Here is a 1153433-nt window from a genome sequence, read left to right as displayed (position 1 = left end):
CGCTTATCTTGAGATTGAATTCCTGGAACTTAACCTTCCATTCATTGAGTCTCGACTGTACTTCCTCCTCTCAGTTTTTCCCCGGATCATAACATCATCAGCGAAGGCCATTGCATTTAGTTCATCAGAGGTTTTCTTGATGTTCTTCATTATGTCATCCATGATGGTGATAGTAATGGGGATAGTGCACTGCCTTGCTGGACTCCACTTTCGGTCTTGAACCAGGATGAATGTCCGTCACCCAGTCGCACACAGCTGGTACAGTTCTCGTACAGCATCTGAACTTTCCTCACCACTCCCTCTGGCACATTCCTTTTTCTCAGGCATTCCCATATCTTCTCTCTTGCAATGCTGTCATATGCCTTCTCAATGTCAAGGAAAACCATAAACAGATCTTTGCCTTTTTCCCAATACTTTTCCATTAACATACGGACACTGAAGATTAGGTCTGTTGGGGACCTGTTAGACCTGAATCCATACTATTCCTCTTCAAACTGTGACTCTAAGATGACTCACAATCTGCTTTCTATGATTTTCTCAAGAATCTTAAGCCCATGAGAAAGGAGTGTTATTCCCTGGTAGTTGGAGCATTTTTGTGATTTCCTTTCTTAAACAGGGGGATAATGACACCCTTGCTCCAATCAGTAGGTATCTTGCCATCTTTCCAAATTGCATTGAGCACTCTGTGTAGCCACTGTAAACCCTGGACTCCTGTTTTGCTTTAATCATGTCCATGCTGACTTCATCGATTCCTGGGGATTTCCCTTGCGGCATCTTCTTAAGGGCTGCTTCTGTTTCCACCCATGTAATGGGAGGTTCCCCTGTGCAGGTTTCAACAGCTGGTTCTTTTGTTCTCTGATCTGCTTCTATCCTGTTCAGTAGGCAATCAAAATGATTCCTCAGAACCTCTCTGATGTACTCTTCTTTCCTGGTCAGGTTTCCATTAGGATCCTCAAATGCTTTGATGGTTTCAACTGAATTCCTTTTGTTTTTGATCACTCTGAACAATAGTTTCATATTGCCCCTGCTGTCTTCCTTCAGTTTTTGAGTAAATTTCTCCCAGCATTTTATCTTCTCCTCTTCTACTACTCTTTTAACTCTCAATTTCTTGTCCTGGTAAACTTGCTCGAGGTCTTGTCTCTTACCAATTCTGGCTTGGATTCCTCTCTATCTCATTCTTTTTGTGCTATGTTCCTTTCCTTTATTGAGGATCTTACTCTTTCTTTCCACCAGGGTGTCTCTTTTTCCCTTACTCTTGGACTTGTCCTCCAGCAAACCTCTATTGCTTCTCTTATCAAGGTGTGTTTTTTTTTTTTGTTTTTTTTTTTTGCTAGTTGTTTTACGTCGCACCGACACAGATAGGTCTTACGGCGACGATGGGACAGGAAATGGCTAGGAGTGGGAAGGAAGCGGCCGTGGCCTTAATTAAGGTACAGCCTGGTGTGAAAATGGGAAACCACGGAAAACCATTTTCAGGGCTGCCGACAGTGGGGTTCGAACCTACTATCTCCTGAATACTGGATACTGATGGAAATGGAAATTCTAAGTTCCCATGGAGGGAACTAGATATTTTTCCACCAATAGAGCATATCAAAATCAGATCAAAAATTAGATGTATGGCTTTTCAGGCGTTTGCTCTATTAACCAGCATTTTGTCTTTCTTTTGATCTGATTCTGATATGCTCTATTGGTGGAAAAATATCTAATTCCCTCCATGGGAACTTAGAATTTCCATTTGGAATTGCTAGGCAGGCATTAATTCCATTGTGGAGTCTTATCTCCCGTATGCAGTTATCAGAGTGTGCCTCATAAAAGGCTTCTGATAAGTTCAACTGCATACACCCCAGCATCAGTGGGTAGGGTCTGACACATCCCACTCTGAAGAGTCTAGTGTCAGACCTAAGACGAAATGCTGGTTAATAGAGCAAACGCCTGAAAAGCCATACATCTAATTTTTTGATCTGATACTGGATACTGGCCGCACTTAAGCGACTGCAGCTATCGAGCTCGGTCAAGGTGTTTTTAAATCTTGTCCACTCTACCTCACCACTCTCCACTTCTTCTGTAGGCAGTTGTCCTCTTATACGATCCTGATAGTCAGTGCTTTTTCCAATCTGTTGTAGTTCCCACACCTTAATCTTAGGTAATTTCCTGGTTGTTATCTTTGGTACAATAATGTCTTTCAAATCTGCTACTAATAACTGGTGGTCACTATTGAGGTTCTCACTTGGAATCACCTTGACATCAGTCACAAGTCTACTTCTTTCTTTATCTGTAATGACATAGTCAATGACCGTCTTGCTCTTTCCATCCCAGCTGTAACAGGTAAATTTATGACTGACTCTTTTGTTGAACGAACTGTTTTTACTCCCAAACAGTTTCTTATGCAGAAGTCTAGGAGATGTTCCCCTTCTGAATTCCTTCTCCCATAGCCATATGATCACATCACCTTCTCATAGCCATTCCTGTCTGCCCAAACTGTGCGTTGAGGTCCCCGATGATGATTGCCCTCTCTTCACTGCTGGTCTCTTCTAAGTCTTCGAGAAACTTGTTCTTTTCATCTTGACCGCAACCTGTCTATGGGGCATACACTTGCACCAGTGTCAGCTTCTCTTTCCCAAGGTGAACTGTAGCCTTTATAATCCTCTCATTGATGTACTATATCTCTGTAATACCATCTAACTCTTTAGACAATATTAATCCTAGTCCATTTATCTCTCTGTTGTTACCATTCCAGTAGAGGGTATAGTTTTTCCTCAACTCTTTCTTCCCTTTATATTTCCATTTAATTTCACTCAGTCCTAAAATTGATATTTTCCTTCTCTCCATGATGCTCACTAACTCTTCACATTTCCCAGTCAAACTCAGTACACTGACTGTTCCTATTCGAGTGTGTTGTCTTCTCTGGGGTTGTTGCACAATCGCAAGGCTTTGCCTATCATCAGGCTGTAAGCCATTATACCTGGTGTGAATCTGCGAGTGCTGTTGTCTACTCCGAGTTCTTTGTTTGCATCCGAGGTTCGTATAAGTGTTGAAAGTGATTGCAGTCACTCTCCAACTGACTTGCTAGACCTAACGTTAGAGAAGATTTTCTGTCAGAGTTATCTCCCTTAGCCCTTAGCAGTCCCCTGTCACATCTGCAAGGCAGCAGCTTCCAGTTGAATTTATGTGTCATTTCCTACACAATGGCTTCAACAAGCCCCCTAAGGGTGAACTCCTCTGCCCACAGCCATTGGTTCTCCCTTAGTTTGTCAGGTATGGCAACAGCCGCCCAACCCTCGACCAGACAGTCGCAGGTAGTACCGTCCACTGTCGCATACGGTAGTAGGATGTATCTGACCTGATGCCTCTGCTTTGTCCAGCACAAATCTCACATGGAGCAACCGGGATTTGAACCACGGAACCAGCGGTGAGAGACTGGCGTGCTGCCATCTGAACTACAGAGGCTTGGCCACTGACCAATATCTTTGACGAAAAGCGTTCTCCAATTGTGTCTTTACAAACGTGCGGAAGTTCTCAGTGATTTGGTTGCATGGTGCCAATGACAGACGTCCCTTTGGTTAGCAGGGAGTCTGCAAGCTGTTGTGACACCAAGAAAAAAAAGAAAAAAAGGAACTTATCAGGTATATTTGCCATGCATTAGACGAACTTACAATGTGCTTTACATGGTACGAGTTGTTCATCAATTGTGATGTACAGTATTCACCAGCTGTAAAGCACAGCTGAGAGTTCTGAACAAAAGGAGACCATAGCTCAGAAGCTAAGGCAAATTTGTCATTGATAAGCTTAACTGAACACGTGACATGGTTTCAGCAAATACTGGAGGTCTTCATTCCTTTGACCACATGTCATTCACATGTAATGAAGAACATTGCATGGCTCTCCTAATGTACTGTACACTAAAGCAATAAAAGCTTCAATTCTACCAAAGGAACGTCCCACAAATCTGACTCTAATTGTCTTTGAGCTTCTTCAATAGTGCACTTCTGAATATGCTTCAGCATGATTTCTGCCACAATGAAGCCTCATTCCCTCCAATACGTCTCCTTGCATATGGAGGAGGTCCTCCCTTGACCTCCATGATGTTTTGTACACTGAATCTACCTCTAACAGTACTTCCTTGAGTTAGTATTTTCCACTCAGGACCATTACAAGCCCAAATATTGGCTGGTGTGGGGGCGTTACACTAATTACTAGTTGCCGGGCATGAACTGATGCCAAAAATATCGGTTCATTCCTCTAAAGTGCGAAGATTGGCTGGTATCCAGGCATTACGCTGATTATCGGTTGCCGGGCATGAACTGATGCCAAAAATATCGGTTCGTTCCTCTAAAGTGCAAAGATTGGCTGCTATCCAGGCATTACGCTGATTATCGGTTCCCGGGCATGAACTGGTAGCATCAGAATCCATTCCTTCTTCTGAAGAGCTGCTGATGTGTTTCCAATGGGAACCACGAATTCTGGATCACTGAAACCTCCACCATCACTGGAATTCTCACAGAGTTCCTCAAGAAATGCAAGGCATTCCTCAGTTAGCTCTTTTTAATTCGGGAAAAATAAAATTTTTATTCCAATTTCAATAAACCCTGATACACAAGGTATAATATTAATTTACTTTCCTAAAAATCCATTTTCAAAATTTTTCAATTTTCTCTCACAATACTACTTTACTATAAATAAATAAATAAATTGTTTGTGCCTAGACATTCCAAGAAATTCTTATACAACCCACTGCAGTTCCACACCATTTGCTGAAACGCGTTACAATAGATATTTGAATTTGAAACATGCAACACAGCACGCACGAGGGGGGAAAAAAAAAATGGAGAAAATCAATAATAAATTTCAATAATGTCCTTCCTGATGTCTACACCATGTGGAGCAATGTATTCACTACTGTGTGTTGTTGTTGTTGTTGTCCATACCAACCAGGTTTGCCTTTCCTCTCTGTGGAGCTATCACATACGTAACTGGTGTGTGTGAGGACTTCTCTTTGGACGTAGGGGAGGTGTCACTCAGAAGGCCTAGGATTATATATCAGCTGATTAAATGATATTCTGATGATAAAGGATTGGAAACAGTCTCATAAATGATACTGTTATTAAGAATTTGAAGTTGGATGCTATTCTTAGCTTTAATGGCTGGCTCTGAAGATGACCTGCAACAAACATTTCAGAAGACATTTCCAAGATGTATTAGGGAACAGAGTCTTGTTTCATCTTGTTTCTGGCTGTCCAGATCACTGATCCAGTGTGTTGACTGTAGTGTGAATGGAAATAATTAAGATGTACACCAACACCCAGCCTTCAAGCCATGGGAATTAACTATATGCAGCTAAAATCCCTAACCCAGCCAAGAATTGATCCCGAGATCCTCTGAACCTAAGGTCTGGACAATAGTCGTTCAGCCAAAGAGCTAAACGATCAAAGTCATATTTTGTTAATATAATGCCAAAATAGCCCTTGACCTTCAGCTACCCAGGATATGAAGAAGAGGAAAGCTTAAGAACAGCTGGGCCCAACAAATGAGGTGACAATGACAACAACAACAAACAACATAACTGCTTCACTGATGTTGAAACACAAACAGCTGCCAAACAGAGAGTGCAACTGTGTTCTGCTAACCCTGGAGGAAGTGCATCAGGACCTCCACAACCAGGACATCATCAATAAAGAAATGTCAACGACAAAGTTATGAAGAGGAAGAAGAATAAAAAGAAGATGGAAACTATGGCAAAAAACAAAAGAACTATGACACAAGTAAGAAATTTCAATAATATTCTACATGTACCTTATTCAAAATCTCTCCACATAGGATTGGCATCAGGAAGGGTTCCCGGTCGTAAAACGGGGCCAACTTGACAACACGTACTGACCCCACTAAATAAGGAAAAAGGCCAGCAAGAAGATGATGTAACTAATTTAGTGATTATTTAAGAATTTTATTATCTCTGAATCATTGTATTAATTCATTTTCTAATATAGTGGCCAGTTGATTAAAGCTAAGGTAATTTGATTTGCTTTACAAGTAACCAAGTTGCTAATTATTTACAAGAACAATCTTGAAATGTTAATGCCTGCGGAAAAAAAAACAAAAAATCTATGAACGAAGAAGAATCTTATCTGAGTATGTTCCCGCTGTGTCCATTCCAATTCACAATAAAATTCATTATTTCTTCACCTTTAAATACTAATATGACCTCAGCTACTGTGTTTTAGACATATTTGACACCGTTCAGGCTGGCTCCTTATCAGTTTCAACGTTCTCTTTTACTCAAGTAAACTGCATACAATCCAAATCTTTGTTAGGTGATCTTTTATACTCCAAATAGGGTATTGAAAGGACTTTTTTTTTCCATCCTTTACAAATTGGACTACCTTTGCCGGGCTTGAACCTGCAATCTTGAGACCCAGTGGCCGACTCTCTACCACCTATTCACAGAGGAAGCTAGTGTCTGATAATTTCTTTCTTAAAGGACAGTCAGGCTAATTTTCTGCAAAGAGGCACAGCATGGAGATAAAAGTGGATATAAAGGGTGACTCAAAATTATTTTTACAAACTTTGGGGATGGGTTCCATACATCAAAACAAGAAAAAAAACGTTCATATAAACATATGTCCCAGAATCCTTTGTTTCCAATTTATTAAAGTTCAAAATGTTATTACCAGTAATGAAAAAACATTTTAAAGTGACACATTAATCTGTTTTTGACATTGACATTATCAGCCTGTTAGGAAGAGTTTAACACACAAAATCATATAAAATGCTTGAAATGTCCTCCCCTTGTGTCTAGACACGCATGCACTCTTCGAATCATGACTGTCGCACCCTTTCAAATACTCCCTGGTAGTGCTGGATGGTTTTGTAACCTTCCATCACAAGTCGAAGAAGAGTTTCTTCATCCAGATTGTCTGGTGTACAAACCAATTGTTTAAGGTGCCCCCAGAGATAAAAATCCAAAGGATTCAGGTTGGGGGAACATGCAGTTCATGGAACTGGTCCTCCTCTATCTATCCATCTGTCATGCTAGATACCAGCCAGTGCATCTTGAACAGTGACACTAAAATGTGCTGCAGCCCCATCAAGGATAAACCACATGTTTCTTCTTATTTGTAAGGGCACATCTCCTAGCAAGTCTGGGAGAGTGTTCTGAATAAAGTCCCAGTAGACAGCACCTGTAAGGCATGTTGGGAGAACATATGGACCTACCAGACAGTCACCTATAATTCTAGCCCACACATTAATCCTAAACTGATACTGATGTCTAGCCTGAACTGTAGCACCAGGATTAAGAACTGCCCATGTGTGTTGGCTGTGGAAGTTTGTTATTCCATATCTTCCAAATGTTGCCTCATCTGTAAACAAAACTGAAGAGACAAACAATGGATTGGCAGTTTGTGCAAGAAACCATCGGCAAAAGTTCTCCCGTTGTGGGTGATCAGCGGGTGAAAGGACCTGCACATATTGAAAATGATATGGGTACAGGAGCTGCTCATGCAGTATCCTCCATGCTGTACTTCGAGATGTACCACATGCCATGTCTACTTGCCTTGTGCTAATACCTGGATCTTCTTCGACAGACTGGAGAATGTGTTCTTCCCGGTCAGGCATACGAGCAACTCTTGGTCTTCCTCGATCAACTGTCTATGGTGCTACGGATCCTGTCTCAGCAACACGGCGATAAACACCAGCAAAGGTTGGATGACTCAGCTGTCTTTGGTCTGGAAACAACCTGTGATACAGCCATGTAGCCTCGCGTCCATAACCATTCGTACATAAAAATCATGTCTGCCTGCTCACGAAACGAATACCCTGCCATGGTTGAAAGATACATGTTCACTGTAGTACACAATTGAAATGTTAAAGACAAACTAATAGGTACACTTTCAGTAACTCACTACATGTACACAAATGATAAATTAAAAAAAGTAAACAAGTCTCCATCGCAACACATCGCCATCTACGTAGGATACAATGAGTCAAGCCTTGAATGAATGGGTGCATAGATAAATGCAATTGTTTGTTTGACCTGGAAAGTTGTTGAACACAACATAAATTTTCGTTAATAAATTAATAATGCAAAAACGAGGGATTTGGAGAGATATGTTCATATGAACTTTTTTCTTGTTTTGGTGTAAGAAACCCATCCCCAAAGTTTGTAAACATATTTTAGAATCACCCTGTATACCTGTGCTACAACAACCCATTAGGGTCTTGGTTTGCCACAACAACTGCTGCTGAACCAGATGGCCTGAAGATACCGAAGTGCCATGAAGTGGATATACACCAGTCAGAAACCAAATTTCAGTCAAACTGCAATGCTCTTGATTTCACATATTTCAAATGTAGTCTGAAGTGCAAAAGAGACCCTCATTTCCTTATATACCTTCAACAAGCAACTTACCTGCCACAAGATGCAGATGGCTACTGTCATTGAGAACATGTCATATGTGACCAGCGAGTCAGCAAGCCTGGAGCTCATGGTCTCAAGACTAGAAGTGTATAGCGTCATAATCTCATCAGGATCAGTAGCTAAATGAGATGTCAACCACTTTTTATGCAACCTTACAGCTTCCTCAAATTCCAATAAACCACCTGTGAAACACACAAATCCTGTCACCTTTCATCTTAGATTAATGCATTACTCATAATCATGAATATGGCTAATTTTAATGTATTATATCTTAAACATATAGGGCCGATTGCAGAAATGGTGTTTATCTTGATTGATAAATATCATTTTGTTCCGTATTGATAGTCACCAAATGTCATAAAAGAAAGAAAAGTTCCACCTGATCAATACTTATTTATTATAACACGTATAATAGGACCCGTTTCGACCTCTTACAAAGTCATCTTCAGCTGTATTAGAATCTTATATTATTGCATCTTTGTATTATGCCTTAAATAGTAAGGCCTTAAATAGTAAGGCATAATATAAAGATGCAATAATATAAGATTCTAAAACAGCTGAAGATGACTTTGTAAGAGGTCGAAACCGGTCCTATTATACGTGTTATAATAAATACCGTAAGTATTGATCAGGTGGAACTTTTCTTTCTTTTATGAGAAATGGTGTTTAAACGATGTCTACGGTTAAACAATGCCTAAGTATGGCTGCCACATTGCAGAGACGTTATTTATCATTTGGACACTGTCTAACACCAATATTCAACCGGTCATGTTTAAACACTTGACCTTTCATGCCGTGCATTAACATCTATTTGCGTCATTTACCCCTACTGCCTCATCCTTCTGCCCTGCCTTAAATACCCCTCTTCCCCCTCTCCCTCATTCCTCCCTTTTTACCCTTACTCCGCCTGTGTCCCTCTCTGCTTCCGCACACAACTCAAAGTTCAGTTCCTCTCTGCACGTCAAGCTCCCCAATACTCTGAGCAAGGCGTGTCTCACATTATTTGTTTCTCTATTTTGTTCCCTTGCCTTTAACACATTGGAGACGCCGCTTGTAGAAAGTACGGGCGCGCTATTTCATTGCTGCTGATGGAGCTCAGAGAATCTAGGGCAAGTTTTCACTGTAGCTAAAAAAATAGCTGCCGTTTCAGTGAGCTGCAACTTCACTAGGATACTGTTGAAAGCTTCCATAAGCATAAAATGTACTAGTTATGAGCATAAGTTGGGAGCTCTTCTTTCAAGGTATTGATAACACAGCCAGTTCTTACATAACCTGGGGTTGTGTCATCATTGACTCTCAGCTGGAAATGAGCGGGAAAGTACATACAGTACATGCGGACAGGAAAAGTGTGTGTTCGAGAGGCAGGCTTGTTTGTGTAATTCTTGTGAATATTTAACATGTCTCATTCAAGTGTACGAAATTTCGACAATGAATCCATAATGGATGTTCTTATGGAAGACACGAGTTCTGAAAATGAGGATGAGGATAACAATTACATAATAAGTAAACATGATGATTCTGGTGCTTCAGGCAAGAAAATGTATATAATGAGCAAATTTCACATTGGTATGAAGTGTAACGTAGTTTTATACCACTTTCTGAAGTGGGTTCTGTAATACTGTTTTATACCGCTTCCTAAAAATGTGGGTGTTTCCCGTGTACAGATGACAACCTCAGCAACTCAACGCAACCCCATAGTCAAACAACAAACAGTGGGAAAGCAAATTCCTGGTTGTAAACAAGGATACTGGTGCCAATTGACCAATTAGGTTAGAATCAATATTAGTGTGTTTCGGTAGGTGTGTCCACAATACTAGACAGATTTTGAAATATTAACCGAATGGCATCCATCTCTGCGTCAGATTTTTTTCATTTGTAGAAACTATTTTCATAACTTTTTATTTAAAAATTGCTTTTTTTTTTTTTTTTTTTTTTTGCTAGGGGCTTTACGTCGCACCGACACAGATAGGTCTTATGGCGACGATGGGATAGGAAAGGCCTAGGAGTTGGAAGGAAGCGGCCGTGGCCTTAATTAAGGTACAGCCCCAGCATTTGCCTGGTATGAAAATGGGAAACCACGGAAAACCATCTTCAGGGCTGCCGATAGTGGGATTCGAACCTACTATCTCCCAGATGCAAGCTCACAGCCGCGCGCCTCTACGCGCACGGCCAACTCGCCCGGTTAAAAATTGCTGCACTATTATGATAATTAAAGCTTATTTTTGTGTAGAAGAAAATCTGATCTTTCTAAATATTCCAAAACTTGTTATAATCATTGCTTACCCTAGCATTGAAAAAATTTCAAACCCCTTTAAAAATCCTGTGATTTCTGGAGGGTAGTTACATTCAAATAGGCTGTCTCCAATGTGTTAAACATCTTTCTTAGACCTAGTTATCACAGGCTTTGTTTACTTTCATTAGGTTACTCCGGCTCCGCATCGAACTGAGAAACTTGGTCTAGAACATAAAGGACCTCAACAAGTATATCTTGCCACCTCACGAAGTACCTGAACGTAGATTTTAAAGCCGTTGTTGAATGTCAACTGTATTCAAACTGCACTTCATATCACATTAGTGATTAATTTTTATTCTTGTCACAACAAGACAAATAAGCACCCACTATTTTTAAGATTTTTAACATGCCACCTTAATACTTTTTGTTTTCTTTTTGCCAGGGGCTTTGCGTTGCACCAACTCAGATAGATCTTATGGCGACGATGGGATAGGAAAGGCCTGGAGTTGGTAGGAAGCAGCCATGCTTTGTCAAGACTTAGCATCAATATGTGTGTTCCTCCACACATCAAGATTAAAAAGATTTACAATGTCTTAGTCAAATGTGCTATGTTATGGTCAAAAAGTTTTAACTTTAATGTGGACTCTTATCATGGACAAACCCATTTTTAAGCAAAATGCCTATTTTTCTTGTTATGTGTGTATATATTGACTTGTGATTCTTATGTCTTGCACTTTTTGATCGATCGATCTGTTGATGATGACACAGGCATGGTGTCGAAACCAGTACCACATATAAACAAGTTGTGATGTAATTTGCTCAACAAAGCATTGTTGTATTGAAAAGGTGAAACCTAAAATATACCTCATTTTAGTGAGGAGCAAGTCAGATGGCTACATGGAGTTCAGTGCAGTGTGTGAGCTGAGTTTTGGACTGAACTGTGCTGTGATGATACTGTGCTGTAAGAGGCCTTGCTCGAGTGCAGGAATTCGACACGCCTGAGGGCTGTGTAGCCGGCCGAGTTAGTGAGTGTAAACTGAGCGAAGTGAAAACTTAAAATTACTGTACTTGTAAATAACTGTACATAACAGTCATATGGGGATAATCTGACCCATTTCTTCATAAAAATTATGAAACCTTGTCAGAAATACAGAAGTACTAAGAAAGTGTAAAGATATAATGTATAAAATATATTATGCACCAATATTGATTTATGTGGCTGAGACCTGGACAATGACTTTTTTTACAAGCTGTTTTACGTCGCACTGACACAGGCGGATCTTATGGCAATGATGGGATAGGAAAGGGCTAGGAGTGAGAAGGAAGCAGCTAGGGCTTGAGGTACAGCCCCAGCATTTGCATGGTATGAAAATGGGGAAACCACAGAAAACAATATGAAGATAAAGTTGGAATTCAAGAGGACAAATTGGGGCAAATATTTGTTTATAGGAAGGGGAGTTACAGATTAGAATAACTTACCAAGGGAGATGTTCAATAAATTTCCAATTTCTTTGCAATCATTTAAGAAAAGGCTAGGAAAACAACAGATAGGGAATCTGCCACCTGGGTGACTGCCCTAAATGCAGATCAGTAGTGATTGATTGATATTTAGGATTTTGTTGCCATTGATGCTTTCAGGGCCCTTACTTATAGACATGATACTGTATGGCTTTTGGGCTTATGCTGTGTCAAGAAAATAAGGTGAAAGAAGCCTTTCTCATGGACAGTCGAGATTTCTTCTGTTGACGCAAAGCTCAGTTCTCTGCAAAACGTAAAGAATTTCACCTTATTTTCTTGACACGGCATAAGCCCAAAAGCCATACAGTATCACATCTTTAGGATTGCCGACAGTGGGGTTTGAACCCACTATCTCCTGGGTGCAAGCTCACAGCTGAGTGAACCTAACCATATGGACAATTCGCCGGGTGGACAATGACAAGTGGAGAGGAGAGTAGAATTCAAGCCATTGAAATGAAATACCTCAGAAGTATGACAGGAAAGACAAACACAGATGTTTGAAAGTAAATTTTTAACTGTTCAGTTCTTCAGTTCTGAAAAAGAAACAAAAATAAAATTAAATCTCTTTTTTTCAGGCAGTTTATACAACTTATTCAAAAAAATTAGTTTTGGTAGACTGAAGATCCTAATGGTTATAAATTAACTGAGTCAAAGCTGAAAAGAGATGGCTTTAGGTATCACAAAACAAAACAAAACAAAACAAAACAAAAAGAAAGGAAATCAGAATAGAAAACCTAAATGACCTAAATGAGAGAATTGATAGGAATAAAGAGATTGAGGAGAAAAGAATACCAAAACAGATGATGGAGAAGCCTAGATACAACAATATGTAGAGAAAGCCAGTGTGTCTGACTAGGGTGAAGTAATTTATGGGGCTTTACTTTCACAAAATTTTGGAGTTCTTTCAGTTCACCTGTACGTTTAGAACTACAATTAAAGTAGCTGTACACATCCCTTGCAAGATCTTCTATGACCCTTGGTAATTATAGGCATGTATATGACACATAATCATTCCACAAAAAGTTGCATCTTTTTCCCATTCTGCATTATACTATACTTTACTTTTTTCTTTACTGATTTTGACACAGATGCCAAATTGGAACTTGAACTAGAATCCACATTTCTAAAAAAGCTTGCCAGCTAACTATTAGGAAATGTGACAGAGATTAACACCCAGCTGGAACTGGTCTGATGGAAATCCCTTTTGTGACCTATGGCTAAGATGTTTTCTGACAAGACTTCATTAGTGATGAGGAAGCACATATCATTTTAGCTCATATGCAGATAATTTTGTCTGGTGAACAACAAATATTTACCAGAGATCTTTTACATGCTGGCATTGTAAAGCATGGACTGTAGAAAGGTTTTTTTCCCACCCTTCAGAAATATGACTACCTTTGAAAGGTTTGAACCTACAATCTTGGTATCTGGAAGCTGACTACCACTGATCCATAGAGAGAACTATATCAGCTCTTTCAATTAAATGCATGGAGGGATATTGCTACTGAATTGCCAGAAGAGTAAACATGTATTTCTGATTCACAGAGAAAAATTTCAAATTTGCTTGGCACTCACCATGTAAATACTCAAAAAGATTTTTAAAAAGAACATGTCCCTGTAGTGTGAATTTCATTTATAAATGTAGAGCCAGTGGCTTATATAAAAATTTAAACTTGCTTGTTTCCTTTTCTCGTGCCCATTGACTTTAAAGTCATTGTTAATTTTCTGTGAAAGGTTTGCATCACTATTTACAATAAGATTAGATATCCTTGAACCTAAGGTACAGACGTGCACATTAATGGTGTCCCGACATAAACAATCAACACTGCCCCACTCCAGTACTGAAAAGAAGGGGAGAGAGTGAACGGGTAGTGTTGAAGGCCAATCCAGTACAAAACATGGGGGAAGGGAGTGAAGGGGTAGTGCCGAAGGCACAATGACTCACCTTCTCGCTTAACGCATTGCTGCATGGACTGCATGCAGACAGCCCGCTACAAGACTTCGTTGTGATCGAAATGGGCACAGTGGCGGATGTATTGAAGTACAGCATTAGGTTACCTACTCATCTGGCCCCGCGGTGTACGGGGCAACGCGTCCGGCCGCCCCAGGTTCGATTCCCGGCCGGGTCAGGGGGTTTTAATTGTAAATGATTATATCCCTGGCCTGGGGACTGTGTATTTGTGTCGTCCTCAACGTTTCTCACATTCAACACTCAACACTTCCGCAATTCCAATTACATGCAGGTTCATATATTGTGCAAGTAGGGGCAAAAGAACTCTATAGGTCGACACTCTGAACAAATAGCAATTTAACCTTTAAAAAAAATTAAAAAGTAACCTACTCTGATAATTACAGTATTAAGAGGTAGAGGAGGTTTTCAACCAGAAAGTATTTTATACTAGTTAGGAATATTTTGTAGCTGCGTGTCCGACTCGTTGGCTGAACGGTCAGCATACTGGCCTTCGGTTCAGAGGGTCCTGGGTTCGATTCCCGGCCGGGTCGGGGATTTTAACCTTAATTGGTTAATTCCTACGACACGGGGGCTGGGTGTATGTGTTGTCTTCATCATCATTTCATCCTCATCACAATGCACAGGTCGCCTACGGGCGTCAAATAGAAAGACCTGCACCTGGCGAGCCGAACCCGTCCTGGGATATCCCGGCACTAAAAGCCATACGACATTTCATTCTTTTGTAGCTGCGTTATATTGGGTCTACCAATCCTTCTTCACCTCGTTCTTGCCATATTTCTATCCATCTCCAAACTGTCTTAAGATTGCATGGTATTGCTTGTGCTATTGCTTGGGGGACCATGTGAGCCTCCCACATGCCAATAATACGTCCTCGATTCACCTGTGATAGGATAGGAGCCATCTTATTACAATGTTACAGTATAACGCCGGAATACACACACTGTGTATTCAGCACTACCTGTTCACTCCCTTCCCGTCCTTTACAGTACTGGAGTGGCCTTCAACACCATCCCTTTACTCTCTCCCCTCCTTTTCAGTACTGGAGTGGGGCAGTGTTGACTGTTTATGTCGGGACACCATTAATATGCGTGCGTGTACACATAAATATTTCTCAATAACTTAAGTTTGGTATCAAACATACTAACCTTGTGAAGCTGTTACTACGTTACTTTCATACTGGCGTGCCACCTGCTTCGTGTTATAATATAGAGCATATAATTTCTGTTCCTCAGAGAGGTGACTCAGAAGACCCAGGATTAGCTTACCAAGATTACTTCGAGGTATTGGTAAACCCAGAAGAACTGATAAGGTTGGCACTAGGTCTATCTGAGCCACAACTGCATCAGTCCTGTAGACATTAGAGGACAAATATAGAACTACAGTATCATAATGAGGAAATACAATAATTCAGCTTTAAAAATTAACAATAGTGAAAATATCACCCATAGAAAGAATATAAATCCATATGACTTAATAGGTGAAAATACTACATAAATTCTCATCTATGTTGAAAACATTTGAGCTGAATATCAATATAAAATCAATGATAAAATGCATGCTGAAAAAAGTCCTCCAGCTACCTGCCGACACACCTGACGGTATGATATACACACACTGGAAGTTCAAAGGTCTAGGACTTTTTTATCACAGTGGGAAGCTGTCCTGCAACAGATTAGCACCTTTCTTATCCTACAAATAAATAGAAACCCTTACATTTTGAGAAGTAGCCATCTCCTGCACATTTCACCTTGTGTGAGCTTATTAAATTCCAAGAATGGTCTTTTGGATTCCAAGAAAATAAGACAATTACTGAGAGATCAGGATCAGGAATTCCAAAAATGGTGTCAGCTTCCTCAAAAGGAAAAAGGTGTATACAAAGAAAACCATTCAGCAAACAGCTGGATAACACACCATGATGGCCTACCTTACAGTGACTGGCGTGATACTCTAAAGATGACTGCTAACGTCGCAGCTGCTCGAGCCGTGCCAGGCAAGTCCCAGGACAATAACCGTTGTCGGCACTGCCACAAAGAGATAGAAATCCTTCCTCATGTGTTGGAATACTGTCCCTATGGCGAAACCCGGCAACTTGCTAGTCACCATGTAATATGAAGCTCTGTCGCTCAGTCATTGCAAGACGCTGGAAATGGATATATTATTGATCCTTTGGTTCAGTTTGAATCGCTTGCCAACCAGCCCAGTGAACTACACAAGGAAAAGAAAAGGATTTACGAACCAACTATCCCCTTCTACCAACATGAATACGGACTAACATCGAGGTTACAGGCCTCATGATTGGTGCTAGAGGAGAAGTTCCTCAGTTCTTTGAAGAATTCTGCTCAAAATTCAAACTACCAGAATTGTCGATGAAAAATGTGGTCCTCAAAGCCTTGAAAGGTTCATTATCCATACAGAGAAATCTTTTGTATTGTCATAAATGTATTTAGTATACTTTGTCTTCATGTGCAACCTCCTTATGGAGGAAGTGTTTATTCTCTGAATAAATAAGTAAATAAATATAAAACTAAAATTATTACTGTTAGCAGATCAAAACAAACAAGAACACCCAACATCAAAATTGTAATACACAAAGCACCAAGTTGACAAATTTTTGAATTTTGTTAACTAGGTTACAGATGAACTGCAATAGCAAAATGAGCTTTCACAGAAAGAAGAACTTTATTTGTAAACAACTCCCTCAGTGTGGACAGAAAGCAGTTTCTAAAGACATTTATTTGCAATATATTGCTATACGGTTGTGAAACTATACTTGCTTCAGCTTATCTCAGTAATTTCTGGGGTCGCTGGAGTCATCCAGGCTCAGATTTTGGTTTTGGCTGGGGGGTTTAAGGCCGGATGCCCTTCCTGATGCCACATGATTTTTAATCTCAACCCAGAAACAACCGGTATTCAAACCTTAGTCTTCTGGCTCTTGACAGAATAAAACATAATAATTTAGAGGCACTGGAAATCAGCTTACAAAAACTAGTCTGACATTAAAAAACAATGAAGTAAAGGAACAAAGAAATCTCATACCAAATATCCAGAGGAGGAAAACAAAACAAAACTTTTTGGCCACAAGTTCAGACACAACGGCTTTATAAAAACATGTTGGAATGAAATGTTCCCAGTATGGAAGGAAAAGGGAGACCACGCAAAAAGATGATCAAAAATGTCCTGGAGTTTATCAGATATCAGAATTACCAAGAAATGAAGAGGATGGCAGGAAATAAATGGTTGCCACACGCAGAGAAGACAAGGAGAAAATGCTGCTTCCTATTCCAGTGCTGACCTGTTGTGGTTATCCTATGACGTGTTCTTAATCATTTTTCTATCTTTCTTTATTATAATTTGATTTATCAGTTGTTTGTTTCTTTCCATTATCCTTATAGTTGTTTGAAAATCTTCCTGCAGCATACTAGATGTTCAGAGAGAGAGAGAGAGAGAGAGAGAGAGAGAGAGAGAGAGAGAGGGGCAATTTCTCAGTGTTATCTTTCCTCTCATACAGATTAAAATTTAAATTACTCTATGATGGGATACTGACTGTTAGCACTGCTCTTCTCATTTACACAAGTTACATGTTCCATAGTTTTCCATCATATTACGAACTTAGCTATTGGCTTCCCAGCCAGAAGACTAAGGTTTGAGTCCCGGTTTCTGGGTTGAGATTAAAAATCATGTGGCATCAGGAAGGGCATCCAGCCTTAAACCCCCAGCCAAAACCAAAATATGAGCCTGGGTGACTCCAGCGACCCCAGAAATTACTGAGATAAGCTGAAGCAAGTATAGTAACCAAGCTCATGTGCTGATGAATCTCATACAAGTTAATAACAAAAATAAAACATTGTAGACATGATATGGGCTTTTGGGCTTATACCATGTCAAGAAAACAAGGTGAAACTCTCTACGTTTTGCAGAGAACTTTGCTCCGCATCTTCAGAAGAAAATCTCAGCGATTCCCGAGGAAGTCTTCTACAATAATGAGGGTTTGAATGAGCCGCCTGATGATGAACGAACGTACCACTACAGCTCCAACGGTAAAACAATCTTAAATTCTTTCCCATCAACATCATTCTGTTCATACTTGTTTCAGCTGAGCTGAGTTCTAGAAGATTCCGCAAGTGCTGGTATTTTAGTGTTTCACCTGGTCTTCTGTGAGGTGCACTCTTCAAACTGGAGGAAAGCTGAGAGCTTGCACAGAATATGTGAATGTGATGAGTGTTTTTTCACATCTTTACTTGTCTTGCATTGAATTTCATGCTTGCTTCAATTTTATTCATGTCTTACCTTAACTTTGATTTTGACTGATGATGGTCTCTGGTAAGACCGAAACTAGTTTCAACAAATATATGTAACTTTTTTAAGATTACAACAAACAGTATTGAATAGGTGGAAACCTTTAGCTTTTGTTTTACACTCTACAAGTATGGGCCTTGCAAGCATAAATGTTAACAAAAATAAAACACTGTGTTAAGTTATATGAGTGTTCAGGAATAGTATTACAACTGTCTCAAGTTCTACTGATGACCTCCCAACGTGATTGCAGCAAGCGAATTGAAATGTAAGAAACTTGAAACCAGTTGACTGCAGAAAGAAATCATGGTCAAATGACTAAGAAAGCAGAAATAGTATGTGTAGCAACAAAGATTCTGTCAGTCTGCCACAAAAATATTAAGGTATGGTGTTTACAAAGTGAAGCACAATTTAAAACTGTAGTGATAACATGCAAAACAACGAAGTTTAACCATGTACAGTAGTGGGTTAATTTCTGATTTTGTAACTTGGCTAGTCATTTACAATTTAGGAATTTGAATAAACAGAAGGCAGAGAAGTCACTGAATTATTGTCTGAACTGGAAATCTTTAATAAACACAATTTTCATTCAAAGAGAGCTAGTTATTGCATGTTCAATGTTAGTAGCGGGATTGATATCAATACAGTATCAGCTATGGCTGATAAAACTGCAGACTTTTCACCTTCAGGCTCAGGTATTTGTGCACAAAGTGTACAACCACCTGTATCTAGGAAAATGGATCATTTATCAGGATCCAGTGCAGACTGCCTTTCTCGAATAGAAACTCAGACTGTAGAATTGACAACAGCAATTAATGAAATTAAGTCAATATCTCAATCTTCTTCTTGTTCATCACGGAGCAGGTCAGTCACACTAGGAACTAACATCGTGCTGGTACACCTCAATATATTCATCTCAGCACATCTCTTTCATGGTGCCATTTTAAATAGCATCATAGGACAAAGAAAAGTGCAAGTCAGTGCTCCTACTGACCACCAAAACCTCAAAATCCTGATGATTCTTTAAACTAAATCATCCCATGCTCTTGGCAGCAACTGCTGGAGGCTCTATTTCATGCTGCCTGTCTTTCTATGACAAACCAAGTACGGTAGTTTCGTTGGTGGATGGAATTAGAATGTTGGCCGGCAGAGTAAGAGAGGTGGAGATATACAAGTTCTAATCACTAGATTGCGTACCAAATGCCTGGGTTCAATTCCAAACCCCTCCATAGTGTTCACATGGAGTGAGGGCATATGATGCTGTTGATGGTGATTCGTCCATTAGATGGAGACGTTAAGCCTTGAGCACTCCACTTGGTGTTATCCATCAGGAGCAGGCTATGTGCTGACACTAGGTTTCACCCTCTCACTACATCATCATCATTATCATCATCATCACCACCACAAACCCATGCATGCAGGTCGCCCATTGGTGTCAAGGAAAAAGGGCTGTACCTGGCCTCCCAAGAGACCATCCAATAATAATAATAATAATAATAATAATAATAATAATAATAATAATAATAATAATAATAATAATAATAATAATAATAATCATCATCATCATCATCATCATCATCAGTTTGCCCTTCCAGCGAGCTGGGTAGGGTGTTTGAAAATGAGCATCTTCCAAAGTTGCCTATTCAAAAAGATTTTGTTGTCCATGACAGATTCCCAATTCCATCCTCTTCTCTCCACGTCTTCTGCCAGTTAGTCCACCCATCTTCTTCTTGGTCTTAGAGCTGGTTTTCTACCTGTTATTCTGTGCTATTCATTCATTTAATATGCCCAAACCAGTTAAGTCTAGATCACCTAAGTCTTTCCTCCATCGATTCATTTAGACCTAGGTTAGATCGGATCTCATCATTTTTCACATGATCAAGTCATGTCTTTTGGAGGGCAGTTCAAAGAAATTTTGTTTCACAGGCTTGAATCCTACTTCAATCCTTTGATGTTTGTGTGCATGTTTCCATAGAATATGTAAGGGTAGGAATGAAATATGACTTGTACAGGATCATTTTTGTTCTCTGTGGTTTTTTTTTTTTTTTTGCTATTGGCTCTACGTCGCACTTACACAGATATGTCTTATGGCGACGATGGGACAGGAAAGGACTAGGAGTGGGAAGGAAGTGGCCGTGGCCTTAATTAAGGTACAGCCCCATTATTTGCCTGGTGTGAAAATGGGAAACCACGGAAAACCATCTTCAGGCTGCCGACAGTGGGATTCGAACCTACTATCTCCTGAATCATTTGTGTGTTCTTTGTGGGACCTTCTCATCCCATAGTAGGTGTTTAACGATACTGTAAAAGTTAGAGCCTTTGGTTACTCTGTTTGTTATTTCTATATCATCTCTATTATTACTAGCCATTATGCTTCCTAAATATCTGAATTGGTGTACTACTTCAACTTGGCGATCCTGTAATTTTATGTTGCATTCTGTATTATGTCTGCTGATTATCAATGCTACTGTTTTTGATGGGCTCAATTTCATTCCATAATCATCAAACTTCTTACACCATGCATTCAGATTATTTTGCACTCCCTCCTCTTTTCATCCCATATTGCCACATCATCTGCAAACACCAGAGCCTTGAGATCTTTATTACCATTTCCTTTTAATTCCTTTAAAATGGTATCCATAACTGCTATGAATAGAAGAGGTGATAAGGCACTTCTCTGTGGTACTCCTTTGGTTGTATTGAACCATTCAGAGTGATCATCTCCAATACTGACACTGCTTTTGCAATTAGTATACAGCGTTTGGATCTTCCTGATAAGGTACTCTGGTACACCAAGTTTTCTAAGACTTTTCCACATAGTTGATCTAGGAACATTATCATATGCCTTTTCAAGGTCCAAAAACACAATAATTAGGTCTTTTCCTCTTTCCCAGTGTTTCTCTGCCAACATCCTCAAAGCAAATATCAGATCTGTTGTGCTTCTTCCAGCCCTAAAGCCATGTTGTTCCTCTTCTAAGATAGTCTCTAGTATATACTCTGGCTTCAATGATCTTCTCCATCATTTTAAGGCCATGCGATAGGAGTGTAATGCCTCTCCTTCTACTCTCTTTCTTAAAGATAGGAACTATTGTCCCTTTTGTCCAATCTTCAGGTATTTCGTTATCCTTCCATACTGTTCTGAGAACTCTATACAGCCAATATATTCCCGGTTGGCCAGCAGCTTTAATCATGTCAGCTATAACTTCATCAGCTCCTGATGACTTACCACTTCTCATCTTATGGAGAGCTGCTCTACTTATGTCCATGTAATTGGGATATCTTCCTCTATTGTTTTCTGTCCTACATCCTCAACAGAGATTTCCTTAGGGCCATTTAGGAGCTTGTCAAAATACAAAATCATACAATATCAATCAAAATCATTACTAATTATCAATTTTTTAAATTAATTAATTAATTAATTTATTTATTTATTTATTTATTTATTTATTTATTTATTTATTTATTTATTTATTTATTTATTTATTTATTTAAATTTTTGGCCTTCATTGGACCACTTTAAACAATTGTATAAAAAGGGTTTTTCAGTTTTCTGTCAGACTAGTGCACCCGTCCCATTATTATTGTTTTCATTATTATTATTATTATTATTATTATTATTATTATTATTATTATTATTATTATTATTATTATTATTATTATTGGTTGCATGATGGAAAGATGAGTGAATATCTGTGTGTGCTTCTAATGATGTATTCATAAGTAATTAATGATATGCGTAACTAGAAGTTGAGCTAGAATATTCTTCTAGTACCCGTAGTATTGATTTACAGATTTATCAAACAATTTTGTCGACTTGTAGACAAATTAATTGTAGGTAAGTGTTTGATCAATCAGGATTATAGGTTATAAGTTGCTTTCGAGGAACATACGACATCGAAGACAGGATCCTTCGCCGTCGCGGCTCAGTCACGGCCAGTTAGATTTCTTTCTTGCAAGATGACGGAAGCAGAAGTTCAGGGAGATCCGGTAGAGTTCTCTCTCTCTCATGTCAAAATAGCAGTGCAAACGTAGTTGAATGCGCCAACTTTGGAACACAGGATACAACACAAGTACCTAATGGGAGGAGGAGTGATGAAATGATAATGGACGAACAACGTAAGGAGAAAGAACATCTTGAGATCGCTAGGGCATTGGTGAAAAGCATTCTGGCTATTACACTGAAGAATCTTAAGATGGAAATTCAGAATGGCTTACGAAAATTGGAGAAAGCTCTCGAGGCTGGAGCAGCATGCAGGATATCCTGGAAGAGAGCTAGGGAAAATCTAAAACAGGAACAAACAACCGCAGATATGAATGAATTGCCTGTGACACCATTAGTAACAAATGGGGAGGAGAAAGATAAGGAGAAAGCGGTAAAGGTTCACTAAAAGAAAAACAAGAACAGGGAAATGAAAGAGGATAAATAGATGGGATGGATTCTGGCAGAATGGAGGTCATTGATAGTGGGGAAAAAAAAGAAAGATAAATGGACCCATTTAAAACCAAGGGATCGTTCAGATGCTGTTCTTATCAAACCAACAGAAGGCGAGACCTTTGCAGATGTTTTGAAGGGTATTCAGAGTAAAATAAAACCGGAAGACAGTGGTGTGAGCATTCGATCTAATCTTAAAACTCAGACCTGGGCTATTCTTCTCGAGTTTAATAAAGCCACACAAAACGAGAACAAGGACAATTTTAATAAATATTTGGAAGGTGTCCTTGGAATGTATGGTGATATGAAGACTTTGACTCAACGCACTACCTTGGAAATTTGGGACATGGACAGTAATACCACTGCTTTAGATAGAGGAAGCTGTATGGCAGGTTCTTCAGAATTTTGAAGGAGAACTGAAAGTCTCAATTAATAATCTGATCAGCAGAGGGCAAAAACTTGCTATTGTTGAGATACAAGATAAGGAGGCTCAGACACTTTTGGAAATTGTTAAAATTAAAATAGGATGGTTGGATTGTAGAATTTGAAAAAAGGACTATGGTACCTCACTGCTTTCATGTCTTTCATATGGGCATCATGCACGAAACTGCAAAGGTGGTGATAGAAGCAAACTTTGTTTTAATTGCCGAGAAGCCGGACATAGGGCGGTAGGTTGCAAAGCAAATTCAAGATGCATAAATTGCACAGACATGAATGTTGACGAAGCTAATCAAAGTCATGCTATTGGCTCAAGAAGCCTGCACAGCGTTTCGTGAAGCTCTCAAAAAGGCTAAACTAATAGTAAATGATGCAGGTTATTCAGGCAAATATGCACAGGAGTAGAATTGCCAATGATCTTTAGACGCAGATGAACTTTGAAATAGGAGTAGACATATTTCTTTTTAGTGTACATTATCAAGACAGGGACCACCCAGGATGGTTCGTGGTTAATTTTGGGCCAGCTGCAATTTGGATACCAGATTTTGGTAAATGCCCAGTATCAGACCAAGGATGCGGAGATGGTTTGGTTTGGGCCACACTGGTAGATATACTTTCGTGAACTGTTATTATACTCCAAATGAGATAATATTTGATTTTCAGGCTAAGCTGGATGGCCTAGAGCAGGGATGGCGAACCTTTTCCAACTAGTGTGCCACTTTAAGTCTGGGTTATTACACTGACTGACAGAGCAAATGCAACACCAAGAAGGAGTGGTCAGAACTTTATGCCAATTGCAGGGTAGACTGACGTCACTGAGGTATGCTCATGATGTGAAATGCGCTGCTGAGCTGCGCACGTAGCGAACGATAATTGGGACACGGCGTTGGCGAATGGCCCACTTTGTACCGTGATTTCTCAGCCGACAGTCATTGTAGAACGTGTTGTCGTGTGCCACAGGACACGTGTATAGCTAAGAATGCCAGGCCGCCGTCAACGGAGGCATTTCCAGCAGACAGACGACTTTACGAGGGGTATGGTGATCGGGCTGAGAAGGGCAGGTTGGTCGCTTCGTCAAATCGCAGCCGATACCCATAGGGATGTGTCCACGGTGCAGCGCCTGTGGCGAAGATGGTTGGCGCAGGGACATGTGGCACGTGCGAGGGGTCCAGGCGCAGCCCGAGTGACGTCAGCACGCGAGGATCGGCGCATCCGCCGCCAAGCGGTGGCAGCCCCGCACGCCACGTCAACCGCCGTTCTTCAGCATGTGCAAGACACCCTGGCTGTTCCAATATCGACCAGAACAATTTCCCGTCCCGTCGATTGGTTGAAGGAGGCCTGCACTCCCGGCGTCCGCTCAGAAGACTACCATTGACTCCACAGCATAGACGTGCACGCCTGGCATGGTGCCGGGCTAGAGCGACTTGGATGAGGGAATGGCGGAACGTCGTGTTCTCCGATGAGTCACGCTTCTGTTCTGTCAGTGATAGTCACCGCAGATGAGTGTGGTGTCGGCGTGGAGAAAGGTCAAATCCGGCAGTAACTGTGGAGCGCCCTACCGCTAGACAACGCGGCATCATGGTTTGGGGCGCTATTGCGTATGATTCCACGTCACCTCTAGTGCGTATTCAAGGCACGTTAAATGCCCACCGCTACATGCAGCATGTGCTGCGGCCGGTGGCACTCCCGTACCTTCAGGGGCTGCCCAATGCTCTTTTTCAGCAGGATAATGCCCGCCCACACACTGCTCGCATCTCCCAACAGGCTCTACGAGGTGTACAGATGCTTCCGTGGCCAGCGTACTCTCCGGATCTCTCACCAATCGAACACGTGTGGGATCTCATTGGACGCCGTTTGCAAACTCTGCCCCAGCCTCGTACGGACGACCAACTGTGGCAAATGGTTGACAGAGAATGGAGAACCATCCCTCAGGACACCATCCGCACTCTTATTGACTCTGTACCTCGACGTGTTTCTGCGTGCATCGCCGCTCGCGGTGGTCCTACATCCTACTGAGTCGATGCCGTGCGCATTGTGTAACCTGCATATCGGTTTGAAATAAACATCAATTATTCGTCCGTGCCGTCTCTGTTTTTTCCCCAACTTTCATCCCTTTCGAACCACTCCTTCTTGGTGTTGCATTTGCTCTGTCAGTGAGTGTATTCTCAACTGTCTACTGTGCCACTTGTTATTTTCTTTGGAATGGCTACATCCTCCCCCCCCCCCAGAATTCTGTCCCTAATTCCATATTATGTTTCATAATACGTTCTTACATATATATCTTGTAAAATAATACATTTGATTGCATGTTCTATGGTCGTATTTTGCCAATACCGCAAAAATACATTTTAAATATGTAAGTTTTAAGAATACCTAATATTATTTGTAAAAATGATATATAATAAGCGACCATTGTAACACACTTCGTCATTAAGTATTATCAGACATAGAAATCAAAAATACTAATATTGCCAAGGGACATTAAGTGAAATACCATTCTCAACTTTAGTGTGAAACTTGTTGCTGAATCTTAGTATCCATGTCGTTTATGTTAGGTTCACAACTTGTCTTCAATAACCCACAACAAGCACTTAGGTCTGAACCAAGACAGTTTCTAACTGTGGACTTCACAATGTTCATTGTAGGAAATAGCTGCTCGCAGGCGTACGATGACCAAAACAAAGTAAGTAGCATCGTAGTACGTTTCTTCATGGCCGAAAACATTTGTGGAAGGCTGTTCCACGGAAAATATGAAGTTCTCTGGCTTTTTGACAGAGTATTCAGCATCAACAGCTCATTCGATTTTCACGAATGTACGAATTTGTTCACCCATACTCTGCTTTCTTGAAATTCAGTCAACTCCATTTGTAAGCTGTCAATTTTTAACCACTCAAAACCACCTTAATATCATTCATTTGTCCAATATGAGGTATTGAAATAAAGTGAGATATTTTCACCACTGGTATACAATACATCTGTAATTGATAGAAGATTCCTACAGGCTGTTGATCCAGAACTGCTTCCATCGAGATGCATTCCGCAGTTAGGATGGAAGAAATTGCAAAGGACCAACCAAATGATGAAGAACTTCACAATCATCTACAATCCTCTTCACTTGAACTGTGCCCAATCACATTACTGAATGGTAAGGAATGCATGTCGGATGTATCGCAAGGATACAATTGACCATACATACCCCAACAACATACGCAAATGATTTTCGACTCAATCCACAACTTGTCCCACCCTGACAACACTTGTTGCTTCAATTAGTCAAGAAAGACACCAAAAATTGTGCAACAGCATTTATCAAATCAATCAATACTGATCTGCATTTAGGGCAGTTGCCCAGATGGCAGATTTGCTATCTGTTGTTTTCCTAGCCTTTTCTTAAATGATTTCAAAGAAATTGGAAATTTATTGAAACATCTCCCTTGGTAAAATGAAATGGCATATGGCTTTTAGTGCCGGGAGTGTCCGAGGACATGTTCGACTTGACAGGTAGCAGGTCTTTTGATTTGACACCCGTAGGTGACCTGCGCATCGTGATGAGGATGAAATGATGATGAAGACGACACATGCGCCCAGTCCCCGTGCCAGCGAAATTAACCAATGATGGATAAAATTCCCGACCCTGCCAGAAATTGAACCCAGGACCCCTGTGACCAAAGGCCAGCACCCTAACCATTTAGCCATGGAGCCAGACATCTCCCTTGGTAAGTTATTCCAGTCCCTAACTCCCATTTCTATAAACGAATATTTGCCCCAATTTGTCCTCTTGAATTCCAACCTTATCTTCATATTGTGATCTTTCCTACTTTTAAAGACACCACTCAAACTTATTCGTCTCCTAATGTCATTCCATGCCATCTCTCTCATCTCTCCACTGACAGCTCGGAAATTACACTTAGTCGAGCAGCTCGTCTTCTTCTCCCAAGTCTTCCCAGCCCAAACTTTGGAACATTTTTGTAACACTACCTACTCTTTTGTCGGAAATCACCCAGAACAAATCAAGCTTCTTTTCTCTGGATTTTTACAGTTCTTGAATCATGTAATCCTGGTGAGGGTCCCATACACTGGAACCATACTCTAGTTGGGGTCTTACCAGAGACTTCCCATGCCATAGAACTAAAGTTTGGAGACACATTAGCAATACAGTAGGACATCTATATATATAAAATAAAAGTTTTGTCTGTACATTGCTCAGAATTTGAAAATAATGGTATTTCTGTATCGATCATGTCCACAGTAACAAGGAAATCCATATTTTACTTTTCCGTAATTTCTGTCTGTCTGTCTGTCTGTCTGTCTGTCTGTCTGTCTGTCTGTCTGTCTGTCTGTCTGTCTGTCTGTCTGTCTGTCTGTCTGTCTGTCTGTCTGTCTGTCTGTCTGTCTGTCTGTCTGTCTGTCTGTCTGTATGTATGTATGTACACGTATCACGAGAAAACTACTGAAGAGAATTTAATGAAAATTGGAATGTAAAGTCGGGGGGATGAACCACTACAATCTAGGCTATAAGTCATTTTATTCACGCTGAGTGAAATGGTAGTTTAGGCGAAGGTCTAAAAATGTAATTCTCAAATATTTATATTAGTGGTCCTATCGATAAATACTACATAACTTAAGTTATATAGAATTAAATTTCTGATCATTTATGTCTTATACAATTTACTGTACCGGCTATGATAGCACAGATATTCATGAATTTGTATTTTTGTTGCTGAGTCCATATCAATGCCAAGCCATGTGAAAATGGGTTAACAGAATTTAATGAAAATCGGTATATATAGTCAGGGAATAAGAAAATACAGTCTGAGCTATAAACAATTTTATTCACTTTGGATGAAACTGTAGTTTAGGGGAAGGTGCCTAAAATTTAATTATTAAACACCTAGGTTAGTGGTCCTATCGAAAAGTACTACATAGCAAAAGTTATAGAGAATACAGTTCCGACCATTTATGTTTTATTCAGTTTTACCGTACTGACTATGATAAGAGTGGTATTTCAGAGTGTGAAGAAAACTAAATGTGAAGGCCTACAATATCGAAAGCGCATAACATTGATCAACAACAACATTACATTGACCATGTTTGTTGTGATGTCCTTTGTCTCTTATGCTGCCAGCCAACTCCGATAAATGGCATTACTGCTGCGGACCGAGTATAACAGCCTAACTGAATATTGGCAGGAAATAAATGGGGAGCTAGAAAACTTTCTCCTTTAGCATGCTATTCCTCTGGTTCATACATTTTCTGATACTGCTGGTATGTAACACACTGGTTAATCATAGTATTCCAGCTATTCGATCCCTACTCTGATGCGCTGTTTTGAATGAGCAGTGTGCACAAGTAAGGCAGAAGCTCTAGTAGTAGTAGTAGTAGTAGTAGTAGTAGTAGTAGTAGTAGTAGTAGTAGTAGTAGTAGTAGTAGTAGTAGTAGTAGTAGTAGTAGTAGTAGTAGTAGTAGTAGTAGTAGTAGTAGTAGTAGTAGTAGTAGTAGTAGTAGTAGTAGTAGTAGTAGTAGTAGTAGTAGTAGTAGTAGTAGTAGTAGTAGTAGTAGTAGTAGTAGTAGTAGTAGTAGTAGTAGTAGTAGTAGTAGTAGTAGTAGTAGTAGTAGTAGTAGTAGTAGTAGTAGTAGTAGTAGTAGTAGTAGTAGTAGTAGTAGTAGTAGTAGTAGTAGTAGTAGTAGTAGTAGTAGTAGTAGTAGTAGTAGTAGTAGTAGTAGTAGTAGTAGTAGTAGTAGTAGTAGTAGTAGTAGTAGTAGTAGTAGTAGTAGTAGTAGTAGTAGTAGTAGTAGTAGTAGTAGTAGTAGTAGTAGTAGTAGTAGTAGTAGTATGACCTGGTCTTAGAATTACAATGCAGACCTATTCCAAATTATAGCACGACAATTCACTAAATAACTTAAAATTCAACTCTGAAAAGAGCCTTTTCTTAAGAAAAGCTTATTCCTCTTCACTTTTATTAAATTCTATATTCATTTTATTCCAAATTAGCAGTGAAGAAGGGGTTTCTCCTCTGGCTTGAAGGGAAAATTTGCCTGCAAGTCGGATAGATTTTTTCACTGCCAGTGTAGATTGATGGTTATGAATTTCATGTTTTTGGTCCGTATTGAACTGAGAATAATATATAAGTAATAATAATAATAATAATTATAAACAATTTAAAAAACAGCCACTTAAGCAAACTAGAGATACAAGACTTTATCACAATATTAAAACTTATCATCGACAATAACTTCTTCACTTTTGACAATGTCATATATCAACAAAATGGTTTGGCAATGGGGTCACCGGCCTCAGGCATCTTAGCAGAAATATACCTGGACTTCCTCGAATACACCAAAATTGACAACGAATTCGAAAACATTCTCTTTTGGGCCAGATATGTCGACGATGTCTTTGTAATCATGAATGAGAAATCAATTAACGCACCCACCACCCTCTTAAGTCTCAACAATATTGATCCTCATATCAAATTCACACTAGAATCCGAATCAAATCAAAAAATCAACTTTCTAGATTTAACCATCACTAGAAACTCAGATTCTTTCAGTTATAAAATTTTCAGAAAACCCACTCAAACAGCCTCCACCATTCGCCAAGATTCAGTGCACCCCCAGTCCCACAAACGAGCCACATACAACAGCCTAGTTCACCGAGCCTTCAGCATACCTATGTCCAATAAAGATCTAAAAAACGAACTCAACACAATCCGCGGAATCGCAAAATTCAACGGCTTCAGCAATCATTTTATAGAAAGGATAATCAATAAACACAAACATCGCCCAAAAACTACCCTCAAAAAAGAAATAACCAAACCTCTAACATTTTCCACCTTCACGTTCAACAATGATATCTACAAGTTAACCAACATCTTTAAGAAACAAGGCGTTAAAATAGCCTTCAAAACCAACAATAAGAACATGAATGTTTTATACAATACTTCACACATCAACAAGACCAGCAGTTTTTTAAAATCAGGAGTTTATAGGATCAAATGTACCACCTGTAAAAAAACCTACATCGGGCAAACCGGGAGAAACTTCATTATCAGATACCACGAGCACACTAACACAATAAAATACAACAAGTTTTCAGCCATCGGCCAACACATGCAAGATTATAATCATAATTTCACCAATATTGAACAAGACATGGACATCCTCGTATTAGCAAACAAGGGCCCTTTACTGAACATAATGGAAAATTACTACATACACCTAGACCAATACTTTAATGCCAGTCACAATCTCAATGAAATCTCAGAGAAACCCAACATACTCTTCGATCTATTTATCACTTTCCTCAGAAACAATAATGCAGCCAACCTAAACTCAATCCTAAATTTAATCAAAGGTACTTTTCCAAGACATTTACACTTTCTCCCGCACCCTTCAGCCCCACCTTAAGCCCTCTTCCTAAGCCATATTTCATTTCAATACAAGAACTTACTGATTTCCATGATTATAATTTTTACAACACCCCATTTATACTTTATTCTTTGTTAAAAACCTCTTAGTATGTATATTCCTTGTATTATTAACTATTATCATAACATCTCATTTCACTTGTTATTCTTTAAAATAATATTGTCTTAGGATTTCGCCACAAATGATCTTTGCTCCAATACGGCTGATGATGACCCCTAGATGGGTCGAAACTAGTACCGTATAATTTTGTAATTTTGTGAATATATTGTATTGAAAAGGTGGAAACATTTACGTTATTATTATTATTACTTATATATTACTGCCAGTGTAGTGAAATGACATTTTCCGACTCATCGGGTACTCCTAGGAAACATATTAATAAAAGAGCACATCTTTTGCCCTGGGACTCTCCACTATTACAACCCCTCCTCCCGCCGAATAAAGACGAAGAGTGTTCACGGATCACGGTTGTCTGCGGCTTGGTCATTCCAGCTCTGGAACTTTGACTGTTATATCGGCAGCGTAGTACTGTTTGTTAAAAGTGAGAAAATGTGTGGTTTTTCATTTGATCGAGTATTTCATAAGAAAGCACTGTTGTTAATCGCACCATTCCTACTGGCGTTATTGTAATGACCTATGTTCATTTAAGTTGGGAAAACCACTAACACAGTCTTTCTGATGATTTAAAAAGGCAGGTGGAGAACGAGTGTCTGCTATTATAATGAAAACTCCTGAACCTGATTGTGACTGATGGTAGGCAAGCGGGCCAACCATTACAATGAAAATTACCTAACCCAGTCTTCATATGAGAAAATACGTTTGGTGGCTTGCTCATCGCGTTTCTAGGGTAACGTTAAGAGCTGCGCAATTTAATAGAATCTTGCTCACAACATGTACACTATCTAACCTAGAATTTTGTATACATTGTAGAATTCTGTAGCGAAGCACGGGTACATCAGCTAGTTATCTATAAATAACCTCTACATTCAGTTATATCAATCGCGAAGTGGTTGGGCCTTTTTCAACATCACATGGTTATTCCTATCTTCTAACAATCATCAATCGTTCCTTACAGTGTTGTCAAGTGGAATGTCAAAATAGACCGGTGTTTAATCCCTGTTACCAATTTGTGACAGTACATATGTTCTTGATGCAAATTTATTACTAGCGATGCAATTTCACCACACTTTCTTTAAAATCACCTAGAAGCTGTTGAGTGATGCTGGTTCTTTTCTGGAAGCCTAATCCATTGTGATTAAGAAATCTTGAATCCACAATTTACGAAAGAAAAACTGGGGTGCACACATTATTTGAAATCAGGTTGTATCGCTTCACCTTAAACAATATTATGTTTGCAATGGATCCCGCTACTGTATACTACAATATAGCATTGTCCAGCCTCGGTGTGTGTGGCATCAGTAGCACATTACAACATTACAAATGGAGTGTGAACCACATGTTAAGTATTGCTTCAAGTTCTTGTAATCATTCGTCCACAAAAGCTTAGAACATTGCAAACCAAACAGCAGCAGAAAGTATAACATCATAGAAAGTTATATTCTTGACTGGCAAAGAAACAAAATGCAACTTTGAGGAACAAATATTAATTGCCAGGCATTATGTGGACAAAATGTTGTGTGATTATGTAGATAAGAGAATATGGATATGCAGTTACAAGTGAAATGTGCCAAATGAAAGGTTTAGCTATAGCCAAGGTACTAAGCATCACGGGGTTCAAAGCTAGCCTGGGGCCGTACCACTATCTGATAATACAGCAGAAACAGTCTCATCAGCAATCTTATGTGCATGGATATCCCATTTTGGGGTACCTCATATTATCACAACAGATCATGGATGACAGTTCAAAAGTAAACTTATCAAGTGTCTTAAGTCAGCATTAGGCATCTATCACATTAAGATCACAGCATACCACACTGCTGCTAATCGGAAATAGAACATTTACTCTATACTAATCCCGAGCTACATTTTTGTATGCCACCCTGGTTAATACTATACTGTGTAATAAATAATTAAGCATTGGACTAACGATGGGTAAACAACTGTTTTAACCTACAATATTCAAGACTATGAAAGATCTTTGTTGGGGTAATCACATAAATGGGATTGTAAATAAGGGGTACAGATTATGAGGGTATTTATGGGTTGTAGTAAGGATGTAAAGGAGAGGGCATATAAGTCTCTGGTAAGAGACTAGAGTATGGTTCGAGTGTATGGGACCCTCACCAGGATTACTTCTATGTAGTATCAAACAGGTGGAAGTTTACTTTAACTGATTTAATATAAATAAGATTTGATACAGGAAATGAAGCTGATTTCTTGCAATAAGTGGTATGTTTCCAGCTGACAGTGGAGAGAAGGCATGGAATTACATATGTAGATGAATAAGTGTGAGTGGTGTTTTTAAAAGTAGGAAAGATCACAATATGAAGATAAAGTTGGAATTCAAGAGAACAAGTTGGGGCAAATATTTGTTTATAGGTAGGAGAATTAGGGATTGGAATAATTTACCAAGGGAGATGTTCAATAAATTTCCAAATTCTTTGCAATTATTTAAGAAAAGGCTAGGAAAACAAAAAGGGAATCTGCCACCTGGGTGACTGCCCTAAATGCAGATCAATGTTGACTGACTGACTGACTGACTGACTGACTGACTGACTGACTGACTGACTGACTGACTGACTGACTGACTGACTGACTGACTGACTGACTGACTGACTGACTGACTGACTGACTGACTGACTGACTGACTGACTGACTGACTGACTGACTGACTGACTGACTGACTGACTGACTGACTGACTGACTGACTGACTGACTGACTGACTGACTGACTGACTGACTGACTGACTGACTGACTGACTGACTGACTGACTGACTGACTGACTGACTGACTGACTGACTGACTGACTGACTGACTGACTGACTGACTGACTGACTGACTGACTGACTGACTGACTGACTGACTGACTGACTGACTGACTGACTGACTGACTGACTGACTGACTGACTGACTGACTGACTGACTGACTGACTGACTGACTGACTGACTGACTGACTGACTGACTGACTGACTGACTGACTGACTGACTGACTGACTGACTGACTGACTGACTGACTGACTGACTGACTGACTGACTGACTGACTGACTGACTGACTGACTGACTGACTGACTGACTGACTGACTGACTGACTGACTGACTGACTGACTGACTGACTGACTGACTGACTGACTGACTGACTGACTGACTGACTGACTGACTGACTGACTGACTGACTGACTGACTGACTGACTGACTGACTGACTGACTGACTGACTGACTGACTGACTGACTGACTGACTGACTGACTGACTGACTGACTGACTGACTGACTGACTGACTGACTGACTGACTGACTGACTGACTGACTGACTGACTGACTGACTGACTGACTGACTGACTGACTGACTGACTGACTGACTGACTGACTGACTGACTGACTGACTGACTGACTGACTGACTGACTGACTGACTGACTGACTGACTGACTGACTGACTGACTGACTGACTGACTGACTGACTGACTGACTGACTGACTGACTGACTGACTGATTGATTGATTGATTGATTGATTGACTATGGACAGGAATGTGGAAAATCTGATGTTTGCAGGGGGAGCTTATTCAGCACTGGGTACCTGCCCGTGATCAGATGTATTCATTGCCCATTAGACTTAATTGATACCACATGGCTGTTTTATAGCAAATACATGGACTCTCTCATATTGTAACATTTACATGACATTTATGTTGGAACTAAGAAAGACAGCATGGTAACACAGTTTCCCATATATTTAGCATACAACATGATCTGTTTGCAAGTAAGTCTGGGCACAATGCAACCATGGTTTAGATAGAACAGAATCTTAATGACAGTCATTGTTTCCTTACCTTAACCCTGGACAGCTATGGCCAGTCACAACAAAAGGAACAAGGATCTCAGCTAAAGAAGCTCCGCCGTGACCTCCTGAGTCTTTCATACCATGATCACCACATATTACTATGGCTGGTGGGGCTGAATAATTACTCTGCAAAACAAAAAGAACACGTATTCTTACTGAAACAGATAATGAAAATCACGAAAATAGAACCAGTTCTTTGGTGGTTAGGCCGTGTGCATTGGCAGAATTTTGCCCAGGCGTGCCATTTGGGCTCATCAGTTAGATTGGCAGTAATAGAGTACAGTTACAGAGTTAAGAACAAGTTTCCATTTATATAGCTAGTGAAGGGATTCAATTACAATTAGAACAAGAAAAGAATTAGAATAATCACTCGAGAATTCAAGCCACATTCCTGGATAAACAGAACCCTCAAGGTGACGATGTTGTGGATATGGAGAATGTTTTAGAGACATGGAGATTGTACTGTTAGGATCTCTACAGTGAACAATGCAATGTATAAAACCAAATGAAGATAGAAAAAACCGTCAGATCTTGAACCTGGCGTCCTCCAAGACAAAGTAGAAATGGCTTTGAAAATGCTGAGAACTGGATAAGCGTGTGGGTCTGATGGAATAAGTGCAGAGGTGTTGAAAGGTACAGGTGATGTTGGAATTGAAAAGCTGCTGAAAATCTGCCAAGCAATGGGTACAATCCACCTTCATCCCAATCGGTAGGATAGGATCAAGGAAAAAATATGAAAATGATTGCTTAATTGCTTTGATTTCACATGCCAGTAAAGTAGAAATGGCTTCGAAAATGTTGAGAACTGGATAAGCATGTGGGCCTGATGGAATAAGTGCAGAGGTGTTGAAAGTACAGGTGATGTTGGAATTGAAAAGCTGCTGAAAATCTCATGTAAGAATTCTTAGAGTATAAAATTCCCGAAGTCCAGACAGCATTCATAAAAAGAAAAGCCACGGAGGAACAGACCTTAAGTCTAAAACAGATCATGAAAAGGTTACGGAAATCAATGTTCCAGTTTATTTATCATATGGCTTTTAGAGCCGGGAGTGTCCGAGGACATGTTCGGCTCACCTAGCCCAGCTCTTTCTATTTGATGTCCATACGACCTGCGTGTCTGGATGTGGGATGATGAGAATGAGGTAGGGAGAGGGTGAAACCTGGTGTCAGCTCGTAGCCTACTCCTGTCGAGAAACTGTATACCACCACTTCCCCTACCAGCGAACATTCTGATAGTGAAATTGTTTTTGACCACAAACCAGCTAACCATGGTGTCAGACCATATAGACTTCAATGCCATAACAACTATGGCCACCAGGTGGGATATCTGTGCATTACTGACTACCAAAAGACCAATTTTGGATGACATGGGTTTGCCACTCCATCTGATTGAGTTCCTTAAGTCTCTCCATACGGAAAATTCAGTCACTGTGAAGATTCAAAACAAACAGTTTGAATAGTTTCAAGTGAAGGCTGGAGTCCAACAAAAAGATATCTTATCACCACTACTTTTCAATCTCTATGGTGAATATGCGATGAAAACTACACTAGATGACTGGGACAAAGGATGTTCCATTGGAGGATTCACGATCAACAACCTGAGGTTTATTGAAGACACCACCTTGATAGCATCATATGAAGAGGAGTTGACAGCACTGATCAAGAGTGTGGAGGAAACAAGCATGGAAATTTGATTATGTCTAAATCGACAGAAAACCAACCTCAGATAAAACTTAGTCTGTTGTAGTCTCCCACAGCAGATCATACGCCTATTTTCGACAAATAATGTGCTGAAATGGAAGTACATGAACAAGTTACTGTATGGAATCAGGAGATAAGGGAATATGGAATGAAAATGAGTGTGGAGAAGACTAAGACAGTAATGATGACAAGAGGTAGCCGGCCCCGTGGTGTAGGGGTAGCGTGCCTGCCTCTTACCTGGAGGCCCCGGGTTCAATTCCTGGCCAGGTCAGGGATTTTTACCTGGACCTGAGGGCTGGTTCGAGGTCCACTCAGCCTACGTAATTAGAATTGAGGAGCTATCTGATGGTGAGATAGCGGGCCCGGGCTAGAAAGCCAAGAATAACAGCCGAGAGGACATGACACCTTGTAATCTGCAGGCCTTCGGGCTAAGCAGCGGTCGCTTGGCAGGCCAAGGCCCTTCGAGGGCTGTAGTGCCATGGGGTTTGGTTTGGTTTGATGACGAGAGGTAATAGAGAAGGAAGAGGGAATATTGAAGATATAGATAAACTGCAAGTATCGCTAAACACACTATGTGAATGGGCAGAGAGAAACGACATCCAGATAAACGAAGAGAAGATGGAATTGGTAGTATTTAGGAAAGGAGGAAGACTCACTGAAGCAGAGAACATCAAATGCAATGGCAAACTACTCAAGAGGGCTAACAATTTTAAATATCTAGGTATCACAATTCAAACAACGGGAAAGAGTTTCAGTTTACATATAAGATCTAGAGCAGTGGCGGCCACTAGAGCTATGAATGAAATCAGGAACATCACACAACTATCGATCAGCACAGCTATGGACTTGTTTAGGTTAAAGATACTACCTGTTCTGACGTATGGCCTAGAATTAGTGGCAGAATACCTCACGTACAAACAGCTGGAAGAATTGGAGCGAGTAAAGGCTAGATACCTGAAGAGAATTTTAGGAGTCCCGCAGAATGCAAGATCGAGGCTAGTGTATGAGCTTACCAGGGAGACCTTCTTAATAGAGGATCTGAGATGCAAGCTCATACTTCAAGCTAGTACCAGCTTCAAACAGCTTATACAAGATCTGCATGAGAAGAAAAACAACATACCAGAGGACTTCTATGCAACATCTGCTATGCAAGACAGGACCTGGATGGAAGCTAATCATGATATGCGACACGTGACGACGAGATTGGCGATCCATGGTTTCCACCACAAGGTGTGCTGCAACAAATTATTTCACGAACCAAATGACGAATGTGTGTGTGAGTTGTGCTTGGAATACTGTGATAGATACCATATTGTAAAATGCAGGAATAGAAAGAAATCCATCGTAGCTTATAGCAAAGAAAAGTAATGTGTATGTAATGTAATGGTATTCTGCACGGCATGTGCGCATTTTTCAATAATAAAATAATACTGAAGTAAATGGAAGACTATTACAAGTTGTGTAAAGCTTCAAATATTTGGAGAGTATACTTGGAGAAGATGGGAAAATAAATTAAGAAATTGGAAAGAGAATACAACAAGCCAACGGGTTTTAGCAATGTATGAGAGGTATCATGTGGAACTGGGACGTCCCAGAGAAATGCAAGAAAATTCTGTTCTCTATGTATTACACATCAATTTTGATATATGCAGCAGGCGCATGGACAACAACAAAATATGAAGAAAGCATAATCCAAGCAGCCAAAATGAAATGCCTTAGAGGAATAAATAGGAAGACGTGAAGGGATAAAATCAGAAACATAGTCATCAGAAAGAGAATTGGATTCCCTAAACTGCAAGACAAGATAGAGTCCAGTAAGCTAAAATGGTATGGACATATGATGAGAATGGAAGAGGATAGCATTTCAAAGTGAATATTTACAGAGAAAATACTAGGAGGAAGACAACAGGGAAGGCCCAGAAAGAGGTGGATGAATATGGTGAAGGAGAGTATAGAGAAAAGAGGAGTAAAAGTAGAAGAAATATTGGAAGAAGGAAGGGAGGGAGTGGTGAGGAGATAGAAAACTGTGGAGGTCCTTGATTCACACCTGACCCAGAAGACTGGAAACAGGAAACAAAGAAGAAGCAGAAGAAGAATGCGCTGAGAAAGTAGCCTTCAAAAGTTTACTGTTGATGGCAAAGTCCAAGCAACCAGACCACGAGGATGAGTACTAATACGACGGTTTGACATGGTGAATGGTCTATTACAGAGTTCTCTCCAAGTAACCACAGAGGAGGCTTTGGATACAGATGAATGGCAGAGTATGGTTCATCAGCTAGCTGTGATGGTCATAAGTTAACATAAGAAATTTCATTTTTTGTCCATTTTGTACTGAGATTACAATGATTAAACTTTTTAGGGTCCACCTATTCAATACAATAATAATGTTATCTAGATGTAATCACAACATTCTAAATTTATTCATTTCTAGTTTCGATGCATTTTTGAATCATCCTCAACTGTATAAAGAACTTGGAAAACAGGCAATTATATAAATCTCATGATAAATATTAACCTATTTACACAAGTTAAAAACCCTATGACTTGCAAGTCAAATATACTGTATATTGAGTAACAATTCTCAAGATGATTCATGTCCTTGTGAAAATACAGTACCGGTACTGAGTTCAAATTATTTGGTTTGCAATCTACAATAATAAAATGGCTCGTATTTCAAAACATTTTGTATATTAATTCAATCGTAGTCCTTAAACTGTGTTTCTCACGTGGAGCCTTCTTAAAATAAACATGAATAAAAACAGCTGAATAAGATTTAAGCTTGACGATATTCTTCTATGTCTAAAGGACTTTGAGGTGGAAACATATAAAAAGATTCTTAAGATGTAAACAGGAACTGCATTTCCCAGTTCAAATGTGGAACCTGTGAATAATAAAAAACGCTAATAATAATTCTAAGCAGAAAGTTATAAGGCCCTACTCAATAATATAAGTGTTTATAAGACTCACCCCAAATGGCCGTAGACTAATGTAGTGCAAAGGAAGTACAATGAGCAATGAACAGCTTGAGCCAAGTAAGCATACCTGGACGGGACAAAGGAGGGGCAATAGGGTAAGCAGAAGAAGGACATGTGGAGGGGATCTGGGGGGGTTTGGCCGACAAAACGAATATTGAGAAAACTTGTTAACTTTTGGTCTCTCGGATATATCGTTTAGATTAAGATTTGAATTGAAATACTGGTCTAAGTGGATATAACAGAATTCAGTAGCATCCAATAACGTGTTTTTAATTTATTTTTTTTTTTGCAAGCTGCTTTACGTCGCACCGACACAGATAGGTCTTATGGCGACAATGGGACAGGAAGATGCTAGGAGTGGGAAGGAATTCAGGGCTGCCGACAGTGGGGTTTGAACCGACTATCTCCTGAATACTGGACACTGGCCACACTTAAGTGACTGCAGCTATCGAGCTCGGGTCGTGCTTTTACTTAAAGTCTCTAGTATCTGAATGTCTTGCTCTATACTTGTGAAATTGTGTTTTAGTTCATGAACATGTTGTCCTACCGCGGAGAATCCTCACGGCATTAACATGTTCAGCATATCTTGTCTTGAAGTTGCACCCTGTTTGTACGAGATAGGCGCAGCCACAGTCGTTACACTGAAACCTATATACTCCTGACTTGAGATAAGGATTGGATTTATTTACAGAGGCTGAATTATGTAACACAACAGTACTCCTATTATCAGTACGAAAGGATACCGTAACTTTATTCTTATTAAAAATATTAGTGACCATATAAATATTATTATTAAATGTGAAAGTTGAGTAAGAATTATGACTAGGTTTGTTTTTACATAGCGTAGTTTGCAGACGATGTATAATCTTATTAATTATACGTTTGATGAAAGCTCTTTCATAGCTGTTAGCATAAGATATAGAGCGTATGGTGCTCATTTCCTTGTTCAAATCAGCTTTTGACATTGGGATCCTAAAGGCTCGATCTACTAGCGTTAGGCATAGAGTTGTTACTTGTAATCTACTAGCGTTACCCGCTCATCCAGCACTACAAATGTATCATCTATGTACCTAGACCAATAATGTATATTATTGAAATTGTTTCCATTATCTATTACAGTTTCCTCTAAAAAATCCAAGTAAATTTCAGCTAGTATCCCCGAGGCCGGGGAGCCCATTGCTAACCCCTCTTGCTTACAAATTACTTTGTCGAAGACGAAGTAATTATTATCAATTAGCAACTTCAATATGTCCATAAAATCTTGTATTTCCAATCTGCATATGTGATTGTGAGTCTTGAAATTTTTATTGATGACCGGTAGTAGCTTACTAGTTTTTATGCTTGGAAACATATTAGCAATGTCAAATGAATGTATTGTATGATGTGGCTGTAATTTAAAGCCGCTCAATTTATTAACCAATTCTACGGTAGTGATACAAAGCTAGAACAGGTCGATAATTTCAAGTATTTAGGTTGTGTGTTTTCCCAGGATGGTAATATAGTAAGTGAGATTGAATCAAGGTGTAGCAAAGCTAATGCAGTGAGCTCGCAGTTGCGATCAGCAGTATTCTGTAAGAAGGAAGTCAGCTCCCAGACGAAACTATCTTTACATCGGTCTGTTTTCAGACCAACTTTGCTTTATGGGAGCGAAAGCTGGGTGGACTCAGGATATCTTATTCATAAGTTAGAAGTAACAGACATAAAAGTAGCAAGAATGATTGCTGGTACAAACAGGTGGGAACAATGGCAGGAGGGAACTCGGAATGAGGAGATAAAGGCTAATTTAGGAATGAACTCGATGGATGAAGCTGTACGCATAAACCGGCTTCGGTGGTGGGGTCATGTGAGGCGAATGGAGGAGGATAAGTTACCCAGGAGAATAATGGACTGTGTTATGGAGGGTAAGAGAAGTAGAGGGAGACCAAGACGACGATGGTTAGACTCTGTTTCTAACGATTTAAAGATAAGAGGTATAGAACTAAATGAGGCCACAACACTAGTTGCAAATCGAGGATTGTGGCGACGTTTAGTAAATTCTCAGAGGCTTGCAGACTGAACGCTGAAAGGCATAACAGTCTATAATGATAATGTATGTATGTATGTCTACGGTATTCCTGATTGACTTGTTAGCTGTGAATTTGTAATGTTGTCTAAAGAATTTCTAAATAAACTGTGCCATTTTATAGAGGACTGGGTCTGTAATGTATTATGGGTCGTTAACTGACTGATATCTCAGCCAAGAGAAAAAACATATAAGCAAACAGTGATTCAAACATTTTATCAATTTAATACACATGCCATTTCCTCTGTTATGATTTTCTCCTATTCTCCAACCCTCTACTTCTACATCAAACTGGCTTTTTATGTATAATTTGATCTAGTGATAAAATACAACAGTCACTCAGTGTTGATGAAACTTCCCAAAAACAGCCATTCAACATAAACATACTTTCTTACAGTTATAGACTTTTATTTTCGTATTTAACTTTTTACAACGTGTTTTACAGCATGTTGCACCGACACAGATAGGTCTTATGGTGACAATGGGATAAGAAAGGCCTAGGAGTGGGAAGGAAGTGAGCATGGCCTTATTTAAGGCATCAACTCAGCATTTGCCTGGTGTGAAAACGGGAAGCCATGGAAAATCTTCTTCAGGGCTGCTGACAGTGTAGTCTGAATTCACTATCTCCTGAATGCAAACTGAAAACTACGTGACCCAAACCGTGCAGCCACTCGCTTGGTGTATATAACTTAAAGAGGCCCACCTTGTGGCCACGATTGTTAAAGCACTCAAGTCTAAATGGTCTGACACCGTTGTTAGCCAGTTCGAGTCCTGTTGGTCAAAAAAATTTTCACCATCAGAATGTTGGCCGGCAAGGTAGGGGAGGTGGTGGTATACAATTTATAATCACTAGGTTGCGTACGAAAAGCCTGAATTAAGTTCAAAACTTCTCCACAGTGCCCATATAGAGTGAGGTTATATGCCACTGTTGGTGGTGATTTGTCCATCGGATGGAGAAATTGAGCCCTAAGCAGACCCCTTAGTGTTCTTCAACAAGAGTAGGCTATGTGCCGGCACTGGGTTTCACCCTCTTCATTCCTACTATCATATATCACGTCATTCATTTAATCTCATTAACTCCTCTGATGAGGTTGACGTCAGGAAGGGCATCCATTCATAAAAACCCACTATGACAAATTCACCCCACCTTGTCCGACACTGTAGAGAAGCGGGACAAGGGTTGCCTGCCCCCAACCAAATGGTCTTGTCACTATCCGGACCTAACCTATCTGGACCATATGTCAACCCAGCCAGACCAATGGTCTTGTCCAGTTCACTATTTTGAAGCTGTAAACTATTTTTTCATCATTGTTCATGCTATTCAGTAGCTTTGTATAATGTGATGTTGGCAAGCTCATCTGAGCCGCCATATTGGATTTGTAACCTATACTTCACATAAGTTTTACCCTCTAATGTTAACCACTGATATGATGTTAACACTATAAAGGCAGCAGGGGTTGAAATAGCCTTTAACACATTTTGTTTCCTTGTAGGCACTGATATTATTCATACTCCTTGACTTTGTTCACTTTCCTCCATAATAGCTTCATACTAATTTTTCATTTCTTTCCTCAATTTTAAAATACAATTATATCTGGATTTTAAGTGTATTCTGGACTTTATTATTAGATAACTCGTTATCAATACAATGTACAGAGTAATAATAAATACTTGGAAGTTAGTTGCAACCGATAATACGTACAAAGTCTCACTCTAATAATGCTTGGTGAGCTGTTTGTTGATTGTAGTGTGAGTGTGAGAGCAGTTTTGATTGAGATTTTTTTGTGCCAATACAAGCAAAAGAAATTATATACTATGAAGTAAAGAACAGATCTTAGCTGAGCGACAAAGCATGCTGCATGGGTCAGATGGTTGATGCGCTGGCCTTCTGACCCCAACTTGGCAGGTTCAAACCTGGCTCAACCCGGTGGTATTTGAAGGTGTTCAAATATGTCAGCCTCATGTCAGTAGATTTACTGGCATGTAAAAGAACTCCCATGGGACTAAATTCTGGCACCTTGGTGTCTCCAAAAACCATAAAAGTAGTTAGTGGGACTTAAAGCCAATAACATTATTATTATTTTTTATTATTGTTATTATTATTATTATTATTATTATTATTATTATTATTATTATTATTATTATTATTATTATTATTATTATTATTATTATTATTACAAAACATCTCCTTAGATGATTCAGGCAGCAGACAAAGTGATCATTCACTCAGCGGGAATCATTCCGACACAGAATGATCGTTATCTCCAGACGAGGATGAAACACAACAGAGTGAAGATGAAGTTCCATCAGAAGATGAAACCAGTTCATGGATACTTTAAGTAACTGTGAACAGCTTATCAATCAGTTTAGGTTTGTAAATTATTTGGTTTGTCTGTGTACGTATGAATACGGTATATTATAATGATAAGGAAGAAATAGGCCTACAAGAAAAACCCACAGAAAGTTGAAGCCTTCTGGGAACTCTTAGAAGAAACCACTAGCAAGATTCCAAAACATCACGTGAACATTTTAGTAAGTGATTTTAATGCACAGATTGGCAGAGAGAGGAAACATACATGGATTGTAGGCCATCACTCGGCACATCGAAGGACAAATAAGAATGGAGAATGACTTTTGTAAAACTTCCATTTTGTAACTCAAGTCTATGAATTTTGTGAGACCTCCACACAAACAGAAAACTTGGAAATCTTCGAACCCATTATTAGGGGAATTCAAGATTGATCACATTATAGTCTCCAGAAAAAATCTGTGCGAGATCCAAAATGTCAGAGTACGGAAGGGAGTTGTATCATCCATCAGAAATCAAAGTGAGATTCCAACGATTCAGACCTAAACACAATAGTTCTCAAAGAGTTGACCCAGAATGCCTTAAACAGAACATCAGCACCTTCTCACAAGACATACGAGAGCAGGATCCCAAGGGCTGATCAGACCTATGTAAAACACTTCAAACATCAGCCCTGAAGTCAGGACAGCCTCTGAGGAAACGAAAACATGGAACACGACCTGTGATAAAGCCTTTAATGATCGGATGAAAGCGTGGAATCAGCAGAATGGACATTAAACAATTGAAAAAAGGTGCAGAAAATGACCTCAAAAATAATCCACTGGGAGAAACGAGTGTATGACAAAAACAGACTCACAGAAATTGAGCAAGAATTCCTCAAAAACAACACTAGGAATTTTTACACGACCTTCCGTGAGAATTTATTCAGTTATCAACCACCATCTTTATTGAGCAGATGGAACGTTAGAAATGAATACGAAAAAGATCTGCACAATTCTAGCTGACTACTTCCGAAACCGCCTCAACTGTGATCCTCCAAAAGAACGACTGAACTTCGAAAGACCATGCCGAACCCTGATTCACAACCCTCAACAATACAGGAACATCCGATCACTTAAAAATAATAAAGTCCCTGGAGAGGATGGCATCACTGCAGAGATGTGGAAGCTAGAAGATGACCTCGCAAGCAGAATTCATGCAATCTTAATAGAAATCTGGGAAACTGAAATGATCCCACAGGACTGGAAGTGGGCATTAATACACCCATTGTACAAAAATGGCAACAAGACGGATCCAAACAACTACAGAGGCGTATCCCTACTATTGATCACATAAAATTCCTTCTAAAGCTCATTTAAACCATTTAGAGAAACAGACAGATCACCTGACTGGCGAGTACAAAGCGGGTTTCAGGAAAGGTTGATCATGTGCTGAATGAATATGGAATTTGAAGACAATATTAAGGATCCATCGAGCTACCAGCATGATCATCACTTTTGTGGATGTTAAGAAAGCATAAGATTCTGCGGACAGACAGACCATTTTTGATACTCTAGAAGAACTCAGAGTGGGCAGGAAGACCAGAGAACTAATCCAGCAACCTCTCACGAATACGACTTCTAGAGTGAAATTCCTTGGGGAAATTTCTGAGCCTTTTGAAATATGTACGGACGTTCATCAAGGTGACAGCATCTCCTCTATTCTGTTTAACTTGGTTCTAGACAAAGTTATTAGAGAATGGGAAAGGGACATCAAAGGTGTACTTGGGAAGTAAAGTCACGGTGAAATGTTTTAGCCTTTGCTGATGACCTAGCAATCATTAACTAAGACCAGAGATGAAATCAGATATGCTGTATAGAGATTACACAATACAGCATCAAGGGCATGCCTCCAGATATCATAGAAAAAAAAAGTTTCATGGAAAATCTACATCAACATAGCAAAAAAAACTCCACTAGATACGGAAAACGGCACAATTTCACAAGTGTCCTCCTTCAAATACCTTGGAGAAATCATACTACCATCGGGACTAGACAGTAGGACCAACATAGAAAGAGCCACTAAACTCCATAACAAGTACAGACTAATGTAGAATTACTACAACAAGAGAATCATATTGCATAATGCAAAATTATGACATTAGAAGACAGTTGTTTTGCCAGAAGCTTTATACACCTCAGAAACCATATCCCTTGGAGATCACACTAAAATTATAGAAATTGAAAAGTAAGAAAGGAAAATTATCCAGAAAATTTATGGTTCCATGAGAGAAAATGGAATGTGGATTAAGTGAACAGTGGACCTCTACTCATTAACTGACAGGTTCACTGATGCCGTACGCAAGAAGATGCCTGAAATTCTATGGCCATATCTATAGAATGGACAGTGACAGACTCACCAAAAGATTATTTAAGGTTATCAACTCAAAGAAGGTCAAAATAAACTGGCTAGAAGAAACTAAGGCCGGCCTCCAAGAAATAAATAACATGGACAACATCATAGAAGATCATAGAGCTTTTAGCACAATAGTAGCAAAGCAAAAATTCGTGGAGAAATCTAAAAAGAAAACTGGTAGGAAGTGGTCCACTGATCGCAAGATGCAACACCGTGCATTCATGAAGAGATTTTGGGAGGATAAGAAGGCGAAAACCATCAGGCCTTATTACAAACTATCCACTTCATTGCCGTATCGAAAATGTAATCTAATCAATATATGAAAAATGTTTCCACCTAATCGATTGATTGGGCCAAAGAACAAGTTCAAACACTCTCTTTGAATGGGTATAACAACGAAAGAAGAAGATGTGGAGGAAATAATAATTTGCTTTTAGTACAATGAGGAAAAAACATTATTTATTACATGTATTATAGATTGAAACTCTGTGATATACATACTGTGATATTCAAGATTAAACATTAAGAATCCTTTACTGACTTGATACTACGCATATCTTGAATTAAAGAAACTTTTCTACATTTCTATATCAGCAAATGAGGTAATGATATCCTCAAAAGATATCTTCCTTAAAATATCACTTTCTAAATTAATTTATTTTCAACATTTTGGTTTGCAATCTTGTTTGACCAAGCAGCCAACCTCAATTTGTATTTTTGATACTTGTTAATGAAAGTCATGTTTATATGATATATACTAACTACACTCACCGGCATACAAACAAACAAACAAACAAACAAACAAACAAACAAACAAACATATAAGTAAATGTAAATTAATTAAATAAATAAATAAATAAATAAATAAATAAATAAATAAATAAATAAATAAATAAATAAATAAATAAATAAATAAATAAATAAACAAACCAAACAAACAAACAAACCAACAAACATACAAACAAATAAACAAACAAACAAATTACAACAATATGGCAATGTATAATAAATTAATTAGCCCATTTGAGAAGTTTTGGCGCAATAATTGATAAAGATTGTTGATCGGACAATCACAACAGTCAGGGGAACAATTCCTAGCATGTCTCCCAAGCATATCGCAGATATGCTCTATCGAGTTTAGGTTGGAACTACAAGCAGGACACACCATGCACTCAATTCTGACTTCACCCAGGTACTTATGTACACAAACGGCAACGTGTGGGCGAGCATTGTCATGCATCACGATAAAATTCTCGCCAATGACAGGTGCAAAAGGTACCACATGATCCACTAAAATCTCCTCAATGTATCGGTGGGCTGTCAGACTTCCATTCTTGACAAACACAAGCTCTATGAACGCATCAGTGGTAATCCCAGCCCAGACCATTACAGAGTTTTGATTGACCGGAGTCCTTGCAGAGAAAGTCAATACCTTTCCCCCGACCTTCTCCATACTCTCTCCCTTCCATCCGGTGTCCTCAGACAGAATCTGGATTCATCTGTGACCAGCACTGAGCTCAACTGCTTCACAGTCCAGTTTCGATGGGCGTTGGCGAATTGCATCTGAGAGGTGCGGTGCTCACGTGTAAGCAGAGGTCCTGTGTCAGGCCTCTTGGACTTTAAATCCACTTTACACAACCTCGTTCTTACTGTCCTTTGGCCAATGTTCGTGCCCCGTACTTGCTGCAAACTATTTCTGGCCTCCACAACTGTTGTGTGTCGATTACAAAGAACTTACATTATGAGAAAGCGATCATCGCACTCAGTAGGGCTTCTCCTATGACCAGAACCAGGCCTCCTGGTGTAGATGTAGTCCACTCTGTACCTTTTAACAGCTCTGTACACGTTAGAACTAGATGTGCTCATAAGGTCTGCTACATAGCATATACTGCACCCATCCTCCACTAACGCTACGGCCATTGCTGAGTTTTCAGGTGAAAGAGCCATTATGACCTGACTTAGAAGCGAGACTAACTTTTGTAGACAAGCCGTCATGTCCACAAAAATAAAACAGCATGAGAATTAACAGCAATAAACCTCAAGACAGCTGTATGTGGTTATTCTTGTCAAAAGGTGGAAAACGGCAGTATTAATGTTGTGATTGCCACGATCAGTAATGTTTATCAAGTATTGCGCTGAAACTTCTCAAATGGGCTAATTAACTTAGATACATTGCCATATTGTTGAAATGTCATAACATATAATTTATACAAGGTTTCAAATGGACTAACATTAAATTTTATCTAAAATACATAGTGTCTCGCATTTTTTCTTTTTTGCCATCAAGTGTATTTTCTTTTTGATAATTGTGAAGTGACGTGATGAAATTTACTTACCATATATATTTCAGATGAACATAAACACTCAGTCACCAACACAGCTGGATAAATGAGGCCTGGCTAAATATTCTGGTCCAGCCAGGAATCAAACCTGGCTCCCTGAACGGAAAGCCTTTATGCTGACAATTCTTAAAATGTAGAATTCTATTATATGTACCAACTAAAGATTGATTTTGTGTATTCAAGATTATAATATTGTTAACTATGAACAAATGTATTTTTTATTATTTCTTTTTTCTTAATGGTGCAGGCCCTACGCTGCAGCCTAAACAGCCTACCTCAAATTCCAGCACTGCTAGTAAGTAAATTGATATACTGGTAAAAGACCTCTCTTTTTAGAAAAAAATTCACTGCCAGTTAATAAATATTTTGAGTAATCAAGACATATAACCTAGAACTTCTCAATATATTAATTTAATGGCAAGGTTACTTGTACATCCAATTACAAAATAATGTATGGTAATCTGCATAAGATACAAGTTCCATTTCCAATATTGAGAATTAAAGGTCCTTTTACTATGCATTGTGTGTTTTTCCTCGTGCTTCAAGGCAAAGAAATCTGGTATGCAAAATATAATGTAATATCAATATAGTTGGTCCATTTTTCTGAAGATATGTGTTTAATACTTCACAACAATTTTAAAGGTTGTGAATGTTTTTTTCAAGGGACAAAACAATGTGATCATCACTGCCTAGCACTCAGTTTATTAACCCAGCAACGCCATGCAGTATCGTATAGTACCAGTAGGCCTTACTTCAGATTTTCTCATACCGATCATTACATACATACATACATATCCCACATCGTTCCATCTTAAGCGATGGGTCAGCAAACGAGGCTTCTCCACCAGTTGCGGTCCCGATCATTACTCGCGACATAAATCTGGCAACTCCACTTAACATTGTCAAAGTGACACACCCTACAATGCCTGAAATCAACAGAGGATTTTATTTGAGTGTTTGTTTGTGGTTACAACTGCTTGGAATTTGAGATCGTGCCAAGAGGAATAAAAGTGAGTCCCCATCTAAGGTAAGTTGCTTTATTTTGCTTATAAATTTTGACAATAAAATTTTGTATTGCGTGGTTTATTATCTTGAAATATCAGTCCATGACTTGGTCAGCATTTCCGTGTTTGCTGTTATGGCACAAATTATTCCATTGGTACAGTACAGTACCGCATGGCGCTTACCGTACCTTTCTGTTCCTTTTCTCCTCCTTGCTTCTATGGGTAATTCTAAAGAAACAATTCATTCTGTAGTTTCAAATGATGATTTATATGTGTCATTCTACCAGAAAGATGATAGAATTCTGTCAGATTTCTACCAACAAGTAAAAACACTTTTATGGGATGCCATGATTCCAAAACCGGCCAAACTGGCGATGTTTAACAGCTATTTCATGCCAGTACTGACCTATGGTATTGAAACGCGCACCCTCACAAAAAGAGATTCATCTAGACTGCAAGCATCAGAAATGAAATTTCTTAGAGCCACCATCCAGAAGACCAAGATGGACAATTTAAGAAATGAAGAGGTGAGGAAAGAAGCCAGAATAAAGACATCCCTATTAGACCGAATCAGCACATCCAGACTACAGTGGTACGGGCGTGTGATGAGGGTTGAGCTTACAAGAACAGCAGGAATAAATTTGGAAAGACAGGTGGAGGGAAAAAGACCTGCAGGAAGACCTAAAACCTGATGGATGGACATGATCAAGATTGATCTAGTTACCAGAGGATGGACAGTGGATGATATTCTCCATAACAAGTTGTATATGGACAGGAAGAAGTGGAAGAGGCTCATTAAGAGTACCCGGGAAACTGGAACTGTACGATGAATATGATGATGATGATGATGTGTCATTCAATTGTATAATTGTATATTTTATGCCCAAAAAAATCCACTTAATAACACTTGTGGAGAGCACGCTGTATCAAGTCTACTGATGCGTGAAATTCATTTGAGTGGCTTGGGGTTTGTGGAGGTTCTACATGTTACTGAAGAAGAGGATACTGATGCTGAAGCTATATACATTGAACCACTGGAATATAATGTATTATCCCATGAAGATCCAGCTAAGGAAGATGAAGGGGGGCTCGCAGATAACCTTACGGGAGGTGAACTCTGAGCACCATCTGAATTAGTGCTGAAGCAGCAAATTCCACACAGGAGTAGAGAATCCATGTCCAATAATAAACAATGGTGTGTGGCCTCCAGAGAGGCCTGGTGCAAGTCTTCTGATTTGATGTCCATAGGCGACCTGCCAGGGGAAATAACCAATTATGGTTAAAATTTCCGACCCTGCCGGGAATTGAACCCGGGACCCCTGTGACCAAAGGCCAGCACGCTAACCAATTAGCCATGGAGTTGGACATGTCTTATAATAATTCATGGCCCACGAAAAGAGTGAAAACATCACCTCATCCACCTGCTATCTGGATAGCGTATGACAACAGTCCACTTCTCTAGTGCGAAATTTTCCACTTTTAGAAATATGATGCAGACCGAAATATTTAATTTGATTTGTATTTTTGTATTTTGACAATTAAATTGTGAATTTCTTGTGTTCTGAAGCCAGCAAGTATACACTTTTTTTAAATGAAGAAGATCCTAAAGTAACCCCGAAGGAATGAAAATATTTGTCGCCATTTTACTTCTAAGTGGCTATGTGCAAATGCCACCATCAGAATTAGGAAGGTGCAAAATATTTATTTATATTTATTATTTGGGTGGTATTTTGAAGAGAAATAAATACAGTTGTTCACACTTCTTTTCTTTTTTGAGTATCTGACACTTTGATATTAAATTACCTACATCATTATATCGGTGCAACAAAACAATGCAGGCACTGTACAGCCGCTGGATGCAAATCTCGTGGCCGCACGAAATGCATCAAGGTTAATGTCGGCGCCTGTGTAAACTACTACTTTTTGCCACTCCAAACTAGTAAAAATTGGAAAGAGGCGACTAAACAACTGAAGTATATAGAAGTATTATTCCTATTTCCTAAAGATATGTCACAACTAAACAACTGAAGTATATAGTAGTATTATTCCTATTTCCTAAAGAGATGTCACGTCTGTGCTAATGATATTTTGTAATTCCGAAAGGGATGTCACAAATGAACCTATAAATACTGTTTGTTCTTTTGTTTATTAATAAGTAATTATTAAGTAATATTCTGTAACAATATTAAGCATTAAATTTCATGGTATTCTAACGAGGTAACAATTTTGATGTTTCATCCAAAAGGTATGGCAAGCACCATGTGGTACCGTACAGTACCAGGCCCTCATTTAGAAACCAGCCTTCCAATTTTTGGAAAAATGGCATTTAAATCTTCTCTAATATGTGAACCTCTGGCGTTCCTGGGTTAAGTATCTGAATTAATAAAAACATGTTTGTTGGATAACGCTTATTACTCATATAATGGATTTTTCTTCTGCTAAATAAGAATGTATACTCTGCCTGCATTTTCTAGAATGGATTAGGTATGTTTAACTAACTTTAAGAATGTAACACCGGCTATACAATAAAATATCTCCTTTAGCAGTATCAGAGTCGTCAATATCTATAGTCCATCAAATGAGCTCAAACAGCACATTCCGAGTGAAACGCACGCGCACACGTGTGCGGTCTAACAACCCACAAGCTGGTTCTATTGCGATGATTATTTTTACATATTTTGTACATGGCAGTGACACTAAAAATGATTTATCCACAAGGTATTAATGTCCACAGCAGAGAGATTAATGATGAGAAAACTTGAACACCATAAAAGTTTCATCCAAACTATAACCATGTTAAAACTGGTTTATGTCCTAATGCTCAAAGGCACTAGTTAGCTTACAGGGAACTCTTCAATTATAGCTATTAACTATCAATGTCCAGAAGAAAATATACTAGAATTCAATATTTAATGAGAAAAGATTAACAAAAACGTATACAAGTTCATTTACTACCGTGCACAATATTCTTATACTTCTACCAAAGAACAAATTGGACATTGTGTTATACTGTTAACACTTTTGTTTAGTATCATCAATTATAACTGCACTTCCAAATATTAGACTACAACATAGCCACAAACCATTATTTCTAAATGATGCTATAAATGATATTTGAACTTACATTCATAAGTTCTTGATGGAGCCATTTAATAACTGAATCCATTTCCTGTAACTTAGGTTGTATATGTGAACCCTTTGGGCCTTCAATGTGACCAATGTGGTCCAAACCAAGGTAGTGAAGGATCATTATGTGCCAGTCAGAGGACATTAACTCCTTAGATAAGTGGCGTGTCACATTATTGTCAACCTGAAACAGATCAAAAGCAATTTTTCACCATTACTGCCATTAAGAAAGCCGGATGAGATTCTGGACACTAACCCCATATGGAGGGTTGTAATCACTATTGCATGTTTCTATGGTGGTTGGTAATGTGATGTGTTGTGTGAATATAAAGAGGAGAGTGTTGGGACACACACAAACACCCAGTCCCCAAGCCAGAAGAATTAATCAGACACGATTAAAATGTCCAACCAATCCAGCAATCGAACCCGCGACCCTCTGAACCAAGGCTTCGACAATGACCATTCAGCCAAAAGGAGTCAGACTCAATTAAGTGATATTCCACCTAATCAATATCAATGAAGAAGTACGTAGATGATAAATTCAATAAAAATGCATAAATTTACCATCCAGCCTACCAATTTACATAACATTTTATAAAATGAACTGCACCGACATTATCACAGTAAAAAGTGGCAGCATTTAGCCAGGTATCTCATCTGGTTAGAACAGGCTGTGGTGGTAAAGCTAAATCTGGAAGGCTAACTCTGTATGCAGTAACACAATCAGGTGCTTTCAAGAATATCTGTACTATGAAAGGATCATGTCAGTATAAGATTTAATTAATGCTATCAGAAGTCATTAAAGCCTTATATTTTATATGTTTATTTGCTTTTTTAATTTTCTCAGAGAAAGATGTGGAAGAGAGGCTGCAGAGGTGAAGTCAGGATTTTGAGAGATATGGATTAAACATCAACAAGGCTAAAACGGTGGTGTTGAAGGTACGGAAGGGTAACAATCAGCCAGAAATCATGCTAAATGGCACTAAGCCAGACAGTGTCACAGAATTTAAATACTTGAGTAGTATAATGTCCAAGGATAACTTAACTAGATATGAAGTAAACACTCGAATCAGCAAAGCAATACATTTTTACCTCCAAGTGAGACAGCTACTATGGGATAAACAAGTACCACTCAAAACCAAGATGACACCGTATAAATCATACTACACCTCTATCCTCACATACAGCCTGAAAACTGCTGCATTAACAAGAAAGGACAACTCAAAACTCCAAGCAGCAGAAATGAAGTTCCTATGCACAATGATCCAGAAGACCAGGAGGGATAAAATCAGGAATGAAAAAGTCAGAGAAGACGTAGGACTAGAACACTCCTTATGGTACTCCAGAAGATCCAAAAGGCAAGACTGAAGTGGTTTGGTCATTTGAAAAGAATGAGTGCCAATAGGTCTGCAAGAAATGAGTATGAAAGAGAAATAAGGGGAAAGAGACCAGCAGGCAGACCTAGAGCAAAATGGACAGACTTAGTGAAGAAGGATGTAGAGGAGAGCGGATTGTGAACGAAGAATGGTTCATGGACCGAACAAAATGAAAGGGGATCATACACCACACCTGCGAAACTGGAGTTGGGAAACGATGATGATGATGATTTGCTTTTTCAATTATAACTGCATTTCCAAATATTAGACTACAACATAGCCACAAGCTATTATTTCTAAACCAGTATTCACACTGTCATAGTTTAGACCACAGTCACCCAAACTCTGGTTCGCCTAAACTGAAGCTACTGTATTTTCCTATCATGCATTCTCGAGTTCAGCTTCTAGTGGTTATAATAAATGGTTTCAGCAAGACATGAAAACTAGTAAGACTATACATACATCACTTCCCCAAAATGAATGATCAGATAGTACTTCAGGAATAACAGGCAGTTTTTGGACATCTTTATGGCAGAAGATAGCAAAAACAGGCAGCTCATTGTTGCAAGTCCACTTCAGTCAGCAGTAACAAAGTGCAGTTAAGTCACTTCAGTTTTAAGTTAAATTGTTTAAAAGGCACATTTTCTTACACTTGGTGCCCTTATGTGATAGACCACTACATCAAGCCTGGGTTGCGACCTCAATATTAATAAGTTTCATCTTCCAATAAGTAATATGTGTCGCAGCGCATAACCAAGATATCAGATCAAAAATTAGATGTATGGCTTTTCAGGTGTTTGCTCTATTAACCAGCATTTCGTCTTAGGTCTGACACTAGACTCTTCAGAGTGGGATGTGTCAGACCCTACCCACTGATGCTGGGCTGTATGCAGGTGAAAAACATCTAACTCCCTCCATGGGAACTTAGAATTTCCATAACCAAGATATGTAATGTGCAATATTTGCACACATGCATGTTATTTAACTCTTGCATCAATACTTCTGCTGGCCTTCCCTCTACACGATTATCCATTGGAGAGAAAACATTGATGTGTGGTTACAATGCAAGGTAAAATTCACCTCTTCCTTTCTGAATGAGGTTTTCATCATGCCTCCATTCAGACGCAGGCCGTGTTCCATGGATGGAAACTAGATTTGCGACGTCAACGCTCTTTTATTCTTATGTGTTGATCATTCTTCTTTACCTTTTCTTTTTTTTAAATATGAACTGTGAGTATTCAAGGGACATATTCCACTAAAGTCTTGTTGTGGCTTCACTTTTTTCTTGAACCATGAAAATTAAGTGCATTTTGTATTAGTGGTCTTCATGTTTAATTTTGTAATCATAAATTCATTCACGAAAGTTAACCTTAATGTTCTAACTTTTTAAGGATGCTTTGAATGCTATTTGAACACCTGAAAATTAATTTAGTAAAATTCCTTATCTATATTAACTTAAATAATCATTAAAATGTTGTTCATTGTGTTTTAAAATAACAGTCTTCTGATATTTTAAATAAGGAAAGGGTATTCTTACTGTTATCTGATACAGCACCATACATGGTGAAGACTGGGAAAACAATATTTTACACTAACGTTATACACATCATCATCTTCATTTCCCGTTTCCAGCTTCCCAGGTCAGGTTGTGAATCAAGGACCTCCATCGCTGCCCGTCTCTCCACCTCTCTTCTCCTTTTTTTTAAGTACATCGTCTGGTTTTCCTCCCCTCTTATCTATGCACTCCCACACTGAGTCTGTCCATCTCTTTCAGGGTCTTCCTCATGGTCTCTTTCCTGTTAACTTCTCTGAAAAACTTTCTTCGCCACTCTCTCTCCTCCCATTCTCATTATATGCCCATAACACTTTAGCTTTGTTGTTTCTATTCTGTCTCGAAGTTTCAAGATTCCTGTCCTTTTCCTTATCTCTTCATTACTAATTATATCCTTTCTGGTCTTGCCGTTGATACCTCTTAGGAATTTCATCTCCGCTGCCTGTATTCTACTCTCCTCACGTTTTGTTGTAGTCCATGATCCAGCTGCATAAGTTATACACATTGTGTTTAGTCCATGCACTGCACCATGTAATGGAAACAATACGTCCGTCTAAAGCAGGACCCCCTTGAATATCCTAAGACATTCTCAACTTTTACAAGTCATTGACAGAAGAAAAATATGCAGCATTGATGAAACAAGCCTGATGTTTGATCTCTATGTTTTTATCAATATATTGAACCATTCTGTTCATGGTCAGAATGTGCTGATTCAATGATAATTATGATGAGTATGTGAGACCACAAAGAAAGGACACTGGGTGGCATTGTATTGTGCAACATTATCTAACATTGCGCGCTTTCCAGAAGAACTTGGCGTCAGAAGCGAGCTGAAGTTCCCCAAGATGCTTATTGAAATTTATTATCCCAAGCGAACCTCTTGAAGATAGCGTGGGACGCGAGCAACTCAGTGGAAAGCCGCAGGGGATTTTATATTGGAGGGAAATGAATTTATTAAATATCTCCAACCACAAGAAGAATATAAAGCAGTGAATATCAAAATTGCATTTGGCATATTTTTCTGAAAATTTTGATATGCTACATGACACTATTTGTAAGCACAATTAGGAATGTATAATTACGCGGCATACCGTGGGAGAATGATTTTCGTGGGCACGCTCACAAGGGCCCACCTATGTCAAGCTCCATAGCGTGGGTGCGCAATCGCTAATATATACGACCGCCGAGAGTGCGAGAGTCATTTTACTGTGTGTATCGCTGTCAACTAGGTGTATGTCACGCAGCGGCTCAGCGAGGGGAAGACTACCTTTGTCCACAAGCAGCGCATTCAGAGTCCACCTTGTACTTGGGACTTGTAAGTAATAAACATTTGTAATATAGATAAGAACTTTATACAGCAAAGAGTGGCCTAATTTTCTGTGAAAATATTTCTCTGATAGTAAACTCCGTCGTAAAGTCGCATAGCAAAATCTGATGCTAATATTGTCTGAACTTATATTATATGCTAGCGTAGGCTCAGAAGATGCTTGTCGATTCAATCCAGTCAGTATAAATAGCGGTTTTAAGTAAAGTAAATTCTTACCGAGAATGGTGTGATTGTATTAGAAAGACAATGCTAAGACGAGTCCTGACATTACGAGATTAAAAGAAAGGCTAGTGGAGAGAGCTAGGCCTCGAAGTGGGAACATGTTGTAATATGGCTTTCCTTTCAGTTTACCTTACGTCACGTGTCAACTGGACGCTGCTCATCTATTACGTTGAGGCAGTAATTTGGAGCGGCGCTGCCAGACATCCTTCACGGCATCGAGGTGCGAACGTGGACCATCAGCGTCATCCGGTCAGCATGACGACCACATCAAGGAGGCGGCAATCAAGTCATCTGAACGAGTTGCAGCTGAACGTCACAGCGGACCAGGATGTCACCAATCATCAAACTACAATTGCTGTCACCTGTCCACAACGTCAACATGATGGCTTAAGTTAACCACGTCCATAGGGGAACTGTTCAGTATGATATCACACGACACAGGTCAGAACTTTCTATTTTTTAGCATGCAACAACTCGCAGGATGATAGGTCCGTCATAGATAAATTTGGCCTTCTGCCAATATGTAAAGATTAGGTGTCTGAGGGCACAAGTGTAAACAGAGCTTATGCCCAGGACTCAAGCTTAGAAGGTTAGTTAATGCTTGCATGTTGTTGTTCTCTTTTATTTTTTTGTTAGTGTCATAATTGTGTGGATCCAGTGTTTTAATATCGGGAAGTTAAGGTCACGTACTTTCATTTATCTGAGACTTGAGCGGTCTCATTTGAATATTGCCAGGGCAGATTATTTAGGTATTAGCTTAATGCATGAGCATGGTAGAATGTAAGGTTAGTTGGTGAGAAGAAGAATGGCATAAGATCTTCTATACTTCTTTAATGCATTCGGACTAGCATATTAAGGGGAACAGGTCATGTCTTGTGAAGCCCAGAATAACTGAGGAATATGTCCATAATGCCCTAGTCTAGACATAAGGCCCATGAGTAGCATGATGAATAAGGATTACGTGGTAATTTGAAAATGTGAGTGCCAGTCAGAGCACTAGGCTGTATTTACGTGAGGGTGTTAGTAAAAGTACCAGGGTGAAGTAATGAATGGGCCAATTGTATTTGAGTCTTAACTGGACTAGAACAGTGAATTTGAAATCTAAGGAATGTGTTGGCATGTAATAGTTATTATATAATAAAAGGGCAAAAATGGAAGAGTAGAGTAATGGTCTGAACGAGGGGAGTGTTGACCCTTGGTTCTGTGTACTAGTTGTCAACCGAGTGAAAGATTTATGGGACAGAGACATGGCTCCTCCTCTCATACAAAAGCCGAGGGTGTTGAAGACTAAATGTAGGTCATTCTGACGTCAGTACACGAAAGTCTGCTCTTGGGGGCAGAACACGGTTTTTGTCAAGGGAGAACGAAGAGCAGTGACCTTTTTATTTGTTTAAATACTGCTGTCTGCAGGATAAAATCTCCTACATGATTAGGTGTGTGTCATTTAGATGTGTGCGTAACCATTCATATATATCTGCACAGTGTAATTATGTGTTCTCATCAGATGTGAAGTCAGATCATTGTTGGATATGAGAGTAGTCTCGTGTTCGATTCCCTGACGCTTTTGGGTTTATTGCATGTGTAGTTTAGAGCTTATATTATGGCGAGTACTGTGGCATAGATTCACGTTAGGAGTACGTTATGTTCCATGTAAATATGATTTGGCCATTATCAGGCTTGTGATTCAATTTATTTTCTTTTGACGGAGCCATTGTGCTGGCTGTTGCAGTGTCAGGTGTTTCCACGAGGTGAGAAATCTCCTCCACAGGGACGTTAACCCCAGGCGTGGTGCCTCTTCACTTCAAGAACGCATTTGATTTTTTTTTACGACAATTATGTCCATTGTGTAATTATTATAGAGGATTTGGTTTATAACAAAGTAATATTATTGTAATAAATTGTTTGTGATAATGAATTTGCAGCTCAGTGATAGTTATTTCAGCTAGAGTTAGTTCACACCTTGCACATTTTTTTTACTCCTCTTCATTCATATTTTATTTGTCACGTTGACCCTTATGGTACCCAGTATCCCCTGATACTGCTGTTGCGGCCAGAGCTGATGAAGAGGACAGTCATGCAAGGTAAGCTATGTGCCATAGTGATTCACCTGGCGGTGCGTGTATTGTTCACTATAATGTACTTGGTCAGATCTCAGCAATGGCTTGACAATGATGAAGGCATTATAGGACACAATATACCCTACCACTCATTAATTTGTAGCTTTTTTTTCTTCTTTCAGTTTTGATGTATATACAACCCCCCCCCAGGTACTTTTTGTTTTCTGTACACCCCCCTCCCCACTTTTGATTCCCAACTGTTGCTACTGTGCATGAGAATAAAACATCTAAACATACACAGAAAAGGTATAGTCATTTGCAATTGATAAGTCATGAAATGAATGTTCAAGAAATGTAACCAGCTTATATAAAAACATGGATTTGCATGGAAATATTGGCTTTAATTATTACAAATATGCTCAAATAGTACGAACCTCATAAAAATCAGAAACAAAGAATGATGTAGTTCCTTCTTTTCTGATGAAGCTGTTTGGGAAAAGTTTCAGCCATGTATCATCTCCATAAAATACAACATTTAAGCCATGGCTTTCAGCTTGAAGAATTATATTATCTTCTAATATCCGAGAACTGCCAAAGTTCAGGGCAACATCAATAAAATTGGGGACAGTGCCAGTTGTTAGAGCCTAGAACAAAAAACACAGGTTAAAATGTACATTAAGGTATAACAATAGAGGTACGATCGATTTGTTAATACTTTGGAAAATAACTTCATCGTAGTTTTGATGATACATGAACATACTGATGGTCAAATGAAGGTCGATCAAATATAAACAGAATTTTTCTTCCTGAACATCAACAGTTGGTAGGACTGGCCCCACGCTTCTGCTATGCTTAGGTGGGACCGTTACGAATAGGGAGAGCATGCTGTTAGATATTTCTCGTTGTTTCACCAGTAACGCTCACGATGTCGGAGCAACAGGTACACCCTTCCACTATGCAATGCATAATTATAAAATTTTGTGCTCGTGAAGGAGATACAGGTGTGGAAATTTGCCAGAGACTGCACAGTGCAGTGATCAAACATTGTCAAGGATGCGTGTGTTCGCCTGGCATAAAAAGTTCAAGGAAGGACGAGAACTTGTGGAAAATCAGCAACACGATCACTGTCCTCGGACCAGCATTACAGACGAAAACATTTGTGCGGTTAAAGACATTACTGACGAAGATCGACGGGCATGAGCGATGCACAATCAATGCTGCTTACTACTGCAAGCTGTTGAACAAGGCGAGAGTTGCGTATCGCCGTAAAAGACAAGACCAACCGATTCGACAAGTCATCCTCCTCCATGACAATGCACGGCCCCATACTGCAGCTCTAACTGTCTCCAAGCTACAGGAAATTCACTGGACCACACTTGATCATCCTCCTTACAGTCCGGACTTATCGCCCTGCGATTTCCATTTGTTCGGACCGCTTAAAGAAGCTCTAGGAGGGCAACGATTAGAAGATGACGAGAGTGTGGAAGACTTTATGTGCAACTGGCTGGTGATACGAGCCTGTTCTTTTTATGACGAGGGTATCAAAAAGATGCCCACATGCTGGGACAAATGCATTTCCAAAGCAGAAAACTATGTGGAAAAATAAATTGTAATTGCCTGGTGTTTTTCAATAAATGAATTTAAATTTAAAAAATCCTCTTTATATTTGATTCCCCCTCGTATCTCAAAAACAGAACTGAATATTCTTTCGTAACACTTTAAGAATGCAAGATTTAGGACTTGAAAAGAGAGTCAAGGGAGGAAAAGGGAAATTAAGTGTCATAGAAGTAAAGGGATTTTTGAAAAGAGGTATGTGAAGACAGTAGTCTATGATGACGAGGAGATTTCCGTTATCCTATTATGTGCTCCTTTTTAATAAACCTTGACTTTTTCCTTTTCACTGATCTGTTGGGATTCTTTTCTCCTTCCGTGTACATTTTTTTTTTTTTTTTTTTTTTTTTTTGCTAGTGGTTAAACATTGTGCTAACTGTAATAGGCTTTCAGCAATGATGGGATAGGAAAGAGCTAGGACTGAGAAGCAAGCAGCCATGACCTTAATTAAGGTACAGCTCCAGCATTTGCCTGGCATGATGATGATGATGCTTGTTGTTTAAAGGGGCCTAACATCTAGGTCATCGGTCACTAATAGTACAAAATGTAATGACAATTAAAAAGTTCAAAATCATCCACTGATCAAAATAAAAAATGCAATGAAGAATGAATGGATGTATATGAATTTAAAACAATCAGTGGATCCGACCTAAAAACTATCATAAACAATAGTATTACTTATCAAGGGACTGTTTATAAATCACTATCCTGAATCGAGGATGCTTGTTCTCTAAAGGGGTCCAAAATCTAGGTCAACGGCCCCTCATAATGGTACTTATCGCTAGTAAAGTAGAACAATGGTATCTGTCATGTTGCGGTACTAATCAAAAGTAGTGTAAACTCAAGGTGTTCTACACATTATGGTACTACTCACAAGTATTGTACGTTGCACAGGAAATGCAGTCTGTTTCTCACATAATGGCGCCACTCACAGGCAACACAAACCCATGGTGTTCTTCACCTAGGTGTACTAATCATGGGCGCCGGTATTTCTGTTTTGTTCCTCATATAGTGGGCACTAATCACAGGCAACGCAAACCCACAGTGTCGCTCATATAGTGGTACTATAGGTCTTTTCTGCTCTGATGGCGAGCGGCCTACGTGCTCTCAGGGGAAGCGGGGAGTATAGGGCTGACCAATCCAGCACGACGCGAGAGGCCATTAAGGGAAAGAGACAAAGGCCACTACTACAACGTTGCCAGGAGTGCCCGCGCGCGCGTTAAAGTTGTGTTGAAATCCACATAAGTATGAACTATAGAGCTTTGTATGTTATAGTTCGAGTATGGCCCGTGGATGAGTTTTATTTTTATTATATCTTTGATGTAGTATGATAAGAGTTAATTAATAATGCATCATGCATTGACATTAGACCGAAAAAACAATTCGTCCAAAAGTACAGAGTTACACAACACATTTTCATATTTTCTTACTTCACCTTACCTTATTCCAGCAGAAGTATCCGTGTTACGGCACTCCGACACTCGTCATCGTCACCAGAGCTGTCAACGGAAATATCCTCGTCACTCGACTCCTCACTGTGGCCGTTGTCTCGCAAATTTAGGATGATATCATCCATGACTGTGTCCATAACCATCTCTCTTTTTTAATCGTCCTCTTGAAATTTTTCAGCATTTGACACAAGCCTTCCACTCCTGTTCGGTTACTTTATCCAGCTCCTCTTCCATTAAAGAATGGTCGTCAGCTATTTTGAATGTTTTGTTCCTTTTCCCTACAGCAATTTTAATGTTTCCCCAAACATTTTGTGTTAACAGTGATGGGGTGGCAAGCAAACAACCGTATGACCCCTTCTGTCAGCAAGTGTATCAATTTCATACATTTTTGCATTTGGCTTGACTAGTTTCACAGGAGACAACAGTTTGACTCTGGTGTGATTCCTGACATGAGAAATATTCCTAGCAGACAACCACGATATAATATCAGCTTTTCGTGTGTTCTTTGTCGGGATTCGTTCTAGCTGTACCGAATGGTAGCTGGCATTGTCCATTACAACCACTATGTCAAGAGCGTCTAAAAACTTCAAAAACCACTCTTTAAAAACCATACCGTTCATATCAGTGTGGTAGTCATCACTAGGCGATTTCATCTTTGGCCTGAAAACAAATTTACATTCCTGTAGAAAATCAGTGTGACTGGAACCTACGTGACAAACAATAATTCATCCACCTTTCTCCATTTTTAAACCTCCTGTACCACCTTTATCTTGCCAGATTTTCATTGGAGCGTAATTCTGATGAATGTAAGTCTCATCTAAATAAAATATATAGGACGAAGGGTCCTTATTCCTCAGAAAATGCATTTTCTCCAAAACGTTAAGGGTACTCTGCTGTTACTATATCGGCTCAATCTATTAAAAATCTTCTCCCGCTGTTGCTTTTTTAAAAACTTGAGCCCCATAGACTTTAGTATCCTCCACAATGAGGTAACTACCCATTTACATTTTATATCTCTTTCTAAATCTCCAAGTAACTTGTTCAGTGTCGGGTATTCACCCTTTACGTAATAACTGAGGAGAGTTCTTCTTATCACATATTTATGGAATCCATTGATTGCCTTCATTATACAATTCCTTTTGATTCGTTTGCGCGGTGATTGAAATGAGATGGAACCAGATGAGTGGGCACTGTCTTTACCTTCCTTTACTATATGCTGAACAGTTCGCGTACTAACATGACAAGCTTTCGACACTCTCCGCTCCACTTTATACACACTCACTAAAGGGCCATTATTTTCTGCTTCCTTTTGAAAATATTCATGAACATTGCTGATCATTTTTTTACCCTGGCTCCTTACCTCCTTCTTCTTTGCCATTGTAAGATACATAGTGCAGTTATTACATACAACAACAACAACAACAACAACAACAACAACAACATAGAGCAACACAAATAGGCTAGAAACAATAGAATAGAAACAAACTAACGTCATATCACATGCCACAAACACGCTAATCGAAGAATGCAGCAAAGGACGCGGCAAGAATTACTCATAAAACAAGAATAATCCTAAAATATTCTCGTCAAACAAGCTCTATGTAATACCCACTCGCACACTGTAAGACTACTCGGCAACACAGCAGTTCGTAGAGTGAAGTGAGCGCGGCAAACTCCCCGGGCGACTGAGGAGTTCTCAGCGCCACCGCTAGGCGATCTTTTGTCTGATTGGGCAGTGACATACTGCCTGCTCCCCACTCCCCCCGACAGCATGTAGGCTGCCCACCATCAGAGCAGAAAAGACCTATGATCACAGGTAATGCCCAGACCCGTGGTATTTCTCACAATGGTACTAATCACGGGTACTGGAAACCCACAGTGAACCACTCTCTGCTGCTACTAATCACAAACCAACTGTGTACCTAACATAGTGGTACTACTCGCAAGTAAAGACAACCCACGGTGTTCCCCGCATGATCTTCCGTCTTCAGTCTCAACTTCTCCATTTTCTCCTCCAGGGACCTCCTCATATCCTTAATTTCCATCGACTGCTCCTTCATTAGCTCCTTTACTTGGGCTATTGGACACGCCTCCTTCACAATCTCTTTAATAGCCTTGACTTCCATCAAACCAATGTTTCCTCGTGGACCGACGCCTGGGTTCAGTTCCACGCCCCCAATAATTAGTAAAATTGCCACCACCACTGCTACCGTTGCCACAACCATCTTCTTTTCCAGGAATCCTTTGCTTTTCGTTCTTCCTATCATTTTCATACTCCTGCATCTCTGCCAACCTCCAATAACTGCTCAATATTGCGCCAAGGAGATACCCATCTCTCTCACTAACTGCTCTGCACGTCCACCTCCCTTCGTTGCTTGAGCTCGACTGTGGTTTATCTTATTATGTATTCTTTTCTGCCGGGCTGAGTGGCTCAGACAGTTGAGGCGCTGGCCTTCTGACTCCAACTCGGCAGGTTCGATCCCGGCTCAGTCCGGTCGTATTTGAAGGTGCTCAAATATGTCAGCCTCGTGTTGGTAGATTTACTGTCACATATAAGAACTTCTGCAGGACAAAATTCCGGCACCTCGGCTTCTTCGAAAACCATAAAAATAGTTAGTGGGATGTAAAGCAAATAACATTAATATTTTTTTTTTATTATTCCTTTTCATATTCCTATCTTCCTACCATATACTATATATGTCTAGATTTGAATGAGGTTAGTTAAGAGCAAGGGGCGGATTTCTATGACCTAAAAATGTATGAAATATGTTTGCATTTATGACCTAAAAATATAAAAATATGACCTATAAAATTTAAATTACATCTTAACGAATAGCATATACATTTTTTTTTTTTTTTTTTTGCTATTGGCTTTACATTGCACCAACACAGATAGGTCTCATGGCGACAATGGGATAGGAAAGGGCTAGGATTTGGAAGGAAGCGGCCGTGGCCTTAATTAGGGTACAGCCCTGGATGCAAGCTCACAGCTGCGCGCACCTAACCGCATGGCCAACTCGCCCGGTAGCATATACATTACATAAAGAAACACTTTTATTGCAATTGCTACAAGCTGCAATTAATGTAGAGTTAAAATAGTTTGAATTCTTCAAAATCTTTAACCAAAAAAGAACTATAATTGCTGAATAATTCATGAACTCATTAAGGTTACTCATAGCCAAGGACGGACTCTGTGGAGGACTTAAACACTACAGTTACTTTCACTGTTTAATATTCAACCAATTTTTCATTATACACAAAATATGTGTTATGAAGCTTTCTAGTCTCCATTATCAGGACTGTTGCAATTTATGACCACGTGCATCTTAAGACTGTTGAATGAGAATCCTCTCCTGTTGTCTCTGAGCAAGAAAAACTTCTTGTGACATCACTTGATGTAATGGGAGCATACTTGCATAGAGTTAAATCACTTGAAGAAAATTCCCAGAAATGTGCAGATGAAGGGTTTCTACAAAGAATGCCACTTAATCCATGCAGGTATAAAAGTCTGCTATTCTTTTCCAACATGTTTTCTAATTTTTATACATGCCCTGGATGCTACTGAACTTTTGCCTGCTCACGCAATTACAAAATAATATCACTCCATCCGTACCAAATATGTTTTTACTGAACCTGCGAACAAAACTCTGCAACTTCTCACTAACTGAGACTTTCATTTTAGGGCATATTAAAAGCAACTGAATGACTGAAGCTCCCTCAATAACCAAGGTCATTCAGTGTGATGAAGGAGGAACAGGGAAGGGCGAATGAGAGAGAGATATAAACAATGTCACATAACTTGCAGAACTGCCCCTGCTTCGGTGCAAACAATAGCCCGGTTTCCAGGAATTGACCCAACCAGCAAACAATAACCCTTATCAGCTAGAAACATGCCATACACTACATTTCAAGAGTTCTTCAGTAGAAGTATTTTCCAGTCTATCCTGAAAAATAATTTCTAGAGCTTACTCTGATGTTTATAAAATGAAATTCAAATGAAAATGACCAAAAATATGTCGTTATGAGATTTTGTTCAAAATATGCCACAAAACTTTAAAAGATGCTATATGCTACCATTCATAATTACTATTGTGTCATCTACGTATCTTGCCCAGAAAAGGATGTTGTCAAAGTTATTATTATTATCAATTGTGGTATGTTCCAAAAAATCCATGTAAATCTCAGCCAAGATACCCAAGGCCAGCAATCCCATAGCCAAACCTTGTTGTTGATAAATGATGTAATCAAAAGTGAAATAATTGTTGTTTTTAACTAATTTGAGGATAGACATGAAATCCTGTATTTCTAATACACTTAGACTGTTGTATTTACTTAAATTGTTTTGAATGATGGGGTAAACTTTGGAAATTTGTACACTAGGATACATGTTTACAAAGTCAAATGAAAAGAATGATTGGATTGAATATTAAACATTTTTAATTTATCGACCAATTCTTTAGTGTTTTAATGGATTTTTTAGACAAGAATTGGTAGTTTCTTCTTAAAAACCTTTGAATGAATTGTAATGCTTTATATAATGGGTTTGGTCTATAGTTAATGTACGGGCAAATGGGAACGCTGGCCTTGTGTATCTTGGGGAGGGCTTTGGTGATGGGTGGACCTGGATTCATACTAATTAATTCAGTTTTTCTTGATCTGTCAATAAGTATGAAGTTTTCTTAAGGGTCTGCTGAAGTTGACGTTGGATTCTCGGGGTAGGATCCTTCTTTACTGTAGAAAATGAGCTATCTGTGAAAATTTTATCTGTTTTGTTTATATATTCATTTTTATCCATTATAGTGGTAGTGTTACCCTTACCTGTTTTCATAATGATAAGATTATTATCATTAATCTTCTTTTTGAGAGCATGTATTTGTTTCTGTACAAGAATCCAATCCTTGTAGCTATTGCTGTTCTGAGCAGTAAGGGGTGAATTAGGGGAGTTAATATTGTTTCTTTGGGTTAAGAATATTGTTCAATTTTCTTTTTACTTCAATTCTTACTTGATCCTGCTTTTCTACTGGCAATTTGCTAATGGCTAATTTGGGTTCTACTGTCATAGTAATGGCTATATTGAGTGTTAAAGTTAGGCCAATTGTGTTTAGGACCCCTGGCTAAAATGGAACTTTCATCACCATTCAATGATACCTTGGACAAATTTATGACCAGAGGGTGAAATTGGTTGGGCATGTTAGTGATTTTGCTGGGGGTTTTTAACATAGCTGTTGTTGACTTTGGAGTTCATTAACATGTGCAACTTCTTCTCTAGGGTTTGTTGTTTCTTAGATAATACAATAAATAATCTACTGTCAACTTGAGTTTGAAATATATTCCAGTGAGCATACGAAAGTAAACTTGTAGTTTCGAGGTGAGTCGCATATAATCTATGGTATAAAAAGGATTTTTTTCTTGTATAAACATCTAATCTCCTCTTTTAGCCAAATCTTATTTGTTCTAATTTGGATCTTTGTAATTTGAAAAGAAGAACAATGTCTTTTAAAATTGCCCTTAAGAAAATAGCCAAATTGAGCAAAGACATCGAATTTCTCAAACAGTGTATTGCTCACAATTTAACACCTTCCTTTCTAGCTGATGTACCCGTGCTTCGCTACAGAATTCTACATTGTATATAGAATTCTATGTTAGGTAGTGTGCACGTTGTGAGTAAGATTGTATTACATTGCATACATTGCATGGTTCATGTTTGTGGGTTACTGTAGTCACGTCCTAATTCATGAACCATGGGCAACGGCTGAGTGGCCTAATAAGTGGTCCTGAGATTCGGGATACCAGTTGCTATGGAATGGGAGTGGGCATCGAGGACATATTCTGAGTCATTGCCCTCCTTGTGCTCAGGCGACTAGGACTATACAATTCACCGGTGGTCCATAACCCGTTAGGAGAGATCCTCACTTGGACTACGTGCAAGTAGGGTAGCATCCTGCTTCATGAATTTACCGAGCTCAGACATTTTAAGCAAGCCTCGGACCTATGGGAGTAATGGAGTTCTACTCCCATTTGACAGGCGAGGGACTCCTCGGAAACAACTTGGCGAATGAAATGGAATTCGATGGGGAACTATCAATATTAATGGGGCTTATGGAAAAAAAGAAAGTAGAACTGGCTGAGTCAGCAAAGAGGATGCATCTGGATGTGCTAGGAGTAAGTGATATTTGGGTAAGGGGAGATAATGAGGAAGAGATAGGATATTATAAAGTGTACTTGACGAGTGTTAGAAAGGGAAGGGCAGAGTCTGGGGTAGGGCTCTTTATCAGGAATACCATTGCACACAACATAGTTTCTGTTAGGCACAAAAATGAGTGAATGATGTGGGTAGATTTGTCAGTTGGAGGAATTAGGACAAGAATTGTGTCCGTGTATTCACCATGTGAGAGTGCAGATGAGGATGAAGTTGACAAGTTTTATTAAGCATTGAGTGACATCGTGGTCAGGGTCAACAGCAAGGATAGAATAGTGCTAATGGGCGATTTCAATGCGAGAGTTGGGAATAGAACTGAAGGATACGAAAGGGTGATTGGTAAACGTGGGGAAGATATGGAAGCTAATGGGAATGGGAAGCGTTTGCTGGACTTCTGTGCTAGTATGGGTTTAGCTGTTACGAATACATTCTTCAAGCATAAGGCTATTCACCGCTACACATGGGAGGCTAGGGGTACCAGATCCATAATAGACTATTTCTTAACCGACTTCGAATTCAGGAAATCCGTTAGGAATGTACAAGTTTTTCGCAGATTTTTCGATGATACAGAAAACTATCTGATCTATAGTGAACTAAGTATCTCTAGGCCTAGGGTAGAGAAAGTGAAATCTGTCTACAAACGAATAAGGGTAGAAAATCTCCAGAACGAGGAAATTAGACAGAAGTACATGGATATGATAGGTGAGAAATTTCGAACAGTGGACACTAAGCAGGTTCAGGATATAGAAAGTGAATGGGTGGCATACAGGGATGCTGTAGTAGAAACAGCAAGGGAATGCCTCGGAACAACTGTGTGTAAAGATGGGAAAAGGTGAACATCTTGGTGGAATGATGAAGCCTGTAAACGTAAAAAGAAGGCTTATCAGAAATGGCTCGAAACAAGGGCTGAGGCAGACAGGGATTTGTACATAGATGAAAGAAACAGAGCGAAACAAATAGTTGTTGAATCCAAAAAGAAGTCATGGGAAGATTTTGGTAATAACCTGGAAAGGCTAGGTCAAGCAGCAGGGAAACCTTTCTGGACAGTAATAAAGAATCTTAGGAAGGGAGGGAAAAAGGAAATGAACATTGTTTTGAGTCATTCAGGTGAACTCATAATAGATCCCAGGGAATCACTGGAGAGGTGAAGGGAATATTTTGAACATCTTCTCAATGTAAAAGGAAATCATCCTGGTGGTGTTGCAAACAGCCAAGCTCATGGGGAGGAAGAAAATTATGTTGGTGAAATTATGCTTGAGGAAGTGGAAAGGATGGTAAATAAACTCCATTGTCATAAGGCAGCAGGAATAGATGAAATTAGACCTGAAATGGTGAAGTATAGTGGGAAGGCAGGGATGAAATGGCTTCATAGAGTAGTAAAATTAGCGTGGAGTGTTGGTACGGTACCTTCAGATTGGACAAAAGCAGTAATTGCACCTATCTATAAGCAAGGGAACAGGAAGGATTGCAACAACTATTGAGGTATCTCATTGATTAGTATACCAGGCAAAGTATTCACTGGTATCTTGGAAGGGAGGGTGCGATCAGTTGTTGAGAGGAAGTTGGATGAAAACCAGTGTGGTTTCAGACCACAGAGAGGCTGTCAGGATCAGATTTTCAGTATGCGCCAGGTAATTGAAAAATGCTACGAGAGGAACAGACAGTTGTGTTTATGTTTCGTAGATCTAGAGAAAGCATATGACAGGGTACCGAGGGAAAAGATGTTCACTATACTGGGGGACTATGGAATTAAAGGTAGATTATTAAAATCAATCAAAACATTTATGTTGACAATTGGGCTTCAGTGACAATTGATGGTAGAATGAGTTCTTGGTTAAGGGTACTTACAGGGGTTAGACAAGACTGTAATCTTTCACCTTTTGCTGTTCGTGGTTTACATGGATCATCTGCTGAAAGGTATAAAATAGCAGGGAGGGATTCAGTTAGGTGGAAATGTAATAAGCAGTTTGGCCTATGCTGACGACTTGGTGTTAATGGCAGACTGTGCCGAAAGCCTACAGTCTAATATCTTGGAACTTGAAAATAGGTGCAATGAGTATGGTATGAAAATTAGCCTCTCGAAGACTAAATTGATGTCAGTAGGTAAGAAATTCAACAGAATTGAATGTCAGATTGGTGATACAAAGCTAGAACAGGTCGATAATTTCAAGTATTTAGGTTGTGTGTTCTCCCAGGATGGTAATATGTTAAGTGAGATTGAATCAAGGTGTAGTAAAGCTAATGCAGTGAGCTCGCAGTTGCGATCAGCAGTATTCTGTAAGAAGGAAGTCAGCTCCCTGACGAAACTATCTTTACATCGGTCTGTTTTCAGACCAACTTTGCTTTACGGGAGTGATAGCTGGGTGGACTCAGGATATCTTATAAGTTAGAAGTAACAGACATGAAAGTAGCAAGAATGATTGTTGGTACAAACAGGTGGGAACAATGGCAGGAGGGTACTCGGAATGAGGAGATAAAGGCTAATTTAGGAATGTACGCATAAACCGGCTTCGGTGGTGGGGTCATGTGAGGCGAATGGAGGAGGATAGGTTACCTAGGAGAATAATGGATTCTGCTATGGAGGGTAAGAGAAGTAGAGGGAGACCGAGACGACGATGGTTAGACTCGGTTTCTAACGATTTAAAGATAAGAGGTGTAGAACTAAATGAGGCCACAACACTAGTTACAAATCGAGGACTGTGGCAACGTTTAGTAAATTCTCAGAGGCTTGCAGACTGAACGCTGAAAGGTGTAACAGTCTATAATGATAATGTATTGTACCAGGAAAATTTTGTGGGTAAAAGGCATGAGTAGGACCTCAGGGAGTGGAACTTGGTTTTGGAGCCGATACAGAGTAGGATAGACTCGCAGAGCGAATAATAGATGGTTAAAAAATTGTTTTGAACAATTTATTAATTCTTCACCCTGCAATATGATTATTGGACTCAAATCTGGCATTGAAATTAAAAGTTTGAACGTAATCTTTCTGAATTCTGTTCATGAAAATTAAATAATTATCACTGATTCCAAAGTCTTTCATATGTGAGAATATGAGGTATTGAATTTCCACCTAAAGTCTTTCTAAACATAAGCACACACTTGTAATTGCAAATTGATATGAGAAATTAAATTTCTGTTAAAAGTTTTCAGTTTTGTAAACCTTGATATATAGCACACTTGAAAAGCCTAAAGTCTTTCTATGAGATTTGAAAATGAAATTTGAAATTAAATTAATCACTTCTGAGGAACTATGAGAACTCTGAAATATTTGTTCACACGCGGCACTGAAGTTTCCACTGTTCAAAATTAATGAGAAAATTTTAGTCAGTTTGTTACTACTCACTTAATGAAAGAAATGTTGCTACAAATGTTGAAAGATGGACATCTGGAATGTTCCGTGTAGAATCAGGATCGGCGATGTTCACTTAACACACCATGTTGACGTTCCCGATGAGGTGATGATGGCTGGAACTGGATCATGTAGAATTGCAGCTTGTTAAGGTGATTTTTCGCACACGAAAAATTCACTTAGTGCGAGTAGTTATCACTGACACTGTCATTTACTGTTGAACACAATTTATGGCGTAATTGAACTTCAAGACGTTAAATGAAGAATCACAGTCCTCCCTGTATGAAATACTATTTAAAGTCGTTACTGAAACGTCCATAATTACACAGTTCGCACTTGAAACGGCAAATCATAGTCTATAATCACAGTCTTTGAACACAGTCATTAAGTCACTAAGGATTATTTTCTGATTATCTTGTTATTATAACGTCATATTACCTCAGAAAAAGTTCTTAGTATTCACCCAGATTACTACTGTAAGTCGTATACTAATATGGCATGAATAAAGAAATACAGTTCAATACTCGAAAAGAAACGAGTTCTGGTGATTCTACACATTAGTTTCTGTAGAAGTTCAATATCATATGAAGTAACCTAAGTCTACACGTTAGGTATATATTCTGTGAACATTAAATATTTGGTATTTGCACTTCAATAAGTTCACTCGTATTATATTCTCAAATGTCTTTAGAATTAGACTGTAGTCGCGACGCGACGTACGAAATACAGTGCGACGTCTTTTATAATTCTGTCGGCGATATAACTTCGTGTTCCGGAAATGCGACGGCAAGTACTTTCACCGTGACTGCGCGAACATACTGTACGCGGGTCGGTCTCTCCTCTGTCTCACTCACACACATCTGAATACTCGTCCTTGTACTGCGCTGCTCTGCCTGTTAGCCTTGACATATATATGCTGGCGCTGGGAGGGGTGTTTCTCTTGGTCATGTGACCGTGAGTGCGTAACCTTCTTAAACTTTAAACTATTATAACTCAACAACTATGGGATGGATTAATTCGAAATTCACAGGGATTAACTTTTATGACGTCCGCTACAATTCAGCGTTTGTCCCGTTGAAATTGGTTAAGGTGTTGAAAAGCTTGCGAAAAGAAAATTCTTTTTGAGAAATATCTCTAGGGGAGGTGAGCTTCGAACGACAGGTGACGTCACTTGACTCCGCCTAGTGCACTCGTGGAGTCTGGCACATACTGGAACATTCTTTACTTAGATGTTCGTATGTCGGTCGGATCTTTTATGCTGGAATAACGTTTCTTTCGATTGATATGGTCCAGGACCTAGGCTTTCCTGGTACAGTATGTATGTATGTATGTATGTATGTATGTATGTATGTATGTATGTACTAGCTGCGGACTTTTTAGTGATAGATTTACACCCTAGTGCTGAAGTGGTCGACTTCGGTTATCTTCGAGATTCGTATTGGCAACCTTTGAAACACAAACTAAGAATCGCTTATCATCACTGTGCGACATCTGGCGTACACTTTAAGTACTCGTACTGTTGTTGTTTACACAGCAAAGCCAAACTATAGAATTCGTGCTAGGAACACGTTTCGCAACGGGAAATGTTATATAGTATTATATATTGTGTGTGTGACACAGCTGTTTGCTTAAAATAAAGGTTTATAAAATTCATATCGATCGATCATATTATCGATTCAATTCAGATTTCATTTCCATTCAGTTGGCAGTATTAACGGAACTCTTCTTACTTCTCCAACGAGTACAAGAATCTATCACTAAAAAGTGCGCATACTATATGTATGTATGTATGTATGTATGCATACCCTTAATGTTACCCCAGAAACGCGACCACCATACGTCTATTTTCGTGTGAAGACTGGGTTAGGGAATTTTCATTGTAAAGGTAGGCCTTCTTGCCTACCATCAGTCACAATCAAGTTGGAGAATCGTCATTATAATGGTAAACTCTCACTCTGCACCTATATTTTGACATCCACAAAAATACTGTCTTAGTGTCTTTCCCAATTAAAATCAACACAGGTCAGTACAATGAGATCAGTAGAAATGTTGCGATTAAAAGCAATGATATCATATGAAATACTTGATGAAATGAAATAACCACACATTTTCTCACTCTTACGAACAGTACTATGCTGCCAATCTAACAGTCCAAGGTTCCAGAGCTAGAATGACCAAGCCGTAGACAGCCGTTAAGTGTACACACTGCTCATTCCAATCAGCGCTTCAGAGTAGAGATCAAATAGCTGGTATGCTATGACGGATCAGTGTGTATCAGCAGTATTGGAAAATGTATGAACCAGAGGAATGGCATGCTAAATAATAAATTTATCTACCTGCCCAGATATTTCCCGCCAATATTCAGGCGGGCTGTTATACTCATTATGCAGCATTAATCCCATGTATCGCGATTGACCTGTCTAAAGCATTTGATATTGTGGATCATGGGAGACTACTGGCAAAAATGAATGCAATTGGACTAGACAAAAGAGTGACTGAATGGGTTGCTATATTTCTAGAAAATAGATCTCAGAGAATTAGAGTAGGTGAAGCTTTATCTGACCCTGTAATAATTAAGAGGGGAATTCCTCAAGGCAGTATTATCGGACCTTTATGTTTTCTTATATATATAAATGATATGTGTAAAGGAGTGGAATCGGAGGTAAGGCTTTTTGAAGATGATGTTATTCTCTATAGAGTGATAAATAAGTTACAAGATTGTGAGCAACTGCAACGTGACCTCGAAAATGTTGTGAGATGGACAGCATGCTATGGTATGTTGATAAACGGGGTTAAAAGTCAGGTTGTGAGTTTCACAAATAGGAAAAGTCCTCTCAGTTTTAATTACTACGTTGATGGGGTGAAAGTTCCTTTTGGGGATCACTGTAAGTATCTAGGTGTTAATATAAGGAAAGATCTTCATTGGGGTAATCACATAAATGGGATTGTAAATAAAGGGTATAGATCTCTGTGCATAGTTATGAGGGTGTTTAGGGGTTGTAGTAAGGATGTAAAGGAGAGGGCATATAAGTCTCTGGTAAGACCCCAACTAGAGTATGGTTCCAGTGTATGGGACCCTCACCAGGATTACCTGATTCAAGAACTGGAAAAAATCCAAAGAAAAGCAGCTCGATTTGTTCTGGGTGATTTCCGACAAAAGAGTAGCGTTACAAAAATGTTGCAATGTTTGGGTTGGGAAGAATTGAGAGAAAGAAGAAGAGCTGCTCGACTCAGTGGTATGTTAGGCATAGATATCAAGGATAATTTAATAAAAAACCACCTATTCAATACTTTCCATTATAAAAATGTCGTTGACCTTGTTTTGAACTCTAATCAAACTTTGGTTAGATAAGTTTTTTCGCTGTGTAGGTTTCAAAAATTTTGGGATCAATTTTAGTTCTAGACACTGTTTTAGAAAGGCTATGTCTTTAGTTAGTTTACAAATCTTGACCTTAAGGTTGAAGTACCTATTTAAACGGTATTTTGCCTGGTTGGCTACCAAATTACAAGTAACAACTCTCATTATTGTTCCGTATTCAATGGAAAGTATTGAATAGGTGGTTTTTTATTAAATTATCCTTGATATCTATGCCTAACGTCATCTTCAATACGGAACAATAATGAGAGTTGTTACTTGTAATCAGTGGTATGTTCCGAGCTGTCAGCGGAGAGATGGCGTGGAATGACATTAGTAGACGAATAAGTTTGAATGGCGTTTATAAAAGTAGGAAAGATCACAATATGAAGATAAAGTTGGAATTCAAGAGGACAAACTGGGGCAAATATTCATTTATAGGAAGGGGAGTTAGGGACTGGAATAACTTACCAAGGGAGATGTTCAATAAATTTCCAATTTCTTTGAAATCATTTAGGAAAAGGCTAGGAAAGCAACAGATAGGGAATCTGCCACCTGGGCAACTGCCCTAAATGCAGATCAGTATTGATTGTATTGTATATTACTGTATCAGAGATGAGTGGCAGCAGAAGAAGCAAATAACATCACAACAACAATGGTCAATGTAATGTTATTGTTGATTAATTATATGAGCTTTCGATATTGTAAGCCTTACATGTAGTTTTCTTCCGACACTGAAATATCACTAAGAAACAATGTTAGGTTTTGGTCCACCCAATCAACACACATCACTTTACAAGTGAAAAACTATTTAATTAAAAAGCATATTAAATATTAGGGACATGTTTCGTCTCTATTTGAGACTTCATCAGCCATAAATTCACGTGGTAGATTACAGAACTCATTGTTCAGAAACTGCAACAAATGAAAGAACCCAATGCCTTTTTAAAGGATTATTTGAGAAACGCAAAAGATATATAAATATATATACATTATTTGCAAAAATGACCTCACTTCTTGCAAAAACTTTTGTTGTCTTCAATGTTAAAATTGAAATATAACTTGAAATGTGACATGCTTGCCATAACGTCTCATATGGAATATAATGTCCAGTGTTGCTGTCTCTACTTAAAACGGAAGTTCCTTTATGAACTGTTGAGAAAACACTGCTGCGTAACGAATATGGTGGTCATGCAGCACTGATCTTTGCCGTACGACAGGCGATCTCATAAGGCTTCAGATTTCTTCTAGCAAAATAGCTCAATTTGAAAGTATTCCTTACAAGTTAAAGTTTTTAAATGTTCTGATGTGGATTTGTACCAGTCCTATTTCCAAGGTCAGAATTTCAAACTCTCCAGTCAACACACTAAAATTACCAGATTCCAACAAATGCTTGCAACATTTTCAAGTAAGGTCATTCATATTTAACACACTAAAATTACCAGATTCCAACAAATGCTTGCAACATTTTCAAGTAAGGTCATTCATATTTAACATTGCAGAAAGATTGTTTGCAAGAAGTGTTAAACTACCTCATTAAATATGTGTATATTTGTTCTCCAGTGTTTTCTCAACAGTTCATAAAGGAACTTCCGTTTTAAATACGGACAGCAACAATGGACATGGTGTTCCGTACGAAACGTCATGGCAGGTATGTCACATTTCAAGTTATATTTCAATTTTAACATTGAAGACAACAAAAGTTTTTGCAAGAAGTGGGGTCATTTTGTGCAAATAATGTATATAGATTTATATATCTTTTGTGTTTCTCAAATAATCCTAAAAAGGCATTGGGTTCTTCCATTTGTTTCAATTTCTGAACAATGAGTTTTGTAATCTACCACGCAAATTCATGGCTGATGAAATCTCAAATAGAGTCGAAACATGTCCCTGATATTTAATATGTTTTATAATTAAACAGTTTTTCACTTGTAAAGTGATGTGTATTGATTGGGTGGACCAAAACCTAACATTGTTTCTTAGTTTTAACTGTATCAATACGGATCTATATGATGAAGTTCGTAAATTGTACTACTGAAATATCACTCTTATCATAGTCAGTACAGTTAAACTGAATAAAACATAAATGAATGGAAATTGTACTCTCTATAACTTTTGCTATGTAGTCTTTTTTATAAGACCAATAACATGGGTATCTCAAAATTAAATTTTAGGCACCTTCCCCTAGACTACCATTTAGTTTGGGGTGAATAAACTTATTTATAGCCTAGACTGTAGTTTCTTATTCCCCACCTATACAAACCGATTTTAGGCACCTTCCCCTAGACTACCATTTAGTTTGGGGTGAATAAACTTATTTATAGCCTAGACTGTAGTTTCTTATTCCCCACCTATACAAACCGATTTTCATTACATTCTGTTTACCCAGTTACTTGTGGCTCGGCATTGATGTGGACTTTGCATAAGACTATTTTCATGTTTTTTACCCATTGTGAACTTAATACTAATTGTAACAATTCTTGTTTTATTTTCCATCTAATTCAATACATAAACATGTTTGTCTCTAGAAGGACATTTTATTACAACACAGCAATAACAGGGACATGTTTCACTTGTTATATCAAGCATCTTCAGCCTCATTTGAACAAATAGGAATACTTTCAAATTGAGCTATTCTGGTAGAAGAAATCTGAAGCCTTATGAGATCACCTGTCGTATGGCAAAGATCAATCAATCAATCAATCAATCAATCAATCAATCAATCAATCAATCAATACTGATCTGCATTTAGGGCAGTCGCCCAGGTGGCAGATTCCCTATCTGTTGTTTTCCTAGCCTTTTCCTAAATGATTTCAAAGAAATTGGAAATTTATTGAACGTCTCCCTTGGTAAGTTATTCCAATCCCTAACTCCCCTTCCTATAAATGACAGTAGAAGTCCGCTATAGCGAGTACGGCATATAACGAGAACTCCGTTATAGCGACGACCTTTTCTGTCCCTTCGAAATTCCTATATTAAACTGTGTATCGTCCTTCGGTTACAGCGAGAAACCTGTCAGTGACACATCCGTTATTACGAGCGATAAAGCGCGCGCGATTTTTCCGTTACCGATATTTATGCATCCCAGCGATGATATTGCATGCGATCGATTACCTTCGGCATCGTTTCCTCAGTATGTGCACTAGCGATTTCTCTCGTCGACATTCGAAGGCGATGTCGGAGTCCATTAGTAATACCCATCGACAGGTGTTCCGTAAAGAAAATTCGAAATGAAAGAAAACATATTTTCGTAATAAATGCGTAAATAACGTGTCCGATAACGGTTGTTAACTCGTTAAAAATTAGGGCTGACTAAACGACCGCTTACTTTTGAGGCCAAATACCGCAATTAAGTAAGAATGGGATACACCTCGAGATATGGCAGAGTGCTTAATTGATTTCAGAGGTTAGTTTATATTTTGTCGCGTCTGGTTAAATTACGGAAAGGCTATTATGAAAATGTATAGCGAGAAATTTATCATTTCTCTACTGGCGCTTGAAGTGTGTTTTCATCATACATATAGTACGGTTAAGTTAGGATACGTGACGCTGTTTGAATAAGAAAACAAACGTTTGCAACAAAATGCGATCAATAATCTTCGGTACGGTATAGTTTTCTCACTTTGTGCATTTGCGAGCTCTCTCATTGACATTCAAAGGCGATGTTGGAGTTGATTAATAATACCCATAGACTGTTGTTCTCTAAAGAAAATTCGAAATGAAAGAGGATAACACGTTTTCGTAATAAATGCATAAATAGCGTGACCGATAGCAGCTGTTAACTCGTTAAAAGTAAAGACTGAAGTAGACGATATCTTAATTTTAATGCTATTGCGGAAATTAAGTAAGAATGTGATACACCTCAAGATATGGCAGAGTACATCACTGATTTCAGAGGATATTTCATATCTCTCGCGTCTAACAGTAAGTTAATGGATACCACTGACAACTACCGCGGTACCGGTATCCATGATGCTTCTTTTCACACGCGCACATAACTCGTTGACAATAAACGACCGCCTCTTTACTATACATCGCTAGCCGCGACAACCGGTTGTACAGTGCCCGAGTGTTTGTCAAATCTGCAGAATGGCATCAAAACATGCGACCCTTCGAATTCTTAGAAAAGTCATGGCTACTCAGTGGCAGAGTTATAACGTGTCTATTGTACTCGACGCATAGTAAAATTAATGTTTATAGACAGCAGGAATATTTTCGTGATGGATAGTCGTATTGTAAAGATACGTGAAAAAGGTATTGCCGGCAAATTTTCAATGGGTTCTAGTCGATATTATGATGCCAATTTTAAGTTAATGATTATTAAACACTCGGAAATGTAGAATAATTGTGCAGCCGCAAGAAAATACGGCATAGGCCTAACGTGTACTGTACAAAAAATGCATTCAGTGGTCCGCAGCAAGGACGCTTTAAAGAAGTCGAAGATGAAATTGTGAGCCACTGAATTTGGCCGAACCCGGCAAGCGAGAAAAACGCAAGGGCGAAATGGCCATACCGTGGCGATATAAACTCGTTCGTTGACTTTCAACGTCCGCGATTACGCCTATATATCGCGCTAGCCGCTGAATTTGGCCGAACCCGGCAAGCGAGACGTGCGTGTAGCGGTAGCCGGTTATATCTGACGCTGCATAAAAATAACAGTTTTATAGACAGCAAGAATAATTTCCTGATGGATCATTGTATTGTAGAGACGCATGGAATAGGTATTGCCGGAACATTTTCAGCGGGTTCTCTTCGGTATTATGACGCCAATGTTAAGTTAATGGTCCTTAAACCCGCGCAAAAGGAAGAATAATTGTGCACCCGCAAAAAAAAAAAAAAAAAAGATACGGCGTGACGACAGTCAATGCTCGGCGTCTAAAAATGCGTAGGCCTACTGTACAACAAGGCATTCATATGATTTTACAAAGTTCTTTTTGAGCCTGATTTAAATTTCTTGAAGGAAAAAGTGGGGTTCATCTTGGATTCGGAGAAATACGGTACTATATTTTTTTTCAAAATGAAATTAAACATACTTTCACGAAGTATCGGATTACGAAAAATAACAAAACAGTAAGCCGTAGTGTAGATATCATCTGCCGAAATGCAAGTTTTGAACAAACTGATTGCCGTTTCATACAGATTTTAATGTACATGGGGGCGGGGGGTTTCGACTTTAATACAAAAAACCGGATATAACGACAATCCGTTATAGCGAGTAAATTTTACGCTATTGTGAATTCTCGCTATAACGGACTTCTAGTGTATTTGCCCCAGTTTGTCCTCTTGAATTCCAACTTCATCTTCATATTGTGATCTTTCCTACTTTTATAAACGCCACTCAAACTTATTCGTCTACCATAATTTCGTGTGGCTATTTCTAGCCGAGTGCAACCCTTGTAAGGCAGACCCTCCGATGAGGGTGGGCGGCATCTGCCGTGTGTAGGTAACTGCGTGTTATTGTGGTGGAGGATAGTGTTATGTGTGGTGTATGAGTTGCAGGAATGTTGGGGACAGCACAAACACCCAGCCCCCAGGCCATTGGAATTAACCAATGAAGGTTAAAATCCCCGACCCGGCCGGGAATCGAACCCGGGACCCTCTGAACCGAAGGCCAGTACGCTGACCGTTCAGCCAACGAGTCGGACATTCGTCTACTAATGTCATTCCACGCCATCTCTCCGCTGACAGCTTGGAACATCCCACTTACAAGTGACTATTCTCATTTTGGTTCCGTATTGAAGTTGACGTATGTCTCAAATATTGTAATAATATTTGAGACATACATCCCACTTAGTCGAGCAGCTCTTCTTCTTTCTCTCAATTCTTCCCAACACAAACTTTGCAACATTTTTGTAACGCTACTCTTTTGTTGGAAATCACCCAGAACAAATCGAGCTGCTTTTCTTTGGATTTTCTCCAGTTCTTGAATCAGGTAATCCTGGTGAGGGTCCCATACACTGGAACCATACTCTAGTTGGGGTCTTACCACAGACTTATATGCCCTCTCCTTTACATCCTTACTACAACCCCTAAACACCCTCATAACCATGCACAGAGATCTGTACCCTTTATTTACAATCATATTTATGTGATTACACCAATGAAGATCTTTCCTTATATTAACACCTAGATACTTCAAATGATCCCCAAAAGGAACTTTCACCCCATCAATGCAGTAATTAAAACTGAGAGGACTTTTCCTATTTGTGAAACTCACAACCTGACTTTTAACCCCGTTTATCAACATACCATAGCCTGCTGTCCATCTCACAACATTTTCGAGGTCACGTTGCAGTTGTTCACAATGTTGTAACTTATTTATCACTCTATAGAGATTAACACCATCCGTGAAAAGCCTTACCTCCGATTCCACTCCTTTAGTCATATCATTTATATATATAAGAAAATATATAGGTCCGATAATACTGCCTTGAGGAATTCCCCTCTTAATTATTACAGGGTCAGATAAAGCTTCACCTACTCTAATTCTCTGAGATCTATTTTCTAGAAATATAGCAACCCATTCAGTCACTCTTTTGTCTAGTCCAATTGCACTCATTTTTGCCAGTAGTCTCCCATGATCCACAATATCAAATGCTTTAGACAGGTCAATCGCGATACAGTCCATTTGACCTCCAGAATCCAAGATATCTGCTATATCTTGCTGGAATCCTACAAGTTGAGCTTCAGTGGAATAACCTTTCTTAAAACCGAACTGCCCTATATCGAACTAGTTATTAATTTCACAAACATGTCTAATATAATCAGAAAGAATGCCTTCCGAAAGCTTACATACAATGCATGTCAAACTTACTGGCCTGTAATTTTCAGCTTTATGTCTATCACCCTTTCCTTTATACACAGGGGCTACTATAGCAACTCTCCATTCATCTGGTATAGCTCCCCCGACCAAACAATAATCAAATAAGTACCTCAGATATGGTACTATATCCCAACCCATTGTCTTTAGTATATCCCCAGAAATCTGATCAATTCCAGCCGCTTTTCTAGTTTTCAACTTTTGAATCTTATTGTAAATGTCATTGTTATCATATGTAAATTTTAATACTTCATTGGCCTTAGTCTCCTCCTCTATCTTGAAATTTTTCTTGTAACCAACAATCTTTACATACTGCTGACTGACTTCTGTCTTTTGAAGATCCTCACATACACACTCTCCTTGTTCATTAATTATTCCTAGAATGTCCTTCTTGGAACCTGTTTCTGCCTTAAAATACCTATACATACCCTTCCATTTTTCACTAAAATTTGTATGACTGCCAATTATGCTTGCCATCATGTTATCCTTAGCTGCCTTCTTTGCTAGATTCAATTTTCTAGTAAGTTCCTTCAATTTCTCCTTACTTCCACAGCCATTTCTAACTCTATTTCTTTCCAGTCTGCACCTCCTTCTTAGTCTCTTTATTTCTCTATTATAATAAGGTGGGTCTTTACCATTCCTTACCTCCCTTAAAGGTACACACCTGTTTTTGCATTCCTCAACAATTTCTTTAAACCCATCCCAGAGTCTGTTTGCATTTTCATTTACCGTTTTCCACCGATCATAGTTACTTTTTAGAACCTGCCTCATGCCTGCTTTATCAGCCATATGGTACTGTCTAACAGTCCTACATTTAAGACCTTCCTTTCTATCACATTTATTTTTAAATCCCACAAAAACAGCTCCATGATCACTAATACCATCTATTACTTCAGTTTCCCTATAGAGCTCATCTGGTTTTATCAGCACCACATCCAGGATATTTTTCCCTCTGGTTGGTTCCATCACTTTCTGAATCAGCTGTCCTTCCCATATTAACTTATTTGCCATTTGTTGGTCATGCTTCCTGTCGTTCGCATTTCCTTCCCAATTGACATCTGGCAAATTCAGATCTCCCGCTACAATCACATTTCTTTCCATGTCGTTTCCCACATAGCCGACTATCCTATCAAATAATTCCGAATCTGCGTCAGTGTTACCCTTTCCCGGTCTGTACACTCCAAATATATCAAGTTGCCTATTATCTTTAGAAATGAGCCTTACACCTAGAATTTCATGTGTCTCATCTTTAACTTTTTCTTAGCTTACAAATTCTTCTTTCACCAGAATGAATACTCCCCCTCCCACCATTCCTATCCTATCTCTACGATACACACTCCAGTGCGGCGAGAAAATTTCTGCATCCATTATATCATTTCTCAGCCATGATTCAACTCCTATTACAATATCTGGTAAATATATATCTATTAAATTACTTAATTCTATTCCTTTCTTTACAATACTTCTACAGTTCAACACTAACAATTTTATGTCATCCCTACTTGATTTCCAGTTCCCTGTTCCTTTATCACCGCTCCCTAGGCCACCCTGTTTCCCTGAATGTACCTCCCTATTACCCTTCCAAACAAATTTCCTAACTTATACATACCACTGCGGTTTAAGTGAAGGCCATCTTAGCGCAGATCCCTATCTCCTACCCACCCATTAGGATCTAGCAATTTCACTCCCAGTTTCCCACATACCCACTCCATAGTCTCATTTAAATCCCCAATCACCTTCCAGTCAGTATCCCTCCTACACAGTATTCCACTAATAACAATCTCTGCGTTCTTAAACTTCACCCGTGATGCATTTACCAGATCCCACACGTCTCCAACTATGTTGGTACTTATATCAGCTTGCCTTACGTTGTTGGTACCAACGTGAAACACTACCACCTTCTCCTTCCCCTCCTCTCTCTCTTCTACTTTCCTCAACATCTGCCTCAACCTAATTCCTGGATAACATTCTACCCTGGTTCCCTTTCCTCCACACACTTTCCCCACGTGTCTAACGATGGAATCCCCCATGACCAGAGCCTCAACCCTACCCACCTCATTTGATCCCCTCCCCTCCTGGTCAGCCCTATCTTCCCTGATAGCTGCAGAAGCTACTTCCTCCTCCCTTTTCTCCTTCCCATGACCCTGTTCCACCTGTCTTTTCCTATCCTCTACTCTACATTTCCTTTTCCTACACTTTCCCTTCCTCCTACTTCCACACATCTCAGCAACAGTTCCCTGTCCCTCATCTTCCCTCTGTTGTTCTACCTGGAGTGACTTGTACCGATTTCGCACAGACACCTGTCCTGAATTCTGATCCTGTATAAAGCCCTTAGCCTGCAATCTCCTTCCCCTTAGAACATTAGACCACCTGTCTTCTACAACTCCCCCTCCCTCTTGTATACCTACTATAACCTGTACATTGTTTGAGGGAGTCCTATCTTCCTTCCTGTCTTCTGTGAGAATCCTAATTATCTCCCTCAAACTCTCCAACTCCTCCCTCATACCCCTCAATGCCTCGCCACACCCACAGTTCGTACACTCGCGCTCCTTAGCCATTCTTACGGGAAAATAAATGAAAATAAAAACTTATTTGCAAAAAATAAAAGAATGGAGGGATATATTGTCTGGGATAGTACTCAAAGATCACACAACAATACGGTAATTAATATACGACTACACTACAATACTACTTAGTCATACTCTATTTTTTTAATCCTACAACCCCTAACAGGATAAAAACTGCTGTTAATTACTGAATATCGAAAGTAATACACAAGAACTACACAATTCCAAACTGCAATTAAGCCTATCCTAATTACAACAAAAGAATTTTTGTAAGAGTTTCTGCGGATACCTCTAGTACACCAATACTACACAAATATTTTACAATAATAAAATAAGCACACTAAATTCTAAATTACTCGTATACTACTGTACAGTACACTACAGTAATTTGTTGCATGACCACCATATTTGTTCAAATGAAGCTGAAGACGCTCGATAAAGCAAGTGAAACATGTCCCTGTTAGTGTTGTATTGTAATAAAATGCCCTTCTTGAGATAATAAACATTTTTATGTATTGAATTAGGTGGAAAATAAAACAAGAATTGTAACAATTGATGTGGACTTTGCAACAAAAATATAAATTCATGAATATCTCTGTTATCATAGCCGGTACGGTAAAAATTTATAAGACACAAATGATAGGAAATTTAATTCTATGTAACTTTAGTTGTGTAGTATTTATCGATATTACCAATAATAATGTAAATATTTGAGAATTACATTTTAGGCCTTCCCCTGAACTACCATTTTACTCAGCGTGAATATAAAATTGTTTATAGCCTAGACTGTAGTGGATCATTCCCTGACTTTACTTACCGATTTTCATTAAATTCTCTTCAGCCATTTTCTGATGATGCATGTACATACATACATACAGACATGACGGAAAATTAAAAAGTGCATTTCCTTGTTACTGTGGACACGTGCGACACAAAAATACCATTCTTTTCAAATGCTGAGTAATGTACAGACAAAACTCTCATTTCATATATATATAGATTTTAACCCAAATTATAATCTTAATGACATTTCTGAAAAGCCAAATATCCTGTTTGACCTTCTAATTCCTATTTTAAAAAATGTTAAACCAAAAAGTGATAATTCAATTTTTCATTCTATTCATAGCACCTCCTGTCAGCAGCCACCTGTTTTCCCACATCCTTCGGCCCCGCCTTAAAACCCCTTCCCTTTCCCCGTCCCCTCTTTTCCTCACTCCTTGCCCCACCCCTTTCATGTTCCCTTTGAATCTCATGATCCAATCTCAACTCCTCCCCATCAGTGAGGCACACATTAGGCCACGCACCACATGCCGTTAATACAAGGTGAGTCTCATATCACTTATGCCATTTGATTAGCACTCTCTCTCCTTTAGTTCTTTAATTTGACTATCATTTATTTAGGTCAACTTCATGAACACTGCATTGAATTGCGAATTTCTACCAACTGCATTCTATGAACTGCCAGCCATTAACTATATCTTCGTGTGCCATTTTTGACAATCTCTATCAAGAATATTTTAACACAAGGAACACCAACATTTTAACGTGATGCAACGCATCCAAGGACTTTAGAGTCTTATTTTAATTTCACATTTGACGTGTTGTGCACATAGTTCATTCTTTTATTACCTTTTAATGTAATTTGTGTTTGTGTATTTGTTTTAGTCATTTGATGTATTTGTACAGTTTTATATTATGGCTGATGATGGTCAGTCAAGGCCGAAACTAGTTACAACCAGGATTAAAATGTAATGTAAACATTGCATGGCATAGTATTGAAAAGGTGGACCATATAAACATACGTTTAGTTATTACTGTGTAACAACCAGTTAGGCATCAAACCATACTGAGAATAGGTAACAAGAAGACAAACTGGATGCTGTATCTCAGAAATGACAGTTCTCCTGAAATTATTAAGTATCAATATTTCAAGAGTGTACTGAGAACGGTGCAACGAGCAGCAAACAAAGTAAAGTCAGGTCAATCACATTAGTGAAAAAAAAAAGTTTCTTTACTGACAGGGATAGAAGGGTTCATAATAAGTTGAATATGAAAACTTGTTTACATTGCTTTGGAACGTCTCAGTCCCACAGAATACCCCTTACACTGTGGTAAAAGCTGTTCACTTGTTGTAGTTTTACTTTTTTAACTATTTTCTTGGCTATCTTTCCATCTTCTATGATCACGCTTCTCAAGAACTTGAAATTTTTGACCACTTCCAGAAATTGTTCATTCAGTTTTTTTTCCCCTTCCTTTCCTTTGTCATCACTATTGTTTTACTCTTCTCTGTGCTTACTTTCATCCCACATTTTTCTATCTCTTGGTTCTATTCGATGCTCCATTTGATGCTCACGCCATTTCACCGTATCATCTGCAAACAAGGTTGTTTTTTGGCCAATCTCTGCTTAATGGTCTTATGAATTTCATCCATGACTATAATGTAATAATGTATAGTATTGTTGACAAAACTTTTAAAATAGTTTCTTAATTGATTTAGACAACTCAATACATGATCAAATCAATTGTGTATTAAGGTTAAGTACAGTGCTTTTTTTTCTAAATAATTTTTTAAGGGGTAGGCCTACTCTCAGTGGTACTAGACAAAACATCATGATCTTACCTTCTTCGGCAATTATGCACAGTCCAGTTGTCTCTTTTTGGGCTGACATGTTTATGGAAAAATTGATTACGCTATTTTATTTGTGGTCAACATGTCAAAATGGTAACTGCACTCGGTATTTCTAATTATTTTAGTAAATGCCGAGTTGCCAACCAAGAGGAACTAATTTGATAGGTCGATTTAAATCGAAGATTACTCTAAATCATTCCAGTTGTGAACAGCCTTCTGGTGCAAGCTGATCAATGAACTTTCAAGTTGGAAGTTATATTTGCCAGACTAGATAGAAATTTACCAATACAGGGAAGGTCAACTACTATGATAGTGGAGGATTGCAGACTGCTGGTGTGCACACTATAGCTGGTCTCTCTCAACTGTCAAAACAGAATACACCTTCGATAACAATATTCAATCCTGAATCGGACAAAACATTTCCTTTTACTCAATTTAACAATATGATGAAGTACTTGCATTCCAAAATTTTTTGAACATGGTAAAATATTCAATTTGCATCAACACTACTCTTTGTACCGCACACAGACTTACTGAAAGAATAACTGTACATTTAGATCTGTTTATCAGTGTGAAGAGCTGTTTTTACTAATGACCATGAGAAAATCATGTTAAAGATGCGGGTCGTTGGATAAAAACTTGAAATCAGTGCTGAGGCACTGAATACAGAGAACGTGGTTCTAAATTTTGAAAGACTCGTTCAGAACAAAAGAAAGTGATCTTCACCACAAAGAAAAACTATAAATATTGCATTGTATTTTACACACTACAGAGTATGTAAAGCCTCTGCACTATAATGATAATGGCATATGACCCCCGGAGAGGCCTAGTGCAGGTCTTTTGAATGGATGGATGCCTACCACAATGGTCTCACTGGTGGAGTGATTCTAAACAAAATTAATTTCTTTGCTTTGAATATGAACTGTCCTGCCTTATTTTGTTCAACTGTATGAGTAAAAAACCCATCATGTATGAATACAAAATATCGTTATGAGCCCCTTATATCTAAAATCCATCATTGCCTGACCCACTTCCTATGCTGGCATCAAAGGTGTGGGTTGGTGTTGTGTGTGAGGAAACAGAGCACAATGGTGAAAGCAGCTGATGATGTCTGGTTTATACTCTGAATGACTGTACGGTGAGTGAAGAAGTCTCTTACCTTTATTCTTGGCATGGTGACAGTAGGAGGATTGGCTCTGGCAGTTAGGAGGCATGCCTTACCCATCTCTATCAGAGACGCTGTGTATGGCATGCTGTCGATCCTTCCAGCATCAGCAACAAAGTCATGGCGAAGAGCATCAATGACAATGATGATAAGTCTACTTACAGTTGGCTCATATAAATGGCTCACATTCAACCTGGAAAGTTACTTAACATCAGCAAAGCTTTATGATGTAAAAGTGGTGATTAAGAGAAAATTCTTTAGGCAATGACAAAAATGTTGTAAGAGGTGACTACAGGCTATTAAATACTTCCAAAAGAATTAGTAAAATATAGAAGGCAGGGGAGAAGACGTTAGTAATGGAATGAAAGGTTAGAAGGAGAGGCCAGGATGAAGTCTTGCCTGCCTATCCTTACCTTACTTTGTGAAAGAACTGGTACGGTATGCAATCTCCGAGTTCTATGGAAGGCAGAGCAAGTATACTATTAGCAATTTTAATTATGATACACTCATTATGGGATTAGGCATCCTATTATTCCTATTATTACTGTATTGCTTGCACATCCTTCTATGGTTGTTCAGATAGAAAAGCCAGGCCGAGTAGCTCAAGTGGTAGAGCACTGGCCTTCTGAGCTCAATCTCGGATCAGTCCAGTGGTATGTGAGGTGTTTAAACATGTCAGCCTTGTATCGGTAGATTTACCAGCATGTAAAATGACTCCTGTGGGACAAAATTAATTATTTATTCATTTAAACCCCTTCAACTTCTGAAATGCTTGGTTGTTTCAAGTCAAATAGTAGGTTTCTTTCATAACTTTTACTTTCTTTTTACTGACTTTGAAACACACTCACATTTACTCTCGCAGTCTGACTCTAGGAAGGGTAGAGAATGATCCTGTTCCAAGAAAAATTATCTCCCTGGGCGGGAATAGAATTCGAGACCTTTAGGTTCAGAAGCACCATGCTGACCACTAGACCACAAAGGCTGTATATTAATTTTAAATTTTCATTTTAATATTTAGCCTGATTTTTTAAACTGCAGCCATAAACAGATGCCTTTCTGCAGAAGAGGGGAAATAAGTGATCAAGGGCCGGCTTGGCAACAAAAAGCTACTAGAAGCCTAGGCACATGCTGTTAACAGCTTACAAGGGTGTTAGAAGATGGAAGCAAGTGTACCACTAGAATTCCAAGGCTACCGGCCGGGGATGGAATAATCATGATGATAATATCCAAATGTTCTTTGCATTAAACAATATGTCACAAATCATGAAAGGTATGCAATTTTCTGTATTATTTTCAAATAAATATTTTGGCTTTATGCTAATTTAGAATTTTTATTCTACATATATCAGTCTTCAGTCTAGTAACTATTACCATTCAGAAAGAAATCTCTAAACAAAGAAACAATAATTTACCATATAAGTTTCATAATGTACTGTATTTTAAATGCCTATCATCATACTGTGCCAGCGACAAGAATATTTAACAGAATACGATTACCTCAGATTCCTAATTGATGTTGGAAGATCATCTTTTGTTGCTGCAGAGACATCATGTTTTTTCATAGGAAAGAAGCTACAAAGAAACAAGAGTACCGAAAGTACTCCAATGACAGTGCAGTATAGGGCCCTGCATTGTGGAGATCTTATCAGCATATACATAGAAGATGTCTGGAAAGTAAATTGTATAACATTAGCACTGAAATGGATAAATAACATACAAAATAAAGGAATTTAATAAATTCCAGCTATAAGGTTGTTAATATATAGAGCCATTAGCCTTAATTATGTTTGAACTCTAAACTTCTAAAAGAACATTTCTAGAAAGAAAGTCAACTGCAATGGTCAAGATAAAAATCAGTGATGGCAGGATACAGAAGTGAAATGATTAAGAAATATCCATTCTTGGAAGAAAGTAAATTGAAAAACGAACTTCAAATTGCTATGCAAGGCCCGAATTGAGGAAAGTTTCTGGTGCAATATCTTTCTTAATGCTCATTACAGATGATGAATAGTGTGATACCTTTAAACAGACAGTCAAACTTCTAAGTTGTTGATAACCATAGCAATGTCAACATCGGAAGCAGAGAGGTGTTTCTCCATGGAAAGAATTAAAACTTCCCTTAAAAATACTATGAGAGAAGAAAGACTGATGCTGTTTGGTATTAAAAATACCATGTTTAGTTGTATAGTATGCCCTGTCAATAAACTATATAAACTACTTAGTCAATACGGACCCCTCAGACACCAAAATTGGTCAAATTCATAGGTGTAGGTATATTACCTTGTAAAAGAGCCTATGTTAATGATATAGGCAACTTTAACAATAAGTTAATTGACGTGTTAACTTGAAATGCAGTAGGCCTATGTTCATTTTCAAGTTAACCAGGTGAGTTGGCCGTGCGGTTAGGAGCGCGCAGCTGTGAGCTTGCATCCGGGAGATAGTGGGTTCGAACCCCATTGTTGGCTGCCCTGAAGATGGTTTTCCGTGGTTTCCCACTGTACCTTAATTAAGGCCACGGCCACTTACTTCCCATTCCTAGGCCTTTCCTATCCCATCGTCGCCATAAGACCTATCTGTACCGGGCGAGTTGGCCGTGCGCGAAGAGGCGCGCGGCTGTGAGCTTGCATCCGGGAGATAGTAGGTTCGAATCCCACTATCGGCAGCCCTGAAGATGGTTTTCCGTGGTTTTTCATTTTCACACCAGGCAAATGCTGGGGCTGTACCTTAATTAAGGCCACGGCCGCTTCCTTCCAACTCCTAGACCTTTCCTATCCCATCGTCGCCATAAGGCCTATCTGTGTCGGTGCGACGTAAAGCCCCTAGCAAAAAAAAAAAAAAAAAAAAAAAGACCTATCTGTGTCGGTGCGACGTACAGCAAATAGAAAAAAAAAATTAGTTAAGACCTGTGCATGTGTACATCATATGAACAAGATAATTGGTTAATTTAGTAGCCTACAGTAAACACCAGGTACAATAGTGCAAACTTATTTTGTATTTTCTCAACTTGGGAAATGACTGGAACGTGAAGGAGTGTCACTTAACTGAGAGATGTGCAGTGTGTGGAAAGTCAATCGCTAAGAACCATTTTTATTATTATTACCGGTATTAACTTATTACTATTGCTGTTGTCACCAACAGCCAAACTGTCACCGGCTGCCACTGCAAATGATTTAGTTAATGCAAATAGGCTGCTACGGTGTATAGGTAGCACCTTGAGGTCTTTAGAAATGAGACACAGGATGCAAAATATAAGCTTAATACACTTATAAAAACAGAAATTTTGCTGTAGCTTTATTTATGCATTTTTGACATTTAATGTAGCCTATTTTGTAATTACTGAATACAAGTCCTTATTTTTTTTACCTTCAATCAATCTATCAATCTATATATATAAAATAAGAGTTTTGTCTGTACATTGCTCAGAATTTGAAAATAATGGTATTTCTGTATCGGTCATGTCCATAGTAACAAGAAAATGCATTTTTTACTTTTCCGTAATTTCTATCTGTCTGTATGTATGTACACGCATCACGAGAAAACGGTTGAAGAGAATTTAATGAAAATCGGTATGTGAAGTCGGGGGATGAGCCTCTACAATCTAGGCTATAAATCATTTTGCTCACCCTGAGTGAAATGGTAGTTTAGAGGAAGGCCTAAAATTGAATTCTCAACTATTTATGTTATTAGTGGTCTAATGAAAATTGGTATGTGAAGTCGGGAGATAAGCCTTTACAATCTAGGCTATAAATCATTTTACTCACGCTGAGTGAAATGGTAGTTTAGGGGAAGGCCTAAAATTGAATTCTCAACTATTTATGTTATTAGTGGTCGTATTTTAAAGAAAATGGGTATGAAAAGTTGGGGAATAAGTTGATACAATCTAGGCTATCAATAATTGTATTCACTCTGAGAAAAATTGTAGTTTAGGGGAAGGCCTAAAATTTAATTCTCAAATATTTTTGTTATTAGTAGTCCTATCTTGATGAAAATCGGTATGCAAAGTCAGGAAATAAGTCGCTATAGTCTAGGCTGTAAATTATTTTATTCACGCTGAGTGAAATGGTAGTTTAGGGGAAAGCCTAAAATGTAATTCTCAAATATTTCTTATTAGAGGTGTAATCGATGAATGCTACATAACTAAGGTTATAAAGTATTAAATTTCCTATTATTCATGTCTTATACGAGTACATTGTTACCGTACTAGCTATGATCACAAAGGTATTCATGAATTTGGATTTTTGTTACTAAGTCCATATCAGCGCCGAGTAACGAGAAAATGGGTAAACAGTATTTAATGAAAATCGGTATGTAAAGTCGGAGAATAAGAAACAGTTTATGGTATAAAATATTTTACAAATCACAGAGTCAAAAGAAAACTAAATGTGAAGGCCTACACATAGAAAGCTCATAACATTGATCAACAATAACATTACATTGACCATTGTTTGTCGTGATGTGCTTTGTGTCTTCTGTCGCCCCTCATCTCTGGTAGATAGGATTACTGCTGCGTACAGAGTATTTTTTATTTGATTTACGTTGCACCGACATAGATAGGTTTTATGGCGACGATGGGATAGGAAAGGGCTAGGACTGCCTTAGGCCTTAATTAAGGTACAGGCCCAGCATTTGCCTGGTGTGAAATTGGGAAACCACGGAATACCATCTTCAGCGCTGCCGACAATGGGGTTCGAATCCACTATCTCTCGGATACAAGTTCACAGCTGCGCACCGATAACCCCACGGTCAACTCGCCCAGTCGTACAGAGTGTAACAGCCTGTCTGAATATTGATGGGAAGTAGCCGGGGAGTTAGATAACTTTCTTCTTTAGCATGCCATTCCCCTGGTTTATAAATTTTCTGATACTACTGGTACGTAACACACTGGATCATTATAGCATTCGGGTTATTCAATCCCTACTCTGAGGCACTGATTGGAATGAAAAGTGTGCATATTTAGCGGAATAATGGCAGATGAGTGTTCATGGCAATCTGCGGCCTGGTCATCCCAGCTCTGGAACTTTGGACTATTAGATTGGCACCGCAATCTAACCGCAGCACTGTTCGTTAAAAGTGATAAAACGTGCGGCTTTCCATTTGATCGAGTATTTTAAATGATAGCATTGCTTTTAATTGCTACATTCATACTTATGTTTTTGTAATGACCTATGTTGATTTCAGGTTAGGACAACCACAAAGTCAGTCTTTCTGAGAATCCCGTAGCGAAGCACGGGTACATCAGCTAGTCAATCAATAAATACTGATCTGCATTTAGGGCAGTCGCCCAGGTGGCAAATTCCCTATCTGTTGTTTTCCTAGCCTTTTCCTAAATGACTTCAGATAAATTGGAAATTTACTGAACATCTCCCTTGGTAAGTTATTCCAATCCCTAAACCTTATTATGAATGAATATTTGCCCCAGTTTGTCCTCTTGAATTCCAACTTTATCTTCATATTGTGATCTTTCCTACTTTTATAAACGCCACTCAAAGTTATTCGTCTACTAATGTCATTCCACACCATCTCTCTCTTTTAACATAAATAGTATAAACCTTATCTTGTAAATAAGGCAGTAAAGTTTCCCTATTCAGATAGTTGATATTACACATTTTCTTTGATTGATATGAAGAGCAACTGTCAGCCTGTCAGCATTGTCTGGTACGGTATTACCAGTAGGCTAACTTCCACAGTAGAGAAGCATAATTAAAACAATATATATATCATGAGCGTGCGTGTTTGTTGTGAATGATTTTAATACGTTCCATGTGCTCTAAAAATAGTACATCATTATATAATAAAAAAAATAATCTAAGACAACGACATTCTACACAAATTAACTCTGATTTACTTCGCTGAAACTAACATTTGCACCGATAAAACGTGTTGCAGAGACTTTATACATCCTTGAAAATACACTTGTATCCCCTTTGTGCACTGATGAACAGTAACAACACATAGGTACTAGTGTACAATGATTATGCCACCCAAATTCTAAACATTCCTACTCTCTTATCAGGAAAGTCTTCTTCCTGAGTAACTACTGCGTTTGTAGAATTAAAGTACGATAAAAATAGTGATAAGTTTTCTTCCTTTCGTAAAATTCCGATAAATCATACAGATGTGCGTGATTTTTAGGCTAAAAAACACTGAGAGGAACACTAAAAGTTAGGTTAGATCTTCACCACCACAGAAACGTCCCCTCAAGAAATTAGTATTTTCAATGGAAAAAGAGTTATGTTACCTACTTAATAAACGCTCTAGATATTTATCTCGACCTCACTGACATAATATATAAATTGAAGTTTACTATTTAGGCTGTCGTAATTTGACGCTCTTGCACCGCCTTTTGTTAAGAAAATCTGTACATGTCTCCAACATTGCTACGTAAACGTCAAGATAGTGCTTTTCGGCAAACCGTTGCATTTTGAGATCCCGGTACTTGAAATATCAATTTATTTATAAACATTTATTTGGAAATTTAACTACTTCCCAGACAGTCTACATTGCAACAAATTACAGGTTTTGAGACCAAGTCTCAAGATTTAAAAGTAAAACATGTTGAAGTTTCAACAAGTCCCCCGCTCCTCCTCCTTTTTCTGCTAGTGGCTTTACGTCGCACAGATACAGATGGGTCTTACGACGACGATGGGATAGGAGAGGCCTAGGAGTTGGAAAGAAGCGGCCGTGGCCTTAATTAAGGTACAGTCCCAGCATTCGCCTGGTGTGAAAATGGGGAAACTACGGAAAACCATCTTCAGGGCTGCCGGCAGTGGGATTCGAACCCACTATCTCCCGGATGCAAGCTCACAGTCGCGCGCCCCTAACCGCACGCGCAACTCGCCCCGTTAAGTTCCATCTTAAAACTGCATTATGCGCAAGTATGGTACCTATTGAAACGTTATTAGGGATAATACAAATTCGAAGTCCCCGAGTCATGGAATTAACCATTTAAGGTTAAAATCTCCGGTCTGGCCGAGTATCGAACCGTCACCCTCTGAACTGTCCCCAACATCCCTGCAACTCACCCACCAGGGCACCACACACCATTCTCCAATACAATACGTCGGAGGATCTGCCTTACAAGGGCTGCACCAAGCTATCAAGCTATCTTTCTTTGGCCTTTCGGCTGCAATACATTCTTACAGGGAGTGATACTCCCTGCATTCTTATTATTGTAATAGCCACACGAAATAATTTTTATCATGATCAAAAAGGTTGTGGTCATGATATTACGAAGGGAGTGTTTCATCAGCTGTTAACAGATTGGATACATTTCAGCAAAGACTGTTGGCATTACTGATCTTCTTATTCCCACAGTGATTGCTTGCTTTGCGTCATTTGGTGTTCGATTTGTTTGGCTATAATAAGAGTGCTCTTAAGACAGAAGCCTATTTAAGATCGTAGACGAGTTTTAAATATGTGAGTTTATTATAAAATGCATAAACAATGACGTATTTATATTTTAAAATAACTCTGAGAAATATGGAGTGGAAATAGAAGTGTTGAGTAGCTTATGTCTTGCCATAGCAAGGGGGACTGAAACGTTGTAGACTGACAATATTTTCTACCTTTCGACGAATATTTTATCTCAATTGGAAGTAAATGTTCGCCGAACACTTCTTTATACATATCACTGTGCCATATGTTGTTACAGTTGCATACCAAGATATGTAGTGATGAATACCGTTGTTTTTCCTCCGTATGGGCACGACTGGAGTTTCTTTTTTTAAATTCTAGATAATTTGGAAGATGAATACCGTTGTTTTTCCTCCGTATGGGCACGACTGGAGTTTCTTTTTTTAAATTCTAGATAATTTGGAAAACCACCAGGGGTGTGTGTTCTGACAGTGATGATGGACGGAAACTTGTTTCGGTTACCCACCCAGTGGTTGAGTCCTGAACTAGGACAGCTCAGTCGTTTTAACGTTTGAAGTTGTCGTTTAAAAAAAAATAATAATAATTTAAAAAAATCCGTTCTCCTCCAGGAATAATGATGGCCTTTATTACATTTACCAAAGGTCTACACTATAATATTGCAGGGAAAAAAAAGTAATTTTCTGCTTTGTGGAACAAAAGATCATGAAATGGAAAAAATTACAATATTTTCATGTATAGTACTCTAACAAATAGGCCTATATACGACAGGTAAAATTGTCCACAACTTTGCCCGTCATTTTCGTACGCTGTGCACAAGTGCCCAATCAAATCACTTAGCAGAGAAAAAGAATTACTTTCAAGAACCAAAAATTGGTGAATTCACCAAACTTCTAGCTCTTGCGTTAGTAATCATGTGGGGTACGTTAACAACCCAGACGTCCGCCTCTAGCGTAGCGGTTAGTGCTAGTAGTAAGCACAAGCTCTGCCGGCCTGGGTTAGATTCCTGGTACTGCCAGAAATTTGAAATTGGCAGGAGGTCTGTCATGAGGTTAAAGTGATATGTAACTCGCATCCATTAGTGATGTGACTGAAAAGTGCTGCACCATCATGTGACAAGGACACAAATTTACTTTAACACCCCAGGATTAAGAAAGCTCTTTGTTAGCAGCAGTAATGTATCTATAAAAATAAAGTTACACATGCTGTTAGATCTTCTCTCTGAAAGGTACCTACTGAAGGTAACAGGTTACAGCAACACTAACAACAGGTGAAAAAGTGCACGTGGGTTGTTAACGAACACCACATGCAACTTCTTGTGGGTTAAATAAAACCTTACTGGTCTCTACTAAAACTTCCTTTCACAAACTCCATCACTATTAGCAAATACTTTTGCACGCAGAGAAGAAACTACTTATTTAGTTTTGTATAGCCTGCGAGAACTTGGAAGTGAGGAGGGCTATTGAATATTCTTCTGTCACATTATTATATTCTGTATGACACTGAATGGTGGTGTCACTGATATGTAGACTAGATTTTCACTTTATCAGATTTTTTTCTTGAGTTCAACCAGTAAGTCATTAAGTCTTAAAATATATTTTCTTACATCTTCATGAAATCTAGAATACTGGCTTAACTGTTTGTTTTTGTGCCAAATCCCAATAGCTTCTGTGATCCCAGAAATAATTAGTTTAACCTGAAGAAAGCTTCATGTTCATCGAAAATCATCAAATTAAGAGGATGAACTGAAAGTTGCTGTTTCACAGGCCATTGGGAATTTCTGCCCTCTGAACTCTTTATACATAAGGTACATGGTCACTGCCAACTTATACATAATTTCCAGTCTTAGGGTGCCTATCTCCTGCTGTGGAAACAAATCTTAACATAATTGGACAGTAATTACAAGTGCTGGTATCCCTTACGACCGCCAGCGATTTAGGGGACACTCGATTGAGTGGTATTTGTACATGTTTAGTGATATCGATACAGAACCAAAATGAAATTTTTAATATGTAATAAGTGGTATGTTTCGAGCTGGCAGTGGAGAGATGGCTTGGAATGACATTAGTTGATGAATAAGTTTGAGTGGTGTTTTTAAAAGTAGGAAAGATCACGTTATAATTTTACCTTCCGCAGCCCAGCACTTGCTACATTCAGCTGCGCGCTGTACGACTGTCGTTTGTTTGCACTCTCGGGTAGAATGTTGTCGAGAGGCGATCAGGGCTGCCAACCTCTATACTTAGGAGCTAATGTTTCTTTCTTTCTTTCTTCCTTTCTTATAAGGAAGGCAGGTAGGCCTATTTGTTAGAGGACCATACATGAAAATATTGTCATTTTTTTTCCATTTCATAATCTTTTGTTCCACAAAGCAGAAAATTACTTTTTTTTTTTTTGCAATATTATAGTGTAGACCTTTGGTAAATGTAATAAAAGGCCATTACGGGGGGTGAGGAGTAAGGAGGGAGCTCTCCCGGTTCTGGTAATACTGCCAACTGAATGGAAATGAAATCTGAATTGAATCGATAGTATGATCGATCCATATGAATTTTCTAAACCTTTATTTTGTTAAGACAACAACTGTGTCACACAAACACATTGTATAACATTTCTCTATGCGAATCTTGTTCCTAGCATGAATTCCTAGTTTGGCTTTGCTGTGTAAACAACCACAGTATTAGTACGTAAAGTGTACGCCAGATGTCTCATGGCAATGCATAAGCGATTCATAGTTTGTGTTTTACAGGTTGCCAATACGAATCTCGAAGATAACCAAAGTCTCTCGATTCAGCACTAGGGAGCCCAGGTATCACCAAAAGTTGCGCGAGTAATACTGATCTCCTAAATCTTCCTCTTTTCAGTTAGCTTCACATTGCACTAATCAGTGGGTCTAGAAACTGATCATTCAAGGTAACTTATGCAGTTAACACTTTTGACTCCAGAAAATAAAATATTTGCAGCAAGCATTTGTCTTCTTCTGATTCTAACTCTTTTAAAACATGCATACAAAGTGGTTTATATGAATTGGGTGTATCTGACACTGATTTTTAAGAAGCCAGTACTTGTCTTCCATATTCCTGTAAGAGAATACTTTACCTTTTACCCAACACAAAACAAATGAAGGGGCATTGTGTGATTTACCTGTTGCCTACGCTATAATACAAGGCCTTGAAATGCACTCATGGAAACGGGTAGCATCCTAGTTCACCATTCAGCCGCTAGGATCGCGTTCTTGCCCCGTTGTATTCGCATGGCCGTATAAGCCAATAAGTAAATTATATCCTAAATAAAAAGAGCTGAATGTTTTTGCAAGTATTGAGAGTACTTTATTTATAGAGCGGTGCTGCATTGGCTTGGATATGTCATTGAAGTTTCAAAACTTTCCTTTTGAGGGGCTACTTATCAAGTTTAAAAACTTTCTCTCTTCTACTTGAGTGGCTTGAAGCAATGTTGTCTAATAGAGGTCACAGAAATTTTCATTCTAGAAAAACAGCTGGTTTGTCGTGTTTACACTTTCTACACTTAATTTTACCGTTGAAAACGTCTTTCGAAAAAAACCATACACTTTTTAGTAACTCTCTTCAGGGCAAGTACTGTGTAGCGGAGGTGACAATTTCCGTCGTTCACTGCAGAAGTGCCACAGACGATGATTTTCAGTATCTGATGGCTCCTCGATCTTGAAAACGAATAAGACCCAATAATGGACTTAGAATAGCTGGAGAAGAGATATGTTCTAAACAGCCTTTACAGTCTGTTTGTTCTTTTGCCACACGAACCATAATGTCATTGTATTCCGCTTGGCGTCTTAGGTACCTGAAGAAGAGCTCGATGTCATCGCTTGTTAGGTTCCTCGTCAATGTGTAATGCAAATGTATACTTATGAGCTATATCAAATTTGTTACTTTTATTGACCTGTCTCAGTCTCATCCTTGGCTTTGACAATATGAAAGTGACTGAGGTATGAGTGATGCTAGTAATACCATTGCTTATGCAGCCAGTCCCTGTTATGAATGGTGTGAAGATATCACTCATAGGGTCGGTTGGTGCCTGCATTTCAGTGGGCTTGGCAGACTGATATGTAATAGCAGCGGGTGGCTCGGTGAGGAAAGCAATGAGAAACGACCTCACTCCTTGTTTCGCTAGTACGCCTCTTCAGTGACGCCTAGGCTATTTATGATAGCTGTTGGCGGAGCTGCAGAGGATCAAACCATCCTTCAGGCTGAATAACCAAGGTATTTTACGCAGGCCACAGTGGATGCATTTGAATTTTTTTAATATAATGACAAACCAAAAACCAAACCCCATGGTACTACAGTTCTTGAAGGGCCTTGGCCTACCAAGCGACCGCTGCTCAGCCCGAAGGCCTGCAGATTACGAGGTGTCGCGTGGTCAACACGACAAATCCTCTCTGCCGTTATTCTGGGCTTTCTAGACGGGGGCCGCCATCTCACCGTCAGATAGCTCCTCAATTCATATCACGTAGGATGAGTGGACCTTGAACCAGCCCTCAGGTCCAAGTAAAAATCCCTGACCTGGGTAGGAATCGAACCCGGGTCCTCCGGGTGAGAGGCAGGCACGCTACCCCTACACCACGGGGCCGGCTCCGTAATATATGACAGGAAATCATTAATTAACCAACTGAGGCGTTCATCTTCAGTACTAAAAGATGCTCGTTTGTTCTCATTCCTGGAATATGTCCCATGTGAGGTGTTGCAGACATCATGCGCATCGAACAATTTCATAAAATGCTTCATAAAACAAATGATTTATTTTAAACTGAATTTAATGCTCTGGGGACAAACCACCTTCATACTTTTCAAACCAGAAATTGTTCCGGGGGGAAATACAATACGGTATTTTTAGCTCTTGCTACATTCATTTTCTCCAAATTTGTTGGGCAAATTATTTTTCTGGTTGGTTTTCTAATTTAAAATTTCTGAGTTTGAAGAGGCCTCTCAAATGATTGCCGGTCACGGTAGCAATGTTTACAAAGAAGTCCAGTGACAAATATTGGGATCGCCCGATTCTTATGACGTAACTCGGATCAAAACTTAGGAACCTAATTTCATCAGGTGGAAGTCGTATCTCATGCGTAATACTTCCTCTGTATAATGTTTCGAACATTGAACATTCACTGGAAACTTGTGAAACGAAATTCCACTACCTTTAATTTCTCATGAATAAACCATGACTGGAACTGCGAATGCTTAACATCAGACGAATGCATAATACATTCACAACCAACTATGTTAATAAACATGTTTAAAGGCGCGAACCTGGTAGACAGGGGGCAAGAAAGCGACCCTAGCGGCCCGGCACTGAACTTCAGTGTGACCACTTCGATAGCGTTTTACTGGCTCTATTTCCAGGCCTTGTATTATAACGTAGGCAACGGATTTACCCCATGAATATTTTACCTAAAGTTCAGTACTCATTTAGGACCAATTAGCTGCTGAGTTTAGGAAGTGGCAGCATCTTAAGGAGTTTGGTCCATTTCCTATTTGTTCAGTGACTTAATATATTGGGGAATTTCTTCATTTTGAGTTTCTCTAGCTTATGTCTCATGGTCTTATGATGCTTGAAAGTCTTGAGATTAATAATCTTCAAAGGCACCTTCTTCTGCACACTTTATCCCTTTCCCACATTGTGCATTAAAGATAAAATGCATGCAAAAAAGAGAACACTTTATCTTTATGCATTAATATACCACCTTCACACTTATTTGATTTATTTATAGGAGCAATTCCATCAGGTGACCTGCACATGAGCATTTAAAATGCATGCAATCTCACTGTAAAATATGCCAAACTCTAGGTAAATGTAGTTTAATGTTTACAAGTGGGATTAACAACAATCAGATTTCAATATTTTTCAACAACATTTTCATCCATGTCACTGGCTGCTGGTTTCCTATTGTAAATAGATGTGTACTTTGGAAGCTATTAATTTAATTTTCATTTTGTGGACTAGAAAAAATAATGTATTTTAATTGTTGAATACGTATTTTCAATTGTGCCTTTAAAAAAATAATCATCATACGGTCACAGCTATCATGTGCAGGCATAACAGTGTGACTATTTAGATTGATTGCACATCATTGTTGATGTTCTGTTTTACATTACAAAATGACAGAGTAAACGATATCTCTGTTGGACAATTATGATTGAATTTTTAAATTAAATTTGATGGGTAAACATCAGATTTTTCACCACAGATCTTTTTACATGCCAACATCGTACGACGTAGTGTTAAAAGGTTTTCTTCAGCCCTTCAAAAATCTATCTCTGCTGGGTTTGAATCCATGATCTGGCATTCAGTAACCGACACTCTACCAATGACCCAAAGAGACAACAGAACTTCAAAACAAGACACTGCATGAAAAGTAATTCCATTACCGAAAGATGTATAGCAGACATTGTAGATTCACGGGGGCGAATGATTTGTATTGCTATTGATCTGTTCAAGGCTTTTGATAGAATAGATCATGGGAGTCTGCTCGCAAAAATGATGGCTATTGGACTGAATGAAAGAGTGGGTGGCTACATTTCTAAAAAATAGAACTCTGGCAAGGGATTGAAAATAGAATTAGAGTAGGTGAAGCATTATCTGACCATGTAACAATTAATAGGGCAGTACTATTGCACCTTTATGTTTCCTTATATATATAAATGATTGCTACTTGCTTTTACGTCGCACCGGCACAGACAGGTCTTATGGCGACGATGGGACGGGGAAGGGCTAGGAGTGGGAAGGAAGCGGCCGTGGCCTTAATTAAGGTACAGCCCCAGCATTTGCCTGGTGTGAAAATGGGAAACCACGGAAAACCATCTTCAGGGCTGCCGACAGTGGGGTTTGAACCTACTATCTCCCGAATACTGGATACTGGCCGCACTTAAGCGACTGCAGCTATCGAGCTCGGTATATATAATATGATATATAAATGATATGAGTAAAGAACACAGATAAGGCTTTTTGCAGGTGTTACTGTATAGAGTAGTAAATAGATTACAGGATTGTGAGCAACTGCAAGAAGACCTCAACATTGTTGTGAGGTGGACAGCAGACAATGGTATAATGATAAACTGGATAAAAAGTCAGGTTGTAAGTTTCACCAAGAGGAAAATGCTCTCGATTTTAACTCCAGTGCTGATGGGGTGAATATACTTCATGGGAATCACTTTAAGTACAATCAAACTTCGATATCTCGAAGTACTTGTGGAGGCTGAAAACATTGAGTTATTGAATATTCGACGTATAGAATAACGTGCATACAACTTTGACTCCATCAATATAATTATATGTTCTCTATATTTAAAAGCTGGTGTTTTAAAACCAGCTTTATTTATGTCTTTATTGGGAACATTTTCAATCTGGATACTTGCAAATTGTTATTGAATAAAAGTCTGTAATTTTCCTTTGCCATTTTCTTTGTAACACCGTAGGTACTCTACAAATTTCTCTATCATATTGACCGTGCCAAACACATCCTCGCCAACTAATTATTGTCCTCGAATAAAGGTGCAAAATTTGGCCAGGGGTTGACCAACCCGGCTGTCCAGGAACTCCCAACTTACACACCACCCCCTCCTGTCAACAGCTTGCTGAGTCTTGTGAAGTAACTTAAAGTAGGATTTTAAACTGCTATGGTACGTGGCTACTCAGGGTTGCAATGTGTAGTACCATTCAGATGCTGTAGCATCCAAAGACTTTAATATTACTTGTAGCATCTGGCCAGTCAAACAGTACACTGTCTGAACTTAGAGTTTGCTTATATTCATATAAGGAGACTACTTAAGTTCAGGTTCCTTCTAGAGAAACAAGTTTATCGTGGGAATTGATGGTGAAGTATAAGAGCAGAAGGTACTTCAGTTATGAACAGCAGAGCAGAGGTGACCTCTGCTTCTGACTTAATTACTGTGGCAGTCTCAGTAGGAGAACATCAGAACTGTCTATTGTCTAAATTATGATGTGGAAAATAATATAGCTCTTCTAAATTAATAATAGTAAGATATCCGAGGAATGCCTAAAATTTATCAGGTTCACAAATACTCTTAATGAACATGAAGGGGTGCTGGATTTTGCAGCAGTGATATTACACAAAATTCTTATAAAGGCTTGTACTTAGGTATTTTCTTTTTTTTTTTTTTCTTTTTTTTTTTTTCAACCTTTAAATCCCTTTTAATGTGTTTTGAGAAATAATAAAAAGCAAAATTTACTCAAGATATGAAAAATATACTAAAATGTGATATAAATGCAAAGTCATGATTCTTCAAATAAAGCTTTTTAAAAAAACCTAAAACATAACCTTTTTTATGTAGACCTTGTCCATGACTGTGAATTAATTCTCTATTAATAATTAACGTTATTTATGTTTCTTCTTCTGGAAACTTAAACTGAGACCAATGTGCCAAGATCCTCTGGAAGCACAGTATAGAAACCATGTTTGGCATCATCAAAAAAAATATCTGTACTAATCAGCCACACAAATCACCAATAGCTGAGCACGCCCAAACGTCTCGTCATGATGTTGTAGTCTAAGATGTTCATGCTGTTGCACAAAGGAAACACTACAGCTCTAGGATCGTACAAAAAGCAGTGGAAATACATGAGAATCCAAATAATTTCAACAAGGACACTAGTATCAAGGAAGCAAAATATGATTGCCAGCCGTTAAAGATTTACATATCTAGTTCTCTTCCTTATTCCTCAATCCTCATTTTTTTCACTCCACAAATTAATTTGGTCTTGTATTTGTTCCTTACTGTCTCCATCAGTACATCATAAGCAAACAGCCATGCTCTCTTTTTTTTTTTTTTTTTTTCGTAATCTTTGTTTTTAATTTGTGTATTTTGTCCATGATACTTATAAACAAACGGGCTGGCAGGACTGCCTTGTCTCAATCCTGTTTTCACTTTGAAATCATACACTATTTCTAGAATACTGTTCATAGGTTTTATCATTTTAATTATTTCACTAGATACTCTCTTCTGTCTGAGTGCCCACCATACCTTTTCCTTTTGGACGGTGCCGTAAACTTTTGCTATATCGATAAATGTCAAAATCAAATCTTTCCATACTACCAGCTTTTCTCTGTTAACTGTCACATTGCAAAAATGCAGTCAGTTGTCGATCTGGCACTCTGAATATCATATTGCTCCTCTTCCAGCTGTGCCTTCACCTTTGATCTCATTCTTCTTTACTATAGTTTTTCAAAGATTTTTACCATCTGAGGTATTAAGATGACTACTCTGTAATTCCCTGAATTCTTTGTTTCCTTTCTTAAATATTGGGACAATGGTCCCTCTGTCCCATTCTGCTGGCATCCTCTTTTGTCTCCAGACACTGGACTGAGTGACTCAGATGGTTGAGGCGCTGGCCTTCTGACCCCAACATGGCAGGTTCGATCCTGACTCAGTCTGGTGGTATTTGAAGGTGCTCAAATACGTCAGCCTCGTGTTGGTAGATTTACTGGCATGTAAAAGAAATCCTGCGGGACTAAATTTCAGCACCTCGGCGTCTCCAGAAACCGTAAAAGAGTAGTTATTGGGACTTAAAGCCAATAACATTATTATTATTATTATTATTATTATTATTATTATTATTATTATTATTATTATTATTATTATTGTTGTTGTTGTTGTTGTTGTTACAGGGTTCCTGTGGGTTGCAGAGGTGTAAGAAGATGCTGGGTTGAATGGGTGGACAGAGAAAAGATGAGAGCATAATTTAAAGCTCTAAAATTTGAAATTTTATTTCTTTCCTTTCTCTTGTTTTCTTCGACTTTAAACTTTGATAAACAAGAACCATTTAGGAGCTTGTTGGCTCAAATAACAGGAATGATCAAAATTCAGGTATACAATAATTTGCAGAATGAGCTTGTAGCTCCAAAGTTACACTATTCCAAAGAGCACCTTTGCTCCACTCAATTTAGACTAGGAGACTGCGCTCCAAAAATCTAGCCTCTCCAAGGCACAATTTTCTTATCCAGACACAAGATAAACCTAGAAAACAGAGTTCACTGTCTTTTCTGCTCGACAGTCTGATCCACAATAGACTATGAGTAAGTAGAAATTAAACAGAGGCAATAAGTGCCCATTCTAAATGGCCATAGTGGTCAAAAAGAAAAGGTTTAAGAAATTGGCCATAAACAAAATGCTAGTAGGCAAAACACTTGCACTCCTTTGGAAACACACTTTAAAATACTTAAAACCCTATATGGGCTCATGGCCCGAAGTTCCAAAAGTAGAGATCAAATTTAAAGTTTTACAAAATCATTGTCACCCCAATACCAAGTTGAATGGGAATTAAGAGGGTGAACACTCTTTATTCCGTAAGTTACATCTTACCCAACAGGGATTTGAATAAAGGCCTTAGCCTTACTTGGAAATTTGTATTTGAAAGGTGATATTCAACTTTAGAAATTTACATTAAACCTTCCTCTCAATTCAATTATCTAGAGCTACCACATATTTTAAAAGATGTCTGCCATTACTCTTAGCTGGTGGGCCTTCCGACGGCAGGCAAGACGTTCCCCTGCCTCCACTACATATGCTCTCTAGACTGGAGTGATGAAGAAGACAACATGGCCCATTAGGTCCCAGCTTTTATAGCAGAGGGGAAAGTTCCAGAATTCTCTAGGCCGATGGCCTGTACACACCCTCAATTTTGATTGGCTAACCGAATAAATGTCAACATTTCTGATTGGCTAATAATTTCATGAAGACGGAGGCTATGTAGTGCTGACAACTTCAGCACATAAAGAAACAATTTTACCATCACTTCAGGTTATCAAACATCGAAATTGAACATTCCTTGGAAAATTAATTGTCCATCCTCCCACCAGAGGGGGCACATAAGTCGACAGTAGAGACATCTGAAGATTGAAGTTCAAAACTTCTTCCAATACACAGTTCAGGGTTTACATCACAGATGGCCGTCTAAAAGGTACTCGGTTCAAATGTACAGAGAAGGTGTACCTCCAGTACAATTATTATTATTATTATTATTATTATTATTATTATTATTATTATTATTATTATTATTATTCATAATCATCTCCAGGCCCAGGCTGCTTTCAGCATTCTACTTAACCAATACAGTCCCATCTGTCCAGCTGCTCTTCTTTTCTATACTCATTTCATCTTACCCTTATGCTTATCCTAACTTCATTTTCTTTATTCCGTCTTCTACAGCAGACATTGAGATCTCCTCTTCACTTGACATAGATGTGTTGTTTTCTCTGTGTTCAATTTTCTGTGTACTCCAATGTACATTCATTAGATCTTTGAAGTAATCTTTCAGTCTTTAAACTTTAACTGTTAAGTGCGGCCAGTATCCAGTATTCGGGAGATAGTAGGTTCGAACCCCACTGTCGGCAGCCCTGAAAATGGTTTTCCGTGGTTTCCCATTTTCACACCAGGCAAATGCTGGGGCTGTACCTTAATTAAGGCCACGGCCGCTTCCTTCCCACTCCTAGCCCTTACCCGTCCCATCGTCGCCATAAGACCTATCTGTGTCGGTGCGACGTAAAGCAACTAGCAAAAAAAAAAAAAAAAAAAAAACAAAAAAAAAAACTTTAACTGTCTCTGTCATTCATTCGCTATTCTCATACTTGTTGATAGTGCGTTTCTCGTAACAGATCTCTTCTATTTCACAATATCTAGTGTCTTCATGGCGTCCGGGAGTAGTCGTGTGTCGGTATCGCTCCCTGTCTTTTGTCTATTAGTATTGTTCAGATGTAGTATCACGGCCGTTCGAGTTTGCCTCCGGGATGAGAATGTGCTAGACTTCGACGTGAAATATGAAAACCATTGGGAAAACGCTTTTGTGAATGGTTCGGAGCTTCGTATTTCAGCCCACGTGCTGGCTTTAAATGGAACCATGTATTTGGTGACGTCACAACCAGGCGAGAAAACAGACGAACTCTAGCCCAAAGACATCTGGTTCAGCGATTTGTGTGCTTCTATTGGCTTTGTCCGGCGACATACATCTGAACCCAGGACCCCAGCATGACAGCGGTATGAATTTCTTCTACCAAAATGTAGGGAGCCTGTGTAATTCTTTGACGGACTTTAACCTCGCTTTCAGTGACGCCAGCAAAGATTGTATTTGTATAGTTGAAAGCTGATTAAATGATTCTGTTTGTGATAATGAACTGTTGTCTACTGATTACTGTGTGTTTCGTCAAGACAGAAATCAGGTCCATAGTAGCAAAGTTAAAGGGGGAGGGATTATGGTTGCTGTGAAATCTGCTCTAAGGCCAGTTTCCTGGCCAGAGCTGGCGGGAGACTGCGAGTGTCTTGTGGTCAAGGCCACCCCAACATCAGGGAGGTCTGTGTTTATAGTGTGCTGCTACCTGCCACCAGACGAAGTGACTGCTAGGATGAGTAATCTTCGAGCAACACTGGCCAACGTCACAGCTGTTTTAAACCCGCAGGACATCCTTGTAGTTTGCGGAGACTTTAACATCAGGCATTTGGCTTGGAATCCTGGTCCTGTTATAAAACAAAAATGTGCGGATGTCTTCTTGAAATCGTCAGTGAATTCGGACTAAAGCAAATGTGTCACTTCCCAAAAAGACACGAGAACTTCCTGGACCTTGTTCTAATATCGGATCAATACTATGGATACTTGGACTGCTTTGAGACGGAAAAGGTAATTACTTCTGACCATCGAGCTGTAGAATTCACTCTATCCTTACCGCGAGTTATGCGCCCCGTACCGCAGAGGAAGTTAATGTTCGCATGGACTAAGGCCGATTTTCCTCAAATGAGAGATCTCCTTTCGTTGTGTCCCTGGAATTTAATCGAGGACTCCCCTTCCGTTGACCCTTTTCTACGACTTCCTTCGCGCTGTAATAAAAGACACTGTGCCGTCCCGGATAGTTAGCACGCGGAAGTACCCATGCTGGTACGACTCTGAGGTAATAGATAAATTAAAAGAAAAGGAGAGGGCAAGAAGGAAGTTTAAAAAAACGGGCCATAATAATGATTATGTGCAATTTTCGACCATACGCAGTGAATTTAAACGTCTTCAGCTCAAAAAATACAGAAACTATATAACTTCGATGGAATCAAAATTAGCTGCCAACCCGAAGTGTTTCTGGAATTTTGTAAACAACAAACGGAGGTCATCTCACCTGCCACCTACTATGCTTGAGGATGGGGAAGAATTACAGGACAAGAGGAGCATCTTGGACAGTTTTGCAGATACCTTTGAAAAGTATCACTCACCTGCCGCACAGAGTAATCTATCCACTTCGTCCGTGTGTGATATAGGCCTAACTTCAATAGTGACCTCTCCAGCCGAGGTATCTTCAGTTCTTGCTTTGGATATCTCCAAATCATGTGGTCCAGATGTTGTACCCGCAGTAGTATTGAAAGAATGTGCATCTGAGCTAGGTAGGCCACTTAGCATCATAATAAATATGTCATTCTCGTCAGGGTATTTTCCGTGTGAGTGGAAGAAAGGTTACATCATACCAGTGTTCAAGAAAGGAGACAAAATGGTGTTTAATAACTATAGGCCTGTTGTGTTATTGTCCCTAATTTCAAAGGTGGCAGAGAAGGTCGTGTATAAGAGATTGTACAGTTCAGTTTCACAGTATACAGTTGAACCTGCTTTATACGTAACTCTGTTCTATGTAATTCGTATTTGTATGTAATTTCCTTTAGGTCCCGGAAAAATATAATATAAAAGCGTGTTAATTGAACCTTATTTATACGTAATTCGCTGTTATACGTATTAAGTGTCAGTGAAATATAACTGTTTTTTGCGTAATTGTAATGAGAATGTACTTCTTAAAAAGAAACTACTGTACTTACGAAGTTTCCTCTTTGCCGGCATAGGTAGAAGTAGAGTGATCAGGTTTCGGTGCTGAAACAGAACACAAAGAGTTTTGCCGAGTGACATTGTTGACCCTTACTAATTGGCGGCTTAACAAAGGCGAGTCCCATTCGCTCCCCCACTACCTTCGTCGTTTTTGACACGCCGCCAAGGATTGAGATACATGATTAGCAAAGTGGGCGGTTTTGGTGCGGAAACAACATAAAATACAGTAAATTTGTTTGAATATGAGAATTTCTTTCGTGGGAACAACAGCAGATTTCAAAGTATCATCGCCATAAGACCTATCATTGTCGCTGCGACGTAAAGCAACTTGCCAAAAAAAAATAATTTCAAAGTGCATTATAGAAAAATGCTGGTTCAACATTTAATAACACTGAGTGATGCAGGAAACGAACCTCTCTCCATTAATTTGCTACAAGTCATGGATTTTATTTCGGCTGCCTGGAAGCAGATCTCATCCTACACAACCAGCAAATGTTTCTGCAAACCGGGTGTCTTACCAGACGAGGCTGCCTCTAATGATGATTATGGGGACGAAGTTTTGTCTAACAATGAGCTAACGCTACCGGAGGGTATATAATTCGATACTTTTTTGCTTTTCGATAATAATCTGGCTGTATGTGGAGAACTAACCGGATGAAGAGATTATTGCTGATCTATGCCAACAACGCGGCGCTTGAATCTTGACTCCTAAACTGAGTGAAGTGTTAAGTGCAATCGAAGTGTGTAGGCGTTACATCAGTGCGAAGAGTTGTAGTGAAAATGCTTTGAATTCATTACTTTGCTAAAGGAGATTTATACTCTTAATGCAAGAAAAGTGAAACAAGTCAAACTATCTGATTTCTTTAAGGCTGGACCAAGTTCAAAATAATATTTTCTGTCTTAATGTATTTATTATTTGCAAGGATTTACACATGTAGGTCTATTCCATTGGTTTTTCAGTAAATATGTGATGTGTTTTGTAAGTCTGATTTCTGAGTAATTCTGAGTTAAAAGTAGTTTCTTCTCTTCCCCTTGATATACGTATAAGTCAGGTTCAACTGTATTAATATAGCGCAGCACGGTTTTGTACAGAAATGCTCTACTGTGTCCAATGTGGCGGTGTATATCAATTTCATTTCTGAATCTCTTGATAGGAGGCAACAGGTAGATGTTTATACGGACTTCTCCAAAGCCTTTGATTCAGTTCAACATGATGCTCTACTCACCAAATTGTCAGCATATGGGATAGGAGGAAGTGCTTTGGAGTGGATTAGAAGCTATCTCACTAATAGAGTTTGCGTAGTAAAAGCTGATGGTATTATGTCAAAGCCGTACCACCCTACTTCAGGTGTCCCCCAAGGCTCTTTACTGGGCCCTCTTTTCTTTGTCATATTCATAAATGATGTAACATCAGTTATACTACACAGTAATTGCCTTCTCTATGCTGACAATCTAAAGATCTTTAAGGTGATCAATAGTGAGTTGGACTGTAAGTTGTTACAGTCTGACTTTAACCTACTAAGTAACTGGTGTAAAAAGTGGCTGCTTGGTTTGAATCCTTCAAAATGCAATGCAATTATATTTTCACGCAAGTTGGAACCAGTAAATTACCCTTACCATTTATGCAATTTCCAAATAGCTCGTGTGAATGAAATAAATGATCTTGGTGTGACACCCTCAAACTGCTGCGGTCTTTCCTTCGAGAAACATTTAGACAAGATTTCTAGGAAAGGGTTTAAATTACTTGGCTTTCTGAAAAGAAATTGTGCCGAATTTGTTTCTCCTAGAACTCTAATAACTTTGTTTTGCACTCTAATCAGGCCATCGTTAGAATACTCTTGCGAGGTGTGGCTGCCTTCTCAGCAGTATTTAATACAAAACTTGGAAAGAGTCCAAATAAGGTTCATGAAATGGATCAGCTACAAGGGTTTGGGTATTTTTCTCTTTTCGTCTGATTACGAGTCTTTTTGTGAGACTATGAGCATGAGGACATTGCACTCACGCCGCAGATGTGTCCATGCCCTCTTTCTTTATAAGTGTCTGACGAACAGAGTGGATTGCTCAACATTACTGGAGCTGATTCCATTACATTACTAGGCAAAGGTATGTTTTTCATCTGCCTAAAGTGAGAACTGTGGCTCGGGCTAACTCATGGCTGGTGAGGGCACTAACATCACTGAATGAGGTGGGTGAATCAGTGGACCTTTTTCACTCACCTACATCTAAAATCAGACATGCCCTAATGACCTCATGAATGTAAGGCCCTATATGTAAGATATGTAAATATGTAAATGTTACTAGATGTAGTTTAACAATGTCAATTAAGGAGATTGAGTTTTATTTATTTATTTATTTATTTATTTATTTATTTATTTATTTATTTATTTATTTATTTATTTATTTATTTATTTATTTAAGGTTTTGTAAATATGCATATAAAAATGGTCTCTGGATTTAGTTTGAATTTGGTTATTGTTTTAGGAAATTAGTGTTATTTACTTAAGGTGTATTTGTTGTGTATTATGTTTTATTGAATCATCTTTAATTGGGAAAATAACCTGTTGATGATAAATAAATCTATTCTATTCTATTCATGCAACCAAATCTTCCTCTAATTCTTGTGTAAAGTTATCCCAGCTCTTTTTTTTTTTTCTTAAACCAAGTCTTAGCACTTATTTTTATCTTCCTTATACTCCTAGATTCACAGTTTCTTAAATATCTGATGGTTGATTAAAAATCAGAATCATCCTGTGCTATTGGGTGCAAGAATAATTATTAAAACACTGTGTCAATTGAGCATTAAATATGAAAAATACACCTGTACTTGTAATTCTCTTATTGTGGAATTGTCCAGAAATGGTTCATTGTGTGGGTTACTGTTGTCGTGTCCTAATAGGTGAAACGTAATCTATTAAGTGGTCCTAAGAGTTGGAATCCTCCTGCTCCAATTTTGTATTTTCTTCTTCTTTTCCACGAACCTACTACGCTGGCGTAGCAAGGGGAGAGGTAATACTCCCACATGGCATGTCACAGGTGGCAGATAGGGGGGGTCCTAACCGGCTTGCCGGCGGACTTGAGGGAAATAAAATACCTCTCGCGGACCAAACACTACCCCCTGTGGGTGGGGGACGCACATGTAGAATACACCCGCGGTATCCCCTTCCTGTCATTAAGAGGCGACTAAAAGGGGGCCAAGGGGCTCTCAACTTGGGAGTGTGGATTGGTGACCGCGGGGCCTTTAGCTGAGTCTTGGCATTGCTTCCACTTATTTGTGCCAGGCTCTTCACTTTCGTCTATCCTGTCCGACCTCCCTTGGTCTCAACCCTTGTTCTTTTCCGACCCCGACGGTATTAGAGCATTTGAGGCCTAGGGCGTCTTTCATTTTCATGCTCTCCGTGGCCCTTGCCTTTCTTCGTCCGTTACTTCATTTTTCGAAGTGACAGATCCATTCTTTTCCTTCTTTTTTCTCTCTCTCTACCCCATGTGGGTGGGTGATGCAGACGAAAAATACACCCACGGTATCCCCTCCCTGTCATGGGAGGCGACTAAAAGGGGCGACCAAGGGATGATTGTGTTAGAACCATGAAACTACTTTTGATTAGTACCATCACGCGGGGAACACCATGGGTCGCCTTTACTTGCGAGTAGTACCACTATATTAGGTACACAATAGGTTGTGATTAGTAGCAACGGAAGGTGAGTCTGTATGGGTTTTCCAGCACCCGTGATTAGGGCATGCAGGTATAGAAGAAAATGAAAAGGCAGATAAACTGACCAGGAAAGGGGCGGAAACATATTTTGTAGGCCCAGAACCTGTATGTGGGATTTCCTATGGACAAGCCCGACACTACATAGGAAAATGGGTACAAAAGAATCAAATGGAGAACTGGAAAAATACTCCAGGATGCAGGCTTGCAAAGGAACTGATAAAAGGACCAAACAAGAAGCATTCTAAAGAACTGTTGGAACTCAGCAGAGAAAATATAAGATGGGTAGTAGGACTGTTGATAGGACACTGCCATCTGAAAAAACACCTACATAGAATTGGAGTAATAAGAGACAATATATGTAGGAAATGCAGTGAAGCAGAGGAATCAGCTGAACACATACTTTTCGAATGTGAGGCGCTGGGTAGAATCAGACTCTCCACTCTAGGACTACCAGGTGAAGAGAGAGAAAAAATCCAATAACAACAACCTGCAGCCTTGTGAAGGTGGGAATGAAGGAAAAACATGGTAGCAAAAGATCTTAGAGGTCAACGCTAATTAGGAACTAATAATTAGAGGCCTCATGAAGAAGAGAAGAATCATTGTAGCAATAGTTAAGATCTCTAGACTTTGTTAAGAACTGAGTGAATTGGCCACATGGTTCAGGTTGGATAGTTGTGAGCTTGCATTCAGGGTTTGAATCCCACTGTCAGCAGCCCTGAAGGTTGCTTTCCTAGGTTTTGCATTTTCACACCAGGCAAGTACTCGGGCTGTACCTTAACGCTATGGTCACTACCTTCCTAATCCTTGCATCGTCGAATGCCTTCAGTGTGTTAGTGCATTGTTAAACCATTAACAACAAAAAAGAAAATGCTTTGCTAAGTTTTTACACATACACCCATTACCAGAAGAGTTTCCTTTTATATCAAGCATATTGTTGAAGCATTCCTTCCATCTACCGTATGTGATCATATTTCACCATATAACATTCTCTTTACTATCATAGATACATATTCCTCTGTTTATAGACCACCCATTTCATCACAGCCTTAAAAGCTCTGACACTGAATATGTGGTTACTGGCTTATTAATAACATATTGGTGAGTGTCTTTATTTCAATTTCCAGCCATGACGACAACTCACATGGAAGGGGCTTGGCGAGAAGCAACAGCTAGTTTTTCTAAAGATGTTGCCAATAAATGGTGGTCAAATCTCGTGGAGAAGTATACTGATCGAGGAGGAGGCAATCGTAATCTTCAAGATGTGGAAAGCAAATTTCGTCACTTTGAAACTGTAAAGGAAGTCTTAAAGAATCCTAACGCTGTAGCTTTAGCTCTCTTCTTTCATCAGTAAGTATAGATGTCTGCACTTTGGCTAATCCATCCCTCATATCCCCTTCCACTTACTAAAGCCCCAATTCCTTGTAGTCACTTTCTCTATTCTATCTAACCCTTGCTTTTCAAATCATCCAAGGTTTGTTAAATTAATTAATTAATTAATTTGTTAGTTAGTCACAAACAAAATACGATACACTGTGAAAGAATACAAATACAAAAATCGAATGGGGCTGCGCCGGTTTCTAGCTGCAAGTTTGGCGTAAAATACGTATCACATGATAGGTGTTGTTGAAATGAAGTACGTACTAAGTATGGATTTGAAATTTTAATGTTTCCAAATCATTTTACACCTCTGGAGCAGGAGATATGCTTGGCTGGAGCTCCAGCTGCAGCTTGACACTCAGCAATGGTGATTTTGGTCTGTTTAGAATTCTGACAAGTCACTCTATTCTCTCAAATGTGTTTTTGATGATTTTGAAGCCAGTTAATGTCCATATGTCCTCTCAGTTATTCTCTTTTCCTTTTCGTATATGCTTAGAATTCACTGAGATGAGTCAAATGACACCTCATAGGACGTGCTACCACTTTAGATATATTAATCCTTACTCTTTAGAATGAGATATTAAACACCGTCATCACTTGTATTGTTTAAGAATTTTTAAACTTTCGTGTTTTTGTAATGCTTACCGGCCCAAGTACTGTTCTGAAATAGACATATTCTACATCAAAATGATGTGATATCAGGATTAAACTTTTGTGGACCAAAAGCTGGCCACTTGAAGTGCGTTAGTTATTGGCTTGAGCAGGTCTTCTGCCATGCAGCTGGCTGGGCATGTAGTATGTGTGGTCTGCTCTTCTCTTCTCCACCTTCACACAGAGTGGAATGCACACTGAATCCCCACTTACCCATCTGTAATGTGGTTTATAGAGAGCTGTTCATCTGGCATCAGTCCAGAGTGCAGTGATGGTGCCTGGAAGGCCTGCAGTGCAGGTGGGCTCAGTATTGAAGGGGTCCGCAGACTTACCCTGGAAAAATGAAAATATATACTGTGAAACCTCTCTATAACGGACACCTTCGCGACCAAAAAATTGTTGATATAGATGTTGATTCCCATAAAGAACTTAAAATATTTGTCCTGAATGAGTAAATTTGTAATACCAATATAATGGTCTGTAGTGGAAAGGATAGTAAATAAACTCCATTGTCATAAGGCAGCAGGAATAGATGAAATTAGACCTGAAATGGTGAAGTGTAGTGGGAAGGCAGGGATGAAATGGCTTCATAGAGTAGTAAAATTAGCGTGGAGTGTTGGTAAGGTTCAGATTGGACAAAAGCAGTAATTGCACCTATCTATAAACAAGGGAACAGGAAGGATTGCAACAACTATCAAGGTATCTCATTGATTAGTATACCAGGCAAAGGGAGGGTGCGATCAGTCGTTGAGAGGAAGTTGGATGAATACCAGTGTGGTTTCAGACGACAGAGAGGCTGTCAGGATTTTCAGTGTGCGCCATGTAATTGAAAAATGCTACGAGAGGAATAGGCAGTTGTGTTTGTTTCGTAGATCTAGAGAAAGCATATGACAGGGTACCGAGGGAAAATATGTTCGCCATACTGGGGGACTATGGAATTAAAGGTAGATTATTAAAATCAATCAAAGGCATTTATGTTAACAATTGGGCTTCGGTGAGAATTGATGGTAGAATGAGTTCTTGGTTCAGGGTACTAACAGGAGTTAGACAAGGCTGTAATCTTTCACCTTTGCTGTTCGTAGTTTACATGGATCATCTGCTGAAAGGTATAAAATGGCAGGGAGGGATTCAGTTAGGTGGAAATGTAGTAAGCAGTTTGGCCTATGCTGACGACTTGGTCTTAATGGCAGACTGTGCCGAAAGCCTACAGTCTAATATCTTGGAACTTGAAAATAGGTGCAATGAGTATGGTATGAAAATTAGCCTCTCGAAGACTAAATTGATGTCAGTAGGTAAGAAATTCAACAGAATTGAATGTCAGATTGGTGATACAAAGCTAGAACAGGTCGATAATTTCAAGTATTTAGGTTGTGTGTTCTCCCAGGATGGTAATATAGTAAGTGAGGTTGAATCAAGGTGTAGTAAAGCTAATGCAGTAAGCTCGCAGTTGCGATCAGCAGTATTCTGTAAGAAGGAAGTCAGCTCCCAGACGAAACTATCTTTACATCGGTCTGTTTTCAGACCAAATTTGCTTTACGGGAGCGAAAGCTGGGTGGACTCAGGATATCTTATTCATAAGTTAGAAGTAACAGACATGAAAGTAGCAAGAATGATTGCTGGTACAAACAGGTGGGAACAATGGCAGGAGGGTACTCGGAATGAGGAGATAAAGGCTAATTTAGGAATGAACTCAATGGATGAAGCTGTACGCATAAACCGGCTTCGGTGGTGGGGTCATGTGAGGCGAATGGAGGAGGATAGGTTACCTAGGAGAATAATGGATTCTGTTATGGAGGATAAGAGAAGTAGAGGGAGACCAAGACGACGATGGTTAGACTCGGTTTCTAACGATTTAAAGATAAGAGGTATAGAACTAAATGAGGCCACAACACTAGTTGCAAATCGAGGATTGTGGCGACGTTTAGTAAATTCTCAGAGGCTTGCAGACTGAACGCTGAAAGGCATAACAGTCTATAATGATTATGTATGTATAATGATCCGTTATTGGACATTATACATTTTCCAGCTAACTCATTCTTGGTTGCCTACGTTTCGCCCTCGTGTGCTAAGTTTGGCTCATCAGTTGGGACTTAGCACACCTCCCAAAGACGCAAGGCTAGTGCATACCGTGGAGGCCACTGCATAGGCTACCTGATGAGACATAGCTCTCATAGTGCATTGGCACTGCTTTTTCATTTAGGTTATGTGTTATTACTTCTCCAAGATATTTAAACTGAGTTACTATTTTGATTTTTATACCATTTATGGTGACTTCTTTTAGCTGTGTTGGTTTTTGGGGCATTACTTCTGTTTTTTCAAATGCTATTTTGTGGCCAATTTTATTTGCAATGTTTTGAAGTTCTGATATCTGGGTTTTTGCTTCTTTTATGTCCACTGCTAGTAATGCTAAATTGTCAGCAAAACCCAGGCAATTTGTTGTGATTTTTTGGCCAATCTTTATTTTGGGGGGACATTTCCTAAACCATTCCCTCATTACCATTTCTCCATTTCTAGAGCACAGTTAAATAATAGTGGTGAGAGCCCATCTCCCTGCCGTAGTCCAGTTTTAATTTGAAATGTTTCACCCCTAAACTTCACTCTTGATTTGGTGGTTGGTGAGAGTCAATTTTATCATGTTTATTAATTTGGGGTGTAGTCCAAGGTGTCTTAAAATTGTATACAGAAATTCTCTATGGATGCAATCATAAGCTTTCTTGAAATCTACAAATGTTATCACCATATCTCTGTTTCTTCTCCTGTTATAGTCCATTATCAACTTAAGACTCATGATCTGATCAGGACAGCTCCTCGTGGGTCTGAAACCTCCTTGATATTCTCCTAGTTCTTTCTCAAGTTGTAAACTTACCCTATTAAAGATGATTATTGAAAATATTTTGTATGTTATGTCTAGGAGCGAGATTCCCCTGTAGTTATTAGGGTCGGTTTTGTCTCCTTTTTTGTGCAGTGGATGTATGAGGGCTGTTACCAGTGTTCTGGTAGTTCTTCTTTAATCCAGATAGAGACAAGTTGTTGATGGAGGGCAACTTTTGCTGATGTTCCTGCATATTTCCAGATTTCCGCAAAGTCTGATCTTCTCTTGGCGCTTTGTAGTTTTTTCAGAGCTTGGTAGACTTCCTTTATTGTGGGGGGGATTGATGTTCTCTGGTGATGTTTTTATCGGGGTGTTGGTGTCCAAATGAAGGAGTTCTGTAGGTTCCTCACAATTTAAAAGCTTGTTGAAATGTATAGCCAGAATTTCTGCATTGTCTTTATGGTTATGGGCCAGCTTACCATCTTCATCCTTCATCAGTAGGGTCAGGGGTTCATATTTTTGGAGCTGCTTTCTGAAGGTTTTGTAGTAGTCCCTTGATTGAGTTTTATTGAATTGTTCTTCAATTAACTGCAGGGTGTCCTTATGATGTTGTCTTTTTATTCTTCTTAAGACTTGGGTAGTTTCTTTTCTATGTTTTACTAGCTTTTGATAGGATATTTCTGTTTTTTGGAACTGATGTAATAGCCATGCCTGATGTCTTTTCTCCACTGTTTCATCACATTCACTGTTCCACCATTGGTGTTTTTTACGTGGTTTATTGGAGCTAGGTCTTCTGCGATTTGTTTAAGGTTGTGTACTAAGTCTTCAAGTTTATCTGTGATTTTTATTTTTCAGTTACTTTCTGGTAATTTTTGTTGTTGATTAGCTGGGTAGGATCTATTTTTCTTTTAGTTTTAAGGGCTCGCTTTTGTTGTCTCCTCTGGGGAGTGAGTTTAATTTTAATTTTAACTATGTAGAGATCTGAACCTGTGTCTATTCCTCAGAGGACTTTGACGTTATAGATCTCTTTGTGGTGGTATTTGTCCATGTAGACGTGATCCAGTTGCCATTCTCCTTTAGTGTAGTCAGGGTGTTTCCATGTTTTGAGTTTTTGAGGTTTCCTCTTAAAACATGTAGATTTTGAGATTAAATTATGGTTTCTACACAGGTCAGCTAGTCTCTCTCCATTTTTATTTGTTTTCTTGTGTGCTGGCCATTTTCCGATGATGTCACGGTATTTTCTTTCTCTGCCTAGTTGAGCGTTGAAGTTGCGTATTAATAATTTTATATGGTGTTTGGGAATGTTATCTATGGTCTGGTCCAATAGGTCCCAAAATTCTCCTGTTTCCTCCTGGTCTTTTGAGGAGTTGTTTTTATCATTAGTGGGAGCATGGGCATTTATTATAGTATAGATTTTATTAGATGCCTTTAAGGTGAGCGTTGAGAGTTGTGGAGACTGTGATCTGAATTCTTGAACCGATTTTATTATTTTAAGGCTGACCAAAAATCCTGTTCCAAATTGTGGGACATTCTTCATCACTCTCTTCCCAGGTATACCTTTATAAAGTCTGTACTCTTGAGATTCCAAGGCATCCTGGTCAGTGTTCCTAATTTCCTGTAATTCCATGATAAGAATTTTGTGTTGGTCCATTATGTCGGTGATCACTTTTAGTTTACCGGTTTGCATGAGTGAGTTTATGTTGTGTGTAGAGAAGTATGTTATCTGCTTTGGTTTGATTCTTGATTTTGTCTCGTTCGTGTATGTGGTACTGGGGTATTTCCATGTCTCCGACTTTTCGATATCTTTCAGGTGGCAGCCCACCCTATCCGAATGCTGCCTTCTCTGAACTCTTGGTTCAGCCGGTGGAGTATTCCTTAAAAGACCTTCCATGGTTGACTGTCAAGGTGTCACCTGTGTGGGACTAGGTCCCAAATTACAACTCTGGATGTGATCCAGTGAGGTGAAAATGAGGCCGCTCCTCTGGAGTACAGACACCTTGTGCAGCTGCCCCTAACCTGGAGTACAGATGTCTTGTGCAGCTGCCCCTAACCTGAAGAACAGACGCTGCATAATGGATTCCAGTGGCATTTTCTCCACTGTGGGGACCATCACCCCACCCAAAGGGGCTCATTCGCCCGAAGCCGTTGGCCCCCTTAGGGAGTCAGGTTATTTCCCGCCACCCAACACTCGGCGTTGGCAGTTTTACAGCTGGGTGCCAGACCAGCATACCCTCCTCCTTTCTCATTCCGGACTTGGGACCGGACAATGGCGGAGTTGGTTGTTCCTATATATATGTGGTGTTTGAGTCTTCAGTCCATAGACTGGTTTGATGCAGCCATCCATGCCACCCTATCCCGTGCTAAACTTTTCATTTCTACGTAACTATTGCATCCTACATCTGCTCTAATCTGCTTGTCATATTCATACCTTGGTCTACCCCTACCGTTCTTACCACCTACACTTCCTTCAAAAACCAACTGAACAAGTCCTGGGTGTCTTAAGATGTGTCCTATCATTCTATCTCTTCTTCTCGTGAAATTTAGCCAAATTGATCTCCTCTCACCAATTCGATTCAGTATCTCTTCATTCGTGATTCGATCTATCCATCTCACCTTCAGCATTCTTCTGTAACACCACATTTCAAAAGCTTCTATTCTCTTTCTTTCTGAGCTAGTTATCGTCCATGTTTCACTTCCATACAATGCCACGCTCCACACAAAAGTCTTCAAAAACATCTTTCTAATTCCGATATCAATGTTTGAAGTGAGTAAATTTCTTTTCTTAAGAAAGCTCTTCCTTGCTTGTGCTAGTCTGCATTTTATGTCCTCCTTACTTCTGCCATTGTTAGTTATTTTACTACCCAAGTAACAATATTCATCTACTTCCTTTAAGACTTCGTTTCCTAATCTAATATTTCCTACATCACCTGCCTTCGTTCGACTGCACTCCATTACTTTTGTTTTGGACTTATTTATTTTCATCTTGTACTCCTTATCCAAGACTTCATCCATACCATTCAGCAACTTCTTGAGATCTTCTGCAGTCTCAGATAAAATAATAATATCATCGGCAAATCTCAAGGTTTTGATTTCCTCTCCTTGGACTGTGATTCCCTTTCCGAATTTCTCTTTGATTTCCTTTACTGCCTGTTCTATGTAAACATTGAAAAGGAGAGGGGACAAACTGCAGCCTTGCCTCACTCCTTTCTGGATTGCTGCTTCTTTTTCAAAGCCCCCGATTCTTATCACTGCAGACTGATTTTTATACAGATTGTAGATAATTCTTCGTTCTCGGTATCTGATCCCTATATATATATTTTATTTTATTTTTTTTTGCTAGTTGCTTTACGTCGCACCGACACAGATAGGTCTTATGGCGACCATTCCTATATATGAGATGCATATTAATCTATTACATATCCTTTATTACCATAATTATAATTTAAAACCTTGTAAGTGAAATGTTTATTACTTTGTAACTCTTTTAACCAATGTGAAAATTTGTATATTTTTCAAGCACCTTTTTTTTCTTTGCAGTTATGAATATGATCTCAAAGATGGAGATTTTAATGCAAAAAATATGGAGCACTTCAAAACATTTGCAAATGAAGCAGGTATTCAAACTGTAAGTTGAAGTATTATAAATATAATTCTTGATTCTTTTATTTGAAATTGCACGGAATTAATGCACTAATATTTTGTTAGGAATCAGAACTCTATACGCAAGTGCTGGACTTGATGGAAGCTGCCTCAACACACAGTACAGATGAGCACAAGATGACTGGAGCGTATGGAAGTGAAGATCATCATTATTTTCTTGATATTGATATTATTGAGCTTGGCTCATCTCCAGAAGATTATGAGCGATTTGCTGCTAAAATTCGACAGGAGTATGACTTCATGACTGAGGACATGTACAGAACTTTCAGACGTAAGGTAGGTCTGATATGGGGCGAGAGGGGGTACTTCCTCCATATGTAACCAAAAATCCTATTATTGTGCATTCTTGGCAATATCTTTTCTCACCAGACCAAGTTTGTGTAGAAGGCTGCAGATTTTAGTGTTGCATTTCAAGTACAGGAACTTTCATAAACAGGACCTTGATGCTGTAAATTACCTAATATACCACATTTATTTGTGTAGTCTATGCATCCAAATTTTTGTCTTAAAATTTTTTTTTTTGGGAATCCTTTCATTTTCAACAAAAATTGTTTTACCAGGCGAGTTGGCCGTGCAGTTAGGGGCACGCATCTGTGAGTTTGCATCCGGGAGATAGTGGGTTCGAACCCCTCTGTCGGCAGCCCTGAAGATGGTTTTCCGTGGTTTCCCATTTTCACATCAGGAAAATGTATTTATTTTGTATGGCGTATCCCACTCTTTGCCCTTTCCTATCCCATCATCGACATAAGACCTATCTGTGTCGGTACGTAATAAAGCAACTAGCAAAGAAAAAAAAAAAAGAGTAATTGTCTTGGTAATGCGATTAACTGCAGCCATATTGGTCGCCATTTATAATTCAATAGTTACTACACTTGCCCCACAGTTGAGCATTGCTTTATGGATTCTACCTGAAAAAAATAAAATAATTTTGAATTCTTGATATAAAAGATAAAAATATAAAATTATAAAAATGTGCATAAATGCGCACCAGAGTTCACCGGAAGCCCGGGTTAGATTCCCGGCTCTGCCACGAAATTTGAAAAGTGGTACAAGGACGGGAATGAGGTCCACTCAGCCTCAGAAGGTCACCTGATAGGAGTTCAATTCCCACCTTGGCCATTCTCAAAGTGGGTTTCTGTGGTTTCCCGTCTTCTTCTCCAAACAAATACCGGGATGGTACCTAACTTACGCTACGGCTGTTTCCTTCCTTCTTGTTTGCTTATCCTTCCCAATCTTCCAACTCCCACAAGATCTCTGTTCACTATAGCTGGTGAGGCCACCTGGGTAAGGCACTGGTCCTCCTCCCCAGTTGTATCCCCCAACCAAATGTCTCACGCTCTAGAACACTGCCCTTGAGTTGGTAGAGGTGGGATCCTTCGCTGAATCTAGGGAAAAGCCAACCCTGGGGGCTAAACGGATTAATGAATTAATTAAACAAATAATAGAGCACGATAAATTTCCCTGTCTGAGGGTGTGTAAATACCATAATACTGTGGTTTGGTACATCTGCTTTGGGCCTTAACTAATCCCTGAAAATGACGGAGTGTAGGAACTGCACCTAAGTTAACTAGGTACCCAAAACTTCTTCTCCACACTGGCGAACTAGCTAGCTGTATTCTTTAGCAATCTATGTTTAACGTGCTTCTTTATCATAAACATAAACTGAACCCTATTCGTCATCTTTTTCCTCTTCCTCTTCCATTATGGCCTTTGTAGGACTAAAGATAGCTTTGTCATGGTTTGAGTTTCCTTCTCCTCCCAAAACCACTTAATCCTCTCTCTCCTTCTCTCCCGTTCTTCATCTGAGATTTTCAGTATCCTCTTCTCTAGTCACCCCATATTGGTGCTTCTCTATCCTGTTCCTGTAACCTATCTCTGTCATTGAGCTCTGGCATATTGGTTGGTGTATATTTATTTCTCCATTTCTCTGTCCCTTCCATCTCCTGTGGGTGGGGGTGGTAGAATAACACCCAGGATATCCCCTGCCTATCGTCAGAGTTGAATAAAAGGGGCCCCAAAGGCTCTTAATTCGGGAGCGTGGGTTGGCGACCAGTGTGCATTTTGCTGAGTCCTGACGTTGCTTCCACTTACTTTTGCCAGGCTCCTCACTTTCATCTATTCTATCCAGCCTCCCTTGGTCAACTCTTGTTCTTTTCTAACCCCAATGGTATGAGAGCATTTGAAGCCTTGGGAGGATTTCATTTTCATGCCCTTTATGACCCTTGTCTTTCTTTGGCTGATGCCTTCATTTTTTGAAGCATCGGACCCCATCCATTTTTTCCCTCTGATTAGTGTAAATAGAGGATGGAGTGCCTAGTTGTACTTCCACTTAAAACAATAACCACCACCACCATTTGTCCCTTCTACCTTGGTCCCCATTTCAGTCCAGTCCTATCGGAGTTTGGCAACCCACTTGGTTCCCATCTTTCTTCTCATCCTGCATGTTGTCTCCCATACTCTTCTGGTCATTCTCTTCATGCCCAGCAAATCTCACTCTTTTGAGTCTTATTTCTTCTGAGAATGTCATCTTGTTTTTGGTACAGTTCATCCCTTAATGTCTATTCCTATCTTTCACCTCCTCTTTTTGGTCCCAGTATCTTCCTCAGGATTTTTTTTTTCTTTTCTTCTTCCTCCACTTGCTCTGCCCCACGCCTTCCTAGTGTCATCGTCTTGGCCGCATACAGAACCACATTCCTCACTGTCGCCTTGTGCTGCCTGATCTTTGTGTCCGTTGATGCATTTCTTTTATTGTACACTTCTCTGGTTGCAAGGTAGGTCGCCCTTACCCCCCCCCCCCCCTCTTTTATCCCCTCACTACTCCTGTTCCTTCCTGTTAAACGTTCTCCAAGATACTTTTGTTTCTACCTTTTTTCATGGTGCCATCTGGTGTTTTCCAATCCTCACTGGTGTTCAGAGTGTTTGTCTTATCATAGGCATCTGTAGTTCTACCCTTTTGGCTATCTTGCTCGTTGTCGAGTTGTTTCTTTACATCTTCTTCCATCTCGCTTACTATGGCTATGTAATCCGCAAAGGCTAGGCAGTCCACTTGTGCCCTGTTATCATGTCTCCCAGGTGTGTCTTTGATATCCCCATTTTGTCGTTCGTTGTTCTCCATTGTCTGATAACTTTGTCCATTGCCGAGTTGAATGACATAGGTGACAGTTTGTTTCCCTGTTTGACCCTGGTCTTGATCTAAAACACTTTTCACCCTCGTGTTTGTGTCTGTTAGTATCTCATTTATCAGTTTTTATGTGGTACAATCTAGTCCTCTATTTTTCAGAATCCTCCCCAGCATCTGTCAGTCTATGGTGTCATAAGCCTTCTTGAAGTTTACTAAGGTTGCTACCATCTTCTTGTTCTTCAAGGCCCAGTGTTCTGTCACTTATAGCCTTCTGGCTATCTTGCGCTCATTGTCAAGTTGTTTCTTTGCATCACCCCCTGTGGGTGGCGGACGCAGACGAAGAATACACCCATGGTATCCCCCACCTGACGTAAGAGGCGACTAAAAGGGGTGATCAAGGGATGATTGTATTAGAACCATGAAACTACTTGTGATTAGTACCACCACGCGGGGAACACTATGGATCGCTTTTACTTGCGTGTAGTACTGTACCACTATGTTAGGTACCAAATAGGTTTGTGATTAGTAGCACGCAGGAGCACCGTGCAGTCAGCCCCCCACTTAGAGTGCACTGTCGGCTTTTACTACAGTACCTGTGATTAGTACCATTATATGAGCGACACAATGGTTCTGGCTTGCCTATGATTAGTACCCACTATATGAGGAAGACGACAGGATAGTACGAGTCCCTGTGGTTAGTACACTTATGTACTGAACACCATAGGTTTGCATTGCCTGTAAATGGCACTGCAATGTGTGAAACACCCTAGATATGTATTACTGAGTGAATTTCATTACCTGTGAGTTGTACCAAAATGTGTGGAATACCACGAGTCTACGCAGCTTTTTATTAGTACCGCACCATGAACAATACCGTGGTTCTACCTTCCTAGCGATAAGTACCATTATGCGGGGCTGATGATTTTGATTTTGGACCCCTTTAGACTGCAAGCATCATCGATTCAGTATTGTGCCTTTGAAGCATTCCCTTGGTCAGTAATACTATTGTTTTAAGTCAGTTTCTGTGAATGTGAGGCACTGTGGGTCGGATCCACTGATTGTTTTAAATTCATATCCATAATATAAAACAAACTAGGATGTTTTCCCTAATATTAACACAAGAAATATTACCTGAAAGAAAGTGCATGGGAAAAATAATTTACTGTTAAGCTACCATTTGAAGTTATAATTTCGAACAACAGCGAATATAGACCTCTTACTCTGAAGAAGCTGACAAACTAGCGAATCAAGGCTCAAAAGGTTCTTTCACAGGAGCAGAGCCCTTCCTGGGAGTGTCACTCCGAAGCGTGAGACTGGTAATATCCCAGTGGACAAACCAGTCTCACTTAGATATTTGGAAGAGGTTAACTATAGCAAGGCAGGCACGTGAACTTATCAAAGGACCTAGCCAAAGTTATAAAAAGGTCCTAATGAATTTGAATAGGACCAGAATGAGAATGGTAGTTGGAGTGTTAACAGGCCACAATACCTTACAGACACACCTACACATCATGAAAATCACCCAGGATCCGGTGTGTAGAAGATGCGGTAAGGAGGAGGAGACCTCCGCGCATGTGTTATGTCAGTGCAAGGTTCTTGCAAGCACTAGACATCGATACCTTGGCTCACATTTTGTGAGCCTGGAAGACATCAGGAATGCCAATATCCGGACACTGGTATCCTTTATAGGAGCACAAGGGCTGGACTAGGCAAACCCGTTTAAAGGGCACAAAGGGTCTTTATAGACCTACGTGTGAAGCTCTGCGAAGACAGGGCTCACCTATTTCTTATCTATCTATCTATCTATCTAGACCTCTTACTCTATTTGTGTAGCTTTACACTAGTTGCACCATTGATACACAGTTTTGTTGTCACAGTACAATGCCTTAATAAAATTTCATTGATTTGAACACTTGTCGAAAATACACTGTTCACTTTTCCCAAATACATGCTATAATTATGAGTTTTATCTATACCTTGAAACCAGGTCATACGAATACTAAATGTTATCAATTGTTAACAACTAGTGTACAATAGTACCACAGCTGGGTAGTTAGAACAGACTGTAGTGCCAACAATTATGATGTGAACAGTCTCATCTGATACAGCAGTTGAGGCTTTCACGACTGGCGTTACAAATCACGTCTGTATTTTCCGAGCTTATGGGTTGTGGTCCAGTAGTATATTAATTACCTTATTGTCGTGTGATCTTTGATTACTATCCCAGACAATATTTATTTCCATTCTTTTTTTTTTTTTTTTTTTTGCACAAAACATGTTATTTTATTTTTCCTTTTTTTTTTCATTTTTTCCGTAAAGAATAGCTAAGGAGTGCAAGTGTAGGAACTGTGGGTGTGGCGAGGCATTGAGGGATATGAGGGAGGAGTTGGAGAGTTTGAGGGAGATGATTAGGATTCTCACAGAAGACAGAAAGGAAGGAAGGTAGGCTTCCCTCAAACAATGTACAGGTTACAGCGGGTGTAAAAGAGGGATGGGAAGGAATGGGGGGAATTGTAGAAGACAGGTGGTCTAATGTTCTAAGGGGAAGGAGATTGCAGGATAAGGGCTCTATTCAGGATCAAAATTCACGACAGGTGTCCGTGAGAAATCTGTATGAGCCACTTTAGGTAGAGCAACAGAGGGAAGATGAGGAACAGGGAACTGTTGCTGAGATGTTTGGAAGTAGGAGGAAGGGAAAAGGTAGGAAAGGGAAATGTAGAGTAGAGGTTAGGAAAAGACAGGTGGAACAGGGTCATGGGAGGGAGAAAATGGAGGAGGAAGTAGCTTCTGCAGCTATCAGGAAAGCTAAGGATGACCAGGAGAGGACGGGATCAAATGAGGCGGGTAGGGTTGAGGCTCTGGTCATGGGGGACTCCATCGTTAGGCATGTGGGGAAAGTGTGTGGAGGAAGGGGAACCAGGTTAGTGTGTTATCCAGGAAATAGGCTGAGGCAGATGTTGAGAAAAGTAGAAGAGAAGGAGGAGGGGAAGAAGGTTATAGTGTTTCATGTTGGTACCAACAACGTAAGGCAAGTTGGTATAAGTACCAACATAGTTGGAGATGTGTGGGATCTGGTAAATGCAGCATGGATAAAGTTTAAGGAAGCAGAGATTATTGTCAGTGGAGTACTGCATAGGAGGGATACTGACTGGAGGGTGATTGGGGATTTAAATGAGACTATGAAGTGGGTATGTGGAAAACTGGGAGTGAAATTTCTAGATCCTGATGGGTGTGTAGGAGATAGGGATGGCCTTCACTTAATCCGCAGTGGTATGTATAAGTTAGGAAATTTGTTTGAAAGGCAATAGGGAGGTACATTCAGGGAAACAGGGTTGTCTAGGGAGCGGTGATAAGGGTACAGAGAACTGGAAGTCAAGTAGGGATGACATAAAAATGTTAGTGTTGAACTGTAGAAGTATTGTAAAGAAAGGAATAGAATTAAGTAATTTAATATATACCAGATATTGTAATAGGAGTTGAATCATGGCTGAGAAATTATATAATGGATGCAGAAATTTTCTCAAGGCACTGGAGTGTGTATCATGGAGATAGGATAGGACTGATGGGAGGGGGAGTTTTCATTCTGGTGAAAGAAGAATTTGTAAGCTATGAAAATTCTAGGTATAAGGCTCATTTCTAAAGATAATAGGCAACTTGATGTCTTTAGAGTGTACAGACCGGGAAAGGGTAGCGCTGATATGGATTCAGAATTATTTGATAAGATAATCAGCTATGTGGGAAACGATAAGGAAAGGAATGTGATTGTAGCGGGAGATCTGAAATTACCAATGTCAAGTGGGAAAGAAATGCGAACGACAGGAAGCATGACCAACAAATGGCAAATAATCTAATATGGAAGGGACAGCTGATTCAGAAAGTGACAGAACCAACTAGAGCGAAAAATATCCTGGACGTGGTGCTGATAAAACCAGATGAGCTCTATAGAGAAACCGAAGTAATAGATGGTATTAGTGACCAAGAAGCTGTGTTTTTGTAGTTAAAAAATAAATGTGATAGAAAGGAAGGTTTTAAAAGTAGGATTATTAGGCAGTACCATATGGCTGATAAAGCAGGCATGAGGCTGTTTTTAAATAGTAAATATGATCGGTGGAAAACATTAAATAAAAATGTAAACAGACTCTGGTATGGGTTTAAAGCAATTGTTGAGGAATGTGAAAACAGGTTTGTACCTTTAAAGGTGGTAAGGAATGGTAAAGACCCACCTTATTATAATAAAGAAATAAAGAGACTAAGAAGGAGGTGCAGATTGGAAAGAAATAGTTAGAAACGGCTGTGGAAGTAAGGAGAAATTGAAGGAACTTGCTAGGAAATTGAATCTAGCAAAGAAGGCAGCTAAGGATAACATGATGGCAAGCATAATTGGCAGTCATACAAACTTTACCAAAAAATGGAAGGCAGAAACAAGTTCCAAGAAAGGCATTCCAGGAATCATTAATGAACGAGGGGAGTGTATATCTGAGGATCTTCAAAAGGCAGAAGTATTCAGTCAGCGGTATGTAAAGATTGTTGGTTGCAAGAATAATGTTCAGTTAGAGAAGGTGATTAATGCTGAAGAAGTATTAAAATTTACATACGATAACAATGATATTTACAATAAGATACAAAAGTTGAAAACTAGAAAAGCAGTTGGATTTGATAGATTTCTGGGGATATACTAAGGACAATGGGTTGGGATATAGTACCATATTTGAAGTACTTATTTGATTATTGTTTGGTTGAAGGAGCTGTACCAAATGAAGGGAGAATTGCTATAGTAGGAAAGGGTGATAAAGCTGAAAATTATAGGCCAGTAAGTTTGACATGCGTTGCATGTAAGCTTTGGGAAGGCATTCTTTCATATTATATTAAACATGTTTGCAAAATCAATAACTGGTTCGATAGAAAGCAGTTTGGTTTTAGGAAAGGTTATTCCAATGAAGCTCAACTTGTAGGATTTCAGCAAGATATAGCAGGTATCTTGGATTCAGCAGGTCAAATGGACTGTATCGCGATTGACCTGTCTAAAGCATTTGATATGTGCCTTTGCTGGTGGAACCTAATGTTTACAGTGCGCTATGTCTTCTGGTATAGGCTAGAGCAATTTTGTTACTTTCACTAATCTGTCTCTGTCTTATACTTGGCTTTGACAATATGAAAGTGACTGAGGTATGAGCGATGCTAGTAATGCCATTCCTTATGCAGCCAGTCCCTGTTATGAATGGTGGCAAACTATTGCTCATAGGGTCGGTTGGTGCATGCATTTCAGTGGGCTTGGCAGACTGATATGTAATAGCAACTTCTGGCTCAGTAAGGAAAGCAACATACGTACAGAATGGATCATGGGAGAATACTAGCAAACATGCGTGCAATAGGACTAGACAAAAGAGTGACTGAATGGGTGGCTATATTTCTAGAAAATAGATCTCAGAGAATTAGAGTAGGTGAAACTTTATCTGACCCTGTAATAATTAAGAGGGGAATTCCTCAAGGCAGTATTATTGGACGTTTGTTTCCTTATATATATATATATAAATGATATGAGTAAAGAAGTGGAATCACAGGTAAGGATTTTTGCGGATGATGTTATTCTGTATAGAGTAATAAATAAGTTACAAGATTGTGAGCAACTGCAAAATGACCTTGATAATGTTGTGAGATGGATAGTAGGCAATGGTATGATGATAAATGGGGTTAAAAGTCAGGTTGTGAGTTTCACAAATAGGTAAAGTCCTCTCAGTTTTAATTACTGCGTTGATGGGGTGAAAGTTCCTTTTGGGGATCATTGTAAGTATCCGGGTGTTAATATAAGTAAAGATTTTCATTGGGGTAATCACATAAATGGGATTGTAAATAAAGGATACAGATCTCTGCATATTGTTATGAGAGTGTTTAGGGGTTGTAGTAAGGATGTAAAGGAGAGGGCATGTAAGGCTTTGGTAAGACCCCAACTAGAGTGTTTCCAGTGTTTCAGGATTACTTGATTCAAGAACTGGAAAAAATCCAAAGAAAAGCAGCTCGATTTGTTCTGGGTGATTTCCAACAAAAGAGTAGCGTTACGAAAAGTTTGCAAAGTTTGGGCTTGGAAAAACTGGGAGGAAGATGACGAGCTGCTCGACTAAGTGGTATGTTAAAAAAAAATAAAGGTGTTCATTAATCCACCTATTCAATACTTTATTTCCACTTAACCCTCTTGGAGCCAAGAGCCGATCTAGTCGGCCGCTCCCCATCAGCTGCAAGAGGCCAGAGCTCTGCCTCCACTCTACTACTGTAAAGTGCCAGGCCGTTTTTGGTAGAAATACGTGTATTTTAAAATTCGCATATATCTACTGGTGTATAGCAAATACCGGCATGAAATTTTCTACATATCGACTACGTAGAATAAGAAACTGGATTGGAGTGATATAAAGAGTCAAAGACGTTTTATTTTTGATTTATAGTTGTCGATAACATTCATGTTTAGGAAGAGAAAAATATTTTCGCACTTTCTCTCTCAATATCTACTTTGAAAAAATAATTTACGATACAAAAGAATATACGTAATTATTTATAATGTATTTCTAAATACAATTCTATAGAATAACTAATTTGAACGAGAAAAATAAAAACATAAAAAATAAAAATTCAAACATATGTCACTAGTAAAAACAAGACAATTTTACTCGCCGATAAAATTCGTGTGTATGTATCGATGTTTGGCAAATACTGACAACAAATTTTCTACGTGCGGGCAACACAGTGTTAAAATAATTCTGAATTATTAAATAAGTAAAAGAATATTAGTTGATATTATAGTTTTTTTTTTTTTTCGAAAAAATTGTTTCTCGTTTTCGGTTGTATATATTCGAAAAATAATTTTACAATACAACAGAATTTACGAAATTAAGAAATGTATGGCACTAAAGCCGTGATTTGCTTTGACCTACTAAACGACCGCTGCTCATTTCGGTACCTGCAGTTTACGAGGTGAATCATGGTCAGTGAGATGGATCATCTCAGTAATTATTCCTGGTTTTCCAGGCTGGATCGCCCTCTCACCCTCAGGTATCTCCTCAGTTGCAATCACTTGGGGTCACTTAGATTGAGTGAACCTCGAACCAACCCTCAGGACCAGGCGAAAATTCTTGACCTGAGCGGGAATCGAACCCATGACCTCCGGGTGAGAGGCAAACGCGCTACACTTGGCCTGCGGGGACCGGCATTTAGGTAATGATAGAGGACTATATGTGACTATAAGGTTTAGCAGAGAGTAAGTGAAAAGTAAATTGAAGTATGATACGGGCGGAGAATCAGACGGTAGGGTATGTTTAGGTCCTAGAACTTCCTTGAAGGAGACAGGAGGTTGAGGAATGTTGTCGGGTTCATTGGGACAAATTTCCACAAAATGTTCTCCAGAGACATCATCATCATATTCATTATCACTAGTTTCATCTACCACCATATTCAGACTAGCTTTAGTGCTGTTATACACAATTAAATGTCTCTTCTTTAGCTGCGGTGATTCCGGGGACGTGTCCGGTATAATTTCGTCGCTACATTCTGAACTAAATTCTCTATCGCTATCTGATAAATCATCCGCGTTAACTTTGCACTGTTCCAAATACTGCAATAATTTGTCATCGCACATGAACAACAAGCCATTTTCCTGTCACAAATCCACTCACTGCAAGGAGCAATCTCTTATTGACCGGTTAGCGGTATTTGTAAACACAGGAAACGACTTTTGTGAAAGGTATAACTCCCTCTTAGAACTGCCAAAGCAAGGCCAGGCACACAATAACGTGTAGCCCCTTTACTACAGGTTGTAACAAAAGCATGCACATCACTATAGGTTGCCTCAAAATTATGTATATCACGGAATTTTAAGCCGGCCGATGTAATCGGCTCTGGCAACTTCCAACTGGATTGTTAAAGGCTGACCAGATCAGCTCTGGCAATTTAAAGGGTGGGTGCTCGCACTACCGCCTGGCACCAAGAGAGTTAAAGTGGTTACATAAACACAATAACACTTATATGGAACATATTTTGCCCTTAATTCAGGGCATCTTCAGCCTAAATAATCTTCAAAGGTACATCATATATTGCAAAAAGAAGCTAAAAGATTAGCTAGTTACTAAAATTTGGTACATATAATGTGAATCTTGATAAATTAATAAAAACATGTCAATGAACACATTAAAACTATCTTGTCGGAGATTAAAACTTCCTCCCTTAAAAATACGTAGTTCTATTTAAAATGGTTCAAATAAAAAAGTTTGTGGATTCACCAATAATTGGTGACAAGTTTGAGTGGCGTTTTTAAAAGTAGGAAAGATCACAATATGAAGGTAAAGTTGGAATTCAAGAGGACAAATTGGGGCAAATATTCATTTATAGGCAGGGGAGTTAGGGATTGGAATAACTTACCAAGGGAGATGTTCAATAAATTTCCAATGTCTTTGCAATCATTTAAGAAAAACAACAGTATGGAATCTGCCACCTGGGCGACTGCGCTAAATGCAGATCAGTATTGATTGATTGATTGATTGGAGTATGTGATTGTACCGACGTTTCGCCGAAGGCTGCGTTCGGCATTATCAAGCGTAAAATGTATATAAGAAAATATTTATTATTTTACCACCTATTCAATACAATACAGGATGTTAACATGTGAGTTAAAACATTGTTGAAATATAATGATATAATCATTATATTGATCCTGTTTCTCACCACTTCATGAACCACCGCACCATGGTATTTTCGGTGGCCAACCTTTAAAAGACATATCTCATGGAAAAATATTCATTGTTATCCTGTGTGTCACATTTTCACTGTAACACAGTTTTTCTGTTGCGATGCAAGCCCTCAGCTGGCTGGCAGTGAGTGGAAAGTTTCTCTTTTTATCACTCTGGTAAACTCCTATACTTTGCAAGGAGATCCGCAGCCCCTGGCGATGATTCTGGACCTCCTACAGTCCGTGAATTCCCCAATGTGTAAGATTTGTCTCGCCCTGTATATTTGCTGTATATTGTGGCATTACTAGGCTAACATCATAGACTAGTACTAGTTCATAAACATGTTAAATGTTGTCCACATTTAGTCTATTTTACATATGTTCATGAGTAGGATTCTTTTTCTTGTTTTTCAGATGGATGTTATGAAAATGCCTTTTTATTGTTCATGAAGTGAGGTATTTACTAGTGTTTTAGTTGTGCAGTATTAAGGAAAATATTGATCTCTAAATGCTAATAAGATTTTTTCTTTACGATCAGGTTTTGCAGAGCTTTTCTCTAATACCAAACATATTTGCTACCAAAGAATTTCGTGATAAATTTGAAAGCCAAGCCAGAGCCAACATGAAGAAAGAAGTTGAGGATATGCAGGCATCTGAATCGACTTAAAGTATGTTGTGCGAATTTGAAGAAAGTATGAGTAATTCAGAAATTATATTTTTGTGAAGATATTATACTACTGGATAGTATGAAAGAATTGAAGAACCATCAGTATGATTATGATCAACTTTATATGCATGTATTTTGTGTGTTACTTAAGACAATGATAAGGGGTGCCTTCTTGCCATTCCCAGACTAGTCTTCTGCATGCAAGTTAGCCATTTACATTCCCAATGTTAGATTAAATGTGAAATTCTTGCACATGGTGCAAGCTTACAATGTGATATATAGAATTGTAACTCATTGCCTTTGCAATAGCATACATTACAGAGTATGTCTCTATAATGTATCATAGTTTTCTTAAACAAAGCCGATAGACTCACATTGAAGTCCTCAATGGTATTTGTCATTTACTGTATTAGGGTTGATTTCTTGACTCTATTTTTGAACAAATAGACATTTTCATGACATTCAAACTACAGCTTCATCATATTCAGGGTTATTCAGCTAAGAAGTTCACCTTAAATAACTCAAACCATTAAAGATATTGACATTCTCTTTTCACTTGCAATAATAGTACTAAAGGGCTCATAATCGAATTTGCAGTACTATTTCAAGGTGTCATTGTCTACCGAGGTAATGGTTCTAACTTTGTCTTTTTAAATGGAACTGCACTGTTTTTGTACACCTAGCCTTAAACATAGAGATTTCACAAATTCAGGGCTGTAATTATTTTGAAAATTGGACAAGTATTTCTCTGGAAAATTGAATGTATTCAAATGTGTTTCTTATGCCAGCCGTCAGCCGCTCTGTTTGATTAAATCACAAACCAGGCGACCAAAAGACATGGTACACATGAAGCATGAGCTGTTGACATAAAAGATTTCCTTCACCTTCTTTTGACTGGTAGGTATTTCCTCTTCTTTGCCTATAAATACACTATGGTTATTTGTACGATTTAAGACCTCCCATATTATTGTAGGCAACAGGTAAAGGAAAAAACAAATGTAGTGGCTTTTAATACACAACACTATTCTCCAGACATGGTATTATACCACACAGGACTGATCACTATGCTGTACAAATCACATAGATGTTAACTTACATTCGGGAGATAGTGGGTTTGAATCCCATCATCGGCAGGCATGAAGATGGTTTTCCCGTGGGTTCCCATTTTCACACAAAGTAAATGGTTAGGGCTGTACCTTAATTAAGGCCACACTCGCTTCTTTCCTATCCCATTATTGCTGAAAACCTACCACAGTACAATGCTAAAACACTAATAAAACAAACAAATCCACATAGGGTTGACGCCAGGAAGTGTCTCCGGATGTAAAACTGGGCCAAATCTACATTTGTGACGCAAATCGCACCTGCATCCCCCCCATCAGTGTGTGGGAAATGAGGCAGAGAAAGAAGAAGAAATAATACGTGAATAAACAAACAGAAACGACCTAGTACAGAGATAGTAGTTAACATTACACTGAATGTTAGAAAATAATGGTGGTGATAGTTGTGGTGGTGAAAGTGATTATTGCTTTAGAGCAAGTACAAGTAGGGAGAAAGACTAATCAGAAAGGATTTGCTGTTTCGAAAAACAAACAAAAGAAAGAGAACAGCCATGAATGGCATGAAAATGAAAGACTCCATAGCCATTCCAAACGTAATACAATCACGGTCGGAAAATAACAAGAGTTGACCAAGGGAAATTTCATAGAAAACCTGTTACATACCAGTTTTCCCTTAATCTTTTACATATGACAATGCGGAAGATGTTAAATCATGCAGTTTGTCATAGTGTATTATTTATGGACGTAGTAATGCACATGCCTAGCTGTCATAAGAAGGTGAAATAACTGTGTACGTCGACAGGGCTTGTATACCATATTTACTCGCGTATTAGACCCCTTTTTCTTACACTTTTACAGCCAAAGAAAGTGGAGGGGGGGGGGGTCCAATATGCGATAACCTCTAATTTTATGCAGTGAACACATGGCTTCTAGGCTATAAGGAGCTATAAATTATAGATGCAAACATTCTATACTATTCTTTAACAAATTTATGAATGTATTTGAATTGTACTGGCTATTTTTATTGGGAGGCAGTATTTCTAAATGTAAAAAGACAATAAATAGTGAACACAACTTTTAGGCCTAATATAAAGTAAATATGTTCAGTTTTAGTTACTTATATCACATCATTTGTTTCATCTCATTAATTCCTCTGATTAGGTTGACGTCAGGAAGGGCATACGATTGTAAAAACTCGTTACGAAAATTTGTCTCGCTTCATACTAGAGAGAAAAGGGATAAGGGTATCATATTGTCATATTATGCAATATTGATGGAAAATAACTTAATGGCCAGTCATTTGTCTCTGTCAGTTGAGCAGTAGGCCTACCACACAGTAAAACTGAGTAAATCTAATCACTGCTTTCATTGTGTCGCCAACTTCCCTGCTACCGGTATGTCGTCATTCCAAATGACTTCATCTTCACTGCCATCTCATCAGTCATGCATAGAGAGCATTCAAGGTCCCATCTTTTTGAAACTTTTAAAATTAGTTTCGTTTCTGACTATAGAGTACAAACAGTGAGGATTTTTTCCCAAATGGTTTCTGGGGAGTTTGTGTATGTGTAGCAGAAGCCACTCCTTCCGAATAAAGACGTGCTGCAGAAAGCGTGCCAAACCACCAACTGATAACTAGTGTATGTTACCAGTTGTACTTCCGAATGTAATACATAGTGACTGGAAGCGTTCTTTACATAACTGCGGCTATTAAAAGCCAAACCCTTATTTTTAAGTATATTTCATGCTTGTTCTCCACATTTATCACATCAGGATTTACCTAAACAGCTGTAAATGAGATAAGAGAGATCACATTGTTTAGGTTAGGTATGCTATCAAGTGCCTGCATAGTGCCAGAAGTTCCACGACGGGAGGATTAAAAAGAAATAACAGGAAAGTTTACTGCATTTATGGATATCTATAGGTGTGATGGTAATGCGTTTTATTGTGTTTCCAAAAATCATTCAGTGGGGACGTAAAATTATTTATTATTATTATTATTATTATTATTATTATTATTATTATTTGTGAGGTATGTTGGTGAGTAAAACAGTAGTTATGATTGGATTGTTTTTATTATGTTTTAAACCTATTTCTATAAAAAAACTATATTGGCCCGAGTTATGAGATATTAAACAATCACTTTGTTAATGATCTTGCCTGCTATGTTAATAGCAACAACTGTGAATATTTCTTAACTGAAGTAAACTCATTTCTTCATTCCGAGGTGGTGCAGCTCTTTTTAGACAGGCCCCCAGTGGAAGGGAGTTGCATGTACCATTTTTACTGCATATCAATCCAAGACCAACTACAATAGGTTGTAGTTGGTCTCGATCAATCTTCCTGCCATTCGTAAATCTCTGGCAATACGGTACTGGAAATCAAACTCAGGCTCCCAAGAATGACAGCTAATTGTGCTAACCATTATGCTGGCGGACATTCTTAACACATTGCTGTCCGGCCCATCTGACGTGTAACTGGCCCCTGTGGCCGGAAGGTTTTGGCAGAGACATGGAGTTGTTGCAGGGTATCATTCAAATTATTGTGATTCCTAAACCTGGAATGAGAATGCACTGAAACTGATCATATATTTCCACTAACCTTTTTAATAGTTCTTCAAGGTGTGGTACCTCTCGAAACACACTCCTCTGTGTAGTGGCACCTCACAGAACTTGCAGATGAATCGTGTTTCGCTCCTCAGTTTCTTTGCAGCACAAACTCTGCAGGGTCCCTGAGGAATTTTCTTCACACCTGTCCTCACAATTTTGTCTATGATATGTTTCTTCATATCTCCTGAAAGTCTGCCTGGGGGGTCTCGCCTAGGTGCTCTTTTAGATGGAGGTCCAGTTGGTCGTTCCTGAATGTCAGTGTCAGTTTGTGGGGTAGCACTGTCACTCAACCATTCCTTAGCAACAGCATGCAGGTAAACCTTGTATGGCATTTTTAGCTGTGGATTTACCTCTCTAAACACTCTAAATGAATTAAATATAGCACAGTTTAGAAGGTACATGACGGATCTCTTTGTCCACTTTACTGTCTTCCGAAGCATTGGACAGTAAGAGAGGTACTGATCTGCACGATCTACTCCCTTCATGAACTGATTATAATCAACAACAGATTCCAGCTTCTCAATTGGTTTACCTGATCTGTCATCTTTACCCGTCTGCACTATAGCTGATGAATGTATTATTGATATCATTCGCACATCTCGCTTGTCCTTCCATACCTGAACAAGTACATCCTGCTTTCTCTGAAATTTCGTCTCTCCCTTTTTCAGTTTCACAGATTTTAGACATTGAGGAAGGCCTCTATTCAATCTAATTGTCCCACACACTCTAGTACCATGCTTTAGGAGCACCTCAGCAATATGGACACTATTGTAATAATTGTCCATACACACATGATGCCACAAATTGAGACTAGTTCCCATCACAGACAATATAGTGTCCTCCAATTTTTTCCCTTGCCCGGAATATATTTCCATGTTGCAGATATACCCACTGACTGATTCACACAACATTCGGACAAGAAGGCCATATCGTCCCCACTCTGGCAAACTAGCGAAACTGACAAACTAAAGAATCTGTAGTTCTGAAGTTCTGGTCTAGATTTTGTTATTTATATATTGTCTACCCTCTGACAAAGTCTCATATCTGCAGCTCATTCTGCATGCCTAACACACAAAACCAATAATTAAATATAAAAATTGATTTGACATGAGTAATCACAACTTCTTTCAGCTGTCCTAACCTTTTGACAATTTGCAGATTCATTATTTTGCCAGAGCAGGGACGATATTTTACCAGTTTCGCTGGATTATATGTTCGAAAGGAAAGTCGCCCCCTCCAAGGAATCATACCTTCATCAAGTGACAACTGCTGTTTAGGTTTATAAACTGTCTGAAATTTCTGTAGTAAATAATTTAGAACATACTCGATTTTGTATATTCTACTGGAATTTTCTGGTTGCTCTTCATTATTACTAAAATGCCATGCTTGCCATATTTGTCTAAATCTATTCCTACTCATCGTCTTAGAAAATATTGGTGTCTCAGTCAGGGGATCTGTGGTCCAATAATCATTGATTCAATCTTTACGTACTTGTCCCATTAAAAGTAACAGTCCCAAGAACTTTTTGAGTTCATTCACGGTTATATTTGTCCACTTTAAAGTTTTTGGTGAGATTTTATATTTCAGTTCATTCTGGTAATGATATCTGTTTGATTCCTCTACCATATACTCCAACAGATCATCACCAATGAACAACTTCACGACACAACTTACATTTTCAGGTTCGCTCGGCAAAATTTTAACACCAGGCATCCCCGAGAAAGGCTCTAAAACCGGTACAATATCTTGATCAGACCACTCACTGCCAGAAATAGGGAGATACTATCAACAATACTTACATTATCTTCGCTATCTGAAGCAACAGGTTGTTGTTCTGACTGCTCACATGGTGCAATAAACGTGTCATTCACAGCATCACTTCCACATAAATGCACGACACTAGCACTAGAATTATCACTAGACAATTCATCTTCACTCTCCTCACAATCACTGGGAACATCTGACAAATTATCAGCGTATAATTCACATATAATATCACCAGGAGTCAACCCACTGTTTACCGGCGCTGCCATTTTTGTTTACTAGCATTGATGGATACACGGCAGATATTCGAAGGCGAAAACAAATGCCACTGAAGCTCTAAAACGGGGAAAACCAGTACTAAAAGAAGCGTAGATTTTCTACCGTTTAGGTACATCAACGATAATCTGCAAGCAGTTCCCCAATAACCGTTAGATGGCATCAGAAGACAGTGCTGCACCAACACGTATTCATACGTGAGCGGCTGCAGAGCACCGCGCTCGGAAACACGTATCGGTACGTGAGCGGACAGCATTGTGTTAACTATAAATAATAGACACATATACATGAATGATGCGTGCTTGCAATGCGCGGGTCGGACACGAAACTATTCACCTATTTGTGCGACGCCATTAGAGTTGCAGTAGGCTTACACTACAGAAGCGGACATTTCTTAAATACGACTGCGTGACTTTGACGAGCGTTTTCATCGCGTGGATCGTACGGACAAAACTATTCGCAAATTTGTGCGATGTCATCAGAGCTGCAGTAAAGCTTGTAACTGCTTTGAAGCGGAATCGTTGTTCTTCTCTGACAAATTATGTTGGGGGTCTTGTATGTGAGATTTTTTTTCTTTCCAGTTTCTTCGTCTCGAAAAGCCAGAGGGTGTCTAATACACGAGTAAATACGGTATGTGTGTTTCAATCAAACAGGACAGTCTACAGCTGACAAATAAAAGTCGTTTGAATGCATTCCATTTTCTGCAGAAGTACTTGTCTGATTTTCAAAATAATTACAGCATTGAATTTGAGATGTCCGTAAATTTAAGACTGGGTGTAGGAAATAGTGTAGTTTCATTTGATAAAGCAATGTTGGTACCGTTATCTCAGCACATATTGATACCCTAGAAAAAGTTTCTATAGTTTTAGCATCAACTTAATCTTATGAAATTTAGTTAACTTATGAATAGGAGTCATTTACAGTGTGTGTGTGTGTGTGTATATATATATATATATATATATATATAGAGAGAGAGAGAGAGAGGGGGGGGGGGGGGGGGGGAACAAGAAACAGAACATATACAGTAGAACCTCAATGCATCGTTCCCAAAACTGCTGTTTTCCCATATTCATCGTTCAATTTTTTCGGTCCCAAAAGTGTTCCATATAAACCAATATTATTCCTCAAACTATCGTTTTACCACGCCGATCAGCAAAAAAATTGTCCTCAGGCACAGTTTTCCCGCATTTGTAAAAAAAAAAAAAAAATCGCAAAGGATGTTTTTGAATTTAAAGTGACAGTTCAGTACTCTTCATAAGTTATGAATTTCATTATGGTCTGTATTTTTGACAATTGATCACTATCAGCTTGTATAGTGTCCTATATAACTGGGACTAGTTTCGACCCCATATATTTATTCGGTCATCTTCAGCCACGATCCAATTGGAAGACATATACTCACATATAACCAATAATAAAGTAAACAGTCTAGTATGTCACAATTTACAATCCAAATTTAAAACATCAATGAAGTCCAAACAACACATCCAAACTTGGAACCAAATGATACAACAAAACTGCTGTGGTTGGTGCCGAACTATGCCGTTGCTCCTACAGTAATCAAACGTTCCTGAGTTGGTCTGGGAGTTGGCATTCCCCATCTGTATTGACGAGCCACTTGATTTATAAATTATGTTTGTTCAATAGTAATATGGGTAATGATTTGTATGTAGCTTGAAGAGGAACATTTATAACTTGAATAGGTATTCCTTTTCATCAGATGTAGTGATCTATTGTTTAATTTGGTTTGAAGTGAATGTCTGAAAAGAAAATATTTGAAGTAAATTATTGATAGAGCTCAGTACTCTAGCATAGAATAACGCCAACCAGTAATGCAAGAATGGGTGAGCAATTTAGAGTTGCTAGCCTTGAGCAAGGATCTTGTAGACTGGAGTGCAGTGTGCAAGTTATTCATGTGCAACCACACTGTCTAATCACGACTACGAGCTCCTGGCACCAATGCTTCTCCTTGATCTGCTAACCAGCCCTAGAAATATTCTTACTTACTTAGAAGAATTAAAATGGAGGCACTGTATAATTCAGATTTGGCACAATTTTCTGTATTGCTATTGGTCGGCTACGGCTGCCACCTTTGTTAAAAATAAGAAAGTCTTGCAGTTTCAAATCGTCATGGCATGCACCGGATACTTCTTAATTAGTCACAGGGTAATTAATAATGTCGTACCTAGTGGAATGTGTGGGATGCTAGATGCCTGTTGATCGCTTTGTTGGCCCCTGCCCAATTGTCACAAGCTGGACGTAACCAATCCAGACCAATGATCTTTTCACTAGCCTGATCTTGTAATGCGTTTGTAAGTTGCCAGCCTCATATAGCCTGCTTTGACATCATCCGAGACGCGCCGCGTTGAAGTTCTAATCTCTGCGACATCCGAGCCGCGCCGTGTTGGATCTCTAACCTATTGTCCGCAAAGAGTCTACGGAATCTTTACATCAGAATGCATGTTATTGCCGTAATATCCACGTACAGCATTAATTTGCAATAAGAGATGTAAAGAAAAGTGAAAGGAAATGGCGTAAAAGACACGCTTTTTATTTTCATCGTATTATCATGGTTGCAATATTTTGATGCTGGTATGTATAATATTAGCATGTCTAGCTCCATGGCTAATTGGCTAGCATGTTGACCTATGGTCCCAATAGGGTCAGGGATTTTAACCTTCCTTTGTTAATTCTGACAGTACGGGGGCTGGGTGTGTGTGTGCCATCTTCAGCATTGGAGTTCTTCATAGGTAAGGCTGCATTTTCCTATACGCGCAGGTTGCCTATCCGGCGGCACCTCGAAAGACCTACACCAGGCCTCTCTGGAGGCCACACACCATTATTATTATTATTATTATTATTATTATTATTATTATTATTATTATTATTATTATTATTATTATTAGATATACATAAGGAAGAAATGTTCAAATACAGTACCCATAATTGTATTATTTTGCTTTCCCGTATTTTTTATGTTACCCGCATTTATAGTTTCCCGTATCCATCAGCATTTCCCCCCTCCCCCTTGAAAAACGATACATTAAGGTTTTACTGTAATAGGATGAACACAATTGTAGGTCATTGTGGGAAGAGTTTTGAACCAAGTCATATAGATTTGAAACTTGTTTGTTCCTTTCCAGTTCTTGTGAATAGGAGTATAATTCTAGTAGAGCAAATGTATTGTTTAAGATGATGTGTAATCAAATGAAATCTCTGGTAGCGAATTGATGAGATTGGAGAGGAATGTTATGATATGTCATTTGTAAGATAGGAAACTTAAAAGGGTATTGAAAAGGTGGACCCTGTTAAGTTTCCTATCTTACGTTCTCAGTTCAATATGGACAAAAAATGAAATTCTTAGATTTAAATATGTCATTTGTAGTTAATCCTCCTCAGTGTTCTATCTTCCTCACAAATTACTTTCGTGCCAAGACCTACAATAAAAGTGAGATCTCCTTTTGTCATCTTGTTCAAAATTGTTGCAATATACGAAGGTCATCCGGAAAGTTGTACCCGTTTGGGCAATAAAACAGGGAGCAAATATTAACAAATATACACATTTTTATTGGAAAGAGCATACTTTACACTACTTCTCCGCATAATCTCCAAGCAAATTTAGGCATTTGTCATTTGTCATAACGTGCGACGAGTTTTTGTATTCCAGCATCATAGTCCTCCGCTGCCAGCGTATTGAGGTACGTAGTCACGGCTCGTTTAAGCTCTTCATCGCTTTCTGCCAGAAAGTCTTTAAGCTTCGTAAAGAGATGAAAATCCGAAGGGGCCAAGTCCAGGCTATAAGGGGGATGGTCGAAGGTTTCCCACTTGAATTGCTGCAAAAGTTGTGTTATCGCAGCTGCATGTCATGAAGGAGAATGACGCCTGTAGACAATAGACCTCGCCGTCGATTTTGTATTGCCCGCCGTAATTTCTTTAATATTTCACAATACGCATTAGCATTAATTGTGTTTCCACAGGTCATAAAATCAATGAGCAGTACACCTCGGCGATCCCAGGAACCCACCTTGCACAGATTTTTGAATAATGCAGATGGTCTTTGACAATTTCATGAACAATTGTTTGAAACACATTAGGAAAATGTTACAGAGTTCATCAATTGTGACGCACCGATCGTTCCTCACGCATTCATCTACTGCGCTCAGCAGTTGGTGTGTAATGACAGGTGGTCTCCCTGAACGCTCCTCGTCGTGTGTATTCCCCCTCCCCAGGTTGAAGTTGCGACACCAGCGCCGAACAGACGACTCGTCCATCACATTGTCTCCATACACCTCCGTTAATTGGTGATGAATATCACAAGGTCGAACGTTTTGTGCATTAAGAAATTTAATCACGGCCCTCACTTCACAACTGGCGGGGTTCTCAATTTGTTTAAACATTTTAAACGATCACAGACACAACACAGGCAATGCTAGCGTCACGCAACCTCGCACAGAGCAGGCAGACAGGGCATTGACGCGGTCTGACCTTGCCCAGCGGCTAGCCGAGTCGTCAGCGCTTAATGCGGCGCTGACGGGTACTACTTTCCGGATGGCCCTCGTATTTCTGTAAGGATTTTACTCCCCTTCCTACATTGCGACCTGTTTGGTGCAAAGTATTGCTGTCAGGTGAGTCTACGCAGTGTGTTCACAGAGGTTGAATGATTTAGAAACTACTGGCTTTGTTATGCTGGTTATTATATGTAAATGCTTGTATTGATATATGTTTAAATGATGTGAATTTTACCATTCCTTCTTTCTAGTCAATTCTGTTCTTGCTCAAGATGAATGTTGCTTCAATTATGTCAATGTTTGTTGTTTGCTCATTTAAATGTTTGTTAATTGTCTCTTGAAAAGTTTCAGGAATTTATTTGATGTGTTTCTGTGTATGCTCATGAATTATACAAGGGCTGTTTCTTTATTAGTTGCAACACTGCTGTGTGTAGACTGGAAAATGGAACAAATGTTTCTTGCTTATACTTGCATTATGGTGGTTCCCAACATACTTCACAGTCCATTGACTTATCCATCCAATGCTCCGCACATGCACTGTCTTGTCTATGCAGATCGGTTGTATAGTTAGTATCCAAGATGTTCTTGAAACAAGAACAGCACAGCTGGATTGAACTTTAATGTGCTCGCAGCCATACAGCACCACAGTGTCACTAAGGCATGTGGAGATTCAGTATTTCCTTACAGAACCAGGACAGATTGAGTCAAAGTCTTCAGCGATGGGCAACATTATCTGGTCAACATGTCTCGGCCGGATCGCTCTGGTGTTATAATTCAGAAGGTATAACTTTGGGTACCTCCTGCCACTACACTGGTTTGACCGCAAGGCACAGCCCTGAGGCCACTAATCACAACTGCAGATCTTGCACACTGTCAACACGTTTTGACTTTCTTACCTCACTCTGTTTTGTTCTGTGTGTTGAAGTGCAACTAAAAGTGGAATTTTACGGACTTAAGATTGCATAAAATCGAGTGTGTAGAGTTGTGAGCAACCTACTTAAAGTGTTTGACAAGGAGTTTCTTGCTGTATTGATTATTTTTTGTTTAGTAAACATTACAGTTTTTGTTAAAGTAGGTCGGGGGGAAACCCTATATTCCGATCCAAGGAAGGTTTACAGTTATTTCAAGAAAGAATCTAATGCTGTGAGAAATAATAAAATTGAATGTGAGAGTCATGTGATGACTAGAACATATGAGGCTACCGGTCTTCTGAAGCAAAGTGTTTTGAATCTTCTGAAGAAGAAGAAGACGTTAGAAGAAGACGTTATCAGATGAGTGTGGTTAATCAATTAAAATAGTGAGTAAAAAAAGAAAGAAACCTGTTGTGAAAACATGTTGGTAGTTTTGATGGAATTGGTTTGAAGGACAATTCTGGAAATGTAAAAAAGAAAGGCTGACTATATATGAAGTATGAAACCAAAACCAAACCCCACAGCACTTAACGCCCTTGAAAGGGCTTTGGCCTGCTCAGCAACTGCTGCTCAACCCGAAGGTCTGCAGATTACGAGGGTCCGTGTGGTCATCACAACGCATCCTCTCGGCCATTATTCTAAGCTTTCGAGACCGGGACCGCCATCTCACCGTCAAATAGCTCCTCAATTCTAATCACCTAGGCTGAGTGGACCTTGAACCAGTCCTCAGGTCGAGAGAAAAAAACCCTGACCTGGCCGGGAATCGAGCCCGGGGTCTCCGGGCGAGAGGCAGGCACGCTACCCCTTCACCACGGGACCGGCATGAAGTATGAAAAAATGTACTGTATATACAATAAGGTGAAACCCATAATAAATTTCCTGGGATCTCTTGTTTACTGTTAGGTTGGTTGTAAAAGATATTGGTTTTCAGTACTCTTAAGAATGAGGGAAAAAGGAAATATTTAATTTTTCCAGATGAGACGTAGGTTAATGCTCACTATGCAAAGAAAAATATGTCGTTGGAGACTGAAGGATCAACACCCCCAGATAAAATTCCTTTAGGAAAAGGACAGCAAATTGTTGTGCAAGTGAAGAGCGAGGAAGTGTTCATGCCGCATGCTCTTCATACATTCTCTTCCAAATCCTCGAAAGATTATTATGAAGAGATAGATTCAGATAGGTTTGGACTGGGGTATCAAGAACAGTTCTTACCGAATATTCCTGAAAACTGTTATTATCATCGATAATCATCCATACTGAACTGAAAAAACTCGGACATCTAATTTTAAAGATTGCGAGATGCAAGCAGTGTTGCCAATAATGCAATAAGATTACCCACTAAACGGCTGCTTGAAAACTACCAGAAATCCCCTCTTCCACTCCTTAAGCTTAGTTGAGTTACAAAAATACTATATCGTCATGAAAATAAGTATATCCTTGTAGTTAAAAGTATTCCAAATACTATATATTTCACATTGAACTTATCTAATAGTCCAGGATCATTGATGTCTTTTTCTAACTCTTCGATAGAAGGCACAGAGGAAGAAGCAGTAGTAGAAACAGATGCAGTATCTGGTATGCTTTCACAGTCTCTACTTGTTGTAATTACGTCAGCCTCGTGTGGGGCGATTTACCGGCACGTAAAATAACTTCTGCAGGTCTAAATTCAGACACCTCAGCATCTCCAAAAACCATAAAAGTTCATGATTAAAAAAGCCTAAACACGTAAGAGCTTGAATGTTTTAACGTTTGCAGTTGATGAAATTAAATTATGGTTTCCTTGTAAGGACCTTATTTTTTGATATAGGGCAAAGGCAGGCATTTATACAAGTGGAGGCGCATGCTTGCGCTAGTGCACCGTCACTGCATTGTCCTACATAGGCTTGCAGTGGTGTCTCAACGGCGTACTAGGATCAGCGTCTTGGAAAGATGCAGCATTCCAGCTGATGAGCCCACTGCTGCACTGGGGCGAAACTCTGGTAATTTCACAATTGAAAAAGCCTAAAGACTTAGGAGTATGAATGTTTTTACAATAAAAGTAGTTAGTGGGACGTAATAAACAATAACACTATTATTAACTTGTTGTGTTACTTTGTTTGGTAGCTCATATAGTAGCACTATGTTTCTTCTCAGTCCTGCTTGAATCAAAGGCAAATTTATCATTTTGTGTCTCATTCTACTTTTACGTATAATTTATTCTTATTAAAAAATTTCCACCTATTCAATACATTCTTCTTGCAGTACATATATTTACATTACATTAAGGCGCTTAGAACCAGTTTCGACCCTACTCAGGGTCATCATCAGCCATAATCAAATAAATACACCTTTTAGTCGAAATATTGTAAAACGATGCATATTCTATTAATGAACAACATAAAATTACTGATATGAATTGTATGAACAATTATAATATGTGCCGTGATGAGTAGTTAAATTGGACCAAGAGCTATGGTTCTGGGTATGTTACAGACGTTAAAATGTTATGTAGCAATAAATGTACATATTAGGATAAAAATACCTAAAGTAATTACAACAAATTATGCTAAAATGTCGAAGTACAGGTAGTATACAAGTGGTTCTCTCTGTACGTATTACAATCTATGTTGTGGCTCAGTTCTAGACTGCTTCAACTAGTGGACATGTGTCATTAAGTAAAATTTAACTCTTAGTACAGAAAGTACAGATATGCCTTCCGTCAGAGTCCTAATAATGTTGATATGGCTTGCAAGGATTAAGTAATGCAATTGTGCGGACTAATATGAAAATGTCAATTGAATATCTTCTAAGATTGTAAATACACACTGCGCATGGTGGTTTTTAATAGAATAAGTATTGTTTTAGGATATTTCCACTAAAATGTGTGTTTATTTGATTATGGCTGATGATGACCCCGAGTAGTCAATGAATCTACAACACTCTAAAGCGGATTTGACTCTTGAAGTAGTGACACTTTCCAACGAATGAAGAAATAAAGACGCACTGTAATTTTTTTTTTTTGCTTCCTTTTTTAAGGGAATCTGCTACATTTCAGCTCTGCCTACAGTTCAGGTCTTTCTGGGGTTGCCTTTTGATGGCATCACAACTGTCCAAATCAAGAACATTTAGAGGTGCCCTAGAGGGGTTCTTTAACACATTGAGGTCTTGCTCACTTTTTTTTTTAAGTTCAACATATAAACTTAACTAATAAAATATGGCTGATATTGAGTTTATTTGGTTTTTAGGCTGTTCAGATTTGTTTGTACAAAAGATAAATCTACGTAATAATTAGTACATAAATATTATGTGTGATCTGTTAGGTCTGTTCAGTTAATATAACTGTTGTTCAGTTTGATTGCACGTGGCCACCATTACATGCACACTGCTGTCGAGTCAACGAAGCTCTGATTCATTTAGAAAGAAAGAATATGATGTGTAGAGCTGTAATTTGCTGTCATCTGTATTCTTTTTATTTGAGAATGATCTGAACCAAATCTTAAACTGCAGTGCCACTCAAGGAACAAAGTACGTTAGTTTTGTGACCTGAGAAGTAACGCTGTGCAGGCTTCATTCTCCGCAATAAATAACATCACCTGGACAGCATATGGTCATTGACCTCACATGCTTTTTCTCCTTTTACTATGGTCGCTCATTTATATCTCTTACATTTGACCAATTCGGCTACATAGCACGCTGATAGTTTAAACCTTATCACGGGAAGTGCACAAAGTTACACCTTCTGAACTATAATGACAAGGATGTGCAGCTTGTTGGCGGGTTGCTGGGAATGGATACAACCCAGACGGTTCAGAGTTAACCTGAGATTCCAAAGATAAAAGAACTGTTTCATAGCATCCGCTTCCAAACTGTTCCCAAAGTTCTGCAGGCAGTAGGCTGCTCCATTCACACCATCCAGAGAACAGGCGCTGCTACTACGAAGGTAAGGTCCATTTGTCAAAGAAACAAAAGTAATAATTACACTAGAGGACCTGTGCTGCTCCGCAGCATTCGTCGTAAATAGGTTGATATAACATTGCTCCATGCGTGGCCAGGTACTTTACTGAACATTTATTTTACGATTATGTGTTAAGTGATTTTTGTAGATTTCTTTATTATAACGTTGACCTTTACAAACTTTATTCTTACAATTTAGATACAGTAGGTCTTATGGTGACGATGGGATAGGAAAGGGCTAGGAGTGGGAAGGAAGCGACTGTGGCCTTAATTAAGGTACAGCCCCAGCACTTGCCTGGTGTGAAAATACGAAACTTCCGAAAACCGCCTTCAGAACTGCCGACAGTGACGTTCGAATCCATCTGCCGAATGCAAGCTGACAGCTATGCGACCCAAACCGCTTAGCCACTTGCTCAATTTTTACGAACTACTTTGTAGTCTTAGAGTTATTGTTGTGCGTTTATTTTAAAGTTTAGATTATTTCAGTTTGCGCAGAACTTTGTCCTTGTGGCAGCCCATATTATCCGGGAAGTAATCGATCCTTTCAAATAATGAAAGTGATAACTGTGTGTATGTACACTCAGTGCTATACATATGATGTACATGATTCCATCTGTCATTGGGACTGTCACAAATTAGCCTAGATAACCTCAAAACTGCGAATTCAGTACTGATCTTGGTCAGATGGGAAATTTTATTTTTCTCCCCTTTTCACACCATGCTGATGGTGACTGAACGTAGACTTAAATGTCATCCTGAGTGTCACTATTCATCTCAGCAGCCCAGAAACCTACGGATTCAATACTAATATGCCGTTTTCAATTATTTTTACATGTCACTCCCTCCCCACTCCACATCTAATGATGCTAGGGGTGTCCTTTTTAAAAAAAAATGCTATTTGTTCGGGGCTTCAACCTAGAAAGATCTTTTTCCCCTACTTGCACCATATGTTAGGAACCTGTGTGTATTTGTAAATTGCGGAAGTGTAAAGTGTTTAATATGAGGAAAGGAACGTTAAGGATGACACAAACACGCAGTCCCCAGCCCAGGGATATTAATCATTTACAATTAAAAACCCCTGACCCAGCCGGGAATCGAACCTAGGGCTGCCGGGTGACAGGCGAACGCGTTGCTCCCTGCACCACGGGACCGGACTCCCATGGTATTTCTCCCCAGATAGTATTAAGTCAATGTGTACCAAGTTTGGTTCAAATTGCAGCTTTGCCTATAGTCGCCATCATTTCTAATAGTTTAGCTTCGCCGATATCTTCACGTAAAGTTATTACTCCTTTACTGTGTGCAACCTGCTAGGTGTCCGGTTCCATGGCTAAATGGTTAGCATGCTGGCTTTTGGTCACAGGGGCCCTGGGTTCGATTCCCGGCAGGGTTGGTAATTTTAACCCTCATTGGTTAATTTAATTTCGCTGGCACGGGGGCTGGGTGTATGCATTGTCTTCATCATCATTTCATCCTCATCATGACGCGCAGGTCGCCTACAGCTCGGACACTCCTGGCACTAAAAGCCATACACCATTTCATTTTACCTGCTAGGTACAGAATGTATTGCGGACCAAGGTAAGCCTTCGCCTGCTATTTTTGGAGTGATCATTTAATGTCTTGATTTTAGGATTACTCAAAGTTTACAGAACTTAGAGACTTATCAGTGTCCAGTGCTTCATTGGCAGATAATTTTGGAGAGAATAAAACAAAAATGAAGTAAATCAGTCCAATAGAACAGACGGACTGGACAAATCTGTTTTTAGTAACTTCCTTTAATATATAGATTCTTCTTCTTCTTCCTCTTCACAGTACCATATCAGGTCCCCGTGACATTGGGGATCACTGTGGTGAATGCAGTACGATCTCTTGCTAGATGGAAAAGTCTTTCAACACTGCGAATTCCAGCCCATTCTTTGATGTTTCCAAGCCCTGATGTTCGCCTCATCCCGACATCCCTTTGACCCTGTATTTTGCCTTGTACAATCCGCTGTAAGATGAGATAACGGTCATTTCTAAGGATGTGGCCAAGGTAAGAGATCTTCCAGTGTTTTAATGTTTGAATGAGTTCCCGACTTGCTCTTGCCCTTCTGAGTACTTCTTGGTTCGTTAGTCGTGCAACCCACGAACTCCTGAGCATCCTACGGTGGATCCACATTTCAAAGGCTTCCAAAACCTTTTTATTATGTCCTCTTTACACATTAAGCTATTTTTTTACATAATTACCATGTTTATACATTTATCATAGCATTCCACCTATTTTTGCATCCCCTCATCGTAGCACTCTGCTGCCTATGACTGTAGCCCATCTTCAGCTGCTGTTTTCACTTCTTCGTCGGTGTCATACAGCTGACGCGTGAGGAACTGCTTCAGATAACGGAACAGATGATAATTGCTCGGCGCAAGGTCCAAGCTGTACACTGGGTGGTCCATTTGTTCCTATCCAAAAGATCAGATTGTCTTGAGTTTGAGCAGCAGAATAAGGCCATGCATTGTCATGCAGCAGCAAAACTCTAAATGACAATAGGCCACGTCACTTATTCTGTACAGCACGCCAAAGCTGTTTCAAGGTTGTGCAGAACACAGCTCAGTTTATAGTTGTCCCTCGTGACATGAAGTCGACTAACAGGACACCATGTGTGTCCCAAAACATAGTGGCCATAATCTTGTGTGTTGACATTGTCTTTTTGGCTTTCACTTTGACTGGAAATAACGTGTATCGCCATTCCATTGTTTAATGCTTCGATTCGGGAGTCAAATGCGAAACCCATGTTTTGTCCCTTGTGTAAATGAGGTCCAAACTTTGATCTTCTTCCTTACTACATCAGGACTAAAAGGTCAAAGCACAAGCCAACTGGTTTTACGTTCCTCAGTATGCAGTCTGGGAACCCATCGCACGCAAAGTTTTCTGAACTGCAAGGTGTCAAACGATTTTGCATAGCACTGATTTTGAAACTTGTGGAAATTGCAGTGACAAAGTGGAAATCCTGAAATGCCTGTCTTTGTGGACTTTTGCACCTGCTGCGCGCACCGAAACATCTGAGATTACAGAAGGCCGGCCCAATCGCAATTCATCATTGAAATTCTCCCACCCGTATTTGAACAATCTTACGTATTTATGTACCTTGAGGTCACTCATTGCATTTGGGCCATACACCTCACATATCTGGCGATAAATGTCCGCAGCTGACACGTTCTTTGCTGTAAAAAAAATTGAATCATAGACCTTATTTCATACTCAGATGGACACTTGGTTATCTGAAACATTTCAACTGCCCACACTGAACCATACGCAATGATGTTACGATTGCAACTGGTGTTGACTCATGCCCAAAGCATGCCGGAAGACAGCGCATGTGCGCATTTCGACAGGCGCACCAACTTTACAAAACTACAGCCAATCGTACCTTAGTTAAAAATAACCCCCGAGCTTCAACTTCACTGGCATTGGGTTTTACACAATGCGGGGGGATTACAATGAGGGACTGTGAAGTAGTTCTTTTGTATCGGTTGTAATTAACAGTTGTCACTAATGAAGAAACAGCCTATGTAAGCGATTACCTGTAATTCCCTTGAGAATTGGAGCAAATCTTAAGAACTTTGTATTAGTTTTCCTCCGCAGTTTGTAAATGTGCCAAGTGAACTATGTTGATATAATAGGGTTTTGTATATTCAGAATGTAATTTGTGCTCTACTGTGTCAATTTATATTACTAGGCTTGTAATTCAAGGTGATACCTGTTTTCATTTAAATTGTTCCTCATTCTGAGCCTGCTAAGTCTTGTCTTTGAACTTCATCATTTATAACAGACATGAAAGCTTAGTGGGTTAGTCATTTGCTCCTCACTTTGGCAGCTGCAAACTGAATCCCGGTTAATGCCTGTGGGAAATTTCAAAAGAAAATTCATATCCCTGTTGTTCGAATTCCACATGACTATGATCACGATAGCAACAGCCACATGAAACTACAAATTTACTGTGCTTCACCCTTCAGGTCTTCTAAGTTCAAATGCTGGGATAGTAACCTGTTTAAAATCCTATGATGCATGTTACTACAAAATAATCCAGGTTACCTACCAGTTTGTGTCCACAATTACACCAGCTAATCGGCCACTAGTTGGAATCGGTAAGAGTTACAATTGTGGTATGACAAGTTCTAGTCATCCCTCATGGATTTGGGAGATGAGTCTGAATTCCTCTGACGGTTGAGAAGATGATGGAAGTGATCCATTGTCCATGGGTCTTTCTTCCCTCTGAATTATAGTTACGCTCATCACTGTACCACAGGCTACTATCCCCCATAAAATGGTCTGTTTAGGATCATACTATGACTTTGAATTGCAAAAGGGAGTATTCAGATAGACCATCCTTGTGTGGAGTTAGAACACCTGTTCAAAGAGTGAGGAATTTGAACTTGAGTCCTAATATTTGTTACATTTGCAACTCTTTTGCATGATGGTCTCAAATTTTGCTACAATTGTTGCATCTGTATCAGGAGAGAAAGCTACTAACAGCTAACTGTATCTCTCCAGAATTATGCAAAAGAACTTAACTTTCCTTTTCTTCATTGATATGCATTTAGCGTCTTATAGCTGCATCGAAGGTTTGGATTTACATCCATTTCTAGTTAAAATCACTTGATTTCATGTGAAGTAATATATCGGTAATTTGTTATACAGGTAACTTCCTGAAAACATGTCCCGTAGCGGAAGTGTATTGTCGACCATAAAAAAAAAAGATGCCTTTTCTCCAAGATTCATCCATTTGTTCCATAGCTGCTGCAGTATTGTTACATCAAAATAACTTAGATACTAAAAAAATTGACCATCCTCTGTAAAATAGAATTTGGTTCTTCTGAATAGGTCAGGTGGTAGAATGTTGGTTTCCTGAGCCCAAGTTGGTGGGTTTGTTCCCCTCTCAGCCCAGTGATGTTTGAAGATACTCGAATACACCAGTCTGGTATTGGTAGATTTACCAACATATAAAAGAACAAGAAAGTTCTGGACATGCCAAGCCAGACTTCTACCTTATAGGGAAGATCCCGAGACCATGTCTCCCTTATTTTGGTCATGTTCTGCAATCAGACACTCAAAAAAAGGCAGTGATAGTTGAGATAATCAGTGGACAAGATGATCAGGCCGTCAGAGGTTACGTTGATTGGACACAGGCACTATCCTAAACATTGAACAGCTGAAGGAGGCAGTTTGGCCCATGGAATCACTGAAGGTTGATCATATCATTATTAGGGCTCGGATTTCTATGACGTCATATGTTTATGCTGGTCTTTCACACATTTCTAGCTTTTGTGAACATGATGACATGGGTTTTATTGGTCACATAAATGCATATTTTACTACATTTTATCATTGTCCCATTTGACCCAAAAGAATGCTATAAAAGCATATTTTGGGTCAGATTATAATAGTGCATAGTGATTTGTTTGCATTTGGTTATTTTGGATTTTTCCTCCATATAATATTTTGTGGTTAAGCCCGTCTGGTGGCCATGATCATTACGGCATTCGTGTCTAAATGGTCCGACACCATGGTTAGACGGGTTGAGTCCCATTGGTAAAAAAAAATTCCCCATCAGAACGTTGGCTGGCAGGGTAGGAGAGGTGGTGGTATACAATTTCTAATCACTAGATTGCGTGCCAAAAGTCTGGATTAAAATCCAAACCTCTCCACAGTGCTCGTATGGAGTGAGGGTATATGATGATGTTGATGGTGATTTGTCCATTGAATTGAGACGTTAAGCCTTGACCAGACCCCTTGGTGCTATTCGACAGGAGTAGGCTATGTGCCAGTACTGGATTTCACCCTCTCCCTTCCTCCTATCATATATCACGTCATTCATTTCATCTCATAACTCCTCTGATGAGGTTGACATCAGGAAGGGCATCCGATCATAAAAACCCGCCACTACAGATTTTTCTCGCCTCACACCCGACCCCGTAGAGATACGGGACAAGGGTTGGACAAACAAACTAAACAAACATTAATATTTTGTAGTTAAATGAAATTTGAAAGTAAGCTATAAGTGAGCTATAAGTTGTCAAAGTAGAAAGGTATGTGGCCAGTTTGCTGCTGGTCTTCTAAGCAATTTGGACAGTATTTAATTTGTTTTGCTTTTGGCTCCGTGACTTAATGGTCGCCATACTGGCCTTTGGTTTAGAGAGCTCTGGGTTTGAATCTCTTCATTACCTACAACATACTACATTACCAACCACCACAGAAACAAGCAATAGCGAATACATCCATCCACATCAAGTGTTGGCCCCAATAAATTGGAATAAAGGTGAGGAAGAACATGATATTTAATTTCATTTTTTTTTCCCCCGTCCTTTTTCCAAGTTTTCATGTCATATTTTGGTATATTTAGGGCATGAGTTCATGCTTATTTCCAGTCATAAAAATCTGAGACCTGTTCATCATCATCATCCGTTTTCTGTTCTGAGTATACATGTACCATTACTATATTTTTGCATTCAGTTCTAGTGTGTTTTCTTGTCAGTTTCATTGTACAAAACTTTACTAGTCGTCTGTAAATTAAATATATATTTCTGTTATCTGTACTTGCAGTATAATGATATCTTAAATTGGTAAAATATTTGTAATACCTTAGAATTTTAATTATAGCAAATATGTTATTATGGAAGATATAAGTAGACTACACATTTGCTACTAAGCTACTAGATACTGTTCCACGTTGTAGCAGATATGTGAAAAGGATGTATGTATTGTCGACATGAAATCTATTGACATAAACAATAGACATATTACAAGTTATACATCTCATCGTTGGGTCCGTATTATTTTGAAAAATGAACAATAGAATCGGCAACTTGTTAGATTATCACATGATTTACGTACCAAGACTTTGTGGCATAAATTCTAGATGGTTCACAATGATGTATAGATTATGGACATCTCATTCACATGGTTTATAGAATAGCAATAGTTATTCCATACCCAGGAAATAAATTTACTAGAGCTTGGCTCTAAAATTTGAGCACAAGCACAGTGGTAACCAATGTTTGCTTGTCTGCTGGTCATGCCCAAATTATACTACTGTCAGTTTTCTTGAGATCTTGTAAAAATTGTGTTCCATTATTTTCTTTGCGCTTCTATTTTTGTTAAAAGTATTGTGTAAAGTTCTCTCAGTTTCCTTGTTAGCGATCAGCAACTCAAACATTAAACAGTACCACCCGCCAACAATAACCAGATTTACGACTGTCTGGAGTCGCCTATGCTCTTGACCAATAGCATGTTTGTTTTTCAGCGAGACTCCACAGGGAGTCCGGCGTGTACTTCAAAATCTTGTCAGTCGTTTACGAGGAAGTTGAACTATACCATATGCATAAAATGAAAGGGCTATATCAGTTCAGTAAATTTAGCAGGATATGCCTAATTTCTTTGAGCTAATATCTTGGTTAATCCTGCTCCGCAGTCTAGGGGTAACAAGTGTGTCTTTTACTGTGTGGCCCTAGGTTTGATTCCTGACCAGATCAGGGATTTTTATATGGACCTAAGGGCTGGTTCAAGGTCCACTGAGCCTACACGAGAACAATTGAGGTGCTATGTGACAGAGAGATAGAAGCCCGGGTCTAGGAGGGCAAGAATAACGGCTGAGAGGACTCTTGCATTAACCATACATTACCTTGTATTCTGCAGGTCTTCAGGATGAACAGCGGTCACTTGGCAGGCCAAGGCCCATCCAGGCTTCCCCCCCCATATACCCAAGGATGAAATTATAATGGAAAAGTATTTTTTGTCATTTTAATTGTTCAAAGCTGTAATAAACTATAGAAGGAATTGTTTAAAATTTTGTTTTAAATTTGGCTTGTTTCATGGGGCAAATACTATGTTCCCAATAGATGAATATTCTTTTAAGTCAGAATCCCTATCCTAACCCTTATTGATTTCTCTTCATGCTCTGCAAACAGCTAGCAGATTAGTATCTTAATACCTGGTGGTGGACTTCACAGGAACCACTATATTACAATGAATTGGTGAGCTCTAAACTTTAATCGTCACATGAGTAACACACTATATAAATGAAAGAGAATAAGCAAATCACATTGCATACCAGTACTGGATCCAACAGAAATCACTCCTTTTTAAAATGGGACATCTTGATTGCGAGTTAAGCTAATGAGAGACATAATGAAAAGAATTAAACTGTTGATGGTCTTATGAAAAGGCAGAGTGCCACAAGCTAACCCTGAAATAGCTATACAACATTCCTGTAACTTTACTGAAAAGTGCCTCTCATATTTTAAGACTCTCACAAACAAACTATACTGAATTCTATCGCACAGTCTTGATCACAAGAGGTAGCTATATCTCGCAGCTCTGTGGGTACAGGCCAGAGATATGTATGCAGTTTATAAGTACCTTATAGAATTAATAAACTGCTCGCAGGCCCCCATGCATTTATTGTTGTTGCTTCCACTTTTGAAATTTTTCATGACTGTCCAACATGACAATAATTCATTGAATAGTTTCATATGATGGCTTCTGTAAGAAAAGTAGTTTTTGTGTAATTCATGGAGATTGCTAAATGTCTGTCCAAAACTTGTCCATGGACTGTTGTCGTCAATTCAGATTAAGGGGCGTTAGATAAACTTACGGGAGAAGAATTCCATCTCCAAAGAATAGAAGTTTTAGGCATCTATATCTATATATATTAATGTATTATGACAAAGGCTATTGCACTTATTGTTTGATGCCAAATAAATGATTCAGTGATTCACTGGATTAAGTTCTGTAACACTCCATCTATACAAGAAAATGTGTGTTGATCTAAACTGTGAATAATCTAGGAGTAAAATTATTGTCCCAGTAATCGAAAAATACTGCTGGAGTCTGAGAATGAACTATAGAATCTCATTATTTATTTATTTATTTTTTTCTTTGCGCTTAGGCCATCTGTGGACCATGGTGCTTGTGTTCTAGCTGTGTTTTTGTCTTCGTCTGCCCCTTTTAGCATACTGGATTGTGTTCTTAGTGGCCTCTTGAGCCTTCCTGTTGGCCCAGTATTCCTTCATTTTCTCGCTGAATTCTTTCCTGCGCTCCTCTGACCAATTCCCGGCTCCTTTGTGGCTAGCTGATGTAAGGGATGTTAGGAAAGGTTTAGTTTTGACCATTAAACGGTATGCATTTCTGTCAGTAATGGCGGCTTGATTAATATTAAGCTCTGCAAGATCTTTGTCCACTTGTTTGGTCCAGGGGAATCCAGTAGCTTTGCCTTTGTTTATTTATTTATTTTGGAGAAATATAAGCGAGCAGTTTTAAATAAACTACAATAATTGCTTGTATGGCAATTTATAAGTCTGATTAGAGGCTCTTTTTATTGAAATACAGTACCAGTATGTATTCATGAAAACTGAAGCATTACGTGTTATTGGTCATTGTCTCATAAAACTGCTATAAATAAGAAAAAAAATCTTGGGCATGTTAGGGGAACTGTATTAAGATTTGTTAAAAGATAATAAAGCTGTTGTTAATACAGAGTTTGAGTTTAGTTTTGTGTTGTGTTTGACCATTTTGATTTGAATTATACAAAAGTCCCTCCAAATCTTAAATCTTGGATAGGATCTGGAATTGAATCCAGATGTCCAACAGGATACAGCTGGTATACTGTGGAAGCAGACATTTGATACTTAACATTACTCGCAGAAAATCTGAACCTACTGGAAACTGATACGTTAAAAGCCATCTCAAGAGGAATGGTTTTAGTATTATAAAATTTGTACTTCACTGTAGGCGAATTACCAAACATTATGGAAAGAAAGTTTAAGTGACAGTTCTCCTTACCAGAGTTCTTCTAACTTGATTCTTCCTCATTACTGAGGTGTTGTGATCCCATGACTTCATTGTCACTTTTTATCTATGGTTCTTCATTTGAGCCAATCTTCTACTCGTCTGAATGAGATTAAAAGATGTTTTCCAGTGAAGTGTTTAGTTTGGTCCAACCAACTCTCGGTACTCTACTACTGGACTGCTGTCTATTAACTAGAGGTCTGCATTATCTCTGATTTTTACCGGCGAGTGTCGCTCGCCTCTCTGGCTCTTGGGAGTACGTATGCGTTCGAGCGTCCTGTGCAGCTGGTTGCGGCCTACCAATCGCCAGCGACTGGCCGAGTGCGCCAAACGCTCGGCCGGCCTCCAGTAACCGGCGAACGCAGTGCCAGCCAGCCAGTGAGCTGCGCTACGCTGGACTCCTCGAGATCATAGGCCACTACTTTACATTAACCCTCACCTATTTCTTTTACAAATTTCTTTCGTTTTTTACTGTCAGTTCTATAACCTAAATATTACAATTGTGTATGTTACATTTGAAGTGTGTTAATGTTGCAGACTATTGGGTTTCGTCTTTGAGGTGATCATGTATTCTAGTAATTGTAACGTTGTGAACTGTAATGTCTTCATATAGTATTTTGTTCCGTTCCCTAGAAAAAACAGTGACACAGTAATAGTGGGCTATGTGTAGCCTATCTCCAGACTCGGCCACATATACATTGTACTAATATCGAATGCAGGGCCAAGAAGGAATGCAGGATTGTTTTTAAACGTAATATTCACCAATTTTCTTTTTACAAGCGTTAATTTATAAACAAATAAAGTTACATGTGAATAATAACTATACAATTAGTTTTTCGTCACTGGTGCTCCCTGATGCACAGGAGTCATTTGTGTTCCTGGAGCTACTACTAAAGCTGGCGGTTTGTACTTCTTCCTGTGAAGTAAATGAAAGTGGAATCATACATTTATAGTGTTTGATGAATGTTTCCTTTCTTATGATTACGTGGTATATTCGGAATAGTTATAAAATTATGATGGATCAATAAGAGGTCATCCACCTTGTCTGATTCCAAGCACGATCTTTTGCTAGACAACAGGTGACCGGCCTGGCTAAAATTTCTCTCACTGGCAGCACTAGTGGCAGGAATGCAGAGAACTTTTCTGGCTGTTACCGACAGTCTTGGAAATAACTCCGCCGTGTTTTTCACCACTACAAAATTTGTCCTTCGGCACAGGTACAGCCGGATTTGGAGAGTGAAAGGTACCTGTCGAATTCATTAATAGTAATTGTATGTCCATCTTCGTCGTCCTCATCCGAACTCCAGTCCACCTTGGACTTTTTCATGGGAAGAACTTGCTCACTGTTCGCTTGAATTCATTGAATCATGTGTATAAGGAATGTGCCGATATTTTTATTGACAAGTATGCTAATGTGATGTACAATGCTTTTAAATGAGAAAAAAAGACAAATCTAGGCATGAAAGTCCAGGCAGGTATGCTAAAGCTAAAAAGTAATGCAGAAATGAAAGATGAAGCTCTTACACATTAGGCCATTTCACATCTTGATTATATGTATAATTTCAGTCTTTAAGTAATAACCTGTTAAATAATTTTTCATTCATTTATCCAGAATTGCTTTAGCAACTTTGAAGCTAATATCGTAGTTACACTTTCTTTCTAGACGTACCGTAAATTTATTTATCCATTTCCGTATATGCATTTCCATTGATATTTGAATTTAGCGGTAATTTCCTGGTCACGCCACTCGGAGTGCCACTTGCGAATTGTCTCCCATTTTAACAAGGCTAAATCCAGAAGTGTCGCGTATTGTCTCTACTGAATTTGCTGTAATCTCCTTCCTGCACCAGCTATTAGTGGCGAGTGATGTGTTATTTCCTCATTCTCTTTTATTCTTAATAATGTATTCTCTTCTTAGTGTTGGAAGTTGTTAGTAAGTGTAGTTTTTTTGAATCTGTTTCCAATCCCAATTCATTAGCTCTTCTGAGTATGGTATTTCATTTTACGAGGGCTGTTTACCGAGGTAGATTGCATCAGCTGTTCTCGCGGCAGTAGGGCGCTGGCAACAGAGGTAAGGCGATGCTCGTTTGTTTTGCGAAACGTCACGTTATAAGTAAAGCCGTGCGGAGTAGAAGAGATGAAATTTTCCTACACGGAATGACCATGTCTTGAAAGCGAATACCGGTATACAGAAAATCCTGTCACTCAGGATGATCAAGCCGATTGTGAAAAAGTATACAAATATACGTATGCATCGTGTTGGCAGGCCATAAATGCATGAACTCAACGTTAGAAGTAGTTTAACGAAGACAATTTTGTTTTGTTAGGTACCAATAGGCCCATACTCTGTTACTGTTATTACAATTAAAAGGTAGTGTTGATTTCTCAACATATTTCTTATAGTACTGATTATATTGACAGGTGTAATGGAATTAGTTGCTCTTGATCATGAATATTCAATTTTTAGACATTAACTTGATGGATTAAATTACATATCTTTCTTTTCGTTCCTTGTATGCCATTTTTTGCTATTTTCTTTACGTCACACTGACGCAGATAGGTCTTATGGCGACAATGGGATAAGAAAGGCCTAGGAATGGGAAGGAAGTGGCCGTGGCCTTAATTAAGGTACAGCCCCAGCATTGTAATGCCATTGATGTGCTTGATAGCCTAAATTTGTACATAGTACTACCTATATTTTCCCTCTTTATTATTATATTATATTATATTTGCCTTTATTTGTAGTGGCGAAGTTAGGACTCATGGTCCTCTCTTACACTTAACCACACTTCATTAACAATGTACATCTGAGAGCAATATTCATAATCTTATTTTAAAACTACCATTACAAACTAGAAACAAACTATGAAGCAAAATAACATAAACTCAATAAATATTCTTAGTCATGTCTTAAAACTATCGTTACAAATTAAAAGTTGAATGACACAAAATACCCTAAGCACAGTAAACGTACATTCATACACACATTCATTCTACCAGATTCATTCAGCCTGGTGGCACACATTGAGGAGATGCTCACGGCAAGACAACTTGAAGGAATTTAAGGAATTTATGGCTCTAATGTTTTGGGGGAGAGAATTCCATATTCTAGCTCCATTTGCAACAAAGGAACGGCTAAATGCTGCTGACCTGCTGAGAGGGATAGCAAGTGTACTGCCGGAGCGTGTGTTATGCTGGTGGAAAGAGGATAGGAAATTGAGTTGTGAAGATAAGTAGTATGGGATATTCTCTTTTAATACTCGAAAGATTAATACTGCCACGTGGAGGTTTCTATATTGTTCAAATTTTAGAAGGGAAAGTTGTCGATAATAAGGGGTAACATGAACATCATAGCGTAAGGAAAAGATAAATCTAATACATGAGTTCATAGCACGTTGTAATCGGTTTAGTTGTTCTCTCGTGGCATCAATTAGTACTACGTCACAGTAGGAAAATATAGGGAGGATAAGAGTATTTATGAGGCTAATTATCATGTTTAGTGGCAGCATATTTTGATGATATTTTAGTGGGTGAAGGGACGCGTACACTTTTCTACAGATATTTGTAATGTGCTCTCCCCAGTTAAGATTCTCGTTTATAATTACACCAAGATTTCTTACCGAGTTTTCGTACGGTATAATTTTACCAGATAAAGTTAGTGGAGGAATGTTTTTGTTTTTTGCCGCACTGATTTGTTTCGTCTGCCCAACAATAATAGCCTTAGATTTTGAAGGATTAATTAAAATACAGTTTTCATGAGCGTATGCACAGATATTATTTAAGTCATTCATATAACCTATTGCTTGATTGATGTCTGAAAGTTTGGAATGATAATAGATCTGTAGATCGTCAGCATACAAGTGGTATTTACAGTGTCTTAGCCGTGTCGATATATCGTTACTATAGATAACAAAGAGAAGTGGTCCAAGTACAGAGCCTTGTGGTACTCCTGAATATTTCATTACCCATTCGGATGACCTATTCTGAAGAATTACGCGTTGTTTTCGTTCCGTAAGATATGAGAGAAAGAATTCTAGAGCTGTCCGTCCAAGGTGAAGTGATTTCAATGTAGCAATCAGTACGTCTATATTTACTGTGTCAAAAGCGCTGCTAAAATCAAGAAGTGTAAGTAACGTCACCTGCCTTTCGTCCATAGCACGTCTCATGTTGTCTGTAACTTTCAGCAGGGCAGTGGCCGTACTGTGTCCCTTTTTTAAATCCGATTGTAAAGGGTCAAGTAATTTGTATTTATTTAAATAGTCGGTTAATTGCACGTGTACTATGCGTTCAAGAGGCTTGGAGAGAGATGAAAGTTTGCAAACAGGTCGATAATCTGTTATAAGTACAGGTGATGAAGTTTTGGGAACAGGATTTATAATGGCATTTTTCCACATTTTTGGAAAGAGGCCACTTGTGAGGCACGTATTGTATATATGAGTAATGGCGGGAAGAATAATGTCAATGATGTGTTGTATTATGAGTATGGGTATTTCATCAGGTCCTACAGCAGATGATGTGATTGATAATACCTCGCGTTTCACGTCAATCTCTGTGACTTCGTGAAATTCAAAGAATGGCCTATTTGGTGGTGGTTGGTCCAGAAGTGATTTTATAGTCTGTGATATTGTGTGTATTTCCGTTTTAATTTTTATTTCAGAAAAATGAGCATTCAATCTCTCCAGAAAGATGTCTGGATTACATGGCTGGGGCAAAGCTTTCCCAATTCCAATGGAACGAAGTTGTTTCCAAGTGTTTGACACATTTAAATTTCCAGCCAGGTGATAGTAAAAAGAAAATTTCTTATTTCGAATTATTACTTAAATTCTATTCCGAAGTGTCCGATACTGTTCAAGCGCACTGGAAGAGTGTGTGCGGCTGTAGAGCCGGTGTAACGCGTCACGGTGAGACATCATTTGTTTAATGTCATCGGTCAGCCATGGAGAAGGAGGTCGGGAGACTTTGGCCGTACGCTTAGGTGCATGTTTATCAAGGAGACCAAGTATAAGTGAGCTTAAAGTTTCAACTTTCTTATCGATACCGTTTATATTATTTACGTCATCCCAAGGACTATTCAAGGCGTCAACTCTCAGATGATCTAAGTTAATATGTTTAATGTCCCTGAATGTGATGTATCTAGACTTATACTTCGGTACTTTGAGCGAGTAAGACAAGTATATTAAGTCATGTGTCGATATGCCAGGGGTAGGAATTTGTCCATGTGACACTATTTTCTGTGGGTTGTTAGTGACCATTAAGTCAATTAGTGTATGTCGGTTTTAGTGGAAGTATTGTCATGTCACACGTCTGGAAAATACTTGAGAGTTTCTTTGTATCTCCAGCCTGTTCCAGTAAATTAGTATTGAAGTCTCCAAATATTAAAATATGTTCATAAGCAGGTGATAGTCTCTGCAGGATGTCTTCAAAGTCTGAGAGGTGACCTAGCCGTGGTGGCCGATAAACAACTCCTATTAGGGCTTTAACTGTTGTCACAGTGATCTCGGCAAAAATGAACTCAGGTCTCGGGTCGGCACAGTGGGCAGATGTACATACGATTTTACATTTAATATCATCTCTACAGTACAAGGCTACTCCTCCACCTCTTTTATCTATTCGGTCATGCCTGTAAATATTATATCCCGTTATGTGTACCATACTACTAGGGCTAGTTGCGCGTAACCAGCTCTCACTGATACAAGCTACGTGTACATTACTGTTTTCAAGGAGAGCTTTTAGCTCGACATGGTGAGCAGGTAGGGATTGAGAATTTAAATGAATGCAGTTCAATGAACGTGCGTTGGCCTGAAATACCTTCACTAATGAGCTCTGGGAACGGGGTGTCTCCGTTCTCGGATAGGAGAGGTTAGGGGTAGGGGGATAGTCAGGTCCACAGCTGGCAGTGGTTATAACAGTACTCATCACACAAAGCAGAATATCAATAAGAATACATGCTTCTTACCTCCGTATTTCCTCTGATATCGCGCCGGCTTTTCATGCACTCAATCACATTCACACTCAATAATAAAACACTATAATACAAACTTATGTGTGTTTATAGTAGAACAGCTATTGAATATATTTTCTACAGATACGGTCTGTTACTTTCTCTTTATACAATATGTGTAGAATTTCCAAAATACCTTGCCAGATATTATTAATTTATAGACTAAATGTGTAATACCAAGTGAATATCTGAGTCCTCTATTTTTATAAATATCATAATTCCTTTAAATTTCATATAGGACTATATATAAGCACAATAACTTATTGTAAATCATTTTTCAGTTCTCTTCAATAATATAATTTATCGCTCTCTTTTCCAGGCACGTTTCTACCCGTAGGTCACACGGTCGCATGGCGTACCCTCCATGAAGTATTTGAAAGAACGTGTATTTATGACATGATCTTTCTTTAAAAATCGTCCATGGCTAAATATTTAGCGTGCTGGTCTTTAGTCACAGGGTCCCGGGTTCGATTCCCGGCAGAGTCGGGAAGTTTGAACTTAATTGGTTAATTTCGCTGGCACGGGGCTGGGTGTTATGTGTAGTCTTCATCATCATTTCATCCTCATCACGACGCGCAGGCCGCCTACAGGTGTTAAATAAAAAGACCTGCATCTGGCGAGCCGAACTTGTCCTTGGACACTCCCGGCACTACAATCTATACATGTCATTTCTTTAAAAATCCCCTCTCTACCTTTTATATATTATGCTCCTTTCTCATATGTTGGAAGAAACTTGGAGACGTAGCTATGATCACATTGTAGTTGCGAACATCATCTCTCATTCGCCAGCACCCAACAGTCAATAACAGCTGCAAGACGAGGAACGGGCGTCAGGGTGAAATCCACTAAGGCTGGAAATATAGTGGAGCATGGAGCAAAGCAGCAAGCAGTGCAACCAGCAAAACATTTTATTAACAAACGCGCCGATGAAAAATGCTGGTGTTCATAGTGGAGCGGAGAGCAAAGCGGTGAATAGTGCGCGCCAAAATCTTTGCAGTCAGGTAGCGAATGATGAATGAATTTTTACTTGAAAATACTGCATTAACAATCTGGTATTTGTTGCAAAACACAGATACAACAAAGACTACTTAGGAAGTGGACAAACTTCAATCACTAACTTCTCTATGTATATCTGTCAGTGACGAAATAGCCTGGTGAACATGGGCGTATTATGCAAGGCATTCAATTCATGTGTAATGATAGCGCAAAGAACTGTTTGAAGTACAATTTTAGGTTGTTTGAAGTCGGGTATTATTATTTTTATCTCTCAGAAGTTCGAAAGTCCCGCGCACAAACACTAGATTTTTGCTCGACTATGTGTGGCGCTGGTGTATTCTCGCCATATAATCCACTGTATAAAGAAAGAGAGAGCAAATGCAGGAGTTAAGAATGTAACGCCTTCAATCTGATAATTGTATTCGATAGCAGACATACTTCTGAAAGCATCTGCCAACTGTTAGCAACTTGGAGAAAGTCAGAATGCTCAACGTAACATCGAGCAGGAACCACGGACTACCCCTGGTGAGAACCTAACGTGACGAAACTGACCAATGCTATTAGGTTGATTTACCTCCAATGCTTGAGTAGTGGCTGACTAGTGTGTTCATCCATTGTGTTTCGTTTCTGTACTATTCATCGTGTTCGATGTTTTGTGCATACGTGGTCTTAAGGATGGATGATTCTTAAAGCGGATATAATTGCCAATCTGCCCGAAAAGCAATTTACAACCAATCTGACAATAAAATTCAAGTAGTAAGTAGGTAAATCCGTGTTCTCATCCCGAGATATTGCAGCTCTTTTCAGGCACACCCCCAGTGGGGTGGAGTTGCATGAACTGATTCAACCACATACCAGCCCTCCTGCCAAATTTAAATTTCTGGCACTATCGGGAATCAAACCCCGGCAACCAAGGACGGCAGCTAATAGTGCTAACCGTTAACAAAGGCGGACATTCACGTGATTAAAAAGTGGAAAATTTAAAAGCAGGAACCAAGAATTCTGTCCCCACGTTAAATCCAGAAATTTAGAGTAAATCTAGTTGCTTTGCGACTCTCAGTCACTAAACAAATAATTATTCTGTTGGCCTTGCTTATTGTTTGTTAGTGATAATTCTCCTTGGAACAGCAAGAAATGTGGATATGCAGATCTAAACAATGTGCGCACTGTTACTGCGAGGCACGAGAAATCAGATTCTCATGTCATCGCATGGATATCCTTAGATACCTTTGGTAAAATTAGTAAAGATTTACAGTTGGATAAGTAGCAACAGGAAAATGTTCTAAGGCACAATGTACTGTTAAGAAAAACCGGGGAATTCTGAAGTGGCTGACTGCAGTGACATTTTCTTGGAATGCAAGAGTTACCATTCCGTACGCACAATGAGGCTAGAAAGTCCAATAATAGAGGAAATTATATTGAATGAATTAAATAGTTAGCTGAGTTTGATGAAAAGTTAGACAGTCACTTCACAACAGCTAGTGTATTTACAGCACTTTCTCCAACCATACACAACGATTTAATTCTAAGTATCTATACCAAAATGACCGTCAAAATGAAGATCCTTGTTGGGGAAGCTAAATTCGTCGAAATTATGATCGATGAGACTTCCGATGTTTCGAACTTTTCGACAGTATTCTATTGCCCTCAGATACGTTCATAATGGTTATGTTGTTGGAAACTTTGTTGGTTTTTATGATATGAGTTCTGATAGGACAGCAAATGCATTGGTAACACTTGCGATTATCCGGATCAATTTGACTGACACGAAAAAGTAGTTGCGCAAACGTTCAGTTCAGCGTCGGTGCTTGCAGGTCAGCTCAATGGTGTGCAAGCTTAATTATAAGTAGTAGTTCCTGAGGCTGCATTCGTCCACTGCTACACGCACAAGCTTAATTTAGTCCTCTCTTAAGCCCTGTCATGCACGAAAGAATGTTTCGTAGTATATTCTTCGCAACAATGAGTGGCTCTGCGGCATTTTTTAGCAGTTCTTCTAAGAGAACTAACGTGTTGGACAGTGTCCTCAAGAAAAGGTTTCCTAAGCTAGCCCCAGCAAGGCGAAACTACTCTAGCCGTTTATTTCAGACCGTTGCAGAATATTGTGTTCCTCTCCAAGAGCTTTACGAAAGTATTTTGGAGAAACCTGGGAACTGGGATAACATCAGTAGCGGTGCTAAGAAGCTCGCGACCCAACCCCCCACCAAAAATAATTTAAAATGGACCCCTTGTTTACTGGTAAGGAAAATTACAAGTTTATTTCGTAGTACATGGTTGTATATTATTACAATGAACAACAACAACAACGCAACGACGATGGTCAAAATAATAAATTTGTATGAAGCTTTTAAAGGCAGCGATTCTCTTATTCGTAGTTTTTGTTTTAGCTCATATTTTGTTAAAACATCAGAAATAAAACGTCGATGCCTCTCGTAAGTGCATCGTTTCTTGTTCCAATTCTTCCCTGGTAATGAAAATCAGAAAGGCATTTGCAGGACAGCCAACGTGTGATTTGAACCCGCTGTCTCCCGAGTGCATTGATAGTCCAAGACAGCACACGAATGCTCTGACATAAGTGGGTTGAAGCTGATAATGTTCTTTTTTTACCTCTTAGTCCGGTTTCGGACATGAACTCGGGAGCTGAGTGCAGAGATGTGATTCACATAGTAGGCAACACGTTTTAGGTCAGCATGCCTTTCCTTAGAGAGCAGTGGTGAACTGGGTGAAACTAGCTACTAGTGGAGTGTTGGGCAGATGAAACTGGAAAATATGCGTCGCCTACGCTTTAAAATAAGTTGATGTAGCACTGGAGCTTTTAGGCTTATTGTGTCATTATATGTATGCACTAGTGTGTGTACCTGTAACATTGTTATGTACACAGATGATGAGGGATTAAGTATGACAGATAGCTTACTAACATCCATTCCTCGGGCAAGAAGAATAGGCCATTCGCGGCTATGATCTTTCGGAAATCGAATTCAAGACCAGTGTTCTGGTCACTCGACTAGAAAGCCTCCGCTTTCACCAGAAAAAACTGCTTATGAACCGACGAGGAATCGAAACCGGGGTTGAGCCGTAAAACGACAGTGACTAACCACTTCACTAACGTATTCTACTCGGAAGAAACACAGAACAATCTAGAACCAAATTTCAGATGAAAAGCGAAAGTGGAAAGATATTTTTGTCTGCATAAGTGATATAAGTCGAACATTAGCTGTCTGTTCTTTAACGCTCCATGGGCATAAGGAGGATATTCATACCATAGGACCAGAAAGCGGAAGAAACGGCCATGGGACCCTCACAAGAAATGCCCCCCGCCCCTCGGGGTGTAAAAGCGGCCATACACTAGCGGGATTTCCTCAAGTTTCGGCCCGAACAGTCCAATATGTGAGGAATTCCTTAACGTGTGTGGTGGCGTCCTTGAGGCCGTGCTGGGCGCGACAGATCCAAAAACCCCGAACAAAATTCAATTCTTTCCGCCTTGAGGCCAAGCAGGCCGAATTTCTCCAGTCTCTTGCTGTGTTGACAGCGGTCGGCCTTGAGGATTTGTGAAGTGAAGTGATTGTCGGGAGTGTCCTATTTCGTCATGTCTCGAGAACTTTTAACAGAATATAATATAAATATACCAGAATCAACCTTTCTTGTGGCAAGTGAGTTCAAAAAATTACCATGATGGAAATTATTTGCAACACCACTTAAACAACCAACCACCACCAGTCAACTTGGAGTTGAACCTTGAGAAAATCCCCAAGGCCTTTTCCTTCAGGTTTTCTTTGAGAATACCCTCTCCGTGTGTGGGCGACGGTTCGGTTGAGGAAATCCCGGAGGCTTTTTCCTTGAGGATTTCCTGTACGTGTATGGCTAGCTTAAGGGGTTCGTATCCCCGCCATTAGATATCATTGCAATCAGTGAGGCAAGTGGGTTCCTGGCGAAGTTAACGGATTTTCATTTCAATTGTCTTCTGAATATTTGAATGAAATTTTCATTACCGGTAACATGTTACATACCCATAGCATCTTTCAATCTAGGAATCCATACATTGCATTTTGCACCAGAGAAGTGAATTCTTTAGTAACTAAAGTATAAATAATACGAAACAGTGGATCTGCTAACGTCTGGGACAGAAAAGAAGAGAAATTCGGTCCACCGAGGAAAGAAGAAAGGAAGAAACTTAATGTTCTGTTAAAGATGAGTATAGGAGAGTTTACCTGAAAATACACGATATTATCCTTGCACAGTTAAAATATCGCTTTTGTTCATTACGGGATTTTCCCTTCATTGAAAATGCTTGATTGTAAGAAATTTGCACTTTTTTTCTGGCGATGTTCCTAAAGAGCTATTCAGTAATTGATTGAAGTCTATGGAAAGTATTTTGATATAGTGCGACTTAAATCCGAACTGAGGGCAATGCTCACTTCTGGACACTCCAGAGCTAAGACTATGGTTCAATTCCAGAATTTCCTATTGACCAGTGTAAAAGGGGAAACGATATTTAATCCTCAACATACTAACTAACATTATAGAGGAGGCTGGCTACCTACCACCTGCAGAGCCTTCATATTGTAGTGGATAGGGCTGGTTTGAAGATCAACATAAGGAAGACTGAATTCATGACCAATATCAAGGGAGCCCCTTCCACAATACCACTAGAAGGCACCAACCATCAGAAAGGTGCAGGTGGTCAAGTTCCTAGGAGTGTGGATCTCTGCAAAGCAGAGTGAAAACCTAGCGATAGACACTACGTGCACCAAGTTTGAGATGGCCTACCACTCCTCCAGAAGCATCTACGCATCAAAGTACCTCTCTATGAACCTCAAACACAGGCACTATAATGCTGTAGTAAAACCGTCTGTTCTCTACGCCTCTGAGTGTCTCGTGATGACCAGGAAAGGACCTCTCAGGAAACTAGAGCTCAAAGAAAGGAAGATCCTGAGGAGAATACTGGGACCCGTAAGAGAAAAGGGAGGCACCTACAGAATTCGGCTCAACGATGAGCTATACACTCATCAGAAATCCATCGTTACTTGTATAAGACAAAGGAGCCTGGTCTTCTATGGGCACCTAGCCCGCATGAACCCCTGAGGTCTTAACAACAGTATCACTGTAGCAGGTAGAGTGAAGGCATCCAGGAACAAGGGGATTTCTTCAGTCTATTCGAATATGGAACAACTGGAGATTCCGCATGAATCCATAAATGATCACCCACAGTTTTGGCAAGACATCCGGCGGGGAATTTTCCACATCACTTACGAGTAGGAAGAACACAGGTACCAGCAGACTTATATGGACAGAGATAACAAAGCTGGTTCAGAGCCGGAAAATGAAGGAATACTGGAAGAGGAGAAAACAGAAGGCCCAAGTGATGAGAAGATACGAACTCCGTGGTCCTCAGTAGGCCCAAACGAAATTGGAATTTGCTCAATACATTGTGCTACTGCACGGTTACTATTTGCATGCTTCCGTAGGGAATTCAGGATATGCCATTGCTGTCCCAGCAATTCTCAGAATACACTGAAGGGAATACTTATATGCTTTCACAGTCTTGGCCTGTTTTAGTCCAAGTCACAGTATGAAATGATGAAATACATTCATGTTTCCTCCTTCATGTATGTGACAGTGACAAAGCAATTGGGTGAGAAAGATTATCCACGAAGTCTGTATATGTCTCCACACACGGTGCATCTCGACACCTAACGATTAACGAAAAAAAGCAAACATAGTCTAAGTATATTTTAAAAGTTATTCTAATATTATGAAGTCTTTACTGCAGTTATGTCCACGCCCATAGTGTAACGGTTAGAACTATTAGATTCCATCGTCGGGGGCCGCAGTTCGTTTTCCGAAAAGTAATAAATTCCGGATTGGCAAGAGGGCTGATATGTGTCCATACAGCTCACCACCATTGATGGTGTGCCTGAAAAGAGCCGCACCACCTCGGGATGAAGACATGGATTTTCTTAACTACTGTAATAACACCGTTAGATTACTTCTCTATATTATTTAACAATTTTAGTTTCATCGTTATTTAGAAATACACAATAAAATATATTTGAGTATATAAGCGCAGTTTAAAATTGCTCATCCTGCACTGCAAGTTGGCCTAAGAGATTTCATTGCTCATCGTTAAAAGATTATTGATACATACATACATACATACATACATACATACATACATACATACATACATATATACATACATACATGATCATTATAGACCGTTATGCCTTTCAGTCTTCAGTCTGCAAGCCTCTGCGAATTCACTAAACGTCGCCACAACCCTATATTTGCAAGTAGATCTGTGGCCTCATTTAGTTATATACCTCTTATCTATAAATCGTTAGAAACTGAGAAAAACCATCGTCGCCTTGATCTCCCTCTACTTCTCTTACCCTACATAACATAGTCCATTATTCTCCTAGGTAATCTATCCTCCTCCTTCGCCTCACATGATCCCACCACCGAAGATGGTTTAGGCGAACAGATTCATCCATTGAGTTCATTCTTAACTTAGGCCTTATCTCCTCATTCCGAGTACCCTCCTGCCATTGTTTCCACCTGGTTGTACAGCAATCATTCTCGCAACTTTCATGTCTGTATTTCTAACTTATGAATAAGATATCCTGAGCCCACCCATCTTTCGCTTCCTTAAATCAAAGTTGGTATGAAAACAGACCGATGTAAATATAGTTTCGTCTGGGATCTGACTTCGTTCTGATAGACTACTACTACTACTACTACTACTACTACTACTACAGGAAATAATGGACATGTTGGAGGAGCAGAGAATGGAGATAGGGAATATGAAGAAATGGCTACAAACGAATACGGATAAATCGAACAGGAGAGTGGGCAATAATGAGAAGAAAATAGAGTTATTAAGAGGAAAAGTGAAACATTTGGAAGAGGAGGTGATGATGATGAAGAGAGAAGCGGAGGGGTACAGGCAGGAGAGAATGAAGAAAGCCATATTTATATATGGTGTGGAGGAAGGTGAGAGGAAAGGCAAGATTGACCTGATATCCAAGGTGGTAGAGGTCATACGGGATAGGATGAAGATAAACTTCAGTGAAGTGGACATAGACGATGTGGAGAGAGTGGGGAAAAACTAAAGGATGGAAGCCAATTAGGGTAAAATTTTTCTCAGCCCTAATGGCAGAAATTGTGATAAGAAATAGTAATAATTTACAGAGCCAGAAAGTAGGGGTGAAAAGAGACATGGTGAAGGAAGGAAATGAAAATATGAATATCTTGAATAGGCACCTTGTGGAGAGCGAGAAATCAGAGGCTAATGGCCCGAATAAGAGGTCAGACGTCGATGGTGACATACGGACGATGGGTTAGGGAGCACTCAGTGGCGAAGCTGAAGGAGATGGACGAATGCGTTAGTTCCGAAGGAGGAGAGATGACAAGGCAAGATGGAAGGAAGAAAGAAGTAACACAGAGGAGTTGAGACGAGGAAGGAGAGGAGATCAACTCAGGTGAGAACGGACAGTGCAGTGGGGATACAGAAGATAAGAATAGTCAGAGTGTAGTGGTTTAGTGAGCAAGAAAGGACATGAGAAGAGTGATCGACAGTAAGGTAAAGCAGTTATGAGCAAAGGAAGAAGTAGGAGTTTAAAAGACCTCTGTGGTGAAGTATGTAAAGGGATGGAGGATACGGAGGGCATGGAACGGAATAGGTTGGTAAAAAGGAGGAATAGAGACAAGGGATGAGGGGGCGATAACTACAAGGAGTAAAATTAGAAGATGAAACTTAGAAGGGAGGGAGGGAAAGTAATTAAAGCCTTTAAATCCGTTAACTATATTGGAAAATAGGATGTGTGAATATTGAGGGACTAATGAACAAATTAGGAATTAAGAAAGTTCGGGAAGTAATAGAAAGTTTCGATGTGGCAATCTTGGAGACCTGGCAAGAAATAGGGAGGGAGATCTCATGGAAGGGGTTTGTGATTAAATATAAATGAAGACTGGACATCAATAATTGGCTAAGTCCCAAAAAGTTGATTTTGAGTTATTTACTTTTTTGTTTTTGTCAAAAATCTTTTGATAAAATACCTTAACAATATTTTTATTTATTACCTAGGGTAAGATTCATATTCCTATTGCATTCTTTTCTTAATTTCCTTTTCTCATATAAATGAAAAATATTTTATTCAGCCAAATGTAGAATGTGTTATGTGCCACATCTTTATCAGTAAAAACGAGGTAGGTGCCAATGAAAAATCTCAAGCTTTTTTAATTTTAACTGTTTATTTCAGTAGTTCTACAATAATAAAACGTGTCCTAGTAACCTGTCATGCATTTAATTACAGTTTACCTTCTTTTTTTTTACTTTACTTCTTGTTAGAAAGTCCTAGTATAGTTTTTCTAAGAATACAATAAAATTTTAATTGATTAATTCTCGAAGAATGCTCGATTCTCTTCCTTCAAATATGGCAGCATCTGTTGCAGATCTCTCTTCTTCTCAGCTGACAAGCTGTTTTGACACGGTTGTGATGGTACAACTATGTTTTTGATTGTATTAGTGGTAACCCATTTCTTGAGAACCTTGCAAGTTCACCATGCTTCAAATACATTAAACATTTATTTATTTATTTATTTATTTATTTATTTATTTATTTATTTATTTATTTATTTATTTATTTATTTATTTATTTATTTATTTATTTATTTATTTATTTATTTATTTATGTCTTTCTGTACATGGCGGGGCTCAGGCTATGAAGCCTGCTATTATGCCAAACCATATAATTGTACACCTGTGTAAACAGAACATTATAACTACTTAAAATTAAAAATAAGTTTAATATAATTTAAAATTAACGTGAAATGTTATTTAATAATTTGTTTTTCACATTTTAAAATGAATTTATAGTATTTACTATTATTAAAACTATACTTCGAAAATTGTCAATGTCACTAATCGTACATTTACATTTTATTCATTTGACTTAATCTAACATTTGAGGGTACTTCTTGGAGTAAATTATTCTGATTGTAGATAAAAATTCCAACACATTCTTTTGAATACCTTTAGGTTGCTTATGTCTCTAATTTCAGTCGGGAGGGAATTCCAGGAACGTATGGTCCCTGGTACAAATGAGTTGTTATACATCCTACTGTGGTGAATGGGGATGGACAACAGGGATCGTATTGATGACCTTGCGGGTGTTCTGCCTGAGGGAGAGAGGTAGCTAAAATCTATTCTCAGGTAGTCTGGTTTACCTGTTCGTAGTATTTTGTGCAGAAGGGAAACAGCATGGTGCTTGCGTCTATCGCATAATCTTAACCAGGACAGCTGATGGAGGAATGGGCTGATGTGGGAATGGAGCGGAACATTTGGAATGAATCGAATGCAGGCATTATGCGCCCGTTGAAGTCTGGAACCAAGTGAATAACTTATGTTATTATAGACTATGTCACCATAATCAAATATTGGTAGAATTAATCCTTGAACGAGCAGTTCCTGGTTTTGACAGGAAGAAAGTCCCTCAGTTTGTGCAGTGAGTGTAATGAGCCGAATACACGTTGACAAATTTTTGTTACGTGCTCTGACCAACTTAAATACTTATCAAAAATTATTCCAAGGTTCTTAACGGAGTCTTTTAGTGTTATAGGTGTTTCATTGATCTTGATAACCGGTATATTGATACTTTCTAACTTGGCATGCGCTTTTCTAGATCATATTATGATGGCTTGAGATTGTAATGGGTTTACCTTCAGGCAGTGGCTACTAGTCCATTCGTTAATGTTAAGTAGGTCTTCGTTTAATTTCATGGTTGCTTCTTGTATGTCATTCGGCTTGGTATGAATATACAATTGGATATCGTCAGCATATAAGTGATATTTACAGTTCGTCAGTTGTTCTGATAGGTCATTCATGTATAGGGAGAACAGAAGCGGCGATAACACCCCACCCTGTGCTACCCCCATCTCAGTATTTAGCCATCTAGACATATTGTCTCCCACTGACACACATTGTTTACGTCCGCTGAGATAGGAATGTACCCAGCATAATACATTATTAGAAAATTTCATCGTTTCTAATTTGGCTAGTAAAATGTCTTTGTCTACGCAGTCAAATGCTTTTGTAAGGTCGAGATGAATTAGAATTGTCATTTGTCCGTTATCCATTGCTAGCTGAATGTCGTTAGTTACTTTTACCAATGCTGTGTTGGTACTGTAATTCGATCTGAACCCTGATTGATATCTGTCGAGTAAGTTATGATGTAAGAGATAGTCTGTCATTTGTTTGTGTACTAGTTTTTCCAGTACTTTTCCTAGTACAGGGAGGATACTAACAGGCCGGTAATCGTCAAAGGTTATAGGGGTACTATTTTTCGGCAAGGGTCTGATGATGGCATTTTTCCATTACTCAGGAAAGATTCCCGTCATCACAGAGGTGTTAATAATGTGCGTTATTGTAGGAAGAATGATGTCTAGAATTTTTCTTAAAAGGGACAGGTTTATTCCGTCGTGTCCGGTAGACCCTGATTTTATGTCATTGGGGGCGCTCTTTACATCACCTGGAGTCACATGCGAGAAGTAGAATGTTTCTCCACCATGCTTTCTCTTTGAAGATATTTTGTCAATAGTGGCTCTCTTAGTATTTCCGTTCGTCTGGACGTTTCTTGAGCTAAAATAACTATTCAGATCGTCCAATGGTACATTACAGTTACTATCCTTTGTCTTTGTTTTATTTAGACCCATATCGCGGAGAGTTTTCCATACAGCTGCAGAGTTATGTGTATTTAAAACTTCGTACGAGTAGCGTATTTTAGCGTTTCTTATCATCTGCGTTGTTTTATTTCGGAGTCTTTTATATTTCTCGAATTTGTCCTGTGTTGGATATTTCACATAGTAGCTATAGGCTACGTCTCTGTCTTTCATTTGATCACGAATTTCTTGATTGAGCCAAGGGTTAGAGGGTCGCTTTACTCGAGCAGTACGTAATGGGGCATGTCTGTCGTATAAAGTTAAGAGAAGTTCGTTAAAATGAGATACTTCAAATCAAATCAAAATCAAATCAAAATCTCTTTATTTGCAAATGAGGTGTCTACCTCGGTGGCAAATAGTACACTAAAATACATTATTGTCAAGCACTAAATATTAAATTAACAAGAGAAGAAAATTTTTCCTATAATACAATATTATACAATTTACGCTAACAATGTTTTCTATTAAACACACAGCTCATCCTTAATAAATTTATATTGTTTACAAAATTCTAATTATAATATCTCCTGTACTACTTACAAATATAGTCAACTGATATACAGTATGTGGAATTGCTTCAAATGATACCATAAAACTGGTATAACATTAATATTTACATTGCATTTATTTATTTACTATTTTTTTTACCCGTTCTGGATCCTAAGTAGCATAACGACCTGCTGCGTCTTAACCAGAGCCCCTTTTGCCACCACTTTTCAGAGTTCCTGAAGGGCCTTCACAGCTACCGTAGCGGTCCCAGGGCCCTCGAAGTCCCCACTGTACTTCACCCCTACAGGCAGTTCCCTACTTTGGCTGTCCAAACTCCTTAGACCAGGGGATGGAATTAATTTATTCACACACATTTTTTTATTTACAATAACCTGCACCGGTCGAATGCATTCTAACACTTCATTTATTTTCTCTGTTGCTGTTTATTCTCTTCTTGAATATCTGTACAGATTTTGGAAAAGGATCAAACACTTTGTCGTCAATGTCCTTTATGTAATGAACTGTGTGCCTGGTGTGCTCAGAGCGTCCTCAATGAGGGCTTCTTCGTTCAAATTTTTGAAATCTCTGTATGTGATTTTCTTAGGCTTGTATTTTGGACACTTCAAAGAGTATGCAGCGTAAATCATATCATGGCGGGAAAGGCCTGGCACAGGCACCTGTCCATGTGACAATATACGGTCTTTATTGTTTACAACGATTAGGTCAAGGAGTGTGTGCGATGTTGCAACATGGTGTGTGGGTTGTAAGGGCAGAATTGTCATATTAATGGATTCAGACATGCATGTTAGTCGCCTAGTTTCAGTAGTTGCATTTGTCAGGTCACTGTTAAAATCTCCCATTAAAACCATGTGTTCATACCTGGATATTAAATCCTGTAGGGCTTCCTCTAGATCCGTTGTGTTTCCGGTCTTCGGTGGGCGATACACTACACCGAGTAAACACTTCATATCACGAATTTCAATTTCCACGAACAAGAACTCCGGTCTGTGAGAGTATTCGCTTGGCGATTTGAATATTACCTTGAATTTCAAATCGTCACGTATGAACATTCCGACTCCGCCTCCAGGCTTTCCTTCTCTATCGTTCCTAATTAAAGTGTATCCACTCATTTTAACCAGTGCTGAAGGGATAGACTGACGCAGTCATGATTCTGAAATCATTATAGCATGCAGATTACTTACTTACTTACTTACTTACTCCTTGACGCTACGGTCCTTGCAGAACCTTGGTCTCCGCAACAATCTTCTTCCAAAGCTTTCTGTCGATTGCCTTGGTCCTCCATCTCCGGACTCCCATGGTACGTAGATCAGCCTCCACCTCTTACATTCCAAGTCGCTAATACCAATCCATAACCATTTCCTCGCCTAGGTCGTTTGTCAATTTTATCCGTCCGGTTTGTTCTTACTCTTTGCGGCTTCTCAACAGTTTATTTTTTAATGGGATAGAGTTGTCAACCCTATGCCCAACCCCCAACCTGGAGGACCAGGGTATCCCTTTTAGTCTGGATCATCACCTTCGACCTGTCCGGCAAGGGAGGCCCTACCAGTAGCTAAGCTACCACCGGCATAGCTCTCAGGATCTTTTGACCACACAAGCCCCACCACCACGACAAGGTAAAGATACAATCGATGGGGTATATCATGCAGATTACAGGTTGAAAATATTTCGGAGAATTCTGAGAAATGTGGGACAATGCTCTGTGCATTGATATGTGCTATTTGTAGGGAAGTAGGATAGGGCGCAAGAATGTCTTTGAGACGGTTAGCGGTATTCTTCGAGGGGGCTGGCACGACGGGGTAATGACCTGCCTGGGTCAGTGGTGAAAGGAGGCTGAAATTAGAGACATTTGTTTCCTGGTTGCTAAATGCTGCCAACTTGAAAGTTAAATTATGACAACTGATAGTAAGAAGTACCTACTACAACTATAAGATTAGCACCTAAATCAACACTACAACTATGTGCAAAATTAACTTAAGTGTACTAAAACAACTATGACGGTCCTTATATTGCAGAGAGTCTGCTCATGGCTAGTGAATACTGTTCAAATCTGAACGATTAGTAATGGCTATTTTTTGGTTCCCATGTTTTACATATATGATCCCAACTCTAGACCATACGTTTTGGACGGTAAATTTTGCGTCCTGAAGAAGCCGAAGTCTTGCTGGGGTTAGGTCCTCGCGGATGGTTTTATTCGAGCCCTTAAGTTTCTTTTTGTTCGTGAACATAGCGTTTCTCTTATGGTATGATGCAAACTTGACAATTATAGGTCGCGGACGCCCGTTCTGGATTTTCCCAACCCTGTGAGACCTATCAATGTCATCCACGGAAAGACTGACCCCGATTTCCTTCTCAATGTCTAGAACTAAGTTGTCAGTGTTCTCGTCCGCAGTTTCCGGCATAACGAACACACGTAGGCACTGCCTTCTTTGATATTGTTCCAAACAGTCAGTTTTATCCTGCAGTTCAGTTTTTAGATCACTGATTATTTTGTCCCGCTCCTCCAGAGCCCTCCTAAGTTCTTGAATTACACTCGTATTAAAATTGATAGTCTCTTTTAATTGATCAACAACTGACTTTGTTACCTGGTCCTGGATAAGGTTGGCAAGCGTGCCATGTGTCTCCTTGCTGCTCAGCGCTTCTTGTACGGCCTGCTTAACTATGGCTTCCATTGGCACTTGCTTCACCTTGCGTGGCATTATTAATTTATTGAATTTTTGCCTTACGCTTTCACCAATCACTTCACTAACACTCACACGGAACTACTGCACTGGTAGAGATAGTGAAATAAACTCTGAGCTGCCACACTACGAAAATTCACCTGCTAAATTCACGTTCGCCACGAGCCTTGAATTCTGCGTCTATGCACTGTCCGGCATTTTGTTGTTTTCGTCTTGACAACTCCGGGTGCGGCTTTTTGGAATCTAAACCAACTGCATTTGGAAATATTTAGTTTTGTCGTATTGATGTATGAATAAGCTGCCTTTTTGAAATCAAAGAAGTCATCAGGTTGAAGCATGGTAATTGATTAATTGTTTTGTAAAAATTCCATAAAATACGGTACCGGTATTTAAATATATTTTCTTAGTTAACATTACAGGCTTGGACATAATTACAGTATTATTATTTTTAAAGAACAATTACAATGACGTAATACCATTAAATATTAGAAGTAAATATTTTGTGCATACCTCTTTCGTTAGGTTCACTTTTTCCTTCCACCAATATATTTTTACTGTTCACACGAGGTTTCCCTTCACTTCTACGGAGTATTCTTTCATTCCTAATTGATTCTCCATTTTTCGTTTTTTGCTCGTGTCACTGTTTAATTCCATCGTTCATAAAATGTACTATCACAAATTAAAACTCTCTACAAACTGAAGGCACAGTCACAAGAAGATTTACTTAAATGAATTAGCTTAAAATTCACTGCATTGTTGTTATGTCGCTCAGAATCAACAGTAAATCTCGGTGACACATAGCCCGTTATAGCTTCACCAGCGGCCCGGCACATACCTCGCACGCCATTTCTTGGGCCTTGTATGCACTACAATCATGATCATAGCAGTTAGCCCACTTTATAGGTTGACAAAGGCACAGAGCTCGCTTTTTCGGGTCTAAATATTTTTTTATTGTTTTGGCAATTAACTCGTTACTGATGTCCAATCTTCAAATATAGAAGAAAGGAGAGGACTAAGAGACGCGCACCAGGAGGGATGATAGTATTAATTAGGAAAGAAATCAGTGAACTGGTGGAGGATATAGAGACAGTTATGAAAGGAACGATATGGCTGAGATTGAATATGGGAGGGGTAGAGAGAAGGGAGAAAATAAATATAGCGTTCGTATATTGCCATCCTAGTAGTTCACCATATGCAAATAAGTATCTTTTTGAAGATTTACTGGTGGATATTAGTATGATAAGAGAGAAGTTTGCAGGAGAAGAGGATATGTTGTTATTCGGAGACTGGAACGCTAGAATAGGGGAACAGAGCCCAGTATATAGTAGAGAGGATGGAAGGTGTATGTTGAAAAGTAGAAGTAGTGAGGATAAAATTATTAAGAGCTATGGGGTGAAACTCCTAAAGATGTGCGCTGCGGGAGATTTGTATATTCTGAATGGATGGATGGAGGGTGACTGTACGGGAAAATTGACCTATGTTACCGAGAAGGGAGGTTGTGTCAAAGATATGGTTTTAAGCTCGGAAGGAGTGTTGGAGGATATTGTAAGGATGGAAGTAGGCGACTGGATTGAAACACACCCTTTCCCAGTGTGTGTTATGTTGAAAAGGGGGGAGGAGACGCATATAAGGAGGGAAGTCGAGATGAAGGATAAATTAGGGAGTGGATATAACAAGTACAAATGGTCAGAGAAAGTGGGACGGGATTGGGATAGGGTAGTAAGAGAGGAATTACAATTTCTGAAATATGGTTGGGAAGGTGCGTTAGAGGAGACTAATATGGATAAAGCTTGAATTGCTTCTACATACAATAAAGATGATAGCACAGAAGGTAAAATGTAGAAGGAAGAAAAAGAAAGAGGGTGAAGAATGGTTTAATAGAGAGTGTGAAGGAATGCGTAGGTGGGTGCTGGGTGCGTTACAAGAGTATATAAAGAAAGGTGGGAGTGCAGAAAGAGATGTTTTCTGTAAGTTGAGGAAGGAGTATAAAAAGAAAATTTGTGAGGTAAAAAAGGCGTGGTTAGAGGAACAAACTGAAGCCATAAATAAAGAATGTAAGACTAACAGCATTGAAAAAGTTTGGGAAAGGATTAACAGAATAATAAAGGTGGAAGGAGTATAGAGGTAAAGAGCATTGAAGATGTACAGTGGGTGAGCTACTTTTGTGAATTACTCGGGGGTAAGGAGGAAGTATGCTGGAGGAAGACGGGGGATGAAATAATTTGGAGAAATAAAAGAGTGGCAAATTACGATCTGGACAAGGAAATTACGAGGGAGGAAACCTTAAGAGCGATGAATAGAATCAGGGCCAGGTCGGCAGGGGGTTGTAATGGAATCAATAATAAGTTTTGGAAAGAAATTAGCAAAAATGAGACAATGATAGAGGGCATAGTGAAACTATTTAATAAGATCTTTGATCAGGGGAAGTGCCCGAAGGAATGGGAAACAGGAATTGTATCTCCAATATATAAGGGGAAGGGTAGGCAAAGAAAACAGTCTGAATAATTATGGAGGAATATCTCTGTTAGATTCCTTCAGTAAAATTTACACAGGGGTGTTGGCGAACAGGTTGAGTGAATGGGCGGAAAAGAATGAGTAATGTCTGATTTCCAAGGAGGATTTAGAAGAAAGAAGAGAACAATGGATAATATAATGATAATGATGACAGTTCTGGAAAAGTATAGGAGCCTGTCAAGAAGGAAGGTGTATGTGGCGGCAATCGATTTTGAAAAGACGTTTGATAAGGTGGATAGGGAAGCTCTATTAGAGAAACTGGGAAGGTTGGGGGTTTAGGGAAAGATGATGAGGGCAGTAGAGGGGATTTATAGGGTAGTCAGGTCCTGTGTAAAATTGGGAGATGATAAGTTGTGCAGACCATTAGAGTCCAAGGTGGGTTAAAAGCAGGGGTGCAAATTATCGCCAATTTTGTTTATTTTATTTATTAACGATATTTTGGAGGAGCATGGGGCAAGCAATTGGGCAGTGCCGGTAATTAATGGAGTGGAGGTCCCAGGATTGATTTTTCCTGATGATGTGATTTTGATGACTCTAACCCAAGAGGGATGTAGAAGGCTTTAAATGCAGTGTCGGATTTTGTGAAGAAATGGGCCTTGAAAATTAATGGGAATAAATCTAAAATGCTAATAGGCCAGGCACACAAAGGAAGAAGGGATGACGGAAAATGGGTTGTGCAGGGAGAAGAGTTGTAACTGGTAAGCATGTTAGAATAGCTAGGAGTCGTTATTAATAGTAAAGGCACCTGGAATGATCATATTAGGAGGGCGAGGAACAGAGGGAGGGGCCGCCCTAGCCTCAGTCAAAAACTTGCTAGCAAAATATCCGGGTATCAGTCATAAAACCCTGAGGTTAGTTCTAAGATCTGTGATTTTCGGGAGGGTATTGTATGGCACGGAAATTTGGGGGTTGGATGACAAAAGAGTTGAGTTAAGACGAATTATTACCAATTTCGGTAAGATGGTGCTGGGGCTCCCGATGTGCACAGCCAGTGAAGGGGTGGAATTAATGCGTGGGGAGGATTTGGAATCTGAGAGTGTGAAAAGAATAGTTAGATATTGGATGAATTTGAAAAGACAGGAAGGAGGGAGGATATTACAGGCCGCGTACGAACAACAACAACGGAAGAGTATGTATAAGGGATGTTGGCTAGATAAAATTAAGGGATACTTGGAGATGATAGGCCTGGGGTACATCTGGGAAGAGGTGTGGACAAAGACAGAAGCTAGAGGGATGAAGGTACTGGTAAGGGGGATTAGAGATCTGGGTAGGCAGAAATTATTGGCCGAAAGTGGATTAAGAAGTTCCCTTAGTGTTTTTAATAAAGTTGAGGAAGTAACGGGGATAAATATTAGATACGTTGATTGGTTAAGAAGGAGAGAGTTGGTATGGTGGTTGTTGGGATACATCAAAATACGGGGTAGCTAAAAGGCAGAGATAAGGCATTATGTATACTATTAGGTAAGTGTGAAGAAACAAATAAGATTAGAAATAGTTTACTAAGTGCCAAACATCGGAAAATGTTTGGTAAAGGGGATGAGCAGGGTATTATAAGGTGGATGATTAAGGAATGAGAAAACGGAGGAGAACTGAACAGGTATTTATGTGCGGTGAAAAATTCCTGTGTGAAAAAATGAAAGAGGAAGGGGCATAGGACGATATGTCAGGATGTAAGGGAGAAGTGGTTAAGAGTAGGAGGATATTCATTCGTTGGAATTTGTTGGAAAATTTAGAAGCTAGTGAAGTGTGGGTGACGTGGATATAGTGAAGTAGTTTGAATTCGAGCCTGGAGGCTAAGTAAGACCAAGTGATAACAAAGGTTCTTGAGATGGCGAGGTAGTGAATGAGTAAGTGTTTTGGTATCTTGGAATGTAGATGCCTTACCAATTGCGATATTGAGGATTGTACGCAATTGTTGTCATTTGGTTAACTTGAATCCAGAGGAATTGGGTCATGGAACAAGGAACGCGGAGTAAGCAGTAGTGATTACAAGGGCGTGAGCCGAAACTGTTGTTAAATACAGTCAGCGGTTCTTGCAGGATAATCTTTTGTGAAGGTCATGTAGAGTGTACAGTCATGTGGGGAATGCAAGGTCAGGGTAGGGCCAGATTAGTTGTTTTGGAGTAGATTTTTGTTTTATTATTATTATTATTATTATTATTATTATTATTATTATTATTATTATTATTATTATTATTATTATTATTATTATTATTATTATTATTATTATTATTATTATTATTATTGGTACTTGGTTGTATATATTAGGGCATGAGCTTTTCTCTCACTATTCACGCATGGTAGGAGCTGGTAAAGAATAATGGACAAGGGAGAGCAGGACATAACCGAAAGGAGACGGAGTGGGACGGGCCCACTCCAAATAAGTAAAGGAAGAGAGAAATGTGAGAGGCGAGATATGAGAGGAGAAGAGTTTCTCGTGGCAGGGCGCAATGGATTGGTGATAGAAACGCATTGTCATCTGGTAGGATTGTTGGTGTCTTCCTTAGGGCCCCACAGATAGGGCCGGTCGTGTCATCAGCGGGAGGGCTGCCTTCTTCGCACCAGGGGTGTTTACCGGACAGTAGTAGTAGTCACAAATATGATTTCTTCTTCATTTTGTTATCCTTTATTGTTCATTTTATTTTGTGTCTTAATATTAAGTGGAGACGATGGGTGTGGCATGGGGGACTGAGGATGGCTGCCGTGGTGATTCTACCTTGAGAGTGTCACGTTTCCGGAGTATCCAGTGTACCCCATGGCATGCCCAGGGAATCCGGCATTTCTTTTCTTTTTGATGTGAGCTGTCCATGTGAACATGTATCGGGGCAAATTCGCCTGTTGCGTTCAATAAATATCTATCTATCTGCCTAACTGGCATCAATTTAGTCTTTGAAAGGCTAATTTTCATACCATACTCATTGCACATATTTACAGGTTCCAAGATATTAGACTGGGGGCTGACTGGCCGAGGCGGTAAAGGCTTGCTCGGTTCGCCCGGAAGGTCGTGGGTTCGAATCCCCGTCAGGAAGTCGTAAAATTTAAGAAATGAGATTTCAACTTCCCGAGGTGTATACTGCACTGAGGTTCATTCAGCTTACACAAAAAATGAGTACCAAGTTAATTCCTGGGGGCAAAGGCGGCCGGGCGTAGAGCTAACCAATCTACCCCATCAAGTGCCGAGGTTACGGATAGTGGAAGCCTTTTCCTTCCAACCCTCCAAGGGTGTGCGGAGATGACTTTGCTTTGACTTTGCTTTTAAGATATTAGACTGCAGGCTCTCAGTACAATCTGCCATTAAGACCAAGTAGTCAGCATAGGCCAGAATGCTGACTACATTACCACCTAACTGAATCCTTCCCTGCCACTTTATACCGTTCAGCAGATGATCGATGTACACTGCGAACAACAAAGGTGAAATATTACAGCCTTGTCCAAATTCTGTAAGTATCCTGGGGTGCTATTCCGTACATGCCAACCGACATTGTTCGATATCGGTTACTCGACCTTCCGACTATGTTCGGCGAGCGCTATTCTGTACTATTTCTTTACCGATAATAGTAGGTGAAAGCTGTTGTTTGGACCGAATATCTTCGATTGGTGACCGTCGGCTTGTTGACCCATCGTTTGTGTGTTAACGACGGCTGTGTATACTATACATAATTACGCCTAAAGTCACATCACACAAAGTCGTCGTGCTCTGCATTTCAACAATATCTTGTAAAAGATGCATTGGAAGAATGTGATCACTGTATTTTATTATTTTACACATAATGAATTTTAAACAAATGACCTTACTATGTGGTTTGTCTTGTCATTCAATTTGCCGTATTAAAGTTTGTGAGTGGTAGATGAACGAAATTATTGTTTACAAAGATATTTCTTCGTTTAATAACGAGTTGTGTTTTATGCCAAGATTAAGGATTGTGTAGTGGTATTTTACATTTTGTAGTTGGGTTAAACGAATTAGGTTAGGTAATTGTACGAACGTTAGAACTTGTAGGTTAGGAAATTATACTTTGGGTTAGAACTTGTAAATGTAGGTATATTCTGAGGTTAAGTTAATTACTGAGGGCCTTGTAAATAAATATTGTCCTCTAACTCAAGCATATGGCCAATGCTTACCTTGCTTTGGATCTCATGCATCTCGAGCATCGAGTACAAAGACTTCAACGGCAGGTAGAAAGAAGAGAGTGGCGAAATAGCCGTGACGCATTTTCATTACACGACGATGAATTCATTGATCTTTTTAGATTAAGTCCAGATGCTGCCAGAGATCTTGTAGATTCACTTACATTATCTCTGGAACGCCAACGACCACATGGGCTGTCTGCTGAAACCCAGGTGGGTCTACTATATATTTTCCTGTCTTCTTATTTATTTAATTTTTTGTTACCTCTATGAATGAATGAAAATAATTTTCTTTAGCTTACTAGTACTGCCCTTTCATTCAGTCTTTTGGAGCTCAGTGATGAATGATTGATTATCTTTATAGGTCCTTACTGCCTTGAGGTTTTATGCCACAGGCTCATATCAGGGTGCTGTTGGTGAAGAATGGGAGCTTGGAGTTAGTCAGCCATCAGTGAGCCGATGTGTCCGTGCTGTTACAAGAAGCATAAATGAATTGCTTCTGAGACAATGGGTAGGGTATATTTTCCAATGACTGCAGAAGAACGCTATTCTGCGGTTCAGAAGTTCCGAGATGCTCGGCAGCCCTTTCCAGGCACTCTTGATGCTATAGACTGCACATATTTGAAAATCATAGCACCTAAAGAGCATGAGGAAGCTTATGTAAATCATTGGGGTGACCATACACTGAATGTGCAAGCCGTAAGTACGATTGTAATTCCATTTCATACTATTATCATTATCAATCTGTTATTCATGTATAGTAGGTAATGTAATTGTTGGTTTGCTTCTAGATATGTGATCCAGATTTGAAAATTTTGAATATTAATGCCAGATATCCTGGGGCTCGGCATGATGCTTACGTTTGGTCTAATTCGGCTGCAAGAAGAGCGATGGAAAGGAACTTCACCTATGGTGAACGCAACACGTGGCTTATAGGTAACTGTGCACTTCTGTGTTCAATAGGTACAGGAGAGCTTAAAGGACAACATGTAATGCAAATGATAATGTATGAGGCTGATAATCTTTCCATTTTGACTCTTACAAATCACAAGTAATAAAATGCATTATTATATTGCAGGTGATGATGGTTATGACCTGGAGCCATGTCTTGTGACCCCTTTAAAAAATGAAATACGTGGAACACCACGATTCCAGTACAACGAAGAATTGTGTGCTGCAAGACCTGTTGTTGAACAGCTCTTTGGGGTATTGAAGGGAGAGTTCCGGTGCCTTTCTCAGCAACGACAGCTAATGTATGACCCTGTCATGTCTGGGATGATAGCTAATGCCTGTGCTGTACTCCATAACATGAGAATTGCTCATCGTTTGGACAATGCTGAAATTGATGCTGTGGAAGAACAGGGTCGTATTCATAGAGTAAACGAAGAGCCTCTGCTTGGTGAAGAAGAAAACAACGCAAATCAAAGGCGTGCTGTAGCTCAGAGGATCCAGCAAAGCCTTATTACTAGACACTATGGAAGACATTAAGTAAAGTACACAATTGCTTGCCTAACTATCACTGAGAAGTTAAACTGTATTTTATTGTTGTTTTTAGTGTATTGAGACATCATCAGTAGCCCATATTTTTTGTAAGTTTGTACCCATGTTCATGTGTTTTTGTGTAACTGGGGCTAGGATTGGGAAGAGGCCAGAAGTAGTATGACAGATACCACCCTGGCATACTCTTGTAGTTGAGAGGTATAAATTATTGCAAGTTGTGATGAAATGAATGAAGTATTTTAAATCTATCTTTCTCATAATCGTGACTTTTCATTTCAAAAATTCCATTTGCATTGGCCGCAAGTCAAACTGCGGCTGCTACTTTGGAATGAAACGAATGACTTTGCCACTCAGCTGTCATATCTGACACATTTTAGTTTCTGAAGTACTACTATATGTAAAGAGCCCTGCTGATTATGTAATATTTAATTGCTATGTATCCTTGAAATGATGTATGTAAATGATAAAATGACGAGGCAAATTATGCTGTTGACAAACGGCATGTAGGCCTGTGTTTTATCGTTCTGTCCATTTCCTAGTCCTAGTTGAACGAGTTGGGTTTGATCACAAGCTTTCTTCAGTGAAGTAAAATTTTACTTCAGTTGTCTTTTCATGCCCTGAATGCTTGACACAATAGCCTGCCGGTATTGGCTTTCAGAAATCAAAGTAATGACCTAGCCCATACTTTCTTCTTAGATTCATGTTATGTGTTTCATATCCTGATAAACAAAAGGAGCGATATTCAAATGGTGGAAGAATGTGTAAGAGAGAGCTGTATATTATCATTTTGGCAGATGTTGCTAATCCCAAATCTTAGATTTTATATACTTTGGTTTTAATTTTCCGACAATGTTTGTGACAACAATCTGTACTTTGTAACTAGGCAAAAATCACTATTAACAAGTTCTGCCCTAGTAATAAATTCAATTTATGGCACATGAATGAATTTCTTTACCAAAATAGTTTTATATGCCAAATTAAATACCCTATCAAGTGTATAGCAGTGTCTCAAATCAGTCATTTTTGGTGTTGTAGACTTCACCCAGAATGATGATAATTTTGAATTAGCATTGTCCTGTCATCGAAGCCTTAATCAATGCAAAGTGAACAATTTATAACAATCTATAATTCCTGCTCATACAACTAGTCATGAAAATTACAATTTGTTGTAATGATGATATAAATATAGACATTTCTGTTTTAAAAGAATGTTGGAATATCAGTGACAATGTAATTGACCAATATTCCAATAGTGTACAGTAGTAACTGCTATTTAATTTGTTTGTGAAATGCTTTTCTTATTGAAATGTATTTGATCGAGACATCTTTTTGTAATGATTAACATTTTATCTATTAAATAGGAAACAGGTATCTGTAGGAATAAAGTAGACTGTGAACAAAAATATAAACAGTATCTGAGATGTTGTAAAGTGTAGAGTGTTTTCTGAAGATGTCAACTGTGTTCATTATACAATGTTGGCTCATAAGTCATGACAACTATTTTTTTTCTGCATTAATGCAGGATCTTCCACACAAATGGAATGTGTGATTAATGCCGAGTATGCAATGTTGAGAAGATCCAGGCATTTGTTCCTAATGGCACGACTTAACCATCTCTGAAGGAGGGTTCAGTAGTACGTTGCTGTCACCGATGTGGCAGGTAGAACAAAGTGACACACAATCACGCTTCTGACATTGTGAGCCACAATTAACCACCTGTTTCACAGGGGAAAGATTTTGCCAGAACATCTGTTTTCGTGGTGATCCTACATGTCGCCATTCTGCAGACTGGCATTTAATCTCAGATGCATCCACGATCACCATTCCCTCCAACATTTGTTCACCTTCCTGCTGGTATCTTACCAAGTGTTCACAGTATATGGCATACCATGTTCACTTTTGCATGTCGGTGAGTGCACGTGGCACCCACTGTGTTGCAGTTTTATGTTGATGAATATCTCCCATTAAATTCTTATAGATGGTTCATCTTTCATTGCCTGGTTTGGCTTGTAATTGAAGTAGTATCCATTTTCTTTCCACATCCATGCACTGGGTAATTACTGCATGTAACACATCAATCCAGACACTAACAGGTCTTCTGGACAATTGTACGTTGCTACTTGTTTCATGTCCATGATGAAATGTCGCTGCCCATCTTGCAATGGTTTGTTATGGAAGGGCAAAATTCCCCACAGCTTACACAAGCGCTCTTGCATTCTTTGGCATTGTGGCCCTGATGAATGGCTAGCTTGGTGGTTGAACATTGTTCTTGCCTCGTTACATCCATTCTGCACAGAGCCTGACTCTATTGTAGCCCTATCACCCTGTGCGTGGTAATGTCCAATGCACTGCAACCTCGTGCTTTGTCCACGTACAGGGTCTCTCATATAAATTCACGGCGTTTGTACTCTGCGCCACGGCAGCTGCAGTATGGGAGGAACGTGCATAGTCCTTGACCTAGCAAGCAGCCTGCACGTGTTCGACCTGTCAAGCATAAGTTGCCAGTCTGAATCTCGGCTGTTAACACGGTGAGGCAGTTATCATTGCAACACCGCATTTTCGTATGTAAAAGTTCCGGTTTCATCTTAATGGTCGTGTGAACAGTCATAACTCTCTTGCTATTGGTGTGCAGAAAATCCTAATGGTGTTTATGAAGTCCCTTATTGTGATAGGAAGATTGGTGTTTGGTGTGCTGTTAGTGCAAGATGAATAATTTACCTTAGGTTTTTTTTGAGACAATGGTAAATGCAGAGAGGTACCAAGATGACTTTTAGAAGCCATTCTTCAATCACTTAATGAAAGAAGAAAATTTGCTTGGGTAGTTTACACAAGATTCAGCCCCTGCTCATACAATCTTGGAAGTGTTTGCAGACATAGAGATCAGTGCTGGTCTATTTCCTCCTCGTTCTCCAGATCTGTGCGTGACGTTTATTTGTGGGGTAAACTGAAAGAAAAAGTGTATTTAACAAATCCACATACATTGGAGGAAATGAAATCACAAACATTACAGTGCCAGAACTCACTTGTGTAAGGCAGAATGTGGTTATCAGATACAGTGGCTGTATAACCCAGGAAGGACAACACTTCCAGCATCTTTTGTAAGGTAAGATTTCGTATAAGATTGTATACACACTTAAAGCAAGGCGGCCACGCGTGACACAAGTTCAGCTGAAGCAGCTGCTGTAGCGCAGAACACGACCATCATGTGTTTGGTCTGAATTTATATGAGAGACCCAGTCTAGCTCGAGCGGTCGAGGAGAGAGGTTGCGTAGTGAAGTGCGTGCTGTAAACATGGTCGGCATTGAACAGTACCGGGCCGCTATTGGGAAATGGCAGGCAAGGCAGAAGAAGGAGACCAGGAGTGGATTGGTGATAAGTACGGGCGGATTGAAAATGAGTGAAGCGGTGCTGGTGGTGACAGTGATAGCAGTGCTACTGGTTATTGGGGGGGTGGAAGTAAACCCAGGCCCAAATACCAGTGGAAAATATAGTACGGAGGATTTGGCCGCACTCAGGGTGGTTGTAAGTGAAGTTATGCAGGAAAAGTGTCAATGGGATAAGGTGCAGGAAATAAAGGACATGATGGAGGAGCAGAGAAAGGAGATAGGGAACATGAAGAAATGGCTTGAAACGAAGACAGAGGAATCGAGCAGGAGAGTGGTCAGTAACGAGAAAGAAATCGAGTTATTGAGAGGGGAATTGAAACATCTGAAAGAGGAGGTGATGAAGATGAAGAAAGAAGCGGAGGGGTACAGGCAGGAGGAATTGAAAAAAGCCATATTTATATATGGAGTTGAGGAAGGGGCGAGAGAGAGCAAGATTGAGCTGATATACAGGGTGTTAGGTGTATACGTGCAGATATTAAGCTAGTCGGCTAAGAAAAATACATCTTATAATATATGCTATGTACTTTTTACCTTGTCCTATTAGTTTGCCCATAACTGAGCCAAAAATTTCAGGACCTAATGTGTTTTGAACGGCCGTAGCAGGATACGCCGGTGATGTCATTCTGTCCACGCGTAGCGGAAGTACAGTAGCCGAGTATAGGGCTTGTTGAACCTGTTTCTTATCGCAGGCCAACACATGTTGTTGTGCACTTCCCCTAAAGGCTTGGCAAGTAGAAGAGGATGACTCACGTGCCAGGTCACTTGCTGTACTCGAAAACCGGTGTAGGGTACTCTGTGTGAAAAGTACACAGAATCCTTACAGTGACGTCGAAGATCCGTACAAGCACATACGTGCGAATCAAGTGTTGTGTATTTGTGCGCGATTTTTAAGACGTCAATGGCATTACTCAGTGATCCAAGCTGACAAAATGAAAGGAAATGGTTAATAAGTAAATGAAATATGGGCGCAACATTTCTGTGCTGTTATTGCGACAGTCTACGATGAATTTCTGACAATAGACAATGCGGGTTGTCTATGCTTATTCATTAACTTTTTAGGTCATTGAAAGGACGGTGGACACTGAAAGAAAAGGCTATAAGTATTCAGTGAAATTGTTATTAATGAGACAAATTTCAAAAACCGTAGTTGCATCCATCGTGAACACTGCTCGAAGGAAAAAGACCTACTGTGGAATTGCCGCCGGGCATTTCTAATAGAAGGCTTATTCTTCTTTTTCCTAATCTGTTTACCCTCCAGGGTTGGTTTTTCATGGGACTCAGCAAGGGATCCCACCTCTACCGCCTCAAGGGTAGTGTCCTGGAGCGTGAGACATTGGATCGGGGATACAACTGGGGAGAATGACCAGTACCTCACCCAGGCTGCCTCACCTGCTATGCTGAACAGGGGCCTTGCGGGGGTATGGGAAGATTGGAAAGGATAGACAAGGAAGAGGGAAGGAAGCGGCCGTGGCCTTAAGTTAGGTACCATCCCGGCATTTGCCTGGAGAAGGGGGAACTACGGGAAACAACTTTCAGGATGGCTGAGGTGGGAATCGGACCACCTCTACTCATTTGACTTCCCGGGGCTAAGTGGACCCCGTTCCAGCCCTCGTACCACTTTTCAAATTTCTTGTCAGAGCTGGAAATCGAACCCGAGCTTCGGGGGTGGCAGCTAATCACACTAACCACTGCACCACAGAGGCGGACGGAAGGCTTATTACTGAACAGTAAGTACCGATAGGTAAAATGATGACTGTAATGGACCCGTTTAATTAGAACTTCCGTAAAAATAATATTACTACTACTACTACTACTACTACTACTACTAATAATAATAATAATAATAATAATAATAATAATAATAATAATAATAATATCTTTACGTTCCACTAACTAATTTTCACGGTTTTCGGAGACGCTGAAATGCCAGAATTTTTTTATCGCAGTATTTTTTAATGCAAATAAATCTACAGACACGAGACTGACGTATTTGAGCACCTTCAAATACCACCGGACTGAGCCAAGACCAAGCCTCCCAAGTTGGGTTCAGAAGGCCAGCACATTACGCAGTGCTGCACCAATCATCTTGCCGGGCTGAGTGGCTCAGACGGTTGAGGCACTGGCCTTCTGAGTCCAGTCTTGACAAGGTGCTCAAATATGTCAGCCTTGTGTCAGTAGATTTACTGGTACGTGAAGAACTCCTATGGTACTAAATTCCTGCAAATCCGCGTCTCCGAAAACCGTGAAAAGTAGTTAGTGGGACGTAAAGCCAATGACATTATTATCATCATCTTACCTGCACAGTTCATAGGGGTATCTTACCTGGAGTTCCTCATAGGTACGTTATTAGAGCTTTCAGAGGACGCTCCGTTTCGACTACGCCGAAACATGTGGTTTTTACACGATGGTCCACCACCTGATATAAGCCGCTTACTGCGTGATCATTTGGATCAGTCCTTTGGTCCATGGCGAATAGGACGACATGGACCCATCAAATGGCCCGCCAGATCTCCAATGGATATTACGGAAGACTGGATTCGGAGAAGTGATTTTCTTTTGTTAGTTGCTTTACGTCGCACCAACACAGAGAGGTCTTATGGCGACAATCGGACAAGAAAGGCCTATGAATGGTAAGAAAGTGGTCGTGGCCTTAATGAAGGTTCAACCCCCGCAATGCCTGGTGTGAACTTGGGAAACCACGGAAAACCATCTTCAAGGCTGCCGACATTGGGGTTCGAAGCCCCAATCTCCCAGATGCGAGCTCACAGCTGTGCGCTCCTAACAGCATGGCCAACTCGCCGGGTACGGAGAAGTGAAGCCTGCAGAGTAGTCCAGGGAGATCACTTGAACAATTCCTACGTGTTTCACATTGGTATGTCAGATGTTACGCCATTTCTGCAGCGTATTGAGTTGGGAGTTCAGTTCTCAATCGATGTAGTATTTTGAGTCTCGATAGTTCGATATTCTCATAAATCCGAGCAGAAAAATTGAAGTACCGGTAACAAAAATTATAAATCTAGAGTTTCAGTTCGCGATTGCCTTGTACGTGGCGCAAGCTGAACACAACACACGGAAGACGTGCTTGTTAAAACGCTAGATATTGACCTTGAACACAGCCTGGCAGTTCTTCATTCTACACTGTACTGGTTTGGGTACATTGCGTGTGTGTGTCTGTTGATGTGCATGTTTGATGTTTATACACAAAACCTGTTTGTCACACTTTGTCCTCTAGTGCTAACCACAATACGAAGATACACCTGACTCATCGCAAAGAGACCTGGTTCTGGTCTTACGCATACTATCCTGTAGTAAACTACTGCGAGCGATGTAGGCACGGGTGAAGTACATTTCATCTTGTTTCCTCACACACCACGCATATTTTACTATTTTCTTCCCTGCTTTTCAGCTCCTAACGACCTGATAATAATAATACCGGCAATGTTATTTGCTTTACGTCCCACTAACTACTCTTACTGTTTCTGGAGGCGCTGAGGTGCTGTAATTTAGTCTCGCAGGAGTTCTTTTTACGCGCCAGTAAATCTACCGACACGAGGCTGACTTATTTGAGCATCTTCGAATACCATCGGACTGAGCCAAGATCGAGCCTGCCAAGTTGGGGTCAGAAGGCCAGCGCCTCAACCGTCTGAGCCACTCTGCCCGGCAGCAAAAAATATTATTATTATTATTATTATTATTATTATTACCGGGCGAGTTGGCCGTGCGGTTAGAGACGCATGGCTGAGAGCTTGCATCCCGGAGATAATGGGTTCGAATCCCACTGTCGGCAGCCCAGAAGATGGTTTTCCGTGGTTTTTCATGTTCACACCAGGCAAATGTTAGGGCTGTACCTTAATTAAGGCCACGGCCGCCTCCTTCCAACTCCTAGGCCTTTGCTATCCCATCGTCCTATAAGACCTATCTGTGTCGGTGCGTCGCACCGACACAGATAGGTTTTATGGCGACAGATATAACTAAGGACTAGGATCGGGAAGGAAGCAACCGTGGTCTTAATTAAGGTACAGCCCTAGCATTTGCCTGGTGTGAACATGAAAAACCACGGAAAATCATCTTTAAAGCTGCCGACAGAGGGATTCGAAGCCAGTACATCCCGAATATTGGATACTGTTCGAACTTTAGCGACTGCTACTATCAAGCTCGGTGATGATTTAAGAGTGGATTTCTGCCGCTGGTTAATTGATCAAGCACTCAATCCAGAATTTCTGTCAAGTGTATTAGTGACACATGAGGCAATTTTTATAGAAGGAGTGTTTAATATTTAGTATACCAAGGCAACCTCTAGCACCGGCTCTCAATTAATATCTGGTCGGATGCAGTGGGAAGTCTGTCTCTTTGACCAATCGTCTTTTTATTAGCGTTATTTTGCTTTACGTCCCACATACTATTTATACCGTTTTCTGAGACGCTGAGGTGACGAAATTTCATATCGCAGGAGTTCATTTACGTGCCAGTAGTTCTACGACACGAGACTGACGTATGTGTGCCCCATCAAATATCATCAGACTGAGCCAAGATTGAACCTGCCAAGTTGGAGGTCGGAAGATAAGGACCTCAACGGTCTCAGACACTCAGACCGGTACCAATCACCTTACTTGCATAAATTTGATCGGTGTAGCTTTCCTTATGGTGACGATGGGACGGGAAAGGGCTAGTATCGGAAAGGAAGCGATCGTGGCATTCATGACGTTACAGCCCCAGCATTTGCCTGGTGTGAACATGGAAAACCACGGTAAACCACCTTTAGGGCTGCCGACAGACGGGTTGGAACCCACTATATCCCACTCATGAGCTGTGGAATATCCCCATTCAATAGGACAAGGCAGTTTCAGCACCGGTTCTAATTAATATCAGGATGGGTGTAGTTGGAGGTCGGTTACATCTTTTTATTAATGTTATCTTGCTCCTGTACAGTAGATACAGTACGTTACTGGAGCTTTCAGAGGACGTGTCGCTTCGACTACGCCGAACCACGTGGATTTTACACGATGGTGCAAACATTTCCTCAACGGTAGACAGGACGCTGTGGAACTATCAATTGGCCAGCCCTTATTCCAGTGGATTGTTATGCCTGGGGGGACATGAGAAACAAAGTATACCGAACTGAGGTAACCACTTCGGATGACCTCCGTGAACGTATGTTTAAGCACCAGAGGATATTCTGAACCACAGTGGTGTCTTGGCTCGAATGACAAGTTGCTTTACGTCACACCGACACAGATAGGTATTATAGCGATGACGGGGCAGGTAAGGGTTAGGAGTGGGAAGGAAGCAACCATGGCCTTAATTAAGGTACAGCCCCAGCATTTGCCTCGTGTGAAAATGGGAAACCACGGAAAACCATCTTCAGGGCTACCGACAGTGGGGTACGAACCCACTATCTCCCGAATACTGGATACTGGTAGCACTTAAGCCACTGCAGCTATCGAGCTCGGTGTACCAGTAAATATACCGACACGAGGCTGGCGTATTTGAGCACCTTCAAATACCACTGCACGGGGCCAGGTTCGAACATGCGAAGCTGGAGTCAAAAGGCTGGCACCTCAACCGTTTTAGCCACTCAACCAGGCAGGAAGCACGAAATATAGGTACGTTTAATTTACTTAGTTGTATAATATGTCCATTTTTCGTTTGAAACAAAACGTTCGATGTGCTTCGAGAATTCAATTCTGATTCTACTCATATGGATATCCTATGCCATGCATTTGTTCGTTGGCGCAAGGAACTGTCTTCCTTCTTCTACCTTTACGCAATGCACAACGGGGATCGTACCGCATTTCACGTCCCGGCGTGCGTATCCCAACCAATAATTATATCACACGCTCGTACAGGTCGCGCACCGACACAGGTTTTCAGGTCATTTCCATACTCACTAGACCACAGGGCTGACGACCACAGATATCCCTATCCCCTAAAGGACGTAACAGCAAATGAACCAGTATTAACGCTGAGAATTCAATACATCTCCAGGGTCCGAAACCGATAACTAGTGTTGTCTGAAACCCCTAAGACGGAAACTAAATACAACATCAAACCAGTCTGGCGATAATGTAACGTAACATGTTGTAGACTGGTAGCCTTCAGCTGTTACCGTAGGTCAGTTGCTCGTAAACATAAAACCAGTTTGGCAAGTATATTACGTAACATCTCGAGGCATTGAATAGGGAGCGCTCAGCTGTCACAGTAGTCCACTTGCTCTTAAACATAAACAGAACAGAAACCAGTTTGGCAGGGATGGCGCGTGACTTGCCTGTTATCAAAGGAAACCTATTCATTCACAAGAACAAGGCATACTATCTATTCTAAAAACATCGTACCCCTTTGCTCTCGAAAATAACTTCCGAGGATTACTAAAAGTTTGATATATAGTGGTTCGTCACATCGTTCTCTATTGCTACAATAAATATCTGCACGTATACACCTAACACCCTGTATAAGGTGGTGGAAGTTATACGTGATGCAATGAAGATAAACTTTAGTGAGATAGACATAGATGATGTAGAGAGAGTTGGTAAAATCAAAGGTCGGAGGCCAATTAGGGTTAAATTGTTCTCAACCTTAATGGCAGAAACTGTGTTAGGTAACAGCAAGAATTTACAAGGGCTGAAAATAGGGGTGAAAGGAGACATGGGAAGAGAAGGAAGTGAAAATATGAAGATCTTGAATAGGCACCTATGGAGAGCGAGGAACCAGGGGCTAAAGGCCCGAATAAGAGGTCTGAGGTTGGAGGTGACAAACGGGCGATGGGTTAGAGTACATTCAGTGACGAAGCTAAAGGAAATGGACGAAAACGAGAGGGTTGAGGGTGGTGAGAGGACAAGGCAAGATGGGAAGAAGAAAGAAGAAAAGAAGAGGAGGAGGGACGTGGCAGGAGAGCAGAGCATCTCGGAAGAGAATGGGCAGTGCAGCCGGGAGACAGAAGATCAAGATAGTGAAGTGGACGGTGAGAGTGAGCAGCAAGAAACTGGGAGAGTAGAGTGTAGAGGTGCAGTGAGCAAGAAAGGACAAAGGAAGGTGGATTCAGAAGTCCAAAATAGTGAGGGGGTGAGTGGGGGTGAGCAGCAAGAAGGGGTGAGAACAGGGTGCAGTGGTGTAGTGAACAAGAAAGGCCAAGAGGAGACAGATCGACAAGAAGGTAAAAAAATTATGAGTAAAGTCAGAAGTAAGAGCTTAAAAGACATATGGGGAAAAGTACGTAAAGGGATGGAGGATACAGAGGAAGAGAGGTCGATAAATACTAGAAGTAAGAATAGAGGGGGAGACCTAGAAGGGAGGGAGGGAAAGTTATAACTATATTGGAAAATAGGATGTGTGAATATTGAGGGACTAAGGAACAAATTAGGAAACAAGAAAGTTCGGGAAGTAATTGAAAGTTTTGATGTTGTGGCACTCTTGGAGACGTGGTTGGAAACAGGGAGGAAGATTTCATGGAAGGGGTTTGAGATAAAATATAAATATAGAAGAAAAGAGAGGAATAAGGGACGAGCACCAGGAGGGATGATAGTTCTAATTAGGGAAGAAATTAGTGAAAGAGTAGAGGATATAGAGACCGATATGATGGAGACCATATGGCTGAGATTGAATTTGGGAGGGAGTGAGGGAAGGAGGAAGAAAATAAATCTAGCTTTTGTTTACTGCCACCCTAGTAATTCAGCATATGCAAATAAATATTTTTTTGAAGAGTTATTGGTGGATATTGGTAGGATAAGGGGAATGTATCCAGGTGAGGAGGATATGTTGTTATTTGGGGATTGGAACGCGAGAATAGGAGAACAGAGCCCAGTTTATAGTAGGGAGGATGGAATGTGTTTGTTGGAAAGTAGAAGGAGTGAGGACAAAATTACAAATAGTTATGGAGAGAAGCTCCTAGAGATGTGTGCTGTGGGAAATTTGTATATTCTGAATGGGGTGGATAGAGGGTGACAGGACGGGGAAATTGACATATGTTACGGAGAAGGGGGTAGTGTGATAGATATGGTTTTAAGTTCGGAAGGGATGATTGAGGAAGTTGTAAGTATGGAAATAGGAGATTGGATTGAATCACACCATTTCCCGGTGAGGGTTATGCTGAAAAGGGAGGAAGAGAAGTGTACAATGAAGGAAGATGAGACAAAGGATAAACGAGGGAGTGGTTATAATAAGTATAAATGGACAGAGAAGGTGGGCCGGGATTGGAATAGGGTAGTAAAGGAGGAGCTACATCTTCTGAAATATGGATGGGAAGGGGCGTTAGAAGAGAATAATACTGATAAAGCCTTGGAATTGTTGCTACAGCCAATAAAGATGATAGCGCAGAAGGTGAAAGCTAGAAAAGGAAATAACAAAGAGGGAGAAGAATGGTTTAATAGGGAGTGTGAAGGATTGCGGAGGAAGGTGATGGACGCGTTAGGAGAATATAGAAGGAAAGGTGGGAGCCAAGAAAGGGAGTTTTTCTGTAGATTGAGGAAGGAGTATAAAAAGAAAATCTCTGAGACAAAAAAGACGTGGTTAGAGGAACAAATGGAAGCCATAAATAATGACTGCAAGACAAACAATTTTGAGAGAGTTTGGGATAAGATTAATAGAATTATTAAGAGTGGAAGGAATATAGAGAGAACGAGTATTGAGGAAGTGCAATGGGTCAGGCACTTTGATGAATTACTAGGAAAAAAGGGGGGTGATAGATGGAGAGGTTCGGGAGAAGAAGTAATTTGGAGGAATAGGGGAGTGGCAATTTATGACCTGGATAAAGAAATCACAAGAGAGGAAATCCGGAGAGTGATAAGCAGAGCCAGAGCGAAGTCGGCCGGGGGGTGTAATGGTATAAATAACAAGTTTTGGAAGGAAATTAGTAAAAATGAGATAATGATAGAGGGCATGGTTAAACTATTCAATAGGATATTTGAGGGAGGAAATTACCCTAAGGAATGGGAAACAGGAATTATATGCCCTATATACAAGGGGAAGGGTAGTAGGAACAATGTGAACAGTTATAGAGGTATATCTCTGTTGGATTCTTTGAGTAAAATATATACTGGGGTGCTAGCGAACAGAATAAGCGGGTGGGCGGAAGAAAATGAAATTTTGATAGATTACCAAGGGGGATTTAGGAAAAAGAAAAGAACAGTGGATAATATAATGATAGTAAAGACTATTTTAGAAAAGTATAAGAATATGGCTAGAAGTATGGTTTATGTAGCAGCAATAGATTTTGAGAAAGCTTTTGACAAGGTGAATAGAGAGGCCCTACTAGAGAAATTAGGTAGGTTAGGGATTTCGGAGAAGATGTTGAGGGCAGTGGAAGGAATATATAGGGACGTCAGGTTTTGTGTAAAATTGGGAGAAGGGAGAATGAGTGGACCATTAGAGTCCAAGGTGGGTTTAAAACAAGGATGCAAGTTATCGCCAATACTGTTTATTTTATTTATCAACGATATTTTAGAGGGGTTTGGGGCAGAAAATTGGGCTGTACCAGTAATTAATGGTTTGGAAGTACCAGGACTGATATTTGCGGATGATGTGTTATTGATGACGCTAACTTCAGGGGCGATGAATAGGGCCTTAGAGTCAGTGATGCTATTTGCGGGGAAATGGGGATTGAAAATTAATGGAAATAAGTCTAAAATATTGGTAGTACAGGTGGACAAAAGAAGAAAGATAGAAGGAAATTGGGTAATTCAGGGAGAAAGATTGGAACAGGTAAGGAAGTTGGAATATCTAGGAGTTATTTTTAATGATAAAGGAACTTGGAGTGACCAGATCAAAAGAGTGAAATATAGAGGATTGGCAGCCTTAGCCTCAGTCAGAAATTTGCTACTCAAGTACCCGGGGATCAGTTATAAAACACTGAGACTCGTGTTCAGGTCGGTAATCGTTGGGAGGGTATTATACGGAGCAGAAGTTTGGGGGCTGGATGAGAAAAGAGAGGAACTAAGAAGGATTGTTAGTAGTTTTGCTAAGTTAGTGATGGGCTTACCGAGGTGTACAGCAAATGTAGGGGCGGAATTAATGTGTGGGGAGGATTTGGAATCAGAGGGTGTGAAAAGAATAGTTAGATACTGGATGAATTTAAAAAGACAGGAAGGTGGGAGAGTATTACAGGCAGCATATGTACAGCAATTTAAGAGCATGTATAAGGGTGGATGGTTAGAAAAAATAAAGGGATATTTGGAGAGGAAAGGATTAGGTCACCTGTGGGGGGAGGTTTGGTCAAAGACAGAAGTGAGCGGGATGAATATACTGGAAAGGAGAATTAGAGATATCCATAGGCAGAAATTATTGGGGGAAAGCAGACTAAGAAATTCGCTGACTGTTTTGACGAAAATAGAGGATATAGCAGGGTTGAATATTAGATACGTCGATAGGTCAAAACGATATGGGATGATGTGGTGGCTTTTAGGTTTGCCAAGGAATACAGGCTGGTTACAGGGGAGGGATAAGACAAGGTGTGTACTTTGTGGAGATGTGAATGATGAGTTTCACTTGCTAAGAGACTGTGAGGTAACGAGGGGGTTAAGACATGGATTATTGAGTGCCGAGCATCGGGAAATATTGGGGAGAGGGGATGAGAACGCAATACTGAGATGGATTATTAAACAATGGGAAAAAGGGGGTGAATTGAACAGGTATTTTTGTGCGACAAAAAAGGCCTGCGAGAGTAAAATGAAGGAGAGTGAGTTAGAGGGTGGGCAGGGGAATAGGGGGGTGGAATAGTTATCTGTATAAGGGAAGGGGATAGTATGTTAAAATTCTAATGGATTAGAGAATATAGGGACTGAGTACTTAGTTAGGTGGAGTTGGGTAAGAGGACAGGATTGCATGGTCTGTTTGTTTTAAAGTTAGCTGGAATGCAAGTGCTGAAATGCTGAGTGTTGTTGTTTGATTATTGATCAAGTGTAGGTCAGTAACAAGAATGTGACGCAAGTACAGAGCAAATAAGGACACTGGATGAACACTGAGTGAGTGAACTGCTTCAGCAAATGACTGCTAATTATTCTTATTATTATTATCCTTATTATTATTATTATTATTATTATTATTATTATTATTATTATTATTATTATCCATTTTATTATTATTATTATTTATTATTCATTTTATCGTTATTATTATTATTATTATTATTATTATTATTATTATTATCCATTTTATTATTATTATTATTTATTATTCATTTTATCGTTATTATTATTATTATTATTATTATTATTATTATTATTATTATTATTATTATTATTATTATTATTATTATTATTGCATGTGAACATGTATAGGGGCGAAGTCGCCTGTTATGTTCAATAAATGTATGTATGTATATATATGAGAGACCCTGTGTTGTGAGTGTCTTACTTTCCCAGACATGATCTTTGCATGGTAGCCCTGTGGAAATGTTAGGAAACACAGTTGCCATGTTTTATGACCCAACCCTCATATTACATGGTTTTCAAATTAAATAAAAAATACTATAACACAAATGATAATAAGGTATTTTATTTTCACTTACTTCCTTGGCATTATCCCTCTCTTGACAACTATACTATAACCTAATATATTTTCAATGAACGTGTTGTAATCTCATTTTCCAAGAATTACTGATAGGCTTATGGCATTGAAGTTTAAGATGGAGTCTTGGACATCTTGCTCCCATTTTTCTGTAATTTCCATATTGTGTGGTAATATTGCAAGCCTAGTGTATCTTTAGTACAGAACTTGCGTTCTCTATGTATTAATGAAGTAATCGGCTTCAAATTATTTTTCAAATAGTAAAAACCACAGTTTAAAAAATTAAATTACTTGGGAAATATATCCTACTTCTTATATGGTAACTGCAAAACTCCAAACATTTTAGACTAGTTTGACGTTTCCTCAGTAGCGACATAAGGGGGCCAAACTGATATTGAGATATTTAAGTAATAACGAACAAGGCTGTGCATAATCTAGAAGATATATCTTTGGTAAGTTCATGAATGATGCACCTCTGACAGCTTCTAGCTAAAGATTGGGTCAAAAGATTAAACTAAGAGATGGGATTGTCCTATTCAACAGATATGGGGATGGGTTTGATTAAATCAAAGCTGGAAGGATGAGTCATCTACGAAAACATAAGATATATGTATATTTTTTATAATTTGATTTACGTCGCACTGACACAGATAGGTCTTGCGTCAACAGTGGGATAGGAAAGCGCCTAGGAGTGGGAAGGAAATGGCCGTGGCCTTAATTAAGGTGCAGCACCAGCATTTGCCTGGCGTGAAAATGGGAAACCACGGAAAACCATCCTCAAGGCTGCCGACAGTGGGATTCGAACCCACTATCTCCCGCATGCAAGCTCACAGTTGCACGGCCAACTCGCCCGGTACATTGGATCGTGCAAAGAAAGAATTGGTACCGAGCGCGTAGCTGCACAATTTGGGCCACATAGCTGTCAGCTTGCATTTCGGAGATAGTGAGTTTAAACCCTGTTGTTGACAGCCTTGAAGATTGTTTTCCGTGGTTTCCCATTTTCACAACAGGCAAATGCTGGGACTTAAGGCCATGGTTGCTTCGTTCCCACTCCTATCCCATCGTTGCCATAAGATGTGTGTGTGCGTGCGTGACGTAAAGCAAATTGTAATTTTAAAAACAAATCTTTGGTGCTCCCTCAACATAATTTGGGCTAGACATGGCTGCTGCAACTACTTCCAGCACAAGATCAGCTCAGCAGTGTGAGATTGGTGTAGAGAAGCAGAGTACCGGACATCTCGTTCAGTGCTGTCATCGGTGTTCTTACTTTGGAAGCCCTAACAACCTGTTCAATCTCACTTCTGATGCTATCAGATGTTGACCTAGTGCAGTTTTGTATTTTTATCCATTCTTTGTGATTACCATACAATCAAATAAAGCATAATTCAATAAACGAATCTTCATAACTTTTACTCAGTTTCTTACACAGTAGGGTATTCACGAAAGGACACAGGCTAGGTTAGGATAAATACACAGGATGAAACTGTCCTTGGAACTACTTTCAGTAGAGATATTGCAAAGGGATAGGTAATTACTCACTACCTTCAGTTTATATGTTTCTTCTGCAATTAGGGTTAGAGATAAACTATAATAAACTTCTTTTGTCCAACTATAATAAGGTATATAATATACAATTTTATAATAATGCCTTTTGTTGTCCCACCAACTACTTTCGAGGCTTTCGGAGTTGCTGGAATTTTGTCCGATAGATATTCTTTTATGTTCCAATACGTAACAATGTGACACTGGCATATTCAAAAACCTTCAAATACCACTGGACTGATTCAGTATCAATCCTGCCAACTTGAGTTCAAAAGGCCAGTGCTCTACCACCTGACCTACTCAGACATATGTAAATCATTTTAAAAAAATTAATAGATACCTATCACCACATTTTTACATGCTTCGTCATTTGGTAACCTCTGATGACAAGAAGTTTTGCATGCTTTTACCAACTCAGTACTCAAAGGCACAAGAGTCTGAAATGCTACGCTTTTTACATTGCATCGACACAGATGGCAATGATGGTGGGATAGGACAGGTTTAGGTCTGGGAAGGAAGCAACCGTGGCCTTAATTAAGATACAGCTACGGCTGCCTTGTGTGGATTATGAGAGAACAATCTTTAGGGTTGCTGATAGTAGGTTTTGAACTTGTTATCTCCCGAATGCAAGTTCAGAGAGTGTCTGAAATTAAGCAGTGCGAAAACTTAGGTAGTCTGACAGACATACCACATATCGCAATCCTTAGAAAGTTCTGATTAGAGACTACTGAATGAGGGTACAAAAATAATGGAGAAAGAGTAATAATCACTTTAGTCAAGATATTTATTAATTTTTTCAATTACAGCCAGGAATCGCTCCTTAACTATAGACTGATTTTCAATCACTCCAATAAGCCTCTCTGTTGTTTCGTTTTGCAGACGTCCATTTTCAGCCTGCTGTAGCGCAGCCTTGGCCATAAGCATTGATGCCTCAGCCTGCTGCTTCACCAATCATCTGCATAGAAAGAGAACAGTGTAAGATTAATATTTTAATGTTAAAAATCTTTCTCGCTACTAGTTTTATGTCGCACAGACTCGGTCAATCAATACTGATCTACATTTAGGGCAGTCGCCCAGGTGGCAGATTCCCTATCTGTTGTTTTCCTAGCCTTTTCTTAAATGATTGTACAGAAATTGGAAATTTATTGAACATTCCCCTTGGTAAGTTATTCCAGTCTCTATCTCCCCTTCCTATAAATGAATATTTGCCCCGTTTTGTCCTCTTGAAATCCAACTTAATCTTCATATTGTGATCTTTCCTACTTTTAAAGACGCCACTCAAACTTATTCGTCTACTAAGGTAATTCTACGCCATATCTCCGCTGACAACTCGGAACATACTACTTACATGTAACTAATCCCATGATTAGACTCGTACTGAATTTGCTATAATATGCTTACAATACTGTGATTTTTTATTCCACCTTTTCAATACAATTGGTGGAATTAAAAAATCACAATATTGTAAGCATAACATACCACTTAGTCGATCAGCTCATCTTCCTTCTGCCAGTTCTTCCCAGCCCAAACTTTGCAACATTTTTGTAACGCTACTCTTTTGTCGGAAATCACCCAGAACAAATCGAGCTGCATTTCTTTGGATTTTTTCCAGTTCTTGAATCAAGTAATCCTGGCGAGGGTCCCATACACTGGAACAATACTCTAATTGGGGTCTAACCAGAGACTTATATGCCCTCTCCTTTACATCCTTACTATCCTTACTACAACCCCTAAACACACTCTTACCATGTGCAGAGGTCTCTACCCTATCCCATTGTTACCATAAGACCTGCCTGTGTCAGTATAAAGAGAAACAAATAACAAAAAATACCCACATACCATTGCTTACTTGTCAGTAAACTTAAAAGATGAAATATATTAAGCATTTGCCAAGGAAATCCAATTTGTGAAGAAAAGGATGAAGTGTGTCATACAATTCATGCATACTGCAGGTTTGTGGACAGCTGGAGTAATAGGCATTGGTCACAATATTTAAATAGGAGAAATCTGCTGTAGACATTAATGGTTATTTATAAATTCAACTTGTTTTGCAGATATAGCCAGTTATTTCCTTTTGAAGGGTAGCCTATATTAGACTTTTTTATAGCCAATCGCATCAGATGTGCAGACAATAAGTATTTCAGTATGTATGCTTTGCAGGTATATTTGTAACCAAAGCAAATAAAAAAAAAAACATTACTTGAATTCTTTATTCAAACTTCTCTTTATAAAAAATTTATATTTATAATGAACTGTCGTGCTATCCTTGTGTTCACTTGCCAAGAGTGAATGGCATATGTAATAGAGCACGAGCCAACTCTATCATATTACATCATTAATATGTACGTAGCATAAGCAATTACTTGAAATCAAAGTGTAAACGAGCAGCAAATTTGGTAAGGACATAGTGAAAGCATATTTTCCCCCTCTTACTGATGGTCATTTTAGATGGACCACAACCCAACATGTCACCGATTCCCAAACAGGAAAGTTCTCTTTATTTTGGCACTCTTGTAAATATAACTTAAAGGCTTTTCCAGGCTGTTGAACACCTACAACACTATAACATACCTGAAAAAAACACCCAATGGTTTTACATGTATATTAGGTGTTGTAATTTGTGTATAACAAAGTGAAAACTTTTAAGTTACATTAACTGAGTCATGGTTTCATTCTTTAAAAAACTCTTGTAAATGGAACTTATCATCTGAGTTCTATTACTGTCTTCCTGTAAGACTGTAAATTTCTCACGTGCCTCCAACAATTGAACTCCAATTCTCCCCCTACTAGGAGTCTTGCATTTCTTTACAGCTGAAACATAAGACTAATTAAATCCAAGTAAACAAAAGTTAATGTTTCTAACAACTATTCTGAACAGAAGCAACCGATGACTGTGTTTGTAGGCCTACCTGTGTAATAACTTGTGCAATCGCTATCACCTCCGAAAGTGTAAAAGCAGACAGAAGTCACTGACTGAATATAGCAGAGTGAATTTTCAATAAAACTTCTTTGTCATTTGAGTGCTCATTATTATCAAACTAAAGCATACTGGTACTTACAATATTGCCGTGACCCTGAGCTTTGAGTAGGAGTTCGTGGTGAAGGTATTTCTAAACATACCCTTTCTTCAATTGAATTTTCCAATTCAGGAGGCACCTCTAACTTCTTTTCATGATTACCTATAAATAAATCACTTATTATTATTATTGCAAGTTTCAAATAATGCCCAGAATAAGAACAATATTGCAGTTTGTGAAATACTTGCCAATCTCAGTATCTACTACTTCCAGTGATAGCACTGTAGGAGTCATCACATCTTTCAAGATATGTGTTTGAGGAAGAGCCTGTAGGACTGACACATCCCCTGCCTCGAGTTGAATCTGTAGGCTCTGAAATACAATCTATATTTTAAATCTTTTAAGAAGACTATACAAAAATGGTTATTACATCTACTGTAAATAGTTACGGTATCTTTTCTTCTGGCAAGCTATCAGGGCATGCAGATCCCTCTACATACACAAAGCCAATCACTTCCAACACCCTTAGCTCAATAGCTGTAAGAGGTGTTGCAGTGATGGGCTGATTTCCTGTTGCATTTCTCTGGCGCCTGATATTGGCTGCTTTCTTAGAAGCAGAGAACTTAAGATCCCTCCAAACCTGTACATGAAAACAGTATTAGATAATGATTACACACAAATATACTAATATTACTTATAAATATAATTCAACGTACAACTTGCCACTGTTTACTGTCCTTGACAGTTCCTCTGGAAACACTGTTCAGTATGTCCGTTAAAGCCTTCCACCTTTCACTTAGGCCTCGTTTCCCATCTTTCCCTAGAAATTTTCCATGAGCGAAAAGATTGTGGTTCTCCATGTAAGTCACCAGTTCATCTATCTGGCTTTCCGTAGCTCTTCCAGCTCTTGGAGTTTTAAAGCTGAAAGTAATATCCTACATTGTTTATTCATCATAGTTTATACTGCAATATTTATTAATATCTCATTCTTGTCAACAAAGAGATATTGTAGAGAAATTCTACACTTCTTTCCAGTAAGCATACCATTGTGGCCTGAAAATTACACATATTTTCATTATACTGTTGACTGTCATGACTACGCGTTTAATTTGCAAACCTCTATGAATTAACTAAGCACCTCCATACTTGTTAGTTTGCAACAAATACAGTAGAGACAATACACGACACTGAGCGAGATATCGAGGGACAGCTATTGGAGCACACTCTAGCGGATAGACCTGAACGGTACTGATTCTGTCATAAGAGCACGTGTATTTTTGTGTGAAGTTTTTGGTGTTATTTATGCGTTTTCAGTGAATTGACATAATTAAATAGTAGCGTGTGCCATTCCTTGATATCTCCTGTCAACATGAGGGGAAAGGTATGTGCTGTGTTTGGCTGCAGTAATTACGAAGTAGAGAAAAATGCGCGCTCGTTCTTCAGGTTCCCTCGTGACAAGAACATGTAAGTAATATTGTGTTTGCATATATATTCTTCCAGTGACAGAGATTTTTATAGTACTTCATAATCTTCTGACCTGCTCGACCCATGTTTTAACGGGCTTAAAATATAATACGCATATTTTATTGTATAGTGCAGCAGTTAACCTTCAATACCGATGTGTTGTTGTAGGCGTGATCTGTGGGTTGTGAAATGTCACAGAAGCGATTTGGATAAAGTGTACAAGAAAGAAGGGACGTTACGCTTGTATAAGAATTATAAGATCTGTTCAGATCATTTCCAGGCCAGCGACTTTAAAAATCCTCGACTGTACAGCCAAGGGTATGTAACATTTTTACTCTAATTGTACGTAAATATTCCTCAAAGCATCACTATCGACAATATTTTCAAACTTTTCTTTCTTTTATCCCTCTTCTCAGATTAAAGCCGGGATTTTATAGATTTTCTTTCTGTTAGTAGGCTTCATGTTAGGAGGAAAATTGTCCAGCTATTAAATGTTAATTCATTGCATCATATGTGTAAGGAATGTGCCGATATTTTTATTGACAAATGTCTTAATATGATGATACATTGTTTTTAAATGAGGAAAAAAGACAAATCCAACCGTAAGATTTCAGGCAGGTATGCTAAAGCTAAAAAAGTAATGCATAAATGAAAGATCAAGCCATTTCACAGCAGTCCATTTCACACCTTGTTTATATGTCTAATTTCAGTCTTTGAATAATAACCTTTTAAATAATTCTTCATTCATTTACCCAGAGTTGCTTTAGCAATTTCGAAGTTAATATCTCAAAGCACTTTCTTTCTAGACGTAATTTATTTATCCACTTCCGTATATACATTTCCATTGATATTTGAATTTAGCGCGGTTTGTTCAGGTCAAGTCACTAGGAGCGCCACCGTCGAATTGTCTCCCATTTTAGCAAGGCGAAATCCGTAAGTGTCGTGTATTGTCTCTACTGTATTTGTTTGCAACTAGCTCTGTAGCGTCGTTTCGTTCCTATAAAAAACTGAACCTAACCATCATCGCTTCAGTCTCCCTCTACTCTTAAACAACCGAGTCTATTATTTTTCTAGGCGAGCTATCCTTGTTCGTTTACCTGAAGAATAAAATAATTACATGATCTCAGAAGGAGCATAAATATATTACTGGTACTAGAAATTTTAATAAATTTAACAGCAATAAAAGACAAATCTACATCAAAACGGACTTTCAAAATCCTTTCTTATCAGCTATAGATGCCGGTACCCAAAACCTATTACAATTACAATTTATAATATCTACATACCGGTACTGTTACCATCCCACAGTGGAGTAAGAAATAGTGTATTGGTATATTCACATAAAAATGAATGGAAGAATATTTAAGGTACCACTCACAAATAACACTAATTCATTCGCCAGGATGTAGTAGTTATATAGAAAGGAAATGAAACTGGTAGGGTTGCATGGAGGGCAGCATCGAACCAGTCTATGGACTTATGACACAACAATAAATCCGGTACCGTTCGAGAGCATCGTACATGCATTAATTTAATACATGATTTTGAGTGCTTAACCTTATTCGTCTGTATAAACTAAGAGCGACGTTTTGTTGTGTGATAGTAAAGATAGCATTATTCACGGCTGTGTGTTTGAGCGACTGTTTCATTTGAATGTGCATATCGGTTTCGCTGTTTTAAACCAAACGGATATTCTTCTATTCTGCCTCATATAACACAAATAAATACTAAAATAAAGCACTAGAATACCACATCCAAAACTACAATTAAAACAAAGGATATTGTACGCCACGTGGCCCTATAGGCCTAAAATGGGAATTCGATACTCTTGTTAATCCTAACATTCTAGTAATTCCTATAATATTATGCTGTTCATAAAACTGTATTAACACTTACCTCGAATAGTTTCTTGAAGACGTATCCATTTCAATAGCAAAAACCTTTAAAGAACAATGTATAAGCCTACGGCTCTAGACGTTCAAGTGGGCGCTGAATGGGTTTTGAGCAAAGAGGTTTTGAAGACCACCGCGCTTAATGCGTTTCATTAACAGCTCTACTCACTCTTCTGTAAGAGATTATCACTTCTTATTGGTCAAAAATTCTAGCCTTCGACCGGGGTGTTCCAAAGAAACTATTTTTACCGACCGAGTTGAGTGACGTCACACAGCTCTCGCTTGCACCGATTCGACAGAGTACAGAATAGCTTGGCGTCAGAACTATCGGCCCTGCAACCTATAATACTCGGTGACTTGCCGATCCGAACGTCGTCGGTTGGCATGTACGGAATAGCACCCCTGAACTACGAACAGATTCTACCGTCAATTCTCACTGCAGCCCAATTGTCAACACGAATGCCTACGATTGATTTTAATAATCTACCCTTAATTCCATAGTCCCCCAGTATGGCAAACATATTTTCCAGTGGCGTATACTGAGGGCTACCAAGGCCATCAGTGCAGACCAAACCTCAATTCAGAGTGATGGAAGTCTAAAGCACATTATAATCCGACATACTGCTCCATTCACAAAACTTGAAATCAGTGAGAAAGAAACGTCGCACGTATTTCTGAGAGCAAGAAATTAGAGACTGATATTGCAGCCCAGACACTCGCCCATCTCCCCTCGAGTCGAAACACGCGACTTGCTGCTGTATATAGGATAGGAGCGGAGACCGGGGGATAGGTGTGCTAGGCTTCGGTCCGTCAGATCGCCAGTGCTAACTATCAACCATGCCTTACTCATCGTATATACTTCCTCACCTCATACTTCTGACTTAATTATATAGATAACAGAGTGCTGGTATTTCACTCCCATTTACTCCTACATCCTTGTAGGAAGACACTGAAGGGCTGCTGTTACTGGAGCAATATCGTTTTCTTTTTATTTGTAGATCTGCTAAAATGAAATGCTGTCTTCCAGGTTTAGTGTTCTCTTTTGTTGGTTGGAATCGAACCCGTGATCATGGGCCGATCACCACCACTGATCTCCCAAGGAAGCTAATTAACCAGTGAAGGATGGGTACGACTGCTGTAAAATTCAACATTTTAATAATAATAATAATAATAATAATAATAATAATAATAATAATAATAATAATAATAATAATAATAATGACATGACATCTGCATAGGGTTGTTGGTGACCTAATGAGGATGAAATGATTGACGAAGACGTCATAAAAACTCAGTCCCCAAGTCAGAGGAATTAACAGTATGAAGGGGTTCATTCTGAAAACAGAACCGCTGCATCGGACTAAAGGCAAGCATTCTGTCCATTAAGCAGCAAGGCGGACTTTCATTTGCTAAGCCTTAAGCTACTATCTCCACTGATCGGGGGTTGAGCATTGGCAGTAGTAGAGGCCAGGGCAGTAGCTTGTGAAGCAGTCTTGACAGCACAGCAGGCTTCTCCGTTGGCTATTGGCTGCAGCTCAAAACGCCGAAGGCTTGAAATTCACTAAACGAACCATCGAAAAGTAATAACCTAAGTCTAGTGGTAGCCCACGTCTTGATCCCCGCATACGCCACTGATCTCTTCCCTCAGTACCCCATCATATGCATTCTTTTACCATTTTGTACCTAACAAGTATAACAACCTGCTTCGTCTTAACTAGAGCTCTTTTTGCCACCGCTTTTCAAAAGTCCTGAAGGGCCTTCACAGATACCGCAGCGATCCCAGGGCTCTTCAAGTCCCCACTGTACTTCACCCCTCCGGGCAGCTCCCTTCTTTGGCTGTCCATTTTCAATATACCAGGGAAAGGAAATTTATTTATTCACAGTTCACAAAAGTGCTTTCTTTACAATAACCTGCACAGGTCGAATGCCATATAACATTTATTTTCTTTGTTGTTATTTATACTTTTCTTGAATATCTGTACAGATTTTGGAAAAGGGTCAAACACTCCCCCTGGCAAACTGTTCTCCTCCTTCACGCCCTTCCCATTGAATGAAAATTTACTCCAATCGCTTCTGCCAAAATTCCTTCTTATTTTGTACTTGTGGTCAGCCATGCCGGTGTAATTATTTTCCAACTGAAGCCTCTCACGTATTTCCCCTCATGCTTCCTCTCCTGTATAGGCTCTATATAATCCTATAAGTCTAGTTTTCTCCCTCATGTTAGTAAAAGTTTCCCGCCCAAGTTTCTCTAACATTTCTGATACACTCTTTTTCCTGAAATCCTCTGTTACAAATCTTGCTGCTTCCCTCTGCACGCCATCTATTTCTTTTCTCATGTATTCCTGGAGAAGATCCCAAACACTATTTGCATATTCAAATAATGGACGGACCACACTAAAGTAACTTTTCTCTTTTACATCTTTGTTGCATACTTAAGTATCCTCATTAAGACATGTAACGATCTGTATGCTTTCCCAACAATGTCATCAACATGACCCTTCCAGTGCAAATTATTTTCAAATCTCACACCTAAGTACTTGCCATCTCTTGGGACAATTTCCTCATCCCAGATTTAGATTGGGGCTTTTGAAATTAGTGACTGTATACCGAAAACGAATACCATAATGTCATTAGCTTTACGTCCCAGTAACTACTTACACGGTTTTTGGAGACGCCATGTGCCGGAATTTAATCCAGCAGGTGTTTTGTTACTTGCCAGTAAATCTGTCGACATGAGGCTGACGTATTTGAGCACCTTCAAATACCGCCGGACTGCCAGAATCGAACTTGCCAAGTTAGGATCAGAAGGCCAGCGCCTCAATTGTCTAAGCCACTCAGCCCGGCAGACTTAAAACAGACTTGATCACGAATATCATACAAATTGAATTTATTGGCATTGTCATTCGCTGAGAAATATGCCTTTATGTAGGCTAATCTGTGTTCGACTTTTTGTTCATTATAATCCTCAGCTGAGTTCTTTCGAAACTTTACGACTTTACAGAATAACGATACGCTTCAGAAATTATAATACTGTGGCTGTTACCTGGATATAATTCTCAGTTGTGGTGGAACAGTGTTCCACAAAGCTTAGGCTGTTGGCTATTGCCTCGGCAGAACATTCATTGCAATGGAACAGTGTTCCACAGACGTTGGGCTGTTATCTCGATAGAACATTCATTGCGATGGAACAGTGTTCCACAGAGCTCTGACAGTTACCTCGACAGAACTCTCGTTCCGATGAAACAATGTTAAAAGTCAGGTTGTGAGTTTCACAAATAGGAAATGTCCTCTCAGTTTTAATTACTGCGTTGATACGGTGGAAGTTCCTTTTGGTGATCATTGTAAGTACTTTGGTGTTAATATAAGGAAAGGTCTTCATTGGTGTAATCACATAAATATGATTGTAAATAAAGGGAACAGATAACTGCACATGGTTATGAGGGTATTTATGGGTTGTAGTAAGGATGTAAAGCAGAGGGCATATAAGTCTCTGGTAAGACCCCAACTAGAGTATGATTCCAGCGTATGGGTCCCTCACCTGGATTACTTGGTTCGAGAACTGGAAAAAGCCCAGTGTAAATCAGATCGATTTGTTCTGGATGATTTCCGACAAAAGAGTAGCGTTAAATAAAATGTTGCAAAGTTTGGCTGGGAAGACTTGGGGGAGAAAGGAGACGACGCTGCTCGACTAAGTGGTATGTTCTGAGCTGTCAGTGGAGAGATGGCGCGGGATGACATTAGTAGACGAGTAAGTTTGAGCGGTGTTTTTAAAAGTAATAATAACATTATTTGCTTTACGTTCCACTAACTACTTTTACGGTTTTCAAGGATGCCGAGGTACCAGAATTTAGTCCCACCGGAGTTCCTTTACGTGCCAATAAATCTGCCGACACGAGGCTCTCGTACTTGAGCACCTTCAAATACCACTGGACTGAGGTGGTGGTGGGTGGTGGTGGTGATTATTGTTTTAAGAGGACGTACAACTGGGCAACCATCCTCTATATAACACTAATCAGAGAGAAATAATGTAAGGGGTCCGACACTTCGAAACATGAAGGTATCGGCCAAAGAAAGACAAGGGCCACGAAGGGCGTGAAAATGAAAGACTCCCTAGCCCTCGCAAACCTAATAGCGTGGGAGTCGGAAAAGAACAAGAGTTGACCAAGGGAGGTCGGATAGAATAGATGAAAGTGAGGAGCCTGGTACAAGTAAGTGGAAGCAATGCCAGGACTCAGCTGGGGGCCCCGTGTTCGCCAACCCACACTGCAAAGTTCAGAGCCCCTGAGGCCCCTTTCAGTCGCCTCTTACGACTGACAGGGGATACCGTGGGTGTTATTCTACCGCCCACACCCACAGAGGGACCACCGGACTGAGCGAGGATCGAACTTGCCAAGTTGGGGTCAGAAGGCCAGCGCCTCAACCGTCTGAGCCACTCAGCCCGGCGTATATCTTTAAAAGTAGGAAAGATCACAACATGAAGATGAAGTTGGAATTCAAGAGGATAAATTGGGCAAATATACATTTATAGGAATGGGAGGTAGGGTTTGGAATAATTTCCCAAGTGATATGTTCAATAAAATTCGAATTTCTTTGCAATCATTTAAGAAAAGGCTAGGAAAACAACAGATAGGGTATCTTCCACCTAGGCGACTGCCCTAAATGCAGATCAGTAGTGATTGTTTGATTGAAATCCGGTGATCTGGTGGGCTAAGAAATAGGGCCTCCTCGTCCTATCCATTTCCCTGGCAATTCCTGTTTCAGATGATACCGAACGAGCGAACTCGAATGTGTTCGAGCTCCGCCCTGTTGCAACCACATCCTCAAACGATCGTGCAAGGGCACATCTTTGATCAGCTGACGGAGTTCCTGACGCAGAAAGTGCAGGTAGCGTGGGCCCATCCAAGGCCCTCAAAGGAAGATCCAAACAGGCGATCCCCTATGAATCCACACCAAACATTTACTCCCATCGTACTTGATGGGCCGCCTGCCGCCTATGAGAATGTAAGAAAATATATTTTAAGATTTAATAGCTTACGGTTTGAACTCAAGAAAAAATCCATTAAAGTGAAAATCTACTCTACATTTCAGTGATACCACCATTCAGTGTCATACAGAATATGATAATGTGCCAGAAGAATATTCGATAGCCCTCATCACTTCCAAGTTCTCGCAGGCTATTCAAACCTAAATACGTAATTTCGCGTGCAAAAGTGTTTGCTGTTTTGATACTGATGGCGTTTTGTGAAAGGAAGTTGTAAGCAGATACCAGTAAGGTTTCATTTAACCCACGAGAAGTAGCACGTGGTGTTCGTTAACACCGTACGTACACTTTTTCACTTGTTATTATTGCCGTAACCTGTTACCTTCAGTAAGTTCCTTTCAGAGAGAAGATTTAACAGCATGTGTAACTGTACTTCTATATATCCATTATTGCAACTAACAAAGACCTTTTTTAATGCCGGGTGTGTTAAAGTAAATTTATGCCCTTGCCATAAGATGGTGCAGCTCTTTTCAGTCACATACCTAATGGATGCGAGTTACATATCACTTTAACCTCATGGCAGACCTCCTGCCAATTTTAAATTTCTAGCAGTACAAGGAACGGTACCCAGGCCGGCGGAGCCAGGACTTACTACACAGCGCTACCCCACATGATTACTAATGCAAGTGCTAGAACTTCGGTGAATTCACCACTTTTTGGTTCTTCAGAGTATATGTTTTTTCCTCTGCTAAGTGATTTGGTTGGGCACTTGTGCACAGCATACGCCAATGGCGGGCAACGTTGCAGACAATTTTATCTGTCATTTGTATTTGTTAGAGTACCATACGTGAAAATATTGTCTTTTTTCCATGTCATTGATCTTTTGTTCCACGATGCAGAAACTTACTCTTTTTGTAATATTATAATGGAGACCTTTGGTAAATGTAATAAAAGGCCATCATTATTCCTGAAGGAGAACTAAATTTAAAAAATAACTTGCGCGACTACAAACGTTAAAAATTAGGCGTGATTTCTCGACGGTTATGCTGTCCTAGTTCAGGACTCAACCACTGTGGAATCGAAACAATTTACCGACCATCATCACTATCAGAACACATCCCCCTGGTTGTTTTCCAAATTATCTAGAATTTTAAAAAATCCAGTCGTGTCTATACGGAGGAAAACATCAGTATTCTAAATCACTACATATCTTTGTATGCAACTGTAACAACGTATGGCACAGTGATATGTATAAAGGGATGTTTGGCCAACATTTACTTCGAACTGAGATAAAATATTCGTCGAAAGGTGGAAAGTATTGTCAACCTACAACGTTTCGGTGCCCCTTGTTACGGCAAGATATAAGCTACTCAATACTTCTATTTCCACTCCGTATTTCTCTGGGTTATTTTAAAATAAAAATACGTCATTGTGTATGCATTATAAAATAAACTCACATATTTAAATCTGGTCCACGATCTTAAATAGGCTTCTGTCTTTAGAGCACTCTTACTCTAACCAAACAAATCGAACACCTTAATCTTCTACTTACTCTTCTTCTTCTTCTTCTTCTTCTTAGGAATTTCTTGAGCGCTGCTGAATAGCCATTACCCAGTCACCACTTTTGTTATCGCTTATCTTCAAGAGAACAGACTTTGAGTTTCCCTCTCGATAATTTGATTTGTTTAACAATTTTAGGAACACCAGAGTTGCTTGATGAGTATTTTACGACGTCTTAGTGTACAGTTATGTAGAGGAGGATGCGAGCTGATTGAGCGCATAATACTCACTAGTCAAATGAATTTAGAGATTAATATTACAGTTATCCAAGAATTCTTGAATACCAAGAACAATTGAAGGTGTAGTGTGTTGAACGAGATTAGCTACCGTACTGTTGTTGGCACTTGGAATTTTTTCGATTGTAGATTGTGATTGCGATTGTAGGACTTTGCTACATGATTTCAAGGCGCCATGTTTTGCGAACGAATGATATAGCATTTCGCTCATTGAACATTAGTACCGTACAGTACGCCTGCAGGTGCACAGCATCCCTATAACCATGCTCACGTTAGTTGGGCTGCAGCAAAAGATATGGGAAGAGGCTGCTTAATCACACTGTATATGATGAGAACAAAGTGGGTGCACAGCCTTACTTAACACCGGTATTGATAGGAAATGGTTCTCCGACAGTGTTGGTACCGATGACAGCTACCGTCATATCGGTGTAGGACAGTTTCAAGATGGAAATATATTTTTGTGGAAAACTATACAATCCTAAAATCTTCCACAAACATAAGGCCTGAATCCATACTGGCTCCCTTGTAGTGTTTCCTCCACTAAGGATAGTACACGATTTGCCAAAATTCTAGCAATAAGCTTTCCCAAGGAAGACAGTAATGATACTACGAATACTTATTACATTCCGTTCGATCACCTTTCTTAAATATTGGCGCTATAAGGGTGTCTATGAAATCGGGAGGTACCTTTTCAGTGTTTCAAATTTTAACAATCAGTTCATGTATGTGTCTTGTGAGTTCCTCACTACCTTCTATGAGAGCTTCCGCAGGTATACCATCAAGGCCGGTAACCTTGTGTCGCCTTGCTTGATTAACAGAACGCTTAACTTCATCCAGTGTTGGTAGGGACCCAAGTTCTTCTTTGATGGGTGCTTGTTTTATTAAACCATACATATGTTCATCAACAACTGATTCCTGATTCAGGAGACATTCAAAATATTTTTCCATCTATTCATGACGAAGTACTGATCTTTTGGAAGTGTGCGCCTATCATTGGACCAGAGTGGATTTCTACTAAAGGTAGAAACTGCTTTCGTAGCTTGGAAGAATTGTTGCGAATCTTTGTCTGCTAGATATTGCAGCTCTTCTGCGTTGGCTGTACACCACACATTATTGAGCACATGGGTTCGTCTTTGGACATTTGGTTTGGCAAGAAAAAACCTTTTTTTCCTTTGAGAGGCAGTTTATGTCGTTTCGCCACGCTTACAGGGCTTTTCTCTTCTCTGATATCAATGCTTCAATCTCTTCAGCATGATCATCAAACCAGTCTTGATGTTTCTTGTTCTTATAACCCATGGTTTGTTTGCAAGCATCCCAAATACAGGTCTTCAGGCTCTCCCAGTGTTGTGTTGCATCCTGATGATACTCCTCCGACAGTGTCTGATGAAGCATTTCTTTCTATTTTGAGGCATATTCTGAAATTCCGCGTAAAAGTAGTTAGTGGGACGTAAAGCAAATAACATTAATGAATAATTCTGAAATTCCAAATTTCACGGTATCAAAAGCGTGTTTGAAGCTTTCCCGTTGTTTTCTCCTCTGAGGGGATAGTGACAAATTCATAACAGTTCTGATAAATCGGTGATCTGTCCAAAAGTCATATGTTCATGTCATTGTCTTGGTGATAAAATCGTGGCAAAGACCTTCCTTGCGGACAATTATATAATCAATCAGATGCCAGTGCTTCGATCTAGGCAGCTGCCATAAAGTTTTAAAGCAATTCTTTTGGCGAAAAATTGTGTTAGTTATTGTTAAATCATGTTTAGCACATTTTGAGAGGAGGTTTCATTGCCAATTCCATCCTTGCCAATGACACCATTCCGTACAATGTTGTTCTTGTCCAGTCTGGCATTAACATCGTAAAAGAGTACCTACATTCCAAGGCAATACCCCTTTATCAGATCACAAGGTTCCCCTTTCCTTTTGTACAATGCTTTAGTGTAGCGGTTCTCCAATGACTCTGAATACAACCCTGTCGTAGGCGTTCACAGAACAGGAGTGTCCACGATTCCTGAAAAACAGGAGCCGCACTCTTGATCTTCTTCTTCTTCTTCTTCTTCTTCTTCTTCTTCTTCTTCGCGCTTACCGCTGGTGGAGGGTCCGCTGAGCCGCACCCTTTATGTGTTTATTGTAAATGTTATCTAGTCCAAAAGCTTTCTTCAAATTCAGCTCGTAGATTATATATTTTACTTCGTCTTGTGTGAATCGGAGAGAGTTATCAAATTCCAATATCTTGTCAAGTGTATTAGCAGGTCTTGTATCGGTAGGTCGGAGGACCTTGGAGAAGTGTTCAACCCAGATTTCCTTCGGAAAGTCACGAGGAAATTTCGATATACTTTGCATGAGTACAATGTATGGTTGACGTTTAGCCTTTTCAATTTGTTCCTTCTCATGGTACTCTGGCTTTTTTAGTTTAGTGAGATTTTTATATTCCTTTCGTCTCTCAGCATAATCATGAAGAGTAACATCTATTGGGGAATATCGGACAACATGAAGATAGTGTAAGACCTCCTGTCATGTTCTGTAGCAGGCAGTATCGAACCATGGCTTTGCCTTCCTGTTAGTTTTAATTATCGTCGTTGCATTGTGAATAATTGTTTCCATTTCTTGTGTCGCTATACTAATATGAACACCTATTAATAGATGGTTGATTGAAATGACGTGTTCTTTAACTAATTTCGTGAGGTCCGTATCCAGCACTCTGGATCTGGCGGTTATCTTACGAGGGGTAATGAATTTCTAATGGTTTTTGCTACTGGTTGATGTTTCCTCTCAATTCTGTTGAGGATTGTCTAGTTGACAGACTGAACAGAGTGTAGGGTAGGCAACACCAGGTCTATATTGCTGCTTCTGTTGGGACAGATATAAGCTTTCTCTTGTTTGTTTATTAAGATAAAACCTTCTGCTTGTAAGAAGTCAAGCAAAATTTCCGATTTGTGGACATAACATCGAAGCGAAAGTTAGGTTCTCCTACGACAATTACCAATTCATCCCGGTTAGCATTACCTAGACCTTCATTAATGAGATCTAATATATCTCATTCTTTGTATTCGTGTTGAATATAAATTCATAAAATAGTACACAATTTGGTTCTTACAACAACAATGTTTGACTATTCCATTTCAAATGTAAAAGGAGAAATTCGATTTAAATACACATGACACACCCCTCCGCTCGGTCTTCCTTTTGGCGGAGTTATAGCAAAGCCGCGTACCGTACAAAAGCTATGTCTTCACCAGTATTTAGTGAGAAAAATTTCTGTTAGTATTGCTATGTCGAAATTATCAAATACATCATATGGTAACATATTAGACACACTTGACAGACCTTCTATATTCCATGTTGCCAATTTTTTTGTATCGTTTTTATATTACAGTTTATGCAAGACCGACTCCAATCCTCAGACCTTAATGCTACTCTCGATCGTTCAAAGATGGCGAATCGAGTAGCCGAAATTTTTGGAAATGTGGGTTTGTTTTGGTTTGTTGTTATCGTATGTAGTCGGTATAATTTTATGAAACTTAACGATAAATGTTAGTTTCTTTGTTGAAAATAAGTGTGCGGGTGTATTTATTTGAGTCAGTGAACACATAGGATCTGTAATTATACGCAGTAATGTGGAACTGTGCTTGTTTCTGTCGTGTATTCACCCATTTAAGAATATGAGTGCACTAGGTGGCCAAGGTTTTAGTCTAACTATGGCATGCCTCTCATACAACTATTCTTAAGTTTACTACGGAATATACCATTAAGAGAAAATGGATTAGGAATATACATCGCGATTATTTTGAAGTCCATGACAAAACTATGACGTGCACACATCATTTTGAGATTCTAATTAGCTACGGTACATTTCGTATAACTAACTTCCATAGAAGTTATATCATCACATTCGCTCCCTCCTCAGAATTGAACAAAGTCCTTCAAATAAGCTGGAGGATGCGGGATGGGGCTGCTGCGACATAGTGGCCTTTCGTCTTGAGTACGAATCGGGGTTCGAAGTGGACTATCAGGTCTCACTGGGATATTGAGCTGAGTTGCAGGGCTCCCTTCTTTGGAAACCTCATGATCTGCGGAGGATTCACAAGGTTTGGCGCTGGTCCATCATTCGCTGTGCAAGTGTCTACTCCTATCGGTGCCAACTGCCTAGTAGATACCGTAGACTCTCGGCCGTCAGCATACCGGATTAGGGCATAATCATGATTACCATTTAGAAGGGTAACTTCTTCAACCAGTGGTTCAAATTTAGATTGACGATTGAAGCGACGGAGTAGCACAGTTCCAGGTTTCAGTAGCCCTGTAGGAGTGCAGTAGCCATTGCTACTGCGTCGTGGGTGGCCAAACATGCGTTCGTGAGGAGTAGCATTTGTGGCTGTACAGAGTAGAGATCGAATGGCGTGAAGCGCTTCTTGAAGTGCGGATTCCCACTCGGTGATTGACAAACTTTTATCTGTAAGGGCAAGTTGAATTGTTCTCCAGATTGTCCCATTAAATCGTTCAACCTGTGGGTTGTAGAGTGTAGTGCGGCTGGTGGCCACTCAAGAAACAAGCGAAAAAGTTCTTGAGATCCTGAGACATTTAGGGAACTCTTAATAAATTAACAATTTAGGGAACACAAGTAATCAGTGGAAAGTTATAAATGAGATATTGACAGGAAATACTAACAAAAGCAAGAATATTCATTTGAGAATACATGATAAATTAGTTACAAATCCAAGAGAAATTTCTATAACATTCAATTAATATTTTACTGGTATAGCGAAATATATGCCCAGCAATATCCAATTTAATGATCCTCCTAATTTAGGGAGTGGATCGAGTAATTCTTTGTTTTTGAGTCCAACCAATGAAAATGAAGTTGCTAATATAATAGAAAAATTAAAAAATAATCGTAGTGAAGACTGCTACGGTATTAGCAACTATAGAATTAATAAATTGGCATATCATTTAATTCCTCAAATAACTAAATTAATCAATAAGTCTATACAAGAGGGTAAAGTCCCTAAAAGACGTAAAATAGCTAAGGTCTTGCCTATCTATAAAGGAGGGGACGAAACTGAACTTAATAATTATAGGCCTATCTCTATCATTCCTATTCTGCTAAAAAATTTTGAGCATATAATTAAAGGGAGATTATTGAAATTTCTAGATAATAATAATTTCTTTTATAAATATCAATACGGATTCTTACAAAATTCAAGCACTTACAATGCTGTTTAAGATATTGTCATTAAATTACAAGAAGCTTTAGATTTAGAGGGGCCGATGACCTCGATGTTAGGCCCCTTCAAACAACAAGCATCATCATTTAGATTTAGATCAATTAGAATCGGGCATATTTATAGATATCAAGAAAGCTTTTGATACAGTTGATTGTGGTATTTCAATCAATAAATAGGAAGCAGCTGGCGTAAGGGGTGTTGCGCTAGACTGGTTTATAGACTATCTCACAGATAGGGAACAATTTGTGAATTGTATGAATACCAACTGTAATTACCAAACTATCTCATTCGGAGTCCCACAGAGCCGTTAGGACCATTACTTTTTCTTATTTTTATTAACGATATTGGTAACTTACATCTCATAGGTAAATTATCACTTTTTGCAGATGACACCGATATATTCTATACCGGTGATAACATCCAAGAACTTGAACAAAATATGCAGCATGATGCAAATTTAATTGAAACGTGATTCTGTAAAAATCGATTTACAATCAATCTGACAAAAACCAATTATATTTTATTTCGTAAACCTAAATGTAATTACTTTTTGGATTTACATTTGACGTTTTTGGGCAATCAGTACCTATAGTAAAGGCTGCTAAATTTCTTGGACTAATTATTGACGAATCACGAACGTGGAAGAATCTATCTGTGACAAACTGATCCCAGCTATTGGCATTCTAAATAGAATGAAATACAAAGTTTCTCGTGTTTAGTTTCTCATGATTTATTGAAAAGTGTTTTCCAAGCGCTAATTGAGAGCAATATTAATTATATGATCCATATATGGGCATGTAGTACTAAGGAATTATTCACTAGAGTTGTTAGACTGCATAAAAGAGCATTGAAAATACTTTTTAAATGGCTTCTGTTAACCCCTACTGAACAATTGTACAGAATGTGTAATGTTCTCTCACATGATAGCCTACGACAGAAATCTTCATTGGTTATGATATATAAAATTATTCGTAAATTGGCACACTCAAATACATCATGTGAAACAAATTCAGTAATTCACAATTATAATACAAGAAATGCTAATAATATCCACTGCACTGTTATCCATTCAAATAAATATGGAATTATTACATATGGCATTATTCTGTTAGTCTCTACAATAAACTAGCGGAAGATATAAAGAATGCCTCTTCAATAAAAATGTTCAGAAAGAAGTTAAATAATTATCTTAAGTAGAAACAATGTAGATTTAATGAATTTTGAAACTGACTTTTAAATTTTCTTTCTTGTGTATTTAGTAGTTGGTGTGACTGTTTGTTTACTCTTACAGTGTATGATTATGAAACAATTCAATTATATAAAACAAAACATATACCGATACATATGATTATTTTATAGGATATATTAATATTTTATGAAACTAACGTAACTTATGTGTGATATGTAGTACTTAGCTCTATTCATGTAACCAAAATTACTATTAACTGATTTGATGTAACAAACTTGTATTACTTTAATTTACTTTACAAATACTCTGAAGCCATGATAATATTAGTATGTACTGCACCACAGCGAGCTTTAGCACAGGTGCCTCAGCTAATAAATAAATAAATAAATAAATAAATAAATAAATAAATAAATAAATAAATAAATAAATAAATAAATAAATAAATAAATAAATAAATAAATAAATAAATAAATAAATAAATAAAGCTCGAGGTACCAACAAGAAAACAGCTGCCAAACCAGCCGCTAAGAACACCAATTGTGGCAAACAACGACGATGACTTCAAGAAACAGCTAAAACACAAGCACCGTGGTCCATAGATGGCCCTAACGAATTAAAAAAATAAATAAATAAATACGTAAATAAATAAATAAATAAATAAATAAATAAATAAATAAATAAATAAATAAATAAATAAATAAATAAATAAATAAATAAATAAATAAATAAATAAATAAATAATGAGCCTTGATCTGTATGCATGTAGGATGGGGCAACAAATATGCTGAAAAGTTGAGTTAGGCAGGAGATGACTGTTGAGGAACTCGTGTCACGACAAGCGAAGGCAAAGGGGAAACGAGAAAATTCGTCAATTATGGTGAGAATGTAGCGATTTCGAGTCTTACTAGGCAACGGTCCTTTGAAGTCCAGATGTAAACGTTCAAAAGGGGCTGTGGCCTCGATAAGAGAGCCTTGATGTCTAAAAAACTGAGGTTTTACCTTAACGCATGTACTGCATGCAGACGTGAAACGCCGGATATCTTGTATTGAGAAGGGAAGACTTTTAATCTTTATCCAATGACCCATTCTTGTGATGCCTGGGTGACAAAGAGATTGATGAAGAGACAGTAGCTATTCATAATCTGTGTTATGATTGATGGAACCGACTCTCGAGAGGGCATCAGCAGCTTGGTTATGGTTGCCCGGTCGATATACAATGTGATACGTATACCATACCATACCATACCATACCATACCATACCATACCATACCATACCATACCATACCATACCATACCATACCATACCATACCATACAATACCATACCATACCATACCATACCATACCATACCATACCATACCATACCATACCATACCCCATGGCACTACAGCCCTTGAAGGGCCTTGGCCTATCAAGCGACCGCTGCTCAGCCCGAAGGTGTCATGTGGTCAGCACGCGAATCATCTCGGTCGTTATTCCTGGCTGTCTAAAGCGATGTCATACGACTAAGGGGATAATTCCAAACGCCAGCGCATTATCTTCTCATTATTTTTCCGGGATGTTTTGAATCAAACATGAAAGTTACGGAGCGCTGGTGTGTGAAAAGTTGGAGATGACGGCCTACGAGAAAGTGTCTCCATTTACGAATGGCTTTCACAATAGCATAGGCTTCCTTTTCTATCGCTGAATGGTGGCGCTCAGAACCTGAGAGTGTTCGAGAGAAAAATGCAACAGGGCGTTTATTTTGGGAGAGGTTAGCAGCAATAGTAGAATCTGATGCATCAGTCTCAAGTGTGAACGGGGCATTGTTGTCTATGCTACCAAGAGCGGCATTTTCTATAGCAGACTTGATATCTTCAAAAGCTTTAACAGCAGTGGCAGGTAGAGGTAGTGAGGCTGGGCACAGAGGTTGAATTTTTGCCGAAAAATTAGACACGAAGGGCGAATAATGTGAGAACATGCCAAGCGCTCTCCTAAGAGAGTGGTGTTCACATGGAATAGGATAATCTCTGAGCGGTTTCAATCGATCAGGATCAGGCCTAATAGTCTTGTTACTGATTGTATATCCCAAGAGTCTGATGCATTTTTGTGAGAAGTAGCTTTTCTCAGAGTTGACTGTTAGATTATACTTGAGGGCCGCTTTAAGGAAGTAATCGAGCTTCACATCGTGTTCATCTTGGTTTGCTCCACATACTGTGACATCATCTAGGTAAGCGTAGGTATCCGTAAGACCTTCAGCTTGAATGATCTCATCAATTACTCCCTGGAATGCTGCTGGTCCATTTGTCACACCGAACGGTATTCTGGTGAACTGGCATAATTTTCCACAAGCTTCGAAAGCGGTAAAGGGGAGATCGTGCTCAGGGATGGGTACCTGATGGTAAGCACTACATAAATCAACGGTACTGAAAAATTCATATCTTGCCACCTGTGTAATTCTATCGTTGATTGTGGGAGGGGGTAGGCATCCAAAAGGGTGAACTTATTAATAGTCCGAGAATAATCGATTACCATGAGACTTTTGTGATTAGATGTCGATACGACATGAACTTGAGCTCTCCAAGGGGAAATACTAATCTCAATTACACCCTCATTCAGTAGTTTTTCAGTTTCAGCTGCAATGTCTCACAACACAATTAATAACAATATGTAAGAGTGTGTAGCACGACCCGGGATTATTGCAAACAATACAAGAATAATAATAGCTCAAGGAAAAGGTCGTCGCGAGTTGTGGAAACAAGGGCACAAGAGGCCGAGTTGAACAATTAAAACTAAGTTTTAATTAATAGTTGGCTGAAATAACAAATCCTGAGATTTGATTTTTTTGAAAGGAAAACTTTAATAGAGGCAAAATTGATTAAAACAAAACTTCCGACCCTGTCTATAATCTACAAATTAAAATTTTTGAAATATCATTCATCAATTGAAGATTATTTAAGAAAAAATATTATTAGCATGAATTTTACAATGGTTGAACGCTAGAATTAGGATACCAAACTGAAAACCTTTTCTAATGCACTATCTCGGTTGTACTTGATATATGAAAATGGTATTTAACCACAAACTTCATGCAACTCGAATTATCCGGGAGAAGAAAATCAATTATCATGCAATAAATACCCACAAATGAGGGACAAATAAATAAATATCGCTATTCCAAGAGACACATCAATTAACTAAATACCACAAGACCACAGAAAGTGTCCCCCACGCAGAAAAACCATATGCACATCACGCGAATATCAAGTTAATTAATTAACCGACACTCACATGTCAAACATAACAGAGTAACGCCAACTAACAGTTTGCATTCTGTTACATGATAACGCAACACGTGACCACCACCATAATCAAGATGGCTACACGAAGGTAACGAGGAGTTCATTAGAAAAGCTTCCACCTATTTATCTTACTTTCTCAAATGGTGGTTGGAAAATCTTCAAATAAAAACATGATTTTTAGAATAAATTAAATAAAATGAAATTAAAAAACCTTATAGATCATTGTACTCATACTATGTATATAACCACTCTTTGTTAGGAGCTCCTCTAACATTGATTTTATATCTTACGTCCATGAATCTTTTAAACAACTGCATCATGAAGCTAAAATTAATTACATCATTACAAATTACATTGAAACCCCAAGGATATACTTCAACATCACCTGGATATGATAACGACCTGTTTCTCAAATATTTCTCAATACTGAATTTCCTAAAGGTTGAATTCGTAATTTTTCACCTCTTTATGACGCCAAAACAGTTTCTATTTCCTTAAATACCACGCATTAGTATTTTCCGTTGACTAGATTCGTCCAGTAGAGAAACACATTCAAATATACTCACAAGGTCGGAGAAAAACAACTCTTAGAATAACAAACCAAGTCTTCGGGCGTAATCGCCCAGATGGACGATCATTTACCCGGGATCTAGTCCTAGAACAGCCTTCACAGTCCTCGAAAGTGTAGTTTTATTCCTTAATGTATAACCAGATCGTTGTTAGCAATCTGCCTTCTTCAATTAATAATCTGAAAACAACCTGCATTCCTCATTCATTGTCGTCTTACGGCAGTCGACCGCAGAGTCAGTTCAACTTCTCGTAGCTAGAGAGCAGCACATACTAGCGAGAATGGAGACTAGTACCATGCCAGCCGCTAGAAGGCGTACAATTACCGAGCAGAGCATAAGGCAGTGCCTATCACGATGTTCAAGTTCACTCAACAGGCGACAATTACTTGAAGGCATAACTGAGCCCCAAAATACTTCATGCCACGCGACGAGTAATTCAAAATCCATTATAAATGAACTGCGAATCACTATCAAAATAGCGATGAGATTAACAACTATAGGTTTACAATCAGGCGATATGTTAGAATATAGTACAGCAGGCTTGAGTTTGGCTGCCGCTAGTTCACAAATAAGGAGACGGGCTTTAGAACCTCCGAAGTCGAACTGGACGGAGGAGTGCATTCATATATCATGAATCAAAAAGGAAAAGGAATCCAAATTCCTACAATGGTGGGAGAAGGGGGTGAACACTATTTAACAGATACTGAAAAGCAAACCTATTTAGTAGGGAATTTAGAGAATCAGTAGATGATTGTCAAGAGTTGGACACCGAAACAGAAGATAGAGAGGGAGAGAGACAGAGGGAAACAAGAAACTTCTCATTCACAAACGAAGATATTTTCAGAGAAATCCAACTGCTTCAGCAAGGAAAAGCAGCAGGAAGTGATCAAATTACCGGGGAGGTATTCAAGACAATGGGGTGGTACATAGTGCCTTATTTAAAATTTCTCTTTGACTCTGTCATAAATAATATTGTAATACCAAAGGAATGGAAGGAATCTATAATAATACCAATTTATAAAGGAAAGGGTGATAAAAGATAAAAGGAAACCAGAGAACTACAGACCAATCAGCCTGACCAGTATAGTTTGTAAAATACTGGAGAGTTTAATATCAAAGTACATCAGAGGGATATGTGATGATAAAAATTGGTTCATGCGGAGCCAGTATGAATTTAGAAAGAATTTTTCTTGTGAGGCACAACTGGTGGGATTTCAGCAGGACATATCAGATCAGTTGGATTCAGGAGGTCAGTTAGATTGCATAGCCATAGATCTTTCGAAAGCCTTTGATAGAGTGGAACATGGAATATTATTAAAGAAATTGGAGGGAATAGGATTGGACGTAAGGGTTACACGTTGGATAAAAACATTTCTAAATTCAAGGGTTCAGAAAGTCAAAGTAGGAAATAATGTATCTTATAGATCCGTTTTTATGAGTTTCGACTTGACAGTTAACCGGAAGTCAGACTGTGGTGCCAAATTGCTACGAATTCAAACAGCTGATTTACGATACACAACACGAACGGAAATATATATACTGGAATATGTCTATAATCAATTATTCTTTGTAGCAACATACATAATTCACATAAGATGAACAACAATACACAACACATTTAGGATAAGACTACAAGACAAACATATATCAATGCTCGAAACGATAAGATAAAACGTGAGTAAATTAAATTAAATTTCTACTCACCATGTAGAAGAGCTCGCGTTGCTGTTAGATTCAATTTCCCCTAATGAAGGAAATAATCCTACAAAGGGAACACACCACTCATTTCTGAGTCACTATCGGCATTGTCATCGTCTGTTGAGGTGTCACTCTCGCCTGACCCTAAAGAGATAATAAACTCTTCAACATAATCGTCTGTAAGACTTTCTTTCTCCCAAGCTTTAATCATCTCTGATTTCGTGTGTCTCACAACGTTGCTCCAATCCTCCGCACTTAAACGGCCTATGGCTTCTAAAATAAGTCTTTCAACTTCCGAAACTGTGAAGAGTCGGTTATTTTCAGCTACATAATCCTTCACTTGGGCCCAAATCAGTTCTATCGCGTTAAAGTGGCAATGGTATGGTGGAAGGCGAACTACTTTATGGCCATGCCTCTTAGCTATTTCATCCACCACATAAACTGGGCGCTGGGGCTTGTTTTGTTTCACAAGTTGCATGAGATCTCCCTTCCTCATGTCATCGCGAACCGAAATATCGTGCTCCTTCAACCAATTAATCAGCTCATTCTTTCTAGCCGCCATTGTTGGTGCTTTGTCAAGAATGACGGAGTGGTAGGGGGCATTGTCCATGATTATAATGCTCTTTTCAAGCAAGTTGCTCAGCAGCCTTTCCTCAAACCATTTCTGGAATGTGCCACTATTCATTTCTTCGTGGTAATCTCCGGTTTTCTTAGATCGGAACATGTACAAGCAATTTGGCACAAAACCTTGCGAAGTACCGGCGTGAATCACTATGACTCTGCCCCCCTTCCCAACAGGTACTGGCATAGTGCCTTCTACTGAATCATCCGTCCAGCCTTTGCTCTGGGAATGAGAAGCATTAACCCAAGTTTCGTCCAACCATACAATAGAATCAAAATTCTCCTTTATAATCTCTCTCAGAAATCTACACCGCCACATCACGATATCGCTTCTCTCCATCAGCACTCTTCGCCCGTTAAATTTCTTGTACCTAAAACCCAGATTTTTAACTACTTTTCTAAGAGAAGATTTGCTCCCACTAAAAAGTTCACTGCTTTCCAGAGAACGACCCAATTTCTCAAGAGTAGGATATTCTTTCCTACGGTAATAGGCGTAAATATGCCGGCGAATAGCATCTTGTTGAAAAGAGTCTAATTCCGTTACAGATTTAGGCTTTTTCCTATTCTTCCCTGGAGTTTCAAGTTTGGACGGCCCCGCTGTTTGGTCCTCGGCAGAGTACTTCTCCTTCCCTATGCTTATAACTGTGCTCCTGTTGATTTTGGTCGCATCAGCTGTTCTCTGAACTGCTTTCGCAACAGGCAAGAGAGGCGCGCCGTTATCTTTCTCCTTCTCGAAATACTCCCTAACATTGCAAACAATTTCCCGGGCCTGGCTCCTTAGTCGAGTACCGCGTCCGAAGGGCTTTCTTCTCTTGGGAGTTTCATCCTTAGACGTAGGCGTCGACATGACAGAATATCAAATTCACACACGGGCCTAAAATTAACCTACAATATAACTACCGAACGAAATATTAAACTAAGCTACTATATAAACTAGATCACTTTTTACACACTATTCACTACAATATAACGCGCTATACTATTAAAAAAATAAACAATACTTTTATAAACTCTACACTAGGAAATATAAACGAACAACAGCCTAGCACAAAGACACACAAAGACCGCGAAAAGAACGGAGCTCAATACGACACACAGCTGATAGCACGTGGTTACCGTAAACAACAGGACGACAACACTGCTAACCGGAACTCGAGTTTAACGCGCTCTTTCGGAGCGATCGGCTGCCTATGATTGGCTGTCGATTAATTCACTTACCCTCCGCCAAAAGGCAGCGCTCAAACGTCAAGTCGAAACTCATAATAACTGAACGGTAGGAAGAGAAAGTTTGGAAGGGAATTGCACAGGGTAGTATAATCGGTCCGTTACTTTTCTTAATATACGCAAATGATTTAGGGAGCAATATAACATCAAAGATAAGATTGTATGCAGATGACATAATTGTTTATAGGGAAATAGAACATTGAGGATTGTTCAGAATTACAAAGGGACTTTGAAAGTATCCAACAGTGGGTTGAAGAAAATAATATGAAGGTTAATGGAGGCAAATGAACTGTTACAACATTTACAAACAGGAGCTTTAAAACTGAATTTGAATATTCTTTGGATGAGGTAGTTATCCCAAAAGATGGCAAGTGCAAATCAATCAATACTGATCTGCATTTAGGGCAGTCACCCAGGTGGCAGATTCCCTATCTGTTGCTTTCCTAGCCTTTTCCGAAATGATTTCAAAGAAATTGGAAATTTATTGAACATCTCCCTTGGTAAGTTATTCCAATCCCTAACTCCCCTTCCTATAAATGAATATTTGCCCCAGTTTGTCCTCTTGAATTCCAACTTTATCTTCATATTGTGATCTTTCCTACTTTTATAGACGCCATTCAAACCTATTCGTCTACTAATGTAATTCCACGCCATCTCTCCGCTGACAGCTCGGAACATATCACTTAGTCGAGCAGCTGTTCTTCTTTCTCTCAATTCTTCCCAACCCAAACATTGCAACATTTTTGTAACGCTACTCTTTTGTCGGAAATCACCCGGAACAAATCGAGCTGCTTTTCTTTGAATTTCTTCCAGTTCTTGAATCAGGTAATCCTGATGAGGGTCCCATACACTGGAACCATACTCTAGTTGGGGTCTTACCAGAGACTTATATGCACTCTCCTTTACATCCTTACTACAACCCCTAAACACCCTCATAACCATGTGCAGAGATCGGTACCCTTTATTTACAATCCCATTTATGTGATTACCCCAGTGACGATCTTTCCTTATATTAACACCTAGATACTTACAATGATCCCCAAAAGGAACTTTCACCCCATCAACGCAGTAATTAAAACTGAGAGGACTTTTCCTATTTGTGAAACTCACAACCTGACTTTTAGCCCCGTTTATCAACATACCATTGCCTGCTGTCCATCTCACAACATTTTCGAGGTCACGTTGCAGTTGCTCACAATCTTGTAACTTATTTATCACTCTATAGAGAATAACATCATCCGCAAAAAGCCTTACCTCCGATTCCACTCCTTTACTCATATCATTTATATATATAAGAAAACATAAAGGCCCGATAACACTGCCCTGAGGAACTCCCCTCTCAACTATTACAGGGTCAGACAAAGCTTAACCTACTCTAACTCTCTGAGATCTATTTTCTAGAAATATAGCAACCCATTCAGTCACTCTTTTATCTAGTCCAATTGCACTCATTTTTGCCAGTAGTCTCCCATGATCCACCCTATCAAATGCTTTGGACATGTCAATCGCGATACAGTCCATTTGACCTCCAGAATCCAAGATATCTGCTATATCTTGCTGGAATCCTACAAGTTGAGCTTCAGTGGAATAACCTTTCCTAAAACCGAATTGCCTTCTATCGAACCAGTTATTAATTTCACAAACATGTCTAATATAATCAGAAAGAATGCCTTCCCAAAGCTTACATACAATGCATGTCAAACTTACTGGCCTGTAATTTTCAGCTTTATGTCTATCACCCTTTCCTTTATACACAGGGGCTACTATAGCAACTCTCCATTTATCTGGTATAGCTCCTTCGGCCAAACAATAATCAAATAAGTACTTCAGATATGGTACTATATCCCAACCCATTGTCTTTAGTATATCCCCAGAAATCTGATCAATTACAGCCGCTTTTCTAGTTTTCAACTTTTGTATCTTATTGTAAATGTCATTGTTATCATACGTAAATTTTATTACTTCTTTGGCCTTAACGCCGCAGTACATTCCAGACAATATAAGTTGAAATGGAGTAACGAGAATTAATGGATGAAGCAAGTTGTGACATTATTGATGGGAAAAATGGTGACCTTGTGGACCAGTTAAGAATCAAGTGAAAATACTTAGGTGTGAGATTTGAAAGTAATTTGCACTGGAAAGGTCATGTTGATGACATTGTTGGGAAAGCATACAGATCGTTACATGTCATAATGAGGCTACTTAAAGGATGCAACAAAGAATTTTAAAAAAGTTACTTAAGTATGGTTCGTCCATTATGGAATATGCAAACAGTGTTTGGGATCCTCACCAAGAATACCTAATAAAAGAAATAGTGTGCAGAGGAAAGCAGCAAGATTTGTAACAGGGGATGTCAGGAGAAACAGTAATGTATCAGAAATGTTAAAGGAACTTGGGTGGGAAACTATAAGTAAGAGAAGGGAGAAAACTAGACTTATAGGATTATATAGAGCCTATACAGGAGAAGAAGCATGTGGAGAAATCCGTGAGAGGCTTCAGTTGGAAAGTAATTATATTAGCAGACCTGACCACAAGTATAAAATTAGAAGGAATTTTAGCAGAAGCGACTGGGGTAAATTTTCATTCATTGGGAAGGGTGTGAAGGAGTGGAACAGTTTACCAGCGGTAGTGTTTGATCCTTTTCCAAAATCTGTACAGGTATTCAAGAAGAGAATAAACAGCAACAGGGGAAATAAATGAAATGTTAGAGGTCATTCGACCAGTGCAGGCTATTGTAAATAAAAAAATGTGTGTTAAAAAAATTCCATCCCCTGACCGTGGAGTTTGGACAGCCAAAGTAGGGGACTGCCTGTAGGGGTGAAGTACAGTGGGGACTTCTAGGCCCCTGGGACCGCTACGGTAGCTGTGAAGGCCCTTCAGGAACTCTGAAAAGTGGTGGCAAAAGGGGAGTCTGGTTAAGACATTGCAGGTCGTTATGCTACTTAGGTTCCAAAATGGGTAAAAAAAAGTAAATAAATGCAATGTAAATTTTAATCTTATACCAGTTGCATAGTATATTTTGAAGTAATTCCACATACTGTATATGAGTTGACTATGTTTGTAAATGTAGGAGATTTTATAAGTAGAATTTTGTAAATAATATAAATTTATTAAGGATGATCTGTTTGTTTAATAGAAAAAATTGTTAGCATAAATTGTATATTATTGTATTCTAGAAAATTTTTTTCTTCTCTTGTTAATTTAAAATTTAGTGCTTGACAATAATGTATTTTAGTGTACCATTTGCCACCGAGGTAGACACCTCATTTGCAAATAAAGAAATTTTGATTTTGATTTGATATTCACCTTCACACTGCAGAAACGGATTAAATAACTTGCACAGTAGGATTATTATTAGAATACGAGGTATTTAAGCATATTGAGCCACAGATATATGAATTAAGAATTATGTGGATATAATAGGAAGTTTATTTATTTTAAAACAATGTATAGTTTAATTTGAATTTTATGAAAGGTTAATATATAGGAAGATGATACATCAGGAGCCGGATTTAGCAGGCATTAGGGGTGTAAAGCCTTAACACGTGAATCGTTACTGATTAATTTCCTAGAATGAACACGAATTGATTGAGTTCAGATTTTGTTTGTTTTTAATGGCGATATAATTATGCGAAGAGTCTTAGAAGTTATATTACAATATAATAATTGCAGTTAGAGGATGTATTCCAGTGATACATAGGATGTCCCAAGAATAATTATGGACAGTAACGCTGAATTTTAAAATTTCATTTTAGAAACTATTCAAATAAGTTAATGCTATATCTTTGGTTTTCCTGATAAGCCAGCACTGACTTTAACTTACAATCCTTGAATTATTTATTCTAAATAGTGATAAATGTAGCCCATTCCCAAATTTAGTTGTCATTTCTTAGGGTAATTCTCTAATTAAATAAATATGTATCTTTGTTTATTTATATAATTTTATGAGTGTTAATTTTTAGTGATAGTTAATTCTTTATCTAGTTTGTAAGATGATTCATTAGTTGATTGCGTAAATATGAATGCGTTCAATGGTGAAGTTTTAACGTTAGCATTGGGTCAAGGCGATCATTCAAATACTACTGCGTTTTTGGGTGAACTTTTCTCTTCTTGATCTCACGTAAAGCGGAACCGAATGAAAAATTTTAAGATTTTTCTCATGGAACGAAATACCCTGGGATTACATCGAGCTGTTGGGAGTTATTTGCAACCCGTTATGACGAACGGGTGCAACGTGTCTTTCTAAGTCACCAACACCTTCGTATCCGACGTTAACATAACTATCACACACTGCACATTTCGCTTCACTTTCACTGCGTCCTTTTAGCGATATTTCTTTGTACGGGGTGATGAAGGAAGGAGGGAGCTCTCACGGTTCCGGTTATACTCCCAACTGAATGAAAATGAAATCTGAATTGAATCGATAATATGATCGATCGATATGAATTTTCTAAACCTTTATTATCTTAAGCCAACAACTGTGTCATACACACTTTATATAACATTATACAACATTTCTCGAAGCGAATCTTGTTCCCAGCATGAATTCTATAGTTTGGCTTTGCTGTGTAAACATCAGCAGTACTAGTACGTAATATGTACGCCAGATGTCAAACAGCGATGCATAAGCGATTCATAGTTTGTGTTTCAAAGGTTGCCGATACGAATCTCGAAGATACCCGAGGTCGACCTATTCAGCACTAGGGTGTCCATGTATCGCTAAAAGGTGCGCGTATGGTACTTATGTTTTAGTTTATCCGAAATTTTATACTGTCTTTTTTTAGATTCACTCCAGTACGTAATAGGATGCAATGAGATTAATATTTCACTCCACTCGCTGCATTCTCGCACTATAATTTACGGCGACAACCAGATAACCAAATACGATAGCTGCAAATCATATGTCAAGCAAATGTAAACTGTAGCTCTCGACACTTCCGGTTTCTCTCAACATTAACGTAGAAATGAAGCGCGTTGATTGGTTGATCGATGCCTGACTTCGAGTTCAATATATCGAATATTAGTATTACTTATTTCCACCCTCGGATGTAGCGCCCTCTGCACATGGATTTGATGTACTATACAATAACATGCTGCCTTCAGCCTAAAACTTAAGTGAGCAATCTTGTAACGAAAAGTGCCGGACAATGTCGATAAATTAGAAATGCCGGCCGGACATAACCAAAATGATTGAAAAGCAGGACATGTCCGGTAAAAGTCGGATGGTTGGTAACCCTAAGTGTGGCGCTTATAAAATTAGCTTTCTATCGAACTGTGAGATGGGTTGAAGTCTTTATACAATTTCTGTAATTCAATTCTAGCTCATCTTGAATGCAAATACGTTAAGTAGTTATTCACTACGAAGCATAACGATTCTCAACTCAAGTTCACTTCAGTAAAAAGAGAATGCATCGCCTAATCTTCAGGCATTATCAGCTAAATTAACAGTGTTCAATAAAAAGTCCGAGTGTGGCGCTAATAAAATGTAGTTTACTGTCAAACTGTGCGATGTGCTGAAGTCCTTTTCCAGCTTCCGTAATTGAATTCTAGTTCATCTTGAATGCACATACGTTGAGTAGTTATTCACTACGAAATATAACGATTCTCAGCTCACCTTCACTTGGGTAAAAAGAAAATGTATCACCTTGTGGCGTGTTGACAACACTATTTACGTCTGAAACGCTGATTTTATCTGAATATATAACTTATTTATCACAGCAACACTCTCGCTGTATCCTTACGCGGCCAGCAATCCGACTATTTCAGCCGCCAAGAGTCGGTCTTGGTTTGCATTGACGTATCTCCTGTACCAAGACCATCTACAATACTCAGATCTTAATGCAAAATAAAACTGGCCGCCGCATCGGTTTGACATTTAAGTTCTGTACTGTATTATCACATTATTTTGTTAAAGATCTGTAAGTGCTGTGCTCTCCAGAATAGTTAACAAATTTAATCAAAGCATGTTTTCTACAATGAAAATAATGAAATACTGGAAACTTTAAGAAATAAAACGAAAATTTACCACGCTTTTATAACTAAATATCGAACTTTGACGTGCATAACCTATAATACAAGTGCGATTACTTGCGCTAATTATCTTAATAGATATTCATCATCAACTGTAAAGCAGAACATTTACATACACATAACAGTATGATACTTGTAAGAATGTAATGAATTAAAAAGTACCAATTCAAAAAATTAAAATAAACAAGTAATTATATGCCTAAGAGGCTTACCTGATAGATGACCAAAGGACCTGTTAGTGGCTGAGTTTTGACTGCTTATGCGTTCTCACTTTCTCACCAAGTTCAAAAACCACAGCCGCTGCCCTTTCTCTTCCCCGCAAGCTTTTTAGCTAATTCTAGTGAGGTGTTCTTCTCATTTATTGCTTTAGTATAATTGTTAATGAAAAAATTGCTTAAATTTCCAGACACTTTTCAACAAGCACTTTCAGAGGCACACCACATCCGCACAGTTTATCCAGGTGTTTGATAATCAGTTCACAAATCTGAATCCCCGATATAACTGCATCTTGCTGATTACTTAATTTCATAAATACAGCTTCATAAGCACAGCTGATAAAAATTTGAAACAGTGCATAGACATTTGGACACAAGGTAATCTAGAGAGGCGAGGAACATTTCAGACCCCCTCGACTTAGCTCTGAGAAGTATGAAAAAAGGTCCCTATCATATACCACCTCCATTTCATCATTGGACTGTCACTGTAAAGCAGAAAATTTACATATAAATCACAGTATGATACTCGAAGGAATGTAATGAATCAAAATGTACTTGCTTTAATGGACACCGTTACCTCTAAATGTTGCACATACTGTACTATTGGATTGTTTAGATTATTTTGATAAACATACAGAGAATACTAGGTAGACCTATTCAAAAAAAATTAAAAAAGTAATTCTACACCCAAGGGGCCTACCTGATCGATGACCGAAGGAGCTATTAGTTGCTAAGTTTCAACTGCTTACGCGTTCTAACTTTCTCACGAAGTTCATGACCACAGACACTGCCCTTTCTCTTCCCCGCAAGCTTTTTAGCTAATTCTAGTGAGGTGTTCTTCTCATTTATCTCTTTAGTGTAATTGTTAATGAAAATATCGCTTAAAGCTTCCACACACTTTTTAACAAGCACTTTCAGAGACACACCACATCTGCACAGTTTATCCAGATGATTGATATTCAGTTCACAAATCTGAATTTCTAATGTTGTAACTGCATCTTGCTGATTACATAATTTTGTAAATACAGATTCATATGCACAGCTTATAAAAATTTGAAACAGTGCATAGACATTTGAACACAAGGTAATTAAGAAAGGCGAGGGACAATTCAGACCCCTTGACTTAGTTCTGAGAAGTATGTAAAAAGGTCCCAATCATATACCACCTCCATTTCATCATTGGACTGTCACTGTAAAGCAGAAAATTTACATATAAATCACAGTATGATACTCGAAGGAATGTAATGAATCAAAATGTACTTGCTTTAATGGACACTGTTACCACTAAATGTTGCACATACCGTACTATTATATTGTTTAGATTATTTTGATAAACACTCAGAGAATACTAGGTAGACCTATTCAAAAAAAAATTAAAAAATTAGTAATTCTACACCCAAGGGGCCTACCTGATTGATGACCGGAGGAGCTATTAGTTGCTAAGTTTTAACTGCTTACGTGTTCTCACTTTCTCACCAAGTTCATGACCACAGACACTGCCCTTTCTCTTCCCCGCAAGCTTTTCAGCTAATTCTAGTGAGGTGTTCTTCTCATTTATCGCTTTAGTGTAATTGTTAATGAAAATATCGCTTAAAACTTTCACACACTTTTTAACAAGCACTTTCAGAGGCACATCTGCACAGTTTATCCAGATGATTGATATTCAGTTCACAAATCTGAATTCTTAATGTTGTAACTGCATCTTGCTGATTACTTAATTTTGTAAATACAGGTTCATATGCACAGCTTATCAAAATTTGAAACGGTGCATAAACATTTGAACACAAGGTAATAAAGAAAGGCGAGGAACATTTCAGACCCCCTTGACTTAGTTCTGAGAAGTATGAAAAAAAGTCCCTATCACATACCACCTCCATTTCATCATTGGACTGTCACTGTAAAGCAGAAAATTTACATATAATTCACAGTATGATACTCGAAGGAATGTAATGAATCAAAATGTTTTTGCTTTAATGGACACCGTTACCTCTAAATGTTGCACATACTGTACTATTAGATTGTTTAGATTATTTTGATAAACACACAGAGAATACTAGGTAGACCTATTCAAAAAATTTAAAAAGGAAGTAATTCTACACCCAAGGGGTCTACCTGATCGATGACCGAAGGAGCTATTACTTGCTAATTTTCAACTGCTTACGCGTTCTAACTTTCTCACCAAGTTCATGACCACAGACACTGCCCTTTCTCTTCCCCGCAAGCTTTTTAGCTAATTCTAGTGAGGTGTTCTTCTCATTTATCGCTTTAGTGTAATTGTTAATGAAAATATTGCTTAAAACTTTCACACACTTTTTAACAAGCACTTTCAGAGGCACGCCACATCTGCACAGTTTATCCAGATGATTGATATTCAGTTCACAAATCTGAATTCCTAATGTTGTAACTGCATCTTGCTGATTACTTAATTTTGTAAATACAGATTCATATGCACAGCTTATCAAAATTTGAAACAGTGCACGGACATTTGAACACAAGGTAATCAAGAAAGGCGAGGGACATTTCAGACCCCCTCGACTTAGTTCTGAGAAGTATGAAAAAAGGTCCCTATCACATATCACCTGCATTTCATCATTGGACTGTAACATTATCCGACACTCATCACAGTTTCTATGTTTATTTAATTTCTCATTGACTATCTTGCTAATGTAACTTGCAATACATACAAGAATTTTCTGCGTTTCAGGGGAGATTGGAACATGCGATATTTCATTTATTGCAGGTTCCAGATGTTCTAGATTATCAGATACACTCCCTTTACTACCTGTTTGAACTGTCACAGTAAAATCACTAAAGTTCAGTTCTCCACATTTAGCAGACTTGAGCTCCAACACACTTAACACTTTCAGTTTCCTTTCAGATTCCAGAACCTGTTCCACAGACACATTATAGCTACAGCCACTTAATCGTCTGTACGCACCAAACCTTGCTTCTAAACAGTCTGTTTGTAATTTAGCAGTCAGAATGTAGGCCCAATTATATGTATCAAACAGATATTTGCATAATTTGATCAGTGAAGTAAGTGTGTGTGTCATAGCAATGCATGTGTCATTACTCAGCTTTCCTTGTATACCGGAACAGTATCCGATAAGTGCCAGATATCTAAGTATGTCTTTAAATTTTGAAGAAACACAAGTTTTGAATCATTAGCCCCACTGATTGGAGTAGCATCAATATTTTTTGTGTGGTTCCCTTTCATCGGGTGCTTTACATTGCAAATTGTCCACCACTTTGTGAACAATGTTAAAAATTGGATAGTGCCATCACTTATGTCAACACCTTGTTTCTTCACTGTTTCAAGAGCTACTATATTCTTAGAATTAAAAATATTGACAGCTAACTAGACATTTTGACGCTCTATAGAAGTAGGATATAAAGCTTTCATTGACAACGTAGGTACAAGTTTCAACAACATACTATTTTCTGAATGAAATAAATCTTTCAGATCAGAAAAACTAGCTTGAACTGTTGTATATTTACACATAATGGTCTTGCCATCCTCACTATTTGACATGGTATCTAATACAGGGAAAGCCTGTTCCACATTGGGTATAGTAAATATTTCCTTACATTTGTTCAACCAGTTGTTACGAACACTTTTTAAAATATGCACATTGTCGAGCAAAAGAAAGATTGGCTTTGAAGGGCTAGCTGGATTTGGTATGCAGCTTTTGAGACTACCACCACACAAGAGTTCAAACATCTTTCTATTTACACGGTTGTTATCAGAAATTAAACTGACAACATGAAAGCCAAGTTCATTCATCACATTCAGTACTTCTATTGTAAGGTCATATAATGTGTCAGCTTGCAGACCTTTTACAGGACAAAGACCAATTACATCTTTGTTTTGAGAATGCAAAGATGAAGACATAAAAACTTTCATAGTGGTGGCTGTATCTACATCTACACCATTGTCTACCAAACCCAGTACCTTTCCTCCCTTATATGTTAATTTAGAATTAAGATACATTTCGTCTAACACAACTGATACCACCTTATCATCATTCTGAAGAAATTTACTTTTCTCTTTCAAAAATGCTTTATGTGAAGCTTCTATGCCTGGACTAATGGGGCCAATTTTACCTAAGAATTGTTTAAGGTACACATGATGTGGCAAATTCAAAACTTGTGTCTGTCTTATGGACTGATATGCACCAGGAAATGAGTAGCAGATTGTTGCAGCCCAAATCAGGAGTTCTTGGTAATATCTGACTTGTTTCATTAGAGTGAGCTCCAACTGTTCCAGAGAGAATTTTTTAATGCCTTTTTCTGTATCGAAACTATTTAAATCTAGAGCCTGTTTTAAGAAATTTATTAGCAACATAAGCCTTTCATCAATTTAAATTCTCTCATCATTAAAACTCTGAAGATGACTCACAAGATTGTCGAATTTTGACCATCTATTGCACTTTAGATCATCTTGGCCTTCTGATTCTAGTATCCACTTGAAGTTGTCTGGAGGCACATACATATTTTTGTAAAACACTTTAACATCCAAACCACTGGTAACCTTAAAACTTACTGTAAGTGATGGATATCGGTAGATCCTTCATCCTTTACTTTAATAAAAAGAACACATTCTTCCTTGACTAAAGAAAGGAACGGTTTTATGTCTCTTTTCATAACCTCACTTTTAAAGTCATCAAAACTAGAAATCTTATCTTGTTCACATCAATTGTTGAAATCTTGTTCACCTCTAATTAACAGGTGTTCTGAACGAGCGGCTGGGTCTTTCCTATCTTTAGGGACCTTAACAGTGTGGTACGAGGGTTGATTGGGAAAAATACTGGGGTAGGCATCATCTCCGAGTTTCGACTTTTTCCGGGGCACAATCACTGGTTCACCACCAACTACAGGAAAAACGTCCTCTCTAATTATACATTTATCTTCAAAATGTTTAATACACACTAGTGAATTATCTGTCACAACAAAACGTGACGATAGATCTATGTCTGTCGTAGCACTTTATCCTTTGGGAATCTAAATGCTGAAGTGTCTGTAGCACCGCAATTGGATTTGCATCCAGGCACACAGCACGAACGACCCATTCTAATAAGTCATACCGCACTCGTTTTAAAACGTAGATAAACTAGATTTAAACACAGAACTGTAATAAACACTGACTTAATGCAACTCGAGGCAAGAACTACACTCGTGTTTCACACATGTTCACAACCAAGACCATCCAGGTATGCAATACGATCGACACGTCCTAATATTTCAAAATAGTTTTAAAACCAAATTTCGCGTATTGTTTCTACTGTATTTCATTAAGTTCTTATATATTGTAGTTGGTCTTGCCTGTACTACTCTACCTAGGATCAAATACAGTATTTCATTAAGTTCTTATATATTGTAGTTGGTCTTGCCTGTACTACTCTACCTAGGATCAAATACAGTAGAGACAATACACGACACTTACGGATTTCGCCTTGCTAAAATGGGAGACAATTCGACGGTGGCGCTCCTAGTGACTTGACCTGAACAAATCGCGCTAAATTCAAATATCAATGGAAATGTATATACGGAAATGGATAAATAAATTACGTCTAGAAAGAAAGTGGTATTGAGATATTAACTTCGAAGTTGCTAAAGCAATTCTGGATACATGATTGAAGAATTATTTAAAAGTTTATTATTCAAAGACTGAAATTAGACATATAAACAAGGTGTGGAATGGTCTGCTGTGAAATGGCTTGACCTTTCATTTATGCATTACTTTTTTAGCTTTAGCATACCTGCCTGAAATCTTACGGTTGGATTTGCCTTTTTTCCTCATTTAAAAACAATGTATCATCACATTAAGACATTTGTCAATAAAAATATCGGCACATTCCTTACACATATGATGCAATGAATGAACATTTAATAGCTGGACAATTTTCCTCTTAACATGAAGCCTACTAACAGAAAGAAAATCTATAAAATCCCGGCTTTAATCTGAGAAGAGGGATAAAAGAAAGAAAAGTTTGTAAATGTTGTCGATAGTGATGCTTTGAGGAATATTTACGTACAATTAGAGTAAAAATGTAACATACCCTTGGCTGTATAGTCGAGGATTTTTAAAGTCGCTGGCCTGGAAATGATCTGAACAGATCTTATAATTCTTATACAAGCGTAACGTCCCTTCTTTCTTGTACACTTTATCCAAATCGCTACTGTGACATTTCACAACCCACAGATCACACCTACAACAACACATCAGTATTGAAGGTTAACTGCTGCACTATACAATAAAATATGCGTATTATATTTTAAGCCCGTTAAAACATGGGTCGAGCAGGTCAGAAGATTATGAAGTACTATAAAAATCTCTCTGTCACTGGAAGAATTTATATGCAAACATAATATTACTTACATGTTCTTGTCACGAGGGAACCTGAAGGACGAGCACGCATTTTTTCTCTACTACGTAATTACTGCAGCCAAACACAGCACATACCTTTCCCCTCATGTTGAGAGGAGATATCAAGGAATGCCACACGCTACTATTTAATTATGTCAACTCACTGAAAACGCATAAATAACACCAAAAACTTCACGCAAAAATACACGTGCTCTTATGACAGGATCAGTACCGTTCAGGTCTATCCGCTAGAGTGAGCTCCAATATCTGTTCCTCGATATCTCGCTCAGTGTCGTGTATTGTCTCTGCTGAATTTGCTATGATGTTGCGATGATCATATTGGCCGTGATGAAACAAACTGTCGAATTTAATTTTTCCACATTTTATATATGATTATGTTGGTCAACCTGCTAGTGGCTAGTGTTTTAAACACTTTCAAATATATCAACATAAGAGGTCATGTATGGTGTTTTCATGTTGATGTTGTAAAGATACACCACTCTCTGTAATTATAGCTCTGTTTTTTAATATTCGAGATTAAAGTAGCGTTTTCTTGGCTAGAATTAGCGAACTCATTAATGTCTGCATTTGAGCAGGGATATCTGTTCGAAGAATATTATTCAGTGTGCAAAGGCTTCTCTTGATGTATGAAAACTGTCAGAAGTTTTCAGTGATTTGTTATTTACAAAGACAATTAGCCAGTGTGACCAGTATTTTGGAGTAGATTTATCTTGAAGACTTATTTTGTGATAAGGTGAGAAATATTTTACTGGGATATTGGTGATTGATGTGGTTATTACTGGTGTAGATAAGAACGTGAAATTGTCAGTCTTTCACTGTGTGAACACTGTGGGTTCTTGTGGAGACGAGATTTAGTGTGGCACTCGTGTTTTTTCTGTAATGGATAGAATTTTAGAGGCTACTCCGCGAGGATTATTACATAATATGTTATTTTAAATGCTGGTATTCTCACCCAAAAATGATTCAGTACCTTTGCCAGTGCTCTGGATGTCTACATTTGTCGGAGGTTTGTTAATTTATTGGATATAAAGTGCCCGTTTAAAATGTTACTTACGAATGATGGATATTTATGGTGGTACTTCCGTAGATCCTTCATGGGTAACAGAAAAAAAAAAATGACGTGAAATGATACCTTAATTGAATGGATGAAAACCATAATGGTATAAGTAGCATTTTGATCATTCAGAGAAAAAGGCATTTAACCATCTGAACACTCATATAAAGCATGCTATTTGTAGTTATACCACCTATCACTAGAGTGTGGAATATTACCACTATCACTTGTATCTCTTTGCTGGTGAAAGGATACACCCTCCCGGAGTTACATCCTGCACTTCACTCACTTTTTAAAAAACATGTCACTTATACCGTTATGGTTTTCATACATTCAATTAGCGTAGAGGAGAGATCCTTCCTTTATACTTGCCGGGGACGCACTGTCCCGCTCCTAGGAGTATTCTTACTTAAGCTATATAGAAAAGTTAAATCTGAGAGACTACAGTTCAGATTTGCATACATTTTCTGTGTTGCTGTTGGCTGGCTTGGGTCATCTGTCATGAAAATAAGTTTTCTACTGCCTCCGATAGATATCACACATGTATGCTCTCAGAATGATCCCCTTCATTGAAAAAAAAAACTGCATAGTTTCAGACTTTCATGGCATATGTCCATAGCCTTACTTTTGTCCATTTCGTAGCTTTTCGTCTCGTAGCAGGACTCCAAGTGATGCTAGAGGCCCTTTTGGCCGCTTTGCAGGTTTAACCTGGGGACTTATGCCTTTGGAACCCATTTGCTTGCCCCCATCGTAATGGTTTTGATTGCTAGCCAGGCCTAATCATCTAGCCCATGGCCAACTTGAAGTTCCGGCCTGCTACACGTGACAGTTCCATAGTGATGACGTCAACCATTTAGTGCATCGATATGAAGATACGAGTCTTGTTTTCATGGTGGTTTGGTAGCATGTTGTTATATTTCAACGTTATTAGAGGTGTTCGTTTGTGTTTGCAAGTGATAACTGTGTGAAAACGCATCAGTAAAAGATGTATTTTCAGCAATAGTATGTGTTAAATACTATAGCATTGTAATTTGTGCAGCCTGATGTTAGGAAGTGTTGCTAGGTTATGTGATAGGTTAGGTGAACCCACTGAGCTATTATGAATGGTCTAAAGTAGCCTAAAGTTCATTATTTATGATTATTATTATTATTATTATGTGCGTATGGACCCAATGGATCACGCAAAGCTCTAACGATTCTGTTTCTTGAGTTGCCAAACAGCTCTCGTCCTTTCTCCGTGGATCCTTTTTCGTTCTTCTGTCCACTTTGCTCCAGTCTTCTTTTTCACTTCGTTCTCTGCTTGCACTTTCCATCCATTATTTTTTTTTCCTGTAGAGGTTTCTGTCCGCTGTGTCAGTTGAGTCCATATGGGCTTTTTCCAGATCCTTCTTCACTTCCAGTACTCATGGAATATTTTTTAGATGTTCTATGTAGGTGAGAATCTTGTGTGTCAGTCTACTTGCCGGCAGTCTGCGAACATGCCCATAAAATTTCAGACGTCTTTTGCGGGTATCTGCTGCAATGTTGGAAAGCTCTTCTGTCACTTTGCGTGACCTCAGTCTATATCCATCTTCTGTTTTTCGGGGGCCGAGAATTTTCCTCACGATTCTTCTTTCTTCTTTTAAAATGTTTTCTAGGTCACCTTTCCCATTTAGTGTAAGGGTCTCACTGGCATATAAGACTTCGGGCTTGATTACTGTATTATAATGCCTGATCTTTGCATGGCGGGACAAGCACTTTTTATTGTATATGTTGTGAACCCTACCGTAGGCTTTCTGAAATTTTTGTAGGCGAATTTTCTGGGCAGCCTTCTCGCTTCCCGTTGGTTCAAGTATTTCTCCCAAGTACTTGAAGTGTGGTACTCGGTTGATTTGCCCATATGTCGTGTTCAAATTTTGGATGTCAAGTTTTGAACAGAAGAACTTGGTCTTTTCGAAGGAAATTTGTAGACCAACCTTTCCAGCACATTCACTAAGGGTTTCAGTTTGTTTAACGGCTGTGACTACATCATTTGTCAGTATGGCAAGGTCATCTGCAAATGCGAGGCATGATATCTCAATACCGTCTTTAAGACGTCCTAGTCGTATGGGGTGATAGTATCCCATGTCTTTCAATGCCTTCTCCCACTCGCGGATGACTTTGTCTAGGACGAGGTTGAAAAGAAGCGGAGATAAGGCGGCACCTTGTCGGACGCCAGTTTTAATCGGGAATGGTTCAGAGATCTCCCCCATGAATTTAACTTTGGAGATAGTGTCAGTGAGTGTTGCCTTGATGAGGTTGAGGGTCTTGGAATCAAGCCCCAGTTCCTCAAGAATAACGAAGAGAGACTGTCAATCAACCGAGTCGTATGCTTTCCTGAAGTCAACAAAAATGCAGATGACCGGTTTGTTCCTCGATGCTTTGTATTTAAGAGTTGCCTTCAAGTTGAATATTTGTTCTGCACACGAGCGACCAGGGCGGAAGCCTGCTTGATATTCGCCGATACTTTTTTCAAGTTGTTCCTCCTGCGTTCTCTTCAAAAGACAAGCTGAAAGAATTTTGTATGTTACTTGGAGAAGAGAAATGCCCCTGTAATTGTTCACGTCAGTCTTATTTCCCTTTTTGTGTAATGGGTGGATGAGGGCACACTTCCAATCCTGAGGTAATTTCTCCGATTGCCAGATATCTGTAACGATTTGAGTGAGTTACTTGAGGGAGTTAGGTCCAAGATTTTTCAGAAGTTCCGCAATGATGCCAACTTCTCCGGAGGTCCTATTGTTTTTAAGTTTCAGAATGTGGTCGCGGATTTCTTCCTCTGTCGTTGGTGGAGCTTCTGGGAAAGTATGCTTTGGGGATTCTTGATGGAATCTTGTAAGGGGCTCTGGACAGTTGAGGAGATCAGCGAAGTAAAGTGCTAGTTCCTGACAATTTTCCTGATTACTGAGTGCAAGTTTTCCATCTGATCTTTTGAAAGCCAGGTTTTGAGGAGCATACCCATGGACTTGTCCTCCAAATTCCCTGTAGAAATCTCGTACGTTTTAGTTACGAAAGTTATCTTCAATCGAGTCCAGTTGTTGCTTCAAGTGTTTTCTCTTTACCTGCCTGATGATTTAGGCTACTCGTTTCCTGGTTTCATTGAAATATGTTTGGTATTATTATTATTATAATTATTATTATTATTATTATTATAGTGTATCAGTGTAGTGTATGCTCCTCTTTGCAAAATGGGGCAAATGTGTAGTGTGGCTGGATGTACATCCAGTTACCGTTCAAATAAGGAGGCAGCTAACTTAATATTTGCGTTTACTAGCGATAAGGAGAATCGAGCTAAATGGATTCATGCTATACTCCGAGCTAATTTTGAATCCAGTAAATATGCCTCTGTCTGTATTAAACCTTGTTTCGAGAAAATAACTTAATTCAAGTCGACACTGCAAAAAGACCAGATGGCTCCGTTTTAACTGTGCCTAGGGAAAGCCAAAATTAACTGACAATGCTGTGCCAGCTATATTTCTGGGCAGCCATCATATATGTCTCAACCAGCACCTGCCAAACGAAAATCGCCAGAAGAAAGGTGAAAGGATATTTTGCAGAACCATGAACTAACCTTCAAGACATGGTGAGAACGAGACAAGATATCAAATTATGAAGACTTGTTGGCAAGTTAACAACCCTAAATGTAAGTTACTTGAATTTTCTACCAAAATTGATGTCGATAAAGTTTTCTTTTACAAGCTTCAAACCAGAGACATTTCGACTGTTGAGATATCTTTTTGTTAAGTGCCATTCATAAATAATTAATTAATAACACTATGTGCTCAAATAAGTGTAATGTAATGCCATTTTAGAGACAGAAACAGTTTTCCTAGTGATCATCATACTACTTTTCAAATTGTGGAAAGCAACACATTAACTCAGCCCTTGATATCTGATTCAGAGATGTATTTTTAACAGTGGAAATCATAGGGATGTTTATTTCAATGTTTTGGCAATGAAAGTTGAAAAGCCTGTGACAAGTGTGGGCATGTGCTGTTGAGTTAATGAGTGCTGTGTCCAAGATCTGTCATATTTTGGGAAATAGGTTTTTTAACAGTTATTCATGTGCTCAGACAAGCATAAAATAATGACATTGTTTTGCGAGAAAATCATTCGCCTAGTCACCATCAGCGTACAGTCCAGGCGAGTAGTCTTCAGTCGAACATTTTACGATATGTAATATAAGTTACTACCTTGAGGGTATATATTTGGGTATTCGTATGTATTATTTTGATAATGTTTCTTCGATGTCATGTGTTTGTAGGCTTATTATTGTATTTCCTTTGTCACATTATGATAAAAAGTATCGTATCAGCAATACAGGAATTTCACGCGACGACGGAGACTGAGCACTATACGCGTGACGTCACAACTATTGGTAGCAGGCCTCTATATATCAGATGGCCGTGTCTAGCCCCATAGTCTTGTTACTAGCCAGGCCTAATCAGCTTACCCAGTGGTCTTGTCACTATCCGGGTCTCACCATTCCATACCTAAATTCCTAAGTTGACAGACTTGTGTAGCACGCTGTAACTTCATCCATGACATGCCATGTTGGATCTGAAACCTTTATTTTGCGAAAGCTCTCAACGGAAACTTAACCATGTTGAGGAATTATAACAGTAGAATTATGACTCGTACATGGTAAATGTTTAGGGGTTATAATTGAATAGAATAGTGCCACCCACCTAGCGTTTTATCAGGAGGTTTAAGATAGAAGGCAGAATTAAATTCTTGGAACTTGACGATGGAAGGCGGGTTTCTTGTATCAAGTACACAAACTTAATCTGCTGAGGAGTTATCCCGTTTTAGGAGTATTGCACTAATTATGGGCAGTGTTTCTGTAACGACATGCAGGATGTAACAATAAATTACAGCCAAAATTTCAGGATACATTCCTCACATATCTGTTAAATGGACACGGGTCTGGGAACACTTGATTTCGGTGTTAGGAGTAATTTTCTATAACTGGCCACCAGAAATGAACTGTAACTTAACGTAAAGAAAACCGTGACAATGACATTCAGGAAAGGAGGCAGATTAGCAGCCAATGACAAGATCACGTACAAGAACGAGCCACTACCGAGCTCGATAGCTGCAGTCGCTTAAGTGCGGCCAGTATCCAGTAATCGGGAGATCGTGGGTTCGAGCCCCACTGTCGGCAGCCCTGAAGATGGTTTTCCGTGGTTTCCCATTTTCACACCAGGCAAATGCCGGGGCTGTACCTTAATTAAGGCCACGGCCGCATCCTTCCACTTCCTAGGCAGTTCCCATCCCATCGTCGCCATAAGACCTATCTGTGTCGGTGCGACGTAAAGCAAATAGCAAAAAAAAAAAAAAAACAAGAACGAGCCACTATCAATCGTCCCTCACTTTAAATACCTAGGGATCACCTTGCAGACATATGGAACTGTTTTCACGATGCATGTCAAAGAATATCATAAAAAGAAAGAATAAAAGCCGCAACCTTAGCCACGGCTGGTATAAAAAATCTACCAAAGATCTCGCTGGCAACTGCAATGGAAATATTCAAATTGAAAATTACCCCCTAATAACATACGGCATGGCATTAATTTGGGAGTATCTCACCAAAAGCAATCTAGCAGATATAGAAAACGTGAAAGCCAAATTAAAAAAAAAAGCTTTATAGGGGAGAGTGGGGCAGTTTCATACACATTCTACCTATTAACACTTAAGAAGATTTAGTGGCTGTATTTTGCAATCTAAATGGCTAAAAACAAGTGTTACACAAACATTGTTATATTAGAAACAAGTTGGACTTATGTAATTACTCATTTAGTTAATTCCTATAAAACAATTTAAAAATATTTATAAACATGTAATTTGTATGAAAGTACCCCAACATGGAGCAGTATCATACATTGCAGGGGCACTTTCATACATGTTCTACAATATTGACAAAACATGATTTTATACATACAAAAACACCACTAGCCTATCCTAAACTGAATTCAGTCAGATCTACAGAAAAAGTTAAGGAAATTGCTCGAGCTGTTCCTCCAACCATGGTAGGCTGTGGAAATTTAGTGTAAACATCAGCCTGAGAAATTTCACTGACATCTTTCTTTTCATGGAAAACAAATTTCTTTTTATAATTTGTACGTGAAAAGTTTGAGAAACTCTGAATCATTCATTTTCTCATCAACTTGACAAACAAAGTATTTCTTTGTTCTTTTTGTTGCAAACTCAACCAGAACAAAGTCATTAAGCTCAATATCACTGCTTTTATCAAGCAGCGGTAAGTCAACATCTTGGTCACTAAACTAAAGTTCACTTTCACCACTTGTTACAGCAACACTTTCTTCACTGCTTGAAGAATTGAAGCCTACAGATTCTTTGCCAGATTTAAATAATTTTCGTCTAGGGAGATTCGAGGATGTCATCTTGTTTAGCTTTCTTTTCGTTTTATTCTTAAGCTTCATCATTTCCTCCAATCTTTCTTTTTCAAGAGTGGTGGTAGTCAGAATTCTTGACTTTCCTTTAGCTTGTCCAGTGTCTTTAAGTGTTATAGGATTTGCTTTGGGGTAAGGGTGGATATATTCTGGTGTAATTGTAGGTTTTTGAGGGTTGCCTTGGAATTGGGTGTTGGCATGGAAGTGGGAGAAGCTGAAGTGGGTATGTTACTGGATGGTTCTTGGACATGACTTCCTCATGCTGGGCAGGATCTGAAGATGTAGAAATTTTTGTGCAATCCTGTGGAGGGCATGGGCGATCTGTTGTCAAAGATGCAGCAAAGTCTTTGTCAGTAAAGACAAAACAATTTGGAGACCAAAGTCTGGTCTTCCTGAATGAAGACACAATGTTGATCTTGAAAAATGACTGACTGAATGGTACATTTGTCAGTTATGGTATGTTATAAATTGATATGGTCCTTCCTGGATTTTCATAGATCCATGTATTAAATGTTTGCCTGCATCTGGTCTTTAATGGACCGAATTTGTCGAACAAGACAAGTACGGGATCATCCTTAGAAGACTTGCATATCTTTTATAGATGCTTGATGATTTCAAGAAAAGATGTTCCTGCAACCCAGACCAGGCCTAGGAGCCCCAATTATATCCTTTTTGCTTTAAAAATAGATATAAGGGGGTGTATGAAAGTACCCCAAACCATTGTATGAAAGTGCCCCGTAGGCAGTTATTTTACTAATCTTGCCATCTGGCTTTTCATAAGTTATGGAGACTACTGTAACTTATACATAAGTTGCAGTGAAGAGTGTAGTATGATGTGAAACTTATTTCAGAATCAAACACAGTGAATCAAAAGACTTACCTAACTATTTCCACAGCATGAAGATTTTTTAAAAAATCACCAAAATTAAACTTTTCAGCACAGCTTCTCGTCAACAGATGCTATGATGCTACAACTTGCACAGGAAGTAGATGAAGTCAAAAGGAGTTAATAAGAATAAAAAAGGTGGCACTCTCTACCCTTAAAGGTGGGAAATTTAAAACTGTATGAAACTGCCCCACTCTCCCCTATATATCAAAGTACACCTGATCGCGCCTGGTATATGTGCTGGCAAGAGAAACTTTTTTCATAGAAGATCTCCGCCTACAACTGCAACTACCCTCTACACCGGCATACCAGAATTTGCTCATAGACCTTCAGAGAAAAAGGGAAGAAATATGGCTGGAGTTCTACTCTATGTTATGTTATGTTATGTTAAACAGCGCATAGAAAAGTCCCGGATATGAACTTAGACACGTAATGACGCGATTTGCTGTTCATGGATTTTACCACCGGATATGCAGCAGAGCCAACTACCATGAACCAAACGGATTACAGTATTTATGCAAATTGTGTGGGAAAAGCTATGAGACATGCTGGAAAAGATTAGTATCACTGACTAAATTCTGCCTCGATGAAAATGAGAGCTAAAATTATTTTCTTTGCACATTGTGCGAATCTTTTCTATTAAATTAAAATCCGGAAGTGTCGTCGCGTATTGTCTTTACATAGTACATTAATCATGGGAAACATACAGGAATGCAACGTACCAACATGCAACAAGAAGATATTTCTTACCGGTACATGAAATGTTCAAAATGCCTTTCATTTGCATTGATACTATCATCAACCTGCCATCGCATTGAATCTTGGATCCACTAATGTATTGCTGGAGTAATGTATGTGGTCTCTAGACGATGTCTTAAGTTGTAATTCTTAGGTTCACTGCCAGTGTTTTGTGTTCAATTTGACCGAAGGTAAGGTTGACATGTGACCCACATCATTGCTCGTGTTGACATAAGACTCACTTCATTGCCTTACTGCATGAAGCGTCAGCTGTTTAGCGTTCATTACGGAGCTGGCAGATTCCCTACCAATTGCGTACTTCATATTTACATATATTTATAATTGTTTACCTAGCATTGGTTTGGTGTGATACCCACCACAAACGTGCAGGTCTATATGCCTACTAGTTCAGCGGATGATGAAGAAATCAAAAAAATGTACGAGGAGATAGAAGATTTAATACAATATGTAAAAGGTGACGAGAATCTAATTGTGATGGGAGACCGGAATGCAGTGGTAGGCCAAGGAAGAAAAGGTAGTACAGTAGGAGAATTTGGATTGGGACAAAGGAACGAAAGAGGAAGTTGGCTGGTTGAATTCTGCACTGATCATAATTTAGTCCTTGCTAATACTTGGCTCAAACACCACAAACGACGGCTGTATACGTGGACAAGACCTGGAGACACTGGAAGGTATCGGATAGACTTCATTATGATTAGGCAGAGATTCAGAACCCAGGTATTGGATTGCAAAACTTTCCCAGGAGCAGACGTGGACTCTGACCACAACTTGTTGGTCATGAAATGCCATCTGAAGTTGAAGAAATTGAAGAAAGGAAAGAATGCAAAAAGATGGGATCTAGACAAGTTGAAAGAAAAGAGTGTGAGGGATTGTTTCAAGGAACATGTTGCACAAGGACTAAATGAAAACAATATTGAGGAAGAGTGGAGAGTCATGAAAAATGAAGTCAGTAGGGCTGCTGAAGAAATGTTAGGAAGGAAGAAAAGATCAACTAAGAATCAGTGGATAACTCTGGAGATACTAGACCTGATTGAGGAACGTCGAAAATACAAGAATGCTAGAAATGAAGAGGGCAGAAAAGAATACAGGCGATTAAAGAATCAAGTGGATAGAAAGTGCAAGGTAGCTAAGGAAGAATGGCTGAAGGAGAAGTGCAAGGATGTCGAAGACTGTATGGTCCTGGGAAAGGTAGGTACTGCATACAGGAAAATCAAGGAAACCTTTGGAGAAAGGAAATCTAGGTGTATGAATATTAAGACCTCAGATGGAAGGCCACTTCTAGGGAAAGAAGACAAAGCAGAAAGATGGCAGGAGCATATCAATCAGTTGTATCAAGGTAAAGATGTAGATAATTTGGTTCTGGAACATGAAGAGGCTGTTGATGCTGATGAAATGGGAGACCCAATTTTGAGGTCAGAGTTTGACAGAGCTGTGAAGGACCTAAATAGGAACAAGGCACCTGGAATTGACGACATTCCCTCTGAAGTACTGACTGCCTTAGGAGAAACCAGCATGGCAAGGTTATTTCATTTAGTGTGCAAGATGTATGAGACAGGAGAAGTCCCATCCGATTTTCGGAAGAATGTTGTTATTCCTATTCCCAAGAAAGCCGGTGCTGACAGGTGTGAAAACTACTGCACCATTAGTTTAGTATCTCATGCCTGCAAAATTTTAACACGTATTATTTACAGAACAATGGAAAAACAAGTTGAAGCTGAGTTGGGAGAAGATCAATTTGGCTTCAGAAGAAATGTAGGAAGACGTGAAGCAATTCTGACTTTACATCTGATCTTAGAGGATCGAATCAAGAAGGACAAGCCCACGTACATGGCATTCGTAGATCTAGAAAAGGCATTCGATAATGTTGATTGGACCAAGCTATTTATGATTCTGAAGATGATAGGGATCAGATACCGAGGACGAAGAATTATCTACAATCTGTATAAAAATCAGTCTGCAGTGATAAGAATCGAGGGCTTTGAAAAAGAAGCAGCAATCCAGAAAGGAGTGAGGCAAGGCTGCAGTTTGTCCCCTCTCCTTTTCAATGTTTACATAGAACAGGCAGTAAAGGAAATCAAAGAGAAATTTGGAAAGGGAATCACAGTCCAAGGAGAGAAAATCAAAAATATTGAGATTTGCCGATGATATTGTTATTTTTTCTGTGACTGCAGAAGATCTCGAAGTTGCTGAATGGTATGGATGAAGTCTTGGGTAAGGAGTACAAGATGAAAATAAATAAGTCCAAAACAAAAGTAATGGAGTGCAGTCGAACGAAGGCAGGTGATGTAGGAAATGTTAGATTAGGAAATGAAGTCTTGAAGGAAGTAGATGAATATTGTTACTTGGGTAGTAAAATAACCAACGATGGCAGAAGTAAGGAGGACATAAAATGCAGACTAGCACAAGCAAGGAAGAGCTTTACTAAGAAAAGAAATTTGCTCACTTCAAACATTGATATCGGAATTAGAAAGATGTTTTTGAAGACTTTCGCGTGGAGAGTGGCATTGTATGGAAGTGAAACATGGACGATAACTAGCTCAGAAAGAAAGAGAATAGAAGCTTTTGAAATGTGGTGTTACAGAAGAATGCTGAAGGTGAGATGGATAGATCGAATCGCGAATGAAGAGATACTGAATCGAATTGGTGAGAGGAGATCGATTTGGCTAAATTTGACGAGAAGAAGAGATAGAATGATAGGACACATCTTAAGACACCCAGGACTTGTTCAGTTGGTTTTTGAAGGAGGTGTAGGTGGTAAGAACGGTAGGGGTAGACTAAGGTATGAATATGACAAGCAGATTAGAGCAGATGTAGGATGCAATAGTTACGTAGAAATGAAAATATTAGCACAGGATAGGGTGGCATGGAGAGCTGCATCATACCAGTCTATGGACTGATAACTCAAACATTTCCCTTGATAATTTATCCAATCCCTTACTCCTTGTTTTATAAATGAATATTTGCCCCAATCTGTCCTCTTGCATTCCAGCTTTATTTTCACATTATGATCTTTCCTACTTTTAAAAGCTCCACACAAGCTTATTCTTCTACTTACGTCATTCCACGCCAACTCACCACTGACAGCTCGAAACGTACCACATAGTTGAACATCTCATCTCCTTACTTCCAAGTCTTCCCGGCCCAAAGTTTGCAACATTTTAGTTACGCTGCTCCTTTGTTGGAAATCACCTAGAGCAAATCATGCAGCTTTCCTTTGAATTTTTGCCAGCTATATAAGTTGATAAACTAGTATATTGGTTCTATCTATTCAATACCTGTAAGTTTATTTACAATTCAAAGTTGTAAAAACATCATATTAAAACAACAGGACATGTTTCAGCCATATTAGGCCATCTTCAGCTGTCTAGAAATAACTTAAAATGAATATATTAAAAGTTACAAAATTGAATAAAATTTACATTCATGAGATATTAATTAAAATAAGTGCACGTTAAAACATCATCAGAAAGTTACTTTATGTAGTGTGATCAATGAATCACTACTGATCTGCATTTGGGGCAGTCGCCCAGGTGGCAGATTCCCTATCTGTTGTTTTCCTAGCCTTTTCTTAAATGATTGCAAAGAAATTGGAAATTTATTGAACATCTCCCTTGGTAAGTTATTCCAATCCCTAACTCCCTTTCCTATAAACGAATATTTGCCCCAATTTGTCCTCTTGAATTCCAACTTTATCTTTATATTGTTATCTTTCCTACTTTTAAAGACACCACTCAAACTTATTTGTCTGCTGATGTCATTCCACGCCATCTGTCCACTGACAGCTCGGAACATACCACTTATAATACCAATATAAATGGTCCATTATTGGGCATTATAAATTTTCCAGCTAACTCATTCCTGGTTGGCAGCGTTCTGCCCTAGTGTGCTAAGTTGGGCTCTTCAGTTGGTAAATAGCACACCCACCAAGACGCATGGCTAGTGCATACCGTGGAGGCCTCTCCGTAGGTTACTTGGAGCCACCGGCAGTGGCAATGCACTTTGAGAGACTATGTCTGATTATCAAAAAAAAAAAAAAAAAAAAAAAAAAAAAAAAAAAAAAAAAAAAAAAAAAATGTGGACCATTTATGTTGGTATTATAAATTTACTCATTCAGGACAACTATTTCAGGTTCCCTATGGTAATCAACATCTGTATCATCTGATGGCCTGGCAGGCATAAAATAAAGAAAGCTATTGGCATGAACTTGAATTAAACTACGATATCGCCACTGATTACATTCTTCTTTATATTATTTATGCATAATATGTCTGGTGCTGTAATTACCTGAAGTCTGCACACACCACTGTTGAACTTGAAATTCCTGGAAAAACTATCGGGTAGAATTCAAAATAATATCAGTAAGTTAATTTATTGAATTTGCCACCTGATCAATACAAAATGTCATACTTTAGTTGGTTTACTTTGGCATATTAACTAAAATGGTACATGTTTCGCCTTGAATTCAGGCATCATCAGCCATTATCTTAACTTTAAAATAGATCAAATCATCAATACGGATCAAGAATGATATTTATCACATGTAATAGAATTCGAAAGCTGTGTGCTGTTATCTTATCTCCTTATGTAACCTGGAGTTGACCTACATTCCCTGTCTGAGTGTAGTAAGCTCCAATGTGGTCACATCCAATCAATATTCATTGTTAGAAATTTGAAAACTTTACTGAAAGAACTTGTAATATCCAGAAATACTATCTAGTTTCACACATCCTGATAGCTGATATAGAGACTGTTGAAATAAATACAACAGTTCTATGCGATGTTAGATGTATCTACGTTAGATTCAATTCTCGAACAAAGTTTGCGAATTGCGTAGTAGAATTCAATAAAGAATTTGAAGTACGACGACGACTGTTAACTGCATATATCGGTTAAATTCGATATATATATTTCCTGTACCTCTGCAGACCACGGCACTAAATCTCTGGTGAATCTTCTGAAATAAACTTACATTGCAAAGTTCTACCTGCTGCTTCACTATCAGCCCAGTACAAGTCTCTACTCAGATCAGACCATCACTCTTACACCCATTCGACGATTCTTAGACCACCTCTTCGAACACCTCTTGGAACACTTAGACCACTTCTTAGCTCAGACTATCACTCTTAGACAGGCCAACTATTCTTACCTCAACTTTTATAAACTCGTGATGACCACTCATCTCCCTACTATCTGGTAATCCCTTCCACATCGACACACGGTAGCTGTTGAATATGGACACACTATTAAAACCATGTGACCACACACTATACAAAAGTAGTCATGTGTCTTAAAGCTTGACCACACGTACAAACGATGACTATATAGCATGTGTCGGTGGAAAATTTACTTGCCTAAAATACAGCCTCGGTTATACATAGCAAAATATTATGCCAGCTCACCTACCCACAGTTACAAGTCACAGCATGATTATTTCAAATCAGCAAATCTCACTTATTTATGTACAGAATAATTACAAACAAAATTCCCTTATCCTATGATTAAATGACATAATATGCATGATACCTAATTATATTACAGTCTAAATGATGAAAATCGAAATATAAAATCTAATGAATCAGGTAATTTAATGATACTAATAATAAATGCTGAATGAAATTTGTAATACCATTGTACGATTACAGAACACCTCCCTCATGAAATAATCGATTAAATGAATCAATTGATTGAAATATAAAATCTAATGAATCAGGTAATTTAATGATACTAATAATAAATGCTGAATGAAATCTGTAATCCCATTGTACGGTTACAGAACACCTCCCTCATTAAATAATCGATTAAATGAATCAATTGATTCATGAAAAATTAACATTATCACTTGAAATCGGGTACACACTAATGATACATGTATGAAAACACCCTTTACAAATTGGATACATAGTATTATCCATCGGGATGTTCTTCATTACACATTATGCTGTTATGCTTCACTTAATCTCACAACACATGCTAATTTCACTGAAGTCATGTTCCCAATGCCAGCTTCATAAAATATGGTGAATTAACTTAATAATGAGAACTAACAGTAATCAACAAACTCACATGATTTATTTCTTAAGATTTCTTATATTGTATATGCCTATGATCTTTCCTTCTTTGTCTTTTAATGAGTAAGCACATTTCTCTGATCTTTCCTTCTTTGTCTTTTAATGAGTAAGCACATTTCTCAATCTGTTTCACTACGGTGAAATATCTCTTATATAACAAGAAAAACTTAGAAAATTGACCAGCTTCTGCTGATGACGGCAGTGGCACCCTGAGTAAAACCTTGTCACCAAGCTCAAATTCATCCAATTTAGTTTTCTCCTGCTGGCGAATTCGTTTATCTCCTGCTTCCTTGAAATTCTCCCTAGCCAGCTGGATATAAAAATCCTTACTTTTCTCCTCTCCCTAAAGTCCAAGCCTAACATACTTGCAATTTCATCAGTAGGTTTCCTGCCATGATGAATTTCATAGGGCGTGAATCCAGTGGACTCGTGCAACCTGATCCTACACCAACATTCAACATTACCCAACTGTGAAAACCACGAGTTGTGTTCGTCATGCACATATGCCCTAAATATACATCCTATTTCACACATCGTTCTTTCAACCATATTGCTTTGCGGGCAATGTACCGATGGAAATATAGTTTTAATCCCCAGTTCATTAGTTTGGTATTCCAGATCTTCGAAATAAGCTGGTTGCCATGATCAGATAATATTCTGAGGGGACATCCAAACTCAGGAATATATCTGTCCACGATCTGTTTGAGATAACCCCTCCCTGTAGCTTTCCTCAATGGGTACATGTTGACATATTTGCTGAAGGCATAAATCAAGACGAACACAAATCGGTAACCATATCGGGATTTAACTAAAAGTCCAAACAGATCAACACTAAGCTGCCCCGGTCTGTCAGCAATAACAGCCTGCCTAGGCCCCTCTAGAATCCTAGTCGGGTGCTTAGAGCGTTGGCATAGATCACACGTAGCAAGTATTTTCCTCACGTGCCTTCCCGTATTTCTCCACACAAAGTTACCCTGAATAGCATATAAGATCTTATTTGCTCTAAAATGACCCAGCTCCTTATGATAAAACCAAATCATGTCCTTTTGCAGGGCTTTGGGTATACAGACTTTAAACTGCCCAGAATTTAACATTTCCTAGTGATAAAACCATTACATAACTTGTACGTAAGTTTACTGTTCTCTAGAACAGTACCTGGTTCCTTATCTCTAAGCGAGGTCAACGGTCCAGCCAACTCTTATTCTCTTTCCTGCTCGACCAACAGATAACGAAGCCTATCCCTTTCTGCTGTATTTTCAGTCATAGAGCCAACACAAATAAAAATACCTTCTTTCAACTCTAAAGAGACTGTATTTTCCTCCTGCTGAGAAAGTTAGCCATAACATTATCTTTACCTTTAATATGACATATCATAAAATCATATTCACTTATGGCTAAAATCCAACGAGTCATGCGATTACTAGTTAGTTTGTAAGTATTTAAGAATACCAAGGCCCGATAGTCAGTCCATATCTGGAATTTGTTACCTAAGACATACATCTAAACTTACTTAATGAATACATGATTGCAAGAAATTCAATCTCCGTAATCGTATCTCTTTTCTGCCGTACTGAGCCCACGACTTGCCAAGGAAACGATGCCTAAATTACCGTTATCATCTCTCCGACAGAAACATCCAGCAACTCCCTTCTCTGAACCATCAGTCATGGGAATAAATTCACGATCTGGCACTGGATATCTCAACATAACCGCTTCATTAAACCCGTCCTTCAACTTCTGGAAAGCCTCATCATGTTCTTTCTTCCACTTCCATTTCGCGCCTCCTTTCAGTAGCTCTCGAAACGGCTCTAACAGCACAGAATATTTTCTCATAAAACGTCGAAAGTAATTACGCATTCCCAGAAAATAATTCAATTGTTTTACATTACGTGGAGTAGGAGTGTTGTTTATCTTGTCTAATCTCGTCTATTCCAGTTTTACCCCCTGTTCTGATACAGTGTATCCCAAAAATGTTATTTGTTTTGAACACAATGTCGATTTACCCAGTTTTAATGTAAATCCCCCTTCCCTGATTTTATGTAGAACAATCTGTAAGTGTTTCATGTGTTCCTCAAACGTGTGGGATGCAGTTACAATATCGTCTATATACAGGGTCACAAAACTATCCGTGTCCCTCCCTAATACTTTACTCATTGCCCTAATTAACGCTGCGGATGAAGTACGCGTCCCAGAAGGCACCCTGGCGAACTGATACAAGAAATTCTTGTACACAAAAGCAGTAAGTGAAGGGTCGCTTTCTCTAAGTGGAATCTGCTAGAAAGATGACGACAAATCAAAAGTGGAAAACCATTTTCTACCTTGAAATCGTTGAATGAGTTCCTCTACAGTCTCCTCCCTTTGCTGATCTGCTTCAATTCTCATATTCATTAATCTGGCATCAATGCAAAGACGTACAGTGTTATCTTTCTTAGGTATAATTACAAGTGGATTTAAATTAGGACTACATGATGGTTCAATTAACATAATGTCAATCTGCTCTTCAACAGCGCTAGCGTATTTCAACGGAATGGGATATTTCGGTCCTACAAAAGTTGAGTTATCATGAACATTAAATTTGTGTTCATAAAGATGTGTTCTACCAGGCCGGTCACAAAAATCATCACGATGTGATATCAACAATTCACACAATTCGTCCTTCTGACTTTCCGCTAAATGACGTTTCTCCACAGTCTCATACAGTTCATCTCTAGAATCTCTCTGTATAGACACATGGCAAGTATCAATATTTTTCCTCATATTAGGAACTCCTTTAAACCCTTCGGTACTAGAACACACTTTATTTGCACTAATTTCAGACACAATATCATATGGTAACCTTACTTCCCTGCTATTCTTTTCCCAAATCAGACTGACATTACATAGATCAAAATTTAATTTAGCCTTGTGACACGTTAACCAGTCAGTACCTAAAATAACGGCATAGACTAAATTAGGTACAACTAAACATGGTTGGAAAATACATTCTCTACTCATGTTAGAGGACAGCTAGTTGTCTATTCACCCTTTGAGACTTGTTTCCAACAGCTGTTACGATGAACGTATTCCTCACTGGAATTTCCGCTTCCTCATGCTTCTCTCTCAATACTTCCTCATACAGCTTGGAATTTACGCATGATTTCTCACATCCAGAGTCCAACAAAATCTTAACCTTCCTGCCCCATATCATCAGTTCAATTGTTGGTGTTACAGTAACACTACTTAAATTATCCTCATTGCATACAATTAGATCACTTAACAAATCTTGCCTTATGTCTAGATTTAAATAACACTTATAAAATTTATGTTCTACCCCTTTGTCTTATTAAGTCGTCACTTAAAACATTTGACGTATTACTACTTAGGTCACAATCATGTTCACTTACAACTGTAGGCTTGTCGACATCAATTGACTTACAGTGGAACCTCGGATTGCAAGTAACTTGGTTTATGAGTGTTTTGCAAGATGAGCAAATATTTCAAATAAATTGTGACTTGATGAGCGAGTGACGTTTCGCAATACGAGCGTCACGTGTACGTACGTTTCCACCTCTCCTGTGCCTTTGTTTTCCCCTCCCCCTGCCACTCTCTTTCCTGGGAAAGTGTGTGTAATCATTTCCTGCGCTGGACTTCAGTTGGCGTGCCTCGCTCGCATAGTCAACACCGTACGAGTCTACATGTTTGGTTTCTGTCATTTGTGATATAACTGTTCTGCAACAATGGGCCCTGTGAACGAAAAGAAGGCTAAAAAGGAATTTCATCGGAAGAAGGAGATGATTACAGTGGATGAATCTGTTAATGACAATGCAATGTCACATTTTCGTGAAATCCTCAAAAAGAGGTAAAAGCAACAGTCATTGGACAGGTTCCTCGTTAAAGTTGCACGAAAAGAAAACGCTTCCAATGAGCCAACCGATAGCAGTGATTCCGTTAGTGAAATTCGTGCTACACAGTAACTCTTCTCATGTCATCTCTCGTCTCCCTCACACCAACAATGATTCTATTGTAAGGTAAAGTGCAGTTTAATTGTTTTACGTTATATTTTGTTTTAGAAATGTTATGCGAATAAATGTTTTTGTGTTGTGGATGAATCATCCGAGTTTTAATAGTTTCTTATGGGGAAATTTGCTTTCATATATGAGCGATTTGGATTACGAGCATGTTGCCGGAACAAATTATGCTCGCAATCCAAGGTTCCACTGTATCTACCTTATACGTGAATTCACCATTTCCGGACTGTCTCAGTGACTTGTTTATACAGCCCGTTGCACGTTTAAATTGCTTGGTGCGGTTACGACTTGTTGGTTATACACCTCAGTTGGCCTCCCTTGTTGTCTATTACCTCTAGAAACATTATTGTTATTATTATTGCCTGTATTTTCCCGCTTCCCAGTTTCTGGTTGATTTCCATATTCACACCTCCCAGTTCTGAAATGTTCCTAACTATTTTGATAATTTCTCTCCCTGTGGAAATTACTGTTAGATCTCTTCTGATATTCTCTTCTGTAAGTACGATTTTGCATAGTCCTGTCTTGATTATTAGTGTACCGGTTGGTACACCCATATGCCGCACATTTGAATTTTCCACCTTAAAGTACTCCTCTACTGGAGAAACTTTGAACCTTATAAACTGAATTAATTCAACCATTTATCTGAAGATGTCACTGTGTTAATTTTGAATTGTTTTGTTTACTAATTATCAAGAAGTGTGGACATTCTCTCACAGATATCTCTACCAAAAACTATGATCATGCACCCTGGTGCGAAGTGAAGGGACTTTTCTTGAAGATATTTTGTATTCATAAGTTGTTGTCTTTACTAAATTTCGTTGGTGGGTTGGCAATATTAACCCTTTCTTTCCACCTGGTTTGAATTTACCCAATCAGGAATTTCTGTAATTAATTTCCCTCCAATCACAGGTTTCTTCTTCATTTTTGACTTGTAACTTTTAGCCGACCAATAAACGTCTGTGGGTGTGTCTTAATTATTCATGAAAGGTCTCGAATCTTCCACGAGGGTATAAAAAATGCTGATTTTCTTGTCTCCCGGCCACTTCAACAACATCTAGCTTAGTGTATGGAAGCATAGCAGGGGGCGGGTAGCGCCTCTTTCTTCGGGCAGCAGCTCTTCAACAAGGTAATGGCCGTTTAACATATTTCTTTTTTCCTTGCTAGCTCAGCAGTTTAACCCGCGGGGCAGGTCCGAAACCTTTAATATGTAACCTTTAAACTTAAAACCTGTAAATCTTTTTCCATATTTGTAAAACTTCATATATCTTTAAATGTAAATCGGGGATGGAGAGTGCTTTACCCTCTCGAGCTCCCCTTCATTTCGACTTGAGGTGACTATGTTTTCGTAACTGATTTTCTAATCTTTCCTAATGTGTTAAAATTTTCTTATACAAGTCACCTATATAGTGTGGGAATAGCCCCTGTGTATCGGCTTGGCGCCACTTAGGTTTTAACAAGCTTTCATGTAGGAGAGCAAGTACTCGCCTCCATTCAATCTTGTGTTTTGGGCCATTAATTTAACCCGCTTTGTTTTCCTTCCTGAGAAGGCCCAGTAGATTGGGTACGAAATACCCCTGTTTAATTCTTGTAAGTTGTGGCAAGCGATCGCAATGTATGGTATGGCCTTGAATAGGCTTGAAAGATAGAGAGCGGATCAGCTCTTTCTGGTATTTTGAAAGGTGCCTCGGGGAGGCGTGACATTTTGATTACTGGGAGCAAGTGGTTGTGAGCTGAAAGCTCAGATTGTTAAACATTGTACCTACCTAGTGAAAATTGTTAAACCTTGTTGTCGATTGAAAATATAACCTTTATTTAAATTTTAAATTCATCTTTCGGACTTGCAGTTAGACCCATTCCAGCCCGCACCTTCTTTCACCTCTGCTGATCCACCAAAACACGGTAACAATTAGTAAGGCTCAGAAGTTCATGCCCTAAAAAACTGCATGAAAATATGCTCTTAAAAACTTTAAAATTTGCCAATAAATATGCACTATTAAAATGAAAAAATGGCAGTAGACAAGTTAGGTTAGTATTGGTAATAATAAAATTACATTTATTCGTTGGAGGTTGAAGCAGAAATGGTCCCGCTGTCAATGCTAAGTGATGAATTGCAGTTTACAGCCATCACTTTGCACAAATTTTCAACTGAAAAACATCGTCTGTTGTCTTGCAAATCACTTTTGTAACATGAAAACCTTGTTTCCACTTCACAAGATGTTATTGGGGCATATTTAAATGATGGTAACTGCTCCACAGAAAGAGGCAAGTCTCTTGGTATGACAGACGGTTTTCATTCGAGAATGTCTCGAATATCGCACAACTGTTTGTGGCGGCATCGGGAAGAATGAACTCGCCCCACATACAGAATGCACCCTTGTGCACGATGCAACATTGCATCGGGGTGTAGCTTCTTAAACTAGCGCCTTCGGCGGCGCTGAGTGCGTGTGAGCATGAGCGTCACGTCTCTTTGTGTCTCGGTATAATCAATGTATATTGACACTTCACATTGGCTATTATTATTATTATTATTATTATTACAGTGAGCTTGTCGCACCCAAATGTATTTTATACCAAACTGCCAGATTTCAGTGAGGCCACCCCTAGGCCAAAGAACTGACACCTTTTGCATCCGTCCCTATCCTAGAGAACAGACATTGCCTGCTGGATATTAGTGGCATTTCAACGAGTGGGGGATCGGTACCTTCTTAAAGGAGCTCCTCCGCTTGAAGCTGTTGGCGCCTTCAGAGTGTCGGTTTATTTTACCCCCCACCCCCCCAACAATTGGTGTTGAGTCACTGGCTGTATGATACTCAATCCCATATCAGGTAAACTTGGTCAGATTCGTAATGACTTACTATGATCTATTATTGTTTTAGGATATGGTGATGTCACCCATTCGGCCACGTTTTACACCTCGGCATGGTTTCGTCTGCAGCACTCCTGTTCGAAATCCACAAAACTCCATCTTTTATGCATCCGCATTGTTATCGCCTATTTTTGATGAAGGGGAGAGACCTTCTAGGGAGAAAATGTAAGTATGTGATTTATAGCTTATTTGTGTTTTGTAGCCAAGTCATTTTGATGTACTGTGACAAAAAATAAAATAGCTTTATTGTTATCTCTTATAAGTGTTCGATGATCTCTGAACATCAAATTTTATAAGTGATAATTTATTCCAATCCCTTACTCCTCATCCTGTAAATGAATATTTTCCCCAATCTATCTTCCTTAATTCCAGCTTTGTCTTCATATTACTGCGCCCAACACTTATTTTTGTAACCACGCTGGGCATCCTCTCTTTTGCTCCACTGTTGGGTGCCAAATTCTTCTTGCGCCAATCTGAGTCCATAGTTTGTGGCGTTCAAGAAAATCTGCAGCTAGAGTCGGAGAACATCTCAAGGATAATGTTAAACATAAAATTTTTTACGTGGCTTCAACTGAGAATTATCCATTATCTTTCTTTCAGTTACATTATGTCAATTTTACGGACATTTGAACTTAAAAAAATCAGTCGCAGATTCAGCAAATTCTTATCAACTATGACATCATTTTATATTAATACTATAATCTATAAATAATAATAATGGATTAAAAACTTAATAACTATTGTTTATTCAAAATAATATAGTTTATGATTGATAAATCAAATATTCCAATATTGATCATTCTTTACATTGACACTTCTTTGTAAGTATCGTTTTGAATTCAGTCATCTTCCTGATCGTCATAGCCTTCAATAAAAAAAAAAAATATCAGCTTTTCCAAGGCTTTGATTTCATAAACAAATATAATTCATCTCCTATAAGTTTGCACGGATTTGAAGTAATTAAATGAAAATCGTCTTGACTTAATATATAAATTACATCTCACATCTTCTAGGTTTCTTATTAAAGAATAAACATTCAAGAATTCATCATGTCGAAAAGAAATAAATTATTCGATTAACATGTTTGAAAGTTTTGAAATCGCACAATAGTAAGAAAATTAAACTTTGCAGATTAACTAAGAATGATTAATTCTGGTCATTTCATTCATATCCGATGTTCACAATTATTTGATTAAACATACGCAGAATAAGATTGGTTTCACTTTTGTAGCTTTCAGTGGCTACCTACCATAATAAAAAAAAATAGGTAAAATTGTCCTAAATAATTTCTATAACTTCATTGACAGTTTGCGTTTATGTCAAGTCACTTTATAAAATTCAATCATTTGATTGCAAGTCGACAAGGAATACTACGGATGAAATTCCTAATTCTTTAATAGTGATAGGCTAACGCAATGAAAGCACTAAGATTGTATTTCCCAACAATGACCTGCTATTTCAGCTTAAATCAGCTTAAACCTTATATAATATGAGATTCTCTTTGAAGTTTCCATGTGAGTGTTAATTATAGGTTACGTGAAATTATTTTTGATGACCACAATCTATTATTGACTTGTAAGTCCATTATCAATGTACCATTAATTTATATTATAGGTTATTCCATATTTCACATCATTACTAGCATCTACTATGACCTTGCTCCATATTTGCGTTACCTAATCTTTCATTAATTAACCTTATATGAAAATCTTTCCTTATATGTCTTCATATTTATCAAAATTCAACAACTACTTTATCCAAGACATCATTATTCCATAATCTCTCATTCCTTTCCTCATATTTCTCCTTATAATTATATTGCCGCATATGCAAGTATTACTTATTCAATTCAGTGTAACGCATGACTCAATTAACTTCTCAACTCATTAAAATTAATATTTCATGGATCAACAACTAACATATTCCTAGCAATATGCATTTCACTTATCAATACATTACTACATTTAACCTATCTTGACTTAAAATTGGCAATAAGTTGCCGATATTTATGAACTCGGTAACCTGTGATTTGATATAAACATGTATCGTACTTCACATTCATCAAAACTCCCTATCTTTGGCATTGCTTCTTGAGAATAAACTGAAATATTGCTAACATAACACTTCATTGACATACGCGCCTTTTCCTACATTTAGATATATTTAATTATTTCGGATGACTACCTATAACCTTCCTTAAAGCATCACTATTAATTCACTTACGTTGAAACTATGTCACAGAGATGAGTTATTTATAAGGTTCAATCTATTCAGTACTAATTACGTGTTGTATAGATGTTATTTACAACATTTATTTAACATGAGACCGGTTTCAACATTTAAATGTCATTATCAGCCATAAAACAAATCACAAATAAATGAGCAAGGACATATTAATTAAAAGTGGTGTAGTTACATACTGAAATATGTACATTAAAAGTCTTTGTACGTCCATTCACACCACGTGTCAAACAAATCGTCAAAACAAAAGAGCCAACGGCATCATGATCCTTTCCCCCTCCCCCCTCCACCTTCTCCCCTCCTGACCTACCGCATATAACAGTCTGTACTTCCTTCTCACAAGGTTAACGTCTCAACATGCTGTTCCAAAGTTTATAAAATCCTTCCAAATTGAACTGAGAAATTTTTTTGATCATCTGTACTGTAAGAAAAGTACTGAAGGACAACCTATTACCACTGACTGTCTCTTATAATTTCATATACATCATTGTAACAAATTGTATACCAAGTGATTCCAATAAGTTCTTGACGTTTTGTTTGACACACAGGGTATATGGGCGTTTTAATGACTTTAAACTTTGGAAGTGCGTCGAAACCTTCTTTTGACTTGCATTGGTGAGAGGACCATGTAAATGTCTCAGTGTGTCTCTATGCCGGTTCTGATTTTTTTTTGTTTAATTAACACGGGATGTGAATGGGCGTACAAAGACTTTTATGCTTTGAGTACATATCAAGGAACCTTCTTTTAATCAGATCTTATGGCGACGATGGGACAGGGAAGGGCTAGGAGTGGGAAGGAAGCGGCCGTGGCCTTAATTAAGGCCCCAGCATTTGCTTGGTGTGAAAATGGAAAACCACGGAAAACCATCTTCAGGGCTGCCGACAGTGGGGTTCAAACTTACTATCTCCCGAATACTGGATACTGGCCGCACTTAAGCGACTGCAGCTATCGAGCTCGGTTCTTTTAATCTTGGAATAGTGAGAGGCTATGTACATACTTCAGTGTGTCACTGCGCCAGCTTTATTATGCCGTTGCTCTTTTGTTTTGATGATTTGTTTGACACATGGTGTGAATGGACGTACAAAGACTTTTAATGTACATATTTCAGTGTGTAACTACACCACTTTTAATTAATATGTCCTTGCTCATTTATTTGTGATTTGTTTTATGGCTGATAATGACATTTAAACAACAATGGAACTCATATTTTGAAACTACGTATTAAAACACTTCACGGAGATATAACGATCTATCCTTCACAAACATCATCAACTAACAACTCGCTACAAGACAGAAAAACATAATAATTTTAAAATAATTTGCGAAACTTATTTTGCGTGTGCTTGTGGCCGGGATAGTTGTCCTGCTACATCTTTCCTCGGTTCCGTCCTTCTCTGGACCTTGGTTCTGTCATCTGCGAGTCTCGGCAGTTGAACTCGTATTCGTGTCGTCTGGATTCCATAAGTCGTCAACCCCATCTTTGGTTTAGCAGGCCATCATGACGATTTCGGGCACATGCATGAAAAACATATCCAAAGACAATGTTAATATTGTCTTCTTCGTAGTTACAAAGCCTTCTTGTACTATTACTATGTTTTTGTACCGTTAAAATATGATGTCAATTTATCTGCTATAGAGGTTTCTAGTATGTTAATGGTAGCTTATGATCATCTAATTTATTGGTGGTTCACTTTAAATATTATCATTTTCTTAAGATGTGTTTCCAAAAGAAACTTTCGCTTTCCTTCAGTGCAATCCCAGTATAAATTCTATTGTACGTTATCTCTTCCTTCGTACTTTGCTTTAAATATTATATATTTGAGATGCACGGCAATATGATTACATAATATCTTCAGTTTTAGCGATTAAATTTGATGTTCTTGTTTTAGAAAATGTTATTTTCCTACACGAAATTATTCTCTCAAGCTTCACCGTGGCTTATTTCTTTTTAGTGTTCAGTTATTCTCTCTGTTGACTTTAACAATTTGAAAACAGTACATTTATCTCAGTCACGGCCACTTTGATTCCACTTGCTCGTATTATTTAACTTGTATTTTCTACCTTTTGATTTATGAAATTTTTTAGTGTTATTCACGGCAAATGACAACTTGGACAATAAAATGGCACATTACGATCTTTCCTACTTTTAAAAGATCCGCTCAAGCTTATTCTTCTTATGTCATTCCACACCAACTCACCACTGATAGTTCGAAACATACCTTATATTGCAAGTGATAAATATCATTAGGGATCTGTATTGAAGATACTATGTATTGAATAGGTGATATTTTTAATAAACTAATTAGTATCCTACACATACCTTATAGTCAAGCATCTCGTCACCTTACTTCCAGATGTTCCCAGCCCAAAGTTTGCAACATTATTGTAACATTACTTCTTAATGTTGTCAATCTTATGTTAATTTTAAGGACACTTCCTGTAAAGCATTACTTTGTCAATTTATATATTTTTCATCTAAACAGTGTTGTGTGACTGAAGATGTTGATAATATATACGAAACATGTACCACTTTTGACCATTAAAAATTGCCTTAAGCAATCATTGTATCGACTAGGTGGAAAATAAATAAATACTTAATTGTGAATACATTACTTCTTTGTCGGAAATCATCCACAACAAATCGTGCTGCTTTCCTTTGAATTTTTTTTTTTCCAGTTCTCATATCAAGTAGTCCTGGTGAGGGTACCATACACTGGAGCCATACTCTGTGGTCTTAACAGAGACCTACGAAGGTGGCCCAGAAAATAATGCACCACAATTTTTTTCTGAGCCCTCAACAATGGTACGAATGCAAAACTTATAAATATGAATTTTTTGAAGTTTTCGGAGTGCACGTGCAAAGTTTCCATTTCTTCCAACAGATAGCATACATGCAGCAATGGTTCAACATGGTGCCTGTAAGTGATGGACGTACAAGCAGAGTATCATCATTCAATTTCACGCTGCGGAGCAAGAAATGATTGGAAACATTCACAAACGTTTATATGCAGTTTATGAAGCATTAGCAGTCGACAGAAGTACAGTTAGTTACTGAGCACAGAGGACGAGGCCATCTGAAAGCGGTTCGACAGAGCTCCAAGATTTGCAGCGGTCGGTTGTCACACCTGACGAGATGCAGCGAGATGTGCTCATTCGCAACGACCAACGCAGAATGACTCAGCAGCTGGTGCAGGAGCTGTCAGTCAGCAAAGAAAGTGTGGGTGTAATCATCGTGCTCTTGATTACACAAAAAAGTGTTCACTATGGGTTTACAAAGGAACACAAAAGTCTCAGCAAGACCATTTCTTCTGAGTTGCTGCAACGTTTTGAAGCTGAGGGGCAAACCTTCTTGTCACGGATTGTGATAGGCGATGAAACCTGGGTTCACCGTTTTGAGCCCTAAACAAAATAGCAATCAGTGGAATGGTGCCATCCTGACTCTCCACAGAAGAAAAAAATTCAAAGCAACTGCTTCCTCTGCATGATCACTGTTTTGGGACTGTAATGGTGTTTTACTCACTGATTAATTTTGAGGCATATGTGAACACATTAACCAAACTCAAGAAGCGCTTCCAGTGACTTGGACGCCATAATAACCCAAGTAATTGTTTGCTTCAAATGATAACGCACGCCCTCACACAAGTTTTAGGAAGTCGGAACACATCACAAAACAGGGTTGGACAGTGTTACGCCATCCATCCTATAGCTCTGACCAAGCTCCGTCAGACTTTCTCTTGTTTGGGCCTTTGAAGAATACCATACGTGGGAGACATTTTGAGGATGACGAAGATGTGATTCGCTCAGTGAAGAAATAGTATTGAGAACATAACATGGAGTGGTGCTGGCAAGGTATACACGCCCTTGTGTCCCGCAGGAGGAAGGCCATAAAACGGAAAGGAGGTTATGTGGAAAAATAGGGAGTGTAGAAGAAACATAATTATTTCTTGTGAATACCGTATTTTATCGCGTAATTGCCCCCTTCCTTTTCTTGAAAACACTAGGGAGAGAATTATGTGAGTGGTGAGGCATTCATAAAGGAAGGGAAATGATGTATTAGGTAAAAGTTATATTTACCTTAATACCGGTATATGAAAAAAGTGGTACCTACCGGTATTTATTTACAATTAACACAAAAGAATACCACGGTTTCATTAGGCTAAAATGAAGAGCAGCAATGCATTGTTTCATTGTTTCTTTTCTCTCACTATTCTGCTGCCTCACTTTCGTCACTATCATCACTATTTTCAGGCTCAGATAACACGTCATCTTCATCATTTTCACTATTCCACAACATGTCTTCCTCGGAACCGTCAATAGCACAAGAAATTCCATTTTTTTTAAAACTCTTCTTACCAATATCGTCACTAATTTTCTCCCACGACCAGATTATCCATCGCACATCGTTGGTATTGATAGCTTCCTTATCTTGCCTCCTGGAGTCAGCTGATGAGATCCCACCGCCATCCATTCTGAATACAGGCGTCGGAGATGTTCTTTGAAAGGTTTGTTGACGCTGACATCTAAAGGTTGAAGAATAGACGTTAAACCTCCAGGGATGATGACAGGATGGGACTTCATCAGTTTCATTTTCTCTTTTACAGCTTCCACAAGGTGACCCCGGAAACTGTCTAGGACAAGAAGGGACTTCTTTTGTAATAATGTCCCTGGTCGTCTTCCCCAGACTTTCTCCATCCAATCCACCATCAAATCTGCTGTCATCCAGCCCTTTTCTTGAACTCGTAAGTGAATTCCATGTGGGGTAGTCTCCTTTGGTAATGTCTTCCTTTTAAAGATGGCATACGGTGGAAGATTTTTGCCGTCTGCTGTAATGCACAACATTACTGTGCATCTTAGACTCTCTGCTCCATTTGTCTTCACAAGGACACTTTTTGAGCCAGTAGGAGCAACGGTGGTGTTATGCGGCATATCAAAAAACACTGGCGTCTGGTTAGAGTTACCAACCTGAGAGAGTAAATAGTCATATTGCTGTCGCACTTGTATTACATAACGATGGAACTCGATTACCTTATCTCTGTAGTCTCGAGGTAAACTCTGGCACAAAGATGTTCTCCGTAAACTGAGATTTTGCCGTCTCATAAAACGAATCATCCAACCAATGCTTGCTTTAAAATCCTTTCTGTCAATGTTGAGCGTGGCAGCTATCTCACAAGCTTTGTTCTGAATCATTTCGTAAGAGACAGCACAACCGTCATTCCGAAGTTCATTGACATAAGCAATTACACCATTATCAATTTCGGGATATTTCCCTGTTTTAGGCCCACGGAAAGATTTGGAGCTTGCCTTATCTTTTTGTCTCCACCAATACCGTATTGAATTAGGATCAACGGAGAAATGTCAGTTTGTATCGGCATAAGATAACGCATTTAATTGAAATTCTGCCGTGTAGTTTGAATATTTCAACATTATGACGACTTGTAACAAACTGACCTAGAAACACGTCTGCAACTTTACTGTTCAAATTTACGGTATGTTGTGACAATGGAAACATTTTTATGTCAAGTACCGCTGTGTTCATTGTTGTTCATTATCAAGTCATTTGAAGGCCGCTCCAGTAAGAACAAACCAGGAGAGGGAATTATGCGCGATATTTAATAAAATAATTTTTAATGATGAAAAATCTTAGGGGAGGGAAATATGCGAGGGGGAACTTATGTGATAAAATATGGTAAGTTTCATTGTTTTTAATAAATAATTGTTGAAGAAAGAAAATGTGGTGTATTAGTTTCTTGGTTACCCTCGTATACGCCCTCTCCTTTGTATCCTTGCTACAACCCCTAAATACTCCCATAACCAATGAAGAGATCTGCAACCGTTCTTAACAACCTCTTTAAAATGATTACCCCAATGAAGATGATTCCTTACATTAACACCTAGGTACTTACATTCTTCCCAATGAGGTACTATCACCCCATCAACACAAGAATTAAAACTGAGAGGAATTTTCCTCTTGGTGTTACTACTTGACTTTTCATCCCATTTACATTCATACCATTGTCTGTTGTCCATCTCACAACATTGTTTAAGTCCCCCTGCAATCGCTCACAGTCCTGTAACTCATTTACTATTATAAACAATGTAATATATCCGCTAGTAGCCTTATCTGTGATTCCAGATCCTTACTCATATCATTTATTATTTTCGTTATTTGATCATGTTACATATCAAATGAGAAAAATCAATAAATCATCAGTGGTAAAGTCATTAGATAGCATGAATGTCAATAAAATACAATGGTCTCGTACTCAGGAAAGTGTTTCCTATATTCTTGATGAAGGTGCATTCATTCACCACTTACAGTGGTCTGCTTTTGCAACATTTGGCGATGTCATAAGGCATTGAAATAATAACATTAAGTTATTTATTAGACCACCTAATCAATACAAAATCGTCTTGGATGATTTACATAAATTTGTTAGCTAATAGTGGGACATGTTTCGCCTTCCCTGAAGGCATCATCAGCCATAGTCTTAACCTTAAATTAAAAATAAGCGTCTAAATAACATGTAGTGATGAAATGAATTTTAAAATCTTGAAGAGATTTGAAGTAAAATAACATTAAAAATAACAATGATGGTTTGAAAATACAATGTGATGAGATACAATAGTGGAAGTATTAGCAAGATCATGATGAACTTCGGATCTCTCGACTAACTTTGACTTTTATTCTCTCCTCTTTACTTTGATTATATAAGATTTTTCGCCATCGTCTAATTATAACCGCCATGACTATCAACTTTACTTTTATGCAATCTTACTACTGGTTGTATAACAATCTGTTTTATCCATTGTACTTATTTTAGCAGCCTTCTAATGTTAATTTTGCTAATACTTCCACTATTGTATCTCATCACATTGTATTTTCAAACCATCATTGTTATTTTTAATGTTATTTTACTTCAAATCTCTTCAAGATTTTAAAATTCATTTCATCACTACATGTTATTTAGACGCTTATTTTTAATTTAAGGTTAAGACTATGGCTGATGATGCCTTCAGGGAAGGCGAAACATGTCCCACTATTAGCTAACAAATTTATGTAAATCATCCAAGACGATTTTGTATTGATTAGGTGGTCTAATAAATAACTTAATGTTATTATTTCAATCTAATATCATCAATACGGACCAAAAATGATATTTATTACATGTAATGTCATAAGGCATCGCGAATTGTATGGAAAAGTGACGGTAGTTTTTTATGGGTGTGAAAAACCAAATATAAAAGATATGGCATATAGATCGTGCATTAAGCAGTTGTCTATTGTAGTAGTCTTTGATGAAAATTCACCTGTGATCTTCAAGAAAATAAAAAATGTATTTCTAACATGACAAACAAACAACGCTTTATCAGTAAACTGGGGGTTATTTTCAAGGAAGAGGTCATTCATGCAGAAGGTGATGCAAACGCAGTAATGGTCAAAGAAGCTTAAAACATAGCCAGGAAAAATGTCATTCTAGTAGCTGATATTTTAATCCTACTGCTATATCATCCTTCTAAAAACCTTTTAATTCAGTCTGCCAAACAATCAGGTGAAGTTTGCGACATTCAAGCCATACAACGATCTGTTGGAGAGCAGGCTTGGAAAACTTTGTTTTGTTCATGCATTAATAGGGTGTGACACCACCAGTGCAGTAAGTTTATTTTCACTATCCGTGAATCCGTTAATCAAAAAATCACATGAAGAAGCAGTAAATGGATTGTGATCTGTCAAAAATTGCATCGTCTTTTTCATATTCTTTGAAATCTTGGTCTTTCTTGCATTGCTTAAGTCAGTATGTTGTTCACTGCCAATACATGAAACCCTCGTCAACAAACTCATTGCGCATTTTACTTCACTGCATTTAGAATGGCTTAAAATCCAAACTGTACATTGATTTTCAGTCATTCCTCCTCCATGAGTTATACCAAAACAACTGAGTGCGTTTCATGAGCATTTGCTCATTGTACATATTGGTCCAAACACTAGATCACTTTCTGTTCTGTCTTCATACAGTAAAATGGCATTTATTTAGCATTTTATAGAGCTCTGGATTCATTGTTTTTAGTTCCCGCATATGTTGAAGGTATAATTTTGCACATATAGCATAATTACCATGACGAGAACTCTATTAATAAAAAGGTAGCACATGCTCAACTGTCTGTAACTGCTTTTCAAATGTCCTGATCGCTCAGGGTCATGTAGGTATACTTTTTTCATCATTTTTCACCCTACCTCAGTTTTGTATAAACATTTTACTTTTAAAAACCGATATAATATTCTTTTTCAGCATGAAATTTACTGTAATTAGATACCACATATGACTTTTTATGATTTTCTTAATTTTGATGTTTTGTAATATGGGGGCCAAAATGATGCATTTTACATGACGGTACGGATGTTTACTTTTGGTATGTTGATTAGGAGCATGGTTACCTGCCATTTATAACAAGAATCCTTTTTGTTGCAATTAGTTCCACCTCAAGGTTTTTTTTCACTAATTTCTACTGCATTATTGCTGGAATCCTACAAGTTGAGTTTCATTGGAATAACCTTTTCTAAACCCAAACTGCCTCCTATCAAATCAGTTAGTAATTGTGCAAACATTTTTAATATAATCAAAGAATGTTTTTCCAGGGTTTACAAACAACATGTCAAGCTGACTGGCTTGTAATTATCCACCTTATGTTTGTCACCTTTTTCCTTATACACTGGGGGTACTATTGCAATTTTTCATTCATTTGGTATTGCTCCTTCATACAAACAGTAATCAAATAAGTATTTCAGATATGGCACTATATCCCAACCCATTGCCTTTCTTTACCCTCAGAAATCTTATCCATCCCAGCTGCCTTTCTAGCTTTCAACTTCTGTACCTTTTTATAAATGTCTTATCATATGCAAATTTCTGTATTTTGCCTGTATTAGTTGCCTCCTCTATCAGGACATTATCCTTTTATCCAACTGCCTTTACATGTTGCTGACTGAAAACTTATACCTTCTGTAAGTCCTCGCATATACACTCCCATTTTTCATTAATGATCCCTGGAATGTCCTTCTTGGAACCTGTTTCTGCCTTCAAGTATCTATACATGTCCTTCCATTGCTCCCTGAAATTGATATGGCTGCCAATTATGTTTGCCATCATGTTATCCTTAGCTTTTTTTGCTGGATTCAGTTTCCGAGTGAGTTCCTTCAATCTCTCCTTACTTCTGCAACCATTTTCTAATCTGTACTTCCTTCTTAATCTCTTTATTTCCCTGTTATAATATAATGGGTCCTTCCTATTCCTTACTGCGTTTAAAGGTACATATCTGTTTTTACACTCCTCAGTGATTGCTTAAAACCCATTCCATAGGCTATTTACATTTTTATTTACCCTTCTCCATTGATCATAATTGCTTTTTTTAAAGTTTCCCCACTCTCCTTTTATCAGCCGTATGGTATCGCATAATAGTCCTACTGTTATAACATTCCTTTCTATCACGTTTATTTTTAACTCTGACAAAGACAGCTTCATGATCACTTATACCATCTATCACTTCAGTTTCCATATACTGTAGAGTTCATCTGGTTTTATCAGCACCACATCTAAAATATTTTTCTCTCCAGTTGGTTCCATCACTTTCTGATTCAGCTGTCCTTCCCATTAATAACTTATTCACCATTCGTTGGCCATGCTTTCTGTCATTCACATTCCCTTCCCAGTTAACATTTGGCAAGTTCAGATCACCTGCTTCAATAACATTCCTTTCTGTATCGTTCCCCTACATAGGTGATTATTTTATCAACTAATTATGCATCAGTGCCAGCTTTGACAGGTCTCTACACTCCAAAAACATCAAGTTGCCTATTATCTTTAGAGTCTTACACCTAGAATTCCATGTTCCTCATCCTTAACTTTTTTGTAGCTTACAAATGATGAAAATGTCTGGGTCAGATGTGCCTTCATTGTATATGAGAATGAGTGAGAATTAAATATTTTCAGCACAGTTCAAGTTTTCCTCATTCTGTTCAGTTTTCCAAGCTGAACTTTGAACTATAAAGTCAGCCCTACAGTGGTGTAAATATAATAAACAAGTGAAGTTATTCAGTAATTGACAGGCAGAACTGAACTCAATAAATGATAAATACAGTATGAATCCAATAGTTGTTAACATAAGTTCAATAACTCAGCAAGGCTTCCATGCGTGTTTCTCCTGGGTTTGTGGCCACATAATGGCCAGTCGGAAATGACAAAGCAAAGCAAATAGCAAAAGAAGCTGCAAAGTCTACAATGGAAGTTTCAGACAGTAGAACTCAAATATTTTACCCCAAGGGGCAGGATTACAGAACATACAACTCTTCAGTGGAATAACATTTGGATCACAACATTGAAAGGACCTGTTATGAGAGAAATATTCTTTCCCAAGATGCAGCATTGATTTCAGGGCAAAATACTTGTGCTGAACTTCAATCAATCAGTCACTACTGATCTGCATTTAGGGCAGTCGCCCAGGTGGCAGATTCCCTATCTGTTGTTTTCCTAGCCTTTTCTTAAATCAATTCAAACAAATTGGAAATTTATTGAACATATCCCTTGGTAAGTTATTCCAATTCCTAACTCTCCTTCCTATAAATGAATATTTGCTCCAATTTGTCCTCTTGAATTCCAATTTTATCTTCATATTGTGATCTTTCCTGCTTTTAAAGACACCACTCAAACTTATTTGTCTACTAACGTTATTCCACGTCATATGTCCACTGACAGCTCGGAACATACCATTTATATTTTTCACTTCAAACTATTATAACTTATAACGTACCACTTAGTCGAGCAGCTCGTCTCCTTTCTCGCAAGTCTTCTCAGCGCAAACTTTGCAACATTTTTGTAATGCTACTCTTTTGTCGGAAATCGCCCAGAACAAATTGAGCTGCATTTTTTCCAGTTCTTGAATCAAGTAATCCTGGTGAGGGTCTCACACACTGGAACCATACTCTATTTGGGGTCGTGCCAGTGACTTATATGCCCTCTCGTTTACATCCTTACTACAACCCCTGAACACCCTCATAACCATGTGCAGAGATCTGTACCCTTTATTTACAATCCAATTTATGTGATTACCCCAATGAAGATCTTTCCTTATGTTAACACCTAGCTACTTAAAATGATTCCCATAAGGAATTTTCATCCTATCAATGCAGTAATTAAAACTGAGAGGACGTTTCCTATTTGTGAAACTCACAACCTGACTTTTAACCCCGTTTATCATTGAGTACTGTCCATCTCACAATATTATTGAGATCATTTTGCAGTTGCTCACAATCCTGTTACTTATTCATTACTCTGTACAGAATCACATCATCTGCAAAAAGCCTTATCTCTGATTCCACTTCTTTACTCATATCATTTATATATATATATAAGGAAACATAAAGGTCCAATAATAGTGCCTTGTGGAATTCTTCTCTTAATTATGACAGGGTCAGATAAAGCTTTGCGTACTCTAATTCTCTGAGATCTATTTTCTAGAAATATAGCCACTCATTCAGTCACTCTTTTGTCTGGTCCTATTGCACTCATTTCTGCCAGTAGTCTCCCATGATCCATCCTATCAAAAGCCTTAGACAGGTCAATCATGATACAATCCATGTGACCTCCTGAATCCAAGATACCTGCTATATCGTGGTGGAATCCTACAAGTTGAGCTTCGGTGGAATAACCCTTTATAGACCCCAATTGCCTTCTATCGAACCAGTTATTAATTTTGCAAACATGTCTTAATATAATCAGAAAGTATGCTTTCCCAAGGCTTAAATGCAATGTATGTCAAACTGACTGGCCTGTAATTTTCAGTTTTATGTCTATCACCCTTTCCGTTATACACAGGGGCTACTATAGCAACTCTCCATTTATTTGATATAGCTCCTTCATGCAAGCAATAATCAAATAAGTACTTCAGATATGGTACTATGTCCCAACCCATTGTCTTTAGTATATCCCCAGAAATCTTATCAATTCCAGCCACTTTTCTTGTTTTCAACTTTCATACTTACTCAGGTGTTATCCAGGCATGGCCAATTTAAGTCATGTTTTGAGCGATTTAAGTTCAGTGTTCCAGATGATTATTCATGCTTTTGTGGATCCACTCAAACTGTACATTGCCTGCTTTTTGAATATTCTGTATTTGGATGAGCAAGACATACTCTGGACTGTCACCTGAACTGTTGTGAAAATGAACTAGGAAAACCTCTATATCATATATATGAAAAACAATGTTGCGATTCTCATTTTCTAACATTTATTCACTACTTTTTTAATAAACTTTCACTATAATGTTTTATGTGTGGTGAATATTATCTGATTGTTACTATGACCCTAATATGCTATGCAAAATGGTGTTTGTTTTTTATATTGGAAATTTAATAATAATGTTCCATTCCAAATTACATCTAAAGTAAAAAATTGTAAGTAAATTAAAGTGCTTTAGGTTTTTGCTTGTCTGAATATATGAAAAACTTGTATTGAAATTAGTATGTGAGGATGTTTAGTTCATTCACAAAGGCTTGTAGAGTGAACACCAAAAGTCATAACAGTTCATAATTAAGATCCATGTATAAATGAAATTAAAATGTTCATATGTTAGTGCTTGCACTAGATACGGACTTTGTGTTTGTGAATTTTTTTTGTATTATTGGCATGGCATGTGATGTGAATTGCTGCACAAAGTGAGTTATAGTGATAAATATTTGTATTCAAAGTATTTGTTTATTTATTTATCTATTATATGGCTTTTAGTGCTGGGAGTGTCCAGGGACATGTTCGAATATTCTAATTGTATTAGTACTGTAAAGAGTATTTTTTGTTTGTTTGCTCTTTCTTTCTTTCTTTCTTTCTTTCTTGCACTCTTGTCGATTGCTGTGACTAATTGTTGTGTTTGTTTTTTTTTGCTGTGCAGCCCTCAACGAGATAGAACATCTTCAAAACACAATCATGGTAAGTACTACACTGTAACAGTGGTTTGGATCACCCTACATTCTAGTTTTATAATAAAACTGTTCATCACTTTTACTTAGAATTCTTGCTAATGGGTTCATCTAGGATAATATTATTGATGAGCAGAATCAAATAAATATATGAATCTATTTGAATGCGTTGAAGAACTATAAAAATCAAAACTTTCATTTGGATCCATGATCGTTGGTATAAGTTGTTCTCGGATGCTTTACTCAATTAATGTAGGTTTGGACGTGTATCAAGTTGCAGTGGTGGCACTATTTAAAAATCACTCACTTCCTGAAAATTTCAAACGATGCAAACAAACATTTAATAATTAATAGCATTTTTATACATGATTGTGTGAAATTTAATAATCAAACTTCTTCGGATGGTTATTGCTTGGCATGATATTGAAATAGCCACTTTTGTTCTTACGAGCACCATATTTATTTGCATATTTCTCTTACTTTTTTTTCCTGAAAATTCAAGCTAACATATCAGGATCAAGGTCTATGCGCAAAGTTAATAAATTGAACTTGATTAGAATTGCAGTACTTTTAAAGTAATAAAGCCTTAAAATTTCATGTAATAGATTGCATTTTATTATGTTCCATAACATGTTGTTCAATATTAAGAAAAGTATTTAAGTTTGGGGATTTTATTCGTAGTCAGATACGCTCCCACACCGTTTCCACTACCATTTCACTGCACATAAAAAGAAGAAAAATAGTAGGCCTGGTATCAGCAGTCATCATGTAGTACCTTAAATCTTGCACATCCCTTATGGGGATATACTGAAATTACAGCCAATTCAAGTGTCATGTTCTGTGTAGCTCATTAAGCCAGGGAATACGCTAGAGTCTGGAATTATCTCCCTACCTTTAACCAAACAAGAGGAAGGAGCTGTTGTGACTAAGAGAAGGCATGCATACTGCAGGTAAACCTTGTCATATTTATACTCACACTCGAATAAAAACTGATGCAAGATATAAGCAGGAATTATTTTTTTCTCCCTCAGTTCCATATTAAAAATGGGGGTGCATGATATAGACGATGGCGAGATATATGCTAGTAAATAGGATTCGTTGGAAAACTTTCAGTTAAACATATTTGCAACTGTAGTAAATTAATATATTTGGGACAAGATTTCAAGATGATTTATACATGGTCAGAAACAATGTGAACCGAGTACGGTATATGAGCGTTAGAGCGTTGGTCGTACTGGTAAGTAATTTGAAAAAATTACATTGGTATTGCACGCCGTTGTCATTTTACCAGCTGCTGAAGTTAGCCAGTCAGCTAATTTCACGGGCGAATTCAAATGGGCTTTACGCGGCGGTGTTGCTAAATCTGCATGTGGCTTAGTCGGGCTTGAGAGTCAATCTCACTTAGTTTACAAAAGAGTACATTTATTGTTCCACCTATTCAATACAATCAGTACCACGTTATGTGGTTAATTAGACACAGAAAATCTGAATATTATGGGGATATGTTTAATCTTAAAACACCGGGCGAGTTGGCCGAGCGCATAGAGGCGCGCGGCTGTGAGCTTGCATCCGGGAGATAGTTGGTTCGAATCCCACTATCGGCAGCCCTGAAAATGGTTTTTCATGGTTTCCCATTTTCACACCAGGCAAATGCTGGGGCTGTACCTTAATTAAGGCCACGGCCACTTCCTTCCAACTCCTAGGCCTTTCCTATCCCATCGTCGCCATAAGACCTATCTGTGTCGGTGCGAAGTAAAGCCCCTAGCAAAAAAAAAATAAATCTTAAAACAAACATTGTTTAAAGGACAATGACATTTATAATTTCTAAAAATTGAACTGTGATTCCTTATGATATTAACTTTACAGAATAGTGGTTATAAAATATGATGTTGGGACATACAACACATGCTAAAATTATTTTAAACTAATTTAAAATCTAGTCTAATAGAAAATTTGTGTGAATATAAAGTTCTAAAAACGGCACATGTTTGGTACGGAAGTGGATCCTCTTCGTTATAAAGTCAATATATTCGCTGGGGCAGTTGCCAGCGTAAGTTTTCAACTGACTAAAATGGTTGAAAACTTGAGGGTGAATTTTGTTTACATTTTGCGTTCCAACATTAAAAGATTGGTTAAGAGAAAAGGCGAATGTTATGATGTTATCCTCATTAAGTTGATTGGTCTAAAATGTTATCTGATATGACCGTTGCAAACAGACGTTAGTGTGCTAGTTGAGGCTGCTTTGAGACGAGTTTATTTCAAGTATTTGACAGATTATGTTTGATTTTCACGTAAAAATGGAGTCCTTCTAGAAGATGTAGAACATCAATTAATAGAATGTAGTTGTATGTGTTGTATGTCCGAACATTACATTGTTACAACACGCGAAGTAGGAACTCCAGACAGAACAACGCTGCTAATAAAGTAAGATAGATATATATACGGCATATGATATAACCACATTCTATTCATCGATGTTCTACATCTTCTAGAAAGACTACATTTTCATGTGAAAATCAAACATAATCTGTCAAATACTCGAAATAAACTCGTCTCAAAGCAGCCTCAACTAGCACACTAACATCTGCTTGCAACGGTTATATCAGATAATATTTTAGACCAATCAACTTAATGAGGATAACATCATAACATTCGCCTTTTTTCTTAACCAATCTTTTAATGTTGGAATGCAAAATATAAACAAAATTCACCCTCAAGTTTTCAAACTTACTTACTTACTTTGGCAACTGCCCCAGCAAATATATTGACTTTGCCGTTTATATTTTGCCGTTTTTAGAACTTTATATTGACATATATATTTTATTAGATAAGATTTTAAATTAGTTTACAATAATTTTAGCATGTGTTATATGTCCCAACATCATATTTTATAACCACTATTCTGTAAAGTTAATATCATAAGAAATCACAGTTCAATTTTTAGAAATTATAAATGTCATTGTCCTTTAAACAATGTTTGTTTTAAGATTAAATTAATATGGCTGATGATGCCCAATAAGAAGGGTGAAACATGTCCCCATAATATTCAGATTTTCTATGTCTAATTAACCACATAACGTGGTACTGATTGTATTGAATACGTGGAACAATAAATGCACTCTTTTGTAAACTAAGTGAGATCGCTGTTTTCAATACAGATCAAAAATGAGGGTGATGATTTGTAACTTGAGAGTCAAGCCGAGAAATTAGCGTCAACACTAACACACCGTGGGTTTCAGCTAGTGCCACTGTAGCGTGCTTGCTGTGGGCTGAGCCTATCGACAGAGAGGTCCTTGTTCAAGTCCGTCCCCTATAGAAGTTTATTTCTTCTATTGGTGCTCTCAAGCTAGTTATAAGCTACGTGCAGATTTAGCAACACTGCCTCCCAAAGCCCATCTGAAGTCGCCCGCGAAGCGATCTGATTGACTAACTTCAGCAGCTGATAAAATGACAACAGTGCGAGATATATAATGATTTTTTTTCCAATTATTTATCAGTATGACCAATCCTTTACCATTCATATACCCGGTTCTTGTTGTTTCTGACCATCCTGCACATACTATAATTGTAAAATAAAGTATTGATTAGGTGGAAAACTCATCCTTCATACTTGTGTGCATCGTGCACATAGCCATTCAAAATCATCAGATAAACATTCAAATGGTTTTCATAATTGTGTTTTTATTTTAAGTGTACTCTATTTTATTACATCATGAAACCAGAAAAGTGCATGAATCAAATGCATCCATCTTGTAATTTGTTAGAATTACTGTACAGCAATTCAGGTTTTATGTATAAAAGTACTCCGGGGTTAACTGAATATAGAGGCAGCATACACCCTGACCTTGAAGACATTTCTTAAGATGTAAGCTTACAGCTCGGTTTTTAAGTATTCCCTCTGAAAACTTTGAATAATTTTTTCAGAACTCAAGATGTATCGAGAACTTGAGAGAATCACACGTTTGTGTCTTTTATTCTCAAGCTCTCCCATTGCTGAGAACAGTATAATTATAGTCTACTCTACTTAATGATTTGAAACTCATTATCAATTTGTAAATTTAATACAGTGGAACACACAGTAACAATAATAGCAATATTAAGGGTAATAATAATGATTGACATCGTAAGAAGAAGAATCATTAAATTTTAATCCAGATACAGTTGATTTGTGACAAGCATTGTTCCTCTCCATCTTATTCTATTTCTCCACCACTTATTATACGATCATCATGTTCCACTACAAATCTTGGGACCATATGCTGGTCTTAATCACTTCCTTCCTTTGGCATTTGTTCTTCCATCCATTTCATCTATCCAGTCCATATCAGTATATCTTTCCTCTGTGATCTCAACTGTTTCATAGATCTTAATTTCTCACGCGTTCTCTCCTTTTATTCTACAAATCCTTCTCAAAAGTTCCACTTCCGTAGTCTATAACTGATTTTCTTCTTTCTTTGCCTATGGCCAGGTCTTCACCGTATAATGTCATGTTTTCTAGATCTAGTCATTAAATTCTCCATTAGGGAGAATGCCCTCTTTCCTTGCATATTAGACCCTGCTCTTTCTTGCTTTTATAGCCACAAATAATGGGTGGGGGGTCCAATATGCGGTAGCCTCCCATTTTGTCCAGTGACTTCTGGGTACAAAGAACTATAAATTGTACTTGTATGTGTATGTATTCTATACTATTCTTTAACAAATTTGTGATTGTATTCTGAGTTGTACTGGCTACCTTCGTTGGAAGGCAACATTTCTAAATTTAAAAAATAAAGAAGACAATAGTTCGCCTTGGTGGTTTAGTGGTTAGTGTGATTAGCTGCCTCCCCCAGAGGCCCGGGTTCGATTACTGGCTCCGCCACGAAATTTGAAAAGTGGTACGAGGGCTGAAACGGGGTTCACTCAGCCTCAGGAGGTCAGCTGGGTGGGGGGGGAGTTCGATTCCCTCCTCAGCCATCCTTGAAGTGGTTTTCCATGGTTTCCCACTTCTCCTCCAGGCAAATGTCGTGATGGTACCTAAATGCCACGGTCGCTTCCTTCCCTCTTCCTTGTCTGTCCCTTCAAATCTCCCCATCCCCCACTAGGGTCCCTGTTCAGCATAGCAGGTGAGGCCGCCTGGGCAAGGTACTGGTCCTCCTTTCTAATTGCACCTTCGATCCAAAGTATCACACTTATCACACTCTAGGACACTGCCCTTGAGGCGGTAAGAGGCCCTCGCTGAGTCGAAGGAGAAAACCAACCCCGGGGGGTAAGCGGATTAAGAAGACAGTAAATGGTGAACATGTAACTTTTTGACCTACATATACAGCAAATATCGTCAGTTTTAGTTATTCTTATATTACGCCATTCATTTCATCTCATTAACTCCTCTGATGAGGTTGACGTCACGAAGGGCATCCATTCTTAAAAACTCGATACAAAGATTAGTCTCACTTCATACTCAACTCTGTAAAGAAAAGGGATAAGGTTGGGCATACAGTTTCATTTATCAAATGCAATATTAATACAAAAGTCATTTGTCTCTGTCAGTTGAGCCATAGGCCTATCACACAGTAAACCTAATCACTCCTTTCATTTAAATTATCATCATGTTGTGCTGGCACCTTCCCTGGAATCGGCGTTGTTGTTATCCCAAATGACGTCCTATTCACTGCCATTGAGAGCATTCAAGATTCTCTCTTTTGAAACCTTAAAAAAAATATTTTTTTTCCCGATTATAGAGTCCAGACAATGAAAAACTGTTTGCAAATGGTCTCTGGAGAGGGTCTATATTATTCCCAGTTGGTGTATATGTAGCAGAAGCCACCCCTTCCGAATAACGCTGTGGTGTAGAAAGTGTACCAACCCACCAGCTGATCGCTAGCATATGTTACGAGTTGTACTTCCGAGTGTAATACATAGTGCCTGAAGCTATTCTTTGGATAACAGTGCCTGTTGAGAGCAAGGCGTTTAATTTAAGTATATTTCAGGCTTGTTCTCTACATTTATCACATCAGGATTTACCTAAACAGCTCAAATTGAGATAAGAGGGACTGCAAGATTTTATGTTAGGTATGCTATCAAGTGCCTGGATAGTGCCAGAGGTTCCATGTAAAGCGGAGTATACAAGTTTGGTGAAGCATTTTCTAGCAGAAAAGAAAGTGGCTGAAGAGAAATATCTTGACAATATCCTAAATGAAAATTGAAATTTCTGGAACCTGTTTTTAAATATAAACAAAGATTGAAAGGGGAAAAAAAGTCAGTTTCTTCTCTTTATATAAGAGGGGATTTACAGATGTAGATAAAGCGGAAGCATTAAATAAGCATTACAGAAAGGTTTTTATTCCGGCAGCGCGGTCATTCAGGGACAATTTTACAAAAACGAATAGTGATTTCCAAATTAAAGCTTCATTATTGCATAATTGCATAACTAAAAAAAAATCCAGTTATCTTGTAGGCCAGATTCTGTTTTCGGAGAGGCACTTAAACTCGGGGACGAAGCGATCCTATAGTACTTAATAAGAGTCTTTAATATATTACTGAACAATTCGAATGTTCCACACAATTGGAAATTGGCCATTGTAGTTCCTAGTCACAAAGGGAGTGACAAGAGCGACTTGAATAACCGCAGACTGGTAGGTTTGACGTCAATGGTATGTAAATAAATGGAGTGATTAATAGTAGATTATTTGAGTTTAAAATGGGACTCTTCTGGATTGATATTTAAGGGACAGCATGGTTTTAGGGAAGGCTTCTCCTGCGAAAGCCAGCTCTGTTCCGTATGTCAAGATATATCAGACAAGTTCGACAATGGGTCAAGGATTGATGCAGTAGTAATTGATTTTGCTAAGGCATTTGATCTTGTGCCACATGACATCCTCCTTAACAAATGAGCACGTACAGACATTGACATCAGGGTGGTGAAATGGATACGAAAATTCCTCAGTGGAAGATCTCAGAGGGTGCACGTGGGAGAAACACTATCTTCTCGAGTGAATGTTACATGTGAATGTTGCATCATATACCGGGAGATAAAGGCAGAGGACGACGAACTATTGATTCAGCAGGATTTGGATATGTTTGAAAAATGGGCGCATAAAAATCCACAGCAAAAAAAGCAAGAAATTGTGTTCAGTAAAAGAAAAATTACAGGAAAGAGGAATTATGAACTTGTGCGGAGGGGGGGAAGTGTTCTTGAAATTGATAGTCGTAAGTACTCAGGTGTTACTATTAGAAAAGACTTAGGCCCGGTTTCATCATCACATGTTAAATATATACTAACAAGTAGTTAGTTAATACGGAGTTAAAAATTTAACATCTTGTTAGGTTTCTTGCGTTTCATCAAACTTTTCTTGTGAATTGTTAACTAATCGACTGTTAACTCTCCCAACATTGCGAATTGGTGCGAATCAAGGAGGCAGTGGTACAAACATGCTGTTTTACAGTGCACTCCGATGCGCTTTTGTTTGAGTACAGCTGTTAAATGTTGCGCGTGAAGTGAAACAAAGTCGTAGTTCTAATATTTCCTCCTTCAAAAAAGAGTTGTTAATTGAATTAGTTGGTAAATATATAGAAGGTATTGAGTGCAAGCGCACAGATGGCTTGACGATAAAAGAAAAGGACGACGTGTGGAAGAAAGTCCGCGAGGGTTTCAATGGGGTTAACAGATACTACTTTCTTAGCGGGTATCCACTATCACCTAACAAAATCACTTCGTTAATTGTCCCCACTTCAAACTGTGCTCTGAAATGGGAGTTATTAAATATTGTACTGTCGTGTACAGAACCAAGCCACCTAGCAACTATATCCCTCATTTGGAGGTTAGGATCACTAATCACCTGAACATTGACATTAACAGAGAAATATCCCTCCCAATTACAATATATTTCGGCCCTATTGCCTCCAGGTGATTGGATTCTTACATGTGTGCAATCTATTGCACCTAGAACACCAGGAAAACGGCTTATTTCATAGAAGTCGCGGATAATTTGCTGATGCTCTTCTACTGAAGGGAATGTTACATAGCCTACCTCCTCCTCATGGATGCTATTGCTGCAGACACTCGACAAACAACTCTACTTACAGTGGCTTTAGAAATTCCAGCATTGTCTCCGACCATTATGTGAAAAGAACCAGTAGCAAAAATCGTGATGTTATCCGTACCTGCAACATTGGAGAAAGAGGTAAGTTTCTCTTCGTAGGATATTTCAACCTCACTCGAATTTCGTCAATAACCTTAGCAACAGCTATTTTCGATAACCTGTATCTATGAAGAAATTCTGCATCCATCAAATTTTTGAAGTCATTACGTCGCTGAACTCTTCTTCGATCAGGATTATTGTGTAAAAGATCTAAATAGAGCAGTTCCGCATGTAAAGGGAGGGAAATTCACAGCAGCCATTTTGGAACAGGTTGCTAAATGCTAATGTTAGCCATTTAACATGGGAAATGGCTGATGTTAATTTTAATACACAGTTTAACATATGTTAACGTTAACAGTTGTTGATGAAATGCAAATTTTCTTAAATTGTATGTTAAAATTATTTAACACCTTGTTAAGTACTAACATGTGTTGATGAAACCGGGCCTTTAGCTGGTCAGAGCAAGTGGAAAATGTGGTTAAGAAATCCTGGAGATTGTTACATTTTTTAATGCGAAATCTCAAGAAAGCTTATTCTGGTGCCAAAAGTAAAGCTTATAAATGTTTGGTAAGACCGATTTTTGAATATGGGTCTGTGTGCTGGGATCCGTACAGGGTAGGTTTAATAAATTCTCTAGAAAAAGTTCAAAGAAGAACGATGTGTTTCGTAAATGGGAATAGGAGAAATACCATTAATTGGGAAAGTCTTGAATCTAGAAGAACTACAGCACGCCTATGTGGTCTTCATGAGAGCTACTTGGTAGGGGTTGCATGGAATAGTATTAGGAATAGGTTGGAACCTCCCTTGTACTTATCGAGAAATGATCACAAGCATATAATTAATGCCAGAAACAAGCATACTGATGTGGGCAAATTTTCCTTCATAAACAGGACCATAAGGGATTGGAATAAAATTACCTGCAGCAGTCTTTGATAGATTCTCTTCTGGTATAAAATCATTTAAGATCATTAGTGCTAGATACAAGCCTTGTATTATAGTTAAGAGCAAGTACAAATTTACTCATCTGCTGACTTGCTAAGCCTAACGTGTCTGAGGATTTTCTTTCAGGGTTTACTCCCTTAGCCTTTGAAGATCCCTCTTCACCACAAGGCAGTGGTTTCCTCTTCTAATTTTCCCCAGAGAGGATGGGTTGCCTCATCCACCATCTTCGCCATTCCGAAGGTCTCCTCTGCCTAAGAACAGAAACGTGTGAAACAGAGTATCAGTAGTGATGAAGAAGTGAATGCTCTGGTATTTGCAGATGATGTGGTGATTTGGGGAAAGGGAGAAAAGGAAGTACAAAGGAGACTGGATATTTGGAATGAAAATCTGAAGGAGTTTGGAATGGTAATTAGTAAAAAGAAAACTGTAGTCATGGAGTGTGGAAAAGAGAAAAAGAGAAGCCAAGTGAACGTATAGATGGAGGACGGTTAGAAAATGTAGAACAGTATACATATCTGGGTAGCATTATTAATGGAAGTAATGAAATCAACCCTGAAATTAATAACAGACTAAGTAAAGGTACAACATTTTATCATCAGGTCAGAGAGCTTTTATGGGATGACAAAGTACCCAAGAGAACAAAATTAACATGATATAAATGGTATTTCATACCATTTGTAACATATGGACTAGAAAAGCTGGTAACTAATCAAGATAGTAAAATCCAAGCAGTATAAATGACATTTTTAAGAACATCGGTTAAAAAGACAAGAAGAGATAGAATCCAAAATATTAAAATCAGATAAGAGCTAAATATAGAACCATTAGTACAGAACATACAGAAAGCAAGACTGAGGTGGTTGGACATGTAAAACGAATGGGAAAGGAATGGGTAGCAAGAAGGGAATTTGAAAGAGAATTAAGGGAAAGAGACCAGTTGGAAGACTGAGGAGAAGGTGGATGGATCAGATTTGGCAGGACATTAGAGAAACTGGATTGGATGTGGAGGAAGTAATGGATCAGGAAAAGCGGAAGGACAGAAAGGACTGGAGGAGGCTTATTAACCACACCAGGGCGACTGGAGTGGGACATAGATGATGATTATAATGATGATTAGTGTGAGTATAATGTGAAAAGTGAAAGCTGGAAATGATGGACACTGAATTTGTGATTTTCTGCTGGATTTAGAATGTTAAACTAGTAGTATTTCTTGTAATATGTTTTTTTTTGTTGTTGTTGTTGTTGTTGTTGGGTAATTATGTTTTAACCTTACTTTATTATAATGTTAAACTAGTAGTAAGCTGAACATATAGTATTGTAAGCCGTAGTGTTAAGTACTGGAAATAATTAAGTTGTATACACAATTGTATATGATGATGCTGGATTTAGAATGTTAAACTAGTAGTATTTCTGAATTTTTTTTTTTTTTTTTCCATGGAAATTTTTTTTGTAGTCTTCGTGTTGTAGTTGTTGGGTAGTTATGTTTTAACTTTACTTTATTATCACTTGAAGTGTTTGTAACTGCACTTGGCTTAATTGCACAAATTAATAAAAAAATAATAATAAAGAATGAAATTTAAACACAGTGAAAGAAAACATAAAGTTCAGCAAAAGCATTGCAGCACATAATGTAAACAAACAGTTAAGAAATGTGGTAACTACAGAATGGATGTGGAAGCGGCATGGAACCCCGAGAGGTAATGGAACATAGCCTTTTGCGAAGAAAGGAAATGTAGAGGGTAATTGCCCTTGGATTACATACATTTAATTTAAAAAAAGAAACAAATCAAAAACTCAAAATAGAAAGATCTTTACAAAGGAAAATTTCAGTGTTGTTAAGCTTACCTGCAGCCATGCACATTTTGTTAAAAGAAATGTAATCACAATTTGAATTGGAAGAAAACTATCTAACCGTACATGATGACTAAAATGAGGGCTAATCCCAATCTACACAAATATAGAAAAAAACAAGCACAGAGGTGCAGTAAACTTGCATCACTATCTAAAATACTTCAGGTAATGTGCATAGATGCAAGGTAACATAGAAATACTGGGAGGCAAACCAGAGGGATAATCTATATAGGCTATATAAAATAAGAGTTTTGTCTGTACATTGCTCAGAATTTGAAAAGAATGGTATTTCTGTATTGGACATGTCGACAGTAACAAGGGAATGCACTTTTTACTTCTCCGTAATTTCTGTCTGCCTGTATGTATGTATGTATGTATGTACACGCAGCACTTGAAATAGGCTGAAGATAATTTAATGAAAATCGGTATGTAAAGTTGGGGGAGGAACCGCTGCAATCTAGGCTATGCATAATTTTATTCACGCTGAGTGAAATGGTAATTTAGGGGAAGACCTGAAATTAATTTTCAAATATTTATATTATTAGTGGTCCTATCAATAAATATTACATAACTTAAGTTATATAGACCGAGCTCGATAGCTGCAGTCGCTTAAGTGCGACCAGTATCCAGTATTCGGGAGATAGTAGGTTCGAACCCCACTGTCGGCAGCCCTGAAAATGGTTTTCCGTGGTTTCCCATTTTCAAACCAGGCAAATGCTGGGGCTGTACCTTAATTAAGGCCACGGCCGCTTCCTTCCCACTCCCAGCCCTTCCCTGTCCCATCGTCGCCATAAGACCTACCTGTGTCGGCGCGACGTAAAGCAACTACCAAAAAAAAAAAAAATAAGTTATATAGAATTAAATTTCCGATCATTTATGTCTCATACATTTTTACCGTACCGGCTATGATAACGGAGATATTCATTAATTTGTATTTTTGTTTCTAAGTCTATATCAACACCGAGAGAGGAGAAAATGGGTCAACAGAATTTAATGAACATTGGTACATAGAGTTGGGGAATAAGAAACTACAGTCTAAGCTATAAACAATTTTATTCATCCTGGATGAAATTGTAGTTTAGGGGAAGGCACCTAAAATTTAATTTTTAAATACCTATGTTATTGGTCCTATCGAAAAGTACTGCATAACAAAGTTAGAGTGAATACAATTTCTGATCATTTATGTTTTATTCAGTTTTACCATACCAACTATGAAAAGAGTGGTACTTCAGAGTCGGAAGAAAACTAAATGTGAAGGCCTACAATATCGAAAGCGCATAACATTCATCAACAATAATATTATATTGACCATTGTTGGTTGTGATGTTATTTGTCTTATGCTGCCACTCAACTCTGATAGATGGGATTACTGCTGCATACCGAGTATAACAGCCTAACTGAATATTGGTGGGAAATAGCTGGGGAGTTAGAAGACTTTCTACTTTAGCATTCCATTCCTCTGGTTCATGCATTCCCTGATACTGCTGGTATGTAACACACTGGTTCATCACAGTATAACAGCTATTCAATCCCTACTCTGATGGGCTGTTTTGAATGAGCAGTGTGCACATTTCAGGCAGAGGCTCAGTTAGTAGTAGTAGTAGTATGACCTGGTCTAGAATTATAATTTAGGCCAATTCCAAATTATAGCACCACAATTCACCAAATTATTCAAAATTCAACCCTCAAAAGAGCTGTTTCTTAAGTAAAGCCTCTTCCGCTTTGCTTTCATTAAATCCACGTTCATTTTATTCCAAATTAGCAGTGAAGAGGGTCTTTCTTCTCTAGCTTGGAGAAAGAATTTGCCACCAAGTCAGATAGTTCTTTCCACCACCAGTGTAGTGAATTGAGATTTTCCGATTCATCGGTATTCCTAGGAAACAGATTAGTAAAAGGCCACAGTTTTTGCCCTGGGACTCTTCACTATTCGACCCCCTCCCCTACCGAAAAAATGACAAAGAGTGTCCACGGATCACGGCTGTGTGCGGCTTGGTCATTCCAGCTCTGAAAATTTGGATTGTTAGATCGGAAGCATATTACTGTTCGTTAAAAGTGAGAAAATATGTGGTTTTTCATTTGGTCAAGTATTTCATATGAAAACATTTCTTTTAATCGTGTCATTCCTATTGACGTCATTGTAAAGACCTATGTTCATTTTATTTGGGAAAATTATTAAGACAGTCTTTCTGAGGATGTAAAAAGGCAGGTGGATATTGAGTGTCTGCCATTACAATGCTCCCCAACTTGATTGTGACTGATGGAAGGCAAGCGGGCCTACCGTTACAATGAATATTCCCTAACCCAGTCTTCATATGAGAAGAGACGTTTGGTGACTTCTCCGTCGCGTCTCTAGGGTAATGTTAAGAGCTATGCAATTTAATACAATCTTGCTCACAACGTGTACACTACCTAACCTAGAATTCTGTACACAATGTAGAATTCCGTAGCAAAGCACGGGTACATCAGCTAGTTTTATGTATATACAGTAGATTACTGAAAGTGTTAGACGCTTAGCAACCTGCTAGGTATAGAATAGGTATAGAATGTATTGTGGGTTACGGTCATCTTTAGCCTGCAATTATTGGAGTGATCATTTAATGGCTTGATTTTATGATTACTTAAAGATGGCTGAACTTAGAGACATATCAGTGACTCAAGATTAACCGGCGGGTAATTCCGGAGAGAATAAAACAAAAATTAAGCAATCGATCTAGTTACATTATAAGTTACAAAGTTAAGGAAAAAAACAACGTATTGCCTCGGAAACAAAAGGTACATGATCGTAGCTGAAAAATGAAGTCATTTCAACAAATTTTGCGGTGAACCAGGAACTCGGGGGTAAACTCCTGCATAAAAAAATAAGAAATTGTCACATTTAAATGTTTAATGTAACCTCTTTCATTACACACAAACACAAATGAACAAGATGATAATAATAGTAATCAAGGCAAACTAAAAATTTTCAGATGCGATCAAACATAAACAAAAACCATATGCACATTTAGCACAAGAAAACAAACAGTAATGATCAGGTTAAGTAACATGACGGCTAAGGAAAGGATAGTGGAAAGTGGTGGGACTATATCCAGGCGGTGGAAAGGTATTGGCAGTGCTGATGAAGCAAAATCAATGATTAAATTTCAAAATACAATTTACTAGATAAATAACTTGGATGGAAATAACATGATTTGCAAAAGTGACAACACTGAACGCACCAATTTCAATGTGGCTAAATTTACATTATTTCAAAAGGAACATCACTTGAACGTGTCAATTTCACGCCACAAATATTAAGTTACTTACATAGTAAATACACACACCAAGAAGGAGCGGGTAACTGAAGTTTAAAATTTTTTCTTAGTACAGAGCTCATTTAGGAGGCAGCCTTGACCAAAATACTTCTGAAAAAGGGTGCCCATCCTAAATGGGAGTATCCTAAGATGAAGCAGATCTATGCGAGACAGCCCTGATGGGGAAAATTTACATTTACAACCAAAAAGGAAATTGAACATTTTACATTTTAACACAGTGTAAGAAAAGAAAAGGAAAAAGGAACTGCCTCTTAACAAACATGATGCGACTCGCCGCAAGTGCTCAAGTCATTTTAATTTAAATTTGGCAGCTGAGAGAAAAGTGGTTAAGCTCCAGCGATAAAGAGAAATAAAACTGAACATTACATTTGAAGATTACTAGCCGGAAAAATGAAAAAGCCAAGTGCTTACCTTATCGGAGGGGCCAACAGACCCATCACCTGGAGGAGAGAACTTCTCTCGTCGCTGCTCAGAATTACAAGACGGCTTGGATGCGTTCGGCTCTCGCCAAGTGCTCCTCTATCAGAAATGGTGAAATCGTGAAACAACCAATGAGCGCCCCGCAATTCTTGCATTCACCAATCACAATTAGTTTTGTTATGGCCAATGAGGGCCCAGAAAATTAATTCTTACAAAATACCTCGTGTAACATCGAGAAATTTCCAAACTGATGTAACCAGAAACTCCTGGAAGCATCCTACCTAATCTGGTACGTGTGCCACCGTATGTCCCACAAGTATTTCATCTTACCTTTAAACTTTCAAGTCCAAATACATATTTCACAATCACTACATTCCTCCCCGCCCTCAACTTTGAGCATAGCTCAAATAAAAATAATTTTGTTACACTCTATTTAGCAGTCCAATTTCTGCAATTTTTTTAAATAAAATATTTTAGTGTCCATTGAAAGAAATGACATGAAATACAACACTGTTGGAAATAATATTGAGTACTCAAAAACATATTTTTAGTGTCACTTTGATGTCTGCTGAAAATAAAATACAACACTGTGAAAATCACAAAATGAAAGTATCTTGTGCATTGGCTTTTCAGTTTGTTCTTTATTTACACAGTAAGACCACGAGTTATTTCTGACCATGTGATTGACAACTCGGCCGATGTCCCCAACCTCCGCATTATTTCAGTTCTAACTGGGTTCAATGGGGTTCATTCATATTGTGAAGTAGCGAGGTAGGGCTAGCACGACTGGCGTTATCAGGACATCTGACTGCTGGGTTGTGGTGTTGGTTGACATGTCCAAAACATATGATGATGTGCCCCACCAATAGGCACGTCACGTATTGTCTGGTAAATATACAGTCGTTATTCATATGTCTGGTATGGGACAATAACCACCAACATGTAGAAGGTGCCCCTCAATTAGGCACGTCTGGTTGTCTGGTAAGAAACAGGTGTCACCTGGACATCTGCTCCCTGGGTTGCAGTGTAGAACGGCAGAGCCCAAGGCATCACGTACCTCTCCTCTAGCCACGACAGTAGAAACAGTGATTGCAGCCCCCTCCGACCACTGCATCATAAATTTATGTGCAGCAGACAGGGAATTCCACAGGCTAAAGCCACTCCGGTGGACAAGGGCTTCAAGGCACCTAACTGATGTCTCCACGACCTCCATTGGGAGATCCCCCCCACAGACTTGAGACTACCTTAGCCCCTCCCGCCCCCCGAGGCAAGCACTATAAATAATTTCAAATAAGAAAATGATGAAAAACTAATGAAAATTCTACCGTAGTTTGCCCTTATTCCAGAAACTTTTCACAACAATCCCTAGTTATGAAGATCTTAATTCTCCCCAAAATACATACTAAATTCTACCTAACATGATCATAAATCACCAGTCCCATTACAACTAAGACAACTCCTAATTAAATTATTAATTATAAGACCCAGACGATGGTTGGCCAGCCCATTAACTAGAATTTTGCTTATAACTAATTCCTTATAACTACCCCAAAACAAAAATAGTTTCTAAAGTATCATCTCATAACTAGGGTATTCTTACTTGAGATAAATGCACACGACTGTGATTTTCTTTCTTTCAGGATCACTAACAATGACACGGGGGTTAAAAGTTTCAAAATCGTGTAGGGACCTCAAAATCTGGGGGGATAACTTACTGATCATATGGTCCGCAGCACTACTAATGGGATGAGTCTTTACATAGACCTGGTCACCCACAGACAGATTGTGTGGTCTTTGCCCGTGATTGTAGTTACGTTGAACTTTAGCATAATAAACCTTCCGTGATCGCGGAAAAGGGCCAATGTAATCTATGAGTAATCTCTCCATCGGGCGAGAAGCTTGCTTAGATGACAACAGACCTAGGTGAGTATTAGGAGCAGGCTTACTAATGTTACAGGTTTACCGGGCGAGTTGGCCGCGCGCGTAGAGGCGCGCGGCTGTGAGCTTGCATCCGGGAGACAGTAGGTTCGAATCCCACTGTCGGCAGCCCTGAAGATGGTTTTCCGTGGTTTCCCATTTTCACACCAGGCAAATGCTGGGGCTGTACCTTAATTAAGGCCACGGCCGCTTCCTTCCAACTCCTAGGCCTTTCCTATCCCATCGTCGCTATAAGACCTATCTGTGTCGGTGCGACGTAAAGCCCCTAGCAAAAAAAAAAAAAAAAAAAAAATGTTACAGGTTTTACACTATTTGACCATGCTGCGGATTTCACCATCCATAGATTTCCAAATGAAATGTTTACATATTTTCTCTCTAGTTTTGAACACACCAAGATGTCCACCGACAGGGGATTCATGGAAATATTAGAAAAGGGCAGGAACTAAATTAGATGGAACAACAATATTGGGGTCTCTGCGACCACGAGCAGGTCAACGCAGAACACCATTCTTAATGACATATGGTTTGATATGCTCACCAGATTTAATCCTTGTCTAATAGCCTTCAATTCAGGGTCGTCTTCCTGATGTTTAGAAATATCCTTGAAAAGTAAATGGGAATTGGTCAAAACTGCATTAACAAAGGCCAAAACTTGTTCAGAAGAGGAATCTGCAGGCTCTGATTGAGGATGAGAACTGCCAGGATGGAACATCCTACTGAGACTGTCAGCAACATTTTCGGTACCACGAATGTGATGAGCTTCAAATTGAAAAGCTGAGGCGCGTACTGCCCAATACTCAAGACAACCTGTTCTTCTTGGCTTGGCTAGTACCCAACTCAATGCCTGAATATCCGTTTCAAGAACAAAAGATAGATATTCAAGATACATTCTAAATTTCTTCAAGGAGAAAACAACAGCTAAGGCTTCTAATGCATATGCTGAATAGTTGCTTTCAGCAGGGTTTAGACTACGGGAAACATAAGAAATTGGACGGCGTTCATCTTCAAATTCCTGAAGGAGAACACCAGATATACCTGTAGATGAGGCACCGGTTTGAAGAATGAAACGTTAAGGGAAATCTGGCATCGCCAGCACAGGAGCATTACACAAGGCAGATTTCCAGTCATAGAAGGCTTCAAGTTGAGCATCACCCCACTCAAATTTAGCATCTTTTCTCCTCAAGGCGTTTAATGGGGCAGAAAATATTGACCATGCCAATGAACCTAGCTACAGCCTTGACATCTTTAGGGGTTGGAAAATTTTGAATAGCTGCAGTGCGAGATTGATCAATAGAGACACCTTTCTCCGACACGATATGCCCTAAGAAGGACATCTGGGGCTGTGTGAGAGTAACTTTGCTAGCCTTAAGGGTTAATCCACTGAGCTCAATAGCTGCAGTCGCTTAAGTGCGGCCAGTATCCAGTATTCGGGAGATAGTAGGTTCGAACCCCACTGTCGGCAGCCCTGAAAATGGTTTTCCGTGGTTTCCCATTTTTGCACCAGGCAAATGCTGGGGCTGTACCTTAATTAAGGCCACGGCCGCTTCCTTCCCACTCCTAGCCCTTTCCTGTCTTATCGTCGCCATAAGACCTACCTGTGTCGGTGCGACGTAAAGCAACTAGCAAAAAAAAAAAAAAAAGGGTTAGTCCTGCTTTACGGAGTCTTTCAAGGACTTAATGAGATGAACAAGGTGCTCTTCAAAAGTTTCACTGAAAATAAGCAAATCGTCCAAATAATTATAGACAAATTTGAATTTAATGTCTGACAAAACATTATAGAGGAGCCGAGTTAGGACCGCAGCTCCCATCGCAAAGCCAAATGGCACACGTTCAAATTCATAGAGGTTCCAGTCAGTGGCAAAAGCAGTGAGGTGCTTGGATTCCTCAGCAAGAAGTATCTGATAATACGCCTGATTCAAATCGAAAGTGGTAAAAATTTTGGCATTAGCAAACCAAGAGAAACAAGAATGTAAGTCAGGAAGAGGAACAGATTGAAGCACAACTCTCTTATTCAACTTCCAATGATCAATTACAGGTCTAAAGCCAGGGACCAGAAATACGGGAGAAGAGTACGCAGATTTAGAGGGACGTATTACACCATCAGCAGGCATTTGGTCGATGATAGCCTTAAGGGCTTTAATCTTGGGAGGCGTCAAGTGGTACGGAGGAGAACGAACAGGTACATTGTCAATTACTTCAATTTTATATTCCAAAAAATTTTTCACACCTAACTTACCTGTAAACACATCAGGAAATTTATCACAAAGATTCCTAAGTTGGTTGGCCTGATTATCAGGCAAATGTTTAAGGTCAAAAGCTTAGGGCTCACCAGTGTCCTCAGAGACAGCATTGACATGATAAGGAAGAATAGGGGAACGGTTACAAAAGTTAAAAATCCTAATGGATAATTTAAACTGGAACTCATTGTACTGATGGTCCAATATCATACCAGTTTTGGCAATAAAATTTGCCCCCAGAATGAAAGGACAAGATAAATCCTTTGCTACTAGCACAGGCATTTTCCACGTGAAATTACAGATTCGAATTTTGACATTCAGACATCCAAACACATTCAAGGAATTAGAGTTAGCCGTATGGCAGGTTAAAGACACAGGTTTTAAGGAAGGGAACTTGCAGATTTCATGGAGTTATATGAGTTTTCACTCATCAAGGTGAGGCTACTTCTGGAATCAACCAAAGCACAGACAGGTTCATTGTTCACTTCTAGGCATATGTAAGGTAAATTACAAGGAGGGATAGCAGAAATACCACAAGATTGTGGAAAATTGACACTTGGGTCAGACTGAGGCTTATCATCAACTACAGGATTGGGTAAGTCATCATCTAACTGACAGCGATAACATGCGAAACATGAAGCTACACCATGAGGTTTTTCCACAAGAATTGGCAAGTTAGTAATCTGGAATTGCCATTACCAGAACGCCCAGACCTGGAAGAATTGCGAGGACACCGTCTAGAAAAATGTCTACTCGATGCACAATATCTGTAAGAATTAGTTGGGGAAGAAACTACCCACATTCGGATTTGAATTGCCTAAGGGCTTAATCTTAGGACAGTTCCGCTGGAAATGATCAGTGGAGCCACAACTATAGCATGCACGTGAACTACATGTCCTGGAAGAAGTAGAAACAGTACTAGTGACCTGAGAAGATATGCTCATAGGAGGAGGAGGAGCTAACGCAACGTGTAGCTGGTCGGCATACCTAATGCCTTCGGCAGAAACAGTGATAGCTTCCAACTGAGCGAAGGTAGCTGGTCGTGGTGACAGAGCAAGATACGAACGATAATTAGGTGCAAGACCCTCAACAATGCTAGCAACCATTTGAGACTCAGAATAGTTGAGCATAGAAATCCTAGCATTGAACTTAATGTCCTGAATATATTCAGGCAATGTTTCATTCAGATGCACTGAGCTCGATAGCTGCAGTCGCTTAAGTGTGACCAGTATTTGGGAGATAGTATGTTCGAACCCTACTGTCGGCAGCCCTGAAAATGGTTTTCCCGTGGTTTCCCATTTTCACACCAGGCAAATGCTGGGGCTGTACCTTAATTAAGGTCACGGTCGCTTCCTTCCAACTCCTAGGCCTTTCCTATCCCATCGTTGCCATAAGACCGGTCTGTGTTGGTGCGACGTAAAGCAACTAGCAAGAAAAAGAAAGAAACATTCAGATGCTGCACACAGAAATAATACCTTTGCACCAAAGAAGACAATGCACGGGAAGGAATAAAAACTCAAGCACATGCGCATGGAATTGGTCAACTGTCCACTTTTCCGAAATGGCTCTTATGACTTGGAAGAAATTATCACTACTCAAAGAGTATACAATACCCTGAACTTTAATCTCAACCAAGAAACGTAGAAAGGAGATGATTTCATCAATTGAATTAGCGGTGAATTTTGATACACCCTTAAATATAGCAGTTAATGGGTGAGGTAAATTAGGAAAAAATTTGAGAAACAGCAGGTGTAGTAGGTACCTGAGGAGGACTATATTGGTTCTGGGAAGGACTCACAGTCGTATAGTAATTTTGGTTCAAACGCCCTTGGGAAAAGGTGAGAGTACTGAAAGTGATGTTAGCACTGCAGTTAGATTGCTAGGAAACCAGCGCAGATATTTGCATCTGCGAAACATTTTCGCACATTTGAGAAACCACTGAAGCATTTGATACAGGTGACAATTGCACATGGGGATATCTTTGCATTATTGGAAGAGAAACGGCTTGGGTTGCAACAGGAGGTTGAGACAAAGACCCAGTTGAATTAACAGTTCCCATAGGATTGATAGACTTGTGTAAAAGAACCATCACTGGCATTACTCACGGGCAGAGAAGTACTTGTACATATAACAGGAGAAGATTGTGGGAGAACATTATCACAAGTTACCACTGTACTAATTTGTGAAGTAGTTGATACAGAGATAGTGTCACTGTTACAAGTTTCAGATGGAGCAGACACATTAACTACAGAACTGGAGCTAGGCGACGCATTGCCTTCTAGCAACCCCACTATTTTATCGAAAATGCTAGAAAACTGTGATTATAACAACTCACACTCCTGTCGCTCGTTTGCAGATAAATTGTGAGCTAACAGGTCGTGAATCCTGTCCACGTAATGCTGCACTTGGGCTTTCACACGTGATAATTGAGCATTTCATGGTTCAGAGAAACAAAAAGACAAAATAATAGCATTAAATTCAGCAAGTTTATCTCTAACAGTGGTCAAAGATGCGCACACTTCGTCTGTCGATAACTCAGGTACGGATATTGGTATCTATTGGTGACAAAATAAACCATTCAGCATCCTACATATTGGTATATTAAGCAATTGTTTTAACAAGCTTGCGTCATCTCTAACCCTTCCCGTCAAATTCAATTTACAAATACGAAGTTTGTAAACTAATTCCTCGTTCCTCAAAGGGACAGGGATAGCATGAGACATGTTGACCCAATAGCACTACGAGATAATACTTTAAGTAAATTTTAGGTTATAATCACCATCAACTTCCCTTCTTCAGCAACCAAAGGCTCTGGTACCATTATGTAACCTCTCTCATTGCACACAAACAAAAATGAACAAGATGATAATAATCAAGGCAAACTAAAAATGTTTAGATGCGATCAAACATAAACGAAAACCATATGCACATTTGGCACGAGAAAAATAGTAACGATCAGGTTATGCAACATGACAGCTAAGGAAAATATAGTGGAAAGCGGTGGAATCTTATCCAGGCAGTGGAAAGGTATTGGCAGTGAATTTCAAAATACAATTTACTAGATAAATAACTTGGATGGAAATAACATGATTTGCAAAAGTGACAACACTGATTAAATAACATTGCGAACGAAACTTGCAGAATACTCTTAAGAGACATTACACTGAACGCACCAATTTCAATGAGGCTAAATTTACATTATTTCAAAAGGAACATCACTTGAACATGTAAATTTCATGGCACAAATATTTACTTACAAAGAATATATACACACCAAGAAGGAAGGGATAACTCAAGTTTAAAAATTTATCCTAGTACAGAGCTCATTTAGGAGGTGGCCTTGACAAAAATACTTCTGAAAAAGGTGCCCGTCCTAAATGGGAATATCCTAAGATGAAGCAGATCTATGCGAGACAGCCCTGATGGAAAAATTTACATTTACAACCAAAAAGGGAATTGAACATTTTACATTTTAACACAATTTAAGAAAACAAAAGGAAAAGGGAACTGCCGCTTAACAAACATGATGAGGCTTGCCGCAAGTGCTGAGTCATTTAAATTTGTCGGCTGAGAGAAAAGCGGGTAAGCTCCGGCGGTAAAGAGGAATGAAACCGAACACTATATTTGAAGATTACTAGCCGAAAAATGAAAAAGCCAAGTACTTACCTTATCGGAGGGGCCAACAGACCCATCATCTGGAGGAGAGAACTCCCGTCGCCGCTCAGAGTTACAAGACGGCTTGGATGCATTCAGCTCTCGCCAAGTGCTCCTCTACTGGAAATGGTGAAATCGTGAAACAACCAATGAGCATTCATCAATCCCAATTAGTTTTATTATGGCGAATGAGGGCCCAGAAAAATAATTCTTACAAAATACCTCATGTAGCATTGAGACATTTCCAAAATGATGCAACCAGAAACTCCTGGAAGCATCCTACCCGATCTGGCACGTGTGCCACCGTATGTCCCACAAGTATTTCATTTTACCTTTAAACGTTCCAATTCCAAATACATATTTCACCATCACTACATTTAAAACCAAAATAAACATAGAAACAGTGCTTACCTAGAGTCCGGGTTTCCCACGAGGGTCCCAAAGGAGAAGCACGTCCGTTCCCTAAGATGGTCAGATGATCAAAGACACAGATCCTATCTCGTTCCCACAGAAGGAGCAGGATAACACAGAAACAGGAAATAGTGCCATCACCAAAAAGAACCAATCAGAATATAGAATTTACCTTTGACTTTCACAGTCACCAGTTACTACTTCTTCTTCTTCTTCATCCATTCCCTTTTCCAGATTCTATCTGGGTAGGATAGTCTTCGGATGATCTTTTTTTTTTTTTTTTTTTTTTTTGCAAATTGCTTTACGTCACACCAACACAGATAGTTCTTATGGCGATGATGGGATAGGAAACACGTAGGAGTTGGAAGGAATCGGCCGTGGCCTTAATTAAGGTACAGCCCCAGCATTTGTCTGGTGTGAAAATGGGAAACCACGGGAAACCCGCTTCAGGGCTGCCGACAGTGGGATTCGAACCCACTATCTCCCAGATGCAAGCTCACAGCCGCGCATCTCTAAACGCACGGCCAACTCGCCCGGTGATGATTATTCTTGGAAATAATGCCAGTAAAATGGAGAAACACAAGAACACGCGAACAAAAATCTCTGATGAATATCTCTCATCGCAAATGCTGAGGAATTGCGGAATAACGTGTCGTGAGTTGAGTGTCCTTGGCGGTGGGTAACTGTCAGACGTCATAACCAAGCTTAGCCGAAGCCCTCCGAACGCAGAAACTCGTGTTCTGAGCAACCTGTTATATACTGACCTTGCGTACATACATAGATACATACATATTCTTTATAGACAGTTATGCCTTTCAACGTTCAGTCTGCAAGCCTCTGTGAATTTACTAACCACTGCCACAATCCTCTATTTCCAACTAATTCTGTGGCCTCGTTTAGTTCTATACCTCTTATCACAATAATAATTAAACTTATGTTATAATGGTCCACCTTTTCAATACTATAATCTGCAATCTTTGATTTACATTACTAAACTAGGAACTAGTTTCGGCCTTGGCTGGCCATCATCAGCCGTAATATAATACATCTAATAACTAAAACAAATGTTCAAAAACACAATTGACATTAAAAAGATCTGGGATGAACTATGTGTAAAATATGACAAAATTAAATTAGGCTCTAAAATTCTTAGATGTGTTGCATCCTGTTGACCCTAGAATCATAAACTTTCGTCTCCCAGACTTCGCACCACTGTAGTTTCCGCAGGAATTTCCAGACGATAATGAACTGTGCCTTCCCCCTCCATCTATTCTTCCCCAGCTATCAACAATCAGTGCTGACGTTGGTTTCAAGCATAAAGGTCCAGTTGTTTGTTTGCTGCGATATGACCGTCATCTGAGAGACAAAAGTTTATGATTTGTGAAAGTGTTCGTGATTTGTACATAGCTGTAATTAGTGTGAATATTTGGTTTATTACAGTAATGTTTTTCTACGTAATACGTAAGCTTAATAGGATACTGAAATGGAAAATCTAGCGCACGATGATGAATTGATACCTAGCGACAGTTCTTTCTGAATTAGACAGAGAACCACTCTCTTCAGGAGACATTAGTGGTAATGAAAGTGATATAAGTGAAGTTGAAGATGTTGTAGAAGAATCATTGCATTGGTCAGACAGTGATGCCGACCCTACCTCATTGCTCAACAGCTCAGAAAATGAAAGCGACCAATCGGCAAGTGAAGAACTTCAAACTTCATTTGGGATCTGACAGTGATAACGATAATGATAGAAACAACAGTAGCCACCCAAATATAATTGTTCCAAGGAAAACGATTCTCAGAGGACGAGATGGTCATAAGTGGTCCACAAAAAAGCCACAAAGGGCTGGAAGCCGAACACCAGCTCGAAATATTATTTATACGAGACAAAGGCCAGTAAATGATGGAGCAAAAGTGGAAAGTCCAATAGATGCTTTCATTTTTTTTTTTCTGATGATATGCTAAGCCAAATAGTTACTTGCACCAATACTGAAATCACTGATAAAAATAAAAAATACCGAAATATAACCTCAACCAATTGCACAACTAGTTTAGTAGAAATTAAATCTCTTATGGCTCTGTTAGTACTGTCAGCTGCTCAGAAAAGTAACCACGTGAACTCTAAAGAATTATTTGACTCTAGTTTCAGTGGATCACGCTATGTATCTTGCATGTCAAAAGACCGTTTTGACTTTCTTATAAACAGTCTTAGATTTGACGACAAGACAACCAGACCTTTGTGTCGTGAACATGATAAGTTTGCACTTATACGTGAGCTTTGGGATCAGTTTGTTTCAGCCTGCACTCGTAACTATATTCCAGGAGATTTCTTGACAGTCGATGAACAGCTGATCGCATTTCGAGGCCGCTGTCCATTTCGCATGTATATGCCCAAAAAGCCCAATAAATATGGAATAAAAATCATTTTGTTATGTGATGTTAAAACGAAGTACATGCTCAATACGATCCCATATCTTGGTAAAGGTACTAATCCAACAAACCTCCCTTTGGCCATGTATTTCGTGAATGAAATTACCCGGCCAATACATGGATCAAACAGAAATATTACGACCGACAATTGGTTCACCTCAATTCATCTGGATGATTCTCTGCATTGCAACCATAACCTAACAATCATTGGAACAATGAGAAAAGACAAGCCGCAGATACCGCCAGAGATGGAAACAGTCAAAGGAAGAAAGCTTGGGTCCTCCATGTTTTGTTATGATGGTATTAAAACAATGGTATCCTAAAAAGGAAAACCAAACAAGAATGTAATCCTCCTTTCTACATGCCATGAAGTAGGAACAATAGCAGCCAGTGGGAAACCTGATATGGCGGAAGACTACAATGGGACTAAAGGTGCCGTGGACACTTTCGATGAAATGTCAACATTGATGTCCTCTTTAAGTAGAACAAGATGGCCGATGTGTATCTTTTATGGTATGATTAATACATCACTTGTCAATGGATACATTATTTATGTGCATAAGATGGTTCAAAAAGGCCAAAAGCCACTTTCAAGGCGAGAGTTTGCAAAGGATATATCCGAAATGCTAATGGCTCCAAAGCTGTAAGAGAGACTTCAGACACCAACTTTGAGGCACAGCCTGAAGAGGACCATCGCTGAAATTCTTGGAAAAGATGGCATTCCTGAAGAGCCTCAATCAGATAGTACTGAAGGAAGAAAAATTTGTGCGTTTTGTCCATCAAAGAAAAGAAGAATGACCCGATTCTTTTGTAAGACATGGCAAAGGCACATTTGTCTTGATCACCAGGCAAAACAGTGCGTTGAATGTGCCTATTGAGGAAAAACTGACCAAAGTGTATTGTCATCACTAAGGGCCGGTTCTACCATCTGCTGGTAAAGTGGCTGGCAGCTGCCCGGGAGGTAAACTACCTGGAGGTGTAAATCGGCTGGTACTTTGGATTGCGTCCAACCACCTCCGCGCAAGTGCTAGGTAGCTACCCGGAGCTAGACACCGATATACAAAGTTGGCTAGACTGATTTTCAGCGACTTCTCGCTTTCGAGTGTGGTGCTATCTATCATCAGATGCATGAAACTCATTTCGATTGTCTTATTTCCCTGTGCTTGCGTTTGCTGATTATCACCAAAAAGCCTAATAATGGGAGTCTTAAGAGTTATGGACAACGATTTATGTCAAGCTTTCCTGATTTTAATCTATGATCTTCAATATCAATACCTAATTGGGATTAAAATCTCGAGATTACATTTTCTTACACCCATTATACCCCGTCATGTAAGACAGCGTTTTTGAAAAGTATTCTCGTAATAGATTGGTCAAGTCGCTCACTCCGTAATAGAAGGTACTCAAGTTTTCATCGTATTTCTGATTTACATTTTAAAATGTATTTTCGTTCCCTGCCGTTGTTCTGAACTCTCTTTTATGCGCTTCCATATACGTAGACCTATATACACACATCTTCTTCACAGATTTATTGCCTTTGAGCATTCTGTCTGCAGGCTTCTGTGAATTTATTAAGTATCTCCACGATGCTCTATTTGCAACTAGTTCTGTGACCTCATTTAGTTCCACATGCTTCCATTTATTGATAAAGCATTTCATTCTAATGTTTAACTTTATGAAGGTAAAGTTGGCAGGTACTGTAAATGTAAAGAACTAATGGGGATAAATATCCATTCATAGGAAGAGGAATTCAGGAATGGAATAGTTTCCAATTTCTTCGAGATAATTTACAAGAAGACTATGTAAACAACTAATAGGGAATCTGCTACCTGGGCGACAGTCCAATGTGCTATTAATCATAACATCACTTTCTATAACTTATGTAGCATACATATAAAGCAATTTCGTAGTAGACATATTATTGTGATTAAATATTTCAATGAAATATATTATTAACAAAAGAACGTATGAAAAGAGGCATACAGATTAACACAACGCTAATAATGGATTTCGCCACAAATGATCTTTGCTTCAATACGGCTGATGATGACCCCTAGATGGGTCGAAACTAGTACCGTATAATTTTGTAAATTTGTGAATATATTGTATTGAAAAGGTGGAAACATTTAAGTTATTATTATTATTACTTAAAAAAGATTTGTCATAATAAAGACTCGAACCTGCATTCCTCATATTACGAAGAGAGCATGTTAGCCATTACGCTACGAGAACACTTGAATAGTTAGGATACATATAGTTATACCCCGTGGTCTGAAAACTGAAAAAGTAGAAAATTAAAGCCCATTTGAAATGATTTCCAAATAGATTTTGATTCTATATCAAATTAAAGTTTCTTTACGAAAGCTTGACTTATAAAACGTGTTCCCTAAGCTACCGATGCGAGAGGCTGGTGTGACCGTTGTAACACAAGGGAAGCATTAATGTTCAAGACCCTGCAATACAATATCGGCCACTGTTACAGTATCATGCTTTTTTCAGTATACTAAGCTAATTTAAGTTGTATGTCACCTGAAATACAGCTAATAATGTTCAACTCTCAAAACTTGCCCGGCAGGTAAAGTCTTATCAGGCCCTCGAAGTGGCTGATAAATTACGCGCCGGGTATCTATGATTTATGCTGCCGATAGCGCTACCTGGGGGTGGTCAAATGGAAACATCCTTTTACGCGGAGGGCAGATTACGCGCTACTTTACCAGTAGGTGGTAGAACCGGCCCTTAGTGTGGTAGTTTTAAGTATAATATTCCATATTTTGTGTAAAATGTTTGGTTTATGCTTATTAAAGTGCTTTTCTTTTTGGTACTCTGACAGACGAAAGTTTATGATTCGTGTTACGCTGGAGGGACTTTATGATTCTAGGGTTAAAATGTTCTCGTCGTGCTTGTTCATATCATGCTGAAATGCTGTTGGACACTGTCAGGGCGGCACATGAAGATATGGTTAAAACTGGCACATTCTTAATTTGTGGCTGGTATACATTCGCAATTCAATGCGGTGTCCATGAAGTTAACCTCTTATTGCAGCATGTGGTGTGTGGCCTATTGTTGTCAAAATCTAGAAGTTTATATCCTATGATACCTCTTATCTTCAAATCATTAGAAACTGAATCTAACCATCGTCACTTTGCTCTCCCTCTACTTCTCTTATCGTCCCTAACAGAATCTATTATTCTCTTAGGTAACCTAACCTCCTCCATTCGCCTTACATGACCCCACCACCGAAGCCGGTTTATGCATATAACTTTGTCTATTGAGTTCATTCCTAACTCATCCTTCGTTTATCTCCTCAATCTGAATACCATCCTGCCGTTGTTCCCACCTGTTTGTATCAGCAATCATTCTTGCTACTTTCATGTCTGTTACTTCTAACTTACGAATGAGATATCCTGAGTCCACCCAGCTTTCACTTCCGTAAAGCAAAGTTGATCTGAAAACAGACAGATGTAAAGGTTGTTTCATCCGGGAGCTGACTTCCTTCGGAGAATGCCCATCCTAAATACTTGAAATCATTTACCTGGCCCGGCTTTGTATCCCCAGTCTGACATTCATTTCTCCTGGATTTCTAACCTACTAACATCAGTTAGTCTTGGAAAGGCTAATGTTCGTACCATACTCATTGTACTTATTTTCTAGTTCCAAGATATTAGACTGCAGGCTTTCGGTACAATCTGCCATTAAGACCAAGTCGTCAGTATTGGCCAAACTGCTTACTATATTTTTCTCTAAATGAATCCCTCCCTACCGGGTGTGTTGGCCATGCGATTAGGGGCGCGCGGCTGTGAACTTGCATCCGGGAGATTGTGGGTTCGAACCCCACCGTTGGCAGGTCTGAAGATGGTTTTCTGTGATTTCCCATTTTCACACCAGGCAAATGGTGGGGCTATACCTTAATTAAGGCCACGGCCGCTTCCTTTCCACTTCTAGGCCTTTCCTATCCCATCGTCGCCATAACAACTGTCTGTGTCGATGTGACATAGAGCAAACTGTAAAAGAAAAAAATCCCTCCCTATCACTTATACCTTTCAACAGGTAAACTATGAACAACAAAGGTGGAATATTACAGCCTTGTCTAACCTGTGTAAGTACCTTGAACAAAGAACTCATTCTTCCATCAATTCTCACAGCAGCCCAATTACCACCATAAATGCCTTTGATTAATTTTAAAAATCTACTCTTAATCCCATAGTCCCCCAGTGCAGCAAACTTATTTTCCCTCCATACTCTGTCGTCTGCCATCTCTGGATCTCATCATCATCATCATCATCATCATCATCATCATTTCCCCTTACCCAGCTCCTGCCGGGTCAGGGTATTTATGGCACTTCTCCAACTTCCTCTTTCCTTCCACCATTCCTCTTCCACGATCTTGTCTCAGTCTAAATTTCATCTTCTTATGCCGCTCTTCACCAATCCAATCCACCTTGTTCTAGGTCTTCCTCTTGCTCTCTTGCCCTCGTACTTCGCCTCCAGCATCTGTCTTGGAATTCTGTTCTTTCCCATCCTCTTTACATGTCTAAACCACCTTAGTTTATTCTTTTCAATTCTCTCATTTAGCTTTCCTATCCCAAATTCCTTCCCAACATCCTCATTTTTCACTCTGTCTTTCCTTATCTTTCCTGTTATACTTCTTAGGAACTTCATCTCACTGGCTTGAATTCTACTTTCTTGCCTGCTAGTCAGAGTCCAAGTCTCAGCTGCATAAGTCAGTATGGTTACATAATACATTTTGTACATTATCTCTTTACTTTTCTTTGGTACTTCTTTTCTCCAAACAAGTTTTCTTACATTTTGGTAGAATGCATTGCCTTGCTGTACCCTCCTGTTAATCTCAAAGTCCACCCTAGCATTTTGCATTAATTCACTTCCTAGGTATTTAACCCTTTGACCGCCAGCCTTATAAGCGGTGTCCTATGTCCTATACCGCCAAGGCCTAATAAGCACTTTTTGCCTTCCAGTAAATTATTTATTTATTTATTTATTTAATGATGAACAGAACAGGCTTTTGCCCCATTACAATGTTCACAATATACAGTGCAGTACAATTATTAATAGTTACACTACTAAACATTAACTGAAAAAAAAAAGACAATACAAAGAATACATTGAACTCCCCAAAAATACAAAGTTAATAGTACAATTAAAAATATATAGTTACTACATTAATAATTATTTTACACTGGTACCTAACACAAAGTAACACATCAGTTATACTGTTAAATTATACAGTCTTAGTCTTAAAACATGACACGTTATGAAAAATAATATTCTAAAAAGAGAAACAAAGTGTTTAATTTTTAAGTCATTTGAAAATTGTGAATTAAGATAGAAGAAGAGAAATAAAAGAACTATAAGAATGAAATAAGACATGTAGGGCCTACAGAAAACGGAGATAATATTCAACAGTATGTGTATTATAGGAAAGTATTACACGCCAGTTCAAAGTTGATTTGATTCATGAAAAAGATATCCAAATTATATGTATTTAATTTATTATAAAGTTTCAGAATTTTATTAAGAGGAGAATTCTTATGGGCTTCTGTGTGGCATTTCTTAATGTAAAATAAATTCTTGAACCTGCCAGACTTTCGAGGAACGTAAGATGGTATACTTCCAAGTAACTCTTCATCATTAATTGTAGTATTCGATATTTTATACAAAAATAACATCATGGACTTTTTACGTCTTTGTACCAAAATATTAACACCAAAGTGTGATAATATTGTGGAGTAGGACAGAAATGTCTCATTATTATTACAATATTATAAGTCCACCTGTTCAATCAATACAATATGATCCACTATTTCATATGGTCAAAATTTTTATACATAATACATAAAAGTCAATGGTACATGTTTCACCCTCCTTACGGGCATCATCAGCCTATATCAATCTTAAAAATAATACATATGGAGTCATTCTAATCTTGTAAATTATAGGATAAAATGTTGAAAAATGATTTCGTAAAACATTATACAATAACATCTAAAACAACGATAATGCACCAAAGTATGTTAAAAGAGAGTAAATTAACTGTTTTTGAAAATTAAAACGTGGTTAAACATGAATTTTGAGAGTTTAAAACTAAAATGGATCCTTTTTTTATAATATCATTAAGACTGTGATGGTCTTGAGTGTAAACACAATCATCAAAGGGGGATGTTTCTTCAATTCCCATAGTTTGAATCCAAGATGGTAAAATCACTGTCAGTTATTTAAAACGGAAGTGTGAACGTAATAAACATGTTAAAATGTATACGGTTGGTATATCTGAAGGTAGAAAAGAAAATTGAACTTCTTGTAGAGGCGTTGCTAATGATAAAACGTATGTCATAGCTAGCGGAGGTCAGTAATTATGTTGGTAGTCGATTGGATCTAAAAGATAGTCAAGTTGATGTTATAATTCCGTTGAAACATTTGTTGGAAGAAATGATCAAGTTTTTCTGAAACAAAATGTAGAAGAAAGTTGGTTAAATAATACCGTACTGTACAAGAGACTTCCCGTACGTCAAAAATGCCTAAGGCGGTACTTACTCGTACGGTGCGTATTAAGTACGTCGGGTTGTTTCAGCAACGCTAGCTTGACTGAGCTTTCTACTTCTAGTATTATAACGGTGTGGCTGAGGCAGTGAAGGACATGGAGGGGGGGGTAATGGTGGGTGGATCCTTGCGCGCATGTGTCGTTATTGGAGGGGCCTACTTGTAGGACAGAAATGTCGGGTACTCGTGTGACTGTTTCCAGTGCACATACGTTAAGAATTGCTTTTGTACTGTATCAATTAATTTGATGTACTTTGTGTCTGAAGGACTCGATAAAATAGAACCATATTCTAGTTTTGGTCTTACTAATGAGTTGTATAAAATAAATAACGTTGTACATTGAAAATTTAACGAATTTCAAAATGTGAAACCCAAATTCCTATAGGCTTTATTAACTATATATTCAGTATGACTTCCAAATTTCAAATCTATATTAAACTGAATACCTAAATCCATCTTTTTTTCTTTCTGTTTTTACTTCTTTCAAGACGGAACCGTTGATGTTATAAGTATACCCGATATGCTGGCAACATCTTGTAAAAGACATTTTAACACATTTATTTAGATTGAATGGTAATTTATTTTCTTTACTCCACAATGATATAGCATTTAGATCATTTTGTAAATTCTTACAGTCATCAGTAGATTTAATTCAAGAAAATACCTTCAGATCATCGGCAAAGAGTAATACTTCAAACTTAGACACGACATCTACATCACCATTAACATAAATTAGAAACCGTAAAGGTCCTGGATTTGAGCCCTGAAGTACACCTGAATTGGCTATAAAATTGTGAGATGAATATCCTTTATAACACACATATTGTTTTTGTGTTAACTAGGTAAGATCTTATAAAGGAGTAAAAGCCCTGAGAGAAATTCAAGGAGTCGATTTTCTTCAAAAGTTTATCATGATCTACTTTGTCAAAAGCTTTTTGAAAGTCTTTAAATACAACATCAACTTGGCCTCTCTCATCCAAATGCTCTAAAATACGGTGTACTCTGAAAATTGGATTACATTTGTGGTGGTAGAACGCATTGGCATGAAACCATGCTGACGAATAGAAATAATAGGTTTTACATGATTCACTATACGTTCAAAGAGAATACTTTCAAATAGCTTTGCAGTTACAGTTACTGATCTATAATTACTGATTAAGCTAAGGTCACCAGTTTTGGGAATAGGAGTAATTTTCGAATATTTCCAAGCATCAGGAAAAATCGAAGAGCTAACAATCACATTGAACAGTATTGCCAATGGATACGGTAATTGATCTTTGCATCCCTTGAAAATAAACGGAGGAATACCATCTGGTCCTGACGATTTTGTTGGCTTGAGTTTTGCTATTGCTTTCTTGATCTCATAGATAGTTATTCTAACCAAGGGAAGCAAATCCAACTGTGCATTTGAGTTACCATTTGAACAAAACGGATTGTATGATGCAGTATTTTCTGAGTACACCTTAGAAAAATATTCTGCATAACAGTTCCCAATACTTTCATTACTATTGAATACTTTACCATCTAATTTCATCACTGTGCTTTTATTCCAGTTTTTCTTTTGTTTTTTATAGAATTTCAGGATAAATATATGTTCGTTGGTATTTCTAACTCACTACTTTCATTGTATTGTTTGAACGCAATATTAATTTCCTTCCTAATATTTGCTTGTAATTCTTTATACATAACCAAATTAAAATTATTTTTTCCTTTTATTTTCCTAATTTTTTCTTTAAGCTTCAGTTTATGTATCAAATCCTTAGTGTACCAGACTGGATACCTCCGTTTATAGTGCTTGGTTTTTGGAACGCATTTACTAAAAATTGAATACAACTTATCGTAAAATACATCTACAGCTAGATTTACATCATCACAATTCAGAATATCATCCCAGTTTTCTTCCCTAAGCAGAACAAAAGGTGTAAAATATCTGCTCATTTAAAGTCAAATCTTTTTTTCACATCCATGAATTTTACTTGTTTTATTTTCTGTATATTTGATAGAGGCTAACAAAGGAGGATGGTGTTGATCAATAGGAATAAGTATACCTGATTCTTTGCAAGTGTGAATCTCATTATAGAGCCGTATTGGAATTCAGAATAAGATGTTGATTCATTAATAAAAACCACCTTTCCAATACATAACAATCCTTTATATTTAGGATAAAACCATTAACAGATATTAAAATTAGGACATGTTTCGCTCATACTTTGTGAGCATCATCAGCCAGAATAACTTAATTCAAGGTAGGTCAGGGCCCTGATCCCAGTACATATAACGTAAAAACGTCTACTAATACAACGATAAAACTAATTACAACAATTTAAAAATGATCAGTAAGAATATAACATGTCTATTAAATCATTTAGTGATCATTAAAATAGCTTGAAGTGTAGGTGAATGAAAAGAAATGTATATAAATATAAAGGATTATAAGAATTATAAATATAAAGGATTGCTATGTATTGGAAAGGTGGTTTTTATTAATGTATTAATGTAGGAATGAAATGCACAGTCAATCAGCATTTCCTCCACCCCTCCATTTCTGATTCTTTGCTCAGATCAATTGTATCTATACTTGAAAGCACAAGGTCAAGGGTTCTTCCATTTTTATTCCGTACATAATTAATTGATTTTAAAATAAACAAGTGTAAATATTTTAGGACTTCTTTAAACTTATTGCTACCTTGACTCATATCATAATTGCTGCCTGTTATTTCAGGTAAATTAAAATCACCCATTATAATATTCGATGTAAATATATACCTTTGATTTGAATTAGACTTTCAAAGAAGAAACTAGAGTCTGTCAGATCTGAATTTGGTGGAAAATCAGCTACGCAAATAATGTACCTTACATTGTTACTAAGGAATGAAATGCACTGTGAATCAGCATTTCCTTCAACTAGATTTATTCTTTCAGTGATGATACTATTCTGTACACCAATCAACACCCCTCCACCTCTGCTCTTACTAGTGAGTTGTATATTTCTGTCCTGGCGATATACTGCACCCGTCCACCTCCCGAGTCCCAGACTAGCATTTATCTCAGGGGTGTCGGTTCATTATTTAAGTCATCATATATATATATAACGGCCTAATAGAACACGGGGATGAACGGAGCAATTAAAATTAAAATAGGGAAGGCTCGATTGTAAACTTGAATTTAAGGACTCCATGATAGGACTAGGAAGTGACTGTTACTTTAAAAAGGGCATCATCTAACTACAATAAAAAGATTATGAGAGTGGTTTCCTTTGAAATAATTTGCCAGAAGGGGCGGTTTATTACGCCATCTGACGTATGAAACTTTGATACATTTGGCAACGACATTTAAATTTCCACACATGTTACATACACAAATCACTTGCCATACCGCAAGTGGTATCAATATCATGCTGGGTTGCTTCTGAAATAAAATGACATTTTGGAGGTATAATTTACGGATCGATTCCATTTGAATCGAACCGTTGTTCAAAGATATAGCTTCCTTCTATCGGGAGCCCGAGCATAACCCATGTTACGGTCGGCTTCCCGATTTAACTAAGATGACGTACTCCGGCTATATACATTTTTCCGAGACCGGTGCTCGGACTGGGTAATGTTTCTCGTGAAATGCGAAAACTGGATTCCACGGACATTTCCTATCTTACGATATCCAGCTGATGCCATACCACTGAATTAGCATTTATATATTTATTTACATGTGATTTGAAATGTTGCAAAGTAGCCTCAACAGACTACTGACACAGATGAGATAACGAGAAGCGGTTGGGAAATACCGTGGCAATGGCCCCCCTCTCGCATCGCGAGCGAAGTAAACAAACACGCCAAGTATGACTGTAACATCGTCCCATACGGAAACCGTACAATAACGAGGTACAAAATGACTCTAATATTATCATTCTCATTATTCAACATACGAATAGAGGGATGTTGTCACCAAACAATTTAATCCACGATCGTCAGAATATTCATGAAATTATTATTATTATTATTATTGTTATTATTATTATTATTATTATTATTATTATTATTATTATTATTATCTACGGTTCCTGGCACTGTCACGTTTGATTAATATCGTCATTATTATGCGGGATGCAAACACAAATCGTCATTACTGTTATTATTATTATTATTCACGTCACTTAAGAGGTTATTATTATTAATGGACCGGTCACTTCCGCCAAAATATATACAGATATCGGTCGCAATTACAAATATTTCACTGATCAACCAACGGCATCATTACTGTTATTATTATGACAATTATTATTAATCTGACCGCGATGATTTAACATCGTCCTTACATTATTATTATTATTATTATTATTATTATTATTATTATTATTATTATTATCGGTTGCAATATTATCATTTAGATTCTCGTTTAACATCTTTATCAACGCTCGATTAATTAAGGCGGTCCAATCCTTTATCTGCAATATTTATTATTATTATTATCACGACATCATGATTGTCCTCGCTCGTCATTACAGTGAATACAATATACGACCATTTATGTGGAATCTGAACTCTCATTATCCTTAGATCCGTTGTATCTCAACGAATAGCTGTGCAGTCTATTTATTTCGTACATGCTGTCACGGGTCCGAATGCTACCCGCTGCGTAACTCAGTATTTCTCTGTGACACTGCCCGTACATTTTACACTCATATCAATATCCTAAGTGTCTCTCGTACGGAATTTATTTTCCTTCCTATCTCAATATTCCTTGATTCGTTTATTTCTCACAGAATTATCAACTGACTTATTTATTCATTTCTGACATCGTACGACCTTTTATTATCTGACTGCAGATTCTCTCACTTTTTCTATCTCATTTTGATCTACGCCTTAGTTCATTCTCCACAAATAATCGTAACATCTTGAAATTATATTTACCAAAATTTGACAATCATGGTTTCGTAATATTAGTCCTACGTGTTCCGGCTAATGAATCGCAACTTTAAGACACGACATTTATACGTAAAAAAATATTGGACCGTAATTTAAACCACACGTTCATTAACATGTACGGATTATTAGCACCGATCTACATTTCAATATTATTAATTGATCAAATTAAATTACCACGCACTTTAATTCCGAATTAAAAACGACCTCCCGTCATTAAATGATTCCCGATAAACTCAATACCTGATCACATAAATTTATTATTACGCACTGCTCACTAAATATTCCAATATCACATGAATTATAATTATATCCAAATTATATATATAAAAAAAATCTTCTTCAAAAAAAAAAGTAGTTATATTATTTATTTATTATTATTATTAATTAAAAAAATAATTTCGCCTGTTATACGGTAGTTCACTCGTAATATGTTTAACGCATAACCCCTTTCACAAACTCGATTTATTCTGGCACTAAACACTCCAGATATGATTTACTTTGAATATTATATTAATCACATCTCACAAATTTAACAACTTCACTATGAAATATGACCATATTAATTACAACAAAACACAACTGGTATGGCGAAGCTGGATTTTCCTTCCATGTCATTACATAGCTCGTTAAAATGATAAAACAGAAAACACATATCGGGTCTTATTTAACTACCATAACCAAAATCAAACGTAAAGAAAATTATTGACTACAAAGAAATATGAATGCATGCATGACTTAACGTACTACACTATATATACAAACTTACATCTCCAACAAACTGAATACATAAAAGACCCGATTATTTACATTATTATTATTTACTACTCTCCGTGCTACAAATTTAGGATGGGGTCGTTAAGCGACCCATCTTGTTACAGAAGGTAACCAAGTATAATCAAATTATTCCCATTTTTCCCATCACGATAACATTTCCCAAATATTATTTACAATTTAGTACTCATCTTAGTTATCGGTATTCCATTACAGCTTTGCAGATGAGAGGCTCCTCCGGCCCCTCTCTGCATTTTACTCCTCCATTCTTGATGGCGTAGTTCCACAAAAGATTTCCTGGCACATTACCATTTTACACTGATATCTTGATTACCACAAACCTTCACCATTTACAACGTTAACACTGAATACTTTAACTTGGATACAACAAATTACTATCCTAGACCCAAGAATTTAATATTTACACTATTTAATCTTCGTCCAACTACCGCACAATGGACCTGGACACGTACGACGAGGTGTCAACTTTTACGCCCGTCGCGATACGCTTGTTTCGTACGGCACTCTTGACATGTTCATGACATCGGTTCGATATAGCAAAGTACAGGCTACTACTTCCTTAAAGTACTGTTCGTCACACAGTCTATTATGTACGTACTTATTTGATATAATTTATACTACTCCCTTGCAGTGCAATTACTTTACATCACTGATATTTATAAATGACAAACACTGTCCTACGTTAACTATTTCTAGTTCATGTTGCTTGAGCGCGATCACATTTTACGAACACTGGCGGATGCTCGCGCCACTAAATGACTGTACGTCCGTAGAATTCTAAGTTATCGGCGACCAACAGTTCAGCTCCCGATATTCAATTCAAGTGTACCGCGACCGTCAATTCAGCTCCCGAGATTCACTTCAAGTGTGCTGCGACCGTCAATTCAGCTCCCGAGATTCACTTCAAGTGTGCTGGCGAGGATCCCCTGCCCCGTATATATGGTTGAAGCCTTTTTCCCGCGGATTCGTTGACGTCATACCCCTTAGGGAGGGGGTGGATTTTTAATATCGGTACTCGCACTCCGAATTGGAAGTTAAAATTTACATCAAATTAATCCACTCCGCTAGCATATCTGCTGGATTAAATATGAACTCCTGGTGATCACAGATTTAGGAGATACGGGTGGATTTAGCTCCTCACATTTCGCGCCTTCGGTAGCGTCCCTTACAACGTGGTCTTCTTTCAGCCAATGACATTCAAGCTGTCTGGTTTCCAAGAAATCCAGCCTTCAATTTATTTAATTTACCAATAATTATTGATTATTTTTCCATGCGTGACATCTAATAAATTCATTACATCCATCCGTGTACTCACAATAATTTATTACTGAATACTTTTGTAGTTACGAAAATATCTCATCCATCATTCCTTAAGATGGTATCCCTGAGCCTTCCATTAAATTTTTACGATTGGCCGGCAAGCGGTCACGTGATTTAACTCTCCACCTGCTCGAACTTAGGCCAGCGAACGTACACGCAGCCGCTGTAATTTTCCACGAGCTCCCGGAATTTCCGTCCTGCCAAAAATATCCCAAGGTATTACTCATGTTGTGAGTTTCCTTTGTATGACTCTCCCCCTTCCTCTTTCTGACCAAGACTTATTTGTGGACTCTGTATTTCCTTGTTCGCCAACTAATGAGATTCCCTGCTGTGAAGTAGCCAAATGTTGTCGTGTTGAGCTAATCCGTCAGGCTCCAGTCTGTCGTCCTTCCTTCGCTCCGATTTTGACATTACATAAACGAAATATTTTCAACTACACTTCTGTATTTCAATAAATGTACCATATATCATTTTATCAATCAAATCATAACTGACTATGGGCCTAAGTCACTCGGGTTCAATACGTGATACCTATCGTCAAACACTTTGGAATCATAAATAGAATTATGGAGCCATGTTTCAGTTAATACAATAAGATTGTAAGAATTACACAGCACATTATTATAAAATAAGTCTTTCTTAGATCTGAGACTTCTGACATTCTGATAATAAATGTCATAGAGTGAAGTTAACATTTAAACTTATTTAAATCACTTTCGTCTTGAATTCTAATTGTTTGAGAGCCATCTTCTTTCCTCATAAAAATTTTTCCATTTCTAATCCAGAGGTATTTCACAGTTTTGGAAATCGTGACTTCCCTAGCTTTTGAAAACAGTTTCCTAAGAGTAGAACAAAGACTCTCATTTATATAGATAGGATTACTGAAAGTGTAGCCAATATCCAGTGTAGAAAAGTTCCTTTTTATTCTCCTTTGACGGAGAAGTTCTTCTTCAAAATACCTACGGCAAAATTGAACAGTTATGATGGGGGAGTTCGGACTGTTGCTGTTAGGGAGCCTATGGCAAGCATCAATGTCAGTTTCTTCAATACTGACATTGAGTGCTCTACCAACAGCCACCACTCTTTCACTCACATTTTCGTTCTGTTGATGAGGAACTCCATGGATTTCTAAGGTGTTCACCCTGGAATATTGTTCACAGTCAGTAATCCTCTCACTTACGTTTTCAATCCTTTTTTTTCAACTCATTATTTTCATTTTTCAGGGACTCGATCATGAGTAGAAACGAATCAAATTTTCTCCCATGCTCAGCAATCATAGCAGAGTTACTGTCTAGCTTTTCGTGATATAGTTCTAAAGATCTATCATTTCCATTTCCTGAATTTTCTGCGTGTCCGTAATTTGTTGAATTTCTTTCCTTAAATCCACCATTTCATTTCTAACATCGTTCAGAATTGTTAACACTTCCTTCAAAGTCTCTGTGTCTTCATTTTTGTCTTTCTCATCTCTACTAGAAAAACATTCTTAACACTTCTGCTGGCCACCAACTGCTCTAATATGCTCAATTTCCCCTTTCTTCAAGGTTACACATTTAGCATGTGATGTTCTTTTGTATTCAGAACACTGTAATTTATCAGATTTATCAGATTTGTTTGGGAGTTTCAAATTACACACACAGCAATTGCAATTGCTCATTGTAATTTCGGTTTATGGGATAATCCTAAGTAATCCCTAACATGCGTTCTTATTATTTAACTGAAATGTTTATTGAAAAACAAAGCTGTAACGGCAAGAAGTACGTCACGTTCAATATAGAATAAATTTAGTAACACGGAGTATACACAGACATCTAGCGGCAACAACTAAAACTCTACCTTGCGAGAAAAATGACGTTTCAAAGGTGGTAGCATGCGCTAAGTTGGCAGAATAATCACTGTCGATGTTCTTCCATTATTGAGATGATATATCCTCCAAAAATAAGTTTGTCACTGCACAAAGTGAATTTTGATCTCATAACTTTTTATATCGAAGTTAATCACATGAGGCAATGATATTAATTTGTTATGTACTACTTACAGCAGCAGAAGACACCATTTAGAGCTAATGAACAGCATGTTACATCTAAATTATACATTTTAATTGGACCACTACCCACATGTCTTCACACCGCCATGACTATCAATTCGTAATAACTTCTCTTTAATTTATGTAAATTGGATGGGCATTTTTTGTTTCGAAGGTAATACAACTTTTATTATAATTTGGATCCACCTTATTCAATATATGAAAACTGTTGTTTAGATGAAATTACAACATATATTTCAATCAGAACTAGTTTCGACGCCCTTTTTGTTTCATTATCAGCTGATATAGGTTCTTGGAAAAATTGGCAATCACATAAGTTTATCTACGTCAAATTGAACACAATTTAAAACCATATTAACAACCTAAAACTGTTTTACAATTAAACTGTTTCAAAGTCCATATTTTCTACAAGTCCGAGACTTGGGATTCTTAAACCTTAAATTGATGAAAACATATGTAAACCGGTTTGCTCAATAATAAACTAATGTGGATTTAAAAGAACAACAACTTAAAAATAAAATAGTCTTGAAGAAACATTAGCTTAATTTAACACACTTCTTAAAACGTGACGTAGAATCGTATTAAAATAATTCAATAAAATCTTCAGAGTCGCTTTAATGGAGCAATCGTAGTAAGGTGGAAACGAGCAATCGGTCTTTTAAGGTGTTAACAAGCACAACGTTCCCAGTTCAATGCGGACCTGAAATAATAGGAATCTAATAAACTATCGCTTAACTGAAGAGGCAAAATCTAAAATTACGTCTTATAACGTAAACGTTTTTACGTTACTCACCTCAAAAGATCGCTGTCCATGCAAAGCACAATAAAGCTTAGCGAGCAGTGTTGTGTTAGTAATCAAGTGTCCAAGGTTGGTCTGGGCCGAAGGGTGGAAATAGGGGAAAGCGGGAGGAGCAACTGAGGAGCGGCAACCTGTTTGAGCTCCGGAGGGAGTGGTCATTGAAAGCAACTAGTAAAGCTATTATGCATAATATGAAACACCGTCTTATTGTGCATATGTGCATTTTTAAAAAACTCAATAAGGAAATCTAAATTAATATTTTATTTTTCAGAAATGTCATTTAAATTAAGGTTTGAATTAAAATACTGATCCAGGTGTATATAGCAACCCTCCGTAACATCCAGCAAACTTCCCTTTCCTAAGTTCTCCAAGATCTCAATGTCCTGTTCTATAGATGTGAATTTATGCTTTAGATCATGTACATGCTGGCCTATTGTGGAAAATCTGTTATATTTTATTGCATTGGTATGTTCCGTGTATCTAATTTTAAAACTTCGTCCTGTTTGACCTAGATATGTGCACCCACAGTCGTTACATTTAAATCTATACACACTCGATTTGGTATATGGGTTCGATCTATTAACTGAGGCTGAATTGTGCAATACAACTGTATTATTATTATCAGTACGAAACGAAACCTTGGCATTATGTTTCTTGAAAACATTAGTAAACGTATATATATCCTTATTATAAGTAAATATTGCGAACGCCTTCTGATTAGGTTTGTCTTTGGCCAAAGTGGTTTGTAAACGGTACCTGAACTTGTTGATGATACGTTCAATAAAGCATTCACTAAAACCATTAACCTTAGCCATTGAACGTATTATATTGAGTTCTTTATTCAAATTAGCTTTTGTCATGGGGATCCTAAATGCCCGTTCTACTAAACTATTGTATGTTGAGTTTTTTTGACTCTGTGGGTGTTCTGAGTCTTGTCTAATAGTGACTGCCGTTTGTGTAGGCTTTCTAAAAATACTATAAGCAAAAGATGAATCCGATCTGTTGATTTTTACGTCAAGAAAATTGATTCATTACTCTCTGACTCCAAAGTAAATTTAATCTGTGGGTCAATGTTATTAAGTACCTCTAGAGTAGCCGTTGCGTCCCTAACACGTTCGTCTAAAATTACGAATGTATTGTCCACAAATCTAGACCAAAACAGAATGTTGTCAAATTCTCTGTCGTTCTCCATCATGTATATTTCCAAAGAATCCAGATAAATCTCCGCCAAGATTCCCGAGGCCGGAGATCCCATTGCCAACCCATCCTGTTTATAAATGACCTTGTCAAAGATGAAGTAATTATTATTTACAAGTAACTTAATCAATTTCATGAAATCTTGTATTTCAAGTTCACTTAGCTGACTGTAGGATCTTAGATTCTTAAAAACAATAGAAAGCAACTTATTGGTTCTAATGCTCGGAAACATGTTGACAATATCAAATGAATGTATGGTATGGTGAGCTTGTAATTTAAAATTGCTTAATTTATTAACCAGTTCTATGGAGTTCTTTACGGATTTGTTTGCCGTAAATCTATAGTGTTGTTTAAAGAATTTCTGAATGAACTTAGCTAATTTGTGTAGAGGACTGGATCTGTAATTTATTATGGGCCGAATGGGAACCCCGGCCTTGTGAATCTTGGGCAGTGCTTTCGCTGTTGGAAGGCCCACACTTTACTGAACTGTAGGTCATTTGTGATGATTGCTGGACAGCTTCCACAACTGATTCCGAATTGTTCTACAATTTCTGATACTCTCGCCCGTTGATCGTTGTCAATAATGTCTTTAACTGCACAAATGTTTTCATCTCTAATGCTTGTTCGAGGATAGCGATCGTGTTGCTGATTTTCCACACATTCTCTTCCTTCCTTGAACTTTTTATGCCAGGCAAACACGCTTCCTTGACAATGTTTGATCACCGAACTATGCAGTCAATCTCTGGTACATTTCCGCTGCTGTAACTCCTTCATGAGCAAGAAATTTTATAATTAGGCGTTGCACAGTGCAGGGGTGCACCTGTTGCTCCGACATCGTGAACGTTACTGACGAAATGGCGGGAAATATCAAATAGCATGCTCTCCCCACTCCTAACGGTCCCGCCTAAGCATAACAAAAGCGTGGGGCCAGTCCTACCAACTGTTGATGTTCAGGAACAAAAATCCCGTTTATATTTGATCGACCTTCATATCCTTGCTGTTGACCCTGACTATGATGTCACTCAATTCTTTATAAAGCTTGTCAACTTCATCCTCATCTGCACCCTCACATGGTGAACACACTGAGACAATTCTCATCCTAATTCCTCAAACTGCCAAATCTACCCTCATCATTATGTTGCGTGCAATAGTGTTCCTGATGAAAAGCCCTACCCCACACTTTGCCCTTCCCTTTTTAACACCCGTCAAGTACACTTTATAATCTCCTATCTCATCCTTCGTTATCTCCCCTTACCTGCATATCACTTACTCCTAGCACATCGAGATGTATCCTCTGTGCTGACTCATAAACTCTTCCTTAACTTCATTAATATTGTTAGCTTCCCATCGAATTTCACTTTGTTCGCCAAGTTGTTTCCAAGGAGTTTCTCGCCCGTCAAATGGGAGTGGGACTCCATTACTCCCATATGTCTGAGGCTTGCTTACAATGTTCTGAGCTCAGTAAATTCATGAAGCAGGATGCTACCCTACTTACACATAGCCCAAGTGAGAATCTATCCTCGAATGGGTTAAGGATGAACGTTGGATCGTATAGTCCTAACCGCCTGAGTACAAAGAGGGCCGTGACTCGGAATATGTCCGAGGTGCCTACTCCCGTTCCATAGCAACTGATATCCCGACTCTCGGGACCACTTACTAGGCCACTCAGCCGTTGCCCATGGTTCACAAACTAGGACTTGGCTATAGTAACCCACACCATGAACCCTCTACTGTATACAAATAAAATTTAAATGTAGTGAGACCAGAATCTAGCAAATTTGCATGCTTCCTTGGTGACATCACTCAGGTTCTGAGGAGAGCATGTAGTTAGGCACAACTTGCAGACAGTGAGATGGTTATTGGTTTGCTCTTCACCGTGTTTACATAGTGTGGAGTCACAAGCAAATTCCCACTTTCTCATGTTGGTCTTTGGTCTGCCAACTCCAGATTCCAGCCTGTTGAGTGCCTTGCATATTGACTAACTTTCCTCGTTTCCTGACGGGAGTTTTCAATCGCTGTCTATGTAACTATGTTTGAATTTTCAGATTGTCCCTCTAAGAGAAGTTTAGACTTGACACAATATCTGGCTGTTTTTTCAGAAGATGGTTTGCAGTTCTGGACTTTTCCCCCTCTGCTGTGTAAATGTATGACAATGTGAACTAATAAGAACTTGAATATTCATAATATTCATGAGCTTTGGTATTATTTGACATGTTGTCCTTGTTCTGTAAATAATCATTTATGAATTAATTTGCTTGCAACAGAGTATATTGCTGACTGAGACAGATTGTGAATATTTTCTCTCTCACACGCATATTTGCGCTCTCTCTCTCTCTCTCTCTCAGGAAAATATTTGAATTTCTTCTAAAATTTTAATTTTGTATTTTCTTTGTTGCATAGTGTAGTATAATATTTTTCTCTCATTTTTCTTTTTTTTTTTCTTTTCTTTTTTTTGTAGGTGAAAGAATGAGAAATTCATCAGAGAGAATTTGGCAGAATTTGGTGGCAAGTGCTGTCCCTCAGAACACTGTAATCTTGGCGAAACATAAGGAACAAGTTCATCATGCTTATCAGAAGGGTTCAAAAGTTAAGAGAATGAAAGAAGATGATAAATATGTTTCTCAGAACATACGAAAAGGAAAAGAAGAGGGATTAGTTCATAAAGAAAGACTGCAGAGGAAAGGCACATTTGCCAATAGTATTGAACATAAGAGAGGCACAGAAGAGCTTGAAGAAATGAGGAGCCCTAAAAAGAAACAGACTCGGCAGAATAGCATAGGAAGAAATAAGGAAAGTCCACACAGGAAACGGCTCTCTACAAACAGTGAGAAATCTAGTGGAAAGGAAGACCAAGAGTTGGAAACAGTAGATTCGTTGCATAATATTGTTGTACCTAAGAATGATAAAGTGCAGGCAGAAGCGACAAGGAGTCCTCAGAAGAAGGAGACTCTGCGGAAGAGGGAGAAAAGAAATGGAAAGCAGCAGGTTGTCCGAGAGTGTCCACAGAGGAGGCAGCCTTCTAGGAACAGTGAAAAATCTGGTAGAGAGGAAGAACGAAAGTCAGTGAGTGAAAGTCTGTGGGAAGGAGATATTTTACATAATAATACATCTCAGAAAGAGACTCTGCAGAACAGCATGGACAGAAATGAAAAACAAGAAGTTGTCCAACAGAAACTGCTGAAAAAGCATTCTACTCCAGACAGTGCAAAATCTAATGCAGAGAAAAAAACAGAAGCATCTGACAGAAGTACAGAAAGAAACCAACAGATTATCAGTAAGATTCCTCGGAGAAAGGAAGTTCCTCAGAATTGTCGGTCATCTAAACGAAAGGAAAATTCACAAGCTGTACAAGAAAGTCCTGGGAAGAAACATACTTCTCAGATCTCTATCATTTCTAAAAGAAAGGAAGATACAGAAAATATGACAGAAAAACATCGAAGGAAACGTACTTCTCAGAACAGTAATCGTCCCAAAATTAATGAAGATCTACAGCCTGTGAGAGGAAGGCTGCGGAAAAAACAGGCTTCTCCTAACATGTTGTCTAAAGGAAAGAAACATCCACAGGCTTTGGTAAAAAGTCAGAAAAAGGAAGTATCACAGAGCAGAATGACGAGATCTAGAAGAAAAGAAGAGACAATTTCTTCAGATGAGGAGGCGTCACAGGGCAGTATAACAGATGAAGGAAGAAATGAACCCCAAATTGAAGATAAGACAAGTCAACCATCTGAAGAGCTTATCAAGCCTAAAAGCAAGAAAAACACACTACCAGAAGGACCTGTCTCAAAATCTGAACAGAAGAGAGTTGTACAAGGGCCCTCCCAGAGGAAAGAAGAATCTCGGAATAATTCTAAACAAAATACAAAACCGCAGATGTCGAATGCTGAAAAGGAGAACATTCCATTGCCTGAAAGCAGTTCAAGTAAGTACAGCCTAAGTCTTCTCTTCCCTCTTTAGGTTCATACATTTTTCTGCTCATGATTTCAACAGTGTACTGCTACTCCACTTCCATAGCATGAGTATATATTCAGCTAAAGAGGATAATCTTCAGAACTTTGTTGTTGTGAAGTGGTGTATTTGTTCAGAATAGTGGAGTATATCTCTCTCTATATATATATAAAAATGAAGTATCATCTGTCTCTGCCCATCTGGCTTTTGAAACGGCATTGAGTCTGAATTGCTAGACGGAATTTCATGAAGTTTTGAACAAACCTTCTCAGGGGAACTGCCACTTGACTATGTTTTTCCTTCAAAGTATTGCCCTGAAACTTATTTGCAAAAAATCATATAATAGCTAAATAACAATCATATGGCCTCGGCTGCCAGGTACAGGATTTCCTAATTTGATGCTATCTACCTGTTTGCTCGTCAATTTTGACATTCTGTTTTACTCTAGGCCTACTAGATGGTAGAGTAAAACAAATCTCTTTCGGAATAGTGTCTGTTTCTCACTCAGTGCATGGCATACTAATGGAGTAGGAACTTGAAAGGATAGGCGTAGTTTTGGAAAGTAGCGTTCAAAGTTATGAAGAGACTAGCACTGTCAGTGAGGCAGTCAGTGGCTTTGACAGTAGTTTGTTAAAGTGGAAGCCATTTTCTTTTTAGTTTTGACTCTGTTAATATACAACCTCTTAAGTTTTCCAGTCTGCCAAACTAATGCAAGATGGTTCTGAAATGTAGACAATGCTAAAAGCAGACATAAGCAAACTGGAAGTGCTTTAAATGTGGTGTCTCTGGTGAATACCAGGGGTCTCTTCGTATGACCAGCTTCATAACAAAACCATCAGATTGAAGTGTGGAAACCCACCAATGATCGAAGGATTAATTCATGATTGGAGATTACGGTGGTTTGGGTATGTCAGCCGAATGAGGTCTACCTCACCAATTACTCTAGCAACAGAGACCTGCTCTTTGCAACATCCATAGAAAGACTCCCATAAAACCTGGACAAAGCAGATTTGAGGCCCCAGAATATGAAGGCTTAGTTTTCTCAATGCCAAACACAAAGCCCTCTGCTGCCAGGCATGGAAAAATGTTTTCTGTTACATTCATGGTCCAACGTCGAACCGTTAACTAAGGGAAAGAGAAAGAGAAAGCAAGGTTAATAAATAACAGAAAATACCTGGAAAAGAAAACATTTTAATAAAAGGTATCTATTATTAGTCAAGCAAGCCAAGTAAGAACAAATAGATTAGCTAAAGCACAAAAATTAACATGGGATATCTACAAAAAGAAATGTCTATCAATAAATACAAAAATAAAACACTACAACACAGTTATAAAACCGGAAGCTACATATGCAGCAGAAACACTCTTTTACCTGAATAAACAATCAAAGACTGACAGACTTCAGAAAATTGAAAGGAGGATTGGAAGAACCTGTATCAACAAAAAATATCAGAAAGATAGACAGTGGCGGTTAATACCTAACAAAGTCGTGTACAAAGAGCTAGAACCCATTACAGATACTATGCGTAAGAGGAGACTGGGATTCTTTGGACATATCATGAGGATGCAGGACTCGAGACTTCTGAAACAACTAGTACAACACAATCTCGTCTCAAAAAATACCACAACAGGATGTAAATGGATCAGAGAAGTAAGAGAGGATCTGAAGGAAATAGGCCTTACAACAGAAGACACCAAAAATAAGATAAAATTGAATACAAAACTCAAGAATACAAACCTCCGCTTTACCCTTACACAAAACAAACCAACAACACGCACATTTTCAACTGAGGAAAGGGCACGAAGATCGGAGCGTCTGAAGAAGTACTGGGAGGACCGCAAAGCCTGAACAATCCCTTCAAAGAGACCTGAACGACGGACTGACTAAAGTGATCCTATGTGGTCATAAAAGAAGAAGAAGAAGAAGATTAGTCAAATGTTCTCTTTTCAGATATTTATAAATTTTAGAACCTTCTGTTTCTGTGTCAGCTACTAAGGTCAGATTTCTATGCATTATTTCAGCATGTCACTAGAGTCTACTCAGTGTCTTCGATTTAAATACTATTGTTCAGAATGCAGATTTCAGATATATATATGAATAGGCATAATTTCTTATTTCTTTACTGAAGATTGAATACATATCCTGTGTTGAAGGAACCAGGCCTGGCGGTTTAATTTATTTCACTGATTTTGTCAGCTCTTACACTTTGTCATTCCCAGTAGTAATGTCGGCTTGTTGAGAGTCTTTTACTGCGAGGATCATGTCTAGCATTTTCTGTTATAAAGAAATGAGATTTATTTCAAAGACAAACATAACAGAAGGCTTCATAGCCCAAGCCATTCCTTATAAAAAAGGACAGGAAGAATGCTTTTAGTCTGTAGCTAAGGGGGCACTTCTTCGAAACGCGCAACATGTGGAAGTAAGACATCAGCATTTAGTTGAAGATCTTGAAGTGATTGGCCTAATGACTGGAACTCAAAACAGCATTTCATCTTCCTTTGTGAATATTTGGAAGCGACTTAGCATCCCTTACCATCCCTCATGTCAGTAAACTTGCACTGAAGGGATCGATCATCATACTTCTAAGCCATCTGTATAATGAACCGCATGATTCTTTCACCATTTTTGTTTTCTAAAATTGGACGGTGTTATGCATGGCTTGACCAAGTGCCAAAATGTCATTTTGAGATATTGAATTCGATGGGGAGCTATCAATATTAATGGGGCTTATGGAAGAAAGAAGGTAGAACTGGCTAAGTCAGCAAAGAGGATGCATCTGGATGTGCTAGGAGTAAGTGATATTCGGGTAAGGTGAGATAGTGAGGAAGAGATAGGAGATTATAAAGTGTACTTGACGGGTGTTAGAAACGGAAGGGCAGAGTCTGGGGTAGGGCTCTTTATCAAGAATATCATTGCACGCAACATTGTTTTTGTTAGGCATGTAAATGAGCGAATGTTGTGGGTACATTTGTCAGTTGGAGGAATTAGGACAAGAACTGTGTCCATGTATTCACCATGTGAGGGTAAGCATTGAGTGACATCATGGTCAGGGTCAGCAACAAGGATAGAATAGTGCTAATGGGCGATTTGAATGCGAGAGTTGGGAATAGAACTGAAGGATACGAAAGGGTGATTGGTAAATGTGGGGAAGATATGGAAGCTAATGGGAATGGGAAGCGTTGGCTGGACTTCTTTGCTAGTATGGCTTTAGCGGTTATGAATACATTCTTCAAGCATAAGGCTATTCACTGCTACACATGGGAGGCTAGGGGTACCAGATCCATAATAGACTATATCTTAACAGACTTTGAATTCAGGAAATCTGTTATGAATGTACGAGTTTTTCACGGATTTTTCGATGATACAGACCACTATCTGATCTGTAGTGAACTAAGTATCTCTAGGCCTAGGATAGAGAAAATGAAATCTATCTGCAAACGAATAAGGGTAGAAAATCTCCAGGACGAGGAAATTAGACAGAAGTACATGGATATGATTAGCGAGAAGTTTCGAACAGTAGACAGTAAGCAGGTTCAGGATGTAGAAAGTGAATGGGTGGCATACAGGGATGCTGTAGCAGAAACAGCAAGGGAATACCTAGGAACAACTGTGTGTAAAGATGGGAAAAGCCAAACATCTTGGTGGAATGATGAAGTGAGAGCAGCCTGTAAACATTAAAAAAAAGGCTTATCAGAAATGGCTCCAAACAAGGGCCGAGGCAGACAGGGATTTGTACGTAGATGAAAGAAACAGAGCAAAACAAATAGTTGTTGAATCCAAAAAGAAGTCATGGGAAGATTTTGTTAATAACCTGGAAAGGCTAGGTCAAGCAGTAGGGAAACCTTTCTGGACAGTAATAAAGAATCTTAGGAAGGGAGGGAAAAAGGAAATGAACAGTGTTTTGAGTAATTCAGGTGAACTCATAATAGATCCCAGGGAATCACTGGAGAGGTGGAGGGAATATTTTGAACATCATCTCAATGTAAACGGAAATCATCCTGGTGGTGTTGCAAATAGCCAAGCTCATGGGGAGGAGGAAAATGATGTTGGTGAAATTATGCTTGAGAAAGTGGAAAGGATGGTAAATAAACTCCATTGTCATAAGGCAGCAGGAATAGATGAAATTAGACCTGAAATGGTGAAGTATAGTGGGAAGACAGGGATGAAATGGCTTCATAGAGTAGTAAAATTAGCGTGGAGTGTTGGTAAGGTACCTTCAGATTGGGCAAAAGCAGTAATTGCACCTATCTATAAGCAAGGGAATAGGAAGGATTGCAACAACTATCGAGGTATCTCATTGATTAGTATACCAGGCAAAGTTGGCATCTTGGAAAGGAGGGTGCGATCAGTCGCTGAAAGGAAGTTGGATAAAAATCAGTGTGGTTTCAGACCACAGAGAGGCTGTCAGGATCAGATTTTCAGTATGCGCCAGGTAATTGAAAAATGCTACGAGAGGAATAGGCAGTTGTGTTTATGTTTCGTAGATCTAGAGAAAGCATATGACAGGGTACTGAGGGGAAAGATGTTCGCTATACTGGGGGACTATGGAATTAAAGGTAGATTATTAAAATCAATCAAAGGCATTTATGTTGACAATTGGGCTTCAGTGAGAATTGATGGTAGAATGAGTTCTTGGTTCAGGGTACTTACAGGAGTTAGACAAGGCTGTAATCTTTCACCTTTGCTGTTCGTAGTTTACATGGATCATCTGCTGAAAGGTATAAAATGGCAGGGAGGGATTCAGTTAGGTGGAAATGTAGTAAGTAGTTTGGCCTATGCTGACGACTTGGTCTTAATGGCAGACTGTGCCGAAAGCCTGCAGTCTGATATCTTGGAACTTGAAAATAGGTGCAATGAGTATGGTATGAATATTAACCTCTCGAAGACTGAATTGATTCAGAATTAAGTATTTATTTATTTCCACCTAGTCGATACAATGATTGCTTAAGGCAATTTAATGGTTAAAAGTTGTACATGTTTCGTATATTATCAACATCTTCAGCCACATAACACTGTCATGGACAGTGCTACGTGGCTGAAGATGTTGATAATATACGAAACATGTACAACTTTTAACCATTAAATTGCCTTAAGCAATCATTGTATCGACTAGGTGGAAATAAATAAATACTTAATTCTGAATCTATTGAAGTGTGATAGGACCATGAAGCTGATTTTATGTAAGACTAAATTGATGTCAGTAGGTAAGAAATTCAACAGAATTGAATGTCAGCTTTCAAGTATTTAGGTTGTGTGTTCTCCCAGGATGGTAATATAGTAAGTGAGATTGAATCAAGGTGTAGTAAAGCTAATGCAGTGAGCTCGCAGTTGCGATCAGCAATATTCTGTAAGAAGGAAGTCAGCTCCCAGACAAAACTATCTTTACATCGGTCTGTTTTCAGACCAACTTTGCTTTACGGGAGCGAAAGCTGGGTGGACTCAGGATACCTTATTCATAAGTTTGAAGTAACAGACATGAAAGTAGCAAGAATTATTGCTGGTACAAACAGGTGGGAACATTGGCAGCAGGGTACTTGAAATGAAGATATAAAGGCTAATTTAGGAATGAACTCGATGGATGAAGCTGTACGCATAAACTTGCTTTGGTTGTGGGGTCATGTGAGGCGAATGGAGGAGGATGGGTTACCTAGGAGAATAATGGACTCTGCTATGGAGGGTAAGAGAAGTAGAGGGAGACCAAGACGACGATGGTTAGACTCGGTTTCTAACGATTTAAAGATAAGAGGTATAGAACTAAATGAGGCCACAACACTATTTGCAAATCGAGGATTGTGGCGACGTTTAGTGAATTCACAGAGGCTTGCAGACTGAATGCTGAAAGGCATAACAGTCTATAATGATAATGTATGTATGTATGTATGTATGGATGTATGTATGTATGTATGTAATAATAATGAAATTTTAAAAAAATTAGGAACTAGTGTAAGCGTAGTGTTAGTTCGAACACGGGCAATGAAATGCCTGAACACACAGAAAGATGTACGAATAATTTAGATGAGAATCACGACAATATCACAGACAGTTACGTGTACCAAACACATAGCACGACAGCACAAATTTTTAAAATATCCAAATAGGAACGGCACACGCATCGAACAAAGGCCATAATCACTCGCAGAAATACAGAAAACAAATAAAAACAAGGGGAAATCAACTTTCAATCAAGGCAGAGGAGAATTTTGAAATTACCTAGGCAATAATGGCCTATTTCGTTACACACAGAACACACTGGAAACATGACGCCTTACCACAAAACTAAGATATATAATTAAGTCGTAATGGACACACGCACGGGCATATAACAAACTAACAAAAGGAAAATAATATGAGCACAAAGAAATGATAAAGGCATACTTACATTAATCCATATGCCTAGGTAAGGCAATCGTGTTCTGAATTATCACTACAACTCACCAGTAAGAAATAAAATTTACATATTCACATCATTACAACTACACTAAAACAGAAAAAGGTTTAAAGAAAAACTGGTTCCCTGTTGGGATAGTTCTAGGCCGTCACCCTATACCAGTTTGAGAATGCATAATATTAGCAGCAGTAGCACACGCCATCGATCAAAGGCAGCGTCTCCTTTCAAAAACTTTAAAGAGCAGACAGACACACTACATAATCGGCCGCCAGAAGCGGCACAGTCTTGTCTCACAGCTTGCCCTGGCAAGCACAGCCAAAACACACACTGTAATAGCTATGTACTCTCCTAGATGGCCTAAGAGTCCGTGCAGCCGTCTACAATGCAGTTATACCCTTAGAGCACATGGTGTAACTATGTGACGAAAGGTCCTCTTCGCCACATATAGACAGAGTAGATGACTAGTAGGCTAACAGTTCTGAACGCTCAGGCACAATTTATCAGAGTCCACCAGATAGAAGGTTTAGTCATCCCATACTTCAAATAGAGTAGAATTCCAGTCTCATATAATCGTGGTAATATCACAGCTCCATACAGTCACTAGGCCATGAATACAAGGTCCCATAGTAGAATACAATAATTCACCAAAATTACAAGTGCCGATAAGAGACACAGTTTAAATATATGTCGCGTAGACAGTTGATTGTCCAAAGTATATCACATAACAAGCGTATTTTGTTAAATAATGCTTCAGTCACCCCAGGTGAAAGAGGACCACAGGGGGCAGAGATGAGGCAGGTAGCGCTCAGTCATATGCACTTGAAAAGGTTCCACTCAGTCACATAGTACGAGAGCGTCCAAAGAGTTTGGCATAAGTCCACAAGTTAAGTCCATTACTAATTTAGGCGTCACAAGTTTAATATCAGAGTTTCTCGACGTCGAGTATGTTTCCATTCATGCATAGGGAATAACTTTTAGAACACTCTTACTTGGAATTAGATGACATCGAAGAATCAACACAGGGCATAGCACGGACTGTTCAGTGTGCAAGAAGACTGTGTTCAAATGGCCAGTAAGGACAGCGTACAACGCACCAGGTGAAAAACAGACACATGACTTGCAAACAGCAGCACCAAATGTTGAGCTCCAATGACATCCCGCGGTGTACCAGTCCTCGGGTGCTTCAGAAAACAGCAGCTTCAGGATGGAGAACGCGCGCGCGCAAGCTGCAACATGAACGAGGAAGCAGACAACGAGGGAACAAGCACACCACACATATATTAAGGAATGTAAAATGGTCCGGTCACATACATTTGGGGAGTACATTTAATACAAACTGGGTTCTCATGACCCGAAGTAAGATTAAGATTTTAGAAAAATCACGGGGCAATAGTAAGTACCAACACTTAGAGTGACATGAGATTTTATCTCAGAATTTTCATGAGAATATACGTGCACACAACGCGGAAAGCTGTTTTACAATTTGCCAAGGTCTACCATAATAGGTACCAACGCACAAATTTATTATACGGCGTGATAAGGAGGACATAACCGTCACTTAGTTACATAGAATTACTTAAGCCATCAAGGCCATACACATGAAATGGTACATTAAAGGATGTACATATTAGAACATACAACTAGGGCAAAATTTTACATCTGACATAGGCCCTAAATTAACAATTTAAGCCGGTTTTACTTGGCTGATATGAACGCAGCGGATTCTTTTAGCCTGCGGGTCATTTACCAACACAGAAACAGGGGTCAAAAACTCAAGGATAGTACAAGGACCCTGAAAACGGGGAGCGAGCTTTCGAATGAATTTATCAACTGCCTTACTTTGGTAATGAGTCTTGATAAAGACTTCGTCACCAACAACCGGGTCAGTAGGTCGACGGTCCTTGTTATACTGTTTCTCCACCTTAGCATATGGAACTTTTAATATATCTTTGGCTTTCTTCCACACTCTTTTAATCTCCTCAGGATCTTTTTTTCTCAGGAAGCAACTCATCAATCCTCAGCAAATTAGAAATGGCGGAAAATGGAGTGAAGGTGAACATAAGTGACATAGGGGTTTGCATATAAGACTCATGAACAGCGGAATTTAATGCATATGTTAACCAGTTTACAAAGGTGAGAAATTATGTTAATCAGTGTAGAGAGGAATCCCAATTTTGATGATCCTTATGATGGAATGCAATCAACGCAGGCTTAAGATTCCGATTCACTCTCTCAGCATATGATGGGGCAGGATGATAGGAGGATGTCGTGACATGTGAAATAGACAGGTCGAAACAGTATTTCTTGAACAGATTACATGAGAAGTACTAGGCATTATCCGTTACCAGAAATTTAGGAGGGCCAAAAGAACAAAAGATGGAGTTCAAACGTTTAATAACTGTAGGAGTGTTAGCTGAACGAGTCAAGAAGGTCCAGGAAAAACGAGAATATCCATTTACACACACAATTATGAATCTGGAACCTCGCCTCGAATGGGGTAATGGACCCACGAAGTCTACAAATAGCCTTTTCATGGGGGAGGAAGCTTGGGATGATGCTAACATACCAATTTTAGTGTTCAAAGCCGGTTTGCTAATCGCACACACATGACAAGATTTTACCATCTCAGCAATTTGAAAATCCATGCCCTTCCAACTGAAGAAATGTCTGATCTTTTGACAAGTTTTGAAGATACCAACATGTCCACCAGTAGCAAAATTATGATAGTACTGAAAAACAACAGGAATCAAGAGTTGAGGACATACAATTTTCCACTTCTTGTCATTACTTGCCTTGCAGCACAACACACCATTATGGATACTATAGGGTTTTACAATTTTACCAGCTTTGATATCATTGATGATCAATTTCAATTCAGGGTCTTCCTTCTGATGCTTACTAATGTCTTGATATAACAATGGGCAGTCAGATAATATAGCATTGATACAACCAGAGACACAATGACATGGTTGAGGAAGATCGACAGTTACAGGTTCATTATTCTCAACAGGGGAGTCACCAAACATATGACTCAGACAGTCGGCAATGACGTCAGTCCCTTTTATGTGACGTACGTCAAACTTAAAGGCAGAAATGCGAATTGCCCATCTAGTAAGATGACCCGTTCGACGTGCGTGATTCAGAACCCAACTTAAGGCCATGTTATCAGTTTCCAAGAGAAAGGGAGCATACTAAATATACATCCGAAATTTTTCCAGAGCAAAGATGACTGCCAAACATTCAAGCTCATACAAGGAGTACTTAGATTCTAATGAGCTCAATGCACGAGATGCGTAAGCAATAGACGCCTACCAAGTTCAGATTCCTGAAGAAGAACTCCGGCAACAGCCGAACAAGAGGCATCAGTTTGTACGATGAATTTTTTTGAAAAATCAGGAATGGCCAAGACGGGAGAGTTAGACAATGCAGTTTTCAATTTTTTTGAAAGCTTCTTTCTGGGGCAGATCCCAAACAAATTTAGCATCTTTGCGTCTTAACGCATTGAGAGGGGCAGCAATTTCAGCGAAATTTTGTACAAATTTCTGAAAGAAGTTAGCCATGCCAATGAAACGAGCAACATCTTTTGGTTTTTGCGAGGAGGGAAGTCGTGAATCGTTTGAGTTCGACTTTTATCGATAGCAACCCCTTCGGGAGACAAAATGTGGCCAAGAAAGGACATCTGGGGTTTAGCGAAGCACACCTGAGCAATTTTGACAGTCAGGCCAGCTTTCTTTAACCGAGTAAGCACCTCATGGATATGTAGGACATGTTCCTGAAAGGTTTTGGAATAAATTATAAGATCATCCAAATAATGATACACGTACTGAAATTTAATGTCTGAAAGAATAGAATCTAGGAGGCGCGTGAGAACTGCAGCACCAATCGAGAGGCCAAAGGGTACACGACACAATTCATACAGATTCCAGTCCGTCGCAAAGGCAGTTAGATGATGAGACTCTTCGGCAAGAGGAATCTGAAGATACATGCTGTTCAAATCGAATTATGTATAAAATTTTGCTCCATGAAACCAGGAAAAACAAGAATGAATATCAGGTAATGGCACAGACTGGAGAGCCACTTTGCAGTTCAAGACACGATAATCCACAACAGGACAATAACCACCATTAGGTTTAGGCACAAGAAAGATGGGAGATGAATAGGCAGAGGTAGATGGACGGGTGACACCCTCATTCAGCATATCCTGGATAATGTCCCTCAAAATTTTCATGCGGGGAGGAGCCAAGCGATAAGGAGGGGATCTGACTGGGATGGTTTTCGGACACATCAATTTTCTACTCTAAGACGTTTGTCAACCCAAGTTTATTGGTGAAAACATCAGGAAATTTTGCACACAAATCACGAATTTGTACAGCTTGGTCACTACATAAATACTCCAAGTTAATTTGAACGGTTTCAACATTAGCAGTGCTCTCGACAGAAGAAATTAAACTTGAGGGAATAATATGCTTGCCAATTCATGGGACTTTAGAATCAGGAGAAAACTTAAAAAATAATTTTATTTCCTGAAGGTCAATCACCAAACCAACATGAGTCAAGAAATCAGCCCCCAAAATAAGATTACAACACAATTCCTTAACTACTACTAACTTAAATTTCCACGTGAAGTTCACAATTCTAATTTTGATAACTGTTACGGAGTTACCCTTGGAGCAGAAGAGGTGAAAGACAGTGCCAGGATGAATGGGTCTAACTACAATGTCAAGAAAGAATTTAAAACTGAAATTGAAGGTTATATTTTTGAAAAACAACAAACTTAACTTTTCACTTAGTGAGATAACAATGACATTTCAGGTCCAAAATCAGAAACAAGACAGAAAAATCCAAGATTTCAGAACACTCTCGGGCTACAAGCCCCTAGTTTTACAATTTTTGGAGCTCCCAGCTCACATTTTACAGATGAGCATAGATTTGTTCAAAGGGCAGAAATCCCCTAAATTCATGGAGCACTTGCTCCCAATATACAATATCAGGCCTCCCAGAGGCACTTTTACAGCACTAGAAAAAGAGGGCTAACGTGCTCTCAGTTCTCAAACCTACTCAAGGCAACACCCAAAATATCTTACACCTTTTGACCTTCCATGGCCCAACTTACAAATTGAAACAGGGGTATCTTGTACCCAACCTGTAGGGCCTTCGTGTAAAAAGAAATTACAGTAAAATAAATGGCTCGAATACAAAATGAAAGGAGGCGAATGCCTGCGCTCCTAGATAAGAACACTTTAAACCTAAAGGGTACTAGGGCAGTGAAAACAGGGGCTATTCCCAAACTACTGAGGTGACTTGTATAAGAATAAATTAAGACATTACGGAAAGGAAGAAAACCAGTTACAAAACATAGTCGCCTCAAACCAGTATGAAGGGGTGCTCGAGAGGGTACATCACTTTCTATCCCCGATTTACAGTTAAAGATTTTATGAAGTTATTACATAAGCCGGCAGAAGTTACATTTTCAGAAAAGTAGGTTACATATTTGATAATTCGGACCTTTCCGTCAGGTTAAACTGCGGAGCAAGCAAGAAATAAAGAAATTATGTGGCCATTACCTTGTCGGAGTACTGCTGCCTGATGAAAGAGGCGCCGCCCGCCTCCTGCTTTACACACACACTAGGTTAGATGACGATCAATTGGCCAAGAGACAAGAAAATCCGCAGTTTATAAACCCTCCGGGAAAGTTCTAGACCATTCAAGATTAAACTAGCCACACCCTCTCATTTTTATTGGTGGATTTAAAAGTTACACTCAAAATCGAAGAAGAAGAAGAAGAAGAAGAATGTGATTGGTAGAAAATTAATTACAGAAATTCTTGATTGGTTGGATTCAAAACTGGCGGAAAGAAAAGATCAATATTGCCAACCCAAAAATAAATGAACGTCAATTAGTAAAAAAAACTTATCAATACAAAACTTCTTCAAATCAAAGGTTCTTTCACTTAACACCAGGGTGCCTGGTCATATTTTTTTTGTAGTGACATCTATGGAAAAAAGTCCAAACTTCATAATGAAGGGCAAACAAAACAAGTAGAAATTCACACGGTACAGGAAACATCACAATAACAAAATTACATCAGATTTCTGTGGTGACATCTCCTGAGTAAATATATAAGTTGGTCTAGTTTCAATTTCACGGTTTCCCCAGTAGAGGCGTTCTTTTAGGCGCTCATGTTGAACACGCGGCGTAGAGGTGTACCTCCCGGTACAATAACAATAGACCCAATAATACACACAGTTGAACTGTTAGCAGTGACACAGTTTATAGTTACGCAGCTCAGGAAGGTTGCAAGGGGACTTATACCTTTCATACCAAGACATGTTGACCAATGAATATACGCTCCCAGAATCCACAAGAGCGGACATGGGCTCACCGTTGATCTCAGATGCAATAAAAGGCAGATTAATACATACATGGGCAGAGATATTCTGACAATCAATATGACACAGGACATCATTAGATTGGCTACGCAAGTTCATAGATGTTGTTGAGACAGGAGGAAAACTCACAGTATCGTTAGAGTCGGCTAGTCAAATACTGGATTTATTGAGATTATTTGGGCAAGAATGCTTACTATGCTGCTTGGGCCCACAAACGAAACAGGCGAAGTTGGGGTTAGAGCACTTCTTAGGTGTAGTGGGCTGCTTCAGGCTCGGACACTTGTCCCGAAGATGATCCCTGGCACCACATGCGTAACATTTCTTAACTGGTTTGCTAACTGGGGTTGACATTTGTGAAACACTGGGTGGACAAGGTAACGGTGGAGGAATGTTTGCCACACGACACAAATTCTCATTATTTCGGATATATCTCTTCTTTATTTTGAATATATACGATTTTTCGCCATCGTCTAATTGTAACCGCCAGACAGTCAACTTTATTTTTATAGCAATCTTACTACTTGTTGTATAACAGTCTGTTGTTTTATCCATTGTACCTATTATAGCAGCATCCTAATGTTAATTTTGTTAATACTTCCACCATTGTAACTCATCACATTGTATATTTTTAAACCATCATTGTTATTTTTTAATGTTATTTTACTTCAAATCTCTTCAAGATTTTTAAAATTCATTTCATTATTACATGTTAATTAGACACTTATTTTCTATCTGAGGTTAAGACAATGGCTGATTATGCCTTCATACAAGGCGAAATATGTACCACTATTAGTTAACAAATCTATGTAAATCATCCAAGCCTAGACTTTGTATTGATTAGGTGGTCTATTTAATAAATAACTTACTGTTATTATTCCAAACAAATTCTCATATCGAACACTCTCCGCTTCGACACAAGCAGCCTCCAGATCCTTAAGAGTTACAGGTCTAGCAGTAAAACACATGTAGGACCGATACTGTGGTGAAATGCCCCTGACCAAGTAGTTCACTAAGTTAGTTTCAGGGATGGATTGCCTCAAGACTTTGCAATAATACTTGACATCTTTTATGTAGTTCGATAGTTTTTCATTTAAGGATTGCATCCTGAAACAACTCTGAATCAGGGACTGCTGGGCAGTCCAAGGGATGTATTTGGTTAAAATATTATCATGAAAGTTTTCGACAGTAACATTTTCAGAGATGGCATCACGTAATTCGTCTTTCAACATCCCTTGAGAATGAGGGAAGCAGACCCTGAAGACATTCAACGAAGTCAGCTCGAAAATATATGCTGTTTCCAACAATTTGACCCAGAAACTCAAAAATCAAAGGTTCTCTTCAATGGAATCAACTGAGAAATCGGCCAAACCCTTAAATAATTCTAAGACCGGGGGTGGTACAATGAACGAGTTACTAGGTGAGCATCCACGACATTTATTTTAATGGAAAATTCTAAATTCCCATGGAGGGAATTAGATATTTTTCACCAATAGAGCATGTCAAAAACATATCAGATGTAAGGCTTTGCTGACGATTCTAGTGTCAGACCTAAGACGAAACGCTGGTTAATAGAGCAAACGCCTGAAAAGCCTTACATCTGATAGATTTATTTTCATTTCGGGGAGGCAAGGTACCAGTCGGACTAGGGTTGGATGTAGTAAGATGTTCGACGCTACTAGGCCGAGCATCAACATCAACGAGGGTAAGCTTCTGGACATCAATAAATACTTCAAGTGCGTGGACATCACAAGACAAAGAAATGGTTTTAGTTAACAATTCGTAAACAACTTGACGATTACAGTGTCAGGGCTAAGATTTAAGGAAAGCAGATCCTTAATTCGATTCAAGTAGTGTTCTACCCTTACTTTGATTCTTTTTAATTGAGCCTTAGATGGCGTAATATCAGCAAACGAGGAACATAATTCAGTCAACTCATCAATATCAGTGACAAGGACAATCGACTGACCGACTGACTGTTGATCCAACTCCGGTACATTAATGGGAAAGTGGGCAGCTTCGATGAGCCTCTCGATCCTGTCAGCATTGGTCCCCCCACTTTCAAGGCCTCGAAATTCCGGCTCGTATACCAACTCAGTATGTGTCAACAATTTTGGGTGAGTTACGGTGTGTACAGCTATCATGGTAGGGTACATGCAACAATAAACCAAAAGAATTAGTAGAGTCCACTTCAGCTCCCAATTTCATGCTTAAAATAATTTCACTTATTTTTGGTGTCATTTTGTGTGCCTGCATCGCAATTTCATAACTATTTCATATTTATTTGACTTTATTTCATAACTAGCCATTCAGCGTAGGTTCAACACAAAAACCACGCGACAAGGCTACCAACTGCAACACCCCCTAACAATGATAATGGATGACGTGCGTCATAGGGACATGTGCACACAATATAAATTTAAAAAGAGCTATAATTCATAATTAGAGCCCGGATTTCCATGCACTATGAAATCTCAAAATATGCATGCATTCATGCACTATCATATGGCAAAACATGCACAATAAACTGGAAAATATGCACTATCAAAATTCAGTTCCTTTTGAAACATGAACAAAAACTACCCTAATTTCTCCAAATTGTCTTGATTTAAGCTCATCCGTTTATCATTCAGCACATACTTAAGCACAGAAAATTATCTTTTTACGTCACGAGAAGTGATAGATGCATAATTCAATGAAGACATTTGGACAGAGTGAGGTCAAATTGTTTGTCTTGCATTTTCACCACAATACGTCTTTTATAAGCTTGACGAATTCAAAATCAGGATTTGAACGAATTAGTTTGTTCAACTTGTCTCTATCTGGGGCAGCTGCTTCTCCATGCGATGATTGCAGACACATTTGAATGTCCTCAGTAAGTGGTAACGATTGCTTGCTGCGATAACACAGACGTGTAACGATTGAGAGTTCCGGGTAGGACATTCCAGGATAACAACGGTAGAGGGTTCAATGAAAAACCAGAATTTGTAAGCTGCTATCCCAGTAACGCGGCGCCACAGAAGTACGATACAAGGTTTCTTTTGTTCGTCTAACAGACGAAAAATGAGCCGTCAATGATTAATGCACAATTTACGGTTCAATTTATAGCAATGTACAACTGTAAAACTGGGACACCTTATTCCTAAGAATTAGATTTCGACGTGGGGCCTTCCGACTTACGTCATTGTTTATTCAAGCAACAGATAAGAAAGTGTTTGGTTAATTGCATTGTACTGTACGACCTGTACCGTATGTAGGCTACTAACTATGGTTGTCACATAGGATGCCAGGAATACATTCTCTCCGTCTCTCAGTAATGGACATACTGTAGTCTACAACATGAAAAATTGTCCCAAATTCTGCAAACTAACATTCAGAAAATGCACTATGATGCAAGTTAACAATATATATGCGTCAAAGTCAGAATAAGTCATATTATGCAATATTAAACATCCAAATATGCGCTATTAAATCCAAAATCTTCCAAATATGCATTGTGCATGAATTTTCTCCAAAACATGCCAAAACATGCAAACATGCATGGAAAAAGACCGGTTATTTGGAATTGTTAAGCCGTAAAACGAATATTTGCAAAGTTTGAGAAGTGTAGCTAGCTTATTTAAAAACATGCATTTGCATGGAAATCCAGGCTCTATTCATAATGAATCAGATAATAACACAACAAAATTAACAGGGAAGCAAATAAGCAAGGAAGAGTGCAGGAACCTACCCATAATAATAATTTTTTTTTTTTTTTTGCTATGGGCTTTACGTCGCGCCGACACAGATAGGTCTTATGGCGACGATGGGATAGGAAAGGCCTAGGAGTTGGAAGGAATCGGCCGTGGCCTTAATTAAGGTACAGCCCCAGCATTTGCCTGGTGTGAAAATGGGAAACCACGGAAAACCATTTCAGGGCTGCCGATAGTGGGATTCGAACCTACTATCTCCCGGATGCAAGCTCACAGCCGCGCGCCTCTACGCGCACGGCTAACTCGCCCGGTTAATAATAAATTAGAGGAGGGGATCAAGGAACTATAAGGCAGTACAGTCCAAAATGACACCAAAATTATCAAAATAGAAATAAAAATATAATTAATAAATAATCTTTACAACTACAATACAAATTTAAAAAAATTAAATAAACTCTGTGTGGAATAATGAAACTTGCAAAAAACACAACATTAAGGAGTATAATGAATATTCATTAAATAAATGACATAGAGGTAAATAAATTCATACCCATAATAGCTCATACCTTTCTATCCCCCCCAAAAAATATACTGATGCACAGCGTAGCTAACTAATCACCCTTGATGAACACAAATTTGAATATATTAATTTGAATTTAAAATGTTGGATGGTAAATCAAGGGCGTTTGAGAGCACCTGAGTGGAAGCTAAAATCCCACCAAACCACATATTAATGAAGTACACCTGACATATCACCATTAACACAGAATACAACAAATACCGACCATAATGTCCCCATAGAAGACACGCCCAGAAAAATAAAAATACAACCCAGATGAAACCAAAATTTAAGATCACAAAGTCATGTTAAGGACAGACAATAAATTAAACACCGGAACATAATTTACAGGACCAAGCTGGTTCACATAACATCACCGAGACCAAAAATGAACACAGGGTTTCAGAAGAAAAACAAATCATAATAGCATTCACGGAGCAATCCGCAAGATGCTCTTATCGCGCCCACGACAATTCACAAAATCCCCAATAATAAGTTACGTAACCGGCAGGCACGAAGAGATAAACAACAATAAGCAGGATCGATAAGATAAGAACCAGGCTCCATATCTTTCACACTAGGATTATCCAAGCCCTCGATTAAATGAACACGTTACAATGGCATTGTTGACTTACCGTTAACATAAATGCGGGTTTACTAAAATAATTAGAACAATGATCGTATTAAACGCCTGCAATAGGAATGAAAATAAACTAACTAAACCCAAATAAATATTCTCTAAGAGAAAAAAAAACCTTACAAATTAACAATAATAATAATAATAATGATGAAATTTTTAAAAAATTAGGAACTAGTGTAAGCGTAGTGTTAGTTCGAACATGGGCAATGAAATGCCTGAACACACAGAAAGATGTACGAATAATTTACATGAGAATCACGACAAAATCACACACAGTTACGTATACCAAACACATAGCACGACAGCACAAATTTTTAAAATATCCAAATAGGAACGGCACACGCATCAAACAAAGGCCATAATCACTCGCAAAAATACAGAAAACAAATAAAAACATGGGGAAATCAACTTTCAATCAAGGCAGAGGAGAATTTTGAAATTACCTAGGCAATAACGGCCTACTTCATTACACACAGAACACACTGGAAACATGACGCCTTACCACAAAATTAAGATGTATAATTAAGTCACAACGGACACACGCACGAGCATATAACAAACTAACAAAAGGAAAATAATATGACCACAAAGAAATGATAAAGGCATACTTACATTAATCCATATATGCCTAGGTAAGGCAATCGTGTTCTGAACTATCACTACAACTCACCAGTAAGAAATAAAATTTACATAATCACATCATTACAACTACACTAAAACAGAAAAAGGTTTAAAGAAAAACTGGTTCCCTGTTGGGATAGTTCTAGGCCGTCACCCTATACCAGTTTGAGAATGCATAATATTAGCAGCAGTAGCACACACCATCGATCAAAGGCAACGTCTCCTTTTAAAAACTTTCAAGAGCAGACAGACACACTACATCGGCCGCCAGAAGCGGCACAGTCTTGTCTCACAGCTTGCCCTGGCAGGCACAGCCAAAACACACACTGTAATAGCTATGTACTCTCCTAGATGGCCTAAGAGTCCGTGCAGCCGTTTACAATGCAGTTATACCCTTAGAGCATACGGTGTAACTATGTGACGAAAGGTCCTCTTCGCCACATATAGACAGAGTAGATGACCAGTAGGCTAACAGTTCTGAATGCTCAGGCACAATTTATCAGAGTCCACCAGATACAAGGTTTAGTCATCCCGTACTGCAAATAGAGTAGAATTCCAGTCTCATATAATCGTGGTGATATCACAGCTCTGTACAGTCACTAGGCTGCGAATACAAGGTCTCATAGTACAATACAATAATTCACCAAAATTACAAGTGCCGATAAGAGACACACTTTAAATATATGTCTCGTAGACAGTTGATTGTCCAAAGTATATCACATAACAAGCGTGTTTTGTTAAATAATGCTTCAGATAATGTTGAACAAAACGTCTGTTTATTATTCTACAATACCATTGCCACACCATACATACAAAAAACATACCATCCATACTATTACATACTGGCATTTTACAGATGGGTTTCACTTATCTTACAATAGAAGGAAATTTGTTTGATCCACCTTTTTTCAATGCATAATATGTTGTTAATATGATCATGAAGAGGCTGTTGATGCTGATGAAATGGGAGACCCAATTTTGAGGTCAGAGTTTGACAGAGCTGTGAGTGACCTAAATAGGAACATGGCACCTGGATTTTATGACATTCCCTCTGAATTACTGACTGCCTTAGGAGAAACCAGCATGGCAAGGTTATTTCATTTAGTGTGCAAGATGTATGAGACAGGAGAAGTCCCATCTTATTTTCGGCAGAATGTTGTCATACCTATTCCCAAGAAAGCCGGTGCTGACAGGTGTGAAAACTACCGCACCATTAGTTTAGTATCTCATGCCTGCAAAATTTTAACACGTATTATTTACAGAAGAATGGAAAAACAAGTTGAAGCTGAGTTGGGAGAAGATCAATTTGGCTTCATAAGAAATGTAGGAACACGTGAAGCAATCCTGACTTTACGTCTGATCTTAGAGAATCGAATCAAGAAGGATAAGCCCACATACATGGCATTCGTAGATCTAGAAAAGGCATTCGATAATGTTGATTGACCAAGCTATTTATGATTCTGAAGATGATAGGGATCAGATACCGAGAACGAAGAATTATCTACAATCTGTATAAAAATCAGTCTGCAGTGATAAGAATCGAGGGCTTTGAAAAAGAAGCAGCAATCCAGAAAGGAGTGAGGCAAGGCTGCAGTTTGTCCCCTATCCTTTTCAATGTTTACATAGAACAGGCAGTAAAGGAAATCAAAGAGAAATTTGGAAAGGGAATCACAGTCCAAGGAGAGGAAATCAAAACTTTGAGATTTGCCGATGATATTGTTATTTTATCTGAGACTGCAGAAGATCTCGAGAAGCTGCTGAATGGTATGGATGAAGTCTTGGGTAAGGAGTACAAGATGAAAATAAATAAGTCCAAAACAAAAGTAATGGAGTGCAGTCGAACAAAGGCAGGTGATGTAGGAAATATTAGATTAGGAAATGAAGTCCTAAAGGAAGTAGATGAATATTGTTACTTAGGTAGTAAAATAACTAACGATGGCAGAAGTAAGGAGGACATAAAATGCAGACTAGCACAAGCAATGAAGAGCTTTCTTAAGAAAAGAGATTTGCTCACTTCAGACATTGATATCGGAATTATAAACATGTTTTTGAAGACTTTCGTGTGAAGCGTGGCATTGTATGGAAGTGAAACATGTACGATAACTAGCTCAGAAAGAAAGAGAATAGAAGCTTTTGAAATGTGGTGTTACAGAAGAATGCTGAAGGTGAGATGGATAGATCGAATCACGAATGAAGAGATACTGAATCGAATTGGTGAGAGGAGATCGATTTGGCTAAATTTGACGAGAAGAAGAGATAGAATGATCGGACACATCTTAGGACACCCAGGACTTGTTCAGTTGGTTTTTGAAGGAGGTGTAGGTGGTAAGAACAGTAGGGGTAGACCAAGGTATGAATATGACAAGCAGATTAGAGCAGATGTAGGATGCAATAGTTGCGTAGAAATGAAAAGGTTAGCACAGGATAGGGTGGCATGGATAGCTGCATCAAACCAGTCTATGGACTGATGACTCAAACAACAACATGATCACAACATTTTTATTCAGTACCAGTTTTGGTGTCTATGGTCACCATTTGTAAATTACATTAATGGGATGAAGTAAAATACAATGCTTAAAAGAATATAAACATGTTATGTGTTTGCTGGTCAAAGTATAAAATGAAAGTGAGGATATTAACAAATTTTTGAAGATATGATCGCTTTGAAATAGTTAAAAAGTCTCAAGTGTAGCACTGCTAAACACTAGGTTAAAATAAAGCATGGACATCCAAGTAACATAATTAAGTTTGATGGTGGCTTGTAACACCAACTCATAAAAAGAAGCCGTCATTTATGAGGTACTCAAAGAAGTGGATCATATTGCAGGCAAAGAGAAAGTAGATATATGACCAGAAAGTTCTTGATCCAATTCAGAACCTGAAGTATAAGAGTTAAAATTAAATATTGGAAATAGGGCAACACACTGTAAAGTTAAGTAGGAGACTCACCTCTAACGGCAAGGAGCAAGTACTGGAGTTTGCTAGAAGCATAGAACATTGTTAAGGGAAGGAAAGGGGTGGGTCAGGAAGGGGGAGAGGAGGGGGCGGAGTCAGGTGGGCGTAACATGATAACGTGTGACGTATAATCTAGGAAGAAAAAAAAAACAAGATGTTTTTAGGGAGTTTAACACTGTTGAGAACTGAAATAAGAGAATCAAATAAAATTCTGGGCTTTTCGGAAATGTCGTTCAAGTTTCAATCCTAATCTCAACCCGTATATGTACTACATACTTGTATATCTTTGTTCATATGGCCTGTTTCAGCTGTTGATGGTGTCCATAGACACCGAAATCGGTACTGAATAAAAATGTTGTGATCATATTAACAACATATTATGTATTGGAAAAAGGTGGATCAAACAAATTTCCTTCTATTGTATGTTATCTCCTTTCAGTACGGACCAGATATGAAGTTTTTAATGTTGAATGGTTTCACTTATGTCGGTGTATCTACTTGATATCACTAGTAATAGAAATTGAAATAAACTTCAGAATGTACAATCAGACACAGGAATGGGAAGTATCATCAGCTTCATCTAAGTTTCATCTTCAACAATGAAATCAAGTTGCTGGCAGTCGAATCCATCAATATCGTCTTCAATACCCTGATGACTGCAGAGTTTGAAATAAAAATCACTGGCATCTTTTGGAATAAGTGACATCAAGGAGCATATGTCGCTGAGCTTCATTTCTGAAATGGGTTTTCAATTCAGCTACAGAGGTATTAACACATTGCTAAAATAGTGGGTCACGCCATTTTGTGAAGGACGACCAATAGCTTTCCTCTGGCTTCAACTGGCTTTCCTTTATATTCTTTCTTGAAGAAGATGCTAAATGGTTTGTCTTTATGTAGCTCTATCTCTTTTACTTTCAGCCAGTTTATCTTCTCTCTCAAATTATTTATCTTCCGATTCACAATTTGTTTCTCAAGTAAATCTGTACTTTTAAAAATCCTCAGACTTCATTCTGTGAACAACTAACGGATTCCTCTTCCTACATAATTTCATCACATTGATGTAGTCCTCTGCTGAAGTTTCAGTGCACACTCTATGTCCCCAAAATCACTGCCATTGGGGAGAAAGCTTCTGTCCTGGAACAAGGAAACGTTGAGTGACATATAAATTATACATAGGAGAGTCTTCCACCTATTCAATACTAAGTTGTATTTACAATGTTATTTACATTACATGGGACTAGTTTCAACCCTACTCGGGGTCACCAGCCATATTAAACATACACAAAATTTTATGAAATCTTAAAACATGTTTCTAAGCAGTAGAAATCTTATGAATATATAATTTACAATATGAAGTGTGGTTGAATTGGTCAAGTGCTATGGCGCTCAAAATGCTGCAAATGAAATTGAAATATTACATGTGACATAGGTAAGCATTAAATAATACAGGTACACTAAACATGCTGAAAAGTCTGGAATAAAAGTACAAATAAGGTGCTCTGTGTTGTAGGTTAAAAATTTCTGCCAACCCTTCCGATTTACCCGGAAACTTTCCGATTTTTAACTCGTCGTCCGATTTTCCAATTTTTTTACTAATATAACCTCTAGTACGGCCAATACTCTTCCCCTAGAATAAAGGATAAATTGTTATGTGCTTGTATAATTTACGAAACCTAATTTTCAAGCGTATTTATTTGATGCTTTATTTCGTGAGTGTTTCGTCTGCCGCCTTCGTGTATCGTGTTTCCCGCTCACCACACCAGCGTGTGGTGGGGATTTGGGGCGGCAATCGTCCAAGCAAGAGGCTCGCGCTAACGACTCAGGTAATCGGGACGAAAGAATTAGTATGTTGTGTTGTTCGCGCGCTGTTAACATCGTTCATATGCGTAGTTTCGTCGGAGTTGTAGGCAGCGTGTTTTTCCTTGCATTTCTATCCCCCCCATGTCAAAGATGTATGTTAATAATGTATGGGACATATTGAATTATCTTGTATGTGGTAGTTTCGCATATTTAGGTGCATAATTGTAATGCGTTGAATTTTTTTAAGGGGGTTTTGTCGGGGACAGTTTCTGGTATTTTCTTTTCTCGTTATGGCCAAAAAATATAACAAACGTTATCTAAAAGTGTTAAGAGATGCCTATAAATTTCCGTTCATTTTACCGGCTATTAGAGGAAACTACCGTATTTTGACGCCCTTGCATAATTTACGCATCCCAATATTTTTGGGTCCAAAGTGGAGAAAAAGAAATGTTCACGTGTTTGACGCACCCACAACTTCGAACGTCCATCACTCAGCTTCGGATGGGTTTCGAAATAAAGATGTCCTAATTGAGAAAGCGGGCTTTCCAAATGCAGGGCAACGTGCTGTTATTAGCTGGCAGGAAACCCCTCTGCACTAGTTTTACAAGTATTTCGGGTACGGGACATTCTGTGATATCAAAATTGTCAGTCCACAGTATTCGATTAATACTGCATCACACGAACTCGCGGTGATCAGTTACGGCGAAACTTACGGGAATAGAGCAGCGGGCAGCAAGTATTCAGTGTCCAAATCAAACGTGCACTACAGGGGTAACAGAAGTGCACTTCAAGCGACCAAAAAGTCTCGCAAAGCATTTCGCGGACCAAAAAGCGGCAAGATTCCGCAAGTAGGGGATTATCTCCTTAACTATAGGATTTTGTTACGCAATGTTGGATAAGCCGTTTCTCACGAAATACTGTATTTTAAAGAATGAGAAATGGCCGCGGCACATGGAATCAGTGTCTCGGATTTGAAGGTTAGACGAGGCTTGATTTATTTTATGAAGAGAAATTGACTTTGTCTTCGACGAAGAACAACATTATGCCAAAAAGTTACGAATTATTTCAACCATTTTCATCGCGCTGTGATTGAGAAGCGTAAAGTGAAGGAATAATACCAATATAAATGGTCCGTTATTGGACATTATAAATTTTCCAGCTAGCTCATTCTTGGTTGCCAGCGTTTCGCCCTCGTGTGCTAGGGTAGGCTCATCAGTTGGTACCTAGCACACCTACCAATACGCTGGCTAGTGCATACCATGGAGGCCACTGCGTAGGCTAACTGGAGCCACCGGCAGTGCCAATGCACTAAGAGACTTCGTCTCATCACTAAAAATTGATGCCTGCTTGGCCATCAGATGATATAGATGTTGATTCCCATAGGGAATCTGAAATATTTGTCCTGAATGAGCAAATTTATAATACCAATATAAATGGTCCGATAATGCTATATTCAAGGTCAGGTGTAAACAACAAATTTTATCATGTGTTGTAATTTTTTAATGTGTTAAAGATAGATATCTTTTTAATATTCTTGATCCTTTAAACTTAGATGTAAGAAGCAGAATTTCACTTCTAGACATACTACCTAATGTCTATCAAACACGACATGTTTATTTGTAAGATACAACTGTTTGAACATGTATTCTAATGTGTATGTAAATGACAGCTGAAGATGACTTGTAATAAGTCGAAACCGGTCCTGTTTTAAATAACAATATTAAATTTAGTATTGATAAGGTGGATCTCTTTCTTTCTATGACATATAACAGAGAAGTTTGTCATACAGGACGTGAGTCATGTTGACCAGGGCATGGTTCAACTCATTAGACGCAGTAAGAAAGTACTAGAAGGTCTCTTGGATACAGACCTCTGATTGGCCAGAATTTACGGAAAGTTCGGCGGTCACGTATGCCGGTTACCACAAGCTTCCAGAACATGGGGTGTGGCCCTGGAGGCTATATAAGGGCAAGGAAGACATTATTCAGGGCTTCTATCATTCACTTCGCGGACCAGTTGCCAGCTGAATCCCTGCCGGTCGGTAGGACGCTTACGCAATTAGTAATAATAATAATAAGTATTATATACTTCAATGGACTTCTCGCTCAAGACTTGCCAACATTAAGTCTTTATTTTAATTGTACATAGTGTACATATTGTAGTCAACTCTCAGTATCAGAATATATTAACTTCGTGGGAATCCACTTCGTCGACTTATTCCTGATCTGCACCTTAGTTGAAACTTCCCAACCTATACGTTCCAACCGCTCGGGAACGATCCAACCAACCTTCCCTCCAATCTGACAATTCCTACGAGCTCACCTATAAGCTCAAATCCTATCTGTCACGGCACATATGTGTCAAGCATTAGTTAGTATGCCTTTTTCTAAAGGAAGATGCCATGAGGAAGCACCATGTCTAAGTGTCCAAATTGGATATGTTGAATGTAAAATGGTTATATAATTCAGGTACTTAGGTATAGAGCTATCTCCTTAAGACTAGAATTTGTTTGTTGAACCTAACTTAAGCTTGAATCTAAATTACAAATACATTAAACACAGTAAAATACACAGTGCATGTTAAAATCACACATTAAAATACACAGTACATGTTAAAATCCTTTAAAATAATTAATATAATTCATTTTATAGAAATGAATGTATGCATCTTGCGTGTATCTTATGTTCTCGTACTATGGTGTGTGTTATGTTCTGTTTGTTGATTCCTCTTGGCTCTCAAATCAAAATCAAATCAAAATCTCTTTATTTGCAAATGAGGCATCTACCTCGGTGGCAAATGGTACATTAAAATACATTATTGTCAAACACTAAATTTTAAATTAACAAGAGAAGAAGTAATTTTCCTAGAATACAATATTATACAATTTACACTAACATTTTTTTCTATTAAACACACAGCTCATCCTTAATATAAATTTATATTGTTTACCAAATTCTACTTATAATATCTCCTGTACTTTCAAACATAGTAGGCAACTCATATACAGTATCTGGAATTACTTCAAATAATACTATACAACTGGTATAAGATTAAAATTTACATTGCATTTATTTATTTATTTACTTTTTACACATTTTGGAACCTAAGTAGCATAACGACCTTCTGCGATTTCACCTTAATCATCCTCCTTTATCCGGACAAGTCCCCCTTTTATAGACCATTGTCCAGAGTCCGAGTGGATTATTAAAAAAATAATATCCTCCTTGTTTAGTGATGTAACCTGACAAACCCCGGTCAGATATTATTATTATTATTATTATTGTTATTATTATTATTATTATTATTATTATTATTATTATTATTATTATTATTATTTATTCATGTGTATATTTCATTTATGTGTGTATTTGGCCGTCGCGGCTTAGTAACTCTTTTTGGAACTCTCGTTATTATGGATACTCTCTATATTTTATTTGACCGAGCTCGATAGCTGCAGTCGCTTAAGTGCGGCTAGTATCCAGTATTCGGGAGATAGTAGGTTCGAGCCCCACTATCGGCAGCCCTGAAAATGGTTTTCCGTGGTTTCCCATTTTCACACCAGGCAAATGCTGGGGCTGTACCTTAATTAAGGCCACGGCCGATTCCTTCCCACTCCTAGCCATTTCCAGTCCCATCGTCGCCATAAGACCTATCTGTGTCGGTGCGACGTAAAGCCACTAGCAAAAAAAAAAAAAAAAAATATTTTATTTGGGACTAGTGTGTTTCGATCACTCAGTTTATCTCCCGGTTGTGTACGTGACGAGTCTCCGAGCGGGGGTTTACGTGTTGACGGAGCTGAGGTGGAAAATTCCAGGAACTGGGCTATTTTAAGATGCTGTTGTGTTGGCTTGGGCTAGTGTGGTGCAAGCACGCGTCGAGAGTTGGAAGTTGCAGCTTGCAGTGTGCAGATGTGATACTGGTGGTAATCGGAGAGGTGTTTTGTACGAGTTGTGGGAAGATGTCCCATGCCATGTTGGGAGTTCGAGATCTGCTGTTGAAGGAACCAGGGAGAATGATGCTGGAGTGTAACAACATTCTATGGTTATGAATGTTAGCCATATATAATTCTACGGAGAGTCTACGTAAGGTAACGTGTTGGGCCTTTTCAAACTATACCAACGCCATCAGCAAAGTGGAGTCCATTCTTGAAAAATGAGTCATGACTGCGTGTGAATATTTTGCGTTGCGGAATAAACTGAGTACCAGTTATTGAGAGAGAGTTATTTCATAAATTAAGACATTTATTATTTATATCAATATTCTCTTTATTTTGTTATATATGTTCAAGGGTGTATCACGACGAGCTCTGCTCGGATTTCTAGGTAAATACAGGTTTAATTGACTAAGTATATTGTATGAGATTAATATATATTCTGTTTAATTTCTATGGGTGGGGGAAATTACCAGATGGACTCCTTTTCCAATATTAATTTTTTAGGTATCAAGTGATTCAGATCTCGTCACAAGGCAACGACCCTGAAGATGAGTTTCAACAGCCGGCAAAGTTTAAGAATTATTTATTTGTATATTTATGGCTCCCAAATTCCATTAGTCATTATTATTTATATTTATATTTAATAGAGAGATTTCAGTGAATCTGCTTATTCTGGTGTAAACTGTTTTACTACTTTGTTTTTACAAGTACTCTTCGTTATGCGATGGCATCATTGATATCAAATCAAATCAAAATCTCTTTATTTGCAAATGAGGTGTCTACCTCGGTGGCAAATGGTAAACTAAAATACATTATTGTCAAGCACTAAATATTAAATTAACAAGAGAAGAAAATTTTCCTATTTTACAATATTATACAATTTACGCTAACAATGTTTTCTATTAAACACACACAGCTCATCCTTAATAAATTTATATTGTTTACAAAATTCTACTTATAATATCTCCTGTACTACTTACGAATATATTCAACTGATATACAGTATGTGGAGTTACTTCAAATGATATACATATACTGGTATTATTTATTTATACATTGTGCAGCATCTCGCAAATGTGACTGTGTTGCCAAATTGCCCATAAACCATACACGTATTTAACATGTGCATTCATGTGCAATTTACATTGTTGTTCCATTTACCTTTTAACCAGATTGGTGAACAAAATTTAGACGTGCGACGATTATGCGATTAAATGTTTAAAGTCCGATTTTCGTATTGAAAATAAAGGATGCGACAATTACGCTGTGGCGACGATTATGCCGGGAAATACGGTTATTGTTATTATTATTATTATTATTATTATTATTATTATTATTATTATTATTATTATTATTATTATAATTCGCTGGAGCCATCAAGGACCACGTTAAGTCTTGTTGCATTTGACACTGAACTTGGCCTTCTTTAGAGCCCAAATTTCCCTCATTCTTTGTGAGTGGGCCTGCTTACGCTCCTTTGTCCAAGGGGCACCGTGTCTTCTCTTCGGTTGTTCATCTCGGTTTAGCCCATTCGTCAATATTTTCTTGCGGAAGAGATCTCTGTTAAGGGCGTCTTCAGCTGAGATATGTAGCATTTGCAGGTCTTCTTTGGTATTTCTAAAGCAGGGAATTGTGGTTTTGGGGTTTGAATCAAAAAAGTGAAAGATTTCTTTAGTTAACTTTCTTCCGTCTATTCTTTTCAGATGACGGTAAAATCGTGCCCGTCTTTTTCTGATTGTGTCGGTAATTTTCTCTATTTTGCTGTAGACTTCCTCGTTGGATCTCTTTTGATGGATTCCATTTCTGTACTTTGATCCCAAGATTCCTCTCACAATTTTGCGTTCTTTTTTCTCCAGTTCTTCAAGGAGTCCTTTGTTGGCATTTAGAGACAGGGTTTCGGCTGCATATAGAACTACTGGCTTCACTTGTTGTAAATTGTGCGGGATGTTTATAGGCTATTTCCAGTTTGCGTACTTGCTCCTGAAGTGCTTCTTTGTCCAGTCCGTTTTTCATAATGATCTCACCCAGGTATTTGAATTTTTCTACTCGGGTGATGTCCCCGTATTTTGTATGGAGTTTTGGTGGAGCCTCTTTGATGTTAGTCATTACTTCTGTTTTCTCAAACGATATCTGCAAACCAGTTTGTTCGGCAATTTCCTTTAAAATTTCAACTTGAGCTCTAGCGGTTTCTATGTCGTTTGAGAGAACAGCAATATCATCGGAAAATGCTAAGCAGTCTGTTGTGATCCCCTTGCATTTGGTTCCTATTCTTAATGGACTGTAGTTGGTTTCCTGTAATTTCACCCGCAAGGTTCTGATGATCTTTTCAAGAACACAGTTGAAGAGTATCGGGGATAGCCCATCACCTTGTCGGACTCCTGTTTTGATATCAAAGGAATGCGAGAGACATCCGTGGAGCTTCACCTTGGATTTTGTATTGGTCAGGGTGGCTCTAATTAATGCCAGCAGTTTCAAATCAACTCCAAATTCATTTAAGATGTTTAGCAGGACTTCCCGGTCAATGGAGTCGTGCGCTTTCTTGAAGTCCACAAAGACACATACTGCTTGGACCTTAATGCACAATATCTGATGATCGTTTTGAGATTTGGATCTGTTCGGTTGTTGAGCGACCTTTTCTGAACCCTCCTTGGTATTCACCTATTTGATGATTGGCTTATGCTTCCAAACGCTCCAGGATGGCAAGTGATAGAATTTGTAAGTCACGGGTAGCAAAGATATTCCTCTGTAGTTGTTGATGTTCTTCATGCTGCCTTTTTTGTGTAATGGATGAATCAGAGCTACTTTCCAATCTTCGGGTAGGGTCTCCTTGTTCCAAATTTCTTCCATTTGCTTTTGCAAGATATCAAGTATTATTATTATTCTATTTTATTATTATTTGTGTAGTCTCAAAACTAACGGTATCAGTTACCATGGCACAAATAAAAACTGTTTGTGCGTCGTGTGATGTAGTACTGTAGAAGTTTTTAAACTCTTCTTTCAGTGGATCAGTTCCTATCTTGTTCAGACATTTACATGAACGAATGTATTCTCTAAATTCTTTGGGTTCTTTAAGACTTCCCTGCTGTGTGTTATAGGTTTCATTTTGAACACATTTCATCTTCCTAATGCTTTGATTCTGAAATGGATATTTTCTTTTCTGACCTTTTCTTCATCTCCCTTCTCCCAGGGAATCATTGTTTTGAGCTTCCAATATCTGAGATGCTTCATTAATCGGCTGAGGAGTTGAACAATGGGTCCGGCTAGCCGCATGATTAGTGATGCTGGAGCCTAAAACAACATGTTCATTAGTAGCATTACTATCATCGGAACTAACATCTGTGTGGGAATGAGAGAAGTGATGTTCGTCCAGTAATACAGGAAGGGATTGCTGCTGATCTTCAGACTGTGTATTTTCCTGTAAAACAGAAATACTATATTATGGAGTAAGAATGTATTTCTTCCTAGATAAACCTTACCAGACTGTAATCTACAGTATTTGTCTGGCAATGCTATAAGATATGATGGTGTTTCTTTTCCATTAACTAAATCGTCCTTATTTCAACAATGTTGTTGCGCCCATTCTGCCCTCAGCAAAGTTTGAATCACTTGAGCATCTTGGTTCTAAATCTGAATAATCATTCTGAAGATTGCCAGTCGTGGCTGTATTACACCTCAGAACAGTACTTGGGGTAGCATAAATAATAATAATCTTATGGCCTCAGCTACCGTATGCAGACATTTCAATTTGACGCCATCTGGCTGTCTGCTCGTCAATTTCGACGTTCCGTTTTACTCTAGGCCCCCACTAGATGGCAGACCGAGTAAACCGAAACTCTCTTGGGCGTCTATGGCTGAGATTTAATGAATTTTGTCGGGTAAACAACAAATGTGTCACCAGAGATCTTTTACATGCCGACATCGTACGACATGGAGTGTCGAATGGACTTTTTTCCGCCCTTCAAAAATCCGACTACCTCTGCCGGGTTTGAACCCGCTATCTTGGGATCCGGAGGCCGACACTCTACCGCTGATCCACAGAGGCAGCTCTTGGGGTAGCATGACAGCATTTCATTCGACTCAGCTCTGTCAGACTGTTGGAAAAAATTACATCTTTTGGGATTCGTGAATGGATGTCGCAACAGCTGGTGTCTGTGGATGTAAATCTGGCTCATCTTCCTGCATCATGAGAAGAGAATGCAGAATGGTGAAACTATTTTAAAAACAATCCATAAATAAATCATCAGCAGTAACATGCATTTGTCATGTATGCTAGTGGTACTGTGATATGGGCTGAGCGACTAACCTGTAATAATGTTTGCAAGTAGGTTTCCTTCCCTGCTAACTCGGCGATTCGTTGGGCTCTTGAGGAAGACCTAAAGTGATCCATGCCAAAACAGAAGTGAATAGTGTTGATAAGCGATCACTAAATAATTTTGTTGATATGAAGGCGGTAGACAGTCACGGAGAGACTTCACTGTTGTCACAGGAATAAAAAGGCGGGAAAGAGCAATACGCATAACATGACCAAGTGACCGCCAAATGTAATTTAGTCAGGTGATGCAAAATTCAACCGCATGAAAGTTTCTTTGGTCAGTTGATGCAGAAATATCTTTAGGCGATATTTAGATTGGTGCATGGTCCTAATCGATTTATTTTCAATATAAAGGATGTTCAAGAGTATGAATTTTTTTTTCCATGTAGTTTGAAGCCTCGGCTACCAGGTGGTGTAGATATCTGGAAAATTGAGAATTGTCGCTTAGTTAATTGATTCATTATTTGTCATTTTTATTTTTATTCCTTTTCTTTTTCTTTTTCTGAATTGGTGATAAAATAGTTTAATCCTTTTTTGATGTATTTTCATATATTGTAGATGAATATTTTGTTATTCATACAGAGAATATATTTTTCTGTGTCTTAAGCTTTATCTGAAACAGCAACCTTGTCATCATGAATATTTAATTCAGAGGCAAATGTGGTCTATTTTCCATTTTTCTAGGAGGTGAAAAGACCAAGAGATTTAATACATCAAGTACTTCCACACAGAAGGCGTCTCATCCTACTTACAAGACAGTCAGGAAAAGAAGGCAGCGTGCTATTGAGTCATTGGCAAAATTTCTGACCCGAGGCAGACTGTCCACTGAATACAACCCTTTCCGAAACGGGCAGAAGTTAATAGCGCCCTCTGAAGATGATGGAAGTAAGTGTAAAATGTTCTTTTTACTTCTTACATAGAGTTACACACAAAGTTACTGTATATATATATTTATTCAATTTACATGGTATTTAAGACCCTTTAGAATCTTCCTTTTGTGGCAGAATTGTTGTAGAGGAAGGTTATTCCAGAGTCGAATGGAGCAATTGTAAAACCTGGATTGATATGCTATTGTTTTATCGAAAGTTGGGAAGAGAGAAACATATCTATGGACTGAGCGATATGATAGCTGGAGGCAGTGAAATGGGGGGCAGAAATTTTCAAAGAAGAATTAAATCTATTTCGTCATATACATCATTATTAGATGTAAATGGTTTAGTAGCCTGCCTGGTGGCCATGGTCATTAAGGTGGCAAATCTCAATAGTCTGACACCATGGTTTGCAAGTCTGAGTCCTGTTGGAAAAACATTTCATCATCATAGTGTTGGCCAGCAGGGTAGGAGAGGTGATGTACAATTTCTAAATAACAGATTCAGTGCCAAAAGCCCAGATTCAGTTCCAAACCTGAGTGCAGTGTTCCTATGGATGGAAGCACATGACGCTGTTGATGGTGATATGTCCGTCGAATGGAAGCGTTAAGCCTTGAACATATCCCTTGGTGTTATTTGACTGGAATAGACCATGTGCCGACACCAAGTTTCACTATTATCATCGTTGTCCCATATCCAAATTCGCAGGTCAGCTATAGACATCAAATAGAAAGACCTGCACCAGGTGAGCCGAGCATGTCCTCGGACATTCTCGACACTAAAAGTTATACGATAAATAAATAATAATTGTTTAGTTGACTATAAGTGTGTTGCTCTGCTTAATGGTGGACTGCGCTTAACTTCCTAATGTTTTCTGCATTGGTGGCATGTCAGGCAAGAATGCCATATAGTAGAATGGGTCATATCATGGAAATATACACAGCTCCTAGTGCACAACTTCTAGACCCTTGAAGATTGCAACAGACTAATCGTAGTATCCTAAAAGCTTTCTCAATGTGTACATTCCACTTCAAGCTGTTGGAAAAGTATATTCCCAGCATTCACAGGTAATTGCACATGGAAAGAATTTTGCCGCACAGTGAAAGACTATTTGTAGATTTGCTTTTATTTTCGTTGTGTAGAATTTGAAGATCTGTGTTGATGTATGTGGTGGGCGCTGTCCTATACATGTTCTTTGCAGGCTGAATGCCAATTTTGTCTCGTGTGGAAATTTTGTTTTGTTTGGCCTTTAAAGGCAGGAAAAATTCAAGCCCATTTCTACAAAAGGAATAAGCAAAACATTAACATACATACATACATTAACATTATAGACTGTTATGCCTTTCAGCGTTCAGTCTGCAAGCCTCTGTGAATTTACTAAACGTCGCCACAATCCTCGATTTGCAACTAGTGTTGTGGCCTCATTTAGTTCTATACCTCTTATCTTTAAATCGTTAGAAACCGAGTCTAACCATCGTCGTCTTGGTCTACCTCTACTTCTCTTACCCTCCATAGCAGAGTCCATTATTCTCCTAGGTAACCTATCCTCCTCCATTCGCCTCACATGACCCCACCACCGAAGCCGGTTTATGCGTACAGCTTCATCCATCGAGTTCATTCCTAAATTAGCCTTTATTTCTTCATTCCAAGTGCCCTCCTGCCATTGTTCCCACCTGTTTGTACCAGCAATCATTCTTGCTACTTTCATGTCTGTTACTTCTAACTTATGAATAAGATATCCTGAGTCCACCCAGCTTTCGCTCCCGTAAAGCAAAGTTGGTCTGAAAACAGACCGTTGTAAGGATAGTTTCGTCTGGGAGCTGACTTCCTTCTTACAGAATACAGTCGATCGCAGCTGCGAGCTCACTGCATTAGCTTTACGGCACCTTGATTCAATCTCACTTACTATATTACCATCCTGGGAGAACACACAACCTAAATACTTGAAATTATCGACCTGTTCTAGCTTTGTATCACCAATCTGACATTCAATTCTGTTGAATTTCTTACCTACTGACATCAATTTAGTCTTCGAGAGACTAATTTTCATACCATACTCATTGCACCTATTTTCAAGTTCCACGATATTAGACTGTAGGCTTTCGGCACAATCTGCCATTAAGACCAAGTCGTCAGTATAGGCCAGACTGCTTACTATATTTCCACCTAATTGAATCCCTCCCTGCCATTTTATACCTTTCAGCAGATGATCCATGTAAACTACAAACAGCACAGGTGAAAGATTACAGCCTTGTCTAACCCCTGTAAGTACCCTGAACCAAGAACTCATTCTGCCATCAATTCTCACTGAAGCCCAATTGTCAACATAAATGCCTTTGATTGCTTTTAATAATCTGCCTTTAATTCCATAGTCCCCCAGTATGGCGAACATCTTTTCCCTCGGTACCCTGTCATATGCTTTCTCTAGATCTACGAAACATAAACACAACTGCCTGTTCCTCTCGTAGCATTTTTCAATTACCTGGCGCATACTGAAAATCTGATCCTGACAGCCTCTCTGTGGTCTGAAACCACACTGGTTTTCATCCAACTTCCTTTCAACGACTGATCGCACCCTCCCTTCCAAGATGCCAGTGAATACTTTGCCTGGTATACTAATCAGTGAGATACCTCGATAGTTGTTGCAATCCTTCCTGTTCCCTTGCTTATAGATAGGGGCAATTACTGCTTTTGCCCAATCTGAAGGTACCTTACCAACACTCCACGCTAATTTTACTACTCTATGAAGCCATTTCATCCCTGCCTTCCCACTATACTTCACCATTTCAGGTCTAATTTCATCTATTCCTACTGCTTTATGACAATGGAGTTTATTTACCATCCTTTCCACTTCCTCAAGCATAATTTCACCAACATCATTTTCCTCCTCCCCTTGAGCTTCGCTGTTCACAACATTAATAAAAATAATAATAAAAGCAAAATTTTGGATATACTGTACATATCAGTGGTTTGTTAAGCACAAATCTGCCATGAATATTTTGTATCTGAAGTTCCCTGCCTCGTGTTTGGGAGAGATGGAATTTGGAAATTGCCGTTTCAGTTCTGAAATCTGTTTTATTTAATAATACTGTAGTACATGTAGATTTTTATAGCTTTCACGATTATTTTAATGGCCTTCTATCTCTTTCATCAAGTTTTATTTACTTTGTATAATTTATACATGCATATAACTTTAATTCTTTAAAAGCAATTGAAATGCAGGAAACACTTGAAAGTGTACAGATTAAAGAAACATTATCCAGAGGCATGTAATCCAGTAATGTGCTAGTTGCATGTCGTTAATGTCCCATCATTGTGCTAATTAGAGAAAGTACTGTCTGGAAAAGCGATCAACAGTGAACTTGTATAAGGGATCGTCTTAGCATCACATTTAGCTGGTATTGTTTAGGGAATTCTCAGAAATCATAAAACAGAAAGTGGCCACAACAATTGGAAAGAGACAGAACGCATTTCCATAGTTCTGCTTGAGGACGGAACGAATTTCGTTAAATGTAGGTATTGTACTTGCAAAACATCTACATTATATCTAGGGTTAGATGTTTATTTTTTACTTTTTCTCTTGTATCGTCGAACAGGTTTTCGGCATTTCCCTGAGGGCACTACATAGTCACTGGGCTTTCAGACAGGAATTCATACCTGCCAACTCTTCTGATTTACCCAGAAATTTTCAGTTTTTTAACCCTTCTTCCGATTTTCAGATTTATTTCCTTTTTTTTTTAGATCAATATAACCTCCAGTACGGTCAATACTCTTCCCCTAAGGGAATGTCATGTTTTGTAATTTACGCAACCTGATTTTTCAAACATTTATTCTTGCTTTATTTGGCGAGTGTATCATCCGTCGCCTTCATGTATCGTGTTTCTCGTTCACTACAGCAGCGTGTGTGCTTTACAAGCTGGGAATTCGGGACGGCAATCTTCGTACAAGGGAGAGAGTGTATCGCGCGCTAGCAACCCCGTTAATCGGGACGAAAGAATGAGTTTGTTATTATGTAGTTCGCGCACTGTTAACGTAGTTTCTGTGCATGGTTTCGTTGGAGTTTTAGGCCACGTGTTTTTTCTTGTGGTTCATTGCTTTTGCCTCCCTCTCAAAGTTGTATGAGGCATATTGATCTGTTTTGTATATGGTAGTTTTGCGTATTTCAGTTCAATTGTGTTTGTTCTTAGGCTGAAGGCATGTTGGAGTTGTTCACCTCTCCGCGCATCTCGCCGTGTAGCCTTGAGGGAACAAACCAACAGTAGCAAATGAGTCGAAACATGTTCGAGCTGCACATCTCGCCATGCACCTCGCTGATCACCAGGAATTAAATTGGTTTGATATTTCAGGATGCAGGTGCGTGGAACTCGCGTTATGATAGGTTGTCACAAGGTCACGTCATCGTCCCCTCTATGCAATGACGCATTGCTGTCATATTGATGGTCATGTTGTGTCGTAACACTATATCCATGTATAAGAGGCGATTAATAAATTATACATTCCGCGAAACTGCTAAATAGAATTAGCATCACAATTCGTACCATAACAGATGCGTTCAAGATAAATGTTGGAAAGAGGTTGTAGCCAACTGTAGTGTCACAGGTAACAATGATGAATAATTCTCTATTGGCTTGCATTTATTTCGTTCTGCAATTGAGGAAAAATTAAATGAGAAATTGAGTGAAAATATTAATTAAACATAATATAATTTTATTATCAGCTGTAATGATGTAACCTATTACACCCTGTAATTTCTACAATAGATACATCAAGCTTTTTCAAAATAGAATAATTAATGATTGCGTATTTGGTCTCAGTGTTCATGTCAATAACAGAAACTTACAAATGCCTGTGAAAGTACTGTATATTCATGAAAATTGCAATTTTACTAAAGAGGAAATAATAAATTCATGAACTGAAACATCCAAACTAGAACATCGCTCTGGAGGATGGGATCTCTGCAATGTCATTTGTTTATTCTCTTTGTCAATTACTGTATTATGGATAAATCAAATAGCTGTAACAATAGCTTCTGCAGTTCCAGGATGTTTCTGTTGCTTTGTACAATATTCTTATTTCGCGGATAGAATTCCGAAATTGCATTCCACTGTTTTTCACGCCACCGAAAGTTTCTTAATAAATAGCTCCTTCTCTTCATCTGGATGTTTGGTGGCATAAGGTTTCGACAAATTTTCATATGAAATGGGGAAGAAATTCTTCTGCAAGGATATTTAGTGCGAGTTTTTCCATTAATTCGTTAATTACTGAGCTCCAGAAAGTTCCAGCATCACTCTGTTTTGTATATGCTCCAATTTCCTATTTTGCTGTCTGACTAAATATGATTACTCAATGTATGCAACGGCAGGAAGAGTGGTGAGGAGAAATGCTTCAGTATGTTGTGTTGAGGCAAGGTGCATTGCTAGATGCAAGACGAGATGTCCGGTGAGGTGAACAACTCCAAAGTTCATCATTTTAATGACTTGAATGTATTTCAGAGAGTTGTGTCGGTGACAGTTTTGGGTATTTTCTCCTTTCATTATGGCCACAAAACATAACAAACAGTAGCTCCAAGTGTTCAGAGACCTATACAATTAAATTTCCATTCATTTTGCAGTCTAATAAAGGAAACTAATTTATATAAAAGGTTATCGTTATAAATGTAATTAGTCGTTGGTACAGTCGCTTCCTGATTTCAACGGCTATCACTAATAGTTCTTCCTTGACAACCTTCCATTATCAGTTTTAGGGACGGATCATCAAGCTCCAAATCTGACAAGCATCTCAAGTCTTCAAGACATTTTTCGTCCTCCCTGGTCATTTCTACCATGTTAATCTCTGGTGTATCCTCTATCAGATTTCGACTCAGGCTATCTGCTAATATATTTGATTTACCAGCACAAAACTCAATTTGAAGGTCAAATTGCTGCCCATAGGGAGAAACTCTCTCGCTTTCCAAAAAGGATTTTAATACAAATGTCAGGGCCTTATAATCAATTCTTATCACTATTGGATATCCATAAATCATTTTTCTCCATTGGTGGAGCGCATACATGATTGCTGACATTTCTAACTCTGTCGTCCTATATTTCATTGCATGATAACGTAATTTTCGACTTATAAATGCCAAATAGGTCTTTCCATTCTGTGCGTTTTCATCCTCCTGATACAACACAGCTCCAACTCCTATCAACGAAGCATCCGACTGTATAATAAACTACCAAGCTCGATAGCTGCAGTCGCTTAAGTGCGGCCAGTATCCAGTAATCGGGAGATCGTGGGTTCGAGTCCCACTGTCGGCTGCCCTGAAGATGGTTTTCCGTGGTTTCCCATTTTCACACCAGGCAAACGCCGGGGCTATACCTTAATTAAGGCCACGGCCGCTTTCTTCCAATTCCTAGGCCTCTCCTATCCCATTGTCGCCATAAGACATATCTGTGTTGGTGCGACGTACAGCAAATAGCAAAAAAAATTTATAATAAACTTTAAATTGAAGTCTGGATAACCCAACTTAATGTTGTTTGCCATTAAATTCTTCATCTTTATGAAAGCTTGATCGTGATGCTCAGCCCAGTGCCATCGGTTGTTGGTCTTCAAGAGTTCTTGCAGAGTGCCACTGTCTTGGTATAATCTGGACAATGATTGGAGAAAAATTGTGTCATCCCTAAAAATAGCTGAATATGCTTTATCTTTCTTGGTTTCGAAAACTCACATATGGCTTGGATCTTAGGAGGATTTGGTTTGATTCCGATTCCATCGATTATATGCCCAACAAAGAGAATTTCTGGTTGGCGGAATTTTGATTTGGATCTATTGATTTTGAAACCTGCTTCATCTAGATTAGCCAATAATCGCTCTAACTTGACCATGTGATCTTTGAATTTGGCCGTTGCTAGCACGATATCATCGACATTAATGGTAACAGACTCCTTGACTTCTGGCCATAAATTTTGATCCAAAGCTCGAATCAATGCTGCTCCTGAGTTGCGAATGACGAAGGGAAGTCTTTCAAAAATATATGTCTAGTTGTTGAATAGGAATCCAGTCAGCAGCTTGGATTTACCTTCCAATATTATATGAAAATGTGACAGTGTTAAATCTAATATTGTAATCTCATCCCTTTAACTTCCTAATAATCTCCTTGATCACAGGGGCTTTATCATACTGAGGTATTATTCTCAAATTTAAGTCTCACATCCAAACAAACATGACTGGATCCGTTGCTTTTCCTTACGACAACTAAAAGACTAATATAAGGAGAATGTGACTTTGAAATGATATCACTGTCGATCATCTCTTGGATTAACTTCATGGCCTCAGGTATAAATTTATCTGGTACTGGGTATGGTTTGGCCTTGAACAGTATCCAGTCCTTTACTAGCAGTTTGTATTCAAAGTATTTTATCGCTCCCGGCTGAGTTTTAAATGCATTGCCATATTTCGTTAATAGGTTTACAACCATCTTCTTCTGTTCAATGTTGCCTCCAATTCCTTTATCGATTGCATCGTCTTATGAAATTTCTTCATAATCATGCTTTTCCATTACCTTCTGTGTAAGTTGTATTATTTCTTCTGTCGAAACACTCATGGTCTTCTGAAGTTCACTCATTCTTCTATTTTCCACTTTGGCTGTGACGTGTGACTGTTCTTCATCGCTTCCTCTGAATCTAATTTCCTCCTTATTTAAATCAATGATAATGCCATTTTCACGTATGAAATCCGAACCAATAATTAGATTGTATTGAATTCTGTCCATGACTATAAACGGATGTTCAATCACTATTTTCCCGATTTCAAAAGGCAAATAAGTTTGTACCTTGCATTTAGCGATTCTGTCTCGAATTATTCCTCTAATCTTCATGCCTGAAACAGGAATTACAGGAATTTTGGCTCTGTCCAATTCTGAGAACAATATTTTGGAAATTATTCTAATACTTGCTCCCGTATCTAATAATGATGAGACACCATAATAATTGGAAGTCCTCTCTTTAATTCCATTCCTTTGGATCGATGATCCTCCAGCAGTTCCTCTGGTTCAAATACCCATGATTCAATTGAAGTTATTATCCAATCACGTTGCTTATGACTATGTCTTACTCTAATTATTTCGTCTTCTGTTGATCCCAGAAGGGATTTTTTTTTTTCACTCCGTTCCTCTCTTTATTACCATCATCAAATGGTATCGCTCCAGGGTTGAGCATTGCATTTGTGCTATCCTTTTTCAGCTGCTGCTGATATTCCAAATTCGTCGCACCTATGCAATCAGCATTGATGTCCTGGTTTTGGATCGCATTCTCCCACTGCTTCCTTTCCTGCTACTTCTTTAACTCTTCAGTGTATCTTCTTTTCTCTTGATCCGTTTCCTCTTCTTGTCTTCCATCTCGTTTTGTCTTTGATCTTCTTTATCTGTTCCTCTTTGATATGGCCATTTGCCTCTATAATTAGTCCATCTTGAATTTCTTCTATATCGTGGGTATCTTTGATTTCCATTCTGGGATGGTACCCATCTCTGATGTTGTTGATCCTCCTTAAAATTTTTATATTTTGCCGGCCTTCTTTCTTGGGCATGGCGGTATGAATTATTATCTCTCCCTGCTTCCTCTGTCGCAGCATTAACAACCGGATCGACATGCTTTATTGTTCGATTTCTGGTCTGAGATGATGTACTGTCAAGCTGTCTCAGAACAGATTCAGCATGTACTGCAGACTGTACATTTGCCGCCATTAGTAGTCGCTGAAAGTCTGGAAGGAACTGTTTTATTATCACCCTGACCCATTTCTAATTCTGTCGGTGGCGAGTCCAATTCTTTAAGGCGATGGAACTGCATTGTGAAGTAGTCGGAAAAACGACTTGGTCCACCTAATGAATACTTCTTTGAGTACAATTCTAGCCAGATATTTTGCTGTGTGTAAATGCCCCAAACTTTTCCAGGAACGCCTGCTTAAATCCGTCATAATCTTCGAATATATAGCGGAATACCTTATACCACACTCTACGGTTTTAAGTCGTCTTTCTGGCGGCATTTTGGCTTCTCAAAAATATTCTTCCATCTCGTACGAATCCACGAGGGGTCATTCCTGATCCGATATTGCCTGAAAATTTCTTCGGCCCATCTTCATGTGTACGGATAACATTAATTATTTGTGTACCGTTTCCTACATGAGTGGTGCCACTTTCACTAGCCTCAATATTGAACATTGGCATTTCAATTTATTAAAATTTGTATCCACTTTATTCAATACATTAAAATGTTAAGATGAAATTACAACATATATTTTGTCAGAACTAGTTTCAACGCCTTTTTTGCGTCATCATCAGCTGATATACATTTTAGGAAATATTGGCAAACACATAAGTTTATCTACGTCACATAAAACAAATTTTAAAAAACATATTGATGATCTAAAAACCGTGTTAAAATTATATTGTTTCAAAGTCCATATTATCCGAGACTTGCGAGTATTAAACTTGATTATTGAGTATTAAAGTTGATAATGTCCGATGTAAGTTGGTTTGCTTCCTCAATAATTAATGTGGGTTTAACAAGAACAACCACTGAAAACACAATCTTCTTAAAGAAACATTAGCTCAGTTTAACACTTCCTTAACTGTGATGTAGAACCGTATTAAAATCATTCAATAAAATCTTCAAGCCGTTATAATATAGCAATCGTAGTGAAGTGGAAACGAGCAGTCGGTGCTTTAAGATGTTAACAATTATCTCATTCCCAGTTCAATGGGGACCTGAAATAATAGGAAACTAGTAAACTATCACTTGTAATCTTGGTTCAATATGGACGAATAATGAAATTTATTAACTTAACTGAAGAAGCTCACCAGGCAAAGATAGTGGCCCATCGGTATTTGGGCTTAAGAATCAAGGTAGGAAAGATAGGCAAGGATATAAAGTTTATCAAAAATGTATGGATTTTAATTTGAGTCCGATTTTTTTAAAGATGGTATTTAGAACGAACCAAGTACTTTCGCATCAACGTAACGTACATCAGAAATGTAAAAAAAAAAAATCTTAAAAACGAGTTAAAATTTCTTTATAAGAAAAAAACTTTTTTGAATCGGCAGTTATATGAGACTCACCTCAGGGCCGCTGCCTTGTTTACTAAAGCGCAATGGAACATTTTTCAAGACTCGATTCAGAATAAATTGGATTACCTTCTTCCTGCTAAACAGAAAGTATTGGATAAAAAACTAGAAATGCTAAAGAAAGAATCGTTTTCAAACAAACCAGTCGTAGAAGCTAAACAGTATCATAATAAAGATTTAATCAGGAGTTTTCATACTCCGGTTATTAACCTTTCCAAGACCATTTTGAATGAGAGAGAAATCCAAATTCTTTCTAAAGGCCCAAAACATAACTGGCCTAATTTCAACCTAGCTAAAATGACCACAAAACTTGTGGTGGAATCGGAGGTGGCGATTGGTAAACTTCCGTATGAGGTACAGGAGGAGGTTAGATTAGAATTAAAAAGAAAGTTGCATAATAGTCTAGTTACTAGTAATAAAGATTATGCCGCTTACAGTTCCAAGGACACCAGTATTGATAAAAAGTGTATTATAGAACTTAAAAAGAAGGTTAAAGATGAGGAACTCATTATCACCAAAGCAGATAAGGGGTATGTGCCGATTATTATGCATAAAAATGATTACATTCATAAGACTAAACAATTTTTCGATAATGAAAATTTTTTAAGTAATAATAATAATAACTTCAATGTTTCCACCTTTTCAATACAATATATTCACAAAATTACAAAATTATACGGTACTAGTTTCGACCCATCTAGGGGTCATCATCAGCCGTATTGGAGCAAAGATCATTTGTGGCGAAATCCTAAGACAATATTATTTTAAAGAATAACAAGTGAAATGAGATGTTATGGTAATAGTTAATAATACAAGGAATATACATACTAAGAGGTTTTTAACAAAGAATAAAGTATAAATGGGGTGTTGTAAAAATTATAATCATGGAAATCAGTAAGTTCTTGTATTGAAATGAAATATGGCTTAGGAAGAGGGCTTAAGGTGGGGCTGAAGGGTGCGGGAGAAAGTGTAATTGTCTTGGAAAAGTACCTTTGATTAAATTTAGGATTGAGTTTAGGTTGACTGCATTATTGTTTCTGAGGAAAGTGATAAATAGATCGAAGAGTATGTTGGGTTTCTCTGAGATTTCATTGAGATTGTGACTGGCATTAAAGTATTGGTCTAGGTGTATGTAGTAATTTTCCATTATGTTCAGTAAAGGGCCCTTGTTTGCTAATACGAGGATGTCCATGTCTTGTTCAATATTGGTGAAATTATGGTTATAATCTTGCATGTGTTGGCCGATGGCTGAAAACTTGTTGTATTTTATTGCGTTAGTGTGCTCGTGGTATCTGATAATGAAGTTTCTCCCGGTTTGCCCGATGTAGGTTTTTTTACAGGTGGTACATTTGACAACGAATTCGAAAACATTCTCTTTTGGGCCAGATATGTCGACGATGTCTTTGTAATCATGAATGAGAAATCAATTAACGCACCCACCACCCTCTTAAGACTCAACAATATTGATCCTCATATCAAATTCACACTAGAATCCGAATCAAATCAAAAAATCAACTTTCTAGATTTAACCATCACTAGAAACTCAGATTCTTTCAGTTATAAAATTTTCAGAAAACCCACTCAAACAGCCTCCACCATTCGCCAAGATTCAGTGCACCCCCAGTCCCACAAACGAGCCACATACAACAGCCTAGTTCACCGAGCCTTCAGCATACCTATGTCCAATAAAGATCTAAAAAACGAACTCAACACAATCCGCGGAATCGCAAAATTCAACGGCTTCAGCAATCATTTTATAGAAAGGATAATCAATAAACACAAACATCGCCCAAAAACTACCCTCAAAAAAGAAATAACCAAACCTCTAACATTTTCCACCTTCACGTTCAACAATGATATCTACAAGTTAACCAACATCTTTAAGAAACAAGGCGTTAAAATAGCCTTCAAAACCAACAATAAGAACATGAATGTTTTATACAATACTTCACACATCAACAAGACCAGCAGTTTTTTAAAATCAGGAGTTTATAGGATCAAATGTACCACCTGTAAAAAAACCTACATCGGGCAAACCGGGAGAAACTTCATTATCAGATACCACGAGCACACTAACGCAATAAAATACAACAAGTTTTCAGCCATCGGCCAACACATGCAAGATTATAACCATAATTTCACCAATATTGAACAAGACATGGACATCCTCGTATTAGCAAACAAGGGCCCTTTACTGAACATAATGGAAAATTACTACATACACCTAGACCAATACTTTAATGCCAGTCACAATCTCAATGAAATCTCAGAGAAACCCAACATACTCTTCGATCTATTTATCACTTTCCTCAGAAACAATAATGTAGCCAACCTAAACTCAATCCTAAATTTAATCAAAGGTACTTTTCCAAGACAATTACACTTTCTCCCGCACCCTTCAGCCCCACCTTAAGCCCTCTTCCTAAGCCATATTTCATTTCAATACAAGAACTTACTGATTTCCATGATTATAATTTTTACAACACCCCATTTATACTTTATTCTTTGTTAAAAACCTCTTATTATGTATATTCCTTGTATTATTAACTATTACCATAACATCTCATTTCACTTGTTATTCTTTAAAATAATATTGTCTTAGGATTTCGCCACAAATGATCTTTGCTCCAATACGGCTGATGATGACCCCTAGATGGGTCGAAACTAGTACCGTATAATTTTGTAATTTTGTGAATATATTGTATTGAAAAGGTGGAAACATTGAAGTTATTATTATTATTACTTATATATTGTTCAATACGGACCAAAAACATGAAATTCATAACCATCAATGAAAATTTTTTACTGATCAAGAAAGACCCAACGCAAGCTTTACAACGCCAATTAAAGCAAACATTAAAGAATACTTCATTCCTCTTTACCGAACAGGAGAAGCAAAAACTAGTAAATATGAACCCAGGCCTTCCAACAGCGAGAGCACTCCCCAAGATCCACAAGACCGGGGTTCCCATTCGACCAATAATAAACTACAGACCTAGTCCTCTATATAAATTAGCTAAGTTCATTCAGAAATTCCTTAAACAACACTATAAATTTACGGCAAACAAGTCCATTAAGAACTCTATAGAACTTTTTAATATATTAAGCAATTTCAAATTACAAGATCACCATACCTTACATTCATTTGATATTGTCAACATGTTTCCGAGTATTAGTACTAATAAGTTGCTTCCTATTGTTTTTAAGAATCTAAGATCCTACAATCAGCTAAGTGAACTTGAAATACAAGATTTCATGAAATTGGTTAAGTTACTTGTAAACAATAACTACTTCGTTTTTGACAAGGTCATTTATAAACAGGATGGATTGGCAATGGGATCTCCGGCCTCGGGAATCTTGGCAGAGATTTATCTGGATTCTTTGGAAACATACATGATGGAGAATGACTAAGTTTTTGACAATATTCTGTTTTGGTCTAGATTTGTGGACGATACAATAGTAATTTTGGACGAACGTGTTAGAGACGCAAAGGCTACTCTAGAGGTACTTAATAACATTGACCCACAGATTAAGTTTACGTTGGAGTCAGAAAGTAATAAATCAATTAATTTTCTTGACCTAAAAATCAACAGATCAGGTTCTTTTGCATATAGTATTTTTAGAAAGCCTACACAAATGGCAGTCACTATTAGACAGGACTCGGAACAACCACAGAGTCAAAAAACTCTACATACAATAGTTTAGTAGAACAGGCTTTTAAGACCCCTATGACAAAAGCTAATTTGAATAAAGAACTCAATATAATACGTTCAATAGCTAAGGTTAATGGTTTTAGTGACTGCTTTATTGAACGTGTTATTAACAAGTTCAGATACCGTTTACCAACCACTTTGGTCAAGGACAAACCCAATCATAAGGCATTCGCAACTTTTACTTATAATAAAGATATATATAGGTTTACTAATGTTTTCAAGAAACATAATGTGAAGGTTTCATTTCGTACTGATAATAATAATACAGTTGTATTGCACAATTCAACTTCAGTTAATAGATCGAACCCATATACCAAATCGGGAGTATATAGATTTAAATGTAACGACTGTGGGTACACATATCTAGGTCAAACAGGACGAAGTTTTAAAATTAGATACACGGAACATACCAATGCAATAAAATATAACAGATTTTCCGCAGTAGGCCAGCATGCACATGATCTAAAACATAAATTCACATCTATAGAACAGGACATTGAGATTTTGGAGAACTTAGGAAAAGGAGGTTTGCTGGATGTTACGGAGGGCTGTTATATACACCTGGATCAGTATTTTAATCCAAACCTCAATTTAAATGAAATTTCCAAAAAATCAAATATTCTCTTCATATTCTTCATATCTTCTCCTAATGATGTTACCTCTTCTTGCATGGTCTTAAAATTTTGTTGGACCACCTCAGTAATCTCATGCAAATTCCCTTGTATGTCGTTCTTGATTCCTTCTTGTATTTCCACTCTGAGCATATTCTGCGTTTCCAGCAATCTGTTTTGAATTAGTTCTCGGCTCTCCTGAATTTCTCTTCTAGTGGCTTCCCTCATTTCTTGATTTTCCTTTCTTTAATTCTCATCTTTTCTTGAGATTCTCGAATTTCCTTTATGGTAGCCTCTTGTATCCTTTCTTGTGCTTCATGAATTTCCTTTGTCGAAGCTTCCTGGGCATCATGAATTTCCTTTCTAATACTTTTTTGCATTGGCTGATTCTCTTTTATGGTAGCTTCCTGTACCTTTCTTTGGGCTTCTTGTGTCTTGCATCTTTGTGATCTTTCCTGCTAACTCTTCCAACAACGCTTTCACTTGCGCCAACGATGCCATTATTTTATATTCCAAGTTAAATGTGATAATAACAGTCTCCCAATTGCCTTCACTATTCCTCAAATGTCACCTCATAACACCACCTACTCCTGCACGTATAAATGTACCTCAATTACTTAAATGCTTAGGTCCCTCTAGACCCGTAATTAATGCCAAAATTAATAACCAATGAGACGATAAACACAAGTGAATCAATTGCGGACACTTCAATTTAAACAATTTATTAATTCTTAGCAAACAAAGTTTACCTATAAATTATCCTTCCAACCTACTAACATGTAATTAAGCCCTGCTTTGGACACCTTCTCCACTTCAATATTTTACGTAATTCCAAAATAAATATGAACCTTCATCGCCTTGATTATGCCAATCCACTCTCTGCATATCATGAATATCCCACGGTGGACGTAATAAATGTGCTCTTGCCTGCACGTATGGGCGTCAGATTACTGCAACCGTCCATAGTCCGTGGATATTGAGGGTTTGTAGGTGTTGTAAATATGCCTTGGCCAGAGTCTACGGTGATACATAAGTTTCCACTCAAGGCATGGACATTCGGTGAGCATCGACGAAGTTCTATTTACATTTTACGCAAGGCCCTTATTGTCGTAACAAGTAATCGTTCAACTAATTATGTAAGGCTAAAGTATATCTCAACTAAATAAGAAAGATATCAAAAATATTAGTTTCTTGGAAGGATCTTCCCAATTTAATGAAATCATAATAACTAAAACTAAATGACAATAATATTTACATCGCAGTGTGATTGGAGAATATTAAAATAAAATGAAATCAAATTCTTTGTTGGCCAATATCATTACAATTCATCATCATTCAATTTAATTTAAAATTGAACATTCTATTGTGATGAGATCAAACATGGAACTTGCTGAAGGCTTAGTGTCAATCATAAAATTACTCCATTATCATTAATTGTCCGCCTGTTATATAAAATAAAATGAAAATCTTAAATGTCTCACTTATTTTTATCGTCCATCGATCCAAGATTTCATCTTTCAATACCCTATCATTCTTATTGTTCTCCTCATAAATTGCCTGAGTGCTAATAGACTTGAGTTTCCTAATAATGACCTATCATCAGCGTGGCCATCCTTAAATAAGCGATCATACATTATTTAAAGACATTATAATTAGCAATAATTCAATCGAATAAGAACAACATTTCCCAGGAATTCGCGTCCGCCACCTAAAAAAAATGCACAATGTCTAGCTAATACCATCATAATCAACAAAGATCTAGAGATGATTAACAGCATCTGGTCTCGCCGGAACTGTCCTTCTGAAAGAAAATCGTGAAAAACTACTATCTACAAAGATCCATGTCACAAAGCAACTACATAAATGAATACAACTTACACTACGCCAGGTGATAATAACTTGCTTAATATGACATTTCACTACATTCGTGTTAGTGTTATTTAATGTCGAAGACCTCTTATCAATGATCATCCGTTCAAAATATTCAGTATCCATACCCCATTATGCCGCAAATTAATGTCTTGATGATTGTACATGAATCTACACTTATGACCTTCAGAAAATGTTACGCGAAAACATTAATGACAACCTTTCTGCTTGCCTATTTCTGGATTCTCTTAATTTGTATGATGAACGCTTAAGTCCACTTCTCAATCCTGAATTCATTGAAAATCTCGAAGATTGCTTATTACGCTTCCGTAATACCTATTCTCAACGAATAATTTACTATAATAACCTCATTTCACCATCTAAACACTTTATCAACGAACCTATCCTTTTGTCATTCACCATACTTTCAAGCGCACCATGCTTATTTACAATTACTTACTCCAAGAAATTCACAAGCATCTATCCGAAGAACTATTACCATCATTACAAGACATGTCACAATTATCACTGCACCAATCTCACAAAATATTCGCAACTATACAACGTACGCACATATGAAAATTATCACACAAGATGACCCTTTAAAATAGACATTAAATCATATCACCTCACAGAAATATTTATGCAGTACTAGTATGGTTCAAAATTATGAAGAAACATCTCTTTACACTCACGAAAATTATAAAGAAATCCCGGGTAACTTACGACAAATATCTGTATTCTACAAGTCGAATATACTCTACTACTATGCATTCTACAAGATAGAATAAAGAAGATGAAATCTTGGGTACTTATCAGTGATGATCACATAACACTGCTCGCATCTCCTCATTCCATTGGTCTGTTTGGCATTCATCTTAGCATCATTCCGGTCCTGTTAGGACACTAATCCTATTACGTCCACATGTTGGCTCTCATCATTACATCACAGGAATAATCTTCAATCATTGTGAGCCCAAGGACCTAAAACTTGTATAAATTGAATTAGTACAATGATATAAGCGTTATAATATATTCCACTATTATCCCAAAATACTTGCCTTGTTTTAACACAAATATTGAATCGTTATTTGATACAATATTAAATCTCCCTAATATCTCTTTCAATGCGTTTCCATTAAATTCTACTACTACAAATGCTTCTCATAATGCGTATTAATAGTTCTTATGTCGATCTTCAATCTCAGTTTCTAGCTCTTTTTTTCTACAATACAATTGTTCATAAAACAAAAGTCCATTAAAAATTGTTACATTAATAATATTGGTCCACGTTTCATATCTTCTGCCAAGTTCGTTAGTTTGTAACTTCTTTTCCAGATGTTTTTTACATTTGAGGAATAAACTTTGTGATAACGTCATCTCTTCTGATTAGAAAGTTGTACAAAGGAACACTTCGCAATTTATTTGTCTTCATGACGTACACAATCGATTCATCTCTTCAGTGCTTTCTTGATCCTTTAACCTATAACCTTAAGTCATGGCCTCTGCCGTGTTATTGCTGGACCTAAATGTCATATGGTAGACTTGCTTCTTCTTGCTGTTGAAAATGTAAACTTTACTTGCTAGCCTCTGCTTATATATTAAATGACATTTCATGGCTGGTTGAGGTAGTATCAGAAGTAGAAAAAGGATCTGAAGACATTCTTCAAGTCAGTCATAAGCCACACCAAAGAATGGGACAGTGAAACAAGAAACTGTTTGAGATCTTTGTTTGCCACTCTACAATATTTGGAATATATTTTTATTTTAAATTTATTCTCATCTGTATTATCTCAAGCAAAACTCTTGTTCAACATTATACAAACCAAAATTAATGACATAAGACATTGTTCTGCCAAGGTCGATGAATTCAAAAGATTTCTGAATGACAAACATGGTGAATTTTATTTGTTTTGGAAGCAGTGCACAGATGAACATTCATCAGTTTTATCAAATAAAAATGAAGTTAGATTTAAAAGACAACAAGTTGGTGATGTGGAAATTGACAAACTGCAGGCTGCATTGTGACTTGATACAATGGTTTGCATCCGGGAGATAGTAGGTTCGAATCCCACTATCGGCAGCCCTGAAAATGGTTTTCCATGGTTTCCCATTTTCACACCAGGCAAATGCTGGGGCTGTACCTTAATTAAGGCCACGGCCGCTTCCTTCCACCTCCTAGGCCTTTCCTATCCCATCGTCGCCATAAGACCTATCTGTGTCGGTGCGACGTAAAGCCCCTAGCAAAAAAAAAAAAAGATACAATGGTTTGACATATAACGTACCTTTTTTTTTTTTTTTTTTTTTGTACTGAATAAGCTGCAATTCCTCTCCCTTTTGGATTTTGACTTGTTTGAAACATGCACGGACTCTTTTCCTGCTCAGCCATTCGAGTCCCTGGTTAAATCATGTGGTAACTACTTCAACATCCTGGTACTCAAAACTGAGTTTTGGCCATCTACCCATCAACAGAATTCAAGTTCTTGCGTACTAGAACTTTATACAGTAAAATGCTTATCATGTTCAGGATTAAATGTGGCATTACCTGAAGTAACCAAACTTGGTTCTTTAATTTTTAACTTTCCTGCTACTAGCGCCTCTGTCGAAAGATCTTTCTCGGCAATGAAGCAGATAAAATCTTATTTAAGAAGTACACAAGCACAAGAAAGACGATGAAAATTGTCGTTAATTTCAGTTGAGAAGAACTTCCTGAAAAGCTGTAGAAAGAATCCGGGGTTCCATGATTGTGTTATAGACACTTTTGCTGTCAAAAACTTGCTGGATAGAGCTGTGTTACAAGATGTAATATATGTAGATGTATAGGAAGGACTGATTTGTGTAAGTTTTAAAGTGCATGATTCTATTTGAGCTTTAATACCTATACATTTTGTTTTATCCATGTTTCTACAAACTAGTGTGCTAACACTTTGATAGGGCCAATGACCTTCGATGTTAGGCCCCTTAAAACCTCACCATTTAGTGTACAATACAGATCTACGAACGTTTTAGTAGTTTGAACCAAGCCGTGTGTATGTGTTTGTGTATATTTCCAGCCAGATTTCTCATCAACTGAGATTATTGAGGAAGTTAGTAAAGCTTTAACTGTGACTACTAGGGATGGTGCAATTATCCTTGCCGGAGACCTAAATTGTCGTATCGATACAGAACATCGAAAAATCAACAGAAGTTTTGGACTTCTTAGAAGAGGAAGGTCTTCGGTTGGTGAATGCCTCTGACATGAATACCTACATGTCTCATAATGGTGCTAGCACAATAGATCTGGTGTTTATAAACTCTAAGTTTGTGCCAATCAAGCAGGAGGTTATTCTCGAGGCACAACGGAAACACCTACCAGTTGCAACTTCCTTACAGCTGGAGAATAGGCCTAGTACGCTTGATACAGTTAGAGACCGTACAAAAATAAGTAGAAAAAGTAATCCGTCTCTTATCTGTGGTGAAGATAATCAAACGATACTTAACCTATTACGAGAGGGTAATCTTAATGAGGCTGCATTATATCTAGAAGTGCTGTTCCAGAATGCTACTATACCAACAATACCTGTGGTCAGGAAATCTCAGCCCTGGTTCACCAAGGAATGCTATAAATATCGTAGAGATGTGCTGGAAGCATTACATACAGCCCGAAGAGAGAAAACAAAAGAATTCCTTGAAATATATGCCAGTAAAAGGAGAGCATACAAACTAATACTAAAAGAAGCCAAAAATAATTATAGAGAGGAAGAAGAAAAGAAAGTTATAGAACGTGCCAGTCTAGATCCTTACCTGGCTCTGAAGCCTAGACAACCGAAGTTCTCCAGGAACTTACCAATGGAAGTTTGGGAAAAGCACTTGAGTGCAGTGCTTCAAGAGAGAGACACACGACCTACTTATTATTTCGTGCCAGTTTTTCAAATAATCCCTGAAATTGACGAATTTTCAATTAATGAGGTTGTATCAACTATTACAGCATCTAAAGATAACAAGGCATGTGGCCCAGATCACATTTTTAATGAACATCTTAAAGCTACTCTCCCAGAATTGGGTGAATCCATCACTCACCTAATGAATGAATGCTTGCGGCAAGGTAGGATACCAGACAACTGGAGAAAATCTACTATTAAAATGCTATATAAAGGCAAAGGTGATACCGCAGATCCCAACTCATATAGAGGAATAGCGCTAGAATGTACTCTACTAAAGACTTTAACTTCATTAGTAGGTAAATGTCTCATTAAACTGGTGGAAAATAACCTACCGGAGTCGCAATTCGGATTTAGAAAAGGAAAATCAACGACTTTAGCTATCCGCTGTCTCCAGAATGACATTGAAGAAGCCTTAAAGAAACCGGGGGTAAATTGCATGCCATCTTTATAGATTATTCGAAAGCTTTTGACACCATAAGCAGAACCATACTGTTAGAAAAATTGGAGAGTATCATTGATAGTACAAACTACCTTATACCGCTGATTAGGAACTTACTGCTCAACAATTCAATAGAAGTAGATGATGGCATTACCAAATCTATTATTTTGGAACAAACAACCGGGGTATTACAGGGAGACCCGTTAAGTCCATTATTATTCATCATTGCGACAGCAGACATAGTAGATTTGGTAAACCAGGAAAGCGTCAAACTATTAATGTACGCTGATGATACGGTCTTAACATCAACGTCAGAGAAGGAACTCCAGGAATCATTCAACCAAATAGTAGGCTAGATAAATAAAAATGAGCTCAAACTGAATGTAGAAAAAACAGTTTCCATGACGTTTAGAAGAGGGGGGCCTCATGGAATCTTCTATTATGAAGACCAAGAACTTAAGTCCGTAAAGCATTTTAAATACTTGGGTGTAATTTTTCAAACCCAAGGTAATGTTTTCACCCTCCATCTCATGGACCGTCTAAATGCATCTATGAAAGCAATATCTGACATTAAGCATCTGAGAAACTTGTCTTTAGAAACGGCCATAAAACTCTTTCATCTAAAAATCAGCCCTATAGCAACATATGGCTTGGAAAACATTTGGGAACATTTGAGTATGAAACGGTTAGATAAAATCGAGAAGTTGAAGGCAATCTACTTGAAACGGGCTCTGTGCCTCTCCAAATATTCTCCTTCCCGGCTCGTGTATGAGCTATCCAGAGAGGGATTTTATGTGGAAGAGCTAAGGTTACAGTTGTTACTTCCAGCAACAACACCCTATATACATCTGCTTCGAGACCTACGATCGAAGAAGGCTGACATCTGGGAAGATTTCTACTCTACCGATGCCATGCTAAATTCACAATGAAGTATTTATTTATTTTCCACCTAGTCGATACAATGATTGCCTAAGGCAATTTTTATTGGTCAAAAGTGGTACATGTTTCGTATATTATCAACATCTTCAGCCACATAACACAGTTTAGATGAAAAATATAAAATTGACAAAGTAATGCTTTAGAGGAAGTGTCCTTGAAATTAACATAAGATTGACAAGATTAAAACAAACAAATAACTCAAGAGAAAATATATAAATTATTTCTACAATAGAAAGCAGTCGTCAAGGAAACACTTGTACAATATTCCATAGAGAAATTGTCCTAATAAATATTCTTTTCTTAATAATCCATGAAAAAAGATCAATTTATAAATTAAAAATTATACATTTTATAAGTAATTATCGAAATGAAGAAATCCTGATATCACAGTGCGGCTCTTATTATTAATGTAGATGAAAATATAACTAATTCCTAGTTGTCAAATCTTATTAAGCCTGCTTTCCTTTGGAACAGTAACTCCTGTCATTCTTTCACAGTTTTGCGCCGGGTGTAATATTGATGATGCGTTCTTCCTTGTTCTTGCACCTGAGGAGGAGGAGGAGGAGCGGGGGATATAGGTGTGTCAAGAACTTCCTTGCTGTCACCTATAGCTTCAACTGAGGAGGAACAAGTTGTAGGGCTATCTGTAGGTGGAGAAATTCCAATTCTTTTTTCTTGATCCTTCTCAAGCATTTTCAAATATACTAGAATTTGATAATATAATGGATTCTTATATTATATTATCAAATTCTAGTATATTTGAAAATGCTTGAGAAGGATCAAGAAAAAAGAATTGGAATTTCTCCACCTACAGATAGCCCTACAACTTGTTCCTCCTCAGTTGAAGCTATAGGTGACAGCAAGGAAGTTCTTGACACACCTATATCCCCCGCTCCTCCTCCTCCTCCTCAGGTGCAAGAACAAGGAAGAACGCATCATCAATATTACACCCGGCGCAAAACTGTGAAAGAATGACAGGAGTTACTGTTCCAAAGGAAAGCAGGCTTAATAAGATTTGACAACTAGGAATTAGTTATATTTTCATCTACATTAATAATAAGAGCCGCACTGTGATATCAGGATTTCTTCATTTCGATAATTACTTATAAAATGTATAATTTTTAATTTATAAATTGATCTATTTTCATGGATTATTAAGAAAAGAATATTTATTAGGACAATTTCTCTATGGAATATTGTACAAGTGTTTCCTTGACGACTGCTTTCTATTGTAGAAATAATTTATATATTTTCTCTTGAGTTATTTGTTTGTTTTAATCTTGTCAATCTTATGTTAATTTCAAGGACACTTCCTCTAAAGCATTACTTTGTCAATTTTATATTTTTCATCTAAACTGTGTTATGTGGCTGAAGATGTTGATAATATACGAAACATGTACCACTTTTGACCAATAAAAATTGCCTTAGGCAATCATTGTATCGACTAGGTGGAAAATAAATAAATACTTCATTGTGAATCTATTGAAGTGCGATACGGACCATGAAGCTGATTTTATGTAAGCCATGCTAAATCGCGAGTGGGTTCAAGGTGGATATGAACTGCGACACCTGCTGACAAGGTTCTCCGTTCATGGGTTCCATTATAAACTGTGTAATATAAAGCGTTATCATGAACCAGGTTTGAACTGTGTATGTTTAAGATGTGGTGCACACTGTACTAGGTACCATGTTTTAAATTGTAAACAGCAATCAGAATCACTGGTGAAATTTTGCAACGAAGATTAATGTTTTATATAGTAATTCTTTGCACATTGTGCGCGTTAAATAAATTATTAAAACAACAAGCAAGCAACACTTTGATGAGGGTCACACGCCACCTCTGGTGTGCTCACATTTGTATTATTTTTATTATTCATCGTAGCACTCTTGATTTTGGTTTCTAATATTGCTACAACAGTTTTTATGTTTTAAAAATGTATATTGTTCAGGGTTTGGATGGTCTCTTGAATTTTGTTTCTTTTTTAGACTGTATATTATCACAAATGTATGCTTTCATGAAATAATCTGGTGGCCAGCCATTTGTTTCTTATAGTGTGTTTTCTGCCCCCAGATTTAAGAAGATCGAAACGAACTAGGGTGAAGCCATTGGATTACTGGAGAGGAGAGCGTTGCTTGTATAAGCCAACAAATCATGGACCAGATTTTTTTCGAATATCATCTCCAGTATGATCTCTATGTAAGGTATGGTAAATAACTGACTTGTAAAGCTGTAGAAAGAAATCTCTTGCTCCACATAATATGCCAATATGTCACTGTTCACAAATCACACCTCTCTCCTTATTCCTTTTGTCCTTGAAAGGACGTGGTGACTTAACGAGTAAATCAGATTACCGAGCGAGTTGGCCGTGCGGTTAGAGGCGTACAGCTGTGAGCTTGTGTTCGGGAGATAGTGGGTTCAAACCCCACTGTTGGTAGCCCTGAAGATGGTTTTCCGTGGTTTCCCATTTTCACAACAGGCAAATGCTGAGGCTGTACCTTAATTAAGGCCACGGCTGCTTCCTTCCCACTCCTAGCCCTTTCCTATCCCATCTTCACCATCGGACTTGCCAGTATCTGTTTTGGTACAATGTAAAGCAACTTGTAAAAAAAAAAGTAAATCTGATTTTTAAATAGAATTTTGTATGTTAAATTAATCATAAATAGTATGACAGGAGAGGAGAGGTAGCTGTGAAGAACATGTTACCACACCAAAAGCATAATATTATAGCTCATTGTTGGGCCTTCTACTAAATTTTTGTTCAGTAATGCATAAGGATAAAATTTGAGAGAGTATGGCATAAATGAGATTGCTAACTAACCTAATACTCTGTACTGTGTGTTACAAAAATGGGGGGAAAAAAGAAAAAAAATGTTACGGGCTGTACAGAAATATATTGTATTGTCAGGAAGACATTAAGGTTTCTGTATTAATACTATACCTGCTAGCCCACCTGCTTACAATTAACTGGAAGAAGGTGAATAAGAAAAGTCACAAAAGGTGCCTTGATTTATAAGTCTGAGCTCGAGTTACTGAAGTCAGTTCGACACATACTGCAACTTTATTTTTCTCCTCACCCACTTGCTAGTTCCATCTTGAGTGCCATAGCATCAAAACATAAGTTATAAAGCTACAGTTAGAATAGGCAACCTCGCTAACAAGGGAAGGACACCTCCAAGATGTGGACAAATTTTACATCCCTTCAATATCCATGAATGAGTGATTTCAATGTACTTTATTTAGGTGTTTCAAAACACACTGTCTTTCTGTTCAGTGATTTCATAGATTCTGTGGATTGGTTGTAGGATTTCGACCTCTGGATTCCAAAATCTCTGGTTCAAACCTGGCTGAGGTAGTCATATTTTTGAAGGGTGGAAGACAGTTCATCGAATGCTCCATGCCGTATGATGTCAGTATTTAAAAGATCTCTACTGACACATTTGGTGTTTGCCCAACAAAATTAATTAAAACTCAGCCATAGATTGCCTAAACAGAGATCCAGTCTACTGTGCCATCTGGTAGACTAAAACAGAATATGAAAATTGACACACAGTAGCCTTGATGGTCTAAGATCAAAATGCCTACCCAGAGTAGCTGAGGCCCTACAATCAAACTTTACACATTCTCATTACTAAAGAATTTATTTTCTGTTTTTAGTTCTGCATCTGTGCATGCTACTCATTCCTTTTCATTACCTGGACACTGTTGGCAGCTTTTATATTAAATCACTTATGTTCACATAAAATACTCCTTTCATATTTCTTTTCCTACCTCTCTTATCCACAAGCAGATGAATATTATCTGGCAGCATAGTGCTTAAAGACAATTTGCTTATCTGAACAAAAATGAATTCAGTATAGAGCAATTACCAAGGAACTGGGAATGAGTTAAGAAGATTCAAGTCATGAAGATCCTCCAGAAATTTTCTAATAGACATATCAGCCAGGTAAAAGGCAAAACCAATGTCATTTTTGGATTCCACACAGTGAAATTCATGGGAATTCTCATCAATTACTCTTTCTAAAATACTCTCAGAATTCATTGATTTTGCTGATCAACCTAGAGAACCTTAGGTGTGATTTTTCCAAGTCTTGAATTTTGTGCCTCATAACTTACGAACTACTCATCTGATTTTAAATGGGCTTTTGCTTTATGATGGTGTAAAATACTCTAAAGCAGTTTACTTCCAACAAGGAAAAGATGAGCTGAAATACATAAGACAGAAATACTGTTTCATGCTGATTTAACGCTTTACCAACGTTTTTCTCTTCTTGCCAATTTTTCTGAAAATAAATTCTAATGGCCTTTTTCAGCTCACTGAAAATGATCACTCCATGTTGTTCCATTTGGCAGATTTTTAAAAAATCTTATCGCTGTTACTGACCAGCTCTACTACCCACCTTAAGGGTTTTCAACAGAAGAATCTATTTTTTGTCAGCAGTCATGAAGATGCTTTTTTGTGGTTCCCCATTCTCATACCAAGCAAATGCTGTGGCTGTACTTTAGTTACGGCCATGGCCACTTCCTTCCCACTCCTAGCCCTTTCCTATCCCATTGTCACCATAAGACCTATCTGTGTCGGTACGACATAAATTTTTTTCTCTTGCCTTTTCTTTATATAGGACTACATAGGTTATGCCCATTTGATACTCAAGAGCACGCTGTGTGAAACTGGCCAAGACTAAAACTCTTGGAGTTGGGGAAGGGAGGTCGCACAGGAAGGAGTACCTTAGGAGCCTAGTTCAACAACAGTATGCGCAAATTTTAGTGATATCTGGTTTTACGGGGGTGAGGAGTAAGGAGTGAACTCTCCCGGTAACGGTGATACTGCCAGTTGAATGGAAATGAAATCTGAATTGAATCGATAGTGTGATCGATCGATATGAATTTTCTAAACCTTTGTTATCTTAGCATGAATTCTCTGAAATATCACTTCCACAATCACTTTCACAGTCGTCACTGCTATCTTTAGTACTATTAATTTTCAGACATATCACTTTCACAATCATCACTGCTATTTGCAGTACTGTTAATTACAATCTCGTCCATGGCTATTTCCATGGCACCGTCGTGCCTCCAGTATTTCTCTTCCAGTTCTTTCACCTTTCTTCAATGCCCCTCCCAATTTGCAGCACATACTAAATGGAACACCTCAATGGTCAGTCGTCATAAGTTAACTGCTGACGTGTCTCCCGTAATATTGCGTCATTTGAATTCGCATTTTATTTTTGCCCGTGCCAATTCAGTGGCATTCAGATCACAGTTGTATGGGAGAAGACGAAGGATGACATGACCTGTTTCACCAGCCATGACGTCAACAGCTTAAATTTTATTAGAAGGCCTGTTTTCCTCACTCATGTTCAATCCTAACCTAGATTTTGGCTTTGCTGTGTAAACAACCGTACTAATACGTAAAGTGTATGCCAGATGTCTCATGGCGATGCATAATCAATTCATAGTTTGTGTTTCAAAGGTTGCCAATACGAATCTCGAAGATACCCGAGGTCTACCGATTCAACACTAGGGAGCCCAGGTATCACTAAAAGTTGCGCATACTGTACGTGACACCCATGCCAGAATCAGCTCGATGTCCGTGGTCATCGCACCACGCCTCGGCATAAAATATTAGAAAAGATTTGACTATTAATAACTGGATAACAGATGTCATTTCTAAGACTATGCAAAATGAAATGTGGAATATATACCTATTAAATATGAATACTAAATCTACACAATATTTTAAAAAAAACATAGGACCGATTGCAGAAACGATGACTAGTTCTTTTGCCTTAGATAACGTCTACCTAAACAACGTCTAAATCAAGCACAATCTTCCATTGCATAAACAGTGTTCAGCCGGTTTTTAACTAGACATTGGTTAAAGTTTCAATATTGGTTTGAAAATGGAGATAGAAGTATCTTTCATGCAACTCTTTGCTTGTCGGAACAAATTAAATTCGTTGGTGTCAGCTGTTTGTCTTCCTACACATTACTCAAATATGGCTAAGCATAAGCGTGAGTTGCCCACAGATAAGAATATTATTTAATTTAATTTCCGGGTTGAACTGTGATGTACTTGTCTGCATATCACGTACAGTTTGCCGACGTTTCGAATACATTGCAGTATTCTTTCTCAAGGCAACTGAAATCCCCCTACTCGATCCGAGGTAATCAGTCTCCCAGGCAGAAATTACACTACTATAGTGGCCCTGATCTTGGCCTTTTATATCCTAGCCTTTCTGGCTGACATAAGCCCTGGCTGTCTCGTGAGTATTCTGGAAAGTGTGTGTCACAGCCAGGTAGTGGGGGCTTGCCCGTGCTGTTATGTAATGGGGTTGCGGCCCGTGTGTTAATGTTGTGGTCTGTATTTCTTAAACTATGAATGATAGGCATCCAAGAATTACTGATTATATATCCTTCTTCTAAATTTATGTTGTTCGGATGTTTCTTGATTTCGATAGCCTCGCGGATTTTCCTTTCCAGGTTCCAAGGGATAGCTGCTAGGATCTTGGTCTTGTCAAATGATATTCCGTGCCTAGTTTCGTAGGAATGCTTGGCTACCGCTGAAGTATCTGTGTTTTGGTTCTTAGTGTGACGGATATGTTCTTTTAGGTGGATGGAGATCAGACGTTTTGTCTCACCTACATAACAAGCTCCACAGCTACATTCAGTACTCCAGGGGCCTGTAATTCTATTGTGTCTTTTACTGGTGGTAGATAACGGGCTAGCTTCCGGTGAGGTTTATAGATAGTTTTTATGTTGCATTTGTCCAGTATCTTGCCGATCCTGTCTGTAGTGTTTTTAATGTATGGCAGTATCGCTGTTTTCGGGTGGGTCAGTTCTTCTTTCCCGTTGTTTTCTCCTGCGGCGGCCTTTTCTTTGTTCTCTTCTGATTTTTTAAGGACTCGTCGGATGTTATTGAGCGAGTAGCCATTTTTCCTGAGAGTTCTCATGAGGTGTTCTTTCTCTTTCTCGAGGTGCTCTGCGTTAGATATCGCTATGGCCCTGTTCACCAGGACAGCTTGCTTTTGTGATGGGTGATGATGAGACGAGGCTTGTAGGTACCTGTCTGTGTGAGTGGGTTTCCTGTATACTGCGTGACTCAGTGTTCCATTGGAGTTGCGTATTACTAGCACATCCAGGAACGGTAGTTTTCCGTCTACTTCTATTTCCATGGTGAACTGAGTATTTACGTGTATGGAGTTGAGATGGTCGAGAAATAGCTCTAGGTTATTGCTCCCGTGAGGCCAGATTACGAATGTGTCATCCACAAAACGGAGAAAACATTTCGGTTTCAGGGCAGATGTAGCTAAGGCTTTCTGTTCGAAGTGTTCCATATACATGTTTCCTATTATTGGAGAGAGTGGCGACCCCATCGCGGCCCCTTCTGTCTGTTCGTAGAACTCCCCGTTGAAATCGAAACAAGTGGCGTTAAGACATTCTTTAGCTAGTGTTGACAGGTCTTCTGGAAGTTTCTGGTCTAATAGCGGAAATACTTCTGTTAGCGGCACCTTGGTGAAAAGTGACGTGACATCAAAACTTACTAATAAGTCCGTACTTTCAATTGATTGGTCCTTAAGGAGCTGGATGAAATGTCGGGAGTCCTTCACGTAGGTTTCAGTGTGTCCTGTATGTGGCTGAAGTAGTCCAGCTACGTAACGGGCGATATCGTGCGTGGGAGATCCTATAGCGCTCACGATAGGTCACAGAGGTATTCCTTCGTTATGGATTTTAGGAAGGCCACACAATTTAGGAGGTATCGGGTCCGAGGATATCAGCTTCTTCTGTATTTCGGCTGGGATACTGGAATTTTTTACTAGTGTGTGGAGTTTGTTCTTAATGCGGTTGGTAGGGTTCCTTATTTTTCTGTATGTAGAATCGGTGAGTAATTGTTCTATTTTCCGAGTCACTGGATCTTCAAGTTATTCTCCATTTTACTTTGGCGTTTGAAACCACAGTGCCTGATGTTGAATGTGTCGCGCTGATCACCGGGAGTTGGCAAGTAGCTTCAATGGATCTACTCGTCTTCAACTCCTGCACGATTATGGATCTTCGTATGTGTTCGATTGTGATGTGACTTTGTGCCTGACAGTGTTAAAAAACTGGCTCATTTAACCGTTCTCCGCTATTCGTAAACATTGTGGGACTTTGCCTAGCGCTGCGTGTGCCGTGCTGCCGCTCAGAGAATTGCGCACTGTTTTCTTTTGAGTGACTTGCATTTTACTTCTTCTGAGTTTTACAGTGTCTACCCCCGTTCATTTTTTATATCGCCTCTTTTACTGATCCGGAGTGTACTTGATCTTTTCTTTCCTTTTCCTATGCATTGTTTTTCATGCTTTAATCGGCTGATGATGACCTGGACTAGGGTCGAAACCGGTACCATTTCTACTTATTATTAAATGGGAATGTAATTCACTACATTTCTTATTCTTTTGTATTGAATAGGTTGAATCTCTTTATCAATTATTTCAATTTTAACTGTAATATTCTTCAATACGGAACAATGAAATTTTTAACTTTAAATAATCTTCATATACTGTACCAGTAAAAGAGCCCGACTCTCAGATTAAATTTTAAAGTAGCATGATAATAGTTCTCAGGGCGAAAAACTGGATTAATTGTAGCTAGGGCTCGGTACAGGAGGTAGGTCCTATCTACAGAAAAACTTTGACTCTGATTGCACAAGAGTTTATTCAAATAAGTCATGAATTGGCACATCACCTCTAAGTAGAACTGGATTGTCTTCCTCGTATTCCAATAGTATGGCTCGGGTTCTCCAGCTCACCAAGCCAAGCTGGTTGAAGCACGTTCCAGAAGACTCCAGGGATTCCAGGGATTCCAGATACTCCAGACAGAGGCAGCTGGATTGTCTGGATTGACGGCAAGTAGAGATGTCTCGAACTCTGAGGCCCGGGTTGAACCCCGGTGATCCAGGCGATGAGGCAATGAGACTGAGAGGATTGATGTTCCCAAGGTCACTAGTAGCGCATGAGTCCATGAAAACCTTGGATGATCAACTTACAAGCAGAGTTCTTGATAATTGCACATCAAGACTTCCAACACTCCTAAAACGATATGAGTGGTATTAATAATTTTAGAGTTCATCACTAGGAAAATCCCCGTCCTTGAATAACTTTTGGCAACGAAAAATACAAGTCCCTTCTTGTGAAATTATAGTTAAACTCAAAGTTCATTACTGGCGAAGGTGCAAGTCTTTGCCTAAACTCGAATGAAAACACAAGTCCATTCACTTGGAAGTTTGAATATATTTAAAGTTAATCACTGGTGAAATTCATAAAGTCTTTGAGTGACCACTGACGAAAACACAAGTCCTTCCACATAAATAAATTCACTGACGAAATTCATAAGTCTTTTAGACCAACACTGGCAAATGTACAAGTCTTTGAGTAAATGCAAGTGAAATCCTAACTTTGTTTAGAGCCGTTGGAAAGTTAAAGTTCATCACTAGCAATGTTAATTAATCGCTGTCTATTAGAAGGATGAGATCCTCAACAGTCGCAAATATTCCACGTAAATAATACAAGTCCATTTCACGAACACTTAGAAAAATTCCAATCTCGAATACTCGTAAATAATACAAGTCCATTCAATGATCATGTAGAGAAGTTCTGGTCTCGAACACATGAAAATAATACAAGTCCATTTAGTGAACACTTAGAAGAATTCGGGTCTCGAACCCATGTAAATAATACAAGTCCATTTCATGAACACTTAGAAAAATTCCAGCTTCGAAGACACGTAAATAATACAAGTCCAAACGCTTAGAAAAGTTTCAGTCTCGAAGGCACGTAAATAATACAAGTCCATTCAATTAACGCTTGTAAATATTCTAAGTTCAATTACGAAGACTTAGAAAATTTTCTACAACACTCGAAGTCTTATGAGTCCACTTATAGTACTTGGAAGAATCATCTTCCCACACTTGTATAATGACAGAGTTCCATGATGATAGTAGCAGCAAGAGTGTCCCCGCTGACTACTCAGCTGAGACTGTGTGAATAGGCTACAGTAGGTCCTCCTTTTATTCAATCCGGGATGTCTACGTCATAATACGGTTCGATTGAATATCTCCCGAATCCCTCGATGGATTTGCTTGAAACTCGAGCATTGGGACGTTTAGGTGATCCCAAACAAGATGACATATCGCTCGATTCGCTAGCATCATTATTATAGAAATTTCAAAATTTTCTCCATCGAACTCTCTAGAACAAGTGACGTGGAATCCAGAAAATACCAGTCAAGGCTGGTAACACGTGTTGAGACGAGCGGGCGGTCTAGCTAGCCCCTGTGGCACAGCTTACAGTCGTCATACACTCGCTAGCTGGTCCTTGCTGCTGGTAAACAAACCAGGCGCGCTCGGAACATTACGCGTGGTAAATAAACGTAACTTATGCTCAAAAAATACTCATGTACAGGTCGTAACCGGTACAATACGTAACAAGATTCCTAAGCACGATATCTGAAAAGGCAGAGAAAAGAATAGCTGACTGTAGATTAGGACTGAATTGAAGATTATTAAGGATTAAGTAGAGTAGACATTGAAAATTGCTAATTTGAAGTAGTTACTCATAAAACAAGGAGATATTTTAAACACCTTTTATATAGTTCAATCTGAAAATATTGACATTTGTGGCATCACAATCTACCTTGTCCAGCATAAATACAATTCAAGAAAATTCTATAGGTAACGAAATTATGAAATTAACAATATTTTTAAATATGTTTCTGATGCATGTATTCGAGAACATCATTGTGGCCAACTAAGCTTAGGATGGTTAGCATCTGACAGAAACCAACCGGCTATTCCTGTGTATTGAAAAGGTGGACACAATGATTTTAATCATGAAAAAGTTTACTTATTCCTGTGAACCCGAGACTCGAGGCGACAACCCGGACATGACACAGCCATAACCCATAGATGGATGTCATTTAGAAGAACGAAGTAACACCCGTCCCAGTCCAGAAACGCAGGCAGAATAAGCTAAGTTCCATGATCTTCGTTATAAATTTATTCATGTCTATTCTAATTTGTAGTTAGTTAATGTCTGTGTTATTATAAAAGGAAGGTCGATATATATCTTTGAGAGATAATTCCAGTGTGCAGTTTTATCACGAATGAACTCATAAAGTTGTTTTTAATAATGGATTTAGGTAGTCCTCCATAATATATAACAACACTAATATATAGGCAAGATAGTGTTCGCCAGTGAAGAGATTTGATAACAATTTTTCGAATTATTTCCAAAGAATTATACCATGCATAAAGTGATATGATATAGTTGAAACGTGAAATGGAAACAGATGGAATTGGAGGTTATTGAGATCGTATTCATCACCAATCTGTTACCAGATGTAAGTAAATATAGACTTGATATGTTCATTCTTTGATAAGAGAAGTGCATCATTTATGTGAATGGTAATTAGTCACCCATAAAACGTTATTTTTGTTAAGATACGAAGTTTATCAATTATGCGTTGCTTAGAAAGGATTAATTGGTATTTTTATTGATGGAGACATCGAATACGACGGAAGTATAAGGTAAGAGATGTGAATATTGTGAATGATGTACATTTGTTGGTATATTCGCGGTGGAATTATGGTAAATACGACGTGGTATGAGGAAAGGTTTTTACTTGAGGTTAATTGATGTTAATTTATGCAACGCAATTCTAATTCAAGGTTATATTTGCCATGATAGTGATGTGTTATATGGGTTGACATGTAATATGGGTTGACGTAATAGATACATATGGTGGTGATGTGTAATGAATGAATTTACAGGTAATAACCGTGTACGATCATCAAAATATTCCCAAATAACCTGTATTATAGTATAATGATGGTATTTTCAAGGAAAATTTCTCATGTTGCTTAGTATAACTGATATGAGTCAAAACAACAGAATATTGGCGATAATATCTTCATAACCTTATATTACTGCCATTAACGAGTTTAAGAAATGTCATCTATGGTATTTCTTGTATTTTTGTTACCATATGATAGAATTTTAGAAATGATTCAACTTTGACATTTAGCCTATTGACAAAAGTGATGTGGCTAGGTTAGAGTATTCTTATATATTTCCCAGAGAATATTTGAATATATTCAGTTACAATTAATATATATTATTTTGTTTATTTATTGATATATTGTCATGTGTAGCCATTGGAAGCTACGGGTATGGAACATTACGTATTCTGCATACGTCACTGATGAAGCTAGAAATAAAGAGCATATATTAAAAAAAAAGAAAAAAATGATCTGATGTTCAATAGAAAATAAGCATTTTTGACATTGAGCATATTTGACATTCATTTACCTTTGATACTTACCATGATGATTTTTTCTTTTAACATATTCAGTATTTACTTTTTAACTTGTTAATAATTAAACTTCAAGACAATCAAAATAATTTATTTTTATCTTTCTGAATGAGATTCCAATGTACACAAAGAAATAATTCGGATTACTATATATTATCCCAATAAAGTTAGTAATTAAGAATTTAACTTATTATTATTGTTATTTATAGAATAGAAGATTATTTTTAAGTTGATTTTTGATTTCTTGGGGGATGATGAATAAATGAACTTGAAAGTTGTTTATAATTTGATTTAGTGGTCCGATGGCTGCAACACCTAATGCCCGTGATTTGGCAAAATTTTGGGCAAACACTATTTGATATGTATGTCGTTAAGTACCATTATGCAATGTAAAATGTATGCTTCTGATACGAATAAATAAATAAATAAAGTGGTCCGATGTGGACATGCAGGCAAACTAGAGAATAAGAGGCACGGTTTTCAGTCGAATTCACGTAATATATATATATATATATTATTTTCTTTTTTTTGTATAATTTTTATCCCTGAGGTATACAGCGCAGCTAGCTGGAGATTTTCTTGAACGCTGGCGTATAGTTAGTTAGAGGAAAGAGAGGATGCCCATTCACCAGAAATTAATTATGTGCTCACCCGATAACTAGACTGGTCCAAGAAGAATTATCGCCCATACATTAGACTAAATTGAATATATCCACATGAACACATCAAGATAATGTCGGCTTATTAAAAATTGGCTCCCAACTCTGGGGCAAGGAAAAGAAAAATGCTGCGGGACTAAGCGTTTGGTGCATTAAAAATTGCCGCCCAACATGGTTGCAAAAAAAAGCGTCGACGCAATAATGGTTCAGATCAAAAATTAGATGTTGGCTTTTCAGGCGTTTGCTCTATTAACCAGCATTTCGTCTTAGGTCTGACACTAGACTCGTCAGAGTGGGATGTGTCAGACCCTACCCACTGATGCTGGGGTGTATGCAGGTGAACTTATCAGAAGCCTCTTATGTGGCACAGTCTGATAACTGCATACGGGAGATAAAACTCCACAATGGAATTAATGCCCGCCTAGCAATTCCAAATGGTAATTCTAAATTCCCATGGAGGGAATTAGATATTTTTCCACCAATAGAGCATATCAAAAATCAGATCAAAAATTAGATGTTGGCTTTTCAGGCGTTTGCTCTATTAACCAGCATTTCGTCTTAGGTCTGACACTAGACTCGTCAGAGTGGGATGTGTCAGACCCTACGCACTGATGCTGGGGTGTATGCAGGTGAACTTATCAGAAGCCTCTTATGTGGCACAGTCTGATAACTGCATACGGGAGATAATACTCCACAATGGAATTAATGCCCGCCTAGCAATTCCAAATGGTAATTCTAAATTCCCATGGAGGGAATTAGATATTTTTCCACCACATCCCACTCTGACGAGTCTAGTGTCAGACCTAAGACGAAATGCTGGTTAATAGAGCAAACGCCTGAAAAGCCAACATCTAATTTTTGATCTGATTTTTGATATGCTCTATTGGTGAGAAATATCTAATTCCCTCCATGGGAATTTAGAATTACCATTTGGAATTGCTAGGCGGGCATTAATTCCATTGTGGAGTTTTATCTCCCGTATGCAGTTATCAGACTATGCCACATAAGAGGCTTCTGATAAGTTCACCTGCATACACCCCAGCATCAGTGGGTAGGGTCTGACACATCCCACTCTGATGAGTCTAGTGTCAGACCTAAGACGAAATGCTGGTTAATAGAGCAAACGCCTGAAAAGCCAACATCTAATTTTTGATCTGATTTTTTATATGCTCTATTGGTGGAAAAATATCTAATTCCCTCCATGGGAATTTAGAATTACCATTTGGAATTGCTAGGCGGGCATTAATTCCATTGTGGAGTTTTATCTCCCGTATGCAGTTATCAGACTGTGCCACATAAGAGGCTTCTGATAAGTTCACCTGCATACACCCCAGCATCAGTGGGTAGGGTCTGACACATCCCACTCTGACGAGTCTAGTGTCAGACCTAAGACGAAATGCTGGTTAATAGAGCAAACGCCTGAAAAGCCAACATCTAATTTTTGATCTAATTTTTGATATGCTCTATTGGTGGAAAAATATCTAATTCCCTCCATGGGAATTTAGAATTACCATTAGCAATAATGGTTGCCAAGAATTGTATTCAAGTTGATACTTACCGGACTGTCCCTTTGTCACTCTCAAGAAACAAGTCTCTTGGAAAGCAAAATGTTATTTTAAGCTCTACCTCCCCGTACATTTGAAATGAATTGCTGCGATTTTGAAGCGGGTGACCAACAAACAGAGAGGCCATCAGACTAACCGTTCTTCCCGGAATCGTCTCAACATGATAATACAAATTACATGTTTCATGGTACATAACCTATGATTGTGATTCACTCCTTGCTTGTGTGAGGTTAAACAGTGTTCTCGACAGTGTTTAAACATGGCCGGTTGAACATCGGTTTTAGAGTGTCCAAGTGATAAATAATGTCTCTGCAATGTGACAGCCATGCTTTACGTCGCACCGACACAGATAGGTCTTATGGCGACGATAGCCATTGTTTAACCTAGACATCCTCTAAGCACCGTTTCTGCAATCGGCCTATAGAATATAAACATAGTACCATGACAATGATAATGACGCAAAATGAAATGTGAATTATAACTCACTAAATATGAATCCTAAACTACACAGTACTAAAAAGATAGTAAAAACAGAATATAAATATAATACCATGACGATGATAATGAAATGGCTGAATAAATAAACTATAGCGCACAGCAGTTCCCAAATATGGATAAGCATGCTTAGTACTATCTACATTAGAACTGTAGCCCCTGAACACTTTCCGCAGAATAGTGCACTTATTCTTCAGCTGGCCTGTTAGCAAAATGAGTTACGACTTATGTGCGAAATGAGTGTAGAGTAAGTAAAACATATGTGTTTTTTAATTAAATAGTTTTTCACTTGTAAAGTGATGTGTATTGATTGTGCGAACCAAAACCTAACATTGTTTCTTAGTTTTAACTGTATCAATAAGGATCTATACGATAAAATTCGTAAATTGTATTAACCATTAGAGTTACAAAGAAAATGTATATTTGTTTCTTGTAGAAAAATTAATTTCAAGACCAATAGTCCACTTAATTTTTTGATAGGGCCAACCATTTACCTGTTACTTTAATTTATGTAGTTGCCTAAATTTGGGACATATCCCTGTAAAATTCCCCACTAGCTCGAAACTGTGAAATATATGAAATGAAAATATGAAAATCGAAAATATCCTTCACGTGACTCTGGATTTCAAGTTATATCCGTGCCAAAATTAAGCTCAATCAGTCCAGTTGTCGAACTTATCCGGAACAAGCAAACACTGTCTCATTCTTCTTAATAGCATTCAAGATATAAAACTTCAGGTCAGAATCATCCTACTACCGTATGTGACAGTAGACGGTACTGCCTACGACTGTCTGACCTACGGTCAAGCGGCCATTACCAAAGTTGACAGTCAAAGGCTGGACCATCGGCTATGGGCAGAGGAGTACTCCTTTTGGGGGCCAAGTGAAGCATTTGTGTAGGAAACAACAGGAATTCACTGGAAAGGAGAACATGATCTACAGTTTAGATGACCGAAGAGAACCGCAGTCCCAATGGCAGATAAAACTGACAAACTTTCTCCTGACCTCAACGTTTGTACTTCTGTGAAGTGATTGCAAAAGGCATCTGTACTCGTAAGGAGCAGCCTGAAGTTACACGTGGCAGTAGGTATAAGATGCCTTCAGGAGTGGAGACTCCTCTGTAATAATAGCCTAAATATGGTATTTGTAAACTTGGGTTTCGATTACAATGCGGTCGTGAAAATTCAATATTCATTGACATGCCCCACAACGGGCGACTTAAACGCATTCTACAGTGTGCTAGCAGCAGTGCCAGACCTGTAGCTGAGATCCTTTCAAACAGAACAAAGATGGCCTAGGCCACCATAGCTCAATTGGTAGAGCAATCGACGCGAAATCGGGAGGTTGTGGGTTCGGATCCCACTGGTGTCCGGCTGGCCATTTTTGTTCTGTACTTAACATCTCTTCAACACGTACTACATGTACGTAACACGACATTAAACGTTGAAAGTCTGTTTCGATTACAATGCGGTCGTGAAAATTCAATATTCATTGACATGCCCCACAACAGGCGACTTAAACGCACTCTACAGTGTGCTAGCAGCAGTGCCAGACCTGTAGCTCAGATCCTTTCAAACAGTACAAAGATGGCCTAGGATATTTTTCTTGTCACCTTCCATTATAATTTTCTACTTGTGTAGTCGAATTTGCTAATCTTGTCCTAACAGCAAATAAGTTCAGTTGCAGATGGGACCTCTTATTCCGTACAAAAAAAAGAGTAATGTCTTTTTAAAATTAAAATGGCTGAAAGAGATTTTGTGTTTCGTGCTCGGTTGTTTTATATATTAGACTGTTTTCACAATTTGTTAAGGACAGTTTGTAAGTTAAGGACTTACTAAAACATGACATAAAAACTTTCCAGTCTATCAAACACACAAAAATTTCAATATAAATTATAACTCTATAAACATACCTGTAAAAAACACACTACAGTCAAACAGGGTAACTTTGGACATCAGTACAGTGATTTGAAAGTCCCACCACTGTGCATTTGAATCGGTTAGTTTTAAAACCCCATAAGTCACATTTTTTTGACAATTTTGTTTTCAGTAATAAAATGAATTTTGAAGGGTAGATACATCATTTTTTGTACAAGCCCCGTAAGTCTGCTGTATACAATGGCCATGAAGGAATCATCAATATTTGGTTTTGTTTTAAAACTCAGTAAGACACTGACTTGCGGAGTTTCTCAAGGTAACAGTGTTTTACCACTAGAGTGTGCTGTTAGCATCAGCTGCTGGTAATACGAATTTCACTAATCACAGGAAGCACATTGTTTTCCGTTTGTTATAGAAACGTTTCCGATTGTTGTATAAGCATGTCAAAAAGAAAAAAGGAATTAGAAGTACGCATTTATGTAAGTGTAACTAAATACGAACAGCAAGAGTGAAACAAACTTCATATGTAGGCTACAATGACAAAGAAGTGGGTCGACGGTTGCAGACTGGGCTTCGACTGGTCTGACGGCTCTGCATTCGGAAGACAGAGATAGGCTGGTCCCCGCTGTCGGCTCTCCTGAGAATGGTTTTCCATTCTCCTGCATAAAGCAAATGCCGTGGGAGTTCCTAGTATAGGCCACAGCCGCCAACGGCATCACCATGTGGGAGGCGTGCCTCCCCCTTCAGGGGAGGAATGTAAATATTTTAGTAGTAGTACAATGAAGTGTATCCACAAAATACAAAATACCTTGCAGATAGTTAGATATTGAACCTAATATTTGCTTACTAATGATGCATAATTTAATTGAAAATAACTTCTCCAACAGTTCTAATTTGTCTTCCGGAATACTGCATATAACTGGAGCACCACTAACAAGGTGTGAGGGGGGGGGAAATTTAATTTACCTTTAAGAAGCAGTTTCCATTTATCATTGTATATTATTACATTGATAATATTATATATTTTCTTGTACAATTTGGGCAGAATTTATTGGTACTGTAAATGTTTATAGATTTTTATGCATGAATAAAGCAGTTAAACACATCAGTAAATCATCATCATCAGGATTTCCTCCCAGCAAGCCAGGTAGGAATATTAGTAAATCATGTGAGTATGAATTTTGGTTTTTCTTTAAATCAATAATACAGTGTTGTTCATTCAGTTTTAAAATCTCAGAAGTCAACAAGCTTTAAACTGATCCATAGGCAAAGTTAATAAAGAATATAACTTCATATCCTTCTTCCGTGATGTCTTTCTGTAAGTATTAATCTTCAGAGACAAAAAAATTTACAAATGGTTTCTGGTTTATTCACCATTCAGTTTTTTCTGTTTTCCCACAAGTTTATATTTTGTGACTTAGGGAGTTTCAAAAATAACCAATTTATTTCTTTTTTGACAGAGTAACAGACTTAACATTCATGCTTTCTATGCACCTTACCTTAACAAACCACACAGGCTGTCATTGATCTCGATCTCTGAAGGCACAGTGGAGACAGTAATTGAAAGGGTCACATCACCATGCGGGGAAGCTATAAAAGGGGGAACTTTCATCCTAAATGTCTTTCGCAGACAGAAGAAGGTACACTGAGTGGTCAAAAGTCACAGGAAAGGGTGTCCTATTAGAAAATGTGCCATGTTTGACCCCTGAGCATTGTGGCTAACTGCGTCATAGCTGAGCATTCTCATAGACACCAGTGTCGTGAAGATTGCTACATGTCGCAAGTTAACAGACTTTGAATGTGGGATGATCATTGGCGCATGGGTCATAGCTTTGCGGAGATTACAAGCGAATTCATGTTTTTGAGGTCAGTGGTTTTGAGGGTGCATCTTCCATATCGCAGAGAGAATGTTACCACCCACATAAACCACCGCACGGGAAAACCACGGGTGTTTAACGAATGGACATTACGTGTCCTCCGCAGAATCATACTGAGTGCTCAATGTGCTAATGTGAGTCAGATCATTGCCCAGTTGAATGTTGGGAGTCAGGAACCATTTCTACCAGGACTGTAAGGAGGCAACTGCACCGCATAGCCTTCACCAGCCAACGATCAAATAGTGTCCCTTTGCTGACACCTCGAAACAGAGCTCAACAACGTGCATAGGCCCCAAACATCAGCAATGGACCATGGAACAGTGGCGGCGTGTGGTATGGTCCGGTTCCGGTGAATCCTGGTTCCAGTTGTGTGGAGCTGATGGGTACGAGAGAGTGTGGCATATGCCCCATGAAGCTATGGATCCTGTGTGTCAACAAGGTTGTGTCCAGGCGGGAGGTGGCTCAGTTCTGGTCTGGGCGGTGTTCTCATGGTCGCAAATAGGCCCCATTTTCTGGCTGTAAGGAGCACTGACAGGTGCACGTTAAGTGGACATTTTTTTCAGAACATCTGCATCCCTTTCTGGCCCTAAAGTACCCTGTTGGAGATGCCATGCTTCAGCAGCACATTGTGCCATGTCACTGCTCTGAGGTGGCATGCAGGTGGTTGGAAAAGCACTCCAGCGAAGTTATGACCATGGATTGGCCCTCCAGATCCCTTGATCTTAATCCAGTCAAGTATTTATGGGATGCTGTTGATGCTGGTGAACGCTCCATGAACCCCACACCAACTACACAAGACCAGTTGTGGGTAGTATTGCAAGATGTGTGGGTCCAGATCCCTCCAGAATGATTCCAACACCTTGTAGAGTTGATGCCTCGCCATATTGCTACCATTTTGAGGGCTCATGGAGGAGCAACTCGGTATTAACATCACATTCAGTGTCTTCCCATGACTTTTGGCCACTCATTGTATATAAACATGCGTATGTTGTGAACAAAGTGATTTCTGCCCAAGAATTGGAGGTTACAAGCCTCAAATCAATATCAGCAGCAAAGGACACTTGTTAAAAATGATGCACACACACATGAAATTTTGGTTGAGGATAATTTGTATAATTATGATACCTGCCTCCACCGCAGTTGGTATGAAAGACAGTTCTCGTTTTAGATTTTTATAAATCCCATTCAGTAAGTGGCTGAAATCAGAATTTTTGTAAGATAAGGTACAATTGTTGGTAATATCAACATCCACAAATAGATTATGCATAATGTCAGTTGTAGAGCAAGGAAAATAAGATAACATATATGTGAAAATACGAAGTGATGGTTATTATTTCATGTAGGTTGGTTATTATTTGTCTTAGCATGTACAACTATGGTCAGCAGTGCAAAACAAAGACATGTCCAAAGTTACCATGTTAAATTATCTAACTTTGGACACCTTTATTTTTATTTATTTATTTATTTATTTATTTATTTATTCATGAAGCACAAGATAAAGCTACACTGAGCAAATTTCACTTGCACTGTCAACAGACTATTTAACAAACGTAAACTTTCATAATAAAATATAACAAACATAACAAAATATAACAAGATCAGGTACATATCCTACTAATAGTTGTCCAAATCGAAAACCATGAGAATGTCCATGTTCATAGCCAAGTCATCGTGGGTCAAGATGGCGGTATAATCCCTTCACATCAACTTATCTTTAAGATACTATTTACACACCTCTCGAATGCACTTTTATTTTATGCTGTATCAAGCTCTTGTATCCTATTAATATTGTTAAAGAGTGCTGGGAGGCGGATTAGGAAAGATCGTTGAAGTATTGAGTGCTGAGTGTGGGGAATGTGGAGAAGGTCTTTGGTTCTGGTGGAGCAGGAAGGAACGCGGAGAGAGAAGAGAGAAACAAGATGTTCCGAGCGGTAATGTCCATTTAAGATCTCGTGGAGGAAACTCAGGTCAGCTACCTGTCGCCTGATGTGCAGTGGTGACACATTAATTGCCATTAATACCTGCTGCGTAGACAGATTTCTGAGCTTGGGGTTTCTGTTCCTTACAATTGCAGCAAAGAAGGACACTGCTCTCTCTAACTGCTTGGTATTGGAGGGGGCGGCTGTTGTCCAAATCGGAGAGCAGTAGTTTAAGAGAGGTTGAACGATCGTGAGGAAGAAGTGACGAAGAGCAACGGGGTCAGAAATTTCTGTGAAGCGATAGAGAATGCCTAGTAATTTCATAGCCTTGGTTGTATATGTTTCTATGTGGGTCTTAAATTGTAATTTTGTATCGAATATTACACCTAGGTCACGCTGTTGCGTAACCACGGTGATGGGCTTGTCGAGTAGGTAATATGATGTCGGCAGAGGAGATTTACGCAGTGTTATGGTCATGTGGCTGCATTTTCGTGGATTGGGGATAAGTTTCCAAGTACAGCACCAGTTCGAGAGGGCATTAAGCGATGACTGTAGCAGAGCTGCATCTGCTGGATTCCTGATCTCCCTAAATATCTTGCAGTCGTCAGCAAAGAGTAGGGTATTCGCTGTTTCGTTGAGTTCGGACGGCAGATAGTCCATAAACAAAGAAAACAGCAAGGGGCCAAGAGTACTGCCTTGTGGGACACCGGCCGGGTAACCATGAGGATGAAGTGCCTGATATTACCACTCTCTGCCAACGGTTATGTAGGAAGCCAGCAAGAAGGGTCAGAAGACTGCCATGTATATTGAATACAAACAGGAGCTTTAAAACTGAATTTGAATATACTTTGGATGAGGTAGTTATCCCAAAAGATGGCAAGTGCAAATACTTAGGTGTGAGATTTGAAAGTAATTTGCACTGGAAGGGTCATATTGATGTTATTGCTGGGAAAGCATACAGATCATTACATGTCATAATGAGGCTACTTAAAGGATGCAACAAAGAATTAAAAGAAAAAAGTTACTTGAGTATGGTTCGTCCATTATTGGAATATGCAAACAGTGTTTGGGATCCTCACCAAGAATACCTAATAAAAGAAATAGATAGTGTGCAGAGGAAAGCAGCAAGATTTGTAACAGGGGATTTCAGGAGAAAGAGTAGTGTATCAGAAATGTTAAAGGAACTTGGGTGGGAAACTTTAAGTAAGAGAAGGGAGAAAACTAGACTTACAGGATTATATAGAGCCTATACAGGAGAAGAAGCATGGGGAGATATCCGTGAGAGGCTTCAGTTGGAAAATAATTATATCGGCAGGATTGACCACAAATATAAAATTAGAAGGAATTTTAGCAGAAGCGATTGGGGTAAATTTTCATTCATTGGGAAGGGTGTGAAGGAGTGGAACAGTTTACCAGGGGTAGTGTTTGATCCTTTTCCAAAATCTGTACAGATATTCAAGAAGAGAATAAACAGCAACAGAGAAAATAAATGAAATGTTAGAGGGCATTCGACCAGTGCAGGTTATTGTAAATAAAAAAATGTGTGTGAATAAATTAATTCCATCCCCTGGTCTAAGGAGTTTGGACAGCCAAAGTAGGGGACTGCCTGTAGGGGTGAAGTACAGTGGGGACTTCGAGGGCCCTGGGACCGCTACGGTAGCTGTGAAGGCCCTTCAGGAACTCTGAAAAGTGGTGGCAAAAGGGGCTCTGGTTAAGACGCAGCAGGTCGTTATGCTACTTAGGATCCAGAACGGGTAAAAAAAAAAAAATAGTAAATAAATTAATGCAATGTAAATATTAATGTTATACCAGTTTTATAGTATCATTTGAAGCAATTCCACATACTGTATATCAGTTGACTATATTTGTAAGTAGGACAGGATATATTATAAGTAGAATTTTGTAAACAATATAAATTTATTAAGGATGAGCTGTGTGTTTAATAGAAAACATTGTTAGCGTAAATTGTATAATATTGTATTATAGGAAAAATTTTCTTCTCTTGTTAATTTAATATTTAGTGCTTGACAATAATGTATTTTAGTGTACCATTTGCCACCGAGGTAGACACCTCATTTGCAAATAAAGAGATTTTGATTTGATTTGATTTGAATCGTTCGGAGAGTTTATGGAGCAACAGAATATGGTCAACAGAATCGAAAGCTTTCGAAATGTCTACGTAGCAGATATCCAGCTGTGATTTAGCTGCTATGGCGTGTGATGCAAAGCTATGCAGAGTGGCCAGGTTTGTTAGACAAGAGCCACCTGGTAGAAAACCATGCTGCTTGGTTGAGATATACGGCAAAGTGAATGCGAGGAGACGCTGGTGTATAATTTTTTCAAAGATAAAGGATAGTGTGGGGAGAATAGAGATTGGTCGGTAAGATGAAACATTAAATTTGTTGCCTGATTTGAGAAGTGGAACAATATTTGCCTGTTTCCAGGTAATAGGAAAATAGCCCGCAGCAAAACATCTGTTAAATAATTTAGAGAGAGGGACGCAAAGAGTGCTGGCAGTATTTTTTAGGAAAAGAGGATCTATGGTGTCGGCACCGGTAGCTTTGTTGCTACGAAGAGTTTGAAGAAGGTTATGAACTTCACTTGGTGTGGTAGTTATGCTTGATAGGGTTCTGTTTGAAGCTGTACCGACGGGAGGGAGCGGTTGGTTTTGTAAGGGAGGGGAGAAGTTGGAGAAGAAATACCTGTTGAACAGTTCATTGCGATCGGCGCCATCTGCTGTTGCATCGTTGTGGTTCACGCTGACAGGAATCCGCTCAGTCCTTCTCCGTGTGTTGATGAGACTCCAGTAGCGCTTGGGATTGCTGCGGACGTTTTCAGTTACAGTGTCTAGGTGTGTTTTGTAGTCTCTTCTGACCATAAACCTCGCGTGGCGGTGGATTTTAACGAAGGTATTGTGAGTGTGTGGGTTAGGGAAGTCTTTCCGCAGGCGCCAAGCTCTCTTCTTATTAAATAGTATCAGTCTGGTCTCTTGTGATATCCAGTGTTGATGTTTGCTAGTAGTATCCCGTTGTGCAGGTACGAAGTCTTTAATTGCAGCTTGCAGCCAGTCGTACAGCAGATCAAGAGCCGATTCGATATCAGCTATTTCGAGCAGACTCCAGGGAAGGCATTCCAGGGCACGACACATTGCAGGCCAGTCGGCACGGCGCCAGATGTAGGTAGGGCGGTAGGATGTCCTGCTGTGAGGCTTTGAGGAGGGGTGGGGAAGGAGGAATGTAGCATCGAGGGACTAGTGGTCGCACAGGAAAAGGTTTCTGCTGGGGTTATTGTTTTAAGTTCTAATGAGGAGAGTATGAAGTCCAGGGTGTTGGGTCCACGGCATAAAATGAAGTCTGACCTGAATTAAACATTACATATATAATGCAGTCTCTCATTAAGAGTTTGGTGCCCGTAATTTTGTTTTATCTTTCCAACTGTAAGATTTGTTGGCAGTCTAATTTCAAAAGTGTCCAAGTTACCCTGTTTAACGGTATTATACAAAGAATGACATGTTTCGTTCTAGAACAACATCTCAGATTCTATCAGATTACTTACATCATGCATGCATATGTATGCGTATGTATGCAGAGATGCCAACTATTACGATTCAATCGTAATAATTACGAATTACCCCTCATAATTACGCCTTTACGAATCACACACCACAAATTACAATTTTTTATTGATTTTAAAATCTAAGTTAGTGAAGTGTTCAGAAGGATACACAAGGAATGCCATTACAGCTTGAATTCTCAGAATATTATTTTCAGATTTCTCAGTAATCATTTATGCCCCTTTCCTGTCCCTCGTTAAGAATATTTGTGCCGAACACAGTGTGTGCTTCCAGTACTGGCAAAATAGAAAACAGGCACCTGTGAAGTGGTATATTTTGCGGAGTTGTTGTCTTTGTTCGTCATATGACCAGACTCCATGCAAGTATGCGAGTTCTTTTGTCTTTGTTTGGGCGGCAAATTGGTGGCAAACTCCGTTTCATTGTGAATACTGTGTGCGTGACTGTTGAAGAAATATTTATTGCGATTTTTTGTTTGCCAAATTTACATATATTGCTATTATAGGATATATGCTAAACGTGAGTTTCGAAGTGCGAAAGGTTTGAAATAATTAAGCAGTTTCTTGTGCAGGAAAATACGTGTGATGACGTTACCGTGACTAGTGACACTAGTAATAAAACAAAAATAGTTCAAAAATTTAGGGAGAAATACTGCAAAAAATGACCCTGTTTACTGCGTTCCTCAAATCTAATTCACACGTGTTTTGTAGTGTGTGTAGCCGTGATTTTTCAAATGTGCATGATGAGGAAGAACAAGACTGAATTCCGTGCTAATATGAACTCCGTACTGTTTAGTGCTCTGTTAGTGCAGAGGATGCACATGATATCAAAAGAAAAAAAACATGTCACCAGTGCGCGTTTACCAAACAGCAACTACAAGTTGCTAAGAGAGCGACTGTACTCAACAAAATAATGATCCTTCAACCTCCACTCAGATATTTACTGCAGATCACCTGTTACTTTAGCAGGTCAGTCTTTGAATATGTTACATCTGGTTTAAATATATGTTGCTTATTGATTTTTTAATTATATGTAAGTTAGTAAGATCTCGGGAGAATAATTTCTACGGACGCTGCCGCCGCCACCCCCCATACCCTTGCCCTGATGGCTGCATTACGAATTGCTTTTGTTGAAAGTTGGCCTGTCGTGTATGTATATATATCATATGCATGATTTAAGTGATTTGATAGAATGTGAGGATGTTCTTGTAGAATGAAATATGTCATTGTATAATAGTGTGTATTTTACAAGTATGTTATTAGTGTTATAATTTATATTGACTTTATGTGTGTTTGACTCTCTGGAAAGTTTTTATGTCACACCCTGTTTTCACAATGCTGAGAGACAATACGTTTTACTCAGAAGTAACAATATACTTTACGTCACACAAAGGCAGTTTTTGGACTGATAGGCACACAGGTTATCGAAGCGTTGTCTCCATTTCTACCATCAAGGTAATTTGCCCCAGACTAACCGGCCACTCCCAGGCATGCTCAGTTCAGACTATGATAAAATAATGCCCTAAAAATACATACACCCTGGAATGATGGGGAACATATAACTAATATGGACACGGTGATGACAACTAAAAGCTACAAATAAAACAAGGCAAAGCATAACGTCACTTTTTGGAGGAAAGTCTGTTTATTAAAATAAACAAGAAGAAATACGGAGGAAAAAAAAAACAGCAAAAAGTATCAAAAATCCAAATTTTTACATGACTCAGAATTTTTCTTTCAGTGTGATAAAGTCCATCTTGAGAATCAAAGTATATTACAAATATACAATGTATGCCAACACACATACTTAACATATCAAATATAATCTTGAAGTTTCATTAATTTTACACCTTGGGCTTGCGTGCTTGTGGCTTTACTTTTTGTTAACACTTTGTACTGTAGATAAGTACGTTCCCCTTTCTTGCACACTTGACATTACAGTGGGGGTCTGTAACCTTAAGAAATGACATGATTTAATGCGCAAAGGGTAGACTGAAACTAATCTAACTGTACAATATATAACACGCTGAGTGGAAAAACATCCTACGCACAAATATATACACCCGGAATTATGGGCAATCTCATGATCACAACAAAATACAGTGGATCGGAACCACACACTACAAAATCACATAAATGGCATATATACACAATCAAAGACACAAAAACATGTCATATTTTCCAGGGCTCACCAAGAAAGCATGCAGCATTCACTCAAAGCCTTGATGGAAAATATAAGGAAACATAATTTTACGCTTTAAGCAACACATCCTATTCAACATAGGTTCCTGAAATAAATTACATGACACAAAATTAATCAACTGGTGGACTTTATAATGACACGCACTAATCAACGTTGATTCCTGAAATAAATTACATGACACAAATTCATTAATTTTTTTTTTTTTTTTTTTCTAGTTGCTTTACGTCGCACTGACACACATAGGTCTTACGGCGACAATGGGACAGGGAAGGACTAGGAGTGGGAAGGAAGCGGCCGTGGCCTTAATTAAGGTACAGCCCCAGCATTTGCCGGGTGTGAAAATGGGAAACCACGGAAAACCATTTTCAGGGCTGCCGACAGTGGGGTTCGAACCTACTATCTCCTGAATACTGGATACTGGCCGCACTTAAGCGACTGCGACTGACATGAAAATAAATATTCATAATAATTAAAACATGAGTTTTGTTGGCTTCTGTGTTACTTTGTGTTAAAAAATAATTATTTTACTTTTAATGATAAAATATACCATCAGGATGGTCTGGCTATGGAAGACCCGTTATCTGGCATAACGTCTTAGCCGACATATACTTAGATTCCTTAGAACATCATAAAATATCAACAAATATAAAATGCCTCAGCCTTTGGCTCAGGTACATAGATGACACTTTTGTAATTATTAGTAAAGAACTCAATAACAGCAATAATATTTTAAATTTCCTTAACAACCTAGACAAAAATATAAAATTCACCAAGGAAGATGAAATCAATAGATCCTTAAATTTCCTAGATATTGCAGTAACACGTAATAATGATAACTTTGACTTCCAAACTTATAGAAAAGCAACCCACACTGCAATAACAATAAAAAATACTTCATTACATCCAAAATCCCATAAACTAGCTACCTTCCATAGTTTAATTTACAAAGCCCTGAAAATCCCTCTATCATCTAAGAACCTAGAAGATGAATTCAATTACATAAAAGATTTTGCAAAAATGAACGTGTATTAACCAAGAACTATTAACAATTTAATCAACAAAATAAAAATTGAATTAACAACTAACCTCATCCCCGACACACCCAAAAAATCTAATTTTATTACTTTCACTTACAGCAATCCAGACATTTACCAAATTTTGAATCCCCTAATTCACTACTATAGATCAAGACCTCACTATTATTTAAAAAGTAGGTAAAGGGAAATTAATGAACGAATTGGAAAACATCTATATATTTTTAGACCAATATTACAACAAAAATTCAAACCTTAACGATATTATTGAAGTCAAAAACCCATTATACGAGATTTTACCTAAATTGTTACAATCTCTAAACTATAAACACAAAAACTTAATAAACAATCTAAAATTATCATCTTCCAAGCCCCCCCCCCCCCACTTTAGGAAACACAACTCCCTCCCCATCCGCCCCCACAAGCCAACCACATCCAATAACACATAAACTTAACGCCCCTCCCCCACCAAACTCACATCGGTATAACACTAGAAGCACAAATATCAGTCATTCAAATGCTACCATGGCAACTAATTAACGTTACAACAGTTGAAAATATAAATGAAATCACACACAACATATTTTCTTCAACTCACCTCATATTTGACCAAATCACAACTGTTGAAGGGGTAAGTAATCTTCACACACATTGTTTTTTCTTCGTTCTCTCCTCCTTTAATTTTATTCGTTAATATTTCACTCTCCTCTTATTTCAGACATAACACCACAAGCTCTGCTGAACCTCGCACATTTTTCTTTTGACTTTTAATACAAGAAGCTACAAACACATCTACCAGCTAATTATAAATATAGCTACGTTTTCTGAGGAGTACTTGTCCTCGCTCCTAAGTGCTTCAAGAAGTTTGTCGTCTTATCTTTTCATATAAAATTAACAACTTCAACTTTGGATTTAAATTTAACTACCACTAAGAGAGACTTTTATCCTAAATATTAAATATTAAGCTATTATAAGCTCCTTATGCCATCTGCAGAATAAGGCACCATATTTACCAGATGTCATTTCAATGTTGCAATTTACGTATTCTTTTTGAACTTTTAACTAACTACTTGTTACCACATTTTTTAAAAACAAAACATTCGTAAAGATCTACAATAAGGATTGATTATAAGACTTTGTCATAAGAGTACTTATAACTACTATATTCTACTTGCTAGTCATTTTATACACATTTGTACCTAAAACAGTATCCTCTTATTTATATTTTAGACCTTTGTTAAAAACTACCTATAAGAACAATCAGGATCCTGATCTATCTTTCTTTCAGTTATGAGATTTTTAGGCTGCTGATGCCCTCATTATGGGTGAAACATGTCCCTATATCTAATATGTTATGAACTATTTCTTAAATTTAAATTTAAAAACTCTTACATATTTGAACAGGTGGAATTTATAATCTGGTATTATTATTTGACTTTAAGTACATTTCAATACGGACCATAACATGAGATTTGTAATATGCAATTGCTAGATGTCAATGCAGGAACATTTTTTTTTTTCTTCTCCCGAGTGCACAATGGAACCTCTTCCTAACTCAAGTAGACGATAAATTATTTCATGTACTGTCAATCAAACAACAAACCCTAGAGAAAAAACTCAAAATTCTTAAGAACAACTCTTCTTCACATAAATTCCAGTTTAAGAACCGTAACACACCCTCCAAAACTATTGAACAATTCCATCCTCCCATCGTAAATCTATCTAAAACAACTCTGAGTGATGATGAAAACTCACTCCTTTCGAAGGGCTTCAAACACTATTGGCCCAATCTCAACACTTTCAATGTAGCCACCAATTTAATTATTGAATCTGAAATAGCCATTAACAAAATGCCAACAGATGAACAAGATGAAATCAGATATGAAGTAAAAAGGAAACTTGAAAAAATCTTCATTAACAATAACAAAAACACTTCTCTTATTAATTATAATAATAATAATAATAATTTAATTAAAGATAATAAAACCATTTCAGATCTTAAAAAGAAAATCAATGACAATAATCTCATTATCACCAAATCTGATAAAGGCAACACTACTGTCATAATGGATAAAACTGACTACTTAGATAAAACCAAAAACTTTTTCAGTGACCCTTCTTTTTCTATAATAAAAAAAGACCCAACCACAAAAATCCAACGCCTACTCAAACATACTTTAAAAAACGTTTCCTTTCTCCTCACAGATCAAGAAAAAACTAAACTAATAAACATGAACCCTGGACTGCCCACTGCCAAGGCCCTCCCTAAAATTCACAAAACTAACATTCCTATCCGTCCAATTATCAATTACAGACCCAGTCCCCTATACAACACTTCTAAATTCATCCAAACATTTTTACTAAAAAATTATCGATTTTTATCCAACAAATCTATCAAAAACACTTCTGATCTAATCAACAAATTAAAAAATTTTGAAATCCAACCTAATTTTTCTCTCCATTCTTTTGACATTGTCAACATGTACCCTAGTATTCCAATTCCAAAATTATTCCCCATTATAAACAACAACCTAAACAAATTCAGTAACCTAAGTAAACTTGAAATTCAAGACTTCATGTCTATTTTAAAATTAGTTCTCAACAATAATTATTTTACCTTTGACAACACCATTTATCAACAAGATGGCTTGGCTATGGGCTCACCTGCTTCTGGCATTCTTGCTGAAATTTACCTCGACTTCTTAGAGAACACAAGAATTAATAATAATAATAATTTCTCCAACATCCTCTTTTGGGCGAGATATGTCGACGACACATTGGTAATATTAAATGAGGAATCAACCAACGCAGCCTCTACACTTCTTCATCTCAACAACTTAGACTCTAACATTAAATTCACCCTCGAATCAGAACACAACCAAACTCTTAATTTTCTAGACCTAACTATTACTAGACATCCTTCTTCTTTATCTTACAAAATTTTCAGAAAACCAACCCAAACAGCAACTACAATAAGACAAGATTCTTCGCACCCCCAAGCTCATAAACGTGCTACTTATAACAGCTTAATTTTTCGTGCCTTCAACACCCCTATGTCCAAAAAAGATTTAAATAATGAATTAAACACCATCCGCAACATTGCTAAATTTAATGGCTTTAACAACTCCTTCATTAACCGCATCATCAATAAATTCAAACACCGTCCAAAAACCACTTTATCTAAAGACACAATAAAACCAACTGCTTTTTCCACCTTCACTTTTACTCAGGATGCTTATAAAATAACTAATATCTTTAAAAAACATAATATGAAAATTTCTTTTAGAACTAACAATAGAAGTCTTGATATCTTACACAACTCTAAATCTCTAAATAAGTCTAATGCTTTTTCTAAATCTGGTGTATACAGATTTAAATGCAACAACTGCAGTTCCTCCTACATCGGACAAACTGGCCGCAACTTCAATATCAGGTACTCTGAACATGTCAACGCCATTAAATACAACATATTCTCTGCCATAGGACAGCACATACAAGACTCCAAACATAGTTTCACCAGTATTGACAATGACATAAACATACTTAAAATCATTAACAAAGGCCCCCTCTTAAACATTACTGAAAATTGCTTTATCCACCTTGACCAGTACTTCAACCCTAATTTCAATTTAAACGACATTTCTGAAAAACCCAATATCCTTTTTCTAATTCTTCTTCTCAAAAATTCCAAATTCCAAAACCCCAATTCTATTTTCCATGTCTTACATAGTTCCCACCCACATTTTCTACCTCCAATAACCCACCCTCCTAACCCACCTTAAACTACCCCTCCTTCATTTCCCTATCTTATCTTTCCTCATTACCATCTAACTTCAATTTCTTTTATTCTTTCTCTTATTTCACTATCACTCTTCCTCGTTTAATTTATTCTCCTCTTTCAAAAATTTTTGTCTTGCGCCAACTTCGACTACTTCAATCATAACCTAAAAATTTTTTCTTTTTAAAAAATAGCGCACTGTGCATATAAGTTTTCATTTGTTTTCCGATATTGCGCTTTTTACTACATTTTTTTCTTCTCTCTACAATTGTTTTTTCAAGTCAACTGTTTACCAAGAACTTAACTGGAGTACGGGTGCTCATTCGGTTGTACTAATTGGCGTTGTATATTTTTATATACGTACTTGGCTTCCCGCAGCCGTGACAGGTTCTGGACCTTCGAAACGTTCTCCACTTTACTTTGGTGTTTGGCCGCAGCGCGTGACCTTGAGTGTGCCGCGCTGGTCACCGGGAGCTGGCGGCTTTCTACTACAGATCTGTTCGTCTGCGAATTCAAGCCTTTTTGATCTTCGCATGTTGATTGTTAGTGTTGTGACTTTGTGCAGGACAGAATGTGGTGTCGTGTCTTTGTGCCTAACAGAGTGTGAAACTGACATCCAACATTCATAAACATTTTACATGTTTTTTATGGCTGATGATGACCTAGACTAAGGTCGAAACCGGTCCCATTTAAATAGAAATGTGATTGCTACGTTTCTTTCTTTTGAGTATTGAATAGGTTGAACCTCCTTTCCAGTTATTTAATTTTTAACATCAATAATTTCAATACGGAACAATGAAATTTTTATCTTTAAATAACCATGCTGGTCGCTTTCTAACCGTCAAACTCCTTTACATAATAAACCAACAAACTAATCTTTAGGGACGTGTTTATAAAAGCACAATATCTCAGATAATTAGAGAAAATTGTATTTACTTACTTCATGTCGACTGGTTGCCAAAATTTAACCTTGACCAAAGTATTCTTGTACTAGTTTGAGTAAACAAACGTGTTCTGCTCTCTGCTGTCAATGACCTTGTTAGGCTCGCTGCTACCTGTCGCTGTGCTGCCGGTTATGTAATGTAGGGGATAGACGGGGCGCGTACTTGTGACCGGAACTATTTCTTTCACTCCCTCTTTCTCTCCCTTCTTATATGATTGTATGCCAATCGGTACATTGCATTTTCTTCATTCAGTGGTTCGTTTAAGTTATTTTCATTATCGTTTCTCTGATCAGTATATATTTATTTATTTTCTCTAGAGCGTCCGTTAATTTTCCTTTCGTTGTCGTGTGCAGTATTTCCATATCTTTGTCTATTTCTGTAAAATTATGTTTGTGTTCTTCCATGTGTTCTCCTATTGCTGAGAATCTCCTGTGTCTCACCGCATTCACGTGCTCCTTGTATCTCGTCTCCAAACTCCTCCCTGATTGTCCAATGTATTTTTTCCCACAATTTTGGCATTTGATGCAATATACTCCTGATTTATTAAACCTGTCGGATCTATTAACCTTATACGAATTAAATAAAATTCTCCTATTATTGTTGTTTGTCTTAAACGCCACGTCAATGCCCTTTTTATGAAATATCTTTTTTATTCCTTATGAGTGTCTATTTTGAAATGTTATTACCACTACATTCTTCCTTTCTTTCTTTTCTTTTTCCAAGGTTGATTTCTGTTTATTTATTAATTTGTCCTTTATTTTATCTACAAATTTCTTCGTATATCCATTTCTCTTTGCGATCTCATTTATGGTGGTCATCTCTTTTTCAAACGCTTGTCTTTTTAAGGGAAATTTAAGTGCCCTGGTGATCATACTATAAAATGTTGCCTTCTTCTGTTGGCCTGGGTGATTGGAGTCCTTCCTAATAATAGTACTTTTTTTTTTTTTTTTTGCTATTTGCTTTACGTCGCACCGACACAGATAGGTCTTATGGCGACGATGGGATAGGAAAGGCCTAGGAGTTGGAAGGAATCGGCCGTGGCCTTAATTAAGGTACAGCCCCAGCATTTGCCTGGAGTGAAAATGGGAAACCACGGAAAACCATCTTCAGGGCTGCCGATAGTGGGATTCGAACCTACTATCTCCCGGATGCAAGCTCACAGCAATAATAGTACTAGTGGTCGTTTCTTTCCTATAAACCTGATACTCTAATTCTCTACCATTTCTCGTTATTTTGACGTCCAAGTAGTTTAGCGATCCTTCTTCCTCTGATTCCATTGTGAATTTGATATCTTTGTCTATTTCATTCACCCTTCTTAATACTTCTATCGGGTTTAATACTTTCTCATCTATGATAATGAACACATCGTCCACAAATCTCAACCATTTAATAAATCCTTTAATTTTCTCAATTATTTTATTTGATTCCACATAGTCCGTGTAAATATTCGTTAGAATACCCGACGCCGGGGAACCCATAGCCAATCCCTTTTCCTGTTTGTATATTTTGTTGTTGAATCCAAAATAATTGTTCTCTAATACGTATTCTAACAATTTTATAAATTTTTCGATCTCTTTTTTACTTAAACCGCTATGCTCTGTTAAGTTCCTTCTGACAATATTTATTGTTTTAGATATAGGGATGTTGGATAAATGTCTTTAACATCGAGACTATGTATTGTGTAATTTTCTTTCATTTCAGTATACCTTGTTCTATTACAAAAATCACTTGTATTACTGATTATTGCTCCGATGTGAATTTTAAATGTTTTCTTAAGAATACTTGTATAAATTTGGCTAATCCGTACATTGGACTATTTCTGTAGTTAACTATCGGTCTTATGGGAATGTCTTGTTTATGGATCTTGGGCAATGCTCTCATGGCGGGCATTCCTGGGTTGATATTTATTAGACTATTCGCTTCCTTTGAGTCCATAATAAATGCTACTTCTTTCAACATCTTTTTTAAATTCTTTTGATCTACGTTCATCGGATCTTTCTTCATTAAAATGAATTTGCCATTCTTTAGAAATTCCTCTGTTTTTTCAATATATTCTTGTTTATTCATTAGAACGATCGTGTTGCCTTTGTCTGCTTTGGTTACTGTAATGTTATTGTTTTCTATTTTTCCTTTCAGTCCTTTAATTTTCTTATTCATTATGATCGCTTCTTTATCTTTATACTCTATTATCTTGGACAGTATTTTTCCTACTTCATGTCTTGTTTCTTCTTGCTCCTCAGCTTCCACTTTGGATATGACCTGTTCTACCTCTGCTACTATTTCCACTATTTCCAGAAGGGTACACAGTCTATCGTAGAGACCGACGAGATAAAAAGGGAGGGGGGGGTGTTTATTCTGGTGAAGGAAACTTACTGTTCACATGAATGGTTTACCGATGAAAGGGATGAAATATTAGGGATAAAATTAGTTTGTGATAATATGAAGGAGGTGGGAATTATAGGAACATACAGGCCTGGAAGAGAGGAAAGAGACATGGAAATCTTTGAAAAAATAATAGATTATACTCGTAAAAACAATAATAATGATATGGTAATAATTGGGGGAGATCTAAATTTGCCTGAATTTGAATGGAAAGGAGCTGCAAGTGAAGCCCATGAACAGAAACTGGCAAATAAGTTAATTTGGGAGGGAGGATTTACACAAGTAGTACAAGAACCGACTCGTCTCAATAACTTACTAGATGTATTCTTGGTTAAACCATGGGAAATTGTTGATAAAACTGAGCTAATTGAAGAAATAGGAGACCATAAGGCTGTAATAATGGATGTAGGACTCGTACCAAAAGGGCTTAATAAGAGGGTTACACAAGACAAGAAATTGTACAGAAAAACTAAAGTTGATGAATTTGGGACTTACCTTAAATCACAATTCAGTTGTTGGATAAGTGAAGGGAGTAACGTGGATACACTTTGGGCTAAATTTAAAGGAATTATTTGGGAAGGAGAGAAGAGATTTGTACCTGTTAAGAAGGGTAAAATGACCTCAGACCCTGTTTATTATACAAGGGAAATAAGAAAATTAAAAAGAAAATGTAGAATAGTAAACAGGAAAATCAAAGAGGGTAGGGAGAGTAGAGAAACTAGAAAACAGCTAATGAGGGAACTGAATAGAGTGAAAAAGGAAGCAAAAGAGAATTATATGAATGGCATACTTCAAGAGGGTAATGACCACAAAGGGAAATGGAAAAAGCTGTATTCATATATCAGGAATCAAAAAGGAAAAGGAATCCAAATTCCTACAATGGTGGGAGAAGGGGGTGAACACTATTTAACAGATACTGAGAAAGCAAACCTATTTAGTAGGGAATTTAGAGATTCAGTAGATGATTGTCAAGAGTTGGAAACCGAAACAGAAGATAGAGAGGGAGAGAGACAGAGGGAAACAAGAAGCTTCTCATTCACAAACGAAGATATTTTCAGAGAAATCCAACTGCTTCAGCAAGGCAAAGCAGCAGGAAGTGATCAAATTACTGGGGAGGTATTAAAGACAATGGGGTGGTACATAGTGCCTTATTTAAAATTTCTCTTTGACTATGTCATAAATAATAGTGTAATACCAAAGGAATGGAAGGAACCTATAATAATACCAATTTATAAAGGAAAGGGTGATAAAAGGAAACCAGAGAACTACAGACCAATCAGCCTGACCAGTATAGTTTGTAAAATTCTGGCAAGTTTAATATCGAAGTACATCAGAGTGATATGTGATGATGAAAATTGGTTCATGAGGAGCCAGTATGGATTTAGAAAGAAATTTTCTTGTGAGGCACAACTGGTGGGATTTCAGCAGGACATATCAGGTCAGTTGGATTCAGGAGGTCAGTTAGATTGCATAGCCGTAGATCTTTCCAAAGCCTTTGATAGAGTGGAACATGGAATATTATTAAAGAAATTGGAGGGAATAGGATTGGACGTAAGGGTTACACGTTGGATAAAAGCATTTCTAAATTCAAGGGTTCAGAAAGTCAAAGTAGGAAATAATGTATCTCAGGAAGAGAAAGTTTGGAAGGGAATTGTTCAGGGTAGTATAATCGGTCCGTTACTTTTCTTAATATACGTAAATGATTTAGGGAATAATATAACATCAAAAATAAGATTGTATGCAGATGACATAATTGTTTATAGGGAAATAAATACCATTGAGGATTGTTCAGAATTACAAAGGGACCTTGAGAGTATCCAACAACGGGTTGAAGAGAATAACATGAAGGTTAATGGAGGCAAATCGACTGTTACAACATTTACAAACAGGAGTTATAAAACTGAATTTGAATATACTTTGGATGGGGTAGTTATCCCAAAAGATGGCAAGTGCAAATACTTAGGTGTGAGGTTTGAAAGTAATTTGCACTGGAAGGGTCATATTGATGTTATTGCTGGGAAAGCATACAGATCATTACATGTCATAATGAGGCTACTTAAAGGATGCAACAAAGAATTAAAAGAAAAAAGTTACTTGAGTATGGTTCGTCCATTATTGGAATATGCAAACAGTGTTTGGGATCCTCACCAAGAATACCTAATAAAAGAAATAGATAGTGTGCAGAGGAAAGCAGCAAGATTTGTAACAGGGGATTTCAGGAGAAAGAGTAGTGTATCAGAAATGTTAAAGGAACTTGGGTGGGAAACTTTAAGTAAGAGAAGGGAGAAAACTAGACTTATAGGATTATATAGAGCCTATACAGGAGAAGAAGCATGGGGAGATATCCGTGAGAGGCTTCAGTTGGAAAATAATTATATCGGCAGGACTGACCACAAATATAAAATTAGAAGGAAATTTAGCAGAAGCGATTGGGGTAAATTTTCATTCATTGGGAAGGGTGTGAAGGAGTGGAACAGTTTACCAGGGGTAGTGTTTGATCCTTTTTGAAAATCTGTACAGATATTCAAGAAGAGAATAAACAGCAACAGAGAAAATAAATGAAATGTTAGAGGGCATTCGACCAGTGCAGGTTATTGTAAATAAAAAAATGTGTGTGAATAAATTAATTCCATCCCCTGGTCTAAGGAGTTTGGACAGCCAAAGTAGGGGACTGCCTGTAGGGGTGAAGTACAGTGGGGACTTCGAGGGCCCTGGGACCGCTACGGTAGCTGTGAAGGCCCTTCAGGAACTCTGAAAAGTGGTGGCAAAAGGGACTCTGGTTAGGACGCAGCAGGTCGTTATGCTACTTAGGATCCAGAACGGGTAAAAAAAAAAAAAAAAAAAAAAGTAAATAAATAAATAAATGCAATCTAAATATTAATTTTATACCAGTTGTATAGTATCATTTGAAGTAATTCCACATACTGTATATCAGTTGACTATATTTGTAAGTAGTACAGGAGATATTATAAGTAGAATTTTGTAAACAATATAAATTTATTAAGGATGAGCTGTGTTTTTAATAGAAAACATTGTTAGCGTAAATTGTATAATATTGTATTATAGGAAAAATGTTCTTCTCTTGTTAATTTAATATTTAGTGCTTGACAATAATGTATTTTAGCGTACCATTTGCCACCGAGGTAGACACCTCATTTGCAAATAAAGATATTTTTTTGATTTTTTTTTTTTAAATTTTATTTTTGATTTCCCTTTTATTATTATCTTTACAAATTTTCATCCAATTATGCTTTGGCTCCGTTTCTAATATTGCCATTTCTTCTGCGCTAAATAATAGGGTAGCTAGCCCACGCGCTCATCGCTTTTATTAATTCCTTCTCTCGTATGCTGTTGTATACTCGATTGGGGTCATCCCTTACATAAACCAATGACTAGCCAAATTGACTGTGGCTCTATCATTTCATTGGTTCAACACATTACCCAACGCTTACTTGCAAACGTATATTTCCAGCTCCTCTCGCCTCTGCCCAGGCCTCCGAAATGTTTTCAGTTGGTCTGACCATTGGAGTCGTATTGTTTCCTTGTTCTACTTTGTGTACATCATGTCGAAATTCCTCCTTCTGAACTTAGCTGGCGAGCAAACAGCTCTGGGCTCCAAGCTTCCTGTAGAAATTGTGATATGTGCTGCTGAATGTATTTGTTCCCTGCCAGTTACTAGTACTTTATAAAAATGAAATATACTGTGTACATTCAAATAAATGACTGATTAATTAAACGAGAGCACTTCAATAAGGGCTCAGCGTGTTGTGAGAAAAGTACTTGAAGAGATAAAAGAGAGGTTAGAGTACATTCAGGAAGAAATTCACCTCCATCTCCAATGCAGCAGTTGCTGATTGCACTGAGATATTATACAATTAGGTCATTCAGATCATTATGGGAGATATTATTTGTTTATTTATTTATTAGTGCCTTTTCAGTGGTGAATGTAGGGCTTTAGGCCCTCTCTTACACTTAACCACATTTTGATTACGATCTAAAATAAAATCCAATGTTGTAAATTGTAGAACAGAGATAAGTATTATACTGATATTCCTTTAACTTATTAACATGCAACAAACATTACTGTACATTCTGTGTTGAAATAAAAATTCAAAGGAAGGGGGATCATAATAATATGTAACCTACACCATGTATAACATAATAATCCTAATTCAAAGGAAGGGGGATCATAATCACATCATGTATAACATAGTAGGCCTAATTTCTAATATGATTGCGTTACTCTAGTTGTTAATGATATATCCAATTAAGAGAATTCAGCTTAGAAACCTGCATGATATTCTGCATCCTAAGTCGACGTCATAAACAAGAGGCTCAACTTCGTCGCTATAATCTTCTAAAAGTCATGTATTTAAATGTTGGAATAAATATACCAACTCCAGTCTTGGACCGATCCAACCCATTCTTCTAATTTATTTCTTTTCACTTCTTTTTTAGGTTGTCGTACAGGTATTTCAAAAGGAACCTCTTATTCCATGTAAAATGAGTACAGGAGAAAGGTGAAAAATGAACAACATTATGCCCGGCACCATTCAGAATAGCGAAATAATGTTAATGCTACACACTGCTGACTTGATCGTTACCATTAATGCCACATTAGTTAATGAGCTTGTTATAGTGTTCTGTGAAACGTGACGTCCATGACGCCACATTAAAATCTTAACAAGGTATTGACTAACTCTCTGTTATCGGATTTCTAACAGTGGTTGATGAAACTAGCCCTATGTCTCCTTCTATAAATGAATATTTGCCTCAATTTGTCCTCTTGAATTCCATATGTATTTTCATATTATGATCTTTTTCTACCTTTAAAGCTCCACTCAAACTTATTCATTTGCTAATGTCATTCCATGTAATCTCCCTCTACTGTCCAGCTCCATGGCTAAATGTTTAATTTGCTGGCCTTTGATTCAAGGGTCCCTGGTTCGATTTCCAGCCGGGTCACGGATTTTAACTTTCACTGGTTAATTCCTCCGGCTTGGGGGCTGGGTATTTGTGCCATCTTCAACATAAGAATTCCTCTTAGGTTGAGCCCCCATTCCCACAGATGCACAGGTTGCCTGTAGAGTATCAACTCTAAGGACCTGCACCAAGTCTCTACGGAGGCCCCACATCATTATTGTTGTTGTTGTCGTTGTTGTTGTTATTATTATTATTATTATTATCATTATTATTATTATTATTTTTTTTATTTTATCTCCACTGACAGCTTGGAACATTCCTGTTAGTCAAGCTGCTTGACTCCTTACTCCCAAGTCTTCCCAGGCCAAAGTTTGCAACATTTTCATATCACTGCCCTATTGTCAGCTATCACCCAGAACAAATCGTGCTATTTTCCTTTAGATCTTTTCTAGTTCTCGTATCAGGTATCAGCCAAAGTGTGGGTCCCATACACTAACTGGGGTCTTAGCAGAGATTAACACTATACACCCTCTGCTTTACATCCTTACATCGGCTGTCTGATGCGGTTGAGTTTCGTATGTCCTTAACGACCAACACAACGTTTCCATTTTGTGGAGGGCTTCTTTATGTCTTATTGGAGCTGGCCAGTATTTCTGAATCATCTAGTGCAACAAATCTAACCATAAATTTATATAATGGACAGGTTTTTTGTTTTTTGTTTTTTTGTTTTTTTTTTTTTTTTTGTTGTTTTTTTTCTCGCAGAGAACTCTGGTGAATTGCTACCATTTCTGCTTTTGCTGAGATCACTCAGCCTCAACTATCAAGAAGCAATAGATATAAAAGGGTATGCAAACTACTGATAGAACTGAATTGAACACTATTTAGAAAACTTAGATTCATCCTGATCAACAAGAATATTCCAGTTGGCCTGAAGAACAAAGTGATCAATGCATGTGTATACCAGTTACAACTTATGGCCTTGAAACTATTGCTCTAACAAAGGATGGTGCTTTAAAGCTACAACACAAACTATCATGAAATGACATGTCTTAGGTACAAAATTCTAATGGATGTAATATGAAGAAAAGCGTATGGAAGAAATACTCTAAAGACAATTGCAAGATTCAACTGGCAGCGGGCGGGATATGTGACTAGACAAGACCCGTAAACATGGACGCATAGACCACAGAAGAGATGGCTTGATGATATAAAAGAAGACATTGGAACTCAGTGGTACTAAGTGCTCAAGATTGAAGACTGGAAGATCATGGAACTGGTCTACGTACAGCAGAGGTTAGATACAGGCGAAGAAGAAGAATGAAAGTATGAAATTAACAAGGTAATTAAGGAATCAGTTCAGTAAAAAGAAGCAGATCTCGTTTCATATGGAATAAACCCAAAGTACTGTATCCAGTATTGCAGGCTATGTAAACCTAAGTCAAGACAGTCAAAGTGAAGCATCCGAATCACAAACATGCTTCCTTATAAAATCAAAAGGTGGGGTGGGTTAATTGGATCACAAATGATGACAGAGTGAGAGAGTTGACCAGAAAACGGATAAAGGACAATTGTCACTTTCCTGTTTTAAAGAGTAGGTTTGAACCCCTTGCAAGTGGCACTCATGAATCTGTAAATAACGGCTCTGAAGTAAATTTATTGGATGTTCAAAGTGAAAGTAACAAGAATCTTGTAAAACCAAATTGCAAAACCTCACGGAAATCTGTGAAGATAAGACTATTTGCCGATAGTCAGGGGAGGAATATTGCTACAGAACTAATTAGAAACAGTAAGCATGATGTTTCTGACGTGATTAAGCCTGGTGCAAAATTTAGTGACATAACCTCAGAAAGTAAAAAATACTGTAAACATTTAGGAGCTACGGGGGTTGCTGTTTATCTAGCAGGGACTAATGACGTGGGAAGAAATAATGCAAGAGGAATAATCTCTTCCCTCAGATCAAGACTACAGGAGATGCATCACACCAATGTTGTGGTATTTTCTGTTCCTCATAGACACAATCCTCCAGCATGGTCTTGTGTTAACAAGGAGGTAAACAAGGTTAATGAAGAACTTTTGAAAATATGTAGGCATTTCAAGAATGTAAAATATGTTGATATAAGTAAATTAGGAAGAAGATTTTATACCTGGCATGGTCTGCACCTAAATAGGTTGGGAAAAAGGAATGTTGAAAATAGTATATTAGAGTTTGCTAATGCAATTAAAGGTGTAGAGTGTAAAACTTTTCCTATTCCTCTGAAAAACTAGAGAAAGTGACCGATGTAGGTCGGTCTGGTGTGTTAGAGTCAAGGATTGATATTAATGCTTATGGTAGTCTAGACAGGTCAGGTACTTTTAAAACTGTATTGGGGAATAGTATTAATATGCAAGGTAGACAGACTAGGTTAGGTTCTCATCAGTCCACTAAAATCAATGAACCTATAGAAACAAAACTAGAAACAATCATGATCAACATAGTTATTTTTCACATTAACTTACAGTCAATTAGAATTAAACTGGATGAATTAGATGTAATACTCAATAAAAGGCGTACTGATATTTTGTGTGTAAATGAACACTGGCTGGCTAGAGATGAGACCAATCTATATATACCTCATGATTTTCAATTAGGAAATATTTTTACTAGAGACTTCCCACTAACACATGGTGGAGCTACAATATATGTTAAGAAATCACTTAAATTTGAAGTAATAGATATTTCTTCCTTTTGCATTAATAACCTATGTGGATCAGTAGCTATTAGATTCTGTGAATATGATTTTGTTGTAGTATCTGTGTATCCTGTCCCTAACACCAACATAAAATTATTTATATCACAGTTAGAGAAGTTAATTTCTTATTTAACTTGTAAATATGATCAAAAGATTGCTATAGCTGGTGACTTCAATGAAAATATCTTAGAGGTATCACAAAATACTCAAAACTTCCTTAATATGTTAAGATCGCATGACTTATATTGTACACATGGTGACCCACAAGAAATAATGCATGCCTAGATGATGTTGTAACCAATGTACACAAAGGAGTCTAAGGAGTTTGGACAGCCCAAGTAGGGGACTGCCTGTAGGGGTGAAGTACAGTGGGGACTTCGAGGGCCCTGGGACCGCTACGGTAGCTGTGAAGGCCCTTCAGGAACTCTGAAAAGTGGTGGCAAAAGGGGCTCTGGTTAAGACGCAGCAGGTCGTTATGCTACTTATTTTCCAAAATGGGTAAAATATAAATATGTAAATAAATTCAGTGTTAATTTTAATCTTATACCAGTTGTATAGTATTATTAGAAGTAATTTCACGTACCGTACTGTATATGAGTTGACTATGTTTGTAAGATATTATAAGTAGAATTTTGTAAACAATATAAATTTATTAAGGATGATGTGTGTGTTTAATAGAAAAAATTATTAGCGTAAATTGTATAATATTGTATTCTAGGAAAATTTTCTTCGTCTCCTGTTAATTTAAAATTTAGTGCTTGACAATAATGTATTTTAGTGTACCATTTGCCACCGAGATAGACACCTCATTTGCAAATAAAGAGATTTTGATTTGATTTGATTTTACAAATGTTCATTTCTAGGACAAGATGTATTGTTAGACCATGGTGGTATTTGGGTTGAATTTAAAGCTAACTGTAAGAGAAGAGTTATTTTAGTCATTGAAAGAATTAAAATGCATCAGACATGTCATATCAATTAAAGGGGTTCATGAATTCCAATACAAATTAATAAGAACAGACTGGACTAGCCTTTATGCCATAAGTGATGTCAACTTTGCATTTTCTTATTTCATTAACATGATAATTATATATTTTAATTCAGCCTTCCCTGAAAAAGTTGTAACTATTAATGCCAACAGCTCTAAACCAAAAGTTAAAAACTGGTTTACGCCTGATTTGGGTAAAATGCGTAGCATTATGTTAGCTTATTATAATAATTATAAACTAAATAATAATTTAGAGGATAAAGAAATATTCAAAAACTACAGGAAATTATATAAAACACATATACATGAGGCTAAACTTGCAGCAAATGACAGGTATATCCAAAGTGCAAACAATAAATGCAAAGCTGCATGGTCTATCATAAGAAGTGCTAGTCAAACTTCAATAACAAAGATGTGATTCCTCTAGAACCTGATCAGTGTAATAGGTATTTTAACAATGCACATGAAAGCACATGTGATCAGGATAGTAGCATTTTATCAGATGGGAATGCAAGTAAATATAATTTCTTAGACTGGTTGCATAACTTTCATCTTCCCTCAAATATATTGAATAATGATTTTAGGCGTGATGTGAGTATAATGGTGTGTCATTGCGCATCCAGTCTACCGTAGTGACGTCACTCTGGGAGCAAAGCAGGGAAGGCGGTAACATTTCTCGCGCTGTGGAGAGAGAGCATCATTCAAAATGTATTTATTTACAATCGAGAGACCTCAAATATGTTACTACTGTCAATTTATGTAATGAATGCCTTATACATAAGCATTATAGCTCTAGCAGTTTGTAATTTTTGACATTTTCTTGGACGTTTTTCTACGTGAATATAAGAGAATGTTCTTCCTGTTTAATTGTTTTAAGCGAATATAAGATCTTGTGCGCGCTAAGGTTAAAATCACTTCTCGAGGAATTTTTACTGCTGGCGGTAATTGCTTCATGGTTCTCTTTGTCAGTTTGTCAAACATGCAGGGTTCCCCGCAAAGGTAATTACCGTGAAGGTCATTAAATTCTTTCTCCAGTATATTTGTGACTTCCAGTAAATCGTCACTGGGACTCAATAAATTTCCTCTTGACATACATTGGAGCCAGTCTGGTTGTTTGTTTGTTGCTTCTGGCTGCTGAACAATTGTGCCTAAATAGGAATACTTGTTGCGAAACTTGTGAGCGATATAGCCAGCAACGTATTTCAAGCCTTCCTGGGTAATAGTTTCTTTTGATAACATATCTTCAAAAGCTTCAAGCACATTTGCATGTTCTGGAGTCATATTAAAATATGCCATGTCCACCTCGTTTACACTCTGATATTCAGACTGAACAAAAATATTAGCATTAATTTTCTCTTCTTCGTAACTCTGTCTGTTTTCATCATCCAAGCTTTTGCTTAGCTGAGCCAGCATGGTTTGTGTAAAGTAATAATCGTCGTCTTTTCCATCACCATTACGTAAATTGTCACAATCATGTAGTGGTTTAATTAAACACGATTGGTTGTTGTTCACGGTGTTCTTATTCTGAGTAAACACAGCAGCACAATGTTTACCCAGAATGTAATCTTAATCTATGTTTGAAGTCCAAGGGACTTGGATGATCATGAGGACCTCCCATTCCTCTTATATATGAAAAGAAATTTTCAACGACGTCCTGATTCAAGCGATATGTTAATATATATTCCAGGCTGTATTTAGAGACCAGGTACCGATACATTTCTATCAGGGACACATTGTTAAGTAGGATTCTTTTCTGGAAGGGCAACAAAGACTTATGCATTCCAACAGTCATTGCTAACACTTGTTCCGTCACCTTGCTTAAAAGAGCAGTCTGGTTTGTCAAATCTGTGCCAAAAGCATTAACACCCGAATGGGCTCCAAATTTTGCCCACGAATTGAAAAGATCGAACCAGTCATTGAACAGCTGTACCAGGAGAGCTACTTGTTTCCAGTTAATATCTGGCATCAAGCCATGGCTGCCACAATATTCGATCGCTTTTGAGACTGCCCTAGACAATAACTGAGCAGCAGGTCGTACCTTTTATCTCTGAGATCCAGACACGTCTAAATGGTACCTAGTAACCTTGTGAGCAAGTGTTATTTCACTACTTGATGCGCACAGCAATTTTTCAAAAGCTGATCTGTCTATTACTGCGCCATTCACATTGAAACCTTGATCAAGTAGATGGTTTCACACAAGCTTCAGTAAATGCGGCGCATCTGCATAAAAAAATATTTTCAGTGACTCTTCACTAGGATGCTGTATAAAACACTGCTTATTGTATCCAATGTTCAGTCCTGAATAAAGTTTCATATTCCCACCACCCATGTCACAAGTTATGGCAACAACAGTGAAACCGATATTGTACAATTCTACCAGTATTTCGCGCAGAATTTCTTGTGTCATCACCTGATCAAATTTGTAATAGATGGGTTGTTTCCATACTTTAACTAAGCCTCTTGCTATGACAGTTTGACAAGTCTTGTGTGTTCCTACCCTTTGCTGCAGTTTCTTATCGATGCAAATTTCATTCGATATATACATTTCATCAAATACCAGAACAGTTAAATGCTCCTGACTACTTAATTCCTGGGCCTTGGTTTTCATTAAAACAAACACATCGCGTAGTATACCCTGTTCTACATTGAAACATGCCGCCCATGTGAGCAATGTTGAAGGAGCCAGAAATGGGTAATAATGTGCTCTTAAGTAACAGTATGCGGCTAGAGGCATTATTTTTTCGCATTAATTTTCGAACGATTTCGCGATAAGGATACTAATTTTCGCGTTATTTCACGAAACAGATTTGCCATATCGCATTAATTTTGCTTTAATGAAATTCTAAAATTAATCATTAAAGGTTTAATTACTATCACTGATCGTTGATTGTGGAGGTTTAATTGATAGACTGTTCATACCTGATACATACTTTTGAAGCCATTTCCGAACTGCAGGGTCGTCTTTCTCCAGCGGGATGTTGGCTTTGAGTAGCATCGCTGTTGTTTCGTGGATAAATTCTATTTTTCACTCTTAGCGTTTTTTTCATAACTAATGAGAGTTCTATTGTTGCCTGCTGTTTCACTGTTGGAGTGCTAAATTTACGTTCCGAATGTTCCTTATTTTTAAAACAATGTTTTGAGACAGTATATTTTTTCTCCCACTCGATACGAACATTACAAAATTTACACATTAAAAATATTGCTTTCCGAAACGTACAAACCTTCACTCGCAAACTGTTTAGCTCTGCTGTGCACCATAACACTTGTCGAGCGACACATCTTCACTACTGTCTGTGATCACTTTCTTAATTTTACCTGACCACGAAGCCGAAATACACCAGTCAATTGTGCTGCTTGTAGACGTCATTAGGGATTCCAGGATTGCGCAATGCCGTGAGGAGACAGGTTGGTGTGGGATTACCAGCCACCACAAGAACAACATTCCAAACATTTCGTTTGGCAAGAAACCTGGAGCCAACCCCTTTTCTTTGATGCCATGTCTTAAAGAGATTTTCCAGAACATTAATGATACAGTAACATATTTCTTTCCTGTTGATGAATCTTTCTTCGCTCTTCCTTTTCTTTTCATACATAATCTTGGAACAAAGTGTCACGTTCGTTATTCACTACAGATTTTGCTGTAATATCGTGCTTATCGCTTCAATTTTGCTTTAAAATGGCCTTATCGCTTTAATTTGCGAACATAATATCCATTTTTTCTTAACCAGAAACATATGATTCGTAAAGATATAGCAAAATCGCTTCAAAGTATTTTTTGTTGCGTGTATCATTAATGCGAAAAAATCATGCCTCTAGGTATGCCTTTGGACTAACACTTCACAATGATATCACTGCTGGTATATCGTCAGAAGTCCAACAAACTCTTTTACTTTCACTTTTATTTTCACGGTTCATTAACACTTTTATTTACCCTGGAGAAAAGATATGTCCGAATATTGAAGCTATTCTCTCAGAAATGTCATTTGCCTTTTTTAGTTGTAGTAATTCTCCTTCATTCTTCAATAGCTGTTCACATTTTTCCGTAAGTCACTATTTTCTCTTTCCAACAGTAGAATCTTCCTTCTCAAACCTTCCAGTTCGTTAGTTCCATTGTCTCCGTTGTAGTCCTCCTTTGCTTCAGTTCCATCTTCCCTAAAATCAATATATACACGTTATTTATTCTTTCAGTTGAAAAAAAAGTGGGAATGTTACATTTAAGCATATATTTATTGTACCATATTTCCTCACTCACCTGTTCAAATCAGCAGTCGGCGATCTTAGAAGCTCAGCTACATCCTTATGTCGATTTCTCTGTTTTGTCCTCTCAACCCTCCTGTCATTATTGGGAGTTAATATGTTTCATGCTAGTGGTAAATTCTCAGTGGGAACTGCATCCAGTTTTAAATTATGGCTGTTTTTATTCCGATAATTTAGTAGTTGTTGTCTTAGAGGGATTTCAAAGCACGTCGTAGCAAAATGAAGCGAGCAAACTCGACCTAAAGCAATAAGATACGTTTGTATTATTTTAATACAGCATAAATAGAATAACGACAATAATAATTTATCATATTTTATAAGTATGTACCATGTTTCAAACTAAATTTGTCATTGCGCCGACATGCGTTTTCCCACACTCTGGCAAGGTCTTCATTTTTCGGGAATGAAAAATACTTTGTCTGATCCTTTGGTTTTTCTGGAGTAGCTTAAACAACCTGCTACTGCACAGCCCGGCATTCTCAAAAGTGTGATTCATGTACATTAACGAGAATACTAACAGAGCTTCAAATTTTATATGACACGTATTTCAATAGATAACGCAGGTTTATCACACAAAACATACAGTACAACAGCGGCAAGCCATGTGGCCGTGGAGCCAGTTTCTCGCAATGCTCCCCGCGTGATGTCACCTGCGCAGCAGCAACGCATTTTCGTCTCTGTTACTGACACACCATTATATTCACATCACGATTTTAGGTGGGTGGTAGTAAATCTGCAAACAGTCAGAAGTATTGTCACAAAATTGAATTCATCTAGTACCCAAGACATTTATGGTCTCTCCAACAATACAATCAAAGCACTTATTGACATGATATTAATGCCATTGACATTTTTAATAAATTTAATTCTTAGACAATGAGTTTTTCCTGAGTGTTTAAAGATGTCTAAAGTGATACCTATCTTTAAAAAGGGGGATAGAATGTGCCCATCCAATTACCACCCTATAACAATAGTACCCATTCTGAGCAAAATTATTGAATCCTGTATATTTATACAACTCGACGAGTACTTTTTCAAAAATAATTTGCTTTACAACCAACAGTTTGGATTTAGAAAAGGTCATTCAATGATAAAAGCAGTTGAATGTGTCATTAAAGACATTAAATAATTTTGTGAATAAAACAGTCACAGGTGCTACATTAATTGACCTGACAAAAGCTTTTGATTGTGTCTCGCATGAAATCTTAATTCATAAGCTCATTTATTATGGAGTAAGGGGTCATGAACTGAAATTAATGGCATCCTATCTTCATCAAAGGAAACAGATGGTGGTAATCAGTGATAAAAAATCTGGTATGGAAACGGTTAAAGCAGGTGTCCACAAGGGTCTGTTTTGGGAATTTCCCTGTTTATGGTCTATATCAATGACGTAGCATGTAATGTTCCCCGCACATCAGTTCTATATGCTGACGATACAACTTTCTTAAATAGTAATGTTGATATCACAACACTACAAAACCAAGTCAACACATTAGTTAAAATTGCTGAAAACTGGTTTCATCACAATAAATTAAGTATTAATGTCACTAAAACAGAAAATATCCTATTTACCTTGGATCACAATGTAAATAATGGCTGCCATAATTCTGTTAAATTATTAGGCCTACATGTGGATACAAGACTTACCTGGGAGATCCATACATCAGAACTCTATAAGAGATTAGCCAGGGTGTGGTATCTGTTGCAGAAACTGAAAACCTGCATCACTCGGGATATGCTACTTGCATCCTATCATGCTTTCTTTCACCCTCATATACTGTATGGGATCAGGTTATTGGGCAATTGTCCTACATCAAATAATGTATTTATTTGGCAGAAAAAGGCAGTCCGTCTAATTGCTGAATTAGAATTTAGAGACTCCTGTGAAACTTCCTATGTGAGCCTAAAAATTATGACAGTTCCCTGTTCATATATTCTTACAAATATTATGCATGTGAAAGAGAATTTTTCCAAATTTAAAGAAAGATCTACAGCACATGTACGACACAAGATACAAGAATGATCTGGATACTCCTTACTCCAGGCTGAGTAAAAGCACAAACAGCCACTGTTATCAACAGCTTAAAATGTACAACAAGCTTCCACTACCTATTCGAACATTAGACAGTAGTGCATTTAACATGGTACTGTCACAATTTTTTAGGAAAAAGGCATTTTATAGTGTAGAAGAGTATCTAGAATGTGGTATTTCAAAAACTGACCTAATATAGGTAATTAAAATAATTTTTCTAATGACTCAGGCATTATGGCTAAGATATTGTCTATAGATTATTTGTATTCATACTGACAACACCTAGTGTACATTTTCTGTACTTGATGGTGGAAGCAATAAAATATCTTTAAAGAATATCTAAAAGATTGACAGGACTTGTTCAGAATTGTTTTGGGGGTAAGTGTATACGGTAAGAACAATAGGGGCAGACCTAGGTATATAATATGACAAACAGATTAGAATAGATATAGGATGCAGCAGTTACATAAAAATAAAGAAGGCTAGCACAAAATTGAGTGACGGAGGACTGCATCAAACCAGTGTATGAACTGATGGCCCAAACAACATATAAATAGGAAATAATGATTTGAAGATGTATTGTAATAAATACAGATTTTTGCTTGCATCCCTCTAGACATATGCAGATCTGGTGCTGTTGTAGCAGCACCCTCACTTCTACTTTCCACATATTTCACATAACTATGGGGCCGATGACCTTAGAAGCTAGCCCTTTTAAACAAATATCATCATCATCACATAACTATAATTTCTCAAGTGTTCGGTTTGAAATATCTTTTCCAAATGTATGGTATTTATACTTCTCAGCATCAGCTTGCTTGTCCTGATAATGTGTTTATTCCTCTTGTTTCAGGAGTGTATTTGTAAATAGTGCAAAATATAGAAGCAGTCAAGACCTCAGTAACAGTGGAAGAAAGGAAATACAAAGTGAGGAATATATATTTTCCAATCCTCATCACTACTGTGCTTCCATATAATAACATTTAAAGATATTTTTATAAGATTATAGTATTGCAAAAGATAGCAGTTGCTTATTTGTATATATTATGCAAAAAAAAAATTGGAATTGTAGTTGCAATTTTGAGAAAGTGTTTATGGAGGAATAGTGATAACCTTCTATGCATTAATCTGTATGACAAAATCCTTTCAATGATTTTTTTTTAAATCTTTTAGTTGCGGTCTGAAAATTTTATGAGTTACAATAATACATTTTTATTTTATAGTACATTTTGAATGATTTTGCCCTTCTCTGAAGAAAAATAAGAAAAGTATATCCATTTCTGTCAGTTCCTGAAATTTTTTTTTAAATTAGGCAAAATACCATTTGTCATAATGTTTTCCAACATGTGCGGCTAACAAATGCAGACTGTCCGTAATTTTTACAGATTTCACCTCATGATTGCGACATTACAGTCACATTATTACAGAAAAACAACATTATCACGAAAAATAAATTTTCTACGGATTCTTGCAAGCATTACTACTCAACCTTTCTCGTTATAATGTGTTTATTCCTCTTGTTTCAGGAGTGTGTTTGTAAATAGTGCAAACTATAGAAGCAGTCAAGACCTCGGTAATTTAGTGAAAGAAATAAGTTATAATAAGCAACTAAACTTATTCACTCGTGAATTCCTTTTGCTACCCGTGAACGTTGTGAATGAACGACCTCTTCTCCACTATAGATCCATAAGTAACATTATATTTGCAGTACTGTATCAAGTGTACCTCGCAGTAACTTTCCCACACAAGAAGTTTTCAGTTTGTTAGAAACAATCAGACAGAATCTACTGTCGGATTTTTTATTATGGACACTTGAGTTTAGGCTTCAGTTACAAACGAACCAATAGGCCTATTGCAATGCGAGTTATACCAATATTTTCCTTGTTTAATTCTACGTTAGTTTATATAAGACACATTGTTTTCGATGTTCATTAAATATTTTTTATTTGTGGTTGTAACAAATATTGCCTGGATTTTTTGCTTCTTCTCTAGGAAGGGCTCACTTAGGAATATATATACAAGGAAAACTACTTGTCTGATGGTAATGAAATTTTTATATGTTATAACCACATGCATTTGTAGTGTAATACTCAAGTTACAATTTTTTTTAACCACCCCAAAAAAAAGTTCTTATCATTTTTCTAAAGCAGGTCTTTCTCAGCCCAGGATAAACGTACAGCAGCAAACCTGGGCTTGTTTTGAAGCACTCAGTCATGGTTATTAGAAACTACAACAACTGTAACCATACAGTGTGGTACCGAATTTATGAAGAGTAATATTGAAAAGGGGTTTTGTGTACGCCAGGCCTTGCGATTAACAGCAGGCCGGGTGGTGACATCGGGCACAGTGTTGCCGCGTTCAGTAGTAATCATGCGCGCAACAAACACAGCTTTTCGTTTACCTTCAAACTTTATTTTCTATTTCCTCTCATAAATTCCACTTCCCATCACCTTTTCTCATAAGGGCTTTGGACCTTCAATGGCATGTTTAAAAATGGTTGACTTCCTAATTTAGAAATATCACACTGACAATTTTTACAAGAGTTATTTGCATTATTATTTACATATATTTACAATATTTAATTCTATCAATTATCTTCGTCTGAAAAATTGCTGTGTTCCAATGAATTGGTGCTGCTGTCATTCATGTTGATTATGACTGGCTCAAAATAAGGGACATTTTCAGACTGTCCATCTTTTTCCCAGTAGTGGTCTTCAATTTTCTTAGCGTGTTTAATACGGTACATTGTTTCCAGAGTTCAGGGGTCGCGGTATGTAAGGCTTCTCGGCATAAAGCGTTAATTGCTTCCATACCTCTACCATTTTCTAACATGTTAGCCATATTTATTTTTGCTATTTTCCCTTCTACGTAATTCCAAATGAGCTCGATTGGATTAAGCTAGCAATGGGCCACTGGTAACCAAACAAGCTGTGCAGCTGGTTGAAGTCGTTTAGTCAGTTGTTCCAGCTTCTCTACCGGTATTTGAAAATAAGGCCTGGCAAGGACAATCAGCTCTGATTTAGTTAATTTGTTATAATCGTCAACTCTAGGTGTAAGTGAAATATTCTTTGATGTTATCGAAGATATAATTTCAGGTTTCAGCCATGATATGTTTTTGGGTTTTTAGATGAAGGATCGACCATCGTATGATATGGAGCTTGATCTATAACGACCGCTGACCTTTGAGGGAATAAACTCAGGAATTTCGTGAACCATTCTTCATAATGAGTCAAGTTCATATAATTGAGGTAATCACCACTTTGTTTCTTGCCAATAAAACGAAGTTCTGACCCGTCAAGAAATCCTTCTTCACATGCGATGTGTAAAATTATGATGCGTTTCCCAGCTCCAGGCGGTGTTTTGAACCCTCCATGCCACCCATAAATTTGCTGAATGTACCCTCTGTACAGATTATAGTTGTCAAAGTTGTCTTCTAAAGCTCAACCACGTTTTCTTGCCACCCTTATTTCATAGTATGATTTTGTCCGCACCAGGTCTCGTCTGTAAAGAAGATCTTGTAGCCCTGTGCTCTTAAGTCTCTAATTCGTCTAAGGTAGGCATGTTTGAATGCAGCAACTGTGGAATTTATAAGAGGAAATAAAATTAAAGGTTGAAAGCAAACAAAAAGCTATGTTTGTTGCGCGCATGATTACTACTGAATGCGGCAACACTGCGCCCGATGTCACCGCCAGGCCTGCTGTTAATCGCACGGTCCGGCTTCTTAGAGAAGAAGCAAAAAAAAAAACCCAGGCAATATTTCTTACAACCACAAATAAAAAATATTTAATTAACGTCAAAAACAATATGTCTTATATATGCTAATGTAAAATTAAACAAGGAAAATATTGGTATAAATCGCACTGCAATAGGCCTATTGGTTCATTTGTAATTAAAGCCTAAACTCGAGTGTCCATAATAAAAAAATCCGACAGTAGGGCTACATTAAACACATCTGCACTGGAATTGCTTATACTCCAGAGGACAAAACTATAATCTCTGGGGGATGGATGCTTCAAGAAAACCCACACTGAAAAGCAGCTGCTGGGTGAGAAATAAGCTGCAAATAATTTTTATCACAGAACTAATAGGTATGGTTCAATTTGTGGGATACTGTAGTCACGTCCTAGTTCGCGAACCGTAGGCAACGGCTGAATGGCCTAGTAAGTGGTCCTGAAAGTCGGGATGCCAGTTGCTATGGAATGGGAGTGGGCATCTCGGACATATTCTGAGTCATGGCCCTCCTTGTGCTCAGGCAGCTAGGACTATACAATTCACCGGTGGTCCATAACCCCATTAGAGGAGAGATCCTCACTTGGACTATGTGCAAGTAGGGTAGCATCCTGCTTCATGAATTTACCGAGCTCAGCACATTTTAAGCAAGCCTCGAACCTATGGGAGTAATGGAGTCCCACTCCCATTTGACAGGCGATGGACTCCTTGGAAACAACTTGGCGAACGAAGTGGAATTCGATGGGGAGCTATCAATATTAATGGGGCTTATGGAAGAAAGAAGGTAGAACTGGCTGAGTCAGCAAAGGGGATGCATCTGGATGTGCTAGGAGTTAGTGATATTTGGGTAAGGGGAGATAATGAGGAAGAGCTAGGAGATTATAAAGTGTACTTGACGGATGTTAAAGAGGGAGGACCAGAGTCTGGGGTAGGGCTCTTTATCAGGAATACCATTGCACGCAAGATAGTTTCTGTTAGGCACGAAAATGAGCGAATGATGTGGGTGGATTTGTCAGTTGGAGGAATTAGGACAAGAATTGTGTCCGTGTATTCACCCTGGGAGGGTGCAGATTAGGATGAAGTTGACAAGTTTTATGAAGCATTGAGTGACATCGTGGTCAGGGTCAACAGCAAGGATAGAATGGTGCTAATGGGCGATTTCAATGCAAGAGTTGGGAATAGAACTGAAGGATCTGAAAGGGTGATTGGTAAATGTGGGGAAGATATGGAAGCTAATGGGAATGGGAAGCGTTTGCTGGACTTCTGTGCTGGTATGGGTTTAGCTGTTACGAATACATTCTTCAAGCATAAGGCTATCCACCACTACACATGGGAGGCTAGGGGTACCAGATCCATAGTCGACTATATCTTAACCGACTTCGAATTCAGGAACTCTGTTAGGAATGTAGGAGTTTTCCAGGGATTTTTCGATGATACAGACCACTATCTGATCTGTAGTGAACTAAGTATATCTAGGCCTAGGGTAGAGAAAGTGAAATCTGTCAGCAAACGAATAAGGGTAGAAAATCTCCAGGACGAGGAAATTAGACAGAAGTACATGGATATGATTAGTGAGAAGTTTCAAACAGTAGACAGTAAGCAGGTTCAGGATATAGAAAGTGAATGGGTGGCATAGAGGGATGCTGTAATAGAAACAGCAAGGGAATGCCTAGGAACAACTGTGTGTAAAGATGGGAAAAGGCGAACATCTTGGTGGAATGATGAAGTGAGAGCAGCCTGTAAACGTAAAAAGGAGGCTTATCAGAAATGGCTCCAAACAAGGACCGAGGCAGACAGGGATTTGTACATAGATGAAAGAAACAGAGCGAAACAAGTAGTTGTTGAATCCAAAAAGAAGTCATGGGAAGATTTTGTCAATAACCTGGAAAGGCTAGGTCAAGCAGCAGGGAAACCTTTCTGGGCAGTAATAAAGAATCTTAGGAAGGGAGGGAAAAAAGGAAATGAACAGTGTTTTGAGTAATTCAGGTGAACTCATAATAGATCCCAGGGAATCACTGGAGAGGTGGAGGGAATATTTTGAACATCTTCTCAATGTAAAAGGAAATCATCCTGATGGTGTTGCAAACAGCCAAGTTCATGGGGAGGAGGAAAATGATGTTGGTGAAATTATGCTTGAGGAAGTGGAAGGGATGGTAAATAAACTCCATTGTCATAAGGCAGCAGGAATAGATGAAATTAGACCTGAAATGGTGGAGTATAGTGGGAAGGCAGGGATGAAATGGCTTCATAGAGTAGTAAAATTAGCATGGAGTGTTGGTAAGGTACCTTCAGATTGGACAAAAGCAGTAATTGCACCTATCTATAAGCAAGGGAACAGGAAGGATTGCAACAACTATCAAGGTATCTCATTGATTAGTATACCAGGCAAAGGGAGGGTGCGATCGGTCGTTGAGAGGAAGTTGGATGAATACCAGTGTGGTTTCAGACCACAGAGAGGCTGTCAGGATTTTCAGTATGCACCAGGTAATTGAAAAATGCTACGAGAGGAATAGGCAGTTGTGTTTATGTTTCGTAGATCTAGAGAAAGCATATGACAGGGTACCGAGGGAAAAGATGTTCGCCATACTGGGGGACTATGGAATTAAAGCTAGATTATTAAAATCAAGGCATTTATGTTGACAATTGGGCTTCAGTGAGAATTGATGGTAGAATGAGTTCTTGGTTCAGGGTACTTACAGGGGTTAGACAAGGCTGTAATCTTTCACCTTTGCCGTTCGTAGTTTACATGGATCATCTACTGAAAGGTATAAAATGGCAGGGAGGGATTCAGTTAGGTGGAAATGTAGTAAGCAGTTTGGCGTATGTTGACTACTTGGTCTTAACGGCAGACTGTGCCGAAAGCCTGCAGTCTAATATTGGAACTTGAAAATAGGTGTAATGAGTATGGTATGAAAATTAGCCTCTCGAAGACTAAATTGATGTCAGTAGCTAAGAAATTGAACAGAATTGAATGTCAGATTGGTGATACAACGCTAGAACAGGTCGATAATTTCAAGTATTTAGGTTGTGTGTTCTCCCCGGATGGTAATATAGTAAGTGCAATTGAATCAGGGTGTCGTAAAGCTAATGCAGTGAGCACGCAGTTGCGATCAGCAGTATTCTGTAAGAAGGAAGTCAGCTCCCAGACGAAACTATCTTTACATCGGTCTGTTTTCAGACCAACTTTGCTTTACGGGAGCGAAAGCTGGGTGGACTCAGGATATCTTATTCATAATTTAGAAGTAACAGACATGAAAGTAGCAAGAATAATTGCTGGTACAAATAGGTGGGAACAATGGCAGGAGGGTGCTCAGAATGAGGAGATAAAGGCTATTTTAGGAATGAACTCGATGGATGAAGTTGTACGCATGAAGCGGCTTCGGTGGTGGGGTCATGTGAGGCGAATGGAGGAGGATAGGTTACCTAGGAGAATAATGGACTCTGCTATGGAGGGTAAGAGAAGTAGAGGGAGACCAAGACGATGATGATTAGACTCAGTTTCTAACGATTTAAAGATAAGAGGTATAGAACTAAATGAGGCCGCAACACTAGTTGCAAATCGAGGATTGTGGCGACGTTTAGTAAATTCTCAGAGGCTTGCAGACTGAACGCTGAAAGGCATAACAGTCTATAATGATTATGTATGTATGTATGTATGTACTAATGGGTAATTGTGTAATATGATGTACTTTAGAACATGTTGCTATTTGGAAGGGCAGAGGGTGTTGTCATTATCAAGAAGTGAAGTGCATTCTTTGGACTGACTCAAATATTGTTGAGAGGGGTTGAGGAATACTGATAACCTACTTCAAAGGATGGCACCTCTGTTATTGTGAAGAAGGAGTTGTTTTTAAGAATTTGGATTGAATAATCAAATGCACCTTGTGTACTGAGAATTTTATGGAACAGCTGAACAGAAATATGTTTTGTATTTTTTAAGGTTTAGCTTGGTTTATTGTCATATTTCTGAATCAAAGGTCCTTTCATTTTATTAATGTCGGTATTTTTATTATAAGTTGCTAGTGATAGTAATAAACCTTTATTTATCTCCCGATCTTACAGTTACACAACCTAATTGATCTTAAGGGAGAAAAATAACAATTCTCAATTGGAAAGAGAAAAAAAAATAACCATGCAGAACTACAACAGCTACAGCAAAAACAAAGAACAAGGAAACCAGATGTCATAGACAATACATTATAAGATACAATGATACCCCACACTGGTGGGCATAATAGCACAAAATAAAGAGAACAAGGGAAAGTCAGTCCACTGGCCTCTGGGCCAGCTGAATTAAAAGTAAAATTTCAAAGCAGTACTGCAAGTACGGCATCCCCCGGTTTAAACCACCTCACTTTCTGGATACGTGCTGGCATGAGTCACCCACCTGAACTAGCATCTATTACATATGCTAGTAAGTCTCTCTGTGTTGGCACACGCCAGCACCTCTCCTCCCCCCTTCCTCGCTACTAGTCAGCAGCTAGGAAAGTCGACAACTCCACTGTGCTGATACAGTACATTGCTTGTATCATGATATGCCACTACACTATCTTCATTCTCTTGGTACATCTGAGACTTTGTCTTTAAGGCTACTGAATATCTGTTTCTGGTTTTAGACAAAAACCTACACAAATTCCCAGCACTTTTCCATTCTGCCACTATCCACCTCAAAATCTTATCTTCATTGCACGGATGAGAAATCCACTCCAACTGTTGTTTGTTAAACATCCGTCTCTCTTCTAGCATTCCTTTACACTCTCTCAGCAAATGAAAGTCTTTCCTTTCTTCACCATGTAATACGCACAACGTATTTACTTTTAACTTAGTCCAACCTTTGTTAACATATACACCTAATAACCACCAGATTAACCCCCTTCTCACCCCCCCCCCCCCCCTATTTACATTTGCCACTCTCAGATTTAGCATCTGATTTACTCTCAGAAACATTTTTAGGGTAGCCCTCTCCCGGCATTCGGCCACCAATTCTTGTTCAGCAATATCTCTCGCCCTCTTAATCATGTGTTTCCAATGCGTGCCCTTTCTCCTGCCCCATTTAACGTTATAAAACTCGCCCAACCCCAGTCTATCTAAGGTGTTCTTCACCTTGTCCACCCAATGGTCACCATAATTATCCTCTATTTGACTTTTGTAGGCTGACTGTAGGATCAGGCCCCCTACCCCTTCTCTTAATCTACACCAGTAACCAAGTACTCTTTTTAAAATATCGATCTTAATGTACTCCTTACACATCATCTTCACACCTGCACTCGCTGTGCACAAGGGTAGGCCTGTAACATTCTTGCAGAACCTACTCTCTACCTGCTCTAATATCACACACTCTTTTTCTACTCCCCAAACCTCCGAAGCATATAGCATTTTACCCTTAACCACCGTGTTGAATACCATACTTTGTATAGCATAGCTTGCTCCCCTAAATTTATTTTCCAATATCCTCTTTACTGAGAGTGCTGCTTGGGCTTTCCATTTAATATGCCTAATCTGCTCTATCCAACTACCATTTCTTCTCAGCATCACCCCCAGGTACTCCATCTTTTCCACCACCTCAATCTCTTCCCCGTTTATTGCCCACTTTACTCCCGGTTTCTTTTTATTCCCTTTCCTGCATACCATCACCTTAGACTTCTTACTGTTGATCTTCAATGACCCTTTCTCCACAGAACTCCCTACTTTATTCAGACTTTTTTGCAAACCCCCAGCTGTTAACGACAGCAACAACACATCATCGGCAAAGATTAATCCTGGAATTTCTTGTTTGCCTAGTACTGGGTAAGCCCATTTTCTCTCTACATGGCCATCTAGTAGGTCGTTTATAAACAATAGGAAAAGGATTGGCGACAATTTACATCCCTGTTTCAACCCAACTTTCGACTCAATCACTCCACTCACCACTCCTTCTTCCACCCTGATGCTACAATAGACTTTCTCATATATACTTCTGATCGCTCTTCTCATCTTCTCTCCCACCCCAACCCTCCCCAATCTTTCAAACATGGCCTCCCTGCTCACTGTATCAAACGCCTTCTGGAAGTCAATTGTGGCAATAAATACTTTGGCTTTTCTTACATACTTATCGATTATGGTTCTCACTATCATTAAATTATCAGCTGCCATCCTCCCCTTCTTAAATCCATTTTGAAAACACGATATAATTGAGTAATCCTCTGTCCACTTCCTCAATCTATTTGCTAGAATACCCGTGTACACCTTGCTCAGGGAGTCCAGCAGGGTTATACCTCTATAATTACTGGGATTAGTCCTGTCCCCTTTATTTTTATAAATAGGACATATAATCCCCTTCTGCCATTCTTTAGGGAATTTCGCCCCCTCAAATAACTTGTTGAAGAATGTTACCAGACACTCTATCATCTGCTTATTTTTTTCTACTTCCTTCCAATACACATTAGTTATCTCACTTCCCCACCCGCAGTCCTGGTCTTTAAATTTTTTATCACTCCCCTCACCTCCTCACCTGTTATTCTCTCTTCCAGCTCTTGGCAGCCCCTCTCTAGCCCCCTATCTACTTTATCACCTCCGTCGACCTTAACCCACCCTTCCTGTTCCCCTAATAATTCCTGGAAATACTCTACCCATGTTCCATATTCGATTTTCGGTTTCGTCACTCTACTCGTCCCCCTATTTATTTTTTTAACCCTCGCCCACACCTTTTCTCCTTCCCTGTTCTTGCACCCCCTATTTAAAGCTTCCGTTTGAGCCTCCTGCCAAACCTTTTTCTTCTCTCCTATCATATTCTTGAATTCTTTTCTCATCCTGCAAAATTTTTTCCTTAACCCCCTCTCACCATGTTTTCTGAACTCAGCCAACGCTCTCAGCACTGTCTTCCTTTTTTCCTTACATTCCTTATCGAATCAACCCTCTTCCACCTCTCTATTCTTATTCCTGTATGATTTCTCCTCCGCTATTTTCCTCCCTGGGTACTCCAAAAGCTCTACAGCTCTGTCAATATTATTACCTTTCACTGCTGCATGATGATCTGGAATTCATCCTCCTCCAGATATTTACATAACTTCGCTCTCCCTTCCTCCGACCAGATATACTTAGGAACTCTGCGATCTCCCACACTCCATTCTCTTCCTGAACTCTTCTCTTCTGCACCCCCATCCCTATTTACGATTATATATACCGGGGAGTGGTGGGATTCCAGCCTATCCACCACTCCCATCCTGTTAATTCTGTCCAACATATCATGCGAACTCATAATCAGATCAATAACACTACCTCCTTCGTATGTAATGTAAGTCATTTTTCCTTCCCTATCGCCCTGCCACCATCCATTTAGAATATACAATTCACATGCCCCGCATACTTCTAACAACTTCTGACCGTAAACATTTCTCACTTTATCTTCACTTTTCCTATCTCCCATCTTTACTCTCCTTTCTTCTTTACCATGCTCTGGACAAGAGCATCCTATTCTTACATTTAAGTCCCCAAACAAAATCAGTCCATCCTCTTCGTACTTTCCACTAATAATATTAATTTCCTCTATCAGGCCATTGAAGAAGTAATCATTCGCATATATTGATCCCCTTGGAGGGTTGTATATAAAACCCAAACACACATTCTTTCTTTCCATCCACCCCCCTCCCCCCATTTTAAACCTAACCCATAATACCTCTTCAAGCTCGTTTTCTTTATCTATGACTTGATCACTTAGTTCTTCTTTAACTAATAATGAAACTCCGCCCAAAGTTTTCCCCTTCTTTCCCCACTTTTTCTTCATTTTATTCCTTATCACGAACCCCTTCCAGGTTAGATTTGTCCCTTCTTTTAGCCATGTCTCTAGGAGGGCCACTAGATCAAAACTCTCCACCATCTTGCAAACCTCTTCATTCCCCAACTTACTTCCCGTCCCCTCAATATTTATCACGCCTATCTTCCATCCTAGCTACCTACTACCCTCCGCTACACCCTCCTTATCTCCCTTATTCTTATTTATCTCAGCAGCGTTATTTAACTTACTTCTAGTTCTACAAAAACCTTCTGTATCCTCTTTGCTCTCTCCCCTCTTAACCTCCCTTACAGACTCTTTGTTTCCCCTCTCCTCCTGCCCTTTATTTCTCTTCCCCCATAGATCTTTCAGACTTACACTTCTAGTCCTGGTCATTACCTCTCTCTGGGCACTTTCCGCCTATTCCACTCCAGCTCTTTCCGGTGGTGCACGACTGTTGACCTCATGCTCCACTCCCTGATCGTCCTCTTCTTCTTCCCGTCCATCTTCACTCTTGCCTCCTCTTCTTTCTTCATGCTAGTCCTCGCTCCCCCTCTCGCCAACCGCCGTTTCTCCCTGATCCACCACCGAGCTCTCCACTTCTTTTGTCACTCCTATCGCTCACTTTCCTGTAATCGTCTGTAAATAATTTTGGTCCATATGTTGCAGCCTTTCTATTGACCATTCTCTTAGTCAGCGGCCGTTTCCCACTACCAACTTGTGTCCCCTAATGAGCGCTCTCAATCCTTGTTTCCTCGCATGCCACATGTGTCTTCTTAGCACTTTCAACCCTCTGCTTGCTTCACTACCTATGTTCTGTCTCAACCATACCTTCCTTCCTTTAAATTCCCTGCATTCTTTAAGATAATGTCCACCATGAGGGTAGACATCAGCGTGAGCTTAATTGGTGTCCAACCTCCACCTTTCACTCTTCCCACTCTCTGTGCCTCATCAATATCTACTTCACTAAAATTTATCTTCATTCTGTCCCGTATCAAGTTCACTATCTTATAAACTAAAGCCACCTTATCTTCTTTCACTGTTTCTTCCACTCCGTATATAAAAATGTTTTTTCTCGTTCATACCTGGATCCCGTCGACCATTTCTCTCTTCAGTTTCGCCACCTCCCCCTCCAGCACCTGGACTTTCAATCGCATTTTCTCCATCTCTGCCTCATTTCTCCCCACCTTCTCCTTCAGCTTGTCCATTTCACTTTTAATGCACTGACGCAATTCCTTTAGCTCCTTGGAATGGTTACGTATCATCTCCTCATCTCCTTCAGTTGGTCTATCTGACACGCCTCCTTCACTACTTCTTTTAGTGCCTCTATCTCTTCCCACCCTAGGGAACCAATTGGGCCTGGCCCTGGGTTTAACACTCCACCTATTATGAGCAGCGCTGATAGCACCACTACCAACAGCAGCCCTGCCAACACCCCTACTTCCTCACACTTCATCCTCTTGCACAAGTCAGTTTTCTTCTTCCTCCTGCATTGCCAATTCCCAATCCTCGCTCGATAGAGCTCTAGCGCTATCCCCATACTTCAGCACACACTCAGCACATCCGTCCTCTCTGCTTACTCGATTGAGACTGTGCTAGTGATAATTCCATTACATTTCAATCAGTTCAAGCCATATTGAAGTGCCATCAGTTACAAATTTCAGGAATTGACATTTAATTTATTTGTAGACTCTCCAAAGGTAATTTTTAACTCCAGATCATCATTGTAATCAGGTAATTCATAGGTCCATGTAACTGTTTGTCTACCCTTTAGTCCTGTTTCTTGATACTGTGAGATGAAATTATATGACCTCTTTTTATGGCCGGATGCCCTTCCTGATGCCAACCTCAGTTGAGGAGCTAATGAAGGTGGAAGATGAAATGAATGATGGCGAATGAAATTGGGTAAGGAGGTGGAAGGAATCGGCTTTGAGCTATGAATAGGAACTTGCCTGGAAGTGAAAATTGGAAATCGTAGAAAAACATTCTTAGGACAGCAAACACTGGGGTTCGAACCCACTCGCCTTCTAAATGTACCTTGGTCCATTAGCCGTAGCATGTTGATATGCTCAGCACTCCACTTGGTTTCTAGGTCCATATAACAATGTTACAAAGCCTTTCTTGAGAAGTAAAGACTAGAACGTATATAGCTAGTCAGCCAGACATGGGTACAACAGATTAGAGGAGATATGGATGCACTAACAGCATAAATCATAACCAATACCCCGCTGACAGCAGCACAAGGTGAACTAGCCTTTACCACAAATGAGTCAGTTCGAATACAAGTAAATAAGGAAGCTCAAACTCCGCATGAAAATGACAACAGACAAGGACTTACCTTAAGTAGGTGGAGTGATGTGACAAACAATCCCTGGAAAGCAAAAATTAAAAACTCGCACGTGGTATCAAAATGCTAACCGTCTTACTAATAAAAAATCCTTATACAGTTGTTTAACTCTTGTATAGTTATACAGTGAATAAACCTTGTATAAGCGTTTTACATTTTTCTTACTAATAAACGAGGTATACGCATTGTATTACTATACAGCACGTATACACTCGTTCCAAGGCGTAGGAATCTCTTCCTGCAGTTCACTGACGTGTTTCACACGTTCACCGCCTTTATGATCGCTTCTGCTGGTTATCTATGAGCAAAACTTTCCGGAAAGTCGCACAGTAGCACGGCATATTGAAAAGGCAGTGGCAACACTAACTGAGACAGCTGGAAATTAGCTTATACTGATATCAATATTTCTTCAGCTTGCTTGTGTAATGAACGCCAAAAAAAGAAATGGAATGGCTTAAGAAAAGATCAATAGCTCCTAACTGGGATAGTACGGAAAACGTAAGCAATTGTAATTGAATCGGTGAGTTGAAAAGGGTACACATTCCAAAATCCTTACTTTTCAGGAGAAAGGAAAACCTGTTTTGTAGCTAAACAAAAGGTTTGATCAACAAAGTTTCTATTAGGCATTTATACATCATATTTCTGCGTATTCAACTACAAAGTATGGAAATCATGTTACGTACGGTTTTCAAGTTATACCATTTTTTATGTCAAGAAATATGTCCCTTTTTATACTCAAATTTGAGAAAGATCTAAAATCTTTGTAGAGGCAGATAATGTATAATAAACTTGCAATTTCAAAAGTCTATTAAGCAGTAACACATTATTAGACAAACATACGCCCAGCCATCATTTCTTTTATAACTTTGTTATTCATTGTCATTCCGTGAGACAGCTGGAAATTGACTTATACTGATATCAACATTTCTTCAGCTTGCTTGTGTAATGAACGCCAAAAAAGAAATGGAAAGGCTTAAGAAAAGATCAATAGCTCCTAACTGGGATAGTACGAAAAACGTAAGCAATTGTAATTGAATCGGCGAGTTGAAAAGGGTACACATTCCAAAATCCTTACTTTTCAGGAGAAAGGAAAACCTGTTTTGTAGCTAAACGAAAGGTTTGATCAAGAGAGTTTCTGTTAGGCATTTATACATCATATTTCTGCATATTCAACTACAAAGTATGGAAATCATGTTACGTACGGTTTTCAAGTTATACCATTTTTTATTTCAAGAAATATGTCCCTTTTTATACTCAAATTTGAGAAAGATCTAAGATCTTTGTAGAGACAGATAATGTATAATAAACTCGCAATTTCAAAATTCTAATAATCAGTAACACATTATTAGACAAACATACGCCCAACTATCATTTCTTTTATAACTTAGTTATTCATTGTCATTCCGTGAGACAGCTGGAAATTGACTTATATTGATATCAACATTTCTTCAGCTTGCTTATGTAATGAACGCCAAAAAAGAAATGGAAAAACTAAGAAAAGATCATAAGCTCCTAACTGGGGTAGTACGGAAAATGTAAGTAATTGTAATTTAATCGGCGAGTTGAAAAGGGTATACATTCCAAAATCCTTACTTTTCAGGAAAAAGGAAAAACTGTTTTGTAGCTTAAAAGAAAGGTTTGATCAAAAAATGTTCTATTAGGCATTTATACATCATATTTCTGCGTATTCAACTACAAAGTATGGAAATCATGTTACGTGCAGTTTTCAAGTTATGCCATTTTTTATCTCAAGGAATATGTCCCCTTTTACAGGTACTCAAATTTGAGAAAGATCTCTGTAGGGGCAGATAATGTATAATAAACTCGCAATATCGAAAGTCTATTAAGCAGTAACACATTATTACACAAAAATACACCCAACCATCATTTCTTTTATAGTTATTCATTGTCATTCCATCTCTTTAAAGTGTTTTACTTCACGAAGATGTCTAGCCTCCATAACCTCTGAATGGTGCATGTCTTCTATGTTTAAAATATCGTGAAGATCATCAACGTTATCGTCCATTCTTTCAATGTGTGTTCAATGTTAAATGGATAAGTCGAATATTTCACCACGTTTATATTACTGTAGACAATAAATACCACGAAAATAAACTGCTCACTCGTTTCTTTTTCCGCTACTCGCTGCTATACAACGCTTATACAAGGGTCCTGGTGTGTATAAGCAATTCAATGAATAACTATAACAGATGTATACACAGGAGGCTTATACACGGTTTATTAGTAACGAATTTCACATAAATGGTGTATAAACCTTATATAAAAGTTATACACCGTTTATTAGAAAGATGGTAAGAGTAAAGAAAGAACGAGTATTTTCTTTAAGAAGGACAAAATAATTTTAATCTTGAAATTCAATAGTAAAATAATTTCTTTAACAGAGAAAACCGTCCTTGTAAGAATAGAAAATAAATACTCAAATTGAAAGAAATTAACAACTCACTCAAGTTGATTAAATCATAAATATGGCCGGCCAAGCTAAGAAAATTAGGATAAAATCACATAACAACATTGATAATTGCATTAACTGAGTAACTTAGCGCTTTTATTTTTGGCTCAACTCAAAAGGTACCTTCAAGGTACAAGATTTCTCTCCTTTTACCTTTAAAATATTAATTACCAAGCTCAATAACTGCAGTCGTGTAAGTGCGGCCAGTATCCGGTATTCGGGAGATAGTGAGTTCGAACGCCGCTGTCGGCAGCCCGGAAGATGGTCTTCCATGTTTTCCCATTTTCACACAAGGCAAATGCTGGGACTGTACCTTAATGAAGGCCACGGCCACTTCCCACTCCTAGCCCGTTCCTGTCGCATCGTCGCCATAAGACCTATCTGAGTCAGTGCAACGTAAAGCATCTTTAAAAAAAATATATTAATTTAAGTACTCTTTGTCAGGATAGTATGATCATGGAGTTTTTGCAAGGGGATCAGATTTGTTACTTACAAATCAGTTTAAACACCAATAATATAACCTGTCATGAAGACAGATGAAATAAACTCAAATGAGAGAATTAAAATTCATAAGGTCACGTAAAAGGTAGAATAACATGACCAAACTCCACACGGACGCAAAACATTATTGACAAGATGCAAAAAAAAAATTTTTTAATCCTCGTCAACAAAACAACAATCGTCACAATCTCTACCAAGTAGGCATGGCAACCAACATACGCCATCAAGGCCAGTAAACAACCAATCCCCAAATCGAAGCATAACAATGGTCGTTACAAGGTAGAAGCAAAGAAAACCAGGAAGACACAAACACCAAATTACAAGATGGATAAAAATAAACGTGGAGCTGCAGGAATAAAATAAGAAAGAAACCAAGTTTAATTTCTGATACCCTGGTGAAAACTTGCATGGTCATTAAACTTTGCCATAGGGGTAATTCCTTTGAGTCACATTAAAGGGGAATACAGCTTATCTCTCCAGAAACCAAATTAATAATAAATTTTGATAATACACTAAATTGGATGAAACATCACAAACCTTCTTGCACATATGGATCAAGATCTCTTAGAATATATTATTTAATTTCTACAAAGGGAACCTGAATACATGAATAGTTTCTGCTAAAAGGAAAAAAAAAGGTACCAATTTAGGATGATGGGTGTAATTTTGAAGGTATTAAATGCACCGAAGTTCCAGAAGAGCGGAAATTTCCCAAAATATCATTCCAGTCTTTGAAGGCAATGTTCACTTAAGATCAAGAAGAAACTTACAAGATGCATCATCGGGCTTGCAGCAACGCTTAAGCGTCAGTTACTCCATACTCGCGTAATGATCATTTCAAGCAGATATTCATTTATAGGAAGGGGAGTTAGGGATTGGAATAACTTACCAATTTCTTTGAAATAATTTAAGAAAAGGCTAGGAAAACAACAGATAGGGAATCTGCCACCTGGGGCGACTGCCCTAAATGCAGATCAGTGATTGATTGATTGATTGATTGATTGATTGATTGATTGATTGATTGATTGATACCTCAGTTACAACAGAAGAAGATGGGGATGATTTCCAAGAAAGAAAATACATAACTCTTCTGAGGGTGGGAAACACCCTCGCACTGAAATTTTGTCGGATCCATAATGTGGGCAGAACTTGGAGCCGGTAGCAAACACGTCCTTCCTCCAACTTAGTCAAGCAGCGAGTCAAATGGCTGCCACAAGCTTACCAGAAGCAGCAGACAGATCAAAAATGACTCTGAGCTCTGATTGGCCAGAGGCGAAGGAGCCTCGTAGTTAGACGGACTGCCAAAGCTAGCAGCACAAGGCAGAAACAGAACGGCACTGACATGCGCTAAACAGGAGAAACACAACATGAAGTTATTAAAAAATAAGAGCTAATGAGCAAGACAAAGAAGATATTTTAAGTTAGGAATGCGACATCCCGTCGCGTAGAAAATAATAGGAGGAAACAAGTGTTAGATTAATCTTAAGTGACACAAATTTCAACAGCGTTTTAGCCATGACGAAAATGTAGATGGAGAATGCTTTTAAGCATGTACTACCATGACAGTGGATTATGATTGTTATAGTTAGCAGTAATGGGAGTTCAGCCCATCAAGATATTTCCTGAAAAGAGAGGTCTCCAGAGTTCTCTCAATTTAGAATGATCTGGGTTTACCTTTCAGGACTTTCTAGAGCTGTTGGAGGCCTTGAGGGAAATCAGAGTGATGACAGAGAGGGGCTGGCATTTTGCACCTTGCTCATTCTGATTGGTTGTCCGCATGGGAAGTGAAGTGGGGTCATCGACTAACTAGTGATGTCAGCGGGTCATAGGCAATCCAGACCTATCTTGTTCCTTCCCAATGTCTTACACAAAATGGTGGACACCATCGCATTGCCCCCTCCTCAATGCTGATCGTCCCAAGCTATTCCACAATACAGTGCCAGATGATCCAGATAGCTAACCATCATCTTCCTTCAGGGAGGCTGCCACATCCTATAGACAATGTCGTTGATCCTATAGACGACTATGTATGGGCTCCCTCACGTCGACTGAAACTTTGGTGATTTGCCTTTCATCCTCTCAAGATGGTAGAGCCAAATCCAGTCACTCTGCTGGAAGCATGCAGAGTTTGCCAATAGGTCATACTGGGCTTTCATTCTGCCACTGGGTACACTCAGATGTTGTCAGGCATAGTCGCGGGTAAAATAATAATTCCTTTAAATCGATATTAGTAAGATTAGGGCATGTTTCCATCTGTGAGACATTCTTCAGCTAATGTATATGTATTTATATCTTCTGTAGCGTAGCGTGCCTGCTTCTCACCTGGAGGTCATGGGTTCGACTCCCGGCCAGGTCAAGAACTTTCACCTGGGCCTGAGGGTTGGTTCGAGGTCCACTCAACCTAAGTGACCCTAAGTGATTGCAATTGAGGAAATATCTGAGGGTGATAGGGCGAGTCTGGTCTAGAAAACCCAGGATAATAACCGAGAGAATTTGTCTCACTGGCCATGCCTCACCTCGTAAACTGCATGTCTTCGAACTTACCAGCAGCGGCTTGGTAGGCCAAAGCGAATCAGGGCTTTAGCGCCATAGATTTTTTAATTACTTATATTCTGTTGTATTGTAAAATTCGTTTTCAAATAGATACTAGAACCAAAAACGAGAAAATGTTTTTGCGGAAAACAAAAGCCATAATATCAACTTTTTTTTTTTATTTTTTTTAATAATTCAGTATTATTTTTATACTATGTTGTCTGCACGTAAAAAATTTCTTGGCAGTATTTGCCATACATCGATACATATACGTGAATTTTATCGATAAGTAAAATTGTCTTGTTTTTACTAGTGACATATGTTTGAATTTTTATTTTTTATGTATTTATTTTTCTCATTCATATTAGTTATTCTATAGAATTGTATTTAGAAATACATCATTACCTATAAACTTTTGTATCGTAAGTGATTTTTTTCAAAGTAGATATTAAGAGAGAAAGTGTGAAAATGTTTTTGTCTTCCTAAAAATAAAAGTTATCGGCAACTATAAATAACAATAAAATGTTTTTGATTCTTTATATCACTCTAAATCAGTTGTTCATTCTATGTAGTCGATATGTAGAAAATTTCTTGCCGGTATTTGCCATACACCAGTAGATATACGCGAATTTTAAAATACAAGTATTTCCACTAAAAACGGCCAGGCACTTTTCAGTAGCGTAGTAGAGTGGATGTGGAGCTCTGGCATCTTCCAGCTGATGGTGAGTGGCTCACCAGATTGGCTCCTGACTCCAAGAAGGTTAATATATTGAATTGTGTTGACTAAAGTGAATGGTTTTTAAATTTTCTTTTTTAAACAAATGTTGTGTATAAAATACATACGGTACAGTTATAACGTACTTTTAATATTTATTTGAAAGGATTGACTACTTTCCAGACAATCTGGGCTGCCACAAGAACAAAGTTTAATGCAGAACTAAACAATCTCAAATTCATCATCATAATTTCCAGCTCCAATTTCTCGGATATGGTGTACAAGCGCTAGCCACTTCTTCCTGTTAAAGTATTGCTTTTGTTCCTCTATATCCCCCCAAGCCTCTGTGACTAAGGCGGCAGCGCATTGGCAGCTCACCACTGGGTTCTGTGGTTCAAATCCCGGTCACTTCATGTGAGATTTGTGCTGGACAAGTGGAGGCGAAACAGGTTTTTCTCCGAGTATTCCGGTTTTCCCTGTCATCTTTCATTCCAGCAACACTCTCCAATATAATTTCATTTCATCTGTCAAGTAATCATTTCCCCAGAATAGTGCGACAGCCTTTGGCAGCCGGCACAATTCCTATCCTCGCCGCTAGATGGGGACTTCATTTATTCCATCCCTGACCCGGTCAATGACTGGAAAATAGGTTGTAGGTTTTCATGTCTTCCCACTTGACATTCCTTTTGCTGAACTCCAATTTCACTGTGTCCATTCCTTGACCTCCATACTGTCCTCTCCCCTTTCACTACTCTGTCAAAGTAATTTCTTGCTGTTCTTATTCTGTCCATTCACATAACATGACCAAACCATTGTAGCCTCTGTCTTTCTAAAAGCTTGGTAACAGGTATTTTGATGCCAGCCGCATTCCTATTTGCTTCATTTCTAATCTTGTCGTTCCTTTTCTCTTGGTTCATTGTTCTGATGAATTTAATTTCTGTTGACTAGATTTTACTATTAGCCTTGTTTGGATAGGGTAAATATTACGAGTCCATAGGTGGAAATTGGAATGAAGTAGGTATGAAACATGGTCAGTTTTGCTTTTTGGGATATTTTATCATCCCAGAATAGATTTCTCACTTGAAATAATCTCAGAATAAAACAAATAAAACGCATAACGGTAACTCTTAAATCTTCAAAAGAGTTTGTAAAATATCAGTCAACATCACAAAAAGGACATCTACAAAAATTCACTTCAAATAACTAATACAAATCATAAAAGTGAATGTTAAAAAGAAGTATCCGAACAGAGCCAGTTTGTTTATAAATCTGTGTTCGTGTTGTCTTACGTTGTAGTTATATTTTGTTATCATTGGAGTGCGTGAGTAAACATTTCAGCACCGTATGCAAGATTTTGGTCTTGAAAGGCATGTTAAATGGGATACATGTTTGGGTTTTCTGATCAGATGTCTATTATTACTCGTCTAAGTTTGTCAGTTTAATATGCTAATAATTCTGGTGTTTTACTGATTCAGATAAGTCTGAGATTTTGTGACCCTACCGCCAATGCAGGATGTCTCGTCATTGCAGCACGAAAGGATTTAAGTCTAATTATATCCCCGGGAGAAAACTTTTTCTGTGTTTGCTCTTCGCAGAAAGGCTAAGGAAAATTCCAACCGAATTCAGAGTTCTAACAAAATCCAGTTGTCTACATCAGATGTCATCACGCAGTTGCTAAAGGGAGCCCATGTTACTTTCTCCGCTCTGGACGGATGTCTGTCGTCATGTGACAAGAAAGCAGCGGACAGGCGGGTAGCATACCATGGCCGTACTGTACTTGCCGCTACATGTACAACAGCTATAATAATAAGAATAATAATTTGGAGCATGGATCATGTGAGACAAGCAGGACACAGATTACAGAATATAACAGGACAAGTAAACTATTCATTGACAAAGGAACATACAGCAGTGTGCAATGTGTCCTGAATAAATACATTTTCACGATTAACTGAAGCTTTGGGACACGTACATTTGCCGAAAAAATCCTATTTGTGCAATTTGTACTTATTCTTTGCACTCTCATTAACATACATTTCAATATTCGTATGGCATTTATGGCTATGACAACAAATTAAACACACGAACTGAAACATATCACTGGTGTACACCTCCTTCACGGCATCTTTGGGCTCATTTAGATAGTAGTGTGTCAATGTTTGGTACTATTGTTTGCGCACTGGCAAGTTGCAAAGCACATTTCAAGTTTTCATCGGTGAGCCTACTTCTGTATCTAGATTTACAAATCTTCATTAATGAAAACATCCGTTCACATAAATAAGTTGATCCAAATATACTTAATATGTGCATTAAATTTGTACAATCTAGGAAATCTTTCCCTTGGAAAATGAACATAAAATTCAGTCAAACTACTTGTGTATGCCAACTTATTTTTCATTTGAGTATCGCACTGTAAGTCGATCAGCTCTTGTTGCAGTTCTGGTCTAACAATTTGCACATCCACTGAGAAGGGCGTAGCGAACACCTGAAGATCCTTTTCTAATGCCTGAATATCATGAAACCTACTCTCAAATTTGTCATTCAGTGACATTAAAACATCTTTATATTCTTGTAATATTTCACTGGAATAGTTTGGAGATAGACACCACCCTGCAGTCAAAGAGGGAAAATGCGTTGTGTCTTTAAACACGAACTGACATTGCTTTAACACGGTCAAAGAGGTGAATAATGGTAAGGTAGGCAGGTAGGCATTAAGATTATTAAGGTGGCAGGTGAGATCTACTAGAAATTCCAAATCTTCTATCCATTTTCCATTGTTTGGTTTGTCTAGTGGTTCATTATGCATTTCCATGAAGGGAGCTATTTCTTTCCTCAGAGCATAGAAGTGATGTAAAACTTTTCCTCTACTTAACCACCGCACGTTCGTATAACATGGAATGTCACCATACTCACTTTCATTGTCACTAAGAAACTCTTGAAATTCTCTGTGGTTCAGTCCCCTTGATCTGATAAAGTTAGTCTTTTAGTTGTTGAATCTGCTCTCAACATAGATTTTCTTGGTGTATAATGCAGTGCACAGGCAGAAGATCATGTCGAATGTTCATTTCTTTTAATTTGTTTTGGAGACGTCCTACCACTCCTGTATTTTTCACACACATTGCAGCTGCACCATCTGTTGCTAGGGACACTCATTTTTCCCATGGAAGGCCGAAACTCTTCACTGTCACTTCGAGACTTGAAAATATATCAAAACTAGTTGTGCTATGTTTCATTGGCACTATATCTAAAAGTTGCTCCCTTGCTACAAGGTCACTGTTTACGCCTCTGATAAAAATAGCAAGTTGGGAGGTGTCATATATATCCATGCTGTCGTCTACCGCCAGTGAATATGCTATGAAATTCTTTGTGATGCTACCTAATTGCCTATGAACGTCATTAGCTAGGTCCTTTATTCGTCGCATAATTGTAGAAGAGGATAAGGTAGTACTGTAGTATTGTAGCGTGTTGGCAGGGTAGATAAATAAATAAATGAATACAGAACCTGGTAGCATCCTATTTCTAAGATTTATTATCTAAACACTACAATTACAGATTTACACACACGATAGCCGAGCTACAACTTAACACAAATACACTTACACAGTTCGCGCGCTCTCTCTCTTCATCGTTTCTCACTTGTTTTCACACTACACAGTTTCACACTCACACATAAGGTCCCGTGTCGCACGACTACACGTTCTCTTCTTCGCCGACAGTCCGCACTGTAGCACACTAGTCTGCTAATCACGGCAGTTCACATACTTCACTACAGTAGCAGTCGCTCACGACTGAACCACGCCAACTTCTAACTCAGTCTAACTCTCACTCACTAACTAACTCTGTCTAACTCCCCTCTTATATAGCTGCGCCGACCCTTCTGGAACAGTCCGGATGCTAGATGTATCCAGGAACCTTGCAAGATGAAAGACTCCAGATTGATAGTCGAGTAATTTCCGTCGTCCTCTGCTGTGGGACCGCGGATGGAGGCGAGAGGGCCAGCCTAGCACTTTTAAGTGTTGCTCGTGATTGGCGCGCTCGAGTGTAAAAGGTGTGGGGCCAATACGGTGACGCCCCCCGGTGCGTAGCGAGTTGGCATGGCGGACGCCATAACCATTACATTGCCCCCTCCTTAAGGCTGCTCCACGATACACTGCAATACGGTTTGCTCCCACCACCTTCCCATGGGGGATCCGCTGGGTCCTGTCAACGGTGTCCTCCTTCCCGTTGATAACGATCAGCAAGTCTTCGCGTGGCAGTCGGAACTTCGGTGGTTGTTCTTTCGTCCACACCTGCGTCCACTTTCAGGGCTTGAGCGCCTTCGTAGTCCTCTGGTGCGATGCCCGGGACTGGTTTTTTGCTCGCCCCAGATTTAGCGCTGTTGAATTTCCTTTTCTTCCAGGGTGTGGAATTTGATGTCCGTACCGGCACGAAGCTCTTCGTACCGGAACAAGTGTCCTGGTCAGGTGGCATCCTCATTCGTTGGTCATCGGTTCGTCTTCCATTGCTGCTCCGTCTCCTAGTACGGGTCCCTCCAGCCGTGCCGTTGCATCCGCTGCCTCTGTCTCATGGGCCATTGTCAGAGCCTCTTTGTAGTTCTGTTTCCTCACGATCATCCTCCCTGGATGGATCTCAGCGCCATGTAGTTTATCACAGGCGTCAGCCGCCTCGTGTTTGGTGTCACCTCGGGATAACTCTTCCATAATCACGTCTACTGGTCGCTCGATCTCGGTGTTGAATTCCCGCGGCGTTATATCGGCGCGCTGAGTCCTCTCCTGCAGCTGGACTCGGTTGGTGGCTCTCGGCTGCTGGACACCGCAGCGCACATCGAGCACTCCCACAACCTCCTCGTAGGTCGAACTTGGCTGGAGCTGTGTTGTCCTCTTATCTTCTGTACACGTAGTCCAGCGATTGAATATTCGGCACTCTTCTTGGATGTTGATCCGGTCTCGAACTGGGTCCGGCATGTTCTCTTGGAAGTAATCCCGTCGTCCTGTAGGGTTTCCAACTTTACGATGGTGGAGCCGCCGTCGCTGCTAGCAGGATTCATTCGCGTCTCCACAGCCATCGTTTTCGCATGCATGGCACTCACTTCCACCGCTGGGCCTCGAACTTCGGACTCCACAATCGCGAGCATCTCTTCGGACCCATTCTCGTCCAGTTTGTTGTCGCCCTTCACGTCGTCATTGTCGACCTCGGTTTCGAGAGAGCGCACTTCGTTTTCTGACTTTAACTGCTCGTTCTTCCGTTCACTTGAGTCTGTTTTCATTTGGTCCGAGTTTTATCTCCGCTCAGATCTCAGTACACTAATGAGTTCGCCATAACCAGATAAAATTTTATTTTCATGTTCACTAAACTTGCTTAGAAAAATCGGGAGCTATTCGGAATTCATTTCACTAGTAGAAATTTCTGTCGACTACAAAATTCGCTACCAGGTGCTCGATTCTGACACCAGTTTTAACGTAAGAGGTTATCCACTAGTTTATCACACTTATCCATCCCACTTCTGACGCCAGTTGTAACGTGTTGGCGGGGTAGATAAATAAATTAGTACAGAACCTGATAGCGTCCTATTTCTACGATTTATTATCTAAGCACTACAATTAAAGATTTACACACAAACACGATAGCTGAGCTGCAACTTACACAAGTACACTTACATGGTTCGCGCGCGCTCTCTCTCTTCCTCGTTTCTCACTTGTTCTCACACTACACAGTTTTATACTCGCACATAAGGTCCCGCGTCGCACGGCTACACGTTCTCTCCTTCGCCGACAGTCCGCACTGTAGCACACTAGTCCAATAATCACGGCAGTTCACTACTTCACTACACTGGCAGTCGCTCACGACTGAACCACGCCAACTTCTAACTCTGTCTAACTCCCCTTTTATATAGCTGCACCGACCCTTCTGGAACAGTCTGGATGCTAGATGTATCCAGGAACTATCCAGGAGCTATAACTTTGCGCCACTGGCCTTCAGTACGTATTATGTCATGCACTTCTCCTACTTCTTCCCCTACTTGCTCACTAAGCTACTCTTGTTCCTCAAAAGCAGGGAGCAAACTGTCTCCGAAGGCATTTTGCTCTCGATTGACGATGCCTGGTCTATATTAAACACTTTTTCAGAAAGTGATATCGTTAGAGTTGACAAGTGCATCATTAAAGGTGAATTAAAAGAACTTTCTCAAAAATTCCAAGGCTGAAAGAAGGTGCAATTTCTTATGTTTTTTCAAAATGTGACAAATTAAATGAGCGACATAAAAAGTGTACCAAGAAGATTATCAATTGTTGAAGAACAACTCAATCTGGCAATTGCAGAGAGCCTGAGGTCTAACCAAGCACTTATTAGAGATAAGTTACTTTCTGGTATGGTTGATGTCATTTCTTATTACCACAAAAGTCTGGCTGAAAAAGAATGGACACTGCAAGTTCATGATGGAACGGTTTATTTGTTATTCATAGATTTAACTGCAGTGCCAGGGCTGACTATTGTGGCTTCTATAGTTATTGATTCAAACTTGTATTATAATGAATATGAAGTTAGGATTAGGCAAGATTCCCGAGTATTATCATAAATTGTCAGTGGATGTAGTTCATGAGCTTGTAGAATTTATAAGAAAAGAGAAGGAAGTTGGTGTTAACAGTTGCATTGTAATTGATAATTTGATTAAACATTGCCTGAATTTGGTAGTAACTGTGAAATTTAAGATTTCCGAATGGAGCCGTTAGTTTTATGTTAAATTACTGCCAACAGTATGCTGTATGATAGGCTGCACAATGATACTTGCCAGTTCTTGTCCTTCATCGAAACATTGCAGTATTTCATCGCACAATAGTAAATTGTTACTTTTACCCCACCCAAGGAACATTTGGAAACCGATAGGTACTTTTCTCTTACTGACTGTCCGACTCGTTGGCTGAACGGTCAGCGGACTGGCCTTCGGTTCAGAGGGTCCCGGGTTCGATTCCCGGCCGGGTCGGGGATTTTAACCTTAATTGGTTAATTCCAATGGCACGGGGGCTGGGTGTATGTGCTGTCTTCATCATCATTTCATCCTCATCACGATGCGCAGGTCACCTACGGGTGTCGAATAGAAAGACCTGCACCTGGCGAGCCGAACTTGTCGTCGGACACTCCCGGCACTAAAAGCCATACGCCATTTCATTTCTTACTGACTGAAGTATGGAAGGTAGTAATAACTCCTGATCGGTGTAAAAGGAGCATTACCCAAGTTGTTTGAAGAATTCCACTTGAGAGTCAGCCTGCCTCTGTCCTTGACAAAGAATGTGGATCTTCAAGTCCTGAAAGGTCCCCTGTCAATAATGAAGCATCATCTATACAGTTATTAATGTAATCAGCAGAGCCCAGATTTTGATGACCTAAAACTGTTTAAAAAATGCCCTATAAAATGATGCAAACATTTCATAAAATGACCCAAAACCTTCAAAAAAAGACCTAAATTTTGAATGAAACCGACATAATTTCTTCACACACAAAATGCAAACAGACTAAGGTCATTGCATGTTGAAATGATTTTAATAGGTACCTAATATAATTTAATCATTATTTGACAAATACGAACTATTTGCACACAAATACTGATTGTTATTTCAGTTTATTGTGTGGCATTCCAAGTTCTGTGTTCTTTTCCTCAAGGAAAATAACACTTCATGGTATGTGGAACTTAAGGCTGCAACATCTGAAGAACAAAAACAAGAGAATTTTGTCGTTAGGTACTTGAATTCTTTATCGGATTAGAGATAATAAGAAAAATGTGCACTTAAAATACATGACAGGCTCTACAGGCTTACCTCACTCCGTGTTACGGTAGATGACTGTGACCTTTCCTACACTCTCACAGGAAAAAGAACGATGATTGTCTACCAGCATGTTTTTGTACTTTGAAAGACTGGATGTAAGTTGTTCTTCAATGCCAATAATGCTGAAATCTTCACACAACAAAATCCGAGAGATGGAACACAAAACATTAAAATTCGAGTTCTTGTCAAGAACACGTTTCAGTTTGTCTGACACTGCCACACCAGAATCGCCATGAATGCATTTTAACACTCCGTTACACGCGTAATAATTGTATCACGGTTACATGTGTGGCGGGGATTCCCTCACCATGCACAAATAAGTGAATACATTTTGTCTCTTTTGTTCTGTTGAAGGAGAAAGTGCCTAAAAATCTTCTCACAGTACTGTTGTTTACTTAAAGTTATTTAATTTTTGTTATGACCTGAGCTAAAATAAACGAGGAGGGGAAGTAATAGTCCCTCGCTCATATTCCTGATTTTTTATACGTCGTAACATGCATAGGTGGAGATTCCCTGCAGTGTTCATTTTACAACATCTTTGTATTTTTCTAGTTTTTTAATGTATAATAAACACTACAGTAAAATTCACATCAACACAGTAAAATAGTAACAATAGTAAAAAATAGTAAAAGTAAAAAACACAAAGTGAAAAGAATTAAAAAAATGTCACCATCTAACTCAGCTAGCAAGTCCCTGATGCATTGATCTTCCTTTTCAAAATACATCATATGCTCTAAAGTGTACCATTCCTAAAAAGGAATATAAAAAGGACAATGAGTAATAGCTGAAGGTATAACAAGAGCAACACCAACGAAAGTCAAGAATATAACTTACAATAGTCACACGGTCACACGCATAGGGGGGGAACTCGCCGCCCGGGAGAAGAATAACAAATGTCTACTCGTTTACACGCCTCGGCAGTGAGAACAACCCTTCATGCATCTCAATAAAATTCAAAATTCACAAAAACGTTTAAACAGCTGGGAATTCCCGCCCTGTGTGTAACGGAGTGTTAATTCATCTGTGGATGTTCTGACTAAATTGTTCATTTTTCTAGAGCCACGCCTCTCTCCTGAAGACGTGTAATAATTGACGGCAAGGAACTGAAATTTGCTTTGATGCACACTAATTTTCCCTCCATTTGCATATCCAAAAATAATTTGTGAGCCATCTGAATGGCCTTTGCATCTTGTATGTTGTAAGAATCTATTACATGCTTCGCTGTCTGAAAGTGGTCACAATAGTAAATACAGGTGTCAATCCACGTACCCCACTCTGTGGTGCAAGGCTGCGATGGTAATGAAATGTCAAGTGCTTGGGATCTGAAAATTTCCTTGCTTGATGGAGCTTTAGTAAATACCTTCCTAGATAGGGACACAAGCTTGTCAACTTGATCTGATTTCTTCGGCCACTCTGTGAAAAGTGTGAGCAGGGCAGGTTACACGTACCATTTTTGAGTATAAATGCTCTGATTGCATTGGCAATTTTAACGATGTAAGGCGCTGCATCCGTCACAAAGAGCAGAACATCATCATACCTTAAACCCTGATGCCTCTTGCTCGCGGTAAAATTATTTGACAAAAATTTCCTAAAATCTTTTATAAAGTATGTTGTGTTGTATACAGTAAAATATTGCTTCAAACTCATACCAATGACTGCTCTGCCATCTGTTGGCCAAAACTCAGAATTAAATTTGTTTGGCTTGACCTCTGTGGGAAAAGGTCTCAAGTACGGTACTGAAACTGATTGTTTTGCTTTTTGGCTGTCAGATGAGTAGGTTCTATTGTCAGTCAACAAATCACAAATGCCATCTGTACATTAATAAACAAATTGCTGCTTTAGTTGCAATAGTTGCATGTGCAGTTAAAAGAAAAAAACAGTAGGAAGAGGAGAGCTAGAAAGTGGTGGACCAGACCTTGGGTAGCTAGAAGGGATGATGGAAGGGGGTTGCTATTTTTAGTCCAGAATGAATTGAGGTTAGAGGACACTGAATCGTATAGGAATTTCATAAGAGTGTGTGAAGGGAACTTCGAAAAATTGCTCCAGTTACTTGGACCTAGAATAGCAAGAAACGATACAAATATGAGGCAAATTATTCCAGCTGCAATGAGACTGCAAGTAACACTGTGATTTATTGCCACTGGTGAATCATATACAAACCTCATGTATGCTACAAGAATACCTTTTGGCACCCTGGCTCGTATAATCCCTGAAACATGTAGAGAGATACACAGTTCATTAAAGGGAGTTACTTGCAGGTAGGACTGTATATTTATTCATTCAAATGTTGCTACATATGGGAATTGTTTTATTCTATGACATATATTTTACTCCACTTCTTCCAGTAGAGAGTTTGTAAGTAGGTTCTGTATTTTTTGTTTTGTTAAAATTTTGAGTCTTTTGTTTTTTATTTGACGGAGTTCACAAGCATTGTAGTTTGCCTTTTTTCCATTTCTGATTGATGTACGTGAAAAGTGGAAAATCCTTCATATTGTAAAAATATAATTAATGAAACCATGCTTTCCTAAGAATATTATTGTAAATGAAATGCAGTAACTCCATTTTACTGGGTATATAATGTTTTTTACCTTCTTTCTGTGGAGGCTGGTTCATCACACCCTTTGTCCTAGAAGCAGGTGTGACTGTGTCAGACTCCTGAATCAGGTCTACCATTACCCCGTCATCATCCAATGCTATATCATCCATTGTCATCATGGAGCATCCTTCAAAATCCTGTAAGAAATTAATTTTCATTTCAGATTCCAGACACAAATGAAAAATAGTTAAATATTGCTCAAGAATTTGAAGAGAAGTGGAACTTCCCAAACTGCATAGGAGGAATTGATGGGAAACATATTCATTTTGCAGCTCCATGATCAAGTGGATCACACTATTATAATTACAAGGGCACAAAGAGCATTATTTTACTAGCAGTGCTTGATGCAACCTATAAATTCATTTATGTGGATGTTGAAATTAATGATCGCGTGAGTGATGGGGGCGTGTTTCAGAAAAGTGATTTATTTTCAGCAATGCGTGATGGAATGCTGAACGTACCTCCTCCTCGTCAGCTGCCTGGATGCGACAAGGAGTTTCCTTTTCTTTTTGTGGCTGGTGATGCTCATCAACTGTCCACAAACATCATGAAACCCTTTCCCAACAGAGGATTGACAATGGAGCAAAAGATTTTCAATTACAGATTGAGTAGGGCAAAGTGTGTTGTGGAAAATGCCTTTGGTATTATCGCTAAGGTATTTAGAGTAATTATATGTAAAATAAACTTATCAGTGGACAAAGCCAATTGTGCTTTGCATAACTTCCTTGTGGAAGAGATCAAAGCAATTTACATGTCTCCAAACACCACAGATCAGGAGAACAAATATGAAGGAAGGTTGCAGCATGGAAACTGGAGAAATAGTCAGTCAATGGAAGGAATTGAGAGGCAGAGTGGAAACAGAGCAGCTCTGAACATAAGAAATCATTTTAAAGATTATTTCAGTGGAGTACGATAAGTGAAGTGGCAAGAACACTGTGAATAACTACCAATTTTGAAGGAAAAACAAACACTTTTTTGATTTCACTAATTCGAGTTTTGTTTCACTTTTGTTAATTGGTCTGGTAATATATGTAAATTTTTATTCTTTTACATAGCACTTTAATCAGGCATATACATTAAAGTCTAATAGTATTAAATAGTCAGCTTTTGAGTTTCTTCTTCCACTCCCAAGACTTCTTCATCCTGTCGGACCTGGTCGCCCTTTGGTTGTCAGTAATCGTGTATGTCCTTCGTTCAAATGTTATTAGTATATATGTAAATATAATAAAGTATTATTTCACAATTTTAGTAGACTTGAATAGATTTGGTTCATGGTGTGGGTTGCTGTAGTCATGTCCTAGTTCGTGAACCATGGGCAATGGCTGAGTGGCCTAGTAAGCGGTCCTGAGAGTCAGGATACCATTTGTTACGGAATGGGAGTAGGCATCTCTGACATAATTCTAAGTCATGGCCTTTCTTGTGCTCAGGCGGCTAGGACTACACAATTCACCGGTGGTCCATAACCCGTTAGAGGAGAGATCCTCACTTGGACTATGTGCAAGTAGGGTAGCATCCTGCTTCATGAATTTACCGAGCTCAGAACATTTTAAGCAAGCCGCGGACCTATGGGAGTAACGGAGTCCCACTCCCGTTTGACAGGCGAGGGGCTCTTTGGAAACAACTTGGCGAACAAAATGGGAATTGATGGGGAGCTATTAATATTAATGGGGTTTAAAGAAGAAAAAAGTACAACTGGCTGAGTCAGCAAGGAGGATGCATCTGGATGTGCTAGGAGTAAGTGATATTTGGGTAAGGGGAGATAACGAGGAAGATATAGGAGATTATAAAGTGTACTTGACAGGTGTTAAAAGAGGGAAGGGCAGAGTCTGGGGTAGGGCTGTTGATCAGGAATACTATTGCACTCAACACGGTTTCTGTTAGGCATGTAAACGAGCGAATGATGTGGGTAGAAATGGCAGTTGTAGGAATTAGGACGAGAATTGTCTCAGTTTATTCACCATGTGAGGGTGCAGGTGAGGATGAAATTGACAAGTTTTGTGAACCATTGAGTGACATCATAGTCAGGATCAAAACCAAGGATAGAATAGTGCTATTAGGCGATTTCAATACAAGAGTTGGAAATAGAACTGAAGGATCTGAAAGGGTGATTGGTAAATGTCGGGAAGTAATGGCAATTGGGAGCGTCTGCTGGACTTCTGTGCTGGTATGGGTTTAGCAGTTATGAATACATTCTTCAAGCACAAGGCTATTCACTGCTACACATGAGAGGCTAGGGGTACCAGATCCAAAATAGACTATATCTTAACTGACTTTGAATTCAGGAAGAATGTTAGAATGTACAGGTTTTTCGAGGATTTTTCTATAAAACACACCAGTATCTGATCTGTAGTGAACCAAGTATCTCTAGGCCTAGGATAGAGAAAGTGAAATATGTCTGCAAACGAATAAGGGTAGAGAATCTCGAGGACGAAGAAATTACATAGAAGCACATGGATATAATTAGCGAGAAGTTCCGAGCAGTGAACAGTAAGTAGGTTCAGGATATAGAAAGAGAATGGGTGGCATACAGGGATGCTGTAGTAGCAACAGCAAGGGAATGTCTAGGAACAAGTGTGTGTAAAGATGGAAAAAAAGCGAACATCTTGGTGGAATGATGAAGTGGGAGCATCTTGTAAATGTAAAAAGAATGCTTATCAGAAATGGCTCCAAACAAGGGCTGATGTAGACAGATGAATAGATGAATGAAACAGAGCAAAACAAATAGTTGTTGAAGCCAAAAAGAAGTTGTGAGAAGATTTTGATAATAACCTGGAAATCCTAGGTCAGGCAGCAGGGAAACCTATCTGGACAGCAATAAAGAAAGGAAGGGAGGAAAAAAGGAAATACCCAGTGTTTTGGGTAATGCGGGTGAACTCATATTAGATCCCAGGGAATCACTGGAGAGGTGGAGAGAATATTTTGAAAATCTTCTCAACGTAAAAGGAATTCTTCGTGGTGGTGTTGTGAACAACGGAACTCATGGGGAGAGGGAAGATGATGTTGGTGAAATTACGCTTGAGGATGTGGAGGGATGGTAAATAAAGTCCCACCTTTGAACTCGCATCCGGGAGATAGTGGGTTCGAACCCCACTGTCGGCAGCCCTGAAGATGGTTTTCTGTGGTTTCCCAATTTCACACCAGGCAAATGTTGGGGCTGTACCTTAATTAAGGCCACGGCTGCTTCCTTCCCATTCCTAGGCCTTTCCTGTCCTATCGTCGCCGTTAAGTCCTATCTGTGCCGGTGCAACATAAAGCAAATTACAAAAAATGAAGTCCACTGTCACAAAGCAGCAGGAATAGATGAAATTAGACCTGAAATGGTGAAATATAGTGGGAAGGTAGGGATATAATGGCTTTAATAGGATTAGCATGGAGTGTTGGTAAGGTACCCTCAGATTGGACAAAAACAGTAATTACACCCATCTATAAGTAAAGTAACAGGAAGGATTTCAATAAGTATCGAGGTATCTCGCTGATTAGTATACCAGGCAAAGTGTTCACTGGCATCTTGGAAAGGAGGTTGAAATCAGCAGTTGAAAGGAAGTTGGATGAAAACCAGACCACAGAGGGGCTGTCGCATCAGGATCAGATTTTCAGTATGCACCAGGTAATTGTAAATTACTACGAATGAAATAGGCATTTTTGTTTATGTTTCGTAGAGCTAGAGAAAGCATATGACAGGGTACCGAGGGAAAAGATGTTCACCATACTGAGGGACCATGGAATTCAATGTAGATTATTAAAATCAATCAAAGACATTGATGTGGACAATTGGGCTGCAGTGAGAATTGACGATATAATGAGTTCTTGGTTCAAGGTATTTACAGGGGTTAGACAAGGCTGTAATCTTTCACATTTGTTGTTGTATGAAGTGGCAGGGAGGGATTAAGCTAAGTGGAAATGTAGTAAGCAGTCTGGCCTATGCTGACGACTTGGTCTTAATGGCAGATTGTGCTGAAAGGCTGCAGTCTAATGTCTTGGAGCCGGAAAATAGGTGCAATAAGTATGGTATGAAAATTAGCCTTTCGAAGACTAAATTGAAGTCAGTAGGTAAGAAATTGAACAGAATTGAATGACAGATTGGTGATAAAAAGCTGGAACAGGTAGATACTTTCAAGTATTTAGGATGTGTATTCTCCCAGGATGGTAATTTATTAAGCAAGATTGAATCAAGGTGTAGTAAAGCTAATGCAGTGAGCTTGCAGTTGCGATCAACAGTATTTTCTAAGAAGAAAATCAGCTCCCAGACGAAACTATCCTTACATTGGTCTGTTTTCAGACCAACTTTGCTTTACGGGAGCGAAAGCTGGGTGGACTCAGGATAACTCAAGAAGTAACAGGCATGAAAGTAGTGAGAATCGTTGCTGGTAAAATCAGGTGGTAACAATGGCACGGGTGAAGTTTAAGAAAACGGAGATTGTTATTAGTGGAATACTGTGTAGGAGGGATACTGACTGGAGGGTGATTGGGGATTTAAATGAGACTATGGAGTGGGTATGTGGGAAACTGGGAGTGAAATTTCTATATCCTAATGGGTGGGTAGGAGAAAGGGATCTGCGCTCGGATGGCCTTCATTTAAACCGCAGTGGTATGTATAAGTTAGGAAATTTGTTTGGAAGGGTAATAGGGAGGTACATTCAGGGAAACGGGATGGCCTAGGGAGCGGTGATAAGGGAACAGGGAACTGGAAATCAAGTAGGGATGACATAAAATTGTTAGTGTTGAACTGTAGAAGTATTGTAAAGAAAGGAATAGAATTAAGTAATTTAATAGATATATATTTACCAGATATTGTAATAGGAGTTGAATCATGGCTGAGAAATGATATAATGGATGCAGAAATTTTCTCACGGCACTGGAGTGTGTATCGTAGAGATAGGATAGGAAAGGTGGGAGGGGGAGTTTTCATTCTGGTGAAAGAAGAATTTGTAGGCTACGAAAAATTTAAAGATGAGACACATGAAATTCTAGGTGTAAGGCTCATTTCTAAAGATAATAGGCAACTTGATATATTTGGAGTGTACAGATCGGGAAAGGGTAGCACTGATGCGGATTCGGAATTATTTGATAGGATAGACAGCTATGTGGGAAACGACATGGAAAGAAATGTGATTGTAGCGGGAGATCTGAATTTGCCAGATGTCAATTGGGAAGGAAATGCGAACGACAGGAAGCATGACCAACAAATGGCAAATAAGTTAATATGGGAAGGACAGCTGATTCAGAAAGTGATGGAACCAACCAGAGGGAAAAATATTTTGGATGTGGTGCTGATAAAACCAGATGAGCTCTATAGGGAAACTGAAGTAATAGATGGTATTAGTGATCATGAAGCTGTTTTTGTGGTAGTTAAAAATAAATGTGATAGAAAGGAAGGTCTTAAAAGTAGGACTGTTAGGCAGTACCATATGGCTGATAAAGCAGGTATGAGGCAGTTTCTAAAAAGTAACTATGATCGGTGGAAAACGGTAAATAAAAATGTAAACAGACTCTGGGATGGGTTTAAAGAAATTGTTGAGGAATGCGAAAACAGGTTTGTACCATTAAGGGTGGTAAGGAATGGTAAAGACCCACCTTATTATAATAGAGATATAAAGAGACTAAGAAGGAGGTGCAGACTGGAAAGAAATAGAGTTAGAAATGGCTGTGGAAGTAAGGAGAAATTGAAGGAACTTACTAGAAAATTGAATCTAGCAAAGAAGGCAGCTAAGGATAACATGATGGCAAGCATAATTGGCAGTCATACAAATTTTAGTGAAAAATTGAAGGGTATGTATAGGTATTTTAAGGCAGAAACAGGTTCCAAGAAGGACATTCCAGGAATAATTAATGAACAAGGGGAGTGTGTATGTGAGGATCTTCAAAAGGCAGAAGTATTCAGTCAGCAGTATGTAAAGATTGTTGGTTACAAGGATAATGTCGAGATAGAGGAAGAGACTAAGGCCAAAGAAGTAATAAAATTTGCGTATGATAACAATGACATTTACAATAAGATACAAAAGTTGAAAACTAGAAAAGCGGCTGGAATTGATCAGATTTCTGGGGATATACTAAAGACAATGGGTTGGGATATAGTACCATATCTGAAGTACTTATTTGATTATTGTTTGGCCGAAGGAGCTATACCAGATGAATGGAGAGTTGCTATAGTAGCCCCTGTGTATAAAGGAAAGGGTGATAGACATAAAGCTGAAAATTACAGGCCAGTAAGTTTGACATGCATTGTATGTAAGCTTTGGGAAGGCATTCTTTCTGATTATATTAGACATGTTTGTGAAATTAATAACTGGTTCGATAGAAGGCAATTTGGTTTTAGGAAAGGTTATTCCACTGAAGCTCAACTTGTAGGATTCCAGCAAGATATAGCTGATATCTTGGATTCTGGAGGTCAAATGGACTTTATCGCAATTGACATGTCTAAAGCATTTGATAGGGTGGATCATGGGAGACTACTGGCAAAAATGAGTGCAATTGGACTAGACAAAAGAGTGACTGAATGGGTTGCTATATTTCTAGAAAATAGATTTCAGAGAGTTAGAGTAGGTGAAGCTTTGTCTGACCCTGTAATAGTTGAGAGGGGAGTTCCTCAGGGCAGTGTTATCGGACCTTTATGTTTTCTTATATATATAAATGATATGAGTAAAGGAGTGGAATCGGAGGTAAGGCTTTTTGCGGATGATGTTATTCTCTATAGAGTGATAAATAAGTTACAAGATTGTGAGCAACTGCAACGTGACCTTGAAAATATTGTGAGATGGACAGCAGGCAATGGTATGTTGATAAACGGGGCTAAAAGTCAGGTTGTGAGTTTCACAAATAGGAAAAGTCCTCTCAGTTTTAATTACTGAGTTGATGGGGTGAAAGTTCCTTTTGGGGATCATTGTAAGTATCTAGGTGTTAATATAAGGAAAGATCTTCACTGGGGTAACCACATAAATGGGATTGTAAATAAAGGGTACCGATCTCTGCTCATGGTTATGAGGGTGTTTAGGGGTTGTAGTAAGGATGTAAAGGAGAGTGCATATAAGTCTCTGGTAAGACCCCAACTAGAGTATGGTTCCAGTGTATGGGACCCTCACCAGGATTACCTGATTCAAGAACTGGAAAAAATCCAAAGAAAAGCAGCTCAATTTGTTCTGGGTGATTTCCGACAAAAGAGTAGCGTTACAAAAATGTTGCAATGTTTGGGTTGGGAAGAGTTGAGAGAAAGAAGAAGAGCTGCTCGCCTAAGTGGTATGTTGATATAGATGTTGATTCCCATAGGGAATCTGAAATATTTGTCCTGAATGAGCAAATTTATAATACCAATATAAATGGTCCGTTATTGGACGGTATGCACTAGCCAGCGTATTGGTAAGTGTGCTAGGTACCAACTGATGAGCCCACCCTAGCACATGAGGGCGAAACGCTGGCAACCAAGAATGAGCTAGCTGGAAAATTTATAATGTCCAATAACGGACCATTTATATTGGTATTATAAATTTGCTCATTCAGGACAAATATTTCAGATTCCCTATGGGAATCAACATCTATATCATCTGATGGCCAAGCAGGCATCAATTTTTAGTGATGAGACAAAGTCTCTTAGTGCATTGGCACTGCCGGTGGCTCCAGTTAGCCTACGCAGTGGCCTCCACGGTATGCACTAGCCAGCGTATTGGTAAGTGTGCTAGGTACCAACTGATGAGCCCACCCTAGCACATGAGGGCGAAACGCTGGCAACCAAGAATGAGCTAGCTGGAAAATTTATAATGTCCAATAACGGACCATTTATATTGGTATTATAAATTTGCTCATTCAGGACAAATATTTCAGATTCCCTATGGGAATCAACATCTATATCATCTGATGGCCAAGCAGGCATCAATTTTTAGTGATGAGACAAAGTCTCTTAATGCATTGGCACTGCCGGTGGCTCCAGTTAGCCTACGTAGTGGCCTCCACGGTATGCACTAGCCAGCGTATTGGTAAGTGTGCTAGGTACCAGCTGATGAGCCCACCCTAACACATGAGGGCGAAACGCTGGCAACCAAGAATGAGCTAGCTGTTAAATTTATAATGTCCAATAACGGACCATTTATATTGGTATTATAAGTGGTATGTTCCGAGCTGTCAACGGAGAGATGGCGTGGAATGACATTAGTAGACAAATAGGTTTGAATGGTGTCTATAAAAGTAGGAAAGATCACAATATGAAGATAAAGTTGGAATTCAAGAGGACAAACTGGGGCAAATATTCATTTATAGGAAGGGGAGTTAGGGATTGGAATAACTTACCAAGGGAGATGTTCAATAAATTTCCAGTTTCTTTGAAATCATTTCGGAAAAGGCTAGGAAAGCAACAGATAGGGAATCTGCCACCTGGGCGACTGCCCTAAATGCTGATCAGTATTGATTGATTGATTTGATACTCAGAATGAGGAGTTATAAGCTAAGTTAGGAGTGAACACGATGGATGAAGCTGTACGCATAAGCCGGGTTCGGTGGTGGGGTTATGTGAAGCGAATGCAGGAGGATGGGTTATATAGGAGAATAACGGACTCTGTTATGGAAGGTAAGAGAAGTAGAGGGAGACCAAGACAGTGATGGTTAGACTCAGTTTTTAACGATTTAAAGATAAGAGGTATAGAACTAAATGAGGCCACAGCACTAGTTGCAAATAGAGGATGGTGGCGACATTTAGTAAATTTACAGAGGCTTGCAGACTGAACGCTGAAATGCATGACAGTGTATAATGATGATGAATGTATGTTGAATAGACCTAAATGACATGTAACTCAGTAATGCAGGTGTTTGAACTCAGTAACCAAATTATTCCTACAGTTGCATATGGCAATTTTTACTTCAACTCATTAGCATCACTAGCAATAGTAGAGACCAGGATGAACAAGGAGCACAAAAATTAAAATCTCACTACCTTTCTTCTCACATGAAACTGTTACAAGTGTTGTCTGCACTAAAACTTAAAATGTTATTTTAATGAACAACTTACAGTATACCATTGCAACCTTAGAACCAAGCATCAGTGATATCATTCTCTTAAATAAACAATGTTTCAGAAAAGTTTCTTTATTTACTTATACACACTTCACGCATCCAGGATGGGTCACGTAAAAGAAATCTGGGCTAGTCTCCCAGGGTTCTTGAATATATATATATACTAGCAGGTGCCCGTGGCTTTGCCTGCGTTTATTAATTCAACCATTAGATGTTTCTAAATTATTTGAAAGCAGATTAAAACATTATATTTATTAACTCGCATCATTTTGATGTAAATTGCATGAAATGCATTATTTTATTTTTATTATACAGTTACTTTCAATGCTTAAGATACCGGGTTGATAGATGGTACAAATAATATTAAAACCATGTAAAAGACCATGTTATACAATATAAAATATATTGTTTCCTTATAGAGCTTCGGAATAAAATATATTAATGTCCCCTCATTTTTAGGTAAGATGTATACTGTATTGTGTTTGCCTTTTGAAAGAGCTTCAGAATAAAGTATATTAATGTCCTTCCATTTGGAGGTAAGATGTATACTGTATTATGTTTGCCTTTCAAACTCTTGAACAATCCATGTACAGTTGACAATGGCAAAATCACCGTTAAAAGGAGAAACAATAAAACTTTTGTATCCACCTATTTTATACATTAAAAGCAATTATAAAATTAGGATCTCATCCTTATTTTATTGCTTAAATATTAAAACATAGGACATGTTTCGTTCATATTTTCATATTTTTACAAGGTTAAATGATAACATTGTTTTAGAACTTACACCTATGGTTTGCCATTGACAACTTATCCATAATAAGCTTTGAAAAATGTTTGTATATTACGTTGTCTTATTGAAAATAATTAAGTTTCAACCTTTAGAACCTTACCCTAATATATAAAATACAATGTCAATACATTTACAATCTGTTGAATTGCTTAATGTTTTCAAATTATTCGTTGTATACACATTCAAACATTTTGTTACAACTGGCGTAACTTGTCACATATTGTACTATATGGAATTGGAATCTTAATACACTCTCAAAACAGCTGAGGTTAGGCTTAAACATTATACTATTCATCCATAAAAGTGACAAAACTGATGTGCACTGTTGATTTAACTTCAAAATTTGTCGAATTCACAAATTGCTTGTACTCTTGACCAGTGTAGGGCAATCATACAGAACTGAAGATCCATATACAGGTAAGTAGGTCGCCCATGTGGTAGGCCTATTATGCGTCACAAGAAACTGAGTGAACTGGCTATGCAGTTCGATCACATTGCTGTGAGCTTGCTTTCAGGAAATGGTGGATTCGAACCCCACAGTCGGCAGGTGTGAAGTGGTTTTTTTTTTTTTTTTTTTCATTTTCATTTCAGGCTAGTGCTGTGGCTGTATGCTTATTTACATTTTAAGTCCTAGCCATCTTTCCTATCCCATTCTTGCCTTACAACCTGTCTTCATGTGATTTAAGCCAATATATATATATAAAAATTTGGTAATGTTGTTTGACTCATTAGTGCCCCTGTACATTTCCTGGGTTTCCCTAATGTCGTAAGCTTGAGATACACCAACTTGCAAGCTGAAAATATGTTTAAGATGCTTATTGAAGAATGAAGAAGAAGACAGCATCCAAGCAAAAGGAAGGACACCGGACTGAGTGGCTCAGATGGTTGCGGCGCTGACCTTCTGACCTCAACTTCACAGGTTCGATCCTATCTCTGTCTGGTGGTATTTGAAGGTGCTCAAATACATCAGCCTTGTGTCGATAGATTTATTGGCACGTAAAAGAACTCCTGCAGGACAAAATTCCGGCAGCTTGGTGTCTCCAGAAACGGTAAAAGTACTTAGTGGGATGTAAAGCTATTAGCATTATTATTAAAAGGAAGGACAGATATGTCCTATGTGGTAAGTCCTTGAACTTATGGAAATTGCAATAAATTATACAATCTAGAGAGAGAGAGAGAGTGTGTGTGTGTCTCTCTCTCTCATTTTTTAATTATTTTTTTTAAGAATACAGTTATAGTAATGCATACATCAGAATAACGGCAGGAAATGTTTAAAATTAATTTAAGCGAGTGAAGGAGAGGATGTATAGATAGCTCAAGTTGGGTGGTTCTGATATCTAGATCTACCGGTACCTAAAAGAATTCTTGTGGACAAAATTCTGGCACCTCGGTGTATATGAAAACCATACAAGTTGTTAGTAGAACTAATAACTACTATTCTCAATTCTGTAGTGAGCTTGAAAGCTGATCTAATTTTTGTTTACGTAGATTGACACATTAGTGCTCCTATATGTTTTCTGGATAAGCTTGAAGATATAACCAGCCCAATAATCTCTCTCTCCTTTACTGGTTATTGAAGAGAGAAGAAAACGTTCGCGCAAAAGAAAGGAAAGGCATTAAGTAATTTCTGGAACTTTTGAAAATCACACTGCAAAGACTTATTAAATAAATTGCATTGTTTAAGATGCCTCTCTTTTCAAGAATATGATTATAGTACTGTGTATATCAAAATAAAGACAGAAATATGTAACAATAATTTGAGTGAGAGTGAAAAAGTGTGTTTATTTCCTTAATTCCTCATTGAGCATGGAAACCGACTTAATTATGAATATCTTGATTTATTTCATCTTAACTTTTATCATTTACTAGGGTAAGGGAACATTCATTATTACTTATTATTGATGCTTACATTCAGGTTAGTTTGTTATGTTTATGTCTGGTGATTTTAATATGTAACTAGTCTGGTTAGCAGCAGTGATCAGCCATTACAAAAAAAGAGAATCAGGCAGCGATATTTACTTTCTAGTGTATGCCCTTATGTGGCGATTAATATACACATGGTAGAGTATCAGGGAAAAAGAAGGGAAAGGAGACACCATGGTGGAATAACAAAGTAAGGGATGTAGTGAAAGAAAAAGAAAAAAGCATAGAGGAGCTGGATAGGATTCAGGATTATGGAGAGTAGGCAAAAATATCATGAAGCAAAGAAAATATGTTAGAAGAATGTACAGAAGAGACAGAAATGCTGGGAAAACTTCACAAAAACCTTGCAAGAGAATGTTAAAGGAAGTAAGAAAGTGTTGTATGGATAGGTTAAAAGCAAAATAAACAGGAGAGAAGATGCAAAATTTGTATACAGGACTACTTTTGATACAAAGAGAGGATATTCTCTCGTGTTGGAATGAAGTGTTTGTAATTACTAGTACTTTTGCTGTAATGAATATGAATGTGTACTGGGGTGACTCCCTCTGAATCACATGTTAACAGATATGGTGTAAGTTCTCCGCCGCCTTTAGCACTGCTGTTGATATAAAGACCGTGTAGGCGTGCTTCTTGTCTGCTTAAAGTGGAAGTTTGTAAACAGTTTCTGGTCTTTTTTGGAATTTTTATACATGAAAAATATCTGGTGTTAACATTTTTCAGTTCACGAAAAGTTAAGTATTTGAGAAGTAGGACGTATACTTCGGCAGATGCTTCAATTTACTACATCATGAGAATATGCCAACAATTTGCTATTTCACAGGTTACAATGATCCCAATCTGTTCTCCAAGTGGTCAAAGGCTACTTCACGACAAGATCTGCCTTTGAGTGATAAAAATCATATCTGTGGTCTGCATTTTACCACCAAACTTATCCAAAATTGTAACAGTTTCGTTATTAATAGTGACAGAGTGGAAATTCCAAGACAGGCGCACACTAGATCCCACAGCAGTCCCACACATTTTTCCAAATCTTCCATTGTATTTATCCTGAAACATCCTTGTAAAAAGATGTCCATATCAACGCCAATCTGCTAAATCGGATGTTCCTTCTACTCTTGATTATTTCATACTGGGCTCCTCTCATATTAGCTCTGTTTGCTCTAGTGCTGGTGATAACACAAAATTAGTGCTGATAATCAGCAGGAATTCATCTTAAAAAAAGAGAGCTAATCATCTCTAGAGGAAGTAAGATTTGTGATTAAGCTGAGCATGTTAACGTATAAATTAAGTAGTTATGTAAGAATTACATGTGTATGACATACTTATTTATAAGAATAATGTGGCAAGCCTGCATGGGTTTAAATGTTTACTGTGATATATTTCGCAGCATGTACACTAATCAGTTGACATTATTTTTTTAAGGTTATAACTAACAATTGCTGCGGTTTGACATGCAGTCATTTTTGTGGCAAATTATTGAAAGAACACAGCGCAACTAAGCACAAACATTTGAGATATTGATTAAGTTACTGACAAATCAGTTTCTGAAGTAATATCCTTACGTCATTATTACCTAAATGTAAAATACAGTTGAACCTGCTTTATACGTAACTCTGTTCTGCGTAATTCGTATTTGTATGTAATTTCCTTTAGGTCCCGGCAAAATGTAATCTAAAAGCGTGTTAATTAAATCTTATTTATACGTAATCCGTTTATACATAAATCACTGGTATACGTATTAAGTGTCAGTGAAATATAACTGAGTTTTGCGTAATTGTAATGAGTACGTGCTGTATTTACGAAGTTCGATTTTTGTCGGCATAGGCTCAAGTAGAGCGGTCAGGTTTCGGTGCTGAAACAGAAGACAAAGGGTTTCTCCAAGGGACATTGTTGACCGTTACTTATTGGCGACGTAACAAAGGCCAACCGAGCGAGTCCCCTTCGCTCTCTATCACACTCCTCCTCTAACTTTGTCGTTTTTGACCTTCACAATGCCGCCAAATATTAAGATACATTACAAGCAAAGTGGGCAGTTTTGGTCTGGAAAAAAGAAAATAGAGTAAATTTGTTTGAATATCAGAATTTCTTTCATTGGAACAATGGAGAAGTAAAATGTCCACGGTGCCGGTATCTGGTGTTTACTATTGAAGAGTAGTTTTGTCATTCAGTTGCGTTTGATTAGCCATGGAGAACAGTAAAAAGGAAAAGTTATACTCTAGATGAAAACGTAAAATTTATACGAGAAGTGGGCGCTAATTTACATAAAACAAAAACTGTAATTGCTTCAGACTTAGGAATGGCTTATACCATGCTATGTACAGTCATCAGTAAAAGAAACGTTATTTTGGATGAGTTCTTAAAACTGGGTTCAAAATCAGCAAAGCGCAGCCGTCAGCAAGAAGGAAGGTACGTAGATTTGGAGAAAGCACTTTTCACATGGTTCCAGCAAAAGCGGGCTGCAGCTCTACCAATTAGTGGCGACATGCTGAAGGCAAAGGCGATAGATTTAGCTAAAATGATGAGTATCACTGCTGATTTCAAGGCTTCACCAGCATGGCTGCAAGGATTTAAAGATAGTCTTGGAATCACAGGGAGAACATTTTGCGGTGACTCAAAAGCTGTGGATGACGTCACTGTGTAACACTGGAAAGAAGAGGTTCTGCCGGGTATCGTAAGCGATTATCAGCCTCCAAACATCAAAAATTGTGATGAGACCGGCCTATTCTACAATCTCCGATCCTAGCTGAAAAAGGTGACTCATGCCATGGAGGGAAGAAAATAAAATTTGTGTAACTGTACTTCTCGCAACCAATGTAGATGGATCTGACAAACTTCCTCCACTTGTGATAGGAAAATCGAAGAATCCAAGGTGTTTTAAGGGTGTGAAAACAAAACTTACGGAATATGAATCCAACAGAAATGCTTGGGTGACTATGCTTCTAATGGAACTGTGGTTAAAAGAACGGGACATTAAAATGAAAAAGAAAAAAAAAGATCCTTCTTCTTATTGATCGATGTGCAGCACATCCATCTCAAATCGTTCTGGAGAATGTTCGAGTGGAATTTTTCGCTCCTAACTGTACCAGTGTTCTACAACCGCTTGATTTTGGCATCATTGCAAATTTCAAAATGCATTATAGAAAAATGCTGGTTCAACATTTAATAACACTGAGTGATGCAGAAAATGAACCTCTCTCCATTAATTTGCTGCAAGCAATGGACTTTATTTCGGCTGCTTGGAAGCAGGTGTCATCCTCCATAATCAGCAACTGTTTCCGCAAAGTTGGTGTCTTACTAGAAGAGGCTGCCTCTAATGATGGTTATGGGGATGAAGTTTTTTGTCTGGCAACGAGCTAACGCTATCAGAGGGTGTAGAATTCGATACTTTTGTGCATTTTGATGATAATCTGACTATATGTGGAGAACTACCGGATAAAGAGATTATTGCTGATGTATGTCAACAACGTGGTGGTGATGGACAAGCTACAAGTGATAGTGACAGTGACGGAGATGGAGATAACGACTTGAATCTTGAAACACCTGAACTGAGTGAAGTGTTAAGTGCAATCGATGTGTGCAGGCGTTACATCAGTGCGAAAAGTTGTAGTGAAAATGCTTTGAATTCATTACTGAGTTTGCAAAAGGAGATTTATACTCTTAATGCAAGAAAAGTGAAACAAGCCAACCTATCTGATTTCTTTAAGGCTGAACCAATCTCAAAATAATATTTTTAGTCTTAATGTATTTATTATTTGCAATGATTTACACTTGTAGGTCTATTCCGGTAGTTTTTCAGTAAATATGTGATGTATTGTGTAAGTCTGATTTCTAAGTAATTCTGAGTTACAAGTAGTTTTTTCTCTTCCCCTTGATATACGTATAAGTCAGGTTCAACTGTATTTCCTACATATTCTTCACCTATTATTTTCAAAACATGAAACACTATATCTTAATTTGCATCAAACATACAATAGCACATAAACACAATCATCATTCAGTAAACACAATGCACAGGCCTGAAGCACCATTGTAATGAATACACGGTTTCAATATTTAAACTATAAATTCTTAATTAAATCACACCAATTCCCATTTAGAAATACATGTTCAGAGACAGCTGATCCATATCTGTCTACACCAGCGCCGCGCAGTCAAGGAACATATCAACCAGCACAAGCACAAGTCATCACACTACACATTTCAATTTGTCCTTTCGGTTTATAAAAGACTATTAGTTGTTGTCCTGTCCTTTCTCATAACAATACCATACTGACCCACAGGATTCAGGTTCTTGTCCGTAATCGTTTCCATCACTTCCTCTCATTGAATGTATACTGGGTCCTCTTCATCTGAATGACTTGTTGACATGTCCTGTACACCTGTATTATTATTTCTAATCTCTATTCTCACCATAACTATTCTATTACTGTATTGTACATAGCTCTTAACTTGTAGGCCTGTGTTTTTACTTAGTACTATCCCTACACATGCATAACTTTGTTTTTTTCCGGAACGTATAATTCTCAAATTACTGCTCCATAATCCCCTTTCTCAGGCCATTTTATTTCACTTACTTGTATGTCTATGTTTGTCCGACCCCGCGGTGTAGGGGGCAACTCGTCCGCCTCTCACCCGGCAGCCCCGGGTTCAATTCCTGGCTGGGTCAGGGGTTTTTAATTGTAAATTATTAATATCCCTGGCCTGGGAACTGGGTGTTTGTGTCGTCCTTAATGTTCCTTTCCTCACATTCAACACTTTACACTTCCGCAATTTCCAAATACACGCAGGTTCATAACATATGGTGCAAGTAGGGGCAAAAAATTTTTCTAGGTTGACGCCCCAAACAAATAACATTTTTTTTAAATAAGTCTATGTTTTATGTAGCTATTACATTTCAAACAACCGGATTTTGAAAGAAAGCCATCTTCTGTGATGTCCAAATTATGTCCAGTTGAGTGTACATATTCATTTATTCACAAAGTACAAGATACAGTTGTACTGAACACATTTTACCTGTAATATCACTAGACTAATTAACAAATGTAAACGTTCATAATAAAATATAACATACATACATTATCATTATAGATCGTTATGCCTTTCAGCGTTCAGTCTGTAAAGCCTCTGTGAATTTACTAAATGTCATCACAATCCTCTATTTGCTTCTAGCGCTGTGGCCTCATTTAGTTCTATACTTCTTATCTTTAAATCGTTAGAAACTGAGTCTAACCATCGTCGCCTTGGTCTTCCTCTACATCTCTTACCCTCCATAACAGAGTCCATTATTCTCCAAGGTAACCTATCCTCCTCCATTTGCCTCACATGACCCCTCCATCGAAGCTTGTTTATGCGCAAAGCTTCATCCATTGAGTTCATTCCTAACTTAGCCTTTATCTCCTCATTCCGAGTACCCTCCTGCCATTGTTCCCACCTGTTTGTGCCAGTAATCATGTTTCATGTTTGTTACTTCTAACAAATGAATAAGATATCCTGAGTCCACCCAGCTTTTGCTCCCGTAAAGCAAAGATGGTCTGAAAACAGACCGATGTAAAGATAGTTTCGTCCGGGAGCCTACTTCCTTTCTACAGAATACTGTTGATCGCAACTGCGAGCTCACTGCATTAGCTTTACTATTAACTTATTGTTATTATTTCAATTAGCTGTACTACACCTTTATTCAATCTCACATACTATATTTACCATCCTGGGAGAACATACAACCTAAATACTTGAAATTATTTACCTGTTCCAGCTTTGTATCACTAAACTGACATTCGATTCAGTTGAATATCTTACCTAATGACATCAATTTAGTCTTCAAAATGCTAATTTTCATACCATAATCATTGCACAGATTTTCAAGTTCTGAGATATTAGACTGCAGCCCTTCGGCACAATCTGACATTAAGACCAAGTCGTCAGCATAGGCCAGACTGCTTACTACATTTCCAGCTAACTGAATCCCATGTAAATTACGACCAGCAAAGGTGAAAGATTACAGCCTTGTCTAACCCCTGTAAATAACCTGAACCAAGAACTCATTCTACCATCAATTCTCACTGAAGCCCAATTGTCAATATATATGTCTTTGATTGATTTTAATAATCTACCTCTAATTCCATAGTCCCCCAGTATGGCAAACATCTTTTCCCTCGGTACCCTGTCATATGCTTTCTCTAGATCTACGAAACATATACACAGCTGTCTATTCCTCTTGTAGCATTTTTCAGTTACCTGGTGCATACTGAAAATCTGATCCTGACAGCCCCTCTGTGGTATAAAACCACACTGGTTTTCATACAACTTCTTCTCAACCAGTGATTGCACCCTCCCTTCCAAGATGCCAGTGAATACTTTGCCTGGTATACTAATCAATGAGATACCTTGATAGTTGTTGCAATCCTTCCTGTTCCCTTGCTTATAGATAGGTGCAATTACTGCTTTTGTCCAATCTGAAGGTACCTTACCAACACTCCATGCTAATTTTACTACTCTATGAAGCAATTTCATCCCTGCCTTCCCACTATACTTCACCATTTCAGGTCCAGTTTCATCTATTCCTGCCGCTTTGTGACAATGGAGTTTATTTACCATCCCTTCCACTTCCTCAAGCGTAATTTCACCAATATCATTTTTTCTCCTCCCCGTGAGCTCCGTTGTTTGTGGCACCGCCATGAAGATTTCCTTTTGCGTTGAGATGATGTTCAAAATATTCCCTCCACCTCTCCAGTGTTTCTCTGGGATCTATTATGAGTTTACTTGAATTACCAAACACACTGTTCATTTCCTTTTTCCCCTCACTTCCTAAGATTCTTTATTACTGTCCAGAAAGGTATTCTTGCTGCTTGACCTAGCCTTTCCAGGTTATTACCAAAATCTTCCCATGACTTCTTTTTGGATTCAACAACTATTTTTTTCGCTCTGTTTCTTTCATCTACGTACAATTCCCTGTCTGTATCAGCCCTTGTTTGGAGCCATTTCTGATAAGCCTTCCTTTTATGTTTACAAGCTGCTCTCACTTCATCATTCCACCAAGATGTTCGCTTTTTCTCGTCTTTACACACAGTTGTTCCTAGGCATTTCCTTGCTGTTTCTACTACAGCATCCCTGTATGCCACCCATTCTCTTTCTATATCCTGAACCTACTTACTGTCTACTGTTCAAAACTTCTCCCTAATCATATCCATGTACTTATGTCTAATTTCCTCATCCTGGAGATTTTCTGCCCTTATTCATTTGCAGACAGATTTCACTTTCTCTATCCTAGGCCTAGAGATACTTAGTTCACTACAGAACAGATACTGTACAGGAAAACTCGTACATTCCTAACAGACTTCCTGAGTTCGAAGTCGGTTAAGATATAGTCTATTATGGATCTGGTACCCCTAGCCTCCCATGTGTAGCAGTGAATAGCCTTAATCTTGAAGAATGTATTCCTAACTGCTAAACCCATACTAGCACAGAAGTCCAGCAAACGCTTCCCATTCCCATTAGCTTCCATATCTTCCCCACATTTACCAATCACCCTTTCACATCCTTCAGTTCTATTTCCAGCTCTCCAGCTCTCGCATTGAAATCGCCCATTAGCACTATCCTATCCTTGTTGTTGACCCTGACTATGATGTCACTCAATGCTTCATAAAACTTGTCAACTTCATCCATTGAGTTCCTTCCTAACTTAGCCTTTATCTTCTCATTCCAAGTGAGGAACTCCCCTCTAACGGGTTAGGGACCATCTGTGGATTATGTAGTCTTAGCAGTCTGAGCACAAGGAGGGTTATTACTCAGAATATGTCCGAGATGCCCACTCCCATTCCATAGCAACTGTTATCCCGACTCTCAGGACCACTTACTAAGCCAATCAGCTGTTGGCCATAGTTCATGGACTAGGACGTGATTACAGTAATCCACACCGTGAACCATGAAAATATAACAAATGTAGCAAAAGATAAGATCAGGTACACAGACTACTAACAACTGTCCAAATCGAAAACCATGAGAATGTCCATGTTCATAGCCAAGTCATCGTTGGTCAAGATGGCAGTACATATAACCACTTCACATCAACTTACTCTTAAGAGAGTATTTACACCCCTCTGGAATATACATTTACTTGATGCTATATCAAGCTCTTGTCTCCTATTAATAGTGTTGAAGAGAGTTGGGAGGCAGATTAGAAAAGATCAATGAAGTATTAATGCTGAATGTGGAGAAATCTTTGACTGGTGGAACGGGGAGGAACACAGGGTAAGAAGAGTGGAACAAGATGTTCGGAGCAGTAATACCCATTTGAGATTCCGTGGAGGAAACTCAATTCAGCTGCCTGTCGTCTGTTGTGCCATGGTGACACATTTATTGCCGTTAATACCTGATAGCTGCTGCTTGGAGTTCCTGATTTCTGAGCTTGGAGTTTCTGTTCCTAGCAAAGAAGGACACTGCTCTATCTAACTGGTTAATATTGGTGGGGGGTGGGGGGGCTCTCTTCCAAATCAGAGAGCACTAGTTCAAGAGAGGTTGAATGATCGATGATTGAGATATACTTCAATCCTCAGCTTAGTTTTAAAGCAGGCAAAAATTTTGGGTCCAGTGAAGGCAGTCCAACCTGTGTTGCTTACAGGGCACAAGTATGCATGAAATCTGGTGTAATTTCAACTTATAAAGATATTGTTACAGTTGTGCCAGTTATTCAGATAACAGCCTTGCAACTGTATGTATGGTTTGTTGATGATGAAATTGAGAAAATAGGGTTCAGGATAATAGCTTTAATTTCTGATAATAATTGCATCAATAGAAATTCTTTTGACCACTTCTCTAGCACTCACAAGTTATAATTTGTTGTGGCAAGTAATTTTTTTTTTTTTTATTCCTTCATATTAGGGACAGTGCACATAATGAAATATATTAGGAACAAGTGGATGAGTAAAGAAATGTAAATGCCGAACAATTGAAGCAATGCGCCAAAAAGAGATCTAACCAATTAGAAATGACTTCCACCTATCAGTACTTATTTATTGCACTTATTATGCTACAGTACCGGTTTCAACACCTTACATAAGGTCATCTTAAGCTGAACATTACATTCACATATAGATCATGAAGCTATGATTTTGACGTCTATCAATACCTTATAAAACACGACGTAATCTTCTTCGATTATACAACAGCTAAGAAGAAGCCAGCATTCAACCTACTATTCTTCTTTATTGCATCATTTAGTGCACAGTGGTCTTTTATAATATACGGCGCACCGAACTTTACATAAATTCCGCTCAGTGCTTCGTCAATTTGGATGAGTTATTATTTTTAATATATCTCTACTCAACTTCCCACTTGGTATGTACCTTTAAAGAGACTGTACTTGTGTTTACATTGTTTATGTTTTCTTCGATCTTTGACTTACTTCAGGCTGATGATGACCTATTACTAGGTCGAAACTAGTCCCTATGTAATTTTCATTTTGTATTGAAAAGGTGGACCAATAATAATATATTATTTTACTCTATGATTAAGATTACATAGATTACGAAAAAGGGATCTAACCAACATTTTTTCTGAAAGTGAGGTTTCAACGGAATAAAGATCTATATGGACGTTCCTGCTTAGTGGCGTAGTCATGTGGAAGAATTCGGAACTTGTTGATGTGCTAGAGGGTGGAGAACTTCTGTCTCGCATGGAAAAGGGATCTGACTCCAATCCAAGATGGCGTTTTTCGCAATTAACTCATAATAGAGATTTTGGTAGTTAGACCCCTCTTCGGCGCATCGCTTCAATTCCAGATTTCACTGATTTTGATGCAACTTCTCAAGCACAATTTCAATGTTTGGAAACACGATATAAAAATTAAAAGAATGCACTTCTAAAGTATGGACAATTTTCGAAGACTGTGCATCCAACTTCAGTCGGAAAATAACATGTAAACGTAGTTCTGGCCATTATCAATGAAAAGAATAGTGCTGCACGTAAAGTGTGTGTCTAAAGAAAATGAGAGTTTTTCTGGATTTGAGGACACCTGGCAATTTTTAGAAATAATTTGTTCATGATGGAAGATAACTAATATAAAAAGTGCATTTGAAAGGAAAACTTTTAATGACAGTTTTAGAGAACCATTTAGACTGGCTGCACTGTTTACACAAACTGTCTTCATGGTTACAGACATGGAGCCTGTAGTGGTGTCCGTAGGCAAGAATAAAAATGTTCCATTGAAAGCACTTTTGCCATGCTGCAATGAAACTTAGAACCGAGTAGAAAGGACACCACTTAATTCAGTTTTGAGACTGATTTGTAATGCATGAAAAAGTACTCCCAATTTAAAGTTTTGTTTTTATAATTACAATTTTGCTGTATGTAACACCAACACAGATAGGCCTTATGGCGATGATGGGATAGGAAAGGGGTAGAAGTGGGAAGGAAGGAAGGAAGGAACCATGGCCTTAATTAAGGTACATTTACTTGGTGTGAAAATGGGAAACTGCAGAAAACTATCTTTAGGGCTGCCTACAGTGGGGTTCGAAACCACTATCTCCGGAATGCAAGCTCACACCAATGCAACCCTAACTGCACAGCCAACTTGCTTGGTAATTTTAAGTTATATAGCAGGGTATATAATTGTGCATAAAATGAGACAACAAAATTATAAAAAGTGGCTAGTAATAAAACTGTGCGTTTTGAAATATCATCTAAGATCAAGTTAATTGAAGCATTAGATAGAGGTAAACTTATATTACCCTCGGAACAGTATTTCATTGCGATTTATGATGTATGGTTTGTAATGCAGATCATAGTTGATAATTTAAAGGGCAAAATTTTAGCTTGCAGAAATCAACTGGGACTTCTGAAGAAATGACTTCACAGTTAGTGACCAATTATCTGAAAAACTGCTGTGTTAGAATGATGATTGTTTCAGAAGAATCTTGTTTATGTTAATGCAAAGTAGCAGTAAAACTTGTGAAAATTAGTAACCACGGTTGTAAAGTTATGCTGCATATTGTAAAAAAGAAGAGAATGGTGGGAAAAAAAAAAAAAAAAAAGATGTACTGTAATGTTGACAGAAAACTTTAAAAATTTAAAACAGCTTAATATTTTGCCCGATTGTGGAAATAAATGTATGTACACTTATAACAAATAACATTGTTTTATTTCAGCATGAATTCTTTTTGTTACCAGAGTTGGTAAGTAAATCCAGTTTCCTGGTGTCATTATTAATCTATTTCATCTCGTTCTCACCACCAGGTATTTCAGTTTTCATGGTACAATATATGATCAAATGGATGGCATTGATGGGATCACCATTAACGCCAGTCATTGCTAATTTCTATATGCCGGATTTTGAAGAGCAATTTCTTTAATCTTGCATAGTTAAGCCTCAGGCTGAGGTATGTCATTGACACATTTGTTATGTGGCCCATGGCAAATACGAATTGTCAATATTTTTGGATCACTTGATCAGTTTTACATTGAGACATTAAATTTACCATGGAGACTTAGCGTGGAGGATGTTTGCTGTTTTTGGATAGTTTGGTTTCGAAGAAATTGGATGGAACTTCAGGTCATTTGTTTTACCGTAAACCCACCCATACTAATAGATATCTTCATGGGTCCTCTCACTACCATCTTTGCCAAGAGCATGCTGTGTTGAACACCCTTATTAGCTGAGCAAGGGGATTTTGTGAGGAGGATAATTTAAAAAGTGAACTTGAATTCCTAACAGGAACATTCGTGAACAATGGCTATTCAGTGAAACAGATCGACGAAATACTACATCCAAAACTAAAACACAGATTGTCACATGATTCTCCTCCCTTGATTCTGGCCTTCTTGCCATATGTACAATCTGTCATGGATAGAATTGGCAACATTCTCAGAAGGCACAATATCAAGACCATCTTTAATCCTAATATCATCATAAGAAATTTCTTGCAATATGTTAAAGATCTTATTAGTTTAAACTGTGCTGGAATGTATATGATTCCTTGTTCCTATGGATCATTCTTATGTTGGCCAAACATGTAGGAAGATAGCAGCGAGGTTTAAGGAACATCGCAAACACATCTTTGCCATTACAATAAAAAATGTTTTATTATAAACCACCTATTCAATACATTAAAATGTTATTGCATTTAGAGTTTCACCATTAATATAAAGTTATAAGCAGGACATGTTTCGCTCCCTTATAGAGCATCATCAGCCAATCTAGAATCTCAAAGGTTGGTTTAAATTTAAAACTAATGACTTTAAAACTATTTGTACATTTTACAATCTTAACTTATTTTACTAATATCATAGAAGGCAGAATCATTGGTTGGTAGTGTGCCTTATTAACTAGAACTTAATAGTGGAAAAGTTGATAAAAATACATTCATTTAAAATTATGGTAGAATAAGTTTCCTCTCAAATATTTACAAACATTTGGTATGTCTAAAATCTTGAAGAAGAATAACTTGTGATTCAATCTTAAGAACTTATGATTAGGTCATAGATTTAAAGTAATAAACTTCATGGTAGGGCTCCGTATTGAGTTAAGACTTAACTTCAAAATGAGTACAATTTTATTGTTCCACCTTCTCAATACTTAAAATCATTTAACGTTTGTTAAAACATTATAGGTACTAGTTTCGGTCCGTTTTTTGGACCATCATCAGCCTAGCCAAGAATGCAAGCAAAGACATAATCTAAAATAAAATGATGTGGATGAAAAGGGGGGATGGGATGGTAATGAAATGACATATAAAAGTAAAAACCTTATACAATGTTACAATAAATGTGGCCAGAACAAATTTAAAATTAACAGAAGTATAAAAGCATTGTGATGACAAAGTCTTGGATTAACGGTTGAACTTGTGTTGCACACTTAAAATCGAGTGAAATCTTGTGTTTCTGGAAGGTTCTAGAAGCAAGTTCCACAGTGGCGCATAGGGAATAATCCAAAATGACCAGTATAGAATTGACGAATTGAGAAGGCTGGACTCGTTTTTATGTAGCGTAAATAATTGTTGTTTTTAAGGTAGTCTCAATTCAGTCAGAACCCATGAACCTGAAGAACAAAACGGAATTAACGCGAAAGATCTTATGGAAGAAAAACAAAGGGAAGGGGGCAAAATAACGGGTACTCACCTTGCGCTATTTGTGGACAAGCTGCAGGAATGAGTGCAACAGACAGAGTGAGTGTCACACAGAATAGATCAGCAGAGGAGGAGAGGGGGTGGGGGAGGGGAAGGATGACGTAAGTGTGGAAGGAGACGGGAAGGGAGGGAAGAGGGAATGATTCAGGGCGGGTTGGGGGAGAGGGAATTTAATGGTACTTGTGGTGGTGGGGGACCTTTAATGGATTTAAAGAAAGGGTTATGAACAGCTGATTTGTTTTTCCTATAGTGGGAGATGAAAAGATCAAATAAAATATTGGGTTTCTCGGTAATTTCATTAAGGTTGTAGTTGGCATTAAAATATTGATCTAGATGTATGTAAAAGCTTTCAATTATGTTGAGAAGAGGTCCCTTTTTTGCTATTTTGAGTATGTCCATATCTGTTTCGATGTTGGTAAAACTATAGTTATAATCGACCGTATGTTGGCCGATGGCTGAAAATTTGTTGTATTTGATCGCGTTGAAATGCTCAGAATATCTAATATTGAAGCTCCTACCGGTCTGCCCTATGTAGGAAATATTTGAACATGTGTTACATCTAATTCTGTAAACACCTGATTTTGAGGTACTCTTCCCTCCCTTCCTGTCTCCTTCCACACGTCATCCTTCCCCTCCTCCCCCACCCCCCTTCCTCTCCTTGTTGGCTGATCTATTCTGCGTGACACTCACTCTGTCTGTTGCACTCATTCCTGCAGCTTGTCCACAAATAGCACAAGGTGAGTACCCGTTATTTTGCCCCCTTCCCTTTGTTTTTCTTCCATAAGATCTTTCGCGTTGATTCCGTTTTGTTCTTCAAGTTCATGGGTTCTGACTGAATTGAGACTACCTTAAAAACAGCAATTATTTACGCTACATAAAAACGAGTCCAGCCTTCTCAATTCGTCAATTCTATACTGGTCATTTTGGATTATTCCCTCTGCGCCACTGTGGAACTTGCTTCTAGAACCTTCCAGAAACACAAGATTTCACTCGATTTTAAGTGTGCAACACAAGTTCAACCGTTAATCCAAGACTTTGTCATCAAGTGACTTTAAATGACATCACAATGCTTTTATACTTCTGTTAATTTTAATTTGTTCTGGCCACATTTATTGTAACATTGTATAAGGTTTTTACTTTTATATGTCATTCCATTACCATCCCAACCCCCCTTTTCATCCACATCATTTTATTTTAGATTATGTCTTTGCTTGCATTCTAGGCTAGGCTGATGATGGTCCAAAAAACGGACCGAAACTAGTACCTATAATGTTTTAACAAACGTTAAATGATTTTAAGTATTGAGAAGGTGGAACAATAAAATTGTACTCATTTTTAAGTTAGGTCATAGATATTTAAAGTTTGAAACATGAGATCAGGCTAAAAGATTATGTTATCCTTTGAGGATAAGCGTCTATAAAATTCTAAGATTTCAACATCTTGTTGATTGTAACATGTGACAGGTTAAACTTTAGTCTTTACGAAGTTTGAACTTTTGTTGTCATTTGACACCGGTGATGTTGTTTGAGTATGTACACTGACTGACAGAGCAAATGCAACACCAAGGAGGAGTGGTTCGAAAGAGATGAAAGTTGGGGAAAAAACAGAGTCGGCACGGAAGAATAATTGATGTTTATTTCAAACCGATATGCAGGTTACACAATGCGCACGGCATCGACTCAGTAGGATGTAGGACCACCGCGAGCGGCGATGCACGCAGAAACACGTCGAGGTACAGAGTCAATAAGAGTGCGGATGGTGTCCTGAGGGATGGTTCTCCATTCTCTGTCAACCATTTGCCACAGTTGGTCGTCCGTACGAGGCTGGGGCAGAGTTTGCAAACGGCGTCCAATGAGATCCCACACGTGTTCGATTGGTGAGAGATCCGGAGAGTACGCTGGCCACGGAAGCATCTGTACACCTCGTAGAGCCTGTTGGGAGATGCGAGCAGTGTGTGGGCGGGCATTATCCTGCTGAAACAGAGCATTGGGCAGCCCCTGAAGGTACGGGAGTGCCACCGGCCGCAGCACATGCTGCACGTAGCGGTGGGCATTTAACGTGCCTTGAATACGCACTAGAGGTGACGTGGAATCGTACGCAATAGCGCCCCAAACCATGATGCCGCGTTGTCTAGCGGTAGGGCGCTCCACAGTTACTGCCGGATTTGACCTTTCTCCACGCCGACGCCACACTCATCTGCGGTGACTATCACTGACAGAACAGAAGCGTGACTCATCGGAGAACACGACGTTCCGCCATTCCCTCATCCAAGTCGCTCTAGCCCGGCACCATGCCAGGCGTGCACGTCTATGCTGTGGAGTCAATGGTAGTCTTCTGAGCGGACGCCGGGAGTGCAGGCCTCCTTCAACCAATCGACGGGAAATTGTTCTGGTCGATATTGGAACAGCCAGGGTGTCTTGCACATGCTGAAGAATGGCGGTTGACATGGCGTGCGGGGCTGCCACCGCTTGGCGGCGGATGCTCCGATCCTCGCGTGCTGACGTCACTCGGGCTGCGCCTGGACCCCTCGCATGTGCCACATGTCCCTGCGCCAACCATCTTCGCTACAAGCGCTGCACCGTGGACACATCCCTATGGGTATCGGCTGCGATTTGACAAAGCGACCAACCTGCCCTTCTTAGCCCGATCACCATACCCCTCGTAAAGTCATCTGTCTGCTGGAAATGCCTCCGTTGACGGCGGCCTGGCATTCTTAGCTATACACGTGTCCTGTGGCACACGACAACACGTTCTACAATGACTGTCGGCTGAGAAATCACGGTACGAAGTGGGCCATTCGCCAACGCCGTGTCCCATTTATCGTTCGCTACGTGCGCAGCATAGCGGCGCATTTCACATCATGAGCATACCTCAGTGACGTCAGTCTACCCTGCAATTGGCATAAAGTTCTGACCACTCCTTCTTGGTGTTGCATTTGCTCTGTCAGTCAGTGTATTTGTTGACATCAGTGACCAAAGTATGGGTGGGTTCAATTTTAATTCATTTTAATTCATTGCTTCTAAGCTTTGGTCATTGATGTCAACAAATACATACTCAGTCAACAACATCACCAGTGTCAAATGACAACAAAAGTTCAAACTTCGTAAAGACTAAAGTTTAACCTGTCACATGTTGCAATCAACAAGATGACGAAATCTTAGAATTTTATAGACTCGTATCCTCAAAGGATAACATAAACTTTTAGCCTGATCTCATGTTTCAAACTTTAAATATCTATGACCTCATCATAAGTTCTTAAGATTGCCACGAACCTGCTACGCAGGCGTAGCAGGGAGAGAGGTGATACTTCCACGTGACGCGTCCCAGGTGGCGGATAGGGGGGTCCTAACCGGTTTGCCGGCTGACGAGGGAAATAAAATACCTCTCGCGGACCAAACACACTACCCCCTGTGGGTGGGGGACACAGATGAAAAATACACCCACAGTATCCCCTGCCTGTCGTGAGAGGCGACTAAAAGGGGCGACCAAGGGATGATTGAATTAGAACCATGAAACTACTTTTGATTCGTACCATCACGCGGGGAACACCATAGGTTGCCTCTACTTTCGAGTAGTACCACTACATTAGGTACGAAATAGGTTTGTGATTAGTAGCAGTATAGAGCCTGGCCTGGTGGTTTTCCAGTACCCATGCGTCATACCCATGTGAGCAACACCGTGGGTCTGGGCGTTGCCTGTGAGTTGTACCACTATATGAACGACACCGTGGGTCTGCGTTGCCTGTGATTAGTACCCACTATGTGAGGAACACCACGGGGCCCGTGGGACCGGCATCCATGACTAGTACACCTAGGTGAGGAAACTCATCGGTTTGCGTTGGCTGTAAGTGGCGCAATTGTGTGCGAAACACCATAGGTCTGCGTTACCTGTACGAAGTACAATACTTGTGAGTAGTACCATCTTGTGTGGAAGACCGTGAGTCTTCACTACTTTTGATTAGTACCCCAACATGACAAATACTTTGGTTCTACTTTACTCGCGACATGTACCATTCTGTGGGGCCTTAGTCTTGGATTTTGTACCCCTATAGACATCAAGCATCATTGTGCTTTATAAGGGGTCTCTTGGTCAGTAATACTATTATTCACGATCTTTTTTTGTGTCTGATCCACTGTTTTTTTTTTGTTTTTTGTTTTTTTAGGGTTCATGTCCATCCATTCATTATTCATGACATTTTTTAATTTATTTTGGTCTGTGGATGAATTTGAACTTTTTGTTATTTCATTTCGTACCATTAGGGGCCGATGACCTCAATGTTAGGCCCCTTTAAACAACATCATCATCATCATCAGTTCTTAAGATTGAATCACAAGTCATTCTTCAAGATTTTAGACATACCGAATGTTTGTAAATATTTGAGAGGAAACTTATTCTACCATAATTTTAAATGAATGTATTTTTATCAACTTTTCCACTATTAAGTTCTAGTTAATAAGGCACACTACCAATGATTCTGCCTTCTATGATATTAGTAAAATAAGTTTAAGATTGTAAAATATACAAATAGTTTTTAAGTCATTAGTTGTAAATTTAAACCAAACTTTGAGATTCTAGGTTGGCTGATGATGCTCTATAAGGGAGCGAAACATGTCCCGTTTATAACTTTATGTTAATGGTGAAACTCTAAATGCAATAACATTTTAATGTATTGAATAGGTGGTTTATAATAAAGCATTGTTTATTGTAATTAAATAGACTTCCAATATGGATTAAAACATAGGGTTAGTTACTTGTGACATCTTTGCCAGCCAGAAAAGTCTGCTTTGGCAGAAGGTGCCATACGTAATGACTATGAAATCATTTTGATGCAACATCTGTCATTTGTAAGGAGAAACGTTTTACACCTAGAATCATTTGTGAGGCGATAGAAATTGCTAAACCTCTAAATAATTTTAACAAAGCAGATGGCTGTATACTGAGTAGATAATGGCTACCCTCCTTCAACATTTCTCCTTTACTTTAAAGGCCCTGGAATGATCTGCATTTCTAACAGGGTCTTTCTGTCTTGTGGAGTGACAGTTACCATTATTTTTTCTCATTCTTCATTCTTATTGCTCTGAAGATCATCTTGGTAGCAAGATCAAAACACATCAGCCTACAAAAGTTGTAACATGAACTAATATACCCAATATACTAGATTCTAATGTAGTGGTCATTAAAGTCTAAATTGTACAGTCACATAATATCGATTATGTTCATATTGTCAAGAAATTAAAAATATTTATATTTCATATTCAGGCTAGTAAAAATATTTCATAACATGACTATGATTCAAACTTTCTGAAGGTATGACTCTGGTTCTGAACCTTGGTTAGCAGTAATTTCTTTGCCATATTTAAGCATTCATATATTACCGTCTCCAAACTTCTCAGGCCTCCCTTAGGGGGACACAAAATGTATTGCATTCAATTTAAACTACTTTACTCACAGAAATACCAATAAACAAAGACAGCAGAAGAATGTTATTTCACGATGACGATTCCTTCAGTAACTGAAGAGAGAAGTGGTACAGTGGAAAATTGGGGTAAGTACGTAAGTTTTTTTTCATGAGTACTAAATGAAATAAATTTAATTATTTAAAACTATAGTATAGTAAGTGATCCTGAGAATTGGGATACCAGTTGCTATGGAATGGGAGTGGGCATCTCGGACATATTTTGAGTCATGGCCCTCCTTGTGCTCAGGCGTCTAGGACTATACAATTCACCGGTGGTCCATAACCCATTAGAGGAGAGATCCTCACTTGGACTATGTGCAAGTAGGGTAGCATCCTGCTTCATGAATTTGCCGAGCTCAGAACATTTTAAGCAAGCCTCGGAGCTATGGGAGTAACGGAGTCCCACTCCCATTTGATAGGCGAGGGACTCTTTGGAAACAACTTGGCGAACAAAATGGAATTCGATGGGGAGCTATCAATATTAATGGGGCTTATGGAAGAAAGAAAGTAGAACTGGCTGAGTCAGCAAAGAGGATGCATCTGGATGTGCTAGGAGTAAGTGATATTCGGGTAAGAGGAGATAACGAGGAAGAGATAGGAGATTATAAAGTGTACCTGACAGGAGTTAGAAAGGGAAGAGCAGAGTCTGGGGTAGGGCTCTTTATCAGGAATACTATTGCTCGCAGCATAGTTTCTGTTAGGCACGTAAATGAGCGAATGATGTGGGTAGATTTGTCAGTTGGAGGAATTAGGACTAGAATTGTGTCCATGTATTCACCATGTGAGGGTGCAGATGACGATGAAGCTGACAAGTTTTATGAAGCATTGAGTGACGTCGTCAGGGTCGACAGCAAGGATAGAATAGTGCTAATGGGCGATTTCAATGCGAGAGATGGGAATAGAACTGAAGGATACGAAAGGGTGATTGGTAAATGTGGGGAAGATATTGAAGCTAATGGGAATGGGAAGCTTTTGCTAGACTTCTGTGCTAGTATGGGTTTAGATGTTACGAATACATTCTTCAAGCATAAGGCTACCCCTGTGAGGCTAGGGGTACCAGATCCATTATAGACTATATCTTCAGACTTCGAATTCAGGATATCTGTTAGGAATGTAGGAGTTTTCGCGGATTTTTCGATGATACCACTATCCGATCTGTAGAGAACTATCTAGAGAAAGTGAAATCTGTCTGCAAACGAATAAGGGTAGAAAATTTCCAGAACGAGGAAATTAGACAGAAGTACATGGATATGATTAGTGAGAAGTTTCAAACAGTAGACAGTAAGCAGGTTCAGGATATAGAAAGTGAATGGGTGGCATAGAGGGATGCTGTAGTAGAAACAGCAAGGGAATGCCTAGGAACAACTGTGTGTAAAGATGGGTGGAATGATGAAGTGAGAGCTGCTTGTAAACGTAAAAAGAAGACTTATCAGAAATCGCTCCAAACAAGGGCCGAGACAGACAGGGATTTGTACGTAGATGAAAGAAACAGAGCGAAACAAATAGTTGTTGAAGTCATGGGAAGATTTTGTTAATAACCTGGAAAGGCTAGGTCAAGCAGCAGGGAAACCTTTCTGGACAGTAATAAAGAATCTTAGGAAGGGAGGGAAAAAGGAAATGAACTATGTTTTGAATAATTCACGTGAACTCATAATAGATTCCAGGGAATCACTGGAGAGTTGGAGGGAATATTTTGAACATCTTCTCAATGCAAAAGGAAATCATCCTGGTGGTGCTGCGAACAGCCAAGCTCATGGGGAGGAGGAAAATGATGTTGGTGAAATTATGCTTGAGGAAGTGGAAAGGATGGTAAATAAATTTCATTGTCATAAAGCAGCAGGAATAGATGAAATTAGACCTGAAATGGTGAAGTATAGTGGGAAGGCAGGGATGAAATGGCTTCATAGAGTAGTAAAATTAGCATGGAGTGTTGGTAAGGTACCTTCAGATTGGACAAAAGCAGTAATTACACCTATCTATAAGCAAGGGAACAGGAAGGATTGCACCAACTATCGAGGTATCTCATTGATTAGTATACCAGGCAAAGTATTCACTGGCATCTTGGAAGGGAGGGTGCAATCAGTTGTTGAGAGGAAATTGGATGAAAACCAGTGTGATTTCAGACCACAGAGAGGCTGTCGGGTTCAGATTTTCAGTATGCGCCAGGTAATTGAATAATGCTGCGAGAGGAATAGGCAGTTGGGTTTATGTTTCGTAGATCTAGAGAAAGCATATGACAGGGTACCGAGGGAAAAGATGTTCACCATACTGGGGGACTATGGAATTAAAGGTAGATTATTAAAATCAAGGCATTTATGTTGACAATTGGGCTTCAGTGAGAATTGATGATAGAATGAGTTCTTGGTTCAGGGTACTTAAAGGGGTTAGACAAGGCTGTAATCTTTCACCTTTGCTGTTTGTAGTTTACATGGATCATCTGCTGAAAAGTATAAAATGGCAGGGAGGGATTGAGTTAGGTGTAAATGTAGTAAGCAGTCTGGCCTATGCTGACGACTTCGTGTTAATGGCGGATTGTGCCGAAAGCCTGCAGTGTAATATCTTGGAACCTGAAAATAGGTGCAATGAGTATGGCATGAAAATTAGCCTCTCGAAGACTAAATTGATGTCAGTAGGTAAGAAATTCAACAGAATTGAATGTCAGATTGGTGATACAAAACTAGAACAGGTCGATACTTTCAAGTATTTAGGTTGTGTGTTTTCCCAGGATGATAATATAGTAAGTGAAATTGAATCAAGGTGCAGTGAGCTTGCAGTTGCGATCAACAGTATTCTGTAAGAAGGAAGTCAGCTCCCAGACGAAACTATCTTTACATCGGCCTGTTTTCAGACCAACTTTGCTTTACGGGAGCAAAAGCTGGGTGGACTCAGGATATCTTATTCATAAATTATACCTAACAGACATAAAAGTAGCAAGAATGATTGCTGGTACAAACAGGTGGGAACAATGGCATGAGGGTACTCGGAATGAGGAGATAAAGGCTAATTTAGGAATGAACTCGATGGATGAAGCTGTATGCATAAAGCAGCTTCGGTGGTGGGGTCATGTTAGGCGAATGGAGGAGGATAGGTTACCTAGAAGAATAATGGACTCTGCTATGGAGGGTAAGAGAAGTAGAGGGAGACCAAGACAATGATGTTTAGACTCGGTTTCTAACGATTTAAAGATAAGAGGTGTAGAACTAAATGAGGCCACAACACTAGTTGCAAATCGAGGATTGTGGCGATTCTCAGGGGCTTGCAGACTGAACGCTGAAAGGCATAACAGTCTGTAATGATAATGTATGTATGTGTATTTAATTAAACAGTAAATTTTATAATTGTGAACAATAGAAGAATTGTATTAATTATTTGATTAAAATAAAGAGATCTTTGTTAAATGTCTCCATATGAAACATTATTGCATGAGACAGAAATATTCGCTCTCTACAGAGAGACATTATAAGACCTCAAACTAATCAGCTTTTGATTTCCCCTTAATTTCTCTCAACAAAGTTGTTTTATTTGCACGCTTTTGCTATTCTTGGGGAAACTGTGTTAAAGCTGACAAGATAGAATTGAAAGTGATAATGTAACTGATCATATAAAATGCAGGGGTTACTGTTACAGTGTGTGAAGACTCATATTATTAACAAAAATAAAGGTTATATTATTCAGGTGAAAACGGATTGCATTGACAATTAATTAAAGTGCACCTGTTAGACCTCGACTGAGCTGATCACATGACTTCATTCACTCGCTTCCACATCAAGGCTTGTCTTTCTTGTTGGCCTATATATGAGGATCCCAGAAATCAAGGGGTCTAAGTAAGAAAATCATTGTTTTGAGAAAACTTAAGTCAAAGTTGAAAATATTTGATGTTCCAACATTTTGACCATATGAGATGAATGTTCAGCTCCTTTGCTTTTTATTACCAATGATAACAAACAGGTACAACATCCAGTTTATTTTCTATATGGATAAAAATGTGGAGAGTCAGCACATGGACCCCTTTACCTCTAATTTAAAATTGCAAAAGTGAAAATGCTCAGAGTACATCATTATAATAATATGCTTTCATTGTAAAAAGTACAATGTTTTATCAACATTTTACTTACTCAGTTTACAGGACAAAATATGATAGGTCAGCACTTTTAAACATGTATTAATTGTCCTCATCTGTGTTGTAGATGTTGTTACCCAAGTCAGTAGCAACTTCATCTTCATTATCTGTAGGAGTACCAGGATGTGGTAGTTCACCAATCTTTGTTTGATGGGATAGGCTTCGATAAAATTGGTGGCACGAACTGCAGAAGTTCCATCGGGTCTTCAACTTTTTGTACTTTGGCTTTTCAGCAATTGGCTGAAGGGTGAAAAGTTGTGCAGGAAGTTTACCTGTTTGTTGTTTTTTCATGCGCATTTCCTGGTAAGGCAGAATACCTTGTGCCAATGCCTTATAAAAAAGAGTGGTTGGATTCGCTTTTTGATAATGCAATACCTGCATTCCTCATATTCCTGGCACTGATTTTGTGGTTGAAGATCAATGGAGTCTTCACTCATAATTTTCGTAACCAAAATTTTCGACTTGCTGAGGCAACCAGACTTATCCAGTCTCGTGGTACATATAAAATACATTGGTTCTTCTTGATCACATTCGTTACACAAATGTCCAGCAAGTAGGAAGTGGTGATCAACAGTTTCAATTTGGATGTTCTGAACGATATAATACCAAAACTTTATAATTAGGTGGCTTTTGTTCTGCTCTCCACAGTTGTCACTAAAGGCTGAGATGTGTTTTACAGCAGGAGAGATTGCTCTTGGTAAACTGTCAAAGTGTAGTAAATAAACAATTAAAATTCGGTACATTGATGGAATCTTATGAGACTGATGTGGTGATAGGAGTGGAATCGTGGTTGAAAGAAGGGGTGGGTAATAGAGAAGTATTTCCAGAAGGGTACACAGTCTATCGTAGAGACCGAGGAGATAAAAAGGGAGGGGGGTGTTTATTCTGGTGAAGGAAACTTACTGTTCACATGAATGGTTTACCGATGAAAGGGATGAAATATTAGGGATAAAATTAGTTTGTGATAATATGAAGGAGGTGGGAATTATAGGAACATACAGGCCTGGAAGAGAGGAAAGAGACATGGAAATCTTTGAAAAAATAATAAATTATACTTGTAAAAACAATAATAATGATATGGTAATAATTGGGGGAGATCTAAATTTGCCTGAATTTGAATGGAAAGGAGCTGCAAGTGAAGCCCATGAACAGAAACTAGCAAATAAGTTAATTTGGGAGGGAGGATTTACACAAGTAGTACAAGAACCAACTCTTCTCAATAACTTACTAGATGTATTCTTGGATAAACCTTGGGAAATTTTTGATAAAACTGAGGTAATTGAAGGAATAGGAGACCATAAGGCTGTAATAATGGATGTAGGACTCGTACCAAAAAGGCTTAATAAGAGGGTTACACAAGACAAGACATTGTACAGAAAAACTAAAGTTGATGAATTTGGGACTTACCTTAAATCACAATTCAGTTGTTGGATAAGTGAAGGGAGTAATGTGGATACACTTTGGGCTAAATTTAAAGGAATTATTTGGGAAGGAGAGTGAGATTTGTACCTGTTAAGAAGGGTAAAATGACCTCAGACCCTGTTTATTATACAAGGGAAATAAGAAAATTAAAAAGAAAATGTAGAATAGTAAACAGGAAAATCAAAGAGGGTAGGGAGAGTAGAGAAACTAGAAAACAGCTAATGAGGGAACTGAATAGAGTGAAAAAGGAAGCAAAAGAGAATTATATGAATGGCATACTTCAAGAGGGTAATGACCACAAAGGGAAATGGAAAAAGCTGTATTCATATATCAGGAATCAAAAAGGAAAAGAAATCCAAATTCCTACAATGGTGGGAGAAGGGGGTGAACACTATTTAAGATACTGAGAAAGCAAACCTATTTAGTAGAGAATTTAGAGATTCAGTAGATGATTGTCAAGAGTTGGAAACCGAAACAGAAGATAGAGAGGGAGAGAGACAGAGGGAAACAAGAAGCTTCTCATTCACAAACGAAGATATTTTCAGAGAAATCCAGCTGCTTCAGCAAGGAAAAGCAGCAGGAAGTGATCAAATTACTGGGGAGGTATTAAAGACAGTGGGGTGGTACTTAGTGCCTTATTTAAAATTTCTCTTTGACTATGTCATAAATAATAGTGTAATACCAAAGGAATGGAAGGAATCTATAATAATACCAATTTATAAAGGAAAGGGTGATAAAAGGAAACCAGAGAACTACAGACCAATCAGCCTGACCAGTATAGTTTGTAAAATTCTGGAGAGTTTAATATCGAAGTACATCAGAGGGATATGTGATGATAAAAATTGGTTCATGAGGAGCCAGTATGGATTTAGAAAGAAATTTTCTTGTGAGGCACAACTGGTGGGATTTCAGCAGGACATATCAGATCAGTTGGATTCAGGAGGCCAGTTAGATTGCATAGCCATAGATCTTTCCAAAGCCTTTGATAGAGTGGAACATGGAATATTATTAAAGAAATTGGAGGGAATAGGATTGGATGTAAGGGTTACACGTTGGATAAAAGCATTTCTAAATTCAAGGGTTCAGAAAGTCAAAGTAGGAAATAATGTATCTCAGGAAGAGAAACTTTGGAAGGGAATTGCACAGGGTAGTATAATCGGTCCATTACTTTTCTTAATATACGCAAATGATTTAGGGAACAATATAACATCAAAAATAAGATTGTATGCAGATGACATAATTGTTTATAGAGAAATAAACAACATTGAGGATTGTTCAGAATTACAAAGGGACCTTGAAAGTATCCAACAATGGGTTGAAGAAAATAATATGAAGGTTAATGGAGGAAAATCAACTGTTACAACTTTTACAAACAGGAGCTTTAAAACTGAATTTGAATATACTTTGGATGAGGTAGTTATCCCAAAAGATGGCAAGTGCAAATACTTAGGTGTGAGATTTGAAAGTAATTTGCACTGGAAGGGTCATATCGATGACATTGTTGGGGAAGCATACAGATCATTACATGTCATAATGAGGCTACTTAAAGGATGCAACAAAGAATTAAAAGAAAAAAGTTACTTGAGTATGGTTCGTCCATTATTGGAATATGCAAACAGTGTTTGGGATCCTCACCAAGAATACCTAATAAAAGAAATAGATAGTGTGCAGAGGAAAGCAGCAAGATTTGTAACAGGGGATTTCAGGAGAAAGAGTAGTGTATCAGAAATGTTAAAGGAACTTGGGTGGGAAACTTTAAGTAAGAGAAGGGAGAAAACTAGACTTATAGGATTATATAGAGCCTATACAGGAGAAGAAGCATGGGGAGATATTCGTGAGAGGCTTCAGTTGGAAAATAATTATATCGGCAGGACTGACCACAAATATAAAATTAGAAGGAATTTTAGCAGAAGCGATTGGGGTAAGGAAGGAGTGGAACAGTTTACCAGGGGTAGTGTTTGATCCTTTTCCAAAATCTGTACAGATATTCAAGAAGAGAATAAACAGTAACAGAGAAAATAAATGAAGTGTTAGAGGGCATTTGACCAGTGCAGGTTATTGTAAATAAAAAATGTGTGTGAATAAATTAATTCCATCCCCTGGTCTAAGGAGTTTGGACAGCCAAAGTAGGGGACTGCCTGTAGGGGTGAAGTACAGTGGGGACTTCGAGGGCCCTGGGACCGCTACGGTAGCTGTGAAGGCCCTTCAGGAACTCTGAAAAGTGGTGGCAAAAGGGGCTCTGGTTAAGACGCAGCAGGTCGTTATGCTACTTAGGATCCAGAACGGGTAAAAAAAAAATAGTAAATAAATAAATGCAATGTAAATATTAATGTTATACCAGTTGTATAGTATCATTTGAAGTAATTCCACATACTGTATATCAGTTGACTATATTTGTAAGTAGTACAGGAGATATTATAAGTAGAATTTTCTAAACAATATAAATTTATTAAGGATGAGCTGTGTGTTTAATAGAAAACATTGTTAGCGTAAACTGTATAATATTGTATTATAGGAAAAATTTTCTTCTCTTGTTAATTTATTATTTAGTGCTTGACAATAATGAATTTTAGTGTACCATTTGCCACCGAGGTAGACACCTCATTTGCAAATAAAGAGATTTTGATTTGATTTGATTTGATTTGATTTTGATCTGAAAAAGCAATTATGGTTTTATAATTGTGTACACACCGCTTTATTGTTTGCTATTATCGCTACTGATAGTCCTAAATAATATATATATATATATATATACACACATATGCTTCTACTAAATAAATCTGTACCTGAGAACTAGACTATCTTAAGTCCAAATGTTAAGTTTAACAGTAGAACCAGAAAATGAAATTTTACTCGCAAATTTCCCTACAAGGTCATAACAAAAGACTGAAATAACATTTATCTTACATTTATATAATCATAAGCACTTGTACTTCATAGTGTGATGACGGGTTTTTGTTCTCTCATTTTTTAAATACTTTTGTGGACTTAAGATATCTGTTTGTCAGGATGTGGAGAGGACTTAGGATAGGAAAAAGACGTGTTAAACTATAAAATGATAGCACTAACTCCTTTCAAATTGACTTTATTATAAACATATAAAAATCACAAGGAAGAAAACATCAATAAAATTCAGTACAGCATTGAGCGCTACTGCGCTTATGTTAAAGTTTATAGATCATGAGCCAAAACTGCTAACCAGGCAATTTTTATTCCGAGTCAGGGTAGTCTCCTTTGACGGATTCTTCAGTCTTGAGATTCCTGAAGTACATGCAGGCGCGGTTCTGCCTTTAGGTCACATGGTCACGTGCCCCTCCACCGATTAAAACTATTATAAAAATCAGAACAACATTATGCACGATTAGTGTCACGACCATCTTCAGTGAGTTCAAGAGGCTATGATTCACCATGGTTGTTCTTGTTCTAGCAGCCCTGGACTAAACTAGGCAACATAGTAAAGGTCTAATCCTGGATGGGGCCGACTCGTTCTTATACCTGAACATCGTCTCCTCATTCTGCGAGCTGTGAGGGGTGAAGGGGGTTATGGCAAATTCCATTGACCCGGTCACAGTATTTCTACGATGTGACACTTCAGCGCTAGTTCGTAATTTGAGCTTACTTCTCCTACAGCCTACTAGATAGCAATGAAATGAATCAAGTGAGCTACTTACAAACAAATTTGCTTAATTACGAAAACACTATTATTAGCTAAAGAAATGGGCCGACCAAGACCAGAGCTTAGCATAAATCAAGTGTTCAAAGATAAAAATAGAACCTACAATCACAGTTTTATATGCAAGAAATAAAAAGGTAAGATTAATTTAATTGATTTGATTCCTAGTGTTCTCCTAATATGTTGAACGTGCCCCACCTATTTTTATCATCACGAGCCGCCACTGAGTACAAGTGATATTCTTCTGGAACCCACTTTAAGATAGTGCACAAATCCTTATACTTTTCTTTACTAATTGACTTCTTAACAGTTCTAATCACAGGAAGAGTTTGTGGAAAAGATGTCCTGGCACTTCTGGTATTCCTCCTCAAATCGACTTCTTTGAACATTTCATCCTGGAACGAGGTTTTGTACTGATAGGTGTATGGTTTGTCTTTTCTCACCTGGATCCAAACCATTTCAGAAATATGTGCGTTTTCTCCCAGGGTGTTTTTCATCCTCAGAACAATCATGTTGCTGTCTTTGCTTGAAAAACCCAAGAAATCTTTGAAATCTGCCAAACACATTCTTTCAACTTTGATTTTTTTCCCCCTTTCTTCTACTAAGTTTATCCAATCATTACAAGTAAAGATGTTTTGTGTCTCGATCCTTTTCTTCTTCCTTTCAATAATGCTGTGTACAGTATCCACTTCCATGTGGGTATGCCCACGCAACAAGTACTTGTGGTTAATAACTTGTAAATTTTTCCATTTTGAAATAAGCCAGAAGTACATGATAATCATTTGATGATTTCTGTTCTGACCTGAGCAGTTATCTGACCATACAGTGAGGATGTGAGTTTCATCAGTTAGATGATTATTTGCCCATTTCAAGAAACATGAAGCCATCTCATTTCCTCCACGGCCTCCACAGGTTTCATCATACATCATGCAATAGGACTGTCTTAGTGTGGAATCATATAGAGTATAGTTTAGTGTCCATAACTTCCTGAGGTAGTAGCACTCTGAATTTGTTAGATATGGTGTCGGTAAACATTTTTGTAGGTCCACCATTACGACTTTCTCATTTTCGCCGCAAGTTTCCTTGTCATTTGCTTTCATCTTGTAGCGGCGGGTGGCTTCTTCCAAGTGCTCTTTCTGTCTTTTCATAATTTCAGATATCTCATGTTGTGTGGACGATTGTTGGTTTATCTGGATATTATATTCATCGCACTTGTCACACGTATCGTTATCTGGCAACTTAAAAGCGATGTTGTACTCTTCATTGAATATTTTTCGAAACAACCATTCTTTTGCTGCTATTTTTCCTTCCTTGGTACATTCTTGGCAGTATAAAGAATACATTTTTTATAGATTTTTATAGATTCAGTTCACTTCCTATGTACTTCCTCTTCGTTCGTTCCCTGCTGTAATGACTCTCATAAACTGGATATCTGTCTATATGTGCTCTAATGTCACGACAAAGCTCTTCTGAGGTTTTATTTGATGGCGTGTGTTTACCTCTTCCATCAACTTCAATCATACTACATCCACTGGCCTTTTTCAAGGCAGTTTTCACCATTTGAATACTTATCCCCAGTGTATTTAAAAACATTCCTTGACAAACGGGGATTTTATTGTTTGACACGTTTAAATGATAGATATATGTTGCTGTTCTTTGCCGTTGTGTCTCATGACATCGTGGCCTATGCCTTATAACTGGCTTTTCCTCCACAAGGGAAATAATGTACTGTCTCTTAAGGTCCCAACTCTTCTCTGCGCTCCAAAATTCATTAAATATTTGCTGTCTTTCAACCTCAGTTACCTTTGTTGAACATTTCATTCTGCAGTTTCTACATTCAGAACGAACGAACGAAGAACACGCTTACCAACTAACTTACCAGCTGAAGAGACACATTCTTCTCCACCTAATAACTTTACTTTCCTCACATTCTTCTTCCACAAAAGAGTATATCTTTTCCTTTTCCTACAGCCATTCTTATTATTTTCAAAATCTTCAACTTCATCTTCAGAATCTGAGAACGGAACCAATCTAGCACCAGAGGGGAGCAAAAATGTTCCGCTCTCTGTTTGCTTGACGTCACAAACAGAAGAAAGGGCACTGGATGGGGTATCATTAGAGTCACTCTCCAACGAAAGCTCTTGTGGGGGCTGTGATCTCTTACTAGAACTACCCACAAGCCCTTGAAAATTGGCACTGCATTCTATTTCAGTCTCTTCAGCAACAAGCGGCGGGTAAATAGGCGTGGAGACTTGATCATTGTAACCTACGTCAGTGCAATGCGAATTCACATTCTAATTGAGTGTACACCTTGTCTCCACTATCTTCTTCGTCCTCTTCTTCTTCTTCTTCTTCTTCTTCTTCTTCTTCACAAAATCGGGCCTCGTAACAGTAGGGGCCTGCGGACCAAAAATATTTTTAAACTACTATCCAACAGATAAAAGCACACGCATGAATAACAGTTCTTGAACACATTGCATTGGCTCTTGAAAACAAATACAGTATAACCTTTCATGATTATAAAGTGCGGTGAACTTAATACTTACTTCCACTTTTTTTATCTACTTGTAGATTCATAGAAGGAAAGGCAGTTTCTGTTCCCTTAAGCTCATTGTCATTGTCATTAAACCCTGTAAAAGAAATTGATTAACAAGCTAATTACTGTGAGGCTCATAAAGAGGAAGACTCTTTCCTAAAACGTCAAAAAATTATTTTTCAATATCTGTAGAGCATAGAAATAGAAATATATTGTACTAATCAACATTATTCTTACCTCCTGGACACTGGTTTAGCTGCAAAGCAAGATCAACCAACATCCGTCCACGGCTCATTGCTCCTTATGAATGAAACCGAGCAGAACATGCAAAACAATGGTAATATTCCCTCCTATGTCAACAAAATCCTTGTCAATAATGTGACTTGAACTACAATGGTAACACAAAATCTCAATGCCAAACTATCTTAAACGGACTTAGGCTATCGCAAGTTATGATTTGCTTAGAACCAAAGTATCGTAAGTGGACTTAGGATAAGTTGGCTCACAGGATTCTCAGGACTAAAGATTATATTGACACTGCTAATTCGTAAAATTATTGTTTTACAAGACTTAACATAGTCTGGCTCAATAAAGCGCTCTTTCATCATCTACACGCCGGATTATCTCAAAAAGGCAAAAAATGGACTTAAGATAGTCTGGTTCTCAGGTACAGAAATAGATTGTTAACCAAGTATACAATAAGTAAGCAAGTATAAAAGCTTAGCATTGTATTTGCAAACTTACTGGTACTGGCAATGTGTACTGTAGGTTAGGCTGAACTTCTTTCTCACTCCCATTCATTTTAAACAAATTATGATGTATTTACTTTTATAAAACAATAAAATATGATTAAATACAGCATTAAAATAATCTTCCTTGTCAACTAGTCTTAAAACAAGAACTGGGAAGAAAGTTGTTTTTTTTCTGCCGGGCTCTATTGGTGAAGAATATATAGTTCCCTCCATGGGAATTTAGAATTTTCCATTCTGAGTGACTCAGACAATTGAGGAGCTGGCCTTCTGACCCCAACTTGGCAGGTTCGATCTTGGCTCGGTCCGGTGGTATTTGAAGGTGCTTAAATATGTCAGCCTTGTGTCGGTAGATTTACTGGCACGTAAAAGAACTCCTGCGGGACTAAATTCTGGCATCTCAGCGTCTCCAAAAACCATAGAAGTGGTTAGTGGGACATAAAGCAAATAACATTATTATTAAAAGTTTTTTCAGTAATGCTGCCAACTGCCTGCTTCCACTAACAGAATCATTTGCAATTGTTGGTGATAAATAGGTCCTAGTGATAATGGACCTCTAGTGCTCCAAGTTGAACTACAACCCATTAAGTAGTCAAGGAGCATGACGCTAGGTGGAATTACCTGTCAAGGAAATCACTTGGAACCCTTTACCTTCTAAAAGATTAACATTTTCACATCCCATTCCTGTACCTAACTCATTTTTGTCAAGAACGTCACTTAGACCCCTTGACCTCTGGGGTCCTCATATGTGTGAGGACTTGCAAAAGGCAGAAATATTCTAGCAGTAGTATGAGTAAGTATATTTGCTTGCATATGAGGATAATGTCCAAGTTGAGTAGATGACTAATATTGGCAAAGTACTTTAATTTACCTATGATTATAAATATATTTACAAAATTATACAAAAGTTGAAAGCTAGAGAAGCAGCTGGGATTGATAAGATTTCTGGGGACATACTAAAGGTATATATAGTTCCATATCTGAATACTTATTTGATTACTGTTTGCATGAAGAAGCAATACCAAATGAATGGAAAGTTCCTATAGCAGTCCTATTGTACAAAGGTAAGTAGGTATTTACAGACCAGTCAGCTTATAAGCTCTAGCAAAGCATTCTTTCTGATTATACTGGACATGTTTGCAAAATAACTAACTGAAACGATAGAAGACAGTTTGGGTCTAAGAAAGGTTATTTCAGTAAAACTTGTAGGATTCTGGCAAGGTATAGCAATTTTCAGGGTCAAGAGTTCAAATGGACTATTGTGACTGACCTATCCACGGTATTTGATAAGGTATATCATGGGAGCCTACTGATGAAAATGAGGGCTATTGGTCTTGATAAAACAGTGGCTGAATGGTTGCCTACATTTCTGGAAAACAGAACTCTGAGAATTAGAGTAGGTGAAATATTATCTGATCCTGTAATGATTAAGCAGGGGATCCCATAAGGGAGTGTTATTGGTCCTTTGTGTTTTTTATGTAAATAAATGATACAGATAAAGAACTACAAACAGAGATAAGGCTTTTTGCAGATGATGTTACTTTGTGTAGAATAGTAAATAAGTTGTAGACATGATTTTGAGCTTTTGCCATTTCTGGAAATAAGGTCAAATTCGTTAGAAGTCTTTCTCGAGTACAGACGAGATTTTCTTCTGAAGATGTGGAGCAAAGTTCTCGGAAACATAAAGAATTTCACCTTGTTTTTGGATACGCCTAAAGTTTATTATCATGTCTACAACTATGGACCATGAAAATATCAATCTAAATAGTAAATAAATTGCAGGATTGTGAGTGACTACAAAAAGAGCTCGGCAATGTTGTGAGATGGACAGCAGAAAATGGTAAGAAGTTAGGTCAGTTTCACAAAGAGGAAACATCATCTCAGTTTTAATTACTGTGTTGATGGGGTGGAACTACCTCACAGGAATCACTGTAAGCACTTAGGTGTTCATTGAAGGAAAGATCTTCATTGGGGTAATCGCATTAACAAGGTTGTAAATAATGGTTAGAAGGGTATTATGTAGTTAGAAGCATAATGAGGGGTTTAATAAGGATTTAAAGGAGAGAGCATATAAGTCACTGTTAACCCCCCCCCCCCCCCCAGATCAAATAGGGTTCCAATTCATGGGATCCACACCATGATTACTTGATATGAGAACTGGAGAAGATCCAAAGGAAAACAGTACGATTTGTTATGGGTGATTTCTGACTAAAGAGTAATGTTACAAAAATGTTGTAAATTTTGGGCTGGGAAGACTTTGAAGTAATGAGACAAACTGCTCGACAAAGCAGTATACAGAGTCTCTCGTGTAAACTAAGACTGAACACATGGCGTTTGTACTCTGCACTACAGCAGTTGCCTCAGCCGAACGTATGTCACGCGTGACCACCCTGCTTTAAGTGTATATACAATATTATATAAAATCTTATAAAAGATGCTGGCAGTGTCATCCTACCTGGATAGGTAGATAGATAAGGAATGGGTGAGGCTCCACACTTAGGTCTATGAAGACCCCTTGTCCCCCTTAAACGGCTTTGCCCAGTCCAGCCCTAGTGCTCCTATAAAGGATACCAGTGTCCAGATGTTGGCATTCCTGATGTCTTCCAGGTTCACAAAATGTGAGCCAAGATATCGATGTCTTGTGCTTGCAAGAGCCTCGCACTGACACAACACATGCGCGGAGGTCTCTTCCTCCCTACTGCATCTTCTACACATCGGATCCTGACTGATTTTCATGATATGTAGCTGTCTCTGTAAAGTATTGTGGTCTGTCAACAGACCAACTACGATTCGTATTCTGGTCCTATTCAAATTTATTAGGACCTTTTTATATCTTTGGCTGGGTCCTTCGATAAGTTCACGTTCCTGCCTTGCTGTGGTTAACCTCTTCCAAATGTCTAAGTGAGACTGGTTTGTCCACTGGGATATTACCAGTTTCACACTTTGGAGTCATACTCCCAGGAAAGGCTCTGGTCTTATGAAAGGACCTTTTGAACCTTGTTTACTAGTTTGTCAGCTTCTTCATTTCCACTGATTCCTGTGTGCCGAGGAACCCAAAACAGGGTAACTGGGCTAAGTTCACACAGCTTATCTAACATCCTTTGGCACTCCCATACCATTTTGGATGTTGTTCTAGTGCTTTTAACACTGCCTGGCTGTCGCTGCAAATGGTGATGCATCTTCTACGTCCAGGCATGTTCCATACATGTAGAGCACAGGTGAGTATTGCATATACTTCGGCCTGGAAAACAGTAGAATATTTACCCATGGAAAGGGAGAGCCTTGTCTTAGGCCCCAATCCTCCCTGGATTATACAGGCATTGTATATGGTAACCATATTCTGGCTGATGTGAGTGAGTTCTGCCAATGTAATGATTCTGATTTCATTTGTAATGTTTTCTTTCAGTTTCTCCAATGTGTGAGGATTTGTTCAGTACACTTTTTTTTCAGTTTACCCCACAAGTAAAAATCTTACACTGTTAGATCTGGAGAATAAGGGGGAAACAGACCAGCCCTGGTCCCTCTATCTACAAACAGTCCCAAGATTGTAAGAAGGGAATCTTCTGTTACAGCTGTTCATGTGCACGCATGTTTTTTTTTGTTTTTTTGGACTCTGAGCCCGTAGTTTCATATTTATTTCCAATTACATTAATCTACGCTTGTGAAGGCGGCACTTCACCAGAAAATTGCTGAACAAATGCATCGCGTACCCGTCAAGCCGACTCGTACTTAAAATAACTTTTACATACGAAAATGACAACTGTCTCACCATGTTAACAGCTGAGATTCAGACTGGTGACTGATGCCTCCGAAGTCGATTATGCGCACGCTGCTAGCCTTTCCAGGTTATTACCAAAATCTTCCCATGACTTCTTTTTGGATTCAACAACTGTTTGTTTCGCTCTGTTTCTTTCATCTACGTACCAATCCCTGTCTGCCTTGGCCCTTGTTTGGAGCCATTTCTGATAAGCCTTCTTTTTACGTTTACAGGCTGTTCTCACTTCATCATTCCACCAAGATGTTCGCCTATTCCCATCTTTACACACAGTTGTTCCTAGGCATTCCCTTGCTGTTTCTATTACAGCATCCCTGTATGCCACCCATTCACTTTCTATATCCTGAACCTGCTTACTGTCTACTGTTCGAAACTTCTCACTAATCATATCCATGTAGTTCTGTCTAATTTCCTAGTCCTTACATTTTTTATTTTAGTTTTAGTTTTCATGTTATAATCATCATCATCATCATTTCCCTTTATCCAGCTGTAGCCGGGTAGAGGCAAATATGGTTCCTCTCCACTTTCTTCGGTCTTTCCACCACTGTGTCCCAGTCCAGGTTTCTTTCTATAATGCTGCGTTGGATGGTATCCTTCCATCTCAATCGTGGTCGTCCACGGCCTCTCCTTCCTTGGATTTGCATTTCCATCACCTTTTTTGGCATTCTTTCGTCGCTCATGTGCCCAAACCATAAATGTATAAATGTATAAATGAAACATCATGTTATAATGTTTCATTTATATTATTATTTTTTTTTGACCAAATGGAAAATCTTATCACATTACACTGCAAATAATTTGACAATGAAAAGTATGAAATGTAATAAATCAGGCAGAGTTCTAAAAAAAAAAAAAAACCATCAGGTGCACTGAAGGTTCAAATGCTACTTGCAACTCTAGAGGGAGGATGTACAAAATTTTATTGTTTATTTCCCAGTTCATGGGGAGGAGGAAAATGATGTTGGTGAAATTATGCTTGAGGAAGTGGAAGGGATGGTAAATAAACTCCATTGTCATAAGGCAGCAGGAATAGATGAAATTAGACCTGAAATGGTGGAGTATAGTGGGAAGGCAGGGATGAAATGGCTTCATAGAGTAGTAAAATTAGCATGGAGTGTTGGTAAGGTACCTTCAGATTGGACAAAAGCAGTAATTGAGCCTATCTATAAGAAAGGGAACAGGAAGGATTGCAACAACTATCAAGGTATCTCATTGATTAGTATACCAGGCAAAGGGAGGGTGTGATCAGTCGTTGAGAGGAAGTTGGATGAATACCAGTGTGGTTTCAGACCACAGAGAGGCTGTCAGGATTTTCAGTATGCGCCAGGTAATTGAAAAATGCTACGAGAGGAATAGGCAGTTGTGTTTATGTTTCGTAGATCTAGAGAAAGCATATGACAGGGTACCAAGGGAAAAGATGTTCGCCATACTGGGGGACTATGGAATTAAAGGTAGATTATTAAAATCAAGGCATTTATGTTGACAATTGGGCTTCAGTGAAAATTGATGGTAGAATGAGTTCTTGGTTCAGGGTACTTACAGGAGTGAGACAAGGCTGTAATCTTTCACCTTTGCTGTTCGTAGTTTACATGGATCATCTGCTGAAAGGTATAGAATGGCAGGGAGGGATTCAGTTAGGTGGAAATGTAGTAAGCAGTTTGGCCTATGCTGACGATTTGGTCTTAATGGCAGACTGTGCCGAAAGCCTGCAGTCTAATATCTTGGAACTTGAAAATAGGTGCAGTGAGTATGGTATGAAAATTAGCCTCTCGAAGACTAAATTGATGTCAGTAGGTAAGAAATTCAACAGAATCGAATGTCAGATTGGTGATACAAAGCTAAAACAGGTCGATAATTTCAAGTATTTAGGTTGTGTATTCTCCCAGGATGGTAATATAGTAAGTGAGATTGAATCAAGGTGTAGTAAAGCTAATGCAGTGAGCTCGCAGTTGCGATCAGCAGTATTCTGTAAGAAGGAAGTCAGCCCCCAGACGAAACTGTCTTTACATCAGTCTGTTTTCAGACCAACTTTGCTTTACGGGAGCGAAAGCTGGGTGGACTCAGGATATCTTATTCATAAGTTAGAAGTAACAGACATGAAAGTAGCGAGAGTGATTGCTGGTACAAACAGGCGGGAACAATGGCAGGAGGGTACTCGGAATGAGGAGATAAAGGCTAATTTAGGAATGAACTCGATGGATGAAGCTGTATGCATAAACCGGCTTCGGTGGTGGGGTCATGTGAGGCGAATGGAGGAGGATAGGTTACCTAGGAGAATAATGGACTCTGTTATGGAGGGTAAGAGAAGTAGAGGGAGACCAAGATGACGATGGTTAGACTCGGTTTCTAACGATTTAAAGATAAGAGGTATAGAACTAAATGAGGCCACAACCCTAGTTGCAAATCGAGGATTGTGGCGACGTTTAGTAAATTCTCAGAGGCTTGCAGACTGAACGCTGAAAGGCATAACAGTCTATAATGATAATGTATGTATGTATGTACAAAATGGCATGTTTCAACCAATCAAGTGGACATCTTAAGAATACTGGTCATACTTACAGATTAAACTAACAAGAACCTATTCCACTCGAAGGTAAGGAAGTCCTTTGTTGCTGATATCGTTGAAAGTTCCATACAATGTCTAGTTTGCATGTACGATATTAGCTACTGACGGAAAGGACAACTCCACACTTCATACACTGCCATCTACAGATACCTTGGCTTTCTCCTCATCAATCCCAGTACTTCCACATCCATTTCTCCTCAGCGCCTGACGAGCTCATTTCTGCTTCCTAGTTTTATCTTCATTTTTTCTTTCTCTTTTTTCCTTGGTTTAGCCTGCCTTTGTCTCACATCAAGACAGAAGATCTGTCAAGATAGCCCTTCAATGAGTTTTGAACCCTGCCCTCCTGATGAAGCTGGGAAGCAGAAAAGAGTTCATTGGGGGCTGAGAAGAGATGGATGTAGAAGAAATGGGACTGGTGAAGAGAGCCTATCTGGAAGTGTATGAAGATGTGGAGATTGCCCTTGTCACTTTGTGTTTTCTATCTCTCCCTCTTCTCACACTGACCTTTCAATGTACACTCATGTTCATAAAAACCAGAACACCTTGAAAGACTAGAGAGAGGAAGTTCATATTCACAGGACATATGCATTAGTATGTTCTGAAAAAGGATTAGCATTTGAATCATGTCAGCCCTCAGGTTCAAGGTCCACGCCGATATCTCAGAGCACCACCACCGACTGGTAAAATGTGCCTGCGACTTTCGTTGTTGCTATAAACCGAAGGTAATGGATCAGTGTGACTTGAGCAGACGTGCAGGATGCCTCTCAGACGTATGAGAGAACCATGCCATCAAATAAGTGAGTTTGAAAGCGGGTGCATTATTGGCTTGAGAGAACGTGATGCATCTATCCCAGAAATTGTTGCTCATTTAGGATGAAGTATGTTGGCAGTACAATGGATATGTACAGAATGGCTCACAGAAGGCTGTAGAACATGACGAGATGGATCTGATTATATAAAATACTTAGTTGTGAGATGGGTCTGGTCGCAGCACCAGACCCCCCCCCCCCCCCGAGAAGATCGACACCTCATCCGAATGGCATTGCAGGACAGATCTGCATCCTCCTCAGCTCTGGTGCAATAGTTGAACAGCGTAACACACCATACTCTATCAGAAGTGACAGTCCATTGCCGTTTATCATGGTCTGGGTTACCGGCACGTGGCGCGTCATCCACTTCTCTGCGCACCTTTGACTAATGTACATAAACATACTAGACTGCAATGGTGTATGGAATGATGTCACTGGGGATAGGAAAGGCAGTAGATAGTGTTTTCGGACAAATCCAGGTTCTGTTTGTTTGAAAATGATGGCCACATTTTGGTTCTCCACAGACAGGGGAAGAGGCATCGCATTGACTGCATTCACATGAGACATACAGCACCAGCTCAAGGCCTTATGGTGTGGGGTGCTATTAGGTACAACCACAAATCACAATTGATGCATGTCCAGGGCACTGTGACCAGTTTGACCTACGTGAATAACAACCTGCGACCCGTAGTCATACCCTTCCTGCAGGACACCCCAGACACCATATTTCAGCAGGACAGTGCGCAACCACATGTTGCTGCACGAACATGTGCCTTCTTGATGTCACAGAATGTTCAAACTGTTGCCTGGGCCAGCCCGATCACTGGACTTGTTGCCAATTGAAAATTTGTAGGATAGGGTGAAACGATGGGTGCAGCACTGTGACCCAATGTTAACCACCAAAGATGAACTGTGGAATCAGGTGAATGCAGCATGGATGGCTATACCGCAAGATGCCATTCACGCCTTATACGCGTTGATGTTGTCATGCACGGAACAAGTTATCAATGCCCATGGAGGACCCAGTGCCTACTAGGCAACAGGACACATGCTAAACATAGGTGACAGAAATGCTAATCGTTTCTGCAGAACGTACTGATGTCCTGTGAATATGAACTCCCTATCTCTAGTCTTTCAAGGTGTTCTGTTTTTTATGAACATTGGTGTATTTTCCCTGTTATGTGTCCCTTTCATTGTTCCTGTCTTTCTGTATGTGACTTGAATTGTATTTGTTTGTTCCTTTCCATTACTTACCTGTATGGGAGAAAGTATGTAGAGGTCACATCAGATGGCAAAGCGCCCTTGTTAGACTTTGGACCAGGATACTGAAGAACAGTTACCTCCCAGTACATCAGGATACAGATGAAAATGCTGGAACGATACTGAAATCATGGAAACCTGCCTAGAAGACAGCAAAGGAATTAGTTCATTCACTTTTTATAAACCCGATGAAACATGAACACATGAATGGTCTCAATCACACCCTCATGGCATTGTCAACATCATGGAAACATGAACGGTCTCAGTCACACCCTCACGGCATTGTGAACATCAGGGATCCAACTACAAAGTTGCCTGGGATCAACCTTCCTTGCTCCACCTGGACCGCACTTAACAGGATACGCTGCGGAGTTGGAAGAAGTGCTTCTGCGCTGCATCAGTGGGGCTGGAAAGACACTCCAGCTTGTGACTGTGGTGTTGAAGTGCAAACCATCGTGCACATTCTGAAGGACTCCTCTCTGCGAGCTTTTGCTGGTTCCATCGAGGACATTCACCGAATGACTCCTGAGGCACTCTCTTGATTGAAAGAGATTCGTCTATAAGAGACTGAAAGCCCTCCATATTAAACTTTCTAATGTGGACTTTGTATATATATTTTAAGGTGTATATAGAATCAATTGTATGTATTTTTTTGTATGTGTCAAGAACTTGTGCATAGTTGATTGTCAACTGTAGCATCATATGCTAAATAAATAATAATGGGAGAAAGTAATTACTTTTCTCAAAGTGGCCATCATCTGATCTCACAAAATGATCAAAATACACTTTTAACTTGCACCATGGACAAGCAATGAAGAACGAGACACTGCGCTTACCTCCATCTAAATCAGGAATAAACTTCTGGTGATGTAGTATGTGTTCTCGAGGAGTATGTATGTAGATCCGTACCTTGTCCCATTTCTCTACGGGTTGGAAGATGAATCTTCATAGCGTGTGTTTAGACTGGATGCCCTTCATGATGTCAACCTCGTCAGAGGAGTTAATAATATGATATATGGTAGTAGGAAGGGAGAGGGTGAAACCCACTGCCGGCACATAGCCTGCTCATATTGAATAGCATCAAAGGGCCTGCTCAAGGCTTTACATCTCCATCCAACAGACAAATCGCCATCAACAGAATCATATGAACACTGCAGAGAGGTTTGGAATTAAATCCAGGCTTTTGCCACTCAATCTAGTGATTAGAAATTGTATACCACCCCCTCTCCTACCCTCCCAGCCAACCTTCTGATGGTGAAAATTTTTTCAACCAATGAGACTCGAACTGGCTACACACCTGTGGGTGGGGGACGCAGACGAAGAATACACCCACAATAACCCCAGCCTGTCGTAAGAGGCAACTAAAAGGGGCCCCATGGGCTCTCAATTTGGGAGCGTGGGTTGGCGACCATGGGGCCCTTAGACGAGTCCTGGCATTGCTTCCAATTATTTGCACCAGGCTCTTCAATTTCATATATCCTGTGTTAACTCTTGTTCTTTTCCAATCCTGACGGTATTAGACGATTCGCCATTCGAGGTCTAGAGAGTCTTTCATTTTCACACCCTTCGTGACACTTGTCTTTCTTTGTCTGGTAGTACATTTTTCGAAGTGTTGGATCCTTTTTCTTTACCCCTTGTGGGTCGTGGATGCAGATGAAGAATACACCTGTAGTATCCCCTGCGACCAAGGGATGATATGTTTGGATCCATGAGACAATCTGTGATTAGTAGCATTATGCGATGAACACCATGGGTTGACTTTACTTGCAATTAGTACTACTACATGTGCCTGGTTGTGCTCCCTCTTAGAGAAATAATCACTACTACCTGAGGAACACGTACCGCTACTGCCTCCAGCTTGGTCTGTGATTAGTATCATTGGGGGACTGTTGGAGTTGTACCATTATATGAAGAACACCATGGGTCTGTGGTGCTATAATGTGATACACCGTGGGTCTACATTGCCTATGATTAGTACCACTATGTGGTCAACACCATGAGTATACGTGGCCTGTGATTAGTACCACTATGTCCGGCTCCATGGCTAAATGGTTAGCATGCTGGCCTTTGGCCACAGGGGTCCCGGGTTCGATTCCCGGCAGGGTCGGGAATTTTAACCTTAATTGGTTAATTTCGCTGGCACGGGGGCTGGGTGTATGTGTCGTCTACATCATCATTTCATCCTCCTCACGACGCGCAGGTCACCTACGGGTGTCACATCAAAAGACCTGTATCTGGCGAGCCAAACTTGTCCTCGGACACTCCCGGCACTAAAAGCCATACGCCATTTCATTTCAGTACCACTATATGGGGAACACCATGGGTCTGCGTTATTTGTGAGTAGTACTATTACAGTAGAAACATTAGTACTCCTATGAGGGGCCGGACACCTGGATTTTGGACCCGTTTGGACAACAAGCATCATCCCAGAAAATAAGACATTGTGAATTGGATCCACTGATTGTATTGGATTCATGATCATTTTTTCATCATCATTCATTTTAGATTTCAGTCGGTGGATACATTTTGAAGTTTTCATTATCGTTTCATTTCATTGCACCTCATATCACTAGGGGCTGATGACCTAGCTGTTAGTCCCCTTTAAACATCAACTATCATCATTAAACTGGATAATCACGGTGTCAGACTACAGAGGGGTACCCAAAAATAACTGGAATAACATTGCCATGGGCGAAGCTTCTGTAGTACGCATTTCTGCTCCTATTACATAAAATCAGCTTCATGGTCCATATCGCACTTCAATAGATTCACAATTAAGTATTTATTATTTTCCACCTAGTCGATACAATGATTGCTTAAGGCAATTTAATGGTTAAAAGTGGTACATGTTTCGTATATTATCAACATCTTCAGCCACATAACACTCTTTAGATGAAAAATATATAAATTGACAAAGTAATGCTTAAGAGAAAGTGTCCTTAAAATTAACATAAGATTGACAGCATTAAAACAAACAAAAAACTCAAGAGAAAATACACTGACTGACAGAGCAAATGCAACACCAAGAAGGAGTGGTCAGAACTTTATGCCAATTGCAGGGTAGACTGACGTCACTGAGGTATGCTCATGATGTTAAATGCGCCGCTGTGCTGCGCACGTAGCGAACGATAAATGGGACACGGCGTTGGCGAATGGCCCACTTCGTACAGTGATTTCTCAGCCGACAGTCATTGTAGAACGTGTGTCGTTTGCCACAGGACACGTGTATAGCTAAGAATGCCAGGCCGCCGTCAACGGAGGCATTTCCAGCAGACAGACGACTTTACGAGGGGTATGGTGATCAGGCTGAGAAGGGCAGGTTGGTCGCTTTGTCAAATCGCAGCCGATACCCATAGGGATGTGTCCACGGTGCAGCGCCTGTGGCGAAGATGGTTGGCGCAGGGACATGTGGCACGTGCGAGGGGTCCAGGCGCAGCCCGAGTGACGTCAGCACGCGAGGATCGGCGCATCTGCCGCCAAGCGGTGGCAGCCCCACACGCCACGTCAACCGCCATTCTTCAGCATGTGCAAGACACCCTGGCTGTTCCAATATCGACCAGAACAATTTCCCGTCGATTGGTTGAAGGAGGCCTGCACTCCCGGCGTCCGCTCAGAAGACTACCATTGACTCCACAGCATAGACGTGCACGCCTGGCATGGTGCCGGGCTAGAGCGACTTGGATGAGGGAATGGCGGAACGTCGTGTTCTCCGATGAGTCACGCTTCTGTTCTGTCAGTGATAGTCACCGCAGACGAGTGTGGCGTCGGCGTGGAGAAAGGTCAAATCCGGCAGTAACTGTGGAGCGCCCTACCGCTAGACAACGTGGCATCATGGTTTGGGGCGCTATTGCGTATGATTCCACGTCACCTCTAGTGCGTATTCAAGGCACTTTAAATGCCCACCGCTACGTGCAGCATGTGCTGCGGCCGGTGGCACTACCGTACCTTCAGGGGCTGCCCAATGCTCTGTTTCAGCAGGATAATGCCTGCCCACACACTGCTCGCATCTCCCAACAGGCTCTACGAGGTGTACAGATGCTTCCGTGGCCAGCGTACTCTCCGGATCTCTCACCAGTCGAACACGTGTGGGATCTCATTGGACGCCGTTTGCAAACTCTGCCCCAGCCTCGTACGGATGACCAACTGTGGCAAATGGTTGACAGAGAATGGAGAACCATCCCTCAGGACACCATCCGCACTCTTATTGACTCTGTACCTCGACGTGTTTCTGCGTGCATCGCCGCTCGCGGTGGTCCTACATCCTACTGAGTCGATGCCATGCGCATTGTGTAACCTGCATATCGGTTTGAAATAAACATCAATTATTCTTCCGTGCCGACTCTGTTTTTTCCCCAACTTTCATCCCTTTCGAACCACTCCTCCTTGGTGTTGCATTGTCACTGTCAGTCAGTGTATATAAATTATTTCTACAATTGAAAGCAGTCGTCAAGGAAACACTTGTACAATATTCCATAGAGAATATGTCCTAAATGAATATTCTTTTCTTAATAATTCATGAAAAAAGGTCAATTTATAAATTAAAAATTATACAATTTATAAGTAATTGTCGAAATGAAGAAATCCAGAAATCACAATGTGGCTCTTATTATTAATGCAGATGAAAATATAACTAATTCCTAGTTGTCAATTCTTATTAAGCCTGCTTTCCTTTGGAACAGTAACTCCTGTCATTCTTTCACAGTCTTGTGTCTGGTGTAATATTGATGATGCGTTCTTCCTTGCTCTTGCACCTGAGGAGGTGCAGGAGCGGGGAATGTAGGTGTGTCAAGAACCTCCTTGCTGTCACCTATAGCTTCAACTGAGGAAGAATAAGTTGTAGCTTTAATATGTTTTAATACTCCAACTACATTTTTTCTTATATCAAAATTCTAACGCCACTGTACAAGGTTTAACGTAACAATTTATGTTCTTATAAAATTACCAGTATACAATTTGCTACCAATTTTTAAATAAGGACATTTCAAGAAAGTGTATAAATTTACGACTATTTGTTTTTTAAGATTTTATTAAGGCTTCATTTTAAGAATATCATAACTATTGTTAACCATTTGCTCACCATTTGAAGCACATTTCCAGCATCATCCTCACATTCATATGTAATTTTAATACAATCAGGTATCTGATTAATTACCTTTCAGATTGAGATTAAGGCTGAAGATGCCCTTAATTAAAGGGTGAAACATGTCTCTATTTATGTATTGAATAGGTGGAATAAATAAATTTTAATATTTATTTGACTTCATCTTCTACAGTCTCAGATAAAATAACAATATCATCGGCAAATCTCAAGGTTTTGATTTCTTCTCCTTGCACTGTGATTCCCTTTCCAAATTCCTCTTTGATTTCCTTTACTGCCTGTTCTATGTAAACATTGAAAAAGAGGGGACAAACTGCAGCCTTGCCTCACTCCTTTCTGGATTGCGGCTTCTTTTTAAAACCCTCGATTCTTATCACTGCAGACTGATTTTTATGCAGATTGTAGATAATTCTTTGTTCTCTGTATCTGATCCCAATCATCTTCAGAATCTTAAATAGCTTGGTCCAATCAACATTATCGAATGCCTTTTCTAGATCTACGAATGCCATGTACATGGAGTTGTCCTTCTTGATTTGATCCTCTAAGATCAGACATAAAGTCAGGATTGCTTCACGTGTTCCTACATTTCTTCCGAAGCCAAAATGATCTTCTCCCAACTTAGCTTCAACTTGTTTTTCCATTCTTCTGTAAATAATACATGTTAACATCGTGCAGGCATGAGATACTAAACTAATGGTGCGGTAGTTTTCACACCTGTCAGCACTGGCTTTCTTGGGAATAGGTACAACAACATTCTGCCGAAAATCGGATTGGACTTCTCTCTCATACATCTTACACACTAAATGGAATAACCCTGCCATGCTGGTTTCTCCTAAGGCAGTCAGTAATTTAGAAGGAATGTCATCAGTTCCAGGTGCCTTGTTCCTACTTAGGTCACTCACAGCTCTGTCAAACTCTGACCTCAAAATTGAATCTCCCATTTCATCAGCATCAACAGCCTCTTCATGTTCCAGAACCAAATTATCTACATCTTTACCATGATACAACTGTTGTATATGCTCCTGCCATATTTTTGCTTTGTCTTCTTTCCCTAGAAGTGGCTTTCCATCTGAGCTCTTAATATTCATACATTTAGATTTTCTTTCTCCAAAGGTTTCCTTGATTTTCCTGTATGCAGCAACTACCTTTCCCAGGACCATACAACCTTCGACATCCTTCCACGTCTCCTTCAGCCATTTTTCCTTAGCTACCTTGCACTTTCTATCCACTTGATTCTTTAATCGCCTGTATTCTTTTCTGCCCTCTTCATTTCTAGCATTCTTGTATTTTTGTCATTCATCAATCAGGTATAGAATCTCTTGAGTTATCCACTGATTCTTAGTTGATCTTTTCTTCCTTCCTAACATTTCTTCAGTAGCCCTACTGACTTCATTTTTCATGACAATCCACTCTTCCTCTATTGTGTTTCCTTCAGCCTTTTCATTTAGCCATTGTGCAATATGTTCCTTGAAACAATCCCTCACATTTTCTTTCATCTTGTCTAGATCCCATCTTTTTGCATTTGTTCCTTTCTTCAATTTCTTCAACTTAAAATGGCATTTCATGACCAACAAGTTGTGGTCAGAGTTCACGTCTGCTCCTGGGAAAGTTTTGCAATCCAACACCTGGTTTCTGAATCTCTGTCTAATCATAATGAACTCTATTTGATACCTTCCAGTGTCTCCAGGTCTCATCCACATGTACAGCCATCGTTTTTGGTGTTTGAACCAAGTATTGGCAAGGACTAAATTATGATCAGTGCAGAATTCAACCAGCTGACTTCCTCTTTCGTTCCTTTGTCGCAATCCAAATTCTCCTACTGTATTACCTTCTCTTCCTTGGCCTAGCACTGCATTCCAGTCCCCCATCACAATTAGATTCTCATCACCTTTTACATATTGTATTAAATCTTCTCTCTCTTCATATATTTTCTTTCGATTTCCTCATCATCTGCTGAGCTAGTAGGCATATAGACCTGCACTATTGTGGTGGGAATTGGTTTGGTGTCTGTCTTGACGACAATAATTCTTTCGCTATGCTGGTCGTAGTAGCTTACCCGCTGCCCTATTTTCTTATTCATTATTAAACCAACTCCTGCATTTCCCCTGTTTGATTTTGTGTTGATAATTCGGTAGTCGCTTGACCAAAAATCCTGTTCTTCCTGCCAACATACTTCACTTATACCAACTACATCTAACTTCAGTTTTCCCATCTCCCTTTTCATATTCTCTAACCTACCACAACGATTCAAACTTCTAACATTCCACGCTCCAACTCGCAGAATGTCAGTATCCATCTTCCTGATGACTGCCCCCTCTCGTGTAGTCCCCACCCGGAGATCCAAATGGGGGACTAATTTACCTCCAGAATATTTTACCCGGGAGGAAGCCATCATCAGTACAGCATTCATACAGAGAGAGCTGCATGTCCTCGGGAGGTAGTTACGGCTGTAGTTTCCCCGTTGCTTTCAGCCGTGTAGTAGTATCAACACAGCTAAACCATGTTGAGTATTATTACAAGGCCGTATCAGTCAATCATCTAGACTGCCACCCTTGCAACTACCAAAAGTCTGCTACCCCCCTTTCGATGAACCATTCCTTAGTCTGGTCTCTCAACAGATACCCATCCAATATGGTTGCACCTGCAGCTCAGCTATCTGCATCATTGGGACACGCAAGCGTCCCCACCGCGGTAAGGTCACATGGTTCTATTTCATATCACAGCATAATTCATCACCGACCTATCATTTACCACAACTGGTATCAACATCACCATCACTCATCACTCATATATTATCATTATACTTTAAATCATATAATATCATTCCACATGTCCAATATCACTCATAAATTCACATCAAGTACCTACACTACTTACCTGCAATTCATTCCTATATAACACCACGATATGCCATATTTTACCTAAATATCTTGTAAGCCATGCCGTGACCGATGCTTAAACATTAATTCAACTTTCACTTCATAACGTTCATATAGGACATCACTCATTACCAAAACATATCAGCATTTCCTGTGTATAGTTATTATTTCTTTAACAATACCGATATGTGTGATTTTAAAAGCCATTATATGTCACACATATTCACACCGCACTATTTGTCAAGCAATTATAACGATATGGATTGATATAAACATCATCAAAGCCTCAACAAATGATCCCGTACGCACATATTACCATATAAATTTCAATTCAGACATGTATATATACACAGTAGAGTCTCGTTAATCCAAACTAACTGGAACCCCCGAAAATATTTTCTAATAATAATGTTATTGTTTTTACGTCCTGCTAACTACTTTTACGGTTTCCGGAGACCCCTAGGTGCTGAGATTTTCTCCTGCAGGAGTTCTTTTACGTGCCAGTAAATCTACTTACACGAGGCTGACGTATTTGAGCACCTTCAAATACCACCGGACTGAGCCAGGCTCGAACCTGCCAAGTTGGGGTCAGAAGGCCAGCGCCTCAACCGTCTGAGGAAAATCGTTTCTACTATACAGTACAGTACATACTGTAATTTGAAATGTCCATTCTTTACCAGTTACATTAATAAAATCTATATATATCTGTACATTGCTCAGAATTTGAAAAGAATGGTATTTATGTATCAGTCATGTCCATAGTAACAAGGAAATGCACTTTTAACTTTTCCGTAATTTCTGTCTGTCTGTCTGTCTGTCTGTCTGTCTGTCTGTCTGTCTGTCTGTCTGTCTGTCTGTCTGTCTGTCTGTCTGTCTGTCTGTCTGTCTGTCTGTCTGTCTGTCTGTCTGTCTGTCTGTCTGTCTGTACACGCATCACTAGAAAACGGCTGAAGAGAATTTAATGAAAATTGTTATGTAAAGTCGGGGGATGAGCCGCTACAATCTAGGCTATAAATCATTTTACTCACGCTGAGTGAAATGGTAGTTTAGGGGAAGGCCTAAAATTTCATTCTCAAATATTTATTTTCTTAGTAGTCCTATCGATAAATACTACATAACGAAAGTTATATGTAATTAAATTTCCGATCATTTATGTCACACATTGTTACCATACCGGTTTCAATAACACAGATATTCATGAATTTGTATTTTTGTTGCCAAGTCCACATCAACGCCAAGCCACGAGAAAATGGGTTAACAGAATTTAATGAAAATTGGTATATGGAGTCAGGGAATAAGAAACTACACTCTAAGTTATAAACAGTTTTATTCACCCTGCATGAAATTGTAGTTTAGGGGAAGGTGCTTAAAATCTAATTTTTAAATACCCATGTTATTGGTCCTACTGAAAAGTACTACATAGCAAAAGTTGTAGAGAATACAATTTCTGATCATTTATGTTTTATTCAGTTTTACTGTACCAACTATGATAAGAGTGGTATTTCAGAGTCGGAGGAAAACTAAATGTGGAGGCCTACAATACTGAAAGTGTTTGTTGTGATGTTCTTTGTCTCTTATGCTGCTGCTCAACTCAAATAGATGGGATTACTGCTGCGTAACGAGTATAACAGCCTGGCTGAATATTGGCGGAAAATAGCTAGGGAGTTAGAAAACTTTCTTCTCTAGCATGCCATTCCTCTGGTTCATATATTTTCTGATACTGCCGGTACGTTACAGACTGGTTCATCATAGTATTCCAGCTATTCAATCCCTACTCTGACGCACTGTTTTGAATGAGCAGTGTGCACACTTAAGGCAGACGCTCACTTAGTAGTATTATTAGCAGCAGCAGCAGCAGCAGCAGCAGCAGCAGTAGTAGTAGTAGTAGTAGTATGACCTGGTCTAGGATTACAATTTAGAACTAATCCAAATTATAGCACCACAATTTACGAAATGACTCAAAATTCAACCCTGAAAAGAGCCGTTTCTTAAGAAAAGCTTCTTCCTCTTCACTTTTATTAAATTCTACATGCATTTTATTCCAAATTAGCAGTGAGGTGGGGGGTTTCTCCTCAGTCTTGGAGGAAAAATTTGTCTCCAAGTCAGATAGATTTTTCCACCGCCTGCGTAGAGAACTGAGATTTTCCAACTCATCGGGTACTCCTATTAAACAGATTAGTAAGAGGCCATAGTTTTTGCCCTGGATGTCTCCACTATTCGACACCCCCACCCGGTCGAAGATAAGACGAAGTGTGTTCATGGATCACGGCTCTCTCTGGCCTGGTCATTCCAGCTCTGGAACTTTGAGCTGTTAGATCGGCAGCGTAGTACTGTTTGTTAAAAGTGAGAAAATGTGTGGTTTTTCATTTGATCAAGTATTTCATATAAAAGCATTGCTTTTAATTGCGCCATTCATACTGACGTCATTGTAATGACCTATGCCCTAAACCGGGGTTACTTTGTGACTGCAGGGGTTACTTTGTGAGAGGTGCGCGCCAAATAATGATTTCATATTTTGCGGGATATGCATCGATGGCCTGACAATGAACACTATATGTTTTCACCTCTCAATTATGCTGCTACCTGTGGATACAATGATAATGTCCGAAGTGTTGGACTGTTGGCAACAGAGAGCCTTTTGGTGCATTGTACTGAACATGTGATTTTGTGAATGGCAGGAAACTTTTGTTGGCAACAGAAAACGTTTATGAGGTACACGTATCAAAGTCAGTGGAAATCTTAATTTCATGTTTCCTGATAAAAATGCACGATTCTCATGTCGCTTTGAGCTTTCTTCCAGTTATTTATGTTAAAATAAAATAAAGAGGAGACGTTTAAGGGGTAACTTTATGACAACAATGACTCTGCCACAAAGTAACCCCAGTGTTCTAAAATTGCCTTTTTTAGTAACGTGGAGTCTGTAAATGATCTTCCACTGTACTGAAGCAAGAATGTCCATCTCTTGTTAAGATCTAATTGAGAACTAGTTGAAAATGGTCTGAATAATCTACGTTCTTGATACAGGAAATGTAGTATTTGCCCTCTAAGCCAGGAAGGAGTGCTGAAACACATGTATAACAGGGCAATTGATGTAGAAAGTGATGCTGTGAAACAAGCTGTAAGTAAGTTTCATTGAGCACCTGAATCTCAAAAGAGGTAAGGTAACAAATAATGGCCGAAGAAAGGGGAGATGTACAGATGTGCCATCTGGAAGAGGTATGACAGCTTCAGATTTTGACACTGTAGATGAGATTCCTAGCTGTAGTGGCACCGACGGGAACTGTCCCTCAAAGAACATTAGAGACACCCGAAACGAGAATTCAAGTAAAAATGACAATGATGACATCTGTACTGAGTCAAAAGACAACTCATTGCATGGAGGAGAATTTAATTCTGACTCTGAAGAACTTCCTATTCGTGAAAATCGTATCTTGGGATCCGTTGATAAGATTGTTGGGACGCGTGACCTGTACTGTGCAGGAATCGTAACGAAAGTATACAATCAAGGTGCAGTTGTCAGTGCTATGGATAGCACCGAGAAGTGGGCGGATATCAAGGTGCAGTTGTCAGTGCTATGGATAGCACCGTGAAGTGGGCGGATATCAAGGATGAAATATAGTATGCAGATGACAAAATATGGTGTAAAATTAGTCCAAAAATCCAAAGGAGAAAACTTGAAATCTATGACATTCCAGAACTCACAAAACACAGCAAAAAGTAAACAGTTTGTAAACTATTCATTCTTGAATGATGCAGATATTTCAAGTGGTTATATCTGAGGGTTTAAAAATTATACAGTGTGTTGTATTATCATGGTTATGAAAGAGATTATCCATTTATATTTAGCCAGAGTCTTAAGTAACATCTTAATGGGAGTAACTTTGTGACATCTACACCAAACGTGGAAATACAATGGTAAAAAGGTGGTGTCACAAAGTAACCCCACCTAACGGGGTAACATTGTGACAAGTTCTTCTTGAAATATTAAGTGATTAAGTGTAAATACACATATAAAAAATATTTCAAAACATGAATAAAGGATGGAAGCATACGACAATATAGAAAAACCTTAATACATAATGATATTATTCTGATTATATTGAAGAAATCGTCAAAACTGTCACAAAGTAACCCCAGTTTGGTGTTCATTTCATTTGGGAAAAGTACTAAGACAGTCTTTCTGAGGATGTAAAAAGGCAGGTAGAGAGTGAGTGTCTGTCATTAAAATGAAAACTCCCCAACCTGATTGTGACTGATGGTAGGCAAGGGGTCCTACCCTTACAATGAAAATTCCCTAACCCAGTCTACATATGAGAAAAGACATTTCGTGACTTCCCCGTCGTGTTTCTAGGGTAAGGTTAAGTGCTACACAATTTAATACAATCTTGCTCACAACGTGTACACTACCTAACCTAGAATACTGTATGCAATGTAGAATTCCGTTGCGAAGCACGGGTACATCAGCTAGTACTGTATAAAATTACAGTAGGGTAGTTAAGAACCTGTAGAGGATAAAATGACTAAAACTAGGTTAAAACTTTTCTCCTGAAACTGCTAAAATACGGTAACGGTTTATACTTTTGTATTGTGCCCAGGATGCAAAGAGCTGCTTGTGATGTTTATTTAATAGTTCTGCTGCTCTCTCAGTGGTAGCACTGCAGAACGTGAGCACGTGACTCACAACAGTACACCACAGTTGTGAATGTACAGCAAAAGAAACTAACAGACTTTGTAAAGATCAACGACCAGTGATTGATGGTTTATGATGTGTAATTATGTTTACATTTAGTTATTCTGGTGAAATATGATTAATAAAATGCAAATAAATCTTCATTCTATAATATGTTCTTTCATTTCAATAAGGAGATTTTAAAAAAAACTTGAATATTTCAGTTTGGATTAACAGGGTTCGGATTGACCAGACTCTAGTGTATATGGATCACAAAATATCAAAATGACTCAATATACACAACTACTTATTATGTGTATACTCCATGTTCCAACGAACTAATTCAGGACATCAATTACTACTACAAAATTAGATCCTACTGCTAAGAAAAGAAATATGAGAAGAAGAAGAAGAAGAAGAAGTCTACCAGAAATTGCTTTATTATCAATGGATGGTTTACTGACTTGAGGATCAGGGTTTTGGATGCTCTTAGTCCAATAATTCCTCCACATAACCACGGTCAGAGCTCACTCTCGCATCTTAGCCTCTCATATCCTTATTTCAATACATGTTCCGAACCATCGTATATTCCTCTTAAGCAGATTAAACCTGAGACAACCTTGTATAAGATTAACAAGTTCATACAATGAACCACACCAAATACTCCTTGCTTTAAATAAATCTTTATGTGATAGGCCAACGGCCGTAGCCGTGTTGAAACACTGGATCCCGTGAGATCTCCAAAGTTAAACAACATTGGGCATGGTCAGGAGATGGATGGGTTGCCACACGCTGTTGGTGGGGGGGTAAGGGAATGGAGGAGCGGAAAGGAACTGGTCACCCTACCGCACGTAAACTCCGGCTCAGGAACACCTCTGCGGAGGTTCGGACCTGCCTTCGGGCAGAATAATCCTTACCTTACCTTATGTGATACCGACTTTGTAATCCTTATATGTGTAGTTGGTTTCAATATTGTAACGTGTTGGCGGGGTATATAAATGAATACATGAGTACAGAACCTGGTAGCAACCTATTTCTAAGATTTATTAACTTAGCACTACAATTACAGGTTTACACACACACACACACACACACACACACACACACACACACACACACACACACACACACACACACACACACACACACACACACACACACACATAGACGATAGCCGAGATTACAACTTACGCAAGTACACTCACACGGTTCGTGCTCTCTCTCTTAGTTTCTCTTATGTTCCATCTACAATGACACACACACAGAGTCATCGATTATGTACACTACACTCACTCAGCCACTCAGTCACACTCATTAGCGCTGTCACGGTCCACAGCCTGCACGTCAGTCTCGCAGGTCGGGATAGTATCCGCTGTTCACTCAATCCGTCGAACCCTGTTCGCAGTCTACACGCGTCGTTACCCAGTGTACCCTTCTTCGCCGCTCCAGAACACCCAAGGTTCTTCTCTAACAGCCGGCCACAAGGGACTCACACACACACATGACGTCAGGGGAACAGGAACGAGTCCTCGGCTTCAACAGGCAGATACTCTATCAGGCTGATATCTCAGACCAGGTTATCACTGACTGCGCTCTTCCCTAACTCACACCAGTGAACTCAATCTCCCTCCTCACACACTCACTCCGTCTAACTCTCACTGACTTTCACTCCAAGTTACTCCTCTCCTTATATACCTGTTCTGGGCCTTCCAGAACAGTCCAGATGCTATATGTATCCAGGAACCTCGCGAGATGGAACACTCCAGATTAATAGTCGAGTAATTTCCGTCGTCCCATGCGGCGCGACCACGGATAGAAGAGGGAAGGGCCGGCCCAGCATTTAAATGTTGCTCGCGATTGGTGCGGTCGAGCGTAAGGGGTGTGGGGCAATGGGTGACGAGCGTGGCCCGCTGCCAGTTAGCATGGCGGACACTATAACCATTACAATATAATGACTTAGATTTCTTATAACTTTCAATATCTTCTCAATATTGACCAACTGTAGTACAGTTTTGAAAGACCTGTCGTATATTACAATTCTTTCTCAAGAGTATATCAATATCTTCTCGATTCAGTCTTAATACCTTCGCAATACCTTCACAATTCATTTACAATCTTCTCAAGATTCACTCAATAATAATCTGCCTTTTAGATTTTTCATTACAACAAAGACCAAGGATCATATAAGACAAAGACATGCAACGGAAATTTCTAATCTACATATATGATTTCGTTTCAAATAATACACCTTTGATAATCTATACACAGGTGTCGCCACTATTGTACTTATAAACTATCGATACTTTATCTTACGTAATACTAATCCATTTGCATTTCCATTTGGTTTCGTCTTATAAAATACATGTCACAAACTACATAATACTTAAAACTAACCTTACATGACTAGAATTATACATTCTCAAGTTTAAAACATAAGTAAAGTCCATTTCTTCATTTTCACTATTTTACACTGATGATATGTATAGATGAACGTATGTCTAGACCACTCCAGTGCAATGTTCTTGAGTCACGTCAAGCTTCTATTTCTGCATCGGCACTCGTGTTGTCGTCTACGCACCATATGGAAACCGCACAATACATGTGGCTGTGATGATGATGATGATTATGGTGATTAGACTAGGGAAGCTTTGATTGACTGGTTGGACTTCCATGCACCATCCTCCATGACTCTAAACAACCGGCATCCTGTAACAGTAGCAGATGGCAGCAAGGATTTTTTTTTTTGTTCGGGGGGGGGCCCCCGAAGACCGCTCCCCCCTGCGTGACCATTGACTCAATCTACATGGCCTCCGACATGCTATTAGTTCTAAGAAGAGAAAGCAGGGAGGAGTGGGAGTGTGATACTTCAGGAGTATCTGCCTGTCCCCATTCTCAGCATGTTACCAGGCCAGATATGATGATGGGTATCAATAACGGTGTAATCGGGTAGTAAGGGCCAGGAGAAAACCACATAGGCAGAAGTAGAAAGACGCCTACGTGTAAAACCTGACAATTTGTAGATAGCACATGCAAGGATGTGGTTCTGGAAAGGTCCAGGTAATTGCGTTAGTTGGGAATAGTTATCATGCTCAAGTCATAAGCCTATTCCGCGCCGGTCCAGTTTTTCAGGGGATCAGTCCTTCTGGGCACTGCTGTGGCTAGTGCGGGCCTTGCTGACTGTGGAGCCATGCATCGAGTACCCTAGGGCCCGCCACACAGTGCCACCTCCTTGGGTTCCCTCGTACCCAGTCTCCGATCCCGGAGAATGAGGCCAAGCCCGCCGAGGTGGGGGCCTCCTGGAAGGGGGTGGGTCATGACGCCGGGCCTCCTTCCTCTCTGCCCACGCCATGGCCCGGTATACAGGGCAACTGAGATGGGAGGCCGGGTGGCCCCCAGCGCAGTTGGCACACACCGGCGCCTCCATAAGTGAAGCGCAGGCCGTGTAATGATGATCACCACCACAGCGGTTGCACCTCACTTGGAGCCCACAGCTGACCTGACGATGGCTCCACCTCAGACAACGGAAACACTGCAAGAGCTGTTGAGGGGGACGTTTCGATCTCACCTGATTGCCGTTACCCACTGAGGTCCTCTCCTGATTGGCTCCTCGGTCGACTGCTGACCTGGGAACAGTCCTAGGTTGCGGCTGGTTGGCCCTCTCCTGGTGGGCCGATGTCGTCTTCTTCTTCCTCCTGGTCCGGGGCCAGCGTCGTCTCCTCCCCAGGGGTTTCTTCTTGGCGGGGAAGAGGCCACGACCTGGTGGCCCTCCTCCCGGCCTGGTGACCCCGGGGTAGCTGGTGGTCCCACTCTGTCGACATCTTCTTCTCCCTCCTCCTGGCTGGCGGTGGCGGCGTCGGTTGGCGCTGACACGTGACTGCGTTCCTTGCCCCGTGGGGTGCTTATTGATGTCTGCACCTCGACTGACTCGCTGGCAGGCAGGGCCTGGACTGCAGCCTCTGAACGCCAGGGGGCGTCCTCTTCTACTACCATGGTGCCGCCCGCCGTCTGGAGCGCTTTCCTGGATTGCGCCCGGGTGATAGGCCCTTCCTGGTAGGCCTTGGTCTACATCCACATCGAGAAGGTGGTCCATGGAAGAGCGGTCTGCGTCCACTTTGCAGTGCTGAGCCGGTCAGCCTGGGTCGCACAGTCACGGCGCCAGGGGGCGGCGGGCTCCACCTCCGTAATGGCGTCGCTGGTCTCCTGCTGGGTGGCTTGGACTAGGTTGGTGTTAACCGCCCTATGCCTTAGCCTCCTCGGCGTCTAGGTGGTGGCCTCCCTGGTCTCCATCTCGGTATTCCTCCTGAGGGTGCTGGCATTCGTCCCTGGCACGCCATCCCTCCCTAGTAGTCGAACGACCTGAAAGAGAGTAGAGAGCTCCATCTCCACGTCGTGCATCCGCTTCTGGTCGTGATGCCTTAAGATGAGGCCTCCTGGTAGAAAGCTCTCCACGGACATGGTCGTCGGGAGCCTCCTGCCTCCCTGGAGGGGGCGCCGCACTCTGTCCAGGACTAGGGCCCGTTCGGAATGAAAAGGCCGACCTGGCCTGTAGTAGACGAGCAGCGCCTCATACTCCGGATCCGTGTAGCTCTCTGAGAAGAAAAAGCCATTAGGGGGGTCGCACCCGTCCCTGTGCGGCTCCATCTCCACCTCGGTCTGCGACGCGTCCTGCTCCTGCTCCATCGGTAGGGACGATGCCTTCGGTTCAGGGTAGTCCTCTATCCATTGGCGCGTTCGGTAGAAGCGGCCTCCCCTGTAGATAACTTATTTCGCCAACGCCATGGCATAGGGATCATCCTTGTTGTTCGCCGTGGTCATCCTGGTCCCCCTGAAATAAAATCCTGAAGGAGAAAAGTGAGCACTGAGAAGTGCTCAGCTTAGACAAATGCTCCTTTGGATAAGTACTAATAAGTACAGTTGCCTGGCTTGCACTTAGGAAGTACAGTTCGCCTGACGAGGAGAGGGACAGCGGAGCGAGAGACACGTACATGTTCTCGCTAGCGCAGTCAAACTCGTCCTCGCAGCATGGATACAATCCTGACCTCATTTTTGTCAGTGATTTGAATGCTCTTCAAAGATGTAAAGTTAATGGTCAATACCCTGTTTACAGTATCGACCAGTAACATGTCAAATTGTATCAGCAGTTCATTCTCAGCATGTAGCTCTGCACACATTATAACTTCAGAAAACCTAATTGGAACAAGTTTACCAGTATGCTAAACAAAAATCTGGCCAAAATCAAACCTAGATCAGACAATGTTGACGTCACAGTTCAAAAATTTTCACACGTTTCCATCCCACTGGGATGTAGGATAATGTACTATACGCGCACTTTATCTTGAGCCCGGATCTCCATAGTAACGAATGGGAACTAGGGCTCAAGAAAAAGTGCGCGTACTATACATACCAGGCCTTACTCCTGAAGCTCAAATCTTGCATGGCAGTTACATGATGAGATTTGAAGAAAATCTTTTTAGTGAAGAAACCATTAAAGCAGAAGTGGCATTTTTAAGACTGTGGCCAAAGAGAAGCAAAACCAATGGATTGATACAATCTCAGAACTTAGTATGTCGCAAGACAGCAAGAGAGCTTGGAGATTCCTGAAAAGCTCAAGCAGTGATTGATCTATGGTACAATTCCACTTGAATGTGTCTCCCAATCAAATAGTCCATCCCATCAACTATTTCCAAGTGGCAAAACCCAAGAGACGGCGTACTAGGTACAGCATCCAAAGAAATGTCAAGGAGGAACCAACTGAGCACTCGGCAACCTCTAAAATAAATGAGTTGGAACAAATTATCAAAAATGCAAGGCAGAAAAAGTGGCTGCACTGGATGATGTAAGAGAAAGCTATCCATTGTATTATCAGTATGAGTTGCCGTATGTCTCTACTGATAGCATGACGAAAGTCATACGAAGTAACCATGTAAAAGAAATAAGCCACACACATTTAAACTAATTCCCTAAGCATTAGGGTTAAATAAAATTGGGTAAAACACTCCGCTAAACCTGCAAATGTACATCTTGATAAATTATATTGTAGGTTGTTGAAGTCATCTTTAATCAATTTACCTAAATTTGAGTGTCATGACTAGTGATGGGCAATGTTCTCACTCAAGACATGTCACAGATCTCGAGACCAATTTTCCTTTGCTGCAATCAATGCAATGTCTCGTAACTACAAGCTTAAGTTTGATAGTAATAATAATAATAATAATAATAATAATAATAATAATAATAATAATAATAATCGTATGGCCTCAGCTACCGTGTGCAGACATTTCAATTTGACGCCATCTGGCTGTCTGCTCGTCAATTACGACGTTCCGTTTTACTCTAGGCCCACCATATGGCAGACCGAGTAAACCGAAACTCTCTTGGGTGTCTATGGCTGAGATTTAATTAATTTTGTCGGATAAACACCAAATGTGTCACCAGAGATCTTTTACATGCCGACATTGTACGACATGGAGTGTCGAATGGACTTTTTTCCGCCCTTCAAAAATCTGACCACCTCTGCCGGGTTTGAACCCGCTATCTTGGGATCTGGAGGCTGACACTCTACCACTGATCCACAGAGGCAGCTAGCTTGATAGTATATCATCAGATGTTATTGCGCAAAATACCATTCTCATATGGAAACGTGTATGCCGATGCTGATAAATTTTGTCAAAAGCCTGCTGCCTGAGTTCTGAAACATCATTCAAATTATACGAACCAAGAACAATGTTTAGAACTGATGATTAAATATTACAAAATGTGTAATATACAGTAGCAGTACATTGGTATATTACATAAAACAAACTGTCAAAACCAAACAAATTTATACCCTTTAATCATTTAAATGTTTCAGTAAAATGAAACCAACGAACATTCAAGATCGGCCTTCTTTTCACTATTACAATGCTGTTGTTTATGCCCTATTCAGCTATAATGATATTTTGCAGCATCAATGAACTCGAAAGTCGTGTACCGTATATAAAGAACTGAGGCCAAACTAAGTGCCTTACCATACCATGCTCGATATTGCTCCCTGATTTCCCGGCAGGCTCAGCTGGTGAGTGAGAGTTCCAGACGTGGACCGTTCGCTGACTGGCTTTGCTTATTTTTAAGGGCAGGTAAAGTTCAAGGACTGATGACAATGGAAAAACAAATAATTAAAACAATTATTGTAAATAGCACTTCACTGAACATGAAATAACAATATGTTTAACATATGAAGAACTGAGGCCAAACTAAGTGCCTTACCATACCATGCTCGATATTTTCCCCAAATTTCCCAGCAGGCTCAGCTGGTGAGCGAGAGTTCCAGACGTGGACCGTTCGCTGACTGGCTTTGCTTACTTTAAAGGGCAGGTAAAGTTCAAGGACTGATATTGCTGATATTTGCTTGGATTCTTCTCCTAAGGTTGTCTGATACGTTAATAACTTCTTTTTCCTTCCATAATGAAGCCTGACTTTAACTTAAATATACATAAAGTAAAAATTAGCCCACATCTGGCTAAAAAAATAAATTATTGAGGGTGAACCTCATCCTGACATTTGTCGAATTATTAACAAACTAAAAATTTAGCAACAATGAGTTATCACGATAGCATTTCTCTTAGATCAAGAAATATTTATCAACTTTAATTTCATAAAGAAAAATTAACTGATAATGGCGTCGTCATAGTCTACAAATATTATTAGAAAATATTACATTATTATTTATCTTATTCATGGATAAGTTCCATTGATGTTGAATAAACTTTCTGACCTAATTCATCTGAATTACACCCTTGAAAATATCTCAATTAACGTAACTTCAATTCACTTAATCGTATCATTTTTAGACTTTACAAAATTTTATTATGTTCTCAAAGATTATTATTTCCATGAAAATCCTTCTAATGTGCCTTAAATAATGAATGACATTAATCAACTCATATTACACGACACCTTGAAAATTATTCGTTTGCAATATTTAACAGTTCTGCACTTTGCTCATATGCGAATGAAATAATACGTACCTATTCATTTTTAAATAGTACGTCACTGTCAACTTTACGTAGATTTTCAATAAAATTTACTAAAGGTATTAATCCTCACAAAACAAGTCCTCACAAACAATGCTGAAATATCCTGGGCCCACCGTGATGAACATGTGGCCAGGTCAGAACCACATTTCAATAAACCACAGAAAAATATCACTAACTACTGCACTCATTCTACATTCAAACATATGATACATGATTATTATTTACATATTTTACAATTGAATTCTGGAATTTAGTTATAAGTTTTTATTTTAATTTTAATCCTGTCCATGGAATATTCAGTCGATGGTATCTGATAAATTGTTACGTTCGACAGTCATTGAAATGTGATTGAATCTGGGCAATCACTTAGAAAAGAAAATAGTAGAATTAACACAATGTTGATCATCTAAAAGTCAGTAATTCAACATTCAGAAGAATTGGTCGATAATTACCACGCACATAAATAATGGCTAAACATAAGTGTCATCGGACATGTGGTTCATGAGTCACGATAAATTATTACTCCTAAATCTCATCCACATTATTTAACACGTGCTTCAAATTCACAGAAGGCATGGTACTCAAGATACATGCTTCTCCAAATAAAATCACAAACTAATCCCACAGGATCGCCGTATTCCAGGCACATAATCCACCAACAGAGCACACATCAAACATAACAGAATAACAGCAAATATCATTTATCAATCATGACCATTAAATTTTAGTTTAACCCGACCTTCCATTTTTTAAATTATTATTATTGTTATTATTATTATTATTATTATTATTATTATTATTATTATTATTATTATTATTATTATTATTATTATTATTATTAGTGCTGATTATTAATTTTACCAAAAATCTGAATCTATCACTGAATTTGATGACACTGTCATGCATAACTCGACAAAAATGCATAAGGTGAAATGCTCATTGACATTCAACATACTAGATACAATGTAATTCTGTCCCACATGAGTTCACAAAATTTGAAATTGCTTCAAATAAAACTATATTTTATCGGAGAGGTCTCTGATTTTTAAATATCGCTTTAAACCTTTGGAGGGACATTAGAATAATATCTGAGGACATTCACTGACTAACTACACTAATAGAATCCAACAAATCACTCACACACAATATAACAACACTACCATTACACCATTGAGAAAGAAGGATGAAAATATTCCAAAATACAACTATTCTAATAGAAATAACTACTATCAATGAACAGGATCGTACCACTCCTACATAGATGAACAGAGAAATATTACAAAAAGGTACTCAATTTCTGATGGAACTGGATCTCACCACCGATGAAGGAATCTGCTCACATGTTGATCTGCGTCTAATCGCTCACTCCCTTGTGCTGGATGGTGCTTACATTTTAGCACAGCATGTCGACAGCAAAGTCTATTTCCAGTTGCAAATTTGTGGCTCTTCTAGAAGATGGGTGAGACATTCTGGCAAATACGATTGTGAATTGTAAAGGTCCTCTTCCTTCTTGATTTGATAATAGCTGAAACTGACACAAACAGTTTTAGAATTTTATCATACACGACCACGTGGAGAAATTATGGTGAAGAAGATACGTAACTTTCTTCACGAAAATCTGCAGCACTTGGAGAACGTTGAAATTAGAGAGAAGGTTAATTCCTTATGCACATGTATTTATATGTTTTCAACTGGAGGTGTGGCATTACATTGCTTTGTAACTGGACATTGCACTTTTTCCTGATGGGCTATCATTATTCCAGAAAGTACAGCTTCGAGTACATTCGCCACGCGCCACGGAGGAACCTTGGGAAATTCCTGACCGGTCACATGACTACAGTGTGCTGGTCGATCATCTGGCCAGAAAAATCAATACACAGTCCACCCCAACTTGTCAAGCCAGTTTTCTGAATGAAAACACGACTGTGCCTGAATAAAATTTTAACATTACACACTTAATGAAAGAATGATACCAGCTATTAACCACATATAATAAAATACTTATTATAGGCCAAATTTGAAGGCGACAATATAAAACATGAATAAATCACGAATATCGTTAATACTGTTCCACCATACCCAGCCTCTAGTTAGGACATAATTTGTTATTAGTACGACATCTATAATCCAAGTGTTTTAAGACATAAATCACTGCTTTACTTAGCCATATCTTGGAGAATATTGTGTACTTGGCTGAGTTCTTGGACCATATCACAAATAGTAGATTTGATTGCAAACAAGATGTTAACCTACATCATAAACTGCACGGTAAAATCCAGACAGTGAAGGAATCAATAACATTAATAATGATGTGATAAAAGATGTTAGCAGGTAAATGTCTCACACACAAGGCCACATACTCATATTCTTTATGTTAGAATACAACAATAACACACATGGACTGTAACATATACCTTGTAAAAGAAATAATTATCTCATTAATTTAACTTATAACTCATTATGAAAGTATAACATATATGCTCCACACATTTACAATATCCTTGTGCGAGAAAACTGCTCTCTAAAATTAATAAATAATAATAATAATAATAATAATAATAATAATAATAATAATAATATTGTGGACCTCTTCATCACAACACAAATTAATTAGACCTTCTCACCCACATAATTCTTATTAAAAAATATACATATGCCTACCAGCTTCCCCTGCAACCTCTTTCTATGTTTATTATTAAGGAAACCAGTCTTGGAAAATATCTGTTCACTCGGAACTGATGTAGCCAGTATAGAGAGGTGTTTCCTGGCTAAAACACATAATGTGGGATATCGGCTCATGTTGCATCGCCAGTATTCTAGAGGATTCTCTGTACACTAAAGATAGACTTCGCTAAGGTTACACTATATTTCCACAGCAGCATCGGCTGCAGCATTATGGCTTCTGTTTTTTGCTGCTTCTACAACATCACACAATGCCAATACCAAAAGTACATCTGATGATGATGGTGTGAATTGCTCACTGGTTGAAATATGTGATACATGACTCGATGTATCGGTCAGTATAGCTTACACTCTGTCGTCAAATATTCCACTGCGCTTGTCGCATGATGTGCTTCCATGAATGGCAACATTTTGAACCAAGCATCGAGAATGGTCACGATGGCAAATATGGTAGGAGATTGGATTCAGGGTCACCTAACTTTATAGTTACTGATTCCCAAAATTGCTCTTGAATTGCTGTGCTGGCTGTGTTTTCCACCCTTTTTGTGACAGTATCAAATGAAGTTGTCTGTGTTGATTGCTCAAAAGAACTAGAATACATCAGCAAAAATACTTCTGGGATGATCCAGCACTTAAAAACACATACTATAATGGAAGGGGAATTGTCACAAAAAACACCTCCGGCTGGTTCTGAAGCAGCTATGCTGTCGACAACCATTTGTGAGGCATCCAGGTAGGTGAACATCCTATCTACTGTAATTAACAAATTGTACATTGTTATGCAGCTACAATGACCATCTCAAATAACCCATGAACCATTTAAGATTTTGTAAGGTGTTATACTGTTAGCATATGTTTTCTCTTTCAGGTAGTTTATAAATTTATTTTCTCAAAGTTAGTTTCAGCAGGCTGAAGAGCCTCACAGTCATAAATTAACTGTTCAAGATATTGACATTCTGTTTCCACTTTCGTTTATGGTATTAAGGGGCTCTTAGTTGAACCTGGAGTACATTTCCACGTTGTCAGTATCTACTGAGATAACGGTAATAACTTTGTTTCTTAAATAGAACTACCCTATTTTCTAGAACTAGGCTTAAACTTACAGTCATTAGCGCCAAGATTATCTTGAAAATCGGACAAGTACTTCTCGAGAAAATAAAATGTCTTTAAACATGCTTCGTTTGCCCTTTTTACAAATAATATGAATACAGAATGTCGAAGGTCACTGCACTTTTTCACATCAAAACCAACATACCCTGCATAATTTCAGTATTTAGATACAGTTTTGTGTTTATACTTGCACATAAAGAATGTTCTAATTTTCTTTAATTTCAGGTTTTAATATTTCAAATTACTTAACTTTAATGATCTCAATTATTTGATGTATAATTCAAGTCTTAAATCGTATCGATTAGTTATTTTCAACACTGGCGGTATTAGGTTGTGAATCCTAGGAAGTCTTTTGTTTTCATGCCCTTCATGTCCTTTGTGTTTCTTTGGCAGATATTTTCATTTTTCGAAGTGTCGGATCCCTTCCACTTTTTCTCCCTGATTAGTGTTGTGTAGAGGATGGTTGCCTACTTGTACTTCCTCTTAAAACAATGTTCACCACTACCATTTTTAATATTAATTTAGTTTGTTATTGATTTAAATTCTTAATCCTATAAATTACACGAATTCAATCACTACTGATCTGCATTTGGGGCAGTCGCCCAGATGGCAGATTCCCTATCTGTTGTTTTCCTAGCCTTTTCTTAAATTATTGCAAAGAAATTGGAAATTTATTGAACATCTCCCTTGGTAAGTTATTCCAATCCCTATCTCCCCTTCCTATAAACAAATATTTGCTCCAATTTGTCCCCTTGAATTCCAACTTTACCTTCATATTGTGATCTTTCCTACTTTTAAAGACACTATCCAAACTTACTCGTCTACTGATGTCCTCCCACGCCATCTCTCCACTGACAGCTCGGAACATACCACTCATAAATGCTTAAAATATAGTAACTGTTTCAATCCACCTATTCAAATTTCAATACGGGCCTAATCATGAGATTAGTTACGTGTAATACATACCTCTCAGTTGAGCAGCTCGTCTCCTTTCTCCCAAGTCTTCCCAGCCCAAACTTTGCAACATTTTTGTAATGCTACTCTTTTGTCGGAAATCGCCGAGAACAAATTGAGCTGCTTTTCTTTGGATTTTTTCCAGTTCCTGAATCAAGTAATCCTGGTAAGGGTCCCATACACTGGAAATGAGGTCTCACCAGAGACAAATATGCTCTCTCCTTTACATCCCTACTACAACCCCTAAATACTCTCATAACCATGTGCAGAGATCTGTACCCTTTATTTACAATCAAATTTATGTGATTTCCCCAATGAAGATCTGTCCTTATATTTATACCTAGGTATTTACAATGATCCCCAAAGGGAACTTTCACCCCATCAACGCAGTAATTAAAAATGAGAGGACTTTTCCTATTTGTGAAACTCACAACCTGACTTTTATCCTCGTTTATCATCATACCATTGCCTACTGTCCATCTCACAACATTATCGAGGTCATTTTGCAGTTGCTCACAATCTTGTAATTTATTTATTACTCTGTACAGAATAACATCATCTGCGAAAAGCCTTATATTTGATTCCGCTTCTTTACACATATCATTGATATATATAAGAAAACATAAAGGTCCAATAATACTGCCTTGAGGAATTCCCCTCTTAATTTTTACAGGGACAGATAAAGCTTCATCTACTCTTATTCTCTGGGTTCTATTTTCTAGAAACAGAGCCACCCTAGGGGTGATGACTCGGCCGGACGGTAGGTTATTATGTGGTGTTTGTTCTGTTTGTACCGAGCTCGATAGCTGCAGTCGCTTAAGTGCGGCCAGTATTCGGGAGATAGTAGGTTCGAACCCCACTGTCGGCAGCTCTGAAAATGGTTTTCCGTGGTTTCCCATTTTCACACCAGGCAAATGCTGGGGCTGTACCTTAATTAAGGCCACGGCCACTTCCTTCCCACTCCTAGCCCTTCCCTGTCCCATCGTCGCCATAAGACCTATCTGTGTCGGTGCGACGTAAAGCAACTAGCAAAAAAAAAAATGTTCTGTTTGTGTTTGTTTATATGGTGGAGTGTGGTGGCTTAGGTTGGATTATTTTATTGTGAACATGTATTTGGGGCTGAACGCCTGTTATGTTCATGAATAAATGAAATGAACTTATTCCAGAGCCACCCATTCAGTCACTCTTTTGTCAAGTCCAATTGTACTCTATCTTAACTATTTATTTTTATTTCTTCTGCTTGTTTCATACAGGGTTTGGGATGGGTTTTGATGTTTGCCTGGTAATTGCACTTCCTCTGGCTGTGTTGTTCCATCTTCTCCTTTCTCCAAAGGGTACCTGTCTTCCTTCTTGGAGGTTTGTTTAAGCATCCTCCTGAGAGATGTCTGTTCTTTTAAGTCTCTTTCTATTCCTTCCAGTTCCTGCGGATCTTTGCTTATTTCCATCAACCATGGTGATTTGTTCTTCTTCTTTTGCCAGTAAGCAAGAAGGTGGTTGGTCAACCTAGCATGATGCATCCTGTAGATGTGTTCATAAAATGCTAGGCATCTCTTCCTGCTGACATCTGTGATTTTTTTCACAGTATTTGTAGAGCTCTTGGTTGGGTTGCCTTTTGTAGTCATTCTTTTCTTTGACTGGCCATAATATCTTCCTCAATATTTTTCTCTCCTGGATTTTGAGCTTGTCCATGAGCCCCTGTTGAATATTAGACATTCTAAAGCATATAAGGCTTCAGGGTGGATTACTGACTGGTAGTGCTTCATTTTAGTGTTATGGAAGACACTTTTTATTGTGGGTATTCTTGATCAGTTGGTATGCCAGTTCTAGCTTGTTAACCTGAAATCATAATGCTACTCTTTTAGTTCTCCTAGATACGTAATCCTGTTAGTTTTCATGATCATTCCTTGCTCCAGATGCAGTGTACATGGAGATTACTGATGATCATCATATATTGTGTTTTCTCAAGTGCAGTGTGCAGCTGCTTGTTGTCTGAGAACATTGAATTGTTTCAACTGAAGTTTCTATTGAATTAGATGGAAGTGCTAAGTCATTGGCAAATGCCAGGCAATCAATATTGAGTCCATTGTACTTGTGTCCCAGAGAGATACCACATGGAATCCCCTGTCTAGCTAACTCCTTTCACCACTCTCTTATTACCTTTTCCATTGCACGGTTAAAGAGCAGAGGGGAGAGACAGTCTCCTTGTTTTACCCCTGTCTTGATTTCAAAACTTTCTCAGAGCATTCCTCTGAACTTCACCCATAACCTGGTGTTATTTAAAGTCTGCTGGATAAGGGTATGGGTCTTCTGGTCCAGTCCTAATTCCTGCAGGATTTTCATGAGAGTAGGTCTGTCAACTGAGTCATATGCTTTAATAAGTCAACAAAGGCATTCACATATTATTTTACTTATGATATATTTGTAAACATTATGTTTAAATGTAAGATAGGGCTAGAGCCCTAACTTCACAACTTAACAAGGCACTAGTAAATAAATAAACAGGTAACATTCACTGTGTGAAGTCCCTGAACTATTATTTCTTGCACAGGTGGATTACATTTCTTGAATGTGGGCTGATAACTTCATCTTCTTCACAATCATAATCCATTACATTTATTACTTTCATACTGTCAAAAGAAGAACAGCATTTTTTTAAATTATTTGATTAGGGATGAATCAACAATGGTTAAAATTCTAAAAACATCTTGGAGGATTCCATAGTTCACATCCTCAGAATATGTCCCTTTTCACTGTATACAATCCTGACAAAGAGTAACAATGTATCTCCTGAAAAATGCTAAAAATATTTCATTTTCTGTCCATTTAACTTTCTTCTTCTCACACAGAAGAATATTTGATTGTTAAGTATGCCACAAATTCTTTCAACCACTCTGGTTTCATCAGTTGTTTTACTTTTTATTTTTAAATTTCCCTTTTTAGTCTCAAGACAAAAACAGGTTCCAGGAGGGACATTCCAGGAATCATTAATGATCTAGGACAGTGTATATGTGAAGATTTACAAAAGTATTTAGTCAGCAGTACATAAAGGTAGTTGGATATAAGGATAATATTCAGGTAGAGGAGGTGACTAATACTAGCAAAGAACTTGAAATTTACCTCTGGTAACAAAGATAATTACAAAAACATACCAAGTTGACAAGTAGAACTTCAGCTGGGATTGATGCTTTCTGGGGATATACTAAAGACAGAAGCCTCCGTGACTCAGGTGGCAACGCACCGGCCTTTCACCGCTGGGTTCCGTGGTTCAAATACCATCACTCCATGTGAGATTTGTGCTGGACAAAGCGGAGGCGGGACAGGATTTTCTCCGGGTACTCTGGTTTTCCCTGTCACCTTTCATTCCAGCAACACTCTCCACTATCATTTAATTTCATCTGTCAGTCATTAATCATTGCCCCAGAGGAGTGCGACAGACTTCGGCAGCTGATACAATTCCTATCCTCGCCACTAAATGGGGACTTCATTCATTCCATCCCTGACCCGGTCGAATGACTGGAAACAGGCTGTGGATTTTCATTTCATACTAAGGGCAATGGGTTGGAGTATAGTGCCGTACTTGAAGTATTTATTTGATTACTTTTTGCATGAAGGAGCTATACCAAATGAATGAAGAGCAGAGTAATGAGTAGCTCCAGTGTACAAGGGAAATGGTGACAAAAAGTGGATTATTATAGGCCAGTCAGCTTGACATGCATTGCATGTAAGCTCTGGGAAATAATTTTTTCTGATTATAGTAGACACGTCTGGTAAATTATTAACTGGATTGGTAGAAGGCAGTTTGAGTTTAGGAAAGGTTATTCCAATAATAATTAATTTCATGTGGCTATTTATAGTCGAGTGCAGCCCTTGTAAGTCAGACCCTCCGATGAGCGTGGGCGGCATATGCCATGTGTAGGTAACTGCGTGTTATTATGGTGGAGGATAGTGTTATGTGTGGTGTGTGAGTTGCAGGGATGTTGGGAACAGCACAAACACCCAGCCCCCAAGCCATTCGAATTAACCAGTGAAGGTTAAAATCCCCAACCTGGCCGGGAATCGAACCCGGGACCCTCTGAACCGAAGGCCAGTACGCTGACCATTCAGCCAATGAGTCGGACTGGTTATTCCAGTGAGACTCAACTTTTAGGATTCCAGCAAGATATAGCATTTTTTAAATTTTAATGAATGAATTAATAAACTTTATTTTTTCCAGATCTGTACAGTAAAGAATTTAATGGAACTTTTCGGAGAAAATAAAAATAACACTAGAACGAAATTACAAATAAAAAGGTTAACTTCTTCTTTTTTTCTTCACCATTTGTCCTTCCTGTTAGCAGGGTCTGCTACATGTGTTTGTTGTCTCCATTTAGTTCTGTCCTGGGCCATGTCAGGGTGAAGAGTGACGCTCTTCAGGTCTTTGTGAAGAGTATCAGCCCATCGCTGTTTTGGTCATCCTTTTGGTATCCTACCAGCGACTTCTAGCATTTAACCTGTCTTTGCAATAGTGTCAGCATCTGCTCTTAGTACATGTCCAAACCATTGTAGACGACTCTCGCGCATTTTTTCTTGAATCGGTGCAACGCCAAATTTCTGCTCATGGATTCATTGGAGATGCGATCCAGTTTGGTGATGCCAGCTGTCCATCTCAGCATCTTAGTCTCCACAGTACCCACTCAATGCTTTGTCTCAGTTGTAGCTTGCCAACATTCACAGCCATACAGTGCAGCAGATCGGATGACAGTACGATAGATTTTAGATTTAATATTACCTTTCATCCTCCGGTCGCGAGTGCCACCGGTTGTTGTTATCCATTTCGTCCAGGCTGCGGATATCCTTGCATTGACCTCTTGGACAAGTCGGCCATCATCAATGATCGAGGAGCCAAGGTACTTGAATTTTGTCACTCGCGGCAGGTCCTCACTGTCTACCTGAATGGTTATATATTCAGTCTTCTTTTTATTTAGGCACAGGCCATATTGTGCCAGCCAATCACTCCATTCTTGGATTTGGCATTGCAGATCAACTTGGGTCTCAGAGGTCAACATGACATCGTCTGCGTAGAGAAGCATCCATGGCAAGGAACGGTGTAGGTCTGCTGTTACAATGTCCATCACTAGAATGAAGAAGAGCAATGACAGCGCTGAACCTTGGTGAACACCGATGCTGATAGGAAAGTCACTGGATGCTCCTGCGGCAGCCTGAACATAGCTCTGTGGGTCTACATAAAGCAGCTGAACCAAGTTGACAAGGTATTCTGGTATGCCATGCTCTAGCAGTACTTGCCATGTGAGGTCATGCGGCACACGATCAAAGGCCTTCTCAAGGCCCAGGAAAGCTAGATGGATCAGCTTGTTCTTCTCACGGTGCTTTTAACCAAGAGCCATGCAATATGGATTGCATCAGTTGTGCCACAATTCTTCAGAAATCCAGCTTGGTTTCTGGAAAGCTCAATGATCTCATGTATCCTTTTATCAAGAACCCGTTCAAATACCTTCATCTTGTGACACAAAAGTTGGATAGGAACATTAAAACAAGAATAATAGTTAACACCACCTTTCCAAAACTTATCTTTCCTATATTTAGGAAATAAACATTACAACAGGCGTTGTAAGATGGGACATGTTTCGCTTAACAGTCGTAAGCATCATCAGCCAAAAATAAATCTTAGCCTAAAGTTAAGTCAGGGCCCTGAACCTAGTGTCCTTAACATATATGGCACCCTAAGAATCAACATTTATATTTATAAAATGAAAATAGGCTTAAAACTAGTGTGAAAAAGTATGGAATGTTACAACATGGCTAAGAGAAAAAACACAATCGAGTTGAGACAGAGGATAAGAACAGAACCATGTTTGAACATTCTGATTGACTGACTGGTAGCAATGATATCCTAATGATTTTAAAATCTTTCACTACCAGCTCCGTATTGTAGCCTACTCTGCATCTGCTAACAAGTTTCCTGTTTCATCATTGATGCTATAGAAGCACTGGATGTCTTGTGTTTGCAAGAGACTATCCTCATTTTTCCGTATTGAAAGTCTATTAGAAAAGAAACAATAAAACTCTTGTATCCACCTATTCAATACATTAAAAGCAATTATATAATTAGGATCTCATCCTTAATTTATTGCTTAAATATTAAAAACATAGGACATGTTTCATTCATTCATTCATATTTTGAACATCTTCAGCTATAAATATTCTTACAAGGTTAAATGATATCATTGTTTTAGAACTTACACTTATGGTTTGCCATTAACAAACTTATCCATAATAAGCTTTGAAAAACCGATCAAATATTAAAATGTTTGTATATTATGTTGTCTTATTGAAAATAATATTTAAGTTTCAACTTTTAAAACCTTATTCTAATATTTAAAATATAATGTCAATACATTTGCAATCTGTTGAATTGCTTAATGTTTTCAAATTATTCGTTGTATACACATTCAAACATTTTGTTACTACTGGTGTAACTTTTCACATATTATACTGTATGGAACTGGAATCTTAACACTCTCAAAACAGCTGAGGTTAGGTTTAAATATTATATATTATAAATATTATATTATATATATTATATAATGTGTTTTGCGATGCTTCGCTTTGGTGAGTCGGTATAATTCCCATTCGCCTGCACGTGTGTCTAGTTTTGCATAAAGATTTGCAAAATATGCTGTTTTCTGTTGTAGCTAATCTTCTTTGCATCACTACTTGTTATCTTGTAGGCATTCCAACGAGCCGGTGTCTTGTCACCAAGAAACTCATAGTAAAGCCATTTCTTCCTTCGTACTTCATTTCTGACCTCATCACACCAGAGCCATGTATTTTTGTCAAATTTTTGCCGTCCTGGTTTTGTTGATCCAAGAACAGTACATGCAGTGTCATGAGCAGCCTTCTTCAGTTTGATCCAACTCTCTTTGACTGTAGTAATCAGTGGTAATGTTATTCATATGACGACATCGGCCTCTTTTTCCTTGAAGCACCACCATTTGATTCTTGCTGGTCATTTATGAAAGGTGTGTTCAGGATTTTGGCGATTTGATACGCAACTTGCAGATGACTGGTTGATGTTGCGCCATAACAGTTTTGTATGGTACAACCTTTGTGTCTAACACATCTTTAAGGTCTCGACGCCTGACAAGGATGTAATCGATCTGCGTTGCCCTTGTGCTGCTGTAATATGTAATTAATTGTGAATCACGCTTTTTGAACCAGGTGTTTGTGATGACCAGGTCATGGGCTTATGCATAATCAAGGATTTATTGGCCATCATTGTTCTTTTCCCTGAAACCATGTCCACCATGAACTGCATCGTCTTCCTTTCTGTGACAGACGTGTCCGTTTAGATCACTGGCAATAATGAGGTTGTCTTCTAGGGTTACTTTGGTTGTCTTCTCTTCAAGCATCTCCCAGAAGGCATCCTTTGTTGCTCCTGACAAACATGTCTGTGGGGCGTATACACTCAAAAAGTGTACTTTTCTTCCATATAATCTTCATCAAACAGTCATCATACTGCTGCACATCAGAGATACAGCTGGTACAGCCACTGGTTGTTCCATGGGTGCCATTGTATATCAGCTTGTACCCACATCCAATGTCTTACAACTTCTGGCCACTCCATTGTGTTTCCTGTGCTGCATAGGCATCGATCTGCCTCCTTTCTAGAGCCTTTGACAGTTCGCTGTACCGCACAGACATAGTGCTGATGTTGAGTGAAGCAAGACAGGTTGTATGGGCTAGCTTGTTTAGCCATCGCCACCTGTGCGATGGTAACCCTTGCATACTTCTCACGTTGACCGGGCCTCGCCAGCGCGCATTGCCTAGTGGGGACACCCTAGCCTTAGTACTAAATTCGGAAGACATCATTCCATGAGACTGTGACTGAGAGGTTTTACGGCCGGCTTGTCACATAGCCTGTCGCCAAGCATTTTAGAGCCACTTCCAGCATCTCCCTAGGTGTTCAGGGTGGAGGGCAGGCATTTCCTCCTACCTCAAATGGGTATGGATTTCCCGCCAATACTGGGGTGGCTGATTGCAGTGGTTTCCTACTGGACGATGGGGGTCACCACTTTCCTGATGCCGTAACAAGTAAAATGTTTGCTACATCTAAAAATGCTTCTTATTGAGCATGTGGCCACATGTGTATCCCTCATGGTAACTGCCCTAACCATGGAGACACCATAGCCAGAGCAATCATCCTTACCTTTCTCCATGGATGCCCAGTAGAGAGATGATCCTTCCTCCCCACCATGGATGTCCAGCAGCGGGGCTGCCTATCTTATCACTCCTGACCTAGCACAATCATCTCACGAGTAGGTCAGGTCCCCTTACCTCAGGAACTCGTGCACTCATACACCACTCCTTCTTGTCTTGTCTTGTCTTGTCTTGGTTATTTAATGGGCTTCGCTTGGGAGTGGTATACCCAGCCACGTATCCTAAAAACAAAGTCAAAAGATGGAGGATGCTGAAATTTTAATGCTAAAGGTAAGTGTAAGAATAGAAAGAAACTACAAACCCTACACACAGGAAAAAAACACGGGGACACAAGGCACTAGGCTTCACGCCAAAGCGACCGATACTTGGCGACTTCTACAAATCACGTACAGAACCGGGTCCACACTTAAGGAGTAGGGGAAAGGACAGAAACTACAGGAATATTTTGTTGTCAAAAAGGAAATTGGATAGGGCAGCTACCAAATATGGAGTGGGATCTAGTATCCAACACGTCAATTTTGTGGGTAACGCGAATTGTTTCCGAAAACAAAGTTGTAACCATTTACGCCTACTAACTTCTAATAACGGACATTGAAATAAAATATGATTAATAGTAGCCACCGACGTACGACATATGCAGAGGTTAGACTCTACCAATTTCATGCGGAATAAGTAATCTGGTGTACACATATGGTTAAGTCGCATACGAATAATAGTAGTAATCTGACGTCTAGTATAGGGGTGTTTCAGAAACCACGGAGAGCGCGAGACATTCGGAAGTATCGAATACAAGTGGCGACCTATACGACAAGCGGGATCACTCCATACCCCACTCCTTCCCCTCCCATGGTTAGCCAGTAGTGGGGAAATTCTCCTTCACCTGCACTGAGTTGAACGTTCTAGTTCTTATATCATGCCATCATATATGTCTTGCTTACATATCAGAAACACACACTCCATAGTTCTTGATCTGCATTCACTTGACACAACTGAGTTTTTGCTTTTATTGCACCGGGCGAGTTGGCCGTGCGCGTAGAGGCGCGCGGCTGTGAGCTTGCATCCGGGAGATAGTAGGTTCGAATCCCACTATCGGCAGCCCTGAAGATGGTTTTCCGTGGTTTCCCATTTTCACACCAGGCAAATGCTGGGGCTGTACCTTAATTAAGGCCACGGCCGCTTCCTTCTAACTCCTAGGCCTTTCCTATCCCATCGTCGCCATAAGACCTATCTGTGTCGGTGCGACGTAAAGCCCCTAGTAAAGCCCCTAGCTTTTATTGCAGCTGTACATCGATTCCTAATTCTACCCAAAATCTTACATAAATTACTAGCACACTTCCATTCCTTCACTAAACACTTTAAAAAAATTTCTCATTAGCCGGTTGATATATCACTGCCAACTGCTTCTCTGACATAAATATACGTCTCTCTTCATACGTTCCTTTGCACACTGTCAGTAAAGGAAAATTCTCTCTCTTTTATCACCACATAATATACAAACCGTGTTATCATTTAACTTAGTCCGGCCCCTATTCATATAAATTGTACTGGTTGGTACACCTATACGCTGCACATTTGAATTTTCCGCCTTAAAGTACTCCTCTACAGCTGAAACTCTGAAATTTAAAACTGAATTAACTCAACCGTTTATCAGATAATAATGTTATTTGCTTTACGTCCCACTAACTACTTTTACGGTTTTCGGAGACGCCGAGGTGCCGGAATTTAGTCCCGCAGGAGTTCTTTTACGTGCCAGTAAATCTACCGACACGAGGCTGACGTATTTGAGCACCTTCAAATACCACCGGACTGAGCCAGGATCGAACCTGCCAAGTTGGGGTCAGAAGGCCAGCGCCTCAACCGTCTGAGCCACTCAGCCCGACCGGTTTATCAGAAGATGCCACTGGGTTAATTTCGAATTGTGTTTGTTTTACAAGTGATCAGCTTTAACAGCTTCATTTCAAGTAATACTAATCCCGTATTGACTATAATCAATCAATGAATATTCAAGATAAACTTAAATATTATAATTGAGCGGCCACCTATTCAATACATTATATAATTTATTAATATCTAGGACATGTTTCGTCCCCTAAGGGACATCATCAGCTAATAACAAATTAACATTAATATATCAGAAATAAATATTAAAATTGGAAAGACACATTAACATTTTTGACAATTTAAAATAAGATCTTCAAATTTTGTTAAAATTGTAAGTCATAAGTTTAAGTTTATCTGCTAGTTGCTTTACGTCGCACCGACACAGATAGGTCTTATGGCGACGATGGGACAGGGAAGGCCTAGGAGTGGGAAGGAAGCGGCCATGGCCTTAATTAAGGTACAGCGCCAGCATTTGTCTGGTGTGAAAATGGGAAACCACGGAAAACCATCTTCAGGGCTGCCGACAGTGGGGTTCGAACCTACTATCTCCCGAATACTGGATACTGGCCGCACTTAAGCGACTGCAGCTATCGAGCTCGGTAAGTTTATCTTGAATATTCATTGATTGTGTTTGTTTACTAATTATCAAGAAGTATGGACATTCTCTCACAGATGTCTCTACCAAAAACTATGATCATGCACCCTGGTGCGAAGTGATGGAACTTTTCTTGAAGGTATTTTATACTCATAAGTTTTCCTATAAATAAATTTCGTTCTTTCATTTGTAGGTTGGCAATATTAATCTTTCTTTCCGCCAGTTTTGAACTTAGCCAATCCCGAATTTCTTTAATTTTGGACCAGTCGTGTCCTTCTTCTTCACGTTTGATGTACAAACTTTAGCTGACCAATAAACGCATGTGGGTGTGTCTTAATTATTCATGAAAAGTCTCAAATCTTCCCCGAGAGTATAAAAACTGCTGATTTTCCGGGCTCTCCGCCACTTCAACAACATCTAGCTTAGTGTGTGGAAGTATAGCAGGGGGTGGGTAGCGCCTCTTCCTTCGGGCAGCAGCTCTTCAACAAGGTAATGGCCGTTTAACATCTCTTTTTTCCTTGCTAGCTCAGCAGTTTAACCCACAGGGCAGGTCCGAAACCTTTAACACTAGAATGGCCGAACATTCCTCATACCTATAAAGGCCGCAGGCGGTCATTTTGACCGCTGCCGCTTACTGACATATACCTAGGATCCAGGATCTGGGAAACATGAGAATGTTAAATAATTTATTTTAAAACAACAGTTAACCAATAGGATGTATTGTATACAGATCAATCCATTGTTAAATATTAATAATTGTTCATATTCTCTCACTTCTAATAGGTAACAATGAAATATTTTGGCGGACTTGCTATTGAACGCCTTTGTGAAAAATTATGATAAAAATAACGGTCTCTATTTGTTTACAAGCCTATTTAGGCACTTGACAAGTAATTTATGCAAGTTATTACCTTACACGAACATTTTCCACAGACTACTTTTTTGCACAAAGAACATGTGTCAGAGGTTTTGTTCTGTTTACAATTGGAGTTCAGTTGACATTGTCGTCGCTTATGACTGGCACATTGAACCTGAATCTGAGGCTCAAGCTGAAGTGTAAGGAGTTCAATCAACCGGGATCTTGTCTTCACAAAATCAGATCTTAGTTCTTGTATTACTTCAAGAATATAATCATGTCAAGAGATTCTCTGTCCCGTAACTTCCTTGTAGACTATCCATGAATTTATTGCTGCTAGATCAAGTACGTTCTAAAATACATGTACAGGCCACCTTCGGCATCCAGCTCTAGTGGAGTATTTATGCGACATTTGATCAACTACATCCACACCATACTTAGTTCCGATATAAAATTCAGTAGTACTATGGAGCTTCTTGTTATCTTCACTCCCTTGAACGCTTGGGTGTAGAGTGCTTAACAGAAGCACATTCTTGTTCACTTTTCCGTGATGTACTGTGAGAGTAGTGTGATCTTCCAAACGACAGTCTCGTACAGATTCATACATAGTGCTTTGATTGACACCGGAATTTCCTTCCTCACTCGATTGATTGTTCCAACAATACTAGTTTTCTTCTCTTTCAGTCTCTCAGCCAACTTTACCGATGTAAAGAAGTTATCAGTGGTCCTTTCATGAGGTATGGGTCCATAAGTTTCATGACAACATTTTTAGGCAGTGACTCATTGGCGGGTCACATTTCGTCTTTCCCAAGATAAGGAAATCCATTGCACACATACTTAGAATCAACGTCTACCAGTAGCCAGAATTTTATGCCAAATTTATCTGGCTTGTTGGCCATGTACTGCGTGAACCTGCACCGAGCTTTGCTGGGGAAGAGTTGTTCATCAGCTGTGACATTTGCTCCTGGTTTATAGCACGCATAACAATTGTCAATAAATCTATTCCAAATAGCCGAAGTCAAAGCAAATTTATCTGTCTGCAAACGAGTGGATTTAGTTTTACGGAGATCAAAGCGCAAATACCTTAGAATTTCTTTGAACCTATTTCTTGCCATAGTGTTAGTGAAAACAGGGGGACCCCATAAAGAAGACCACATATGATCTACAGCTAGACTAGTAAGTCGTGGTTTCCCATTTTCACACCAGGCATATGCTGGGGCTGTACCTTAATTAAGGCCACGGCCGCTTCCTTCCAACTCCTAGGAGTTTCCTATCCCATCGTCGTCATAAGGCCTATCTGTGTCGGTGCAACGTAAAGCCCCTAGCAAAAAAAAAAAAAGACTAGTAAGTTTATAAGCTCCACGGGCGTATAACAAAGCAATAAAAGCATCTAATTCTTTCTAAGAAATAGACCAATTATTATCCGTTGTCTGTCTACAAGCTTCGGTCTCTGTGCACATCTTTATATGCTTCAACATGGATGCGTCAATGAATAAACGCCAGGCACTAACCTTGCTGTTAGTCTCTATGTTACGCTTAGCGTGAGAAGTAGGCCCTGCTGCCTCTTTCAGTACATTCTGAGCAGCCATCCTTCCAGGGGGGGTTCCCACTACTGTCGACAACAGTCCAAATAGCTGTTCCATCATTACCACATAATGCAAATGAAGAAGACTTTACCAGTTCATGACCTCTCCCACCTCGTCCCCTTCCACTTCGAACAGGATGCCTGCTGCTAAGAGATCGTCCTCTGCTGCAAGATTGATCACGGCTGGTTGAAGGAGTAACTGCGTCTATCGTAGGTGCGAAATCCACTGTGTGCATATTTTCATCAGCCGAATCACCATCACTATTCGACATATTATCACACTGTTGAGGTATAAAATCCTCATCGTCACTCATTGCGTCTATATCTGACAATGTATCTTCGTCACCTGATTCGTCTTCTCCTAGCTTTTCAAGTTCTGCTAATAATTCAACAGGAGTAAGTTTTTGCCGCCGAGCCATTATTACGCACTATACGACACAAGGGACAGGCACTAACTCGTCCAGTCGCAACCACTGCTAGAGGCATACTATTTAGTAACATCATACGCTCCTATAGCGCCACTTGTAAATATATCACAGGACGCAAGCAGTGAGCAGAATAGAGCTCTCTGTATCAAGGAGGTGAAGCGGTCAAAATCACCGCTTATGGCCTTCCTAGGTATAAGGGACAATATTGGTGTTCCCTTATTATCTACGGATGTAATTTTTGGCATGAATGTACATAACCCTAAAAGATTAAAAGTCACAAAAGAACAATCTTGTGCGTAAAAAATTACGAGCGTGGAAATACCTTGAAATTCGCTAACGGTCAAAATGACCGCTCTGGCCGTTCTAGTGTTAATATGTAACCTATAACTTAAAATATGTAAATCTGTTTCCAACTTTGTAAAACTACATATGTCTTTAAATGTAAATCGGGGGTAGAGAGTGCTTTACCCTCTCGAGCTCCCCTTCGTTTTTAAATTGAGGTGACTATGTTTTCGTAACTGATTTTCTACTCTTACCTAATGTGTTAGAATTTTTCTTATACGAGTCCCCTCTATAGTATGGGAATAGCCCCTGTGTATCGGCTTAGCGCCACTTAGGTTTTAACAAGCTTTCATGTAGGAGTGCAAGTACACGCCTCCATTCATCTTGATATTTTTTGGGCCATTTAATTAATCTGTTCCTTTTCCACGAAGGCCCAGTAGATTGGGTACTAGATACCCCCGTTTCTTGGTAGGTGTGCCTTGAGGGCAGTTGATAGTAATGTTGGTTGTTGCCTTTGATAGGCTCGGAAAATTGAGAGCGGGTTTGCTCTTTCACTTGTGGTAAATGTGCCTCAGAGAGGCTTGAGATTTAAAGGTGGGTGCAAACGCTCCATTGTATTGAGGGAATTTCTGCCCTTTGGTAATATGTTGGTTGTGAGCTGAGAGCTCAGGAATTGTAAAAATTAGGGCTTGTGGCCCAGATTGTTAAAGTCTATCTAAATCTCGGCTTTCTTGGTCTTATACCTGATTTGACTTGTTGTTATTTGTTAAAAATCCAAAATTCTTTTATGTGAAAATTGTTAAGTTTTGAAAATATAACCTTTATTGAAATTTTAATTCATCTTTTGGCCTTGTAGTTAGACCCATTCCAGCCCGCACTTTCTTTCACCTCTGCTGATCCACCAAAACACGGTAACATAAATATTCCTAACATCCACCACATTAAGCCTCTTCTCTCTAACCTGTCCAAATTTGCCACTTTCACATTCAATACTTGCTTTATCCTCATAAACATCTTTAGGGTTGCTCTCTTTCTGCATTTGGCCAAAATTTCCTGTTCTACAATGCCTCTTGCCCTCTTTATCACATATCTTCAGTATACACCACTCCTCCTCTCCCATTCTATATCAATAGTCCCCTAAGCCAGCCTTTCTAAAGCATTTTTTACCTTATCCATCCAATAATAACCAATACCGCTTCTTTTGATACTGGTAAGCCGACTGCAAAATTAGGCTCCCTTCATCTTTTCTCAATCTACACCAGTAACTAAGCACCCATTTTTAAAATGTCTATTTTGATAAACTCTTTACACATAACACTTGTGCCTGTGCTAGTGGTGCAAAACTCCATAACAATCTTGCTGAACTTACTCCCTATTTGTTCCAATATCACGCTCTCTTTCTCCACACCCCAAAGATCTGCCCTGTACAGCATTTAAATCTTTACTACTGCATTAAACACCATTCTTTGTAAACCATAATCTACACCGAAAATATATTTTCCAATATCCTTATTACTGAGAGCGCTGCTGACCCTTTCCATTTGACTCACCTAATTTGTTTTACCCAACTACCATTTCTACTTATCATCAGGCCCAGATACTCCAGTTTTTTTACCACCTCTATTTCCTCCCCATTTACTCATTTCTTCCTAGGTTTCCTTTTGTTACTTTTCCTACATACCATCACCTGCTGTTAATCTTTAATGACCATTTCTTTGCAAAACTACAAACCTCATTCAAACTCCTTTGCAGGCCCCAGCTGTCAACATCAATAATAATACATCATTGGCAAAAATCAACCCTGGTATTTCTTGTACCCAACTGGACAGGCCCATTTTCCCTCCGCGTGGCTACCTAAAAAGTCGTTAATAAAAAACAGAAAGAGAATTGGCGACAATTTACACCCCTATTTCAGACAAACTTTTGATTCAATCAATCCACTAATCACCCCATCCTCTACCCTAATGCTACAATGGACTTTTTCATATATGATCACTCTTCTCATCTTTTCTCCAACCTCTACCCACCCCAGTCTTTCAAACAAAACCTTCCTGCTCACTGTATCGAATGCCCCCTGAAAGTCTATAGCTGCTATAAACACTTGCTACCTTCTTTTCTCACGTATTTATCTATTATTTTTCTAACAATCATTAAGTTACTTGTCAACCTCCTACCTTTTCTAAAGCTACCCTGGAATATCGATAAAATAGAGTAATATTCCACCCACTTCCTCAGCCTGTCAGCTAAAATACCCATGTATACTTTGCTCAGAGTGTCCAGCAAGGTTATACCTCTATAGTTGTTGGGGTTGGCCCTCTGTCCTTTATTTTTATAAATAGGACATATTATTCCTTACTGCCATTCTTTCAGAAATTTTGCCCCTTCGAATATTTTGTTTAGAAATTTAACCACACCCTCCCTCATCTGACTTTTTTGGTACTTCCTTCTAATATACATTTGTTATCCCATTTTCTCTTCCCGCTATTCTGTTCTTTAATTTATTTATCACTTCCACAAACTCATCACCTGTTATTCCCTTATCCAACTCATGACTTCCAATCTCGAGGACTTCGAGGGCCCTGGGACCGCTACGGTAACTGCGAAGGCCCTCCAGGAACTCTGAAAAGTGATGGCAAAAGGGGCTCTGGTTAAGACCTAGCAGGTCGTTCTGCTACTTAGGTTCCAAAATGGGTAAAAAATAAATAAATAAATAAATAAATAAATAAATAAATAAATAAATAAATAAATAAATAAATGCAATGTAAATTTTAATCTTATACCAGTTGTATAGTACTATTTGAAGTAATTCCACATACTGTATATGAGTTGACTATGTTTGTGAGTACAGGAGATATTATAAGTAGAATTTTGTAAACAATATAAATTTATTAAGGATGAGCTGTATGTTAAATAGAAAAAATTGTTAGCATAAATTGTATAATATTGTATTCTAGGAAAATTATCTTCATCTCTTGTTAATTTAAAAATTTGTGCTTGACAATAATGTATTTTAGTGTACCATTTCCCACTGAGGTAGACACCTCATTTGCAAATAAAGAGATTTTGATTTTGATCTCTAACCCCCTTCCAGCCTCATATCCTCCTTCTGCCTTTCCCCACCCTTCCTTCACTCCTAATAGTTTCTGGATATACTTTACCCATGTTCCATACTCAAATTTTTACTTTCAAACTCTTCTTGCACTCCTCTTAATATTATTTATTCTTGCCCACACCTTTTCTCCTTCTTGCACTCCTCTTAATATTATTTATTCTTGCCCACACCTTTTCTCCTTCCCTGTGCTTACACTCCCTGTTTATCATTTCCATTTGCACCTTTTGCCATGCCTTTTTTTCTCCCCACAAACATTTTCTTAAATTCTTTCCTCAACCTGCAGAACTCCTCCCTTAACCCCCTCCCTTTGTATTTCCTGTACCCACCTAGATCTCTCATTACTAACTTCCTCTTCTCCTTACATTCTTTACTGTACCAACCCTCTCCCTCTTCTGTAATCATCCTCCTACATGCCTTTTCAACCACAACTCTCCTAATAGGATATTACAGTAGCTCTAAAGCACTATCAAAATTATTACACTCTAAAGCTGCATCGAGCCCTATCCTAATTATCTGAAATTCTGCATCTTCAAGGTAGTTATTTAACCCTAGACCGGGCGCGCCAATTTCTGTCACACTACTGGACTTTGTCAACCAGTTACGTTTTCAGTCGTTTACAGGCTTCCAATCGCATAAACATTTCATTTAACGGCATTTTATCTTTCGTCCCAGTGTTGTTCTCCAAATCAAAAACTTGTATTAGTGACTAATATGAATGTACTCAAAATGGATAATTATGTACACGTGAACTAATTCTGATAGGGACATGAATACTGCGCCTATTTAATATGAGTTAAGCAGAAGATACATAATTAAATTAAATTAATTGTAATAATTTAATATTTGCACAAATATACAATTAAATTAACAGATATAATAGCAAAAAATGACGGATGGTAAATAACCTTTGTTGCCATGTCCAAAAATTCTTTCACACCTTATCCCCGTGCAATGCCATAATTTCACTACGGTTCGCAAATTTAGAATCACGCTCACGGCTGTATTTCACTTCCTCCCACTTCTTAGAAATGTACAAATTAGTCCAGTATTATAGTTCATCGACCATCTCAGCGTTTATCAACTGCATAAAACAGTCAATTTCTGTTGTTACCTTCCTCACCTCCCTTTCTGGTCTGGCAGTATTCCTTGCTTTAACCCTCGAAGTAAGTTTTGAAAAGTCCGTCGTGGACCATATTGTTCCTCCATCTCTCCCGAAGATAAATTCTCTTTAGTTACCGTCTTCATAGATCTCACGTTCCGAATCAGTCTCCTGCTCCGTAGCACTGTTATGATCCTGATCCGATACATTTATAATTTCCTCCTCTCCATCCAAAAATCCGAGGCAGAGTCCTCTGTTTCATTGGACAACCGGCTTAAAATGTCAGATATGTCTTCATCATTGACAAAACAAGACCTAAAGTAGAAATATACTACGTGTAATTACGCCTGACTTTGCCTAATTACCTGAAAAGTACAGAGGAAAGAAAATATTTTAAAGAAATAAATTTTACTTACATGACCAGGCGTGCGGTTGACTTTGTCAACCAGCTTCGGGTTCCAAGAGCTCGCTCGAAATAATTACACATGTATCACTTCCACTGTTGTCAAAACTCGACTGAACAGAAGGGCAAGAGTGAGAGCAAAGGTATTAGACACGAGGTGATGAAAGACTGACACTTCTAGGAATTACGGCGTAAAATAACGCGCTGGTTGACAAAAACAACCAGCGCGCCCGGTCTAGGGTTAACTCTGATTTGCCCATCTCTGTCCATATATACTTAGGAACTGTTTGACCTTTCTCCTTCCCCCTCTTCCTAATCCCATGTCCTCTACCTTCCCTCTCCTATTCACAATTACAGGTACTGGGGAATGGTGTGATTTCACCCTATCAACAACCTCAATCTTGCTTATTCTATCTAACATATTTTCTGAACTCATTACCATATCTATAAAACTGCATCCATCCTTTGTAATATGTTATTTTTCCTTCTCTATCTCCCTTCCACCAGCCATTCAGAATGTGCAAGCTGCCCAGCTCACATAGTTCTAGCAACTTCTGCCAGTAGCCGTTTCTCCTCTTATTTTCACTCCTTCTCCACCTCCCATCGCCTCTTTGTTACACACAGGGCTGGAGCTTCCTATTCTCATATTCCAATCCCCTGAAAAAATTAATCCATCCTCTTCGTACTTCTTGCCAATCATATTTACTTCCTCCATCAAACCTTCAAAAAAATATACATTCACGTACATCTAACCCTTGGATGATTGTATATAAAAGCCAAACACACCTTCTTTGTCTCTCCTCCCTCCATCATAAACCTAATTCACATCACCTCTTCCATCTCAATATTTATTTCTACAATTAGATCACTTATGTCTTCCTTTACTAATAATGATATACCCCCTGGATTCCTACCCCTCCTCCCCTGTTTCTTTCTTGTAGTATTCCTTACCACGAATCCCTTCCGTGTTAATTTTTTTTCCTTCTTCGAGCCATGTCTTGAGGAGGGCTACTATATCGAAACTCTCCACCATCTTACTTACTTCTTCATTGCCCAAATTACTTACTACCCCTTCAATATTTACAAAGCCTATTTTTTACCCTCATTATTTGCTGCCCTCTATTGTTCCCTCTTTTCTTCCCTTATTTTTATTTCCATCAACTGTATTGGTCATTTTTCTTCTAGTTCTCCTCATTCCTCCTCTTTTCTCACTGCTCTCTTCCTTTCTGGATGTCTTAATATACTCTTTTACCCCCTCTCCTCCTGATCTTTGCTTTTCTTCCCCCACATTATCCTTTAGACTTGAACTTCTATCCCTGCTCATTACCTATCTTCCCCCTCCACCACAGCTCTTCCCGGTGTAGCTCTGCACCCCTCCTCTCACTGCTCATTGATCAGCCACTTCCTCGTCCTCCTGGTCTTCTATACTGTTTCTTCTTACACTGCACTGGACTTTACTCCCCTCATCACCTTCAGTCTTTGCCCCGTTATCACGAGCTGGTCCCTTCTGTTCTTTCCTTTCACCTTCCACTGCTGCTTGTATTTCATTCTGTTGATAGTTCTTGTCCGTTTCTTGCAATTTATCTACCAACCACTCTCTTATCTTAACCATTTACCATTTCCAACCACCAGCTGTTGCTCTCTAATATACACTCTCAGTTGTTGTTGCCTCGCTCTCCCCATATGTCTTCTTAGTACTTTAAAGCCTCTACCAGTTTCATTGTCTAATATCCTGTTTCATCCAGACCTTCTCTTCTTTTTAGTTCCCTGCATTCCTTGAAAAAATATCTGCCATCATGGTAAATATTAACATAAGTTTAACTGGCCTACCACCTTTTCTTTTCACTTTTCCCACTCTCTGAACCTCATCGATATCTACCTCACTAAAATTTATCTTCATTTTGATTTGTAACATCTCAACCACCTTATATACTAGTGTCACTTTATCTTCTTTCACAACTTTTTCTACGCTATATATAAATATTCTCCTTCCTTCATTCCTGGATTTCATATGCTACTTCTCTCTTCAGTTTAGCCATCTCCCCCTCCAACAACTGCACTTTCTTTCACATTTTGTCCATCTCCTCCTCGTTGCCCTTTATTTGTTCTTTAATCCCTTGCCCTTCCTTCATAATGCACTGACTTAAGTCCTTTAACTCCTTGGATTGATCCCTTTCCTTTATTTGGTCTGTTTGATGCACCTCCCTTACCACATCTTTTATCAACTCAATTTCTTCCCACCCAAGGGTGCCCGCTGGACCAGGCCCTGGGTTAACCTCCACAACCCCTATTATAAGCAGTGCTACCATCACCACCGCCATCAGCAGCCCTGGCATTTTTCTATTGTTTCTCTCTTTATCTTTTTACACATTTCCATCTTTTCCTTCCTCCTGCACTGCCAACTGCCTATCTCACTCGATATAGCCCCAGTGTAATCCCCATCCTTCTGCACTCACTCAGCACATCCGCTCACAGTGCTTACTCAATCAAGACTCTAAAGCAGATATTGTAGATTCAGAGAATCAAATGGACTGCATCATTATTGACTCTTCCAAGGCTTCTGATAGGGCAGATCATGGCAGATTACTGATGGAAATAAGGGTTATTGGACTAAACAAAAGAATCATTGAATGAGTGCTTAATTTTCTAAAAAAAACAGATATCGGACAATAAAATTAGGTTAGCATTATGTGAATCTGTAGTGATTCAGATGGGGGTTCTGCAAGGCAGTGGTATTGGAATATAATGATGTGAGTAAAAAAACTGGAATCACATATAAGGTATTTTGCAGATAATGTTATAAAGTAGGAGAATAATAAATAAGTCATAAAACTGTGAGCAACTGTAAAAATACCTTGACAATGTTGTGAAATGGACAAGAGAATATGGTAGTAATGGTGGTAATTGTTAGTTTCACCAAGTGGAAGTGGTGGTGATTATTGTTTTTAATAGAAAGTTCAATTAGGTAGCAATCCTCTATTAACACTGGTCAGAGGGGAAAAAAAGGAAGGTTTCCAACACTTTGAAAAATGACGGTACGGGCCAATAATATTGCAGTTCAAGACCCGATGTAGTTTTGACAGAAATTATTGTAGACAACCTCCTATTTTTCAGCATTTAAGTACACTTTTATACTCCGTCCCGCGTAGTAGGGAAAATAATAGTAATCCAACAGTGGTAAAAATTCATATAACCACATTTCAGCTGAGAATTGTAGTGTAGATACAGTATATTTAGATAGTACCATATCTTGCCTGCTATATTTGTGTGTATCTTTCATGTGTATCTATTAAAGCATAGTACTAATAATAACCTGTCTAAGCATTTAACTTTGTTGGTGATCTTTGGGTACAATAGCTCTTACAAATTTCAAACTTGCAATTTTCATTTCTATTTGTGCTTAGTTGTGATATATGGTACCGGTATACATGGGTGCCCATATGACAGTTTGTAGGGGGGGGGGCTTGACCTGAAGGTATGTATTATTTTTAATATTTTGGAAGATGAATGGTGACTTGTATTCCACGGTAGAATAACACCCACGGTATTCCCTGTCTGTTGGTGAGGGGCGGTACTACCACTTCAACATAATACTGATTTCTAAATAATTTTCTTGAAAGGAAAACACCTGACTATATCAGATTTTTTCCTTTCCCTGAGATATAGGGGGGAGGGGGTCGCGGGCCCCCCTTGCCCATGGGTATGGGCGCCCTTGTCGGTATTGTAATTAGGATACATCTGAACGTAATTTAAAATTATTGTAGTGTATTGTACAGTAGTATACGAGTAATATCTTATTAGAATTTAGCGTGCTTATTTATTATTGTAAAATATTTGTGTAGTACTGGTATAGGCCTAGTAGAGGTATCCGTAGAAACTCTCTTGCTAAAGTTCTATTTTTTTATTTAGGATAGGCTTAATTGCAGTTTAGAATTGTGTAATTCTTGTGTATTCCTTTCAATATTTAGTAGTTAACAGCAGTTTTTATCCTGTTAGGGTGTTGTAGGATAAAAATAGAGTTTGACTAAGTAGTATTGTAGTGTAGTCATATATTAATTACCTTACTGTTGTGTGATCTTTGAGTACTATCCCAGAAAATATATCCCTTGGTTCATTTTTTGCACATATTTTATTTTGTCTTTTCTTTTCATTTCATTTTTTCCATAAAGAATGGCTAAGGAGTGCAAGTGTAAGAACTGTGAGTGTGGCGAGGCGTTGAGGGGTATGAGGGAGGAGTTGGAGAGTTTGAGGGAGATAATTAGGATTCTCACAAATGATAGGAAGGAAGATAGGCCTCCCTCAAACAATGTACAGGTTACAGTAGGTGTACAAGAGGGAGAGGAAGGAAAGAGGGGAGTTGTAGAAGACAGGTGGTCTAATGTCCTAAGGGGAAGGAAATTGCAGGCTGAGGAACAGGGAACTGTTGCTGAGATGTGTCAAAGTAGGAGAAAGAGAAGAGGTAGGAATGCGAAATGTAGAGTAGAGGATAAGAAAAGACATGTGGAACAGGGCCATGGAAAGGAGAAAAGGTAAGAGGAAGTAGCTTCTGCAGCCATCAGAAAAGATAGGGCTGACCAGGAGAGGAGGGGATCAAATGAGGTGGGTAGGGTTGAGGCTCTGGTCATGGGGGATTCCATCATTAGACATGTGGGGAAAGTGTGTGGAGGAAAGCGAACCAGGATAGAGTGTTATCCAGGAATTAGGTTGAGGCAGATGTTGAGGAAAGTAGAAGAGAGGGAGGAGGGGAAGGAGAAGGTGGTAGTGTTTCACGTTGGTACCAACAAGCTGATATAAGTACCAACATAGTTGGAGATGTGTGGGATCTGATAAATGCAGCACGGGTGAAGTTTAAGAAAGTGGAGATTGTTATTAGTGGAATACTGTGTAGGAGGGATACTGACTGGAGGGTGATTGGGGATTTAAATGAGACTATGGAGTGGGTATGTGGGAAACTGGGAGTGAAATTTCTAGATCCTAATGGATGGGTAGGAGATAGGGATCTGCGCTCGGATGGCCTTCATTTAAACCGCAGTGGTATGTATAAGTTAGGAAATTTGTTTGGAAGGGTAATAGGGAGGTACATTCAGGGAAACGGGATGGCCTAGGGAGCGGTGATAAGGGAACAGGGAACTGGAAATCAAGTAGGGATGACATAAAATTGTTAGTGTTGAACTGTAGAAGTATTGTAAAGAAAGGAATAGAATTAAGTAATTTAATAGATATATATTTACCAGATATTGTAATAGGAGTTGAATCGTGGCTGAGAAATGATATAATGGATGCAGAAATTTGCTCACAGAACTGGAGAGTGTATCATAGAGATAGGATAGGAACGGTGAGAGGGGGAGTATTCATTCTGGTGAAAGAAGAATTTGTAAGCTACGAAAAAGTTAAAGATGAGAAACATGAAATTCTAGGTGTAAGGCTCATTTCTAAAGATAATAGACAACTTGATGTCTTTGGAGTGTACAGACTGGGAAAGGGTAGCACTGACATGGATGCAGAATTATTTGATAAGATAATCATCCATGTGGGAAACGACATGGAAAGGAATGTGATTGTAGCGGGAGATCTGAATTTACCAAATGTCAATTGGGAAGAAAATACGAATGACAGGATGCATGACCAACAAATGGCAAATGAGCTAATATGGGAAGAACAGCTGAATCAGAAAGTGATGGAACAAACTAGAGGGAAAAATATCCTGTATGTGATGCTAGTAAAACCAGATGAGCTCTATAGAGAAACCGAAGTAATAGATGGCATTAGTGATCATTAAAGCCCGGATTTTTATGCAGTAACAGGTTAGATTGCAATCTGGTTAGTAGGAAGTGTCGGCCACCCGCTCTTCCATAATGTAGCAAGAGTAACATAAATTATAGGGGGTTCTGATGGGCTGTACCCCTAATATTTATGCAAACCTCATAGCATAATTATTGTGAAGATAGACTATACTTGCTACTCGCTCCAGGATGTTTGCATTCTAACCTATTAATGCATGAAAATCCTGCTCTAGTGATCATGAAGCTGTTTTTGTCGTAGTTAAAAATAAATGTGATAGAAAGGAACATCTTAAAAGTAGGACTATTAGGCAGTACCATACGACTGATAAAGCAGGCATGAGGCAGTTTCTAAAAAGTAACAATGATCGGTGGAAAACGGTAAATAAAAATGTAAACAGACTCTGGGATGGGTTTAAATCAATTGTTGAGGAATGTGAAAACAGGTTTGTACCTTTAAGGTGGTAAGGAATGGTAAAGACCCACCTTATTATAATAGAGAAATAAAGAGACTAAGAAGGAGGTGCAGACTGGAAAGAAATAGAGTTAGAAATGGCTGAGGAAGTAAGGAGAAATTGAAGGAAATTACTAGGAAATTGAATCTAGCTAAGAAGGCAGCTAAGGATTACATAATTGGCAGTCATACAAATTTTAGAGAAAAATGGAAGGGTATGTATAAGTATTTTAAGGCAGAAACAGGTTCCAAGAAGGACATTCCAGGAATCATTAATGAACAAGGGGAGTGTGTATGTGAGGATCTTCAAAAGGCAGAAGTATTCAGTCAGCAGTATGTAAAGATTGTTGGTTACAAGGATAATGTCCAGATAGAGGAGGAGATTAATGCTAAAGAAGTATTAAAATTTACAAGAGATACAAAAGTTGAAAACTAGAAAAGCAGCTGGAATTGATAAGATTTCTACGGATGTTCTAAAGACAATGTGTTGGGATATAGTACCATATCTGAAGTGCTTATTAGATTATTGTTTGGTTGAAGGAGCTATACCAGATTAATGGAGAGTTACTATAGTAGCCCCTGTGTATAAAGTAACGGGTGAAAGACATAAAGCTGAAAATTACAGGCAAGTCAGTTTGACGTGCATTGTATGTAAGCTTTGGGAAGGCATTCTTTCTGATTATATTAGACATGTTTGCAAAATTAGTAACTGGTTCGATAGAAGGCAGTTCGGTTTTAGGAAAGGTTATTCCACTGAAGATCAACTTGTAGGATTCCAGCAAGATATAGCAGATATATTGGATTCAGGGGGTCAAATGGACTGTATCGCGAGTGACCTGTCTAAAGCATTTGATAGGGTGGATCATGGGAGATTACTGGCAAAAATGAGTGCAATTGGACTAGACAAAAGAGTGACTGAATGGGTTGCTATATTTCTAGAAAATAGATCTCAGAGAATTAGAGTGGGCAAAGCTTTATCTGACCCTGTAATAATTAAGAGGGGAATACCTCAAGGCAGTATAATTGGACCTTTATATTTTCTTATATACATAAATGATATGAGTAAAAAAGTGGAATCAGAGGTAAGGCTTTTTGCAGATGATGTTATTCTGTATAGAGTAATAAATAAGTTAAAAGATTGTGAGCAACTGTAACGTGACCTCGATAATGTTGTGAGATGGACAGCTGGCAATGGTATGTTGATAAACAGGGTTAAAAATCAGGTTGTGAGTTTTACAAATAGGAAAAGACCTCTCAGTTTTAATTACTGCGTTGATGGGGTGAAATTTTATTGTGCGGATCATTGTAAGTATCTAGGTGTCAATATAAGGAAAGATCTTCATTGGGGTAATCACATAAATGGGATTGTAAATAAAGGGTACAGATCTCTGCTAATGGTTATGAGGGTGTTTAGGGGTTGTAGTAAGGATGTAAAGGAGAGGGCATATATATCTCTGGTAAGACCTCAACTAGAGTATGGTTCCAGTGTATGGGACCCTCACCAGGATTACCTGATTCAGGAACTGAAAGAAATCCAAAGAAAAGCAGCTCGATTTGTTCTGGGTGATTTCCGACAAAAGAGTAGCGTTACAAAAATGTTGCAAAGTTTGGGCTGGGAAGAATTGGGAGAAAGAAGACGATCTGCTCGTCTAAGTGGTATGTGATTGGAATAATAACAATAAGTTAACTTATTGTTGTTATTCCAATCAAATATCAAAATACGGATCAAAAATGGTATTTATCACATGTAATAATAACTGGTATGTTCCGAGCTTTCAGCAGAGAGATGGTGTGGAATGACATTAGTAGACGAATAAGTTTGAGTGGTGTTCATAAAAGTAGGAAAGATCACAATATGAAGATAAATTTGGAATTCAAGGGGACAAACTGTGGCAAATATTCATTTATAGGAAGGGGAGTTAGGAATTGGAATATCTTACCAAGGGAGATGTTCTATAAATTTCCATTATTTGAAATCATTTAAGAAAAGGCTAGGAAAACAACAGATAGGGAATCTTCCACCTGGGCGACTACCCTAAATGCAGATCAGGGTGGGTGGGTGGGGGGGGGGGGGGTCGGTCGGTCGTAATATGAAGATAAAATTGGAATTCAAGAGGATTCAAGGCAGATCCTTGATAAATTTCTAATTTCTTTGAAATCACTTGAGAAAAAACTAGGTAAACAACTGATAGAGATGGATTCTGTCACCTGGGCAACAGCCTTAATGCAGATAAGAAGATTTGCATCAGATATTTACTTTTCCTATGAATTTAGTTTTCTGAACTGGCTAAGTTTTCCACTTTCCTCTCTACTCATTGCCCATATTATTTCTCTAATATTCAAACTATCTTGCTACTACTGACTGAAATTATACCCTGCAGGTTGGAACATAAATAAAATATAATGAGCGTACCTATAAGTAACCCACTTGAATTTTGGGCAATAAGGTATGTACCCACCTCTCTAAAGAACCACTGAAACAGGGAAATGTCTTTTGGTCCCAGTTTCAATGATGGTAAAATGCTGTCATTCACCTCCTCTTGGTAGAGAGGGGGCAACGTTTGTGTATTATATATATTATGTACAGGTGGCTAACGAATGCAGGGACTGAGTATCTTCTGGTATAAGGAGACCATCTTCTACCAAATGCCAACAGTCTCGTAGGAGGGTGGATGAGTGGGTAGAAGGAAGGGCACTCTCTTGCCCTTGGAGTGAGAAACTGCTCCTCAAGACAGAAGAGCCACTAGATGGCTAATGGTATAAGATGGGGAAGGGAATGGGAAAACAAGCATTGGCTGGTTGAGAACCTTGGGGTATGCACCCATGTTGAGTAAGTGTACCTGCTAAAACTCAAGAAGTATTTGGCTGACGGACCACCTGCTATATATTATAACCAGCAAATCTTATTCTAATAGAAGGGGTAAGGGTGAGTACCTGGAGCCTTAAACCTGGGAATACTCAGCTAAGGTATGGCAACCCTGACAGACAAGTCTCTGGCACTCCAGGTTGGTGGTTGCACATAGGTTTAACAGCTAAATTCTATTAAAAAAAAAAAAAAAAAAAGTTATGAATATCTCACATTTGCCTCGGATGAATAAGAATGGATATCAAAATGTGACGACCCTGCAATGGAAATCGGCTTTGCGAATAGGAACTTGGAATGTAAGAACCCTGTATAAACCCGGATCTTTCAAAATCCTCAGTCAACAGTTGGAGATGTGTAGAGTGGGAATTGCTGCAATTCAAGAGACTAGATTATTAGGTAATGGTATACAGGACATGGAGAAATATACACTTGTTAAGAGTGGTAAAGAAACTGGACCCCACAAATTTGGTACTGCATTTTTTATCCAAAAAACACTAGTATCGACAGTGCTGTCCCTTGAACATGTGAAGGAGAGACTTGCTATTTGAGGGTACATTCTAAATGGTTTAACATATCACTGGTGAACTGCCATGCCCCCACAAATGACAAGGATGATAATGTTAAAGACTCCTTTCATGAGAATTTGTTAGAACTGCAGAATAAATTACCCAAACATGATGTCAAAATGATTTTGGGTGATTTCAATGCAAAAGTTGGAAAGGAAGAAATTTTTGTGACAACAATAGGAAGGGAAAGTCTGCATGACGAAAGCAATGATCATGCCATTAGACTAATCAGTTTTGCTACATCCACAAACATGAATGTGTGGAGTACCATGTTCCCACATAAACAAATACATAAGGAAACATAGTATTCATGTGATGGTAAGACTGCCAATCAGATAGATCATGTACTAATTGATAACAGGCATAGAAGCTCCATAACTGATATCAGAGCATACACAGGAGCTGAGATAGGATCTGATCACAATATGATAATTGCTTCTGTTAAGATTAAATTGAAAACCTCTTGTAAGTCACAGACGCAAAGATGCAAAGCTGACACTGAGAAAATGAAGCAGGAGGATGAAAGATTAAAGTATAATGAGGAAATTACAAACAGATCTGATATTCTTGGAGTGGATCCTATAGAAGACATTGATGAAAAAAATGACTAAGTTTGTGAACAAATGTGGAATAATGCAAAAGAAATCATGACAACAGTAGCAATGAAAGTGATACTAAAAGGTGTTAGTAAGGAAAAGAAATGGTTTGATGAGGCATGTCAAGATGTAGTTAATGAAGTGGCAGTATGGCATAATAAGTGGCTGCAATCTAATAAGAATGTAGATGTTGAGGAACTATACAGAGAAAAACAGAACAAATGTAGTAAATTAATTTGTAGAAAGAAAAAAGTCTCTCTGAGACAACAAATAGAATCAATCCAAGATGACTACAGAAACATGAACATCCGCAAGATGTATGGAACTGTCAATACAATTAAAAAAGGATTTTAACCAAGATCGAGTTTTATGAGAGATAAGCCTGGAAATTTAATTGCTGATCAGGACAAATTATTAAATTACTGTAAGAAATACTTCAATTCCTTGCTGAATTGTGCTGATCCAGGAACCTGTTTTTGGTAAAGCATCTAGTTCCCCATCAGAAGAACAAATACCAGAGCCATCATATCAAGAGGTATTACGAAGTATTATATGTTTAGAAAACAATAAAGCTTCAGGTAGTGACAACATTCCTGCTGAGCTTATTAAACATGGTGGAGAAAGATTACATAAATACATATATAAGATCATTCTAAGGATATGGCACAATGAAGTAATTCCAAAAGAATGCCAGGAATCACTTATTGTCCCAATTCATAAAGGAGGGGATAAGGAAGAATTTCAAAATTATCTTGGTATATCTCTTGAAAACACAGCCTACAAAATTCTGTCTTTCATTCTTTTACAGCGTTTTAAACCATTTGCTGAAAATGTTATTGGGGACTATCAAAACAGTTTTTGTAGTATCAGATCCACTACAGACAACATATTTGCAATTAAGACTATTAATGATAAGGTGTGGGAACACAAGGAGTCAGTTCATTATCTCTTCATAGATATCTTCAAGGCATATGACTCAATCATAGAAAAGGGCTGTGGAACATCATGATGGAGTTTGGCTTTCTCATAAAATTAATTAACATGTGCAAACTGTGTATGGGTGGTAATGTCAGCTGTGTTTTGCTCAAGGGCAGAAAATCAAGTTCCTTCCAGAATAAAACTGGACTGAGACAAGGGGGTGCACTATCTCCTCTTCTATTCAACATTGCACTGAAGAAGATTATCAGGAAATTAGCTCTTGTACCTGCTGGCATCATATTGGGGAGACAACATAAAGTCCTTGCATATGATATTGTTCTTATTGGCCGCAATGAATTAGAAATTAGGCAGTTATTTGTGGAACTAGAGGAAATGGCAGCAAACATTGGCTTGCGGGTAAATGATGAAAAGACTCATTACATGATTGTACAGAGACCAAATCATGAGGAGGTTGACAGATTGCTTTTTTTTTTTTAAGATTGGGAAATATGTATTTAAAAGAGTAGAGGAGTTTAAATTCCTTGGTGTATTAATCGATGAGCAAAATGGAAGGCAACAGGAACACCAAGCTAGAATTAAGAATGCAAATAAGGCATTTTACTCTATAATATGAGCCTTATATTAGGTGTTAAGTTTTTAACATGGAATGGAAAATGATAATCTACAATACAATCATTCTACCAGTAGTTCTTTTTGGTTCCGAGACATGGAGAAAGAGCAGCGGCAGTTGCAAATCTTTGAGAATGAAGTTTATGGAAAAATATTTGGCCCATGGTTTGATCCTATCTCTTAAAGCTGGCAGAAAAGATCTAATTATGAGATTTACACCCTTTCTCAACAACAAATTATAATGGGTGTGATAGAATACAACAGATTATGCTGGATTGGACATGTACTGAGTATGCAGGATAACAGAGCACCAATAGATCTATACAAGGGATCTTTTAATGGGAAAAGACCTTCAGGAAGACCCCAAAGCATCTGGAAGAAGGAGATCAACAAGGTATACCGGACCCTCCAAATTGATAACTTGGAAGAGCAGGCTCAAGATCAAAAAGGATGGAAGAGGATTATGAGATTGGCATGGGAACTTCATGTCCCTCAGAAGCCTACAGAGTGGGTGAGTGTGTGAAGGTATGTACCCTACAGAATCCAAATTGCTTTAACCCTAGACAGACAATGCTCAGCCCGCTCTGCGGCATAGGTGAATGCTCATAAATTGTACAACTTACAATTTTCTCTATATATTTAACATTTATTTACAACATACAGGGAGTATATTTCAAGACTTCATCACAGAGTACCAAGGCACAGGAGTGCAGAGAAGCGGTGAGAGTGAGCGTAGTGTCTGCAATATCATCATCATCATCATCATCATCATCATCATCATCATCATCATCATCATCATCATCATCATCATCATCATCATTTCCCTTTATCCAGCTGTAGCCGGGTAGGGGCAAATATGGTTCCTCTCCACTTTCTTTGGTCTTTCCACCACTCCTCCTCCAACACTGTGTCCCAGTCCAGGTTTCTTTCTATAATGCTGCGTTGGATGGTATCCTTCCATCTCAATCGTGGTCGTCCATGGCCTCTCCTTCCTTGGATTTGCATTTCCATCACCTTTCTTGGCATTCTTTCATTGCTCATTCGCTTTATGTGCCCAAACCATCTTAGTCGGCTCTTCTCTATTCTATCATTCATTTTTTCCACTCCAATTTCTTCCCGGATTTTCTCATTCCTTATTTTGTCTCTTCTACTCTTCTGTATCCTCAAGAACTTCATTTCGGCTGCCTGTATTCGACTCTCATCCTTCTTGTTAATAAACTTAACCATGATAGGTTAATATTGTGTTTGGTCCGTATTGACTGGTCTGAATGTACAATATAACTATTTATAATAGTTTATTTAAATCCGCCTTGATCAATACACTCATTAAATGAAAGAAACATTATTTATTAAACCATACATGTTTTGGGAAATCTCAACCATTCCCTTCATCAGTGGTTAGATCAAAGAATAACATAATATGACACAATCTTTTGTTTTACAATTTGAAGGAGTATTGTGTCCCAATACATCATGTCAAAGAGTAAACAGAACTTATGAAATATTATAAAAATGATCAATACATACAATTTTGGTTGAACTGAATGAGAAACACTATACAAATTTATGATCTTCAAGTTTTTCTTCTTTTCTTCTTCTTTTTGTTCCTTAAATGATTATATGCTAGCCTAAACAGTGGGTTATCTTCTGTACTTTTCTCATTTAAACTTGATTCAGAATTACATTTTTGTGTAAGGTAAATTTCTAAATTTTCCAAAACATTCATTAGTTTTCCCTTTTTGGTCGAATGTAATAATTTCATGTCATTGGAAATGTCTGTAAATTTATGATTCATTTCAACCATATGTTCTCCCATTGCCGAATATCTTTTATGTTTGACCGCATTAACGTGTTCTTTGTACCTTATAGCCAAACTTCTTCCGGACTGTCCTATGTATCGTTGTTTACATGTTTGGCATGTTAATTTGTAAATTCCTGATTTATTAAATATACATTTATTCTCTATTTTATCTGAATTGAAAATTATCTTATTAGTATTATTATCCGTTTTGTATGTGACATTGATGTTCTTTTTTCTGAAAATTTTAGCCAGTTGATAAGAGTGCTTATTTCGAAAAGTTAGAACTATGAATTTCTTTTTCTCTTTTCGCTCTTTAATTGAAGTTGTTTTAGGTTCATTTTTCACTTTATTTATCATTCTATTAATAAATCTGTTGGAATATCCGTTGCTACGAGCGATTTGATGTATTATATTTATCTCTCTATTATAATTCTTCTTAGACATAGGTATGTTCATAGCTCTATTAATTAAACTGTAAAATGTTGCCTTTTTATGTTGACCTGGATGATTGGAGTCATTTCTGATAATAGTATCTGTTTGAGTAGCTTTTCTGAAAATTTGGAAATCAAAATGACCAGAATTTCTAGTAACTGTCAAATCTAAAAAAGTTAAAGTCCTATCATTTTCAGATTCCATCGTAAAATGCACTTGTCTATTCAAAGTATTTAAATACTGTAATATACCATCAGGTTTAACCTTTCGTTCATCAATAATAACAAATATATCATCGACGTATCTCAACCATGTAATCAATCCATCTATTTTATCCACTATTTTATTATATTCCATGTAATCCATGAATATGTTAGCTAAATTACCTGAAGCTGGCGAACCCATTGCTAGGCCTTTAGACTGTTTGTAAATTTTGTTGTCAAAAACAAAATAGTTATTTTCCAAAGTAAATTCTAGTAATGTTAAAAATTCTTCAATTTCCACCTTGCTTAATTTGCTGTGTTGCATTAAATTCTTTCTTACTATTTTTATAGTATCTACAATAGGAATGTTGGAGTACATATCTTTGATATCCAAACTATGTATCGTGTAGTAGTCTGTTAGCTCAATGTTTTTAATTCTGTTACAAAAGTCAATAGTATTAATTAGGTGTGTCTGGCTATAAAACTTATAGTGTTCTTTTAAAAATATTTGTATGAATTTGGCCGTCTTATATACTGGACTATTTCTGAAATTAACTATTGGTCTAATAGGAATTTCTTGTTTATGAATTTTCGGTAGTGCCTTTAAAGTAGGTATTTCTGGGTTCATGTTAATTAAACAGTTAGTATCTTTGGAGTCTAATAAAAAAGTTATGTTATTGAGAATTTGTTTAAGTTTTTTCTGCATAGAAGACATGGGATCTTTTTTAATCAACTCAAAATTATTGCTAGTTAGAAAATTCTTAATCTTTTCAATATAATCCTGTCTTCCTATCAGTACAATGGTATTACCTTTATCAGCTTTTGTCACAACAATATTATTATTATCTAATCTTATTCTTCAATAATTTGATATTCTTATTCAACTCCTCATGGTTCTCTACCGTGTGTTCTATCATATTGGATAATGTTCTACTAACTTCGTATCTAAGAGGAATTTGTTCATCAACTGGTAGGTTAGCTATGGCCACTTCAGTTTCAGCTATTAATTTAACAAAATCTTTTCTATTACTATAATTCTCCTTTTCCCAATTGAATTTAGGCCCCTTACTTAAAATGTTAATTTCATTACTATCAAATTGAACTTGGGTTAGATTTCTAAGAGGTTCAAAAAACTTGTGTTCATTATCATTCAGAATATTTACTTTCTTATTACATTTAAAGTGTTTTACTTTATTATCAAGTAATGTTTGGAACTTCTTATCCAATATCACTTGCTTCTTGCTCAAAATATTATACATTGAATTTTCTATGTTCTTCTGTAACCAGTCCCATTCTATATTTGATGCTGTTTTGGTTATCCTTAGATGTAACTCATATAATTCATTATTAAGTGTGAATCAAGTTTAAATGAGAAAAGTACAGAAGATAACCCACTGTTTAGGCTAGCATATAATCATTTAAGGAACAAAAAGAAGAAGAAAAGAAGAAAAACTTGAAGATCATAAATTTGTATAGTGTTTCTCATTTAGTTCAACCAAAATTGTATGTATTGATCATTTTTATAATATTTCATAAGTTCTCTTTACTCTTTGACATGATGTATTGGGACACAATACTCCTTCAAATTGTAAAACAAAAGATTGTGTCATATTATTTTATTCTTTGATCTAACCACTGATGAAGGGAATGGTTGAGATTTCCCGAAACATGTATGGTTTAATAAATAATGTTTCTTTCATTTAATGAGTGTATTGATCAAGGCGGATTTAAATAAACTATTATAAATAGTTATATTGTACATTCAGACCAGTCAATACGGACCAAACACAATATTAACCTATCATGGTTAAGTTTATTAACAGTGAGTATGCCAGCCAGGCAAAGAAATTGTTTAACAGATTTAAGAACTTAAAAATTAAAATTTCCAAAATCTCTAAAGACATACTTTTTCTTAAAAAATGTTTATCTTATAAACTGGTGCCTAAACATTTGATATCCTTGCAAAAAAGAGGCAGGTTACATCCTAATGAGAGAAAAACACAGAATAAGGTTAATCAAGTATGGCTCAGGAATGAAATTAAGTTTCTATTCCTTAAAAAATCCAGACTTAATTATGAATTATATGAGTTACATCTAAGGATAACCAAAACAGCATCAAATATAGAATGAGACTGGTTACAGAAGAACATAGAAAATTCAATGTATAATATTTTGAGCAAGAAGCAAGTGATATATGATAAGAAGTTCCAAACATTACTTGATAATAAAGTAAAACACTTTAAATGTAATAAGAAAGTAAATATTCTGAATGATAATGAACACAAGTTTTTTGAACCTCTTAGAAATCTAACCCAAGTTCAATTTGATAGTAATGAAATTAACATTTTAAGTAAGGGGCCTAAATTCAATTGGGAAAAGGAGAATTATAGTAATAGAAAAGATTTTGTTAAATTAATAGCTGAAACTGAAGTGGCCATAGCTAACCTACCAGTTGATGAACAAATTCCTCTTAGATACGAAGTTAGTAGAACATTATCCAATATGATAGAACACACGGTAGAGAACCATGAGGAGTTGAATAAGAATATCAAATTATTGAAGAATAAGATAGATAATAATAATATTGTTGTGACAAAAGCTGATAAAGGTAATACCATTGTACTGATAGGAAGACAGGATTATATTGAAAAGATTAAGAATTTTCTAACTAGCAATAATTTTGAGTTGATTAAAAAAGATCCCATGTCTTCTATGCAGAAAAAACTTAAACAAATTCTCAATAACATAACTTTTTTATTAGACTCCAAAGATACTAACTGTTTAATTAACATGAACCCAGAAATACCTACTTTAAAGGCACTACCGAAAATTCATAAACAAGAAATTCCTATTAGACCAATAGTTAATTTCAGAAATAGTCCAGTATATAAGACGGCCAAATTCATACAAATATTTTTAAAAGAACACTATAAGTTTTATAGCCAGACACACCTAATTAATACTATTGACTTTTGTAACAGAATTAAAAACATTGAGCTAACAGACTACTACACGATACATAGTTTGGATATCAAAGATATGTACTCCAACATTCCTATTGTAGATACTATAAAAATAGTAAGAAAGAATTTAATGCAACACAGCAAATTAAGCAAGGTGGAAATTGAAGAATTTTTAACATTACTAGAATTTACTTTGGAAAATAACTATTTTGTTTTTGACAACAAAATTTACAAACAGTCTAAAGGCCTAGCAATGGGTTCGCCAGCTTCAGGTAATTTAGCTAACATATTCATGGATTACATGGAATATAATAAAATAGTGGATAAAATAGATGGATTGATTACATGGTTGAGATACGTCGATGATATATTTGTTATTATCGATGAACGAAAGGTTAAACCTGATGGTATATTACAGTATTTAAATACTTTGAATAGACAAGTGCATTTTACGATGGAATCTGAAAATGATAGGACTTTAACTTTTTTAGATTTGACAGTTACTAGAAATTCTGGTCATTTTGATTTCCAAATTTTCAGAAAAGCTACTCAAACAGATACTATTATCAGAAATGACTCCAATCATCCAGGTCAACATAAAAAGGCAACATTTTACAGTTTAATTAATAGAGCTATGAACATACCTATGTCTAAGAAGAATTATAATAGAGAGATAAATATAATACATCAAATCGCTCGTAGCAACGGATATTCCAACAGATTTATTAATAGAATGATAAATAAAGTGAAAAATGAACCTAAAACAACTTCAATTAAAGAGCGAAAAGAGAAAAAGAAATTCATAGTTCTAACTTTTCGAAATAAGCACTCTTATCAACTGGCTAAAATTTTCAGAAAAAAGAACATCAATGTCACATACAAAACGGATAATAATACTAATAAGATAATTTTCAATTCAGATAAAATAGAGAATAAATGTATATTTAATAAATCAGGAATTTACAAATTAACATGCCAAACATGTAAACAACGATACATAGGACAGTCCGGAAGAAGTTTGGCTATAAGGTACAAAGAACACGTTAATGCGGTCAAACATAAAAGATATTCGGCAATGGGAGAACATATGGTTGAAATGAATCATAAATTTACAGACATTTCCAATGACATGAAATTATTACATTCGACCAAAAAGGGAAAACTAATGAATGTTTTGGAAAATTTAGAAATTTACCTTACACAAAAATGTAATTCTGAATCAAGTTTAAATGAGAAAAGTACAGAAGATAACCCACTGTTTAGGCTAGCATATAATCATTTAAGGAACAAAAAGAAGAAGAAAAGAAGAAAAACTTGAAGATCATAAATTTGTATAGTGTTTCTCATTCAGTTCAACCAAAATTGTATGTACTGATCATTTTTATAATATTTCATAAGTTCTCTTTACTCTTTGACATGATGTATTGGGACACAATACTCCTTCAAATTGTAAAACAAAAGATTGTGTCATATTATGTTATTCTTTGATCTAACCACTGATGAAGGGAATGGTTGAGATTTCCCGAAACATGTATGGTTTAATAAATAATGTTTCTTTCATTTAATGAGTATATTGATCAAGGCGGATTTAAATAAACTATTATAAATAGTTATATTGTACATTCTCATCCTTCTTTGTCCTTGTCCAAGTTTCTGCTCCGTAAGTTGTTATGGGTACGTAATACATCTTGAACATAGTATCCTTTGCTTCCGTTGGCACATCTTTGTCCCATAACATGTTTCTTACACTATGATAGAAACAACTTCCAGCTTGAATCCTTTTACTAATCTCAGCATCCAGTCGAGCATTCTCCATTAATTCACTCCCCAGGTATTTAAACGTTTCCACTACTTCCAGGGGCTTGTCTGCAAGTCTAATCTGACCTTTCCCCTCTTTTTCCCCTCTAGTCATAACAAGAGTTTTACTCTTTTCTACACTTATTTTCAATCCAGATTCTTCGATCTTCCCATTCACCACATTCAACTGTTCTTGAACCTTCCTGTAGTCTTCTCCCCAAATTACAATATCATCTGCAAATAACATCATGTTCATTTCTCTTCCTCCATATGCTGGTTTTGCTGTTCTCATGATGTCATCCATTACTATTGTAAACAGGATTGGTGATAGAACACCTCCCTGTCTCAGCCCACTAGTTATTTTGAACCAACTTGTCTTGTCAACTTGTGTTTGCACGCAACTACAACATTCGTTATACAATGCCATGATCATTTTTATTAATCCCTGTCCAATTCTTTTTTGCACCAGACTGTCCCAAACTTTTGTCCTGGGGATACTGTCATATGCTTTTTCAATGTCAATGAATGTCATCACCATATCATTTCCGTACTCCCAATGCTTTTCCATTAGTTATCTCATAATGAAAATGGGCTCTATTGTTGACCTTCCACTTCTGAAACCAAACTGATTTTCCTGTATCTGATTCTCAGCCCTCAACCTTATTCTACTTTCCAGTATCCTTTCCATTATCTTAGCAACATGGGATATTAGAGTAATTCCCCTGTAGTTCTGCAATAGCGAGCTGTAAAATGTGCGGGGTGTCTGTATACCAGATCCTATTTTTCTGTGAAATGACATGTCCACTCGAATGAAATCATGGTTCGTCACACATAAAAAGAAAGTTTGGATTCATCATACCATTGTGGACACCATTCATTGGCCAATTCCAAAATTTCCTTCCTGCAAATGAAACCTATAGGCTGTAGGTTATAGATTGAATGAGACCAATAAGATCATAAATGTAGTCATTTTGTGGCATTAGGTGCTGATGAATGTGTACTCTCCAAAACAATTTATGTGGACTGACTTGCAGTTTTGCCTGTATATTTTCTAACCTCTCTTGTGTGAGAGCTGTTCTCCTTTGCTATTTTTTGTTATTATTTATGGAGCCAGTACTACACCACTTGTGAACGTGTTGCACGTAACATTTTGATGGTACTGTAGAACTGGGAAACTTTCTATGGAATTTTTTAAAGCACCTTTTATCTGGTTTCTTCTTCTTGTGCAAATAACACTCAATCAAAAATATTCTTCTTAAAATACATCTTTATAAGTCCAATTATTACTAGCGAACTGAGTGACAGAGCTAAACGCCCTGCTACCTCAGCTGTCAAGACTTCTTATCAAGCCAGTCTTGACATAAGTCATATGGCACCCACTTGGGGATTCCCACAGCCTGTGAACATAAGTGGGAAGTCTTAAACTATACTCCCTGTATATATACTCTGGTGAAACCCAAGTATGGCCTATCTATGCTCTTTCAACATTACAGAAACTGTTATCAGAGTCTCTCATTTCATCCTAATTACAATTAACGCAAACAACTGCTCTGTGTTCCTTGAAAAAAAGCTTTGTTGCACAGCATGCAGGATGAAGTGGTTAATTGTCTCTTCTTTGTAAGACAAATATAGCAAACAGTACGTCTTCCAGTTTGACTGGTCTTCCTTTTAGTGTGTCAGAAGCTGAAATGTTTTCCTCGTCCACTCTGTGAAGATACCCGGTTTCAAGAGAAGCACTTTCTTCGGCACTTTGAAGATTATTATCGGAGTTGACATCTTCTTCTTCTTTCTTCAAATTATTGTCTGTTTCCGAGCAAGTGCTTTCATCATCAGTAAAAACATCATTCATATATTCTTTTCCCAGCTCATTCAAAATACTTCCAATCTTATCAGCTAGGAAAGTATCGTCTGCGCACAAAGAAATCAGAAAGTGAACAAAATAACGATTAGATTACCATACCAAAAAATAATTTCTGATTCACCCCTAATATATTTAAGGCGTACACTAACAAACAACATACTTGAAGAGTAAAATAAAAGAAACCTAGATCTATTTTCTTCAGCTCAAAAAATTTACATCCACTACAGGTAAATGATCATAATTTTCACAACAAACGTCTGATTAGGGTTGCCACTTCTTAAAAAATAAAAAAGGAAGATTTTCATTGACATATTCTTAAATAACTCATGTGTTTATAATTTTTATCAAATGCCATTTTTATTAAAAACTCACACACATTTCAATCAATCAATCAATCAATCAATCAATCAATCAATCAATCAATCAATCAATCAATCAATCAATCAATCAATCAATCAATCAATCAATCAATCAATCAATCAATCAATCAATCAATCAATCAATCAATCAATCAATCACTACTGATCTGCATTTAGGGCAGTCACCCAGCTTGCAGATTCCCTATCTGCTTATTCCCTATTTATTTATTAAACCCTATTGCTTTGGTATTTTGAAACTGATTTAACTTTATATAGCACTTTACTGTTATTCTTTAGTAGGTTAGAAAGCTCATTGCAGGCCATCCCAAAAATTATTACAATTTAAAACTCTCATTTTATGAGTTTGGGTGAACACCTGTTCCTAACATCAGTCCCCTTGATACTTTCAGGGAATTTCAGGGAAAAAACAAAATAATTTTTAACTTTTAGATGCTAATATATTTTTCACTAACATTTCTGCCATTGTTTTGCCACAGGAAAGTTTTACAGCTGTTTCTGAATCTACAAATATACACATCAATTTATTGCCGCACTCCAAACTTGCATAACTAAAGCAAAATAATCAAAACAATGTGTTTGTTATATTAAGGGGAAGAATGGGTATTGGTTCTACTATAAGTCAGTACCAAATTTAAAAAAAAGTATGAATGTGCTGTATGGAGAAATAAAAAACGTAAGGCTAAATTAACAATAAAAAGTGTAAGACTACGGGAAAAACGTACAACCTGGCAAATCTACCTCCGTACAATAAAAAAATAAAAATAAAATAAAAAAATAACCTGAATTATATCTCAAGCTTATTGTTGAAGATACTGAGTGTGAGGGAACCAGATTCGAGATTGCTCGCGAACGCCACTTATAGTGAGAAAAGGATGTTTTAAATTTTATGAGTCTTACATATCCAGGGTCAATCTTCTAATGACTTTCTGCTTACCAAAGTCCTCAAGTCCACAACGTACACTGCTGGATTAGCCTAAGTTGAGTTATTATGTATTTCTGTATTATTTTTATAATAATAATAATAATTAAGAAATGAGCACAATGTGCATTATGTTTGTTTAGCATAGTCACACAATGATTTTGATCTCCTTTTGCAAAACTGCAAGTGGTATCTTCCACAACTCTCACCACACAGTTCACAGACACAGGAATCACACGGTTCATGGAATCTCTTATTGATGCAGACTGCATGATGGAAACGATGACATGCAAACCTGGTGACCACATGTCTCAACTTGTACTTTGACTGGGTCCACTCCCTTTTCGTCATCGTGTCAGTGCTGTAAAATTCCCAACAAATATCAATTCTTTTTTGTTTTTGTCTCCTTAATGTTTGCTGAAAGGCGTTCGTTGAAGATACTTACTTACTTACTTACTTCTGGTCGGCGCTACAGTCCTTGGTCCTTGGCCTCCTTTATCACCTGCCTCCATTCATCTCGGTCCTCAGCTTTTCTTCTACAACGTTTAACTCCTAACTTTCTAAGGTCATCCTCAGCATCATCTATCCATCTTTTCCTGGGTCTTCCTCTCCTCCTCCTTCCATCAAGTTTCCCTATAAACACCTTTTCAACGGTGCAGGTTTCTGCCATTCTCTGAACATGACCGGCCCACCTAATTCTTCCCTGCTTAATTTTAGTAACTATATCTGGCTGGCCAAACAGTCCTTGCAGCTCTACATTTGTCCTCATTCTCCACCCATCCTGCTCTCTTACTGCACCGAATATCTTTCTCAATATCTTCCTTTCCCACCATAACAGCCACTGTTCTTCTCTGGAGGTCATCACCCAGCATTCTGATCCATACATAACTATTGGTCTTAGTACTGTTGTATATATTTTAATTTTTGTATTCCTGCCGACATTCCTGGATTTAAACATATTTTGCAAGGCGTAAAAGCATCGGTTTCCACTTGTTATCCTCTCCTGTATTTCCCTGGAGGTTTTATTGTCCTCTGTTATTATAGAGCCTAGATATTTGAAAGATGTGACTCTTTGATATTCCTTCCCATTTAATCTTACTGGGGTCCTTCCTCTTACTCCCTCTGTATCTCCCATCTTCATATATTTTGTTTTGTTTATATTCACTTCTAGTCCTAGGTCCCGTGCTTTCTCTTCTAATACTGAGTAGCTCTCTTCAAGAGCTCTTTCATTTCTTGCAATTATTGCTACATCATCAGCATATGCTATCACTTGTACTAATCTGTTCAAAATGGTTCCCCCTGGGTTGATGGGCAATTGACGGATTACTTTTTCCAATGCTAGGTTAAAAAGCAGTGTGGAAAGTACATCTCCCTGTCTTAGTCCTCTCTCCACTAAAAACTCCTCTGACAGATCTTGCTCCATTCTCACCTTGCATACTGTTGTTTTCAAAGTCATTTCTGTTAATCTAATCAATTTCCTTGGGATTCCAAATTCTTTCATAATCTTGTAAATTTTACTCCTATCTAGACTGTCATATGCCTGTTTAAAATCCACATACAGCTGATGTAGCTGTTTGTCATATTCATAAAATTTCTCTAGCACTTGTTGTAATATAAATATCTGATCCAGAGTAGAGCGATGTTTTCTAAAACCTGCTTGGTAATCCCCTAATATTCTTTCCATCCATAATTCCAATCTTAAGGCTAGTACCTTACCAAAAACCTTGTACGTTCCATCCAGCAAGGTGATCCCTTGATAATTTCCACATACTGCCTTGTCTCCCTTTTTATGTATTGGGTAAATTATACCCAATGTCCAATCCTTGGGTATTTCCTCCTTTGTCCAAACCTCCTTAATCAATTCATAAACAGCCTTTTCTATTCCCTCTCCCCCATATCTCAACAGCTCTGACTCCATTCCATCTTCACCTGGGGCTCTATTATTCTTTAATGCATTAATTGCAGCTTTGACCTCTTCTAAGTCTGGCTGTTTTACTGATTCCTCTTCCAATTCTGTATCTTCCCCATCAACATTTATATTTTCCTCCTCTCTATCATCTTCATTATTTCCATTGAGTAACTCGTAAAAATACTCCTGCCATCTTCCAAGCACTTTGCTTTTATCACCCAGAAGGTTTCCATCTTTATCCTTGAAGAAAACAGCTCTTGGTCGAAATCCTCTCTTAAGGTCTTTTATTCTTTCATAGAACTTTCGTACCTCGTTTCTATCCTTCATTTCATCCAGTTCTTCGATTCTCTTTCTTTCAAAAGCTCTTTTCTTATATCTACATATCTTATCTGCTCTTCTTCGTTTCTCTCTATACTCTTCTACTGTTTGTCTTGTTCTCCTTTGAAGCATTCTGTTCCTAGCATCATTCCTCTCTTGGATTAATGTTGAACATTCCTCATCAAACCATTCTGCTCACTTTATCAATTTCTTCTTTCCCAGGGTACTATCTGCAACTTCACTGATAGTTGTTTTCAGTATCTCCCATTCATCTTCCACTTCTCCTTTCTCCCATAATTCTCTTTTTATTTCCAAAGATTCAGCCATTTTCTTTTTGTATTTCTCTTGCAATTCCTCATTTTTTAGACCTTCAATATTGTGCTTTGCCTTTCTTGTTACTTTTTCCGTTCTTGCCAAATCTATTTTTTGTCTGTACTTGACTCTAACAAGATAGTGGTCTGTATCTGCATCAGCACCTCTGCAGCTTCTAACATCCATAATATCTGATGCATGTCGACTGTCTATGATAACATGGTCTATTTGATTTCTTGTCACACCATCTGGTGAAATCCAGGTCTCCTTGTGAATGTTTTTCCTAGGATGCCACGTACTTTTAATTATCATCTGCTTTCCACTCACAAAATCAATCAATCTCAATCTGTTATCATTACTTACTTCATGCAGGCTTTCTTTCCCTACTAAGTGTTTGTACACCACTTCTCTTCCAATTTTTGCATTTAAATCTCCAAGGATAATTTTCACATCATGCCTTTGAACTTTATTAATTTCTTCCTCCAATTTAGTATAAAATGCATCTTTCTTCTCATCTTCTGCCTCCTCAATAGGGGCGTACACACAAAACACAGTTACGTTGAAGAATTTTGCCCTAATTCTCACAGAGCACATCCTATCATTGATTGGAGTAAAGTTGATCACGCTTTGCTTTACCGACTTATGTATGAGGAGTCCTGTGCCATTACTGCCTGCTTTTTCTCCACTGTACATCAAGATATGTTGTCCAGACATCATCATCCCTTGCCCTTTCCATCTCAGTTCCTGTAGAGCTGCTATTTTCACTCCATACTTATCCATTTCATTCCTTAATTCTTTCAACTTGCCAGGTCTCTTCAATGTCTTAACATTCCACGTTGCTAATATAATATCCTTTTTCCTTCTCTTTAGCCGTTTTTCTCGCCAGTTCGTCACCAAGTTTTCCAGTCCTGCGTTATTCATTCTTAAGGTATCCGTAACAGTTGTTTTTTTACGAGGTAGGGGAGTTAACCCTATGCTCAACCCCCAACCTGGGGGAACAGGGTATCACTTTTAGTCTGGATCATCACCTTAGACCTGTCCGGCTTGGGTGGCCCTACCAGGAGCAGATGCTCCCGCCGGCATAGCTCTAAGGATCATTTGACCACGCAAGCCTCCAATAAACACCCGGCAAAATATATTTTGCCTTCGTCAAGGTGGTGATACCTTCGGGAGGGTTCGTTGAAATTGGAAGGATTTTATTTCTGATCTCTTGTATTAGATAGTCTTCTTTTGTTAGTACTACAAGTCTTGATCGAGTGAATTTTGATACACCAAGTGTTCTCTTGAGGAATGATGCCTTCAGTTTCTCTAGGATTTCTAGGTCGCGTATTTTTAAACGGTCCCGTGTAAGTTCCATTCCGTATGTTAGAACCAGCATTATTTTCACTTGAAATAGTCTCATTGCAGTGGTCAAGGATAATTTTTCTGGATTTTGGATGTCTTTCATGGCTCTGATCGCTGCTGTTGCTTTTTCTTTAACATGTATAGAGAAGGTGGTCTGGGTCGTTTGGAGGGTAAAACCCAGATATTTGAACTGATTTCTTCTTCTTCTTTTCTTCATGGGGCCTCTAAATATTAGTTCCTAATTAGTGCCAACCTCTAAGATCTTTTGTACCATGTTTTTCCTTTATTCCCATCTAGATATACCTGTTCCCTTCACAAAGCTGCAGGTTGTTCTCATTGGGTCTTCTTGGATTTTTTCTCTCTCTTCACCTGATAGTCCTAGAGTGGAGAAGACTGATTCTACCCAGCGCTTCACATTCGAAAAGTATGTGTTCAGCTGATTCCTCTGCTTTATTGCATTTCCTACATATGTTGTCTCTTATTACTCCAATTCTATGTAGGTGTTTCTTCAGATGGCAGTGTCCTGTCAAGAGTCCTACTATCCATCTTATATTTTCTCTGCTGAGTTTCAACAGTTCTTTAGTATGCTTCTTGTTTGGTCATTTTGTCAGTTCCTTTGCAAGCCTGTATCCTGGAGTATTTTTTCCAGGTTTCCATTTGTTTCTTTTGTACCCATTTTCCTATGTAGTGTCGGGCTTGTCCATAGGAAATCCCACATACAGGTTCTGGGCCTACAAAATATGTTTTGGCCCTTTTCTGGCCAGTTTATCTGCATTTTTATTTCCTTCTATACCTGCATGCCCTGGTACCCATATTATTTTGACAATGTTATACTTTGAGAGCTTCAGGAGAAGTGAGTGGCAATACCAGACAATTCTGGATATTATCTGGATTGCCTCTAGTGCCTTAATGACTGCTTGGCTGTCTGTAAAAATGAAAATGTTCTTATTTATATAGTTCATTTTCAGATTTTCTTCAAGACATGTTGTGATAGCTATCATTTCAGGTTGAAAGACTGTAGTGTGTCGGCCCAGGCTCGTCTGGATTGATCTCTCAGGTCTTCCCCCATTGATCCCTCCTCCTGTCCCATCCACTTCAGTCCACCACACCTATCCCAGTCTTTTTTTTTTTTATTCTGGGTCTCAAACGTTTTTTCAAAGTTGTACTTTGGTATATATGATCAGAAGACATGTATAGAACTACCTCTGTTATTACTCAGTTAATTTAACAGTGTCCTAGATTTGGTCTTCGTGCATTCCAGCACTCTGATTGTGCCAATCTATATTAACTCTTTCCAGCCTGTCTTTTCATGAAGATCCACTATATTATAACAGAGAAGTAAAGAGATTAAGAAGGAGGTGCAGGTTGGAATGAAATAGAGTTAGAAATGGTTGTGGAAGTACGGATAAATTGAAGGAACTTACAGGGAAATTGAATCTAGCAAAGAAGACAGCTAAGGATAACATGATGGCAAGCATAATTGGTGGTCATACAAATTTTTGTGAAAAATGGAAGCGTATGTATAGGTATTTTAAGGCAGAAACAGGTTCAAAGAAGGACATTCCAGGAATCATTAATGAACAAGGGGAGTGTGTATGTTTGGATCTTCAAAAGGCAGAAGTATTCAGTCAGCAGTATGTAAAGATTGTTGGTTAAAAGGATAATGTCCAGATAGGGGAGATGAGTAATACTAAAGAAGTATTAAAATATACTTATGATGACAATGACATTTACAGTAAGATACAAAAGTTGAAAATTAGAAAAGCAGCTGGAATTGATAAGATTTCTGGGGATATACTAAAGGTAATGGGTTGGAATATAGTACCATATCTGAAATACTTATTTGATTATTGTTTGGTTGAAGGAGCTATACCAAATGAATGGAGAGTTGCTATAGTAGCCCCTGTGTATAAAGGAAAGGGTGATAGACATAAATCTGAAAATTACAGGCCAGTCAGTTTGACATGCATTGCATGTAAGCTTTGGGAAAGCATTCTTTCTGATTATATTAGACATGTTTGCAAAATTAATAACTGGTTTGACAGAAGGCAGTTTGGGTTTAGGAAAGGTTATTCCACTGAAGCTCAGCTTGTAGGATTTCAGCAAGATATAGCACATATCCTGGATTCAGGAGGCCAAATGGACTGTATTGCAATTGACCTATCTAAGGCATTTGAGAGGGTAGATCATGGAATACTACTGGCAAAAATGAGTCCTATTGGACTAGAAAAAACAGTGACTGAATGGGTGGCTATATTTCTAGAAAATAGAACTCAGAGAAATAGAGTATGTGAAGCTTTATCTGACCCTGTAATAATTAAGAGGGGAATTCCTCAAGGCAGTATTATTGGACCTTTATGTTTTCTTATATATATATATCAATGATATGTATAAATAAGTGGAATCAGAGATAAGGCTGTTTGCAGATGATGTTATTCTGTACAGAGTAATAAATAAGTTACAAGATTGTGAGCGGCTGCAGGGTGACCTCGATAGTGTTGTGAGATGGACGGTGGGCAATGCGATGATGATAAAGGGGTTAAAAGTCAGGTTGTGAGTTTCACAAATAGGAAAAGTCCTCTCAGTTTTAATTACTGCATTGATGGGGTGAAAGTTCCTTTTGGGGATCATTGTAAGTATCTAGGTGTTAATATAAGGAAAGATCTTCATTGGGGTAATCACATAAATGGGATTGTTAATAAAGGGTACAGATCTCTGCACATGGTTATGAGGGTATTTAGGGGTTGTAGTTAGGAAGGATGTAAAGGAGAGGGTATATAAGTCTCTAGTAAGACCCCAACTAGAGTATGGTTCCAGTTCAAGGATTACTTGATTCAAGAACTGGAAAAAATCCAAAGAAAAGCAGCTCGATTTGTTCTGGGTGATTTCCGACAAAAGAGTAGCGATACAAAAATGTTGCAAAGATTGGGCTGGGAAGAACTGGGAGAAAGGAGATGAGGTGCTCGATTAAGTGGTATGTTATAGATGTTGATTCCCATAGGGAACATGAAATATTTGTCCTGGATGAGTAAATTTATAATACCAATATAATGGTCCGTTATTGGACATTATAAATTTTCCAGCTAACTCATTCTTGGTTGCCTGCGTTTCGCCCTCATGTGTTAAGTTGGGCCAAATAGCTTAATATGATAATAGTGGAAACTCTCCTCACTTAGCACGCAGAGCAGCGGCGACAGCACGTAGTGCTGCCATCTAGCGGCTCGCAGGGAACACTAACATAACACGCTATTCAAACACTACACATTTGGACTTCCAACCCAACGAAATACAGATGTTAAGACGTTTGCGTCGTTCTTCTAACATAATATAGGGAAGGTAAAATGTGGATGTTGATCTGAATGAACCAGTGATAAGAATAAGACAAATGTTATTATCAAATTAAAACATTAGATCGTCATGTTATGACTAGGGCCTACAGTCTTCAAGAGCAAATCACACATGCGATATCTTTTTAAACTTGGTATTTTTACAGGCAATTTTTTTCACTGTTGAGTCATTGGTTCTATTCACATATGCCTTTATAAGAACTTTGATATACTTGTCAGTCAGTAATTTTACACAGCTGTTACATGAGCCTACACTACATTCATTCAATGACAAAAACCTGTCATTTAATTTTCTTCTAATACCATCTTTGCTTTCTAACAAAAACTTTTTTAAAAATGTTCTTGATATTTTAGCATCTAACTTTCCGCCACAAATATTCGGAAACATAATTTTAGAATGTCCTACTTTTTCATTTCTATGTGCAAGTTTCCCTTGCTATAATCATTATCATTAGATGACAATACATCCCTACACTCAGCATGGGGAAATTTGCTACATGCCCAGCCCATGACATAATTGTCTGCATGTTCCTGTATTATATCAGGGTCATAATCAGTTACCTGATCACTTAACTCACACTGTCGAGAGACATTAGCATCAAAGTTGCACTTCATCACATCATTATGAGTCAGTAGAAAGTCTGCAACATCAGATTCATAATTGCTGTCATCAGAAGCACAGAGCAATTGATTTATCATAACACTCCTTATGGCACTGCGAAATTTTGTTGCATCTGGGGTTACATTGTTACCTCCTCTTGCTCTGATGATAGAAAAAAAATTTTCAATGCAGTCCTGTGTGATCCTCCTTGTTAGCAAATAATGAAAACCATAATCACTATATAATTCAGACCACAATAGTTTCAGTGCAGAAATATTGTCTATCCAACCCTGAATACAGAGAGGGTTGCCTTTGCGGTTATTCAAAACTTTGAGTTGTTTTAGACAATCACAAATTTCATCCAGCTTTTTCATATGCCCTGAGTCATTGCTTAAGGGTCTCCTGTACTCTTTGGGGCTACTGGGACTTGAAGAATTAAAAATATCAGACAATTATTACACATTTCTATAAACTCTGCAGTGTTTGCAGCACTTGACTGCAAAGAATTGAATGACACATGAACTACCGCAGCATTCCAGAAGCTACAGAATGGCTGAGGACCTTTCATCTAAATCTCCCCTTCTGCTCTTCACCCACTGAGTACACTTAAAATCGATTAAATGCATAGGTTTAATCATAACAATATTTTAAAGAAAGCATGTTCTCATAAATAGAAAAAAATATCGGCACGTAAACATTAACAGGTAGGCCTATACTCACAACACTTTGTTGTTAGGAAATCTGTAAAATGGCTTACGATAACTTTTTCTTCTGTAATGAAAACACCCATACATAGCACAAATAACTCCTCTTCCTGCCATTTCCAAAATCGTGATACATAACAAGCACAAAACTATCTGAAGTACAAATAAGACACTTCTGGCATACACAGCTGACAGCAGTAGCAAGAGTAGTTAGCCTCTCGAACCGCTAGATGACACGCAGAAGCGGTGTCGCCAGTTTCTCGCAGGAGTTTCCACTATTATCATATTAAGCTATTTGGTTGGGCTCATCAGTTGGTACTTAGCACACCTACCAAGATGCAAGGCTAGTGCATACCATGGAGGCCACTGCATAGGCTACTTGAAGCCACCAGCAGTGCCAATGCACTATGGGAGACTATGTCTCACTTCCAAAAATTGATGCCTACCTGACCATCAGATGATATAGATGTTGATTCCCATAGGGAACATGAAATATTTGTCCTGAATGAGTAAATTTATAATACCAATATAATGGTCCGTTAATGGACATTATAAATTTTCCAGCTAACTCATTCTTGGTTGCCTGCGTTTCGCCCTCATGTGCTAAGTTGGGCTCATCAGTTGATACTTAGCACACCTACCAAGACGCAAGGCTAGTGCATACCATGGAGGCTTTCATTCGCTCAAGACCGTTTTCATTCCCCACTCTGAGGGGGTGGGGCGGGCCACCTGAAGGTTTACGCCCTCCCTCTGGCCGGGAGCTTGGGCGGGAAGAGGGAGATTTGTGGAAAGTGGGAGATGGGAAAAGGCGATGTGAAGAATGGGGGATGTGAAAGGTAAGGCCTCGTTGCTAAGGGGGATTTAGTGTTATGATTTATTAGAGTAAGCTGGGGAAGAGGTGTAAGGCAAAGGTATTATAGAATGAGGAGAAGTTTGTGAGGAAGGTAAGAAGAAGGCGGAGTAGATCAGGGGTTAGTGGAGTGGGGGAGGAATGTGGTGGCAGGGGTGGGACAGGAGGTGACTGAAGATGTGGACGAGGTGAGATAGAAGGAGGGTCAGGCCGGCGACGACTGCGAGGTGTGTTCGGGCGGTGCAGAGGTTGTGGGGGAGAATGCGAAGGTTCCACATGATGATGGCGACCATAGATGTGAATTCCGGAAGCGATGAGGCGCTGGACTGCGGCTGAAGTGGGTAGTTGAATCCGTACCAGGAAAGTAGTTCCGTCTGAGTTATAGATGTGGGAGGCGCGCTGGACGGGGTTGTCTGCCTGGTGGAGGTCGTGGGCAAGGGCGGCAGGCGCTACGCTTGGATCGACCCCTCGGATGACTCAGCTGTAGACAGATGGTGTTGAGTGCGGAGGTAGTCGTACCACATTCTCCAGAGAAGCGACGGTATGTCCCTCGGCAAATGGCTGCGTAGAAGGAGGGTGGGATGTTTGAGCAACGATGGGAGGGAGGGGGAGAGATGCTTGCGAGAGGAGAAAAGGATGAGACATAGTCAGTGTAGTAAGAGAAGCGGAGGTATGAGCGACAGTGGTGGTGGTGGTGGTGACAGATACGATACAAGGAGGAGTAAGGCCTTCGCCAGGCCAGCGTACCTGTCAAGAGAGCATCCCGCATCTATAACTCCGACGGTCCTACATTTCTCGTGAGACTCCAGCTGCCGACACACACCGACGTCCAGGGCCTTATAGACCAAGGCATCCACATCTATGGCCGCTATCATAGAGTTGAACCCTCTCATTCTTCTCCACTTCCATCGCACCGTAATCACACACTACGCAGCCGTCCCCGGCCCGTCCCATCTCCCCCATCTCCTCGTCCGCCTCTCACTGCTCCACCACCTCCCAACTACTTTATGCCTCCGTTACCTAACCCGGACCTTTTCCATCTTATACTCGCTTCCCTTGTTAACTTCTCCCCATTTTACCACCTCCTAGCCCTCCATCTTTTCCATCACACTGTCATGTAAAATGTAAAGCACTGTATTTAACATCTTGCATTGTATCGCTGCTCAATAAAACTTCATCTCTCTTTTGTAAAAATTAAAAAAAAAAATTAAAAAAACACTTAGCCAAGAGGCACCTCTACTCCCCGCTCCTTAATCACACATCTCCTTTCCCCTCTCCTTCTTCTATCCAATCTCCTCAACCCACCCAAGCTCACGGCCAGAGGGAGGGCGTAACCCTTCAGGTGGCCCGCCCCACCCCTTCAGGGTGGGGAATGAAAACATTCTCGCACGCACGCCTCCATGGTATGCACTAGGTGTACTAAGTACCAACAGAAGAGCCCAACTTAGCACACGAGGGCGAAACGAAGGCAACCAAGAATGAGTTAGCTGGAAAATTTATAATGTCCAATAACGGACCATTATATTGGTATTATAAGTGGTATGTTCCGAGCTGTCAGTGGAGAGATGGCGTGGGAGGACATCAGTAGATGAATAAGTTTGAATGGTGTCTTTAAAAGTAAGAAAGATCATAATATGAAGATAAAGTTGGAATTCAAGGAGACAAATTGGGGAAAATATTCATTTATAGGAAGGGGACTTAGGGATTGGAATAACTTACCAAGGGAGATGTTCAATAAATTTTCAATTTCTTTGCAATCATTTAAGAAAAGGTTAGGAAAACAACAGATAGGGAATCTGCCACCTGGGTGACTGCCCTAAATGCAGATCAGTAGTGATTGATTGATTGATTGATTGATTGATTGATTGATTGATTGATTGATTAATTGAAGAAATTGCATAGTGATGGGAGGTCTAGTCAAGTATTCAAGGCTTCTGTCAGTGTAGTTCTCATAGCCCCAATTATGGCTATGCATGCCATTCTCTGTAGACTATCCAATCTACTGCCGACTTTTCCTTGACTTACTTTCTGCCACCAGATAATTGCAGCATAGGCCATCAATGGTCTAATGATCATTGTGTATATCCACATTACCATTGATGGTCTTAGGCTCCATGTCTTCCCAACAGCTCTTTTACATGCATACAGCAAGTTCTTGGCCCGGGTTATGTTCCTTTCTATATGTAGATTCCAGGTTAGATTATTATCTAACACTACACCTATGTGCAGTACCTGTTCTTCCATATATATATCTTGCCCAAAGAGCTTCAGTGATCTCTTTCCCTCTAATTTTCTCCATCTTGTAAAAGGGACCAGAGTTATCTTGTTCAGGTTGACTGATGGTTGTTCTTCCCAACACCCGTTCTCCACAAGGTTGAGTGATCTTCTTTGCATGAGGTCTTGGATAACACTCATCACCTTACCTCGTACACCACAGTCACTAGGTCATCTGTGTATCCTTGTGTATAGAAACTCTGTATCAATATGGATCTCCATGATGAAGTTCGTAAATTGTACTATAGAAACCCTGTTCATTGAGCATAGCTATGATTTTGTTCACCACGAGGTTCCACAGGAGAGGCGAAAGAACTCCTCCCTCAGCACAGCCTTGGGTGGCCCTAACTGTCAGCATTTCTTCAAACAGGGTTGCTTTTATCGTCCTTCCGTCTAACATGGATTTAATCCATTTGACAACGGTTTTGCTCACCTTGCTCTTTTCCAATGCTTTGATCATAGAGTCATAGGTTGTATTGCTGAAGGCTCCTTCTATGTCTAGAAATACCGCCAGTGCAATTTCTTTATATTCTAGGCTTTCCCCTAGTTTACAAACTAACTGGTGGAGTGCTACTTCAGTGGACCTGCCAGGTCTATATGCAAATTGATTTTTATGTAACGTTGAGTTCAGTTGCACCGTTCTTCTGATATATTTATCCAGAATTTTCTCCATTTCTTTCAGCATGAAGGAAGTTAAACATAATAGTCTGTATGCTTTGGCTTGGGCATAGTTTACCCTTCCAGGTTTAGGTATGAATACTGCTTTAGCTTCAGACCATGATTTCGGCACCCTAAAGCTAGACTAGCTCTGAAAAGGTCCGTCAGGGCACTGACGAGTATCTTGCGTCCTTCCTGTAGGAGTATCGGAAGTATTGAACTGATTTACTATTGCTAATTTGTTTCCCCCTAAATATAATTGGTCTTTTGATGCAAAATTTCGTCCTTTCCGGAATGTCATTTGAACTGTCTTCTTAGTGTTAATTGTGAATTTATTTTCTATAGCCCATTCTTAGATTCTATTGAGTGCAACTTGCATCTCTTGCAGGATTGATCCTCCTATGTTGATGTCATCAGCATACATGTACATCATGACTTTCTTATCCTCCTCATGGATGATACCATAGTGTGTGATCACTCTTGTTTCTGATTATTATGGCCAGGTAGTTTCCCTTTCCTGTTAAGCGCTCTAGTTTTGTGATAAGTACTTCTCTGTACAGCAAGTCGAAAGCTGTATTAAAGTCTATGAATACTGCGAAGAATTTTCCTTTTTCCATCCTTCAGGTATCATCGGCATCATTCAACAGATTCTTTACTGCCTGGAGTGTTGATCTACCCTTTTGAAAGCCAAGTGAGAGTCCGGGATAGAGTTGTCAACCAACTTGTTCAGTCTGTTACAAAGGATTTTAGCGAACACTTTAAAGCCATTGTTCTCTATGGCGATACCTCTATAAGAATTTGGGTCGTCTATATTTTCTTTCCCTTAGGGTATAGCATTTTGATTTTGGAATATCTCCAGCATTGCAGTATTTCTCCGTTTTCTAAACATTTGTTTAACAGTTTTGTCCACAACATATTCATCTGTTCAAGTGAAGTTTCAAGTGTTCATTTAATATACCGTCGAGACCAGGAGCTTTCTTCTTTTTGGATTCTGTTATTATCTCTGCAACTTCTTTTTCAGTGATAGGTTGGTAGATTGATTCATAGGTTTCAACTACCGGTACTTCGATATTTGTACCGAGGTTTCTGTAACGAAGAATCGATGTAAAATGTTTCTCCCATGTTTCTATCTCGATGTTGTTGCTGAAATGCGGTTGTCTTGGTCTTAGTGCTACAAAAGGATTTGCCTCAGCTTCTTCTGCCAGTTGAGTGTGTTTAATGTCTAGACATTTTCTTTCCTTTTGAGTTTCTTTGTATTTTCGTTGTTATATCTTTCAAGTTCTTCTGCGTTTTTATCATTAGATCTTGTTTTATGTATGTATTATTTTTATCGGAACGGGTTGATACGGCGTTCGTACTTCGACGTTACCAGCGACGGGTGAGATGTGTTAGCATTGACACCGGTAGGGTTTTGGCAAGTAGGCTACCCGCGAAAATCAAATACCGAGCGATTAAGCGAGGATGTTGATGGGTTTGAAAAGGGCTATAGAAAGCTGCAGAGAATAAATGGTATGGACCTATTTTGTAGGAAATAATCGAAGCTTAATTTACTAAAATATCCAGTCAAGCGAAGGCGAGAGGGATGGGATTCGAATTCATGACTTCGCTTTCTCTGTGATACGTTGCACCGGTGTTGCAGCATTGTTGTTTCGACGAACTTAGAAATCGAATATTTATTATAAAAAGCAGTGTAATCAACTCCCAGTTTGATTGATTTATTTATTAGTATTTGGTATTTATTAATATAATCTAACTAGTTTTGCCTAACGGGAGTAAGTACATTTAGCGTAAGATGTGTTAACTTTGGAACTTGATTAATGGTTATCTTTAGTTTCCACTGATTGGTTATCAGAAGTTGAAGAGCGTAAGGTTCTCTTGGGACATTGCTTATCAGGCATTGCCATGATCTGCTAAAAACTTCCGAAGGCAGAGCAGTTACTTTTCTCCTGATGTCGCGTATCTAAAAAAAAATCGGTTAAAATCCCATGCTTTAATTCATGCCTATACATACAATGTTATAGGTGGCTACGCAAAAATGACGTTTTATTGATTGCATTTCTCATTGGTCAAAGCTTAGTACCACGACCAATAATAGTATTGCTGGAGTACTCAAGAAGATGGCTGCTTTGCCGTCTCCAACGCAGGTAGTGTAGCAGTTGATGTTGACATAAATGTGCAGTATTAATGTTTTAATTTACTGTTACATTTAATTGATATATAAATGAAGGTATAGTTTCAATTGCCGTAAGTATAATATAAAATTTCGCTGAATATATGTTGCGTATTCTATGAAGTTCAAAGGGTCGGTCGATTATGAGCTGCCTAGTTCATGTGACAGTGGGCGGCGATTATTAATAAAATTAACTGAATTCTGTGATATACACTAGCATATACTGACATGTATGTAGGGATTAAATATTTTACTTTCAATTTTTGAAAACTATAGACATATTTTTACCTTTGATTTTGAATTACTTACAGTTTTGTACAGTCCACACCCCCTTCGAATGAACAGCAAAATTATGGTTTTGTAGGTGCAGGATTTGTTTGTATATCATTTTCATTTAAATGTTGAACTAAAACGTATATTGATTCCTCTACGTTTCTTGTACACATTTAATAATCTTGGTTCTTAGTAGTTTTACCTTTGTTTTACTCTCGAAGTTTACATTGATAAATGTCATGTAGCCTTCATATTTTCATGAAGTAGAATATTTATGAAACACAACTAATAATTGTAATTAAGTATAGGCCTACATTACGTATTTTTCATTTTTCTGTTTGAAAATTGTTGTCAGGGAACTGTGGTTGCATGTCATTGACGTTGAGTGTTGTAATGTTATGGGCATTTTCAGTGGGATTCTAAAATTGCCGTTTGTGTTATACGGGTGTGAATTATACGTGTTTTTTGAGGTTTGTTGATTGTAGGCAGTAGGTTACTTCAGAAAGTATAGAGAAATTGGGGTTCATATGTGGTATATACTTATGAATCTAGCTTGAATTTGAATGTGTGCACTAGTTTCGAGAATGTGGTTTTCTGCTGTCTACACAGTATACTGATTGTATGTGTTTACTGTGCTGTTAGATTCTGGAAGAAGAGGGTGAAATTTGGAAAGTCGGTTACAGGTATGTTGTCCGACTGAAGTGGTTTATTGATATTCGTCTTCCGAATCAAATACTTCTTGTTTGAATAATAGATTTAAAGCAGGCTGCTACTATGCATAAATATAAAGTATTGCTAGATATAAATATACTAGTATGTATATTCATTTTACTTCTATATTGTTCTACTGTTTACTGTTCTACCTTCATACCTTGGAGAATGAACTAAACACCATTTCATAGCTCATATTGTGATTCTTCTGATTCCATGCCTTTCTACTAGAAATTCTAAAACACTTAGTCTAAATACGCTCCTGCTGGGCTGAGTTGCTCAGAGGGTAGAATGCTGTCTTTCTGAGCTCATGTTGGAAGATTTGATCCCGGTTCAGATCATTGTGTTTTGGAGGTGTTGGTAGATTTTCCAGCATGTGAAAGAACTTTTGCAGGACAAAATACTCCCCTTTCGGTGTCTCAAAAACCATGAAATTAGTTGGGGATGTAAAACCAATAAAATTTTATTTTTCCCCTTTTCCCTGGCTCAGATTGCTAGTATCCTAGGTAGCGTACAATACTGATCTGCATTTAAGGCAGTCGCCCAGGTGGTAGATTCCCTGTCTGTTGTTTTCCTAACCTTTTCTTAAATGATTGCAAAGAAATTGAAAATTTATTGAACATCTCCCTTGGTAAGTTATTCCAATCCCTAAGTCCCCTTCCTATAAACGAATATTTGCCTCAATTTGTCCTCTTGAATTCCAGCTTTATCTTCATATTGTAATCTTTCCCACTTTTAAAGACACCACTGAAACTTATTCGTCTACTGATGTCATTCCATACTATCTCTCCACTGACAGGTCGGAACATACCACTTACAATGAATCAATAACAGTAAGTTTTCACCTTTATGATACTTATATTTGCTTTAAGCAAATCAATTAATCATTTACAGTACATGTTTCATTCCATTTGGAATATTCTCAGCTATATTACAACGCTTAGGTGAAATTACAAAGTATATTGTCTTCTTAAAAACATCTCAATAAGTAGGCCTACCTTGTTTTGCTGAAAATCTATGTCCAGCAATCAGCTTCAGGGAATTCAAGAGACACTTTATAAAATTAAAATAAACAAAATTTGCCTTTGAAAGAGCTAATGAAGAGAACATCCTTGTAAAAAATAGAACAGTGACAAAAATCAATTTTCAAAAACTTTTTATTAGTAGACAACTAGAAAAACATACATCATAGTGGAAAAAGTGGAAGGGGGTGGGGAACATTTTTTAACATCTGTTCAAATGAATATAGTTTTAATAAAGGTTAAGACAAGTAAATCCATTTTCCTTCCCATTTCAGCACTCCATTCAACCATCCACATTTTCACTATCATAATTTTTTAAATTTGCAGATTTTTAAGCAGAACAATGTACTCATTAAGATGTTTTTTTTAAGAAGGTAATATACTTTGTAATTTCACCTAAGCATTGTAATATAGCTGAGGATGTTCTGAATGGAACAAAACATATATTGTAAAGATTGATTTGCTTAAAGCAAATATAAGTATCAAAATGGTGGAAATTTACTGTTATTGATTCATTGTAAATAAGATTTGATACGGGAAATGAAACTGATTTCTTGCAAACATACCACTTAGTCGAGCAGCTCGTCTCCTTTCATCCTAGTCTTCCCAGCCCAAACTTTGCAACATTTTGGTAACCTGCTCCATTTGTCTTTTATGGCCTTATTCCTAAGCCAGTTTACGTGCACACATTTTCATTCAACATATTCATTTGTAACTTAACCTTTGTCATCTTAAAAACAGGGTCCTGTTTATCTTCGCGTATGATGGTTTGAACGAGAGATGTTTGAAATTCATGTGGCTTTCAGTCAGTCATCACTGATCTGCACCCTGGAGGCAGACTCCCTATCAGTTGTTTACCTGATCTTTTCTTAAATGATTTCAAACAATTTTTTCCATGATAAATCATTCCAATCTTTCCTCTTCCTTTGGTCTCATATAACAAAATTGGTCTAATTATGAATTTCATTGTAAGATGTTGATACTTGTAACTGCAAACTTCAACGTGAATTTCTTCTAGCATGATCCTGCCTCAGAGAACACTGAGTAGAACCTAAAATAGTTCATTTCCTCCTTTGTATCTCTCTTACCTGATGTTCAATTGGCTAAGATCTCCCTGTATTGAATATCACATAAAATGACAGCCATTCACAGTGAATGTTATTTTATTTTTTGCAAATGCAATTTCAAAAGGAAGGATTCAGGCATAGTATACTGTATGTTTAATTTTTTTTTATCATTGGGATGTATACTTCATTAATATTTATGTATATTAACAATTTTTGATCATATAGAAGTTTGACTCTGTGTCTAAGTGGTTAGTGTGCTGGTCTTTGATCTATGGGCTCCTGCGTTTAATTGCTGGTCGGGTTGGGGATTTAATCTTCATTGGTTAATTCCGATGGCTTGGGGGCTGGGTGTGTGTCGTCTTCAGCATTAGAATTAGTCATAGTTCCCCCAATTCTCACATACGTCTATTATTATTATTATTATTATTATTATTATTATTATTATATAGAAGTAGTGTCTGATAGTGCTTGGGCCGATATTGCAGGTTTGTCAAACATACGGCAATATGAAACTACTTAAGTGTTTATCTACAGACAACAAATTTGGAATTAGTATATGTGCTATTTTTTTATTTTGCTCTGTGATGACTCCTTTAGAAATATCTGTTTCAAGTGTAGATAAGAATAAATCTGTGAAAAAAAAATTTAAAAAAAATTAGAAGGTTCGTTCAAAATGAGAGAAAAATATTTAGCCTACAGTATTTTCACCGCCAGCAGAAAATGTTAATTGCTAAATATATTCTGAAGTATTATAGAGGTTCAGTGTTATTGTCTCCATGACTAAAATGTTATGAATGATAGGTTAATATGCTATTTAATTAACATAATTTTAATCAGAAGAGAATGCAATGTTCTTGTCAAGGTATTGGAGACGTAACCTAAAAGGTTCTTGATTTCGCATGTGATTTTAACACCTTTATGGTTAGTTAGCTTACTTATTTACGTTCTGTCATATTTGTGTGTAAATTATTCATTTGTATTGTGGTATTAAACAAAATATCCTCCTAAATATCGTGTGTAACTGAAATAGGCTAGGTGGGACATCATGGATCTTGACCCAAGATATGAACATAATTGAGGAATCTTAGTGTCTCCTTTGTAATAACCAGGTTGTTTTTGAGATTGCCCAGCTCTGACTTGCAGTCACTCAGGTCTTATTAAAAAAAAAATAACATTAAGATTGCAGAAGAGAACCCATTTAACTGATTCCAGTCTTCTTGCTCAGTTAATTGTTGCTGTTCATGATTTAACTTCCAATTTTGATATCCTTGTGAGATAATATTAATTTTATTGTAAGTAGAGAATAATTGAAGAAATAACCACTAAACATGGCAGAAAATCATTTTAAAGAATAAGTAAACTGCATTATTTTCTTTCTTTCTTTCTTGGAATAATGTAAGGTGGAATATTTACTATCTACCCTGCAGTGCCACTGCAGGAAACGAGAGCACAGTCCCTATACTGTTCCCCTCTTTGGTGTAGTGTGGGTAGCATTCTCATTGTTACCAGTTCTTGCTGTTATCCAACCATTGGTTTAGATTATTATTATTATTATTATTATTTATTTTCCACTAATTGTAGTTACAATTTAGGGATGGTGAATGGAGAAAGGGCATAGCCCCATATACACAAAAGTGCCTCCATCACCACTTAAAATTATAATATACAAATATACAAATATATCTTTTAAACATAGTGGTCAGATCACCACCGCACAGGAAGACCACGTGTTTGAGCGGACATCACGTTGCCTCCGCAGAACCATACTGGGCTACTGCGAGTCAGATCACCACCCAGTTGAATGTTGAATGCGTGGGACTGTAAGGAGGCAATTGCATCGCATAGGCTTTACCAGCTGATGACAAACTCGTGTCCCTTTGCTGACACCTCGACACAGAGCTCGACATGCATTGGCCTACGAAGATCGGCAATGGACCATGGAACAGTGATGGCATGTGGTATGATCCGATGAATCCCGATTCCAGTTGTATCGAGCTGATGGGCCCGTGAGAGTGTGGTGTATGCGCCATGAAGCTATGGATCCTGCGTGTCAACAAGGTTGTGTCCAGGAGGGAGGTGGCTAAGTTCTGGTCTGGGCAGAGTTCTCATGGTCGCAATTAGGCCCCGTTGTCCGGCTGCAGGGAGCGCAGACAAGTGCACATTACGTGGATATTCTTTCAGACCATCTGCATCCCTTTCTGGTCCTAGAGTACCCTGGAGATGCCATGTTTCAAGAGGACAATGCGCCATGTCATTGCTCTGTGGTGGCACGCAGGTGCACTGGAGGAGCACTCCATTGAAGTTATGACCATGGATTGGTCCTCCTGATCCCCCGATCTTAATCCAATCAAGCATTTATGGGATGCTCAAATGCTGAGGTTCATAAAGTTATGTTCATTTTAATGTAATGCACTAACAGTAAAAGAATGAAACGGAAACTATTTTTTACTTTAGTTTGCCTGATTTCAAAAATATAGTATGGAACAAAAATTCTAAATTATAAACAAAACATTTTATGTATTCAGTTAGATCATTTCAAAATGTTTTCCCCATATGTCAGGTTCAAAAGTTATGCAGAAAGTTACACAGGAAGATTCATTTACAACGTTTGATATTGGAGAGACAGTATGAGGCGAGGCAAAAATATCACCTTTGTAGTTGATTTTAGGTGCCTGTGGAGACTGATTAGATCATATTGAGTATGGGAACATTGCCTTGTTGAATACCACAATAAATTCAAAATGTTGGCAACTGTAAACAGTGGCAAAATACAGAATCATCACATCAGAATTTTAGTTCCTGCACAGTATGCAAACTGTGGAATTTATCTACAGTGGACAAAGACATCTTATATGCCCACAATTAAACCACAGCTGTCCACAGCTGAACAGTATTTTGAAGCTATATTGGGATGCTAGAGAATGAATGTAATGAGTCCAAAATCTGCTGTTAGGAAACATCATTTGCTTGTGTTCTTTCCTGGTCAGAGATTTAGTACAGTAAAATGTGTGGAATGATTTTGGGACTTTGTGTAAAAAGATTTCCCATTGTATGGAGCAGTGGTGTACATGAGGGGGTTTTTAGGATAAGGTAAAGTAAAAAAAACTGATATCTGGAAACACTTGTCAATTTCATGGTACGATTGCTACATTCCCAGTACTGTTAATGTTGTTTTTAGTACTGTTGATGTTGCTAATTATTATTAACTTCAGCCACATTGGACCACTTGAGTAATTCTACATTCTCTTTGAAGGTTGTACTCTTTGGTTCTTGGGATCTGCTCAGTAACTTTTTTATTAATTTCGATCATAATTTTCTCAGTTCATCCGAAATCTCTATAGCCCTTCTAAGTCTTAAGAAAGGTGTTAATTTTATTTTTGTTCTCTGCATCTGCTATCTTGAATTCAACTGCTTTGAGACCTTTCGGAATTTTATGGATTCAATATCCTCCTATATTCTTTCCAAGATTTCTCATCACTGGTTGTAAAATCCAGTTTCCTTGCATTTACAAGATGTGAAATAATTCTTTCCTTCTTTGTTCTGCTGAGGATCGGGTCAATATCTCTAGACATTTTCATAGGGAAGGATTTTCCAGACTACATCGATCTGGTATTTTTTAATTTATGCAATTTCTGATGATTCTTCTTTCAGTTTTGAGGAGCTGATCAGTCCTTTCATTTTTAATTTGTAACAGGGTTTTACAAGCCCAAATGGCTTCTGGAAGAATTACAGTTTTATACTGGTGGATCTTAGTCTCTATTGACAAGCATTTCTTATTATACGTAGACCAGGTTAGAAATTGGGCTTTTTTTAATTTTGTGAGATTTGTTTATAGACTTATCTTTCTTATGTAAGTTGTGTGTGATTTCTCCAAGATATTTAAATTGTAGAACTATGTTAATTTTTAGATAATGTATGTATTTATGCTCAGGGGTTTCATGGGCATGATCTCCGTTTTCTTGAAGGATATTTGTTATCCTGTGTTTAGGGCAATTTTTTGGAGACTAGTGCTCTGGGTATGAACTTCTTGTGTGTCAAGGGCTAGGAGAGCTAAATTGTCCCAAACCCCAATCAGTTTCTGACTAAGGGTTTTTCTACAATTTTGATTTTTGGTCGGTTTTTCTTTCGCCAAAGTTTCATGATGTTACCGAGAGCCCTATTTAAAAGCGGTGAGGATAATGTCACCTTGTCTGAAGCTGGTTTTTATTGTAAAAACTTTGACACTTTTCCCATGAACTTTACCTTGGAATTTGTATTGATTAAAATTAGTTTGATAATTTATTAATTTAGGATGAAGACTGTATGACCTGTGTATTTTTAACAGTTTGAGTCTATCGATATTGTCATATGAATTTTTGAAAGAAGTGAATGAGGTAAAGAGCTGTTTATTTCTGCACCTGCTATTATTCTCTATTATAATTTTATCATTGTATAGTCATCACCATCATCCATTGCCCTCATCCAGCTCTCACAAGATTATTATGCTGATGGCACCTTTCCATTGTCCTCCTTAACTGTGTTCCAATTTAGGTTTCTTCTAATTATACTATTCCTGATGGTTTTCAACCTCTTTAGTCTGTTTCCTTCTTGCTACCTCAGACTACAGGGGTAACACAAATCAAGGCACCAACAGAGTTAAAAGGGGAAGGTAAGAGCAAACTACACAATATAAGAAATCACTACACACTCGGAAAAACAGTAGCTGGCATTACTCGGATCTCCAGCAAAACATATACGTAAATATCAGTAGGGCCAACTAGTGAACAACAAACTGGGAAGATGAAAAGGCTGGGAACCTACCAAAGGCATGGACATGGCTTAGATAGCGGATTCCGAAATAAATCACCGTGATCCTTAGATTTTAAAAATATTATTTACAAGATAATTTTTCAAATACATTCCAAGTTATGAGCTATAAGTTCAGTGATATACATAGGTTATTTCGTAGCAGTGTAAATTCAAATTTCAAATCAACTATACATCTAGTTACCAATGCAGTAGTACAATGCAATTTACAGGTTATCCAAAATCTAGCGTACCTCAAGTAATACAGAACTACCAGAGGCAACCCCCAAGGGAAATAATGTTAAACTACAATATACATATTTTAGTGAAACAAGAAATGGGAATGCCTCGGAAACGAACAGGTAAGCCCAGCTGAAAAACTAAGGCGTCATAAGTAACTAATTTGGTGAATCTAGGCGAGGTTAGGGCAGACTCCTGTATGAAAAGCAAATCGGAACATTACGGAAATTTTAGCAGGAACGGAATTCAAGAGTGCTTACCCGAGGAGAGTGCCATCCCGGAAACAGGGGGACGTCATCCAGATAGGCTGCTCGCAGACAGATAGACCAAGACCGACAGATTTCAGGATACAGAATTAATTTGAACACTGCCTCGCTCACTATATGTAGGAATTACTGGCCTTGGAGGCAGCCAATTCAGCGTGCACGTGTTCCCTATCGCCACCTAGACTCACCAATCACACAATGTGGCCCACTCCTCCTCTACCATCCTTACAACACCCAACCGTAATCATAGAAGACTTCAACAGTCATCACACATGTTGGGGCTATCAACAAAATGATCTAAATGGGGAGGCAATTGTTGACTGGATGGATATGGAAAATCTTAAACTAATCTATGATGTTAAAGAAAAAGGAACCTTCTTCTCCGCCCGATGGGGTATGGAATACACTCCAGATCTTTCCTTCATAACCCAATCCCCAAACTCTCCAAACCAGATACTTCGCTCAGTTCTCAACAGTTTCCCTCAGAGTCAGCACCGACCTGTCATACTCCAAATTGGCATGTATATTCCTGTCATTCGATCTTATCCGAAACCTAGATGGAACTTTAAAAAAGCTAATTGGAAAAAATTTAAAGAACAAACTGATGCAAATATAAGATGGATTAAGCCAACCTTTAATAACTATGACAGATTTGTTGGAGTTATAAAAGGTGCTGCTCGGCGCTGCATTCCAAGAGGATGCCGTAAAGAATATATTCCTGGATGGACTGCAGAGAGCGAGAGCCTTCTTAAGGAATTTGAGGAAAATGGCAACAATGAAACAGCCACAAAACTTATTCAATCACTGAATGACAATAGAAAACAAATTTGGAACGACACTATGTCATCTCCTGATTTTACCCACTCAAGTAGAAAGGCCTGGTCTCTCATTAGAAAGCTTGACTCATCAAAGCCAGCTGGCAGGCAGAAGCTGAGTGTTAACATTAATGATCTAGCCAAACACATGATCTCTATCTCAAAGATCAATAGAGATAAACAAGTTGTAAGGGAAATCCGGTCAGCACTGAAACATAAAAAGCAATTAGCAAAACAACAATCATCCCAATTCTCTTGTCCTTTCACAAGAGAGGAAACCCTAGAAAGCATCAAGAACATAAAATCTGGGAAAGCAGCAGGTATAGACGTCATCTATCCTGAATTCCTGCAACATCTTGGACCTGCAACAATCACTTGGCTCACCAAATTCTTCTCCAATATTTTGGAGACAGGTAACCTTCCTTCACTATTCAAGAAGACCAAAGTAATATCAATCTTGAAACCCAACAAGGACCCTCTGAGAGTGGAAAGCTACAGACCCATTGCACTGCTAAGTGTTACTCTAAAGCTCCTGGAAAGACTAATATACAATAGGATCTCAGAAACCATCAATAATCTCCTTCCCACAGAACAAGCTGGCTTCAGACCTGGAAGAAATTGCGCTGACCAAATTTTTGTATTGACCTCTCATATTGAAAATGGATTTGAGAATCGGAAGATTAGTATGGCTGTCTTCTTAGACTTATCAGCAGCCTATGATACTGTTTGGCGAGAAGGGCTTCTGCTAAAACTTCTCTGCCATCCCCTGTGTCAAGCTTACAAATCTCATTGGCAATATGATTAGCAACAGAAACTTTCAGATCTTCTCGGATGATGCAGTAAGCAAAACCTACAAACTGAATGATGGACTTTCACAAGGATCTGTTCTGGCACCCTTACTTTTCAACCTCTATACTGCTGACTTACCAGCAACTAAGTCCAGGAAATTTATTTACGCAGATGATATACTACTGGTTAGCCAAACACCAAGTTTTCCAGAAGCTGAACAAATTCTTACAGCAGATCTAGAAAAGCTAGATACATACTTCCAAAAGTGGTGTCTCCGTTCAAATCTCCAAAAGACTGTTGTATCTGTGTTTCATTTCAGAAATAAATTTGCCAACTACAAGCCTTCAATAACATTCAGAAATCAATCCTTACAACACTGTCCCTTCCCAAAATATTTAGGTGTCACATTAGACAGATCCCTAACATATAAACATCATATTAACAACACAGCCGCCAAGATTAAAAGTCGGAATAATATTCTTCAAAAATTAGCTGGCACATCTTGGGGCGCAAACAACCAAGTGTTGAGATCTACTGCTCTAGCTCTTTGCTATTCAGTTGCTGAATACTGCGCTTCAACTTGGCTGAACAGTGCTCATACTGCGAAGATTGATGCTCAACCAAATCAAACAATGCGCATCATAACCGGTTGTATTCGCTCTACAAACGTGGCCTGGCTGCCTACACTCAGTAATATTCCTCCGCCTTGCTTAAGAAGGTCTGAAGCTCTTCTAAAACTGTGGAAGAAGACCAGCCAGGACTCCAACCTCCCCGTTCACCAGGATATTACTCAACCTGCCCCTCCTCGACTTAAGTCTAGATCTCCACCCTGGCGCACTGCACTTACACTGGAAGAATCTGGGTTCTCCATCACGAACGCCTGGTTACACCAATGGCAGCAGTCTTCTGTTCCCAATCAACATCTTGTGACTCTACCTCATGTTCAACCTCCTGGATTCCATCTACCCAGACGTCAATGGAGGACTCTAAACAGGATAAGAGTCAATCAAGGAAGATGCGGCTATACGCTTTATAAATGGGGCTGGCAGAAGTCTTCTGGGTGTGATTGTGGAGCTACCTCACAGACCATCCACCACGTAATTGCCGAGTGTCCACGGAGAGCATTTCAAGGTCCTTTGGAGGACATTCATAACGCAACTGAGGAGGCCTTGAAATGGATCAATGGACTTCATTTGGAACTATAGGCTTCTGCTTGTATATATTGTGTATATATTGTATACTTATTTATATAATCTATCTGTGCACATCATACGATAAATAAATAACCTTACTTTTGATCGCGAACTTTGACAACATTCTAGAATATGCCTGATCACGAATGTCGTATTTCCAGAAATATTTTCTAGAATACATTACAAAATAACACACCCTGTACAAAAGTTATGTAATTTTCTGGATCTTTCCAGGAACTATAGAACAGAATTCTACTATTTACAAATGCCTTTATTACCATATTATACAGTACAGGTTAGGTCATTAAAAATAAACATTATACAGTACTTCATCAATAAGATCTTTAAAAACACTTTCTACTTGTACTACATATTTCGCTTGTGACACTTCTTGACCTCCCACCCTCGTGCCTGGATCGTCTTCATCTTCTTCGGTATCCTTCCTTCTTCCCTCCTCTTAATATGTCCAAACCATCAATGTTTATCCCTCTCTGTTCTTTCATAATGCTTTTTCTACTCAGATTTCCTTCCTCATGTCGTCATTTCTTACTTTGTCGTTTCTTGTCTTTCCCGTCAACTTTCTAAAAAATTTATTTCACTGGCCTGGATTTTATTCTCCTTGTCTTTTTGTCAGTGTCCAGGTCTTTGCTACATTTGTCATTGTGTCTTCATTTGAGGCGTCTAGTATCAAAACCGGCCAAGTCACTCAAGGCATATTTTTCAATATGGACGAAAAACCTGTAGAGACAAAGCAATGATGGTCAGAAAATATTTTTTTCACAGTTATATCCTTAATGGTTTAATATTTAAGTTCCGCTGTTTTGAGAAATCTAACTCATAATTAACACATCTTTTTTGTTAATTTAAATTTTGACTTCGTCGTTTTTGTTGCAGTTTTGTACAATTTCACAAGGTATGAAAGTAAATCTTTCAGTTCACCACTCGGAACAATATCCATGTTACAGCACACAATAATGACAAAATACGAGCACACCGGAAATAGGATTGCTTGGGCGCCAATGACGGTAAGAAGCCCGCGCATACGTAAATCAGTGTTGCAAACGAACAAAAAACAAAATATTATGACTTCAAAGAATATACATTACAAGGAACGATTTTGCCTACTGATATTATCACATTGTTGCTTAATGTAACAACACAAGGTTCCAGACAATAATGCTGCATCATAAAGATTGTCGCTCGTTCCTTGACTTGGCCGGTTTTGAATTCACTGGCTGCATGACTTGGCCGATTCTGTTGCACGACTGAGAATTCAGAGCTCTATAACATGAAGACATGGACGATTTTAAAGCATATTCTTGTTTCACCTGATAGTGCTATACTTCTACTTCAAACTGATAACCTTAACTAATTTTCGTAAATTTTGTGACTTGGCCGGTTTTGATACTAGACGCCTCATTTCAATTGAGTTTCCTTCTCCTACACCACGTTCCTCACACTCTGGGAGAATGCATTTCCCTGTTGAGTCCTTTTACTGATCTCCATGTCCAGCTCTGCATCCTGCATCAGTTTGCTTCCCATGTACTTGAAGTTGTACACAATTTTACTGTTTTGTCCCTTCCCTTTCACCATCTCAAGTCAACACTATTGTCTTAAACCTTTCCATCCCAATTTTCATTCCATAAATATCAATATCACTCAGCATGTTGAGTTGTCCTTGTACTTCATCTTTGTTTGCCTCCCACACCACAATATAATCTGCAAAATGAATTACCTTCGGCTCCCTCTCCCAAAATTTTACCTTTCTCTACTTTGCAATTTCGTCCATGAATAACGGTGGTGACAGCACAGTTCCTTCTCGTGGTCAACTTTTATTCCAAGAGCACTCTGTCCTCCCCACATGTGTTTGGACACTGCTGCAACAATTTTTGTACATTGCTTGCACATATTCTATCATTTGTTTCTAAAATCCATTTTTTGTTGTACTACTTTGCACACCGTTGTTTGCTCTGGGTACACTATCGTAAGCCTCCTCTAAATCATGGAATATCACCATATCTCTTCCACATTCTCAATACTTTTCTATGAAATGTCTCATTCTGAAGATATAGTCAAGTGTTGATCTTCTGTTTCAAAAGCAATATTCTTCTTCTTCTTCTTCTAGTACCCTTCAAATATTTTTGCTACCTGAGATATTGGTGGTCACACAAATTTTAGTGAAAAATGGAAGGGTATGTATAGGTACTTTAAGGCAGAAACAGGTTCAAAGGAGGACATTCCAGGAATCATTAATGAACAAAGGGGAGTGTGTATGCGAGGAACTTCAAAGGGCAGAAGTATTCAGTCAGCAGCATGTAAAGATTGTTGGTTACAAGAATAATGTACAGATAGGGGAGGTGAGTAATACTAAAGAAGTATTAAAATTTACCTATGATAACAATGACATTTACAGTAAGATACAAAAGTTGAAAACTAGAAAAGCAGCTGGAATTGATGAGATTTCTGGGGATATACTAAAGGTAATGGGTTGGAATATAGTACCATATCTGAAATACTTATTTGATTATTCTTTGGTTGAAGGAGCTATACCAAATGAATGGAGAGTTGCTATAGTAGCCCCTGTGTATAAAGGAAATTGTGATAGACATAAAGCTAAAAATTACAGGCCAATAAGTTTGACATGCATTGCATGTAAGCTTTGGGAAGGCATTCTTTCTGATTATATTAGACTATATTAGACATGTTTGTGAAATTAATAACTGGTTTGACAGAAGGCAGTTTGGGTTTAGGAAAGGTTATTCCACTGAAGCTCAGCTTGTAGGATTTCAGCAAGATATAGCAGATATCCTGGATTCAGGAGGCCAAATGGACTGTATTGCGATTGACCTATCTAAGGGATTTGATAGGAATACTACTGGCAAAAATGAGTGCTATTGGACTGGAAAAAAGAGTGACTGAATGGGTGGTTATATTTCTAGAAAATAGAACTCAGTGAATTAAAGTATGCAAAGCTTTATCTGACCCTGTAATAATTATGAGGGGAATTCCTCAAGGCAGTATTATTGGACCTTTATGTTTTCTTATATATATATTAATGATGTGTGTAAATAAGTGGAATCAGAGATAAGGCTTTTTGCAGATGATGTTATTCTGTACAGAGTAATAAATAATTTACAAGATTGTGAGCGGCTCCAGGGTGATCTCGATAATGTTGTGAGATGGACGTTAGGCAATGGTATGATGATAAACGGGGTTAAAAGTCACGTTGTGAGTTTCACAAATAGGAAAAGTCCTCTCAGTTTTATTTACTGCATTGATGGGTGAAAGTTCCTTTTGGGGATCATTGTAAGTACCTAGATGTTAATATAAGAAAAGACCTTCATTGGGGTAAATACATAAATATGATTGTTAATAAAGGGTATAGATCTCTGCACATGGTTATGAGGGTATTTAGGGGTTGTAGTAAGGATGTAAAGGAGAGGGCATATAAGTCTCTGGTAAGACCCCCAACTAGAATATGGTTCCAGTGTATGGGACCCTCACCAGGATTACTTGATTCAAGAACTGGAAAAAATCCAAAGAAACGCAGCTCGATTTGTTCTGTGTGATTTCTGACAAAAGAGTAGCGTTACAAAAAATGCTGCAAAGTTTGGGCTGGAAGAAGTGGGAGAAAGGAGACGAGCTGCTCGATTAAGTGGTATGTTCCAAGCTGTCAGTGGAGAGATGGCGTGGGAGGACATCAGTAGATGAATAAGTTTGAGTGGTGTCTTTAAAAGTGGGAAAGATCACAATATGAAGATAAAGTTTGAATTCAAGAGGACAGATTGGGGCAAATATTCGTTTATAGTCGTTCCACCGCTGTATGTAGACAATTTAGCCGTATATTTCAATTCTGGTGGTATGATAGTTGCTCAGAGACCACTACAGCAACCTATTACCAGAGTCAACAGATGGGTCGTGCAGCATGGTTTTTGATTTTCAGCTGCGAAAACCTTGGTTGTACACTTCTGTTGATGTCTGGTACTATTCGCATATGCTGCCAAAATTCATGAAATGCTGCAACGGCTAATGTATCAATGCCTCTTTAATACCCAGTACCACCAGAGGTACGAAACTGGTCGAATGCCACGCGACCGTTTGGGATTCGAATTGATAGCTTGTGTCATGAGTTGGATATGGCTATCAGTGGTTGTCTTCAGTGGACTCCTAGCGATGTTTCCTGTGGATAATTCTGTGGCCGGATATACGGCTAGATCTACTCTGTGGATCCCAGGTGTATACAGATGCCTCTGTTCATCGGATGTATTTCCAGGACTTCATTCACTAGTATACTGCCCCCTTCTCACTGGGCATAGGTCAGCCAGAGAACGAGAGTCCCGAGGGTGGACCGTTCGTTGTCTGGCTTTACTTATTTTTGAAGGCAGGGAAAGAGACAAGGACTAGCGACAATAACACCAAAAATATAAAACAACAGGTTTTGACATTTATTGTGAACTAACACATTTGACAACAACAAAATTAATTAATAATCTTGATAAAATAATATTTTTCTTCTCCGCCAGTTCCTCTTTTTTTTTCCTGCACCAAATCTTCTTTATGTTGGTTGACATTATTCTGAAAAATATACACCTAGATTAGCCTATTTCTGGCTCAACGAAATAATAACAAAATGAAAATTATTTTGCAGGAGGACCTCCTCTCAATAATGAATCATTCTTGACAAGTTAAATGAAAATGAAATTAATCTGATTTCCTTTTATCTTGAATGTCAAATAACCATATTCATTCATCTCAACATCTACTTCAAATAAATCATTCCTTCCTTAAGATGTTGAATAAAGCGTCATTTCAATTAAATTGAAAAATTAATTAAACCAAAATCTTATCAAAATATTATTCAAAAATGTCTCTACTGGACTTAAATTTTGTACCATTGTGCCTGTGCAATAATTATTCCTCTCAATCTTCCTCTAATACTTCGTCTGACAAACGAAAGGTTACTATTTAATATTTGACACTTCCTGAGAAAATTTTTAACATCGTCAGCTTTACAAATTTAAATGGTGAATCGAGTCCACGGAAATGATCCTTCCTTATTCATTACCGTGTGATACTCTAAACTTTTCTTTACTTAAATAACCAATAAAATTCGCTAAAGATTAAATTTCAAAAAGTTATGCCATCACAAACAACGACGCTGATAATCAAGACTCAACGTAGCGAACTTGTTTTCTGGCCAAAATCATAGTCAAAGAAATATTACAATGCACTGAAATAATATCATCCACACACACGACATTCACATTAAGGCACACGAGAATTATTTATACTATTTACAGCGAATTCTAGCCTTTGAATTTTAATTTTTGATTTTTAATCCTAAATATTGGAAATCTCTCGATGACGGTATTGGGCAAGGAAAATTATTTTATGTCCCTCAGAAATGTGATGAAATCTAGTTAATCACTTAATAAAAGAAGATGAAATCAACAACGTTGTTCATTGTAATATCGGCGGTTGATGCCCGAAGAAATTTTCGACTACAAAAATGCATATAGAACAGGTCAAATATAAGCATTCGCGTTAATGGTTCATGAGTCACGACTTTATTATTACTCAACAACACATCTACCGATTAACACGTGCTCCACTTGAAGAAATTACGTTCCACAAACGTATTCTCCAAATAAGACTCAATAAATGGATTCACAAGTCACAAACATAATAATCCATCCACAAGTCAATAAAATATAATTAAATGATCCGACGAGAATCTGCCATATTCCAGGCTCATATTCATTCTAATTGAGCACACATTAACATGATACACACAAGATCAAGCAATATTTAAACTCATGACCCTTATTCATTTATTTAACCCGAGATGAAAATTCATTATTAATATTATTATTAGATGTGCGAGATCTAAAATTCGCAAAAACTGGGAATTCGACAATATGTCAGATGACACTAACACACCTTAAATCACACATGAAGAAATTTTTACATAGAAATCCGGCGTAACACAACATGCCGTAAATCTGTCCCACACGACTTCCAAATTTTTTTTTTTTCAAAATTTAAATTGTTAATTATCGGTGAGGACAATGATTTTTAAGCACTCTAGACTATTAAATGGGACAGCTAGAATAATCGTAGAAGACACACACCCATTCTAGCTAAACTAATAGAGATCAAAATCACACACGAATGACAAAAACTACCATCTCCCATCAGAAAGAAGAGTGAAAATATTCAAATCTACTGCAAGACTAGAAGAAATATTAACACTAATGAATAAGAACGCATTATTTCTACAAAGATGAACAGATAAACATTATTAAAGTGTACTTAAATGCACGATGTAACTGGATCTTCGCCGATGGTCTGGAACATGTGGTCAGTTATCTGCCATGGGTCGCTATCTCCCCATGACGAAGATTGCCTACATTTTTAGCAGGTCATCGTAGCACCAGTATTCCAAATAAAGTTGTTGCAGGCTTCCTCTTCGCAATATGACAGCATCTTGAGACACTCGTTCCAACACGTGGCGATTTCTTCTCTCTTCTCTCTTCTCGTTCAGTAGAGGCTGAAACTAACAAACAGTTTTAAAATATGCTCCACACACACACACGATGAAATTAACGATAGAAAATACGTAACTTATGGCGAAAAAAACAGGTGAGCTCGTTGATTCAACTATAAACGAGGGATGGCTGGTTTTACAGTCAGGTAATTGCTTTGAGAAATAAGCATCTTGAAGTAGACAGTAGATATCACTTCAAAGTTCATAGCACGCCTAAGTCCTCAGCAGAGAGACGAACAGCAGAGAGTGTTTCTTCCGGAAACACAGGTTTTTATGCATATCGAGGGAAAGGAATGTGGCACTATAATTGTCCGTAATTGGTCGACGTCTAGCGTTCATTTCTAGAAATTACTTTTGCTTTAGATCTCACATGTGTACTGGCCGCGTGTCTCGGTGACCTTGGCTCGCTCCCTTCAGTGTGTCACATGGCCAGCTGATCGCTCCGCCGAGAAAAATCAATACATTTCCCTGCCAATACGACCGGTTTCTGACCTGCTGGGAGCTGTCTCTGTTATACAAGGCTGGAGAATATCGTCCGCGCAGATGAAATAGTCTTACACACGCAAATACAATAAATGCTTATTGTAGGCCAAATTTGAAGGGGACAATACGTACCCGCAACGTCTTCATGGACGGTTCTAAAATAGAAAAATTTCGATGCTATTTCGTCTTCGATAATGTTAGCATGAAGATCTTGCGTGGTAGTGTCTGTGATGTGTATATTGCAGAGCTCTTGTCCATATTGGAAGCTCTCTGTGATGTGTATATTGCAGAGCTCATCATATTAGAAGCTGTGCAGTTTGCTCTGAATGACAAAAACTGCCACTTTCTTCTTTGTACTGACTCTTAAGTTCTCTGTAATCTCTCGATACCTGTTTCCCGCAACATTCAGTGGTTCAGCAGATTCATGATCTGGCCAGGTTGTGTGATGCTGTCACCAGAATAACTTTCGCATGACTTGCAAGCCACGCGGGGATTGCGGAGTACAAACTTGTGGATCAGGCTGCAAAAGAAAGCGATACTTTTACCACCTAGACCTATGAATGTACCTGCTTGGGTATATTTGTTCTCAGCTGTGTTCAATCTTGGCATCCTGGGAATTGGAGTAGCTAGATATCAGAATTTCCAACAAGCTTGAGCAATTATGAAGACAACCATCATGTGGCTGTTCTCTTTTCGGCCTTCAAGGAGAGAGGCCATAGTTTTGTGTAGGATGAGAATAGGTCATGGAAGATCTACGCACTGTTACCTTCTTATGGTGCAGAATTCACTGTGGCCCAGATCTTCATTGAGTGCATGGATCTCTGAGCTAAGACTGAACCGTGGCGTGCAGGAGACACTCAAACTCATACTTGGATACCGTTATGCATCATTAGACCAAGCGCCAAAATTTTGTTTAACTTTAAGGGTTATGTGTAAATTCAAGCAAACATATTTTTGTTAAATTTGGTATTCCTGGTGTTGTAGGAGAATAGATTTACCTTCTCACCAAATGTCAACATTTTTATACCCACAGTTCATAGATTTTCTTGAAAAAATCGCACTTAGTCTACTGATGCAATTTAAGGTATTTCTCACATGCGAATAATGCATCACAATCCTACACCAATAATTCCTTACTGTTGAGTATCTACTGAGTTAGACTTCAAAAAATATGTGGCCGCAGTCGTGATTAAAACCTGTATCTCCCACTGCGCTAAGTGCTTGAACCATCGTGAGCTGCGTCACAACTCCGGCACATTATTCAAGTTTTAGATGGAGAAACTCTAGAAGGGGAGCTATTCCCTATAGTCACTGCTATAATCACTTATTGCTTTGATGAATACCAACTGATCTGAGTCAAATACAAATGGTAAGAAGTAAGCCATTTTAGTCTATACAATGCAATGCATATTTCTTTATGGATTTTCCTTCACGATAGGCCTATTATGTTCTGAGAGTACAGTACTGACGTGATATTTTCAAGCCTTTGGGTAAGTTTTGTTTTGCTTCAGACACACGTTAGTTGCTAAGTAGAATAGCAGTATCTCATACCATTAGGGACTACTGACCTAGATGTTAGGCCCCTTTAAACAAGCATCGTCATCACCATTACCAACATCAGAATGCCAGTCCCTTAAACTAAGTAAAGGATATGAAGGTTGGTATATGTGGTTCTGATTACCTACCTTATTCCAAGGAAAATAAAGCGATTCTGAAAGAAAGTATAGAATTTTAATTACTTATCTCAGTCAAACATAATAGGAACAGAAAATGTGATTTAAAATATTTGCTCCCATAAATTCATATAAAACACTGGACAAGTAATAAGATTGTTACTCTCAGTTCATTTAATCTCGAAATCAGGATCTCCATTGAATCCATCTATGCTGTCCACGATGTCAGAACCTCCTTGAAGTTCCTAGTAAAATTGTTTGGCATCTGCAAGTATTACGTGCATCAGCGACTTAAGGTCTCCAAGTTTGGCTTCAGAGATAGGTTTTCAATTTGGCCACAAAGGTATTAATGCCTGATTAAAGGGAACTCTAGATTCCCGTGGTCATCCCAATCTTGATGTATTTAGATTTACTTCCATATATTCAACATCAGATGTAGTTTTGACGTGCATACTAAACGGCTGTGATTTCAAGAACTGGATTTCTTTTAGTTTTGCCAGTTTATCTTGTAACCATGGACATCTGTTTCTCGATTCACAATCAGTTTTTCAAGTTCTGCTGAACTGAAGAACGTGCTTTCCATCCGGCTTCACTACAGGACCAAAGACCTCGTTCATCATTCAACAAACGAACAGGGGAGGGGAAAACGTAGGTCCACGCGACGCTCGTATTGCGGAACCTCACTCGTTTATCAAGTTACAATTTATTTAAAATATTTGCTCATCTTGCGAAACACTCGTAGACCAAGTTACTCGCATTCCGAGGTTTCACTGAATCAAGAGTGTAATGTACAATTTAACTGTTTTATCTATCATATGACTTACAATTTTAACAAAATTCCTAAGATCTTTTTTTAAAATGTCGTAACCATACATCAGTATTTTAATGTCTCTTTCCAATTTTAATAATATTTTTTTGTATTTCTGATATATTAATGTTAATTTATTATAGCTGATGATGTCCTTTAGGGGACGAAACATGTACTAAATATAATAAATTATATATTGTATTGAATAAGTGGACCATTTATTTATAACATTTAAGTTTATCTTGAATATTCACTAATTGATTATAGTCAATACGGGATTAGTATTACTTGAAATGGAGCTGTTAAAGCTTATTACTTGTAATGTGTGTACACATTGCGGGAAAATGGCTGAACAGAATTTAATGAAAATAAGGATGTAAATTTGGGGAATAAGGCACTACAGTCTAGGCAATAAATAATTTTAATCTTGCTAGGTAAAATTGTAGTTCAGAGGAAGGCCTAAAATTTAATTTTCAAATATCTATTTATCAATTGTGGCCTAAGTTCTCGCAACATTGGGTATTTCACATCAAGATCTAATCTTGATTATAGAGAGCATCATTGCAGACTCCATGGCCATAATCCACCATCACATTCATGTGAAGAAATAAGTAAGGAAAATAATTTTCCATGTCTTGTCAAGTATAAATGAAAACTTGTTCACAACAGATGTCAATGTTGATTGGTTTTAATACGCTGTGTCTTGTGGCAGTTAGATGAAAAGCTAGCAGTACATTTGTAAGTAACTTTTTTCTCCCTGTCCCCCTCTCTGATTCTGTTAATGATTACCACGTGACAAAAATGAAAGAATACAGTTTCCAATCATTTGTCTTCTACTGTTTTACTGTACTGGCTATTATAACAGAGATAGTTAGGCCTATTAATGAATTTAGCCTTTTGTTACTTAGTCCATATGAACGCCGAGCATCGCTAACGTGGAAATATTGTTCAGTCTTGTAAACTGCCGATGGTGGTGGGTTTTGTCGGGATTGTATTAAGGTGAAAAACAGCGTGGTCATCAGCACATGCTAAATTCTGAAAATGACTATCAAAATGAGAAAAAATCACAAACTCTTGAAGAATAAGGAAAGAGGGAGTCACAAAAAGAACCCCCTTACACAGATTGCTCCTATATCACATATTTTTTCTTTCTGAAAACAGACGAGGCATTGCGTGCCAATGTGTGCTCACATGCACTTCGCAGCTTTGTCAGCCTCATACTGCTCTGATCTGCCCTGCTCTGCGGCCGACTGCTTCTTAAGGTGTGCTCGGCCCAATGGTCTCTGATTTTATTGACAATAATGAAAGAAAAACTGTTGCAAATAAAGGTAATTTTGGAAATGAATCTAAATCAAGGACATTACTGAGACAGATTCTAACTGGTGATAAAAAGTTGAATTTGGGGACTTCCGCTGAGAAATGGACACATCTGGTAACCTTAGGTATGAGAGCGGCTTTCAAGAAAAAATTTGAAGAAGAAATAATATAAATAGAAAAAAATGGGAATATATTTTCTCGTTCTATCTTTGAACTTGATTCCTTTTGCAATTTTGTCTTAGTATTTACAATGTGTATTCAAAAAATATAATCAATTAAAAATAGCTTTAATAATTTGCAAGGTATATATGTATTTTTAAATATGTCATTTAGGAAAATGCTACGGGGGTAGGGGTACATTAAACGTTTAGCCATTAGTGAGGGATACAGTCTTAGAACTCCATTATTTACAGTAATATAGTGAGGGAATGGTATGAGTGTTTCATGACGAAATGTAAAGAAACCAGTATTGATCTTGCAACAAAAATGAAAAGTAGTTGATTGGTTTACGATTAAATCCAAGATTGTCATAGTATGCCGAAGTCTACTTTTTAAATCCAGAAACAGCAGGAAAAAAATGTATTAAGAATAAAGTGATGTATTAAGAATAAAGTGATGTGTCAAGATAGAGCTCTCTTAAGGATGTAGACATTGAATCATTCAACTGCTTACTTTTCATGTCTGGGAGGGACACAGAATTTTTCCTTTCCAGAACTCTGCAGCTCTTATCCCTCTGTCTGTGGTGAATATGGGATCTTACTGGGTGCAGGAGTCGTTCTTCTCGTAGCATGTGAGTTTGTGCGCTGGGGAATGGATCTCTCTCTGCAGTTGCATTTTGCATCTGCAAGGTCAACAGATAATCCTATTACATGGACTTGCTGTTCAGGAATACTCATTCAGCATCCTGAATATTAGCAGTTATATGTTCTCCGATTATTGCCTGTGACAGCTCTGAAAGAGAAATGTCAGAAATGAGTTACAAAACAAGCCAACAATGAAAGATGGATGTTGTGGGAACAAATTAGTGGTTTGCTAACTACGTAATAATTGTCAAAAGTACTCTGCATGTGATGTCTTTAAAAATGAAATAACAGTTTTTATAATTTAATGTTAAACCATGTATGTCAAACTTGAAAGATGTAAAATATCTTGGAGTCACTAACCAGTCAGAGTGTAAGAGTCGTCCTTATCTCCAGCTTTCACGGAACTAAGAAACATGAAGCTTGGATAGTATAAAGTCAGATTGGTTGAAACGCATCCATATTACCCCAGGATTAAACCTACAACAAAATAATTTGGCTTGAAAAGGTTTTTTTACAAGCAGGTTTAGAGTAATGTATGTACATACAGAATCGCTGTTTGTTCATTGCATAATTATGCTATACATCGTCATTTAAGCCAAATGGAGAGGTACATTTCTTGCCGGAAGATATAAACTTTGTTCTTCCATTGAATAATCTCATGTGTGAAAGGAAATTAATCTCCTTGTTGGTGCTGTGATCCTGACTGACAGTATCTGTTTTTCTCTGAATTGTGCAATCGTGGAATGCAGTATTTGCAGAACACACAAAGAGTTGCATTTGTACACTTCAGGGCTCCAAGATTTACTTCTCAAATATGTTTAAAACTGATGTTACATATCTGATCATATCCTCTGTTAATATTGAAAAGTATCTTATGTTATAAGACTTCTAGAAAGATGATGCTCATAGTTTTAATTCCGTGAAGATGCTTTTTGGAGCACTATCCAGAGATGATAACGTCTGGCTCCATGGCTAAATGGTTAGCATGCTGACGTTTTGTTCATAGGGTCCCAGGTTCGATTCCCGACCGGGTCAGGCATTTTAACCTTCGTTGGTTAATTCCGAGGGCTTGGGGGCGAGGTGTGTGTGTGTCATCTTCATCATTGGCCCTATCCTCATTGACGCGCAGGTTGCCTATACAGCGTCAGCTCGAAAGACCTGCACCAGACCTCTTTGGAGTCCACACACCTTTATTAGAGATGATGATGGTGGTGGTGGTAATGATATTGCCTCAGATAATGTGTACAGGGATTTCAATTTGACACAATGTGAAACACGTTTGTGTCAATTGTGATGTCCAGTTTTACTTTAGGCTGAGACATGAATCGTAATTTTAAAATTTATTTTTGTTGGGTAAATGTGTGTGACCAAAGATCTTTTACATGCAGACGGTCATGTGACATGGCCTGATGAATTAACCATTTTCCGCCCTTCATAATTCAATTACCTTTGCTGACTTTGAAACCATGATTCTGGGATCTGGAAGCCGACCCACTATCATTGATCAACAGAGGAGTTTTACCAGAGGTGATAACCCTTCAGTGGATACTGATGTTCCTTACTTCATATGAAATGAGTGTACAGGATATGATTGTTCTTTTACTCTTTATTTAGGTGGTACATATGGCATATTCAGAAAATGGAGATTTCACATAATTGAACTTTGTACTGTCAAGATAGGAAGGTAATAATAATTTCTTTTTTGTTCTAGGTGGCTGGAGGCCATCATGCAGTATATGAAGCATATTACCATCAGGTGAGCATGTTGTATATTGATCTTTCTTTTCTCAAACGACGTCAAAGTTTTTAAAACTGTCATAGTTTGAATGCTGACTCTGTTGAAGACATTGCTTCTTTTGTGAACTTGGCTCTTTACCAGGTGAGTTGGCCATGCTTTTAGAGCCGCGCAGCTGTGACCTTGCATCTGGGAGATAGTAGGTTTGAACCCCATTGTCGGCAGCCCTAAATATGGTTTTCAGTGGTTTCCCATTTTCACACCAGGCAAATGCTGGGGCTTTCCTTAATTTAAGGCCATGGCTGCTTCCTTCCCACTTCTAAACCTTTATCCCATTGTTTCCATAAGTGCTGTTTGTGTCGGTGTGACATAAAGCAAATTGAAAAACAAAACAAAAAAAAACAGGAACAACTTGGCTCTTTAGTCCTTATAACACAGGATATATGTCTAAGTCATGTATTTCTACTCATACTTGCACAGAGCCACTCCCTATAAGGACAAGACTTCTAATTTGATTGTTATTCAATAAACTGCAGTGTTGTCTAATCTATATCACAAGTAAAGACTAGAGCAAATGTGTCTAACTGGCAGCCCGTGCACCACAAATGGCCCTTTGTATGTTTTGTAGGGGCCTGTTTCCATGGATGGGGAAATATAACTACAATTTATTTAACCCTTTCCCACGGACATTCATTGACTTACTATCTGGCGAAACCTGGAGTAATAATTAGATCGTAACGAATATCTTCTTCGCTCAACTGGTTGTATACAGCCATGTGGCTTCAGTGTTGTTTACATTCGCTCAGCTGTCTGTATTATCTAAGAAAACTTATGAAGATATGTTATTTTAGCATTGTGTGTGGCGACACATGTATCTAGGAAGTATAGGAAATTCACTGGTTCCAAGAAAATATGTTTAGCTTACAGATGGCAGAGGAAGACTGTTTGAAACTAGAGTACGCTGTATTACGCAAACTGCGAGAGTGAGTGTGCGAGTCCAGTACAGTTTAGTATGCAACTCCATTACGTTTTGAGTCGTATTTAGTGATATTTATATAATTCTGGTCTCATGTCACTTTCCAAGACATCCAGAAAAAGAAAAATTATTGATGAAAAGAGATGGGAGCTCAGTTACTTTTGCATGAGGGTGAAAGGTAAAATTGTGTGTTCCATGCAATGCATCTATAAGTGTTTTGAAAAGTATAATGTTAAATGGCACTATAGTACAACTTGCAAAAGAGCTTTTTGCTCCTTTGAGGGGTAAATTAAGGCTAGGAAAACTAAAGTATATGAAAAATAAATTGTAAAGGCAGCAAAGGGTATTTATAAACATGAATACAAGTAGTGAGTCAGCAATGAAAGCAAATTATGAAATCAGCTGTTTACTGGCAAAACATTCCAAACCTTTTAGCGATGGCTTCATGGTTAAGGAATGCTCGATAAAAGTGGTGCAAAATGTCTGTCCCAGTAAAGTAAAAGTCTTCCAAGAAATTTAGTTGTCAAGGAATGCAGTGACTCAGAGAATATCTGAAATAGCTGACGACTTGCATGAACAAGTACAAGAAGAATCTTTTCACTGCTTTTCAGCAGTGCTTGATGAAAGTTACGACATGGATGTGTCACAAATTGCATAGTTTCTTTGAGCCTGTGACAATAATTTTGAAGTAATCAAAGTTTTTGGAATTGATTCCCATCTATGGAATTACTACTGTGAACTTCATTCGATTCAGAGGGCTTTACTACCACCAGTTTACTGAACTTCAAGATTTGCACATTGAATTTGAAGGTGGTAACATACTATACAGAGGTTCACTGGTCGTCTTGTCACACTGTACTAAAGCGATTTTATTTACTTTTTGAAGAAATAATACTGTTCCTGGAAATGAAAGGTGAGGATTTATTCGGTTTCAAGAATCTGTCATGGGTACAAGATCTGATCTTCCTAACAGGGCACTTACATGAAACTACAAAGGAGAAACCAACGGATAACTCATGAGTTTGATACACTGAGTTGTTAAAAACACAAGTGTTCTCGTGGCAAAATCGTATAAAAGAATGTAATCTTGCCTACTTTCCTACATCAGAACAGTTCAAAATTCGAAATAAGGATTTTGGTTTTTCAAAATACTCCGAGAAAGGAAAACGTCAAGGAAGAATGAGCGATGCTTTAAAGACCTCAAGGTACAAGGATGAGTTTACTCATGTCTCTGGTCCCTTTTCTTGTAATGTCAACAGTGCTCCTATTTCCTTGCAGATGGAATTGATCTGCAGAATGTTGAAGGGAAAAAGCCGAGAAATTGGAATCCTACAAATCTATTTGTATTTAGGACAGAATTATCCACAGGTGAGGTTTACAGCAGAAAACTTGTGTTTCTATATTCATGTGCCTATATTCATGTGAACAGCAGCTCACTCATCAAGGCTAACAGATATCAATCTTTCTTCCATATATTATCCAACAAACACCTTGACGTGTCATGCTCATGACCTACATCATAACTGACAAATACACCACCAGCATCAGCATTGTGTAAATACCAAAGCAGCAACAAGATACTGTATTTACTCGTGTAATTCCCCCCCCCCCCCGCCCCCCCCTTTTAAACTTTTTTCAACCTCAAAAACAGGGAGGGAAAATGATGTGAATCTAAATTAACAATGGAAATGAGAAATTCGAACATAATTACCTTACTTAACTCGTTGACTGCCAAACGACCCCATTTGGGTACGTGAGAGTAGTCAAGTTTTTGAACTTGAATCCCCATATGGGGTCGTACGTTCGTTCTAAATCGTGAACTCTGCGAACCCATTTGGGTACGCAGTAAGTATGTGTTTCGAAGATGTATAAAGTCTCTTCCTGCCATCTGTTGCTCATCTATTTAAGTACGTGGATAGTCCACCTTCCATTCATCAGTTCCTGTTTCGGCATGACGCCATATGGGCACATTAAGCGTGCTCTGTAGGGTGACAATGTCGTCTATCTCGTGCATGGATTGTTTATGTAAGTGTGCAGTTCTGTGAGTTTCCTCGTCTTTTTTAAGTCGCTGTGAGTAAATCGAGCAGTAAAAGACTTAGTGCTGATAGTCTGGACGGTATATCGAACAAGTCGGACAATAATGATATAGATGAAGTGTATAGTTCCAGTGATTTTGAACCCAGTACAGAACAAATAGCGATCTTGCATGTTTTTCCACATTGATGAATTATAATCTTCAGCATACACTTCCCCTCTGTACTCCGGGTTTCCAAGCCAGCTGTTGCAACAATTATGACAGTTTTCAACGATATAGTTGCTGGTTCCCATGTTGCACAATCATCGCTGCTGGGTTCTCTTACCCAAATTACAAGTTATACAAACATAATTATATACTTATTCATTATTCCATAACTGCTAATTCTTCTTATAATATTATTCTCTTATCCTAATTTACCAAATTCACATGATTTTCACTACTTTATATAAGAACATTCTATACGAAAATTTCCTAACTTCAAATTGGAAGATTGTCATTTACAAATATTTCCTGACCTAAAAGAAGGGGATCATATTTCTTTAATGCTCCAGTATGAACAAGCTAACGCGTCTTTCATAATCAACGGCATATAATGCGTCCCTGCAAAGGAAAAGGTAAGTATGTCAGAGCATCGGGACAGTAACTACTGTATAATTCGCAATGACCAATACCCATATGGGGTCACAATATTTTACCTAATATACATAATAAGTTTTGCCTGCTGCCATTTCTTGATGGATACAGTACTTTTGTATCCATCTCTTAGCACAGGCCAGAGTAAAGTGTAGCTTCCACCGAAGTCCCAGTCTCATCCATGGCTGTGACAATATGGAAGCTGCTGGGGTATGGGTGGTGCTGAGTAATGACATTCAGAGCACGTCTAGTGCATCTGAGTGTTATGAAAGGTGTTGCTCATAGGGTCAGTCGTGCTGCAATAGCACTTTCTGACCCAGTGAGGAAAGCAATGGCAAGCTACCTCACTCCTCATCTTGCCTAGTACGCCTCATTTTGGTGCTGCCATTGGTTTTTGCGGTTTCCTTATAACCGCATAACTTTTGGTGGTGCTATTTGAGGATCCAACCAGCCTCTAGGCTGATGACCTAACAGACAGACATAATAAGTTAACCAAAGGGGCCGATGACCTTCGATGTTAGGCCCCTTTAAACAACAAGCATCATCATCATCATCAGCAAGTTAACCTAATATATCATAAATATATCCTCATTTCAGTGATAATTTGCTTGGTTAAGCCTGTAAACATTTTGGCACCGGGGAGTAATTCTGTCTTATTAGCTCACAGCACTAGATGGCAATCCTATGAATTTCGGTCTGGCACTCAACGTGTTAAGATACAAAATTCATTTAGGTCTAAAATAGTACAAAATAATCGAATATGTATAACACAATTTTAATAAACATCAAAGGCAGTAATACGTTCCCTAGCAATAATTATATGGAAATGGTTGTCTTGTAATGTAGCAAGAATTCGCTGAAGATAGGAGCCATATACTTGAAATAAATTAAATACTTTATTAGGGTAAAATATGTAAAATTGCCTATGCTAATATGTATTTCACTTAAAAGAAATAGACTTACCATGTCGTTAATCGTTGCTTTCTTTCAAAGTCTTCTGCGGTGAATCACTCTGATTCTCTTCCATCTCCCAGATGGAGTCATCTTCAGTTTCATCTAATTTGTTGGAAATGCCAATTTTCTTGAAACTTTTCACAATAATGTCTTGTGAAATCAGTCCCCATGCTCGAACAGTCCACTCGCATATTAATTTTAGTGAAGGCCATTTGATCTTCCCGGTAGGCGTCAGAGTATGATAACCTCCCGCCATCCATTCAGAATATACCTGCCACACGTCTTTGAATAGCTTGTTGACGCTTACATCAGTCAATCAATCAATAAATACTGATCTACATTTAGGACATTCGCCCAGGTGGTAGATTCCCTATCTGTTGTTTTCCTAGCCTTTTCTTAAATGATTTCAAAGAAATTTTATATTTATTGAACATCTCCCTTGGTAAGTTGTTACAATCCCTAACTCCCCTTCCTATAAACAAATATTTGCCCCAGTTTGTCCTCTTGAATTCCAACTTTAATCTAGAGGGCGCAAGGCTGACGTCAAGCCACCAGGAATTATTGCAGCATTAGTCTTCTGGTTGACCATTTCTTGGCGAACATCATCAACAAGATGGCCACAGAAACTGTCCAAAACCAGGAGAGACGTGTGGTTTAAGGACACTGGGTACTTCCGAACATGTGAATTATGTACATTAGGAGGCATCATTATACTAAGCATTTTCTTAGTTTATGATAAGGCTGTTGTAACATGTAAAAAGCTGTTCATGCTGAGGTGGATGATTGCCATATAAAATCAGAGAAAAAGTATCCTTGGTTCATTCGAGAACCATTATCTCAATTGTTTTTCAACCAAATGCTCTCTAAATTTTTGCACATACTGAAATGAAATGGCGTATGACTTTTAGTGCCGGGGAGATCCCAGGATGGGTTCGGCTTGCCAGGTGCAGGTCTTTTGATTTGACTCCCGTAGGTGACCTGCGCGTCACGATGATGATGATGATGAAGAAGACAACACACCCAGCACTCGTGCCAGGGAAATAACCAATGATGCTTAAAATTATCGACCCTGCCGGGAATCGAACCCGGGACCCATGTGACCAAAGGCCAGCACGCTAACCATTTAGCCATGGAGCCGGACTTTGCACATACTGATAATCGATATCAGCCTAATAACCTTTTTTTTCACTAGAATTACAATTGTATCCAAAAAAATATCATTCCCTCTCAACTATTTTAAAATTTTATTTTTAACATTTTGTGAATGGAATTTTTTTTTCAGTCTGTTAGTAAATTTTGGAAAATATTTTAGGTTAACATTCAAGAACTCTATTATATAAGTTCATGCAGAAAATATTAGCCCTCGAGCTCAAATGGTTTCAGAGGTATAGGTACATAAATATTCAAAATGTATGGTTATGGGAAGCAGTTGGTGAAGATAACGATATATTTTTTGCGTAGCTACCTTAACTTTACAATATCCCAACTGCATAATTTAAATCTTTCTGAGATTATGCTTCTTCCCTTATCCTCCTCAGGTTCCTTTTTCTGCTACTGGCCTCCTTGGTCATCAGTTCAATGAACTTTTCTGCTTCCCGTACACGCGTCTTGTCAATACTAAAGAGAGAATTTTCCAGGTTGCGTCCACATTTGATTCCCAAGTTCTTCAAGACATTGATTCTAGCTGTTGCATCACCATTGAAGCAGATTACAGCATCAAAACACCCATCTTTAGAGTATCTAGTCCTACAAGATCATTTTTTGGTATCCTCTCCCAAATACAGTTATTAAAACTCTCATTGGGATTCTGAGTGCCCTCATGTAAGCATTTGGCTAGGAGTTTTACATCACTCAAATCCCTGTAAATTGATTTAATCACAAGCATTACTGTCTCAGGAAGCAAATGTTTATGATACCAATGCTTTTTGGTAAACACACCACGAGTCACTACCCTTCGGGCAGAGTTCATGAACGGGCTTATTTTTGTGGAGACATTTGACATGGGCATGGCACATGATACACAATTTTTAACCCTAGAACTGTAGACCGTTTTCCAGGAAGACGGTGTGCAGTTTGGTCAAGTGCGGTAATCTCCCTGGGAGATGGTCTCGGAATTCAAATGTAGTACTACTGTTAGCCAACAGATGGCACGAATTTCAAGCCAGGCTGGTTCCTGATGCTTTTGTCTTTCGTAGCGAAAGCCTTTGGCAAACAAATACAATATGCAGGCTATTATTTGGCTCCAGAAGTGGAAGTACTTTCATGTTGACATTGAGGTTGCATTGAGCAAAATGGCAGCCAACTATGTTGACGCTTCAGAATTTGAGTGCTTTATTTTTGACAATTCGTGTGATAGTACGGACGATGACAGTGATTATTGTGTGGATTCGTATGAAAATGAAGGTGGTAAAAGCAGTGGCAGTGATACCGGTGAACAGGATGTCCTGCAAGTTATGGAAATCCCCCTCAATGCAAGTGATAGTGATCATGTTCCTACAGTCAGTGTAAAAATGCCTAATGTTAGCCGTGAAGTGGTAAGTATGAATTGGACTGATATACACCTGATGAAAATGACTTTCCAGGTAATAGAATGTTACAAAGACTTTGATCATAACACAGGCAGAAAGAAACTGACATAAGGAAAAGGCAGAAGGTGCATTTCTCATGTGCAAAATCGGGAAATGTCATATTTTAAAAATAATTTCTATTTTAGTAAATAACAGGAATAATTTAAAACTGGTTCTTGAAATAGTAACAAAAAACTGTGAACTTTTCAATTATGATGTCTCTGACACACATTTAACTTAGCAATATGGTTTTCTAGAGCAGAAAAGTCAATTTTTTAAATATTTTTTTTTATAAAATATATTTTATCATTATTTCAAACTGATGAATCTGAATGATTCACCTCTTAAAATAATATAGCACAGTCTTTCAGCTTTCTATTGATGTATGATAAGTTGTATTTTATGATTACAGTTCGCTTACAGATACCAAATTCCTTTAGTGTGTGCTTTATGGGAATTTACTGCAGCACTTGACACGAACGTCTAATGATAGTCCAGTCCTTACACCAAACTGAAAAGGCGCATGTGCGAACTTTCTCTTCTTCCTTCGCAGACATGTCTCCTTCGACACTCCAGGGTTACGCGTTAGAAATTTGAGGAAATAGTTATATGTAACCCTATAATGCTAATTAGCATTGCATTTACTCAAAACTAGCTGATGTACCCGTGCTTTGTTACAGGATTGGATTCACAGAGTGACTGACCTTGTGGTTTTCCTAACTGATAGGTCATTACAAAAACGTCAGTGGGAAAGTAGCGATTAAAAACAATGTTATCATATAAAATACTTTATCAAATGAAAAACCGCACATTTTCTCACTTTTAACAAACAGTGCTATGGTGCTAATCTGACAGTCCAAAGTTCCAGAGCTGGAATGACCAAACCGCAGACAGCCGTGAATACTCCTCTGCCATTATTCCGTTAAATATGCACACTGCTCATTCCAATCAGTGCCTTAGAGTAGGAATTGAATCGCTCGAATGCTATGATGAATGAACCAGTGTGTTACATACCAGTAGTATCAGAAAATTTATGAACCAGAGGAATGGCATGCTAAAGAAGAAAGTTATCTAACTCCCCAGCTACTTCCCGCCAATATTCAGGCGGCTGTTACACTCGCTACGACCGATCGAGTTGGCCGTGTGATTAGGGGTGCGCAGCTGTGAGCTTGCATCCGGGAGATAATGGATTCGAACCCCACTGTTGGTAGCCCTGAAGATGGTATTCCGTGGTTTCCCATTTTCACACGAGGCAAATACTGGGGCTGTATCCTAATTAAGGCCAAGGCCACTTCCTTCACACTCCTAGCTCTTTCCTATCTCGTCGCCATAAGACCTATCTGTGTCGGTGCGACGTAAAGCAAATTTTTAAAAAATTACTCGGTACACAGCAGTAATCTTATCAATTGTAAATGAGTGGCAACAGAAGACACAAACCACATCACAAACAATGGTCAATCTAATGCTACTGTTGATCAATATTTTGAGCTTTCTATACTGTAGGCCTTCACATTTAGTTTTCTTTCGACTCTTGTCATATTAGGGCATCGTATAACATTATTTCTAGCGTAGACTGTAGTTCCTTATTCTCCGACTTCACGCACTGATTTTCATTAAATTCTGTTCCATTTTCTCGTGACTCGGCGCTGATATGGTCTTAGTAACAAAAATCCAAATTCATGAATATCTCTGTGATCATAGTTGGTACGGTAACAATGTATAGGAAGTAAATGATTGGAAATTTAAAATTATTTAACTTTAGTTAAGTAATAGTTTAGGCCTTCCCCTAAAATTCCATTTATCTCAGCGTGAATAAAATTATTTATGGCCTAGATTATAGTGATTTATTCCCCGACTTGTCATACCGATTCCTATTAAGGTAGGACCACTAATAGCACGAATATTTGAGAATTAAATTTTAGACCTTCCCCTAAACTACCATTTTTCTCAGCGTGAATATAATTATTTATGGCCTAGATTGTATCGACTTATACCCCAACTTCGTCTACTGATTTTCGTTAAGATATGACCACTAATAACATAAATATACATACATACATACACTATCATTATAGACTGTTATGCCTTTCAGCGTTCAGTCTGCAAGCCTCTGAGAATTTACTAAACGTCGCCACAATCCTCGATTTGCAACTAGGGTTGTGGCCTCATTTAGTTCTATACCTCTTGTCTTTAAATCGTTAGAAACTGAGTCTAACCATCGTCGTCTTGGTCTCCCTATACTTCTCTTACCCTCCATAGCAGAGTCCATTATTCTCCTAGGTAACCTATCCTCCTCCATTCGCCTCACATGACCCCACCACCGAAGCCGGTTTATGCGTACAGCTTCATCAGAGTTCAATCCTAAATTAGCCTTTACCTCCTCATTCTGAGTACCATCCTGCCATTGTTCCCACCTGTTTGTACCAGCAATCATTCTTGCTACTTTCATGTCTGTTACTTCTAACTTATGAATAAGATATCCTGAGTCCACCCAGCTTTTGCTCCCGTAAAGCAAAGTTGGTCTGAAAACAGACCAATGTAAAGATAGTTTCAGGACCTCAGGCAAAGAAGTAAATCTGGAAACGTTCGCCAGAAGTAGGAATGAATAAATGAACAGAAAAAAAATTAAAAAGGATAAAAATTATGAGACTCACCTCTGATGTCTGATGTAAAACAAGCACCGACTTGCTGGAAGAAGGAATTAGACAGGCCATGTAAACAAAGGAACGGATAGGGAACAAGCACTGACTTGCTGTAGGAAGCAGGCAATGTGAACAAAGGAGTAGAAAGGGTGTGGAGGTGAGGGGTGAGGGAGGGGCGAATGAGAGAAGGGGTGTCTAAGGTGGGGCTGAAGGATGAGGAAAGAGACTGATGCTGAGAGGGGAATTTAAAGAGATTATAAAAGAAATAATTCCTTTTATCTGAGGCACGATTACTAAAGATAGGAATTAAAAGGTCAAATAAAATGTTTGATTTCTCTTAAATTTCGTGTACATTGAAGTTAGGATTGAAAAACTGTTCCAGATGGATAAAACAATTTTCCTCAATATTGAGCAGGGGGCTTTTTTTGTATAACTTTGAGAATTTTCATGTCTTGGTTGATATTAGTGAACTTATGGTTAGTAACACCCATGTGCTGTCCCATGGCCAAAAATCTGTTATATTTCAGGGCGTTAACATGCTCTAAGTATCTCGTATCGGACAAACAGCATGAAAACTAAATATACTTATGACACCATGAAGGTGAAATGAATTTGAGTCATCAGCTATCTAGTAGTAGCAGGACATATTGTCATATTCAAGGGGAATGGTTATGACGAGGGTGCGGAATTTGTTGACCTAAAATCTTAATGCCCCCAAAGCTTGAGAAAATGACCTAAAAATGTCTTCAAAACAAATTACTATATAAAAAAAGACACAATTTTTTTGCCTTAAATTAACAGCAATCCACTTCAATTACACTAAATGATGGTGTACATTTGAAGATTCTTGAAAGTGAAGGAATAGTGAGGACATCGTGGTGCAGTAAGGAGTTTCTTTTCACTTCTGCACTGATTACAGGCACATCATTCAGGTACATGCTTGGATAGTGATGGAGTCACTGGCGTCAGCTCCTCATGTTTCTCTGCTGTTTTTTATATATATATATTCACAAGACATCAGTTCACAAACCATGAATGACCACAAGGATCCTATAGTTCCGTTTTTATGAGTTTCGACTTGACAGTTAGCCGGAAGTCAGACGGTGGTGCCAAATTGCTACGAATACAAACAGCTGATTGACGATACACAACACGAACAGAAATGTAAATACTGGAATATAAGTCCATAATCAGTTATTCTTTGTAGCAACATACACGATTCACACAAGATGAGCAATAATACACAACACATTTAGGATAAGGCTACAAGATATAAATATGTCAATGCTCGAACAGATAAAATGTGAGAAAAATTAAATTTCTACTCACCATGTAGAAGATCTCGCGTTGCTGTTAGATTCAGTTTCCCGTAACAAAGGAAATAATCCTTTAAAGCGAATATACCACTCATTTCTGAATCACTATTGGCATTGTCATCGTCTGTTGAGGTTTCACTCTCGCTTGACCCTAAAGAGATAATAAAGTTTTCAACATAATTGTCTGTGAGACTTTCTTTCTTCCAAGCTTTAATTATCTCGGATTTCGTGTGTCTCACAACGTTGCTCCAGTCCTCCGCACTTATACGGCCTACGGCTTCGAAAATAAGTCTTTTCAACTCCCGAAACTGTGAAGAGTCGGTTATTCTCAGCTACATAATCCTTCACTTGGCCCCAAATCCGTTCTATGGTGTTAAATGGCAATGGTGTAGTGGAAGGTGAACTACTTTATGCCCATTCTTCTGCTATTTCATCCACCACATAAACTGGGCACTGGGGTTTGTTTTGTTTCAAGAGATGCATAAGATCCCCTTCCCCATGTCATCGCGAATCAAAATATTGTGCTCCTTCAACCACTTAATCAACTCATTCTTTCTGGCCGCCATTGTTGGTGCTTTGTCAAGAATGACTCCCTAACATTACAAACAATTTCCCGGGTCTGGCTCCTTAGTGGAGTACTGCGCCCGAAGGGCTTTCTTCTCTTGGGAGCTTCATCCTTAGACGTAGGCGTCAACGTGACAGAAAATCAAATTCACACACGGGCCTAAAATTAACCTACTATATAACTACCGAACGAAATATTAAACTAAGCTAGTATATAAACTAGATCACCTGTTACACACTATTCACTACAATATAACGTGTTATACTATTAAAAATACTAAACAATTCATTTATAAACTCTACACTACGAAATATAAACGAACAACAACCTAGCACAAAGATACAGAGACTGCAAAAAAGAACTGAGCACAATACAACACACAGCTGATAGCACGTGGTTACAGTAAACAACAGATCGACAACACTGCTAACCAGAACTGGAGTCTAACGCGCTCTATCGGAGCAATCGGCTTCCTATGATTGGCTGTTGATTAATTCACTTACCCTCCGCCAAAAAGCAGCTCTCAAACGTCAAGTCGAAACTCATAATAACTGAACTATAAATTTTTACAATTAATAACTGAAAATCTGAAAAGAGGAAAAAAACTTTAAGCCATTACCATTTAGGAGTATTATAAGTCATGATTTAAAATAGTCACTGAATCTTTTAACAATGTCCCCTACTATCTTTTCTTGTGTTGTGTGCTGGATTCCAAGCTTTTTCAGGATTTCCCATGTATGTTTGTGGACACTGCCTCTGGGCAAATGTTATGTCTCACTCAAATATGGGATGCATGGTTCATAAAGGCTCTTCTTTTCCTGGTCAATTTCCTTGGCATGGGATAAGCCTCTCTCAAACCGGATGGTTGGATCAAGAACACTGTCAGAGTCTGCTGGTGGATGGCAGCAATATTTGCTCTTCTGCTAGACCTCTTGGAAGATATACAGTATACTTTATAAACTCTTCAGTTTAGATCATTCGGTGCTGATGCTAAAGTTGCTCTCACTCTGTGATGACTTGTGTTCCTTAGCAGTTCCACATAGGTTGACTTACTGTCAACATCAGACAACTCGTGTTGTTGTATTGCAGCTGGTTCAACAGGTGTGGTCAATGGGAAGTGGGAATTAAAATTTCATTTTTGGTTCAGATCAACATGACCTTCAAATTTATTCTCTTCACCACCTCAAGAACTGCCTGAGCACTTATCTTCACAAAACCTTTGTTCTTGTGAATTGTGATTCTCAGTTGTTCTAGTCATCATCATCATCATCATCATCACAGGCGCGACAGCCCTGTGTGGGCCGTGGCCTTCTGAAGTAGTTTTCCCCATTCTTTCTTGTTATGTGCAGAGCTCCTCCAATTCTTGATCTTGACATCCTCTCTCACTCCTTCTTCCCACCTTAACTTTGGTCTGCCAACTTTCCTGATTCTTTCTGGCACTGCATTAAATATCTTCTTTATCAATCTGTCATTATCATGCAGCACAAGTCCTACCCACTCCAACCTTTTGATATTTATACAGTTAACAATGTTTGGTTCGTGATATAAATTATACAATTCATGATTATATCTTCTTCTCCAGACACCATTTTCTTCCACTTGCCCAAAAATTTGCCTCAAAATCCTTCTTTCAAATATACCGAGCTGTCTTTCATCAGATTTTGAGTGTATCCAGGTCTCAGCACCATGTTAATACAGGCTTTACTAAACTTTATAAATCAGGACTTTAGTTTTCCTGAACAGCAGCTTAGACTTCAGATGTTTTCTGAGGCATGATAGCACTTGTTAGCAGACAGTATACGTTTTTGGATTTCAGAACTAACATTGGTCTTGGAATTAACTTCTGATCCAAGGTAGGTAAAGCTATGCACAACATCAAACTTATGAGCCAATTTCGATGAATGTAGACCCACTAGGGTAATCTTTCTTGGTTACGGGCTTGTACTTAGTTTTTCCTTCATTAATCTGTAAATTCATCTTTCTTGCTGCTTTTTCGAGGTTTAAGCTTCTTTCAATGCTCTTGGTGTTCTTGCGATTAAATCAATATCATCTGCATATGCCAAAATTTGAACTGATTTATACAAGATGGTTCCCCTTGTGTTGATACTTGCATCTCTAACAACATTCTCCAAAGCTATATTGAACAAAAGGCATGATAATGAATCTCCTTGCCTAACTCCATTCTTGGTCATTACAGCACTTGATAACATATTGTGGATCTTAATTTGATTCAGAGTATTTTCCATGGTAGTTTTCACAAGGGCGATCAATTTCTTAGAGATCTCAAACTCTTCCATTGCTACATAGTGTAAATGTTCGTGACTCACTGACTAAGTTTACAAACATATTAACCTGAATTAAAATTAAAAAATGCGATATATCTGCATTTAAAATGGAAAATATGAAAATTAATATTCATTAAATAAAATACGCAATCGTTGGACCTTGTACTCACACTTACTTCTTACCTGCTTACTTACACATACATTATTTGATGGGCGCCAGCTACCACTCAGTGCAGCAATAATAGAATGAGAATCTTGACTATCTCTAGGGTGTGGGGTAATAAGCTTACTTTTGACAACATACCATATAAGTTTGGGGAAAAGGAGATTGGCGTTCGGTTTCCCCATTAAGTTTGAGGTTAAGAAATTTTACTGTATAAATGAAACGAAAGATTAATTTGATAGAACAAAATATATTCTTGAAATCTATATATATAAAATAAGAGTTTTGTCTGTACATTGCTCAGAATTTGAAAAGAATGGTATTTCTGTATCGGTCATGTCCATAATAACAAGAAAATGTAATTTTTACTTTTCCGTAATTTCTGTCTGTATGTATGTACACACATCACGAGAAAACGACTGAAGAGAATTTAATGAAAATCGGTATGTAAAGTCTGGGGATGAGCCGCTACAATCTAGGATATAAATAATTTTATTCACGCCGAGTGAAATGGTAGTTTAGGGGAAGGCCTAAAATTTAATTATAGAATATTTATATTATTAGCGGTCCTATCGATAAATACTATGTAACTAAAGTTATATAGAATTAAATTTCCAATCAATTATGTCTTATACATTTTTACCGTACCGGCTCTGATAACACAGATATTAATGAATTTGTAGTTTTGTTGCCAAGTCCATATCAACGCTTAGCCACGAGAAAATGGGTTAACAGAATGTAATGAAAACCGCTATATAGAGTCGGGGAATAAGAAACTACAGTCTAGGCTGTAAATAATTTTATTCGCCCGAGATGAAATGGTAGTTTAGGGGAAGGTGCCTAAAATTTAAGTTTTAAATACCAGTACCTATGTTATTGGTGCTATCGAAAAGTACTACATAACAAAGGTCATAGACAATACAATTTCTGATCATTTATGTTTCATTCAGTTTTACTGTACTGACTACGATAAGAGTGATATTTCAGAAGGCCTACAATATCGAAAGCACATAACACTGATCAACAATAACTTTACATTGACAATTGTTTGTTACTGATCAACAATAACTTTACATTGACCATTGTTTGTTGTGATGTACTTCGTTTCTTATAGTCCCGCTCAACTCCGATAGACGGGATTACTACTGCGTACCGAGTATAACAGCCCGACTGAACATTGGCGGGAAATAGCTGGGGAGTTGGAAAACTTTCTTCTTTAGCATGCCATTCCTCTGGTTCATGTAGCCTCCGTGGCTCAGACGGCAGCGCGTCGGCCTCTCACTGCTGGTTATCGTGGTTCAAATCCCGGTCACTCCACGTGGGATTTGTGCTGGACAAAGCGGAGGCGGGACAGGTTTTTCTCCAGATACTCCGGTTTTCCCTGTCATCTTTCATTCCAGCAACACTCTCCATTCTCATTTCATCGCATCTATCAGTCATTAATATATCACTGGGAGTGGCGACCCCATCGTTCTAACAGCCTATATATATGCTTCATTTATTACATCCCTGACCCGGCCAATGACTGGAAAACAGGTTGTAGGTTTTCATTTTCATTTTCCTCTGGTTCATACATTTTCTGATACTGCAGGTTTGTAACACAATGGTTCACCAAAGTATTCCAGTTATTCGATCCCTACTCTGACGTGCTGTTTTGAATGAGCTGTATGCACACTTATGGCAGAGGCTCACTTAGTAGTAGTAGTAGTAGTAGTATGACCTGGTCTAGAATTACAATTTAAGCCTATTTCAAATTATAGCACCACAATTCACTAAATAACTCAAAAGTCAACCCTGAAAAGAGCCGTTTCTAAAGAAAAGCTTCTTCCTCTTCACTTTTATTAAATTCTACATTAATTTAATTCCAAATTAGCAGTGAAGAGGGGGGGGGGGGGCTTCTCCTCTGGCTTGGAGGAAAAAATTGCCTCCAAATCAGATAGGTTTTTCCGTTGCCGTTGTAGTGAATTGAGATTTTCCGACTCATCGGGTATTAACGTTAAAATTGAATAAACAGATCAGTAAAAGGGCATAGTTTTTGCCCAGGGACACTCTACTATTCGCCTTCCCCTCCCCCCCCCCCCCCTGCACCGCCAAGAAAAGACAAAGAGTGTTCACGGATCAGAGCTGTCTGCGACTTGGTCATTCCAGCTCTGGAATTCCAGCATAGTACTGTTCGTTAAAGGTGAGAAAGTGTGTGGTCTTTCATTTGATGGAGTATTTCATATGAAAGCATAGCTTTTAATCGCGCTATTCCTACTGATGTCATTGCAATGACCTATGTTCATTTCAGTTGGATATACCACTAAGACAGTCTTTCTGAGGTTGTGAAATGGCTGGTGGAGAGTGAGCGTCTGCCATTATAATGAAAACTCCCCAATCTGGCGGTGACTGATGGTAGGCAAGCGGGCCTGTCATTACAATGAAAATTCCCTAACACAGTCTTCATACGAGAAAAGATGTTTGCTGACTTCCCCGTCGCGTTTCTAGGGTAACGTTAAGAGCTATGCAATTTAATACAATCTTGCTCACAACGTGTACACTACCTAGCCTAGAATTCTATATACAATGTAGAATTCCGTAGCGAAGCACGGGTACATCAGCTAGTTGTATATAAAAAATAGTAAGTCTTGTTGCGATAAAACAGATGAGAATATGAAATTATGACATTGCCACTGAAAGAAACTAGGCATGAATTTGAATTCTTCTTGACCAGACATTTAACAATTTATACGAAATATATCCCTCACTGGTTCACTAGACTGTACCTTCAACACTTTGATTGTAATTACGACGTATTCCTTAGATCTGGTGTTTACTGTAGATGTGTCACGCCTAATTTGGTGATGTATCCATGTGACTGCTTCTTTTCCATACCATATGACTCGTTGGTAAATCTGTATGGTATGACTTCATTGCAAGTGAAACCTTCTATGACTCCATCACTGTTCACCATCCACTTTGCTTCTTCTCTCTTCACCTTCCGTTTAACTAATGTCTCCCGTTGACTGACTGAGGCCACTCCATCTCGTTCACACTCCGACCAACTGTCGCCTCTCCTTCCAATAGAATGACTGACGCTACAAGATACAGCCACCTTATATAGATGTGGACGGAAGTGACGCGTAGCCATTTTAGGCCTAATGTTAAACATATGGGAGAATCTACGTACAACTTAAAACCGGGAAAAAAACTCTTTGCAGTGCCAAAATAGATTTCAGTCATTGCAACAAGTTCCAGAAGAAGACACATCAAGTTTTCCGAATAATTTTAAATCCAGTGGAGGTAACCTACAGAAGAAGAAAACAATCCGGAAGTCAAGATCGCCAAAAATTCATCTCTACGCAGACAGTCAAGGGCGAGGTATGGCAGAAGGCATCAAGGATGAGCTGCATAATCCAGAAACTGAGGTTTTAGGACTAATAAAACCAGGTGCCAAAACTGAAGACGTCCTTTCAAGTTGTGATCCTGTGTTAGAGAAGGACAACTACGTGGTGATTGTGAGTGGTACAAATGACATTGCTGCAAATGAAGGTGAGGAACTAATTACGACCCTCAGAGGTAAGATATTGAAACTACCTGATTCAAAAGTAATTGTAGTTAATGTGCCACCCAGGTATGACCTTATAGAAGACTCATGTGTGAACAAAGCTGTACATGATGTAAATATAAAAATCAAGAGATTAAGTAAGAGTTTTAGAAATGTTTATGTAGTAGGTACTTTAGGTCTTGGCAGGCAAATGTTCACTAGGCATGGGTTACATCTGAATGGTAATGGAAAAGCAACTCTCTGTAGACAAATTGCTACAATTATCAACAGAGATTTGCAAACTAATATGCACTTAAGAAAACCCATACCACTAAATTGGCATATACAGGGAAACTTGCCAGAAAACCCAGATCCTTAAATCAAGATCTATGTACAAAGATCTGGGTTCCAGGGACATTCTCAACTCATGAGTCAAATGTTACCCAATTACAACAGTCAAGTTTTAGGGAGGAAGGGGGTCTGAGATTGCTCTTGGTAAACTGTCAGAGTGTAGTAAATAAAGAAATAAAATTCAGTACATTGATGGAATCTTATGAGACTGATGTGGTGATAGGAGTAGAATCATGGTTGAGAGAAGGGGTGAGTAATAGAGAAGTATTTCCAGAAGGGTATACAGTCTATCATAGAGACTGAGGAGATAAAAAGGGTGGCTGGGGGTGTTTATTCTGGTGAAGGAAACTTACTGTTCACATGAATGGTTTACCGATGAAAGGGATGAAATATTAGGGATAAAATTAGTTTGTGATAATATGAAGGAGGTGGGAATTATAGGAACATACAGGCCTGGAAGAGAGGAAAGAGACATGGAAATCTTTGAAAAAATAATAGATTATACTTGTAAAAACAATAATAATGATATGGTAATAATTGGGGGAGATCTAAATTTGCCTGAAGTTGAATGGAAAGGAGCTGCAAGTGAAGCCCATGAACAGAAACTAGCAAATAAGTTAATTTGGGAGGGAGGATTTACACAAGTAGTACAAGAACCAACTCTTCTCAATAACTTACTAGATGTATTCTTGGTTAAACCTTGGAAAATTTTTGATAAAACTGAGGTAATTGAAGGAATAGGAGACCATAAGGCTGTAATAATGGATGTAGGACTCGTACCAAAAAGGCTTAATAAAAGGGTTACACAAGACAAGAAATTGTACAGAAAAACTAAAGTTGATGAATTTGGGACTTACCTTAAATCACAATTCAGTTGTTGGATAAGTGAAGGGAGTAATGTGGATACACTTTGGGCTAAATTTAAAGGAATCATTTGGGAAGGAGAGAAGAGATTTGTACCTGTTAAGAAGGGTAAAATGACCTCAGACCCTGTTTATTATACAAGGGAAATAAGGAAATTAAAAAGAAAATGTAGAATAGTAAACAGGAAAATCAAAGAGGGTAGGGAGAATAGAGAAACTAGAAAACAGCTAATGAGGGAACTGAATAGAGTGAAAAAGGAAGCAAAAGAGAAATATATGAATGGCATACATCAAGAGGGTAATGACCACAAAGGGAAATGGAAAAAGATGTACTCATATATTAGGAGTCAAAAAGGAAATGGAATCCAAATTCCTACAATGGTGGGAGAAGGGGGTGAACACTATTCAACAGATACTGAGAAAGCAAATCTATTTAGTAGAGAATTCAGAGATTCAGTAGAAGATTGTCAGGAGTTGGAAACAGTAACAGAAGATAGAGAGGGAGAGGCACGTAGGGAAACAAGAAGCTTCTCATTCACAAATGAAGATATTTTCAGAGAAATCCAACTGCTTCAGCAAGGAAAAGCAGCAGGAAGTGATCAAATTACTGGGGATGTATTAAAAACAATGGGGTGGTACATAGTGCCTTATTTAAAATTTCTCTTTGACTATGTCATAAATAATAGTGTAATACCAAAAGAATGGAAGGAATCTATAATAATACCAATTTATAAAGGAAAGGGTGATAAAAGGAAACCAGAGAACTACAGACCAATCAGCCTGACCAGTATAGTTTGTAAAATACTGGAGAGTTTAATATCAAAGTACATCAGAGGGATATGTGATGATAAAAATTGGTTCATGAGGAGCCAGTATGGATTTAGAAAGAAATTTTGTTGTGAGGCACAACTGGTGGGATTTCAGCAGGACATATCAGATCAGTTGGATTCAGCAGGCCAGTTAGATTGCATAGCCATAGATCTTTCCAAAGCCTTTGATAGAGTGGAACATGGAATATTATTAAAGAAATTGGAGGGAATAGGATTGGAGGTAAGGGTTATACGTTGGATAAGAACACTTCTAAATTCAAGGGTTCAGAAAGTCAAAGTAGGAAATAATATATCACAGGAAGAGAAAGTTTTGAAGGGAATCGCACAGGGTAGTATAATCGGTCCGTTACTTTTCTTAATATACACAAATGATTTAGGGAACAATATAACATCAAAAATAAGATTGTATGCAGATGATATAATTGTTTATAGGGAAATAAATAACATTGAGGATTGTTCAGAATTACAAAGGGACCTTGAAAGTATCCAACAGTGGGTTGAAGAAAATAATATGAAGGTTAATGGAGGCAAATCAACTGTTACAACATTTACAAACAGGAGCTTTAAAACTGAATTTGTATTTACTTTGGATGAGGTAGTTATCCCAAAAGATGGCAAGTGCAAATACTTAGGTGTGAGATTTGACAGTAATTTGCACTGGAAGGGTCATGTTGATGACATTGTTGGGAAAGCATACAGATCATTACATGTAATAATGAGGCTACTTAAAGGATGCAACAAAGAATTAAAAGAAAAAAGTTACTTAAGTATGGTTCGTCCATTATTGGAATATGCAAACAGTGTTTGGGATTCTCACCAAGAATACCTAATAAAAGAAATAGATAGTGTGCAGAGGAAAGCAGCAAGATTTGTAACAGGGGATTTCAGGAGAAACAGTAGTGTATCAGAAATGTTAGAGGAACTTGGGTGGGAAACTTTAAGTAAGAGAAGGGAGAAAACTAGACTTATAGGATTATATTGAGCCTATACAGGAGAAGAAGCTTGGGGAGAAATCCGTGAGAGGCTTTAGTTGGAAAATAATTATATTGGCAGAACTGACCACAAGTATAAAATTAGAAGGAATTTTAGCAGAAGCGACTGGGGTAAATTTTCGTTCATTGGGAAGGGCGTGAAGGAGTGGAACAGTTTACCAGGGGTAGTGTTTGATCCTTTTCCAAAATCTGTACAGGTATTCAAGTAGAGAATAAACAGCAACAGGGAAAATAAATGAAATGTTAGAGGGCATTCGAACAGTGCAGGCTATTGTAAATAAAAAATGTATGATAAAAAAAAATTAATTCCATCCCCTGGTCCATGGAGTTTGGACAGCCAAAGTAGGGGACTGCCTGTAGGGGTGAAGTACAGTGGGGATTTTGAGGGCCCTGGGACCGCTACGGTAGCTGTGAAGGCCCTTCAGGAACTCTGAAAAGTGGTGGCAAAAGGGGACTCTGGTTAAGACGCAGCAGGTTGTTATGCTATTTAGGTTCCAAAATGGGTAAAAAAAAAGTAAATAAATGTAATGTAAATTTTAATCTTATACCAGTTGCATAGTATTATTTGAAGTAATTCCACATACCGTATATGAGCTTACTATGTTTGTAAGTAGTACAGGAGATATTATAAGTAGAATTTTGTAAACAGTATAAATTTATTAAGGATGATCTGTTTGTTTAATAGAAAAAAAATTGTTAGCATAAATTGTATATTATTGTATTGTAGAAAAAAAAAATTCTTCTGTTGTTAATTTAAAATTTAGTGCTTGACAATAATGTATTTTAGTGTACCATTTGCCACCGAGGTAGACACCTCATTTGCAAATAAAGAGATTTTGATTTGATTTGATTTGATGTTAGGTTGACGCACCTACGTAATCTCCAGAAATAACTATTATCTACTCCCACCTCGCGACAAGTGTTACCTACAATGGTGAAATAGCCCGTAGCTCCCTAGGAAACTCAAAGAAACTGAGTTCATCGCTAAATGCTCACGATGACGTAGCCGTGACGTAGCAATGACTCTGCATTTACTCCAGCAGTATTGCACAATGTAACAATGTCACATCCACATCTGACATACAGCAACTCTTTACTGTACATGTATTTAGTATTAATCTACACACACGTGTGTGTATATATATATATATATATATATATATATATACATACATTTAACTACAATCACGCAAGCAACAAGCATTGCAGAATTGAATTGAATAAGAATGATAATATAATAATAGTAATCTCACAGATAAAATAATAATAATATGGTCATAATAATAATAATAATAATAATAATAATAATAATAATACAACAATAATAATAATACCAAAGATAAAATAATAAAAATAATAAAATACAGATATCATCTTGTAACGGGATTTGAACCGTTACAATAGAGATTACTTCTATCAATGCTGTCATAGGCTGATCTGAAGTCAGTGAAGAGATGGTGTGTATCAGTTACAAATTCTTTACTTTCTTCAAGTATCTGGCGAATTGTGAAGATCTGATCAATAGTAGATCTTCCTTGGCGAAATCCGCATTGATAGTCACCAACCGCATTTTCCACGTAAGGCACCAATATGCTAAAGAGAATATTGGAAAATATTTTATAAGCAATGGATAATAAGCTGATACCTCTATAGTTAGAACACATCATGATATCACCTTTTTTATTTATTGGGCAGATGATACCTACGTTTCATTCATCAGGGATTGTTTCAGCTACCCATATCTTGGCCACTAGTTTAGTTTTCTTTTCCAGCATTTTTCACAAGCTCTGATTGTATTAAATCCATTCCTGGGGCTTAGTTATTCTCTAACTTCTTAATGCCAAGCTCAACTTCCTCAATATTAGGTATCTGTACTTCTATGTCTGATTTTCTTGTATTTACAGGAGGTAAGGTTACTTGGTTATCACTTGGACTTTCATTCAGCAGTTCATCAAAATATTGTGCCCATCATTCTAGTATTGCTTCCTCACTGCCCAGTATTATGCCATCTTTATCTCTACACAAACTTGTTCTAGGCTGGAAATCCTTACGACTTTTATTTAACTTCTGATAGAAAGCTCTCACATCATTCATCCCTTTCAACTGTTCCATTTCTTCTAATTCTTTCCTCTCATACAGTCTCTTTTTTTCTTCTTGTGCAATCTCTTCTCTTCTGAAAGTTCTGTACTCTTCCACTGCTTTTTGGGTGTGGTTCCTCTGTTACATTCTCTTGTATGCTTCATTTTACTTAAAGTAGTTGCTCGTGCACACTCTTCATCAAACCAATTGTTGTGCCAAACTTTCTCTTCCCTTCCTAAAGCTTCATTTGTGGTTTTTAATAGTGCGTCTTTAAGATACTTCCAGATTTCGTCAATACTCTCACTATTAGGCAAATCGGCCAGGGCCTCACTAAGAAGCTAGCATATCAGAGCAGTTTCGGGCTCCTTCAGCTGAGGACTTTCTTGCATTGGATCCATGTATCTTTCTTGCATTAGATATTCGGCTTCTAATAGTTGCTACCACAAGGTAGTGGTCACAGTCAATATTGGCCCCCCTATAACTTCTAACATCCATCCATCAAGTTAGAGAAGTGTCTTGCATCTATTAGGAGGTGGTCAGTTTGGTTAAAAGTACTTCCATCTGGAGACTTCCATGTCATTTTATGTGTGTCCTTATGATTAAAAGTAGTACTTCCCACTACCATATTTCTTGAGGATGCAAAATGGATAAGTCTGATTCCATTATCATTAGAAATATCATGTAAGCTATATTTTCCAATACAAGGTTTGTATTTGTCTTAGTTTCCTATCTTTGCATTCAAATTCCCGAAGATTGTTTTACAGTCTGCTCTTGGGCACTCATAAATTTCATCCAGTTCATCGTAAAATGAATCTTTATCTTTGTCGCTCTTCTCTTCAGTTGGAGCATGAGCACAGATAAGACTGTAATTGAAGAACTTCCCTCTTATTCTAAGTCTACACAATCTGTGCGATTTTGCCCGAAAATCCATGATGAGGTGTTTAATCTGCTTATTGACAATAAAACCAGTACCAAACATGTGATCCTTCATGTGGCAGCTATAGAATGCCACGTGATTTTTTTTCTCTGTATCACTCCTTCACCAATCCATCTCACTTCTTGTATAGCAGTAATACCTAGTCGATACTCATCCAGCTGATCGAACAACTTTCTTAGGTTTCCAGCTTGGTAAAGAGTTAAAACATTCCACGAACCAATTCTCAAGTCCTTTACACGTTTGCGAGGTCATCGTAAAAATGTCAGGCCGGCTATTTCTTCAGATTTCGTAACAAGAGTTTTTTACAGATTAGGTTGTCAGCCCAACGCCAACCCTCAGCAATCCTGGAGGGCTGATGTTTTCTTTTGGGGTTGTCTCCCTTAGCTGGTGGGTCCCCACTTTTGAAGTGTTGGGAACTCGCTTTTTCGCCCTTACATGACTTAGCCCAGGGGCCATGGCGTGGATATACATGTATCGGACTTGGTAGGAATAAATGGCAGTTCCTGTGCTTTATTAGTGCACTTCCACCAGCAAGAAGTGAACCCACAGGACCACATACTACCCCTTCAGCCCCCCAGTTCTAATACTGCACTTTTTTTATTTATCTCTCTTCACATTTGTTTTTTTAATGTCAGCTGTTCTGCATTAGAAGACTAATCATCTGCATTTTCATACATCAAGCATACGATTACAATACTGATCCTAGAGCTATTTATTCTTTTCTTCAAGATTTTAAAAACTTAAAACTTAGTGCTACAGTTACATGTGTTATACTGCTCCACACGAACTTACGTCTGGTGAAAAAACTAGTATCTTCTACATTACTGGTTATTTATCAGTGCATTGTTTTAAGTTTTTGTTTATAAGTGATTGGCTGATGATGACCCGGAATTTGGGGTCGAAACCGGTACAGTTTATGATCATCTAGTGATGTAACCTTACATTACTACGTTTATGTGTATTGAAAAGGTGGAACCTATACATAATTTTATTAATTTTAATTGTGGTCCATGTGGCTATTCCACCATCATCAGAGTCACTAACACTGCTGCCTGTAAGATTCCTCAGAGCAGTTACATTTTCATCCATACACTTTCTATCTGTTGATAATCCGTTTTGTTAATCGCTGTCTTCGTAAATTTCGCCTAAAATTTTCCCTTGCGGCAGTATCCTAACACATGAGCAAGAGTTTCATTCTCACTACAGTCTGGATGACTGCAGCGGATTGTGCCAGGACAGCTACCGGAAACTACTCAAACCGCCAAGATGTTGCATGGCATTTTGAGAGTATTAGTCCAATAGTTTAAGACAATCCTTTCCTGTTACTTATCCAAAAGTTTATTTTAGGGTGTATCTACTTTTTCCCTTATTCTCTGAGAAAGTAGTAGTTGCACTTTTTTCTGTTTGTTAGTATTTTCCAGTTTACTTATGTTTCTCGCATACAATATGTTATTGCACTGAATCGTTTCTCAGCTGCTACTTTAGTTTCACAGAGTTTACAGATTAACAAAAGTTCAAACTTCTCGTAACGATGATAAAGTTGAGGTTCACCACAGAGACACATTCCTTAAACTGCACTCTTTCATTCATTTTCAGTTATCTCCATGATTTTGGGATATGATAAATTATTCATGGTTTGCAACGAATTACACAAGAGAGCAGCCTCCCGAGTTTGTAGTGCCTGGTAAATATTGTTTGGAGAAGAAAAAAGAAACGTGTGAAGAACAGTGCGACAATAAAGTTCTAATTTGTTGAGATTAGTGTAAAAAATTTTGTGTTGTCATTCAATTTATATGGTTCATGGTGTAGGTTACTGTAGTCACGTCCTAGATAGTGAACCATGGGCAATGGCTGAGTGGCCTAGTAAGTGGTCCTGAGAGTCGGGATACCAGTTGCTATGGAATGGGAGTGGGCATCTCAGACATATTCTGAATTGTGGCTCTCCTTGTGCTCAGGCGGCTAGGACTATACAATTCACCGGCGGTCCATAACCCGTTAGAGGAGAGATCCTCACTTGGACTATGTGCAAGTAGGGTAGCATCCTGCTTCATGAATTTACTGAGCTCAGAACATTTTAAGCAAGCCTTGGACCTATGGGAGTAACGGAGCCCCACTCCCAGTTGACAGGCGAGGGATTCCTGGTAAACAACTTGGCGAACGAAATGGAATTCGATGGGGGAGCTATCAATATTAATGGGGCTTATGGAAGAAAGAAAGTAGAACTGGCTGAGTCTGCAGAGAGGATGAATCTGGATGTGGTAGGAGTAAGTGATATTCGGGTAAGGGGAGATAACGAGGAAGAGATAGGAGATCATAAAGTGTACTTGACGGGTGTTAGAAAGGGAAGGGCAGAATCTGGGGTCGGGCTCTTTATCAGGAATACCATTGCACGCAAGATAGTTCCTGTTAGGCACGTAAATGAGCGAATGATGTGGGTAGATTTGTACTTGGAGGAATTAGGACTAGAATTGTCTCCGTGTATTCACCATGTGAGGGTGCAGATGAGGATGAAGTTGACAAGTTTTATGAAGCATTGAGTGACATCGTCGTCAGGGTTAACAGCAAGGATAGAATAGTGCTAATGGGCGATTTCAGTGCGAGAGTTGGGAATAGAACTGAATGATACAAAAGGGCGATTGCTAAATGTGGGGAAGATGTGGAGGCTAATGGGAATGGGAAGCGTTTGCTGGACTTCTGTGCTAGTATGGGTTTAGCAGTTACAAATACATTCTTCAAGCATAAGGCTATTCAGAGCTACACATGGGAGGCTAGGGATACCAGATCCATTATGGACTATATCTTAACTGACTTCGAATTCAGGAAATCTGTTAGGAATGTACAAGTTTTCCGGGGATTTTTCGATGATACAGACAACTATCTGATCTGTAGTGAACTAAGTATCTCTAGGCCTAGGGTAGAGAAAGTGAAATCTGTCTGCAAACGAATAAGGGTAGAAAATCTCCAGGACGAGGAAATTAGACAGAAGTATAAGGATATGATTAGTGAGAAGTTTCAAACAGTAGGCAGTAAGCAGGTTCAGGATATAGAAAGTGAATGGGTGGCATACAGGGATGCTGTAGTAAAAACAGCAAGGTAATGCCTAGGAACAACTGTGTGTAAAGATGGGAAAAGGCGAACATCTTGGTGGAATGATGAAGTGAGAGCAGCTTGTAAACTTAAAAAGAAGGCTTATCAGAAATGGCTCCAAACAAGGGCCGAGGCAGACAGGGATTTGTACGTAAATGAAAGAAGCAGAGTGAAACAAATAGTTGTTGAATCCAAAAAGAAGTCATGGGAAGATTTTGTTAATAACCTGGAAAGGCTAGGTCAAGCAGCAGGGAAACCTTTCTGGACAGTAATAAAGAATCTTAGGAAGGGAGGGAAAAAGGAAATGAAGTGTTTTGAGTAATTCAGGTGATCCCAGGGAATCACTGGAGAGGTGGAGGGAATATTTTGAACATCTTCTCAATGTAAAAGGAAATCATCCTGGTTGTGTTGCGAACAGCCAAGCTCATGAGGAGGAGGAAAAGACCTGAAATGGTGAAGTATAGTGGGAAGGCAGGGATGAAATGGCTTCATAGAGTAGTAAGATTAGCATGGAGTGTTGGTAAAGTACCTTCAGATTGGACAAAAGCAGTAATTGCACCTATCTATAAGCAAGAAAACAGGAACGATTGCAACAACTATTGAGGTATCTCATTGATTAGTATACCAGGCAAAGTATTCACTGGCGTTTTGGAAGGGAGGGTGCGATCAGTCGTTGAGAGGAAGTTGGATGAAAAGCACTGTGGTTTCAGACCACAGAGAGGCTGTCAGGATCAGATTTTCAGTATGCGCCAGATAATTGAAAAATGCTACGAGAGGAATAGGCAGTTGTGTTTGTTTCGTAGATCTAGAGAAAGCATATGACAGGGTACTGAGAGAAAAGATTTTCACTGTACTGGGGGACTATGTAATTAAAGGTAGATTGTTAAAATCAATCAAAGGCATTTATGTTGACAATTGGGCTTCGGTGGAATTGATGGTAGAATGAGTTCTTGGTTCAGGGTACTTACAGGGGTTAGACAAGGCTGTAATCTTTCACCTTTGCTGTTCATAGTTTACATGGATCTACTGAAAGGTATAAAAAGGCAGGGAGGGATTCAGTTAGGTGGAAATGTAGTAAGCAGTCTGGCCTATGCTGATGACTTGGTATTAATGGCAGATTGTGCCGAAAGCCTGCAGTCTAATATCTTCAAACCTTGAAAATAGGTGCAATGAATATGATATGAAAATTAGCCTCTCGAAGACTAAATTGATGTCAGTAGGTAAGAAATTCAACAGAATTGAATGTCAGATTGGTGATACAAAGCTAGAACAGGTCGATCATTTCTAGTATTTAGGTTGTGTGTTCTCCCAGGATGGTAATATAGTAAGTGAGATTGAATCAAGGTGTAGTAAAGCTAATGCAGTGAGCTCGCAGTTGCGATCAACAGTATTCTGTAAGAAGGAAGTCAGCTCCCAGATGAAACTATCTTTACATCGGTCTGTTTTCAGACCAACTTTGCTATACGGGAGCGAAAGCTGGGTGGACTCAGGATATCTTATTCATAAGTTAGAAGTAACAGACATGAAAGTAGCAAGAATGATTGCTGGTACAAACAGGTGGGAACAATGGCAGGAGGGTACTTGGAATGAGGAGATAAAGACTAATTTAGGAACGAACTGGATGGATGAAGCTGTACACATAAAGCGGCTTCGGTGGTGGGGTCATGTGAGGCGAATGGAGGAGGATAAGTTACCTAGGAGAATAATGGACTCTGCTATGGAGGGTAAGAGAAGTAGAGGTAGACCAAGGCGACGATGGTTAGACTCGGTTTCTAAAGATTTAAAGATAATAATAATAATAATAATAATAATAATAATAATAATAATAATAATAATAAGAGGTATGGAACTAAATGAGGCCACAACTTTTCTTTCTTTCTTTTCCTGCTGCTTTTCCCACACCTGTGGGGTCGCGGGTGCGAACTGTGTCGCAAATGGGGATTTGGCCCTGTTTTACTGCAGGATGCCCTTCCCGACGCCAACCCTCTATGGAGGGATGTAAGCACTATTGCGAGTTTCTGTGTTGGTTGGTAGTGTAGTATGTTGTCTGAATATGATGAGGAGAGTGTTGGGACGGACATATACACCCAGTCCGCGAGCCAGAAGAATTAATCAGAAGCGATTAAAATCCCCGACCCGGCCGGGAATCGAACCCGGGACCCTCTGAACCGAAGGCCTGTACGCTGACCATTCAGCCAACGAGTCGGACTAAATGAGGCCACAACACTAGTTGCAAATTGAGGATTGTGGCGATGTTTAGTAGATTCACAGAGGCTTACAGACTGAACGCTGAAAGGCATAACAGTCTATAATGATTATGTATGTATGTCATGCCATTTATACCAGTCATTTCTGCTACACTTTCGTGAGTGACAGTCAAGTGAGTGAAACAATGCAGTTGCAGAGCGGGTCAAGAGACTGCATGCACATACGGGCCCGCCACACCACAAATTCGAACTGGTTCAGGGATGGCCAGCTGCGCCACCCATCATACTTGCGTACCAGGATTCGAGGTACCATTTTGGATCCTTGTGGTTAAATCTGGAGGCTGATTCTCCGCACGTTATCTTCTTACTGTACAACGATTGTGTGAAAAAAGTTTCTATATGTTTCCCTCTGTCTTACCTGATACTTTCCTTGTTAGACAAAACTGACAGCTGACTGAATGTAAAAACATTGCGGCAACATGCCTCCATATAAGCAATTGAGTGAAGAGGATATTTGTCACAAATCACGAATTAGATCAGTATGTTGATGAATACACTGATGAGTTTGAAATTTAAGGTGAGAATGATGAAAGTGATGTGGAAACAGTTGGCTCAGATGATGAACCTGAAGGAAATTGAAATGCATTGCATAGGATGGTAGATTCTCATTCAAGTACTGTTTCTGTTACGTGATTAAGCCTACTTGGACGAACCACGTCGGTTTCAATCCTTCATTTAATTATTTTTTGGATTATGGGCCTGTACATAATCTTTCATCTGGTGCCACTGAATTTCAGTATTCTGAGGACATGATTAGTGGCAATTTTTTTCACATAATGCCTGAATATATGAAGGGTTTTGTACATATCCTATTATAAGTGGATATATTAGAATATTAGAATATTTTTCTTGCAAAATTATTCAGTGCAATATTGTTTTTTTTGCTAGTTGCTTTACATCACACCGACACAGATTGGTCTTATGGCGACGATTGGACAGGAAAGGCCTAGCAATGGGAAGTGGCCATGGCCTTAATTGAGGTACAGCCCCAGCATTTTCCTGGTGTGAAAGTGGGAAACCACGGAAAACCATCTTCAGGGCTGCCGACAGTGGGGTTCAAACCCACTATCTCCCAAATGCGAGCTCACAGCTGCCCGCTGCTAACCACACGGCTAACTCGCCCAGTGCAATATTGTTTAAGTATGGTTTGTAGTTGTATGTCTGAGAGGTGGTACGATTTTCTGTCGAAATATCTTCATCCGATAGACCCCAAAAATGAAAAGATATTTGGGAATTTAGGGTGAAATCCTGTGTTTTTGCTGATCAAGAAAAGAAGAGCCCCATCAAGTAGATCAGTTCAGTTTGCCTTTAAGTGTATTGTGATATTTGTGATGCAGGCTTTCACAACCAATGTCATTCGACAAGTTTAGATTGATTTTTGGGATATTAGGCTGTGTAGGCATACTGCTGTCTCTCTTGTCTATATATATAAAATAAGAGTTTTGTCTGTACATTGCTCATAATTTGAAAATAATGGTATTTCTGTATCGGTCATGTCCATAGTAACAAGAAAATGCACTTTTTACTTTTCCGTAATTTCTGTCTGTCTGTATGTATGTATGTACACGCATCACGAGAAAACGGTTGAAGAGAGTTTAATGAAAATCGGTATGTGAAGTCGGGGGATGAGCCTCTACAATCTAGGCTATAAATCATTTTACTCGCGCTGAGTGAAATGGTAGTTTAGGGGAAGGCCTAAAATTGAATTCTCAACTATTTATGTTATTAGTGGTCTAATGAAAATCGGTATGTGAAGTCGGGGGATGAGGCTCTACAATCTAGGCTATAAATCATTTTACTCACGCTGAGTGAAATGGTAGTTTAGGGGAAGGCCTAAAATGTAATTCTCAAATATTTCTTATTAGACGTATAATCGATTAATGCTAACTAACTAAGGTTATATAGTATTAAATTTCCTATTATTCATCTTACACATTGTTACCGTACTGGCTATGATCACAAACATATTCATGAATTTGGATTTTTTTTTACTAAGTCCATATCAGCGCCGAGTAACAAGAAAATGGGTAAATAGTATTTAATGAAAATCGGTATGTAAAGTCGGAGAATAAGAAACTACAGTTTACGGTATAAAATATTTTACAAATCAGAGTCGAAAGAAAACTAAATGTGTACGCCTACAATGTAGAAAGCTCATAACGTTGATCAACAATGACATTACATTGACCATTGTTTGTCGTGATGTGCTTTGTGTCTTCTGTTGCCCCTCATCTCCGGTAGATAGGATTACTGCTGCGTACAGAGTATTTTTTATTTGATTTACGTTGCAGCGACATAGATTTTATGGCGACGATGGGATAGGAAAGGGCTAGGAGTGCCTTAGGCCTTAATTAAGGTACAGGCCGAGCATTTGACTGGTGTGAAAGTGGGAAACCACGGAATACCGTACCATCTTCAGCGCTGCCGACAATGGGGTTCGAATCCACTATCTCTCGGATGCAAGCTCACAGCTGCGCACCGCTAACCACACGGTCAACTCGCCCAGTCGTACAGAGTGTAACAGCCTGTCTGAATACTGATGGGAAGTAGCTGGGGAGTTAGATAACTTTCTTCTTGAGCATGCCATTCCCCTGGTTTATAAATTTTCTGATACTACTGGTACGTAACACACTGGATCATTATAGCATTCGGGTTATTCAATCCCTACTCTGAGGCACTGATTGGAATGAACAGTGTGCATATTTAGCGGAATAATGGCAGATGAGTGTTCATGGCAATCTGCGGCCTGGTCATCCCAGCTCTGGAACTTTGGACTATTAGATTGGCACTGCAATCTAACCGCAGCACTGTTCGTTAAATGTGATAAAACGTGCGGTTTTCCATTTGATCGAGTATTTTATATGATAGCATTGCTTTTAATCGCTACATTCATACTTACGTTTTTGTAATGACCTATGTTGATTTCAGGTTAGGAAAACCACAAAGTCAGTCTTTCTGAGAATCCCGTAGCGAAGCACGGGTACATCAGCTAGTAAAGGATAAAATGAAAGACAAAGTATGTGAAGGCTAGATGGTAGCGCCACTTCATATTCTCTCTCTCTCGTATTGTTACTTAAGACTGCCCAGTGTTTCTCAGTGGTTTCAAATTTCAGTCTGGCAGTGAGTAATGGTCTCCAAACTATACTAATCTGTAGGCCCTCTTCTTTCCTGTTGAAACAGTTGTCTTTCTTCATTATCTCTATAGCTTCTTGGTAGAGATGAGAATGATACTGACAGGTGGTGGTAGTCAGAGCTGTGGTTTCCTATATTTCAAAGATTGAGGAAAGAGAGCATGTTCCACTACCACAAATTTTCCAGGTTGTATGAGATGACAGTGTTCCTTAAGCCTGGTGTTAATGCTGCATTTGGTGTAATTGAGATAATTCTTCCCTCACGAATCGGGAGTATGGTATTTGACTGCGCTGCATATACGGTTCCAAAGCTCCTTAGATGACTGTAATTGCTGAGCTATTTTCTTCATAGTTGTAAAGGAGGTTTTGATGTTATGGCACTTTATAAAACCTTACTGTGTAATCGCTGGGAAGTAAGGAAGGAATTCCTTCCTCTTACTTGGCTCTTCTTGTGTAAAAGTGTAGCTGAAACCTCAACACTTCAAAAATATATTATCTACACAGCCTAATATCCCAAAAAACAATTGTGGCATTATCTTGCACCATTCTGGACGCTTCTTTATGTATCATATCAAACCGGGTGTTCCCGTGTGTAGTTAAATAATGTCATCATATTAGAATTTCTAGTAATTTCCTGCAGGCACCGCCTGCAATGTATCATGTTCATTAATATCCCAGCAGGTTTTTCTGCAGTGTGGTAACTATTTTTAACTTATTAACTTCGTTAATTTTTTCTAATTGCAAAATCATTAATCTTGTGCCATAGAATAAACATAGGATAAATGTCACACTATTAAGAGCGTAAAAGTATAAATTCCTCAGAATTCCAACTCTTGAATAACCTACATAAAATTGACCATGAGAGAAACCCAGATTTTCCATATTAATCCCCGATACTTTCAGAAATTTTTCTAGGGCCTTTGTACAGTCATCACAAGCTTTGTTATGCTAATTTAGTACAATCTTAACAAACCGGCAACAGTTTCTACTACTAAGCATGTAGTTGTGATTTCCCCTAATGACGCTGAGGTGAAAGATTCAGAGACGACTTCCCAGTTGCTGCATTGTAAGACTGGAATGAAATCTCTACAGGTTGAAATAAATATTCAAGAAAATGTGTAGTAAAGGCATCGTTTTAGAATTAAGAAATGAAGAAGAATGCAAAACTGTGGTACATACGATTGAAGCAAGTAATTCGCACCTGAAAGCAATCACTCCATACTTATTCATTCAATTGTGGTTAATTTTCCTAGAATGAATTGCTAGGTTGTATAATAGAGCAAAGTTCAGCTGTAAAGTAAGATATCACAGCAGACCTTAAAAACTTAAAATTGTGTTTTTTTTGAGGATGTCAAGACATAGCACCATAAAATACACTTTCAGGCACCGTCTCGTACAGAGGTAGAGGGAAAGTTGAATAGGACATCTTGAGCTGGCATTACCATGGTTACTACTGTTTGTTTCTTGATCAGTTTTCAAGAGTAGGGAGTTTTATGGAAATATCTTGGAAACTGTTTGGTCTACCTGGAGGCCATGATCGTCAAGGTGCTGAAGTATAAACGGTTTGACACCGTGGTTAGCTGGTTCGAGTCCCATTGATAGAAAAAATTTTCACCATCATAATGTTGGCTGGCAGGGTAGGGGAGGTGATGGTATACAATTTCTAATCACTAGATTGGGTGCCGAAAGCCTGGATTCAATTCCTAAACTCTCCGCAGTGCTCATGTGGAATGAGGGCATAATACGCTGTTGATGATGATTCGTCCGTTGGATGGGGACGTTAAGCATTGAACAGACCCCTTGGTGCTATTCGACAGGAGTAGGGTATGTGCCGGCACTGGGTTTCACTCTCTCCCTTCCTACTATCATACATCACATCATTCATTTCATCTCATTAACTCCTCTGATGAGGTTGACGTCAGGAAGGGCATCCTGTTATAAAAACCCGCCACAACAGATTCATTTCATCTCATACCCGACCCCTTAGCAAAACGGGACAAGGGTTGGACAAACAAACATTTTTGGAAACTATTTATTTTAGGGCCTTAAAATATGTTTTGCAGACTCCCTGTGAGATGAAAGAGTATTGTTTCTTGCAGTGAGGGGCCGAAACTGAGCTGTATCTGGTCCTTCGACTACTTCAACATTTTGCCTATTTTATGAGGTTTTTTTTTTGTCTCCCTTAACAACATGGAGTTCAAATGAATTTTACAATATAACTACCTCTACCATTGTCCAGTCCCAAGTCTGGAATGGGAAAGGAGGAGGGTTAGCTGGCTTGGCAACCAGCTGTAAAAACAGCTAACGCCAAGTGTTGAGCGGCGGTAAATAACTTGATCCTCCATAGGGGCCAACGGCTTCAGGCGGATGAGCCCTTTTGGGTGGGGTGATGGTCCCCTCAGTGGAGGAAATGACACTGGAACCCATCATCTGTGTCTTTGGACTAACGGCAAAATGGGCGGAGGACCCTCCTGTTTGTGGTTATCATCGGTCGAGGAAACAGTTGAGGTCATGCCAGACGGACTGGCTGTGAAGGAGCAACTCAATGGTATTTCGAGTCTGCGGCAGTCCGTTGCAGTCGTGGTACTAGAACCTGCATGTCGCATTTCGTTTGTGCCGCAGGGTATAATTCCGAGATGATTGTGTGCGAGTCACTTCCTTGCAAGCTGCGATCCACCTTAACCAAAATCCTGTCTGTGGCACTTTTTCCTGCTGTCACTCCCTTCAACTCAAGTCCAACAGCAATGGGATAAGGATGGTGGAGGCAGGTTTTCGGGTGAAACTGGAAGCCTCTAGTTCGGACCTGCATGTTGGCAGCTGATGTGTGATGGTCGTCTTTCTGAGACCTCGTGACTAGTCAGGAATTCGGTCCTGCATCTGTGTTTGGGCAGGCCTATTTAGGGTCACCGCTGCCCACCCTAAATGGGGAAGGCCCTAGAAAATGTGAGCTAAACGTCAGTAGTGACACTCTCAGCCAGCTGGGGGGCCGCACCCAGCGGGTCACCCGTTATGTGGTCGAAAAACAAAGATTACCAAAACTTTGATTATAGGAACCTGGAATGTTTCACCCTACTTGATTTGAAAGACAATAACAGACCTGAGAGAAGAACAGTACTTGTCACCCATGAGCTTGGACTAATGAATATTGATATTGTTGCCTTAAGTGAAACCAGACTGTCCAGCGAAGGTGAACTTACAGAGTTCAGCTCAGGCTACAAAATCTTCTGGGAGGGAAAAGATGAGCGAGAATACTGCATTCATGGTGTGGGATTCGCTGTGAAGACCACATTAGTGAATGATCATCAGCTAACTCCAACCGCAGTCAGTGAAAGAATTATGACTCTCTGTATCCCACTCTCTGGAGCCAAATCTGTGACACTCATCTCTGCATATGCTCCCACCTTGGATGCTGATGTAGAAGCTAAAGACCAATTCTACAACGTGCTCAGCACTACTATCACCAAAGTACCACCACGAGACAAACTCTTACTACTTGGCGATTTCAACGCCAGAGTTGGTAAAGATCACCAATTATGGGGCAATGTGATGGGAAAACATGGACTTGGCAACTGTAATGCCAATGGTCTACTGCTCCTTGGTTTGTGTGCTGAACATGAACTCTTTATTACTAATATTCAGTTCCACCTGCCTAATCGCTTCATCGATGCATCGCTTGGATGCATCCTTGCTCAAAACACTGGCACATCCTTGATTATATCATCACCAGGCAATGCGATAAAAAAGATGTCCTTGTTACAAGGACTGCAAGAAACGTAGATGACTGCTGGACAGATCATAAGCTTCTTTTTTGCCGGTTGAGAATTTCACTCTGTCACAAACCAAAAAGATCCATCGTCAACCTACCCAGAGAGAAATTTGATACTTCTAAACTTCAAATTGAATCCATTGCTACAGATCACAGAAATGCAATCTCAAACAAACTGCCTAGTCATCCAGTCAGCAGTGATAGTACAAATCAGGAATGGGTCACGCTTCAGAAGGTCATCACTGAGTCAGCTGAGGGAACAATTGGTTTTGTGAGGAAAAAAAGACGAGACTTACTTCTCTCTTCACCTGTTCAATACTTGGTCAGGCTGTACGCTAGAAATTCCTGTGCATCGACCCGCAACCTACAACAGATCGTTCACGATCACCGCCACGAGCTGGTGGAATGAACTCCCCAATGACATCAGAGAAGCTAAATCTAAGACAAAATTTAAAATCCTTTGCCAGCGTCATCTTTTAAGCACTTCCAGTCTTTCTTGAGTGTGAATAGGATGCATGAATGAGAGTGAATATGGTTTTATTATTTATAAGTTTCATATTCCGTATTGATTGGATTCAATGTATTACAGTGAATATGGTTGTTTATTGCAATGTGTTCCTGTATATAATTTAGTTATACTTTACTCACCTTAGTTTAGTAGGTGATACTTTAGTTGCTTTAGTTATACTTTAGGTTGTAAAAATTTCATATGTTTAAATTTTATGTAAAAATTACATTGTATATACATGAAGTGGTTAAGTGTAAGAAAGGGCCGGGAGCCCTAACTTCGCCACAATAAAGACGCTTTAATAATAATAATAATAATAATACTAATAATAATAATAATAATAATAATGAAAATATTGAAATTAAATGTCTGATCAATGCCCACGTATCCTATCTTCAAGATCCGTCTTCCAATGTGAAGAAATCTCATTTCTTGGAACTTAAAGGAAAATATCAGGCACAAATTAGGGAGATTAAGAATAACTGATGGCAACAAAAAGCTGAAGAACTGCAAAGACTATCTGATGCCCGTGACCTGCAAAAATTCTATGCTGGCATAAAGGAGATATATGGTCCAATTCGATCTTCATTGGGGTCATTGAAGACTGCTGACAACTCCATTATTTTAACTGATAATGGAGAAATTTTAATGTTGGAAGGAACATTTCTCTTCATCTAAATCGTATCTCCAGTGTTGCTGAGGACTTTCTTCGTAATGTCCCTCGGCAGCCCCAACAACCATGGATGGCAGTTCCACCTACATACAGAGACTTCACCAAAGCACTCAATCAAATCCCTTTAACCTTCTTTGTATTCTTTCCATCTCCCCTGCTGGCTCTGATGTTTTGGCCTTACTTCTCTCTTCATCTCCATCTCACTTGTTCTCCTTGTATCATTATCTTTCGTCCATTGCACTCGTTTTGTTATTCTTTTGTATTTCTGTAATTCCCTATCTCATGACTTTGATTAATCTATGAGGGCAAGTCATTAAGTATCTGCAATTTTGCTCTAATTGTCTTTAGGTTGGCTTTGTGGTGTGTGCTCACCAGCTGCTAGATTGCACCGTTGTCTACGTCTGTGGTAGGTTTGAGCATTATCAGATCAGTACAGCTTGCGCTGTTGCAATGTAAAGATGGCCACACTACTCTCTGTTCGCACCAAGGAAAAACGGTGTTCCGTAATCCGTTCTTAGTGGTCTGAGAGTGTACCAGGAGCAGAAATTCATAGACCAGTCACTCATCTGTTATTCAGGATCATATTATGCACTTGTTCAATATTTGGCATCAGTTACGGCTGCAGATGGATGCCCGGAATTTTCTTCATCCTTCACGCTCGTACGACCCCCTTTGCACTGTTCAATCCACTGATAAACACTTCACTGTGGCAAAACATTGTACCTGTATTGTGCTGAAAGTCTTCCATGTGTTTTGAGTCTTTAGGGCTGTTACAGTATAGCTCCGAGTGTTTTGGTTTGTTACATATCACTGTATTACTAAATTTTCTGTAACTTTTGCTTTGAATCTTCTGTACCTATATGTTTCTTATATTCCAGGTTGACGCCAACAATCAAGGTAGTATAGGAGCTTTGGATGCAGCCAGATTCCTCAAAAAGTCCGGGTTGTCCGATGCCATCTTGAGTAAGGTGTGGGACTTGTCTGATCCTGCTGGGAAAGGGTACCTCAACAAGGACGGTTTTTTTGTGGCGTTGAAGTTGGTCTCCTTAGCTCAATCAGGGAGAGAAGTGAGCATGGTGAACATAACCTCTGATACTCCTCCTCCCAAAATGGTAAGATCGTTTCTCCTCCTCCTCTGGAGAGAACTAACTGTAATTGATTCGTTTTTACAATTTGGAAATACTGTTAACAAAAACTATAAATAAGGACTAGGTTACAAAAAGTTTACAGATTTATACAACAAGATATCAAAACATACTTCAAAATATGTTTGTGTTACCTATGGGGGTGGGGTTATTATACTTTTTTAAAATACTGAACCCTAGTTCTACAGAGAAAGTGCTCGTACATATCTCATTTCCTGACATGATCTTCATCTTTCCTTTTCGCTCACATTTATCTATATAAAATAAGAGATTAGTCTGTACATTGCTCAGAATTTAAAAAAGGAAGGTATTTCTGTATAGGACTTGTACACAGTAACAAGGAAATGCACTTCTTAATTTTCTGTTATCTCTGTCTGTATATATGTATGCACATAATGAGTCATGAGACAATGGCTGAAGAGAATTTAATGAAAAATCAGTATATAAATATGTGGAATGAGCCATTATAATCTAGGCTATAAATAATTGCATTCATGTTGAATGAAATGGTAGTTTATAGTTTAGGGGGATAAGAAGTTGTTATATTAATAAAAACCACCTTTCCAATACATGACAATCCTTTATATTTAGGATAAAACCATTAATAGATATAATCAGGACATGCTTCGCTCATGCTTAGTGATCATCATCAGCTAGAATTAACTTAATCCAAGGTAGGTCAGGGCCCTGATCTCGGTATTTATAACGAAGAAAACTTCTTATAATACATTGATAAAATACGAATTTTAACAATTTGAAAATAATCAGTAAGATTATATTATGTCTATTGAAACAAATAGTGACCATTAAAATTGCTTAAAATGTAAGTGGAATGAATGACATGAAGATGTTACAATAATTTGTTGTGAGTGATTGTTATCATAAATCGATGATCATAATAATCTTCGCTGAATGGCATTAACCTGCTTGTAATTATAAACAGTTTTTCACATTAGGAGTGAACTCTTGTAATGAATTATGATCTTGTTTCATAGATAAAACGTGATGAGGTGTGTTAAAATCACATGTATTGGCTGAAATACAAACTCCACAGATGGATAAAATGTCGCCTGGATCGGCGTAAAAAATCTTTTGAGACTCCCTCGCTTTGTATTTCAAACATTATTATGTATAGATAGTGTATTATTATTGGGTTTCAAATGGAGAATTACTGATCTCGTAGGTGAAAAACATAAATCGTGTGTGCCCTGTAATAAAGAAGAGAAAGAAGAAAATTGTGTGTGTCAGTTGCTGGAATTTAAAGGATTAGTCCCTTGTTGATTAGAGGTTTGATGATCACTGTCTTGCTGCTACGCGTGTTGTATGAATGCGATCGTAGAGGCGGGGAAGATAGCGGGAGGGGGGAGGAGGGTGGGACGCTACGCGAGTTGTCAGCAGGGGATGTAATGCGGGGAGGCATTGTAGGTGTGGCTACTGATGCTGCAGTTGCTACCGGTGGATTGAAAGCATGTTTATAGATTTTCATGGAATTTTTAGCATTCATACCAAAGTTAGCTATTAGATTGGGGATTTGCTCAATTATGGGGCTATTAGTGCCCGAAACGTCATTCAAATTACTGTTTTTATTAAAGTACTGGTCCAAGGAAATGAAAGCGTTTTCATACTCGGTCATTAGACTGCTTTTGTTTGCGTATTTAAGTATTTGCATATCTTGATCGATAGTAGTGAAATTATGCCTGTTGTCCCTCATATGGACACTCATGGCGGAATGCTTTTTGTGTTCCAAGGCATTGAAATGTTCTAAGTACCTTATTCTAAAGCTACGGCTGGTTTGCCCTACATTAAGAAAAATTGCACTGTTTGCATCTGATTATTATTATTATTATTATTATTATTATTATTATTATTATTATTATTATTATTATTATTATTATTATTTATTTTCCACTAATTGTAGTTAGAATTTAGGGATGGTGAATGGAGAAAGGGCATAGCCCCACATACACAAGTGCCTCCATCACCACTTAAAATTATAATATACAAATATACAATTACGCGCGCGCGCACACCACACACACACACAGTCTCTCTCTAGAAACCCCACATATGTTTTAGCTAGGCCGGCTCACTCATACCCATTTACCGTCTCAATCACTCGGGACCCCATAACTTTCATCCATCCTCCCACTCATACTGAACATTCACACAGTAGATAAATTATGTTTTGTACAGAGGGTTTTGTTATATATACATCCTTTTTACGTCTTTACAAAATTTTTCTGCAGGTAGTTCTTTTATCTGCGGTGGGAGTTCATTCCACAACCGAGCAGAACGTCTAAAGAAGCCACTTTGATATGATGCTGTTCTTGCAAATGGAGGGAAAAGGGACACACCTCGACCTCTTTGAGCAGAACGATAGTTCAGCTGTAAGCGGTTGAAAGGGTTTATATGAATGTTACCTGCGAGGGATTTTCTCAGGAAAGCAATATCTATTTGTTTACAGAGGGAGGTTATGGAGGGCAGTGACCTGGCTGTATTTAAATGACCGTGTTGAGTAATTAGTCGTTCTGCTCTGCGTTGAACTCTCTCTAGTTTTGTCATGTTCTCCACTGTAGTAGGGTGCCAGGAAGGAAGCCTGTACAACAGTATTGGCCGTACTAATGGCAAATAGGCTGTCTGAACGGCTTTCTTCCTGGCTCCCAGTAGAGATCTGCGGATGAATCTCAGGACTCTGTATGCTTTGCACCTTATTTTCTCAACATGCTTATTCCATTTTAAATTGCTGCAGATGTGAATGCCAAGCAATTTTATTGAGGTACAAGGCATCAGGTTTTTACCACACAGTGAAATTTCGTGTTGTAACTGTGATCTTGCTCTAGTAAAGCGGATATATTTACATTTCTGTACATTTATACACATTCTATTTATTTTGCACCACAGAACCACGTTATCGAGATCTGACTGTAACTTATTTACGTCGTTCTCATTGCGAATGGCTCTGTAAATGATGGTGTCATCAGCGTACTGTGCCATAGAAGACGATACACAACCTGGCAGATCCAGCGTAAATATTGTGTACAGCAGTGGCCCTATCACACTACCTTGAATCACACCCGAGGTGACTGAGGTTTGTTTTGACCTGGCCCCACTGAACACAACGCTCTGCGTCCGACCTACCAGGAATGATCGAAACCATGCCTGCAGGTTGCCTTGAATGCCGTACTTGTTAAGTTTTAACAACAGTCGTTGATGAGGTACCTGATCAAAGGCCTTACTCCAGTCGAGAGTTACGCAGTCCACTTGGGATATATTAGATTGGTCCAGGGAATGTTCCCACTCATCAATTACTGTTGTTAAAAGTGTAGTACAGGATTTTCCAGGGAGGAATCCATGTTGGTTGTTATTCAACAGGTTTCTCTCATTCAGAAAATCCAGCACATGTTTAACAATTAGGCGTTCCATGCATTTACATAAGGCAGATGTAATAGAGACTGGGCGATAGTTGTCTACATTTTCCCTGTCACCATCTTTGAATACGGGAACGACATTTGCTTTCTTCCATTCTTCTGGAACAGTCCCACTGTTCATTGAAATGTTAAATATTGCACAGAGAGAAGGTGCTAATGCTTCTGCACAGCGATGGAGAATTCTGGCCGGCACGTTGTCTGGGCCGTTCGCAGCATGAGGTCTAGTTCTCTGAAGACTTGTTACAACCTCGCTAGCAGTGAAGTACAAGCTAGTTAGGGGCAGAAAGGGAGGGGTTGATCTTGGAGTGAACATGTCTTCATCCTTGTCAGCAGTGGAGAAGTTATTTTTTAATTTACTATTGAATGTGTCTGCTATTTCTTGGGGAGAGGAAACTGATAGTTCGTTGTACTTGAAGACAGATGGAGCACTTTTGCCGCTTTTGTTTCTAATGAAAGCCCATAGCTCTTTACTATTGGAACTAAGGCTGTGGATATATGAACTGTAGGCATCACGGATTAATGATTTGAGTTTTTTCCTAGCCAGTCTGTACTTTCGGCACAGCTTGATCGACACATTCAAAAAAGTTGTCCATTTCATGACCGTATCGATGTTTAATCAAGAAGTAAGTATAAATAACCACCTAATCGATACTTTATTAATGCCTCAGGCAAAATTGAATAAAATTAAAACTTACAGGACATGTTTCGACCACTTATTGGTCCTCTTCAGCTGTATAAATAAAGAACTGAAAAGAAAAACATTGACAATAAGCACAAATAAAAGTTCTTTGGAGACTCCTTTGATAAAAATGGAGGTCGTCAGAATAGGTCATCTTGCCTTTTGTTCTTGTTTGGAAAAGAACGAAAGGCAAGATGACCTATTCTGATGACCTCCATTTTTATCAAAGGAGTCTCCAAAGAACTTTTATTTGTGCTTATTGTCAATGTTTTTCTTTTCAGTTCTTTATTTATACAGCTGAAGAGGACCACTAAGTGGTCGAAACATGACTTGTAAGTTTTAATTTTATTCAATTTTGCCTGAGGCATTAATAAAGTATCGATTAGGTGGTTATTTATACTTACTTCTTTACATTCAAAAAATACTTTTTTCCAGTTTTCCCAGATCTCGTTGATATTTATATCGCCGGTGAAGGACGCGAGGGGAATAGCAAGATTTTTTGATAGAAGAGAGGAAAGATCGTTCCAGTTGGTGCGGGAAAAATTATATATTGTTCTGGAGTGGAGTTTTGGGGAGGGTTTTCTGTAGCTCAAAGTTGTAATTATGGCTTGGTGATCACAAAATCCAGGTATTACGTCCAGGAACTGGACGGATGATGGAGAGTTAGTAAGGAACAGGTCTAGTGTGGAGCGGGATTTTTGAGTAATATGAGTAGCTTCAAACACTAACTGATGGAGGAAAATGTCGTGGTGGAGAGAAAACTATTAGCAAGAGGATTGTTTGGTACCGGGGCGGCATTTCTAGACCAAGTAATTTCAAGATTGAAGTCACCAGCAATATAAATTGCGTCATAATTATTCTGTACTTGTTGCACACGATCCAGAGAGGAGAGCAAGGCATCGTTCATTGTTTGTGAGAACTTCGGTATACGATATACAGATCCGATGAGGAATTTATTACTACCGCACGTAATTTCTACCCACACGGCTTCAGCTGTCTTCTCCAACTCGGGACGTCTAATTGGATTACACGCTGGTTTTGCGGCAATAAGAACTCCGACTCCTGTAGTTAGAATGCGGTCCTTACGGAACAGGATGAAAGAATCTGGTAGCACTTCTGAGTCATTAATTGTGTCTGAAAGCCATGTTGCACGGATACACACAACAGAGGGATCTAGGCTTGAGAGCGAAGCGAGAATATATTCTTTTCTACCTGGACGTAAAATACTGCGTGCGTTATACGCAAAGAGAGTTAGATTATTATTTACAGTTGTAGCTATTTACAGAGTCACTGGTAACGTCACTGGTATTGGTAAAGAAAGAGTTCGTTAGTGGCGGCATTTCGCATTGCCAGCAAGTCCACGTTCTTCCTCCCTTTAATTTCCTGTATTCTGAAGTAGAAATTTGTGCACATGTCTTGTGACTACTTGACGAACAATTATTGCAGTTTACAAATAGTTGATTACGACGCCCGCTGCCTTCACATATTGTACAATGCTGAGGTCCGGGGTTCAATTCAATGTCTCCAATTAGCGCGAGAGTTAGGCACCACAGTGGTCGCCCAGCAATCGGAAGTCTGACAACTCCGCCTTCCCCATTACGATGCGGCCGCCCTACCGCCAGCAGCCCAAGGCTTTCACTGCCACACCAAGTGAGACACTTAAGAGAACATTTCTCACTTACCAACAGTTTTTCCAGTAGATGAATCTTCTTCAATTCACCACAAGACTTATCCGAATGCACTGTTACACTTTTCGCGTACGTCACGGCACTTTTTATCAACAAAACTATGATTAATGCACGGAGAACACTTGTAACGACCAGCATGCACGCCGCCATCTATGTATTCCTGGGTTTGAGAATCTGTCATAAATGTATTAACGCAATTAGAATTGAAGAAAATATTACGGTTGGTGTTGCGAGTCCGGTAGGCAATGTTAATGTTGTGCTTTTTTAATGGTTTGGTGATACTGTAAATAGCTGGGTTGGTGAAAGTAAAAATAGCGAATTTTTGTTTTTTGTTTTTGTTGGGAACTAATATAGGTGTATTCTTTGACTTAATTTTACCTATGATTTTGGTGTTCATATCAGCTTTAAAGCCATTCAGCACAGCTAATTCTTTGATGAAACGCAGTTCTTTTTCTCGATTAGCATTACAGAGAGGAATGTACATGGCCTTGTGAACCAAGCTTCAGAAGAAAATCTCTACTGTTCACTGAGAAGACTTCTCCAATAATGAAAATCCACAGTCTGTTTCCAGTCATTCGACTGGGTCAGGAATGGAATGAGTGAAGCGCTATCTAATGGTGAGGATAGGAATTGTGCCGGTTGCACTCCTCTAGGGCAATAATTAATGACTGACAGATGAAATAAAATTACACTGGAGTGTAGCTGGAATAAAAGATGACACAAACCTCATATGGAGCGACTGGAATTTGAATCGCGGAAGGCAGTGGTGAGAGGACGGTGTGCTGCCGCCTGAGCCACAGAGTCTCTACTTCTCCTATAATGAAGGTTTGAATTTAAGAAAGCTTTACCATTTTTCGGTAGTAAGTGGTATACTCATTTGTCACCAGATGGCTCGCTCTAAGTTAGCAAACCAAGTAGAACCTGACGACACCATCTGAGGTCCAGTTAAGATGTTTTTGTTACACCGTATGTGCATTGCAAAATAACAGCAAGGTCATCAGATGAATCAGGAATGAGTGTGGTAGAAGAAATAGAAATCTGTATATTAAAAAAATTGATGAAAACTAAAGTCAGTCAGTACGGCCATTCTATCCGGTCGATTTCCCTTATGTTTTTTTTAACTGAAAGGTATTCATGCACAGATATGTCATCAGGTACTATAAATCACTTAACTTCCGCCTTCCTCAAATTATTTGATTTTTCAATTTTTTGTCTCTTTGAAGCAATCATATCTTTGGTTCTAATTGAGGTACGGAGTTCGTTTTGGCCTAAGAACACTCAGTGGATCAGGTTCTTTAATTTCAGCTCTTAACTATTCAAATTGGTTGATTCTGAGGAAAGTTATGAGTGCACATTCAATTTGTCTCATTTCTTCAACATTTTTTCTCATTGAACCAATCATATCTTTCATTCTAATTGAGGTACGCAGTTCGTTGTGGTCTAAAAACACTCAATGGATCAAGTGCTTTCTTTTGAGTTAATAAATACTTAAATTGGTAGATTCTGAGAAAAGGTATGAGTACATTTGTCTCCATACGAAGATCTTTGATGGACTTTTTAACAGTTTGGCGCGTAGTGTTGTTCCAAGGAACGTTTAATTCAATTTCTTTGTGTGATGTATTTTCAACTGTTTTGTTGACATATTACATTCTATTACCACAGCAGATCATGCGCTTTATTTCATTAACTCTAAACTTTGCAAATACGTCCGTGAGGATAGTAACTAACAACACCATACTTTGTTCATTGCGGACTGAGCCAGCAGGAAACTGCTAGTAAAAATAATAAAATAAAGTACACTTGCAGGACAGAACAATAGAACAGAGCTGAAGAATGGAAAGAAAGTTTGCAGAAAAAACAAAGGATAACGAGTGTGAGTCGGTTGGAGGGGGATTCAGATGTAACACGTTATGAAGAGGGAAGAGAACTACTTATGTAAATACTTAATGGGTGGCAACGACGTATTACTTGATTGATAGCCAGTGTCTGTTTTGAAATTAAGATTTTAATGTATTTCCACACCTTAAAGTCAAATAAATATTACTGTTTATTTTATTCCACCTATTCAATACATTTTAATTAAGAATGAAATCTTATGAAGAAAATTATAGGGACAAGATTCGACGCAGCAATTTGTGTTCTTATACAACTACTAATATGCACATTGTTACCACATCTTTAGACAAGGACATTAAAAAAAGTATATAAATTATGACTGTTCGTAAGGCTGTATTATAAGAATATCTTAACTACTGTCATCCCTTTCGCTCACCTTTTTACGCATATACCTCCATCATCCTCACTTTTATCATTTGTAATTTAACTTAAAAAAAAAAACAATTAAGAACAGTCAGGATCCTGATTTATTATCTTTCAGGTTTGAGATTAATGCTGAAGATGCCCTTAAATAAAGGGTGAAACATGTCACTATAATTTTCTTCATAAGATTTAATTCTTAATTAAAAATCACTCTTTATGTATTGAATAGGTGGAATAAAATAAACATTAATATTTCTTTGTCTTTAATGTACAATTCGATACGGACCAAAATATGAGAATTATAACGTGTAATTCCCACGGGAAGCATAGGAAAATGAACTTAACAAAAATTGTTCAGATGGACTGCATATCAATACGTGGCTGGAAGGCATGACCAGTCTTCATGGAAATAATGGATAGGAAGAGAACTGTCACATTCATGGTTTTTGGTACAGCAGCGACAATATTTTATATCATTTAGTGGTCGTGAACGTCTGTCAATAATAATAATAATAATAATAATAATAATAATAATAATAATAATAATAATAATAATAATAATAATAATAATAATGCTGGGGCTGTACCTTAATTAAGGCCACAGCCGCTTCCTTCCCACTCCTAGCCCTTTCCTGTCCCGTCGTCGCCGTAAGACCTATCTGTGTCGGTGCGACGCAAAACAACTAGCAAATAATAATAATAATAATAATAATAATAATAATAATAATAATAATAATAATAATAATGTCATTCTTCAAATCTTGCATTTTTCTTACAATTTCTTTAATATAATTTTCATTTCAGTAAACATACTGGTAATCATTCTCGATTTCTGTGGCAATATAACTGCATTGATTTATTAATAATCGCCATGTTTTCGCTAATTGTGCTAAAGACTTTTGTTGTAGCTGTGTTAATTGAAGACACATGAATGTACCTTTTTGTGGATTTGTTTTGACCATACTTTTCTATGGAAAGTGAGATATAAATTTCTTAAAGGATGGATGTCTGAGTGGCTACTTTATGTTGATAAATTTAACCATAATAAGTATTTGTATTTTGTTCCTTTGTTGACTTGTCGAAAGTTATTCAAAACTGTTTAAAATAGTATATGCTTGGTCCACCTTCTCAGTGCACTTGTTTCGGGAATGTATTGTGTTATGTTACGAGTGGCTTCTTTATATCATACTTTATTGTAATTCATTTTAATTTTTTATTTAGGGTGATGTTCCACCAGTTATACCTGTCCACAATAACAACATAATTTCCCCACCAACGATCAACAATTCAATATCAAGTATTGATTGGAGTGTAAAACCAGCAGAGAAAGCCAAATACATCCAGCTTTTTGAGTCCTTGCAGCCTTCAAATGGAATGATTCCTGGAAATAAGGTGAGTGATTTGTAAGGAATATTTTCCCTTTTTTTTCTCTTGTTTTTTTTCTTTTTTCTGTAACTGTTTTATGTTTCAGTATTTAAGCCTATGTGAATAAATTAAGTTCCCACACAGTACTTTGAAGCTACCATTCTTCACATCCGTCTTCTCTTCCGGGGCGCCTCTTCTTACAGCAACTATCATGGAGTAAGAGTTCTCATTATGGAATTGATATGTCATCATCAGTTTTCCACTCCAGTTGCCCGGGTGTGGTTTACGAGCACTCTCCACTTCTGTCTGTCCATGTACCACTCTTCTCTCAAGACGACATCCCAGCTGATTCCTCTTGTTCCTATGTCCTCTTTCACTTGGTCCAGCCACCTCTTCCTAGGTCTTCCTACCGGTCGTTTTCCGGCCACGACTGTGTGTAGCCATTGTTTTGCTGTCCTTCCATCGTCCATTCGTTTGACATGGCCAAACCATTTCAAACGGGCCCTTGTCACTTTTTCATTCAGGGATGGGTACACACCAGCTTGCTCCCTTATTCTTTCATTCCTTACCCTGTCCCTTTTTGTCTTATGTACCATAGTTCGTAGGAACTTCATTTCTGCGGCTTGTAGTTTGCTGTCCACTTGTTGGGTTGTTGTGCAGGTTTCTAGGCCATATGTTATTATGGGGGTGAAGTATGATTTGAATAGAATCTGCTTTGATCTTAAGGGAACTTGTTCGTTCCAGAGGAGGTTCCGAACTTGATGGTAAAACTGAGCTGATTTTTGAATGCGGTTGTTAATCTCATGCTGTATTCTGTTATCACTTGAAATGATGCACCCAAGATATTTATATTGGTCTACTGTTTCCCGTTGTGTACCTTCCAGCATTATTTTTCCTTTCTTCTTCTGCCTGTTGACAGACATAGTAACAGTTTTCGATTTATTTATTGTTAATCAGTGTGCTTTCAAATGTTCATTCCAGGTGTTCAGCCTCTCTTGGACTTCCTTCTCTGTATTTCCCCAAATTACTACATCAAATGCAAATGCATTGATGTCCATATTGTTCTTCTGCTTAATTTCTTTCATGACTTCATCCATGACAGTGATAAAAAGTGATGGTGAAAGGGTACTGCCTTGTTGCACTCCTTTAGTGGTTTGGAACCAATCAGAATTACCGTTTACTATCTGTACGCAACTGCAGCAGTCTTCGTAAAGCATTGTAACTTTCTGGATAAGCCCTTTGGGTACATTCTTCTTTCTTAAACATTCCCATATAGTCTTCCTTGGAACACTATCAAATGCTTTTTCGAGATCCAAAAACACAAGTGTTAAGTCTTTGCCCTTCTCCCAATGCTTTTCTAACAGTATTCTAAGTGCAAATATGAGATCGGTAGTTGATCGGTGTTCTCTGAATCCATATTGTTCTTCCTGTAGTTGTGGTTCTATTATTTTCCTTAGCCTTTTTTCAAGTATTTTCTCAAATATTTTCAAACCATGAGACAATAACATGATCCCTCTATAATTGCTACATTTCTTCCGGCTTCCTTTTTTGAAGAGAGGTATTATTATTCCCTTTTTCCAATCATCTGGGACTTTCCTATCCTTCCATATTGCATTAATTACTCTATGAAGCCACTGTATTCCTATTGCACCAGTTGCTTTGATCATATCTGCACTGACTTCATCAAATCCTGTAGATCTTTCTTTGGGCATACTATTAAGGGCCGTCTCTACTTCCTTCCATGTTGGCGGACTCTCTTGGTCAGGCTCATCATTGCAGCTTAAACTGACCTGCGTGGTTACATCATTGGAGTCTTTCCCAGTACTGTTGTATAAATTATCAAAATAGGATTTCATGATCTCCCTTATTTCTGTCTCCTCCCTAACTATGTTACCATCTGGTTCCTCTATTGCTGTTATGTATTCATTGTCTCTTCTTATATTTCGTATTGTTCGGTAAAGTAGTTTAGAATTAGCTTTGCTGTCTTGCTCTAGTTTATCTGTGAAATCAGTCCAAGCTTTCTGTTTTTCTTCGGCCACAATTTTCTTTACTTGTAACTTCTGATCCCTGTATTTCTGCTGCAGTTTGTTTACTCTAGATTCGTTCCTTTGACTTCCTTTTTGCATTTCTTTGTCTCTGGCTTTCCTGGTTTCATTTTTCACTTTCACAGCAATCTTCACCCGTTCGTTCCACCAAGGAGTTTCTTTTCCCTTCATTTTGCTATTAGTTTTACCACAAACTTCTAATGCAGCTCCGACAATGCTTTCTTTGAATCTAGTCCACTCAATGTTGCCTTCTTGTAATTTATTGGTCACTTTTTTTGTGTATTCAACTTGTTTCTCTGTCTTCTTTAGCTCCCATGTCTTAATTTTTGGTTTCCTGTATTTCTGAGGTCTATAAATTTCAATGTGCTTTATTGTTGCTAGAAGTCTGTGGTCACTGTCCAGGCTTTCACTTGGTATAACTCTGACATCACATATGGTCTTTCCTGCTTCATTGTCAGATATAAAATAATCTATCAGAGTTTTAGTATCTCCATTCCAACTGTATCTTGTTAGTTTATGACTTAGCTGCTTCTGAAACCAACTGTTGTTTATTCTCAAGCCATTCCTTACACATAGATCTAGAAGACTTTCTCCTTCTGGGTTCCTGTCTCCATAACCATGTGGACCTAGTACATTTTCATATCCACGCCTGTCTGATCCGACTTGAGCATTTAGATCTCCCATTATTATGATATTTTCCTCTCTTTCTATAGTTTCTTCTAAATCAGTTCGGAATTGTTCTTTTTCCTCTTCGTTACAGCCAGTCTGTGGGGCATACACCTGGATTACTGTCAGCACACTCTTGTTAAGAGAGATGTTCAACTTAATAATTCTTTCATTAACATATATTACCTTACTGATGACATCAATGTCCTCTCTTAATATAAAACCTACACCATTTTTGGCTACTGTTTTATTTCCATTCCAATGTGGTTTGTATATTTTTCTTAGCTTTTTTATTCCTCTTCCCTTCCACTTTGCCTCACTCAGGCCAAGAATACAGAGGTTCCTCCTTTCCATCATATCTATCAGCTCCTCACTTCTGCCAGTCAGGGTCAGGATATTTAATGTTTCAATTCTGTGTTTTAGACTCTTTCTTTTGGGCTTCTTCTCAGAACATAGTACTTGAACATCAGCCTTACGGTCATCATACGTTGCAGATGTTTGAGAAGACGTGTCTATCCGGTATTTTCTTTGCGTTCCGAGGCTCGTTTTGTAGTTGAAAGCAATCGATATAACCCTTCAGTTGACTTGCTAAGCCTAACACTGCTGGGGATTTTCTGTCAGGGGTATTCTCCCTTAGCCTTTGGCAGTCCGCTACCTCACTGCAAGGCAGCAGCTGATGAATTTATGTGTCATTTCCTACACAAGGGTCTCATCAAACCTTCTAGGGGAAAACTCCTCCACCCGTAGCTGTTGGTCTTCCCCTAGTTTGTCGGGTTTGGTGTCGGCCGCCCAACCCTCGGCCAGACAGTCGCAGGTAGTACCGTCTACTGTCGGATACGGTATCAGGATCACTCCTGACCTGACTGTATTGATATGTATCAATAATAAATGTGGATCGAAGGAGATGGGCAGGATGTGGCAAATGAGAACCATCATATAAAATAAATTTGTTCTCCTTTTTCTACCGCTTTTCCCACACCTGTGGGGTCGCGGGTGCGAATTGTGTCATACACGTGGATTTGGTCCTGTTTTACGACTGGAAGGATGTAATCACTATTGCATATTTCTGTGGTGGTTGGTAGTATAGTGTGTTGTCTGAATATGAAGAGCAGTGTGTTCGGACAAACACAAATGCCCAGTCCCTAGGCCAGAGGAATTAATCAAAGGCAATTAAAATTCACGACCTACCTGGGAATCGAACCCGGGACCTTTGAAGCGAAGGCCTTAACGCTGACCATTCAGCCAGAGTCGGACATATAAAAGAAATGCATTGACATGATTTATTCGAAATAAAATCCATCCTGGCAAACTATGATGATGAGAACATGATCGCTATCTTTAGAGTTAAATTTTGAGTTCTTGAAGTACATCCAAAAATGAAACAAATGGTATGGTACAATACAAATTAATCCCTAAATATTCTGATAAATATGAAGTTAAAATAATTTAAAATTCCTTAAAAGTTTCATTAAGTATATGTGTATATTTTTTCCCCATTTGTTAAGTTGTAGACAGTTCTTGACTTATCAGTATGTATGCATCATAAATGAGAATGATTAGGTAAATTTTCTTGTAACCTTTTTTATGTTTTCTTAGTTTAAGATTTTAAATTTAATGGTCAATTTACATTGTAACTGTAAATATGAATACCTTTGTTTCACAGAGACCGTGGTGCAATATACGTGATGAAATCGAAGAATGAAAAAATCTTTCCATTTTTTATTTCTAAAATTCTAGCGAGAATGCAAAGAAAAGGTTGTCTCAAAGTAATAGACAGAATTTAATGTATTAAAAGTAAGCTAGTTCCTTATGAAGGACAATGAGACAGCATTGGAAAAATTTACACCTGATAAGACAATATTTTTTAAAATCTGGCATATACAAATTTCTTTTATACAAACTCAGTTTATCATGCGATGGTAGACTGTGTATTAATATTACTCTGGTGTGACTGCATTCTTTTTCTATTCTAGGTTAAAGGAGTTTTGATGGATTCCAAGTTACCATTAGATACATTAGGTAAAATATGGGACCTTGCGGACATGGATAAAGATGGAAAATTAGATCTACACGAATTCATTGTGGTGAGTTTTCTTGATTGTTTTGCTGCAGTGTCCTGATATACAACATTATGGAGGATCACTTTCATCTCTTCTCCACTGATTAATGTTTTATCGAAATATTTTGGCATGATGTTTTACTTGTGTTGTTTCCTTAACCTGTCTACTGTACTTTTTTAGCTACTATTCTTGTTTGATGATTTATGTTTCCTACATTGTTCTATTTATTTGCTTTCTTTGCTGAGTTCATAGTACAAACTTAATTGTAATTAATTTGGTGAATTGAATATAATAATGAGATAGAAAACAAAGAGGAAAACAAAAACAGCAGTCATGTAGTGATGAGCTGGGTGGGTCAGATGGTAGAAGCACTGACCTTCAGAGCCCAACTTGGTGGGTTTGAACCCGGCTCAGTCTGGAGGTGTGTGAAGATGCTCAAATACACCAACCTCATGTTGGCAGATTTACTGGGACATAAAGACTCCTACAGGATAAAATTCTGGTATCTTGGCATCTTTAAAAAATGTAAAACTATTTAATGGGACAAGTAAACCAACATTGTTTACAGTAATGTAGCTTCATATATAGTGGAACCTCGATTATCCGTTCCCAGAAGCTACGTTTTCCCGGATTATGCGTTAAAATTACGTGGTCCCGCTAGCATCGTAATTAAATCACGATGTAAAAATCTTGCATTATCCGTTCCTCGAAGAAACAATTTCCCGGATCAACCGTCCAGAAATTTCAGTCCTATCAATACTAAATCCTCGATGAAGCGTTTTTCAGTAAACTATATCTTACGAAAGGACGGCTATGGCATACTTATGTATTTTGGCGTTAACGCCCTGTCATTGCGATAATTAGAGCAAGTACTGTATTGGAAAAGTGATCGGCGGTGAACTTGCATAAGGGACCATCTTAGCATCGCATTCAGGTGTTATTGTTTAGAGAATCTCGGAAATCATAAAGCAGAGAGTGGCCACAGCAATTGTAAGGAGACGCAGCGCATTTTGACAACTCTACTTGAAGGTGGAACGAGTTTCGTCAAATATTCGTACTTATAAAATGTCCACATTATGTCCAAGTTTAGGTGTTTATATTTTTACTTTTTTGGTTGTATTGCCGAACAGGTTTTCGGCACTTTCTTCAGAGCACTGTATAGTAACTGGGCTTTCAGGTAGGAAATGAAACTGCCCCTTTTTAACATAAATCTAGTATTTTAATATTATCGTACACGATTGTTATCGAGACCAGAACAGATGTTGCCCCTTACATACAAAAAGCCATGGGAGGTCTTGGGATTGCCTATTACTGTTTTGGTCCTAATATAAGACTGGGAAATTTATGTTTTCGTGTTAAAATGACAGAAACCACTCGTCTTATTTGCACACGTTACATTTAAATGGTTTGTATTACCAGTACTTCAGCAGTTACACAAACACAGGTAAAGGGAGGAAAGAAAATCAAATTACAAGGTACCTAAACACTATACACACCATAATCATATAATGAATTGTGGTGAAAACTGCAGAAGTAAATATCAGTGAGGGCAACTTGACGATAACAAACAAGGAACGTGGGATGGAACTGGGGACCTACCAGGGACATGGATATGTCTAGGTTGTGGTTTTCGGAAAAATTACCAGTGATCTTTGATATTCAAAATATTATTTACCAAATGGACTTTCACAAAACAAATAAATTATGAAGTTTCAGTCAAAGTGGAAAATACCGATACACCTTTCGTAAGATACAGATACACGTTCTTAGAGACACACAAGTTATAGGAAGCTCTCGTCAAAGAATATATAAGTTCAAAGAGTCACGAAAATACAGTACATCAATTTACAAACCAAGTTGGCAATACAATCTAGGAGGTAAAAGGAAACCAATATGCTATTACAATACAGAGTGAAGTTAAACTAACCTTTCAAAATTTGAGCAACATAATAGTGGCGATTAGGGCAAACTCCTGTGATACATCAACGAAAACTAAAAGGAACTTAAAATCGGACAGAAAACAGTGCTTACCCCAAGGCAGCCCATGCTGGTACCGAGAAGACGTTCACGACATCAAAAACTTCGGCAAGCTTGGCAGGCCAAGACCAGGACGGCTCGGAGACTTAAGACCTCTCACAAAATGCTGCCTAGCCCCTTTTAAAGGGAAATCTGGCCTTGGAGTAGCCAATCAGAACACAGGAGCTTGCCCGGATTGACCAATCAATACACTTTCAGCAGTCGCGATCTTTGAACCATTTTCTCGAACACAAATGATCGCGATCCTTCCATTTCCAGAATAGTAAGAACATATTTCTCGAATGCATAACTAACAAAGGCCAACACACCCTATTCAAAAATTCGTGTCACAAACTTTCTGGACTGTTCCAGTTATATAGAAATGTAATCTACTAGTTACAAATACAATAAGTTACAAAAATATTTACACTGTACAGGTTAGGTAGTTACATGGAATGCAAATAAAATATTCTATCACCACACTCCAGATCATACAGGAGATATTATTAAAACACCAGATTTACAAATAAAATCTCCTACAAACACTTTCCACTTCCAATATATTATTCTACACCTTTGTCAGTTTGTATTATTTCCAAGTTGTACTGACATGTGCAGCGAGCACGCTTTCCAGCTGAGCTCAAGGTCAAGAATAACCATAATTTCTGAAGTTTTGATGATATTTTTTTCTCTTTCCAATTTGATTGGAGTAGATTGGTGAGGGGCAGAATTGAATATAATGTATTTGAGAACTTTTGAGATAATACTTACATTCAAAACCATGTTTTCGAGTTCAACATAACCTTCAAAAGTCAATTTAAGCCTAATTTACGCCATACAAGATTTCCAGTAACTGAGTACGAACAGTATACTGGAGACCAAATTTCAATGGAAGATTAAGATTTTATTAGATGAGGGAATTAAAAACTACTTGTGGTCGATTGTCGTTTGGCTTGGCTAATTGAAGTTGTTTAACTGAAAGAAGTTTTCACGGAAAACTGACAGTTTCCCCTGTAAAATTGAATAGGAAGTGTACAGATTTTTAACTTGCATACGTAATGTTTGATGCTTGTTTCGCGATCTAACTTGCCTGCCTCTCATCCGGAGGGCCCGGGTTCGATTCCTGGCCAGCTCAAGCGGTTTTTAAGGGGTGGTTCCAGGTCCACTCAGCCTAGGTGATTGCCTTTAATTGAGGAGCTATCTAAAGGTGAGATGGCGACCCCGGTCTAGAGAGCCAGGAATAACGGCCGAGAGGATTCATCACACTGACCATGCGTCACCTCGTAATCTGCAGGCCTTTGGGCTGAGCAGCAGTCGCTGGGCAGGCAAAGGCCCATTAGGGCTATAGTTTCGTTTGGTTTAGGAGTTTTTGTAAGATTATAATGATACATTTTTCATTTTTGTGATGTTTAGCCAAATTGTTGATGTTTTTCATTCATCCCCAGATTTTCCGTTTTCCCATGTTGTAAGTTTTATTTTCATGGTCCCTCCAAAACCTATATCTGTATTTGACAACAGTTATGATATTATTTATAATTTTTCTGCAGGAAAAAGAAACAATAATAATAATCTCATAATATTTTCCTGACTAAACAAAGTTTTTGATAGGTCTGTGGTAGCTTTCTTAGCAGTATGTACTGTAGAGTACTAGAATTGAGAACTGGCACACATGAATTGTCAGAAGTCCCAGACAGTAGATACTATGAATGTTCAAGGATGCAAAGTACTGTTTAATGTTATTGGCTTTACGTCCCAATAACTGCTTTTACGGTTTTCGGAGACGCAGAGGTGCCGGAATTTAGTCCCGCAGGAGTTCTTTAACGTGCCAGTAAATCTACTGACACGAGGGTGACGTATTTGAGCACCTTCAAATACCACCGGACTGAGCCAGGATCAAACCTGCCAAGTTGGGGTCACAAGGCCAGCGCCTCAACCGTCTGAGCCACTCAGCCCGGCAAAGTACTGTTTACATGTTGGCTTGGACCTAGGGGCTTCTATTCATTGTATTATTTATAATAATAATAATAATAATAATAATAATAATAATAATAATAATAATAATAATAATAATAATAATAATAATAATAATAATATTAATAATAATTATAATAATAATAATAATAATAATAATAATAATAATAATAATAATAATTATTATTATTATTATTATTATTTAGCATATGATGCTTACAAGACAGTAAGAATTACATTAAATTATATTGTTACATATGTACAATTTACAGCACTAGGACCACTTTTCAAATATGGATAGAAAGGTCTGCAATCCATCTAATTCCTTCTGGAGATATGAGTGGAGCTCGTCCAAGGAGCCGGGATATGCACGTAGAGGGCACTCCTGCACAATATTCTTGATGGTTTGCAATTCAAAACCGCAATCACATTGCGGAGAATTTATCCAACCCCATTGATATAGGGCTGCACCAGTTCGACCAGTACCACATTTAATCCTGTTTAACCTTGACCAGACTGTCCGAGGTAGATTAAAGCCAGCAAGCCTTGTAGTGGGATCACTGAAAGTAGGCCATGAGGTGTAGAGTTAAACCATTCATCTCTCCAGGCATTTCGGAGGTTGAATCTGGTTGACGTAAGATCTACAGGCGTCTTGCTAGCTGCTTTTCTTGATTTCAGTCTCGGTTTAGAAAGACGTTTGATATCATGATGAATTCGAAGAGCATCATTTTCCACGATCCTACACCACAGGCGAACAAGAGCTTGCTGTCTCCTAAGATGGGGTGGAACGATGTTACATAGCAGGCAACCACTGGGAGGGAGTACAATGTCGAGTACCAGAGATGATATGCATTGTCTGGCAAAGTTGAATATCCACTAGTTGGGAGTGAGAGCTATTTAACCAAATGCGTGCACAATATTCGGCTGGGGAATATACAACAGCCAAAGCACTAGTCCTGAGTGTACTGACATCGTCACCCCATGATGTTCCAGCTAACCTACTAAATATGTTGTTACAACTTTTCAATTTTACAGCCATTTTTCCAAAATGATTTCGGTCAGCTATTGTGCTTTAGGTATTGATTCCTAAACTTCACTCTAGGTGACTAAGTGAAATGTGGCAACCTCAGATTTTGAGGCACTTGGCTGGAGCCACCAGTTTCTAAAGTAGTTATACATCTTCCCAAGATCTGCATTTAATATATCCTCAGCTTCATCATGAACTGTAAAATTTATATCGTCTGCATAGATGAATTTGCGAGATAGTTTTGGGTAGATCATAAGTAGACACAACCATTAACCCGGCTCAAGGGAGATAGGGTCATCTTCCCTATCCTTCACTTGAGTAATTCTTATCTGGCGCATCCACATCCACATCAGTAGGCCGGTGTGAAGGAGAGCTCAGTTCAGGGAGGGACCCAGTCTCATGGGGTGTAATGTGGAACCCATGCCCAGGGTTACGGGTGAAGACCTTAACAGCATCTTAGGCAGAGAAGGAGACCTTCGGAATGGTGAAGATGGTGGATAAAGCAATCCATCCTCTCTGGGGAAAATTAGAAGAGGAAACCACTGCCTTGTGGAGAAGAGGGATCTTCAAAGGCTAAGGGAGAAATCCCGAAAGAAAATCCTCAGATGTGTTAGGCTTAGCAGGTCAGCAGACAAGTACGAGGGCTATTTTTTTTTTCAAGGTCCGATCGGTTGCGACAGTCAAACGGCCGCGAATATATGATGAACCGCTGCGCAGATGTGTTGCGCAACGTCTCTGAAATGACCGTTATGTGCCTCACCTCGGTCCCGTCAGTAGTGAACGTGCAGCGCGCTCGTAAACATTGCTACAACGATAGCTTCGCCCGCCAAGTGTGAAGTGCGCGGTGTAATTAGATTTCTTCAGGCTGAGGGGTGCAATGCAGCCGAAATTCATCGCCAAATAAGTCGTGTGTATGGTGAAACGTGCATGAGCGACAGCAAAGTGCGACAATGGTGCAGGAACTTTACAGCAGGGCGTACAGACGTCCATGATGCAGGCGGCCAGGGAAGGAAGCGTGTGTCAACCGATGATCTTGTTCAGCGTGTGGATCAGGCAATTCGAGAAAATCGTCGGTTCACAATTTCTGTGTTGAGTGCTTCGTTTTCTGAAATTTCCAGGTCAGCTCTCTACACAATTGTGAGTGAGACACTTCAGTACCGCAAACTTTGTGCGAGATGGGTTCCGAAGATGTTGTCTGACCGTCGCAAAACACAGCGAATGGGCGCCGCTTTAGCGTTTCTCCAGCGCTACCATGAAGGAGGACCGGATTTATTGAACAAAATTGTCGCAGGGGACGAGATATGGGTTCATTTTGAAACCGAAGAAACAAAAGAGCAATCCAAACAGTGGATGCATTCGCACTCCCCGAGTAAGCCAAAGAAATTCAAGCGAAATTCTCCAACAGAAAGTGTATGGCTACTGTGTTCTGGGACCGGAAAGGAGTTCTGTTGGTGGAATTCATGGAACGTGGTTCCACCATCACTGCAGCCGCATACTGTGAGACTATTCAACGTCTACGACGGGCAATTCAGAATAAGCGGAGAGGGATGTTGTCATCAGGCATTGTCCTCCTCCATGACAATGCTCGGCCGCACACTGCAGCTGCCACCACGAACCTCCTGCAGTGTTTCCAGTGGGACGTTTTCGATCACCCAGCATACAGTCCGGACCTGGCTCCATCAGATTTTCACCTCTTTGCTCACATGAAACGCTGGCTAGGAGGACAGCGTTTTGACACCGACGAGGCGCTGCAGACCGGCGTACAAAGATGGTTACAGGCGCAGGCGGCGACGTTCTATCAAGAGGGCATTGACAAGTTGGTACCACGCTACGACAAATGTCTCAATCTGCGAGGCGACTATGTTGAAAAATAGCTGTGATGTATCAGTAAGTGTTACTAATAGAAAAGTGTCAAATTAGTACTGCTGTTTCATTTCGTGACCAATCGGACCTTAAAAAAAAAAATAGCCCTCGTAAATTTGTATTTGCTTTCAACTATAATACAAGCCTCAGATGGAGGTTTAAAAATTGACATGTCTCTGGGTACAGTTGCACAGTATGATGGTAATGCTGATGTTTGTGCAAGTATTAGATCAGAGAACAAAACCCAATTTGGAACAATAAATGGTGCCGCTTCCATACCTGGTGTGCAGACTTAGGGATGATAAAAATCATATAAGAATGATGTGCAACGATACCTTAAGTAGCAGAAAGGAGAGCTCCTTCCTTCATGCTTGCCAGAAACTCTCCATCCCGCCCCAAAAAGTATTCTTTCTTATATAGAAGAATTAAAACTGAGACTGTGTAAATGAGATGATAGCGTCCATGTGCTGTGTTCCTATTGGCCGGCTAATGTTCGTGAAGAGTTCCTATTCGCCGGACAAGCTTTCTAATGTCTCTGACAGAGCTCGCATCGTGTGCAAGTACAGGGCTGCCATATTCGCTAAAAGTAAGAGAACCGTGAATTCCTAACTCGCTGTAACCTATCTTTGCAAATCCAGGCCAAGCTCTGTCATGAGAACAGTGGCCCCCCTTGGGGGCCACACTCCCTTCGAGAGGCTCTTAACTATGGCCGCGGCGCATACTGCCTGCACAGCAAGAAAAAAAAAAGTAATTTAGCAGCTCTAACCTATCTTTGCAAATCCAGGCCAAGCTCTGGTCTTGTCACTAAGAATGCGCAAAGTGGCAAGCCTCCCGAGTGTTACGTGACGTCGCCTGTGTCGCGCCATGTTGGGATGTCTGACCTCACTTTCGCACGCCAGGTACAGAAGCTTTACCCAATAAATATTTTAACAATGGAAAGGAAAATGAGTTGATTGACCTAATGGAGGGACATAAACTTGACATCCTGGGATTAAGTGAAGTAAAATGGAAAGGGAAAGGAATGAAGACACTAAGAATGAAGTGTGATTTGTAGTGAATCAGAATGTTGAACCATACCTGCCAACTTTTACGGTTTATCAATTTAAGATTATTAAAATTTTATTAGTCAACCTATTCAATACAAATGATATTTGCAAAGTTAGGACTTACATCCTATTAAACTAAGGTCTAAAGGGACATGTTTCACCCTTTAAAAGGCATCATCAGCCTTTTTACACTCATGCTAAAGGTAAAAATCAGGATCCTGATTGTCAATATAAGAAAAAGTATATAAAATGAGAATAAAAATTAGAATGAATATTATACAATATGTGCAATAATGAGTTCTTAAATGACAATTGACAATTAAGTCATTTAAAATGTTTGCAAAGAAATAAGAGTTGGTACGGTAATTACATCAGCAATCTTAAAATGATCTTATAAAACTATACAAACTAGGCCTTGACCAAATAAATAATAAGAAAGTCTATGGCTAAAGTTGCCGTATCAAGGTTCGTGAAATTCGGCTGGAAGCAACCTGATTTTAAATGGAGAGCAATTAGAATCCAGTAGCCACTCAAGACAACATAAAACCTCTCTCACTGAAAAGTCGTAATGAAACTGTAATATGGCACATGTAGATTATAAAGTTGTGTCCAATCAATCCATTAATCTCATATTTTACGAAGTGGGATCGCGGTCTCAGTATTTTTGTTGAAGGAGTTATGAGAAGTTAACTAATAATTGCCGCTGTGCAGATTTTGTCAGCTCGTATACCGATGGTTGAATGGGAACATTCTTACGTGTTGGCTGTAGTTTTGAATGTGGATTGACTATTGAAAAAATATAGTGCAGAATCTGTAATGAAAAGGAGAATAAAAAGGTAAGAAGTTTAGAGGAAAAACGGTTAAATTAGGGGAATTGATATAAATTCAATTACTTACGTTCTCGGTTTTTGCGGTATGAACTTGATGCTTGTATGGTCTTGGAACGAGTGAGGTTTGAATGGCGTGTGTTGTATTTGTGTGGAAGGGGGGTGTAATAGATGAACGGAAATAGGCGGAGCGTTGAGCTTGCGCGCTATTGGCTGTTGAAGATGGGGAGTTAAGGAAGAGGAGTGTAATGGAGAAGAGGTGGACGGAGGGTTTAACCTACATGCCGTTGGCTGTGGAACATTAGCAGGGGCGGAGACGGAGGGAGTTATTTTTAAGGGGAAGTTTGAATCTTTATTGGTAGTTAGTTTAAGGTTTTTAAGGATTTTATTTAAATTTGGATTTAAAGATTGTAATAAATTGGGTAAAGTCTCGTATAGGGGATTTTTTATTTCGACGGGATCATTGAGATTTAGGTCTTTGTTGTAATGTTGATCCAGATATATGTAAATGTTTTCTAATTCGTTCGTTAATTTTCCTTTATCTACTATTTTAATGATTGTTAGGTCCTGTTCGATAGTTGTGAAGTGATGACCTGTATCTTTCATATGTGAGCTCATGGCTGAAAATTTATGTCTATTGGCATTATAGTGTTCCTGGTATCTAGTAAGGAAGCTCCGGCCTGTTTGCCCTATGTATGATTTTTCACATTGCGTGCATTTGAGCCTGTATATGCCTGAGTTTGAGTAAATACTATTGTTCATGTTGAGTGTATTGTGGTTGAAAAATAGGCTGTGATTGGTGTTTGTCGTCTCGAAGGCTATGTTAATGTTTTGTTGTTTTTTCAGAGGGTTTGTTGCTTGGTAAATGCCTGGATTATTGTATGTAAAGGTGGCGAATTTAGATTTTTTAGGTTTTTCAGGGACGAGGTTTGTTGCTAGTTTATATTTAATTTTATTAATTATTCGGTTGATTTTTATTTTGAAGCCATTGAATTTTGCTAAGTTTTTAATATAATGAATTTCTGTTTTTAGATTCTTGGGTGATAATGGGATTTTTAAAGCTCTGTAAATTAAAGTATGGAAAGTAGCTTGTTTGTGGGAGTTGGGGTGTATAGATGAATTTTTGATTGTTATTGGAGTGTGGGTGGGTTTTCTGTAAATTTGGAAGTCAAATGTGTTTTTGTTGCGTGTTATAGTTAAATCTAAAAAGTTAATGGATCTGTTGACCTCGTCCTCCTTAGTGAACTTGATATTTTGATCAAGGGTGTTTAAAAAATCTAAAATATCGTTGCTATTATTGAGATTACTGTCAATTATTACAAATGTGTCCACGTATCTGAGCCACAGGCTGAGTCCTTTTATTTTTGAAATTATTTTACGATGTTCCAACGAGTCCATGTATATGTCTGCCAAGATGCCTGATAAGGGATCTCCCATTGCCAGGCCGTCTTGGTGGTAGATTTTGCCATTGAAAGTGAAATAGTTGTTTTTTAATACGAAGTTTAAAATATTGATGAATTCGTCTATTTCGGGGATGCTGAGATTGCTGTGTTTGGTTAGGTTGTCCTTGATAATGTTTACAGTTTGTTTTATTGGCACGTTAGAATACATGTTCGTGATATCGTAGGAGCACATGATGTGGTTAGGGAGTAGGTTGAATTTCTTTAAAGGATCGCAAAAATCAACTGAGTTCTTCAGAGGGGATTTGTTGTTGAAAGTGTAGTGTTTTTTAAGGAAATGGTGGATGTATTTTGAGGTCTTGTAAGTTGGGCTTTTTCTGCAATTAATTATGGGACGTATAGGTGTATCTTTTTTGTGTAGTTTGGGTAATGCTCTGGCTGTGGGAATATTATGATTCATGGTGAATAGTTTTTTTTGTTCTTGTTCATTAAGTAAAAAAGTTGAATTCTTTATCAATGTTTTTAAATTTCGCTGGATTCTGGTGGTAGGATCTTTATTAACTATTGAAAAAGCCCCATCTGCAAAAAAGTTTTCTGTTTTTGTAATGTATTCATTCTTATCTAATAATACGGTAGTCCCTCCTTTGTCCGCCTTAGTTACTATGATATTGTTGTCGTTGATCTTCGTTTTTAAACTTTTTATTACGTTTGTATGGTTGAAGTCGGAAGTTTTGTTTAATTCTTTGGCGACTGTTGGTAGTTTCTTTTTTATTTCGTATATGGTGTCGTTTTGCAAATCTGGAGGGAGATTGGTAATGTTAGACTCGATCTCTGCTACAGTGTTGATTATGTCATTTTCTTTTTGTATGCTTGGCCAATTATGTTTTAGACCTTTGCTTTGTAGGTCGATTTCCTGTTCTGAAAAGTTTGTCGTGTTAACTATGACTGGTGAGTTGTTGAAGAGGGAATTGTTTTTTATTATTTCTACATTCCTATTGGATGATTTTAATTGGGTCTCCTTTAAGTGTGCAAGCTTTTTGTCCAAAGTTTTTTGTTTTCTGCTTAGGATATCGTTTAATTTATAATCTACATGTAGCTGGAATGAGCTCCATTCTATTGGGGATACGTATTGAGATATTGCCAAATGTGTTCTGTATAACTGTAAATTTAAAAGCTTTTTTTTTTTGTGGGATGTTTTGATTTCGTGCTTGAGCCAAATTTCATTAGTTCTATTTTGAGTTTTGGTTAAACTGGATGTGGTTATGTCTTTTCTCTGAATATGTCTCAAGAATCTTGGAACAAACTTTAGTTTTAGACATTCTTTTAAATAAGCTATGTCTTTACCTATTTTACAGATTTTTACCTTTAGGTTGAGATACTTGTTCAAGTTATAATTAGCCTGGTTGGCTTTAACATTACATGTTACAAACTTCATATTTGGTCCATATTGAAAATTAACATCAGTTTAAGATTATTAAAATTTTATTAGTCAACCTATTCAATACAAATGATATTTGCAAAGTTAGGACTTGCATCCTATTAAACTAAGGTCTAAAGGGACATGTTTCACCCTTTAAAAGGGCATCATCAGCCTTTTTACACTCATGCTAAAGGTAAAAATCAGGATCCTGATTGTCGATATAAGAAAAAGTATATAAAATGAGAATAAAAATTAGAATGAATATTATACAATATGTGCAATCATGAGTTCTTAAATGACAATTGACAATTAAGTCATTTAAAATGTTTGCAAAGAAATAAGAGTTGGTACGGTAATTACATCAGCAATCTTAAAATGATCTTATAAAACTATACAAACTAGGCCTTGACCAAATAAATAATAAGAAAGTCTATGGCTAAAGTTGCCGTATCAAGGTTCGTGAAATTAGGCTGGAAGCAATCTGATTTTAAATGGAGAGCAATTAGAATTCAATAGCCACTCAAGACAACATAAAACCTCTCTCACTGAAAAGTTGTAACGAAACTGTAATATGGCACATGTAGATTATAAAGTTGTGTCCAATCAATCCATTAATCTCATATTTTACGAAGTGGGATCGCGGTCTCAGTATTTTTGTTGAAGGAGTTGTGAGAAGTAATAGCCAATAGCGCGCAAGCTCAACGCTCCGCCTATTTCCGTTCATCACACCCCGCTCCCTCAGTTCCACACAAATACAACATACACCATTCAAACCTCACTCATTCCGAGACCATACAAGCAACAAGTTCATACCGCAAAAACCGAGAACGTAAGTAATTGAATTTATATCAATTCCCCTAATTTAACCGTTTTTCCTCTAAACTTCTTACCTTTTTATTCTCCTTTTCATTACAGATTCTGCACTATATTTCTTCAATAGTCATTCCACATTCAAAACTACAGCCAGCACGTAAGAATGTTCCCATTTAACCATCGGTATACGAGCTGACAAAATCTGCACAGCGGCACTTATTAGTTAACTTCTCACAACTCCTTCAACAAAAATACTGAGACCGCGATCCCACTTCGTAAAATATGAGATTAATGGATTGATTGGACACACCTTTATAATCTACATGTGCCATACTACAATTTCATTATGACTTTTCAGTGAGAGAGGTTTTATGTTGTCTTGAGTGGCTATTGGATTCTAATTGCTCTCCATTTAAAATCAGATTGCTTCCAGCCGAATTTCACGAACCTTGATACGGCAACTTTAGCCATAGACTTTCTTATTTTTTATTTGGTCAAGGCCTAGTTTGTATAGTTTTATAAGATCATTTTAAGATTGCTGATGTAATTACCGTACCAACTCTTATTTCTTTGCAAACATTTTAAATGACTTTCAATTGTCAATTGTCATTTAAGAACTCATGATTGCACATATTGTATAATATTCATTCTAATTTTTATTCTCATTTTATATACTTTTTCTTATATCGACAATCAGGATCCTGATTTTTACCTTTAGCGTGAGTGTAAAAAGGCTTTTAAAGGGCGAAACATGTCCCTTTAGGCCTTAGTTTAATAGGATGTAAGTCCTAACTTTGCAAATATCATTTGTATTGATTAGGTTGACAAATAAAATTTTAATAATCTTAAATTGATGTACATTTTCAATACAGACCAAATATGAAGTTTGTAACATCTAATTTTACGGTTTATTCGTAAAATTTTCGGAAATTGCAATATTTTACGGTTTTATGGATGGACGGTGTAATTTTGCGAATTCGCGGAAAAAAATTGAAACTTTAACATTCGATAATCGGTCCTCTTCTGTACAATCTATTCTTTGCGTGGGTTGAAGTATACTCGGTCTTGGTCGAAGGCAAGTCCACGATAGTCGATAACTCATTCTTTGATATGATTGGTATTTTTAACCGTGTGATGTTTGTGTCGTTATTGGAATTGAATTTAAACCCGGGATAACAGTTCTTCCGTGTGAATCCTCTTTGGTGTGAATCTTATTTCTTTGACAGGCTCTGCTCTGAAAATTATTTGTTCCGCTCCGTTCGCTTGTTGTGATTTAATCTATATCCTTTGACCATGTGAGTGTTGTTCTTTGTTTTGGCCTTTTAAGGTTAAGACATTTTAATGAAGTGTTTGAGTTTTTCTGTTATAACTTAGTGCTTTGCAGTTTCCTGTATTTGTTGGACTAATTGCATTCATTCCAGTGACTGGGTATACTGCTATTAGCAAAGCCCATTAAATTAAGAAGAAGAAGAACTACATTCGTTCTACATGTGTGTATGCTTTTTACCATGTGCATATTTTTTGTTTACGAGGTTGGCATAGTGTTCATTTAATGGTTTAAGACTGTGTGCTTTTACATATTTTAATGAAGCATTTGACTGCCTTGAGTGTTTGTTTTGATTTTATGTAATGTTCAGTGATCCAGGTTCATTTTGATTTTCAGTACATATCGAAACATTTGTTCTCAGACATTTTCATACTCTACATTCCTATTGTAGATTATCATGAATAAATCGAATGAGAAACAGTACTTCCAGACATTTAAAGAATCATATTCTGTTGATTTTCGGTGCATACTAAAATCAAGAAAGGGAGGAAAATTTGCCTTTTGAACGGCATGTGGGTGTGATATTAACATTGCACATGGTGGAAGAAACAATTTAACACATTGGAGACGCCGCTCGTAGAAACTACGGGTGCGCTAATTAATTGCTGCTGACGGAGCTTGGAGAATCTACGGGCATGATTTCACTGCAACTAAAAAATTGTAGCTGCCATTTCAGCGAGCTGTGACTTCACTAGGATACTGTTGAATGCTTCTATAAGCATAAAATATACTAGTTATAGGCATAAGTCGAGAGCTCTTCCTTCCAGGCATTGATAGCACAGCCACGTTTCTACATAACCTAAGGCTGCGTCATCGTTGACTCTCAGCTGTGAAATGGGCGGGAAAGTACATACGGTACATGTGGACAGGAAGAGTGTCTGTTCGAGAGGCAGGCTTGTTTGTGTAATTCATGTGAATATATAGCATGTCTAATTCAAGTGTACGAAATTTCGACAACAAATCCATAATGGATGTTCTTATGGAAGACAACTTCTGAAAATGAGGATGAAGACAACAATTACTAAGTAAACATGATGGTTCTGGCGCTTCAGGCTAGTAAATGTAGAAAATGAGCTAATTTCAAATTGATGTGAAGTGTAACGCAGTTTAATATCGCTTCCTCGAAGTGGGTCATGTAATACTGTTTTATACCGCTTCCTAAAAATGTGGGTGTTTCCCGTGTACCTGTAGCAACTTGATGCAACCCCGTCGTCAGACAAAGAACAGTGGGAATGTAAATTCCTGGTTGTAAACAAGGATACCGGTGCCAATTTACCAATTAGGTTAGAATCTGTATTAGTGTGTTTTAGTAGATGTTCCCACAAAATCAAATTTCGAAATATTAACCGAACTGGCATCCATAGCTGCATCAGATTTTTTTTTTCGTTTATTGAACTTATTATATTCACAAATTTATATTTAAAAATTGCTGCACTTTTATGATAATTAACTCATTTTTCTGTACAAGAAAGTGATCTTTCTATACATTCCAAAAGTAGTTATAATCATGGATTACCCTAGCACTGAAAAATTTTCAAAAACCATTAAAAATCCTGCGATTTCTGGAGGGTAGCACATTCAAATATGGCCGTCTCCAATGTGTTAAGCGATGAGTTTGTTATTGGCATTCAGACTTCGAACATAGTGGTTGTTCTCCAGGATACAATTAAATCCCTTTTCATCAGTGAGAAACCACTTTTGTAGTGCCTGTGACTACATCATCAACAAGTTTCCACTTGAGGATTATTGTTAGAGCATGCTCAAGTTGTTAGGTTAGACAACATTGAAGATGCACAGTTTTCTTCCATTAGTTTTTTCTTGGAAAAGTTTCCTATCATGTTATACAAGGAAGAGAATGAAACTACAGATGAGGTGATGAATGAGCTTCAGTGGCAGTCCACAGCTCTTCAGGTAATTGACATTTCGCTGCAAATCAAGATGCTGCTAGTAATTCCAGTCGAGCACAAATATCAAGAATTCGTGGAGCCTATGGACTTCTTAAGTATAACCGAATTTCTAGAGTAATGCCCTCTGTTCTCACCATACTCCATAGCAATGCAGAATGTGAACGTGTTTTCAGTCTTGTGAAGAGAAATAGAACAGATTTCAGATCATGCATGTCCAATAGGGTGGGCCGAAAAAACTCGAATTCTTTTTTCCAAGTCGTAATACCGCGGAAAACTTGCGAATTGGGGAGAATAAAACGTGGTAAAAAAAGAAACAAAGTAGGTTCATTTCTTTCGGTCGCGCACATGCTCTAAAGTTTGTCGAAATGAGGAAAAATGTATATTTTTACGATAATTTTGTACCTTTCTTAACTTGTCAATATTTAAATGTGATAGCTCTAGTCTACTCTAAGCCCGCTGTCACACAGGGCATCGAACGATCAAGAGCGACCAACTGGCATCGAGTACTAACGACTAAATTCATTTACCTTGTCACACTGCTCATCGATCGAGAGGGATCGACTGCACGGAAACAGCTGATACTCCCGCCCAGTACCGTACAGGCTACAGATGTATTCATATTCACGAGAGAAAAAGAATGTGTTGTGAAAGCGATAATTCGGGTGGAAATATGATTCTAACCTATGAATATATTAGGAGAAAGGAAAGAACCAGACGATTGCAGTGGTCAAGGTAAAGAGCCATGGAGAATTCCACCAAAGTGTGCCTTCGTTGTGGAATGACGAAGAAAAATTCAGGAACTAGTACCGAATGCCCATCAATAATTACGGTATAAGGAATTAGAGGAAAAAATGAAGTCAATAATAAACATCAGGCAAACAAATTACAGGAAAAGTATAAGTTCTGAGGAAAGGCTGACACTATCATTAAATTCAATATTCACAACGTCAAAAGTGATGTTCACTTTCGAAACAACTAGGTACTGTATGTCCGTGGCAAAATATATCAAATAAAAGATTAGTGGCAGGTACATTTCTTTGCATTCTGCAGGATTCTAATAAAGTATTGATAAAAAGGACTGAAAACTGTTATGTACATCAATTTGAATTCATAATTTGAAGGTGCTACCATCAACAGTGGAAATATATTTATTTAGGCCTACAGGTTTCTGGACATTGGTGACTCGTACAGATTTAGGATTGCTCACAATACATCAGTGGATTTGTTCCTATTATATGTGATGCCATTCATAGAGCACTACAGCCAGAATTCTTGACAGGGTGAAAATTCCAACAAAAGCCTCACAACAGTGGCTCATTGTACTTCAAATATAAGACTAATACTATTTATGCTTATTTGTTTTAATGATGCTGGATCTTGGGGCATAATTACTGTCTTTTCAAATGATATTTTGAGGTGTTTATTAGATGGAGGTTAACAGCTTTTTTTTTTTTTTTTTTCATACCACTTGGTGAGATCCCACCTACCAAAATAATAGACATATCAAGAAATGCTTCCAGTCAAAATTTACATTACCTAATGTAGAAATAGTGTGTCAAGTTTCATTACAATCCTGTAAATAATTTTGAAAGAAAGAAAAATGCACATATGCTCTGAATATTGTGAAAATGATAAAAGCAATGGAGTTCCTTACACTGTTTCTCTCCCTCATGATCCTCTGCAAATCTCTTGTCGCCTCTCCTCTTCTTTGTTATTGTGCCATGTTCAGAATAGTATCATATTGCTTTCATGACAAGCATGTTGCTGAATTTCTGTAGGCCTACTGTGTTTTGTGCAAAGAATCCAGGTCCATTACCAAACTTTGCAAGAATGACAATCCTGTCTTAATTTATATCATTGAAGACTACAGCAGCTTCAAAAGCAGCTAATTTTACCAAATGGCTGTGAAGAAAGGTTGTCTATGGACATCTCTTCCAAAGTAAATTCTCTTTAGGGTTCTGTGTATTCACATATGTGTACATTTCTTGAGGAGTTCAGGTGAGGCTAGTGCTCTGTACACTAGCTTAATAACTATAGGAAAAGCTTCTGGAATATTGTTCTAATAAGTACGTTGGCAGTGTAATAGACTGATACTTGTCACAACTACATGTAAATTACAAGGTCTTGTTTATTACCCTCATCACTAAGCATAAAGTACTGTCTCCCCAAACTTTGCACTGGCAAGCTGATCTAATTGCTCACTTGGCAATAATAAGCCAATTAATATAAATCCTGCACTTCCATCCAAGTTACTGGTAAACTCCTTGGTACAGAGTAACAACTTTTTCCTCAAAGGTCTGGTAGGACTCTCTTTCTTACCTCAATGTTGATTTTGCCTTTCTGTGTATTGTTCATATGTAACTTCTTTACTGATATGAACATGACCAAGCCTATCTATCCATCCTGAAATACTTTCCTTATGAATCAGTTCAAGGAAAATGAAAACTTTGCCTTCAATTTCACCAAAAATGAGAACCAACCACTGCAAAATATAATAGGTGCTAATAACAAGCACCTTGCCTTCTATTTTTAGAAGTGAAGAGTATGCCTTTCTAACAACTAAATAGACGACTATTGCCGCCTACAGTAAAATGTTATTTAGGCCTGTTGCTCAGGTGGTAAATGATTTAAATTTGCTATATCTAACATTGCCTGTCAAAACTGTTTGTAAATACCAATTATATAAATTAATGTTTGACAGAGTAGGGTGTATGGGCTTTGTAAGATCTTGGATTGACTTACAGGGTAATTAATCTACTCAACCTTTTATTACAAGCATGTAACTGTCATATGAATATATTATTTATAAATAATGTACATATTCTGCCATCATATCCCCTTAATATCACATCACACAAAATACAGTTTTTTATGTTGTAGATTAAAATCTACAAAACGTTGGTAGAAACATCTGTCAAAATAGTTACAAATGAATTTTTCATCTTTGTTTTTCATTGTTTATATGGATCTACAGCACAAGAAATAAAATAATCAGTCTACCTTGATGCCCTCTGTAGGCCTATATGTTATTAATAAATTATAAGTACAGTAACAGACATGAAAGTAGTGATCGCTGGTGCAGACAGGTACAATGGCAGGAGAGTACTTGGAATGAGGAGATAAAGGCTACCTAAGTTACAAAGTTATAAGGTGGCAGGGAGGGATTCGGTCAGGTATAACTGTAGTAAGAATTTTGTCCTATGCAAACAACTCGGTCTATTGAAACTGTGCAATCTAATATTAATGGATCTACAGCACAAGAAATAAAATAATCAGTCTACCTTGATGCCCTCTGTAGGCCTGTATGTTATTAATAAATTATAAGTACGGTAACAGATATGAAAGTAGTGATTGCTGGTGCAGACAGGTACAATGGCAGGAGAGTACTTGGAATGAGGAGATAAAATAGAACTGAATGTCAGGTTGAGAATACAAAACTGGAACAGGTAGATAATTTAAAATAGGTATTTAGTATGTGTATTCTCCCAGGATGGCAGTATAGTAAGCAACATTGAATATAGATGCAGTAAACCCAATGCAATGAGCTTGCAGTTGTGATCAACAGTATTCTGTAAGAAGGCAGTCAGCTCCTGGACAAAACTACTCATGTCTTTACACTGGTCTGGTTTCAGACCACCTGTGTTATACAAACCTAGTGCAATGAGTTTGCAGTTGTGATCAACAGTATACCGTAAGAAGGAAGTCAGCTCTTGGACAAAACTACTCATGTCTTTACGCTGGTCTGGTTACAGACAACCTGTGCTGTACAACTGCTTACTACATACACACAGAAAGGACCTACTACATGTATTTCAAAATACTCCTTTCCTTGTAAACCATACATGTTCTACCACATAAAATATACAAATTAAGATGTTGTAATAATGCTCATGTCTGTCTGTTAGGTCATCAGCCCAGAGGCTGGTTGGATCCTCAAATAGCACCACCAAAGGTTATGCGGTTATAAGGAAACCGCAAAAACCAATGGCAGCACCAAAATGAGGCGTACTAGGCAAGACGAGGAGTGAGGTAGTTTGCCATTGCTTTCCTCACTGGGTCAGCAAGTGCTATTGCAGCACGACTGACCCTATAAGCAACACCTTTCATAGCACTCAGATGCACTAGTCGTGCTCTGAATGTCATTACTCAGCACCACCCATACCCCAGCAGCTTCCATATTGTCACAGCCATGGATGAGACTGGGACTTCGGTGGAAGCTACATTTTACTCTGGCCTAATTAATAAAAATTGGAGTTAAGGTTCTTTCCCATCAGGTGCTAATACACACAACTCACTGAGGATTCCAATAAATATTGATAGATAAGTATAACAAAAACTGATTTAATTTAAAAAGTAGAACATTTCTCAAGAACATAAATTTTATTAGATTCTTTCTTGGTCTAACAATGTATACAACAGTTTCTGAATTTTAACTTTGAAAACCCTTCGACCTAGTACACTCATTCCTTCCATGTCATCATGAAGACACTAAAAATAACATTGATTATATTTTCTTTTCAGTTTTCAGCATCTTTTCTAAATATTCACTTAACACATCACTGTCACTTTCACATTTCTGTTCCTTTTATTTTTAACTGCTGGCGGAGCTGTTTGTAGAAGCAGAAGCCACTGGACTGGAAGTTGAAGTCCCTTCAGTAATTTCTGAACTGTAGGAGTTAAACCCCTCCAACACAAATTATTTCTGCTTCCTCCTCCTCTATTTCAGCTTGGTGAAAAGGCTCTCATACACCAGGTGTCACTTCCATACATGTGTTTGTTATAGAACTGAAAAAAATGAACAACATATTAATGCAATTCTTCTAAATTGGAGCTACATTTTAGTCTGGACACAAGCCTTCTGTTTAAGAAATTGTTACTTTCAATAATTATTTTAGTAAGATGATTGTTAGGTTAGATTATATTATATTACTTTCAGTTATATCTGATAAATTAATGAACAGATGGGTGGAACTTATGGCCTACAGACTGAATCTTCCCCTCACTCTTTCACAACTAGAACACTGGTCTGTAATGTAGGCCTACTTTTAAAAATAAATATTACAGAATTGTACCTTCTTCCAGCAATGAAGAGTTCCAGAAAGTTGAGGGCATTGAAGTAGACCCATTTTATGTTTTCTGTACAGCAGAACCTGGGAGGAGAGGGAGGATGTTATCTCTCCAAGTTCGATATCCAGCCTTCAGAATTTGCCATGTTTTGGCACAACTTTTTCCTGAAACAATGAATCAGAATATTGTGACAAAGAAAATATACATGTAGTAGGCCTACTTATGGCATAGGCCCACACTTATTTGTCATTAAAGCAAACAATGGTATTCATTCCATTAGGTACGAGATGGAGGTTAGGAAAGCACTGCTTATGTTTTCCAAACATTTCTTCAATTAAGTTACAAGAATGATAATTACTACTTCTCCTAGTGTAACTCTTTTTACCAATCTATTCCGTATAATATATTTTATCAATAAATAATCTAAGATAACACTATTCATAAGATAATCGTAATAAATCTAATAATTACTTACCGGTATTACCAGTTTTTGTCCCAATTCTCCACACTATAGAATACCATACAAAATTCACGGTCTCCCTATTACTATATCCAGGGAATCTAGGATTATACACCACTTTGTTTTCATACACTAAAGCAAATTAATGTTTCGATTTCATCAACAGATGACTATGTTGCGTCCGCCATTATCGAACGACTGCGACTGAAAAACGGACACGTTTGTTTTTACAAACCAGTCGATCTTCATCGCTCGTAGTTGATCGCTGACGATCGATGCTGTGTGACTGGTGCCACTGCCCTCTGTAGGTTTGTTTTCTTAGTCGGTCGATCACAGTCGTTCGATCGAGCCTGTGTGACAGCCCCCTTACTCGAACCGATAATGATTTAGAAAAAGGAATGGTTCAAATCGGTTAAGGTCTTCCGCTCGCGCAACAGCCATCAAAACTCTAACAAAGTCTCGTGCTCGTCGTAACTCACTCGGGTCAAAGACCCTGATGCTCAGCTCACCCACCACTCTCGCCACCATGCCGTGCCATTGTTGTGTCAGCCTGCACTTATCCTTCGTGTTTGATGTGTGTTTCATTCGCTCTTCCAGTTACTATTGTGGCATTTGCATCTACTGTATTTCGATGTTTGTTTTGTGTTATGACATTTTTGTGTAACTTTGCGACTTAACGGTGGTATACTATGGATGTACCTCAGAAACTCATCACAAGACAGGTATTTGATTGTCCTATATTTGCTGCACCTAAAGACTTTTCATGAAATAAGCTTGCTACTGGTGAGGACGTGATTCGGTGTTGTTCACAGGAGAGATACCACGTGGCGTTTAAAGTTAATAATAAGAGCGTCAGTTTTTCACACGTTGCCAGTACAGTAGCTAACAAAATAAAGCATCAGAAAGCATCCATTCCAACGGTTACAGATAAGAGAACTGTGCAACTTATAAAAGCGTTGAATGATAAATATTACAACATTCGAAAATTATATACTCGGGATAAGAATAAAGATTCGTTTAAACAGAAAATTGACGTTTTTAAGAAAAAAATGCTCATTGCTTTTTGACGTAGCAGCATGAAAATGCCCCATTGTTGTTAATTGCATTTGCAGCGGAACCCCTGATTTATGTAATTGCGATATAACTGTCAACTGTGTGCAAAATCAAACAGAATACTTGCTATTGAGCTAAGATTTGTTTACTTATTACAAGCACATGGAATAGGAAACATTGGAGGGTTAGACGTATCTGAAACAAAGAAATGTATTAAATCATTGGAAAGGAGATCACGTGACAGCCATTTAACTCTGGATGATGAATCTGAATCTCATTTGAAACCCTCGTGCTCGTATTCAAATGTAAATATTGTTGAAACTGATCTTGGTCGCTATTGCTACCTTTACTAGAAGGATAACAACTTTAACTTTAGATTGTTTGATGAAAAGTCTTTAGGTGCAGCAAATGTAGAGCAATCCAATACCTGTCTTGTGATGAGTTTCTGAGGTACAGCCATAGTAAACCACCGTTAAGTCACAAAGTTACACAAAAATGCTATAACACAAAACAAACATCGAAATACAGTAGACGCAAATGCCACAATAGTAACTGGAAGAGCGAATGAAACATATCAAACACGAGGGATAAGTGCAGACTGACACAACAATGGCACGGCGTAGTGGCAAAAGCGGTAGGGGGGCTGAGTGTCAGAGTCTTTGACCCGAGCGAGTTACGACGAGCTCGAGAATTTGTTAGATTTTTGGCGGCTGTTGCGCGAGCGGAAGACCCTAACCGATTTGAACCATTATTTTTTCTAAATCATTATTGGTTCGAGTAAGAATCGACTAGTGCTATTACATTTAAATATTGACAAGTTAAGCAAGGTAGAAAATTATCGTAAAAATATACATTTTTCCTAATTTCGGCAAACTTTAGAGCACGTGTGTGACCGGAAGAAATGAACCTATTTTGTTTCTTTTTTTACCCCATTTTATTCTTCCCAATTCACAAGTTTTCCGCGGTATTATGACTTGGAAATAATAATTCGAGTTTTTTCGGCCCACCCTAATGTCCAATGAACCTCTGGAGTCCATTTCTATTTTGAAGACCAGGAGTTCTGGTTCCTGTTATGACCAAACATTTACTCAAGACTTTTTGCAGGAAGCTAAAAAGGTCACAACTGTGATTTTGAAGTCAAACTAGCGTGCGATTTGCAGTGTGTATTATATTACTCACTTGTGTTACGTTAAACAAGTCTTATTGTGTAAAACCTTTTTCAATTATCGCATATCTGCTTAATTTATCAAGGAAGTCCTGTCATGTATGCTCCAGACTACTATTCACCATGCCTGCTGCTGTTTAACATGGATTTCTTCTTGATTGTCATGTTCATCTACAAATCATTGGCCTATGATGTAAGTAGATATGATTTCATTGAAGTATCCTGTTTAAAGCATGCATTATTGTCATTCGTAGCCCAGAAGTATTATTTTCGTCAAGCTGGGGTATCATGAGAATGTTAAAGGTCTACCTTTTCAATACCATGAATGTTTATTGATGTGAATATATATCACATAACGTTTAAAGAAGATTGGTACTAGTTTCGACGCTCATTGCGCGTCATCATCAGCCAACAAATCAATTGAGCAAAGTACAATTTATCAAATAGCAATGTATAACACATGATAGCACCTACAAGACAGATGTTAAAATTGACAATTTAAAATATAAAACATATGACAGCAAATACAAGGATTAATGTTAAAAGTTTTATATTTTAACATTTGTCTTGTAGGTGCTATCATGTGTTATACAGGGTTATTCACTTAACATGTTACACAGAAATAACTTCTAAACCATTAAAGATATCAGCATTCTGTTTTCATATTCGTAAATCGTATGCAGGGTCTTTTAAAATAACGTGCTACTTAGTCTCATAGGGTGATTAACAACAGAGATATTGATACTAACTCCATATTTTTAAATGGAACGGCACAAATTCATACACCTGATTTAAAAGTTCATCTGCGTACAAGTTCAAATATGTAAGTATTTTCAAAATCGGACAATTACGTTTTGAGATATAAGTAAGAACAGCATGCGCTGTTTTGCATGCCGCATTAGACAGCGTGAAGTCGGACAAAGACACATTGAGGCGCAAGCAGTTTCCTGCGAGTGAGTTCAGCCACAGAATGGATACCAGGCATGTAAGCACCTCGTACACATGTGATGGGTTTGCAAAGTGTGTATGACAGGCGAACACATGACAGGACAGAAAGGGTTGTTGTGTTTACAAGGAATAAAATAAGTACTTTGCCTTGAAAGGAATATAACGAAAGCTATAATTGTCACTGGTTTTAGTGTACAGTTCATACTACTCTATGAGTTGAGAAATAAACATAACACAATACCGGAAGAGCTCCTTCTAGAAAAGCAAATGTTCAGAGCTGATCGTGGTGAGATGGCAGCAACACTATTATTTGTTTTATTTTACACGCATTAATCTCCGCAGAACTCCAGCGCGACTGTAGTAGCGTGCATTCGGGAGAGCGTAGGTTCGAGTCCTGCCTCGCTCAACCTGACAGTCATTTTCAGGGTGTCCCATGTTCAACACCAGGCAAATACCGGATAGGTACCTTTGTGATAGGCCACGGCCGACTTCCTTTCCAAATCCTTCTCATTCCCATCTGTGAGAAAAAACGCTAAACTGAGCGCAATCTATTACATGTCAAAACAATACAACTTTAATCTCCCTTCCCCGTTGTGTGTTCGCCAGTCATACAATAACGTTGCACACCCAGGGTATGTTACGGTACATCACATTATGTTTACAGTACATGCCTGGTATCCGTTCTGTGGCTGGAATCAAGGCGAGGAAGCAGCTTGCGCCTCAGTATGTACTTGCCCGACTTCACGCTGTCTGATGCGGCATGCAAAACCGCGCATGCTGTTCTTATTCATATCTCAAAAAGTAATTGTCAGATTTTAAAAATACTTACATATTTGAACTTGTACGCAGTTGAACTTTTAGGCCAGCTGTATGAATTTGTGCCGTTCCATTTAAAAATATGAAGTTAGTATCAATATCTCTGTTATTAATCACCCCATGAGACTAAGTAGCACGTTATTTTACAAGACCCTGGTACCATTTACGAATATGAAAACAGAATGCTGATATCTTTAATGGTTTAGAAGTTATTTATGTGTAACATGTTAGGTGAATAACCCTGTATATTGCTATTTGATAAGTTTTACTTTGCTCAATTGATTTCCTGGCTGATGATGACGTGCAGTGAGCGTCAAAACTAGTACCAATCTTCTTTAAACGTTATGTAATATATATTCACATCAATAAACATTCATGGTATTGAAAAGGTGGACATTTAACATTCTCATTTTACTGTAATCCCAGTTCAATACGGAACAAAATGTAGTTTCTAAACTTTCAAGCTGGGGTATGTCGAAAATTGTTAAATATTTTTGTCGCACGAGAGTTTTACTGATAGCCCTTTTCAAAAGTTAGCAGGTATGTTGAACTAGTAGCTGAAGTTGAGTATTTGAATGAAAGAATTATAATAATGCATGTAATTGTAAACAAGGAATTGCTGAGGATAGTACAGTGTATGCTCCATAGACAGGATGTAGCGTGGAAGAAAAAGATGAGTGCCTCAATGAACTGGAAACACACATTGTTGGAGATGGGATCATGATAATGGGAGATCTGAATGCTCATGTGGGAACTGATAGAATGGGATATGAGAATGTTCTGGGCCCACATGGGTATGGCGATAGAAATGAAGATGGAGAGAAACTGTTGGACTTTCATATCAGAAATAACCTGATAATAAAGAACACATTGTTTTATGAAGAGGAATAGCCGTAAGATCAGACGATATAGTTGGAATGGACAGTATGGAACACTCATCGATTTTATAAAAACAGACCGAGAATGGGGAAGATATGTCATGAATACGAAGATAATCCCCAGTGAAAGTATGGAGGTTGATCATAGATTATTAATTGTGGAATTAAAACAAGTAAAAATCCCTAAAATTGTATAAAAGAAGAAACCAAATATTAGGATTTGGGAATTGGAGGAGGATAAAAGAATGGCATTCCAAGATTGTATAAAAAGGAAGTTGCCTAACACGGAAATGTGAAGTGGAGAAGAAGAATGGGGCTATTTAAGACAGACATTTGTGGAGGCAGCAACTGAGGTATGCAGGAAAACAAAAGTAAAGATTAAAGGAAAGCAGACACTGTGGTGGACGGACAAAATAAAAGAAAGGAACAAGATGAAGAAAGAAATGGATAAAGAAAAGCAAGAAATGTATCAGAGGGATGAGAATAAGATAGAACGGTTACATGTGGAATACAAAAGATTGAAACTACAAGTAAAGAGGAGTATCAAGGAAGAAAAGGAGAAATTTAGGGGAGAGTTGACCAACAAAATTGAGCAAGATAGTCCAGGAAATCAGAAACTATTATACAGAGTAATAAAATCGAAAAGAATAAATCAAGAAAAAATCAAAGCATTAGAGAGAGAAGATGGATCCATAGTACATGACAAAAGGGTCTTCAGATGGTGATGGCAAAGTATTTTGAAAATCATGAGGATGACTGCTCGGAAGAAGGAGAAAAGAAAGTGGAAATAATAGATGGAAAAAAAGTAGAGAACCCAACCCAATAACATGGCTGGAACTTGAAAGGGCAGTGAAAGAAATGACCAAAGGTAAAGCAAGTGGAAAAGACAAATTCAATGCTGATATAGGATGCCTTTGCTTGCAGGACCTGGTGTGTACAGTACACTTCTTCTGGTATGGGCTAGAGCAATTTTGTTACTTTGATTGATCTGTCTCTGTCTTATCCTTGGCTTTGGCAATATGAAAGTGACTGAGGTATGAGCGATGCTAGTAATGCCATTCCTTCGGCAGCCAGTCCCTGCTATGAATGGTGTGAAAATGTTGCTCATAGGGTCGGTTGGTGCATGCATCTCAGTGGGCTTGGCAGACTGACATGTGGTAGCAACTTCTGGCTCAGTGAGGAAAGCAACGGGAAACTACCTCACTCCTCATTTCCCTAGTACGCCTCTTCAGTGATTCCTAGGCCATCTATGACAGCTGATGGCAGAGCTGTTTAGGATCCAGCCAGCCTTAGGGCTGAAGACTGAACACACACATACATGGGTTAAGGCAGCAGGAAGGATTGGACTACAGTGGCTATACCGAGCCCTCAATGCCATATGGATGGATGAATTGTTATCTGAAGACTGGCAACAAGGAAGCATTGTACCTCTGTTCAAAACAGGAAATGGGAAGAAATGTGAAAATTAGACGTATAACCCTATTATCACATGGGCTGAAAATAATGGAGAAAGTCATAGACAAAAGACTGAGAGATATAATAGAAACACAGAGGAAGAACAATATGGCTTTAGACCAAATAGATAAAAAATAGACTTGATATTTACAGTGCGAACGGCAATGGAAAAACATCTGGAAAGGAACAAGGAAATCATCTTCATATTTTTGGATTTGGAAAAAGCTTATGATACAGTTAAAAGAAAACATGTACGGGAATGCCTACTGAAAAGGAATGTACCAAAATCATTAACTAACAAGATAAAAATGTTGTATCATGAGAGTAAAAGCAGTGTACTAGTGGGGAGTCGTGGGATCACCGGCTTCAGGGATTTTAGCTGAGATATACCATTTAGAGCATACAGCAGTTAACAACAACAGTGACTTCGCGAACATAACATTTTGGGCCAGATTTGTGGATGACACACTCGTTATCCTTGATGAAGGAATTACTGATGCAACCACCACTCTTAGCAAATTAAACAATATTGATCCGCAGATAAAGTTCACTCAGGAATCTGAAACAAACAGGAGCATACATTTTCTGGATCTCATGTTAAACAGACTTCCTCTATCAATTGAATACGAAATTTACAGAAAACCAACACAGACAGTCACTACTATCAAGAAAAATTATTTTCATCCCAAAGCACCCTTCCCTGTGGGTGGGGGTGGTAGAATAACACCCACGGTATCCCCTGCCTGTCGTAAGAGGCGACTAAAAGGGGCCTCAGAGGCTCTGAACTTTGGAGCGTGGGTTGGTGACCACGGGGCCCTCAGCTGGGTCCTGGCATTGCTTCCACTTACTTGTGCCAAGCTCCTCACTTTCACCTGTCCTATCCGACCTCCCTTGGTCAACTCTTGTTCTTTTCCGACCCCGACGCTATTAGGTTTGCGAGGGCTAGGGAGTCTTTCATTTTCACGTCCTTCGTGGCCCTTGTCTTCCTTTGGCTGATATCTTCATTTTTCAAAGTGTCAGATCCCTTCCATTTTTCCTCTCTGATTAGTGTTATATAGAGGATGGTTGCCTAGTTGTACTTCCTCTTAAAACAGTAATCACCACCACCACCACCACCACCACCACCACCACCACCACCACCACCACCACCACCAAAGCACACAAGTATGCAACCTACAACAGTATGGTAGACAGGGCATTCAGTATACCACTTAACACAGTAAATCTAAATAAAGAATTGAATACAATCAGCTTCATAGCCAAATAACGGTTACGACAATGCATTTATAGAGCGCATTATCAACAAACTAAAATATCGTCTAAATTCAACTCTAACTAGAGAGAAAATTAAACCTGATTATTATTCAACCTTCACATTCAACGAAGATATTTACGTTGTTCCAAACATTCTGAAGAAACACAACACCAAAATCGCATATCGAACTAACAATAGAAATATGGATATCTTATATAATACCAGCTCAATTAACAAGACTAACATTATAAAAAATTGGGTGTTTACAGATTCCAATGTCAAAACTGTCAATCCTCGTACATTGGTCAAACAGGGAGGAACTTCAAAATCAGATACATGGAGCATGTTAATGCTACAAAATATAATAGATACTCGGCAGTTGGTCAGCACATTCAAGATTCAAACCATAGCTTCAGTAACATACAACAACACCCATATATATCCCATAACAAACATCTTCAAGAAACGAGGCCTAAAAATAGCCTATAAAACTACACACAGTAATATCAGCATCCTACACAATTCCAAATCTATTAACAATAAAAGCCAATACAGCCACTCAGGAGTCTATCGCATGAGGTGCAACGACTGTGAAGCCAGTTACATTGCACGTACTGGGAGGAACTTCAAAATACGATACAATGAGCATATCAATGCAATAAAACAGTCATTTTTCAGCCATAGGACAACATATCGAAGATTACAAACACAAATTTACAAATATTGAAAATGACATGCAAATTCTAAGTATTAACCCCAAGAGCCCCTTATTCAATATAATGGAAGAATTTTATATAAACCTAGATCAATATGTCAACCCAAATTTTAATCTGAACGAAATCACAAAAAAAAAAAAACATTCTTTTTGATGCAGTCATCCCCCTCTTAAAAAATAATTACCTAAAAAGAGTTAAGAAGCAACATCCGATACACATAAAAGAACCGCCAAGAGATACCTCCCACTCCAGTCTCACTCTCCCAGCAGGCGCTCCTTATACCCCTTCAAACTTCCCCTCCGCAGCCACAAGCAGCAGCTCTAGACAAACACGCAACAGTACTCGAAGTGCTGCCGTGTAATGCACAACAGTATCAACATCTATTGTAAATACAACGCAGACTCTTTTACCTCTAACTTAAAACCTAGTAGACGCAACTTCTCACACACACTTCGTTTCTACTTACAGATAAATACGGCCTACAACATAAAAGGAAGAAGCCTTCACGCTATCTTCCAAAATTCAAGACTTCAAGTATTGTAAAACAAATTGACACTTGACAAAATTATACATCAAATTAAGAAGCACATCACTAAAAACAAATTTTTATTCTTAAAAACACATTTTACTATCAGCTCAGCATTAGTATATATTATGAATCTTGTACATATATATTGACAGTGCCTCGAACTGAACACTAGACAACTACCCAATTCCTCAAAAAGAGTGTCCAAGTCATTCCAAGACGCTCATACTACCAGCAGAGGAACATTGTGAAATAAACAATATAGTTATCGCAAGAATAGACATCCGAAATGTTTTAATCAATTAGCTATAAGTTTTAACGTAATAGTGGACACTTCAAGAATACTACTATCAGTGCATACACAACATTGCAAGTTCCAATTTTTACGCTGATCAAAATAACAAAAACATTTGCAAATGACATGTCTTTTTATACTACGTAATACTTTTATAATCCAAGAAAAGAGGACTTATTTTATTATTTTAATTGTATCATTTGTTTTAGATGGTCTGTTGAATTGGACAATTGTCACGACTGTACAATATTTCCCATTGTGATGCTTTTTTAAGAACTATATTTGTAATTGTCAGCTGATGATGACCCTTGAAGGGTCGAAACTGGTACTGTGAATGATAGTATGTAAACAAATGTTAAGATAAGGTGGAGGCTTCAGAATAAGTCTTATGTTGTAACATACAAGAATATATAGAGGTGCTCATGAATATGGACAGAGGCCCTATTCTTGACGTTGCAGAAAATTGCTTCATTCACTTAGACAAGTTCTTCAACTCCAATTCGAATCTGAACGAAATCTCAGAAAAAACTAATATTCTGTTTGATTTTTTATTTAAAGTATTTAATTATTTTAATCTTTCGAATAGGAGGTCAATATTTACCGTGATACACAGTACCTTATCACGTTACAAACCCCCACCACATTGTTCACAAGACCCACCTTAAACATACTAATCCCCTAACAAGATCTTTTTCTTTCCCCCCCTGCCGGGCTGAGTGGCTCAGACGGTTAAGGCGCTGGTCTTCTAACCCCAACTTGGCAGGTTCGATCCTGGCTCAGTCCGGTGGTATTTGAAGTTGCTCAAATACGACAGCCTCGTGTCGGTAGATTTACTTGCACGTAAAAGAACTCCTGCAGGACTAAATTCCGGCACCTCGGCGTCTCCGAAGACCATAAAAGTAGTTAGTGGGATGTAAAACAATTATTATTATTATTATTATTATTATTATTATTATTATTATTATTATTATTATTATTATTATTATTATTATTATTATTCTTATTCTTTCCCCCCCCATCTTCCTCCCCTCCAGACTTCTCACAAGACTAATGTCTTTTACCACTGACTGATTTCATATTCATCAGTGTTAAAATTTTATCAGGTATAAATTACATACCAAGCGATTGAAATAAGTTCTCGACGCTCTGGTTGACGCATAGCACGTGTGAGTGTTTTAAATGACTCTTTACTTTGGAAGCCTATTGGAGCCTTCTGTTGAACGGATGCACTAAGACTATACATTGGAGAACCTTCTTTTATTCTTTGAATAATGGGAGACTTGACTTCAATGTGTCACTGCGCCAGATTTAATTATTATGCCATTGCTCTTCTGTTATGGCGATTTATCTTAACACATGGTGTGAATAGACAGTTATAGATTTTTAATGAACATAGTTTTGATTATTATGTCTGCTTATATATTTGTGATTCATTTTATGGCTGATGATGACATTATGTATGTCGAAACCGGTCCCCAAGTTGAATAAAAGTATTTGTAACATCAACACGTAATTAGTATTGAAAAGTTTGAACCTAATAGATATTTTATCGTTGATCTCAGTTCAATACGGAAACATGAAGTTCATATGTTTGAATTGTATTTACTGTCTGCAGTAATATAATCGTGACTCGGCGCTGATATGGACTTGGCAACAAAAATCCAAATTCATTAAAATCTCTGTTATAACCAGTATGGTAAAAATGTATAAGACATAAATTATCAGAAATTTAATTTAAATGATAATAGGATAATAAAACAACTATTTAATTACTTTTGGAAAACTAAAACAAAAAATAATTGGTTCAAAGAAGTTCAGAATGATTTAGAAGAGCTGAATATTACAATGAAGCAAATTGAAAATAGAGAAGAAAAAAGGATTCTCGAGAACAAACAAATAAGATTGTCATTAAAAACTGTACAACACAAACAATGTGTCATATCTGATGAAGAAAGGGCAGCCAGGTCAGCCAGAATGAAGAGGTTTTGGGAAAGGAAGATGATGATGCAAGCTAAATTTTCAGTTAATTCTTTGTTAACAAAAATGTATTTGGGTTTGATTTAAGTGCTCCAATGTGGGCGTAAACTATGTAAATAATAAATAAATAAAGAAATATCAGAAATTTAATACTATATGTCTTTAGTTATGTAGTATTTGTTGATAGGACCACTAATAACACACATATTTTAGAATTAAATTTTAGGACTTCCCCTAAACTACCATTTCTCTCAGCGCGAATAACATTATTTATGGCCTAGATTGTAGAGGCATTTTCCCCGACATTGCATACTGATTTTCATTAAGATTGGACCACTAATAACATAAACATTTGAGAATTAAATTTTAGGTCTTCCCCTAACTACCATTTCTCTGACTGTGAATAAGATTATTTATGGCCTAGATTATAGCAACATATTCCCGGACTTTACGTACCAATTTTCATTAAATTCTCTTTAGCCGTTTTCCCGCAGTGTGTATACATACAACTGGCTCAGAAAGAAAGAGAATAGAAGCTTTTGAAATGTGGTGTTACAGAAGAATGCTGAAGGTGAGATGGATAGATCGAATCACGAATGTAGAGATACTGAATCGAATTGGTGAGAGGAGATCGATTTGGCTAAATTTGACGAGAAGAAGAGATAGAATGATAGGACACATCTTAAGACACCCAGGACTTGTTCAGTTGGTTTTTGAAGGAAGTGTAGGGGGTAAGAACGGTAGGGGTAGACCAAGATATGAATATGACAAGCAGATTAGAGCAGATGTAGGATGCAATAGTTACGTAGAAATGAAAAGGTTAGCACAGGATAGGGTGGCATGGAGAGCTGCATCAAACCAGTCTATGGACTGATGACTCAAACAACAACAACATACAGACATACAGAAATTACGGAAAATTAAAAAGTGAATTTCTTTGTTAGTATGTACACAACCGATAAAGAAATACCATCCTTTTTAAATTCTGAGAAATGTACAGACAAAACTCTTAATCATATATATATGTATGATTAACTGCCTTCTTATACAGTTAAACTCTGTTAAGAAGTTTTTCAAGGGACAAAGAAAAACAACCAACTTCTTAAGCAGGAAACTTCTTAAAAGGGGTAATGCCTGAAAACTTATTCTCTACTTTGAAATACATGTGAAACACACAGCCAACAGTTTTCCTTGTTTGTGAACAATACCAAAATAGGCTGATATATAAGAGCTGCTAAAAGAAAGCTGCAGTATAGATATTAGATTATCATCACATGTATTTTTAGAGATAGAGTAAAACAATTGAACATACTGTATTATAAAAATACTTGATAGAGGGGAATATAATTATATAAAACCTTACACAAGAGATAAGAAGAAATACTAAGAACATTAAAACGGTAGGTGGTAACCGTACATTACGTGAATTCCATACTGCATTAGACATTAAATACATTTCCAAACACAAAAGTCTAGGCTCGTACTTGGAAGAGAAATTGTTCAGGGTTGACTGTTTTAGGTTTTTACTGTTTTCTTGAAGTATAAACCTCTCCATTTCCCACATTGCCTTCCATGTGTTCTGAGGCACACTGACTGAACCTTCCATAAACCACCTCAGTTTTTCAAGGTAGATGCTTGCCTCACTGCAAGATGGCCTTGGGGGATTCTCTTCCTCAACCTCCTCCTGTTCTTCAATCTCCTCATCTTCTGCCTGAATTTCCTTGCAGATCTCATCGATGGTCTGCTCCTCGCAAGTGAGTACCATATCATCAATGGCAGTGAAGTCGTCGAAACTACTGGTAATCTCCATCTTCTCCTGTATAGTTCTCCAGCGCCCTGGCTCTTCATCACCAACTTCCATAACAATGCTGTTGGTACCACCACCAAAGCCTGCTTTCTTGAAGCAATTTGCTATTATTACAGGTTCCACTGAGTCCCATGATGAGGCAATGAAATGCATTGTGTCCAAAAGAGATGGTTTGTAGACGGGTTTCCCTGCTTCCATGAGTAACAGCATACGGCGCACAACTGACCTTCGGTTCTTCTGCTTCAGTACCTTAATGATGGGGCCACTCCTTGGGATGAGCAGGGCAGTGGTCCATAAACACCACAATCTTGCTGTTCTGGCTCTGCATTTTGGCATCTAATGCCTGCATATATTCTTCAAACAGGGAACTTGTCACCCAAGCTGACTTGTTGCTGGTGTACTTGCATGGTAAAGTCCTGACATTTTAGAAATAATGTGACTTCCTAGACTTCCCTGTCATCAGTAGTTTTTCAGTTCCTTCCATATTAGCACCAACCAATACCGTAACTCGCAATTTACTTAATTTTCCCCCCCGTGGCAAGATTCTCCTTTCAAAACTCGAGATTTATCCGAGATAAGCTGGTAAAAAAGTGTGAATTCATCGCAGAAATGTTTCCTTCCACGCTCCCCTTTCCTCCACACTTACGATATCTGCTGTATTTTTAAAGCGTCCAGCCACCAGTTCGACGCGGTAAAAGGTACCTTTAATTTGCATGCATTTTCTTCAGCTTTCTCCTTCACAATAGTCCTGCTCAGAGGTATGTTTAAACTTCACTGCTGTTTAAACCATATTAGCAGAGCTTGTTCTACTTCATCGTATTTTCCAGATTTAACTTTCTTGCAATTTGCTGAAGTATTCCCTGCAGAAGCCAAGATCTCTTCTTTCTTCACTGTAATGCCGTTCAGATAAGACGGCGGCATCCCCAGCTCCTTCGCCAAAGCAACACTAGAAAGTGTAGATGACTCCACTTTCCTTATAATCTCCACTTTTTATTTCATTGTTTGTGTCTTTCGCTTGATCACTTTCCTCTGAGTTCCGCTCATTTTCACTTAAAACGTTCGTATATTAAGTACAACTAACTCCACTGACTCCTATTCACACTAATTACGACGCTACATTACACTTGGCAATCCGTAGCTTAGGCTTACAAGACGAAAAGACAAGATGTGTACTACAGTTAGTTAGCATGTAGTTTCTATCATCCTCACCATTCCCCCGCCCGCGACACCTGCTTCAAGTTAATGGCAGCAAATGGGAAATCCGGCAACTTACTCTTAGAGATTCTTAGAACCTATTCATAGGCCTATATCGCCCCTGCATTCCTACCGGTTGTCACGGCTATGGGCATAGTTTCTGGCTGTTTTGCAAGTACCGCTTGGACAAGCCGGTATTGAGTTTATTTTCCTGCCTTAATCCTCTTCATGCTATAGGTAATGAAGAAAAGAAATGCAGGTTCGAAGTTGCAGAAATGAGTGTATGGGAAAGTATTGGGGTATTACATGCGAGTGATAAAGGCGCAGTAGCAACACTAGCACATCTAAACGTAAACAGTTTCTTTCCCTGCGAGAATTTTATTTCATGCCTCCTCATCCTTGTGCTACGTTCTAATAATGTGATGTAATAGTTATGAGTGACGTAATACAATGTTTAGCTCGTGTAAAGGTAAAAATAAAAATAACTTTCAATTTTATACCGACACGTGGTATCGCAATGCCTCTGTGTGCCTGTGTCAGGCCCCCTCCCACCAACACCCAGCTGGTTATCAACATTCGTTTTGCGGCATAATGTGTATCAGCTGGCAAGTCGGTTGTTTCCTGCATAGTCAGGAAGTTTCTTTGTTTCGTAATAGTTTATTTACCTAACTAATAATGGACATGGAAAATCTTATCAGTTTAGTTCCAAAACGTAATTTCCTCTACGACAAGACTCATATTGCAACAATGTAAGAGAGAATGCCTGGAAGGAAATAAGTAAGGGAATGAAAAATCAAACAGGTTAGAATATTCAATTTTTGGCAGATTAGGCCTATACATTACTTAGTTTATTTCGCTATTATTGTTGACGTTATTTCAGAATCATATCGTGTTTGAGTCCATATACAGTACGGTATGTCAGTATGATAATTGACATGGCTTGGAATGTACAGTATTTACTGTGAATAATTTTATAAGTGACATTTCCTACGATTGTCGTATATGTATTCCTAACAAACAGTACGGTAATGCGTAAGAAGCTGCTGTGTTGTGGACAAATACATTTTTCGATTTTTAATTAATGTTGGCCAATGGCCGTAGCCGTGTTGAAACACCGGATCCCGTGAGATCTCCGTAGTTGAGCAACATTGGGCGTGGTCTGGTGTTGGATGGGTTGCCATGCGCTGTTGGTGGGTAAGGGAATGGAGGAGCAGAAAGGAACGGCCACCCTACCGCACATAAACTCCGGCTCAGGAACACCTCTGCAGAGGTTCGGACCTGCCTTCGGGCAGAATAACCCTTACCTTAATTAATGTTGAGGCCACCTTGATTAATGACTTCACTCTGTCGCGGCACAACTTACTGAATTCAAGTTTTATCAAACCATCCATTGTGTGCTTTGTGTTTCCCGCGTAGAATACCATTAGATTCTATTCTGCTTGATGTGAACGGTGGAGTGGAAATTTCGACTGATGGGTTTGATTCGATTTCACAATTTGAGGATGAGCATCTGGTGTTCGTGTTGTCATAGCGTGACGTTGTATGGCCTTGGCAAGCCTGGAGAGGCTCCGTGACAGGTGCAAACGATCTAACATGGTTCAACTTGCGCAGAGACTGGAGGGTTCTGTCTATGAACTGCTTTGAGTGGATGTTTTCTATCTCAAGGGGCTCTAAAATTTGAACTGTTTAACCGGGAAATATATTTACAACAGAACACTTTAAATGGGAAAAATATACATATATCTTAATGCAACCGATAAAGGTACCAAGAGTATCACACTTCTTAGGCAGGAAAACTTCTTATGCGGGAACTTCTTAACTGAGTTTCACTGTATATAAAGTTCTATCATCACAATGAATGCTAAATACTGTAGATTGTATGTTGTTGAAATTAGTCAAAGTAACATCTTGTTGGAGAGAAAGACAATGACAATTGATATACAAATGGTTTCACGTTGAGTATCCATTTGGCTCAATGAATACATGCTCAGTCCTAAACCCTGAGGTTAAAGGTTCAAATTTTGCAGCAATGGTACTTATTGCTTGTTAATGTTTTGTGTAACATTTCAATTACAGTAATTCAATCTTTCTATTACCGACTTGAAATCACTTTTTCGTTCCTATTTACACCATAGTGTCCACATCCTGGAAAGTCAGGGAAAAAATGTTGGTCAGGGAAAGTCAGGGAAATAGACAAAAATCTGGAAAATCAGGGAAATCTTCCCCGATGATGGATTTGAGGGGATATTTTTAGGCTCTAGTCTGTTAATCCAGGCTATTGTAGCATTGCTTTTTCAGGTATTTTTTTCACAAGAAATGCGTAACAATGAAATGGCGTATGGCTTTTAGTACTGGGAGTATCCGAGGACATGTTCGGCTTGCCAGGTGCAGGTTTTTCGATTTTACGCCCGTAGGCGACCTGCGCATCATGAGGATGAAATGATGATGAAGACGACAGATTCACCCAGCCCCATGCCAGAGAAATTAACCAATGGTGGTTAAAATTCCCGACCCTGCTGGGAATCTAACCTGGGACCCCTGTGCCCAAAGGCCTGCACCCTCATTTAGCCATGGAGCCGGGCTTGTGTAACAATACTATAGTTTTTGTGTGTCCTAGTGTCATTTCTTTCAACCATTTTTGTTATTCTTTTTTATTTCAGTTCTAGGATGCTTTCTTAAAACGCATGACAATGGCTAACAAACAGTGTACATTTAATAAACTTTGGCTAGACAGTAAAGTGTTTCCTGAACCGAGTGGTTGGTTGGACATATTGGTAAATGATGCAACTTCAGCATATTGTAAAGTGTGTTGTAAATCGTTGAAATTTAGTAATATGAGTAAACAAGCAGTCACTTCTCATGCTAAAGGACCTACTCATATAAAATACATGAAAGTAAGTCTTCCCAGCAAACAATGTCTTTCTTTGCATGGAATACCTCTACTCAGTCTCCACTTGAAGATATACAGCTAAGAGTTAGCTCTACATCCATAGCTACAAAGGAATTAGCAGTGCCAGGAACAAGTCAAAGGAGTGTGAATAAAGAATATCGGCTGATGCCATATGGGCTCTCCAGGTTGTCACTGGAGAAATGTTTCTCAACTCTTGTGATGAAACCTCTGCAGCATTCAAAACAATGTTCCCAGACAGTAAAATTGTAAGATTGCTCAAAACATTATTATGGGCAAGACTAATGGAATAGCCCCATATTTCAAAGAAAGTTTGCAAAATGACTTAAACGTTGTTTGTTTTGATGAATTATTAGACAAATTTGTCCAAAGAGGACAAATGGGCTTATGTGTAAGGTTTAGGGATGTAAATCTTCAAAAGTTGCAATAAGGTATTAGAATAGTGTATTTTTGGGCAGGGCAGCTGCAGATCACTTATTAGTCCAATATGAGTTTAATTATAATTTTATGATGTATCTATTGTATGAGGACTCGTCATGAGGGGATAAGGTGTGAAAAAGTTTATTTTTCATCCAGTCATTTTTTTGCTATTATATCTTATCATTTTATTGTATAATTGTGCAAATATTAAAATATGACCATTATTTTAATTTAATTATATATATATACTGTTTAACTCATTTTAAAATTGGCGCAGTATTCATGTCCCTATCAGAATTAGTTCACGTGTTCATGATTATCCATTTTAAGTACTTTCATATAAATCACTAATACAAGTTTTTTATTTTATTTGGGGAATAACATTGAAACAAAAGCTAAAACACCATTAAATGAAATGTTCATATGATTGGAAGTCTGTAATTACTGAAAACGTAACTGGTTGATAAAGTCAACCGCATGCCCGGTAGTGTGACAGAAATTGGCGCGCCCGGTCTGGGATTAAAGATAGCCCAGTTCGACGTGCTGAATATACAGACATAACAAGAAGCACCACATTTCCTTTCAAGTCCACTGCAATAAGATGGTTGGAAAATGGATGCTGTGTTGATCAAGCTTTTAAAATATGTGATCACAATGACATATCTGTGGGGGGGGAAACACACACACACACACACACCCACTAAACTTCAATACCTTAGAGAAGCTGGGAAGAATACTTTGAGAAGTATTTTGCCAAATGTTTGCCAAAGATTTCAAATTCAGAAACCTGTGGTGTCTATGACTGATTTGTCTTTAAATTTGAAAACTGTTTTGAATATAGACCTAGACTAATTGGAATTCATTATATTCACCTACATTAAAAACACAAATTAATTACTTTTGATCTCAAGAGTGCTTTAAATCCACATGAAATAGTATTAGATTGCTGTAGTAAAATAATTTTATTTTCTTATTTGAATTACTCTATTAATAATTTAGTTGTACTTTGTTCCTTGGATATGATAAGATAAAGGTATGTTAGGCCTATATGTTACCTTTAAACAATTTGTTTATATATAGAATAGGTATATAAAGTGCCCATCAGTGTAATTGTTTTTCCATAAATAATTGAAAAAAAGGAAGGGGAGAGAGAATTAGGCAAGCTATGGGATTGGTAGAGGCTGGAATTTCCTTTTTTGTTTCTTGTAAAACATGCCGTTCGGCGAATTAACTTGCCACTCAGTTTTTGTAAGTCAGGGAAATTTTTCTTAGTAGGTCAGGAAAAGTCGGGGAAACTTGAGAGAGCATTTCTGTGGACACTGTTACACGTACATTTGGTTATGAGTTACAGTGATGATGATGATCTATAACCTTAGCTGCTGTGTGCAGGCATTTTGATTTGTTGCTATCTAAGAAGACGAATACTGACATTCTACGAGTCGGAGCATGGAATGTTAAAGTTTGATTCGTTGTGGTAGGTTAGACAATCTGAAAAGGGAGATGGATAGGCTAAAGTTAGATATAGTTGGTATAAGTGAAGTACATTAGCAGGAAGAGCAGGATTTTTAGTCAGGCGACTACAAAATTATAAACACAAAATCAAAGAGGGGAAATGCAGGAATTTGTTTAATAATAAGAAAATGGGGCAGTGGGTAAGCTACTATGACCAACAAAGTGCAAGGATTATTGTTGTCGAGATAGATACCAAACCAATGCCAATCACAATATATATGCCTACTAGTTCAGCAGATGATGAAGAAATTGAAAGAATATATGAAGAGATGGAAGTTTTAATAAAATATGTAAAAGGTGATGAGAATCTAATTGTGATGGGAGACTGGAATGCAGTGGTAGACCAAGGAGGAGAAGGTAATACAGTAGGAGAATTCAGATTGGGACAAAGGAATGAAAGAGTAAGCTGGCTGTTTGAATTCTGCACCAATCATAATTTAGTCCTTGCTAATACTTCGTTCAAACACTACAAACGATGGCTGTATACATGGACGAGACCTGGAGACACTGGAAGGTATCAAATAGACTTCATTATGATTAGACAGAGATTCAGAAACCAGGTGTTAGATTGCAAAACTTTCCCAGGAGCAGACGTGGACTCTGACCACAACTTGTTGGTCATAAAATGCCGTCTGAAGTTCAAGAAATTGAAGAAAGGAATGCAAGGAGATGGGATCTAGACAAGTTGAAAGAAAGGAGTATGTAGGACTGTTTCAAGGAACACGTTGCACAAGGATTAAATGAAAAGGCTGAAGGAAACACAATGGAGGAGGAATTTAGAGTTGTTAAGAATGAGGTCTCTAGGACTGCTTAAAAATGTTAGAAAGAAAGGAAAGATCAACTAAGAATCAGTGGATAACTCAGGAGATACTAGACCTGATTGATAAACAGCAAAAGTAGAAGAATGCAAAAAAATGAAGAGGACAGAAAAGAATTCAGGCAATTAAAGAATGAAGTGGATAGAAAGTGCAGGACAGCTAAGGAAGAACGAAGAAGTGCAAGGATGTTGAAGGTTGTATGGTCGTAGGAAAGGTAGACGCTGCATAGAGGAAAATCAAGGAAACCTTTGGAGACAGAAAAACTAGGTGTATGAATATTAAAAGCTCAGATGGAAAACCACTTCTAGGGACAAAACACAGGGCAGGAAGATGGCTGGAACATATCCAACAGTTGTATCAAAGTAAAGACGTAGATGATATGGTTCTGGAACAAGAATAGGCTGTTGATGCTGAAGAAATGGGGGACCAAATTTTGAGACCAGAATTTGACAGAGCTTTGAGAGACCTAATGAAAACTACCGCACCATTAGTTTAGTATCTCATTCCCACAAAATTATAACACTATTATTTACAGAAGAATGGAAAGAGAAATTGAAACTGAGTTGGGAGAAGATCAATTTGGCTTCAAAAGAAATGTTGGAACAATGTGAAGCAATTCTGACTTTACGTCTGATCTTAGAGGATCGAATTAAGAAGGACAAGCCCACATACACGGTGTTACGTAGATTTTAAAAAGGCATTTGAAAATGTTGATTGGACCAAACTATTTGAGATTCTGAAGGTGATCGGGATCAGTTACCGAGAACGAAGAATTATCTACAGTCTGTATAAAAATCAGTGTGCAGTGATAAGAATTGTGGGCTTTGAAAAAGAGGCAGCAATCCAGAAAGCAGTGAGACAAGATTGCAGCCCCCCCCCCCTTCCCTCTCCTTTTCAGTGTTTATATAGAACAGGCAGTAAAGGAAATCAAAGTGAAATTTGGGAAGGGAATCACAATCCAAGGAGAGGAAATCAAAACCGTGAGATTTGCTGATGATATTATTTTATCTGAGACTGCAGAAGACCTGGAGAAATTTTTGGATGGTGTGGACAGTCTTGCGTAAGGAGCACAAGATGAAAATAAGTAAGTTCAAAACAAAAGTAATAGAGTGCAGTCGAATGAAGTCAGGTGATGCAGGAAATATTAGATTAGGAAATGAGGTCTTAAAGGAAGTAGATGATTATTGTTACTTAGGTAGTGAAATAACTAATCATGGCAGAAGTAAGGAGAACATAAAATGCAGACTAGCAAAAGCAAAGAAGGCCTTTCTGAAGAAGAGAAATTTGCTCACCTCGAACATTGATATAGGAATTAGAAAGATGTTTTTGAAGACTTTCGTCTGGAGCGTGGCGTTGTATAGAAGTGCAACATAGATGATAACTAGGTCAGAAAGAAAGAGAATAGAAGCTATTGAAATGTGGTGTTACAGAAGAATGGAATAATGGAAAACTCGTTAATAAAATTGATGAAGGTTGTGGAAGTCCCGAAAAAATGGCATATCCTTTACCTTTTCCTAACCTTCATGTCTGTATTAAAACATCTTTTCTAGCATTGACATGGGCTCTGTATTCATTCTTTGATGTATTTCTTAGTGTATATGAGCAGATGATAGAGGGGGCCAGTTTTTGGACAAAATAGTTCTGTTACTTGTTAGAGAGAATTTGGAATACTGAGAAATTGTTTTTTCTCAGGCAATGCACCTTGTGTACAAGGCTCTCGAGAAATACACGATACCCAGTGTACTCCCTCCTGAACTGATGCCTCCAGCTAAGAGAAAAGACTCATTACCTCCCACAATAGCAGCTGTTCCTCCTACTGTACCCGGACTAACTAACCTTGTCATGGGAATGGACGGAACCAAGGTATGTTTCACACCCTTCTTATTTTTCTGTTGGTACTTCAAATATGCTCTTAAAAATGTCAGTCATGGTAGGGAAGGAATTATAAAGTGGTATATCTTATTTGATAAAGGGTACACTCAAATCATGGAGTATATGGCACACTTTAACCTCTGCTGGTTGTATTGATATACTTTTGTGAACATCATGTTCATGTGGGTTCTTCCCTTGTTCAATTGCTCCATTCAAGACATGATACAGTTACCACATTTTCACCCTACATAATGATTTTCCTTTATCATATCAGAGTAATCATCATTTTTGTACTTTATTTCAGCCAGCAATTCCTCCATTACCAGCTGCTCCATGGGTTGTAACAGCAGAAGAGAGAATTAAATACGACACACTCTTTCAACAGACGGACATAGATAAAGATGGTTTTGTGTCTGGATTAGAAATCAAAGATGTCTTCCTGCAGTCAGGAGTTCCACAAAGTGTTTTAGCCCATATTTGGTAAGTTAACTGTTTGTACGATAGTTTCCGTCATGTCCTTGTATTTTGTATTATATTACCATGTTAAATTGTACCTGGTTATGATTTTTTGTTGGATTCTTTTACAGTGTATGAAGCTAATTCACAGGTCTGTTCACATTGGCAGGAGTCTGCATTTAGTGTACTCATCCAATCATCCATTTTGTTGGTTTATTTTGTTTGCTAAAGCAGCTCAGATTAACAGCCATGGTTTCACAGTTGTTGGTTCATATGTAAAAGGGCTGTTTTTTCATTTGTGGCAACACTCGGGAATCAGAATCAGTGTTTCTCGCACATACACATTATGGTGGTACTCAAACTAACTCACAATGCTACATCCTAAGCCAGAAGGCAGATTGTCACGTGATTTCCCTGATTTTCCTCCTTTGAGTTTGGCCTTAGTGCGATATGTACTGTCTGTCACAGATGAGATTGGCAATATTCTCAGTCATGGATAGGATCGGTAATATTCTCAGTCATGGATAGGATTGGTAATATTCTCGGAAGGTACAATATCAAGACCATCTTTAAGCCTAATATAATCATAGGCAATTGTTTGCAGTCTGTTAAAGATCCTGTTAGTTTAAACTGTGCTGCAATATGTGATTCCTTGTTCCTGTCGATCTGTTTATATTGCATACAATGAGTTTCATATTGTTTCATATTGCCGTCAGCTATATATACACAATTAATGCTATAATTCGACCTTTCCAATACAACGTTTATTTATTAATTTATCAAATGGGCTTTCCAATGGGAGCTCCGGCCTCTGGTATTTTAGTTGGTATTTTGCTAGATTTTTTGGAAAATACTAAAATTATTGGACAGGTGCAGGGCCTTGAGATTTGTTGATGACACATTTATTGTTATTTACCAGAAGAAAAATAATAGCCCTGACATTCTCCAATATCTTAATTAGTTACATAAAAACATCAAGTTCACTGTTGAGGATGAGGTAAATAATTCTATAAACTTGTTAGATATCACGAGAGAATTTAGTCTATAAAGTATACAGGAAATCAACACATTCACCCATCATAATTAAATTTAATTCTTTGTATCCAACCAGGCATAAGAAAGCTGCTTATTATAGTGCAGTATATCAAGCTTTTAAATTAACCCTTTCTAAAGATGAACGTTCCAAAGAGTTGAAATATTTACATAACGTAGGAATATGGTTTTGATGTAAAATTTATCAAAATAAGGTAAAGAGCAAATGTTTTTCAAAATCGACCCTGGATACAAGTAAAAAATCTGCCTTTGCTGTTTTCTCGAATAATAATCCTGCAATATTACAAACAGCAAACTTGTTTCAAAAAAAAAGTCCAAGTGGTATACTCCACGAATGCCAATACATTTTTTAATCACAGTGGTGTTAATCCAAAAAACAGTAGTTACACAGATTCGGTGTGTTTACAGATTTAATTGTGTTAGTTGTGGAGCCTCGTATGTTGGACAAACCAGACGAGGCTTATCTAGGTACATGGAACATGTAAATGCCAGTAAACACCGAAAATCCTCTGCTATGAGTATCCACATGGAAGAGTTCAGACATGACGAATAGAATACCAAGTGAGATCACTCATAGACAAGCGCTCACCCGCAGAGCGGCGCTAGTGGAGCCTAACATCAACGCTACACGGTCAGCTGATTTAATGGAAATTACATTGATACGCAAATAATCAAATACAACACATGAAGAACACTGTCAGAGAGTTAAAAATATTATCAGTCCGCACGAAGAAATATCTTTGAACTTTAATAAGAGAACGCATGAAATAAAATGAAACATGACGAAAAGCGAAAGCAATATTGTGCTTTACATACTTAAAGAATCCTTTTTAAACAGAGCAAATTAAACATATACCAGACTGAAAATAACGCTGACACTTTTTTCAAATGAATTAAATGAAGTAAATTACTCACCAAAAGTAGTTCGAGGCCACTTTTGATAGTTTACAAATAGATTTAGCAGATTGTTGAGCTTGCATTTCTGTGCGGATTTCTCCCGCTCTGAAGAAGAATCGGCACTATAGTGGGAGACCAGTTTTGGAATAATGTCCAAAGTGTGTTCAATACAATAGCCAGCTCCTGATAGCACAATTGAAATCGCCACAATCTAGTCAAAACACTCGTAAAAAATATCGCCCCACATATATATAACTATCCCGTACCATTTATTCTTGTTCATTTCATCCTTAAAATAATCTGAAATAGCGTTTAAGCAATGAGAATTTACACCGTAGGGACATATAAGTCCTTGGTAGAGTTTCCTCAGATGGCTTTGTGGTGGAAGAGGTAACAAATTATGCCTATATCATATCCTCTAGGTGATGTTACTCTAAAAAATAAACTCTCTAAAAAAATCACTACTGTACCTCATACCATTGGGAGATTTTACTGGACATTTCTTTAACACAGTGTAATAATTTTCTGCTTCTTACTAAGAAATTTACAATCTGTAAATTGAAATTCGGTATTCTTAATCTGCCCCTGTAGGAAATTAATCCTAGCGTTGGCTGAGGAAAAACTGCATTTAGCTAGCATTAAATTACGAGTGTCATTCTTTGGTTGCTTTCTGAGAGATAATATTATCTTTACGGTATCGGTAAGAGAACTAGACTGACCCTGAATTTGACTACAACTAGGCTGACCTTGAATTTGAATTTCACCGCCTACTGTTATCACTGCTTCACTCACTTCGTGATTCTCGTTCCTTATTCTCTTGATACCGGCCTCACTCCTTTTGCTACTGGGGGCCTTTTGTGATTTTACCTCAGTGGATAGGCATTTTGGTAAATTTGAAAATATGAGACACCGCTCTTGGTTTTATTTTCCACCTCACACGAGGAAGTTCGTTTTCGTCATTCACAATGAAACAGTCTGCCTTTATAATTAAATCTGCCGAAAAATGCAGGTCACATATCGCTTATCTTTCCGTGGAATAACTAGCCCACTTCGCAAACATATTATTTCCCTTTGGTGGTGTAAAATATCTTCTACCATCACGCTTCCTTCCGTAACCCGATTTACAACCAGGAACGAAACAGTATGACATTTTTTCAAAATAATAGAAAACTAGTTGATTGCACACACAAAGCACTGCACGGATACTAACACGGACTTTCAGAAAATATTAAAAGAAACTAATAGGCGTTAAAATTATCACCACGACTTCATGTACGCCCGCTATACCTTTGCCGACAATTGGGCGCACGTGTCGTTGCAGTTGGATTGTTGAGACTGCAGCGCCACACTCCAGCGGGACCACCAACTACAATGTAAAGAGAGCGGAGTGATCACACTTGGTATTCTATTCGTCATGGTTCAGACATACATATACCTCCATAGAACAAGATCTGAAAGTAATGAAAAGAGTGAAGAAAGGGTGCCTCATGAATACAAAGGAGAGCCTATTTATTTTCTTGGACAAGTCCTGCAATAATAAACATAATCTGAACGACAACATAGAAAATAAGAATTCTTTTTATGATTCAATACCTTCCTTATTAAACCTATTTGGTGTCAGTAACAAAATAGGTTACAGAAGGAAGAATTTCCCCCCAATTAGATGGAACATTTCCCCTCCATGTCCCTCCACAGTTGTTGTCCCCCCTCCCTCCAACAAGCATCTAGACCTTGGCTGGCACACAGAGGTACAACACTAAGGGGGCTCTCACACTGGATTGATCGAACGACTGCGATCAACTGACTGAAGAATCAAACCTACAGAGGGTAGTCGTACCAGTCACACAGCATCGATTGTCAGCGATCAACTACGAGCGATGAAGATCGACTGGTTACTGAAAACAAGCGTGTCCATTTTCAGTGGCAGTCGATCGATAATGGCAGACGTAACATTATGGTATGTTGATGAAATCAAAAAATCAATTTTCCTAGTGTATGAAAAGAAAGTATTGTATAATCCTAGACTCCCTGGATATAGTAATAGAGAGACCGTGGATTTTGTATGGCATTCTATGGCATTGAGAATTACAACGAGAACTGGTAAGTAATCATTAGCTTTATTATGTTTGTGTAGTGTTGTCTTAGATTAATTATTGGTAAAATATATTATACGCAACAGGTTGGCAATGAAAGGTACACTAGGAGTAGTAGTAGTAATTATCTCTCTCATGACTTAATTGAAGAAATATTTGGAAAACATAACCAGTGCTTACCTAACCTCATCTCGTACCTAATGCAATGAACACCATTGTTCGCTTTATGACAAGTAAGTGTATGCCATTAAGTACTACATGTATATTTTCTTTGTTATAATATTGTAATTCATTGTTTCAGGAAAAATTTGTGCCAAAAAATGGCAAATTCTGAGGGCAGGGCATCGAACTCAGAGATAACACACCCCCCCCCCCTCCCAATGTTCTGTTGTACAGAAAACAAAAAATGGGTCTACCTCGATGCCCTCAACTTTCTGGAACCTTTCATTGCTGGAAGAAGGTACAATTCTGTAATATTTATTTTTAATAGTAGACCTACAGTACAGACCAGTGTTTTTAGTTGTGAAAGAGTGAGATGAAAATGCAGTCTGTAGGCCGTAAGTTCTACCCATCTGTTCATTAATGTATCAGATATAACTGAAACTATTATAAAAGCTAACCTAACAATCATTGTACTAAAATAATTATTGAAACTAAGAATTTCTTAAACAGAAGGCTTGTGTGCAAGACTAAAATTTACCTCCAATTTAGAAGAATTGCATAAATGTTTTTTTTTCTTTTTCAGTTCTGTAACACACATCTATGGAAGCAGTACCTGGTGCAGGAGAGAGCCTTCTCACCAAGCTGAAATGGAGAAGGCAGAAATAGAGTTTCTGCTGGAGGGGTCTAACTCTTGCAGTTCAGATATTATTGAAGGGACTTCTTCCAGTCCAGTGACTTCTGTTTAAAAAAAAAAAATCTCTGCCAGCAGTTCAAAACAGAAGGAAATGTGAAAGTGACAGTGATGTGTTAAGTAAACATTTAGAAAAGAAGCTGAAAACTGAAAAGAAAACATTCCGGTAATCAATGTTACTTTTAGAGTGTCTTCATTCATGATGACATGGAAAGACTGAGTGAACTAGGTCGAAGGGTTTTCAGAGTTAAAGTTCAGGAACTGTTGTATATAATGTTTGATCAAGAAAGAATCTAATAAATAGGGAGCAGATTTTTATGTGCTAAAAATGTGAAAAATATTTGATTTTTTGTGTGCTGAAAAACTTTAAAATATGTGATAACAAATTAAAATTATTTCCCTTTAAATATCACATAACTACTCGCGCTCAAGAAGTAAATAAGTATAACGTTTTGTATTAGAATATGGTGCTACCGAACGTGCTCCTTAAGGCAAATTGGTGTCTGTTTATGAAAACGTGCAGTATGGTATATTAATTTTTGATATGCCAGAGTAGATATTATGAATGGTTATTTTTTTTTTAAGGTAATGTTTTGTATAAATATGACAAGAGCAACCTATCATCTTTGAAAAAATTGTACCAGTTTGTACTCGTCCATCACACGCTCGAATATTAGTTGCTAGAAGTAGTCTCAGAACAACAAAGGTCATCTCCAAATTGTCCATCACAAATGCATGTCGATTATCTCTAAAGAACGCCTTATACTGCGAAAACGATCGCTCCACATCACAGGAAGTCATACGTGCATAGTTAGAGAGGAATGTCACCAACAGTAACGCCATCAATTTTGCCAACATGAGCACCCTCTAATACATTAGAAATCTGGCACATTTTTGAAATCCTCTGTTTTTCCTGAACAAATTTTGATATTTGACCTTTAACAGACCCTGTACCTGCGAAGCCAGGAGTGAATCTAATTTATTTTCAACAGCGCGCACTTCCTTCCACTGTTTCAGACAACAGGTTAGTGGATTTTTCATGTATGTCTATAGTTTTACACAAGAAGCTTAGATTGGCAGATATAAATGCCAAATCATTTTTCAAAGAGCTGTCTTTCAGTATCTCTTCAAGAATCTCAATTGATGATGCGTCGTTATCTAATGCATTTGCAACGGGTGAAAAACTTTTGAAATTGTCTGCATAGTATACCACACCGCTAAGCAAGGTACCCCACCACGTAACAATAGGCAGAGGACACGCAAGATCCGGGTATTTCTCTTTAAACAGATCGATTCCTGAGGGTGCTTTTACAAAGATTTTTTCGCCATTAGACACTAATTTATCCACTTGAGGATACTGAGCTCGCACAGTTTCACATAACCTGTGTAGAGCATGAACAACGAAAGTTATGTGTATCATTTTCCAAAAGCTCTCAGATAGGCCTTCGGCTGCCTTTTTTATGTAAGCTGCACTATCAGTAAGGAAAAGCAATACATGGTCGTATTTTATATCTTTTGGCCAAAGTAAGTGCATAGCTTCAATGAATAACCTAGCTACAGTGACATGGTTTGCAGCAAGCATTTCTTTACACACTAGCAAATAAGAATATTCACAAGCATTTTTGTCACTCTTCAGCACACCAACTACATCATTTCCTACTTTTCTTCCACTTGAATCAGTGGTTTCGTCAATGCTCACCCACAGTTTTTCGCTATCACATACTGCCCGAATTCTCTGTAAAGTTTCTAAGTAACATTTTTGGAGATAGTTTTACCTTAATGTGGATTTGGAAGTTAACCTTACCTCCAATTTTTATTAATTATTAGGTAATAGCATTATTGCAACATCTTAATGTGTAAATTTTAAGTGATAGAACATGTATGGTTAACAATAAAAGTATTTTGAAATACTGTAGTAGGTCCTTTCTGTGTGTATGTAGTAAGTAGTTGTACAGCACAGGTGGTCTGAAATCAGACTGGTGTATTGATAGTTCTGTCCAAGAGCTGACTTCCTTCTTGCAGAATACTGTTGATCCCATATGCAAGCTCATTGCACTAGGTTTGCTGCACCTATATTCAATGTTGCATCCTATACTGCCATCCTGGGAGAATCATCATCATCATCATCATCATCATCATCATCAACAGTTTGCCCTTCCAGCGAGCCGGGTAGGGTGTTTGAAAACGAGCGTCTTCCAAAATTGCTTATTCAAAAAGATTCTGTTGTCCATGACAGATTCCCATTTCCATCCTCTTCTCTCTGTCTTCCTTCAGTTGGTCCATCCATCTCCTTGGTCTTCCAGCTAGTCTTTTACCTGTTATTCTCTTTTTTTTTTGCTTTACGTCGCACTGACACAGATAGGTCTTATGGTGACGATTGGACAGGGAAGGGCTAGGAGTGGGAAGGAAGCGGCCGTGGCCTTAATTAAGGTACAGCCCCAGCATTTTCCTGGTGTGAAAATGGGAAACCACGGAAAACCATTTTCAGGGCTGCCGACTGTGGGGTTTGAACCTACTATCTCCCGAATACTGGATACTGGTCGCACTTAAGCGACTGCAGCTATCGAGCTTGGTGTTTTCTTTTCCAAATAAGCACATGGTAACCTTGTGCTATTCATTCGTTTAACATGCCCAAACCATTTAAGTCTAGATGACCTAAGTCTTTCCTCCAAAGATTTATTTAGACCTAGTTTAGATCGGATCTCATCATTTCTCATGTGATCAACTCGTGTCTTTTGGAGGGCAGTTCTAAGAAATTTCATTTCACAGCCTTGAATCCTACTACAATCCTTTGATGTTAGTGTACAGGTTTCCAGAGAATAATTAGGATGGGAATGAAATGTGACTTGTACATGATCCTTTTTGTTCTTTGTGGGACCTTCTCATCCCGTAGTAGGTGTCTAACGATACTGTAAAAGTTACAGCCTTTGGTTACTCTGTTATTTCTATCTCAGCTCTATTATTCGTGGCCATTACGCTTCCTAAATATCTGAATTAGTATACTACTTCAACTTCGTGGTCCTGTATTTTTATGTTGCATTCCATATTATGTCTGCTGATTTTCAGTGCTACTGTTTTTGATGGGTTCAATTTCATTCCATAATCATCAACCTTCTTACATCATGCATTCAGATTATTTTGCACACCCTCCTCTGTTCCATCCCATATTGCCACATCGTCTGCAAACACCAGAGCCTGAGGATCGTTATTACCTTTTCCTTTTAGTTCCTTTAAAATGGTATCCATAACTGCTATGAATAGAAGAGGTGATAAGGCACTTCCTTGTTGTACTCCAATACTGACACAACTTTTGCAATTAGTATATAGCATTTGGATCTTCCTAATAAGGTACTCTGGTACACCAAGTTTTCTAAGACTTTTCCAAATAGTTGATCTACGAACATTATCATCATGGGAGAATACAAATCCTAAATACCTACTTGAAATGATCTGTATTCCAGTTTTGTATTCCCAACCTGACATTCAGTTTTCTTTTAGGTGTCTTCCCTACTGCCATCACTTTAGTCTTGAAAAGACTAATTTTCTTGCCATACTCATTTTATCCTTTTTCAAGTTGCAAGATATTAGATTGTACGGTTTCAGTAGACCAAGTCGTCCGCATAGGACAGACTGCTTACTATAGGTGGGCTGGCGTAAGGTTGCACATGACAGCTGCGCACAATGTTGGTCACACTGCAATGGCGCACGAAGCGATGTTGTCGCCGTAACAACAGCTGATTGCATGACACGTGAGTTTTAAAAACATGGGAGAAATGTTTTTAATGTTATCGCGATGATACACAATACAAACGAAATCCGCCGACAAAAATTGAACTTTCAGCTCACCGATCATTCATCACACAAAATGATACGCATAAATATACTACAAAGTTCTTATTATCGCGATGTTAGAAAATATGGAAGAAATCGGCCGACAAGAATCTCACTTTAAATACACCAATAAATGTTAGAATAATATACACCAGTGCTAACACAAAAGGTTTCAAGTAAAATCGATAAAATTTACGAAAATTCACAAACCTCATTTTCATACCTGACTCACAAAGGTAGAGGCTCGATACCCTCCAGATCACTGCCATCACTACCGCCACCTTCATTGCCATTGTCATAGTCATCTAGGCAGATCATCAATTCCTGACAGTCACTGATGATGCCATGTATTGACTTGCCGAGTTAATGAGCGTTGTGACATGCCTAACTTTCTTCATTCACAAAGCCGCATCCATTCGAGCAATACTCGCCCGTAACAGTCCTTCCACTTCAGTAATTGTGAAGGACTTGTTATTAGTGCGTACGTAATGTTTTGCTTCACCCCATACTGTACAAACTCAATGAGGTTGAAGTGACAGTGGTACGGCAGCAACCTAATAACCTCGTGCCCTTGTTCCTTCGCTACTTCCACTAATTTAGTCATACACATATACGCTTGGATATTTCTTTACTGCAGCCATTCCACTAACAGTTCCTTACCGGTGCTTGAAGTAGGGGTCTTGTCCATTATTACGGAGTGGTAAGGTGCATTGTCCATAACAATGACAGAAGGCCACGAACCTGCTACGCAGGCGTAGCAGGGGGAGAGGTGATACTCCCACGTGGCGCGTCCCAGGTGGCGGATAGGGGGGTCCTAACCGGCTTGCCGGCGGACTTGAGGGAAATAAAATACCTCTCGCGGACCAAACACACTACCCCCTGCGGATGGGGGACGCACATGTAGAATATACCCGCGGTATCCCCTGCCTGTCGTAAGAGGCGACTAAAAGGGGCGACCAAGGGCTGACTGAATTAGAACCATGAAACTAATTTTGAATCGTACCATCACACGGGGAACACCATAGGTTGCCTGTACTTGCGAGTAGTACCACTAAATTCGGTACAAAATAGGTTTGTGATTAGTAGCAGTAAAAGCCTGGCCTGGTGGATTCCAGTACCCGTGCGTCGTACCCGTGTGCAACACCGCGGGTCTGGGCGTAGCCTGTGAGTTGTACCACTATATGAGCAGCACCGTGGGTCTGCGTTGCCTGTGATTAGTACCCACTATGTGAGGAACACCACGGGAATACCGGCGCCCGTGTTTAGTACACCTAGGTGGGGAACCTTCTCGGTTTGCGTTGACTCTGAGTTGGGCCATTGTGTGAGACACACCATAGGTCTGCGTTACTTGTACGTATTGCAATACTTGTGAGTAGTACCATCTTTTGTGGAACACCGTGAGTCTTCGCTACTTCTGATTAATACCCCAACATGACACATACCATGGTTCTATTTTACTCGCGACATGTACCATTCTGTGGGGCCTTAGACGTGGATTTTGCACCCCCTTTAGACACCAAGCATCATTGTGCTTTATAAGTGGTTCCTTGGTCGGTAATAATGTTATTTTCGATCTGTATTGAGTCCGATCCACTGGTTTTTGTTTGTTTGTTTGTTTTGTGTTTTGTTGAGTTCCTGTCCACCCATTCATTCTTCATGCCATATTTTATTTTTATTTTGGTCAGTGGATGCCTTTGCAATTTTTGTTATTTCATTTCGTACCATTAGGGGCCGATGACCTTCGATGTTAGGCCCCATAAAACAACAAGCATCATCATCATCAATGACAGAAGGGACATTGAGCTGTAATAATCGTATTCGTGTCTTCGTATTGCATCAGCCTGGAAATAATTAATTCCTGTTACAGGAGATAGCTTAATTTGTTTCTTTCCCAGAGTGCTGTGAAACAAGTCCCTACTATCAGCCCCGTTTCCGCTACCGCTATGTACCCCAGTCCCTTTTTACTTCTGTTCTTGGAGGCGAACACCACTCTGAATAGCAGTACGCTTTGAAAGCCCTAATGTTTGACATACGCGTTCCACAACATGATCTGCAGGAACAGAGAGACGGCTATACAAGCGTACAAATTTCCTCTCCCTCTCGTAAACTCACGAGTTCTCCACACTAATTCTAATGCCTGACTATTAAGGGACACTCCACAGCGCAAAGTATTATCACTTCGCGCTTCATGACTGTTTTCGTTTCCGAGACATCGCACTGCATTCATTAAAATAAAATTTCACAATTATCTCACAATGAAAACAAAACTTTCATAAACGCGCGAATCACACCTGACCACGTGCTAGCGGCGACAGACAAAACGGCAACACTTCAACACGATAGTCAAGTTAGTTAAAGATGGCACCACTATACTATCCATATTACCAACAACAGTCAACTGAAAATAGTTCGTATTTATTTTATGGCTCACATAAACCTTATAACATTTTTAAAATGCTCATATTTGTGTAAGCAAATAAAATATTATAAGCACTATACGGAATTAAATACGAATTAACATGAATAAAATGCGTAACTGTATCTGATATAAAAAGTAGTAGATTCGTGATTCTGATTGACAGGTGATGTTCATTTCATTTTTGTAGTGGTGCCAACATGACTTACAACTGTCAAGTGCAACCTTGTGCCGGCCCACCTATACAGTTCTATCTAACTGAATTCCTCCCTGCCATCTTATACCTTTGTAACTTTGCCTTTATCTCCTCATTCCAAGTTCTCTCCTGCCATTGATCATATCTGTTTGCACCTGCAATTATTTTCATTACTTTCATATCTGTTACTTATAACTTATTAATAGCATATAGGCCTATTGAGGGCATCAAGGAAGACCCATTCTTTTATTTTTTTGATGTATATCCATGTAAATAATGAAAAACAAAAGTGAAAAAAAAATTCATTTTCAACTATTTTGACAGGTGTTTCTACAAAGGTTTTGTAGATTTTAATATCATCATTTCTTTGCTCCAGCAAACTGGGTGCGGTTGAGTACGAGCCTCCTCCAGTTTGTCCTATCCATCCACAAATGCTGCTCATATATGCGACTCCAATTCACATCTCTAATTTCAAGGTCCTTCAATATCTGTTTTTCCCAAACATCATGAGGTCTTCCTCTTGGTCTCTTCCTAGGAACATTGTAGTCCTGTGAGGGTCCATTCTTTTCATGTGACCGTACCATTGCAATCTCTTGGCTTCTAGAGTCTCCCGTAAGCTTCTTTCCAATCCAAGCTGTTGCCGGATATTCACATTCCTTATTTTAACCATTTTTGTTTTTTGTAGACAACAACGGAGGAACTTCATTTCTGTTGCCTGAAGACTGCTCTTCGTTGGTCCATTAAGTGTTGCTGCTTCCAAGCCATACATCGGTATAGGTACTAGATATATTTTGTACAAGCTGATTTTGGAAACTCACGGAAATGTTTCATCCCAAAGTATTTGACGTACAGCACGATAGAATTTGGAAGCTTTCTGTATTCTGTTGCTTACCTCTTGATGTATGGTATTGTCTGTTGACAGAACACCTCCTAAATACTGGAAGATGTCTACAATATCCATATCCTCATTTCCAATTCTTAGATGAACAGTTGGAGAGTTTCTACTCATCACCAAGCCAACTATCTTTGTTTTGCTGATTTTTAGACCTAAGGTTGTAAAAGCTTCATGCCAGAGATTGTACTTCCGCTTCTGTCTCACTCCATACCATTACATCATTAATTGTTGGATCCTTTCTTTCAACCGTTTTTAATACTTCATCCATTATGATTATGTAGAGAAGTGGTGAAAGACAACTTCCTTGGTGGACTCCACTCTTCGTTACAAACCAACCTGACCCTCCATCCTGGACCTGGACACAACATTTAATTTCATCACATAATCGTACTCGTGCTATGATATCATCGGGCACTTTCTTATTTCTCAAACATTCCCGTACATGCCTGTGTGGTACATGGTCATATGCTTTCTCGATGTCCAGAAAAAAACAGTTATAAGTGTTTTACCTTTCTCCCTTTACTTCTCACAGAGCATTCTGGTGGCAAAAATGAGGTCTATAGTTTATCTATGAGGTCTAAATCCATGTTGTTCCTGCTCAAGTGTAGGTTCAACATATTTTCTAATCCTCCTCTCAAGGATGGATTCATAGATTTTGAGGCCATGTGACAGCAGAGTTATACCTCTGTAGTTGGTACATTTCTATCACCTTTTTTCAACAATGGGATGATGACTCCTTGCTTCCAGTCATTCTCTTTCCAGCTTCTATTTAGTACCCTGTACATCCACTGTTGTCCAACCTCTCCTAGTGCTTTGATCATCTCATCACTTAAATAATCTAATCCAGTTGATGTGTTGTTTTTCAGCTTAGATATTGCTGTCTACTTCCAACCATGTCACACTAGTGGTATTTGTGCACCCCAAATCATAAGGTTCGTCATCTAATGGGGTGACATTTTCAAAACAGTTCAGCAAAGTTTCAAAGTGCCTTTGGAACTCCTGTAATATTTTGGTCTTATCCCTAGTCACCTCACCATTAAGAAGTTCTACAGATTGGATAGATTCATTTTGAGTTCTTCTATTCTTAACAATACTGTATAACAGTTTTTTATTTCCATCCTGCGTTAATTTGGTAGCCAGATCTTCCTTGCATTTCTGCTTTTCAGCTACAACCAACTGTTTGACCTGTAATTTTTTTTTTTGGTGTAAAGTGACAGCTTCTCTATTTCATGTTGATCTCCCCGTGTTCTTGCTTGATTTAAGGATCTTCTTACACAGTCTCTTGTCATTGATAGCCTTTCTAATATCATTCCACCGGGCAATTTCTTTAGGTTTTTGTATTTGATTCTGATGTCCACATACTTTTTCTGCTGTACCAACCACAACCTTCTTTAGAGTATCCCATTCTTCTTCCAGTTTCAGTTCTTCTCTCGGCAACAACCTGCGGCCACCTTCCTTGAATTCTTCCTTTACACTTGGCTCAGTTAGTTGCCAAGTTTTTATTTTTGGGACTCTTTTGTTGCAGATTTGGGAGGTCTTTTCTCTGCAATAACTGCAACCAACAGTCTATGTCTCCACCAAGGTCTTCACTTGGAATGACCTTGACATCATTGACATTTTTCCATACATTTTGATCTATCACAATATAATCTATTACTGTACCTATTTTATCATCCCAGCTATATCTTGTGATTTTATGGGAGTCCCTTTTCTTGAACCAAGTGTTACTATCTGGTTGTTTCTCATGCATAGATCTAGCATATATTCTCCCTCTTCATTTCTCTTTCCCATTCCATGAGGGCCCAGTGTGGATTCATATCCTGTTCATTGTGAGCCACCTTGTCAATTAAAATCACCCATTACAATCAGATTTTCATACTCGGTGTGTTCTTCCAAGTTATTAAGGAAGTTGGCCTTTTCCTCTTTTGAGTATCCTACCTGTGGAGCATAGACGTGAATCACATTGTACTTTTCCCCTCCTATGTTCACAGATAACTTAATTATCCTTTCACTAACAAACTCAACTTCACTACAAGCATCTATGTCTTTATGTATTAAAAATCCTACTCCATTCTTAAACTCTATTATTGGGAGATCAGAAGAATGCACATGCCCGGTGAAGCACGGGGCGAAGGGGTTTTCACCAGCAGAGCCAGTGACGCAGTGGTTACCATAGCAACTCCGCTACTACCCAGGTGACTTTATATTATCTTCTATTGGCAGCTCTTTGCTCTTGTCAGTTGTAATCCAGCAAACTGCAAAGTGTGAGGCAATGCTTTCGTGTAGCAGATAAGAGCCGATCTGTCTGGGCAGAACAGGAAATTCGTGCTTGCAGGACACATTCCTCATTCTTGCATTCTTCTCATCTCTACACAGTTTTATTTCCAGACCAATTGAGACTATAGTCCAATCTGATGTTCATTTTCCCAGTTTTCTTCCACTTTGTTTCACTCAGGCCCATGATCAGAAGTTTCCACCTTTCCATGAGGTCGACCAGCTCTTCGGTTTTGTTTGTCAATGTCAGGATATTTAATATTCCCACTCCGATACTTTGTCTTTGTTTGGTTTGTGTAGCTGGTGTTACATCGGGTTGTAAACCATAATTCGCACCAAACTGATGTCGTCGTGAATTCGTACATCCAAGGCTCGTATTATTCTTGAAAGCAGCTTCCTTAGTAATCCCTCTGTTGACCTGCTGAGCCTAACACAGACGGAGATTTTCTTTCAGGGTTTTTTCGCTTAGCCTTTGGTGTCCAGTCACTTCAACCTTACAAGACAGCAGGTTGTATTCATATTAATCCCTTAATACAGTATACTCAAACTTTGGATTGAAGCCCCTTTTAACCATAACTTACATCAAAACAATCAACTTCCAATGGAGAGTCTGGTCACTACAAACAAGAATTAAATATGTCAATACTTCCTCTGATCAAATTGCCGAACTGCAGCAGCAAGCCTCATCAAATCTAGAACCCATGGGTTTGAGTATCTGATTATGTTTCTTTCGATTTATAGAATGGAAGAAGCATCTGGAACAAATGGAAATGAACTTAAGTAATAGTGTGTGCGTGCGTGCGTGTGTGTTTGTGTTTTTGATGATGTTGTATTATCACTTACCCCTTTGTCTGCTGCTACAGAATCTTGTGGACCTTATTGTGTTACTGTGACTATTGTCTGTTGTGGCTCTACTCCTTGTGTTGTACGTATGAAAGAGCTGTTGTGAAGGGCGGGTGGGGGGTTGAGGGGAAGAGATGTTGGGCGGGGCGATTTTTATTGACGTGCTACGTGGCAGGGAATTCTTATCTGTTGTCGAGGTGGGGGTAGAGGACGATCCTGCAGGTGGGGCGTTAAGCTTTGGCGTGTTATGTGGAGGGGGACTTTTTTGCGTTGCCAAAATGGTTTCAGTTGTGAGTGTATTTAGATTGAATATTTTAAAGAATTTGCTTTTATCAATTTTATTTTTAACATTGCAAACAATTCTTAGCCAAATTTTCAAATGGTAAAAACTGTGTTTTGGACGTCAATGTGTTTTAGAATTAAGAGTTACTCCATTTTAACATTGCAAATCATATTGTCATAATTTTTAATGTGTATGTTATTCTTGTGTTTTAAATATTATCACTGAAATTAGATTTACATTCAATGTAATGAAATTTGTAACAACAATCCAAATATGACAAACCTTGAGGCAATTGTATAGGCTGATGATGCTTGTGAATAAAAGCGAAACATGTCCCGGTAAATTAGTGTTGTAACATTACAACTTGGCAACACAAACTGTAATTTGTATTGAAAAGGTGGATCAAAATAACCAACAAATTGTTAGTATATCATAGCATAGTTCAATACGGGTCTAATAATGAGATTAGTTACATGTAATGAAGTCCACCTTCTCCGCTATAGAAGTCGTTGAGGTCTTCATGCGTACCCCTGAGCTGGGACCCTTACCAGATGTTACACACCGGGTCAGTGTGCTCTGGGACTCACATAGCCAGGGGCGCCACTCCCTGGGTAGCAGTGTGATGTGATATTAGGGGATATGATGGCAGAAATTGTATTTATTAAAACTATACTTTTGACACTGACATGCTTGTTATAAAAGGTTGAATAGATGAATCACTCTATAATTTAATCAGATCTTACAAGAGCCATACACCCTACTCTGTCAACCATTATTTTATATAATCAGTATTTACAAAGAATTTTGACAAGCAATGTAAGTAATAATGAAATCATTTACCACCTGAGCAACAGTTCTAAATATCATTCTACTGTAGATGGCCACAGTCTTTAGTTGTTGGAAAGGCATACTCTTCACTTCTTAAATAGAAGGCAAGATGCTTTTTATAGAATAGAATATATTTATCACCTACAGGATGTCCCAATTACAGATGATGTAATAGAAAATTAAATAAAAAATTAAATTAAATCAGTTAAATAAAAAATAAATTAAGTAATATACATACAAATATACATATACAAATAGATATAAATCTTCACATGTTTTCTACAGATTATTTACATAATTTACAAAATTATCACGTTCTATCCTTGAGAAGAACTTTACGAATTGCAGTGGAAGTGTTGTGAAAAATGTTGAGTGACCCTTCCAGCTGATTTATTATCCTAAGGGCTTGCATGAGCCAAGAATTTTCATGCGCAACCGTCCTACATTGGGCAGGTGGAATGTACATTTCTGCCTTGTTTGTCTGCGTGGAACATGAAGCGGGATCGACCCCAGTATAGCCGGACAGTCCACTTCACTCTTCAAGCATTTAATTGCTAACATTGTGTTCGCACATTTTCGGCACGTTGCCAGCGTATTCATTCCAAGAATGTTTACAAATTTTTCATATCTGCTTGAAGAGAGTGGCATGCCCAGGAATACGAAACTAATCCACTTCATGAACCTTATCTGTACTCTCTAGAGATGGTGTATGTGGGCTTTCTGATACTGGAGCCACACCTCACAACCATACTCGAGAGGGTCTCACCAGGGAACAAAAGAGTTATGACACATGCAATATTATTGAAGTCTTTACAATTCCTTTTGACAAACCCCAGGAGTCTGAAAGATTTCTTTATAATACCATCGATGTGCTCTTCAAAGGATAAGCCATTCCTGTTACTAAGAATTACACCTAGTGTATATAATCTCTGTGAAAAGAAAAGTAAAATGGTGGCATGTGTGTGTAATTGTGTCTCATGTTAAGAAATCTGTAATTTAAGTGCAATAAACGTGTGCAGAATCATAGTTCAATATCAGTGCGTTCTTGTAATGTGTATTCAGTTTTCCATACTGCAATAATTACTAACTCTCTTACATAATGGCGACCGTGACAGGACGGGAAAAATTGAAGAAAGAAAGATCGCATGTGAGACGCATGTTTACGCGGGCTATTGGCCAAGTGAAACAAAATCTACAGGAAAATATCGTAGATAAAGTGGAATTGGAGTCGTCGTTCAACATATTGGAAGATAAGGCAAATCGTCTCTTCAAACTGGATGAAGAAATCCGTGAATCTTGGTTATGTGAGAACAAAGCAGAAGAGGAAGCCTACCAGAAAGACTACGATGACGCAGAAGCCTACAGAGATGAGTATATTATCATCAAAACAAGGTATGAAAAGGTCATTCTGTAGCTGCAGACCAGGTCTACGAGATAAATAGTGCCATAGTACAGTCACCTAACAGAAATTTCAGTCTGCCGAAACTGGAGCTTACGAAATTCGACGGAAATGTAAAGAACTGGCTTGGATTTTGGGGTCAGTTTAATAAAATTGATGCTGACAAATCTTTAGAAGACGATGATAAATTTCAGTATCTTTTGCAATCGATGGTACCAGGTTCGAAAGCTAGGGAGCTGGTGGAAAGTTTCCCTCTATCAGGCGCCAATTATCGTCATGTTATTGAACAGTTAAAATCTCGCTTTGCAAAGGATGAACTCCTTATTGAAATTTATGTACGTGAGCTTTTGTCCCTTGTTTTAAATCAAGCTACTAGGGGGGAAAGTATGGCACTGAGCACTTTACATGATAAACTGGAAACTCAGCTGCGAGCTTTGGTTAACTTAGGAGTTACCCGGGAGAAATATGCTGCCATGCTATACCCTTTAGTGGAATCTTCATTGCCAGAAGATGTAATGTTAGCCTGGGAAAGAGCACGAAACAACAGGAGTGAAGCAGATGACCAGGATATTCTAGCTTGCCTACTGGCATTTTTGAGGTTAGAAGTTGAAAGTGAAGAACGCTTTGCGCTCGCTAGATCTGGTTTCAGTTTAAGTTTTGATGCTAAGAGTTCTGCGTCAAAGATAGATAAAGTACCCACTGCTGCATGTATTTTAGCGAGTGAGAGTAAGTGTTCTACTAAGGATGCATGTTTATGGTGTGATAAATTATCTCATACTTCTGTAGAGTGTTTTAATGCCAAGAAGTTAACGTTAGAGGCCAGGAAGAATTTGCTAAAGCAAAAGGCAAGATGTTATGTGTGTCTTAGAGCAGGGCACGGTGCTAAGAAATGTAAATGTTTTGTGAAATGTTTGATCTGTGATAAGCGCCATGTTACAATAATGTGTCTACAGTTGTGTACGGAAGTAAGGCAAGTGTCCAACAATACACCCACGGATTCACAAACCAACGGAACAGACAGTTTGCTATCTCAGCAGGGAGGACAGACATTGCTACAGACACTTATCGTAACTATAGTCACTGGTAGGATGACACGCTTGGCAAGGGTTCTTCTAGTTTCCGGCTCACAGAGATCATACATTGTGGATCACATACCCAGAGAACTCAATCTGAAATGTTTAGGGGAAGAGACATTAAGTCATGACCCCTTTGGGGGAGGCGAATTAAGGGAGCGGGAACATAAGGTCTACGATATCAAATTACGAAGTTTAGACCAGAAATTTGAGTGTTCAGTGACGGTATTAGATCAAAGTAAAATATGTAATTTTGTTCCTCGACTGAAAAATGAGAAAATATTTCCACAATTGAAAGAGGTAAACATCACACTCACAGATCAAGGTCACGATGCACCCGACGTTGAAATCCTATTAGGAGCAGATGTCCTCGGTAAACTTTGGACTGGCAATAACATGAAAATTGATGATGATATTTTGGCAATTGCAACACGGTTAGGATGGACCATCATGGGATGCAGGAGGAATATAAAAGGTGGACAAGTGGTTGGGCTCACCAATGTGAATTTCAGTTTACGGGATCTGTGGGAACTAGATGTCGTAGGAATTCAAGACCAGGCAGAGCTGAAATCTAAGATGCGAAAAGAAGAAGAGATTTCAGAATTGTTGCAGCTATCTACAGCTGAAGACAACAGATATGAAGTCTGCTTGCCATGGAAGAAAGGACATCCTGAGTTAACAGATAATCGGACCACGGCTGAGAAAAGACTACTGTCGGTGACAAGACATCTTTCCAGAATTGATAAGCTTAATGAATATCGAGAAGTTTTTGAAAATTGGTTGAAGGATGGCATCATTGAGATGGTTCCAGACGCAGAAGACAGCAGGTCAGGATACTTTCTCCCACATCATGCAGTGATCAAGGAATCTAGTATTTGATCCAGTATTTGATGCCTCTTCTCGAGATACTTGAGGCAACTCGCTGAATTCGTGCTTGGAAACAGGACCAAATTTAATAGAATTGATTCAGAGTCTACTACTTCAGTTTAGAAAGAATGCAATTGGAGTTACTGCAGACATAGCCAAAGCATTTCTACAGATCAGCGTGGCATGTGAGGATCGACGGTTTTTGAAATTTCTCTGGTGGAAAAGCTGTGACTCGCGAGAAGTGATAACATTAAGATATTGTAGGGTGGTATTCGGGATTGCGCCAAGTCCTTTCTTGCTAAGTGCTACTCTGCGCCATCACTTGGAACAGGCACCAGAGGAAGTGAAGGAAACAGCTGAAAAACCGAAGAAATCGTTCTACGTTGATAATTGCGTTACAATTGTTGATTCTGAGCAGGAGTTGAGAAAATTCATCAAAGAAGCAAAGGAACTGATGTCCACTGCCAAATTTGAGCTCCGAGGATGGACTAGCATACAACTTCATAAGGATGCGGAAAAGACTGGAAGCAGTACAGTACCATTTCCTGGGACTACTATGGGAAACTAACGCGGATGAGATCTTCTGTGATCTTGATACTATAGGGCTCACCAGTAACCAAATTACAAAACGTATGCTGCTGTCCATCGCTCAGAAAGTCTTTGATCCTCTCGGTTTTGCTAGTCCAACGATGTTGGTGCCGAAATTACTCCTACAGGAAACATGGAGATTAAATACCACTTGGGATGGAGAATTGCAGACAGAGATATTGGGCATATTTCTGGCATGGCTGAGAAATGTGCATTGGCTTCGGAAATGTCGGGTAAAACGAAGATTAGCAGAGGACACGATCAAGCCAGAAACAGTTAGCCTACATGTTTTCAGTGATGCCAGTAAGAAAGCATACGCTGCTTGTGCTTTCTTGCGTACAGAGCATGATGGGAAGACAACCGTGCGTCTCGCACAGCCCAAAGCAAGAGTGGCACCTTTAAAGGACTGGTCTATCCCTCGACTTGAACTGATAGCAGCCCTTATTGCGTCCAGGTTGTGCCGTGAAGTGAAGAAGAGCTTAGGAATAGAAGGATGCAAGACATATTGCTGGAGTGATTTGTCGGTCGTTCTTGCATGGATAAGGAGAGAAGATGATTGGAATGTCTTTGTCAGTAATAGATGCAGAGAGATCAGACAAAACACTTCTCCACATGAATGGTACTACATTCCTGGTTCTTTCAACCCGGCCAACTTGCCTTCCAGAGGATGCGATGCAAAGGTTTTGTTCCTCAACCGATGGTGCTAAGGTCCTGCATGGCTTCAGGAAGAGAAAGGACAGTGGCCACAATTAGAGATACTTGCTCCAGAACAAGATGTGAATAAAGAAAGAAAGAAGACAACTTGGTGCACTGTTTCCAGCGGCAACTCAAGATTCAGTGGTGATCTTCATTATTTTTCCAGTTATGTGAAGATTCTAAGAATGATTGCTTGGATACTGAGATTTCAACATAATTGTGCCAGTTCGAGCAAGAGGACAGGAGAACTTCACTATGAAGAAGTAGAGAAAGCGGAAATAACGTTGTTACAATGCATCCAGTTAGAGCACTTCAGAAATGATGAATCCAAAATCCCGAAGGCACTCCAGACATTCAAAGACCAACATGGGCTGATTAGAGTCAGAACAAGGTTATTGCTTAGCGATGAACCAGACGAATTCAAGCACCCAATACTTCTACCACAGGAAGACATCATAATCCATCGAATGGTATTTGAGAAACACTGTCAAATGAAGCATGCTGGATGCCAGATAATGATCGCCAACATCAGGGAAAGGTTCTGGATTATTGGCATCAAGAGATTAGTATGGAACATAGTGAGGAAATGTGTAATTTGTAGACGATATCAAAGCAAACCAGTGGAACCCTCTTCTGCACCATTACCGAAAGACCGCGTTAAATGTGCAGTGGCATTTGAAGTGACTGGCATTGATATGGCAGGTCCCTTATACCTGAGCTCGGGAGATAAGGTACGGATTGTACTATTCACGTGCGCTGTCTACCGAGCAGTGCACCTTGAGCTTGCCAGGTCCCTATCCACAGAATGCTTCATGATGGCCTTGAGAAGATTTATTGCCAGACAAAGAAGAGTACTGGTCATATACACTGACAATGGCACTAACTTTGTAGGTGCGAGCAGCAGCCTGAAACAACTGAATTGGCAGAAAATAATTGCTATGTCCTGCATACAGAAAATCAAGTGGATCTTCAACCCTCCGGCCGCACCATGGTGGGGGGGATGGTGGGAGAGATTAATCCGCATGGTAAAAGAACTCCTGCGAAGAATCCTTGGCAGAAAGGTTGTAAGTTTTGAAAAGTTGGAAACCATACTGTGTGACTGTGAAGCCACATTAAACTCTAGACCATTGACCTTCATAGAAGACACGGCAGAGACGCTGAACCCATTGACACCAGCTATGTTTGTGCAAGGTCTACCAAGAAATGATGTCGTAGACTTGGATGAAATGGATGCCCGCAGCCTGAACAGAAGGCTGAGATATCTTCAGAAGCTCCGAGATGACTTCCGTCAGCGTTTCCGCAATGAATATTTGGCCATGCTGGTCCATCAGAGGGTGCAGAAGCCGGGAACTCTACAGGTGGGAGAGATTGTGCTGATCGAGTCAGATGGGGTGAAGAAATTCAACTGGCCCCTCGGTCTGGTTTTAGAAACCTACCCAGGAGCAGATGGCAATGTAAGAGTGGCGAGAGTAAGGACTGCTCATGGTGAAAGGATTAGGCCACTTCAGCGCCTTTATCCTTTGGAGATGTGTGCAACAATGAAGCCACTGCTTGTGGAACCTGATTCCTCATTGAACGTCCAGCCAAAAGATTCCAAGGTGTCTGAGGTTGGAGGGAAGATACGTACAACTACAAGATCGATGCGTTGTGTGAAAATACCTGACAGACTGAACTTGTGAGGAAACTGGAAAAGGTTGCAATTTTGTTTTACTTTTAAAATTGCAAGGTGCGAGGATGTATATAATCTCTGTGAAAAAAGTAAAATGGCGGCATGTGTGTGTAATTGTGTCTCATGTTAAGAAATCTGTAATTTAAGTGCAATAAACGTGTGCAGAATCATAGTTCAATATCAGTGCGTTCTTGTAATGTGTATTCAATTTTCCATACTGCAATAATTACTAACTCTCTTACACCTAAATCATTAAACTCCTCCACACGATTTAAACTTTCTCCACTGATTTTATATCTGTAACATACAGGTGTTAATTTCCGAGTAAATGACGTGACACCACACTTGAATTTATTCACTTTAAGGGACCACTTATCACACCACTCGCATTATTATTGTTATTATTGTTTTGTAGTGTGTGGTGCTCATTTTTCGTAAAATTGAAGGCAGAGTTTTCATTTTCCTTCAGCTGATTTGTAAGGAAAGTATTTCAGGATCGATAGGCTTGGTAGTGTTCACATCAGTAAAGATGCCTATGAACAATATACAGAAAGGCAAAATCATCATTGAGGTAAGAAAGAGTCCTACCAGTGCTTTGTGGAAAAATTTGTCACTCTGTAACAAGGAGTTTACCAGTAATGTGGATGGAAGTGCAGGATTTAGATTAATAGGTTTTGTTATTTCCAAGGGAGCAATTAGATCAGCTGGCCAATGCAAAGTTTGGGGAGCTAGTAGTTTACTCATTGTGCTGAGGGTAATAAAAAAAAGACCTTGTGTGTAATTTACATGTAGTTGTGACAAGTATGTCTATTACACTGCCAATTTACTCATAAGAACGATATTCCAGAAGCTTTTCCTTTAGTTATTAATCCAGTATACAGGGCACTAGCCTCACCTGAACTCCTCAAGAAATGTGCACATACAGTACGTGAATGCACAGAACCCGAATGAGAATTTAAATTTTCTACTTTGGAAGAGATGTCCATAGACAACCTTTCTGCGCAGCTCATTTTGTAAAATTGGCTGCTTTTGAAGCTGCTGTGGCCTTCAGTGATGTAAATAAAGACAGGATTGTCATTCTTGCAAAGTTTGGATTTGGACCTGGGTTCTTTGTAGAGAAGACAGTACGGAAATTCAGCAACATGTTTATCATGAAAGAGATGTGCTACTATTCTGAACTTGGCACAATAACAAAGAAGAGGAGAGGCAGCAAGAGGTTTGCGGAAGATCATGAGGGAGAGAATGAATGCTGTTACGGGGGATATTAAACAGTGAAAGGAATTCCATTGCTTTTCCTTGTTTTTCTCAGTTTCACAATATTCAGAACATATGTGCATTTTTCTTTCTTTCAAAATTATTTACAGGATTGTAATGAAACTTGACACCCTACTTCTACATTAGGTAATGTCAATTTTGACTGGAAGAATCTCTTGATATGTCTATTACTTTGGTAGGTGGGGTCTCATCAAATGGTCAAGTGATATGAAAAAAAATTTAAGATTTTTGAAAGCTGTTAACCTCCATCAAATAAACAGCTCAAAATATCATTTGTAAAGACAGTAATTGTCCCAAAAACCAGCATCATTAAAAAAAAAAAAAGCATAAATGGTAATAAAGTCTTACAATTGAAGTACAATGAGCCACTGTTGTGAGGCTTTTGTTGCAATTTTCACCCATTCAAGAATTCTGGCTGTAATGCTCTATGAATGGCACCACGTATAATAGGAGCAAATCCATTGATTGTATAGTGAGCAATCCTAAATCTGTGAGATGCAGACATGTACGAGTCACCAGTGGCCAGAAAGCTGTAGGCCTAAATAAATATATTTCTATTGTTAATTGTAGTACCTTCAAATTATGAATTCATTTTGATGAACATAAATGCATCCATTGTCCTCATTCCCTTTTTTTTTTTTTTAAATCAATACTTCATTAGCAACCTGTAGAATGCAATGAAATGTACCTGCCACTAATCTTTTATTTGATATATTTTGCCATGGACATAGTTGTTTCGGAGGTGAACGTCACTTCTAACTTTAAACCTTAAATAATAGTTGTGAATAATTAATTTAACGATCCGGTCAGCCTTTCCTCAAAACTTTTACTTTTAGTGTAATTTGTTTGCCTGATGTCTATTAGTGATTTCACGTTTTCCACTAATTCCATATAAGTATTGATGGACATTCGGTACTAGTTCCTGAATTTTTCTTCGACATTCCACAGTGAAGGCACATGTTGGTGAAATTCTCCAAGGCTCTCACATTTACAGAGAACTTACCTTGTCCACTGCGATCGTTAGGTTCTCTTCTTTCTCGTAATTTATTCATACATTAGAATAATATCTTCATCCAAATTATCGCTTTCACAACGCATTCTTTGCCACTAATGAATATGTCTGTAGCCTGTATGGTACTAGGCGGGAGTATCAGCTGTTTCCGTGCAGTCGATCCCTCTCGATTGGCGACGAGCGTGACAAGGTAAATTAATTTAGTCGTTAGTACTCGATGGCAGTTGGTTGCTCTTGATTGTTTGATGCTCTGTGTGACAGGGGGCTAAGAGAAAGCAACTTTCAGCGCAGTAGGGGGCCAGGTGAGAGTCAGCCGTGAGGGGTGTCATGCAGTTAGTAAACTCAAGTTCTTATTAACAGGGCAGCCAATTCACTTTCGTTTCAGAGCTTCAAGATTTCATTCTCCTTTCCAGATTTGGACCCAGCAGCATCATAGGGAATTGCATTCCATCGCGAACCTCAGTTATCCGTTTCTGGAAACTACGTTATCCTGGATTATTTGTTCAAATTTCATGGTCCCACAAGCATCCTAATTAAATCACGTAAAAATCTCGCATGATCCGTTCCTCGAAGAAACTATTTCCTGGACCAGCCGTCCAGATATTTCAGTCCCATCAATGCTAAATCTTCAATCAAGCGTTTTTCAAGAAACTGTATCTCACGAAAAGGCGGATACGGCATATCTATGGATCTTGGCGTTAACAACTTGTCATTGCGATAATTGGAGCAAGTACTGTACTGGGAAAGCGATCGGCAGTGAACTTGCATACGGGACCATCTTAGCATCGCATTCGGATGGTATTATTCAGAGAATCCTTGGAAATCATAAAGCAGAGTGGCCCTAACAATCGGAAGGAGACAGAGAGCATTTCGACAGCTGTACTTGAAGACGGTACGAGTTTCGTCAAATGTTCATACTTGTAACATGTCCAGCGTTAGATGTTTATATTTTTACATTTTTTGGATTGTAACGCCAAACTGGTTTTTGGCACTACCGTCAGGGCACTGTATAGTTGCTGGGCTTTCAGTCAGGAATCAAAACTGCTCCTTCTTAACACAAGTCCGTATTTTAATATTATTGTATGCGATTATCTTAATGAGACCAGAACAGATGTTGCACCTTGCATACATTAAGCCATGTGTGAGGTCTTGGTATTGCCTATTACTGTTTTGGTCCTACTATAAGACTTGGAATTTTACATTTTTGTCTTAAAAACCACAGTCGTTTTATTTGTGCACATTAGATTTAAAATGTTTGTATCATTTCCCACTCGTACTGACTTGTGCAGTGAGCACGCTTTCCATCTGAGCTCAAGGTCACAAATAACCATAATTTCTGAAGGTTCAGTGATTTTTATTTCCAGTTTGATTGTGATTAGTGATAGGCAGAATTGAATATAATGCATTCAAGAACTTTTGAGACTCGAAACTTACATACATAACCTTTAAAAGTCAATGTAGGCCTAATTTAGGCAGCACAAGATCTCCAGAAACTGTGTACGAACAGTATACTGGTGATCAAATTACAATGCAAGATTAAGAAAAGAAGGGATTTCGCTATCATGTTGGGCGCTTTTGTATCTAATGTGCTTTATTTTATTAGATTAGAGGATTGAAAACTACTTGCGGGTGATTGATGTTTGGCTTGGCATTATTAAATTTTTCGAAGAGTTTGGATGATCAAAGTTGCTGAAATGAAAGAAGTTTTCATGGGAAACTGCCGAAGTTTCCGTGGTAAAACTGAATATAAACTATCAAGATTTTTAACTTGTGTACCGGTACCATTAATGTTCGAAGATGGTCCCACGGTCTCGCTTGCTGCCTCTCACCTGGAGGGCTCGGGTTCGATTCCTGGCCAGGTCAGGCATTTTTACCTGCATACAAGGTCTGATTCCAAGTCCACTCAGCCTACGTGATTACCTTCAGTTGAGGAGCCATCTAATAGTGAGATGGCGACCGCGATTATACAGAGCCAGGAATAACGTCCGAGAGGATTCGTCACTTGACCGTGCGTCATATCTTCATCTGCAGGCCTTCGGGCTGAGCAGAGGTCGTTTGGCAGGCAAAGGCCCATTGGGGCTGTAGTTTGGTTTGGTTTAGTAGTGTTTGTAGGATTATAATTATACATATTTCAATTTTGTGATCATCATCAATGTCCCACTACAGTCGCCCGGGTGTGATTAACAAGCCTCCTCCACTCCTTTCTGTCCTTCCACTTTTCCTGCTCCATTACTTCCACCACATCCAATCCAGCTTCTCTAATGTCCTTCCAAATCTGATCCATCCATCTTCTTCCAACTGGTCTCTTTCTCTTAACTTCTTTCCAATTCCCTTCTTGCTACCCGTTCCTTTCTCATTCTTTTTACATGTCCGTACCATCTGTCTTGCTTTCTGTATGTTCTGTACTAACGGTTCTATATTTAGCACTTTTCTGATTTGAATATTTTGAATTCTATCTCTTCTTGTCTTTTTAACAGATATTCTTAAAAATTTCAATTCTACTGCTTGGATCTTACTATCTTGTCTCTTATTCGTTTCCAGAATTTCTAGTCCGTATGTTACAATTGGTATGAAATACTGTTTATATAATGTTAATTTCATTCTCTTGGATACTTCGTCATCCCATAAAAGCTCTCTGACTTGATAAAATGTTGTACCTTTAATTAGTCTGTTATAAATTTCAGGGTTGATTTCATTACTTCCATTAATAATGCTACCCAGATATGTAAACTGTTCTACATTCTCTAATCGTTCTCCGTCTATGTTCACTTGGCTTCTCTTTTTCTCTTTTCCACAGTGCATGACTGCAGATTTCCTTTTACAACCTACCATTCCAAACTACTTCAGATTTTCATTCCAAATGTCCAGTCTCCTTTGTACTTCCTTTTCTCCCTTTGCCCAAATAATCACATCATCTGCAAATGCCAAAGCATTCATTTCATCACTACTGATACTCTGATTTACACGTTTTATAATTTCATCCATCAATATAATAAACAATAATGGCAACAGTGCACTTCCTTGTCTTGAGACCTTTTTTTATACTGTATATAAAATATTTCAGAGTTACCATTCCCCACTGTACACTGCTTTTACTCTCATGATACATTTTCGTCTTGGTAATTCATTATTTTGATACATTCTATTTCAGTAGACATTCCCATACATGTTTTCTCTTAGCTGTATCATAAGCTTTTTCCAAATCCAAAAATATGATGATGATTTCCTTGTTCCTTTCCAGATGTTTTTCCATTGTTGTTTGCACTGTAAATATCAAGTTTGTTGATCTATTTGGTCTAAAGCCATATTGTTCTTCCTCTGTATTCCTATTACATACCTCAGTCTTTTGTCTATGACTTTCTCCATTATTTTTAGCCCATGTGATAATAGGGTTATACCTCTATAATTTTCACATTTCTTCCCATTTCCTGTTTTGAACAGAGGTACAATGCTTCCTTGTTGCCAGTCTTCAGATATCCTTTCATTCTTCCATATGGCATTGAGGGCTCTGCATAGCCACTGTAGTCCAATGCTTCCTGCTGCCTTAATCATATCAGCATTGAATTTGTCTTTTCCACATGCTTTACCTTTGGTCATTTCTTTCACTGCCCTTTCAAGTTCCAGCCATGTTATCGGGTCGGGTTCTCTACTTTTTCTCCATCTATTATTTCTACTTTTTCTCCTTCTTCCGAGCAGTTATCCTCTTGATAAAGTTTTTCAAAATACTTTGCCATCACCTTCTGAAGACCCTTTTTGTCATGTACTATGGATGCATCTTCTCTCTCTAATGCTTTGATTTTTTCTTGATTTATTCTTTTCGATTTTATTACTCTGCATAATAGTTTCTGATTTCCTCGACTATCTTGCTCAATTTTGTTGGTCAACTCTCCCCTACATTTCTCCTTTTCTTCCTTGATATTCCTCTTTACTTGTAGTTTCAATCTTTTGTATTCCACATGTAACCATTCTATCTCATTCTCATCCCTCTGATACTTTTTTGCTTTTCTTTATCCATTTCTTTCTTCATCTTGTTCCTTTCTTTTATTTTTTTCTTTTATTTTGTGCATCCATCACAGTGTCTCCTTTCCCTTAACGTTGGCCTTTGTTTTCTTGCATACCTCAATTGCTGCTTCCACAAATGTCTGTCTTAAATAGTCCCACTCTTCTTCTCCACTTCGTATTTCCACGTTAGGGATCTCCTTTTTTATACAATCTTGGAATGCCATTCTTTTTATCCTCCTCCAATTCCCAAATCCTGATCTTTGGTTTCTTCTTCAATACAATTTTAGGAATTTTTACTTGTTTTAATTCCACAATTAATAATCTATTATCAACCTCCATACTTTCACTGGGGATTATCTTCGTATTTATGACGTATCTTCCCCATTCTCGGTCTGTTTTTATAAAATCGACGAGTGTTCCATACTGTCCATCCCAACTATATCGGCTGATCTGATGGCTATTCCTCTTCATAAACCATGTGTTCTTTATTATCAGGTTATTTCTGATACAAAAGTCCAACAGTTTCTCTCCGTCTTCATTTCTATCGCCATACCCATGTGGGCCCAGAACATTCTCATATCCCATTCTATCAGTTCCCACATGAGCATTCAGATCACCCATTATCATGATCCCATCTCCAACACTATGTGTTTTCAGTTCATTGAGGTACTCTTCTTTTCCTTCCACGCTACATCCTGCCTGTGTTGCATATTTTAACTGTAAATCAAGATCACGGCTGAAGATTTTTTGAATGAATAACGAAACATGAACCGACTAATTTTCAAATACGAGAGCTGATCAACAAAGACTGAGAGTGAGTTTTTTTTTTTTTTTTGCCCGTGTTTATTACTCCATTTCAATGTTCACATGATCTTTTTCAAAGTTGTCCCTTCCTACTTCAGTGCACTTTTTATAGAGCCTCTACCAGTCCTTGAACACATGCTGCAGACCATTGTTTGTCAGGTCCTGAGAATCGCCTCACTTTTCTTGAGCACTGCTTCAGAGTTCTCAATTCGAATGCCCCTAAGCTTTGCCTTTAGTGATGGGAATTTAAAAAAATCACAGGGTGCAAGATCAGGGCTGTAAGGTGGTTGCGGTACACAGATAATTTTGAATCAAGCCAGAAACTGCACGACTTGACTTGCGGCGTGAGGTCGTGCATTGTCATGATGAAGTCGCCACCCAGTCCGAGAAAGCTTTGGTCGGATGATAGGAAAACTTAAAACGGTCCACCTTTTCAGTACCAAAATGTTATAGTTTATTTATAACATGTATTTGTACTTGGAACTAGTTTCAACGCTGATTTGCATCATCATCAGCCAAAATGTGGGAATAGGCAAGCATTTAGGCATTTATATTACACAAGGCGTTACATTAAACAATTTAAAACGATTTAAAATGAAATTTACCGTTGGTCTTTATAGCTATTGTTGAAAGTGAAGGAGAATTTCCTGTTGTGTATGTTTATCAGGAACTCAAGGGAGACTTCATTAGTTAGTCGGAACATAGAAAAAATGATGAACTCTTCTCAGAAGAACTCTTAAGGTTTCACCTTATTTTTTCCTCGCCTGCTGGCTCTTTAGAAGTGTGTGCGCGTGCGTTTTGTATTCAGGAATCACTCAAGGCAAATATTTTCGCACTGCAAGTTGTGTGGTTAAGCTTATTTTTAATATGTATAACTTTGCTTTCTCAACGATGCATGTGTTTCTACATTCGTCCCTGTTTTTATCTCCTCGTAAGATGTGTATTATTTAATATAACACCTTGTGTAAAAAAACTGGGTTATATGAAAGAGTTATATCATGTTCAAAATCATGCTTTCACGTCTCTGCACAATATTTAAAATGAAATTTTACCATTGGTCTTTATAGCTATTGTTGAGAGTGAAGGAGAATTTCCTGTTTTGTATGTTTATCAGGAACTCAAGGGAGACTTCATTAGTTAGTCAGAACATAGAAAAATGAGAACTCTTAAGGTTTCACTTTACTTTGTCCTGCCTGCTGGCTCTTCAGAAATGTGTGCACGTGTGTTTTATATTCAGGAATCATTCAAGAACAACACTTTCGCACAGCAAGATGTGTGGTTAAGGTTATTTTTAATATGTATAACTTTTGTTTTCTCAACGATTCATTTGTTTCTATACTCGTCCCTGTTTTTATCTCCTTGTAAGATGTGTATTGTTTAATGTAACGCCTTGTGTAATATAAATGCCTAAATGCTTGCCTATTCCCACATTTTGGCTGATGATGACGCAAATCAGCGTTGAAACTAGTTCCAAGTACAAATACATGTTATAAATAAACTATAACATTTTTGTATTGAAAAGGTGGACCGTTTTAAGTTTTCCTATCATCCTTTCTCAGTTCAATACGGACAAAAATGAAATTCCTAGGTTTAAATAAAGCTTTGGTCGTTTATTTGCACTGTGCTTCCTCAGTGTAGCCAACATGTGTAGTAAGCTGCTGTACCAGTGTACACACAGCTGTAACAGTGCTGTAACATACCATTGTCTGGTATGCAAAATGCACGTCTACCCAATAGAGCATTACTACCAACCTACCGATACGAGAGTGCTGCCGCCTACGGATATTATACATAAAAACCCGCTCTTTTCAAATATTTATGTTACAGATAGGAAACTATCACAGACTACAGGAAAAAATCAGTCTCAGTCTTTGTTGATCAGCCTACGTAAATTATTTTAATCCAAGAAAAATCTTAAGATATTAAGTGGTGGAAAGGTGAAACTTCTCAAACTTACAAGTTGGAATATGTAATATAAACAAATACTTGCTGCGCAAAGTGCTTGGTGCATCCGACTTGGCTAGCATGTGCCAACCTCGCAAAGAAATAGAAAATAAGAATGTTATAATTTTTTGTCAGATAGAAAATGGTATTTGACATGTAGCTAGAGATAGAGATACCATGGATTAGGCAACATGCATACACGATACATTTGTTGCGTTGAACCTGAACAAACTGTATTTGAAAACTGGCCTGTATGGGATCAAATCTCATTGGATCATGGCAATATTATGATTCAAGGAGCATCAGCTCGCATGGGACCTTGGCAGCCATTGGGTTATTGCTGCTATTGGCATTACCATCTTACCAGTTGTTGACTTTGTTTCTTCTGTTTTACTTCAAGCTGCTTCAAGACTCTTATGATACCATAACTAATGTCTGGCCTACCTGGTCATCATGATCGTCATGATTTGACATAATTAGCTGGTTCAAGTCTTGTTTGGGGGGGAATCTGCATCAGAATGTTGGCTGGCAGGGTAGGACAGGTGGTGGTATACAATTTCTGATCAGTACTGTGCCCTTCTTGCGTCCAGGCTGGGTCGCAAAGAAATCCTGACTAACTCATTTCAACGTAAAATTTCTAACTTCGAATATTCATGAGGTCATGGGTCCCGAAAGTAAAAGACGTTGGTTGTGCTTGGCGGCTAGATTTGCTTAAATTAGTCTGATGGACATCTCCATCTCGCATATCATTCATTTTCGCTTCATGAAATTCCATAATACTTAACCTACGGTTGTCTATAACTATTTACTTATCCTAAAATATCATAAACAAGTCAGTAAGTTTGTCTATGATCATTTATTAAATTAAAAGACTCTTGAAAGTAAAATTGAAAAATTCTTGGAAATAAGTCTTATTCTTCTCCTAAAGTTAAGTAATTAATGAGAAAAAATGTTCAAAGATCTTTGACTGAAAATAAACATTAAATATTTACATTCATTCTGTTGGAAAGTAGAAAAATATCTTCAGATGCTTTGTAAAATTCTATCAGATTAAATCAAAAATCATGTTTCAGTTCATTACTTGTCTGCTTGAATGAAAATATTTCCCTAGACTCACTTAAAATCACAACATTTTGCAGATCTGTCTAGAAAATTATCGGACATTCCTTTTTGCCTAGATTTAAACATTAATATTTTATTTGTTCATGATTTTACATCACCATAGCTAATCAGTGATACAAGAAAAATATTAATCTTCTGATTTACGTTGAGGATTTCAGTTTCAGTGGTTCTCATATGCAGATGTGTTGGGAAGAAAAGATAAATGTCATTCAACATCATTGCATTCTAAAATGATTAAAATTACCATTATGTGGATATTGTTTCTCAAAGAAAAAATAAATTCCATAACTTAAGTGCCAATTATTTATATCACGTACAACATATTAACATGTGATCAGTGACTAACAACACCTTACTCATCATTATTTCTGAGAAATATGTGGTATGTGATCTAAGAAGATTTTCACAACCAATATCTTTAGTATCTGATTGTGGGTAACCTCCTCTGTAACCTCACTGAGATGAATAAATATGCATTATATCTCGATTTACTACAGGAAACACAACTGTGGGTCAAGAATTTGGGTTAATGTTGGTTAGTTCTGCTCAATTTTTCCCTATATGGATTCATTTTGATGATCCACCAGTGCCTATCTGATATATGTAAGCTGTATCGATCATATTTAACGTTGGATGTGGAATAACCGAAGAATCAACATATATCATGGAATTAAATATATGCACTCTTAACCTTAAATTGCGTCTGCTAACTCAATATCACCACTAAAATAAATCTATCTCTTCTTTCTCGACGAAACAATGATCATCACCATCATTACTCTTCTTCTTATTAAACTATTCTTCATATACATATCATCCGTTCCATTTCTTCACATCATATCTCTTCTTTCATTTCAATAATCCTCATATATACCTTAACTCGACGCAGATGATTCCATAACTACTGTATCATCTATTCACTTAAATATTCCCCTTTCTTCTCAATTCTCTTCGGATTCACTTCATATGACTTGTGTTGTTGTTTGAGTCATCAGTCCATAGACTGGTTTGATGCAGCTCTCCATGCCACCCTATCCTGTGCTAACCTTTTCATTTCTACGTAACTATTGCATCCTACATCTGCTCTAATCTGCTTGTCATATTCATATCTTGGTCTACCCCTACCGTTCTTACCCCCTACACTTCCTTCAAAAACCAACTGAACAAGTCCTGGGTGTCTTAAGATGTGTCCTATCATTCTATCTCTTCTTCTCGTCAAATTTAGCCAAATCGATCTCCTCTCACCAATTCGATTCAGTATCTCTTCATTCGTGATTCGATCTATCCATCTCACCTTCATCATTCTTCTGTAACACCACATTTCAAAAGCTTCTATTCTCTTTCTTTCTGAGCCAGTTATCGTCCATGTTTCACTTCCATACAATGCCACGCTCCACACGAAAGTCTTCAAAAACATCTTTCTAATTCCGATATCAATGTTTGAAGTGAGCAAATTTCTTTTCTTAAGAAAGCTCTTCCTTGCTTGTGCTAGTCTGCATTTTATGTCCTCCTTACTTCTGCCATCGTTAGTTATTTTACTACCCAAGTAACAATATTCATCTACTTCCTTTAAGACTTCATTTCCTAATCTAATATTTCCTGCATCACCTGCCTTCGTTCGACTGCACTCCATTACTTTTGTTTTGGACTTATTTATTTTCATCTTATACTCCTTACCCAAGACTTCATCCATGCCATTCAGCAACTTCTCGAGATCTTCTGCAGTCTCAGATAAAATAACAATATTATCGGCAAATCTCAAGGTTTTGATTTCCTCTCCTTGGACTGTGATTCCCTTTCCAAATTTCTCTTTGATTTCCTTTACTGCCTGTTCTATGTAAACATTGAAAAGGAGAGGGGACAAACTGCAGCCTTGCCTCACTCCTTTCTGGATTGCTGCTTCTTTTTCAAAGCCCTCGATTCTTATCACTGCAGACTTGATTTTTATACAGATTGTAGATAATTCTTCGTTCTCGGTATCTGATCCCTATCATCTTCAGAATCATAAATAGCTTGGTCCAATCAACATTATCGAATGCCTTTTCTAGATCTACGAATGCCATGTACGTGGGCTTGTCCTTCTTGATTCGATCCTCTAAGATCAGACGTAAAATCAGGATAGCTTCACGTGTTCCTACATTTCTTCTGAAGCCAAATTGATCTTCTCCCAACTCAGCTTCAACTTGTTTTTCCATTCTTCTGTAAATAATACGTGTTAAAATTTTGCAGGCATGAGATACTAAACTAATGGTGCGGTAGTTTTCACACCTGTCAGCACCGGCTTTCTTGGGAATAGGTATAACAACATTCTGCTGAAAATCGGATGGGACTTCACCTGTCTCATACATCTTGCAGACTAAATGAAATAACCTTGCCATGCTGGTTTCTCCTAAGGCAGTCAGTAATTCAGAGTTAATGTCATCAATTCCAGGTGCCTTGTTCCTATTGAGGTCACTCACAGCTCTGTCAAACTCTGACCTCAAAATTGGGTCTCCCTTTTCATCAGCATCAACAGCCTCTTCATGTTCCAGAACCAAATTATCTACATCTTTACCTTGATACAACTGTTGGATATGCTCCTGCCATATTTCTGCTTTGTCTTCTTTCCCTAGAAGTGGTTTTCCATCTGAGCTCTTAATATTCATACACCTAGATTTCCTTTCTCCAAAGGTTTCCTTGATTTTCCTGTATGCAGCATCTACCTTTCCCAGGACCATACAGCCTTCGACATCCTTGCATTTCTCCTTCAGCCACTCTTCCTTAGCTGCCTTGCACTTTCTATCCACTTCATTCTTTAATCGCCTGTATTCTTTTCTGCCCTCTTCATTTCTAGCATTCTTGTATTTTTGTCGTTCATCAATCAGGTCTAGTATCTCCTGAGTTATCCACTGATTCTTAGTTGATCTTTTCTTCCTTCCTAACATTTCTTCAGCAGCCCTACTGACTTCATTTTTCATGACTCTCCACTCTTCCTCTATATTGTTTCCTTCAGCCTTTTCATTTAGTCTTTGTGCAACATGTTCCTTGAAACAATCCCTCACACTCTTTTCTTTCAACTTGTCTAGATCCTATCTTTTTGCATTCTTTCCTTTCTTCAATTTCTTCAACTTCAGATGGCATTTCATGACCAACAAGTTGTGGTCAGTCCACGTCTGCTCCTGGGAAAGTTTTGCAATCCAACACCTGGTTTCTGAATCTCTGCCTAATCATAATGAAGTCTATTTGATACCTTCCAGTGTCTCCAGGTCTCGTCCACGTATATAGCCGTCGTTTGTGGTGTTTGAACCAAGTATTGGCAAGGACTAAATTATGATTAGTGCAGAATTCAACCAGACGACTTCCTCTTTCGTTCCTTCGTCCCAATCCAAATTCTCCTACTGTACTACCTTCTCTTCCTTGGCCTACCACTGCATTCCAGTCTCCCATCACAATTAGATTCTCGTCACCTTTTACATATTGTATTAAATCTTCTATCTCCTCATATATTCTTTCGATTTCTTCATCATCCGCTGAACTAGTAGGCATATAGACCTGCGCTATTGTGGTGGGCATTGGTTTGGTGTCTATCTTGACGACAATAATTCTTTCACTATGCTGGTCGTAGTAGCTTACCCGCTGCCCTATTTTCTTATTCATTATTAAACCAACTCCTGCATTTCCTCTGTATGATTTTGTGTTGATAATTCGGTAGTCGCCTGACCAAAAATCTTGTTCTTCCTGCCAACGTACTTCACTTATGCCAACTACATCTAACTTTAGCCTATCCATCTCCCTTTTCAGATTCTCTAACCTACCACAACGATTCAAACTTCTAACATTCCACGCTCCGACTCGCAGAATGTCAGTATCCATCTTCCTGATGATCGCCCCCTCTTGTGTAGTCCCCACCCGGAGATCCGAATGGGGGACTAGTTTACCTCCGGAATATTTTACCCGGGAGGAAGCCATCATCAGTACATCATTCATACAGAGAGAGCTGCATGTCCTCGGGAGTTAGTTACGGCTGTAGTTTCCCGTTGCTTTCAGCCGTGTAGCAGTATCAACACAGCTAAGCCATGTTGAGTATTATTACAAGGCCGTATCAGTCAATCATCCAGACTGCCGCCCTTGCAACTACCGAAAGGCTGCTACCGCCCTTTCGATGAACCATTCGTTAGTCTGGTCTCTCAACAGATACCCATCCGATATGGTTGCACCTGCGACTCGGCTATCTGCATCATTGGGACACGCAAGCCTCCCCACCGCGGCAAGGTCACATGGTTCGCAGAGGAGGCATATGACTTGTATGTCTTCATATGACTTGTATGTCTTCATATAATCCAAGTATAACCTGTACATTGCACTGTATCACCTTCATTTCGTAACACAACACCCTAACTTATTCATTACATTAACCACAATGTCGTTGTACTACTCACAATTCAAGTAAATTAACCTCTTATTTATGATGGATAACATTACTTATTTGGTTACTTACTTAGTTGGTCCTCTTCTACCTTGCAGCGTTGAGATTTTCCAGAGGTCTTCCAGTGGGTTCTGTCTTGGGCCAGCTCCTTCACTTTCCTCCATTCCCCACCCTTGGCTTCCACAACAGCCTTTACATCTTCTTCCCACGTTCTTCTGGGTTTGCCATGCGGTTTAGCTCCTTGCATTCTGGCATCCAAAGCTTGTTTAGCCATTCTCTTATCCTCCATTCTTTGGACATGCCTAAACCATTGTAGTTGGCTCTGTTCAATTTTCTCGAGAACAGGCGAGACGCCAAGACTGCTTCTGATGGGCTGATTCCTGATTCTGTCCCTTCTCATTTTCCCTTCAATTTTGCAGAGAAATCGCATTTCTTATGCCTGAATTCTATTCCGGTGTTTGCTGGTCAATGCCCAGGTTTCACATCCATAGAGCAAGGTTGGCAGATTTATCACCGTGTACACACGGAGTTTCGTGGATTTAGACACAGAAGGGTTGTTAAGAAAATTTCTCTTCAGTGCATTGAAGAGCCACCCTGAGGCTTGGGATCAAGCTATAATTTCGCCATCTATTCTACCATCTTCCTGCAATGTGGCTCCAAGGTATTTAAAATTGGTGGTCTGCTCCAATATAGTACAGTCATTCAGTGCAATCCGCTGTGAGGTAGGCTGCCGTTACATCATCATGGTCTGAGTTTTTCTAGCATTGATTTTCATGCCCCTCTTTTCCAGCTCTTCTACCCAGATTAACAAATTCTTTTGTAGATTCCGTTCCAAATCACCCAACAGCAATATGCCATCAGCAAAGGCACAATGGGTGATATAGACTGGCCTCAGAAACTTATGGCGGAGCTTGAATTTCTGCACCTTCCCATTACACGATTTGATCACATCATCCATTAAGGTAATGAAGAGAATTGGGCTGAGGATGCAGCCTTGTTTGAGTCCCACTGAGGATGATACAGACGTTGATTCCCATAGGGAATCTGTAATATTTGTTTCGAATGAGCAAATTTACAATACCAATATAAATGGTCCGTTACTGGACATTACAAATTCTTCAGCCAACTCACTACTGGCTGCCAGCGTTCTGCCCCCGTGTGCTAGGCAGGGCTCATCAGACACTCACTCTCCTTCTGTTGTTCTGCCTGGAGTGACTCGTACCGATTTCGTACAGACACCTGTCCTGAATTCTGATCCTGAATAGAGCCCTTAGCCTGCAATCTGCTTCCCCTTAGAACATTAGACCACCTGTCTTCTACAACTCCTCCCTTTCCTTCCCCTCCTTCTTGTACACCTACTGTAACCTGTACATTTTTTGAGGGAATTCTGTCTTCCTTCCTGTCTTCTGTGAGAATCCTAATTATCTCCCTCAAACTTTCCAACTCCTCTCTCATACCCCTCAATGCCTCGCCACACCCACAGTAAGTACACTTGCGCTCCTTAGCCATTCTTTACGGGGAAAAAAATGAAATTAAAAATTAAAAAATTAAAAAATTAAATTAAAAATAAAATAACTTATTTGCAAAAAATAAATGAGCTGAGGGATATATTGTCTGGGATAGTACACAACAATAAGGTAATTAATATACGACTACAATACTACTTAGTCGTGCTCTATTTTTTAAATCCTATAACCCCTAACAGGATAAAAACTGCTGTTAATTACTGAATATCGAAAGTAATACACAAGAACTACACAATTCCAAACCGCAATTAAACCTATCCTAATTACAACAACAGTATTTTAGTAAGAGTTTCTACGGATACCTCGACTACACCAGTACTGCACACATATTTTACAATAATAAAATAAGCACACTAAATTCTAATAGGATATTACTCGTATACTACTGTACAGTACACTACAGTAATTTTAAACTACTTTCAGACGTATCCTAATTACGATACCGGTACCGTACCGTGTGTCACTACTAAGCATAATAGAAATGAAATTTGCAAGAACTACTGTACTCAAAGATTACCAACGAAGTTAAATGCTTAGACAAATTATTATTAGTATTACGGTCTAATAGATACACCCGAAAGATAACACACGAATATAGCAGGCAAGATACGGCACTATCTAAATGTACTGTATCTATACTACAATGTATCTACACTACACTGCGTTTGGTTAAATGCTTATGTATCGAAAGGATTGCCGTACACGAAGAAAAACACGAATATAACTGGCAAGATACTATCTAATATATTATACCTTATCTTCACTACATTTCTACTGAAATGTGGTTATGTGATTATTACAACTGGTGGATTACTGTTATTTTCCCTACTCCACGGGACGGAGAATAAAAGTGTCCTTAATTAGGCGTACTGAAAAATACGAGGTTGTCTACAATAATTTCTCAAATATTTCTATCAAAACTACTACTACTACTACTACTACTACTACTCCAGGGACTTGAACTGCAATTACTGGGATATATGAACTTTATTATTATTATTATTATTATTATTATTATTATTATTATTATTAGCTAACCGCTCCAGTGTATGGGACCCTCACCAGGATTACCTGATTCAAGAACTGGAAAAAATCCAAAGAAAACCAGCTCGATTTGTTCTGGGTGATTTCAGACAAAAGAGTAGCGATACAAAAATGTTGCAATGTTTGGGTTGGGAAGAATTGAGAAAGAAGAAGAGCTGCCCGACTAAGTGGTATGTTCCGAGCTATCAGCGGAGAGATGGCATGGAATGACATTAGGAGACGAATAAGTTTGAATGGCGTTTATAAAAGTAGGAAAGATCACAATATGAAGATAAACTTGGAATTCAAGAGGACAAACTGGGGCAAATATTCATTTTTAGGAAGGGGAGTTACGGATTGGAATAACTTACCAAGGGAGATGTTCAACAAATTTCCAATTTCTTTGAAATCATTTAGGAAAAGGCTAGGAAAGAAAAGAGATAGGGAATCTGCCACCTGGGCGACTGCCCTAAATGCAGATCAGTATTGATTGATTGATTGATTGATACTGAAAGATCGAGGGAGCGAAATATAAATTACGGATACTTTAACTACCTACTCAGAAGTACAAATGAATGTAATAGAAGGTCAGCTGATTTTTATTTATATTTACTTGACTACACTACACACATTGTTCACGACTGTAGCCAACAATGCAATATTTGAATATGAGGAGCGACAATAATCACTAACAATACGACGACTGTTAACTATTACCTGTAATCTCTTTAACTTCTTTTTAAATGGAAGTTTACAGGCATAACGTGCTTTTTAATGTAGTAAATTATTACCTTCGCGATAGTTTGAACGGATATCTATACGAAATACCGGAGAAGTTGCTGCAGAAGTTACGGTACTATTCCTTATGATAATCTGCCTTTGTAAGTATAACCAACGAACCTACAGATATTTACATATTTATATTTACATATAACATATTTATATTTACAGTTTTTATTGTAATAGATGACTGTGCTTAATGGCACTACTCGTGCCCTCCATTATCAGCAGTACCAATCATTTGGTAGCTGTATCTCGTTTTAGCTTTGTATTTTACATAGCTTCTAGAGGTCGTAGTAGCACCTGAGTATTAATTATAGTTACAACCAGAAAATACTGGCGGGTATGTTATTGTAACGTTTTATGATGATGATGATGATGATGATTATTATTATTATTATTATTATTATTATTATTTAATAACAATAATTATTATTCCAGTAAGATCTGGTTTATGGGAAGCAAGAACGTATGAATTTTTTTTTTTTTTTTCCTCTCCCCAAGATCAAACAACTGGCACACTATATGGCAGTGATAGACTTGGTAGTGACGGGAATTGTTAGCTATTGTGTGTAGGTTAGAGGTAGAAACATGGTGTATATCCTCATAAGATGGACAGGTAAAGAAAAACACTCACTGTAGTTTGTAACAAGGCAGTTGAGGAAGGAGAAGGGAAATTGGCTTTTTGATGAATTGAAGTTACCTTTAGATAAGAGAGGTGTGATAGAAAATTACAGTCTATATATGAAGTAAGAGTTTTGTCTGTACATTGCTCAGAATTTGAAAATAATGGTATTTCTGTATCGGTCATCTCCACAGTAACAAGGAAATACACTTTTTACTTTTCCGTAATTTCTATCTGTCTATCTGTCTTTATGTATGTACACGCATCATGAGAAAACGGCTGAAGAGAATGTAATAAAAATTGGTATGTAAAGTCGGGGGATGATCTACTACAATCTAGGCTATAAATCATTTTATTTACGCTGAGTGAAATGGTAGTTTAGGGGAAGGCCTAAAATTCAATTCTCGAATAATTATATTACTAGTCGTTCCATCGATAAATACTACATAACTTAAGTTACATAGAATACAATTTCCGATCATTTATGTCTTGTACATTTTTACCGTACTGGCTATGATAACACAGATATTGATGAATTTTGATTTTTGTTGCTAAGTCCACATCAACGCTGAGCCACGAGAAAATGGGTGAACAGAATTTAATGTAAATCGGTATATAGAGTCGGAGAAGAAGAAACTATAGACTAAGCTTTAACAATTTTACTGACCCTGGATGAAATGGTAGTTTAGGGGTAGTTGCCTAAAATTTAATTTTTAAATATGTTATTGGTCATTAAAAAAGTACTACATAACAACAGTTATAGATAATACAATTTCCGATCATTTATGTTTTATTCAGTTTTACCATACCGACTATGATAAGAGTAGTATTTCAGAGTCGGAAGAAAACTAAATGTGAAGGCCTACAATATCGAAACCACATAACATTGATCAACAACAACATTACATTGTCCATTGTTTGTTGTGGTGTTCTTTGCCTCTTATGGTGCCCTCAACTCCGATAGATGGGATTACCGTTGCATACAGAGTGTAACAGCCCACCTGAATATTGACGGGAAGTAGCTGGAGAGTTAGATAACTTTGTTCTTAAGCATGCCATTCCTCTGGTTCTTAAATTTCTGATACAACTGGTACATAACAAACTGATTCATCACAGCATTTGAGCTATTCAATCCCTACCCTGAGGCACTGATTGGAATGAGCAGTGTGTATATTTATCGGAACAATGGCAGAGGAGTGTTCACGGCTGTCTGCGGCCTGGTCATTCCAGCACTGGAACTCGGGACTGTTAGATCGGCATCGTAGTACTGAATGGAAATTCTAAGTTCCCATGGAGGGAATTCCCATGGAGAAAATTAGTGAGAAAATGTGCGGTTTTTCATTTGAGCGAGTATTTTATATGATAACATTGCTTTTAATCCCTAAATTCCTACTGACATTTTTGTAATGGCCTAAGTTAACTGTACTTAGGAAAACCACATTGACAGTGTTTCTGAGAATCCCGTAGTGAAGCACAGGTACATCAGCTAGTCTATATATATAAAATAAGAGTTTTGTCTGTACATTGCTCAGAATTTCAAAAGGATGGTATTTCTGTATCAGTCGTGTTCACAGTAACAAGGAAATGCCCTTTTTACTTTTCCGTAATTTCTGTTTGTATGTATGTACACGCATCACGAGAAAACGGCTGAAGAGAATTTAATGAAAATCGGTATACAAAGTCGGGTAATAAGTCGCTATAATTTAGGCCATAAATAATTTTATTCACGCTGAGAAAAATGGTAGTTTAAGGGAAGGCCTAAAATTTAATTCTCAAATATTTGTTAATGGTTGTATCTTAAAGAAAATCGGTAGGGGAAGTCAAGGAATAAGTCGCTACACTCTAGGCCAGGGTCAGCCAACTGGCTGGCGTGCGGTGTGAGAAGGCTCGTGTGACGTTGGAGAGCCCATGTGACGAATGAGCGCAGAAGGTGGGGAGACGCTGTCTTAGAGTGAGATGAAGAGACAGCCTCGCTTTGTAGTAAACACGTGCAGTGCCATAGGATAATTCCGGGAGAGTTGCCGCACTTTTTATGTCTTTTGTTATATCTCGGTATATTTACTTTAAAAATTGTTGCAAATTCATCGAGCATAATTTGAAAACATGTACATTTGATCAGGGATGAACAAAATATTGGCAATTGAAAGTAAATGGGAGAAAGGAGGGAACAAAGGAATTGTTGCATCTGCGGCGTCTCTCCCTGGATCCCGGTATGGATGCCGACTTTGCTCGGGAGAGATGCCGCAAGTAAAATAATTGATGACAAAATCAAATTTAAGCCAATTTCTTCAACTTTAATATAACCGAACACTAGAACGTACTACAAGACAATTATATCCACATAATATAATCATTCAACGGTAAAAGAATCTATCTGATAATTTACAACATTAAATTAATCATAAATTTCGATTTACTATGAATGTGCATGTGCAATGGATTCTTCACTGTGTTATATAAAACCCCATGGCACTTCAGGCCCTTGAAAGGGCGCAGGCCTGCCCAGCGACCGCTGCTCAGCCCAGAGGCCTGCAGATTACGAGGAGCCTGTGGTCAGCACGTCGCATCCTCTCGGCCGTTATTCTGGGCTTCCGAGACTGGGGCCGCCATCTCACCGTCAGATAACTCAATTCTAATCACGTAGACTGAGTGGACCTCGAACCAGCCCTCAGGTCAAGAGAAAATTCCCTTACCTGGCTGGAAATCGAACCCGGGGCCTCCGGGTGAGAGGCAGGCACGCTATCCCTACACCACGTGGCCGTCATGTTATATAAAGGAAACATCAAAATCATAATGAATATAATTCTGTCCTGACACAGTAATTTGAAAACATGTCTAAGGCAGGATTCTTGAATCAAAAACTGATGTTTATCCTCGTACAAGTTTTTACAGATTGTTTCTTAAAACTTTGTTCTCTAGCAATCTTGCTGCAACAGTCGTTACATGTGGAGCAAGATTCATGCAGCCACTGTTTGTAACTCAAACACTAGATACAGTCATCCTTTTTTGAATATCAGTTTGACTTCGGTGATTATTGAAGTAGCTGTACCTGCTGGACCCAGAGAGCCTTTTCCCAGATTTCCTGACTGCATTCTAAGTTTGTGTTCGTTCCGTCATTATTCTGTAGTATGATTCTGCCTCCCTGATCAGTATTTCCTTGGCTTTCAGTCTTTTAACAGCCTCTCTTAAATTTTCCTCTGTCTATTGAGGTCTTTTAACAGTGCCCTTTTATACTGAGCAGGCATGTTGCAAATTTTTATTTCTGAAAATAATATAATTTTATATAATAAAATAATGTTACCAATGAAATCAGTAAAATAGATTATGTATATTAAAAATTGTGAGACGATAAAATATTCAAATAAAATACCGGTAGACTCTGAATAGTATTGAATGTTTCCAGATCGCTTGTAGAATCTGATAGCAATGAGGCATCTCACCCGGATTGTTGTGCGGCAACTCTCCCAGCTATCAGGGAGCGACGCCGCACCCTCCTGTTGTCATACCTCAAGGCTATCATGGCCCAAAATAAGCGTACTCTCAACTACAGTTATGCTTCTGACGTCTACTGTACTAAAAACGTCTGATGTAAGCATTTGAAGCCAACTTAATATACAATAAATTAACACACGGAAAAACTTTGTCAGGAGGAAACGTGTACTCGCCTCAAGATATCGGCTATAATTAGCGTAATATACGAGCAAATTTCGTCACACTCGCAGACAGTAGTTCTTCCTGAGAAACTGAAAAACCACACATATTGCCATCTAGCTGTAACGATGGGAACCTTTAGCTACAGTGTATGCGGCATCTCTACCTGGGCGGCATCTGTCCCGGATTTACCTTACGTAGTGGTGGTGGTAGTGGTACAGTACTTTATGGGAGGATCTATATTTATTTGTTGAAAAGGATAGGAATGCTTCAGCTAAATGTTTAGTTTGTAGAAAAGAGCTGCAGTATGTAAATATATATAATTTACAATGCCACTACAGTTTGTGCCATGCTGCAGATTATGATCGGTACCAAGGCGAGGAAAGGGTGCGTGTAATTACAGAACTAAAAGGTAAATCAAATAACTCTGTCGAGCATTCGATCAGTGAGTCAGCAGTTCGACTGAGTTATCAAATTTCATATTTAATTGCAAAGAAACTTAAACCGTTCAGTGATGGTGATTTTGTAAAGGAATGTCTAATTCTAGCAGGTGAGTTGTTTTTCCAAATATCATTGAAGAGTTTGAAGCTGCCAGCTTGTCCGCATACACAGTGTCGAGAAGAATTCAGGACCTATCTCATGATGTCCACCTACAATTATTAGAACTGACAAAAAGCTTCCGGGCATACTCCTTAGTAATTTACGAGAGCACAGATATTTCTGACACGGCCCAACTAGCCGTTTTCATACGAGGGGTTGACGAAAATTTTACAATTTTGGAGGAATTACTGGATTTAGTGCCTATGAAGAATACCACAAAAGGCATCGAAATTTTCAACTGCATTGTAAGTGTTGTTGAAAATACTTCCTTGCCATGGAACAAACTAGTTTCAGTAGCAACAGATGGTGCACCTTCTATGGTAGGACGCAATTCTGGAGTAGTTGGGCTCATAATACAAAAAATCTAGACTCTCAATATAGCTCACACACTTGTTCCAATTCACTGTATCATACATTTAAAAAATCCATGTGCGAAAAGCATTGAACTGAACAATGTAATGACCGCAGTGGTTAGAATTACTAACCTCATAAGATCAAGGGCCTTACATCATCGGCAATTCAAGGAATTCCTAGCAGAAAGTGACAGTGAACTTTGTGATTTGCCTTATCATTGTGCTGTTCGCTGGCTTAGTTGAGGCAAAGTACTTGATGTGTTTTTTCAACTACGACAAGATATAGTTACATTTATGGAGCAACAAGATGTGCCAGTCCCCGAACTACAAGATTGCAGGTGAATTTTGTGACCTCACATTTCTTGCAGATTGAACAGGTCATTTGAACATTCCGAATGTTTCTCACCAGGGAAAGAGTTTAATAATTACAGAAATGTTTGATAGAGTAAAATCGTTCAAATTAAAATTATGTCTGTGGGAGCGTTAGTTCATGAACAGAACTATTCCACATTTTCAAAAACTGGTTACAGTGTTTGGATGTGCTACAGCTAAGGATATTGATACGTATGTCAAAATCATAAAAAAACTTTTATTTGGAATTTGATTCATTTAACAATTTGGAGTCTCTGGAAACTGATTTTCAACTTTTAACCACGCCATATTCAGTTGTTGCAGATAATGTTGATCCAGACCTACAATTAGTTAATAGATATACAGTGTGACAGAGAACTAAGAGATAAATTTGTAAATAAGAGGGATTTGTGTGACTTCTGTAGACATTTTTCACAAAAAAGGTTTCCCCGATTGCGTAGGTTTGCAGCAAGAATGTTGAGTATTTTCGGTTCGACGAATGCCTGTGAACGACTCTTTTCTATTTTAAAAACAACCAAACCAAAACAGAGAAGCTAGTTGTCAGATCACAGTTTGAAGTGTGCACTTAAACTTAGTGTTTCACATTAACTCCAAATATTGAAAAACAAGTCAATGAAAAAAGACTACAAAAATCAAGGAAACCTACGAGTGGCAACTGAGTATTGATATCATGAGGTTAAACGTATGTTTTGAGTTTACAGATTACTTTTTGTACTATTTTTGGTGTAAAACTGTACTGTTTGTTACTATTAGCACTTTTTTTACAGTGCATGATGTTGTAAAACACAGCAATTTTTTGTTCTATATCGGTTCCGAAGATGCATCGAAAGAAAACAAGTTTAGTTTGTATATGTAGAAATAAAGTTGCTTTATAACTCTTATGCTACTTCATAACAAAGTTACGTTACAATAAAATATATAGAGAGAAATATGTTCTACACATATCACATTGTACCTGCAGCCCTTGGGCCTCCCCCTACGAATGACGTTTCCACTCGCCCCTCTAGCCTTCACTTGTCAGTTACCGTTCTAAGTACTTCGTTTCGCTGCCCGAGCAAAGTGTGCGACGTGTTACCTGACATCACACATACACGCAGTTGGCTGACCCTGCTCTAGGCCATAAATAATTGTATTCACGCTGAGAAAAATGGTAGTTTAGGGGTAGGCCTAAAATTTAATTCCCAAATAATTATTAGTGGTCCAACCGATAAATACTATATAACTTTAGTTATATAGTATTAAAAGTTATATAGTATTATATTTCCAATCATTTATGTCTTATACACTATTACCATACCGGCTATGATCAGAGATATTCATGAATTTGGATTTTTGTTACTAAGTCCTTATCAGCGCCGAGTCACGAAATAATGGGTAGAGAGGATTTAATGAATATCTGTATGTAAAGTCTGAGAATAAGGAACTACAGTTTACGCTATAAATAATTTTATAAGACGCCCTAAGATCAAAAAGTCGAAAGAAAACTAAATGTGAAGGCCTACAATATAGAATAGAATTTATCAACAATAACATTACATTGACCATTGTTTGTTGTGATGTGCTTTGTCTTCTGTTACCACTCTTCTCTGATAGATAGGATTACTGATGCGTACAGAGTATTTTTTTAAAATTTGCCTTACGTCGCACCAGCACAGTTAGGTCTTATGGCGATGATGGGATAGCAAAGGGCTATGAATGTGAAGGAAGCGGCCTTTGCCTTAAAAAAAAAAAAAAAAAAAATGCTATTTGTTCGGAGCATCGACCTATAGAAGTCTTTTGCCCCTACTTGCATCATATGTTATGAACCTGTGTGTAATTGGAATTGTGGATGTGTAGAGTATGGCTGCCAAATGCAAGATCTAGTGTGGTGTAAGAGCATAAAATATCTATATATAAAGGGAACTGTGCTTTGTTAGCGGCTTCTTGGCAGTATTTATGACACTGTGGCATATATTTATTGTGTGTGAGTGTTGTCTAGTGAATTAGTGATCATTTGATATTGATTTTTAACGTAAGTCTATTGTGTTTTTATGCCATAGGCGATAGTCATCTTGTTTTGCCCTCAATCCATAGACAACACTACTAAGAGAGACACTCGATATAATTATTTACTATATTTGCATTGCCCTAAGTGTCGACCATTTTGTTCCATCTGCCATCAATGCCATGGAAACTATGACAAAGACGGGAACTATGCATGCTCTTATCGACGTTGCCAAGGAACTAGAGTCTACACCTGTTGACACCATTACAATGGACGTATTTTTGACGGTATAGAGTAGACAGAACAGCCAGCGACTCCACGCCGAGTGTTAGGCGGCGAGAAATAACCTGACACCCTCAGGGAGCCAACGGCTTCGAGCGGATGAGCTCCTTGAGGGAGGAAGGGCGGTGGTCCCTCAGTGGAGGAAATGCCACTGGAATCCACTGAAAACCTGATGTCGGGCAGCAGCGCCATCAGTATCGACTTGATGCACAGAGCAATTCATGCTCGAGATGGGTCAAGAGCGGAGAGCCTCAAGCGTCACCAGAATGACTGGTTTTTCGGTTGTGGTACTGCGGTGTGGAAGAGAGAGGGACCTCACTACACTATTATTCCCATGAACACTATCATGATAGCTGCTTTAAATGGATCTAATTCGTCATGCGACCCGGCTGACAACCGGCGCTTTTGCGGTTCCAGGCTGCAAAGTGTGAAATGTGCTACTGGGCATGTGCATGTAGGCAACCAGGCTGCATATGCGAAATTTGCGACTGGAAGAACAAAGCAGAATGTGGGTACTTGGAATGTGAGAGGACTTTTAGCTTCAGGAAAACTTCTCCTGATAATACAAGAGCTGGAAAGGTATAATATAGGAGTGGCTGGGCTAAGTGAAACTCACTGGAAAAACAATGGCCATTTTAGGAGTGGTAATCATTGGGTCTATTTTTCTGGAAATGAAGAAAAAAGCAGTAACGGGGTCGCAATTGTGATCAGTGACAAACTGAATGACCTAGTGAAAGGATATAATCCTGTTAATGATCGCATTATAACACTAAGTCTCAAATGCAAGCCACTTTCAATCAACATCATTCAGGTTTATGCCCCAACAGCGGATGCATCTGATGAAATAATCGACCGCTTCTATCAAGATCTTGATGCTACTGTTTCAGCTTTTCCAAGCAGAGAAATAACTATTGTTATGGGAGACTTCAATGCCAAAATTGGTTCAACACAACATAATGAGCATGTCAGAACATCGATAGGAAGATACGGAATTGGAGAAAGAAATGAACGGGGGAACAGGCTTCTTGAGTTTGCAATTCAAAACAGGTTCACTATAACTAATACAGTCTTCAAGCATCACATACGGCACATGTACACATGGACATCGCCTGATGGTCAATATAAAAATCAGATTGACTACATCTTGATCAGTTCAAGATGGAGGTCTTCTGTAATGGACACCAAAACTTGTCCAGGTGCAGTATGTGGCAGTGATCATCAGCTTCTTAGAACAGAAATAAGAATAAAACTTCAAACACCAGTTAAACGATCATACAGGATACCACAAGTAGTTAATATGTCGTCTTTGAAGGAATCATTGGCGCGAAGAGCCTCCATATTACAGGATCCAATAACAACTGCAGAAGGGCTGTGGAATGTGACAAAAAACTGGATAGAGTCCTCTTTGAATGAATCTCGAGTACCAAATACTAGAAGGCAACAGTGGATCTCTGACTTGAGCCTTCAGCTTGTAGAAGAAAGAAGGTGCCTTAAAAAATCTGGTATTAACACTAAAGAAAAAAGAGAGCAAATGTCTGATCTTGATAGAAGGATTCAGTCTTCTTGTAGAAGAGATAAGAATAATTTCCTTAGTAACATTTGTTTTGAGATTGAAGACCATGCAAATCAAAACCACAGCAAGGATCTTTTTGACAAAATTAGAATAATCACTCGAGAATTCAAGCCATATTCCTGGAATATACAGAACTCAAAGGGGGATGATGTTGTGGATATAGAGAACGTTCTGGAAATATGGAGATTGTACTGCCAGGATCTATACAGTGAACAATGTAATGCACAAGACCAAGTGAAGATAGACAAGCAGTCAGATCCTGAACCTGACATCCTCCGAGATGAAGTAGAAATGGCTTTGAAAATGCTGAGAACTGGAAAAGCGTGTGGACCTGATGGAATAAGTGCAGAAGTCTTGAAAGCTACAGACGGTGCTGGAATTGAAATGCTGTTGAAAATCTGCCAAGCAATATGGAATTCTAGAAGATGGCCCGAGGAATGGGTACAGTCAATCTTTGTCCCAATCCACAAGAAAGGATCGATGAAAAAATGTGAAAATTATCGCTTAATTGCTTTGATTTCACATGCCAGTAAAGTTATGCTTCATATCCTGCACAAGCGACTCCGGGCATTTCTAGAGTATCAAATTCCTGAAGTCCAGACTGGATTTATGAAAGGAAAAGGTACTCGAGAACAGATCTTAAGCCTAAGACAAATCATAGAAAAGGCTAGAGAATTCAATGTTCCGGTATATCTGTGCTTTATTGACTACCAAAAGGCCTTTGATACTGTCAAATGGAACCATCTTTGGAAAATTTTGGATGACATGGGTTTGCCACTCCATTTGATTGATCTCCTCAAGTCCTTGTATAAGGAAAATACAGCCACTGTGAAGATTCAAAACAAACAGTCTCAGCAGTTTCGTACAAGGGCTGGAGTTCGCCAGGGATGTATCCTGTCACCGTTACTTTTCAATATCTATGGTGAATATGCAATGAGAACTGCATTAGAAGGCTGGGACAAAGGGTTTTCCATTGGGGGATGCAAGATCAACAATTTGAGATTTGCTGATGACACCACCTTGATAGCATCATCTGAAGAGGAGTTGACAGAGCTGATCAAGAGAGTAGAGGAAGCAAGCCTAGAAATTGGATTACGCCTAAATCGACAGAAAACCAAAGTCATGATTGTTGATCGTAAGAACAACAACAGTCCACATATCAAACAGATTGGAGGGTGTGAAGTTGTACATCAGTATGTATACCTAGGCTCCTTACTATCCAATTCTGGTGGTTCCAAGGATGAAATAAAGCGCAGAATTGAAATAGCAAAGGTAGCAATGATCCGTCTGCGGAAGATCTGGAAAGATAACAACATCACCATTAAGACAAAAAAGAAGCTCGTTGAATCTCTAGTCTTCTCAGTCTTCTTGTATGGCGCAGAGACGTGGACCATCCTCAAACGTGATCGTGAACGGATAGAAAGCTTTGAAATGTGGTGCTGGAGGAAAATGTTAAGGATTCCTTGGACAGCTCATCGCACGAACACATCAATCCTGAACCAACTTCAGATAAAAGTTCGTCTATCGTGTAAGGTCTCTCAACGAATTGTACGCTACTTCGGACATATAATGCGCCGAGATGGTAGTCTACAAAAGCTGATTGTTGAGGGCAAAGTCCAGGGAACCAGACAACGAGGACGAATACCAACGCGATGGATTGACATGGTGAACGGCCCCCTACAGTGTTCTCTCAGAGTAACCACATTGAAAGCTTTAGATAGGGAAGGATGGCGGAGTATGGTTCATAGGCTAGAGGGCTGAATATTATGATAGTCACGACGCCTCAGTCATGAGGCAAAACGAAGAAGAAGAAGAAGAGTGTTGAATGTGAGGAAAGGAACGTTAAGGACAGGGATATTAATCATTTATAATTAAAAACCCCTGACCCAGGCGGGAATCGAACCTGGGGCCGCCGGGTGACAGGCGGATGCGTTGCCCCCTACACTGCGGGGCCGGACATCCTTGGCCTTAATTAAGGTATAGCCCCAGCATTTGCCTGGTGTGAAAATGGGAATCCACAGAATAACATCTTCAAGGCTGCCGACAGTGGGGTTCGAATCCACTATCTCCCGGATGCAAGCTCACAGCTGCATGCCCCTAACCACACGGCCAACTTGCCCAGTCGTATGAGTGTAAAAGTCTACCTAAATATTGGTGGGAAGTAGTTGGAGTTAGGTAACTTTCTTCTTTAGCATGCCGTTCCTGTTTTTCATAAATTTTCCGGTACTACTGGTACGTAACACACACGTTCATCGCAGGATTCGAGCTATTCAATCCCTACTCTGAGGCACTGATTGGAACAAGAAATGTGCTTATTTAACGGAATAATGGCAGAGAAGTGTTCATGACTCTCTGAGGCCTGGTCATTCCAGCTCTGGAACTTTGGACTGTTAGATCGATAGCGTAGTACTGTTCGTTAAAAGTTAGAAAATATGCAGTTTTTAATTTGATTGAGTATTTTATATGATAACATTGCTTTTAATCACTGCATTCCTACTGACATTTTTGTAATGACCTTTATTGACTTCTGTTAGGAAAACCACAAAGTCAGTCTTTTTGAGAATCCCATGGCGAAGCACGGGTACATCAGCTAGTGTAATAATAAGTATAGATTTGGCAGTAGGACAAAGGCAGATATAAACAAAAAGTAGATGTATGTGACCTTATTGTAAATTATTCTATTATTATTGTACTGTATATCATGTGAGAGAAACTTACAGATATATTGGCAACGTTAGCATTAGTGATACATGTATTACTTGCTGTGTGTTCTAGGTTTCTGTGTGACATCAAACAAAGTGGAAAGTTGAACAGTGAACAGTTTGCACTTGCCATGTGGTTAATTAATCAGAAACTACAGGGAATTGATCCTCCTACAGCTTTGACTCCCGAGATGGTACCACCAAGTTTTAGAACCAAACCACCAGTAGAAGGGGTCACTGTAAGTTCACTTTCTTTTAATTTAGTGTTTCTTTTTTAATTTTTTCCTTGTCTTAGGCCAAGGATGTTCAAGGAGGATGTGTTATGTTCTACCTGTTAAGGGGAGCTGTTTGTTAAAATTTTCTGAAATTAAAAAAAGAACTAAATAAACTTGTAGCCTATTTACTCATTAAAATATCTCAATTTGAATTTAAAAATCAAAATGCAAGATATATGCAGGGTGTAAAGAAAATGAACTTGATTAATGTTAACATATTTAAAAAAGTAATAAACCATCACACTTTTGTATATTACAGTTTATTACATTTCTTTCAGCCTGTCTTCCTTTTAAATATATATGATAAATCATTATCTGCCATGTGCCTTTAAGGTATGCATAACCATACAGTGTACTTTTTCACGCCCAGTTACACGAATTAGGTGACTAAACATACCTTCTCCTCTCTTGAAGTCTGGCCAGCATTGCTTGTTTGGGATAGATGCTGATATCTTCTCTTCCTCAACTTAATAACAACTTGATGAAAAGGTTCTATTTTCTCTTATGAATCTTTTGGCTTCCTGTGAACAATATTTGTTACTGCCGAAGAGACAGTACACTTCCCTGCTTTATTGCTATCTCACATGCTTTAAAATGTAGCATTTTGTTTTTAACACCGTGCCCATTATCGTGTAAACATTTCACATATTGAATCTGTTCATTTAAAACTTGTCGTATAACTTGCTGACAAGTAAGAGGTGATTGGTACACTTTGAATTGTGTGTGAGCATGCATTTTTGTTATATTCACATTGAGTTGTGGTGGTGGTGGTGATGGTGGTGGTGTTTTGATAGGAACTACAACTAGGCAACCATCCTCTTAACTCTAATCAGAGGGAAAAAGTGGAAGGGATGGAAGGGATGTGAAGGTAGCAGCTAAAAGAAAACAAGGGCCATGAAGGGCATGAAAATGAAAGACTCCCTACACTTTGCAACTTAATACCGTCGGGGTAGAAAAAGAATAAGAGTTGACCAAGAGAGGTCGGATAGGATAGATGAAAGTGAGGAGCCTGGCACACGTAAGTGGAAGCAATGCCAGGACTTGGCTAAGGGCCCCATAGTCACACCACATTTCCAATTTAACACATTAGCGACCAAGCAGGTGATTCTCCCCTGTGGACCGGATTGTTTCAAATTGTAACTACTAGGATGCACTGATTTACTTAAACAGACAAGATCTGTTCTAATGGTCATATCGAGATGAAACTTTGAAATCCTACTCACCAGAGGGTCTAGTAGTTCTGTGATGTATGATACTTCTCGAAACACACTCCATTATGGGAGGTACCTTGAAGAATGAGCAGATGTAGCGGGTTTCCTTCCTCATCTTGTGTGCACTGCAGAGTTTACAGGGCTTTGAAGGGTATTTTTTGTTTCCTGACCCTCTGTAGCCTCTAGTTTTATTTCTTCGTATCCCCTGATAGTCTTCCAGGATGGTTCTGCTTTGGTTTTCGGGATGTGGGTGTTTTCGTGGGATCTTCTTGTTCTTCTCCATATTCAGCCTCTTGAACATCTGGCTGCTGTTTTAATGACCAGTATCTAGCTATCTCCAGCAGGAATGACTTTATATGTGGTATTCTTTCCAGGGTTCTGGGTTCTGTAAACTATGAATGCATTAAAGAGGGCACAATTTATCAACCAGAGAACTACTTTCTTGCTCCACTTGATGGTTTTTCTCAGTCTTGTATAGTATGACAAATCCTGGTCTGTTCTGTCCACACCCTTGATGCATTTATTATACTGAAAGATGCAACCAGGCTTCTTTAAAACACCACTTCTTGTTTCTACACGCTCTTTGATGGTAGCTGGATTTACAGTGCTAACTGTTCGCACCACCCACTTCTCCTTCCAACGTTGTAAAACCACATCTCCCTTCTGGCAGTACAAGTTTTCCCCCTTCTTCATACCGTTTACAGCAAGTGAAAACTCTGGTGGAAGTCCCCTATTGGCCCTAATAGTCCCACAAACCCTTGTCTTCCTTGCAAGCAAATTATCTGCACTTACCACACTGTTACAATAGTTGTCCTGGTAGACATAATGCCATAGGTCTAAATGTGGTGCCAACACAGAAAAAATGGTTTCTTCCAATCTTTTACCTTCCTCACTGTATATTTCCATATTATAAATGTAACCTGTTATGCCCATTGCATTTTCTGACATGTTTCAAAATCACAAAAGCAGTATAGTATAATGGGATCCACCTTTTCAATACATAACTGTTGCACATAGGTTATATTGCAACATTTTAATTATAATGGTACCGGTTTCGACACGTATACAATGTCGTCATCAGCCATATATTAACCAAGTAAGTGAATAGATATAGCATATAGCAACACGACACACAGATTAGATAAAATTCATATAATGTCACATTTAAAAAAGCGTGTAAAATATCTAAAGATAGCTACGCATTAGCGGCGTATTAGTCTTGACCTGAGGCACTTTCTGTGAATTTTCTGCTTTGATATGATAAAATTTTTAGTGAACACGTTAAAATCTTATTCATAATACGGCACTGAGGAATAGAATGTACATGTAGGTCCTATTGTATTGTGTTGGACCGAGGTTCCTCGGTTCAAGCGGAATGTAAAACCTAAAGAAAACAGAGAACTGATTTGAGTGTGGAGTTCTGTAGAGGGCAAGTCAAATGAAGCATGGATATAGAGAATCAAAGGATGGAGACTCGCCTTGCTGCAGTGTGCCGGGAAGCTTACACTGTGGAGAGGAGTTGACAACTGAAGCAGGTTTACGGGTAAAGGTGGTTGGGGGTGGGGAGGATAGGAAGGGAGAGACTTGTAGAGGAAACGCCTACATGGGAGGTGTTGGGGTGGGTCTAGAGGGCTGTGTGGTGGGAGCGTGTAGCAAGGTAGGGATTTATGTAATGCATGGAAGATCGAACGCTTTCTTGTAAACTTAACATGTTTAAGAACCATAATAAGAAAGTCTTAAAGAATATTGGATTTCTCGGAAAGTTCATTTAGGTTTAAATTAGGGTTAAAAAACTGATCAAGGTGTATAAAACAATTTTCAGTGATGTCCAGAAGAGGGCCTTTTCGTAATGTTCTAAGAATCTCAAAGTCTTGGTCTGTTGTAGTAAAAGTATGTTTTGCGTCATGCATATGTTGGGCCACTGCCGAAAACATATTATGTCTAATGGCATTGACGTGCTCCATGTACCTGATTTTAAAGTTTCTTCTGGTCTGTCCTATGTACGTGGAATTGCAATTATAGCAACTAAACCTATATATCCCTGACCTCAAAAGCATGTTATTTTTGTTTATTGTGTTAGTTATGGATTATTTCAACATTTCTATTGTTGGTATGAAAGGATATCTTGATATTATGCTTCTTAAAGATGTTGGTGACACTAAACATTTTCATTGAGATACTGGACGGACACGAAACATTTCAGCTGCATCAGAAAAGAAAGATATTAGCCAAGTTAAATGAAATACTCAAATATTACATGTTTTAAAGAAGATGATACGGCGTAATACACAGTATTCAGCGCAGAAGAAAGGAATTGTGGTGTAAAATAAGGATATTTGAATTAAATACGCTCACCAACGGGTCAAACAAGGAGCGAAACGACACATCGAAACTTATTAAAAATAGAGATTGTAAGACAGAAAAATAACGAAGAATCATTACCAAGAAGCAAAATTAAGAGATTCTTAAGCCTTAAACAGAATTATTATATAAGAAATTAAGGCAAAGATAAGATCAAAGATACACTGAACCCAGTGTTAGATATTTTGGGAAACGTCAGCTCAATAAGCAAATACAAGAGTATTGACGAGATATTTGATTTTTAAGAAGCATTAAATTAACTCTTACTTGTTGGGATTATTTTATGTTAATACTTGTACAAGAGAGATGATTATGACTTGCTAAATTTGAGGTGGACCGACCTGGAGGTGAACATGTAACCAGCCAGCCAACCAAACCTGATGGAGAGGACTCCAGCTGACCCATATTATCCAGCCGGCCAAGGACTACAGATGTAGCACCGAGAGCTACAAAGTCGCCATACCCATTGAATGACAAGCTAAGTTTATTAAATGATTGTTCTTAATTAAGTTGGAATGTAGTAACCTCATGAAATTTATAGTAATTGACCCGTAAACAAAGTCAAACACAACTACACGTTAACAGCAGTAAAAAAAATGAACTAGCTGTTACAACAAATGAGCTAGTTCACCAAAGAAAACGGGAAGAGAGTACAGACACTGTAAAACACCACCTAAAATAGACAAGGAAGAACTTACCAGAACTGGTGGAGAGGTGTCACGATTAAAACCGTGGATTAAAAACAACAATTGTACCTGGTATCAAAATACTAAGATTAAATAAAGAACAACATGTCTTACCTTGAAAAGAAAAATATAATACCTTTATTTCAGGAAATTAAATTAATTTAAATTAAATTAAATTAAATGCCTTAGCAAAGAAAACTTCCACGAAATAAATGAATCGAATAGTCTATTTAAATAAAGTTAAATGGCAAATTAGAAGGATTAAAATTCCTATCCGTGGTCGACCAACCTAAGAAGAAAATAATAAGTAATTAAACAAATTAATTCTTTCAGAAACCCAAATCTTAGTGAAACTGGATAAATCAAGATTTTTCATTTTTCGTTTCTAGAAAGGTAAGAATTTCTTATTACTTATTCTTTTAGAATTTACTTCAGTTACACAACATAACGACACCATTAATCACGGAGTTCTCTCCAAGGGAATCTGATACTCCACACGTCACCATAAACGAAAAAAATACTACCGCAAGGGCAGGAAAATAAAGGAAATGTATAGATATATCCAACTCGAGATAGAGAAAAATTCCAAAGGTAATGTTAAATGCCAAATAACATGCTCAAATTTTCACAAGAGCAAGGGCCAAGTCATCCAAAATAATTGCATTACCACAACCTGGTCCACAGACCCTGAGAAAAAAAAAAAACAAAACAATCATCATCAACTCCAAATCGTCACGGCAACGAACACATGCCATGAACATAAGCCACGACCAATCAGTACAACTACAACAATGGTCATTACTCAAGGGGCAAAACCACAAAATTACAAGTAATAAATAGAAAATGAAAGAACAGGAAAAGAAATAAAGACAGGAAAAATTAAAATCAAATTTCAGTCCTCTCGGGGAGAACTCGCGTGGACTCCCCCTGCCCCCCTTCCAAAAAAAATGACATAGTGGGATAATTTCACAGCCACCAATAACATTACACTCTATCCTTTCAACATAATTGATAATAATTTTGTTTTACCCAAAGTAAATGTAACATGATAAGCATTAATATGCGTACAGAACACGATCATTTCTTCTTCTTCTTTTATGACCACATAGGATCACTTTAGTCAGTCCGTCGTTCAGGTCTCTTTGAAGGGATTGTTCGGGCTTTGCGGTCCTCCCAGTACTTCTTCAGACGCTCCGATCTTCGTGCCCTTTCCTCAGTTGAAAATGTGCGTGTTGTTGGTTTGTTTTGTGTAAGGGTAAAGCGGAGGTTTGTATTCTTGAGTTTTGTATTCAATTTTATCTTATTTTTGGTGTCTTCTGTTGTAAGGCCTATTTCCTTCAGATCCTCTCTTACTTCTCTGATCCATTTACATCCTGTTGTGGTATTTTTTGAGACGAGATTGTGTTGTACTAGTTGTTTCAGAAGTCTCGAGTCCTGCATCCTCATGATATGTCCAAAGAATCCCAGTCTCCTCTTACGCATAGTATCTGTAATGGGTTCTAGCTCTTTGTACACGACTTTGTTAGGTATTAACCGCCACTGTCCATCTTTCTGATATTTTTTGTTGATACAGGTTCTTCCAATTCTCCTTTCAATTTTCTGAAGTCTGTCAGTCTTTGGTTGTTTATTCAGGTAAAAGAGTGTTTCTGCTGCATATGCAGCTTCCGGTTTTATAACTGTGTTGTAGTGTTTTATTTTTGTATTTATTGATAGACATTTCTTTTTGTAGATATCCCATGTTAATTTTTGTGCTTTAGCTAATCTATTTGTTCTTACTTGGATTGAGATTTTTTCATTTAAGTTATGTGTTATTACTTCTCCAAGATATTTAAATTGAGTTACTATTTTGATTTTATTACCATTTATGGTGACTTCTTTTAGCTGTGTTGGTTTTTGGGGCATAATTTCTGTTTTTTTCAAATGATATTTTGAGGCCAATTTTATTTGCAATGTTTTGAAGTTCTGATATCTGGGTTTTTGCTTCTTTTATGTCCACTGCTAGTAATGCTAAATCGTCAGCAAAACCCAGGCAATTTGTTTTGATTTTTCGGCCAATCTTTATTTTGGGAGGACATTTTCTAAACCATTCCCTCATTACCATTTCTAGAGCACAGTTAAATAATAGTGGTGAGAGCCCATCTCCCTGCCGTAGTCCAGTTTTAATTTCAAATGTCTCTGATGTTTCACCCCTAAACTTCACTTTTGACTTGGTATTGGTGAGAGTCAATTTTATCATGTTTATTAATTTGGGGTGTAGTCCAAGGTGTCTTAAAATTTTAAACAGAGATTCTCTATGGATGCAATCATAAGCTTTCTTGAAATCTACAAATGTTATCACCATATCTCTGTTTCTTCTCCTGTTATAGTCCATTATCAACTTAAGACTCATGATCTGATCAGGACAGCTCCTCCAGGGTCTGAAACCTCCTTGATATTCTCCTAGTTCTTTCTCAAGTTGTAAACTTATCCTATTAAGGATGATTATTGAAAATATTTTGTATGTTATGTCTAGGAGAGAGATTCCCCTGTAGTTATTAGGGTCGGTTTTGTCCCCTTTTTTGTGCAGAGGATGAATGAGGGCTGTTGTCTAGTGTTCTGGTAGTTCTTCTTTAATCCAGATAGAGACAAGTTGCTGATGGAGGGCAACTTTTGCTGAGGTTCCTGCATATTTCCAGATTTCCGCAAAGGTCTGATCTTCTCCTGGCGCTTTGTAGTTTTTTAATTTATTCAGAGCTTGGTAGACTTCCGTTATTGTGGGGGGATTGATGTTTTCTGGTGATGTTTTTATCGGGGTGTTGGTGTCCAAATGAAGGAGTTCTGTAGGTTCCTCACAATTTAAAAGCTTGTTGAAATGTTTAGCCAGAATTTCTGCATTGTCTTTATTGTTATGGGCCAGCTTATCATCTTCATCCTTCATCAGTAGGGTCGGGGGTTCATATTTTTGGAGCTGCTTTCTGAAGGTTTTGTAGTAGTCCCTTGATTTAGTTTTACTGAACTGTTCTTCAATTAACTGCAGGGTGTCCTTATGATGTTGTCTTTTTATTCTTCTTAAGACTTGGGTAGTTTCTTTTCTCTGTTTTACTAGCTTTTGATAGGATATTTCTGTCTTTTGGGACTGATGTAATAGCCATGCCTGATGTCTTTTCTCCACTGTTTCATCACATTCACTGTTCCACCATTGGTGTTTTTTACGTGGTTTAATTGGAGCTAGGTCTTCTACAATTTGTTTAAGGTTGTGTACTAAGTCTTCAAGTTTGTCTGTGATTTTTATTTTTTCAGTTGTTTTCTGGTAATTTTTGTTGTTGATTAGCTGGGTAGGATCTATTTTTCTTTTAGTTTTAAGGGCTTGCTTTTGTTGTCTCCTCTGGGGAGTGAGTTTAATTTTAATTTTAACTACGTAGTGATCTGAACCTGTGTCTATTCCTCGGAGGACTTTGACGTTATAGATCTCTTTGTGGTGGTATTTGTCCATGCAGACGTGGTCCAGTTGCCATTCTCCTTTAGTGTAGTCAGGGTGTTTCCATGTTTTGAGTTTTTGAGGTTTCCTCTTAAAACATGTAGATTTTGAGATTAAATTATGGTTTCTACACAGGTCAACTAGTCTCTGTCCATTTTTATTTGTTTTCTTGTGTGCTGGCCATTTTCCGATGATGTCACGGTATTTTCTTTCTCTGCCTAGTTGAGCGTTGAAGTCGCCTATTAATAATTTTATATGGTGTTTGGGGATGTTATCTATGGTCTGGTCCAATAGGTCCCAAAATTCTCCTGTTTCCTCCTGGTCTTTTGAGGAGTTGTTTTTATCATTAGTGGGAGCATGGGCATTTATTATAGTATAGATTTTATTAGATGCCTTTAAGGTGAGCGTTGAGAGTCGTGGAGACTGTGATCTGAATTCTTGAACTGAGTTTATTATTTTAAGGCTGACCAAAAATCCTGTTCCAAATTGTGGGACATTCTTCATCACTCTCTTCCCGGGTATACCTTTATAAAGTCTGTACCCTTGAGATTCCAAGGCATCCTGGTCAGTGTTTCTAATTTCCTGTAATCCCATGATAAGAATTTTGTGTTGGTCCATTATGTCGGTGATCACTTTTAGTTTACCGGTTTGCATGAGTGAGTTTATGTTGTGTGTAGAGAAGTATGTTATCTGCTTTGGTTTGATTCTTGATTTTGTCTCATTCGTGTATGTAGTACTGGGGTATTTCCGTGCCTCCGACTTCACGGTATCTTTCAGGTGGCAGCCCACCGTATCCGAATGCTGCCTTCTCTGAACTCTTGGTTCAGCCGGTGGAGTATTCCTTAAAAGACCTTCCATGGTTGACTGTCAAGGTGTCACGATCATTTAGTATAGATATCTATATATTTAACTTAATTTTACAAGGAAACCTGAATATGTTTAGAGATGTAATCAATAAAATTAAAAGCCGAGACAGGAAGATGGAACCTTTTTAAGAGACCTAAAATTCCTCAAGTCCGAATAATAGTTTTTTCCAAACTCATAGATGCAGTACAGAAGACCATTTTCACTTAAGAACATGAAGAACTTACAGATTCCCAGAAGCTTTCAGAGACGCGTCAGCGTCAGTTTCCAATACTCACGTTTACACAATTATTCGAGAAATAAATAATCCATAGGGTCTGGGGACGTTTCCAAGAAGGTAGTAGTATGATGCTCAGAGGGCAAGAAAGAACCTTCACATACAGATTATTTGTCCATAATCCATAATGTGGACCAAAATCTGGTCCTGTAGGAGACACCAAGCGCGCCAGTGATCCATCACACTCAAACGACAAAACCATAATGGCGTCACACGCCCGCTAGATGAGGAAGACAGAGCTGATAAGGTCGAGAGCTCTCATTGGTTAAGGGGCGGAGCATCGCAGTAAGAACACTCAGTAGAAGATAACAGCACATATCAGGGACAATTCGTGCCTTAAGAATCAGAGCATAATAGCAAGTGCTAGGCTTGGGGAATATATGAATTAAATAAGACATGAAATGACTAGGAAAAGGAAGAGTGGGGTAAGATGGTTTGAAGAAAAATAAGAATAATAGGACACAGATTTCAATGGCGACTAGCCCACAACTAAAATGTGAGGGAAGAAGGTAAATGAACATGACACAACTGTGTCAGTAATTCTGAAGTATTAAAATAACAAGTGACCCAGTGAAGTGCAATGATTGAATTATATATTACGAGGTTAAGTTGTGATCAAATCGAAATATCTCGAAGAAGTGATTATACATGTATTGAGTGTATTATGATAGCTGATGAATTTATGATTATTTGCGAGAATGAGTGTAGATTTCACACAACAGAATGAAAGTATATGCACGTATTAGATTTCTTAAATGGTATTTGGAAGCCAAACATGCTTATTAAGCGTCATAATGAAATGATATGGAAAGGGAGGGTAGATTGAGTTATTCCTTGTCGTTATACGTCATTAAATGGTATTATGGAATACTAGAGGTAAAATATTATTCTGTGAGATGAATTATGATCCAGTGAAGTGAATATAGATGCAGTGAAACTTAATACGTCGTAGGAATTGCGTTATATGTGAAGAGGTTATGATATGAAGAAAAATGGTTATGTTGATGTTTATAATTGATTGAATTGAGCAATATATAGAAATGAATGGAGTAATATGAAGGAATTGAAATGAAGTGTTAGGAAGATAGTTGCATCAAAGATGTAATGATGGATGCTGAATATAAATTTTCACATTACGGATCAATTATATGAAGCAAGTACATGGAATGATTAATACTTCATGGGGATATCGTAAGACAAGGTAGGCTTGGCTAACCCAGATGCGTATATCAGAGTAGATGGTTCCTGCTACATTAAAATAAGGCTGTGTTGTAGAGAAATATCCATAGCAAATATCATATAGAGGTAATACACGAATTGAAAGATGAGATGTGTGTGTAGCTGTGTTGAATAACATAGACGTCAGAGATAATACTGAGCTGTCATATTAAACTGAGAGGAGTCGCTTAACTTTTCAACGCAAATAAGGCTTCATTTAAAGTCAAGTATGGAATAAGAGGATGAAATTATGGCTAATTAAGAACTAGTAGAGTTAGTAATGAGGTTTCGATTATTTTTTATTTGTGAAAGAAACGTGATGATTTTACGAATAGGTAAACATAGTAAGACTAGGATGGTAGGTGTCAAGATTATAAGTGGCAATAGGTGTTATTAACCTTAGCATACCATTCAACGGAGAGAACGGAGATGAAGTGATATTCATAAAACAATTTAGATTGTGTAACTTGAAAGAAAACATCTAAATATGAATCATGTGTTATATGAATCAGTGATATGATTGATTTTTCCAGTTTGATTATTATTTAAATAATGTGACTGATTAACTAAATATTTATATATCAAATGAAAATGTGAAAACAAGATGTTAGCTCATGTCAAGATTGAAATTGAATTTTATTAAGTCAGCGCTCATATAATTTATTTTATGATTTATTGTACGAATATTTTAACAAGTTACTTTTTCTTTTCTTCTGAATTAAATTAGATTAATACACTTCTTGTATATGTATATGTATATGTATTTGTATATGTGTGAGTAATTGATTTATAGGTAATTGTTGTAGGATAACTTAGTCTTAAGTGGATTTTTGCGATTTCTGATGGTACATGTGTTGGAAAAACATGTGGTAAGATAGAGACGTTCATCCGGTATTGAATTATTTTGCATGAGGTGGAGGAATTTCTCTTCTGAATTCACGTTAAGCCAAATTATTTATATGAAGATTTACCCTGAGAGATTGAGCTGTCGGAGTATTTTTATTTGTGTCCTACCTGGACGCAGGATGGGCACACTGTATTGGCCTCACACACCATACACACACCAGTAGGCCATATATTACCAGTTTTCTGGGATTGTTGGTCCTAAACCTTTGACGGCTTCTCCACGGAATCATGGCCTCATCAAGTGATATCTCCTGGTTGTATTTATATAAGTTCTGAAATAAATTCATGAAATGTTGAACAGGTCTGATCTTATGAAGCCTGTCTACTGGATCTTCATGTACTGAATTACAGGAAAAATGCCATGCATTCCATATCTGCTCCCAACGATTGCAGCTCATCAGCTGTCCGAAAATAGGAGTCTCAATCAAAGGGTCTGTACACCAATAATCCCTCAGTGTCTTCCTTTACCTGTCCCATCAAAATTATTATTGCCAAAAACTGTCATTTCTATAATAGAAATATCAGTCCACTTTAGTGTCTTGGGAGATGATGTATATTTATGCGCATTCTGACTATGGTATAGGTTAGATTGGGTTACAAAAATATTGAATAACTCTTCAACAAAAAAGCGGTTTACAACCTCTGAAAAAACTTAAGGATCATTCGGAACAAATGTGAGGCCTGGCTGACCTTCAGATGGTTACAAATTTGTCAGGATTGTCTTTTTTATAGCCACTGCTAGTATCCAATCCAAGTAAACAAACTTCTATCTCATCATCATCAGTGGAATCACTGTCACTTACCAAAACATGTAGACGTTTCCGACGATTAAACAATGTCAACGGCCCAAAATCACTTCCACTATCACTACCATTATCACTATTTACACACTCTACTTCACTAGGCAACTCAGATAATGAATCTGTATATAAATTGTGAAATATTTTTCGTCATCACGCAAGCCTTATTGCCTTGGGTGCGCCAGTCTGCGTAAAAGAACACCCATGCATATACGAAGTCTCCATGGCTACAAAGATCGTACAACTTAAAAAAGTACATCGACACTAAAATCTATGATCCCTCTACTTCATGACATGATTGAAAGTAGTTTAAATTATAGCCAACAGATAGAACAAGAAGCTACAAATGATGTCCGTGCATACAAATGGAGATCTCTGGGGCCCGTCAACAAATGCTGGCCGCAGTACTACGGAGATCTCCGGGGCCGGTCGTCAATGTGTTACGAGCCCCTGGGACCCCTTTCAGTTGTCTCTTACTACAGGCAGGTGATACTGTGGGTGTTATCCTACCATTCCCACCCACAGGGGGCATTTACGTTGACACCATAACACTAACCTATGCGAGATATATGGAAATTTTAGCATAGTGTATGTGGAGAATAATTATATTTTAGTATCTAGTCGATCCAGAAATGCCTTACATAGTCACTCAACGGTTAATGTAGTATATAAAAAGATTCTGGAAACATTGCATTTTCTTTTGTTGTTATATGCAAATAATCCTTACAAATTATTTTATATCTTGGTTACATTCTTCTGATCTTTAGAGTTTATTGCAATGCTTGTTGGTGGTTCTTGGTAGAATATGGTGTAGTGTGAGAATAACAATGCAAAGACTGAGTAGTAAGATCTTCAGAATTCCTAAACGTAACTTAACTTATTCTTAACGTTTTAATAATGAATCACAAGGGTACAGGATTTTGAAAGGAAAACCAGGCAAGAGAGTGATGAAAAATGTGCCTCACCTGGGAATGGGTTTTATAATCAGTAAGCTAATCCTATGAGCAATCACAGACTTCGCTACCAGGAAAGGCAGGATTTCCACCCTTTCCCTCAAAGGAGCAAATAAGCTCTACACGCTAGTCAACGCACATGCACCTACAAATGAGAGCAACAAGACCTGGAGAAAGTAGAGGAATTCTGGGAAGACTTGAAGGAAACTATATCCAAGGTACCAACCGATGATGTGATTATACTCCTTGAAGATTTTAACACACAACTGGGGAAAGAAAGGAGATTCAGAGCCATCATAGGAGATTATCCAGCCCACAAAAGGACTAATGAAAATGGAGAGCGATTGATAGAGTTATGTAGGACCTTCAATCTGGTCATGAAATCTACAGCATTCAGACACCTCCCAGTAAAACAGAAAACATTGTTATCTCACAACCCCAACCTAGGAGAGTTCCAGATTGATCATGTAGCGATCTCAAAACATGCGGAAAAGGAGATCCAAAATGTCGAAGTCCTGAGAGGTGCAAATTTAGATTCAGATCACTTCCTCTCCAAGATCAAAGTCAAGATCATCCCAGGATCCCAGAAAAACAGGAACACAACTCAGACAACAAAGTTTGACCGAGAAAATCTCAGAATGTACAAAGATTTTGCAACAGAATAAAACAAAAGACAGTACCAGGGATGGGAACAGTTAAGAGGCTATGATTGATTCTGCAAGAGTCACAGTTCCTCTAGAGAAAAAGAGGAAACATGCATGGTGGTCATCTGAATGTGATAATGCAATCGAAGAACGCCAAAATGCATGGGTGAATTGGTGTTCCCAGAAAACACCAGAGAACCAGAAGTAGTTCCAGGAAACAAGGAAAAGAACATCCAAGACCATCAGGTATCGGAAGAGAAATAATGAAAAGAACGCTTGATTCAGATCGAACAGGATTTTCAAAAAATTAACACTCTGGACTTGTATAAAACATTCAAGAACACCTTGAGTATGTATGATCAACCAAGCCTCAACTTCAGAAACCAAGAAGGAAAAGTAGCTCACAGTAATGTGGAGAATTGCAAGATTCTGGCAGACAACTTCGCAAAACCCTTCAATTGTGAGCCACCATCTCAGAAATTTGACTACAGTCACAAGGAACCAAACCCAGACTCGGACCCTCTGACTGTGGACGAAGTCACGAGAATCATCAATACCTTAAAGAACAACAAAGCACCCGGAGAAGATGGGATTATTGCAGAACTTTGGAAATATGCTGACAACAGAGCGATCGTTGAACTGACAAAAATACTACACAATATCTGGGAGGAAGAGAAGCTGCCAGATGGATGGACATCAGCGTTAATACACCCTCTTCACAAAAAAGGAGAAAAGGCAGGCGTCTATAGTTACAGGGGAATATTGCTACTACCAGAGACATATAAGATCTTTTCAAAGGCACTGCTACGTAGAGCAGAAAAACAATTGGAACTGCAAATTGGTGAGTATCAAGGAGGTTTTAGAAAAGGCAGGTCATGTGTGGAACAGATCCTGAACCTGAAGTTGATCACAGTATACCAGAAACATAGGAACAAGAAATTCGCGCTCACATTTGTGGACTTCAAGAAGGCCTACGATTCGGTAGATAGAGAAACACTGATCTGTATCCTAGAAGAAATGGGTCTAGATAGAAAGACCAGAGAGCTCATTAAACAGACTGTGACTGACACAACATTCAAGGTCAAGTTCAGGAGGATACTATCAGAATCCTTTAGGATTAAAACAGGGGTCAGGCAGGGAGATGGGCTTTCTCCCTTTCTATTCAACTGTGTTTTTGACAAGGTCATTAGAGAGTGGTGCAAGAAAATGCAAGGAATAGGTGGCATACGAATGGGATATAAGAATAGAGGGACTGTAGTTGACTGCCTGGTCTTTGCAGATGACATTGTGATTCTGTCAGTCAATAGAGGAGGCACGGAACCAGCTTGCCCAGCTCCAAAAACAAGCAAGTAAGACAGGCTTACGGATCTCCTTCGAGAAGACACAGTACATGACCAACATCGAAACAGCACCCAGAGGGATGACAGTGGAGTGAGGGAGGATTTGGAAATTAAAGAAATTTAAATATCTGGGAGAGTGAATAGATAACCTGTCTGAGAAAGAGACACTGATATCGAGAATCAGCAAAATGAACTTGGCATACAAGCTATGTATGAACACGTATAACAAGAAGATCTTAATCAATGCAGAACTCAGACATTACCAGACAATGATCCATCCAGAAGCCTTATATGCAGCTGAATGTTTGAACCTGATAAAGGTAGGATTGGTCAAGAAGTTAGAACTGGTGGACCAAAAAATTCTAAGGAAGATGCTGGGAGCCCAAAGAACAGAGGACCGAGCCCGATAGCTGCAGTCGCTTAAGTGCCACCAGTATCCAGTAATCGGAAGATGGTGGGTTCGAACCCCACTATCGGCAGCCCTGAAGATGGTTTTCCTTGGTTTCCCATTTTCACACCAGGCAAATGCTGGGGCTGAACCTTAAGGCCATGGCCTCTTCCTTCCCATTCCTAGGCCTTTCCTATCCCATCGTCGCCATAAGCCATATCTGTGTCAGTGCGACGTAAAGAAAAAAAAAAAGAGGATGGATCATACAGAAAGAAAACAAACCAAGAACTGTACCGCAAGATAGAAAAGATATCAGACACCATTCGGAAGAGGAGAGCCGTGTTCTTTGGACACATCTACAGAATGGACCCGGGAAGACTGACCAACCAGATAGTAAGGTTTTTGAGACCAGAAAAACTGTGGTACGCTGGCATCAGGAAGTGAAGAAGGACCTGACAGAAATGGGAATACAAGGATCGGAAATAAGCAACAGGGAAACTTAAAGTCAAAATTAAGGAACACAAAAATTTTCCAAGAAAAAGTTAGTTTGAGGACCCAAACACCTTGGACGGAAGAGAGGAGGTTGCAGAGTGAAAGAATGAAGGATTACTGGGTGGAGACAAATACAGTGGAGACAATACGCGACACTTCCGGATTTAGCCTTGTTAAAATGGGGGACAAGTCGCAAGTGGCACTCCCAGTGCCTTGACCTGAAAATTCGTGCTAAATTCAAATATCAATGGAAATGTATATACGGAAATGGATAAATAAATTACGTCTAGAAAGAAAGTGTTACTTCAGAGTTGCTAAAGCAATTCTGGATAAATGAATGAAGAATTATTTAACAGGTTATTATTTAAAGACCGAAATTAGACATATAATCAAGATGTGAAAGGGACTGCTGTGAAAGGGCTTGATCTTTCATATATGCATTTTTTCTTAGCTTTAGAATTCCTGCCTGAATGTTCACGGCTAGATTTTTCTTTTTTCTCATTTAAAAGCATTGTATATTCATAATAAAACACTTGTCAACAAAAATATTGGCACATTCCTTACACACATGATTCAATGAATTTACATTTAAGAGCTGGACAATTTTCCTTTTAACTTGAAGCCTACTAACAGGAAGAAAATGTATAAATTCATCCTCACTAACATTCAAACTTTCCCTATAAGCAATACTTGCCATAATGTCATTACGTTAGGGTAAAGCAGATTTACATCATCATATTGTTTCAACAAAATATGTACATTTCTTAAATCACCCATATTTTGTTCAGTGCTTGACAACGCGTTACGGCATTCCAAATGGGGTAACTTGGAGCACAACCAGCCACACTCATATGCATATGTATTTTCCTGAATTAAATCAAGCCCAACAACACATCGGTATTGAAGGTTAACTGCTGCACTATACAATAAAATATGCATATTATATTTTAAGCCAGTTAAAATATGGGTCGAGCAGGTCAGAAGATTATGAAGTACTATATACATCTCTTTGTCACTGAAAGAATATATATGCAAACACAATATTACTTACATTTTCTTGTCACGAGGGAAGCGGAAGAAAGACCGCGCATTCTTCTCTACTTCATAGTTACTGCAGCCCAACACAGCACATACCTTTCCCCTCATGTTGAGAGGAGATATCAAGGAATGACACACGCTACTATTTAATTATGTCAACTCACTGAAAATGCATAAATAACACCAAAAACTTCACACACAAATACACGTGCTCTTATGACAGAATCAGTAGTTCTCAGGTCAATCGACTAGAGAGAGCTCTAATAGCTGTCCCTCGATATCTCGCTGAGTGTCGCACATTGTCTCTACTGTATTTGGTGCAGATCAGTGCTCAGAAGCAGCTGAAATTGAATTAACGTGGTCCACAGTTGGCCAAAACGAAAGAAAGAAGAAGAATGAAATGTCATTGAACTCTTTGATGAATGTGGCACCAGCAGCTTGTGATGAGTCTAATGCATCTCTGAATAAGAATTTATGAAGGCATATCCATTGATGAAGCTTTTAAGATAATCCAGGCAGTTGATGTAAAATTATTGATCTGGAAGTAATAATAATAATAATAATAATAATGATAATGATAATTCCCATTCCAGTCGTCCGGGTGTGGTTAACAAGCCTCCTCCACTCCTTTCTGTCCTTCCACTTTTCCTGCTCCATTAATTCCGCCACATCCAATCCAGCATCTCTAATGTCCTTCCAGATCTGAACCATCCACCTTTTTCTCGATCTTCCAACTGGTCTCTTTCCCTGAACTTCTCTTTCTAATTCCCTTCTTGCTATCTGTTCCTTTCCAATTCTTTTTACATGTCCGAACCACCTCAGTTTTGCTTTTTGTATCTTCTGTACTAACAGTTCTCTATTTAGCTCTTCTCTGATTTTAATATTTTGAATTCTCTCTCTTCTCGACTTTTTAACCAATATTCTTAAAAATTTCAATTCTACTGCTTGGATCTTGCTATCTTGTCTCTTATTAGTTACCATTGTTTGTAGTCTGTATGTTACAATTGGTATGAAATGCTGTTTATATAATGTTAATTTTGTTTTCTTGGGTACTTAGTCATCCCATAAAAGCTCTCTGACTTGATGATAAAATGTTGTACCTTTACTTAAGTCTGTTATTAATTTCAGGGTTGATTTCATTACTTTCATGAATAATGCTAACCAGATATGTAAACTGTTCTATATTCTCTAACTGTTCTCTGTCTATGTTCATTAGGCTTCTCCTTTTCTCTTTTCCACAGTGCATGACTACAGTTTTCTTTTTACTAATTACCATTCCAAAGTCCTTCAGATTTTCATTCCAAATGTCCAGTCTCCTTTGTACCTCCTTTTCTCCCTTTGCCTAAATCGCCACATCATCTGCAAATACCGAAGCATTCACTTCATCACTACTGATGCTCTGTTTTACTTGTTTTATGATTTCATCAATCAATATAATAAACAATGATGGTGACAGTGCACTTCCTTGCTTGAGACTTTTTTTTTCTGCTATAAAATGTTTGAGTCACCACTTCCCACTTGTACACTGCTTTTACTCTCATGATACATTATTTTCATCTTGGTAATTAATGATTTTGATACTTTCCTTTTCAGTAGGCATTCCCATACATGTTTTCTCTTAGCTGTATCATAAGCTTTTTCCAAGTCCAAAAATATGAAGATTTCCTTGTTCCTTTCCAGATGTTTTTCCATTATCGTTCGCACTGTAAATATCAAGTCTGTTGTTGACCTGTTCGGTCTAAAGCCATATTGTTCTTCCTATAACTTTGTTTCTGTTATATCCCTCAGTCTTTTGTCAGTGACTTTCTCCATTATTTTTAGCCCATGTGATAATAGGGTTATACCTCTATAATTTTCACATTTCTTTTTTTGAACAGTGGTACAATGTAGAATATTGTAGAAATATTGTGTGGTGTTATTTAACACGTGTGATGGCCTTGATTGTTGAGGCGTCAAGTCTCTATGATCTGACACCATGGTTAGCGGGTTTGAGTACTTTTGGTGGAAAAAAATTTCACCATCAGAATATTGTCCTGCAGGGTAGGAGAGATGGTGGTATACAATTTCTGATCACTAGATTGCATGCCGAAAAGCCTGGATTCAATTCCAAACATCTCCCCAGTGTTTGTATGGAGTGAGAGCGTATGACTCTGTTGGAGGTGGTTTGTCCATCAGATGGAGACCATTAAACCTTGAGCAGACCCCTTGGTATTATTTGACAGAAGTAGGCTGTGTGCCAGCACCAGATTTCACCCTCCCCCTATGTCATCATCATCCCTCACCCAGGTGTGCAGGCCGCCTATGAGAAGGTCAAACAGAAAGACGTGTACCGGGCGAGCCTAAAATGTTCTCAGACAGTCCTGGAACTAAAACCCATATACTAATAAAATTAAATAAAAAAATAAAATAAAAAATTAACTGTGGTGAAAAACATTGAGGTTATATGATTTCAAACTTTATTTCTAAATTAAATTTTTCATCACATAAGGAAGGTATAAATCCATATTTAATTCAAAAGAGAAATCCAGAAAGGTGAGTGAATGAGTTACTTGTTTCGAGGATAAAAAAGAATCTCTTAACCATTTTGATCCTGTTCTCCGTTTTGAATTTCAGATGATACAATCTCCTTTTTGATTATGTAGTAGAGTAATGACATCTTTTCACTTGTATGGCTTTATTTATTTATTTAATCGTATGGTGATTTTAACTACAAATTTATAAGTCCAGGTCCAAGTGTTTCAGCCACTCTACAGCACTTTCTGAAAGATGAAACAGGTCGCTGGGGCTTCCAGAGTAGGCATGAAGAGGGCAGCGCAGGATGACTTGGACTTGTATGGCTATACATCTAAGACAGGATGTTGGGAAGTAGATGTTGGTGCCAGTGATAGCGCCAAGAGGCGGGTTCAATCCCACTCGAAGTTGATGAATATTTTAAGACAGAAAAATCTATTACCATGCTGGGATGTTCATATCATCCTGTAAAGGAATTTAGATGATCGTGTTAGACTCCTCACTCCAGAAGATCCAAAAGGCAAGACTGAAGTGGTTTGGTCATGTGAAAAGAATGAGTGCCAATAGGTCTGCAAGAAAGGAGTATGAAAGAGAAATAATGAGAAAGAGACCAGTGGGCAGACTTAGTGAAGAAGGATGTAGAGGAGAGAGGTCAGGATTGGGAGCGGATTGTGAACGAAGAATGGTTCATGGACTGAACAAAATGGAAGGGGCTCGCGTACCACACCTGGGAAACTGAAGTTGGTCGATGATGATGATGATGTAGTATTAGTTCTTTGGGCTAAGTTCTCTCAGTATTCTAATCTTTTGATTTGGATCTCAGTACTATTGATAGCACAGTTAACTACAGTGGCAAAGGCTGTTACAACAGAACTTTGCAAAAAATGTGCTAGTTGCCCAGGTGACATCAACTCAAGAGTCGTGCATTTTGGCTTCTGACACCATACTTTATTATTACTGTTGTTTTTGTTGTTGTTATTATTATAATATTATTTTATGGCCATTTGAGACCACGTTAATAAACAATTGCACATTACTGGAAGCCTTCTTTGCAGCCCAAAATCTTTGCATTCTTTCTTTGGCAGCTTGTCTTTGTTCCTCCATCCATCCCCTATCCATTTTCTGTTCGTCATGGAAGCCTCTGAAGCTGTTGATCACTGATCTATACTTTGTCCAGTTTCGGATGATTTCCCAATTTAATCCAGACTGCTCAAGATCCTTTATTATTATTGAATGCATGTCTGTCCCCTTACTCCTGTTTCCTGATACGCAGACAGGGATGAGGTGCTCAATATGAGGAGCTAATGAAGATAAAATGAATAATAGTGAATGAAATTGGGTAAGGAAATGGAAGAAACCAGCTGTGCCTAGGAGTAGGAACTCTCCCAGCATTACTTGCTTGTGCCAGGCTCCACACTTTCATCTATCCAGCCGACCTCCCTTGGTCGACTCGTTCTTTTCCCACACAGACGATATTAGAGCACTCGAGGCCTAGGGAGTCGTATATTTTCACGCCCTTCCTGGCCCTTGCCTTTCTTTTGCAGATTCCTTCATTTTTTTAAGTGTCGGATCTCTTCCATTTTTTCTCTCTGATTAGTGTTAATAGAGGATGGTTGCCTAGTTGTACTTTCTCTTAAAACAATAATCACCACTACCACAATCTCTCCCAGCATTTGCCTGGAAGTGAAATGGGAAACCATAGAAATTCATTCTCAATACAGCAGACAGTTGGGTTCAAAACCACTCTTCTCCCGAATGCAGAACTTAGCTCCATAGCTGTAGTGCATTAACACATGCGGCCACTCTTCTCTGTTGTTGTTAGCCACTTAGGACCACAGTTAATACTTGTCAGCTTTTTTGGATTACAGTACTCCATGTTAGTGGAGAATGTGGTTCTTTGCTCTTCAGACCGCTTTTTGCCAGTTCTTGTCATTCTTTTGAGAGGATTCTTCATCCCATGTAACCAGATGCTGAACTTACTTCTTTCTTGAACCAGTACCTCAGATGCACTGGTTAGATCCTCCTCCAGTACAGTTGCCCATGGAGGTAGGTTGATTTCTAAGTCATGAAAAGATAGAAGAATTCTGCATGATATTCTGATGATTGGCATTCTAGAATGATCACTGTAAAACCTGCAATGGTGCTTTCTCATAGAAAGTGAGAACTTTTCAAATTTAGAGTACAGCTTTGGCAATATATGAAGATGCAGAGTTTTCTTGATACTTTTGGGTGGTGGGTGTTCTTGTCTGTCCCCATCCTGCCTTCTTATTCTCTTCACACTATGATCTTTTCTAGTTTATCCTTGGCAGATCTGTTCTTCTTCCTTCCAAGCTTCTTTCTGTCATTACTTTGCCTTTACTATCCCATTTACTTTATTGGTTATCCATCTTCTGTGATTTAACTTTATTGAAGTGTACCGTTTTTTATTATAGCCTCGATTTCTCCTTGGCCAGAGTTCTTACCCATGCGTTTCTGACCAACAAATTTACAATATTTAATTAATTATGGCTAGTAAATTCTAAGGATGTAAAATTTAAAAATAATAATTTAAGAACATAAGGAATTAGTGTGCATTACATCAAGAATGAAATATCCCATATGCATGGTAGGTCTGCTGAGGATTAATTCTGTTAAGTAGATGACTTGAAATAGAATTCAGCCAAAATTGGAAATTACCTCAGACTGAAACCTGAATTATTTGTTTGATAGACTTTTGCGATGGTTGTTTTGTGAGACCTGTGATCACTTGAAGGCCCATTGTCTTCCACTGTACTACACAGCAATGAACACAAAGCTCCCTGAATATATTAATACTGTACACTATTTGATTTACACAGTGTGCTTTATTAGTTTAATATTTATTTGAAATTAGATAGAGATTAATCTTCTATTAAGCCGAGTATGTCTCGCACTGAATCTGACGTGTGCTGCTGTCATGATTTTTAGCAAATTGAGTTAAATATAAGTTCTTGCATATGTTAGCCAATTCAGTGAAATAGCTTTTGGGGTTTACCAGAAATGCACAGTTCAGTTTACATTTGAAACTTCTTGCATACTGTGCCTGATGGGATATTGCTAATGATTACAGACCATCCATTTGCCTACATTAATTTGGTGGAAAAATTTCTGTAAAATGTTCATTGTAGGTTTTGAAATCAGTTTGCCAAGTAGTTTGATAAAGGATACCTTGTTATCCATGAGATAAACATATTAACATCTTGACTGCCAGGTATTTATATGGCCAATTAATTCTCTAGATCAACCATTTATTCTGTGTGTACATAATATATTACTCCTGAAATAAAATTATTACTTTCAAATGAGTAAAAATAAATTAGTGAAACTTAAAACATACTTTCACTACTCAGGGTATATAATTCAGGCAACCAACTAGGTACGGTATTATACCATCATCTCTTCCTCATGCGCTAATTTCTTTCGTGGGGTGTACACTTTCCTGAAGAAATTGAGAAAATGATCCAAGAATAACCTAATTTTATACCTCGTCAGTATTTTTGCCTCATTGTATTATTATTGAAATTAAGGAATTTAGAAACCTGTTCCTAGAAATTTTAGGATTGGAGTGATGGTGGTGGTGAAATTACTTTCTGTTGAATTGTTTACTGTGAAAACAGCCGTTGCTGATTGCTATATGTCAACCCTGCATTCGGACATAGAATGTATGTCTGTCCCTTAGGCCTATTTCTTTATATGGGGTTGGGGATGAGGTGAAATATTTTTATATGGTATGTTTTGTACAGCGGCATACTCTTCCTGACGCCAACCTTACCTGAGCTAATGAAGATGAAATGAATGATGGTGAATGAAATTAGGTAAGGAGGTGGAAGGAATCTGCTGTGGCATATGAATAGAACTCTTCCGGTATTTGCCCTGAGGTGAAAATGGGAAACCACAGAAAACCATTCTCAGGACAGTCTACGGTAGGGTTCGAACCCACAAGTCTTCCAAATGCAGAGCTTGGGTCCCATTCAGACACGGAAACCCCCCTGTGGGTGGGGCTGGTAGAATAACACCCACGGTATTCCCTACCTGTCGTAAGAGGTGACTAAAAGGGGCCCAGGGGCTCTGAGCATTGGAGAGTGGGTTGGCAACCACGGAGCCCTCAGCTGAGTCCTGTAATTTCTTCCACTTACTTGTGCCAGGCTCCACACTTTCATCTATCCTGTCCGACCTCCCTTGGTCAACTCTTGTTCTTTTCAGACCCCGACGGTATTACGTATGGAGGCCTAGGGAGTCTTTCATTTTCATGCCCTTCATGGTCCTTGTCTTCCTTTGGCCATACCTTTATTTTTCGAAGTGTCAGATCCCTCCCATTTTTTCTCTCTGATTAGTGTTATATAGAGGATGGTTGCCTATTTGTACTTCCTCTTAAAACAATAATCACCACCACCACCATCAGACACGAAATACTTTCTTTATATTGAATATATTGCAAAGAAGAGTCTTGAATAGATTCCTCAGAGAATAAATTATGTCCCATGAACTGCAAATAGCGGTCCAGCTCCGTCTGTTTGGGAAATAGCAAAAGTATTTCAGAGAGTACACTAACATGACTGAGGTTGCATTTGCCTATATGGAATAGTTTCGTGAAGCGTTTATCAAACGAGGTAAGTCCAAAGACGTGATGAAACCGCTCAATACCATGGGCCATTTTCTGCATCAATTTATGAAATATTTTAGTGTAAATAGCATATTTTTAAAGCCCTGTCCAGGACACAAACGCACTGTGCGAGTTTGGAGGCAGGAGCCCTAATTACATGTAAGGAGAGTGAGATGCTCCGAGTACCGCGTGACCTTGGTATTACCCTCTCTATAGTGCAAGGGAGGAAGCAATATGAAGCTGGACTTAAAAAGCTGCCTGTGTCAGAAGGCGTGGTTAATTTACGGGGTTTCATCTTAAGAGCTGTGTATAACCATCACTTCCCTGCCTACTTCCCGGCTACCAACCCACTGATTTTGCGGGCTTAATATAATAATAATAGTAATAATAATAATAATAATAATAATAATAATAATAATAATAATGAAGGAAGGATGATGCATAAAATGGACTTAGTTTTCGTCCATCGTATCTCTGTTTGAGGAAGGGAACTGTACTTCATTTGTGGCTTCCTGGTAGTGTTTGTGATGTGGCATGTGTTGAGTGTATGTTGATGTTATCTGGTAGATCTGGGATCATTTAGTGTTGGTTTCTGGTACAAATGTTTTGTGCCTTTTATGCTCTGAGTGTCAGCCATCTTGTTTTGTCGACACTCCATAGATAACACTACTTAGAGAGAAACTTGAGACACTCTGTTTACGTGTATACTATATTTGCCCTAAGTGTCAGCCATCTTGTTTTATTTGCCATCCCTGCCATGGAAACCATGAAGACAGGCATTCTACATGCACTCACCAGCGTTGCATAAGTCATGGAATTTGAACTTCTCGGTGCCATTTTAATGGACGTAATGTATATAGTCTTTAATTCTTTCGTGTGGTGTAGATTTTTGATAGTTGATAAGTTTAGTCATGTCGCCCGTTATGTGATTGTCATATTCTAGTATTCCGTTGCCTCATTCAGAAAATCAAGTGATGTTAGATCATGTGGCTCGTTTTATATTCTTTTCTGGATAACAGCACATTGACAATAATATTTCAATCGTAAGTTATATGGTCACATATACATGTTCATAATATGGCTAATAATCTATCCGACGAACAACAATCACACGGTGCACAATACACGCACTGTGGAAAATATTATCAATCCGATAGGGGTGTAAGCATACACGTTAGCAGAGCTCACCCTGCAGTGCACAGAGATACCCTGGTCAAGAAGCACAGTAAAATCAGCATTTTACAAAATTCCCCATGCCGGGCTGAGTGGCTCAGACGGTTAAGGCGCTGGCCTTCTAACCCCAACTTGGCAGGTTCGATCCTGGCTCAGTCCGGTGGTATTTGAAGGTGCTCAAATACGACAGCCCCGTGTCGGTAGATTTACTGGCACGTAAAAGAACTCCTGCGGGACTAAATTCCGGCACCTCGGCGTCTCCGAAGACCTTAAAGAAGTAGTTAGTGGGACGTAAAGCAAATAACATTATTATTATTACAAAATTCCCCAGAGAATCATCAGTCCAACGAAACCACAATCAATACCGCTACTACTCCAGCTCCGAATATGGATGAGTACAACCGGAGTCTGATTAAATGGAAATCAAAGTTTTCTGAAAACCTAACAGACGACCACTTCGACGAGGCCGTTAATGACTTTGTCCAATTCTTAGCTTTAGTACCACATATTCTTCCCTGGTTGAAATACCCTGCCCAACGTTCATGTAGGACCTCTTCAAACCCTGAAAGATCAACGAAAAGGGGAAGAGAAAAGAGAAGGAAGTACATGTATGAATGCACTCAGTTCTACTGTTACAATCAGTGCTGAAAAGCCATATGCAGTGTGTTTACAAACGAACAACCAATTTGCATCCTGAAAGATGATGTTCTGCACACGTACTTTTCGGACATATTTTCTAGGCCGAACAACCACAAAAGACCAGAATACCCTCAAAAAGGCACTGAGAGTGAACTCGTGGAGACTAACGACCTATACAATCCGGTCATATCTAAAGAAGACATTATTCAGGCAACACAGAAAATCAAGATAGACACCACAAGCGGACCTGACCACGTAATCGTCCGAGCTATTAAAAACAGCACGATTTCAGAGATAATCGCAATCGTTGCCACTAGAATGCTAACAACAGGGTTAGTACCATCGACTTTCAAGAAAGCCCATACAATTCTGGTTCATAAAGGAGGTGATTTAAATGATCCCAGTAACTGACGTCCAGTTACTATAGGCTCAGTTATTAGACGGCTCATCGAGAAAGTTCTTGATAAACAGCTTCGGAACTACATTGTGTTTCATGACAATCATAGGGGTTTCACCAATACATCTGGTACTTATATAAATACCTCAATTTTGGAAGCCGCTTTACAGCACACTAGGCAAGAAAAGAACTATGCATGCATTATATTTCTAGACGTTCACAAAGCTTTTGATAGCGTCAGACATGCGCACCTCCAGAGCACACTGGAGTCGGTCGGAGTGCCCGAAAAACTGACGAGACTGCTAATTGCTCTACAAGAAGGAAACATAACACAGATACAGACACGAAAACAGGGAACAAAACCCATCAAAATTAATCGCGGTGTGCTTCAAGGCTCCCCTTTGTCGCCGGCATTATTTAACATCGCTACCAATCATATTGTGGAAGAACTTTCTGAAGATTCTTTAGCAAGGAATTACGGTTACTCGATTACACGCGAGGAGCCTAACCTCACTATAATGTTTCGCCGACGATACGGTAATATTTGGGGAAAACACTGAATCTGCTGCCGAACTAGCTAGGATCGCCATAGAAAGATTTAAGGAACTCGGCCTGGACATCAGCACTTCAAAATCAGCTTGTCTTTCTATCACGAAAGGTCAGCTAACATAGGAGAATATCATTAATGACGACTGTGAAATTAAATCACAGTGCAACGGAAGTGCCATTCGTTACTTAGGTGTGAATTTCATCAATGAACGTAAACTGGATCACAAGCCGTACTTGACAAGGCACGAAACAAGATTGACACCCTTGTTAGCTCACTATTGCTGCAATCTGACCAAAATTTTCAATTTTAAATAGTTCAATATCACCTAGTCTTATTTACCCACTCCAAGTTACTCCCCTAAACAAGATACCTCAAACTTTTCTATCAGATGCAGATAAAATACTAAAGAGTGGAACTAAAGAATTATTAAAACTACCAGCAGACATTCCGGATCACATGGTATACACCGAAAGGAAGTATAGAGGCCTCGGTTTGTTTCGCGCCACTTGGGAAGCCAAACTATAGCATATTAACATCTGTAAATAATTATCGCTTGCAAATAACGGTTACATTAATGCAACTAGGAACTTGGTACAAGAACGTACAATTTGTTTGCAAGATCTAGGCATAGAAATGAATGATCGAGTTATGTCCAAAAATAGCCATCTTCCTAATGTAAGGAAGGTCCGACAGATGCTACGAGACAGAAGTTCAGTCATGGATGAAGTTGCCGCACAAAGGAAAGCGCGTTGGATTCTTCCAAGAATACACATCAGGGAACAAATGGATAAGAGATCACCGAGGCTTATCCTGTGCGGAATGGAGAGAGGCCATCAAGATGACAGCGAATATGTGCACCGTTCGCTCCGTGTCGGGAAGGTCCCAGGACAACACCCTCTGTCGGTGTTGCCACAGAGAGCACGAAACTCTTGCCCATGTCCTGGAAACCTGCCCTCACGGGGAGGTATTGAGAAATTCCCGCCATCATAAAATACGACCCATGATTGCGACCTCACTGAGGGATCATGGTTTCACGGTGCGCTAAGAGGTCTCTGGCCTAGCTACCGACGGGAGTAACAGGCGTATTGAGATGATAGCCTTTCAGCCAGCTAGCAAGCAAGGACTAATCTTAGATCCCACAATACGCTTTGAGTCGCACGTTGACCAGACCGAAGAGGTGTACGCCGAAAAGAATTCAATTTACCGGCCAACTGTAAATTAATATAAAGATAAATATCACCTAGACAATATTTCCTTCCATGGACTCGTGATCGGAGCTCGAAGCACAATCCCTAAATTTCTTGTACAGCTATGGGATTCTCTGTCTCAGCCGGACATGACTTCACGACATCGCTGTCACCGCAATAAGAGGTTCAGTGACCATACTCTGCAGTCATCTGTATAACATTTGAACAACAATATTGCAAATTTATTCCTGAGCCTTGTGATTTTTCTACCTGGCACACTAGCAAAGTCAACAGTAACTTAGAAAACAAAATACCGTGTAGTAAACATACTTTGTCCTTGTGGCAGCCTTCACATGAGGGAAGTTTGTAATAACAATAAAAAATAATAATAACTCGTCACAAGCCCAGAAATACTGCATAAAAGGGATCAGTGAACTCTATATAATTTGCAGTATTTAGTAATGTCAAAATATGATTTACTTCTGGACGTATTTTTAATAATGTCACTTGAGACAGCATCGCAGTGACGAAGACCAGATGGCCTTTGGGGTTTTCTTAACGCAGAGCAGGGAGTCCCCATTACCCACACCCAGCGCGCCTAAAAATCCAAAGGATGGATTCGTAATTACCATGACGTCTGCGATCCGATCTGAATGAAAATAGTTCAGTAGATAGAGGGTGCAAGGAGCTACAAATTGAGTATCCATTAGACTATGGAAGATTACTGTTAGTGGAGCGAATATTTCAAAGTGGGAGGAACGTTCCCTCTCCCTAGCGAAATTCATTAGTGGATATAAGGAGCTCCAGCCTGCACATCTCATCTTGTTCTATATCATTCTTCGTGTGGTTCATGTCACAGTGCAGACCAAGTTCTTTCTACAGCCATTGTGTGATAGGTGTGCGTGTGTGTTAATTGCATCAAGTACAGGTTATCAGCACTACTCTTGTGACAGAGTGAATACAAGATATTATTATGATATTCTAAGCAGGCTAAATACATGATTTTTCATTTAGAGACCAGGTCAAGCTATCTGCAATCGTGTGCCGTAAGACAGTGAGTACGGAGAACTAAAGATCAGTGTGCTATAGTTGGCCCGTGTGAAATTATGAGATGTTATAAAGTTACAAAATAAATGTAGTCATATTAGCCAGGAATGAGTAATTGGAGAGTAACGCTCAGTTTAGGGATAGCCATATGATCAATTGTCGCTATATGTGGCGATCTTTAGGGACATTAATCGCTAGTTGTGGTAGTCCATCTCTAGCTTACGAGGAGTCACTACCATGATTGCATTTATCTCAAAGTCAGATAAACAGTACTTCAAATAACTTGACTCACATCTGTGTTCACATGTATGAGTGCCCCGTGAATCCAGTACCTACAGCTACCAGATCGCGCCTATGTGTCAGCGGTATTCCTGAGTGGAAGGACAGCGTGCGATTCTTAACGACTTGGAGGTAGTAGTTTCCAGTACATCATTGAGTCAACGTGGAGCCAGATGAACTCAGGACCTTCTACCAGCGAGATGGCGGTCATGGATAACTAAATCCGTATGGGTATCACCAGATGGCAGGAGGTTACGCACCGAAATTCAATGATATCTTAGCATGAAAATCTATCAAAGGTCACATTAATATGATAATTTAACTTTGTAAATAAATTCAGCAGCATGCATTTTGATTTTATGTATAGCGTATTGGTAGCGAGATACACAATTCTCAAAGGGGTATAGTTTTTTAAATATCTTTAATTTTCTTTTTATTTGGGTGATTAGTGGTTAATCACCTAAGTTATCCCCAGAAATATGCATGAATTTAGTGATTACTGCTCTATAAGTTATGTGTGTTTAGTGAAGCAATCGTAGATGGTGGATTTGAATAATTCGGCTGACTTCTGTGTATATCCATTTTAAATCAGCTGGTAGAATCTTCTTAAGTTCTGATTATTATGCTGCCAACATGGATGCTAAGGAGTTTAAATCACTTGATGAGTGGAAAGGTAGATGGGAAGCAGCAACAGATGTGTGCCTGCATACCTTCTTCTCAGGTCAGACTTCCAAGTGGATCCCACCTACCATGCAAGACCTGGACTGCCCTGAATAGAATCAGAACAGGACATGGCCGGTGCAGAGCCGTTCTCCACTAGTGGAAAAATCTACCTAATGCAGACTGTGACTGCGAAGCTCCACACCAGACTATTCATCATATCATCAGGGAATGCAAGATTTGAGCCTATCACGGTGATGAAGATGACTTCCTGCTGGGTAACTCCAGATGCTGTATGCTGGATTGAAAAACTAGACATTCAGTTGTGAAGTACAAATTACTTTGTTTCTCATCTGTAAATATGTGTACAGTAGAACCCCGTTTGACACGTTTTTTTGGATGACACATGGTAAATACTGTATTTTTGGAAGTTAAATGTCAGAATAAAAATGCATAAACTCTGTTAATCAAACGTGCATACTGTATATTAACATTAAAATGTTTACATAATATCACTCATTGCATAAAATCAGTGATTTTCTTCTGAATTTTCTTGGTGCAGCGCATTCGTGCAGCTATGTCATGCCACCGTTTAATCAACAATACATCAGCTGGTGTAGATTTGTTGCTTTGTTCAACAAGCGCAAAGCAATCTGAAATAATGAAACAATTTTTTGGTTACTACTGAACCGAATACTGTATACCATAACTTAATTAAAGTACTGTATTTTGTTGAAAATTCGAAATCAATCTTACCTCCATTACATTAAATCCATCATCTGCTGTAACTCGATTCTCAGAACTGTCAAGGTCGTAGTTGTCTGCATAATCTTCATGATGAATAATACAGTAATAATAATAATAATAATAATAATAATAATAATAATAATAATAATAATAATAATAATAATTCTTGCTTGTTCAAGAAAAATGTATCGTGGAACAAACTAGAGGGTGAGAAACGGTTTTGTTTTATGCTGCACGTGCATTCTGGCATAAGTTTATCAAAATCGGGTTTGCCCAGTAGCTCTCAGCACAAATAGCAAGAGAATTACTAATATCGACGGCTAAGAACAAGAGGGTAAAGACAAAATATTAAAATACAATTTTACCAGAGCATTTCGGTTAAGCCGGGTTTCAGTTAAGTGAAGTTTGGTTAAGAGGGGTTTCACTGTATGTATATACACACTATGTGATCAAAAGTATCCGGACACCCCCCAAAACATACGTTTTTCGTCTTAGGTGCGTTGTGCTGCCACCTACTGCCAGGTACTCCATATCATCCACCTCAGTAATCATTAGACATTGTAAGAGAGCAGAATGGGGCGCTCTGCGGAACTCACGGACTTCGAACGAGGTCAGGTGATTGGGTGTCACTTGTGTTGGAAGTTTGTACACAAAATTTCCACACTTATAAACATCCCTAGATCTACTGTTTCTGATGTGATAGTGAAGTGGAAACATAAAGGGGCACGTACAGCATGAAAGCACACAGGCCGACCTCGTCTATTGACTGACAGAGACTGCCGACAGTTGAAGAGGGTTCTCAAGTGTAGTAGGCAGCCATCTATCCAGACCATCACACAGGAATTCCAAATTGCATCAGGATCCATTCCAACTACTATGACAGTTTGGCAGGAGGTGAGAAAACCTGGATTTCATGGTCGAGCGGCTGCCCATAAGCCACACATCACGCAGGTCAATGCCAAACGACGCCTCGCTTGGTGTAAGGAGCGTAAACATTGGATAATTGAACAGTGGAAAAATGTTGTGTGGAGTGACGAATCACGGTACACAGTGTGGCGATCCAGTGGCAGGGTGTGGGTATGGCGAATGCCCGGTGAATGTCATCTGCCAGCGTGTGTAGGGCCAGCAGTAAAATTCGGAGGCAGTGGTATTATGGTGTGGTCGTGCTTTCCATGGAGGGGGCTTGCACCCCTTGTTGTTCGGTGTGGCACTATCACAGCAAGGCCTACATTGATGTTTTAAGCACTTTCTTGCTTCCCACTGTTGAAGAGCACTTCGGGGATGGCGATTGCATCTTTCAACACGATCGAGCACCTGTTCATAATGCACGGTCTGTGGCGGAGTGATTACACGACAGTAACATCCCTGTAATGGATGGCCTGCACAGAGTCCTGACCTGAATCCTATAGGACACCTTTGGGGTGTTTTGGAACGCAGACTTCGTGCCAGGCCTCACCGACCGACATCGCTACCTCTCCTCAGTACAGCACTCTGTGAAGAATGGGCTGCCATTCCCCAAGCAACCTTTCAGCACCTGATTGAACATATGTCTGCGAGAGTGGAAGCTGTCTTCAAGGTTAAGGGTGGGCCAACACCATATTGAATTCCAGCATTACCGATGGAGGGCACCACGAACTTGTACGTCATGTTCAGCCAGGTGTCCGGATACTTTTGATCACATAGTATGTATTACTGATATGGTTGTAGACATTCTCCCTTAGTTTAAGGATGCTGATAAGTGAAGAAGGAAAACAATGACTCAAGGTGCGAACCAATGATCTAGAAAGATACGTGAGTGTGTGAAATGCTATATTGTATTTCTTTTTGGTAAAAGTCATCTTAAAATATTCTAGAAGGTATTTGAATATGTAGATATTAAGTATATGTGTTTGAAATTGAAGGCGATAGAGAAAATATGTGAAGATATTCGGGACATGAGAAATAATGATAATAATGTAAGCCAGTAGTGCAATTCACTGAGGCATTGGAAGAAAGTGAATGATACGTGAATAATGCCCATGGAGGGTAGTAGGCTTGGAAAACATGTGGTAGATGAATTAATAATTAATCATTTATTCCTGATAGAATTTTGTGTATCTGCTCGGCTGTTTCTTGGCCAGGGTGGGTCCCTTGGTGAAGTGATATATGGCTTCTGAGTAGGGGTGTGAAAGGGAGATGAAGGTCCAGACCTATCACTTGATTGTTTCTTAAGGGATTTGTCCTCAAACATGTGTTGCTTCTGACCTGCAGGGATAGTCTTGCCCATTTAGAACACAGTATTTAAATATTTGCTTGCATAGTAATTTGTCTTGACCATCAGAAAACTTTGTAGTTAATAAGCTGGCAGTTGATACACTCCCCCAATTAGAGTATTAAAATAAAGTTGTAGTTAGGGAATTTCAGATAGCACCTCGAAGTGAAGAAGGCATGGCTTGATACCCAACTGGTATCAAAGTCCTTGGATCGATCGTAGAAGACCTCTGTGGGATCATAGATTTTGAAAGCATTGTAATGTATGTATTGTCTTGCTTACAGGGGTAATGCTCCACCATATTATGCATTTTATTGTTTGGGCTTTGTGTAATCGCATGATGATTCCTTTTGGCATTACAGGCGTACCAGCGTCGTAATGTCTTCATTATAAATATTAGTAATAAATTTGTTACCCCGGAGAGACATGTATATTCAGTAGCATGGTAATGTGTAATGTGATATTATAGGAACCCTTAATGATAGGAAACGTCAGGATTTTCATGACTAGGAAATTTGTTGATGTAGTAAGGAAATATTGATCCGATACTCTCAAAATCACGACTTAAGGAAATAAAACATTTGAGATGCCACCATCTTCATGTAATTTGTGTTCTTTCACCAAACAGTGGATATCCAAATATCATCATTATTAAAGTGAAAGGGAAAAGTCCCTAACATGTGACATTGAATTTGTAATATATGCAGTGTTGAGTGGTTTCGGCTTGGGAATGTCAAAATGCAATTCAAGAGTGTATAATGAACTCGTAAAGACATTAAATGGCATTACCCATGCAATGAGTCAAGTGTAGTAGATGTTAAAAATGCCACGTAGGCAATTATTTGGCATCATGTGTGTATAGAAGTTTTCCCTAATGATCTCTCAGTGAATAAAATTGTTTTGAATTTGGTAAAAGTTGTTTCTTATCATTTCTTAGATTAATGTATTCCTCTTACTATAGTGCCGTACTTTCAAGATATTTGTTACATGCCCACTTTATTCTTACCAGACAGAACCATGACTTATATGTTCTCAAGTTTAGCCGTTGCTCTGAATGAAAGTAGGGAGGATGGGACTTTGACACCCGGGTTTGATTCTCTGAAGTTCTTCATCCATAAGAACTCCATCCGTGACATATTTGTGAAGCAGGATTTTATACTTAGTACTGTCGATGCCCGGGACAGGTACAGTACTATTAATCAAATGAGAACATAGGAGTTATGCCTGGAGACATTTTTTGCTCGATTTTATTTTTATTTATTTCTTTACATTTTAAGGTCATCCTTCAATGACATTCCTTCTTCCTCTAAATGCTCTGTAGAAGACGAGGAGAAATGTACCCAGAATGAGCACCATTGCCGTCAACATTATGTGATGGTTGAAGGTGATTTGAACTTTCTTTGTGACCTCTAATCTGATGGTCCCAGCAAGCTCCTTGCCCTGCCAACAGCTGGAACAATAACCAATAACGTTTCTTAATCATTGTGATTACAGTTGCTTAATGGTACACACATTTCTATCGGTACAGGGAAGGAAGAGACTAAATTTATCCTTCTAAAACAGCTTAATCCTTCAGTTTTGTGAACCAGTGACAGGATAGTGTAAAAGTCACTGCCTGTTACTGTGAATAAAGATCCTTTGAATGTATTACCAGTGCTTGTTCACAGTGTGAATACTCTAAATTTGTTTCATATCAACCACAAGACTGCATAGTTAGTCAATATACCCAACAGCTGCATCTAGTCATTGTTAAACATACATTTTATTTTAAAATATTTAAGGACAAGTGGATATTTGCCATGAAAACACATGATGTGATAGTGTTAACTTACTCAGAAGATGGTGGTTCGAATTCCACAGTCGGCAGCCTTGAAGATAGTTTTCTGTGGTTTCTCATTTTCATAGCAAGTAAATGCTGGGGCTGCACCTTAATGAAGGCCAAGACTGCTATATTCCCAGTCCTAGGAAGGGCAGAAGTTATTGAAGACAGATGGGCTAATGTTTTAAGGGGAAGGAAATTCAGGGTCAAGGTATCTACTATGGTAGTGTGTTCATGAGATGTATCTGTATTGAATTGTTATAAGTCGCTGCAGGTAGAGCAGCAGAGGGAAGAGGTGGGGGAGGTAAGAGGAAAGAGAAAGATAGGAAATAGAAATGTAGAGTATAGGATAGGAAGGAGGGGGTAGAACAGGGTCATGCAAGAGACAAGGGAGGAGGTAGCAGGTGCAGCAGTCAGGGAGGATAAGAGATACCAGGTAGGAAGGGAATCTAATGAGGTGAGAGGGGTTAGGGTTGTGGTCATTGGGGAACTCCATTCTAAGATGTGGGGAAAGCGTGCGTGTGTGTGTGTGTGGGGGGGGGGGGCAGGATGGAATGTTATCCAGGAATTAGATTAAGGTAGACGTTGATGAAGTAGGAGAGGAGGAGGAGGAGGGTAACGAGGAGATAGTATTTCATGTTGGTACCAACAGTGTCCGGAAAGCAGGAATAGGTACCAACTTAGTTGGGAATATGTGGGATCTGGTTAATGCAGCGAGGAAGATGTTATTCTCTGACTGTTTCAATAATCACTTCATCCCTGAAGTTAAAAATTTCCAAATTGAAGAGTAAAAATTGAAGATGTGAAAGCCTTATTGATTTTGGATAATGCTCCCCCTGATCTGTCTAGTGATGGATGGATTAAGTGTATGTGTTTCTCCCTCAAAACACTACTTTGCTGATACAGTCGATGGACCCAGGAGTAATCCTTACTAGTAAGCACCTTTATACACTCGAGCAATGCGATGAAGGTATGGTGTTCAGTGTTGAAGACGATGGCTTAGACCACAGAGGCAAAGATACCCTAATGAAACTGAAAGCTTATAACATCAAGAGTGCCATTTTCTACTGGGTCAGCAGCTGGAGTAATGTTATACTATGACCTTCAAAATGCAACAAAGAAACAGTTTGGTCATGAAGAAATAGATTTCTAGGGTGCATTTGGAGCTGCAACCATGGAGGATGTTTGTGACTGGCTGGATAAGGATAAAGAGTTTGCTTATCAAATCCTGACTGAGGACAAAATAATGGACCAAGCACAAGGAGTTTCGAGGAAGAAGAGGAAGCCAATTAAATCGGTAAAAGTAAGGGGAAGTTTTGATAGTTAACTTTATCGTCATTAATCTAGACTACCAAAAGTATTATTTTACATGGAAAGAGACGTGACAAGTTTTATTTTATTACAGTGTAGAAAAGAGTCTCAACCAAGAATAAGTTTCTTCTTTAAGATCAACAGACATTGGGGATGGTCTTCTTAATATACAAGTATAGAACATTACACATGTCATCAATCACAGGCTTTTCCAGACACGAGTAAGGGCACTTAATCTCCAAAAGAGAGAGACAGTCCTGACCTAGCACTACCCCATCCAGGCTACAGCAGAGCCAGGGTTGTTCTTTTATTAACAAACCCAGCTGTGACATGCTGCATTGGGATGATAAACAGAAATCCTGAAGTGCTCTCTGTTCATTATCTCTGCCATATCTCACTGCAGGACTGTTTAATGTCTTTAGAAATAAGGAGCTGAGATGTCAGTTTGTTAAAATCTCCACTCTGCAGTTTTATGACCTTGTGTACACTCTGGCTGGGTGATATGCATAATTTTCTTCGACGGAGCCACACACGATATTTAGACTGAGCCCTAGTCTCAGTTGCAATAGCATGTGTCTGCGATTTTTGGACTTTCACGTTAAGATGTCATTTGGCAATATGCACTCATAATTTTTTTGCGCTAGTGATATCATGCGACTTGCCAAGTAATGCATCTAAACAGTTTGGTAACGTTTCGAAGATGTACTTGCTGAAGACACTGAAGTAAAGGTCTTGTTTTGCAACAATAGAATCGCAGATAATTAAGGATTCATCTTCACTCTCGGCCTTCAAAATTCTTGTAAAAGCAGAGTTTATAATTGTAATTTTGTCATGTAGTTCAGTTTTGCTTAATGTTTCAAATCTTTCACTTTCAGACACGCTACAAACTGGCCACTTATTTAATCATTTCTTGAAAATTCTCCTTAATGTTCACCTTGAATATTCCACGGCAATATTCTTGGGTTTTGCCCATTGTTGCAGGAAGGAAGTCCTCAAAGAATCTTGTTCTGTATTAATATAAATGCAAAGTGCAGCAATATGTTTACAGCATTTGGGAAGGCCTGCTTTGCATTCACACTCGGCTGACTCAACATTCCTATTGCAATCGATCTGTTAAATATTAAAACAAGACTAGCATTAATTAAGAAAAAATAATTTACAACGGCAGTGGACACGGGAAATATCTACTGTATAATAAAGTTATGTTTAAAATTAATAGTGTATATACATATGATTTATGGTGCAAAAAGGAAGGTAACTATTAAGTTCAACAGCATAAGGCGGTTGATTAATGCTTGTTTCTCTCAAACAGAAGCTGGATATTTCTTCTCCCAATCGTTTTCACCTGGATTATGTGGTAACTTTCATTGAGCTGTCTGCCTCTCTTTAGCATAGAAGCTCTGAAATACGACTTATCCCACCCAATATTCTGAAACCCCACGTAAATCTCTATGGATGACGACATTTCAACTTTAAGTTGCTTCCTTTACTGTCACACTTAATTCTCCACGAACCTACTACATGGCATAGCAGGGGGAGAGGTGATAATCCCATGTGGTGCGTCCCAGGTGGCAGATAGTGGGGTCCTAACCGGCTTGCCGGCGGACTTGAGGGAAATAAAATGCCTCTTGCGGACCAAACACACAACCCCCTGTGGGTGGGGGACGCAGACGAAGAATACACCCATGGTATCCCCTGCTTGTCGTAAGAGTCGACTAAAAGGGATGACCAAGGGATGATTTTATTAGAACCACGAAACTACTTGTGATTAGTACCACCACGCGGGGAACACCATGGGTCGCTTTTACTTGTGCGTAGTACCACTATGTTAGGTACGAAATAGGTTTGTGATTAGTAACAATAGATTACATTGGCGGCTTCTACAGTACCTGTGAGTCGTACCGCTATATGCGCAACACCATGGGATTAATGACACCATGGTTCTGCCTTGCCTGTGCTTGGTAGCCAATATGTGATGAACACCACGGTATAGTGTGGCTCCCTGTGGTTAGTGCACGTATGTGAGGAACGCCATAGGTTTGCGTTGCCTGTAAATAGCGCCGCAGTGTGCAAAACACCATAGGTCTGTGTTACATGTGTGAATTTCATTACCTGTGAGTAGTACCTTAATGTGTGGAATACCACGAGTCTACGCTACTTTGATTAATACTGCAACATGACAAATAGCATGGTTCTATTTTCCTACCGATAAGTACCATTTTGAGGGGCCAATGACCTGGATTTTGGAGCCGTTTCGACTACAAGCATCATCAATTCAGTATTGTGCTTTAGATGCAATCCCTTGGTGAGTAATACTATTATTTAACGCTAGTTTCTGGGAATGTGGGGCATTGCGGGTCGGATTCACCGATTATTTTAACTTCATATCCATCCATTCGTTCTTTGCCCTCGCGTTTTTGAATCTGGTCAGTGGGGGCATTTTGGATTTTTAAATTGTCATAACATTTCATTACAACTTTTATTATAATTTGGATCCATCTTATTCAATACATAAAAACTGTTGTTTAGATGAAATTACAATATATATTTCAATCAGAACTAGTTTCGATGCCCATTTGCGTCATCAGCTGATACAGGTTCTTGGAAAAATTGGCAATCACATGAGTTTATCTGCGTCAAATTGAACACAATTTAAAACCATAGTAACAAGAAACATAATGTTAAGGTTTCGTTTCGTACTGATAATAATAATAATAATAATAATAATACAGTTGTATTGCACAATTCAGCCCCAGTTAATAGATCGAACCCATATTCCAAAACGGGTGTGTATAGATTTAAATGTAACGACTGTGGGTGCACATATCTAGGTCAAACAGGACGAAGTTTTAAAATCAGATACACGGAACATACTAATGCCATAAAATATAACAGATTTTCCGCGGTAGGCCAGCATGTACATGATCTAAAGCATAAATTCACATCTATAGAACAGGACATTGAGATCTTGGAGAGCTTAGGAAGAGGAAGTTTGCTGGATGTTATGGAGGGTTGCTATATACACCTGGATCAGTATTTTAATCCAAACCTTAATTTAAATGAAATTTCTGAAAAATCAAATATTCTTTTTGATTTCCTTATTGAGTTTTTTAAAAATATACATATCCTGGTCAATAGGACGGTGTTTCATATTACGCGTAATATCTTTACTAGTTGCTTTTTACGACCACGCCCCTCGGAGCTCCAACAAGTTGCCGCTCCTCAGTTGCTCCTTCCACTTTCCCCTATTTCCCCCCTTCGGTCCCGACCAACCTTGGACACTTGATTGCTATCACAACACTGCTCGCTAGGCTTCATTGTGCTTTGCATGGACAGCAATCTTTTGAGGTGAGTCACGTAAAAACGTTTATGTTATAAGACGTAATTTTATATATTGCCTCTTCAGTTAAGTGATAGTTTATTACATTCCTATTATTTCAGGTCTGCATTGAACTGGGAACGTTGTATTTGTTAACATCTTAAAGGACCGATTGCTCGTTTCCACCTCACTAGGATAGCTCCATTAAAGCAACTGAAGATTTTATTGAATTTTAATACGATTCTACGTCACGTTTTAAGAAGTGTGATAAATTAAGCTAATGTTTCTTCAAGACTATTTTATTTTTAAGTTGTTGTTTTTTAAATCCACGTTATTTTATTAGTGAGCAAACCAGTTTGCATATGTTTTTATTTAAGATTTATGACTCGCAAGTCTCGGACTTGTAGGAAATATGGACTTTGAGACAGTATAATCGTAACACAGTTTTAGGTTGTTAATATGGTTTTAAATTGTGTTCAATTTGACGTACATAAACTTATGTGATTGCCAATTTTTCCAAGAACCTATATCAGCTGATGACGCAAATGGGCGTCGAAACTAGTTCTGTTTGAAATATATGTTGTAATTTCATCTAAACAACAGTTTTTATGTATTGAATAAGGTGGATCCAAATTATAATAAGTTCAATACGGACAAACAATGAAATTTATTAATTTAAATAGCATTTCATCTCATTTTGTACCATTAGGGGCCGATGACCTAAATGTAAGGCCCCTTTAAACCACAAGCATCATCATCATCATCATGTCCACCTCCGTAGTGTAACGGTTAGTGTTATTAGCAGCCGTCCTCGGGGGCCCGGGTTCGATTCCCGGTACTGCCAGGAATTTAAAACTGGCAGGAGGGCTGGTATGTGATTGAAATGGTACATGCAGCTCACCTCCAATGGGGGTGTGCCTGAAAAGAGCTGCACCACCTCGGGATGAGGACACGAGTTTACTTTATCATCATCATCACACTTCTCCTGCACAGGCTACTTCACACACTCGTCACATAGATATTCTGAGTGATTTGCGCTAGGTGCACCAGCAGGTAAAATATCGCCATACGCATGAGGTCTGTACTCCAAAATGAAAGTATTTTAACAACATTACTTCAACAGTTGAAGTCAAACAGGAGATACAGTTATAACCAATAATCTCTAAAGAGCAAGTAGTTACAAGTTGTGAACATAAACTTTGAATTTCAAGTAGTGATACAACTTCCCAACCGTCAATATTTACATGAAAAACAGTTATAATACAACTTACAAAATAAACTCGGAAAACACCAAGGGCAAATAACATCAATAAAAAGAGAAATGACACATGAACAAGAAATGCATAGAAATGTAAAAAGAAAAAGAAAAAGAATTGAAAGGGTAGCACAGTTAGTCTGCGTTGAAATACTTGATGTCATTCAGGTAAATCATCCACAAAACCAGAAAGTTCAAAGTTTGGGTAACGTGGTAGGATAATTTCACAAACATATCCTTCCAGGGACAACACTTAGTTCGAAATTATATTTCATTTCAAGATACAGGACAAAGCAGTAGATTCCAAAACAAGGGATATCAAACTCTGTGGAAATAATAAGAGTTCTAGAAATGTTCTTACCTCATGATTGCTTCTTTCTGGAGAAGGTTTATGCACACCAACATTGTAACACGTAGAAATACGTAACGCACAGAAATGCAGCAGCTCTCTCTCCAACAGGCCCAGGAAATAGTCTCTGATGTGTACTTGGCTCGAGGCTGAATGAATAGCCGTTGAAGAGGGGTGTGGCAAAAAAAACACACACATACGCAAAGGCGCGGGAGAATGCACTAAATGCCGGAAGAATATTGTAGAATAATCATAGTGACGTCACTGAAGCTTCAAAGAATCAGTTGAACAGTGATAGTTGAGTGATAGCAGAGGAAGAAACAAGGCCATCCAGAATAAAAAATGTTTGTAGAATTCATTGTTGGTGAGCAGTGTCCATTTCAGGGTGAAGTGACAATAACCAGCCTCAGACAAGGGAAAACCCACCTAAAATCAAAACTGGAGCAGAACCCTCAATAAGAACAAACTGCTAGGGATTTGCCAACTATTTAGCCCTCTTAGTCCTTGACTAGGAAGAAGTTCGTGCCTACATCACTAGTCTCTAAAAAATCACCCCAAAAATAGGATTACAAATATCCTTAGAGATAGCTGAGATCATACCCATGAAACCGTGCGAGCATAAATATAGTCTTCATAAATATTTAAAAAAATAATGTAGTCCTACAATTTAAATATCTTTGAGAAATCTTCACACACAACTTAAACAAGAAAGAAACATGGATAAATAGTTATGAATTTCATGTTTTTGGTCCGTATTGAACTGAGAATAATATATAAGTAATAATAATAACAACGTAAACGTTTCCACCTTTTCAATACTAAAATATATTCACAAAATTATAAATTACACGGTACTAGTTTCGACCCATCTAGGGGTCATCATCAGCCGTATTGGAGCAAAGATCACTTTTGGCGAAATCCTAAGAAAATTTTATTTTAAAGAGTAGCAAGTGAAATGAGATGTTATTATGGTAATAGTTAATAATACAAGGAATATATATACTAAGAGGTTTTTAACAAAGAATAAAGTATAAATGGGGTGTTGTAAAAATTATAATCATGGAAATCAGTAAGTTCTTGTATAGAAAGACATATATAAAATTATATATGGCTTAGGAAGAGGGCTTAAGGTGGGGCTGAAGGGTGCGGGAGAAAGTGTAATTGTCTTGGAAAAGTACCTTTGATTAAATTTAGGATTGAGTTTAGGTTGGCTGCATTATTGTTTCTGAGGAAAGTGATAAATAGATCGAAGAGTATGTTGGGTTTCTCTGAGATTTCATTGAGATTGTGACTGGCATTAAAGTATTGGTCTAGGTGTATGTAGTAATTTTCCATTATGTTGAGTAAAGGGCCCTTGTTTGCTAATACGAGGATGTCCATGTCTTGTTCAATATTGGTGAAATTATGGTTATAATCTTGCATGTGTTGGCCGATGGCTGAAAACCTGTTGTATTTTATTGCGTTAGTGTGCTCGTGGTATCTGATAATGAAGTTTCTCCCGGTTTGCCCGATGTAGGTTTTTTTTACAGGTGGTACATTTGAACCTATAAACTCCTGATTTTAAAAAACTGCTGGTCTTGTTGATGTGTGAAGTATTGTATAAAACGTTCATGTTCTTATTGTTGGTTTTGAAGGCTATTTTAACGCCTTGTTTCTTAAAGATGTTGGTTAACTTGTAGATATCATTGTTGAACGTGAAGGTGGAAAATGTTAGAGGTTTGGTTATTTCTTTTTTGAGGGTAGTTTTTGGGCGATGTTTGTGTTTATTGATTATCCTTTCTATAAAATAATTGCTGAAGCCGTTGATTTTTGCGATTCCGCAGATTGTGTTGAGTTCGTTTTTTAGATCTTTATTGGACATAGGTATGCTGAAGGCTCAGTGAACTAGGCTGTTGTATGTGGCTCGTTTGTGGGACTGGGGGTGCACTGAATCTTGGCGAATGGTGGAGGCTGTTTGAGTGGGTTTTCTGAAAATTTTATAACTGAAAGAATCTGAGTTTCTAGTGATGGTTAAATCTAGAAAGTTGATTTTTTGATTTGATTCGGATTCTAGTGTGAATTTGATATGAGGATCAATATTGTTGAGTCTTAAGAGGGTGGTGGGTGCGTTAATTGATTTCTCATTCATGATTACAAAGACATCGTCGACATATCTGGCCCAAAAGAGAATGTTTTCAAATTCGTTGTCAATTTTGGTGTATTCTTAGCAGAAATATACCTGGACTTCCTCGAATACACCAAAATTGACAACAAATTCGAAAACATTCTCTTTTGGGTCAGATATGTCGATGATGTCTTTGTAATCATGAATGAGAAATCAATTAACGCACCCACCACCCTCTTAAGACTCAACAATATTGATCCTCATATCAAATTCACACTAGAATCCGAATCAAATCAAAAAATCAACTTTCTAGATTTAACCATCACTAGAAACTCAGATTCTTTCAGTTATAAAATTTTCAGAAAACCCACTCAAACAGCCTCCACCATTCGCCAAGATTCAGTGCACCCCCAGTCCCACAAACGAGCCACATACAACAGCCTAGTTCACCGAGCCTTCAGCATACCTATGTCCAATAAAGATCTATAAAACGAACTCAACACAATCTGCGGAATCGCAAAATTCAACGGCTTCAGCAATCATTTTATAGAAAGGATAATCAATAAACACAAACATCGCCCAAAAACTACCCTCAAAAAAGAAATAACCAAACCTCTAACATTTTCCACCTTCACGTTCAACAATGATATCTACAAGTTAACCAACATCTTTAAGAAACAAGGCGTTAAAATAGACTTCAAAACCAACAATAAGAACATGAACGTTTTATACAATACTTCACACATCAACAAGACCAGCAGTTTTTTAAAATCAGGAGTTTATAGGTTCAAATGTACCACCTGTAAAAAAAACCTACATCAGGCAAACCGGGAGAAACTTCATTATCAGATACCACGAGCACACTAACGCAATAAAATACAACAGGTTTTCAGCCATCGGCCAACACATGCAAGATTATAACCATAATTTCACCAATATTGAACAAGACATGGACATCCTCGTATTAGCAAACAAGGGCCCTTTACTCAACATAATGGAAAATTACTACATACACCTAGACCAATACTTTAATGCCAGTCACAATCTCAATGAAATCTCAGAGAAACCCAACATACTCTTCGATCTATTTATCACTTTCCTCAGAAACAATAATGCAGCCAACCTAAACTCAATCCAAATTTAATCAAAGGTACTTTTCCAAGACAATTACACTTTCTCCCGCACCCTTCAGCCCCTCCTTAAGCCCTCTTGCTAAGCCATATATAATTTTATATATGTCATTTCTATACAAGAACTTACTGATTTCCATGATTATAATTTTTACAACACCCCATTTATACTTTATTCTTTGTTAAAAACCTCTTAGTATGTATATTCCTTGTATTATTAACTATTACCATAACATCTCATTTCACTTGTTACTCTTTAAAATAACATTTTCTTAGGATTTCGCCAAAAGTGATCTTTGCTCCAATACGGCTGATGATGACCCCTAGATGGGTCGAAACTAGTACCGTGTAATTTATAATTTTGTGAATATATTTTAGTATTGAAAAGGTGGAAACGTTTACGTTATTATTATTATTACTTATATATTATGGATAAATAGAACTAATGAAACTTAAAAAAGCATAATTTCTAACATGGTCAATGTGTAATAAGAAATGTCTGTCAGTGTGTACTGTACCCGTCTTCAAAATATCCTGGGCTAGTCGCGGCAGAGACGTGGTTTCCGTTCGAAAAAAATTTATATGGGCAAACTAAATTCAAACCTCGTCATGAGCAATATACCAAAGGTATACGACAGGAATTCGGGTACATAGACTACGTGAATAAGACAGAGAAATGGGGGTACAATGGATTTATTAAAGACATTAACTCATTCACTAACTACATGAAATATAACAACATTCAGCCTGTTGGCCTCAAGAAACCAAAATAAAGTATGTGCTCCGCACATGTCCATGTTAAACACAAATTGATAACACTGGGGACTCGGCCCTACTAAATACACACGACTTGGAACTGACTTCGGATGAATACATTTTAATTCAAGTCGACGCAAGATTCGCTTCAATGTCATGATTTCCTTATGGGATGCGCTTCGGAAAGTGTCTATACATGACCGCGGTAGATAGTTAAACACACTAGTAACCGATCCAAACTATACATATTTACATATCAATAACAAAATCAATTCAATTCAAACACTAGCCCTGAGCTGCAACTTATGATTACACAGATTCTAAAAATGTGGCCGTCCACATAGCAATCGGATGGCATGAATGCCAGCGACCATCTATTTAGCAAACGAGCTAATAAAACACACAAATAATCTAATACAACGCTGGTCACGCCGACACCTAATACAAAGGAAATAAAACGAACGCAAAGAAAACAAAACAGTCATCACCATCTCATACAAATCATGGATCAAACCAGATAAGCATAATAACATATGTAAATAAAGTTGGCGTAAGGGACCTGTAAAATAAAAACCAGAAATATGCATAAATGCTCCACATGTGGTCATCGGGATTTTTCCTCAGCAGGCAGACACATGGCTTACGCCCAGGAGTCAGATGCAAGGGCCATACATTCTGAAAACACTTTCACTAGCGCAAACAGCTAGTACCTGTAACTTCCTGACTTGTCGGGAGAGAATGCAAATAACGGTCCACCTAGCCCTCTACGAAAATACGGCCTTGGGGCGGTACACTCGACTTCTCAAGAAAAGGATTGGGCTCTACCTGCTAACTCTCGTTCGGAGACAAGGATAAATTCACAACATTCGCAGCACTATTACTACTTCTTACTTATCACCTGCGATCTCAATTCGCAGATTAAAAATAAATGCACATCAATACGGGCGGCAGCCTCTCTCATACGAATGCACACATCACATACTGTAAATCCTGAGACCATACTCGGGCCTTTCATTTTGCAGTGCACGGGTTCTCGTCCTCCTTATGTCATGGCTACGGCAATTCCAGCCTCCTTCACATGTCTCAACCCATCAACCCCTGAATTATTCATCAATATACTCGTGATTCCACATGGCTCACATAACCTGCCCCAGGTTAACAATCATCTATAACGTGCACTTCCGGCGTCTTACCTGGCCGGTTAGTTGTTTGATAAAAACCGTTAATCGTCCTTCCCTAGTGTAGTAATGACTCTATCTAACAACGTTGAATTTCCGCGATTCTCCTTCCTGACTACATCTGAAATTCCCATGCATGAATAAAAAGATATATGATAAAACTACAACTGTAATCTGATCTCCCATACATCACCGGCGTATAGCCTCTGTAAATGACGATCAGAGCTTGCATACTGACCACATAATGGAATATACTGAAAAAACACAAAACACTCCTATAACTACACTGGCATACCCTCAAACCCATCTAAACTAGCAAAAAAATAAAAATAAAAAGGAAAACAAAGGCATGCATCAGCCCAGGACATAATTACTGTAAAATGAATTGAAAAACCACTGTGCCCTCTGGCTGACAATTAACTTTAAATTATTTATATACATCTGATCTAAACTAGTGTTCAACTATTACCCAGGCATGCTAAAAAATGACAAAGAGCTTATCGTGCGCCGGCTTGATCACCCATGACGCTTACATGGCCACTGGCATCATCATGAACTTAGGCCATGGTCATCTCAGTCTTCAGGATGTGGGAAGTCAGTCCATCGATGCTCGGCGCGGGTTCCATAGCGCTGATTGATGTTGCTCCTGTAACAGTTGAATTAGGCACCGTATTCTTCGCCGCTAGTCACACACGTGTGTGAGATCACGCCCTTAATGCTTGGTTGTTAATTGACTATGGCCTGCAAGTGAAATTTTAGTTCGTCCTGCTCACCATTAATTTAAGGGCAACTCGGCCCGGACGTGAAGAGTCCTTGGCGCGGCAGTGCAACACACGATTACGAGAGTTCCCCGATCACCCCCGCGAATTGTTATTATTGCATGTATACTGATCACTCCCTGATTGAATTAATATACTGCACATACATTGTGCCACAGTTGATCCCAGTTATAATTGTATTATCTCGAACACGCATCACTGGCTTAGTTCTCAAACATAAGAAGAAAAAAAAAGTCCTCCGGTAAATATAGTCTCGGCATGCGAGCGACCTTCCGGCACGAAATTCCGACAGAGAATGAGGTGACGCTCCCTTGTTACTAGCAGTTATAAAGACTCTTCGAGTTTTTCAAATAACGGAACTCCCTTCTGAAGAATAGAAAGTCTGTTGAGCGGTGGTTTAGTTTGAATGAGAAGCTGTTGATAAATGCGAAATAACATCTATACCTTAAGTAGGCACCAAATATATTCTCAGACATCAGAAAAATTACACTTATCTATCTGGACACATCAGAACTCTGGAAAATCGGCGCATTGACAGATTATCATAAATGAAACTATTACAAAGATGCAGTTAGATGGTTGGTTATTCTGCCATCGTGGTTCGGCCTTTCGCAGAGTCCTCCTACTAGTTCGTGATTGGCGGATTTCGAAGCTGGCTTGACAAAGCGTACTGCGGTGGTTTCCAGCAACCACGTTCAAATTTAAACAAAATTCGTTGTCTGAAGCCATCCACGGGCCGCCCCCTTATGCTAGCGTAGTCGGGTATCTAACCGTCTTCCAAACAGACTCCCACACAAAGCAGTATTGCACAATAAGTCCACAGTGTTCTATCACGATTAAAATTTGCCAATGAAGCATATGATGATATGGTTCAAGTGGGCACTCAAGATCAAACACTACAAAACTGTAACTCTCCCAGAAGCCATTTATGTTTGTGAAACCCGTTTTAAATTAAAAACAAAAGAACTGATCATCTCCTCTAAACGGAGAGAAGAATCATCAGAACTTGCATAAATAAAAAGTACCTGGTTGAAGGAGTCTGGAGAATCCTTCCTAATGAAACTGTGTCTATTAAGAGATTGACCCAAACACCAGCGCAGTGAAGAAGAAAATAATCTCATTATTTCTCTCACATCTTGAGACTGCCAGGAAATCAGATTTTATGACATCTAGTCATGAAAAATTTTGGAAAGAAGACAGGAGGACAATGGAACCATAAAATATAGCAAGATAACAGATGCATAGAACAAAAATACAACTAATATCCTTCTGAAGACTCGTAAATTTTCAGCAGAAATGACACATAGAAGGGCTATAGCGATTTCAGATGAATTGAGAAAAATAGGATTGGAACGAATGAAAAAGTACTGGGTAGATCACAAGAACCAAATAAAACCTTCAAAGAGAACGTGATTGTGGAATGACTCAAGTGGTTCATTGTGGCCAGTAATCGAGTTAATAATTTCATCTAATATTATGTTAATCTGGTTTTTATCTAACCATTACATACATTGGCATTATATCTGTAATTATAGCTTCAGATAACTGTTTTAGAAAACATCTCTATAATTTAGACTTTCGGTAATGTGGACTAGCTCTCACCCCCATTAGTCCGAATTTGTAAGGATTCACTGCATATACCGGGTGTCCACAATTAAAGTTATGGTATTCAGTGCAGTACAGCACAGGCTGTAATGATTATAGGAGTCTGAAATTTCGTAGATATGCAAACCGAGCAATGCGCTCTCAAATTATGCCACAAAAATTATTAGTTCCAAGTTTTGCCACCAGATGAAAATATGGCGCTGTAAGCGGCCAGAACATGCAATATTCTGTAACTCTGATGTCAAAATGTTCTTCCGGTAGAATTGTGTTGTGTCAATTCTTTTGTTGTTGCTTGGTGCCGCATGTTGATTCCTTTTGTTAAGTGAATCTACATTGTAACGTAAGAAAGTTGAACATTTCCATGCAAAATGTAATGCCTATTGGGAAGAGAGACCATGCACTGCTAGTGAAGTTGTTTTTATCAGAATGGTAGCATTAGCAATGCTGCATTGCGGGAATATCGTCGACAGAAATAGCGGAGAAAAGTCCCACGACAAGTAATGGGCTGAAGAAAATGGTTAAGAAAGTTGAGGAAACAGGTGAATTAGGTGTCGCACCAGGGAGAGGACTGCGGCCCATCCCCATGCATGTGGTTGATGAAGTTGCTGTAGCTGTAGCAGACCGTGCAGCACATTCTTCCCATTCTGTAACCAGCGCTCGAGCGGTGTCCAGTGAATTGTCGCTACCCCGGTCAACAGTTCACAGGATTTTGCGGTGCATTTTATACGGGTATCCCTGCAAACTTCATACAGTTACCAAATTGAAACCCCAAGATGTTGGGCAAGGTCACAACATTGTCCTTTCGGTTTCTGGCGTACGTGGAAGAGGACATGTGGTTGGGGAAATATTCTGTGGACTGACGAGGCAAATTTTAATCTGGAGGGTGCAGTGAATACACAGAACTGTCGCATGTGGGGTTAGACTCCTCCAAATGTTGTGCACGAACAACTATTGCTTTTAGTTTACATGACTGTTTGGTGTGGTTTTACAAGCTCCTTCATTCTCGGTCTTTTTTTCTTCGAGGAGATGACAGCCTCGTGGGCCTGTTAGGTGTACAATGACACCTGCATGTTATAGGGACCACCTTGTGCAACACGTGATTCCAGCTTTGCAGGAACGCGACTGTGACCAACCACACCGTTATTTTCATGCAAGTTGGGGCAACACTACATATCATTTGCCAGTTGAAAGATTTGCTTGGAGAAACCTTCAGTAATGACTGCATTATCTGTAGGCATTTCCCAGATGCGTGGCCTTCGAGGTCTCCCAACCTAAATCCATGTAACTTCTGGTTGTGGGGATATTTAAAAAATCGTATCTATCAGAGACATGTCCAGTATCTGCCTGATCTAAAGGCTAGCATTTGACGACATGTTGCTCTGATTTTACCCGATGTGCTGCAGGCAACTGTCGACCATGCCGTGTTACGGATGCAGCGTGTTGCTTGGTTTGAAGGCCGTATTGAACAGTGTTTGTAATCATGAATGCTAATAAACTGACTTTATCATATGTTTGATCATTCCTGCCTTTTTTCTGTGACCCCTACCATTGCTTACAGTGCCATATTTTCACCTGGTGGCAAAACATGGTACTAATCATTTCTGTGGCATAATTTGCGAGCGCATTGCTTAGTTAGCACATCTCAAAATTTCAGGCTCCTACGATCATTATAGCCCATGCTGTACTGCGCTTAATACCATAACTTTAATTGTGGACACCTGGTAATATATGTCAACACCAAACAGAAATAAGAAACAGATGAGAGAAATATTTTGATGACTTGTTTAATGCAAGAGCATGCATGTGTAAAATTAACTCCTTGAATGCCAACATTGATTATATCAGCGCTTGGAAATTACGCGAGAAATACCGGCGTTAATAAAATTTTATTTGAAACTTGGTGCTATAATTAATTTTATGCATAGTCACAAACATTTAACAACACCAAGAGAGATACATGTACAGAACTGTATATAGAACATTTTATGTCATTTCTAGAACCTTATAAGGAGGCATTTAGTCTGTTTTTCAACTATTCAAATGTCTTATGATATGATGCAATTGTAAATAACAAGCTTATTTTAGGAGCGTTTGTACATACCTATATTATAAATATTCTATCTTCTTCTTCTTCTTGCTAGTTGTTTTACGTCGCACCGGCACAGATAGGTCTTACGGCGACGATGGGACAGGAAAGGGCTAGGAGTGGGAAGGAAGCGGCCGTGGCCTTAATTAAGGTACAGCCCCAGCATTTGCGTGGTGTGAAAATGGTAAACCACGGAAGACCATTTTCAGGGCTGCCGACAGTGGGGTTCGAACCTACTATCTCCCGAATACTGGATACTGGCCGCACTTAAGCTACTGCAGCTATCGAGCTCGGTATAAATATTCTAATGTAAGTAGTTAAATATCCTTGTTACTTCATCCTAGGTTGATGATGACAAATAAAATTGCCGAAACCGGTACCAAATGACAATAAAAATGTGTTTTAATTATTTCACATTTTTTATAGTATTGAACAGGTGGAAAACCCTACCCTTATCTTTGTTTGTAAATGGCATTAATATAATCAACGTTTCATTTAACTTCACATAGTTCCTTCTGTAATTGCTACATGGCACTAGTCATGCTTTCTCAATAGCAGGGTCCTTTAGCTTCCTCATTTGGCCACTTGGAAGAGTCTGTAGTTATTTTGCTTTGAAATATTACAGTTTCTTTGGAGTGAGTGACAGCTGGCATACAACATGGCGGCGTCCAGCAGTAAACATGCTTGGCTTGAACAAGAAATTAGCGCCGTTTTAAGCGAATCCTCGGAGAAAGGGGAAGTTTTCTTGGACTTTGAAGAAAGTGATGGTGATGACAAAAACATTGATGACTGGTAGGAAATAAAGGTAGCTGAGGATAATCCAGCTCAGTTTACAATGCTTTTCATGGAAGTACAGGATCCTAAGCATTGTCCCCCACCAGATTCAAAGCCATCGTCATATTTTTCCTTGTTTGTCACTATTTCATTCTTCAGTATTCTTGTGACAGAAACAAACCGCTATGCTCAACAGTTCCTCATTTCCTATTCCAAACTTACACTGAAATCCAGAGCAAAACTGTGGAAACCAGTAACATTGCCGGAGATGAAGGCAGTTGTGATCGGTATTTTGAACATGGGCATAATTCGCAAACCATCCATATTTAGCTACTGGTCAGTAAAAGGTTCAATGCTAACACCATGGTTCCAACAAATGGTTTTTTTTTTTTGCAATAGATTTCAACTTATTCTCCAGTTTTTTCACATGGTAGATAATTCTAAACTTTCTCCTTAATATGATCCATGTGTAAAATTTCAGCCCATAGTAGACAATGCAAATCTGACCTTCAGGCACTTTTACACTCGGCATCAGCAGCTTAGTATCAATGAATCTTTGATTGGAACTAAATCACATACCCAGTTATTACAATATCACCCAAATAAACATCACTGATGGGAAATCAAATTCTGGATGGTATGCAATTCTGTTGTTGTGTCTTGGTTTCTATCCATATCGTGGTGCAAAAAGTGTAGAAGACCAAGAAAAAATTAGAAAAGATGGTCTTGCTTTCTTTCTTCACATCCATTCTGCTAGCTGAGAATTTATACTCACTTGGAACCTACATAACTGGCACAATCTGACGAAACAGAAAATCTCTACCTCTTCAGATTCTACAGAAATTCAATGTTGGGGACATTCGTTTCTTTCGGAAGGCCTTTCTGCTTCTCTGTGGCTTCAGAGAAGAGAAAACACAGAAAAATCAAGTTCTCCTCCTTTCTACCGCTTCCTCAGCTGCAATTTCTCAAACTCTGTCGAGAAGAAATCGTCAGAGAGTGATGAAACCAGACGTGTTGAACGTAAAGTATATGGGGGGGCATTAATTCATCAGACCAGATGCTGTATAATTATTTGGACGAAAGAAGGACTCTAAAATATTGGAAAAACATAACTTTCAATATAATGGCAAGAATGTTACTAAATACATTCGCTACAAACATAATCATACTGTATGTGTTGAGAGAATGTCACAATTATCTTTCAACAATTCTGTAATTGAGGAAGTTGCAAATGAGTGGTTTGATGTACAGAGGGAAAGTAACCGTGCAAATGCTTATCGTTCACCGAATGCATACCGTTCATTGTCTTTTGATGTCATAAAACTTAGGCAAACAAGGCTGTGTAAAGTTTGCTCCAATGACAAAACCAAGTAGAGGACTGTTACTGTGTGTGTACGTTGCCAAAAAAGATTGCATTTGGCCTGCATCGCAGGGCATAAATGTGAATTTTGAAAACTTTTGTGTAATGTGAATGTTGGAATGTGATGTGGTTTTTCATTCTCTTCTTATAGTTAGTATGTTTTTTTAATAGTATTTTTTCTGCAATGTGTACTTCGCTAATTTATTTGCCGATTCTAAAAAATGGTGAATGAAATGTTGCATTTCTGTCAATTATTAACTATTCTGTGTTGAGTATAAGACTAAAACATCATATTTAGTGCAATTTTTGGGGTCTCAACGTGGAAAAAAAATCAGATTTTTTTTTTTTAATTAAAGATTTTTCAAATAGATCTACCAGTCATTAATTATATTTAAAGTTTTGGAATGTTAAATGGGAGAATGGAATGTTGAGCACCTTCCAAAAAAGGATTCATGTGACTAACTTCAGTAGTTAAAAATTACGAACATTTATCCAAACCTCTAAATCTGGGCCTGGCACTTTTAGCACTGTACTAAGCAATTTCAGCCGGCACTCAAAGGGTTAAGAAAGATAAGCAACCAGCAGGAAGAATTAAAATAGAACAAAAGTTTTTCAGAAGCAAAAGGTTGAAAGTGGAAACAGAGACAAAATATTTAAAAAGTATTGGGCACGGTGGCATTTATTGGTGTAGAAAAGGTCTGTGGCAGTGTTCCCTGAGCGAAAGGTAAGGAATATTTGGTACAAAAAGGTACTAGAAAACTAAAAGTGACAGTGGTAGAAGCAATGCAACAGTATGCCAAGAAGACTCGAGTGGTTAAGAGGATTGTTGGGACCAAAAGCCGGACTAAGATAGGGAAGTGTACTATTACATATAATACCTATTCTGGTTAATGATATCATGAGGGCAGCAAAAGCTACATGAGGTAGTGCATCAATTAAGTGTTATTTGCAGCTGAGCAAAATTTGACATGACTTCTCACTAACCGTTGCGATAAAAATCAATAATGTTAATATCCTGGTGGTTTTTCCTGTTATATCCTACTAGCATGTGCCCGCGGCTTTGCCAGCGTTTAGTAATTCAACCATTAGACGTTTCTAAACTCTTTATTTAAATGCAAATTAAAGCATTATATTTATTAACTCACGTACTTTTGACGTAAATTGCATGAAATACGTTATTTTATTTGTAATGTATTGTTACTTTCAATGCTTAAGATACCGGGTTGATGGATGGTAGGCCTACAGATAATATTAAAACCATGTGAAAGACCATGTTATATAATACAAAATATAATTCCTTACAGCTTCGGACTAAAATATAATAATGTCCTTCCATTTGGAGGTAAGATGTATACTGTATTGTGTTTGCCTTTCGAACTCTTGAACAGTCCACGTACAGTTGACAATGGCAAGAACACAGTTTTCAAAGATAGAGTCCTACAACTTTAAGTGATTGTCCTATGTAAAAATTTCAGATCTCTGTGTGCTGTAGATTTGACTGGGCTTCGCATACGTACACACAAACACTTCCGAATATTACGGGCTGATAGCTCCTCGTGTCGCGGGCCAAAAATGTCTTCCTACTCAATGGACTTACAGTCCGAGGAATACTACTTCGCACGCGGCATGCTCAGTCATGATGGTGGCTTCAATAATATTCGTCATCAGTTTCAGAGCCGTGTTCATTGCAGAGGGAAGGATTCATATTCCTGAGAAGGATAATCGGTGCCACAATCGTCCACCCCAAGATGTTCGAGGGTACTCCAGGTGACTCCAAATTGTTCAAAATCTCTGTCGTGTAGTCGACAGCCTCGTGTATGACATGTCGTGTCGATACACTTTTCAATTTATAGGAAACCGGATAATTCTTGAGCTTCATGTCTTGGAGCAAGAATTGCTTTCAGACACAGCCATGCGTCTTAGGTGAAAATCTGTGCTCACCTATGACAAATATTTTAGATCTTTGTTTGCCGTGGATTTGGCTGGGCATCGCACACATGAACACAGACAGATAGACAGACAGACAGACATCTTGGATTGAAGGAAAATGGCTTCCTATTCCACGGAATTACAATGGCATTCTGACTGATTTGTGTATTATTCCTTGTTTATTATTATAGTCAATCTTGTGTCATATATGTTTCCTCTAAATGTATAAGTGTCCAACCCTTGTCCCCTTTCTCTACAGGGTTTGGGTATGAAGTGGGATGAATCTTTGTAGCAAATTTTTACGACCGGATGACTTTCATGATGTCAACCTAATCATATGAGTTAATGAGATGAAATGAATGACATTGTATATGATAGTAAGAATGAATAGGATGAAACCCGGCGCTGGCACATAGCCCACTCCTCTCGAATAGCTCAAGACTTTACGTCCCAATCCGACGGACGAATCACCATCAACAGCGTCATATGCCCTCCTACGCCCTGGACTTAAAATGGCTCCTTGAATATTGTGTTCTCTACCTATCTTATGTACGTTGCCTAGCGACAGTGACTCTATGCATTTAATCTTGGTGACAGCACGTTGGATTGTCATATCCCAATGCACATTTTCCGATGGTTTTTCGTTCATATCTCACCAACGAATGCGAAAATGAAAATTCTGGCTTCAAGGTGCATTCGGACCTCTTTCTATCTACCTATGTTCAAAATTTCAGATCTCTGCATGCTGTAGATTTTGCTGGCCATTGCACACAGACACGCACTTCCCTTTATAATTATAGATGATAGCGGTTATCAAACTGCTATAAACTGTTCTGAATGCACAGAATAAATACGACAAGATCATGAATTGAAATAAAATTTGTAAGGAAATGTAATAGTTTGTCTCTGCATCAAGTATTATGCAATGACAATAAAATAACGCAGTATTCCCTGTTTGCATGAAAGTTTCACTAATTTTTGGATGTTAGCCTCAATACCAAAATAAAGCTAAGAATGAGTAACTTTAAGTCTGGAATTCAGAAACTACACATCTTCAAAATTTCAGGAGATGGGTGTGCCTGCATGGTATGACAGTTTTGATTTTTTTAAACTTACTGTTTAGATACACCACGGATGAAAACCCACCCTTCTATAGATAAATTATTGAAAAACGGATCATAAACTTGATGGCTCGGTCAGCAATATGAGGACTTTTAAAATTAAATTTGACACAAATTTTTTCTTAAAATATATTAGTCACTATAATACCAGAACTGTCATTCATTCTATGTTTCACCGAGCTCGATAGCTGCAGTCGCTTAAGTGCGGGCAGTATCCAGTATTCGGGAGATAGTAGGTTCGAACCCCACTGTCGGCAGCCCTGAAAATGGTTTTCTGTGGTTTCCCATTTTCACACCAGGCAAATGCTGGGGCTGTACCTTAAGGCCACAGCCGCTTCCTTCCCACTCCTAGCCCTTTCCTGTCCCATCGTCGCCATAAGACCTATCTGTGTCGGTGCGACGTAAAGCAAGTAGCATTCTATGTTTCAGTAGGCTTTGAGTGAATTTTTCCTCATATTTGAAGCTACCATTAATGTTTGTGTTTTAAACTTTAATGACTGTGCAAATTTAGTTGTAATGGTAGTCTTGGGAAGTTAAGGCAATGCTAAAATTGTTATGCTTCATTATGATCTTGCTTTGTTGCTATAACTTGTGAAATCCACTTGACAATGCTCGTATGGAAAATCCAAATTCCTTTCAGATGCTTGTTGGTTGGGGACATGCGTCTTTGTGCGAGACATTCTCAAACATTTCCTTCTTACCCACAGTAGAGCATATGTGATCAGCCCCTTTCAGTTTACTCATACTCCCTAACTGAACAGAAGTGAAAACTATCTTTCTACCTACTGTATTTGCTTTCAGAATTTAGCAGGGACCTCTAGTGTGCTCTGCTGAAATCACATGCATACAGATATACTTACCTGTAGATATTAGAATCAACTAGCCTCAGCCTCTTGATTACTAAGTGATCTTTTATGTTGACATAAATTCTTCCTTTGGTCTGTGAGTAGAGTACTTGTGGATTGGCATTCATGGATCCAATTTGCCATTTTATTGGAGTATCACTGTTGAGATTTCTGAAAAATGACCAGTGTTATCATTTACTTCAGGTGCTATTTTGTGCCAATCTCAGAGTTATATGTTTTGAATGATAAACAATAAGCTAATCAGAAGCTGTCATTATAACATTACAACATTGATGCCATACCAGCTTCCCTTTTATGATCTCCTCACTCTGCTCTTCACCTGGTGCACTTATGGTTCATGGTTTTACATGGTTCCCAATGTAACAAAATTTATAGTACACCATTTGCAGTGTGGAAGAACATTTCTGAGAGTCATGATGTCTCTAAGGTGGCCATAGCCCCCCAGTGCCCCAATGAGTGAGTTGGGCAACCATTGTCTATTAACACTAATCAGGGGGAATATGGAAGAGGTCTGACACTTTGAAAAATAAAGGTATCGACAAAAGAAGGAAAGGGGTCTCGAAGGGCATGAAATTGAGAGTCTGCTTAGGCCTTGCAAGCCTAATACCGTCAGGGCTGGAAAAGAACAAGAGTTGGCAGGGTGATGTCAGGTAGGAAAGTTGAAAGTGAGGAGCCTGACACAAGCGAAAGCAATGCCACACTCAGCTTGGGGAACTGTGGTAGTCCCAAGCTTCCAAGTTCAGAGCCCACAGTCCCCCATTTAGACACCTTTTACGACAGGGAGGAGATACCACAGAGGATTCTACCTCCCCCACTTACAGGGGGAACCCCACTAATGACCCCCTATGGTTACTGCTAATGATTGGTTAGGTTAGAGTTTAGTTAGTGTCTGTCAAAATTACTTATATGGAGGATTCGGTTACTGTTAGTGATAACATTATTGATAGTGAATGGTTAGAATCCTGTTTACAAGGAAAGATTGTTAATGACAGTGTTAGGTTACTTTGAATAGGTTTCACAGTTAGTACCTATTACCAATAGAATGGTTAGGTTATTATTGCTTGTGACAAAATAATTATAGTGGCTGGTGTGGTCCTATTTACGTAAGCAGTGTATGTGATGAAAATCACAAAGCAATCACGTCCACCATCACAGTATTGATTGAACTGTCTTTTATCATCATCTTTGACACTCAAATTTCCTCCTAAGCTTACTGAAGAGGTGGTTATCAGTTATAAATGACATGGGTGATAATTACTGAATTTTTCTCTTTTCTCCTGATTGGCCACATTCTGTGAAATTGATGGTTAATTTTGACAATCTTTTTCCGAACAGCTGTGTTGTGGGCATTTGTAGAGGCGCGTGGAATATTTTATGTTATGCTTGAATGTAAAGTTTCATGTGTTGTACACAGTGTATTTTATCTAAATTTATTTTTCTTCCAGTTGATTTCTGTCATTTATTTAAGTCTTTTTTTTTTTTTTTTTTACTTCATGGTATGGAAGTGTGTACTTATGGGTCCAGCTCTGTGGGGAAGAATACATTCATCAGACTGTGCGACCTGATGTTTCTGAAATTCATTGAAGGGTTGTAGGATAACTATAATTTATATGCTTTAGAGTTTCTGTATTTCCGGAGGGAGAGCAACTTTGTATTCAAAACACCTAGAGAAATCATGCAGAGTTTTCTTTATGATGTTACCTGGGTGTGTTCAGAGTATGAGGAGATGGGATACAATCTGAGGACTACCTTCTGAATGATGACGAGGCGTGTATGGTTGCAGCTACTGATGTAGCAAGCAGCAGTAGAGAGAGCGCAAGGAGTGAGGTGACTGCGAGCTTGGAGCTGCTGCTGTCCGTACTTCTCATGCACATTGGCAGCCTTGACTGCACTCAGTGAGATGTATGCCTTTGTGGAGGAGTGGAGCAGCATGTGACATCAATGTTATTGGTGTGCTATTACCATCATTCTAAAGTTAAAAGCCAATTTTTCTGTGAATATTGAACAAATACAGTAGTTTTATTTGTAACTCAGTGTATACTACAAGGTCATTATTATTTTAAAAAAACAAAACAGATTCTAACCTTTATAAACCCACTTATCGTTCTATATCAATCTCATGGCAGGCCAAATACAGCTGTTGCACTACAATAGTATGTCCTGGAGCCTTATATCCTGCTAAGTGCTTGGCCCTCACTCACCTCAGCGAGATAAAGAGGATCCAAATGAAAGAGAAGGAGTTTGTGTGGAAAATCTTCAGTTCACATTAAAATTCTGAAGGCGAATGTGCCCGAGGTCAAATACTGAGCTTACTATAATATTCGATAAGTTGTCGCTTGTTATGATGAACACAGCCTTATTTTACAGTCAGCCATCTCAAATGCCTCACACCAGTGTCTCTCTCAGAATTCATTTTCCGCATGACTTGGAAATGTACTACTCCAATGGGCAACTGGACTGAAGGAGCATCTGGCCAGTGTCTGAGATCAAATTTCAAGAAAGAAGTTCAGGACCTGAGTACTTGGGATAAAGGATTTTCTGGAAAGAGTGAAAAGATGACCTAGCAATAAATGGTCCAAAGAGTGAAGAACTGTGTTCACCATGATGGAGTACTGGAAAGCCAAAAAGCCTGACAAGTGTTAACTGTGCTTTTTTTTTTAATTAAAAAAAAAAACCCACCTCATATGGACTTGGTTCCTTTGTTTCCAACATTCCAAGATGGTACTATTGGTTGACTAATTTTCAATTTCAACAGTCCAGTTGCATTGTGACCTGTTAGCAAAGGCAGCTTAAGTTTTTTTATTATTTTTTTTTTTAAATTGTGGGTTCTAATCACATAAACACCAACCCCATAAACCAATAATTTCCTGGTCATAGTGATAGGTTTCATGTGATATTACATACATACATACATACATACATACATACATACATATCCCACGTCGTTCCATCTAGGTCGGTGAATGAAGCCCCGCCACTAACTTATGTCCTTGTACTTTTCTCCTTCTTCATTGCTGTCCTAGTCTCCTCCTCGTTGCTGAATATCGTTTTTCACCATGTCTGTATATCGCAATCTTGGCCACCCTCTTGGTCTTGAATATTTTAACTGCAGATCATACATATTTTTGGTTATGCGATCAGGATCCATCCTCCGCATGTAACCATACCATTTGAGTCTACACAGAGTTATGTTACCCTGCATTCTGCCAACCTGAGCCATGTCCCTGATGTTCTCATTATGAATTTTATCTCTTCTTGTTTTGCCAACCATTGCTCGAACGAATCTCATTTCATCTGTCTGAATCCTTGCTTCATCCTTTGTCCTCGTGATCCAGGTCTCACTCCCGTATGTCAAAATTGGCATGTAATAAATCAGATAAATTGCTCGCTTGCATTTCAATGGTACTTTTGGGTTCCACATTAGGTAATGTTCCTTCAGCTTGAATCCTGCTGGTAAGTTCCTCTTCAATGGAGCCTGTTGCTGATATCATGCTTCCTAGATATTTAAATTTGTTGGACAACTTGAGTTGTTTACCCTCTATTTCAATGTAACCTTCAGGTTGACCCTTTCTCTGCATAACCAACACTTCACTTTTTTCCTGACTGAATCTTAGGCCGTACACTTTAGCTGCTACTGTCCATGCATTGATCTGATCCTGAAGTTCCACTTTGGAATCTCCCCATATACAGATGTCATCAGCAAATAGCATGACTTTAATTTTGTTGTCACCAATGTTTTGGCATACTTGTTGTTGAATCTCATTCATCACAGTAATTAAGAAAAGAGGTGACAGAACTCCACCTTGTTTTAGGCCCGTAGTTATTCTAAAGGATTCCATCATTTCTGGTGATATTTTGATGCGACTATTGATGTCTTCATATAAATTCTCAATTAGTTTTATTATGTCATTATTGATTCCACTATTTCTCAACACTTCCCAGACTTTGTCCCTACTTACATCATCAAAGGCCTTTTTGATATCCAGGACCTTATTATGTTCATAATACTTCTCCATTATCTGACACAGTCTAAATATTAGATCAGCTGTTGATCTGCCTTTCCAGAATCTGTATTGTTCCTCTGATAACTTTAATTCTATCAATGGTCTTATTTTTCTGTCTAAAATTATTTCATTCAGCTTTCCCAATTGGGAAGTTAATGCAATTCCTCTGTAATCTGTCACCTTTCTTATAGAGTGGAATGATATCCTTTTTCCAATCTGCTGGTATCTGCCCATCCTTCCATATCCTTCCATTTGATTTGTTGGTGTAATTTGAATGCTAGTGTCTACTGCAGTAGCTGTTCACATACCCTTTTGAATGAAATCATAATATCCGACTGATATTGAAAAATAACCATGGCTGTTTGAAATCTCCCTCCACAGATTCGAGTATGTAATTGGGATAATTTTCTAGGATACAGATCTCTTTCCTGGTTAGATGGAAGAGAAGGCCTGAAGGCCTTAATCTTGCCAGGTAAAATAAAACATTACTAAACTAAACTAAACTTTCCTTCAATTTGGAATTTAGTTTACTGGTAATAAGACTTCTAGCAATTTATTTCTGCAGAAGTTGGAGAAAGCCAATCTCTATAACAAATTTAAGACTAATACTTCAGAAAGTATTCACTCATTATGACAGTCCTGTCTTCTGCCATAGTGATGTTTAGTGTGAAGACTATTGCTGGACAATGGATATAGCAGTTTAACAATTGTATTACAGGTATCTACCTTCCCATTCTTGTTAGCCACCTTTCCATCGTAAAGTTGCTTATTTACATAGTGGAGAAAGGTGATGTTTCAAAATACCCAAACCCACAGTAGTTCATTGGATTAGCATCAGAAATCTTCTCAGAGATCTCACTGATGGGAATTGCATGAATCCTGGTTTCACCTTCCATCCGATGATTGAATGCCAATGATTTTTTGTGTGGGTGGGAGACTGGATGCCCTGTCTTGATGCAGTTCTTCCCAATTAGTGTGCTGTCCATACAGTGAGAGTATTTCCTTCATAGATATCAGTTGGTACACATTTTAATTTTAAGCATTGATTTTCACATTCTTTTCCACATAATATATCTTTCATTTCCTCATGTAACATCATCCACAATATTGTGAAGCCTTTCAGAAAACTTTCAGTGTTCTGATGAACAAAATCGCTTCATCCTTTAGCATCAGTACTTCTGTAAGACCTCGGTTGCTTCCTTTGCAGTCCTAGCCCTGATGTCCTATCCCATCATCACCATAAGACCTGTCTGTGCCGGTGGAGAAAATGTACACTTAATCTTAGTTGAGTATAAACTGTCCCTGTACTGCTGTTCGTACAGCTTCTTGTGGTTGGTTTTCTGTGCCTGAGATGGCTGGGTTTCATAATATGATCACTGGTGTTGTGTACCATGTTGAAGCATAACTTCTTGATAGTTGGCTACAGCATATGGAACTATTTGACCATAGCACACTCGGTCAGAGGATTCTCAGATAGCCAGTTTGCAAATTCCTTGCAGCACGTGTGTTGCCAGTTTCACCAAGGTCCTATTTGGATGGGGCTAGCTGCCCGGCATATACTGGATTAAAATATTTTCACTTTCCTGGCTTATTAAAGGTGGGTAGAAGCGATTGTCTATTGCTGAGTTTGTGACACGAGTATTGAGCCTGAATTCTTGGATTTTATAGTGTTATTCTGCAACTTGGCAAGTCGGTGAGCAAGAGGTCATTTTGATTTTGGACTTGATGAGTATGGACGAAAGTGATTTTTTGTTTGAATTGTTGGAAGATGGAAATTCAACCGATGAGTCTTCTGAGTGCAAAAGGGACTAGAGTGCCCCGGAGAACAAACCAGCTGATGAATGGACTGACATGAGTAATTTAGACCTAGGACTTCTTCTTCTTCCGGGACTTTTCCCAATTACATGGGGTTAGGACTTCGTATGGATTGTGTCCAGTTTTTCAGCTGGATGCCTTTCCTGGAAGCATCGCTATGAGCACGGATGTGTTCACTGTTGTGAGTTTCTCTGGTGGTTTATAGTGTGATGTGTTGTATGAAGATGTGTAGTGAGACGGACATGAATATGCAGTTCCAAAACCAGAGGAATTAACTGTACTTGGTTATGATCCTCAACCTACCTGAAAATTGAACTCAATGCCCTCTGAACTAAAGGCCAACATGCTGGTCATTCAGCCAAGGAGCCAGAGTAGGGCCTTGTAATATAAATCAAGTACCAATTTTACCCTCATATTTTGACGTGGAAACTGAACATATAGAATATTTTTTGCTATATTTTGATACCAACATTTTTGATGTACTTCACCATGAAACAGCAATACCGAGGGACAGTAGTAATTTATGGACAATACCTCCAAATACAAGGCATAGAATCAAAGATTGGTCACCTCCAACTCTTTGTTATAAGGACTTATTTTTTGGAGAAAAATTCTTTTGCTGTTAATGTGCTAACATGCAGCCACAAAATTTTCTGTGGAATGATTCTTATGCTGTTAATGCACTAGCATGCTGCCACAAAAATGTTTATAATTCCCTATTTACCTCTGCAACAGAGTGCATCCAAGATTTAAGGTAAATCGTGTATATTAAGTACACATGCATTTTGATAGCTAGTGCTAGATATGTTTGGGTGAGGCATATTTTTGATCCGTGTCCAGACATAAAATGCTTCTGCCCATGAAGGGTTAATCAGCAAGAGAATGGTGTGGACAGTGGAAGAGTCATATTTTTGATTGGGAGTAAATTAGCTGGGAGACTTGGGAAATGAGGAATATGTAACAACAGGGAGGCTGTTAGGAAACTGGTTATGAATATAATAATGACCTTGTTTTAGAATTCCTTCTAGTTTTATGCAGCAGCATATTTAAATTGTATTCTTTTGTTATAAGAGAATTTGTCTTACCCTGGACATCTTAGCTCAGCTCTCTTGGAAGAGACATCCATGTAAATAGTCCTCCTCTGTATGTTTGGTGGTACGGAAGGTATTCCTTGTAGAATGGAGTAAATTCCAGCTGAGTTATTAGCAGTTTCAAGCACATTACCCTTATCATCTTGAACTTCAAATACAGATTCGTCAGGGCATGGGACCTGTATTCCAGCGTAGATTTATTGAGAAAATACTATTATGGACATCTGTTATGGAAAAATTCATGAATATTACTTAATCCTTTAGTACACCATATTTTTTGCGTACTAAAAATGTTCTGGTGCTAATCCAATAAACTATATTCTTGTATAGTATATACTAAATTGGTGGGTGTAATCAATGTTAATTCATGTTTTATTTAGAAATCTACAGAAAACAGTTGTTTGTATGTGAAGATTATGTAATAATGAGAATCATTTATGTTGTATTTCAAGAGAGGTGAGAATTCTAAACTGTATTTGAATGTTATTCACTTCTTTTGTCTGCTTTCTTCAGCTTTATCCTCAGTGCGGCCTCAAATTTCCTCCTTGTTTTGTACCTAAACTATCCAAAACTGAACTTAGCAAATCAAAATGTTAATAAGGTTGATACCAATACATTATGATCATTGCCCCTTCAACAGTGGTCTTAGATGCCTGAGTCTTGGAATTTTGCCCTATAAAGGCATTCTTAATTGTGCAAGTTCATCTGCTGTCACAGGTGTCTCACATTGAGGCAGTTGTAAATGCCAGCTAACTATGCTGGAATTCAGTACCTTCTTCATGGGAAGTAAATGCAAGGAAGTGTACTTGACAGTCTGTCCGAAATGTTATCCACTCATAAACTCTATTGTAGCATGTGGTAGTAATTATTTTATGAACATAAACCACTGGGCTGAGTGACTCGAACTGTAGAGTGCTGTTTTTCTGAACCCAAGTTGGTAGGCTCGATCCTGGTTCATAGCAGCAGTATTTGAGGTCCTAAAATATGCCCACCTTACGTCAGTAGATGTGCAAATGTGTAAAAGAGCTCCTGCAGGAAAAAATTCCACCACATCAACATCTACGAAGACTCTGTTTATTTAGTGGGACGTGCAACCAATGACATGATTATTTATTGGAATGTTAACCTGACTGATATAGATCAAAGAAGAAAGAAAAGATATCAAACATCTTGAGGAATATGATATTGACCAGAGATGTCCGTAAACTAATACCTATTGAGAGGGGACTGTAACAAAATCCAGTATGAAATTGTAATATGATTTTGTGATCTGTTGTTCTACCACTTTTGTTAATTAGGGCCTGTTGGATAATGGCTTTGTCTAAAACTAGGAAAAACAAAGAAAGCATTGCGACTACGGGCACTCCCTCCTCTTTTAGTAAAATCATATCTTGCAGATATTGTTTTAGAAGCTTTTGCTTATTAAACACAAAAATTAATTCTTCTTTGTTCTCCTTTTAAAATGAAAAGTCACAAAAACATTGCATTTTAAAATTTTTTCAATGTCTCTCTGGGGTGTACATTAAGGCCATGGCCACTTCCTTCCCAATCCTAGCACTTTCCCGTTATGTTGCTGAAAACCTTCAATATATTAGTGTGATGTGAAATCACTAGGGAAAAATGGATGGATTTAATTTTTTGTACATTTCAGTCACGCTTTCAGCTATTAGTAATACCAATATAATGGTCTGTTGTTGGACATGCCAAAGATATGTTAAATACTGGTGGAACCAGAATCTGCAACCTTCAGATTTCACAGCTGATACTCTTCCCTTTGAGCTACAGTGGCCTTGCCATTCTGCCTTTGCAGGCCATAGTAGCTCATAGGGCAGAGTATCAAATGTAAAATCCAAAGGCTATGGGTTTGGAAACTACAATTGTTTAGTTGGCCGTATATGTAAAACATGGTAGCCAAGTTTTGACATGTACTGTGTGTAGTTGACACAATGTAAAACATGATAGCCAAGTAACTTCATCACTGGCTTCTCACCAAGGTGACTGCAGTTCAAATCCCAGGCAGTGCAGGGGAATCTTATCCTTGTAGTTCAGTTTCCACATAAAACCAGAAGTTCCTTGGCTATGGTCACTGTATAAACAGTCATGTAAAACTGTAATATTTTTTGTGCTTGTGTGATGTGCCCTAAAAGCTGAAAGCCCATCTGAAGTGCAGTACAGTTGAGAAATATTATCTACTAACTAATCCTATGAAGTCACCTAGGATCAAGGCTACAGAAATGCCTAGAGGTACTAGAGAATGCTCAGATTCAGTATTTTAACTCATTTTAGGCCAAGGGTAGAGATAATTACAAATTACTTGTTTTTTTATATGTTACTATCCATTCATTTAAGGGTAATGTATTGCAAATGAAAAGGAATTTCATAAATGAGAGAATGTAGTATTTGCAGCATGGGTTGTTTTCAACCCCAGCATTCAATTTCACGTTTACAGGCATAACTATGCGTTAAATATCACTTCCAAAGCACTGAGACATACCTTTTTCGTTAATTAATCGCTAAATATGAAACAAGTAAGTTTATTGAAGTGGTCAGCCCATTCAATACATTCGTGTGAATGTTTACATGCTTAAATTGGGACATGTTTTGCCCTTGTTTTGGGCATCGTCGGCCTATCTCTCAGTCCTCCCTCCACCTAAGATGTCACACCGATACAACATACGAAGTACGAGAACTGTAACAGTCAGTCGAGCTGACGACAAGAATGACACAATCTTGCCACATACAACACAAGGAGGTAAGCAAAAAGCTCCATAACTTTGCTCTTTAAGCGATTAATAACACCATCTTTCTATAAAACATCATCTTCACTTTTGTTACAGACATTTCTATCCACTTCATTTCCTCAATGGATATCATTCTTCCGTCTAAAAAGTTAGTATTTCGTGAGTCTCCCATTCAACCAACATCAAGACATTGGCCGACATCACACCTCGAACACTTTGGAACCATCCTTGTTCTACCTATCCTTACCATTCACTTATTCTCTAAATCATTACAGCATGCAAATTAGGTCGCCAGTCAGCAATGACCGTTTTTTGTTTTTTTTAATAGCATAAACCAAGGGCTTGACTACAAGATGACTCAGCTGTTTCAATTCCAGTCTGTTGATATGCCTTTTGTAAGAAGACTTCAACTTAAAATACGACCAAGGTTATAGAAATATCAAGACGTTTTATAACATCCCTCGAGGATGATATCAAACATCAAACATTGTAATTAGCAATCAAGACATCTGAAATCTTTACCCTGTGACTGTACATAGTGTCTTAACATGGTGTTTATTTTATATTAAGTGTTAATGTATTGTACAAGTGTCTTAACATAGTGTTTTATTTTGTATCAAATGTTGATGTACTCTTTAAACATTAAACATTGTTTCATAAGATTGAGTGTGCCTAACCACATGATCATTATTTTAATAAATGCCAACACCATATATCTTACAAACATTTCAAAGACTCTTTCAAGAACTCCACTAAAGCTTGTTTACCTGTCAGTAAAGGACCGTCACATTGCATTTTTAACCCATACTACTATTTTAATTATATGTTGGTTTAATATGAATGTATCGTTATTTATAAGTTTCATTTCCATATTGATTGATTACACGTATGTGGATAAGAAAGAAATTCCACCTATCAATACTATTTATTGTAAAGTAGACTTCCATTAGTACCAGTTTCGACTGTATACAGTCATCATCAGCTGACAGATCACAATATTACATCCATTAGGCATTCGTACATGTTACAAAGATGTCTTCATCCATTAGCGCATCCAGATGTCTAATGGGGTTGTGAGTTAGATGTTATCGTCATTTCATTTGTGATTACGTGAGGTTAAAATTGAAATATGGTAGTAAAAAACTTAACTAAAAAATAAATTGTACATGCACATTAAACGCATTAAAACACATTTAAAACGCAGAAAACGTGTATATAAAACACTTGGTGTTTTTAACACATTAAAACACATTAAAAACACTGAAAACATTTATATAAAAACACTTAGTGAATTTAAAAGTTCATGTCTTGCATGTTCCTTCTTCAGGCTTCCTCATTGGGGTCTTGTGCGCCTATGTTTATGTTGATTGATTTTGAGCTCATAAACAGTTCTTGAGGATGTTCTATTTGACTAACAAGTGTATTCATATATGCTTGTAACGAAAACACAAGTCTTTGAGTGGTCAAATATTGTGGGTAGAGATAATATGTAGCTCAGTTGTGAATGTGTTTTTAAAAATTTGATGCGGGTGATAAAGTCTTGATTTTTAGATTTGGTTGAGTATAGGTTTTTGGTGGTGACCTCTTCCTTGTCTATATCTGTTCACCAGAGCTTTAGTTATCTGTGAAAGATAAACTGGTATGAGTAAAGTGTAAGTTTGAAGGAATGCCTAAAGTTGTGTGCGAAAGTAAATTGGTACTTACTGCTGCTGTTGTGGTTGGGTGACGTTCTGTTTGGGAGCTCGTTGCACATTGCTGCATGTTCGCCTAGGACTTATTTTCGCTGTAGTGAGGGGTTTGGATGGAGGGGTAGGGGGAGTGGCTATTGTGGGGGTAGGGGTGGAGCTTGGCTTGTCATTCATTGGTCTTCTGGGGCGTGCTGTGTTCTGTTTATTTACTATTTTTAGGTAATCATTTCTTAGGGCGGGAATAGCTTTATTGAAAATGATATTGGTTTTCTTCATGATGTCATTAATATTGCAATTAGGATTAGCGTATTGGTGTAAGGAAATGTAGAAATATTCAGTTATGTTAAGCAGGGGGCCCTTAGAATTTGTTTAATATTTTCATATCATTCTCGATGTCCGTAAACCTGTGTTTGAATTCTTCAATATGCTGGCCTATTGATGAAAAGTGGTTATGTTTTATTGCATTTAAATGTTCGTTGTAGCGGATTATGACATTTCTGCCTGTACGTCCAATATAACTTGTTTTGCAATTGTTGCATTTAATACGGTAAACTCCTGATTGGTTGTATTTATTGTTGTTGTTAACTGTCTTGACGTTATGTATAATGTTGATGCTGTTGTGCATGGTTTTAAATGCTATTTTCAGGTTGTACTTTTTAAAAACATTAGTTATGGGGTATAAGTGTGTATTGTTAAAGGTAAATAAGGCGTAATCTTTCTTGGGTTTGTCTATTTTTGTTAATTTGGTTTTGGGTTGGAGTTTAATCTTATGAATGATTTTGTTGACCATTTCTTTACTATAATCATTGTGTTTGGCTATATCGTAGATTAACTGTAGTTCATTATTTAGATCTTCTGTTGTCATTGGTATGTAAGTAATAATGTTCACCAAGTTTGGTCAAGAGCTAGGCTGGAACATAACACAAATACATCCGTCATATTGGTTATTTTGGACATTTTCTTTTTCATTTTTCACCCCCATGCTGATAGGGGCTGAACTTGTAACTACATCCGTATTGTCACTGTTCTTCTAAATTACCCTGAAAACTATTGAGTTCGACACTAAAATTGGTAGTTTTTGGTAATTTGTACATGTCGCACCCACCCCATCCACGAACCCTAGAGGTGCTATGGATGTCATACCACCTCAGTACTTTTTTTGGAGATAGTAAGTCATGGGTGTACCAAGATTGGTCGAGGGCTATGCTGGAACAACATAGCTACATGTATAATCTTCGTCATTTTGGACATACTTTTTCACCCCTTCTAACCCCTATTCCGGTTGGGGGCTGATGTTTGACTTGAACGTCATCCGTAATGCCACTGTTCATGCTGTTTCTCATTGGCCCCAAAAACTAGGGATTCAGCACTAATAGTCATTTTTAGTTATTTTTATATTTCATCCCATCCCCTTGGGTTTCTAGGAGTGTCTTACACCCACAGGTTTTTTCTCCCCCTCCATATAGTAAGTCATGTGTGTACCAAGTTTGGTTGAGAGCTATGCTAGAACATATACATCCATAATCTTGGTCACTTTGGACATTTTCTTTTTTCACCCCTTCTCACCCTCTTGCTCAATGGGGCTGAACTTGTACTTAAACGACATTGACACTGAAAACTATGGCTTTTACGCTATTTTTGATTTTATATCTCGCCGCTTCCCACCCCAACCCACGGAGTGTGTGTGTGTGTGTGTTTTTACCACTTCCTAAACACTCTCAGGAGTAATAAGAACAAATTGTGAAATTTTCATCATAAGAGGTCAAGTAGTTTTTGAGTCTATAAAGGACAAACAAAACAAAGAAACATGAGCTTTTATACACTGTATATGTTAAATGAAGCTTGATGATGTTTCTGAATGACTACTGATCCATGAGCTGGGGTCCTGTCCTGTTGAAACCACCTGCATATTCAATCACATTCTTGAACTGTGGGAGCAGGCTCATTTTGAATACATGTTCCCTTCAGATGGCCGTCAAAGAAATATGGTCCGATTAGGTAGTCACCCAAGTCCCATGCTAGACATTTACTTCCAACTGTGCTTGAAGCGTGTCCTACCTTACCCAGTAGGGGGGATTCCCCGCACTGCAATAGTGCATATTATGCCAATTCACGTTGCCTTTGTTATGAAAATGTTATTAGTCTGAAAAGAGGATTCTTAACAAGAAGGCTGGATCTATAGTCGCTCTGTGTAATGCCCATTGAAAAAAAGTTACACATGAAATGTATTGATATGCAATATTCACTTCCCAGATGACTGGATGATGTCGGTCAGTCATGCAAATGTCCCAGACAGCCCCCTTCATTTGGACCAGACGTTATAAGAGCATTTTATTAACAGAAATAAGAGTTACAGATCGACCTAATTGATATATCAGAATTGAGATCATTAAAATTAACTCCTGTGTATTCATTCAAAGTTCTTATTGTTTTAGTACTAGTTTTTGATCAAAAACCTGACACTCAACGTTTTATAATCTTTTAACTCCATTGATTCTAATTTTACACACCTTTTCATATACAATGTGTTTTTCCTGTTTGGTATCCACTATTTGGGAGATAGTGGGTTCGAACCACACTGTCAACGCTGAAGATGGCTTTCTGTGGTTTCCCATTTTCACACCAGGCAAATGCTGGGGCTGTACCTTAAGGCCACAGCTGCTTCCTTCTCGCTCTTAGCCTTTTTCTGTCCCATCCTCGCCATAAGACCTATCAGTGTCGGTGCAACATAAAGCAACTTGTAAAAATTTATACATATATCTGTATTTTCACAGTCCCCTTTTGACTTGTTTTAATAACTCAATTCACCTTCATGTTTTAGACAATTTGATTTACTCAATTCTTTGACGTGTTTTACCCTGTTATTTGATTTGTTCACCTGAAGATCACTTTTTGATCAAAACTAGTACTAAAACAATAAGAATTTTGATCGAATACATGAGTTAATTTTAATTATCTCACTTATTTCTGATAAGTCATATCCATCAATATGGGCCTTAACATGAAAATCATTGCTTATATGTTATAAAAGCATCTCTAACAGGAGGAACCCTTTCTCAGTTGACCACAATCATCATTCAAGGTTTCTGAACACCGAGCGAGTGGCTATGTGATTTGGATCTCAGAGCTGTCGGCTTGCATTTGGGAGATAGTGGATTTGAATCCCACTGTCGGCAGTCATTTCCTATCCCATCATTGCCATAAGATCTTCGGTGCGAAGTAAAGAAAAAAAAAGTTTCAGAACGTATTAGTAGTCGGTAGTGTTCTGTTGGGGAACTGCTCATGATACAAGCTTTGTGACTCGAATGTGTTGTGCCTTGTTCCGCCATAAATTAGCAACATATCAACATGCTTGTATCTGGAATACATTGTGAGTAAATGAGTGTTGTGATGTTACCTGGTAGGTGTGCATAAACGTGTTCTGTTACAATGGGGCACAGTATGTCATTAAACAAAATGCATAAGGTTCAATTCAAACCATTACACTACCGATACTCAGATACCACAGGCAACTGGCCTGTTACAGACTTGGTTACAAAGACAATATACATGATACTTTCGAAGTGGCATACTAAACTTGAAAGCATGATGGAGTTTTCAATTATGGTTTACAGCGGTTATTTAACTTAATGCCATTACAAATCACGTGGCATAACCTATTAATTCAGTCTTGTTATGGGTATATGTCTTATTTCAAGGAGCAATAAATCTCATATATGCACAGTGTTCCGTAGGATTGGATAGGAAATTGTACATAGCTGTTTTTCCTTTGCTAGTTCTGTGGCTCATTTGAATTGCTGGTACACAGGAAGGATGCTGGGCAATATTGACCTTGAGGAGAAATTTAATGTTGGTTGGATTTCATAAAGCTAAATAATAAGGGGTGGGCAGGCCACCCGGTGTATTAATATAAAGGTATGATTAGCTACAAATTAGGGCCTTACTGAACACACAGTTCTTCATTTCCTAGATCTCTATTGTACTTCGATTCTCTGTACTACACCATATATTTACAGTTAAGCAAAGTACAAACAATACCTTACAGAATGCTACCATAATTTCACTTTCACGTTCCTTTATGGGAGGAAGATTCTTTATATTTGGTGGGAGTAAGACAGAATGGCAAGGTATTCCCTTCTTGAACAACTGAAGTATGTCTCCCAATCCTTCATAAATATTGGTGCTTGATGCCTGTCTCTTGTATGTGTTAGTATGGTTCCTTTCAGTTGTCTTGGTAAGATTTTCTGTAGCGTTAACAGTTGTTGCATTGGGATTGGCTGCAGTATCATTGCCAAAAGTAGTTTCATCTTTCACTACTTCATGGCGTTTGACCATGCATATTCCAGTTCGTACTTTCTTTCCAACTTCATTACATGTGCTACATGGAGACCACTGCCCCCATTTTGTGAAGACTTCCAATTTATGTTCAGTTATGATCTCTGCTCCTCGACTATGGTTGGCATAAGGGGCAGTTTCAGGCCGAACCTGCTCAACAGAAAAGTAAACATTAGTAAGGTGTTTCATTTCTCTTTATCATTACAAGCTTGTCAAACTAAACTTATGTAATTGTGAGACCTATGATACAGTTGAATTGTCTATGTTACTATTTTGATTCATAGACTGTTTGTTCATACTGTGTAATGGGCCGATGACCTTCGATGTTAGGCCCCTTTAAACAAGCATCATCATCATCATCATCATCATGTTCATACTGTCTCAAAAAAGTGACCAAGCCTAATAGCTAAAATGAAATAGTTGTAACATCGCTCCAGGATAAAGGATTGTTGGAAGAGTTAGTTTCAGAATACAGAAGAACAATTTTTTTATCCTCATATTTTGTAAATCTGAGAAAGGAATGCGTTATCCTTTTCTCTAGGGAAACTTGAAGAACTGGCTGGTTTGTAAGAAAACATAAAAAAGAAAGAAAAGAAATTGCCAGTAAATATAAGACTGCAGAAAAATCATCAAAAAGAATATTACCCTGGAAGTGTTACAAGGCAAACTCTTAGTGGTATAGAATACTTTTGGTAGACAACATTCTAATGGAATAAAATAGTACTGAAAAGTGGTGTTTTTTAAATCATACTACATATTGACTGCAGTATATTGTTGTTGTTTTGCTGCATCCACTCCTAAATTCCACCAAAGAAAATTAAGATTCTGATCTGACATCATTCCTGGATCTTCTGTTGACTTCTGAGAGTAAAGTCTGGTAAATATGTTTCCAGTAGCTCTATCACAAACTTCATAAATTTTTGCTAACAAATTGTTGTGAATAAAAAGTAAACCTTTGTCCTCATCCCAAGGTGGTGCAGCTCTTTTTCAGGCACACCCCCAGTGGAGGTGAGCTGCATGTTCCATTTCAACAACCTACCACTGCACTGCGCTGGTCGACTGGTGAAAGACCCTGTACATATAAGTGAAATGTGATAAAATATTCAAAAATATTCAAAAGTAAAGGGGTTATGACATCGTAGACGCAAAGGCAGGCTGATTCCCTCCAAAACTGTAGGACCATCTTATAACTGTCACAGTAAGTGCTGTGACTCTAATAGTCAAGCTGACCAGTTGTCAATTATTAGCCACTTCTTCGATTTCAGTAAGAAAGATGAGCAAGACCTTCATCTACAAGGTCTGATAGATGCTGGTAACGTTAAACGTCGCAGACTTAGACAAGCCAAGAACTCGAACCCACTCCTTCAAATATCACTACATGATTGGAACAAATCATGTCCAGGTTTTCTGGGAAGCCTTTTTAAGCTTGCATGTAGTTGGTGAAGAACGAATCAGAAGAATTTGCCAGTTTTTCTTCATGGCAAAAGACCAAAGGATTGAAGAAGCAAAGGAAAAAGTTGCAATGCAGTGCCTGATTACGAACTTGCTAAGATCTGTGAACATATATTCTCATTTCCAACAACAAATCCCACTATTCAGGCAAGGAGGACCATTATTTAAGTGATAACCTGAACAGAGGATTCTCTCATAAGGTATGAGTATTATGTCAGAATTTTTAACCGATTGTCAGTTACATTTCGGTAGACGTGGTGTAAATTTGAGATGTTATCTGTGAAAATTAAGAACACATGTTTGAACAAACATATAGATGAGCTGCAGTGTGTAAAATGATGGTATATAGAAAGAATAAAAAAAATTGCCTGCTTTGAAAGTTAGCCAGAGACTTGCAACCGAAAATGAAACTATTTTGGCCATAAGTTTCCATTACATATACAACTTCCAAAAATTCCCATGCAAGATTTGTTTTACTTGCAGCAACTAACTGTCAGTGTGCTTGGAATAAACATGAAAACCGATACCTCATTTTTTAATGATTATTGTAAAGTAATATCCCTGAAAAGACTAAATGAGGTGGCTAATTTTATCCATCACAATTTATCTACCTTTGTTCCCGATGATGTCCAGGAACTGCACAAAAGAAAACAGATATCATTGTTTAATCAGATTATGTCAAGCTTCAGTGGACAGTGGGAGGTTGGTTGCGTAAAATGGAAGCTTAGAAAAATAGACAGAATCTATACTGTAAAAGACTGTATAGCCTCTACTATTAAGAATAGGTTCATGGTACAAGTCGTACAGACATCTGAAATCTTGTCCTTCAATAACTGATGGAAGCAACTGTATAAGTAGACTGATCAGTCGGTGGAAATTGCTTCAGTGCCAAGGGACCAATAAGTGCCTTTCCATGTGTCAAACTTTCATCACTACATCTTCTCTGGGGATGCATTTAGGACTGTGAAAGCATCTACCATGATAAATTGGTTAATTTTCCATACATTTTGCCTGGATTTTCCTGGCGTTTCTTGTGAACTTTTTGTTTTTTGTTTTCCCATCAGATGAGCTTATCCTGAGGACCACATTCCAATGAAAGCAAATAAGATGGTAGATATAAAAAAAATCAGCTTCCTACATTTTGCAAGAGGAACCTCTTCTGAACTTTTGAAACGAGATTCTTCTGTGGTCAACAGAGGGAAGCGCATGGAGTGGAGAAGGGTGTGAAAGGGTTAAAGAAAATTACACTAATGTGCAAGAAAACAGTAAAGTCAGTTTGTTTCTGAGGGTATTTTTTGTATTTATGTTTGTTTAATACAAATTGACCTAAAATGTGTACCATGCTCATTTTTGCATTGATGCTTACTGTGTGTGTAAAGTAACTATATATCTGTTATAAAAGAAATACTGAAAACTTTTGAATTATTGCAGGAAGGCTTGCGCTACGTTTTTGAAGAGTCATCAGCACAAACTGTAGGTCAGCGTGTGGACAGGCATATTCATTGATTATATAGTACGCCCGTTTCTTCTTCCTCCCCGCCTAAATGCAACAGTGTACACAGTGGTGCTCAGAGATACTACCCACGTTCCTGGAACACATCCCACCTTCTTTTCGTCAACGGATGTGGTTCCAACATGATGGAGCCCCACCTCGCTTTGGACCATGGGTTCACGAACACCTAGATCGGGCATTCCCTGCCAAGTGGATAGGAAGAGGGGGTCGTGTTTTGTGGCCCACTTATTCACCTGATCTCACTCCACTTCATTTCTTCTTGTGGGCTGCCCAAGCCTGTCGCACTCCTCTGGGGTGATGATTAATGAATGACAGAGGCAATGAAATGATATTGGAGAGTGTTGCTGAAATGAAATATGACAGGGAAAACCGGAGTACCCAGAGAAAAACCTGTCCTGCCTCCGCTTTGTCCAGCACAAATCTCACATGGAGTGACCAGGATTTGAACCACGGAACCGATCGGTGAGAGGCCGGCGTGCTGCCGCCTGAGCCACGGAGGCTCTAAGGAACACAGATACACCATACTATTTTTCGATAGTCGCCCAGTCTCTGTAAACACCTATTAAAACCTTCTACCAAGATGTTCTTTTAGTTTGCTGACTGCATCGAAATCGTATGGTGCAGGATCTAGACTGTAGGTTGGATGCTGCCATGTCTCCCATTGCAACTGTTGAAGTATAGCTTGTGTTATGTGCTCCTTGTGTGGTGGTGCATTGCCGTGAATGAGAACAATGCCTTTGCTTAACCTTTCCTCCATCGCCTCGTTCTTTACGGCCTTGTGCATTGACCTCATTGTAGGAGTCTGTATTAATGGTTTTTCCCTGTGTAAACAACTCCTGCAGAGATAAAACAGTGGCCATGATTTTCGCTGCTGGTGGTATAACTTTGGGTGGCGGTGGTGGTGGTGGTGGTGGTGGTGGTGGCGGCAGCAGCAGCGATATTTGTTTTAAGAGGAAGTACACCTTGGCAACCATCCTCTCTGATCAAATTAAGTATAAATAAAATAAAATAATTTATTCAATGAGCAAATTTGAAAATGAAGTAAAAAATAAAACAAAACTTATTTTATTAAGCCAAAATGAACACACACATTGGTTATGTTCTGGTTGGTTGGACTGTGAAATCAAATGTGATGAATACTACACATTTTGCTAAATGCAGGATTAATGAGCACTTGATTGACTGTGCTTGTAATACATGATCAACGTTTTGATTCACAGTGAAAACAGAGGATACAAGGGGGGATCAAATATAAATGGATTTAATGTTTTATTTAAGTTCATTTATTGAAAGGCACAAGGCAATTATAATTTATTTTTCCACATAGTTTCCTGCTTTGGAAATGCATTTGTACCAGCGTATGGACAGCTTTTGATGCCCTCATCATAAAAAGAACAGGGTCATGTCACCAGCCAGATGCACACGAAGTCTTCCGTATTCTCGTCATCTTCAATTTGTTGCCCTCCTAGAGCTTCTTTAAGCGGTCCGAATGAATGGAAATCGCAGGACGATAAGTCCCGGCTGTAAGGAGGATGATCAATTGTAGTCCAGTGCATTTCCTGTAGTTTGGAGACAGTTAGAGCTGCAGTAAGGGACTGCTCATTGTCGTGGAGGAGGATGACCTGTCGAATCGGTTGGTCTCGTCTTTTGCGGTGATATACAACCTTAACCTTGTTCAACAGCTCGCAGTAGTAAGCAGCATTGATTGTGCATCACTTATGTGAAAAAATAAATCGGCAAAATGCCTCGCCGATTGAAAAAACAGTTGCTTGAACCTTGCCAACTGACAGCCAAGTCTTGGCTTTCACTGGTGCTGCCTCCCCTTTCCTCCATTACTGGCTTGTTTGGATTCGGGAGTGTAGTGGTGGACCCATGTTTCGTTGCAAGTGACGATCCAACTCAAAAATGCATCACCTTCTTCCGCAGACAGCCTCTGACAGTCCCCCAAACATCTCAGTTTAAGATTTTCAGTCAAAAGGTGAGGGACCCACCTGGAACACACCTTACGGAACTGTAGGTCGTTTGTCATGATTGCTTGACAGCTCCCATAACTGATTCCGACTTGTTCTGCAATTTCTGACACACTCGCCCGTTGAACGTCGTCAATAATGTCTTTAACTGCACGAATGTTTTCGTCTGTAATGCTGGTCTGAGGATGACGATCGTGTTGCTGATTTTCCACACGTTCTCGTCCTTCCTTGAACTTTTTATGCCAGGCAAACACGCATCCTTGACGATCTTTGATCACCAAACTTTGCAGTCAATCTCTGGCAAATTTCCACTGCTGTAACTCCTTCACAAGCAAGAAATTTTATAATTATGCATTGGGCAGTGGAGGGGTGCACCTTTTGCTCCGATATCATGAGCGTTACTAGCAAAACGGCGGGAAATATCTAACAACACACTCTCCCCACTCCTAACTGTCCCACCTAAGGATAGCAGAAGCACGGTGCCAGTCGGACCAACTGTTGATGTTACAGAAACAAAAATCTTGTTCATATTTGATCGACCTTCGTATAATATGAACACACAGCAAGAGTGATTTATGGCGTGTCTGTGCTGTGGTGGTGCATATGCTTAGTACATGACTGAAAGTTCAAATCATTAAATAATGAACAAATATAATACAAGTTGCTATACACACAAACAATATACATCAGAAGGAAACATAAGATTCCTGAGTAGCAGAACAGTTGTAATTTATATGCACTTGAATAATCCACTCACACATACAAAGCAAGTTAAGAGATCAGCAGTATTCTGGTCATCGGCTAGTATGAGTATGTTTCCTGCAGGCTGAGGTTCCATCTTAGGCCTGAAAGATTGGTGCCTCTGTGCGGGTGAGAGTCACTGTAAATTTGACATGACACTGGGGGGTCGGTCTTCCTTCTTTAGGAGATAAGAGTGTGTAGATCTTCTACAACCTATCCTCAGTCCACAAAACTATGGCTGCTCTTTGTGAAAACTGGACAGAGGACCACCATACGACAGATGTCTTCTGAATTGCTCTCAGCTTGAGAGTTTGGATAGCTAGTCACTCCGATTCCCAGGACGCCTAGATGGTACATTCATAGATCTTGGTGTTAAAATTACTGATTCTTTTGCAGCTTGATCTGCCAGTTTGTTGCCCCCAATCTCCATATGGCTTGGAAGCCACGTGAAGATGATTTGGGTGCCACCATCGTACAACCTGGGTATTGCAGGAAACATAGAATCAGTGGATTGCAGAGAGAATGAGTTTGGAACATGAGAAAATGGCCTTGTTCTTGCCTCAGTGCAAACTGCAGAGCTTCTAGGATAGCAAAAAGTTGTATATACGCTACAGACACTAGGAAGTAAGAACTTGTTTCTGACACCATCAGAAACGAACAGGCATCCAACGTTCTATCGTTTCTGCACCAGCTTGTATGTGTGGCTGTTCCATTGGTACCCTCTCTGTTTCTGGTGTGAAATGATGCACCCATGTCTCATCACCTGTAATGATACAGCTTAGAAACCTCATTGCTTTCAACAGAGTAATGATAAAGTAAGTCTAAAGAAGCCATGAATCTTGATGCTGTGTGTTCAGGTGTCAGTGATTGGAGAACCCAGTGTGAGCACAGTTTTCAGTAATCGAGCTGGTATCATATGATGGCATGCGTTTTATCTGTTGAGATGCCCATCTGCTGTGCATTGTCTGCACTACACACTCTGTTGTTGGTGCAGACCATTGCATGGATTTGCATGACATTGTCTTCTGTAGTTGACGTTATCCTTCATGTTCGATCGGCACCATCCAGTTCTTGTGGCCTTGTTTGAATTCTTGGCACCATTTCACAGTGGTTGGGTGTAACATTGCATTTGATCCATACACCGCCACAATTTCACAGCAAATCTCAATGTAATTACGTTTTGCTCACATAACACATTCCTTTCCATGAACTTCAGTTTTGGAGTACACTTCCAGTTGATGTGCCAATTCACTTGCATGCTATGATGCACCTCTTATCAATATTAAGTTACAGCACAAGTGTCACTGCAGGCAGCCATGGACATGTACTCTATTTGGACAATGTGCCTCACTTGGTGCGCAGCGCTTTCTGGTTTGGGTGACCCGTGTAACTTATAGGCCTACTTTGAATGCCCATGGTAAATTATCTGTTAATTTTGTCAGACTAAATTGGTGAAATGAAATGCTGTATGATGATGACGAACTATTAACAATAGTTAGAAAATGATTAATTTTGATCATATTTGGTAGATGTGTGAAAAGTTCTCTTTGAACTGGAAATTGGTGCACTTAAGTTGGAACACTTAATGAATGCTGAATTAATAAGAGATTGCATGTCTTTTATGTATTTTTTCATTAGCATTCTGGAAACGTAGTGGGTTTTTTTTTACTGGAATGGCATTAAAGAAACATTCTTGTGATATTCATTATATTTTAAACAGGAAGTGTTAAAAATTATCTTTGAGATCAACATGTTAACCTCAAGAAACTACAGTACTGTTAAATTGTGATTAATAATATTAATTCATCAACTGTGCAGCCTATGAAGCACTTCTGATTCTGATCTGGTGGAATGTTGAACTATTAGGATAAATTTTGTGCTGTCTGATTAGCAGCACATGTATTACATTCTGAATTTTTCACTTAGAAACTTACGATTATCAGTTCATGTTGTGAACTGAAACCTGGACCAGTGATATAGTCTGTGAACCCTCATTGTGGTGAAGTTTACATTTCTGTTTTCACTTAACTTAGTTTAAATGAGTTTAGGGACTTACCATGCGTATTGGTTCCTTGTTGCCAACTACTTCCAAGAAGTGTGGAGCTGTCACTGTTGACCCCTTCTGACAGAAATATTGTCCTGATGTTTCAATGTTGACGTTATACATGTGAAGAAACTTGTCTTCAGGCGACACAAACACGTGATCCCCCAACTCTACTGGTGTGGTTCCATTAGGAGGAATGCTCTGGTAGTACCACACCACATTCTCTGTGTCCACGGCTTCTTCTGGTGAGACGCACATCTTAGAGTCGAGTCTTGAACAGACAAGCACCTTTTTTCACAAAAGTTTTTACTTATCTGTGTAGATTGACTGGAATATAGATATTTATTACAACATTTTGAGGAAAATAATAATAATAATAATAATAATAATAATAATAATAATAATAATAATGTGACTGTAAATAAAATACTTTTCTCTTTTTCATGTAGGGCCAATAGATGTAATTTAAAGCAATTATTTACTATATATACTGTATGCATGTGTGTATGTAAAACAATATTATAACTTAGACTTTGTACTCAACCAGCGTATGATAAATTTCTAAATTAATTTTAAGTTTGAGATCATTTTAACTTAAGATATTAATTACACACGCAGTAAAACCTCGAATATCTGTTTTAATGCCCGGAGAGGTGTGGACAGTTAATAAAAAATTTAAAAAAAAGATTATCCATATTACTAATTTTAACGGACTTTAAAGTAGTAAATAAACTACATACCCTCTATGCCTTGTTAAATGGACAGAACTTGATCTAGCTCAGGCCGGTATCAGTACTGTTAACGTGGCCAAATTGTGGGTCAATATTTTGTAAATAACTGTATAATTTTATGTAAATATTGAAATTTCATGTATTTTATTTAATTTTGTAATATTCATTTTTGTCCGCCTCTGTTGTAATGGTTAGCATGATTAGCTGCCACCCCTGGAGGTCCAGGTTCGATTCCCGCCTCTGCCACGAAATTTGAAAAGTGGTACGAGGGCTGGAACGGGGTCCACTCAGCCTCGGGAGGTCAACTGAGTAGAGGTGGGTTCGATTCCCACCTCAGCCATCCTCTAAGTGGTTTTCTGGGGTTTCCCACTTCTCCTCCAGGCAAATGCCGGGATGGTACCTAACTTAAGGCCATGGCCGTTTCCTTCCCTCTTCCTTGCCTGTCCCATCCAATCTTACCATCCCTTCACAAGGCCCCTGTTCAGCATAGCAGGTGAGGCTTCCTGGGCGAGGTACTGGTCATTCTCCCCTGTTGTATCCCCCAGCCCAAAGTCTGAAGCTCCAGGACACTGCCCTTGAGGCGGTAGAGGTGGGATCCCTCGCTGAGTCCGAGGGAAAAACCGTCCCTGGAGGGTAAACAGATTAAGAAGAAGAATATTCATTTGTAATCTGTATTGTGCTACTGACACAAATAAATAAGAAATACCATATAACCTTAAAATGCAGTTAATGAAACCCTCTTTTAAACCAAAATGTAGTCAATGCAACAATACATACTAAGTATTCACGTAAATACCAGTGGTACAGGAATAAATTAATTTACCTGGTGTCATTTAAGCTGCTTTAACAAAACTCATTACTTTTTTGTACTCTTCTTCATCTTATTTTCTTCTGTGTGTCCATTCTGAGCTTTCTAATTATGAGAATATTTGAATAATCCATATTGTTTTCTTGTGCTCCAAGAATTCAGCCTACTCCAGTGTGGTCTGAAGTGGTATGTGATTGTGATGCCCTCTTCTCCCCATCACTTTCACTCATCACTTTGCAGCTGACTGCCAAGTTCCTGTTCGCCCTTTTAGCTACTATTTTGTCATCAGTTAAAATGATATTCCCAGGCAATTCATTGTCGGTATGAAACCACTCCTTTTACTTTCATCCACTTCTCCAAAATGAATGTTATTTTCAATTACCTTCAAGATGTCTTTGATCATCAGTCCTTGAACCCTTGAAATCATTGGCCAGCTCTTGCATATCGACATACAATTTTCTCCATGAATGTGTGATGTTCTGAGCAGTTACTAGATCCCATGATTTCTTGGTGAGATAAAACTCTTCTCTATGATTTATTTTTTTCCAGAACTCGACCATCGACATTTCTTCAGAAAGTAAGGGACCTACAATTCTCCCTTTATAATCCACCTTGAAAGTTCTGATGATGCCTTGGTCCATTGGCTGAATTAATGATGTTACATTAGGCAGCAAATAGGAAACAAAAATGTTTCTTCTGATTTCAGCAGGATGAGAGGGTGGATTATCAAGAAAAAGGACGAACTTTCTTGGATCCAAGTCCTGAAAATATTGCGTGCCATCCACGCAGATGTTTTGACAATCTACTGGGAAGTATTTCATCACCTTCCTTTGAAAGAACGCAGATGTTTTTTGATTTACCAACAACAGCTAATTTTAATTTATGGTAGCCACTAGCATTCATACAGCACAAGATTGTAACGCACTCTTTACTAGATTTGCGACCCTGAGCTGATTTCTCTTCAGCTGCTGCTAGTGTTTTACTGGGTAAGCTCTTGCAATAGAGTCCAGTTTCTTCTGCATTGCAAACTTAACTTGGAACGAATATCTATCTCTCAATTATGTGCCTATAATAGTATCTAAAGTTTTCTGCTGCACTGCTGTCACCGCTTAGTTTTTCTCCTTTGATGCTTCATTCTCAAATGCCATGTGTGTTTTTAAATCTTTTTAGCTCACCATCAGTCGCAGGTGAGGACCCTGAGAACCCTATCTTTTAGTGAAAAATTTCTGCCTGACTTATCATAGGACCACTAAAATGTACACCTTCACCTCACTTTTGCTGAAACCATGTGAATAACGTAGCATCCAATTCTTTTGTTGTCTTTATTTCTCATTAGGTCCCGCACTGTTGTCACACCAACACCAAACTCTGATGCTAAATTTGAGACTAGTTCACCTTTCTTTAACTGTTCAATTATATTCACTTTATTTTCAATGGTTAAAACTATACTGCACGATTCCTGTAAAATATTTGATACAGTAGCCTAAATGCACTCCAACACATGATAGACAAATTAGTTCAGCACAGTGAAGAGTTTGGACCGTTTCGTAACGCTTCCAAGACCAAAGTTGTAGTGTTCTCTGAAAGAAAAATCCAAGCAACCTTGTCAATAAAAGGCAGTAAGTTTGAACAAGTATCCTCCTTCAAGTACTTGGGTCCTTTGTTAGATGAGGAATGTGATTCTAAGAGAGAGAAAATCTAGAATAGACCAGGCCAGGAGACAATTTTTTACCATGAAACAGGTATTTACAACATCGGATCTAAGTGTGCAATTGAGAATGCAAATGATTCGGTGCTATGTGTTCTCCATTTTTCTCTTTGGGTGTGAAAGCTGGACCCTTGACCAAAATCTGGAAAATGTTGCTTTTGAAATGTATCTATATCACTTTACAATGGCGAAAAATGAAAGTATCCTCCTATTCAATACATCATATATTCCGTCTAATGACTTTCATTTTTCGCCATTGTAAAGTGAAAACCGTCAATACGGAATGATTCTAATATCTTGTAATGTATTTATATCGCCGCCTACTCCGAATACCTTGGGTGCTGAAAATTTCAAATGACGAAGTCCTTCATCGCATGAAGAAATAAAAATAACTATTACTTTAAAAAAAGGAAAATCCAATATCTAGTGCACATTATGAGAAGCGAGAAGTGCCAGCTATTACAACTCATTGAAGGTACAGGGGAAAAGGTCTGTTGGCAGGAGGAGGAATTCATGGCTGAAGGACATCCGGAGATGGTACAACTGCACTTCAGAAGATGCTTTCCGTCCTGCAACATCACGTCTGGAGCTGGCTATGTGGACTGCCAAACTCCACTACGAGAAGGTGCCTCAAGAAGAAGCGTAAATGGTGGAAATATTTAACCTGACAGAAAACGAGACGAGAGATACGTACGATGTTACACGCTATCAAAATAAGTTGTAGGTATCATTCTGAAGTAATGACCAGCATATCATACTCTACACTCCGTGGGCTGAGAGAGGGCACATTACATTATTCATCAATAATGGAATGGATAATAAAATTTGTGACTGTTGGATTTGATAACATCACTCCCTTTCGTAACAGTTAAAAGTTAGAATTACATAGTAAAAAAATGTATGAAGTCGTGTCTTCAATGCCGATTGCCAGTCTATCGTGGACCCATGAGTTGGAATGTCAGTGTACAATAACTCCAAAATAAAGTACTGTATCAAGATACCTTGACATTAAGAGCCGGCCTGAGTGGCTTAGACGGTTGAGGGGATGGTCTTGTGACCTCAATTTGGCAGGTTCGATCCTGGCTCAGTCCAGTGGTATTTGAAGGTACTCGAATACATCAGCGTCATGTTGGTAGATTTACTAGCACGTAAAATAACTTTTGCAAGACAAAATTTTGGCACTTCGGCATCTTCAGAAACCATCAAAATAGTTAGTGGGATGTAAAACTTATTATTATTATTATTATTATTATTATTATTATTATTATTGGCATCAAGAGTATGCTCATTCAGTTTTGGAGCAACTGTACACTGCTTTTAAAAGATTGAGATTTTTTTTTAGGCAATGGATAATTCAGGGAATGGGGAATCGAGAGACGGATAATCAAGGCTTTATTGTATATCTAGATTATCTTTGTGCCTTCTCTCCAGTAGTGTTACACATACTGTTGCATTCCTGCACAGCCTTGTCGAGTTCTCCTTCTCAGTAGGAGGAACCACTTACATCCCGTAAATGGCTTTTTTTGATGGATGATCTGGTGCTTTGTAATGTTGAGCTGTCATTTTCTTAATTGACGTACGGAACTCAAGAATATTCTTATTTTTGTGTTTCGTAAAGAGGATAACTCACACTGCTGCATATCTTATCTTCCTCTCTCCGTTCTGCCGTTATATACAAACAGAGCTACCGTTTGATTTCTCAACGTCTATTTTTCATTCTCTGTGCGTTTGCATTTCTCCAGAATGTACAGACTTTCTTCTTCTCGTCTCTCCATTTTGATTGAAAATATTTTACCTTGTTGTAATACTTTAATATCTCATGTCTTGAATGTATTGTTCTAGGTAGATGAAGAAAGGCACCTACAAGACAGTGCCTTATTTTAAGCAGTGGTTTCATGAATATGAAAACAACTTGCCATGACATTAGTAGATCTTTTTAGTCTTTATTAGATTAGTACCTTTGCCTGTGTATATTACTAGGAACCAAACATAACTTGCACCTGACTCTCATAACGCGAATTATTTGATGCCAAATGTAGTTCTTATGAGAGACAGGTATTGGACCCAGAAGAGAGGGTGAATTATGTTAGATGTAATTTGGGAAAGGGGAAAAAGATATTGACATATTTTGATTGTCAAACAGTCCTTTAGATCTAGGAAAATTACTTTGAATATTATTAAATCCTATGTAGAAAGAAAGGAACATGAATGTGAAGTCATAACAAGATAAACACATTGACAAGCCAGTGTGTGGAGGAGGAGCAACAAAAAGAGAAAACAAGGATGAACATCAAAACACAAAAGGACAAAGATTATCTCCAAATCTTCATTCACTTATGTCTTCATGTAGATGGACTATCTCTTTGTCTATCCCAGTTCTTGTAAATCTATTTGTTCTTGACCTTTGATGATTTCGTTTCTGCTTGCCATCCCCATGTTCGATGCATTGAGCCGTAGGCTCAATGCGAGAACTTTTTAGCCCGTCGACCGATACCGGTCTTGAGCGCTATGTCTTTAATATTTAATCCCATGGCTGTAAAATTGCTGGTGAATGGGGTTAGGGTGAGAATCTAGACAATCTTTGGCCAGAGTATGGCCGGGCGCGTGAGCGCTGTATTACATAGTTATTTGTACAGTAGTGGCGCTAGGCACGTAGAAGAGAAAGTAAAATGCGCTAGGTGCGCGGAGAAGTTTACTTTACGAGTACCAGCGGTCTCTTGTGTTTGAGGCCGCGAGTATCGTAGGAGCCTAGATTGTGAATAAGAGGGTTCCCACTTAGTGGGGCCTTCCTGTAGATTGTCTTGGCTAGGTTTATCATTCTCACCCTAACAGTGTCTATCTGACACAGGTCGTGGAGGTGGGTGATACGTGTATACCGATCGCAACCCGTAATAAGCCGCAGGGCCCGGTTCTGAACGGACTGCAGCCTACTCAGGTGGCAATCAGCGGCCACGCCCCATATAGGACAGGCATACTCGAGTAGCGGCCTAACCATCGTCGTGTACAGGAGGAGCCTGTTTTGTGGTGTGAGGCTGTTTTCAGCATAGATCAGAGGGAATAATTTTGATACCCTTGCATGGGCGGTGCCTGAAATGTTAGTTACATGCTGACGGTAGGTCAGTCCGCGGTCTAGGGTGACCCCCAGGTACTTGGCGCTGTCGGACCATCTGATTACCTCACCAAAGAAGTTCAGACCGCCCGCCAGTCTGCCGCGTCTCTTCGTGAAGAGCGTGGCCTGACATTTCCCTACATTAATTTTGATGCGCCACTTCTCGAGCCAGGGCTCGATAGTGGTCAGCGCTGTCTGAAGGTGGTGTTCGACTCTCGGGGCCTGCCATGAGACCGCGGACAGAGCTGTATCGTCAGCATATAAATATAGATTGACATTCTCAGGTTTTGGCATGTCGGAGGTATAGATTTTGAAAAGCACTGGGGAAATTACCCCACCCTGCGGTACTCCGGCTGTGATGGGGCGTGCTGTCGATAGCTCCTTGTTTACGGAGATTTGGAAGCTACGGTCGCTGAGGTAACTTGCGACTAATGCTGTGAGATACCCAGGGAAACCAAGGGTTCTTAGCTTATATACTAGTCCGTCATGCCAGACCTTGTCGAATGCCCTAGCGACGTCAAGAAAACAGACTCCTGTGTACCTGTTGTCGTTAAAGTTTTTCGTAATGTCCTCAGTCAGTCGTAGTAGTTGGTGAGTGGTGGAGTGGCCCTTCCTAAAGCCGAACTGCTCGTTCGGTTCTATATTGAGGTCGTCTATTACAGTCTGTAGGCGGGAGAGGAGAATAGCCTCAAACAGTTTGGAGATAACTGAGAGCAGGCTAATAGGTCTGTAGTTCTGTGGGAACGTCGGGTTAGCTGTTCCTTTTCTCAGCATTATAACCTTAGCCACTTTCCAGCAGGCTGGGAAGTGAGCAAAGCGAAATATTGCGTTGAAAAGTTTAGTCAGAAAAGTAATGGCCTTCTTAGGGAGATTCTTAAGGAAGGTAGATGAAATCCCATCCAGGCCGGGGGTTTTCCTGTTTTTCAGGCGCTGGATGTGACGTACTACCTCTCTGGTTGAAACAAATTTGAAGTCCCTAGGAAGGTCATTATCGTCATGTTCGAGGAGGCTGTCCTCGACCTCATCTATGAAGTCTTCGTCTGCTGGCTCCTCATTCGGAGAACACGTAGATTCGAACGTGTCTGCGAATGCCTCTGCCTTATCCTTGTCTGAGTGGGCCACTCCACGTTGTCCGTGCAGTGGGGGTATGCCTGTCCTTTCACCTGTAAATTTACGTGCCATACGATAAATGGAGCCATCCGTAGAGCTTAACTCGGCCAACCTCGACTGGAATGCAGCTCGGCGGTGGTGTTCCATTAGTACTCTAATGTTTCGCCGGTGTCTATTCCATAAGATCTTCATATTGGGGTCCCTGGTGACGTGCCACAGCTTCCTGACTCTATTCTTGAGCTTCAGAAGCTGGAGTACTGCAGAAGGGAGCGGGCGCCTTAGCGGGGGTCTGGTCTTCGGTCCCACGGAGGAAGTTTCAGCTGCATTCCTAATAGCTGTGGCAATTAGTTCAGCTTGGACGTCTATGTCTTCCGAAGAGCGAATGCTGGGATTGCCTGTGATGTTCTCTGAGAGTGTGGTCCTGAAAAGCTGCCAGTCAATTTTCCTTCTATGTAGTGGGATGAGGGGGGGGTCGGAAAGGGGCGTGGCGTCTAGGGTGAGTAGGACGGGGCAATGATCGGAGTCTAGTGGGTCTTGGGTATAGAGATTAGGGTACATATTGAGGTTACGGGAGATAGCGATGTCTATTGTGTCAGGACGTAGGCCGGAGTAATGGTAGTGGGTGGGTTTATCGGGTGGGTGGGAGAGTAACTGATGTCTGTCCAAGTAGCTGGCAAGCTTCTTCCCACGGTCGTTGAAAACCCTGCTCTTCCATCTAGGATTCTTCGCATTGAAGTCCCCAGCTAGGATGATTCTAGGACGTCCATTATTTACTGAGTCGAGGTCGGCCGGGAAAAACTCTACATTGGGCGGTAGGTAACACGAGGCAACGGTTAGGGGTCCTTTACTGGTCTCAACCTCAACGAGGGTGGCTTCTAGGGTTCGAAGGTCGGCTGGAGTGGGTATGCGGGTATGAACCAAGGTGTTTTTAATGAAGATAGCTGTTCCCCCACCGTCACGATCACCGGGGCGATCGTTACGGTAGAGAGAATAGTTTGGAAGGAAGATCCGGTTTACAGGTTTAAGTTTAGTTTCCCCGATGAGGATGAGATCTAAACACATCTCCTTGACAATCTGACTTAATTCAGTCATTTTTCCAAGGATCGAGTCCGCATTCCAATAAAGGATCCGTAACTGCTGGGGTCTCGTGTTCAGTCTACGGGCCATTGCTAAACCATTGGAGGGCTGCACTCATTATGACTTCCATTTGTTCTGACTTGGAAGTCGCGGCTTTGAGTCGAAGAAGAGTGGAGTGTAGGAGGGAGAAGAGTGGCTTGATTGTGGGGTCAGACAGAAGTTTAAGGATATCTATGAAACCCCCCTCAGACGGGGAGGGGGAGGGGGTGGCGGTAGAGGTAGAGGGGAGGGAGGGGAAATCTGTGGCAGAGAATATTGCAGGGGAGGTAGAGGAGCTGGGTGCGGGGTTCGATCCCATGCTCTGTGAGTATGTGACGTCATCCCGTCTCCAGGCCTGTCGCTGAGGGTCAATAGGTGCCGCTTCACGTCTCTTATTGCCAGGAAGACGTTGGTAGCTTGATTCTATAATGCGGCGGTACACACTACAGCCTCTGAAGTTGGCTGTGTGCGACTCGCCGCAATTGGCGCAGGTCGGCCGCTGTTCCCTGTCGTCTTTCCTGGGGCATTCTCCTGCCCGGTGGTTCTGGCCACAGATCACACATCTGATTAGACAGTGGCAACCTGACGTGCCGTGCCCGAACCGCTGACATCGGAAACACTGGACGGGGCCTTGGGTTCCCCGGAAACGTTCCATCTTAACTGCTATTCCTTGGATGTGCTTGATTTCAAACACGGAGTTCTCCTGGGCGTTGGTCCCGTCGTACGTGACGAGGAACAGCGGCATTTTCTGTTTGGTTCTGTACGATGTCAGTTGAACTTCCCAGCTTTGTCAGCTTTTATTGAGGGACACTCTGCACAAATCTTCATTCTTGTGTGGAAAGTTTAGAACGAGAAGAAAGCCAAATAAACACAGCAAAAGAGAAGACAAAAATATGAAGATTAATACTGAGATTTGGAACACACAAAATACTTACGGGAAAGGAAGACTAGTGCATCATTATAAGTATGGAAGAAAAAAAAAAAAAAAAAAAAAAAAAGTGACAAATCAAGTCATATATTGAAAGAAACACAAATAAGAAAACACAACAGGATAAAGATGATGGCAGATGATTGTGGAAAATGGAAGCAGCAGAAACACAAGATACGAAAAAACGTGAATATAATGGAGATCAAATAGAGAATATTTAAGATAAACTTAAATATTATAAACAAGTGGTCCGCCTTTTCAATACAATTTATAATTTATTATATTAGTACAGGTTTTGTCCCTTAAGGGACATCATCAATCAATCAATACTGATCTGCATTTAGGGCAGTCACCCAGGTGGCAGATTCCCTGTCGTTTCCTAGCCTTTTCTTAAATGATTTCAAAGAAATTGGAAATTTATTGAACATCTCCCTTGGTAAGTTCTTCCAATCCCTAACTCCCCCTCCTATAAATGAATATTCGCCCCAATTTGTCCTCTTGAATTCCAACTTATTGTGACCTTTCCTACTTTTAAAGACACCACTCAAACTTATTCATCTACCAATGTCATTCCACGCCTCCTCTCTGCTGACAGCTCGGAACATACCACTTAATACCAATATGAAGTTCGTCTTCATTCTCCCAAGTCTTCCCAGCCCAAACTTTGCAACATTTTTGTAACACTACTCTTTTGTCGAAAATCACACAGAACAAATCAAGTTGCTTTTCTTAGGATTTTTTCCAGTTCTTGAATCAAGTAATCCTGGTGAGGGTCCCATACACTGGAACCATCCTCTAGTTGGGGTCTTACCAGAGACTTATATGCCTTCTCCTTTACATCCTTACTACAACCCCTAAACACCCTCATAACCATGTGCAGAGATCTGTACCCTTTGTTTACAATCCCATTTATGTGATTACCCACTGAAGATCTTTCCTTATATTAACCCCTAGATACTTACAATGATCCCCAAAAGGAACTTTCACCCCATCAATGCAGTAATTAAAACAGAGAGGACTTTTCCTATTTGCGAAACTCACAACCTGACTTTCAACCCCGTTTATATCATACCATTGCTTACTGTCCATCTCACATTATCAAAGGTCAGTTTGCAGTTGTTCACAATCTTGTACCGTATTTATTACCCTATGCAGAATAACATCATCCGCAAAAAGCCTTATCTCTGAGTCCACTTCTTTTCTCGTATCATTTACATATACGGTATATATAAGAAAACATAAAGGTCCAATAATATTGCCTTGAGGAATTCCCCTCTTAATTATTACAGGGTCAGATAAATCTCTAATTCTCTGAGATCTGTTTTCTAGAAATATAGCGACCCATTCAGTTACTCTTTTGTCTAGTCTAATTGCACTCGTTTTTGCCAGTAGTCTCCGATGATCCACCCTATCAAATGCTTCAGATAGGTCAATCGCGATACAGTCCATTTGACCTGAATTTGACCTTAGTGACTAGGTTGAACCCAACTTGACTGACAAAGCACCCGCTCCACGAGTTACCAACGTGGAATAGGCTAATTGACTGACTGGAATCAACTACAATTGGTGCTCCTAGTCATGCAATCTGGAGTTGGAACACTACACAACAGTCATCTGCCTGAAATCCTTGTATGCCATGGAGTGTCTTTCAATAAACAGAAAAGGCTTGATTGAAAAACAGGTCAGGAAGAACCTAGATCTGGTAATGGAAGATAGGGAATACTAGGCATGGCATAAGATAGAGCTCTACTCCCAGAGATATTCTGACTGTGCCAGGAAAAGGAGGGTAACCTTCTATGGTCATGTAGCAAGATTGTCTCCCATCAGACTGACCAACCACCCGTTCACCTTCTGACAAAACAACAATGTCCATATTACATGGCTGATGGAGACTGAGAAGGATATGAAATAATTTGGGCTGAGGGACTTTCAAATCAGACATACTGTGAGACAGAACATGAAGAAAGTCTATGGTTTTCAGGTAAAAACTCTGAAGAAAAAGAAGAAGAAGAAAGGTACTCCCTGGACAGAGCAGAGAAAAGATACACTGGAAGATGCAACAATACAGGGCAATAATCAAAGCCTAATTGTTGAATACTTCATTTAAAAGATGATGATATTTGGAAATATAAAGCATTCCTTGACAAATAGTACTGTATAACTGAGAGTTTAAGGCATGTTAATATATAATCCATTTTACACTGAGACATTCTATAAAAGCTCCAGTCAGAAATATTTATATATAAATATTAGTGGCTACATGTCTCCTCATCTAGCACAATCAGTGTTCATGACCATTACCATATCACTCCTGGTTCACAGGATAAGTATTCTTGTTACTTTTATACAGGCATTATCTCCACCTCCTCAGGGGCAGCTTCCTGCTACAAGAATAGCATTAGTTATAATAAACTAACGTGAATTTAACCGGGCAAGTTGGCCATGCGCGTAGAGGCGCGCGGCTGTGAACTTGCATCCGGGAGATAGTAGGTTCGAATCCCACTATCGGCAGCCCTGAAAATGGTTTTCCGTGGTTTCCCATTTTCACACCAGGCAAATGCTGGGGCTGTACCTTAATTAAGGCCACGGCCGCTTCCTTCCAACTCCTAGACCTTTCCTATCCCATCGTCGCCATAAGACCTATCTGTGTCGGTGCGACGTAAAGCCCCTAGCAAAAAAAAAACAACATGAATTTATTATAGCTGATGGTGTCCCTTAGGGGACGAAACATGTACTAATATAATAAATTATAAATTGTATTGGATAGGCGGACCACTTGTTTATAATATTTAAGTTTATCTTAAATATTCTCTATTTGATATATCTCAATATGGGATTATTATTATTATTATTATTATTATTATTATTATTAGAAATGAAGCTGTTAAAGCTTATTACATGTAAAATAAAGGAGAACATGGACAATCTCCTTATCTTCATACACTACAGTTTTCACATGAATGGGCTTGCTTCTCATTAGACTGCTTGGTTGATTAAATGAGGAGAGACCAACACTTGTTCAGGGAACATTTCGTCAGATCTTCAGTCTTGGTTTGGAAAGTGTTTCATCAGTCTGTTGCTCCCTCTTCTTAAACTAAACCTGCTGTTGCATATTTTATTCTATTGTGTGTTCTTGTTCATATTTCTACCTTTCTATACATGACTGAACATTAAGTTTCCCTAGTTGTACTTAATCTTAAAACAATAGTGTGTCTAGTGTGTCTAAATTTAAGTTAAAAATATCATCTGATAACTCCCTACAGTATGTAACTCCCATGCTCTAATGATAAATAACTAATTGACTATACAGACTTCTAAGGAACTAGAATGTTAGGTTCAGTGTTTCATTGGAGGAATTGGCCAAAACGTATGCTCCAATAATGGATTCCATAATGATTTGTTAGGAAATATGGTAATGAATATAGTGTAATAAGAGAGAAGCCAGAAATAGGAAGCAAATTCTGTCAAACCTCGATATCTCGAACCTCCATTATTCAAATTTTCAGTATCTCAAAGTAACTTAAATTTCCCGGCCGTTTGTCCTATTTTTTACGTGTATTTATTTCTATATTACTCGAAATTCGGTTACACGAATTTCTCGATTTCTTGAAGTAAACATTTCCTCCCTTGAAGCAAAAAATACTCTGTAACTTGAATTTTGTGCAACATGAAGTATGCAATTCGGGATTTGTGGTTTGTGAGCAACCGTTAACAAGTACAGAAAAGGTTTACAGTGATGCTGGGAGCTAATATGACGGGAACCAAAAAACTAAAAACTTCTAACAATCTGAAAATTGGTGAAACGTGACTGTTTCTCACATGAATTAATTACCAGTCACGTTCAAAATCAACCCCCAAAGTCACAGATGACATGCTCCATTTACGAATCTCGGCTGCGTGGTGTTGACGAGAAGTTTCAGTGTGAAGGGAGGGAAAGGTTAACAGTAATAAATAGAAGAGAATAAAACACATTTTTTGGAGGTATGTTTCTTGTTTCACTACTGTGTGTACTGTATCCTGTCTTCTAAAAAAGTTACTATAATAAGGGTTATAATTAAAGTGATGCTGTAAAATTGTTTGTATATTTTTAAATACTGTTAAACATAATGTATTGAGAATAAGCCCATAGGTACATATGATTCAACTAGCTGATGCACCTGTGCTTTGCTACTGGATTCTCAAAAAAGACTGTCTTTGTGGTTTTCCTACCTGAAGTCGCCAGTAGGAATGTAGCGATTAAAAGCAATGTTATCATATAAAATACTCGATCAAATGAAAAACCACACATTTTCTCACTCTTAGCGAACGGTACTACTGTGCCGATCTAACAGTCCAGAGTTCCAGTGCTGGAATGACCAGACCGCAGACAGCCGTGAACGCTCCTCTGCCATTATTCCATTAAATATGCACACTGCTCATTCTAATCAGTGCCTCAGAGTCGGGATTAAATAGCTGGAATGCTATGATGAACCAGTTTGTTACGTATCAGTAGTATCAGAAAATTTATGAACCAGAGGAACGGCATGCTAAAGAAGAAAGTTATCTAACTCCCAGTTACTCTCCGCCAATATTCAGGCAGGCTGTTATTTTAAGTACGACCGGACGAGTTGGCCGCGCGGTTAGGGTCGAGCAGCTGTGAGCTTGCATCCGGGAGGTAGTGGGTTCTAACCCCACTGTCGACAGCCCTGAAGATGATTTTTCCGTGGTCTCCCATTTTCATACCACACAAATGCTGCGGCGGTAACTTAATTAAGGCCAGGGCCGTTTACTTCCCACTCCTAGCCCTTTGCTATCCCATCGTCGCCATGAGTCCCATCTGTGTCGGTGCGACGTGGAGCAAAATTTAAAAAATCTCGGTATACGGCAGTAATCCCATCTATCAGAGATGAGCCGCAACAGAGATACAAAGCACATCATAACAAACAATGGTCAATGTAATGTTATTCTTGATCCATGTTATGAGCTTTCTGTATTGTAGGGCTTCACATTGTTTTCTTTCGACTGTGTAATATTAGGGCGTCTTATAAAATTCATTATAGCGTAGACTGCAGTTCCTTATCCTCGACTTTACATAACGATTTTCATTCAGTTCTGTTTACCCATTTTCTCGTGGCGGCACTGAATTGGACTTTACCAAAAAAATACAATTTCATGAATATCTCCGTTATCATAGCTGGTACAGTAAAAATGGAAAAGACATAAATGATCGGAAATTTAATAATATTTAATTTAGTTAAATACTATTTGTCAACAGGACCACGAACAACACAAATATTTGATTATTCAATCTAAGGCTTTCCCCTAAACTGCCATTTCACTCAGCGTGAATAAAATTATTTATGGCCTACATTGTAGCGACTTATTCCCCGACTTTGCTTACCGATTTTCATTAATATAGGACAAATAACAAATATTTGAGAATTAAATTTTAGGCCTTCCCCTAAACTACCATTTCTCTCAGCGTGAATAAGATTATTTATGGCCTAGATTGTAGCAACTTATTCCCGGGTCTTACATACCGATTTTCATTAAATTCTCTTCAGCCTTTTTCTCGTGATGCGTGTACAGACAGACAGACAGACAGACAGACAGACAGACAGACAGACATTACGGAAAAGTTAAAAGGGCTTTCCCTTGTTACTATGGACATGGCCGATACAGAAGTACCATTATTTTCAAATTAATAGCAATGTACAGACAAAACTCTTATTTTATATATATAGATTATGTTATACATGCTTAAGATTTGTATTCTCTATATCTCAGAATTTCGATAACTCGAAATAAAATTTAGCTCCTGAGGTGATTAGATTTATCAAGGTTCGCAATCGCAAATATAAAGATAGGAACTTTCCACCTAATCAACTCATTTGTTATTTAAGTTATGTTATTTATTTCCTGGATCATCAACATGGACAATAAAGCTAATAGATAATAATATCAAGGTTCCACTGTATGTCTCTTAAAAGTACATTTTATACAGGTGGTGGTGATTATTGTTTTAAAATGAAGTACAACTAGGCAACCATCCTTTATATAACACTAATCAGAGAGAAAAAAATGAAGGGATCCGACACTTCGAAAAATGAAGACATGGGCCATAGGAAGATGAGGGCCACGAAGGGCGTGAAAATGAGACTCCCTAGGCCTCCATATGTAATGCCGCCGGGGTCGGAAAAGAAAAACGTTGACCAAGGGAGGTCAGATAGGATAGATGAAAGTGAGAAACCTGGCACAAGTAAATGGAAGCAATGTCAGGATTCAGCTGTGGGCCCTGTGGTCGCCAACCCACGCTCCAAAGTTCAGAGCCCCTGGGGCCCTTTTAGCCGCCTCTTACGACAGGCAGAGGATACCGTGGGTGTTATTCTACTGCCCCCACCTACAGGGGGACATTTTATACAGGGTTCTCACATTTCCATTCATACTCTTCATTCCCATGAAGGCAAGCATCCTGTTGTTTTGCCATTGATATTTACCAACAATTGCCTGTGCATGTTCAAAATTGCTAACTACTCCTGGATGTTAGTGATTATGTTGGAAGATAACAATATAAGATAACAAGATAATAATGTTAATCATGGTAGGAAGTGCCTCACTCCCTCTAGGCCAGGGATGGCGAACCTTTTCCAACTAGTGTGCCATTTTAAGCCTGGTTTATAATTCTCAACTGTCTACTGTGCCACTTGTTGTTTTCCTTTAAGGAATGGCTCCCGCCCCGACTTCATTACTTGTAAAAAATATATAATAAGCGGCCCATTATAACACACTTCGTCATTAAATAAAATTAGATATAAAAATCAAAAATAGTAATATTTTCAATGAAATATCATTCTCACATTTTTTTTTCTTTTTGCTATTGGCTTTACGTCGCACCGACACAGATACGTCTTATGGCGACGATGGGACAGGAAAGGGCTAGGACTGGGAAGGAAGCGGCCGTGGCCTTAATTAAGGTACAGCCCCAGCATTTGCCTGGTGTGAAAATGGGAAACCACGGAAAACTATTTTCAGGGCTGCCGACTGTGGGGCTCTAATCCACTATCTCCCGAATACCGGATACTGGCCGCACTTAAGCGACTGCAGCTATCGAGCTTGGTATTCTTACATTTTGTGTGCAACTTGTTGAATCTCAAAGTTGTGAACATTTCTTGGAAACTATTTTGTTTTGAATTTTGTAAGACGTCTACACACTTCTTACAAACACAGTACTTTTTGTCTTCAAAAGTTAATTGACCTGACCGAGCTCGATAGCTGCAGTTGCTTAAGTGCGGCCAGTATCCAGTATTCGGGAGATAGTAGGTTCGAACCCCACTGTCGGCAGCCCTGAAAATGGTTTTCCGTGGTTTCCCATTTTCACACCAGGCAAATGCTGGGGGGCTGTATCTTAATTTTGGCCACGGCCGCTTCCTTCCCACTCCTAGCCCTTTCCTGTCCCATCGTCGCCGTAAGACCTATCTGTGTCGGTGCGACGTAAAACAACTGGCAAAAAAAAAAAAAAAAAAATAAAAAAAAAAAATTAATTGACCTGTATGTTTTTATGATCTCAAACAATCTATCTGAAGTATGTCCCTTTCCTTGGAGTTCCTTATTCACATCATTGTATACTGCTGTAAAATAACTGAGAAACATTAAATTGCACAGTCAAATAGGGTCCGTGAGTTTTAGGAATTCTTCCTGTTTTTCTCTCATGAAGAAGCGAATTTCGTCCAATAGCTCAACAAACCTTTGGAGTACTTGTTAACGACTCAGCCAGTGAACATTATCGTATGTTAGTCCGCGATACTGAGATATCACTTCCTGTAACATCTTCGATAACTGGCGATTATTTAGAGCACGTGCAAGTATATATACAGTTAAACCTGCTTTATACGTAACTCTGTTCTACGTAATTCGTATTTGTACATAATTTCCTTTAGGTCCCGGCAAAATATAATTTAAAAACATGTTAATTAAATCTTATTTATACGTAATCCGTTTATACGTAATTCGCTGTTATACATATTAAGTGCCAGTGAAATATAACTGAGTTTTGTGTAATTGTAATGAGAATGTGCTTTTTAAAAAGAAACTACTGTATTTATGAAGTTTCCTCTTTGTCGGCATAGGCGGAAATAGAGCGATCGGGTTTCGGTGCTGAAACAGAGAGTTTTGCCGAGTGACATTGTTGACCCTTACTTACTGGCGGCTTAACAAAGATGAATCCCCTTCGCTCCTCCTCTACCTTCGTCGTTTTTAACGCGCTGCCAAAGATTAAGGTACATTGTAAGCAAAATGGGCTGTTTTGGTGCGTAAACAACAGAAAATACAGTAAATTTGTTTGAATATGAGAATTTCTTTCGTGGGAACAACGGAGAATAAAATGTCCACGATGCCGGTATCTGGTGTTTACTGTAGAACAGTAGTTTTGTCATTCAGTTGCTTTTGATTAGCCATGGAGAACAGAAAAGGGAAAAGTTATACGAGAAGTGGACGCTAATCCACACAAAACAAAAACTGAAATCGCTTCAGACTTAGGCATTGCTTATACCACGCTATGTACAGTCGTCAGTAAAAGAAACTCTATTTTGGATGAGTTCATAAAACTGGGTTCAAAATCAGCAAACACAGCCGTCAGCAAGAAGGATGGTACTTAGATTTGGAGAAAGCACTTTTCACGTGGTTCCAGCAAAAGCGGGCTGCAGCTCTACCAATTAGTGCAGACATGCTGAAGGCAAAGGCGATATATTTAGCTAAAATGATGAGTATCACTGCTGCTTTCAAGGCTTCATCGGGATGGTTGCAAGGATTTAAATATCGTCATGGAATTACAGGGAGAACAATTTGCAGTGACTCAAAATCTGCAGACGTCATGGTGCAACACTGGAAAGAGGAGGTTTTACCTGGTATCGTAAGCGATTATCAGCCTCCAAACATCTACAACCATGATGAGACCCGGCCTATTCTACAATCTCCTTCCTAATAAGACATTAGCTGAAAAAGGTGACTCATGCCACGGAGGAAAGAAAAGTAAAATTTGTGTAACAGTACTTCTCGCCACCAATGCAGGTTGATATGACAAACTTCCTCCACTTGTGATAAGAAAATCGAAGAATCCGAGGTGTTTTAAGGGTGCTAAAACAAAACCTAAGGAAGTTGAATCCAATGGAACAGTGGTTGAAAAAACTGGACATTAAAATGAAAAAGAAACAGAAGATCCTTCATCTTGTGGATCGATGTGCAGTACATCCACCTCAAATCGTTCTGGAGAATGTCCGAATGGAATTTTTCTCTCCTAACTGTACCGATGTTCTACAACCGCTTGATTTGGGCATCATTGCAAATTTCAAAGTGCATTATAGAAAAATGCTGATTCAACATTTAATAACACTGAGTGATGCAGGAAATGAACCTTTCTCCATTAATTTGCTACAAGCCATGAACTTTTTTTCGGCTGCCTGGAAGCAGGTGTCATCCTCCACAATCAGCAACTGTTCCTGCAAAACTGGTGTCTTACGAGAAGAGGCTGCCTCTAATTATGATTATGGGGACGAAGTTTTGTCTGGTAATTAGCTAACGCTACTGGTGGGTGTATAAAAAATAGAATTCGATACTTTTGTGCATTTCGATGACAATCTGGCTGTATGTGGAAAACTACCGGATGAAGAGATTATTGCTGATATATGCCAACAACGCGGCGGTGATGGACCAGCTACAAGCGATAGTGACATTGGAGATGGAGATAACGACTTGAATCTTGACACCTGAACTGAGTGAAGTGTTAAGTGCAATCGAAGTGTGTAGGCATCACATCAGTGCGAAAAGTTGTAGTGAAAATGCTTTGAATGCATTACCAAGTTTGCTAAAGGAGGTTTATATTCTTAATGCAAGAAAAGTGAAACAAGCCAAACTATCTGATTTCTTTAAGGCCGGGCCAAGTTCAGAATAATATTTTCTGTCTTAATGTATTTATTATTTGCAAGGATTTACACATGTAGGTCTATTCCATTGGTTTTTCAGTAAATATGTGATGTATTGCATAAGTCTGATTTCTAAGTAATTCTGAGTTACAAGTAGTTTTTTCTCTTCCCCTTGATATACGTATAAGTCAGGTTCAACTGTAGTTCAGTTTTAGTTACTGCAAGGGTACATTTTCAAATTACTCCATACCTTCTTTTGGACATAGAGCTTCCGGATGCAATATATGAGGGCGTTTTGTTTTTTCCCCCCCAACCTCCGGAGGGTTATAAATGAAAGACAAGTGTAGGTATCCAAATGAATTTATTACCAAATGTTAGGTACAAATGTGGTTACTTTTCACCATAATCACCATGAAGGTTGAGGCATTTGTCATACCTGTGGACAAGCTTTTCGATCCCCTCTGTACAGTATGTTACCACCAATGAGTTCAGATAGGCCCGAACGTTGGTTTGAGGATCTTCATCCTCCTGGAACCTCTGCCCTCCCAGCCACTTTTTCAGTCCCAGGAAGAGGTGGAAGTCACTCGGCGCTAAATCGGGACTGTGCGGTGGGTGATCAAAAACGTCCCACCGAAATACCCCCTGCAGAAGTTGTTGGGTGACACGAGCACTGTGAGGGCGTGCATTGTCATGAATGGAGAGGATTCCAGACGTGAGCATGCCTCGTCGTTTGTTCTGTATGGCCCTCTGCAGTCGTCGTAAAGTCTGGCAATAAACAGCTGCATTGATCTTAGACCCCCGTTCCATGAACTCAACAAGCAACACACCTTTTTGGTCCCAAAAGACTGTAGCCATCATCTTCCTTTCGTTGAAGGTTTGCTTAAACTTCTTCGGTTTGTTTGGTGAGTGCGTGTGCATCCATTGACGTGATTGTTGTTTTGTTTTTGTGGTGACGTACAAAACCCAAGTCTCATCACCAGTCACAATTTTATTCAACAAATCGCCAGGTGTAGCGCTGGTGTTCTGTTAGGATCTTGTAAACAGATGAGCTTGAAACTGCAGGAAATTTCTCGCACAACTCGCTTACGATAAACCTTTGGATCTTGTGAACCTCTTGGTCAGTTTCGTGAACAATGTCATCTGTAGCGACAGACTTGCGTCCTTGCCCCCCTTCGCCTTCTTTGAACTTCCTGCACCATTCACGCACAACACCATCACTCATAACATTTGAACCGTGAACTCGACTCATTCGTCAATGAATGTCAGCTGCACTATTCCCTTCTGTTTGAAGGAAACTTATTGCACTATGCACCTCACATTTGGCGGGAGCGTCAATAGTAGCGGCCATGTTTCCGTGCCAATACCTCGGCTCACACTGGTGTGAGGAAGTTGGCTGTGACCGGGTGTAGAGGGGAGCAACTTGCGCAGTCACCTTCTATGTGCGAACAGTTCCCACAGCTTGTGTGGTTCTTTACCTGCGCGATCGGAGGTTGAAATAAACCCGCCTTCGTACAATGGACTGTAAAATAGGGTGTTTAACCTTTTCTTTAAGATATTTCATAAACCCATTATGAATACCCACCATACTTGTCGAAGACAATTTTCAATAAGTCAAACCCCATTTTTCGAATAAGTTCTTACTTCACTTCATTCATTATATCATTCCTCCCTCATCACGTTTCCACAAGGAAATCGGACAAAAACAGCTAAGCTTGCTTCTAAGATCGCATTCATGCTTTCAAGACATACTGAATACATCTCGGAGTTATCCAAATCAGCTTTCAATCACTCCAAAACATCTTTACTCATTCTTATTACTCTACCCTGGACAGTATATACTGGCTAGCATTTCTTTCATTCTGTTAATTTTTTGTTAGGAAAGTATTCAAAAATGTGTCTGACTTCAATAAGAAAGCCTCCTCCAAGAACTCTTGTCAGAAAGTGGTTTTCCATGCTGTACTACGCAGTAAGGCAGATGAAAACTAGCCGTACTGATGTTGTTCATTAGCCTGAAACATGGTAGACAAGATCTAGTTTGTTTTGTTTATCAATTGATTTTTTGTGAAACAAACACTCTTCTTTCTTTTGGAATAAAACAAACATTTGAATGATTAAATGTGCGGTATACAACTATTTCCGAATACAAGGAACAAAAAGCTTTATTGTTTCTTTCTAACACTCCAAATTCACTTGTCCACTGTCCTTGAAAAATCCGGCCACTACTGTTGTTACCTTTCTGTATTTTCATCACCAAAAACATGTTTGCAAGATCCGTATACAGAACCACCAGAAAATGATATTCATTAAAGGGTTACACACTGAGAATAATTACACGGTAGTGGCTACCACACACAAGCATAAGTACGACAATACGGGTTTTATAATGAAATTCATTTTATGCAATACCGCATACAAGTCAAACTTAACTGACCGACATGGGTGAGCGGAGGGCTCACCAGCCGCTTCTGACACTTGACTTACGGACCTATCAGTGTTGCACTTTCGAATGGAACTAGAATTTATATTTTCGACATTTGTTTCTTACACATGGAACATTATGACTATACGATGCATGACATGTATAGTCTGTAGTGCAAGAAGTGTATAAAAATGTTAATATGTTCATGTGGTGTGACACCGAAGTCGTCTTTGCGTGTCACCTAGTGATTCACGTGGCATAGGTTTGCCATCCCTGCTCGAGGGCATATACACATGTTTTATTCTGTGAAACATTTTTCCTGGAGACTTTTAAATGCAACTCTACATGGTGTATATATGGACGTAAATTCATGTGCAACATGTTTGAGGGAGTTTTTGAATGTTCAATCTTTAAAATAGTTGTATTCTGAGAAAAGATGTAAAATATTTCCTTCATCTGAATGTTCCTTAACTTAGCTCTTAATTACTTTCAGGGCTGGCTTTGAGATGTTCTTTTAGCTCATATTTAATATGTTTAGCTCGTATATTCATCAGTTTAAATCTTTTTTTAAACTACGATAGCATTACCAATTGATCAGTTTAAAAAGATAATAGAATATCTCTTCTGGAAATGGTTATTTTGCTTGAAAATTTCCATTTCCATAAACAAAAGCATGAGTTTACTTCATTCTAAAGCAGAATCCAAAATTTATTGAAAGCTATTCATAAGACTAAAATAGAACCTAGGTAGAGAGGGTAAGTACTTGAATCTAACCTTCTGAAACTGTGGGTGGGTGAGCAAGTGCTTTTGCTTCTTGCCTTTAAATCCTGCTTCTATTGAAATCTCAGTTCCTAATAAGGGCATTCATTACTTAAACAAAAAACAAAACAAAAAAAAACACACCCCTTTTGAACTCCTAAATTCATTACTGTAAAATGGGGCGAATCCGATCACAAGGCGTGAATTCGATCATTTACCTATTTTTCAACAATAGGAAATGTTGGTGTAGTACCGTAACAACAGTCCCGTAGCTGATCGCTGTTTTGAGTCGTAGACGAACTGGTCTATAGTAATGGTAAATTGCAGTGCACAGTACCAATAACTGCCATTATCAGCAGATGGTGTGGGTTGGCGACCATAAGGCACTTAGCTGGGTCCTGACATTGTTTCAACTTATTTGTACCAGAAACCTCACTTTCATCTATCCTATCCGACCACCCTTGGTCAACTCTTGTTCTTTTTTGACCCCAACAGTATTAGAGCATTTGCGGCCTAGGGAGTTATTCATTTTCATGCCCTTCATGGTTCTTGCTTTTCTTTGGCCGATACCTTCATTTTTTGAAGTGTCCAATCCCTTCAGTTTTTTCTCCTCTGATTAGTGTTAATAGACAGTGGTTGCCCAGTTGTACTTCTTAAAAGTAATCACCACCATAACTGTCAGTAGATGATTTTTGTGTGTGCCGCACTCGTTAAGTAAAGCATCAGTCAGAAAACTTCTGTTGCCAACATGTATCTCAGTTGCAGAATTAAGTTATGTTGTTTTTACTGCCATACGACCATCTTAAATACTACTCTTTATTTTCATGTCCGTATGTAATTATAATATTTCAGTTTTATAAAGTGAATCCGATGATGCAAGTTTATAAGGAGATTCTGAGACGAACTCCGAAAATCTGTATCCTAGTTACAACCTTTCAAACAATTTGTGCTTTTTCTTTTTTTCCAGACAAAGTAAACATTAATCTCAGCACCTTCCTTTCTCAAAAATGTAATTTCATATTTATCATCCTCAATGCTGCCAGCAAAATATAAATTTCTAACCCTCTTTTTTTTGTGGAGACATTCCTAATGGAAGACTTACGATTGAAATTTGACCTGCTAGCTACATTTTGCTGGATGAGACTACTACAAGAAAGAGAGGAAAACCATAAGGATATTTGACTGGAATTCTGTTCAACAGAGGCAGTGACGAAGCAGTCTTGGACAGGCACAGATCAAGAACTCTGACATTTTGTGAACTCTTTGGCAGTATATGGCTATCACTACAAAATCTGCAGGAGGAAAGGGCACCACCAACCTGACTGAGGCAGTATCTGTAAACTGTGTGCCCTTCTGTGAGAGATAGCACGTTCTCAAATGTTGAAAAAGGGATAAACCAGTTATCCAGTTTATCAAAGATTAAAACTGTAATAATGTACCTACACAGTTTTGTGTATTTCAGTAATAATAATAATAATAATAATAATAATAATAATAATAATAATAATGATGATGATAATACACTTTTTGTGGGAAATTTTACGGTGGTGAAATACAATTCTCCATTCTTTTTCCTCCTTTTCTGCTCCATTACTTTTATTTGCCTTGTGCTCCTCTGCATCATGGTTAGGTAACATGGAGATAGAAAGATGTTATTTTATTAACTTCCCTAATTATAGAGTTGCGACTAGGACAACCTATACTTCATGTTTTTCAATACAAAACCTACCATCACTGTTTAACAGGTTATAAAAAAAATACTATGTAATAAATCATATCAGCGTGGAATATGAAATGTCTTTCACACAGTACAAAAAGGAACTAAGAAGCAAAATGTGCACACACGATGCTATTTACTATATAAAAGGTTTCTTAAAATTAATATTGAACCGCAGACGGCAGCTACCACTATGTTTCTCATCAGATGTTTTTCTAAATCTAATGTAGTCCAAAACTGTGATAAGAATTCAGGAATTGTTCCCCAGGCTCCCACCATCAAGCCTGTGACTGATATATTTTGCAGTCCATATTTTTATTTATAATACGTATGTAGGTTCATAAATGCTCTTCTCTAAATCCACTTCTTCCGGTTGACCAGAATGCAATTCAAATATATTTAATGCCATAAATTATTATGATAGTGAGTAAATCATCTGTAACATTTTCCCACTTGGAACTTGTGTAATTTAGGATTTTTTCTTCTTCTGGGAATCCTTCGTAATTCAAGTGTTTTGTGTAACACTATTGTTAGAGTTAAGGGTGTGTTACTATTTTTATAAATTAAGACTGTAATAAGATTTGATACACAGTGATAAATACTTAACATATGTTAAAGAAACTAAAAAAATAGCGATCAGATTCACACATTGGTGTATTGATTCCGTTCATATATGCAAGATAAGTTAGTGATTGTATTCAACCCACCTTGTGAGTTGAAACCAATCAACAATTAAATAGGCTAATAGGTGAAAATACCAATAAAATATGAATTAATTTGTGGGTCTGACGACATCAAAGTTGAATAGTACGAGTTTTAAATTTACATTGCGATCTAACTGCAATGAATGGAATACTTTTTCCCAGTTTTTGATTGGATACACTCCAGGAGACACTATAGTACCAGAATTTTACACAGAAAAGGATTCCATTGATGTATTCATAAATCTGTTGACACCGGTCTCTAGCAATTAAACAGCCTTAAAAATGAGGTGCGGCAATTAAATAACAAGACTGATGTGAAAAATGTGATTTATTCCAAACAAAATTACAATACACTTTTATCTCCTTCAACATACTCCCCTCCCCTATCTATACACCGTTGCATACGTGCCTTCCACTGTTCGAAGCAATGCTGTAGGTCATCCTTTGTCACCCGGCGCAACAACTCTGCCGTTTTTACTTTTACATGTTCCACAGACTGAAAATGTGTTCCCTTCAATACACTTTTCACTTTTGGGAAGAGATAAGTCACATGGAGCAAGATCAGGCGAATACGGAGGATGTTCTAGCACAGGAATGCACTTGTCAGCTAAAAGCTGCTTCACAGACAGGACATTGTGTGCTGGTGCGTTGTCTTGGTGAAGAATCCATGAGCCGTTCTTCCATGCATCTGGCCTTTTCTTCCTTACTCTTTCCCTTAGCTTGATTAGGACATTTTTATAGTATTGACATCGGTCTTTCCGCACAACTTAGTTGACTTTCTGGATGTTTCCTTCACTTCTGACAGTCGCAGATCGTCCGGGACGTTCATCCTCTTCAACCTCTTCCCAACCTTCACAAAACCGTTTGTGGTGCTCAAACACTCGTGCACGTGACATAGCATAGTCGCCAAACACCTCCTTTAACATTTGAAAACATTCCGTGGGTGATTTCTTTAACTTCACTAGGAATTTCAGGTTAATGCGCTGCTCGAGTTTTATGTCCACCATGATCGCGGCACGACTACACAACAGCGTCCGCTACAACCAAGTCTCAAAAGCAAACTAAAGCAGGTAAAACGAAACGAAGTGTGGTTGCTCAGGAAGGATCAAGGTCAACTACGTTCCAATGACAACCTCCCACCATACGACCACGGAGTAGGAGGGGCGCAGTCTTGTTATTTAATTGCCGCACCTCGTACAGACTAACTGCTCTGGGCTTCACTTCTGCTACTTTGAGCACAGACAGTCTCAGTGGCTTCATTGGAGTGTGTTATGTACATTTTTAATGGACCAAGTATCAAAATTCCAAACATTTACATATTATAAAATAAAATCCCTGTTACATTATGTGTCTGTGCAGACACAAGAACCTCCAAACAGATTTGATGCAGTTACCAACATTGTATAGAGCATTATTTAGATATGAAAGTAAACCATTAATCTACAACGAAAGGGAGCCAGAGAGTGGCGAATTTTAGTGAAGGAAGTCCAAGGATAGTGGCTTTGGTTTACGCTGCTTATACCATCGATAGACTTGATTTAAGAGTGGAAGAGTTGTTGAACATAAAATGTTCTACAAAGAAGTTTGGGATATATCCCTATCTATAAAAGGTAACCATAAAGAAGTTTTTTTTTATGTTGCTTGCAGTAACAAGTCAGTCTTAAAATTAGAAAATATATTTTGAGACTAATCATGTAATCCTTACCAAATAAATTATTTATTCACCTCAATAATCCTATCAATGTAAAAATATCCTTGACTGTATATAATTTTCATGAATGGCTTAGGGAGTTATTGTCATTTTAGTGAAACGAAAGTACAGCAATGATTTTAATGTTGAACAGGGAGCAATGAACGAGTTAATAGACAGGCAGACAGAAGGGCCATGGAAAGATGTTCCACTGAATACCGTTCACATATCAGGGGGAAGAAAAGTAATGTCATCTACAAGGAAACGTCACCATCACTGTAAATTCAAAATTGCTTCTGTGTGAACCTGGGATGGGCCACTAGTTCTTAAGAATGTAGGAAATGTAAGGAGAATCTGAAAATGATCTCTGCAATTATACATAACGTCCAGTTTAGTGTGCTCTTACCTGATTGAAGTGCCTTCAAACACTAAATGTGCTTCTGGCATGAGTGATTTATATGGACCTAGATCTCGATATTTGGTAATCAGGCAGTCGTAATATTTATTCCATCTCTTTTTCCAGTATGCTATCTTCTGCTGATCTCCATTAGGATATTCAGGACTTTCATCGATTCGAAAGTCTAATAACTTGTCCCCCTTTTTCCCTGTAATAAAACTCTTGATTTTGCTCCCAATACTGTTGGATGATATAGTTTTACAGTTGATTAAACATAAGAACACAAAGATCTGTTGAGCATTCATGTTCAGTGAAGAGTGCAGTTACCATACTTGATACAGTTCTTATAAGTCTTCCTCATCTTCTTTCTCATCTTTTTAAATATGAAGCCTTCACAATTCTGACACAGGTATATTGTAATCAAGAGAAGCACCAATAGAGATATTCTTATCATCAATTTTTTGAACATATTTAAATTGCTTCCCGCACCATTACCATAGTAATGGTTATTGAGCAGTTGCTAAGTAACTGACAGTAATCTTACATTATCAGAGAATGATGCTTAGAAACTGTGTGCTTATTTCTCCATCAGGCACAATGTATATGAGAGATAATTTTCCTGTGTTTTTCAACACACTGACTTAACCACTGAAATGGCTCCAACATTAAGACCTTCTTAAAACCCACTGTAACATATCCTGGTTCATTATTGGACACCTGCCTGTTATTTTTGTTTCATTATTAAGCAAAGATGTCTGAGATACATGCACCCATGCACAGACCTCATTGAAATATGCTGTTAATTGTAATGATATTTATTTACCCATATATGGTGCAATATAATATTAGTTCCTTTTCCTTTGTTATTGCATGATCGTAACAATTTATTTCTTGTGATGTATGCACTTACCAGTTTAATATATACTGATAAGCCTTGATGGTTTTCAGAGATATTTGGCTGTGTAGACATTTTAAATGTGTCAGTATTTCAACTACTCAATGGTAGCATTTGTCAAGATGAAATGACACAAGCTGGTGAGTGCCCATACTTTCATAGCATCTGAAGGCTAGGTGGTAGCACCACCACGGACTCCCCTCCCTCACCCCGTCTCTGGTTGACAGTATTACCTAGGCCCATATGTTGTGTCAAAGTGCATACAGTCTTCTGTCGCCTGGCAGCGAGTAACGGTAAACACTGCTTACTTGTAGGCCTTCTTTTTTCTTTTTTTCTTTTTTTTTTCTGTTGAAACAGTTGTCATGCTTCATTATCCCCACAGCTTCTTAGCAGAGGTGAGGATGATATTGACGGGTGGTAGCCAGAACGGTAGTTTCCTCAAATTTCATTTCGTGATTGGGGCAGGGGTTGCTCTGCCACTACAGATTTTTATGGTTAATGAGACAACAGTGATGCTTACATTCTTTCAGCTTGGTGTTAATGCTCCATCTTGTGGTCCTGATACAAACTTTCCTGCACAGACAGGGTATACAGTACATGCCTTGCACTCTTGAGGGTTCGTGGCTGATTTTAACTGCTGGGGTATGTTCGTCGTCGTCGTTGTTGCTGTTGTTAAGGTGGTATTGATGTGATGCTTTAAAACCTTGCCAATCCTTCCCTTAATCACTGGGATGTATGGAAGGAATGCCTTTCTCTTATGTGTGTCTTATTTCTTCTGACATTTTGGAAGAGAGACTACAGCACTCTTGATCTTAGTTCTGGTGTGTCCATTAGCTTGTAAAGCCAAGAAGAGATGCTCCACTTAACTCTGGTACAGATCTAGCTCATATAATTTAATTGACAAAGTTTTAATCCACTTACTCAATGGTATACAATAATTGTAATGCCTGTGTATACATTACAGTGTATTAGGGGACTAGTTTCGATCCTTTGGGTCATCATCAGCCTAAACAAGATTCACTTTTTGTATGTTGAAATTCAAGAACAGTAATTTGTCATAAATTGATAAAATTAATCAAATGAGCAAAATGTGTAATGTATATAAAATGTTGAAATGCATGAAATGTTATGTGAGATAAAATTATATCATGGTACTGATCAGTTGTGAAATGTTCAAGTTTACATATTGCAGTGAGACTATAAATATAGTACCACATTGATTATTTACAATAATGGTTGAAATATTGCACTTTATACATTAAAATTGCCTAGTGATAAGGTATAAAATGCTGGTCTGAATATAAAGTCCAGATGCTTCTAGTGAATTCCATTGTTCCATTATGTCTTCTGTCAAATATTGAATATATTTTATGTACAACATTGACGCAGAGGGTATCTATCTTGCTTAAAGTCCAGTGTTTATGATTCAGAAAATGTACGCAGGTTGAATATAAGACTTCTTACCATACAAAGAGTTCTGCATATGATGAGAGGTGAAATTCCCAATCCAAGATGAAACCAATGGAACCTGATAATGAGAATAGAAAATTAAATTAACGCAAGGTTCTTTAAGAAAGGGAGGAAAACGAAGAAAAAGAAAAAGAGACCTTATGTGGCAATGTGATCGACCTGACCGGTAGTGTGCAACTGTGTGAAGACTATGTTGGCTTGTTCAAACATCGTCCTCATCATCGCCCATTCCTGTTTAGGGACAGTGGCCAGTATGTGTTGATTTCCTGTGTGCAGTGTGGGCTAGATGGCAGCCTTCCCTCTCCACAAGCATGTCCAAGAATGGACTCGCTCTCCATTGTGAATTGGACTTTTGTTGGGTTCTGTTGAGATGCTTTAGAAACTTGAGCAATTTACCTTCCCCTTGTGACCATAGGATGAAGTTGTCATTTACTTAGCGGTACCATCTGGTGGGCTTTTGTATCGCTACCTCTAGTGCGAACTTCTTGAATTTTTCTACGTAGAAATTGGCGGCAACTAGACTTATGGGGCTCTGCATCGTGACCTTGTTAGTTAATTCAAAACATCTGCTATCTCAGTGGAAGTATGTGGCTCGTAAGCATGGTTGAAGTGAACTGTGATGCCAGAAGGAAAAATTTTAACTAGAAGTGAAATTCTAACTTCAAGCAGCATGTTGGTGAAGAGGGACACTACATCAAAACTGATCATGTGCCATTAACATTTATCACCTCTAGCAGTTTGACAAAATGTTCTGAGTTCCTAATATGAGACTTTATTTGCCTGATGTTTCCCCAAAGCAGTGTAGCCAGAGTGTTAGTAGGAATGCCCATTGTACTGACAGTGGGGCATAATGAAACATGAGCTTTTTGAATCTTGGGGAGACCCTACAGGTGGTGGTGGTGGTGGTGGTGGTGGTGGTGGTAGTAGTAGTAGTAAGTTTAGTAAGTGGTAATGCCTTCTGTTGAGTGAGACCCCTCTTCTCACATCCTGAGACAGACTAAAGAGCTGATCAAAAGATATTCTCTCAGGGAAGCCACAGTCCTAAGACTTGCTTCTAATCACAGAAATATTAAAATCTGGCAACAAATCAATAGATAATCTTTTCTCAGTGGATGGAGCTGGTTGTGATAGTTTTTCCAGTACCGTTACTGAGAAAAGGTGTTTGTTTCTTATGGAAGCTGTACAATTTGACAACCCAGAAGAGAGGGAAGATAGAAAAAGAAAATATGCAACAGCCTCAGCACATCAGTAGAATTTTCAACAGAGTTATTGATAACTGCCAGTAGTGTTGTTTTCTGGGCTATACTGTGCATTTTGATAAGATTCTTGTCTTCCCATGGCTGATGTGTATTTCAGATGTACATGCTAAGAAAAATAGAGTTAGTGTATGACAGATACCAGTACCTAGTACAAATGAAATGTTTTACATTTATTCAGGGAAAGGCATGATGGACAAAAACCCTCCACAGAAGAACAAAAATTCAATATTCCCACTCAGCTTGCCAAACCAGTCCAGTACTCACTGACGTATAACTATAGACAATTGGTTTAACTTGATTGAACTTGAGTTTCTGAGAAGAGAACTTACATTTGTTGAAATAATGAAAGAATAATATGGAGATCTCGCCTCACTTTTAACCAAACAAGACTTCTGTAGGGAAGTCTTCTCTTTATGATTTTGCAGACAACTCACCACTATTTTCTTGCATATCAAAGAAGCCAAAAGCAGCGATTTTGATATCTTCTATGCAACCATACTTCATTTCTTGACCAGCGATGTCATTTGTGTCACTTATGCATACTATTTATTACCACTTCTAGCTGACAAGTAAGAATATTAGTAGCGTATTTTAGTATTAGTGTCCTCATAACTAAAAGGGTAAATATGTCTTATCCCCTTATAGAATGCCTGATGTCTGGGGCTAGTTTTTTGTTCTTCAGTGGTGCATCCCAGATCAATGAAATAGTGTCGAAGTGCATATGTACGTTCTTCTATAATGCATTCAGTAGCGCTGAATATACGCTCATATGATGCTCTGGATGGAGGAATGACAAAGCATTATCGAACTAGGTTTGCCATCATTGGCAGAGGTTAGTATGCTCCTTCCACTACTCAAGAGCTACACATTCCATTGTCTTGTCAGTTAACATATGATACTTTGTCACCTCAGTCACAGTATCCGTCTTCATTTGACTGACGATGCATTTATTGAAAGTTCTTTACGCCATTGTAAGTGTTTGTGTAAAATATATTTCAAGATGATGATACCAGAGTATGATAAACGTACTCACCAAGTCCCACTAAATTTAATGCAGGGAAAATGGGAATATCCTAGGGAAAATGCAGGAAAAATACTCAGCCTTCGGAGTCTACGATTGCCAAGACTCAAAAAATGTTGAATGTTAAGTCGCCCATAAGAGTTTAATTCAGCCAATCGAGATGATGTTCCCCACTCATCTTTTGTAGTATGCAGTGAACTGCTTCCAGCTGGAAATGCAAAGAATGAGTCATATAAACTTAGAGTTCCATCACGATCCAGCATGATGTTCCATTATATAAGGAAGTTGGGTGACAAGACCAGATCTCTTTGATATACTATCTTTACGGTCTAGTTGACGACGTTCTTCATGCTGGGAAGAATCTCTACCAAGTACATGTCTTGAAATGTATTCTGCAGTAATGTGTTGGGATGTATAGTGCAGTTGTTATGCTTGTTATTTTCTTAACACCTTGATGATATTGCTCCCTTGATTGGTCATAAAACATAATTTTCACAGTCACCTGCTGAAATACTAATGGCCGCCAGCCATTTGAATACCCTATTTTGTATGTTTTTCCCAATGTTTTATCACGCAGGAATCAGCAGTTAAATAACACCTTGCTGATTTACTTCCCAGTCTTTAAGGTACTGAAAGTTAAGCTGGCGTTCACATGTAAAATTTAACTTTATTTTAAATTTTTTTTGTACCTGTAAGGTTCTTCAGTCTGTCAAAACTGATTTAGTACAAAAGTTTAAGAAAATGCTTGAAAAAGAAAACATTTATTAACATATTATATCTGAAAAAAGATACCGTTAATTAAAAATGATGTAGCCAAAAAAGACAGGCCTTCTCTTGGAACAATACTTGCACAAAAGTAATTCAAGATTCAAGATACCCTTCTCCCTTAATCTCGAAAATCATAGATTAGGGAGAGGGTATTATTTATTGTAATCGTTTCATAATTTCATAATTTGTGATACATGCCGTATACAAAATTAGGAGGAGTAACACCGGGCGAGTTGGCCATGCGCGTAGAGGTGCGCGGCTGTGAGCTTGCATCCGGGAGATAGTAGGTTCGAATCCCACTATCGGCAGCCCTGAAGATGGTTTTCCGTGGTTTCCCATTTTCACACCAGGCAAATGCTGGGGCTGTACCTTAATTAAGGCCATGGCCGCTTCCTTCCAACTCCTAGGCCTTTCCTATCCCATCGTCGCCATAAGACCTATCTGTGTCGGTGCGACGTAGAGCCCCTAGCAAAAAAAAAAAAAAAAAAAAAAAAAAAAAAAAAAAAAAAAAAAAAAAAAAAAAAAAAGTAACTTAAATAACTATTGTGAATTGTGTTAATAATTGGTACATGCGATGAATGTTCATATAAAGCAGGTGCTTAGAGATTGAACAGAGAAAGAATAATATAAACTGAATGTTGGAGTTCCATTCATATATAGCATTATGGCATAAAGAAACCAAAACATCTATTTATAGTGATATCTTTTCAGATTATCAAAGATAATATTGCCTTTGCAGGCTGTTAAGAAAAGAGAGAAAACGGAAATTATTACTCGACAATACATGAAACTAGTAGAACTACTGTAACGAGGTAGTTCCATGCTATCCCTTAAGCCTATGTACCTAATGGCTCTAGACTTCAACGGAGTTATATTGTCTAGGTTACCTTAGGCACAATTCGGTTCCTGGCTGACATGTATCACATCCTTTCCTTCCTTCAGTTTCCTGCTCCACCTTCCCCTAATAATGTTGAATAATTTTGCAATTCTGTCCTGATGCATCCATTCTCTGTTCAATAACTTTACAATTGTATAAAACTGATTTTCGTTCTCAATTTTCTTTACATCCTCATCGTCTATGAATTTTTCTCGTATTTTCTTTGTCATAGGGCAATCTTTAATAAGGTGTGCCCATCCCATCTCTTCAGAGCATATTAAACATTTATTTTCATCCCTGTTCCTTCTATATGCTTTATTTTTATGTATCCCTAACCACCATATTATACCCCTCATTCTCTTTTTTGTTATAAACTCTACATTTATTCTCATTCTCCCATTTATATTACAAAATTCTTCTAATGACCTCTTACTTCTACATTGTGCATCAATGTCTTGTTTTTCAATATCCTTAATTCTTAGAACTATTTTTTTTTTACATATTTTCCACTTCTCTATACATTCTTTTTCCCAGTAACATCCCATTCCAATCGTTTCTAAAATATTCCGTACCCCATCCACCCAGTATCCTTGGTTCTGATGTTTCATTTGGTGTCGATATTCTATCTGTAAAATTTCACCCCCTTCTCGCAACTTCATTCTCAACCAATACTTTATTATCCTTTTAATAATGTCCACTCGCAGACTTATATCTTTGCACATCATTCTCACTCCACAATTAGCTGTACAGCTGGGTAGACCCATAATTATTTTCCCAAATCTACTCGTAATTGTATCAAGTGAATCAACCCTTTCTTCAACTCCCCAAATTTCCGCTCCGTACAACACTAGATTTAACTACTGCATTAAAAACATTTTTATACACTCTGTAGTCTGTGTTGGGCATCTTCTCCAGTATGCTAATGGCTGACAGTGCACTCATGCCTTTTAGCTTTGATCTTTTTATTTGCTCTGACCATTTTCCATTTCCACTTAAAATCATACCCAAGTATTCTACTTTCTTGACAACTTCTAACCTTGTCTCGCCCATCCACCATTTTTCATTCTTTGATAATTTATGTTCTTTTTTGCACACCATTACCTTGGTTTTCTGTACATTGATTTTTAAATTCCATTCTTGACAGTAATTTACCACCACATTTATACTACCCTGCATACTATTGGGTGTCAAAGTGAGCAGAAGGATGTCGTCAGCAAAAATGAGGCCCGGAATATCCCGGTTCTCAAGACTTGGGTAAACCCCTGCCTCGAAGCCTTTCGATTGAAAGATATCATTTATAAAGAGTAGAAACAGTACTGGTGACAACTTACAACCCTGTTTTAATCCTACATTAGAGAATATTTCTCCAAATACTACGCCCTCCTTAGTTTTTATTGCGCACCTTACTTCTGAATATATATTTTCAACCGCTGTTATCTTCTGGGACACCCCTATCCCTCTCATCTTGGCCACGACCGCCCCTCTGCTCACAGAATCAAATGCTTTCTCCAAATCAATAGTAGTAATGTATACTTTACCTCCTTTCTTTTTTACATACTTATCTATTAGTGTTTTCACTACAAAAATATTATCTGTTGTCCTCATCCTTTCTCTAAAACCTGCTTGCAGCCTCTCCAGAATCAATTCCCCCTCTGCCCACTTCATTATCCTTTTTGCTGACACACCTGTATATATTTTACTTAATGTATCTAGCAACGTTATACCCCTGTAGTTGTTAGGGTTATTTTTATCTCCCTTCTTCTTATAGATTGGGCAGATCACTCCCTCTTGCCAAGATTTTGGGAACTCACCTCCTTCAAATATTTTGTTAAATAGTTTCGCCATACTTTCTAGGATATCCTTATTCTGCGCCAGCTGCTTCCAAAATTCATTAGTGATACCCGAAATCGCTCCTGATTTGCCTTTCCTGGCTTTCCCTAGTACCTCCCTTATTTCTTCTTTCGATATTTCCTTGTCTAATGCCGGCACAGTACACCCTAGCCCTACCGATATACCGGTATCGTTTAATCTCGGTCTTCACATATCTTCAGCCTCTAATAGTTTCTTATAGTGCTCCACCCAGATAGCCTGACTTATTACCGTCTGCCGCGGCAGCTTCCGCATTCCACAAATCCCCTTAATTGTACTCCATACTTTTCTACTATCATTCTGTTTTGCATTGCTATTTAATTCGACAACTCTCTGCTCCTGCCATTCGGACTTAGTTGCATACAGTAATTCCCTATATTCTCTTCTCAAGTTACAGAATCCCATCCTATGGTTTTCTCCCCCATGCTTTCGAAACTCCTTCAATGCTTTCATCACTTCATACTTTTTATGCCTGCATTCATCATTGTACCAGCCTTTTCCTGACACACCTGTATATATTTTACTTAATGTATCTAGCCCCTCCTTTATCCTCATCTTCTCCCCTGCCATCTTTACAGAATTTTCAATTATTTTAACTGCTGTACTCGTTTGGTTAATCTCGATCATTGAATCTATTCCAGCTTTCACTATCTGTACTATTTCTCCATCATAATTCATAAACTCGTTTTTTAGCTCCTCTCTCCACCTATATTTAGTGACTATCGTTTCTTTGTATTTTATCATATTGCTTGTTGGTGTCTTACCCTCTCTAACTTTTATTCTGACAATAATTGGGAGATGATGTGACTCACTCCATTCCTTAACCTCCATACTTTTAATCACAGGCAACGCATTCCTGGAGCATAACGCGAAGTCTATGCTACTACCCCCTGCTTCCATTATGTATGTCAGGTTCCCTAATTCGTTGCCATGCCACCATCCATTCAAAATATATAGTTCTATTGTACCACATAGCTCTAGCAACTTTTCTCCATTTTTATTACAACCCTTATCCTGGCTCACTCTCTTTTTTACATAAACAGCTTCTGTCTCCTTGTCGTACACCGGCTTCTGGTCTGCAACCCTCGCATTGAAATCTCCCATTATTAGAATGCCTGTATCCTCAAAAATATTTTGTACTCTATTGATTTCTAATGCCAACTCATCAAAGAAAACCCTTTTCGCAAATGGCGAGGTTTCAGGAGGGTTGTAGATAAAACCAATACATAAGTCTGACTCATTCTCATCATACATCTTTATTCTGACCCACATCATTTCCTCCATTTCTGATTCTATCTGAATTATTCTAGTTTACAAATCCTCCCTAACCATCACCATTATCCCACCCGGTTATCTGCTCCTTTCGGTTCATCTCTCTTTTGACTTATAGTAGACTGTGAACTCTCCTATTTCTATAATAGTTTTCGGTGGAATCCAGATTTCCACACATGCGAGAATATGCAAGCTATGTAATAACTCTTTAAAAGCTTCATTCTGTAACTTACTTCTAAGGCCTTCAATATTGATACACCCTACTCTTATCTCTAGTTATGTCTTTCTCCCCTGTCCCTCACTCTGGCTGATCTTCTTGGACCTCGTAATCCTTGTTACACCTAGATCTTCAGAGTTCTCATCTAGAGTGTTAACACCTTCTCTATCAAGGCCTCCCTCATTTACATTACCTTTTCTGAGCAAGAAGTCCTTGATACACGTCTGCGTTTCGGTGTTGCTTCTTTCATAGAGTCTGCACTCAGCTGCTGCTGAAGGTCGCCTGGACTGCCTTCGCTATTCGTTGTCTCAGCATCTATTACTTCCTCTCTCTGTCCTTGTTGCTTCGCTAGCTGGTTGTCCCTCACTGCTCCGCATTCTGCGGGTCTCAGCTGCTTCGTACGTTCACCTTTCTCCACGGCCAATGTACTCGCTGTATTGTACATATTCTTTAGCTGCTCTACCCCTCAAGTCCTCGTCCATTTGCTGTCCCCCACCACTAATTTGTTGCGCCTTATGTAGGCCCTTAATCCTTCACGTCTAGCTTTCCCTAGGTGAAACTGTAGCATTTTCTGGTTCCTGAGGGCTTCGTTTTCCATCTCCTGTTTGACCCATATGTTCTCACCTTTCATCCGGCTTGTACTATGCAGAATCTTTCTCACTAGTAGGTTTGATACAAATCTCACTCTCACTGGTCTCTTGCCTTTTGTTTTCCCCATTCTCTGTAGTTCTTCTATATCAGTCTCTCTGCAGCTAATCTTCATCTTCTCGTTAATTAGCTCCAGCACTTTGAATACCAGGTCTTCTTTAGTGTTCTCTGGTAGCCCATTTATAAAAATATTTTTTTTTGGGTTTCCTCTTGTCTTTTTTTCTCCTGCCATCTCAACTCTTTTATCTCTTCCTCCATTCTCCTCACCTTATCCCTCAAACTTGATATTTCTTTGTTATTTTGGACCGCCCTTTCTGTCACTTTTCCTATCTCCTCTTTCACCATTTCTCGTAGATCACTAGATTGCTCTCGTAATAATTCTCTCATTTGTTCAGTTTGGACCTTACTAAATTCCCTTATCTTCTCCATATCTTCCCAACCAACCACATTCTCATGATTAGGTCCAGGGTTCATCTCGACCCCTCCAATAACCAACAACACTGTCATCACTGATGCAGCCATCAAAATTGAGATCAAACTCACCTGCTGTCCGGTTCTGCCACTCATATTGCGTCTCGTTTTCCTGCCTCTACCGTGCCAACGACCTATCATCGCCCGATACAATTCTATTGAAATCCCCATGTCAGCACCCACTCACTCAACAACCTTCCTCTTCGCTTGCACGATTACAACTGCACAAAAGTAATTGCATAATATATGTAGTAGTTGTAGTATTTATTCACTCATTACATTGTTTACACATTTTCAAGACTCTAGGGCCGATTGCAGAAACGGCATTTAGACGATGTCTATGGTTAAACAATGCCTAAGTATGGCTGCCACATTGCAGAGACGTTATTTATCACTTAGACACTGTCTAAAACCGATGTTCAACCGATCATGTTTAAACACTGCCGAGAGCACTGTTTAACCTCAAATGACAGGAGTGAATTCACAATCAGAGGTTATGTACCATGAAATATGTAATTTGTATTGTCATGTTGAGACGATTCCGGGAAGAAAGGTTAGTCCGACGGCCTCTCTGTGGGTCGCCCGCTGCTAAATCGCAGCAATTTGTTTGACATGCATGGGGAGATAATCATAAAATAAGGTTTCGTTTTACGAGAGACTTGTTTCTTGAGACTGACTAAGTGACAGTCCGGTAACTGTCAACTTGAATAAATTCTTGGCAATCGATATATTTTATGATATATATGGGGTAATTTCCATGGAATTATAGGTCACTTCGACAACATACATATTACAATTACGTGTCCCGATCATTCGAGGGCTGTCACAGACATCAACCAGGAGAGATTCACTTATATTTACTGCCAAGTAAACACACATAATGGTGAAAACTAAAAATTAGGTTGTATGGGATTTTTATATATATAATCGCATAGGTTTTCGGCAACTATCAGATAGGAAAAGGCAAGTGGTGGTGATTATCGTTTAAAGAGGACTGGGAAAGAAGAGCCGTGGCCATAATAACAGCCCTAGTATTTGCCTGGTGTAAAAATAGGGAAACCATGGAAAACAATCTTCACGGCTGCTGATGATGCGTTTCGAATCTACGATCTCCAGAATGCAAGCTACATCTATATGGCCCGTACAACACACTCAGTTACACATTACTATTGCTTCATCTTCTCTTCGTTGAAGCTACTGTATTTATGAGTAAATTACACTCACTGTAACAACGCTATAATGAAAGCGTAAGCTACACTTCCCCGTACGGTGCCGTGTCGCTTTAGTGTCGATAATATTATGAGATTTAATTTACACCCAAAGCAATACTCTTATCTGTGGGCAAGTCATGCTCAGCTATATTTGAGTAATGTGCACCGAGCACAGTGGTCGGTGGTAATGTGTAGGAAGACAAACAGCTGACTGGCGTTCGGCGCGCGCACCGACGAATTTCATTGGTTGCGACAAGCAAAGAGTTGCATGAAAGATACTTCTGTCTCCATTTTCAAATCGAAACTTTAAGGGATGTCTAGTTAAACATCGACTGAACATTGTTTATGCAATGGAAGATCGTGAATGATTTAGATGTTGTTTAGGTAGACGATGTCTAAGGCTTAAAACTAGTCATCGTTTCTGCAATTGGCCCATAACTCTTCTAATAGCATTTATACCATTTATACCTTATACCATCAGTGGTAAAGCTGCTTCCTCTTCCTCACTTCCTCCGTGAAGTAAAGAAAATGTATATGTAAATAGAAAGCCATATGCGATGTATATAACTTGTATAAATTAGAATTGCAAGAAGGATGGGTGCAAGTACAGGTGTATGTGGGCGAATGTGTATGCGTGCGCGTATGGGAGTGGTTGTGAATGAGTGTGTATACAGGGGTCTGAGTGAGAGTATAAATGGCTGGGTGTTCTTACTCTAATATTTTCAGGATAAATCAAGATAATTATTATTCTAAGGGTACAGTGTTTGTAGTGTAAATATGTAAATTTAAAATTGTCTACATAAGTTTATATGTAAATATTCAGTAGAGTTTATGTACACATGTGGAGATGGAGGCACTTCCGTGTATGTGGGGCTTGCCCTTTCTCCATCTACCACCCCTAATTTGTATATGTACAATTTAAGGAAAATAATAATAATGTATGTTCAGTCATCAGCCCGAGGGCTGGTTGGATCCTCAACAGCTCCGCCATCAGCTGTCACAGATGGCCTAGGCATCACTGAAGAGGCGTACCAGGGAAATGAGGAGTGAGGTAGTTTCCCGTTGCTTTCCTTACCGAGCCAGAAGTTGCTATTACATATCGGTCTGCCAAGCCCACTGAAATGCATGCATCAACCGACCCTATGAGCAACATTTTCACACCATTCATAGCAGGGACTGGCTGCATAAGGAATGGCATTACTAGCATCGCTCATACCTCAGTCAGTTTTATATTGTCAGAGCCAAGGATAAGACAGATCAATGAAAGTAACAAAATTGCTCTAGCCTATACCAGAAGACGTAGTGCACTGTAAACACTAGGTCCTGCCAGTAAAGGCATAATAATAATAATTTAAAAAAGTAATCTTGTAACCAACTCTTACATATATTTCAGTAGTAGTATTTAAAATAAATAAAATAAATAGTATTTAAAATAAATTAAACTTGTAACTATCTCTTCCACACATTAAATAATAATAATAATGTCCAGAACAGATACACAATCTTAAGACAGTTCTCAATTACAAAAGCTGAGATGGACATCCCTGGGTGGTGGTCCTAGTAGATTTTCAGAAAGCTTATGACTCTGTGGACAGAGACACACTTTTCTCCATACTATGGGAACTTGGTCTGGATGGGAAGACCCTCGATTGGTTCAAGCCACTCTGAAGAACACGACGTCCAAGGTCAGGTTCGGAGGTGAACTGTCCGAAAGCTTTCAAATCACAGCAGGAGTTAGACAGGGTGATGGTCTCTCCTGCATTCTCTTCAACTGTGTCCTGGGAAAGATCATTAGGGAATGGAGAATGATGCTATCACCGGGAGCTGGATTGAAGCTTGGGTACAAGAGAGACAACCTCATTGTCCCATGCCTAGCCTTTGCCGATGACCTCATTCTACTGGCAAACAATATAGAGGAGGCTACCTACAACTTAGAGTCTTTATAGTGTAGCGGTTAAGACTGGTCTGAAGGTCAGCATCCAGAAGACTGAATTTATGACCAATATCAAGGAGGCCTCTTCTACAATTCCTCTCGCAGACGCTGCCATACGAAAAGTACCTGCAGTTAAGTACTTGGGAGAATGGATCTCTGCGAATCAGCAAGAACCTAGCCATAGATGCCAGATGTACCAAGTTTGAAAGGGCTTATCACTCATGGAAGATAGGAAACTTAAAAGGGTCCACCTTTTCAATACAAATAAATGTAATAGTTTATTTACAACATATATTTACACTTGGAACTAGTTTCGACGCTGTTTGGCATCATCTTCAGCCAAAATGTGGGAAATAGGCTAGCATGTAGACATTTATATTACACAAGGTGTTACATCAGTGTGATTAAATGAGAGAACATGAAGACGCAAAGTACAATGTCAGTTTCAAAGTGGTCATGAAGGGTGAGTCAAAATTGTATAAACATGAGATAACATAATCACTTAAACAATAAACATATAAACATATAACTGTAACAAAACCATGCGGAAGTACGAGATGATTAGCATTGGAGATTCAAATTATTTCAGACACTCTTCCATTGAATGTTGCCTGCCGCGAGTGTAGTACAAAACATAGGTTATATTTCAGTAAACACAATCTTCTCAAAAATGCACATAACATTATAAAATATTTGGGTTGAGATGAAATTTGGCAGTTAGGGATTGAAATCACTTATTCAATAAGTGTCAATTCAAAAAACAGCTGTGAAGGGTTAGACAAGAATTGCACAAGCATGAGTTTGGACTCGATAAATGTTAAAAACACATGAAACACACTCGAAAATGTAGGTTCGTGATGGATTTGGCATAAAAGGTCTGCGTTTAATCATTCATGTCGTATCTATTCATCTAAGTGCCTCTCCAAGAACCTCAGACTCAGACACTACAACTCAGTCGTCAAACCATCTGTTCTGTGTGCTTCCGAGTGCCTTGTAATGGCGAGGAAGGGCCCACTCAGAAAGCTGGAGTTAAAAGAGAGGAAGATCCTGAGGAGGATATTAGGACGAATCAGAGAAGAAGGAGGCACTTACAGAATCCGCCATAATGATCAACTGTATGAACACCAGGAGGACATCGTCACATCTATAAGGAAAAGGCGCCTGACCTTTTATGGACACTTGACCCGTCTGGATTCCAAAAGACTCACCAACAGGATATTCACAGTAACAGGAAGAGGCAAGCCTTCTAAGAGCAAATGGATCACGTCAGTTAAGTCGGATATGGAACAACTAGATATCCCACTGGGACAAACTCATGACAGACTACTGTTCCGTCAAGCCATCCGACACAGTTTTCCCAACGTCCCTTACACGTAAAAAGACTACAGGGACTAAGTGGACAGAGGAGAGAAAGCTGGCTCATAGTCAGCAATTGGAGTATTGGAAGAAGAAGAAAGCAACTACTTTACCGAAGAGTAGATACAAGCCCCGTGGTCCTCGGTAGGCCTAAACGACAAAGAAGAAGAATAATGTTATATATAAGAAAACCTCATTGACCTCAACAGTTGAGTCAGGATATCAGTAAAATACCATGTAAGGTGTGTATGGTAATTTAGAATGTTAATTATAAGGAAAGAAATATATTTAACAATGATGCATGAAGTACGAGTATGGGTATAAGTGGATGATGGGTGTGATCAACAGCACACCATGGAGCATCAAATATAAATTGAATATGATGAAATGAAATGTCGTACGGCTTTTAGTGCCTGGATATCCCAGGACGGGTTCGGCTTGCCAGGTGCAGGTCTTTCTATTTGACGTAGGTGACCTGCGCGTCGTGATGAGGATGAAATGATGATGAAGACAATACATACACCGAATCCCCGTGCCAATGGAATTAACCAATTAAGGTTAAAATCCCCGACCCGGCCAGGAATCGAACCCAGGACCCTCTGAACCGAAGGCCAGAATGCTGACCGTTCAGCCGAGTCAGACATTGAATACGACGACGTGATATTTTCATTTAGTTATTTCTTCAGTAACATTTTTACTAACCATGGCAATTAATTTAAGATGCTTCAGACTCATTTTCTGGCTTAATGAAGTAGTTTGTAAAGAACCTGAAAGGACATTAAAGAATTTTGGAAGGAAGTACAAGAAATTGCCTTTTTTGTTATGCTAAGTTTGGGTTTGTACAACATACAACGGTGGTACATCTTACTGCATGTTGAATATTCATGTTTAATGTTTTTGATTATGTTTTTGTTAATATTATTTGTATATTTCAAGGCTATAGAGCTGCTTTACATTAAATATATTTGCTTCAACATATAATTTTTTACATGGGTATAATCTTTCTTTCTGGTACATTATTCGTTGTATAAGGTTTTGAACAACTTGTGTTCTATTGATTACACTTTTGTAAGCTCCTCCCTGTGCCAATATTCTGTAGCTAAGTACAGACAGGCATAATAAACCTCTGTTAATCATTTCATTCTGAATATCTATTTTAAATTGTGAAATATATAAACAGTTCTTATGAATTTCTTTCTTAAATCGGTAATGTGATTTTTCTGTTTCATGTTCGTGTCGGTAATCCCAAATACTTAAGCTTACTTACTCTATACGTTTTGTAGCATTTACAGTTAAATTTACAGTTGACGTGGTGTACAGTCAATTAATTAAAATCACTCCTTGTATCATAAATTTTGTCTTGTTAATGTTTCAGAACAATTCATTATTATCTAACCATGCTTTAACTTTAGTCAGTGCTTGAGTTGCTCTCTGTCTGACAAGATTCCAGCTATCACCCTCAATATAAATGACTGTATCATCTGTATACCGGTATGTTATATTGTGCGTATGTTTGTCGTTTGCTATTGTTTTTTCTAGAATACTACTATATAATGATGGACATAATACTGTGCCTTGTGGGACGCCCATTATTATCTTCATTGGTTTGCTCAGAGATTTATTAATTTTGACATACTGTACTTGATCTGTCAACTCGAAGAAAATCCAGCACCTTGCCCCTAAGAGCCATATTTTTGTAATTTCTTGATGAGCAAGCGGTGTGACATACTATCAAATGCCTTTTTAAGGTCAAGAAATATCACTATGGAGAGTAGAGAAGAATTAGAATTTTCATATATTCTATTGATTAAGGTGGATATGGCATCAGTAATTCCAAGATTTTTATTGAATCTCAACTGTCTGGGCGAAAGTATGCGATGTTTTTCTAAAAATTGGTAAATATTGTTCTTCAGCATTTCTTGAATATTTTTTATATTGTTGTAGTTTTCAAACTGGGTGTGTGATTTCTAATGTCATAAATATTTCCAGACTTGTGAAGGGGTTTTACTATTGTAGTTTTAAGCTGCTTTGGAAAGTAACCTAAGGTGAATGAATCATGGATAATATTCAGGAATGGTTCCTTTAATGACTCAATATTTTCTTTCATAATTAGACCTGAAATATTGTCTATTCCTAAAGCTTTATTTTCATGTACTTCGCTCAGATATCTCTTCAGATCGTATTGTGTTACCGGTGCAAGGAAACAAGTATGAGGATTGCAAGTGATATTTAATGTGGAGTTGGAAATCTGTCTGTGATGCTATGCTTTCTCAGTGGTTTTGTTAGTGATATATGTTCAGTCTTCAGCCCTAAGTCTGGTTGGATTCTCAACAGCTCCACCATCAGCTGTCATAGATGGTCTAGGCATCACTGAAGAAGCGTACCAGGGAAATGAGGAGTGAGGTAGTTTCTTGTTGCTTTCCTCACCGAGCCAGAAGTTGCTATTACATATCAGTCTGCTAAGCCCACTGAAGTGCAACATTTTCACACCATTCATAACAGGGACTGGCTGCAGAAGGAATGGCATTACTAGCATCGCTCATACCTCAGTCACTTTCATTTTGTCAAAGCCAAGTATAAGACAAAGACAGATCAATGAAAGTAACAAAATTACTCTAGCCTATACCAGAAGACATAGCGCACTGTAAACACTAGGTCCTGCCAGCAAAGGCAATTGTTAGTGAAATAATTGTTAAATTTATTAAAAATATTTAAATCGCCTTTAAAGACTTCACCTTTATATTTGATTTCCTACCGAGCTTGATAGCTGCAGTCACTTAAGTGCGGCCAGTATTCAGTATTCGGGAGATCGTGGGTTCGAGCCCCACTGTCGGCAGCCCTGAAAATAGTTTTCCGTGGTTTCCCATTTTCACACCAGGCAAATGCTGGGGCTGTACCTTAATTAAGGCCACGGCCGCTTCCTTCCCACTCCTAGCCCCTTCCTGCCTCATCGTCGCCATAAGACCTATCTGTGTCGGCGCGACGTAAAGCAAATAACAACAACAACAACAGCAAAATTGATTTCCTTGATCTCTTCTTTTCGAACTGATCTTTGTATTATTTTATTGACTATCTTCTTTGAGAATTTTCTTTTGTATGTTCATCTCAGATGGTGTTGATTGTTTGACATGCTCTTGGTCAGCTGTTGAAGGTGCTTTCTTTTTTCATAGCGATAAAATAATTACATAGTACAATCTATTAATTTTATGTATGAATGATCTGGTTAGTGCAATGAATATTGTGTGTTGGAAGTAATCAAGATTAGTGATAATATTTAAATTTTATCTTAAGCAGTTCTTTTGTGGTTGGTTGGTTATGCATTGTAGATTAGGTTCAGTCAATAAATCAATCATCTGTATTTAGGGCTGTCACCCAGGTGGCAGATTCCCTATCAGTTGTTCACCTAATCTTTTCAAAAATGATTTCAAAGAAGAAATCTGTCAAACATTTCCCTTGGTAAAATATTCCAGTCTCTAATTTCTCTTCCTATAAACAAATATTTTCCTTAATTTGTGCTTTTGAATTCCAAATTTTTACCTCATTTCAAATTTGGGTTGTAGGAAATATGAAATAAAACTCTCTTTTTGTTTAAATACCTGTAGTATTGTAGGTAGAATATTTATAAAGAAAAATTATACGGAGTTGTACCTTCTGTTGTTTTTACATTTGTATTGGTACTAGATGTGGTATTTTTTATAGCACTTTCTTAGCTGTATTGCACCTATCATAAAGGTAATAATTTTTTAAAATAATTAATATGGTAACATTGTAAATTTATTTAAAGAAAATGAAGAGTCCAAGAGAATATACAGTAGTTTCACTGACAAGATAGTTAAGTGTTTGCATTGTTGGTGATTGCTCTTCGTATTCAAACATAGTTATTATTTTAAATATATTCCCTTATACTTTCAATATTTCAACATTTAAGGATAGTTATAATTTCTGTTTGTACATTGTATGGGGAAGAAGATCAAAGTACTTACTATCCGCGAAACTTTTAGTGACACTTCATTTTACGGGGATGAGTTGTAAGGAGGGAGCCACATTACTGCTAACTGAATGGAAATGAAATCTGAATTGAATCGATAATATACTCAATCAGTATGAATTTTCTAAGCTGTTGTTTCCGTATAGGAGTTTTGGGTTGTTCCTGTGATGTTTGATTTTCCTCACTGATGTTCAAGCTTAACTTATATTTTGACTTTGTTGTGTAAATAACAACAGTATTTAAAGTGTTGCAATTATACCGCCAGATGTCTCACGGCGATGCATAATCGATTAATATTTTTTGTGTCAGAGGTTGCCAATACGAAAATCGAAGATAGCCGAGGTCTACCGATTCAGTACTACGGAGCCGAAGTATCATTAAAAGTTTTGTGGACAGTAGTTTTAACTACATTTCTATTGTTCCAGTGAACTTCTTATTCCAATTAATTTTTAATTAGGATACAATATATCTTAAGAGCAGTTTAGAATTGTACTATTTTATTGGTTAGTATCTTGCTTGTTTTATTATTGTGCAATCTTTATGTAATCCTTTTTATATTTCAGTATTTAATGACAGTTTTCATTTGTTAGCATGTAGTGGGATAAAATAGTAGTAGTATAAAGGTACATTGATTCTCCCTTCAAGCTGTATCACACTTCTAAGACTTGACTATTACTAGTGATCTGAAATGGAGTGTGCATACCGAATGCGTCAGGTCCAAAGTCTTAAGATTGTTGTGGTTTCTTTTCCATAACCTGAGAGGGTGCAGCCCTTCAGTCAAGAGGGCAGCATATATTTCTTTCGTCTGGTCCATATTTGCACTCAGGGCCCCTGCATGGCACCCAGCTTCAAAGGAAATCATTAAGAAAATCAAAAAGCCTGCATGGAAGAGCTGTAAAATTCATCATCTCTTTCAAAACGCCAAAAGAAGCCATTCTTCCCATACAAGAAACATTAAGCTTATGCTCCTCCATAAATGTTTACCTGGCACGCATAATACTGATCGCCTACAGCATATACATTTAGGATACAGATCTGTAACTTGCAGATGAGGAGTGACTCTGTACACAACTCAGGCCTTCAGACCAAATACTACCCAAGATTTGCTCAAGCCTGGAATTCCCTTCCTGATGAGATTAAAACCTTTACCAAAGTAGGGACTTTCAAAACCAAACTACCGTGAAAGCTCATATGAAACCAAAGTGAATAATGATGTCACAACTGCATACAGTCTCAACCCCTCTCACTACATAACTGCTTTTTCATGCCCTCCCTCTTTATCCTTCCCAATTTACTCTCTATCTAAACCACCTCATCTGTGACATTGTAAATATTCTTCATTTTTAGAACTAAGATCTTTTTGTATTAGCTGTATTGTGTCAATGTACATTAATGGTTATATATGTGGGAGGCATAGGCACTTCTTGTGTAAAGGTAATGTGTGCTCAAGTTCTGTTTCCATTTGGTGTATGTATTGATTTCAAACCCATGTAAATCTCAGTTAGCACGCTGTGACAGTATTTGTTTGTCCAACCCTTGTCCCGTTTCTCTATGGGGTCGGATATGAGGTGAGATGAATCTGTTGTGGCAGGATTTTATGACCGGATGCCCTTCTTGACGTCAACCTTGTCAGTGGAGTTAATGGGGTGAAGTGAATGACGTGATATGTGATAGTAGGAAGGGAGAGGTTGATACCCAGAGCTGGCACATAGCCTACTCCTGTCAAATCGCATCAAGGGGTCTGCTCAAGGCTTAACGTCTCCATCTGACAGACGAATCACCATCAACAATGTCATATGCCCTCACTCCATATGAGCACTGCGAAGAGGTGAGGTGGTTTAGATAGAGGGTAAATTGGGAAGGATAAGGAGGGAGAGCATGGAAAAGCAGTTATGTAGCGAGACGGGTTGAGACTGAACACAGTTGTGACATCAGTATTCACTTTGGTTTCATATGAGCTTTTAGTTTGACATGCAATCTAGTGATTAGAAATTGTGTACCACCACCTCCTTCCCCTACCCTTCCAGCCAAGATTCTGATGGTGAAATTTTTCGACCAACGGAACTCGAACCAGCTAACCACGGTGTCAGACCATTTAAACTTCAATGCCTTGACAATCATCGCTGTCAGGCAGGCTTATGCTGTGACAAATAAATAAATAAATAAATAAATAAATAAATCAATAAATAAATAAATAAATAAATAAATTAAATAAAATATAATAATAATGATAATAATAATAATAATCTGACTATACAGAGCGTACCAGAACTCAACGGCAAATTTTAGGAATGGATTCCTCGCATAGAGAGAAGAAAGGAAGTTCATGACAACATGGGTCCGGAAACGTATACTTACAGATTTATTCAAACTTTGTGACACAAATTAATTTTAGTAATAATTTACATGTCCTCATGCAATCATCCATTCGTCTTATCAACAGAGGTTCACCATTAACATCTGGGCAGGCATTGTTGGCGATTCCTTTTTGGAACCCTACTTTCTTCTGAAGAGGCTTACTGGACAGAACTACACAAATTTCTTGCGTACTGCATTGCCTGAATACTTGGAAGACCTGCCACTTGCATCCCGTCGACACATGTTTTTCATGCACGATGGTGCTCGCCGCACGTTTCAGTCTGCTACCCATTTTCCTGAGCGCTGGATATGTAGAGAAGGACCAATTGTTTGGCCACCACAGCGCTCTCCTGACTTGATCCTCCTGGAGTTTTACCTGTGGGGACACGTTAAGTCTCTCGTGTATGCAACTCCTGTTCCTGATGAAGCAACTTTATGTGAGCGCATTGTGACAACCTCTCAGGCAGTACACACTACATCAGGCATTTTGATCGTGTGCGTAACTCCATGCGACGACGAGCACAGGCTTGTATTCGAGCTGAAGGTCGTCACTTTGAACATTTTCTCTAATACATGCTCAAAGTGGTTCAGCTGCCGTTACAGACGTACGGTGTAAATGTACAAAAGTTTGAACAAATCTGCAAGTATAAGTCTCCGGACCCATGTTGTCATAAACATTTTTTCTTCTCTCTATGTGAGGAAACCATTTCTAAATTTTTGCCGTCGAGTTTCGGTACACCTGTATATTTAAATTAAACTACACTTCAAGAGAATGTACTTTTTACTTTTCCGTAATTTCTGTCTGTCTGCCTGTCTGAATGTATGTACACGCATCACGAGAAAACGGCTGAAGATAATTTAATGAAAATCAGTATGTAAAGTCGGGGGATGAACCGCTACAATCTAGGCTATAAATAATTTTATTCATGCTGAGTGAAATGGTATTTTAGGGGAAGGCCTTAAATTTAATTATCGAATATTTATATAATTAGCGGTCCTATCGATAAATACTATATGACTAAAATTATATAGAATTAAATTTCCAATCAATTATGTCTTCTATATGTTTACCGTACCGGCTCTGATAACACAGATATTAATGAATTTGTATTTTTTTTTTGCTAAGTCCATATCAACGCCGAGCCACAAGAAAATGAGTTACCAGAATTTAATGAAAACCGCTATATAGAGTTGGGGAATAAGAAACAACAGTCTAGGCTATAAATAATTTTATTCACCCGAGATGAAATGGTAGTTTAGGGGAAGGCACCTAAAATTTAAATTTTTAATACCGGTACCTATGTTATTGGTGCTATCGAAACGTTCTACATAACAAAAGTTATAAACAATACAATTTCCGATCATTTATGTTTCATTCAGTTTTACTGTGCTGACTACGATAAGATTGGTATTTCAGAAGGCCTACAATATCGAAAGTGCATAACGCTGATCAACAATAACTGTACTTTGACCATTGTTTGTTGTGATGTTCTTTGTTTCTTATGGTGCCGCTCAACTCCTATAGATGGGATTACTACTGTGTACCGAGTATAACAGCCTGACTGAACATTGGCGGGAAATAGCTGGGGAGTTGGAAAACTTTCTTCTTTAGCATGCCATTCCTCTGTTTCTTACATTTTCTGATACTGCAGGTACGTAACACACTGGTTCATCATAGTATTCCAGCTATTCAATCCCTACTCTGACGCGCTGTTTTGAATGAGCAGTATGGACACTTAACGGCAGAGGTTCACTTAGTAGTAATAGCAGTAGTAGTAGTAGTAGTAGTAATAGTAGTATGACCTGGTCCTGAATTACAATTTAAGCCTATTTCAAATTATAGCATCACAATTCACTAAATAACTCAAAAGTCAACCGTGAAAAGAGCTGTTTCTTAAGAAAAGCTTCTTCCTCTTCACTTTTATTAAAGTGTACATTCATTTAATTCCAAATTAACAGTGAAGAGGGGGCTTCTCCTCTGGCTTGGAGGAAAAAATTGCCTCCAAGTCAGATGGATTTTTCTGTTACCAGTGTAGTGAATTGAGACTTTCCGGCTCATTGGGTACTCCTAGGAAACAGATTAGTAAAAGCTCATAGGTTTTGCCCCGGGACTCTCCACTATTCGCACAAAAGGAGCTAATGAGAGTCATCAACTCGGTGGTAAGAATATGTTGTGGGACATCCCCGCTCCTTCAGCACGTTCACTGCAGCCCGCCTTCCAGATGAAGAGTTCGAATCCAAGACCTTCCACTCAGTTCCGTCTCAGGCGACCACCTTCACTGATGAAACAACTGAGACGGACATTTGAGGCGAGTTCAGAGGCAGATTAGCACTTTTGACTTCTCCTGCGGATAATTCATCCTATGACTCATTATCATCTTCATCCTCGCTAGTCCTGCTGGTTTCAAGCAAAAACTCACCATATGAATCGGAGAGTTCACTTTCAGACTCAACATCTCAATTTTCTAGCATACGAGACACCTCGTAAGCAGGAAGAAGATCGTAGCTTGACATGTCTCTAAGAGGAACACTTTCTAAATGATGAGATGAATGCAATAATCCCGCTAATTGGAAAACTCATCTGACAGTAGGAGCTCAGCAATACTAATAATAATGGCTGGGTACACACTGTTGTCTGACAATGCAAACTGCTGTAATAAGGAATATTGTGCAAGTGTCAAAATGACCCCTCCCGCTGTCCAGGGTATGCAACATCAAAAATCTATGAAAATGTAAATATTTTGCTGGGTGCAATACAGCGCCGTGAACGGAATGAAAAACAATCAAAAGTCAAGATATTTGAAGAGAAATGATACAATAGTGCGTACCTTACTAAAGAAAATTGAAGGTGGGTGTCATTTTGACTCCTTCCGCTGTTCTAGTGTTAATAGAGCATCAGTTTGTAATGAAAAAGAAGATTAACACAGTCCAAAAAATGAAACAATTGTCGTTTGATGCACTTGTTGATGTAACTCAAATTAATAACAGTATCACATTTCACAAAATCTTGTACCTTTTCTGACACTAAAGCACAGTTTTCGCAAAACAAATTCTGTCACTGAGGCACAATCTTGTGAAATAAATTCAAACACAGTTTTTACGAGATAAATACTGTTACTAAGGCACAGTCTTACGTAAATGAATTAAAGCATGGCTTTTATGGAATGATTATTGTTACTATTATGTTACAGTTTATGCAAGTCAATAATAATTCATGATTGTTCGCCTGAAGGAAGAATTACTCGAGCTTTTCCAGTTCAACACACAAGTCTATTAACTATTGATGACTCAAGATAGTCTTATCACCTTGTATCTCACACAAAAATAGAGTCCAAAGTTTTCACCTCTGACACCTAGCAAGTTTGTACTTGTACTTTTTAACACTACTATCGTCAGCCGAACAGAGTAATGGCCTCAAATGGATATCTCCACACCTGACCTACACACCGTGGCAGCTGGGAATACACGCAGATACTGACTTATCATAGCTCAACATGCTCCTTTTATAACTGTAGACCCCACAAACCTACTACACTGGCGTAGCAGGGGGAGAGGTGATACTCCCTCATGGCGCGTCCCAGGTGGCGGATAGGGGAGTCCTAACCGGCTTGCCAGCGGCCTGGAGGGAAATAAAATGCCTCTCGTGGACCAATCATACAACCCCCTGTGGATGGGGAACGCAGACGAAGAATTCACCCACGGTATCCCCTGCCTGTCGTAAGAGGTGACTAAAAGGGGCGACCAAGGAATGATTAAATTAGAAGCATGAAGCTACTTGTGATTAATACTACCACGCGGGAACACCATGGGTCGCTTTTACTTGCGCGTAGTACCATTATGTTGGGTACCAAATTAGTAGCAAATGAGAGCGCGACGACTTTTACAGTACTTGTGATTAGTAGCACTATATGAGTGACATCATGGGATGAAGGAACCCATAGTTCTGGCTTGCCTATGATTAGTATCCACTATATGAGGAACACCACGGGATAGTACGAGTCCCTGTGGTTAGTACCCTTATGCGATGAACACCATAGGTTTGCGTTGCCTGTACAATTACAATTTAGAGTGAAGTTAAACGTACCTTTCAAAATATTTGAACAAGATAATTGAAACAGGGTAAAATCAGAAATATCTAAACTTGCGCAGAGGCCAGTTCAACTAGGTCACACACCAAAAACACTTCTGATGCGAGGCAGTGGAAAACTAGCGTGCATCAAGTGACACGGAACTACTAGAAGCAAAACCCCAAGGGAAATACATAAAACTACAAATTACATGTTTAGCGAAACGAGGAAAGGGGAATGCCTCGAAAACAAACAGGCAAGCCCAGCTGAAATGCTAAGGCATCAGAAATAATTGAGTGGCGAGTCTGGATGAGATTAGGGCAAACTCCTATATTTTTGAAAATTCTGTTCAGAAAACAATTTCTTACATTACATACATACTTCAATAGAATTATTAAGAAATAAACAGGATTAAAATACACAACAAATGAAGGGTCACTGCATTACGTGAATTACATGCATTACATGCATGTCCATTTTAACATATTTTAAACACTGTAAGGCAAAGGAGGAGACACTAGTCAGGTCACTGACCACAACAGTACATTATAAATTGCACAATTGAACTTTTGTACAAATGAACTTTTATGAAATGTTTTGGGTGTTTCTATAAGTTGTAATGCATGTTAATTAGAAACTCGACACTGCCATATAAAAATCCTCAGTTTCTGGAAAGTAGTAATCTGAATCTAAAACATGAGCAATTCTTTACCTCCATGCTTGATATAGGTACGATATCGAGTACTGATAGGTCCATTTCATTAGGTCACGTTTTATCACTATAATTCATCCAAACTACATTTAGCATTCTGCAAGAAATACAAGCAAGCATGCTTATCGTTATAGGTCACTGTTGGTATCATAATCATAGCCACTACAAGGGCATGACTTTTCATTTGAAAAAATCCCCCGTGCATTAGCAGAGATTTGAAGCCTGACTGCCTTGGTGAGAAATCAGTGACAATGCCACTCAGCTATCATGCTTCCTGTAGAAAAGATAAAAGATTTGGGATGAAGCATGACACTGAAAATAATTGGGTGGGATGTGTCCCACCTCTGTCCTCCACTCCACCCTTCCATTAACAATACCTTATTATTTGTTCAATTTTTATTTTATTTATTTATTTATTTATTATGAACATAACAGGTCATGAGTTCCTCTAAGTAACTAACACATTCTTTACATTAACTATCAGTGGCACATAAATGTGGTTAAAAACAGCATGTAACAAATGTAATTAAATTTTTTAATTGTACTACTGTTACTACTTCTTGCATACAGACAGCACGTTGCTGCAAGGACGAAGAGTACCAGTACATTTACAGGCTGTAGACATGATTCTTAAGGATATTACATGAGCCCTGTGTTCTGACAAGGGAACATCCACAATGGTGAAGTCGCCGATCGCGATGAAACTTAGCAAACACATTGAGGTACATGTAAAAACAATGCCAGCATCAATTTTAGGCGCCAACATTCATTAGCGCGTTAACTAAGGGGCCTAAAAGTTGCGACATTTCAAGTTCCGCGCGAACAGCGATGAATTCCTCCTGACCAATGCTTAGCTGGAACACTGCTTTGTGCCACACCTCTGCTCCTCCTCCCCTCCGCCCCGCCTGGTTCAGCACCACTCGTTTCCCTCTCCCCGTGCTGCCGTCTGCTTAGCTGTCAAACAGAACCTGTGCTACACTGCGTACGCTATCAGCCTTCCTCATAGCTCTCCCTTGGAATTTCCACATTGTATAGGCAGTTTACATTTTATGAAATATTTATGAAAACGTTTGCGACGAGTCCTTAAGGGCAATGTCACTGAGCGTGTCAAAAATTATTTTTCATCTTCAAGCAAAGCACGGAAGTCACGGTGAAGAAGGTCCGCTGAACTTCCGGGAGCTGCAGCTTTATGACGCGATTGAGGGTGAGTGTTAAGCAGTCAACTATTGTCAAATAGGTTTTGACGCTCACGGGGAGATGTCACACTGCGGACATAGGCCGTAATAACGTAGATTGAAGCATGGTCTTTCGTGCTGCATGTGAAATTGTAGGTTTATGATATGTTGATACCGATAACTCTGTCCGACTCGCTGGCTGAACGGTCAGCGTACTGGCCTTCGGTTCAGATGGTCCCGGGTTCGATTCCCGGCCGGGTCGGGGATTGTAACCTTAATTGGTTGATTCCTACGGCACGGGGGCTGGGTGTATGTGTTGTCTTCATCATCATTTCATCCTCATCACGATGCGCAGGTCGCCTACGGGTGTTAAATAGAAAGACCTGCACTTGGCGAGCCGATCCCGTCCTGGGATAACCCGGCACTAAAAGCCATACGACATTTCATTTCATTACTGATAACACTCTCGTTGTTTTTAAACGAACAGTTGTGTTCTCCGTTGTTCCTGTCAATACATATACACATAACAACATGTATTTTAGTTATTTGTTTTATTTCTCCTCGCAAGCGCGAGGAGAAGGGAGGGGAACATGCCGGGGAGAACCACTTGGAGGGTAAAAGGCGGTGCAGAGGGTGTGTCTCCAGACGGGAAGTGTGTGTGCCAGCTTAGCATTGGCCAGCAGGTGTTCATCACTGATCGCGCGGAACTTGAAATGTCGCAACTTTTAGGCCCCTTAGTTAACGCGCTAATGAATGTTGGCGCCTAAAATTGATGCTGGCATTGTTTTTAAATGTACCTCAATGTGTTTGCTAAGTTTCGTCGCGATCGGCAACTTCACCATTGTGGATGATCCCTTGTCAGAACAGTGCTTTATATATTTGATCCTCTTCATTCCAGATCTTGTGTACATAAATCGATGGAGTAATGCAGAATCATTCCTCTCGCTACGATTAAAAGGCCGATAATGTTAACAGGATATTTTACTTAGGGTGTTATAAAGAAATGTGTTTTACAAAGTTTATGCTGAGCTATTTTATATTTTATAGTCTCTGTTGAATAATTATATTGAGAAGTATAGAGTTACATGAAGAATGAAATGTTACTTCTGTCACCAACAAATGGATGAATAGTCTCATTTCTCTATTACTTGGGGAGTTCTTTTGAATTTCAGATTTGACCTTTTGAAATTAAGAAGATATTTCTAGATTGATTTAGTTTCTGTGGTGTTTAAAAAGAGACTGTCCGTTATGCATTTGAATGATCAATATTACTTTATATAGGAAATTTATATCATTGCAACTTGTCTGTAGCACAAGTATTCACACTATGTTCCTTGAGCATCGTTGAATAATTTATTATTGTTGGTAGCTTTGCTGTCATTATTCTCCCAGATGTTTTGGATTGACCATTTCCTCTAAGGGATGTTAATATTCCATACTATTGAAAACTTTGCAGTGGTTCAAGGTGAGATCTGTGTTTTATAATAAGCGATGTGACAATCTGAATTATAGCATTACATCACAGTGTTCATGTAATTCATTCTGGTTCACTATGTATGGTGTTACAGGTTTTTATTCTCTTATTTCCAGGAAAACAATAATGCTCCTTACTCAAATCCAGAATTAGATATGATCACCAAAGAGATAGAAGAATTAGCTCGAGAGAAACATGTGCTAGAGACAGACATTGCCCAGAAGGAGGCTGATATTAAAATCAAGAATGGAGAGATCAAAAGTCTTCAGGTAATATATTACCTTTTTTAAGTTAATATCACACTTTTGAAAATTGTCCTCTTTTCACAGCATTAGAAAGGAAGTAACTGATATCATATTATCATAGCAGATTTCAGTTTTTTATTACTGACCCCTTCCTGAGAGCGAAGTATGAAAGTATTATTCAGAAGGTGTTTATAAGGAACTTCTATAAATACGTAGTCCCTGAAGCTTTGGAGAAAGCTACATCGGAAGTCAAGGATGTTTGTTTGTGGTGGTCATGTTTAGAAGAGAAACAACGTACCTTATCAGATGGTGAATAATGCTTTCGGACAACATGAGAATATGGTCCAAAGCAGAAGTCCATGAAGGCAGAATAAGGTATCTATAGGAAACCTACTGACTAAATGCTACCTCTGTGGCCTGGAAGATAGGATGGCAAATTCTTGGTGACTTGGATTTATTTCTAGCTATGCAACATCTGAAAACAGTATGGACTCAGCCTTGAGATCGTAACTGAGAAAAGAAATTGGTTCAATCTCATTCTTGGCTATCTAAAAGTGGTTCACTTCAACTTCAGATGAATACTGAGATGATATCTAACATGTATAGATCATAGTTACTTCCTCCCTAATCCTGGCTTTTAGTTACAACAGAACAAACACCACAACCAGACTAGTTGTCCGACATGCTGTGCCAAATACGTAGGGTTATTGACCATGATGTCCTGAAACTTTTGCTTAAAGAAACTGGAATAAACAGCAAGTTACCTGGAATGTCTTAGGTGAACCTTAACCGCTCAGCAAGGCAAATAGTTCCCTAGCATAACCAGCCAGTGGGTAATTATTCAGCGCAACTGGTATTTGTGTTAGTGTACATGGTAGCTTGCAGCAGATGTAAGTAACCAACATAGGATGTATTTTGACAGTTATTTAAATTCTGTATAATTATTTGCATGGCATTCATAATATGTCAATCCAGAAAAAGAACAGTTAAAAAATCTTGAAACATTATGTATGCTATTCTGTTATCATTATGACAAGCTGTTAAGGGTCACATTGTTAAATTTAAAAAAGAGACATTTAATTTTGAAAATTGATTAATTTTAATTGATATTAATAAATATTTGAATTGAAAATGGCATTTCAGTGGTTTCATTACAAGATGAATAATTGACTGTTTTTGTACTATCATCATCATTGTGGTTTTTGGTGTGGGTTACTGTAGTCATGTCGCAGTCTGTCAACCATGGGCAACAGCTGAGTGGCCTTATAAGTGATCCTGAGAGACAGGATACTAGCTGCTATGGAGTAGAAGTGGGCATCACGCACATGTTCCGAGTTACACTCCATATGCTGAGGCAGTCAGAACTATGTCATCTACAGAAGGTCTCTAAACCGTTAAAGCAGAGATTGTCACTGGGACTGTGTGTAACGAGGCTTGAAGAGGAAATAGCAGAGGTGCCAACTATTACAAATTGTCCATAATTATTACGGATTTCACTCACGATTACAGAATTACGGTCAAAGGGGAAATTATTACGGAAAAGCTGACATTATCACGAAAAAATAAATTTTGACGGAAACAAAAGAAAAGGAAACAATGTTCAGTCCTTTCGAGCCTTTCTCCTAAATGGTCTTCATTTCAATGCTTGTGAGTTGGCAACAATACTTATTCGATCGTGACTTCCTTTTGCTACCCATAAGCATTATAAAATTAATTGTGAATGAAGGAGCTCAGGCGCTGCTCTTGTCCACTACAAATTCTTCAGTAATGTTGTATTTGCTGTGTTAAGCGTACCTGACAGTTGACAGAAAGATTGAGAAAGAAGTGAGGCCTACATTAAGCACATCTGCCCTGGTATCGCTTGTGGTTCAGAAAACAAAAATGTCATCACAGTCGGAAGGATGCTTCAAGAAAAACTACACTGAAAAGCAGCTGCTGCATGAGAAACACGCTAAAAGGAATGTTTTATCACAGGACCAACAGGTTGCGTGCAAATGTTATTGTGTAATATGATATACTTTTTGATAGATTGCTAGAGGGAAGGGCAAAAGGGGTGTCATTATCAAGGAGGAAGGAGCATGCTTTGGACTTGACTCGAAATTTTTCTCGGGGGCAGAGGGCGAGTACTGATAATCCACTTCAAAGTTGGCACCTCTGAAATAGTATAAAAAATTTACTGAGCATGCTAAGTGTTTCAAGCAAATGGCAGGAGTCGCACTTCTATTTGACAGGCCAGGAGTTAATGACATTGAAATAAGATGTTCTTAACAGGTGACAAGACAGGAAGGGCAGAGTGTGGGATGAGATTTTTCATTAGGAAAAAATATCATGCAACACAGTTTCTACTAGGTATGTAAATGAATGAATTAGATAGCTTTAATGGTTGGAGGAATGGGGACAAGAATGGTCTCGGTGTATTCACCATATCAGGGAGCAGATGAGGATGAAATAGACCAGTTTTATGAAGGATTGTTTTATATCGTGTTCATGTTCAACCATAAAAACAGGATAGTGCTAATTAGTGATTTCAATGCAAGAAAAGGAAATAGAACTAAAGGATAAGAGAAGGTGATGGGTAAATGTGGAAATCTAAGATCAGCGGGAAGCATTTACAGGACCCCTGTTCTAAAATAAAATATTTGCGAATTCAATCTTCAATCATAAGGTTATTCAATCTTCAATCATAAGGTTATTCACTGCTTCACATGGGAAGGTAGGAACAATAGATCCATAGTAGAAATCTTATGGGAATTTGCAGGTAGCCTGAGGTTTTTCTGATAATACGAACCATTATCTGATCTGCAGTGAACTAGCACTAGGCCAACGACAGAGAAAGTGAAATCTGTCTGCAGGTTGAAAAGTGGTGAGTAACAGGAGCAACATTTAGTCCAAGTGAGGATCTCTCCTCTAACGGGTTATGGACCATCGGTGGATTGTATAGTCCTAGCCGCCTAAGAACAACGGGGGTCAAGACTCAGAATATGTCCGAGATGCCCACTCCCATTCCATAACAACTGGTATCCCGACTCTCAGGACCACTTACTAGGCCACTCAGCCGTTGCCCATGGTTCACGAACTAGGACGTGACTACAGTAACCCACACCATGAACCACCTTTCTGATTATAAATTCAGAAAAAAAAACAGATTTTGTGCCTCCTAACACAGAGTAGCTAGGATCACTTCCTCCTCCACCAGAAGAGGAAATGACAACTTTATAATATTATAAAGTATTGTTAAATGATATATTTGAACTCATTGATGAGCATTCTAATACCTATGCTTTGCAGAAAGCAGGAATATCTTTGCAGACAAATAAAAGTGAAATGCAGCAGTTTATTGGTATTTTGCACCAAATGGGCATAGGTAAGATGCCTTCTTTTCATTTGAAACAAAAACATGGTTTTTGAACCCACAAATGTCGGAGAAAGTATACTTCTTTGCACATATCCCTCACCTTATGAAACTAATTAATAACGGGTTTCTTGACACCAGCTTCATATTTTCTGATGGTCAAGTTGTCCCTAACGAACCTGTGGAAGCTCTGGTTAAGAATGGCTGCCACAAAATTGAAGGCATACCTGCCAACTTTTAGAAATCAAAAATAGGAAGACTTTTTTTAAATTCTTGGTTTTCATCACGTGCATAGTGCCAGGGTCTCGGCGGAAAAAGGACAAGATAAGACATACATATTTACAGGTACAATGCAACTTGACCATTAAATTAAAATCTTAAACTAAGGAAACATGAAAAAAAACGTTCCAAGAAATTGTACCTAATCATTCTCATTTGAGACACACACATATGAATAATAATAATAATAATAATAATAATAATAATAATAATAATAATAATAATAATATATCACACTGACATACAGAATAAAATGCATAACAGTTTCCTTAGACTGTGAAATGAATGGAAACTTAATTTTATAGGTATCGCTGAGCACACATTTGTTTTGTGGCCATAACGTGAAGAGAAAATAACAGAAACTGTCACCAACACAGCTCCCTGAAATACATTCAAATCAATAAAATTATGAAGTAAGAATGAACACTAATGCACTGAAATACGCGAAACTACCACAGACAAAACAGATCAATATGGCTCATACATTATTACGACTTCAACAGGGGGAAAAGCACAGAACCGCAAGAAACAACGCATGGCCTACACCTCCGACAAAACTACGCACAGAACGATGTTAAACGGCGCGCAAACCACACAATAACAAACTCATTCTTTTGTCCTGATTAATTAATGGAGTTGGGGCCTCTCTCGCTTATAGAACAATTGCCATCCCAAATTCCCAGCCGTAAGGCAAACATACTGTTATAGCTAGAGGGAAACACTCTACCCGAAGGCAGATAAACACTCTACCCGAAGGCGGATGGGCTATACATTCACCAAATAAACCATCAAATAAATAAGCTTGAAAATGAAGTTGCGTAAATTACACAAGCACATAAGAATTTATTCTATGGGAAGAGTATTAACCGTACTGGAGGTTATATTGTTCCAAAATAGGAAGAAGTAAAATTAAATCTGAAAACCGGAAGAGGAATTAAAAAATGGAAAATTTCCGGGTAAATCGGAAGGGTTGGCAGGTATGTAAAGGATATCACAATATCTACTTTAGTCATCTAAACTGTGTGAACATAAGAAAAGCTACAGAATTAATGTAACGCAGTGTAGCTACAACATTACATCGTTTCAAATTAGGGGATGATGCAACTGTTGCTGACAGTATGAGTGAATACTTTGAAATTGTTAATTGGTATGATCTCATGAATTCTTACTGCCTGGCCATTTCTCAAGTCCTTAGCAAAAATGTGTATGATCTTCAATTTAAACAACAACTTTTTAAAATAAAATGTGTGGCTTTATTAACCCTCTTGGAGCCAAGAGCCGATCTGGTCGGCCGCTGCCCATCAGCTGGAAGAGGCCAGAGCTCCGCCTCCACTCTACTGCTGTAAAGTGCCAGGCCGTTTTCTGTGGAAATACATGTATTTTAAAATTCCCTTATATCTGCCGGTGTATAGAAAATACCTGCGTGAAATTTTCTACATATCGACTACTTAGAATAAGAAACTGGTTTGAAGATATATAAAGAGTCAAAAGACGTTTTATTGTTGATTTATAGTTGTCGATAACGTTTATTTTTAGGAAGAGAAAAATATTTTTGCACTTTCTCTCTCAATATCTACTTTGAAAAAATTATTTACGATACAAAAGAATATACGTAATTATGTATAATGTATTTCTAAATGCAATTATATAGAATAACTAATTTGAACGAGAAAAATAAAAACGTAAAAAATAAAAATTCAAACATATGTCGCTAGTAAAAACAAGACAATTTTACTCACCGATAAAATTCGCGTGTATGTATCGATGTTTGACAAATACTGACAACAAATTTTCTACGTGCAGACAACACAGTATTATAATAAATCTGAATTATTAAATAAGTAAAAAATAGTAGTTGATATTACAGTTTTTTGTTTCCAGAAAAAAAGTTTCTCATTTTCGGTTGTAGTATATATTAGAAAAATAATTTTACAATACAACACAGTTTACGAAATTAAGAAATGTATGGCACTAAAGCCATGATTTGCTTTGACCTACTAAGCGACCGCTGCTCAGTTCCGTACCTGCAGTTTACGAGGTGAATGCATGGTCAGTGGACGGATCCTCTCAGTAATTATTCTTGGTTTTCCAGACCGGGGTCGCCTTCTCACCCTCAGATATCTTCTCAATTGCAATCACTTAGGGTCACTTAGATTGAGTGAACCTCAAACCAACCCTCAGGACCAGGCGAAAATTCTTGACCTGGGCGGGAATCGAACCCATGACCTCCGGGTGAGAGGCAGGCACGCTACACTTGGCCCGCGGAGACCGGCATTTAGGTAATGATAGAGGACTATATGTTTAGCAGAGAGTAAGTGAAAAGTAAATTGAAGTATGATATGGGTGGAGAATCAGACTGTAGTACATGTTTAGGTCCAAGAACTTCCTTGAAGGAGACAGGAGGTTGAGGAATGTTGTCGGGTTCATTGGGACAAATTTCCACAAAATGTTCTCCAGAGACATTATCATATTCGTTATCACTAGTTTCATCTACCACTATATTCAGAGTAGCGCTGTTAGACACAAACGTCTCTTCTTTAGCTGCGGTGATTCCGTGGACGTGTCCGGTATAATTTCGTCGCTACTCTCTGAACTAAATTTCCTATCGCTATCCGATAAATCATCCGCGTTAACTTCGCACTGTTCCAAATACTGCATTAATTTATTGTCATCAATACCTGCTGAAAACATATCACGTGAACAACATGACATTTTCCTGTCACAAATCCACTCACTGCAAGGAGCAATCTCTTGCTGACCTGTTAGCGGTATTTGTAAACACAGGAAACGACTCTTGTGAAAGGTATAGCACCCTCTTAGAACTGCCAAAGCAAGGCCAGGCACACAATAACGTGTAGCCCCTTTACTACAGATTGTAACAAAAGTATGCACGTCACTATAGGTTGCCTCAAAATTATGTACATCACAGAATTTTAAGCCGGCCGATGTAATCGGCTCTGGCAACTTCCGACTGGATTGATAAAGGCCGACCAGATCGGCTCTGGCAATTTAAAGGGCGGATGCTCGCACTACCGCCTGGCACCAAGAGAGTTAACAGTATGAGAGAGAGAGGGAAAAGAATTAAACATGTGTTCCAAAAAGCTATACTTCTCCTTGAAATATCTGATCCCAGAAGTTGAGAATTAGTGAACAAGTTGGCCATGTGGTTAGGGGCACAAGCTGCAAGCTTGCATTTGGGAAATAGTGGATTTGAACCCTACTGTCGGCACCCCTGAAGATGGCTATCCATGATTTCCCATTTTCACACCAGGCAAATGCTAGGGCTGCACCTTAATTAAGGCCATGGCCGCTTCCTTCCCACTCCTAGCCCTTTCCTATCCTTTTGCCACTGTAAGACCTATCTGTGTAGGTGCAACGTAAAGCCAATTGTAAAAAAGAAAAGGTTCAGAATCTAGGAATGAAGTACATTTTATTTGACTGATTGAACAAAGAGTCACTCAAGAATTTGTTTCTCCAGATATATTCTTGACAAGTATTATACGACCACCCTACCTCGTTAAATACTCTTTAATGCCTTCAGATGATTTTTCTCAGAAATAATGCTGTTATGATAAACACAAGAACATGCAAAGCAGAAACCAGTGATTTAATCCCCTCATCATAAATGCTGCAGAAGTGCAGAGTAATTTGTTGTGAGATAGAAGAGATCCTTCTGTTGAAAGCTTTTTTTTTTTTTTTTTTTTTTGCTAGGGGTTTTTACGTCGCACCGACACAGATAGGTCTTATGGCGACGATGGGATAGGAAAGGCCTAGGAGTTGGAAGGAAGCGGCCGTGGCCTTAATTAAGGTACAGCCCCAGCATTTGCCTGGGGTGAAAATGGGAAACCACGGAAAACCATCTTCAGGGCTGCCGATAGTGGGATTCAAACCTACTATCTCCCGGATGCAAGCTTACAGCCGCGCGCCTCTATGCGCACGGCCAACTCGCCCGGTAAAAGTTATTTTGAAGAAGGCAAATATTATACTGTTCCAACATCTTCTGGTGAAATGGACAATGAAATGGAAGTTGAAAGTTTGTTTACATACAAGATTGAATGGGAAAAAGAAAACAAAAGCACTCGTCCATATTTATGTCTCCAAACAGATATTGTTTGGAGTCATGGATTCAAAGTCTGTCATACGGTGTGTTACAGAGCCGACACCTCATTGGTCACAAACTACCCGAGATACAGAAAAATGTTTCTGTTCTTCTCACTGACTTACAGTCTGAAGAGGGTCAGGAGTGACACAGGATCCGGTTTCTTGAATACAGCTGAACCTGCCCTAACAGATGCCTCCCTATACAGATACTTTTCCACAGAATCAATTTTATTTTATGTAATATACGTCTTCAATAAGCCTCATTTAAGAAGACACCTTGAACACAGACAGCTGACATTGCCATTAGTCTCATCCGCGTCCAACGGTTGAGACACTGGCCATCTGACCCCAACTTGGTAGGTTCAATTCTGGCTCAGTCCAGTGGTATTTGAAGGGGCTCAAATATGTCAGCCTTGTGTCTGTAGATTTACTGGCATGTTACAGAACTCCTGTGGGACTAAATTCCGGCTCTTCAGCGTCTCCAAAACCATAAAAGCAATATTATTATTATCATTATTATTATTATTATTATTATTATTATGTCTTGTGTTCAGTAGACACTTGATACATTCCACCACACTTCTTTTTTTCACTGTGCTATGTCATCCTCTTTTTTTCACTGGGCTATGTCATCCTTTTTTTTCTAAACCATTCTGCAGACATACAGAAATTTCTTTAGACTGTTTGTACTATTAAGTCCAAAGAAAAGAGAGCAAAAATGTACATACGGAGTACATGGTTTTCACACGGTCATTGTTTGAGGCACGCGCGTGCGCACGCACACACATCCTTAGAACCCAGAAGACTTTCTTTAAACCTAGCATCCCAGTAGTAGGATTACAGGAGTGTACCACCACTTGCTGTAGTAGCTGTGAGGTTAATTCTGTTCAGGTCTATCTTGAAACCTTTTGTAATAGTCATCTCACATTCTAATTAGTATACAATCCAAGAATTCTAACTGCCCCAAAACACCATCCATGACGATTTACCCAGAAGTTACCATGGATTAAGCAACACAGCTTACATCATTATATTCATAACATAGATTGTCATTGATAAGGTCGAGGTCAGGTAGTTCAGTTAAATTTGACAAGGAAGAGACAAGTGCTAATTATTAAGATAGAAATACCATAGCATTTCTGTTACCCAGTAAACAAGGACAAGCACGTTTAGATCTTGAGACAAGAAGAAATGTAATTACAGAAAGTGCGAAAGGACATTCAGTGGGAAACTAGCTGAAAAATTCAAGTGCGGGAAAACTCAAACAAAATCGTGAAAAATAAAAGTGAATCAACTGCGTGGGAGGAACATAGGAATCAAGGAGTGAAAAGAAAGTGGAAGTCAGTCTTTGCAGACATGTACGTTGAGGTATTTGAATGGTTCAAGCGTGCTCAACTTAAGAAACTGTGTGGGAGTGGGATTAAAAAAAAAAAAAAAATCTCAATCTGAAGGTTGAGAATATTGTAGCTAATAATGGGTGGCTAGATTGTTTTAGAAAACATCACAATGTCACTTTCATAACAGTATATGGAGAACTGGAAAAATAGGTTAACAGACACCTTGAAGAGTTATGAACTGAAAGGCATTTTCAATATTGGCGAGACTGGTTCTTTAGGGTGATTTGCAAGAAGTCGCTGGGTGGACTCAGGATATCCTATTCATAAGTTAGAAGTAACAGACATGAAAGTAGCGAGAATGATTGCTGGTACAAACAGGTGGGAACAGTGGCAGGAGGGATGAGGAGATAATGGCTAATTTAGGAATGAACTTGATGGATGAAGCTGTACGCATAAACCGGCTTCGATGGTGGGGTCATGTGAGGCGAATAGAGGAGGATAGGTTACCTAGGAGGATAATGGACTCTGTTATGGAGGGTAAAAGAAGTAGGAGACCAAGACTACGATGGTTAGACTTGGTTTCTAATAATTTAAAGATAAGAGGTATATAAGTAAATGAGGCCACAGCACTAGTTGCAAATACAGGATTGTGGCAACGTTTAGTAAATTCACAGAGGGTTAAAGACTGAACGCTGAAAGACATAACAGTCATTAATGATAATGCATGAATGTTGAATGAATAATCAGAAAGTTTATACATCTTTTTCATGTCCTGCTGTTGCTCCTGCATATGGGCTGCTCCATTAGAGATACTGCTGCTTACATCAGACTGACAGATTATCTACATCATTATTTTTACATACCTCCACCTTGTGCGCCCCCATGTAGGAAAAGGGTAGGCAGATAATTCCCAGCGGCTCAATTTCTTCTCAGGGTATCCATCTCTCAAGTAAAATCTGAAGATTTTACATTAGGTGTCGCTTAACGTGAGTTTGAAGAGAATGTCGGTTCACCGAGGATGTAATACCAAATAATTAATTCTCCTGACTAAAGTACCAACGATGTAAGTCCTTGATAAATTCGAATCAGGCATCAACTCAGTCAATTACTTTCTTGGCTTACCAACTAGCTTATGAACTACGTAAAAGGGAAAGAATTCATCACACACAAATTCTAGAAAACATAATAATAATATTTATTTGAATAAAAGATTGCCCCAGGAAAAAGTAATGTGATTTAGGGTAGTATTTGCGTTGTTACTATGTACAGATAATAATTCAGTCACCGGTGGCTTGTAAAAAGAAAAATAAATGCAATGTTAAGCTATTTACACCAATTCCGAAATGAAGTCAAAAATGAATATTACTATTTACAATTGATCACTGGACATCCACAGTCTTCATTGAAAACAAGTCATTAAGTTGACGCAAATATAGTTATGATGTTTAGATTGCTCATTATCATCAAAATCAGGCTAATTAGATCTGAATAAAATGTATAGTTCAGCAGAATAAAACGTAAGATAAACAAATAGATCTGAGTTTGAATATGAATATAAATATAAATCTGAACCTACTGTAAGTTTGAACATAAGTTTTAACATAAGTTTGAACACAAATTTGAACATAAATCTGAACTCATTTAATTTGGTCTTTCTTCTATGATGCGCTTCGGTAAAGACTTACGGGCTAAGGCATATTTCTCTAATGCCTGTTAAATCTGGCTCCTAGCCTATCATTCCCTATCCATTATTCTCTTAAAGAATTCAAATTCAAATAAACTCTGTGTCAGAATAAATAAGTTATCTATCTAGCTTTCCACATAATTTTTGATTCACATACACATCTATCTCAGGCTCTGTGCTCTCCCTTTGTCATATTCCATAACATTTCTCATCTTCGCAAGTTACTCAATTCATTTGGGCAGTCAGAATGTAAATACGACGCATTTATGCTTGGAAATATATTACCACATTTATAATCATCATATTTGCATTTGGCCATGAACACCGTTATAAAATACATCATAATATTCTCGTACTTGAAATACAGCATCTACTATTGTCATATAATCCCATCAAAATCTCAATTCTACTTCAATGTATATCACTCATACCTTAGTTTAGGTCATTCTCGCGGTGTGCTCAGTTTCACGTACATGTATCATTTCACACAAATCCTTACCTCTTAATGTGACATGGCATTTCCTTATATGCAGGCAATCCTCGCCCTCTCCGTAACAAATAAACATCCGCACTTCATTATACATCGACTTATTTTGCCGAGTTACCAATACTGTAACATGATTTCTACATTCAACTAACAACTTCATTATCATAACCTCTACTACAACATGTTGTGATTACTCTTATATTGCAAGTGATAAAAATCATTGTTATCCGTATTGAAGTTACTGAATGTAGGATGCTAAAAGGTTTGTTTTGTCACCTATTCAATACATATAAATTATACAATTTAGGAATTTATTATTGATTCCACTTGAGACATGTTTCGCCCTTCATTGAGGGCATCATCAGTCTAATTATCTCATCAAGGCAAAAATCAGGTACCTGGTTAGTAGTTGACATGCACAAATTAATACATATTATTAATACACATTACAAAAATTAAGTATGAGAAACAGTTGTATAATAGTGATGGTTGAATATATAGATAGAATAAGAAGTCAGCACCAATGCGTAAAAATTAAAATAGTAGAGTTCGGCAGTGGTGCTCTGGAGAACAGTTGACGCAATCATAGGAAAATATAAAGTTTTAAAAATATTTACATTATAACAATCAGGGGAGAAAGGGTGTAGTGCTCGGCGTCAATGTTTGTAACCAAAAATTAATGTCAATGGTTGGTAACTATACAGTATTTACATTGTCCATTGTCCAATTGAACAGTTCAGAATTTTACAATTTATATACATATTTACACAAGAGCAGCTCGGTCCATCATGCATGCTTAGCAGGCACACATCATATTACTTCTGCTGATAACAAAAATATACATTTCGGAGCAGAAAATTGTCATGATATGATCCATCTGACAATAATTCTCCAGTTGTTATTCCTTTTTCTTGCTCTCTGAGATATAACTTTGATCTTGCCGGGATTAAGTTCTCCGTATATATATATATATATATCGGCTCTTTCTGGGAAAATCTCGAAACTTTATTCTTCTTCTTTCTTGAATTAGACCAAGGTAGTCTTCTTGCCGTATGAAAGTATTTCTCTTGGGTTTCAATTGGTCCCTCCTTACAGAATGCGACGCGATTGCTCTTAGGATCCTTCTAGGCGTATATCACCGTATCTTGCTTATTTTTTTAATATTTCAATTAACTCTGGTTCGTCGGCCAGTGAATTATATTATTTGTTTTACAACGATGATCCCTTTTCTTCAAGAATCTCCTCTAAATTCTTGTATCTTCTTTCAATATATAGCTCGTTTACCGGTTACGTCTTCACTCTTGGGATGCAGGTTTTTAAGTGAAGATTTTTAACAATCCCTTCGCTTCTATTTTTTTTTTTTTTTTTGTAAAACAATTCACTTGACTCTCTACTGTCCCGTAGTGCCTTCAATATTTGTCCGTTCCCAGACATGCATGGCCTTCTATAATATCGCACTACATATATCTTCCTTGTATCTCATAGATCGGATGGGCCATACCTTCATTCGGCGCCATTTTGAAAGCTGTCTACGAGATGTAAACGGGCACAACCTGAAACACAAATAGACACAGAAATGTTAAGAAAATTTGATCATCAATATCTATTTTGTCAACTTTCTGAGTTATAGTAAGTTTCCTTCAATTTTTATCACAAAATTGTAATACCGGCTCTTCCTGAAATTCTTGTTGCTCCGTCTACTGCTGTCTAACTTCCAAAAGTTTTTCCCATGCATCCATCTCTACCAAGGTCACTGTTGCTTCGGACCTGGACTGAGTATTCTGGTTTACTTCTATAGATGCAGCATTTTCGTCTTCATCTCCAACATCCGATACATCACCATCAGGAATATCAATGATGTTCTGAATTCATTGTCAGGCAAGTTCAGCAGAAATTGTGGTTCAGTATGAGTTACAGCTGACTGACGATCCGCCATAATGAAAACTCTCATGTAAGGATCAAAAATTACTGCTTCGTGAATTTTTTCCACCTTGAATATTGTATTCACATAGAGCACTACAGTGGAATCTTGATTCTCCATTTTTGGAGGGACCACAAAAAAAAAAGTACAACGCAGGAAAAACGGAAAATCTGGGAATGGATGAAAACCATCAACAATTTGGCTAACATACATACATACATGCATACATACATACATACATACATACATACATGCATGCATACATACATACATACATTATCATTATAGACTGTTATGCCTTTCAGCGTTTAGTCCGCAAGCCTCTGTGAGTTTACTAAACGTTGCCACAATCCTTGATTTGCAACAAGTGTTGTGGCTTCATTTAGTTCTATACCTCTTATCTTTAAATCGTTAGAAACAGTCTAACCATCGTCGTCTTGGTCTACCTCTACTTCTCTTACCGTCCATAAATTTGGCTTAACATTACAAAAATGAAATATGTATAATATTAATCTTACAAACACTCCTAAACCAAACCAAAGTACAGTGCCAATGGATCTTTGCCTGCCAAGCAACCGCTGCTCAATCTGAAGGCCTGCAGATTACGAGGCAACGCATGGTCATGTTGACGAATTCTCTCAGCCATTATTCCTGCTCTCTAGACCGGGGTTGCCATATCACCATTAGATAGCTCATCAATTAAAGACAATCACTTAGGCTGAATGGAACTGCAACCATACCTTATATCCAGGTAACAATGCCTGACTTGGCCGGGAATTGAACCTAGGCCCTCCAGGTGAGAGGCAGGCAAGTTAGACTGCGGGGCTGGCTTAAGATATTAATTACCGGTTTGTGAGTTAAAAATCTTGAAACTTTACATTCAGTTTTACCGGGGAAACTTCGTCACTTTTCTGTGAAAACTTCTTTCAGTACAGCAACTTTAATCGTCCAAACTCTTCAAAAAATCTAATAATGCCAAGCCAAACAGCAATCGATCACAAGTAGTTTTTAATTCTCTAATGTAATAAAACACATTAGATACAAAAGCGCTATAAATGATGGTGAAATCCCTTCTTTACTTAATCTTCCATTGTAATTTGATCACCGGTGTACTGTTCCTAGTCAGTTTTTGAAAATCTTGTATCACGTAAATTAGGCCTACATCGACATTTAAAGGTTATGTTGAAAACCAGAATATGGTTTCGAATGAAAGTATAGATTCTCAAAAGTTTGTGAATGCATTACACCTATATTCAATTTTGCCCGTCACTAATCACAATCAAATTGGAAAGAGAGAAGATATTCCGGTTATCAAAACTTGAGCTCAGCTGGAAAGCACGTTCGCTGCACAATTCAGTAGGCCTATGAGTGGGAAATGATACAAACTTTGTAAATGAAACGTGCAAATAAAACGGCTGAGCATTTGTCATTTTAACACAAAAACGTAAAATTTCCGGTCTTATATCAGGACCAAAACAGTAATAGGCAATCCCATGACTTCCCATGGCTTTACGTATGTAAGGTGCAACATCTGTTCTGGTCTCGATAACATGATCGTAAAAAGTAAGAAACAATGTTAGGTTTTGGTCCACCCAAAACAAGTACGAAACAAGTTCAGTCTTCAAGTAGAGCTGTCAAAATGCGCTCTGTCTCCTACCAATTGCCGTGGCCACTCTCTGCTTTATGATTCAGAGGATTATCTAAACAATACCACCCGAATGCAAGGCTAAGATGGTTCTTTATGAAAGTTCACCGTAGTTCGTTTTTGCAGTACAGTACTGTAGGCCTACTTGCTCTAAATATTGCAGTGACCGGGTGTTAATGCCAAGATCTATAAGTACTGTAAGCCATAGAAGTCCTTTCATGAGGTACAGTTTCTTGAAAAATGCTTGATCGAGGATTTAGAGTCGATGGGACTGAAATTTCTGGACGGTTGATCTGGGAAATTGTTTCTTCAAGGAAGGGATAATGCGGGAATTTTTACGTGATTTAATTAAGATGCTCACTGGACCACATAATTAGAACGTATAACCCGGGAAAACGTACTTTCCGGGAACTGATAATCGAGGTTCCACAGTATTGTGTAACAGAACTTCCATTTAGTTTCTTATAAGCAACAAGCTATACTTCGGACTTACGTTAAAATGAATTCAGGCGATAAATAAACAATCCAAGAACAACCACAAATTATTTCACTCAAATCAAGCACAAAAAACACAATTTTTTTGACCATTTATTCCAACAGATTTGCATGCCAACCTACTGTGTGATATTGCTAGCTCACAACACTCTCTTCCCATTTCTGCTTATGAGCTGCTACGCAATGGCAATAATAACTTCTGCCATGTTGCTTATAAGGGACTCTCGTAAAGAGTGGTTGAAATCAAACTGAAGCGATATATGTATTTTAAAAAAAATCATGTTTGTTATAAGCAACACTAGTAATGAAAGGGTGAAATAACCAATTCTCATTTATATCAGCAGAAAAGCCTACCTATGGGCTCACCAGCCTTGGGCATCTTGGCCAAAATGTGCATAGACAACTTGGAACAATCCAAGATCAATAAAATGAAAAGGATATTTTTCTGGGTGAAGTATGTTGAAACGTTTGCCACCGTAGACCAGGGAGTCACTGATGGTCCAACCATATTAAACAATCTGAATTCACTAAATTCACACATTAATTTACTATAGAGACTGAAGACAACAAAGTTCTTAATTTTCTCGATCTCAAGATCATTAGAAGCAAAAGTAATCACACGTTCGGGACTTATAGGAAGCCATCCCAGTCCATCAGTGTTATTAAATAAGATTATCTCCATCCAGGATCGCATAAGAAAGCCACATTTTATAACATGATATAAAGAGCACACAATATCGCACTTTCAAATATGAGTTACAAGAAAGAAATGAATAAATAATATCTACATTATAGCCTCCAATAATGGATACAACAGGGTTTTCGACAAAATCATTCACAAAGTAAAAAAACGAGCCAATCACTACTTTAAAATCAGATTCACAGAAAGAGGTATTTTGTTACTTTTTCCTTTAATAACGGCAAAGTGTACTAGATCACTAACATATTTAAAAGACAGAACATCAACATTAGTTTTAGAACCGTTTAATTCTAACGCCAATATTTTTTACAACACGTATGTTCATTGGCACTAATCACATATTTACAGCCTACGTTTACAAATTGAATTATGCCCATTGTAATGCAAGTTACATTGGCCAAACAGGAAGGAATTTTCTAACCCGTTATAAAAAACACGTAAACGCCATAAAACATAGTAGATTTTCGGCTATGAGTGAGCATGAGTGACTTCACTCTTTTATGTCTATAAATCAGGATTTAGAAATTCTAAAGTTAGTCAACAAGGGCACGTTGCTCAACATATTATATGAACATATCTACTTACAACTTGACCAACTTTAAATGAAATTTCGGTAAAAGTCGATGTTCTCATCAAAGAATTAATTATCCTTAAGTCATATAATAGAGCAAACAAAACTTTATTACAAGTGATGGGCAAGCAGTCTCTCTTCCGTCGTCCACACGCCCATCACCCCTTACTCGCCTCCCTTCTCCTCCTCTCCACAAAAGCAGTCCATCCTCAATGCATACAAGCGATCAGTCCAGCGTCAACGTGAGAGAACAACCAAGGACGAAGCCCACCTAGAAGACCCCGAACAATGTAGCAGTAAGTACCAGTAATTCATTTGGTTTTCAACAGTATAAATTCCGTGTTTGCTTCCATTTGCAAACATTTTTATTTCTTTTTCTTTTTAGACTCCAAAATAGAATATCAACAAGTGAAGCTAATAAATATTTCCAATCCACCGGGCGAGTTGGCCGTGCACGTTGAGGCGCGCGGCTGTGAGCTTGCATCCAGGAGATAGTAGGTTCGAATCCCACTATCGGCAGCCCTGAAGATGGTTTTCCGTGGTTTCCCATTTTCACACCAGGCAAATGCTGGGGCTGTACCTTCCACTTCCTTCCAATTCCTAGGCCTTTCCTATCCCATCGTCGCCATAAGACCTATCTGTGTCGGAGCGATGTAAAGCCCCTAGCAAAAAATTTTTTTTCCATATTTGTCATTTCATCACATAAGCTTCGTCCGAAGTTAAATAAGAGAAAAACATAGGAGTTTCTTTCCGTCTAACTTGAATACCGGTCCATTAGTAAGAAAACATTTACAATTTTGCAATGTCATGGGAATGCAATGGAGCAAACTCAAATTCATTCAAGCAATAAAATAGTGTTTATTAAAAACATAAAACTTGATAGTAGAGGATATCACGATTGATGCACCACAATAGTAACTTATGTGAAAATGTGTTTAGAATTAAGACATATCACAAATGTGTTTGTTTTAGCTCCACATTTTAATGCATTTGCTCACAACACACTATCTATTTTACGTAGTATAGCAATCTCCTGATCTGGGTGTGGATTATCTGATTTGTGGGTTATCCGTGCACCCCTGAGGTTTTTTTTTTTTTTTTTCTTTTCATATTTATCTTATTTCCTTTATTTTTGTCGCAGCATTTTGAATAAGTATGTGTGAACTGCGCGCTTGATATTGGAGCGTGCTCTTGAATGCAGGTGTGCTGGCTGAATACTTTGTTTGAGAACTAAACATAAAACAATGTACTATAAATCAGGTTTTGTTGGTGTTCTGTGATGGTAGTCATAGCTATGAAGCAAACAAAAGTGCTTTTATCTTTAAAATAAAAAACTTAATTAATTGAGAATATCGAGAAAGGAGAATCTGTTCCAAAATAGCTAATGCTTTTGGGATTGGTGTTAAGACAGAGGCATCAAAAGTAGTAAACAGAAGATCTCAGAATTCACTAGAAATTGCAGCAGTGAAGCAAACAAAAGCATGTGAAGAAGTCGGTTTATGATAACTGGGATGCAGTGTGGTTACAGTGGTTTCATCAGAAGAGATCGGAAGGGATAAATTCAAGTACACTGAACATTTTTTTTCATGGGGACTTAGGCTTGGAAGGTTCATTTTGTGCATCATCGGGTGGTATACATTAACCCTAGAACTGGCAAGTTAAATCTTGCGGTGGCAGCCTTATTTGGCAGCTTTTCTTTTCTAAATAAAATACAAAATATCCGCAAGATACGAAATAAATCTACGGAGTTTTATATATCTATGTAAAGCTAATACACTGAAGATTGTCGTGGTGGCACGAAATTGCATAAATTTTTTGACTGGAAAAATTTACAGTCTGTTCAGAAAGTGCAATTCCTAAATTCAAAATAATAATAATAATTACGTTTTTGTCATATATACACAAAATTGGAACATGTCACAAACTGAGGTATACAGATTGTCAGTAATTTATCTGTAATGTACTAGCAAGTTTCATAACTCTGGGAGATATATTCTTGAAAATGTTAGGGAAAATGTATTGGCATACAATCATTTGGAGGCATAACTTTAGACCACGTTGTTACGATAGGTTGCTTTATGGGAGGTATGTCATCACTTTCACTTTCCAATATTTGATGCGAAAAGATAGCTGATAAACATTCCAAATCTGAATCCGTCAGTTCATTCTCAATAACCTCAAAGTCACACTTTCCACTAAAATGGCATGTTCGCATGGTAATGACATACGCCTACATTATGGGTCATAGAAGAAACAAGATATACAGACATGACATAGGTTTTTGGGCTTTTATGATGTATTTATAAATTAATCAATAAACGTACTAATTAGCCCAGAACTACTTTAACGAAAGAGTCTAAAACTAGAGAAAAATATGCCACATTCACATTTAGCAATAATAATATACACATAATCACCAATGTCCTAGAAAAACAGAACCTAAAAATTGCTTTCAAAACTAGCAACACTAATGAAAGAATATTTTTTAACTCTCACACAGTAAATACTAGCAATAAATACACAAATCCTGGGATACATAAACTGGAATGTCAGGGACAAACTGGTAGGAACTTCCTCATAAGATATACAGAACATTGCAATGCTTTCAAACATAGTAGTTTCTCTGCCATGAGTAACCATCACAAAGACTATGATCACAATTATACTACAATAGATCAAGATCTAAAAATTCTACAGTGTGAATAAAACGGTCCACTACTTGACATTTTAAAGAATTTTTCCATCAGTATGGATCAATATAAGAACCCAGCACTCAACTTAAATGAGACAAAGGGAAAAAAACATAATAGGGGAAACTTTTATTCCGATCACTTATAGTTAAAAAACAGGAAAATAAAAACTCGCAATTATTACACTCGGTTTCAGTCACCGCCCTTATTATTCTGCAAACTCCTATTCTCCCACAAGCCCCACGCTATTTCCCCACTCCACTTCCTTGCAGCAACACGTCTTGCATCTTGACTGCGGGAGCAAATCAGTCGAGAGCTGGACTCCATAGCCAGAGAACAAGGGTGACACAAGCGGACCACGTAACGTAAGTTAATTTTCGTTCTTATAACATAATCTAAATGTTGTTCCTGTTACTCACCACTTTTCAACCTTAATTCGATTTGTATTATCCATTTTACAGACTAAAATCAGACGGTTCAACTTCAATAATGCATATCTGTATCAGCCCAGATCGGAACACAAAAGCTAAGCCAATAGTTTAGAGATACCAGTGGAATCACACCAAAGGACAACAAAAAGCATTGAAACAGAAAGACTTCCAGTTCAAGACTGTTTTAAAGATCAAAATTTTGCAGTTTTTTTTACTTTCATCATGCTTTTAAAAAACTTTTTAAACTAATATTTCATTTTATGTGTTTCCTATGTTTTTAATGCATTATACATGGCTTAGTGAGGATGATGCAATGCCGGGTCAAAACGTGTCTATTTATATGTGAACTTCCATTTTAATTGGACGTAAAAATATATTGACTAGGAGGATTAAAATAGTTTTGTACAATTTTGTAAGAAAAACAAGGTGACAATTCATTGTTCCATTATTGTAGAGGTCTTCCTCACGCACAGTTGAGATTTTCTTCTGAAGATGCAGAGCAAAGTTCTCTGTGAAGTTTCACCTTGTTTTCTTGACACGGCATAAGCCCAAAAGCCTATATCATGTCTCTAAGAACAGGCCATGAAAGCATCAATGTTAAAATAAGAAATGCAAATATTTAATAGTGTGCTTTTTTACAGGTATTTTATAGTGTAATACTGTATTAATATTGAACTTGTGTGTTCGACAGACTGAAAAGCTTTTAAGTTACATTAAAATACTTCCCAGACTAACATACTACATGTAATGAATCCATTATTGTTTTCAGTCGTGCTAGCCTGCTCTTTGCGTCCAGCCCTGAGTTAAGCTTTAGGACAGCTTCCATAGATCTGACTGCTGTAGAAAACAATTATTCACCAAATTTTACTCACAGGTTTGGTGTATATCTGTTTCAGAGTGAACTGGATACCTTAGCTGCTACTCTCAAGCAGCTTGAAAATCAGAAAGGAGAAGCACAAAAACGACTGAATGATTTGAAGAATCAGGTAATACTTTCTTTAACATTCTGTGCACTCTGTGCTGTAGTTCTGTGCTTTGCATTTGTTTCCTCACCCTTTTCTTATTAGCTTGTGGATGGTGCACGAAGTGTCATAACTATTTGATTCACATCTTGAGGCTTGTTTTCGTATAATTTTTTATATTGTTATAATGCTTGCAGTTGGGACCCAACAACGGGTAGTGCAATATGCTGCTTAATAACGTGTTGTATTTTTATTTATTTATTTATTTATTTATTTATTTATTTATTTGTGTACTTATTTATTCAATACACATAGAAGCATGTTGTTGTATTGATGTTATGTTTGCTTTGATTTTAATTTTGCATAGAAATCTTCGGTAGAGAAAGAACTAAATGATGTCAAACAAGAGCTCGAGGAGGAACAAGCCCAGGTAACTAGCATTATTTATTACTAGCTAATGTGGGGGTTCCCTCAAATAATATTTCATGAGTTATGTCAAAAGTTTTTAATACCTCTCAAAGAATTACCTAGTGTTCAAGAAACCAACTTTTTAAAGTACAGAAGTCCTTAAAACTAAATTTACTACAGGGTCATTCCATGCGCAAGCATGCGCGTGTGTGACAGATTAATACATCTCTTTCCCATGTATATAAATATTTTATTAAAATTTTGTTCTTGTAGATGATTAACGTGGTGGAAAATTGCTGGTGATACAGAAAAAATTATACTTTTAACATGATATAGTTTAGTTGCTCTGAAATATTTTTATTCCATGTAAACTTTAATTTGAATATATTGCGTTTGTGACCATTGTGTGTGTAATCCACATATTAAGCTTATACATATTTATCAAATTGTAATGTGACAGATATATTTATTCGCAAATAGAAAGAAACAGAGGACAATTGCTTTTATACAGTGGAACCTCGATTATCCGTTCCCGGAAACTATGTTTTCCCGGATTATTCGTTCAAATGAAGGAGTCCTGCGAGCATCTCGATTAAATTACATTGTAAAAATCCTGCATTATCCGTTCTTCGAAGAAACGATTTCCCGGATCAACCGTCCAGGAATTTTACTCTCATGAACGCTAAATCCTCGATCAAGCATTTTTCAAGAAACTGTATCTCACGAAAGGACGGCTACAACATACTTAAGGATCTTGGCGTTAACTCCCCGTCAATGCTATAATTAGAGCAAGTACTATACCGGAAAAGTGATCGGCGGTGTACTTGCATAAGAGACCATCTTAGCACCGCATTTGGGTGGTACTTTTTAGAGAATTCTTGGAAATCATAAAGCAGAGAGTGCTCATAGCAATTAGAAAGAGACAGAGCGCATTTCGAGAGCTCTACTTGAATTCGGAACGACTTTCGTCAAATGTTCGTACTTGTAAAATGTCCACATTATGTCCAGGGTTAGATGTTTATATTTTTACATTTTTTTTCGATGGTATCGCTAGACAGGTTTTTGGCACTTTCCTCAGGGCACTGTTTAGTCACTAGGCTTTCAGGCAGGCATCAAAACTGCTCCTTAACACAAATCTAGTATTTTAATATCATATGTGATTATAATAAGGGCCGATGACCTTCGATGTTAGGCACCTTAAAACAACAAGCAAGCGATTATAGTAAAATGAAAATGTTAAGGGTCCACCTTTTCAGTACAATGAATATTTATTGATGTGAGTATATATCACATGTTGTTTAAAGAAGATTGGTACTAGTTTCGACTCTCATAGCGCGTCATCATCAGCCAATGAATCAATTGAATAAAAAAACTTATCAAACAACAATATAAAACACATGATAGCACTTACAAGAAGAATGTTAAATTATGGCTAGTTAAAATATAAAACACGCGACACCAAATAAAATGTTAAAAGTTAAATTGTAACAAGTTAACGTTGAAACCAAATCAGAGAAGTTAACCCAGTTGTTAAGGTATGATACACCTTATGAAGGTGTTATAAAATACACCTTATGTTGCGAACGATGAAACAACATATCGGCCGCACATAAAGTTCAGTTCCATAGGCGCACAAATACAATTTTAAAACAAGTCAGATGGAGGACCAGACTGCCCCGAACGTGCACACAATCACATCACTCAGAAGGTGATTCAAACATCACTGCATATTTACTCATTATGTACACCTAGATTAAGAGGCACACCAAAACACGTATACTGCTGCTGGTCGCCATGTTCACTGTCTGTTTAAAACAAAACACAGCAGCACACTGCCAACTGTAACAAAATTAAATGCAGCAGGCGAGTGCCAACACAAAAGCCGCAACATACTCCCCCCTTTGAGGATCTCAACACTCAAAATCAAAGTCAAGTGTTTATGCTTATCACAGACAAATGAATAAAAAAAAGAAAACTCAGATACAACACATACAAATATACAACTGTACAACATCCTTGGGCAATGGACACAATTTCACTATGGCATGGCGCAAAAGACCAGTTTGAGTCTTTACACTGACCACACGAGTAATATTGTCACAACCAGGATGGAGCTCCTGGATTATACCAGTCTTCCAAACCAGAGGAGGAAGGTTATCCTCCCGTAGAAGCACCAGATCTCCCACAGTTGGAGTCCACTTCCTTACAGAAGACCATTTACGTCTTTGTTGAAGTGATTGTATGTATTCCTTTGACCACCTCTGCCAAAAATTGTGATACAGCTGTTGCACCAAATTCCATTTAGTCAGACAGAAGCGGGAGCTGTTGGGTATGTCTGGAGAGGGGATAGAGGTCAATCGTCTCCCTATTAAAAAATGTCCATTTGTCAAATAGCATTGATCATTGGGGTTCTCAGTCATTGAACAGAGAGGTCTCGAGTTCAACACAGACTCAATTTGGTACAAAAGAGTTCTCAGCTCTTCAAAATTAAGAATGCATTTTCCTAGGGTCCACTTTAAAAGTGATTTTGTGGACTTTATTCCAGCTTCCCAAAGCCCACCGAAATGAGGACTGGAGGGTGGAATAAACTTCCATTTCACATTCAAATTAGATGAATATTTTTCTATTTCAGTAGAGCTGTCCTTAATAAATCTTAATAACTCATTGTTAGCTCCAACAAAATTTGTGCCATTATCACACAAGATGAGATTCCGAAATCCTCTGTGCTACATTACACGTTATGAGTCTCATTATGATAGCCGTATTGGAGTACAGAATGTAAAAGTTTCAAACAAATTTATTTAAAAACCGCCATTCCAATACTTTAAAATCATGTTAAAAAGGGACATGTTTCGCTTAGGTTTTTTGTGATACCGGTATCATCTTTGACGAAGCCATTCCTGCAATAAAAAATGACTATCTCAAATTAGTAAACACACGTCATAACAAACTGACGAATCACAAACCTAACCCCACCCCTACCTAGCCACTCCTCCATCCCCTCCACCAACATCCCTCCATACAGCTAACATGAGCCCCAGACGTACTCGTAGCAGAACACAACAAATCTCCAAACATATCGGTACACAACCTCCACAGCAACAACAATAAGTACTCTCTTCATTTCACACATACATCCAGGCATTCCTTCATACACACGCTATACTCATATCAGCTTTTCTTTACAGATAACAACCATATAACGTACATAGACGAGAGAAGTGTCACCACCAACTGCTCTAAAATCAAACCCTATCTCGCTGTATATATAAATCTTACTGGACTACATCAACAGTTGAATTGCACAGTACTCAATTTTCAATTTTAATGACAAGAGTTCTTATCATTAAAAATTAAATAATTGAAAAAGAGGTTCAACCTATTCAATACATAAAGAAATGTAGTGATTACATTCTTATTTAATAGTAATTAGAAATGGGACCAGTTTTGACCCTAGTCCAGGTCATCGTCAGCCGTTCAAAACATAAAAAACATGAAAAAACAATGCATATGAAAAAGAAAAAGATTAAGTGAACTCTGGATCGGTATAAGATGAAATATAAATGGAGGTAGAAATTGTGAGTCACTTAGAAGAAAACAGTACGTAATATTATGAATGGTAGTACGGCACACGCAATGATAGGTAAAGTCTCACAATGTTTATGAATAGTGAACGGTCAAATGGGTCAGTTTTTACACTCCCGACTTCAACATATTTATGGATCTTCATATGTTGTTCGATAGTGTTGTGACTTTGTACCTGACAGAGTGTAAAAACTGACCCATTTGACCATTCTCCACTATTCATAAACATTGTGAGACTTTACCTATCATTGTGTGTGCCGGACTACCATTCATAATTGAAGAATGAATGCAACACAACATGAACTCGGATTTTAATAGACTTTTTAAAATATACCATGTTTTAATGTGTTCAATGTGCTATATTTTTTAGTGTCTTATGATGTGGCCTATATATTTTAATGTGTTTATGTACTCATGTCCATGCTCAATCAATAGGTTTTAGTTTATTATAACCATCACCACTTTTAATCCGAGATATTTTAACGCAACATACTGCAATATATTTTACTTCCATTTTTCATTGGACATCCGGATGCTCTAACGTAACATCTTTGTAATTTTGTCTAATGACTGTAAATTTGTGTGCTAGCTGATGATGGCCAAGAAAGGCCGAAACCGGTACTAGTGCAATAATTCATTCACAATAAATAGTATTGATCGATGGAACATTTTTCTTGTCTATTACAAAAAGTTTGTCCAAACTATACACGAGAAAAGGATGCTTGTGATACATGTAGAGGTGAAATGGAGCATTTATTGGGCTACTATATATGGCGGGTATTCTCAAGTCATCTCGTCAAAACTTACATGATTTGTAGTTAGATAACGGAACTGGAGTTGAATTTTTCCACAACACAATGAATCTATGAAGGTTCGTGTTCCTTATCAGAAATATTAGATTCGATAACAGTGTGACAAGAAAAGAACACCCAGTGTATGACAAACTTGCTCCAATCAGGGACGCATTTGAAAGTGTCGTTGAAAAGTGTTAGGCAAACTTTTCAGTAAGTGAATACATTACTATAGACGAGATGCTAGAGTCTTTCTGAGGTCGCTGTGCGTTTTGTCAGTTCATTAAAAACAAGCCGTCAAAATTCGGTATTAAAATGTTTTCCCTCAAATGTGCAAAAACATTTTTACCATGAATATGGAAATTTATGCGGGGACCCAACCTGATGGCCCATAAAAAAGAGAAAATTCAGGATTGGCTGTTGTATATAAACTTGTTCAGCCCATAAGTGGCACAGGGAGAAACATAATGACTGACAACTGGGATACTTCAGTTCTTTTGGCTGAACATCTTTTCATTGTCCACAAATTAACACTAGTAGGAACACTAAAGAAAAACCAAAAGGAGATCCCACCTAAATTCCTAAGTACCAAGCTCCGCCCAGCCAATTCAGGTATGTTTGCTTTTAGGGGTAATCTGAGTTTAGTGTCACACAGTGCAAGTAAAAATAAAGTGGTCCCACTTTTATCAACTATGCATCATTCGGATGGTATAGACCCAGAGTCTGGTGATGCTGAAAAACCAATTATCCTAACCTTTTATAACTCAATGAAAGGTGGCGTCGATGCTGTTGACGAGTACAAGTCCTCGTATTCTGTGTCAAGAACAAGTAACCGCTGGCTACTCGCGGTGTTCTTTTCTTTACTGATCATCACAGGATTGAAATGTTTTATTGTGTGCAAACATTCTCTAGGACTGTTTGAGTTAGAAAAAAGGTTGTTCTTGAAGCAACTTTGAAGAGAACTTTGTGAGAACTGTTTAGTTAGGCGTTGCATCCAGATAAAAATACCTCATCCGCTGAAACAAAACATCAAACAAATGCTAGGAATGGGAAAAAAGAGAAGCAAGGGCACTTCCCAGGGAAGATGTTGGAGGACCAGGTCGCTGTATTCATTGTGACTATATGAAAAATAGAAAATCTAAAGCAAAGTGTTTGGTTTGCCGTTATTTCATTTGTAAAATGCACAGCAGCATTACATGTGTCAGGTGTGTCGACAACTCCGCATAATACCAATATAAATGGTCCGTTATTGGATATTATAAATTTTCCAGCTAACTCATTCCTGGTTGCCAGCATTTCGCCCCCGCGTGCTAGGTTGGTCTCATCAGTTGGTACCTAACACACATACCAAGACGCTGGCTAGTGCATACCATGGAGGCCACTGCGTAGGCTACTTAGAGCCACCGGCAGTGCCAATGCACTGTGAGAAAATTTGTCTCATAAAAAATTGTTGATTAGGGAATCTGAAATATTTGTCCTGAATGAGTAAATTTGTAATACCAATATAAATGGTCTGTTATTGGACATTATAAATTTTCCAGCTAACTCATTCCTGGTTGCCAGCGTTTCGCCCCCGCGTGCTAGGTTGGTCCCATCAGTTGGTACCTAGCACACATACCAAGACGCTGGCTAGTGCATACCATGGAGGCCACTGCGTAGGCTACTTAGAGCCACCGGCAGTGCCAATGCACTGTGAGAAAATTTGTCTCATTATAAAAAATTGATGATTAGGGAATCTGAAATATTTGTCCTGAATGAGTAAATTTATAATACCAATATAAATGGTCTGTTATTGGACATTATAAATATTCCAGCTAACTCATTCCTCATTGCCAGCATTTCACCCCCGTGTGCTAGGTTGGGCTCATCAGTTGGTACCTAGCACACCTACTAAGACGCTGGCTATTGCATACCGTGGAGGCCACTGCGTAGGCTACTTAGAGCCACCGGCAGTGCCAATGAACTATGACAAAATTTGTCTCATTATAAAAAATTGATGGCTTAGAGCCACCGGCAGTGCCAATGCACTATGAGAAGCCTACCCGTGTTATTAACCCTTTCGCTGCGGAAGTCTACTTTTGTCGACTTACTTCCTTATAGCATTCGCTGCGGTAATAGACTTTTGTCGACTTGGTACTTTCCTGCTATAATTTCCACGCACTTCTTTAATAAAGGCCCATTTAATAATACAAATATCTATAGTCATGTATTCACTATGTACTAAGCATTGTTTGAAAACTTTGCCGCCAATACTGGACCTATGTTTATTTGTTATCTTTCACCCGCCCTTCCACCAACATCCCTGTCAGCTGTCTGGCTGATATCAGGCTTCACTCTTTAGGTGTGAGCGCTCGGAAAAACATTAGTAATGAAACTGAAGAAATCTTCTATCTTTTAGTGGCCGATTCTGATTCAGACTGATCAGTAAATTTGGACTATGAAACAAGTTGATGATGTGCATAGTGATTGTTCGGAAGAAAGTGCCAACGAGGAAGATCTTCATTTTATATCGGACTAGCGGGATATTAGTGATGACATTGAAACTGCACTAATGAATGAAAGAATATTGTACAATAAGCTTTAAAAAAGGGCAGTTAGTGCTCCTGACTTCAGAAATTCTGTGATAATGGGACTTCTACGACAGTATCAGCGAAGTCTGCCGGCGAAACGAGGAAGACCTTCTGATTACATACCTCTAGCGCGCCTGACAGAGAGGCACTTCTTGGGGAGCAGCAAGACAAGAATCACAAACCTAATTGTGTTGTTTGTTCCATATTACCAGAAAAATGTTCAAAGAAAGAAAAGGGACTGTGCAAGAGAAAACAGACAGTATTTTTTGTAAGAATTGCCCAAGACAGCCTGCAATGTGTCCAGTTCCATGTTTGGAGATGGACCACAGTTATGTGTGTTTCATGGTCAAATGTCACTGCTAGTTTACCAAAATTGAGTTTAAAATAGTGCAGTGGTGTTGAATGTCACTGACCGTGAAAAAAAAAAGTTTCAGTTCATTTGGAAAATATGAAAAAATTTACATTTTTCTTGTAAGTGTTCTGTTTAAAAATAGTGCAGTGAAAGAGTTAAACTAGAGGGTTTCAGTTCCTTCAGAATCACTGGCATATCTTCCCAAGATCTGTCCTCATTTGCTGGTCACACCCAACATTTCCTATGGAATGTTCGTATGGTAACAATGTACACATATGTTATGGTTCATAGAGGAAACAAGAAATATAAATGACGGAAGTAGCTCAAAAAATTTGCGATTTTTAAAAATCACAGTCAGGATATTCTGTAACAAATTCTTCACAGGCACAGCTTTTACTTTCTTTTTGCTAGTTTGAACATACTTTTGTCTTTTTTCCTGGCTCAGTCCTGCTTATATCATCACAGAGATAAAACTGTACAACATTATCTTCTGTTTCTTCATTGAGTCTTCTACCCAGATTCTTTTTTAAATATATGCAGTAGGTTGTCTTTTCCCAAATTCTGGTAATTCATCAAATAACGGTTTTGCTACAACTGCTTTTACATTTCGCTGGGCTGTTTGTTAAACCTCTCTTCATTTTGGAAACTGCTTTCCCGAATGATCTGTTGCTCTTAAATGAACCCTTTGTTCATTTGAGGTAGTGATTTTAACAATTCTCTGTGCCACCTCTGTCTTATTCTATGTTGCTCTCGTTTTAACTTCACTTTATCAGTTTTAACTTTTTGTTTTCCCTTCCTAATTTAAACTTTTCTCACTCTTTGATTAGGTATGCTTTTCTAGATCCTGTTTTTCTCTAAATGCCCATGATCTCTCTGTAGATGACATTATTAATTGATCTGCAACAAAATGAATTATTAGGACCACTATCTCAAATAAACAAACACACAACTTGCATGAGATGTTACATAGTCGCAGAAAAATGTGATGCGGTAAAATTATGGTCACATGCAATGAATTTCAAAGTAGAAAACAGTTATGTTACAAAAATAAATTATTATAGTAATAAAATCCAGTTCATGTGAATAATCTCACATTCATCAAATTTCTCATTTAAATCACTTTAATACAACATAAATAAAAACTTTCTAGTGAACATAAATAAAATAATGTGTTGTATTGCATGTGTGACATTTGGTACCTATATTAGGTTGTCACACACAGCACAATTTTGAGTATAAAATATTCATGCTACAAATAAAAGCTGGTATAGTGAAACGTAGACCATATATATAATCTCTCTTTCAGGAAGTTTCACATTAGCCGGGCTGAGTGGCTCAGACGGTTAAGGCGCTGGCCTTCTAACCCCAACTTGGCAGGTTCGATCCTGGCTCAGTCCGGTGGTATTTGAAGGTGCTCAAATACGACAGCCTCGTGTCGGTAGATTTACTGGCACGTAAAAGAACTCCTGCGGGACTAAATTCCGGCACCTCGGCGTCTCCGAAGACCGTAAAAGTAGTTAGTGGGACGTTAAACAAATAACATTATTATTATTAGTTTCACATTAATAAGTTAGTTACTTTCCGGTGAACATAAATAAAATCATCTTTTGTGTTGTGTGTGTGTGTGTGACATTAAGATCATTATATTTTACTTTAGTGCCATGTACTTTTAAAGCTTGCCTTATTTGCTCAAAAATTTCACACTAGATTCTGGAACATCTATACAGCAACTCTGACACAGATAACAATTGAGAAGCCAAACAGCAGATGATCAGGGTAGGCAACATAATGCCATTTGAGTTTAAGTTTCTCCATAAGCTGACTCGGAGTTGGGAAGAGGTGCTTGGCAGGAGGTGAGATGCGTATTTCCCATTTTTATTAGCAGTACTATTAAAGCTGAGTCAAATTTTCTTCTTATTATTATTCACGAATGGGACCTAAGACCACGCGGAATCAAAATTTTTCAGCCTTCTTCTTGCCCAGTAGTTCATCTTCAGTGATTGTGCATGGCTCCGGTTCTCCGACCATGCCGATCGTGTGGGTTTCCTTTCTTGTTCCTTAAATCCCAGTGTTTGAATGATGTTTTGTATTTCCTTTCAATCTTGTAGATTTGGCGATCCTAATTCAGTGAGGTCTTTGTCTAATAATTTGTACCATTTTCGTCTAGTGGCCTTGTTTTGTAGAAATTTGTAAATTTGTTGTGAAAGTCTGTTAGGATCATTTGTTCCAAATGCCCTGCAAATTGGATTTGTCGCATTTGAATTGCATCTGTAACTTTGGAAAAGTGCTTGTATATATTTCACTATTTAGCACTACAGGGAATGACCCTGGACAGTGTTAGTGTGATGGAACATCCTGTCAGCCCTCCTGTAGTCGCCTCTCATTGTTGTGAAGTTGTCTCTTTGGTCCCACTGTATATTTATTGTTCCCATATTGTCACATTCAGAACTTGTACCAGTGTGCAGCTTTCTATCAACTCAAGCTTCCTGGGCAGATAAAGTCCACGTTTGGTAGCTGTCAGACCAGGTTCCACTAGTCTGCTTTCTGGTTTGAGAGACCCCTCCAGTCATGCTGTTGCCCACCTTACTAAGCGCTAGTATCACTTCCCCATTGGGCACCGTTACACTTGCTACTCGGGGACATGTTCTGGGGCATTGGAGCATAACTTCTTGATAACCTAGCCATAGCACAAATAGTCGCTTTGTAAGCCCGGAACATGTCACGTTCCTGTAGCACTTCTTTCAGGATAGGAATGGTGTGTCCTGAAGCTGTCTGTAGCACATAAGGGTGGCTTGGCCCCTCTCTATCTGCCCCTTGGTGATATCCAGCCTAGCTATGATGTAAGTGCCGTCCCCTGTCTATTGTGACACGCACTGCCTATCTCCGTCCCACCCATCCGCTGTCATCCCTCCTCTCTGTGACTGTTCAGTGTGAAGTGTGGGGATGGTAATTTCAGCTCCTCTTCTTGTCTTTTCCCCCTCGTTCTTCTCATTTCCCTCAGCGGAGAGCTACTTTCTGCCACATTCAGTCTTCAAATCACCACGCTCACAGGATGGCCAACTGATGATCCCTCTCGAACCTCCTCATTCTCTTCTTCCCTAACAGCTCATACCAGCAGTCCTGTGTCAGATGGTTCTTCTCCAGTGTCTGTTGAAATTGCCATTGCCTTTTTGCTGCTTCCATTCTTAGGGCAATTAGAGATTCTTATTGAGGCAATACTTCCACCAGGCATCAGATGTTGGCAGATCTCGGTGCTGCGAAGCCTCTTGATGAAGGTGTTGGCGTCGTCGTGCCGTATATGCTCTGGAGTTTAGCCACCTAACTCCTTGTAGGCCAGCTGCTGTACTTCTGCAACAGTTCCTTCAGCGATTTACCTTTGCACTGTGTCGTCTTCTTTAGTTGGATTCAGTAGACTGCTTCCAGCTGTTGTTTACTGTATTGTCCCATGAGCTCCCTTGTGATCTCTTAATACACAGTGCCAGGCCGGATGATGTGTAGTACCTCTATGTTCGGTCATGCAACCTGGCGGTGAGTTGTTTGGCTCCCTCCTCCGGTGTCCACCCATTATACTTGGCCATGGTATCAAACTTTGTCCGAAATGTCATCCACAATGTACCTGATGACTGTTGAATTCCGGGGATTTCACTTTCACGGTGGTGGTACTGCTGTCACTCCTGGTAGACCTCGGTCTGGTTTCTTGGGCTGTCATCCTTCCCTGTAGATCACTCTTCTCTTGCTTCTAGTCTTGAACACCGGTTTCCAAAATTTGAGGAATTGTCTGAAAATATTTGACTATCAATAGTTCAATTTCTTGCCTCAAGTCTCGAACACTGGACTCCACAATCTGAGTCATTATGTTGAACTGTTATCAGCCATTTCACTTATGTCGTGCATAATATCACGTTTTTAATCTAACTTCTAGAGCACGCACCTCCTCCTAATTTATGCTGTCCACCCTGAAGTTCGTTCAGTCAGCTTTGAGCTTTCATTCCAGCTAACTTTAACCTCTAAAGTTCATCGTGGCTAGCTTTTAGCTGCACCACAATTTATTGTGGGTAGTTGTAAGTTATGTTTTGAATTATATCTTAAGTTTGTTGTGACTGAATTGAATTCATGACTCCTGATTGTTGTCGGTGTGTTGTGAAAGTAGCTAAGAACTGTTATAAGAGTCACATTGCCAGTGTTATTTATTCATGGAATAAGTGAAGGATGGGTTGTGGACTTTCTCATAATTAGGTCACAGTACTAAAATTATCACATACGAACTATTGTCATTTCATTGGAACTGTGCATGTATTGGGCTATGTGGTAATAGCTTGACAAGTATCAAGTGTGTGAGGTTAGACGGCACTTTACTTCAGCAGTTACTATGCCTATCAGGCTTGGAAAAGTGGCACCCGCAGCCACATGAGGGGATGGTGATGTATGTGCTAGCATAACATGGTACGAGTTTGAGGCATCCAAACCAGTCAAGAAAGCAGCAGTCTACTGGAGTGAGTAAACACCCATAACAAAGGTGAAAAGTAAATGGGAAGAAACACATGTTGGGGCTGGTCTGATTCATACAGAAATGTTGTAAATTCTTATTAGTAAAAGTGTGTATGTTCTTTTTTTAAATCCTACTATTGTTGGCAATATATAAATATTTGAGTCAGACAGTTAGTTTATTATGGTAGCCTTATTTGCAAGCTTCTACCATTTTTTGATGTTTGAAGTGGGTATTAGGTAAGGCCCAATCAACAGCATACTAGTTTTTCAGTTTTTATAAAAGTGAGTGGCTGAACGAGTGGCTGTCCACTTTGGACCGCGTAGCTGTCAGCTAGCATTCAGGAGATAGTGGGTTAGAACCTCACTGTCAGCAGCCCGGAAGATGGTTTTCTGTGGTTTCCCATTTTCACACCAGGCAAAATGCTGCGGCTGTACCTTAAGGCCATGGCCACTTCCTTCCCACTCGTAGCCCTTTCCTATCCCATCGTTACCATAAGACCTATCTGTGTCGATGCGGCATAATGTAAATTGTACATACTCTGTAACTGTACAAGTATGTGATCCCCCAATTTTTTAGGTTAGGAAATTTTCGTAAGATAATTCGTAATATTGAAGTTATGAAAATCATGTAATTTTGTTAATTTATAATGTAAAAACATAATATTATAAGAAGAATTTGTACTAGGGAATTTTGTATCAGTGTAACCTTAATTTGTATAAAAGTCTGCACATGGCATGGCAGTGTAGGTTGCTCAAGAATTGTGTAACACAGAAAACAGTGGCTATATCGGGAAAGACGTTTGAAGTCAGTTGAAAGTGTTGCAACAAAGTGGCTTGGAAACCCGGGGTATGGCAGGTAGTAGGCTGAAGATTGGAGTGGATCAATGGGGATGTGCATGAGCCAGTACGAGGGCTTTGTTTTAAGCAAGGTTTGGTTGACTGAGTGACGCGCGAAGAAGTTCCTGTGAGGGCATTGCTACCAGTAAACTTTTCGGGATGCTATAACCATATGTAACGAGCCTATATAAGTATGTACGTTAGTGCACACTAACGCAATAAAATACAACAAGTTTTCAGCCATCGGCCAACACATGCAAGATTATAACCATAATTTCACCAATATTGAACAAGACATGGACATCCTTGTATTAGCAAACAAGGGCCCTTTACTCAACATAATGGAAAATTACTACATGCACCTAGACCAATACTTTAATGCCAGTCACAATCTCAATGAAATCTCAGAGAAACCCAACATACTCTTCGATCTATTTATCACTTTCCTCAGAAACAATAATGCAGCCAACCTAAACTCAATCCTAAATTTAATCAAAGGTACTTTTCCAAAACAATTACACTTTCTCCCGCACCCTTCAGCCCCACCTTAAGCCCTCTTCCTAAGCCATATTTCATTTCAATACAAGAACTTACTGATTTCCATGATTATAATTTTTACAACACCCCATTTATACTTTATTCTTTGTTAAAAACCTCTTAGTATGTATATTCCTTGTATTATTAACTATTACCATAACATCTCATTTCACTTGTTATTCTTTAAAATAATATTGTCTTAGGATTTCGCCACAAATGATCTTTGCTCCAATACGGCTGATGATGACCCCTAGATGGGTCGAAACTAGTACCGTATAATTTTGTAATTTTGTGAATATATTGTATTGAAAAGGTGGAAACATTTACGTTATTATTATTATTACTTATATATTATTCTCAGTTCAATACGGACCAAAAACATGAAATTCATAACCATCAATTTATACTTATCTTAGTCACCATTTATCCATTTAATAATTTCAAGAACTTGTAGGTGTTACAACTCATTGTAGACCGTTGTGCTTTTTAGCATTCACTCTGCAAGCCTCTGTAAATTTAGTAACAGCTGCCACAATCCTCTATTTGTAACTAGTTCTCTAGCCTCATTTAATTCTATTCCTCCTATCTTTAAATCATTAGAAATCGAGTCTAACCATTGCTGTCTTGGTCTTCCTCTACTTCTCTTACCCTCCGTAAGAGTATGCTATTCTCCTAGGTAACCTGTCCTCCTCTATTTGCCTCGCATGACCCTGCCACAATGTCAATCATTCACTTACTACTGATCTGCATTTAGGGCAGTCACCCAAGGGGCAGATTCCCTATCTGTTGTTTTCCTAGCCTTTTCTTGAATTACTGCAAAGAAATTGGGAATTTATTGAACATCTCCCTCGGTAAGTTATTCCATTCCCTAACTCTCCTTGCCCCAATTTGTCCTCTTGAATTCCAACTTTATTTTCATATTGTGATCTTTCCTACAGTACTTTGAAAGACACTACCTAAACTTACTTCTTCTGCTAATGTAATTCCACGCCACCTCTCCACTGACAGCTCGGAACATACCACTTATGATATAGATTTTGATTCCTATAGGGAATTATATTGGTATTATTGGTATTACATACTGCTTAGTCGACCAGCTCATCTCCTTTCTCCCAAGTCTTCCCAGCCCAAACATTGCAACATTTTTGTAATGCTACTCTTTTGTCGGAAATCACCTGGAACAAATCAAGATTCTTTTCTTTGGATTTTTTCCAGTTCTCGAATCAAGTAATCCTGGTGAGGGTCGCATATACTGGAACCATACTCTATTTGGGGTCTTACCAGTGAGTGATATGCCCTCTCCTTTACATCCTTACTACAACCCCTAAATGCCCTCATAACCATATACAGAGATCTGTACCCTTTATTTACAATTCCATTTATGTGATTATCCCAATGAAGATATTTCCTTATATTAACACCTAGATACTTACAGTGATTCCCATAAGGAATTTTTTCACCCCATCAACACAGTAATTATAACTGAGAGGACTTTTCCCATTTGTAAAACTCACAACCTGACTTTTAACCCTATTTTTCATCATACCATTTTCTACTGCCCATCTCACAACATTATCGAGGTCATTTTGCATTTGCTCATAATCTTGTAACTTACTCTATACAGAATAACATGTGCAAAAAGCCTTATCTCTGATTCCACTTCTTTACTCTTATCATTTATATATAGTCCGCCTCTGTAGCGTAACGGTTAGTGTTATTAGCTGCTGTCCTCGGAGGCCCGGGTTCGATTCCTGGTATTGCCTGAAATTTAAGAATGGCAGGAGGGCTGGTATGTGGTTAGAATGGTACATGCAGCTCACCTCCAATGGGGGTGTGCCTGAAAAGAGCTGCACCACCTCGGGATGAGGACACGAGTTTACTTACTTATTTATATATATATATAAGAAAACATAAAGGTCCAATAATACTGCCTTGATGGATTCCCCTCTTAATTATTACAGGGCCAGATGAAGCTTTGCCTACACTAATTCTGTGAGATCTTTTCTAGAAATATAGCCACCCATTGTCACTTTTGTCAAGTCCCGTTGCACTCAATTTTGCCAGCAGTCTCCCATGATCCACCCTATCACATGCCTTAGACAGGTCAGTCACAATACTACAATCCATTTAACCTCCTGAATCCAAAATAATGCAGATATCTTGCTGAAATCCTACAAGTTGAGCTTCAGTGGAATAACCTTTCCTAAACCCAAACTGCCTTCTGACAAACCAGTTATTAATTAACAAAGCTGGTTTATGCATACAGCTTCATCCATAGAGTTCATTCCTAACTTATCCATTATCTCCTCATTCCGAGTACCCTCCTGCTGTTGTTCTCACCTGTTTGTACCAGCAGTCATTCTTGATACTTTCATGTCTGCTACTTCTAACTTTTGAATAAGATATCCTGAGTCCAGCCAGCTTTTATTCCTGTGGAGGAAAGTTGTTCTGAAAACAGACCAATGTAAAGATAGTTTCACCCAGGAGCTGACTTTCTTCTTACAGAATACTGTTGATCACAACTGCGAGCTCACTGCATTAGCTTTGCTGCACCTTGATTCAATCTCTCACTATACTACCATTCTGGGAGAACACACATTCTGAATACTTGTAATTATCTACCTGTTCCAGCTTTGTATCCCCTATCTGACATTCAATTCTCTTGTTTATCTTACCTACAGTCATCAGTTTAGTCATTCAAAAGCTAATTTATGTACCATAGTCATTGCACTTATTTTCAAGTTCCAAGATGGTTTAAAAAAAATGTTATTTGTTTGTGGCGTCGACCCACTTTTGCCACTACTTGCACCATATGATATGAACCTACGTGTAATTGGAATTGCGGAAGTGTAGTGTTGAACGTGAAGAAAGGAACATTAAGGACGTCACAAACATCCAGTCCCCAGGCCAGGGATATTAATAATTTACAATCAAAAACCCCTGACCCAGCTGGGAATTGAACCAGGGGCCGCCGGGTAACAGGCGGACGCGTTGCCCTGTACACCGCGGGGCCGGATTTCCAAGATGTTAGATTGCAGGCCTTTTGGCACAATCTGCCATTAAGACCAAGTTGTCAGCATAGGCCAGAGAGTGCTTACATTTCCACCGTACTGAATCCAACCTGCCACTTTCAGCAGATGATTAAAAAAAAAAAAAACCCAAACCAAACCCCACGGCACTAAAAGCCCCTGAAAGGGCCTTGGCCTGCCCAGCGTCCGCTGCTCAGCCCAAAGGCCTGCAGATTACGAGGGGTCGTGTGGTCAGGATGACTCATCCTCTCGGCCGTTATTCTGGGCTTTCGAGACCGGGGCCGCCATCTCACTGTCAGATAGCACTTCAATTCTAATCACATAGGCTGAGTGGACCTCGAACCAGCCCTCAGGTCGAGAGAAAAATCCCTGACCTGCCCGGGAATCGAACCCGGGGCTTCTGGGCGAGAGGCAGGCACGCTACCCCTACACCACAGGGCCGGCACTTTCAGCAGATGATCCCTTTAAACTATGAACAACGAAGGTGAAAGATTACAGCCTTGTCTAACCCCTATAGCAATGAAGTCATTCTACCATCAATTCTCACTGCAACTCAATTGTCAACATAAAAGCCTATGATTAATTTTACTAATCTACCCTTAATTCCATAATTCCCCAGTACAGCGAACATCTTTTACCTCGGTACCCTGTCATACGCTTCTCTAGATCTACGAAACATACACATTACTGTCTATTCTTCTCATAGCATTTTTCAGTTACCTAGTGCATACTGCATACTGCAATCTGATTCTGACAGCCCCATATTCTGAAACCACACTGGTATGAAAACCAACTTTCTCTCAACCACTGATTGCACCCTCCCTTCCAATATACCAGTGAACACTTTGCCTGGTATACTTATCAATGAGATACCTCAATAGTTGTTGCAATCCTTCCTGTTCCCTTGCTTAATCATCATCATCATCATCATCTTCATCATCAAGTTTCCACTCCAAATTCCCGGGTGTGGTTTACGAGTGCTCTCCATTTTAGTCTATTTATGTACTACTGCTCCTTCAAGACTCCATCCCAGTTGATCCTTTGGAAGTGATATCTTCCTTCACTTGGTTCGGCCATCTCCTCCTAGGTCTTCCAACAGGTCTCTCTCTTTCCGTCAATCTCAGTATGCAACCATTGTTTTGCAATTCTTCTTTCTGTCATACGTTTGATGTGAACAAACCATCGCAAATGTGCCCTAGTTATGGTCTCCTTCAGGGACTGATTTATTCCAGCTTGTTCTCTAATCTTCTCATTTCTTACTTTGTCTTACCTAGTCTTTTGAAGCATGCTTCTTAGAAAATTCATTTCTGAAGTCTGAAGTCATCTTGTTTGGTAGTTGTGCATGTTTCCAACCCATAAATCAATATAGGGACAAAGTATGTTCGAAACAGAGTTTGTTTTTTAATCTTAGTGGCACTTGTTTAATCCAGAGCAGATATCGAACTTGCTGATAGAATTGACTGGATTTCTGAATACGGTTATTTAATTCAAGCTGTATTCTGTTATCACTTGATATTGTGCATCCAAAGTACTGATACTGGTTTACTATTTCCAATTGTACATCCTCCAGTATTATATTATGTTTTACTTCTCTGTCTATTAAGACATTGCAGCAGTTTTTGTAGCACTTACTTTCAGTCCATATTTTTTCAGATGATCATTCCAGACGTTCAGCTTTCCTGGACTTCTATCTCACAAATTCCCCAGATAACTATATCATCTGCAAAAACAAATGCTTTAAGATCCATTTTGGTGTTCTGTTTCACTTCTTTTATGATTTCATCCATGATGGTGATGAATAGTAGTGGTGAAAGGGCACTGCCTTGTTGCACTCCTTTAGATATCTGTAAACAATCTGAATATCCATTTCCTACTTGAACACAGCTGTATCAGTTATCATAAAGCATTTTTATTCTCTGAATGAGTTCCATAGATATATTCATCTTTTAAGACACTCCCATATAGTTGTTGTAGGGATACTATCCAGTGCTTTTTTGATGTCTAGAAACACAAATGTCAAGTTACGATCTTTCTCCCAGTGCTTTTCTAATATTTTCAGTGTGAATATGAGGTCTATAGTTGATCTTTCCTAAATTCATATTATTATTCTTGCAGTTGGGGTTCAATAATTCTCCTTAATATTTTCTTAAGAATCTTCTCAAATATTTTCTAACCATGGGGCAGTAAGGTAATCCCTCTATAGATGCTGCACTTTTTTCGACTTCCTTTCTTGAACAGGGGAACTATAACTCCCTTTTTTCCAGTCATCTGGTATTATTTTATCCTTCCATATTGCCCTTATCACCCTGTATAGCCATTAAATTCCTTGTGGGCCAGCAGCTTTAATCATGTCTGCACTTAGTTCATCAAAGCCAGTAGCTCGTTCATTGCACATACTTTTAAGGGCAGATTCTACTTCACTCCAAGTTGGTGACAGTTCTTCAGATGTATCTTTCTTGTATCCATTCAATCAATTCAATCATTCATAAGTTCAAATCAAAACCCAAAACTAAATTATCAAAAATAGACAAACCTAAGAAAAACTACGCAACCTTTACATTTAATAACATGCACATATACTCGTTAACCAACATTTTCAAAAAACATAACCTTGAAATAGCCTACAGGACTACACATAACAGCAACATCATCATACATAACACAAAACTATCAACAATAACAACAAATACCTTCGTTCTGGAGTTTACCGTATCCGCTGCAATAACTGCCTAACAAGCTACATACGACGTACAGGCAGAAACTTTACTATCAGATACAACGAACACATCAATGCCATAAAACACAACCATTTTTCGGCAATAGGACAACACATGGTTGATTACAAACATAACTTTACTAATATAGATAATGATATGATAATATTAAGCACAAACCCCAAAGGACCCTTACTCAATATTACTGAAGAATTTTATATAACAGTAGACCAATATGCCAACCCTAATTATAACATTAATGAAATAACAGATAAAACCAATATTTTATTTAATAAAATCATCACTTTTATAAAAAACTATTATCTGAGAACAGTCAATAAACAACATTACGCGCAATCCACAGCGCAGGAGAAAGACACGACTAACTCCACCTCTACACAGTTAGCAACTCCCCTTCCCCACCCCTCCATTCCCCTCACGACAACAGACACTAATACCACAAGTTCACGATATAGTACACGCCAAGCTGCCAAGCGATACTTCCCAATCATCTCACGAGAGTAAGTAATCTCTACAAAACAAACACACACACACACACACACACACACACACACGCACGCACGCACGCACGCACACACTCACACACACACACACTCTCTCTCTCTCTCTCTCTCTCTCTCTCTCTCTCTCTCTCTCTCTTTAACATTCTAATACGCTTCTAATTGATTTCATTTACTTTTTACAAATAGTTAGCAAGTATCATAGACCGAAAAAGAACCACCTACAACAACAGCTTTCATAACCCCAGCAGCACATTCATCTTCAATCTGTATATTTAACAAAACAATATAAGCTTATAGTGATTGGACTTTAGCAAATATCTTACAGTGGCCAATAGTGCCCCATTTGAACTTGGCATGTACACGAGAAGAACAGTACTTCATATGAAGATTTACAAATTTGCAGGACTGCCTCTTACCTTTTAACTTGTATATTGAAATGTACCATTGTCTTATGTTGCATATAATGTATTTTACGCAGTATATATTTGAAGAGGTCATTCAATACAGGTTTTAATCACCTGACATTTCATTTCTCAATGCAATCTCAAATTCAGATTCACATCATTTATTTTGACAAAGTTTATATAAAGTATACTACCCCACTTTTATATATTGAAGTGTGCTAATGTCTTCTTTGCATGAAATGTATTTTAAATGGCATATAATTGAAGGAGTCATTCAACACAGGTTTCAATTACCTAGCTTACTGTTATTTCAAACGCATTTCACTTTGTTATTGTAATTTCAACTTCGGATTCACATTACTCATTTTGACAAAGTCTAAGCCTAATAAAAAGTATACTGTATAAGCACATGCAGCTACATTTAAGCATAATTAGTCGACTAAAAACAACGCAATATGAAAGTCTTTTTAAAGAACTATTACTAGTAAAACTTGAACGTTAATGCTATATTCAAGGTCAGGTGTAAACAACAAATTTTATCATGTGTTGTAATTCTTTTAATGTGTTAAAGATAGATATCTTTTTAATATTCTTGATCCTCTAAACTTAGACGTAAGAAGCAGAATTTTCACTTCTAGACATACTACCTAATGTCTATTAAACATAACATGTTTATTTGTAAGATACAACTGTTAAAACATGTATTCTAATGTGTATGTAAATGACAGCTGAGGATGACTTGTGATAAGTCGAAACCAGTCCTGTTTTAAAAACCATTAATAAATTTAGTATTGATAAGGTGGGTCTCTTTCTTTCTATGACATACTATAGATATCAATACAGAACATCATGAAATTTATTAATCAAGAAAGTGGCATGTAACGTTGCACCTATAAGAGTTGTACCAATAAGGTCCCTTGATGGTAACCGCTGCAGATGATGTAGTGGGACTGAAACATTACCTCACGTCTTGGATTCCTGTGCCTTCGGTGAAGCTCTTCGAAACACCAGACATCACAACATTAGATCATCCATTGCACAGATGCTCTGTGAGGAAGGATTTCAAGTGCATGAAGAGGTCCACGGCATTGGAGTAGGTGGCAGCACAATAAGGATAGATATGATAGCAATTAAAGGGAAGAAAGGATATATTAGACCCTAAAGTAAGATTTGAAACACACTCCGATCAACCAGGCAAAGTGGGCCGAGAAAAGAAGTCCATCTATCTGCCTACAGTGCTGTATTATAAGAAAAAATATAAACTGGATGATGTAGAAGTGAGGGGTCTCAAGATCGGTGCGAGAGGGACAGTTTCTAAGAAGACAATAAAGCTGATGAAGACCTTCAACATCAGTAGCAAGGAGTTTGTCAACTGGGGACTGAAAGCACTCGGGTTCTCGTTTGATACTCGTACACCCCTTATGTTTACCAGACTGAGACATAATTTACTAATTTTTTTTATTTTTGAATGAAATTGTTTGTGTATTCTTTGTCTTAGACAGCCTTCAAGTGGAAGATGATTTTGAAAGAAGAAAAAAAAGATTTTGTTTTAAATTTTATTTCATTGAAAGTCATCAAGTGATATTTGCATTCAGTTGTAGTACAAATATTAATAGTGGTATTATTGTTACCAATTTTTATAATGTTAAAATTGATGTGCAGTAGTGGAGCAAGTATATTTTGATAAGTTACAATTGACACCCAAGAGCTGGGTTAATAAATTGAAGTAATGTTGAGAAGTTACGCTACTATGTCTACCACTCTATCATTGAAGTTCTGCTGTACTACTGTTCCTACACCATTTCTTGTGCTGTCCTTTCCATTGTATAGAATTTTATATTCCCTTTCAATCCGATGTGATTATGCTCATTTCCATTTTGTTTCTTGGACACAAGTTTTTTTCTTTCATATGTTGTGCATCTGAGTTCAGTGCTGCATCCTGTCATAGTGCCAACATTCCATATTTCTCTTCCTGTTTAGAGAAGTGTCATACTTTCTCTTATTTACCATTTCTGGCATTCATAGCTTATAGTGGTCCTTGCATAGTTCTGTTAGGAAAATAATGAGTAGCATTTTGGTCATTTTGTAGCAAATATTACCATTTAAACTTGATATATACACTCTTTTATTGGCGGCGGGTAGATAACCTTCCCTGCATGAACTAGCCAAATACTGAATGAGTCAGCTGTATAGCAGCAGTCCTAGCTTTTAGTAGTTTCCTATCTTTACACCTGGCTGTATGTTTAATAAAGCTCTACCCACTTCAGTCTTGGTCTCTGCCTGTCCCTATTTCATCTTCACAGGAAATCTTTCTGAGTTAGTGCAACATTAAACCATTGGACAGGAGGAGGCTAACCAGCCAACTATTATCTATGATAATGTGCTGTCTTATTTGAACTCGGGGACTTAGAAATTTTCACCTAATCCCTTTTGTGTAAAGTGTACATTTCCAGAATATATTGTTCAGAGTAAAACATGTTTAATAATTGAAAATTGGCATTTGGAATTATGCTGCAGGAGGTCCACAGTGGACAGTGAATCTCCACCAATGTAGGTCGGTTGATTTATTCATTCATTCATTCAGTTAGTTATTTTGGGCTGTACACCTCTGATGATGCTTTATAGTCGAATATTTCCTTTCTTGATATTCTACTCTTCTATTGGAGAAGAATTTAAAAACATTTGACATGACTCTCATATTTTGGCTTGTGATTTTTTTTTTATATATATGTTGTTTTGCACTTTTGTAATTGCGATGCCAGAGTTACTTTTAAGAAAGGAAAGGCATAAGTATTCTTATAAACATTGTTATACTGTTGTCCAAGGTGCTTCAGGTTGTTGTAATTGTGGTGCAAAAACACTATTCTGTACTCTGATATGTTTTCAATACAGGTGGATAATTTACGTAGACAAGCAGATGAGCAGGAACAGACACTTAGATCTCAGGAAGAGGAGTTAAGTTCCAAGAAACAAGAATTGGAAGGATTGAAACAGGAGGAAGCCAAACTGGAACAACAACAGAAAGAATCTCGAAATCAATTGGAAAATCTTACTAAAAGTTTACAAGACACTCAGCTACAAATTAGCCAGGTAAGAGCTGCATTACTTATTACAAAATTAAAACTCATCAAATGCAACAAATGTGAAGGACCCTCTTTATATCTATATATATATAAAAGTAGAGTTTTGTCTGTACATTGCTCTGAATTAAAAAAAAAAAAAAGGTATTTCTGTGTCTGTCATGTCTACAATAACAAGGAAATGCACTTTTTAATTTTCCGTCATTTCCGTCTGTATGTATGTATGTATGTACGTGCGGGCATCACGAGAATATGGCTGAAAAGAATAATGAAAATCAGTATGCGAAATTGGGGAATGAGCCACTACAATCTAGGCTATAAATAATTTTATTCATGCTAAGTGAAATGGTAGTGTAGTGCAGGGCCTCTGTAACGCCCAAAATCTCACGCGTGCAAACTGAGGCGCAGAGGTCCTGTGCACAGTGCATCGGCTCGGCTCGGGCCACCACTTCGTCTCGGGGCGACTCGGCTAAGCTTGGCTCAGATTTGGAGCGCTACGGAGCAAGTGAGGAAGGGGGAGACAGGCGGAGCGAGCGAGACAGGTGTGAGGAAAGAGAGACAGCGCTATTGCTCCAAATCGAGGAGTGGGAGTCTGCACTCTGGTCAACCAAGCAAAGTCGTCTTTTGCACCTCGCACTGCGAAATGCACTGGTGCATGCACCCTGAGTGGCCCTGGTTTAGTGGAAGGCTTAAAATTTAATTCTGAAATATTTATGTTATTAGTGGTCCTATTGATATATACAGTACTATATAACTAAAGTTATACAGAATTACTTCTATCATTCATGTCTTATACATTTTTACCATACCGACTATGATAAGAGATACTCATGAATTTTGTATTTTGTTGCAAATTCCATATCAACACCGAGCAATGAGAAAATGGGTAAACAGAATTTAATTAAAATCAGTATGTAAAGTCGGGGAATAAGGAACTACATTCTAGGCTATAATTAATTTTATTCATGCTGGATGAAATGGTAGTTTTGGGGAAGGAACCTGAAATTTATTATTTAAATGTTTTTTTTTTTTTGTCGTATTGAAAAGTAAGACATAACAAAAGTTATAGAGAATACAATTTCCAATCAGTTATGTCTTATTCAGTTTCACCGTATCAGCTATGGGAAGAGTGGTGGTGGTGGTGTGATTATTGTTTTAAAGAGGAAATACAACTAGGCAACCATGCTCTATATAATGCTAATCAGAGACAAAAAATGGGAGGGGTCTGACACTTAAAAAAATGAATGTATCAGCCTAAGAAAGACAAGGGCTACAAAGGGCATGAAAATTAAAGACTTCCTAGGTTACCGTATGTAATACTGTTGGGGTCAGAAAAGAACAGGAATTGATCAAGGGAAATCATAAATGAACGATCGCTTGAAGAATAAGACCAGAGGGAACATACAGTAGAGGGAAATTTGATTGATTCACCTTTTTTCAATACATAATAGTTTGTTAAAATGATCGCAACATTTTTTATTCAGTACTGGTTTCGATGTCTATGGACACCATCATCAGCTGAAACAGGTCGTATAAACAAAGATATACATGTAGTACATATAATAGACCCTTAGTAATAAGTGGCATTGATAGGATAAAGTAAAAATACAATGCTTAAAAGAATATAAACAATTTATGTGCTTGTTGGTCAAAGTATAAAATGAAAGTGAAGATATTAACGAATGTTTAAAGACTTGATCACTTTTTGAATGATTAAAAAGTCTCAAGTGGAGCACTGCTAAACACTAGGTGAAAATAAAATATAGACATCCAAAAACTGGCGTAGTATGCAGTCCTTCCACAGAATATTGATAATAAAGTAACATAAGTAAGTTTGATGGTGGCTTGTAACATCAACTCATAAAAAGAAGCAGTCATTTATGAGGTACTCAAAGAAGTGGATCATATTGCAGGCAAAGAGAAAGGAGATATATGGCCAGAAAGTTCTCGATTCAATTCGGAGCCTGAAGTATGAAAAGAACATTAAGAGTTTAAATGAAATATTGGAAATAAGGCAAAACACTATATACTCGAGGTGAGCCTCCTACTTAACTTGATAGTTAACATTCTACCTGAATATTGGCGGGAAGTAGCTGGCGAATTACGTAACGTTCTTCTTCAGTGTGCCATTCCTCTGGTTAATAAATTTTCTGATACTGCTGGTACGTAATACACTGGTTCATCCTAGTATTCCAGCTATTGATGCCTACTCTGAGGCGCTGATTGGTTTGAGCAGTGTGCACACTTGAGGAATAATGGCAGAGGAGTGTTCACGGCTGTCTGCAGCCAGTTCATTCCAGCTCGGCAACTTTGTACTGTTAGATCGGCAGCGTTGTACTGTTCGTTAAAAGTGAGAAAATGTGCAGTTTTTCATTTGATCAAGTATTTCATATGATAACATTGCTTTAAATCACAACATTCCTCCTGACTTAATTGATAGTACTCAAGCAAAGTAGGGATTCATTTTCAGTAAATTTTTCTTTAAAAATGAAATTGATTTTGCCAGCCTACACCCGCTTAAATATTATATTATGTTAAACTTTGCATAAAATTATACGTTGCGATGTAAATTGTGTTATTATTTACAAATAAAATGATTTTTCAATTCATCCAGTTGCATATGTCATTTCATATTTACTCCGATTCGGAGTATTATGTGTGTTGCTTATTTTAATTGATTGTTGAAATGCGTAACACACAAATTAAAAGTTATCAAATACTCCAAGTAATAGAGAAACATTCACTCAAATTTCACATTTTCCTGAAATTTAAAAAAAAAAAAAAAAATGTACTCACCACGTAGACCTACGCGTATAACTTGCTATTGTAGGGGGCAGTGAGTATCATCACAATTTTGTCACCACATTACACAAAATTACACTACACTATTCAACACTATTTAAACTAATTATTTATGCTCAGTAGCTATCACAAATGACTGGAGAAAAAAATTCATAAAGCTCTTTTCAGGATGGTCACTGATAGTTGCCGGCACTCACATTGAACAGCGGTTACAGAGTGTACACTACGAGCTTCTCAAATTCCCCGAGCATAGAAACTGAGACGCACTGACGTATTTGCAATGCTCATACTTCAGCTGTATGGAAAAGCCTGAAGAAAGGAGAGGGGCACAAAGCGACATTGCATACTACACAACAATACTGATTGTCTCGCCACTGGCCTTTCGCCACACAAACAATGCATCTCTTATTTGCATGCAGTCTTCATTTTGAGGCTGGATTGAAATCTGGAAAATGCCTTCCTGAAAATCGAGTTGACAAGTCAACGGGTGCGGGTCTCACTGATCTAATTGGCAAGGCTGCGTTAGGGGTAGCATTTGCATACTTCTGAAATAGTTTCTGCACAATTTCAATACGAAATTCCAGCTGAGTGAATTTGCCGCTGTGTTTCTTGTATATCATGAAAGCATTGAACATGTCCAGTAGGTGTCAAAAAATCTTGCGATAATACTTACCTAATTCTTTTTCTTGCCATACTGTATGGCACATGCATTGGTCCGATAAGTCCACCCCTCCCAACGAGTTATTATAGTCAATACATACGACCAGCTTCTCTTTGGTTTCTCCTTTCTTGTTTAGAACAGTGCGCATTTCCGCATCATGAATGCTCCTCAGCATGCAGACATCTCTTGTCTTTCCACTTCAAGGCCATGAATGTGTTTTTATAGGCAGAAGCTACCTCCCTGTTTTCAACTTTATCCCCATGATGTCTTTCGGAAATTTTTTCTGCTAGCTTTTACAGTTGATACAGATGTTGATTCCCATAGGAAACCTGAAATAATTGTCCTGAATGAGTAAATTTATATTACCAATATAAATGGTCCGTTATTGGACATTATAAATTTTCCAGCTAACTCATTCCTGGTTGCCAGCGTTTTGCCCCAGTGTCCCCTATGGGAATCAATATCTATATCATCTGATGGCCAGGCTGCATCAATTTTAGGTAATGAGACAAAGTCTCTCATAGTGTACTCGCACTGCCGGTGGCTCCAAGTTGTTACGGGCTCCCAAAATTACGCTATTACGTTCATCTTTCGTCTTACCTTCTGCATACTTCGTCGCCTTCCGTCTATGAACATTTTTACTGGCATCACTGTCCTCCGTCTCCTCACCCGCCTCATCTGCGACTGCCTGCTGTTCCTGCTGCCTGCTCTGCACTTGATTACATCACCTGATTCCGGCATGTTCTCGGCCTTGCTTCGCTACGGTATATAAACTCGCCGTATCCATCGAATTGGGAGTCAGGCATTCTCCGTTAATGTAAGCGGCAGGAGCAGGCACCTTTTCGCACGGCTGGCCCATGGCGATTCTTAAATTATAATTTAATTCTACGAGACTTCACTTCTTCACTGTGCTGGGTGAGCAGATTTACAATCTTGTTATTCTGATTTCTTAAAAAAATTTGGCTTCTTACGCCTTAACTTACTTTGTCTTTTCGAACTCTGGCCCATGCTGGGCACTTCATGCAGTTTGGGATAGACCTTTTCTTCCCTTCAGTGTTTGTGATATTTCTGCAAGGACTTGTGCTTGGACGAATATTTTTCTCGGTTACTAACTTTCTGTACTTCCTGTGTGCATGTGATTTCAAAGAAAACAGAGACAGCGGCCTGATTTTTTTCCCTCCTTCCATCCTTGCCATTCACGTCAATTCTTTTCCCATTCCCAGTCCCTTTTTTTTCCTTTTTTTTTTTTTTTAAATTCATGTGCTTCGATTTGTAAAAGTGGCCTATACTTATTTCAAACCAATTGGTATTTGGTGTATGATTCGTCGTACCTTTTCTCTCTTTATATGTTCGAGATTACTGTTAGTTTCCTTCTTTAACTGCGTTAATATTATTCTATTCTGAGTTGAAACTGCTTATTATTCCAGGAGTATATTCCTCAAGTGTAAAAATCTGTTGTTTTCCCAGTTATCAGGTTATTACCCAAGTCTAGTCTCGGTCTAAAGATCACACTTTTAAATTCTTTCTGTAACTATGACACTTTGAAAATTCTAGTCGAACAAAACTATTTTTGTAACTTGATTTTTACTAATGTGTAAATTTACTTGGTTGTATTACTTTTTCCCTTTGGTCATGTTATTAATACATCTTGTGGTTTGAACCTTGTGGTTTTGAGGTGTTCTTTACTTCCCTACTTTCCCTATTCTCATGTACCTACCACGATATACCCTCCTGGGCACAGGTCCAGACAACCACTGCGCGAACTTTGCTGAAGTCTTGTTGTTTGTTTTGATTTATAACGCTTTGTTCTATTTCCTTCGTTGCTTGGTGCTCGAGCTCATGTACATTATATATGCTACATGGCGGGTGTTCTCTATAAGGCGTGACCTTAACCTCAGCGCTTCTGATATCTGAGTACATACTGATTTATGATTGGGCCTTTTCATTACCTATGCATTCGCATACATTTATCGTAAGACTAAAATATCTGAAAACTGAACCTTATCAAAGTAGCCTACACAGTGGCCTCCATGGTATGCACTAGCCATGCGTCTTGGTGGGTGTGCTATTTACCAACTGATGAGCCCAACTTAGTACACTGGAGCAAAATGCTGGCAACCAGGAATGAGTTAGCTGGAAAGTTTATGTCAAATAACGGACTATTTATATTGGTATTATGGATTTTACAGTACCGACTGCGCCTGTCTGAAACTCAGTGAACTGATCGAAAAGTTCCGGGTTATTGTAATAATTATCTAGAGCTATGAGGTATCCTTTATTTAGAAGTGGTTCGGCTAGAACAGACACAACTTTCGAGGGCTTGGTGTACTGAGAAATATTCACCGTACAAACCTCATTTACTAGGTCAGTTGCCTTGCCTGTGTACCACAGGATATTCCACATATATCCTGTTTTAGCCTTGCATAATTTAAAGGATTCCATCCCGAAACGAGCTTTCTTCTTTGGAATGTACATTTTCCATCCCGAGCGACCTTTCCAAAGGCGTAAACTTTCGTCAGTAGATAGACGGTCATCTGTTAAATAGGAAGTTTTGAATTTTTATACAAGAATGTCTAAAACTAGTTGCACTTCGTAGAGTTTCGGGGATACTTGCCGGTCGTAAGCCCCATTATTGGAGAAATGTAAAAATTTCAGAAGAGAAAACTTTTCTCGGACATGGTCTCATGTAACATGGGCATAGCAAACAATCTATTACATGAAAAATGAGATAGCTTTGGTTTTTGAATTATACCCTGAAGAAAAAAGATCCCAAATAAAAGTTTTTGTTCCTTGTTAGTAGGAACCCACTCCCTCTGTCTGCTTCTTTTCATTTTAGCCGTTCCTATACTAGCTTGTATTGACTGCTGAGCGTACAGATTAGTTTGTTCTGCAATAAGTTCGCACAGTTCATCATCAATGAAATACTCCAATATTTTATCTGGTTCTTTTTTATTTAGAAGTTCGCCCTGAATTCCACTTTGGTATGTAGTTCGAAATCGGGCTCTCCTCCATCACCTTACATCCCAATCACTAGGTGGAGTAGGAGGCAAATCGCTGTCTCTTTCTGTTTCGCTACTCTCATCAGAGCTTGAATCAGCACCTGTGCACGGCATCTAGGCAGTAGGCCTACTCCGCCGAAAGCACTCCTGCTTGAAGCATCTAATAGTGGGATAGTTTCACAATTACTATCTATACTAGAATCACTGCAACTGTCTTCCTCGCTGAGTTCGAGAATATCCCATATATCATCACTCGGAAGATGTACAATTCTTTTGGGCATGTTCACAAAAAATAGGAAATGCTACATGTAGAATTAAAACAAAAAATCACAAGAGATATTTATATACCAACAAAAGAACTTATGAGAGCTGAAAACATTCACACCAAAACACGCAATAATATGCTCCACAGAGCACACTGACTGAGCTTCTCGCATCAGCAATAGACAAGCGCTACATAGGTTCTTCTTGCGGTACGTGGCTATGTAGCAGATAACAAGGGAATTCCCAGACGAGAACTGCTTAGACTCACGAAGGTGGAAAAAATTGTCAGATGGCAGCACCTCTCGAAGCATACAGAGAAAGTTTCAAACCTACCACTGTTTCGTAACGGATATAAAAAAATAAAAACTTTCCGCGCTTCATACGACGTGCGCCCACCAGCAGGCTTACTCTGGCTGCATCACCTGAAGTGAGCCCCACTCTACGGGTTAAGAGCTATGCAATTTAATATAGTATAATCTTAGTCACGAGTACACGACTTAACCTAGAATTCTTTATACAGTGTAGAATTCAGTAGCAAAGCATGGGTACTCAGCTAGTACAGTATAAAAGAGAACTATATTTTGAAAAAAGTCTACTTCAACATTGTCTTCAAATTCTGTATGAAACTTGTCTCAAAATATACTGCATTTTTAAGTGTGACTAAATTCAAGAGCAGTCTTTCATAGGGATTTAATATGCAAGGTACTTACGATAAGTTTACAGAGTAAGTGCTGTAGGTGCACTGAACTTCAAATAGTGTAAGATAACCTTTTCTTTCTTTTTAGAGCTTGTTTAATGTGGTTATTTAAAAAAAAAAAACCATGGCACTACAGCCCATGAAGGGCCTTGGCCTGCCAAGCGACTGCTGCTCAGCCCGAAGGCCTGAAGATTACAAGGTGTCGTGTGGTCAGTACGATGAATCCTCTCAGCTGTTATTCTTGGTTTTCTAGACCGGGACCACGATCTCACCATCAGATAGCTCCTCATTTGTAATCACGTAGGCTGAGTGCACCTCGAACCAGCCCTCGGGTCCAGGAAAAAATCCCTGACCTGGCCAGGAATCGAACCCGGGGCCTCGGGGTAAGAGGCAGGCATGCAACCCCTACACCACGGGGCTGTTCAATGTGGTTATTTCAGTTTTCTATAATTGTAGTCCATACTTCATCAATAGAATGTGTGTTGTTAGTTTCCTTAAGGATGATGTTACGACTACGAAGTATCTCCTTTAACTATTCAGGAAGAATTTAGATGATCCATGTGTAAAGTACTTTTTTTAATTATTTAGGAAGTATTTGAGTCGAGCAAATTTTTATACTCTATTCATTGGTGCGAATATTGTGTGTAACAAACTATACATAGTTTTTATTGTTTTCAAGATTTACTGACTTGAGATTGGTTGTATGGCGACGAGGTTGTAAATACAAGCTTCTAAGAAAACACATTAGAATTAATTATAGAATATTAACATCAATTAGAATAGTTAATATTGTGAGCAAATACCACGTATACAACTTTTCTGACGCAACACCTATCGGACATTAGAGGATGTTGCTACATAGACCACGTATCTTCGTTAGTGGTGCTCCCCGTGTGATGCTATTTACAGTAAATTATATCATTTACCAGCTCTCTTTCACCAGATAGGTCTCGGTTTGGTGGATATTTCATCAGTGTGGAGAATCTACATACATTAGGAGGTAGTTAGTTAACGTATTGCAGCATTGTAATGGTTTTCATATTGTTGAGTGTTAAATATAAAACTTGATCACGTGGATAGAAAAATTGGGATGATCTCATCACAAACTCTGTTGAGTACAGAAGTAGATTAAAAATTATAGCTCCCCCTCCCCATTTTTTTCCCCTTGGCTTCTGAATGATGTACAGAATTATTCCTTAACCTGAACAAAAATTCATTGAGTAATACCTAAACAGTAAAGAGAAAGTCTGTACTAGATGTGATGACATGATGCTTGGTTCTGAATGTGGTCGGATGGTAAATGTATTTTTGTCACAACTTGTTTCAATCAAACTCATCTGAAACACAAGAATATTGTTATAACCTTTGCATAGTTTCTATTACACTTTTTTTGTTTCCTGGTTTTTACGGGTCTTTGATGAACTCTTTTCTAATACACCTCGAAGGCACAATAACAGCGTTGTCATACTTGATATAGATATGTTGCCACTTGAAGCCTAATTAAGAAGGAAGCCATTCTTTTCAGTGATGATTCAGTTAACATAACTTTAAAGCTTTTCAGACTGTCAAACTGTATTTGTAACACTATAACATACTTGAAAGAAAAAAAAGAGAGAAAAAGCAAAACCCACCATTAAACAAAGAATGACATTTAGTGTGAAGTTTTCACGGCCTGTAATTGTAGACATGATGTTAAGCTTTTGGGCTTTTGCAGTGTCAGAGAATAACATGAAATTCTTAATGTTTCACAGAAAGCTTTGCTCAGTCTTCAGAAGATAATCTTGTCTGTTCACAAGCAAGACTTCTCTAATATATATTTTTTTTAAACATTTATGGCCATTATAGACCACAATAATCAATATTTACCCTTTTTTTAGAAGCTTTCTTTGCAGCCCAGTATCGTTGCATTGTCTCTCTGGCAGGCTGTCTCCTTTCCGCTGTACTTCTTCACGAAAGCCTTCGAAGTTATTGACCTGGTGTCGGTAGTTTGTTCTGTTAGCAATGTTTTCACGATTTTGTCCAATTTTTTAAAATCCTTCCTGACCTCCCTGAACCATTTATCACATGTCTTAGGTCTACTATAGAATATGGTTTAAAAAAATTCTTAGTTAACCGCTTGAGTCGTCGCTTCTTGATGGATTCCATCAATCGTTCGGTTTTCTGATAAAGTTCTTATCGGCCTCGCAATGCGTATTGTCCAGCCACGATCTTTGGGCCCATTATCTTTCGAAGGATCTTCGTCTCAAACTTCTCAGCTTCTCTTAGACCAGCCTTTCCAGTAATTCGGAAGCATTCATTTCCATAGACACATTCGGGTTTAATCACAGTGTTGTAATGTCCGAGTTAAGCTGTCATTAAAATTGCCTTTTTCTTGTACAGGTCGTGTGTTCTGTGAAACGCTGTGGCCATCCTATCTCACCTACTGTTGTTAGCTTCTCCTTTATTAGATCCCGTCTGCAGAATCTCGCCAAGATATTTGAAGCTGTTAACTCTTTCAATTTTACCATACCTTGTCTTTAGTTGTTGGTGGCAGGGCTGTGGGGATATTAGTCAAGTACTTGGTTTATTTCAAAGGAGTTCCTAAGTCTAGCCTTTTCAGCTTGTTGTTTCAAAAGATTTATCTGTTCTACAGCTGTATCTATGTTTCTAGAAAGGATCACTAAATCATCAGCAAAAGCTAGACAGTTGATCTTGACACTGTTCTTTGAACTTCCACTGTATACTTGGTTCAGTAAACCTTTCTTATTAAGTTCTTTTTCGCATTCACTGATAACCTTCTCCAACACGCAATTAAAGAGAGTCGGTGATACTCCTTGGAAAATTCACCCATGAATTTTACTTTAGAGTGGGTGAGAGTTAGGGCCTGCTTGGTAATTTGTTGTTTTGTTGCTTGCTTGCTTGCTTGCTTGTTTTAAGGAGCCTAACATCGAAGTTCATCAGCCCCATTTCTGTTGTTTTATCATCTACTCCAAATTCCCTCGAGATATCAAGTAACACTTCACGGTCGACTGAATCATATGCTTTCTGGAAATCTACAGAGATCTTTTGTGGTGTCATTTTCCATGACTCCATAATATATTGGAAAGAGAAAAGATTTTCTTATGAAAACGCAGAGCAAAGTTCTGTGTGATGTGTAAAGATGTTCACATTGTTTCCTGATGCAGCAAAAGCCCAAAAGCTTATTATAATGTCTATAAAGAATGACTTCATCACATTCTATTAAATTACACTTTTCTTTTATCTTGATGAAAGTTGTTTACAAATTTAGAAAAATTTGTTTTAATACGAGAGAGAAGTTATCTTAATGAAGTGCTCCAGTAGTGGGTTCTCCCCCTTTGTTACTCGAACAAAGAGTGCGAGGTGGTGTCGGTTCGCATGAGGCCAACTGGCAAGTTTGTCAGTTACTTTCAATTATGTATTATATTTATAATCGTATGGCCTCGGCTACCATGTGCAGACATTTCAATTTGACGCCATCTGGCTGTCTGCTCGTCAATTTCGACGTTCCGTTTTACTCTAGGCCTGCTAGATGGCAGACCGAGTAAACCAAAACTCTCTTGGGCGTCTATGGCTGAGATTTTAATGAATTTTGTCGGGTAAACACCAAATGTATCACCAGAGATCTTTTACATGCCGACATCATACGGCATGGAGTGTCGAATGGACTTTTTTCCGCCCTTCAAAAATCCGACTACCTCTGCCGGGTTTGAACCTGCTATCTTGGGATCCGGAGGCCGACACTCTACCACTGATCCACAGAGGCAGCTACTTTCAATTATGTCATGCTCTGCTGATATCAAAGGCTATTTAAATTGTACTTTTAGCTTTATTAATGATAAATAAAATTCACAGTAGCTGTTGACAACAACCCGATCATGATGTAATGGAAAGTTACCAGCAAATTAGCCTGCTGACCTCAGGCCAATGAGAGAGCGTTATACCACCTTGCACTCTTTGTCGGAGTAACAAGGAGAGAGGACATAGCACTGAAGTATTGTCCCCTTTTTCCGGGGTCGCACAGTTGGCTGCACGAGAGTCCCACGGGTGGAACGTTCGCAGAGCCGAAGTTGCTATATTGGGACATTATCTTTTAATAATTTATATTCCCACTGCAACACCACCCCAAGATTACAAAGAATGACGGTTACGCTCATTAAACGCCATAGGGCAATGTTATGACAGAGGAGGGAAGCACAATTCAAAATAAAACACACAGGCACTTAGATATATAAACTTACCAGGACACAAGTGGAAGCGGGAAACTGCACTGAAAACCCACCCCATATTTAAAAAAAGATGTTGAGATCCCTGGGAAACGCTGAACCAGGCATCAAAGGAGAACACCAGTATTCTTTAAGGTAACTTATATATTATTAAAATAGGTAATAATGTATATTAAATAAAATTTGCGAATTTGAAAATTGTTCTCTAATATAAGGAAAATTTTTAAATATGAGTAAATAGATCAGTAATAATATAAATAAAATCTTTGCAAATTAATAAATAAATTGATGAAATAAAAATAAATATAGGTACTTTATAAAATTAATCCTTTTTTTTTTTTTTTTTTTTTTTTTTTTTTTTTTTTTTTTTTTTTTTTTTTACAAACAATTCTTAGATAATGTGCACCTTAAACTTCCCTTTTCTACCCATAATATTTTAACATGAAATCAACTTTAGTTAAATAAAACGTGGGACAAATAGTTGGACAGAAATTAACAAGAGGGGCTTACGACCATCTCCAGTGGAGGTAATACAAGGCGGAGATATGTTCAGAGGCATCACTCCATAACCATGACATGAAATAAAAACGTTGCACCATCCTGAGGGGGTTTCTTTCTTGCACCATATTGGGCGACCTATCAATTGCTCCGGCTATTTTCCCCTCAACCATCAATCACTTCTACAAATCATTAAATGGATCAATGCATATAATAAAAATGATGCTAAGTGTCGGTAGCTATGCTCGCTTCTAATATTCATTGTATAAACAGTTACTGCATCATAAAGTTTAAGCGATATTATAATCTTCATTTTTCCTATCATATTTATTGATATGATATTCCTTAAGTTGCCACGCGACACCTCTCAGGGATAATTAAATTGCTTATGCGAACCATACTATTTTTTTTACGCGAGATCAACTGAGACACCACGTTTCCTTCTCAATAAATAACCATCGATACCATTCGTCCTCCAGAATCAATATCAAGTTTTCCAAGTCCAATCATTCGAAGAAATGAAAATAAATAAAATATATTTTTTTAAATGAATTAATTAAAAATCATTTATATCCTACTGATATTAGCCTATCTCCTAAAATAATATCTAAATTGGATAGTCTATAATTTATTACATGATTCTAGAATCATAAAAGAAAATCTGATAATATTTATCAACATCAATAATCTTCCTCCTCTCTAAAAAAAAAAAATTTAATTTAATCTGTCTTCGATCTGATTCAACTATTCTTCTTGCATCAATTATGCGCATCACAAAAATAAAGGATAAATTCTCTTAATTACATAAATCAAAAGTACATATTCTATCTATTGAAAACGTAGTATAACATTTTTGGGTTAAAAATAAATCTAAGTCCCTAAGCCTTAGTAATCTTCATAATAAACATGTTAAATCTGAGTCCGTCAGTTCTTGTTTCTTTCTTTAAAAAAAAAATTGCTTATTTTCATCATTATCAAATTGATATCCTGTCAATAGCACGCATATCTTCCGATGTTATAACGTTAGCAATCGCAAGTAAGTTCCAAATATATATCAGCTCAAAATAGCTATTTCAAATATATATAGTTCATTAAATGATAAATATTGGTCACCTTGACCATGTCATTTGGTTAAAATATTCAAATAACATCTTAAAATTAAATGTAGGTAAAGTGTAGAGAATAATTATAATCGTAGTTCAAATAGAAATTATACCTAACATGATTTATGGTTTTACCAATATTCAATCAGATATCAAAAATTCCGTAGGAATGCATTTGGTAACCTATTTTATCTAATTGTGGTAGAGATTTAAATTATGAAATTGTTCTATGAATTAAATACATTCTCGACACCAAAGTTTCAAATAATATTCAATACAACGTTGATATATTCTCTATGAAGACAACAAGTTTCCCTTCTTGTATTTCTTATTTGGATATTTAATCTGAAGACAGTTTACGGTAACCCATATACAAAATCTGCGATGTATTTCACTGTATTCGTGTACCACTAACCCAATATATCTCGCATTACCATATTAATATCTTGCCGCATATGTCAAACATTACCATTGGCCAGTAATACGCCGTATTTACCGCCAAAATTATCCATAAGCATATCTATCTCCCCATTTATCAATATTAATTACCATAATATATCATTATTCATTCCCACAAATATATCTCAGCGAATAATTATTCGTAAATCCACATCAACATGCCACTCAAATCGTAACTTCCCTACGTAAACATTTATCATTTCCAACAAGACGGCAAATCATCTTAACATGTCATTAATGTACTGCAACGGTACACTTTTGGGTTAGATTTCATATATAATACACTTTAACACGTTAACCTGAAAATGAAACACATATATAAACTAAACAAGTTAATGTTTACTCACATGTCATCGCGTCGTAACAGCAATCAGATATTAGTTACTCAGAAATCAACCACCTTCTTTAAAAATATTAAATCTGGGATACGTCTCTTTGTATACGTTGCTTCAATTCCTTAATGGTTGAAAATCACACTCTAAATCTCTCCTTGTTCAAGCATAAACATTCCTATATTATGACATTGATTGTAAACTCTGGAAGAAATACCTACTCCCATAATAATAAATCAACAAGGACAATCTCATTGCAAAGATGGCAGCGACTTAGATTTTATCATGAAGAACTACGTAAAAACAACATACCAATGTTCACTACAAATATATGAATACTACATCTACTGCACATTAATTTCAAGATAATAAAGTAATTCTTTGGAACTTAGCTTGCGATCGCTGACGTTAGATGACTGGCTTTGGCTTCGATGTTGTCATCTTAGGACTGCGTAGATCGTCTCCAACATCCGTTACGTCACCATCATGTTGTGGTTTTGGGACCTGGGATAGTAGAAACAGCTGCGCGGTCTACGTCGGAAAGTCGGCTCCACCTCCGATTTAGCCTCTCATGTTGTAGCCGTCAGTCATATGTGAAAGAAACATTTCCAAAATGGGAATTAATTTCACGTCCATACTCTTGAGAATGAGAATCTAGTTTATATCTCTGATTCAGGTAATTAAGACAGTAATTCAATATTAACTCCTTGCGACAGTTTAACAGGTAAAAATGATCAAGTTAGCTTTCTAAAAATTTCTTTTGTCCAGCTAATCAACCTATAATGCGTTAAACTCCACTGGATTCATTTGTAACGGCCTTCGGTCTATACTCCGACTACTGTCCAGATATTTTTCAACTTGCTCTGATTTTCCGTCACGATATTTATTCAGATATAGGTGTAATTCAAATATTTCTTCGCTGTGCAGGTTCTTCAGCCCGTAATAACAGCAATATCTCCCTTCTTCTTTACTGAGGACTATTTTTTTCTCGTGGATAAATTTACGTAGTTTTGCGTAAAAGATTTTTTAATTGTTCACCTGCTTCTTCTTTTTTAACAATTTTAAACCTTCTATTATTTTTTGTCACGGCCGCATGGATCCTTTATAACTTTCCGTCTCACTCCATGATCTAGGCATACTTAATTCGCCAAATAGTCATCTTTCCCGTCACGTGCATGGCCTCCTTGATTTTATACGTTCGTATTATATATATATTCTGAAATCACGGCCTATTTCACTTAATATATGCGTTCTTTTCAGATGTATGGCCCAATTACGTAATCTTCGCGATCTCATTACCGTGCATGGCAAACTTTTAATCTCGTATGACAACCTTTATTCCGTTATCAGGACGATGAAAACGGTACAACGTAAAGACCTTTTTCAACACAATAGTCATACTAACACATAATAGGCCAAACATTTTAAAATAATGCAGATAATTCAAATAAAATAACATGGATTAGTAAGTCAACACCATTAACTCCATGTGCCACAACATAAAGTTACGACAGGTCCGGTAACCCAAGGCGTCAACACGCACAGAGTCAACACGATCTCCCCACAAGAGAAAAAAAAATAACCACAACATTAGCGACGCCATGCAAGAACGAAGAAGAATCTCAAAGATAAGAACAGCAATGACACAGTTACGTAATTGGGCAAGGCAGGGATAAGATAAAGCAACAGTGTGAAGTTAAGATAGTGATTGCAATGGTTAGAAACCCTCCACCAAAGATTGCATAAAACCCCACGAAATAATATATATTTAGTGAACTTCTTCATTAGAATATTAAATTTTAAAAATATAAGTTTGAAATAAAACTTAATTAAAATTTTCTGTATTTCCTAGTTATACATGAATAATACGTAGACACATACTAATATTTGAACTTAATATCAAGTTTTAAATAAATGAAAGATATTAACATAAAAGGGAGCAATAAATTTTATCTGACTAAAAATAATAAATAATAATAACAATAGGATCTTAACTAGGGGGAAAAAATGATGGTGACAAAAATTGTAATTACGCAGAGCGTAGGTCAACATACGGTCATTACATAGTCTAAACCAATGTAATTAATATAAATAAACCAAAACAGAATATCAGAAAGAAAACTAGCACGAACACGGTGCAAGAATTACCATAGCAACAAACCACAAGAAAATTTTAATAGCAATAACACATGCACCAATGAAAATAATACAAGGAAACACCTCATAAATGAGCAGAATAAAAATAAATCAGAGGGGTAAAATAAAATTTGGAAAAGCAAAAGAAATTGAAGGTTAACGGCCAAAACAATGGGTATATCATTTAAATGGTACCAACATGGAGTACAAAGGGTGAATATGAGTAGAACACCAATGCAGAAATCTCATCACAAGGAGCACACAAAAAATTAAACGACAATTCAAAGTAATATTACATGACCAAAAGAAAAATTTTAAGATATAGTACCTACGTGTATAGCGACATATCCCATAGCAACTTACCGGTATCAACCTATGCACTAGTGACACCTGAAGAAGAAACATTTAAACTAATTAAAAATCTTACATACTAAGATTGCATAAAAACATACAATAAACAAAAAAATAATCCCCAAACGGGATATTATACTACATTTCATCCGATTCCAGCCGGGTAGTCTTTCATTTTAGCAGAGTAAAGTGGAGACGTGGCCACTAGTATCTGTCCTCGGTCAGTTTCAATGGCAGACAGCCTCTGTATTCATTATCCTCAAATACTCCACTTCGGTATCGATGGTGAATTGAAATGACCGTAAAATCAAAAATTTGATATTAGTGGAAAGTGCGTAATACTCAAATCAAATCCATTCGTTGCCAATTACACATTACTCCTGAAATTGAGCACCCTACCTTTAGAGTAGTTCATAGCCAAGTAGAATTCCATTTCAATCTCATTGTCATTATTTAATGTATTTATTCCTTTAGAACTTAAATATTATTTAATTCCTATTCTAAACCATGCCTATTATTTATTTACATAGTTTACACCCACATTGGAGCACTTAAATCAAACCCAAATACATTTACGTTAACAAAGAATTAACTGAAGATTTAGCTTGCATCATCTTCTTCCTTTCCCAAAACCTCTTCATTCTGGCTGCCCTTTCTTCATCAGATGACTTTGTTTGTGTTGTACAGTTTTTAATGACAATCTTATTTGTTTGTTCTTGAGAATCCTTTTTTCTTCTCTATTTTCAATTTGCTTCATTGTAATATTCAGCTCTTCTAAATCATTCTGAACTTCTTTAAACCAATTATTTTTTGTTTTATTTTTCCAAAAGTAATTAAATAGTTGTTTTATTATCCTATTATCATTTAATCTAGAAAGATGACAGAAAAAGGCAATTCTTCTTTTTCTCATCATATCTATTATAGATTCACTTTCCCTATAAACCACTGCATTAGGCAATAATCTCCATTGTCCATCCACCTGTTTTTTTTAATTAATGATTGTTCTGAGTATCCTTCTGTCAACCTTTTGCAGTGCATCAGTTGTTGCTTTGGTGTTCAATTTAAGTAGTGTTTCACAAGCATAAGTCGCTTCAGGTTTAATGACGGAACAGTAATGTTGAAGTTTAGCATTTATTGAAAGAGATTTTTTCTTGTACATTGGCCATGTAATTCGTTGTGCTTTTTTTTAACTTATTTTTTATTGGTGTTCCAAGTTATAATTTCACCAAGATATTTAAACTTATTCACAATTTTAATTTGTTTGGTATTGGCTAAGGTAATGGTTGGTGCCGTAACAGGGAAGGTTGGCGTTATTTCTGTTTTTTCATATGAAATTTGCAATCCAACTTTTCTTGCTATGTTATCAAGTTCTTCTATTTGCAATTTAGCTTCTTCCATATCATTAGCAAGTAGTGCAAGATCATCAGCGAATGCTAAACAATTGAGTCTTATTTTTCTGCCAATCTTGATGTTAGGTTGACACATCTTATTCCATTCCCGCATGATTTTTTCCAACACACAATTAAACAATAATGGTGAGAGTCCATCTCCCTGCCGAAGTCCAGTATTAATGTAAAATGGCTTTGAGAGTTCATTTCTAAATCTGACTTCAGATTTAGTGTTCTTAAGGATAATTCCAATAAGGCGAATAAGTTTTGGATGTAAACCAAATTCTTTCAGGATATTCAATAATGACTCACGATGGATACTATCATACGCCTTTTTAAAATCAACAAAAGTGATAACTAACTTTTTGTTTCTAACCCTATGATGCTTCATAATCCACTTTAAACTGATAATTTGATCTGGACAACTTCTCCCTGGATGAAAGCCTCCTTGGTATACTCCAAGTTCACAGTCAAGTTATTCTTGAATTCTCATGTATAATAACTTTGAAAAATTTTTGTAAGTGATATCCAGCAATGATATCCCTCGATAATTGTTGGGATCTGATCTATCGCTTTTTTTATGTAAAGGGTGTATTATCGCCATATTCCACTCTTCGGGCATTTTTTCAGTATTCCAAATGTCTATGAGGTATTTATGTAAATTCTGAATGGTTTGTGTATTAGCATTCTTCCATATTTCTGCAGTTAGTTGATTCTCCCTTGAAGCTTTGTAATTTTTAAGTGAATCGATGGCTTTCAACACTTCATTGTAATCTGGTGGTATAACCTTTTCTATTGGTGTTTTATTTTTTGAATGAAGGTCATACTCTAGGTATTGTGTTGGTTCTTCGCTATTAAGTAATTCTTGAAAGTATTGAGCTAAAATTTCTGCATTCTCTTGGTTACTATGTGCCAGTATTCCATTTGTATTTCTCATCATAAGTGTTGGTGGAGTATAGTTTGATTGGTATTGTCGAAACGTTTTATAAAAATCCCTCGTCTTATGTTGTATGAATGCTTCATCTATGGCGTTTAAGGATTCTTTGTGATAATTTCTCTTAACCCTTCTGATTTCTATGGCTGTTTGTTTTTTAGCATTATTTAGTTCTTCACGGGACTTTTCTGTTCTCTTTTGTTGATCATTCAACCATGCTTTATGCCCGTTTTGAATCGCTGTGTCACACTCCACATTCCACCAAGCATGTTTCATTCGTTTTTTAACAGGAGCAATTTCTTCAGCTATGGTTTTTAATTACCGTCCCCAAATTGTCGCTTAGAGGAGTTTTAGACCTTTCAAAATACAGTTCAAAATCAAAATCTCTTTATTTGCAAATGAGGTGTCTACCTCGGTGGCAAATGGTACACTAAAATACATTATTGTCAAGCACTAAATATTAAATTAACAAGAGAAGAAAATTTTTCCTATAATACAATATTATACAATTTACGCTAACAATGTTTTCTATTAAACACACAGCTCATCCTTAATAAATTTATATTGTTTACAAAATTCTACTTATAATATATCCTGTCCTACTTACAAATATAGTCAACTGATATACAGTATGTGGAATTACTTCAAATGATACTATACAACTGGTATAAGATTAATATTTACATTGCATTTATTTATTTAATTTTTTTTTTTTTTTTTTACCCGTTCTGGATCCTAAGTAGCATAACGACCTGCTGCGTCTTAACCAGAGCCCCTTTTGCCACCACTTTTCAGAGTTCCTGAAGGGCCTTCACAGCTACCGTAGCGGTCCCAGGGCCCTCGAAGTCCCCACTGTACTTCACCCCTACAGGCAGTCCCCTACTTTGGCTGTCCAAACTCCTTAGACCAGGGGATGGAATTAATTTATTCACACACATTTTTTTATATACAATAACCTGCACTGGTCGAATGCCCTCTAACATTTCATTTATTTTCTCTGTTGCTGTTTATTCTCTTCTTGAATATCTGTACAGATTTTGGAAAAGGATCAAACACTACCCCTGGTAAACTGTTCCACTCCTTCACACCCTTCCCAATGAATGAAAATTTACCCCAATCGCTTCTGCTAAAATTCCTTCTAATTTTATATTTGTGGTCAGTCCTGCCGATATAATTATTTTCCAACTGAAGCCTCTCACGGATATCTCCCCATGCTTCTTCTCCTGTATAGGCTCTATATAATCCTGTAAGTCTAGTTTTCTCCCTTCTCTTACTTAAAGTTTCCCACCCAAGTTCCTTTAACATTTCTGATACACTACTCTTTCTCCTGAAATCCCCTGTTACAAATCTTGCTGCTTTCCTCTGCACACTATCTATTTCTTTTATTAGGTATTCTTGGTGAGGATCCCAAACACTGTTTGCATATTCCAATAATGGACGAACCATACTCAAGTAACTTTTTTCTTTTAATTCTTTGTTGCATCCTTTAAGTAGCCTCATTATGACATGTAATGATCTGTATGCTTTCCCAACAATGTCATCAATATGACCCTTCCAGTGCAAATTACTTTCAAATCTCACACCTAAGTATTTGCACTTGCCATCTTTTGGGATAACTACCTCATCCAAAGTATATTCAAATTCAGTTTTAAAGCTCCTGTTTGTAAAAGTTGTAACAGTTGATTTGCCTCCATTAACCTTCATATTATTTTCTTCAACCCATTGTTGGATACTTTCAAGGTCCCTTTGTAATTCTGAACAATCCTCAATGTTGTTTATTTCTCTATAAACAATTATGTCATCTGCATACAACCTTATTTTTGATGTTATATTGTTCCCTAAATCATTTGCGTATATTAAGAAAAGTAACGGACCGATTATTCTACCCTGTGCAATTCCCTTCCAAACTTTCTCTTCCTGAGATACATTATTTCCTACTTTGACTTTCTGAACCCTTGAATTTAGAAATGCTTTTATCCAACGTGTAACCCTTACGTCCAATCCTATTCCCTCCAATTTCTTTAATAATATTCCATGTTCCACTCTATCAAAGGCTTTGGAAAGATCTATGGCTATGCAATCTAACTGACCTCCTGAATCCAACTGATCTGATATGTCCTGCTGGAATCCCACCAGTTGTGCCTCACAAGAAAATTTCTTTCTAAATCCATACTGGCTCCTCATGAACCAATTTTTATCATCACATATCCCTCTGATGTACTTCGATATTAAACTCTCCAGAATTTTACAAACTATACTGGTCAGGCTGATTGGTCTGTAGTTCTCTGGTTTCCTTTTATCACCCTTTCCTTTATAAATTGGTATTATTATAGATTCCTTCCATTCCTTTGGTATTACACTATTATTTATGACATAGTCAAAGAGAAATTTTAAATAAGGCACTATGTACCACCCCATTGTCTTTAATACCTCCCCAGTAATTTGATCACTCCCTGTTGCTTTTCCTTGCTGAAGCAGTTGGATTTCTCTGAAAATATCTCCGTTTGTGAATGAGAAGCTTCTTGTTTCCCTCTGTCTCTCTCCCTCTCTATCTTCTGTTTCAGTTTCCAACTCTTGACAATCATCTACTGAATCTCTAAATTCCCTACTAAATAGGTTTGCTTTCTCAGTATCTGTTAAATAGTGTTCACCCCCTTCTCCCACCATTGTAGGAATTTGGATTCCTTTTCCTTTTTGATTCCTGATATATGAATACAGCTTTTTCCATTTCCCTTTGTGGTCATTACCCTCTTGAAGTATGCCATTCATATAATTCTCTTTTGCTTCCTTTTTCACTCTATTCAGTTCCCTCATTAGCTGTTTTCTAGTTTCTCTACTCTCCCTACCCTCTTTGATTTTCCTGTTTACTATTCTACATTTTCTTTTTAATTTTCTTATTTCCCTTGTATAATAAACAGGGTCTGAGGTCATTTTACCCTTCTTAACAGGTACAAATCTCTTCTCTCCTTCCCAAATAATTCCTTTAAATTTAGCCCAAAGTGTATCCACGTTACTCCCTTCACTTATCCAACAACTGAATTGTGAGTTAAGGTAAGTCCCAAATTCATCAACTTTAGTTTTTCTGTACAATTTCTTGTCTTGTGTAACCCTCTTATTAAGCCTTTTTGGTACGAGTCCTACATCCATTATTACAGCCTTATGGTCTCCTATTCCTTCAATTACCTCAGTTTTATCAACAATTTCCCATGGTTTAACCAAGAATACATCTAGTAAGTTATTGAGACGAGTCGGTTCTTGTACTACTTGAGTAAATCCTCCCTCCCAAATTAACTTATTTGCCAGTTTCTGTTCATGGGCTTCACTTGCAGCTCCTTTCCATTCAACTTCAGGCAAGTTTAGATCTCCCCCAATTATTACCATATCATTATTATTGTTTTTACAAGTATAATCTATTATTTTTTCAAAGATTTCCATGTCTCTTTCCTCTCTTCCAGGCCTGTATGTTCCTATAATTCCCACCTCCTTCATATTATCACAAACTAATTTTATCCCTAATATTTCATCCCTTTCATCGGTAAACCATTCATGTGAACAGTAAGTTTCCTTCACCAGAATAAACACCCCCCCTCCCTTTTTATCTCCTCGGTCTCTACGATAGACTGTGTACCCTTCTGGAAATACTTCTCTATTACCCACCCCTTCTTTCAACCACGATTCCACTCCTATCACCACATCAGTCTCATAAGATTCCATCAATGTACCGAATTTTAATTGTTTATTTACTACACTTTGACAGTTTACCAAGAGCAATCTCAGACCCCCTTCCTCCCTAAAACTTGACTGTTGCAATTGGGTAACTTGAAATTCCTTACTATCCTTTATTATTAATTAAATAACTAGGGTCATACTTCTTCCTCCTATTGGATTTGGATATTTTGTTGTTCTTTTTTTGGCATTAATTTTATTTTAATCTTGGAAATATAGTGATCTGAATCTATGTCTACCCTACGGAGTACTTTCACATAATAAATTTCTTTGTGATAATTCTTGTCCATGGCCACATGGTCAATCTGAAACTCCCCCAGTTTAGTATTAGGGCATTTCCAAGTCATTAGTTCGTGTGGTCTTCTTTTAAACCTTGTAGATTCCAAAATTAATCTATGATCTATACAAAGATCAATTAATCTTTGACCATTTTTATTTGTAAATGTATGCGCTGGCCATTTACCCACTACTGTACGAAATCATTTTTCTTTTCCTATTTTAGCATTAAAGTCAGCAAGTAAAATTTTAATATGTGTATCAGAGATACTTGAAATCAACTGGTCCAATTCTTCCCAAAATTTTTGTTTCTTCCTTTTCTTTGTTATTTTTGTCATTCGTTGGGGCATGGACATTTATCAATGTGTGTGTTTTATTCTCTACTTTAACTGTTAGGAGTGCCATTCTTGGGGAGGTCGAAGAAAAAGCTTCAGTTGAATCTAATATGCTGTTATGGACCAAGAATCCTACTCCAAATTGAGGAACATTCTTCATCACTCTTTTCCCTGGAGGACCTTTGTAAAGGCGATATCCTCCTGATTCTAATGGGTCCTGATCTGTATTGCGCAATTCTTGAAGAGCTGTTATTACTATCTTATGCTGGTCCAATACATGTGTTAAATGTTTTAACTTGCCAACTTTCATAATTGAATTGATATTTAATGTTGCAAAAAATGAAAATTGTCCTGGTTTATTGAATTTCAGTCTTTTCTTAACCGGATGTGTCTGCATGTCATCTGTTGGGCTTCCAGGCGCTCCGACTCGCCATGCCTATATTATTATACCTTTTTATATTTTGTTTTAAAAGTTTGAGTAAAATCAGCAATGATTTAAATGCTAAGTGATCAAGATGGCCGTGAGTAACGAACATGCAAAACTTTATAGCTCAGCTGAATAAGAAATCAAAATAGTTCTAAATAGTGACAAACGACTGGATAAGAAGTCGAAAGAAAATATTACTAACTCCGTGAGTATAGTTAAATCAGTATTAGCAAACTTTCATCAAATACAGTAGAGATAATACGCAACACTTAAGGATTTCGCCTTGCTAAAATGGGAGACAAATCGACGGTGGCGCTCCAATCAATCAATCAATCAATCAATCAATCAATACTGATCTGCATTTAGGGCAGTCGCCCAGGTGGCAGATTCCCCATCTGTTGCTTTCCTAGCCTTTTCCTAAATGATTTCAAAGAAATTGGAAATTTATTGCACATCTCCCTTGGTAAGTTATTCCAATCCCTAACTCCCCTTCCTATAAATGAATATTTGCCCCAGTTTGTCCTCTTGAATTCCAACTTTATCTTCATACTGTGATCTTTCCTACTTTTATAAACGCCATTCAAACTTATTCGTCTACTAATGTCATTCCACGCCATCTCTCCGCTGACAGCTCGGAACATACCACTTACAAGTAACTATTCTCATTTTGGTTCCGTATTGAAGTTGACGTATGTCTCAAGTATTATTACAATATTATAAGTCCACCTGTTCAATACAATACAATATGATCCACTATTTCATATGGTCAAATGTTTTTTATACATAATACATAAAAGTCAAAGGTACATGTTTCACCCTCCTCACGGGCATCATCAGCCTATATCAATCTTAAAAAATAATACATATACTTATAAATTATAGGTTAAAATGTTGAAAAATGGTTTCGTAAAACATTATACAATAACATCTAAAACAACGATAATGCACCAAAGTATGTTAAAAGAGAGTGAAATTAACAGTTTGAAGATTAAAACGTGATTAAACATGAAATTTTGAGAGTCTAAAACTGAAATGGATCCATATTTTTATAATATCATTAAGACTGTGAAGGCCTTGAGTATAAAAACAATCATCAAAGGGGGATGTTTCTTCAATTCCCAAGTTGAATCCAAGGTGGTAAAATCACTTTCAGTTATTTAAAACGGAAGTGTGAATGTAATAAACAAGTTTAAAATGTACCGTATATGATTGGGATATCTGAAAGTCAAGAAGAAAATGGAACTTCTGTAGAGGCGATGCTTGTGATAAAACGTATGTCAAAGCTAGCGGAGTTCGGAAATTATGGTAGTCGAATGGATCTAAAAGATAGTCAAGTTGATATATAATTCCGTTGAAACATTTGTTGGAAGAAATGTTCAGGATTTTTCGTACGGAGCGTATTAAGTACGTCAGGTTGTTACAGCAACGCTAGCTTGATTGGGTTTTTGACATACGTTTTATCACAAGCATCGCCTCTACAGAAGTTCCATTTTCTTCTTGACTTTCAGATATCCCAATCATATACGGTACATTTTAAACTTGTTTATTATATTCACACTTCCGTTTTAAATAACTGAAAGTGATTTTACCACCTTGGATTCAACTTGGGAATTGAAGAAACATCCCCCTTTGATGATTGTTTTTATACTCAAGGCCTTCACAGTCTTAATGATATTATAAAAATATGGATCCATTTCAGTTTTAGACTCTCAAAATTTCATGTTTAATCACGTTTTAATCTTCAAACTGTTAATTTCACTCTCTTTTAACATACTTTGGTGCATTATCGTTGTTTTAGATGTTATTGTATAATGTTTTACGAAACCATTTTTCAACATTTTAACCTATAATTTATAAGTATATGTATTATTTTTTAAGATTGATATAGGCTGATGATGCCCGTGAGGAGGGTGAAACATGTACCTTTGACTTTTATGTATTATGTATAAAAAACATTTGACCATATGAAATAGTGGATCATATTGTATTGTATTGAACAGGTGGACTTATAATATTGTAATAATACTTGAGACATACCACTTAGTCGAGCAGCTCTTCTTCTTTCTCTCAATTCTTCCCAACCCAAACATTCCAACATTTTTGTAACGCTACTCTTTTGTCGGAAATCACCCAGAACAAATCGAGCTGCTTTTCTTTGGATTTTTTCCAGTTCTTGAATCAGGTAATCCTGGTGAGGGTCCCATACACTGGAACCATACTCTAGTTGGGGTCTTACCAGAGACTTACATGCACTCTCCTTTACATCCTTACTACAATCCCTGTACCCTTTATTTACAATCCCATTTATGTGGTTACCCCAATGAAGATCTTTCCTTATATTAACACCTAGATACTTACAATGATCCCCAAAAGGAACTTTCATTCCATCAACGCAGTAATTAAAACTGAGAGGACTTTTCCTATTTGTGAAACTCACAACCTGACTTTTAACCCTGTTTATCAAGATACCATTGCCTGTTGTCCATCTCACAACATTTTCGAGTACACGTTGCAGTTGCTCACAATCTTGTAACTTATTTATCACTCTATAGAGAATAACATCATCCGCAAAAAGCCTTACCTCCGATTCCACTCCTTTACTCATATCATATATATATATAAGAAAACATAAAGGTCCAATAATACTGTCTTGAGGAATTCCCCTCTTAATTATTACAGGGTCAGATAAAGCTTCACCTACTCTAATTCTCTGAGATCTATTTTCTAGAAATATAGCAACCCATTCAGTCACTCTTTTGTCTAGTCCAATTGCACTCATTTTTGCCAGTAGTCTCCCATGATCCACCGTATCAAATGCTTTAGACAGGTCAATCACGATACAGTCCATTTGACCTCCAGAATCCAAGATATCTGCTATATCTTGCTGGAATCCTACAAGTTGAGCTTCAGTGGAATAAACTTTTCCTAAAACCGAATTGCCTTCTATCGAACCAGTTATTAATTTCACAAACATGTCTAATATAATCAGAAAGAATGCCTTCTTAAAGCTTACATACAATGCATGTCAAACTTACTGGCCTGTAATTTTCAGCTTTATGTCTATCACCCTCTCCTTTATACACAGGGGCTACTATAGCAACTCTCCATTCATCTGGTATAGCTCCTCCGGCCAAACAATAATCAAATAAGTACTTCAAATATGGTACTATATCCCAACCCATTGTCTTTAGTATATCCCCAGAATCTGATCAATTCCAGCCGCTTTTCTAGTTTTCAACTTTTGTATCTTATTGTAAATGTCATTGTTATCATATGTAAATTTTATTACTTCTTTGGCCTTAGTCTCCTCCTCTGTCTCGACATTATCCTTGTAACCAACAATCTTTACATACTGCTGACTGAATACTTCTGCCTTTTGAAGATCCTCACATACACATTCCCCTTGTTCATTAATTATTCCTGGAATGTCCTTCTTGGAACCTGTTTCTGCCTTAAAGTACATACTCTTCCATTTTTCACTAAAATTAGTGTGCCCACCAATTATGCTTGCCATCATGTTAGCTGACTTCTTTGCTAGATTCAATTTCACCGAGCTCGATAGCTGCAGTCGTTTAAGTGCGGCCAGTATCCAGTATTCGGGAGATAGTAGGTTCGAACCCCACTGTCGGCAGCCCTAAAAATGGTTTTCCGTGGTTTCCCATTTTCACACCAGGCAAATGCTGGGGCTGTACCTTAATTAAGGCCACGGCCGCTTCCTTCCCACTCCTAGCCCTTCCCTGTCCAATCGTCGCCATAAGACCTATCTGTGTCGGTGCGACGTAAAGCAACTAGCAACAAAAAAAAAAAAACAATTTCCTAGTAAGTTTCTTCAATTTTTCCTTACTTCCACAGCCATTTCTAACTCTATTTCTTTCCAGTCTGCACCTCCTTCTTAGTCTCTTTATTTCTCTATTATAATAAGGTGGGTCTTTACCATTCCTTGCCACCCTTAATGGTACAAACCTAGTGACTTGACCGGAACAAATCGCGCTAAATTCAAATCAATGGAAATGAATATACGGAAATGGATAAATAAATTATGTCTAGAAAGAAAGTGTTATTGAGATATTAACTTCGAAGTTGCTAAAGCAATTCTGGATAAACGAATGAAGAATTATTTAAAAGGTTATTATTCAAAGACTGAAATTAGACATATAAACAAGAAGTGAAATGGACTGGTGTGAAATGGCTTGATCTTTCATTTATGCATTACTTTTTTAGCTTTAGCATTCCTGCCTGAACTCTTACGGTTGGATTTGTCTCCTTTCTCATTTAAAAACATTGTATCATCACATTAAGACACTTGTCAATAAAAATATCGGCACATTCCTTACACATATGATGCAATGAATTAACATTTAATAGCTGGACAATTTTCCTCTTAACATGAAGCCTACTAACAGAAAGATATTCCTTACACATATGATGCAATGAATTAACATTTAATGCCGAGGTGCTGGAATTTAGTCCCGCAGGAGTTCTTTTACGTGCCAATAAATCTACCGTCACGAGGCTGACGTATTTGAGCACCTTCAAATACCACCGAAATGAGCCAGGATTGAACCTGCCAAGTTGGGGTCAGAAGGCCAGCACCTTAACCGTCTGAGCCACTCAGCCCGGCGAATTAACATTTAATAGCTGGACAATTTTCCTCCTAACATGAAGCCTACTAACAGAAAGATAATCTATAAAATCCCGGCTTTAATCTGAGAAGAGGCATAAAGAAAGAAAAGTATGAAAATTTTGTCGATAGTGATGCTTTAAGGAATATTAACATACAATTAGAGCAAAAATGTAACATACCCTTGGCTGTATTGTCGAGGATTTCTAAAGTCGCTGGCCTGGAAATGATCTGAACAGATCTTATAATTCTTATATAAGCGTAACGTCCCTTCTTTCTTGTACACCTTATCCAAATCGCTTCTGTGACATTTCAAAACCCACAGATCACACCTACAACAACCCATCGGTATTGAAGGTTAACTGCTGCACTATAGAATAAAATATGCGTATTACATTTTATGCCAGTTAAAATATGAGTCGAGCAGGTCAGAAGATTATGAAGTACTATAAAAATCTCTGTCACTGGAAGAATATATATGCAAACACAATATTACTTGCATGTTCTTGTCATGAGGGAACCTGAAGAACGACCGCGCATTTTTCTCTACTTCGTAATTACTGCAGCCAAACACAGCACATACCTTTCCCCTCATGTTGAGAGGAGATATCAAGGAATGACACACACTACTATTTATTTATGTCAACTCACTGAAAACGCATAAATAACACCAAAAACTTCACACAAAAATACACGTGCTCTTATGAGAGAATCAGTACTGTTCAGGTCTATCCGCTAGAGTGAGCTCCGGTAGCTGTCCCTCGATATCTCGCTCAGTGTCGCGTATTATCTCTACTGTATTTCCTTTCATGAGGAATTGATCAAACTGGAGAATACCTTAACCTCCAAACCAGATCAACACGAACAACAGATCAACGAACTAGTGTTGGCTACTGAATGCATGATTCGAAGCAGTGTATCGATTCATTCAAGTGTCCAAGTGAATCGATTCACAGGAACGGCGAGCTTACGGCACACGATTCAGCTTACTCCCAGAGGACAGTGCTGAGTGGCGCACTCGCTGGACGTTGACGGGGAGCCGAGCTTCCGCTGCAGCGAGACATACAGTGAGCCGTGGCACACCGAAAGAATCGTGAACGAGCACGGCTGAGTGAGACACAAGATACACACGGCTACTTATCGGCTCACTGCAGCAAGACATACAGTGAGCCATGCTACACTGAAAGAATCGTATGCTATAATGGACTCTCGAGCTCAGCTCATTTGAAAATAATACCCATTTGCATTCACTGTCCTCTTCTTACAGGGAGGTTTAAATAATAGATGGATTTATTTGCAGTGCTAAAAAGTTAGTCACAACATAATTCTGAAGTAGCTAGTTAGTAGGTAGGCTATTAGGTTTTACTATTTATTAGTTTAATGAATCTTCGTATTATAACTTAGTTGACATTTGACAATTAAACTTGACTCTAGCCTGCCCTATGACTATGAGTCATGCTCATGACCACTCAAAAGTACCTGTTTTATATTGGGAAGAACGGCTCAGTATTTTCTCAGTTCATATGTCACATCGTTGCATAAGACTTCAATCATATGTGGACAAACGCAATAACAGTATGTTGAATCAGAAAACCAGCGGGCTACTGTACATCTCGGGCAGCCTATACAAAATATGACGATTTAAAAAATCCTCAGCTGATAGAAAAATACTTTTTTTTAAATGACTGAGCGAGTTGTCGTGCGGTTAATATCACGTGGCTATGCGCTTGCATTCGGGGGATGGTGGGTTCGAATCCCACCGTTGGCAGCCGTTAAGATGGTTTTTCCGTAGTTTCCCCATTTTCACACCAGGAAATGCTGGGACTGTACCTTAATTCAGGCCATGGCTGCTACCTTCCTAATCCTAACCTTTCCCACCCTGCGTCGCCGGAAACCTTCGATGTATTAGAGTAACTAGCTTTTTTTGTAAGAAAGGAGTTCCTAGTATGAAGACCAGATGGCAGCTGCGAGCACTGAATGCTGTTGCTGCTGTCTTACCAGCACATACTACACAGATGCAGTAGGAGCGGTGACGAATGAGCCGTGAATTGAATCACTGTATCGATTCAGTAAGGTGAACGGAATCAAATGAATCGATTCAGTAAAATGAATCGAATGTCCCATCACTACAACAAACACGAATAGCCGCTTTATTCTGACAGAGTATCTCGTACTCATATAAATAAACAATACATTAAGAAGACTAGAAATGTGGTATTCATCTCACCAAAGAACAAAGACACGATAAAGAACTTCGAACAGATTTTACGCTTATTGCAAGCTACAACTAAATCCAGTTCTCTAAATGTAGGAGTAAATAAAGTGAAGAAAACTAGAAATGGAGTGTTATTCGAATTAAGGAATCATGATGAATGCACGAACCTGGTCAGTCGCATTCAAGAAACTTCCCCAGTCCTGACGGCTATAATACCAAAACAGAAGAATCCTAGACTCATCATTCATGGTATTGAACTGGACTTTCTGGAGGAGGACCTTGTGGATGCCATTAAAATCCAGAACCCGTGCATAAAGCAGTGCCTACTAGATCGTACGCAAGTCTTGGAGAAAAGATTTATGAAGAAAGCTCGGAGCGGCGACAGCCAGTATGCAGTGATAGAAGTGATGCCTAAGATCTACCATGCCGTGATGGAAGAGGAGATATTGGCTATCAAAGGTACAATGTTAAAGACTATTTCCCTGTCATACGTTGTTACTCATGTTGCGATTATGGCCATTTTTCAGCAGACTGTAATTCGCAAAGATGCCCAATCTGTTCAGAGGAACATACTGTAGATGTATGCCCCCGAACAAGAACTGAATGTGCCAACTGCAAATCATATAACCAAAAAATGGGGAACAGGACGTCTTTTCAAGCCGTAGATACAAATCACACAGCAACATCCTCACAATGTCCGGTCTATATTAGAATCTTAAACATAATTAAATCCAAGATTAACTATGACTAAAATGACAGTATATCAGTATAACTTACACAGATCTCTTATTCCTGCACAAGAACTACTTATTGACGCCGGAAATCTATCGGATACACAGCACATCAAACTTTTGTGCATTCAAGAACCATACACTTGAAATAATGCTGTTAAGGGACTAGGCACAAATTTGAACATTCATTCTGCTTATCCATCGGAGCACAGAGTAAGAGCTGCAATAGCTACAAATTATCCCAATGTTTTGAAGTTGGTACAGTTCTGTTGCCATGACTGTGTTGTAGTGTGTGTGAGTTGGCGGAGCACAACCCTATATGTGTGTAATGTTTACCTCGATCCAGATTGTGACTTTGACAATGCTTTGTGTATATTGGATCCTATCTGTAAGTCACTAAACGGAAGTCAGTTACTGTTACTAGGAGATATAAATGCAAAACACCAAGCATGGGGGAGCCCCATTTCAGATGAAAAGGGAAAGAAGTTCATTGATATCACCACCTACAGTGCTAGGCTCTTTCCATTTGTTTCTGATTGGATTAACAAAGACCCAACGACTGATCATGGGTTAATTAAAACCGAAATTAGCGATACAAGATGTCCTCCGGTTATTCCTGCAATTGTTTATCATACACGTAAATTCAAAACTCAAAATGTGAAATGGCTCCATTTTGTATTATCTGCCAAATGAGTTCTCCAAAATTCAATTGAGAAATTGGAGGCTATCTCGACTGAACAAGAGTTAAACAACTTTACGCAAGGTATCACACAACATATTGTAAATCTGTGCAACTCCCATCTTCCTAAACTGTCACACAACCACCCAAAGAACTACTGGTGGACACCTCAACTTACAGCACTCCGAAATCGCTCCTTCGCAGCTCGGTGAAGATACAAAAGATGCACATGTGACACTCTCAAGCTTGCATATGAAGCCTCGTATAAAAGTATCAGAGAACTGTATAGAAAGACAATTATGCAAACTAAATTAAATAGCTGGAAACAGTTCTGCTCCTCGGAATCAACTAGAAACCCCTGGGGGAAAATTTATAAAGTATGTCGAAAAACAGGTAACCTCAACACTACTCTGCATACTATTGACACTGGCAGTGGATTCACAACACCACCATAAGAAACTGCAAACGCCCTAGCAGAGACATTTTTTCCCAGAGACGATGCTGTTAATGAAAGGCAGGCTACACTTCGAAAGGAAATCATGCTTGCACCAGAAACAGAAGATGAAAAACCTTTTAGCATGGAAGAAGTTAATTATGTGATCTCGAAATTAGATGATACGAGAGCCCTAGGAATTGATGCCATATCTGCAAATATTGTGAAACATATTCATAGTGCCTGTCCTGACTTTCTTCTCAAACTGTTCAATAAATGTTTAGAACTTTGTGTTTTTCCAGACTGTTGGAAGGAGGCCACGATAAAAGTGATCCCTAAACACAGAAAGCAAAATAAATATACAGCCAATTGGCTACGCCCAATGAGCCTACTCCCTGTGTTAGGAAAAGTCTTAGAGAAACTCATAATTAATAGAGTGATGTTTAACTTCGCAATGAAGAACAGTTTACATGAAAACCAATTTGGATTTATGCCGTCAAAATCTAAGGAAGATGCAGTACATAAGATGACACAATGGATGAAATCTGTCTAAGATTGCAAAGAATTCGGACTACTAGTATCATTAGATATCTCCGGTACTTTCAACTTTGCTTGGTGGCCTAAAGTGATGCATCAGCTGAAAGTGAAGGGTTGTCCAAAAAACATTTATAGGCTAATGCAAAATAACTTCACAAGTAGAAAAGTGCACCTGACCGTTTGTGGCACAACTGTGACAAGAAGCGTAGATCGAGGATGCCCACAAGGCTCTGCTTGTAGCCCGGGTCTCTGGAACATACTCTATGATGACATTCTTCAACTGAAGCTTCCCGATAATTGTTCGCTAACTGCTTATGCAGATGATGCATTACTACTAGTTAGGGGTAGAATAACAAATACATTAACATCTGCAGCAAATGAAGCACTCGACATACTTCTAAGGTGGGGACAGAACAACAAATTGAAATTCAACGCATCTAAGACTGTTGCTATGCTAGTCACCAAGAAAAGGAAATTTGAGACACCGGTGGTTAAACTAGACGGCCAAAAATTAGATATTGTAGATAGCATGACATATCTAGGAATAATTTTAGACAGCAAACTTTTATTTAGACCGCACTTTCAACATTTGGAAACTAAAGCAGCCAAATTGTATAGGAGCCTGACAACGGTAGCACGACCCACCTGGGGACGAAACTCGGAAATTTTGAAGATTATATATCGTGGAGATGTTGAACCAATGGTGCTTTATTGTGTCACTGCTTTCGAACATGTTCTGCATAAAAAATGGGCGCAATAGAAATTTCCTCAAATTCAGAGAGGTTTCGTGTTACGCATCACACGCGCTTACCGTACAATATCGACAGACACTGCCCTTATTATTTCTGGTATGGAACCTCTGCATCTCACAGGACTCAGCATGTCAACTTCTGTCAACTGTAAGAAGAACAGAATACATCCACGGGATTTGGAAGGAGTGGAACTTGAACTTCCTGCACATCATACTGCCGCCGGACATCCAGCAGACTATATGAGATCTGTATTTGACCAGCCATGTACCAGAGATCACAGCCATTCACTATACACAGATGGTTCTCGCATTTCCAGCAACGGAACACTAGTGGGCTGCGCCTTCGTGGTATATGAGGGTGAAGACGAAGTTCATTCTGAGAAAATAAAACTAAAGGAATACTGTTCCGTGTTTCAAGCCGAGCTGCTTGCAATATTGAAAGCAGTCGAGTGGTGCATAAACAAAAATACGCGTGCGACTATACTCGGTGACTCACAAGCGGCGCTGAACTCCATAAAAGATAAATATAACTTACACAATTTGGCAGTACATGCAAGAGAAAAAGTACAATAAACATACATGTTTCGGTTGGGTGCGAGGTCATTCCGCCATAAAAGGGAATGAAAGAGCTGACCAATTGGCCAAAGAAGCTTGTAATTCTAACTTGTCAGAGAGTTGTACTAAATGCCCAATTTCTTTTGTCAAAAGAACCATAAAGGATGAAATGCTCTCTCGCTGGAATGAGCTGTGGTTAACAAGTAAAAATAGCTCAGTAACCAAAGACCTGTTTTTTCCAAATGTATATAGTAGGCTGGGATGTAAATATATAGTGTGCAACTTTCATTTAACTCAAGTGCTATCAGGTCATGGTAAATTCAATGCTTACTTCGAGCGATTCAAAATTCCAACACAAAATGGCTCACTGTGCTTTTGAACTGAAGACATTCAAACTGTAGAACACATTCTGTTGAACTGTCCTGCTTTTGAGAGAGCATGTTTTGAACTTAAGATGCATTTGTTATCTTTTAGTTGCTATTTTGAAAAACCACTAAATTTCATATTTTATAAAAAGTGCTGCACTTCTCAGTTTTCAGAATTTATTGACTATGTATTTAAACATATATAATTTGATACTGTCTGCTTATTAGGTGCTTAACATATGTATTGCATATATATATATATATATATATATATATATATATATTGTATGTCTGGTATTTTTAAATATTAGTACGGTACTCTTAGTATTAAGGATTGTATATATCATACTTTTATTTTTCCATTTCTGTTCATGTCTATTTTGCTGTTTATGTATTTTGAATTTTATCAGAGAAATTGTATATTTCGCATAAACAACAACCCTAACATACCTTATGGTAAAATAGGGTTCACAGCACTTTGGAGATTAAATAATAATAATAATAATAATAATAATAATAATAATAATAATAATAATAATAATAAAAGGAACATAATTAAGAAGTTTATATAAAGCTTAAGCATTTCCTTTTTTAAGTCTCAGGTTAGCCTCTCTAGTTCCTGGCTAATTATGGGCAACGTTTACTCCTATTTTCACTTTGTCACAATTTAACCCTACTCTTTGTATTATTTAAGGTTTACTAGCAGTTTCCTGCTGGCCCCGCCTGCAATGTACAAAGTGTGGTGTTGTTCGTTACTATCCTCACGGATGTATTTGCAAAGTTTCGAGTTAATGAAATAATGCACATAATCTGCTGTGGTAATAGACTGTAATATTATGTCAACAAAACACCTGAAAATACATCACACAAAGAAATTGAATTAAACGTTCCTTGGAACAACACTACACGCCAAACTGTTAGTCCTTCAAAGATCTTCGTCATGGAGACAACTCATAACTTTTCTCAGAATCTACCAACTTAAGTAGTTATTACCTCAAAAGAAAGCGCTTGGTTCACTGAGTGTTTTTAGAACAAAACGAACTGCGTACCTCAATTAGAACTAAAGGTATGATTGCTTCAATGAGACAAAATGTTGAAGAAATGACACGTGAAATTGAATCTGCACTCATAACTTAATGAATGGAACACCACATTCAAATATTTTGGAATGAAGATGAGCAAAACAAGGACAATGGAAATGACCATCAACAGGAAAGAAACAAGCCCAAATATATTTCTGGAAGGAGAAAAAATCGAATCAGCCTCCCACTTCAAGTACCTCGGAAGCACAATATCGAAAGACAACACTGTTAGGCAGGAAATACTCAGCAGGACACAGAAAGCATCGAACTTCTACAGTCAAGTCAGAAATCTCCTCTGGAACTGCAAAATACCACAAAAAGCGAAAACAATCATGTACCACACTTACTTCGTACTGTACCAGGAAAAGTTTTTGGGTAAAGGGCATAAGTAGGACCTCAGGGAGTGGAACTTGGTTTTGGAGCCGATACAGAGTAGGATAGGCTCGCAGAGCGAATAATAGATGGTTAAAAAAAAAAAAGAAAAAAAAATTTAAACAATTTATTAATTCTTCACCCTGCAATATGATTATTGGACTCAAATCTGGCATTGAAATTAAAAGTTTGAACGTAATCTTCCTGAATTCTGTTCATGAAAATTAAATGAATATCACTGATTCCAAAGTCTTTCATATGTGAGAATATGAGGTATTGAATTTCCACCTAAAATCTTTCTAAACATAAGCACACACTTGTAATTGCAAATTGATATGAGAAATTAAATTTCTGTTAAAAGTTTTCAGTTTTCAGTTTGTAAACCTTGATATATAGCACACTTGAAAAGCCTAAAGTCTTTCGATGAGATATGAAAATTAAATTTGAAAATTAAATTAATCACTTCTGAGAAATTATGAGAACTCCGAAATATTTGTTCAGACGTGGCACTGAAGTTTCCACTGTTCAAAACCAATGAGAAAATTTTAGTCAGTTTGTTACTACTCACTTACTGAAAGAAATGTTGCTACAAATGTCGAAGGATGGACATCCGGAATGTTCTGTGTAGAATCAGGATCGGCGATGTTCCCTTAACACACCATGTTGACGTTCCCCGATGAGGTGATGATAGCTGGAACTGGATCGTGTAGAATTGCAGCTCGTTGAGGTGATTTTGCGCACACGAAAAATTCACTTGGTGCGAGTAGTTATCACTGACACTGTCATTTACTGTTGAACACAGTTTATGGCATAATTGAACTTTAAGATGTTAAATGAATAATCACAGTCCTTTCTGTATGAAATACTATTTAAAGTCGTTACTGAAAACGTCCATAACAACACAGTTCACACTTGAAAAAGGCAAATCATAGTCTATAATCACAGCCTTTGAACACGGTCATTAAGTCACTAAGGATTATTTTCTGATTAGCTGGTTATTATAATTTCATATTACCTCAGAAAAAGTTCTTAGTATTCACTCAGATTACTACTGTAAGTTGTATATTAATATGGCATGAACACTATGTGAATAAAGAAACACAGTTCGATGCTCGAAAAGAAATGAGTCCTGGTAATTCTACACATTAGGTTCTGTTCATGGTAGAAGTCCAATATAATGTGAAGTAAGCTAAGTCTACACGTAATGATATATTCTGTGAACGTTAAATATTTGGTATTTGCACTGCAATAAATTCACTCGTATTACATTCTCAAATGTCTTTAGAATTAGAACGTAGTCGCGACGTGAGATACTAAAGACAGTGCGACGTCTTTTATAATTTTGTCGGCGATATAACTTTGTGTTCCAGAAATGCGACGGCAAGTACTTTCACCGTGACTGCGCGGACATACTGTATGAGTCGGTCGCTCATCTGTCTCGCTCACACACACATCTGTGTACTCGTCCTTGTACTGCCTGCTCCGCTTGTTAGCCTAGACATATATTCTGGCGCTGGGAGGGGTGGTTTCTCTTGGCCATGTGACCGTGAGTGCGTAATTTCTTTTAGACTTTAAATTATTATAACTCAACAACCATGGGATGGATTAATTTGAAATTCACAGGGATTAATTTTTATGATGTCCGCTACAATTCAGAGTTTGTCCCATTGAAATTGGTTCAGGCGTTGAAAAACTTGCGAAAAGAAAATTATTTTCGAGAAATATCTCTAGGGGAGGTGAGCTTCGAACGACAGGTGACGTCACTTGACTCAGCCTAGTGCACTCGTGGAGTCTGGCACATACTGGAACATTCTTTACTTAGATGTTCGTACGTCGGTCGGATCTTTTATGCTGGAATAACGTTTCTTTCGATTGATATGGACCAGGACCTAGGCTTTCCTGGTACAGTACCAATCCTCATGTACGGTTTAAAGACCTGTACCCTACTAAACAAAGACTTCAGTAGAATCCAAGCAACTGAAATGAAATTCATTAGAACTATGAACCAAACAACTAGAAAGGACAAGATCAGAAATGAAGTGCATAGGAAAGTAGCTGGTATTGAGGTTCCTATTATCAGTGTTATAAAGAAACGCAGACTTAAGTGGTATGGGCACATAATGAACAGGGAAAGACCTGCCAGAAAATATTTCGACCTTAATCTCGTAGGAAGAGGGCCACAGGGAAGACCAAGAAAACGTTGGAAAGAGACTATAAGATGAGATGTGGAGGGGAGAGGATACAAATGGGAGGATGTACTGGATCAGATGATGTATGAAGACAGAAGAAGATGGCGAGCGCTTGTACACCACACCCGGGAAACTGGAGTTGGGAAATGATGATGATGACTCGTAACTTTCCTCAGAATCAACTTAAATAGTTAAGAGCTGAAATGAAAGAGTTTGATCCACTGAGTGTTCTCAATTAGAAACAAAGATATGATTGCTTCAAAGAGACAAAAAAATTCAAAAATCAAATAATTTGGGGAAGGCGGAAGTTAAGTGATTTATAGTTCTTGATGACAAATCTGTGCATGAATACCTTTCAGTTAAAAAAAGAATGAAGGAAATCTACCGGATAGAATGGTTGGACGACTGACATTAGTTTTCATAAATTATTTTAATATATAGATTACAAGACTTTATCCTATTCACATTAATAAATCAACTGGGATTATGATTACACTAGCCTGCAAAATAAAACTTTTTTTGTACGGTAAAAACGAAACTAGGTGGGTTTTATGAATTTCTTAACGCAGAATTCGAGAAAAAAATTAGTTTTGGCGAATCACATCTGGTTTGGTGGCAATTTTACAAAATATTATTTTGTTCTTACGTAAAATTGTTGATACTTAGTATTGATTAAATTTGATGTATTAAAGTAAATTTCAGCTTGCAAAACGCAATCATATTTTTCATGCATTAAATACACATAAATGCTGCTTTGGAAGCAAGTAGATGGTATGTATTACATTTTTAATGTATATTGAAATTCGTGAAACTGAAGCATAAAGCGTCTATTTAGTTTCGACTGTACAGTTGCTTTTAAATTAATATAACCGTACCTTGAATAAACATTACATGGTTAAACATACATAGTTTTGTTACTTACATTATGTGCAGGTTAGATTTACACCTCCGTCTTTTCCCGTTTTCCGTGGAATTTCCGGGTTTTTGAAGTTTTTGAATGATCTCTAGAAGGGTTGTCTTGTGCAATCGACCAACAGTAATCGGCCATCATATTCACATCCCAACGTCCCTGATAGCGTCGTTCTGCATCTTTGAGATACTGGTGAAACCTTTCACCTTGTTCTTCACTGACAGTTCCTACATTTAGAGGGAAATAATCCAGATGCGAAGCTAAGAAATGAAGCTTAAGGCTCATATTACAACAGAGTTCCTTAAACTTTACCAACATTTTCCTTACAATTTCTTTGTATTGAGTGTCCCTAATGTTGCCAAGGAATTTAGTCACTACATCTTTGAATGCGTTTCATGCCTCTTTCTCAATTTTGGTCATCGTGTCTGTGAAAATTTTATTCTTCATCTGTTTAGGAATCTGTGGTCCATCAAATACGCCTTCTATGATTTTTGCATCTAATAATGAGGGAAATTTAGTGGATAAATATTGGAAGCATAGGCTACTTTTATCTAATGCCTCAACATACAGTTTCATCAATCCAAATTTGATGTGCAAGGGTGGAAGTGGAATTTTTTCACAGTCAATAAGACTTACATTCAAGACATTTTTGGATTCTGGTTGTAGTTTTTTCCTTTCTGTCCAATTCACTGTATCCCAATGTTTATCCCGTGCCCTGCTATCCCATTCACATAGGAAACAGGGAAATTTTGTATAGCCTTTTTGTTGTCCCAGCAACAATCCAATAATCTTCAAATCACCGCAAATTTGCCACCCATGCTCACGATATTTAATTTTTTCAAGCACCAACTTTAAGGTCTCGTACGTTTCAGACATTTTTGTGGAGTGTGCAAGTGGACGGATGCCAGAACATTCGTATTATGAAGCAAAACAGCCTTTAAACTTATTTTGGAAGAGTCAATAGAAACACGCCAATTACTAGGATCATACTCTTTTTCTCCCAATCGACGTAGAAGATTTGAAACATCCGTACAAAATACACGCTCATCTTCTTGAGTATAATATTTTCGGACTGTTATCTTTGAAAGGAAACTGCGTTATCAGTCCATCATAAACATTGAATAAGGGCTGGGGCTTTTAACACGTCTGATTATTCAAGTGGTCTAAGATGAAAGACAAACTCTCAACTGTCTTATTTTCAATCCTACATACCTCGCAGTCTATTGCGTATCTGGGGGAGTTTGTTATGAATTTACCAGGAAATCCCCAACTACAAAATGAAAATTTAGACAGCAATAAACCTATAATAAAATGCAAACAATAACAAATCAAATCACATAATTGTATTCTAAAAAAAGTTGCGCGAGAACATCTCTCAACATTACATCTTACGAATTCATGCAGATACTAAAACACCGAATTGCGTTAAAACTAGACGTGATAGGAAAAAAATAGCATCATTTTCAGAATCAGGGCAGCCATTTTCATAAGAATTACATATTTTCTATTTTACCGCAAAATCATGTTGGCTAGTGTTATTATCCTTATAGCTCAATTTCTACAACAGTTCATTCACAAATCAATTAACAATTATTTATCAGAGTACCTAATAGCTCACTTCATTTCTTACGTTTGAGATTCTTACGTTCCTCTTAAATTTATAAGTTTGAGATTTTACATTTCAGGTTTTCCATATATTTTATATTTTCAGATTCTTTGGCTTATCTCTCTTTCCTCAGATCTTGCTTGATTGTATTCAATTGGTTAATCACCAATAACCTTTACATTTACAGAATTAAATCTTTAATTGGAAGAATAGAGCATAACTCCACAAAACAAAGGTCCTGATTTCGACCATAATCAGAATCGCTTGCTACGGGAATATGCAGAGAGTTCTGAAAACCACCTGAATAAACACAAGAAAATAAAGTACACAGATGTGAAAATATCACAACCAATCGCCTCAATTTTTACAGAAATAAATTTATTGCCCTATGGGTTATTATTATTATTGTTGTTATTATTATTGTTATTATTATTATTATTATTATTGTTGTTGTTATTATTATTATTATTATTATTATTATTATTATTATTATTATTAGTATACCACAAGCCCTCGGATTCTGTAGATGACCCTACAGTGAAGACACACGACTCATAGCAATGAATAGAACTAGAATGAGACCGCAAATGATCACGATCAGATGAAATTTAACCACCTCAACCACGTACAAACAAGGATACTTCGGATAACACATGCTCAGTCTCATGAAATCGAATCCTAAATCATAGCAAACACACCTTTAATTTGTTGTTGAGTTTATTTTATTATTATTAATATCCCTAATAACAATGACCATGACCAACATATACCCTAGTAGTTACTACGTGGTTAATACACTCCTCATTTCAATAACCCATCATGCACAATATTCGCCGAATGGATTCAGTTATATCATCACAGTCAAATTGGACGTCTTCGGCAGTACAACTATCACTTCAAACAAAATTTTATGTCTCAACTTTTTTAATTCTTCCATCCTGATCTTTACTTATATTTCCATGATAATTATTCTTGATCATGAAATATTCCGAAGAAATAAATTGCGTGTCTGCCAAATGAATGAAATACATTTTATGATCAGATTTAAATAATCAGAATACATTTCCTGTCTCTATACTCTAGTTTAGATTATCGCTTTAAGGCCGACTACTGAACACTTAATTATTATTATCATCCTGATCATGAATAAAATACATTATTATTATTATTATTATTATTATTATTATTATTATTATTATTATTATTATTATTATTATTATTATTATTATTGTCTCAATATACCAGTGACAATCTTTAAAGATCTTAAGTAACACACATATACCATCAGTGAACTAATAACAATAACACACATCGTCGCTGCTGGGGCAAAACCTCCTATATGAAATATTTTAGCTTAGAACTTTGGCCGGTAAGGTGCAATATTGTGTGAGAATTGTCAAGGCATTCTCGCTCTTCATAATGTTTGTGCTGCGGGTTAGTATATCTCCAAAAAAATTATCACATAGGAGGTTTTGTCCTGGCAACGATGATATGCTGTTCTCAACCAACACCATAGTGAAAGAAATTCAAATCTAACAGGGGAGAAATTAATCAAGAATACAATCTTACAAAAAATCTACAGAAAGAAAGAATATGGTTTAATGGTATTTGGTACAAGCAAGGTATTCGAAATCTGTGACGATCTCTATTTTTTGTTCCCCCACTTTCAGATATTTTGGAGGATTCTTAATGTTGGTTATTATTTTGGTCTTTCCAAAGGCAATTTTGAGACCTATCTTCTCTGCTTGCTTCAGCAGTTCAAAGGACTGCACCTTGGCTTCCTCCCACGTCTCAGCTACTAAGGCCATGTCGTCTGTGAAAGCTAAACCTTTGATACCCTTGTTTACCGATCCCAATCGAATTCCACCACTGGTTGTCTTATCCCATTCTCTGACTACCTTCTCCAAGGCACAATTGAACAATATGGAGGACAGTCCATCACCCTGTATGGCACCAGTTTTGATCTCAAAAGGAGCTGACAATTCTCCCATGAATTTGACTTTGGAAAATGTATTAGTGAGAGTTTCCCTAATGAGGTTTGTTGTTTTGTTGTCTAGAGCTAATTCTTTGAGTACAGAAAGGAGACTTTCCCGGTCTAGTGAGTTATACGCCTTTTGGAAGTCAATAAAGGTGATGACTTACGTTTGCGCTAGATTTCTGGTATGCTATGAGATTTTTAACATTCAGGATTTGTTCCTGACAGGATCTCCCCTTTCTGAATCCCGCTTGATATACTCCCAATTGATGATTTAACTGTGGTTCTGTCCTATTATGTAAGGCCTTTGAGAATATCTTATATGTAATATCCAAAAGTGATATGCCTCTATAGTTGTTGGGGTTCATTTTATCCCCCTTCTTGTGGATTGGGTGGATAAGGGCCATCTTCCATTCTTCTGGAATTCTTTCATTGACCCAGATTTCTTCCAAAACTTTTTGTAGGGATTCTATTGCTTCCTTGTTGGCATTCTTCCAAAGTTCAGCTGTGATCTGGTTTTCTCCCAATGCTTTGTTATTTTTAAGGCTCGAAATTTTCTTTTCTATTTCCTCGAAGGTTGGCAGCTGTGAGTCGGGATTGGTATTTGTTGGGACGTTAAATGTCATTTTTTCTACTGGCGTTTCACAGTTGAGGAGATTTCCATAGTAGTCGGTTAGTATCCTGCAGTTATCAGTGTTATGTGCTATATTTCCATTCTTGTCCTGTAACTGTAGAGTCGGTGGCTTGTACTTTGTTGTTCTCTGTTTAAAGATTTTGTAGAAACTTCTTGTCTTGTTTTTAGTAAAGTCCTCATCTATTTGAATAAGCATCTGGTTTTCGTAAGCCTATTTAATTATTTTGAATTTTTTATTGATCATCTTTCTGATATGTATAGACAAGAAAAGTGTTCCACCGATCAATACTTATTTATTGTGAATGGATTATTACACTAGTACTGGTTTTGGCCTTTCATGGCCATCATCAGCTAGTACATAACATTTATAGTCATTAGACAAAATTACAACGGTGTTACGTTAGATCATCCGGATGTCTAATGAAAAATGGAAGTAAAATATATTGCAGTATTGTTATGTTAAAATATCTGTGATTAAAGGTGGTGGTGATGGTTACATTAAACTAAAACCTATTGAGTGTACATGGATATGAGTACATTAAACGCATTAAATCATATAGACCACAGTACAAAACACTTGAAAAATTTTAACACATTAAAACATAGTATATATATTTTAAAAAGTCTATTAAAATTTGAGTTCATGTTGCGTAGCATTCATTCTTCAGTCTTCTTGTAGTTCTTGTGCTGATTTAGTTGTATTAGGTGATCATCGAGAATGTTCTATGGCTGATATACTTTATATTGATGTGTTGTAAGAACTCTCGTCATTAAAATTTTTTGAAAATTGAGTACTGTGCAATTCAACTATTGATGTACTTCAGTAAGTTTTATATATACTGCGAGACAGGGTTTGGTTTAGGAGCAGTTGGTGGCGACACCTCTCTCGTCTATGCACGTTATATGGTTGTTATCTGTAAAGATAAGCTAATATGAGTATAGTGTGCATAGACGAGAGAGGTGTCGCCACCAACTGCTCCTAAACCAAACCCTGTCTTGCAGTATATATAAAACTTACTGAAGTACATCAATAGTTGAATTGCACAGTACTCAATTTTCAAAAAATTTTAATGACAAGAGTTTTTACAACACATCAATATAAAGTATATCAGCCATAGAACATTCTCGGTGATCACCCAATACAAGTAAATCAGCACAAGAACCACAAGAAGATAGAAGAATGAATGCTACGCAACATGAACTCAAATTTTAATAGACGTTTTTAAAATATATATACGTTTTAATGTGTTAAAATTTTTCAAGTGTTTTATACTGTGGTCTGTGTGTTTAATGTACTCATATCCATGTACACTCAATAGGTTCTAGTTTAATGTAACCATCATCACCACCTTTAATCACAGATATTTTAACACAACAATACTGCAATATATTTTACTTCCATTTTTCATTAGACATCCAGATGATCTAACGTAACACCGTTGTAAATTTGTCTAATGACTATAAATGTTATATACTTGCTGATGATGGCCATGAAAGGCCAAAACTGGTACTAGTGTAATAATCCATTCACAATAAATAAGTATTGATCGGTGGAACACTTTTCTTGTCTATACATTGAATCCAATCAATACGGAAAATGAAACTTATAAATAACAACATCTTTGTGATATTCAAGAAATTTTGCTATTGCTTTCCGTTCGTTGCGACTGCCATTTGTGCCATGCTTCCTTCCTTTGTTTCAATAGATCACATTCTTCCGACCACTAAGCATGTTTAACTTTTGTTATAGGAGCAAATTTTTCGGCTTTTGATAAGTTCCGTTTTATTTGATCCCAATTTTGTTTGTGTATATCGTTTGTTGCAAAATGGTATTCTTTTGAATATATAATTTTCTCCAGGTCATATCGTTTGCTTGTGTGTTTAAGGACCTTGTCTCTCCTTCTGGGTATGATATTAATCTTTATCTTCAACATGTAATGGTCCAAGTCTAAATTAGCTCCCCTGAGGACTCTGGCATTTTGTATCTCCCTATTGAACTTCCGTCTAATAGCCACATGGCCCAGTTGAAATTCATCCACGTTTCTTGTTTTCTTGGAAGCTTTTTAAAAGCTGTGGATTTCAGTATCATACCGTGGGCTTGGCACAACTCTGTAAGTCTGACACCATTTTGATTGGTCCTGTTATGCGCTGGGTATTTCCCAACTACATGTCGATACTTTCTCTCCTTCCCTATCTGGACGTTGAAGTTTCCCATTAGTATGATGTTGTGTTTTTTAGGTACCCTTTGGATGACATCGTCCTACTGATCCCAAAAGAGTTTCCCTTTCTCCTTGTTCTTTCTGTTGTCCTCATTTATGGGGGCATGGGCATTCACAATAGTGTATACTTTATTGGTGGATTTGAAAACCAAATTTGATAGTCTTGGATTGGGACTCAAACTGGACTATGGAATCCAGGACGTTCTTATTTATTACAAAGCCAGTTCCTAAGTGTGGCATGTTTTTCATGACTCTTTGACCAACTTTTCCCTTGTATACCCTGAACCCTTCAGAGACAAAGTTGTTTTCATCTATATATCTGGTCTCCTGAAGTACCGTTATGATAATTCGATGATTTCTGAGTGTGTCTGTAAGGTGTTTTAACTTTCCAGTTTTAAGAAGAGAATTAGCATTGAAGGTGGCTATGAAATTTGGGTATTTGCATTTGATTTTGTTTGAGGTTGCAAGATGCTCAGACTCGTCTCTGTGTAACGCTGCAGACTCCCCAGAATCCGAATGTCTGCTTGTGCACAACGGTGCACCTGAGGTAATTTGTTTCACATTACACTTTCCCATGAACGATAAACATGAGTTGTGGGTAACTACTTGAGTCAGCAGTTTACAACCAAGGTTGTGAGCCCCGGAGGTTTCTTCCAGCCGCCCCTAACCTGGGGTACAGACGCTGACCTAAGGCCGCTCAATCTGGGAACAGATGCCTGGGGAATTTTATGTTCTTCAACCAGGATTCAATTCTTGGAGGTAGCTCATCTGCCCTCTCTCTCTTCTTCTCTTCATCCGCCATTGAGACCATTGACCAATTTTCACCTAGTAACCCTAGGCAAGGTTTGCCCCTTCCGCCATCTCCACCATACCGAAGGTCATCTTCTCCGCCGTAGATGCCATTGAGGACTTCACCCATAACCAAGGCTAATGGCCCTCCATATTTATGACCCCTGGAGAGAGGGTGTCCCAGTATTTTACACCCCCCCCCCCCCCCCAGGAATTGGGCTACCCGTTGGTCCGCGGGTTGTATTGGGTATTTCAACCAGCCCTACAAACTGTAGGGACCCCTATCCGCCACCTGGGGATGCGCTCTGTAGGGGTCGGGTTCCCCTGGTTACTTTCGGAAGTTAACCTCACCCACAAAGGCTGAGGTTATTTGCAGAGAGTATTATTATTATTGTTGTTATTATTATTGTTGTTATTGTTGTTGTTGTTGTTGTACATGAACATTGTGCTGGTTCACAAAATTTCTGCTTAGAAGTCCATGATGTCGGCACAGTCAGGCAATATGAAGTTGCGGCCCTCGTCAGGCTGAGACTAAAATTTAAATTATGGGTTTGTTGTACTTGTATTACCTCACTATATTGTGCACTTAACTTATTTTTTTGCTAGTTGCTTTACGTCACACCGACACAGATAGGTCTTATGGCAACAATGAGACAGGAAGGGCCTAGGAATGGGAAGGAAGCGGCCGTGGCCTTAACTAAGGTACAGCCCCAGCATTTGCCTGGTGTGAAAATGGGAAACCACGGAAAACCATATTCAGGGCTGCCAGCAGTGGGGTTCGAACCCACTATCTCCCGGATGTGAGCTCACGGCCAACTCGCCCGGTCTTAACTTACCTAACACTTGATGCAATGATGTAGATCATTCAATGCCCTATTTCCTCTGGTACCATAGAAAAATGTACTATACATCTACTTCTTGTTAATCCTTGGATTTGATGTCCTTCAGTTGCTTCACATGTTTACTCGTTAAATAATGTTCTCTTCTCGATGGCTTAAATTGTTCCAAGTGTACTTCGGAATGAAATGGTCGACTTGAAATCATGGAATAACTCTTGAATTTAAAGTCAAAATACAAATTCATTAGGATATTTTCAAGCCAAGTCCATAGATTAGATAAAATGTACTCGAAGGTTTCAGACTCATTCTTTCGGACGAAGTTGTATCATTTATACTCCGTCAAAAGACAAGGTTTGTCCCTTGACATCTTCTCCAGAAAGTACTAGAATGTATAACTGTTCTTGACCTAACAAGAAGAATGCTATGTTCTCACTCTCTCACACTGCACTAACTTAACTGTTCGCTCTTTTACGCCGTAAAATGTTTATCCCTCGACCAACGAACAAGTAAAAAGTGATTTAATCTACAGATTATGATTTCTATTGGTCGAAGTGAATGCTTAAATGTGATTTCCGCTGCATTATGAGCGCACCACTGTGACATAGCTCAGGTGTCCTTGACCGCTCGACCTAGTTCTGGCTCTCTGCTCGTAATGCTACGGCCTGTCTATCAGTTGATACCAGGTCCGTGCATGTGCATGAAAACTCACGCAAATTAAAGCAAATCTTCATTTCTATAAAGTACCATTTGAACGGGTACAGCATTAAAGAACAAACAGAATTTAAACATAAATGTTTTTAAATTTTAAAATAATTTTCATAAATTAAAAAAAAAAGTGATTTGAGAGAATCTGATGTGATCTTTCTAAAACAAAATGTGTCATTCTTTGTTTAACGATGTTTTTTTTCTTCATGTATATGATAGTATTATAAGTATTATATTGAGTGTTTGACAGACTGAAAAGCTGTGAGGTTTCTTTACTTGAAGTCCATTCATAAGAGAAGATTATTTTATAGAAGCACAGTTGACTATCCCTGCTCTCTTAAATATTTTAGTAATGGCAAGTAAGAAGATCAACATTTGATATAGATGATATAGATGTTGATTCCCATAAGGAACATGAAATATTTGTCCTGAATGAGTAAATTTATAATACCAATATAATGGTCCGTTATTGGACATTATAAATTATTATTATTATTATTATTATTATTATTATTATTATTATTATTATTATTATTATTATTTATTTTCCATTAATTGTAGTTACAATTTAGGGATGGTGAATGGAGAAAGGGCATAGCCCCACATACACAAAAGTGCCTCCATCACCACTTAACACATTCACGCCCATCATCTGAGCGGGTATTTAAAGGGCTGGCCCAGCTAGTGGCAGAGCAAACAATAACAGATTCTTTTCACAATAAGTTCTAAACTGAACAAGATATGGAAACAAAATTTTCTACATACCTTAATGAAGTCCTCTAGTATCTCTGTAGGGTGTGATAGTTAATGTCAGACTTTTCTGGGGGTATGAGAACACTAAATATCCAAAAAATAGCGTGTTTGACTAATAATTTTATTTTAGAACCACACTTTGCACCTTCTTCAGGGGAACTTGTCTATATTTGATGGTGGAAAATTTAAGAGAATATATTCTTTTCTCTTCGCATCTAACCAAATGATGGATCCTTGGCCGGTGCCCGTTTTGGCGGCAAAATTGCAGGACGTTGACTTGGAGCTGATGACGTAGATGGAGCTGAGATTTCGGAGAGAGGTGGCTGTACTTGTATGTCGGGTTCACTTTTTACCCCGTTTGAGAATTGCCTGGTGTTTCTTTAGATCTTTTGATACACCCCTATTCGACCGTATTGTTCAACATACGCCAGTGTTCTGTTCCCGTAATTGTTTCGCGAGTCCAACGCTATTCGTAATAATTGTCCATATAGACAGTATACACCTGGCCAAGATAATTTTCAAGCTGCCGTAAAACTGTGCTTTGTAAATTCGCATCACTTGCATCATTTATATTGTCCCTACACGCCATGGTTATACTTCAGAACGTGATTATACACATGGTTGTGCAATCACAAACCAGCTACGCAGCTAGTTGTGCAAGCGCTAGGCTACCTTCAGAAACAAAACAAAGAAAGTGCATTGGGAGGAAAAATCGCCGTGGCCATGTGGTTTTCGGTGAGTAGAAATATTCATAAGGGTATTACTTTCATCTCTCTCGCACATATTTGTGACCAAAATAGATCCCAGCTGCGTAGGAACAGCTCGAGTTCAAGGTTGCGCTTATCTGGTCTAATTCAGATACGGTCCACAGCATGGTCATGCGCTATAGGCAATAACTCCGATACGGGCGTGAATGTGTTAAAATTATAATATACAAATATACAATTACATTCTACATAGTGTTCTTATATACAGTTACTGTATTTACATAGGCATATTTACATAATACTCACATGACCTGTTCAACATTCAAGTAATTCGAGACACCCACACAGCTAACTCATTCTTGGTTGCCTGCGTTTCGCCCTCGTGTGCTAAGTTGGGTTCATCAGTTGGTACTTAGCACGCCAACGCAAGGCTAGTGCATACCGTGGAGGCCACTGCATAGGCTACTTCAAGCCACCAGCAGTGCCAATGCACTACGAAAGACTGTCTCACTTCCAAAATGCAAATCAAATACAAAATACGTGTTTATGTTTAAAGACATTTCTAAATACCACTTTTTTAAGTCTGCCACATATTACGTTTTTGAAATATACTCATTTTAAAAATTCACCCCCCTTTTCAGCCCCTTACCAACGAAATATCAAAGACTCCTTCCTTAGTGAACACCTATGCTGTAATAATATGTATCCTCAAAATATAATTTTTTTTAAAAATGTACAGTAATTTTGGCTCGGTGAGGACATGTTATATATATAGATAGATAGACAGATATGTAAGAGATAGATGGTACAAGTTAGTAGCGGACTGTTACTAACTCTAAAAGTGGTCAATAGAGTATTTTCATTGGCAGTTTGGTTTGGTACACATTCAGTTCCACCAGCGCTGTCAAGTGTGGCCTCTGATACCATCATATTTCATTAATATAATAAAGACAATCTTCGCTCTCCCATGTACTCAAACTGCAAGAATCAAGAAGCGGCCTATGAGGAGTAATGGCGTACATCTCATTTGAAACATTGATCAATGATACAACTTAATGTGTTCTGGAAACCTGATCGCCAGCTGAAAAACTGTTCAACAAGTGCAAAACTGTTGTAAATATGACAATAAATACCTCTGCTGGAATTTATTGTATTGAGTGTTGGATATGATCATAACCCCCATTATTTGTTGTGGGGGACGTTTTATCTAAGAAGTGTATGAAACCATCGAAATTCAAATGTCACCTTCAAACTATGCATGGCTGTGCTGTTGACAAGGCAATTGAACACCTTATGAATAAACTGCTGAACTTCAAGAAACGAAGAGAGTAGTCACGGACAATGTTGTGGGAGGCAAGGAAAATGTAGTTTTAGCATCATGTCAACTTTTCCTATTAAGTGCAAAACATGGCCAACCACATACAATTAGAGCAAAATTAGTGCTAATTGCAGCAAAACTAATAGTAAATACTGTAGTTGATGAAATGTACTCAAAACAGTTCATTGCTACATTCTTTGTCTGATAACACCGTTCAGTGGAGAATAGAAGAAATGGTAAGATAATGCAAAATACTGTACATTGCTAGAATGAGTGAAAACTGGTGAATGTTACTTGTTGCAGTTGATATTTCTAACAATGCAAAATTATTAACTTCAATTCGATAGGAATTTGACAACATGATCCATGAGGATTTGCTGTTTTGTAAGCATATCTTTGTGGTTCTCAACACATTCATGACTGAAAGAGGACTTAGACTAAACCGGGAGCAGTGGGTTGGATTAACTATCGATGGCACAAGGGCCATTTCTGTAAAATATAAAGGTGTAATTGCACACGTGAGGACTGTTGCCCCACGTGTTGGACGCATTGTTGCATCCTTTGTGAAGCACTAACAATTCACAACATGCCCGCAGAGGTGGATGGTCTGCTGAAAGATGCTTTGAAATACTGAATTTCATCAAAGCCAGACCTCTAAATTCTAGATTATTTTTGGAGCTATGCAAGAATATAGTACACGGCTATGAACATTTGCTATTGTGTACAGATGTTAGGTAGTTGTTGAGAGGCAAAATTTTGACTCGCTTGCTTAAATTGAGTGATGAAGTTAGGCTGTATCTTCTCAGTGGGATATGTAATTTCAAAGACTTCTTAAATTATTTCTTGTGGCTTGCAAGACTTCGTTATTGAGCAGGTATATTTAGTCACTTGATTGAAGTCTGCAAGGAATGCAAGTCACACTCTTCTCAGTTCAAAACAAAATATATCAAACAGTAAAGAAAATGTGTATATGGGCATACCAAATCAACAAAACCAAATTTGATTCTTCCCTAGCGCTTTATGATCTCCTGTCTGAAGATGAAGAAATACTACTTTGGCAGTGTAAGTGATGTAATGGTGAGAAACTTGAAACTGCTAGTAACCACACATAGACAACATTTTCTGCCTCTTCTTGAGAAAATCTCATGGATCAATAATCCCTTTTTGGAAACTGAACATGAGCTGTCCTCGCTTGATGAAGATCATCTAGCTGAAGTATCTTCTGAATCTTCATTGAAGACCATGTATCACAACTCCGTGTCTCTGAATGACTGTTTGATCCATGAAATTGCCCATACCCTACAATTTCTAGAAAAAAAATTCTGCGTTAAATGCCTTTCATGACAACATACCTGTGTGAATGTACGTTTTCTGCTCTCTCACAAATGACAATGAAACAGAGCTAATGTAGAGGCTGATCTTCGGTTTGAGTGACTGTGCTTGTAAAATGCTTGGTCTTTGGTAAACAGTACCATCCGTCCTATTAATCCAACAATCGCAGCAATTGAATTTTCTCAAGTAAGATTCCAGATCTAGACTGTTGTACTTATTAGCCAAGTGTCACACTGTTTTATAATTTCTATGCATATATAAAGTATGTCTCTGTAAATGAAGTTAAAGTTAAAAAGGAAGGAAAATATTAGTCCTAAATTATAAAATCAAACATGGTAATATTACAAAATTCTGGTTTTTGTTTACTGAATTCAGTATTATGTTCTGTGGGTAGGGGATCCATGGACATGCATGCAATGTGTTTAAGGTGCCTCAGACAAAAAAAGTTTGGGAAACCCTGGTTTAGAGGCATATACTCTACTTAACAGTGATTATAGTAGAATTCAGGCAACAGAAATGAGATTCATTACAACTATGTATCAAACTACTCAGAGGGACAAAATCGGGGATGAAGTAAATAGGAGGGTAGCTGGCATTGAGGTTCATATTGTGTTCATAAAGAGGCCTGCCAGAAAGTACTTTGACTTTGCTGTCCAAGGAAAAAGACCAAGGGAATGCTGGACAGAAATGGTGAAATCAGATGTGGAGAAGAGAGGTCTCTGATGGAATGATGTAGATGATGTAGGAGACTGGAAGATATGGCAAGTGCTTATACAGCACATGCAGGAAACTGGAGATAGAGAATAATAATAAGAATAATAATAATAATAATAATAATAATAATAATAATAATAATGATGATGATGAATTATTCAACCCATCATGCTATTATTAATGGAGTGAGGTAGGAGGAGTCAGTGTCTCTGCCTGATTCATATTGTGTCTTATAGATAACCTTACCCATATTTCTTATTGTGATATACAGTGATGACCAAGTATATCAAAATAAAAACTGAATAATGTCAAGTGCACTTTGCATTTTTCAATACAGAATGATGGAACTATTTTTCAAAAATATTCAGTGGAAGGGGACAGTTAAATGGAATGTGACACAATTCATGCCTCTATTAAACGAATAGTAAAGAATAAGAAATTCATTGACATAAGCCACACGTTCTGCAGTTTCTTGGGGCCGGCAACAGTGGTGGTGTTATTTTATTATTATTATTATTATTATTATTATTATTATTATTATTATTATTATTATTATTATTATTTGATTTCTGTAGTGTCTTAAATTATGGAACTTCACATGATAAGATGGAGAATCTTGTATACAGTTACAGTTGAAGTCTGCTATAGCGAGTACGGCATATAACAAGAACCCCGTTATAACGTTAGATTCTTTCTGTCCCTTCAAAATTCCTATATTAAACTGTGTATTATCTTTTGGTTACAGCAAGAGCCCTATCACTGACGCATCCGTTATTACGAGCGATTAAGCATGCACAATTTTTTCCGGTACCGATATTTATGCACCCAGCCATTATATTGCATGCGATCAATCATCTTTGGTATAGTGTCCTTGCTATGTCCATTAGTGAGCTCTCTTGTAGGCATTCGAAGGCGATGTCAAGAGTCGATTAGTAATACCCATTGACTGCTGTTCCGTAATTAAAAATGGAAGTGAAAGAGGAGACATGTTTTCGTAATAATTGCTTAAATGACATGGCTGATAGCAGTTGTTAACTCTTTAGAAATAAAGGCTGAAGCGAACGATCGCTTAATTTTAATGTTATATACTGAAATTCAGTAAGAATGCAATTCACCTCAAGATATGGCAGAGTACATCAGTGATTTCATAGGATAGTTTATATTTCCTCGCGTTTATATTCTCATGTAAACTCGTAGCAAGGTGGTTATTATTTCTCTACGTGCATTTGAAATATATTTTCATGATGCATATACGGTTGGTTAGGTGACTCTGTTTGAAGAAGAAAACTGAAACATTTTCCACAGAGGCCTCTTGAGTGATACTATAATTATTTCAGAATGAAATTAAATATACTCTTTCACGTAATATCGGATTTTGAAAAATAACAAACGAGTAAGCCATAGTGTGGATATTATCTGCGAAGATGCAAGTTTTGAACAAACTGATTGCCGTTTCATACAGATTTCAATGTGTATGGGTTTTTCTCTGACTTCTACGAAAAATCTGATATAACGATAATCCGCTATAGTGAGTAATTTTTCGCCATTATGAATTCTCGCTATAACGACTTCTACTGTATTCTCTCTTGAGATGATACTCAAAGGTGTTTGAAGCTGGAAACTGATTCCGACCCATTTCCCTTCAAAATAAAATATCAGGCCTTATTTCTGTTGGGTAGGTTGTAAACTTCCACTGTCTTAGTTTTCCAAGATTAAGCAATAAAAATTTAATCATCTTAAGAATTCGGTTGCTCCTATGCTGCTTTTTCAGTTTTTCTCCATATCAAAAAATTCTGTAAATACTAAGGCATTATGTTCCCAAAACTTGTATAATTCAGTTAGCTTTCGTACTTCAGAATTTTCAGGCCTTGTTTCTTTGTTTGTTTTCTTATTCTTTAGGATTATAAAAAATTGTATTTGTTTTAGGCTAAAGCTAAGATAACTCATTTGCAAGAGCAGCATCGTCAGATGAATGATGCTGTTGCCATGTATGATTTGGCAATATCTTCAGGAGATGCTTCCACTGTCCCTGATACCTCTTTCAACATTGCTCCTGAGTTCAGGGATCCTGAATACTCCAGAGTAGCCATGGTCAATGGTGGCAGTCCTGTTGAACAGGTGGGTGTGATTACTCAAAAGTTATTCACAGTTGTTTTGCACGAGCAGTGTTATATGGTTTTAAAAATACTGTGAACTTATTTCAGGTTAAAACGTTCAGAGACAACGAAGATCCATTCAACAGCCTGAATGGACCAACAGATAATGGTGTTGCACCGTTTGTTGGTGAGGATCTCTTTAAAAATGGTAAGAATTCTTAAGTAAAAATTTCCATCCCCTTATCCTTCCGTTTGATAAATAGGAATATAGTCTGGATACGAATTCCATAATTTGTCATTGGCATATATGCATTAGCCCCAATCAGTATTTTCAAATGCCTTTTCTAGTTCTATGAATGCTCTGTATGTGGATTTATCCTCTAAGATCAGATATAAAGTCAGGATAGCTACATTTTTCTACCTTTCTTCTGAAGCCAAACTGATCTCCCAACTCAGCTTCAACTTCTTTCCATTCTTATGTAAATAATATGTCTTAAAATTTTTAAAGAATGAGATACTGATTAAATGATGTGGTAGTTTCCGCATTTCTCAGCACCTGCTTTCTTTAGAATAAGTACAAACATTCTGTCAAAAATCTGATGGCACTTCTCCTGTATCATACATCTTACACACTAAATAGAATAACCTTGATATACCGGTTTCCCATAAGACAATCAGTAATTCTGAGGGTACGTCATCAATTTCCGGTGCAGTTTTCCTGTTTAGGTCTCTCAAAACTCTCTTGAATTGTGATCTAAAAACTGGGTTTCCCATTTCATCAGGATCCACAGCTTCTTCTTGTTTCACAGCATCATCTACTTCTGTCCCTTGGTGCAGTTGTTCCATCTTTTGCCTGGTCTTCTTTCCCTAGAATTCATTTTTCCATCTGATACACCTACTTTCTTTTCTCCAAAGGTTTCTTTGATTTTTCTATATGCAGCATGTACCTTTCTTACAGCCTTACAACATCTCTTGCCTGGAGTCATACCACAGTTGCAAACTTCAGTAAGCTTCAGAGCATACAGCATCATGCGGAGAGGCTAATAAGTTACTGGCCCCTTCTTCATTCAGCTAACCTCCCTTCAATAGAAACTATTGTCAAAAAACAACAACTTGATCTTCCTTCGAAAATCCATTGCTGGCTCTATTAACATTGACCCTTTCCATTACCTTTCCCTATCCTTTCGCCATAACGAGTAGAAGAGAAAGTGTAAGCTCTAAAGTTGTTTCCTGTTGGCTAGTATAGGGACTGTGATGACCCGCCCGCTAGGGGCAGCACCGTTGATATCTGAGGGTTGGTATCTGTAGTTGTAATATGGTTGTGTTTGGTAGTGTTGTTCTGTGAAGGCAAAAACTTAGTTGTCGTGCATTATTGTTAAGTGAAAGTGAAAAGCTTGTGCTTTGGTGACGGTATTCTTTTATTTAGTGTATTTATTTATTTATTTATTTATTTATTTATTTAGTTTATAAAACTTACAAAAATGCCGATGAGGAAAATATGCCTACTTACTTCGTTTGAGGATGTAAGTCTGGCTACAAAACTACGAAAGGTAAACACTTCTTTAAACCACCTAAAAATGAAGCAGAATTTTCAAAATGGGAAAAGGAGATTCCCAGAAAGGAGAAAAAGCTTTCTGATCAGTGTTGTGTGTGCGATTCACTTTTTCTGATTAATTTATTGTTAAATCAGATTCATTTGTAATACAAGGTGAACAGGTAGAAATTCCTAGAGATAGATGGATACTGAAAACTGGCGCTGTCCCTCATATATTCCCCAATTTGCCACAATATCTCAAAAAACCAATTAAACAAACAAAAATCACCCCATAAGCCAGCCTCCAAAGACGGAGGAAAGTTCAAGAAACAAATCACACAGGCCTCACCGCGAATTAAATTTCGATGCTTTTTCTGAGAATGATAAAAGAAATGAAATAGATTCATACACAGCTAAAAAGACGATAAGTTCACTTACAAAGAAACTAAAGAGACAGGGACGTAATATAATGACTATCCATAATAAATTGAAAATAGCTAATGCTAAGATTTTGTTGCTAGAAAAACAACTAAGAGATTCCAAATTACTGCCAAATTATTCAGGTGAGCCCACATTAAGCAGTAAAGCAAAAGATGATTGACACCATGCTAAAAAAAATGTCAGCTAAGAAATAAGAAAGGAATGAGATATGATAATGAATTCCTTTTAGATAGTCTCTTATTTAAAATTAAATCACCTAAGGGCTATAGACACTGTTTAAGGCATAACATGCTTCCCCTTCCTTCGGAGGCTCACCTGCGAAAATTTGTTAAAGGTCTTAAGTACCCTTACGGGGTGAACACCCATGCCATTAGTGCTATTGAGAACTATTTCTGCTATGAAAAGAATGGAAACAATCGCACGGCAGTTCTCATATATGACGAAGTAAAACTGAGAGAAGAGGTTCAGTTTAACAACAACTCATTAACAGTTGATGGATTCGTAAATTTAGGATAACACACCCAAGAACACGGGAAAAATACTCTCAAATCATGCGTTAGTGTTCACGTTTGTGCCCCTATTGAATAATTGGGTTCAACTGGTTGGTGTGTATACAAGCCCAAATTCCACACCTGGTGATATTTTGTCATGAATTTTAATCCGGTCTTACAACTGGAGCAAATTGGTGCCAGAATTATAGGTTTCACCTCAAACAGAAGTCAGTCTAATAAAAAGGTGTGGAAATGTATAGGAATAAATGGAAAAGGGAAGGTCTTGTGCTCTATTTCTAATCCCTTTGATTCTAGTAGGAGACTTTGGGCCTTTTCAGATGCTGCGCATATAATTAAGTGCATCAGAAAGAATTTTCACGACAAAAGGCAAGACTATTACAATAATGAAGTTGTGGACTTCAAATTCTATCGACAAGTTTTTGAAATGGGTAACTGCCATAAATTTGCAGGTTTGAAAGTTTGCCACAAGCCAACGTCTGCACATATAGACCCCCACTTCATTTCAGCGCATGAACGTGAGACCTGTTTTTCAGTTATTTAGTAATTATGTTGCAAATGGCATAAAGTTCTTTAGACAGATAAACTCGGAGGGATTTGAAGACGGCGAACTGACAGAAACGTTCACAAGGGAATTAAACATCCTAATAGATGTATTAAATACTTCTACACCGGCAGGGGCTCTTTATAAAGATTCAATAGGGCATCAAACCTTAATAAAATGGAGAGATAACCTCAGTGGGAAGAATAATACTTTTGCTTCAGAAAAAACTCTTGAATCCCTAAGAGTAACAATTGAGAGCACCATACAGGTGTCCGAGTATTTATGGAATAATGGATTTCGATATGTGCTCACAGCCAAATTTAATCAAGATCCACTAGAACGGCACTTTGGTGTACTACGCTCATTAAGTTGTGACGACCACCCTTCAACAATAGATTTTCTGAATTTACACATCTTGCAATCTATTTATATCCCAACCAAATTTGCCCTGTCATCGGGTAGTAATTGTGAGCTTAAATTTGAACTGACACTGACATTTTTCAATCAAATGAAAACACTGGCTAAGAAGACAAGAGAGACAAATAAGGCTGTAGTAGAAAATGCACAAAAGAAAATAAGACAAGCACTAGACTTCACTGAGAACATGGATGACCTCTTACCGGACTGAGAGAACAATTTAGGTCTAATTAACAGTGATAGCCGCAGTCTTGCAAAGGCGTGTTTGATTTATTATCTAGGAGGATATATAGTACGCAATGTATCCAAGGTCACAAAATGTCATAAATGTGTCAGCCTGCTTCACGGAAAGCCTACAGAAGAAATACTCTACGCAACCCTCACATTTATTAGGGACTATAGCAAAAAATACAGTATTGACAGGACTTTCCTCACCCATCCTTCAAGAGCAGTTTAAAATGTGTCCGTGCAAGTTGAAAGTGTAGTGGAACAAAAACTCTCCTGTGAACATAGTTTGTGGGGCGATGCATTTTACGAGTGTTTGGACAGTTTGCATAGTATCACTATTAATTCGAAAGAATTAGGATGCTGCGATGATCATGTTGCAGACATTATCCCTACTTGTGTTACATTATATGAAATGCTGATTTTATTTTGTAACAAGATAGATGAGAAAGGAACTGAAATCTTTTAAGACCACAAAGTTTACCAGGAAGCTATCTAAACTATCTGCCAACTGAATTCTGGAATGGTAAGTAAAAGCATAATATTTTGCGTGCAATAATTGTCTTTTATTCGAATGCTGACTTGTAAGCTCAAGCTCAAATACTGCTGGGAGAGCGGCCTAGCGGAGGAACCAATGAACTAGGGGAGTGATCACACTTCTTCCTTCTACTCGCTATGCTTTCTCTGTGTCTGCAGAGGCTTTAATCTTGTCCCCCCCCCATTTGCCCATACCACTTCCTACCAACCTCCTAATGACTCTGGAATGGGCTACTGCCTTGCCTCTAACTCAGCCAAAAAAGATGTGGTAAATCTTTGTGTGTACGGAACAGGAGTGAAAGTGTTATCGAGCAAATGAATCACTGTATGAGGGTAAATATGTGAATAATGGAATTATTGTAAATATCACCTTAATGGGTCTGTGAAGCATCTAATGTTCATGCTTGCCCTTTAACTCTGTTGGCCAGTATTCAGGAGATAGTGGATTCGAACCCCGCTGTTGGCAGCACTGTAGATGGTTTTTTGTGGTTTCCCATTTATTGACACCAGGCAAATGCTGGGGCTGTACCGTAATTGCGCCCATAGATGCTTCCTTCCCACCCCTAGCCCTTTCCTGTCCCATCGTCGCCATAAGACCTATCTGTGTTGGTGCAACATAAAGCAGCTTGAAAGAAATTATTATTATTATTATTATTATTATTATTATTATTATTATTATTATTATTATTATGATAAAATTGAATACAAAACTGAAGAATACAAACCTCTGCTTTAACCTTACATGAAACAAACCACCAATATGCATATTTTTAACCGAGGAAAGGTCACGAAGATCGAAGCATCTGAAGAAGTACTGGGAGCACCGCAAAGCCCAAACAATCCCTTCAAAGAGACCTGAACGATGGATTGGCTAAAGTGATTCTATGTGGTCATAAAAGAAGAAGAAATAAATAATAATAACCTTCCAACTTCCTCGCACTTTACTTTCAGCCATTCTTCCTTAGCTATCCTCCACTTTCCATCTACTGCATTCTTGAACCATCCACATTCTTTTCTGCCCTCCTCATTTTTTACATTCTTGTATTATCGCCATTCATCAGTCAAGTCTAGTATCTCCCGAGTTATCCACCTATCCTTACTTGATCTCGCCTTTCTTCCCGACCTTTCTTCAGCAGCCCTGCTTATCGCATTCTTTATACCGGTCTACTCCTCATCTATTGAGTTTCCTTCAGCCTTTTCATATAGTCCTTTGCACCATGTTCCTCGAAACAATACCTCATTGTTTTTTCCTTCTACTTGTCTAGATCCCATCTCCTTGCATTCCATCTCTTCTTCAATTTCTCCAACTTCAGATGATATTTCATGATGACCAAGTCGTGATCGGAATCAATGTCTGCTCCTGGGACGGTCTTGAAATACCACACCTGGTTTCTGAATCTTTGCTTAGTCATAATGGAGTCGATTTGATACCTTCTAGTGTCTCCTGGTCTTGTCCATATGTGCAGCTGTTGTTTGAGGTGTTTGAACCAAGTATTAGCAAGGACTAAATTATGAATGTTGCAGAATTCTATCAGTTGATTTCCTCTCTCATTCCTTTTATCCTGTGCTGAATTCTCTTACTACATTGCCTTCTCTTCCTTGACCTACCACTGCATTCTAGTCTCCTGTCACATATTCTCATCTCCTTTTGCGCATTGTATTACTGAGCAAGTTGGCCAGGCAGTTAGGGTTGCATAGCTGTGAGCTTGCATTCTGGAGTTCGTGGGTTTGAATCCTACCATGGACAGCCCTTAACCTTTTAAGTGCTGAGTTACCAGTTGACTGATTGGTACCTCAGTGCTGAGTTTTTTCATTCGTATGTAAAAAATTGTAGAAGCCTCAATTTTTAAATTATCATTGGGGTGATTAGCTTAAAATGTTTATAAATGTTGGTTGTTTATAAATCTAAATGCAAATGGAAAATCCTACACTTATGTTCAATATTATTTTGAGAGAAAACAAAATTACACTTATGTGCCCATGCGTGCATTATCTTTATACAAAGCAAAGAGCCCAAAATAATATTATTTCCTAAAATCTGACTTTCCAAACTTGGAATGTGGTGATAGTTAAATGTTTTCTACTGGTTTTTTGTGATGCCGATTTCTTCAACTTATGTGCACCAACTCCACTGGCACAAAAGTTTCTAAAAAATCAATGATTTTCGGGTTGTCATCAAACACTACTTGGCAATCAGAGTCTGTCACAGTTACCTGAAACTCTGGTGAAGAAAAGTAATCCATCCGCCACGAAATTAGCGATAAAATAGCTTTTGTACTCGTCGTGTTTTTCTTCTTTCATTTAGAAGGATGCTCTGTTTCTCTCTCACATACAATATTTTCGCCACACTCTCTATCACTCTCACTTTCAGAATCGCCTAACAATTCCTTAAAATGATTATCTCCATCATCACTTTCCGCTGTGGTTAATAACTGAAAGATTCCGTGATCCAAAATAACATCGCTGCAAGAGCAACTAATTTGTTGTTCTGCCATGTTTGTTTACATCATAGATGAACTCCACAGACGTCTACAAAAAGTTCTGCAAGTTACTTCCCGAAGCTATAATCTCTGATCAGTTAGTTCTACATAATGCCCAACAGGTGGCAGAACTTGTCAGAGATCAAATTCGCACTCGAAAGTGAACCGGGACACTCAAAAAAATTAAAATTCTTGCGCACCATGTATAGACGGGCGTAGCACTGGTGGACTGGCCGTGTCAGCCTGTCTATAGGCGGGCGTAGCACTCATCGGGTTAAGATGGTTTTCATTGGTTTTCCATTTTCACACTAGGCAAATGCTGAGGCTGTACTTTAATTGCAACCACGGCCACTACCTTCTGAATCCTAACTCTTTCCCATCCTTGTGTTGCCAAAAAAAGCCTTCAGTGTGTTAGTGTGACATTAAACCACTAGAAAAAAATTAATATACTTGCAAGGTTTTGAGGTAATGAAATAATACACATGAACTGTTGATGTTTATCATATGGCTTTTAGTGCTGGGAGTGTCCAAGGACGTGTTCGGCTCTCCTGGTGCAGGTCTTCTTATTTGACGCCCATAGGCGCCCAGTGTCAGCACGTAACGTACTCTTGTCAAATAACACCAGGGGTCTGTTCAAAGCTTTACATCTGCATCCAATGGACAAATCGCCATCAAGAGCATCATATGCCCTCACTCAATTATTGATGGAGAGTCTTTAATGCATATGTCTTATTTCACTTAACATGAGCACTGCGGAGAGGTTTGGTATTGAACCCAGTCTTTTGGCACACAATCTAGTGATTAGAAGTTGTATACCACCACCTCCCTGCTGGGTATCATTCTGATGGTGACATTTTTTCAACCAGTGGGACTCAAACTGCCTTACTATGGTCAGACAATATAGACTTAAACGCCTTTACGAACATGGCCACCAGGTGGGCTAACTGTTACGGTAATAGAATGTAATATTATATCAATGTACACTTGAAAATAAATCACAAATAACCCCTGTGGGTGGGGGATTCATTTGCAGAATACACCCACGGTATTTCCTACCTGTCTTAAGAGGCGACTAGAAGGAGCCCCAGGAGCTCTCAACTTGGGAGCGTGGGTTGGTGACCACGGGGCCCTTAGCTGAGTCCTGACATTAATTACACTTACTTGTGCCAGGCACCTCACTTTCATCTATCCTGTCCGACCTCTCTTGGTCAATTCTTGATATTTTCCAACCCCGATGGTATTAGAGCATTTGAGGCCTAGGGAGTCCATTTTCATGGCCCTTGGCTTTCTTCGCTCATTACTTTATTTTTCAAAGTGATGTATCCCTTCTTTCTTATACCCCTCCTCTCTGTACCCCCTATGGCTGGGGGACGCAGACGAAAATACACCCACGGTATCCTCCGCTTGTCATAAGAGGCGACTACAAGGAGCGATGATTGAATTAGAACCATGAAACTACTTATGATTAGTACCATCACGCGGGGAACACCATGGGTCGCCCTTACTTCCGAGAAGTACCACTGTTAGGTACACAATAGGTTTGTGATTAGTAACAGTGGAGTGTGGGTTCACTGTGGGTTTTACAGTACCTGTAATTAGTACCACTATATGCAGGAATACTGGTGCCCATGATTAGTACACCTATGTGAGGAACATCATGGGTTTGCATTGCCTGTGTGTGGCACCATTATTTGAAAAGCACCATAGGTCTGAGTTACCTGTGCGACGTACAATACTTGTATTACCATTTTAAATTAATATTCATTCATTTTTGTCATGTTTTGAATTCTGGTCAGTGGATGATTTTGGACTTTTAAGTTGTCATTACATCATCATCAAATCACAAATAGAAATTGAATTACATTTGTTTTTCTGCAGTTTTGTAACGTTTTAAACTTGTTTCAAATTATTGATATTGGTTTGTTAACTTTGTACATCTCTTCTAACTGCAAAATGATTAATCTCCAGTGCCGTTATTGCATATTACACTGTTAGGAATGTAACTGTGTAAATTTTTCTGAGTTCCAACCCCAGAGTAAACTACATATAATTGACTATGAAATAAACACTGAGTATTCAAATTAATCCCTGCTACTTCCAGCAATTATTCTTGAGCCTAGTTTACAGTCATCACGAATGCTTCATTACACTCTCATACTCATTACAATCTCATAAATCAGCAACAGTTTCTTCTACTAAGCATGTAATCATCATTTCCCCTAATAATGAAGTGAAAATGAATGATTCAGAGGAAACTTTCCAATTGCTGCATTCTACGACTGAAACAGAGTCTCTGCAGGTTGGAATAAACGGAGTCAAGAAAATATGTAATAATGGCATTGTTTTAAAATTAAAAATCTAAGAGAAATGCAAAGCTATGGTAGAGAAGCGCCATGGTAACTGTGCAAGTCGTGACAGTTATTTTGCTAGGGTGACAGCTGATGGAAGAACAAGACGGAGAGATTCTGTGCATGTGTGGAATAGCCAAACACCTCCGCTACAATCTTTTCTACTTCAGTGCATCTCGGGTGATCACTGTGCTGGCCTCTGTCATCGTTCTCATCTCGCAGCAGAACTCTATCACAGAATAAGCCAGCGCTTGTGGATAAGCAGATGACTCCACCGTGCCTGGTAATTGTAGCTTTGTTGAAGAGATTGTTTCCCGAGAAGATGAGTGAAGTGAAATTTGTTCATCCTACTTCAGTGATAATATTAAGAAATGGTTAATTTGAAGGCGAAAGAAAAATAGGTAGGCTGTATTTAATATTTGCATAATAATATTAAATAAACCTCTATATATCTAACCTGGACAGACTATGAAATTCTTGTGTTACGATGTTGCATTAAGTGATAATGTGAGAAGTAAAGTAATTTACTGCAGGTTTAGTAAATAGACTTAGCAACTGCGTTAGAATAAGGTCAGTCCTTGACCACTTTGAATGTGGTGGTGATGACGATGGCATTTAATTCAGGATTTTGTTACAACCATTATTTCTTAATTCATTTGTTAGTGAATTAATATTTGTAATTGAAATATTCCAAATTACATTTGACAGTCTTAACTCACCTTCCAATATAACACCGTATGTGGTGGGGGGCAGTGGGAGACGGAAAGTACGGAGAGGCTATGTGAGGCAAGACAACAGTCGGCTGCGAACTCTGGTGTGTACCAGCTTGTTGAAATCTTAAGTGATGTTTCTACGATCACTCATCATGGTAGCCTCTGACATAACACAGTTACCATGGCCCATCTCTTTATATGATAGAGGAAGGCAATCTGAAAGCAGTCGTGGAATTGAGGTTAATTTTCCAGAGGATGAATTGCTAGATTGTACCATAGTGTAGAATCTAGCTATAAAGTAAGCTATCACAGCAGGCTTTGAATACTTAAAGAAGCATTTTTGGGGGACTTTGATTGATTATACCATAAAATCCCCTTTTTTTGTGGATTTAGCCCTGCCATTGCATTGGGAATTGCCTTTTACAGATCTAGAGTAAAAGTTGAATGAATCATTCTTAAGATGGCATTACCTTGGTTACAGTTAGCCACTCCATGATCAGTCTCCAAGACTGGGGAGTTTTTCTGGAAATATCTGGTAAACAGTTTATTTTAGGACCTTAAAATGCTGTTTTCAGAGTCTCTGTGGGACCTAACCAATTATTGTTACTTGCAGTGAGCAGATTAAAATGAGCTGTGTCCGGGTCTTTCTAAGACGAGTTCAATTTTTTGCCTATTTTATAGATTTTGTTTTGTGTCCCCTTAAAACATAGAGTTAAAATTATGAATTTGACAATATAACTGCCTCTACAACCCATCTGAGTGCCTTGTTCACTTCAGTGTAAATTTTGGTACAGATTATTGGAGGTGTTTCAGTTTGTATAAGAAATAGACAAACTTTATATTTATTTTAACGATATAGATTAAATCTTCTCTTTCTTCATATATTCTTTCGATTTCATCTTCTGAACTAGTAGGCATATAGACCTGCACTATTGTGGTGGGCATTGGCTTGATGTCCATCTTGACATTAAGTATGCTGGTCATAGCTTGCCTGCTGCCCTATTTCCTTCGTTATTACACCAACTGCTGCATATCTCCTTTACAAAGGAAAAATTAAAAGTATCCTCCTAAATCAATGCATTACTTAGTTCCATCATTAGATGCAGTAATGAAATTCAAACATGTTTTGACTTGTTTCAGCCATCTTCAGTGAGATTGAGGGGGAGGGGGGGAAGTAAATTTATAGAATACAAGCTAAAAATGTGCCAAAAAATAATGAAGGAACAAATGAAAGAAAGGCAAAAGAGACATGATTGAATTAAAAATGGCACAATATACTGTAGAACATTTACATCATCAGATGGAGCAATAAACAACTCACTGCGACAAAATTCAGTGAAAAAGGGGTTAATACAAACATAACTAAATCTAAAAGGTGTGTTAAACCTAAGAAAAGAAATGAAAAACAAATTATACAGATGGAAATGAACAATAAGTGCGCATAGCGAGGTTGTGGACCTCTTAATCTAAAATTTTTTAAAAGTTTTATACAATTTAAAGCAGGATGATATCACTCTGTCGAAAATTCAGGCCTACAGTCTGCCTTTGTAGAAACACAATCGCCATGAATGGCTATGAGGGGGAGCAAAAAAGTTTGAGAAATCAAGCCTGAGGGGAGACAATGTGCAGGCAAAATGCATGTGACAAGTGATTGGATAATGCTGATGAAATTTAAAACTTTATAACAGCAGCATTTTCAATTTCTTCTCAATCTAGCAGTCCCGTTCTCGATTATTGTTTCACAGTGTTGGCTGGTTTGTTTGCCGTATTCCTAAAAGGCTAGGAGAGCCGCAATAAAAATGAGAAGCTGAGTTAGAGAAGATGACAGGTGCATGGTAAACTGTAAGTGACCATAGTGGAAACCGTCAATGAAGTTCCTATCTCTAATAGAAAAAATGCAGTTGTGTGAGAAACTTGGGCTGATTAGGAAAAATTGTAAAATGGGTGTGAAAAAAGCTTTAAACCTACGGTGTTTAAAAGATGGTTGTCCTCTCAAAACGGCCTGGCCTTCTCAAAGTTAACGGTCCTGTTTGTACCATGAAGTCTGTTGTTGGCTCAGCTGTGTTTGCGAGGATGGGAGGAGCGGACGGGTAAGGGGCGATGCAGGGCTGGTGGGGAGGGGGGAGTGGTGGTGAGTTGGAGAGATGGAGGCGGGGTTTGTTTATATTGTGGAAGTTCTATGAAATATATGGAATGAGTGTTTCAAGTAGAATGTTCTTTAGTTTCGTTGATTTCATTTCAATTGTGAGAGGGGTTCATAAACTGATCTAGATCGATGTGGATGTTGTTGAGAACGTTGAGCAAGGTGCCTCTTTGCTTACAGTGCAAGATCTTAAGATCTTTATCTATTGATGTGTATTCGTGGCTGGATGTTTTTTGATGTTCACTCATAGCTGAAAAACTATTGTATTTGAGAGCGTTGCGATGTTCAGCATATCTTATGACAAAATTGCGGCCTGTTTGACCTATATAGCTGGAATTACAGGATTGGCATTCTAATTTGTAAACTCCGGAGTTCAGACATCTATTGTTATTGTTGATAGTGTGTGGATTGAAAATGAGTTTGGTGTTGTAATGCACATCTCCTGTTCAATTTTGTGTTGATAATTCAGTACTTGTCTGACCAAACATCCTGCTCTTCCTGTTGATATACTTCACTTAAACCAGTTACAGCTAGTTTTAGCCTATCCATTTTCCTTTTCAAATTCTGTAATCTACCACAGTGATTAAAATTTCTAACATTCCAAGCTCCAACTCACAGAATGTCTATTCACCTTCCTGATGATCTCCCATTCTCATGAAGTCCTCACCTGGAGATCCAAACGGGGGCTATTCATTCTCCGGAATGTTTTACCTGGGAGAAATCCATCATTAGTAAATCATTCATTCATACAGTGAGAACTGCATGTTCTCAGGAGTGAGTTATGGCTGTAGTTTCCTGTTGATTTCAGCCATGTAGCAGTATCAACATTGCTAAGCCATGTTAAATATTATTACAAGGCCATATCTGTCAATCATCCAAACTACCACACTTGCAACTTGCAAGAGACTGTTGCTTCTCTTTCGATGAACCATTCATTAGTCTGGTCTCGACAGATACCCGTCCAATATTGTTACAGCTACACCTTAACTACCTGCTTTATTGGGATGCACAAGCGTAAGGTGACATGATTCACCACGAAAGAAAGGAGGATTATCTGCAATATGTACATAAGTCAGTCTGCAGTGATAAGAATCGAGGACTGTGAGAAAGAATCAGCAATCCGGAAAGGAGAGAGTCAAGGCTGCAGGTCTCCCCTGCCCCTTCCCTTTCAGCTTTTGTGTAGAACAGGCAGTGTATTACACCCTTCCACCTATCAATAATTTCAATAATCTTCTCAAGTTCGGGGGATTAATTGCGTTATTCATGTACGGTGGTTGGAAGTATATGTTCAGCTAGCTACTCAGGGTAAAATATATATCAATTCGGTCCTCAAATCATATTACTGAAATCGCAGGTTCCATTGAAGAGTGAAAGTATTCGCAATTAATCATTCAATTCCCCCAAAACCAATTATCCGTGATTACGCTCATATCATATCATAAATATATTCTATCATCACTTATGCTACCTTATGACTACGTATTTTAACTTATTCTTATAAAGAAAACGCAGAAATAATCCTATATCTAATTTATTAGCATGCTAATGCGGTATCAATAAAAATAAAAATCAAATTATGGGCAGTATAAAAAAAATGTAGTTACGTTACATTATTATCTTTGAATTAATTAATCATCTCCATAAACACAATTGAAATTGGATAAATTATAGTCTTCCAATTCAATATTTGTCATTATCATCTTGTTGTATGACTACAGTTCATCATTCCATAAATGTATCATGGGGCAAGAGAGGGTTGAAACTTTATTTTAGGAGGGAGTGGTATTTCTTCATGTTTGGTTTGTTTGGATTCGTTTGGATTTTCGTAGTGACCTTTTCTTGACATGAGATAAGCAATAAGTTTCCCAAGAATGGTTTTAAAATATCAACTCTCATTAAATAATTCTGTCTATACTAATAGCAAGTATATTATTACCAAATTCTTTCATATGTGCAAGAAGAAATGAAATATTTTCACTAGTAAGTGCCATATCAACTCTCACATCATTTACCGCTTTGCCAACATTAGGTTATAAACTGATTTACCAATCTACATTCATATTTTGAAACGTTTGTCCTGTTAGGCGATGTTCCTTCATATTCCTATATTTATTCTATAATGCATGTGAATTTCAACTAACCTAGCATAATCTTTGATATAAATTCTACCGATCGACTGTTTACCACTTGGACTGTATCTTATATTCACTTGGATATGACCTAACTCCATTGCTTGCAGTATTATCAACCATACCATAACCGTAACTAACACAGAATTCCGTAATAACATCATCCAACCATTGCTTATACAAGGAACAATTAATATTTCCTAACAATGTTATCCTTACATAATTCTCATATATCTCTTCTTTCCGTTTCATCTGCATATAAAAATCCTCATCTCTTCTTAACAACCTCTTTGTTACGGTTAAAACAGTCCATTGTATACAGTTATTGTTTATTAATGGCAAATTCCTAATATTTAATCAACTTCTTCTAATATCAGAATCGTATTGGCCATGTCTGCTGATTTGGTCTTTGTAATATCTAGGTTTCATTCTATACTTCACAGACTCTCTTCTTAACTTCATCTAGTTCGACATAAAATTATCTTTCCAAGTAGATTGGCTCTTAAACATTGATATTCACATTCACTACTCTCATTAGTACATGTTTGCGGTTAATATCTTACAATGTAATACTAGTATTCACTTATCGGCGCATATAATATATCTGTTGGCACTTCTGCACTCTTACTAATATCTTTCATCATTTACCATTAACTTTAGAATGAAAACCTTGAAACTTATTACTTATCTCGTCGGCTGGTCATCTGCTGGATCCTACTTGCTTCCTACGACATCTCCGAGTAATCAGCCATGGCCCTGGATTACGTCACAGCCGGGCATCGGTTAGGCAGTCTGGCTTGAGCTATGGCATCTTGAGTAGTCTTCTGCCATCAGTTTAAGCAAGCTCCATCATGATTCCAGTGTCCATGCAATGAGAAAACAGCATAAATCGGGTAGAATACATCTCAATTCCTTTCATTCTCAGCTTTCCAATACGTATGTTTATCTATTTTTATTCCTTATTACTGAAAGACAGTATCCTAAGGTATTATAAATCTCCAAATATACTTGTTTTTCATCAAATGTTGCCTAATGAATGCTAATTAGAGCTTCTGACTGTTATTTCTGCAATTTTTGATAGTATATGGCCAATTATTGTAATACAGCTGGCCCTTTTCTCGTCACCGTTTCACTGGTCTGTAGCCTTTCTTTACTTCGATATTTGGAAACGAAGTATGTGCATTTTCCTTTAGTTTCTGAATTATTTCACGGATGTAAGTGCCTGAATCCCTCGTTTGTATGTGTATTTCACTTCAGCTTTCTCTGTCGCATTGAATATTCTTCCTAGTTCGCAGTGAAAATTGCTATCCTTTCTTAGAATCGAATGATTTCAATTATTATTACGGACCATAGTTGTTCTATCTAAGAAACTCTTTTCTTTCTCGCCGGTCAATACAAGTCTCTGCCTTCTAATTACAATCGACTTGCCATATGAATACATTCCATATACATTTACGCCGCCTGAAGCTGCTCTGCGCCATTTTTATCCGCTACTTCTCCATGTCAACGGCCATCTCAACTGTAACGTAATGGTACAGTATGAAATCAAAGAAGAATGTGTGAAGGAAATCACAATCCAAGGAGAGGAAATCAAAACTTACAGATTCCTTCCCATTGATATTGTTATTTTATGCGAGTCTGCAGAATGTCTGGAGAAATTGCTGAATGGTTTTGGAGGAGGAGTACAAGATGAAAATAAATATATCCAAAACAAAGTAAGAAGGTCATAAAGTGTAGACTAGCACAAGCAAGAAAGGTTTCTCTTAAGGAAAGAAATTTGCTCACTTTGAACATCGATATAGAAATTAGAAACATGTTTTTGAAGACTTTAGTCTGGAGAATGGCATTGTATGAAAATGAAACATGGACTACTCAGAAAAAAGAGAATAGAAGCTTTTGAAATGTGGTGTTATAGATGAATGCTGACGGTGAGAAGGGTAGATCGAATCACAAATGTAATGATACTGAATCGAATTGCTAAGAGGAGAATGATTTGGTGAAATTTGACCAGAAGAAGAGATGATGGGACAAATCATAAGACACCCAGAACGTGATCAGTTAGTTTTTGTGGGAAATATACGTGGTATGAATGGTAGGGGTAGACCAAGGCATGAATATGACAAGCATATTAGAGCAGATGTAGGATATAGTACTTACATGGAAATGAAAGGGTCAGCACATGATAGGGTGGTACAAAGAGCTGCATCAGTCCACTCTATGGGTTGATGGCCCAAACAACAAAATATCTGGAGTTAAACATCTTAAAACAATTTACCCTTCTACAATTCTGTCAAGTTTGTAGGCAGCATGAAGTCTTTTATGACCAAGTGAGTAGACTGCACTGGTTGAGTCACACTGCTGTGAGCGTGCATTTGGGAGATGGTGGTTTGGAACAATACCATTGGCAGGCCTGACAATGGTTTCTCATTTTCTTACCAGATAAATGCTGGTACTGTTCCTTAATTAAGGCCATGGCTGCTTCCTTCCCAATCCTAACCCTTTCTCGTCCTTGCGTTGTTATAAACTTTCAGCGCATTAGTGTGATATTAAACCATCTGCAAAACTTTGAAAAAGAAGACCGTGGCCGTGTGGCTAGAGGTGCGCGGTTGTGAGCTTGCATCTGGGAGATAGTGAATTTGAATCCCACTGTCAGCAGCCCTGAAGATGGTTTTCCGTGGTTTCCCATTTTCACACCAGGCAAATGTTGGGGCTGTACCTTAATTAAAGCCACGGCCGCTTCCTTCCAACTCCTAGGCCTTTCCTATCCCATCGGCACCATAAGACCTATCTGTGTCGGTGCGACATAAAGCCACTAACAAAAAAAAAAAGGAAGAAAAAATGTTTTCCAAAATAAAACCATAAGAACCGTGAGATAATAAGAATGCTCAAATTTTTTCATTTGGAATGAACTATATACACTGTGTGGCCAAACGCCTCCGGGAACCTCTATCTGCTAATTCCAAAGATGCGAGCCATTGTAGCTAATAGCATGTAGAGATCGGGCCAGCTAGGAAGACATCCGGTGAGGGGAAGTGTGCGAGTGAGAAAGCAGAGTCGTGGGAGCGAGAACGCTGACTTCCCCTTCTCGCTCAGTGTTGTGGCGTCGTACAGTTGACCCGAAATATTTGTTATAACTGAGATATAACACCGCAGATTTTTAGTTAGTGGAATTCTCTTCCAGCTGTAAATTACAGGCATACCTAGCCGAAATGAATTTATTTACAAGTGTTACAGATGATAGATAGATTTAAGGAGTTAGAACATAATTTAACCTCTTATTATAGTAGGTGTGAAAATCGTTTTCGTGTATCAATATGCATAGGCCCCTACTCATTATTTTAAATTATAATTTAATGTAAAATTAACTTTACGTCGATGTAGATGCACAGTGTAGAATATGGTTTGCTATAATGGAACAAAGAATACACCCCGGATCTCTGTTTTGTAACACAGTCACAACACCCACTCAGCAACATACGACGCACAGTGCTCAACAAATTTCCTCACAGTCAGCACAGACCAATAATTATCCAGTCTGGATTGCTTGTGCCCATCGTTCACTCCTGCCCGAAAAAGAGATGGAATTTTAAAAAAGCCAATTGGGAAGAATTTTCTAAACAGATTGACTCCAACCTGCGATGGATAAGACCTATTCAAAGTAACTACAGCAGATTCATCGGTGTGGTTAAAAGTGCAGCAAAACGATGTATCCCAAGAGGATATCGTAAACAATACATCCCCGGCTGGAACGAGGAGAGTGAAAGGCTCTTCAAAGAATTTGAGGCCAATGGTGACCCAGATACAGCTTCGGAACTGTTACAATCCCTAGATGAAAATAGGAAGAGAATTTGGCAAGAAACAGTAGAGTCCCTAGACTTCACTCACTCCAGCAGAGAAGCTTGGAGCCTGATCAGGAAATTGGACACACCAAATAGCAAAATTAGACCGAAAACAAGCATCAGTCTAGACGACATGGCCAAGCATATGATCTGTACCTCAAAGGTCTCAGTTGAAAAGCATCATAGAAGGCACGTAAAGCACCTCCTGAAGGAAAAGAAACATTCGGCTCAACGATCCTCTGAATTCTCTGCCCCATTTCAACTACAAGAAACTAAGCAGGCCTTAGAAAGTCTAAAACCTGGCAAAGCGGCAGGCGCTGATGGTATATATCCAGAGTTCCTTCTTCATCTTGGACCAGCTGCTGCTAAATGGCTTACTAACTTCTTCACAAACATGCTAGAGACAGGTAACCTACCTTCAGTCTTCAAGAAAACAAAAATAATAGCTGTATTGAAAACATCTAAGGACCCAACAAAAGTTGAGAGTTACCGGCCAATAGCACTACTCAGTGTTACAATGAAGCTTATGGAAAGGCTGATATATAACAGGATTTTTGCGACAATAAACCAGCATATTCCAGTCGAGCAAGCTGGATTTAGACCTGGACGAGGATGTGAAGAACAGGTTTTAGCACTAGTTACCCATATTGAAAATGGATTTGAGAACAAAATGGTAAGCACGGCCGTCTTCTTAGATCTGACAGCTGCATATGACACCGTGTGGCAAGATAAGCTCCTTCTCAAATTTATCAGCATCATCCCTTGTCTGAAACTCTCCACATTACTCAGTAACATGCTGAGTAATAGGTACTTCCAGATTTTTTCCGAAGACTCCAGAAGTAAAGTACATAAGATAAATGGCGGACTCCCTCAGGGCTCTGTATTGGCCCCTCTTCTATTCAACCTGTACACACATGACCTTCCTGTAACTAAATCCAGAAAATTCATCTACGCAGATGACATCGCATTGGTTGCCCAACATCAACGCTTCGATGAGTCTGAGTCGACGCTTACATCAGACTTAAAGATTCTAGACAGTTACTTTTATCACAACAACCTTAGACCAAACCCCAAGAAAACTGTTGTGTCTACCTTCCATTTGCGGAATAGAAGTGCTGGGTACAAACCAACCATACCATTCAAAGGAGAGAATCTACAGTATTGTAGTAACCCAAAATACCTGGGAGTCACCCTGGACAGGTCCTTGACCTACAAGAATCACCTCTATAATGTGTCAGCCAAGATCAAGACCAGAAATAACATCCTCCAAAAGCTGGCAGGTACATCCTGGGGTGCTAATGCCCAAGTCCTGAGATCCACTGCTCTTGCACTCTCTTATTCCGTCGCTGAATATTGCTGCTCTACCTGGCTTAACAGTGCTCACACTGGATTAGTAGACACCCAGCTGAACCAAGCAATGCGTATCATTACAGGATGCATCCGACCAACTAACACACACTGGCTTCCCACCCTAAGCCACATACCACCTCCATCCCTAAGAAGATCACAGTCACTGCTTAACTTGTGGAAGAAAATTGAAAACAATCCTCACCTTCCTATTCATTTTGACATAGCAGCTTCCCCAGCTAAACGACTGAAATCCAGACACCCTTCTTGGCGTACTGCAATGAATTTACAGGACACCTCCTTCAATGTATCGGACGCCTGGAAAGAACAATGGCAACAGCAATCCGCATTACCACATCACCACATCATTGAGAACCCATGCAAGTGCCCAGATGGTTTTTCTCTTCCCAGACGGCAGTGGAGGATGCTAAATCGAATTAGGACCGGCCAAGGTAGATGTGGAGCCACTCTCTTCAAATGGGGATGGAAGACATCACCGCAATGTGACTGCGGACAAGGGGAACAGACAGTGGAACACCTTGCATTTGAGTGTCCTTTGCGTAGTTACAGAGGCTCTATTGAGGATTTAAACTGTGTCTCAAACAAAGCTCTTCTCTGGCTATTAAATTTTGACATGGAACTTTAGTTACGAGCTTGAGATGGTAGTTGTATATATTGTAAATAATATTGTATTCATCATACGCTAAATAATAAATAATGGCAGGCTTCATAATCTGAGCCACATCTTGCAAAATAAGTCGATAATTAATAATAATAATAATAATAATATACGTCAAGAATGAAACACACTATAAGAAAATTGAAAAACTCTCAGATACTATGCGAAAAAGGAGGGAAAATTTTACAATCATTTTCTCCTCAGAATGAACTCTAATAGATTACCCGAACAAGTCTTTGTTTTCTTCTGTAACCGCAAAACAAAACCGAACTGGTTCAAAGAAACTGAAAAAGACTTGGTAGAATTAAAAATTACAGAAAATTCACTATTCGGTCGAACAGCTAAAGTTAGAACTAAAGAAGAAAATATAAGGTTCCGAAACAAATTTACATTAAAAGCGAATTTCTGTCTAGCAAGTTTCTCTACGTCGTCAATAGTGAAGGTGACGTTGTGAGAAGCTACCCAGTTCTTCACTTCTGCCCACATTATTTCAATACTGTTTAATTCAGGGTGATATGTGGGCAGTCGAAGGACTAAATGCCCATAATGTTCTACGAGTTCATGTAGGACGTAGGTTTTGTGTGTCGGCTTGTGTAATTTGATAAGCTCATAAAGCTCGTGTTTGTACATCATATCACTGTGTGGAATGTTCCTATTCACTAGCCAGGAGATCGTCACTTTCCGTGAACTGGAGGTTGGAGCACGATGTACTTGCTTGTTGTGATATGATGCGTTATCAATCACGAGAACATTGCGAGGTGGAAGATTATGAATAAGCATATCTTTCACCCACTTAAAAAAAAAATTGTCGCTATTCATGTCATCGTGGTAGTCGCCAAACTTGCTGCCAGACTTCCAGATTAGCAGACAGTTCTTGATGAAGCCCATTTCCCCGCCAGCATGTACAGCTTTTGACACGGGCGCTGATATACTGGATGTTGAATCATCAGACCAGCCTTTGCTGGATACATGGGACGTATGTATATAGGTTTCATCCGTGTACACTATTGGCCTATCCTCCACCCGATACTGGGCAATTTAAAAAAAAATAAACAAATCTTTTGTATTTTATGTCGTGCTTTTCCATTAGAATGCGCTTATTAGTGTTAGTTTTTTTCAAAGATATCCTAATGATCGAAGGATTCGCTTGACACTAGTATTGGATCCTTTGAACTTTAAGTCTTTCGTTAACCGTGCACGAATTTTTAAAACTGTAGGTAAACATTTTTCAACTAAATAAAAATTGTTAACAATACGACATACGGCACCTTCGTCAAAGTCGTCCAGTCCAGTAACATTCTTTGTGCACATTCTTTTTTGTTTGGCGTTTCAAACAGACTGTCCATAGGTTTTACTAATTCTGTCGCTTTTCTTTTTTCGCTCTTAATCCGTGCCACAGAACTTTCTGACACTCCAACAGCTGCTGCTACTCTTTCCTGCACTTTCTTACAATCTATCACGAACTTTTGTTCCACTGCCTCCCTTTCCATAAAGTCTATTTCTGCAAGAGTCTGACTCTTTAGCACCTTACGATGCAGGCTACTTTTAACGCTTTCCATACTGTCACAGATAGGGCTAACGTACACCACCACTAATCACAGTTACTACACAATGAAAAATTACAAAGCAGCGTGTGTCAGCTGAGTGTAAACTTATGTACTGAACTGTCCTTGTAGCAGGAGCTCTGTTAGGAGGGGATGCGCTACCCTGGACTGTCCAAAGAGCGCATGCGCGACCAGACATCTTCCTACATGGCCCAATCTCTAGGGCCTTCTTTTGCTACTGTTGCTGTGTTTGATCTTCTGAAAAGGCTTTCCACTATTTTGAAACACTGAAGGTAGAATAAAGTATTGGAAAGAAACTAACAAGTGTCAAATCAAATCTTTCCATTGTTCTCTCTTCCTACACACCTGCTATTACGTTTGTTTGTTGTATTACATGTACCTTTTCATGTTGCTGTCTCTCTGTACAGTCAAAACTGGTTGAGACGTCATTCTCTAGCACGTTTCCCTTGTTATTACTCCAAAGTTCCAGTCCATACTCTATTAAATACATGTTAAAGAAACATGGGTAGCATGCTTGTTACTCTTTAATCCTTTTTATAATGCCTGGCATAAGGAATTTAAATTAGTGTTCGTGGCCATGTTACGAGCATGATGCACCATTGACAACTGGCCTGGGTAAGGATTTGGTAGGGAATTCAAATATGCGGTGCCGGACTGTAATGCGCGGTAGCTTGTCAGCCTTTAGCTACAGGGAGTGTCAGTCCAAGTCACTCTTTGCTGTTGTTTGATTGTGCAGCAGTAGCTCAGCTGACACATTCTTGCTTAATTTTCCATTCATATGTGATTGGTGAAACATATACTTAAATTAGGCCTACTGTACTTATGCCCAGCATTTTGCGGGACATTGTTATGGAGAAGACGAAAGCTAGACAGTTAACAAATGACAAAAAATTGAAATTTATTGAGAAAATGGATGCCAATCCACATAAAATGTGTGTGAATTGCCCAGATGTTGGACTTACCTATGACTACTTTAAACACTGTACTGTGGTATTTATTATATTTAGCGTATGATGTTACAGTTTCGTAATCTATAATCTAATTGTGATGCTACAGTTGACAATCGACTATGTACAAGTTCTTAACAGGCAAAAAAAAAAAAAAAAAAATGACTCTATAACTAAACATTGTGCTCCATATCACCAAGTTTTTACCGACGCATTGGCAAACTGTATGTCAACACAGCATCATCACGTTAAGAACTCTTATTACCAGTTTTATTGAACCATCTCATATGTACAATATTTTAATTTTACTTTTAACAGTATTCAGGTGTTGTGCTCAGAACATCCCAGCATATTCAACATTTTAACTGACGCATTCAGCTGTCCGAATTATTTTTAATGTGTTTTTGTCCTTGTCCTTTGTGCTTAATCTTAAAACTTTTCGGCTGATAATGTCTACAAGAAAGATGAAACAGGTTCCGTTATTTTCTAAATGTTATTTAAATAATTAATTTAAAAAATTTTTAGTATTGTAAAGGTGGAACATTTGACCATACCTTTTAAGAATATTGCACTTCAGCTCCACAGTCACAAGCTGGAGAGTCTTCCAGCCCCACTGATGCAGAGCAGAAGCACTTCTTCCGACTCCGCAGTGTATCCTATTGAGTGTGGTCCAGGTGGAGCGAGGAAGGTTGAACCCAGGCAACTTTGTAGTTATAATAATAATTTTGTGTGGCTATTTCTAGCCGAGTGCAGCCCTTGTAAGGCAGACCCTCCGATGAGGGTGGGCGGCATCTGCCCTGTGTAGGTAACTGCGTGTTATTGTGGTGGAGGATAGTGTTAGGTGTGGTGTGTGAGTTGCAGGGATGTTGGGGACAGCACAAATACCCAGCCCCTGGGCCATTGGAGTTAACCAATTAAGGTTAAAATCCTCGACCCAGCCGGGAATCGAACCCGGGACCTTCTGAACCGAAGGCCAGTACGTTGACCATTCAGACGAGTGGGACAACTTTGTAGTTGGATCCTTGTACTGTGGTGAAATGATTTAAACAAGCTCAGCCTTCGAATATTCGTATTGATTGAACAGTGATTCGGGCCAACACATCACATTTAGTTGTCAAAATGGGATTATGTAACTTCTAGGCACCTAATGGTTGGCTTGCAGGTTTTCTTAAAAGGATTCAATTTTCATACAAATTTATACGTGCGGAGGCTGCCAGTTTCAGTGTTGATACTGTTCAGACTTGGAGAGATACAACACTGCCGGAAATCTTAAAGAACTATAGCCATGATGAACGAACTAGTTGGCTGTGTGGTTAGAATCACACAGCTGTGAGCTTGCATTTAGGAGATCGTAGATTCGAATCCCACCGTCGACAGTCCTAAAGATGGTTTTCTGTGGTATTCCATTTTCACACCAGGGAAATGCTGGGGCTGTACCGTAAGGCCACAGCCACTACCTTCCCACTTGTAGTCCTTTCTCATCCCTCTGTTAAAAAAAACCTTTGATGTATTTGTGCGTCATTAAACAAATAGAAAAAAAAAGAAATGCCTTGATGATGTTTTTAATAGAGATGGAGTGGGGCTGTTTTTCCACTTTCTTCCTGATAAAACGTACGCATTCAAGGGTGAGAAATGCCATGGAGGTAAACTTGTAAAGAAAGATTAATAGTGCTATTATGCTACAACAAGAGGGGTGCGGAGAAATTGATGGCGTTTATAATAGGGAAATGGAAGAATCCATGCAGTTTTATGTATATACCTTTCCATGCCAGTATACGGAAATATCTTTGCGTGGATGACATCATCTACTTTTCTTAGAACTTCTTGCGATCACTTGATGTCTGAATGGGAGTGAGGCAAAGAAAAATCATATTGTTTATTGACCGATATGCTTCACACTCACTTCATACATCTTATTTGAGAAATGTACCTGTAATGTTTTTTCCAACGAACTGTACAAGTCATCTCCAACCACCAGACCAGGGTGCATGCGGAAGAGGTTGGCTTTATTGGAAACAGCTTCATGTAAAATCTCAGTTTTGGATGGCCATGCATTTCTTAAAATATGTGTGGGAGTCTGTGGATGAGACTGCTATTTGTAACTGTTTCCACAAAGCCTGCTTCGTTCATAATGCCACAATGATGTTTCAATGGAAATAATGGAAAGCAATGATCAGAAGAATGAAGAATATAACCAGCTTGGGACAGATGAAGAGGAGACATGTACAGCAATAACTGTGCATTCAGCAGCGGTAGAAGCTATGGACATAATGCAATGTAATGTGTCAAACTTAGTTGTGGATGACAGTGTGATTAATTAAATTTTCAAACTCTATACTCTTGTATGTAATTTGGAATGAAAGAAAAGCAGTCTGCTTTAGACATGTTTCTTACATGAAAGTGATGTGCAAGTTGCTCTGTGCATTTTTAAACATGTCTCTCTTTATTCTGAATCACATTCTTGACAGTTTTTTGTGTATTTTTATATTTTAATGCAAATATTGACATGCATAGTTCATGTTTCTAAGAAACTTTTCCCTGAATGTTTTTCTGTTGGTGTGTTCAAAATTTAAAATTATTTTTACTTTCAAACCTAACCTTAAATTTAACAGTGATTTTCTTTTTCATTAATCAGCTTGGTTTTTTTTTTTTTTTTTTTCTTCACCACATAAAGTCTTAACCAATTTTGGCTGTATGTGGGTTGAAGGTGAAATTTTTTTGCATTCTCCCTGAAACATGGGGAATTGATCTGGCATGCAACAGATGATGTTGTTCATCCCCAAGATATTTAATGGGGTTCAGATTGGTCTGTTTTAAAGTTGTATACCAGTAAACTAAAAGTGATCACAGACATAATGGACAAACACAAAATTCTTATCATGGGATTACAGGAAATTAGAAACACTGATCAGGATGCCGTGGAATCTCGGATGCAGACTTTATAAAGGTATACCCGGGAAGTGAGTGATGAAGAATGTCCCACAATTTGGAACAGGATTTTTGGTCAGCCTTAGAATAATAAACTCAGGTCAAGAATTCAAATCACAGTCTCCATGACTCTCAACGCTCACCTTAAAGGCATCTAATAAAATATATACTATAATAAATTCCCATGCTCCCACTAATGATAATAATAACTCCTCAAAAGACCATGAGGAAACAGAAGAATTTTGTATTGGACCTGGCCAAAGATAACATCCCCAAACACCATGTAAATTTATTAATAGGGGACTTCAACGCTCAACTAGGCAGAGAAAGAAAATACCGTGACATCATCAGAAAATGGCCAGCACACAAGAAAACAAATAAAAATGGAGAGAGACTAATTGACCTGTGTAGAAACCATAACTTAATCTCAAAATCTACATGTTTTAAGAGGAAACCTCAAAAACTCAAAACATGGAAACACCCTGCCTACACTAAAGGAGAATGGCAACTGGATCACATCTGCATGGACAAATACCACCACAAAGAGATCTATAACATCAAAGTCCTCTCAGGAATAGGCTCAGGTTCAGATCACTATGTAGTTAAAATTAAAATTAAACTCTCTCCCCAGAGGAGACAACAAAAGCAAACACTTAAAAATAAAAGAAAGATCCTACCAGCTATTCAACAACAAAAATTACCAGAAAGCAGCTGAAAAAATAAAAATTACAGATAAACTTGAAGACTTAGTACACAACCTTAAATTGCAGAAGAGCTGGCTCCAATTAAACCACGCAAAAAACACCAATAGTGGAACAGTGAATGTGATGAAACAGTGGAGAAAAGACATCACGCATTGCTATTACATCAGTCCCAAAAAACGGAAATATCCTATCAAAATCTAGTAAAACAGAGAAAAGAAACTACCCAAGTCTTAACCCTCTCCCGCCCATAGCGTAGTAATGCGTAGCGCGAAAACTTAGGGCCTCCCGCCCATAGCGTAGTAAAGCGTACTTGTACTTCTAGTCGCATGTATGAGCCATCTATTGGCCGATAGACAAATATAACTTACTGTTACTAGCATGTGCACTTCCTAGAGACCAGAGATATTAGTTTTCTTCTTTTAAAACCTTAGCAGGCGTATTAGAACACAAAATATGGAAGGCAATGACTTATTGTAAACAAACATTTCGACACTTAATTCACGTGAAAATATTTTATGTGATAACGACATTGAACGTTTGGTGAACGATAATTCTGACCGTGAAACTGTTAGTAGTGGCTTAAGTGAACTCAGTGAAGTGGAAAGTGAAAATGAAAGTGACGATATTTCAGGAAATGACGACGTAGATTGTAGGCCTAACTTTCAGTGGACAAATACATTGCCTTACGTCGAACCGGCAGACTTTACTGAAGAGGTAGGACCTTGCCATTCTCATCCTGTGGGTAGTACAGCATTAGAGTATTTCTCCCTTAAATTTGATGAAAACATTTTTGATTTAATTCCCCAGAAAACGAATGAGCATGCTGCTTACATGTCTGCATTATCATAATGATGGCTGAAAAGAATTGCTTTAATTCTGGGGAAAACATGCATTTTAATATGGGCGGGAAAGGGTTAAGAAGAATAAAAGGACAACATCATCAGGACACACTGCAGTTAATTGAAGAACAGTTCAATAAAACTCAATCAAGGGACTACTACAAAACCTTCAGAAAACAGCTCCAAAAACATTAACCCCTGACCCTACTGATGAAGGATGAAAATGGTAAGCTGGCTCATAACAATAAAGACAATGAAGAAATACTGGCTAAATATTTCAACAAGCTTTTATATTGTGAGGAACCTAAAGAACTACTTCATTTGGACACTAACACCCCGATAAAAATACCAGAGAACATCAGTCCCATCACAATAAAGGAAGTCTACCAAACTGTGAATAAATTAAAAAACTACAAAGCATTAGGAGAAGATCAGACCTTTGTGGAAATCTGGAATTATGCAGAAAGATCAGCAAACGTTGCCCTCCATCAACAACTTGTCTCTATCTGGATTAAAGAACAACTACCAGAACACTAGACAACAGCCCTCATTTGCCCACTGCACAAAAAAGGAGACAAAATTGACCCTAATAACTACAGGGGAATCTCGTTCCTAGACATAACATACAAAATATTTTCAATAATCATCCTTAATAGGATAAGTTTACAACTTGAGAAAGAACTAGGAGAATATCAAGGAGGTCTCAGACCCTGGAGGAGCTGTTCTGACCAGATCATGATTCTTAAGTTGATAATGGAGTATAAAAGGAAAAGAACAGAAATAAGGTGATAACATTTATAGATTTCAAGAAAGCTTATGATTGCATCCATAGAGAATCTCTGTTTAAAATTTTAAGACGCCTTGGACTACACCCCAAATTAATAAACATGATAAAATTGACATTCACTAATACCAAATCAAAAAATCAAATGTGAAATTTAGGGGTGAAAACATCAGAGACATTTGAAATTAAAACTGGACTACGGCAGGGAGATGGTCTCACCACTATTATTTAATTGTGCTCTAGAAATGGTAATGAGGGAATGGTTTAGAAAATGTCCCCCCAAAATAAAGATTGGCCAAAAAATCAAAACAAATTGCCTGGGTTTTGCTGACGATTTAGCATTACTAGCAGTGGACATAAAAGAAGCAAAAACCCAGATATCAGAACTTCAAAACATTGCAAATAAAATTGGCCTCAAAATATCATTTGAAAAAACAGAAATTATGCCCCAAAAACCAACACAACTAAAAGAAGTTACTATAAATGGTAATAAAATCAAAATAGTTACTCAATTTAAACATAGTGGAGAAATAATACGTTAATAACACATAACCTAAATGAAAAATCTCAATCTAAACAAGAACAAATAGATTAGCTAAAGCACAAAAATTAACATGGGATATCTACAAAAAGAAATGTCTATCAATAAATGCAAAAATAAAACACTACAACACAGTGCACCTGAATAAACAATCAAAGACTGACAGACTTCAGAAAATTAAAAGGAGGATTGGAAGAACGTGCATCAACAAAAAATACCGGAAAGATGGACAGTTACAAGTAATAATAATTGTATTGAATAGGTGGACACACTAATTTTATTCAAGAAAGAATTTTACTTATTCAAGAAAGATGGACAGTGGCAGATAATACCTAACAAAGTAGTGTACAAAGAGCTACAACCCGTTACAGATACTATGCGTAAGAGGAGACTGGGATTCTTTAGACATATCGTAAGTATGCAGGGTTCAAGACTTCTGAAACAACTAGTACAACATAATCTTGTCTCAAAAAAAAAAAAAAAAAAACCATACCGGGCGAGTTGGCCGTGCACGTAGAGGCGCGCGGCTGTGAGCTTGCATCCGGGAGATCGTGGGTTCGAGCCCCACTGTCGGCAGCCCTGAAGATGGTTTTCCGTGGTTTCCCATTTTCACACCAGGCAAATGCTGGGGCTGTACCTTAATTAAGGCCACAGCCACTTCCTTCCAACTCCTAGGCCTTTCCCATCCCATCGTCGCCACAAGACCTATATGTGTCGGTGCGACGTAAAGAGAGAGAGAAAAAAAAACAAAAAAAAAACAAAACCATAACAGGATGTAAATGGATCGGAGAAGTAAGAGAGGATCTAAAGGAAATAGGCAAATAGGCCTTACAACAGAAGACACCACAAATAAATTGAATACATAACTCAAGAATACAAACCTCCGCTTTACCCTTACACGAAACAAACCAACAACACGCATATTTTCAACTGAGGAAAGGGTACGAAGATTGGAGCGTCTGAAGAAGTACTGGGAGGACTGCAAATCCTGAACAACTCCTTCAAAGAGACCTGAACAATGGACTGACTAAAGTGATCCTATGTGATCATAAAATAAGAAGACGATGATGAAGAAGAAGAAGAAGAAGACAGTATGGCATTATTGTATCTGAGGTTAATTAGCCATTTGAGATGTTTCGGTGCAGTAATTGGGAAACAGCCAAGCAAGTTGGTCTTGCCGTTACGGTCGTGTAGCTGTGAGCTTGCATTCAGGAGATAACGGGTTCGAATTCCACCATCAGCAACTTGAAGATGGTTTTCCATGGTTTCCTACTTTCACACCAGACAAATGCTGGGGCTGTACCACGGCTGCTACCTTCCCAATTCTGGCACTTTCCCAGCCTTCCACCGGCAAAAACCTTTGACGTGTTAGTGTGATGTTAAACAAGTAGCAAAAAAGTAAAATATAAAATAATTGGGAAATGTTACTGATTTTGACAATCACAACATCAATATTGTAGTTTCCACCTGTGGACCTAAATAACCAGAAAAAACTGTCTTAAATTTTACTGCTGTGTCTGTCATGCCACACATTTTTGTGGAAATTATAGCTTGTCTAAAACAGTTAGTCTCACTTTTAACTCGGGTCATAATGCCTCTGTCTCCTGAAAATGGAGCAAAGGCCGTGGCATTAGTGAGAATGTGCACAGACTTTATGGACACATTTTGTTTGAATGTGTACAGAACTGTTGAAAGGTACGGAGAGGACAGTATCTGCAACAGGTTCTTGTCGTAGAAGCACTACTGAGCTGATGATCGCTTTATCATTGTGAGAGTTCTTCACGATTGGCACCCTACAGCGGTGGAGGCCAGAAATCCTTTGCTGCAAGTATGGCACACGAACATCAGCAGGACAGCAAGAAGATATTATAAAGCAGATTTACAGTCCAAAAGGACTGCCACAAGACTTCTGCTGACGCGCGAGTACAGTACCTCTTAAATGCCATTTGCCGAGGCTCACCGAAACTGGACTATGGAGTAGTAGACCTCGGTGCTGTTTACAGACTAATTTAGTTTCTCTTTGAGGGCACTGGATGGAAGTAAGAGAGTTTAGAGAAGGCTGGAGAATATTATTAATCGTGCATTTTCTGTGAAAGGACACCGTTCCCTGGAGTCTCTGTCATGGCTGGGCTGGGATTACTATTGATGCATGCACGAAGCTTGTTTTCATAGAGAATGGGACTCTGACAGCTCACTGATACATTGAGGAGATTTTAGTCGATCACGTGGTGCCATTTGCACCTGTCATCAGCGAGAACTTTATCGAGATGAATGACAACACTCTCGCCCTCACGGTGCTGTGTGTGTATGTGAGTACCTGGATGATACCAGGATTGAGCACATGTAGTCCCAACCTCAACCCAATAGAGCATGACTGAGATATGTTTGGGAGACTTGCTAGAAGTCGTTCTTCTAACACACTGTTTCAACTTCAAGCTGCACTTCAAGCAGAATGAGAGCGCATACCACAATAGAACATTGGAGATTGCATTCCGAGCATGCATAATTAAATCACAGCTGTAACTGTGGCTAGAGGTGGTAATGCCTATTATTGATGCAATGGAAATGTGTTGCAAACAAGTGGACAAATGGAGTACCATACAACAGTGCAGAGTTCCAGATCTTGACATTTCCACATTTGTGTTGATGCACCGTTGTGATTGTCAAGTTCAGTAATATTTCTCAGTTATTGTGCTGATCCTTTTCAAATGGACTAATTAATTTAAGATACTTTGATGCAATATTTGAATTTTACAAGGTTTCAAATGGACTGACATTAAATTATGTCTGAAGTATGTAATATTTTGCTGTTTTTGCCAGTCCACGAACCTACTACGCTGGCGTAGCAGGAGGGAGAGGTGATACTCCCACGTGGTGCGTACAAGGTGGCATTAATAGTGGGCTCCTATCCGGCGCACCGGCAGACTTGAGCAAACTAAAATAGCTCTTGCGGTCCAAATACACAACCCTCTGTAGGTAGGGGATGCAGACGAAGAATACACCCACAGTATCTCCTGCCTGTCGTAAGAGGTGACTAAAAGGGGTGACCAAGGGATGATTGAATTAGAACCACGAGACTACTCATAATTAGTACCACGACGCAAGGAACACCATGGGTCACCTTTACTTGCGAGTAGTACCACTATGTTAGGTACACAATAGTTTTGTGATTAGTAGCAACAGAGGGTTCAGTGCCCGTGATAAGTACCACTATGTGTGGAACACCACAGGCTTACGTTGCCTTCCCCCCTGTGGGTGGGGGCAGTAAAATAACACTCACGGTATTCCCTGCCTGTCGTAAGAGGCGACTAAAAGGGGCCCCAGGGACTCTGAACTTTGAAGCATGGGTTGGCGACCACGGGCCCTCAGCTAAGTCCTGGCATTGCTTCCACTTACTTGTAACAGGCTCCTCACTTTCTTCTGTCCTATCTTACCTCTCTTGGTCAACTCTTGTGTTCTTTTCTGACCCCGACGCTATTAGGTTTGAGAGGGCTAGGGAGTCGTTCATTTTCACGCCCTTCGTGGCCCTTGCCTTCCTTTGGCCGATATCTTCTTTTTTCGAAATGTTGGTACCCCTTCCATATATTTGCTCTGATTAGTGTTATATAGAGGATGGTTGCCTAGTTGTACTTCCTCTTAAAACAATAATCACCACCACCACTTACGTTGCCTATGATTAGTCCCATTGTGAGAAACACCATGGGTCTGGGCATTGCCTGCGATTAGAACTACTATATGAGTGACGCCGTGAGTCTGCATTGCCTGTGATTAGTACCCACTATGTGAGGAATACCACGGGAATACCAGTGCCCATGATTAGTACATCTATGTGAGGAACACCATGGGTTTGCGTTGCTTATGAGTGGTGCTGTAATGTGAGAGAAACCATAGGTCTGCATTACCTATACATATTACATTACCTGCGAGTGGTACCACAATGTGTGGAGCACTGTAAGTCTACATTACTCATGATTAGTACCGCTACATGAGAAATACCATAGTTCTTACTTTTCTAGCAATAAGTACCATTATGAGGGGCCATTGGGCTGGATTTTCGACCCATTTAGACAACAAGCATCATCAGTTCAGGATTGTGCTTTGGAAGCAGCCCCTTGGTCAGTATATACTATTGTATTAACAGTTTCAGGGAAGGTGGGGCATTGCGGGTCGACTACTGTGATTGTTTTAAATTCATAATCATTTTTCATCTCTTTTTTTAAATTCTTGTCAGTCGATTAGTTTTGGAATTATTTTTAACTTTCAGTATTGCAAGTTGGATGTGCTGATTATTTTAAATTCATATTCATCTACTCATTCTTCATCACATTTTGAATTATGGTCATTGGACGAGTTTTGGACTTTTAAATTGTCATTACATGTCGTACCATTAGGGGCCAATGACCTAGATGTTAGGCCCCTCTAAACAAGCATCATCATCATCATCATCATCATTTTTGCCAGTCAGTATATAACTTCTTCACTAGGTATATAAAAGCAGGCTCATACCAAAGAGATTGTGTTATGTTGAGTAGTCAGTTACAACTTGTGATCTAAGAGTTCAGTGTGTGGAGCTGTCATGTGAGTTGATCGTGGAAGTTATCGGTCTTGTCTGGGTCGAACTAAGTGTACAGCTGTTGTGCATTGTGATAGCTAACAGACCTGTGTTCAAGCCTGATTGCATGGGGCTGCTTTGTGAAGTGCCTGTAGTTTGTGTGCAGTGCAATGAAAAGTGAAATCTGTCAGTCAATGGTATGGAGCATTGCCCTGTCTAAATAAAGACTGCCAGCCAAAGACCCACTATGAGGATAAGAGAGTTGTAAATAACTACTAATTAGTGAATTGTTGTCATTCATGGTGTGTTCACTGATTGGGTCATCCTTGATAAAATTAATTCAATGAAACACGTCATTGTTTTATTCGTAACATTATGAATATATTTTATTGGATGACACAATTTCGTAGAATGGTTACAGTGATTTTCTTCATTATAATATATACCAGGATGTTTATACATTTAAGAATATTGGTTATGGCTAATAAGTATAAAGTCTCTATTATTTATAAACAAGAATAAATTGGAAAGGTAGTCATCCTTGAGTCTAGAATGTAAAGACTCTGTCCATTCAGAGTGCTTGGAACAAGTATTTGGGATCACGTTCCAAGAATGTCTTGCATTTCAGTTAGTTTCCCCTATAAAATTATCAGTAATTTCTAGTACTGTGGATATCCTTAGAAGAATGTAAGTTATTCAAATCTGAGGTGGACTGTTACTTTGAAGTAAGATTTATGTTGAGAATTGAGATGAAACTAACACGTTTTTTAAAAAGATGGATTTTGAGACTTGCCAATCCTTTTGTTTTGCTTCTCATCACCTTCCACTATTAAATGCATTTTTTATTTGTTATTTTGTACTGTGTTATTCCTATGGTTTATTTCAGATCCATTTGGTAGCACAAAGAGCAACCCATCAGCGGCAGATCCCTTTTCTTCTAACGACCCATTTGGTGCGGCATTTTCACCTAAGCCAGCTGTAAGTGATCGGTTATCTCTTTTTAAGTATATTTTGTGTCTCAGAAGATATTTTCCACTACCAAGATCTTGCCACATGTTTGATCCAAACAGTTGATGTGTGGCTTATGAAATGAAATATATCCCTTCAATTTTTTGGTGTAGATAAATGGAAGAGGTTCATATATAATATGAATAGGGTATTAAAATGGAAATAGAGTATGACAAAAGTATTAGCAGTTTGCCATGACAACCAACCCCTAAATGTGGCCAGTTACATTTGGCTGACCACAGAGGTGTGCAAGCAAGAGATGAGAAGCGAGGGAAAGCTTAAGAACATGATATTCTCCTAAAATATGTGGCAAGGGATTACCAGATTTCACCAGTAGTGTTCATTGTACAATACTTTCTTTACGGTGCAGGGTACTTAGTGTTGTTATTTGTGTGTCCATGTGTATAATAGTCTATTCCTTTCCAGTAGTTATTGTTATTCAAAAACAGATTCTCTACAGATGTCAACTTGTATATAATAATTGGTAGTTATACTTGTACAGTTAAGTTTACAATAGTTTGTATATATGCCTATCTCTTAATATTAATTCAATGGCGAAGAATGAAGAGAGAAAACCTTTCGGCATGCCTATAAAGGAACAAACTCAGGACACTATTTGTTCTGTACCAGAGTACTTTGAATGGGAGAAATATAATAAGGATCCTCATTTCTGTAAATAAACTGCTAGATAGAATTGCAGAGTATGCAAGAACACTATAGTTAAAATAGGAAAAGACAGGTATGGTTTAGAATTAATCCAGGCAGGAACATCAGGTTTAAGAACGCATGGAAAGAAACTCGGAATAGACACAAGGGCTACAAGCCCTGACTCCTTCCAACAGGATGCTTGCAATAACACAAATAAGCATATTATGAAAGAATACCCAACCACCGCCAAACTACACAGTTCTCTTGGAGAAGCTCAGTTATTTCAAGACTGAAATATTTTGCTTAGGAGTGTCATAAAAACTTAGGGTTTGTTATAAGAAAATAAATAGTAGGAAACTTCTGATGTAGAAACTGGACATTTCTGGTTGGCAATGCAGGTTTCTGAGGGAGCTAATAAAGCGTGATTTTGAAGAGATTGAAACTTGGGACATCGCTAACTATTCCATTATTAAAGGCTTGGTAGATAACATGGTCAAGGGAACATCGAAGATTCCGCTGGTTAATGGTGGCAGACTTATTCTTTTATGCACAAGGACATCCAAGGACTTCGTACTGAACTGCTGTTTCCCCTGTAAATCTATGATAAACCAGTGATTATCATGAGGAGATGAACCACAAAAGGTTTTTCAAATGGTTTGCAGAGTCCCTTATAAATAATTTACAGAAACCATTCGTGATTGTTATAGACAATGCAAAATATCACTCGCCGAGCAAGTTGGTTGTGCAGTTAGGAGCGAGCAGCTGTGAGCTTGCATTCGGAAGAGGCAGCCCTGAAGATGATTATCCATGGTTTCCCATTTTCACACCAGCAAAATGCTGGGGCTGTACCTTAATTTAGGTTACGGCCGCTTCCTTCTCGCTCCTAGCCCTTTCCTGTACCATCATTGCCATAAGACCTATCTGTATCAGTCATCACTACCATCATCATCATCAATGCCCTACTCCAGTCACCCGGGTGTGGTTAACAAGCCTCCTCCACTCCTTTCTGTCCTTCCACTTTTCCTGCTCCATTACTTCTGCCACATCCAATCCAGATTCTCTAATGTCCTTCCAAATCTGATCCATCCACCTTCTTCTCAGTCTTCCAACTGGTCTCTTTCCCTTAACTTCCCTTTCCAATTCTTTTCTTACCACCCGTTCATTTCCTATTCTTTTTACATGTCCGAACCATCTCAGTCTTGCCTTCTGCATCTTCTGTACTAACGGTTCTATATTTAGCTCTCCTCTGTTTTTAATATTTTTCCTACTTCCAGACAGATTACAGTCGAGGAGTTTTTATTATAATAGCAGGCAACTTCCCTACTACCAGTCAAAATTGAGTTGTGCAGTTATCATTATAATGACAGGCCCATTTTCCTGCTGCCAGCCAGCTTACTGCCAGTCACACAGAGTTGGTAAGTTTCCATCAAAAAAGCAGGCCACTATGCCTAATGCTAGTCACATTTCAGTTGGGTACATTTGTTTATAATGGCGGACACCCTGGCCTACAGCCAAACACAATCGGCTAGGGGAGTTTTGAACAGAATTGCATTCTCCCTTGCCTTCTGCAAGTTAAATCAAGAAGTGAATTATCCATTACAATGGTAGGCCCTCCTTACTACTGTCAGTTACACAGGGGTTGGAGCAGGACCCCATTCCTACTGCCAGTCAGAGTCGGTGTGGGGAGTACTGATTACAATAGCAGACACGCCATTTCTCGATCGCTACAAATCGACATCAGTGAATATATATACAGCGACACACGAAAGTATATGCATGTTTACAATATTGCAGACCTTCATTTACAGATAAACTGCTGCTAAACGGTATGTCATATCGACAATGGATTATATCATAAGAAGCAATATTTAGCGGCCTAACTGGCTGGTCGTATGATATTTTCTCGCATCTCATCTATTCATTGGCCAGATTGAGTTAGAAACGTTAAATAGGGTGAAATTTGTGTAAGATTATCTTACATTGCAGTAGTATTCAGATAATTATGACATAGCATTTGGCTCACAACTGGGTGGGTCAATATTCGTGTAGAATTTGATGATTATATCTTTCCTGTAAGTGATTGAAAGTATGAATTATGCATGTAAAAAGTCCAAATTTACTTAAAATCGAGAAATAGAGACGAGGAAATGAAAGACTGAAATGGGTATGGAAGGAAAGAAACAAGAAAGGATGTAGAATACCTTCATGGATAGCTTAATAATGTTAGTATTTCGATTTTGGAGAAACTATTTCTTTGTAGGAGAAATATTGCCGTTGTTAATATCTCGATGTTCAGGACCCTGATGAGAAAAGGGATGAATGTGTCTTTGATTATCAGTCTTGAGTACTGGCATGACTTCTCACCAAATTAAACAGAAATATTGTCTCTGAGATTCTAAACAATGTGATTCATTCTGTTGTAGGATGGGCTCTCATCTGATCCATTCGGCTCTTTTGGTACCAACACAACTGGTAAGTCCTTAAATATTCAGGTATATTGGTAGTGAACAAGTATAAGGTTGAAGTACTGTGCTGTGTATCTTTATACACTCACTAGCAAAAAAAAGCAAGTGTAATGGACTGGTATAAGTTGGAAACAATTCTCTAACCCATGGGTAAATAATGAAAATAATAAGCTTGATTATTATTGTTGTTGTTGTTATTATTATTATTATTATTATTATTATTATTATTATTATTATTATTATTATTATTATTATTATTATTATTATTATTATTATTATTATTGTAGCACCTGTTTGGACACATACACATAAAGTAATAATAATAATAAAATAGGAATGAGAAATATTAGAAACAAAACCATGTAGCAGCTGTTCGAGGAGCGCATGCACCAACTAATAATAATAATAATAATAATAATAAAATAAATAGGGGAAATTGAAAAATGTAGTGGCAGCTTCACATCTAGGTTGGTAAATGAGGCGGTTAACTTACAAAACACGCAAATCAAACCATTTGATGTAGATGTTGATTCCCATAGGGAACCTAAAATATTTGTCCTGAATGAGTAAATTTATAATACCAATATAATGGTCCGTTATTGGACATTATAAATTTTCCAGCTAACTCATTCTTGGTTGCCTGCGTTTCGCCCTCGTGTGCTAAGTTAGGCTCGTCAGTTGGGACTTAGCACACCACCCAAGACGCAAGGCTAGTGCATACCATGGAGGCCACTGCATAGGCTACGGAAAGGAGGTGGAAGGTGGTAGGAGGTAGGAGCCCTGTTGAGGTCCGTGGGAAAGTATGACGTTGTGGGGAAGAAAAGGTTCACAATAATCACTCTCAGACTAATAATATTATTAACAAAATGAAAAGATACAATTTCAAATAAAACAAACAAATAAATGGCAGAGTAGCTGATAATAAACACACTGACTCAAAGAAGATTTAGATAGACTTACAAAACAAAACCGGCAATCGAATCAAGGTCTTCGGACATGAAACGAGCTTTGACAAAGAAGTTCACATTTAACTTTAGTTCACAGAATGAAAGGTATCCTCGAAAGATTCCAAAATGAATTAATGTGAACTACAATACGCTATTCAAAAAAGGAGTGTTACATTTACTTTTAATTACAAAATACTGAGCCTAAAAAAGAAGGTTTGCCTCCAAAAACAACACGTTGCGGACAAGCTTAACAGCTAAGTCTTACTGATGCTCAATTTTGGTAAATGTGGAAATCTAGAGGAAACTCTGGCACACAAAATAAAATTCTACATAATCACGGAAGTTACGTTAAATGGGAAAAGTCCAAAACACAAGAATGAGTTTAAATTTATTATAAGGCAATAACATAGCGCTTGCCGTGAGAGGCTGGAGTTCCCGGAGGGGGAACAGACCACGAGTGCGTCCGCTCGCTAGATCGGTCGGATGGAAAAGACACGGACAAAACACAGCTCTGATGAGGAGCCCGAAACAGGAAATCGTACGATTACAAGTAGCCAATGAAAACACAGAATTTCCCAAGATTTACATATTCACCAATGGGAAAGGTCGTTATTCTGACCGATAAAAGTTCATTTCCTTATATGGGCAAGTTCAAGAGAATTGGATTTACGAAATAGCAATTTCACAATAGAACATTTCACACATGCCTCAAAAATAAAGACCCTTTAACATTTTTCAAACACATTTCAAAATTACAGTTCTTGATGTACAGAATATAAAATGATAATCCAATTTAGTTCAATAATTCTTCTTCATACCCATGAATTACAATAATTTAAAAAAAAAAAACTTTTAATATAAGCTCTTCAGTCTTTTAATGTTCCCTTTTGTTTTTGCAAACAGCAGTTTTACACAAAATTTTAAAATGATGACAAGGCCAAAATTAAATAACGACAATAATTTGTGTGGCTTCATTGATCTCTGCACACAGCTGTTTAATATTGGTCACAATTATTATTATTATTATTATTATTATTATTATTATTATTATTATTATTATTATTATTATTATTATTATTATTATTATTATTATTTACATAGTTATGTACGGACTTTAATTGATATAAAAACATGTGAGATTGTCACAACACGTCTGCTGTATGTATATTAATAAGTGTTTATTTAATGTAAGAACACATAATTAATAGTATATAATATATTATTAGCTATATATATATATGGTGTATAAATCCTGTGTAATGTTGTGCAATACACGGTAATTGTCCAGAACAATGCATCTTGTCACTAGAATTGCATAGAAAATTCCTTTCATTGTAAATAGGCTATTGGAGACTCTAGAAATTACAAGAAAACATGTATCATACTCTTCTAGAAGCCTGGCCAGACAATGTATATAAAGAGGCAGTCTTGGCAGTTGAGTTGTTTAGCGAGAGTTGTGAGTGCAAGTCATTAATTGAGTATATGAATTCATATTGTGATTTTGTTGTGTTGGTAGTACTTTGACATGCTATTGTGGCAGTCTTCTTCTTATTCCTCTTCATAGCAGTGTTTTGTTCAAGAGGGCAGTTATTAGAGAGAGAGAGAGAGAGTGTTTATATTTTGTAAATAAAACAGTGTACACAATTGACAGCATCTCCTGTGTGCATCTTTGTGGTTACAACAGTGTTTCAGACAAAATTTTATGTTTGTCCATTTGAAACCTTGTATAAATTAAATGTTATGACATTACAAATACATGACAATGTATCGTAAGTTAATTAGTCCATTTCAGAAGTTTCAGTGCAGTAATTGATAAACATTACTGACCGTGACAATCACAACACCAATATTGCCATTTCCTGCCTTTTGACAAGAATAACCACAAACAGCTGTCTTAAGGTTTATTGCTGTGAATTTTCGCACTGCTTATTCTGGTGAACATTACGAATTAGTCTTATTTCTAAGTCAGGTCATAATGACTCTCTCACCTGGAAACGCAGAAAGAGCCATTGGATTAGTGAAGGATGGGCGCAGTATACACTATGTAGCAGATGCTATAGGCACGTTTTGTTCTGGCATGTACAGAACTGTCAAAAGGTTCAGAGAGGACAATATCTACACCAGTAGGCATGGTTCTGTTCTTAGGAAAAGCACTACGGGCGATGATCGATTTCTTGTAGTGCAAGTTCTTCATGATCGACACACAACGGCTATGGAGACCAGAAATTGTTTGCACCAATTGGGGGGCACGAACATCAGCGAAAGGACAGTAAATAGGAGGTTGTATGAAGTGGATTTAAAGTCCAAGAGGCCCACCACAGGACCTCTGCATACAAGTGAACACAGTGCTTCTCGGATGCAATTTCCCAAGCCTATCAAAACTGAACTGTGGAGCAGTGGACCTCAGTACTGTGTATGGATTAATCCAGATTCTATTTGAGGGCACCGGTTGGAAGGGAGAGACTGTATGGAGAAGGTCCGTGGATTGTTATTCACCCTGTACTTTCTCTACAAGGACTCCGATCAATGGAGGCTCTGTGATGGTCTGGTTTGGGAACCTGGGATTACCACTGATGTGCGCATGGAGCTCGTGTTCATCGAGACTGGAGGTCTGACAGGTCACCAATACATCGAGGAAATTTTAGTGGATTGCGTAGTGCCTTTTGTGCTGTGATCGGCGAGAACTTTATTCTGATGCATGACAATTCTCACCCAAACGTTGCCGTTTTTTTACTTAAGTACTTGAAGTATAAATTGAGCGTATGGTGTGGCCTGCTCGACCTAAACGCGATAGAGCATGTCTGGGATATGCTTGGGAGACATTCTAGGAATCGTTCCCCTAACACAATGGCTCAACTTCAGGCTGCGCTCTAGGCAGAATGTGAGCTCATACACAAGAGAACATTTGAGATTGCATCCTGAGCAAGTGTAATCGAATCACAGCTGTAACTGCGGCTCGAGGTGATAATACCCATTGTTGAGGGAAAGGAAATGTGTTGAAAACAGGTGGACAAATGGACTACATATGAAACTGTAGGGCTCTAGATTTCAACATTTCCAAGTTCATGTTGGACTGTTGTGATTGTCACGATCAATAATATCACTTATTGTGTTGAAACTTCTCAAATGGGCTTATGATACATTGCCATATTGTTGTAATGTCATATTCTTTGAATTTATCCTGAACTTTTGTCTCATTGCGGACCAGCCACAATAAAATGGTTAACCAACTTCTTCATTAATATTCTGCAAACTGGAAACATCCCACCTCTGATGGAGAAAACAAAGATAATAGCCATACTGAAACCAAATAAAGATCCATCTAAAGTGGAAAGCTACCGTCCAATAGCACTTCTAAGTGTTACATATAAACTCCTTGAGCGACTGATCTACAATAGAATTTATGAAACAATCAACAGCTACATTCCTATAGAGCAAGCAGGATTTAGACCTGCAAGAAGTTGTAATGATCAAGTACTGTCTCTCACCACCTATATCGAAAATTGATATGAGAGGAAATCAGTAAGCGTGGCTGCCTTTTTGGATCTATCAGCTGCCTATGATACTGTCTGGCGAGAAGGACTCCTAAAATTTTTGAGTGTGATCCCATGTAGTAAACTTACGGCCTTACTTAGCAATATGCTCAGTAATAGGTACTTCCAGATCTACCCTGATAATGACAGAAGTAGAGTGTTTAAATTAAACGATGGTTTACCTCAAGGATCAGTCCTCGCCCCCCTTCTTTTCAGTTTGTACATATACGACCTCCCAGACACATCATCAAGAAAATTCACTTATGCTGATGACATTTGTTTGGTGACTCAGTGCTTCAACTTTTATGATGCTGAAACTACTTTAGCCACTGATCTGGAAGCCTTGGATGTATACTTCAAGAAATGGTGCCTTCACCTAAATCCTCAAAAAACAGTTATATCTACATTCCACTTACGCAACAGACAGTCCAATTACAAACCAACAATAAAATTCCGAAGTCAAATATTGCCGTTCTGCAGTACACCAAAATATTTGGAATAACACTTGATAGAACTTTGACTTTCAAGCAACATCTCTCAAATGTAGCTGCTAAAGAAAAAACTAGAAATAATATTCTTCAGAAACTTGCTGGTACATCATGGGGAGCCAATACTCATGTTCTAAGATCAACAGCATTAGCCTTATCATATTCTGTTGCTGAATACTGCTGCCCCTCTTGGATCAATAGTGTTCACACAAAGAAGATCGATGTATAACTCAATCAGGCAATGCGCATAATCACGGGTTGCATTCGGAGCACGAACAAACTATGGCTTCCTGTTCTCAGCAATATTCCACCTCCAGCCCTAAGATGATCAGAAGCTCTCCTAAAGGTTTGGAAGAACATTCAGCAGAACCCCCAACTATCCATCCATCAAGATATTACGCACACTGAACATCGACTGAAATCAAGGAAACCACCCTGGCGTACAGCAATGGATCTTGAACGAAGCTCTTTTCATGTTAACAGTTCATGGAAAGCCCATGTACCCTATAGGGCACATTAATATTGCAGGATGATACCTACCTGTTCTTCTGTTCTTGCATACGTGCACCAGCTCAGCTACCTTCGGCAGAGAAGGGTCGATAATTTGGGTTCATATGACGAGAGGATCATGGGTGACTTAATACTACATTAAACTACGAAATGAGGAACACAAACGCACCTACTGACATTTTGAGCACAAGTTGTGTATTCTTAACTCAACATTTCTTTTCCTTTATATTACAATTTATTGCACCAATCGTGCTAAAATGGATGCCCAACAGGCTCATATCATGAATAAGATAAACCTCAAACAAAGAAAATTATTCGCTATCTGGTTGGTTTGTCGTGTGGAGACTATATAAGTGAACTCAAGAAACAAATGTGCTCTTATACGGAACAGCCGCGCTGTACCTGCACATGAAGTATATGATGCTAGGGTGAGAACTTGTCATGCAGAAATAACGCCACTAAAGGATCCCCACATATATTTGGGAAAATGCCCACACAAGATAATAAGTTTGAACCTACGACTACAGACATAATCTTTCTAATCTCGCATGAAATATCACTCCTTTGTGGATATGAACCAAGGTCCATTCAAACAAACATTATATTTACAAAATTTACGGCTTAAACAAGTTTTCTTAGTGCCTCGTTTCATCTACCGCCCTACCATTATAAACAAAGTTAAATAAAGTATGAGAGAAAGAGGGAATGAATGAATGTACCCTCGCACATGCTTGTCTCGCCTGCGGGAAGGAATTCCAGCCCTCGTCTTGTATTTTAAAAATGGCTGCGAGCCTCCCCACTGTGCAGGCAAGGTAAACGACCTCCAAGGCCTGGGCCGTGAAGCCCCTCGCACAAACAAAACAAAAACATAACCCAGTTTCAAACATGCAGAGCTCTACTCTACCTTAACCTTATCTCAATACATGACGAAAATCGCCACAATAAAATGAGTGAGGAAATCAACATACGTGTCTGCACTATCCAACGTCCGTGACAGACCGCCCTGGGTCTCGATTCTACCACCTGGAGTATTACACATTGTTATACATATCCATCTCGCCGTCCGCCTAATGCGACGTGTTCCAGTTAACCCTCAAGTCATGGGTTCAAGCCCTAGCTTGACATAGTAGCAAGGGTCGCAAATATATGTGACATCGCCTACGGGTTATACCCATTACCCTCACATTCAATCCAACACAATCTAAACATGGAGTAAACAATTAAATCCTGGCCGCATACGTGCTCTACATTGTGCAGTCGTATTCCCCTCCCCGCATAAGGGTACTCTATCATGATTAACCTATAAATACAAGCAGATATCGACAGAGGCCGGGCACTAAGAAACATTGATCTAAGCTCGTGCCTAAGCTTCCCTACGACTATGTGTACCGTCATACTATCATATGCTACCTTAATCCTTGCTTACCTATAGACAATCAAAATACAATTGTGTATACCTAACCTAGATTATATAAAGGAAATATCTTAATAAATGGCCTAATGTGCCGTAATCCTACTCCTTACTATTTTTACAAATTAATCACCGTATTTCTGCATAACAACCCCCCAACCCTACACATATATATTAATTATTGTTCACTTATCTATCATCTTGGAGACCTCCTTTCTCCCTCCGTCGGGGTTAAGCAATGCCTGCTCAGCCCATCATGGTAGCGATGTGGTCCTGGGTCGATCCTCTGCGTCCAGTCTCCATGGGTTGCTCGTTCATGAAGCCGTCTTCTTGAGGGATGGCTCGTTCATGAGGCCTTCTTCTTGAGGTTGCGGTCGGCAGGTCTCGTATCACACGTCTCTCGAAACACAGCACGAGTCTTCACTGGAATGAAATGCCTAATTTATTAACAGCACAGCATTCCCTGTACTTTTATTTAATTTTCGATGCAAACATCAGTACTGGCGATCCGCGACGTTAAAGTCATCGTTCCCCTTCATCTACTTAGTCGCGCACGAATGTATATAGGCAATATCTACTATCTGAGATCAACAACTTAATCAGTCAAACAAATTGTCACTATCTCATGCTTGACTGATTCATACCCATACGTATAGCAGGAATAGCACAAATGACTTTAGTTTATACTTGCACTTCGTCCGCACCTCACACTATATTTACGTGGTTACCCGTACCTCTTCATGATGAAGTCTACACGTACGGCATTGTCTACAGTCGGTTAATTAGGCACTTGCGACCTCACTTGTAAAGCGTCTAAATACAATCATGCGATTGAATAGTTACTGGAAAGTTTATGAATCACCGATTCACTGAATAAACCTTAGCACAACCGTATTAAAGTAATCACCCTCTTTGTCATAAGCAAAGGTTTCTGGCGCGAGCATCAGCAGAACGCGACACACACGGACAGCGGTCTTATCATGGACTGATCACCTCCTTCCACCTTCCTTGCTCTTATAGAATCCAGGAACCCACGCGACTCGCTGGGAAGTCCCGGGAAACAACTTGAAATTGGTATGTGGCCTCGAAACATTTTCTCACGGCAGTCGACCTCCCACATAGTTACTTATTCAATTATATATTAATAGACTTTGAGGCATCTATGGCTTCGGAAAATTCTGGTACTGATTCCCATCCTATTACTTTCTTGTAAAACCTTCAAATATAGGAGTTATGCCTCAATTTCCATAGCGTGGTGAGCCTGTCAGTTCCCGCTGAAATTCTCTGTTAGGGTGGCACGTCTCTCCCCCAGACAACACCCATCTCTCTTTCTTTCTTCCTCCTATATTCTTTCTTTATCGCACACGACCACGCCTTGCCTCGGGAATCCCCTTCTCGATTCCCGCTCTCCATATAGCATCACGCCCTCACAGTTAGCGTCCTGTTGCGCAATCTTTTATCAGCGTTAAATATCCATTCTTATAACCAACAGAATGGTACATTTGCTTCCCCACACACTAAAGAAAAATATGAAAAAATCATATTTTTTTGTATTTTTCTTTGCGTTGGATATTTAACGCTCGCGTGGGTATTTCTTTCATTCAGAGCCATCCTGTGGCATTTTCCGAACTTGTTCCAGTAGCTCCTCACGCTCCTTTCGAATTCTATAGTATGTATCCAACAAAGCCAAGAATTTTCTATTATTTCCCGAGCATTCAGTGCACTCCACTGCAGCCATTTCTAATATTGCGCTGCTCTGCGGCGAAACTTCGTCTACCATTCCTACGTTTAGGGACACTTCATTCGGATTGTGGTCAGGGCTTTCACTTTCATCGTCTTGCATCTCCGGTACTTCGTCTGCACCTCCCACGTCTTCTTCCTCTTCTTCTTCTTCGTCGTCCTCTTCTCCCTCCATCTCTTCATTCTCGATGTTGTCCTCGATTAGCATTTGTCCTCTGGGAATATAAATTTTAATATTGGCTGCATTGAATACCTTCTCAGTCCTACCGTCCAAGCTTCGTACCCTGTATGCATTGTTATCGTAACACTGAATTATACGATAAGGTCCCACATACAGTTCGGCAAACTTGTGATAAAATCTAGCTGACGGTTGACTGGGAGCAGGGCGACGAATGAGCACTAGTTCATTCACTCGCAATGGGCGGTGGAAACGCCTCCTTCTGGTTCGCCTCAATCTACGTTCCGCCTGCGCCCTCAGCTGTTCGGCCGCCCTCCTCACACACATCTCTTGTGACATTCTTGTGTCGGTGGGGCACGGTATAACACTTTGCCACGGGCGACAAGGGAAGATGTTGTGATGCAAAACTGAAGGAATTTGTGCCGTGGATTCGTGTCGTGTCGAATTGATGGACTCGGTTATGATAGGTATCACACTTAACCATTTATAATGTTCTCGCGGACAGTAGATACGACAGTACTTAGCAATCTCTCGCATTATTCTTTCACTTGGGTTTGCTTCAGGATGCCGTATGCTGGATAGCACATGTTTGATTCCCAGGCGTTCCAATTCTCTTTTAAAAATCTCAGAAGTGAACTGCGCACCGTGGTCCGATAACAAACTCTCAGGTTTCCCCATGGAAGGAATTATCTTGTTTTTCAACTGATTTAGCGCCGTCCGGGTATTCGCCTTCCGTACTGGACATAGTGTTACGTACTTACTGAAAACATCCATGCATACTAATATGTATTTCAAGCCTCTACTCGCTGCAGGAATTGGCCCATACCAATCTATTGCAAAAAGTTTTCTTGGCTCCGTAGGGAGTAACGGTTTCGGTTTTTGCTTTAATAGGTAGGGGTTTGGTTTCACCCTCTGGCATATATCGCAGGTCTTAAGTAGCTGCTGAACTGTAGTTCTCAACTTAGACCAAACGAAGGTCTCTTGTAGCGTCGCAGTAACCTTATCTATACCGGCATGTCCTGTGGCATGATGTGTAAGCCAAATTAATCCTGTCTGTAAATTCGAAGGTACCACTATCCGTAGCCGGGTGTGCTCTTCGTCCACAAATTTGTGTAACATGCCATTAAGGAAATGGTGGGATGCAGCCTTCTTCTCTGCTTCAATGTATTCTGGGGTTCCTTGTTGCAGTTCTTTCTTAAAATACTTCACCATGAGACTAGTGGCAGGGTCTTCTAATTGCTCATGCCCTATGTTTCGCAGCTGGTCTAAGACTTCCTGATCTTCCTGTCCCAGTGTTGTCAAGTTTATTGAGACTTCTGCCGGATTCGGATTACGGCTCAACGCATCTGCCAGTACATTCATTTTCCCCGGGCAGTGCTCAAAGGTTAAGTCAAATTGCTGGACATAAAGCGCCCATCTAGTAACGCGCCCACTCGCTAAATTTGTCTTTAATACAAAAGTAAGAGCCTTATGGTCTGTTCGGATTATGACAGGAAAACCATAAATATATTTCCTCCAATAGTTTAGAGCAGTGACTATTGACAACATCTCTAGCTCTGTCGTGGTGTACTTTCTTTCATGAGACCGTAGTTTTCGGCTCATGAAGGAGAGATATGTTATTGAGCTTTCTTTCTCGGGGGTTTCTTGATATAGTACAGCACCTATTCCCACTTCTGATGCATCTGTCTGTATTACGAATTTGCGAGTGTAATCGGGATATCCTAGTTTCACAGACTTTGCCAGCAGTCGTTTAGTATTCTGAAATGCTTGTTCATGTATCTTATCCCATTTCCAACGATTATTTACTTTCAATAGGTCTTGTAGTGGAGCGACCGTTTCCGTGTAACCTGGACAATGATTCGCGAAGAAGAGACATATACCCAAGAACTGTCTAATATGCTTCACACGAGTAGGTGTGGGAAAATTCTGTATCGCAGCTATCTTCGTGGGGTTAGGCCTTACACCTGTTCCATCCACTACATGGCCCAAAAATAAAACACTTCTCTGACAGAAATGAGACTTCTCGAAGTTTATCTTAAAGTTGCTCTTATTGAGGTCTTCCAATAGCATGTCTATCTTCTTTAAGTGCTCATCCAGGGTCTTTGAACCTATTATTAAATCATCCACATATTTGAGAGTAAACGCCTTTACTTCCGGGCTTAGGTTCGCTTCCAGAGCACGGATAAGAGCGGAATTTGAGGTTTTTAACCCGAATGGGAGACAATTAAAGCGATACGTCTGGTTATCGAACATGAAGCCCGTCAGCATGCTTGTTGCAGGGTCTAAGACAATATGGAAGAACGACGAGGTCAAATCGAACGTACTAAAGTACTCCATATCACCGAATTTTGTCAATAAGTCCTTTATAGCCGGGGCACACTCATATTCGGGCACTAAGCGGCCATTTAATATACGCGCATCCAAACACAGGCGTATCGAACCGTTGGCCTTAGGAACCGTACAGATGGGGTTCAGGAACGGCGTGGCCGCCTTTGATATTATGCCGTTTCTCTCCATGTCCTCTATTATAACTTTGACTTGGGAAAAGAATTTTTCCGGTATGGGATATGGTTTCTGCTTATATGGTTCCCAATTTGTTACGTTCAAACGGTATTGAAAGTTAGGAATTCTTCCTGGCTTCGAACCAAAAACTGTCGCATGCCGCTCCAAGATATCTTGTAATCTCTTCTTGTCTTCCTCCCCAATTTTAGCTTCCGCGATTTTCTGTGGCTTTATCGCCTCGAAATTTTCTCTCTCTGTTTCGTCCTCTAAGTGGGCTACCATAATCTCACACTTCTGAAAAATCCCTTTGTAATCCTCGCATTCGAACGCTGGCCTGTCCTCATATTCACTCATGTTCCCGTCCTCTGCTGCAGTTAGCCAGATTCTTTCCTCCTGGTGGTAATCCTCATTCTGATTCATCTTAACTTCTTCGGGTATCGGACTTAAGTGTAATCTAATAACATTGTTACCCATGTCAATATTTGCCTGATGTTCACGAAGAAAATCTGCTCCTAATATCAGGTTATACTCCATTTTCGTGAGCACTACGCACGGGTGAGATATGACTGATCTGCCTATTTCAATGTCCACTAAGACTTGTTCCTTGCATACAGTTGTCTTATCTGGTACGATCCCTCTGACTTTCAGCTTAGCGATAGGAATGGAAGGAACTCGTGTTCTAGTCTTTATTTCTGACAGCAATGCTTGAGAAATGACACTGATTGATGCGCCTGTGTCTACGAGGATACGTGTCTTTAAACCATGTACACGTGCATATATTATTGGTAATTCTTTAACTGTCTTGACGTCAATTTTAATGTGGTCGTCTAATAAGTCCTCAGGTTTTATTACCCAACTGTCTACTGTCACCGTCATCCATCCTTCTTCACTGTTCTCCCCTTCATGGTTTAGGCTATCTCCATTTGTGGACCTTGTAGTTTTTTTTTAGCTCCCGCGCTCCCCCTGCTATATTCAGGCGCGTGAGGGTTCAAGTTACACCCTCGGTTTTCGTTAATGTGTTGTTGCATTTCCAGACTCTGGGCACCACACTGTATCGGACTCGCCTGCTGAATGGCATTCCTCCATTTCTCTGAATTGTTACGTTCTTGCTCTAGCTTGTTCACATATTGCCTATGTTCTCTCTCACGTTCCGACTCACAAGGTCTGTAATCATTTCTGTGCTGTTGGTAGTCCCGCCTTCGATTCTGGTTCCAGTCAGAGTAAGGTTTTCTCGCCACGTTCCTTCCCTCGTACCGTGGACGATATTGTCTATCTGGCGGTCCAGGGTTATGACCTGCTGGCGAAACGTCTCTCCTTTCTTTGTAATTTCTATATCTTTGCTGATTATTCCTATACCAGGGTCTTCCATTCGATCCCCTTTGCTGCTGGTTTTGTCCTTCCTCTCTCATCCATCTTGATGTCTGGGTACCCGAGTCCTGAATTTCTTGCCGGCTATTTCTTCCGTGTGTGTGTTCTTCAGGCATCACCTCCAGCGTGTTTATCGCTTCAGTGTGCCGAATACGAGGCTGACTCTGTACCGAAGTTTGATCTAATTGCCTTAAAATTGTTTCAGCCTCACTGGCTGTATCGACGTTGGCGGCGATCAAGATTCTTTGCACCTCGACCGGTAGCTGTTTCATGATGGTTGTAATAACTTCTTTCTCTGGAGGTGGGTGGTCTAGTTCCCGCATTTTAATTAGCTGTGAAATAAAAAAATCATTAAAGCGCGTGGGCAGCGTGCTGGCATATCGTCTAGCGTATAGCTCCAGTCTTAAATTCTGTTGGACCGAGAGGCTCCAGTATCTCCTGAGAAAGGCTTCCTTAAAGTCCTCATAAGACTGGAAGGTGTTCTTGAAAGCAGTCATCCACTGAGATACAGTCCCTCCTAAAAACCTCTCTACTGTTCTAAGTCTTTTCTCTTTAGGTATCCGACAATCTTCCATATACTCTTCAATCTCCCTGAGAAATGAACGGGGAGTGCATTCGCCATTAGCTAAGAACTTCTTAGGTTTGTCCTCGTTTGATCTCACTATATTATACACGGGAATGATATTGCCATTCTCCGGCATTGAACTCGGTCTCATTGGCTTCTGTATATTCAAGGATTCGTTAACCGCCGCTGGCTCACTTAGGGGATTGCCCTCTACCTTAATTTCTACCGGCACCTTTATTTCGTTTGATGACATCAGCGCCCCTTCTCCTTTTCCTCCTTGATACTCATAAGAATTTTTCTGTTCTAGTTGCTGCTTCATTTGTCCTACTTGAAGTTCTAACCCTGACATTCGGGCAATCACTTTCGTCTCGGTTTGTTCTACTCGATCTTCAAGAATAATCATTTTTGCCTTCGTCTTTTCTTCAATTCATTCCATCCTGTCAGCTACCTTCTCATTTACTGCTCCTATCCTAGAATCCATCTTCTTTTCCAACAATACCAGGCCAGAGCTAGTTTCATCTATCTCCCTCTTTATTTCATCTATGTCCACAGTGTATGCTTTTAACTTCTTCTCTACCAGAACTTCATTATTAAGGGTCCTTTCCTCTAGCGTCCCCACTACTTTTTTTAATGTAGCAATTTGTTCCCCTGTTACGTTTTCCATGTTTGACACCTGCCTCCTCAATTCCTCTGTGGTTTCCAGGCAGCACATGCGCACGCTTTCTATTTTCTCATCTAATTCCCCGAGCCGCGTCTGCGTCTGCTGATTGTCCGCCATTAACCGGTCTAATTTAGCATTCGTGTGCTCTTCTAAAGCCATTAATTGTTCTTTCGTACGGGCTTCTAGTCCTATTAACTGCTCCTCAGTTTTATTTATCTGTTTTTCACTTACGTCAATAACCTGTGATTTTACAGCGGCTATCTGTGTTTCTACCTCGGCCATCTGAGCCTTTAACTCCACTTTCTGCTCTTCCCTGACTTCAGCGATCTGCGCTTTGACTTGTCCTAGCTCCTCCATCAATAACTCCCGAAAACTTTCTAACGTCAGAGACATTTATTACGATGAGAATACGCCAACCCTTCCGGAGAGAAATCTGAGGTCTTTCTCCACACGACATCATAACTCCAATTTTCATTAAATTTCTATCCATCAACTTATGCTCTGTCACTATACATATGAACCACAAAATTGACAAATTTTGAACAAATGCAAATAATATGTTGTTTACTTTGACCGAAATAAAGGTGTAATCTGATAAAATGGTTTATCTGAAAGAAAATCATCCTCACAAAGATCAATAAACCTATCATTATTTTTGACAACAATCTCCTGTACCTATACTCGCCATTATTAAATATGCGCTAAGATTCGGACAGATTCAATGCCAAACTCTAGCTTCTCTGTCCTGGTTCCTCATTTACCAAAGAAAACTCATAATTAATGATCTACTCATTCAGCCACGTTTTGTATCCTAACTTGGATATTCGTAGCGTCTGCATCTTATACTCTCATCACACACAACTAAAGCAAATTAGTACATTATCGGCGATATTGTTAACCTCCCTCATGATACTCTCGCCACACGCCTTTGGGGGCCATTTTATATGTACCCTATAGGGCACATTAATATTGCAGGATGATACCTACCTGTTCTTCTGTTCTTGCATACGTGCACCAGCTCAGCTACCTTCGGCAGAGAAGGGTCGATAATTTGGGTTCATATGACGAGAGGATCATGGGTGACTTAATACTACATTAAACTACGAAATGAGGAACACAAACGCACCTACTGACATTTTGAGCACAAGTTGTGTATTCTTAACTCAACATTTCTTTTCCTTTATATTACAATTTATTGCACCAATCGTGCTAAAATGGATGCCCAACAGGCTCATATCATGAATAAGATAAACCTCAAACAAAGAAAATTATTCGCTATCTGGTTGGTTTGTCGTGTGGAGACTATATAAGTGAACTCAAGAAACAAATGTGCTCTTATACGGAACAGCCGCGCTGTACCTGCACATGAAGTATATGATGCTAGGGTGAGAACTTGTCATGCAGAAATAACGCCACTAAAGGATCCCCACATATATTTGGGAAAATGCCCACACAAGATAATAAGTTTGAACCTACGACTACAGACATAATCTTTCTAATCTCGCATGAAATATCACTCCTTTGTGGATATGAACCAAGGTCCATTCAAACAAACATTATATTTACAAAATTTACGGCTTAAACAAGTTTTCTTAGTGCCTCGTTTCATCTACCGCCCTACCATTATAAACAAAGTTAAATAAAGTATGAGAGAAAGAGGGAATGAATGAATGTACCCTCGCACATGCTTGTCTCGCCTGCGGGAAGGAATTCCAGCCCTCGTCTTGTATTTTAAAAATGGCTGCGAGCCTCCCCACTGTGCAGGCAAGGTAAACGACCTCCAAGGCCTGGGCCGTGAAGCCCCTCGCACAAACAAAACAAAAACATAACCCAGTTTCAAACATGCAGAGCTCTACTCTACCTTAACCTTATCTCAATACATGACGAAAATCGCCACAATAAAATGAGTGAGGAAATCAACATACGTGTCTGCACTATCCAACGTCCGTGACAGACCGCCCTGGGTCTCGATTCTACCACCTGGAGTATTACACATTGTTATACATATCCATCTCGCCGTCCGCCTAATGCGACGTGTTCCAGTTAACCCTCAAGTCATGGGTTCAAGCCCTAGCTTGACATAGTAGCAAGGGTCGCAAATATATGTGACATCGCCTACGGGTTATACCCATTACCCTCACATTCAATCCAACACAATCTAAACATGGAGTAAACAATTAAATCCTGGCCGCATACGTGCTCTACATTGTGCAGTCGTATTCCCCTCCCCGCATAAGGGTACTCTATCATGATTAACCTATAAATACAAGCAGATATCGACAGAGGCCGGGCACTAAGAAACATTGATCTAAGCTCGTGCCTAAGCTTCCCTACGACTATGTGTACCGTCATACTATCATATGCTACCTTAATCCTTGCTTACCTATAGACAATCAAAATACAATTGTGTATACCTAACCTAGATTATATAAAGGAAATATCTTAATAAATGGCCTAATGTGCCGTAATCCTACTCCTTACTATTTTTACAAATTAATCACCGTATTTCTGCATAACAACCCCCCAACCCTACACATATATATTAATTATTGTTCACTTATCTATCATCTTGGAGACCTCCTTTCTCCCTCCGTCGGGGTTAAGCAATGCCTGCTCAGCCCATCATGGTAGCGATGTGGTCCTGGGTCGATCCTCTGCGTCCAGTCTCCATGGGTTGCTCGTTCATGAAGCCGTCTTCTTGAGGGATGGCTCGTTCATGAGGCCTTCTTCTTGAGGTTGCGGTCGGCAGGTCTCGTATCACACGTCTCTCGAAACACAGCACGAGTCTTCACTGGAATGAAATGCCTAATTTATTAACAGCACAGCATTCCCTGTACTTTTATTTAATTTTCGATGCAAACATCAGTACTGGCGATCCGCGACGTTAAAGTCATCGTTCCCCTTCATCTACTTAGTCGCGCACGAATGTATATAGGCAATATCTACTATCTGAGATCAACAACTTAATCAGTCAAACAAATTGTCACTATCTCATGCTTGACTGATTCATACCCATACGTATAGCAAGAATAGCACAAATGACTTTAGTTTATACTTGCACTTCGTCCGCACCTCACACTATATTTACGTGGTTACCCGTACCTCTTCATGATGAAGTCTACACGTACGGCATTGTCTACAGTCGGTTAATTAGGCACTTGCGACCTCACTTGTAAAGCGTCTAAATACAATCATGCGATTGAATAGTTACTGGAAAGTTTATGAATCACCGATTCACTGAATAAACCTTAGCACAACCGTATTAAAGTAATCACCCTCTTTATCATAAGCAAAGGTTTCTGGCGCGAGCATCAGCAGAACGCGACACACACGGACAGCGGTCTTATCATGGACTGATCACCTCCTTCCACCTTCCTTGCTCTTATAGAATCCAGGAACCCACGCGACTCGCTGGGAAGTCCCGGGAAACAACTTGAAATTGGTATGTGGCCTCGAAACATTTTCTCACGGCAGTCGACCTCCCACATAGTTACTTATTCAATTATATATTAATAGACTTTGAGGCATCTATGGCTTCGGAAAATTCTGGTACTGATTCCCATCCTATTACTTTCTTGTAAAACCTTCAAATATAGGAGTTATGCCTCAATTTCCATAGCGTGGTGAGCCTGTCAGTTCCCGCTGAAATTCTCTGTTAGGGTGGCACGTCTCTCCCCCAGACAACACCCATCTCTCTTTCTTTCTTCCTCCTATATTCTTTCTTTATCGCACACGACCACGCCTTGCCTCGGGAATCCCCTTCTCGATTCCCGCTCTCCATATAGCATCACGCCCTCACAGTTAGCGTCCTGTTGCGCAATCTTTTATCAGCGTTAAATATCCATTCTTATAACCAACAGAATGGTACACCCAGTGGGATCAGTCTTCAGTAGTGAACAAACATCTAGCTGAGAATCCTTCCAAACGAGTACAAGGATTTGATCTTCCAAGACGACAGTGGAGAATCATCAATCGAATAAGAACTGGACAAGGCAGATGTGGTTCTGTTGTGTAAATGGGGTTGGACTAGCTCTGCAGATTGTGATTGTGGTGTCTCTTCTCAGTCAATCCACCACATTGTTGCTGACTGCCCAATTCGAGCTTTCAAAGGAACGCTAATGGACATTCACCGCACATCCGATGAAGCAGTTGATTGGGTCAAAATGCTAGACCTAGAGTTATAGTATTGTACGGACTTGTGACTATGCACATTTATCCTAAACTACACTGACTGACAGTGACAATGCAACACCAAGGAGGAGTGGTTCGAAAGGGATGAAAGTTGGGGAAAAAACAGAGACGGCACGGACGAATAATTGATTTTTATTTCAAACCGATATGCAGGTTACACAATGCGCACGGCATAGACTCGGTAGGATGTAGGACCAGCGCGAGCGGCGATGCACGCAGAAACACGTCGAGGTACAGAGTCAATAAGAGTGTGGATGGTGTCCTGAGGGATGGTTCTCCATTCTCTGTCAACCATTTGCCACAGTTGGTCGTCCGTACGAGGCTGGGGCAGAGTTTGCAAACGGCGTCCAATGAGATCCCACACGTGTTCGATTGGTGAGAGATCTGGAGAGTACGCTGGCCACGGAAGCATCTGTACACCTCGTAGAGCCTGTTGGGAGATGCGAGCAGTGTGTGGGCGGGCATTATCCTGCTGAAACAGAGCATTGGGCAGCCCCTGAAGGTGCGGGAGTGCTACCGGCCGCAGCACATGCTGCACGTAGCGGTGGGCATTTAACGTGCCTTGAATACGCACTAGAGGTGACGTGGAATCATACACAATAGCGCCCCAAACCATGATGCCGCGTTGTCTAGTAGTAGGGCGCTCCACAGTTAATGCCGGATTTGACCTTTCTCCACGCCGATGCCACACTCGTCTGCGGTGACTATCACTGACAGAACAGAAGCGTGACTCATCGGAGAACACGACTTTCCGCCATTCCCTCATCCAAGTCGCTCTAGCCCGGCACCATGCCAGGCGTGCACGTCTATGCTGTGGAGTCAATGGTAGTCTTCTGAGCAGACGCCGGGAGTGCAGGCCTCCTTCAACCAATCGACGGGAAATTGTTCTGGTCGATATTGGAACAGCCAGGGTGTCTTGCACATGCTGAAGAATGGCGGTTGACGTGGCGTGCGGGGCTGCCACCGCTTGGCGGCGGATGCGCCGATCCTCGCGTGCTGACGTCACTCGGGCTGCGCCTGGACCCCTCGCACGTGCCACATGTCCCTGCGCCAACCATCTTCGCCACAGGCGCTGCACCGTGGACACATCCCTATGGGTATCGGCTGCAATTTGACGAAGCGACCAACCTGCCCTTCTCAGCCCGATCACCATACCCCTCGTAAAGTCGTCTGTCTGCTGGAAATGCCTCCGTTGACGGCGGCCTGGCATTCTTAGCTATACACTTGTCCTGTGGCACACGACAACACGTTCTACAATGACTGTCGGCTGAGAAATCACGGTACGAAGTGGGCCATTCCCCAACGCCGTGTCCCATTTATCGTTCGCTACGTGCGCAGCACAGCGGCGCATTTCACATCATGAGCATACCACAGTGACGTCAGTCTACCCTGCAATTGGCATAAAGTTCTGACCACTCCTTCTTGGTGTTGCATTTGCTCTGTCAGTCAGTGTAAATGCATGTGTGTACATAGATTCATCATACGATAAATAATAAAAAATTATTTTTACCATGTTGAAAATGGACTGGTGTTAATTTTTTGTCTAAAATATGCAGTGTTTCACTTTTTTAGCCAGTGGGTGTATTTCATTACAGTAGTTCTAATTGCCACCAAAGACACAATAAAGCTGGATGAGAAATGCATTTGATTAGAGCTTTGCAGAGTTTCCAATCCTGAGACAATATACTGTCAATAATATGTTTTTCCAGTTCTTGATTGGATTTAATCCTAGAGCCAAATACCGTATTTCCTCGTGTATTAGACCCCTGTGACTTTTCGAGACAAGGAAAATAAAAAATGAAAGCTCAAATATAAGATCCCTCCCAACGTAATTCGTCAGAGGAAAAAGATTCCGCTTCAAAGTGGGTACAGGCCGCACTGCAGCTCCGATGACATTACACATATTGGTGAATATTTTCGTACATCCGACACGCGCATTGAACACACACATCAAAATCATGTGGTACGTCTGTTTTTTAGTTTAGAAATGTTCACCTCCGTAGTGTACTGCAGCTCTGATGATGTCTCACAAATACATGAACAGTTTCATATGTGTGACCTGCACATTGCAAGCACACGTCAGTTCTGTGATATGTCTGTGTTTTATAGTTAACAATGTCCATCAGTGTAATGGTTAGCACAATTAGCTGCCATTCTCGTGGGCCCAAGTTCGATTCCCGGTACTGCCAGAGATTTAAGAATGGCAGGAAGGTTAGTATGTGGTAAAATCGTACATGCAGCTCGCCTCCATTGGGGGCGTGCCTGAAAAAGAGCTGCACCATCTCTGGAAGAGGACATGAATTTACTTCAGTTCAAAAATTTTCAGAGTTGCTGCCATTAATATAGCAGGCAAGATCATTTAATATCCTGTAACTCAGGCCAATATAGGTATTTTTTTTTTTTTTTTAGAAGTAGGTTTAAAACTTGATAAAAACAATCCAATTATAACAATTGTTTACTTATCAACATTCTTTCCAAATAATATGATGTCAGTTTTATGTCTTTATTTATTTTTTATTTATTTATTTATTTATTTATTTATTTATTTATTTATTTATTTATTTATCATCATCATTGAACATCTGGCACTATCCGGGCACCTAAACAGTGTGGTCTTTCCACTTCAATTACAGCTATTTAGGTAACCCTGGTGTGATTAATGTAGAGAACTAGCATGAAATACACATAAAAATAAAGGTCTGACTTTCAAACAGCTGCAGTTATCCAAAGAATGCTCCCAGTCACTATGTATCACCTTTTTTAAATTAATAAACTTCATTGTTTGTCTGCATTGAACCAAGATTACAACTTTTTATTATAATTTTGGGTCCACCTTATTCAATACATAAATTGTTACAATGTTATAAAGTTATAATGTATCAATTTTGGAGGTATAACTCGTAACATTTGCTAGTGATCAGCTATTGGGTTGGCATGCTTTCTACAACACGGCTTTATTCAGAAGGGCTGGCTTCTGCTACACATATACCAGCTGGGAAAATACAGAGACCATCTGTAGAAACCATTTTTGAATAGATTCTCACTGTTTGTATTCTGTAATCGGGAACTGTCTAATTTTAAAAGTTTAAAAAAGACCAGGATCTCGGATGCTCTTGATGGCAGTGAAGTTGACGTTATTTGGGATGACAACACCGGTAGCAGCAAAGAGGGAAGTTGGTGGCATGAGACAATGATAATTCAAATGAAAGCAGTGATTAGATTTACTGTGCGATAGGCCTACTGCTCAACTGACGGAGACAAATGACTGGCCATTAGGTTCTTTTTCATTCTTTTGTATTAGTATTGCATAATATACGATAAATAAAACTGTATGGTTTATCTCTTTTCTCCACGGGATCGAGTATGAAGTGAGATGAATCTTCGTAGTGAGTTTTTACGTCTGGATTCTCTTCCTGACGTCACCCTCATCAGAGGAGGTAATGAGATGAAACAAATTACATGATATAAGAATAAATAAAACTGCTGGGCTGAGTGACTCAGTCGGTTGAGGCGCTGGCCTTCTGACCCAAACTTGCAAGGTTCGATCCTGGCTCATTCTGGTGGTATTTGCAAGTGCTCAAATACGTCAGCCTCATGTCGATAGATATACTGGCACGTAAAAGAACTCCTGCAGGACTAAATTCTGGCACCCCGGCGTCGTTGAAAACCTTAAAAAATAGTTAGTGGGTCGTAAAGCAAATAACATTATTATTATTATTATTATTATTATTATTATTATTATTATTATTATTATTATTATTATTATTATTATTAATACTACAGAAAATATGGCTTAACTAAAGCCAATGTTCAGTGTTCGTGTGAAGCCAAAGATAGCTTAAAAATGCGTACTGAGGAAAAGAAAAATCTTTAATTCAGAGAAATTACGGTACGGTACATTACAATGCAGATTGTTTTATATTTCCTATATAATTTTTGAAACATGCAGTACAGTATGAGCAAATATAGCAAACACTTATAACTATCATGTACTACATAAGAACTCGGAAAATATTAATACAATTGGGTTTTGATATTAAAAAAGGTGTTTTCAGTGGTATGGCTGGGTTTGGAAGAGAGTATTTATAGAACTCCGGTCCATCCGTTTTTTTTGTTATCCACTTGACCTTCCACCACATTAAGCCAGATAGCTGAGAGTGTAGTGTATAAAAAAAACTTGTACAAATTTCAATGGATGGTCCAAATCTTAATAAAATGTTCCTTCAGGATATGAATAATTTATTAGATGATGATCCAGATGCTCCTATTTTGGAGAATATTGGATTTGTGGCTTGCATACAGTTCACAATTCATAAGTGGCAGTAGAAGAAACCCAATGAGATATTGCACAGTTCTTCGTTCTCTTCACTTCTTTTTTGCTATGTTCCTTCTAGAAGTGCTGATTATACACATTTGGGTTCAAACGTATTTCCTTTGAAATATTGTGCTATATGATGGCTTGAAAATTCAAGTCATTAAACGTGCTAAAGATGTCCTACCCAATGTTGACAAATATGTGGAAGGAGCAAAACGATACAAGAAAATTCCAAACTGTAATGGCTTCAAACTTGTATCAACTTCAAATTAAAGACAAGCTTCTCAAGGCCAAGTTATCATTTTTATTATCACTTGTTAGAGATTTAGAACCATTCATAAAACTGTTTCAGATGGATCCTTCATTTGCACCATTCCTATATGAATCTGTCATAGTAACAATGAAAAATGTAATGACACCGTTTGTTAAGTTTGGGAGTCATTGCAGTCTTCAGAAAACGTCCTCAAAATTAATCTAGATAGTAAAGAAAATATGCCTTCATCTAAAGTTGACGTAGGTTATGCTGCAAGAGCAGCACTTCGTGGCACTTCTGGATTAAATGATTAGTGTTTCGCACAGATTGTCTGAGAGGAGTGGTAGCTTTGTTCAAGAAGTTACTGGAACGGTAGTGTTTCGCACAGATTGTCTGAGAGGAGTGGTAGCTTTGTTCAAGAAGTTACTGGAACGGTCACCTCCGGTATATAAACTGACTAAAAGATTTTTTTGTTTTGATCCAATTGTAACCAAGCAACCTCTACCTCTAAGCAGCAAATAGCTAACCATTTTATATGTCTTTGCTGAACCCCCTGTGGGTGGGTGACACAGATGAAGAATATACCCATGGTATCCCCTGCCTATCGTAAGAGGTGACTAAAAGGGGCGACCAAGGTATTAGAACCATGAAACTATTTGTGATTAGTACCACCACGCGGGGAACACCATGGGTCACTTTTACTTGCGCGTAGTACCACTATCTTAGATGCAAAATAGATTTGTGATAAGTAGTAACAGAGTGCATTGCCGGCTTTTACAGTACCTGTGATTAGTACCACTTTAGGAGCGACACCAGGGTTCTGACTTGCCTATAATTTTTTTTTTTTAATGAAAGAAATGCTAATTGTTCAGGGCGTTGACCTATAGAGATCTTTTGCCCTTACTTGCACCATGTGATATGAACCTGTATGTAATTGGAATGGAGGAAGTGTAGAGTGTTGAATGTGAGAATAGGAACATTAAGGACGACACAAACACCCAGTCCCCAGGCCAGGTATATTAATCATTTATAATTAAAAACTGCTGACCCACCCGGGAATCAAACCTGGTGCCCCCGGGTGACAGGCGGACGCGTTACCCCCTACACCACGGGGCCAACTTGCCTATGATAAGTACCCTCTTTGTGATTAACACCACGGGATAGTGCGAGTCCCTGTGGTTAGTACACGTATGTGATGAACACCATAGGTTTGCATTGCCTGTAAATGGCACCGCAATGTGCGAAACACCATAGGTCTGTATTACATGTGCGAATTTCATTACCTCTGAGTAGTACCTTAATGTGTGGAATACCATGAGTCTACGCTACTTTTAATTAGTACCGTAACATGACAAATACCATGGTTCTACTTTCCTAGTGATAAGTACCATTATAAGGGGCTGAAGACTTGGATTTTGGACTTCTTTAGACTACAAGCATCATTGATTCAGTATTATGCTATAGAAGCAGTCCCTTGGTCAGTAATACTATTGTTTTATGCCAGTTTCTGTGAATGTGAGGCATTGTGGGTCGGATCCACTGGTTGTTTTAAATTCATATCCATCCCTTCATTCATCATCCTCATGTTTTTAATTCTGGTCAGTGGAGGATTTTGTACTTTTAATTTGTCATTGCATTTAGTCTCAATTCGTACCTTTAGGGGCCGATGACCTAGATGTTAGGCCCCTTTAAACAACAAGCATCATAATCATAATATCTTTGCTGAAAACAAATGAATGTTTTGTAATGAAGCTAGCTCTCTCTCTCTCTCTCTCTCTCTCCTAGTGTTTATCCCAAACTATCGGGTCTGCTGTTTTGCTACGTCTCCTCTATTTCGTTCTATTGCTGACATCTTCAGGTTTGAAACCGACATCGTGCATGTCTGCCTTGATATTGTCAGTCCGCCACTTCAAAGGCCTTCCATGTGGTTGTATTCCTCCGGGATCAACTTGGAGAGCTGTTTTAGCAAGTGAGCCATCCTTCCTTCTCATAACATGACTGTACCAGCGGACATGCACTTCCCTCACTTTCTCCACAATTGGAGCGTTGCCAAGCCTTTGTCGAACATCTGCCTTTTGCTATGTGTCACATCAACTCAGTCCAAGAGTCCATCGAAGCACCTTCATTTCCATTGTATGAAGAGTCTGCACATGCTTTTTTTGTCATTGGACGACATTCTGCCCCGTAAATAGCTGCTGGGTGTACCACGGTCTTGTACATTTTTTGCCTTTAGATGGTGAGGCATCTTTTTATCGCAGAGGACTCCGGTAACTTGTCTCCACTTGAGCCAAGCTTCATTTACCCGCACTCGGGTATCAAAAGTGGCATCACAGTGACAACCGACCCTAGGTATTTAAAATGCATGGTTTTCTGCAAGTCTTGATTATTGATCCTTATGGTCCCACTAGTTTGGGGGCCACATTCTAGGTATTCGGTTTTCTGGGTGTTGAGGTGGAGTTTTCTAAGGCTAATTTGTCGCTCCAAGCTTGTGTCTGGCATTGGAGTCCAAGGCGTGTTTGTTGGGCAAGTACCACATCATCCGCATAAAGAAGGGTCCCGGGATGCGATGTCTGTATGTCAGCCGTTGCTGTATCCAAGCAGAGGATGAGTAATAATGATGATAGAGCTGAGCCCTGATGTACACCCACGGTGATATCAAAAGGGCGGGAAGATTCCAGCTGGACTCTGGACCACACTAATTGTATTGTGATATATAAGTTGTACCCAGCTTACTTCGTTTTCCGGAACTTCATGACTACGAAGAGCTTGCCAGATGAGATCATGTGGGACTCGGTTGAATGCTTTTTCTAGGTCCAGAGTTGAATAGGGCGGTATGTTGAGCAGACGCTCACGTCTCCTTTACCCTTTCAAATTGGAACTGTCATGCTAATTGTCCATGCATGGGGAAGTTTGTTCTTGATGATCTGGTTGAAGAGTGTGGCAAGGAATTCTGCAGCGGGCTTGCCACGCATTTTCCAGATTTCTGCTGGTATGTCATCTGGGCCAGTTGCTTTTCCATTCTTCATCTTCTTTATGGTAATCATTACTTCCTCTGCCATAATCAAAGGCACGGTTCCATAGACAAGATCAGAACTTGCAATCGGTGGATGATCAAATTCTTTGTTGCTGATATCTGCAAAATACTCTGACCGTCGTTGAAGGATAGCTTGTTGGTCCTGTAGTAATTTGTTGTCAGTTCCCTTGATATGCATGACATATCCAATGTCCTGGGTTGAACGGTTATGGAACATCGCAAGGCAATAAACTTTATTTTCTCTTGCTGGTGTGTCAAGCTGGTAACAACGATCTTTTCACTGCTGATTTCAGCAGTTTATATCTCTGAAGGTCAGTATCCAGGCGTGTCTTCCAAGCCTTAAAGGCTACCTTTTTCTCCTTGATAGCTTGTTGGACTTCATCATCCTACCACCAGGTCTGTTTAACAGTGTAATGAAGCAAGTAATGAAGCTAATACCAAAATTTACTCATTCAGGACAAATATTTCAGGTGCCCTATGGGAATCAACATCTATATCATCGCAATGAAGCTATTCGTATACAAAAGGAGTTCACTTCTGTTGCTGAGAAGATACCTTCAAAAAAGCAGAGAATTCTTTGTCTCACATATAAAATTAATCTGTTTTACTTTGAAATAACTATACAAAGCCGTGAAGCAGCCTGAGACACACTCTGAACAATGACGCAGGCATTCCGAGGCATCTGCATCCAAACTGGCCAATCATTGGATTGAACTACAAGATAGAGCTCCATCAACAGCTGACAGTTCCAAGCACATCTCATACATGTAATTGTTTAGATTTCTCCATTCTAGAACATATTCATTGCTTAAAAAATCCTGAGCATCAAAGAAAATTTCCATCATAACATTACCTTCACCTGTGTTCACATAAAATGTTTGTTTCTGAGGTTTCAATTTGGATTTCCAATCTCATGACTGACATTAAGTCTCCAGGTCATAAAACTTGCAACAGGTTTAATTATCACTGTGACTATGTCCAGAAAAGGAATTTTTGTATCAACCACAGTGATGTACATCTCATGTAAATTATATTTGTCTTTCTTCGAGTTCAGAAATGTTTTGAAACAAGTGTTCAAAACAAAAATTTGTGGGTGAAATTTTAAATAATTTTTGTAACACTTCCAGCTGATTCCTCCTCAGTACAATTTAGAACGACTCCCTTTGTACAAACATACATACATACATACATACATACATACATGCTGTGAACACATTCAAAGTTATTTCCCATTGCTGATGGTTGCCCACTGTACAGTTCAGTGACATTCTCACAATCATATCAAAGACACCTATTGCTACCTCACCATAGCTGTCAAGCATTCTTAATATCTTCAGAGGAGTTTTGTAGGGCAAGAAACAATATTCATGCCAACAATACCCGTGATGAAATTTGTTCGACCGAGCGAGTGGCTGGGTGGTTTGGGTCATGTAGCTGTCAGCTCACATTCGGGAGGTAGTGGGTTCGAACCCCACTGTCGGCAGCCCTAAAGACTGTTTTCCGTGGTTTCCTATTTTCAGACCAGGCAAATGATGGGGCTGTACCTTAAGACCACAGTCGCTTCCTTCCTACTCCTAGCCCTATCCTATCCCATCGTCGCCATGCCACATGACATGCTGTGGCTGTGCAACATAAAGTAAAATGTAAATTGAAATTTGTTTGGAAGTGATGTGTAATTTAAAACCATCCTGTGCTCTATTATTCATTTCATCTTGTATATTTCATGGTTTCTGAAGATAATTAAACAAAGCATGAACACACTGAAGAAAAGAGGGTATAGCAAATAACAGAAAATATTAATTATTCTATATATTTTTTATTTTATGAATTCTTGTCTTATTTCAGCCAAGAATGATCCATTTGACCCATTTGGAGATGGAGGTAACCGTTCTGGAGCTAAGACGCCAGTTGATGTAAGTTACTTCTATCATATTTTGAACAGCTTTTGCATCATGTAGCGGTTTGCACATTTATCTGGAAGTTAGGTTGAAAACGCATACAACTTTCATTTATGTGCAATCTGGGAGAATATTCTTGAGTTTAGCTATGCCAAAGATGGAGAGACAGTTATCGCTCTTATCTAGGACCTTGCTCCTATCGGGGACGCCACTGTAAGAATCAAGATGGCTACACTTCAAGATGAATCTATATGTGCACGATGCTATACAAAAAATTTGTTGTAATATAATCTATGTATATATTTATAACATATATGATGCTTCCAGTCCAGCTATCACAGAATTTTTAAACATTTCCCAAGGTAGCAAGTTGTTGGTACTGACTTTGAGTCGCACGCAAGCAACTCAACAGCAAGTTCCTTAGGTAGCCGTAATCATTACGGCAACATCGTTTGATGCTGCCATGCAGTTATTTATGGGCTCAAGTTCCAATAGTCCAACATATTTTTACCTTCTAAATGTTACTCGGTAGGGTACTAGAGGTGATAGTACATATTTCCTAATCATTAGTGTGTGTGTGTGTGTGTAAAAAGCTTGGGTTCTATTCCAAATCTATAGGCGACGCACAGTTTTACGCCCTTGTTCATGGTGATTCGTTCACCGAATTAGGATGTTAAGGTTATAATTCTTTGATTTCATAACAACTTGCTAATAAGTATGTGTATAATAAAGTGAGATAAATGCTTGCTGGTTAATACTCTAACCTTGTCTTGGAAACAGAAACTAACTAGGCCTACTTATTAAATAAGCAACAATAAATTGAATTCAAAATAAAATTAATGATCCTACGCCGCATGCAGTGGCATTAATTATGAATATAAACTTTACCTTCTCCATAACGCGCATCATCATAAAAAATATTATTTATTGAAATTAAACACAATGTGTACATATGTGTTAAAAGTTACAATTTGTCATTATTTTCTTTTGGTACATCACTTCATTGTTTTTTTTGTTACCAGTCTTTGGTAAGTGTGCTGATGCGTTGTGTTTGTTCAGTACAGTTCATCAGGTGGTACCTAGGACACGTCATTCCGCAGAGACGGCAGATACATTCTTCGTTTGGGGCAAGAAATCTGTTGTTTAGGCATATTTTCCCATGGAATCCGTGGGCACCGAAGCGTGTGTATACATGGCGTAGTTTGTAGTTTGGGGCCTTCCATTCACTGTTCTTCATAACTTCCGTTTCGTAGAAACCTTCAGGTATCTCCTTTCTTTAAAGATGGCAGTCGATGCGGCGGTGTCTGGTAGCCCGAATGTTTGTTTGATGTCTTCCAGAAAGAATGTTTCGTCTGCCATTATGTATGCCATTCGATTCTCTCTTTTCATGTTTGAAACAGTTAGTTTGTGCCATATCAATTGTATCCCATACGTAACTACCGGGGCCACTTTAAGCTTGAATAGTGCCATTGCAGTGTTCACTGAGAGGTTCTCCGGCTTGGGGATCTCGTACATTGCTTTGGTTGCTGCCGCTGCTTTTTCCTTTATGTGCAGTGTGAAGGTTGAGCCTGTGGTCTGCAGTGTGATACCCAGGTATTTAAATGATGACACGATCTCGAGTTGTTCATTTCCGTTACGGAAAACGTCATATGTTGCCAGTTTTCCTCCCCTTCTAAATTTCATAACTTTTGTCTTAGCACTGTTGATGGTTAGCGAGTTTTTATCCACCCATGCTCTGAGGTTATTGAATGCAGTCTGTATATACGTGGGATCCCTGGATATCAGCGTCATGTCGTCTGCATACATAATTAGTTTGACCCTTTCGGGTCCCCAGTACGTTGATGATGTCTGATCGTAAAAAATATAAAAAATTATACCCTGTAGTGGGAATTATTTGGTAAGATACATAACCTGTATCTTAACTTTTGTGTCCAAGTTACAATTTGTGTTTCTATTGTCTACAACAATTTCTGAGTTTTATTTTATAGCTAATTAATTTTAACATTTCTTCGTATGTATAGATTTCAGTCCTAATTCTGTTTTTGACCTGAACTTCCACATTACAGCTTAATAAGACTCTGATATTGTACTCTAGTAATACAATTCCAAAAGGAGTAGTGCTAAACAAACAAAAACACCAGGGAACACGTATACCACCACGCTAAATTTCACTATATTTTCATTAACCGTATTACCAATGCAATAAAAATATATCTTCTGCATAACAATACTGTCGTTCGTTGGTAGCACGCAAGGAAGTACTTAACTTCTAGTTTGCAAAACTTCAGCCTACGCATCTGGCTGTTTATCTGACAGTCGTAGTACAGGCCCTCAGTTCTTCATACTATGACTGATGGATATTTGGCAAACACTTTCACTGTTACAATCTTCTTTGAAGAAAGATACTCCTTGTTTTCATATAATGTGATGGTTCCAAATTAAAGACCTTCTCTAGTTATGTATTGATATAAGGAAACTTTCTTAATTTTAGTACCACCTACTTCCATGTTGAAAACTGCAGAATGAGGTTATTTGGAAAGAAAAATAAAAATAAAAAGAGAAGTAATACTTCTCACCTGGACAGAAAATAATAGAATAGAGATTGAGAACTATCATTAAACTTCAACTTGAAAAAGAACTTTATGATTTTCAAAGTAACAGGGCAGCAGCTGGCCTAGTATTTGTTGTTAGGATGATAATGGAGAAACACTGGGTCGGAGGGAGGGAGGAAGGAAGGAAGGAAGGAAGGAAGGAAAAGATGTGATCTTGATCTTCATGGGTATCATAGAAGTATCATAGAAATTATAACTTGTACATAGTCAATTGCCCACTGTAGCATCATACGCTAAATAATAATAATAGAAGTTTATGAAAGTATACAAAGGTGTAAATTATGGGAATACATTGCAAAAAGATTCCATCTTTGTTAGTGAATAAGGTCAACGTTGTTTGGACACTGCTAAAATAGTGTTCAAACAGACTGTGGATATCCATAATAATTTGAGACAAAATGAAACTGTATAACAGTGGCGGCTTGTGCTGTTAAGTTTGTGGTTTGCTCTGTGACGCCCAGTTCATTGCAGTAAGTGTAATAGACACATCTAAATTCGTATTGCATACGGGAAGTGCCAACTTAGCTCGTGTGCACCCATCCTCCAACTCCGTGGAAACGCTTTACTCCACGTCCTCTCAGTGTGAAGTTCCCCAAAATGTACGTAAAAAAATAAAGCTAGATGTACTCGGTCAGTGGATGCGGAGTGGATCTTGGCCTACAAGTGGCCACGGCTGGTCCGTGGTCCAACAGCTCTGCACTCTGACCAGCCAACCGAGCAGAGGAGGGGTGGCCACAGCTCTACTGTGGCTCTACGCCTCTGTATTTGGGAGACGGGACATGGCTGGACGTCACGGCTGGCCCCAACCGTCGGCTGTCCTGAGAATGGCTTTCTGTGGTTTTCCATTCTCCTGCACTAAGGCGAATGCTGAGACAGTTTCTAGTATAGGCCATGACGGCCAACCCCCCCACCTCCTCCGAGCATCTCCTTCACCGTAACAAATCTTTTGGCCTGAGAGACGGCGTTACCAACTAAGAGGCCTGCATCCCCGTTCAGGGAAGGAATAAAATCATTTTAGTAGTAGTAGTAGTAGTAGACGTGCTTCTCAATTTGTAAGACCCTGATTTCGAGGGACATCGACGATTGAAATAACCTTATAAAAAAGAACAATTAAAAAGTTTAAAAAATAAAGCCTCTCTTCTGCTTATTGAAAAAATGTTGATCTAGTATTGACACACTCATATTTATAGAGGTTCCGAGACCTGCATACATCTTTGTGAACCGGCTTTCATAATGGAGGGGGAACATCATCTGATGGTACTAACATTTCTCTTTTCATTTTCATGACTACCTAACTTGGGAAAATTCACTACCATTACGGAGAAACATATTCATGATTACTTGTAGGCCTAAGAACTTGCTCTTTCGCTTCGTACGAGAGAGAATGTTTTTGGTCGTTCGATAGAATTATGCTTAAGTACTGGCCATATACACAAAAGAGAGACAAATAGACATACCCCCAATTTTAAAGTACGTTGTTTGAAGACTTAACATGAACAGTATTTTGATTTTGTCTTATTTAATCACAACCATCCTCTTTGATCATGCATTCCTCCTGTATTTAAGGTATTTTGGCTTTCTTTCTACTGAACAGAAGCATCACAAATATACTGTAGTAAGAATTTGAAACCATATCAATATCCACACAGTTTTAAAAGTTCTCTATTTACACTGTTATTAACTGCAAACTTTATGGTCTCGGCGACACATGCGAATAGCCCAGCCATGCTGGTAGGCGTGCAGTTCATACGGAACCTTGTGAGTGACTCCTAGCCACGTATCAGAAGAAAGCTGTAGTTAAGTGTGATCTCCTATGTTCTGTCATTCACAGATCTAAACAGGGTTGCTCGATCATCAGTATCTGTATGGGGATCGATCTTTGACTCAATATCAACACTCGATATGAAGGATAGTATCGCTAATCACTGTATTATATTTTCATTCTGGTGGTTCTGCAGGTCTACAGATCATATTGTGGAGCTGCGCCTGCTGTACAGTCAAGCAGTATTTTGTCACCTCTTTCATTCGTAGCTGTAATAGAGTAATTATAATGAAATATTAATAATTATTAAATACTAAATGACTTAATAAGTATAAAACTCCTGCCTTTGAAGATGATGTGGTTATAAGAGGCCATACTTGATAGGAAGTGCAAAAGTAGTAGAACAATAAGAATAATATATTCAAAAAAATATGCTACCTAAAATGCTCTGTAGCCTATTGTACAGATCACCACCACCACAGATGGAACAATGCTAGAAAGAATAAATAATAATAATAGTCGTATATCCTCTGCTACCGTGTGCTTGGATTTTGATGTGTTGTCATTTGGGCTGGCTGCATGTTAGTTTCAGTGTTCTATTTTACTCTACTAGGTGGTAGAGAAACAGATCTCTGTTGGGCGACCATTGATTGAGTTTTAATTCATTTTATCTTACAAACACCAAATGTGTCACCAGAGACTTTTTACATGCTGACATTGTACGACATGAAGTGCCGAATGGATTGAATGGGTTGAATTTGAACCATAACCTTTGGATCCAGAGCCCGATGCGACACCATACCACTCATCCACTATTGTAGTTTTTTTTGCTATTTGCTTTACGTCGCACGGACACAGGTAGGTCTTATGGCAACGATGGGACAGGGAAGGGCTAAGAGTGGGAAGGAAGCGGCCGTGGCCTTAATTAAGGTACATCCCCAGCATTTGCCTGGTGTGTAAATGGGAAACCACGGAAAACCATCTTCAGGGCTGCCGACAGTGGGGTTCGAACCTACTGTCTCCCGAATACTGGATACTGGCCGAACTTAAGCGACTGCAGCTATCGAGCTCGGTCCATTGTAGTTTACCGTAAGGTTGCATGGTAGTAGAAAATGGGGAGCCACTTCTGAAATTGCAAATAGAGTTCAGAGAGAAGCACATTGCCGCGCTGAGTGGCTCAGACGGTTCTGGCGCTGACTTTCTGACCCCAGATTGACAGGTTCAATTCTGCTCAGTCTGGTGATTTTTAAAGGTGCTCAAATATGTCAGCATTGTGTCGGTAGATTTACTGGCACTTAAAAGAACTTCTGCAGGACTAAATTCAGACTCCTCAGCGTCTCCAAAAACCATTAAAGTAGTTAGTGGAACGTAAATCCAATAACATTATATTGAGAAGCACATTTTTACAACCTAGTTAGGAAGCTCCTCCGGCATAAACAAGTCTTTTTGAAATTTGTAATAATGCACAAATGTTTTTGTTTACTGATAACTACCTGCAGTTGTGAAACACTCTTAACTGGCAGAGACATCAATAAACTTCAAGCTGTGGAGGTGATGGTCTTGAGAACAGTGGTTTGGTACCTAGAAGGGATAAAGGGGATTTATTACCAAGCACGTAGAGCAACCTATCCCTGAAACTATAGCCAGAGCTAAATGGTTTTGCCATTTGAGGAGGAAGTACTACCAGAGAACGATAATCAATCACTGCTGATATGCATTTAGGGCTGTTACCCAAGTGGCAAATTTCCTATCTGTTGCTTTCGTAGCCTTTTCTTAAATGATTGCAAAGAAATTGGAAATTCATTGAAAATCTCTCTTTCTAAGTTATTCCAATCCCTAACTCCCCTTCCTAAAAATTAATGTTTACCCCAATTTGTCCCCTTGAATTCCAACTTCACATTGTGATCTTTCCTACTTTAGAAGACACCACTCAAATTTATTCGTCTACTAATGTCATTCCATGCCATCTTTCCACTGACAGCTCGGAACATACCACATAAATTAAGAACTAGTGTTAGGTTTAATGATCCACTCAATCAATACACTTTAAAAGTGAAAACACATTCAATATTAAAATTTAAACTGTATCAATACGGATCTATATGGTGAAGTTTACAAATTGTAACACATACCACTTATTGCAAGTGACTAATCTCATGTTTTAATCCATATTGAAATCTGTTGATATACAATAACAAAGTTTTATTATGAATCCACCTGTTCAATACATTATATTATACATTATAATGTATGTATATATGTATATATATGTATATATGTATATATACATTATAATGTATTGAACAGGTGGATTCATAATAAAACTTCGTTATTGTATACATACCACTTAGTCGAGCAGCTCGTCTCCTTTCTTCCAAGTCTTCCCAGCCCAAACTTTGCAACATTTTTGTAACATACCCCTTTGTCGGAAATCACCCAGAACAAATAGAGCTGCTTTTCTTTGGATTTTTTCCAGTTCTTGAATCCAAGTAATCCCGGTGAGGGTCCCATACACTGGGACCATACTCTAGTTGGGGTCTTACCAGAGACTTACATGCCCTCTCCTTTACATCCTTACTCCAACCCCTACATACACTCATAACCATGTGCAGAGATCTGTACCCTTTATTTACAATTCTATTTATATGATTACCCCAATGAAGATCTTTCCTTATATTAACACCTAGGTACTTACAATGATCCCCAAAGGGAACTTTCACCCCATCAATGCAGTAATTAAAACTGAGAGGACTATTTGTGAAACTCACAACCTGACATATAACCCTGCTTATCATCTTACCTTTGCATACTGTCCATCTCAGAACATTATAGAGGTCATTTTGCAGTTTCTGACAATCTTGTAACTTATTTATTACACTGTACAGAATAACATAATCCGTAAAATGCCTTATCTCTGATTTCACTTTTTTAATCATATCATTTATATATATATATAACGAAACAGAAAGGTCCAATAATATTGCCTGGAGGAATTCCCCTCTTTATTAAGACAGGGTCAGATAAAACTTCACCTATTCTAATTCTCTGAGTGACCCATTCATTCACTTTTGTCAAGTCTGTCATGATCTACCCTATCAAATGCCTTAGATAGGTCAAGCGCAGTACAGTCCATTTGAACTCCTGAATCCAAGATATCTGCTGTATCTTGCTGGAATCCTACAAGTTGAGCTTCAGTGGAATAAACTTTCCTAAACCCAAGCTGCCTTGTATCGAATCATTTATTAATTTCGCGCACATGTCTAATATAATCAGAAAGAATGCTTTCCCAAAGCTTACATACAATGCATGTCAAACTGACTGGCCTGTAATTTTCAACTTTGTCTAACACCCTGTCCTCTATACACAGGGGCTACTATAGCAACTCTCCATTCATCTCGTATAGCTCCTTCATGCAAACAGTAATCATATATTTTAGATATGGTACTATATCCCAACCCATTGTCTTTAATAAATCTCCAGAAATCCTGTCAATTCCAGCCGCTTTTCTAGTTTTCAACTTTAGTATATTATTGTAAGTGTCATTGTTATCACAGGTAAATTTTAATACTTTTTTTTAGCATTTGTCACCTCCCTTACTTGGACATTATCCTTGTAACCAACAATCTTAACATACTGCTGACTGAATACTTCTACTTTTTGAAGATGCTCAAGTACACACTCCCCTTGTTCATTAATGATTCCTGGAATGTCCTTCTTGAAACATGTTTCTACTTTAAAGTACCTATACATGCCCTTCCATTTCTCACTTTTTTATGGCTGTCAATTATGCCTACCATCATGTTATCCTTAGCTGACTTCTTTGCTAGATTAAATTTCGTAGCAAGTTCCTTCAATTTCTTTATTTCCACAGCCATTTCTAACTATATTTCTTTCCAGTCTGCGCCTTCTTCTTAGTCTCTTTATTTCTTTATTATAGTAAAGTGTTTCTTTACCATTCCTTATCACAGGTATGAACCTTTTTTCACATTCCTCAACAATTATTGCTTTAAACCCATCCCAGAGTCTGTTTACATTTTTATTTACCGTTTTCCACCGATCATGGTTACTTTTTAAAAACTCCCTCGTGCCTGCTTTATCAGCTATATGGTACTGCCTAATAGTCCTACTTTTAAGACCTTCCTTTCTATCACATTTATTTTTAACCACAACAAAAACAGCTTTGTGATCACTAATACCATCTATTACTTCAGTTTCTCTGTAGCGCTCACCTGGTTTTACCAGCACCATGTCCAGAATATTCTTTCCTCTAGTTGATTCCATCACTTTCTGAATCAGCTGTCCTTCCCATATGAACTTATTTTCCATTTGTTGGTCATGCTTCCTGTCGTTCGCATTACCTTTCCAATCTACATTTGGCAAATTGATGAGATAACCCGCTACAATCATTTTCATGTCAGTTGTGTGTTTTTACATTTATTTATTTATTTATTTATTAGATGTATTACATTAAGGCTGATGATGGCGAGCCAAGGCCGAAACTAGTCCCTAGTTTAGTAATGTCATTCAATAATATTGCATAATATAGTATTGGAAGAGGTGGACCATACGACATTAATTTTATAATAATTATTATTGTGATCACAATTCAATACGGATCAAAACCATGAAGTTTATATCCTATAATTACTGATTTAAGAAAGTAAGTTTCTGTAATTTTTTTCCCAACTAAATCACTGATCTTAAATCTTGGCATTTTTCTCAGTTTATCAGTTTATTGGAGTTGGCACTTAACGTGTATGAGGCCTAGTTTTACGAGCTGTCGGCGGAGAGTGGTGTAGAAGGACATTAGTAGACGAATAAATTTGAGTGGCATCTTTAAAAGTAGGAAAGATTGCAATATGAAGATAAAGTTTGAATTCAAGGGGACAAATTGGGGCAAACATTAATTTGTAGGAAGGGGAATTGGGGATTGGAATAACTTACCAAGGGAGATGTTCATTAAATTTCCAATTTCTTTGAAATCATTTAAGAAAAGGCTAGGAAAACAACAGATAGGGAATCTGCCACCAGAACTTCGAGAAATTCCAGAACTTCACATCCAGGCGGGCGTGGTTCCTACCCAGGCCATATCCAGCGCCATCCCAGGGCCCGGATTGATCGATTGATTGACTGATTCACCAGAATTGCTGATGACATACCTATCATTAATACAGAGAGTGAGGAAGATTTACAGATGGTTATTCATATGATGAATAAAATACTGAAGAAAGAATATAACATGAAAATTAATGAAGATAAAACAAAAATGTTAGTAGGCAGTAGATGAAAAATAAAACATACTGTACCAGGAAAAGATGTTTATCTTAGAGGTGCTTGACACTAAATTGATGAGCTTAAAACATTGGAGTGCGCGCGGCTGTGAGCTTGCATCCGGGAGATAGTAGGTTCGAATCCCACTATCGGCAGCCCTGAAGATGGTTTTCCATGGTTTCCCATTTTCACACCAGGCAAATGCTGGGGCTGTACCTTAATTAAGGCCACGGCCGCTTCCTTCCAACTCGTAGGCCTTTCCTATCCCATTGTCGCCATAAGACCTATCTGTATCGGTGCGACGTAAAGCCCCTAACAAAAAAAAAACCATTGGAGTTGGTACAGAGAGGGGTATAGTTCATCGAACTTAGAGATTTTTTGGATAATCTGAGTTTATTGATCATTGAAAAGTTAATATCACCTTCATACAGTAGGATTGAAGTGTCGTGGCCGGTTGATAACTCCAGGTCCTGGGATGGTACTGGATATGGCCTGGGTAGGAGCCACGCCCGCCTGGATGTGAAGTTCTGGAATTTCTTGAAGTTCTGGAATTTCTTGAATTTCTGGAATTTCTCGAAGTTCTGGACGCACACGTTCCGGGGTTTGATTTTTAAGACGTGATTCACGTGCAAGTCCCTGTATGGCACTCCATTTATTTGTGGCACTATTAAATAGATATGACCTTTCAATGATTGCATCTACTCGTACAATGAAATGTGACAAGTGTTACTAAATCCTTGATTCAGACACTTCATTGAATCGAAAATATTCCTAAACAGTCACTTGGAAAACAGGATAATTGCATTAAATATTTGACCTTGTACTGGTAGAATTAATGTGTAAAATGTTAAGTTCGTGACGTGAGCTTACTAGCACAGGCACAGTAAACTAGAATGTTCTATAGGATTGCCATTTATAGTCACCACAGTTGTTAATGTACAGTTTATGAAGGTTCGGAACACATTGGTACATTTGCAATGAGCTTAGTAAATGAAATAGCACTCGGAAAATGTCTTATTCCGTCGATAAGCAAAGTAAATAATCATTAAAGAAGAATGGTAGTTGGAAAAAGTCTAACTCCGTAAATTGTGAGTTCACTTATAACGCTAGAATGTTCTATGTTCCCTCGGAACATGGCATGTGTATTCTAAGTTGTCACAGTCTATCATGTTGACACGAGCCTAAGCACAAGTCCTGATGCAGTACTCGGAAAATATTTCATATTTTCACAATCGAACGCAGTGTTTAAAAATACCTTAAGTTCCACAGTTTGTCATAAGTTCAATGTGGTACTTGGAAGAAAAATCATACCATTCACACGAAAGTTCACGTTGACACAGCTTGTCATAGAATACAAGTCCAACTTACACACTCAAAGAATTTCTATGTTCCTGAAATTGATCCATGAAAGCACAAGTTCAAAATATAAGTTCAAACGTGGTACTTACAGAAGTCTTGACACTCACGAGAATTCTAAGTTCCTTCAATAGTCACCGGATAGCAAAGTCCCAACGCGACACTTGAAGAAAATAACAAAGTCCCATCACTCGGATTTCAAAGACTTTTCCAATTATAGGTTCGGTCTGCACTCACAGCGCTCCTCCCGTCACCCGTGCTGCAGACACGGTGGAGTGACAGATACTGAATTTGTAGTCAGGGTCGTCCTCCTTTTATACCTGATTGAGTGGAAGTATCTAGAACATGGGTATTATCTACCCTTATAACTCTTAAAGTATACGGTGGATTTCCCTGAAATGTTGACAGGTTGCATCCATTATAATGGTCTTTACGATGGCAGTGTCAAAATAGCGATATTTTAACGCAAAATACATTTTTGCAGGTAGGCTGGAACACGACCATATATAGTCATGTAGAGGACATCCAAGGCAGCTACGTCACTCGCTGCGTACGTCATTGAGTTTTGCGGGCTGTATATCTTCCACCTCCCGCGAAGTTCAATAAACATACTTCGAACTTCGCTTCCGTAACGGGAAAACTGGGAAATGAAGCATTACAGGAAGTGTCTGAATTTACATACTTACGAAGTAAAATCACGGGTGATGGACGAAGTAGTCATGAGATGAGTAGGATTGCTCAAGCTAAAAATGCTTTTAATATGAAGTGAAACTTGGGCATTAGGTGAAAGGGGAAAAAGGGACTACTTGCTTTTAAAGCTTGGTGCTATAGGAGATTACTGAAAATTAGTTGGCGAGAAATGGTCACAAATGAAGAGGTGTTAAGAAGAGCAGGAGGGAGATGTGTTGTTATGACAAAAAAAGGGATGGTGGCATTATCTAATAGGCCATATACTTCGACATGATTGGTTATTGAAGAAAATAATGGGGGGTTGCACAGATGGAAAGAATTGTTATAGAGGATGACCAAGATTAGAGTAAATGATGAAAATATTAGATGACATGAGATGTGACTCCTACTACAAACTGAAAAGGAAAGCAGAGAAGCTTGAAGAATGGAGAGCTGCTGCCAACCAGCCTCATGGCTGATGACCAGAGAGAGAGAGAGAGAGAGAGAGAGAGAGAGAGAGAGAGAGAGAGATCCTGATGCCAGCCCTATATGGAGGGATGCATTCAATATTGCATGCCTCTGTGGTGATTGGTAGTGTGATGTGTTATGCGTGGATGAGGAGAAGTGTATCAAGATGAACATCTCAGTCCATATGCAATTCAACGTGGAATCACACCTGGGGCCCTCTGGACCGAAGACTAATGTGCTGACCACTTAGCCAAGCAAGGACAAATGGCTGATCTTGAATATTTTCCAACTTTGAATGGATGACTTAATATGCATTTAATTTAAAATGTTTAATTTTGTTCACATATCATTCACTCATACATCATTAAAGTCAACTGAATGTACTCTGGAAGAATTTATGGCAAGTTGTGTTAAATGTGCTACACAAAGATGAATTATTATCTACTGGGAGCATGTTCCGTAGCCTCACAGCAGTGTCAGGAAGGTATGTTTACACTTTTATATTGCTATAGACTGTGTATGATAATTATAATAGTGCTTTTGGGATGATGTTGGTGATAACTGTTATCCAGGATGGAAAATATTTTGGATGATAACTAACACAAGAAAGGGATTCAGATGAAATCATATGAGAATTGACGTTGCAAGAAGTGTATTTCTGAAATCAGAACAAATGCGATCTCTGATTAGAAACGTGTTGATGCATTGTGAAATGTTATCCTCATTGTTGAAGGTTGGTCTCAAAGGGCTTCATCATCGAACTGACTGTAGAATGTAGAAGGACCACAGAATAGGAAGATCCCATGTGTTGACCCTATCCCCAAAGAGGAGTTACTCTGTTGTCAGAAAATTATGCAAAATATTAACCCACACTAAACACATGAAAGCAACCTGCAGTATTTTGTTCATATTTTCTGAAATGGCAAAATACAGCCATGTATAGCTGATCATAGAAGGCAAGATAGAATGGAAACGTGGATGTGGACAGAGAAGATTATCCATGGTGTGGAACCTCCAGCAGTTCCATGAGGAGGTGGCTCCAGAAGAATTGAATTTTTTTTTAGACTGATTCAAAAATGTTCAAAATGTTTCATTCTCAAAAATACTTGTTTCATGGAAGTTCAGCAGTTAAGCATGGCTTATGCACTTACTGAAAAAAGTTACGTAAATCGCATGCAGCTGAAAGATAGTGTCACCAGATCTCAAAGTCCTGCATAATATTCGTATAGGTTATCTTTCGATATGCAGTTCATTTAGACTTTTTAAATTTACTTAATATTTACTTGATAAGTACTGGCGTGTTCAATTAAAGACATATTTAATATCCTCAGTCACACCATCAAGATATAACGATGAATGAAAATCTGACCACTCAAGTGTCCATTTCCTTTAACCAAGTACAGTGAGGTCCCATGTCCGTATTACCCATCATATGGTCAACGCTTTGATACTGTTCTATGTCTGTTAGATTTCATTTTCTATGGTGATTTGTGCAAATTACCCAGTTGGAAATTAGTGATCATAACACCATAATTTAATATACTGTACGACTATATTAAATGCTGTGCCATTATTAATTCCATTCTTGCGAATAAGGGTGCTATAACATCCTGAAATGGAACCCTTGTACGAATCACCTAACACGACTCAGATTATCACGGATGAAGCTGTTAACGCCACAGCCTGTCCACATTGTGGTAAACTCTATAAAGGGAAGCTAGGAGTGAGCATCAAGAACATAGAACTGCACTGTTAGCTAAGCAGCCCGAATGGAAATCAGCAAGAAGTGGTCGTGCACCCCTTGCAAATGATAGTGATATCTTGTGACCAGGTAATACCAACGAAAATATTAACACGCCAGGCATAACGAATCACAGTAGGTTTACACAAAATCAAAACACACAGACATACAAAGAAACAATGGAAAAATTTAAGTTGGAATTTCAGAATATCGGTAATGACGATGACTTCTGTAATCATGTCAAAGAATTCATGGAATTCTTATCCAAAGCCATGCATCAGCTTCCCAGTCCAAAACACTCGGGATTTCAATTTTATGAGATACGGCGGAGGAAAAAGTTACTTAATAATCAACGTAAATTTACACAGTCAAGCAATCCAGAAAGGTCGACCAAGAGAGAGAGATTAAAGCGCCGTGAGAAGTACGAATACAAAAAAAAAAAAAAAAAAAAAAAAACACCTCCTATACTACAACCAGAAATGAAAAGCAGTACGTGTGGCAATCGGTGACACTAAAGAGGTGTGTAAGGTAGATATAAATAAAATACACCACTACTTTTCCTCTTGTGTTTCAATCCCCAATGATTTGGAAAGATCAATGTATACTTCACACACATTTGAAGCAGAATATGTAGAATTAGAAGATACAATGAACACTGTCATTTCTAAACAAGAAGTAGAGTATGCAATCAAGAAAATAGCCGTTGACACATCCTCTGGCCCAGATCATATATCGATGAGGGCACTTAATCATGACATGTGTTACAAAATTATAGCATTGATTGCAACAACCATGTTAACAAGAACACTGGTGACTGAGATTTTTAAAAGAGCTAGAACCGTGCTTATCCATAAGGGAGGAGACCCCATGGATCTAGATAACTGGAGACCAATAACCATCCATTCACTAGTGAGAAGAGTAATAGAGCGCATATTTGATACACGACTACATAGCTATGTGAGCTTTAATGAAAATCAACGTGCCTTCACAAACTCTGCTGGCACTCATATCAACACTTCCATCTTGGAATCTTTTCTGACATCAGCCAAATACCAAAAGGTCGACTGTAACCTGGTTTTCCTGGATATCACTAAGGCCTTTGACAACGTAGGGCATAAACACTTGATGTAATTTCTGACATCAGCCAAATACCAAAAGGTCAACTGCAACTTGGTTTTCCTGGATATGACGAAGGCCTTTGACAACGTAGGGCATAAACACTTGAAGAATGCCCTCTCCTCCCGCGCCCTATCAAAACTGTCTGATCGAATAATGGCACTACAATGTAATAATACTACTCAAATAGAATCCCATCACAAGAAGACCAAACCAATTGGTCTCAATAAAGGCATAATGCAGGGTTCTCCCTTGTTACCGGCGCTTTACAACATAGCAACTGACCACATTTTAGAAGAACTTCCATCAAGACAGTTCCAGGAAGAACATGGATATTGTATAATGCCGGGTCTTCCTAACGTAACCATTCTAGGCTTTGCTGATGATACGTCGATTGTAGCAAAAAACGAGACTTGAGCTAGAAAGATCACTGAAATGGCCATCAAGAGATTTGAAGAAATTGGCCTAACAATCAATGTCAACAAATCTAAATCCATTTCCATAGTAAAAGGAAGTCCTACCTACAAATCTCTTAACATTAGATGGCAATCAATCAATCAATCAATCAATCAATCAATCAATCACTACTGATCTGCATTTAGGGCAGTCGCCCAGGTGGCAGATTCCCTATTTGTTGTTTTCCTAGCCTCTTCTTAAATGATTGCAAAGAAATTGGAAATTTATTGAACATCTCCCTTGATAAGTTATTCCAATCCCTAACTCCCCTTCCTATAAACGAATATTTGCCCCAATTTGTCATCTTGAATTCCAACTTTATCTTCATATTGTGATCTTCCCTACTTTTACAGACACCATCCAAACTTATTCGTCTACTGATCTCCTCCCACGCCATCTCTCCACTGACAGCTCGGAACATACCACTTTGACAACACGCTAGAATGCAGCGCACACTGGCACGAACATGGCGCACCACTATGGCTCCTCTCCACAGACAGAAAAAGAAGATGCCTCGTTCCAGCTACGACGCTCTGACTCTGTAGTAATACATTCTAATCTCTCCACTGCGGTTGATACCATAAGCAACTCCATTCTATTTTCACCAGACCAGCAGCACAAAACAATAACTTCATCCTGAGGTCCTTCATGTTTTCATTTACGGAATAATATTAAATTGAAGTCTCAGTAGCATATCACTGATGTTTTCACATAAAGTTCAAAGCTACATGAAGTTAACTAAACTAAAAAGCAAAAGATTCTAACCCGCAACATATTCCTAATAAATACAATTATCAACAAATAACTGCCGCCATTGTTGCCATTCAAATGCACCGTGTACTCGGTGACAATTTCACCGCACTAACCCGGAAATTCAACCTGAGAACTTTCAATTTGATTACGCCTACAGAACCTCATTTGACATTCTAGAAATAAAAAATAAAACTATGGAATATTTTTCCCTGCCCCCTGTGATATAAACTAAGGTTGGGCCGCTCTGCAAATTACTGATGTGTTAATGGTGCAATCATCATCCAACAACTAAAACAAAGGGACACACTTGATGCTAGACATCTTTATACCCTTTCTCACCAAGCTGCTCTCTCGTAAATATGTATATAAGCTGTGATTTCTCAACTATTCAATTGGAATTGCAAATTTACTGTATAGTTACCCTTTCAACCTGTAATCATTCAACCAACAGCAGTAATTAATGTTAGGAACATTGACAACAGATACTTATACCCTTTCTCCCCCGACTGTTTCAATGTAAATATTTGTATAAACTTTATAATTTCCTATGATTTTCTAACGAGTGCATCAATTATTCTTCGGAACACCACTGCTGGACTCTGCTAAAATACCCAGTGATTTTACACATTGGTGCCGACTACTATGTCTATAAACTTATATTGTTTAACTGTATCACCAGTGAACAGAAGTTTTTCTTGGTTGTTTAATTTTTCCCATTGTAATGTATCTTAATGTTTATAGTTTAATCACTGATCAGAGACCTGATTTTTGCCTTGAGGAAGTAATTTGACTGATGATGCCCTCAATGAAGGGCGAAACATGTCTCAAATGGAATTAATAATAAATTCCTAATGTTTAAAAATTTATATGTATTGAATAGGTGACACATTAAACCATTTTAGCATCCTACATACCACTTAGTCGAGCAGTTCGTCTCCTTTCTCCCAAGTCTTCCCAGCCCAAACTTTGCACCATTTTTGTAACGCTACTCTTTTGTCGGAAATCGCCCAGAACAAATCGAGCTGCTTTTCTTTGGATTTTTTCCAGTTCCTGTATCAAGTAATCCTGGTAAGGGTCCCATACACTGGAACCATACTCTAGTTGGGGTCTCACCAGAGACAAATATGCTCTCTCCTCTACATCATTACTACAACCCCTAAATACTCTCATAACCATGTGCAGAGATCTGTACCCTCTATTTACAATCATATTTATGTGATTACCCCAATGAAGATCTTTCCTTATATTAATACCTAGGTATTTACAATGATCCCCAAAGAGAACTTTCACCCCATCAACGCAGTAATTAAAACTGAGAGGACTTTTCCTATTTGTGAAACTCACAACCTGACTTTTCTCCCCGTTTATCATCATACCATTCCCTACTGTCCATCTCACAACATTATCAAGGTCATTTTGGAGTTGCTCACAATCTTGTAACTTATTTATTACTCTATACAGAATAACATCATCTGTGAAAAGCCTTATATCTGATTCCACTTCTTTACACATATCACTGATATATATATGAGAAAACATAAAGGTCCAATAATACTGCCTTCAGGAATTCCCCTCTCAATTTTTACAGGGACAGATAAAGCTTCACCTACTCTAATTCTTTGAGTTCTATTTTCTAGAAACTGAGCCACCCATTCAGTCACTCTTTTTTCTAGTCCAATTGCACTCATTTTTGCCAGTAGTCTTCCATGATCTACCCTATCAAATGCCTTAGATAAGTCAATCTCAATACAGTCCAATTGACCTCCTGAATCCAGGATATCTGCTGTATCTTGCTGGAATCCTACAAGTTGGGCTTCAGTGGAATAACCTTTCCTAAACCCAAACTGCCTTCTATCAAACCAGTTATTAATTTTCCAGACATGTCTAATATAATCAGAAAGAATGCTTTCCCAAAGCTTACATACAATGCATGTCAAACTTACTGGCCTGTAATTTTCAGCTTTATGTTTATCACCCTTTCCTTTATATACAGGAGCTACTATAGCAACTCTCCACTCATTTGGCAAAGTTCCTTCATGCAAACTATAATCAAACAAGTACTTCAGATATGGTACTATATCCCAACCCATTGTCTTTAGTATATCCCCAGAAACCTTATCAATTCCAGCTGCTTTTCTAGTTTTCAACTTTTGTATCTTACTGTAAATGTCATTGCTATCATAAGTAAATTTTAATACTTCTTTAATACAACAATCTTTACATACTGCTGACTGAATACTTCTGCCTTTTGAAGATCCTCGCATACGCACTCCCCTTGTTCATTATTCCTGGAATGTCCTTCTTGGAACCTGTTTCTGCCTTAAAGTAACTGTACATACTCTTCCATTTTTCAGTAAAATTTTGTGTGGCCCCCAATTATGCTTGACATCATGTTATCCGTAGCTGACTTCTTTGCTATATTCAATTTCCTAGTAAGTTCCTTCAATTTCTCCTTACTTCCACAGCCATCTCTAACTCTATTTTTTTCCAACCTGCACCTCCTTCTTAGTCTCTTTACTTCCCTGTTATAATATAGTGGATCTTTACCATTCCTTACCACCTTTAAAGGTACAAACCTATTTTCACATTCCTCAACAATTGCTTTAAACCCATCCCAGAATCTGTTTACATTTTTATTTACCGTTTTCCACCTATCATAGTTATTAAAAACTCCCTCATGCCTGTTTTATCAGCCATCTGGTTCTGCCTAACAGTCCTACTTTTTTAAGACCTTCCGTTCTTTCACATTTATTTTTAATTACCACAAAAGAGCTTCATGATCACTAATACCATCTATTACTTTGGTTTCTCTATAGAGCTCATCTGGTTTTACCAGCACCACGTCCAGAATATTCTTCCCTCTAGTTGGTTCCATCACTTTCTGAATCAGGTGCCTTTCCCATATTAACTTATTTGCCATTTGTTGGTCATGCTTCCTGTTGTTCGCATTACCTTCCCAATTGACATTTGGTAAATTGAGATCACCCGCTACAATCATGTTCCTTTCCTTATCATTTCCCACATAGTTGATTTTCTTATCAAATAATTCTGAATCAGCATCTGCGCTACCCTTTCCTGGTCTGTACACTCCAAAGACATCAAGTTGTCTATTATCTTTAGAAATGAGCCTTACCCCTAGAATTTCGTGCTTGTCATCATTAACTTTTTCGTAGCTTACAAGTTCTTCTTTCACGAGAATGAATACTCCCCATCTGACCATTCCTATCCTATCTCTACGATACACCCTCCAGTTCCGTGAGAAAATTTCTGCATCCATTATATCATTTCTCAGCCATAATTCAACTCCTATTACAATATCTGGTAAGTATATATCTATTAAATTACTTAATTCTATTCCTTTCTTTACAATACTTCTACAATTGAGCACTAACAGTTTTATGTCATCCCTACTTGATTTCCAGTTCCCTGTTCCCTTAACACCACTCCCTATTGCACCCTGTTTCCCTGAATGTACCTCCCTATAACCCTTCGAAACAAATTTCCTAACTTATATGTACCACTGCGGTTTAAGTGTAGGCCATCTGAGCGCAGATCCCTATCTCCTACCCACCCATTAGGATCTAGAAATTTCACTCCCAGTTTCCCCACATAGCCACTCCATAGTCTCATTTAAATCCCCAATCACCTTCCAGTCAGTATCCGTCCTACATAGTATTCCACTAATAACAATCTCCGCTTCCTTAAACTTCATCCATGCTGCATTTACCAGATCCCACACATCCCCAACTATGTTGGTACTTATACCTGCTTGTGTTACGTTGTTAGTACCAACGTGAAACACTACCACCTTCTCCTTTCCCTCATCTTTCTCTTCTACTTTCCTGAACATCTGCCTTAACCTAATTCCTGGATAACACTCTACCCTGGTACCCTTTCCTCCACACACTTTCCCAACATGTCTAATGATAGAATCCCCCATGACCAGAGCCTCAACCCTACCCACCTCATTTGATCCCTTCCCCTCCTGGTCAGTCCTATCTTTCCTGACAGCTGCAGAAGCTACTTCCTCCTCCCTTTTCTCCATCCCATGACTCTGTTCCACCTGTCTTTTCCTATCCACTACTCCACATTTCCCTTTCCTACCTCTTCCCTTTCTCCTACTTCCAAACTTCTCAGCAACAGTTCCCTGTTCCTCATCTTCCCTCGGTTGTTCTACCTGCAGTGACTCGTACCGATTTCTCATCGACACCTGTCCTGAATTTTGATCCTGAATGGAGCCCTTAGCCTGCAATCTCCTTCTCCTTAAAACATTAGACCACCTGTCTTCCACAATTCCTCCATTTCCTTCCAATCCCTCTATTACACCTATTGTATCCTGTACATTGTTTAGAGACCTACTTTCCTTCCTGTCCTCTGAGAGAATCCTAACTATCTCCCTCAAGCTCTCCAACTCCTCCCTCATACTCCTTAATGCCTGGCCACACCCACAGTTCCTACACTCGCATTTTTTTTACTAAATAATGAAAAGAAAAGGAAAAATAAGATGACATATTCTGTGCAAAATAAAAATGAAAGGAAAGAAATATTGTCTGGGTTAGATTACAAAGAACACACGACAGTAAGTTATTTAATATAGGCTACTTCTACACTACAGTACTACTTAATTGTACTATTCTTATTCCTACAACACGCTAACACGATGAAAATTGCTGTTAATTACTGGAAACAGAGAATAATACACACGAATTACACAATTCTTAACTGCAGTTAAGTCTACCCTAATTACAACAACAGAATTTTAGTAAGAGAATTACTACAGATACCACAGAAACGGTACTATACTATACAAATATTTCACAGTAATAGAATAAACACACTACTTTCTAATAAGTTGCTATAATACACTACAATAAATTTAAACTACGTTCAGACTAAGTACAGATACTACAATACACTACAATAATTTTAAACTACGTTCAGACGTATTCTAATTACAACAGGTTATTTCCAAGTAAAAACAGAAAAGAAAATTACCATTAAAGTTCGAAATTTGCAAAACTACTAAAAATTATAGTATAGGCACTCTAATTTCTAATAAGTTACTACACTACAATAATGTTAAAACTATGTTCAGACATATCCTAACTTCTTACTAAGCACAAATCCTACAATGAAATTAAATCTATAACTCCTGCAGAGACAATCCACTACCTCGGAGTAAACTATCACAATGCTACTGTATTTGATGCTAAATTAATGATGAAAAACTTAAGAGTAAACTAGACGCATTAGCATCAACTCCACTACTGCAACCACACCCGAAATTGAATGTGCTATCAACCTACATTTGCCCATCATTGATCTACAAATTTCACACTACACCTTTACATCAAATACCTGCGAGTTTCCTAACTGATACTGACAAACTTATCAAAAGCACCTTGAAAGAAGTTCTTCAGCTTCCAATAGATACACCAGACAGCATGTTATACTCCAATAAAAAGTATAAAGGACTTGGTCTTTTCAGGTGTGGTTGGGAGGCTTATCTACAACACACAAATGCATGCAAAGTTCTCCAACGATCCAACAACATACATATTAACCATACCAGAGACCTCAATACAGAAACAAGGAAATGCTTCGAAAAACATGGCCTACTCATGAATACTGAATACGAATCGGTCAATGTCTCGCTCCTACGACAACTCCGTGAGAAAGAATTTGATGCCTGGTGTGCCTTACCACAAAAGGGTAAGGTGTTATACTGTATAAGGAGTACAAACCAGCCAATCAGTGGGTAAGAAAACTCGAAGGTTTAACCAGTAGCGACTGGTGAAATGGCATAAAACTAACAGCAAATGTAGTTCCAATTCATGTATTACCTGGCAGGTCCCGAAACAATAACCACTTACATAAAATCAGCTTCATGGTCCGTATCGCACTTCAATAGATTCACAATGAAGTATTTATTTATTTTCCATCTAGTCGATACAATGATTGCTTAAGGCAGTTTTTAATGGTCAAAAGTGGTACATGTTTCGTATATTATCAACATCTTCAGCCACATAACACTGTTTAGATGAAAAATATATAAAATTGACAAAGGTAATGCTTTAGAGGAAGTGTCCTTAAAATTAACAATTTCCTTCCTGACATCTTCATTTCTTTCTCTGTCCTTTCTTTCTCTGTATCATCTTACAAATTGAATGCACTTGTTAATTTCAAGGTCACTTCCTCTAAAGCATTACTTTGTCAATTTTATATATTTTTCATCTAAACAGTGTTATGTGGCTGAAGATGTTGATAATATACAAAACATGTACCACTTTTGACCATTAAAAATTGCCTTAAGCAATCATTGTATCGACTAGGTGGAAAATAAATAAATACTTCACTGTGAATCTACAATAACCACTGTCGGTGTTGCCACAGTAAGATTGAAACACTTGGTCACGTCTTCGGTTCCTGTCCATTTTATGACACCCAACGGAATTCACATCATCATCGTATACGGTCTATGATTGCTGAAGCCTTGAGAGAAAGTCATTATACAGTCTACGAGGAGGTACATGGATTGTCTCAGACAGGGTCAAGCTGGCAGATTGACATGATTGCTATACCACCGGGCTCAAGTAAAGGGTTCATAATAGACCCCCACAATTAGAACCGAAGCATCATCCACTCAACCACATGATGTACACAAGGAGAAATGTGATATATATGAACCTACAGTCCCATACTATGCCGAGAAATATCTGGACTCCATAGATGTATTAGGATTGATGATGGGAGCACGAGGCACCATTACTCACACATTTCACAACTTTTGTAAGAAATTTAATCTGCATAACCAATTTATTAAGGACATTGGGTTAGCAGCTCTGAAAGGATCGTTAGCAATAGTCAAAAATCATTTGTACTCTTATCTACATCTTTGTCCTATGAGGAATCCCTCATGGATTTTAAAATTATTGACTGATACACATTTTTAATTACTGTATTAAGTAGGCCTTAATTAGTATACTTATCATTATTATAAATTACCCTTGTAGTTATTAATCAAATTTTCATGTAAGCTTTGTCTTTCGGCAACCTCCAAATGGGGGAAGCAGAAATAAATGCATTCTCTCTCTCCCTCTCTGTGTGTGTGTGTGTGTGTGTATATATATATATATATATATATATATATATGCACTATTTACAAGTGCATTCAGTTTGTAAGATGATACAGAGAAAGAAAGGACAGAGAAAGAAATGAAGATGTCAGGAAGGAAATTGTAGTGTAAAAGATTTACAATAGAATGGAGAGGGATAAACGTAGATGGTTTGGTCATATTACTCCTAAGAGGATGAAAGGAAGGAAGGATGCCAAAGCAGATGATGGAGACCCAAATAGGATGATGAAGAGCAAGAGGGAGACAGAGACTACGGTGGTTGAAAACTATCAAGAATATTGTAATTGAAAGAAACCTGGATTGGAGCACAGATAAGGAGAAACAATGGTGGTTAGATAGAGGAACATGGAAAGGTGCCATAAACATCTCGGTGCAGCAGGAGCCAGATGAGGGAAATGGATGATAGGATCAATCAATCAATCAATCAATCACTACTGATCTGCATTTGGGGCAGTCGCCCAGGTGGCAGATTCCCTATCTGTTGTTTTCCTAGCCTTTTCTTAAATGATTGCAAAGAAATTTGAAATTTATTGAACATCTCCCTTGGTAAGTTATTCCAATCCGTAACTCCCCTTCCTATAAACGAATATTTGCCCCAATTTGTCCTCTTGAATTCCAACTTTATCTTCATATTGTGATCTTTCCTACTTTTAAAGACAGGTTGATCATGATGATGAATAATTATAATTATGTCCCACTATATTAATACGTGTCCTTGTGTTACTTTTTACATTTTTTAAATATTGTGAAAAATTTTCATATTTATCGTTCTCAATGCTGTTTTATTTTGGTGTAAATAAATCACAGAAGATGCATTCACTTCCGTGCATAAAACCACTTTATTGCTGCTACGCCTGTTCCTTAACAACACACAGTTATACACAATTATATGCAACGCAACATTATTACGGTAAATACACTGAAGCAATTTACTGTCCATTCTGTCAAATACAGATATCAACAAGTCCTCTCACTGATTATTCACTTTACCATCAGAATGCAAGACTGCCTACCCTCTCACTCAAGTTGATTCTGACAAGTTCAGGTATCAACCAAATCTTCAGCTCACTGTAACACTCACTCTAACTCACACTCTACACCCTCACTAACTCCCACTCTCTAGCCTCTCCGCCTGTTCGACAAACATTCTAGAAATATCGACTTCTTGAAATGTTCTTGCAACACTTTAAAAAGGAACACATCTGAACATACAAGGAAGAATTGATCGACCGTCTTCTCGATTGGGGTAGATCAAACTCAAATGTTCAATTACAGTTTACGAACACACATGGAGAAATCTATAACATTCTTAATGTTTCTACATATATCTGGATAATAAATCATTACAATAAGTTTCCAGAAACCTCCGTATGTATGTATGTATGTATGTATGTATGTATGTATGTATGTATGTATGTATAATAGTGGATTCTACCGAATATATATCATAGAGCTTTCTACAGTTTTCGACTGCACAGATTTCGAGGTTAGACATATTCACAATACGTATTTGAGGTTATACAAACTTACAATACATATTTACAGGGTGTAGTCGTACTTAGCATGTAGTAAGAGATAATTTATATATAATAATTGAAGGTGCAAGGATGTCAAAGGCTGTATGGTCCTGGGAAAGGTAGATGCTGCATACAGGAAAATCAAGGAAACCTTTGGAGAAAGGAAATCTAGGTGTATGAATATTAAGAGCTCAGGTGGAAAGCCACTTGTAGGGAAAGAAGACAAAGCAGAAAGATGGCAGGAGCATATCCAACAGTTGTATCAAGGTAAAGATGTAGATAATTTGGTTCTGGAACATGAAGAGGCTGTTGATGCTGATGAAATGGGAGACCTGTTTTTGAGGTCAGAAATTGACAGAGCTGTGAGTGACCTAAATAGGAACAAGGCACCTGGAATTGATGACATTCCTTCTGAATTACTGACTGCCTTAGGAGAAACCAGCATGGCAAGGTTATTTCATGTAGTGTGCAAGATGTATGAGACAGGAGAAGTCCCATCCAATTTTCGGCAGAATGTTGTTATACCTATTCCCAAGAAAGCCGGTGCTGACAGGTGTGAAAACTACCGCACCATTAGTTAAGTATCTCATGCTTTCAAAATTTTAACACGTATTATTTACAGAAGAGTGGAAAAACAAGTTGAAGCTGAGTTGGGAGAAGATCAATTTGGCTTCAGAAGAAATGTAGGTACACGTGAAGCAATCCTGACTTTATGTCTGATCTTAGAGGATCGAATCAAGAAGGACAAGCCCACGTACATGGGATTCGTAGATCTAGAAAAGGCATTCGATAATGTTGATTGGACCAAGCTATTTATGATTTTGAAGATGATAGGGATCAGATACCGAGAACGAAGAATTATCTACAATCTGTATAAAAATCAATCTGCAGTGATAAGAATCGAGGGCTTTGAAAAAGAAGCAGCAATCCAGAAAGGAGTGAGGCAAGGCTGCAGTTTGTCCCCTCTCCTTTTCAATGTTTACATAGAACAGGCAGGAAAGGAAATCAAAGAGAAATTTGGAAAGGGAATCACAGTCCAAGGAGAGGAAATCAAAACCCTGAGATTTGCCGATATTGTTATTTTATCGGAGACTTAAGAAGATCTTGAGAAGTTGCTGACTGGTATGGATGAAGTCTTGGGTAAGGAGTACCAGATGAAAATAAATAAGTCCAAAACAAAAGTAATGGAGTGCGGTCGAACGAAGGCAGGTGATGTAGGAAACATTAGATTAGGAAATGAAGTCTTAAAGGAAGTAGATGAATATTGTTACTTGGGTAGTAAAATAACTAACGATGGCAGAAGTAAGGAGGACATAAAATGCAGACTAGCACAAGCAAGGAAGAGCTTTCTTAAGAAAAGAAATTTGCTCACTTGAAACATTGATATCGGAATCAGAAAGGTGTTTTTGAAGTCTTTCGTGTGGAGCGTGGCATTGTATGGAAGTGAAACATGGACGATAACTAGCTCAGAAAGGAGCAGAATAGAAGCTTTTGAAATGTGGTGTTACAGAAGAATGTTGAAGGTGAGATGGATAGATCGAATCACGAATGAAGAGATAGTGAATCGAATTGGTGAGAGGAGATTGATTTGGCTAAATTTGACGAGAAGAAGATATAGAATGATAGGACACATCTTAAGACACCCAGGACTTGTTCAGTTGGTTTTTGAAGGAAGTGTAGGTGGTAAGAATGGTAGGGGTAGACCAAGGTATGAATATGACAAGCAGATTAGAGCAGATGTAGGATGCAGTAGTTACGTAGAAATGAATAGGTTAGCACAGGATACAGTGGCATGGACATCTGCATCAAACCAGTCTATGGACTGATGACTCAAACACACACAATTGAAGGTTTTAAAAGCATTAGGTTATGGGTAGGCTGGCGTACAAACGCCATTTGGAACACAGTTACGGAGGATCAATGGTGGTTAGATAGAGGAACATGGAAAGTTGCCATAAACATCTCAATTCGGCGGGAGCCAGATGAGGGAAATGGGTGATAAGGATGATCATGATGATGACTATGATGATTATTATTAGCGTATGGTAACGTACACAAAACAATACAAAGATTAAATATACAGCACAAAATGTTATATACGTAATTACAAGATATACACATAACATTGAAAACAAGCATGCAAGCAAAAGGGTTCAAAGAGTTAGATCTAAGTTCTCTAGCCATTTTTTGACATCAGAAGAAGCCACCACAAAGTCCTGGCTGGATCCAGCAAATGCCCTTCCAATGCATTCGGTGACAAAATGATTGATAGTTTGCTTAACTGCACCACAGTCGCAGGCTGGAGATGATGTTATTCCCCATTTAAACAACATTGATCCACATCTCCCGTGATTATTACGTACTCTGTTGAGGGCTACCGATGTCTTGCGGGGCAAATCAAAGCCAGCTGGAAGATTCTTATAATTGAACAGTGTCTGTCATTCAATCGGAGCTACACTGTTTCACTCTTGTTGCCAATCAGTTTTTGGATTTAAATCCCTCCTAACAAGTTTCTGTGCTGTTCAAATAGGAGGAGATCTTGATTTTAGGTGGCTGAATCTGACGTTAACATCTTCATGGGTAGGGAGATCAGGATTGGTTAATATCTTGTTGTATTCTCTAACCAATTTATTCAATCTTCTAATTCTAGGAGGTTCTATGTAGCTGAGCACTGGCAACCAGAGAAGAGGAGTAGATTTTACTGTGCCATTTATGACACACATTGTTTCATTCAGGACCGTGTCCACCTTTTTAGCATGAGAGCTGTTGATCCAAACTGAAGAACAGTACTCAGCTGTGGAAAGCACCAGCGCCGTAGCTGAAGTACGCAAAGTAGACGCAGAAGCTCCCCATGTGGAGCCAGCAAGTTTGTGGATGATGTTGCGTGACCTTAATTTGGCTGCTAGGTTGGTTAGATGTTTCCTGTATGATAGCGTTCGGTCGAGAGCAACTCCAAGATATTTGGGTTTGGCATTGTGAGGGAGAAGACTTCCATTAAGTGACACTTGCAAGGTGATATTTGCTTGCCGGTTATTTAAATGGAAGAAGCAGGTTTCCGTTTTATTAGGTCTTGGTTTCAAGCATGTATGTGCACAGAACATCCAGGTCTGCATTTAAAGTTCTCTCTATCACATTAGCATCCACATGCTGACTAATTATTGCCAGATCGTCGGCATAAGCAAATTGACGAGAGCTCATGACAGGTATGTCTGCAATATACAGGTTAAACAGTAATGGAGAAAGAACAGATCCTTGAGGTGGTCCATTGTTAAGTACCTTTATTTTGCTGTGATTTGTATGCATGACTACCGGGATAATTCTATTTGAGAGCATATTGTTAATCAAACGCGACATTTGACTACACTTTGTCAGTTTAAAGAACTTACAATACCTTCTCTCCACACTGTATCATATGCAGCTGTTAGATCAATAAACACTGCTCCACTCTTTAATTGCTTTTCAAAACCTGTCTCAATATGTGTTGTCAGAGCAAGCACCTGATCTTCACAACTACATTGAGGTCTAAAACCAGCTTGTTCGATTGGAATGATTCTAAAAATTAGAGGACTTATTCTATTGTATATAAGCCCTTCCAAGAGCTTAAAGCAGACACTCATTAAGGCAATTGGTCTATAGCTTTTGACAGAATCTGTAGGTTTACCAGGTTTTAAGATAGCTAGTATCTTAGTTCATTTAAACTCTGAAGGGAGTTGACTTGTTCGGAGTATGTTTGAGAGAAACTGCACTAGCCAGTTCCTTACATTTTTTTCCACAGTGCTTCAAAAATTCTGGGTGTATACCATCAAAACCCGTGGATTTTCCATTTCTCAATTCATTTAGGGCAAGTAAAAGCTCTTGCTCAGTAAAAGAAGCAGAAATGTTGGAAGAAGTAGTGTACTGCTTTCTCAAATTAGACAAACTGGCAATACGACTGGCAATATGATTTGGTGAAACCTCTGGTTTCAGCTGGGGACTGTGAGGTATTCTTCCTAGCTTCTTTAGAAGTCTCCAAGCTTTTCTACTTCAGTGTCTGAAGTCCAGTGTATCCATGGTTTCCTTCCATCTGCTTCGTCTAGCTTCATCTAGTTTATGAAGGAGCTCGTCAGCTACATCTTTTTCACCACTCCTCTGGAAATCTCTATACAGTACTTCACAAGCCTCATCACACTCTGGAATAAAGTCCTTTCTCACTCCACAGGGAATATGTCTTTTAGCACATGTTAGAATAGCTTTCACAAACCTAGAGTAGTTACTAACCTCAGGAGGAATCCATTGTATAGCACTGTCAGGATCAGCTGAATAGCTCTCCCAACTAGCTTTACCAAAGTTCCAACGAGGGAATGGAGAAGGTCTTATAGTAGGAATCTGCATTCCAGTTTCCAGAAGGACAGGTCGATGTTGACTACGTGGAAAGTTCATGAGAACTTTATGAAACACAGGTAAGCTGGATCCCTGATGATCACATGAAGCAAAGCACAAGTCAGGATTGGTTTCCGAGTTCCATCTTCCTGACTTGAATGTAGGTTTGTCTTTTGGATTGAAAATCAGTTGCATGTCACAAAGCTCTGCCCACTCTATAAGTTTTTCTCCACACTGATCACTATATCTATAACCCCACAGAGTATGTTGACTATTGAAATCACCCACATAGATGGATGGGTGAGAGATTGTTTGAAGAACACTGTTAGGCCACTGAATTCCTGGAGGTTTATAAATATTTATGATCGATACATCATTAACTTTTGTAGTGATGTTGAAAATGCCTGCATCAGAATATGCAAAGACTAAATAAGAGCAGGTGATGGAATTTCGAAGAAAGGTTGCAGTTCCATAAGACTGATGATAAGTAGCTCCAAGTAACTTGTATCCAGGAATGTTTCCTCTTGAACGAAGCTGAAATTGATTAGAGGCATGAGTTTCCTGAATGCATATTACATTAACATTATTTTCCAATGCCAATTTGGAAAGGTAGTCACTTTTAGATCTATTGATTCCTTCGATGTTGATTTGAAGGACTCTCAGAACAGTTCCCAAGGGCTTTGCAGATTGGCTCTGAAAAGAGCTAGTATTGTTTGTTTCGTGTACCATTAGCCAGGAGATCACAAGTGATAGTCTGGCAACCAAAAGCTGACGTTCAGTTCAGTACTGGCAACACCTGTACCTATCAGGGGCACCACTATATTAATACTTGTCCTTGTGTTACTTTTTATATTTTTTACATATTGTGAAGAATTTTCACATTTTTAAGTTTCATATTTTGTTTCATTAGTATTTACTGTATGTATGTACTAATTTTAATATATGCTTTTAGATGTCTGGTAAGGATCCTTTCGGGTGTGATCCATTTGCAAGTCTCCAGCCTTCAAGTGGTGGACCTCCCCCTCGTCCAGAAAGCCCCAGTCCAGCGTTACCACCAAAGAAGAGCAAGCAACCTCCCCCACGCCCTGCACCACCTCGTCCATTGCAGCAGCCCACGATGAGAGCTGCGCCTTTGCCTCCGACACCCAGTCCCGAACCCACAGCTAGTAGAGATCCTTTCAGCAATCCTGGAGCAACTGGAGACCCATTTGGAGGAACTACTTCTCTGAATAATGATCCATTTGCCAGCAGCTCTAGTGGTGTGAATTCCTTTGCAGATTTTGCCAACTTCGATAGTAAGGTATGGTAATTTAATCTTATTTAGTGTTTAGAATGTTAGAATGCAGCTCAAAATATGTGGTAATAGAAGTTTTGAAGCAGTGTAATAATTGTAGTTCTCTGTAAAGTTGATTTCATGTAACAGGAAATTAATTTCCTGAAATGTTTCTAAATATTTTAAAATGATGGGTTATGAAGATGATTAATTTGCACTTTCATCTTCAAACTAAACGACATCAGCCAAATCCTTTTCTTTCAAGACATTCCATCCAGCATTTTTAGTTGCGAATCATAACTGTTACTTCACCCTTGACCTAATTTCAATCCTCTTTCAACATATGGTGGATATTTGCTTATCTGAAAACTTAACTGTACATTTTGGATTAATGTCATACTCCAGATAAGTACTTTATTATCTACTGCATTTTTTTGAAATTGCCGTTTATGGCTGGATAACTTCTTCCAGTATTATGAACTATCGTTTGGTTGAGCTAAGATGCTGAATTTATCCTTGACAGAGAGTTCAGTACCATGTCTGGACTGAAGTACCTTTTCAGAGGTTGCAATGACTGAAAGTGAATTCAGAGTTTACTTCCAAAGGATACTCTAAAGCCATGTGCCTTACTACTGAGCTGTTGCATGTAATGTAACTATTACTGTTACCAGATTCCACTAACGGAGATGCTTTCCGAACTATGCTTGCGAATGTACTGCAAGCATGTTCTGTATCATGTTCTATGAGCCACTGCCTACCTGTTTTTGTTGCGAATACAGGAGTAGGCTCATGCATCTCACATTTTGTCAGGGAGTATGTAATATGTGAACTAAAGGTATTGCTGTAAGCAAACCTGTGTAGCATAGGACGATGGGAAGTGCCTGAATTTATTAAAATATCTTAGAACAAATCGATACTTTGGGATCCAGATGTTGGAGTTATAATAAAAAAACTCCTCACATCTCCACACGTGTCTGTAACAATAGAACCGAGAGCTTGCTTGGATGTAAGGAATAGATACTGTAAATTTGTAAAACATTCCTTCTGTTGCCAAGTATCTTAATGTCACAGCCATTCTATGTGGCATCAGAATTGCCTCTCTGAACTTGGAGTTTCATTTCTGCATCATAAGTCCTACTTGATTCAGGTGAAATTTTTGTAACGAACTCTTGCTTGCAGTTTTAAATCTAAAAGTAAAGCAGAACCGCTTCTTTCTTTGTATAATGCATACCACCAGAATTTGGTGGGTGTTTATCCTTGTCAATTATGTATCGGGACATCCAGCGAACTGGCAATTATCTCAGATGCTGTGGAAGAACATAACCTACACAGATGTGCCAACTATTACGGATTGTCCATAATGATTACGGATTTCACTTCGTGATTGCGGCATTACAGTCGAAGGGGAAATTATTACGGAAAAGCAACATTGTCACAATAAAAGTTAATTTCTACGAAGAAAAGGAAAGAAGTAAAATATGTTCAATCCCTTAGAGCATTACTGGTCAACCCTCCTCATTTCAATGTTTGTAAGTTGGCAACTAAACATATTTGGCAGTTATTTGGTCATTACTTCCGTTTGTTTCCCGCGAGCATTGTGAAATCACGGCCAGCTACATAAATATACGCTGCTCTTTTAGCTAGAATGACGCATCAAGTCGGCCGTGAGGTAGGCTGTACTCCTTGCTCTGCTGCAATTCTCTTTGGTTCTCCAGTGCGCATATTTAGCTGTCTGTTGTGTGCGTAAAACGAGTGGTATATTTAGGCGCATTTCAGTTCTAATTATCCTAGTCGTTGATTCAAAAAGAAGTGATTGGCTTTGTAAAATGAAGCGGAGCAATTGTCAAATTGGATCTTCTTCTAAGAAGACAGCAGTGTTACAGAAATATCAAGACTGTTACACAAAGGAATGGCCATGCCTACTTGCTTCTCGTGTTAGTGAAAACCACGTGTTCTGCAGTGTGTGTTCGTGTGATTTCTCTGTGGCTCACGGTGGACGTGATGATTGCAGACGACACATAGAATCCAAGAAACATCACACACACGGTGAATCAAAATTATGAAACCAGTCTGTTTCATCGTTCTTCATAAAAGGTAATGAAACTGTGATGACGAATGACGAATTGCTGTTCATATCATTTTTTTTTTGGAGCATAATATTCTGTCATCAGTTTCAGATTACACTGGAAATTTGTTTAGATCAATGTTCCCTGACTAAAATATCTCAGAAATATGGTTGTGCAAGAACTAAAACCTCTGCTTTAGTTCAATACACGGCATCTGGAGCAAAAAAGGAAATAAGTGAACTTTTGCAAATAACGCTTTTTTCTTTGGCTACTGATGGTAGTGCGGATTCAAATGCAGTTAAACTTTATCCTATAGTTGTCTCTTTCTTTAATACTCAGAGAGGCTAAATATCAACTCTTCTATTGTCATTGTTAGAGAGTACCGACAATACAGGTAAGGGAATTTTCTCTGTTATTAATAGTGAGTTCTCTTCTTTAGCCATTCCATGGGAAAATTGCATTTTTTTTTCATCTGACAATGCATACACAGTGATAGGGGCAAATAAAGGTGTTGCCAAATTTGTGAAGGACAGGCATTCTTCTGGTCCCAGGTTGTTCATGTCATCTCTTACACATCTGTGCACAAAAGAGTAGCAGCCCAATTACCAGTCAATGTAGAGAACTTTTTGGTTCAGTTATATTATTGTCTTGATAAGAGTTCTAAAAGGCAAAACACGTTGAAAGTTTATCAGGCTGTTTGTGGCACAGAGGGTCACAAAATTTTGAAATATGTTGGTACCCGTTGGCTCTCACGTCTTCAGTCTATCGATAGAGTTCTTGAGCAGTGGGAAGCTTTGACACTCATGTTTTGTGATGAGACCCACCATAAAAATGAGACCACCAAGCAGTTTAAAACTGTGAAATCTTTCATACAAGACCCACACACAACTGTTTTGCTACTTTCTTCAGAGTACACTACCTTTTTAACTCGGTGAATATATTTCTGCAACAAGATGCTCCAGCCATACATCTTCTTAGGAGGAAACTTACTGGTCTTTTAACTGACCTATTGGTCAGATTTGTTCAGCCATGTTCTATTCAGTCATAATGTACCTCACTTTTGAGTGTTGAATTCAAGAGGAGGAAATACCAGAAAGCCAATGAGGACTTGGTAATTGGAGCAAAAGCTAGGCCATACTTGAAAGATAATCACTGTGATGAAGAGATGTTTTATAATTCTGTAAGAGAGTTTTATATGGCAGGAAATTTCCCCTTGATGATGAATTTCTTCATCTTGTTGAAGTTGTAGACATCTCTCTCAGAATGAAGGTTTCCTATTCATCTCTTGAATACTTTGTTCGAAGATTCCCAACTTTGGTCAAAGAAAGTGAACATAACAAACTTAAAGAGGAATTTGAAGTTTACCAGTGTGATACTTTCCCGGAATATATTGTACATGGACCTAACATTGATGTGAATTGGGGCAACATTGCAGAGCTTAAAATTGAAAATGCTGGGGCTGTACCTTAATTAAGGCCACGGCCGCTTCCTTCCAACTCCTAGGCCTTTCCTATCCCATCGTCGCCATAAGACCTATCTGTGTCGGTGCGACGTAAAGCCCCTAGAAAAAAAAAAAATAAAAATTTGAAAATGGACAAATTAAGTATAAAACCTTAAGTAATGTTGTATTTGCAGTATTAAGTGTACTTCATAGTAGTAACTCTCCCACAGAAAGAGTTTTTAGTGTTGTTAAGAAAAATCGGACAGAATTCAGGCCTACATTAAGTACATCTACACTGGAATCGCTTTTGGTTATGAAAACGAAAATGTCATCTCAGGGGGAAGTATGTTTCAAGAAAAACTACACTGAAAAGCAGCTGCTGGGTGCAAAACAAACTACAAAGAATTTTTTATCGCAGAACTAACAGGTAATGAGCAAATTTTATTGTGTAATATGATATACTTTAGAATAGATTGCTGTAGGAGAGGGCAAACGGAGTGCTTTGGATTTGACTCGTAAATGGGATTACTGATAGCCCCCATCAAAGGTTGGCACCTCTGCCTGCACCTTAAGCACTGTGAATCCAGCCGCTTGCAGTTGGTTACGTGACAATTATATACATGATATACATTTGCTGATGAGATTTCTTCCTTAATGCTGTTTATCAATCCTATGCATAAGAACTTATGCGTACGGGATACGTACTCTCAAATATAGATGGATACCTGGTGATTATCATTGTATCCAATCATTTTCTGAATTTTTCACACACTTTTAGAAGTATGGCAGTACAGTCATTAGCATAGCATTCCATGTTAGTGCTTTTGAATTTGTGTCTAATGGAGCTGGTATTACTACAAAAATATCCAGCTGCTGAAGATTGTAAAACCTTAGAATATACAGTCATGCATGTATAGGCTTAGCTGTGAATTTAGGTTTTGCATGGCCATATCTATCTGTGTAAAAATCCTTCATATGCTGAATTCCCTTTCATCAAGCCTTGTTTATTTCTGTTGCTATCAGTTGTGTATAACTGACACCTGATTTTGTAACAATCGGATAATTTGCAGTTTCACAGTGCACTACATCTTTTTCTGATTGTTTTACATTTTCTAGAAATTTATAATGGCTGTGCTTCAAGAAATAAATCTTTTTGTTAACACTAGACCGTAACAAATCCATGAGCTGTTACAACATACAAATAATTGTTTGGATGTGCTAAATGGTTTATTAAATTTCTAAAACATAACAGCAAATTGTAGATTGGGGAATTATGTTTACAAATATAGTAGTGCTGTGGAAACAGAGTAATTCAAACTAATAGGGATTGTAGTCTGTTTCGATTATTCAGAAAAAATATGTAATACTGTATATACAGTAGCCTCTACATTTCCAGCTACACTATTGACAGTCACAAGGCAATGTGGCATAGTGGAGACAGAGGAGTGAGAGTACTATGATGTTGAGTGGAAGTGTTGCCATTGCAATGCATATTAAAAATAACTAACTTAAGAGGAAAATTCAGTATTGTTAAACAGTGCTTTACAAAATACAGTAATGACATTTTAATGTATCAAAAATGTTTTGTAATGTAGCCCTCCTGTGTCCAGGCCGACGTATAGAGTTCCCGGTCAGCTTCTCAGGGAAACATCATAATTTCATTTAATTTAACGTGGGATCCAAGAAAGATCATCTTCCTGTCGTATTGAATAGTATATCATCAATCATAACTCTGCCGAATGGGCGTCTCCATCCGACACACCTCGGCAAAGAGTTAAGACCGCATATACGAAACCTTAATTCTATCTATCTTACTCTATAATAATCCTAGTAAATAATAAACACAATAAATCCTTATTTCTACTTATTCATTAAATATAATTTGAAGAAAAAGAAAAAGAAAATATGGGAAGAGAACAATGTGTTCCTGTACATCTCATTTTCTCTGATGAAATAAATATCCACTGAAAATATTCATTTGTACAATAGTCCTTCGTATTTACATTTCATCTTTATTATAGTCATAATTGAAATTGGTTCCTTTAAATTAAAACAGTCGGTCATTCTCTAAACCTGACACTTCTCATCATTCTAATCTACTTTCTTCATTCCATCTTTGTTCTACTCCTCTGTCAGAAAATTGGAGTTTAACATCACTAGTAAAATGTCCTACCTAAAATATAATCTGTTTAGATTGACCCAAAATCTGAATCTAAACTGATCTGCATCACATAGTTCTAAAGTTTCAATCTGAATCTCATCATTTATCATCTTTATTATATGAAATTTTACTATCTGAAACCCTATCATCTGTAATTTTATCATCTGGAACCTTATTAAATGGTATCTGCATGTCTGGTATCTTATTATGACTTTCGTCGACTTTTGAGTTTCGGGATGCTAAATAAGTTTCTCTCGCACAGAAATTATTCACTGTCATAAAGCTATCATCGCCAAATGAAATATATTCACACATATCCTTAATGTTTTAAAATCATATATCACATTAGCAAACATTAATATGCCACGCCTAAAACTTCATTAACCATAATGAGCATTAGAATCTAAAATGGTGCCAATATGTGTTGTGCTTTTATCCTTGGTAAATTATACACTAACCTCTATAAGTATTCAGTAGTGCAATTTACTGAACTGGTTCGTGACATCAGTCTTAACTTTATTTGGGAAGGAGAAACTAAAAATATTGATTATTCCAACTACAAATCCTTATATCAACATCTAATAACAAATATGGAGGATATCAGCTGACTACTGTTGATTACTACATGCTCTTATTTAATATGGGACTCCGCTGTTAGCATACTCGTATATTCACTTCTGGGCACAAACCTTGCCAAGTAATGAGATACTCAACTCGATCCTACTCATGTGCCATTTAATTTTGCAATACCTTCTTTCTTCATAATTCATGATGCATATACATTCGCATCTCTACATTTTCATAAATACTCAATTTAAATATATATCATAGTAGTCACAACTCTTCTCATCTCAAATCTTCTTAAAAACGTGTCATTCATCATAATATTAACTTTCCCTCGATGATATTGCTTCTGCATTTGTGCATAATTCATATAGGATCTATTTCTTCTTTGCATTATATAGCCATAGTCATGACTGTCAATATACGTGCCTCCTAAAATCAATCTACATCTCACACAGCATGTATCCTTCCCAATACTTTCTAAAATACCACAAAATCGCCCTTCTTTATGACTTGGGATCTTATATTTATACACAATGCACTCTCTTATGACATTAACACAACCATGGCAGAGGTTAGATTTTACTTGAAATGAATGTCACTTCCTACCAATATACGTATGGATTAGCACAAATATCATTTGTTAGTTTATATGACACAAATTAGTTTCTGTAGGTCATGTTTGGCACCTGGATTAAATTTGACTGGCAACTGAAATATAATGAATATTATCTGCCAAATAATACAAAGAATTTTGGAAACAAGAAACTTATCTCGCATCTGTCACCCCTCTGAGTTGATTTCTTCTTCTCAGCTGCTACATGCGATCCTTGCGGCCGGTCACTGGTCCTCTGCACGTCATATCTGGTCACAATGAATTGTCCTCTTGCGCCTCATTATGTAATTCTGGGGAATCCACTCCCACATTTAGCAAGACTCCATGGTGTCAAAGTCGTTCATGAAAACATACAAGAACATTTGGATGACAGGATACATAATTATACTGTTCATATAGCCACTTATTATTATTACTATCCATGCTACTTGTGATATGAACATATCTATATATATATAAAATAACTTGTCCTGACTGACTGACTGACTGATTCATCATCGCCGAGCCAAAACTACTGGACATAAAGAAATGAAATTTTGGGGATATATTCATATTAAGATGTAGGTGCTCGCTAAGAGAGGATTTTTGGATATTCCTTCTCTAAGGGGGTGAAAAGGGGGGTGAAATTTTAAAATGAGTGTATCTATATCTCAAAACTTTAAAGGTTTACAGATGTAAAAATTGGTATTTAGAATCTTCTTTAAAAATAAGGAAACACGTATTTTTTTGTTTTCAGAAAATTCCAATAGGAGGGGTGAAAAGGGTGAAAATGGGGAAAAATGGGTTGAATGCCTTTAATCAGGATACCGGTACTTATATCTCAGAAACTGAAGATATTACAGACCTGAAAATTGGTACTTTTGATCTCTTTTAAAAATAAAGAAACACGTATTTTTTTGTTTTTGGAAAATCCAATTAATGGGAGGGTGAAAAGGGGGTGAATTTTTAAAATGAGTGAATCTATATCTCTAAACTTTTAAAGTTTGCAGATGTAAAAATTGGCATTTAGAATCTTCATTCAAAATAAAGAAACACGTATTTTTTCGTTTTCGGAAAATCGCAATAGGAGGAGTGAAAAGGGGTGAAAAAAAGGGTTAAATGCCTTTAATGAGGCTACTTATATCTCAGAAACTGAAGATATTACAGACCTGAAAATTGGTGTTTGGGATCTCCTTTAAAAGTAGAGAAACACGTATTATTTGTTTCTGGAAAATCCAATTAAGAGAGGGTGAAAAGGGGGTAATATTTTTAAATGAGTGTATCTATATCTCAAAACTTTTAAAGGTTATAGATGTGAAAATTAGTATTTATAATCTCCTTTAAAAATAAAGAAACATGTATATTTTGTTTTCGGAAAATCCTAATAGGAAGGGTGGAAAAGTCTGAAAACGTTGTCCAACGCCTTTCATGAGTCTACATATATTTCAGAACCTGAATATATTACAGATCTGGAAATTGGTGTTTGGCATCTCCTTTAAAATAAAGAAACACGTATTTTTTGTTTTTGGAAAATCCAATTAATGGGGGGGGGGGTGAAAAGGGGGGTGATTTTTAAAATGAGTGTATGTATATCTCAAAACTTTTAAAGTTTATAGATGTAAAAATTGGTATTTAGAACCTCTTTCAAATATAAACACGTATTCTTTTGTTTTCGGAAAATCCCAATGGGAAGGGTGTAAAAGGGTGAATAATGGGTTGAATGTCTTAAATGAAGCTACTTATATTTCAGAACCTGAAGATATTACAGACCTGAAAATTGGTATTTGGGATCTACTTTAAAAGTAAATAAACACGTATTTTTTCGTTTTTGAAAATTCCAAATATTGGTGGATGAAAAGGGGGGGGGGTGAATTTTTTAAAATGAGTGTGTCTACATCTTAGAACTTTAAAATTTACAGATGTAAAAATTGGTAGTTAGAATCTCCTCTAAAAATAAAGGAACACGCATTTTTTTGTTTGCTGTAAATCGCAATAGGTGGGGTGTAAAAGGGTGAAAAATGGGTTTAATAACTTTAATGAGGATACATATATCTCAGAAACGAAAGATATTACAGAACTGAAAATTTGTATATGGGATCTCCTTTATAAATAATGAAACACGTATTTTTTTAGTTTTTGGAAAATCCAATTAATGGCGGTTAAACAGGAGTGACAAATTGGGGTGAATTTTTTGAAAGACTATATCTACAGAATATCTTGGAAACGTAAAATGTTACAGACGTAAAAAGTGGGTGTTTGGAATCTCCTGTAAATGTAAAGAAACATAGGTGATTTGTTTTTGGAAACTCCACTTAAGGGGAACTCAAAAAGGGAGAAATTTTAAAATGAGAATTTTTACAGTATATCTAAAAAAACTTAGCATGTTACAGAAGAGAAAAATGGTATTTTTATCTCTATTAAACATAAAGAAACGTGTATTTTTAGTTTTCGGAAATGCCACTTGGGTGGCGGGGGGGGGGGGGTAAATGTGACTGAAAATGGTGTTGAATTCTTTTAATTACGCTACTGATATCTCAGAAATGAAGGAATTACAGACGTGAAATTTGATATTTGCAATCTGCTTTAAAAGTAAAGAAACACGTATTCTCGGAAAATCCAATGAGGGTGTGTGTGTGTGTGTGTGTGAAATAATTGAAAATTTAATTGACTTAATTGTATGAGAATACATACATCTAATACAAACAAAAGCTGTTACAGACGTGAAAATTCGTATTTGGATCTCTTTTAAAAACAAAGAAAAACGCGTTTTTGGGAGGAAACCATCTTGGAGGGCGGGAGTGTAAAGGAGTTGAATTCCTTTCATGAGGACACATAAATCAAAAACTGAAGAAGTTAGAGTCGTGATAATTGGTATTTAGAAGATCCTTTACTATTAAAGAAACACGTATTTTTTGCGGGAATATTCACTTAGTGGGGGTGGGGGGGGGAGTAGTGTGAAATGAAGTGAAAAAATAAATTATTTTTATGGGGATACTTATATCTCAAAAATGAAGGTAATAGACGAGAACATTGGTGTTTGGAATCTCCTTTAAACATAAAGAAACAAGCCTTCTTTTAATTTTTTTTGGGGAGGTGAGTGGGTGGCGGTAAATAAACTTAACGGTGGTGGGGTGTAGAAGGAGGTGAAACCTATTGATTTTACTGTTCTTAATGTACTTATAAGGATCCTCCGTTGCTCAGGCGGCAGCGCGCCGGCCTCTCACAGCTGGGTTCCGTGGTTCAAATCCCGGTCACTACATGTGTCATTCGTGCTGGACAAAACGGAGGCGGGACAGGTTTTTCTCCGGATACTCCGTTTTTCCCTGTCATCAGCCGTTACAGCAACACATAATAATAATAATAATAATAATAATAATAATAATAATAATAATGTTCCGGACCGTCGTCAGTTGTGCGGACTGCGCTGGAAACGGCTCCTGGACTGGTAATGACTAAGAATGCAGTTCGGCCGCGGGTTTAGTGCCGCCAAGGCACCCAATATGACACCACGCCGGTTCTCCTGAAGGATTTTATCCATATTAAAAATGATTATAGGAAAATATGGCAAAGATTTAGGGACCCAACTGACCGGGAGGAATACCTGAGCCTAGCCCGGGAAGTACGAAATCGATTGCTGGAAAGGAAGATTGAAAAATGGGAGGAAACATGCCGAAATCTAATAGAAAACGAGTCAGATCGGGAATTTTGGTGGATTCTCGCCGAAAACGAGTCAGATCGCGAATTTCGGCGGATTATATATCTAAAACAATAAGCATTCAATTATAAATTTCAGTATAATACCGTAGCGAAGCACGGGTATCTTGCTAGTATAAATATATGGATATAACTTCTGCTTATTAATTATAATTTCTCTTGGCTAATAATGAATCTTAAGTAATCAATTCTGCTCTTTCTTTTCATGTAGTGGATTGCCTAGAGGTACGATTAGCCCTCTCGTTGCTTCCCGATGTAATGGTCCAGATATCTCTTTCTACTATTATTTCTTTTTGAAATTACAGATTTTCTTGCTGTATTTCTCTCTGCACATAAAACTGTCTGGCATAAAATTCCTCTCTAATCTTCCTTTTAACCAGTTTTCTTGATGTACAGCAACGATTTGGTATATCTTCTTCACAGGTTTTTTTGTGTGCTATCTTTTTGTTCTCAGTAAAGAATGATTCAGAATTCAATTATTTTAAAAAACAATCCAGATTCCGTTCCAAGGTTCTTAAACACGGCCCTTGCAATTCCATGCCTTCTATTATGTAGTCCATCTGAGTTTTGGTGACACTTTGCGCTCATTTATTCTGCTTGAAGTCACAGTCGGCCGTTTTGTCTGTCCCGATCTCCTTATATTTCCACATCAACTACAGCGTCATGGTACAGTAAGTACAATACAGGATACAATATCATAATTGCCTGCAGTACTTACCATTTCTGCAGTACTTTATAATTTTACTTCTTATAGAACTACAGTATATTAACCCCTTAACTGAGTTTGACGCCTTTAGGCGTTCCTGTGATTTTAAATGTGTTCTTACATTGGGTTAGCTGCCATAGGCGTCTGACTATTCTTAATCACTTCTGCATCTACTATCGTAATTTAAAACTGATTCCATTCATATTAGATTGATTATTGCTGTCCTATTCATTTTTATCTGGTCTCACACCAGTCGGGTAGTTCGTGCCTAGGCGGCAGTCTGAGAGCTGTCTCGTATTGCTTCGTATGGTCCGCGCCAAATTCTTCGTAAATAATTTATTTGTGTATATGTACATTGAAATTATTAAATTTGCGAGTTGTTGTTTCTTGTTACAATACAGTTGTTCTGCGAACTCCATTTGTCCATGTTCTGATAACTTTTTGTAAATTGGTCTGTGTATGGTGGTAAACTGTTCCGTGTGACGTGAACATGGCTTGGTTAGGAAAGACGTTGAATTATATCGGTGACGATGAAATAGTGGAGCATTTATTACAAGATACTGACAGTGACACATCTACTGATGGGTAAAGTGACACTGAAAACGACGGTCCTGAAGAAGAAGAAGAAGAAGAAGAAGATGAAGATGAAGATGAAGAAGTAGTTTAAGTTTGACTAACCACACGTCACTTCATATCTGAGAACCCGCCGACCGGAAGTAGGATTCACTCAAGAAAACATTGTGTTGTGTCCATGTCAAATCAGAGGCGACGGGGAAACTGTCTTCTGCTGTGAGGAATGTGACATGGCACTTTGTGCTTGCCCGTGCCTCCGTATTTACCACACTGTGTGCAATTTCTGAATGACCTATGAACCAGAAAGTATGTATAACCTATTGATGCATATCTGAAAACTTGAAAAATGTCATAATAATGAAAGGAACCCTTTTTATATTCACTTTTGTATGAACACGCTGTGTATATGCGTATATATTTACAGGTTTACAAGAAAAACTGTAATAATATAATGCTATTGAGTTTCTACTGTATCAGTAATAATTTAAAGAAATCAAGTAAAATATATTTTACTGTTGAGTATTCACATCTGCTGTACCCATTCCAAAAGTGCACATTGTGCTGAATAATTGCTCACTGGCTGGTTGATGTTATGAAACTTTTCCCCAGTTAAGGGGTTAAATTTAATTACAGTAAAACCTCTCTATAATTCAAAGTGATCATGACCAAAAAAAATCAGACTTCAAATTACGTACTTCGAATTAAACAAATTTCTGCCTAACAAAAAAATATTGAAAATATGTAAGTTAGTGTTGTATTGGCGACTCGAATCCACTTACCTCTGATGCTCAAGAGGAGTAGAGGAGAAATTGTAAGAAAGATAATAATTCCCTTTTTTCTCGTCTAAAGTACGACAAGAATAAAAAGAAGCCGCAAAAATTGGGTATACGGTACAGAGACTTACGTAATAATAAAGAAGTCAGGGTTCATGAGTCTTAAAATTTACATACCTAAATAGACTGGCCCACTCTTTCTGAATGTTTAGAACACACACCTACCCATTATTGTAATTACCTCTTCATAAACACAAAACTATAAACTGAAGCAACAAAACTATTGTCAGTCAGCTGCTATCGGCAGAAAGGATGTGTGATTGTAGCGAATTTCATCAGACAGTTGGAAACAATTCACAAGCAGTACGCCACCAAATCGTTTCCCGTCTGTGGTGCTTTATATCTGATATTTATGAAGAAAAATAAATCCTGCAGTTATCTATGGTATGAAGTACTCGCATAACTATTGTAAGTTGATTATAATACAGGATGCAGTCATATTTACATCCTGATACAATGCACATTCATATTATATTAGTAGTAGTATTCTTTATTATTTTCCTCCAGATCTACAGTAACAAATACCCATTTGACCTCTTAAATGAGAAAAATAATAATAGCCAGCCTATAAGCCAGAACAAACTACAATGGAATGAACAACTGATACTTATATATGACCCTTGAACAACTACTTTTCGGAGGTCCAATGGCCATGGCATTGCGGCAAACGGCATATGAGATAAACAATGACAAACAGGCGAAATTAAAATGGCAAAATCAATGAGGCATACTAAAATGAAATGCGGCACTGATAAAGGCAAAATTAAATGACGATGAGCAAATGATGCTGATAACCTGATGACTTGATAAGGCTGCGCACCCGAGTGTTACGCAACATAACCCATGTCCCAGATTTGCTTCCCTGAGTAAGGCAGTCTGACAACACAATTCCACTCCTGGCGTACCCTGGCAAGATCACGTTTTCCGCTGAGCACTCTGACTTTTCTGTTTACACAAGGCAGTCCTCTACCATTTAAATTACTTAATGTCTTCACTATACTTACTCAATCTGCAGAGCTGTCCTTTCTCTTTTACCACACAAGCACTGTACTACTTAGAGCTCTAACTTCATCCAACGTTTCCAATTCTTCAACTAAATATTCTGTGAAACAACATTGCTCTAAATCAACCCCCCAAGATTAAATTTACTACACAGACATATATCACCATATACCAACTTAACTATAAACATATCTCCAAGTCACACTTCACCAATATGTTCACTCGAATCGTATACATTTCACCAACTCCATTACTAATAAATACACACAGTACCATACCTATCATATACACAACTCCAAATCTCATTGCACCAATAATTTCACCATCCAAACACCAACCACAGTGTCATTCCAAGCCCGTAAACATATGCAGTTGAATAGCATAATACCTTCACACTTTTCTCCACCCTTCCACCACATATACCTAATAACACCCTTACTGTCGCAAACTAATTACACCACTCCCAAAACTCCATCTTCAATAACAATTAAATGACTTCCTCACTCTTAGCTCATTTACGGTTAATACACACACTATTATCATTTATTATTATTATTATTATTATTATTATTATTATTATTATTATTAGATTCGTTACGACCCCTGAGGATCACGAGTGACTTGTTCGGTAAGTCTTCTTTCTTCCCAATACCTCTTCATTCTCTCACTCCTCCTCTTTCTCTCGGCTTCCGTGATCTGAATCTGGATCCTGGTGTCTGTCCATCTGTGACCTTCCACGAGCTTTTTGTATTTGGACCTATCCTGTACTGTCATCAGTGGATATTTTTCCTTTATGCCAATAGTCTCCCAATCTTCTCTGACTTCCTTCATCCACTTATTTCCAGTTAAGCAGGTTGCATTCCATATCATCTTCGTTGGCCTACTTTCATCCATCCTCATGAGATGTCCAACAAATCCTAACCTTCTCTTTCTTATCACACTCGAGATTGGTTCTATACTCGCATATAGTCCCTGCCTTGATCTGTGTACCCAGATTTCACCTTGCTTTTTGGTGCCCCATATATGTCTCAAGATTCTTCTTTCCTCCTTCTCCAATTGTATGCAAGCTCTCTTGCCCAATGTCAGCATTTCAGTTGCATATAATGCAGCATTCCTGATGGTTATCATGTAGTGTCACAGTTTGGCGTTTCTCGAGAGATTCTTCTTTCCATATGTAGTCATGGCTGCATATCATAGTTTCAGCAGCAGTTGAGCTCTGTCTGTGGTACTTTTGTTGCTTTGTACTTTACCCGTGATGTTCTCACCTAGGTACCGGAAGCTGTCGACTCTCTCTACCACTTGGCCTTTTACATTCCAATCGGTCTTCATATTCAGTACCTTCGTCTTGTTGTAGGCTATTTTCAGACCAACCTTTGCTGCAGTCTCTGCTAGATTTGCTAGTGTCAACTTTGCTTCTTCTTCCTTCTCATGTAACAACACCATATCATCTGCGAAGGCAAGGCAATCCACTATGACACTGTTTTTTGATCTTATATCCAATCTGTACACCTTCAATTCCTTCAATTACTTCCTCGTATCATTTCTCATTATACTATCAACACAGGACACTAGACATTTCACATACACTTACTTCTACACTTTTCTCCACCCACATCTGTCTAATACCACACTTACTGAAACAGCCCAATTACATCACTCCAAACTCTACACACCGGGCGAGTTGGCCGTGCGTGTAGAGGCGCGCGGCTGTGAGCTTGCATCTGGGAGATAGTAGGTTCGAATCCCACTATCGGCAGCCCTGAAAATGGTTTTCCGTGGTTTCCCATTTTTGCACCAGGCAAATGCTGGGGCTGTACCTTAATTAAGGCCACGGCCGCTTCCTTCCAACTCCTAGGCCTTTCCTATCCCATCGTCGCCATAAGACCTATCTTGTGTCGGTGCGACGTAAAGCCCATAGCAAAAAAAAAAAAAAAAAACCAAACTCTACATTAAATTACCATTAAATGGCTTCTTCACTCTTAACTTACAATTTATACACATTCAAGACACTAGGCATTTCATATACAATTACCTCTTAACAACCAAGCAGCTCAAATTAGCACATACCTCCACTTACTATAATCTCTCTCCCATATCACTAAATCTACCCCTTCAGCATAACCATTTAATTACACTGCTCCCAAACTCTTTCAATAAATGTACTGCTTATTACCTATCCTCAAACACAACTCCACATCACATTTCACCAATAATTTCACCATCCAAACACCAACCACAATACAGCACCAAACTCCTAAGCCTCTTCTTTCAAATACCATAATACCTTCACTATTTTCTCCACCATACCACCACATCTACCTAATAGCACACTTACTGTAACAACCAATTACACCACTCTCGAAATCTACATTAATTTACAATTATGACTTCCTCTCCTTTAGCATACTTACTTATACTCTTCAAAATCACGATCAACATATCTATTCCCTCTAATGCCGTACTCTTGTATCCATTGCAACTTACTATAATAATTCACCACTCACACTACAACCAAATACAACTTGATAATTTCGACTTGCACACTACAAACCAATTTACACTTTACACAACTAACATAAAGATACCACTCTCACTCCTTATGTTGTCATCCTACCTTCTGCGACTATTCTCTTACTTCCTGCTCACTTTATTAGTGTTTTTGCTTCTTGTTACAATACCTCCTCATTTCTTTTTATGCCCCACATGTCTCTTAAGCTTCTGCTCCTCCCTCCATTCACTAACAGCTCTACTCTCTTCCTGGTTGCCTCTGAACATTCCTTTATCCTCTCTGTCTCCGTTTCTTCACTGCTATCACTCTGCTTACTTCCCTTGTCTCTAGTTTTTTTTTTTTTTTTTTTTCCTATTTACTTTACGTCGCACCGACACATATGTCTTATGGCGACGAAGAGATAGGAAAGGCTTAGGAAGCAGCCGAGGCCTTAATTGAGGTACAGCCCCAGCATTTGCCTGGTGTGAAAATGGGAAACCACGGAAAACCATCTTCAGGGCTGTCGACAGTGGGGCTTGAACCCACTATCTCCCGATTACTGGATACTGGCCGCACTTAAGCGACTGCAGCTATTGAGCTCGGTTTTTCTCTAGCTGTGACCATATCTGTATCCCTAGACCTTCCTATTCTCGCCCCATTATCTACTACTCCTTCCTTATCACTATTTATGATCACACTTTCACTTAGCGTCTCTCCCTGTCTTCCTTCGCTCAGCTCACTGTTTCTCTTGGTATTTACCTTACTGCCTTCCCCATCTTCTCCAATATTACTGTCTATAACTTGTCTATCTTTCCCACTAATCACTATACTCCTCTCTGTAACTTCCTCTTGTTTTATCTTCTCTTCTAGGTCCATCAATTTATTCACAGTTCAGATCTTACTCCAGCTGCCGTTTGACACTACTAGTTCCTGTCCCCTGATAACTGCTCTCAATCCTTGAAGTCTAGCTTGTATCATATGTTTCTTGAGAATTTTTGCATTCCTGATCGCTTCACTTACCACGTCCCTCTTAATCCATATTTTTTTCTCGCTGCATGTTGCCCGCATTTCCAATCACAGTATCGGCCATCAACGTAGAAAGCAGTTGAACTTTAATAGGCCTGTTACCCGTAACTTTCCCTACTCTCTGCACATTGTCTATGTCCACTTTGCGAAAATTGATTTTCATTTTCCCCTGAATTAGCTCCACCACTTTATAAATTGTGAGCACTTTGTCCTTCCTCTTCTCCTCAGGCACACCATATATAAATAGGCATTTCTTCCTGCGATTTAGAATACTGGCTTCCACTTCTGCTTTAAGTTTGTGTCTCCTCTTCTAATTGTCCTATTTTCTCCCTTAATGCTGCAACTTCTTCGGCATTTTTCCTCACTTGGGATGATGTGTCGTCTGCCTTTTCTCGGAACCATCTCTTCATATTGTCGAACTCCCTCGTTTGCTCCTGTATCATATTTTTGAGTTGCTCAAAGGGGCAGACTTCAACAACCACCTCTTACTACCCTTCTGATTGCTTCCACGTCTTCCCAACTCATATTTCCACTGGAAGTCGGACCTGCGTTCAGTTCGTCTCCCCCAATCCAAGCATTACTATAATCACTGCCGCTGTCAGCATTAACTCTCCTTTTGTTCCCATTTGCATTCTACACCCTCCTGGTTTCACTTCTTCTTTCTTCCTTCTTTCCTGCCATCTTCCTATGATCGCCCTGTATTGCTCCACACCAATCATTGTCAATAAACTCTTCACTTCTTTCCTGCACTCCACACCTGCGCTACCCTCTCGCTCTCCCGGGACCCTCCACTCAACACGTCTGCGCTCGTCAGTGGCTTAGACTGTACTGGCTATTCTATTATTTTGACTTTGTTTGAAACCAACGATACCTCGATGTTCGAAACAACTGAAAATAAATGAAAACACTAAAACAAAAAACTATATATGACAGGGTGACCAATATAAAGTTATTCTAACATGGTGGCCGACATAGAAATTAAAATCCAATAATAATGCATTTCAGCATTTTACCTCATTAATAATAGATTTATTTCAGCCAATGACCAATAAATACATATACAAATTAATTTTCTTCACTATATCTCAGTATAGATTTTGTTCGTTTCAAGCAGTCCTGTAGGTGATATCTTCCTCATTGTTTACCACAAAGTTCACAAAAGCAGTGTTCATCCGGTGAGTGAAAGGACTTTATTTTACATATACGATGATGAAATCCATGCACAGCAAACTGAGTTGCTGTGTGTCTAAGAGCGTAGTTAGTTTGAGTCCATTCCTTATTTATCATTGCGTCGGTGCAATAAAATTCCTCCCAGATATTTGCCCTTTTCTCCTTCCTATCATTTAGGTGTTTTTCTGAAGCTTTGGTTGTCGGTAGATGCAATCTTAATTTAAGATCCTCGGTGAAGAAAGTTTCGTTTGTAAGTTCACAAACTAATCTTGTAGGAGTAAATTTTTAAACGGCTTATGTCCTTTTCAAGAAACTTGCTTTTACATGATCTAATGTTTCGAGGTCTCTGGATGTAAGGTGTGTCCGAATTAAATGCATGCCGTATGTTACGATCGGTGCTATCTTTGCGTGAAATAAGAATAACGCTGTTTTAATGTCCAGTAACTTTGGATTGGTGATGTCTTGAATACTACGAATAGCTGCTAATGCTCTTTCCGTTATATGTATTCTAAATGACGTTCTGGTTGTTTGTAGATGTATTCCTAAATATTTGAAATGATTTACAATCTCCAGTTTCTCATTTCTGAGAAGTATGTTATCTGATTTGGCTAATCTTCCACCTTTTCTAAAGACCATTAGTACCATCTTGTTAATGTTAATAGTAAGATCATTTTCCTTTGCCTATTCCTCCAGGTTGTCTATTACTATCTGTAATTCTTCTTTATTACTGGATCCTAAGACCATGTCATCAGCATACATGTATAGTACTACTGGGGAGTTCCTAGGTATTATTTTAGTGACAATATCTGAAGTGATTACATTAAAGAGTAGTGGGCTTAATGGGTCTCCTTGTAAGACTCCATTTGTCTGAGTGATGCTTTTTGACCTGGTTGTCTCATCATCTATCATAATTCTGTTTGAGGTCAGAATATTATTTATAATAGTCACCAATTTGTTATTTCTTCCTACCGACAGCTCTAGTTTGTGTATTCGAATTTCCCTATTTATCAAGTCAAAAGTTTGTTATAGTCAACAAAGACAACATAGAATTTCTGTTTAGGGTGCCGTAGAGGTTCATCTATGTTATCCAACAAATTTGCTACAGCGTGGAGTGTTGATCTTCCTTTCCGGAAACCAAATTGTTGATCAGGAATCTTGTCATTGATTTCTTCCTCCAATCTCCTTTTCAGTAAACTGGTAAATAGTTTTAACAGGTTATTCTGCTATGCCTCTGTAGCAATCTGGAGATCCCGTATCTCCTTTACCTTTGTAAAGGATTTTAATATTGGATTATCTCCATTCATAGGGAATGTTTCCTTTTTCCATATTCCTAAAAGCGCTTCCATAGACAATTTTATATGTTCATTTAGAGTACTGTTTGGACCTGTTGCCTTTTGATTTGCCAGTTGTGTTATGGTTGCTTTTACTTCCTCTTCCATGAGATATTGAAACTCCCTATGTTTATCCGTATTTTTTTTCATGTCCATAGCCACCGGCTGGTTTTCTTTGTTCAAGATGTGTGAAAAATGATCTGTCCAAGTTTTCATTGGGATATCATTTGGGAAATGAGGTCTTCTAGCAGTTTGCGAATGGAATGGGTTTCTGCGAGCTGTTTCAGCACTTATCATTGCTTCCCTAGCGATAAATGCCTTTTTCTTCTCTTTCAAATGCTGTTTGTACTTTCTCCTTTCTACTGTATTCAGATTCATGTCAATCGGGTTACTTTTCTCTCTTGCTTTATGTAGGCATTCAAGGACAGTCTCCCTCAGCTTGTAGCACTCTTGGTCAAACCACTTTTGAGCTCACCTGGTGCTTTTCCTAATTGGTATAAGAGCTTGTTTGAGTTTTTCTTCTATGTCTTTAGTTGCTTCATCTAACGGTTTCTTAAGTATGTTCTGCATAAGTGTCTTTTGTTCTTCCAAAGTTGGTAGCTTCTCTATTACAATTTTCCGTGAGAAATTTTCCAGATGTTTCTGTTGTATAGACTTGTATCCGGGTATTGTTTTAGATGTAGCTGTTACTGGAAGGTGTTTCCTTATTAAGCATCTGTCCTCTATTTTCCATGAGTGAACTTCAATTAGGCTATTATGTAATAACAGATCTATTGTACTGCTGCCTTTGTGACAGAAGTATGTTGGATTTGTGTTAGAATTGATTAAATTAAAACCATCTTCCTGCAAGTAAGAGATAACTAGATTGTTTTTCCTCGTTGGCTTATCTATTGTACAATTTAAATCTCCTGCTAAGATCACTGCCTCGTTATTCTTAATTTTGTTTATAGCTTCACTTAGTGATTCTATAATGACTTCTGGTTGGATGTCTGGTTGGAAGTAGGCAGCAATAATTGTCACATATTTAAGTGTAATAACTATCACATTGTCCGATTTATAAATAATGTTCACGGGGGCGAGTTTTGCTTTGAACATGCATGTTATTCCCCCACTCGGTCTTCCACGGTGATTTTGTTTAGCTAGGGTATGTATGCTGTAATAACCAAAAGTGTTAATATTCTCTGTAAGAAAAGTTTCTGTTAATATTATGACGTCTTGAGTTAATATGTTGATCGGCATTATTGAGGTAGCGTTTTTTAGACCTTCAATATTCCAGAGCAGTATTGATGTCATCTTCCTTATTGTCGCACGTTACCATTGTAGGTGATCCTGTGATTGTTTTCCAGGGTGACCCCATTGTACCTTGAGTCTCGAAAATTGTATTGTCTAACTAATACGTCTTTTGGCTAGAAATCAGGGTTATTTACCAGTTTGAGACTGTCAAATGGAACTTCAATTCTGAAAGACTTGCTATAGCCTTTGGATTCCAGTTGATTGCATTCCATGATTTCCTTTATTCCATTACTCTTCATATAATCTACTAAATTTTCCTTATGCATTGTGGGATGTATTCTACCTATATATAGCCATCCGATTTTTTCCGCAGCCTTAAAGTTGCCATTCTGATCTTCCCTAGTTCCTCTAATCTCTGACCTACATTTTCTTGTTGATCTCATATCTGTCCATGGAATCTGATTGTTTCCATCTTGTTGATCTATGTCCTGTACCTTCCTACCTTCTTCAGCAACTTCTTTCGTAGAAATTTTCTGATAATTACTTGAATCAGTCCGTTCTTTTACCATGATCAATTACCTCTTGTTCCCTGATACTCTTCCTCCATCTTTTGATGACTCTGAGCTGCAAGTTGATTATCTATATTTCGTGTAGGTATTTGCTGTCTAGGTGTCGGCGGAGTTAGAGCCTTAGGTTTGGTTACATTTGTCCATTGGATGTGTATCTCTAATTCATTTTGTAGAGTTTTTATTTCCATTTTTAATCTATCTTGTATTTTGGTTTCCAATATATCGAGCATTTCCTGCATCTTACTTATCATTCCGTCCGAGGATTCGATGTTGGGCCTTGGTTTTTTCAGAATCCTAGTCTTACATTCGGTGCACAACCACGCGAGTCTACTATTTTTTTCTATTAACGCAGTCAAATTCTCCTTTCGTGAGACCACTGCATTCAAAGTGTTGCCATTTATTACAGGCATAGCATTCTATAGCTTTGTCATTATCTGCTACTGTTTTGCTGCATATATCACATCGTTCAATTTCTTGGACTTTGCTATCTTTGTTATTAGCTTGATTATTTGCTGACATCTTACCTTATTTCTCCTTGCTAGTCCTTGAGAGTTAAAAGCTGTTATTCCCTATCGGAAAATTTCAAAAACACGCTCTTAATCACTTTGAGTTTCTTCTTGAAAAGAGACCTATTTATTCCTTGATATTTGTTACATAGTTATTCTCTAGTGGAGAATTTCATAACATGTGAAATATAATTAAACAAATAGACACTCATAATCACAGGAATAGAACCAGCTTTTGGGTGGTTAGGCCGTGTGCATTATGCAGAGTTTCGTCCAGACGTGCCATTTGGACTCATCAGCTGGAATGGCACGCCCCTCCAGGACTCTGCTTAGCAGTCGCAGACCAAACTGTGTGGCCCCGCCGTGTTAGCAAATCAAGTTTGCTAACCTGCTAAAGGAGAAATGATTTCTCCGTTTAAAAAATCTACTAACAGTCAGCTCATTAAGTAAACCTCATTAAGTAAACACTGAAAACAGTGTCATTCTTTTCTGAAATACGAGTCAGTGGTGCGCTGTTTAAGTACATTTCTGTAAGTTATCCTTACAGTTTAACAATCTTCCCTTTACCTCTCGTATTTAAAGTTCACAAAGTTAGGTAAAGTTCTGCTTTACCCTATGTTGCCACCTCATTACGCCAGAACCATCCCCAACCTCATCTGGCCTCCAGCGGGAGACCACCTCATTTCACGTAGCACTAAGTCTCGACGAAGATTGACACCTTAGCTTCAAGACACTCAGCAATATATAATGAGGGGGTGGGCTGGCTGACTGTTCTAGAACAATGATGTTGTGCACAATTTGATTGGTGAAACATAACGCCATCAGGCAGAAATCTGATTGGTTGATCAAGGTTGAAGATAGCAGTGACAATTTTGAAATAAGTCAAAAACAACTGAAAGGGGATCAGTTTATCAAATCTTAAAATATAAACATTCTAAATCAAGTTAATTACACTTCAAAACACCAGGTGGCACTTAGAATCACCAGTAGAGACATCTAGTTAAGGTACATTAAATTTCTTGGTTATGGCAAAGTTTCATCATTCTCTGTTAGATTTCACCACTGTGACATGGAATAATAATAATAATAACAATAATAATAATAATAATAATGTAGTATGGCCTGAGTTGCTGACCTTCTGAAATGGTGCTATGTAGGCTGCCTGCATACCAATTTCAACATTCTATACCGCTTTTCACAATAGTTTAATCCTGATGTAAACAAAAGGCGGAGCACCTTGCCTATGCACGTGGACATGGATGTAGTTGATTGGAGAAGCAACCGTCGCACTCACTCGACTGTATGTGAGCTCGAAGAAAAGTAGTACGTCACATTAATTTTATTTAATTTTAGTTTATTACATTTAGAGAGTTTGAAAGAGTATGTAATCAAATTAAAATATGGTTTTGTGTGTGTGTGTGTTTTTTTGTTTTAATAAAATAGTGATTAACAGAAATGAAAGCACAAGGCGTGGTGTAAAACAGGAAGTCTGCTCGTAGTGAGGGAAAGTCCCAAGCTGTACAGTGTGGAGATAAGGTGTTGCATCTTGCAGCAGCAGTCAGTGTCAGTATTCATAGTGAGAGAAATGGAGTAAGAGGTAGAACCATAGCATGTAGTGAAGCACAAAAGAGGAAAACCGCTCAGAAGTGACCATAGGCAGAGCATCATTAATGTGTTCAATAAACTAAGTGAACAGAATCCAGGTTTAGTCATTTATTGAGAAGTTCAGATCTTCGCACTGTTCTCGTATGTGATGTGTAGCTCTGTACGTCCGAACACGAGACGTTGACGAGGTGGAGTTTGGTACTACACGCTCGATGAATCGGAACTCATTCTTCGGTGGAGGCGTGGACATACCATGTTTACATCAGGATTAAACTCTTGTGAAAAGACATATAATTGTGTTGCTGTCTAGCTGTGAAAGCAGAATTCTACTGGATGGTTCCCATAGCAGAGTTAATTTATTTGGGTGACACTAAAACACACCACCAGAGCATTTACATTGCAATGACGACTGTGAGTGCAAAGATGTTTTATTGCCCTCAGCTGGGATCAAACCATGAACTTGGAGTCATTTGAACATGCTATCACTGATCCACCTAGGCAGCTGAACTTGACGTAAGAATACCCAAACAAGTAACTGAGCTCTCTCTGTGCCCTGTGTGCTTTTGCTCACTTCCTTTTAAGACTGGAATTTGCCTTGAAATAAAAGTATGTGACGGTGTAAATTCCTTTGTTTTTTCCTCCGTTTTCTACTTACAAATTAATCTATGTACCTCCACATATTTTAGTAACTTCATCTGACAAGGCAAATTGCAATTAAGGAAATGAAATTACTATTATTTATTTATTAATAATAATGTTATTTGTTTTACGTCCCACTAACTACTCTTTTACGGTTTTCGGAGACGCCGAGGTGCTGGAATTTAGTCCCGCAGGAGTTCTTTTTACGTGCCAGTAAATCTACTGACACGAGGCTGACGTATTTGAGCACCTTCAAATACCACCGGACTGAGCCAGGATCGAACCTGCCAAGTTGGGGTCAGAAGGCCAGCGCCTTAACCGTCTGAGCCACTCAGCCCGGCTATTTATTTATTTATTTAGGTTCATTTGAACCTCCTATTGAACCTCCTATGGGTTATGATTACACAACTTCCTTGACTGTTGATGTTCTTCTTACGCCAATACTCCTTCATTCTCTGGCTCGCTTTTGTCGTTCCTCATTCGAGAACACCCTTCTTGTTCTCCTGGGTTTCTCTACGAACAGATCCGTCACCTCCGCAATTTTCCTTCTGAACACTGTTCTGTTTGTAATATCTCCCTCTTCAATGCCACATTTTTTAAGATCCTGATTAACTTCTTTTAGCCATGGTACTTGGGTCTTTCTTCTTTCCTGGAAGATGAGGATCTTATTTGCTAGGCGTTATGGTCCCATTCTTCTCAGGTGCCTGTAGAAAGTCAGTCGCCTTTTCCTTATTGAGGTTGAAATGTTCTCTAATTTTTCATACAGCTCTTGTTTTGATCTCAAACAGAAGGTAAACTCATTTCCTGTTGCTTTCTTGGGTCCCAGATTTTTCTCAGAAATGTATGCTCTTACTTCTCTACTTTGGTGATCCCCTTTCTGGCAATTGTCTCTGCTGCATAGAGGCATTCAGGTTTTACCACAGTATTATAGTGTCAGAGTTTGGCTTGATAGGAGAGGGATTTGGACAGGTTTCCTGGCATAGTCTGAATGCAATCTCCATCTTCTTTGCTCTTTCTTCAATAGCTGGCTTCTCATTGTTAATCTCTCCTAGATGTTTGAATTTGTGGACTCTCTTTTTGTCACCATATTTGGTCTTCATTGTCCATGTTGGTTCTTTGGGATCTATGTTCATGCACGTAATTTCCTCGGAGGATATTTGCAGTCCTGCCTTTTCTGCTGTTACTTGCAAAACCTCTGTGTAGAGGCAGATTTTCAGCAAAAAACACTAAGTCATCTGCAAATGCAAGACATTCAAATTTAAGTCCAGCCTTTTTGTGTCCTATCTTGATTCCATTTGGGATATTTTGCTGACTCATTTCTTTTTGCCATTTCCTTATCACCTTCTCCAAGATGCAGTTGAAAAGGACTAGGGAGAGGTCATCTCCTTGCCTTACACCTGGCTTGATTTCAAAGTGTTCCGATAGCTATCCAAGTAATTTTACTTGTGACCGGGTGTTTGTACAATGTAATTATTAAATTAATGTTTAATTCAATACGGATCAGAACCATGAAGTTTATAACCTATGACGGGTGTTTGTTGTTGTTATTATTATTATTATTATTATTATTATTATTATTATTATTATTATTATTCTGCCTTTTCCCTCTCCCTGTTGGAGTAATCGCAGGTGCAAACTGTGTTGCACATGAGGACTTGCCTTGTTTTATGATCGGATGCCCATTCTGGCACCAACCTTTTGTGGAGAGACACATACACTGCAGTGTTGGTGGTTGGTAATGTAATGTGTGGTGTGGTGTGGTGTGGTGTGGAGTGTATGAAGAGTGTGTTGAGACAAACACAAACATCCGGTCCCCAGGCTCAATGCTATTAATACCCTCGACCCGGCCAAGACCGTGTGAACCGAAGCCTCACTGCAGACCCTTCAGCCAAGGAGCCAGACTAATGCACATCCCTGTGTATATATATATATAATTTTTTTCATACGTTAATTGAGTTTTCCAGTTTACAAAGGGTTGTGTTTTAAAGCAGTGCTGTGTTACTGTGAAAAGGAATAGGTTAGTTTTATTCTCTAAATAAACTTATATGGTTGCAGTCTCTCCTAGTTTCTAGCATCATCTTATTCTTAATCTTCTTATGATGCCGTCTCTGCTTTGCAGATGAACGATTATCGTTGCCAAGTTTTCTTTTGAGGTTGCCGTTCAAAACAGACACAGAGTTGAGTTCAAACTATTCTCATAAATTCCTCCTCCCTTGTCTGCGCTGTTCTTCAGTCTGTGATTTGCTGCTGGAGGCGGTACATGTTGTTTTAAGTCACATGGCCAAAAGATTGGAGTTTATATCGCTTGATATTGTAAAGCACCTCCATACCTTTGCCCACCAATCCAGTACCTTAGCATTTCACACTTTGTCGATCCACAGTATTCGAAGTCTGCAGTGATATAGGCACATTTTCAAATGCCTCCAACTTCTTCAAGGTTTTAGTTAATGTCCATCCCTCATGTGCACACATTAGTATGGTGAGTATGTAACACTTGAGGCCACATAGTCTCGTTCTAAGATCTTATGTTTAGAAGACATTGTCTGTATCACAAATATACAGTATGAAACTGAAACTGAATGAAGAAATCGCTACATTTCACAATTTTATTCCATTCATTCTCCACAGATTGCCTGCCAGCACAAAACTGAGAATGAACCGTAACTGCCCTAGAATATGCATTGTAAGAGGGGTGGAAAGATTAATGGTACACTCGGTACACTACAGTATTTACAGTGCAACAAGGAACATTTCATAATCTTCTGTTCAACAAAAGAAAAGGTACTCTGCCGAGAATACTGTGTAATCTTCCCGAGTCCTTGAACAGATTCACCGAGAGTGGGGTTAATGGTTCCTAAAAGCCTAAGTACAACCAGTATAACCAGTCTCAGAAATAAAGCCCTGCCTCCGTAGCAAAATTAAAAATGATTCAATAGAGTTTAATAGCAGTTATGCTTAAATTTTTCAGTTTTCATCAGGTTATTTATACAGATGGAACCAAAAAATTGTTCTGTTTCTCTGTTTGGCAGTTTTCTGTTTTAAAGTATTATTTAACATACCGGTAGAAAATTCTTCTGTTCCAACATTTTTCTATTTTTCCAGGTTTTGGTATACCGGTATAAGATTTCATTATAATTAAAAATACATAGACCTCCAACATTGAGTGTGGCACATCCTCAGAGCTACTTCAGCTTGCGGTTATGTAGTTATAATTATTGCCAGTTATTATAGTCATATTTTTGATAAATACACTTTTACCATTGGAAGGATGAAACAATCTTACTGTTATAGACTCCAAACATTTTAGAAGGTGATCCTTGTAGAAATTATATTATCTTCAGAAATTATACGTTTCATATATCTGTGGGAATCAGTAGAGCTGATTTTGGGAACCGCTCTTATAAAATAGTATAACTTGCCACTTCATGTCATCGAATTGACTGAGTATGGCAGAGAATTCATCAATCTGATATCTGATGGAAGAGGCAAGGCAGCTGTCACATCATCCTCATCTCTTGCACTAGGGATTGAAATGGAAAGTTGTGATTGAACTGCATATTTTTCAGGTAAATGTAGCTTTTTATGTTCTCATCTGTCTTCCTGAATATATTATGTTGGCTTGCATGTCATACGATGACTTCCTTGAGCTATAATGGCTCGAAATCTCCTGCAAGAAATGTAGATATTGACTTTTGAAACTAGTCTAGGGAAAACCATCCTTTAGGGAAAGGTGGTTGTAAACACAAGAGTTCATAGCCTCAGCAGCGACCTTCAAAGTGTCTGGTTGAGAATTGAGGGGAAGTCTTATAACTGGACTTTGTCTAATCCATCACATTTCTATGCAGAAGTAAGTTCGTAGCTGTAGCATAGTGTTTGTTTGACAGGTAGACTGGGCGTTCGCAGTCTTCATGGGGATGATCTTATCTGCCTCGCGAACAAAGCGTGTAAGTTTGTCACTGCAGCTGATGCTTATGCTTTCCTATCAGCTCATGTTCATCATTTTGGTATTTGTAGAAACTCTGAAAAAAATTTCATTTTGCAGGAAATTAAACTATAAATGACAGTACATTCAGGACAGCCATTTGCCTAGCTAAGAACTGCTTTATCGATAGAGATGAAGCATTTCATGGTGCAGTTGAAATGGCCATAACCAGTTAGTGAGTGATATTGGGGAATAATTGCATGGTTTTCAATATTATATGCCAAATATTTTTTGTCATAAAAAAAGGAAAAGAGGTTTCTGCAAAAAGGACCAAGAGGATATGATAGGAGAGTATATAGAGAAATGGTTCTTGCTGCAGAGAGGTTAGGACTGACTTCACAAATATGTTTGTAACACAAAAATTCTTCATACAGATTTTCTAAGCTTTTAGGCTATGGTCAAGAAGGAATGTGGACTCCCAGCATTTCACTGAAGACAGCATTTGGTGTTCTGAAATGCCTACTCTTTTCAAAAAAGTCCACAGTTTTTGGTGAAACGTTGGGAGACCACATTCTGCCTGGACTATGGCCTACCAGCCTGGAAAACCTGTACATAGAATTAGATGCCAGATGTCAAACCCAAAACAGTTGTACAATTTTCCATACTTCGAAACTATAAGTCTCCCCCATTGGGGTATGGAGAAAAGTATGAAATTGGGGATTTGGCGGACTCTTATGTTAATGCAGCTAAAAGAACTTCTATATTTTCTATGTTACCTTCGTAGTAAACATTCATGTTTTATGACTGGAAACTTCAATTAAAATTATGCATGATCTGTCACCACATATTTTGGAATGTTTTCACTGTTACTGTTGAATTTTGTTCAGTTTTATTTATTCATATATTTATTCATTTTTTAATTTGTAAAAATAGCAGTACAATATGTAAAAGCTTATCTGTGTTAGTTTGAACTCTCCTTTTTCCCCTCACTGTTTAATATAGTGCACATTTTTCACATTGCCAGTCTCATTGATTTACTGCCTTAAATTTTCCAACAGTGCTGCCATCGGAGCTACCTGACCTATCCTACATCCCCAAGTCTCTATCCTATTCCTGGATCCTCATGGAATGGACATTCACAGTGGGTAATGCCTGTATTTTATTGCTAAAAGATGTCTGAAATCGTTACTTGGAGTGTTGTTTCTCAGTGCCCAATCTTGAATGAAAAGGAAGGTTTACTGTGCACATTCAGCAGACTACCAAACATCATGTAGGTAATAGTTCACATTATGTTTTCTTGAACAAATTTCAAATAAGAGGATAGAATATTACAGCATTAGCTTCAAGAAAGGAGTGAAGCTATCTAATTGTAAGAAACTGTGAATGTTGCCACACAGGATTATTCCTTTTCCTTGTTACATCTTGTAAATTTAAATTTAGAATAGATACTGTGCATTTGGCTAATGAGACATATATTTAGGTCCACTGCTGAACACAATTAGAGACTTGTGCTTCCTTTACAAGGTCCATGGTCTGAATCCTGACTGTGTGGATAACAGATACACAGTCTCAGTTCGCTAAATCACAATAAGCCCATTTTTGTACATTCATAGTCCTCTTTTTTTTAATTATTATTATTATTATTATTATTATTATTATTATTATTATTATTATTATTATTATTATTATTATTATTATTATTACAGTCAAACTTGCTTAATTCAGATGTTGTTTTTAATTCTTGATCATAAATAATTTGAATTTATCGTGTGGTTCCTCGACATTCCTATACAACAACATGTTAAAAATCTTTGATTATTGTTTGGATAATTCGAAGTAATACCCAATGAGATTGAGTGGGGCTAAATTATGAACATTGCTAGACAGAATGCTGGGATTAGAAAGGTTTCTGATGGAATGCAGGTTAGTCAGTCTTGCTTGGTAAATTCCAGAAAATAGTCCCACCCCCTCCCTCTTTCTTCCCACCATAGGCATTTGTTTTCAGCCTATCTGTGGTCACAGATAAAGTTACAGTAGCAGTTTTTCTTTTAAAAGTGTAAATTTTTATACAATGCTGTTGGAAATTACAGTGTGTACAGTACATTGTGGGTAACTGTGTTTATTACTGGCCTGTGTGGACAGTCTCTGCCCAGACTGACTCAAGTGCAGTACAAAACTTTTGATGAGAAGGCAGCTGCCAGCTGCAAGGTTGAAAATGGTTTTAAGAAAAGAAGCGTGAAATATCAAGAGACTTCTAAACCCCCAGAATACATTGTCCACTTTACTGACAAATATTGATAAAATCTTGAACAATGTAACTAAGAACAGGGATGAAATTGAAAAAAGAGGAAGGGCTAGACAACCTTGATGTTGTACACCACGTAGAACACGTTGCATTGCAGCAGCTGTATGTGAATGTGCATTGTCCTGCTGAAAAAAGCACATCACCTTCCTGTTGAAGAAATGGCAGTAGAACGGGGACAACAACCTGTGCAGTGTTGCGGGCACTGTTTATGTTACCCTGCAGAAACACCAACTGTGATCGCGAGTTGTAACTGGTGGCCCCCCTCACACCATGAAGCCTGGGGTGGGACCTGGGTGTTTTGGGCAAATGCACTCTGGAACAGGCCGCTCACAAAGTCTACGCCGTACACGTGTACATCCATCACTTCATACAGACAGAACCTACCCTTGTCACCGAAGACAACAGAGTGCTATTCCCCTCTCCAGTTGACTCTTTCGTGACACCCATGACACCAGTATAGCCGTGCTTGGCGGTGTTGGTAGCCTGGTCAGAGGTGCACGTGATCATAATCCTGCTGCAAGCAGATGTTTCCCATTGATCTTTGGTGGCACAGCAGGTGTTAAATCACCTTCTGAGTGATGTGTTGTGTCTGCTCGTTTAGGGCAGTCTGCTCCTCCATCTGACTTGTTCCAGAATTGTATTTGTGAGCCTATGGAAATGAACTTTGTTATGTTCGTCTGATATGTTGATTCCTCGGTTGCAACAGTATGAATGCTGATTATGTTGGAAACTTATAAGGCTGAATAGACCATTTCAAAAAGTAACTCTGTATCTTATATCGAGTATTATCTCCGATGAGATTCTGTTGTTATTCTGCGTGCCTTAAGAAAAAAGAATTTGCCAGGGGCTCATCTCGTTCGGACATAGGAAGGGTTTGTGTTAGACCAGACCGACTGGTGAAACTTAGCAGGATGATTAAGGCATCATAAACTGGTAAATGTCATGTAGCCCTAACATAATATTTGGACACATAATTTTATTTCTGCAGTTTTGAATTGAACGTGATATATCTAAGAACTAAAATGCAATGAACCATGGAAGGTTGATCAATTAATACATTAGAACATTGCTAAATGCTCAACATTGCCTCATAGGTTGTCCACGCCATGACAAAGTGAGAGATTCTGAACGGGAATAATTTATATATTTTCTCTTGAGATTTTTGTTTGTTTTAATGTTGTCAATCTTATGTTAATTTTAAGGACACTTCCTCAAAAGCATTACTTTGTCAATTTATGTATTTTTCATCTAAACAGTGTTATGTGGCTGAAGATGTTGAAAAACGTTTATTTGCAAGTGATGATGAATCAATCCCTACTCTAACAACTAGTAGTTTAGAGCCACTCTTGGCACAAGTTTAAGACCAAGAAAGAAGTAGAATGGTCAAAAAAGATATATTGAAGGATAACCCAAATCTCATCAACGTAGGACCTGAATTACTAGAAGCCTTCAACAATGCTAACGATTTTATATTTGGATTTAGACCAGTAGGAAAAGAGAGGCATAGTGGAGATTCAAGTCACTTTTGATCATGATTTTGGTATTGAAAAAACCGGCAAAAGATATATAGTAACAAAGGGTCTTTTGGCACTGTTAACAAAAAAAAAAGATATACCCAACATAGACTATACTCCAGAAGATTTAGATAACTACAAAGAAATTGCAGTAGACACAAGCTTAGTTTATGAAAACTACGATCCAACTACAGGAAAAGTAAGATCGGCTACTGGCAAATCGAAAAATATTCTAAGCAATCTGTGGAAACAAGTAAAGGAAGAAAAAGGTATAGGAAAGAAATCAAGATCAAAGTCTGTAAGCACTCCGCAAAAAACTGGTACAGGATTTGTGAAGCAATACACAGAAAAGCCAGTAGAATATGTTTGGATGAATGATGTTCGAGATTTAATCGATAGACTTGTAGTGATTCATGGAGAGGAAAATGCTGGCAACAATAATTTTTACGACGAGAAATTTGGGATTACACAAATGCTAACGAGTAAGTTTAATGACTTTATTGTCAGTCATCCTAAAGGGGTTCCTTATCTAATTCGGTTCTTGAGTAATCTTCCTCATACTTTCTGGAAGTCAGAAAAGCATGGTAAAGGAATAGTAAACTGGTTGATTAATCAAGTGGGAAAACATTTCCTCGTACTTACTGGGAGAATGAAGTTCTTCAAAATAATCATGCTGGGCATGGAATTTTCGGACGAGTTCCTGATATTGTCATCATCATCATCATCATTTCTCAACTCCAGTTTCCCGGGTGTGGTGTATCATTTCTAAATAGCATTCCTCAACATATAAATAGAACTCCAGAACAGTTTTGGAAAAATGGAAAAGTAGGATCTAGAATAGGGGAAAACATAATTTCTCAGTTACTAATTTAGCAAATAAATTTGGCATAAAATGAATTATCCCACCACCTGAGAAACTGAGGTGGGGTAGTCAGCTGGCTGATTAATCAAGTAGGAAAACATAACCTGGATTTAACATTCCCTGGCTACAAATTTTGCAGTCCGGGGAATCCACTAGATGAGCAACTACCTAACGGTGTTGTAGGAAGAGATCGTCTTGACAAAAAAGGCTGTAAACCTCATGATATTGTATATAGAGATTACAAAGATTTAGAACATAGACACAAAAAGGTATAGCTGTAGAGAGAATGCTAAGTAAAGGTGCAGATTTGAAAAAAAAAGAGTAGCCGCAACAGCCATTGCCGCAGCAATGTACGCAAAAAGAAAATTAGGAATGGGTATCAAAGTTGATCAAAATAGTTTAGTACTGTAAACCATTTTTATTGCCTATAAATGAAACCGTTCAGTACCAACTTTGCGCCTTGTCCGAGTGGCAAATTTAAACCCAAGTCTGTTTCTATAAAATTTTCTAACAATGAGCTGAAGGAATTGGATGTCCTGGATGATTACCTAACTGATGCAAAGGAAAAGAAGAAAAAGAATCAGATAAAGAAAGGCAGAAGTTTACTTCTAACTTTTGCTATACCTGTATTTAAAAAAATATACAAGCATTTACTAAAAAAGAAAGAGGGTTCGGGTTTCTCTAAACATGGAGGATTTTTAGGAATAGCAGCAGCAATTGCAGGTGCTCTTGGTTTAATAATTGGAGGTATTGCAACAGCAGTACAAGCAGTGAACTATAAAAAAAAGAATGATGCAGAACTAGAAGAGCAAAAGAGACATAATTTGGAAATGGAAAAGAAAGGATCCGGTTTGACAGCAATTATTGGATCACTTGTAGTCGGGTATGGCTTGGAAAGAATTATTGAGGCGCTGAAAAAGAAATATGGTCAAGGGATTTTTTTAGAGAAATAGACACGGATATCCTAAATTCATTAGCCAAACAATACCCACGTCCGCTAAGTAAATTTGACATTGAAAAATTAGTTTAAAAATTAAGGATTAAACATTTTAGAGGTGTGTTTATGATCGACGAGCTGCCAGCTAAACCGGATAAAAATATTGAATCAGGCGTTGTAAATCTAGATACTTCTAATCATGTTGGTATGCACTAGATTTGCTGTTTCAAGAAAGATGATGAAAAATTTGTATTCGATTCCTACGGTGGCAATGTACCCAAAGAATTAGTTGACTACCTCAAACCCAATCACTTATTCTTTAATGTATTACAACTAGTACATCTGTGGTCACTTGTCTCTATGTGTTCTGAAATTGTTTTCCAAAGGACACGATAACCCGAGTAAAATTTTAGACACAATTAATGGCCTTAGACATTTTTGGAAACCAACTTCGAGTTAAGTTTGGTGTGACAAAAGATAAGCTAGATGCGAAAATTAAGTGTGTGCTAAATTACCTAAATAAAAATCGCTCTAAAATTTTCAAGCTACGTGACAATTACATTAATTTTCTCAAGAAGAGATAGTTAACATAGCAGAACCCGTTGATAAACGTGATGTAGTCGCCAAAGAATATTTAGAAAAACAGTTAGCATCATAGAGTGCAAACAAAGGGGCTCGTGATCTGAAAAATTATTTCACTAAAGATGAAATGGAGATACTGTTTCGAGATTACTCTACAAGAACAGAAATCGCTTCTTTAACCAATGAAATTCATAATCTAACTAGAAAAATATTAGATGGCGATAAGAAAGTGTTTGACAAAATTATATTTGAAAAAGATCTCATAAAGAAAACTGACATCATAAAACATTTCTTTTAGTATGATGTCTATGTAAGGAAAATTATTATTTGAATAGTAGGCCCTGATAATATTTTTACTAAGTATACAGAAACAGAAATCAAAAAAGGTTTGATGTTTCCATTACTCATAAAGAAAGTAGAGAAACAGAAAATGTAATCGATGTTGGTAAGTCGTTTTCAGTTCAATCTGGTGATGAAAAACTTTTCAAGGTGAATGAAGGAATTAAAGCAATGCCCATCAATGTGCAAGTCATCATGTTTGGAGAACTAACCGTTGACCATCCTTGAAAATCTGAAGCTGTAGATTCCGACGAAGGAATTGTGTAGATGACATCGTCATTTTCTTTTCTGTAAATGGGTAAAATTGTAAGCTATCAGTGGCATTCATTCCCACCGAATGAAAGAACTAAAAATAACCTTTTGGTTCCAAATGAAGACACCGAAATAGAAATCAAAGTTGGGGATGGATGGGAAGAGAATAAATTTCAACTAGCCATGAATTTCGATATTACTTACGCCGATGGTACCAACTATTTACATTATGAAGGGCGATCGAATGTAAAACTCGTAGATAATTTCCCTGCTTTTCTGTGGTCTGCAGTAACTATCAAAAAGGATAATCATGTTGTTTCTAAAATAGACCATCCCAGTATCATCGCAGCAGTATTGCATCAACTCACTTCCTTTTTAATTGATTAAGTTCGGCCAGAATCTAACGTTGTCAATAACGGTAAGCTGCAATCAAAATCAAACGAAGCGCTATATCCTTACATAATAAGTTTCACTTGGAGCCTATACGCAAAAGATGCTCTATATAGATGGTTCACTAAAGATGAAGCAGGAGCTGATATTGCTGGAACTCGGCCTGACGAAGGAAAAGTAACCATTACACATATGGAAATTCGGGCGCCTTTTACCAAGTACGAGCCTAATTTTGAAGTTGAACGCAGAGAACAAATGTATAAAAATCTGAAAAATTTCATCTCATTTTTCGATCTACAAGCACACAAATTTCCTAATATTGTTGGAAAAAGAAACTTTGAACTAGATGTCACCAATTTCTATCAGTCTATGGAGTTTGACTATCCTTTATTTATGCTTGTAGTGTTTCAAACCAACAGAAAGGACAATCAATGCTCGATTCATCTCAGTTCGACCATGTCCAGCTTGAAAACATACATGTGAAAAACGGTAGAGATGAAATATTTCCAGAAGAATCTTGGAGTCTTGATCCTCCTAACAAATTCTTGAAAGCTTACGATGTGTTTACAGATTTCAAAAGAATAACTTAGTTTAACTGAGACGTAGGCATCAGTCCTCGACACTTTATTCGATCGTATCCTATTTATGTCATCAACATGAGTAAGCATAGAAATGTTGTAACTGCTACAAAAACAGGTATGAAGTTGTGCGCTACATTTAATGCTACTATACCCACAAACACATGGATGTATGTAATTATGTACGGAAAGAAAAATCTCATCTTTGACGCTCAACATAAACTAGTTAGAGAAATTTTAAGCAACATAAATGAATAAAAAACTACAAAGCATTCTTGAGTTGATTACTATATGTTTTGCTTCTTTTGTTGAGTTTCTTAAAAGATGCAAGAAAGAAAATAATTCTGAGTAAGAATTTTCATCTATATAAATAGAAGATGCCATCAGCTACTACAAAGAAAAGTATACCCGAAACTGTGTTGAAATATGAAAAAGATGGTATACAAAAAGAGCTAATAATTCCTCCTGGTGAATACAATGTCAGAAAGCTCGAAAAATATATAAATTCCTCCATTCAACTCGAAAAATATTAAAATTATTAAAGATAAAAACCGTGACATATTTGTAATTAGATCTCCATTTAAATTACTTTTAGATGCAAATCATTCAGTTGGAGATATCCTCGGATTTGACCAAACCATAGATATATCTGACATAATGAGATGAATTTTCAACAGATATTTGCTAAATTAATTTGTTCACTACGAGTAGAGTATGTAGTATAGATTACTTGTTTTTCTATATATTCTTCCAATTCCCTTTTCTTGTTTAGTTTAAAGGGATTCATAGCTAAAAATTCTGCCCATAGTTTGTCATTCCTCTTCAGCTTGTCATTAATTTTTATTTTGTGTTCAATGTTCAAGAGCTTGGCTATTTTTGCAATAAAAAATTTATAAGGTAGCGCCTTGTCTTTTGCATACTTATTAAAGACCTCAAACACACCTCTTCAATTTTATTTATACTATCGAGGCTTGGAAGTTTCTTTGCATGAAATAAGTCAACTAAAATATTGTGCGTTCTCTTCTTTCAGTATGCAAAGTTGTTGTGTGGATTATTCGCAGCTGGAGAACAAAAATAGCAACGGTAGCCAAGTGTGCTCCAAGTCGTACATGTCTCACAAAATTCGGCTTCTTCTTCCGGTTCACTAAATATTTCGTTAGCGAAATGAAATGGAAAACTAGAATAAATGAGACTTATTAATTTGGCCCGACTCAACTTTGCATATCCTTTTAACTGCCGCTGTTTGGCTATTTCTCTTAGCCTATCAGTTTTCATACTTTGCAGGCTTGCCATTTATTAAAAAACATTCAAGTATTTTTTTTTTTTTTCATTTTTCTACTGTGAAAATAATTTATACCCATGCGCATTCAGTCAACATAGGGGAAATAAACATTTTGGAGCAGATCATCATCATCATCATCATCATCATCATTTCCCTTTATCCAGCTGTAGCCGGGTAGGGGCAAATATGGTTCCTCTCCACTTTCTTCGGTCTTTCCACCACTCCTCCTCCAATACTGTGTCCCAGTCCAGGTTTCTTTCTATAATGCTGTGTTGGATGGTATCCTTCCATCTCAATCGTGGTCGTCCACAGCCTCTCCTTCCTTGGATTTGCATTTCCATCACCTTTTTTGGCATTCTTTCATCGCTCATTCGCTTTATGTGCCCAAACCATCTTAGTCAGCTCTTCTCAATTCTATCATTCATTTTTTCCACTCCAGTTTCTTCCCGGATTTTCTCATTCCTTATTTTGTCTCTTCTACTCTTCTGTATCATACTCCTCAAGAATTTCATTTCGGCTGCCTGTATTCGACTCTCATCCTTCTTTGTCATTGTCCAAGTTTCTGCTCTGTAAGTTGTTATGGGTACGTAATACATCTTGTACATAGTATCCTTTGCTGCCATTGGCACATCTTTGTCCCATAACATATTTCTTACACTATGATAGAAACAACTTCCAGCTTGAATCCTTTTACTAATCTCAGCATGCAGTCGAGCATTCTCCATTAATTCACTCCCCAGGTATTTAAACGTTTCCACTACTTCCAGGGGCTTGTCTGCAAGTCTAATCTGACCTTTCCCTTCTTTCTCCCCTCTAGTCATAACAAGAGTTTTACTCTTTTCTACACTTATTTTCAATCCACATTCTTCGATCTTCCCATTCACCACATTCAACTGTTCTTGAACCTTCCTGTCGTCTTCTCCCCAAATCACAATATCATCTGCAAATAACATCATGTTCATTTCTCTTCCTCCATATGCTACTTTTGCTGTTCTCATGATGTCATCCATTACTATTGTAAACAGGATTGGTGATAGAACACTTCCCTGTCTCAGCTCACTAGTTATTTTGAACCAACTTGTCCTGCCAACTTGTGTTTGCACGCAACTACAACATTCCTTATACAATGCCATGATCATTTTTATTAATCCCTGTCCAATTCCTTTTTGCACCAGACTGTCCCAAACTTTCGTCCTAGGGACACTGTCATATGCCTTTTCAATATCAATGAATGTCATCACCATATCATTCCCGTACTCCCAATGCTTTTCCATTAGTTGTCTCATAATGAAAATGGGTTCTATTGTTGACCTTCCACTTCTGAAACCAAACTGATTTTGCTGTATCTGCTTCTCAACCCTCAACCTTCTTCTACTTTCCAGTATCCTTTCCATTATCTTAGCAACATGGGATATTAGAGTAATTCCCCTGTAGTTCTTCAAAACTTTCTTATCACCTTTCTTGAAAATTGGGATGATTATTCCTTTTTCCCAATCCTCAGGGACCTCCTTATTCTCCCAGACATTTCTGAGAACCCGATATGTCCACTGCAGGCCTACAGCTCCAGCTGCCTTTATCATCTCCACTGAAATTTCATCTATTCCAGCAGTTTTTCCATTCTTCATCTTTCTTACTGCCATTTCAATTTCATTCATTGTAATTTCTTTATCCATTTCTCCGTCAACTAATTGCCTTTCCTGGTCGTCCATTGAATGACTGTCATCCGTTCTTATGTTCAGCAGCTTCTGAAAATACTCTCTCCATCTATTTCTTATTTCTTCTGGCTTTGTTAAAATTATGCCACCTTCATCCTTCACAAATCTGGTGTTTACTTGATCTCTCTTTTTGTTTCTTAAGATACCATACAGTAATTTCTTGCTGCCCTGCGTATCATCTCTCAATGTCTGTGTGAATAAGGCAGAGCTTTTCCTCTTTTCTTCCTCCACTACTTTCTTGGCCAAATTCTTTGCCTCCACATATTTTCTTCTACTTTCTTCAGTCTTAGATGTTTTCCATGCCATTTTCTTTTCCTTCACTTTAATCTTTACCCTATCATTCCACCAGTGTGTTTCTTTGTCTTTCACATTTCCTGATGTTCTACCACACACCTTTTCTGCACATCCAACCAGTGCTTCCTTAAATCTTTTCCATTCCTCTTCAACATTCCCCACCTGTGTCCTGGGTACCAAGGGTATTATTTCCCTTTGAAATTCTTCTTGTATGCTTTTCTCCTTCAACTTCCATACTTTAATTCTTTTCTCTCTTCTTAATTGGGGTTTTTCAATCTTTCCAACTTTCAATTTTCCTATCACAACTCTATGATCTCCACCAAAGGCTTCTTCAGGCATGGCTGTTACATCTACAAGGTTCTTCCGGTGTTCTTTCTCTATGATTATATAATCAATCATGGTCTTTGTTCGTCTGTCTCCCCAGCCATACCTTGTAATCTTCTGACTGTTCTTCTTCCTAAACCAAGTGTTTCCAACAATCATTTGATTCCTCATGCAAAAATCCACCAACAACTCACCTTCTGGATTTATATTTCCATATCCAAAGGGCCCTACAACATCTTCCTTTCCTTGTCTTTCCATTCCAACTTGTGCATTTAGATCTCCCATCAATAGTACTTCCTTATCTTCTATCTGTCTCTCCGCTTCCTCTAAGAAGTCCTCTAGATGTTCATCTATACAACCAGTTTGTGGGGCATACAACTGAAATAGATCTTTTACGCCATTTTCAAACTGGAGTCTCATCATCATCATCATCCTATCACTGACGTACTTTGTATATTCCAGATATTCTTGGATTTCTCTTCTAAGTATGATGGCCACTCCATTTTTTGCTTCAGGTCCTCCGCTGTAATACAGCCTGTATCCTTCTCTCAGAGGGATCTGGTCTCGCACAGTCCAAGTATGGCTATATCTTTTTCTTTCATGAAGTCAACCAGTTCTTCTGTCTTTCCCGTCAGTGTCAGTACATTAACTGTTGCAATTTTGATGTAGTTTGGTGCTGGTTGCCCATTTTTCACAGTTCCCCCAGCACCTGAAGAGTTGCGTGTCACTTTTAGCAGGGGACGCCCTAACCTTTTCCGAGCAGATAAGGTACGATATTCTATGACTATAGCATTTTCCCATATAAAAACATAGGGGTTTCAAATTTGGGGCCGTATCGGCATAATACATCTACTGTTGGCCATGGTTAAGTCCCGTGAACAGTGTTCCTGCAACATAAGACATTTTAGTTTTCTGTTCACACGAAGACATGTTCTGGGTATTTCCGATGTTGTATCGTACATCAGCTTACCTCCAGATTCCTCCAGTCCTGCTACTCCGCCCTTGAATACCCAAGGCTCTTGAATAAGGGCCACGTCAATAGCCTTGGACTTGAACTTCCTGGTGAAATTGGCCACAGCTCTTGTTTTATGCTGAAGATTGGCCTGAAGGATCTTCAGCACCATCTTTATCAACATTGGTTTTCGCTTTTCCCCTGATGACTTGAAATTTGATCTGCCCAAGTCTGACCTTAGCCTTAAGGCTTCTCTTTTTGAGCTCTTCAAAGTCTCTTTCACCAAGGGTTAAAACGACTGTACTTCCTGTCTTGTCGATTGAAGTGGCATTCAGCACTCTCCACTCTTGCGTTAGAAGTTTGGTATCGTACTGATTGATTCTGACAAGAACATCCTCCACTTTTATCTTGTCAAAAGGGGGTGGGAACTTGGTGATGACCTTGGTCGTGTTCAGCATCTCTTTTGCGTCCGCCACCTCTAGGGTCTCCCCTTTTCATGGGTTACAATTTGATACTGTCAGTTCCAGCCAACTTTTCACGTTTTGGATTTGCACAGATCAGTACCATAGCTCCACTTTCCAACCTTGGTGACTCAAGGAAGCCTGGCAGACATCTGTCTGACAGCAGCTTTATTTGTGCTATCAGTGCAGATGACAATTCAGTCCTCCTTGAGTTTTCCATCTGTAAAGGTCTTAGGTTTATAAAGGTAAAATTAAGTGTATCCTCCTAATTCAATTCATCATATAATTCCATCATTAGATGGAGTAATCAAATTCAAACATGTTTCGGCTCGTTTGAGCCATCTTCAGTGAAAAAAGGGAGGGGTTGAACTAAATTACATAATACAAGCTAAAAATGTGCCAAAAAACATAATGAAGGAACAAATGAAGAAAGAGTGACATGACGGAAATAAAACCAACCTAATATACAATACAGTATTACCCCGCATTTACGTTCCTGGCTTTTACGTTTTCCCGTCTTTTACAACATTTTTTGTTGGTCCTCTGAGATTTCCTATGCTCACAATGTATTAAAATCCTCAAATTTACATTTGCAGCATTTTATGCTTCCTGCCACAAACAGGCCGTTTGAGAGGAAAAAATTTGAGGTAAAATGGCATCACAACTAACCTAAAACACTTTTGAGTAACCATGAAATGGTGACCAAAACAACCAACCATGGTTTATAATAACTCTTAGAACTCTCAGTATTGAACTGCATAACCAATGCAGTGCATTCTTTGATATCAGGTGTTTTCCACTACGTCCTAAACCTTATTTTCAAATCCGACAATGATAAAGTGCTCATTAATCTTTCAAGAAGAAGACTAAATCCGACGAGTTGAATTAACAAAACCGCAAAGGAGAAGGAGATATCAGATGTTTGCTCTATTGCTAAGTACAGTATAAGCCACAAGGAGGAGACGTTATCAAGTGATTCAGTGTTTGTCTTGCCCAAGTTCATTATTTCACGGTTATTGTTTTACATTTGCGTTTGTTGTTGGAATTGTTAAAGTTATTGTCGCTGATTCGTCACATTTACTGTATTTTTGTTTTTCGTTACGTTTTTCGTTCTTGTTATGTGAGTCGAGTGGTCAGAGTGAATTACCGCGATCTTCCTTTCCTGTCGTGTGTATTAATCCTTCTTTGTTATCGCTTTATTGTTTTCCTGCTAATAATGGAAAAAAAAAAAAGGAAAGAAAAACTTTCACTATGGATGAGAAAGTTTGAATATTGGAAAAGGTTGATTCGTACTGTGGAACACGTGTTTCATTGGCACGCGAATTGCAGCTTCCTGTAACCACGCTGAATAAAATTGTGAAAAACAGAGGAAGCATTACATCAAGTGCTTCAGAATGCGGACCAAACTCCAAGAAAGGGAAGTATGCGTCATACTGCAAATACGAGAACATGGAAAAAATTGTAAAAAGTTGGTTTGAAACTTCAAGAGCCACAGGCATTCCAATTGATGGTGTACTCTTAAGGGAAAAGGCGCTTAAAGTGGCAAACATTCTTCGCATTGAAAATTTCAGCGCGTGCAATGGCTGGATTGACCGATTTAGGAAAAGGTATAACCTAACCTATAAAACTATTTGTGGAGAATCTAATGCAGTTAGTGATGAAACTGTGGAAGAATGGACCGATAGAAGATTGCAGGAGCTGACCAAAGATTATGAACCCAGGAACGTTTTTAACCTAGATAAAACTGGACTGTGTTTCAGTGTGTTGCCCAGCAAGACTGGCATTCAAAGCAGATAAATGCCATAGTGGGAAACACAGAAAGATGAGGCTCACAATGATGTTGGGAGCCAATGCTGATGACTCTGAGAAGCTCCACCCCATAGGTGAGAGGGAAATCTAGAAATCCTTGTTGCTTCAAGAATGTGCGATCATTACCTAATGCCTACAATGCCAACCCTAAGGCTTGGATGACCTCAGATCTTTTCCGACAGCAATTAATTGCTCTGGATTCAAAAATGGGTGCTCAAAATAAGAAGATCCTTCTTTTCATCAACCGTTGTCCTGCACATCCCGTGGATGTTAATTTGAGGAATGTGCAGTTAGAATTTCTTCCTGCTAACTGCACAACCTATGGATTTAGGGGTTATTCACTCCTTTAAGTCACTTTATAGGAAGAACCTGATGCAGCAAATTTTATTCCTTATGGATCCATCAACATTTAAGGTTTCAATCCTGGATGCACTTCACTTCATTACAAAGTCTTGGAAATCCATGAAGCAGACTACCATCTCAAATTGTTTCTTGAATGCAGGATTTTTTAAGAATCATGCCAAATTTCAGCTGGCAGAAGAAGAAGAAGAAGAAGAATATGAAGATGATGAAGATGAAGATGATGAAGATGATGATGAAGATGAAGATGATGATGGTGATGGTGATGAAGAAGAAGAACTGCTACCTGATGTATGGAGAATGTTGCAGTCAGACTGCACTACTGAAGATTTTCTTCGGGTAGATGATTCTGTAATCACTGCAGAGGAAAGAAATGTGGAGGAGTTGGTTGCTGAGCAAACAGCAGCCGAGTCTCCCATCAGTGACAGTGATGAAGCAGAGGAAGACAGTGAAGTGATATGTACCTGTTCTGATGCAAGTCAGCAGTGGATGTTTTACGCAGGTATCTGTCATCTGTAGAGGGGGGTGAAAATAATTTTCATAACCTTTATGAGCTTGAAAAACAAATAGAGGTCTTAAGAAATAAGAAGTGTAAACAGAGATCGATTCTTAAGAAGCAGTGATTGTGTAGTTTTCCATCTGGAATAAATTTGTGTTGATGTTGTAAATACAGGTACAATAGTAGCAATTAAAATGTTTCATTCAGAGAAAATATTGCATCTTAGATAATTCTATAGCCATTCTAAGAAAGTAACTGCTGTAATAAAAGAATATATTACACAAATTTTTAACCACCTACCGGTAACCTTCTCCTGTTCAAAGGATGAGCAGAATTACAAAGGCAATGTAGTCAACGGTTAATACAGTACAGTAATTAACTTACATGGACCTTTATTTGAGGTAAGTACAGTAAATCAATTGAGATTGAAATACTCTATAAATTAATAATGTGCATTTGTGTATCATTTACCTCCTTTTCCAGAGCATTTTTATATATACCTGTACAAGTTGTTTCCCCTGATTTACACTTTCCCCCCTTTTACACTTTCCGCCCTTTTACACCAATATTCCTTGGTCCCTTGAAAAGTGTAAAAGAGGGGTAATACTGTATTTACATCATGTGGAGCAAAAAACAACTCGCTGCATTAAATTCAGGGAAAACAGGGGTTAATACAAAACATAATTGAATCTAAAAAGTGTTACCTAAGAAGAAAAGAAATGAAAACAAATGATCTGGATGGAAACGAACAATAAGTGCACATAGCGAGATTGTGGACCTCTTAGTTTACAAAATTTGGTTTTATAACAGATCAAAACAGGATGAAATCACTGTGTCGAAAACTTAGGTCGAAAGTATGCCTTTTGTAGAAACACCATCACATCGAATGGCTAGGAGGGGTGTGGGAGCGAAAAAGTTTGAGAAACCAAGCCTGAGATGATGTGCAGGCGAAATGCATGTGACAAGTGATGGAAAAACGTAGATAAAATTTAAAACTTTAGAACAGCACCATTCTCAATATCTTCTCAGTCCAGCAGTCCCGTTCTCGATTATTGTTTCACAATTGTTGGCTGGTTTGCTTGCCTTATTTTAAATGCTTCACATGATGTAAATATTGTATGTTAGGTTGGTTTTATTTCTGTCATGTCTCTTTTGTTTTTTCATTTGTTCCTTCATTATGTTTTTTGGCACATTTTTAGCTTGTATTATGTAAATTAGTTCAACCCCTCCCTTTTTCCCCCTGAAGATGGCTCAAACAAGCCAAAACATGTTTGAATTTGATTACTCCATTTAATGATGGAATTATATGATGTTTTGAATTAGGAGGATACACTTAATTTTACCTTTGTAAAGTGAAAAGCGTCAATACGGAATGATTCTAAAATCTTGTAAAGGTCTTAGGTATTATTGCGACCTTAACTGAGGATAGTCTTTCCGAAAAGGACATGACTTTTTCTTCCTTCTGTTTCTTGAAGGGTGATTTGGTAGCTTAACTTGATGGCGTGCTTTCCTCCGACCTTGCCCTTTTGGGCGTATTCATTGGCATAGGGTCTCGCCGATCCCTGTTCCTTGGCTTCTTCTCCACCCAAGTCCCAGTTGCTATCTTGGCTTCTTTCCCTTGTAGTAGGCACTTGTGTGAGGTGGTCTATCTATATGCATCCTATTTAGTTTCAATGCCGATATCTTCAGGTCTTTCTCAGTGAAATCTCCTGTTTCCTTTTGTCCAGAAGTCTGCTTTCCTGTTTCTTCAGATTTGGATTCATCCTGCCCTACTGGGACTTCTGTCTTCATATTCTCCTCTTAGGCCTGCCGCTGGACCTGCTCTTCTGGAGCTTCCATAGCTTCCCTTGGTATTTAAGTGGTTCATTTGGAATGTCCATGGTTCCATATGACGTTGGGTTTTTGCCCCTTCTAGGGTCCTGAGCGGCGTTCTCACCATCCGTGATGAGGCGTTCCGCAAGACATTGTCCTCCCACAACTCAGGCTCTCCGTCCGGAGGGCCCCCCTATCCGCCACTTGGGACATGCCCGATAGGGGAACAGGCAAGAAAACCCCCATGGGAACAGATTAGTTAATTATGTGACCACTTTTCATGTTCTGTTTTTGCTTTCAGAATGCTCATTTCTTTATTGTTATAAAAATAAACTTAGAAAACTTTTGGTTATCCTCAAATTGGTAGATCAAGTGTGAATTCTATCCTTAGAGGAAATTGTGGCAAAGTTTATTTGCATAAGGAAGATACTAGGGTGAGTTAAATTGTGATTGGAAATATACTCACAATTTCGAAGACCTTCTTCACATATGTGGTTTAGATCAGTGGAGGAAGTCTATCCGCCTACAGTATTGACAAAAAATGAAATGAAATAGCATATGGCTTTTAGTGCCGGGAGTGTCCGAGGACAAGTTCGCCTCACCATATGCAGGTCTTTTGATTTGACTCCCGTAGGCCACCTGCGTGTTGTGATGAGGATGAAAATATGTAACTGACAGAAAAAAGATAAAAGTTTCAAAAATATGTTTGAAGGATGTGGAGAGAAATTTTAAATGAAAGGAATTCAGTTTAGTGGTTTAGTAAATGCTGATTGACAGATTCAGTGGGTGTGTGTCCAATCCCTGTCCTGTTTTCCAATGGAGTTGGATATGAAGTGAGATGAAACTTTGCAGCAAGTTTTTGTGACTGGATGCCATTCCTGACATAAGCTCATTAGAGGAGTTAATGAGATGAGATGAAATGAATGACGTGATATATCATAGTAGGATGGGAGAGGGTGAAACCCGGTGGTGACACATAGCCTACTCCTGTCGAATAACACCAAGGGGTCTACTCAAAGCTTAATGTCTCCATCCGAAGGACAAATCACCATCAACAGTGTCATATGCCCTCACCTCATATGAATCCTGCAGAAAGATTTGGAATTGAACCCAGGCTTTTGGCATGGAATCTAGTGATTAGAAATTGTATACCACTACCTCTCCCACCCTGCCGGCTAACATTCTTTGGTGAAAATGTTTTCGACCAATGGGACTCGAACCAGCTAACCACGGTGTCAGACTTAGATAGACTTAATGCGTTAACAATCATAGCCACCAGGTGGAATACTGATTAACAGATTATCTATTGAGACACACTTTGATGAGTTGGCTGTATAATAGCAGTATAAGAATAAAATTGATCGCAGAACTTAAAATGACCTTTTACTGTCCAAAAATGTGGCTAGTTCACAAAGTTCTTACATCTGTGGATGTAAATAAGATCAAAGAGAGTATTTATTTCTGAATGAACAAGTCTTGTGAAAACAACAGAACTGACCAAAATACTTTTTAATTAATTTCGTTCTGTAGGGAGGAAATGAAAAGCAGAGTACAGAAACTGAATGTATACTGTATATAGGATGGTGATTAAATCCTCAAGAGCACATACTAAAACAAGTGACTTAAGAGGAGGAGTTATTTCATAAGAAGGTAGTAAAATGTCCCTCAATTCACTGGTGATGTGGTTTGCTTGCTTCATGTAGGAACTAGTCCCACCTCTTATTTATTTTTGTGTTATGCATGTCAATTATATTATTTTTCGTTGAATTATATTCCTTGTTTATTTTAGGTTCTTCAAGCTTTTTTTAAGCATGCCTGCATGTTGCTAGATGCTGTCTGCATTGCCGTCTGCGCCTGAAACCAGCGTTTGGTAAACCCTAATTATAGTTGAAGTTTCCATTATTTTACAGCTATTTGCAGCCACCACTGGGAGTAACCGGATTTTTCTCTTTTTGCTTTTCTTTTAAATATCTTCTAGCCTTAAAAATACGTTCTGCTCATCCCCTTCTTCAGTTTTCCAACGCAGGAGAAGCTGTTTCGAAGAATTTGTCTGTTCCTAAATCAAAGGCAGCAACACAGTCCAGTGGCAAGTCATATGCAGGAATGGAGTTTACCGAAGACCCGTTCAGAAATTACCGTTATGAAGATCCTTTCAATATTTCTGATCCATTTGATGATGAGAAAGATCACAAAATCGTGCCTGCTCCGGGTACAAAACTTGACCCGTTTGGACTTCAAACAGATACTGTATTTGTGAGTGAAAATGTCTCTGAATCCTTACCAAAAGTTAATGGTAGAGTGTCAGTGGACCCATTCCCTGGTGGGATAGGAGCGAAATCAACAACACCCATTCCACCGGAGGACCAGCAACTGGCGTGGGCTGCTGCCGAGAGCCTCCGTCTGGAGAAGGAACGGCAGAAAAGACTAGAGCAGGAACAAGCTGACTTGGAATATGCTTTGGAACTGAGTCGATCTGAAAAAGGTGTATGAGAGGTAATGATTGAGGTACAATATGTAGGCTGTTAATGTGTCTTTTAAGAGCATTCATAAGGAAACGAAGGTCTACATTTGGTATCCTCAGGCTCTTTATAAAGTGGTTTTTTTTTTTTTTTTACTCATTCCAATGCATTATGCACCCTTGATTTGGAAAATTCTTCCAGTAAAAATATTTATATTGGTTCTTGATTTTGATATTTTTTATTTTGATAAGTTATTGAAAAAATAAAATTTTCTTTAAAGTTTCAATGCAGCAGAATGTGAGGATTGTGCAAGAAAGTGTTAGTTATGACATGCTGAAAAATATTTTCATTAATTGAGTTCTGTTTTTTAGTAATAAGTCACCCAGCAGCCAGTTGTGGGTAGTTAAGCTCTTTACCAGCTACGTGTAAAACATATGCTCAATTTCTTTTTTTTAATTATGAGTCTTTCATTTTGACAGCAAAGTAAAGCAGCATTGTTTGCCTTTCAAATTGTATTATTACCTACATATACTATTTGGTACTACACAGACTTTATTTCTTTCTTTTCCCTCTAATCTTTGGTCTATCAAATTCAACCTTTGCTTTGGATTATTTTTAATTGTATCTATATTTCCAATGTAATTCCTATTTGCTTTTTTCTTATTTTCTCAAATTAGCAGCACTCATTCAATCTAATTCCTTTCAAGAAATGAGATCTTGGAATACTTGACCACTAACAACTGTTTTGAGAGAATACATGTGCTGCATTGTAAGTAGATTAGGAAAGTACACTTTATATGTTTAAAATAAATATATTAAATTCATGCAGAGTATTGCACTCAAAATTTTTTATGTATAATGATTTATGCTAGTTATACTGTATATGGCTTAAATTTTGTCACAGATTTGCTGTGCTGTGTAAATGATATATCTTGGAGACAAAGAGGAAGAAAATTTTCTTATTTGAGAAATTGGGGTTTTACTTTTTGTGACATATTTCACTTTCTGGTACTTATTTGTATAAAGTACCTACTTGTTAATGCTAATATTTGTATTCGTATAGTTTGGCATAGCAGCTGTAAGAAAATTAATCATAGTGAAACAATATTCTTAGATACTTACGTCTTGTTTAGTTCCATGTTATTTATCTATTTATTTATGTGTTTAATATTTATTTAGTGATTCATTTCTGGTTCAAAATTCTGCAAGTGTTTATTTATAGGTTCTAGTGAGGTGGTTCTGATAAAATTTGAGCAGATTATTCCAAGTGCCTGTAAGGATTTATTTTACTGATACTGCAAAATGTAGCATCTGTGCACATTAGTGACTGACATTATTTTTATGTATCACACACTGTTACTGTTACTACATTCGGGGTTTACAGTGCATTGAGCATTTTGCCACTTTGTTGCTGCTTTTAACACACTATTCCATTTGCTTTCACTGTGACTTGTCACTTCACTATGGTTTCTAATACTACACTATATTTTAAACTTTTCTAATTAACTGTTCTCTTGGATTTCTCAATTATTCAGCATAGTTCCAAAGATTTAGCTTCTTCATACACACAGAACTTCATGATGAATGATGTTGAAGTCTTCAAGTTTTGTATAACTCTAACAAGTTACCATGTATAGAAATGCTACTGTGCTGCTGTATTTTGTTATTATTTTACCTTGCTGTTAAATTGGATGTACCATAGTTTCTCCTAAGTTGCTCAGATATAAACAGGATATTAGAATATACTTCAAGGGAGCATGAATGTTCTTCTTGTAATATAGAATGTTCAGTATTCGATTGTATAGTGCGCAATGAAAACGGTAATTGCTGTAAACAATGAATAGATTTTTATAAATATATATATATATAAATAATGTATTGATAATGTACATTTATTCAAGTCATGTATATACAGTAAGTCTGCATGGATGTCAGGTATAAGGTAATTAGGTAGAGTGAAACTGTTTGTTTGTATTACATGTTACACTATAATTTACTCTGTGATAATATTGTTATTCTTGAACTCTAATAAATGTTGAAATAAGTAATGGTAGAGAGAGAAGGAAAGAAGTGGAAAGTCAAAGGAGAGAACTGTTAAGTTTTTTCACCTTATCGTATTAATTATTTTAGGAAAATAACATATTTTTCATTCCAGAAAGCCACTGAATTAAACTAAGTTCAGTTTACCTCAGATTTCATGTTTTTTAGAATTGTGGCATTTCTTTTAAAGCTTTTGATTATGGAGTCAAACAGTTCAGATTTTGAACTTATTTCTTACAGCTAAATATTTTCAGTACTAAATGTCACATATATATTAATATTTCCTGCACCCTAATATTTGGATGGAAATTTCTTTCTCTTCATTTAATTCAATAGAAGATTATCTTTTTTATTTATTTAAAGATAGTTAATTTCATACCAAACGTTTCTTAATCCAGTTATTACCTTGAAGATGCTACAGCAGTCCACACATTGAAGAATGTTATCAATGTTGCAGGTATACAGAAACTTTTCCTTGGGTTTAGTTTTTATTTCACTTTGCTTTTTATTCAACTTCTGTAGTAATTCTTTTTCTTCAATTTTTATGTGAATCTTGCATCACTACTGAGAGTGCTTGCTTGCAGAGTGCTCAAACTCAACACAGTCCAGCTTGCAGTAACTCGTGTTCTGTTTCAGGTCATCTTTTTCAGTGGAGCTTTTGTCTCCCCAAACTTTCTTTTCCCATCCTGGAGTTTACCTTGGGGGATCTTTGGCTAGTGATAGCTTTTCATTCAGACCATCTATCCTGCCCATCACAGTTGATTCTTCAAGATAATAGCCTCTGTACCTATGAGGTTTGTCCACCACAGTACATCAGCATTCCTCACATAATCACTCCTCTTAAACTGAAGAATCAACATAAGACGTCTAAGTTGGAAGTGGTCAAACTTCTTGACGTGGCATTGATATGGACACCAAGTGTCAGTCATGCAGGGAGTTGTGAGAACAAGGGCCTTACACACAACCAGTTTGGTATGTAATTGGATATCCATTAGACAGGAAGACATGTTGACTTAGTTTTCCAAGTGCAGTAGCTGGTGCTCCAGTGCTGCTATTAATTTCCATATCAAGCTGATTTTTTGATGTCACAGTGCTTCCCAGATACGTGTACTTGAATTTCTCCATGGACTTCAGATTCTTACCATCATTATTGGTGGGAATAAACTTTCATTTTACCACTTCAGTTTTTGCAACTCTTGATTTCTCACTACCACTAGCTTTAACTTACCGTGACATCAAATCCTCCCTTTGTGTTTATGATAAGGCAGGATGCATTGGAAAGTGATTAACTAGAAAATCTACTATTCTGTAATTGGGTGGAATCCTGTAGTGTTCATGTACAAGCCTAAACCTTTCAATCCAAAGGTGCATGAACCAAGTATGGCTAAACCTGAAACCTGTATTACTTAGTTCTTTTTGTGTTGTGAAAGCTTGAAGTTGGCATTTCACTCCTTATAATATATCTCTACAGTCTACTTTTGGACTGAAGTAGTGAAGTTGGCTGGACACCTGCTTTCTATGCTCATATTTTCAAGATTGAATTCATGTGCCAGTCTATTGATATTTCAGAGTGCTTAATGCCTTGTCAGGGTAAAATTCCAGCAAAGACTCATGACAGTTAGGATGTTAAAAACATTGCATCATAATAATCATTATCATCATTGCCTTTATTCACATAATTGCCCAATTTATCTGTAATATTTGGAAACTTACTCTCTTATCCGCTAAGAGTCCAGAAATTACCTTTTGTCCAAGATTAGTACATTTTTCTGCTTTTCATGCATGATTCTCATCCACTTTGTACTTTCTTCCTCCTGTATAACTACAAAAGTACTCTGCATTATTTTATTACTTTTTGACCATGGGTGATGTATAATTAAAATTTTCTGCAGCCACATTGAACATTCATTTTGTTTCTACTGACACCATGTAAAGTGCACATTATGCTTGTGATGAAATACTTATCATATGAAGCTTGACGTACATCAGAAGCAATATATAATTGGTGGTTCAGTTTAAAGGGTGTTAACATAGAGGCCATCAGTCTTGCCACTGCTAATAGTCACACTCCAGTTTTTTTACAGTCAGAAATGTGTAAGGAGTATGTATATGCTTAAGTTTATCATTAAATTGAAGGCTATTGAATGTAATAACTATATGACCACAGAATAGGAGTGACTCTTTTTGTAATAATGTGAGCCTCTTCAGATTTCAGGAAACAGAGAAGTGACCTTGAAGTTGCCATAATGTGACATACTATAAGTAAGGTATTGCACATTTAATCTGACCACCAAGTTTGTTTGTCAAGTGTCAAAATCATGCAACCCTTTATAAAATCATGCTGAATTAATCTTAATTTAAAAGTTTTCAGTAGTGAGAAAAGTCATTATGGAGACCAAATAAACTGAATGTATATCTGAAGGATGGTAGGACCCTCAGGATGTATCTGTATCAGTTCTTTGAAAGCCTGAAAAAGGACTGTCAAAGAGGCAGACCAAACTAGATGGCATGGGACCTCCTTAGTGTATAGTACTGCTTAACAGTAGCATATATGAACCCATGGAAATCCATTGGCACTCATTCACATTAGGTATGCCACTTCCTAACTTTATTAGCATCCCTATGAAACTATAAACCTAAATTCTTCTTTGCTTGAGAAGTTTAGAAATGTATTATTTTGTCAGTTAAGCTTCAGTGATTGCATCACAATTGTTTTTGTCTCTTTTTTTCTTCACCTGTTTCACTTGCTTGGAAACTTTACATTCCAGCTGAATGTCTACAGTAATATAACAGAATTACTCAACTGAGTTGACTCCATACAATGCATTGCCAATATTTAATAGTCATTGTCTTTGATTTCTTTAAATGCTGAAAATACTCCATGTAATTTTCTTTACTGTTATGTGTTTTGTATGTTTTTATTTAATACAAGCTTGGACAGCTATTTATTAATTTTACAATTTCTGATTTTCCATCAAAAACAAGGACTAGACACACCTCTCTTTAATGCTTTGCAATAAAGGGAACAGTATTCCAAGCTGGAGATTATATTTATTTTTTTATACTCTTGTCTGATTAAACTGATAAAACTAGGTTTGTACAGTTAAATAGTTCTTTCTAATGTTGTTGTTGTAAAAATTATTGTACCTAAAATTGTTGCATTAAAATGCTCTACATTTAAATTTACTTGTTCAGTGCTAGTTTTTGGCATGTACCTTAACCTCCCAGATGTTTCCTAACATTTAATTAACATTACATTTGTGGCAGTACACAATGACTGAACTTTTTGGTGGGTAGTTCATCATATTATCATCATCATATAATTCAAATATTTCACTTTTAGGTAAACATTACCATGATCTCCTATGTAGTAAGAAGTGAAAGCTGCATAGAGATATTGTTCTCAACTTCGATGCTCTTACTTAAATTATGTTATGAAAATGTCTATAGTTTTAGCAAATGATTAAACATAATTTGTCACTGGCATTACAGTGAAGTGTTGTAAATTAACACTTCCTCCTCTATACCTGAACACCCCTTGAGTCAGCTAACACTCCCATGCATATGAAGCCCAAGCACTGTTCGTATTCACATTTAACTGTTTGTATTATGGCAGGTTTTTAGTTTAAACGAACGCCACTCGTTCGTGTGGTGTAGGGTTTCAGTCATCACTGATGTGCATTTAGGGTAGTCGCCCAGGTGGCAGATTCCCTGTCTGTTGTTTACCTAGTCTTTTCTCAAATAATTGCAAATAATTTGGAAATTTATTGAACACGTCCTTTGGTAAATTATTCCAATCCCTAACTCCTCTTCCTATAAATGAATATTTGCCCCAATTTGTCCTCTTGAATTCCAACTTTATCTTCATATTGTGATCTTTCCTACTTTTAAAAACACCACTCAAACTTATTTGTCTGCTAATGTCATTCCATGCCATCTCTACACTAACAGCTCGCAACATACCACCTAGTACAATTTACGAACTTCATCATATAGATCCGTACTGATACAGTTTAAAATAAGAAACAATGTTAGGTTCAGTGGTCCACTCAATCAATACACCTTAGCCAACCAGGCTAAGAAAGTTTGAATTAAGTTTATGAATCTCACAATCAGGGTAGCAAAAATTTCAAAAGGCATAGCGTTTTTAAAAGAATGTCTAGTAAACAAAATAATTCCCAAATTTTTAAAACCTTCCCAAAGAAAAAATATATCAACTCAGTTTCACCTTTCAATTCAAAGCAAGGTCAACCACTTGTGGTTAAGGAAAGAGATTAAATTTCTTTACAGAAAGAAATCCTTTTTAAGTGAAAAGTTATATTTAGCTCATCTTGAGGGCCCCGCTATGGCTGGTCCCTCTAGAATTGAATTCATTCCAATGTCATATCGCAAATAAAATGGAATGTATCTTAAGTAAGAAACAAGCCGCATTGGACAAGAAATTAGATAATCTAAAAAGGGCAAAATGTGATATGGAGGTTCTTAATAATAATAATAATAATAATAATAGAAAATCCAGAATAAATCGGTGAACGGTTCAAGACAAGTTAAGTTCAGGCAATTTGGTGAAAAACCTCTCTGGAATCCATTTCACTAACCAAAAATTAGACACACTTAAACAGAGGACCTGAATTTAATTGGCCAAGTTTTAACAGAGATGATATCATTATAACTATTGCCGAAGCAGAATCTAATATCCAAAAACTCCCTGTGCACTCTCAAGACGATCTGAGGTACAAAACAAAGAAAAGATTCTCTCAGTTAGTTAGCTTAAAACCAATATTCCATTAGACAAGGTAAAATGTACAAGCATCTTAGGAATAAAATTAAAGACATTAAAGACATTATCATGACTAAGGCAGATAAGAGTAATTGTACAGTCCTATTGGATAGAAAAGATCACATTGAAAAAACAGAAGTTTTTCTCTGATGAGTCATTTTCCAGAGTTAATAAAGTCCCCATAGCTAGGATACAAAAGAGTTTAAAATCATTATTGAAGAATTCTATGTTCATCCTCAATGAAGACAAAATTCAGAAGATGATAAATATGAACCCCAGGTTACCTACGGCTAGAGCGTTGCCAAAAATCCATGAAGTAGGAGTATCTGTTAGACCTATTATTAACTGTAAGAACAGTCCTATGTATAAAATCTCCAAATTTATACACACATTTCTTTCTAACAACTATAGCTTTCACAATAAGTCAATACCGTAATAAGAAATTAAGTAGATTTCTGTAAAAGTTTGGAAAGTTTCAAACTTCTGCTACATCATTACTTATGTTCATATGACAAAACTAATATGTATGCAAATATCCTGGTCAGTAAAACAGTAGATATTATTAGAACGAATTTAACTAGTCAAGGTCATCTAGGGAAGTTTGAGATTGAACAATTCATGAGAATTCTAGAGTTTGTCACAACAAACAACTATTTTAATTCAACAACACTATTTATAGTCATGATGGATTACCAATGGGAGCTCCAGCCTCGGGTATCCTAGCCAATATTTTAGACCATCTAGAACACCGGTTTTGACTTTTGGACTCGATTCGTGGATGATACTTTTGTAATAATAGATAAGCGTTATAACAATAGTAACAATATCTTACAATTTTTATGAAAGAATAACATTTACACTTGGAAACGAGAAGGACAATGCTTCCAATTTCTTGGATGTGACCATTAAGAGGGAACATGGTAAGTTCTCTTATAAAGTATATAGAAAGGATACATTTACTCTGGTGACCATTAAAAATGAGTCTTTACATCCTGGGAGTCATAAGAGGGCTGCTTATTTCAGTATGGTTTATCGAGCCTTCAATTTACATTTATCTCATACAGAAAGAGAAAAAGAATTACGGTACATACAGAAGATAGCCATTATGAATGGGTATGAGGTGCATTGATTGGGTGGACCATTGAACCTAACATTGTTTCTTATTTTACATACCACTTAGTCGAACAGCTCATCTCCTTTCTCCCAAGTTTTCCCAGCCCAAACTTTGCAACATTTTTGTAATGCTACGCTTTTGTTGGAAATTACCCAGAACAAATTGAGCTGCTTTTCTTACGATTTTTTCCAGGTCTCAAACCAAGTAATCCTGTTGAGGGCCTCATACACTGGAACCATATTCTAGTTGGGGTCCTACCAGAGACTTTTATGCACTCTCCTTTACATCCTTACTACAACCCCTAAAACCAGGCAAGTTGGCCGTGCGGTTAGGGGCGCGCAGCTGTGAGTGTGCACCCGGAAGATAGTGGGTTTGAGCCCCACTGTCAGCAGCCCTGAATATGTTTTTCCATACTTTCCCATTTTCACACCAGGCAAATGCCGGGGCTGTACCTTAAGGCCACGGCCGCTTCCTTCCCACTCTTAAGCCTTCCCTATCCCATCGTCGCCATAAGACCTATCTGTGTCGGTGCGACGTAGAAAAAAGCCACTACCCCTAAGTACCCTCTTAACCATGTACAGAAATCTGTATCCTTTATTTACAATCCCATTTATGTGATTACTCCAATGATCTTTCCTTATATTAACACAGAGGTACTTAGTGATCTTCATAAGGAACTTTCGCCCCATCAACACAG

The 1153433-nt window shown here is 38.4% G+C and overlaps 5 protein-coding genes and 1 long non-coding RNA gene across 14 annotated transcripts in view; 3 read left to right on the top strand and 3 right to left on the bottom strand.

The window, feature by feature from the left end:
- Positions 1-94545, bottom strand: part of PIG-G (phosphatidylinositol glycan anchor biosynthesis class G) — a 179284-nt gene extending 84739 nt beyond the window's left edge. Inside the window, exons 1-9 of the mRNA XM_068227421.1 lie at positions 94523-94545; positions 89778-89947; positions 88275-88473; positions 59569-59778; positions 52599-52784; positions 34691-34814; positions 30301-30303; positions 15282-15512; positions 8405-8595 (exon numbers count right to left, since the gene is read on the bottom strand). Coding sequence (XP_068083522.1) covers positions 8405-8595; positions 15282-15512; positions 30301-30303; positions 34691-34814; positions 52599-52784; positions 59569-59778; positions 88275-88473; positions 89778-89938 — 1305 coding nt within the window. The 5' untranslated portion in view covers positions 89939-89947; positions 94523-94545. The remainder of the gene's footprint in view (positions 1-8404; positions 8596-15281; positions 15513-30300; positions 30304-34690; positions 34815-52598; positions 52785-59568; positions 59779-88274; positions 88474-89777; positions 89948-94522) is intronic.
- A 1048-nt stretch (positions 94546-95593) lies between these two features.
- LOC136872042 (uncharacterized) lies at positions 95594-165450 on the top strand. Of its 5 annotated transcripts, XM_067145868.2 has the most exons (7): positions 95614-95696; positions 105301-105499; positions 114313-114535; positions 121566-121653; positions 121734-121964; positions 134058-134187; positions 156915-158734. In XM_067145868.2, exons 3-6 carry the CDS (start codon positions 114315-114317, stop codon positions 134184-134186), a joined length of 669 nt encoding a protein of 222 aa, XP_067001969.1. In that variant the 5' UTR covers positions 95614-95696; positions 105301-105499; positions 114313-114314; the 3' UTR covers position 134187; positions 156915-158734. The 5 variants fall into 5 exon arrangements, with proteins under 5 accessions (XP_067001967.1, XP_067001968.1, XP_067001971.1 ...); XM_067145866.2 differs by lacking the exon at positions 105301-105499 and having other exon boundaries at positions 95594-95696; XM_067145867.1 differs by lacking the exons at positions 105301-105499; positions 156915-158734 and adding an exon at positions 144815-144866 and having other exon boundaries at positions 95594-95696.
- Positions 165451-244533: 79083 nt separating this feature from the next.
- On the top strand, positions 244534-433159 carry LOC136872770 (SRRM2 protein homolog rsr-2). Of its 4 annotated transcripts, XM_067146605.2 has the most exons (8): positions 244534-244788; positions 244824-244847; positions 266193-266347; positions 281361-281398; positions 326787-328247; positions 360246-360446; positions 384092-384222; positions 432449-432829. In XM_067146605.2, the coding sequence occupies exons 3-7, from the start codon at positions 266196-266198 to the stop codon at positions 384208-384210; spliced, it is 1971 nt and encodes a 656-aa protein (XP_067002706.2). In that variant the 5' UTR covers positions 244534-244788; positions 244824-244847; positions 266193-266195; the 3' UTR covers positions 384211-384222; positions 432449-432829. The 4 variants fall into 4 exon arrangements, with proteins under 4 accessions (XP_067002706.2, XP_068083631.1, XP_068083630.1 ...); XM_068227530.1 differs by lacking the exon at positions 432449-432829 and adding an exon at positions 433122-433159 and having other exon boundaries at positions 244534-244847; positions 384092-384217; XM_068227529.1 differs by lacking the exon at positions 432449-432829 and adding an exon at positions 433122-433143 and having other exon boundaries at positions 244534-244847.
- Positions 433160-593535: 160376 nt separating this feature from the next.
- Positions 593536-1149123, top strand: Eps-15 (Epidermal growth factor receptor pathway substrate clone 15). Of its 2 annotated transcripts, none has more exons than XM_067145864.2 (19): positions 593536-593745; positions 618275-618319; positions 656326-656559; positions 665868-666038; positions 670696-670806; positions 713362-713532; positions 713846-714021; positions 766860-767025; positions 903143-903295; positions 923861-923950; positions 924294-924356; positions 947058-947255; positions 1001814-1002005; positions 1002092-1002191; positions 1035615-1035706; positions 1038808-1038856; positions 1066391-1066458; positions 1096612-1096959; positions 1144357-1149123. In XM_067145864.2, exons 1-19 carry the CDS (start codon positions 593719-593721, stop codon positions 1144831-1144833), a joined length of 2931 nt encoding a protein of 976 aa, XP_067001965.2. In that variant the 5' UTR covers positions 593536-593718; the 3' UTR covers positions 1144834-1149123. The 2 variants fall into 2 exon arrangements, with proteins under 2 accessions (XP_067001965.2, XP_067001966.2); XM_067145865.2 differs by having other exon boundaries at positions 1144322-1144391.
- Positions 690885-692244, bottom strand: LOC137500591 (uncharacterized). The gene is made up of 3 exons (XR_011018107.1): positions 691951-692244; positions 691472-691630; positions 690885-691184 (listed from the first exon to the last, which is right to left on the bottom strand). It is a non-coding gene; the product is annotated as an uncharacterized lncRNA (long non-coding RNA).
- Positions 801037-874290, bottom strand: LOC136872112 (Ig-like V-type domain-containing protein FAM187A). Its single transcript, XM_067145958.2, has 6 exons — positions 873995-874290; positions 846906-847164; positions 838877-839323; positions 830404-830588; positions 823494-823649; positions 801037-801208 (listed from the first exon to the last, which is right to left on the bottom strand). Exons 1-6 carry the CDS (start codon positions 874288-874290, stop codon positions 801037-801039), a joined length of 1515 nt encoding a protein of 504 aa, XP_067002059.2.
- Positions 1149124-1153433: the final 4310 nt, after the last annotated feature.

This window comes from Anabrus simplex, chromosome 4 (assembly GCF_040414725.1).
Source record: "Anabrus simplex isolate iqAnaSimp1 chromosome 4, ASM4041472v1, whole genome shotgun sequence".
NCBI lineage: Eukaryota > Metazoa > Arthropoda > Insecta > Orthoptera > Tettigoniidae > Anabrus > Anabrus simplex.
This window is presented reverse-complemented; position numbering and strand designations above follow the sequence as displayed.

Excerpts from the sequence above, each read along its gene's own strand:
- LOC136872042 (XM_067145866.2), top strand. The coding sequence starts at position 114,315 with ATGACGACAACTCACATGGAAGGGGCTTGGCGAGAAGCAACAGCTAGT. Across the intron at positions 114,536-121,565 it reads TTAGCTCTCTTCTTTCATCA|TTATGAATATGATCTCAAAG; the intron begins GTAAGTATAGAT and ends TTTTCTTTGCAG. Across the intron at positions 121,654-121,733 it reads ATGAAGCAGGTATTCAAACT|GAATCAGAACTCTATACGCA; the intron begins GTAAGTTGAAGT and ends ATATTTTGTTAG.
- LOC136872770 (XM_068227530.1), top strand. The coding sequence starts at position 266,196 with ATGGTGATGTCACCCATTCGGCCACGTTTTACACCTCGGCATGGTTTC. Across the intron at positions 281,399-326,786 it reads ATCTTCAAAACACAATCATG|GTGAAAGAATGAGAAATTCA; the intron begins GTAAGTACTACA and ends TTTTTTTTGTAG. Across the intron at positions 328,248-360,245 it reads ATTGCCTGAAAGCAGTTCAA|GAGGTGAAAAGACCAAGAGA; the intron begins GTAAGTACAGCC and ends CCATTTTTCTAG.
- Eps-15 (XM_067145864.2), top strand. The coding sequence starts at position 593,719 with ATGGCTGCTTTGCCGTCTCCAACGCAG. Across the intron at positions 593,746-618,274 it reads CTTTGCCGTCTCCAACGCAG|GTGGCTGGAGGCCATCATGC; the intron begins GTAGTGTAGCAG and ends TTTTTGTTCTAG. Across the intron at positions 656,560-665,867 it reads ATACTCCTCCTCCCAAAATG|GGTGATGTTCCACCAGTTAT; the intron begins GTAAGATCGTTT and ends TTTTTTATTTAG.
- LOC136872112 (XM_067145958.2), bottom strand. The coding sequence starts at position 874,290 with ATGAATGCTCAACAGATCTTTGTGTTCTTATGTTTAATCAACTGTAAA. Across the intron at positions 830,589-838,876 it reads TTATGGTAGCATTCTGTAAG|GTCCCATGCCCTGACGAATC; the intron begins GTATTGTTTGTA and ends GCTGGAATACAG. Across the intron at positions 823,650-830,403 it reads GCTGAGCTAAGATGTCCAGG|AAATCTCAACAGTGATACTC; the intron begins GTAAGACAAATT and ends GTCATTTTTCAG.